The sequence below is a fragment of the Bombus terrestris genome, chromosome 3 (genome assembly GCF_910591885.1).
Source record: "Bombus terrestris chromosome 3, iyBomTerr1.2, whole genome shotgun sequence".
NCBI lineage: Eukaryota > Metazoa > Arthropoda > Insecta > Hymenoptera > Apidae > Bombus > Bombus terrestris.
In genome coordinates, this window is record NC_063271.1 from 8,462,312 (window position 1) to 9,425,208 (window position 962,897).

Consider the following 962,897-nt stretch of genomic DNA (forward strand, 5'->3'; position numbering starts at 1 on the left):
ATAATGATTAACATTTAAAAATTATGTGAACTATGTGTAATGATATTTTTTAGAAATTATGGAAAATTATTATATAACTTATTAAGAATTATGCCAAATATAAAATTGTATACGTTATCCCACAATATATAGGATATTTAAATTGAACTCGACTATTAAAAGTTACTCTTAAATCGTTTGTTGTATAGGAAAATGTTTCACATAAAAATTGAAAGAAACATGATTTGATATTATATACACAGTTCTTTTATACGTGAACGTGCAGAGGATATATGTTTGGAAATATAGGATTTTTTAATATATTAGTCGATGCAACTCATAATTTCTTATAAACAGATATTGAACTAATTGTACTAAATATCTATTAGTTCAAGAGATATAATTTTACTTCAATATTGCGATATGGTATTCAGTTTCGAAAAAGACTTTAGATAACACGTAATCAATGAATATAATTAAATTTAAACTAATTATTGATTGGATAATGTCGATATATTGAAGTTCCACCGAGATTACTAGAATAAATATTTTTTTGACACTATCAGATTTTTTATAAAGTTGTTTGAGAAACGAAGGTCGTAAGAAACAATAAATATATACTACTTTTAACGACTTGAAACAAATTTTTCCGACAGATCAACAGATTTTTAAAGAAATACTAAACAGTCATTTTAAAGGTCAATAAATCTCTGAATTCAAGTTAAAAATCGTACTTCTGAATATTAACTTTAAGAAAGTAAACGTTGTACTATGAGGATCACTTCACAGGATTGAAATAAAAATATCAGCTGAAATAATTATTTTTAAATATAAGTAGCTTAATCTTTTTTAGAGGAAATGACAAGATACATAGATTGGATTAGATACATGGATTAATAGATTAAAGAATATTTACATGATTCTATTCCAATTAAACTTTGTTCTTTAATGTCCTCTATATGTTTATTTACAAAAATACTAATAACATCAAATTATTTCCGAAACCATTTAATTTTTGTTTAAAATATTTTTTTTATATATAATACACAACTTCATGAATAATTTGAAGTGGTTGAGTTAGGTGACGACTCATCCTATATAATATACGATACAACGTCAATATTTACACATTCTAAATATTTATTTCTGAATCTTTTATATGAATCATAAATCAAATTGATATAACATATAAAATTCGTTGTAAAAATCTCTTAACCTATTATTTAAGCTTTTTTATCTATATTTCATTGTATTTCATTTCTTATATTAAGTATGTTTATATTCAGTGATTATTAACTTCTATACTTTATTTACGGATTAAATTGTATTTATGACTTCTTCTAGGCTCACGATTAGTAAACTCGTTATTAAATAGAAAATAACATTTTTTGTCTAAGAGTTTTGGGTAAAGAATATTTAAAAAATATTATTTCATTTGCTATATAAAAAGTTCATATTATATTATATATATTTTGAAATGTTCCATACTATCTAATGTTACGTGAATATCTTGAAGATAAACATCTAAAAGTATGAAATTAACTTCAGCTGAAGAGCATAACATAGTATTGTTGCATAACTATTTTGAAATGTTTTCTCTGTGTTGCCACCATCTATAAACCTTCGTGATTTAAAAAATATGTATATGTATAGTTTTTAAATTATTTAGATATTGTAATCACGAAATACTGAGTAGATATTATAGAAAGCATATAATTGATAGTACTATTTTATAGAATTAATATTATATTTTTTTCACTTGTTAACTTTTAACTTTTAAAACTAACTTTAACTTTTTAAATAATTCTTTTTATAATTTATAACGTTAGGGATTTAGGTCCCTGCGTAAAAATATTCCACTTGAATTATAACGAAACGCAAGAGCAGTTTCAAATATAGGAATAATAAAATTGAAAGTGATCTTGCGTAATACTGACAGGCACGTTCAACGTTATATATGTACGTGTAGCTCGCAATTACCATTTATTCGATGTCAAGAAAAAACAGGAGAACGTTATACAGACATATGTGCATAAATTCGCTTATATGTATGAGAAAACATATACATTTACGCGAAAAAGGATATTAAGTATTTCACATTGTTTCTTTATACTTATACAGGTGCATCGAATAAATGCAAATATAACACTCTTAAATGTACATGGTATGAAGTATGTACATATATACATACACGCGTTTGGCATTGGTCCATAATAGATATATCATGTTCCTTTTCTTACGCCGTACATTAAAATTTCGCATTGTATGCTTAAAAGTCGTGACATACACGAATAAACGTAAAAATGCTTTCAACAGAATGACATAATTTTTATCGACAGAATTGGTCAACAAGTAGTATCAAAATAGCAAGATCATTTTACTTGTGTTCCAAATTTTTGATAAACTTGTCAAATTTAAAGCAACGAAAAAAACAAAGAGGGATGTATTTTTAATTTTAGTTAGTCACTTGTTAATTTTTCATTTTATTTTTTGATTTATATACAATGATTTAATTTAATCATTTCAGTTAATTTAGCTTAAGATATATTTAAGAAATATTACTATTAATATTCTATTATTATAAATATTAATATTCTATTATTTACATATTTTGTACGTTTATATAAATATATTGATGGAAATGCATGATTATTTATATTTATTATTATTTTAAATATGTAAAAAATTCAAAATTAGCTTGCTTTAGCTCTTATTTATTAGTTTATTTAATTTTATTTAAAACGTGGATGCATATCATTTTTTGATAAAATTATTGCATGTTTTGAAAATTATGTATTGAAAAATTTAATTTGGAATTTTAAAGAAAAGATTGTACATCCTCCGATATAACATATTCTATCTTTTATTGAAAGTTTTTCATCGACAACTGTTATAATCTTTTTTATTTTAGTTCCAATCATAGTACTTATAGGTCTACACATATTTTGGTAGCTACTTAAACTGAAATACTAATGTGAACTCAGTGAATTACACACGTTTATTTGTATGTATACGTAGAATGTGTACATCTGTTTTCATAATTCTCAGATATATAATAATATTTCTCTTATTTTATCTCTACTTTAGAAGATATTATAGTCCCAAATAGATAAACAATTCTACATATGTATTTACTATTCTTTACATTTTCTTGAAATCATCGAAAAATCTTTTTCATAAATTTTCTTAAATTTATCATTAAAGTTACATAAAGTGTATTTTGCAGGATCTATATAAATTCGTAAAATCTATTACTATTTTCTAATTTCGACGTCTTGTCGTAAAATTATTCGGTTACTTTTTCACACTGACGGAATCGAGAGAGATCGGTTCGTTTCGGACGGAATCGGCTCGCTTCGCTCGAACGAACATCGCGGTACCAACACGAGTCGAGAATTTGAAGCCAGGACTCTCGTTGCCTGCTGTGCCTTTTCTCTTTCATCGTATGTTTCTTTTTCCCTCTCTCTTTCTCCTTCCTTTCGTCATCGGTGCCTCTCTTTTTCTTGCCATTCCACCATTTCCCTTGTTCACCGTGCCCCTTCTTGCATTCGTTCGTTCGTTCGTTCGTTCGTTACGTTGCCTAGCCCTGGGAATGCGCGGTCTCTCTTTCTCTCTGTTTCTCCAACGTGCCTGTTTGCTCGCTCGCTCCTTCGGTTTCTCTCTCTCGTTCCATCTCTGTTTCACTTGCTCATGCGTCTTATTGACCCGGACCCGGTTCTCTTCTCCTCTCTCTCTCGATTTGCCGGGTTACCTCCGACTCACCCGCCTCTTGATTGGGGGTTGAGTGGGAAGAAAGGAAGCCCGACGTACAAATCCTATGATATACATTTTCATTTTGTCTTGTCTGTGCGCAATTTTAAAAAATCGGAATTCCAAAAGCTTGCGCAATTTCACGTTGCTCCTTACGGGTTAGAAATTTCTCGTGGAGGTTCAGGTTCGCCGTTTAACAACGTTGCACGGCGATCGTTCCCACGATACGTTTCCATATTAATAGATTTGATCTTTCTTCTGATAACAGCTAGAAATTACGGGGTATGCGTTGGCTATGGGGTACGAGTTTATAGAGTACATATATGCTAGGAATTGCATTCCATATGTGGCATGACAGTTTGTATTCCCTTTGAATAAGTTCAGTATATATGTAAAACGTTGTAACCATACTTTTTGAAATACTATTTTAAATAATGAAAGGAGGATAATTAACCCACTGAAAGATTTACTTATTATCCTAATCAATAAAAGTTAATTATGTTTCTATAGAAACATGATTTGTTAGTATAAAGCATGATTCCAGAAATTGTTAGGAGTAATATTTATTACATTTTATCTTATGAAGACGAACGAGAAAGTATACATATTTAAACTTTTCAATTTTCCACCGAATTTTGAGAAATATGTAAAATTTTTAAATTCGGTACATTTTATAAAACTTAACGAATTTGTAGCAGAAAATGTACAACTTAACATTGATTTATTAAACAACGAGGGTGCTTCGATATTAATAAACTATTACATTCATATACATGTAATGTGCATATTTCATGTCTTTAAAGAGATGGATATACTAAAGGAAAGCATAATTTCATTAAATCTAAGAAAATTGTATAAGATGATCCGCGTTTTGTTTTCTTGGAAATTTTAAAAAGTTCTTCCGTATCGACTGACAAGTGACACGAAGTGAGAGTTCTTCGGTCGGTAAAGCCGACTTGACACGCAGGAAAAAGGGTGCGCGAAAAGCAGGAAGTACCAATGTGGAGCAAATTCCAGTGACCGTAGCAGTGTAACGAAACTAAGAAGGGTAAAAAAAGGCGCGAGAAGAAAGAGCGCACGGCGACAAGTCAGAGTTGGTGTGTCTTCCTCTCCCTTTCGCTCTCTTTCTCTGCCTAAAAGTTGACCTCGAGTTTCAAGGGTAGAGAAGGGTTTGCAGTCGTTTGCCCCTCTACCTTACCGGGGACTACGAGCCATGGCTCTCGAATTCTCTACGAACGGAAGAGAGAAAGCGACGTTGCCTCGATGTCAGTAGTGGTAGACTCCCGCCATCCCCACCACTGCTGAAATGTAGTTCGATTGGTCGGCGTACTCGGGTTTTCCTTTGTGAGCGGGCGGGTGAAAGCGTGGCTTGGCAACGCTGTACGAGTTCGCCGGCGTCCGCTGGAAGGAAGGCTAAGCTCGTGCAAGTGGAAAAAAGACAGAGGAACGCAGAGAAAGAGACAAACAGACAAGTAGTGAGTGAGACTTCGGGTCGGTGTGGAAGGGGATCGGGTTGGAGAAAGAGAAAGAGAGAATATACAAGCGTCCAGCCAGCCCGTCCTCGCCAGGTTCGCCCTCTGTGTGTGCGGCATCGCGTGTAGAGTCGGTGGCGAGAGAAGCAATCCGCGCGTAAGCTTCTCCATGTGAAAAAGCTATTACGCGTTCCACTACTACTGTGCAACAGCCAACGTCGGTGTGTATATACACGTAAAAGAAGCATTGCGTCTCTATGCGAGCGTGGTGTCGCATAGAGTGCGTAATTAGCACCGTGTGTACGAGCAAGTAGAGAGAAGAGGCCGTCACGTTTTCGAGGGAAGAAAAGGGCAATATAGATATATATATATATATGTATATATATATATATACTATGTATTTTTCGTAAGGGGAACGATAGTGCACGCATAAATGAACGAAAATACATATTTATTATTAAATATTATTATCGGTGACTTCGAAAAGAAACGTTGTGTCTCTCGAATGAAAGGCTCTATGAGTACTTAGGGGAGGGAAGAAAAGGGAAAGAGAGAAAGAGAAGGAGAGCGAAGAGAGAAGAGACGGCAAGAGAAAGAGGGAGAAAAAGAGAGACGGAGAGACGCGGCAGTGTATCTGTCGATGGTGGGGAGACAGAGGGAAAAAGAAAGAGCTAGAAGGGGAGAGAGAGCGCCCTCCCCTACCCACCCGCCCGCCCTCCTCCTCTACTCGCCATACCTACTCACGGAGCTAACGAACGGTTGAGCGTAGCGTCGAGTAGACCGCATCCCAAGTATAACGTTCGTATTCACGAGGACCTCCTCTATACATCGTCGTGGAAAAAGCAGCGTGTATGAAGCCGCTTGTGCTACCAGGAGTACTAGTAGTGATCGTGTAGTGCGCCGGCTGGACAAGAGAAACGTGGTGTGACAGTGAGAACACAGTAGCGCGTGCGGTGCGTGTCGCGCGATACACGACGGTCACGAACAGGATCCCGTACGAATGTGAGGGTGCGTGTGCGTATATGTGTGTGTGCATGTAGAGAGGTATACTTTGTCGGTGGTGTGAGAGCAAGCGAGCGAGTGCGTGCGCGCGCGCACAGCGTTCGCGTGCGTATGTGTGCATGTCCTGTATGAGGGAGACAGAGGAGCGTATGTGTGGTGTATGAGTGCGTGTCGTGTAATTTCTTCGTGCATCCTCTTCTTTTCCTTGGTTGGTGGTACCGTTTGTGGTAAACGAGGCCGAAGTGACAGACAGACCGTCCGCGTGTACGATATGTCGGAACACCACCGCGTTGCCGGTGGCTGGGGCACAGCGAGCCCAGGAAGCCGCGAGGATGCCTCCGGTGGTACCGCCTGGTGGCCTTCGGGTTTAAACGCCGTATCTGCCGAACAACAACAGCAACAACAGCAGCAACAGCAACAACAGCAGAATTTACATCAACACCTGATGAATCAACAGCAGCAGCAGTTAACGCAACAACAGCAAGCACAGCAACAGCATCATCAGGATATCGTTAGGAGTACCGCTGCCGCTACCCAGCAGCTTTTCTCCTACAAGATGGCCTCCAGCTTTCAGAATCCAGCCACCACGGGCACACAGTCGAATCCCGTCTCGACGTCTACGCCGGTTGGCTCCTGCATGAGGGGAGGCTATGATTATAGATTAGGAACGGGGCCCGGAACAGGCGGAGGTGTACCTGGTACACCTTCCGCACCACCGCCTGGCGTACAGTGGTGGTACCCAGGTGGAGTTATGGACGCCGGCCAGAACAACCTGCATCAGCAATTGCAGGGCCAACAACAGCAGCACCTCTCGCCCATTACCACACAAACGTCCACGCCCCCCGTTATGTCCCCGGTATGTTGCGACCACGATCGACCCCCTTTATGCTTCCTCTTTTTCTCGTTATTGCCTGCTTTTTAATTTCATACAAGTATATTCTATTGTTTTTTTCACCCTATACATCATTACATTTACATACATTTATATATATATTTTTCGCTTACTTCTATTTGCGCGGGATTCTTTTATGCACTTGGAAGAAAAGCGGCTGAGATATACGGTCTTTTAATATTTCTTGTCAATCAGTTTCGTATCGCTTTTTAACCGATAGGTTTAACATCTCTCTCATTCTAACTTATTAAATATGTTGCGGTTTCTTTCAAAAAGTTGCACTTCTGTTGCATCTCGTTCTTCAACTACCTTTTTTCTGTTCTTTTTTCGTAGATAAAGCGAGAAATCTAGTAGTGGTTTGTTAGTAACTATGCGAAACACTGAAAAGAAAAGTACTTTTTTCTAGTGTTTTACGCTTAGTGATATAGAATAATACTTGTAACAAATATCCGAGTTGTACAGTTTCTCTCTTTTGTTTTGAGAAGAACTGACGAAAAGAAGAAAATCGATTTCGACTAACTGGGCAAGCATCACTATTTCATTCTGTCTGTGAACCGAAGAGAAAGAGTAAAGAGCATAATTACAGTAATTATGATAACACGTGACTGAACGTCAATTTCTCCTTAGCCGTGTAATATCTTCATAAAGACATGCTTTAATATGCGAGAATAATTCTAAGAATTTTGAACTCTTGTTATTCTGTTTGTCGCGGCTGTAAAAGTTTAAATGGTCGTCATTGTGATGGTTATACTTTAACACGAACGACGTTTTGAATCATTATACCCGTAGCTATGTCGTCGAGCTGTTTATCTCGACGTTATTAAGGGAAAGCACTTAGCAGGAAATAATCAGATGGATTTATACTTCATCTCAAATATCTAACAATTGGATTAGCAAGGGCAATACGCTTGAAAATCGTTATTTTATCTTGTTAATTCTTTATTTTTTATATTCTATTGAAATCACCGATAAATCGCTATTTTCATTAAGAAAAATTTCATTAGTTGATAAAACATGTCAACGATCGATGATAATTGACTCAAATTAGTCATGAATTTTCGGCTCTATTTGCGTTGAAAAAATCTTAATAACTGATTCTATCGTGCTTGCTTTCGTACTACCGTCTGCGTTTCATCCTGACTCGCGTCTCTTGCCCCACCGACCGTTGTCCGCTATTGATTCCGGGTTTCGTGCGGCCTTCTTCGTACGTACGTTCGTACAGCGGCTCTTGCCGTGCCGGTTCCCTTCTTTTTTTTCGATTCCTCTGATCGAAGTGTTTTAGGCATTCACGATTGGAAATAGAAATTCCGATTGATCGACGTTCCTTTGATAAGAAATCATTTTGTTCTTAGTTTGCTTTTTTCATTTTAACACAACAAAATTCTATTTTATAGAATTTTCAAATGTTTCTTCTTTTTAGACCTTCTTCATTTATTCATGACTGTATTTTATTGGACTTTTGCCAGATATTTTAATTACTTGAAATATTTTGGCCATATTTGAATACTTTTTCGTAATACCTATTTAAAAATTCCTATTTTTTTCAAAGATTTTCTGGACGATTTGAAGTTTAGTTTTTGATCGTCCTGGTTGAAGTATTAATCGTCAGTAGATAGAGAAAAATTCTAATTCACAGCGTCATTTCTTTGGTACAAAGAGGCGCCTCTTTTTAATTGCTTTCGTTGATTAAATATGAAATGAAGAATTTTATTTTTCAGAGATTCTGAGTGATTGAAAACTTTTTTAGTCGTTTTCTTTATTCGTATATTTATTATTAATAAGTAAAAGAAGCTCCGAGCAATCGTATGTCCGATATTGAAAAATATTCGCATTGGAATTGATTTCGTGAATCAAATATAAAATTCATATCTCCGTATTGTTGGTTCGTGTTTTATTCATTTATATTGGAAAAAAGAAATTTAGACTCTTTCCGATAAAAGTTAGGCAATTTTCCGCTTTATTTATAAAATAAAATGACGAAATTATAGTCATTTTTTCCTCATGAATTTCCTAAAGTTGGTGTCTGTTCGAAGGTTGAGCACAAAAGAGTAATTCTACTTTTCAATGATGTTAAAAGTATAAAATTCTGTTTCGTGAATACTGTTCTTCATCTTCTATTTTACTGGATTTTATGATTGCAGTTATTCAAGTATATTATTACATTTCCTGTACACAAGTTCGTGTTAAATTTACAGAAAAATATTCAAGAATATTCAGCTTTTCAGTTCTTCTAACGATAAATTAAACTCTATTTCAACCCTGTACAGTTTCAGAATACTTCAAAATTTCAGAAGGATTATGTTTCATATTTTAATATGATCTTTCATATTAAATTCTAACACGTACATAATACATATATAAAATACATAAATGCATAAATACATAATATGCGATGGATATAAATTATAAATCCCTAACGAAAAATAAAAGTAATACTAGCAATATTGAATCTGGGTATTCCAATATTTTCGAGAAATTACAAAATCCTTCGAATACTTTTAGTTATTTCTCCACGATATTGGATATACTGGTTCTATAATTGTCTGATTTTTGTCCTAATTTCAGCAAGTTTTAATTCATGTATATGTTCTAGTCTAATTAGAGTTGAGCCGCACGTGTTTAATAATACAATTTGATATCTGTACTGCGTATCTTTTAACGGCAAAATTAATTGCCGGTTTATGAATTATTTAACGTTTGGGAAGCAAAAAATACACGTTAATCAGACTGTTTCAAATCATAATATCATCTTTTGTGCATATTTTAACAGTAGAGTTACAAGCATAGACTGTACAATGATAAACGTGTGTCAGTATAAATATTCACACATTGTAAAGTTGTCCTATGACAAGTTCAGATTTAGCGAGATGTCAACAAGTCACTGTTGAATCTCTTACATACGTAATGCACTAGGAATAGGTTTCTTACATTGTACTTAATGTAAATATACATGCTACAATATTTCTTCAGAGCACTTAGTTTGAATCATGAAATGATTATCTTGAAATAATTTTGAAAAGGATATGGTTAAAAATGCTTTTATTCAAAAATATGGTATGAGACACTGTACTATAATAGATATGAAACACATAAACATATTAATTTGAAATTATTACTTCCACACTAATCTTTATTAATCTAGAATCGCGCGATATTAACAATATGAGTTATTAACACGTCACTGATGAAACACGTAAAATTATTACTTCCCTACAACTTTTTATTGCTCCGGAATAGCAATGTTAGAGAATGTCGGTTAAGAATGTCTGTCTTTAAAAATACCGTGTTTTTTTCCCCGAGATTCCAATAAAGAGCATTCAATATCGCGGAGCATTGAAAACGTATTTGGAGCAATATTAAAAGCAGAGCTCGAATGAAAGTTAAGATTAAAGTCTCTGTATCTATCAGATGGAGAGAAAGTCAGAAAGTGGTCCGAAAATTTAAGATTACAGTGATAGAGGTAAATGGAGGAAATAAACTTACGTTCTTTCTCCTTGGATAAAATGTTGAATGTATCATTATTCAAGAAAACCTTCTTTGCAATTTTCTCTTTGCGAAAAGAAAAGATTGGAACTATTGATTCGATTATGCGTACATCTCATAAAATAATAAACGATATTCGTCCAGAAATATTGCGACTTCTACGTTGCAGATTTTACCAAAACAGTAAAAGTTATTTCAAGGAGAATTTAAAGAATGAACATAAAATTTATTTTGTTTATATTTTTTGTATATAAATGTATGTATGAAGTATACAAACAAATATTTTTAAAACTCCAAAAGATATCTCTATTGGATTTAGGATCTTGGAATTTCTTATAATTTCGTTCCGTTGAATTTTACTTTACAATAAACTTAGGAGTTGATCTTCTTAGTTGTTCTGACCGCTTTTCGATATCAGGGAATAAACGATGCTCCGATTTTATCAATAAAATAGTTCGAGCTATGAGATATTTCAAATGCCACCTATTTGTTCGGTGATATGTTTGGACATAAATTTGAAACAGTAATCAATTTTCGATGAAACTTTATGTAGTGATTCAAAATGGTTTATGTATCAAATCTTTACATAATATGTTTCTATTGTACCAATGTGATTACACGGAGGATTTACTGAAATATTATAACTGCAAACGATAGTTGCAAACATCGTAAAACAGTATGGTAAACGAGAAACCGGTATTAACAGTAATAAATGATTCCTTAATCTCCAACGAAGATACATTGAAGAACGTTTAAATATGGAAAAATATTTCCATTATTTTTAATGTTTGATTAATTCCTGAGATCGGTTAAGATCTTATATTCCTCGACAACGTGTTTTAGTTATAGCAATATAAAGTTTCGAATAGTGGATCGAGTGGTTTATATTATTCTTAACTCTGATGCAGTCTTCGGATTTTTATATTGTAATCCTTGTTCCAACCAGTAAAAAGAAACAAGAATTTATATATGTCTGCAGCAATTCTTTCGTATTTTTTTCAAACTTGAGAATATTTTTAATAACAGAAAAACACAGATTGTTTCGAAATTGATCCAGTGTGACGTAGTAGCGTTAGGAGGAATTCAATCTTTATAACATATGGTATAATTTTTGGAGTTCAAAATGATGTACATATAATGAATTCTTATTTTTCAGATATTGCAGATGAAAGTATTGCTACATTTTTAACATTTTGATTGAATCTTGACATTCTTTAGTATGTTAATTGTCAAATTATCTTAAACATGATTACAGAATATTATTTTTTTTTTTGCAAAGGAAATGAAATGCAGCAATGAAGAATACATATTGCATGATTATTCATGAAATGCACATTAGTTCGTATATTTTATCATTACAAAAATCTTAGAACATTTGATTGCAATTTTAGAATTTAAAAAAGATTAGAAGTAAATTAAATTTTAGTTTTCTTCAGAATCATATCCTTTTGGTGAAATTTGTTCTTCAAGTTGTCATATTATCTCTTAATCTTTCGTTTAAATAATTGAACACTTATTTAACTTGTTTCCGCCAAAACATATTAAATAACGTACACGAAGGTACAATAAAAAGAAGTTATTTGTTAACTGGTTAGATAATTTAAGCGTATTTAAATAAATAAATAGCTTTGGAATTAATTTGTTTTGAGTTTAAAAGACACATCTCAGTAGTAAGGTTTTATAATTTAAAGTGGATTCTTATCATCGAGTAAATTATACTTTTTACGAATGTTTAAAGAAAATATTTTTACTTGATCATTTGTGCTCGATATTTTACGAGATCTCCATTTATAAATATACAAAACATAACATTAAAAACTTTGTGTAGAAATTCTTGCAATTTATTATCTCTTAATTTATTAATTATACAGAATTTTATTTTTTGTCGATATAAATTTGCAAAAGAGTAAATAACTACATGAAATACATTATTTCTACATCAATATTTTATATCTACATTGACCTTAAAGTTTGCAAAAAAAGATAAGGCTTTTTTGAAAAAAAAAAAGTAATAACCAATAGTAGTGAGATACATGGCATAAATACAAAATTGTTTTTAAGATATCAAAAAAGATGTTAGTAATATACTGATATAAATATCGCTGTAAGTGATATATAAATTTTGTTCATAGATTTAAAATGCAGTACACATAAAAAGAATCTCCAAAATTTTCACTGATAAGTTTTAATACGATATAAATTTAAAATACGACATCAACGAAACTTAAAGTAATATATTAATAATATTAAATTAAATTAAATTAGAGTACATTCTTTCAGGAAATCTTCTCTTGAAAATCCAATGAATTGTGTTCAGTATTTCATTTTATTATCTAAATCGTCTTCATCTTTTTTCTTCGGCAGTTTCTGTCAATTAGATAAATAATTGAACTAAATTTTAATATTAAACAAATGAGGGATATCAATTTCTGTTTGATCGTATATGTAAATATTTGTTGGGTACACGTAGTAACATGCAATCTAGAAGTAATTTTAGTTGATGCTGAAAACACGATCTCGTTTAATGAAGTTTGTACATACATCAATGTTCATTACGAACACTAACGATGTTCGCAAAATTTTAACTTTCTCGTACTACGCCGTTCGTTTCGATAATATATTTCTAAAGTACTTATTTTTTTGTTATCACAATGTAAATTATAATTCTCTTTTCCGTATAATGCGCATCGCTAATGAAATTAGTATATCGTGATGTCATATAGCAAAGTTAAGTACTCTTCATTCATCTTTTTGTTTTATCATTTATCATTCTCATTTTACTGGAAACTGTAAAAGACATACAATATAATATAAGCATGATTTTTATTAGAACAATTCTTCTTTTTGTACTGTTATTCATAGAGAATACATACAGATTTGTTCTGCTATATTTTGTGGGTTTCATACTCAGAGAGAGGAAAATAATTTACTCGTCGATAGGTATATTACATTAAATACATTACAAGATATTCCATATAAGTATAATGATCAAATGAATTATGATATTCTCACATTAGATGCATTTTTGTTTCTATTTTCAACCACAATGAAATTGTAGTTTAAAATAGATACTGTAACCTTATAATAATAATATGCAGCATGATATTAACAGTAGTATAATATTATACTGTTTAATATCCGATAAATAGTACAGGATAATAATTGTTTAGTTGTCGACTAGCCTGTTGCCAATTCATTGTTATCTATAACTGTACGATATTAATAAATTATTTAGAATAATTTATTTTAACTTATATTATCACTAGGAGAATTATATTTCATTAATAAACTTGGAACAAAATATTGACTTGCAAAACACTATTTAAATTATATACAAAAGGTTGGTGAATGTTATCTTTAACAAGAAGATAACAGTGCTAGGCATCACGCAATAAATTAATATTTGAAACTTATTTATATACTTATTAAAAGATTATATGTATATGTATATTATATATTAGATATTAGAAATGATATTCATAACAATTATGCTTATTAATACAATGTATTATACAATCATCATATATTATATTATGTCATGAAGGAATTTTGTTTCCTGTACACATAGTGTTTTAAACAGCTAGCTTCTAGAATTATAACATAGCTGCACGCAATACTATTATGCGCCTGGTATTATTTTCGTCTACGAAGCAATGCTTTGCACGCAGGGAGAAAATCTGATTAGAAATAAAAAACTTTATTTTTCAGAATCCCTTTATTAGATTCCGAATTCGTATATTAGAGATAAAAAGGTCGTTATCAATATATTGCACGTAATAGTAGTAATGGGTTAAATTAACATGTAGCTACGTCTCGATATGGACTAATTATTCGATATCTTTTAACAATTATTCAGACAGATTCTGGCTTTGGATGAGAGTATCGAAGAAGTTTCAAAGCTAATTTGAATAATATTCGCTAGAAAACACGTCTTTAGAGGCGGCTTCTGGTCTATTCAAACATTTGGCAATCCAATACAGTATTCATACCTGTATATTATGTTTAGAGTAGAGTTTATCACAATGTGAAACAAAGGAGAATTGTACGCATAACAAAATATGATGGCTCGAATCTTGTAACTTTGAGCCAATCTACATTACCAATTCGATACGATAATTAATCAATTTCTGCAAGAAAAAAAGAAGAATAGCAATTTTTTTAGTCCGTTCGTTTTGCGTTAAAAATAAAACGCGAGCGAATTCTTCCTTTTTTTAAAATATTCGTTAAACGAGAGTTAAGAGGACACTGATAATTACCACCGTGTTTTTAATAATGATTCTTTTATTGCAGCACCAGATACAGCAGTTACCGCAGCAGAATAATCTCCAGCAAAATAACGCTCAGAGTTTACAACAACGAGACAATATGCCGAGAGGAAAGGATTCGAAGCCAAGAGGACGGATGACCGCATACGCATTCTTCGTTCAAACATGTCGTCAAGAACATAAAAAGAAACACCCCGAGGAAAAGATTGTCTTTCGAGAATTCTCTAAAAAGTGTGCAATGAGGTGGAAGGTAAGAGACATTAAAATATTTCTAGAACTTCATCTATTTGAGATATAATTAAAATTCTATCGTTTTACTTCCAAATTAATAATAATGAAATTATAAAAGCATGTTACACATTTTATAGGGAATAAAATATATGAGTCTTTCAGAAATACACGTTGACCAATTCTATAAATTGAAAAGTACAGAAAAGTGACGATGTTACAAACAGTTTTTCAAATTCATCTTAGAATTTACCATTATTTATGTCATTTTTCATCATAATGAACTTATGGAATTAAGTCATTTGTTCTTTGAGGATTGAATATTAATTAATCGTGTATCATGAAATTAAGAAATTAATAAAAAATGAAGTTGTTTAGTTTCGTTTCTGAGAGGCTCATGTAAAAAGTTTATCGTTAATAACCAGAATTTACAGATTGTTTTTTGTTTTAAATAATATTCGTTTGATTTAAAGCTTGATAATTTAGAAAACTGAAGTAAATTTATGGTTAAGCAAGATAAAGGGTTTTACAGAAATGAGGGAAAAAAGATTAGAATTCAGACAACAAACTTACCAGAAAGATTTAATCAATGAAAATAGTATGTACATATAAGCAAAAATTATTGTCGTGCATTTATTTATATTTTTAGAATTATTTATCAAAATTTTTCACTGTAGAATAGCATGTGTGTTATAATTAATATGTGTTTAGTTCATTAATTATAATAATATTAACACAAGCTAATAATGCTAATAAATTATAATGTAATAATTATTACAGTTACATTAGTTACAATCTATTATTTTTGCATTATTCTGCATATTGTAAAATGTAATATAATTTCCGAACTTCACAGCATTTACGTCTTTGTGGGAGTTACATTTTCAGAAACTGATTTAATTACCAGATATATATCTAGCAGTATAATTCTACATATTTTATGTAATTCTATAATTGAATAATGTGGCTTATAAAATCGAGATTTTCACATTAATATAAAGAGCATGATATATATTTTGTGATATATAATAAAATAATACACATATAGGAACAAAATATCAGAAGAATATATTTTATATAGACATATTTTGCCGACATAAATATACAATAAAAAAACACAAACGTATTTAAACAAGATTAATAAGAATGCATAAGATATAAAAGTATGATATTTGTTAGTGCGCATAATACTAAACTTCGAACGAAAAAAACTCTGATTGGATTTAGAATATATATTTCTAATGAAACTTCTTTGCACTGTTTTAAGATATAAGTAACTATAATTAGTTCGTTAAACATGTTTCAGGAAATAATAATAATTCCTAGCGTTGTTCGCTGGAGTAAAAGTGTAACTAATTTAAGTAGTAATTTACAGTTAACTGACCTCATCTGGAAGTTGCTATACGTTGATTTCTTTGAAGATAACTTGTCCGTATCTTTTTATACATAAGGCAAGCTCCCACAGAATCATTTTGAGTGCATGAAGTTTTACAACAAACTGATAATAGTACAAGCTTTAAAAAAGAAATTATTTATGAAGTTACTAAAAAATATCTTAACTAATAAAGGAAAATTCTTGTAGGAAAATATTTTATATAAATATTTTGCAAATAAGTATATGTATTTCTTTTATGAATGAAAAATGTTATAGGTAGTTAGACGTTGATTTCAATGAATAAAATTCCTGTTTGATCGATACACAGTAATGAAATATTTCGATGAAATTATTTTTTTATAATACGAAGTATTGAAATGTTTTAATGAAGCCATTTTTTTATAATACACCATCAATATTATACTTACGCTTAAATCTTGATTATATTTGTCTGTGTAAATTTCTAGTCAGGAAAGTAATTTTAAAATGGACAGATCAGGAATATTTCGGATTAACGGTTAATCATATACCTGCTACTCTCTGGGATCTTGTCATGAGCTTGATTAGAAACTGGACCGGTTTACGACTCGTTGTTCCTTAGAGTTCGTCCCTTATATCGTATAGTATGCATCATATCATAAAACTAATGATATGCCAATCACATGGCTGTCCTTTAATTTTTAAATCGTTTAGTTGAATTTTCTCTTATTCATTAAAAACATTGTAAAATATACTATAAAATTCGCAGTTAGTCTAACAGGTAATAAGGTTGTTAGCCTTTTTGACAAATTTTGGATTAAAATTAATTTTCCCTTGAATTTTGTCTAACACAAGTATAGTTAAATACGAGTTAAATACAGGTCGGAATTATTACCATTAGAATTACTATAAAACACGTAAATGCGAATTGTATTTTCCATTAGGAAATAATTTTGTTTTGCCAATTATTTATATTTTGTATAATACTTATAAAACTACTGTGCAAAATGTGTATAATAAAAGTACGATTAGAAAGCTGCAAGTGAATAAAATGTATTAATTTGAAATTGATTTACATTTTAGAAAATATTTTCACGTAATGTCTGTCACGATTACTTACTGTTTGATAAATATCTATAAAATAACATGTAATATATTACTTATCGCAAACTTTTCGGTACGTTAAGAAGTTCAGATATATTTTTCGGTAGAAGAAGTTTTGCAAATGTGAAACAACGTCACTTTGAACAGGTGCTACTCCAACATCTGGTCATCCTACCCCTCGAAAAGGGAGAGACACTTTCTGCACGCTCCTCTTTTAGATTACAGACCAGATGGTCTTTACGATTAAAGACATTGACCTCCCATTATCTTACTAAAATGTTGGTCTCAGCAGCTGTAAAATTTTTAAATGTTCTTCCACGAACTATCTCGTTTTCAAGTATATTTTTGAGCGCAGAAGGCTGGTTACATATATATAATTATATTATATACATTTTTGCATCTTCAATTCTTCCATGGATATATAAACATTCGTAGCCTACTTATTATTAGGTATTCTCCAAATTAACAATATTTTAATTACTCGCCATATTAGCTTTTTTCCTTTTTAATAAAATATGTCGTTCATATTCTTTTGAGACGTAACAAGATATCTAAGGTAGAAAAAAAATATATTCAAAAAATATTTTCAACCATATATAAAAATCACTTCTCCTTTGATTAATCCCAAGTTCATCTGCACGATCCCATTCTCGTACTTCATCATAAATGATTATACCAACAAAGACGATAAAAATATATTCAGGTTCTGTCAGTATTTGCAACGTGTAATAATATAATTATTATCTATTACTGTTCATTCTAATTTTTTAGTTATAAGGACTAAATATCTCTGATTTTCCTCAATAATACTAAAAAAATATTAATCAAAATATTAAGTAATTTATATACATTTATATACATAATATAAATCACTTGTTAATTTTTATTAATACTTTTCACAATTATTGCACTTTTATATATATGATTCAAATTATATTTACATTTTATACTATTGCGTACATATATAAATGTGTAAACCAGTAAATGTGTTATAGTTATAATTGTTTTATGTAAATTATAAATTTAGTATCACACAAGTATGTTTCTTATAATCATAATGTGTACTACATGTTTGTAGACAATGTCAGATAAAGAAAAGAAGCGTTTTCACGAAATGGCTGAAAAAGATAAAAAGAGATACGATGCAGAGATGCAAAATTATACACCACCGAAAGGAGAAAGTAAAGGCAGGGGCAAAAAACGCAAACACATCAAAGACCATAATGCTCCTAAAAGATCGCTGTAAGTAAATATGATGAAATTACTTAATGTTCATAATGTAATAAAACGCAATTAATATATTCAGATAATTTTTAATTATCTCTAATTATTATTTGCATTTATATTTATAAAACCATAATTTGTGTATGTGTACGCGTGTAATAATGATATTACGTTTTATTCGATAGATCTGCCTTTTTCTGGTTCTGTAACGATGAACGTGGAAAGGTGAAAATGCTAAATCCTGAGTTTGGTGTAGGTGATATTGCTAAGGAACTTGGTAAAAAGTGGTCAGATGCAGATCCTGAAACCAAATCGAAATATGAGGCTATGGCGGAAAAGGATAAGGCTCGATATGAAAGAGTATGTATAACATAATTATATATGATTCAAACAAATTATTAGGTATTCTGTATTGTATTATTAAATATTAAATATATCTTATATTTAAACTACAGTATGTACGAATATATTGATAATGTTAGCAATGATTTATGTGAACTCGATATATATTATGTTTTGTTATTTAGGAAATGACTGCGTACAAAAAGAAAATGAAAGATGGTGCACCTGTAGTAGGAGTTCCAGCAAATACTGTAAAAAGTGACAGTGAAGAAGAGTATAAAGAAGATGATGAATAGCGGATGCACGACAAAATTTCATCTATCACCCCGTGTCCTTGATCCTGAAAGCATACCTCACCTACTGTACGTACCATTGATCTTAGCGTGAGCGTACTTACACCACTAGGAAAACAAATAACTAATCACCAGTCCCTGATTATTTACAATAATAATTAAATACCCGCGATTATAATAATTATTTTAAAATTGTATGTATGAGAGGTGCGAAAGAAGATCGTATGAATGACATTTGTATTTTAACATATTGATAGTAACATGTAAAATGGCGTAGGATAGCAGAATGGAAAGATATGGTGACCCTACTTTCTATCAGGTGGAAGGCGCAGGGGCTCAATCATTGTTGACATTATGTTTAGACTATGTTGAAAGCTGTTGCAGCTATGTAAAACTGGATACGGTGGCTCCATAGTTGGGCGGTATCATTCGAAATAATTTGATATTTATCAGTTCAGTTCATTCGCTGCCAGTGTAAGAAGACTTATTGTATATCCTTGTACAGAATATTTCTTTAAATCAAATCTGTCGCAGGTGGGGTATGGGGCTGCTTTGTATGAATGTAATTGATTTAAGTACGTGTCGTATAGTTGTAAGTATTAGGATAAGTATATATTTTAATGCAACTTCGATTCTACATCTGCGTCAACATGTGATAGTTTCCACAGACGATGTATTCTAAACCACGAGATTGAGCCTTATAGCTTATAAGTGATCAAAATCGAAACAAGATATTTAATTCGCAACTTTGTAAAATCAAATTTGGGCCGATAACCCAGCCATGGAGCAGTAGTATTGTAAAAAGTACAATACGTAAAACGTATAAAACACAATTAATTCTTATTTGTAAAAACAAGGCGATTCGATTTATTTTACATAACTGATAAAAATTTCGTTTTTATGTTATATTAGTAATAATTATAATTTCAAATCTTTTATAATCGTATAAAGTAATGAATTTTTGTTCTTATTGAAATTAGCGACAGTCGTTGAAGACAAACTAAAGTAAAATTATTCTTTGAGTTTTAGCAAATTGAAGTAGTCCCTGCCCTTACCATCGTCATTCTCCCTCTCATATTCATTTTCCAATAAAACGAATACGTTAAAATCCTCTCAGAATCATGTGATTCCGTTCATTGTTTAAGAAAGTAAGATAAGGCGTGTCTTGTATTGCCTCGAGTCATCTGGTGTACAGCAGGCTGTATTATAATAAATTATTGTGGTTTCTTGTAATATTAACATTCCTAGATCCTAGTGTGTACAGAATTTAATCATTGAGATTAGAGTCAACTGTGTAAGAAGCATACCAAAAAAAGCAGGCTAAGTAATGCAAATATGAATTTCGTGGCCAAGATTGGTATGCAAAATGAATATACAAGAGGCTTCTTTACAGTCAGACTGACTTGCACCTTGATTTGGCTCAGCAGGTAACCACTACTTTTTGACGTAAAAGCTTTTCATCCCCCCTGCACATTATCATGTAATGTGTGATTATATAAGCAAAACCTGTTCTAGAGGGAGCTAGAGGATGAATACTGTAAAATATGAAATTGTAATATTTTAATACTGATTTGCAGATGTGCATAATTTTAACATAGCTGGTTAAAATGAATTGTACTGATACAAAGGTATCCATTTGATGGAGATAATTAATAAAAACAGATATTGAAAATTACGGCAGAATTTTCTGTGTTATTATAGGGGAATTATAACAGTTACAAAAGAATGTTTGTTTTGTATATCTCTTAGGATAAATAAACTTTTAAAAAAATATGTGAATATGTTTCTGGTACTGCTCCGAACCTGTTTCTAAGCATGTATATGTCCGAAATATTGGATTCTCAAAGCAGTACTAGATTTAGAGTACTAACATTTATATATATATATATATATATATATATATATATATATATATATATATATATATTTATATAAAAGTAAGTATAGTCTCTATTTGTTTATGATATAAAGTATTATTTTTCACGCTGCTTTCTTATAATATGGAACATGTGCATTTTACACGTTTATGCTGGTGCTATTTACATCAGAATTAGAAGTTAACTTAAAATCGGAAGTAATGTGTTAACTTATTTCATATTATACATATTACATATTTCAACGCAGAAGGATGTTACTGTACTTTTTTATATGTATCTCGTAGGTTCAAATAATTTTCTATTATTTTATATAAATATTACTATAGATTATAAATACCATTGATATAGTATTCCTAATAATAGATGAATAATTGTTACCTATAATATAAATTTTTTCATTCATAATCTGTTAGAACAGTTCATTATTTCTTACCTATAATTTATGATTCAATGATGTGCATAAAACATTAATAAATGTAATAAATAATATTTATTTGATTTATAATCTTACTGTAATAAACTAGCGAACGAAATGTTTGCAAGATTTATCATTGCATTTAATTACAATACAATACAATACAATACAATACAATACAATACAATACAATACAATACAATACAATACAATACAATACAATACAATTAATACAAAATATTCACTATATAAAAGTTTAGTCCTTGATAATTGTGATATAGTGCATTCTAAATGAATATTTTGCTATTATATTGTAATATATCAATTATTATTACATAAAAATTTTCCAGCTCATTCTATAATTAGGATTATAATTGGATTTTGTTTTTGTTATAGGTACATAACATTAGTATATTATTCTAAATAAAATACATATATATCTAAGAAATAAATAAAAATATATATAATCAAATACACGTTACAATGCAGTGCAATTACTGGAATTTATATATTGTATTGGAAAAATAACATTAATTCGATAAAGATAACACTCATAAAAATGATTGTATAACAATGTTGCATTAATATTCAAAGTTATAAATGATTTATGAAAACAGAGAAATTTGTGACATATGTTAGATATAACATTATACTACTCTGACTATAGAGTTTTTGTGAAATCTTTCTGAAAATGATATATCTTAAATTTAAATTATATTTTTATTTTCTGTATAGGTAAGTATTATTAGTAATAAATGAATAAAGATATAAAAATGTTCTATTCTCTTTTATCTGCACAAGTAAACATAAAGAATGGTAAAAAATATAATTTTAATATATATCATAAAATATAATAATTGTTGTATTATTAACAAATAAGTTTAGAAGTAAAACTGTTAGATAAAATTGAAGATATATTGATTTTTTGAAAAATATATTTATATGCGGGATATATATTTTTTAACCCTTTGCAATCCGTTGTCGCTGTCGTAGCGACATTGTAAGTGAAACTAACAACTTCATTGTCGCCGTTGCGGCAACATAGAAACAATAGTTTATTCCACACATTAACAATGAATAAGAAAGCTTCAAGTAATCTGCGTAGTCTATTTTTACATTTAAATTAAAATAATCTTCATTTTTGCTTAGAAGTTTGTACTGTTACATTTTATGTATAATTGTGCGTTAAAATTATTATAATCTTTCTTTTTTTATTTACTCTGAAAATGAAAAAAAATGAATTTTCGGAAAGCGAAGAGGAATTCGAACTTAGATTTTATAGTGACGATTTGGCTGAAATTAATAGTACAAATGAAAGTAGATATAGTGATACCGAGAGCGATAGTGACAGCAGTGATATTATAATTAATCGAAATCGAAAAGCTCGGCCTATTGAATCAGATACCAATGATACCGCAATCTCCACCACGGAAGAGGATGATTGGATTAGTATTACAGAGGATGGGTACAGGCCTACAAGAGTAAATTATTCAATAGGAACAAAATCGACAGGACCACAAATTTCTTCTAATATTTTTGAACCTATTCAGTTTTTCAAACTATTTTTCACAAAACCACTTGTTGATGAAATAATAAAGGAAACAAATAACTATGCAAAATCTGTGTTGAATTCAAAGAATCTAACTAAAGACTCTATATGGCAAACATGGCATGATGTAAATGAAGATGAATTCTGGGCTTTCATTGGAGTCATCCTAAATATGGGTACAATGCCTATTTCTAACATGCAAGAATATTGGTCGACTAAACATAACAGTAGAATCCCTTTTTTTTCGGATGTATTTACAAGAGCTCGATTCAATCAAATATTTTGGATGCTTCATTTAAAAACACCTGACTCAGGGAGCAAAAATCTCAAAACACATATACAACAAGCCAGCATTTTTTTAGATTATATAGATTCAAAATTTTCTGAACACTTTATTCCTGGTCAAAATATTTGTTTACACGAATCAATAGTAACATTTAAAGGGAAAATTTCATTTATTACCTATAACCCTATTAAGCCAACAAAGTGGAGTATAAGAATATATGCGATGGTAGATTCTGAAACTGGTTATATCTATACTATCTTACCTTATTATGGGAGTATTACATCAGGAAATCTTATTCGTCCAGATTTACCAGTTAGCACTAGGATTCCATTGCATTTATATCAAAAGTTGTTAGATAAAATTCCAGAGGCACAGGGTTATCATATGTTTACTGATAGATATTATACCAGTATACCTTTGGCAGAAGAATTAATGAAAGTAAAATGTTACTTGACTGGTACCATAAAAGCTAATAGAAAAGATATTCCGATGTTTATTAAAAAATCAAAATTTTCAGATAAGAAAATTTTTGTTTATAATAAAAGAAAAATCATGTTCTTAGCCTGGAAAGACAAGAGAATTATGTCACTCTTGAGTACTTGGAATGATGCTGGAATGATAGATTCAAAAAGAATTCTACAAGGAGGTAAAGAAGTAAACATTAGAAAGCCTAATGTAGTTGTCAGCTACACAAATTCTATGAGCAGCATAAATCGAACTAATCAATATACATCTACTTATTGTTTTTTGAGAAAGTCTCTTAAATGGTGGAGAAAAATGTTTTTTTGGGGCATGGAGGTGTGTGTAATTAATTCATATATCATATATAAAATTGTGAAAAAAAAACAAAATGAGAAACCATTAACACATTTGAAATATGTTAAACTATTAGTCGACCAACTAATTAATAATTTTCGACAAGAAAGATTTAGAGCTTCTACATCATCTTCTGAAATTAGATTAAATGGGAAACTTCATGAAATGCGTAGAGGTAAAAAAAGAGATTGTATTGTTTGCTCCAACAGACAGAAGAAAGGTGAAAGACATGAAACGAGTGAATACTGCAATACTTGTCCTGATAAACCAAGAATGCACCTTGGGGATTGTTTTTCAAGATATCATAAAATGAAGAAATATAAATAGTAATTTTTATTTTTTGTATTGTTATATTTTTGATATTATATTTTATTAATAAAGCATAATTATAAAAATACATACATGTTTCTTTTAGTTGTAAAGCAAAGTTTTGAAACTTCTGCAGAAATGCAATCGCACCATCGTAAATAATCTCGGCGTAGGTAGTAGCCCATAGTAAAAATAATTAAGTTTCAGAGTCACATTAAAAATTTTTGCAACTACTGCACATCAATGAAATGAAAAATGTCACTCATTTGTTACTAAAGGATCACAAAGAATTCAATAAGCATTTTAAAATATCTTTTAAATCGGTTTTTGTTTGGATTTGAGACAGAATTTCCAACAACTTCTAAAATAGTCTCAAACACAAGATTTTATACTACATATCTATTGCAAAACGGTATCTTTGTCATTGACGATTGTAAAATCACAATATTGATAAACTCTGAAAAACGTTAAAGATACTTTGTTATTTCAAATAGTTAACATTTAATTCTTTATACAAAAAATAAACAAGCATATTTATGTCATCAATATGCTTTGGGCTTGTCCTATGAAGTAACAATAAGCAAGAAAATTATAAATATAATAAAGAATTGTTTAGAATTAAATTTCTTTTATTTATTATCATTTAACGTTTTGTTTGTATATTTATTTTATGTACTTTTTTATGTATATAACTGGAGTCATGTAAAATTTTCCCGGGCAAGATGGGACCGTAAATGCAAAATGTTTAAGAACTGCTGTTCTATAAACTTTTAAATTATGAACAAAAATATTCAAATATTAATAATTGGTTTTAATAAAGTTAAATAATATTATGTAAAGATACATCAATTAGAGATAAAAATGAATACATAAAGCTATGACAAAATTTTTGAAATGAGTAAATGAAGTTAATGAAATGAACCATAAGATTGAGAACAAAAGAAATTGGTTTTTAGTACCATCTATCGACAGAAGTAGTAAACTGCAACATTGACCGGGTTCAGAAATTCGTAGTTTCGAAAGATATACATAGTTGTCTTTTTGTTTGCGTTCAGCTTGACGGTTGTACAGAACAGAGAATTTATATTTGAAAATTAAATGTAAAAGACTCAACAGCCGCTGAAAGGTCATCATAGGCCTTACAGTCTGGTTACGTGAATATTTCGAATAAACTAAATCGACGATTTTTCTAAGAACGTTGATTCTCCTGTCAAAAGATATTCTCCTATATCTTCGTTTTGTAAGGTAGGTTCGAATTTTTAATGACGAATCCTTACGAGTATTATGTCCTGATATCTGAAATCTCTCCTGTCATAGTACAACATTTGTTGTATTGTTTTGTTTCTTCTATCAAAAAACGTACGTAGTGAGAAATTAATATTTACTCCGTTATATACGAAACATGTAAATCGTTAGTACTAAAATATATCATTGTGCAATAAATTTATATGCAATAAATATCATCTTTAAATTATAATTTTAATTTTTCTACAAATCATTTAATATATATTATTTTTATATCAATTATAATTACAACTAGAAAATTATAACTTCTAATCTTTTATTTCATATGTTACTTTTAAGATTTGAAAATTCAATCCACCTAGTTTACATTTTTATTATTACATGTTTATTTTAAAAATTTATTCTCCTACTCATAACTAGAAATAAAATATCTTCGAAAATTATGTAAATGTTAGCAAAAATTACAGCTTCCAATGAACATATGAATGTATTTCATATCTTATAAATTTTATAAATTTAATGTTTCACATATTGATTACATTCATATTCATAATATATATTTTGCTCTGATTTCTGTAATTAAATGTCATACTTAATCAAAATATGGTCTAATGTGCGATATATTTTCTATAAATTGTGGGTACAGTTATATTCAGTTTATAAAGAACTCCTTTGTAAAAAAAGATAATGCAATACTTATTGGGAATTAAACCTTGCTATTAAAGTTTTTGGTAAACCATATGTTTAATAAAATAGAAATAAATATAACATGAAACAAAAATTAAAACATTTTAATTATTATCTTTATAGATTTTAAAACATGGAACAAGACACAGAATATATCAAATTACCACTAGAAGAAAGATGTGTGCATAAGGTAATATATACATATGTTCCTTTCTTGCTATAACCTTTAACATTTAGTTTAAAAAATATGTCTTTTTAAATATTTCCACTCATTAATATTATTTAGTTATGGAGAGCTCGTTTGCATGGATATAAAGAATGTGTAAATACATTCCAATGTATCGATGATGAAAAATCTCCAGAGTGGAACAAGTTTTTAGGATTTATTAAGAAGTTTGTGGTAGACAGTAATGCAGTTGCTCAAGAAAAAGGATTGGAAGCAGCATTAGCTTTCATAGAAAATGCTGCGGTAGCAGGGAAGTGAGTATTATGTATTATAATAAATGTATTAGTCTATTAAAATAATTTACTATTATCTTTATGGTGATAAAGTTTATTAATATGTACAATGTATGTTTTTTTAACATACATTGATAAACTTTTAATAAAATTATATACTTGTAATTTTATAGAACTGTTGGTGAAGTTATGAATGGAATAGTTACTAAATGTATTGCTGCACCTAAAGCTAAAACAAAAGAGTTAGCAGTACAAATAACACTGATGTATATAGAAATCGAAAAACATGAAGCTGTTCAGGAAGAGTTATTAAAAGGGACAGAAGCAAAAAATCCAAAAATTGTTGCTGCATGTATTTCTACTTTAACATTGGCTTTAAGGTAATTACATATTATTTGTATTACATATTATTGTATATATTGACTGTAGTAGCCAGGTGTCAAGAAAATTGTTGTTCGATATATATTATTATCTCAGTATGTAACTACTAGTTTCTTAAACTTGTAGACAATTTGGACCAAAAGTAATTAATATAAAGCCTTTAATGAAGAAGATTCCTGGTTTTCTTGAAGATAGAGACAAAACAGTCAGAGATGAAGGAAAATTCATGGTTATTGAAATTTACAGGTATTGTCTTAATTTTATTTATATGAATATTACATATTACTGTATAATGAAAATGTTTTAACAAAAGTTCTATTTCTAACTTTATTTTGCAATATCTAGATGGATAGGAGCTCCTTTAAAACAACAGTTGAATACATTAAAACCAGTACAAATTACGGAATTGGAGGCAGAGTTTAATAATTTGAAAGAAGAAAAAGTTGTTCCTACTCGATTTTTGAAATCGCAAAAGCCTAAGGCGATATGTATTACAGATTCTACAAGTGATATCGGTGAAGGTAAATGGTTTTAAAATTATATATTGTAATTTTGCTGTTCCTATTCTTAATAAAAGATTTGTATTATATTTAAGAGGGCAAAGATGATGGTGATAGCGTTTCTGCTCCTGACATTGATCCCTATGAATTGTTGGAACCTGTTGATATACTTTCTAAACTTCCAAAAGATTTTTATGAAAAGCTTGAAGCTAAAAAATGGCAAGAACGGAAAGAAGCCTTAGAAGCATTAGATGCTCTCGTAAAAAATCCTAAATTGGAAAATGGTGATTATGGAGATGTTGTAAGAGCTTTGAAAAAGGTATGAGTCTCTCTGCTACTACATATTTCAATCATTTCTACTTTATTCATTTTTTAAATATTATAAACAGATCATATCCAAAGATACTAACGTATTAGTGGTTGCATTGGCTGGAAAATGTTTGGCAGGATTAGCAGGTGGTCTAAAAAAACGATTTCAACCTTATGCAACTGCGTGTTTGTCATCAATTTTGGAAAAGTTTCGTGAAAAGAAGCAAAACGTTGTGCAAGCACTTAGAGAAGCTGCAGATGCTATTTTTCTTAGCGTAAGTATAAGTGAAGCATAAATAATTGTTAACTATATATATTTATTATTATATTTATTTATATGTACATAATTTTAACATCTTTTTACTGTAGATTTAATCCAATGTTTAGATAATATATAATAAAATTTATAAAAGAATAATATGCACCTTATAAATATGCAAATAATGTTTTATGCATACATTAGGTTTCTATTGATCTTATACTAGAAGATACACTTGCTGCATTAGAGAACAAAAATCCTGCAGTAAAAGCAGAAACGGCTGCTTATTTAGCAAGATGTTTTTCACATACTCCACCACCAACTTTAAATAAAAAGCTATTAAAGGCTTATACTGGTGTACTTTTGAAAACCTTAAATGAACCAGGTATATTTTGAGATACATTGTACTATGTACTAATATATGTACATACATATGTAACATACATTTGTTAATATTATTACCACCAAAATCATTTGTTTTAGATCCAACTGTTCGAGATAGTTCTGCAGAAGCTCTTGGCACAGCTATGAAATTAATTGGTGAAAAATCTATGATGCCATTTCTTACAGATATAGATAATTTGAAAATGACTAAGGTATTTAAGGCCAAAAATTGTTAATTATATCCATTATAATGTTATATATATTTCTTTTTTCTATCTTGCTAGATAAAGGAATGTGCAGACAAAGCTGTAATTCATGTTAAAGTTCCTAGTGCACCAAAAGTAGTAGAAAGACCAAATACTGCTCCAAGTAAAATTGAATCAACAGCAAAAGCTAAAGAGCTAGAGTCGAAAACCACAAAAAGACCTAATACTAGTACAACTAAAAAGCTTCCTTCTAAGAAACCATCTGCTTCTTTAACTAATTTAGGTAATCATACATAATTCCTAAAGTTTATTATTCTAATAATTTTACTGTTGCTTGATCTAGTTATCTGATCTTTATTATTTATTATAGCTGTTTCTAAAAAGTCATCTGGTACAAAACTTCAAATAGAAAAAAATTATAGTGTTGAAGAGATAGAAGAAATGGCTATTCAAATGTTACCAGCTGATATCCTTAGTGGTCTTGTTGACAGCAATTGGAAGACTCGGTTAGCTGCAGTTGAGCAACTTTTGGAGGTAATTGAAACATTTATATGTAACCTGTTTTTAATCATAAGTAAAGTACTAATATTGTACTAGATGTTAAGTAACAAACAATGTGTTATTTTAGTTTGTAAAGCAAATAGATCCAATGGAAATACCTATACAAGTGATTGTACGAACCTTAGCAAAGAAACCAGGTTTCAAAGATACAAATTTCCAAGTTCTAAAATTGCGATTAGAGATAGTAAAGTTTCTGGCAGAAAATTTTCCGTTTTCAACGTAAGATAATCCACGTTTAATTTTAAAGGTATATAATAAGTCATATACGTAGTATAATTATATTTCCTTCCAGTACTGTTTGTGAATATTGTGTCATGGACATAGCTGAAAAATTAGGTGACGCGAAAAATAGCGCAGTTGCCGGCGAAACTCTTTTAGTAATAGCAGAAGCAACAAGCTTGGAATATGTGGCACAAGAAATAGTAGCATTTGCTTTTAATCAAAAAAATCCTAAAGTTCAGCAAGAAACATTAGCGTTATTATGTAGGGGTCTTATAGAATTTGGATGTGTGTAAGTAATAATTTATTTAATATAACATTCTATTCTAAATAATGTACTGTGGTTAGTGTATACATATATAACTTATAATAAATATGTTTTAGTATCAATGTTAAATCTTTAATGGAAAATATAAAAAAGGCAGTTGCCGCCACAAATCCTGGTGTTCGTACTTCAGCTATTACATTATTAGGTACATTATATTTATTTATGGGTAAACCACTACTTATGTTTTTTGAGAATGAGAAACCAGCTTTACGTCAACAAATTGAACAAGAATGTGAAAAGGTAATATTAGTACTGTTGTAGTAAATTATTGTTTCAAAATATATGTTTGTGATAATACTTTATATGAATTAAACTTTATGTTTGTAATAATGATAATATTATGTTAATATAAATTATTATTTAATAGCACAATGGTGAGTCACCACCTGTCCCAATTCGTGGAATAAAGAGCAAAAAGGATAAAACAAGTGATGATGATGAAGATGTAGAAATGGATAAAAAATCTAGTAGTAATAGTGAAACTGATATTAATAATCTTATTCCACGTGTTGATATTAGTAATCAAATTACAGAAGGTCTTCTTAATGAACTATCTGATAAAAATTGGAAGGTTAGCATTGTGCTTTAAGATGTGCAATTATTTGATAATCTAAAATAATTTTTGTTTAAATTAGGTACGAAATGAAGGTTTACAAAAAATAAATGCCATTATATCTGAGGCAAAATTTATAAAAGGTTCTATTGGTGATTTACCACAAGGTTTGGCACTACGATTAGTTGATAGCAATAGTAAAATAGCTCAGTCAACTTTAGGAATATGTCAAACTTTAGCTGTTGCAATGGGTCCTCCAGCAAAACAACATATTCGAGTCCTTTTCCCCGGCTTTATACAATGTTTAGGTGATAACAAGAATTGGATTAGAACTGCAGCTATTTCTTGCATAAATACATGGGGAGATCAGTGTGGTTATAAAGAATTTTTTGATGGTGAAATGATTGGAGATGCTTTGAAATCTGGATCACCACTACTTAGAGCTGAGGTTTGGGGTTGGTTAGCACAAAAATTATCATTGATTCCTATAAAACAAATACCAAAAGAAGAACTTCTTGTATGTCTTCCGTATTTGTACAATAATTTAGAGGATCGTAATTCCGATGTGCGGAAAAATGCTCAAGAAGCAGTTTTAGGATTTATGATTCATCTTTCTTATGAAGTAATGGCTAGAAATACAGAAAAACTGAAACCTGGATCACGAACAGTAGTACTTACTGCATTAGATAAATCTCGACCGAATTTGCCTATAAAACCTCTACCGAAAAAACAAGCACCGAAGGAAAATCAGAAAACTGTTAAAAGTGCTGGAGCTTTGAAAGCTGCAAAAGCAGTAGTAAAACCTAATCAAAAACAACCAACATCAAAACCTGGTAGTGCTCGTAAAAAAGATGATGATGTAGATACAAGTCCTTTATTGGCTACTAATAATTTGAAACATCAAAGAGTGATCGACGAACAAAAGTTAAAAGTCTTAAAATGGAATTTTACGACACCAAGGGAAGAATTTGTTGAACTTTTAAAAGAACTTATGACCGCTGCAAACGTAAATAAAACTTTATTAGCCAATATGTTTCATTCTGATTTTCGATATCATCTTAAAGCAATTGAGGCATTAACCGAGGTAATTATTTTAAGCACTTAACATATCAAAATCTTGTATTTGTTTATTTTTGTAAATACTAATATTCTACTGTAGTGTTTTTAATGTTTGTCATTTTAATATTTTTATTACTTTTAGGATTTGCCCGATAATAGTAAAGCATTGGTATCGAATTTAGACCTTATTCTCAAGTGGTTGACGCTACGATTTTTTGACACTAATCCTTCAGTACTATTAAAAGGTTTAGAGTATTTGAGAATGGTATTTGATTTATTAATAGAAAACCAGTATCATATGTTGGAAAATGAGGCCGCATCGTTTATTCCATATCTCATTATCAAAGTAAATTGCTTCATAGCTTGCTATATCAGCAATATTGTTGTTTTAATAGTTGTTTCTCTCAACATATATTTTACTTGTATCAATATATACACACATATTTGTCCAGATTGGTGATCCAAAAGATGCAGTGCGTAATGGAGTTCGTGCATTATTTAAACAAATAGCATTGGTGTATCCAGTGAGCAAATTATTTTCTTATGTAATGGAAGGCTTAAAATCTAAAAATGCTCGGCAGAGAACGGGTAAATAAAGTAATTAAAAAATATAGAAATCGTAATTAGCAAATGCTAAATAATTGTTCTACTTTTAGAATGCTTAGATCAACTTGGTTCTCTTATTGAAAATTATGGATTGTCAGTTTGCCAACCATCTACATCTGTTGCACTAAAAGAAATTGCCAAACAAATAGCAGATCGTGATAATTCTGTTCGAAATGCTGCTTTAAATTGCATTGTTCAAGCATATTTTCTTCAAGGGGAACGAATATACAAACTTATTGGTCAGGTAATGATTTTATAATTGTTACGTATTTATTGCTACGCAATTATGATGTTTCACTAATTTATTGATTTTTAGATATCTGAAAAAGATCAATCATTATTGGATGAGCGTATTAAAAGAGCTGCTAAAAATTACCCAGTGAAATTAGCTTCTGCCAATAGACTTTCAACACCTTCAAATGCAACACCTATTCCTTCTAGTGAAGATGTTAAAAGTTCTAATGAAGAATATGAAGAAGAAAATGATGAAATACCTGAATCACCACAGCCACCTGTACCACCTCAATCTAATGAACTGTAAGTGTAATGCATTAGTTTTATATATATTTCTGCACATTAAAATTTATTTTTTAACGACATTTCCATATAAAAGTATTTATTTTATATATTATAATTTTCATGTCATAACATTAATTATATCACAGATACTTAATGCCATTGCTTTTGATATTATTATTAAATTGCTAATATAATTAAACAAAACATCTTTAATACTATATATTTTTTGTAACTATATCTTATTATTTCTTTTTTGTTAATTATTTTTGTTTGTACGAATCTGCTTTTAATATTTCCAGGCCACATGTAACAGAGACTACAAATGTACCAACAGACTCTTATGAGACTAATGAACCTGTTTCAAACATTTCATCTCCAAATCATGATGAAGATGATATTAAAACGTTTGTGCTTCTTGTGATTTGTTTTTAGTATGCTGTATATGTATGGTGGCGGGTGTATGGGAAATAACAAGCAATCGCATGTTTAGTTGGTTATTTTATTTTCAGCGTAGTAGTATAAGTTTATTTGAGATCACTATTGCATACACATATTCTTGATCATAATGATCATATCAATTTTATAAAAGATAATATACATTAGAATAAATTTTGTGGTTTGAAACTGGTTCAATGTTGTTAAGGTGATAAGACAATCTAAGAGTAATGTCCTATATAAATTAGATTTATATGTAGTGAATACTGTAATAATAAGTACAGTAAATGTAGTATTAATATGATTTTACGCAATTTTTACATAATTTTAATTTTTAGAAATTCTCCAACTTCGGCACAACCAAAAGTTTCAGGTCCATTTGGACTTGACATGGACTTTTTACAAAGAATTGAATTAAATGCACCTGTAAAGTATAGTAATCCTGTTCTGGTAGAAATTGATTTAACAGATCTAAATGAAAATCCCACAACAAACACAATGAATATACATAAAGTACCGTAAGTAATTATTATCATCTCTTGTTGCATTTTCTAATTATTAGTAATAGAAGGCATAATTAATAATTTTCTTTGTTTCATGTTTTTGTATAAAGTTAAATCTAATATACAAGCTATCAAAGTGACTTGTTTGAAATGTTAGATTTTAATTAAAAAAATTTTTGTAGAGTTATTCCTATGTCCCCTCCAAAATTATTAGTATCAAAATCTGCATCAATGACGCAGCAGCAGCTGGGCACTGGTAATACTAGCAAAGAGGAAAGTCTTGAACGTAAAATTCTTGCAATGGCTAGTTTAGATTTGGCTGTTGCAATACAATCAATGAACAGCATCGATAATGTCCGTATTTAGAATATACATGTTTGTGTATTAAGTTATACATATTATATTTGTAATTTTTAATTATTTTGTAGCTGATAAAATCTCATCAAATTTTGAGTTTACAATCTAAGGAAGATAAATTTATTGGTTCGATAAATATGCAATTAAAACTTTTACAAACTTATCCTTTACAACAAGGAGGTGCAGATATATCTAAAGGTTTTAGAAATACATTTATGGTTTTATTAGCGGTAAGAATTAATTATTTAATACATATATGATAGTAACGATATATATTGTATTTATTGTGGAACTATCTACAGTTTTACGATACTGGGATTCTTGGAAAGAACGTTCCGTTAATACATCTGAAAGAACTTGTGGATCAAATGATCAGCTTATTAGCAGAGAACAAACTAAATCATCTACACCAGGCAGAAGCATATTATCGCGTTATTAACAACATTGTTTGTAAAATAATAGACAACTCAAATCATACTACTATCATATGGTAATAATCTTAAAAATTTTATTTAGTAATATATGTTAGCATTGATAATAGTGTTGTTGTTATAGATATATTTAAAATATCCTTATTAAAGTATTAAATATAACTAATTCATTCATTTTTTAATGCTAAGTGTTTTAATAAAATTACTTCATGGATGTGCTGAATCTGCTGCTCCATCCAAATATGAGGAACTAGTAATGAAGTGTTTATGGAAAATAGTGAAAACAATCCCTAATTGGGCTGCAGATTTAGATTATGACACTATTCTTTTAGAAGTACATCGATTCCTTAAGGTAACAGTTTTTTGTTGTAAATATTGTATATGTGCCATCTATTATATAATAAAGATTCTTTTTTCTTCTTTTTAAATATGTATATTTTACAGGATTATCCAAGTGTATGGTGGAAAAAACGAAAATCTGACACTCCATTACGTACAATTAAGACAATTCTTCATAGCATGACCCGTGTAAAAGGCAGTACCATACTCAGTCACTTAACACGAATAAACAATACAAATGAATCAGAATTACAGAATTATCTTATTAGGCTAATTGCGGTTAGTAAATTAGATATTATGAGATATTGAATCTTATGAAATACATAAAATTTTCATTTCTTATAATAATGTTTAATAGACATTTAAGCCAGATGAAATTAATAGCAACCCCAAAAGTGCTCTAAAATCCGGCGGTGCGGGAAAAGCTCAAGAACATTTGTCGAAATTTACGCATCAACAGTTGTCCGAAATATTTAAAAAGATTGGATCTAAAGAACATACAAAAGAAGTATGTATATCGATAAATAATATACTTATTTTTTAATGGATAACTAGATAATATATTTCAATTATTTAGTAGCTAATATTTTGATACTTATACTTAATAAGTATACTTATTTTGTACAGGGTTTAATGCAGCTTTACGATTTTAAACTTCAATATCCTGAAGCGGATGTACAACCTTTCTTGGTAAAATCTCATCAATTCTTTCAAGACTTTATAGAACAAGGACTAAGAGACATTGATCAAGCACGAAAAAATCAAAATCTTATAACACAAACTAATAATCAGTACTCAACAGGTAAATACTTATAATGTGAAATACTAATAAAATTACTTATTATTACTTTACGTAATTTGCTTCAGAAATAGCCGAATCCGCTAGTTCGGAAGAAAAAAGCCTAATGGATCCATTGCATAGGCTCGAAAAACTTCGAGCATCTGAAGCACAATGTAGAACTACTAACCAGCCAAGTCCAACATGAATTAACTCCTATTAATTCTTACTAAGTAAGAAAGAAGGAATTACATATGAATAATAGTTTAAGAATTTATTAAAAATTTTAGCTTGCATTTCAAGAATATAAAATAAAATGTACAGAGTGTTTAGTGAAAATGGTTTTGAGACTTAAGGAAGATATATAAAGAAAGAATTTTTTGACCCAAAATGTAATTTTGTATCCTTTCATGAGGTTACATATTCGTAATAAATAATATAATGAAATCATAACAATGAATAAAAATAATACAAAATATAAATACTTTAAAATATACATTGGCTTATGATTCACAAATGTGAATGTAGATTAATAAAAGAACACATTGAACATATTTTTAGAAGTGAAAATAAATATTAGTATTTTGATAGTTTCTTTGTTACTATTACAATTTTATGTAGCAATACAGTTTTTCTTTAAATTTTTCTTTGTTTGACTTCCAAAAATTCTTAATTCTTTCATTTACATTTAGTGTGTTTTTAAGAGATTCATTCATATTACGAAATACTAGTAAATACAAAATTACATTTTGTACTAAAATTGATTTTGATGTTTTTGATGACTTCTCTCAATGAGCTCTCAACGAGTTCATATATTTTTAAATATTTTCTTTATACATCCTGTAATTGTATATAACAATTATGAATCATAAAGTAGAATTCGGAATTAAAGCGATTAAAAATATTCTTTCTGATTTACGTCTTTAAATTAATTTTATATAAAGAAAATATTAATGATATATATTTTATTATGTATATTATCTATATGAACAGATAAATTCTATGTTACAGGGTTGCAGTGCTTAAATAACTGGATTAAGAACCAATAATACACACAATACAATATGAAGTAAATAGTACATAGACCAGAAAGAATAATCGTCGTACCTAATGTACGTAATGTTACGCTATTCAGTGCAACATTAACTGTAGCATTTATGTGTTGATTTTCTCAGTAACTACATATGTGTTATAATGCTAATTATCAGGAGTTTATGTGTTACAACTCTTAAAATAATTGCGAACATGTTATAGTACTCGTATTTATCAATATTTGGGAAGGATAATTAAGCTATAAGCTAGTATTATGCTCTCTTTAGACTGATTTTACACAGAATCGATTTATATTTCGTTATTTCTTTTAAAATAAATCCACTCATTAATGTATATCGTTGATCTATATTTATAAAAGAAATATTACATGTTTTTGTTATTTAATTAATTAAAACTTAGTCGTACTACACATAAGAAGCATGTTTCTCCATATTTATAATCCCGGTATACGAATGTAGATTTAATACGTTAATTTTTCATAATAAAAGAACATAGTATTAGCGAAATAATGATAATAATAATAATTATAAAATAATAGTAACTTAATATATCTACAAAAATTTCTGGAAGAATTTATGTAGTGTAAGTAGAGTGTGTATATATTCTAACTTAAAGTATTCAATAAAATAGCTTATAATAATACTACTTATTATTTTTACACTATACACCATTGTTTAGTGCTTGATATGTCGTATCATTTAATCTTACAACAATTTTATTCACACGAGTAATTATTTATATCAATATAATTTCAAGCATAATGTACAAATTATATACATAAGTACTTTTTAGGTAAAAATGTAGTGTATATTATGATTTTTACTATCTCATCACACAATCTGTACACAAATATGGAAAATATGTACATTATCTCATAGCAAAATATATTTTATGACATATAGGTATATAAACACTGTATACTGTTTTCATACATCTTCCGTAGGTCTGATAAAAAGTGCTGTTAAAGCAAATAGTAGAAATACCAATCCACCAATTATGGTCACTATAAATAATAAAAATAGTCCCAATTCGTTATTCCTTTTAAATTCCATTACAATATCATTAATATTTAATGATTTACATATACATATATAATCTATACAAGTAGAAATATTATCTATTTTTTAATATAGAAAAGTATACTTTACCTGTTCGTACTGAAATTCTCTGAGCTATCATTCTCCCCCCTAATACTGCTAATCCTGTACAAAATGAATGTCCTAATATTCCACCTATTACAACTCCATAAACATTCTAGAAATAATAGATTTTTTTACTTATAATTAGGGTTCAACATTGTTCTATACATGATTTTATAAAAATAAATATTATAAAGTCAAATATTAAATATAAATGTCACCTCTCTTGCTGCAAGTATGATAGTTGTAAGCTGTGAGCGATCACCCCATTCTGCAAGAAATGTTAATGTAAATGCTTGAAGGAATATCCTAGAGAGGAGCATCAGTGCACTAATTTTTGTTGCTTTTCTTATAACACCAGTTTCTGGATCTTGTACTAAAGTGCTTGCAGTTTCCTTTTCATACTGAAAGTGATGATATTTAAAAATTATTTAATTCCTGCAAAAACGTTAAAGGAATAGTTTCAAAACAATTATTCTATAAAGTCTAATGAGAATTGCTTATAACTATTTATATTTTTAATATTGATACCTCATCTTCTCGTTTCCTTAAATCAGATTGCACTTCTTCTAATTCTTCTTGTGCCTCAGTTGCAGACATCTTATAACCATCCCGTAGCATTTTCAAACCAAATAAAGCAAAAAGTGCAGTAGAAATGTAGTATGTATAAACACTAGGAATTATGGTTGCAGCATATCCAAAAATGACTAAAGATCAGAAAGAAAGACAACTATTATATAATATACATATAATGTTTTGATTATTTTATAAATACCATAATATTGTTGAATATACTACTAAAAACAATTCTAATAAATGTGTTATACTGTATATAGCTTTTATATTATGGTATTCTGCCACACTTCAATCAAATATGTAAAAAATGTTAAAATTAGTAGATTGAGTATGGAAATCTTATTGTAAAATCTATTTGCTCTTTGAATTTAAATTTCTTGTTTCTTTACTTGGAAAATAAATAAAATCTGTAATCTAGATAAAACCTATTAATAATATTAAAATACTTAAGTTCAGGATTGAATTGGGTTTATTACAAATCCACATAATACTTAAAGTTACAAGAGAAATAACAAGATTATCAAAACATACTGTGTAATCATGTGCTAAAATGTAAAAATGTTTTGGGTATCTTTTATACAGGTAATCAGATATCGGATAACAGAATGCAAACTTCATTGTATATCATAGATAAAATTACATGGAATATTTAGTTATATGAATTTTTGTAACAATTTTCAAATGCCACAATCATATTTAGAATAGGTCCTAGATATTATTGGATAATAGAAAAAGTTGTCTAATCAAACTTTTACATACAACAATACCTGAAAGGAGAGTCATCAAAGCCAATGCACTAATTGCTCCTATAAAAACTGTCAATCTTGGATGTTTCATTGCCATAATAGCAGCGATAAAGAAAGTTTTGTCACCCAATTCAGAAACAACGATGACAGACAAAGAAGCTATAAATGCATGTATAAAACCAAGGTTATCCTTGGTTTGTGGTGACATTGAATCTTCAGGTCTCTAGTATTTATTAGAAACATTAATACGTGTAAGTTCATATTATTTAATACAGATAAATTGAATTATAAATATTTACCATAGACGTCATTATCATTTGAAATCTACTATCATATATAGGTTCACTTTCACTTAATACTGTAGATAAAAAAAAACAGTTTATTACACATATATATATAAAATACTCGCTTGTTGATAGAGATCGAATAAAGCCCATTGTTTTTAATTTATAATAATAATACTAGGAGTTTCAACTTCAACTTTTTTAGTGTTGAACACGTTATCAGTACATGAAACATACGCACGGCGAAGTATGGATACTTATACTATCTAATGTTTCAAGTTGCAGATTCTATATTGTGAAATTTACACAATATTCGTGATGGATATTTAATGTTACGAAAATTAATCACTCATCAAGTGGAAATATTTGATACAAATATACTATGTATTTCATGTATTTTATAAGAATTAGTATTTAAACATATTAAATTTTCAGAAGTTTGAGTTACAATTTTCAAACTACTATTTATTTCATGAAACATATACGTATTTGTAGGACTTGAACATTAGAATTATGCACCTAGAAAACATTAATCTGATAGATGTCGCTGAACAACAAATGAAGTTAGAAATAGGGGATGGTTCTATAGAAATGAATAAATATTAAATTTAACAATGTATGCACATACATATATTATTTAAGACAAGAATAGTTGTTTAATCGTCACAAATATTTAAAGTGCGTCTTGAAATTTATATTACATAAACATAGGCTTAATGTTTTGTTGAAAATAATGTCATCCTGTCTTCTTAAGACTATTTAAATGGTTCATTTTTGGCGCGAATTCAGATTATTTGAGAAATACATGTGCAACTCAGAGGTCACCACAATCATAAATCAGTGCATATTGAAATAACTACAGTTTAGTGTAATGTACGCTATTTTAAGATTTCATAACCTCTAGAAATATGAGTAATGAAAATAAACATAAGCTATTTTGTTGTGATCATAATAAAAACAGATAAGAAATGGATCACGAAGAAGAATTTCTTAATACGTTTTTTGCTCAAGTTGCTCAATTGTGTACTGACAAAGCTAAAGAATTAGTTGTAAGTAATTAGTATAAAATATATACAAATTTACTAGTAACTTAAAATAAAAATCTGACTGATTTAATATAATTGAATGTATATTTATAACATATATAGCTTTTATGAACTTTAGTGTTAACGTTTCCATACACTAACGTAATATACATTACTGCAAAATATGAAAGATGAAATATACAAATCCATAAATGAAACTATAATAATATTCTACAAATTTAGATATATAAACACAACATTTTTTATTTAATTCTTAAGAAAATTTTTAATTGAGAACTAATTACTATCTTCTAATAATTTAGAAATGCATCTTTAATCATTAATTCCAGGAAAAGGAACGTGGATCATGTCGTCAAACACAAATGGGTCCATGGGGAATGTTACTTATGCATTTACCACAAATAGCAGTAGCAGAACATTCATATGCAGATCTAGGTTTCCTCCATACTAAAAATAAAGGATTTTTGCGGAAAGATGTAAATATGTTAATATTTATTTATAATATAATATAAAATTATATATTATATTTAATATTTATATTTAATACTTATATTTAATATTATATTTTATAATATAATATAAAAATAAATAATAATGACATTTAATTAATATCTATTATTACGTGTTTTTCTAGAACTCATTAAGAACAGTATATGAATCTTTGAAATCTGATCTAAAAAGGGTAGAGGAAATGACCAGAGGAACCAATTCAATTGGTGCAACAGTTGCTGAGGTTTCTAATCAACTGTGTCAATATATTACTGCGAAAATACAACTGATAGATTTGTTAGTATATTGTTACTTTAATTTGTAGTTAAATATCTCATATCATATTATTCTATTACAGTTATGAAAAAATGTACAATATGAGTATCAATAGCAAGACTATGAAATATCAGGAATTATTACAATGCATTGAAGGAATAGTAGAAATTCATTCCTTGTCTTGTTCGCATCTAGCACTAACTGCTATTAAAGCAAGTTTAACGTAAGTGCAAATAAAAATAAAATATTATAATTAAAAACTGGAAATTGTGGTCATAATTTATTCTTCTTGAAATTAAGACATGCTTTGATTAGTTTAGAGTGCGAAATATTAGTGCAATTAACAAAGGCACAAGTTGAACTTCAACATTGGAGATTTTTGTCAACATTAATGGCTCTGTATGGTGCACAGACACGAATGTCAGCTTGGGAGAGAACTTTACAAAGTAAAGAGGTAAGTGATATAGATAAGATAACGAAGGAAAAAGATAAATATTTTTAATTAATTAACATATTTTTAGTCATGGAAACTGGGTTTCAGTGCCTCATTTTTAAAAGCAAATCAACAACCAGCATTGTATCAATGGTTAGTGAAACTACGTAGTAGCATATTAGCTAAGTGCTCTTTATATTTTCATACTACTTTAAGTCAGCAGGCTAGTCCAGGAGAAATGAGAAGTATCATGAGCAAGCAAAATGTGGACTACTACCATAAGTAAAACATTTTTAATTATTTCAATTAATAAGTTATTGAATGAGTATTGATATACATTTTTATTTTAGAATACAAAGCTTTCAACGTAAACACGACGTCCTCGCAGTCTTAATAATATTTGACTCTAGGGGAGTAGAAGATGCAGGTCTGGGTTACAGACATCCACGTAGAGAACCAAATACTTCTGAGCAATTCCCTGTTGTTCTTAGTTGTCCTAGCGTGAGTCTATATAAATTATAAATGATTGGCAAAAAGATAAATGTAATATGTTATAGCAGTATTAATATTCACTAAATTTTGTTTTCTAAAAAAAATATTACCTTTTAGGTATTTGTACAAAAGCCATCAATTCACTTAGATAACATACAAAAACGAATTAAAGAACGACATACGGAACTTCTTGCTATGGATAAGATTATATATTATAAAAATGTAAAAGTATGTTAATAGAAGCGCTTTTTGATAAATTTTATATTTTAATACAAACTGATTTTCTTTTAGGATATATGTACATATGCCATGTATAATACCGATCCTAGAATGACTTTAGTCACTGTATTTGAAAGTGGTAAACAAAAAGACAAAGAAGCCCACATAGCATCATTTATGACAGACTTATGTGTGCAAATTAGGTGTAATAAAATATATGAGTCGTTAAAATTATCAAAATGAGGAATCACATATATACGTATAAAAATGTTAAAATACCACCAAAGATTATAAGGAGAAAAAGAATCAAAAGTTATTTAAATAATAACATGAAACATGTTGTATGTTAATAAAATTTTTATTGCTCGGTTATGTACTATATTATTTATTTCTGAAGTAAAACTTATAATTTATTTTTAGTTAACTATTATCTTAAAAATAATATTGTGGTGATAATAAACGCAGTTAAATACATAATTATTTTAATATTTATTAAAATAGTATTTACAAAATATTTTAATCGTAATTAAGTAAAAAGTTTCATAACGACATAATTGCTCTTTTTAATGCCTTTTCTTTATTTCTTCTAATTTTATTTTTATGTTTATTACTTTGGGTTGCATCTCTAAAAAGCTGTATTTCTTCTTTCTCTTCAATAACTCGTTGCATATGCATCATTCCGTATAAGTTAAATCCAATTGTATCCTAGAGGAATTAATTTTGAATTTATATTCTTATAATTACTTAAGTAAAATTTATAAAATAAAAATGCTTTTACCCTTAGTTCAGAAACTTTTTTGATTGCAAGTGTTTTCACAGTTTCTATGACAGGTAAAAGTTCTTGAGTAGCTGTAATTGGACCATGGTGAGCTTGAACTAAACATAATGCTAGTCTTGTAATTAATTCCGTGTGATAATCTGATTGTAATAATGTAGGAAGCATTTTAAGAATTTCACAAGCAGCTGAATATGGCAGTAATAGTAAGGTCTCTTCTAAATCACTGTAAAATTAATTTATTATGTGTATTTTATTTTTATCATATTTACGCTACATATATACACATTATATATAGATTTCTTACCTTGCTCTAATTCGTTTAATTATTTCTAATAAATAATCTTCTGTATTTGTACAATTATAAGCTTGCATTTGTAAAGGAATAGCAGGTGGTTTATCTGCTATTGCTTGTGATAATTGTTCATTGTATTCTTTAGATACATTTAAGCATTCTAATATCAATTCAGCCTAAACATTATATAAATTGAATCATACATGATGCCCTAAATGAATTAATTTTTATGTTCAATTTATTTATTGATATTTACCCCTTTTTCACTGGATACTGTTTTTCTTGAAGGTAAAGACTGTTGTTTTTGTCCTGGGACAAGAGTAGTTTCTCCAGTAGCTAATTCATTTTCTTGACGTTCTCGTTCTTCTTCTTCTTCATCTTGGAGAACTAAAGGTTCTGAAGTCCGTTCATATAATCTAACTACTCTATCAGATCCACAAGAAATAACATAATGTCCATTTGGTGAAACAGCACAGTTCCATGCTGTACCTGCATGCCCCTAAGTAGAAAAATGTCTAATGTTGTAATTGTTAGCATACAATTTCTAAATATTTAAAAAAAATGTATTACTTGTAATGTCACAATTTTTTGAAAATTGTCAGCATCCCATTGTTTTACTTTCCCATCCTTCCCACAAGTAAAAATATAATGTGTATTAGGTACGAATGAAAGTCCTGATACAGAGTCATCATGAGCGAACATCGATTTATGGCAATCTCCAAAATCTAAACCCCAAATTTTTATATTTCGGTCAGCAGAACCAGTAGCAATAAGTGTTGAATCACTTGATATATCCATACACAAAACTGGTAATTTATGGCCATAGAGGGAAACGAAAAACTAAAATGATATCAAAGTTTTTAAATATATCGCACATTATTTAATACTATAGAAATTATATGCATATTTTCATGTAATTACCTTAAATGTACTAAGGAAAAAGACTTTTACAGTAGAATCAAGTAATGCGACTGCAATAAATCTGCCGTTGGGACTTATTTTTACACATAATACACTATCTTCCAATTTTAAAGTTTTTGAGTGTAAAACAGATAAAACTTTCGCTTTTATTTCTCTATCAGGATCTTGAATAAGTTCAAAATTCCAAAATTTTACTGTGCGATCTCCGCCACCACTAACTACTCCTTTCTATAAACATATATAAAATAATCATGAAATTATATACCATTATGAAGTTACTATAAATAATAAAGAACATTATTAAGTTACCTTATCAGGATATAATGTAACACTCCAAAGTTCTTTAGAATGTGCAGGAATTTCTTCTAAAATGTCGCTCGAAGCAATATCAATTATTAGCATTGTACCATCTTTTAAACCTACAATTAAATGTCTGTCTCCTGGTACAAATATTGCTGTTAAAGCATAATTACATTGTACAGTCCTTAAACACGCCAGAGTTGGTCTAGAATCATAAAAATTATTATGAAATTGCTAAATCATTTTACAAGTTTATGTCAATTTTATTTCCATACCTATTCCATAATTTCACAGAATCACCAGCTGCTGTTGCAAAAGCTAAATTATCAGAACTAAAACAAATAGCACGGACTTCTGAGCGATGACCATGATTTGTTATTGACCTTAAATGTTTTACTTCAGTATTTTTTTCTTTCGTAAATAAGGAATACAATTCGATGGAATTATTATTTAATCCTACACATACCTAAGATAATGACATGTAAACATTGATTGAATAGTACTGTTAATTATTTTAGGAGATGATTTTTATAGTAACTTACTCTAAGTTCACCGCTTCTACCCATAACTAAACTTAATCCTTTAGCTTTAGCAGATACTTTGATAAAAGGTAGACGTATGAATTCATCCTTTATAGTTGGTGTTCCTGAGAAATTTGTTTCTGTATTTTCTTCACTTCTATCAAAAAAATAAAAATGTCACATAAAAAGATATTTGTATATTTAAAAAACATTTGTTTTTACAAATATACTACAAAAATGTCTTTGCATACTTTTCTGCTTTCTTCCTTTCTTTTCGTAACCGTTTAAGAATGTTATCTTTTATTTTAGTGTCAGGTAATAGTTGAAATAATTCTACGGTATTGTCCAAACCATGACATCCAATAACTGTATGAGTAGTATCAACATTGAGAGACGCAACTCTTCCATGACCACTTCTTAGTATACTTCCAACTTTTCCACATTTTAAAGGATGTTTCTAATACAATATATTTTCATTAAATACTAATCTAATAAATATATTCCAAATATAAATATTTATTAAATCAAAAGAGAATATACCACATTGCTGATTTCAGCATCATCAGCGAGAGTTAAATCATGTAAATTAACATCAAAGTCTACAGCTTCACCTTCAGTGAAAGATATTTGCCATATACGTAGTTCATTATCATTGCAACCAGTTATTAAATATTGATCATCTTTAATTAAAACTAAACCCCAAACCTTAAATGATAGAAGTATTGTTATCAATATATTATGTAATTAAATTAACCATCATTATATATATTTAAAATTATATTTACTTCTGTTCTATGACCAACAAGAGTTCTAAAATTATGTTCATTATCTAAATCCCAAAATTTGACAAAAGTATCTTTACTACTACTAATAATAATATTGTGATCTTTCATGAATGCTAAATCTGTTATTACACCTTTATGTCCAGTTAATCTACATATACCAGTCTCAGCTACAGTATCCCAAAGAATAATATCTGTATCCTGAAAACATGTAATTGAAAATTATTTCATGCACTTTTATGCTCTGCTTCTTCTATTAAATTATTTTACCTTTGAACCTGATGCTAATCTATGTCCTCCTCTATCATATATCAAAGTTGTAATTTCAGATCTATGACCAACAAATATACTTGTATTTTCTCCTGTTTTTAAGTCAAATATTTTTATAGTACCATCTGCATAACCAACTGCTATATGTTGTTTATTAGGAGATGCAGCTAAGTATGTTACATTTACTTTTTCACCTGATAATACCTGAACCTGAAATATCAGAAATTTCGATAATTATAATATGATCTATTGTAAGAACATAAATTAAAAATGATTTACAATTTACCTTTTCTCCAAGGCGTAAATCCCATATAAAAACATGTTCACATGCTCCAACTGCTACAAATCTACCTTCTTGTTCTTGCAATGTTACAAAAACAACATTACAGGAAGAACTAATAATTATATTTAAATTCCCAGCTGGTACATATCTCAAATATTGTTTTGTTAAACCCATTTTTTATTTATATATCAAATATATATATTAATTTTATTCATTTAACTATGAAAAAATGTCAACATTTATTCACTTATTCTCTTATCTATTTTTTATATAGTAAATGCACAGTATTTATTTTAAAAAATTTTACGATCAATGATATTATATTAAAATGTTTATCGAATGATCCAAACTTATTTTTTAAAATATCAATTTAATTTTGATTGCTCTAAAAATATTTAGTTTATAATATAGGTTATAAACTCACTAGTCGGCATATACCACGGCGTTCATGATATCACATACAGCCAAGGATCGTAAACCACATGGTCTATCTGCCAGTTAAAAAATGTACGTCTTGTTAGTATTACTGACTCGCTGATAGATGGTGCACGATGCAAAAAATATGTTCAAATAGAGCACTTTACATTAATGTAATGTAATGTAATTAATTAATTATATAGATAGTCGGAATAATATTAGACAAAGATGATTTCTGAGAATTAAAACATTAATTTAATTTCTGAACAGGTCATGGATTCGCCTTATAGACAGAGAAATTTGATTTTTTAATTTCATCATAAAGAGATTAGTTCCACCTTTTCACCGCTAGATGGTTATAGCGTATCGTTGTTCTTAGATTGGACGATTTTTGAAATTTGCTTATAACTTTCAATAAGAGTAATGTTAATTAATACCTTGGGTTATAAATTGAACATGCAAAAATTAATAAATTCTGAGAAATTGGAATTTTTTAATTTTAACATTTGTCTATTGAACAATTAAACATTACACATGTTTATTTTTGATGCAAATATCTCAAGATTAAATAGTGGGAACGATATGGTAATGAAAATCGTCGAATTTGTCTTTTTATATTCTGCAAGAATATCGAAAAATAAATATGTATTTTTATTTAAAGAATTACTGATTGTCTTTAAATCTCGTAAAAAGATGACCATGAGAGAAAACTATTTTTGTTGTTATTTGTGACCCTTGAAATAGTGTAACTTTATCCTGAGAACTTTTTTCATACAGTAATAAATAAGGCAGATATTTAGGTTAAACCATTTGGCTGGGCCACCCATTAATTAATAATAAATTTTAAACATAAGAGACAGAGAAGAAGATTAGAAAAGGAAAATAAGATTATTAATGAAACAAAATTTTATGATAACGATATTATCTTATTTTATTCCATATAAAGGAACTTGTAGGAAAGTCGCATGACAATGTATGTATAGTTTAAGAAGTAGTCATATTTTCATCAGAATCATTCATTCATAATTAAATGATATATACATATGTATAAATAGTTTGAATCACATTAGAAATTGCTTTTGTAGAACAGTGAACAAAAAGGCACTGTTAAGAAGTATGTATTTTTTTTATCTCACACAAATGTATCATTCTAATTCTTTACAATTTTAATACATTAATAAATTCTTTTTTGTTATTTATATTAAATAATAGAATAACAATGCAATAATTTTATCATATTTTGTACATCTTTCAAAATAGTAAAACTTTTGAATATACTTTGTAATTTTTAGGATACAAAGTTTAATGATATTAAACGTTTCAAATGTTTATAGTATTCATTAGTCATTGAATTTTATCTTACATTAATAAATATAGTAAATAACAAGTTTTTACATTCTTAACAATATATGATAACATAATCGTACTTGATTGTAAAGTATATAAATATTAAAAATAAAATTGTACAGTATATAAGAACCATTATTTATGTATGGTGTATATTCTAAATATTATGTTGATGCAGCCATAGAATATGTTATATTTTGCTATTATATTTCAAGCATAGATATTGTATAAATAATATGTACAAATCATCTTACATGATTTATGTTTCGTGTATAGATGTTTAAAGAGAATATATACAGTACTAAAAATTTATTATACAAATTTTTTATCCATTACTTTCTGATTGAGATTTGATGATTTGTTCTTCAACATGAACAGGTTGGACTAATGAATTTTGGAACCACATCATCCAGTTACTTAAGTAATGACCTCCCAATTTATTATCAGGATTCTCCTTTATCTGCACATTGTTTAATTCTTCAAAATTGCGAACCGTTTGAAGTTCAGTGAAATTATTATTCACCGAATGACGTCCATGCATTCTTACCTCCCTTTTTCGAAGAGCATCTTTTACTAACCTTTGTTTGCGCTCCTCTTCTGTTTCAATAGCAGATCTAGTAAATCTCATTTCTCTAACTCTCAAAGCATCTCTCTTTAATCTTTCTTTTCTTTCTTCTTGTGTTTCTTTAGCATATTGGTTAAGTCGAGCCTCTCTTCTCTTCGCTGATTCTCTATTTAATCTTTCTCTTCTTTGTTCAGGAGTTTCACTAGCATACAGTGAAAGCCTTTTCATTCTTCTTCTTTCTGCTTCACGATCTAACCTTTTTCTTCTGTCTTCAGGTGTTTCATTGTACATTCTGTACTCTCTTTTCCTTGCAGCTTCTGCATCTAATCTTTTTCTTCTTTGCTCTGGTGTTTCATAATACATTCTCATTTCTCGTCTTTTTGCTGCCTCCTTTGCTAATCTCTGTTGCCGCTGTTCTTCACTTTCTTGTTCATATAATTTTTTCCTTTTTTCTCTCATGCACTCTGCTTTTCTTCGTAACTTTTCTTTATAATCTTGTAACGAGTTTGATCTTATTTTCAATTGTCTTTTAGGTTTTTCAGGTTTACTTTCCTTGGTTCTTATATTATTAGCATTCTCTAATGTTTGATCTTTGTGTTTGTTCAATAATGTTATTGTATCATCAATGTCAGTAGGAACTTCTTGAATCCTATCCTTGGTATTTTTTGAAACTTTTAATCGAAGATCAGTTTCATTATTTACATTGCACAACCATTCTGTAGTATAAACTGTTTCTTGATCTAATTCATTTTCCTTTTTTATATTAAGATTTAGTCCTAATAGTTCACTTGGTATTGTAACTGTTGAAACATTATAATTGGTTGTTTGTATTTGTTCATTTTGATTAATAAAAACTTCAGCTATTTGATTCGTTGGTTTTTGTATTTCTATATTTATATTTTCATAATCCAAATTTTGCAAATACACTGAACTATTTAAAATACCATTGATATTACAGGTTTCATTTTGTTGTGTAATATTTAATGCTGAGTTTGGATTGTTTAAATTATTTGTATTTTGTGTATTGCTTTTGTTGTTTATATTTGATTCTTCATTGTTGTTAATTGTACCACATCCTTTGCTTTCTTTAATTTCAATAGAACAAAAATTTTGAGCTGCATTAATTATTTCAATATCATTAAAATCCGTCTCATGTTCATCATTCTCTTGTTTAATGTAAACAGGAATAAAGTCAATGGAACAATCTCTTATCTGTACACTAGTTTCAGTCAATTCCATGACCTTACAATCCAATAAATGGCATCAGATACTGAAATATTTAAGAAACAAATAAACTAGACTAAAAACAAATTTATCTGTAATAAATTTAAAAATTACATTGATATGTAGATAAGATATGTAAATGGTATATAATGTGAGAAATTTATAATGTTCAGAATACTTAAAATATTTATTTAAAAGATATCGAATCGAAGTACATAGCATTTATGTTAAAATTTCTATAAGAATAATTAGAAATTGTATTTTCATTGGTAAAGAATATTAAATTTAGAAAATGTAGTATCAAACTATAAACTTTACCTGTGCATCGTCTGCTTATGACAGCTGATTCAAAGATGCTGCTGCAAGCGTTTAGAACATATTCATTTTTGCTGCAGATCGCAGACTTTCAACCGTTATCATTTTCCTCTGTGTCACATGTTAATGCGATATAGTCGATAGAACAGATCAGTAGCCATAAATTTGACTGTTTAACTCTGCACGGAATTAATTTGCACGTCGTGCTACTTGCTGTTCGTCTATCCACGTCGGTCGACATTAGGTTTATTCGCATTGACTGCGCTAGCTGCACTTGCGCAAAAAGTAGAAACAACCATTGGCTAATTCTTGTCGTTCTGAAAAAGCAGCCAATGTTTTCCGTATAGATCGTATAAGTATTGAAATGAATTGACCAATCACTAAAAATGATTTAAAAAAGGAAAGATATCGAAATAGAGTGCGTATGCGCAGATCAGTTATTTTAGTTTCGCGCGTTCGGTCGAAAATATGACGCTATTGTATTCGATATTATAATTCAATCGCGTAATTCAATTGCGTAATTCAATTCCGTGAATATTTGCAATTGACGAGTGTTTTCCGCAAAGACATTAATGAGTTTAAGCATTTTTCGTCGAATTTAAGTTTGTGAGAAGTGATATTTTATATATTGTTAAGGCTATGTAGTTATCAGATTTGCCAGAATGATTCGTGAGTAAATATTTTTGTTATGTTTAGTTTACATGTTATAAGTAGATTGTGGATTTCTATGCGAATTTATATTTTTACGAATACAAAGAAATGGAAGTTACTATTACTATACTACATATACTATACTACTATATATATGTATATCATATATTCTTGTATATTATATACATTCTGTGCATTTTTGCATCTTCAAATTCTACATAAATGCACAAAAATCCGCAATCTACGTATAAGTACGTAGAACTTTATATCTATGAACATTTATTAATATTCTAGATGAATTAATATTTTATACGTTGCTTCTATTGTTAATATATTTTATACGAACATTGGAATTAGGGGATAGAGATTCCCTAATGAAATTTATGAAAAAACAAAATTGAAAATTACTATTAAAGTTGAAAGAGGTTATTTTTAAAATTTATCTTAGAGGTCATTAATCGCCAAAATACGAAGAATGCAATTCATTATTCTTATAATTCATTAGTTTCTTTCACATTTATAAATTTTATACAAAATTTTAGTTCATTGGAATTTGTCTTTTTCACATATATATTTGCTATACATTTATTACTTGTTTCATTTTCGCATCTATGTACATATCCATTTCTACATCGTGAAACTCAATTACGTGAAAATAGCTATTAATATTTCTTATTTGAGTGAAATATGATTATGCCCCAGAGTCTGTTTCTTTATTTAATATTACTAAGTAGACTGCGGATTTCTATAGATTCATAGGAAATTTGAAGGTGCAAAATTGCACAGAACACACATATGAAATATACGAAAAAAATATATAAAATACTCAAACCATAATGCTTTGTATAATATTTGGAGAGTGAAGTAATTTTCCATTGAGTTTTCACTTTTTAAATAATATTCTCAAAAATATCAATTTGCATGAAAACACGTACTTTACTAACCAACTAGGATTAAGTTTGGGTTAGATCAACGATTTTCAACCAGTGTGCCGCGAGAGGACCACAGGAGTGCCGCGAGAATTTTTAAGACATGCAATACCTAACTAAGTACATATTTAGTTAGGACCATTGATCTTCTTTTCTCTTAGGTCGTCAAATAAAGAAATGACAACGACCAAAACACTAACTGTCTAATGTGGATGTCTTGATTATATTATAATAATTAGTTTAGTTAGCAATTTAGTTAGGTTAGTTAGCATGAGATAAGAAAGATTGAAAATCGCTAGATTAAATTGTCGCTGATAGAGAATTTTTCGTTCAATCTTTCATCTATTGTTGCGTATTGTTGGCAATGCTCGTTCAGCTCTATCAATAAATGTCACCAATATTCGAACGTCTTCTCTTCATATGAGAATCTTACTTTACCATCGCGGACATACATATAGCGTCGCGGTGGGACGATTCAGAAGCGGATAATGTTTTTGTTGGCCGCTACGTGCTCTGATAATTAAGACATTTCCATTTAAAGTTGACGTCCGGTGACGTGCGGAGATGCGCCTGGAGCACGTTCGTTTTCGGCGGTCCACGCTTCAGAAAAACCTAATCCTCATGCATTGTGTTGATAATTAATGGTGTATGATCGAGGGTTCCGTTCCTGGAACGAGGGAACGTAGCTGTATAAGAAAGGAACGATACGTATGTATCTATCGCGAGAAAGATTTATTAGTTTCGCGTAATAGCGAGAGATCCAATGTTCGATACTCTATATACTATACGATAACATGCGGTATTTGAGGAAATAATTGAACCTTTATGTCTTGATTAATATTTATCTACTTTTTCTTAATAATAAAAAATTGTGTCTCTTACTTTTGAAATAAACATAGTTACCTCGTTTAGCTACAAATTGAGCATAAGTGCAGCTATTCTTAGAAAGTATGTTTATCTTTTAAGATATAACTTACAGAGTGAAAATTTCGCAAATGATTGTCAAAATTTACAAAAAATTATTTTGTACAATCTAGAGAATAATATTTATTTTCAAAGAATTTATTTAATGTGTGCATATTTTCTAATCACTTTTAGCTAGAAAAAATGACAGCTCATAACCTATTAAGCAGGTCATTTCTTAACCAGCAATTTCTATAATCGTAGGGTTGATAGAATTAATACAAGTAACAAAATTAAATATTCGTAGAAAATATGTTAAATATAAATTAATTTCAATCGTATCGATTTTAATGTTTACAAATATAAATACGACACAATTTATTTTTGATGGAAATGATACGACGACTTATCAATAAAAATGTTGATATCTTCTAGGGATTTGGATTCGAATGACGAGTCAACTCGATCTTCCTTGTTAATAGGTTAAAAGTGGCATGATTAATTGTAAATCATAAGAAGTAATTCATAAGAGTAGTGGTGAATAAAAAATTGTGATACAAAATTGAAATTAAATGACATTAAGAAAATTATTCCCCTGTCAACTGTTTCTCGCGGATAATTGCGTTAGGTGATGGGTTACGATCCGTGAAGCGTAATTTACGAGGGGATCCCCGCCGGTTAACCAAGCGTGGTTACAGCGCCAAATTCGAATGCAGAACGAGTCACGGCGGAATGTTGGCAGGTTCTTTTCATCTTGGCTTGACAAAATCATTAGGGGACTAAATCCAATAAAGGGGGCTGGTCCCTTGCTTGTTCAGGGATCCCGACGTAAGAAAACATTCTCGGTGAGGTGATCGGTTGCATCGTAATCGGTATCAATGATATATTTACGAGAGATGGCGCGTCAGTAGTTCAAAACTTTATCTATAATATACGTATGTGTGTGTATGTATGCATGTGTATAATGGCGTTAGTATTGTAAATTATACGTTAATGTTACATCTGACAAAAAGTATATGATGTTACAATATAAATACTGAAAGAGATTTCCGAAGGGAAATTACAAAATTTTTTGAAATTATTAATACATTTATAAGTTATTAATAATTTTAAAATTGTCAGCCTCTCAGGTTAGATGAAAACTTTGCTTTTAGTTTACTTTTCTTTCACAAAACTTGCAATTTAATAGTGCCATGTTTATCGTTTTCAATTGACAATTATTACGTGCACCATCGTTCATAAGATTTATGATTTTGATCGATGGTAGGTTGGCAAATAATATTTGTATTTATTTTCATAGGAAGCAAAATCACAAGTGTGTTTGCTTGTTAAAAAATTTGAGCTTCCAAACGCGACAGAGACACGATATACGTAGTTGTAAAATGATACATTAAACTATAGAGATTTTAATCATCCTTGACGATTATCAGTCGTGATACGAAACTGATACATCATCGATGCGCGTAAATCAAATTTAACGCGTGTAGTGGTCGATCCTGCTCGCACCGTTCTTCCTTTCTAAATATTCTTTTTGCGGTACTCCTTGCTATTAAATTAGCAAGACTAAGGCCTTAAATAATTCCCTGGCACGTTTCATTCGACGCCACGTGTTCGAGGGAACCGGTTCTAATGATGCTTACAAAACATGCTCGCAAGTGAAGGAAAAGGAGCGTTCCTAAACACAATCGGCAACTTGTTTTGTCTTTTTTTTACAATCGTTGCATCAGTCTAATCGAATATCTTTTTAATTAGAAGATATTTAACACGATATAACTAATCATCGTAATTAAACGTTTACACAATATTTTAAGGATTGTATTTGGTAGTTCTTTTTCGTTTTATTTATAACAATCGATAGTATAGTTACTTATTCGTCGATTGGAAATTTATACATGGTAATAACGTGACAAATAGGCAAGAGATTTACAAACGAGTTTTTTCACTGATGTACAAATATTTCCAGAGGTTTCGACAGTCTTTTTACTAATTTTCTACTAATTTTTCGTCAGTTTTAATGTTAAGACGGAAAAAAATTAACAGTATTCTAGATTGAAAGAATCTTAACGTTTTAGGGTTCTAGATCCAGTACACAAAACTTAATGCTACAAGGCATTATATTTATCTTAAGCTTGAGATATCCTTTAATTTTAGAAAAATACGATACATTAAAAAAACGACTGAGAAAACGCAGTAGAGTTAAGTTAAATGACTATTTATTGCGATTAACAATACATAATGCTAAAATTAGTTATCGTTATAGATTCTATGAAGAACAGCACTAGTATAATGTTATTGTCTTTTCGGTTCACCATCTCATCGGTATACTTCTTTACAATGCTGACCAAAGGAATCCGTTTGTTTCTTCTCAAGCTGAATACAAACAGCACGGCTAATAATCGGCCGAAAGTTGAAACTTTTTAACAGGACATTAGTCCGTTAAGAGGGTTATATAGCGCGTGATAAAAAGCAAAGGTCGTAGGAGCGGGGGATCGTTGGACAAAGCTCGATGCCGAAGAAAGGAAAGTTAGAGCGATAAACGATCGAATCTGGTCTGGCGGGGGCATTTAAAAAATCTGCCCGAAACGACACTCTCTAACGAATCGTACGTGGATCGGTCTAGAAACAGGAATCACATGAGCATCGGCTTCTCCGCCATCGGAGATTGGCCTGGAGGCTCTGCTTGATGTATGATCGGCGCAGAAATGGCTGTCGTCGCGAGGCCGCGTCCCAATAAATCTCTCGGCTTTTTCTCCGCGGACGGACTTGTCGTTCGCGTATAAATGTATCGTTTTCATCAATATTTATGTCGGGGAGGGAGGGTAGACCAATTGGACCGAAGTTCTGTTGGCCTGCCATAGCGGAACGTCGTCGTTGGGACGATACTACGACCACTTTGGACTGACTGCCATCGGCTTTGCCTTCTCCATCCGATAATAAAGATATCCATTATACCCGCCGGCTTCTTCTTTCCCGGCCAAACATTTCGTTTTGTCGGCCTCGATGCGTCCTCTTGTCTTCCGTTCTCGTTGCGGATTCTACCACCCTTCCAACGCACTCTCCTCGCTGTACGATGAATATATGCATCGTAAATACGCTGCATCATGCGAAGCCTACCTGCGTGTATGTTGTTAATTGCATCGTTCTAGCTGAGCTTTTCAGGATTAATTCAGTCTTCCTGGATTTCCATTATATCATACAGTTAGATAGATAATATGGAATATTGGATTTGTTTTGAGACACGTCGAATATGTCAGAAATGAATTCACTAGAACGCAAAGTAGATTCGACGCACGAAGAAGCCAAGACAAAAATTAGGATCATTTAAACATACGGACAAATAAATTGTTCGATGATCTATCTGCATGTATATTGCTAAATGAGTGGCGTAGTTCTAACTGAATTTTTCAGGATCGATTAATCCGATCTTCCCGGATTTGCATTACATCGTGCAGTTATAAGCAACATATATATCAAAATATCAAAATCGAATGCATCATACAATGCAAAATAGATACAATACGGATGAAACTAAATATTGCCAAAATATGCCGAACTTGTGTTCTTTTATTGCAAATTAATTCGTCGCAAATTAACGAGAAGGCGTATTCGATATCCCATAAACACTAACATAAGGTGATTCTATGAAAATTTTATTTATTTCATGGAAGAGAGTAGCACAGGATAAAATAGCACTGATTTACAGTATGTATGTCATTTAATTCCATTCGATTAAGTCGCATTCGAAGCAAAGTAAGAGTTTTCTTACGACGTTTTATCCGAAGTCAGTCAGTTTCAGTTTCCTTCGAAGTTTCTTTCGAAGTTCTTGCAAGAAAGTGGATATACAGCGTGTCGATTCAACAGTAGACAGGTCGAGAATATGGTAGACAAACAGCATTGCATTCTCTCCGTGCATGGTACGAGTTGCAAAAGAAAAAATTCTCTTCATATGCCGTATAATTTCCTTTTGATAACCTGCTATACCAATTGCTTTGTAAAAAGACACCGCAAAGAACATGGCAACGTACTAACGAGTTTGTTAGTTGCAAGTAGCTACTTTAGTCGGTTGTTACACAAAAAGAAGGCCAAAGTTAATATTTTATTGTTTCTTCTCTTATATTTATCCAGCTTAACGAGGTTGTGCGTACAGAAGCTATTAATGAGTTAAAATTTCTGTTTAAACCTGTTCGCTTTGAGCGAAATCCACGTGTTTAGCAGTTAATGTGTGGCAATATGCGTGTTATAGCAACGAGTAAAATAACAGAAATTGATTTTCTAAAAATATTTTCATTCAAAGCTACGATAGTTATCTTCAGAAAATTTCACACAAAAATTTTGTATAGCAACGTAGTTGATGATATCCTACATTTCCACGGTTATGTGGTCGTTTTACTGAAAATAGCGTTTTTCGAACCGATCACATTGCTTGAAAACTGCTTGGTCAATTTGGTAGATGGAATCTCCTATCTAATTCTTCACTGAACACGTTCAAATTCAATTCCCTCCAAGATGAAGTTTTAAACGATTACACTTTTCGCTTATTTTCACAAGCAGACTGACCGATTCTTGATTGTTCGGGTTTATTCTGTCGGTGATTAGTTAAATTCACATATACTTGGTAAATAAACTTTTAACTTTCATTTTGTCGAAAAGAAGACATTGTACGAACAAATTTTATTCTATCTTCGCGACTTATTTCGACGTGACTCTTCGCGCATCGCATTCCTTGTAATTATAAATAAAATCGTATACGCGTTATTACGAAATTAAAGTAGCACACTCGTGGTATCTTTTTCGATCGAAGCCATCAAAAGTTCGATAGAAAGAGAAAAATAAAAAAACGGTAAGGTGCGTGATTAACATAACGTACGTAGGTTTATTCGTTCACGTTGCGGAAATAATAAGGAAACTAATAGAAATTGCAGCGAAATTGTCGATATTGATTATCGACATGTTTGTGCGACATTAGTATGTCTTCATTACACACAGCGATGTTAATAACATTTCATTCAACTATGTAGAATAATATTTCTCGTAAGTGTAGTACGCATTGTCGTGCTGATTTGTATACTGGCATGAGCAATCAAGAAGCGCTGACCGTACCTTTTCTTCGGACTGTCTTTCGGATTGAGATTGATGCTTCGTTATTGATCATTTCAAGATACTTAAATGTAATCGAAATTGAATTGCACGAAGCAAGGAAGTCTCATTTCCACAATCAATTTTGTAGTCAGAGTTTCTCCTTAGAATTCCCGTTTCGCATGTGGGAAAACTTTTAATTCGTACTATCTAATGTCGAATAATTTATTATGTATATAGAAATAGAAATCGGTATGCTGCGTTGAACATATTTAATAGAAAACGCCTTATTGTAGACGATAGATTCATTTTGATTTTTTAAAAATTATGAAACATCTAATTACGTATGTTATTCAGTTAGCAAATTGTGCTTTTCATTTAACTAATTTTAAATCATTTATCTTCTTTTACGTTCTGAAGATTCTCAACATAGAAAAATTAATAAAATTCGCCACGCTTCCTTTCAGTTGGAAAATCAGAACATTTCTGAATGATGTGAGCAGGTAAAAATCATGTCCTTGAATTAGGTAGTCCTTGCAAGTAAAACGAAATAATTTCTTTTTTACCTTGAACAAGTTTGCTTGAACAAGTACATTATCTTTCTTTATATTTAGCTGTCAATGTTACACATCTTGTGTCTATCTTTCTCACACATATATTATGTCATAACTAAGTTAATTATAGAGTGCACACGACGTGAAAAAGCATGTCAAATATTCCAAATAATCTGCCGATTATAACGTTTAGTAAACGAAGAAAAGTATCTAGAACGCGACGAAGGATTCGAATATTTGTTATGACATAGGTACACACATACGTATAAACTATGACAATAAGATAAAGACAAGGCACGAAGAACACGCGATCCTGCAGCCTAAAGAAAGGTGTGCTCGCTCAACATCACCTAAAATTAATCTCAAAGTACATTTTATTCTACGCGTACTATCTAATTTTCTCTTACGATATTCCTTCTAATCTCTAACCGCTAACATAAACGCAGATGTTAGCAACGAACCTGCTTATCTAAATTTTTATCAAACTCCAACTTGAACAGCGGCCTATTTCAGCCTCTTGCCGATGTACAAATTAGAGCAGAATGGCGTGTTAGTATAGAAGCAAGGATGGCAGTGACGTGTAGAGAGAAAAACAGTGACGAAGCGATAGAAGGGTAGAGGGTAAAACGCGAGCAGAGATAGATCGAATCGTTGAATAGAAGAGAAGAGAGTTGTACCGTTGAAAAGGACGTTGAGAGGTCGTCGTGCGCGTTTCCATGTTTTCTGTCGGTTCGATGCTACGTTTTTGCCGTTTTTTCACAGACAAGTCTCCTTTCATCCGCGCCACTGTCTCCCGCTGACACAATGCCGCTGGCATTAGAAGCAGATAATAATATAGGAGTTGGCCAGCTCGCTCGACACCCCGAGTTCGCCGCGAGAGGTGATTGTGTGTGCACACGATTTAAGAAGGGGTGAGGTGCAGGCCCGATGGTTCGTGGTTCATTTTCTCCGTCGGTCGCCGATCTTCATCATCACCATCGTCTCACTTGGCCTGTCCTTTTTCTTCCTTCTTTTTTCTCTCTTCGCCTCTTTTTCTCTCTCTACGTCTATCTTCCGCTATTCGTTTTCTCGGCTCTTCTCATCGTCACGCGTCTCTGATGCGGTTTCGTGTCTCGTGTGTGGAAGGCCATCGTCACGGTGGTTTTTCAAATGATTCGCTATACAAACGCCGCGGATCAGCCGCCGCTTCATCGCGTTTTATTTGGTGGTCCATCACGATAGAAATCGTGACACGCATTCGTCCTTCCAGGTATATACTCTGTAAACAGTCCGTCTTCGTGGGATTGATCGAAGGGATCCGGTGTTACAGATGGTCCTTAATTTAATCGAAAGCTGTTCGCGGCATGTCGGCCGGGTCTCGGTTCAAATTAAATTAGTGTTTTAACGCCGAATGACTTTCGTTTTGTTACCGCAGTACCGTTTCACCGATCTTAATCGACGCGAATCGTTGTGAACCGTTCGCTCGATGTTAACGGATGTGAATCGCATGATCGATATTAATATTTCGGTATTTTCAATGTTTAATCGTCTGTCGAATTAATTTACATTGGGTTAACACGCATGTATATTTATTTCGATTAGATGATTTTGATGATAGTGTAGGAAATGAGAAATTGCCGATGAAAGATAATGGTTTTTACGCGTACGAGAACAGAGCATTTGAGTTAAGGCAAATACGTAGAACCGTACAACGTTTGATAAGTATCGGATTGAAATCCAGCAATTGTCGATCAAAATGTAAATTAAAGTTACATTTAGGTTTATCGACATTCTGAAGTAGTTGAGTTCTTTGAGCTTCTTTATATAACAAAGTAAGAGTTGAGAAGATTGTATACTCTTTTCGTGTTTGTAAAAATAGAAAATTCGTACGATAAATTTAAGAATTGTTAATGAAACGTACAAAGGACAGGTGTTTTTAAATTCAAAGGAAGTGAAATTCTAATTTTAAAGAAATGGAATTCAGAGATTTGTAACTAAATAATATTTACTTTGTACGGTAAAGATTTTGGTACGGCAAACGATATCTTTTTACTCGAATTTCAGAAAAAGGTTGTCTGACGCTCGATACGCGAAAGAGTTCCAAAAAAAGATAGAGAAAATGATTGAATTACACAGCTGAAATGATAATAATATGTCTAAAACTGTGTGTGGTCCAGAGGTATTCATTTTTTTATCTATCAGTGTCAATTTGCAGCATAACACTTGCTATTACAGTAAAGTAATTCCAGCGATGATGGAGATTTGAGATTTGTTCATTGGTTGTGCTGAATCACTAAGGGAAACGTATAGAGAGGGTTGTAGATGTCATTTAGACTATTGGATTTGCAAAAGTTGTATTACGAGAATTTTAAATTACTGCTTTCCATTCGTTAACTTTTTTTTTACGCTTGTAATATAATTTTATTGGATTGAAAGTACGAAATGTTGCTTCTTCATGAAAGATTCTCCATTATGATCATTTTTCTTCATTTTGTGTTATAACTTTCTGAAGAAAATGTAAATATACAATTCGGAAACAGTTTCTTTATTAATTTAGATTGAAGAGGAATGCAATTCTTAAGGTTATTCGACGTATAACGAATAATTATTTTTTAGCGTACGTTTATTTCCTTCATTAGATATTTTGCTATAAAAACATCAACGTAGCTAATTCGTTTATGTATTTCTTATATTACTAGTCATTTACATGATCCTCCACAATATTAAGATATTACCTTCGTTCTATTTTTTCCTTTATTTCGTGTTTCGTCATATGTGAACTCCACGTTAAGAAGTTCTTAAAGGACGACGATTCCTCCTTATTTGGATATGATATAGTGTGCCATTTGTAGTTGTAAAGTACGCTACTACGTTCGTGCTGCACGCACTTGCAATTAATATACGACAATCTCGACTTCCGTCATTGATTTCTTTTACTCGAGTTAAGCATACAATACGTGTGCCTATTTAACTCCGCGACGTGGTATGAATAAAAGAAAAAATCAGACAACGAGTTGTCATAATTTTCTCTTTTTCATTTAACGAATATAATAATCACATATTATTTCTTTTCTTAGATAATATGCTATACTCTTTATAATAAAAGTCCCAAGAACGTGGAATTCTAAATTCTACAAGTTAAAACAGAGCTTGTCTAAGTTCTAATCCAATAGACAAATATTTATTCCAAACAAATAATAATAATAAAGATAATATTCTTTCAAACAATAAAGATCCAATCACTTAATACTTTACTTTCTTCCTAAATATTCTACCATATTATATCTAAGTTATCATGACAAGTTAAGTACAGAAATTAGAAAACTAAGAACACGAAAGAAGAATATTTTTCTTATTTAGGCTTCGCAGCAAAGGAAGGACTTGGTTCACAATTTTGACCTAGATACGCTCACGTATCCATTCATTCTTAGAAAAAGGATATTTGCATTCTAATTAATATTTAACTCGTGTTATAAAATTTGAACAGAATATACACGTACGTATATAGTATCTTATAACACGAGAGAGGATCGTTGGAAAAGTTAATCTTTCTAAGAAATAACTGTGCATAAGTGCTGTCTTCTTGTGGCTAATACCATCATATCAGCTGATGTTGCTAAAGTGGTTGCGAGAGCCACCGTTTTGATCCCTTCGGATGAAGTGATACGTATACTCCGTAATAAATTATATCTCTGGCGGGGATATCTGACCACGTAGAAGAGTCACGAAGCCGTTCCTTCCACGACGTGCATGAAACAAGATTTGTTATTAGGAGAAACATGCGCGATTCACCGCTCTTATCGTCGCCGCGCACATATCCAATTTTTTCCTTCTCCCTATGTTTGCTTCAACTTAACGGAATACGTTATTCCACTAGCTCATCCTCTACGAAAATATAACCCCTCTTCAAGTTTTTTACCAAACAGATATACGGCTACATAGTTGAATTTATCGTTTATCGGCGAGCTTCCATGTTTATAGCATTGTAATATGATTTTTTGGCTTGATTTTATATTTCTTTGAGAATCTTAATATTTACCAGATGCTATACGATATAACACGATAATCTCAAATGGAGGATATTGAAATTTACTCGAATATACTCAGTATAATACGTGAAACTTGTTTTTATTTTATTTCAAACTTTATTTCATCTTGTTTAACGTTTTTATTCATTTGTAAATTTAGCCTCAATCATATATCAGGTACAAAAATGACTATGAGCTATGTCATGTTGTACCGCGATAAATTTTCCTCTGCTAGATCATATTTTAATATTAAATTGCTTAAATTGCTGGAATATAATCGAAGAAAATGCTGATGTTTCTACAATTTTTTAAACGAGTCAATCTTTTCCAAAATTTTATGATTCCAACCGAGTTGCTCGTAATGTGTTATAGCGGTTAATCAATAATTAAAAAAAAATTCTCATGAGGTTTCGTATATCGACAGTTGCGTATTATACTGTAATAGTTTCCTCCAATGAACAATTTAGTTTGCTGTACTTGTCATTTCCTTCGATGCAACACGCGTATAACGGTACACGGGACAATATCTGTAGAAAACACGAAACGCGCGAATGTTTTGTAAATACATACTGAAATTGCGGTTTTCAAGAATAACGAAGCTGTTGGTTGCATCAACGGTGCATCTTAACGTATCGTTGTAAAAGCCCATTTTTCACACACTTTGAACAGATATGCATTTACATGCTGTGGTATTCAAAGCGTGTTTATAATAAATGTGCTTATATCTTAAAATTATAGCGTTGCAATGCAGTTCTTTATGAAATTACAAGCGTTTCGAAAAGCAAGATCGTATTAACACATTCTCGACTGCAGGTGCAACATTCGACTACTATCTTTCTTTTTGGAAAAGATCTCCACGAAGATCGAGAATTCTATATTACAGTAATTAATGAGAAAAAAATGTGTGAAACTTGAAAGTAAAGTTTGATAGTATTACAGGATAAGGTGATCTTTTTATGAAATATGAGAATGAAATTTTATTTCACAGAGATTCTACGAGATAAGGATAGAAAAATTAATTCCTAAATGACAAGAAACGATAGAAAGCGTAGCACATCGATGATTGAATTCGTAATGTTACCCTGTGCTTTCTGTATATTTAACTGTTTATCACATCGCTAATAACGAGTCCAATAATCTGTTTCCGAGCGTAGATCGTTTAAAGATTTGTTTATAATCGAATTTGGCGAATTATCACAATTACAATTATCACAATTACAAGACAAATTGTTCAGCTTGGTCCAAATATCTCTTTGACTCGAATAGCTCTACATTATCCGAGTCGAGTCATGCAAAAATCTACCAACCCTCGATGACCTGAAAATGGCAATTGTATTTTGCATATGTCGGCATATTGTATGTATCTTGTAACGTAAATCCGCAATTTTCTCATTACGAACGACAGGGCAGTAAATGATCGGCCTGTCTGAATAAGAAGCGTTATTCACAATCACGTTAAACGTTGACGTGAACGAGAAACAACAAGAAAAGTTCGAGGATAAAGAACATCGGTACGAAAGGTAAGGGACGATCTTGATACCATTAGAAAGTTCAGTAGCGTGATGCTCATTTACTTAAACGCGGGTTGACATCCAGTGATTTCACTGTTGTGTTGCGTGTAATTACATGATCGGTTAGTAAATCTTGGAAAGTCTCTCGCGCGCGCCAAGATTGAGAAAGACGCGGAAAGGGGAAAAATTCGTGGTAAATTACACGATCTCCGTGCCGGTCATTAATGTTGCTTATATTTCATGCGACCCGTGTAAGTCGTAAGCACGTATATTATCGCGAGGTTTCTCGATGTGTAGCTGCCTACCATAAGTCATCAGAACAATGCTTCCACAGCCACATAGGTATTATTTACTCCACCTCCGTGTTCGAAGTATGATCGATACGCTCGACTAGTCTGGCCTATACTTATTACTTGTTGCCAACATATACATTGTCAAGAAATTAAGTCCTTTCCAAGTATCACCTCGTCGAATTTTTATTTTCATTCTACTTTTGGTATCTGTCATTTTTGTAGTCAGCGTTGTTTAATATCTTGTGCTCTTTGTTTGTGTTCCATTTGCGTGAAAAATCGAGTTTCCCTCTTATTTTTCACATACATACTCTTATTCCGGAATAAAATTTTCCTCTGTCAGGTTCTACATAGCATTTTCGTAGTATCAAAATTTTCCAGCCATGTGAAAGTAATACTAAGTGACGGGAATTTGAATATGCTTGGGCCAAATTAATTAGTATACAAATATGTACTATAATATTATAAGTGCAATGACTTGCAAATACTTGTTGATACATGTACATACATGTAATAGGAATCTTTAAAATCATCGTGTGTTTAATTTGGTACAAAAGGTAGAGAACCAAATTTTTCACGAGATTTATAGGATAAATGATAAAAAAAAATAAAAATAACTAGATTTGGATATATTACGTCAATTTTGAAAAATATGTTTCTTTATAGCCTAAAGAATACCTTCAATTATTTAAAATTTATAATATCGAATATATTCGCAAGAAGCGTATAATGCAGTGATCATTATGCGAAGCTATAAGAAACGTTGCATGACTAGAGACTTATGGATGGTAGTGTATCTTTTAACGATTGTCGTTAACAAGTGTATCGTTGCCTTTTATTCAGTATACCTTTAAACCGCTTAAAATTAGGTATAAATTATCTAGTACATACCGTGGTTACGACGTTAAGAAGTATGAATCATTTGTCCAGCACAGCCGTTATTATTACCTTATATTTTCCAATCTGTTAATTGATATTTGACGATCGCGTGAAATCATCGAGGTTAGTCGATCTCGCAGTTTTCTCTTATTTTTATCCCGTTTTTTCCCCCCATCGCTTTCGTTATGTTCCATTTTCTCCAAGCGTTCATGATTATAAATTACTCTGTCTTAATTTCTGTGTAAATTCGTCTGATGCCTGACGAGGCTATGCAGACAACGACGTTCATGAAACGTCATCGCGTAATGACTTATTCAAGTTGATTGCATTCCACGTGATGACTCGTGTTTTCTCGGCTGCTTTTGCGGCTACTAACATCGAACGGGACTATTAAAAATTAGCACACCGAGTCGAATATAACGCAGCTGATTACTCGATACAATGTGGTACACGATGTAACAGTAAAGCCTTTTTTCTCGACCCGAAGAAGCACTCTTTACCGTCCGACGTAGTTCAAAGAGTAGTTTGGAATGTTACGAGCCGGAATTGGCGCTTGTAAAAGTTAGAGGAAACATGTCCGGGTTCAAACAGCCATATTTCATGAGGTGAACTCTCGTAAGAAGAGAGGAGAAACACGTTAAAGATAGGTAAACGTGGCCCTTTACAAGGTTGTGTATTTTCTTCGGACCTTCAGAAAGGATTGTAGCAGCCAACAATGTACGAACGTGGTTAACGGGGAGGGGAGGGAGGCGGGGGGGGGGAAGAATGTTTATGATACTCATTATATATGAAATTGTATGATTTTGTCAAAATCTTTATACGAGTCCTGATATGGTAGTAAGAATGTGCGACACGTTAGGTACTTAAGACAAATAAATTTGATAATTACTTTTCCTAAGCTGTCGTGGAACGAATAAGATTGAAAACATGATACGGATAAAATTTCGAATTGACCTATTCTTTTAAAATTAACTTGCGCGAATATGTTTCCTACATATACTAGTTATTTATTCGATAAGTAAAATATTTGTACAAGATTTTAATACTTTTATATTTGCTTCTCTAAATGCTTATTTGAACCAAAGAAGAAAGAAAAATAACACAGATATGTGCACCTATATATTGCAGTATCTGATCTATAATATTATTATTTGATACTTAATTTATTAATATTTGTATTATTTTACTTTATACAATGAATTATCTGTTACGCAACAATGATAAAACTTAACGGATGAAACAAATTATATGTTGCGTCTTGTTAGTTGTGTGTAGAAATAGCAAAAATGATGTGTACCAAGCTTTTCCATTGACTATCTCCACTAATTTATATGAAAAGGATTAAGCAACTTTCACAAAATCGAACAAATGTATCTGACTTCTTCTTTAAATTTCTTGTTTAACATTTGATCTTTCTAAATCGATTTTTACACGAGTGTGTTCGTAGAAAATCTTGTTTTTGTAGGAAATTTTTTAAACCAATTTACCAAATATGTATGTGGCACGCTAAAGAAACACAGCGAGAAGGTGGAAGGCATTAGTTACAGGGTGCGTTTTCGTAGCAAGTTGCTGCGCCCGAGACGCGTAGAAAAATGACGACAGAGTAGAGGCAGGCGAATTTCGGTGAGCTGGACGAGTTCGAGGAACACATGTGCCGTGTTGGTAATGATCATTACCGTGTAATGACCGGACGAATCGATTGGCTTCGATCGGTGCTGCACCTTAGCGGTTCCCAACTTTCTTGCCACATTATTCGATGATTTCATAGAAACTAGAAACCATTTCTTTCTATAGGCCTTTTAAAAGATACAATTTCTAGTATACGATCTTAGATCCTACGTAAATTGTAATTGGGTACAGTTGCTGTAAAATAGTCGAAGCAAGTTTTAAAATGTTTCCAGACGAAAGTTTACTTTCGTTTTCGGAAGACTACGATCAATTATTTCACTTCCGAATGATTATCACGATACTTTGAAATATATAAGAAGTTTTGCCTTGAAAATAAAAGTATGCGAAGTAGAATACGAAAAATAGTAGCTTTTTGGAAAGCGTAATTTTTTCCAAAATATCACTGCTACTATCGTAACTAATCTATCGATTTATATATTTATAAGAAAGAAGAAAGGTACATAGAACACAATCTGATTATAAGGAGATCTTTAACTTGGATCCATAAACGTGACTTTATCTTTAGAAATTTATCTTTCCTCTCCTTTGAATGTTATATATTAGCTTTTTCCCTTTATATTAATTTGCTTTATATTATTTTATCGAATGTAAAACAAAAAGTGTTCTGCTTCTATTATTCCCTTATAAAACGAAAGAAACTTTTGCAACAACATGATCTTTCGTCAATCAAATCAAACGCTATTCGATCGATCTGAAATCGTTTCTATCGTACACGTTCAATTATTCTATCGTTTACTCTAAAACTATCTTACGATATATATCACGATCGAGTGCATCGTCGTGGAATCAGGTTGAAGAACACTGGCTAAGGGGATGTACGTAACCGGTACGTGCGAAGTTCGCACCTCCGCAAAGAGCGATGCGTTCGCCCTACCGCGCAACACCGCTCGTTAAACGAATTAAGTAGTTACGCTTTGTTTAATCGGGGCCACGGAGGCCTGAATTAAGTTGTTATCGCGAATTAGCTGATTATACCGAACGCCGCGAGGTGTCGAGTTGATTTGTTGTTGCGAAATATGGCATGAGGTTTGTTTATGCTCGCCACGCCCCATACCCCTTACCGACCTTTCAGCTCGTTTACGGCTGACCTTAAAATAAGCTGCACAGACCGTTCGATCCGGGGATCCATCTCACCGCGGTTCTCTCTTTGCTCTGTTTCCATCTCGATCCTTTCGGCCCACCCCTTTCACTTCGCGAACGAGGGGATGGATAATCATTGTCTATAATGCTATGATAACACTCCGCAACCATGATATATCACTAATGGTAGAAGGCGCTCGGTTAACCGTGCTCTGCCTTTTTCGAGAAACATGATACATTTTTTTTCACCGGGCTAAAACTAATATTGACCGTGGCGCACTATACTGTACTTTATTTTTCTTAAACAACGGTATCGCCTTTCAATAGGAAATGATCGCCGACGTTCACGGTTAAGTTTTAGAAGGTAGTTGTTTGTGTTGTTTGGTAATAAAATTGAGGTGTTGGTTATTCATGTGAAAATTGTCTTCGCGAGTTGCTGAACCATACCGTTCGTGGGTCAAGTTTTTTCTTCGTTTATCAACGAGAACAATTAAGTTTTGTATAATGGGAAAATGATGACGGTGTAGATGGACGTATAATTTGTTTTTAAATATTTTAGGATATAGAATGTAAGTAGAGTAAAATAGGTAGGTATTTTAGGATATAAAATATCGTAACTCTTGAGTTCCAGTCTGTAAATACGGATGGTTAAAATAATCGGCCACAGGCATGTGCATCGAGTGGTTAAAAAGTATTTGGTCATTCGAAGAAATTGATACGAGTGCTCTAAAAATATTATATCTTTGAGCAGAGCAGCTTCTTTCTACTCTCCACTGTCATATTAAAATATTCCCTTCTAATCATGAAATGACATTCAGCTAAAAATATCAATAAAAATGTATTTATCAAACTTTTCTCCTTACGCATTTGTAATTTTTCTAAAACTTGTTTATGTGTCGTATAATATATATATTAATTCAGCCCGATGGGCTAGGAACTGGGCTTGTTTCTACATTGTTTATAAACATAAAACAAAACTAAAACTACACGTACAGACAGCGACGTCAATAGCATAAAAGTATGTCAATTCTATAAAATATATCAAATATATCCTTCCTCTTTATCTCCAAGTATTTTACATAAACATTCTCCTCGTTATTCGTTCGATCCTCCGTTCGTTCCTCCATTCGATATCGACAAACGTTCGATGATCGTCGCATAATTTGGCTAAAGCATAGAAGGCTCATTAATTTATTAATTAATCGGGCAATTTATATTCTAAAAATCTTGACTCGCAGCACTGCGATTCCCGGGTTATTAATTAATCGCAGCACGGCCAGTCAGAGATAAAAAACGAACGACAACAGCACGGAATGCGTACTGGAATGTCGCGTTAAGGAAACCAGGAGAGAGGAAGTAGAGGGAAGGTCATCGACGTGTCGTGTTGAAGAGCGGTAAAAGGGTTCTTGGCCATTTTCCACGAAAATTATAGCCATCTATGCGCGTAATCCCCTTTATAGCCGCGTTGCATCAAATTATAACTGCGACGGCGCGCGCTTCCAGCGTCGTCTTTTCTCTGCTTTCCTTTTCTTCCTTCCTCTTCGTCTTCGCTGTTAGGCTTTCTTCTCTTCTCGACCGTGTCCGTCGTTTTCTGCTTTTTTCCACTGCTCGTAGGTACGCGTCCTCGAAGCCTCGTAAAACGGCACATTCCGCCAATCATCGCGGCACATCGACCAGACATGTAACCCCTCGACCCTGAGTCGCGACCTAGCTTAACTTAACCCCTAATTCCGCCACTCGATCCACGTGGACACAACGATAAATCGATAAGTCATCGCTATCGGTATACACGCGGACAAAATGTTCGCGCGCTCATTTCCTACGCTATACGTGGACACTTGTGTGTAATAACGCGTCCTGTGACTTTGGCGCGTTGTTATCGAGATCGAATTTTCAATGGTAAAAATCGTACTCTAGGAATGAAGTTCAAGTTTCTTAAGATTCATGTGTTAGGTATCTGACATCCTGATTTTGAGACGAAAATTGGTGAACAGCGAAGAAGTTCAATTTATTTTAATCGTTCTTCCATTATTTATGGTCGTACGGGTTATTAACTGCGTAGAAGAATGAAAATTTATAGATTGTCGTATACTTTAGATTTCGTAGCACGATTTTGACTGTGTTCGATACGTTAATTTCTGTGAGATTAACTCGAATTTTATAAGTTCAATTTATCCCGTGACAGTGAAATCAACACAGTGGTAGAAAGTGAAATTTTTCGTTCCTTATCTCTCGAGTTTTATTCTAACGATTAAGTTTCCTCTGTATTTCTCTTTTTTCGAGTATCAATTTTATACAAATCGAGTTCTGCGCAAGTCTCAGTATCCGTTTCAGAAAAATAATTCACCCAGCTAATACCGTATATCTTTATAGTTACCTTCATTAATTAAGTTTGGTTTTTAGCGGGTTTATCGTAATAAGTTTGTTTCGCGAGGAGACGTTAATAGTTCCGATAAAACTCCTTCTTGGGATAAAAAGTTTATTACGCATACTTAACTTGCCGAGCATTTTTAAGTATTTATACCTTTGCCAAGAATATTTATTGGAATAATATACTTTCTTATCTACATTCATAACTTTCATTGAAAATTTCATGCACTTTGTATCGTCAAAAAATATGTACAGAATTTCGATGAAGCTTAAAATTTATTTCGCGCCATAAAGTTGCTAACCTTTATCGCTTTGGAACTGTTTTATCGATATTTTAATCCGCAAATTTTACTCGTAGTTGAAAAACCTTCGCTCCCTTCGACATATATCATTCTGTTCCGGCTGAACGGTTTATGGGTGTATTTAAACTTCAGCTTTCGATTTAACGTAAAATCCGTTTCAAGATCTCGCCTAGCCGAGCGATTGAATGTTTAAACGTTTTAAAGCAGGTGCCTATATTTTATAGCTGCATAGAGGCACGTGTAGTTAAATTGCGGCTATTATCATGGAGATCAAACGATGAATGGATGATTGAAGATATACGAGATTTGTGCGAACTCTTATACACCGTGCACCGATCCACACTGAACGATCGATTGCTTTTTTGAGATCACTCGGTGTTAAGGATCGCGTGCGAACAATTGTGAGAGCTAATTAAAGGTAGTTGCACAGAGCATGGGTACGTTATAATCAACCTAGTAAATTAATTTTTGATATCAGACTAGATATGCGATTTTAGAAGAGTACATGCTTGGGATGTGTTATAATTGATATTAACGATCGATGAAAAATCGAGAAAATTTGATTTCGTTGCTTCCAGACAAAAGTGAAAGGAATTTCATTCAAATAAAATTTTACATATTAGTTATATTTTATTGTTATTATATTCAATACTTGATGTGTTATAATATTCAAATAATACCAGGTATAACATTATTATAATATAGAAATATATATCATGAAGAAACTGCCGAAAAGGAATTACTCAGCTGCTCCAGAAGATCTTTAGAAAAGATATCGACTATTTTGCATATTATACTCGTATATAAAATCTGATTAAGAATACGTTTAATTTGCATCTCGTTAGGAGAATCGTATGCCGAAAATAGAATAAATTAAGTTCAAAATTATTTCACATTACCATTCAGAAAAATATATTTTTAGAAATATCGAGTCTGTTATCAATACATGGTGGATCGAAGACCGTAACAAATTGTTGCGAGAACATTTTTATTTCTTGCTTTATAGCATTCCATTGTATCCACTATACTAGTTAATCACGATTAAAACTGGCCGACGAATAATGGTGTTTCGATATAAATATTTCTACTCGTTGCTCGTTACGTCGTTACGAGCTGAAATGTTGAACCGTAATAAAAATGTCTTTGACCCACCCTCTCGCATCTCTCGAAAACGTTCCTGGACGTTCCTCAACTCGGAATCCCGGGGATAGAAAAAGCCGCGATGGCACCGGGAGGACGTGCCAACCTGTAATTGTTCTCCGATGTAATTGCCCCCTCGGCTTCTCCAGTTCGTGCTGGAGGACCTGGAAGTCCGTGCCTCCGTCTCTCTTTGCCCTGGCAGAATTCTTAGGAGCCGATTTCGAAACAGGACGTTTATTGCGAGTCGTTTCACCATTGTGGAATCGAGTATTGTTGTTTAACGTCAATTATCTCCTGCCCGCGGAAGCGCGGTTAACAACGAAATTCTTCGTTTTCAACGTTTAACAAGATCATTCTCGCCCCTTTTCGTTACTTTGTGGTATGTTCTTGGTCAGCTGTTAACTCAACAAACTCGAGTCGCTAAACACGCAATTTTTGTACAACGCGTATGTATGTACTTCAATCCGTTGTAATACGTCTTTTCGTTATTTACCGAAGATTAATCCTTAACGTGATATTTTGGAAAACTCTGGGAACACTTTGACAGCTGTGAAAAAGTTTGAAATACTTTTTTTGGATCTCTCGTACGAGCGAAATGAGAGAAATTTCTATCATGTTAGGTCGAAGATTATTCTTGACACGAAATGTTCTAAAGTTATCTTGCGAATGATTGGTTTCTTGATGTTTTGCAATTGATAATTAAGCGTTAATTAATTTCTTCAACGGATGATAATATATCTTCTGTAATTTTTTAACCAACAAGTATAAATCGATTTTTCATAATTTTATCCAATAAAGATGCAAATCAGTAACTTTTCAGTTGTGTACATTTTTTCATAGAAATATTGTAATTGATTAAATTTTTGTAGGCGAAACAAAGTATAGGTGTGCAGAATTTTGCTTCTTTCTTTCGTGTTGGCCGAGTTATATAGTTTGATTACTATTGCAAGAAAAATGAAACAATATCGACGTAGTAAAAAATTGGTCGAAAATAGGATTGTTTTATCTTTCTAAATGCGTCCCTCTATTACGTTGTAAGCTATCATTATATATTTAACGAGTATTATTTAAACGTTATCGGTGAATCTACGTAAGAGATACGCTGGAGTTACTCTATACTTTCTAAAGTGTTATGGCCTGCGATTTATCAATATTTTAATATTTCTGAATTCATATACTCTTACAAAGATGCTTTTATAAGATTATGTTGCTCTTGAAAACAATACTTGTATGGTACAAGATTAAAATGAAATAAATGTAAAGTTGCGTTCGATAATAGCGATCAAATGAAAAGTGAAAGGTATAAATACGTTAAAACTTCTTTTGTAAAAACAAATTTATGTAGGAATTTACATATAACAAAACACGAATGTTATATGTATACACGAACAGGTAATTCTATTCTAAAAAATAATTAGCAGAACAGTTCTACATTTTTTTTATTTATAATAACATTTTCATACACTTTCGTAAAATTAGAAAAACATAAAGTATATGTTTATCACCTTTACTATGTTACTATTATTGTATTGCTAAAAATATTGCATCCGTGAAGTATCTTTTAATCCTGCATTAATAAGTAATGAATTATATTGTTCCTGTCACTATCCTGGACACTTGAAAAACATTAATCACGTAAATCCATACTAATTAAGTTCAACTAATTTCAATAGCACATCGGTTAATACACAAACTTACGGAACATTGTGAATTCGTCATTCAGTTCCAAAAGTCCATCAAATTATCCTCTTTTTTTCCACTCTCCGATCCACTTCATACGAAGATACTTCTTGCCACTGAGCGTGAGAAAAGTGGAAAAATCAAGATTCAGCTTATCACATTAGGACACCATATTCAAAAGATTCTTTCGTTTTACAAGGAAATCTTGTTCTATTACTACAAAATGGATCATACCATAATTCAATAAAATAATATAAAACAAGAAATGTTGTGCATCTATTATTTCCCCATAAAATGAAAGAAGCTCTTGGGACAATCTAATACACGTGGTATTCGAATATCAAAGAACGTTGATGGAGAGAAACCACGAGACTTACGAAAGCGGTGGTGAGAAATGACGTCGCGAATGACCCGTTTGGTCGAACGTGGTAAGAAGGATCGTCCGTATCGGGGGATCGCCGATCGTGGGTCCGGAATCGGACGGAAGACGAAGTGTCACGTCCACGGATGAGCGACAACGACACGCACCGGCCGGCAAAATGACGAAATCGAGCAAAACGTAGGAGGCGTTAGACGTCGAGGAACGAGAAAGCCCTGGAAGGTTGGTTGAACGAAGAAATCTCGAGATCGAGATAGAAAGAGCGAAGGAAAGGGGGCGAAAAAGGATTAAGAATAAAAGGAAACGGAGAAAGAGTAGGAGGTACAGAGTAGGGTGGATGAAAGGAGAGGAGAGGAAACAGAGGTGGTTGAAGATCGGGAGAAAACTGACGACGAGGGAGTAGAAGAGGATCGAAGTAGTAGGGGCCGAGGCCTGAATCGAGAGAACAGTTCGATACGTTTATGGAGAGGTTCGAAGTCGAGGAATAAGGGCCGGGAACATAATTATCCGCCAAGTCAAGGAACCCAAAGGCCGCAGATAGAGAGAAACGCGACGCAGCGCGGAGAGACGAAAGAGTAAAAGAGAGAGGGCCGCGTGTGACAGAGAGGGCAGAGGGGGAGAAAGAAAGGGATAAGGAGTCGCAAAGAGAATCTTATTCTTTGGTGCGGCTGGAATCCGAAATGTTCGGAGGGCGCATTATCTTCTTGCCGCGGCCAGTCAGCGCCACTCGCGGATTCCATGATACGATGGTGTACACCTATACACCATTTGGCCATACGCTTATGTTAGCTGCCGTTACAAGCGTGTTACATTTAAGGAATTAAATTGGACTAGTAAATAAGGTGCTTCGCGAGATACGAGCCTTAAACTCCATTTTTTTCACAGCTTCTCTTCAAGTTCGTTACAAAAGTAGACGATTAATGTTCGGTTGTTAGCAACAAAATTGACGAATCTCACAAGTTCGTTCATCGAGAAGACGATACAAATAATTATAAATTCTAAGATAGATTTCAAAGGTAATACATTACCATTTTTCTCTACCTTCCAGGTTTTGAATTTGATCAGCTTCCGAACGGTTCATGTATGCAGATTACTCGGAGATACGTGTTCCGTTACGTGGAGTCTTGCTGCGATTGGTAAGCAAAGATTAACGAATATAGTTAATTTTGTGTATGAGAAATATAGATATACGTATGTACACATTAGGCATGTGAGTAGTAGTAAGCGAGCTAAACATTTTCTGCTCGTAACTCCAATCAGCGTCAGTACAGTTTCATGAGGCAGCCTAAAGTTACTACAATTAATATCTTTAATAAGACACTTTTACAAGATTTAAATCTCTGACTCTAAAAATAATCAATTTGCATGATAGATCAAGAGAATAGAACTTTGTAAGAAAATACTTTCCTAATTCGGAGGGGGGGGGGAAGAAGAAAGAAATCCGTAATTAGAGAAAGGAAAGCGCAGAAAATGGCGTTTCATCGCGGAGAAGGCAAGAAACGCGAGTTATAAACCGTGTCAGGTTGGCATCACGGCATATTCCAGGGTACATAGCCACAGACTTTTTGCCGCCCCCCACGGCAAGGTGAGAAATTGAAAAGTGGCTGTCCGCTGGGTAATTAAGATTTCGGCTCTTTGTACGAGAGATCCTTCGATCCTTGCTCCCCGTCGATTTCGTGCGATCTTTTAGAAACATTGAAGATTACCTCTCCAAAGGTCCCGGTGTAGAAGATCAGGATCGACGTGCCGTATAATGACGCGTTATTATCCGCAGTGTATTCGCTTTAACGTGTAAATTGCTCACGTTTCCACGGCGTAGATTCTATCGAAGAAATTTCGAATGAGTAGAAGAGCTGTAGAGATAATATATGGTCTTCCTTTTTCGAAGGGATTTAATTAGAATTTGGAGTGGAATGGACGAAGCTAGAGGCTAGTCGGTTTATTTAAGGAAAATGATTTATTCGAAAGCGATATAACGATGCACACTGCCGACCATAAATATTAGAACATACTTACCTTGAAACACTTTTATTCTCTTAGCGAAGATGAAATCTCCGATATGTAATTACTGTACCGTACAATATTCGAAACATCTTTTGCTTCCTTGAGGAAATAAACATTTCCGTACATTTTTCCGAGAACAGATAAGACTAATATAAGTATAAGCATCGTTTCTAATTAATATATAATTAATATACTTATTAATTAATATAATTAATTGCGTGCCAATACTACAAAATGGTATCATATCATAAAGTAAATTACTACATCGTGAATCGAACATTTATTTGCTTAAGGAAAACGTTGTTTCCTGTGAAATTCTAACACGTTGTAAACTTTCGAACGAGAGACGTTAACGCTATGTCATGGTATTATAACCCAAAGAATAACGCGTTGAAAAGAGCGCAACTTCTTCTTCGGTCAACGACGATCAGCATCGAAAATACGAAAGATTCCGCATCTGTTGGATAATGTGTTAATTTAAATGGAACGAGAGTCCGGGCGAAAAAAATGAAGTCGGGACCGGATAGAGTCACCAGTTGACCCGGTGAACGAATCCGAAGAAAAGATATCGCGGGAAGAGTGCCGATTCCGTAGTGGTAACGAGTCGAGATGGCCGAGAACATCGGCGGTGCCACTTCAAAGCGGGAATCCCGCGCAATCAGATTCTCTTGCCCTCCCTGCTCGCTTGAAAAACCGAGCGAGGGGCTACCATCTCTTCGTCTCTTCCTTCCTCTGTCCTCTCTTTGGGCTGGCTGTTCGCGAGGATACCCGAAGGCAGCCACATCGAGTAACGATCATCTAGCGGCCGTACGGCAATCTTCAGGATGTACAATTTCTGTTAACGCTACCGTATTTCCATTATTTTCATGTGTTATCGGTAATGGCCGACGGTTATGTCGATTGAAAGACCAGTGTCATTAGAAGATTTCTGTATGCAGTGAGTCACACGATTATTCGATCCCCTGTTTACCGATTTTGAATTTCTTGACAACGATCGATTCATATTTCCGTATTATACGAACTTCGAAATTCTTATCGACGGGGGTGTATATTCAATTAACTAAGCTTAACAATTTCAACACACACAGGTTTACGAAAGTAACCTTTTACGAGTATATTGTGCGCGTTATAGCGAGGCGTTTTAAAATTTCATTAGCACTGACACGAGATTCGATCGTTACGGACGTATTCGTAAGGTTGGCAACAAATGTGCAGATATTACAAGTATAAACCATAAGATAGTACAAGCATATACATATTTTGTAGAGATCACAAAATTGTTTAAACAGTCAATTATCCATTTTATCAATAAATCTGAATGTTCAGTGGAACAATTCTCAAAGTTCATTACGCGTTTACGATAGATTTTATAAATTCGAATATTACAGACTCGATTCGTACGGTTCGAAACAACTGTACCGCGCTTTCTATAGTTCTTAAGATAATTTTACCCGAGGAAATTGGAACGAGACACGTTGCATAAAACGTATTATGATAGCAAAATATAAATAAAGAAGAAAGGTAAATTTAAGAATATTCTGATGGACTTTTCACCGTCCAAGTGGAAAAGGGAAAATGCGAGGAATATTCGACGAGCTGTGAGTTATTAGCCGGATAGCGAGTTCGTGAATACGCCGAATTAGATCCGTGAGAAAACGAAGGACGTTAAAATACGAATTTACGACGTGGATGCATAAACGCATTCGATTATATAGACGTAATTACTCATATATTATACGGTGTAATAACTCGCAACTGTCTTCGGGAATATTCTCCTAGATGTATAACCGAGGTGAAATCGCACTAATCGAGAAGAAATCGTACTCGAGTCGCGATATCATTAGTGACATTGTCGCTTACTTACGATTAGACGAGTCGGTGATAAAAATGAAAATACAAAGACAATGAAAAATACATGGCAATGTGCAATGACACGAAACCTATAAAATTGGTAATAATTTAAAAAAATCGATTTTAAGACGTGTTTTCATTTTTCATACACTTTCGGTAATGTGAAAAGGTGTCGCGTGTAAAGAAAAATTAGTTTGAAATAATTGAATCAATTATTTGATGAACAAATTATAAAAAGTTTCTAAAAATATTGTGGATACTACGAGAAACGCTCTGTACGTAAGTCAGGTTGTGCCGTTAGAAATCAACGAACGAAAGTTCGTGGCTGCTCAACGGATTGTCCTGTCCGCAAAAGTTCGAGACGTGCGGAGAAAAGTCGCAGTAAATCTGATACGGCTATAAACGATGATACGAGCACCGCGAGGTATACGCGTGAAAATAGACGTCGGGAGTACGCTTGTTGTACCTATCTATAAATTCATTTTAAATCTTTGCGATTTATATGCCGAGTACCTTTCCGAGGGCACGCTCGTACCGTGAAAGATTTCGACCGACCGTTTCAGATGACAGCGCAGATTAATCGCGCGATTAAACAACAGACCCCATGCTCGCCGAGTAAGAAGTCCCGTTCCTAGCCTACAGTTTTGTTGTCCGAATTACGCGAAGTCGATTTTGTCAGGGATTTGTTAGAAATTAATTGGATGGAAGGCGAAATTTCAACCAATTTTTCTCGCCATGCTCCCATTTTTTAATTTGTCGTTTACAATGACAGTTATTGTTATATACGCGATCTATAAACAGACGGTAACTCTGTCGAAATTTTAAGTTGAGCTTTATCATTTTTGGTAAAGATTGATTTGTTTGAAAGATTTTAACAGTTGCGATGCTTTGAAAAATTTGTTAAGTTATCGTTTACTAGGAGAGTTTATCGCGTCTCGTATCAGAACATTGTCACGATTTTTACAAACAACTGAAACCAAATTGGAATTCCTGTCTATCACAGAATAGTTCAGAATGAAGTATAATCGCTAAATTTTCAAATCATCTTTTTCAATTTCGTTTCTGAATGGCTTGGTGTCTGCCAGTACATTTATGTATATAACATTTTCGAAATGAATTACTCTTTTTATTAGAATGATAACAATAAAAACATAATTGGTAAATACGATGGTTAATATTGCGTTGATCGCAGTAACATGCGTCGATGGATATTTTTTTGGCATATGTTAAGAGAGATTGGTAATTTTTATGTAGGACCGTTATAAGAATTTAGGGAACAGCAATCTAAGTAGTTAGAGTTATGGAGGACTTTTTTCTATAATTATTTAAACATAGCACTTTACTTAATTTGTTATAAAGAGATAATATTAAATTATAATAATGCGTACAGTCATCAAAGGAACATATTTTGCATTCAAATTACTTTTAACACCTTCGGTTCTATTGAAACTAAAGGCAACTTGAAAGAACTAAACCTATAGCTGATTGCCTCAGGCTTCTCTCATTAGCCCATTAAGGGGACTAACGTTACGTTAATGCAACGTATTTCCTTTACAAATTTTTTCACTCAATTTACATTATTGAATTTTGTTTTTTATCGCCGTGGTGATGAAAGGGAATTATAAGATTTAATTTCTTTTATCGCTGTTCATTTTTGCGTATAGATTCTACAAGTTGAAGTCTTTGTTGCATTGTAATAAACAATTTATTTTTAAATCATAGATATTTTTTCGTGCCCTGGATTTATGTAACGAACTTCTGGAAAATATTTATTATTCTAATATATTTTTCGTATATTCATCAAGCTACAATTCACGCCACTTTTACGTATTACTTTCCTGCTAGATTTTGCATAAGTTAAAAAACATATACGAATCAGAAAAAATGTTTTAAAATCTCACATTTATAATTAGACTATGGGGTGTTTATGCAAGCTTACATTTTTATGAACACAACTATTGACACGAAATTTACATAAATATTTGTTTCATTCCCTAAATATTCTAAATGACTTTCGTATAAATTCTTAAATCGATAGTTACAATTTTTTCTACATAAAATCGTCTGTCTTTAGACGAGTTGAACAATCCAAAAAATCAATAGTATTTGATCTCATCGAAATAGAAAAACGAAGATGTATGTATAATTGATACAAGCAATCGTATATTCGTGATCCAAATGACGTTACACGATTGTATTCTACCGTCGCATCTCTAAAGTCGTCAAAGCATTAAGAATAATTGCATCGATCGCTCCTTACGAATCATCGACGTACACGTAGCCTGGTGATACCAAAACAGTTAAAGATACTATCTAATTGCAGATATTGCAGAATCACGCGTGTACCTACACGTCATAACGTATATAGGATCGAAAGATATCCTTCGTTATCTCGCGGCTGGTACAACACGAAGATCTTTTCTAGCGATATGATAGTTACTTGCCGTAATTGGTCGAGGTCTTGTTTCTCGATGATTCTCACCGATCTCTCTCTTCAGCGCGAGTTTCGTTTCGTTGCCTTTCCTCGTGGCAGATTGCATCGCACGTCCGCCACGATTTAACTTAAACGCCGCTCGAGACAAAGTGCAAACGTTTGATAGAATTACATTAGTATGCTCGATGGTTCGTCTCGCTTCACGATGGTGCCTTTCCGATTGCGACGTTTTTCGTGTAACGGTTGTCTGTCTGTCGTCAAGTTATACGCGCGTTATTTTTGTCAATAAACCTGTTGCACCGGAGCCGATTTTACAGTTGGCTCCATCACGTTCTTTGACTTACTCGATCGGTACACCCTTTATCAGATTGCGAATATTTATGCAAATTCGTATTTTTACAATCGTATCGTATAATTAAAGAGACAGCATACTCGGCGAGAAAATTGTTTTACCTGCTACGTATTATGTTATTATAGATATTAGAAGATAGTATGTTTTAAGTATTTTGTATGTTTCTGTATAGCATATGGATTCTGCGGATTTTTCCACATAATATAAATATATGCAAAATATTCAAACTATAGTAACTGTGTAATATTTGGTAGATGCGACAAAGCTCCATTTACATACGATTTCTCCGATTGTCTTTAAAGACAAACGCGAATTTTTGTATAAATATTTGGAATCTAGTAACGAATAGCATATTGCTTTTTAAGACTTGTTTAGTTATCTTCTTTCTAAACATTAAACGCGTGATTCGGAAGAACACCATATTACGAGTTAAAAATCAATTTAAGCGTATCGTAGTAATCCTGTTACGCAAATTGTAAGGAATATAATTATCTTCGTATCTTTCTCATTCGTAATTTTACAATTAAAATACATCGTGTCGAAAATAAGCAAGCGATCAGATATCTTTGAATGTTGCGTATACGTTTCAGATGCGAAACTCGCTCGACACGTTTGATCGATGGACTAGGCGTCAACTTTTAACTGTAAGTTGTCACGTTGTTATCGCCGGATTGTTAATTGTCTGTCAGTGATTACGTGTTTCGTAATTTAGACGATTATCAGGAGAAGGGACTGTTTCCGTGTCGGGTATAAATTATACTGTACGTTCTATGTACGTGGCTGGAATTGGCTGTGGTTGGCCAGTCGGTAGCGTATTTCGACGTTTAACGGTGCTTCTCTATAGCGATTCTCTATGGGAATTCTAAATGTTGAAGTTTTTAAATCGCTAACGAATAATGTCTTACCAGTTGATCGATCACCGATCATAAAAATGAATAGTAGTACATTGGCGATCGTGATTACGAAATACGACACTTTTCCAGCATATTTGATTGATAATAATTGATTTATATGAATCATTTGCTGTACATTTGAAAACGTATCTTTTATTATTTGTATCTGTTAGTAATTTACGTATCGAATATTTCTACATAATTTTTGTCAAGAACAGATATTTTTTGTAATTGTCATATACAGTATAACTGTTTTAAGCTTCTCTTAGATCATGCAACACACAATTGAATGTTGCAATCTTAGGGGGGTAAATGGAGGAGAAGGATGGAAAAGTTTGAATCATTTTATAGGGAAGATTAGAAAAAGGAGGAGGGCGAATAGTATTAAACCGAACACTTGTTATCTATAAATAATGAATTAAGGATCTCTTAAGAAAACTACCAGTTAGAGGTACAGGCTAATCGTTTATTTCTAAAAACGTGGACATGTATAATCTTTGTTATAAATTCGCTTTGTATTCACATACTTTATGTATCTCACTACTTAGTTTTTTAGGCGTTAAATCATTTCTTACGTAATTTTAGTTATGTGTTATATTAGTTTAGTCTTTTTTAACGAGCACAGCAGATATCGTTGATAAAAATTTCACATTCTACGCGTAATTTAATATTTTCAGGAATTCTTTGGACGAGAAATACTTGAAATTATCAGCTAAGTAAATATCTATACTAAATAACAGCTTAAGAAAATGATCAGTATTGATTCTTCAAGCTCAATACCTCGTCGATCGATTGAATATGATTTAAGAAAGGAAGTAACTTTATTAACATAATCGTTAATTTTGATGGTTGGTATGCTCGCTACGGTGATCTCCCTTACGCTAATGCGTAATTATATAATTATCGACATCTTCGATACAAGAATTCTTCGACGTAAGATATCTTTTACAATCAGAAATATTAAATATTACGTTCAAAAATAAAAGACAATTTTAATGTAGTTAATGTTTAACGCAGTAGCGAAATTATCGACGATAACCACGACCCTGATTCACTGAAACATGTATTGCTTTACACTAAATATGTAGATACAAATAGACGCGAAGTTTAGAAATCTTGCAATTTTCTTACGTAACATCGTTTTAATCTAGCGATATCCACGCGGTACGGGTACAAATAAAACCGCAACTACCGTAAAATATTATAAAATGTGCTACTCGATAATTTAATAACACAGCTAGTTCAACAACCTTGTATCATCGCGATGCTTGCTTATAACGTCTATCATTAAAATCATGCAACAGCTTGGCTTTTTACCGTTACCGGTGTCGGATAAAAAATCATCGGAGCCAAGGTGATATTACGTCTTGCCGCGATACGTATAAAATACCTAATTTTGCATCGAAATTGCCAGATGCGAATCAACGTTGCGTCGTCACTATCGCGCACAATACAGTTACTCTAATATGGGGGTAATTATTCAAGCCGCAAAAAGCGGCGTGTCAATGTTTGACAAATAGGGGAGTTAAAGCTGACGAAGATCGCCATTTCCTCGTTCTTTTTCATGCTGGTAGCGGTGTGGCAAGTAGCAACGAAAACGGGCACCGTGATTAGAATTGACGATGAAGAAGATGACACGTACACTACCGTTCAGAAATACCAAGTTATTTGAAAAATTTGTATCATTTTTGAACGATCCCAAGTCTGTTTCGTGTTCTAACGGCATGGAGGATCAAGAAATTATTTAACACGAGTATTTCTCGACTAATAAAATGCGCAAAATAGAGGAATATTTGATTGACCGAAACGTCCAAAGGCGTTAATTTTTAACCAAGAGATGTTAGATTAAAAATTGAACCTTAGTTAGACCTTGTTAACCAAGCACACATTATTTTATTTTTACTAAATTTAGTTACGGTGTTCTTTCGAAAAATGTTGGCGTTAAAAATATCAGTTCTTCGAAGGTATTCGTACCGTAGATAGTTTCCTTTAGAAAGCTCGATACCTTTGGTCCGCCCAAATTACGTTACGTCGAAGTACATACTTTTAATCGTTAAATGACATAAAAATGAAAAAGTCAGCAAAATTCTACTCATATCTCGTGTTTCACCTATAATCTTGGTATTATTTAATCGAGACAGGATTACAGGCGAAAATTAGATTAAAGCGTCTCATTCGAAGCATATTTTATAGATGTTGCAATAATTTGGAAAAGTATCGAAATACTTATGAACGGTAGTGTAGATCGTAGATGACGAGAAGGAAGAAGACGAAGAAGACGACGACAATGAGCATGACCGACGACGTTGACTACGAGACACCGATGATGAAAGATATATGAACAACGATGAATATTACCTCGGCGTATGTAAAAGTCCTAGCCTTCTTTCAGCGTTGTCTCCCTTTATCCTCCGGTCTTTTTACCTCGTTACGAGCAAATAAATCGGCGAGGTCGACACCGAGGTCGAGTTCTATGGTCGCCAATAGGAGGTCAGCTAACGCTGATTCACTATTACCGGGGATATGGACGTCGCTTCTGGGTGGTAATTAGCTCCAATCCCAGTAACGGCGTCGTATATCTCGTGGAAATTTTTACGCGATCCGAGGCCCGACGTGGCGGTCCCTCTGTTCATTATTTTTATGCTATCATTGTATCCGTTCCTCCGCTACCGCGGGATTCAGTCTTCGCTATGTTTGCCTCGTTGGCCGACGAGAGTAATTTGCGCGAAACTCCGTGTCGGACGTATGCCGCAGTCGACAAATTTCTGTTCGTTTCTACCGGTTGACCGTGTGTTCCGTGTAGTATGTCCGGATTGAATTATTTCTTCGTTGCGCCGTTGAAAGGTTGAATAAGGCGCAGTGGATGACGGAGCATGTGTTTCAGTCGGATACATGTCGCGTTTGCGTATGAATTTTAGGGAAAAAGGATGGACATTTTTTATGGAAATTCGATACGCCAGCATGTTGCGCTTAACTCTTTCCATGATCGCACTGAGTACACGTAACCTTGTACTTTAGTAAGTTATTAATTAACTGCACCTTTTAATCGTACGTGTTTTTAGCGAATTCATGGTATCCTGTGAAGTAGCTGTTGAATTTTATCGATTGAATAATTTATAAGAATAATTGTAATTGTTTTATTCTATGATTCTGCTGTAACGTCTCATTTAGTCAAAATTAATTTTATACTTTTTGGCGCGTCAGAATCCCATTATCTTTGATCATTAATTTCATCCATCACAGGATATTCATCTATTCATTTCTCGTTACATTTTATATATATCGCTCATGTTAGCCGCTACTATGGAATTTAATAACAACGTTTAAGCCTTCTGTGCTTTTGTGCTTTATAAATATGTACTTCGAAAATATTCTTTATCGCGCTAATCTCATTTCATTAAGACTGCATTTAATATCTTCTTACGAAGAAACTTATAACTTCAATTCCACGAGTTTATTAATATTTCGTTGAAAATCCTAACCGAAACCTTCGACATCTTTATATCTTAACACACTTTCCTTATACACGTCCCAAAATATTTTTTATCACTGAACATTTCCTGTCTAAGATTTCCTCTCATCCGGCAGCATCCTTCCCTATAGATTACGCCGTGTGAAGTGTCGAACACGTTTCCTCTCGCCTTTTTGTCAGCTTGCCTGGAAGTCGTAACGACTCCATCGTCGGCGATCGATAAAAAAGGAAAGAAAAAGACACTCGAGGGAAATCGATATGGGAACAAGAGCGAGCTTTCCGAAAGAAAGTAAAAGTAGAAAAGGAGAAAGGAAGAGGAAGCGTGGGAGGAGCTGGTCGAATGGATGCAAAGGGATTTCATTGAGAGTCTCTCTATCACGAAGTTGATGGAAGAAAAAAAAGAAAAGAAAAGAAGCGAAAGGGTGATCCGCGTAACAGGTGCCTAATTGTTATTTGTCAATCATTAAACATCAAGCCTTTATGAGGCTGTTTTCGACCGACTCCACCTTTCGATAGACCGTGGAAATGATCGCTCTATAATTAGACGTCGAGAACGAAGGAAGCACACGTCTTAATCAGAGCCTCAGATCCACCTACTTTTATTCTCTGATTTTTTGTTGTGATACTTTTCATCGGGATGAAAGCGATCGGAATTGACAGTTGTCGATCGGAAGAGATTCTATTAAACATTAAAGTTACTTCCGTTTAGGAAAATGAAATTACTGGCTACGTTTTATTTTTGGGCAAGTAAAAGTTGGAGATATTTTCTCGATTTGATATTTCGTCGTTATTTCATTCTTATTTGCTTTATATTTGAAGACCATAGGGGACAAATGCGATAATTCACATTTCTAAAATTCAGAAGGCGCTTTTAACTAATCTCATTGCAATAAACTTTCGCCTCTATTTATTTTGATCAATGAAGTTAGGTAACAGGATTTTTCCATTTCTCTGGAATATCTCAAAAATATCAATTGTTATAATATTAAGTAGTTTGACTGTTTTTATCGAATTTTCTGGGTTTATAATCCATTTTTTAAATCGCTTTTCTAAAAACGTTCTTTCCATATCACACTATACTAAATAACATCTAATGATTTACGCTATTTATTATCGAAGAAAATCACAGTATTATCGATTCTAATGAATCGAAGATGAATCAATCTTTATTATGATGTCAATAAAAAAAATTAAACGATAATAATTGATGATGTGAGAAGCAGGTATACACAGAAGAAATTTTAACGTGGTATACCGTTATTCTTACTTTGTATAGAATTTGTATCAGGATTTCATCGATATACAATATCGGTAAAAGTTCTGCAATTTATGAGGCTAAAGAAGAGTACGAAGTTATAGTAATAACGGGGACAAAATTATGGAAATTTACAGATAATAAGTTATCGCTTCGGAGATTTGTGCAAAATCTTAAAGAATGTTATTATATGAATTAGTACATAAAATATGTTCACTAAATATTCTTACGTTAGATTTCTTATGGAAAATTCCATGTTGATTTATCGTTACGTTTGTACCTTGATGCATACCGAAACATTTTACAGTTCATATTAAATCAAACTGGAGAATTTCATAAAAATTAGATCAACTAAATCATAAATGTTTATATAAATTACATAAATTAATTAATATAAATTCTCAAGATTGATCATTTTCGCCGAGCTCTTCGGAATAATCTTCTCAACTTGCTATAATCATCTGAAAATGATTTGGCAACATAATGGTAATGAAAATATTTCATAATGTTTCATAAAAATTAGATCAACTAAATCATATATATTTATATAAATTATATAAATTAATTAATATAAATTCTCAAGATTGATTATTTTCACCGAGCTCTTCGGAATAATCTTCTCAACTTGCCATAATCATCTGAAAATGATTTGGCAACATAAGGGTAAGGAAAATATTTCATAATAATTATATAATAATAAACAATAATTTTATTGTATTGTACTCATTTATTTCAGCCTGATGGCCTAGAAATTGGACTTTGTTTTGCATACTTTATAAACATAAAGGAAAGATACAATTAAACTTACGTGTAACTACCTACAATAGCATAAAACATTCGAGACCAATATATATAATAATTCCATAATTATTCTTCCAACATCATTAAATATACGAAATTTTATTTTCCTGAAGATAAAGCCCCGAATAGAAAGAAAACTTGTTCCCATTGAATTCTCTGCTGCCCGCAGTAGTCCAAACTAGGTGGTCTAGCGAAGATCAATTTTTGGAAAGACACAATGCACAGTAGCTTATTCGAGTCGCGGAATCACATTAATTTCGACTTGGGAGGCATTTCTTTTTCTGCGTCTGCTGCTACTAGGAAGTTGAACGTATCGAATCGCTGACGATTGTGTCGATATAGTTGCCGTCAGAATATCCGAGCATTGCGTGGCTACCGAATGACATTGACTGGCCCTATCTTTTCAAGGAAAAAGCCACGGAGGAGAGATGTGCAAACGAGACGCTTCAAAGCTTTCAACCAGTCATCCTAATCAGGATCACGGAACATCTACTCAATCTGACTGCGTGACTGTGCGCGAATCGAACTCGAAAAGACACCGGAGGAAATTCTGGCGAAATCTTCCCCAAGACGTTATGAAGTCGGCGTGGAAGTTCATTCCCTGGGCTTGACGGTGTCTTGCATTAAATGCTTGTATACTATTTACATTTATGTCAGCCTAAATTCGTGGTACAACGAAAATCGGGAAGACTTTGCAGCTCAGGCTAAGAGAAGAATTAAATTTGTCAACGTAGAAGGGAATTTTCTCATCTACGATCTTGTTTCGTTTTGCGCCACATTTTAAACGATTTTTTAATTCTAATCTCGGCATCATTCAAAACATCATATACGATTCTCAGATATTTTACCTACTTTCGAAATGACACGATCTTTTAATTTTCTCTTCCTTTAATTTAAGACGCGTAATACGCAAACACACGTGTATTCCTGTACTGAAAATTATTCGCATGGAAATGAGTTTCACGATCGGAAGATTTGAAAATTCAAAGATTCGTTTGCGACGAGTGTACACGTGTCTTTAGACGTACGTGACGCAGAGTAAGGCCTCTGACTTTTTCTCGTCGCTGAACTGCAATTTTTGTATTTTTCATCTGGTGGCCTTGGTCAAGGACATTTTCTCACTTTCTAGAGGCGTTTACGCGATAGCAGGCAGCATGGCAGAGTACCGTTGAAGTTTATTGACAGATCTTTAGCTGGATACGCGGTACGTCGCCGTGTCGCGTCGTTGTCAATGCGTCTCCATAAATCACGTGGCGAAGATCAAGGACGAGAAGGCCCCTCGAGCGAACGACCGGGTAGTTAGCGACTTATTTCGCGGAAGCAGGGAAACAAGGAGAGAAAAATTTAATAAGTTATAAATTAAAAGTTCTCTTAACTGTCATTTCCTTATAGCCGATCGATGTGTAGTTGCTGATGTCTCGTTGTCCAGCGTTACGACACTCGTTCCGGTGGTAATCACGATATGGATAGTCATCTGTGTTAAAGACTGGTTTTAAAGCAATGAAATAAAATATCTACGTGTTTTTATTTTCTTTGCAACTTTTTCAACGATCGCCTCTGTAATACCATAAGTTATGTACGTGTTAACGAGTAATCAGTATGTACCAACTAATTTGTCATCACCGGTGGATGGTATTCGAAGCAGGTTGCCAACATCATTTAACTTTGCAATTTCCTTTTCCTTTTATCGAAGACAGTTCTCGAGATATCATTTATTATTTACTTTGGTCAAGTACGATAGACCGAAAATTGCTTTTCTCCCTTGGATTAGCTATTCCAGTGATTTCGTTATATTATTCGCAGCTTCTTTTTCCTCCAAGCAATTTGTATGTTTCCTATTTTACAATATGATGGGTCGATTATACTTTCCTTTCGATTAAATCTTCAATCTAAATCTTCAGAATTCTAAGTATAAGTGGAATTTGGAAAATAATATTAAACGATAATAAAGGTTCCATCATTAGATATAGAGGATATATATTTTCGATATACTTATTACACATATCTCACGCGTTTCTTTTAACATGATTTGACGTACTTTAAACAGAAGCACTCGCAATGTAATTAGTTTTAATTCGAGACCAAATATTCATGAAAATTTAAACTTAATAAACTTTGATACAATATATAATTTTCGTTTAAAGTATAAGATGTAACCTTCGCTTTTCTCCTCGTATCGAGAAGCAGGAAAGACGATTAATTTCAATTGGTAGAGTTACGTGAAATGATAGATAAAGATGTCGTGCACGCGAGCGCCACTTTTACGAAGCGTAGCACGGGTCAAAACCGGAGGAGAAAAATTTCTTTAATGAAAGGAACTTCTTTGCGGTCGTAAGACGATACCTGGTGATTCGAGGGAACACGACCAGTATTCTGGCGCAGCCATTATTTCAAAATTTCCAGATCCCGTAGGTGTATTGTAACTTAATTCATCTTCCCGCTATGGTCACCATGGGTGGCCGTTACAGATTTCCCTCCTGTTTCCCACAAGATCACACCCCGTTGAGCGCGCACAAGTCACAAAAGAATGTGGCCACCTCCGTGTATCGTTTCTGTAGTTCTAAATATATTTATTAGGTTCCTTGTAGTTCAGAGATATTTGAAAGAAGAAAAGCTAGTATGATCTGTTTCTAATTAAAGTTGTATATAGATATATATATAGAAATCGATTTGAAATTATAAATAATACAGAAATTTTCCTTGTTAAAATTAACGTTGACTGGAAAAGGATAGAAAATTATCGTAAATAGTCTATCATGGAAATACGTTAACTTCATATAATTTATTATTATATTTTAGGACAACTTCTCTATATAGCTATGTGCATGACCATAAATAAGGAAGTTTTTGAAACAAAACAAGCGTAAGGATATAAAAGTGTATTTTATGTGTAATCACGAATGTAAAAATAGTTTGGAGTGGAATTTATGTTGTATATAAGTAGCCGTATCTTTACAATTTACATAACCGTTTAAATGTCTTTGAATTACGTTCTAGAAATCATCTATAGTAAAAATGTTAATATGTACGCAAGCAAATTGTACTCAATTTGTATTAAAATATTTTAAAAAACACGACAGTGAATTAGTCGCAAAAGATAATCTGGTCTATTAGAATATCTAATCGAATAACACATCTGTTGATCCACGTATAATAATCTCGTTTGTATTTATCGGAATATTCCTCGGAATCGCGTGAATTATTTTTTAAGTGTATGCTACATCAAATTAATGTCAACCGTTTATTACAACGTTCGAGAATCGCTTCACGGCCAGACATAAATAACATCTTAAGCACGTTTCTGAATTTCACGAAACGTGCTACTTTGTAACACGCTTCTTCCGTTTTCATCGTATCTTATCAAGAGAATCGAGAAAAATTAAAGGGAAAGAAGACTTTCTCTGCGAGATCCTCGAAACCAGTTAGCGGCACGATTTTCACACGCGAACGATCACATTTACGAAAGCTTTGCCTTGCGTTAATCGATGTGAACGAGATTTTAAAGTCGGTTCGGTAAATCGGTATCAGCAGGACGCTGAATTACGTAACGTTTCGTTATACAGCATCGTTGTTGCTTTCGATCGAGGAAATAATCGAAAGACGCTCTTATTAATAGTCCGCGCTCGAAATTTCCGAGAAGCCAGATAAAATAACACGGGTAAATTAAAATTAGAGATTTAAAAATAAAATCGCTATCAAAGGCGATCAAAGACGATTGTCGAATCGCTACATAGAAAGTAGATAGTAAAATTACGTTTAACGAGGACGATCGTAGAAACTCGAAAGGATATTTCAAATCGAGTAAATAACATCGGTAAACAGATTTCAAATTACGGTAAATTCAGGTAACTCGACCGATCTGCACAAGACTCGACCGAAAAACTTTCTCTCTGTCCGACTTCTTCGAAACTGTCGCATCGTGAGAAACATCGCTACATGAAGGATTGTACCGGAACAGAGAGAAGGCAATCGTTTATTGGCCGACAGAAAGTAACACCGTGGATCTATTATATGTAGGGCATGGAGGCGGAATCGCGTGAAAACGTGAAGCTCTCACCCTGCATGCTGTTTTTATTGCACCGGACGATACACTCTGTTACCACGTGGGTGGTTCTTCGTTGGCCACATTACACGGCCTTTTAAGGTAATTTAGAAACCGCTTATGGACGCGCCGTTAGACAATGCCGAATCTTAAGGGTTTTGGGAGGAGAGAAAAGCGATGCTTTTGTAGCCTTTTCATCTTACGAACACCTACCACGATCCTCGTGAACTCCACACGATACATCGAGAAGACCCACTGATCGACTTTTCTCGATCCGACTGTGTGTATAGTCTCGCGTGAAACGTCTTCATCGAACAGATACTCCCCTTTCCTTTGATCTCCCACGACAAAGTGTCTTCATTCATTTTCGATTGTAGGCCACGCGATGACTCGTGCATTCTGCAGGATGTGGCGCGCCAGATGCCGTCGATCAACTTCCCGATCGTGTACCGGAACAGGATCCACCACTATCTCGGAAGGACTTTGTTGCGGCGAGAAATTCGATTACGACTTCCTCCTCGGCAATGTTTCGATGTAACGTTTGATTTGTCGGTGTAACGTCTCAATTTTATTCGACGTTAGGTTCTTCTCGTGGAATTGTTCGTTTCTTTTTTGCTTTTTTATCATGAAACGGCAGAGCACGGGAGAAAGTGAAACGCGAGGCTAAAGCGAACACGAGGGCTTAGAAATTAGGATGTGATTTAAAGGGAAATGAATTTCGCCGGAAGCTTCGCGTTTACATAATGCAGTTACGTGTCTTGACGGATGGCCGAGGCTGAAATAAATGTGTAAATGTGATTTTAATTATTTCGGAAGCTGCATTCGCATTATTTAGTTTCTGAAGTGACAGAAATAGGAAGTTATTGATGCTCGAAGAAATCGTATTTTATTTAATTTATTCACGCATACGCGTACACATAGTGGCGAGAAAACGAGTTATATCGTCTTTAAAATTAAAATGTTTTATCGTTACAGTTAATAGAAATTATTCATCTTCTATCGTTAGTGTCAAACTACTTTTTTTTTGGCCAACGTAATTGAATACCCTCGACGCAGAAAACACATGATAAACCAAAGGTATTATTCAACATCAAAGAATCGATAAGAACAATAAAAAAACATACAAAATTATTAGAAAAATCTTTGAGCTTTTCGACAAATGCTTCGACTATTACATTTCGCCTCCTATATTTTTACACGGAGTTAAATACTTCCTTTTGCCTCATACACACACGCACACACACACACATTCTTCTTTTACCCTCTAAATTTAGTCCCATACACAAGCATCATGCTCTTTCTTTCGGTTTAACTAACATTAACGAAAAAAAAGTTGCAAGCCTCACGACCGATCCCCTGCGTACAGTGTGTAATCACGTCTTTTCTTCTCGTTGTTCCCGTACTGCATGGTACCCTGTAGTTTTGAATACGAGATGCGACACACCGGACCCGCCATACGGAAGACAACAAATTCCAAACGATGCACTCGATTTTCTCGATTTTTGCGGAAGCGATCATATTCGAATTCCTTTAAAGACGCGCGTGCATCTTTTCCTCCTCACGTATTTGTTCTTTACTGGTTCGTCCTCGTGGAGATGCCTCCTCCATGAGGCAAAGGGAACGATCGTGCCCTGCGATGCCGAGAAAAGAAGAATCGAATGGAAGAAAGGTGGCAAGCAGAGAAAGTGCATCGAATGACGAGACAAGGGGTATTATACGCATATTGGGGATCTGTTATAATTTTCGTGCGTTCGTAACGCGACCGGACGATCGCGTGTCTCGTGACGTGCACGCTTGCCACTTAGGCGGGGGTTCGGCGTGCTTCGATGATTATGCAATTGCATCAGGGGAATATCGATGGGCCAGCACCTTTGGATGGTGATTTTTCTGATTGGTTAGCTGGCGCTTCAGTCGATTCACGATTACAATAATCAACTTGCGAGCCGGGCCACGTATCTCAGCCTGGATGCGCTGCTTTCTCTTTCTTACGGAGATGTTCGCATTCTGTTGCGTTTTGAGTGCAAAGACGAATCGAAAAGATTGCGTGGATAAATGATAGGGACGTTTAGGATCTTTTATCTTTCTTGGCACGGTAATTGTTTAATGATATTGACGGACTCTTTTAAAACGATACTGATAAATTCTTACGTTGATAATTAGGGACTAAGGATTCTACTTGTATCTCCTATATCCGATTAAACTCCTATTTACGTTAGAGCTCTATTTATTCGCGTCTATCATTGGTGAAATAGTAGCTTGTATAAGTGGAATTCACATTGTAGAAATTCATCGATTTCCTTCTGTACGTATGGATTCTCGTCCAAAAACGAAGAAGTTCGGACAAGCTTCAGAGAATTTTAAGAGGTTTCGAAAGATTTGTTCCAATGAAAATGCTATTGGCTTAGCAACGAAACTCGCTTTATTCGAACTTATTAAATTTTGTCGTACGTACGATGTACGCGAAATTGCACGTATATCATTGAAGATGTCTTGCCAATTAGCGATTCGTACGTGCTCTTCTTTGTTTTCTTTTTCTTCGACCCGGCCGGCCATTGTTCTTATAACGTTTATCCGCGGTTAGGATATGGTATGACGGAAGTTCGGATCTTGGAGACTTGTAATTTCTCGTATCCTTTATCCATTCACTTTATTTCCAGCCGCACCATTGTGTGCCCAACTTGTTGTCAGGTGCATCCCTCAATAAGACTCGAAGAAACAAAGAGCAGCACACGCACTTCCGTTTACGCAACATCCTTCCGGTACCGTTTTACCTCATCCCTGTGTACACGTATGTATCTTTATGCAACTGCAATATTATGCTCGCACACATCTTCCATCTTGTTCGTGTGTTCGTGTCCCAAAGTCGAAGATGTCCACGATTTGCGTAGATGAAAGATGATCCGAATATATTTTTAGAAATTTGACGAATACCTAGGTAATTTTATACGAAATATGTTTGTACCATTTAACATTAAGATAAGCTAGATATTAATATATTTTATACAATCGTTACGTGTGAACGTGGGACTGGTACATAAGAAATGTTCTTTTACACAAAATTTTAATAGTACGTGGTATTTAATAACGTTATATATTTAATCAATTTTTATACAATACAGTGCATCTTTCAAATAACTAGTACTTGATATTATTATTCCAGATTTATATGAATTTTTGCAAGTTCTGAAATTCAAGAATTCTTGGAATAGAGTCACTGTAGTTTCTCCGCGTATACTTTTGTTCAAAGCTTCGCCGTGTATGTGAAAGATTAATTATCGATATTGAATTGAAAAATTGTTTGGACGTAAATATAGCTAATTTTAAACTCGTATATTCTTAATTTCAATAATCATTTCCGAATTTCGCGCTCGTCATTAAGTCGGCTAGAATTGTACACTATTTCATTAATTCGTAAGAAATTCTTTAACTTCTTTGAGCTACATCCAATAATTGATACTATATCACTTAGTCGATAGAAACTAATGAAAACTGGGTGCATTGAGAAAAAGCAATGCAAATGTAAAAAAATAAAAATTGGGAACTGACGATTCAGACTCGTTCGTAATTAATTTGTGAACCTACGAGAAATTTGAATATTCAAAAATACGTAAAATATTGAAGGAGTATAGTATTCGCCGTTATAGTTAGCTATGAAGTCAAATCTTTGCTCGTATTTCATTTCTATAGCTGTATTTACAAAAATACGAATTATCCTAATTATACGTAGTCCCATTCATCATATTCTTCCGTCTGCGAAATACCTCCGTATATCCGAGATTTTTACCGTTATGATTGGTTTAAATCGCATATCAATTAGACGAAATTAAACATATTTTCGCACACGTAGCTGATTAACATCAGATCCTTGTAGCTGAACATCAAAAATCAGATCAACTTCCAATTTACATGCTGCGATTACACGGCTACGAATATAATTTGAACGACTTTAATTCGTATGCGGCGTCTTCTGAGCCATTATTACTTACCAAGGCACTGAGCAAAAAATGCTAATAAGATTTCTCAGCGTAACAGAGGGCGACCAATCGTAATTCACGGTTTCGGTAACGAGGCAATTCAGAAATGTTGTTCCGCTTGCCGCTTTTATAGTTCGCAGGGGGCAGGGGAACGAGCCGGAGGTAAAATTCGCGACACGAAGGTGTCCGTTGCCGTGTAAAATGAGTTGTTAAATCGCCGCGATTCACTCACTTCGGGATTTTCGTGTTACGCGCGTGAATATTGATAAAGCCGCTTCCCTATAGAATTTGCCGATCCAACAGGTTCAGTCCTTAAAGTAGTGCCCCTACGAGTCCTCCGCTGTAATTTCCATTCACGCATCCCTCGAGTAGCACGATATTCTAATTGCCCGGAGTTTTGGATAATACGACGAGAAATTGCAACAGTTTTCTGACAGTGTTGCACGCTTGCAATTTTATAATTCGCAATCGTAATTCCGCTGTCTTTTATGTCCGCTGTCTCATCGTTATTGGTACGCGCAGTTTCTTACTTCAACTATATGTTAGATGTTTTTCTTAAATCGTTAAAAACTGTTTATTCTTCTTTTTTCTTTTTATTCAAACGTATCATGTGTCCTGTTTTATCGCTGCAATGGTACCAAGCAGTCTATCTATAAATAACTCTTAGTTGACATTCTTCCGGCCGCTCCTTCACGCCTAATTTCCAAAAATTCTAATCATTTAATAAAATCCGAAATTTATTCCCTATAAGCGTCAAGAAGTTACAGATTGATTTAAGCTTCACAGAGACGAAAATTCCATTTATCAAAAATTTCTTGATTCTTACACTATCGTTTGATTTCTCGGGAGTCGAATAATAATTAATCTCGTTGGAGTCGAGCCTCCCATACACTTCAAATAAGACCGTAAGATTCCGTGATGTTTAATACGTTAAACACCTGCCACAGTAACAAGAATACTATTTATAGGCGACTGTACTATACAATTTCTAAACTTCAAACTACCATCGCATATAGTCACGGTAACAATAATATTCCTTCATCATGCTGCATCACGTGTACGGCGCCTTCGAACGAGATCAACGAACGCAATGATATATTAATATTCAATAATACAGCGCGATCCGCACGCAAGAAGAACGACCAGGTCACCGAACTATAATTCCGACTACGGTTCTCTTTGCGGTACCAATCGGTAGCAGTGGCTGATTACTTTGTGCGTGAAGGTTGGTTCGATGGTAACGCGAGGGAAGAAGGCTTTCGTCGGCGCGTCGCGTCGATCCGCTCCGCTCGGAGCCGCGCGCTGTCGAACGATCATTAATCATAGCGCGCGCGCTGACTGTGACGTACCGATGTTTTCACCTTGGCAATGATCCAGGAAACGACGAGATCCAACGCGGGAATCAGCATCGTTCGATCCAAAGACGTTTCTATTCAGTGTGCCGCGCGTGGTCCTGTGGTATATTGCTGGCAATCCTCGGGATGAGTTCATAAGTTAAGCATTTCCGCATAGATCTTGACGCGCGCGTGCATCCACACTCATACACGGTGGATCCGATGAAATATATTCTCCGAAACAAATCAATTTTCATCTTGATAAGAAGTCCGTTTTTTGTTTGCACGCGAATGGAAACGACTGTTCGTATCGCGGCGTTTAACGTCGAGTTTTACAACGAGACGCTGAGAATACGGTTGATTATTGTCTGACAGGAAGGATAATGATGGATTTCTGAAAGACACCGTGTGTGCACTTAGACGGATATAAGTAAACGTTACCTCCATTAAACGGCACTAGCACGGGGCAATAGACCAAGGATAATGCGAGATTTATCGGGATATCTCGTACTAGCATCGGCAAATTAGTAATTGTCGGATTTCGCATAGATCTCGCCCCCTTCTTCGCGGGATGGCCGAGGCACCGCGTACGTCGTTTGTATCGCTTGTAAATTGATACTGATAAAAATCTGAAGGTGCCACGCTGCTTTTTCTTCGCGGTAAAAATAATACAATTACAAAGACGCTCGTTCTTAAACCTGTTGCGTTCTTTCGCTCATTTTCCACCTAATCGTAATTTCGAAGCTCGTGAAAAATATCTCGTGCTTCGGCAGTGGTACGATAGGATCGTTGTTGGTATGCAAGATTTTTCTCAATCGTACGCCGAAGATTTTATTAAAACGTTTCTAAATGTCTTTTTGCTGGCTGGAAGTTAAGGCGAGTTCGAGATGTAGAAATCGACGGATCGTAACAGGGTTAAATAATTTTTGTTACTTTTCTCGGGATGTTCCATTTTATCTGGTTTCTTTACTTGTGCAATTAAATTAAGGAAATTCAGATAATCTCTGTGTTTCTTCGTGTTCTTTGTTAGCTCTTGTGTTTGTCTCTCGTTAATTATATCCTTCCATTAGTCGTGTTGACGTTTGAGGCATCAATGGCTAGAATCTTGAAGCGTTTTACGAGCCGCATAAGGAAACTAGAAATTTCGATATCGTTCGTTAGTACCTTGTTTTTTACCGTAAGTATCCAATACGGCACGGTACCAGTGGAGATTTCTTTAACAATCACAGTAATTACAGCGACGAGCTGTCATTCAATCGATGCTCGATTGTGCGTCAAAATAATTGACGATACTAATTCTCCGATGTTTCATACATTGTACTTGTATAAGCTCTTGTGTAATGTGCGTTCCAAGCGTACATTTCTTTTAATCGGCTTCCGTCCGAACGACCGTGTAAAATTAAAATTAAATCTTAACGTTTCGTGGTTCATCGAGAAATTCATTTTCATCGCGTCTTCGAGATTTCGCGAGTTCGTTGTGAAATCTTGGGATATTTATAACAGGTGCAATTACAGAAAACCTAATTTTTCGTAATCGTCGCCTCGTTTTCAAGCAGATCTTAGTGAAACGTTAGGCACCTGTTATATAATTAATATTCCAAAAGATGTAAAAACGAAGCTGCAAAATTTGTTAAGGCAGAAACAAAGAAATAAGGATGGAAGAGCGAATAGAAACTTATATAGAAAACGGAAGAAGAATCGACGATTAATCTCTTTGATGAACTGATTCATTTCGCTCGTTTCAACGAAGACGAACACACGCAACGCTGACACGTTATTTATACCCTCCAGTTCCTATTCTTCTTTCTCAATCTTTTCTATAATAATACCATTTGGTATGCGTGATTTCTTGTTTCAATTTTCCGTTCGATGTCTTTTTAAACCGTTACAAATCCTCGTTGATCGCCAAACATAGTACAAGATTGAAATATAAAGATTGGAGAATCGATGCAAGCGATTAATCGTATTCGTACGAGGAATAGAAGCTGCAACATCTGATAAAATCTAATTCCAATTCGTGTTCAATTTTTCCTCTCTTTCACACAAACACACACACACACGTGGAATAAATGAGTCTTGGCGCAATCAGCGAGCTTTCCAACCGCTGTAGCAGTGATCAAGCTACTACCTGGCGCTCGATCCTGGTACAACGAGGGTGCAACGATTCGGTGGAGAATCTAGATCGCGAGTTGGTGACGATCGCACGTAGCCTGTACCTTCAGGAGCCGTCCTTCGCGGCAGAGGTCAGTCGTTAACGCGTCACGAAAAGATGGACGAGCCACTGCCGGTGTCCGCGGGCGCACAATGCCATATTAATGGCTGTCGGTAGCGGTGATAAATTCCTAGGTCGAACCCGCTCTCTTGCAAAAGCGTTCCTCTTCAGGTTCGTTGCTTGCTTCGCGTCACGTCGCATTCTCGTTCTCTCTTCCCTTCGGGACGAGAAGCCTGGAATGGCGACAATGAGCGGGAATAAGTCAACTCGATGGTCGGAGAGGGGAACCAGATAAAGCAGCGGAGACGACCACAAGACGAAGAATGTTCATTATCGGCGGATAGAACCTGTTGTTCCTTGTACCATCTTGCTTTCCTTTCGAAATGATTGTTTAAGCGACTCTGTTTCTTGCTAACAAATTTCATTCCAGCGAATTTCTTGATCGCCGTTGGCACCGGATGACGGTGGTGACATTTCGCAAGATTTCAGGCTTCGAGGAGTCTTGGTCCGAATCGAAGGCACGTCGTTACGCGTATCCTGCTGTATAACGTAATTAATCATAACCGTCGCTCAATACGTAAAATCTTCCTTGTCGTATGAAAGTTAATACATCGTCGATTCAAGAACAAATACATTTGCACGGCACGAATGAGTGTGGAGCCTGGAACGGAGCGCGGGAGACAGAAGCAGTGAAACAATTAAAAATACCGTTCTTGTCTGTTCACCTTGTATGTTTGACGAAATTAGAATTTCGTTAACCCCTTAACCTAAGAATTTTGGGCCGAGAACGATCATCGTACTACGAGCTATGCCCGTAATATTTACGATTAGCTCGATCATCTATTACGGGCTATGCTCGTAGTTGTAGGATATAAGATCAAAGAAATGGTACTATATGATAAAATACAAGGGGAGAAATGTCATAAAGCGCGTGATATCTTTCATCCTTAATAATCACTCCAGGTAGCACAGCCAGTTTATTCCTCGAAGAAAAGGAACTCGTATTCTTAATGCGTGTACGTATATCACACTTCGCTCATAGTCCTCAATTTTATTAAAAAAAAGTGACAAATTTTACCGTAGATACGGAGGAACTTTCCCTGGTGTCTAACACCAATAAAGATGATCTTATGATCGATACTACTATAACTACAATATTAACTACAATATTAAAATTGCCGATGAAATTTTACAAGTGGCAAGTTGGGAATATCAAGGAATACTCTTGCGGAACGGTATAACGCAGCCGGCAGCGGTATCGCAGAATCTTAGAAGCTTATGATTTCATAACCCAGATACTCATCGCGACATGAGAACGAAGCCGCGGCGCAGAGTCGAGGATAAAAGTAATGGATAAAGTGCAACTACAGTTAAAGGGGTAAGACGAGCAGAGATACTGGAACTTGAGTTAATTGCCGCTTCTAGTTCTCCATCCTGAGATCGATGCTAGTTAACCTCCTACCACTTTGCCGCACGGCTTTCTTCGCTTTATCTCAAGCACTCTCTCCTCTTCGCTGCGCGATCAAGAAGATTACGGCTTAACCATTCACACGACCTTCATTGCGCGTACTCGCGCGTATCTCGGGTGTGCGGAATCGCGACAGCTCCGTCGAGCACTCCGTGGGGGAGGTCAGTGGCCGTTTCAGAGATTTCAGTCGTGGACCTTGCGCGTCGTACGATGTACCCTCGTCGACAATTAGCTTCGCGCTTTGTTAACCTAGCGAGTCTTTTTTCTCCTGGGAATCGCGAAGAGGATCGTTTAGTCCTTGTTCTTCCTCCTTTCGTTTTCATTTGCCCTTTTGCAACGCGCCGTGCCGTTATACGTATAAATCTGCCGGATAATCGATTGTTACTTAGCCGACGTATCTATCACCACTCTCTTTTACTGAAAGTTCGTTCTGTTTTTCCGGCCAAACAGAAACGCGTGTATTTGTATTTTTACGCATATTGTTTTCCATCATTGCACGCATCTTCCAGGTTGTACCACGTGTTTCCGATGATCTTTCGCCAATTCGTCTCCGTGGTTACCTCGTTGTTACATCGGCGTGGAATTGCTTGGTCTTCTAGTCCGGAGATAAATAATTCGCCCCAATTCGAGTTTGGAATGTTTAATAAAATAAGCGATAGTCTGAGCGTGCAGGATCGGCTGATCATGCTATTTAGACGGGGTAGATCGTCCCATTCAAGTTGCAGCAATTTTTGTCGCGCCGCGATTGACACACGCGGTCTTGCGTTGTCTTGGTGAAGCATTTTTCAGCTTGTGCCAGACTAAGAAGGAACAGGTATTTCCGAAAATGTTTGTCAACTAATCGAATCGAACGTTTTGCTCACATTCGATATTGATTTGTCAAACAGATGGTCCCTTAGGAGGAACATTTTCGTTTGGATCGGCAAACATTTAGGAAAAAGAATTGGCATTTGGATTACAATTATGATGATGATACTATATATTGATGTGTATATTATACTTAGAGTATTTCATAAGTATACTTCTTACACTCTGATAAACCATTGGGCGCTTGCTTGTTTTGGGCAAAATGATGGTTAGTTTGTACGCCTTTCTGAACTGATTTTATCGTTTATCCATGAGTCACGCAGTCGAATTAAAATATCCACGACTTTATACTATGAAGTAACATATATTGCGATATAAGGTTAACATCTGCGACAAATAGCGAAATTACGTAACGTCGAAGTACGTAACGTACATCCTAACGATCATTTTGGCCCAGGTAAGTAGGTGACCAGTGACTTATGAACGAGAACGTACACCTGAAGATTAATTTCCAATGCCTTTAAATTTATCTGTTTTTAATAGAAATACGTGCAAGATCTATCCTTATCTATTCTTACGTTCTAAATCATAAAAGTCGCGAAACATTTTTCGATCGTGTCTCCGATGACTCTTTGTGCCAACGAACACGAGGAACAATTATAAACAACTTCCACAGTCGTAGATCATTGCGCTCTATTCTAGCAATTGAGACGTTAGCCGAAGACAATAAATACAAATCTGGCATGCGTGTAAGCAGTAGCATAACACGATTAAAGTTTGTCTGGATCGAGTCATGGTGTAATTGATCGATTTCACGATACCGCTGGATGTGTCAGAGCGAACTTGCATCGAACAGTTGCGAGTTACACGCGCCTCGGCGCATCTGCTATAATTACACAACTCTTCGCCACGCTCAACCAACATCTCAGATTGATCGATTGATTATACGCGATTAATTTCAATTTCGAAAGTGCGGCAAACGCGAGATATCAGTCGGTAGGAAGAATAGAAAGTACAAGTGAATTATTTCTCGTTGTAATATCGCCACGCGAGACGGCAGCCGCGCTGTTTCCAGATGGAGACGAGCTGATAATACGAATCAGCGTACTTGCTACTTACTTCCTACTCCGATCCGCAAACAGATCATCGTTTACGTTGACGAAGTAAACGTACCAGCGATATCACGTCATTTCGTCTGTTTAAATAAAAATAAATTGCATTACTTTCCACTTGCTGCAAACTTACTGCAGCTTCGTCGTTGAGAATTATTCGCTGTTTCGCATTTTCCACACTCGACAGTATATATTTTCGCACACTTTGTGTCGTCTATTTAGCATCTCTGTTGTGTTAAAGATGCTCTCTTCTTCAAACGGTACATTCTCATGGTTAAATCGTAAGTTTCTCATAATTTTGTTTCATCGATGCATAATACACGGAGCTTGGTTTTAGTTATTTAAAAATTGTATATCATTGGACAATTGTTTGCTTATATAGCTTCGTTCAGAGGACTTCAAACGTCATATATTTGCTTCATTTTGGCGCAGAATTCGATAATATTTTTAAGGTAGACAGGCATATTGTATTTTTAAAGTACAACAACAAAGTATAGTTCTTAGATTACAGTGTGAGATCGTGAAGAAGAAACCATATTTCCAAGAGACTTGTATCTCTGAATTAATTCGATTGGATGAGAAAAAGATCATCTTCGAATTTACCATAAATAAGGATTTATCATATTCTCTCCATGTGGTCCTCGTATCGGTCGGTATGTTTGCTTTACAGCGTGTTGAACACAAAAATTAGTGTCCTATCGCCGCACTAATGCATATAATACGGAAAGTTCGCAATATTCTGTAAATGAAACGAAATTTCTACCCAAATTCCTTTTTTTTTCTTACAATCTTTTTTGTTCACTCGTGATCCACGTTTTTCGATGGTTTCCGATCGCATCTCCATTTGCGATATCTCACCTTACCTTACTTCATACATTATCCTTACCGCAAACTCTATCCTCCTATCCTTCTAATCTCACCGGGTTAGAATTGAAAAATAAATAGAATAGAAAAGGAAAAATAAACTTAACGGTAGACCGAGGTCTGCACCGAGGCTCGGACTTAACTCAACTTAAACGATTTTTTTACTTAAACTCATAAAATTGTAAAAATTCATAAAAAGCTGCAGCTTTATTAAAAAATTATTTTTTCCCCTGTAATCTTCGTACGCCAGAAGATGACCACGTTAGAAATTAATTCTCCGGTTTCTTTGGTTTCGGCAAATAGAGGGTTAAGATCAAAGCCGATCCGCATGTTGTTCGCGATGTTCGGGGCTGCGGGGCAGCACCGGTGGATACGAAGAAACCCCCATTAAGTTGTTACGCTGGCTTATCCCGTGGTGCGCGGCTCACCGTCAATTAATCGCCGTCTCAGTTCGGTGCAACGACATTTCGCGATCCGCTCGGTGTATTCCTCTACGAGAGCGTCATTCGAGTCGATGCTTCTTCTCGTTTTTTCCGGGCGAAATTCAGCCCGAAGCGCGTAGACGAGCCGAAGAAGCGCCAGTTGAAAAGGCCGTTCGACGACGACGTGTACGAGGAAGAGACGCAGGTTCGAAGGTCCTCGCCCGCGGACCCCTTTCGACCGTTTTCGTGATAGCTCACGGCCGTTTATTAAAGAAAGGTTTACTTGTTTGGACCGTGTTGTCCTCGGGGCGTCAGCGGTACGTTTCTGACCGATTTCTGGGTTTTTGACCGCTCTAGGAATTCGCCTGGACACGGATGAACGTTCGTTTGATGGTCCATTCCACGACGATTAACATGACTACGCTTTGAAGAATTTTCTTTCGCCGGTCAAAGGGTTCATTTCGCGGATTCTTCTTCTCCAGAAGCATCTTCAACTTGTACAACGTGTACGGTTTCGACGGCCGTTCGAATTCCGCTGGATTCCGCTTATTATAGTTTTTAGGCAGTCTTCCACTCGCAAGATTCGATAATTCGTTAACGATAGTTGTTTGATAAAATTAATCGATCAAGGAAGTTTCTGAAAGGTTTTATTATTCGTTTCTGAAACGCGAATTGAAACGTATTTTAATGTGTAGTATGTATGTATAGTATGTATGTATAGTGTGTATGTGTAGGATAGCGAAAGGAGGATTAGTCAAAATTTCATTGAATTAATAATAGTTTTATAGTTTATAGCTTATATTTGTCATTAAGGAATAAATTTGTCACATACTAAGGAATTTGTTCGTATAAGAAATTATTTATATAAGAAAATTGATCTGGATAAAAACATATTCAAACAAAATTGATCTAAGTTGTATTATACGGAGACTGTAAGTACGAAATACTGAATGCATAAGGCACCTTCAAGCTTTATTGCTCTCAGTTTAGCTCTTACAGTTATCTCTTTCAGATTAGAAACCAAGTTTGTTGCTCAGATTAGGAAGAAAAAAGATTAAGAAAGATTATCGTTCAGATTGGATTAGAAAGCCTATTTAAGCTCTTTTCTTAAAATTAATAATACAAATTGAAACTGATTCCGAATAAATTCGAACAAAATTAAATAGCAACAAACACTTGTCTGTAATTCGAACAATTCCGCGGTTATTGTTGGAATAAATTCTTCGAACGATTAATTTGCCGCGGATGAAATATTCGATCATAGTAACTTCTTTCCGAGTAATTAAATTATCTTAGGTGAATATTAATCCTCGAAACAATTCGAACAATGTCCGACTCTGATGCGAACTAATTTGAACGATCGGATCGCGCGAGAGAAACAAGCAGTCAAACATCTCGTCGCTCGTTTTATCGCGGTAACCTATCGTTACATGTGAAAGGAGCTTAAGAAGCGTCACTTTTGAGAGACATCCGGCAGAAAACGTTGGTCGTTTTTTCGCAATCCGCTCACCGCTGCGAATCCTCTTCTACGAATCGTGTTTGGCCGATCCAAAAGAGCGGAGAAAGAGACTCTATAGCCGTGGCTCGTGTGCCTCTTATTTTACGGCGCTCTGTGCAAATTGCCCAAGGATTAGAATCGCGAGCATAGGCTGCGTGCTGCGAGCCCTCCAGCCATGAATTATTATTGTCTCGTGCCTCACGCAGCCACGCTTCACATTTTATGCAGCCGTATATACTACGAGCATCCTCGAAACGACCAAATAACGAAAAAATAACTCTGCTCGCTGCCGAACCAACCAAATAACTGGATCCTCCTCCGACAGCAATACCGAGCTATCATAGGCCGATTATTGTATTAGTACTGGCGTTAAAGGTTTCTCTTATTATCCCTCGGAGCATTCCGTTGCATTTTTATTGCCAGCACATTATTTGCGACTTTGTTCTCAAAAGGAATTGAAAGGTAAAAGAGAAGATTGGCAATGTCCATTTTATCGAAATTATCGTTGAAGAACGTTTCTTTGCTGTTGATTTTTGACCTGGTAACTGGGATTAAAGGCTGTGTTAAATAGAAATTCAACCAAGGAATACGCTCGTATCGTTCAAAAGTTATAAACTTTAAGAATACGATTAGGAATATGTATCTCAATTACTGAAACCTTTCAGTGAACGGACACACGGCTAAAGTCGCTCAGGTGACTGCGCAAGATTAATTTTCATTAATCTTCGTTAATATTTCACCGACATTAATTATTCGATTCTACAAAAATTACGAATTTGCACTCTCGCAATCACTGATGCAACGTTGATTTAAACCTAATAACTCGATTAATATTTAACTTATCGCGTGCTAGACAAGAGTTCGAACAGTGGGCTGCCGCATCGTCCACAGCGTTGATCATTGAGCAAGCAAAGATTTATCGCTAACGAATACGAAAATTCCAAAGTAGAAAGTAATAAATAACAATGATTTATGACACGTGTTTCGTTAAAAATGCGCCCCGTGGCAGTTTCTTGCTACTGAATTAGTCCAACGTGCAAAGGTTTCAAGCCAGAAGAAGATCCGTTCGAAACGATGCCGCACAGATTTCAGAATCTTCTTTCCACCGAATTGTCATCGCGCGGAACAAGATTATCCAGTTCGTGCGAAAAAGGAAGAACGCGTAAATGCAACAATAGAAACGAGCACAACGAAACGCTGACAATAGCCGCGGTATAGGAAAGAGCTATCCCGCGAATACGGCCGGTTTTCTGTTTCTTCGATTAGATCGCGGCCAGGAATTTTTACGGCGCGACGACTGTTTTACACTGCTCGTGAATACGAGGAATGTCCCGTCGCTCGAGGTTCCGATTCCATGAAGACATATCAACGCGCACACGTGGCTGCATGCGCGAATACGCGCGCCAACCTTTCGACGATACGTCACCGCGCACCCACATTCATTGTACACCATGGCGATTTCTCATTGTAGGTGGAGGAGGCACGGCACGAGTTATTGACTCGTTTGATCCTGGGTTACGCCCCGACCTACCTTAACTCTGACTTAGTATCTTGCCACGAGAGCTTTCGGCCCACGACTGGGGCCACAACCGGCCACGGTAACGATCCTTTCGATTTCTTCGTCTGCACTGCAGGCCACGGAAAACCATACCATTCTGTTTTATTTCTGGATTATCAGTCGGAACGTACTTGTGTACCTACACACAGGCACACGAAAGTATTGGAACGGTCTCGCAAGCATTTCATTGGAATATTATGCAGAACGTTTTGGAATTTCGTTGGCGTCGTAACTAGACGCGAGTATCGTGATCGTAATAGTCAGATTCGAAATCGATTCGAAAATGTATATAAAAGTTGGAAAATATTTGTTGCAAATTTAGTGGAAAATTAGTACGAAGCACGAATAGTAGCGTTAAACATACGATTAGTTTTAAACATGCTCTCGCTCTATATCGTGGCTTATTAACATAGTATACGGTATAATAACTTGTAACATATCAATAGATATCTTTCAACTTGTATATACATTTTCAAATGTGTTTCAAATTTTACCAATGTAATAAGAATAGTCGTGTCTCGTCACGGTGCTAAGGAAATTTCTAATGAATTCATCTATCACAGAATTATTTATACATTTTTTAATGAACTTTTTCATTGCGTTGTACGAAACTTTTTGACATTTCATCAGCACTATATCGAGAAACGGATCTGGGAATTATGTAGAAATCTATTTACAAGATATCCATTTCGCAAGGATGATCAACTTTCTTGAACAATCGATTTATTCACCGCGTTAATAAGCCACAATGTACAGCGAGACTGTGTGCATAATAAGACTAAGTATACACAAGTTTACAATAAGCGTCTTATGACGGATTGGTTTGAAATTTTTCTATTACAATTACGATAGTCGAGTGTCATTACGTTACATAATCTTCGTATCCGTAAAACATATTCATAAAAAATTCTGTGATAAGCGTTCGAATACTTTCGTAAGCTATTTTATTTATAATTGAGATGAACACAGCTCCTACAATACAGCAGATATTTTTCAATTTTCGTATTTATCGTGTATCGAGAACGCGTACGGATAAGATCAACAGATATACAAACATATTCATAGTTGCCTCACAAGCTAACACGAAAATTCTATTTTTCTACTCGCGTCACTGTCAGCACTGTCAAAGCTCCTGATTTCTATAAACTCACGCTTTTAGACGTTTGGTTCCAAGCCATTTTGTGTATCGTAACATGCTCACAGTAGGAGCTGCTGGTAGCAAAACTTTAACGACAGATACGTAATCAAACGTTGAAACGTTGAAATTACAAAATTACTCTGGAACCTGTTGATTTTCTTAGTCGTATATCTCATCAACGTCCATGTCTATCTCAAGCAGACAAAATTATCAAGCATTACCCGTACAACGATCGAGAAGATGCCAAAGTGGTTTGTTTGGAACGTTCGATCAGTGCCTATGGCCAATAAGATGGCGAATGCAAACGATAAGGGTCGTTCTTGGCTGCCGGCTGCTGTTTAACAATGAACCATCGAAGTAAGTCGGAGTTCGCCTACCGCGGACACGGTTCGATCGATGATATAAATCGCTGGGTTCGTTAGTGAAATCAGCGCAACGGGACCGGCGGCGCTTAAACGCGCACGCCGTGGGTGAAAGAGCGATAGCGTTTCGTTAACGAGAGAAAGAGGCGCGAAAGAGAAATGGGTCGGTGTCCGCTGAAGGCATCGCGCTATGTATCTTTCGGTACTTGCAACCCTTTTCCACTGTCCCAACTGGTATCGTCGGCTTCCCTTAGCCTCTGCTCTCGTGCCACTGGCTACGCTTTCAACTAGAGAAAAAAATGAGCCGACAACGTGTCCGGGTAATGAGAAAAATGGTACGTCGGCCCCTGTAATGAAAAAACTCTTCGATGGAATTATGGCGGGCGCGATGCCCCTCGAATTGATAATTATTCTTCGCGTTTGAATTATTAGTTCCTCTTTCTGGCCAACTTTCGTTCTGTCGATTTACACTGTAGAAAATTTGCAAGCGCGTGTCACGAGGTTATCGATGGTTTCGTCGTAGCTCTTCATGCACGAATAGCACGCGTTTATGGATCACTCGATACTGTAAAATTATTCTACTTAGGAGAACGTGCATTCGATAACTGTTTAACCAGACTGTTTAAACGAGTGTACGATAAATTCGCTTTAGAATGTGGGGAATTTTTGCATGTAGAGATATCGATGCAGGTAATTAAAACAAATAGGTATATTGATTGCTATTTGTAAGTATTGGCAGGATGTTGGTCGATACACCATTGACGTTAATGTATGTACGTGTACGAAGCTGTTTGAAAAGCTTATGAAAATCTTCTATGAATATGCGGGACGAGTGAAAATGCAAAATAGAATTCGAAGAATCTCAACTTCTAACAGAAACAAAGACGAAGGATTTTTGATATAATTAAACGAGATCCAGGGTAGAATTTCGAAGCTGTTAAACATCGTTTATTGAACAGTCATTCACACACGTATATTAAATACCATTTTTAGGAACGCACGAATGTGAAATACAATTGAAGAATATACTTTTACCATAACGCGTTTAATTCTCCCTTGTTAGAAAAAAGTTTCAACCTATTTTACATTCTTCGTATCATCGTACATTCTGCGAAAAGGATTATGCAAAATGGTACCTCTTAAGTACCAAAAAGTCGAATGAAATACGAGGTTCCGATGATAGCAATAATAGGTCGAAAGTGCCAGACGGTGATATCTATACCGATATTTCTCGCACAAAGAGTCTATATTCTTCTCGATAGCTAAAGGGTCAAATCTGGCATAGTGATTACCCACTAAACAATTTCGCATGGACACCGTGCCATCGCAACAGACCTCTCCTTTTGGAACCATGTTATTTCCAAAATGTATGCATCGGTGTTTTATATTCCGTTATATATTATCACGCATACACATATACAGGGTGTCTTGGTAATTCCGTTACAAAGCGATAGACGTCTTCGTTACTTTTTACGATACGAAGAAATGCTCAAGTAACGAATTGTTTGCCTTGAGAAGATGATGTTAAATAGATGATGGTTCCATTAATTCTTTTAAATGGAACCTTGTACCTTTTACATGCCAGTCGATGCGTTTGTTTATTTCCTACACAAAAGTATCAAGGTATTATATATATTATATATATATAATTTATATATTTAATTTATATTTATATTTAAATTATATTTTATATATATTATATATAAGAGATACTTTGATGCTTTGACCTTAATTTCGTAAAACCTTACACGTGAAAAATACCCTCCCGTTTCTCTTTCTCTTGCCTCCCATAGGTGAAGGTAAACTCGATGAGATAAAAATCGACGCATCTTTTGAAACAAGCAGTCGAGATATCTTTCAAAACGCTTCAGTTTGTATATCGATATGCAAAAGGACACAAGGTTCCGCTTAAAAGGAACCACGGTAACACCCCATGCTCGAAAAATATGAGCATGAAAATGCAACGTTTCATCGCAACCACGAATAACGATGCAACGAGCCAAACGATTCATTCCTCCAGCATTTGCCTTCTTCGAAAGAGTTTTACCAAGACACCCTGTACATACATACTACGTGCGACTGCGAATCCCTGATCCAAAGAAGATCGTGAAGAAGGGGCAAAGAGGGGGCGTTAAAAGCAGATCTAAACGCGAGTCGAACAGGATGCTACCCCCTGAAAGGAAACGAAAGCGGATCAAGGCATCGACTCGGCTAATTGGCGCCTCTTTAATATTATAAAACAGCCAATAACTCAACGGTAGACCGTGTAATTAAGCATGATAAGTCACGGTTGCAGTAGGCGAGAGATCTCCCCCTCCTAGAGACGGATAATAATTTGCATGTCCGGCGGCGGTTAAGATCGCAAAGATGGAACGTACGAGCGAAAGAGACGCGCGTAACGGCGCGCGAATCAGTTTCGGGATCTGCCACCGATGTTCGACGGGGCCCGGCCACGGATCCGGCCTGCTTTTCGCGCTCTTTTTCGCGCATCCATCACGCGTTTTAACTAGGCGTGTCCGTCGGCTTCGGGCGCATCTTGGAATCTCCATGCTCCGTACACGATGCGCGTCGTCTAGAAACTCTTTCCTCTTCTTCGTAGACCCTTTTCTCTTCGCTTCAACGCCGATGCGGCAGGTGTGGCTGACGATGTCGACCTCCGGGCAAGTCTCGACCGAATCCTTTGATTTTTCGCCTATCGTGATCGACCCTCGCTAGTTTCGCTGTGTCGATGGTCGATGGGAGCGAGCTTTGATATGTCACGCTATTCGCTTCGGCTGTAATGTCTATCGAGGGTTTGGGTAGATTTTATTTTAAATGGAAAATGATTGTTTGCAGTTTGGTATTCTTATTTTGTAAATAATTTACAGATGCTGTCGTAGCCTCCTTGTTTCTAACATATAATTAATTTTGTTATGTGGTGAGTTAGATGTTAGACGGCAGAATTTAAAGGATCGAAGGAAATTACATTGCTAGGAACTGCAAACACAAGTCGCGTTAACTCGCTACATCGCTTCAACGACGTTACGATGCATTATGTTGCATAATGTTTTTAACACGTTCTGTACATTACTATAGACATTTGATATAGTATCGTTATGCGATACTGTTCTCTTTGTTTCCGTGACGTGTTATATAACTTTGCTACATAACGCGTTTTTGTTATACAACCACTGCAAAAGGTATTTGTACACCACTGTATCTATTATTAATATACTGATTAATTAATTTCGTATTATTTGGCGTCGTACGATTACAAAAATTTAGCGCTATGCAAATGAGGCGTGCAACCTAACAAAAAAACGTTCCGTTGGAAAACCTGTGCAGACACTTTCTGTAGCCACTGCGTGACACAGACGCAGTTTTAAACTAAACAAAATAATCGAACCCGTCCAACTTGAAAAATTCCGTCACATCCACGCTGCTACTCCAATCGAAGCTACATAAACGATCTTACAATCTTAACGACACCAGTTCTCGACCGTGAAATATTTACAATTAGCCGGAATTAATAGATCAGCCGCTTCGATCGAAACGGATCAGACGCGACACTGTACTCGCTCATTCGATCCCTAACTGTCGTCGTGGATCGTTAAGACGGTCAGCCTTGGACGTGTAGAAAACGCGAGGAATTTCAAGATCACGTCGATCGCACGAACACGAAGCGTTTCGTTGCGCAAACCGTGAAATAGGGGAACGACTTGCGCGTGATGTCTTTCTCCGTGGTGAACGTCCGCGAACGGATGTCCGCGATGGATGTCGAAAAGGGGCAGGTAGGAGGGAGGCGCGCGAATGCTCGCAAAGTCGGCGCGTCGGCTATTTAATTATCGACGCGATCCAGACCAGTCGTATATTCGCGCTTGATACACGATACGGATCGACGGCAAACCCGTGGTCTCGATCTGTTATTACGACTATACACGCTTCTGCGTGACTATTTATAGGGTTTGGATCGCGAGCCGCGATACGACAATCCGCGTCGATTTGCCTGACGCTGATTGGTTAATGATACTGAAATTTCGAGGCGCCGTGTAACGATCTAGAATCTACAGGCTTGACGTTTCCAAGCCAAAACTTTCAAATATTTAACGAGATCTTTTTCTGTTGAATGGCGATTCTTTAAGTCGATACGCGGAGTTAATTAATTAACACTAGAATTATCGATAGTTAACGCGAAGCTATTTTTGCCAAAATCAGTGAAAATGACTGGTCTTTAGAAAATACGTAATATTTTTATATTTGTTGATTTATTACTTTCTCACAGAAGGACTTTCATGTTATGTAGTACATTTTTGATATTATTAATCCACCTGGGACTAAACGAAGGTTGACACATTTATAAAATTGTAGAACCAGTCGTTTCGATTGCAGTGGTATTTCTAGTGTTGCATCTAGCGATCGATCAGGAATTTTCCTGATAACTGATATCGTCATATTGAATGATACGCAGTAAAAATTTGCAAAACGCCTGAGAAGTTGTACAAAACGAGGAAACTGGTTAATTGGGGTTCGATAAACAAATTGCAGGATCCTTTTACACTTTGACAAGTACCAGTTATTTTGACTGGTATTGGTATAAGTAGCTTCTATACAGAATTATTTTCAGTTCAATTCATTATATTATTCTTTTAGTTATCGTTGCGAAAGTCATTACATCATTGCATTGCATTGAAAAAAATAACATGAAGTAGGAATTTTAAAATAAAATCGTAAGACCAGTCAATTTAACCAGTTCTAGTGTTAATTACGGACCACAATTACGCACAGATTTCGCGTAGTTTGAATCCTGTTGGGTCTGGTGAACTTCTCTCTCGATCTTTGAAGCGATCACAGAGGACAGGACGAAGCCAGTTTAACGCGAAGCTTCGTGCAATTATTCGCCAATTCTGCAACAGCGTGTCCTGCACTTACGGCGAATAAATGCGCTTTTTCGCGCGCCTTTCACGCTCTTGAAAGTAGATCAGGCGCGCAGCAAACGCCGGTTTTGAGAAAACACGGTGTACAGTGAGATTTTAGCGAAATACGCGCGAAACAGTGGTGAAGTTTCTCGATGTCATTCGTCGTCTATTCGTTTTCCCGTTTCGTTGCTGTATTTATTCTCTCATTTTTTATTGCTATAAATTTTCATGTCATTACCGTATATGTCTCCATTCTACATGTCCACAGTTCAGGCGCGCAAGTACCGTAGCAAATAGGGAAGCAAGGAGCGAAGCAGAGACTTTGGACAAGAAGCGACCAAGTGTCGAACGGTACAATTCTTTTTATCAATCTTAAACGACCAAACTCGCGATTTTTATCTCACTTATTTAGTTCGGAAGTACACATGTTACTTTTTCAAGCACGCTAATGCGTTTTTTAAAATGATATCTGTATTTTCAACGATTCGGCACGCTTAATCACTTTATCGACGAACTCGAAAGAACTTTACGTTTAAATCTGCAAAACGATTTACAAGTTTCGGCGTTCAAGCACGATATTCGCCGTTTATTTTGGAATTTCACGGGTTTCGTGAATCGTGAATCGTGCAGCTGCGTATTGTACCGTCGAAATGTACGATACGCATCGAAAGGAACAACGTTCGGTTACGAAATTGCCGGTTATCTTTTACCAGAAATATTTTACGTAATCGTGACGACTGATGCGGTTGTATGTGTTCCTCCACGGTTAAACTAACACTCATTAACAATTATAAAATGATCGTCTATACCATTAGCACCAGATAGCTCGTTATTCGAATCGGTACTCGTTTTAGTTCAGAAACCTATGTTATTATACGTTTAAAGTTGATCAAAAAAGGAAGCGCAAATCTACATAATAATACGTATGATAGGTCAGGTTTTTGGCTCGGAATAAAAACTTACGTCAATGTAGGAATTAATACACGCCTTTTGCTCAACTACCGTACTTATACTGTGTAAACGACGATTTCTTAACATACCATAGCAATTGTACGCATTAAACCTTTTCCAAGAAACTGGCTATTACGGACTCGGTCGTACACTAGAAAGATTTTTCATTCATTCGCAATCTGAGAGAGGAAGTTATCTCTGTGATTTTCTTCGTTTTGCGCTTCTTCTGCATCGTATTTCATAATTATTGCTTCCTTTCAGATACTTGTCGCCAATCGGTGTAAAACAAATTCCCTCTTACAGTGATCTAACTATACAGTAGATAGAAAATTCCAACATCGGATCAATTTCTGATTGCGAAATTTTGTAGAAACACCCGTTCGTATAGGAGCTTGTAAATTGTTAAATCGTAACTGATGAAATAAAAAATAAAAAACAATTAGTAACAGATATTTTAACAAACGTTGATTCGTCCTATTTATCAATCTTTCAACCTTTTGTTAAATAGATTAAAACCTTGATATTATAGAGGAACATCCCTTAGCCGAATTAATCGAGGAATTGTTAGGGTAATAGAATTTTCGAATAACGGAACAGTCATTTTTCTGATATGAAATTTTAGTAATTTAAATACGGGTTAAGATTAATCGATAGATTCTTCAAATATTTATGAATGCCATTTCTTCTGTGTAATTCTTTTCGCATAAGTAACTGCATAGAGTTACGTTCTTTTTGTAGTTTGAACCATCGAAGCCCTTTTTCGAACGCCACGAGAACGCACCTGTCCATTATCACTTTGGTTTGCTGTTTGCATTCGTGCAAAATCCTCGTTATCATCGCGATGAAACCATTTGTTGCATCGGTACGTTTAAGGTTTTCATATTGTTGCCAGCAACCGAGCAATTTTCAATATCACGTCCGTGGTTGTGTCTATTCGAACGCCGTGTATTTTTCCCAATTCCGTAGCACCTACACCATTTTCGAAATTTTTAACTGGGTCGTATTTTGTTTCGATAGTTTGAACGCTATTAATTTCGTATTAAATTCTCATAATCAAAATTCGTTCGATCGAATAAAAGAAAGAACGCATGTTGCATGAACAGGAACGTATTTGAAAGGGAGAAAGGTTACCGCGAAATATCACGTTCGGACGATAGAACGTCCGGATATCAGAGTATTCGAAGGAAGATTGGCTGTGTCGTAATTAGTCCGGAAATTTTTCTAGAGGAAGTAAAAGTCTAAAGTATAAATTGATTAAGAAGGTTGCGTACAAGTTAACGTTGATTTGAAGTTGAAGCGAGAAACGTGTCGCCCACAACTTCAAAATACATCGATTCCGTTTCGCTATGGTAAGGCTCCTAAATGCATTAGTCGAAGATTATCTACCTGCGTTTCCTAATATGTTCGCGCTTGACTGCCGTTTAGTGGTAAAAATAATTTCTGTAGTTACAGTCGTTAAGAATCGCAAAGGTTAAATATACAATGATGATTCCATCGACATCAGTCTTTGCTAACATTTCGCGTAGAAAGAGTCTGTGACTATTTACGTTCGTACAAAGGAAAACAAGTCTCTGGACGTTGGAAAGAGGCGCAGTATCCCGTTTCCAAACACACACGCAACAAGAACGTAAATCCATAAGCAAGAGTGCATTCATCGCTGTTGAAAACGCGATTGGCCATTGACCATTTCCTCGCCGGAAGCACCGACGCTCTTCAGAGAACGCTCGGTGCAGCGACTTTCGACTTTCGATCGTCCAAACTGGCGTAAAGTTTAACTGGAGCTAAAAAGTTGCGATATCAATACGATTTCGTTCCTCTGATATTATATTTTTAAGCTTCAATCGGTTTCGTAGATAGGGAAAGCAAGTTTGTGACTTGACTTTTAATTTTGGAATAATTATTTGAGATAGTTTAGCAATGTTAGAATCTCATCTACATTTTGTATTTGTTTTAAGTCATCCGAAAATCTGGTTTCTTTCGTTTTATAAGGAAATAATGGATGCACATTTTCAGTTTTATATTATTTTATCGAATTACGTATGATCGATTTTGTTCTATCAAATTGAAGATCACAACGTTCGACAGATTGGGTTTCATGTTTGTGTAAAGATGCGCTGTAAAAGAAAGAAACTTTCCGGACAACCTAATACACTGTAATAATTCTAATGAGCGTTTATCGGTTATCATATAGAACGTGAAGTAAAAGTAATTTAGGCAATAAGTACGTAATATAATATAATAATTTAATTTAAGCAAAATTATGATGTATGATTACGATGTATCCAATATCGATACGACGATGCTAATTAATGGTTAATGATACAGTGGCATAGAATTGTACGCTATTAGAAATATAGAAGGTGAGACAGCTGATATCATCAATTTAATTCACGTCGATATTATTATCTCTTAACAGGTAGAACAATTTCCAAAAATTAGGTTCCAGATTTTTAACACCTTGCGATCGTCATATTTTTCTCATCGACGCTACCAACTAGTAAACAACAAATATTTACAGCTTGAAGACAAATTTTGCCATCGCTGTGACGACGTCCATCCCTAAAAAATTAATTATACACAGCACTAATTAATTACATATTACAAGAACATAAATTCGTATAAATATCCGCGGTCTAATCTCCTTAAATCTGCAAAATTCTACGTGTCTCTATGCGTCGCATTGTTCAGCTGCGTCGAGTCCAAAAATCCACTGCCCCGTCAGGAAACAGCCTGCCTCTTTCATCAACTCGTTCGATCCATCGTGTCTCCGTCTTCATCGAGCTTGCCTAGTGGAGCGCTCAAGCAACGAAGCGGAGACAGTGCCGCAGGATGAAAGGAGAGACTCGGATAGCTTCCGTGTTCAAAGACGGGAATATCTGCGAGCAAACTTGAATTAATGATCGTGTGGCCGCGTATTATCGTCCCCTCTTCCCCTGCGCGGCCTTCTCTCCCCTGTATATTCTCTCTTCGGTTATTCTCTCGTTCGCCTCCGCTTTGTCCGCGGCGCGGCGGCTCAAGCACCGCGGCAACGGTTACGCGGTGACAGTGCGAAAACGCACGGTCAATGAATCGGACGTGGATGACGCGAAAGAGATGTACGCTGTACGCCACTCCATCAAATTATAGCACCGTGGACACTGCTCGGCCCGTCGAACCGTTAAATCGATTAATCCCAGGTGGAATGCACGAATCATCAATGCGTTCGCCACGGGCGCGCTATTCGTTCGACTCTCGGCGAGTTCGACCGCGACCGTCCTCCTCGATTCTTCCCGATTCTATGCAAAAGATTCTCTGCGTGTTGTCAACGCAGGCCACCGTTGTCTCCTGTGTAACTGTTGTACCGTGCGTTGTACAGGACATTGCCAGAAAATCAGCATCTGCTACATGTTGGTTGGTCGTAGCCACGGTAATTGTAGAGTCGCAACAGGCCGTGTTCCGCGGCCACGAGAAAAACGCGCATTGTCCAGGGCCAATTGTTCGACATGGCTGATGCGATTCTGTTATCTGTTATTCAACGGGACGACGAAGGATTAAAGGATGCAGGACGTATGGAGAGCGTTGCGACAGTTCCTCCGTGTTTTTGTAGACGCTCGTTGGTCGAGGTTGGACGCGAACCGTGAAAGAAGGGATTGCGTTTTGTACGTTTTCGTTCTGGAAGGAAGATGGCGAGTTCAGAGTCCTGCATCCTTCGACATGGATACGTATGTACGTATTTATTTATTTATTTCAGCCTGATGGCCATAAAATTACACCTGCTTTTGCGATATAAACGTAAACGAAATTGAAACAAAATTAGAACTGCTGGATGACGATGATATAAAAATATGTAGAGACACGTATGTGGATACGCGTAGACGCTATAAGTGTAGGAATTTTGTTTTTATTCGATTGGACGATCTTAATTTTATGCGGGTAGTTTTGTTAAGGGAAAGCGACCGAGTAGAGTTAGAAGCACGTTTTATATTTTTGTAGTTTTTAAGTCTGAAATACTCTCAAAGGTTTATCAGGTTTTTCTTCAACTGTTTCGTATTAAAATATTATGTGCTTCTTTTTAGCCATCAAATAGCATGAAGGTCAGATAGATGATCGATAAAAGTGAACTTATCGTATGATCTCCAAGTATTGTGACGTTCGCGTTATTGTATATTTTATTGCGCTTTTCTTTTTTCATGAATAGTACATTTGTGTGAGGAAAGAACAAAATTATACTACTTCGTATACTATTTCGTATAAATTCCACAAATTTGTCATGGCTTTAGCGTAATGAGATGACCGTGAATGTTTTCAATTGATGAATAGCTATACGTTTTTCTTTATATCGTGTGAAAACATTTGTTAAAGACGATAAAATAATATTCAATCTCAATTTCAATATAAAAGTGAAGAGATCTTTAAAACAATAAAATTTCATGATCGTACGTGTATAATTACTACGAATGACTGTTATAAAATCTCTAGAAATAATTACAATTAATTTTGTCAAGACAACCTAATTAAGACATCGTTAGATGTCTGTAATTCTCGTTTACAGAAAGATACAGCTTTTTCGTAAGAAGCTTTCAAAATATTTAATAAAATAATACAATGAGAAATATTCAGTCTCAATTTCGACATAGAAACGAAGAGATTTTTCATAGCCTTCAATTAATTTTATATTTAAGATAATACAATTTCAAGATCGTACGAATGACTGTTATAAAATCTCTAGAAATAATTACAATTAATTTTGTTAAGACAACCTAATTAAGACATCGTTAGATGTCTGTAATTCTCGTTTACAGAAAGATACAGCTTTTTCGTAAGAAGCTTTCAAAATATTTAATAAAATAATACAATGAGAAATATTCAGTCTCAATTTCGACATAGAAACGAAGAAATTGTTCATAGCTTCCAATTAATTTTATATTTAAGATAATACAATTTCAAGATCGTACGAATGACTGTTATAAAATCTCTAGAAATAATTATAATTAATTTTAACCAAACAACCCAATTAAGACATCGTCAGATGTTTACGAGTCTTCTTTACGCAAAGGTATTACTTTTCTTTAGAAAGTTTATCTTCAAGATATTTAATAAAATTAATTAAATAAGATGATGAGAAAGCTTCACTCGTTAATTTGAGAGATTTGTTGGGAATGAAGGATATCGAGATTTCTCTTTGCGAAGTCTATCTATATCGATGCTTTATTTATAAAGTCTCTGTGTCTATATCACTCGATGAAATGAAATTTAGGTATTGAATTGCTTTCAAGCGACAAGTGAACACTCACGTGTCTTGACGACGGGCACGAGCACATAATACCGAAGGTGACGTGTAGCAAACGAGATCGAGGAAATAGCAAAGTCATGTAGACATCAAGAAACCCGGACCTGTCCTACTGTTCTGCGTGGATGTCCGGGGCATTTAAAACGATTTACGTGAAAATGTTTGCACTCGTATCTACTTAGTTACTTCTTCTTTTAAATTATTCTCTTTTCTTTTTATTGTTCGTCGTACAAACCGAAGCAAACTAGACCGGGCGAGTAATGTTGTACGCGTTTGAAAATACACTTTTCGAAAGCATTTTGAATAACTTTACCGTATAAATATCATCCGCCGTAACAGAAGAAACTTTTATAATAAAGTGTGGTTTAAACTTTCGTCCAGTTATGTTTCTTGATACTTAGAGAATTAATTTTCGATTATGTTGTATTAAACAGAAACTTAGAATTGGCCACATCTCAGACTCACAGGCGCGTATCTAATCTGAATTTGATCTATTAATCCGCGACGTCTGTAATCGTCAAATTACAATTGTCAAACACGTGCTTTTAAATTTCTAAATAGGATCACCCACGCAACCAGATCGAAGCAAAAATGAAGTTTCAAACGTTTTCTCCTTTCTGAAATAAACGTCGCTTTTTAACAAAACCTAACTACTAAATCTTTCTCGGTATAGGTGCAATTGATGCGATGTTAAAACCAATATATAAAAAGAAAAGAAATATTCAGAAATAATAGACGAAATATGCGCTATCGTTACAAAGAACGATTCGACAAAAATTCATTTGAATTACTCTTACACTTGGAAAAACGTATACTAGATAAAAATTACAATTACCGTTCACCAGTGGTGTTATAAATTTGTCATTTTTTAAATCAAATATTTAATTAAATTATTAATTTTATTATTTTTATATATCATTTTTCAAAATCAAATTCTCGCACGTTTTAATGTCACGTGTTACTACACGTGTTATCCGGCGTTACTATTTGCATAATACTCGAACGTCATTAGATTATTATACATTTAATGTACGTAAGTATGCGTAAATATGCGCGCTCTCGAGCAGACGATTAATTTTCATACATCGGCGCAAACGTTCGCGCAGCTCCTCGCATTTGAAAGCGTAATTCATGCTCGTTCGTTCTCGACGAGCCTACCCCGAGCAATCGTCATAATTGCAATAATAACAGTAATCGCGATAATGGCGGTTTACTTCATTGTACGGCGAGTACACGCATTAACTTTATTATCACGGCTTGTAATCGTCACCGACTGAAACACTCGAGGGATACCGCGGTGTATCTAATTTATCAAGAAATTGCGAGCACGCGAAATAAACTGCGGCATAACGTCTTGTCACAGCTGCGACACGCACAAAAGACGATTGTCCCAACATTAGACACATTCCTCCACGTTTCGACGTCGCTTTTAATTTATCGCGTTCTCTGTTCCTTCGCTGTTGAACAAGTTGGCTTAGAGTTTTAGCTGACGGAGAACTTCGAATACCTTAATTTTACTATTCTTCGCATTATTAACCCTCGACTGTCGACGAGTTTGTGCTCTACGTCACCGCTTCGAATCATCTGCATCTTCGTTTCTTTTTGTCGGAGTGTAACTTGATTACGGAATTACAAGAAACATTGCGCGTCTATGAACGATACCTCTTATTGTAACAGGCCACGATTCAATTTAAATAATAATTTTGAATAATTTTTTAATTATAACGTAACTAAGTGTTTGACGTTTGCAAGAGTGGAACGAGTTACTGTATAATTCCGCGATAAAAATTTCTAACGAAACATTCAGCTGAAGCTGTTCATCCATATAGTCTTTAAACTACAAATGAACTGAGGTTTTCCCGAATCAGTAGACAGATCGACGAGTAGCGTTTCAAAGTTTGATAGTTGTCGGACAATTTTCAAAGAAACGATTACGATTTATTATCTGTTGATTCCACAGAAACGCGATAGGAATTGCCTTTCACCCTCATTAATCTATTTCACTAACACTCGTTGCATTGTCGAATACGTAAACGAAGAAACGTCGACGAGTAGACGATCGAATTTCAATAAACTCTTACTAAACGCTTCTATCAATCTTAATAAAAAAAAAAAAAAGAAGAAGAGAAAGAAACGTACTATATCTCGTGCAATCAAACTACAGAGATTCGTAATGTCTCTCAGCATCGAGCAACCGATATGAAGAAACCGAAAAGAAAGAAAAAGCAAGTATCGTGGGTCGCGCCGATTGCAAGAGACGAAGCACGAGGAGTGTGATAGAAAGATGTAACAATAGATCAAACAAAATGACTAAGACGGACTATTTCGAGTTAATACGTGGTTGTAAGCGGCGCATAAGCTAGTCTTATACAACTTGCATGGATCGTTTCCAACAGCGGCGTATCGAGCTCTGCAAGTTATGCGCCCGTACTTACTGCAGGCACGTAAGGTACCCCTGTGCACAGGCGGAAAAGATAGGGAGAGTGAGTGCGTTGCCTGGTATCAATTTGTCTGGCTGGTAGCAGGTTCACTCGACCAGACGAAGGTCGCTTTGTGCGAGCCGCTATCCGGCATTCTATCAAACCCAACAACATTCGCTACGATCGATTTATTCTCGCAACGGCCGCGTAAGATACCAATTACCTGTAGCGCGTACGCTACTCACCTTCGAATGGAAATCGGCAGTTAAGCGACCGAGCTTTCGCTTTGAGTCAGTGCTGGCCACAGGTGGAGCTCTCCTTATTTTCTTCTCCTCTATGCACGTGTGTTTGACGATGTTGCACGAGCGAATGGCATGGAAACTTCGAATGTAAGGGTCTAAAGCATACCGAGCTCATTTTGCGACAAAATGTGCTTCTAATTTACGTCCACGTGCTTCTTACGTTCATCGCCTTACGACGAGATCCAACCTCCATCCAAATGTGATAGGCGTACAATTTTATTCGAATTTTAATTCGACGAATAAAACGATTGACCCTTGGAGGATGAAGATTGGGCAAATTCTTGTTATTTGTACTTGTACTTGTTATTTCTAAGTTACTTCCGCTATCGAATTATGCGACGGTTTATCTTCCATGTAAATTTAGTTACCGCGAAGGGAGAGAAAGCTTGTCCCGTTGCTTTATCGTAACAAGATGAAACATTCGACGCGACGACGATAAACCTCCGAGCTCCGGATCTGCTCAAATTTCCGTGAACTTATTTATCATAAGCAGATAGCGTAGGTGATTGTAAATTGCAAAGAAAGTTTTGAAAGATAACATCTATATAAATAATCGTCGATCAGCGTGGCTGCCGAGCGACTTAACCGATATTTCCTAATGGTATATTACTTTTTATAACAATTAGCTAGAAGAGTTGACGAAAATCAAATTGTGTAACGCGCAGGACGAAATGATGGTTACGACATTCGAGGCAAATAAAATCGAGGGAATTCGATCATTAGCCTAATGATCTAACAAAATGGTTTCATTATCGTTTCCTCGAGAATCGTCGAACGTGCAGGAGGTTTGCGAACGTCGCTACTTATTTTTCGTCGCGTCCTCGAAATTGTTGGCGCAGTTATATCCTAGGCTTCCTAGAAAAAAACCGATGGCCTCGAGGAATAGTTTAGGTTTAGGCGGTCCTTCTCGGATGTGCTGTTCAAGTGGAACCGGAATGTGCATCCTTATGCACCGAACGATAGTCTTCCATCGATCGACTCTTCGTTCCGTGAGTTAGAAATTATGGAAGGCAGACTCGATCGATTTTCATAATCTACCAGATCCCAATAGTATACTTACGAGTGTTGCCGATGATCCGGTTCAAACGCATCACGAAATCTGCATAATTCTCTCTCTGTCTCTCTCTCACTATCTTTCTCTCTGTCGAGATGACACACGAAGTTACATTTTTCTCTTTATTTATATATTCTTTTGCTTTGCTTTCATTTAATTCTTAACTGCTATGCGATGAAATGCAAATGGTTAATTATACGGCGATCTCGGATACAAATTTACAATAGTTGGATCTATCGGATTAATTCTAAAGTTATAGTTATAAACAATGGTGATAGTTATAGAACCGAATCCGATTGAAGTTAAGATACTACGCGATGCTTTAAATGAAAATCAATCGACAACGTTTCTAGTGTTTGGAATATTTCATCTTATCATTTAATAGGTTTAATAGGTTCTATAGGAATAGCGTATTATTCGTAGAAGGGTCTACAAATATCAGGATAAAATTTACAAATGTCAGGATAAAAAGCGTAATAAACGTAAAACGTTTTGAATTTTTCAAGTGATTTTTATTCAACATTGCACATGCTTAAATACATTTGGTCTCATCAGAGGAACATTATTGGTGGGAATTGGTCTTGCCTAACTGAAGGGAATCTCCTCTTAAATTAAGATTATCGTCTAACATCGTATCGTAACAACGGCATAATAAAGCGTACGATTTATTTACAAAGGTACTCGATGGCAGTGTTACCGGCCCGAAATACGATCGCGTCGCAAAATTCGCATCTTACGATCTACGTAATCTCGCCTTTCGAGCAAACCTCGGTCCGCTTCGTTGGCAAAAGAACAACGACGTTTATTACAACTATAGCCGGATCACTTCTCGAATCTTCATCGAATACTTTCGAAAAACACCATAATTTGAAGGGCGCCGCTCGAAACAGAGCCCTCAGTCTCTTTTACGTTTCTCTCGTCGCTAGTCCACAAATTAGAAGCGAGTTATGATAATATCGTCTAAGACGAGCACGCGAGAAGAAACGAACCGCGCATTTCATCCAGAAAATGAATGGAAACGACGACGAGGCTTAATTTGAAAATAGGGCCGATCCTTCCTCTTGTTTTTCAAGTCGCAGAGCTTTCTAAGCCGAAACGAATACGCCTCTCTGATCTACCTACGCCATGTTCCATGAAACGTTAAACGTTTGAAAACTCGTACGGTTATTCTGTATCGCGAATAATCTGACCAACGGACGTAACCATGTTTTATTTCTGTAAGCAGCGTAAGGAATGTACAGGTTTTTAAAAATAAAATGTAGAACCCAGGCGCAAGAAAAATAATTTCGAATTTCCATCCTTCCGGACGTTCCATCGTACAAATATTTTATTCTGTCCGAACGTTTTTTCCATTCGACCATCATATTTTGATGTTTTTTCGTTACTTCGGTGTAAAACTGGCGTCGTACGTTGAACCTTGAAACATTAAATTTCACACGCTGGGAAGGTCTGAAACTTTGCACACCGGGAATAGAGACACGTGGAAGAAAACGCCAAACGAATCGATTACAAAACTCCGAAGAAGTAGTAACCCATCTGCGTCCGAAACACGTTTCTCTGGGTCGACGCGACGTCTCTGCTCGCGATGTCTCGGCCGCGTAGTACGTAGTCGCTATATTTACGCGAATAAACAAAACCTCGCGTAGCGAATGCACTTTTTCCACGGCGAATAACAAACTGCCTGCGTTACCGGAATCGCCTCAGCTAGTCGGAAATCGTTTTCTTTCACTCGGCCGTTTCCTCCACCCTTTTGCCGCGCATCCTACAGTCTTCTCTCTTCATCGGCTTAACACGTAACTATTACCGCGGACCTGAAGCGTATCGAGTATCCTCTCATTACTCAGCCGTGCAAAATCCTGCGCGGAAGACAAATAGCGTTGCTATGATGGCGAAACGCGGCCTATGGTGCGACCCGTGTCCACGGATGAAGACGTTGCGCGTTTGTCCGCTGATTAGCGACTCCTGCATTGTTTGCCGGCGCCGTGACTGAACAGAGACAGAGCGTGTCCACCCCTTGCCGTATAATAAATAATGTAATATCGAGCGAGACTGGTGATACGGAATTATTTACACGTGAAAATCGCCAATCATAGGCTTGCGGCACGGAGAATGTAAAAGATCGCATGAAAAATGGAAAACAAAGGGGGAACGACCTGGCAGTGTAGGAAATTCGAAGTAGCTTTACAGTGGTTCGCGAAAGTATTCGCACGCTCGTACAATCTTTTTGCGTATGTATGTACGTACACGAAAGATTGTTTGAAATTTCATTAACGCTGCAACGAGACGCAACTATCGAAGATGATATCGATGAAATTTGAAACGGATATGAAAATGTATAAATGGAAATTAGAAGATATTAATTGGAAGCGCGTCATCAAATTGTTCGAACAATCAATTCGCTGTGTCAATAAACCACGGTATATAGTTGGACGATTTTGCCACTAGTTGTAGGTTTAACGTTACTGTTCGTGCTTTATGCTGATTTTAGATCGACTATGTTCGTAATAAATATTTTGTAACTTTTATATACATTTTCATATACGTTTCAAAGTTTACCAATGTAATCGTGTCCCGTTAAGATGCCAACGAAATTTTAAAAACGTTTCGTACAGTGCGCGTAATATATTCGCGAGAATATTCTGTGACAAGTATCGTATATTAAATAAGATAAGAAAATTATTTGTTAACATACGACATTGTAGGGAACGAAAGTCGGATCGTACGGCAAAGGGTTAAGGAGCGTGTAGCCAGAAGAATACAGACAGGCCACACATGCCGTCATGTAACATCCACCTTTGACGTTAAAATCATTTCCTCCCCCTTGTTCCTCCTTCGCTGTCCACGCGTTAAACATCCTCTCCATTCGAGCGAACGAGTCGATGAATAATTAGCCTTTTCTCTCTAATCGACGAGCGAATCGCATAAATTTCTATCGGCTTAATTGAGGAAGCTACGCGGAAATAGATTTGTGCCGCGTACAAAGAGGCCGGTTTTCCTTTGTTCGAGCGTCGATTAATCGTCGCTACCGTCTTCGGGCTACCTGCCCGCCGAGCGCTAATTTCTACGGCTTAATTGAGCATGCGTGATAATGCGACGTTTGCGTTTTTCATAAGCCGATCTTTTCACTTTGGACGGTATCCCGACGATCAGGTTAGAGCGTGATTACGATTGCGCTCGTTGATGATCACGAACGATTCTAATTAGATTTTACCAAGAACGATGCGCTTTTTGCGCTATCTTTTTGCGCACGAAGATAGGAAGCGCACTGTTAAGTCTAACAGATATTAAATTAGTGGCTGTTGGGTTCGAGGAATTCGTGATTTACAGATTATCCCAAAAAGCGTACACGTTGCTCGACATTTTTTCATGGAAAATCCTAGAGATCGAGCGCCAAATAACGCGCTAAATAACGCGCTCGACTTGTTCTACTTGACGGTAATAAGCGAATGAAAAGCGCTTTGGCTAGCAATTTCTAGCGAAGAAAAACGCTTTGCCTCGAAATTGGTGCGCTCAGCCGTGGTCGCCGAGAGAAAACAATGGTAATCGGCTCGAAGGATTTCGTGTAGTCACGTTGCAGTGCAGTTGCAAGTTTCCTGCATCGTGGCATTCGTTCGTTCGATCGGCTACGCTCAGTGTCGTTGTTCCGTGGTACGATCGGATTGCCATTTTCTCTGGATGAAGAGGATTAACGATATTGGCCGGGAGAAATCGGCTCGGTATAGCGGTATTAACGTCAGCCGCCGCTTGACTTTTGTATTTTCGTTCGTCGTCGCGATTCTCGGCTCGAAGCAAAGAGAGCCGAGCTTTCTCACAGCGTTCAGGGAAGGAAGGTAACTCTCTTCCGTCTCTATCCCTCTTTCTCCCTCCTTCTTCCCCTTTCTTTCTCCCTCGTTCTCCGTGTTTTCGCGTCTGGCCGGCACCATCTATCATTCTGTCAGCTAGGAGATTTCAATTTGCTCTCTTTTTGCGCCATTACCAGGCCCCGAAGCTCGCGCAAAATTGTATTTAATTGTGATTGACTGCTAAGTGGAGGTGGCCGACCACCGCCATTTGTCCTCCGATTTTTGCATATCCCTAATTGCGGGAGGAACATCGCCGCTGAATCGGCCGGTCGAATCATTTGCCTCGCGAGAAAGAACCCTAAAAACCTGTCCTCGCGCTTTTCTTTCTCGGTTAACTTCTTTATCGAGTCTCTGTGTCAAACGGTCGCGTCGATCCCGAGGGAAACGATTTTAGAGCGACGTGCACGCGATAGTCGACGAAATGTTTCGAGTCGCGACGCGTCCCGAGGAACGCGCGAATATTTGAAAAATTAATTGAAAACGTTTCCAAACACGTTTGTATTAACCCTTAATTACACGCGTCCATATCTTTGCTATTGCGATCCTTACGCTGTACGATTGAGATATAAGTCGATGAAGGTACTCGAGTGCTTGAATTTGTAAAGTTCTGCTTAAATCGACATTGTAATGATCGGATCGTAGATTCTTATGCATTGCGCTTATGTGAAGAATTTAAGAGCGTAAGCTTACATAAGATATGCAAAAGGTACGTAAAACGTCTGTTTAGATCGTATTTTGTAAAAATATTCAATTAGCATAATACATGATCTAATAAGAACGAAGTAAGAGTGATCCATAGTTAAGGGTTAATAACGACACAAAATTTCATTTCGTATGTAAATTTAATCAAATAGAACTGATTCTATCGTATCGTGTTAATACAATTAAACGTGTAATTTCAATTTTATACGTCTGATGCTGTGTACAATTGTTTATAACCGGGGAAAATAATCGAGGTCAACGCAGTGTTTTACTTAACGCCTACGGATTCTTTGGTTTATCTTGAAATCTTTTAATGGACTGTAAAGTTCGTTGTCCCTTGTAATCGACGAGGTACTTAATCTTTTCTTACGTCGTTATTTGCCATCGACTTTCTTCTTATAAATCATTCACAGTGGCTACAAAAAGTGTTTCCACCCACCCTTCGCTTCGAACGAAGCGTTTTTAATCGGATTCTACGTTCGATTTTCATCGTCGCGTCTCGAATTTTTCTAGTCGCATTAACACGCTTGGGCGTAATCAATTGGTACGTAAATGTTGTAACGGGCACGACGACGTGCCAGTAATTTTCGTAGCTACTCGTAGCTCGACGTTTAATTTGTTGTCACACGGAATCCAAGTCGTCGTTCGTTCCAAAATTCGACGATTTAAAAACGTTTCGATCAGCCACGCGTTTCACAATACCAAGTACCGTCGTGAATCTCGCCTACAGACGATATTACGTTTTCGCAGTCACATGGATCGATCATCGCGATCGAGAGATCCCTGTCCGTTTATTTATATATGTACAGAATTACCTATAACAACGTCGCAATAACTTAATTGTATCTAATTAGATATTTACAGAAATCCTACAACTAAAACACGCTACACGATATTTTACTATCTACAATGAAATTTCTGGCGAAGCTCGTTTCCGCTGTTTGTCTAAAGATCGATTTACATTACGCATTAGGACAGGAAAATAATCGAATAACGTTTACGGTAGTGATTCATCATTATGGTATCTGACAGTATCGACGTAAGAATATTTCTCCGTATCGTACAGTGCATGTCGTTCCATGCTATTTTGTATTTATTTTTCATTATTGAACGGTGAAAATTTAATTCTCATAAACGAAAAAATATTTATGGTGGAACGTAACACGCTGTATAAACAATTATACAATGATATACCATAACGAAATTTGTGCCGATGTCCGTATGGATAACGTAAATCATCCTTAAACCCTAAGCAAAGCGAACGAGGTGTATTTCGCGTCGACCTGTCTCGCTTAAATAATCTCATCTTCTATTCTGCTTCCCTTAGATCTCATCCCCTAGGGTTAGCAAGTTCATCAAACTCGTTGCGTTTCGCGTATCAACGATGTTATCGCGGTTCGATCAAGCGAAAAATATCGCGGAATCCGGCAACAAGGCCGAACGAGGAAAAAGCATTAACGAGTAGCATCGTGTACCGCGTCTGCACGCGGCAATTATTGCTAATTAAACTATCCGCCGGGATCGAAACTAAAATTCTCCTCGCCGAGAAATGCGGCCCGACCACGTTCTACGAGAAAGTTGGGAAACTCGACGATTCCGTAGTTTAGTCTCTAATCGTTAATATCTGCGCTGATAACGACGCTTCGTGATTTTTGTTACGTACCATTTTTACCTTTAAAATCGCCGATTGACATCGTGGATCGTGCAACGAAGCTTCGACGATATTCAGCTCGATCCGATTCGTCCTGGCGTTCTTCCAGCTGGAACATCGTTTCAAGACCATTTCTGTCGTCGTCGATGAGCGACTACGTAGCTACGGTTCCCCTCGTTCTCGCAGGTGACGGAAGATTTCACGGTGATGCGAAAAACTACGCTCCGGTTGCAAGAACCGGAGACTTTGAGACGCCTGTTTTGGCCATCCGCGTCCCTCCGTCAACGAATTTGCTCGAAATTGATGCAGTACTTTAGCTTCGAGCCTTTTTACGCGCTCGACTCTTCTCTTCACCGGAAAGGAACGCTCCTCGCCTTTGCCTCTCGTCGTTCTCTTCCTTCTTTCAAAGAAAGTAAGTACTTCGAAGGCTATCTGGAACTTTACGTCGCAAGAGTTTTCACTCCCTTTGCAACAGCTCGTACAACGCGGCGATATACGTTTGCGCCATTTGTAGAGTCTCGAATTTGCTGAGCTTCCTGTCATTGCCGAGGCTAGGCACGACGTCCCGGAGCCTATCGAAAGCATCGTTCAGACTGTTCATCCTTCTTCTTTCACGCGCGTTCGCCGCCAGCCGTCTCTTTCTCAACACCTCGATACCCGGCGTGCCGTTTTTGATCTTCTGCATGCTCTCCTTCGCCTTTTGGCCGGGGTACTCCATCGGCGAGATGTGGAGAGCGTCGTTTTTTTGGTGGTACCTGGACGGCTCGCATTTGCCGCCTTGCTGGCTCTGAACGTAGTTTTCGTTTCTCTGCACGCTGTACGTGGCACCCAAATAAAGAATGTCGCCTTTCTGCCCATAAGGATTGCCGTTATTTCTAGGCAAAAAACCATCACCTTTCGGGATACCATAACTCTTCGCGGCGAAGAAACTCTCCTGATTCTGGCCGAACTCGCACCTGCCGTTGCTAAAGATATTGCTCGTGTGGTGCTCCATTTTTGGCGGGGTGTCGGCGCTTTGTTTGGCCGCAGCATTCTCACCGGCGAATTCGGCGCGGCTGGATACACCGTTGTAAACGTTCTCCGCGCACTCGTTCATCCTGAATGCTGGCCTGGCCGACTCCTTCGCCGTCCTCATGTTATTCGAATGGCCTATTAGGTGCTCGTTTCGGCAACCTTCTTGGTAGTAACCCTCGTAGAACTCGGTGAAGCCGGTCGCGGTCACGTGAAAGCTGCCATTCGCTGCACCGATCTCTTGATACTCGCGATTTTGACAATCCAACGAGCTCACGCTACCACAGCTGCTACCCCTGGATCTCGGCGGTTGAGGATAGATCTCTTGATGAATCCAGCTACGAGGATTCGACTCTGGGCTACTCGCCGACCCGTAACCCTCGGAGTCTAACAGATCGTACTGTTGGAAACTGGTGTAAGCGGTCATTCTCACGGAACGTCTGTGTCTTTTCAGTTTACTCGAACTAACGATACTCGACGACGTGTAACGTGGTATTTAGAACATGATACACTAGAACTGTTCGAAGGAACGATCTCCTCAGGCAACTGTCATCTTGTCTGATGGAACGAACGAATTGACGAAGTCGACGTTCTCGCGATAGAAACATTCGGCCTCCTGCAGAGGACAGAACGTACGCTCAAACTACCAATTGGTCGATCCTGTCGCGATATATCATGTTTGATCGATGCGTGAAACTGATCGGAAGAATCGAAAGGACTCACTGGATCCTCTGGATGACCGTGTATGCTTCGCGTACGGAAGCGTTGCGTAAACTGACTTTACCTGGCGATCTCGTGGTCTGGACCATGCTGCCCAGTTTTCTTAGGGCCCGATGGTGGGGATGGAGGACTACTGGGGCCCACGTGGAAGGGATCCAGGAGGAGTGGAAGGGGTCCACAGGGAAGTGGGCATCTCTTTGTAGAAGCCGCGCGACCGGACACGCCCCTCGTCTTCCTTCGTCCTTCTTCGCTGGGGGCTCTGGAAGGTAGAGTCGAAAGACGATCGACGCGAAAGAAAGGCGCTCTATCAAGTGGCACGCACGGTCAGGGGACGAGGCGCCGCGTTCTTGACATTTGAGACACGGCAACTAGCCGCTGTTCGATTTTTCTTTTTTCTCCTCCGCTCTCCCTTCGACTTTTCGTTGCGGACGCGCTTCCATCTCGTGACCCTCGTGCAGAGGAGATTTCGGCCGGAGTTGTCATACGATCGCTGTTGTAAATTGTTTTAAAATGTCCGTTTGAAAAACATCCAAGGATTCGAGTACTTCAGAAGCAATGCCGAGCAACTTCGTAGATTAAACTGCGCAGAAGAACGACGGTTGCAAAGACTTTTTTCTTTTAATTCTCTTTGAAATTTACAGCTGTTTATGCTGTCTCTTCTCGTTGCAGTTGCCATTCGATTGCCAGTTTTTGCCTTTATCGACGACGCGAAATATGGCCTTTGACCCGTCAATAACCGTGCAAACGAACCACAGACTATAAATAATAACAAAGACTTATAAATAATACATATCGTCTATTTCTGATGCTGTCTTTTAATAATTAAGTAATAATGTTTTCGTGATACAATATTATTCTTTGCATGTACACAAATATTTTGGACATTTATACGGCTGAAGTAAATCTCGTCTGAGATTTCAAAGGCTTATTTTAAAAAATGATTGATCAAAGAAAATAACATTGGAAATCAAAAGGATGATAATACGATGAAAAATATATACGTTTGTTTACTTTATGCAATTTATCAGCGAGTAGAATAACCGCGAAAAGAACGCACGAAACAGTGGCTTCGCAAGAATATAAATTGGACGTTAAATCATTGTCCTTCACGCAGATACTTTGCAACCTGTAAACGAGGGCCAAAGTAATTATGCGACTCGTTGGCAACTTCTTTCGCGTCCTCTTTTTCCTCTTCGTCGCCGTCGTACTTTATGGCACTTTAAATACAGAGGGGCTGGAAAGTGTGGACAAATTTGACTGGTTTACGAGGGTTGCGCTCGGTGCACGTCCATTCCGTGTAGATGGTGCAGATTCTTCGAGAGGTTTGCTTTTTTTTGTCCTTCTAAATCTTCGCTTTTTATCAGAGATCGTATCTCTTCCTTTAATGTATGTATTCCAGCTACTTTATACAGTGTGCCGTGTGTATCGTTAATTTACGTCAAGTGTTACGTACTTACGTTAAAAAAGTCTTTATTCATCATGCACGAACAATATTTAAATTATACCGTAAATTGTTTTTCAAACTGTTCATAGAAGGATATACGAAGGATGAATTTACTTGCAGCATCAGTGTAAAAAAGATAGGAAAATAATAGAAGATTTAAATGCATAAAAAGAGAATACCAAGTCAACACGACAATAAAATGTAATACGAAATTGTTATAAAAATCTATGGAAAACTACCTTTAATGCTGCTCCCAATGTCTCTCCTCTTTGGTTTGTAAAAGTTCTTTTGAACGAGTTTTACTATCAATCTAAGTCGTTGCAAATATTTCTGTAAAACTGGTTTACTGTTCTAACGTCTTTGAAAATACGTTTATAGGTTGTACAAACAGCAGAACTGGCGTAACAGTGGCAAAGACTATTGCATAAGAATACTACGAACGAGGAAAAGCAGTTTTCGATATTTCAAGTTCACATATTGCGAAACATGTGAATTCTACGTTTGACGACACAGACGTGACAAATTCACGCGAAAACGCCTTTATTGACGAATCTTATTGTACGCGAATATTTTTACCAACGTAAATAGCTATGTTGGTCCTTGAGTTTGCCATACCACTTAAACTCACGACACTTTATGAACATTTCCGATTTAATAGATGTTATATAAACGATCTCCTGTTGGTATATTGCAGAAACATTTAGGATAACGGTGTTAAACAAATTACATTGTTCCATTGAAATTGGTTTACTTAATATTACGCGTAATTTAATGTTTAAGCTGCCGACGTACACAGAGATTCATATTTTTATGGACAAAACTGGGAAAACAGAACGTAAGGCGAGACATTTGTTTCAGCCACTGTATATTTCCATTAAACGACTAACGACACAGAATTCCATTCACCGACTAACGTACAGTTCCGTGCATAATTATAAAGTCAACCTCGTTTTTACATCTGTCGCAATATTAAAATAAAAATTGACAAAATCGTTCATTTCGTTCCGTATTATAGCATGAAACAAAACGAAGGATACGACAAATAAAAATATTCTTTTTAACTTGAACGAAGAACGAACAATTACATAAAATTCATTCGCGTTATGACCTTCGAGCTTCGCGGAATAAGCTCCTCCTTCTCGGACCCTTTCGTTAGGAAAGTGAGTTTGTTGAAAAAGATCAAACACAGATTCGTATCAACGGGCAAAAATATAATAATCGACGTGGCAATTTTTTCACACGACGTAACGAGACGAATGAGGCAAAATCGATTAACTTTGTGCCGGCAGCAGCCACAAACCAGTGATTTTCGAAATTTTCGGTCCCAGGGAAATTCTAGTTCAGGGTTGTATGGGCGTACCTCATTTATTTCCCTCCCTTTTTCGGAAACTCGAAATCACTTGGTTGTTTGCAAAAGGCGGCAGCCTCAAGAAGCTTATTATCCTCTGCTAATACCCAACAAATGAGCCGACCCTTCGTGCCCGGCCCACAAGAGCAACGTGCACAAAAGGGTAGCGTTGTTTGTGTCATGTTCCTTAACAGTCTTAAAACATACCGTAGTATCATATATGAGGGCTCTCGGGGGTGTTGTGCGAATTATAAACAAGCGATTGTCGAGTATGTACATAGCTGTATATATACATTTGTACACGATCATTCAAACATCGCTGTATAAATAAGTGGAATTTTGTTTATGATTTTACCGTAGCCAACTTTGCTTTGTCGTATGATATCAAATTATAGACGAGCAATGTAATTATTCTAATATGTTAATTTGCCAAATAAGTATTTAGATTACCACTTTTAAACGCTACAGTAGCGTCTGACTTACAAATAACGTATCCGCGTAACTTTTGAATCCACAAAATCCACATTTCTCGAATTTTGTTTTATTTGCCTATTTCTAGACCGTTATGTCGTTACACCGCTTTATATCAATCATTACTCGTCGATTTTCACGTCTAATGTTTTTTTTTTTTTGTAAATACTTATACAATATCCTGTTTCATAGTGTAGCATCATGGACGAGGGGCCTAGGGGGTGTTGTGCGGATTATAAACAAGCGGTTGTTGAGCATGTACGTAGCGAGGCTAAGACAAAAGACAAGGGGTTGCTAAGGGACAATAAACGAATTAACAGCAGTACGAGTTGAGATGTCAGAGAGTGCGGATTGCGTTGATCAGAGTCGCTGATTAATTACTTGGTTGTGTTAATTGTTATACGTTCGCTGCGATTAGTTCATGTTTAACAAACATTGTTTTCTGTTCGATTAACACCTGTTCAATCTACTTATCATTAATAAACTAATTATAGTAGTTACGATACTACAATTTGGGGGCTCGTCCATGTGATTGAACAGGTGTTAATCGAACAGAAAACAATGTTTGTTAAACATGAACTAATCGCATCAAACGTATAATAATTAACACAACTAAGTAATTAATCAACGACTTTCGTCAATCCGCACTCTCTGACATCTCAATTCGTACTTTTGTTAATTCGTTTATTGTCCCCTAGCCCGTTTATTATCCTCTTAGCCCGTTTATTATCCTCACTAGATACCTGCTCATCAACCGCTTGTTTATAATCCGCACAACAACCCCCAGGGGAATTCAAGTTCGTCTTTGTTCGATGGTTGCACGTAGCGGCGACATTGTTTTGTCCGGAGTTTATTTATTACTACATTACGTGTTTCCTAACAATATTGATACTCCGAGGCAAAATAACAACATGATTTGTGTTGTTTTCTAGCTCTTTTCATGTTCCGCTACATCACCCCCCCCTACTAGTGATAACGTTTTTTATGTTATATTTACAATAGGTTTTCTTTGTAAAATATTATATTATGCTTGAGACATTCGCATTATTGAGCTGGAGATTGTCGAGTGTATGAAATTTGTCTTACTATAATCGTTCTAAAATATTCGTAATAAAAAAAAAGAATCATCTTATTAAGGTGGGTTTAAACAATACGAACAGGTACTACGACTTTGTTTCAAATATTTTCCAATTGTTGTCTTTTTAATCCATTTATTTAGACTCGCGTTCACCTCTGACAGTTGTTAGCGACTATACAGTTATACAATTATTGTATGTCATAGACTTGTACAATTTCATATTACATTGGTATGCGTTATTGTTTGGTGATAAATACGCGCAATATCTACATCGTATCGGCGAGCATATTTCTATACTTGTGACACGTGTCAGTTGTAGCGAATCCCGTTACTTCGCAGCGGCTCAATTGCGAAAGCTTCGTGTCTTTTAGAAACTGTAAGAGTCGTTTCGTTTCTTCCTTCTCGTTTAGAATCGTCTTGAGATCGCTTGGAACGTGTGGCGTGGTCGTTCATTTTCGTTTCATTTTCTCGAATTATTACAATCGTTTATGCGATTTGATTCTATTCCATCGTTTCGCGATACTCGATCGAAACTAATATCGGAAATGATATTTCACGACAAACTTTCATACAGATTCCTGTTAAACGTGCAATTTTATGCCGATAACAACGAAGCTTGAAGCTTGTTACAGCTGTATAAATATTGTAGGACCTTTACTGCAATTCATTTATTTACAATAAATGGATTAAACAGATGTTGGTTAACCAAGAAACGATAATTGGTTAACGTGAACTAATCACAGTAACGTATTATAATTAAAACAATTAGATAGTTAATTTGCAACTCTCGTCACCATGGATCCAACGCTCTCTCGCAATTCGCACTCTCTGACTTCTCAACTCACAAAACTGTTAATTCGATTATCGTCCCTTAGCAACCCCTTGTCTTTTGTCTTAGCCCTAAATCCTTTGTCTTAGCCCCACCACGCACGTGTTCAGCAACCGCTTGTTTATAACTCGCCCGATATCCTCCAGCCCCGTCGTCCACGATACTACAATATTTTCGACAATCTGTTTCTGCGTAATATAGTATTTTCCGTTCAGTTCGACTTACGAACCTCTCGAGATCTTTTCACGTTGCTCGTGAAATATCTTGTTCTTAAAAATCCGGTTGGATCGCGAATAACGACAAGCCATTACCACCTCTTGTTTATACGCTGTATAGGGAAGAAGCGAGGCGATGAATGATACACAGCGAGTATCGTTGCAGCCTATCTCTTCCTCGTCCTCTCTGTGTATTGATTCCGATTTTTCAATAGCGAATCATGTCCTACAATCGAGCGATAAGTTTAAGCATCGAGATAGCAGTTTCATGACCGAGACATTATTTCGCCGAGACTTGTCGCTATTACGCTACACAAAATTGGTCAATCATAATGAATACGAGTAATTTGCGTCAAATGAACCTCACCAGCAACTATCCCGTCTTCGAGCGTGACCATCGATCGATCTATCGAACCCGGTATTCTCTGAAGGACCATTATGTTGCTTCTTCTCTATGCAAAGAAATCTTTCGTCTTCCATGTATGTATGTACATACATATATCGGGTGTATCGAAAATCTGGCTAATTATTACATACAGAATGATATGCACAAGCGGACACGAGATGATTCCCCATGGGGAAATTGGAGTACAATTTTTTCATTTAATGCTTAGTTCGCGAGAAAATCGAATTTGAGGATTTGTCAAGTATATTGGAATATGGCCAATTTTAGAAATTTTTTCTCAAGGCGCTTTGTTTCCGAGGAACCAAAGGTTGATTTTTAACTAAATCCGCACGAACTTTATTTCTTTGAAAATGAAATTCCCGAATGGGAAAATTTTATTCCACGTTTTCGACTTATCTTCATACGTCGATTATTTAGTATTGTCCAATCCAGAATTAGCCACGTTCAAGTATATTTGATACGTTTCCAAACTCGATTTTCTCGAAAAGTAAACCTTAGATGGAAACATTTTATTCCATATTTTGTTCTTATTTTCTTGTAAGTTCATGTTATTCGACCGCACTCTGTATATACAATAACCTTGTGACATGTTCATATTTTATGGCGATTTAAATTGTTTTATTTCTGGGAAAAAATATATATTTTTAATTCTTACACTTGTTGGACGACGAGTAAAGTTATCACTTCTACTGATTAGTTGCATTTTGTCTACTTATTGTTAGTTCCGTTTGCTAGTAACGCGAATGGCAACTGATATCAATTCATATTAATTTAATTTTCATTAATTTCGTACGAACTATTGTCGTATCGTTTTAAAACTCGTGTATTTCAATGGAAAAATAATTGTAGAATATACAAAATTTATATTCCTTTAATTTATATTCACTTTGTATTGATTTCTATTTTATCCCAATTTTCCAAAGATATTTTATAAATAATAACACATCGTTTCAAAATTTTAAGATTCCATATAGCCGTAAGGAATTTTGAATTTTGAATTTCCCCATTCTAATCGCATGGAAACTGCGAACAGCACATTATTATTTACGACTACCCAAAACTTTATCCAATCTAATACCAATATTATTGTTACTTTTCTGTCTACTCGAGCGCTCTACCATTCAAAACCATCGTCCTCTCAATTCTATCGAGAACCGATATTTCCCAAACGCGTAACATCAGCCACACACGCCTACCATTTCGAAACTTATGCATTGCACGTAATTATAACGCGAAGCAACATCGTACTCGATATCTCGACAAATTGCAAATATTCCATGCCGCTTTCCCGCTAATTTTATTTTATTTAATCAATCGACGCGCACCGTTTCAGCCTGAAATCACGCGAGCCAATGATTTATGATGTCCATGCTGCACATCCAGTCTTCGATCACGAGCAGGTAACCGAGATGAAAATAAAAACGCGCGAATAAATCCCCGCGTCCGCTACGTTATAAGTTATAGCCGCGTGTCTGACGGCAGAGCACCGCGAGAGATACAGGAAGCCGTGTATTACCCAAAAGAAACTCTATTTTTCCAATTGCTTGGGTAATACATGTATGCAAATGCAATCAACTCGCCATACGTATGATCCAATCCTGTTGGCTGTGGCGGTTTGTCACGCTTGCACGCACGTTCTTTGCAGCATCGATCTATAATAGCGGCGGAGGAACGAACGATCTGTCGGCCAGGGGACGGATAACACGCCGGTGAGCAATAATAAATTTATTGCGGCCGATGAAGGGCATAAATTGATTATTAGTTGACCGCGGCACAGTTACAGTTCGGTCCACCGTACCGATGATTTACAACATAATGATTCGTGTTCGACCGATGCATACACAGCACTGATATACGCCAGTGTACGTACTTTTCAGTTGGTTGCAAGTTGCACGAACGGATCAACGCGAATCGAGCGTAGAGATCGCGATTTTGAAATGCACGTGGCACGTGATACGTGGATTCAGGTATCGAAGACACGTGTACTCGGGTTACAAAGACACGCGTAAACGAGTATTTCAGTAGGTACACGGTTGGTTAGCGCGGTCGTGAAATCAGTTAATCGAATTCACATGGTCGTCGGTTGTTGGTTCAGCGATTTCTTGGAACAAACAAATTTTAAACCGAGTAATGACTCTTTAACATAGCTACTGTGTTCGGAAAGAATTAAAGACCGAGTCGACACGTTTCTAAATGCTTTTGGATTCCGTCGAATCGAAGATCAGGTAAATTTAATTCATGGAACGACGATAAGTAACGTAAGATAATGATAACGTTATCAGCAACGTAATTCACGTTATAGTAATTGCCGAAGGCGCGTGTATCAAAATACATTAGGTTGTCCGAAAAGTTTCTTTCGTTTCAAGAGGTGATAATAGATGAACAACAATTTCTGTTTTATATTATTTTATTGGATTAGTTATGTTCCATTTCGTTATATTTCTATTATTATATTCGTGCATAATTCAATAAACTAATATAAAACAAAAGTCTATTATTTCTTTATAAAACGAAAGAAACTTTTCGGACAAACAAATACATTCACCGTTGTACATTTCATAACTTAATGTTAAAATTGAACGTGTCGTCCTCGCTCTACTTTGAAAAGAATCGCCAAGAAAACAAACCGAAAAGTTGTCGTCCTTTCGTTCATTTATCTACTTATTTATATTTTTTCTCCATTCTAAGATAGCAATGTGCTCCAAAATAAAATCGGAGCAACTTGCTGCTGTCGGATGTATCTAACGCTTGTATCGCTGCAAGAGGCCAGCATTTTGAACAATATCCATTCCTCGAATAGACCAAGACACGAGTAAACAAAATAAGCGAGAAAACGACAGCTTTATCGTATACAAAACACCATATACGAAACGTATATCAGCGTAAATTCAACAAGTTAACATCATTCCATTCGTTAGACGACAATCAGTAAATAGACGCTACAAACAGATTTAACGAAGGCAGGCGTTTACTCATCTCGATTCTGTTAGCCAACGAGGGGTCGATTTTCCAGATGATTTAAGATCCCGATACCTCGGGGTTCATTCAAACATGACCCCTGTAACAGGCTGAGATTTATGGGAAACCGGGGCCCCTAATTAGAATCACACCGAGGTGTCCTAATTACAGGTTTGGCCGCGGCGTTTTCGAGCCTTCCCGAGGCTGCGCCTTTGGCGCAAAACGATTCCAGTCCTGCCAATTTCTGCCCTTTTTTCACTAACGGATCGTTAATCCTAGGAAAAGTAGACAAGCGTGGGCGTTGACTACACTCGAATCTACATCTGATTAGCTCGCACTATATCTGACATCGCAAATGAACCATTTTAACGCCTTCTTTGTTTCTTTTTCTTCTGATCTATAGCCAGCAGGGTCGGTTCATAGAATGAGACCCACGTACAGAATTCGTATTCTTTTCTTCTTTTTATCTTTCGGAAAATTAGGAACTAGAAGACTGGTAAAAGTTGATCTCAATTTGTAACATAGTCTTCGAGGTCTTGCAACGTTCTGCATTGATATGTCAACGAATAGACTGAAAAGGAAGTTCGAATATCAGAGAAAGAAAAAGTTGAAACCTTTTGAGTATGTTTTACCAACGCGGACAACTTTTGTGTGAAATTTGTTCGCATTTCTCACAGTCAGAGGAATAATTAACGTACACGCGTGTTCGAACAGCGTGCGATCCTACGATTAGTTCGGATGAGCAAGGTTCCACCATATTCATGTTGTGGTATCAATAGCAAATAATCTTTGGCTGTTTAATAATTGTTTAATAAATAAATTAACCGAATGAATAGGTAAATAATAATAATAAATTCCGCGTCCATATCCACGTCAAGTCTAAAAATATATTTACGACTAAACGCAAAAGAAACCAGTCCAAATAATAGATACTTATAATTTGTGAAAGGTTTCAGGATTCGTATTAAAAAAATTCAATGATATCCGCGTATAAACGCGCAGACCCGGCGAAAGCATATTTCCGGGGCAATTATTAATTTCACGGTAGATGGGATAAATTGCAACAATGATAAATTTTGTCGCAACGAGGTCGGCTGTCCAATGTTTTATGCAGAGAGAAGACATTCATTAATTTCTACGGCTAACGGTTCGTATCAGTGATTAGAGTTTGAGAAAGCCAAGCAACAGAGGATGACATTACCGTTTCGCTATTATCCTGATGAATCCGACCTGCGATAGTCGCGTGAAATGATTCGATCGCCAGGATAATCACGCGGCAGAAAAATATGTTTCTTGTATTTCGAGGCACCATGAATATAGAATGGCTATTAGATTTTTATCTCGGATAATAATTACAAAATAAATTAAGTTGAGCTTGCTAAAAGCACTTTTCCCATTTTATATCCTCGCCGCTGAACCAACTCTCTGTATACGAAAAATTATAATTATCCTGCTGGCAGTATCGTTGATGACTGCAATAATTTGTGGTAGATTTAAGTTGATATACAGGCTAAGTCAACGAGAAGTATTATCTAAAATAACTCATTATCTATTCGGTTTCATTGAAATATATCTTCGAATTAATGTTGCGTTCCGAGGAACTCGTCGAATGGACACGAATTTATCTTCTAACGTTTTAGATTTTCCCAGATGTCAAGGTAACCAGGAGTCTTTTAAATTCTATCGTATATTTGTTATAACATTACTCGATCCAGCTGGATATTCTTTACAAAACAACGTCGACGTATTAGTACCTACTTAATTCTAAAGTATCTTTACTTTCAATTTATATTCCTATATTCGACGTAGTAAATGTTATCGATGTTCCTCTCTTTACGTGAAATATAACAAATTACGATGAAGTCCTGTGAAATTAAATAACCCGATCCAAACGATGGATCGTCTATAATTCATCGATATCGATTAAAACAACAGACGCGAAATAAAAATAAAATCTACGAGAAACAAGGCCAAATCACGACGAGAGGAAATACATAAACATCCAAAAAATGGTATTCGTACAATTTCGATAAAAACCCAGGAAATGTCCCCCAGCATCAGAAAAATCCTCTCCTTACGTGAAATATAACAAATTAGGATGAAGTCCTGTAAAGTGAAATAACTCGATCCAAACAATAGATCGTTTATAATTCATCGATATCGATTAAAACAACAGACGCGGAATAAAAATAAAACCTACGAGAAACAAGGCCAAATCACAACGAGAGGGAATACATAAACATCCAAAAAATGGTATTCGTACAATTTCGATAAAAACCCAGGAAATGTCCCCCAGCATCAGAAAAATCCTCTCCTTACATGAAATATAACAAATTAGGATGAAGTCCTGTGAAATTAAATAACCAGATCCAAACGATGGATCGTCTATAATTCATCGATATCGATTAAAACAACAGACGCGGAATAAAAATAAAACCTACGAGAAACAAGGCCAAATCACGACGAGAGGGAATACATAAACATCCAAAAAATGGTATTCGTACAATTTCGATAAAAACCGGGGAAATGTCCCCCAGCATAAAAAAAGAATAATAATAATAATAAAAAGAATGGTCCATTTTGTTAATAAGGGTTGCAGTACTTGCTCGAAAAATATAGCTCATGTATACGATAATTCTTCTCGAATGTTTATTGCACAAGGTGCGATCATTTAGGTACACGCGTAAAAATACTCTCCGGCACGATGATACTTAGTGTACCGTTTCGTTAACATCGGTACGAAGCATCTTCCGCGCACATACTGTACAGTTACTTTTCGGTCGTTCTAAATAGCTGCAGTGTAATTAACAACGGTAATAATCTGTTAACTGACCAATAAAACCCGAAGATCCGAGTGGTGCTGCTCGTTTTAATTCACGGTGGTTTTCCAGAGGCGTTTATAACGAAGTAAAGATAGTGGATGTCCTCGCTACCAGGCATCGCCGGGATGCCATTAAACAAGAATGCTTGGGGACATCAATGAGAGAATAAGAAGCTCGACTCGTCCATTTTCTACCAGCAATAATTAACAGCTACTATATAGTAGTACTACATAGCAAGTAGTTAATAGCTCGGCGTAGTAGACGCGAATTACACTGTCAAATGTTTGGCAAATTTATTGGTCTATTAAACAGCTTCTTCCTCTGTAACATCGATTGAATTAGATTTGAAATATGCTGCTGTGGTAATCTCAGATTGTACGCGGTGGATTCGTCTATCCGTGCAAGATAGATAGGATCGTAAGAAATTGATTATTTAATATAGGTTGGTTTTAACGCGACAATTCCGATAACACCATAGTTACAGTAATACCATAATCAATTTTTACTTTGTCCTTTTACAAAATCAATATCTTTATTACGTTTTCGTACGAAGTGCCGAGCGAAGTTAATTATCGCAAGCATTTGGTTAATTACACGATATTAATTCAAGTTGCAGGGAACTGGTATCGCAACTGCGAGTGACGATACTTAACTTTCGCGATTTTAATATCCTACCCTCGAGGTTACCTCGGTAGAAAAGTTTCAGTCTGAGAAAGTTAAAAAAAAAAAGTCGCTGATAATAACACGCAATAACGTCTAATAAATTATATACACGTGTATATAGTTTCTCGTTTAGATTCTAAATTTCTCTGTTCTAAGACGTTTTTAAAGTCGTTCTACTCGTTCAGACGTTGTACGATACGAAAATACAAATAATCTTCTCCGTATCAAGCGAATTTTACGACAACCTATGTTCCATTTCTCGAATCGTCTACGAGATATTTCTAGGTTTTCCATCGAAAAAAGACACGTTCTGAAATAAATCAATTTTACATCCCATTCATAGCACTGGAATCGAAGTAGGTCAGAAAGAATTAACCGAACAATTTATCGTGCAATCATCGTTATTCATCTGTTTCGCACCGTACAATATCGATGCTAATCGTTTCGTCGGTTCACCATGTTTTCACGCGTACGACTGAAACGCGTACCACCTTGCTTTTCCTACGAGGTTTACCAACATTTTATTGATTTATTAGGCGGTTAAAACACGAATAGCTATTCGCTAAACACACCGCGAACGTTGGCAGCGTATCGCGGCGCGGCAACGCGTATTCCACTGGTTGGATCGTTTATTTCTAATTACCATCGGCTCGACGCAGCACGCGCGTCTAATAGCGCTAATTACTTATTTGCGAGCGAGTACGATCTTAAAGCTACGTTCACATCGAGCACCGCAAACTCGCCTGTAAAAAGACGCGTACAACCGAGAGAAAAGAAAGCGGTGAAAAACACCAGGCGGTTAACCTTTTCGCTGGCGCATCTGGAATACCACAAGATACCAGCTAAAACGTTGGTTTATACCGTTTCGCGAAATTATTAGCAATTAATTAACGAACCTTTGAATTGAGACTTGTTCGCTTGATTTGCGCCCGTCGCTGCTAATACCTTTGAAATTCGCTTTTCTGTATTCGTATGTCTAGTCTCTCGTTACGTACGCGATTATGTATTTTACGCTTGTAAAAGTATTCGAATGTTTACCGGGAAAATTTCGTTTTGGCTGATCGTATCGTACGCGTTGCACGTAAGCTCTTCTTTGAAATTTCGTTAGCGCGGTAATGAGAGTATCGCGGTTGTATCGATGACATTTAAATATGTCTAAAATAATATGGTAATAAATAAATATAGTATAATAAATAAGTATAGTAATAAATAAATATAAAAAAATATGTACGTAGAAGGTACGAGACGTTTACTGCGAACATACACATAGCAGAGGATTGGTACACACAGCGTGAAGAGTAGCGTGAAACATACAATTAATGCGAACGATTGCCTATAAAATAATAAATCGATTGTTCAAACAATTTACCGATTATTCCAGAGTGTTTACTTCCAATAAACATCTCGTAACTTCTATAATACGCGTTCGCAAATCTGTTGCCAATTTTACCGATATAATCGCGTTTTAATTATGGTGTTAATGAAATTTCAGAACGTTTTCTGAGTGAAAAATCCGCAGAGACGTTCGAATAATTTCGTGATCCTCTGCGAGTAGGAAAAGAATCGTGCGATTAAAATTATATTTTTAAGAGATTAATTACGAGATTAATATTAAAATAGAAAACTACCAATTATCCCAACTACATATTCTGTGTTTCTCGTAGCTATTTCTCGGACGGAACGAAGACATAGAACGCTGCACGCGTTCACATATCGAAGAGAAAATCACACGTAGTCCGCGACCTAAGCTTGTATCAGTATCTGCACGTGTGATAACCGTGCGAAGGATAGTTTGCAAGCATGACGAAGCTCTACAGGAGCCGGAAAATCGTTAGCAGGTTATTCTTAACCCGTCCGGGAAGTATCTTGGTTGGTGAGCGCCACGATGTCGAGGAAATTTCCAACGAGGCCTCGTTACGTTAAGAAAGTGCTTTGGAAGGAAAAGTAATCGTTTGAGAGTGGAAATTGTACAGGGTGTTTCAGAAAGTCGGAGTGAAACCTCGTGAGCATATTTATAGCCAGTAAAGGATTACAGTATCTTGAACGCGTTAATGTTAAAAGCCTAATCGTAGAGAGAATTGTATCGAGCTTGGAATTTAGAGCGAAAAGTCGAAGGTCTTGGCGCTTGGCTTACTCTTCAAGTGGATTCGCGCTTTTATTTTATTATATCGGCGTATAATACCGTGACATATAATATGATTGGCAACTAAGTGATTGCGAATTTTGTCATTAGCTGGTATTGACAAAATCCGCAATCACTTAGTTGCCAACTCAATATATGACACAGTGGTCCTTAATGTTAGAAAGAAACGCAAAAGAAGGCAACAAAAGGTAAAGAATGAGAAAAGCGAGTTAATATATAAGATGTATATATATGAAACAGAGAAATAAATATAATAATGAGCGAAATAATAGTGACCGAAAGAAATAGTTAAAGGAAATGATACGAATAGGCAACGCTATAGAATAATCAGAAAAGAAAGGAAGATCTCAAGCATTTAAAATAAGATTCACGGATGAATATACAGGGTGATGTACGAAACTGATAGGACATATATCTATGCTGATGAGAAGCAGAAAACATTGCTAAAGAGAAAGATTAAATGATTTCGTAAGGTGTAATTTCCTGCATCCTTGTTTCATTCGCAGGTGTAGTGGCGCACCTGCGAAACGTTAGTGTGATCTAACATCAGATTGATATTTTATGTGAATCCCGACCGAAGTAGATCGATATAATTATAATTTTCGAAGTAGTAAAAAGATTTATGGTGAATGATATATCAAACGTTTCGATGTTCGATAGAAGTTACGATATAACGAATGTTGCAGTCGTTACGTAGATCGATAGTGTTAATTGAAATCCCTCTTGCATCTTGTACCGTGGTAATTCCCCTCATAAACAGACGAGAATAGGCAGGTGCCGTGTCTTCCAACATTTAAAGAACGTGCCATTGGCAAAAACTCGCCGCTCCTAACCGGTGCGTGCAAATCTATTATGTTCTCGTATTTATCCATATTCGTTTGCTCGTACTCGAATTTCATTATTTTTTCTTGCCAAATTTCCTATCAGTACTCTGAGAACTAAACCATTTAGTTCTTGATATTTATACATAGTTCCTCTAGTGTTGTAATTTGCACAGTAGCTGTCTAAAACAAAAAAAAATCTATTTCTCCGCTGTCGTATTTATTATAGCGTTTATACGCGTACTGATTAATTAGATCGAAGTATATTAAATTCCCTGGAACTCGGTAGAAAACGTCGATCACCGTGGAAATGAACCGAAGGATCTGCTAAGAAAATACCTCATTGGAAAACGAGGATAGACAGGCAAATATTAACTTTTGTAGTAGATTTAATGAAATTTAATTAATCTACTCTGAAAGAAATCCCTTTTCCTTTCCCTTCGTCTGGATTCTATCAAATTCTCCGTACCATAAATCTAGTATTCTTTGAAAACGCTTGACTTTTAGCGATTTATCTTAGGAGAGAAATGTTGCAGATGTAACGAAAACGTAAATTATATAATGAGCGCGTGCCACTGACAGGATTGATGTATTTCAAACACAAACGACCATAATAATTACGCCGTTAGAGTATACATAGCAGTATATATACGTTTGTACACGAGCATTCAAACATCGCTATATTAATAAGCGGAATTTTGCTTATGATTTTACCGTAGCTAACTTTTCTTTGTCGTACGATATCAGATTACAGACGAGCAATGTAATTATTCTAATATGTTAATTTGCCAAATAAGTATTTAGATTACCACTTTTAAACGCTATAGTAGCGTCTGACTTACAAATTACGTATCCGCGTACCTTTCGAATCCATAAATTCCACATTTCTCGAATTTTGTTTTATTTGCTTATTTCTAGACCGTTATGTCGTTACACCGCTTTATATCAATCATTACTCCTCGGTTTTCACGTCTAATGTTTTTTTTTTTGCAAATACTTATACAATATCCTGTTTCATAGTGTAGCATCATGGACGAGGGGCCTAGGGGGTGTTGTGTGGATTATAAACAAGCGGTTGCTGAGCATGTACGTAGCGAGGCTAAGACAAAAGACAAGGGGTTGCTAAGGGACGATAAACGAATTAACAGCAGTACGAGTTGAGATGTCAGAGAGTGCGGATTGCGTTGATCAGAGTCGCTGATTAATTACTTGGTTGTGTTAATCGTTATACGTTCGCTGCGATTAGTTCATGTTTAACAAACATTGTTTTCTGTTCGATTAACACCTGTTCAGTCTACTTATCATTAATAAACTAATTATAGTAGTTACGATACTACAATAATATATGTAATAATTTATACCACGTATCGTACTATACTTGCAAGAAGAAATCTGAAAGAAGAAAGTACGTAGGATAATCGCGTTGTCCGTGAAACAGATATTTCAAAGACTCGAATCGAATGACCTGTTCGACAATGAGTTCGTTACTGCGTAACAAAACTGTAGTTTCTACCGTACGTCGCTTTTCTAACTGAACGTTTCAGCGACAAAGTGTGTCTAACCACGGAACTGCGTTCGAGTCGAAAACAGCTACGGGGAAAGTCGTCCGTGAACGTTTGAACTTTGGTTTCACTTATCTCTCGTCACTTTTTCCGTATCGTCCACCAACAGCCTCTATATGAATAACGATTTGTCTTTTTGAAAACGAATAGACTTTGCGATTGGATTATTCGTACTGTTTCGTGCGATTTAGTCAAAGACATATCGCTGGACAACTCGTTCCAAAGGATTACGTTCCGAACGGATGAATTTCACTCTGCAGATTAGTTAATTATTTATTCGTACGCAAAGAAAGTGCGGAGAATGTCTCTCCTCGAGAATGTCTTCCGAAACTCATAATTCGCTTCCTTTCCTTCCTGTGTTGTACGTTAGAGTCTCTTCGTTTTGAAAGAAACTGTCTTCTAACATCGTAACGAGAGATCACAAACACGAATAATCGATAAATGGCGCAAAATTGTTAATATTTAGTTTAATTTTAATTCCACAACGTTTGATTCGATCGACGTAGCATCTTCTTCTTCTTTTTTTAATGATAATAGGAATCGATAAATGAATAAGATTAAGATGTTAGAAGACGACCTGGTCAACCAGAACCAAGAGTATTTGCCTTTAATTAGAATACTTTGGAGTTTCCTCAGGATTCGATCGTGTTTCTAATGGTATCTATTTGTTTCGATTGTTTGTGAAGTCTGAATGTTCGCAAGATGTTGAATGTTGAAAAAACACGTGAAGATTAAAAATCTAATATTTGCATCCGCTATGCAAAAAATGCTAGTTCCGCGTTTCAGCCCAGTTAGGAAACTGATAACACGCTCGAATAAAATACTCGAATCCTAAAAAATAATAGAAATTTCCTCCCAATCGTAGAACTCAAACGTGCTCAAACAAAATATTCAACTTGTAAAAGATACCGCACAACGTCTGCCAATTGAAAGGCTGATAACACAGCCGAATGCTTGAGTTCTAAAAAAAAAAAAAAGTAGACGACTTGTGCCAAAAGGAAAGCTAACAACATACCCAAATAAAACACTCTGAATCCAAAAAGCGATAGTTCCAATTGAAGAACTAACACGATGCTCCTGAAAAATGCTGACAATTTCTGCCAATTACAGGACCGATAACACGCTGAAATAAAATACTCGAGTTGGAAGAAACAGCGGACGATTAATCGAGACGTAGCTGAAAGATAGCGTTCATTGACACAGGCCTAGTATCGCAAGGTTGCTCGGATCAAGACGAAAGTACGTCGCGATCGGTCATGTATCATGGTCGCAGATTTCTTACAATTAGTCAACAGACAAATCGAGGACAAGGAGAAAGAGACGAGCAGAGTAAGAACAGACGGCAGTTGCGTTAATCGGAGAATCGTAGGAGCATCGACGTTATCCTGGTCGCGGATAACGGGTGACCAGGTGCACCGGGTACATCGCCACCTAGGAAGTGACTGCGAGCTCTGACAGTTGCCTCGTCATCTTGACTACTCGTGGCAGAACACGCGGACGCCTTCGGGCAACACGCTACTTTCTTTAATTTATGTCCCACCGGTGATTACCATAATAGCACCTTAAAACAACGAATGCCCGTTTTTCTTTCGCCATTACCACTCGTCATAATTCGTCAGCCTGGTGACTGCAGAAACGTCAGAGGTGTAATATCAAAGCGTAGAAATATCGTGCCGTGGATGATCAGCTTTTATTAACACGTTGAACGCTGCACTAGAATTAAGAGTACATGGAGGATCATGAGCTTGATGAGTTACATCGCTGTAATTGGTGGTAGGATAACGTGGCTTATGCAAAAACGGTGAATTATATTGGTTTAATGGCAGCGGTAAACAACGTATTTCTTATTATATGACTGTTTATTTATATATCATGCTGTATGTGCTTTTTACACCATCTACATATAGTGTGTATTTTATCGTTATTTTTATTTTATATTGGATTTTTTATTTTGACAACTGTTGCACTATCGTTCGATTCTCAAGTTCTTAAATAATACATCAATTTATTAATTAAATTTCTAATATGGAAATGACGGAGAATAGTTTTAAAAAATGGAGCAGTTTGATATATTCTTAGTACAATTATTTTATACAATTTTTCAAATAAAAAGTAAACTTTGCGGTATAACATAGAACTAAACGTAATACTAATTTGTATGTTAGAATCAAGATTCACGCTATATCCACAAAACACGTACAGCGTATGGATGGCGAAGATATATAAATAATGAAACAACTAAACGTTATTTTTATAAGAAATGAAAATTGTATTATAATTTCGGAGCTGCGTTCGCTGGACCAAAGTACGTAGAATTTTGCTAAATTCACTGTACAAATTTCTAAATCAGTTATTCCAAGTTGATTAATTCCGAAGCAGGTAGAAACAAAACGGACATTGACCTTTCTTTTAAATGTAGCAAAGGTACAAAAAGTTACATGAAAAATTATTCCTTCTAACTGGTGAACGTTGATATAAATTGATTAAACTTCGACGCTTCGTGCACCAAACCGAGAGATGTATCGATATTTCATTAAATACGCCTGGCGGTTTTAGATGCGTGATTGGCTTGATGTTCCGTGATGGGGAAATGATTGGTCATGATGTTGATAAATGCCGTAACCTACGTGAAAGCATCCCGAACAGATAATTATTAACTACACGAGCATAAAGTAATACCTTTTGATACTTTTTCGATAAAAATTGCTCGTCGGATTGCTTCTTATCAGCACAGATTACTACTTTCAGAAATTCATTCCAAATTTTAGTCTTATAAACATATTCGAGATATTCCTGACGAAACCAAATAAAATTACGCAAAAAAGAGCGAGATATTATATTTAAGAAAAGACACGGAGCCAAAGACAGCCATACGATTCTATTCCTTAAAATTGACAAATTTGTCGTACGATGAGAAAAGTGACCAAAATATCGAATAATTAAATAAACCGTTTGAATGCACCGACGTTAACAAATAAAAATCTTATCGATTGAAACGATACAATATCTCGCGGGTTTTGAACAATCAAAGAAACCTACTAGTCAGAAACATCTGTTGACGATATTTGGCACGTCTGGACAAAAAAAAAAAAAATATTTAAAAAATTAAAATTCTAAGATAGTTTCGCTTTCGTTTGACGCGATGTTCGCATAGGTGTGCGAAATGTGCGTAAATAAATAGCATATAATGTAGGAAGTGTATCGGATGGAGGGCAATTTGAAGTTCGCACGAGTAACGTAATTACAGGCAAGGTGTGCCCAGCGACGTGTGAAGATGGCAGGAAGATTAATTAGAGCGATTGGTGTACACTGATAAATAAAACCGACTTCGTTGCTATCGGTACTTGAAAATCGAATGTCTTATCAGTAATTCTAGCAATAATTTTTTAAACGGAAGTCACGAAGTTTGTCATTGATTCATTTTGCGTGATGAAGAGAAAGTGGCCGATAACAAGGCCGCTTGTGTTTTTCAATGAGCTCTTTGTACACCCATATCTTCACATTACTAGGTTTTATCGATTATTATATAGTGTGGTATCCGCTTGAGAGTTATAAGTAGACGATACGATATCAGACATTGGCAATTTTTATAGGAAAGTAATTTTAAAATTCGATGCATCGTCGATCTATTCTCCATGGTAATAGCAACTTGTTTAATTTGATTTTGAAGATGGAACATCTGCTTTGTCATGCTCTTGGACATTTGAAAAATATAGATAACATTAGTTGTACAGGTTGCTTAGTTATAAATTAATTTAATTTAATTAATTAATTAGTTATAATTCAAGGTGGACTAATGTTATTTGTTTCTTGTAAAAGCATCAATTAATTACGTTGAAAAAGTCAATAACTTCGAATCCATTCGTCCACTTCTTCAACTTGTTTTATTTCAAAATACATTTCTTTAATCACTCAGTGGCACGAGAGTCAGTCAGGAAATTAGCTATAGAGTGTACAACGATAACGACTCGGGTATTTAGAATATTACAAGCGACATAATTATTTGTACAGAGATTAAATTGATCGATCGTTCCATTAGTTCGAATATACCAGGCACATCGAACTTGATACGATGGATTACGAAAAATAACAAATAATGACGCGCATAATATTATTCACGAATGCTATCAACGATGTTTCTTCACTACGTTTTTTCCTTTCCCGAACAGCTTCTATACCGATGTTTAAATTAATATAAATGACGTTCTACGCTTAATTACATTTATCATATTTATATCTTACGCTTACTCGTGCCACTGAGTGATTAAAGAAATTTATTTTGAAATAAAACAAGTTGAAGAAGTGGACGAATGGATTCGATGTTATTGACTCTTTCAACGTAATTAATTGATGCTTTTAAAAGAAACGAATAACATTAGTCCACCTTGAACTATAATTAATTAATTAATTAAATTAAATTAAATTAATTTATAACTAAGCAACGTGTACAACTAATGATATTTATATTTTTCAAATGTCCAAGAGCATGACAAAACAGATGTTCCATCTTCAAAATCAAATTAAACAAGTTGCTATTTCCATGGAAAATAAATCGACGATGCACTGAATTTTAAAATTATTTTTCTATAAAAATTGCCAATGTCTGATATCGTACCGTTTACTTACATTTACCTGCACAATATTTCACATACTTTACCTTACACGCAAACTACACTTTAACAAGTTACATCGTCGCTCTTCCGCTAGACTCAAACGTCTGAAATAGTTTGGAACGCAAGTTTCCAATACGTGGCCACACTTGACATTCCAAAACCTGTTTCACACTTCTCGTAATTACTATATTTACACGCAACGCTCCTATAAGTATACTCATAAATTCGTACTGTGTGCAATTAATTTTGATGTTAGATAACGTTAAGAATATTGCATCTAAGTAATTACTGCTATTTTTCTCTTTCCATTGCAGAGTGGCGAGACAAGAGGAAGAAGGAGAGATGGTTGGTCATTGATCGCGTGATCATGTTACCGAAAATTGAATGGCGATGAAGCGTGACAGCATTCGCGTGGGGTGAGTCAGGCCAATTTATAAATCATTAGGCAGGGTTATGCATCAAATTGAAATTGACCTATCTTAGGCCCCTGCCTTCATGCGCATTAAACGACCCAATAAGTCTAAAAAGAGATACGCGAAAGTCAACATATACCTGACACACGCCTTAGATGAAGTCGAGTCTCGTGTTTCCTTCGTCCGATTTTATGCACACGCCGCTGAAGGAGATTCCCTTTGATCGTTCTGGCAGATTAAAAAAAATCAGATTAAACAAATTATAGACAGATAGGTAGGTCAACAATGATTCTATTTCCTGTAATTTTTACAGCGATGTACGCGTTCGAAAATACCGTGACACGATGAGGTTGATATTTGAACAACAAAATTCGCGTTTGTCTGGCCTTGGAGCTGATTCATACTACGCATCAGAATGAGGCACGATGCATTACCAAAGCACGTTCCACGCTTTTGTATTTTAAATCCAAATCATAGCTAACGTACAACGGGAATCTTAATCCTGTTGCGTTCTTTGGATCGTTTTCGGGCAGATCGTGCTCTTTTATCGTTAGAAAATTTCATACATTTGGAGAAGACGCGAGAGAATATTTATTAACACGCATGATTTCTCGTTCTCATTTTATACAGCACCGCAACAGGATTAAAAATTCCATAGTTAAACGTAATACGATAAAATCGTCGAAAAATAAAGAAACGCTGAATGGTATTTTTTTTTTTTTAATATATCCGCGTTTATTTGTCATTTGTTAATCAAGTCGTACGTAAAATAAAATGTACTCCTCTGTAAAGCTGAATATTCGCTATAGCGTAAGACGTCACGGTTGACAGAGAACGTTCTGTTTTGGCGGGAGATTTCGTAGATTAGGTAGAAGCAGCGGCAGCCGTCTCGAGTGTAACGGTCGAAATGCATCGGGCTCATTGGAATTCACGTGCACGTAGTGGGATGCTTCCATCGAAGGCATCCTCTTTGGCTCGTTTGCAACGGGTCGTTACCCACGAGTACGCAACGGTCGCGTGATAGCTGTAAATCAAATTGCTCGAATTAAATCGCGTGCTTTAGTCGCGTGCTACATAGAATTGGCCAGTGAAACGTTCGTTTTAACACCTTGCTGCTCTTAAACATACACATTACGGTTTGTCTGTCCGCGTTTTTTCTTTTTTTTCTTTTTTACAATGTTCGCGTCGTTATTAGTCTTTCTCTAATTTGAGATTACTTGAATACAACGTAAGACTTGCGGTAGGTGTATCGTCGCCTCGGTAGATTTTAATTAACTTTGCTGTAAAACGGTACTCGTCGAGTGTTGAAAGTAAACTTAATCGGTGTACGATGAAATACGATCGAAAGAAATTAATTGATAGAAAAGACGAAGAATTATCAGCAAAGAATTATTATTCGATCGTTTGAAATAAATACAAATTAACAATTCCTCGCTGCAACTATCTAAGCATCGATTTAGAGTTGATAGAAATTCAAACACGTCGTATCGGGTTGGCAACTAAGTGATTGCGGGTTTTGTCAATACCACCTAATGACAAAACCCGCAATCACTTAGTTGCCAACCCGATACATTATCCAGTAAAAAATTCGTGTTTTCCCTTCTCATCGAGTAAATGATACCACGCTTATAAGCGATAATATATCTATACTAAGGTTATTATCTTAACGGTTATAGAAATTTATACGTAAAAGACACCGTTACACCAGATCAGCTGTTCTATACTCATTCATTAGCGTTTTTGTAACGATGCTTGCATTTTAATCGCGTATTTTTCTATAATGCAGTAACGCGTCTCTGCTGATTTTATATTAATCTCCGCTTTGTACTCGCTCTTCTTCTGATCTCACTTACCGTTAGAAAGCTCTAAAAATGCCACACATCCTCGCACACATTTTCTATCATAGTTCTATTAATTTTGATTTATTGTGAGATTATGGTATTATCGACGACCGGCTATTAACTCTTCTTTGTGAATCTGATTCCTTTGAAATAAATATCACATCGAACGGAATTACTTTGACGTGATTGAAGAGACGTCAATCTAGAAATTTCACTTCAAAAGGTTATTAGCACGTTTCATATATTATCTTCTTAGAAAGTTGCCAATGAATAGTCGCAGCCGTCTCAACAATCATCCTAATTATTTCCGCTAATTGCGAAGAACGAAAATCTGAACGGGTCTGAGAATTCTGAAATTCTACCTAATATATGTCTAATCTAAATTTGAACATATACGAAATATCCTATGCTTCTCGAACATATGCAAATCATATTGAACGTGTAAAATAAATAGTATCGACACGATGGAAGCTTCCTAAACGCGAGACAAATTTTTATCTAAATCTGCGTACTTGTCACGAATTTCTTTCTTGTTTATCAACTTTCTATGAAGATGTGCGTTTGCGTAAAAATTCGCAGCGCTATTAACCACATTTTAAACTTCAATTACATCGATCCACTCAAATTAATAAACTTAAATTCCCATTTGAAACGTATGTTCACATACGTATCGCAAAACGTGCGTAATTCTCCGTACGTTCAAAATTTAGTCATAGTACGTTACGTACGTACGTATGTATGTTCCATTAGATCGTGCAATTCATGGAATGAAAAAAAAAGAAAAATGACGAAGATTTGATTTCTAATCATAGTATCATTTACGTAAGCGTGCCGTTTGCACTTGCAAAATATTACGATGGTTGTAAAAGAATGTAAATCACACGGCTTATAACGATAGCTTGATGGCGATGAAAACACGGAAGATTGAAGGAGACAGGGGACGATACTTAAGATAACCATACAGTCATCATCTTCCCGTTACCGGCAATAAATCCTAAATGAAGAACAACGGATACGTAATTTCCAAGAGTCACGATGTCTCATGTGCTAACTTCTTGCCATCCAACGTGACTGCGCTTAAAGACATTTAACAAAAGGATAACAATCTGTAAGTTTAACGTTGTTCCTAGCAAAAGTTGAAGTATTTAGCAAAAACGTTTCAACGTTACACTCGTTTTTATTATTCACGATGTGCGTACACGTTTCCATCGTTCCAGTACGATATAATTCTTTTATTTTTATTTTATTTTAACGTCACTGTTCGCTGTTATTAATTTTATCGACAAGTCCCTCGGTGAAAATTTATGTCAATGTACGTAGAAGTGGTATTTTACTCTACGATTGATCAAATTATTTATGCAAGATCGAACAAAATTTTGAAGGAAGATGCTTCTTTATTCGCCGATTAAATTCGAAAACCCGAATTATGGCTTATTGTCTTCTCCTTTGTCTTCTCGTACCATTTTTATATTGCTGTCATTTCCAGCATTTTAATTATCACGATACGCCTCGAGCATCATTTTCAATCGATAGAATAACTCAGAGTACTTTTCCTTCCGGCGATTTTAATAAGCTTAAATAAATCACAATGTTTCTCCCCTATTTTCTCCCCCTTTCTTCGACATCCATACTTCTTTTTCGTTATGTAACCGCGAATGTTCCTAAAGACCGGCTGATGGCAATGTTTGTAAAACCCGGAAAAATCTGCTTGCTTATGGAGGTAGTTTGATCGTTCGCGAAACGTTGCCTCGAAACGCGTACCTTTGAAGAACCACAAAAGTTGTACAGGTAAAACGTATTTGCGAGAAAACCGAAGAGAAGTAGAACGAGACGATGATTGGATATTTCCATAGCATCTACAGGTATGTTTCAAACTCTGTTCCAAATACCGAGGTATCGGTCGAAAGGTGTTTTCGAGAAAAACTACCATTCAACTGAGCAAGCGTCGATTTCGCGTTTAAATAAAAAACAAAAAATAAAAATATTGGAAATATGAACCGTTGTACGTTCAGTGCCGATGGATACGCGGCTCTCCTACTTCGATACGCGCATAAATAAACGATTTCGCCGCTACACGACAGCGCAAGACTTGATTTAAAAAACGTAAATTGCAGATACGCCCTTTTGACTTAACACGACAAAGTAGCAAAACTCGTGGGATGACCCGGCATCTCGCCTACGTAATTTATTAAAAGTGAAAAACTGAGAAACCGGCCTAACAGCTCCGCTGTCGTCTCTCCTATACCTGCGTAAGCTGCTCGGGCAACTACGAAACAGGCAGCGCTCGCGGTGCACGAAAAGGAAGAGAAAGGCGAAGAGAGGAAGAAGAGGTTTCCGTGGTCGCGTGCCGTCGTGCTCCGCTGGGCCCAACGATCTCTCGCACATGACACATCGGAATAGGACATTACGAGAGACGGTGAGCGGGCTTCCTGGCGTCCCGTCGTCCCGACGTGCCGTCGCATCGCGGCCCAATCGTCGGTTGGTGCCACGCGACCGGCACGTGGCCCGCAATTGCGCCAGCCTGCCCCTCGCCTCGGTCACGCCCCGCTGATTCGCCTCGCTTCGCTTTTGCCCTTCGCTTTTGCCTTCGTACGCACACCGATCATTTCTAGCCGCGGTCTCTCTGCTAACCCCTTTGTTACCCTTTCGCGGATAACTGGACCCTGTTCGAATAATACGTCTGCTGGTTGTTATTTCGCGTCGTGAGCCGCACTTCTGCCACGAACGTCACGCTCGCGCTCCAGTCTTTCGTTTCAGGGAAATTACGCTGCCACGCGGACGCCGTTACGCGACACGGCCAACCTATCGTTACGTTATGGCCAGAGAACAGGTATCGCCTGAGGAATTGTATACGTGAAATCATGCATTTCGACCTTCTCATTTTCTTCGCTTCTCTATGGAGTTTCTTTCGGGGAAATTGGCTTCTCGCGTGCCTTCCAGAGAAGTTCGTTCGTTGGCGGTTCGCTTTCCTGCGTTTTTTAGTATTTTTAAAGAAGCCAGACGGTCGATATTATTGCCGATACTTGTTACTCGTCGGTGGTGTTCGAGGTTCTCGATATTAGCGCGCGTAAGAGACCCTCTAGACCGCCGGTTCTTAATCTCTCGTTTATCACGGATCTGCTTCAGGTAGTTTTTTTGTCGTAGTGGTTAAGACCAAGCTATTTCTGCCAAAACCGGTCAAAGCGACTGGTCCCTAAAAAAATAGGTAACGGAATATTTTTATATTTATCGGTTTGTTAGTTTCGTACAAAAGGAATTTCACGTTACGTGGTACACTTTTGGGATTATTCATTCGACTGGAATCAGTAAACAAAGCTTGGTTTATAAAATTGTACAACCAGCCATCTCGAATACTGTGCTAGTTCTAGTGTTGATTAATACGTATAATTAAAACACTCGTCGACAACCTTTTCGGAGAGAAGAAATTCGTTGTAAATAAATAAATAAACGTATCAACAATCGATATTTTATATTGTTGATGAAACGTCGAGAATCTTAGATATCGACAATAATATCGATCGCCTGAACGTTCCTCGGATGGTGGAATATGGAATGTATTAGGTTGTCCGAAAAGTTTCTTTCGTTTCTTTCTCAGAATGGAGAAAAAGTGTAAATAAGTAAATAAATGAGCGAAAAGACAACATTTTTTCGGTTTGTTTTCTTGGCAATTTTTTTCAAAGTAGAACGAGAACGAGGAAATCAGCTTCTCTAAACGTTCCCGTAGTTTTCACATTTAAATTGGGAACACATTGGATAACATGTAATTATTATTTAATAGAATGAATATTTTTCTAAATGATCATCGTTGAAAGTGCCACCTATTACAAGCGACGATAAATTTTAACATTAAGTTATGAAATGTACAACGGTGATTATATTTGTTTGTCCGAAAAGTTTCTTTCGTTTTGTAAGGAAATAATAGACGCACAATGTTTTTGGTTTTATATTAGTTTATTGCGGGGAAATGGCCATGAAGGGAAAAGACCAAGAAAGAGAAAGAAGGGATTAGAAGAGATGAGAAAGGGAGGGACGCAGATAGAAGCAAAAAAGGGTGACAGCAGACCAAATTACAGAAGAAAGAAGAAAGAGAGAAGCAGAAGAGAGGGGAAAAGGATAAGGGAATCCAAATATAACATACACTACGGTAATATAGCCAAAGAAAAATGACCAAAGTACCTAGAAGAGAGGATGAATTTAAAGGACAGAAGAATACTGGGAAGATTCAGATGTGGAAACGAGACCAAAGCAAGGCAATACTGGAAGGAAGAGAAATGGTGCAGACTATGTAAGAGGAAAGAAGAAGACCTGAGACATGTAATAAAAAATGTGAAATAACGAGAGGATCGAAGGACACAGGAAAAACGCTAAATGAGACTGGAGAAGGTTTAACAGAACTAAAAGCAATAATAGAGAAAAGAAGGGCAAACGACAGGAAGGATGCACAACAAGGGGACTAAAGCCCAAAGTTCCAATAGTTTTTAGTCATTAGAGGTTAATTTGTAGTTCCTAGTCTTAGTTTTTTGGTGATAGAATATGGTAATTAAGGGAGTGCAATAGAATAGAGTGGAAAAGAAGAGAGGTAGACATATAAGAAGAGAAACATAAGGGATGTAAAACCGAAAGTTCGTCCAAAATTGAAAGGCAAGGACTAAGGAATAATAAATAAAAAATAAATAAAATATTAGTTTATTGAATTATGCACGAACATAATAATAGAAATGGATCTAACCTAATTCAATAAAATAATATAAAACAAAAATTGTTGTTCATCTATTATCATCTTGTAGAACGAAAGAAACTTTTCGGACAAACTAATACAATGTACATTACATTGTACGTACATGTGTATTTTTCGTACTGAACCTTCTTCTTTCGTTGAAATTCCGAACGAAATACGTGATATATTTACTCGTACGTAACACCTGAAAATATACGAAAAATACACCGGAAAATACACAGCGCAAAAGCTAAAGTAAATTCTTTTCCAGAATAGCGCGAAGAAATTTGCATCGTTGGTGCTTCGTTTGAAGCGCCTCACGCACTATTCTCTCTCTAGCAATTTCAGAACTCATTGTGTATTATTATCACGTAAAAGAACTCGCAAAATGTTAGATATATATGCCGGGTTGTCATTGGAGTTAGGGGCGTATAACGAATCTTCACGTGAATTAGCCATCGTTGTTATGTACTATAGATGATATTTACCTATGCAAATGTGATTATTACAGAATAATCGAGACGTCGATGACGATGAATTTAGGTTCGATAACGAATCAACGGTCAACGGGATGACGCATGCGATTTGGTCCTCGATTCTGATGTGACCCAACGTACTTGTCCACAGTACAGTTAGAATTTTTCTGACTAAATCTCGGTCCAAGTGGAACTGTCCTTATATATTTATACTATAATTGCCCAATTTCTGTTTTTAAGGAAAGCTATATATATAATTACTCCATACTTGTATTAGGTACACGACCCTCCCGTAACCGTAGCTACGTTCAGCGACCTGCTATGTTACTTCGAGCCCAAGCCCACTGTCACAAATCTTGAGCACACATTATCGGATTATATGATAAACAATTACTTGTCAGTTTTATTACTTAAGTATAGCTATAATAAAAGGTCTGGACTAGAGTATTCCCAAGAGTATCAAGAATACCTTCCCGGACATCCCAAAAGGAAGGCCCCAATATATGTACATATTATTCATACAGACGTGTATACATTAATTGCTAAATACTAGCACGTTTGTTATTCGTAATTTATATTCTCAATGACACGGTTTATAGTTCTGAGGCAATTTAGGTTTTATCACGGTCGACCGAGTTCGAAAGAGAAAACTCGAATGACAGAAGGGAGGGTTAGCAGTCAAGTGTTTCATAGGGTGTACAAACCAAAGGGATGAAACTTTTCATGTTTGCAAGGGGGATCTTTGAACCTATACTCAGGTATAATTGATCCGATATGATACTTATTAGCTACCGTGTCTTGTTATGTACAACAAATGTAAGAGGAATACATATAGGTTGTCCGAAAAGTTTCTTTCGTTTTATAAGATGATAATAGACGAACAATTTCTGTTTTATATTATTTTGTCGAATTAGGTATGATCCATTTCGTTACATTTCTATTATTATGCATACGTGCATAATTCGATAAACTAATATAAAACCAAAAACATTGTGCGCCTATTATTTCCTTATAAGACGAAAGAAACTTTTCGGACAAGCCAATAGCTTTTTCGCTGTTACCTCGTTCATAGTTCTCTATGATTATAACTAAACGAAGCAATCGGCATTCATTTTCTAAGATGCCACGTATCTGTCTGATTTTATCTTATTCGTATTGAGGTTGATCGATAAAGGAAAGAGTGGATGAATTTGTAATAGAAAAAATATATTGACATAAATGTAGGTATAAGTACAGGTATAGTATATGCTGTTCCAGATCCTCATTTTTTTAGTGTTACGATACAACAGAATTGAATAGGGTGCACGTTCGTACATTTATGGTATAGGACATTACCCAAAAGCTTTTTTTTTTTTTATCTTTGTTTATTAATTCCAGGTTTTTTACATATTTTTTTACATCATTTTTTTTCCAGAATAAACGCTGAATTCTAATTGTAGGGTGGTACAGGCAAGAGTATCGATACGCGACGGTACGACGTAGCCATGCATTATTACATTCTTTTCTCTTTTTTTTTTTGAGATTATTAATGTTAAATAAAATAAAATTAAGCCGCTGTTGCGCTGTGCTTATGTACGATATTTTAATTTATGTCCTGAAAGCCTGGACGCAAAAACAGGACAGTTCGCTAGCCTATTAGGGAGGGGCTGGGAGGGGATGGACTGGGAGGGGTGGGGAGGGGTGTTCTGTGGGATTAGTATAATATTTGTTTATCTATTTACATATTTACATATTTACATATTTACACTTTTATTCGGTGAGCGTTGCCGTTCTGTGGCTCTTTATCTTGTTGTTTTTTGTTGTGGATTCCGTATCCACCAATATTTTTTTGTGTTTTTTCTGTGTTTGTCTTCTGTATCCTTTTGGGGGAGGGCCATGTTGTATCTCCACCTAGTGTCTGCCGTGCGGCCATCTAGGTTTTCCTCGTATTGAATAGATTTCATTCCTATTTTCCTTTGCATATGATAAATTATGGGTATGTTGTTTTGGTCTTGGAGATAGTTTCTTTCGTCTAGGATTACCCAAAAGCTAATCTTGGTAGGTAGCTGTAGCTGGAGGCTACAAGAAACAGCAATAGAAATCTATCTATAGCCTTTTTATTTCTAGACCTTGTAACACAACATAACATTTATATTCAAGGTAACAGTAATATGGACGTCTCCTTGCTTTGGATTTGTTTCACTAAATTCTATCCTCTTCGTAACAGTAGCCTCCAGGTCACAGGTTTACAAAAGAAAAGATGTAGAGTTTTTCTTGAAGTAATTATTTCAACAATTTGCTTCTGACTGTGCCGTTCTATTCCGTTCTATTGGACGTGCCGAAATAAAATTTCTACAGCAATTATTTATCTTCGAATTTGCAATTAAAATAAGAAGTACGTACAATATATTCCAATCTTTCGCTGCATAAAACACAATCACCGTTGGACGAGTCGAGTCTTACAATGAAACTAGAAGATATTCGTGAATTCGTGAGAAATTAAAAAGGAACGGAATATATTTTCGAAAGTAACAACGTCCCAGACGAATCACAAACATGTTATCTAATAAATACCGTGAAACTCTATTAATCTGACATACTGTTACTTCCTTGAACGAACGATCTAATCGATATCTAATCAATAAAATTCACCGATATAATTGCTCGACCCGTCGGTAGCCATCGTCCTGCGTGTACACAGCTCGTCGCTGATCGAATCAGCAAATCCGTGGTAGTCGAAGTTCGGTGCACGAACACGATACTTCACTTAGCCGAGCCATCTCGAGACAGATCTCCGTGATGATCGTGCTTTATGACAGCTGGTGACGCCGGCGTTACATCGTCGTTAAAATTACCTGACCGATTCGGAAGCCTCGTTGCTAAAAACTCACCAGTTACCTGCCGCCCGATACTGTAAACCTGTGACTCGCTGATATTGCGATTTTCGTGACAATTGTCGGATAAACGAGAACAAGGCGCGGGTGGCGAAGCAGGGGAAGGAACGGCAAAAAAAAACAAAAGAAAAAAAAGAAAGAAGAAAAGAAGGTGGCGAGAGAAGAAAACGGGTACCGTAGCCATAAATCGTCGTTTAAGCGGAACGCTAATGGACGTTTCCTGTCGAAGCTTGAGAAATCGTCGCGAACGTAGCCGCGAATATTCTTTCGACGACATTGTGCGAAGTGCCGCTCGACAAAGCCAGGATAAAGACTTGCATCATTACCTGGTTCGTGTAAGTACGGTACTTGGCTTTGGCTACACGCGACTCAACCCCGAGGAGATAACGCGTTTGTTCCGAGCGCTCAGAATGCGGCCTACTTTGAAGAAGCTTGTTTTAGTCTTACAGACTCTGGTACGCTTGTCGGTAGTGCGTTCTTTTAACGCGTTTACTGTCGGTCGAATTTTTCGTCGACTCCGACACGGAAGAATGTTAAAAAATGGTCGTTCTCGCAGCTACTCGAGGATGAAAAATTTATTTGCGGAATATTTGCGACCATCTCTCCAACAACCATAAATATCATTGACATTTATCCGAAATGTGATGGAGAAAGAAATGAATAGAGATATGAAAAAGCGATAATTTACTCGTGCGGCACGCCGAATTCTTCGTCTATTTTGGATACCGATACATCTACGAAATAATTTTGTAGAAATTCTATTGGTAGGTCGATCGAAGTTTGGAATCGAGCGAGTTGGATTTAGTTTTAGTTAGACTTTGGTGTGTTTGAAATATTACGATTATAAAAGTACGGATATTTTTCACGTAACGCTAGGTTTCAATTAATTAACAAAAGCACGCTGTTTGCATTTCTTTGTAACTAAGAGAAATGTGTTCATTCAAACGATCAATAATTAATTGAACGCTAGCCTTACCAGACCCGGTCGAATGACCGGTTTCAAAGTTTAATTTAAGATTGTACATTCACTGCTATTTCTTTCGTTCGTGTAACTCGATGTAAATTCTTGTATTAATAAAAATTGAGAAATTGATTAATCGGATAATATAAGAATTTACATAAAGTTAGACGAACGAAAGAAACAACATTGAATGTACAATTTTATATTAAATTTTGCAACATTTGACCAGGTCTGATAAGATTACTGTCAAAATATTACACATTAATATTACTTATGTTAGTCGTAAAAAGCATCATCCACTTTTTATCCGAGAAGCTTGCAGCTGTTACTTTCCTATAAACAAATTCTCGAGCGCAAAGGATTGATACTCCACAAACTAAAAACAGACTCGACCAGGAAACAACGAATAACGGTGCTTGCTTTTAAAAACTCTCATTGCCTTCCTTTTCTTCTATTTTTCTTTCTTTTTCTTTTGTACAGACTCCAATTTCTCCAATTCTCGAACCGTGGCAAAACGAAATTGCGTTATGGAGATACCGCACTGCACGAGGTTTTCCACAATTCACAAACCGTGTTTTTGTCATTAGGTGGCATTTGTAAAATCCACAATCACTTAGTTGCTAACCCAATACAACACGGTTTGAGAACTGTGGAAAACCTCGTGCACTTAGTTGCCAATCCAATAAAAATACAGGCTTACCATTAACATTAATTTGAACTTTAAATTCGTACTATACATTTTAAGTATAAACAAACATATCCGAATTACTTTACGAAGCGACGAGTATGCTTACTACTTTGTTCTACTCCAAAACATTCCTGGAAAAGAACAATTCACAACCTAAAGGTTTCGTCAATCCTGCGAACACAGCCGATCCTTTGGGTTCACCAAAGTCGAAAGGTATATCTATTCGGGACAGAGCATGGCACGGTCGTAAATTAACTGTATCGATGACGTGTCGGAAGATGTGTTCCACGTGGACGAAGGGATCGCCACATGGCACGAGTCTATGGGGCGGAGAATAAATGCGGTATCCCTGGTGTAGTGATAGGTTTGGGTGGTGGCATCGAGAGGCCGGTGTCATCTGTTGCATCGGTTACATCCTGACCATCAAAGCGTGACCGTGCTTGGTAACCGGCTACTATAAACGTAGCACAGGGGATCAATTACCTTCTAATTGGCCGGCAGAGCGCTGTCACTGTGAATCGATAGTTAAGAATTGTTTCATAACGAGCGACCTTGTCATCGACAAGCAATTTCTGGTTATATGGCTTTGATACGGCGCTTTCGAACGACAAGTAAAGAACAAAACAGCAATGTAAACGAATCGACAAGCATCGTTCTCTGCGTTTATTCGTGTTGTTCGTCACTTAGGCGAATTTTAAAGATACAATCGGTATAATTACCGCGACTCGTGATTACCAACGCGAACAGACTGGATTTTCAACATTTGTGGGAAACTGGAAAATAGGAAAATGCATACGAAGCGTATAATATGCAAAAGTGTACGAACTTTTCAAGTTGCAGAAGATAAATATTTATTGTAGTACGTAGCAGGTGAAGCAAATTTCTATTTCTGGTTCTCAGAGCCCAAAGTATATTAATTTTGCGTTAGGTTACACAGTTCGAACTTTAGACAAGAAGAAATAAAAGTTGCAAGAACCTTGTGGGAAAACTATAGGCTTAATGTAATTTTGACAGCCTTTTTACTGATTTTTACCATCTGGTTGAGTGGAAATTTAATACGGAAAATACGTGGAATGTCGTGTTTTACGAATTGGATTTAATAATAAAGCGAACTCGATCTGACTCCGAAGTCCAGATTTAGGTTCTGCTTCGTTGATCGCATTCGTGAACACATAAAAATGCATGAATATTATCACTGACCCTAAATGTGAATTTAGAAACGCAGCTCAAGATGTAAATCGCGTCATACGGCTATGCTGTCTTTACAACTCACAACGATTGAACTCGACGAGACGACTGCAAGGAATTAAACTATACCTTGCTTTAACTATAGACGTGATAATCGCTGAAACAAACATATCTGCCTGTTCACACTTGTCCCAAGCTTTTCGAAAAATCCTGATCATAGAATTTAGAAGGAACGGTTTCGACTTAATTTATGAGCTGTCACTCGAGTATCGTGTAATTGTTGTCCGCGTTTCTACGACAGAAACGAATCTCGTACGAGCTTCCAGATGCTTGATAGAACAAAAAATATCTGTTCGTTCGTGATCTGGTTGGATCCGTTGGATCTGTTCGAAACACTTGTTCGGCACACGAAGCTTATTCATCTTTCAGCCGTGATACCGAAACGATCGTCCACGAAATTTCGATGTCTACTGTGAATGCACCTACAGCTTTCGGGGTATTCATCGTGATCATCTGTTCGCCATATTTTGGACAGGGCGCGTGCCGTGTCGATAATACGATGGTACGTGTTCAACGACAAGAGGTAAAAAATTGCAGGCCGAAAAAATTGACATCGAGGTAACAATTTATACGGACAATGAAACATATGGTTCGACAGTCGAGCGAAATTGAGCAGCGCGCCGATGATTAAATAATAATTGGTGCATTTAATGAGGCAAATCTTCATCCGAGGAAGTGGTATTTATTTTTCTTTCGGAAGTAAATACGCCTATTAAAAGACTTTTGCATTAATACGAGCGGACATTACTCGAGAACCAATATTTAATTTACAAAAGTTATTAGCAATGTTACATACTTGGAGCAGCTATACAGCGTAGCTTAGCTGCGACACGACGTCTATTTGTCAAAATCTGCACGGAGTCTGGGGCTTCACTTTAAACATAAAGTTACACGTAAGACGTTCGTCTCTTTTTTATAAACCTCCTAAAAGTTCAAACTGCTATCAAGTTTGCGCTCTTTGGATTAAAAATTCTTACGACACGTGTAAATAACTGAAATACGTTTACCTGCAAATGCAACTATAACATCGTGATAGAAGACCTGTATCTCGATGCTCTACGATGAAATCATCATAGTTGGGTTCGCTGAAGATTCCATGATTTTGTCTTCGTAACATCGTACCACGCATAATATCTGAAACAAATGTGTGCGAAGTAATAATATATCGAAGTTTCGGTGGATCGTCAATGAAAAAATAATTTTCTCTTTTGTAAATGTTACTGTCGAAAGATTGGATTTGTTACATGCTCGGAGGCAGTTACACGTTGGAGATTTCGAGTTTCTTATTTTCGAGCAACTGACGCGTCGAAGAATCACAGTTACGTAAGAGCGAACGAGACGAAAAACGCGAACAAGAAGTCGATCGATGATAGAGAAAGGAAAGAGATACGAGTTTTGCATTGAAAGCGGGCGAACATTTGCGTTTCTGTCGACACGCGGTCCAGTCTAATTTTTTTCTAAAACTGTAATAACTACACGATGCATGGTTTCGCTCTTGCCGATGTCCTACCGTGAATTCGGTAATTTCGCCGCCAACCTTTTTTCTCCTGGCGTCTACTTCTGTCGCCGCATCACGACGCCTCTGCGGTTGCTCGAATACCTGCGTCGATATAATACAACTGGATATTACGAACTCTCGGGATCATCACCCTAATCGAAGCGTAATTTAGGCGACGCTTTCAGCAGTTTCAGCACACCGTGAGACACACCGCAGACTTTAGGAGGTCGACGATGGTTAGGCGTGGAAAGCTGCGGTGGCAAGAAACGAACGATCTCTCGTGTTGCTACGCGTTGCGCATGAAATGGACGAATTTCTTAATGAAACGTTCGATGTTTTCCATTTACTTGAACATTGCGATGATTTCGTCTGAGACTATGCGTCGCTACTTTGGTTCAGCGTAGCCCGAATGATTTCAAATTTACTTTTAGCGAATAAAAGTATTACGTTTGCATCTTTAGAACGTAAAAGAATGTACTTATAATGCCATCGATTACGCGTTAGAGAATACAATTGTTGCTTATAGCTATCTATAGTTGGCCTTAGTGTTGCAACAACCCTGGGTTCATCCTTCGTGACGTTGCAAGTACAAGGTTGAACTGCTTTCGCGAGTAGTGCCATATCTTGCGCTAAGTCGACCTTGTAACGTCGTTGAAATAATTCGCCAAGATTTCTTTGTAAATTTTGAAACGCCTCTGCCGCTAGAGTTTGCTTTCCTTGAGTCGTACCACTGTCAAAACGAAACAGCGATGCGTTGCATCAGGGTAAAAGCAACGAGCCACTCGTTTGTAAAATCGAGCAACTGCCCGAAACAAAAATTAGAAAAGATCGATGAAATTACGCGATAGAAATTACCCGGGTTCGAATCCCGGCGATTTTTCTTCCACGCATCAAAAATGGAAGAAAAACGACAATACCCCATCAGCGACATATACAGCCAGCAGCCCCAAAATTACTCCGGACAGGGCATCATCTCGGAAGTACGAAGCCAAGTGGTTCAGAGCCTAAAGTTTTTAAGAAATCTCAAAATGCGAAGTTATTTAGCTTAACCTCCTTTAGTTAACCTTAATTAATTAAAAAGACCGGTGGTCGTTTCGTAATTGCTTCCCGCCCTATTCGAACATTTGTCAACAGAAATTAATTACAGAGTGCTTCAAAAGAAATCTATCTATTATTAGTACATCGCAGCGAATTATTCAAATTCTTGCATTTTCAAGCATTCAAACGTCGAATACTTTCCTCGCTCAAAACCATCGTAATTCCGTTAAACGATAAGATATTTTTAATACACTTTTAATATCGTCGTTTCTATGTATTACGCTTCTAGAATTTTAACGATCGTCCTCATTTATTACCTTTGCGATATTCAGTCTCAGTGAAAGGTACGGCGAATTCTGCAGTTATCGTTATTGTTGCGCCTAGCGGTAGGCTAACAAGTATATCAGTCTTCTTTGCAGTACATAGGTGTCGCAGAAAGTGCAACTGGTTTCTCACTAGTGGTCGCATTGTGTACGAGTTTCTATATAATAACGATTTCCAACGTTATACGTTGGTGGGGTCCGAGGCGTCGACATCTACATCGAACGACTTTCTCAATGAAGCACCTCTTTCCTCTATCTTCCTTTAGTCGTCAACGGTGTTTTGCGACACTGGTTGACCGTCTTATCGCGTTTTTTCACCTGGTGTGTGGAATGATAGGTTTCGAATGGCAGTGACCATTGGCCTCTCTTCTCTTCATTATTTCGCACTGATGTTCTTCAAAAAACGTCCGAGATTGGGTTGGAGTGTGTGTGTGATGACTTTAATTCAACTGATTTGATACTTGCGCATGTGTGCGTCACCACGCGTTATCAAACTTTGAACGAGAAGAGAAAATCCGTGTGTATAACCGGACTTTACTATACTACTCTACCATATATGTGTTGATGTTTTCAACACATGTTTGAGGTGTTTTTCTCTCTTCTCCTTTCTCACTCTTTCCAACGAAAGTTTAGTTTATTGTCGATGGACGACGCGACGTTTGACCTCATCTTTTTGACAGTTTTCTTCGTTCTTCAACTTGTTTTTAACACCATCCTATTTTTATTTAAATTGCTGTCTCGTTGCTTATAGCGTAACTATAAGTTAAAGGTAAGAAAGAATTCTTTCAGTTTCTGTAATTTGTTTAATATCCATGATGAAAACAAACTTAAAACAGCTTTATTTCCTGATTATGTTATAATTATAGCGCAAATGTAATATAATTTCTGCAAATATAATTTACAAATATAACTGAAGATATGTCACTTGGACAAAAGATTCTTAGTGAATAGACTAAAATATAAGTTAAACCGAAGGATACTTAGGCAGGTTCGTTCCATAAACGAATTGAAATCTCCATCTACCTATTTAGTATACAATAAAATTTATCTTTGAATTGTTATACAACTTTCGGTAATTTACTCTCTCAGATTGTTTTGAGTTTCTCTACAAAACGATACGAACAGAACACCGTGCCATTTTCAGAAATCGTTTCGATTCCTCCCTCGATTCTTTCCGCTCCCCCGATTCCAGGAAAGTCTACGTTATACTGGACAATGGATTCCGAAAAAAAAAAAAAACTAAGAAACACGGCGCCATGGGAGTACTCGAGACGAATTTCGACCGTGTTATTTCTCTGAAGCCAGGTCAGACTAAGTTTTTCCAACACAAACCCCAATAGGTTCCAATTTCTTACGAGTTAGGTCAACGAGAGTTTTCATCACGAAAAGGGTTAACGAGTTTTGCGGTCGAAAAGTGAGAGAGAAAGAGAGCGGTGGCAAAATCTTTCGACACGGAGTCAGGTGGCTGGGGTCGTAATTCCATAGAGGGTGCTGGCTTTGACACCATAAGGGTAGCGAGGTGTCACAAAATTCTCGGTCTCGCAAACCTGGAACGAATCGTTCTTCCTTTAGGATGTCGTGCATCTAGGACCGTGGCTACGGTTCGTTATCAAACAACACGTCACAATAATTAGGGTGTAATTTCTGCGGAAAGAATCATCGGTCGCGTGCTAATTTAACTCTGAAACCGCCCTTTCGTTACTGTTTCCCCTCTATGACCAAATTGCTGTCCAACTATTTCAACGTTGTAATTTACACTTCTGTCCAAAGATTGCCGGTACATTGAGATTTGGAAAGGAGGCAACGACATCCCCGCATATAATAAACATTCTTAATAATATCTTGTTGTAGTCTTTAAACATTTGAAACAACGACGAACTGAAAAGTTCAAATTGCAATATTTACGAGAAGCTTTGTTACGTCGCGTCCGTTTGACGTCGTTCATTTTCTGATCGTTAAAGGTCCACTCACCGTCATACAAACCCTTAACACTATGTTTACGGGACCCGTTAATTTGACGGATTTCGAACTTTGAAATGAAATATCTAAAAAACCATAGCTCCAATTTTAACCATTTTACATCGTAAATTAATCATTTCAATTAAAGAATTTATACACAAAATTATTTTTTCCTAGGCTTTCTAATTTTTGAAATCTCTATGTAGTATACCTATCTCTACAGGACCCGCCAAATGGACGGCTTAACTGATTTCATAAACAATCCGTTTTTCAAAGGTAGTGTGCAAAAGTTTCAATTATCGTAGATATTTCCCATTATTGTCCGCCCGTAAACCTAGTGTTAATAAATCTAAGGAACCATCATAAACAGAATCTTTTTAACGAGATTGCAAGGATATTCGATTTATGAGTTGTGCTTAGAATAGTCCTTAGATTTATTATTCTTATCTAACGGGAAGAGCTTAGGTTTTCCCATCAACAATAACAGGTATAAACCACGTAGGTAGAAGGCTTGCCCCTCCTATTTTCATTCATTAACGTGGGTCATAACCAATGGGCATCGCTATCTCCACTTTTCCAACGAAAAGTATTAACCAATTAGATAAGAGAATAATTCGATTACTTGGAATAATATTTTCCATATTCTTACAGCGAATTTTACGCAGACCAAAAACTACAATCGGATTACGCGCCAAAGAGTCAACAACGAGAGAAGTGCGAAAATTGCTGTTTCGTGCCGCCGAATAAACCTGCGTGAAAGATCGTAAGCGGCACGAATTTTACCTGAAATAGCAATTTCGAAAAGTCGACCACTTTTGGTCACGCCCAAACTCCACCTCTCAGCTCGGTCAAATTCGTCTCGTGAATTCTCTGCTCTGTTCTTTTCCCACGTACTCCATTAAACCAAACACACGTTTCAGTTGTCAGACGGACGTCGTTTCAGCGTTCAGCTTGCAACTGAAACGTGTTGTCTTTTTCAGAAATTTCACGATTGTACTCTTTTGTCACTCTTCGTCCGCATCGCTAATTCGATTACACGCAACGTCCAGGCGTACGTCTGTTTGACAGCGAGTCGAATTTCCACGAAATCTTCATCGACAGAAAAAAGGATACGCACGCGTGTTTCTTCGCTCTTACACTTTCACGCTTTTATATCGAAGATCTTGTGAAAATACGATACCTCTGCTCATACTGATTCGCCTTTTGTTCGATCTCCTTTTTATCATCATCATTATCGACATTGATCCCATGTAGAAGTTGATACATACGCGTGTTGCCCATACGATTATTCTTATTTGTTCGATTCGCATAATTCCGAGGGAAGGTGATAAATAAAATCGCGAATAAATATAATTTATTTCCAACTTTCTTTTCAATTATGTGCAATCGTATCAACGACTGTAATAAGCGACCAGCAATTCATTCCAGCTTATTAGATCGAGCTTTACGACTTTTGAGAATATCGGTTTAAGTAAATAGTTTTAACAGTTGCAATTTTGATTTAATTGAACGATCGATTTTCCAAGATTGATTAAAATGTTTCTAATTATTTCTTACACGTAAGTTTATATGCTTTTACTGGTTGCAATTTTTGAGAAAGTCGAAAATACACGAGCAGGATGATGTACGTATTTGGTGAGACGATCGCAGTTTCTATCTATACAGGTAAATGATTAAAAATTTCAATGTGAAATCGACGTAATAATCGCTCGTAAAAGATCACTCGTTAATCGATCCGGAATCATGAAAAAGTGGAAGATGAATCAAGTCAATCGTAGCGGCACATGAGCTAGAAAACAATACAAATCATGTTGTTATTTTGCCTTGAAGTATCAATATCGTTAGGAAACACGTAATGTAATAATAAATAAACTCCGGGCAAAACAAAACGATCGATCAGTTATCAACGAGTTTATTTTGCAACTTGTACACTGCCTTAACAAATCCGTCTTTGCTAACAGTAACTGTATTAATTTATTTAACATTTTAAATACACTTGACGATTTCAACAACGAGCAATCTCGTCTGCAAGTCCTCTACAAAATTATATCAGAGTGAATCGTGCACTTGCTACGAATAAATAATTTTTCTCAATTTATTTCTACTCGGCCAACATTTTAGTTCTGAATTTTACTCCATTCCATGTATTTAACCTACAGTCAAAGATGAAATACACAAGTCCAGAAGCAGATATAACACAAGAGTCAACAACCACCACAAGCCATTAGTCGCCCAACTACTGGACGCGACGGACCAGATCCGCAGACTAAAAAGAAAATACCCTCTAGATTAAATCCTTAGTTTCTACTAGAACCAACAATATAAAACTATTATAATCCATGTCATTGTATCGCGCGAAATCAAGTTACTGAAAATTCTCAACGAGAATTGATTGTAAATATTCTAATAAATAAAAAAAAAAAAAAAAATTCCATGTATTTCCAGGAATCTCGTCATCTCATTTTAGCCTTCGCGAAGTATGTCTTGTATGCCATTCGCGAGAATGAGTCGTAGCACGTACCCATCCGAGTAATTAATGATCTCTAATCATCGAGCATCTGAGATTGGAAGGAATCCCTATTTATTACAGAAAGGTGGATCTTCGTTTGGAGAAGAAGAGAAACGAGAGAATCCATGCAAAACCGCTAACGAGCTCTATTGTGAGGCACGTGCCGCTGTCCGCCCACGCACCTCCAAACAGACATTTTTTTCTTTCGACAATCTGCCACATGGAAAAGGATTGCCGATCACTGTCATCCTTTTCTTTCCGTTCCATCGCCAACCAATGTTCCTTTTTAATTTCTTACGAACGAAATTCCAAGACTTCGACGGGGCAACCTGCTTAACGTTAATTTGGAAATTCTGTAGATAATATCATTATTGTTTTCCTCATGAATCGCAAAAGATTCCGATCTTTCAGTTTAGCTTTCTTGCTATTCTTATCTTATACGTAGAATATCACTGTGTTATATTAAACATGTTATTAAAACAGCCATCTTCTATTAATTAGATACAAAACATTGTTTACGTTGATTTCACGATGAATACGTCTGAATGAGTAAATTTTATTTATTCGTTTGATGATTATTTATCGTTAGATTCCCTGCGCAATTACACGTATTCCATGGATATACAAATTTATTAATTCATCGTTAATCTATTGAACTGACAATTTTGAAAGTTTCCTATCGAAGATTAATTCATCAAAGCTTCGAAATTTATTTTTCTGGTTTTTCGCTTTCAAGATCATCGACAAGTTTCATCGTTTTGCCTATGAAAACAGCTGCCAGTTCTTTGGATTGGAAAAATTTGGATGGACGAGGGTAATCCGTAACGACTTACAAGAGATTATCATTTTTAATTTACTTTAGACATTTTCAAGACACGAGAAAATCTTTCGTTCGAATCTTCGGGTATTTTATTTACAATAGTTTACATCGATATAAATTTCCCATAACATATTGATACAATATTCACACGAATCTTCTTTTAAACGACTTAATCTAGACATTATCACTTACGGTTATTCGACGTCCTCGAATCTTCACGTCGTTCAACGATTCTTCTTTGGCTTCGTGAATTACTTATTCTATCAAAATGGACGGTACGAAATATTATTGTTTCTAGCTCGATAAATGTCGAAATCGCATTTTTCCAATTTCTGACTAGCTACACGATAAATACATAAATATACAATAAACGCACGAGTCACTGGCATTGCTCTTGTACGTTAATTTATAAACTATTAGGTTGTCCGGAAAGTTTCTTTCGTTCTATGAGGAAATAATAGACGTACAACGTTTTTTATTTTTTTATTTAAATTACGTACGATCCATTTTGTTCTAAACACCGCGACATTTCGCAGACTTAGTTTGTATAAAGGTGCACTGTTGTGAAAAACACGTTTGCGAAGGAAAGACACTTTTCGCACAACCCTAATAAATCGAAGTAGAAGAGCATCATACTAGTTACGAATCTAAAACGTTGTGATAAGTAAAAATTTAGAAAGCTTCTAAGAAACGATAAATAATTATTACCATCTCGCGTTAATTTTTAATATAAATACAATATGTTTACGATGTCTATGAAGTTAGTATTTATTTAGGTATTACAATAATGGCACCGATCTTTTAAATTATCCTATTACTCCCTCAATTACGCTTTCCCACTGCTTCTATCATCTCCGGCGCGTTTTATCGACTAAAGAATAAATTTACATTAAACGAATGAAATTCCATGTTAAATTCTACATACGTAGCAGACAATTAGCAGTGATACGAAATACGTATCGCAACAGCAATAATATAAATAGATGACGATAATACGTAGACATTTAAAAACGATTTAATAATAATTTAATTATATATATATAAGTTTATCTAATATATCTTTGGACTATTAGCCGTCTGTGATCGTAGTCGCGTACGATCCACGAATAAAAAGCACGAATTACATGCAAATTAATTAAGAACGCAATACACACAACACATATCAATAGAATAAATATTGCCCTGCAGACTTACAAATCTAAACACATTGTCAGAAGATTACTTGTACATTTTACGTTATAACGATTATCACTCGATACGATTACAGTTTTATTTGTAATTTCGTTGCCAATTAGTTAACACCAAGCTAACGCAACGTTGGAATCGCCAGGCTCGAAAATATTTTGATATACTTAAAAAATAAATTTCTAAATACTTGTAAGCGATAGTTTACATACGTAGAACGTAGAGATACTCGAAGGTTGGCCTTCTGCAGTTGTTCCTTTTTCACTGCCACTTACCATCGTGTCTCTGAAGAAGGTCACAGAGCGCGGCGATGTAGGTCTGCGCCATTTGCAACGTCTCGAATTTACTGAGCTTGTGATCAGCCCCAAGGCTCGGTACAACTTCGCGTAATTTATCAAAAGCATCGTTCAGACCGTTCATTCGACGTCTTTCGCGCGCATTCGCGGCCAAACGCCGGCGCTTCAACACGCTTGGCGATGGCGGAATGTCCCTGGAGCGCCGTCTTCCTCTGCGAGGGCTGCTGGTAGGCGACACTTGTTTCTACAAACCAATTTACACATCTTGCGTCAATGTAAATCTTTCGTTCGTGACGGTTAATTCGTTAACCTTTATTCGCCTCTCGCGTCGATCCGACAACTTGATGTATCGAAACGAAGCTCGGTTCAGATTAGTTACGTCGTTTACGTGTTCGAGCACCGTGCGTTGAAACGAGATTTCACGAATTTGCCTCGTAAATTTCGATAAATACCCGGCGAATTAAAATCAACACCCGGTAGGAAAAATTGGAGCTGCGATCGTGCAAACTGCTTGCCAAGAAAATTTGGAAATTTGATTCCCACTCGAACGAGATACGACGTTGTTCATCAAATTTGAAACTAATCCTATAATGCACATATTGGGCTGGCAACTAAGCGATTGCGGATTTTGTCATTAGGTGGCAATCATTCGGTTGCCAACCCAATAGAAATTCCAAGATATTTGATATTTTAAAAATATATTAGGCTGTTCCCAAAGTTTCTTTCGTTTTGTAAGGAAACGATAGATGCACCACGTTTCTTGTAATAATAGAACAAAATGAAGATATATATATTGTTTATTGTTTATTGTTGTATTAGGCTGTCTAGAAAGTGTCTTTCTTTCGCAAACGTGTTTTTTACAACAATGTACCTTCATAGAAACGTGAAACCAAGTCTGTAAAATGTCACGGTGTTTATCTTAACAGAACTAAATGGATCGTACGTAATTCGAGAAAATAAAACAAAAAACGTTTATTATACCCTCGTAAAATGAAAGAAACTTTTCGCACAACCTAATATCAATATTTTTCTCTACTAAATATCTTGGAATTTTTGCTCATACCTATTTTCACATTGCTTCCAAACTTTACCTATTTTATTTATTCGTAAGTTTCATTCGTGAAACGCGTTTACATACAGTGTTTCGTCTTAATGGGGTGTCCTGAATTAGAATATTCTAAAGCAGCGTCTTTTTGTGATTTTTTTTTAGAAGGGAAGGAAAGAAACGAAGTTATTGAATTTTGAGTGTAGTTTCATATATATTTAACGAATACAAAAAAATTTTTTTAAAGTAGAAAAAACATTATAACAGATTTCCAAGCCTATTTCATTTTACCTCGTAATTCTTGACCGAAAGAAAAAACCTAAAAAGGATGAAATTATCGTATATTTTTCTTCTCGATGAACTAAAAAAGTTCGTTAAAATGTTTATTTAAATAATTGTTATAGCACCTTAAAGTTTATTTTTCCTTTTTACAAAACACATTTTTTCTTTAAACCCGCCAAAATTTTTAATTTCACACTATTTTCTGCCCTTTTTTTTTTAGTTCGTCGAGAAGAAAAATATATAATAATTTAATCCTTTTCCGGTTTTTTCTTTCGGTCAAGAATTACGAGGTAAAATGAAATAGGCTTAGAAAACTGTCATAATGTTTTTTTTTACTTTAAAAAAATTTTTTTGTATTCGTTAAACATATATAAAACCATACCTCCATAACTTCATTTCTCTCCTTCCCTTGTAAAAAAAAAATCACAAGAACACGCTGTTTTAGAACATTCTAATCCAGGACACCCCCTTAATAGCCACGTCAGTTCAACCTTATTATACGATCTTATGTCATTTTTTTTTCAGGAACAACTTTCGTTGGTCGTAAAATCGCGAGATGTTCTCAATTATTAATAACCACGATCCATTGAGATTTACCTGCGCCGATGTAACAGGTTCCCAACAATTGCTTCTTTGCTCCACCATCATGTGCATTGGCTTGCCGGCCTCGAGGCTTTGAAATTTTTGTTCTTGAGGCGGAGTTTCGTAGCAATAGGCTGGCGGATGATACTCCACGGAACTGTCCTCGTGCAGCATCGTTCCCGGAGAGGCGGTGTGATTTATCGCGTGCTGTGGCTCGTACCTATCAAAATTATATCGATTATAATGTGATCATTCAAGCCACGTGATTAACATGTAACGAGTCACATTGGCAAGAAAAATGCTGCTGTACATCCTTCTCATATACGTTACTACTATAGCTATTTCGATTATTTACCTCGTATCGTTTGTTCTCCAGCTGTATTAATATCGTGTAAAATACACGTGCGTTGTAACAGACCATCGAGATCGTTTCTACGATTTAGTCATTTCGATAGTCGTTGTGCTAACAACGCTAGCGTTACGATTTCAAAACTGGCAATTATCTTAATGTCATTTCACGCTCGAAGCAAGCAAAAGCAAATCGTTCGCGATAATCTCGACACTTGTCTAACCTTCGTAATTACATATAATCATAATTATACACATTGATTATATTTTACAAATTAAGTGCGATAGTACAACCGTATTAAACGTTTTGCCATGCTGTTTGATTACGATAAAGTCGTTGTTCGACTATCGATGGAATATATCCCGAAACTAGGCAGCTATACGAGAGCTGAACGAAGATGACGAGGAGAATCACTTACTTACCAAACTCGTACAAATGAAATTTCCTTCGATATCTGTCGAAATAAAAACCATTGTAGGAAACTTCAACTTCGACTGAATTCCATTCAAACAATTGTATACAAGTTTCGTTTTACAACGTACAGAGCTACGATAATACGCGATTTCGCAGAAGCGACAGACATACGAAACGTTGACTAGGATACGTAGCGGAGATGTATCGTAAAGACGAGTCGGCGAGAAATATTCGCAGGACTGGAAAATATCAACTTACCTTTGAGGCGTTACAGGTGTCAGAACGCTAAACGAGCTTCTTTCGTACGAATCCGGCGTTCTGGAATATTTTGCAACTACCTCTTTCCCATAACTGATCGTCTCTGCTCCTTTCTGCGGTGTGATCTCACCTTTGTGCGCGTAATTCTCGCTATATGCAACCTTGATAGAGTCGTAATTCGGGGAATTGTACGGCGACGGATATAAAGCGTCGTAAGTCCTCGTGGTCGTCGGGTACGTAGTTGTTACGATCTCAGTAGAAACTGGGTATTCGTGGTGGTTCGACAGTAGAGCCATCCTTTTCCTCACTTGGCTACTTTCCAACGATATCTCATTAAAATAGATTAATTCTCAACACAAACGCGAAATCTCGACAATTCGAAAGACGATCTTGATGAAATTCTTTGCTGTTCCATCGGGTCGAATCTCCAGGCGACGCTCTTCTCTCAACAGCGGTGGATCTGAAGAATTTCTAGGCCCTGTGGGATCCTTATGACGATCGATGACTGATCTTCTTCTTCTTCTTCTTCTTCTTCCAGTTACTTTCCACCTTATGAAAACACTTTTACTTTGCTTCGTGAAAATATTAATCGACGAGGTTTCCACGTTGGCGATATATTTACACCGCGATCACAGAATAGTCTCGATAATGCGCCGGTTTCACATGTTACGAGATTCGAATCAACAACGTTCGTTACAATTACCCATCGAGATCCGACTAAACTGAAGCACAATTTAACTTCCGTTTCACTCGTACCGAAATACCAAACTTCGACGAATGTCTTTTCGGTCATCCACCTTCGACAGTCTTCCGTCGTATGGCAGCAAACGTTAAAGTCATCGTTTAAAATAACACGTGGTTGCCGATCGAAAAGTCAGCATCGATCGTCGACCATCGGCCCTCGTATTTTCCTGTACTTGCAGCGATTCTAAAAAGACGCGAAGTACGCGAAGCGCCGGGATCGTTTCGTCGTTTCATCGAGCAACAGCAGCGGTGTCAACAATCGAGAGGAGTGAGCGATGCTCGCGACGTAAAAGCTGGAGTTTGAGTGTGGCGCGTGCCGTGGCGTCCTTCACCGCATCAACATATGGTTCCCACTTCGTTTTATGTCCATTCTGTAGGTGCACCTGGTGGCCCGTTCTGGCTCCTTCTGCATCTACCCTCTCCTTGTCTTCGCCGGCACCGTTTTACCCCGCAGAAACCCACCACCACGACCCGCGCTCGTCGTGCTCGCGTTTTTCCTCTTCTTCTTTCCTGTGTCCGAGCCCTTTATCGGTCCGTCGTATAACACAGCAGCTAAACGCTTGCCGAGGAACGGCGGAAGAAGTAACCTGTTGATTTAGATAACAGGCACGCGAGGAGCGAGCGTACCTGTTGATTGAAATTTCGCTCGATGCTGCGTGATCCGCGGCGAGAGTTTAAAGAGCAAACGTCGAAGAAACGAACTGCAACTGAATTGCACATTTCATGGATTTTTATTTCGACGTTAATATTATTCTATTTTTATACCAGCGCGTTTATTATATTTTTAAAGGGAATCCGAATAGAAATTCGTTTGATTTGTTAAATATCGTGGTATATTTTTTAATTATTGCGCGATACTTATCTTCTTATTTGCATATTCTGGTAGTTCGGTTCCAGTCCTTAATTGCATATTTCCTTTTGAATTTGGACGAACTTGCACCCGTGCAATGTGCAATGCGCGAGCAATAGAAGTAGTGTTGTAATGTATATTCCATTTTGAATATTTTTTATATTTTTGAACGCGGAATGCGCGTTTCTGTACCTTCGGACTTCGCGCGAGAGAGCAACTCTTATCGACCCTTTGCATTCTATTGGCTCCGCCATGGGAATACTGATGATTAGACCGTGGATGTTTATAAAATATGCAAATATATACGGAGAATATGTACAATTTGCAAGGAACGTGTTCGACATAGGTTTATACAAAAATATCTAGGCTGATAAAGGACGTTCGGTAATTTTCTTTTAATCCACGACTTGTTCGTGGCGAAGCGCCGTAGTTTGTATTGCGAAAAATTATAAGTAATTTTCCTTATTTCATTGTGTTTTACAAAGCATAATTTGTTACATTTCAAAACGATTAAAAAGTCGAGAAATGCATTTAAAATCGCATCGAAGCGTACAAACGACAACGAGGAAACATCTTTTATTATTCGTAAAGAATTTCAAACGCCGATCCGAAATTGGTAGAGTGGATTCCACGGTGATAATTTACTTCGAATTTCCAATTTTCCGGTCTTTGTATCATTTACAATTCAGAGGATAGAAAGTCTCGCTGCTTCGCATCGATCGGGCGACAGATGTCTTCTTGATAGAGGAAATACAATAAGCACGCGTAATATGTGAATCTTGTTTGTCGCTGCAAATAGAAAATAGTCGTAAAAGAAGCGAAGACGAAGAGGAACCAGTGTACCTACGCGCGTCGATGAGTCGTCGCGACGTTTCAAGTGTTCAAATTCCTCCGGGAGCAATTACACCTGTGTTGAATATTCAACGAATAATGTACAACATATTTAAAATACATAGAACAAATCCTACTATCTAAAAGATATCTGAAATAACGTTCAAAATTAGTAGAGACGAATATCTATGGCTTTTCGTATCGGTATACTTACGTACACGATGACGTAAATGTTGTAAACGTTCGAATTCCTTCAGGAACAATTATCTATGGTGACGAACAAAAGAAAATTATATAGTAACAGTAATAACAATAGTAACAGTTGCTTGTCGGTTTTCACCTATTGCGATCTTATTTCGATGAGCACAGAGATTTTTCTTATTTTCTACTCTTACGTTCTAAACATCCACAAGTCTACTCGTTCAAGCAGAAAAATCATTTTTATTTTTAACATTGCTTGTAAAATTTAGCGTATTGCTTTCGTTTGCTCTTCTTTGATTATCGACAGCATTTTAGAGAATTCCTTTGTAATATGAAATCTACACGCTGATTACTGTGGACAGTTGTACGATATACACTTTGTACACTGTTGTATAACCTTGTATAGTCTTTGGTTTCTAGTTGATAGTCGTCGCGTATCGTACATTGCACCATCTTTCTAATAATCTTCTTGTAATATGAAATCTACACGCTGACTACTGTGGACAGTTGTACGATATACACTTTGTACACTGTTGTATAACCTTGTATAGTCTTTTTAGTTGATAGTCGTCGCGTATCGTACATTGCACCATCTTTCTAATAATCTTCTTGTAATATGAAATCTACACGCTGACTATTGTGGACAGTCGTACGATATACACTTTGTACACTGTTGTATACTCTCGTATAGTCTTTTTAGTTGATAGTCGTCGCGTATCGTACATTGCACCGTCTTTCTAATAATCTTCTTGTAATATGAAATCTACACGCTGACTATTGTGGACAGTTGTACGATATACACTTTGTACACTGTTGTATAACCTTGTATAGTCTTTGGTTTCTAGTTGATAGTCGTCGCGTATCGTACATTGCATCATCTTTCTAATAACCTTCTTATAATATGAAATCTACACGTTGACTATTGTGGACAGTTGTACGATATACACTTTGTACACTGTTGTATAATCTTGTATAGTCTTTGGTTTCTAGTTGATAGTCGTGGCGTATCGTACATTGCACCATTTTTCTAATAATCTTCTTGTAATATGAAATCTACACGCTGACTACTGTGGACAGTTGTACGATATACACTTTGTACACTGTTGTATAACCTTGTATAGTCTTTTTAGTTGATAGTCGTCGCGTATCGTACATTGCAGCGTCTTTCTAATCCCATGGAATATGCTGTGGAGGAAAGAAGATTTTTAATCGATACTTGCGTAGTTACATGCGTAACTTTCGTATCAAATCAAATCTGTTGGTCTTTTCCTTTGATATTTAAATCGCGACAATTGCTTGGTTGTCGACGACTATATTATTTTATATTATTTTTGACATTAGACTAATTATATCTAGGAACTCAATGAGGTTTCTTATTCCGTCTACGCGAAGGCTGTCCCTTAGCCAGTTAACTGCATTCCACGTGCATACTCGTCATTGTTCGATTTTAACTACGCACACCGTAAGGGATTTTTGAAAGTAAACTTAATAAATTGCTCTATCTCATTGGTCTATCTTACAGAAAACAGCGTTGATCGTCATATTTCCGGCAGTAGAGTAACAAATAGTCTACTGTATTTTTAGCAGTTATTTAATAATTTAGTATTTCAGAGTACGTTTTATGCGACCGATTTTTACGATTAGTCCTGTTACTAGCAACTGTTACTTGTTCTCTTCTGGTTAACCTGGTAACATGAAAATCGAAATGCCAAAGGTCTCTAATATACGAAAAAGCGAAGTTATTCCATTGTGCCTTGCAGCTGATCTTCCGCATCTTCGTTACGCGATTTGCTAAAGTTAAATAGCGACGAGAAAATGGTAGCGATGATTTTTTATACATATTGGAAAATAGATCTGGTACGACTTCTTCGTCCGTTTTCTCTTTCGTACTAAACATATCGATAACAGCTGTAGATTCTAATATACACAGGTAAATTCTATAGAATTCAAACTACCTACCAACCGACATTTTTACTTTTGTTTTATTTCACCGGCAGTCATTTGCTGAATAGAATAAATCACGAGAGAAGAACAGCAATTTAGAACTTACAAAATCGATGCTCTATTTCCCAGGTAAAATTTGCAGTAGATTTGTTACTAACTGTTATAGTATTTAATTTAATTGTACCCAAAATAAACTCGATTTCCCAGAATCGATCGTCTGATTTATATCATACATTCATCGTTTTCGACTCTCACAATTCAATTTCGTAAAATTACGCCACTTTTTAATCTTCCCTCTGTCCACATGTCGCATACTGTATTTTCCATATTCCACGAATAGCATACAACACACGTACGCATCAAATGAACCATACGACCCATTCTAAGAAGTTTCTGAAATAACGCTGCGAATCAGTAAAAACGAACGTAGTATTCCTGCCATCTTTCGAACAATCAAAATTCCAGTACCTTTCAATTCGTTTAATTAACTTAATTAAGTAGCGTACGACCCATGGTTGGTCGTACGGGCAAAATGGAAGGGAACGTATCAGAATGCAACGGTCGTTGCTCGGGACGAATCGCCTTGAGACAATTAGCGATATCCATCTTGCACTGGGATCTACCCCTGTGAAAGGGGCCCCTGGCACGGCGCGTGCCCTGCGCCAACGAGCAACTAGGGCGCGTGACGAAAGGAGCCGCAAGGTGTTAGCCTGGCTAGCGCGGCAGATTTCAGGATAAAGACGGCCAACCGATGGGAAAAACCTTGTCCCGTGAACGCTCGGTCGTACACGTACAGTCCTTCCAAGGATTCGAGTCCGTTAACCTGGCAAGGACGCAAATTGGCCGGAAACCTACCGATCGATGGGGAAGACGCTCGCACAGTGCGGCGTTCGAACGACGATTCGGGAGAAACATCGAAACTCGCTGACCACGTTCGCAAATTTCCAGGCCACGTTCGCCAGATTCGCGAGCAACGTTCGTACGATGGTAAGCCGCGTTAAACGAATGGAACGTTGAGTTTTCTTTGCGATAAGAAGGTATCTTTCTTTTCCATGAACTTGGGCCACACCGATGCACAAGTTTTCCCTTCGTCCTGGAAAAATTGTTTCTCGTTCGCAATTACAGTGATTTCTACGAGCGTTCTACGATTATCATTTTTGTAATCGTTGTATTGAATCGGGAACTAAGTGATTGCGGATTTTGCCAATAGGTGGTATTGATAAAATCCGCAATCACTTAGTTGCCAGGCCAATAATTCGATAATTTCGATCGGCTAAGCTTGGAAGCTTGCGTCGTCGAATCTTACGTTTCGAAAAAGAAAGGGAAAGATGCGCGAACGGTGTTCCACGTTTATCGAAACGAACCGTATGTTTGGTGTGCCATATGGCTGCCGGGGGCCGATTCCTTTTCGAGAAAAATAGATCGTCGACAACGAAACCGGCCACGCCGATCTATCAGAGGCTCGGCACGCGCTCCACCTCCCACCTGGGCTTAATTGATTTTCGTTCACCTATCTATTGGACAAGTCATTCGAATGTCGATAAAAACTTGTTAACGACTCGTCACAGTCTATGACGTTGACCATCGGAGAGCAATTTTAATCTTCCAAGGGCGGAATGAATCCAAAGGGCAACATGTGCGTGGACGTATAGTGGAATCGGTCATGGCAAGCAGAACTATGGTAACCCTTAATATTCTGACGTTTATTCGTCAGATCGTGAAGAAAGTAGGAAATTAGGTGATAAACGTACGTTGAAAAATTATACAGAGATTACAAGATCTTAGGCGGAATTAATCGATCGACTACGTATTTTACGATTTTGTCAATACCATTTAATGACGAAATCCGCAATCACTTAGTTGCCAACCCAATATATCTACGTTAAGTACATTGGCGTAGTATCTAAAAATTGTAAAAAAATTAAATAGTATTAAATAGTATTGTAAAAAAATAATCGAAGAAAAATAGGATTAAGCTGAAAACATAACGTTTAGTTAATGAGTAAAAAAAATAGCAATTAAAAGAAAATCGAAAAAGTAACAATTAGACTATTTTTTATTTCAAGTACATAGTTCAGTCACCCTTACGATACCTACGCTTCTTTCATGGCAACAGACGCTTACATTGTTTTTATAAACTCTCTTTCTTCTTTGCAAATCGTCAATAATCATCGTTCATTGATTGATAATTATTGAACGGAGCATAAAACCATGGTGTAAGAAAATGATGTTCGTGCAACCTTAAAACGTAAAAGATAATAAAAATGTAGTAAATAATTGAATTACCTGCTTCGTGTCTGAAGATAATAATATTATACATATGTATGATATATACAATAATAATATTTGATAAAGTAGCAGCAGTGAAAATTGATGTTTTTTATGGAGCAATCAAACGAAAGTTTGATTGTATAAATAAAAATGGACTACGAGATTTTCTTAAATGAATGTTAATTAAGCGAACAATGGTTTACGTGATCCTTCGATTAACGTTAATTAATTGTCAATATTGATATATGTCTAAAATTTGGTATTTATGATCATGGTATGATATGGACCTGAATGATCATTAAACTTGAGAATGACTCCATGACGATTTAGAGAATGATCAATGTAGAAAATAAGTCTTACCGCACTGAAACTCTCTAAATTTAAAGTGTAGAATTTGTAGGCTGTTAATTTCAGAGGCGTTATGCTTTTTGATAGCATCATCATTAAAAGCTTCCTGCAATTAATCGATGATAGATACCATTTGCCGTTTGTTCTGAAAATATGTACGTTCCTTTGAATCTTCGATTTCTACTTTAATTTACATAATTTGATTTATCGTCTACTTTACTTCACGAATCTATTTATTAATACTAGAATCGACTACTTGACTACTACATGAAACTCTATTAAATAACATGAAATTTACCACTGAGAAAGGAAAGAAATTTACACGATTATAAAAGTCCTACTATTAAAATTTATATATTACAACGAAAGAAGAATTTTCTAATTTGTTTATATACCATCCGTAGTTAAAATTTCCATGCAATCTACGACGATTAAATAATTTATTTATCCGTCTCCCTTATATTTTTTCATATCGAAGATACTAAAAAGCACAGGAATAAGATAAACTATCGTCATTTGTTCGATCATTTTTAAATAGTGCATAAGATATACATAATTGACAAGTTTTCCAACGTAACACGAGATAGTGGAATGTTCTCATAGAAAGTTTAATTTTTAATTTTTCTAGTATTAGCTGCACATCAAAATCTAAGATGACGTGAAATCAGAGTAAAAATATCGCAGAAATTATAGCCAGAGTATCGTTGTCTTCGTATTTCGTATTTCTGTTACAACTTTTTACTCAAATTCCAAGTACTTTCGTACAACAAAATTTGCATATCAAACTATAAGGCACTCTGCGTTTAATTAACGCAGATCCTTCCTCAGCGCTTTACATTCGTTCGAAGAAAGTCGATGGATGGAAAAGGTTAAAGAAAAATCCTTACGTAAATTCGAATATACGTTCGGTGGAGTCCGACAGCTGTTGTCCTGGCCAGCTTACGAATAAAAGATCGCATAGCAAGGATATCGTCACCGAGATATATCTAAAAGCCAAGGCTGCGTTTTCTTGTACGTTTATTACCGCCTAATCGCAATGACAAATAATTAACGTGTATATCGTCTTGCCGACAAACGATAAAATGAACTTGATCCGAATTGGAAACCGACCTGGAACTGTGTGAAGCTTACGCAAATCATGTTGAATCCTATCTGAAGCAAGTAAGACGTTGTATTTGCGTCCTCGAGTATATTAGCGAATCTTGATTAACGAAGGAGAGATGTAAAGATCGATATTTTTATTTCATTGGAAACACTTAGAAACGAAGAGAAACGTGACAAAGAACGCGGATAGAGAACAATCTGAGACGATTAATAATACTGACTCGATTATGTGTTCGTGCAATAGTACGCAGTCCCTGGCATTTTGATACCATTTATCATCGCGTTTATTGGCATGTAGCTTCACGTCCATCACGTCGCTTTCCACGAAGTTTTCTAGTTTGAATCTAAACAGTTACGATTTCACGATTAAAACAGTTCTTCGTTTATCTTATTATAAGGGACGTTAATCGATTCACGATGCAATTGCATTAATCGTCCGATACAGATTGAAAGAGTATTTGAAAGAGTGTACAATGTTGGCAAAAATATTTTAAACAATCCTACCGACGATCAGCAGACTGTGGATATTTATGTAATTTTATATTTTTATGACTACGATTAGAGGAAAAAGAAAAGATCGTTTTATTTGCTGTAAATATCATAAGAAGTGCTATACTTTGAATATTTCGTAAATTTGTCCATCTTCTGTACGTTCTGTGCATCTTTGCAGCTTTAAAGTCAAACATACTATAAATGGATAAGGATCTTCTGTCTGGCGATTAATTTGGAAATTGCACCTATTTTTGCGAATTTTTATCGCTTTATTTATTAGAATATTTTTGAACGAACGCATAGAGCTTCTCTTCGTGAAAAAATAATATTCGATTACGATGTGACAACACGCACTCACTGTATAAAATAAACCTTTGTAACTTACCTCTCGTAAAAGAAAGTTAATAAACGACAAATGGAGCTAGCTGCTAAATCAGTTGCAATAACAATTTTTCAAAATATTTTTACCAACTTCGTAGAGCGTTCTTTCGATTCATATTAAAAATATGAGATTCCATCGTAGACAATGTCTCTTGTTAGCTAGTTTATTTAATCGCGAGTGACAATTTGACAAATTCTAAACGTTCTGAACTATGATAAAAACACAAATTTCGCAGGAGTTCGTAGCTTGTCGTAATCGTTTGAGAAAGTATGGAAAAGATCTCGAAATTTTCGATTAACGAAGATTGCATATAAGAACAATCAAAATCGTATTATCCGTATATTCTTATTAAACGTCGAAATCTCGTAACATTAAAACGTATATGCAATAATATCTCGTATCAATTCGTTGTCTCCTGTAACATCGAGTCACAATGTAGAAACCTTTGATATTCGATGCTTTTGGAGGAAATTAATTTCAGAAATTCAGAATTGTTCATTAAATAGTTATTAACCCTTTCAGTGTCCATAGATCGATCCGAGGAATTTGTCAGAAATATAAAAATTTATGCGCCTTTTGCCTGCACAAATATCCTGCATGCCTTACCACTCGAAGAAACTTTTGCTAAGATTTTAAAAGCTTCGTAAAAAATATTGATTGCTCGATAAATATTCATTCTTACTGTTCAACGATTTTCATTAATTGTTTCTTACTTTCCAATAATTTTTCGCAGATCCTTCTTACTTTTATTTCTCAATTTCACCTTACTTTTCCATATCACTTTTCACATCAAAGTAAATATCGCAATCTTTGTCAATTTTTCGCCCTATTCGTAGTCGTATCAACAAGGAAATTTTCATGAAATTTACGCGACAGAGGACAACTAAACTGCACGGGGATCGATGGAAAGTTTCGATGGAAATTTCTATCGATACTGTTAATACGGTTACCTTAAAATTTCGCAAAGTCCGCTCTCGTGTAGAACGTAGACAGCTATTATCGAGTTGATAGCCAAAACAATTGTGGTGTACGCTAAAGTACCAATGTAAGAGTGCACCAAAAGAGGAAAGTAGTATTTGTCCACATCGACGAAATGTTCAACACGAAACGCCAACGGTCGGTCGTCGGATATATTGCAGAGTCCTAAAGCGTCAGCTGCATTCAGCAGCAATGGCATCGCCGCAAACGGTGTTATTAATCCGAATAAGAAAGCTGTGGTCAACGTTACGAATTAAAGTTGCGGAAATTTGAAAGCACCATTTCGTCCGCTTTCCTTTCCCCTTCATTTTTCTCCTATTTTTCCAATTTTCTTACTTCCTTCGACGCTCGTAAATTTCGCAAAACGTATTTCTGATACTTATTTTCGTCAAATGAAATCTGAATTTCGAGCAACGTTCTTATATAGCGAAGAATCTAACAAATTCCACTGCTCATCGAATTTTGCCCATTTTTTTTTTCTTTTCTTTTTTTTTGAAGAAATAAAGATCGCTTTGACTGGAACTCGCATTAATCTTCGATATAATCGACAACACACGTATCGTATAAATTTCAATTTGTTGATGTTAATTATGCTAGTTACTGCATGTAGCGTCAATTGTTCTAAGTTCTAAAAGTTCTAAATCGATTTAAGATAGTTTAATAATTAGGATAATTTTAACACGCGTTGTCGAATATCTTGAGAGTCTTCAAAATGCTCGCGATATAAAAATTTATCTATCGAAAGTTTGAACAGAGTTTATATAGCGTTCGGTAAAGGGTAAGATCAGAATAAGTGAACGTAGAATTTGAGAAACCAAAGCCAAAGAGCAAAAGATATTATGTTTGAACTATAAAGTAATAGAAATATAATATTCTCGAGTTTATAGAACATTCAAATTTTCTTACAATTGATCTACGTTAAGGATACACGAGATAAATGTTATTAATTATTAGAAGGTTAATACGTATGAGATACTCACAGTATTAATCACTTTTAAACGCTGTATCGCAAGTTGCAAAGTCGCCTTACCTACAAAACTGATAGTAATTTTCTTTCCTATCGCGTATTGTTCAGAAAGAAGGTCGTACTCGATTCTCAGTTTCTTATAAATTTCCCAGTCTTCTCGCATAATATCCAGCAAACGTTTCATCTGTGTAATTGCGCGTGAACGTTAACGTTAACTTTGACACGAGAGACACGGCAAACTTACCTGTTTGAAATTGTAAAAGAAATTGATATACTTTGCGAGGCACATCAAGCTGATCATAAAAGGCGCGAAACCTTCCAGTAACGAGTCTATGTCGTTGGCAGTTATGGCAGTCACCATTCCACCGCCCTAAAAAAAAGAAATATTCCAAAAGGGAAATTCCAATAAAATTGATATTTCGGTAAAACGTTGCACGAGAGAAGAAATGAAAATTTCCTAATAATGTCGGGTTAGCGTTAAGTTTAGGGGCGTGTAACGAAACTTCGTTCGGACTAGCCATCGCTGTTGTACAATAGAGATTATATTTACTGGTATAAATATAATTTTTACAGAGTTTGACAAATAACCGTGGTGTTTAGACACTCGAGATGTTAAGGACAATGTTCTTAGGTTCAATAACGAATCCACGGTCAACGGGGTAACTCTTTGTTAAACGTAGAATATATTTTGAAGCACAAAGTAACGTTTGCTGTGACGCTCGGTGTAATACTGCACGTAAAGACGATGTGAAAATTCTCCAAGGTGATCGCAAGAATAAAAGACTGATGGAAACTTTCCTCTTCTTACTATCGCGTTTGTTCGTTGTATATTGGCCGAGGATACCAACAAAATTCCAGTCCCGCTTAGCTGCGACATTGCTCTTGTCCGGGGTTTGATTGTTAATACAACGTGTGTCCTATAATATTGGCACTTCTCTGTTAGGTAAAAACGTCCATCCCGTGACCGTGGCTACGTTCAGCGACCAGTTGTGTCACCTCGAGCCCAAGCCCACTGTCACTAATCTCGGGCAAACATAATCGGATTGAATCATAACAACTACTTCTAAATTTGATTATTTAAGTACAGTTATAATAAATAGTCTAGACTAAAGTATCGGGGATCTTGCCAAAAATTCCAAAACAAAGGCCCCGATGTCTTTTCATCTGCGACATACATATAGCATATAGTAATGACTATTACATTCACATCAGACTATACAGGGTACACCAAAAGTAAAATAACATGGAAATAATTACGCGAATCTCAACTTGTACTAATTTTCAAGCATCGTTACATGCAAACCAACTATTAACACTTTGACTGTCACGCCGAAATCACATGGTTCGCTCAGAGAGTGGACGCCACGAGAGTATTTTTATTATTCAAAACATATAATGACAAAATAATAATATATTGATCATATAAGACAACATTCTTCCCCAATGGACCGTTTATTTTATTGGTGGTCACTGGTGACCACCGTGACACCTTGGTAACAGTTGATAGCAACATGTTGTAACAAGACTTCGTTTATTTCAATAAACCATTCGCATTCGTTATTTCGTCGTAATCAAAACGTGCGAAATATATTGTTGAAACGTGTAGAAGATATCGATAAACAGTATTTGCTCATTCTATGTATAATAGTAAGGTATGTGTACACTTCTAACTTCAATTATATGATTATAAAGCAACGTTTACGATTATTTTTTAAGCTATGTTTATAATAATATTCGTAGATTACTCCTCAAAGATATGGAGGCAAACACAGTGCACCATTAGTTGCAAGATTTGTTTTCATTTTTTTTTTTTTATTGATGTTCTAATAAAAATGTATAATTGCTCAATGGGGCACTTTTTATTTCAAAGTATCTTCTATTTATCGGTTATATTCAAAATACCCTAACTGTCAATTTTCATACAATTTTTATCAATGACCAACGTGGCGTCACGGGAAAAACCGTGACAGTCAAAGTGTTAACATTTATTTCCTACGGAAAATCGACCAAGTGACGTGTGCCAAAAATGCAGGAAATCTTGCAGATAAAAATATTATTTTTTAAATCGTTCATTAAATCATTCGCCACTTTATTACACTGTCAAAGCATGAAGACGATTGGATGTCGAAACTATTTAAAATATAACGTTTGTAAGACTACGAGGTTTTAGCGAACAGCAGAGCATACACTGAGTAATGTAATTAATCGGCGGAATAAGTCGAGGTGCGAATAATTCGAGGTTCGTTGCCACGGACAAAATAGCTCTGCAGATATAGATATTTATAAATCATTTATAAATCATGTGAAATATATTTGTTTCACAATGTGCATCAATACCTGTAGGATCACTTGAGCAACAATGATGGGAATGAAAACGATCGCAACCAAACTCCTTTGCAGAGTAGTTTGATACGGCCAGATGCCGATCGTAAATAGAAGGTACTTATTGAGTCTCAAGTACTCATATTGAGCACTATCCATGCCGAGATGTTCAATGTTTCAATGTATTTTCCACGACTACTTCCCAAAGACTGGCCTATGAAGTTTAGCCAGACCTATCAATTGTAGAACATTGAAGATCCGTTCAACAGGGACGATTACTGTCATTAGATATTCCGTTTCATAGTCGATATTCAAGGAACAACTAGACGAAATTGATTCGTTCAATCTGTCACGCAAACGATTGCAAGCAATAGGTGAAACGACGGTTGACGATTTATTTAATTCAAAGACTGAATTGCGTTAATTAAATTCTTCCGAGAATCTATTATTTCTGCATAAAGAATCAAAGGCGAATGAGAAATGTGCGACTGAAGTGGCGTTTTCAAATCGACTATTCATGCTGCAACACGCAATCTGGATAATACGTAAAATGAAGTGAGACATTCTGCGAAGTTACATGCCAATTTCGATTTATAATTAAAGGATACAGCATCGATTCCTAATTAATGGACATCTAACTTGCGGTACAGTTCTTGGTTGCCAGTATTGGTCACAGCTGTGTAAAATATTGTTTCAAGTCGTATTTTGGGGAATAAGATATTTTATTTACGAGAAAACTTTTTAAATGTATTTATTATAATGTATTATTAGATATTTCGTTGGTTTTAATTTATTTTTGTCGGCCATCCAACGTGAACATTACGCTGGATTCCGAAATAAAATGTGAATAATAATACAGAATAAAAGGGTATTGCTAATGTGCGCGTGATGTTACTCGATTCTTTATTTTTTTATTTCAAGAAACGAACAGAGATGCGTTTTAAAATGAATATAAAAGCCCTTGGTGGAAGGTAGTAAGTATCGCGCAGTATAAATTTTTATTCTCGATATTTATATAATCGTAAAGATTAACAATTTTCAATCGCATTAAAATCCGGAGCAGGCAACAAAATCCAGAAAATTATTCGTAGAGCGATAATTTAATAACACGATCCTTTTCGTATTTCGGTGAGACGAAATGATAATATTGCGAGTAATTACGCTATTACAAGTAACGTTATTAAGAAACAATTTGCAAATTTGAAAATTACATGTATATAACATGTTCTCGTATATATTCGTCATTTTTATTTTAAGAAACAGGATAAGTTTTTTTTGTATACAATTCTTCGGTCGTAGATTTAAAATTGAACAGTTTGAAAATACACAACGACTTCGTAACACTCGTTATCTTCGTTTTAATAAACAAAATATGCTGTTAGCTATACATATTTAGTCTTTTAATCTTTCCTTCAAAATTATTTCTTTAGATTCGCTCTAAAGTCGTACGTGTCGTTTTGTAAACGTAACACGATTGCTATTCTTTTGAGAATTAATCGAGCAACAGATATGCAATCGAAGAAAATTGATTTTCAGTTAAGGGGGCGATGTTAAATTTCTAGAAGTTTGTTCCTGAATTGTTTTTATAAAATACAGCACAAATATTAAGAGATACATCCATAATTATATTGAAAATACTTAACATATTTATTATTTGTGTTACTTCTTACAGCGTGATATTTCTCATTAAATAAACCCAATGAAAATTCAACGGATCAATGTAAAAGAAAATACCGATTAACCTCGTGATCTTCTGTTGATCACGTGCCAATTGAATTGTTACAAAATGAATTTATTGCGCGAATTAAATGTAAATGAATCTGTTGGACTTTAGCGTAATTTATAAGGTCAGGTGCAAGTTATAACAGAAAATAGTCCTAACTTTATAATATTATCGTAACGAATCAACGCTTGAGATCAAGATTAATTAATCGATTAATATTAGGCAAACATTTCAAACGATATTCTTCACAGACAAAGCTTAAAATTAATTATCAAAGGAAAAAGAAAATTCGTTCGCTCATCTGATCAATTTTTCGTCCACTTCGTTACATCTCATCTTATCGTATTTCGTCGATCAATCGGTGATAAACGTCACCTCCGTTTAATAGATTTAAAGCTATCGACGCGACGAACTATCTTCGCGAAAACAAAGATTACAATCGGATATGAAAGGAGTATCTGCCAGAGAAACTGGAAGAGCGACACGCGACGAGTATTAAAAGAAAGCCAAGTTCTCGGTAAGTTTCTGCCTCTTATTCGATTTAAAATGTACGATACGAGTATCGATATTAACATACGTGACAAGAATATACTATATATAAATTTCATTTAAGACACTTTTGAATTGCAATCGTTGAGAATTGCAGAACGTCGGTTTCGATCGACAACGCACGCGATCGACTTTCAAATTTCCGCTAAAACCTCGTGCGTAGAAGCTAACCAGGTGCTACGTTTCTCGCTTGTTCCCTTTTCGTGCGCTGGCCAAATCGCTGCAAACTGTCGTTTGAAATATTAAATACGCGTTACACGCACAGCAAACAATGTTATTTGTACACCGAGTCGCGAAAACTATTCGACTACTCGCGGACAATGTATTGCGCGAGTTATACGAGAAAACATTTTGAAATTTGTTGTTGCCACTGTTACGAAACTCGGTTACCACGATTACATTGATAACGTTTCGAATCAATCTGAAGATGTCTGTACATAGAACTACGAGACATTTAACACGAACACGTGCGCAGGATGCGATCGAACGTAGAAGCGGACACGACGCGATCGTTTGTGGAAAGATGAGAGAAGATTATCAAGTAAAATTTGTTTATTCTTGGCTTAGCTTTTAATGATTAGAGAAGATCTAGTTCGGAAATTTATCGAGTATAATTGAACGTGGCCAATTTCACTGATTGGCCTGGACAGGAATAAATGATCGTCGCATAGTCGTTCTACGCGTGAGAGTACCATTTGTTCGTAAGACTCTTCGTTTGCGGGAAAAATAAGTTTGAAAATTCGTCCTATTTTCTTGAAAATAAAATATTAAATGGGAAAATATCATTCTACGTTTCTGATTTATTTTCACACATAGAATAACTTCTCGTTGATAGTTTAACCCTGTTCAGTTCCGAATCAGCCACGTTCGAATATACTCGATAAATTTTTAAATTCGATATCCTCGAAAACTGATCTGAGAAATTTTATTCTATGCTTTTTCCTTATTTTTCCGCATAGAATCGCGTCCTGCCCGCTTTTACGTGTTAGTCGAACGGACCCTGTATTTATATTTCGTAGAGGTGACAAAAGTATTTAAAAACAGCGAATTAAGCGTTACATTGTTAAACCTGAATATTAACAATTACTATTATTATTATTATATGCTTCGGATGGCTATTTGTAACTGTATATTAATTTTTTATTAACGCATTTGCAACAGGTGTTTTGCAATTTTTATATTCATATTCAGACTGATTTCATATTTTGCCAATACAATCGTGACAAGTATCGTAGTACTAATGAATTTTCGTTATCAAGTACCTTTCATTGTAGTACTAACGAAGTTTCAAAATGTTTAATATAACAGATAGAATATGGACATAAAATTCATCTAAAATCGTAAGTGTTCTAATACTATCGTGAGTCAGTATACATATATCGTAAATAGACTGCGGATTTTTATACATTTTTGGGGAAATTTGAGAATGCAAAAATAGACAGAATGAACATACGCGAATATATAATAAATGAAAAATATTCAAAGTATTTTACCGTTTGTTGTTATATTTAGTAGATAAGATAAACTACCTAGGTTTCGTTTTAATTATTTATAAAGATACGAAGTTGCTTAAATATCCGCAGTCTAATTATTTAATAACATTTATAGACACGATATTTCTATTATTTATAATCGATAGAATGTCGATTAAAAGGAAGGTAATGGTAATAAATGTCTACCGTTTTTTTTTTTTTATTCATTGAGATCTTTTCTTTTCGTCATTGATATTACATTTTTCGTTCCTCGCAACATTAAAAAATTCAATAATTTAAACTACTATCTAAACGTTACTTTGCTTATCTTCCTTATGTCTGTAACATATCTATAATAAATACTTTCTTAAAACAACAGCGCTTAGAATTCTAAATTTATGTCTACGTATCTGTACATAAATTCAAAAATTCCAACATTGCCTATGAAGAACCATCCATCGTTCGATTCCCGACAAATTAATCGACGAACGTGCATTTCAACAGAAAAGTTGAGGCATTTTTTATAAAATGGAATTATTCAGCTTGCCTTACTGTACCATCTCTTCGGCATCATTTTACGTACATTATCAGACAACTTGAAATCACTTGCCCAACTGTATTTTACATATACAGTGAATCGTCTATCAATTTCGTTTATTATTTCGATTAATTCGAAACATAATAGACGTATTAATTCGAAATCAATGGCATGGTATCTCTTGCTCGAATAAAATTCCGCACGTGAAGCTTCCTTACAAATGTTTACTTTTCATGGGATTACCTAACGATTTCATATTTCGAACGATAATGTACAATATGATGTTTGTATATTATACGTCCGGTGAATGAAACGATAGATTTATCGTAGAACAACTAGAAAACGAAGACAACGAGAAACATCGAATTTGCGTCAAATGGCGCAATTTCCTCTCACACCGAAAGTGTCTTAAACTTGTGCTGGCGGTAGTGTAGCTTTATCGGGGTTCGCACTTTGATAGTAGCGTGTGTCGTTCGTCACCGTCACGAAGCTAATACTGCAATTCCAGCGAAACGTCGAAATTTATCTCTCTCGAATTCCATAAACGAAAATATTTCAAACGACAGCTTCCAACGACTGACGCAAACTCGGAGCAACGCCCTGCGACGCTAATCCCGCGATCAAAATATAAAAGCGATCATCAGCGAAATATAAGCGGGTTCCAAATCGTCCTAAGGGTGTCGGTGCTCGACCAATGAAAAATGAACGATATACTAAGTGTGCCACGCAATTTGGACAAGCTCTCGTTTTGACACGTTAAAAGATAGAAGAGAGTTTCGCTAGACAAAATCTTAATTCTTTCTTAATATAATCTTAGGATCGTCCCTGTTTCTTCAAACTAGGATGAGATCATGAAGATGCGAGAACTCGATGGCCGCCCATTTTTCGTTACAGAAAATCTCGACAGACGTGTCAAAGCAGACACGCGATATCTTTTGCAAAATTGAAAAAGTTCTCGAATGGAGATGATTCAAACAAACGACGCGAGTCGATGCTCGTGCGAACTCGCGACGAAAGTGTACGTCGAGGTGTACGTCGTAATCGTTCGAATCAAACTGATATCGCGGAAAACGTCCAAGTACACGTACTAAAGTTGCGATCAAAGAATCTTTTCAGAATGCATTAGTATCGTCGCCGTGTCAAGACTACTTGGGTTGTCAGTCTCCGGACGATCCTGCTACTCTAAACAGGTGATCTCGGAATATTCGAAACGATTAATTACCATCGCCCTCGATTAATTTTGTCCAACGAATTTTCTTTTCTATCTTCTACCGTTTCAGAGCTGTAGCTTGTCCCAGTCGCGTGGGACACTCTGTATACTCGCAACCATGAGTTCGATCACGCTCGGTGTACGCACCGTCGAAACAACGAGGTCAACTCGTCGAGAAGGCAAATCGATGGACAGACTCGCAGCTTGTCCTACTAGGCGATGCAGCATCCGTTGTTTTGATGGCGCGTTTTGCCGCTCTTCGACATCGTGAAACCAGGACAACACTGATCCTGGTGCGTCAACGACTGCGAGTTGCTGAGATCGCTATGGAACGTGGTGTAATACTCTTTGCTCTTCTGTCGCTTCGAGACGTCGGAATCGGCAGACGCAGCTCTGTCGTCGCGAGACTCCTCCGACGACGAACTCGAGCTCGTCACGTTCAACTCTGGTTTCGGGTGTATCCCGGCCGATCGGTTCTCCGCGCGGGGCGATAAACTGTCCCTGTGCTGTCTGAAGTGTTCCTCGGTGTCGCTCAGAAGGCAGCTGAACATCTCCGAGTTCCTGGTCATCACCGCACCCATCGAGTTCGACCTGCATTCTGAAAGTAGACAGGTTTTCAGGGAGAAATTATTAATGTTTCACTGGTAAGGATCACTATAATGAATGATACCATAATGAACCTTCTGATGACCTAATTCTATCGGATCGGCCCAAGAGTTCGTTCGGTTTTTCTTGCAAGGTGTCTTTAGTGGCATTTAGTTGCCTCCCATTTCGTTCGAAATATCATTCTTAAGGTCGTGCTGTGAAAGTTACTTTAGCTTGCATTAAAAAAAGAAAAAGGAGCTTGTTGAGATCGGTGTAACCATTTCGACGACAAATTTAGATTTCGAATCGTTCGGATCTCTCGATAAGACGTAGACAAGCTGATACGTATAAGCACACGTAAACGTATAATTACGTCTGGCCTGAAACTCTGCCGCGTATTTTGGATCGTTGCCTCGTACAAATGCAACGTTCTGATTAATTTCTTGTTCTATCTTTCCCTTTCATTTATCTTTCACCGTTCTCATCCTGCGGGCTCTACTTTCAACCACCGAGTTAACGTCTCAACTGAAACTCGAGGTTGGAACGCGCGTCTCGTGTTCCTCGTTCTCTGTGCTTCTACCACTTAAACTTCTCGCATCGCCCAAACTTCGAAAACATGGAAATCCAGACGAAAGCGTGAAATACGAAACTCGAACGGTAGAATGTAAAAATACAAAAATACCGTGCGAAACTGTAAATTTAACACTCGGTTCTATCTTTACCGAGTATCTTCTTACATCTCCCAGTGGGTAGCTTTTGTAAATTACAAGCCATCGAAATTTCAGACTCTTCGCGCTCTTTCTAGCATGTAGTGTTTACGAGTAAATGATTTATCGTTTCAGAATTTTAGTTACCTTTCGAATCGGCGTTCTTCGTCGGTGAATTTGCCACTGATCGACGAGCAACGTCTTGGAACGTGATAGGCGAGTAAATTCTTCTTTCCTCGGGGATGAACGTCGAATCTGCGGGCGTTGGCGAGACAATATTCGAACCTCTCCTGGACAACGTGTCCAAGCAATTTTGATTTTCGTACATGGTGGCTGCCGTGAAAGCAGCCGGCGTCCCTGCGGATACTCTCTTCTCGGTGTTTCTCGTGTTCCACTGCGTCGGTTCTTGAATGGTAATTCCTTTCGTCGACGACGATCTATGTTCCCTTTTTTCTAACCAGTAAGTCTTCATCGTGCCTGAAATACACGCGATACTCTGTAATCTGCACGTTTGGAGTCGTTTCGATGCCACCTTTTTCAACCATTTCGTTGAATCTCGGTGGTATTTGTAATATTGGATTGGCAACTAAGTGATTGCGGATTTTCCCATTAGATGGTATTGATAAAATCCGCAATCACTTAGTTGCCAAGCCAATATTTCCCATCGAATTATATCTCATAATGCTAATTGCATACCTTTCCCCTTCACTTCTATCTCCCCTCGTTCTTTAACTTTATACGACGGCGACAATAGTTCTCGCGTGGATTCTGATATGTGTATTTGCATTGCCTGGCTGGTTGCCTCCATACGAGATGCAGTGTTCACCGAATCACCGAACAAACAATATCGTGGCATTTTCAAGCCGACTATACCGGCCACCACAGCACCGCTATGGATACCGACTCGTATTTGAAGATGAAGACCTGAAGTAGGAAATTACAAGAGTGTTATAATCGCTAGAAAAGAAGAAACAAAAAGAGGAGAAGAGATGAGTACGCAGGATAAGGAGCCGCCTACGATTTCAACGACTTTGAAGTACGTTCTTCAAATGGAATTAAATATACGTGGTATCTGTACATAAATCAATTCTTCAAAACATTTTGCGAAATATATCGATCTTCTTAACGGGAGCAAAATTTTATCCGAAATATAGTTAAGTTACCTGCCGCAGAAATTTACCTGTGGATCGATCTTTGAGGTCCGTTATCGCTTCGACCATATCGAGCGCCATATCACACACACGATCTGCGTGATCGTTCTCCTTCACTGGTGCACCAGATACCACCATGTAGGCGTCGCCGATGGTTTCGACCTAGCGGAACAAATTGTAAGGATTGTCATCGAATATACGTGAAATATTCAATACCCTGGATGAAGAGAACTATCGAGATACGTGGAAACGAACGTTTGACCCTTTCGCTTCGGCAGTCCGGTCCGCCGAAGTACTGTCACTGAAAGGAAACGCGCGCCAGTGATACGCACAGTATGTGTGATTGCTGTATGTACGTTTTCCTAAGTCTTATATAACAATAATTCTTGTATATGAAATATCGTTTCACTGTCAATGAATTTAATAGACTTTTTAGCATGAAACAGTAGACGATCGTTTGGATGTTTGAAATGTATCGCGTGAAACGTTTTGATGTTGTTTCAACAACGAGTAACTTTAAGAAGCGATTGATCCAATATGTCAATAAAATCAACGGAAGATGTTCTGCTGATAACGAAAAATTATATTATTGACTACAGATAGCACTTGTTTATGCATCATTTGGATGTCGGATATATGGGCTGCCGGACTCAGGAGTCATAAGCAGAGCTCGAAGCGAAAGGGTTAAACCAAACTAACCGTGCTGTGGTTCTCGAGTTTCTACAAATTGTCCATCTCCTCTTCTTTCGCTAAGAATACAACGTTGCCGATGTTCCGACGAAATAATTAATTAAATTATTACTAATTGGTGTGACTGATATATTCAACGATAATTTCTTCGTACGTAATCCGCTGAAATACTTGATACCTCGAATGTTACGTGTGGTGGTATTTTTGTTTTTGAACGTTTTGACGTTAGAGGAGTAGAATCGCATCGAGGATGACGGAGAAGAACGCAGCAAGATTTAGAAGGAGTTTTGAAAAAGACGCGCGGTTTCTTTTAATGATTGTGCGTCGCGTTCTCGAATAAAGCAAGAGAATGATTTTGAGGACGAATAAATGTCTAACTCTTACTACCTAAGAATACCTTATACACCCGGTTCCGTTCTGTTAACGTGTCGAAAAGGGAGTACATCGCGTTCAACATGGACACCACCTCCATCGGTGTGATTCTGCTGCAGATCTCTGTAAATGTCACTACGTCCGAGAATAAAATTGAAACGCTGTCGAACATCTGAAATAGTCATGATAGTGAAACGTGTTAATCAATCACGGTCAGAGATGATTATTTTTCTTCGACATCCATCGCTTTCACGTACGATAGCGTAAATGATAGTCGTAACGAGAGGATACAGTACGTAATTTCGGTAAACGTAGCAATCAATAATTTGGTGATTATTTACAAAGGGGACGATCTGATCGATTACAGTCATCTCGAAATACGTTGTCAAGGTCGGTATTCCGAACAATTTTTACCTGCATGCGTTATTGCAAAGTTTCTGTTTCAATGAAATAATTTGGGAAATAATTACCGATAACATTAGACGAGAAACAATTTATAAAATAATACGCTGAAATGTTCAAAGATTCGAAACTGTCGTGTACGTTCGTACATCGAATCATCTTGCATCGCGTTATAAAGTTCGAGATGAAAAATTCGAGTTCTAAAATTTTTAACATCGACGATGACGAGAAACTGGTTGCTTTATGACAAAGAAAAATACTTTCGTAGTATCGGTATTCGATGGATAATAGAGGATTTATCAGCGTATAACAGACAACGAAGATTCGTCTTAAACCATTGCTCTTACCTCGCACGTGTCTATCGGACTCTCGCCGTTTCTCAAACGATCTGCCACCTGTTTCGGTATCATCTGATACAGCAATTCGTCCGTGCGTTTCATCTCCTCGTCCAACTTTCTCATAGACTCCTCTAGCTTTTTACTTTTCAATTGCTCCTGGTCTAAAGCTAACTTCAGTTCTACCGATTGTTGAGTGCCAGCAAGCATCAGATCTCTATAACAAAAGGGTCACATGCTTTCTATCTATACAATCTGTTTTATCGTAATCATCGTGATACTGGTACTCCGCAGCAATCGTGTAACTGTTGCACTCGCTCTCGCACTTTGTATTTGCACTTACGCTTCACGTATGCACTCGCACTTGCACTTCGTATTTGCACTTCGCACCTGCGTTTTCCGTTCGTTCTTTGCGCCAACGTTTCGTACGCTGCAGTTTCAGGTCTGCTCTCAAGAAGTAGACTGCAATGTGTACGAAACGTTTGCGCAAAAGTTAAATGCAAAATGCAAGTGCAACTGCAAGTACAAAGTACAAGTATAAGTGCAAGTGCAAGTGCATATGCAAGTGCAACTGCAAGTACAAAGTACAAGTATAAGTGCAAATACAAAACGCAAGTGCGAGTGCAACTGCAAGTACAAAGTGCAAGTGCAAGTACAAGTACAAAACGCAAGTGCAGATATAACAGCAAGTACAAAATGCAAGTGCAAGTTCAAGTGTAAGTGCAAGTTCAAGTGCAAGTGCAAGTGCAAGTGCAAGTGCAACTGCAAGTACAAAGTGCAAGTGCAACTGCAACTGCAAGTGCAACTGCAAGTGCAACTGCAAGTGCAACTGCAAGTGCAAGTGCAACTGCAAGTGCAACTGCAAGTGCAACTGCAAGTGCAACTGCAAGTGCAACTGCAAGTGCAAGTGCAAGTGCAAGTGCAACTGCAAGTGCAAGTGCAAGTGCAAGTGCAAGTGCAAGTGCAAGTGCAAGTGCAAGTGCAAGTGCAAGTGCAAGTGCAACTGCAAGTGCAACTGCAACTGCAAGTGCAAGTGCAAGTGCAAGTGCAAGTGCAAGTGCAACTGCAAGTGCAAAGTGCAAGTGCAACTGCAACTGCAACTGCAAGTGCAACTGCAACTGCAAAGTGCAAGTGCAACTGCAAGTGCAAAGTGCAAGTGCAAGTGCAAGTGCAAATGCAAGTGCAAGTGCAAGTGCAAGTGCAAGTGCAAGTGCAAGTGCAAGTGCAAGTGCAAGTGCAAGTGCAAGTGCAACTGCAAGTGCAACTGCAAGTGCAACTGCAAGTGCAACTGCAAGTGCAACTGCAACTGCAAGTGCAAGTGCAAGTGCAAGTGCAACTGCAACTGCAACTGCAACTGCAACTGCAACTGCAACTGCAACTGCAAGTGCAAGTGCAAGTGCAAGTGCAAAGTGCAAGTGCAAGTGCAACTGCAAGTGCAAGTGCAAGTGCAAGTGCAAGTGCAAGTGCAAGTGCAAAGTGCAAAGTGCAAGTGCAAGTTCAAGTGCAACTGCAGGTTCAAGTGCAAGTGCAAGTGCAAGTACAAAGTGCAAGTGCAAATGCAACGATTACGCTGTTGCTGCCGAGAAACCAATATCATGACGTCTCGCCGTCGCGAAAGTTTGAAGTCTAAAATTAACTATGATTAGAATTGCGTATAACAATGTATCGTGCTGATAAATCTCTATGGATATCGCGTACGAAATTCGTCTCTCAGTCGACGTCAATTGGTAAAGCACCATTTGTTAAGAAGTGTAAAAAGTTAATTGCTTCTTTTCTTAGGAACAACGACTGAAATAGTAACATTCTGGGGCTTAATAAATAAAAAGAAAAATAGCAGCTTTCTAAAGTTTTACAGTTAACCGATCAAGGACCAACATTCATCTGCGATTTCTTTTTAATCGATTCTCGCTATTCGTATCGTAATTATGAGAAAGAATTTCAAAAAGTTGTTTAATATTCCTCTCTGGGTGCTGTAATTTTTGTGGAATTTCAAAAAATTAAGAATCTATAGTACTTGAATAAACTATAATACTTGTCTGCTAGATTATTTTTTATGCTTCCAATTTACATAATATGTTCATTGTTCTAACATATTTCTCAACCTTGGCAAAATAATAATCTACGTCCTTTTAATAACGTTGAATTATTTTACTTATTAATCCCTAGTTAATCCTCTTACTTTTTCTTTGTTCCTTTTATTGTTATTCTTGTTGCGTTAGGCTTTTGCCCGGTGCAAGCATAATTAATAAGCGATAGTAGGTAAATAAAAATTTAATTTGGAAAGAAGAAAAATAGATAAATAAAGAAGAAAATACGTAATACAAATTTAACAAATAAAGGTAAAAAGGTAACGATATTACAAGAGCATATAAATAGATGTATAAGCAACAAGTAAATAGCAAATTGCATCAATAACAGCTGAACAATCAGTCCAATGATCCAGTGAACCCGACCACAAAATTATCGTACATCAAATAAGAATACACAAAATATAAAGACGTAGCTTTTTATATCTACCATACAAATTTAGCGGCGTAAGTTAAATAATATCGATAATATCCATGTCAATTTATTGTATGATAGATTGCTCGTACGCAGATTATAACAAAAAAAAAAAAAAAATGATAAGTAACCATACCTCGATAAAATTTTCTCTGATGCTCGAATTTCAACGAAACAACATGTACATTAGGACAACTTAGGAAGGCAGAAGTAATAAAGAAATGCATTGATACCTGCTAAAGTCATGCATCGATAGATCATTAATGTAGAGACCAGTTGCGATCAGGGAATTCAAATCTGGCATAACGGGCGTACCAAGATACATCATCATCTTCCAGTTATCCATGTATATCATCTGACCTAATGAACGTCGTGGATATTTGTTACAAAGGTTCAAACAATCAATGTTGAAACGAAGAAATTGCTTTGTCTATCGTTTTTACGTCGTTTTTACGTTGTCTCGTATTTTACGAACGCGAAACACGTAGTTCACTGTATTCCTTTCGAATTAAATCGAATTAAATCCCCCGAAACGTTTACCTTCGAATTCGGAAAATATTTTAAACTATACGTGTTACTCGATAATGTGTGTGTGTTTTTTTTTAATCGATGATTTTTAAATCGCAAACTAGAAGCTTCCATTAAATAACAATGTCTACGTATTGCACTTTTTATACGTACGTAGTCTGTTCCAAAAGCGTGTGCAAGATTTATTTATAGAAACATTTCTAGGTAACATTTTTCAGAATTAAAGCGATCGCCATAGTCGACAAAGATTTTCTTTTTTCTTAAGCACATGGGTGTTTTACGGCCTCGGTGTTTCAAACGAGTTAATAATTCTTGTATCGATAATTTGCTAATGGTTCTTCTCATTATTTCGCGTGTCTTAATGCCGACGAACAAGGCTATGTGTAACGTGAATATTTTAATAAACCTTCCAGTCTACAATTGAGCAAATGTTCTTTCTCGGAGCTAACAATTTAAATTATAAGGCAGACAGAGTCATTATCTTTGGAACAGACTATACATAAAATATAGAAAATAGAGTAAAAGAACTAAAAAAAATTTTTTTGTCACCATCGCCTATTAAACTAAAGAAAAAACGTTTCAAAATACGTCTCGTTCGAATTCTCTCGACATAACAGTTAACATAGAAAGTCACCGCTATCTTCTTCGTGTTACATAAAAATGATTTATAGAAAGAAAATAATGATCTTCTTCGCGTCCCATAAGCGTTTCGTAATAGTTTTACAATAGCTTTTATGAAAACTTGCGAGACACTGCGTGTATATAATTTCAGGCGACGTGATAATTTAATCAAGAATTTAAATAAAAAGAATATACAGGGTGGTTGGTAACTGGTGGTACAAGCGGAAAGGGGGTGATTCTACGTGAAAAAATAAGTCGAAAATATAGAATAAAAATTTTTCGTTTGAGGCTTTGTTTTCGAGAAAATCGACTTTGAATTTTCGCTCGGTACGCGTGCACTTTATCACGTCTCGTTATAACGGATCTCACTGTAAATCGTTGCCTCGGTGGATATTATCGCAGTTTAAATTTGTTTTTGCCGTAACGGAAAATTAGGAATACATAATGAAATAATATGAAGTAATCATAAAGTTTATTATTACAAAAATTACTGAAAATGTTGCCCATTCTGCCGAACACATACTTCTGCTCTTCTAAATAATAATGTGACTTCGGACACATTGGAAGTGTTTATCAACATAATATCCATCGAGACAATGATCTACAATGAAATCCGTTATAACGAGACGTGATAAAGTGCACGCGTACCGAGCGAAAATTCAAAGTCGATTTTCTCGAAAACAAAGGCTCAAACGAAAAATTTTTATTCTATATTTTCGACTTCTTTTTTCGCATAGAATCACCCCCTTTCCGCTTGTACCACCAGTTACCAACCACCCTGCAGACAAATTATATTGCAATTACGCCATATGAGGATGATAAATTGAAAAGAAATTTCAAAGACTCTGATTAGATTCATATTTGTTTCGTAAATTGACGACGACATAAAATCAATTTAAAATTGGCAAAGTTTTTACTGATATTAGAACTTTTTAAGTTAAAATTGTTGTTAAAGTTAGTAGAGTCCTTCGCATCGGTAGGCTAATTGATTCAACGAAATAATTAATATGTTTACAAAAGCCCGTAACAACGTGGCGATAGCAAATAAATTTGTATAAATTGCAGCAATATATTATTCAATAACGTGGTATGTTAACTACAGCCGGATAACAAGAGCTACGATCACCGAGTTTATTAAGCTCGGTTAATTAGAAATTAATTAAAAAATATACGACTGCCCGAAGTAATCGATCGAATAATTTCTGACAGAACACCGATCGCTGATTCATGTGTTTCCCGCTTTAGCCGTGAGTCTTACAAAGAAAATGCTTGTTTTTCGCTAGAACCGTTCACGTACCTATTTTATATACATAGATATACGTTATCTTAAATAATATTTCCATTGTTCGAAGTGATAATGTCGAAGGACACCGATACACGATCTAATCTAAGCAAAAAAGAACGAGCCTCGACGTAACAACGAATTTTTCGCCTCGTTGTAAGTGGAATATTTGTAAAAGCCTAAAACACAGTACGAAAAATCGAGATATACAATACACGATATAAACAAATGATGTAATGTTAAATTTTTCAACGAAACAAAAATAACAGTATCAAGTCGGAGAATAATCGATCTTTACAAGTGTAAACTGTTAAATGGAAATGTCAAAGGAATTACCTTTCAATCTCAAGGTTCTGTCATCTACCGAGTCGAGTTCGTCGCTCAATAAAATTTCATCTTTCTGTCGATCTGGTGGCCGTTCTGTGAGAATTGGTTCCACGGTGACTAGCTCGAAAATATTATTCGTTCTGTTTAAAATCTGCAAACAACAGGTAACAATTATTTCCGTGAATATCCGTAGCTTATTTTTACAATGTAATTTGGAATCTGTGAACCTAATTAAAGAAATGAGACCTAAGCGAAGATTGAAGTATAACACAAATTAAGTATAACAATTTCAGATATTTTTTCCGCATTATGTCCATTCTCTACATTTTTTCTCGTAATGTCCATTTTCTAAATAACGAATAAATTTTGCTCAGAAATGTGCAAACGTTCGTGGTTTAAATATACGGAGAAATAAAAGCTATAGATGTAAATTGTAACATAGAACAGGAGTAACAAAGAAAGACAAGATTTTGGCAAGATCCAATGAAGTAAACTGAAGAAAAGAGAGATTAAAGAATAACAAAATAGTAAGAAGATACTACCAAAGGGAAGTAGTTCGTATTGCCAGTTAAAAATACAGGAGAGCTGAAAAGGATCAAGGAATAGGGAAAAGCACAGTACAGAATGAACAGAGAGGTGACAAGAATAGAACAGTTTCTAAAAATATACGTACCGAGTGAAATTTGAATGCAATAAGTGGCCTGACAAGGTCGAAGAAGTGTGTAATCTTTTTGCCAACTAGATCGGGCAATATTACCATCAAAGAATTTCCGATACTCCTTACGATCATGTCTGATCTAAAAACGAAAGCTTGATTACGCGCTGTACACGCAGATCGATCGATAAAAAGATAAATAAACTTCGTCGGTAAAGATAGAAGCTTCGCCAACATAAGAAAAATGTTTTATTGTATTATTTATAAACGATGACAGTCTTGAGATTTTCTGGTCGAACAAGCATCCTGGAGGAATTGTTTGCTGAGACGTTTCTGCATTGCCAGCATTGCAACCAGTTCATCGGCGATCTCTAGACATTCACCGAACGGAATATGTGCATTCTTTATGTTCCAATGTTCCAAATGAAATAATCCAACAGTTTTCAAGAAGAGCACATTACTTGACGTTTAGTCAGCGTTGCAACTAGCTTCGTCTAGACACGTCACCGATGCTGTAGCAGCCAGTTGCAAACTAGCTAATCAGCGATGGAATATGTAGATTCTTTATATTCCAATGCCCCAAGCAAAGTAATCTGAAGGCCACTGTCCACGAAGAGTCGCTTCGTAGACGCGCATTCGTATGATCTTAGACTGTGAATTTTGAATGTTTCAAGGTTCTCAAGTAAAAGGATTAAAGTAGATAGCTCGTGGTAGGTGCTGCTAGTGTACGAGATTTTGTCTTCATCCGGGTTGCCTTCTTCTCAGTTAGGAATTGCGTAAAAATCCGGACTGTGAGTGTCGGGATTCAAATCTGGTCTTGGACGTTCGTAATCAGCTGCGCAAACCGCAGCTCTGTCGAGGATAGGGTCTTTGTGTGGCAAGCCACGGGAAGTTGAAAAGTTTGCTGTCAAGTTCTGCTACAGGATCAACCTGTATCGTCCATACAATATCCACATTATTTATTGACAAATTGGATTTTCGTCGAGAACCTCGAAATATCAACGATTATTGGTTGGCTGAAGACATCTCTTAGACGCGTTGATGTTAGCAATAGTCTTCCGCGCAGTGATCATCGTAATGTAACGTGCATCTGTCATCGAATTAAGCCGAATTTACACGGTTTCAGTTTGGAAGAACACGACGAACGAACGGTGCTCTCATGCTCGTCTCATCGGCGTACGAAACGAGGACGAAGGCAGCGTCGATCCCCCTGTTCCTCCAAAGTGAAAGAGCATAAATTCGACTGTGACATCGTCGGTAACACGTTGCAACTATAAAGAACGTAACGACAGAAGACGAAAGCGTGACATGTTAATAACGCGACAAAATGTATCCTGCTACAGTTGTAGATGGATCGTCCAGTAGACCAAATGTCTTGCACGTCTATGAAGCGACTCTGATGGACACGACGTTCCGCTGACAGTGGACAGTGAGCCTAAGAGTTTCTAACGAGATTCCTCAGAATTTCACGGTTTGTTATTCAGTTTTCGTAAGTGTCCTGATACTCTATGAACGAAGATGTAAATAAACTGGCTGCAACATACCCGAAAACGATGCAAAAAGGAAATATTTCAAACAAGACAGAGGCTCCTATTGGCAAATGCTTCTCTTCGCGTGTCATAGTCAGCGAGGCTTGGGTAAAAGCTCTGTTATCAAAGGTGAGCTGAAAAGTGACGTGCACGGTGTCGAATAGAATCTCCTCGCGCACCAGCTCGATCTGTAATTCCTTGTGATAAAAGTGTCGGGCCACCTCTCTTATCTGACCCATCGTGTAATAAACGAATCCGCGTCGTTTGCTCCTGTAATGGAGGGTCAGGCCTGCAATGCACGCAATAAAAGTAAATGTAGACCACGAATTCTATTCTTAGCCGACGATATTACGAATTAGTCTGTTTTTCTATTTTAACGCTTCGTAATTATAGACCAGTGAGACTGGGAGTAACGAGGATGACAGCGGACGATGAAAGAAGTACTTTTTGGCTAATAAACGCGCGATCGATGTTGCTTTGTTCTTTCGCTGGTAAAAATGTAAAATATAGACACCCGCAAGGGTCACACCGATCGACACGGAAAATTGAAAATCGGGCAAAAATTACTTCTTGACGTTAAAAGCGTTATTCTTTGTGAACTTGTGGAAATGACTGGTTTATCGTTCATCGTGTAGCTGGACTAATGACGTCGCAAAGCTTATTATATGAAATGCAATTGATCGTTTTGCTTTCTGAGATGATCGTGTGAAATCGCGAATCGCGTAATTTCGCGGTACATGCGATTCATTTGGAATTCGTTTACCTTGCCTCGTCTCGTTCTCGCAAATAAACGAAGGCGCTCTCATCCTAGGGTAGGAGAATTTCAGATATTCGTGTAAATTGTCCAATCCATTAAGGAAATCTCTTACGTGACGCCCAAGTACTGAAAGCACACGATCATAACCGTACTGGCCAACGAATCCTACGAAGTGTACACCCATCTGATCGAAAAATTCTTTTTCCGTTACGCCAAGTACCTGTAGTACAAGTTAGAAATGTATTCGATTGAATTAAACGATATCAATACACAGGGTATACAGTATAAAGGTACGTAAATGATAAGGTAGAGTAAAGCTTTTCTAATTAACCCATTAAAAAACCAGACAGTGAAATAGCACGTGATAGTCACGTAAATGTAACATTAGCGTGGAAACGTAGAAAGAAAGTCGTCTGTGTATTCTTTCAGGCTGCCAATGTGCAGAGTGAGTCACCTAAGAGTTTAAACTGAAATGTTCTCGATATTATTAACCTGTTATTAAGCTGTTTTCGACGAGTATACTCGTCACGAAGAAATGACAATGTTTCGTGTTGTAGCGAGCCCTGTAATTTAGTAATAAAATTAAAAAACAGTCGTTTTATTACAATTCCTAATTCTTAATTCTATGTTATAACAGCCACGCGTACTCTGTGTTTGACGAGTATACTCGTCATCGCTTACCTTTTGCGACATACTTTAGGTACACGTTTTGCAGAGTTTTCAAAGAGGTCGCAACAACTAACTGGTTAATTATATCGGAAAATGTATCAGATAAAAGTCGAATGGCTTCAAGGGAAGCGTGTTTCTTTTAACGAAACATTTTATTTTTAAACCTTTTCCTTCGACTTTGTTCTTTTAAAAACGCGTGTCTCACCGATGTGTTCGTGAAAGCTTCTCCCTTCGTCTCTTAAATGAAAACTTGTAGTCTTAATGATATTCATTAACTACGCTGAATATGCCGAGATAAAATAGTCTTGTGGACAACTTGTTCGAAAAGCGAGTAGTTTAAAAGGCAAATATGAACTTGACCATCGAAAAATAGCTATGTTAATTTCATCTTCTTTTCATTGTAGAAATTATAAAACAGATAAGACAACAGCGAAAAAACATTTATTTATGTATTATCGTTTGTTTCCAATTTAAATCCAAATGAAACATAAAATAAAACGATAAATTATCTGTGGCGTCGTTCAAATGACTTTTGTTTAAATAAGAAATTTTATTTAAGATTAAAATATTGTTTCGTTATATTATTTATTATTTAATCGGTAACTAAGATCTTGACCAACACTGACTATAACGATATACATATATCGAAATAACTTACTTAAGTACCTAGCACAAGTATTAAGTACATAGAGCATTAGTATTAGTCTGATTAAACTTCATCGATACCTACTTCCACTAAATGTCCACTTATTTTTGTCTCCGACTACTGTAAGTCATGTGTTCCTTTTACAATCGATCATTAATCATGCACTTGCGCAACGAAATTAACAAACACATACGTGAATAGCCTTCTTCGCTAATCTCGGTATAAGGTTCTCGGGGTAGACTTGATGAACGCTGAAACTAGGTTGATCTACGGATGCTTGTCGTCGGATCTCCTCCCATCTATCTTCCCCGTACACCTGTCGTATATACTCGGACATGTTTTCCAGAATTAGGCCGTACATCTTCGCTAATTTTCACTCGCTTCCTACTATAAACAGAAGAAGAAGAAAAAGGATAGAGAATGTTAAAAACGAAGAGTTTGATAGCTTGAGGTTCTTGTTTCATTTTTCACGCATCGATCTTTCCGTTGACATCAAACGATGGGATAAAATTGGATTTCCAGTTAAGTTATACGATTTATCTTGTAATTCGCCAATTTCTGTTACGAACGTTGCTTGCTATTCGATGTAACGAAGTACAAGTTGAAAAATTGTTATTAATGGCACGATAAATAGTAAAATATTAGATTGTCCCAAAAGTTCCTTTCGTTTTATATGGGAATAATGGATGCACAACATTTTGTGTTTTATATTATTTGTATATATGTTATTTTATATTATTTGTAGTAGTAGAGCAAAATAATAGGAGCATAACATTTTATATTTTATGTTATTTCACTGAATTATGTATGATCCATTTTGTAGTAGTAGAACAAAATAATAGAAGTATAACATTTTTTGTTTTTTATTATTTTACTAAATTATGTATGGTCCATTTTGTAATAACAGAACAAAATAACAGAAACACAACATTTTTTGTTTTATATTATCTTATTGAATTATGTAGGATTCCTTGTGTAGTAATAGAACAAAATAATAGAAGTACAACATTTTTTGTTTTTTATTGTTTTACTAAATTATGTTTGGTTCATTTTGTAGTAGTAGAACAAAATAATAGGAGCACAACATTTTATATTTTATGTTATTTCACTGAATCATGTATAGTCCATTTTGCAGTACTAGAACAAAATAATAGAAGCACAACATTTTTTGTTTTATATTATTTCATTGAATCATGCATGGTCCATTTTGTAATAATAGAACAAAATAACAGAAGCACAACATTTTATATTTTATGTTATTTCACTGAATCATGTATAGTCCATTTTACAGTACTAGAACAAAATAACATTTTTTGTTTTATATTATCTTATTGAATTATGTGGGATTCCTTGTGTAGTAATAGAACAAAATAATAGAAGTACAACATTTTTTGTTTTCTATTGTTTTACTGAATTATGTATGGTCCATTTTGTAATAGTAGAACAAAATAACAGAAACACAACATTTTTTGTTTTATATTATCCTATTGAATTATGTAGGATTCCTTGTGTAGTAGTAGAGCAAAATAATAGAAGCACAACATTTTATGATTTATATTATCTCATTGAACCATGTATGGTTCATTTTGTAGTAGTAGAATAAAGTGAATGGCACATGGTTCAATAAAATAATATAAAAGAAACAGCACTGTGCATCTATTATTTCCTTATGAAACTAAAGGAACTTTTGGGGCAGTTTAATATGTCATATATGTGATAACATATCATCTATTTGATATATCGTTGTCAGTTCTATGATCAAATAGTTTTCTATCGCCACAACTAAAATATACATTAATTCTTTATTGGTTTCAAATAATAATTAACAATAAATATATAATAAATACCTTCGCGTCTATGAACAATAGCTTCTATTTGAATTAATTCCAGTTCTTTTCCTCTTAAATTTTAATTGTATTTCCATAATAAAAGAGTTATGGATTAACGTGTCATATGCAGGAATTAACATTGCAATCTCGATAATCCGGGTCTCTTTTAGCCAAAGTTCTGTATTATCCGCGCTGCTTTGAACTTTATCATATCTTTGTCTTTATTTTCCTTTTTCGAGATTTTAACACAAAGAGTACGAAAGTGTAAGTAGTCAGGTGAAAATGATTAATCGACTTTTTAACCGATTAAATTACGAATTAAATCTAAATGCACAGTATTATGTTATTAAAATTTCTATGGTTTTATCATACGATTTATGAACGCTAATAAATCTTTCCGTATAATCAGAATTTTTGATTATCCGAGGTAAGCGCCGATCCGCATCACACCGTTTTCTTAAAAACGAAAAGATCGATTATGATCGTAAAAGCCAATGCGATGATTAGTCAAACTGTTAACGCAAAATATCGACCAATTATTATATCGATCGCTGAAATATAATAGATGTAATATAATATAGATAAGATAGAATATAAAGTTTGATGTCGCTGTCCGTAAAATATTTTTCATCCGAAAACGAACAGTCTTCTGCGAATGGGCCATGCAAGATTTATGACACAAAGCTCGTAATATTTCACCACTTTACATCTGTATAATGATTCAGCATGGAATTAAAATGAAATGCTTGTCAGATATGAGCAGAGTGCATTTGATTTATTTCCGAAATGCTTTACATTTCAAATGTTTCAACTTAATCTTCTTAAAATAGTTGATGCACCGTGTACAGAAAGAAGCAGAAATCCCAGAACGAAGACACGTTGAAACAAAGAACGATATATTTGTAAAAGGAAAAATCACATGGGGACAACAAAATCGTAAAAGTTGTAAGAAGTTAACTTTGCGTCGCGTACAGTTGTAACGTTACAATTGAATCCGATAATAATGAAACTCGTGCGTCGGTGATACACCGTAAAACGAAAACTATAAGAAATGTCAGAAAATATTTTATTATCGAAAAAGAAAATACCTCGATATCAGCGTAAATTTCGTATCTCTTAAATTTCTTCTTAAATTTTTATTCTGTGTTTTATTGTGTATTTTAATTGTGGCAAATTAATATGTATTTTAGTTGTGGTGATAGAGAACTATTTGATCATAGAGCTATCAATGATATGTCAAATACATGATACATACATAACATTAAGTTTAGGAAATTTATTAAATTTCCCAAAACCATAAGCTTCTTGCATCTTAACGCAACGACAAATAATTTAACAACAAATGGGATCTCTGAAGTACGGAATGTAATAATACGTATTCTGATTTATATTTAACGAATGATATTGTTATTTATGCAATACAGTATATCATAATACCCTACACGTTTCAAAATAATTTCCAATTTTCAACTTTGTTACGTACATTTAATGGGATTAATATTCGACGTCTGAAAAACCGAGAGATTTGTTTCCAGAATTTGCTTCTTCCAAGAAGATAGCGTAAATTATCCTCCACGTTTTAATTCATGAAATTACCCAAATACCTTTTGTGCAACTGAATTCTTATCATACCGATATCTGTTCTATGGTTTCATTTCCGATTTTCTACTGTTCTATCGGATACACTTATCAGATAACTGCCGATGACTATGTGCATAAGTAGATCGCTTGCGATATCTCGATAAAAACGATGCTCTTAGAAACTTAACTGAACTTGGATTTAATTATCCCGTTTCAAAGATAGATGCAGCCGCTCGCAAAGGTGTTCGAACACTTAGCACGATAAATTTTTATTTATTATTATTATTTCGTTGCCACTGTAACGAGCCACTACCATCGTCATTAATAACAACGTGATTTATAATTGTAAAATTTGAGACAAATTAAAAAGAAATAATAGTAAAATGTAGAAATTACGACAAATTTATTGCAAATTTCTTTCATACCTGATCAGAAATTGGTACGTGGCAATAGCCACAAACGTGCAATTAATGATAAAAATGGTCTCACTCAGATATCGTGGCTTATTAATATAGCGAATGACCGACTGCTCAAATACTTTGGTCATCCTTGCAAGCTACGTACGTCCGATGAATATCTTGCAACGTTTATATAAAATTTCAGATTCGTTTCAATTATTACGAATATGATCGAGATGGTTGAAACTTTTGATTCGAATGAAAATGTTTTATATATAAAAATGTTTCTAAAGGATCGCATATTTCAATTAATTTCAAGCGATCTTCCAGCCTAATTACGTTTAATGATTTCTAAACGATTTCCAATCCTTGTCATAAGAATAGATACGTTGCAAACAATCTTGCCCGATATATGTTAGATAGTTGTGCGCGTTACGTTTAATTAGAAAATTTCCTTCCATCGATTATTTTTCATCTCGCTTATATTAACTGCTGGCAAGTAAAACACGGTAAATATAAATATAAATATAAATATAAATGTCACAAAGTAGTTGTAATAAGGCAAAAAACATGTCATAAAAATTACAATAAATATAAATGTTACGTGTGATTCCTTCGAGATTTCAATAATTACAAACGATACTTACAGAGCTTACGGAATATCACGAATTATATCTATATTTCATTGAAAAGGTCGTACATTTAGAACTCGATGGAATCATGTTAATCATTGGATGCTTAAGTCGATGAGCCGTCAAAGCTACGAATGGCAATGGTATTTTATATTCGTCATAGCAATATAGTATGTGCAAGTTTATTTTTAAGTGATTAAGTAATTTATTTGTAACTTTTAAAGTTATTATTCCTAATTGATCGACTAACATGTCGATTCGATGACACGGAAATTTTTATATCGTTTCGTACGTTGACATAAGACCAATGATACGGATAAAAAATAAAAAAAAAAACTAAACAATCTAAATGTAAAAAAAATGTCTAAAGTGATGATAAATTAGGAAGAAATATAAAAAGTTTCTAAGAGAGTTGGAATACTTTCGCGAGCCAGCTGTATGCAAATATCCCAGGCAATCCGATTCACTTAACTCAACTATGTTAAGCAAACTGTTTATTACATCGCTTCTTGGCATTGATACCAGGTCGTATAATAAAAAAGCTGGATTTTATATTTATTGCACAAAATAAACTTTAGAAATCTTCTCACTTGTCGCGATTTATTCTGGCCCGTTGCTGTCGCTGGACCAAGTCCTTTTACCATAACCGACGAAAATAACTGAAGATCAAGGAATTCGCGTTGGAACGATATTTCCCGAGCGATACGCGGGACGATTTTGACCGCTTTCGGATGCTCCTCGCGTTTTTCGATTATGATGATCACTGACCCCGCGCACCAAAGGACGAGGTCTGGCCGACGGTTTTGCTTGAATTAAAATCAAGCGTCCATATAAGTAAGAGCCTGGTTATTATTAGACCGTTCACAATTTCGCTCACGTATGCACCTTTACCGATGGATATACGCGGATAGGTTCGCCCGCGGATGAAAAACGAGAGTCCACCTTCCTTTGTGGCCGAGCGTAGCTGCGCGATTTTTCAGCGATCGCTTTTACTTTTCCTAGCGTGGCAGAATTTACCGAACGTCGATCGGGCAAATTTTTAAGTTGCGATAAATAAATAAAAAGGAGGAAACTTGTACTTTCGCGCTTACGTTCGACTTTGAGAAATTACTTTATCGATCGTCGTTTTTTTAATACTTACTTAATTTATTTTGTTATTGGTCGATGTTTATATGGTAATTCCATTTCGTGTGAATTATTTCTTTTTTTTTTTTTTATTATCGTATTCCACGTGTTGAGCTACAATTTACAGCGTCTGACATTTTTAACGACAACACGTAGTGTTAAAAGTTTTATCGTTTCGGTAAATTTAGAAAATAATCGAATTTGCTTTGGAATTTTACTTTTAATTTTAATCACGTTTAAACTTCATCGGTCAATTACTTTAACCTTCAATCGCAGTTAAATTTTTAGCATCTCGTTAAACCTTCGTGCTGCGAGTTATTTCTCCTGAAATAATTACGATGGAATTTGTAAAGATTTTGTTTCGCAATAATTAAATGAACAGGCAAGTTTTACATTCTGCACGTACAGAAAATGAAAGGACGATTTCAATGTTAGCATAAATAACGACGTATGATCAAACGTCGCGGTTCTAGATCGTAGAGATGATATTACATAATTTCCAAAAATATACAGTTATTGCATTATCTACTAATTTTAACTCGTCCCATGCAATTATGTGTTTCCACGAAACCAGCTGAGAAATATTCACGCTTAATATTTATTCTGTTAACATTGGAGATGAACCAAAGAATCAATTGGGTCACGTTGACCTATTAAAAAATCAGCAAGGGTCGTTCATTCCACTAATAATTCGAAAAATGTTCATTTTCGTTTCGAAATTCACAGGAACATAGCTATTTATGACTTTAATAACTGTTTTCAAAATATAAGAAAAGATGCTTGGAAATATTTCGAATTTTAGAATGCCAGTTCTAACTAAATGCTTTGTTAAAGAATATCTGCTAATTATTCCCGATTTAGAAAATTTCATGAAAAATAATTCAATTAAATTAAATTCTTCAAAATTTCATCGATCCCTCGTTGAATGTGCTTTTATAAATAACAACAGCTATCGAGCTTTTCCAACGCGTACTTTCGTTCCTATTAATTCTAAGGGTCCATTTTCCCTCCGCTCTCAAATTTCTTCTACTCCAACTCTTTCGTTAACGTTACATAAAAAAGAAAAGAATGTCTTTTCCCAAAACCCCAAATTTTTCTGTTCGAAAAATTACTTACGATCGTTCAGGTTCGGTCGATCTTAACGAGCAAATCACAGCACCGTGGAATTCAAAGAAATTGTCAATTTCATAATCCTACAGATTATTGAAAAAGTGGACGAAATTGAAAATCAACATCACCAATACGAATTGTTCGAAACTAGTTTTATTACCAAAGAACAAAATTTCACTCGCGTTTCGTGTATTTGCCAATGAAATTATACCATTCACGATGCAAAACAGTATCGTTCGAATTTCGTAATACCATCGATACTCATACTCTCTCTCTCTCTTTCTTTCTTTTTCTCACGATAAATTTCGAACGATCAATGGAAGCACACATTTCTGGCAGCCACATCTGCAACTTCTATTTATATGATGGACTAGCGGAGGACCGCGGAGTCACTAGAAAAATATCCTGAAATAAACACCCTCCCTATTAATGATTTTACTTTAACGAGCACTTTCTGTTGTGAACGCCGACTATGATCGGTTCAACTTTTACCCGAAGCTTTTTACGGCTTTCGATGGAAAAGAAATTTTCACGGCTAGGATCGTTCACGCGTGTACCATTCGATGGAAATACGCATTGGGAATTTTCTGAAGATTTTCTTCTCTACGTCGTTCCAACATATAGCGTTACTAACAAACTCTACGACTCTAATACGTTTAAAAAACAATTTCGTTGGTTTCGCGACTCTTTGGAATTTTGGATAAAGAAGAAACTTCCCCGTGTAAGATAATTTATTATACAGTGTAATTTATTATAATTCACATCACTCGGATTCAAACGCATATCGCACATTTTCTTGAAAGCTCGCCGCTACCCGATTTATTGGATTTTACTCGGTTCCCGTTATTTTGCGTAGCTCTTTTCCACGCGTGTGCTGTATCGTTGAAAAATTCTAGGATTTCGAGAAATTTTGCAAAAAACTGCAAGGTAGTTTGTACTCCGGTATTCAGCGAAAACGTTGCGAATTATCTTGAAATTTCAGCGATAGAGAAGTTTGGACGTGTTTAATATGCGCATATTTAATGCACAAGTTTAACGCTCGCACGAGACATCTGCTTAAAGAGAAAGAGACTGCAACTACTTTAGGTAATTGTAAGAACCTTTTCTTTTAAAGATTCACGGATTTTATTCCTTTGTTAGTCAGAAATATTTTAACGGCCGGTCTACGATTCCGCGGCGCTCATTTTCTTGCATGCTCAATGATACACCGCGACATTTCGTTCTCGTTGTATTTACGTTTTTGCATTTCGCGTAATAAATGCATGCATGTCTTGAATACTTGTTTTTGTTTCAAGCACACGTCATGAACATGCTACGACGATTTTCATCTTTTAACCTCGAGTAAACGATATCGAAATAGTAATCCGTTCTCGTGTTTCGTCTATCAAAACACTGAACTATCGTTGCGTTAAAAAGATTCTGTTCTCGTTAGAAATTTTCTAGAACCGAGAGGAGGATATTCAAACTAGACAGTCGTTAAATCGACGCGTTTGATGTTTCGAATAATTCCACTTTTAACATTCCATTGCTTTCAACGTTATTTAATTATAGTTGAAAGATATTCGACGAATAATTGTTTTAATTACTTGATACAATATCAAAAGGTTCCAATTTTTTATTATTGGAATTTTGATCGAATCACATGGGGTTTCGTTCAAGACGAAATTTTTACAAATGCCAATTATCAATACTTTAAATATGAAAATTAAAAAAAAAATAGTATTCTAATCACTGGACAAAATTATAACGTTTTTAAAGTAATAGTTCAAAAAAGTTCCAATTTTTTATTATTAGAATTTTGATCGAATCACATGGGGTTTCGTTCGAGACGAAATTTTTACAAATGCCAATTATCAATACTTTAAATATGAAAATTACAAAAAAAGATAGTATTTTAATCACTGGACAAAATTATAACGTTTTCAGAGTAATAGTTCAAAAAAGTTCCAATTTTTTATTATTAGAATTTTGATCGAATCACATGGGGTTTCGTTCGAGACGAAATTTTTACAAATGCCAATTATCAATACTTTAAATATGAAAATTAAAAAAAAAATAGTATTCTAATCACTGGACAAAATTATAACATTTTCAGAGTAATAGTTCAAAAAAGTTCCAATTTTGTATTATTAGAATTTTGATCGAATCACATGGGGTTTCGTTCGAGACGAAATTTTTACAAATGTCAATTATCAATACTTTAAATATGAAAATTAAAAAAAAGATAGTATTTTAATCATTGAACTGAACAAAATTATAATATCTTCGGAGTAATAGTTATTTAACTAAGAACAAATATATTCGCAGTTTAACTTTATATACCTGCGCGTTTTAAGAACAAAATACATGTTTGCTAATCTCGATATTGTTGTATCAAAGCGGAGGATTAATCGATAAAATCTTGTTGAGAGGCGTTACGTTAAAATTTATGAATATTACTTGAAACCTGAATATTCGTAAATGCATAGTTTTCTCGAACAAGTTGTTCGAATAAATATACTTAAACAGTGAAATGTGCATGTATCAATTAAATAATATAACGATATACACGTAGCTACGTATTTAAATAGAATTAGACGTGACATAATGAATATGAATTAGAAACCTTTAATATTCGTAACACACGTTACACATGTCCTACGTACAATGTACATACACGTGATTCTCCAGTTAAAACTATAAAGACTGCTAAGTATATCGATTGAGAAATATCGTGTTTTCTCCAAACATTATTAGAAAATAGCAGAATGAGTGTTTATCAGAAATGCTACTGATCGTAGAGTCAACTACAATACGTTATACATCGTTATTTCATGTAGCAACGTAATGACAAAATCTTAAGAAACGACAGTGTATCAAATAGCAATCGTTTGATCTGCTGATAATGCGCTACTCTTCTCTTGCTTTTACGAAACAGGCTGAAAAGATAATTGAAAGATAGACATTCACAGATAGACGTTTGAAAAAAGCGATCTCGTCGCTCGAATTAAATTTGACCACGTAATCGCAAGATCTAAAGAATCGACGATGTATCGGATAACTATTATTCGATTTTTCAACTTCTCTTTCTTCTTTCCTTGCTCCTTTTTCAAGAGGTTTCAATAGGAAAATACTGTGTTTCGATAAAAAGCAATCGACACCACTCGCACGAAATTTGACCAAGTAATTGGAAAATCTAAAAAACCGTCGGTGTATCAAACGACTATCATCGGATCTCACGATATCGTTTCCTTCTTCAAAATAATTCCAATATAAAGTAGAAAAGGAGAAGAGCGTGCGGTAAGAAGCAAGAAGCAATAATTATTGAAAATAATTTTATGTGCGCGTCGCTCGTATCAAATTTCGCTATGTGTATAATTCGCGAAGATCGCAAAAACAAATGTATGAAATAGCTATTACACGATCTCTTAGGAAGTTGGAAGAAAATCCTGGACGAAGAAACATTTCGATAAAAAGCAATCGAGTCACTGGCACGAAACTTCGCCAAGTACAGTCGCAAATCCTTAAACATTCCGACGGCGTAACAGCGCGATCTCTTAACCGATTCCTTCGCCTCTCCCTTCGATTCGAACGTAACGACAAAAAGAAGCGTCCGCGTGAAGATACAAAGTTTTGGTAAAAAGCATTCGCCTCACTTACGTGAACTGGTTTCGACGGCAGAATCGAAAGGTCGCAAGCCCAGAACCGGAAACACGGATGTAAGAAGCGGTAAATAGCGGCCGTTTAGGGGAGATTCTTTCTGCGGGACGGTTCTCGACCGTGCGATCTATCGACTGTGTGTCACTTCACTTGCGTCACTCGTTCTGGAAGTTGCGACCGGAAAGAAGACGCGGCGTTACCCGCGCGCACGAAAGGAATCGTCGTTAAAACTGTAGTGGAAAATCCGCGCGGCCGTGCGCCTCGTCGGCCAGGGAAACCGAAAGGGAGATCCTCTGGAGTTGGTTAGAGCGGCGCGTTACACATTTCGTGAAAGCGTCGATTCACGTGTCCTGCGGGACAGTGTGCCGTGTACGGAATAGTCGGCCGGCCAGGAACTCCCTCTTTTTCCGTCTTATCCTACTCATCCCCCTCTCACCCTGCTCCCACCTTTTCTTCCTTCCGTCGTCGACTCGTCAAGACTACAGCGACGTCAGAAGCTGCGGATCTCGACCGTCTTTTAGGAAACGAAATCCACCTTCGCTTCCGGGACAACTCCCTCGCCTGCTGCGTTTGAACAATTACGATCAAGGGTCCTTCTGTATACTATATACTGTATACGTTAACGCGACTCGTACGGTAAATAGAATTTGGTGGTTCAGGTGCCATGTCAACGATGAAATCGTCTATACGACGTGCTCACCGCATCGTTTCATAGTAATTTTTCTTTTGTTTTTCTTTTTTGTTAGCAGGCTTTTTGGGGAATGGAGTAGAAGACGAAGATTTTGGGGGGGATTTTATGAGTGTTATGACTAACGATAGATGTGTTCACGATATCAGTTATCAAAGATGTTTTATTTCGTAAGTAGATTTGTAAAGAATGGAGAAGAAACTTTATTGAATTAGAATATTTTTTGGAAGATTTTATATGTATTATAAGTAAAAATTTATGTGTTCATGCTATCAATTATCAGGGATATTTTATTTCGTAAGTAGATTTGTAAAGAATGGAGAAGAAACTTTATTGAATTAGAATATTTCTTGCAGATTTTATACGTATTATAAGTAAAAATTTATGTGTTCGTGCTATCAATTATCAGGGATATTTTATTTCGTAAGTAGATTTGTAACGAATGGGGAAGAAACTTTATTGAATTAGAATATTTTTTGGAATATTTTATACGTATTATAAGTAAAAATTTATGTGTTCATGCTATCAATTATCAGGGATATTTTATTTCGTAAGTAGATTTGTAAAGAATGGAGAAGAAACATTATTGAATTAGAATATTTTTTGCAGATTTTCTACGTATTATAAGTAAAAATTTATGTGTTCATGCTATCAATTATCAGGGATATTTTATTTCGTAAGTAGATTTGTAAAGAATGGGGAAGAAACTTTATTGAATTAGAATATTTTTTGGAAGATTTTATACGTATTATAAGTAAAAATTTATGTGTTCATGCTATCAATTATCAGGGATATTTTATTTCGTAAGTAGATTTGTAAGGAATGGAGAAGAAATATTTTCAAATAGGAATATTTTTTGAAGATTTTGTATGTGTTACGAGTAACAATAAATGTGTTCACGATATCAATTATCAAGGATATTTTATTTCGTAAGTAGATTTGTAAAGAATGGGGAAGAAACATTATTGAATTAGAATATTTTTTGCAGATTTTCTACGTATTAAAAATAAAGATTTATGTGTTCATGCTATCAATTATCAGGGATATTTTATTTCGTAAGTAGATTTATAAGGAATGGAGAAGAAACTTTATTGAATTAGAATATTTTTTGCAGATTTTCTACGTATTAAAAATAAAGATTTATGTGTTCATGCTATCAATTATCGGAAATATTCTATTTCGTAAGTAGATTTGTAAAGAATGGAGAAAAAACTTTATTGAATTAGAATATTTTTTGGAAGATTTTTTATGTGTTACGAGTAACGATAGGTGTGTTCACGATATCAATTGCTAGAAACTAGTTTCTTTAGTAAGTAGACTCGTAATATTCTTCTAGTAGACTTCTTATATTTTATGTATGTACATAAGTAACAATTGATTAATATGTAATCACCGCCTTTAACACGTAAGTGTAATTTGTACAAGTGTATTGAAGAATTCAAGGATTAAAGTAAGAAAAATTTCTACGTTTAATATACGTTTCTTTAACGTCAAAGGTGTATCAAAAATTCGATTAGATGAAGACGACTCGTGAAGAAATCGGCAGGAGTTGTTATTTTCGCTAATAATCATAGACATTTCTATTTAATATTTCATTTTTATTTTAACTATTCTTTACGAAATTTCACTACACTTTTCTTCGTCATTTTTAGAAGAATTAAAGCAAAATTTTTTAATCGAACCAAATTAACGCGCATAACACCACGATATGAATATTACGTACGCATAACTCTACAAGGACTTTTGAAATACTTTTTTCATTAAACGCATTACGAACTCGTGCAATTTTCATTTCTGATACATTCTTACTGAATAATTTTGAAAACATTTCAAAGTGAAATATCGAAGCTCCAATCTCCCAACAGGAAACTTTCGTCATATGAAAGTTTCTGTAAATACGAGTCTCAGACAATCTCACAACATCTGTCACCACTGTACAATACCTAACTTTGGTTATGCAGTAATTTTGCCCTACACTCGTTACGAATAATTAGTCCCTCCGAAAATCCATTTCATGCACATTTATGTGGATTTATGAGTTCTTTGCGACCAAGTTTCCTCCTCCCTTCAAACTTACAAATTAATACGAACCGTCCTCCCTTCCCCTCGATGATACACGCTAAGGCAGTTTTATGATTCCTATTAGAATTTTTTCACCATTATGTTTTATTCGCGTTTCTCTCGGAGAAGGGAAGTCGATGAAAAGAATACAAACAGCGTTAAAAACGTGCTGTTTCGCGCGACGAATTTCACGTCGATTAATTTACGCAATTTCACAACTCGATTAACACGATTCGCTAACTATAAAAAATATATATAAACGAACACGTAACAAGGAATATAAGTAACATTTTAAGACGATAACTGGACGTAAAGCCGAACTGAAAGAACGAAACAATCCGAAGACTCCTACATTACCTAAAGCTCATCAAATCGTATAACAAACTGTGAACTTGCTTCTTAAGCTTCGTTCACACCAGCGATTACGATACGATCAAATCAGTCAGACACCCATCAACGCCAAATTCCTTACACGTAATCCAACGAGAAGGATTTACCGTAAGCGATTCGGTTAAGTCAAATGAAAATCTATCGAAGTCGGTTTGCCACGTAGAGATTTTACGCGATCAACAGGCGAGAAGAAATACGAAGCACGAACATTTAATCGAATTTAGACGAAACCACAGCGAAGTAGATGATTTCGGTCATTAAAGATATTGCAATGCATCTCGCAAGATGAAATCGAAATTAACATTCGATCGTTTCTCGTCGTTTAGTGTGAGTGCCTCGATAAAGTCACAGGTTTTGATTGATCGTGACGTAGAGCTGTGGCCGCTAGTGTGAATCGAGCTTTACGTCGCTGATAATAAACCGTAAGCGGTTGATGCGACGCTAAATAATTAAAAACAGAAAGAAGGAATTGCTTTCGATTTATCGCTCGAAATAAGCGTAAGAACGTGATACAGATGCATACATATTGTATATCATACGTTACTTTGTCGTGATGTCACAGTTGCTGAAAAATGAATTCGAGTTATTCGAGCTGACGTGTAATTGGAAAATTTCGAGAATTTTCATCGTGCAATTTTCATTGCAGATTTATACGAACGTACGTGTCTAATATTCTTCTTGCTTCTCGTTTTTTCATCGTTGCTCGTACTTCTTGAAAATTCAGAATTTAGCGTGTCTTGTTAGCTAATAAGATCCTTAAGGGCGCGTGTTGCAACCATTTGACCGACTCGTGCGACCTCGTCATTATTGGATACGGTTATAATTGTCCAGATATACTTAACGAACGTTCAAGCAAATTACACGGCATCGAAATACTCCCTGTATTGTGCTCTAAATTGATATTAAGTCTAATGGGAGAGAGGGCTGCCGTTTCTGGATGTGCCTCTGCCATGTGAACGCACAGGGAAACGTTCTACTTTCCGTAGCGTCCATAATTTACGAACTTGCTTCGAAAAGGCGAATGAAAAAGTACATCGACCACGTTGACAGTTCAGGAAAAAGTTTCCAAATTACGTATATATATATATCCTTTATTCTTCTTTATTCTTCTGTTGTTTTCTGTTATTTATAATCCTCGATATAATGCATTCTCGTTTAAAAGGAAAACTGAATTAAAATTGAAACGGAGAATTTATTCCAATTTTATTCAAATTGGAAAGAAAAATTTGGAACCTACGAATAATTCACGCTTATTGCCAATTAATCCTCCATCTATTGTATATACCGAGTCGACCAGTAGTTTCTCATTTTCTCTATATTTTTCTTTTAAGCTTTACTTTTTTCTCAAAACAATCAAAGTAAAGTGTAGCAATAAAATCTGTTGGACGATATTATAGAAACTTGGAAGAGTACTATTCAAGAAGTTTCCGGGATTCGTTGAAGCATGAAAATCTGAGAAACTGTCCTAAAAAATTGGACTCAAACGATCCAGTATGTAAACGACGTCAGTGAAAATAAGGTAACAAGCGAAAGATTGAAAACGATTTTTAAAAAGGAAATACGTCATTCGGTCTAACGAGACATGATCCAAGTATCGACTTGTCTGTAAAAGAGAAAATCCACCAGCTTATGGATCGCGTATAAATTATCAACAGAATATGCATCATCCTGCGATGAAAGAAACATTCGTCCTACGAACAAGAAATTTCAATATAGAATATTCCTCGTATCGATCGTTAATGACGTTAATTGGTACATAGTATACGGTCTATTAGCTGTAGCTAATATACTGTTTGTACGAACGTTTAATGGAACATTTATTTGCAATAAATAAATAAACGTCCGTATATATCGAGCATACCAAACAAAGTTTACAATTTACGAATCGATTTATATAAAAGACCACTTTTTATGCCGATGATTAAGTATAAAAAATTACCGAGAATAATAATCCGCGCTTAATTAATTAATCACAGCCTTTCGAGATCCTCACATTAAAGAAATTAGTTTCATACATTTTTATTACTTGTATCGCGTGATGATCACGAAACGTTCATATTTACGATAACATAATTATAATTTAATTGTTATATTTTAGTCAGGAGTATAAGACTGGTAATAATTATATGTATAACTATAATTATAGCATATATTCGATCGTTAACCACAGAATTATTTCATCGTAAAAGGATACCTCGCGATCAATTGATCTCATTTAACAATTTCGTCAATAACTTCTCGCTTAATTGCTTTTTAATTACGATTGGATTATTTCTCATCCGATTAACATACCGAATATCGAATGCTTATAATCGCGTTCCTACTGACGTATTATCAATTCGAAATGTCAAATAACATCGTAGTTGAATATTATATTTAGGCGAATACAAATGTACAGCGATATATATATGTATTGAACGCTTAATTAGACTCGATACAGAACAAAATTATTCTGCGAATTCTCTCAGGATTAACGAATCTCTCTATTCGACAATCAAAAGAATCATTTCCATGGTATACGTATAAACGTTACAGCCATTTGCAATCTCTTTTCGAAAAACATGAGAAATCATATTTTCCATGATTTTTGCATAAAAAATTGTTTAGTTCGTTACGTCGATTTTAATTTAATTCGATTTTCCTTTGAGTATCTCAAAAATATGAATATCGTTTAATCACTCGGACTAATATCGATCAATTTAATTAAAACAACACCTAAGCTAATTATTATTCGTTTCTTGCGAAACATCATAGAAATTTACCACCTATTTCCAAAGTTGTCGTATCTTTCAAATTTTCATCCGCTAAAATACTTCAATGCTTCTTTCACCCGGCAAATCATACAGATCAACAAAAATGGACTAATCGTATTCATTTGGCGCGATGTTCCTTTATTTTCGCGCTCGTGCAATCTCGAACATCTTTTATATGTTGTATTATACGTGGTGAAAAGGTAATACGAGCACGTGTACGTAGGATCGTGAACGCTCGACTGTTGGGAAATGCCTGTCAAGCACATTTACCCTAAGCACACGTATCTTGGAATCGCGGAAACTACATTTGCGCGGCTGCAATGGCAGTTCTTATTCTCTACGATGTTTATCTGGCCGTGCGCTCTGTTATACGAACCATCAGCTGATTCACATGACTCGAACGCGACGAGAGGATCAGGGGATGCAGCAGGTGTTACAACGAGTCCACCTCCACAGAACAGGAACACACTCACGTTAACCTAGCTATTTTCCTGTGTGTGAACATTATACTAAGAACGAGCCGAGGCGCACACTCGGGATCAATCACGAAGGGAAGTCGTGCGCGGACATGAATTTCGTGGATGCGCGCCATCCACGCGACTCTTCCGGCTACGATCGAACTTCCTTCGTGCGACCACGTTTGTCAGCACCGAAAACCGTCGTACTGAATTCTTCATCGTTTTTCTTCTCTTCTTTTTTTTTTTCTTCTCTTGAAATTTCCTTTTATCGCTGTTTTTTACCAGGAAGTTTCGAAACTTTCAGGATGCGGTCAAATTATTGTCAATATACTGGATATTGCATACTTGAATCGTCGAACAGCAAGGGTTTAGCTAAGAGGAAAGAATGTTACGGAAAGTTTGTCGATAAACGCTGCGTTACAGAGTTACAAAGGAGTAATCGTACGTATGAAGTAGACGACGATCGATTTTCCATTACAGCGCACGAAAGTCGACCGTGTTATGGTGTGGGTGTAGTCAGGCGTCTTTTTATCACATGGTAGCACTTCCATGTCGTTAATGGTTCTAACAATAAACGTGGCCGGATTCGAAGCTTCACATCGATAACGATGGAATTAGCATATCACGGACCTTGAGAATTTCGTTGAATTTCAAAGATTGCGTCTTTTATTCCTCGCGTGAATTCTTCGTGCGAAGTCACTTCCGTAGAATGAACCTTTCGTTTTACGGTTGCTAAAAATCAAAGGGTGTAAGGTCCGGTGACCTTGCAGGCCGATGAACTGGTCCTCCACGACCTATCCGCCTTTCGGTGTACTTGGCACAAAGTACTAGCGCAAAGACCAAAAATCAGCAGTTTTTGAAATTTTCGTACGATAATACGACAATAGGAAATGATCAGCTAGTATTTTTAGTTGCTCGTACGAAAATGTTGTTCTTGCGTTCGGGCACGAGCTTCGCGTCGATGAACAACGGAATGCTAACATCTCGCAATTTCTAAGAATTTTCTTGAGTTCCAAAAATTGCGTTTTTTATTCCTTGTGTTAATTCCAAATACATACAATTCTGCCGAGTATAGTGAAAGATGCATAGAAAATTGTTATGGACCAATTTTTCGGCCTCCAAGGTCACCGTTTGATTTTTACTCCCGGCGAACTATAAAGGAAAAGTTTTATTTCACGGAAGCGAGCTCGCGCGAAGAAGTAACACGAGCAATAGAAAAGCACAATTCTTGAAAGTCGACAAAATTCTCAGGAACTGCGAGACGTTATTTTAACTCCATTGTTCATCTTCATCAGTTTATCGTTGTGAAGCTCGTGTCCGAGCGCAAGAATAACGTTTTCAAACAAGCAACTAAAAATACTAGCTAATCATTTTTTATTGCATCATTATCATGACCGTTAACAACACGAAACACCGCACGGTGGAAAACGTGTAACTACTCTGACACAACGATACAGGTAACTTTCGTGCGTCGAGATGGAAAGTACGTCGTTGCCTGTTTCATACATATACGATCGTTATTTGCTTATAACTCTCTAACGAAACGTTTATCCACAAACGTTATACGACATATTCTTTTCCTTCCTTAATTTCGATAGATTAAGCCCTTGCGCTTTAAGTTTGAGACACCCTGTATATTGTCAATAGAATGGAACTCCATTCATACGAACGAAATGTTAGTAATGTCTGACCTGATCGAATCAGCAGTTTCAAAATTTGCTTTTGCTTTCGTTCATCTAACTTTATGCGAATTCCTATACATTGTCTGATCGATCAATTTCTCAATTTTTGTTAATATAGGAAATTACATAAACTTCGACGAATATATGATTTTAAATTAAATATTGAAACTGCTCGTACGACCGGGTCTAGTAAGGTTAGTGTTTAACCGTACTTTAACTGTGCTCCTATTACCAACGAACCGCTTTTACAAACGTCACTAACATATAAACAGTAGAGGCACGCGTTGTGCGACTACTGTGACACGTTGTAACGCCTCGCAGTCGATACAAGTCCGCGACATTGTTATTCGGTTAAAGAGGAAATGTTTCGGGAAATCCTCTCATACGTAAGTGAACTGCTATCAATTGAACGAAAAATCGTAAGTGGTGGGGAGGAATAGGTGGACTCCGGTCATATGAACGACGTGGTTACATCGTGTGGATGACTATAAAAGTGGCTTAAATCGTTATTTTTCGTTTCGAGATATTTACAGCTTTGCGTTTGAGGAAAGGAATGAATTCTGTTCAACGGGCATAAAACGATCGTCTTCCGCAAAACCGACTCGATCCTACGACTCGATTTCTACTACTCTGCAAAGATGGTTTCGGATTATAGGGTAATGTAAATAAACGCAACGTGAAATAAGCGATAAACTCATTCATGCTAGGTTCTTGACTCGGGCCACTTTTCATAATCGTCGACACATACGAATCGACTCTTTCCCCGATTGGACAGGTTCGTATAAACTAATTTCTGCCGCATTTCAGTATTCTTAACCTAAAAGGATCGATACGCGCGTGTGTATCATCGATATTGTCAATATTTATCGACGAATTATCTTCGTTGAAAACCTTGAAATATTGACGATATTAGCGATCGTCTGAAGGCATCCTTGGGTGTACACATATTTTCTTCGAAGGAGAAAAAATGATATTAATTTTGATCGAAGAAAAATATTAATTTTATTTTGTCACGTTGCCCCAAGTCAATTAACCTGTTGCATTATGATAGCCAGTCACAGTTTCGTGACGTAAATCACGGACCAAATGTATCGGACGTGAATCATGCTTCTTTTATGTTTTGCAACATTAATTTAAGTAGAAATGTTGTCTTATTTTCGTTAAGATAAATATGGAATCCGTAATATCATAGTATAATGCGAAATACAAATATCGTGTTACGTCTCTGTTGCATGAAAATTCTTTCCATGCCTTTTTCGTTATATACATTTATATACGATATGGTATAGAACTCGTACGATTTTCATTTATTTGAATTAATGATAATATGGTATTGCGATGCGAAATAGAAATTCCGCGGAGTGTAAACATTCGTGCGACAGGTTTTATATGGGAAAGAGGAATAGAAAGTTGCAAGAGTTTCGTATTGTTCTCAAGCTTTTAGCACAGGATCGTATAAAATTTCTTCTTCACAGGAGAGGAACGATGTTTTCGTTAGTCACATTTTAAAGACAGAATTTTAAATCAAGATTGTTCATGATAACAAAAATATTCGATATTTTCAAACTTTTAAGAATAAAATTCTCTCCGTTGAACGATACTGATGATGATATACGTAGAAAAACGACACAGTTATTTAGAAAGAGACAAATTTTATTTCGATACCTTTTACAGAGCCAGTTTTCTCAAATTACGTGGATCGCTGGAAACGTTCTCAGAATTGAATGGAAAGACAGTGTGTATCCCAAATTATTTTTATTTCTCAATGTAACTCTAACATTGATATATTTGGACCAACGATGCTTCAAGATCGTTTCATCAAAATATTTACCGATAATTGCCAATACAAGCTTTCTTAACTCCCGTGTCTGACAAAAATTTCCTTCGGCCAAGTACTTTTGCAGCCGTGGAGATCGATGAAAATCGCAAAGTCAAAGATCGAAATTAAAATGAAATTTAATGAATACGCCAGATGCGGTAACAAATGGTATCTTAATTATACAATAATTATTTATTTCTGCTCGCACAAGCTTCACTTGTACATGGCAAATGACTCATTTTTATCGAACCTAGTCTCTTCACGCTTCATGAAGGATCCTTTCATGCAGCAAATAAAAATTTGGTGAGCTAGAATTTCTAATAATACTACTATCATTTGCGCTTCGTTCCAAGTTCTTTTTTGGCAAACGACAAAGCCGTACATTTTCAAACGCAAACGAAAACTACGAAATTTACTTACGATTATCGATATCTTTTAATTTAATGCGAAATAAATAAAAGCAATAGCCAGTAATACGTCGCTTCGTTCAATACATCGGAACACCTGAGACACGAACAAACCTGATAACACCAACGCAAAACATCAACAAGTAACTCGAGGATTTCATTATGGAAAATCGAACGAGACACACTTACCTCGTCCCATCTTCTTCTTTAGATTGTTCCTCGGCAATGGGGCTATCAAAGCAGCTAGAGAAATTATTGAAATCTCCAACACGCTGCAAACAATTACTCTGCTTGCTCAAGGTAGCACAAATCAAACACGCGTTGCTACGAAAATCATTTACATCGTATCGTGCCGCAACTTCCAAAACTCAAAAAACTCACTGGCGCTTTTTTTTTACTAATACGAGACGTACAATTAAGCTGCTAATTTGTCATTACCAACAGACAAAGAGAAGAGCAATATTTCGAACGTTTCTGTAATTTAACAAACGTAACGAGATCTGTCGTGGGGATCGAAAAATAATTGAACGTTCGTTCGTTTAGTTTGATGTAACGCGTGCAAAATCATAGAGTACCGGGTGCCCGTCAAACAATCGGACACTTTACTGACCACGACATACTCAGACATGCTACCGTCTACTAAATAGAAGGTCACTGTTTCCTGTTATTAGTCGGCAAACTCGATCAGAAAGTCAAGCGATGATGTACGTCGTTCATATAATAAGCCGATACCAAGAGCGACTACTAACGAGCCATCGCAGACGTAAATCGCAAGGGAACCGCAGCCAGTTGCCAAGAGAATATTGCATTTGCATGCTGTGTAACGTGGCCCCCGTAGAAAGTAAAATGGTAATCACCTTTGGTTATTCTTAATAGCGCGGATCCGAGGCGAGCGCGTATACACGCTCCGCATCATACCAAGAGCGTGTCGGTCATTGAGAAATATACGTTTATTAGTAGACATACAATTGAATTTACGTAATGAATTCAATGGAAGAAGAAACGCGCCTCTGTTAGCGGAGTCGGTAACCGTGACTTTCAGGAGAATAATAAAGATAAGATAAGATTTATTACGCTACAGATTGATCGTTACCATCATTACACGTATCTAAGGAATAGTAGAAAATGGTGATTTTAAAAGATAAACCGTTTTTAAAAATACGGCTGAACCGCTTACTTGCCAGATCCATTAACTCCACGAGATAACAAGTAGAGGGAATTGATGAAATTACGTAACCAATGAATCATTTGAACAATCAAACGGTTGGCTAAAATTTAACAAGAAGTGGAGTTAACCATTTTGACCTGTGAACAGTTAAAATGATAATATTGGAAGACTCGTAGCAAAAGCGATCCTTGTTATACTCAAAATTTGTTTTTCTTCATTTAAAATATTCTAATGAAATGATTGTCTCTTTAGTTAAACGAATAATAGGAAACGTTCTGTTATTGCGATTGAACCAGAAATAAATTGATTTAACGATTCTTCATGGTTAATAACGAAGAGTTAACGCATGTAGTCACTTACCAAAATCTACCATCATTTGGAGCATTGTTATTCAATTGAGAAGATCTTCCTGTTTTAAATATAACGTACAACTGAATGAGTAACAGGGGAGAGATCTCTCCCCTTTTTGCGTACCACGTACTATTAATACACGTACAAAGAATGGATTTTTATAGGAAGTTTAAATGTGTAACTAGAAATAAGATATAAAGGTATAATATCACTTAATAATCTGTGGATACTAAAAGTAATATAGACTCGGAGAAGATTTTAACCATGTTTTGTACAATATCGACAATGGAAACTTCTGTACACTGAAAATCCATGTACTGCAAATGTTTTACTTAAGCTTAAAGTATTATTTAAAGATTATGCGATTAAAAGATATATCTAACTGATTAATTAAATATGTTACTCTGATAAAATTATAAACTTTACGATCGCAGCAATCATGTTAAACACGATTCTATATAATATTGTGCATTTCAATTCTGAAGAGAAGTTACTTTGTAGCGTAGAATATGAAGATTGCTAAATATAAATATACAATCGATAATTTAGAAGATAGAGGCATTTATAAATTTGTCAACTGTTTTAATAGCTGGCAAAATACTCCGACTATAATCGTTTAAGTATTATTCCGCTGTAAAACTTCCGCAATGTACATAAATTCTAATTAACTTTCAATTATTTGGTTCCTATATGTATATTCTAACATGTCTTAAATTATGCTAATATGTATTTTACGCCACATTGAAAATTGGTGATTTGATTTATCGTGTCACGTTAATTGTACAAATTAATCTGGTAAAGATTACGAGTAAAAATAACAGCATTAAACAAACTCTTAGCCTATATACAGATTTTTACGCTCGAGAATATTCAGGATCTAAAAAAATGTATGTTTCATTAGAAAATTCATCGTTTAATAAGAATTGTCTAGATATAACAATTAACATCGATAGCTATCGGCGTTAACTATTATCCAATTCATATTTGTAGACCTTATTTTAGTTGCTAATTTGTAGGCGTGTAGAAAAATTGTAACAGTTGGAGGCACAAGACATCCTACACAGTTCCAATATTTACAATATCACTTTTCTTAATCCTTCTTTCCTTGGCTGGAAGCTTTGCCTTTCGACTTCGATGGATATATCACGAACAGGGACAATTGCGCCACAGACAAAACAAAACCTACTGAGTTCTGAAACTTTAAAAATACATAATACATTAGCGAGTGATAATCTGCGAATTTTGTAGTAGTTTAGATAGTAGGAAGGAATAAGAAATAGGAAATCTACTTACGATAATGAAAACGTTATTAATTATAATCCCGTACAATAGCCATAAAGATATAACAATAGTGCCCATAAATATCAGCGGGAACGGAAGGATATCCGTGTTTTTTGTCTTTATGATCTCCCTCTGATGAATCAAAAAACAAAAGATTATTACAGTCGTATAAACAAATTTCGTAAATACAGTTAATTCAGACAATCTAGATATCATTAAACGTAATGTCTAGCGTTTAAAAAATTATTAACGAAACTTCTGATTCATATTATTTGTTTCATGCGAACAATAATACCAGTGTTTCTTAAACATTATGTTTGAGAATATTAAAGTATCTTTTTCTAACTCGCTCTTCTGACGCATTCGTTCGAAATAGAAATACTTTTAACAAAGAAATCACTCACTAACTAAATTGATTCTTCGTTCGAAGTCAAGTAAAAGTACGAAGAAATATATTTAGAGCTGTGTGTATGAATAAATTGGATACTAAGATGTATAATGTCTGAGGAAAGTACACGGAAACTGCTATACGTTTGAAAATGAATCTCATCTGGTAAAATACTGTTACGCTCGATGGCGTGCAAAGAACATCTCGGTCAACGAGAAATTGAGGCAATACGTAACGGAACTACAATAATACGGCTGTTAGATATATCCTAATTTAGCCGAGAAAATTTGAAGGACATAAAATCAATTTTAAATTTTTTAAAACATCGCAATCGTGATTAAAGAAGCTCGATAAATTTCATCGAAATCTTATTGAAGGCAATCAAATTTTACGATAACAATATCTGAAAGTTTCCAATCCAGTTGCGCTATTTCTATTTCAATGATTACGCGATTTCGCGTGGTTTGTCACGGCTCACAACTTTTTACAACTTCTTGTCGCAACGCAGAATTGTTACTCAACGATTGCAAAATTTCTCGTCGATTATTTTATATAAAAAAAATACCTAACTATTTGAAAAGAGACATTGTATCATCGACAGAACTACTTCGATAAGATAAGACATTCATATAATATATATACATGCACTAATCTTTCAATAATTATTTTTAACATTTAACATATTTATCGAAATTTGAAAAACTGAACAAAAAGCTAGAGCAAAATGCTAACAACGTAAGATAGGTAAAGAAACGTTTATGCAAACGAATAATAATGCTTGTATTATTCGTTTCGTGGATATTAAGTTTATTAGAGCTCTTAGCTGCGTTCGTGGAATTTTACTTACAATATGTAGAAGAGGAGACGCTATTAAGAGGAAAAATAATCCTGTCACAATCGAACCGAATCTGAATTCGAGCTTCTCGGGATCTTCCACTTGTGCATATACGAGGAAGGCCGCTACAACAACTGCTATCTTGCCTATTAAAGCAAGTGTATCCTTCTAAAAATGCGGAAGACAATGTAAAATATTTATTCAGACATTGATACTGTTAGAAATATTTGTTCAAAGTTTCCTCGCAAAACACCAACTTAGCTTCTATGTAAAGTCTTAATTTTGCCTCGCTATCGATATACAGGGTGTCCGATAACTGATAGTACAACCGGACAGGGGGTGGTTCTAGATGAAAAAATAAGATAATTATATTTACAGATACACCAACTTCGCCAATTTCCATGATTTTTGAACATATTGTAGAAATCAACATACTCTTCTTATTGTGACGTTAAATCTAAAATCCTTCGGCGACTACCAAATCGCACTCGCCTAATTATACTTGTAGCGACAGCTCATAGACGACAACGACATTTGATTGGAGTAGTAAGCGTATATGATACACTGTAGCCATTCTCCTGTGTTCTCGCGAGCACAATTTCGAGTTAAGTGGATACGATGTTATCATCTTTGACAATGTAACTATTGTTTGCGTACAGAAACTGTCTTTGAAATCAAAACACGAAAAATTTGAAAGTTCTAGCGTTCAGAAGAAAAATTTACTTTTTTCTATTGTTTAAAAAGATATTGGAAATAAGTAATCAACTAAGAATTTGAGGTTCAACCCTTGGATAAATTTAAATCAACTTTGTCCTAAATTGAGCAATCAGTCAGTCTCTCAGTTTAAAAAGTTATCAAACGTGGTAATTTAAAAATTTAATAAACGGTAAGAAGAATTGATATAAAAGAGATTACGTTTGTACTTCAAGACTGTATTTGCATCTCGAAAACGTCTAATCCCATATAATTAGTAGTTAGTCTACAAAAAGATTTATAAAAATCATTTCCTTCTATTGTTGCCACACGAGAATCCCCCTTCAAACGCCTCGTGCACAACTGCACACGCAAGGCTGCAAGAAATGCCAGTTATAATTCAATTAAGAACACCAATCTATACATTAGGTTTTCGCTTCGCGTTAGTCTTTTGAATCTGGCTACCTTGAGGCGGCTGGCAACGCTTACGTGAAATGATAACAAATTAATTATAAAAATAGCAGGCGAATGAATAATTGATGTTATTTTACGAAAAGAATAATTGTTATTATCTTACCCAACAACTTCATTCGTTAAAGAACTAACTCAAGCCCAAATCCAATACGTTGTAAGTTATAACACACATTTTTTACAGTCTCGCATATGCAGTTGTGCACGCACCTTTAGCCAAACTCGCTAAACTCTCGTTTATACGCACCAGAAATAAAAGATAAGAGCTAGTTTTCGCTTGGGTCATTATATCTGCTCGCCGCAAGGCTACCGATAGCCAATACTAACGCATAGGTTGTTACCGATGCACAATTATAAACAAAATAAATTTTTGGACAATATCTTAAAAACTATGGCCGAGCGAGGGTTATATATGTACATAGGAAACAGTTGTTCAACATTTGGATTTCTACAATATATTCAGAAACCATTAAAATCGATGAGATGGGCATTCTTGTGGATAATTATCAATAATAAGTCGAATAGGAAGAATAACACTTTTTAGTCGAAGACTTCTTTTCTGAGAAGATCAAGTTTGAAATTGTGGATTTCATATTAGGCTGTCTTTACCCTTGAGGACCACGTACTTATAAACATCGTCGATATTATTATCTTTTCTATCATTCTTGCATTATTTCCACACTCATGCAATATACACTTTCCTTTATCCTATGCCCTCAACATTCAAGTCATCTGAAATTGTTAACTATTATTAGAAACGTTTAGTAATAGGGATGAAGATAGCCTACAATGAAATCCACTGAGCTGGGTTGAATGTACGTGTACCGCAAACATTTTCAAACTTGATTTTCTCAAAAGCGAAGGGTGAAATGAAACAATTTTGGTCTTCCTTTTCGACTTACTTTTTCATGCGGGATCAGCCACTGACCGGTTATGCTACCAGCTATCGGATATCCTGTGTTTTTATTTTATTACAATTGTTTGTAATTCAATAAAGACAATGTCTCGTTATATATTCAGCCGCGTATCTATCGACTGTGCAACAGATTAGCAAATAGTAAATACACGTACACGTTATCTTGAAAATGCTATGAGTGTTTGCGAATGTTTATCGCACCTTTTGCACTACTGATGGATACATGACTTTGCTAGATGTAGCTACGATTTTGATTTCGCAAAAAAAAGAAAAAAAAATCGAACAAACTGAAAAGATATAATTTTGTATACAGGGCGGGACAAATAGTGTTAGAAGCTGTTCCCTCCGAAGCCATTGCAGATACTAAATTGAAATTTTTAGGTATTGGAGGGTGTAGAGGCACTAACATTTTAGGAATGTAAGATATTGTGGGATATGTGATGCTATCCTCATTCTTTCTTAATCGAATATTATATTTTCGATATTCGGGCAAATGTTATCAAACTTGACAACTTTTATCTAAAGCATTTTTTCGCAAAGTTCGCAAAGCTATTATCACAAGAATAAATGCGTGTTTGGAAGGGAATGGGGAACTCTTTGAACATTTAACAAAATAATTTTCGAAGCAATAAACATTTCTTTTGATATCTTTCGACATCTTCGCGGAGCTCCACTTATGCAAGTTATTTTCCGCTATAATTCCTTAACTATACAAAATTGAAACAGTGCCTTAGATAAAAGTTGTTAGGTTTGATAACATCTGCCCGAATATCGAAAAATTAATATATCATCTTATTTGATAAAAAAGTGGGCGTAGCACCTTTTCCAGTCTTAAAAGACTCATGCTCTCAATATCTTACAATCTAAAATTTTAGCCCATCTGCACCATTTAACATTTAAAAATTTCAGGTTGATATCTGCAATAGCTTCTGAGAAAACAACTTGTAATATTTTACTTCTGCCTCATCCTGTATGATGCATGATGTATGATACAATAAGGAAAATTGCAATATATACAAAAATTAAAGCTGCATGCTTCTAAGAGTCTTTTAGTTTCTTAAAATTTAGCAGCAAAACATACAACTTCATCTATGGTGTATATCGTAACAGAATATTAATTCAAACGTTCAAATATGGACACTAAAAAGGAAAACAAGTTACAAAGAAAGAAAGTAACATGCCAGAAAGTAACACATCATGCATTTGAATTTAGAAATATAAACTCGTACCGTGTGTGGTGAGTAATAATAATATACAGCCATGTATGCTGTATTTGTGAGTAATCCAAAAACATTAACATTAATCATTGCAGGATCCCTCACAATCCATGCATATTGAAGCATCAAGATGCACCTATAAAAAGTTTTTGATTCACTATATGTCTATCTGAATAGTCTGTATATATTTATTTCCTATACTACGATCTATAATACTTTTTCCACAGTTATGAACAGAAAACAACATGAAATATTTCTATTATGGACAAAAGTATTAATACTATATTTAGATATCTTTACTTCACAAGAACAGAACAATCATTAATATGTTTTAAATAACATTAGACCCTGTGTATTTATCTTTATGTCATCTATGTTAAATAATAAAATGCTGCACTTACATTCCTATGCCACCCAAAAAAGGCATGGGATCAAATCCTTTAGACGAGCCCTTTTGATAAATATCCTTACATATCAATCTACAATTAAATGACAATCAAAAATGTTATTTTCTATTACTTATACTTCAAATTGATAGTAATAATGTAAACAGATAGTATGTAAAATCACACATACAATTTTTGACTTATATCTTTACAATATTTTGAAGTAACATTGATAAAATACAAAAATTTAATATTTCAAATGACTTATAAATCTACATATGATAGATATAATATATTATATATACAATTTGCTTATACAAATTGGTATACTATATTTCTATTATATAAACTATATGCTATTAGATAACTTCATATATTCATGAATCATGTTATGTCAGCACTTTTCTTTAAAATTATTATTAGGTACACGTACAAATAACAAGAATGAAATTTGCAAAGTTTATGTATAGATATTTATGATTAATCATATAAAAAGTAATTATTTGTTAATTTTAGTTACTAACTAGTTACTAGTTATTAATTACTTTAGTCCTAATTGTTCAATTTCATACATATCTCACATGTTATAAATACATAAAAAATATCAAATAGATGTTTTTATTGTACATCAATAATAGTTCAAACATATAATTAATACTATCATTTTTAGTATTTTAATTTACAAAGGTCAACGTACTTACAAAGGTAAAACATATAAAAATTTCGTATGTAATATACCTAATTATTTTTATGATAAGTTTATAATAACATATATACATATTTGTTACATTACAATTAGTTATTTAAAAAAATGAGCGACACATGCGCATATTCGAAAATAAAATGGTTTAAATACTTTAATGCCGCAATAATGAAAAAAATGATGTGGCACTTTTAAAAGAAACATACATTTACGATTTAAATTATATCGTGACATTTAGAACTTTACTAATGCATATATACATATTTTTTAAATTGTATAACTTATAATTGATGGCTTTATATAAAAGTAACAAAACTTCTCTCAATTTTGCCGCAATGCATGACAAAAACAAAGAAATCTATTGTTCGGCATATCACGTGGAATATTAAAAAAGTAGTTCGAATATAAATGTCAATGTCAAAGAACAGTTACACGCTCACGTAATTTGTAATACACTTCTATTCCAAAACGTATATTTTCTAATAGAAATCGAACGTTGTATTTCAGAAAAAATATATAAATCGAAATTTTTTTATTTCCTCAACTTACGTGCCAGCTAACATTTGGGCCATTGTACAAATTGAGGCACATGATGCCACAAGTTCTTTGTAATCCTCCAAGACCATCGCGTTTTAACAGTTATCTTCCTTGACACTCAATGACTACTATGAGACTACGACTACGAGTCACTTCATCATTACGAAACTGAATGTCCCCACCATAAACGGGGAGATTAGGGAAAAAAGTACCTAATGATTGGTTATTCCATTTACGACATTGGTGTGTTGTCCCTCGCCCCACTGCGATGCAACACACCGGTAAGCACACTCTTACACTTGTTTGCTTATCGACATGAATTCCAATTTTAATTTTAATTTCTGATGAATTGAACTATCAACAGTGAAACGTAATATTTACGATTACCTATGTTGCGTCACGTGAAAAAAAGGATACAAGGAATTTTCCGTTGTACACGATAAGGTAATCGAATATATACTTAGTTATATGTATCTTTAATGTCTTAAAAGTGTTGGTAATTCGTATACCTGATAACGTTAAATTATACGATATCAATAATTAATTTACAGATTTGAAATTTATGCTTTTCAGTATACACAATACTTTCTGTGATATAATTTCATTATACAGCAGTGGATGTACGTTCATATATACACATATAACAAAGAGTAGGGGTATGCATGGATACAATAGCTGTATCCCTACTCTTTGCTTAAATAGTATTTTATACCTGAAAGCACATACAAGATAGTAAATTAATGTTAAGTATCTATCAGTGGTCAGCGCAATCTAGTGATATAACGAAGATTTAGCTCTCTTTAGCGCTAATTTTGAATGCCTATGATGATTTAAGATTATGATTTCGAGAAATTCAAATACTAATATTTTTTCCTTAACAAAATATATAATTACAATACATTTATTTAATTTATATTATGTATATTTATTTAATCTATATTACGGTATATATATTTAAAAGATTAAAATAATTATATTATCTTCATCGGGCCAGCTTTATTATTTATTGTTATTATTAATATCATATAATCAGCTTCAATTAAGTGGTTGAACTGGTTAAATTATAGATACTTTTTTAAAGTCAAGTGCAATAATTTTCAAACCAAGTACTATAGTCCCTATATTACTTATTTTAAGCATTTTTTATGACATTTTTAGTATATGATGAAGAATACTATTATAGAATCAACATCTTTTTATACAATTCACTATTCATTTATAGGAAAATACATAAGGAACGATAATTTAATTTCTTTATATTAAAATAAATTAATTATAATAATTTATAGAATTCTTCTTTTGAGTCAAAGTTGGTAGCTATGAACTTCTATTTCATGCTCGATCGTCTTTTATGCAGCAACAGTCTCCAGAAGATTCAAACGTGTTCTGCTCCCAACTCCATAAGAGACATATTTACGTCATAATTATAAAATTTCACGATGTCAGAAAATAAGAACGATAAAGCAAAGGTTGATCTGGGATTATTAGAGGAAGATGATGAATTTGAGGAGTTTCCTGCAGAAGGTACAATAATTTAATGCTATACACTTATTATAACTGTTAAAATGGTTTGTGCAGTATTCTAACCTCAATTTGACTGAATGACTTGATAGATTGGACTGCAGTTGATGAAGACAATGAAGATATTAGTGTTTGGGAAGACAACTGGGATGATGATGATGTAGAAGATGATTTTAATCAACAATTAAGGTAATTTTTATCATAACACTATTTTAAGAAGTACATGACTTTCAGGTTTATAAACCATCAAATAATAAGCAATTCAATCTCATTAGTATGATATTTTTACTGCAATATTATTGCAATTTATAGCAATATTGTTTAATACTGAAAAATATAAATTTCTTTAAAATATTAAGAGCATTATGAGTGGTTAAAAAATTGTCATATGTGTATATAACATAATGTAAACAATGCAATTACATTAATTTATATTTAAAGTACAAATCTTAAAATTTTTTAAAATAAAATTATTTATTTCAGGGCACAATTAGAAAAACAAAAGGGTCACAACAAAGGGAAGGAATCTTAATTAAATTATAAATTAGATATTATTATTCATAAGAATAAACATATATTAATTCCTAAGATTTTGCATACATATAAGTTTCATTTGATGTATATTGATAGACTTTTATTAATTGTGAAATATAATGATTTTTCATAAATATTTGTACAAAACTTAAACATTAAATACAAATGTACAATTTAAATGCATATAGTACCTAATATATGTGAATTACATCATACAACTCATAAAGAGTCTTGTATTAATGAAAAAAATACTTGGCATCCTTAGTTTATATAATCAGGTACGTAGTCTGTTTTTGAAAATTTTATATAATTCTACATTATTAAATTAACAAATTTAGTTACATATGGCACATCAATTCCTTTCGACTAAAACATATTTCAGTAATTAGCAACTTCTAATACATGTATCTTGATCAATGGCTAAATAAAATTGAGAAAAGGAATTGAATCAACCTTTTGTTATTGAGTTAAAATAAAATTAAATTATTAAAGAGTTGTACTATGTTTTGACCTACATGTACTTAATAGCTGTGATGCTAGAACATCTAATATTTGTAGGTTTAAGTCTACATTAATCTTCTTTATTTCATAAGAATCAAGTAAATACTTTAAAATATTTAACGTGTCATTTGCGCCAAATACTAATTTTACACCATTTGGAAGTTTAATTAATAATTCTTGCAACAGTCTTTCTTTTAATAGTTTCAGTGGTTCCTCAGAAAGTTTATTTTGGACGTTATGAAGTGATATATTACCCAATTGATCAAAAATTTGTAAAGTAACAGTCTGTAATTATATGAAATTCATAATTAAACATAAAAATAATAGTACTTCTTATAACAATAAAAAATAATAAATAAATATGAATTATTACTTGTAATATAGATTCAGTAACATTTCCAAAGAGTAGCTTTGTCCATCGAACAACTGCCTCTTGCTGCAAGGCATTATTACTTCCAACTCCTGCCAATAATTCACAAATAAGATCGACAGCAACACATGTTAATATTAGATGTGAATCCAAATCATCAAGGTCCTCTGAAAATAAAAGTAAAAGTAAAGAAACATTTTATAACATATTCAATAATTTTTATAATACATTATATTTACCTTCATAAGAACTTTTTACAGTTTCCCACCAATGAGTTAATAATGCAGAATCATTAGCACTCTCCATTGAATCAACAGCTTCATAAGCAGAATCCACGCAAGAATATTCAGTTCTTTCAGTTATTAATTGTTGAAGCTCAGCTGCTAGACTTTTCTATTATAATAAGAGAGGTGAAATTTTATATATAATGATATAATTTATGAATTTCATTTAATTTGAAATATTTTGTCCATTACAATTTACATTTAGTTACCGATTTAATATTCTCGACGAATCTCCACGGAATATCAGCTAAAGACATTAACGTTGGTAACGGAACATTTTCTTCTTCTTGTTCAATTTCAAAACCTGGAACGACTGTTCTTAGAGTATTAAAAACACCACTTACTGTTTTGACTAAAAATTTGTCAAATCGAGGTGCAACCACATCTGCTTTTTTATTAGCGTTACTACTTGGACGTAAAAAATGTCGCAATTGCGGTGGACATTCACTAGCCAAGCGTGTAGTTAAAGTTTTCAAATAATTCTCTAATTCAAGACGACCGCCTTTTGGTAATACCAAGTTTGACATAATAGGTGTTAGTTCTGGAATCTATATATTTTACATTACACAAAATAAATCAAAAAGTATCATAAAACGGTTAATAGGTATAAAATGTTAAATTCACCTCTTGTAGACTAGTATGTAACTGAGCAAAATCGCGGTATTGTCTTCTAACAGTAGCAGTTGTAGTTTCAAATAGATCAACCCCCCGTTGTTCTATATCATCAAATTGAATACAATAAAGTAATTGTTGTGATCCATCAAGAGCTGTATGAAATTCTGTCCAAGGAATTGACAAATTTGTAAATTGACTACCTTCATATACTACATAAGATTTTTCTTCCACGTGTCTGAAAAGTATAATATAGATATATATTTGATTTATTAAATTATTTATTAAAATTGAAAAATATTAATACCCACAATGGTGTATTCACAGTTGACTTCTGCTGTAATACATTTCTAAGTCTAGCAATTGTTGTAGCAAAATCTGTAGGTTCCTCATATACAGGAGATATTTTATCCCCTTCTATTTCAGCATCTATCTCTACTATACTTTGACCCCATAGACCTCTATGTTCTGTACCTAAGTTATGTAAATGTAAAGTAGGTCTCTTATCATTTATAGATACTGAGGTATTCTCATGCTTAATTAAAGGTTTAGTAGATGATTCAGATTTTGGTTTTGGTAGTGATCGTGGAATCACAGCTGCTGTTGCAGATGTTATACCATCTCCTAGAGCATTGGATATAACTTTCTGAAATAGTTCTTTTATTAGTTTGTAACAATCAACGATAAGTAAAATAAGTATTATAGAATTCTGCACATACTTGGACATGTGGAATATTTTCTTCCTGTTTACTTTGAACTTTGGCAACATTTTTTGGTGTTTGTTGCAGTAAAAAGTCAGATAAATTTTGAAATAACCAATTTGGAGAACTTACTGTTTCAACAACTATTAATAATCTTTTTGCTAAGATAGATAGTAACAGTTTACATGGTAATGAACTTGTTAACTCCCATTGTAAAAATTCTTGTGCTAGAATAGTAACCATTCGATGAAGCATATGTTCTAACGCTGGCATATTACGAGAACCAGGATGTAAATATCTAAATGCTTCCTCCATATTTGGTGCAGTTCCTTTCTCAACCCGTCGTAATGCTCTACAATATAATATAATTAGTTTGAATAATTTATATTATAAACATATATATGAAACATCATACCTGTGATATTCTTTTAGATGTAATAAGAACACATTAAACAGCTTATGAGTAAGCTTTATTTTGTCTATTAAACTGATCTTATGAAACAGTTTGGTCAGTAATTTTTTTAGCAATTCTTGTGCTTCATTAGGGAATGATTTATCATCACTGATAGATTTATACCAAACCTTTATGCATTTTAAATTTATTTCTGTTACTAAATTATATATTTCTACTGCTCTCTTTCTTCTTAAAGAAGTATCTTTTCCACTAGATCTAATTACTACTTTTTCCTTTCGCTTTTCTTTAGATACTTGTGTTGAATTTGTGTTTTTATTTGTTCTTACTTCATTCTCATATTTACTAATACATTCACTTTTTTCTTTGGAATCAATTTTTATTTTCAAATTATTTACAAATTTGTTATATAACCAGTTATTAACAAACCTTATATTAAGTGGTCTATTAGCTTTTAATGCAACTTGAAATAAAAAACAACTGAGCCACACTGATAATATTATAATAAAAATAGCCCATGAAATAGAAATATATAATGGTGTCAGACCAGCCCATTCTTGTATAATTACAAATAACAATGTAAATAATATACTTAAAATCAACAATATCTGGTTCAACCAGCTCATTGGTATAACTTCCTCCATTGTAAACATAATATAAGAATAGTACTTTTAATATTACATTTTGTGCCAATATAATATAAATCTGCAAAAAAAATAAATATTTTTATTCCTTTATAAACTTACCATATTGTTCAGATATAAATACAGAAATGCTATTCATATAAGAATTTTATAATAATTTTAATATTGGGAACATAAAAAGCTTTTCTTTCAGTAAGCATTAATTAACATAACATTGTTGCATAAAAGATTCACTGTATCATTTAAAATTATGTCGTTAGAAAATCAAATATTCTTATAATTATTAAATTATTTTTTAAATTAAACTTATTTCCTATTAAAATGACTTCAATAATTTATGAAATTTACCTTATGTATCTAAAACATTCCTATATTACTTGTATTGACATATTGATGTTTTATACTGCAATCTCGGCATGTTTTATTCTCGTTCGAATTGGATCATAAAATTCCTTAACGAACGTAACTCGTTTCACAGATACACATTAATAATCACAGATCATTAACTTAATCCCTTTATACTTAAATACATCTGAATTTCTATCAACATTTTATTTTCTTTCGTAAGTGATGAGACATAGATTACATTTTAGAAAGAATGGCGATCTTTGTCATCGCTTGATTATTCTCGTTTTAATAGAATAGGATACAAGATACACATGACAGTAATAATCACTGTAACTATTACACAAATAAACGATACTTTATACAAACAAGATATGTTGTTAATTTGTATTTAAATAAAGATCATAAAACGTACCTGATACTGTGTCTCGGATTCGAGGTTACGAAAGTAATTGTTTTGCGCTTTTTGTTGATAAAGAACCACGTTAACATATGTATGCGCCGTTGCAAGTGTTGTGACACATGCGTACTTAAATATGTAGAACGTAGAAGACTGAATACAGAGTGCATAGATATAAGTTTAGTATTTTTTTATTTTATCATAAAATCTAGGAAAGTATTTGAATCATACACGTAATATCACTATTTAAATCAGGATTTTCATACCTATTTAATGCAAATTGAATTTGAAGATTATATAATCCTAATTAAATTGAAAAAATTGATAAATGTTAAAAGTATACTCCCAGTCTAATTATGTTATGTGTTATATTACCATATATATGTATTATCTCAACATATTATCATTAAAATTATTTATCAACATACCTAAAAAACTATTTAGAAATTAATAATGATAATACAAGTTATAATTTAACAATTAATTGACATTATTTAAGATTGCAATAATATATTTATTATTTATTTATTAGTATGACATGTATAAGGCACAAATTTATTAAAGATATTTGTGTATAGGAAAATGTTTCATATATTTTATTAAAAGCGAAATTCCAGTTAAAAAGAGAAAATATTTATAGTACGCGATTCAAATCACTTACTTATTATTATTTATAATTATTAGGTATATACGTATAATATGTACCTGTGTTTAATAGATCAAGATAATTTCATTATAATCATCGAGAAACTAATAATTTTCTGTCCGTTCTCAATGAACATAATTTATCTATAACTTATTTCATTATATCTATATTATCACATAACTAGAAAATAAAACTGTTCGTTAACTTATCTAATAAATCTTATTTATGACGCTTGATAATAAATTTTTAAGTTTTCTTTCAACTAAAGTAAGTAATTAACGACTCTATCTTTGAAAAAATAAATTTTTCCATTCTGCATCTGTTCCATTACACGTATAATAGACCAAATAGAATTATGTTGTACAGTCATTTTTCACGTTTCACTATTTCATACAAAGACAAGTCATACGATACGGTAATAATTTAAGCGGTAAAGAGCAACGATTCGTAATACATACGAATTACTCGTCGAGCTTGCTCGTAAAGCTATCCGTTTTCTAGCATTAGCATTTTCAGCACGTGGCTGTCTCGTGAAGAGGGACGGAGTGTGATAAAGTCATCCTAAACTGGAGCACCTCCACCCCATGCAGGTGCACGCACGTATGCATACACGTCCCAAAACTCCCAAAGAGTGCGGGCTCTAATTTTAGTTGGTGAAGCGTCAAAATAAGCGTAAGTCACCCGGGGGCCTTGTAAGGCTAGGGAGGCAATCCCGGGGACCCCCGGCATGCACTCCTCGACAGCCACGGCATCCACGTACCGACAACTCTATTTTTGTTATTTCTTTATTTGTAGCACAGTTTTATCGCTCGTCTTGGGTTACGGATTTTCCTTCGAACAAGAGTCTATAATCGATCGTCTTCGAACTCGAAAGATGTGAGATGTTTTTGTTATGGGATTAAAGTAGGGTCATTGATGCTGGAGATAATTACTTTGATGTCGAAACGAGTAATAGATAAATATTAGGTAATTTAGATAATTATATCCAGAAAGATAAATGGACAAGGAAATAAATGAGATGTTTCGTTTTACGATGAAATTAAATTTCACGAATAAATCGTACGGAGAATTGATAAATTTAATTATTTCTATTTTAAAGGATTTGCTGTGATCTTCTAATTGGCTCGTAATGTCTTCGTAAAATGTTATGGCTGAACAGGTGTAGCCTGTAGATCTATTTCTGGATCGAAGTATCGTCGGTTCTTAATATAGAGTATCTAATTCTCTTGAAGATTTAACGCTTACATTATATCTAATTCTCAATGTCATATAAATAATAATAATAATGATAAACGAACAGAGAATTATTCATAATTTTTCTAAATTACTGTGTAACTCTATAGTCTGTTGAAAGAAATGAAAATATGTATAGTCACTTAAAGTTGCACACAAACTGGCCAGCTGCCAGAGCACACTGTAGTTAAATGTCATGAGAACCCAAAACACAATAATTCTCTTGAACTTTATCTATAAAATCGTACCCGTCCATTATGTCATTGTTTTGAGTAATCGCCAGAAATATCACGTACGATAAGGTTCACATAATCCGACATTGAATTATTATATAATACAGTTTTATTATCATCAATTATATGATATAATAAGAACAATACGCCAGGCAGCAATATGAGCCGACGTTGATGCGCCTGGTCATGGTTTCCCATATCATATACTTCACTCTCGTCGATTACCACCCCGTGCGTATCGCAAATGCCAAATTACGTGCGCTTACGATTTCAAGAAAGCCTTTGTATCTGTATGTGTATGTGTGCGTGTCTGTACGATACATGTAAGTCAGCGTATACATATTGACAAGGCCGAGAAGGGCTTGTTGCAATGGCCGAGGAGATTATTATCAATAAATTAATTAACGTTAAAATAACAAACAGTCATGTTGTACAAACTAAAAAGTAAAGTACAGTCTGATAAATGTGTAGAATAAAGGCACTTCAGTAATTTTCCTTTCCCAAATCTCATTTTCCCCCATTCTACCTTCTTCTCTCTTTCTTCCCCTTGGCATCGGTGAATCCATATGTGAAAGGGTCACAGCTCGAGCACGAATAGAAAAAAAAGAAAAGAAAGCAGGTGAAAATCATAAACCCCTGTGATCGGTGCACCACCTTAGAAGCACTTGCGGTGCACGATGCCAGGTCCGGACTCGTCGTATTCCTGCTTGGAGATCCACATCTGTTGGAAGGTGGACAGTGAGGCCAAGATGGATCCACCGATCCATACGGAGTACTTCCTCTCGGGGGGAGCGATGATCTTGATCTTGATGGTCGATGGAGCCAGGGCAGTGATTTCTTTCTGCATACGATCGGCAATACCGGGGTACATGGTGGTACCACCAGAGAGTACGGTGTTGGCGTACAGATCCTTACGGATGTCGACGTCGCACTTCATGATGGAGTTGTAGACGGTTTCATGGATACCGCAGGATTCCATACCCAGGAAGGAAGGTTGGAACAGGGCTTCTGGGCAACGGAACCTCTCGTTACCGATGGTGATCACCTGTCCATCGGGCAACTCGTAGCTCTTCTCGAGGGAGGTGCTGGCAGCAGCGGTGGCCATTTCCTGTTCGAAGTCCAGGGCGACATAGCAAAGTTTCTCCTTGATGTCGCGCACGATTTCTCGCTCAGCCGTGGTCGTGAAGCTGTAACCTCTCTCGGTAAGGATCTTCATGAGGTAGTCGGTCAAATCGCGACCGGCTAAGTCCAGTCGGAGGATGGCGTGAGGAAGGGCATAACCTTCGTAGATGGGTACGGTGTGCGAGACACCATCTCCCGAGTCCAAGACGATACCGGTGGTACGACCGGAAGCGTACAGGGAGAGCACGGCCTGGATGGCGACGTACATGGCCGGGCTGTTGAAGGTTTCGAACATGATCTGGGTCATCTTTTCACGGTTAGCTTTCGGATTTAGAGGGGCCTCGGTGAGAAGGACCGGATGTTCCTCAGGAGCAACTCGCAATTCGTTGTAGAAGGTGTGGTGCCAAATCTTCTCCATATCATCCCAATTGGTAATGATACCGTGTTCTATAGGATACTTTAAGGTAAGTATACCTCTTTTACTTTGGGCCTCGTCTCCTACGTAGCTGTCTTTCTGACCCATACCGACCATCACACCCTGCAATGGTTATTAACAGTATTAGCGAGACATGATAATAAAAAAATGGCGTACATATTGGAATTTCATGATGATTTTCAAAATTACCATACCTGATGACGTGGGCGGCCAACAATGCTGGGGAAGACAGCACGCGGTGCGTCATCTCCAGCGAATCCCGCCTTGCACATACCGGACCCATTGTCCACGACTAGTGCCGCAACATCATCATCACACATCTTGTTTGATTATTAGTGTTACCTACTGTAGAAATGAAATTTGAAATGCATATGAACCTGAATTTTGTGCGTTTGTGTTCGATCATATTTTTTCTTTTATTAGGTGGTTAATAGTTAGATATTAATATTTTAATGCAACTTTTACTTCTTCACAGGCATCTTGATAAGAGGTTTAAGAATCAGGGGGTTGAATCAGTAAAAGGACAAAAATCATACGATTTTTTATGGAGCAAATGCGCAGTATTAGAAATAGGTAGAAAAAGTACGTTTCAATCACTAGAATTTGAATTGCAAAAAAGAATATTTGGTATAATTAATAAAATATCGAGAATTTCATTAGATACTACTTACAAGCAGAATAAATATCAAGATAAATATCGTTAACAATTTTAACAGGAGATACTAAAAAGGAACTGTTAATTTAAACTAAATATTTGTCATAAGAATTAGTCGACATATTGCAGTTATCTAATTGTTGATTATTAAAATACTACCATAATTATGCGATCGAATAATTATCATCGTTAAACGTTTGCTACTCATTGTTTTAAAAGAAGAGCGTCTAATTGTAAACCAATCGAACAAAGAATCGCCTATAAAAGCCAACGGTAGCAACGTATACTAAAAAGAACACAGGCATTGGTATCACATTTGCGGAACATCACTTCACAATGAGGATTCGATGACATGCAAGGATCCTGCAACGATCGACTGCGTTCGGTCCTCGTACACTCTCTCGGCAAGGTCGATACTGATTTCCGGTGCGAAGTCACTGAAACGACGCGAATTACACCTTGCAAAAACCTCGTTTCTACACACTGTTTCCTGTTCTCCGAGGCACGAGGACCGAGCCGGTCGTCCGCGATTATCATGCGTGCAACCCTCGTCTCGATCCAACGATCAAGAAGAAAGCTCACCGGTTACACACCAGCACGCTGTTTTAGCGGATGCAAACTAACGGAACACTCGTTCGATTTACCGTTCGCTAATGAGTCGAGAGATCGGCAATGGTCGCTTAGGGCGTACGTCGTGCAAGAGACCGAGAGCGGCGAGTGGCACAGTGCCGGCTCTGTGGGGTCCCTTTATCCATATCGGTTCGCAGCCGAAAATAGCGATCCGCCCCTTAGATGGAAATCTATCGTGCATTAACACTCGTCTCGGCCCGCCGCCACCGCCTAGTCCTTAGCCGCCCTAACCGTGACGCCGAGAAGGAGAGACGCCGTGCGTCGCGACGAGGCGGCGGCCGACGGCCCCCCAATCCAAATAAGGACTCGTCACGCGCCAGGGCCGTCTTCCGTTAGGCGCTAATCGGCCGAGGGTCGAAGGGCACCGGCGTCCAATCTGATTCATCCTCCAATTTATGTGTCATCATATTCATTAACCGGAAGGTGGACACAGAGCACATGTACAGCTTGTTCTTCTTACCTAACGTGTCCTGTATCTAATGTTTCTTCATTTTTCAAAATACGTTGAAATATTCGAGGTACCTGGTATTTTTTACCTTTTAAATAAAGTTACGTTATAAACAAAGGCTGTAAGAAAATGACAAAATATTTTTATTCGATCGAAGAACAACGGAGATGATTTAAAGTAGACGATGAAGTTCAGTTTCCTTTCAACTTAAATGTAGATAGAACATTTGATTTCTATCGTCGAAGAAAGGAAGAGGCGATCTCCGAATGACTATAGCTATAACGTTCGTGCATTTATGGGAGGATCAAAGGTGCAAAAATGTATAAAATGTCCCAAGTTTATGATATTTGGCGGCTGCTTTGTTTAGATTCTATTTCTTTAATTGTCATAAATATGAATTTACGTGAATATCCGCGGTGTATTTGTATCTGGTAATGCGATTACGTGTATAAATACTTGCTTCTGTATTTAACCGGAAAATTAGGATTTACGTGTAAGTTGAATTTAATTAATTAAAAGCAAAAGAAAAATTTATGTGGGTGTTAGCAGTAGTAATAGTCTATAAATATAGAGCTTAGTGAAGCTTATGGGATCTTGAGATTGCAGTGTTTTTGAATGAAAAGTTTAGATCGGTGTGTCGGTAGCTTTTAATAGACATGAAAGTTTATGAGGTTCGGACGAAATGTGCTTCGTGAAAGGGAGATTCAACAAAGTGGATTTCGATGTTTACGATACGTAGTAAATGAGTGTTTATCAATTAATAAATGTTTCGTTTAGGATTGCGTTATTTTCGAATTCAAGTTAGGAAGATACGCATCCGGTTAACAAGAAGGGATAAACCAAAGAGAAACCTGGAATAAATTTCTTAAATACGAGATGATCTTTCAACAAAAGAAATCTTTCAATAAATACGTTATAGCTAAAATTTAATCACTAGATACGTGTAGCTGAAATTAAGTTGAATTTTGCGTGCCTTTGCGAAATATTTTTCGTGCGTTCTCCTCTAACTGAATCGACAATATCTCGAAACTATTCTATCCGTAACAAATTTAAAAAATTCGTAAAAAATTTCCACGCGGAATTTACAGTACAACGATAAAACAATAAAAAAATATCGGATCGAAAGAAATAAAAAGATTTATCTGCTTAAGATCTACGAGAAGTAAAATACTAAAATAACGAAAAGCATAAAAACTACACCCATAGAAATAACATAATAGAAATTTAGATATTATCCCTCTAAAACGAATGTATTAACCCAACCGATTATCCTTCTAATTTCATCGATTGACGTTCGATTTCATAATTTCGTGATTTCTCGTGATCCGAAACTTCTCTCTTGAAATATGAAATTTTTAAGGCCGCTGATCTCTAAAATGTCCACGCTAACAAACGCATTATTTCGCGGCTGTCATTCATACTCGTAAACGAATAATATATGACTTCATATGGCCGCAGCGTGCCAACAATAATAATCCGAATTACAGTTGGGACGCGACGCCATTTTCGATGCTAAACGATCCGTATATTATGGTTGCGTGCAACGCCGGGTGTAAATGGCTCAATCAGCCATTTACGGTCGATGAAATGCATATAGAATCGAATTATTGGACGATTAGGCTGCTTTCTATAATTGGGAGTGCACGGGGCGACCACGTAGCTCGAGCCACCACCGATCCCCTCCACCTTTTTGCAAGAGCCACCGTCGAACCGTACGACCGATTCGCAGATTCGCATTGCCGTGTTTCAACCCCGAAACGGCACGTCTTTGTCGCAAATGAACTTCCACACGGAATCCCCTTGTAAGCATACAGACGGTGATTCGATCGATCGACCAACAGTTTCCAAGTTTCGTGACCGTGCAAGAAGATGACGATGTTCGGTGGAATGTTCGAAGGTGATGAGATTTTCATTTATATAAGAATATCGGTAGAAATTGAGGGTGCTCATGACAAAGACGACCCTTGCCAAGCCTTTTTGCTATTTAGATAGTAACGCGTTTCAGAAAATTCACGACTCAGCGGAATCGGTATTACGAAAAATGATCTATGTCCGGATCTATCGTCGAATGAAAATCGAACAGTTGTGCCAAAACTTTATAATTGAATTAGATATAGCTGTTGGATTTAGTTCGATATACTTAGAGGCACGTTCGTAGTTATAATGCGATACGATGTATATTTCGTTAAGAAAAATTGTAATGTGCGAAAGACGCTACGGGGTGTTGTTTGAATTTCCTGAGAAAAGACAAACACAAACAAGAGTCGTTTTTGCTACCAGGCCTTTGATCAAAGTATAACTTTCGCGGAGAATTAAGTACGTTAAAGTACTTTATCAATGTACGTTGTCAGTGATGTAATTATCGGTTAAGGAAAGATATCAATGATAATAATTGTAAATTTAAGTGTTGATATCTTTTATCGTAACCGTCGAGTATATTATAGAGTTGTAAAGAATTCGAGTTGCACGTAGAATTGCAAGAATTGCAATTGCAAGAAAGAGGAATCTTTATAGAAGAATGGAGGAATTTTGAAGAACCAAATTCTTCTTTTCATGCAAGTGTACTTAGTGTGTAATTCAACAATTTTAAGGAAGTAAGAAGACGGCAAAATAATTCTACGTATAAGGATATTCGGACTACCTTTTGTATAAATATCACAATATCAAATTTGAGCAATTGATTAGCGTGATGAATACAAATTTGCAGATACTGCGATGCGAAAGACACAAACAGGACAAGCACTCAATGTATGGACTACGCTACAGGAGAAAGCCAGCATTAAAGGGGAGCGTGTTCCTGGATGAGCGTGCGTCTATCCTTAACAAATTGGCGACGAAGCTTACGATAACGTAAAGAAGTCCGTTTGGATACCCCGGTAATTTTGATAGAGGCAATGAGTTACTCCTTCGTGTAATTCAATCCATGCATGGTAGATGACGATACGTATATTACTATCCTTTCCAAAATGTTATTTATGTTGAATACGAGTGCTGAGATTTGAATAAATATATTTTTTCTAGAAATTTTAAATTTGTTAAGTCGATATTTTACCCTGTTTTTATTGATGTATGCAAAACTTTTATCTAGTACAGCCTATCAATACGAACGTATAGTAATTGATGGCTAGCCCCTTTCAATTTGATCCTAATATTTGCTGTGTCCCCCCCCCCCCCCCCATTGCAAATGCACGATTCTAATGAGAAATTATCCGGTTTGTATCTCATTGTAACATATTTAATCGTAATGTAGTGTGAAATAATGTTTTGGTCAACAAAGATGAAATATTTTTCGATTCGATCAGAAGAATAGATACTTCATAATTGAAGAATATTGTACGAAAGATATAATAGAATTGAAAATAAATCGATTATTAAATAGCAATTGATATTCAGGGAATCGTAAAATGAAAAGCTACGTTTTGATTAGTTGTAAGAATATAAGACTGATTTATTCCGTAGATGTAAACTTATATACAAAAGATGACGTGTATGTTCAGACCATGTTCGTCGGAAAAAATCTCACCGCCACGTAGAAACAGTGCCGATAGAATTGAACTAACGGAGTCGCAGCTAGACGAAGCGGTACGGCAGTGAACGGTGTGTTTGGGGAAAAGGTGTAGCAATAACAATATCGATAGTAATAATAATTTGAATCGAGCATAACTGCTTAGAAGCACTTGCGGTGAACGATGCCAGGGCCGGACTCGTCGTACTCCTGTTTGGAGATCCACATCTGTTGGAAGGTGGACAGGGAGGCCAAGATGGATCCACCGATCCATACGGAGTATTTCCTCTCGGGGGGAGCGATGATCTTGATCTTGATGGTCGATGGGGCCAGGGCAGTGATTTCTTTCTGCATACGGTCGGCAATACCGGGGTACATGGTGGTACCACCAGAGAGTACGTTGTTGGCGTACAGATCCTTACGGATGTCGACGTCGCACTTCATGATGGAGTTGTAGACGGTTTCATGGATACCGCAGGATTCCATACCCAGGAAGGAAGGTTGGAACAGGGCTTCTGGGCAACGGAACCTCTCGTTACCGATGGTGATCACCTGTCCATCGGGCAACTCGTAGCTCTTCTCGAGGGAGGTGCTGGCAGCAGCGGTGGCCATTTCCTGTTCGAAGTCCAGGGCGACATAGCAAAGTTTCTCCTTGATGTCGCGCACGATTTCTCGTTCAGCCGTGGTCGTGAAGCTGTAGCCTCTCTCGGTGAGGATCTTCATGAGGTAGTCGGTCAAATCGCGACCGGCCAAGTCCAGACGGAGGATGGCGTGAGGAAGGGCATAACCTTCGTAGATGGGTACGGTGTGCGAGACACCATCTCCGGAATCCAAGACGATACCGGTGGTACGACCGGAAGCGTACAGGGAGAGCACGGCCTGGATGGCGACGTACATGGCCGGGCTGTTGAAGGTTTCGAACATGATCTGGGTCATCTTTTCGCGGTTAGCTTTTGGGTTCAAGGGAGCTTCGGTGAGGAGGACTGGGTGTTCCTCAGGGGCAACACGCAATTCGTTGTAGAAGGTGTGATGCCAGATCTTCTCCATATCATCCCAGTTGGTGATGATGCCGTGCTCGATCGGGTATTTCAAGGTGAGAATACCTCTCTTGCTCTGTGCCTCGTCGCCGACATAGCTGTCTTTCTGACCCATACCGACCATCACACCCTGATGTCTGGGGCGACCTACGATCGAGGGGAATACGGCACGGGGAGCGTCGTCTCCGGCGAAACCGGCCTTGCACATACCGGATCCATTGTCGACAACAAGGGCTGCTACTTCGTCGTCGCACATTTTGCCTTTTCTTCGATTTTAAGTGTCTGTAACAGAAATCACAGTCGTTCTTAATTTCACATCGTTACTTTCTTTATACGACCGTTTGATAACATTGATGTGTAGTGTCATCAAATATTTGATTTTATCAAATACCTATCTGTTTCCAATGTTATCGTAGCGAGTATATCTATTTGGGTAGATTCTACACTGATTTATTGCGAAAACTTGTCGGAGATTTGTAACATATGGCACTAATACTTGATGGATTGTAAAATTGGTTCGTATGTATCTTCGATGGAAAACAATCGTGCTTATATCAGAAAAAAATGTGAGGAAAATCATATGAAAAGTACGTGTATTTAAAAGAGCTAGGAGTGAAATTCTATTATCATTTTCAGCAACTCAATAGTTTCGATAGAAAGAATTCTTGTACGAAATCCTAATTCTTCTATTTTAACTCAACAATACAGAACTTTTATAATTTGCGAAGTCCTACTTTGCGTTATATTTAATTTACTAAACGGAAAATCTAAGAGTCAGTTTTCAAGTAGCAAAAATATTCTCACGAAACAAAATGAAAACAAAAAGAAGAATTCAAAATAATTCTCCAACGAAAGAAAAAACAATCGTTCGCTCGATAAATATCGTTCAGTTAGAAAATATGTGTACGCAAAAGTGTAGGAAGCTAGTGAAACGGTATAGGCATCGTGTAGCGCGATGAAGTTTTCGCGGAAAGCGTTGACGCTCGCCAGAATTGACCCAGTTGCCTATAAAACGATAGGCAAGCGGCCCCGGCGTCGCGGCACTATTTCGGGGCGCCGCGACGCTAACTTTAGACGTACGACCGACGGACGATCCCTAATAAGTGCAAGCGACGATTATGGTGGGTAACATCGTCTCTGCTCGCCGCGGCTCCGCTCGGACCACGAAAGATACAGCATAACGACGTGGCTCGCGCGTGCCAAAATTATGCTCTGCTCGCAAAAGGACCAACTTCGCACACGGGCAAAGACCTCCAATATGCCTAAACATGACGATAGAGTCGGCCATTCGCCCCGTGCAAGTATTTTTGGCACTCGTGATTAGCTGGTTAGAAGAATTTCGATATCAAGAGAAGAAATTCGCGCGTAAAATGATGATACATCAACGAGGAAATTTTAAAAACGATTGGAAATTCGTCGATGACAGCTGTCTTTTGTAATCAGAGCGAGTATTCTTTCAAGTGTACAGTTATATGTAATTTTGCAAGCAGAAAGTAGTTAGCTTGAGTTTTTAGGTTTCGATATCTTTTTATATCGTTAATTGGATTTTGCGTTGCCATAAATGGGGTGGTAATTTATGATTTTACCGTTGGATAGGTGTTAGCAAGCTGCGATGGTTTTAAAGTAGATATTTTGTAAGTGCAGAGAACAGATGTAATTTGTAGAACTTGCTGTTTAATGATTTCAAATTTACTAAGATAAATGTTATCAAATAATGCAAAGACGACTTGGACTAATTTAAAGGTTCTCGTATGTCAAAATTAAACGATAGCGTGGTAATATCTAATTTCATATATATCTTTCTTTTTTAAAAAATTCGAACGATAAGCGAGAAAATTTGTTCTGCTCTAAAAATAGTACTTCTAACTATTCTCGGTAACTTAATAAGGCCAGCGAAATCGTGTACACAAAACGTATCGAACGAATAAAAAGTTTCAATGATCCCGTATGATTGATTCAAATCGGCGATGAGAAATAAAAATTCTTTTAGAAAATAAATAGCCCCAAGATCTGGTCTACTATATATACATAGCACTCTTCGTTGATGCGTAATTTACAAATAGATATGAAATTATTACGATAAAAATATATAAAATATTAGCCAAAAAAACAGATATATAGTGTTGGATACTTTCGATTACAAGAATGAATTTTCCTAAAGAGATCGTATTACTTGTTGCGTTTAAAACAAAGGTAGATATCAAAAGATCGAATAAAACAATTGCTTCAACATTTGACGGAAAGAAAATCTAAACCCAATTATTGCTATCCAAAGTTTTCAATAAAAGCGAAGATTCTATATCGCATTAATAAGCTGGAAACAAGTATCAAAATACGATTTAACATATACACGATGCAGCTGAAGGAACTCTTTTAAAATTAAGCTACCGTACAAATGTAACTCGTAAATAATAGGTCGTCTTCTGCAAAGAAAAATTAATCAGTTAAGTGATTTCTATTACAAAATGCTACAAAATTACTTCTGGTTCTCAGAACACACGCAATTAACCCTCGATGCTATTTCAGATGCGAGATACCGGAAGGAAACTCGACCACTCCCTTAAAAGTCTAACAGCGTACCGCTATGCCTCCAATTATGGCTCTCTTCTATCCAAAGGATCGGTTGAAAAATCCTACGACCCGATCGATATAACAAAATCAATCGCAGGAATGGATCGGCTTCCGGTATCTTCTATGGTGTCGAGGGTTCTTGGTGGTAGCCGATAGCGTCCGTGATAAATGAAATATCGTTTCCAGAGAACAGTTTCTACGTACCGTGCACGGGACAGAGTTGGAGTGGCGTCTGTGCCTTGGGAGCGTCCCGACGTCGAATATATGCTCTCGTCAGAACGCCCCCGCATTCTCGTGGGATGCTTCTTGCCCGACAGGCACGAAAAAGGCTTGCCTCGCGTGGCGTCGCGACGCTCGCCGAACTAGGCGGCCCCAGGCCCTAAGCGGACCGAGGAAAATACGCCGCTTTGAAAATTCACACTATCGTCACTTCCTATGCTTCTACCATCTTTCGTTCCTGTTCTACTCTATAACGCTTCGTTTTTTCTCTTGGCCCTTCTTCGTATCCGAAGGATATCTTTCCCGAAACACTTCCAAGTTTCCATCGATACCGTTTCTTCTTTCTCGTTTCTTTTCTAAATATCTTTTCTCTTATCTAAATAATTTTTTCGAAACAGTTTCGAGAAGAATTTCCACACATACCGTTTCTCCTACTGTTTTCTTCTTTACTTTCGTATTTGAAATACGATTTCTTCGAAAAAAATGTCTAAAGGAGAGTTCCCGTAAATATCGTTTCCTCTTCCGTTGCTTTTCTTCGAACCTATAGATTAATTTTCCTGAAATAGTTTCGAAAGAAGTTTTCATAGATACCGTTCCGTCTCTTTCGCGTCTTTTCTTCGTATTTGAAGAATAATTTTTCTAAGGCAGCTTCGTCAAGCATCGTTTCGTCTCTCATTTTGGGAAGAAACGGTGGACCGCTGATCTTGGGATCGCGAATAGTTTATTCTAAGAATTAACTGAAACAAACAGAGAATTTTATCGAACGGATTATCAGAGAATTTGTGGCCGAGCTTGTGTTTAGTAGCCTGTTTTGTTTCAACATGTTCCATGAAAGCTAAGTTAAACTTAGGGGCTAAGGTGTACGCTACTAGTTCTCCAAGTCACCAGTTAGGTTTTCATCTTGTTTTATTACGGAAGTCGGCTTTCGTGCTTCTATCGTTTTGCTTAAAGTGCCATGTAATGTAAGAGCTGGCTACGCTTTGCTTGCACGGAGTATGATGTATATAGAAAGCGGGAGCACTGATTTATCTCATGTACAAATAGAGTTCCGCGTAAATTCTCGAAGTACTTATGCTAGACTTAATATCGTACTTCAGAAAGATGCAAATTGGCTGTTAACTGTTAATGTTTCAATGTCTGGAAATTGTCTCGACTCGTTAAACGATACTTTTCCATGGAAAAGTAAGAGGCAATCGTAGTTTCTGTTACGTAAATGAGACACGTAACCGAAGCATATTTTCAAATTTTTGTTTATTTCTGTGGGTATGAACAAATACTAGAAATTTTATGTCATTTCTCTGTAAGAAAAAGACAGCTTTTCCACTTGATTTGGAGTGAAATTCATCGCAAAATACGATCGCCGCCTAGAAATATAGGACACGACGAATGCTATGAATTTTCAATACCACAAAGACCGAGTGTGCTGTTGTGAATTTTGTTTGTACTTCGTGTCATCATCTTTCGTGAATTTTACTTTAAATTGTAAATTGAAAAGTTATCTTCCATGCTTATCATTTACTTTTACCTTTAAAATTTGCCTAACTCCAAACGTTATCATAGTTATCAAAAGTCTCATATTTAACAAACTCTTGTAAGATTATGTTTTGTCAGCACATACAGACTTTAATCCATATTCATTTCTATAAATTATTAATACATTTCCACAAACATTTTCTTTGAGCTGAACCTAATATTTACTATATAATTCTTATCGATCTTTTCATGAAAAGTACATGATGGGTCGTGAAATTTAAATTATTTTCCGATTTTAGTACGGGATCGTTCAGTGCTAAAATTACATAAAATACAAACAACGGATTGCTATAGAAAATATAGATGTCTCGATGGATTAACACATTAGCCGCAACTGATATAATATTATCATAGTTGAAATATGGCCAATTGTTAATTACTAAGAAAGGAAGAATTTCTCATTTGTGCAAAGCCAAGTTCTTCGATTCTTGTCGTAATCATAGAAATTATTTAAGAAATTAATTGTAGCAACCAGTGACCTTAATTACCATTTTCTGCTTTGAGATTCTCGTAAAATTATCAGCTACAAATGTGTTGAGCAGATCGTTTCTTCAATACGATCAAATTTAGTTTTACTCGTAGGCTGACAACGGATCGAGCTTGATCCCTGCGCGATACGTGCTCTCCTCTTTCCCCCAGATATCACAGTAGGAGGAATATTTCGAGATTACGCACCGGGACGAAAATAAATCGCAGGATCCGTAGCTCTTTTATCGGCCATCCTATTCGCTTATCGACGGAAAAGGCTTTCGGTGAACGAAGCGGGCAAAATTACGAAAATGACCAAACTCCTGGCACGTTGCACGATTACCAAACGGCTGAGCAAAAAAAGAAAGTTTGAATTTTTCTAGTGAATATTTCCGTGGATTTAGAAAAATATATAGTAAAGGGGACCGTGCAGGAGTAGATTAGTCATTTTAGGCCAAGGTCATTCGTTAAGTCCACGTCACAACAATAGTTATTTTAAAACCACTCGAACGCCGACTTTACCCTGTTCTCGCAGACATATTCGGACTTGAGCATCGCGAAGAAAAGAGCAATTCTTTTCTACATAAATTCCTGCATATCAGATACATATACGATGAAACACATGTATAACAGATACACATACGACACGTGCAGCATCGGATGCTGATAATATGTGGCGAATAAAAATTCATATGTAAATATTTGGCGAACGGATAATAGACATGTGGAATTATAATTAAACGAGAGTTGTGTTTGTTGTTTGTGTTTGAGATGTATTTCCGTATTTGATCGTTTATCCTCTAAACTTAGTTCTGAATAATTTAAATTCAGCAACGCCGATATGCGATACTTTACTCGGAGTGAACGCGAAAGGATATCGAAATCTAGGGAAAAGTCAATGTTTAGTTAATCCTATTAAGGTCGAGCTTTTTGAGTAAGTGTATATATTTTTATGTAACAATTTACGTTACAGGTGTTTCACCGACAAAGTCGACAAGAATCGCAGACTTACGAGAGACGGAACAACATTCTTAAGGAGATCGAACGTGAACATTTCCCAAAAGGGTTTCTGCTCTCGAGCAAGGACATCGTACATTTTAGGTACGTATTAAGGAAAGCGAATACGCCGGTTGTAACAAAGCATAATTAACGCATCGAAGTTGAAGGATATGACTAATGATATGAGAGAATGTATATTTAATTTGACTTTTTGATATATCGTATAACAATATAGCAATATAATGTATAATATTTACAAAATAAATTAAAATAGAAGTATATATCGATGGTGAGTTCGCTTCAATTAGCAGGCTAGGTAGAAGTAGGATTTAAGAAATTTGTTGAAGGTGCAGGGATCTCGCGTAACAGTGAGACAAGCGCAGCTTCCCTCGAAGTTGGTCCAATTCTCTCGAAGATCCTGTTTTCTTCTTGCGTGTCCAGAATGTCCCTTTCATAATCGAAAGATGCATTTGGTAGGTAGGTTAGCCGATCTGGCATCGTTCATGGGCCTCGTTTTGATACTAGACGAGGAATGGCCATCCGCGAGTGAGCTCTGTATCGAGAACCAACACCTTTGCCGGGTTCCTCGGTCATGATGAAACAACGGATGAGTGTGACTTTGACAGCCCATTAAAGAGTTGTAGAGTCAACATATATATGATTAGCCAGGTTGTCGCATCTTACAGAGCGACACAGATGACCATAATAATGAACATTCGATGAGATCTGGTGATGATCTGGATATTGTGATATTTTGATAAAATTTCTTTATCGCAGCGTGTGAGTTGCTTAAAGGAAACCGATGGATCGTATGCTCGGTTTCCCCGAAGTCGATCGATGTTTCTTCGACGTTCGTGCGACGTTGCTGAATCGTCAGCAATGCGCTTAGAAGCACTTGCGGTGGACAATGCCAGGGCCGGACTCGTCGTACTCCTGCTTGGAGATCCACATCTGTTGGAAGGTGGACAGGGAGGCCAAGATGGATCCACCGATCCATACGGAGTATTTCCTCTCGGGGGGAGCGATGATCTTGATCTTGATGGTCGATGGGGCCAGAGCAGTGATTTCTTTCTGCATACGGTCGGCAATACCAGGGTACATGGTGGTACCGCCAGAGAGTACGTTGTTGGCGTACAGATCCTTACGGATATCGACGTCGCACTTCATGATGGAGTTGTATACGGTTTCATGGATACCGCAGGATTCCATACCCAGGAAGGAAGGTTGGAACAGGGCTTCTGGGCAACGGAACCTCTCGTTACCGATGGTGATCACCTGTCCATCGGGCAACTCGTAGCTCTTCTCAAGGGAGGTGCTGGCAGCAGCGGTGGCCATTTCCTGTTCGAAGTCCAGGGCGACATAGCAAAGTTTCTCCTTGATGTCGCGCACGATTTCTCGTTCAGCCGTGGTCGTGAAGCTGTAGCCTCTCTCGGTGAGGATCTTCATGAGGTAGTCGGTCAAATCGCGACCGGCCAAGTCCAGACGGAGGATGGCGTGAGGAAGGGCATAACCTTCGTAGATGGGTACGGTGTGCGAGACACCATCTCCGGAATCCAAGACGATACCGGTGGTACGACCGGAAGCGTACAGGGAGAGCACGGCCTGGATGGCGACGTACATGGCCGGGCTGTTGAAGGTTTCGAACATGATCTGGGTCATCTTTTCGCGGTTAGCTTTTGGGTTCAGGGGAGCTTCGGTGAGGAGGACTGGGTGTTCCTCAGGGGCAACACGCAATTCGTTGTAGAAGGTGTGATGCCAGATCTTCTCCATATCATCCCAGTTGGTGATGATGCCGTGCTCGATCGGGTATTTCAAGGTGAGAATACCTCTCTTGCTTTGTGCTTCGTCGCCGACATAGCTGTCTTTCTGACCCATACCGACCATCACACCCTGATGTCTGGGGCGACCTACGATCGAGGGGAATACGGCGCGAGGAGCGTCGTCTCCGGCGAAACCGGCCTTGCACATACCGGATCCATTGTCGACAACAAGGGCTGCTACTTCGTCGTCGCACATTTTGCTGCTTTTTTAGTGTCTCTGAAAAAGAATTTATCGCCGGTTATGCAACTAATTCTGCTGCTATAATTGCTTTCTTCATAATTAAACTTCAATCATAACATTTATAAATCGTCCAACATTTACCGAGTCTAAGAGTAAAGAGTTAGAAATTTTGTACTAGAGGTGAATTGAATTTGAATTTGTTGCTTACGAATTTATTAATCATTGCAAGAAATATGACACTTTTTCGAAAAGGAGGAGTTTTATAAGAGAAGCTTCTATTATCGATCGTTCTTTAATGTACCAATTCTACCAATTTAACAATTAATTTTTACTTTTAAATCTTTTTAGTATTTCAAAAAAATTATTGTCTACTTCAAAATCTTTATCGATATCTCAAAATAATTGAATCGTAGGACGATGCCAGTTTCACTTTTCATCCAAGTTTGTCTACTTCGTCCAACCCTTGTAACAATCTTCCACACTCGATAAAATGTATCCGTGCACCTATTCCCACATGACAATTGTGAAATCCTATTAATCGATTCCCTAGTTGATCACTTGTGTCACCACAAAGCACCGATCGTCCAAGACGAGCGCTACACTACACAACCTTCTTCGATGCTTCTTTTCGATATGCGAAAGAAAAAAAAAAAATGTAATGTGAAGGCTTGGCAGAATTACTAACCGTGGGGGTGAGTTGTGAATCGACGGGCGACTGAGGAGCGGCTGAGGCTCGAGGGCGCCGCGACGCCAGATATAACATCCGCAGCGTACGCGACGCTACCGAAGATGGGCACGCGGGACGCCTCCAGGGCTGGCCAGTGCGTCTGCCCACGCGAAAGCTTCGTGTGACGATGTCTGCGGACCAGACACGCTACGAACCAGGAAATTAGTATAGCGCTCGGCATCGGAATCTCGGTAGAGGGTGGACAGTAATACGAATTTGGACGGCCCTGGCCGTTCGAGAACAGCGGGGAGAATTATGCGGCTGCCTCCCACCGGCTCTCCAACCTTATCCAAGTAGCGCATAATCTTGGCTAGAATTAGTTTTTGCATTGAACCATCGGTATTTGCGATTTTTCAACGTTAGCACGCTGCTCGAACAAATCGTCGCTTCCTACGTGATATGGCTATGTAAATCGATCAACGTTCAGGATAATTTGATATTTTATTCGGAACTCAAACGTTGCTTGTGTATCATCATCAAACGTTTCGCGATAGCTAATTGATTTTATCAAAGAGTAAGGTTTCATCGATATTTCCATGTTTATTACTAAGTTAATGGTAGAAATCAGGAGGTGATTCCGCATTGGTAATGTGTTTGATCTTATTCGTATTTCTTACGCTTTTCTATGCAGATTTGAAACGTTCTTATAGTTTGCCGGTAATTCAACAGGTCACTGGCTCGACTTGAGTGCGTGTGTAACCAAATCAAGGCATTAACGGGACCGCAGACAAGTATTAATCATTATTTGGAATCTTTTCAACTTTTATCAGATTGATTTAATGTAAATTAGTCGTAATTCTTAAAATTTAAGATTTAGCCATCAACTCTAAAATTGTATCTGCAGATCAGATTTATTAAATTAATACGATGCTTTTGTCACTTTTATCGGAATCTATAATTACCAAAGTTAATAATCAAGGACTATTTCATGACGATTTAATTAGTTTTTCAACGATAATTTTTTTAATTTACTATAATTTCATAACTCTTTTTTTTTTTATAAAATAATGTATGTCTAATGTAGAAGAAAATTTCGTATTTTGAAGGATATCGCAAATTGTAGGAAGTGTGGTTGTTTATCGTGTTAAATTTGTTACACTCGTCACACCGATATTGTGCACGAAAATATGCGCGTAGAATATATTCGCTGCGTCATTACGTAAGATTACTATGTCTTCCAAATCAGCAAATTTTCTGATAATTCCAATAAACAGTTGTATTCTTTTTAAAATTAACCGATGAACTTCATTATCGCAAATATTTTCATTTCTTTAATTAAAATTACTACATTTTCTTTTCCCTACTTTGGTAAGAAAACAGTCTTTACTGATACGATGAGTTCTATGTTAGCAGAGTGTATTTTAATTATTTACAAATGGTCGGATTTTTGTTTTGATTTTTGCATTACACGAATTATCATTTTACATTTTGACGCTAAAATGTCTTTTATTTAAGTACATCTCTTTCCTCGCATTACCATATTTTGACAGTTGTTAATATATTTTTTACTAACGGTAGCTCATTATTTATAAACGATAAGTATTTCAAACTATAAATAATAGTAGGTAGAGTGCGAATGTTCATGCAAATTCATATTTTTAAACTAAACAGAAGATAAGCAAAGGGTTCGTTTCACTGAATATTACAGCTTATAACAGGTACTATACTTTGGATATTTTATATAGTTTTTCGCATTATGTACACGTCTATTCTGCGCATTTCTGCACTTTCAAATACATAAACATCCGTGGTCTAATAATGAGGTTCACTATTATCGTGTCTGACTCATGAAGGATGCATTTCACTTACTTTCAACATTCAATGAGTATGGTCAAGCTTCCGTACACGAGTATTCAGAATATTTTTCATTCGTCTTGCCTTCTAATTTTCTTTAAAAAATAATACCAATTTCTCTAAGTAAAAATAGTATTAAATTCTACTTCTCAGGTTATATTTTCATACAATTGCCTTCGTCTTTCTATTTTTTCTCATACACCTATTTTATCTTTCTTTAATATTATTTTTTAATACAGTATAATGTGAATTATGATTTTCAGTCAATTAGAATTGCTTCTTCTTGTCGAAATAAAAGTTCCTAATTATTAAATTGTATATTTCTAAAAATATCAATGCCTGGAAAAAATTGCTGAAAAAATTTAATCAAATAAAAAACCTTATGGCTCTTTCGTAATTATGTTAACCGTGCATTAAGTATTGTGAATTCGACTGGAATTTCGATCTGAAACAGGTGAATACATTTCCTTTAAAAGCCAGTTGTATTCGCAAACATGTGAGTAATTTCGTGAATAATGCCTTTACTATGTCGAGGGTGCTATTTTAAACTTTATGTAGATCTTGTGTGTAGATATATGACGAATACAGTTGCAGCACAGCACCCTTCTAATTTATTTCATCCAGATCAATTTATCGAACTAAAAATAGAATTTAACTATTCATATACATTAACACATTTTTATCGATGACATGCATATTTTCTTATCTAAGTAATCAATATCTTAACTGGTTTTAATAGTATCTACTACTATTTTTATCGCGTGTATTCTCTTGTTCAAAAATGTTATTCTTTCGTTATTTATTTCTCAAAACTAAGAATATAGCGAAAATATTAAGAATAAAATTTCATAATTATATAATTTGTTGCCATTCTTTGTTGAATATAATCTCGAGCGACAAATTCCTTATCGGAACAATTTCGTTGAATATCTTCTCGACATCTAATTATAAAAATCAACGACATCGTAATCAGATATCTTACACATTATTTGTATAAAAGAATTATCGAAGTTATTTATAATAATATATGTAACAAGTTTTATTGTACAATCTTTTTAATAAAAATATAAAGTTTGTTAATAAAGAAATTTTATAGAAACATTTTTCCATAAAATATCTTATTTCTATCGATTATATAACTTTCTATTTTTGATTGAACATAAGCAAATATAATTATATATACAGGTCATTTTTATATTCTAAATAATATTGGGTGCCGTTACTACGAGTATACTTTGTAAATTCATTTTAATCTCCTATAGTGAGTTATGGAGAAATATTGTTGATACATTAAGCAGACAACTAGAAACTGTGCACGTGCATATGGATCATCGATCACAAGAACAAACAATTTTAAGTTATGCGTTGATAATCGTATGTGCACAGATGATAGAAGAGAGTCTGCTTGCTAAATGTTAATAGTTGCTTTCCAATGTAATAATAATAGCGAGGCAAACAATTTTTTCGAGATTACGTTGAATGTTTTCGAGAAATATATTGGAATATTGATATCAATTTACTACATAGCATCGTATAATTTCGTGTTGTAAAAAAGGAAGGAATCGAAGGAGGCCTAGAAATTCTATAAAAAAGATGAAGTCGACCTTGAAATCCTCCTTATGCCTGCAGTTGCAAGAAAAAATCTATCGTTACCGTATTCTGACCTTCTTCGTGATATAAAATATCTGTCTGCAATTTTTTAACATTGTCAAGATATTTAAATAATATTTCATAAGAGTAAAATTATTATTTCATATCAAAAAAATTGAAGTATACGACAAAAACGAAATCTTGAAAGTCATTTCACAAAATCATAATCCTTTTCCCATAAGCCTCTATTTTTCATGGTATACTTAATTCGTGAATTGTACGATATGATAAGTGGTTCGTCCTGGCTATGAAGTAGCATAAATCAAGCATTTTTTGTTATCGTAATAACAAGAACGATAGTTTCTTCAAGAAAATTATTTTTCATTCCGAGCAGAAAAACAGCTGATGCTGAGAGAAAAAACTTATTTCGTGGACTGCAGTTGCATACAAGTTAGATGACGATGAAACTCGAGACTGGTTCCATTTTGGTTTATGATGTTGTTGTTGTTATAGCCGCCAATAATAATGTTCAAAATAACATTCAGCAATGTAGGGAATTTATTTCTTTGCAAAATTGAATTCTTTTAATTCGGATACATGTAAATTCTAGATAAACTTTGATAGTGTTTTCTAGAGAGATTTTGTATTCTGTCATTATTTATAATTAGGAAAATTATTATACAAAATCGCTGTATCTCACAATCCAGTAATAAATTCATCCACCTACGTTAAAATTTTTTAATTTCGTCCACTTTCTTCTATTTTTGCCTTCTACCGAAACATCGTCAATTACATCTTTGAACCTAACAGATTCTTCTCATTTTCACCTATTTTATATTAAAATTTTCTTTCTTAGTCATAAAGTGACGTCAAAATAAAAATATCAACAAAAACATATCACATTTTCCATCATATTACAAATAAATAAAATAACTAAATAAATATTACAAATTCCCTTCACAAAAGGGAAGTCAACCTGCAATTTTTTAATCATTCCCAAATACGTATCTCTATCAATCATGTTCTTACCAATTTCCCAAAATACAGTAGCTGCTGAAAGGATATTTCAAATCGATATACCATGAATTTTAGCAACTGCTGCATAAAAAATGTTTTACCATATTGGCAATAGCCATCTATTATACGGTGTACGTTACATTCACTCATCGATCTTATTGAATATTAAATCGTCGTCGTGTCTTTCTGTGTCTCTTATTTCGTAAGCTTCCTTTTGTCCGCCACTATAGTTCGAAGTACAGCGGTTGCTACTGATCTCACAACGATCCTCATAAATGCAATCGTCGTACAGCGGCATGAGACTTTTTACATTCAATTGCCGTAAGAGGAGCCCTTGAAATGAGCATGATCACCGAGAAGTACAATGATGATCGGGCGTACGCGAGCGAACATTGAAAATAAAACCGGAGGACATTACAGCGTAAACAGGCAAGGACATTCGGCCCTACGAATCAGGAATGTTAAACTGGTCGTTTGAGATGTCTGAATAGCCAGTTAATAATGTTAAGCAACCGGTCGTTAGTTTCGACTAGGGATAAGCGATAAAAATGAATCCGCAAGACCTTGCAGAAAGTCGAGCTACGGTTCTGTGCGCTCAACGATGCAACGTGTTCTTTCAAGGTTTTCCAAACGTTACGGTCGCGGCCGTTCCTTCAACTGTTCGTGTTTATAGGTTCATCCGAAGGATCAACTACGATAACACATTCCTGAATATGTTATTACTTTGCCAGCATCGAATTTTTTTTTCTTTCTTTTTCTTTTTTTTTGGCGTGGAGGAAATCCGCACGGACACCAGGCCGCTTCTGGGGGGAAGCGGCGTGGTAGTGCCGGACTCCAACCGACTAAAACCTTCACGATGACTAGTGTCAACAGACACTAGACAATTTTGATTTTGTTTTATATCTCGATAAACCAATCAATCGTTTGCCGGAGTCAAAACTGGATGAAATTTAGAGGAAAAATATTTGAGACACCGAATGATAGTTTTCTTGGATAGTTCAAAGAAAATAGCATTTTAGGTGAGAAGTGAAAGTTCGACAAATGAGACGTTTTTATTTCGGTCGCATAAAGTGCGAAATGAAATATTTCAACTTTAAATTCTAATTGTGCATATGGAGCGGAATGATTGTTCAAACACGTCCGATCGGAAGGCATGAATTTGTTATATCCAGGGAGGGAAAGGGGATAGAATAAAAATAAATGACGCAAAAACGTGCAAGCTACGTGATATGTAGATAAGAGAAATCCTGAAATATTTTATATTAATATGTCGCCAATATCAGAAATACGAGGTGCAAAAAGAGAGAAGAGAAAACTTCTGCCAGGTACTAACCATTGAGGGCAGAGAATTTGTAAAAAAACATCTTGAATTGCGTGCAATCGGCCGTAAAGGCCAGAACACTATACTTAGAGGAATAATAAACCGTACTTTTAAAAAAATATACCTTTATATAGAAATATAAATGTAAACACTAATAACACAACTATACTACATTAAAATAAGTACTAATCGATAAGAACGAGTTAAGCAATGATATTAACAACATAACGTAGTAACTAAGAGAGAAATCTAAAAATATAATACGATGTGAGAAATTAGAAATAAGAACCTAACAACCTCCTTACTATAATCTATGAGCCTAAAATACAAATAAATTCATCATTATTATTTTAATTATGCATTCGAAACGTTTCAATGTAGATCGAGGATAGAGATAATATTTAAACGCAAGAAACTATAATGTCCGCGAAGTAAATTTACTATGTTTCATTCGCACGTAAAAAAGTGCATCGCTCAAAGCCTTCATCAGCCAGGCTGCTCTACTCTCTCATGGACAGAGAATCGATCTAATGAAGATAAACAAATCTTTCAACGTGTAGCAGATCACGGAATCGACATATAGTACATCGAAAGTAACTGCTTTATAATAAAAGCCGAAAAGAGGGGTCGAGAGCAAAATTCCCATTACAATGTAAGACGATGGGTCCGTCAATATTAGCGGAACAGGTCCGCCGCGAATAATGTCGCGTTTGTTCATAGTGAGGAAAACATTACACCGGCAGAGAGTGGGGACGGTGCATAAAAGTTGGCGTATCTCGTGGTTCGACATCACTCGATGTGTGTTCGCCAGAGAGTGTTACACAAGGCAACGGGGATTTTGTTAGACTCGTGAAAGTTGCTCCTTAATCGAACATAATCGTCGGTCAACTGTTCCGTTGATTCATCCAACTTCAACGCGAGCTACGAAAGGAAATGCTGCGCCCGTGAGTATCTGCTATATTTCGTACAAGCGTCGACAAAATGATCATTCGATCGCTTAAACTTCAACTTGGACGGTTCTAACAACTGTTATTGGATTTTCAACCAGCCATCAACAAGTATTCGCTCTTTTCCTGTAGTTCGTTACAACACTGGTAAATACATAACAGACGTTTGCTCGCTATCTAGGTTTCGTAACGAAAATCCAATCGTATCGTGGTCGAACTATTCATAATTATCAGATTATGCAGTTGTCGACGTGATATGAAATGATATGGTGTACGATCAGAACGCACTGCTATTTCTCTTTCTTTTTCCTCCTCGCTGCAGGAATTGTAATTTGGTTTTAAAACAATATTTTCTCCTATTAAATACAAATGCAAAACGTGCACGAGTTAGATTAATTTAGACGTACGTATTTAAGGAAAAGTGAAATTTATAAGTGCTATGGAAAATTTGATATACAAATGTCTGATGTATGTAGCAAAAAATCGAACAAATTCAGTCTCGAGAAAGTAGAGTAAACCACATGTAATGCATATGTTGGATTACTATGAAATTAGATGATATTTAGTGTCGTGGAATTTGCTTTGGAATTAATACCTGTAGTAATTTTAAGTTAATAACAAATTAATGAGTAAGATAGATTATTGTATTGGATTATGTAATGTTTATTTACTTTTGTAGATATTTTGTTTCATAATGAAATTCATGTTTCAACTAGGAAATTTCACGTATACGATATTTATCAAAAAATATATGATCGTTTATTTTTGATAATTGCTAGATAACGTATATTTTATGGAAACATTTTTATCAGTTACATTTAAGCAGTGTAGATATCAAATTTGATTTTATGTTCATTTCACATATCTCTTTACATTATTGTACTTTATTATTATTGAATATGGATAAATATAATTTTTTAATATTCACGGATAGAAGCAAAGCTCGAGATATGTTATAAACATTTTTGAGCAAAATTAATAGAATCTGATAAGCATTTATAGAGGAACGATCAAGCTTCCATAGACTCCAACGCGTGTTGTTTTTTTTATCATCAGCTTCACAATCAACCAGAAATATAATTACATCCTGTTAATTTTTTTAAACCGATACAGATATGAACGAAACTATTGCACTTGTCTAATTAAACTATCAAGCACAGTATTTCTATAAATTTTAAACTTTTGATACAATTATCGATATTAGTAATTGATCGTAGCAGCTATTAATAAATTAAAAAGTTACGAGTTACAGGTCACAGACTTCTCTTTTATCATTTCATAATTTTACATCGAATAGGATAAGTAGATTTGTATCTTATTATAATTTATAAAATTAACTTCACGATAAAATAAAGCAAAGTTTCATTTGTTTCATTTTACCAAACTTCCTACTGTTACGCAAAGGTATTTATTACCGCTAATAACTTGTAATTTGTGACTTGTAGTGTTTCGCTAATAATATTAATTCGATTGTACAACGACCAACTTGTATTATAACATTTTCCTTTACGTGACCAGTCAATCCAAACATTAGAATTCTCACGAATCCTCATAAATCTGTCTGTAACAGTGATAAATTTAGTTAGACTCGTTTGCTTACGTACTTTTAAATAAAGAACAGATTTGTTAGAAGATTTATTCCTTTATTCCTATCGCGTTGTAACATTACACGGTTGGTTGTTAGGAGCAGTTATCTTATTTTAGTCGATTGAAAAATACAAAGACCGCCGATGATTAAAGCACTATGGCCACGCGATATTATAATTTAACGCGCTTACTCTCATGAATGTACTATACTATCAGAACTTGTTACTTATCGCCTATATGTGTGTAAAATAAATATCGTACAGTATATCTTTTCTACCAAGTTTCCCATTCAATTTCATTCAATTCTTCTACGTTACTTTGCATATTACACTCGAACCTTTTAAAACTATTAAAGCTAGCTACACCCTTTATATAATCGTAATAGTCGTGTCTCATTCTCGATGCTAGTGATCAGACTGCGGATTTTTATGCGTTTATGAGAATTTTTAAGATGCAAAAGCGCAGAGAATGCATATAATATGCAAATATGTATGAAATATCCAAAGCAAAATATTTGTTATAACATTTCGTAAATGAAACAAATTTCTATTTCGATTCGATTTTTACTTCTTTTTCTTTTTTATTAGTTATATTCATAAAAATATGAAAGCGCGGTCTATTAAGGATATTTCAAAATGTTTTATATAACACAGATGATATATCCTACTGTACGAGTTAGAGTATTTGTTGTATATCAGTAAATGTAAAATGTATTTCGAACTCGTTAAAGGCCTTCGAATACTAGTCATACAATTTCACTATAACGATATCTCGAAGGACGATTTCTACATACTCTTTGGACCATGATCCGTTTTCGATCGTTTCAATCCATGATAGGAATGCAACAATGTGGCAATTCGTTAGAAGGATACAGACGAATCAAATGAAAAATATTCTAACGAGTTCTTAGACGATGTAGACTTTCAAATCGTTGAACCAAACGACTATCCTCGACCTCGTCGCTATTTGAGAATCTAACGTCGCACATGGCCGAGTATAAAACGAGAAAAATAGATAACAACGTTCCTAAATGATCAATTTATAGTGAAACGTCTTAGACGTGTTTTTCTGTTTCCTTCTCTTCTGTCGACGTATGTTTGTATTAGAGATAATATTATTAGTTTTAGGCGTAAAATTTTCATAATTACTTTGTGAGGAGATACGAGGACAAGTCAAAAGGTACGGAGAGATTTGAGAAATTAAAACAGTTTAACATTTCATTTTTCTACGTAAATCCTGCCACGAGTTTAGATCAAAATATGAAACCACTTTTATCGCTATATTTATTATATAATTTCTCATTTTAGCATGGAGTTAAAGATTTCCCACGAATATTAAAAATCTTTTATATTTGCGAAAACGAGGGCTAAATTGAAATATAAAAATATAAAAATTACACCAGGACTAACGAGCTTCCGAGTACTTGGCTCAAATATTTCATAATTTTATAACGTTCCACTCTGTTGTTAGATTCAGAAAAGATCTGCTGTTAGATTTAGAAAGATCCTATCACTAGATTTTCGACATTCACAAATTATTTATTGAAACATTCATTAAAATATCTGTTAAACGTTACAAAATTTATGTAAAATTCGCAGACTATTAGTGGCAGCCCTGGTGACGCTGGCATTGGGCATACCAACGTCCCAGGATGTCGACAACGCTGCAGTAGATTCGGAAGCAGATCTGCTACAGGCTAAACAATTTCTGGAAAAGATCAACAACGAACACGCAGAATGGAGCAACAAGTATACGCTGGCCGATTGGGACTATGCGTCGAATTTGACTTCAGAAAATTTAGCAAACAAACTGAACACATCCACAGAAGCGGCACAGTACTTCAAATCCGCCTGGAAGAAAGTGAACGAGTATCCTTGGAGCGACATTAAGGACCCAAATGTCAGACGGCAATTCAAGAAGTTCAGTGTTTTAGGACGTTCAGCGCTTCCCGAAGATGTAACAATTTAATTATTATCAACCTACAGCATATTAACTTTCAAGTACACTGGCTCACGAAAGTATTTGAACGCTCGCTACACAAAACTTGTACGAATATATTACGTTTTTTTTTTTTTTTTTTTTTATTTATTAGAATATTTACAATCAATTCTCGTTGAGAATTTTCAGTAACTTAATTTGGCGTGATACAATGACATGGATTATAATAGCTTTATATTGTTGGTTCTAGTAGAACTAAGGATTTAATCTAGTGGGTATTTTCTTTTTAGTCTGCGGATCTGGTCCGTCGTGTCCAGTAGTTGGGTGACTAGTGGGTAATATATTACGTGTATGCGAATCTTTTTGAAATTTTATTAGTACGAGACACGATTATCGTGATTATATTAGTAAAATTTGAAATCGATCAGAAAATGTGTATAGAAGTTACAAGACATTTTTTTCAAACATATATTTGATACAAAAATTAGTACATCGCGTGAATAATGATCTTGAAGATGTAATTAATGCTAAAAATTATCTCATTAAATATCGTGGCTTGTTACTGTAATCGGTAATCGACTGTTTAAATTAATATTATTGTTGGTGATCGTTGCGAAGATTTGCAAAAATTCGTTCGAAATTCTACTAATATAAGGACGACAGTCGCTTCTCATTGCAGTATCAGCGAAATTTCAAAATGTTCTGTATAAGAAATTTCTGTGAGTGTTGGAATACATTCGAGAGCCGCTGTATGTATAGCTGAGGAAACTGGAGATGAAAAGTGCTGGATGATAATTGATTGAACATTTACTACAGAGCTACCAAGAATACGAGAAAATTGTAAGTGACATGGAGAACATCTATAGCACTGCGAAAATCTGCGATTACAAGAATCGAACTAAATGCGATCTCGCTTTGGAACCGGAGCTCACGGAGATTTTGATGAAGAGCCACGATCCGGAGGAATTGAAGTACATTTGGGTCGAATGGAGGAAAGCGACTGGCGAAAAGATGAAACCATTGTATGAAAGATACGTTGAACTGAGTAACTTGGCTGCTACATTAAACAATTATTCCGACAACGCGGCTTACTGGCTTAAGGATTACGAGGCTGATGACTTCCCCGAGCAAATTGGTAAGTTAAACATTGGGAGATAATATATTAGTAATACAGCGTATTCTATAAGGGAAAATATGAAAGAAATATCACATAAGCCATAGATGTACAATTTCATTAAAAAGTTGGAACAAAAATAGCAGATTGGTTTTTCATAGACACTTAATAAAGATTTAATACACATTTAATAAGAATTTAAAGGAGATTTAATATCTTTTTAATATTAAGAGAAATATACAACTCTAAACGACTCTCTCCTAAATTTATTGTTAGAAACATTTCCACTATAATTAATATCTCATAAAAGATTCATTTACAGAAGTAGCGACTTTTGTAAAAAATATTTTTATCAAGTTTTCATTAGAATATAAATATTTCTGTCGATAATATCAAGTGAAACATCGAATGATGTTTTATAAATATTCTATGAACACTTTATTGCGGAAAAATACAAATATTTCGTAAGAAGCGTAGAAAGTTTACAAGAGAATGTTTAGTAATCGTCCCGAAATTTTTCAAACAGAAAAAGATGAAAAAAAATATCTACTCCTTAATAACATAAATACTTAATGAGTTAGAAAATATTGAGAAATAAAATACGTATCGATATATGAACTATGATGAATTAATATTTTCGTTACATAACGTGATTGTTAAAATTAATATTTCTTTTAATTTTAATATAATACATTATATTTTTCAAGGAAATATACTTCTCTCGTTAAATTCAATCCTTTTCGTTAAAAGACAATATTATTAAAAGTAAAATTAATATATCTCTACAAAAAGTATCGTGTGCTTAAAAATCGAAAACAAAAGAAAATAGATTCTAATCTGAATATTAGGCTTCCAATGATGAAACCAACGATTATTTCTATTCTATTTGAAGAAACTGTAAAGTCATAAATGGTCTTTACATCAACATATGAGACGTGAGATTTCTATTACCAAGTATCTGATAAACTGTTTAAATGTATTTATGTAAATACACATAATACATATAACATTTTATTTTATTGAAACGCTTACTAGCTTAATAATCATCTTGCTTCCAAAACGAAAATATTTTTTCCTTGACTTCAATAATACTTATGAAAATAGAAGTTTAAAAATGTTTCAGTAACACTGTTTAACATCTAATTTTCAACATAAGTCCGAATAAATATTATCGAAATGCTACATTCATTTGTAATAAAATATTTTCAGAGGCACTCTGGCAACAACTGAAACCTCTCTATTTGCAATTGCACGCATACGTTCGCCGAGAACTTCGGAAAAAATACGGTGAGGATATCATTTCAAAAGATGGACCCATCCCAGCACATTTATTGGGCAATATGTGGGCGCAAACTTGGGCGAACGTCGCGGAGTTCGCTATTCCATATCCAGGAAAACAAATGCCAGATGTCACCAATGCAATGATTAAACAAGGTTTGATTAGCATTTAGATGTCGATTAATAACGTACATATACATACATATAGTAGAATTTATTTCGTAAAAAAAAAAAATTGGCAACAGAGATTGTATAACTTACTCTCTATAACGTTAGAATCTATAATTTCATAACATAAATTATTCATACATTATGAATGTATAAACGAATTTATTGTGCTATATTCTAATTTATATGAATTCATTTCGTTGCCCGGCATACGTTATGCTGGTGTTTATATTATGTTTGTAAATTTTACATTTAAATATAAAATCTCTGATCCTGATTGTACAAAATTTTTTGAAATATTTTTAAATGTTTACTTTATAATTCTGTGGAGTTGTTCAAAGAACACAGGAGAAATATTATGTCGATGTAGGATATAAAGAATACAATAATATTAATTATTATAGAGGACTAAAATACTTAAAAGATTAATAGATTTTAATATGTTTAAAAAAAAACTTCTCGTATGATGATCAAAATAATGGTAAATACTAATATGCATAAATATTAATATACAAAAAATGTTTGTAAAATAGGAAACTATGGTATAGTATATGTTTAATTATAAGTATAATATACTGAACTGAAATACTAATACTATACTAAAATACTAATAGATGTATCAGTTAATAACATACACCTTAAAATATTTAGAGATCATTTGATAATTAAAAAAAAAAATAATATTTAAAAATTACTTCTAGTATCTAAAAGCTACTATATCAACATTTCATATAAATTCAATGTTATTAAATCTAACGTATCTTTTCAGTTTTTGATATACAATTTTTCTTCAAATACGAGATTTTTTTCATTATGTTGATCAATGTACCAAGCTTAGAAGTTAGAAGTCAAACTTACAAATAGATTCCTTTATTCTTTATATAATCGTTCCCTCAGGATACAACGCAACAACTATTTTCCGTGTTGCTGAAGATTTCTTCACCTCAATTAATCTCACCGCAATGCCAGATCTGTTCTGGGAACGATCGATATTAGAAAAGCCAAAGGATCGAGAACTGATCTGTCACGCGAGCGCTTGGGACTTCTATGATGGCAAGGACTTTAGAATTAAACAGTGTACCAGAGTTAATATGGAAGATCTGTTGACCGCGCATCACGAGATGGGTCACGTGGAATATTTTTTGCAATACAAAAATCAACCCAGCATTTTCAAAGAGGGTGCGAATCCTGGATTCCATGAAGCTGTTGGCGACGTTATATCGCTTAGCGCATCTACACCGAGTCACCTGAAAACCATTAAGTAAATGATATTAATTATACATACTTTACAAAATATTAATTTATATATTTTGAACTTCAAACTTTGATTAGTCCACCTATAAAGTGTATATAATGAATTCAAATACTGAAATAATTTGTATACATTTAATTTAATAAGCTATTAATGCAACTACAAATATGTGCAATTTTTTTACTAGGGACGTAATCTTTATATAAATTAATTCCTTGTATCATAGTGTACAAAAATATAAGAATTTGATAATTAAAAACTGAATATTCTATAATGGAAATACATTTTATTATATCTTAGATTATTGGATGATGATTCAACTGATATGGAGACCAATATCAATCACCTTTTCCTGAAAGGCCTTGAAAAAATTGTCTTCTTACCATTTGCATATATGATGGACAAATGGCGCTGGAATGTATTCCAGGGACGAGTCACACCAGATAATTATAATTGTAACTGGTTAGTACTGTCTCTGAGTTATTAATATATAAATTACAATAATTAAAATTTGGAAAGATTACAAAGAGGAAGAGATAAACAAAAAATTGCAAATTCTATTGACTAAAATAATTTAATTATGATAGATTAATGTAATTATTAAATTTAATTTATCATATATCTCCTTCGATATAAAATGATTTTATAATGCAGATGTATTCTTTTTAACTTGTAATTCGTAAGTTTTTAATTATTAATAATTAGGTGGGATCTTGCTGAAGATTTTCAAGGTATTGAACCACCAGTGGATCGATCAGAAGATGATTTTGACCCTGGTGCGAAATATCATATAATAGCAGATGTTGAGTATTTGAGATATTTCGTAAGCTTTGTGGTGCAATTCCAATTCCATAAAGCACTTTGTACAGAAGCAAAACAATACGATCCACAAAATCCAAATTCAAAACTACTACATGAATGTGATATTTATAATAACAAAGCAGCAGGAAACTTATTAAAGTAAGTTCCAACTTTTCCAATTTTATAATTCACTTGATATAAAATGACTATTAGAATTTATGGAAATTTATTATTGGAATATAGGTCTATGTTGGAACTGGGAGCCTCGAAACCTTGGCAAGATGCAATGGAAAAAATTACAGGCCAGAAAAACATGGACTCTGCTGGACTCTTGGAATACTTCAAACCACTGACAGATTGGCTCACAGAAGAAAACAAGAAAACCAATGAATATATTGGATGGAAACCTAGAGCAAGACGTATGTATTCTTACAATAAAATATGATTCATGTATATAATACAATACAATTCAATTTAAATACAACTACACTACACAAAATACATAACTACACAAATACAACAATACAAAAATGTGTAGTAATTTAACAAAATTTATTTACTCCAGAATGTGTACAAACCAGATCAGAACTTGCAGCTGTTGAAACAACTGAAGCATTAGAGTAAAAAATACATTCTTCTGAATAGTATCTCATTGAATACTCCAAAAAAATTATTTCTCCGTTTTGACATAAAAGATGCATCAAATAATAGTTTATGGCATTATTTCTTGCAGAATAAAAGACAAAAATATGTAAGTATCCAGTGATGAATAAGTACATTACGAAATCGTAAATTCTTACTTTTTCCAAATAAAAATCACATTCCAATTTTACGATGTTTGTGTTATTTTGCTTTCCCCCGTCCTCTTCCACGTTTATTAGACTTATCACTACTATTTTTGCCTTTCTTCTCAGTTTTATCAGTATTTTTACCCTTTGATTCAGTATTCTTGTTTGTACCAGCTTTCTTTGCCTGAAATGCGTTGTAATCAATAAATAATATTGTAATAAACATATAATTTCAATAATGTAAACTATTTTCCAATAAACCTTAATCATCTTATCTGCATCAAGGTTATCGTCATTTTGATCAGAGTCAATTTCTTCTTCCTCCTCTTCTAAGAAACCTTCTTCTTGTATACTTGATGTTACTTTTTTCTTTGATGTTCCACTCACTATATAAGGTAGAGCCACAGAAGTTTTATTATATGCTCTTGTAAAAGCAGCTTTTACCTATAAGATGAGTTTTTATTATACTTTTCTATACATCATTATGTCAAAATGATTAAAAATTATCTAGAATTTATAACATACCTTACTATCTATAATTTGAAACGGATCACGATCACCAGGCCATAGAGAAATTTCTACCAATGAATCTAGATCTTCCCTATTAACAATAAAAAATAATAAAGTTTAATACTAAAAATTAATAATACAATAAACTCTAATTTTTATATAACTGATCTTAATGAAATATTAACCTGAGTAAATGATAGTGGTTCATAACATCAATTGCTGCATCTACATTTTCAATACCTCCAACTGCTAAAGGTCTGAGAATAGTATTTCTAAGAGGTTTAATATAGTCCAAGTTTATAGCCTCCTTACTCGCACCCGTAGCCAAACGTGTATGTAAAGTGATTTCCTGCATTAAGCTATAAATCATATCATTAAAAACTTCAATACAAAATATAATAATAAATGTAAAAGCTAATAATTATGACATTACCGATTAAGTTTACCAGTTTTTGAATTACGTCCAAGCCAAGCTGGAAAATTAATTTGGCCACCAATGTGACCAGACATTGCTGTTCCAGGTATTACAGAAGAATAATAAGCTTGTATTGGTAAAAGAGACCAAGCATTATTACTTCTTATGGATTTTTCAACTACATCTCCTAATGCTATACTTTCAGCACTTTCTGCTACCCTTCCTAACAATTCATTTCTATATAAAAATATAAAAATAACGTTAAATACAATGCTTTATAAAGAATAAAGTATTTAACTAATATTGATTTTTTTGTAATATTCCATAGATAACAACTTCTTGTTAAGTGAATTTAATTCTTTTTATAATATAATTCATTTTCTTGCATATCTTTTATAATTTCTGGTATGCAAGACAACAGACTCTAAATTACGTAATCCACTTTGCGCATATAGAAGAAAAAAAGGATAAATATATATATATGAAAAAGGATAAATATATTATTTTGCTGAAATACATACTTTGGCACTTGAGGTATAACCATCAAGTAATTTTCTTGTACAAATAATGGTGCTATATTGTAATCATGGAAAAATAAGCTACTCTTGTCACTTATACTCATATGTTTATGTTCTTCTATGGAAAATACTTTTTTCACAACATCCCAAGGACCTAGTCTCAAATCCTTATTTATATGTTTCTTTTCATTTTTTTCCTGAGAACCAGTTTGTCCAACAAATAATGCCAAATGATTTATAACTTGACGAATATCCTGATTAGTTGATTCAATTAGACGATCGAGATCTTCATTCGAAATTTGAATATTTTCTTTAAAACACATAGATTTCATTGCACCCTGCATGAAAAGAAAGAAATCAAATAATGTGAATAACCATTAAACATATTTGAATTCAATATTGTTTTACCCTAATTTGTTCCAATCTAGGTTTTGGAAATCGAAGGTCAAATGTATAATTAGAAAGCGTTCTCATTTTAGGATTATTTCGATCATTGCAAATACAAACAATAGGTATATCAGTTGATTTGATTAAATTAATTAATTCCTGTAGACCACCGCGATCCTCGTTACCAGCCATTCCATCTACTTCATCCATTAACAATACGTGTTTCGATGATGGTTTGCTTTTAACATCTATAATATAGAGCATTTAAAAATGACGATGTAATTTTGTTTAAATTTTTAAACGTGATATTTTTAGCACATTTAATTATACTTTAATAGTGTATTTTATTAATTATACTTACAAAAATGCGTTATACAAGAATACATTCAAAGCAATAAATACTAATAATATATATGCAGTAATAACTAAAATTAACTAATCCATAATCCTTTTCTCCACTAAAAAACATCTCAAATAATTACTCACTGAAGACCAATTATTTGTTTATTAGATTTTTGTGAAAACCATCATGTAATTTAAAATATATAAAGATATTTCTATATTTCATATAATAAAGATCACTTTTTTAATTAAACAGTCAACATCTATTTTGTAGTCTAAAGCTTTAAATTATTTGTTGAAATTAAATATTTATAGATTTACATTTTTTCATTAGTATAATTAGTAAAATACGGTTTAATAAGAATTAATTAGTTATTTCAAACTAACTTAGAAAATATGTTAATAAATAGATATACCTTTAAAATAATTTTTTATTGTAGTATTAGATAAAAGTTCTGATACTTCCTCTTGCAGAAGCTTTTTGCTTCTGGTATCTGATGCATTAAATTCTATAAGATCAAAACCTAATTCATTACAGACAACTTGGACAGTTGTGGTTTTCCCAATTCCAGGAGGACCAGATAACAAAGCAGCTTTGAAAAAAGCTCCATTATCATCTTTTGCCCAAGGACCTAACAAATAAAATTAGTAAAGATTTAAATTGTATTAAGCATATACCAGAAATATTTTACACATGAAGAATAAAATAGTTACTAGGTCTTGTATGTTTCACTTGACTACTTTGATTTTTATGCCAATTCATTAACCAAGCGTATATTTTCTTAGCATTACTTTTGTCCCCTTGTTGCCCCAAAATTTGTTTCATAGTTTTTGGCCTATATTTTTCAACCAATGCCTGCACTGGTGTGTTCCCACTTATCTAAAAAAAAAACCTAAACAATATAAAACTGATAAAAAGGACTAATGTTATTACTATTATACTTATTTATTATTTCTTACATCTTGCAAAGTATTTGTTTGTATTTTTATATCTTTCACATCAATTATCTCTTTTTTATCCTGTACAAGCGATTCTTTATGTTCATTCTGTTTCTTTTCAATTGAAGATTTTATTTTTTCATCCTTATTATAAAGTTCTTGTTTCAATGAGTCCTCAATTTCTTTTTTACTACTTTCGCTTTTATGTGGTGAGTGTACTTTTGCTGCTTTTTTCGTTTCCTCGTTTATAGTAATTTTTTTTTTCTTTGGTGTCGACTCTTCACTAGACTCTGCAGATTTTCTCTTTGATCTTTCTTTTGATTTTGTACGAGGTTGTGTTGCATTATCATTTTGACCTGCAGGCCTTGTACGTATCAACTCAAGCAAATCATCTTCTGATATTTTTTTTATATTTAAGTTGGTAGCCTAAAGAATTTATAATATACAATATAATAAGTCTAAATAAGATTTAAATATATATTGTTGATCAATATTACCTTTGACAGTTTTGCAGGACCAGCTTGGTCACCTACTATAACATAGTCAGTCTTCTTTGAAATTTGGTGTAAAATTCGTCCACCATATTGTTTAATAAGTTCTTCAGCTTCTTCTCTTTCTAAAGAATCCAAAACGCCAGTTATTACAAAACTTAATCCTGTTAGACACTGTTCAGCACCCTGAAATTTAGACATTTTTTTTTAGACATATTTTAAATTTTTCTACAAGCGATATTCCTCACTTATTACATACAACAGGGATTTCTTTTGAGCCTGGATTTCTGGCTCCTCCTCTTTGAAGATATTGCTGATACATTGCAGCATTTTGTTTTTTCTTTTCAATCTTTTCCTCATATACATCAGAAGTGTCTATCTTTTTGGGAGAAGTTTCCTTTTTTTCTTTCAGATATTCTACTTCCATCTTAGAAATGGCAGATGAAGTTTTAAAAGATTTCTTTGTATGTTTAAATTTGCTACTACTTTCAGAACCCTTATGCTTAATGTCCTCATCTGAAATATTACTAGAATGTTTTTTACTCTTTCGTTCATGTTCTTTATTACTCTTTTCTTGATTTGTTTTATCGAGTCTTGTTTTCTTTTTAACATCCTCTTTATTTTTAATGGGTGTCTTTTCTTTATTTTCAATATTGCTTTCATGTAAATTTGTATCTATAAATACAAGCAATTAATATATTAACACAATATATTAATAAGTTTGGCATATTATTTATTACAACTTCTTGATTAATTGATACCTTCATTAACTTTAATCTCTGTTAAATATCTTTGCTCAATATCAGATGTATCTAACTGACGTAAGGTAGCTTCAAAATCATCATCATTATGACCTTCAGCCTCCTGTAATATTTAATAAAATATATATATAATCACTTTACAACATTATTAAAATATTGTATATTACCTTCTTTTGTAATTTTTTAGATATCTTAGGTACTTCTTCAGCTTTCTATAATATTTAATAAAATTGACATGTATATAATTATTTTATATTATCATTCAAATATTATAAAGGATGATAAGAAGAAGGATTCAGAAGTTTTAGGAAAATGAAGAAAAAAGTTCTAATAAATATAAATGAAAAAATTAATATTTTCAAAGTTATAAAAACTTTTCATTTCAATTAAAAGAAATGACCTGCTTACTTTGAGAACTATTATGTTGCATGAAAATAATGAATTATTTTATTATGATAAAATAAGTGTTCGATTACAGAAGATTTCTACATCCTGTTCCTTCCATATATATGTTTGACAACTTTGTGTACTCTTTTACAGATTCCTAGACATACTTTAACTATTTCATTAGTAAAATTTTTTACTTTCTCAGAACAGATAACTTATTATGTTTATGTAATATGTTAGCAAGTTATTTGCTTTAACCAAGACAAAAAATTATATTGTAACATTAAAAATAATTTTTTTACCTATATTTATTACAACTCTTTTCCTTTATTTGACAGGTATTATCTATTCTAAATATTTTGAATCCTTTTCTTATTGTCTTCCATATGTATTACCTGCTTTAATGACTGTCTAGATATCTTAGATGCTTCTTGTCTGTTTATTGGATTTTTACCAAACATATCAGCAGGAGAAATGATTTTAATATCTTCATTGGAATCAGATTTAATAGTTTTCTTCTCCAATAACTTTGTCTTCTACAACAACCAGAATATATTACACTATATTTATCGACACAGATACCACAATATTCCCATTTTAAAAGTAATGACTAAGATTTGAAACTTCAATAACTTAAACTACGATAAACAATTATATTAAAACCTTGGGCCGTTTACGTGGCGATTGGGATTTGTCCTCATCTTCGTCAGACGAAATAATAATTCGTTTTTTGGTAGCTTTCGCTGGAGCGACATTGGAATTTGTTTTAATAGTTTGAAAATAGGATCGTATATCCTACAATGAAATAACAAAATATTGAGTTATAAAATCTGAATTCTAATTTCAATAAGTATGTAATCCTAAAATGTAGATACACTGATGAAAACAAATGTAGTTAACCTCGATTATTAGTTTTTAATAGAAAATTTTAAAACTTACCCTTGGCATGTTTCAAACGTACTTTAATTCGATAGAGACGCAATATTTAGATCAACTAAACAATATCTTATACAAGAAAAATAAACAGATAATATAATTAAAAACACACTGGTTTAATAAATGACGCATCAACGCATGCTTTTACGATACATGCTGTTATAGTATTGGTATGTTGGCATCATAATTTTGAACTTCAGTAACGAATATAAGTCTACTTATAATCTCTGTTATATAAAACATAAAAAGATATATAAAATTTGACCTAGTGAGAAAAATATGAATTAATTAATGTTAATATTGCCATAAAGAAGTTTCATTCATATATTATAACATTACAAGGCGGTTGTTTAATTGACATAAGATTGTAAGTAATGCCGTAATGCGACGTAAGATCGCATGTACAAAACTGTCAAATTCGAGATGGCACCACGAGTAGAGAACAACACGTGTTCAAAGAATTCTCTGAATTCTTTCGGATGTTTAATACATGATCTATGTAAAAAAATAGTGCATGTTTTATAATAGTTTGAAATTTATTTATTTGATATCGTACAATATTTATAAATAAGCTTATACCATAGATAACATATATTGAACGAGAGGAAATAAAATATAACCTTCACAATGGTAAAGGAACAATTTAGAGAAACAGACGTAGCACGCAAAATGTATGTAAATTACTTTAATTTGTTTTTCTAATAAATTTTTTATTATTATTTCCATTATTTTTAATATTAACTGCTTTTAGAAAAATATATAGATTTGATAATATGAATAACTGAATTTCTTGTTAAATTATTTATCTTTGTACTTATTTAATTGATTAGATCTTTTGGTTAATGGGAAAAGTTAATAATAAAACTGTAATGCTTATCATATGTAACTGATATCTATTACTCTTTATCTACCTTATTCATTCACTTTTTATAATTAATTAGCTCTCATGTATCATTCGGAGTGGACAGCCGCCACAACATGGAAAGGCAAGCTCATATACATGTTGTGGCTAAAAATTTATATAATCAAGATGTTGAACATACTCCAGTTCCATATGGAGTTCTCGACAGGAAAATGGTAATTAAAATATAAGGACATTTTTTTTCATATGTTAATGATTTCTTTATAAATAATTGTTAATGTTAATTTATAGGGTACTTGTAATAATATTACCAATTGTGTATCATGTGGTAAATCTTTAAATGAATGTATTGGACACTTTGGCTACATTGATTTAGAACTGCCTGTTTTTCATGTTGGTTATTTTAGATCTATCATTGGTATTCTTCAAAGTATTTGTAAAGTAATTTATCATTTATTTCATTTAATTTCAAATTACTTAATAACAACGATAATAATTGTAATATTTTACTTCATAGAATTGTTCTCGTGTTATGCTATCTGAAGCAGACAAAAAGCATTATTTAGCCAGAGTATTAAATCCTAATTTGGGATATTTAACACGTAAAGCATTACGTAAACAGATTCTGGATAAAGCTAAGAAAACTACAGTTTGTCAATATTGTCGGGATCTTAATGGAACTGTTAAAAAAGCCGGTTTACTTAAAATAGTTCATGAAAAGTATAAAGGAAAAAAGAAAATAGATGCCATTGTTCAACAAAAGTTAGCAGAGTATAACAATGTGCTTGAGGATAATAAAGCATTAGAAGGAGTACTTCAAAGTGGTTTGGTTAATGTATTAAATCCTTTGGAGGTAAAAAATAAAATTCATTTATAATATTTTTTTCTATCCACCTCTTTTTGTAAAATTCTGTATTACAAAAACTATGTCATATTTTAAGGTACAAAGCATTCTAGAAAAAATACCAGAAAGTGACATTCCTTTATTATTGATGAATTCAGAGTGTGCATTACCAAAAGACTTAATATTGACAAGAATTCCTGTGCCACCAATTTGTATTAGACCTAGCGTTGTGTCTGATTTAAAAGCTGGTACAACAGAAGATCATTTAACAATGAAATTATCAGAAATAGTTTTTATCAATGATGTTATTCAAAAACATAGACAAAGTGGAGCTAAAGTACAAATGTACAATGAAGATTGGGAATTTCTACAATTGCATTGTGCCCTTTATATAAATAGTGAAATGTCTGGTATACCCCTTAATATGCAAGTATGTTATAAAGAATTATTGAATCTTTTGCTTACTTTAATATTTTAACGATAAATTATTGAACTATTTTAGCCAAAAAAATCTGGTAGAGGATTGGTTCAAAGATTAAAAGGAAAACAGGGTCGTTTTCGAGGAAATTTATCCGGTAAACGTGTAGATTTTTCTAGTCGTACTGTTATTTCACCAGATCCTAATCTGAGGATTGAGCAAGTAAGATTTCATTTAAATAAATTGTTTCAAACATTTAAATAATATATATATTTAATAATAAAATTGAATATATATATATTTTTTTTACTTTTTTTATTAGGTTGGTGTGCCTATTCATGTTGCCAAAATTTTAACATATCCTGAAAGAGTAAATCCATCAAACATAGAACTAATGCGAAAACTTGTAAGGAACGGTCCAGATATACATCCGGGTGCAAATTTCATACAACAAGGGAAAACACAATTTAAAAAATTTTTAAAATATGGTAACCGACAAAAAATTGCTCAAGATTTACAGGTAATTTCACATATATAAAATGTTATGTACTTTATATGTACAAAATAATTAGTCATAATTAGCCTAAATATTATAGTGTATAGTGAAATGTGGTATATTAATGGAAAGCTTAGAAATAGAGGGCTTCAACTATTGCAAACCTATTTAGAAAATACAGGCTATGATGTATAAACGCGACGCTGGTAATATTGTTCTTTCTCGTGAATGTCTTTTTGCCAGAGAAATTGGCATATGTGTATCATCAGTATGTCAGTTACCAGAATGAGTCAATATTGGCTTGGATTAAATAAGGATGTGGTCGCTATTAGACTGTCGCTTTCGTTAGTGCCAAGTTGAAACATTTTAGACTATATTTCCTAAATGGGATATTTGCGATGGATGTTGGCCGGCATGTTATAGTGCAGCAAAATAATTATATACATTTTGTTCAATAGTATGGTGATATCGTCGAAAGGCATCTGAGAGACGATGATGTAGTATTATTCAACAGGCAACCGTCGTTGCATAAATTAAGTATCATGGCACATAAAGCAAAAGTATTAGATCACAGAACATTTAGATTTAATGAGTGTGTTTGTACACCATATAATGCCGATTTTGACGGAGACGAAATGAATTTACACCTTCCCCAAACCGAAGAAGCAAGAGCAGAGGCTTTAATTCTAATGGGGGTAATATGCAAATGTTATATTAAACTCTTAAGCAGGGAAAGAATTTTTGCAAATTCCCGCTTAAGGGGTGAATTATATTATGTTCCATATTAACGTATATATTGTAATATATAATACATATAATATATATAATAATATTATAATAATGATATTATCATTTACTTGCTTATAGAATAAATCAAATTTAGTTACACCTCGCAATGGAGAACTTTTAATAGCTGCGACACAAGATTTCATTACTGGTGGATATTTGCTGACACAAAAGGACATGTTTTTAAATAAAGCTCAAGCAAGTCAACTAGCTGGTTGTCTTCTAGCAGGACCTGATATTGCCATGTCTATAAGTCTTCCTGAACCAGCTATTTTAAAGCCAAGTATGTTATGGACGGGGAAACAAATCTTTAGTTTAATTTTAAAACCTAACAGTACTTGTAATATTAAAGCTAATTTAAAAACAAAAGGAAGAGCTTATACTAGCAACCAGGAATTATGTATTAACGATTCTTGTAAGTATAATTTTATAGTATAATTTGTTGCTCTCCTTAAAACTACAGGAAAATAATGAAAGTGATGATTTGCAGATGTTATTATCCGGAATTCAGAATTATTAGCAGGAACCATGGATAAATCGACTTTAGGTTCAGGATCAAAGCAGAATATATTTTATATTCTATTACGCGACTGGGGCGAAGATATTGCAACAATAGCTATGTGGCGACTAGCAAGAATGGCAAGTTTCTTTCTTATGAATAGAGGTTTTTCTATTGGTATTGGAGACGTTACACCAGGACAAGGACTTCTTAAAGCCAAAGAAAAGCTTTTAAATGCCGGGTAAATGTACAGTTTCTTTTTGTAAATTATTAAATATCATGAATAAAACTATCTACGAATAATGTAGATTTGTTTTTTTAACTATGATTTAGGTATTCTAAATGTACAGAATACATTTGTCAAATGGAAGAAGGACGTCTTGTATGCCAACCTGGCTGTTCAGAGGAAGAAACATTAGAAGCAATGATATTGAAAGAACTTTCAGTAATTCGTGATCATGCTGGTAAAGCATGTTTAAAAGAACTCCATCCAAGTAACAGTCCATTAATTATGGCATTGTCTGGCAGTAAAGGAAGCTTTATCAATATTTCTCAAATGATTGGTATGCTTGTCTATATACATAAATGTATACATATACAAAGAATATTTTATTATGTAATATTTTCATTCTAATTAGCGTGTGTGGGGCAACAAGCTATTAGCGGTCATAGAGTTCCAAATGGATTTGAAGACAGAGCTCTACCACACTTTGAAAGACATTCAAAAATTCCTGCAGCTAAGGGTTTCGTAGAAAATTCATTCTATTCTGGTCTAACGCCAACGGAATTTTTCTTCCACACTATGGGTGGAAGAGAAGGTCTTGTCGATACAGCAGTTAAAACTGCAGAGACTGGTTACATGCAACGACGACTAGTTAAGAGTTTAGAAGATCTGTGCCTTCATTATGATATGACAGTTCGTAATTCAGTGGGGGATATTATACAAATATTGTATGGTGGCGATGGTCTAGATCCTACATACATGGAAGGTAAGATATTATTTATAATATTGATTACAAAGTAATCAAACAATTATTTTAATAGGAAAAGATTGCCCAGTGGATTATAAGAGAGTATTGGATCACGTAACAGCTAAGTCACCATGTAAGAATGAAGAACCACTAGATGGTCCTGATCTAATTAAAGCTACAAATGAATTACTAGGTTCCAAAGATTGTGAATGTCTCAGTGAAGAATTTAAACAAGAATTATCGTAAGTATTAAGCATAACTACTGAAAATAAGATATTAAATATTATTTATTTCTACAGCACATTCCTTAAAGGTGTAGCACGTAAAATAATACACCTGCGATATAATGCTCCATCGAATATACCTGTAATTTTCCAACTCGAACGACTCACAGTTTCTCAATTGGTTGAATTTATTCATACCTGTAAAGAAAAATATATGAAAGCAAAAATAGAACCAGGTACCGCTGTAGGTGCACTTGCCGCACAAAGTATTGGAGAACCGGGTACACAAATGACATTAAAAACATTTCACTTCGCCGGTGTAGCATCTATGAATATTACTCAGGGTGTGCCGCGTATTAAAGAAATCATTAATGCAAATCCTAAGATTAGTACTCCAATCATCTCAGCAGCTTTAGTAAGTTCTACATTTAAATGCATTATAATGCATCTCAATAACTATGTGTGTGAAAAAATAAACATGTTATGTTTTATTTATTGATTTATTTATTAGGAAAATGACGTAGATCCGGAATATGCTAGAAGAGTAAAAGGCAGGATTGAAAAAACTACTTTAGGAGAAGTGACAGAATATATTGAAGAAGTTTATTTACCCGATGATTGTTTCTTATTGGTCAAGTTAGATATTGATAGAATAAAATTATTGAAGTTAGAAGTAGATGTTAACTCCATACGTTATTCGTAAGTGTACAAATTTATGTTTGCAACGTAAAATAAAATATATTTTTTGGTAATAAAAATTTACATAAGTATACATTTAATTAATTGACAACTAAATAATTAGATTAATGAATGATAATTTATGCAGGGTCTGTACATCAAAATTAAGACTGAATCCAAAATTAGTAAATGTTAGAGGAGATTCTATTATCACTGTGAATCCAAGCAAGAGTAAATACAGCATAAATTATGCTCTCACACAGCTTAAAGAAACAATTCCAAATATTGTTATAAAGGTAAAATGGGAAAATATACATATTAATTATGTATACTCATTATGAATATACTTCCATATACAAATATACTTCCATAATTTTTAAACTGTATATGTTTTTTTTATGATCGTACAATTTATAGGGTTTACCATCAGTTTCTAGAGCTGTAATTCATAATGATGATTCAAGTGGTAAAACAAGGTATAAATTGTTTGTAGAAGGAAACAATATGCGAGAAGTAATGGCAACTCTTGGCGTTTTGGGCAGAAAAACAACTTCAAACAATACTATTGAGGTAAATATAAAATTCACTTTTATTTACTTATCCATTATATAAATATGATGTTTTAGGTTTTCAAAACTTTAGGAATTGAGGCTGCAAGAGCAACTATAATGACAGAAATCAAATTGGTGATGGAAAATCATGGAATGAGTATTGATCGAAGACATCCAATGCTTGTAGCAGATTTAATGACTAGTAGAGGAGAAGTACTGGGTATTACAAGACAAGGCTTAGCTAAAATGAAGGAATCTGTCTTAAATTTAGCTTCGGTAAAATGTTACATATATTTATACTTTTTTAATATTACATTTAAATATATATTATGTACATATACAAAAATACTAATAGACGATTATTTAACAGTTTGAAAAAACATCTGATCATCTATTTGATGCAGCTTATTATGGTCAAAAAGATGTTATTTGTGGTGTGTCTGAATCAATCATAATGGGTATTCCAGTTCCTGTAGGAACAGGAATTTTCAAATTACTTCACAAATATCCTTTTCAAATTCATTTCTTCAAATTTAAAGAGACTAGTCAATTTACAATTTTAAATATTTATTACATTTTTAATATATTATTTTCCTTATTAATAAAATACAGCTGACAAAGATGAGCCAAGAATAAAAGAGTTGATATTTGACGATCCACAATTCAAGAAAACTACAAAAACCACACAAATATTGTAAAGTGACCGTTATATATTTTATAGCAAAATATTTAATGTATATAAATAAAAATATGTATATTAATGGAACTCCTACATTTTTTATATTTAGTAATTTGTTTCATTTAATACTTATGTTTAAAATAAAAATGTACTTTTAAATATAAATATATATATGTATAGTTGTATGTAATATATGTAAGTATAGTTGCTGAGAAACATGTTTGATCCATATTTGTTGTACCTTAAATTACCATAACGCAATATATCTAGGATGAATCGATGATATTAGGTACGGTGACGCGTTTAGAATTTTAATATTTTCTTCATGATTAAAATTGTATAAGATATTCTACAACATCTTATTTATCAAATCATCTTTTGATCAAACGCGAGAAAAGAATATCGGAATGGTAAATGAAACAAAATTTTGGGATGAAATTCGAAAAGACCTACCACGATATAAAAAGAGAAAACCCAGAGTTGTTCCTGCTTTCACCATTCAAGCTTTACAGGTAACACTTCAATATTCTAAACGTTATATTTATATGAACTGATACTTATCTATAATATATTTAGGAAAACACTGTAGTTAAAAAACCTCCTCGATATGAATTGTATAAACCTCAACCACCTAAACCATCAACTTTTCGAAAATTCTATGAATGGGGTGTATTTCCAGTTGCATTGGAAAAGGATAAATATGGAACAAAACTTAGCTGGAAAGTTAACATCGAGGATTTAGATTTTCATCATTATTTACCGTTATTTTTTGATGGGTTAACGGAAACTGAACAACCGATTAAGTTTATAGTAGAACAGGGAATATCTGACATGTTAGAACATGGTGGTCCTAAAATTTTACCTGTTGTGCCACAATTAATAATTCCTATAAAAAGTGATTTTTCTTTTTATTCTAATAAAAGATTTTACAAACTGTATAAAATTATGTTTATACGATTTTATAAATTCTTGTTTATTGTAGAAGCCTTAAATACAAAAATGCCAGAAATTATGTGTACGACACTGAGAGCTCTTCAAAATCTTGTACGTTCTACAGATTGTGTTGGAGAAGCTTTAGTACCGTATTTTAGACAAATCTTACCAGTGCTTAATTTATTAAAAGATAGAAATGGTAAGATTTTAATCTACATTTATAATTTTATGTAAAAATAATAAAAATTAAATTTGACATTCCAGTGAATCTTGGAGAAGGTATCGACTACTCACAACAAAAAGGTGAAAATGTCGCAGATATAATACAAGAAACTCTTGAATTACTTGAAATATATGGAGGTGAAGATGCTTTTATAAATATTAAATATATGATTCCTACGTACGAATCTTGTATGATGAATTAAATAATACCTATTTATATTTTCCACTAATTATGTAGTAATGATTTTAAACTGTAAAACTCTAAAACTATAAAAAGATATCTATTATCTTAAACATAATTGTTATTTATAAATATTATACAAAATATTATAAAATTTAGTAAATTATATAACACTCAATTATTCATACATAATGTTTGAATGCATGTTTCATTTCATTTCATTTACACTTTCCCAGCATCTTCCTTTAACGTTACCGTTCTATTAAAAACGAGCTGTAAAAGGCGAATGAAATTAGTAAGAATAGTAATATTTAAAGTTGGATACCATAGTTATAATTACTTTTTCTGATGTTGTATCTGGATCTACAGAGAAAAAGCCAATACGTTCAAATTGAAATTTTTCAAAAACTTTCGCTGAACGTGCCAAACTTGCATCGATATATCCAACGATTTCTTTCTTACTCTGTGGATTAATATCACTTAAGAAACCATTTGGTACTTCATTAGAATCTTCAGGATTTTTGTGTTTAAATCTGAAAATTGTGTTATGAACAAATAGAACATTGTAACTATTAAATCAATAATAATAAATTATTACATTAACCCAATACTTACAAACGTTCATATAATCTAATGGATGCTAATATAGGATTTGATACCCAGTGTATAAAAGCTTTAGGCTTGTTAGTTTCAGAAATTGATTCTTGTGTAACAATTAAATTCACGATATTACCCATGTTATCTTTTTCAATTTTTTTGATCGTTAGTACTATCCCTACATGCTTTAAACCAACGGATTGGTTTGGTGTTAAACGTCTAAAATCTTTCTCTGCTTTCTATAAATGCGTAACGACATTTTTAATAGAATGATAACAAACATTTTCTATCATATATTTGAACTGAAATAGCATTATATACCTCTTTGAAATCAGATGCCTCAATATATACAATTTCATCAAAGACAATCTCATGTTGTCCTTTATCTGGTTCAGTAGGAAAGTTAGGAACTGTTAGTTTTATAGAATTTTCATGAGGAAAATTGCTAATGGTTACTTTTAATGGTTCTAGAACTGCCATATGTCGACTTGCAGTTAAATTTAAAAAATCTCTCACAGATGCCTCTAAAACAGCTGGATCAACAATTACTTGAGCACCAGTTACACCCATTTGTGCACAAAAATTATTTATAGCATCAGGTGGAAAACCACGTCTGCGAAGAGCTGTTAATGTAAATAATCTACAAAAAATATATATACAATAAGCATCAAAAATTTATATTTTCAAATTTATTAATGTAATGAATTTTTACATTAAAACATACCTTGGGTCATCCCAATCAGATACAATACCTTCATCAATCAACTTACTGATTTTTCTTTTAGAAACAACTGTATAGCATACATTTAATCTACCATACTCCCACTGCACAGGACAATAAATATCTAAAGCATTACAAAGCCAATAATAAGATGACCTTCTTGATTGAAATTCTTTGGTGCAAAGAGAATGAGTTATATTTTCTATGCTGTCACATAAGCAATGTGTATAATCGTAAGTTGGATAAATACACCATTTATCTCCTGTCCTATGATGAGGAACATATTTTATTCTATATGCAACTGGATCTTGTTTCCCTTCTTCTAATGTTACTTTCATTCTTAATGTAGCTTCACCTTCCTCAAGCAACCCATCCTTCATATCCTATATAGAAAATTATAGAGTTGATCAAGAAATTTTATGATATAACTTAAAATTTTGTACATACCCATACATAATAAAATTAAAAACATTTAAATAATCAAAAATTTTAAGCTACAATAATTCGTCTGAAATAAATAATTATTACGTGAAATAATTGTAAACTCTCTGAAATAGGTCTATTACGCCAGGGACTTGGAGGTGGGTTGAAACCTTTTATTTCTTCACTAGACTGATGGCAAACATATGCTAAGTCCTTTTCAATGAGAACTATAGCCCATTCGTACAACTGTTGAAAGTAATCAGAAGAATGAGTAATTTTAGCTGGTTTATACCCAAGCCATTCTACCATTTCATGAATACCAATAAAAAATTTTTCTTCTTCTTTTTCAGGATTTGTATCATCATAACGTAGATAACATATTCCATCATGGGCTGCTGCATACCTGCAATGGAATTATACTTGAGATATAATTTATATTACAGAAATTAAGAATCATATCTATAATATGATACAGCATACCCAAAATTAATATTAATTGCTTTTGCATGACCAATATGTAGAATTCCATTAGGTTCTGGTGGAAATCTAGTTATTACTTTGCCATCTGTTATTTTTAAATGTTCTTGAAGTAATTTGTGTGTATTTGGTGTTATAATATATCCTTCAGTTTTATAATTTTCGCCTGGTTTATGAAAATGAACTTTAGTTTTCATTAATTCACTTATTGTCTGAGCATCTGTTTTCTCATTTGTTGCTGTCACACCTTTTGGTTCCACTAAATAACAATTAGGCAGCTCTTTAATAATGAATTATAATACATAAATTACATATAGATGAACATATTATTTGCGTTAACACCATTTGATTTACCTTTTTCTTTTCCTGACTTTTGTGCTTTTGCTTGCTTTACTGGTTTAGGTAATGGTACAAGATCAGAGTCACATTTCGGACCTAACAAATCAAGCATTTGAACATCAAATTCATTTTTCACTGCTTTTCCATCAGCCCACTTTAAAGTATTACGTACATGTTGCATTAATGGACCAATATTAAAATGGTACCTGTAAAAACATTTTGTTTTGTAAAACTCATAAAATTCTCAACAATATATATGCTAAATTTTCAATATTAATGTTAAAAATATAATATATGTACCTTTTTTCTATTATTTCCACTTTATGTGTGCTTATTACTTTCTCCACTTCACATTCTATTTCTTCTGGAGATATAACTATACCTATACCACATTCTTTCTCAAAATCAGATACATCGACATTTTCTTCTATATGATTAAGTAAATAATCTAACCCAGCATCTAATCTTTGAGTTGTATCTAATTTCTTTTCAGCTATGTATTTAGCAAGAAATGACAATTTATTTGCAATTTGATTCTTAATTTTCGAAGCAAGTTGATATAACAAAATTCCAATTTCTGATGTAATAATTCCATACTTATTAGCCTACAAAAGATACCACTTGGTATAATCAAATATTACAAAGGTATACCATATGTAGCAATAATGATTACATTTTGTTCAAATATAAACAAGTAAAAAGGTTTATAATATATAATTCAAACTTATAAGATTACATCACTAAATAATAAAAAACGTAATTAAAAAGCTTGTATGTATAACTTACTAACCTCTATTATAGCAAGTTTCAAATTATTGGAAACTTGTTTGTTTTTTAGAGTTTCTTTAGCTTTTTGTTCACTTAAACCAATAGACTGAAATAATTTTACGTCGTCTTGTGAATCCATCGTCTTATTTTCTTCTTTTCTTCAATACGTAGTTTAGTGTGATTTTGAAGCCGGGAATTAAAACATATGTGTACAAGATACTTACTTGGTAAAAGTACTTGATAAATACGTGGATTTTAAAGCAATAATGTGATAAGGAATATAATCTTTTCCAAGGAAATTATTATATCTTTCTAAATATTAAATCTTGTATATTTATCGCTATGCTTATATTTTACAACCAATCAATTACATTTAAGATTTTCACATTTTATTAATTAAAAAATATGATAAAAAATTTAAATATATATAAATTTTATATAGGGATTATATTAAATTATTTTAATATTAAATAATTAAATCAATAAATTAATAAATTGACAAACTTTAAAAATATAAAATTTATTTTGCACAAATATCCTAATCAACTATCATAAAACTATTAAATTTTTAATAGATAGGTACAATATGTTTTACTTTCGATAAGATACCTATATTATCTTAAATGTCGAATTAATAGTATTCTCCATTGAAAAATTTTATATAATTGATATTTATTATTTAAAAAGTAATACAAATTTAACATGTGTTTTAATTAATTAAAAGTTAATATTTGGTTATGTTACACATATATTTGTGTATAATTAAAACTAATTGCTTTTCCAACAGATACACAAAATGTGACATTTTAAATTATTATTTATAAATAAAATACATATATGTACATACACATATACAAAAAGTAGTTAAAAATGAGTGAAAGCGATGATGATGATTTACAGTTATGTCCTACGACACTTGCTGCTTTAAAAGAGTTTCTTAAAGAAAAGGAAGAAAGAGAAAATCACTTAAAACATAGTTTAGAAAATCAACATTTAGATGTCTCTTTTGATGAGAATTGGGTAAGTTAATTTTTACTACAAAGATTAGTAGTCCTTCTTAACAATTCATATTTATTTGTAAGTTTGTGACTTGTGAAATAATTTATTAATTAATTTTATATTTCACGATTAAGATGTTTAATGATTTAATAATTTGAATTGTAGCAATTAAGTCAGTTTTGGTATGATGACAAAACAACAGATACTCTTGTAAAAGGTGCTATACAGTGTACAGAGTCTGATGGAAAAATTGCATTAATATCATGCCCTACACTTTATAGTAAACTGAAAAAAACTTCTGGTAAAAGAAAAGGTTTGAAAATATGTTATTTGTAATTTCATGATTTATGCAATATCAAATATGTTATTGTTATTACTAATACTAATTATTTATCTACAGTCACCCTTTTTGAGTATGATGAACGTTTTAAAGCATATGGTTCAGATTTTGTACCATACAATTATAAATTTCCTTTAAATATACCTGGAGATATGTCAAACTTTTATGATTTAGTGATAGCTGATCCACCATTTCTTTCTGACGAATGTTTAACAAAAACTGCCCTCACAATAAAATTCTTAGCCAAAAAGGATATTGTACTTTGTACAGGTACTTTTGATAATCAATAATCAATAATCAATTTTTGAGTTCTTAATTACTTTTATTCTTACATTGCAGGTGCTATTATGAGCGATTTGGCAGAGAGATTATTGAATGTTAAAATTTGCAACTTTGTACCTCATCATCGAAATAATCTTGCAAATGAATTTTACTGTTATTCAAATTTCGATTTTGATAAAATGTTACAATAAAATTGTGTAATAAAGAAATTGTGCACATATAAAATTTTAGCGTTCTATATTACCTGGTATTACTAACTTAACTCAATATAAGAAGAAATTTAAATTTAGGATTATTCGTTATTTTCGAATTTCGTATATATTTTTTTGAGCTTATGTTACTTCCGGTATATTAAATACAATTTTTAATGTTTCTCGTATACGAATATTATCAAATATTTAATGAAAATATTTTTCTACCTAATCAAGTAATTTTCAGTATTGTAGAGAAAATTTTTATATACATTTAATTTCTTTTAATTAGAAACTGAAAGATATTGGTAATACTGATACATTTGTAACATATTCGAATAAAATAATAAAATTTGATAATTTAGTTTACAATTTATTACATATTAGTTATTTTACAATGTCTACTATAAAATACGCTCTACTTTTCTTTTATATATACTAATATATAAAGTAGCAATCAATATATGGTCATAACAATAATCAGATAGAAATAAAATTTTTTTCAGTTTCTGAATTTAAACTCCCTAGACAGAAAAACATAATCTCTAGGTAAACAGATGTGAAAAGAAGACACGCGATGGAAAGCGTAAATATTTACATTTCTTGAGTGTTTGTGAGAGTAATTTTTATTTATAATCATGATAGACGGAAACATTTCCATGGAGGAGGATACAGAATTACGAGATTTGGTGGTACAAACACTTGAAAACAATGGTGTTCTTGCAAAAGTCCGGGTATGATAAACATTTTTTTAAGAACTATATTTTTTTTATAGGTTATGTAGATCACATCAAAGAACTTTCTCCCATCGAAATTATATTTTTTGTCGTAGTATTGATTCAACTATTTTTTATAATGTTTATAGGCGGAACTCAGGGCAAGTGTGTTCTTAGCTCTAGAAGAACAAGAATCTGTAATGGTATGTTCTACAGTAGATAAATGCAAACAATTTTTTAAATATATTCATGCATAAAAGTTGTTCTTTTACATCATTTTAAATCATAGCTGGTAATAATAAAATGTACAAAATAACAAAAGTAAATAACAAACTTGAATTGATAAGAGTTGCAATTAAATTTCAAAATTATATAATATTTGTCAAAATCAACAAAATTATTTTGGATTAATTAATTTTGATCATATGTCCATCAGTAACACTAGATAGAAGAATGTATTTTGTTGCTTCAGCACTACAGTATCTGTGTGTATGCATAGTTTGTCATAGTTTATTTTTACATTATTTAAATAAATGTTCATTCCTACATAAATTTATAAATAGCAAATATACATTTGATATATATTAAAGTAAATGACAACATCAGACAATGTTATAATTATAGCTTTCATCACGTAAATTAAATATTTCAGAATCCTGAACCACTTCTCAATAAAACTGTAAAACAGTACCTGGCTAATTCAGAGGGAAAATTATTGTTTTCCTTGGTTAGGGAGTTCCTAGAGTATTTTGGTCTTGATTATACAATATCTGTATATGATCCAGAAACTTATTTTGGAAAAGAATATAATTATGTTGGAAGAAATAAATTATGTGAAGAATTAGGTATTGAATCCAATGAGCCATTGCTTGGAGAAATTTTAAAAAATAGCATGAACAGTGCCTTTAATAACACACAGAAGGTATGTAGGTTAAGATTGTAAGACAAAATATTATAAATATATAAAAGATAAAATATTATAAATATTTTAAAAAATTAATTACCCAGAAATAAAACTGTTACAATCACGAATATTTTTATAGAATGAAACTGACAGCAAATTTAGTACAACTGAAACTACAACAAATATTGCTAATGCCACATTTGAAATTTCCATTCCAAAAGTATTAAATAATGAAACTACATCATTGTCAAATGATAATGATGTATCGGATAAATTAGAAAGCATTTCACAGCAAAGTCCAAAACTTCCAATAAATGTGACAATAACTGATAAGAAAAATAAAGAAACATCTGTTCATGTTTCAATAGATGACTTAAAGTGTGAGATGCAAAATGATTCTCTCAGGAATAGTACAACTTCTGAATACAATGAAAAGAACGATGGAATTGATAGCAAAGGGAACAATAGTATGAATTTTGATACACTCCCTACAAGTCCAAATGGCACAAGTACAGTGATGAATCATACAACAAAGGAGACTGAGATAGATACACTCATTCAAACAAGTTTACTAGATAAAACCGAGCCTTTAATTAAGTTTGATGAATCTATAGTTACTGAAATGCAAACAAATCAAAATGAAGATATAAGTAAGCAAAATAATATAAATAGTTTGGAATTACAAATAGTAAATAATATACAAAACAGAAAACCAGTTAATACTGGAAACAGTTTTGGAAAAACTGTATACTTTGAAGAAATTATTGTTGATGGAAAAAGAGAGAATATTAATGATATACGTAATACTGATACCTTTTTACAAGATTTACCATCTTTAGATAAAAAATCACATTCTATACTTAGCGATCTCCCACCATTAAATGGTAAAAAAACTAATATTAATGATTTGAAGGAATTGATGGATATTGGGCTTGGTATGTTTTGCATATCTTTGGAACATATTTTTCATAACCTTTGTATCATAAACATAATATTTTCAGGAACTGATGGTATAGATAATTATGAAGAAGATTTTGTTTCATCTGCGTCTGGTAGTGCTTATGATCAAAGTCCTTCGAAGGATCCTGAAAAATCAGATAGTCCAATAAAATTACAAACGAAAAAACAAGATAAAATTCACAGTACTAATAGCGAGGACATAAGTGAAGAAATTGAAGATATAAATGATATACTAAGCAGCACATCATGTGTAAGTAAATTTTATATGAATTTAGATGCATTTTTTGATACATAGTTTTCCATATAAAAATGATTTATATATATATATATATATATATATCTTTTTGAGTATTGCATGTATAATTCCATTTTAGCTTGAAGATATAAACATGGATAAAAATATGTCAAATTTTGCAACGGGTATTACAGCAAATTGTGCAAAGGAACTGTAATTCATAAATTGCACTAGAGAATTACTGTAAGAACTAAAATGTTATTTCATTTAGAGCATTGATATTCAATATCCTCCTATGTCAGGGCATCAAGTATATTAATGCAAATTGCTATGAATTCATAAATTTGCAAAATTATTTTGGTTTCTAACATGGCACTGCCGTTCGTGGCTCAATACTTATAAGTTCCCTACAAAAAAACGTAGAAGGGAAATGTCTGAATATATATTTATAAATGTTATATTTTCACTACTTTATAAGAACTTTTTGTCAAAAATGTATTTTTATAAATCATGAATTTCATTTTAACAGTATTTAAGAAAAATAATTTTTAAACATAAAATATTCTACGAAGGATATTATATTGGTTATGACATGAGAAAACTCAACTTTTTATAAAAATATTACACAAATTTTATTAAAAAAGATGAGATGTTATAAACTGACAAACTGCCATTACACTCTGATATTATTGCAATAAAGTGTTAAATTATATTTTTAATAATTGAGAATATTAAGAATAAGGATCATATAAAAGTTCCATTAAAAATTTTTTATAAAATACACGTTGTAAACATATTTATAATTTTATAATGTAATAAGAAGTAGTTACTTAAAAATTCAAAAATTAAGTTGATATCAAAAACAAAGAAACACTATTTAATTAAAGTAAATATACTATTAAATCATCTTTTTAAGTTACAATACATTATTAACTAAATTAGAAGAGTAATATTAAAACTCTTGCTTGTAAGCTTTCAGACAAACTGCCTTCTACGTTATTCTGTAAATATGTCTAGTATTATTACTTATAAAGCCAATTATCTCAATGTTAAAATATCTTAAAAAAGTGAAAAGTAATCAGTTACATTAATGGTTGTTGAATACTTAGTTATATCTTTCTGAAAAAATTTTGTAACAATTTTGTTATGTTTATCAAAATAATTCCTGTGTCTGATTTTATGACTGAAGTATCATTACCTCATTTAACTAAAGTTACTGGTATAGTATTGATAGCAATATCAGTAAATCATCCGTCTAAAAGTGGATTGCCTAAAAAATATATAAAATTATTTTTCTTCAAAGATAATGGTGCTATATGCATAAAACGAAAAGTATTTATAAAAGTTGAAGTTGATATTCAATGAAAGATTAGGTGCTTATATGTTTTCTTGCATCCATGAATCGTAATATTTAAATAACTAATGAGAGCTTTAGACTAAGTAATTCAATTTTTGGGCAATCCAATACCTTGATAAACATATTGTTATAAATATACTATGCCCCAAATAAGATGCAATAACTAAGTACAATTCATAATGGATCAACTGGATGCTTGACAAATCAAAATCTGTTTGTACAGCCTGCTTCCTTCACAAAACTTTGAGTAGCACACAATTACTGTAATGTCATCAATAGTAAATATTGTAAATGATTCAAACAAAGAGATTTCATAGTTGATTAATACGTCTTAAAATTTTAATTGTATAACAGGAGTTTATTTATTATAATATTATAATTATGTCATTAACTTATTCTACCTACCACATAACTAGTTCTACATAATTAGGAAATTGCTGTTCTTATTATAAAAATATCTAAGATACACACATAAATAAACATATTATTTTTAGTAAAACAAAATACAAAATAGAAATTATATCATGAATCATATAAATCATTTGAATGAAGTAAAATCTTTACTTTTACAGTATTAGGTATAATGAAATCCCTTAGTTTGAATCAGCTTTTATTTCTATGTATATATTAAAGCAGGTGTGTTCCTGACCAATCAACGTGGTTACATTTTAATATTGATATAACATATAATTTTATAAAAACAATTTCAGGATGATACTGAACATTCCTACACTTTATAGAATGTAAAATATAGATACATTCCATTGTTATTAAGATTATTGCACTTTTGTTGTATTGTTAGCATTAGTAAAGAAATTTACATAAGTATTTTTCACCATAAATTATAAGAGAGAAGAAGGGAGAGAGTAATTTAAGAAATGTTTCACAACTTATCACAGTATATCGACAAATTTTATTTCACATTCTGATGGAACTAGAAAGTGTTTTTGTGTAAGCATTTCTATTGCAGGGTACACAAACATTTTTATATTTATGTAGTTTTGGAAATGATTTCAATTAATCCTAAGCTGATTAATATGAAATCTCGCATTTCATATGCGTTTTGGTATATATGGAAGTCTTGTTATATATATATAAATATATATATATAGGATGAATTAATAAGAATTCTTACCTGAAATGCCTCATTATTATTAAAAGATGTCTCATATGAAATGCATAGTAGAATCAAAGGGTGCCATTCAATTAATGTATTTTAACTTCCTTATACCCCCTCAAAGGCAATTTCATATGAAATACTTCTTAATTAAATCAATGGATAACAGGATATTTCAGATAAAAATTTTTATTGGTTCACTCTGTATATAAATACTTCTTTCTTTTTCCCTTTGGAAAATTCATAAGATGAATACATGATCTTTTATTTTCTATACCAAACATATAAGTAAGTACAGTATAAAAGAGGTTGAAAAGATATATTTTTTAAAATTAGAAAAAATATTAATGAATTTCTTTTTTATACACATATATATCTACAGCTATATACACATATCTTTGCAGCTGTTTTTTGATAACAAAAAGATATGTATAACTAATAACATCGATTTGTTATGTTACAAACTGTCTGTATTGATCTGTATATATGATAATGGCATATAATGCACTGGTATGCAAATTAATTATAGATTTTGCAAACATTGATATGAAATAGTTGTAATTATTGTTATTTACTAATTTATATTATCAAATTGAACAGATGAAGTATTAATAAACCACTCACAATATTTTTTCATACAGTTCTAGAGATTTATTTTTGTAACCACGTTGAAGTATTGGTAGCTATATTGTGCCTTTTAGTGTGTATGAATAAGAAACAATGCAAATACATACTATGGAATTGCGGGATTTACAAAATACCTAAGTTACTTATTTATGATTTTGAAGTACGATGTAATAATATTCATGTATATGTTATTTATTTTATAAAGATTTTTCTCTTTTGCAATTGCTGTGTATTTTACACCTTACGATCAATCCTAGCTTATACTTCATCTTAAACGTATTTAACAAAATTTTATATTTTTAAGTATTTATTAATTTTTCTGTAATTCTGTGAGAGATTATCTACAGATATATTAAAAGATATACGAAAGGTGGGAAAGAAAATACATTAAATAAGTGAGATGCAAATTATAAATTTATGCACTTCTATTTATTTGTTAATGCTTTAGAAATACAGCTGGCAGTGTAATGTCACTGTGTAATATTATAATTTGGTTTCTATCATTTAAAATGTCACAAATGTAAAAATCTATTTTGTTTTCAAACTTAATCAGAAGTAATAATATTATATACAAAATTATTCAATATTTATAAATGACATAGATTTGCTAATAAATATATGTAATAATTACAGTTATAATATTTCCTAAACAATATTTGGAAAGTAGTTGGTATACAATTACACAATGTACAACCAGAAACAATTTATTTAACAATTTGTACTGTTACATTCTGTCATGCTCTCTCTGTATTCGAGCACTGTACGTTTTTGATACAAGATGAAATGCATCCATATATCGATCCATACACATTGCTACACATTTCTGTAAATAAATTAAAATTACTTACATTGTTATACTGTTATATGTGCACTTACATCAAATATATTTTAATATATTTTATATTTTATGAGGTTTTATAACAATTTTTATTCTTATATTTTATCTTTTTTACATTTATATATAGTATAATTCAATATGTTTAATATAATTTTCATATATTGTTTATATAAATATTCACAATATTTATATAACATCATTAAAAAAATTTTACATTATTCATATTTAATAAAATATTTGCTATATCTTTTCTACGTCCGCTTAAATAATATTTACTTAATAGTGATATAAAAAATATTATATTTAAATTTATTTTATACTTTTAAGGCTTCGAACACGATAAGTTACATTTTATACTAAGGTTACGTTATACAAACAAAAGAGGTTACCTGTTCGGTATTATCCAGGGAAGTACCGGGCCTAATCACGCATTTTTTAAAGCATTTTTCTGACATTTTCTGAAAATAGGAAACCAGGTGGTATATGTTATTCATTCACCTTAAATTTGTAAATATATTTCTACAATCGTACCGAAAGCATTTCTTGTGCATTTGCAACGGCAACTTCTTGTTTAATTTGTTGCATAAGATCACTCTTTTCTTTATCAGTCAGGGATTCAGATGTAAGTGAATTCATATTTATAGTAAAATATTAAGTGTTTCTTTAATGTAATAATAGTAAAATCAAAAATCACTTTGCTCCCGTTTGTTAAATCCAAACTACCATGTTCTTACCGGTTCGATCGATAAACCGGAAGCACGTGAAACTGCATCTTAAAAGGCCGTTTACAAATTTACGATTCCGAAATGTTGAACAAATTAATGTTTGTAATGTATTTGTATATATATTATACATATTATATATTATTATTATATATATTTGTATATATATTTATATATATATTATATTAAAAAATATTTAATTATTGTACATTCATTAATGTTTTTTTATCTTTATGCATATTTACCATAATCGCGGTGTTACGAAACTATTAGGATGAATTCTAATTTAAATGTTATCTTTATTTCAAAGAATTGGAACACATGAACTGTATACATATTTCTTCAAGTTTCGGTTATTAGATAACAACCTGCTGATATCAGAGATTAGTAAGGACATCGCCAATGAGCATAGAAGAAATTCAGTCAGAAGTGTGCTCCATGAATTACCATCCCTAGCGATCAAACGGCCAAACTATATGCATGCTTCTTCTTCCGGTTCTTTCGATGGGAAAAACGTGCGTAATGTGTACTTACGTACAGGGCATGGAAATGCATGGCAATGGAAAGCAGAGTATATGATCTAGGTATGATTCGTGGTGAGATTGGCAGTACTGTTTTTAAGTCAATTAACGGGCGCATCAACCTGAATTGAATGCAAAATTGGAACATTACAAAATGCTAAAGTAAAGTATATATATTGTTTAAAAAATATATTAGTAAACATGATACAATATATAGTTTATAATGGTATACTTTTAAAATTCCTGTTATTACTTTATAATCCTACATATCACTCTGTCCAAGATGGAAAACGATATTAATAAAAATGAACGATTGAAGCTACATGTTGAAAGCCGGAACAACGTTATTTCTGAATTACAATGTGCATATGCGAAATATTCGTACCATAACTCATGCGAATTAGGTTGTTTGATAATTGTTATCTTTATTCAATAATTATTTAATATAATTCATCTTTATGCTAATAATAATTATTGAATTATTATGTTCAACACAATTAATAAAATATTAATAAACTATTTTATAAATAATTATTGATGCACAGGAAATTTTACAAGTAGTTTATCAGAAACAGATGGAAAATTGTATTCTTCTATCGTCGAGGATCTTTTAATAGAAATGAATGGAAGGGAATTAAACAAATTTAGTGATAGTAATAATACAGGCTGTTGTCGGTGTAAACATTTGTTGAATATTCCTCGAGATCTTATTCAAACTTCTGAGAAGATATCGGATTATACGGAAGAATGTGTGGATGATTTAAATTTTGTACAAAGTATGGTCTGGTTAAAGTCAGCCACAATGTTTATGAAAACTATTTCCGTCGAACAATTTTATTCGGTATTTTATAAACAATGGAAGAATACAGGTAATGATACAAGAACTCGATATTTAATGTTTTTAACAGATATCTCTTTTAATATATTAAATTATTTAGTTCGAAGTAGTGAAATTTCAATTGAAATTTATTACAGATTATTTAAGTATTTGTTTCAAATAACTTCATGTGAATTTATATCTTCAGACGGATAGTTAATATGTTGTAGTAAAATAATAAAAATAAAATTCCTATTTAAGAGTATACTACATTTTTTCTAGGGAAAGATTTTAATCTTTATAGTCAAAACTTAATGTCTGATATTGAAGAGGACGATTATAAAAATTCGAGCAATTCATCAAATGATGATCAACAGAATGATACTAATTTCGACGTTGATTCAGATGCTGATTCGTCACGTAATGTACACAATGAAAAACATAACACATTGCAACCTTATCACCAACAAATAAATCAAGAAACTGGAATTTTCACCGAAACAGGAGTCAGCCCCTCCGTTTTTACTTCTTCTCAAAGTCTTGATAGATTCTTCAATGTACAACCTTGCATGCATCAAGATATTACTATGAAAAATTATATCATTCAAGATTCAGACGAAGAGTGCTCTTCTGTTTCTGACATAATTAAAGATTCTTTGGAGAGTCAAAATACTAATAACATAGTACGAAACGAGAAAGACGAAAAATTACTCGAAGGAAGCGATTTTATCAAGGAAAAATCGGCAGAAGAATTATTTTCCGAAGACAGCGATGTTTTAACGAGAACTTTATTCGGAACGAGAGATGATCTAACTGTTGCCTCAGACGATAACGATTTTTCAGACATTATTTTATCTAACAAAAATTATTCATCATATGAACAGAATTGTAATCAGTTAAGAGAACAATTAATTTCAAAATCGAATGAGCAGATAGTGAAACCATTGACACAAACTTGTGATCCGAACTTTTTCAATGAAAGTCCTATAATTTCACCGAATCGGATTAATAACGCATGCTCGCTTCAAGAAGACAGCGCTTACGATACATATCAATTAAGCGCAGAATGGTTACCAACGACGAATTGCATTTATAATGAAGATATTAGTATCTCGCCTAGTCAAAAAATTGCTAATATTACTCCTTATGAAAAAAAAGATATCGTGAATTACACGCATGATCTGGAATCTCTTACCATAGATATGACAGAGAAAAATTGGACTTCCAAACAAAATTTATCTTGTTCACAACAAGAAATCGATAAAAACATAAACAATGACGGTGAAGAATTGTGCGTGCAAAATAGACAAAGATATAAAAATTTGATCGAAGATGCAGAATACGAAAGACGTAGCAGCAAGAGAAAAAAACTAAAATCTGTCCATGAAACGACTGTATCTAAGGCTAACAAAAAAGAAGAGAAGAAAATTTCTTCGAAGTGGTTGAAATTTACGCTTGATACTCTAAATGTGGACGACATTGCTTTTAAGTCGATAAAGGCGATTCTTATGGTTCTCCAAAATGAGAGAATAGCGAAACAATATATGAGAAAAAGATGTTGGAAAGATACTTTAGAAGAACAGGCTGTAAACGCGATATTGGATTACTGTGACGTTTCTGAAGCTGAAAATAAAACTAATGAGTATACGCAAGAAATTGTGCAGGTAGTGACTGATATCCTGGATAAGAGTATAGGAACTAGTGAGTTTAACAAGGTAAATTATAATATATATAATTTCTATTATGGATAGAATACATAAAATTAGCTATATTTATTAGCTTTTAATAATAATTTTTAATGTGCAATTGCTAATGTTAAATTGAATGCTATAGCATGTATTGCATAACACATGTTAGATATACTTGTAAATACAATATATGCACAGACATTTAAGGAATAGAATATGTCAATTCCTTGTCGTTAGAGATAAGAGGAGAAGTAAAAGTTGAACATAAAAGTTATAGTCATAATAAATGGATAAAGTTATTAGTCATAATACAAGGAAATTATGATAGTAGCTTTTAAAAAATGCATTGTTTTAAAATACAAAACATATCTTTACACTTTGTTAGAATTAGAGATATTCCTAAAAAATTTTTAAATATTTATATGGTAATATTTAGACACGAAATTATTCTCTTATTTAATGTCATGTTTTTTTTTATTTAGGTTACAATACTGACTCATCAGATCTCCATTATTTTACAATTATGCAGTTCTATGAAAGTTTGTGTCGAAATAATAAATTACTTAACTGCAAAACTAAAATCTTACGGAAATATTTTAATCTCTCTGATAAATAATAAAAAGGCCGATGTATATAGTGTAATAAATCAATTACATATTATCTTTTATACTTTAAATTTTTGCTTACAAAAATATCGAGCAGTTTTCTGTAATAAAGAAAATAATCAATTTGAAAAAGAGGAAGTAATACCACCTGTCGTCGATTTATGGAAAAAACAATTGAATTTCGAAGGTATAATAGTAAAGGATAGTATACAGACAAGGGAACGAAGGTGGTTAATGATTTTGGATGATTTTGCAGTAATTGCTACGGAAAATTTTGTTCAATTTGCAAAAAGGGCGCAAAAATTAGTCAATTTATTGACGTATGAATAAATGATTTCGTTTTAAGTGCACCATTTTAAACGTAATTTTAGTATATTGTGATATATACCAGGTACTAAATATTATATTCTATATGTATATAAAAGTCTTATAATATTTTGTATATAGTAAATACATTTTAAATATTAAAGCATTTAGTATATTCTTTATTTGATTTATACAATTTTCATTAAAATTTCACAACTATTTGTAAATTATAATATCTACGTACTCAATATATCATATTTTATATATTCCAATTACCTGTACAATGATTATATTAATATAAGCTGTTATTAAAGATATTGAGCTTTCAATGTTGAGAGCAAGAGATTACAGAGAGAGAGAGAGAGAGAGAGAGAGAGAGAGGGGGGGAGAGAGAGAAAGAGAGAGAGATGTTTTAAAGAGTTTTCTAAAATTATTCGAATACTTGCGACGAATCTAAATTGATTAATACAAATTAATTACTAACAAAGTACTAACTAATAACAACGTAAATGTAATACTTTTCAATGTATGCGATCTGCTATAATTAACATTATCTAGTATTATAGGAAGATCAATCTTTTTCCAGTTACATAATCGTTCTGCGTTTTGCGGTAACAGATCCATTATCGAATACAAAAATGTTTTAATCGGGCAAATTTCTGTACAATTTGGCATTTTCAAAGAGACAGTGATACCATCTACTCCCGTATAATAATTAATCTGAAATAATAATAATTTTAATATCGTTTAATCAGTTAATTAATTAATCAATATGATTGATAATTAATTGGATTTATTATGTATGTATAAATGCTTAAAGTAATTAGAAAAATTACGCTGTTAATAATATTATCGATTAATAAAAATTAAATTAAGTTTTTTAATTAACTATTACATAAAATCTTTTGTTATGTCTTTCTCTCTTATGAATATATGTATGTCACATTCTTAATTATTCCATATTGACTATTATTTTGTTTTTATTTTCCTTAAGTAAACAGCACTATCATCGTATTTTATAATTATTGTCGAAAATATATTTTAACTTTTAATAAAATTACTTTACGAATCTCGTAATTATTTTCAACATTCGTATTTGTAATAAAATAAAATAATGTAAGAATATGTATACCTTCACTCCGTGACTTTCTGTTTCATTGTCAAAGTACAGTTCAAATATCATAGAGGCGGCTTCGTTAGGAATATGTGGTGACCATAGATTTAAGCCTTTCAAAACACCAACGATATTTCTTTCATTGCCGCTATACATCATGAGCTTCCGTTGTTTAGGAATGTGTCCATTGATATACATCAGCGAATTTGCTAAAATTTCTTTTAGAATCGTTCCTCCATTTAATTGCTTTTGTAATGAAGTTTGCCAAAGGAGATCATACTCCAACAACGACACAGTGTACATTGCTCCATCAGGAAAAATATCTTTTGCCCAGTGCGGAAGCGATTGTTTTAAGTCAGCCTGCAAGAACATTCATTTTCACTTATGTTCTCTAAGGTTCATTTAACCAATGCACATGATACGCTTGACATATTGAACTTGTCGCCAATAATAATAATCCGACGGCGACATAATCTGACTTAAAAAATAACGAAAGACTATCGAAGTAATAAAAGTTAAGTATTATAAACGATGTACACACATTTTACCTCAAAAAACTTTTACATTGCGATATTTTTGTTTCAAATATGACTAATAATACGAACGTATCGATTATACATCATGTTCGTTCATGTTCAATTTTACAAGAAGTTATTCATTTAAATATCTTACTTTTGTCTCAAGGACAGCATATAGCAAAGCCACTTCCGATGGTCGTTGAACTTTTATTCCAATAGATCGAGATATATGATCGAATAAAGATGAATAATCCGATACTCTATCTCGCACTTGAGCCATATTCAGCACTTTCTCCATTTCGAGAACGAAATTCGGACACTGTATTCCCATTAATAAAGTATCTTTCTGTGCGACAATGTAATCTACAAAATTGATAAATTACAATATTTCTTCTATATCGTTTAGCTATTGCACTTTCTTTACGAATTTTTCACAGGTTCGTTTGTTAGGATGTTTGAAAAATTTGTAGCGAAAGTTAAAAAAGATTTAACTAGAATTACACGTTTTATCATCTACGACTTCGTAAGCTTCTTCTTGACAAAATTTTTCGTCATTCGGTAATGAATGTTTTTAAATAGATTTTATAGGCTTCTATACGGAGTACTTAATATTTTGTCTGGAGTATTTAATATGTCCTGAATAAATCTTATACAGACCACAATAAATATAATAACGAGTAGTCTGCGAATGTCTATGCATTTGTGAGGAACTTAAAGATGCAAAAATCCACAGAATGAGTATGATATGGAAAAACGTATAAAATATCCAAAATATAGTATTTGTTCTGATATTTAGAGGAGAAATACATTTTTTCGTAGCTTCGACTTCTTTATTCATATCTTAGTAAAAATATAAATTTGTCATTAAATTGGGTATCTGCAGTCTAATGATGACATTATGTTGTATTCGATGAATAAGGCTAGTTGTTTCGGAAACACAATACAAAAAAAGCGAAACCTTCTTAACGTCTTACCACGAAACAATCGACGACACGTGGATCAGGATAAACTCGATTCAAACAGAATTAGACGATCTTGACGAGGAAAAGAATGTTCATCTAGAAGCTACTTTAAACACATCTCTTGCCGTTGACTCCCGATTCATGGAACGCATCGAGGAAAGTCATGTCCCACTGGACGCTTTCAAGACAATCGCGACGAAGGACTCCGACAGTAGCACAAGGTGCAACATTACGCTGATTGAGCAGCAACAAGAGAACTTAATTCGGGCAGATCATCGGGGGGAGCTCAGTCTCTCAATCAAATACAAAACTCCACGTCGTGTTTGACGAATTTATACCAAGCACCACCGGAGTTCCTTTCAACGATACCTCCTGGGTGAAAATATTCAAAGACACTTCGTGGGCAGTGGTGTTCCATGACACCTCCTGAGACGAGGTGTTCAACAATACTTCCTGGATCGAAGTAGTTCCCGACACTTCCTGGATCGAGGCGTTCCACAATACTTCCTGGAACGAGATGTCCTACGATACTTCCAAGACCGAAGTGATCCATGACAGTCCTTGGGTCATGAATTGCAACTGGAAATGTCTTGGAAACGACGAGGGTGACGATGATCCAGATTATAAAGTAGACAACGTGCACTCAACGCAACGGCCCTTAGGTCATACCATCCATTTTTCCTGGCGGCTACGGCACCTACTAACGGCAATAACTCATGCGGAAACGAGCATCTTGGACCGAGATGCAAAGAGGATCTTCCCACTACAGATCCGACCCTATCCAGCCGAACATGGGCAACAACAACCAACAAGGAGTTGGATAGGAGATTTAATTAATTCTATCTTTACTATTTTAAAATTTTATTAGCTTGCAGGAACTTTGAATCCTGTAAGTATCTTCAGTTTATAGTTGGTACTTAAAATAGTCCTTAGGTCTATTGCACGTTCTTACAAATTACGGAGAAGGCAGATGGTTGTCTAACGGAAAAGCTGATTTTCCTTTCAACAATGTCGCCCATGAGTCACGTTGGTAAGAAGCTTTCACCTCCTATCTTAATTCCTAATGTTGATCATAACCAATCGGCATCGCGGATCGTTACCCTCACTTTCCTGACGAAAAGTGTGAGCAACGAATCCACGTTCTTCGTCCAAAGGGCACACTCTTACCGAGCTTTCCTCCTTAACTTCATAAGAACGAGCTTCACTTGTTCTCGGATCTACAGAATGGTCAACTACATCTCTAGACTTCTTCTACGCAATCAGGAAGGTCAACTGGATTTGTTCTTGGGACGACAGAACGTCAACTTATACTCTTCACTTCTTCTACGATATCAGTTAAGTCAACTCAACTTCTTCTAATACACTAGACTTGTTCTTGGGACGACAGAACAGTCAACTTCAACTCTCTACTTGTTCTTGAAACGATAAAACAGTCAACTGGTGCTCTAAACGAGTCTATCATTGGAATCTACAATAGTCATCATCATCCTCACGAAAGGAGTCTCAGGTCGTACTCGTTCGTAGTTTTCATATCAAATACTTAATCTTGTATCAGACTGAAGTTGTTGGATAAGTCAAAATATATAGTAACCTGTTCAAAACAGCGTTCTATTCAATCAACTATCCTTATTATCCCACAAGAAATAAGGGATCGAACGATTCGTAGCGTCAATTAGTCAAATCGTAACGGTAATTTACGACTCCCGTTGGCGCGCTTCTTCGAGATCTCGTCTCCCTGTGAACGCGCGAATTTACACTAGTAGCGGCATATTTCAGACGAGATTCAAAATTTCTTAGATATATAAGGATCCACATCGTCTCACTGTCAGAAAGAAATTATTTCCATTTGGATATACGAGGTCCAACATTGTATCACTGTCTCTTGAACGAAATTGACATGTTTCCCTTAATTCTCTTTAGTACCGAACTAAGGACAGTACTTGTTCGAATATTTCATTATTTGATAGAAATTGACAAATGAGGAATGAATGAAAATGCTACGAATTTTTACCTGTGGGTATTGGCTGCCAATTCATATCGGCGCTCCACCTTTGAATTTCTCCTGGAGGCCAAAGACCTGCATTTACTAATTGACCAGATAGCATCGACAATGGATATTCGGCCGTTTGCATTTTCATTGTCTCAGATGTGTAAACATCACCCAAAAATTTACCGTACACCTTTCGTAAATGGACTCCTAAATTATACATGTTAAGCATACTGACCTGTTAAATAGGATTAATCTAAAGTTATCATTCGTCATACTCTTAATTTATATCATGCTTTATCAAGTAGTAGAACAAATAAAAATGTTAAATCAAGTATTATCCTCACGCACGATACAAAGATGCTTTCAAAAAATTTCGATCAATGAATTTCAAAGAATCGAAAGATCATGGTTGATCATAAATTTAGATTATCTCCACGACTCTATGGAGTATTTTTCTGTTTGATAAACTTGCAAAATCATTAAAGTTCTTTAGATTTGTCATATTGACTGAGTCACTATTAATAGTCGTTCAAAGTACAATTTTCATTTAATGAACAAATATCTTTCAATGCATAAAAAGAAATTCGCGTGTAATTTTAAATATCGTATGATAATTTGTAATGCTATTTCTATCAAATTTTTATAAAAATTTGTATAATTCATAAAGCGTTAAGTAAATATAAGATAAATATCAATTTGTAGATTCATCAAAAAGTTGTATCGTTAACTGTATAGTAACTGTTAAAATGTAAATTATGAAAAGAGTTATGAAAATGATACAATAATTTTTGGATCAATTACTGTATCCACACGCACGGTACGAAGATTGTTTTAAGAATTTCGGTCAAAGAACAATAAGTTATCTCCTGTATTTCTTTAGATTATCTTCAATATTTGTTTAGATTTCCAGGAAATTTTGAATACAGAATTCGGCTATAAAATCAATGGGAGAATATTCTAATAAAACAAATTAAAAATTATTCACCGACCAAGTAAATAAATTTCTGGATGACTAAAAGACGAAATATTACATGAAAAACGAATTAACGAAAACTTCAGCCAGAAATGATTGATTTCTTCTCTTTTAGAAAGAAATTGATAAAAATCTCCAATTGGCTTAATATGTTATTACCGCTGTTTTCTGTTGAAAATAAAATTCATTACATAAGCTGGCTCGTTATCAATGTTAATGTCTACATATACTCATAGATAATACATGAATATATATATAATTAGCTGACATATTTTCCAAAATTATATTTTAATTTTATCTACTAATGAAGGTCTGTACTGAACTTTCTTTAACGGAGCGTTTTTAATTTATCAGTTTTTTTTTTTTTTTTTAAAGAAAGTAAAGGAACTTACGTTAGGCATACTGAGTGGAGCTGCGTTAAAGTATTCGTAAGTTAAATTGCGTGGTAAATTCATGTCGTTGTTATCTATCAAATCCAAAATTGGAGCATGCGTTTTATGAGCGAATACCTGAAAAATGATTTCAGATATGAATGATAGCAGATTATTCTGTTAGGTTCTCGCTTTTTAAGGAAGAATAAAATAAAATTAAAGTAAAAGGAAAACAAATAAGGAAGCTTTTAGCGAAACGCGTTTGGTCTCATGCAATTTTTATTTTATTTAAATATCCTGATCCTTACGATCTGCACTAACTGCAATTCTGGTACACATTCGGTACATCTTATTACGATGTACAGTATGCTTAGCACAAACACCACTTTCATCTTCAGTTCTTTCGGTTCTTATTTCACGACACAAATCCCTAAAAACCATTCGATTTTAATTAACATTTTATTTCTTACAGTTTTATTTTCGTCTCTCGCGGCACTATCGTATTTATTTCTTTTTTCATATCTTTATCTTACCTTTCCAAATTAAGAGGAATGTTCCGTTCATTTACGGGGAACGAAAGAAGTAAATATTTTTTCTAAGTCGTTTCACTTTTAGTCTTTCGTTAACAATAAAACATGATTTGCTTGAATAGATAACTACACGATTAATTATTAGACCGACAGATGCCTTGAAATAATACCGGCGTGTTTATAGGCAATTATCTACCTGTCGATGCTTTTGTGTTCACCGCAGACACATTTGTGATGCTGACACTTGTTCTAACTTCCCATGGTAACCGCGTCGCAGTGTCTGCTTCTTGGTGTGATGATAGCAATTAGGTAAAGTATTTCTCAATGGTGTCCCCGAGCATTCGTGCATCAGCCGTGTATAAATTTAATCGGTAACCTTCGCGTGGAATCGTCAACTTATCACTGGTAGCGATCTACTGGGCTTTGTACAATTCCTGGCAATCAGTTTGCTTCCAGTTATAAAGCTTCGTAATCAAAAGATCACGGATCTTATAAAATGAAAGCGTATTCGATCGAAATTGTTTAATCTTGTGACATACCATGGTATGAGTTTATCACCGATTTATGGGAAATATCGCAGTTCAAAGTAAGAATGTCTTGATTGTTTGTTGCTTTCTCGTATAGTTGCTTTTTCGTTTTATTAACGCGAGTTTGAATCGATTAATTAATCAATTAATTACAATAAAATTGATCATTTTTAAGGGATCATGCTTCTGACGAACAACGTATTCGAAGATTCGTTCGTCGTTACCTCTTTTCTCTACCGTGATTTCCGTGTCATTTTCGTCGTGTCATTTTAAAATTGTATTTCCAATATTTTCTTCAAAAGATCATTCATCCTTCTATTGAATTCTGACGATGTCACATAATACGTGAAAACTATAGCTTGAAAACAATACTACTTGACTCGAGTGAATCATGACATTTTCATTTTGGCTATTGGAAGAACAAGAACTTATTGGCGATTTCACTAACTTTCCTAGAGTTAGATCGATCCTTTGAATTTATAAATTATTTTTGTTATAGATCCTCTGGGATAAGTCGTAGTAATTTGTTCGATAAAACAGTTGTAAGAATCGTAAATAGTCGATTAAAAGCTGTTAGATACATTTGTTTTTATTTATGACAATAAATCTCCTAAATGAAAGAGCGTACGTTTATAATATCAAGAACGATAACCTTCACTATCTCACTTTTGTTAATTGTATCAGATAACACATAATTTTGATGAAATGAACTTTTTAAGAGAGGGTGGAATCACGATGCTCCATGATTTATTTGGTCTATCGAGCGAGAATTTTTATTTTGACACAGAACAATTCACAATGAAACGTAATTAACAAGTACCTAAGTCTTTATGCTAAACATATAATTATGACAGAAGTGCATCTGATCAAAGGAGTGGAACAACTTTTTTTTCGAAAAATTAGACGTCCGAGTTAAAAATAGACTACAATATTTCATAAGCCTATTGACGTAGAAATGTTGATAAATTATATCGTTTGCAATTAATAACTCTTGGAATCAATGAATGATATTTTTCAATCTAATCTCTATATGATTCTAAATATATATATTAACTTCTGATAAAGAAATTTTTAATTACGTTTATATTGTATGCGTAGAAAAATATGAAAATACATTTTTCTGAATATGCATGTCATATGTTTATTATTTTGTAATGTATCCATTAGATACAAATTAGACGTGCAGTATAATATGATAAATATATTTAAGAGGAACAAATAAATCAACTTGTAGAGACATACTTTTATGATCATTTAAATGATTATTATTTCTTATTGATAAAATTTTGAATATGCTTTCCGACTCCGACAGACAATTATTCCAATAAGAGTACTTACATATGTTCATCCAAATGAAAAACCAAATTAAATTAGAAAAAATACGTAGAGAATAAACTTTAATAATAAATTTTAGTTAAATAATAATTAACGAACATGACATATGCTTAATAAAAACTCAGTGCATGGAGACTGATCAATAACACGTGATTAATTCGCGAATAATCATTACTTTTCATATTTTCATATTGCGTACTTATATTTACAAATTAATCATAATTTTCGATTGCGACGCTTCGTAATTTTTGATAATTAACGCCTATGAATCGTATATTCTTAGCGTTAATTAACAATGATATTGGAAAATATCTTGTTTAACTTTTACATTACTATAACATAAGTATAGAAATTCTATTGTTTAACATTTCTCCAGAAAACAAAAAATTATTTCGCTATAGTCGTCACTAATTACAACTCGTCCAATATGTTGATTCGTTTGATTTTCAGGTATCATGTTTGTTAATAGTTGTTCAAAAGAGAAAGGTATCAAATTTTATTTCGGCTTGACTTTCTCTAAATGATTAAAACCATATAAATTTCTTCTGATCATTTTGTTTATCGGTAACCGGGTTTCCACAAACCAGTTTTCTGCATATCAGTGGAACGTGTTTGGTGACAGCACAAATCATAAACCTTATCATCTACTTTCAGGTTTGAAGATTGTGTTCACGTGATAAAACATACGACCACGTGCTAAACATGCATGGTACGTTATAATAACGGATATATTACCATTTCTTAACATATTCATACTTAGATTAAAACTAGCGTGTTTCAGTTATCTTTATGAAGACTACGTCAAACAAGAAATTCATCCTCCCTACTTCGACTATGAGATGATATTATTTGTTATTATCGTCGATTTACTTTTAAATTAAATTTCGAAATTTAATCTTGTTCAACGAGGTTAATTTCTTTTGTTTAAGTATTGTACAGATTTATATTTACCGCGAACAATTTAACGATAGCATCGTGAGTTACTGGTCGAATAATTGTTGAGATAATACATTTCTGCGCTCGTGTTGCGATTAGTACGCAAGTAAGCTATCAACAAGACTGAACATTTAAATGCAAGGAATGTGTGTAACTTAGCGCTTGATAAAGTTTACTTTTTCACATTTCACACGCAATATTTGGAACGTTGCGCTAGAAACCTGCCTGTACATATATCAATTCCAAATCCACGCTCGGCGTCAGTTGATATTTGAACTGGAAACAAAGGTAAGACGTCAATTCTTTAAAAGTGCATACGTTTCTCCATAATATTTGAAAGTAGACATTTCGTTCAAACATCATGAAGAAATTGTGTGTTAGATTCATATTTCCTTGTGTTAAATATTAACCACGAAGAGCAAGCAATTAAAAATATCGAATGAAAGTTTCTTATTCTTTTGTTATTAATACTAGTGATCGGCTTCTTCTTAAAATCTTCTCGATGTTTTCTAGTGTTAACATATCGATAAGGATTTGATAAATATAAATTTTCTTCTTTCTTTTCGTCCATAGATTACTACTTTCGTTTAGACACGATAATAACTTTTTATGTACAGTAGCAAGCATTTTGTACTGATAACAATGGAACATAATAATGAAGCGCGTATAACAATGATACAGAGAACAAAGAGTACATGCATACAATTGAATTATTCTCGGTATACTTAATATTATTTGGGGAGATTCTTTCGTCAGATGAAAAAATAACTTTTGGTGAATGTTCGTATGATTGGAATAATTTAATACAATTCGAAGCTATTTATATTAAAATTTTCACCCTGTGCTACTCCAATTCTATTTAATACTACTTAAGAGTAATATTCAATGAATTCTCTAAACTATATTCCTTTCTTGTAAATCTTCTATTCTATTCTCTTCATTCTTAGGTAAAAGAATTCTTTAAAAAAATCTTTATTCTTTATTCCTTAAATAATTGCTATTATATTTTAATATATTTATTATTTACTCACATTATTACAAAAATAATTCGAAACAATCGTGTACTCTCAATATTCATGTTGTCTTAAAAATACGGTGGAAAAATAACTAATATTGAAACTTGCAAAATAATAATTAAATGCCACGTTTTTTTTCCCTTCACCTAGTTTTTATATATATCATGCTTACGCTATGGTTTTGTATTTTCGCACACAATCGCCTGATTATTTATAATTACACGCGAAGAGAACCAGGAAGGCGACAGCGTGTCTTTGCCGCGAGAAAATTAATGATTTTGTTGATCGTGTATCAAATATCAGTCACACAGGTATAATGTATTCGTTTCGTATTCATTATTCTACCGGAATTTATGTAACTACGAGTCCGTATCCGCAAAATCGCAGGTTGGCTAATTTTTCGTATAAATCCTCGACTTATCATCGTATGATCTTTCATGAATATCGTTTCTAAGTAACTGCAAATTTTATGGTTTAACGATTCAGCTAATGATCGAACCGATTACGTGATTTTATAGTTTTCCAAAGCTTTGAAAGAATTACACAATTGCTTGTACGTGTAGTTGCAATTGTGCTACATCCTTACGCTCCTTAAAATATCCAACAGTACAATTGTTAATTTGCAGAGTAAATCAAATTTACTAAAGACGAAGTCTTCGATTATACGTTGTTAACGATCATGATAGGATGATTTCGAACATATTTCGATGTGTTAAATTATACCACAAATATACCATATCGGTGAAAAGAATTTACGATGATAATTAATATTAAATTGATTAGCGAAAATATTCAACTTTAGTACATTTAACTTTAAAAACTTTAGTACATTTGTTTTTCTATAAATGTCAAATATGTTTTTCTAAGGTCTTATTTTTTTTCTCTTTAAATTATTGACCTAAATGTTGAACATATGTTTATGGAAAGTAACCATCGCCGTTTTTTATATATGGACTAAAAATAATTTATACTTTCTATCCAGAGTATACTATTTATCCAGACCAACAAGATAACATTGTATTCTTAAACATAATCATTCCCATTAAAAAAAATAACATACAACTGAATTTTAATTCTTAATATATTAACTAATAGATATTTTACCAGTCACTTACCTTTTATACGTAAGACAACTGTAAGTGATTTTTAAAGAAGAATAATATAATAGAACTTTTTCTATATAGCATCCTTCTTCTATAATAATAAATGTGCAATACTGTGCGATAAACTGCACGTGTTGCATTTAAGTTTAATCAATTAAAGCCAATTACTGCAAAATGTAATGAAATAGAAATTGATTAATTACATTAATCTAATATTCTATCTGATTATTAACACGCGATTAAGAAAGAATCAGTCTAAAAAATCCTGCTTCTATTTATATGAATTTCGTAATTATAAATGTGATATAATTTCAATTTAAAAATTTATTTACATGTACTAATAACTCTTGATAAATGTCTATTGTAAATCTATATTGATAAGAAATTCGTGACTTCCGTATTTCATAAAAGAATCGAAATTGTAAGCGAATAGCAATTCTACTTGCAAGGATAATTATTATCACAAAGCTATTTCTTTGATAATTGTTACGTATTTTATAATTTATTATTTACAGTCATTTTCGTGTATTTATACCATAATATACTGTGATATATTATTTGTGACGTTGCTATCAGTAAATATAGATTTAATCAACTAAAATGAATCACCTTTATAGAAATACCAATGCAATAGAAACGATAAGTTTTTCTAAGAATAAGTTAGAACATGCTGTGTCATTATTATCAATATATTACGAGAAAGTACACACGAACAATTGCTGAATAATTCCTATATCTTGTAAGAACCGAGTCTTAATACATCTCTTTCCTTTCTCTCTTTTCGTATGTTCGTCCACATATTAAATAACGTACAATAAATTACTTTTGTCTCTAAAAGCTTAAGAAATGAATAAAATATCAGATAAGACTATAAAATATTGACAGTCATTGTCACTAAAATGTACAAGTTATTAGACTTTGAGACAACTGCATTTTGCATACTATTTGGTTTCGTTCCTTAATATTATGCCTGCTATATACGACTAGAATAAATCAATTATACAAATGAAATATTAAGATACACGTATTACAAGAACATCTTTGCTTCCACTATTTATATGGAAATGCCAAACTAGATTCATATTTTATTATTTCAGTATTTTTCGATTCGTTATAGCACACTACTTATCTAATAGTGGATACAAAAATTATTTGTACACGATTGTATTTATCTTATTATATGTATATTTTATGTATATCGTATAGATAGTATCTATATATTGATTAATTCGGCCAAAGTACATTAAACTGCGTATCGTTTAGCAATATCTTTATTTTGAAATTTTGGCATTATAAAAGTGAAATGTGAAATCTCATAAAAGGAAGTACATCATTGGAAAATAAAAATATCTGCAAATACTTTTATTAGTTCCTGTGTATATAAATATAATCCTGTAGCAAATTTCTATATCGTTTGTACCATTAGACATTTACTAAAGATAATTCGCTATCCAATGTGTAATGGACAATCAAGGAAATATCAACAAATATATACACAGAGTGAGTTAAGAAGTATTATATAAAATAACTCATTATCTATTGATTTTATCGAAAAACGCATTAAATGAATGATATAGCATTTCAAGGAATTCATCGGATGGATATAATTTTATTTTCCAATATCTTATACTTTCTGAGATATTAAACTAACATTGAGTTTTTTAAATAGCACTTATTTTATAGCATTAGTCGTATCAGCTTTCTGAGATATTAAACTAACATTGAGTTTTTTAAATAGCACTTATTTTATAGCATTAGTCGTATCAGCTGGACACTACAGAAAAAGATTAATTTATTTATACCGAAAAACGACGAATTTAGCTACTAAATTTAATACTTAAGCTGCTTATCTACTTAGCTATTGAATATTTTAACTTTAACTTGTCAAGTTTAATGTATGAAAGACAAGGAAAGATGCAAAACGGTGCCTTTGTAACATTATCTTTGTAATAATAATAGTCATAATTCATTTAAAATGTTTACTTTAGATAATATTTCTTAATTACTTTCCTTGTATACATATATGTAAAATATGTGACTATCCAAGGAAAAAAGTGCACAAAGAAGAGGAATAATCTAATAAGAAATTTCAGGTTTTTTTGAATATTTCTCTATCCTGATGAATGGTGATTTTATTAATTCCCATGGCATAGCATCCGCTTTTTTTAGGGTCACTATTTGGAACGCGCGTCATCATTTAAAAAAACTTGATGAGGCGGTTTCTCTTATCGTCCTGTATGTAATTATATGATGAAGACCCATATGTAATGCGTTTCGCATGTAACGTGAAAATGGGGACTTCCATTTCGTATAAATACCGTGGATATTCTAATGACACCGAAATCAGCGATTGTGAAACCATTCCACGGAAAGATATGTCCGTTTGACGTATTACTGTCCTTTAAAATCATTTGCACATAGGCAACATGACCAGTATTTCACTGACTGGTCTCACAATCGATACTACAGTAATATTAATTGCTTGTCGCAGTGTACCATTACGATAGGTATTTAAATTGTGCAGACGTAAGTGAATTGTGTATCTCAGTTCATCACTATACCAGTACAAAAAAAGAGTGAGGCAATAACACCAAAATCGGCTTGAAGATAAGAGATCTATTATGTGACTATTTTTTTTTAATTACTTTAACAAATTTTTTTCTTCAACACTTTTTGGGGTTATACATATATTGAGAATTATTATTAAATTATAAGATATATATTATTAAAATTAAAAAATATATATATTAAAAGTTATTATCGATAAATATAAATAAAAGTTTGTGGATACAATGGTATCTAATAATAAAAATGTTACTACAATTTTTCTATGGAAATGGTAGTTTCTCCATGCAGAAAACATTACGTTAAGATTTTTCGCCATTGTTTAGATAAAAAATTCCATGAATATAAGATACCGGTTTTTGCTAAATCATTGCTTCGCATAGTTTACAGAATAGTATACGCTTGAAAATTAACATTTACGCGTAAAGATATGCAGAAGACCATTCTTCAATCTGTGCGTTAGTACTTCACTGTCTTTATGGCTATTAACTGTTTGATTTATGACACTGTTTATTTGATCAACAAATGAAACATATTGTATCCTTAAAATTCTTGCCGGTAACCGATAAATGCTGACTTACAGTATTTGGACGATTTATGAGAATTACATAGGGACAATTTAGAAAGAAAACATATAGATTCATTTATATGTTCAAACATTTGAAAATATTTATAGAATATTCTTACTGTTTATCCAACTCGAAAAATGATAAATGCTTCATTAATGAAAGAAATTTCATTCAAACAATTTTACTGCTTCCAGGTCGAACATGAACAATATGGTTTCGTTTAATTATCTCAAGAATTTCTTATCGATATACATGGTCGTGGCTTTGGCTGCCATAATTGGTATCACAACTGTCCAAGCAGAGCTCAAACTAGTGAATGTGGTAAAAACTACAGTTATTATTTATACTTAGCGCGTTCCCTAATCACGAGACATTCGTTCATTGTGCGTTTTTACTCAGAATTTATGTCGAATTTTGAATAACTTTAAGTTAAAATAAATGCTCGAAATTGTTCGTGCTCGAAATTTTTGATAATATGTTTCGATTTTTCGTGAAATAGTTTACTCGCGATAATTCTAGATCAATCTCGAGCATTTAAAAAAAAATCAGTTAAAAGGAAAGCTTAATCACGGTTCTTACACGTACCTTGTATAATTCCAGTTATTCCGTCATGGCGATAGGACACCTGATGCCACTAACGATGAAAAATATCCAAACGACCCTTACCTGAACAATCCTTTTTATCCAATGGGTCGGGGCCAGTTAACTAACGTGAGTATCTCGTCTCTTCTAAATTCTCATCGTTCCTTGAACAGTTTTTAGCTTGAACACTATAAGTAGTAGCATCTTTCTGGCAATTGCAATTGATCGTTAAAGATTTTAATCCTTGATACTAAAATTTAATTTGAATATTAATAACACATAGTTTAAAGGGATAAAAGTTTGATGACCTGTTCAAACGAGTAACAGTTTGATATTTCCATCTATTTTATTAACCCTCGTTTAATACTCTTGAATCGTAGATGATCCATAATAATTTGGATTTAAGTCGTTTAATTTTTTTTTACGCGACAAACATCATTGATGGCATTTATCGTGTAAGACAAATCTTACAAAAAAAAAGGTGAATACGAAGCAGTTTTAATGCATTACATGATGATATTATATAGACATGAAACACTTGAGGGATTTTTGATAAAAAGAAAGTTGATTTTATGTGAAATTTAGAATGGCAAAATGAGAGAATATGTACTGGGACAATTCTTGAGACAGAGGTACGATCAGTTCCTCGGAGATGTTTATAGAAGCGAAGCTGTCTCAGCTATCAGTTCGGATTATGACAGAACGAAAATGTCTTTGCAACTCGTTCTCGCTGGTCTCTTCCCGCCAAGTAATTTGCAACGATGGAATCAAGATCTAAATTGGCAACCTATCCCCGCGAAATATTTACGACGCTACGAGGATAATCTCTTTCTGCCAGAGGATTGTCTTTTGTAAGTCACAATCTGACATTATATAATAACAACATCGTATTACAATTCGATATCTAAAAGGTTTTCTGAAAGAAAAAAGGATAGCAAGAACCATAATTTAATAAATAAATTAAATTTCAATTGTAATAGAAATTAACGATTGTTCGATATACAAATCATACTTACAATTAGTGGATAGGATCAGATAATTATATATAAGCCCATTTTTTATACAATAAAAATTGCTATTATCCAAATAAGTACCAAAACTATCGTAGAATTTATGGAAATATTATGCGATTCTGCGTATGTTATTCTTACAAAGAAACGTAGTAAGCGTGGTATGTAAAATTTATTTAATTTTTCTCTTTTTATAATTTTAATTTATTGATTACAGGTTTACGATCGAATACAATAGAGTATTGCAGTCACCGGCGGGAAAACAGGAAATTGGAAAATATAGCAAACTTATGACACAATTAACAGAGTGGACTGGTAAAAACATATCTACACCATGGGATATGTATTACATATATCATACACTGATGGCCGAGAGTTCTCTCGGTCTTACTTTACCAGAATGGTCACACGCAATATTTCCAAATGGAGAGTTATTGAATGCAACGATATTTTCCTATAACATCGCTAATTCGACTCCTCTGTTGAAAAGATTGTACGGAGGTAATATAATTTGTATTTGCACATTCATCGAGCTTAAACTTGCTAATTATCTTCTGCTATAAGTCTTGTAGTAGTGTATTTTAAACGTAACCGCTGTCAAACTATAATTCTGTCCATTGCTATTCTACATTTTTGTTCAACTTCAGTGCATTTTATTGTTGTTTATATCATCAATTATTATTACATATATAAACTTCACATTTTTATGAGCTATTGAAATGCACCTTTTTGTACCACTTCATGTCGAATATATTCTAATTTTATTATTTCGTCAAAATATAAAATTTTTAGTTATTAGTATAAATCGTTTGCACGCTTATTTATCTAGCTTGCACTTTTCAATTGCCATCGCTGTTTTGTATCGTGTTTCTTCGATTTTATAATTTAAATTGCCACTTCAATTTCAGGTCCGTTCCTCCGGATCGTTACAAGGCATATGTTAAATCATGTAACCGGTGCACAAAATCGAGAACGAAAAATTAATTTATTTAGTGGACACGAAAGTAACGTTGCCGCCGTTTTGCACGCTCTTGGAGTTTTTTATCCACACGTTCCCGAATATTCCAGTTCTGTTATACTGGAACTTCATCAAAACGACAACGCTTACTACGTAAAGGTACGTAATGAGACGTGCATAAGCCACATCCACATTTTTATATGAAAGTAATATTTCCAAAGACAGCATATCGTCAAATTAATGCCGGTGGCGATATCAATTTATGATATTCTTATAAACATTGACTTTTGACGATGATAGCAAACGAATATCTTATTTATTAACGACCAGAGTTTAAAGTCAACGATCAGAAAATGTATTAGTAGCTGATCTCATTAATATTCTCATTTCCTTTGCCTCCTCTGATATATGTACATGTGCATACAATATTGCAAACATATTTAAAGTTAACATTAATTCTTCGATACTTTTATAGTTGTGATAACGTGAATTATTGCTTATTAAAAGTCTGAGATCCCTATGTTGTTTTTATATTCATATTTCGTATAATCAACTTTTAACGCTAGTCGCTAATTAATAAATTTTTCAACGCTAGATATTCATTTGATTGTTGTACAAAGAGTGTTTGAAGAATTTAGATACGGAATATCTTCGATAATGTATAGTACAGTGCATATAGTGAATATGATATATCTAGAAATTAGTGTAAATTTAACAGTTACACTAAAAGATTAATATTTTAGAAAATTTTTAAAATTGAAAATATTAATTCACTTAATATTTTTCAACCTTTAACTCTAATAATAGCTAGAAAGTTTTACTTAAATAGTCGTGAAGAATTACAATTAATAAACGCCTTGTTAATAGACGTGGAATTAGTTCTGCCAGTCACAGAAATTGCTCCGACATTTTGAGCTATTTCTTACTCATCATATCTCGATTAGCTATGAATCATCAAAAATAAGAATACAATTTTTATAGCTTTTAGTTCGCAATTATTTTATTATCCTTGTTAAATTGCCGAGGTCTATCGAATAGAACTTATACCAAATATGATTAAATGAATTTGATTTATATGGATAATATGAGACATCAGATCTCATTAATATGACAGTATGACACATCAAAGGAAATAATTATCGATTGAATTATTCTATTCTACAATATGGAGCCTCTGATACATTTAAGTAGCGAAAGAACCGAGACAATTCTCAGAAAATTACTCCCCTCGTTAATAGATACTTTTCTTCAATAAAACATATGCAGTATATACAATTTGCTGCGAGAGCGTGATGCAATGTTGCAACGAGTCAATACTATACTGGCATAGTAATATTGTATGTACTTATCTTTGTATCATATTCCAAAAAAAGGTTCGTTATACAACAGTTTTATATATTATTATCGTGGAAGATAATAATTTTCTTAATGATTAAACAGCTATAAATTAATGTTCTACTACTTTGAGAAATCTTTATTCAGGATATTTAATATTATTTTCCGTGAAATAATTTTTACATTCTATCTTAGTTTGCTAAATAATATTCTTTATCTTCAGCCTTGCGACTAAGAAATTAGCTTTGTCTATAGAATCCTAACTAGTATACGTACACTACATTTATCAATAGTATCCTTTCACTTCTCCCATTCGCTCAACTTCTCTCATTTACATCTTTTTTATTCCCTATTTCCTTACTATATCTTTATTTAGTAACCTATCTTATTGACATTATTTAAGACAGTAGAATTCTATTTATCCAAATGAAATTTTAGTTAATGTCCCATTAATTCCTTAAGGATATATTAAATTTTAGAAAAGTGTGCAAAAAAATAATCATCTATTTTTATTTTATTATTTTATTATATAACTGTTAACAAATTTATATCGAGCAGAATTTTTCAAAGAAGCCTTCTATCTTCAACAATATAGTAAAACGACCTAATCAATAGAATAAATTATGGAAAGTGTACAACTCTCTTCCAAAGATAATCCTCAACTAATCGAACAAAAAATATTCTTTAGATATTCGTAAGAGTTATCCCACTACTGCGCTGTAAACAGATGAGAATATGGTCAGCAGAATGGCACAGAGGCAAGAGGAATATTGCCCTATTTTGTTTCTCTTTACCTCACATTGTTGAGAATCGAAAAATTTTTGGCTAAATGTTACCTGCTTGTCTATGCGATTATGTTACACATATAGTAATCAAATCCCCTTTCTCAGCCGAGCCATCTTCTCATTACTGCATAGTCCCCTCCGCATCAATCTAATACAGAAAAGACGATCTTATATCTGTCGAAAGTAATGTTACGGAGGTAGATTTTAAGGGATTAACTGAACTTCTAGTTGATTGATATTTATCTGAACGTGAGTTGTTACATGAGCTGAAAATAATAATATTTGACGATCTTCTATTATATGAACCCCAATTACATAATTACATAAACTGTTTGTCTCCTGATAAATTCAAATAAATAGAGTTCTACTATATACACTATTGCTTCCTCTCCTACTCTTCTATACTCTTATCTTCTATATTGGTTTACTTAAAACTACTTGTTTATATATCTTCAATTATTCGTTATTACCGTAGGTACTTAACTACTTGGGCATTCCATCCGAAGCAAAAGAACTTCAACTACCTGGATGTGAGATACTTTGTCCTTTGGACAAGTATTTACAATTGATAGAAGGAGTGATGCCATCAAACGACGAACTAATTTGCGACAAAGGTCTGTCACATGCATTTGTAGACAGAAAGTCAATCGAGGAATTAAGTTTATTGAAATACAATCTGATAAGAACTGCAGGAATCATTGAAAGTAAATAATACGTGTATGAAAATGTAATTGTTAAAGATGAATTACATTCCTTTGAAACCAAAGAAAACTTCATGTTAAAAATGAAGTGTTACATAATAAATGCGTAATATACGATAGAAATGAATTTAGAATAGCTTTTAATTTATAAATTAGCGATATTAATTACATATCATTGATCTTATGCGAAAAGATTAAACATGAGGAATGTAATTCATATTTCTAATTATATTAGCTCTTCCTATAAGTAATATCGTCCTTTCACTTATTTGATACTACTAAAAAGGTACGTTATTTGACGAATTTGTTTCAAATAAAGAACAGTATTATCGTTCAAATTCGAAGTTTCTGTCCCTTTTTTAGTATCTTTGGTTCTCTCGTATTTGTAGAATATTTAATAATATGCCATATCAAACTGAAAATTAACGTTAATGGTTCATCAAAAGCATCATTTCAAAGTTGTAATTAGCGTTATTAATATCTTCTGACATTTAAAATATATGCATATTGTACATATAAATATTTGCGACTGTGTTTGTTGCATTTTCCCATTCAGAGTCTGGACGAGTTAAATGGCAGAAAATATTATGTATATCGAAAGCATATTATAGAATTTCTGTACGTATGTATTTTATAAATAACGACGTTACTTCTGGGATGACATAGTTTATAAAATTTTATGTGTGTAAAAATATACATGAAAGAGCACCGATATTTTTGCAATTTAATTATTTATATTTTACTATAAAGAAATTAGAAATTATTGGCCACAAAGGTATTCAAATATATTTAAATATACAATGATATTTATGCACATTATATTATTATTTTGTATTTAATTCATTAAAGTATTTAACGCGCGATTAATTTAATAGATTATTTATTTTGTAACCAAAGCACGACTTAATATACATATTCACAGTGAAAATGCATTGTTTCATTCTGAATACATATTTATTCAATGTATTACGTATTAATTCACCTAACATCAATTAAACACATTTAAAATCTACAAGACTAGTTTCATTTCATTCATATGCCTTTATATTCGCAACTTGCAATATCGATTTTATTTAAAAATGTAAAATTCCAAATATATAGAATGGTGCTCAAATTGTAATATATTATTTATATACTCGCAATATCGGATGTATCCATAAAAATTGGTAATTGAAGAAAGAAAGATCGATCGTCAAAAGGAGATACTAAGATAATGTACTTATACAGAGTATCTCGTTTAAATCGAACATGTGAATTATTTTAGCAGCTGTTAAACCTAAGAAAAAATGAATAAGAAGAATAAGAATGAATAGTTTCAAGATACGTATCTGATGATAATAAAAAAGCTCCCTAAAAATCGTCTTAAACTTCATTCCAAGATCATCTTTTTGCATATTTATTAATATCTATTTTTTCACAATGCGATATCTTAGTTTATAACAAGACGAGTTTCACGATCCATGGCATTATTACCATGAAATAACAACGAAGAAGAAAACTGAATTTAAAGCGGAGTACCTGCTGTAAAAATTATAAATCAACTTATTTTATTTTCATTTCTTATGGAATTTCCATCGTAAATATACTATAATAATAGTATGATATAGGTATTTAACTCTCGAGGAATCTTGTAGCTATCGTAGAGTCCATTCTCAAAAATATTTTATCCGCTAAATTGTAGGCTTAATCTAAATTAATGCCACATATGCAGACGGACTAATTAATCAATTATATGTGACGCATTAACGTATAGATAAAAGTTGTTATTTTCAAGAACTGTAATTATTCGGAAAGAAAGATAAGTGATTAAAAAAACTAAAAGCGAAAAATATTAAGAATAAGAGTATTAAAAATAAGAAAACTATAGTATTCCTAGCGTTAAATGCAATAGTAATAACCGCACGGTAGAAGCTACATTATAGAATACGGATGAAAATTTTGTTGATGAATTAAACTAAATATGAACAATTTAAGAATCGGTATAAGATGGAAAAATCCTTTTTACTTTTATAGCTCGCGATATTTTTTTTCTTTCTTTCCCTATTCGTATGTTGCTACGTTTCTCCTTTAATATATTGTCAGCTCGATAAGAAGGAAACCAGAGGTTGAAGTATCTGTGCGATTATATAGTTCTATTCGTGAGAACTAATAGCGTTAAGACATATGTTATTGATTTAAGAAATCTTACATAACATAATTTCTTTGTCTAGTAGTGACACACGCGAAAAAGATCTATGCGTCACTGTGAATTTATAACAGAATTTCTACATATGAATTCTCGCGGTTCCCGGTACTAACAATTTAAAACAATTTTCATCTCATCTTCATTCATGCCAGTTTCAGTCTGCATTGACATTCGCACGTACCGTGTTTTATCTGAAACTATTGTAATCCGTTAGCTTATTTTTAAAGCCTTGACTCTGAGATTATTGTAAGAGTTTGTGATCCACTAAAGGTATTATATAAAAAGTACAGTTCAGAAAATTATTATCTGTTGTGTATGTAAACTTAGTTATTTCTGTTTCTGTTTCTTCAACGCGTCAACATAATACACAAGTGAGTAAAAAATTCAAACGAAAACTCTCATTGCACTTTTAATACGATTAGTAAATAATAGATTTCTCCGTATTTGCACAACTTTTCTTTATGCTTGCTGTGAAATATATATAAAAAATTACATACGGAGAATGGAGCACAATGAAATTACTGGAAAAAAAACGTTCGTTCATAAATATGAATAAAGTTAATCTCTCTGAAATAAATGAATGATAGTATATTCTCATATTATTTCTGTGATTATTCATATAAAAGGAAATTATTGCTACCATTAGAAAAAGGATGGAAAATAGTTTTATTGTCATTCTTTTAAAAACTTGGTCTTCCTTAAATATATTATCAATAGCTTTTCGAAATGTTTCAAATAGTTTCTTCATTTGAATGTTGACGTTAGCAAGTCACAAACAAATGACATTGTCTACAGATAACAATACTTTTTTTTTATTGTTTATGAATATCTAATGAATATGGCATACATATATATATCGCGTTTGGCTTATAAACTGCTGTAAAATTTCAATGCTTGTTTCTGCGATATCGATTCATAGAAGTTTTTCAAATATTATATTATCAACTAATTTACAAGATTAGGTAAGTTAACTTTTTGTTTATGTCTACTAAAACTACAAAATTTATAAAACCTACGTAGTCTTTCTGAGGTGATAAAATAAACGAGTGATAAAACTTTTGACAATTGTACAATAATAAATTCAAAGTTTTAAGAACTAGTGACCTATAACGTATCCGTACTTTCTAAATGTTTTAGTACCACATAACTCGGACGTCATCGAAATTTAAATAATCAGAACGATGTTGTAGAACCAGATTATATCCGTTTGGTCAATTGACACGTGCTATGCATAAAACATAAATTGGAAGAAGTATATAAATTAAGTAGACAGAAATAAGGCGGAAGTATTTCCTAAAAAGCAATCAAGTGTTACGTAAACATAAGTTGACAAAGTGGACAAGACTAAGGCGAAAATACTTCCTAAAAATCAATAGAGTGTTACAGTGTACAATACTCTTCCAGGTATATTTGTTAGTTTCTTTAAATTTTTTAATCGAACTTCCCGGCAAATTATCTTGTGGTAAATAATACGGTAAATAAAATATTCATAATCGTTATGATCGTGGAAATATTTTATTCTATAGCCATAAGAAAAAGAACAATAGAATATGAATTAACCGATAATGTTGATTTTATCGATAGACTATCTTCAATGATAATTCGTGTGACACATCAATGAAATTTCGTAGTGTAAATGAGCGAGTTTACTAAAATAGAATTACAATCAACGAGATTCAGTAAGGTTACAATATGGTCTGTTATGTGAATACTATAAAAGTATCAGGTTTTATCAATTTGTAAAAAAAGTTTCAAAGCATGTAAATGTCTAGTGAAAATAGCGCTTAAAAAGTTTAATGATCTATGTTATTGCTACTAAATACCATTGAAATATTGTAACTTTACAGTTAAGTTTATAACGGGTCCTACAACCTGCCTCACTGAAATAAAACATAATAAAACTCATGCAATAAATTAAGGCAACGTCATGATAATAAATATATATAATGACGTTACCTTAAATTAAAAAAATTTGTTCATCGAAGTATTGAGCATTTTTCAATTAGTTCCAGAAACATGGATATTAAATGGTTCTCAAAGATCATCATTTGCGTCCTTTATTGTCAAGGATCTTGGGCCGAGCTGAAGCTCATACAAACGATATTTAGACATGGAAACAGGATGCCATCGAATATCGAGTACTACCCGAACGATCCTTACGTTAACTACACTTACGAACCAGCAGGACGAGGAGGTTTAACAAACGTATGTTACTTCTTGTATAACTATCATCATAAAAACTGTGAAATATTTATGAATTTGCACGTGTTAAAGTTCCAATTCCTTCAAATTTTGCACATCTATTAGAAGATAAATTAAGTATATAATATATAAATGGTGCTTGATGATACAAAATGATTAATGTCAGTAATAAATCAATTCATTTTAATAATAAATGATTTCGATGATACAAAAATATTAATTTATATATTAGGTTGGTAAACTGTCCTTGTACAAACTTGGCCAATATTTTCGTGAAAGATACGACCAGTTTTTAGGAAGAATTTACACTTCAAAAGATATTTGGTTTCGTGCCGATGAGGTAGAGAGAGTCGTAATGAGTGGACAACTAGTAGCAGCTGGATTATATCCTCCGTGTGAAGAACAAAGGTCCTAAATAAAATTTTAGCTGTTTGATAAACAATTAACTTCTAATACAATTATACGGTAATTTGATCTAAAAAAATAAGCTTTATAGGTGGGATTCTAATTTAAATTGGCAACCGATACCTGTATGGACACCGCTGAATTCGAACGATTGCCTGTATAATGGGCAATTTTTAACAAATTTCTATACATGGAGAAATAACGTGGAGAAAACAGATGAGACCACAATGCAATTTCAAAAACAGAATAAAGATGTTTATAGGTATTTGTCTGAACATACAGGTGGTAATATCACACAATCTAGAACGTTCAACTTACGTCAATTCTTGTACGCACAGGTAAATAATACCTTTTCATAGCAAATATTACGAGCTAGATGTTTAAAGTAAATATACAATCAGAGATAAAAATAAGTAACAGGTAATGAAAATAGGTATCAGTAAGGTTTACTCGAATTAGTACTAATATTATACAACACAAATTTTATTTATTATTGGACTGCGCTATTTATTGTTATTTTTATGAATAATACTAAACAAAAATAGTACCTCAGTAAATATTTGTTTTTTACCACTAAATATTATAACAAATGTTGTACTTTGAATATTTGATATACCTTTACAAATTATATGTATCCTATGCATTTTAATATCTTTACATTTTCCATAAATGCACAAAAATCTGCAGTTTACTTATTCTTATAGCATACATGTATAGAGTATCTAGGAAATAATAGAAATTAATACATATTTACATTTTTATGTAAACAATTCGTACTTAATGAAACTTTATTAGTATCCATTTCTACTACCTGCCCACTTATTTTTATTTTCGACTGCATATTTATTTTTATAATATCAATATGCTAAACATTTTCAATCATATATAATACATATCTAAAGATTAATAAATAATTATACAAATAAAGTGAGTGTGGTTGTCAAAGGTAATAAATATATTTTTGAATACTTAAAATACTCATTTAGAAAGATATTGGCTTAAAATTACCCGAATGGACAAAATCTGTTTTTCCACATGGAAAGCTAGATGAGTTAGCCGTAAACGATATTTACATTCGGACTCGTACTCCACAAATGAAGCAATTATTAGCTGGTAAATATTAAATCTTATAACTTTTAATTTTTTATTCTTCTTATGTTCGCGTCAGAATAAAAATTATTTTGCCCATATATCTATATTTAATATCTACTATAATATTAATTTGTCTTATACAATTAAAATAAATTCTACTTGACAGGAATGTGGATTCGCGAATGGTTAAATCATATTGATGATCATTTATATAAGAATGATACACGAAAAGCATTTATGTATGCGGCACATGATCTAAATATTGCTTACATACTTGCAGCACTAGACAATTTTGATAACGAAATTCCTTACTATGGTAGTACTCTGATATTTGAATTACATGAAGAGGATAACGAATATTATATTCAGGTAACAATATGATTACGCATGTATATATGCAAATTGTTGTTAAAAAATCATCTTTCTATAAAATATGTCTCTACGGAGTATTAATTTTGAAATCGGGAGATAAAGATACAATTTAATATAAAAATGTATATTACGGAAAATTTCAACATTTAATTTTTGAAACTTTCACGATTACTAATATTGTTTGTAATTTTTCTACATACACGATTATAATCTTTATTCACAGATGCTTTATAGAAACAAGGAAAATATTAAATTACTCAAATTCCCTGATTGTGATGACAAAATGTGTCCATTGGATAAGTTCAAAAAATTTGTAATGCCTATAATACCGACAAATCTGGAAGAAATATGTGGACAGGAATAAAAAAGTAAAGTATTAATATAAATATGAATAGTAATAAACCAATGCTAAATGGATTGATAAAATGATTTCTATAATATTCTACTATTTACTCATATAAATTCAATAATAAATGTCTAATATTAAAACAGTGTTTATTAAAAACATGTCATATGTACTACAATTGCTTATTAAAATCCGAAACTTAGACTATCTATAAATCTTGTTGCTCAAATGTATCTCCTTCGATTACAAAATAATAAGATAAAACTGTAGAAAGACTGTCTAAACTTCGGTTTCGATGATTTTTGGATATATTGTAAAACTCAACATTTGATCAACCTTTTCTTATACATATAAAAGCTATACTCACTTAGTTCCGAAATATTCGCGAAAAACTGCCGATAACAATGAATTCTTCCTATAATTGTACTTATGTGTCTATAACAGCGTATGCGTTAATATTGGTTACCGACCGTCGGCCATTTATCTTCTGTTTATAATTAATTCCTATGTCCATGGTTTACTTCAAATGTTTTGAAGTTGCGAATACACAACATGTTACATATTTAATCGGATACTTAACAATAACCTATCACACAGGTCAATAAAATCAATAAAAAAAACAATATAAACGTATACTTACATCCATTTTTGTTAGAATAACTCAAACGTTAATAATCGCTACGCATCAAATGTTGACGATTTATAATTCACCATGATAATTGTCATCGTTAATTGTTATAACGTCTATATATCTCCATTCTTCCGAAATGATGCACAAAACATGACCAAAGGTCTAAAGTTAATATATAAAACTGAACCAGTTGTGTTTAAATGAAGCAATAATCAACCTCAAATTCTGTTTCAAAAACTTATAATGTAAGCTGTTGGTAACACTAACACTAAAATAAGCGATCAACGACAAAAGAATACAGGAAATTCGTAAAACTATAGTATTTTGTTACAACAATATCTAACAAAGTATTAAATAAGAACGTATTAGTTAAATGAACCTAATGATAATCGATAGAAGATAATAAAACAGTAACACAAATACTACATAGCTGAAAACACGCACTACGAAGGATATATCTTGAAGCCACGATTTATCACAATAAAAATGATATTCCGCGCTAAAACTTTGCCCAACTGACTCCCGCTTAGCAAAGAACGGCTTTTCATTTATTTTAAACCCGCTCACAGATTAAAATATTATATGCTGGAAAGTGCTCTCATAAGGAGTTTTTAAAGTTTGCTATCTTCATCAGTTTACTATATATTGCTATAATTAAGTATAGTAGATATAATGCTTTTTATTTATTAAATAAAATAATATAAATAATTAAAATAGTAAGTAAATTAGGGCAATATTTTAGCATAATCTTGTATTACAAACCAAAACAGACTTAAGCGAACGTATAGGATTTATTCCACAGGCCTCGTTATTTAAGAAAAATGCATTGTATTTAACGAATGACTTGTCTTGAGAAAATATTTTTAAAAAAACTGTGTTTTAAAAATTTATATTAAAAAATTGTTAATCTAATTTATTAAAAAATAAACTTTTTTTCATATTTACGTAAATTTATTTCATTTTAACACCTTCCTCCATTTTTTTATGAAAGGGGCTACTTCTGGGTCAATAATCCCAGGCCTCAAAAATTTTAACACGGTCCTGTTGATCGGCCGTCTTCTTCTTATACGTCTGCGCATGGATGTCTATATACGGGCTTCGCGAATTTAATGTAATGACTCCAAAATTGAACGAAATACAAACGAAACAAAATTTCTCAAAATAATTTTCGTTTGTAATTTGTAATTTCATAGCCAATGGCGCGATGTCGTGTAAGATGTCAAGCCCATTTTTATCCCTTACGATGATCGAATTGAATATAATTCAAACTTTCTGATCTTTTTCGAGGTCGATATTTCAGGCCGGTACATACATATGTCATATATCATGTCATATTAAAATGGAACGTTCGATTCATTTCATTTTTTTAAGTATAATAAACTACAAATATATATACATGATACAATTTATAAAGTCTGTCATGGTCCTACATCATCCTTATGATGATTCCTCCATTGAACACAATGTTTCGAACTGACACTCCTCTTCTTGGTCAGGGTAAAGTGCTTTCATTGTAGACAGTGGACATGGTACATTCATAGGACAACCTGGTAGATGTAATGGTCTTTCCTGATGCATGAAAAGAATACTGGGACCTCCAGAACAACTAAAATAAAAAGAAAACCATTATTATATTAGATTATTATAGTTAGATTACATATAAAATATATAAATAAATATACTTGTATAAAACGAATGCGATATTAGATGCGAAAGTATCGATAACCCCAGTTCTCCAGGCTCTGTTCTCCGCATATAACGAAAATAAATCATGCGTTAAATGTTGATCTTCCTTAGCGATCCCTAATAGAGCTAATAGTTTCAAAATGGTTCCTGAATGACTAAAATACACTGATACTGCCAGTCCTTCATCTGCCCTATAAATTAAGAACAAGATTTTAATAACATAATATTCGATGTAAGTAAATTTTCTAAGAAAATGACGTATTCTTACATAAAAAAGTTAAAAACATCTCTCAAAGCTGGGCAAGCTTGCTCATAAGACAATTTGTAACCATATCCATCGTTCCAATAATATTCCAAATCATCTGCAAATTCGAGTACCTAGAAAAATATCAATTAATTTAGCAAATAATAATTTAACAAATAATTAGACTTTAAAATTTTACTTTGAACTCGTCTAGCGAAAATATTCTACACCATGGTGACTCGGAGTTTTTGTGCCATGCAGTTTCAAATCCACACATCACGTACATCAAATGTACAATTTCTAAAACGTAAATTTTATTTTGATACATTTTTCTTCTTAATTTCGTGTTTTATAATTAGTTTCCATGTATACTGCATACCGTGATCAACCTGATAACCAATACGTCTAGAAACGTCTTCTAACATTTTCTTATAAACATTGCTCTTCAAGAATTTTTCTTTTTCTATTCGCGAATCTGGATTTTTGTCCACTTCAGAACGCCAACGTTGACAACGTTTATAAAACTAAAAACTTAAAACAAAATGATCAAATAACAGAAGATATTATTATTGAATGATATAGTTGAAAATTACTCTTAACACAGGATCCTTGTGTTCTGCTTTCGGATACTGAACTCGATAACTACTGTGTCTTCCAAATAAACCAGTAGCAAAATTCTTAGCACTTTCCTCTGTGCGTTGAGTGGCAGTGTACTTAAACTAAAAATTCACATTTTTATTTAATAAATATAATAAAAAATATGTATTAAAATTATACATTGTATATTTTTACTCTATAAATTTGATTATCATAAATCTCTGGCATAAGAATGGGAAATCTGGATTGATATCTTTCTCCAATATCAATCATTTCATCTTCTCCTTCTTCTGCTAATTTCATAATATCATCTTTGTTAAAAGTAATTTTCCACTCTTTAAATAAGTCTATATCTTCATCTGTAAATTCTGATTCATTCCCTTTATAGTTATCTAGGATAATCTTTTGTAACTTTGGCAGTTTTTCAATCATGGATGGTACATACTTTTTACCAGGATATCTTGTACCATGTCTTAAAATTAACCATATTTTTCTTGAAATACAACCTGTGATTAATAAAAATTCTTTTTTGGTATTAAATAGTAAGATAAAGAATACTTTATTCTTTTATATATTGGGTTATTGTATTGAATTAAATACTGGGTTGAAACCTGGGTATTCAAGAGGAGAATCGTCATGGTTTGAGATAAATCTATATGGTGTTTTAGTTCCTATTCTACATTTATAATTTCTGTTGTCTAAAAGGCAATTGTGTGCAAAGATAAATGCTGCACTTATAGCATTAATAATTAAAAATACTTGAGCATTTAATAGTCGCATCTCTTTATTAGTTTTTGACTACCTGCAACATACAAAAATAGTATTTAATTTAAGACATTATTGAAACATTGTTTGGTATGAAACTATCAAAAATGCACAACTTTATATTGCATAAATTCCTAATATGCACATACATACAAATGTACTTCAATAACTTTTAAATCAGTAAATTCAATTAAAATTACAAAATTTTCTTGCACTTAATAAAATGTAATTCAATAAAACTAGCTAAGCTAGAAATATTTAGATCTTGTTACAAAAACGTATATAACCAACTAAATTAATAATTCATGTAAAAATAAAAAATGTAACATTCATCATGATCGAATTCCAAAAATATAAAAGTTAATAATAATAATATTAAAAATTGAATAATTCAGTAGTAAACTATGCTATAGCGAACAAACTCGTAACTTTCACAACTACTGGAGACTATGCTTATATATTTGATTTGTGTTTCTACAATAATTACTTACTATCCAACTAACATAACGTAGCTTTTATTTGAAAAGATTAAAAATAAAACAAAAGTATAAGTGAAAATTATTTCATTTTCGTTTGTGCCGAAATATTGTAGAATCATGTTAGGGTTTATATACTAACCTTATATTTTCGAATACCCAATATTACAACATTTATTAATTAATACTTAATATTGATTCATCATATCTCTTTTTCGCTATAATAGTTACGTACAATTTTGTTTCTGAAAGAAAATTGTAATTTGTATAATTCAGTGCTCAAATGAATTAAACTTTTTTGTGCAAGGTATGTTTATAATACATTATTATGGTGTTTTAGGAATTGATAAGACTATTGTAAATGTTTATATGACATAACGAATGCTAATCATTTTGTAATTTAGATGGGGAAAAAGAGAAATATTCAACCACCACCTGTACCAGTACCTGGTCGTGTAAAGATAGAAATAAAAGATGAATTAGGTAATAGAGAATATTATTTATACTTAATTTTTGTAGTAATAATTAGTAGAATATTATAATTCACTGTGTGAAATAATTAATATTAAAATATATTTTGTTCTAGGAGATAATGATGTACTTGTTGCAAGAGATCGTTTAAAAGGTGCTCTGAGAGAATTACTACAACATAGTGATACAGGATCATCAGCAGATTCAAGTGAAGAAAGTTCTGCGCAAGATTATAAACATTCAATGAAAAAAATGTAATTTTGTTTAATATACATAACTGTTTCTTTTTCTTATAATTAAATAATATATTTTTATTTACAGTGATATGTACAGATCAAAATCAATGGGTTTTCAACAACCACGTAAAGTTAGACGCCGTAGACAAGTGCAAATGGATACTGCATTTCATCATACTTATGTAATGAAATTATTTGATAGAAGTGTTGATTTAGCTCAGTTTCAAGAAGATACACCACTTTACCCCATATGTAGAGCATGGATGGCTAATCAACCAAGAAATCCTAATCTTGTACCAAAGTGAGTAAATAGAAGACAGTCATAAAGCTGTAAATTTCCAATTATTATTCATCTATTTTAACTTCCATATATAATAATTTTATAATATTTGTTTATTTCTATTATAATCTCATAGATATTAACTTTAACATATTATAATTAACATTACTCATAAAATATCATAGAAGGGACCATTTAATTAGTTTATTACATATATTTTGAACTCTAAAAAATAATATTAAAGAAAGATAATTTTTATACTGTTTTTATATTCAGAGTACGCAGTCCAAGTCCAGAAATAGTGAATGAAGTGAATATAAGTAATAATATATTGGATAGTAATGGGGAAGTTCGTGATGTTTATTACTTGCCACCTCCACTACCTTGTGAAGAAGCTATACCTAGAAATCGTATACCTTCACCAATACCTAGAGAAAAAGAAGAATTGATTTTAGATTATGTGAGATATCTACTTTGATGAATCATATGTTTATCGATCAAATATGATATCTTAATCACTACTTACAGAGTAATATAAATACTTGTTATACATGATACATTATAGGACGGACAAACCCTAAAATCACGAGAAATGTTGTTGAGAGAACATAGAGTACATTGGAACACTGTGCGCAAAAAATGGCATCAACAAGCACATAAGAATGAACTGCGTTTTACGCAAGGTGCAAATATATTAAATACTATATTTAAGAGGTACATATTAAAAAATTTGGAATTATGTGGGCAAACAAATGGAATTATATAAAAATATCGTTCAGATTATATTTTATACTGTGAAAGGTAATTTTATTATAAAAACATTATTTCTATTTCAGGGCACAATCAGAATTTGAGTAACCCATTATCTGGTAGATTGATTACTATCACCCATTGGTAATAAATATAATTTCAGTTTTAGTGTCATATAAATATCTTTTTTCGTAGTTTTCTACACACGTTTTATTTTATACACATAATTATACCTGCTATATACTACTTGTAGAAATATACCTTTTTATTACAATATAATTAATTTACTGTAACTATATTTTGTTAAGACAAATGAATTCATCTATGAAAGAAATGTTATAACAAGCTATAATTCATTTTTGGAATAAAAATTTTTACAGAATAATGATATGTAGTACAATTTGTTTCTCAATAAACTGTTGGTATACTGACAACAAATTAAGTAATAATTCTGTTTCTGTTTTTTATTTCATACATTTGATTTGTACTAAACTTTTCAACGAAATTACTCGTCTACAATGAATAAACTATAAAGAATAAATAATATACTTTCATTACAGTGGTACTATTCTCAATTAATTGAAACGCTACTTACAATTGTATTATCACGGGTATAAAAAGGAACTTGGAATTGCCCGAACATTAAGAGGCAGTTTTTTAGATTATTATATAGAATATTAATTAAAATATTAATCCGATACATATATCCCTAGATTTTGATGCTAAAAGTTTTTGAAGATTTGAGTCTATACAGACTAGGAGAAAGGACAAAACGAATAACCGTTGAAGGCTTGAGAATTACAAGCTTTTTATTCGAAATATTGACAGTCGTAACTTACAGTACGTACTTTCAACGAGATTTTATCCCTATTTATTTGATGTTATTTGAATAAATGTTAATTGGATATCCGAGAATATTCCGACCTTTCTGTTAGAGCAATTGTAATTTTCAAGACTTCTGAGTATATATATACACTCGTATATACCATGTTCCTCCGTACTACTCAATTTTTTCATTCATATAAAATGTAGCTAAGAAATAAATAACATAATTTAAATCATTTACTTTCATAGTTAATGTTATATTATCTCCACCGTTTGACTTGTATTCGTAACTATATATGTACACATATATGTGTATATGTATATATAGTTATGTATACTGTAACTATATATCTATATATATTATAATAACAAATGTCTGTTGTAAACAACTGGATTACTTATTTAATGTGTTTTGTGAATTGTAGGAAATGATTTCACGCATGACAGCCACATGATGCTTGCGCAGCTGGAAGATTTCACGTAGTTGTGGAAGTATAATTTGATCAAATTTTTTAATAAGTATTGCACGTTCACTTGTCTGTAAGAGATAACTCAAGCACTTGTCGAAACGTTTCTTCTTCTAACAATCGACGTTGTTCTTCTTCCAATTGTTGTAGTTCCGAAAGTCTTAATGCCAGTCTTAATTGTTCCGCCGTGTCTTCGAGCGAGTCAGCATTTTCTATGTCACTTGTTTTATCCAAGTTACTCCGACCGCTCGCACACCCAGCAGTACTGTCTTGACACAGTGCCAGACTTGCCTGAATCGCTCTGCATTAAAAATGAAGTTGAAGATTTACAATGACTTATTAAACAAATTTCCTAAGAATATTATATTATTTTATGTAATATTAATGATATTATTGCATTAAACAAAATTTATTATAATATTGTTAACATGTACAAAAGATAAAACACCAAGATTAATTGTATTTTTCTCTAACATTTGCTGCAATTCCCTGAATTTTCTGCAAAAATATTTATATATATACTTTGTTGTTAATTTTTTTATTGTCAATTCAAATATTTATTATACATCTAATACTGATAGCAATCCATCACCCACCTTTCTGAATTTGAATTGTTGCACAAGAACACATGCAAAATAAAATGTTTAAAACTTTTACAATAAAAGCGAAATATCTGAAATGGCATATGCATTCCTATAGATGACATATTTTCATACCTTTGTAATTGCCTCTCTTCTTCAGTTGTCATATTGGGCGTTGTGGGCCGTGATGGTTTCTGCGCTCGTAAGGCTTCCCATATATCAACCTTAATAAATTGAGTTACATTATTAGAATTTATTTCAATATAAATCTTTTTAAAGAAATATAAGAAGTTTTAGACATCTGTACCTCATCGCGTTCACTACCAACTTCCAACAAACTTTGTTGTATAGCAAATTGTAGAAGATCGTCTTCTTCTTCCATAAATTGTGTCCGAACTTCAGCACCTGCTAAGTAGATAATTACATAATACAATCGTAGATAAAATGCATATTCAATATCTTCCTTTAATACCTAATTTACATAAATATTAAATTTACCTAGTTTTACGTATCCTACTGGTGCTTCAAAACAAATATCATCAACTAAACAAGTCATTCTGTTAGTTTCTTCTAAATGTCCTACATGAGGCACTTCTTGATCCATGCCAAAAATATTTCCAAACGTTATCCTTGCATTTAATATATGAAACAAAGGAATTTCTACAAAAAGGAGAATAATTTCATCATTTATCAAATAATACTAATTAACTTAAAAAAAATAAATAAATAAATTTGAAACTTACCGATTTTAACAGGAAATCCAGCTGGTAATTGCATTTGGATAAAATCCCTTAATTTTGCAAAGTGTGAACTAGATATTGCCATTAGATCGACGATTGGCATAATTTGTTCTTGAAGACTTAGTGGATACTGTTCACTAAGCCATAAAGTTGCCTGCAATTTCATATTTAATCATATTTACTATATATACAGATATTAGCCTAGAATGTATAATGTTTTATTGTAATACCTTAAACTTCTGAATTTTTGTATTAACTTCTTTTGGTCTACCTATATCTCTTCCATTTAAATCAATGTCTGGGTCAAAATATTCCTCAGCTGTTATATTAGAAGGATTTCCGACATTGTTATATTCTTCCTAAAACGAATAATAAATTAATTTTATTATGATAACATAATGTATGTACAAAGATGTTTAAAAAATGAAAATTACACTAGTAGTTGCGCTATTACTGTTTTCCTGCTGTTGTTCCGCCATGCCAAGAAACGATTGAAGAGGTGTACGAGGAGCACGAGCTCGTGCCTTATCAGGATCAGATAAATGTTCTAATCGAGTTTTTGTTATTAATTCTACATTACATGCACTAAACACTTTACACTCATGTCCATTAACTATTTCACTTTTATCAGAGCGCCATCCCCACAAACCAGCTTTATTGCTAGTTGAACATAAATAATTGTTAATGAAAACACGTGAATGTAGTAACAATAATAAAATAGCAATAATAAAGGAAAATAATTACCGTTCAAAGCTAATTTTATCCGTATCTATGTAAGTAGTAACAATCGGATTCGTAAGCCGGGTTAAAACACCTTCTTCAGAGGGTTCCATTAATTGCATATCGTCAATATCTACGAGTTTAATATGCTCAACATATACTTTTCTTGTTTTGTGATCTACCTCCATCATTGTTGCTCCATCATCTGCATAAATAAGTTTTTTTGGTTACTGAAAAGACATATTTTAAGAAAAATTTATTGAAATAAAATTCTCACATTGTTCTATTTAAGTTTGTAATTTGCTACAACTAATTACGTCAACACTAATTCATTTCAAATATTTGTTTTTAATTTAAATATATTTAACTACTTAGAAAGATATAGAATATATTAGTAGTAATTATTTTTGTTACAATGTCTAGATTGCACTTACCATCTAGAATTTCAACTTATTATATCAACTTTTTAAAAGTAATAAAATTGCAAGAAAATTGTAATAAATAGAAATAGAAATAAGTAAATATATAGATAAGAAAACTTTTCTACTTCACAGAAGTGTTTTACAATATTCTCTACCATTCTGCACACCACATTAATTTTAAAAGTAATTCTGTCACCTGACTCTCGTCCCACCATACTGAACACATAACTCCGTTCACATCTAATTGCCACAGGTACATGTGATGCAGCTTGCATTTAATATATACAATTATAGAACAAATAAAAGACTCTACTATTAATATAAAAGGAAACATACAAAAAAACCTGACAATTAAAATAAACTTAAGGAATGTTAATGTATTCATGCAAAGAACCACATTCAAATACTCACTTTGCCCTTTAAAGATGTAACTACGATTTCCACGTTGCCACTTTGTATGATCAAACCCTAATAAAGTTGTATCGATTCGTACATTGCTGCCCTGTTTGTATACCTTGTATGTGTCACTAGGACATATTCTAGAGGCAAGGGGAACTAATAATAAATAAATTATTAGTTTAATGTTTCTAATCGAAAACAATAAAAAAATTATGTAATTTATAATTACCCCAACTAGTAAACTCCCATTTCATTTCTACATAAAAGTCAGGAGCCTAAAAATATTATTTAATTTCAGTTTAATCAAATCAAAATTTCCATCAGCCATGAGAATGATTGACAAACACTTATAAGCTTCTTGAATGGTTGATGGAAAGCACATAATATGCATGTATATGTGTTTGTGAAGGTTTGTGACTGTTTCTGAATATGACAAAATTTATTATTTATGCACATATGAGAGAAACTATTCTTTCTTTTTCATAAGAATTCGTCTCATGGAAATAATTAATAAATTGTTACTACAAATGCTGAATAAGATCTTCAAATGCCCACAAACTTTTCGAGCATTCTGCATGGTTAATAAATATATGACTTAATAAGCTTACTTGTTTAAGTTTATGAAGTAATTCTGGAATACCAGCTACCCGATTACAATATCTTTGATAATCTCTATGTGCTAGCACCATTTGTATTAGCTCAGGATTTCCTGTACCAACTGCCTCCTGAACCACTGCAAAAATAATAAGATTAAAATTTGAATACTGATTAATTCAGTAATTTAATAGATACAATTATGTTTATTACCATTCCATCCTTGAGTGTTCTCTGTATTAACATTAGCTTCATGTTGTAACAATACTCCGACAGACTCCATATGACTTAAAGTCACTGCCAACATCAATGGTGTTCTTCCTCTGTTATCAAGCTTTTCGATATCATGCTATAAAAAATATCATATTATTACTTTATTAATATATAACAATTTAAGACATTTCATAAATATATTATTAAACTATTTTATATCTGAAGCTATCTGAATCTTAAGAAATACATATATATGGATAAATATTAAATGACATTAAGTGCTGTCAACATTAATAACTAGCACAGTAGTTTTATTAAGGTTTATCAAATCATTGGTATATTAAACACATAGCATCAGAAGTTACAAGTCATTGAACATTTAGGGTTTCTAACTCATACAAGGTTTCACTCAGCAGCCTCTCTGTCAGTGTATCAAATGATCTTAAATCAATATCATAATATATCATAATATGTATAATAAAATTTATATGTATGTATATATTGTATTTTATAATCTAAATAACACACATATGTGCAAAAAACAATTTCTTTATATTAAATTTTTAATATCAATAAAGCTATTTTTATCATATTTATATATATTTTTTACTTTTTGACAATTACGAAACAAGTACCCTAATATCTAACATGAAATAAAAACTGTCATCTGTCATGTATACATTTTATAGATGTTTTATAGAAAGAAGAAAACAATTGATGAATATAGTTATTTCGCGTGTCGTTCTTGTCAGTATCTGTTCAATCACAAGTACGATTAAACACGATTAATGATCAAATGACAGTTCCCTTTTTTCTTTCTATTTTTTATCATTTTACCAACCAGCTTTGTAGATAATTCTTCTTCGAGTTCTACATAATTATTATTCCACACGAGCCAATGGAGCGGATAATTTTTTTGTATCGTGTCTATATTCACCATTTCTCTGAAGTTTTGTTAACGGTAACATACAACACCAACAATTATAAGTTCCACGACTTGAATGAACAACATAAAATTTCGTCTAACAAATACATGACACCGAAACGAATAAGCAACGACTAAATTTTGATCATTCATTGACCGAACAAAATAGCTAGATAAGAAACCTTGAATATCATATTGAATGCACCAAAGTCAACGAAAGAAATGTTACAAGTGGCGCTTATACATATATGGCGCTATCGGACTTTTAACGTTCCTAAACCAATGCACTTCAACTCTACGCTATTACAGCCTTAATTCCTCTTCACCTATGCTTCAAATGAATTCGATGTATCTTATTCATTGAAATATATATCGTTCTGTTTTTGTACACATATTACACATATCGTAATAAATATAAAAAAGAAAAAAAAAACAGAATGAATCTAAGATACAACTCCATTGCACGCGTATATATTAGGTCGTCCGAAAAGTTTCTTTCGTTTTATAAGGAAATAATGGATGCACAACATTTTTCGTTTTATATTATTTTATCGAATTACGTATGATCCATTTAGTTCTATCAAAATAAAGATCACAACGTTCGACAGATTAGCTTTCGTGTTTGTATAAAGATGCGTTGTTGTAAAAGATGTGTCTGTAAAAGAAAGACACTTTTCGGACAACTTAATAGATGATTTCAAAATTCACGCCTGCCTTACGTATTGATATCGCTAGATACATAATCAAGTTCACACGATAGCATAGAGAACATTTTGTATGTACAATAAATAATAAATGAAAACTATAGAGAAGAAATATAATAATTTACAACTTTCATCTTTTATAGGAAATAAAATATTTATATCTCCGTACAGTCAAACCTATTTCTCTGCTTATTTAAAATTTAGAAATTAAATATGTGCTCTTATTATTTCACTATTCTTAAATATATTTTAAAATATTGATAGTTGATTAATAGTTATAGTTATTTATAACATTTTATAATTATGTATTGATACCTATATATATTGCAAATATATAGCAATAATCGTCGTGATTTTATACAAAACTTCTTAGGTTTATTACACATTTTTAAAATGTATTTTAGTTATAGTATGTTTGGTATAAAAAGTATTTTAACATGACATTGCAAGTGGAATCCAAAGATAAAAATGGTTCTTTTAAAAATAGTTTATAAGTTGACGAAATTTTATTAAAAAGGATGAAAGATAATTGTTAGAACTACCAATGTTTTAATATCACAAGAAGCAATATTTTTAAAATTATAAAGAATTTCGAAGTCAAATAAAAAGATAATTTTAGTTATATGAAATCGACAATATATTGAATATATTAAAACTGTCCTCTTGTAAAAATAAAAAATGTGATATATTATGCCCTTCCCTTGTAGCCTTCATTTATAGTAGTATTATAATTTCACTCTAATATAACAGCCAAAATTCTATCCATATTTACCCTATGTCGTCATTTATTTAAGTTCGGAAATTTAACTTGTGATCCATGGACTCTCTGGTGCCGCAAAGCCCGCGAAGTTCTCACACACGCAAGTTATTATTTTATTATTCGAATAAAAAATATTTAATAGGATGTGTATTTATTTATAATAAACCTCTCTTCTCTAAATTTAAATCTTGTTAACGAGCAATTGATTGAATGTTTCAAATATACATATGCCAAACACATTATGGATTAAAATTTTGAGTTAAATTTTGCGTATGCATAGCAACAAAAGATTATTTAAAGGGAATCCGTGGTAGACAAAAGATCAAGAAGCAGTCTTAGAGTAAAAGATATCAAGTATGTAAATGAGATAGAGAGATAAGTATTTTATATTTTTAACATAATGTATGTATGTAAAATTGTTTATAATTCAAAGAACAATCTTCATTTCTTGTTCTATATTTTTTTATCGTTTTGATATCTAAAATCGATCCTATAAATAATCCTCCATATATTTTGTGACACTCTGTGCGATCGAGAAAAGCGACTTTAGGAATGCTTGGATGTCGCTCGAATGAACGCACTGAGCACTGAGATCCCGGATTGTCGGGCACCGATTGACGTCACCGATAGGCGGCCAAGATGGTTGTCAATGTTGATAAGTGGTTTGGTTACACGGAGAGTCAGTAATAAATCCGCGACCGATAGGAGCCTCGTGCGAAACGAAATTATGCCTGTGAAATAGGAAATCGGCCTCCCGTTCAACGAAACATCGAGGCCGTCATCGTGGCGCGGGATGGCGGACGGCGAAGATGCGGAGCAAGAAATTCGTCGAGCCTTAGATGTCGTTCAATCCATGATTGACATCTCCGCTGAACGACTTGAAGGCTTGAGGACCCAATGTTCCACCAGCGCAGAACTGACTCAACAGGAAATTCGAACGCTCGAGGTACCTTGAAGAGTGCGCGATGCTTTCGATCCTTCCCTAATTTATTCTTTATTACATTCAGCACGGTTGCCTTGACCTCGCGAAGGGTTGCTTTCTGATTGTCAACAAGTTGCAAATATATTTCTTTATCGTCTTGAAATTTGTATTTATGTGTCTGCTGGCGATTTATCATAATGAATATTTCTAAAGCTTTTCCCCTTTGAAAATAATCTTCTATGTTTTTTACTATGTATTCTTTACTGGTAATGATTTCAATACAAATTAAGGAATTGTACTTTATATATTTTAGAGTAGGATGTCTTTCAAGTTGTTGAAAAGATTTGTCTGATTTTTTTTAAATCAATCTTTTTACCACTCTATAATATGAAGAATTTTTAAATAATTCATGACTTAAAAATCAATGATTAAGAAGCATTTTTGGTAATCATAAAATTAAACCAAAATTGTAATGAAGTTATTTAATTTGCTATTAAAGGAGATGCAAATTGTATGTTCTTTTATTTGTTTTTTGTTATTTATATGAATGTAATATGTTTTAGGGAAAACTTATCAAATTATATTCAAAGCAACTTGTAACCAAAGCCAGATTGGCTTTAGAAGAATCATTGCCTGCAGAGATGAAACAATATCCATCCTTGCAGCAATGGTTAAGAGTAGTGGGTCTTACTCAAGAATCTATTCAGGTACAAATGAATTTTTAGAAACGAGATTCTTATTCTTATTTAAATAGTTATTGAGATTTTTTTTCATTTCTACATCATTAACAAATTTTAGATGATTTGTTCTAAAGCTAATTCACTTGAAGCTCTTCAAGAAAAATCTGAGCATGAGTTAGGTACTATGTTGGGAGAAACTACTATTAAACATGAGGAAGAATTACGTAGACTATGTAGAGCATTGCACAATCTTCGTCGATATATGGGTAATAATTTATTTGATTATATTTAATAAAATTATTATTATAAACATATATTGAGATATATACACATATTTTATATAACATATTTTATATAACACTTTATTTAGATGTTCTCCTAAAAGGAGATATGGATAACAGTGATATGAATTTATATTGGGATTCTTGGGATAGACCTCATTTACGTACTGGAGCATCTCCTAGGCCAGCAAGATCACGTACAACAAGGTGCTCTGTTCCTTCAGAAGACAGCATTCCATATCATAATAATAACAACAATCTTAACAGTGATATATTAGCACAAGCTTCTTCCGTTACATCCTTATCTTCAACTAGTCCTCCTTCCACACCTCTTTTACAAAGGCCAGGACGTGGTAAGTGTTTCTTATTTTTTCTAATTTATATAGTTGTAAAAAATGTTCTTTTTTCCGAACAGGAATTAAATTTCCAACAACTCCACCTCCTTGCAAAAAACATCAAATAGGTTTACAAAATACAATATCACAACCAGAAGTGTTTCCTTTAACTAAGTCAAAGTCTCATGAATCACAATTAGCAAACCGTCTTGAAAATGGAGATACAGCTTCAAGGTAATAATTACATTTTTAGTAACATGGTCCTTTTCCTTTTTTAAAGGAAAGTTATATTAAGTACTCTTGTATTATCTTCACAGTTGTGGAAATGATTCTGTTGGTTCTGTCGGGAGGAGAAATCGTTTGCCTACAGAATCAGGATCTTGCAGTAGTAATGCAGACATTACAGGGGAAAGTCTCTTGCTAAATAGTAATAGTCCTGTTAAGTCGCCACCTTATTCTAGTGCTGAAAGTGATGATAACAGTTTTAAGGGAACAGGTAAATATAATCCTCCATTTTAGAAATTTTATGTTGTTAAATGAATATTAGAAATTGTTTTTATTTATGGTAGTAACAAGTCTCCAAGTGCCAAAGTCACCGCGTACTCCGACTGTAACCCGGGGAATGGGCCATATAATTGCCCATCGCTTTACCAAAACGTTTAAAATGATGACAACCTGCGACTACTGCGATAAGCAGATGTTTATAGGCACAGGTTTGAAATGCAAAGAATGTAAATACAAATGTCATCGAGATTGCGAATCCAAAGTACCACCTTCTTGTGGCCTACCTCAGGAACTCTTTGACGAGTTTAAAAGAACCGTACAAGGCGACGGTATACACATATCTTTTTCAGTTTAATTTTATCGTTTCTTACAAATTCCTTTTGAGGATATTTTATAAATTTTAATTTTTAGGTATGGTAAATGTTTCTCCAATATTAAGCAAGCCTGGTATAACATCTCCCAATCATCATAGTTCAAATTTATTGAGCTCTTTAAATCGAAGGGATCGAAAACGATCGCATCCACATTCTTCTATGAATATACCTTTTCAGGTATGTTAACCCTTGCCTTACGATTTAAGTTCCAATAACGCGTGCCATAAACAACAACAAGGTCGATCACACGTCGAGCCATTACACGGTTTGGCTGAGTGTTCGAAGTTGTGCAAATCCCACATGTCTTTTAATATGTAAATACATGTGTAAGGTACAACTAATTTTTTTTGCAAGATAAATAATTACTACCAATTGATCATTAAACAAGATATATTTATTATCTTGAAATGAATAATAAATCAATAATGTCGACGTATCACCTCTCACACGTGTTGTTTATGTTTGGCCTGATCAACGTACCGCGCTTGTCATATGTGTTGTTTATATTTGGTCCGATCGACATACCACGTCTATCACACGATATTGTCGGTTAAGGGGTTAATGATATAATTTCAATTTTTTTCTTTCCTTCTTATTTTTTACATTAATAGCTAATTGTAAATTTTAAGCTTATAAGTTCATATTTTTTAGGGCGCGGATTCTAGTTCAAATACCTCGAGCTGTAACAGCTCAACGCCTTCTAGTCCAGCTTTGCTACCTGCCAATACTAGCCAAACCCCACAGGCACCTGCCAAACAACAGTTTCATTTTCCAGGTAATTACTTCATAATATTCATTGCAATAGATGGCAAATTTATGATACCTTACTTGTAGATGTTGTGCTCAATGAAAAAGGAGGTGTTACATTAGAGACTCATCGACTCGAAGGTACAACCATGTCAAGTGATAGTGAAAGAACTGTGAGTGTTTCTGGATCTGGTAGTGTTAGCACAGATTCTGAGCGAACACCGGTTAGAGTTGATTCGCAAGATTCTCAAGTCTCGGATGGAGAACCAGGAGATACTCGTTGGCCACGACAGAATAGTGTATGTAATGCCAATATATTCTTACAACATTATTATATTCTAAATCAATTTGGACTGAGGATTGATGATTTTTATTACAGTTATCTATGCGAGAATGGGACATTCCTTATGATGAATTAAAAATTGGGGAACCTATAGGTATTGGAAGATTTGGTACAGTGTACAGGGGCTATTGGCATGGTAATGTTGCAATTAAAGTTTTAAATATGGACTACTATTTACACGATGACAAAACACTGGAAGCATTCAAATTGGAGGTAAATAAATATCATAATAAAAAAATATTATAATTCGAATGCTTCTATTAATATGATATAGTGCAGTTCTGCTAATTGTAAAATTTCATATAAGGTATTTTACGAGAAAGACGGCTTACTCTAACGCTTATGTATTTGCTTATATATAACATGAACTGATTGATTAATCGTAGTATATAACTAAAGATATAATGAACTATTATCTCTAATTAAATTCTTGTTCTATGTACAAATGGTTTCATTGTACAAATACTCATAAACATAAATATTGAAAAATCTATCATGAAATTATATTTTAATATAGAATTATTGTAATACTACCTACTGGAATTAATTGATATGCATTATTGAAATTATAGGTGGCTACATTCCGAAAAACTAGACACGAAAATCTAGTTTTATTTATGGGAGCTTGTATGAAGCCTCCGCGCTTGGCGATAGTGACTAGTATGAGCAAAGGCATGACTCTTTACACTCATATTCATTTACGTAAAGATAAATTTAATATGAACAAAACCACTATCATCGCTCAACAGATTTCTCAGGTACATGAGGAATATTATATGAATTTTTTAGTATGAAAGTTCAATTACTTTAATAATCTTTAATATGTCCTTCATTATTTAGGGAATGGGATATCTTCATGCTCGTGGTATAATTCATAAAGATCTCAAAAGTAAAAACATATTTTTAGAAAACGGAAAAGTTGTAATTACAGATTTCGGTTTGTTCAGCGTTACGAAACTTTGTTATGTAAACAGGTAAGTTTTTTACTTAGTTTTATATAGCATGAAATGTGATTTTACATTTATCGATTTTTTTTTTTTTTGATAAACAGAAAAGGAAATGCACTGAGTATACCACCTGGCTGGTTATGTTATTTAGCTCCTGAAATTGTTCGACGATTGAGACCGCAACAGAATTGGGATCAGGAAGAATTACCTTTTACAGAAGCTACTGACGTTTATGCATTTGGGTTAGTGCAAAAAGATGACATAAACTGCAATTTAAAAATATTATCCGTTTCATTAAAAAATTACTATAGGACCGTGTGGTACGAGCTTTTATGCGGAGAATGGCCATTTAAAGGACAACCTCCAGAAGCTATCATTTGGCAAGTTGGTAAAGGAATGAAGCAAACCTTAGCTAATTTGCAAGCTTCGCGTGATGTAAAGGTACAAAGTATATTCAAATATTACTTTATGAAGTTCTAATTAACTTATTTTCAAGCTGCACTGAAAATTCATAAGTCTTTTTCTTATTTCTTATTGATTTATTTATATATTTCATAGGACATCCTAATGCTTTGCTGGTCATATCATGCAGAAAATCGGCCCGATTTTGCAAAATTGTTAACTACTTTGGAAAAGCTGCCTCGCAAAAGGTTAGCACGTAGTCCTTCTCACCCTATACATCTTTCTCGTTCTGCAGAATCCGTGTTTTGAATACATTTAAGTCTATTTAAATACACTGTTGTTCTCGTAGTGTAAATATAGAACTGTGCAAGTATTGCCAGATCTTTGTTCGTGAAAGGTAAAATAAAAATAATCACTGAAAGATTCATTCGTTTATCTCTCATTTAGGTTAACAAACGTCATTAAAATAAGCATGAGAAAAAATTAATGATATTTTATTTCTTAAGTAACATCACAGTTTGTATACAAAACATCGTTTCATCTTTCATAACAATAAATATTACGAAAATTAAGCGGGAATAAAAAAAATACTGAATTTAATGTACTTATATGATATATTATAACACACAAAAAGATTGAGAAACATTGTTTTTAACCACAACAAAGACTTTCATCAGTTACACATTTTTTGTAGTTCTTGTAGTTGCCTTCGAAGATACGCAGCGCGTAATTTATTTAAAGCTATCCTTTTCTTAAACATTAACACCAAAGGCTTAGTAATTATATCTGTTATGTGAACCAATGTTCGAGTTCTCACTGTAATTAATAACTCAATTAATTTTCTCTTTATAACAAATAGAACTTCTTCATACTATAAAATAAATAAACTAACCAGCATTATTGTATATGTTGGCAAGAATATCCTGATGATCTTTAAATGTTTCTGCCATCTCATCTTCTTCTTGTACCAAAAGTTTTAGCAAATCTGTCATTGTCTAAAAAATATATAAAGATTAAATTATAATTGAAATATAAATTAAAAATAACGAAATCTGTATTCGTCTGAAAAATATATAAAAATTAAATTATAATTGAAATTTACTTATAGATCAAAAGTAACCAAATCCGTATTATTTGAAAACTTACTTTTAAACATGTATTTGATATTGGTGTATGAACAATTTCTAATGGAATCTCTATTACTTTCTCATTGTGAGATTGGAAACAAATTAAAGAAATCTCTTGTTCCTAAAAAATATTTTATTTAACAAACTGAAAATGTAACATAGCATTAAAATTATTTATTTATTGTTTACCTTAGTTTCTTTACTCTCTGAAAATACTGAAAATATTAAACCCACAAAACCATGATCCATTGTTTGGTAATTTGTTTGAGTTCTAATATCTAGGAAAGTATTTGTTACATGAAAATGATTCTTTTGTAATTATAATCTGTTCTCATAATAATATAAAATAACTTCTATACTGACCAAGATGCGATGGATAAACTGTGATATGAGGATGAGAATGATACCATCCAAGAACACGCACAGGACGTTTCAATTCTTCACTTAAGCGTTCTGCTTCAGTAACAGCTTTCAACAATTGTTCAGCTGAAATTTCTACTCTGTCTTTCTTTTTGTCCAGACGTCGTAAAATAATGACAGCTATGATTTTTGCAACATCACGTACTGTCTAACATGAATTATTAATGAAGCAATATATATTTTTTACATATGTAACAAATTATATAAAATAATATATATACTCATGAACATACATCCCCCATTAGTAGACCCATTACTTCAAAGCTTTCTGTCGATAGGGCATGTTGTAAGCACACCATGTATACGTCAGTCTGTAACTCTACTTTTGACAATGTAAATGCAGACATTGTGCAAATCTTAAACTTAATTATTATTCTCAATGTTTCTTATAAATGGAGAACCTGTAATCATATTAAACATTAGATTTGAAAGATTAACTTTTATATTAGTAACCAAAGGTAAATAGTATAATCATTCTTTTATACTTAAAAATATAAACTTTATAAACAGAAAAGAAGAAAAAATAACCTTTAATACTATTTAAAACAAAAACAAACTTAAAACCAATTATCATTCATATTGTTACTCCGATGTTTACACTTTCAATTATTCCTTTTAACAAACTTATGAAATAATTATTGTTTTATTAATGTTGAAAATCACTAAAGTTTGCATACGAATTACACGCATATATATATTTATACAAATCTTCCGAATGAAAATAACAATATTGTTTAAATTCTCGTATTCTTTAAACTTTTATATATTATTATGCAAATTATATTTCGTGAAATATTAAAATGTTCAAACTAAACTTCGTCACTAATTATGCATCGATGTGTACTTATTACTCTAAGTGGAATCCCCTTTCGCATTTGGAAAATGTGTCAGCCAAGGTAGGTGGCGTTAAACGACGTTTCTTTCCCAACAAACATAATCTGTACATATGAAAAGTAAATATGCATGTATACCACGTGGAAGTATACATCATATACATATGTATATTTTAAAATCGATGATATTTGCTAAACTGAAAGTATATAAAAGATTTAAAACGAGTAAAAAAGTTATAATTGTAGAAGTTATTTTATTACAAAAATATTACATCTTTCTCGTTAAATGAACAAGATAAAATCATTTTAATAAGAGAAATCAATCGTAAAAGAATAGAACATTAAAAAATATTTCACTCGTTAATTATAACTGGTAATTCAAATACATTGATTATACAAATTCCGCTTAACTTGTGCATTTTAAATGTTTCTGTAATTTGTAAACATATGGAAAAAATTTTATTTATAATGTTACAAAGAGGACTGTAGCGTATCATATCGGTAATTCTTTCTTTCTTTTTTTAAATGGGGGATTCTCGAAGATTCCAAAATTCCTATTTTTTTAATTGAACTATATGTCTTTGTATATATCAATATATACCAATTGATGTTCTTTTTCATTCTCTATAAAAGAAGTATACTAAAAGTAAGTACTTGTATTTGAGAAAAATTAGTTTGAAAGATATTTTAATTTTAATTTTGTGAAACTTATGAAAGGTAAGAAAAATATAAATGCAGGAGTATTATTTTCAGATATTAAAAGTATTGTCTTCTTTATCTTTCATACGTTGGATTTTCTGAAATTAAAATATTTTTTAAATAGATCATTTCCAAATTGAAATATCTTAATACGTTTTAATTAAACATCAATTTAAAAAAATAAGAATCTTGGTATTTTAAGAAATATGATTTGAAAAATAATTTTTGCGCCATTATACTTATCTTTTTGAAATAAATAATGTGTCTCCTTGAAATTTGTTTGAATTAGCAAGAACAAATGATATTTAAAGTCTGCTTAGACAGAACACCCTGTACATTTTTCCTAATACTCATTAAAAATTGTAGCATATTATTAACAATATTTATTATTATATCTATAAATATTGATAAGAATAGTCTTTATTTTTTATGAATCTTAATTTTTTATTTTTCTCTTAATATTAACAATATATTAAAATTTAAATTGAAGAACGGTTTACTTTAAAAAAAAGGACTATACACAATAGACATATATGTAATTCTTTACGTGCTCGTATTTTATTTTATATAATCATTTTACAGAATCGAATTATAAAAAGCTATTCAATAAAGTATCATATACTCGTTTTAAAGAATTTAAAAATAAATGAAATTAACGGGATTAAATGTTTCCTGCACTGCTTGCTATAGATTACTTTACTTCATGGCGAATTACGATTCATAACAACTTAATATTCAACAATTTTCGTCAAATTTTTAAGAGTACCTGGAGAAGCATTTCGTGTACGTTTGATAATTATTAAGTTATAATGATTAATAATGAACATATCTCACGGAAATAACATTTCGTTCAATCGGTTATACAGTTGAGCAAATATAAGTTTGCAAAGATGAAATGTCGGAAATGTGCCTAACTTTCAGAGCTGGCGATACATGCAACGATCAATAACATTCAACTAATTTTTTATTAATAAATGACTGATAGAATGGCTAGTAGAGAAACATCAATTAATTCGAAAAACTCGGATGACCACAGTGTCGAGGTTCGTAAATTTGCAATGAAATACTACAAATTTTCATAACTGCTTTTAACAACATGCACTATAAGTCCATAATTTTTATTATCCAATCTTTCATCCAATAATATTACACAAACAATGAAATAAAATTTGAATTCAATAAAATTTCATATTTTAATTCATACACTTAGAAAGAATCATTATTGTACATTTGAAAATCTTAGATATATAGTAATTATTCTATATATGTACATATTATATTAAAGATTACATGCATATAATAGTAATATAATTTTAATAGTAAGTGTTCAGCATCCAATATGTGCTGATTATAAATTTGAATTTATATTTTAGACATTGGCAGAAGTCTTCAGGTGTTTCATTTGTATGGAAAAATTGACAGATGCACATCTTTGTCCTCATTGCAGTAAATTATGTTGTTATACGTGTATCAGGAGGTGGTTGACAGAACAACGTTCACAATGTCCTCATTGTAGAGCTTCCTTGCTTTTACACGAATTAGTTAATTGTAGATGGGTTGAAGAAGTAACACAGCAGCTTGATACACTTCAAGCTGTTGGTATTTCAAACTCTAGGCATGATGATTCCAATAGAGACAGGTATTTGTAATTTTAGGCTTATAGTTCTTTGTTAGTTTAGTAATTAATAACTATATATTATTATATAGTAATAACTATGTATTTTTTAAACAGGTGTACTGTGCATCGTGAAAAATTGTCTGTTTATTGCTGGACTTGTCGTAGATGCATATGTCATCAATGTGCTCTTTGGGGTGGTACCCATTCAGGACATACTTTCAAGCCACTAGAAGAAGTTTATGATCAACATGTTACACAAATAAAGGCAGAAGTAGGTCAATTAAAGAGAAGATTGATGGAGTTAATAAGTCTTGTTCAAGAAGTGGTATGTGTAAATTTCAACCAGTATATTGAATATTATAAAATCAAAGTGTTATTTTATATTTAATGTTTCAATAGGAACGAAATGTTGAATCTGTAAGAGCTGCAAAAGATGAAAGAGTTAGAGAAATTAGAAATGCGGTTGAATTGATGATAGCACGTTTAGATTCTCAGTTAAAAGCTAAATTGTTAACGTTAATGGGTCAAAAGAATTCTTTGACATTAGAAACAGAACAGCTAGAGGCTTTATTGCAAGAAGTAGAACATCAATTACACACTTGTACTCGTTCCGAACTTATAATTAAAAGTACAGATCTTTCACGGATGATACATCAAGTACGAAAGAAACCGATGACAAGTTTTGTTACTGCTCCTGTTCCAGCTGATTTTCATAGGTTTCATATTTATTCTTTATGCTTCTATGCAATGTAGGACCAATGTCAAGAAAATATCAATGTTTAATAATAGTTTACTATTTTAGCGAAATCGTTCCGGGATATGATAGTGCTACATTTGCAATGCAAAATTTTACACAATTGCAGTTAAAAGCAGATCCAGTATATTCTGCGCCCTTACACGTGAATGGATTATGCTGGAGGTTAAAAGTATATCCTGATGGAAACGGTGTTGTACGCGGAAATTATTTATCTGTTTTTCTAGAACTAAGCGCAGGTTTACCGGAAACATCGAAGTACGTAAAGATAATTTTATTTTTAATCACGTTTTAGTCAAAAATTATTTTTCCAGGTATGAATATCGGGTTGAAATGATTCATCAAGGATCTCGAGATACAAGTAAGAACATCGTTCGAGAATTTGCTTCTGATTTCGAAATTGGTGAATGCTGGGGCTACAATAGATTTTTCAGATTAGATTTACTTGCAACCGAGGGGTATTTAAATACTGAACTGGATACTCTTATATTACGGTAAGTTAAATATGGGATATTTCTTCTTTGTCACAATACTGTGTAATTATAACATGAAAATCAATAACAGATTTCAAGTACGTCCACCAACATTCTATCAGCGTTGCAGAGATCAACAATGGTATATCAGTCAATTACTTACAGTCCAGAATCAATATGCTACTCAAATTAATGAGTTGAAAGAGGTACTATGCAGCTTTGAAATATTCAATTGTATATTTGTACATACCTCATCACATACATTTGTTTGTAGAGATTAGCAATTGAAATATCGCGAAATGCTATGGCTGCAACCAGAGTACCTAGTGGAGCAACATTATGTGGGTCAACATCAAATGTGACATCTATAATGATGCAGCAACAGTCACAAACTGTTGGTGATCCATTACTTAATTCCAATTCTACACGTTCAGCTGAAACATATCAAAATGGCACATCTACAAGGTAAATTAATATCTTCTTTCTAATTGACATCTTCAAAGTTGTGAGAAACAATGTTTTAAGGCCTGAACAATTTCATATTATTTATATAGTAGATCAGTACAAAACGTTCTCCCTGGTGGAGGTAACAGTGGTATTTTATCAGATCAATTACTGCCCTTGTGTGAGTTGGGAGAACCTTCAAATATGCGTGCTCTTGGTTCCTCTTCAACGTTGTCTTCTATTTCGTCCAAAACAAGCTTAAAACAACACAGAATAAATAACTTAAGCGTTGTTGAAGCTGAACCGCCCGGTATGCATAGTACAAACGATAGTTCTGTAGGAGATTGTCCAGCTACGAGTACTCACTCTCCGCCTCCTTCATATTCTTCGCCGACAGTACTTAATCAACAACAACTAAATCTCTTGTCTAGTAGCAGCAGTAGTGATAGTGGAGTAAGATATTGAAATTAACAAATTTTTGAATAATTTAATTTATATTGAATTTATATACTATTTAAATTGACAATTCATATTTATATATAGGAATTAAGTGAACATGATATATATTTGGATGAGTGCGAACATAATGAACCACATCTAACCCTTCTAGATGACAATTCTAATGACGAGAATGATGTAGATGATGAAACAATGTCAGGTATACATTGATACCATTCTATTAAACGTAATATATCCATAATTTGTAATATCAGATTATTCAAGCAAGCTTAATTTCTTATATTATTTTACATCATATAACACTGCAATATAATGTACTAATATACTGAACTAGGTACAAGTTCAAATAGAGGTTCTGTAGATGATATGCAGAGACACAGACAATGGGAAAGCAAGTTAGATAAAGGTGTCGAAAATGAAAAACTCACGAATGAGAAACCAGACGAAGATTTTGTGAAAGAGAATCCTACTCCCCATACTCCTAATCACTTTCAAGCAGTTGCATAGGAAATTTTCCGTCTTTTTCTTTTTTAATTATTCTCCGTCCCTTTATGTTTGATTCTATAACGAAAAATAAATATTCCTGTATACGTATTATGATAGTTCAAGTTACAGAAACTTGATCTTAATTTATTCATAAATCTAATGGATTTTGCTTTATGTACGATACCTTCTATCAATTGCGATACATAGTTGTATATGCTTCTCTCAGTATATTTATTAATGAAAAGATATTTTTAATATAATTATGTTTGCAGGAGAAAACGACGTAGAAGTTGCAGAATCATTGACACCGTGGATTCAGAATAAGCAACGTACAAAGCAGCAGAGTAATCGAGAGGGTACAGGAGATATTCGGAGGTATGTTATTGAAGTTCAAGTATAGCTATAATTATGCCTTACAAAATAATTTTTAACAGTTTAATTTGCCATTACAGATTAGGCGGGAATGATAGTTTGGAAGATGAGATTATGTTGCAGCTATTCAAAATACAAGATCGAAATTCTGCTTGGAGTTCACTATGCTTTAATCAACATGTAGATGATAACTGTGATTCAAGAACGTCATTAACAGCTTTACAACACCATAATTCCAATCCTTTACAACCAGAACATGACTCAACATCTAATGATCAATTTACTGACAAACGTTCCACATGTCCCTCGCATCTATGCCAGCCACAAATGATGTGCAGTGGTAGACCAAAATTAAGTCAATTATCTAATATCTGTCCGCAAGAAGTTTCCGGATTAATTGCTTGCGGAAGTCAGACAAGATCTGAACCTGCAACTCGCTCAAATTCAATAGACTGTGAAAAAGAACTTCCAAATATATCTGTCGCTAATAAAATTAATCACGAGGTAGAAACATCCAGATCTGATTTGATAGTGCCAAATGGTAAGTAAAATATGTTATACATTTATACACAATTTATGTCTTTATTTATATATACATATATAATCATTTGAAATACATACTATTTCAGTATTATTGGATAGCAATAAAATTATGTCGAAGCATTTATTATCGCGACGACAATCTTCACCGTCATCGTCTGCTAACGTTAATATTATAAATAATGAAAATAACAAAATATTTGAATTCGAACAATTGCTGGAGACCATTCAATTGTCTTCGATGTTTCAAAAGGACACTGCCAGTTGTTTCAATAAATTAAGGTATCTATCATTTCTAATTATTTTAAGAAATGATATTTAACAAAATTGCATTTTTTAATACGTTAAAACTATTAATAGGAAAAATATTCCGTTAGAGGGAAAATCTAATGGTTGTGTCACTGCCACTATCAAATCTACTGCACTTTCATTAGGACATGATGTTCCATTATCGTCTACAAGCAATGCAGCAACAGATTCTATACCGAGTCCCAATAACTATAGCTGGGCACCAGCGCTGTATCAACACAAACACGGTTAGTATAATCATTTATATATAATAATATTAACTTAATATTAAATCATTAAGATGATCTTACTTCAGGTCAGAAGAATGTTTTAGAGACTACCATGCCAGCATCTTCTAATGATTCTTCCAATAAATGTACCGCGGAAAAGTAAATACAATTTACTATTTTGTTAATAAAATATTACTTATACTTCTTAATTTTATAAATATAGTATATTTAAAAATATAAGATGATATTATTATTGTTACAGATCGTTAGAAGAAACTAACTCGTGAAATTCGCTTTGAATTGCATCTGTGACACCTAACATTACAAATGTTCTGTGATTTTTTTTATTTATCTAAACGTTATGTTAACTAATATTATTAAAAGTGATAGAACAATAGTAAAAACAGTAAGATTTGGAGACCTGATATTTCAATATTTTGATGTGGTAAGTGATATACTTTATTAAAATCAATATTTTGCAGCAGGTGCCAAATACTATTAAAAAGTATAAGATATTGCATATATATTCACGATTATACAGGGTGGTTGGTAACTGGTGGTACAAGCGGAAAGGGGGTGATTCTACGCGAAAAAAGAAGTCGAAAATATAGAATAAAAATTTTTCTTTTGAGGCTTTGTTTTCGAGAAAATCGACTTTGAATTTTCGCTCGGTACGCGTGCACTTTATCACGTCTCGTTATAACGGATTTCACTGTAGATCGTTGTCTCGATGGATATTATTGCAGTTTAAGTTTGTTTTTGCCATAACGGAAAATTAGGAATACATAATGAAATAATATGAAGTAATCACAAAGTTTATTACTACAAAAATTGCTGAAAATGTTGCCCATTCTGCCGAACACGTACTTCTGCTCTTCCAATTAAATTTCTATGAACACTTTCTAAGTCGATTTTCTCGAAAACAAAGCCTCAAACGAAAAATTTTTATTCTATATTTTTCGACTTCTTTTTTCGCGTAGAATCACTCCCTTTCCGCTTGTACCACCAGTTACCAACCACCCTGTATAAGAGTGATTCAGTATTTGCTATAAAACAACTTCTTTAAACCGTAGTCGAACATTAGTAATATAAAATCCATTTTTTTCAGTTTAAAAGGTATATATAAAAAAAAATATACTATGTATATAAAATATATCCAAATCTAAGTAAACTTAGACTCCAATATTAATATATTGTATAGTATCAAAATACTCAATACGTTTATCTCTGCAGATGGTTATGGTGTTACAAGTATTATGAGAACAAATTTTATATTATTTTTATGTGATTGCTTGTGATTATACATAAAGCGAGCACAGCCCATGACAGTGGAATAAAATAAAGAATATAACTAATTATATATCCATTATTATTCTACCTATTATGTACTTAAATCTTACTATAAGTACATAAAAAAGGAGTCTTAATATGTCAACACGTTAGAGACTTATACACTTTGTAAAAAGTATAAGTTAATTACTGTTTGCAGTTCAAGCTTTGGCGTTTATTACATTTACATAATAAAGTGTTATTAAAACACAGACCACTTCTTACTCTTATCACATATAACAAATACATTCGTACACATCTATATCACATGAATGGGGTCGAGAGTTAGAAGTAGCTCAATGTTTTCAGGATGCTAATACATTATTACGTTTATAATAAAAGTTATCTAAGCTGTTAATAGTATACATAAAACAGTGATTAAGATATATGATAGCGCGTACAAATATCTTGTACAAAACCTTTTATATGTATTGTTCTTTATTTTCGTTTATTTACGAGACTTATCTAAAATTATTTAGACACGTCTAAAGTTATTTAAAGCAAAGAAACTCAATAATGGACCAGCAAATAAAAAATGATTGTTTTTTATTAAAATTTTTTTATGAAAATATTGCCTTTTTTAATATTATGCGTGGAATATGCAATAAGAAAAAGATATTTGTTTTATCTTACTATTATCTTGTATTAGAGCTAAGGAAAATAGATTGTTAAGTGGTACTGTAGGTCATTCCATTTTGCATGTTTGTAACAAGCAATTCATTGCAAATTTTTTCATCTTCTGGGTATTCTCTTGCTTTCTCCTCATTTGGTATATAATGAGCACCACTGAATTTATAAAAGTATCTGCCAATCGCGTGATGATGTATCCATCCTGGATTAGAAGCTAACTCTAAATTTTCTAATAATAAATTCATATGTATTATTTAAACATATTCTGTTTTTTTTTCTTTATAAGTGAATAATAAGTAATATATTACCTTGTGCCACATAATGGCATGACCCATCATCAACAAATATGTTATAAAATGGTTGACCTGGACCATCCACTAATCCACCTACGTTCATTTCATTCATCCATTCTGTAGTCGCTGTACAATAGGTGTCCCATCCTGTTATTACACACATGTATCCATGTATTTTATGTTTCATTATCAACCCTATTGCATATTTTATGCTTGGAACTCTTCTTTTCGGCCTTACTTCTTCCTGAATAAAATACATGCAACTTATAAATTTTTGTAATAAGCTGATATTATCTGAAAATCTTGACATATATTATTGATGATCTTACTGTAGATTCTAACTTCTTCTGATATGATTGGAAAATATGGATATTAAACGTCTGTAATATTAGATTTGCCTGTCCTCTTGATATTAACTCTAAATCCTAATATTTTGATAAATTTTTTATGTAAATGAAAACTTAATTTTTCGTAACAGATATTTATTTCATAAAATACCTCTGGTATGTTTTCTAGTCTCTTCACTAATTCACTTAAGTCCATGGATTGTGACATATATATTCGACCTAGTTGTAAAATCGTATTTGCGTCATTGGGTTGTATCATGTATTGGAGTTCAAGAGCAGAACGTAACCTTGCAGTTCTACCATTTATATGAGTATGTTGCCTAGCAGCTATTTCCAAATTATTTGCCATTCTTGTTACTACCTGTTAAGTATTACTGTACATATTAGATATTCAAAGAACAACAGAAAGAAAGAATTTTCAGGTCAAAGAAAATGTATAAACCTCTATAGCAGTTGCTGCCTCATGAATATTATGTTTTTCTATTGGACATCTTGAAACACCACCAATTCGAGGACAATTCCTCTTAGTTAGAAATTGACCACCATTGAAAACATCAATATAAAAATTTTCCGTATCCTTAAATTGTGGTCCACTAAAATAAAACATGTAATAATATCTAAAAAAAATATAGTATAGATAAAATTAAAAATCAAATGCTTATTGCATTAAGGTTATCAGATTCATATAAATCTGAAATATATATTATTATTTTATTTGTTTATTCTTCATCCATATACCACTGTATGTTTGTAGATATATATAAATCTTATTTCTAACATATAAACCGTTACAATTAGAACTTAATATAAATTAACTTAACTCAACTTAACCCTTAACCCCCCTCAACTTAACTTAACGAGTTCTGAAATATAATTATATTAATTGTACCCATATTATTTGTAAACTTACTATGTTTCTTTCCAACGTAGCAAAAAATGAGATGGGAAACTAACAGGTTCACAGTGTATGCCAAGTCTTCGAGCAACACTTTCAAATACTATTGCTAAAGTTATAGGAATTCCCCGTCTACGTTCCAAAACCTAAATGAAAAGTTGTAAATATTGCATTTATTTTATAATATGAAATTACATATTACTTTTTCTACTTTTTATAATATTCATAACTTACACGATCTATGAATGAATTTTCCGATGAATAATACATTTCACTGTTTCCATAGAATCCTAACCTTTTAAATAATACTTCGCATAATGCATCTGTTAGTTGTCTTGTTTCTGTAATATTCCACTGATTGTCACCAATAATATTATTTTTCCAAAAATTAAATCTTTCAGTTGGAATTGAAAATATAGTATGATTTGGATATCGTTCTTTGAGCAGCTCTTTAGTTTGTTCTGCAATATTATCTAATGCTGATGATATTGCAAAATATGACACATGTCTTTCTGGTTGACTCCACTGTGCCACAATAGTTGCACCACGTTCTAAGGTCTGTTGTTGTGGTGGTAAAGATAGAAATTTTTTCCATTCATCCTTCAAATGGGTTTGTTTCAAATATCGAACAATTTTAAGAGCATAATACCTATGTGTTAAATTGCTGACTCTGAAAGAATTTATAATAACATCATTACCCAGAATTCTAAGACAAAAATACCTTATATTCATATACTTACATAGCAGGATGTTTGATTAAGCTAACAAGTTCATCTACCAGAAAATAATAAGCTAAAGGATGAGCACCTTCTTTTGGACAAAATAAAGAATCAAACTCTTTAAATTCCGAATTAGATAATTCTTGCATTCTATAATGTTTACTAGACATAGAAGATAAATGATAAAGCAATTTCATTCTACTACTCGAGCTACTCTTTGCTTCCTCCTTCCAATTTATCGTTCGATGATCCAACTCATTATTTGTTTGATATATTTCTCTCAAATGTGGCCATCTGTTATTAAAAAAATAATAATAACAGTATTGATAATAAAAATAATATCGAATGTTTTAAATAAAATCAGTTGTAAAAGTTGTTTAAATTATGTTCAGAAAAGATTTTATCTTGTAACAATCAAAGAAAATATCTCTAACTTGGATATTCTGTATTTATAGTGTACAATATATACTTATAAATAGTACATAAATAAGAATTTATATCTCGAACTTTGAAATAATAATTTGCGTTTCTCGTCTGCTAATACAAAAAGAATTTATTTGATCTATTCAAAATAAATAAAGTCATAATCATTCAAAGAAAACAAAGGACGTATGTAATTCACTCGATTTTTATTTTAACAATAATACCTTTGAAAAAATTTTGTCTTCCAAAGTTTATTATTTTCATTGACAATTTTGTACAAACTCCTGCAGGTCGAACTGAAATGAACGACATCTGAAAAGCTAAGTCGTTTATCTTCCAAAATGTACACAATTACCTCCCCAGGTAATACGATTATTGCGTCACTTGACATTTCTTATAATTTCCTTTTCTAATATGCGATTAAACTAAATCTCCTATACGTAAAATATCATCAACAAATTGAACGAAACACATTCCCAATATATGTCTGCCATTACATTAGCTCAACAACAGAAGTTTTCTACATTCGAGAACACTCAAACTGACACTTTCATGAAGAAACGTGGACAAAGAGGAAAATTTTTACTAATACCGCTGCTTACAGATAAAAACTGCCACCGCGGTAATGGCAATAGTCGGCCAGTCAGTATTGCACGAGTCACGAGTATTAACCAATAGGAACAACATTCTTTTCTAAACCAATACAAGAACTTCCAATAGTAGCTCTGTATTAAAATACACGGTTTATAAACTAATAAACAAACTGCGAATATTAATGAGAAATTTATACATGTAAAAATGTATAACATAGTATGCAGAAATATATAAAATATCTAGTGTAAAATATTTAGATTCCACTTCTTTAGTTATATTCGTAAAAATTGCATGAATATCAACAGTTTTCTTGTAACAGATGTATGTATATCTTTTATTATCACATATGTACGTTCTTTTTTTTTTTAACCCTCCATGCAGCCTTCATATCTTACCCGCACCGCGCTTGTATGCAGGAGAATCATCAACACATACCGATGCATGCATTTTTACTTATTTATTGGAAATGAGCACTACACAATCTCAAATACAATTAAATTCTAAAAGTAGTATATATTGTGACACATAAGAGAACTTTCTATGTACGAAAACTTATTAAATAGAATTCGAGTTTTCTAAGAAATAACGAGTTTTTTTAAATAAATGATTACTTCAACTTTATAAATAGGCTGCGAATATTTATCCAAATTCATATTTTTATGAAGAAAGTTTGAAAAAATGCAATTTATGTAGAAAATTGTTTGATTTATGTTTGTACTTGACAGTTTTATATATTTTTGCATATTATTCGCATTCAATGTATTATCTCGTTCTTAAATTTTCTATAAATACGTAAAAATCTGCAGTCTATTTATAATAAATACCGCTACTTTTATTTTGCATTTTATTACATAAAAATTTTTATGGATTCATTCGATGCTCGAATTAATTTAATATGTGTGATAATCCATGCTTTGACGAAGAGTCATGCAGTCGACCTCATCGATTTTTAACGTGTTTATTTTAACATTGATATCTTCCTCAATTTGAATTTGTGTTTTGAGTAAATAACGCAACGATGCCTGAGACTGAAACAACAATTGTATTATCATTTATAATAAGCTGATTAAACAACAGAATGATAAACAATAAAACGTATGAACTATAAACCTCGAATATAGTTGTTTGTAGTTTCGACACAATCTCACGTAAATCATATACTTCCTTTACAAGATTAATTTCCACTAGATCTCGTGTAAGTTCTAATCCTGGCCTTTGACAACGATTACCGAGTCTCGTATGCGCCAAAGCTAAGAAACTTTCTTTCTCCGCGATTGATTTCTCAATGCGTGTAATATTACTCTTCATTTCCGCTGCTTGTCGCATGATCTGTTTCGTGTACATACACACATGTAACGTTTTTATTCAATGATTCATATTTAAACTAAAAAATGCAATGAATATTCATGCATAATTGTTTCCATGTACCTCAGCATGTTGTAATTCTAATTTTATTTTCGCTTCTTTCGTTTCTTCGATGCGCCGCCTGAAGGCCTCGTCAGTAGCATTTTTCTGATCATTTAGATCATTGATCACTTGCTTTATAATCGTATCGATATAACAGCGCAATGGTCTAGCGCTATTTACCTCTTTCGAAGCGTTAATGATATTGTTATTAGTCTGCATTTCCCATTCGTTCAACTCTATCGTTCTTAATATGTAAAAATAAATATTAAAAGTTAGGTAAACTTAAGAAAATACTGAAATAATGAAAAATAAGAGAGCTAAAGTGATACTTGCGATGGATCAAGTCGCGATGTACCATGATAAATACTTAAATTTAAATTAGTTTCCTTCAAATTCAAGTTGTGTTTGTCAATGCGCAAATTATTTTCTTTATCCTCGAGCTCGTGATCCATGTAATAAAGCGTCGCTTTAAGACGACGTATTTGTTCCTGCGTTTGTTCCAGAGTCCGAACTAATAAACTTTCGACGCCTTTGATCACCTCACATTCTTTTAATAATTCTTTTTCTATGTCGTCCTGAACTAAATCAATTCCTAATCTATGCTCTCTATAATTGAAATAATAGTACAATTTAACAGATATCCTATTTTTATAAAAAGTTAAAACTATATGAAATGGTTACAGCTTTCTTTTTAGTTTTGTATATCGGACCTAAAAATGAGGCATTTTTCGCAAATGACAAAAGCGTTTTTCCTCACGGATGACAGAGCATCCATGATACGCTCCTTGTATATTGACAAAGCATCGATTTCAAGGAGAACTTCCTTCCTTATACGCAGCAGTTCTCTTTTACGAAATTCGATGTCCTCGATTTTTTCTTTCAGCCTGTGATCTGTTTCTTCTTTATTGTTTCGTACTTTCTCGGAGCTTAATTCGCAAACACGCTGAGATTCGTTAAGTAGCCGATCTGCTAGTTCCTGCTGTGCTTCAGAACATCGATACCTAATCGTAATTTTATAGATAATTTTTATATTTATGTAAATATTCTTAATTCTATAATTTAAATTCTATAATTCTAAAATTCTGTAATTCTATAATTATAATAATATAATTATATAATTCTTTTATTAATAATTTATTAATTATATAATGTTTTTTAATTTCAAATATTTAGTATTTTAGAGTATTATATAAATATAAAGCATTTAAGTTCTTGTTTATAGAATTGAAATTAAATACTCGTACCTGTGGCGATTATTTAAATGCCATTGATGTAAACTAAATTTCAATGTTGGCGGTGGAACTATTTCAGGTGGTCGTTTGTTCGGCATTGTATTTTTCCAATTTCGAAAATATTGTTGTGCTTATGAAGGATCAGCGTTCTTTTAAAGAGGCGGGTTCACAGGTTTGATCTATATATGGATGAATCAGCGCAAGGATGGTTTCCATGGAAATATTTAACCTATTAAGAAACGGTTTATTTTAATTCATTCGTAATAAGGAAATTATATACTAAGCATAAGACATTACCTGTAGCGGAATAAATCATATACTCTATATTAATGATTAAATAGATTATTTCTAAAGAAATTGAAAAAAGAGCAAATGATTTAAATATAAACCTAGCGCTCACATATATTAACTCTTAAGGTATCACAATAAATTTACTCTGTCTCACAGCTGGTACGGTAGGGATCGTTAAGAATTGAAAGCTATGGATATCTAACGGTGAAATGGAGAAATCTGTAAAATTCCAATTAATTAAAAAAATGTATATACAGTATTTCTATTTATTCTAATCATGATTTTCATTTTTATTAATAATAATTTATTATCCATCAAGTATAATTATTTACTAAAAGATAATTTAAATATAACTCATATAAATTATATACTGGGAATATTTAGATTTATGTACATGTATATAATTATTAATCGTATATATGTATTGTATATAATTATTGTATATTGTATATATGTATGTATGTAATTGTATATTGTAATTGTGTGTGTATGTGTGTGTGTGTATATATATGTACAAAATATTCAAAATAAAATAGTTATTCGAATATTTCAAAGGTAATACAACTCTTTATTCTAATTCATTAGTTGTTTCCGTAAGAGTATCAATTTGTATATATTAATATGTACATACATATATGTATGAGTCTGTATTATATGTATCTTTAATGGCAAAAAGTGATGTTATTTGTCTTTTTAGTTACCTCACCTTGCATCAGATGGACTCACAGTTTTCGTTTAAGAATCCAGCCATAGAATTCAAAGGTGGAGATGCAACGTGGTAACTGCGTTTCTCATCTAACTGAAATCTGTAGTCACAGAGAATGTCGATGTTTTTGCCTTATTTTTTGATTTGCCGCGTATGCAACGCCGTGACACAATGGCGGCTTCCGTTATAAGCACGTACTTTTTGTCGATCGTTTTCATTAAAATGTAAAGAACTGTCGAAAGAATAATCTTTTCGGCAGGTTTTAGGTGTCTAAAATGACATAGCGATATCGAAACTGTAAGGTATTTGCGGAGAGGATTGCTGGATGTATTAATACGCGTTACCGAGGTACGGATTACTTTTGATCAATAACAAAATTATCAGAAACTTTGAATGAGAAATCAAATACAAAGTGTTTGCCTTGTTCGTTTAAAAAATTGCTTTCACATTTTTCAGAAAGAGAAAAACGCTCGCGGCAAAATGTCAAAGAGACCTCCGGATAGTGGGGATTCGGGTTCCCAACCACCTATTAAAAAAGTTCAATTCGAACCGATTTTAATCGGGCCTATTTCAACCCTCGAAGAAATGGACATGAAAGTTTTACAGTTTCAAAATAAAAAATTGGCCCAGGTTAGTATTCAAATCATACTTTGACAAAGGTATTTATAAAACGTCAATAATCGAAAAAAATATTACCTATAAAATATAATCTTTTGACCTATTAATTTATTCATAATTAATAATACATTGTTTTTCCATAATTAATATTATATGGTATTTTATGATTGTCCGTTGTAAATGTAGATATTATTATGAAAAAATTTTCTTTAATGTAAAATGTTAATTTATTATATAAGCATATGATCTAGTTTTGCTATATTGTTAGTATTTATTGTATCTTATGTTGAATCAATGGACACAGACAGTATATTATATTTAGACATGTTATGATATTTCAATATTCTATTGTTGTTTGTTAGTTGAAATTGATCTTTTCTAGTTAGTTACTTTTTTCATATAGTCCTTTCACTATAAGATAGAAAATGATTTTGTAGAGACTAGAGCAGCGTCATAGAGTAGAGGCTGAATTAAGGCAACGAATTGAACAGTTGGAAAAACGACAAATGCAAGATGATGCAGTGCTTAATGTTGTCAATCGTTATTGGAATCAATTGAATGAAGATATACGTGTATTACTTCAGAGATTTGATGCTGAAACAGCTGATGAATCTGAAAATAAAAGTAAACAGCTATAATGAACTGATCTATTAAATGTTTAGACAAATGTTTTAATGACTTTTAATGAATTATAGATGAAAGTGAAGCTACAACATCATTTCTCATGCAGCTTTCTTCATGGGACAAAGAAGAGTTAGATGATAAATTAGCAAATCGTGTTCAAGTGTCCAAACGTGCAGTTTCAAAAGTAGTACAAGCATTTGACCGTCTTTCTCAAAGAAATGAAAAGATTACTCTTGCACTTAAAGGAGAATTTGATGGAGGTATTTAATTCTAATGTATGAAAAAGAAAATAATATATCAAATAAAAAATAACAATGTTATTATATTTCAGACGAAGCACCCAATATTGATGAAGTTGTGCGTAGAGCAAATTCGGAGATACAAATGGAAAATAGGAACCTTCAAGCAATAAATATACAACTTCATGAAAAATATCACACTATTTCATTGAAGGTAAATTAAGCTTATTTATATTGATAAATTACATTTTATTGTGTATTAATAAGTATATCTTTTTATAGATGTCAGAACTGCAAGATACCATAACAGGGAAAGATACACTTGCCGCAGAGCTTCGTAACCAGGTAGATGATCTTCAGTACGAACTGAATAAAGTGAGAGCGCGTAATGATAAATTAGAACATCACCTTGGAGAAGCAATTGAGAAACTAAAAGCGTTTCAACAAATACACGGTACAGATGAAAAAGGAAGTAATAAACCCAATACTTTAGTTGCTTCAAGTGTGTCACAGACAAAGGTATAATATTCTGCTGTCTATTACTTTTTATTTAAAATTAATGTATATATTTAATTCTGTTTTGTATCATATAGCTTGAAGATTTACAAAGGGAATTGGAAGAAACCAGAGAATTAGCTAATAACAGATTACAAGAACTGGATAAACTACATCAACAGCATCGAGACGCATTGAAAGAAGTAGAAAAATTAAAAATGGATGTGAGTTCTTTGGTTTTTGTACACACGTTTATGGTGTCCAATATAGAATGTAAATTAATGTCTTGTGCAATAAATACCCATGTAGTACTTGCTTTCACTGATTTCTTGTGTTTTACTTCTTTACATTTGAATAAAGTACACGTAAGAAAAATTGGGTGGAAGCCTATTTGATATTATGATCAAATGTTGTTTTCACTTCGAAAATATCTTATATTTGCAGATACGACAACTTCCAGAATCGGTAATTGTTGAGACGACTGAATACAAATGTTTACAGTCGCAATTTTCTGTGTTATATAATGAATCAATGCAATTGAAAACACAATTAGATGATGCTCGTCAGCAACTGCAATCCAGTAAAAACGCTCACTTACGGCATATTGAAATGATGGAGGCAAGTGCATTTTATTTTATTTATTTTTCTTCTTCCATTATAAAATTATATAAAAATAATATTTATTTGTTAATATTTTTAGAGCGAAGAGTTGATGGCACAAAAAAAACTACGTGGAGAATGCATACAATTGGAAGATGTTTTGGCTCAATTACGAAAGGAATATGAAATGTTAAGAATTGAATTTGAACAAAATTTAGCTGCAAACGAGCAAACAGGACCGATAAATCGAGAAATGAGACATTTGATCACATCTTTGCAAAATCACAATCAACAGCTTAAAGGCGAGGTTCATCGTTATAAACGGAAGTACAAAGAAGCTTCATCAGAAATACCAAAAGTATGTATATCATTGATTTCAAATTATTTAAGGAAAATGTATTAACAAAAGAATAAAAGTATTTACAGTTGACATCCATGTTTTGTTGTAGCTGAAGAAAGAAATTGAGGAACTAACGACGAAGTTGGGCCAACAAACATCCCAGGAGAACAAAGAAGGGAATAATTCAGATGGCAGTGGAAAAGAAGAAGATGCATCGAATTCTCTTCCAGGTTCTACACAGGTAAAATAAATCCTTTAAAGGAATTTATATTTCCAAAGTGCATTATAAGAATAAATTTCTGGGAGTTAGATAGCTTTTATGTTAATATAGATAAAGGAAGAGAGTGGAGTTTCAATAAAAAGAGAATCTGGAGAAGAAGAAGTAGAAACTATTGAAGTTGGAGAAGGAGAAGGAAACAAAGGTACTCCAGATTCTTTGACATTAACGTCTCCAACTCTAAAGAAAGAAAAAGATATTAAACGTGAAAAAGATATAAAGAAGGAAGCTGTCAAAACCGAACATCGCGATCCTGTTCATCGTGCCAAAGACACAAAAGTAGCGGAATCAGAACTTGTTAGAGATCTGAAAGCGCAACTAAAGTATGTCATATGTCATATACTATTTTAAATTAATCACTATCATAATTTACATTTGATCATTCTAATTACAGAAAGGCTGTGAATGAAATGAAAGAAATGAAATTATTATTAGATATGTACAAAGGTGTTGGAAAAGAACAAAGAGATAAAGTGCAATTAATGGCAGCTGAACGGAAAACGAGAGCGGAATTAGATGAATTACGCCAACAGATAAAGAAAATTCAGGTATTTGTGCAAGTAGACTTTTAATTGTAAATTTGTTATCTTTTTTAAAATTTTATGAATAAGTTCATTTTTTCAGGAAAGTAAGAGAGAAGAGCGTAAAAAGTTGGCAGATGAAGATGCACAAATAAAGATTAAGAAATTAGAAGAACAAGCATACACTCTTCAGCGTCAAGTTGCTTCTCAAAAGCAGGTAACTTTATATATTTGATAAATTCTATAAAATACGAATTTTATTTAAAACTGTTGAACTATCGGTAATGCTAAACAGAATTGTGTGTGGTTTCAGGAGGAGGAGGCTCTTTTGAACGAAATGGAGGTAACTGGGCAAGCTTTTGAAGACATGCAAGAACAGAATTCTAGGCTAATTCAACAGTTACGTGAAAAAGATGATGCAAATTTTAAACTTATGACAGAAAGAATTAAAAGTAATCAATTACATAAATTAGCTAGAGAGGAAAAAGATGTTTTAAAAGAACAAGTTTCTACATTAACAACTCAAGTCGAAGCTGCTAATGTCGTCGTTCGTAAATTAGAAGAGAAGGAGCGCCTTTTACAAAATTCCCTTGCTACTGTTGAAAAAGAATTGGCTTTGAGGCAACAGGCAATGGAAATGCATAAAAGAAAAGCTATCGAAAGTGCCCAGTCTGCAGCTGATTTAAAACTTCATCTTGGTAAGAAATTTATTTAATGATACTTGTAATTGTTTTATAAAAATATCTTTCATATACTTTAAATGTTATGTAGAAAAATATCATTCCCAAATGAAAGAAGCACAACAAGTTGTAGCTGAAAAAACTAGTTCTTTGGAGGCAGAAGCATATAAAACAAAAAGATTACAGGTAATATTAACGCCTCAAATAATATATTTTATATATTTCATAGGAAATGTTACAGGATGAAAATTATTTTATTCAAATTATTGCTAACGCTGCTATATCTCATTATAGGAAGAAATAGCTCAATTGAGACGTAAAGTTGAAAGAATGAAGAAAATAGAACTTGCTGAAACATTGGATGAAGTAATGGCTGAGGAGCTTCGAGAATATAAGGAAACACTTACTTGTCCTTCTTGTAAAGTTAAACGTAAAGATGCGGTTCTAACAAAATGTTTTCACGTATTTTGTTGGGATTGTTTACGTACACGATATGAGACTAGGCAACGAAAATGTCCAAAATGTAATTGCGCTTTTGGAGCTAATGATTATCATCGTTTATATTTATCCACATGAAGAAGAAAAGCTTAAATTATTAAGATTCATGTGACTCTCAGCTGAATTGTGTAAATCTTTCTTACTCCTACGATGTGCACCTTTTCTTATATTTTTTATTTATTGTCGTGATCATTGGTAAATGAAAAATACAGTTGCACATTTCTTGTAAAGAAAGGAGGCTGAAAAACCAAATTCTGTAAAAAAATGCCTACTATTTCTTCAAATGTAATGTAAAAAATAATACTGCATTTTTAATCTATTTTGTGATGATTTCACTGAATAAGATATTATTTTCATAAATTTTATGTAAGATCAAATCTTACAAAATGTATTTTGGTTTCTTTTGTTTTTCTTTCTTTTGGTAGTAACATAATGGATAAGATATTGGAATACTGAAATGTACGATAATTTTAGATATAAAATTTGGCGCTTGTATGAAATTTATTCATAAAGTTAGAAAATTTGAATTGAAGAGTAGATTCAATTTTATGAATGGTTCGAAATAGCAGGTATATTGTAATATATTATAAATAGACATTTAAAGTATCGTAATTTCATAAAGAAATGAAAACATTTGTTTGACAATTATTATTTTATAAAAAGTCCTTATTTAAAATACTAAAGGACATTTAGCTTTGTAAGAATCACTTGATAGTATCCTTTTCTCGAGAAATTGAAATATTAGTGAACTAGAGACATAATTTATTATGATAAAAATATATGTAAAAAGTAGAAAAAATGCTTAATTTAGAAATCTCTACTTATTCAATTGAAATGTTCTTTTAGATTTTGCCTAGTATAATATTATCTTTCTATTTTTGTTAATAAATATCTCAGTTCTATGAAGCAAATAAATATGAATATATTCCTATTATATATTACATATTACTATATACATAAATGACGATTTGATAAAAAAGTAAGATTAAATGCATTACAAATGATGTAAAAATAGAATAATAATCGTCGTTCAATGATATAATTTACAATATTTTGTAAACAAAGACTAAAAGATGTATATCAATAGCTTAAAGCATAAATAGAAGAGAAAATAGCTTTTAAATCAAATTTTTAATGATTTATAATAATTCATTGTATCATGTTTTTAAAAGAAATTAACAAATGTATCAACTTATATACCTAGTAAAGGATGTTTCCTGACTTACATAGAAGTTTGTTGTTATCTTAATTTGATCTTAATTAAAATTTTCTTTCATGATACTAACATATAATTACCTCTTTTGTTAGAATATTGATAATAATACTAATAAATATCTAACAAAAATTTGTTAATGCACATTTTGATATTCATATACTTAATTATGAAATATATAACTGTGTTAACAATGTTTGAAAACTTAAAAAAGCAATTTTATATTATGTATGTATATTTTCACAAATTTCTACAAACAAGGTTTTATTATATGTTGATATGGTAAAAGGAAAGTTATCATTTCATTTATATAAGATTATTACAATAAATTTTGTATCTATAGTAAATTGTATAACACTTCATCATCTTTTTAATGACATGCTTGTGAAGAAGCAACGAATTAATAAAGTCTCATTGATAATCCATGAACATTCTTTAACTATAAATGTAGAAATTATTTCAAACAAAACAGAACATTAAATGTGAAAATAAATTATTATAAATCAATTGTATACATATATTAGGGTTCAATATACACAGACACTGTCTTTTGCAAATCATTATCACAATCTTGAAAATTAAATTTCATAAAGAAGTTCAAGTTAGCTGCAATATTTGTCAAGATTATTGCACATGCAATAGTTGTTCAATCAGGAATTTTTCAACTTTAGAAATGTTGAGAAACGTAGCATATTGAATTAAAGTTTTATGAGAAATTGAATTTAATCCTTACAATATTATTTTAGATTCGCATAAACGAACATTTTATTAAAATATGACACCCGATGAAAAAAACGAGCTACTTATAAATAACATTTTGTTTGCAATTTTGTAAACCGTCTTGTATACATATATTTATTGCAATATAACAATAATACAATAAATTCAATATTGTAAATTTATTTATCCGAAGCGAGGGACCTAACGTCCTTTTACAGAGTTAATTATTATCATTATCGTCGGCAATCATTAGTAAACAAATCATCTAAATACCTTATTAAAAGAGACTCGCTATTGTTAAAAGGTAATCGGAAATTTTTTGATACACTTTGCACTCATGAAATATATGACGAACACTTTTTATTATATGCAAGTTTTCTGTCCGACAAAAAGCATATAGTTATGTACGTGTACCTACGTATACGTGTATATATGTATGTAAAAACTTGTAATGTAAATATGAATGGAGGACAAATACATTTCGTATTAATTATTTCATAATAGAATTCGTGCTATCTATGGTAATAATCAAAAAATCTTCTTCAGCTAGTCTTCCCTGTGAAACGTAAGATATAATTAGTTTATACATAAAACCTTAAATAGAATCAGAGCCAATAATTAATTTAATCGAAAACTACCGTTTTTTAAATTGTATAAAAAGATTATATAAATTTACCTCCCGTTTAATAAATTTTTTTTTGTAAAAATTAACTGCAAGGCGCTACAATAAACGACACCAGTCGTTTGTCGAATTGTTCATGTTAGTACAATACTTATTTCATTTTTCTCCCCAGAATTCCTAGTGTTATTATAATCAAGTCGTTTGTATAAAAAATTCCTGGTTTATAAGCAAATAATTTCTAATAGTTTCACAAGATAGTAATAAATACATGAAATTTATTAGGTATAAATACGAAATTGTTTTAGGAAGAAAAAAATATGCCACTGCCGAATGGGGAGAGACAAAAATGAAAAAAAAAAAATAGAAAAATGAGAAGCATAAACTCCGTGTAATCGTCACAATTCTACTCATCCAAATATTTATGCTCCGAAACAAGCAGTCGTATCAGTTTATACAGAATTTATCGATAATCGAAACATCTGCGATATTTTCGTTATTAACGTTCGCAATACGTTCTAACGTACGCTCTACGAAAAATAAAGATTTATTCAATGGAAATAGTACTTATCCTATTACTCTGCTAATTAGTACATAACAAACACTATTAATTAGATCGAATGTACATCGCTATAAGTTACTCTAAAATTATATACTAAACAACAGTATGGATCGATTTCGAGAAGCAAGAATCTTCTCAAGAATATTTCGTGTGTATTTTTCGGGCCTTCTTGTATTTTCTTCTTTTTTTCTTTATATCTGTTTTGTTTATAGTTTTAAAAAACATGAAACGCTTGAAGAAGGACACTTTGTAAATGTTTAACTGATCATCTTTTTATTTGTGAAAAAGCTTCCATTTAACCAATCGATTACATTTACTTTACACAACAAATATTGTAGTTTCGCAAAGTCAACCGTTCATCGACAGGGTGTATTCGACGTGTAGTTTTCTTCTCTTTTTTTTCTTTTACTCATGATAATAGCATTATTTTTTTTCTTTAATAATTGTACCTATATATGAGTCTCTTTCTCTCTTAATGTCTTGTGTGTGAGTGCATCTATTAAAAAGCGCGAAATCCTTATCCGATGACCGGTCGCGCGCGTGAGTGCATGAGTGCGTGCATGCATGTATGATTGTGTATGTAAATACACTGGTGTGCAAAAGATTTCAGCCGGAATAAGAAAATTTCTAACATTATATTCGAAAGGTGATGTCTAAAAGAATTTGAAGTAATATTGTAATATATATGTTAAATAATATTTTCAATAATACACAAACACTGTTATATAATTGTATAATATTACTTAAAATTCCTTAAAATACTTCTTTTGAGATATAAAGTGAAAGGTTTATCTGGCCGGACGCTTTTGCACGCCACTGTATGTATGTATGTGTTGCAAGAGTTTTTCCTTCTTTTGTTTCCACTCTTTCGTTGAAACGAAAGTCGGTCGAACAATGGCCTACGTGTAGTGTCTCGATGCGAATATATGTATATATTATCTCTAAAAAATCAGATGTAACCGATGACGATCGATTTTATGTTTGATTTACAAGCATCAAGTTCGACTATGCTTGTGATTGTTTGCGATGTCTCTCTATATACATTTCATTAGCTATGCTGCAAATAAATGTAAAGACGAGAAATCTTTAAATGGCAACGATAAAAGTTACTCGGGACGAGTAAAGTTCAAGAAGAACTTCAAATTAATTTAATGATATAAGATATTATTATAATATCAATATCTTATAAATGAATTTAAGTGTTTGCACTAAAAGCAAATTATGAATTCTACATTTTTATATTAATTCTTCGATTTAATTCTCCATAATAATTGATAATAACTGATTTCTATATTTGAAAGAAACTTCGAAATCTAGTTTTAATAATGATATCACCTATTTGTAACAATAAAATTGTTCTTATAGAGAAATTTGAAGTCTTTTTATTTTAAATTAGAAGTATTTTTATTTTATGCTTTATTTATGATTAAATCGAATAATTCGCGAATTAGTCTAATAAAATTTGAGATAATCTAAGGATCAATGGTCACATTCTCATTGCAAACTCTTTAATTACATAAATATAAATATATATCATTAATATATATATATACATATATAATTTATTATATGTATATATACATATATATCGATCGATGTGAAAAGCTCGACAAATATGAACGAGTCGTAACAGGAAAAGCCAAAAAGTGGCGATTAATATGAGCAGAGAAGATATAATGTAGTTACGGCTACAGACAAAAAGAAATAAAAATCGCTTAGCGTGAATGCAAGTTATGTTCTATTTCTTAATGTAGCAACAGTACTTGTGTTTAGGAATGTTTTATAATATTCCCGTATCTCGTAATCGTGATATACTTAAAACATAATCGGTGTTGTTAAAAAACGGCATACATATATGTATATATAATGTTTTATATAAATATATAAATATACGTGTATTTATATATTTATATATATATAATGTCCATAAAATTATCTGCAGTTTTTCCTTTCATTCAAGTTAATTCCATAATTGACTAAATTGTATATTGATGTAGTATTAGCTAGAACAAGAATTGTGCGTACACAATCTCTTATAAATGCGCGTACGCCCAACGCACGTTTCCTCTTCATTTTACATTTCCTATAGATGTAAGAATCCTTCTTACACTGAATTTTATTTACAAAAATCAATACCCTCTTACACAATGAAATTTTTATTTTTCGTCTACCTATGCACTATAATCTACAAAATATTTCATTCAGTCCTCCAAACGGTATTCATACTGTTCCTTCCGTTCAATATTTTAAAGTTTTTTTTAATCACGGAAGATCGAGTGTACGCACATAGATATCTAAAAAAATTTTTTCTCTGATGGGACATCTTGAGAGCACATATTTTTTTTCTAACATTTCAACTAATTTTTTTTTAAGCTTTTCTTTTTTACCTTTCAAATGAATTATTCTTGACACGTACCAGGCTCTCTTGATTATGCTTGAAAACTGATCATATAAAACAAGATATCTAGCCCTTTTTAGTTCTACTTATGAAATTCACTTCTAACAAGAGTTTAATTTAATGTAGCTTTACATAATGCAATAAAAAATTCTTGTTTTTTTAGGTTTTGCTCTTTTCTCAGTATCAACTCGTTTTGTTCAGACTCTCATTTATTCAATATTTGCATTTGCAGTAAAATAAAGTATTTTTTGAAAAACTAAAACCATTGGGAAATGAACAATTAAATTATAACGCTGAACAGAAAATTATATAAAGAGATATTTATAAATAATTTTATAATAATGAAATTTTTTTAACAGAAATTGTTAAATCATTCATGGACTATTAAAAATTTCCTATAGTGTACTTTACTGAATTTAAGTTCCATTATATTTCGATTGCTTCTGCCACAGAAGTTTCATATTAAATTATTATCGTCACATTCTACCGAGGCAAGATTAACAACCTATCATCTCTTTTCCTCGTTATTCAAAAGGCTTCGGTAAAAACCATAAACGAGCTGGAGAAGTATTTATAAATACGTACTACACACTACTTTATACGCTCAAATTAAATCGCCCGATTGTATATTACGTAGCTTTTCTCGCTATAATAGCACCCTTTCTGAACAACGGTGCCATTCCTTTTAACAGTGCCCGAAATAATTGCGAGCAATCATAAATATCATTAAAATGAATATACAGGTGTTTTCTTCCTACGTTTATCAATGTAGATAGGTAATTCATTGAATTCACTCCATTTAAAAAGAATTTAATATTGATCCTTGGATCCTTGTTCTCTTCCCTGTTAATATTTAATATTATATTTATAATAATGATAATAACGTTCCAATTCCACAGCAATATTAATTGTGAGACCTATTCGTAATATTCGTAGGAATCGAATAATAGACTATATTACAATATAATTTCAAAATTATGAATATTACAGTTTAAATAGTATTAGTACTGCTTTTTTTGCTGACAATCGAATAAATCGTCCTCAGTTTCCCACTATTTACAGCTCAATTAATTTTACACATATGTCCATTTATCTCACGACATTACCTTCAGGAAGTCACTGTTTAATTCTGACGAACGTAACAATACGATACACCGGCACAAAAAAAATATGTAATTCTTTTTTTTAGCAATTAGGTCGATCGATGTATACCGTAAAAATACGTTTTCTTTCATTCACAGAATCGTTGAAGATCAAAATATGGTTTATATGGTAATCTTCAGAGTCAGCACATCCAAAGATAATATAAGGTCCTTTTATGTAATTATTAGAATACTCTTGATATTTTAGAATGCAGAAATCGTCTCTGTCATTGTGATTTTCAATAGTATGTGGGAACACTAAAGAACAAATCACTTCTTCCAATAAGAATAACATTTTTTACACTTTTTGCACAACTTGAGCAGTTCCATGAGTATTTCACTATACAACACATGGGAATAAATACACTCATTTGTATGAGTCATCATTCTCCTGAGTTAGATTCGTCATAGTGGGAAAATTTAAGGAAAACTTGTTCCAAAGTGGTTTGACTGAAGCTATACTCTTCGATATCCAGCTCGAGCTTGGCTAATAATAAAAGTTCCAATTAATTTAATTATATAATGTATGATAATTGAATCGTTTCTTCAATGTTTACCTTTCTCCAACTGCGTAAAACACTCGGCCAGCGAGGTAACTGCATGTTGGGGAACAGCAAAAACTAATCTGTCGGCAAAACTTTCTTCGAGAGTTGCATCTGGAAAAAGACTGGAAACAAATTCTTTCAGAATCGTAATCCTATCACCGGACGGTGTCGTTGGTGTACAATCACCGCCTAAAAGTTTCATTTCGAGGGTATAGCCTGCACCATATAAATTCTTCAGATGTTGAGTAGAACCAATACATCTTAACTCTCCTTTTACCATTATACCCACTCTAGAACAAAGAGCATCAGCTTCCTCCATTGAATGAGTGGTAAGAATTGCTCCTCTACCACCCTATTAAAAAAAATTTATCAATAATGAAATAACCTTCAACAATCGTGTGTTATAGGAAATGACAAGTTTCAGTAGAGGAACAAACCTGGAAACTAGCAAGGATTGTATCCCATAAAAATCTCTTTGACCTAGGATCCATTCCTGCACTAGGTTCGTCCATTAGAACAACTTTCGGACCTCCGATCATTGCCATGGCAAAACTAAGTTTTCTTCTAGTTCCACCCGAACACTCATGAGCTTGTTTATCGGCGTGTTCATGAATTTGCAAACCGGTGAGGTATAAATCTACGATTCTGTAATATGGAACTTTGTTCTTGTTTGTAATCTTTTACTAAATATTTATTTAAGAATTGTACGGATATTCAAATGGGTCGAATTAATTACCTGCCAATATCACTCCATGGTACACCACGAATCGCGGCGTAAGATTCTAAATGTTCCCTAACGGTAATATTCTTCCATTGAGCATCATGTTGAGGACAGTACCCCATTTGTTTGAAAGCTTCTGTCATACTTGAATTAATATTATGACCACCGATCTGTACTCTGCCTCGAGTGGCCGCTTCTTCAGCTATGATAATCTTCATTGTCGTCGTTTTTCCAGCACCATTGTGGCCCAGCAAACCAAACACTTCTCCTGGCTCAACCGCTAACGAAAGATTTCTTACAGCAACTTTTCGTTGTATTTGGCTAGCTTCTTCATCTTGTTTCGAACAGCAACTACATGAACCTGTATCCTGCTGTCGATACTCCTTTCTCAAGTTCTAATAAATATTTAACTTTAGTTGTATAATATGAATACATTATAATAATGAAAATAATGTATAATAAAACAATACCTGTACTAGAACTACAGGTGGCTCTTGAACGGCAGATGAAGTAATGAGATTAAAAACTTTTTGTTTTTCTGCTTTAACGTCTGCATCTTCATGTTCTCCAATGTCAGAGTTCTCCATTATTTCTTCACCAATCGAACCGCCATTGCGCTAGAAATGACAAGAAATATTTTTTAATGGAACAGTTTTATATTTCAATTTTCAACCCATTGTATCAATTATACACTAACCAGGAAATACTTCAATACATCACTAACATTGCCACCACTCTTTTTAATGTCCAATAGTAAAAGCACGAAGAACCACACCGGACAATGCAGAAGCACGCCAAAGGCCATTAGAATGATCTCCGTGGTTAAATAATCAGACATAGTCAGATGATGGCAAGCAGCGTTGATAGAGCACATTAGATGTACTCTTTCTACGTAATACACTGCAGCATATGGTACGTACAATGTGTTCAGTAGAGAAAAAATTACGTGTAAAACAAACGCTGCTGTTCCACCTAAGAAGATTTTTAATTAATCCGTGGTAATAAATTGTGATATTTAAACAAATGTATTTCATTATTTTCATATTCATTTATACATAAAAGTCTTAATAAAAATTGGGAGCGATATCTAAACAATTTAGTCTTTGAAGTGTTAAATTGAATGTGTAACTTACTAAGACCCAGCATGTCAAGAATTGTGACTAGTATAAACGGTATAAGTCCAATGAAAGTTGCAATATTGGGCAAAATGCTTTGAGCGGAATCCATCTTGTCAAAGATGTAACTCAAACACGTAGAGAATAGAATGGATGATGGGCAATAAAGCATGAAAAGACCGGCTAGGGTGATGAGTGCTGGTACTTCTTGAAGCGAAGGCACGTCAAAGAGAAATATGATGCCAAGAATACATAAACAGATGAAAGACATCAGGCCGACAAGTACAATAAAGTACGTCAGAAAGTACATCGAAAATGACAGACCATTCACACGAAGCTGATTCTTCGCTTTTATCTGAAAATAAGAGATACCATAAGGAATATTGCTTTTAAATAGCAAACATTTATTTAAAAAATGTCATTAATAAAAACAAGGCTTACTTCACGATCATAGACCACGTCCACAACTAAAGTTATTGGCAACAATACAAAATTCATTCCAATAAACAGTGCGGTACTCGCTGTGCCAATATTAAATCCCTGTGGCTGAGAAGTTTGTTGGAAAGGATGTGTCTTAACTTCAATCGGTTTTAAATTGTTTTCATTTGAGAGTAATCTAATTGGAATAAAATAAATGAATTTTATACGTGGTTATTTAAATCTATGATTTAATTTTTAATTAAATTAAATTATTAATAACTAATTTTAATTTATTTAATTAAATTTAAATTATTAATAAATTATTGACTATACCTGTAATAAGTGTTTGATAACAAGTTTATTAAAATTGGTAGGGAATGTTGCATGGTATCATTATATGCGACAGTCAAATTGATCCTGGACAGACTATATTCATTGATATTGAAAGCAGACATATGCGGTGCGATTTTTAACAAATTTGCAAAATTCCCGTAATACTCTTCAATGTACTTCACATCTTGATTTATTCCATCGATTAAATTTGTGATATCATGGTCGGTATTATTCGCGTACAAAAGTTTAGTCTCATTTCCATAAGTATCTGTAAAAGAAAAAACGGTGGACTAAAGTAGACACTAAATTTTCTAAATTCATAAAAATGTAATTATTTTAAAACATACCAGTATTCAATGTAAGAGATTGCATTTTGATTTCAACTGTTTCAATGCTATTTAAATGGAGGCCAACGACTACTAGAAGAAGAGGCGCGAAGATAGTGAAGTACAATAACTGAATGTTCCTGAAGAGTCTAAGTATCCTTAGGCGAAGCATAGCGTACAAGGTTTGGAGGAAATTAGGCCGAACTTTTATGGGGTCTAGTCCAAGGCCAAGAACAGGAGGATTTCTATCACTATGGACGCCATCCGGCAAATCTCCTGCCTCTATAGTAAAATAAAATAAAATTTATAAATTATGAACTTTATAACAGTTTTCAAATATTGAATTGAATGTACCTTTCGCTTGACCATCATTCTGAACAGTGACACCTTCGTTCTGCAAACTCTGATAAGAAGTACTCTTAGATTGCAACGATAAAGATCTGCTTAATGCACGATTGCGCACCATCTTTTTTGATAAATTATCCATTGTGTATTCAGGACCTTCATCCTTTTCTAAATGCAGAAATACTTCTTCTAAAGTGGTCATTGATACTCCATAGCTGCTAATACCTAATCTACTCGATCGGGTTTTAATTTCGTGCTCTATAGCTGAGAAAAGTGGTGCGAAGTTTTCTACTGAATTATGAGGTAAAATAAAGCTCAATTCACGCCCATGACGTCTTGCTTTTTCTGCTTTTGAGACATGACACGTTACTAATCTGGTAATGGCGTGTTCTCTTGCATTTCCTTCAAGTACTAACCTGTTATATATTCATAAATATACTTTTATTAAACATGCTTTATCACTGCTTTTCGTTATTTATGAAATAATTAACGTACGTTAAGTGATATCCAATACCAAATTTATTTTTTAAGAACAAAGAACTGCCACAGCATCTCAGCTTTCCTTTACTAATAACTGCTTTCCTATCTGCTAATATATCCGCCTCATCCATAAAATGAGTAGTCAATAGAATCACTTTTCCATGACGTCTAGATTGTAAGAAAGACCACATCTGTCTCCTAGAGTAGGGATCAACCCCAGCTGTAGGTTCATCGAGGATAATAATCTTCGGATCACCGATAATGGCGATACCTACAGACAATTTCCTTTTTTGTCCTCCACTCAAGTATTTCGCAAAAGTATTTGCTTTCTCAGTTAAATCGATGTCTTTTAAAGTTTTCTTCACCTAAAAGTAATCATACACGACGATCTTTTTTATTCATAACCTGTGTAAAAAATTTTATACGACTTGTTCACTATACATTACATTACCTCATGTTCAATCATCGATTTTGGGATACCACGTACAGCAGCGAAAAATTCAAGGTGTTCGCGAGGTGTGAGAAGATCAAAAAGGATATCATGTTGTGGACAGACGCCAGTCATGCTTCTAATCATCTGCATATCATTGGAATCTCGAACATCATAACCAAATATCAAGGCAGTGCCAGCAGTAGGTGCGGTCAGGCCAGTTAAAATATTGAAGAGACTTGTTTTTCCAGCTCCGTTGTGTCCAAGTATCGCCGTGATTTGTCCCTCGTAAATCGTTAAATTGATGCCATTTACGGCTTTAATTTCTGGCTTACGACATTTTTGGTAGGACTTGTAAAGATCGACTATTCTAATCGCTTCACGACCCTTCATCTCGCGCACCACAGGTTCAACGTCACGATTAGTCTCTTCACCAGGAATAAAAGAATTTGATTCACCATTCGATGATGGTACCTGCAAATACGACTGTGAATATACATTTTTCTATTTTCTTTCATATTCATCGCTTTAAAATTATTGTTAATGATACTCACCCTTGGAGCTTTTCTTTGACACCAAAACTCAGGCGTAAAGCAAAACCAAGGAGTTCTCTTCGTCCCGTATTCACCTAAATTAAATATATAATATTTGATTATTCACTATTTGTCAATAATATAATGAGTATGATAACACGTATTTTAAGAAGCGTACTTGGAATGACGCAGTCAAAATAATAAGCTAAGCAAGCATAGAGAATTATGTCTAAAGTCATCATAATAAGACTTCCCCCAAATGGTATACCAGGACCTGACCAAAGATTGTCAAAGTTAACTCCTTCTCCTTGTAGATCTAATACAAGAGCCTAGGAAAAGATATACATCGTTTTTATTTATAGAATTGCCCATTCTTCATTGTTCTAGTAGATTATTGTACACTGCAATACAAACCTTATCCATAGCCAAAGCAACGCCTGTTGGACTAAGAAGAGAGACTAACCAAAACGGAACTGAACTGGAGTCATTCACAAAGACTTGGATAAAATACATCAAACTCATTATCGTGACTGCAAAATTGCCTAGTACACCGGCAGTCTGATAAGAAAATAGTTGTAAATAATTTAATAAAGAACGCATTAAGAGTAGAATAGCGTCAATGAAATACTTACTCGTGACGTGTCGAAGAAAGGTGTTATCATAAAAGCGAACATGATTATGGAGAAACTGTAGAGCACTACTAAAAGGAATATCGGTAAAAAGTGTGTGTGTTGAAACATTTGTAATGTGAAAAGTAGTATTACTGCGACGGCAGAGAGTAATAAGACAAAAACGCTGTAGATAATGAACCATGATAACCTGTAATGAAAATTTTTTCATTTTTCGAAATCTAAACTTTGTGCTTCTAATATATTGTTTTTGTGCGACGTAATTCATACATCATTTAGTATATGTTAATATTTGAAGTGAAGCACAAGCTATTCGTTGATTTTCAAATAAGATTTACTTACCAGAAAATCGAATCCTTTAGGCCCATTATCTTCATTCCTTCCTTGATCTTTTTCTCCTTTTCGCCGACTATTAGGATCAGAAGATAAGTGACGAATTGTGAAAGAGAGAGGACCATAAAAAGAGGTATAACAACTCTCAAGGCCAGCATCCAGTCTAAATAAAAAATATCCTTAGAAATGTAGCCATAAAAGATACATTAATTATTAACTTAATTCCTAAATCATATGTCTCGATCTTATAGATAAGAATTTAATATAATAGTTAGGGATCACCCATAATTAAATATTCTATATTTTTACTTGCGGTGAAAGCTTCTTTAGGGAACATTTCTAGCTTAACATCCGGTACAGTTACATCTGTATTCCCTGTGTCTAGCTACAAATTGTCAATATACAGAATCAATAGATGCATATAACAAAATTTTCATTATTATATTACAAGATTATTAACATAAGTAGCACAAAACATACTCTTATCTTTGTGATATCCATTATCATTTGTAATGCTAGGAAACCTGAGTGCAAATAGTTATTCGCAGGACATGATCCACCAGTCTCCATCGACAATACACCTCCCAGCCAATGGCTCGTATCCTTTCGGCAAGTAACTGGGGCGGAATACAATTCAGTTGGCGAAGGTGGATTCGTATATGAGGGGTTAGTTCTTATCTCGTACCTAGTACAAATTGCGACATAACGGTTAAACGTCTTCGATTTTTGTTTTTTTAGCTGATTACTTCTATTAAGTGTTTTTAAATATTACGAGAGACGCTGAGATATGGGTTGAGAATCCTCGAAGATTACTGCTAAAGGTACGCTATATGGGTCTCTCCAATACGCTGCTTGCAGATCATCCTTTGTATCGAACACCATGAAATTTAAGGGAAGTTTGCCAGGGTAATCCCACATTGATGCCCACAGGGCATTCATCGAATTTAAAAAAGTCTGAAACAAGGATAATATTGTAAAGACGGTTACATGTTTGTAGTGTATGGCAGATTATAATGTCTTAATGACGGGAACATGTACCAAAGTTTCTGTTGAGTTTGGAACAACGGCTATTGTGTTGTTCCTGTAGCCATTGAACGTCTCGAATATACCACCCTCCTGCCTCTGCGTCGTCATTGCGGGATAGTTTGGATTCGGTGGCAAAACTTTTACCACTATCAATACACCTAAGGTGCAAAGGGGGAGGAAAATCTCCTGCAAATAATAATAAAAAAATCATTAAAAACCACATCAAGATTTCTACACCTTGCTCCATTATCTGCTTTTAATTCAGAAATCATATCGGGCTAAAAATTTATTTATCTGAAAGAACAAATTTTATAAGAAATTGAATTTTATGATATTTCAGAAACGTGTTCAGGGAAACTGTATCAAATGATTTATGATGATGAGTTGCCCAATGTAAAAGGGACTAGAAGGACTGCAAAGGAGAAAAATTAGCTACACGAAAAAAGAAGGAAAAGAAATAATATGAGTTTTCAGAAAATAATATGAAAGAAATAGATAAACATTTTTAATACTAGACATCGATAAGTTTTTAACTGAACCCTCAGTCACCATCAACAGCTGTTTTCTCTCGCCTATGGTTAATAATGCATACGTTAAAAATCGTACACGACGATTTCGATTGAATAGGGTTGGCAAGGTAGTACACACGATAGCTTCTGGAAAGTACCTCCCTCCGTGCGTGCATAATAATTATTCTACATGCACCCTCTTCTCCTACACCTGTCGTGCAACGTAAACCTGCGCAAGCGTTCGATACAACCCCTCGTCGGTCCGTTTGAATACGGGAAAGGTGGATATGCTGATTCGCTTTCGTATTCCGTCACCATGACGATCAACAACGGACCAGGCTAGTTCGATTCATCAGCACGATTATTCTGGATTTACAGTTTTACGGCCATTCATAAACGATTTTGGATTTTCCTTCTATATCACAAATTCTTGTTCGCCAAACAATTAATTTAATAAGAAAACAAGAAATACCGGCGCATGGCAATAAAGTAAAATAGATTGGAGAAGTTATTCTAGAACAATTGGATTGGTTCTAATTTCCGGATTTTTTAAGTTAAAATTGCCTTTATTGCAGGCACGTTTGATAATTCTTCCATAAATAATTAATTATCATTTCATTGGAAATATTTTTGGTTTAAAAATTTTAAAATTGTTTCCTTTCTGGAAGAAATAATACAGTATTGAAAATTTTACAGTATTGATAAAAGATAATCAATTTTAGTAAAATTTAACTCGTACCTTTTTTGAATATTCGTAAATATATTTTACATAATTTTAGATATATCCTGAACTTTATGGAAATTAAAAATTTCCGTCATTTAAAGAAACACGGTACTCTAGATTATTAAATATCAACGTAATCCAATTGGATAATATTCCTTCAAAATTATTTTTCATCGCTTGGAATTTCTTAGTGGACAAATTAAAAAATACATATACATAATTAGATGTCGTTCTTCGTTGATATCGTAACGGAGGATTCCTTTTACGAGAATCTCACGTTGGGTGTAGTGAAGATTCTCGAGAGTTTCCCATACGTAAAAAATGTACGAGTCGACCGTAGAAACGGATGTGAGACTATGGCCATTACTAACTGGGAGCAACGTCATTGTGTTACGCTCCCGGAAAACATTAGAAACTTCTACGCTGCAATCGACGGTTTCCTGCTTCAGTGGAACCTCGAGATAGCAGGTAAGGCCCTCTTACAATTATCCACGCATTTTCATGATGCTCTTTATTGACTTTCATTCGCAACTATTCCTTCTGATCCTGTACATTATTAGTGGTTACATGACATTGTCATTTTCACTGTTTTAATATATATATATTCTTGCATCTATAGTTTCTTGCTATGTAGCTATGATTTCTCGGATCTTATCTTCTATTTACTCCATTTCTCCTCAAAACAATTATCCTTATATAATTCTGTGTTGTTTCAACGAAAATTATCCTTTTTTCACTTTTCTTTCCAAAAAATTGTTTTTTTTTCTTGCTAGAAATAAAGATTTCGATTGTTTTAAAAGAATGAGTAGCTATTAATTCTGGATAGATTAAAAATATTCAGCCCTATTATTCAGAATGAATATCAAATACATAATGATTAATAATTCATGGTTGAAATAATTGATAGGCAGTTTGAGGGGCTACAGATGTTAATTACTTTCATCACCGAAGTCATACAATCGAAAGCAATTATTTAATATTGTATTTACATATTCATATCTATGGATATTTTCAGATATTATAATAGATCATATACATAAAAATGCAATTAAATTAGAGATCCTACATTGAATGAAAACAACTACATGGTTATTAATTATTATTCTCAAATTATTCCCCTGATATACTTTCTTTACACAGGTGAAGAATTTCCTGTAGGACGTATGGAAATTGGCACGCTTTCCTCTCTAAAGCGCTACGCAAACAATCCCAAAGATCATCAAACAGATTCCACCAAACAAGAACTCGACACTGACACTCATAAGCCAGATAATGAAGTTACTTCCAATAGCATAACTGACCTTGAAAATCCAAATTCAATTAATTTGCAAGGAAATGACCATAGTTGCAAGATGTTTGAAATCGCAAGATGCTTCCCAGAGAGCGGAATGGCCAAAGTTTATTTATTATATCGCATGAAACATGAAGAAGAATCACCAACAATCTGGTTGCATCGAGAAGACACTAATAGATGGTATCATTTGGCAAATGATTTCACTGTGTATTTCCGTATGATGCTGGTCCATTTGGGTTTACCATTGTGGCAGTCTTGCGTGTCTGGTTTGTCTCTGCCTCCATGGGTCGAGCAAGTCTACTTTCTCATAGGTCCTCATCTACTTCCTTCCGCTGTTGAGCCCACGGAGACCATTTCTACTACCATATGGAATAACGGGCCCATAAATGTTATCGATCCAGCAATTTTTAAAGGGAAGGAAGGAAAGCAGAAGAGCTCCAAGAAAAAGTAATTTGTATGATCTTTTGGTGTTATTTGGTAGTAGTTATTAGAATCTTTATAGCTAAATGAAGTTCCCAAGTAGATAAAATTGATATTCAAGTTTAGTGGAATCTCTTCTAATGAAAGATCTTGTTGTACTTTGCAAATGAAATCTTTCATAATCATATTTGTATTGCTGTGATAGAATAGAAGCCTGCTATATAATTATATAAAGAAATAAATATTGGTAGTAGAAGACTAATACAACTCTATTGAATTTCAGTGTTTAATGTATTTTACCCGTAGTACGATTCGAGTAATAATTATCTTTCTCTCTCAAAGAATCCGCTGGTAGAGTGCAACGAAACTCTCCAAAATTCTCTTATAACCCAATATCTCTACCACCCACAGTTCTCCCAGCAATAAATTCTCCCTAACCCCTACCATCATAATACCATATTTCCTTTCTACAAACAATATCCTCTTCATCCAACCACCATTTACATTCTCAAAAAAGCTTATTCCACCGCATAAAGCAATCAGTAGAAATAATATACTCTTTCCCCTTTCTGTTGCAATTGGCCAAGCAAATGACGAAACCACTCGGATGAGTAGGTTTATTTTGAGAACTTGAGATCATGCGATGCTTCAATATTTTAGCGTTACCCTTAGTCACGTGAGTCAATGAAACGAAGTGGACACTGCGCTTTGTTCTGATCTATTGTTCGAAAGCGATGGAGGAAGATTCAGAAAAAATATCGATAAAAACAGAAAATTTTATACTTTTCTCCTTTTCGTCTATTTTGTAGGCGTCCACGGAGACCCTTGGCTTAGTTGGCACAAAGCTAACGCAAAAACACTAAATGAAACGAATTGGCAATACGCCCTCCCCCGTTGGCAAACGTGGACGTCCACGGGACGCAGTCACTTCGTCGCCGTCCATGGAAACTATCCGCGCATCTTTCTCTCGATTGTGGCCAGTGAATTCGGATTGCAGCTTTACTGGCATCCAACATTTCCTCTCTTTTCCTTCTACCTCCCTCCGTCTTCTGGTTCTTCTTCTATCGCATATTCGATTTATCCCCTAACAATGCTATTCATCGAATCCGCCGATCCGTTCACGTACAAATCTTCTTCGTTTTTTAATTAGCTTCTCCAGGTACTGTTTCCAAAAATTGTTTGCATGGCAAATAAATGATCATTTCAAATGTTGAAATTATCAATTCGAATTTATGTCCAGCCTACAAATGTTATGTTGATTTTTATGTTAGTTCTCCATGCATAACAAGCATATTTTCATATTTTGGGCAATCTGTTGGGCAAACTGTTCACGCCAAGTTCTTTTTATCTGTTCTAGACTTTCGAACAATCTGAAAAAATTCTGGGGTATTTATGGAAGTTTCCACTATATTATATAGTCCATTTTTAATCGAAACGTTTGAAGGTTTCTTCGAGAAAATTAGAATTTTGGTTAGAAGAAATGCACGTATGAAGTTTTATAAACAGTTCAGGTGGTCTGTATTAAAGGGTTGAAGTTGAAATTCTTAATAAGTTTCATTTTATTTAATTATCGTGATATTTGATCTTTTCTTCTGCGAGTTCCGTATTAATAGAACGTCCTCTTTCGGGTATGGTCGTGTATTACGCTATTCGTCAAAACTTCTGCGTTGACTTATTAAGATAAAGGGCAGATCGAAGACAAGAGAGGAAAGGCAAACCTAAATATAGCTTGTTAGAGGTAGAGAAAATCGATTTATACATAAAATAAGTATTCGTATCTATACTTAGCCCTGGCCTCCCAACGCGAACCACTATTCGATTAAGACGCCTTGTGCCATAAAATAGTTAAGACGATCGCATAAAAATCCTATGAAACCGCGATCGTGTATTCCTTTTGCATGATTGTTCGAGTCAGGTTGCCCGTCCTTCGATAATCAGTGAAATATTAGCGCATAGTTAACGCAATGTATGTCGACACGTTCAATGCAAACTTGAAGGGTTCCATAGAAACTTTAAAATGAGGTCAAACAGCTGCACAACGATATTTAATTACACAAAAATAGCAATTTCAATGAATGATTTGCGGTTTTGTCGTTTCTATCTTGAGATATTTGACTGAATATTCGCCATAAATTAATGGTGATTCACATTGCATATTATGAATTATGATACAATTAACTCTATACAGAAAATTATATTATGTATATAAATTTTGATAAGATTGATTCCATAGCGATCTTAATAAAAGTTCTATAAAGAATTTGATAAATAAAACTTGAAAAATAAAGTAATAGCATAAATGATTCACAATCAAATACTCTAGCAAATATACAGTAATTCATGAAAGTATTTGTATTATTATAAGTATTTTTATAAGTATAATATGTGCGTTACACAAGACTTTTCAATTTCATTAGCAGAGTAACGAGACATCACGATTACATGATCATGATATCATGATTACAATGATAGAATTTCAAACCAATGTGGAAATATACAGGATAAGTCATCTAACTCCACTACTTGAATTACTTAGAAACTGTTGATCATATGAAAAGATCTTTCAAGTTGTATAGTATCAATGGCTAGTTTACAATAAATATCCCGTAATAATATTTGTTTCAAATATTACCAATGTGATCATGATTCATACATTATACAAGATCTTTTGTGTAGTATACATAATATATTTAAAAAATCTTATCAAGTATTTTTCAAATATTTTCATGACCCACTATATAAGAGGGAAGAAACATTGTATTGTATATATTTTGTTCAGTTTCAAGGATCGCTCATCATAAAGGATGTTAAACCTTGTTAAATCAATTTTCTAAGCGTTAATTGCTTTATAATTAACGTACCGCTGTAGTCTTCCGCTTTTCGCGCTTCTTCAACAGGATATTCCTCACGAGCATCGCTCGCAGCTGAGACAAGTAGACCCCGCACATGTCCATTCTGCGAGATATACTTGTCCTTCTGATTTCTGCAACAGAAACGAGAAACAAATGAATCGGTTTTGAAAGAGAAGAACATATGGGCCTGTTTAAACTAATTAATACGACACCTTGGTTCAAGTGTGCTTTAGTTTATCTTAATGATATTTGTAGTACTGTATTACGATTCTGTCAACACTCGTGTCTACTTAAATCTTACAATTTTATTCAAACCTCTAAAACATGCTACTTTCCATAGATTTTTTTTATTCTATTATAATTTCCATTCCATTGATCATTCCTTATTAATGACCTCTTTAATCATAAATCAATTCATCCGATTCCCTGATCCAATCAAACGTCTTTAAATCTTCCATGCTCTCCTTAATTCGAACAAATCCTATCAGAACACAATCGTCTTTCCGTGCCCTATTACAACGTTACCGATGTCCCTAATTACTAGATCGTGGATCTTTATGCGTTTATACCAAGTATAAACACATGAGAATAGATAAAAATAAATAATTTGAAATACATGAAATACTTATTACAATATTTAGAATGTAAGACACTTCTCACATAAATTTCACTTTTTTATCAATATTTCTAAAAATATGAATTTACATATATTATCTATTAGTTACTAGAATCAATAAAATAGGATCGATAACAACTAGTCAAGATAGTACAGACAAACAAAATATTTGTTTAAAACACGTGATAGGTTCTAGCCATTAACTGGAACAGGATATTTTCTGAGGAGTCACTATGCTTATTTTTAGCTAAAGGTTTTTAGAATTTATCTGAATACAACTGTATTACCATATTTTATTAATGATGTAGTTCTAATTTTTGATAACTCAAGGAACGTAACGCAACATATTATACCTGCCTAAGAATAACAGAATAGAACTGTTGTATATAAAACTTCTGAATATGAAACCTGTACCTCTCCTCGTTTTTTAAATAAACACAATTTAAACGTTGCAATTTGCCTTCTTACTGCTGCAAATTCTTCCAATATATAATTTCCTCCATCTATTATCATAAAAAATTTACTGCATTTTTTCAAATCATGAAAACATATCGCAACAGAGAATGAAAGTAATAATCTAAGTGAACGGGGATGATAGTTTTATAGTGATTAAATCCAACTATTCAAAACCTTGATTTAAATCACTATGATTATTAGTCGTGTTAAAAGAGATATCATAGAATATTTGGCTATTAGAAAAGGAAATCGTGACTCAAAAAAGATTAGGAAATTATAGTTCTCGACTCGAGGGGATTCATATTCCGTGGTATCGGGCGAACCAACCGCGGGAAAGATTCTTATTGATTAACATCCAGCAGTGGCGGTTTGGCCGATGATTGGCCCCCGACCGTGACGAGAGTTTTCACTTCGACGTTAGAGCTCTTTGTTGGAAAGTCGTCTGCCTGTGCCACATACACGTTAGTTATACAGATACAGCTGCGATGTGGTCGATAATTCGTCGTTTGCACTATTTAAGCGTTCGCGCGTGTAAGAGCGAGCAATATGCCACCGAATATGTCAAGGTCTTCGTCATAGTTCCTATACATATTATTGACCTATGAAAAAAAAAAAAAAAGAAAATATGGTTCGTTAGTCGATAAGAATATGTAGGAAGAACCGGAAGTAAAAGGTGTAACTGCAATAACTAGGTACATATGTGGGATCGAGAATAGAAGATATGGATATGGAATATGAATCTTGGAAATCTATCTCTGATGAAAGTCGTGAATTTAAACGCGTGATTTATTTGGTGATTATCATCGGTGCTTCGTCCGCGCATTTGATAATGGATGATAAAATATTCGTACGCAGTTGGTAATCTTGCAGATATATTATTACGTCTTCAATGCAGGAATCAAAGGCGTAAAAACCAAGTATTGTAAATGTATTATAAGTATATATTATATTCTATCGTATAATAGAAAATTCATTTATATTAGAATGCCTTTATATAATATTTCTTTTATGCATTATAAAATGTTAATGAAAATTGGATAATAGGCGTTTAGAAGATGTAAGTTTAGGCATCAATCCCATAAAAAAAAACTCACCTAGTTTTCAAAATCATTATTTGAGGCTTGTTGCACGAATTATAAACAATTTAATTTTGCGTCAATAGATATATGCTGGTAGTAAGGTATATCAACGAATCGGTTGATAAGCCTTTGCCTCTATTATATTTATACAATACATTTTTCTTATTTTATAATGTCATTCTGCAACATATAGTTTATTACGTATATTAAACCTTTCTTTATTAAGAAGTTCAATTTCAACACTGACTTTAATTCCAAATTACAAGACTATGAATTATTAAATACATACTTTCAGTGTTTCATATTTAATATAATGACATTTCAATATTTCAATGTTAGCGTATATATATATATATATATATATATATATATATATATATATATATATATATATATATATATATATATATATATGGAAATATCATAAGAGAAGAGGTTGATAATATTAGAGCATAATTTAATCGTATAAAATAAGGGACGCATAAGTACCAGGATCTTTTTGTGAGTGGAGCAAATTTATAAAATTGTAAATATAATGTAATTTAATTGAACGTCTTTTCAAATTACTCTATTTTAAAGCATTACTGTCTACACTCTTGTTGGACATCTCAGGGTTTAACAAAATCGTACAACTTCCCCCACGCGAAGCATTGACTACGTGGATGGTCGAGAATATTTTCCACGATCTATCTATTATCGCTCTTTGGGCAGAGAAAGTTAATGTTAATGATGTTTGAACTAGTTTGTACGTAGTCTCTACATAAAAATGAATTAAATCTGCAAATTGATGGATAGTGACGACTAGAAGTTTGGACAAACCAGTTTCATAGATTTCGAAAAAACGAATTAATAAAAATTATTTTCGCTATTAAATATTCAATGGATTGATTTTTACAAAGATAAAAATATCTCTGCGTGTTTCGGGAATAGTATTAAATTATTCTTTTCGGTGGCAGTTTTTACCGAAAAATAACTGATATTTTAGTATTAAAAACATGATTTCTACCAGATAAGCAAACTTTAAAATATCTACGTAGATATCAAGTTTTGCCATCTGGCTAGAAAAATCATGTACAAATAACGCCACCATGTTGTACATAAAGTAACGAGAAAAAGATGGCAATTTTCAAGATCGCATATGATACAATTATAATTAATGCGCAACGATAATCAACGATGCAAACAGCCGATAAGAAATTCTTCGTGCATTCTTTTCTCTATCATCGCATCACAACGCGGCTGTTACGTAACACTGACTTCATTCTACGTGCAAATCGAGCTTCCGGCCTTATCAAAGAACTCTTCTTTATTGTAGTCGGGAACTTCTTTATGCAAAGATAAGTAACAACTTTTTAAATCTTCAAACATAGGCTTATTGTTATAAATCGAGATCCAAGCGAAATAAATCGAGACCAGCGAATCATCAAATTTTTATGCAAATGTATGTTCATATGGATACAAATAAAAAAATAGAATTTAAGTAAAGACGCGTTTTACCTATTAAACATCATAATGGTAATTCTATTCTAGTTATTAAAATACAAGATATTATTAATACTTTGTAACTCTTACGAACTTTATCACTATTATCGAACGAAACTGAATTATTTAAAAAGAGATTTGAAAATACAATATCAAAGGATAAGAATTAAATTGAAAAAATAGATACCTGAAATTACGATTGCACTTTCCCACTCTCTTTATCTAAGAAATATTTTAAATAATTTTGTGAGTCGTGTCTCATGCTACGAGCTACGAATAACTGACGACTAGTTGTTTAAGTAACTATTAAGTAACTATACAGCTGTCAAACGTTTACATTAATAACAAACAAAAAGCTTCGATACGTGGCAATAACACCGATAACCAAGCATTTAGAATCTAATTTAACCGATAGATAACGAAACGGTAACACGTTCATCGTCAAACCATCGCAAAAATCAATATTCCCTTTCTTTACACTTGTTTGCGTAACAAAAGACCTGTTTTTTCACGGCCGAACATTGCCATGGCATCGATAGCAATTTTTGTGCCACTTTCAGAACTGTATTTTTAGATCCTTTTCGCTCTACAAAGCTAACTACAAAATCAAAAACATTCTTAAAAATCCTGCTATAAAATATTGCTAAATGCTGCTAAGTATTGGGATAAAAGATTACAATTCTTCTAATATTCTTTCTAATTCTTCTAATTATCCATCGATTTAAGACGTCACCTAACATTAGATTATCAATTCCCACAAAGAAGATCTAAGAGATAGATGTCTAGAAGAAATTATCAAATTAACCATAGTATTAAATTATTATTAACCATATTATTAACCATAAGTATTTAATTATAATAATTAGAATTTTCACCTGTAATAGTCATTGTATATTGAATCACGATCTGAATACTGCTATTTCCAAAAAAAGACCAAATAAACGTTGCAAGTTTTACTAAGAATTCAATCATTTTATTTGTTACGACTTAATGAGATTTCGATCGTAAAGCACATAAAAATCCAAACCTCGATTGCTATAGAGTATCTTAAAAAAGAAACCATTGACTTTATCCGTTAACAACACCCTACTCGATAATAAAAGAATGAGGTCGTTCAATATCTTTCTACCAACAAGGAACAAATAAAAATCCCGAAAAACAGAAAGAAGAGATTAATCCCACGTAGCCGACTGACTGACGCAACAAATGAAAAAGCAAACAAAGAGGAGAGAAGAATTAGTTTGTTGGGGGCGTGGAACTTACGTGAATCACGTGCTGCTGGACAGTTGTATCGAAAAGGGCGACTCTAATCGGCCGTACCCTCTCCCTGATCGAAATTAGCAGAGTAGTCGATGTAGTCAGAGGTAGCAGTGTCGTGGCCGTTTCTACCGTACCCGATTCCGATCGATCGTGACTCGTGAGCGGACGTACTACAAGCTGCGACAACGGCATCGCGATGAACGACGACGGTGCAATCGGTGCATCGCCGGTATACGTTTGTAATGCCGCTGCTCCTGGCCATCCTCGTCCCCGTCACCGATTATCCGTGATTTTCCCTTCGCTGTAATTCAACAAATACCTTGGGTTTATAATTGCACTAATAAGATAGATAATAAATGACGGAACGAACGGATGAATGAAACGTAACGGGGAAAATATTTGAAGATAAGTTTAGTTGTAGTTTTGTTTTATCTCTGTAAACTATGTAAAACCAAGTACAATTTCTAGGCCGTCAGACTGAAATAATTAAATACATACATGATTTTACTGATAACTACTTGCAGTTGGAATTCAACAAGGTGGTCTCCATCGTAGGAGTATAGTTTCGAAATCGATAATATTATAAGAGATATAACGGTAGGCTAAGACCCACTGTTCGCGAAGTGACGCTTCATAGACGCGTGTTAGAAGCATTGATGCTAACAGTACGTTTCCATGCAACGGTCATTGTAAAGTAATGTGCATCCGTTCACGAAATAGCAGCGAACCGTTTTCGTCATGATGACTGGCGTTAACATCGTCAGTAACGAGGCGTACGTTGCAGCTATAAGTGACATATAAGATATCTAATATCTAATATGAAGTGATACATAGGATGAAAACTTGTTCCTCGTCGCTCGGTATTTTAATATTTTAACAACTAAATGTATCTTAATATACGCTTCGTAGATTGAACACCGTCGTAGACGTATCGTTACGTCTAATAGACTATGCTTAAGCCGAAACTGTTTCACTTTGGAGCAACACGGTGGATGAACGTTGCTTTCATCCTCGTCTCCATCCAGGGATGAAAGTTCCTCCAGAATGGAACAGTGTAGATTCGGTTTTACGCTTCTGTGAAGCGGCGCTTTATGGACAATGGGCCTATGGTTCAATCCTAACTGGATTTGATCCTCTTACTAGTAAATTCCAGATTTTTATAGAAGTTTATACTTTAAAAAGTGGAACTGAAATAGAAGTTCGTCTTATGTATCTATTATGAGACTATAAGGAATAATATTCCATTTTTAATATTTTATATATTTTTTTATATTATATGTATGCATTCTGTGCATTGTCGTATATTTAAATTTCGCATAATTGCACGAAAATCCGCAGACGACTACTTGGTATATCCTAAAATAGTTCCTCTTCATCGGCATGTTATACGATATACCTGCTTAGAGTTTAGGCTATGGTTAACGTAGATGCGTGTTCTGCCGAATTAAATATCTGAAAAGTGATGTAACTACTCGTATAAGAATCTATATACATCTATATACACATTTGGTGGATGATTCAAACGTGCCAATTCATCAGAAAATGCATCGACTGTATCCATTTTCGAATTAAAAATCAATTATTTAGTATATGGCTACATTTTATAAATTCTTGTGCAAATTAAATAAAATATCTTGTACACTGGTCAATAATCTTTACAGACCTCGATTTTCTCGCAGTTTGCTACATATATAACAACATCACAAATAAAGTGCAGTTTCCTATGGATTTTTATACAATATTATTAAAAAAGTAGAATCTTGGTAGGAAATTGTTTAATTTACTAAGCATTATAGAAGACGTTGTATACTTTGAATATTTTATATATTTTTTCATATTATGTGTGTTCTATGCAATTTTTCACTGTCAAATTTCCTATGAATGCACAAAAATACGCAGTCTAATCACGAGATGAGAAGAAATTGGTGGTAATGGATTGGTTCTTAATTTTTTCCTTAATGTTACGATACACACAAAATAAGTTTATAAAATATGCGTATAGACTTATCTATGATAACTATAAACACATTGAACTAGTTTTTCTTTTTTCATTGGACAATGAATCGTCGAACTAGATATCTTGTTTATAAAATCTTCAAGAATGCCGATTATATCTGACGATAAAAGTGAAAGGTAACACTCACGTTTGGCTACGATAAAATCAATCCAATCCTCAGGCGACGAACACAATTCGATGAGGAAGCGAGTCGGGGGCCAAGGGGTCGACGTGTTTCGGGATGGACTCTTAGTCCTTCCGGTTTGCTCCATCCATGTGGGCTACGTTCGATTGGAACCAAGGGGTTTGTCTTTCATCTACCAACAAATAACAACGAAAAGGCTCTTTTACTTACTCGTTATGGCTCGTATCAAAGAACGTAGAAGCTTTGTTCCGCGTCGAAGGACTTAATGGCCGAAGGAAAGTAATTTCGCGAAAGATTGAAGTCGACTTTCGATACATAGACATCGTGTAAATGCTGCAAGGCGAAGAAGAGATATGATACGACGGAATAAGCTAATAAAGAAAGGAGAATTTCAATTTCTAGTAGAATGTTTTAATTACGCGACATCTTTCGCCGATGGTAAAAATTCCTCGTCGACCTTTTACGCGGATGTTTAATATCACAAACAATTAAGAACCGATTTACCAAAGGATGTTACGTCGATTATTTTTTAAATAATGGATTCTACGATAGAGGAAGAGGAAACGCACGTGGTACCAGGCTTATTGAGAAAGCACTGCAGATGGTGTGACACCTGGTGAGATCATCGTCGATTCATCATTGGAATAATATAGATGCAGTGATCGTGCATTTTACGTTTAAACCTTGGCAAACCTCTTTTATGTTTGACTCTTAATACGATATAATTATTGAATTCAATGAAATCATTTGCACACATCATATCTTATATTAGTTTTATGCGCATTTTCATGAAATGGAATTCACAAATTTTGAAACTTCCTGTATTAAAGGTGGAGATAATCAATTCATATATTTAGTTAAAAAATTTCTAACATTTTTTATTTAATCTCACTAGTATTTAATTAACATTTCATTAATATTTTAACATCATCTTTATTATTAACATTTAATCATTATATATTAGTATATTAAAATACGAACAATACAACTGAAAATTGTCAATATAATTTCTTTTATTCTTTAAAATATTGTTAAAATACAATTAGAAACAGGGGGAAAATAATCCACGGATGTCACGTACACATTCAACAAAAAGTCAGCACACGAAACACGCCACATTTCCTTCGTCCCTGAAACTTGATTCATTCTGTTGAATTGTGCGGAAACGCGAGACTCTAATTGTCTTGATTCGGTATGTTATATCTTCAGCAAACCGTATTTCGCCAGGAATTCTCTTAAAGTACTTCCTCCGTGAAAATATAAAAGATACCAGAAATAAAAAATCTGATGGAAAAATGAAGAAACAAAGTCGAAGAAGCTTCACAAATTTAACAAATATTAATCTTTATATCGGTGTCGACTTTTATATTCCGTGAAAATACGTGAAACTTCCCACTTTATTATTTTTAATAATAACAGCCTGCATTGTTTATGGAAAATAACGAAAGAAAATTTCATGTAAATTTAGTTGCATAAATTTGTTATGGAAACATTATAAATATTAAAATTTAAAAGTTAAAAAAGCGTAATATATTTCTAGAATTCGAACACTGAAGAAATAATTATCAATATATGGATAATATTTATTAAAAACTTAATTCTACAGTAGAACTTATAGCGAATTGAATTTCTTTTCTTCCTCCTTTAATTTCTATAATAGATTAAAAATAAATTACTTTCCTTAGAATAATATCGTATAAGTATTTCTTTCAATTTAATGAAAAAGTATTTTTCTTCCGTTTTTCAATTGCTCTGACTAAAATATTTAATAAGAACTCTTTCTCTAATAGCTTCATTTCCTTGAGATTTCATTTTCTTTCCATCACTTCTTCATCGACCTATTCTTACACACTATCATATCGATAGCCAGTCTAATATCATTTCATTCCTTATACTTCGCTGTGAAACTACATACAATTTCTGAACTCATATTTATATCATAGTTTCTTCCTATTTTTAGAAATAAGACGCAGTCACAAGGTTAACAAAAATTCATTAAAAAATTATTCTATTACAAGGTATCCCATTTCTGTCGATACTTACAAATGTAGATAAAGTAGAGAAGCAGAAAATCGAAAACTCTGTAATTGCAGCCACCGATACCTTTACCTTACTGGTATTTTCTTTTACGTCTTATTTCTTTCAAATTGAATTCATTACGCATATTGTTATAACAGTATTATGCAGAGAAATAAAATATAATTAGTGAATTAATTTCTTTAGAGGAAAATTGTAAAAATGTAGCTACAAAGGAAATGAAAAAGACTTTGCTTGTATTTTGTGATCATAATCATGATCTAAATAATTAGATTTGAAAATGAAACGTTTAGGTTGGTTAGATTAACGCTTCGGTTATAGTTAGAATGATTGAGTGTGGTCGTCACAATCTTTCGCCATGAATCGTGACTTATTTTACCAACAACGACATCGACACTCGTGTAGATACCTCATTTTATTATTCTACTTAAGTTTCGAACTCTAACTTGAGATTTAATCAATGCATGAAGGCAACACTTTTCTAAGATTCTTATTCAAATCTAGTTCATGAATGCCGATCATTGTTTGTAATCTAAATTTACATAACTCCAATTGTCATTGCATTTCAATTTCACTCTTCAATTCAGAATTACAATACTCACAACATTACGTGTATTATTCATAATACATAATGCATAAAATATCGCTGTTCTCATATCATTAAATAAATATACTATATAGATTCTTTAATCCAAAAACCTTTGATTATTTTTAAAAAAATTCTCGTAGTATTCTTATCGTGAATTCCATAATACAAATATTACTTGACAAAATTTTTATATTACTATATAATAAAACTTTTTCCAATTTCGGTTAATTCACTTATTTTTTTAAAAGCTTTGTTTTATTACTAAAACAAGGAATCAGTCGGAGAGGCATGAGAAACTAATATACCTTTTATTATTTAAAAAAGCATCACATTTTTACATTTTTCCTTATTTCATAAAAAACAAGTAGCAATGTAATATTTTCCAATCTAATTAATTCACTTAAAATTTAAAATTTTCCAAAAAGATTGAGATAGGTCAAGTTAGATTTCAACAGTATTTAAACATGTTTAAATAAACAGAAACACTCCCATCGTTTAGAAAATTGTTGATCTTAATCTATTCTTTTTGGTAAATTTTGAATATTACGTGAATTAAACCTAAAAGATATATTTTTTAAATCTGTCCTTATTTCGTTAGTTAAATTGTTAAAATTTGAAAATTAAAAATTAAACAATATAATAACTCATCAAATTCTTTCATTATAAAATCTTCAACTATTTAAAAAAATTTCAATTAATTTCCTTTTGTTGCAAATTTTGTAATAAAAATATTACTGTCAGAAAACTCCCATATTTTTCATTCAACAGAACAATACTATTTCTTTGACGATGGCGAAGTAATCAACAAAGAGTGCGTTTGAAATTCATAAATTCCTCAGCGTCTACGTTAACTGTATGACGCAGAAGTTCATCTCTCCGTGGTGCGGAATACAGGGCAGAATTTGTCAAAATTACATTCTTACCGGGAAACCTTGGTTGTTTATGGTGGTGACATGTCGCATGATGAAATGAATGAATAATGAAACATGGCACGATCTGATGGAAGAAAACTCGACCACACACTAGCATTTATATCTGAATTACAATTATTTATATCTACGTTCGTTTGTTATTTAAGCAATTGAGAATACGTGTACTTACAAGCAAACGAAAAATACGCAAACACGCATCAAAGAAAGAAAAGAATCCAATATTCCTATGAATTTGACATAACGCAGAAGATAGTGGCTTTTTCTAAATACTACGAATTAAAATTGATATACTATTATCGTACGAGTAACGACGTATTATTTAATTTTATTTTTTGGAAATTTTTTCCCTTGTGTTATTTCTCTTTATCTAATTTCTCAATTATCTTTTACCATATGATAGCTAAATATATCTGGACAATTACCTTAGCTTTTAAAAGAAAGTAATCTATTTTAATATCTGAAAATAATAAAAGATAGAAAGAAGCTTCTGATACGTAATTATTAATAAATATCAGACTTGTAATTAAAAAATATATTTATATCTCTTTACAATATTTTACCACAAATACAACAAATATAAAATAAAAACACTTCTCTAGATTTAAAACTATTAATATAGACATCATTCATGTAAATAACCCCAAATAAATAACCCCACAATTCCATACGCGCAATATCACATCTTTCAATTTACTTATCCAAGCCTATCGCAAACCTAACCCTCTTTGTATCAATTTTCATACGACCTATTTTCTTAGATGTTCAGCTATTTTATTACTGTTTATTCCTGGAAATTCGTTTCATTCTTACTTACGCTATTTACATATATAAAATGAAAAAACTTACCATGTCACGATATCGAATTTGTATGCTCACTTTAAGAAATGCCCGACGAGATGCCCCTAATCGTGTAACTCCGCGTCGGAGAGCACGACGCAAGACTTTTAACGAAGTGGATTTCCCGCGCGTATCCTGCCGGATGTAGACACTTGCCGGCGTATAAATAATAAATACGAAATGCACGGGAGACTCTGGCTAGACGAGCAGGGTCTTCACCCCACGACATCGAGGGTTGTCGAGGTAAGGAACGAGCCAGACCAGACAAACCGACGCCATAACGACGTCTGTCGACCAACGCCGAATACAATATAACTGTAATTGCTCGAATTACGTGGCAGTAGCGTTACGATTGTTAATTATTAAGTGTCCACTAATTACTAGTCTTTCCTTTCTATTACATAAAGCCGATATAGGTAGATACTATAGTTTCGAATTTTACATTGAGGTTATGAATGCGAATTATAGAGGGCATTGACTAATGGAAAATTTATGTTAGAGCTTTTAGAATTTCTCTTCTTTTATAGAATTTTTTTATGATAAAAATATCGTTATTAAATTGAAGAAATTGAATTCGTTTAATATATACATATGCCTAATGTACTTTAATTACAATTAATGTAATGTACATATAATTTATGTTAAATTGTTTTTTATTGCTTTTTAGAATGCTTCAACAGCATCCTTTAAGTTGCATTTTTGAAAATATACAATTTTTAAAGAATTTTAATGAAGATATATTATACATACGCATACATTAAATATACGTATATTTTGTCTAAAATTGTTTAAAAATTAAAAAATCGTTCAATTTCAGATCGTACAATTTCAAATTTCAAATAGTTAAAAGAAGTTTGACATTAATAAAACATTTTTAAAAGAAAAGAAAATGATGAAGTTTAAATCATCCAATCTTTTCTTTGTCAATATCTCTTTCTCCCAGTCGATAAGAAACGAAGAATACTTATCATAAACTCAGAACTGAGTTTATAAAAAAAAAAAAAAAAAAAAAACAAATAATAACGATCCATAAAATTCCGGACAGACAATATTTACTTCGATGGAGAAAAATATCGAAGAATTCGATCAAGAATTCTCTATTGCTCATACTATACCTATAGTAACACGAATATTCCATTGTAAATACACATTGCATCTGTATCCGCATACGTTGTGCAACACATACGTAAAACGACTGTGCATTATCTTCGAACACGATTGGTATTGATGTGTGCACGTCACAGAACAAGAAATGCTGGCTGTTTACAAGGAAGGGTCGTTATCTTTTCTATCGTTTTAAAGGATGAAAGAAAAAATGAAAAAAAATAATGGATAAAAAGTTTGATTTATTTCCGTTGCGCAAGTACTGTGTAAATTCGCATATTATCTCACCTTTGCGAATGAACGTGAAATATAAGCATACATGATACATCGCGTAGATGAGTTTACAAAATAAAAAAAAAAAAAGAAAGAAAATATATCAAGGTTGTAAGAATTTGTAGAAATAAGAGAGATAGATAATACGAATATTTGTAACTTGTAATTAGACTTAATAGTTACACTAATACTTATTTGTAATTTGTAAAATTATTTGGTTATTTGATAGATAATTATGTTATTTATAAAACAATAAATTAGAAAAAAGCCCGAGGGGACTAAGCCTATGAAAAGCGGATTGCGGTGGATTATATTACGATCGTGTTTTTAGATAATTACTGCGTTAGATCTCTATACTAAAGCCATTAAACCTTATTTTCTTCAGCACCTTTTAATTCGCTTGCTTTGTATATAAGTGTTCAAAATAATTGGAAGACCATTTAATTTTATTTAATGCTTAAGGAATTTCATATATATGTTTCTCATATATATATAATATATCTACTATATTAACAGCATTTTAAGCATTAACAGCATTATTCAATACTTTTGGAAGTTGAACATGCAACGGTAAGTTGAACATGTGGAAATAGTCACATTGCTATTTATGTAATTAATTCACTCACTTCAATACGCCTGAAACAAGATCTTCTAATTATTTTAAACGACATACCTTTGTTGCGGCGGTTATATACAGTGATCCATTAAGTAGGGACCAACTTAACACCAGCTACTGCAGTTGATGTCGCAAATTAATAACGGATAAGAGACTTTAGAGGACAAACGTGACGTAAGAAGTTTCACTCACGGAGGTAATTTTTTCCTAGGTCAAATTTTTTTAATGGCAATATTGTGGCTCTTGCAATTGAATTATTCCAGAAAATATCCTATAGTGGAAAAAGCTCCATTATAATCCTTTTACACCATCTATATTACGATCGAAAGCAAGATAACAGCAAATAGTTTTTATGAATCACCCTGTATAACCATTAACGTATTAACTTCTTAAACTGTTATTTTAAAAGCTTTTACCCAATGGAACTGATTTAAATTACGAACGAATGACTATCTTTAAGAAGCTCCTTCCGTTCGTCAAGAAGTAAAACTTTGCAACGAACAATGGATGTATAAAGGAAAAATAACAGGATTTAATGGTGGCGAGACAAGGGAAAACGAACAAATCTGCGCGTACATAAGCGTATAATCTCGAAGCACTACAAAGACGTTAGGAGATTGCTTGTTGCAGTGCACTCGTCATACATGTATTCAGGATTTAATCGTGTATGACGAAAATCGTGCAAACTATAGATAGCTAGATAAAACATCTCGTTACAATCTGTACTGTTCTCACGGTAAAAACAGAAACTATCAACGTTAATTCAATGTGAATTTACAAGGTTACGTTTATCTCAAAAAATTACGAATAAGTTGATTCTACTTTATGATAAGTTCCTAACCTATTTTATGAAATATACGGCTTCAGATCTCGAATACGAAATACTTAAACATAAATTCATTTTGTATCAAAGCTGATTCTGAGACTTTAATTTATTCATTGAGGTTATGATAAAAATGTAGGTCCTATAACGTATTTTAATGTTGTTCCAGTCATAAATTTTACGAAACATAAACCTATTTTATAAAACACAAGGTTGATCTTCAACACGAAATATCGAGACTTAATTTAATTTCTTATCGAGGGTTCAAATTTCTAATTTATTTCTAATTTATACTATAATTTGGATTTTACACAATATTTTCAAGAAACTTCAATTGATGGATTTTATAAAGTATCTTATTTTTGTTCTAATCATTATAGATTTGTAATCCATTTCATAAGCATATAGCTTGATATCAGATACGAATCTCTGTAACTTCATTTCATTTTGGATTGAGGCTAACATTTCCAATCTATTCATCGACATTATCATAAAAATTCTGATGTTGTAAGTAAAATATTTTGTTCCTAGGATAAAGAACTATAATGCCAATATTTTTTTGTTAAAAGCATCGAGTATTTGTTTATCAAGAATCACGTGAGAAATATTCTTTCGTAAAAATATTCTTTCTAGTTTTATCTTTAAAGAAAAGAATTCATGAGTAGATTTTCTGAGAAGCTGATCGTTATGGATTCACCATTGGGGTAATGCGAAAGCTCTGATCCTATTTCTCATTTCGCTGTTCCCTATAGAGTTCTCCGTTTGTCCAACTTTATTCATTATCCCCTGTTACTTTATGTTTCCGTCGCGTAATTCTTAACCTATTATTACGACCGTGGTAAAAAATTAAAATACCAGAATAAAAGAAGGATAATTCAACAGGAAGCTAAATCTTCATTATCAATTTCTTGAAAACGTCGACTACAACGATAAGACAGTTCTGTTTCACCGGTTGAGAAGGCTTTATCAGCCGACATCATTTGCATCACAGTTCTTGTATAGGTTCACTAATTCAATCTGTCAGTTGTTATCAATTTTGCTCGTTTATCTGCATTAACCGGCAACATTTCCATTCCACGAATATGTGAAAGGAAGAAACGAACAGAAATAGAGATGTTACCGACATGCATTTTCTTAAAATATTGATACACGAAAATTATACGGGGGAAACATGATAAATCTATATTTGACTGGCTGAGAATCATAGTTCACTGTTATTTTTCATAAAATTGTGTTTTACGTTTATTATTATAATAAATACATTACACTTTTTCAAGTCATGAAAACATATAACGAATAGCAGAGAGTGAAGTCATAACTTAATTAAGAAACTAAAGAAATAATACCTGTGAGAATTGAAATATGTTACATATATAGTTGACAGTGTATTAAATTTTTAAATGAAAGACAATAATAACTTGTCATGTTTCTCTTCTGTAGTCTTCATTTTTTCCAAGAGTCGAAGGACCGAAATTTTATTCCGCGTTGTCAATTATACGCTCGATATTTTCCAGTCTTACTGGTAAGAAAAGAGGCCATAAAGAAGCCGTAAAACATAACTGCGTAAAGGAAGGGGGGTCGATCCGCGAAATGCAAAAAAACATCGCATCGTTTCCATCCGGAAAGTCTAACACCACCAGCTGTGTTCTGTGCGCCAGACGATGGGATATTTGCATTGAAAAACTGGTCAAAATTGGATTCTAAAAATTGCGCTTCCTCTGCAATATTTTTGTTCACAGAAAAAGTTAAACAAGAAAAATTGTAACAAAATTTTTCAAAAGTTCCCTGAGAATTTATACTTATTTATGTTATTTTCTTACAGTAAATGGAAATGAATAATTCGTTTCTTTGAGAATTTCGATACTAGTCACTAGTCACTACGGATTTTTATGCATTTATAAAAAATTAAGAACTACAAGAACGCACAGAATGCATATAATATAAAAATATATATGTAAAATATCCAAATTATTGCACTCGTTATAATATTTGATGAGTGGAACAAATCATTGTATCTTTAAAGCTTTAAATTTGCATAAATATCCGTTGTCGGATCATGTATCCAAATAAACAAATCGAGGAATTTACAAAAAGTGGAATTAATCAGTTTGGTTTTTTAGAATAGAATAGAGTCTTTTATAACACGAAAAAAGGTCGTGCCAATACTGTGTCCCAAATGCAAAGGATTAACACGGCCCGTAAAGCTTTACAATCTCTGTATAGTTTCCTTTCTCCTTACATACTCTTATTCACTCCTCCTTACGAAATCCTTTACGTGATCCAAACCAAACAGATGAAACTCTTACTAGTATTTTTCACTTGTCACTTTGTTTGTCATCATATTGTCGTAGGTTTTCTGCGAGCACTTTGTGGCTGCACGATTATCGATTTGGAAAACGTAGAGCGGAAAGCACCGGACATGTCTCGTTATATATACTATGTACATATAAGGATCATAGGAGGAAACAAATGTTAATTTATGACTAAACAAAAGAATTTTCAAAGGTCCAAAGATATAAGTCTTTTAAAGATAATTGATAAATTAATAACGTTTTATGATACAATTCCAAAAGCCAGAGATACGATTATTAAGACAAGCTCTATTTCAACATCTGCGATACTATGATATTATGACTAACGATATTTTGACAATTTGAAGCGAATGGAAAAACAAATATATAGACAATTTTGATAATATGGGATTAATTAACAACGTACTGAATCTTAAAACTATTCTACTATTAAAAAAAAAAGAAAATATGACTTATCATGCTTGTTTCCTTCATATAGTGTACATAATATATATATTTGCTCATAAAAGTGTTGGAAGACTTATAGAAACCTTCTTTGAATATACTATGTGTGTTATATGACACATTTTGAAATTTCAACTGTTTTATATAACAAAGATAATATATATATAAAAGGTGTTCAAGTATTTTCATCAGCTACTGTATTAACATGATGAGCAATGAAGATGGCTATTCATGCTATATACCAACTTTTAACTAACTGTATCTTGCACTCTAGATATCTGCTAACTTCTCTCTCTTTCTTTATATATATATATATATATATATATATATATATATATCAGTTTCAAATTTGACCAATATAATCATGATAGTCGTGTTTCATTATATGCTCATAATATGTCAAAATGTTTCATATAACATACATACAAATTTCTTGTCGTAAGTGTCCAAATATTTTTGTGAACCAATGTATATTCACAATCATAGAATTTTCGTGTGTTGCCCGTGGTCGTTTCTTCGCTTCCTTGTCCTTTTCACGAGCACGAAAGAGAGAGAGAAAGAGTGAGAGAGAGGGTATCCCAACGTCAAGTCGGGTCTATCGACCGGAGGAGAATCAGAGGGTGGAAGAGGGTCAGAGACGCGGAACCACACTAGAACGAAAATTCCGTCCAATTACCGTTCCTATAATACGCACACGGTGTCGACATACTATATGTCGTATTTGCACACGATATAACTGGTTGCAAGAGACGCGTCACCTTTTACTCAAACGGTCAATGGTATCTAATTCATTTAGGACGCATTTAAAGCAATTATTGCTTTTGCACTGGTAGGTAGAGGTCGCTAAACGTCGTACCACATCCTCGTGGTAATAATGCCCTCGATTGAGGATAACATCTTTCGTCCAAATGTTTCCACCTTATCATACATATGTTGCAATTCGATGAAGAAATTGGGGTCAGTTTTCACTTGGAAATCAATGGTTCTCGAAGGTAACGTGATGGTTCGTCCCTCACGCTAATATGCACAAAGTACAATGGCTGAAATTGATCTACTATGAAGTCTCGTTTTTCGTACGAATTACTCAACTTACTTTCCTTTCGTGTTTCTGATATCTTATTATAATTATCCTGATTATTATATTATATTGATCAAACACGAAGATGGAAGATTTACGATTTAACCATGGCTCCGTTGCTAGTCCAAAGTTTCTTTTTGTGAATCGATGCACGATAACATCGCCGATGCGGTACGCAGTACTACACCGGACGTATGTTTCTTGATGCAACGTTCCGATGGAGAGTTCATGTCCCTCTACTGCGTTACGAGACATGTCGAAACGGACAGTTACCTAAAATACACGCGCGCGTACCAACGAACGAAAGCGGAAATTGTAACCGAACCAAATGAATGAAAGGGTGATATAAGAATATAAACTAATAAAATAGAAAAATAGTAAAATATCACCAAAAATAGCAAACTGCAATTAAGAATATATCTTATACTAAACAAAATATGCTAATGTATATAAAGCAAACAATATAAAATATGGTTAATAAAATAAATATAAAGGAAAAAGAATAATAGGGGAGGAGGAAAAACTAGATAGTAGATTCTGCCCCTGTTATCTTTCTTCTCTCTCGTTCAACCATAGCATTCTCACGCTCTCTCTCCCTCTCTCGCAACTCCCGCTTCACTCTTCGTGAAAATCGATTCGCTACCGGCCTGGACAGCAGACCATGTCAAACGTGTACTCAAAAGTATTACCTTTTCGCGCAATGAAACGTTACCTTATCACTGTCTCGTATCAAACTAGCAATCCCCGTACGAAGATCTTCACGGTACGAGTCACAAAAACTCTTCGACCGGCATAACCAGTCTTTGTCTTGCTATCGTTGTATTACTGCTACGAACTTCGCTAAAACACTGAAAAGGCGACCGTTCTGAACGATACAAAGGCAAACGAACGATATCGCGATTTAAACAGCTGCGAGTACGAATAAATGAAAGAAAGTCACAAGCAAACACACCCTAAGTGAACATCCGTCGACCGACGACGCCAGACTGCGCGAGAGCGCCACCTTTACCTTTCTCGCTTGTTCTGCTTCATCCCCACCACTAACCCTTTGTGTCATTCTACGTTCGCTATCTCACTCTTTCTTCAAGTCGTTATAACTTGCTCCATCTCTTCTCCTTACCACCCTTTGCTCTATCATGTTACTTCCGTTTCCTATTTCGATAGTTTCTTTATGCATTATTAATTTTTCTTATTTACTTTATCTTCATATACTATGCTTTTCTTCAGTCTAATCAATTACAATCTTCAGTTTCTGTTTTTATTACTTTTCATCATATTGTGCGCAATATATGCAGCACCAAGTAGTACAGTTAAGGTAAATGAAATTTGCCTCTTCAAATGACCATTATTATCCCCCCCAGTTTTTTAAACTAACTTCATGGAATGAGCCTCTAGCTCCTCTTTCACAATTTATATTATTATTACATACACAATTAATATTATTAGAGAAATTTTACGAGTTTTTAACATCGATAAATTCTCTTAAATAATAACAAGCTCGATAACAAAACAGAAGTTGTACATGCAAACTGTACAAATTGCAAATTGTCTCATTATGCTACCAGATGCAAAATTGTAAAATTATAGAAAAGAACTCTATAACCTATAACTTGCGACTTGTCGATTTATTAATACTATTAGTCGATAAATTGTTGTACAGGAGAACCTTGGTGTGTTACATATATAAGAGAAACAAATATGTCAGATACCTATATCACACTTAATGAAGAACAGATTTAGGATTTCCTAAACATATATATACCTCGATAACTATCCTGATAAGTTAACAATACATACATAAAACTATATTTTGTCATCATTCTTTCCCTGTTACGTTTCTTTTAACGTGTTTTTCTTATTTCCTCTACTTCTGTAGTGTTTTCGTGGCCACGATCTGTCTTTTTCTGTTCTTACTGCCTTCGTTCGCCTTCTCACTTCGCACCCTGTTCCTCCACGAATCCTGTCTCGATTCGCACATGCGCACAACGCAAAACCGCGGTCGCGAATAAGCTCGCGTCTGCGTTCTTCTAATGTTGTCTGCCTTTCTGTTCCTTTCTCTATTCTTCCACCCCATTCGCTCGAAATCGTTCGTTGAAGTTAGCGTGATCCGAAAGAAATTATCCGTTCGTCCCACCCTTCTATACTTAATAGAAACACGATGTGTCCGTCTGTCGACGTCAGACGGTGGATGGCGACATACATTTCCATCCTTCTACCACCCTATCACTATTACTGAGGGAAACGTGACCGCGTGGGGATAAATTATGTATTTCTAAATAAAATGATTGCTTCAACCCCTGACTTTTATCTAAGAGCATAAAAAAAACAAATTAATAAATATAAATAAGAATGAAATTTCTTCCGAAATGAAGTTAATACCTTATACAAACTATGATATTTTAGTATATATTTTCTTATTACGTAATCTAGAATTTAATAGTAAAGCTTAGGATAAATCGTTAAAACAAAAAAAAACTGATATGTAATTATGAATAGAAGTTACGTTTATTTCAAAATAGAGTTATTACCTTGTATAGCTTTCAATATTGTAACATATTCTTATTATATTTACTCAATAATTTTTTATACGGTGAAGAGATGGCGTTGGCAATCGTAATCAAAAAGTATATCGGTGTACCGATAGAAATGATTATTTAATGCGACAGAAATGGGTAACATACGTTCTTACTGTTCTCGTGCCATATGTTACCTCCACACACATGTAATAGTTATCCACATGCAATTACGTTTATGTAAATTCGAACTTATAATTAGATTCGTAAATTCATGATTAAAGCGATTATATAACGTTACTTATTAACGACCAATACTACAATCGCACTGTATGACAGGGACACTTGTTTCGAGAAACAAATTATGTTTGACAGAGGTCTGAGGGTATTTACCAATATTCGTAAGTATCTTCGAGCGGTCTTGTATCACTGAACTATACTATGAACGAATTTTCAGCTTCCGCTAGAGCAATATCGAATATTTGCTTCTGAGGAGTACGGTGCCTACTATATTATTGATGTATTCTCCTTATAGTCTTCTTCTATCCAAGAACTTCGTACTTCAGTGGTTACAGAAGTATGTATAATGTATGTATGTGTATGTGTAATGTAGCTTTTTGTGCAATATTATGATATTCCTGCAATTATAAACTTATAAATTGCAACGATTTTATAATATAAAACACGAAAAATTCATAAAAATAAAAATTGTAGGTATGAAATATTTTTAATGATAGAAATAACTATTCTATGAAATAAAATATGTTTAACGATTGAAAATGTATATAAATGTTTATAATGACAATTTGTGTTACTTTTAATCTAATAAAAAATTCCAGTTTCCAGAAACCTAGAAATCACAAAGTGACCATAAACACGTACCACATTATCCGATGAATAGTTGGAACGAAATTGTAAGAAAAGATTTATCGAAAGTACAATTGACATTTAGGTGTGGTCTTGTCAAGATATAATCACTAAATTCCGATTAGAAAAACGGCACTCCCAAAATGATCTTGCTATTAAAAATCTAATCAACGTCTATCGCTTTACTAATTTCTAAATTAGATATTTTTAATTCAATATACCGATGATTTTATTTTGTTTAGTATTTTTATTCATTATATGCTTATAATTTACTATATTTTTCAATCTATTTTAGTGAAATAACTGAAAATCGATATTCTTTAAAACCCCATAATCAATAAATAACGGTGCGATAATCGAACGTTAATTATCGAATGATAATTATCGAACCACTAATGGCTCGTTTTCATGATATGAAAATAATTTCCGTCAGATTATCATGTGTTGTCGCTTGTTATAACCAGATAATAATTTGCTAATTGGCTACTGGTAATTAAATTAAAATTCCCACTCATCGGTATTTTAGTTACTTGAGAAGGATCTCCTTCTTTAAAAAATTGACGGAACATTAAAGATGCCCGCAGCAAATATAATATTGTTTTAGATAGTAAATCATTATTAAGCAGAAAATTTACTTGAATTATAACTTTGGCAAATCCAATTAAAAAAGTAAACAGTTACTTCATTATAAGTCATATTCATTAACTTTTCTTTCAATAAATTTTTCCATGAACATTACATAACCTGTAATGCTAACTCGCTTATTTTTGCAATGTAACAAAACATCCATATTACTTTTACCAGAGCAATATAAAATCTGATATAGTATCTCAAAAAAATACCTTCGATCTTTGTATTCGTAATAATGTCAGGACATGCGAAAACCATCTCGTATCATCTGTACGTCATATTTATTCCTCTATCTTCCTCTACCAAATAAAATGTTTCAGGGTCACGTTCAGCGTTTACAAACGCGTATTTGTCATCAAAGAATTTAAAATTAGTTTCATAATAACGGAAAAACAATTAAATATCACAATATTTTATATTATTTTGTATTAGTCTTTAACACAAAAGTTATCCCTTGCTTTTTCTACTACATTATACATTGATCCTATACCTGAAACATAATTTCTTATGGTAAATATCTTAAATTTTTTATTAATTTTGTGTTTCATAATAAAACTAAATCCTACATCTTTAATCATATTTAGTATTTAGATGTGATACGAACATTAATAATAAAATATATTATATAAATAATTTTAAAAAAACTAAATTACTAACATTTATATATTAATCAATCAGATATACATTTCTGTGGCACAACAAAAGCGTAAACCTTCGATAGCTCAGTTGGTAGAGCGGTGGACTGTAGTTGGCTTCTTAGAAATATGGATATCCATAGGTCGCTGGTTCAAATCCGGCTCGAAGGAAATATTTTTTTTTAATTTATGTAAAAATTTAATAACAGTTCGATGACATTGAAGTAACATATTTTGATCTAATATTATTAATTAGTAATTAACAAGAATAATAAATATTCTTGATTGTTTAATCTTTTTCTCATTCTCTTTTCCAAAAATAATGTATGAGGATGTAGAGAGATCACTGTACCAAAAGCAATATATTATATGTAATGCAAAAACAATATTGAACGGGAAGAAAAAAAAATAATTTCTTCCGACCGTGACAGGACTCGAACCTGCAATCTTCGGATCCGAAGTCCGACGCCTTATCCATTAGGCCACACGGTCTCTTGTACGAACATAACCAAACATTTTATATCACATGACTTAAAAAAAATATAATTATTTATTATATACAAAATTTATTGTTTTACAAAATTTGATAATATACCTTTTCTTTTATACACATAATATGAACAAAGTTAAAACTTATACCATACTTCCTTTCTTATAATATGTTCTTGTAATAACTTTATCGTAAAATTCAAATCGAGAAATCTATATTATCAACATTTATGAAATCCATATTTCTCGGAATAGATATCAACTATAATAGCATCCTCATTGATTAAATATAGTAAATATAGGATTTACCTTAACATTATATCGAGGACGAAGATTATATTATTGACTAAGGCATGAATAGACGTAACAATTAATGAGGCTTCATGTTTCATGTTCTGAAATATCGACCACGAAAATACAGCGGTGTCTCTTACGCCCTCTGCGATTTGTTACAGCATTCCTACTTCACCATTTGTTAATCAAACAATCATTATCTATATTACCATAGACAAAGTTTTGTACATATGTAATTTTGTACATATCTACTAGGTGGCATTAAACACAGAAAACAAATTGTCAGGCTTAATACATAATAAATTTGACAGAACTGCAGTATTTTATTAACAACTTGTTACAATTTTATAAAAGATATTAATAAATGTACCTATACAGATAAATTGCCACATAAATTTTTCAATTTTTATACAAATAAAATAAATATCATAGTCAAAATAAAAATGACAACTTTCCAAACTCAACTTTTGTATGCTTTAGGAAATAAAATAAAGGTTCTTCCGGATTTAAGAAAAATATTTCTTCGTCCTTTAATACAAAGTAAGTTTAATTTGTAATACTATAATATTACTACAATATTTCAAGTATTTTGTATTTTAATGAATAATTGCAATTTATTACTTATATAGTAGCTGTAAAAGCAATAAATCAAGAATACATAGAAGAAGGAATATTAGATAGAATAAGTCAAAAATACAATATACCAGAAGAAACTGTGGATGAATATTATTCAGTCATCTTTACGATATTAAAGATTCATTTGGGCACAATATCGCAAAATATTAAACCTGCAGAATTTAAACAAATATTAGAAGAACTGAAGTATGTATTTTACCATATATCACATTCAAATATTTTTAATTTTATTTTAATAAGTATAATATTATTTCTACAGATTATCTTCAGAATGTATTGATGACATATCTATAGTTGTATATGGTCAAAAGCGACCAGAATTAATATCAGGATTAATACAAAAAACAAAATTTTATCCACACCTAATAGCCTGCAAGTGGCGTATAGATATTACTATTTCTTCTAGGTACCTGTTTAATAAATTATAATTTTGTAATACTGACATGTGTAATACAAAAATTCATTTTACTCATATTTCTATAAATGTTTATGAAATTATCTGCTTACTTATTAATGTGTATATTTTTAGCATATTAAATAGAGTTTTGGAACCACATATTATTATGGAATGGACATTTAGCAATGGAAAGTGTCAAATATTTGAATTATCTTTGCCAAAGTTTCATCAGTTAAGACATGCCATAGCAACTATACTTGTAGATATGCAAAAGGTTGAAAAACAATGCGCTTCAAAAAATATTTTATGTAGCTGATGATGGTATGAAAACTAACAATATAAATCTTTTTCATTCTAACCTTGTGCAATATTGTATTAGAAATAAGAAACAAGATGTAAGATATCCTTTGTACTTCAAGAAACTACATTTCATGTAATAATGTAAATAACTAATAAAATTAGTTAACTTTCCCTTGTTCTTTTATTTTACAGAGTTTATTATTTTTAACTACATGAATTCGAATAAAATAGTTTCTAAATTATATCACATTTGATATTTTCACTATATATGCTATTTTTATTGCGTAGAATTAAAAAGATATTTTTGGTATCGTGGTACCTTTAAAAATTTCAATGTGCTATGTAAAGTGCGAAAAACATCGATATCGTTAACTAGAGTGCGTACTGAATATCCTATCTACATACATATGGCTAAGTGTAGGTAGATCTGTCTGTATTCTTGAAAAGATCCGAAGCCCTTTAGAAAAATGTCATCGTTGTTAAAAAACTGTTGGAGGCTGTCACAAAATCTATCTGTTACAACACCAAAATGTAAATAAATTTTATTGATAATTCTTTGATTTTCTGTTTTATATTATGTAATAAATCATAAACTAAATCGATAGGTTATCCAAAATTTCTTCCCTTCACGAGGACAAATACCACGGAAACTGAAAAAACAGAATTACAACGTACGTAAAAAATTGTTATTTATAATATGTTTAATAATGTAATGTCTTTAAATGTAAAGAATTTTTATCATATATATTTTATAACCTTTTCCTCAATCTTAATACTTGTTTCTCTAAATTACATTTACACAATCTTCTTTTATTAAACAGCAACACTGCGTAAAATCAGAACAGATGTAGAAGCCATAAAGGATATGGGTTTATATATTAGTGCATGTTTACCAAAGTATGTGCAGAAGGTTCAAATAAATGCTGGCGATGAACTTGAAATATTAATTTGTCCAGAAGGAATTATTCCAACGCTAAAATTTTTGAAATGTCATCATAATACTCAGTTTACTTCATTATCGGATCTGACTGCAATGGATGTTCCTTCTCGAAAATATAGATTTGAGGTAAATTTGTATTTGAAAAATAATACTCCATATAATACTTCATATAATAAATATTGTTATGTAATGTTTTGATTATTAGGTTATCTACAATCTTCTTTCTCTTACTTTTAACTCACGTATTAGGGTAAAAACATACACAGATGAATTGACACCTATAAAGTCAGTAGAAAGTGTTTATGATGCTGCTAACTGGTACGAACGAGAAGTGTGGGACATGTATGGCATACTATTTTTGGGTAATTCAGATCTTCGTAGAATTCTCACAGATTATGGTTTTGAAGGACATCCATTAAGAAAAGATTTTCCTTTAAGTGGTTTTGTTGAGGTAATTTTATAATATAATTCTAATGCTTCACAAATGCTTTGGCTTCAATTGGTAATATATAATGTAAAAATTATATTTTTAAACGTAGGTACGCTATGATGATGAATACAAGAGAGTAGTATGTGAACCACTAGAATTAACACAAGAATTTCGCAAATTTGAATTATCCACTCCATGGGAACAATTCCCTAATTTCCGTCTTGCTGAACCTGAAAAAAGTAAGGAAGAAGAATCATCTAAAGATAAAAAGTAAATTACATTTTTATTGTATGTTATAAACATGTATTAAAAGAAACATGTTTTAGTCTTCATATTAATATTTATTTAATACTACCGTGCATTCTTTTCAATAAAATAGATACAAAGTATGACAACGAAAATTTTTAGTAATTTGTTTATTGACCCTAGTAGCATGAACAATTTATGTATTTTCCGTGTAAGATAACTTCAAGTGAAATATGCGCATTTTGTATCGTTTTACATTTTAAATATTGTATAATATAAACGTAATTCGTTAATTACAAAGTGCTTATATCCTAATTTTAAGGCATATTTTTCGGTGAGTTGTAAACAAATTGAATCAAGAACGAAATTGACTGATCCTATATTCAATATTTACGTGTATATAATAATAGGAATTACTGCATATTCTTTCCTTAAGAGAAGTGTACAAGTACTCAACCTTTGCTTTATACAATTATACATACACTAAGATTATTTTACATGCATTAACCCTTTCGCTTTGAGCGCCGCTTATAGGCGGCATCCGCGAGATGACCTGTGGGTACGAGTACCGCATATAGGCGGCGACCACGCGACAACTCCTGAGTCCGGCACCCCATATATCTGGCATCTAAATGATGCATATACAACTGCTATCTGTAGTCAATAATATATTTTTTCGTTATCGGCAGAACATTTTCTGTTGATTTTATTGACATATTACTTCTTAAAATTACTCATTGTTGAAACAACATCAAAACGTTTCACACAATATATTTCAAACATCCAAACGATCGTATACCGTTTCATCTTAAAAATCTATTAAACCCATTGACAGTGAAGCGTATATTTCATATACGGTTCTTACAAGAATTATTGTTATTTAAGACTTAGGCAAACATATATACAGCAACCACGCACACTGTGCGTATTTGTGGCGCGCGTTTCCGTTCAGTAACAGTACTTCGCCGAACTGGACTGCCGAAGCGAAAGGGTTAAATTATATTATTGCATCTTTCATTTTTTTGTTTTACTTATTACGTTAGCACCAGCAATTAGAACATTTTCTAAACTAAGTACTTAAATATATTCATATATTTTACTTTAGTACTAATAACAACTTACTTCCGCGAAATAAGTTTTCTTTTCAAATGTAAGGCAAGACACTTCCAATTTACGAGAAAGGAGAACCTTTGTCTTTTTTAAAAATATATCTTTTGAAAATTGTTTCCTTATTAATCCACTTGAAAATGTACGCGTGGATGTATATATATAACGTCATCACAGTGCCAGTAGTATATATGTACTTACATACATAACATTCATTCTAACATCACAGTATTTCGTAAACATGTCTCTCGTTATCGTGTGTGTGCGCGTGTGTGTGAGTGTGTGTGTGTGTGTTTATATGTATATATTGTATTGTAATCGATACATGTTAGATGAAATTCTACAATGACCATATAATTAAGCTCTTGTCGTCCATAATGAAATATGCCAGTTAGTGAATAAACTATAGTTTTTCAATTGTATTCGCTTTCTCTGCGACTTTTTGTCGTTTCCTAATAAATGGAACAAAACCCCACAACGACGCGCCTACCACTAGAATAATTCCTAAGATGCTGAAGATCGGCCCGTAACTGCCGATTTGTTCAAATACAACGCCGCAGATTGGAGGGCCAACCAACTGTATGATTCCATTTACGAACAACGAGATACCATAGGAGGAAGTTAACTTCTCGGTCCCTAACATATCGGCCATTATAACCGCGGTGATACCAACGTAAATACCGGAAGCTAATCCGAAAACACCGCAATAAACCGACAGGATGGTGTAGCTTGTGGCTATGGGGAGAAGAGCCAACGAGATTCCAGAAATGAACAAACCGCCAACGAAATACCAATGCTTTGGCATGATCGAGACATCGGATAGCGCTGAACCTCCGATACGTCCTATTAGGTCTAATATAGAGACGGTCGAAAGAAGAAGGGAAGACATATTTTTGTCGAAACCCAACGAAATAGCGTACGCCGGTAATAAGATGACGAAATTCGTATAACTGACAGCGTTCGTTGAATTCGAAACCAAGATTACCAGATAAATAGGATCCTTCAATAAACTAAAGTCAAAGAATTTGTTCTTCTTCTCTTTTACTTCGTTCTTGTTCGTTTCTTCGGTACCCTTCCTCGTGAAGGTGCTCGATATTGCGTTCAAGGTCAACGTAGACGCCCTTTCCGGATGTATAGCGGAAAGCGTGCTTCCATGGTACGGCGTGCTGATATAATTAAAAGATGACATGCTCGGTGACTGTAAAGGCGATTTCTGACGTTTCGATAGTCTGGCAGAATCTCCGCCCCGTTCCGGAACAGCGTGTAACGCCGGAGTGCTGTGCATCTGGCCTGTTATCTCCCGTCCCGTGGGCATGCTAATTTTTCTCGTTCGACCTTGAACTGGCGTATTCTTGTAATACTCTAAAGCGACACTGGACGCACTCTTTGGTACCATTGGCGCGGCTTTTTCGTTTTCGTTCGAAGAAGAAACAACATGATTCGATTGCTTCTCATCTTCGGGACTAGCTACTGTGACCGAGGCGACCTCCAAGTCGACGTCGTTCGATTTGCTCGACGACGATGCTGGTACCATGTGCCTTTCCACCGGTTCGTACAAAAGAGCACTCGCCCATACATTCAAAGTAACAGCACCCATTATTAATACTGCACCTCTGTAAAAAAGTAAAATGAGCTTTAGCGCTTTTTGTTCGGCCCAACGATAAGGTTAGCTATAGCTTACAATATCGTCATCGGGATATTCCACGGCTGTTGAGAGAAAAAAAATCGTCACTTCGTTAAACCAATTACATAAATACTGATTTTTAACAAATATGCTTTTCCTTTAATATCAGTACTTAATTTTAGCTAATTAACTGTTTAAAATTTTTTCCGTGATATAAATATGAATATTTTAATTAAGTTATGCTGTTAATCAATCACTGAAATACAATGATTGTGTAAGCATGGAATGGAATAGGAAACATTTGAAAATATTTAATGATCAATTTTTTTAGAAAGAATAAAAAAAAAAATATTTTTCTATATAGTGATCAATGATGCAATGAAATGAAGATAATTTAAAAGATCATAGATAGAAGCGTAAAAACGCTTTATTATTGTATTTCTTGTATACTTGCTAATTATTTTATTTTATTATATATATAATTACTTTATATGTATAAAATATTTTTGTATACTATATAAATTGTAAAAAGAGAATACAAAAGATTAATATCAGGTACAGTTTGTTAATACTCTTAAATGATTCACTTATCATAATCTTTGGTAAACCAACAGATATAGTATAACATATTCCTAACTTTTACATTAACATAATCTTTTCAATACTGGTTTATGTGTATATATCTCGTGAATTACCACCAAGTGTTATAAACAAAGTCTTATATATTCCAAAATACATAAGACTTATACTAATCACAGCTCTTTTTTTAAATAACCTTAATAAAAAATTCATTAAGTATTATACAGATGTTTCATAGTCTGAACAGACTATGATAGATAATTTGTACGTCAATCTGAAACTGTTTTATTTATGAACTAAGAATAAATGAACAAAGTAATATTTAATATTTAAATATTTCAATAAAATAAATATAGAATTAAAATGAATTCAATGAGCATGAAACAGAAATAAACGAACAGAGAGCTTAGAAATATTTCATTGAATATCAACAGACTTCTATAACTGATACTTAATGTTTTTGAAAGAAGAAGAAATACTAAGGAAGAAAGAGTGTTACTCCTTTCCCGTTTTTAAAATAGATTGAGATGGAAATTATATTTTTAGAGTGCGTTTCAGATCGCGTACAATACATTCTGCGGTACGAGAGAAGTTCATCTTCTTCGAAATCGCAATTTGTTCCTGTCTTCTCCCATGGACACATTCTTCTGCAACAAAAGAAAAAATAAAAGGGACGTTTAGACGAGTGAAAACGTTCTAGCTTACATCTATCGGTGTAGTAATATATATACATATCGTATATATATATACATATATTATATATAGCATATATCATAGTACGAATACAGAATATAAAAATTGTGTTTACGTTTTGAGACTCGTTACGTATAACGATATTCCACATTAGCATTCGGCATAAATTAAAATATTCGTTTCGATACACGCGTGTTAAATCAACTCGATTAAAGTTCTTCCGACGTAAAACGTGAGTTTTAGACACACCGCGTACTGTTTCGTGTCGCTGTAAAGTAGAACTATGAGAAAATGAAAAAAAGAGAAATATAGTAATTAAAAAAAAGAAAAAAACAATCACGAAATGAATATTGAAACTGACTTACATTTGATATAGCGTAATTTATTAATTAATTCATACGTACTTCGACTTTATACTTAACTCTGCTACGTCTTTCGGTCATCTTCAATCGTTTCCTTTATTCTTAAAAATTTTTCAAATTTAAGAAAATTGTGAGAGAATCGTTGTTAAAATTTTGATTAACGTTATCCTCATTTCAATTCCACCAAATTTTTCCTAAAATATCAAAAATCTTTTTGTTTTTTGAAACGAGAGATCAAGATATAAATATTCGAAGACCGTAGCAGGATTAACATACGTAAATCGAGAAAAAAAACAGTCTACTCACATGTTCACGTTCGATCGACAACATATTATCGACATACATATGTACAATATTGTATATTCATAAAACCAAACGAAGAGAATAAGAACTTCAGTATACGTATTTGGTTCTAAAACAAACATAATACGTAACCAGAAAAAAAGAAGATACAAAAGTACAAGAAACAAAATTAATTTTTTGATTACTCCTATTGCACAGCCGCGATTAAACAATGCGAAATGCATAAAAATTTAACTTATCTTAATTCTATTTTTGCTATTACGGCACATATTAACTCAAAACACGTGAGCATCACGCGTTCGCCATTTATAATGTGCACACTTAAAATGTGCAAGTACTTTCAACGTCAAACCGTACGTTTCCTTAGTTCTCGCATGGACATGATTATTACATATGCACACACAACGAAACGCACGCACGTGTAATTATAATTTTTTACTTTCGACTATTCGATAATGGCATATGCTCTACCTTTTTACTTCTGTTTTGTTATTCTTTTCTTAAACGAAGCGTATCATTTATAATTAAAGAAGACAAAGAAAGAGGCATATTATCTTCTTTATGTGCACATGTATTCCGAAGACAAAGAATTACACTTTATGCTAAACTGATGGTACTTTAATTCTAATACTTGATTGCGATACAGACTGTTTCGTTTGCATCGGCGGTTAAGTATCTAAAGCGAACGGCAATTTCACGACACACAAGGATTGCATCCAGATCTTTAAATAACCGCCCAATGAAGGAACTCGTCTTTATCATCGTGGAAGAAAGTCATCACAATAGGTTGCACGATACTGGCCCAGATCTTATTTCGTCCTTTTTTATTGTAGTCTCGGTGCAGATGAGTCTAATTTAAAATCAAGCGTTAAAATATATTACGCCTGGCAATTTGGTTTGGTAGAAATGATAAAAGATAAAAAAGCGTGATAGGAATTTAGATCATTAAAATACGTGGCATAGAACAAAAACGTATATATATGTATATACGAAATATATATGATTCTTACCTAAACCATATCAGATGAATTATGTGGCATTTTCCACATGCAGAATTCGGGATTAGTACATAGAATATTTCTGCGTGTCTTTGAAATTAGAATAACGTCAACTAGTCGCGAGCCTATCATCTTTTTGACAGCCAACGTTACCGTGTGTATATCGAATGGTTAATGTTCGTTATCTTTAATGACAACACATTTGATAAGAAGGCTATAAAACAGCTATAGAATGTTGTAAATTTCGCAGAGATATACAATAAAATTGTGTACATAAATGCACGCGCGTGGTTGATCCAAGTATCTTATAAAAAGGAACTACACACATGCATGATTGATCATCGTCACATTTAATTAGTTGTAATAATGATGTATAAATACTCACCGAAAATAATCTTCACAAAATATATATAAACTTTCTAAGACAATAACACTTTATTTACGGATCTTCATGAGAACAAGATGCACGTGATTATACACAAACCTCTTGTATCTTTTTCTTTTTTCTTTCTTTTTTTGTCGTGACACTAATTGTATCACAAATTATATAAAAGTTGGACAAATCAAGCTCACAAATCACAGATACATTCAATTTTGTCAAAAATAAAATGAACGTGTTAAAGCATATTTTAATTAATTACATCGTTTAATTAATTAATTTCAAAACATCATTAATAAATTATATTAATTACTGTTCTGCAGATAAAATGGTGTTAAATAAACGTTTTATAAAAATAAAAGAAAAATTCAATTTTTAATTTTAATCATTTATAATGAACCCTTGGTTTGTAATTTTTTAGCAATCATAAAACAATCTTTCATAGAGATAATAAAGCCATACCTGTTGTTGTTTTAGATACATAACGAAAAAACGTACCTGTAACCATACTCTCGTAGAAGAATTCCTAGGATGGGTGGAAGAAATATCGAACCTAATGCACTACCAGATATGCAGAGCCCATTTGCAAGTCCACGTAACCGTACAAAGTATGAAGTTACTATATACACAGTTGGGGGAAAAGATAACCCTGCTCCAGTTCCTACCAGAACACCATAACTAAAAGATTGAACAAACAATAAGATTACACATTTACATAAAAAATGTAATAGTATGCTTTTAATTTAATAGCAATAATAATATATTAATAATTACCTGACACACAAGAAGGCCACAGAGTTGGCAAAATAACTTAGCATCATTCCTGCAGCAGCAAATGTTCCTCCCAATAAAGTCACTGTTCTATAGGAGTATTTAACTGATAGTACACTGGAAAGGGGTCCTACAACAAAAATTAATTTTCTTATTTTCAATTCCAAATGTTTGCCACTAGATAATAGTTTTACCTAGTTTTAATTAAGCTTACCAAGTGAACTATACAAAAAATAGCATAAAGCTGGTATCCAAGCAGCTGCAGAAGGTGATGCATCAAAAACTTCTAGAAATTCAACAAATAAAACACCAAAGGATTTCACTGTTCCTGGAATTAGTAGATTGACCATAACGGATGCTAAAAGTACAAGCCATCCCCATCCTCCATCCGGTGGGACTAGGTCCTCTTCAGTTGTTACATTTTTAACTAAATAAAAAGAATTATGAATATTATTATTATTTATAAGTATATACGACTAGATTCCATTAGTTTACTCAATTCATACTTATTGTTATAGCATATTTTATATACAATTGAAAAACAAATTCCTTTTAAAAATTTAAAAAGTCCTTATCTTTTATATAGAATTAAAATACTATGTTTTTAATTATAACATATTTGAAATAATTTCGTGTTAGAAAATTTCCCATAACTATCTGGAGAGATATACATATTTTTTTACTTGAAATAGAATACTTTATCACTAAACAAAATATGAAAAAAAGAGCGTAAAACATCGGTAATTGTATATTTGTATTTATTATTAGAACTCATTAAGAAAATTTAAAATTCTCAGTGCATATCATATTTTTAGTCATTGCTAAAAAGATCGCAATATAAAGCGATTTTTAAAAAGATCACAATGAATCTTTATTACGTTTCCTATCTTTTTACTCATAAATTAAAATATTTACATACAATTAGTGGGTGAACATTGATCCCTTCAGAAAAAAAAAGGAAAAAAGAAATAAAAATGTAGATTCTCAATGTAAATGACCTACCTTGTTTATTGGTCCCATTGAAGTTGCTTTTTTTCTCGTTCTCAGAGTGCTGCGATACAAGTCTATAGTTTCCTTTCTTATTTTTGCTTGCACCGAATTTGATGTTGATACCATTGTCTTGATCTTGGACTCGTTGCATTGTCATCAACCTTTTCTTTTCCGTTCACACTAGCGCGCGCGCGCGTATACACATGTACAATATATATGTATATCTGAATGTAATTATACAAAGGAAAAGCGAAACGAGAATCCGTTGTTTCGTTGCGAAGAAAGAAAATCTAACGTTGCCCGTCGGCACTCAAACGCTCTAATAACTCAACTTGATTAAGCCTTAAAAATATCACGGGAATTAACAGAAAAAGTAGAAAGAAATAAGCGAGAGAGGAATATAAAGAGAAACGATAGTGCACCGAATTACACCGAATAGATAATATCGTGGCCTATGAGTGACCAGCATCAATGTTCACAAACTGCAGGATCAGCAGTCGTGTCCTCCTCTTCGATCGCTTCGGACTTCATCAATTTCAATCTAATGCTGGAGGTCACGGTTAGACCGTAGCTTTTTCTGTTTCTCTGATAAGGCAAGCCTCGTGAACCGGTCATAGACCCCGACGTTCGCATAAACGATTTCCTTCGAAATTGTTGAAACGGGAAGTATCTGCGATCCAATTGACTCGACGACGCCACCAACAGTAACCCGCAATATGATATTCTGTATAATTTCACTGGGGTTACACCACCGCCCGTGCCTTCTGCTTTCGTTACTCCTTCAAATTGCATAGAGCACATAAACAATGGCATGTATACGGAATATTCTTACGCACGATTCACTGTCATTCCATGCAGAAAACGCTTCGATTTGCACTATCGAGTCACGAATAGAGATATCAAAACAACTTGTCCGTCGCGGAACGACTGATCAGCTGTGTATCACGCAGGGCCGTTTACCACTACTTCATCTTGTCTCCCACCATACCCACATTCTCCTGTTTCAGTCTTGCCTACGGGTATTTCTCTCTCACTCTCTTTAAAAGATACATGTATGTAGTAGCCTTGATAACTGACCGGAATTCTGCTTTGCTAACTGGTCATCGCTATCCCCACTATTTCTTGGAAATACATATGTTCACAAAGAATGGAAGATTACACTAGTTCTTGGTTAAATGGTCAAGAATAGGGACCTTATCTGGCCAACTACCGAGGGAGGCGTATTTTTATGAAATACCCAGTATATATCTATTTCCTCTTTCGATTGGGTATGAATAAGATACAGATAACATTTATTTATTTTATATACAGTGGCTACAAAAAGTATTTGCACATATCCTTATTTTCCAACAAAGTGTAGTTTTATCAGCGTTCAACATTTCATTTTCATGGTAACAAATCTTTGTAGTTGTACAAAAGTATTACTAAATGATATAATTTAATATACTTGGACAGTTTATTAGTATGTAAATGTAGCATAAATGTAAATATTTAGTAACAATATCTGGTTAATTACAATAATATGTAAATGCTACAATACATATAGTGATGTGCAAATACTTTTGAAGCCATTGTACATAGCACCAGAAATAATATTCACCCCCACAAAGTCGATTCCAAGAAAAAGTGGGGTTTGAAGTGGTCAATTAGTATGAACACTTGGTATTTCCTTCAGTTCGTTTACCTTAAGTTTGCTTTGCTTACCAATATTCAACTGTTTATATAATATATATATTAAATCTTGGTATCCTAAATTAGATATTGGATATTCATTGTACTATTTCTGTACTCATCCCCGATATTGAGGGCCGAGAATCATAGTGAAGTGATTATAAATCACTGTTAATTCTCATAAAACAGTGTTGTGCCTTTATCATCATTATCTTAAAATCTGATCATAAAAAATGTCATGATTTTTAATTCATCATATACATATAGATCATGCTTTATTAACTGACCAGATTCAGTCCCAACCAGCGATCAGTTAGCAAGGCAGTTAGGTATTACATCTTTCCTTTCTGTCGTCTCCTTTCTCTTATGGAGTTATCTTGCTCTGTTATACCTTCTGCAGGTCAGGTCTGTACAGTAAAAAAGAGGACGTGCATACTAAGGAATAAGGGAATGGAAAATTTAGCATAGTATACACAATAGCGAAGGAGCTCACTCTGTGAGTCACAGGAACCAAATGTAGGATTTTTGTCCTCTGTGATGCGAACGCAACATGAATTTAATGTTCCTCGCTCGCGGCCGCGTCCCACTTCGAGAATAGAGAAATCGAGGTAGGAAAAACAAGCTTCACGAGCATCGATAAGCCTCGTGCCCGATACTGAATACCGAATGAAAAACTGTTTGCGACCTCGGCTTTCAGCTTATCACAGAGAAGGTAAATTTTGAAGCGACTCATCGTTGAGTTTACTCACCTCTTCAAAAACCATTACCCAATGATCCCTTCTGTGTGTTTGCAATAATCTACTTCATGGGATTTTCCGCCTCGCACAATGGATACCTTGCAATTTGTAATGTGGCATTAACACTGGAACTACCGACTATTCTATGAAGTGTATATAAAGAATAATATATATTATATAATAATTATAATATAAAATATATAGTACAGTATATAATTTTTGTATATAAGATTATAATATATAAATAACTTTTGCCAAAAATATTAAAATGAAAGAAGAAAACAGAAATACAGAATATAATAAAAGTAAATGTTCATTCATATATTTTACAAATAATTACAGAAAATCTTGCAAAATTCACTGTAGTAAGGCCGCAAAATTTCTGTGGAAAATTAAGAATTTGTTATTCTAACCACTTTGGTAGTTCTAGTATCGATAAATGTATTTTTTATCATATTAGCGATAATATTTGAATTTTAAAAATAAAATTGATTATTAACAAATCTGCGAATATTACATATATAATTGCAGGTAAACTTAAATAATCTAAATTATAGATTATATATAACATTTAAAAATGCATGGAATAAATAATACTTTCAGCAAGTTCACGTAAACAGTTTTCACATAGTGACATTACTTAGTTACGTAGAAAAACAAGATTCTATCGTTTCAGTCATATCGCAAATTGCTGGCATCGTTTGTTTGTCAGAGAAACCATTGTGCGTACATTTCATGATGACTATTCAAAGAATTAGAACGAAATATTTGTGATAGTGAGAACAACTTAATTTGCTTGCTGAGCATTTATTATGCTATGGCAAACGAAGATATTACAAGCAGAAAAATACCGAAAAATTTAATGTTAATCTTAAATTTATACATTCATGATTTATCTGGAACATGCTAGTATACTGATAATTGTTATCTGTTGGCTATTAATTAATCTATTCCTGTTTCTTAAAAATAATACATGTATATAATTTATATATAAAGTATATATAATTAAATTAATTATTATTTTATAAAAATAATTATTTTGAATAAATTATCTCACTTATTTTGTACTCTTTTTTTTTAATCAAACTGAATGCTCTACTTTTTTCAAGTACATAAAGCCAGGCACTTCATTTTTATCACACATTATGTAGAGCGTATATCTGACAATATATGTTGGTACATCTATCCATCATACGCATAACAGATTCGTACTAAATCTACAAAATTCTGATAAGCCCGTTCGAACAATCTCCAATATTCGAAAATATATACACGATGCTTCTCATTATATAATTATATTATATAATTACGCATCTTCATTACGTGATCTTTCTCAATAAGGTAGATTGATTTATCGGCTCGAAAAATAGCGGGAAAACACATATTAGGCATGCATCTTACTATTATCGAATAATATCTCGATTTCAAGATGTTAGGATCGTATGCAGCTATGAAAAGCCATAGACAATGTAAATTACGAATTAACGAGCTAATTGTTCTCCTTCGTGAATTAACTTGAAACGCACAATTGGCAGCAGTAACTACACATGACTCAGTCTATATTCGTTCTTATTAAGCATCAATTGGTGTTGTGATGGCAGTTATTATAAGAGGGATGCATACAAGTCACCGATCCGAGACTTAATTTCTCAAATTCATTTTAATCGTTTCGAATCGAACTCTTATTCTTGGAAATTGCTCGCCCGTGAGTCTATATAATTCCACTATATGAACAAAGATATAAGAATGTGAGTAAATATTTGATTGTGTATCGCGACTATGAGGAAATTAAAATGCCTTCGTTTGCAACAATACTTCTCATTCTGCACTGATCACGTACAATATTTACGGGCGGAAATACATACATATTTCTATAGTATAGTGTATAAGAATATTAGAGGATACACACAACAAGGTGTATGAATCACGAGATACTGGAAATTTTAATAAATGGGTTTATGCACTAGAAAGATATGATTCTACTTGAGTGATATGCCGTGAAATATAGCTTTTGTATCAGGACTTTTTTATCAAGAGCGTATTTTTATTCTATCAAATATCCACAGCAGAAGTTGAATCTAAGATTGAAGCTATTACAATGGGCTATATTGTGATCATTGAAGAAATAATATTTATCGATAAATTGTATCTGTCCCTTGTTCTCTTTCCTTCTTCTGTTCGCTTGATCACGTTATTACATCGCTGATGGCGTAATGGGTTCTTGTAAAAACAAGTACAAATAGGCATGTTTCTGTTAACAGCTTAAATTGCCACTGAAATGCTTCATTAACGACGTGCATTCGTGTCAACAAAAATGTTTATCACAACGACATACTGCTTTATTTGTTCGCATATTGTTCCAATAAATAGCAACAGCATTGTAAGAAAGTTTCCCATTGGATGTATCATTTCTTAACTTCTATAATTGAAGAGTAAGAATAATGGAAAATCATTTCAACTTGGCAATGATGTAATTGATACTTCATGAAATTATTTAACGGAATCAGAGGTAATGATAAATTGATAATAGTATTGATATATAAATAAATGTTCTAATCAAAATTTTTAATTAAATATATTTATTTTCTTTTCTGAAGGAACAAAAGATAGCATACATCTATAAGTGCTTCAACATATGATTTTATATATATTCTCTCATTGTAGTCACAGCTTACGATTCACTAACATTTTAATTTATGTAAATACTACATCTGAATACTACATCTGGATACAATCCACATTATAGTGCTTCACTCGTCTTATCACTATTCTCATTGACCTTCAATTTTTGCTTTTGTTTTATACTGTAATCTGACAAAGCAGCCTTAATTGCATCTTCTGCAAGCACTACAATATATAAAAGAATAATGTTAAATAATGTAATTATTTTTCTCAATATTAATTATACTGAATACTTCCAGAGTAGAGATAACTAATTGATAAATCTTCCATCTAAATGGATAGTTTAAGATTGCTTTACATTACAAAACTATTGGATATTTATTTCTTTACGGCAGTCTTCACAATTTTTCTACTCATACTCTAATATTTAAATATCAAATTTATTAATAAATACCACTTACTTGAACAATGAAGCTTGACAGGTGGTAAACATAATTCTTTGGCAATGTCAGTATTTTTGAGGGACAGTGCTTCATCGACCTATGATAAAAATCGATTAATTACCTTTGTTCTAAATAAATAATTTTTTGAAACACAATTATACTTACAGTTTTTCCTTTGACCCATTCTGTAGCTAAGGAACTGGAGGCAATAGCAGAACCACAACCAAAAGTTTTAAACTTAGCATCAATGATCTTCCCTTGTTCATCAACCTTAATCTGAAGTTTCATTACATCTCCGCAGGCTGGTGCTCCCACAACACCTGTACCAACCTTAGGGTCATTTTTATCCAATGAACCTACGTTTCTTGGATTTTCATAATGATCTATCACCTGCAACATAATCGAAATATAAAATATAAAACATGATTATAATATGTATACAACAAATAAAAATTAATATAAATATGTTATACAATATATGTATATAGTTTACTAGTTGTGTATAGTTTACTATATACATATATTATATATATATATATATATATATATATATATATATATATATATATATATATATATATATATATATATGATGCTAGTATGATATAAAGCTTTATTGTAATTAATACTTCATTTGTTTCTTATGTTGTAAAATAATTGGTAAATTATTAATTATACTTATTATATCAATAAACGAATATATTAATTAATTTTGGAAGAGATGATTGTCATTTTGCCAATAAAGTATAAAGATAACCTAAATGTTGTAGAATACTATAAAATCGATATAATAAGTAAATCGTTAGGTTTGCAAAAATGCATTTTTTAAGATATAACTGCATCGATGTTATAGATGAAGGTTAAACTTTCTGTGTATATGTCTTAATAATAGATACGATATTGATTGCAAAATGTAACGCAATACGTTTGTCAAAACTGACCACGATCAATGCCGCAAGTTAAACCGATAAATACTTACATTTGGATGATAAGATACAGATGGAACGCTTCGAAATGTCAATTTCGAGGCTTTATTGAGCCCCGAAGGCAACGATCGTAGTAAAGACATCGTGTTTAACAGGAGAAGCTCATTGTTGTTCTCACACTTTACGCAACTCTATTGAAACGATCGATTTCAAACCGCGTACGAATATGTCTGAAGTGTTGGTAACTCTGCTTCAGCCTGAAAATATATAAGAACAAGAAAGGATTCCCTATTACTATTTCGTTGTACCAACAAATCATATTCATTTAATCAGTTTCATACTTTAAAAATAATAATTTGTGTCATAGCTGATTATATCTGTGAAGATCACAGAAAATTTTGTTGATTTTCTGCTTTTGATGTTATTTCATGGTTAAGGAGATATACTTTAACATAACATACTTAAGAAGAGGATCAATCGATTCGGCCCAAAGATATACATAAACCTTTTAGCATTAAATGACAAATCTACGAGCTTTTCCGAAAACAACTAATGGTATATCTCTAATATTTAGAATATGATAATCAATACTTTTAAGAAACCAATATTTTTAATGTAAATATTTTTTAAAGAAATTCCACAAGCATGTGATTGGTTAATAAGATATTGGATTTTAAAGTCGTTGTCATATAAGAAACCAAAAGTATGATCTATCGTGCCTTTCTCCTATGATTTAATATATGATAATATTTTTAATTGCCAATTAATTTACCAATTTTAAGTATTATAAGAATTGCTGCGATTTATTTACATGTGAAGTTAATATTAAATCCGATATCTACATATATATTTCAATATCTATCTAACATACAATTTCAAGAATGACATATCAAATAAGAAATTACAAAATCTGAATAATATTAATGCTTTAAGTATGTCGCATATATTTTAAATAAGTTGGAAGGATAGAATATTTACGAAAAATGATAACATAATTGCGTTTATAGCATAAAATAATAAAACTATCTTATCGTAACGCATTCACAATTGTTTTCAAATGATCCTATGGAAGAATTGAATCGTTCTGATGTATCCAGATTGCAGTATTAACATCTACACTGGATGGACCCAAAAATGGACATCACCAAAACGATTTAAAAAAAAAAAGTATATCGATATCCACGAAGTAGTACGAGGACCATTTTCCTCTCCAAGATTAATAAGCACACAACCATTTATCACGTTTTCGTCTTATCAACGACGAGAAAATTATTCCGATGTGCGTCGAGGTATTCCTGATACTTGGAAGGAGTATTTAATTTCTAAGGGATTTTGTAAGGGATTTGGTACGAAGGCGTACGTATTACAGAAAAATTTAATACCTTTCTGTACCAGATACATCATCACTGATAGGCTATGGAACGATACACGTTTGTCTTTTATACAAGGAATTCCTGATCCATGGAAAACTAGAACTCTTCATCGGAGCGAGTCCAGTAAATATTCTCGATCGCGGTTTTCTCGCGCCAAAAATATTTGTTCTACACAATTTGCGTGCGTGTACGATGGAGACGACGAGGCAGAAATAGAACGCGGTGTCCCGTGTCAATTTAATAAAGATCATATTGATGATAAAAAAGATCCTCCTCAAGAAGGACACCGAGTATCAAATTATTCGCTAATTGAGAGAACATTCAAAGACAATTTGGAGGGAGTTCGGAAAAAAGAAAAGAGATACACTAGTCAGTTATCCTTTCAGAAAGACTCGAAATTATCGAATCGGAGGAAACCTACAGAAAGAGTGAAACATGACCAATGTACTGAGACTGTTGTAGAAAAAACTCGTCCTAAGTCTCAAGAAATTATTTCTAATAAAAATCTCAACAGGCATACTCATTCTAAACATCACAAAAAGGTTCAATTGAAGGATAAAAAGCAATTTGCATCAAAGAATGATTTAGAAAATGGAACAATTACTGAAAAGGAAGGCCAAGCTACTTCTAAAAATGCAGCCGATGGAATTGCACAAACTAGTATAATTCTAAAAGATAAAATTGGCGAAGCACAAGAATCTTTTCCCAGAAAACACATAGATGCAAATACCCAAATGTATCCTAATAATATTGCCTGTTGCAATTGTATACTACATAATTATATGCTTTCAAGTATACATTATTTTCGTAATTGTACGAGTCCATTGAAAGATGTGAGCTTGTCGAATAGCGTATTGTGTCAAGAATGCGAAAATATTTATCGTAAACGGAAACCAGAGAAATTAATTTCTCCGAAAAAAAAGTTAGAGTTTTGTACACCAGACCCGAAAACGTACACAAAACACAAACAACGAGTATATATGAAGCGAGAAAAAAATTATGAATGGACAAAGCAGAAGTTGTGCACTTGCATGCAGAAGATGAGGAAACAATTCGGGGAACAAAACAGACTAGACCATCGCATACGAACAAAGGACGCGATCGTCCCTAAGCAAGAACTAAATTTGATGTGTTATTACTGTAATAGCCCTGATCTGAAAATTGAGAAAATCTGTGGAAACACGTCTGGTCGAAACACGCGTTCGTGTATCGGTAAAAAAACCTCGATAAGACCGAGGAACGAACAAAATAAGATCAGGGATTGCGTTACGAAACATCTAATTACAAAAAGTCGAAGGAATTTTATTCCAGGTTCTAAGAAGCATAGTTACACGTGCATTGGAAACAAAAGACATGTTTCTAAGCGTCACCTTGACTGGGCGTCACCATCGATGACTGCTAAATGGGGACATAATATGGCAAAAAAGAAGGATTGTGAATTCTCGAAGAAAAATAATTGTCATGATAAAATGTTAAAAGTAGAAACCGAAAGAACCAGGATTGACAAAGAAACGAAGGGGAACGAAAGTACTGAGACGTTTGGCAATATTGTAACAGGTGAAAAATAGTCGAAATGAAAAAAGCACCAAAATACCTTGCTCACGGTGATCAGTTATTTATAAATAGTTATTAGTTATTTGTAGATAGAAAAGGGGAAGGATGTAAAAAAGAAGCATCAGACGATTGCTTTTGCAATGTTATAAAGAAAAATAAAGAAATGGATAAACAGGCTAATATTATGATTAATGAGTATGAAGAAATCGAAGCTGCAGAATTTCAACATTCGCAATCCAATAAACTCGTGCGCAATTCCGTATCAGATAGTGGAGAGAATACGGACGTATCCGATAATACAAATGTCGACTTTAATGCCATGGCCCAAGATAGATTGTCAGTAACTTCAATAACTTTCATAAAACGAATGAATAATCTTACTTCAATAAAGAGCCAATATCGGCAAAGAAATCCGAAGAGAGTTTGTTACTTTCGTCGTACACCATCACGAGGAATCGCGTCAAATTTCAGGCAGAATTTAAAAATAGAAGGTAAATACTGAAGTAACTTTCCAATTGCCTCGTGCATTGTTGTTTCTTGTCCTACGACTGGTAAAAAAAGATGAGGATGTTGTAGGCCATGAAGGCCATTAATTAATACAGCAGAAAGGGAAATACTGAGAAATGCGGAATATACTATATAATAATACAAAAATTTGGTTGCAGAAAATATGTAACACGTACAGTTGTTTACTTAAATCGTGCTAAACACTTATAGAAATCTTCTATTAAATAAGTGTTCAATTACTTTTGTGAGCTACTGCATTTAGTAATGAGCAAAATATTCTTTTAAAAATCAACTCTCGTATGTAATATGATAAAGCTAAGGATAAATAACAGAGAAAGATAATTACCTAATTCGTCGAGAAGTTACACTGTTGTTCTTGTAGTTAACGTGCAGACTCAGTAAAGAATTAGAATAAGATCCTTTATTAACACTGACATAAAATCAAGATGATTGGACGAATAATATGTAAAAAATTAAGAAAATTAATTATGAAATTATTATGCTATAAGATCATGAAATTGTAGATACATACATGTATTTAATAAGTGGTTAAAAAGAAATAATTTGAAGAAAATTGTGCGTGGAATAAATACGCGTAAGATGGAACAGTCACCTTACTTGAGTACATATTTTGATATCACTCGATGAAATAAAAAAGTGCTTAAAAAAGCAGGGTAGAATTAATATATGAGATAAGAGAATTATTCTAGGGAACATCTGTCTTTTATCCGATTATTTATCAACGCGGGAAGGCTAAAGAATTATATAAGAAAATACTGCACTAAGTAAAAACGATAACTCTTTGTTTAATACTGGTAGAAAGTTTGCAAAGGTAAAAAATAAAAAGTAACAGGCTGGAAATAATAAAGTAATAAAACCAAGAGGAAAAGGATATCTTTACTAAAATTATTGAAAAATAAGCAATTAATTTGATTAAAATGTATACCGTTTATTTTAGAAAAAAATATTTAGAAGCGAAAAAAGATAAAATCTAGAAATATTAATTAGTAATATGTATATCTTTGTTATTGAATAAAATGTACATTATAATTCAGGTACGTGGTAAAAACAGATTTTTAAAAATAGAAGTGCTTTACTATGAAATTAAAATACCTCGATCATCTTAAAAATACGTAATACATGAGATATGAAAACGTTATCAATAAATCTTAACTATTAAAGTTCAACGTCTTAACGCAACGAGTGTTTGATTAGAACTCGAAAGATTTAACAACAATTTCAAGGATGATAAAACGTATTTATATTAAACGAGCAAGAAAAGGAGCAATTAAGAATACCATAATCGAATACAATTTAAAAAGATAGGATTTTTAGGTTTATTTTATTAATATAGAATAGATATCAATTAGTTTATGTAAATACATAATGCTAAAATAACAATAAACTTTGATCCGATACTAACAATTAACTACCCATATTATTAATAACGTAAGCCACCGTGAAAGTTAGATAAATATTAAGAATACATTTTATGAACATTGATAATATCAGAGATACGTAGATAATTTACATGTCGTATATTTACGTATGTAAAACATACATATTACATATAGAAATTTTCCATGTGTACTTATTTAAGTATGTTCATATTTCGTACATTCATTCATTAAAATATGATTAAGTATAATAACATCTGCATCTGAGAAAACAATAACAAAATTATAATGAAGAAAAAGAGTAAAAAGACCATGCATAAATATCGTGTTATCACAAAGCTTAAATACTTACTAAACTGAAAACTGGAAATACATTTTCACAATGTGAAATAACGTGAATTCTGCGATTGGTCCATTCTCGTAATAGACTTTCACTGCCATCTATCAATTGAAGTATGAATCATTTTACATTGTGTTCCTTTTATACATTACGGTTGTCATTACTTATTAGCGTTATGTTAAATGTAAAAAAAAATACTTAACGTTATAGTGAACGCTCATAAAATGCATTCTCATCGATATAAAAGCTATTTTCGTGCTATGATGTCAATATTCAACGACATGGTTTAACGATATAGTTATCTAGTCATATTTTTTAATTGTAAATAACCTTATCCTTATTAAATATTTTTCCGTAATATGGCCAAGACTAAAACAATCAGTAAAGGCTGCCCAAAATGTGAACAGCAGGTAATTTTATATTATAATAATTATTTTATATTTATACCAAACAGTTATACATAAATATATAATAATTTTATTTTGAATATTTTTTGTAGCTTTACTTATTTATTACATTAAGACTTTTTGAATGAACTGGGAAAACTTCAGTAAAACGGAAATAATATTATTTTGTCATAAATTTTTCTACTATCATCAATTCGTTATTAAAATGAAATATAATTAATTATTTCATTGTATATTTTAATGTAAGCTTTGAATAATTAATTTTTTTATACGTGTATAAGAAAAAAATATTAAATTTTAATTTTGAGTGCAAACAAATTTTATATATTTATTCAATTATATATGTATATAATTGATAACTTATTTATATCACTTTATATTAATTATATGTATTTATTTATTAAGGTACCTGTAGCTTGCAAAGCTTGTCCTTGTGGTCATTCATTTTTTAATGCAAGACGAAATTCAATAAAAAGTCCTCCTAGTCCTGATAATGGAGTAATGAAAACAAGACGAACCAATCGAATCAAGCGTGAGAAACCAAATTATTATGATGCTTTAGAATACGATAAGCAATCAAAAAAGAGTGCAAAAGTAAGATATTCTTTAATATTCTATATATAAATGCATATTTTGAAATGAATAATTTGTGTAAAAAAATTCATCATAGATCAGAAAAGCAACAGATGCTGCTAGTGACATAGACTGTAGACAGTTAAACAAGAAGAAGAAACGAAAGGTAAAAGGTAAAGGGAAAAGTGGAAGTAGTAATGGAATAGGAGATGATGATGATGAAATGGAAGGAATCAATGGTCTGTCACCAGAGAAGCAGCTCACATGCTCTTTGATACTACAAGAATTAAATAATAAAATGAGAGTTGTAGCCTGGAAACCGACATAATTTTTTCTATTGTGTCATATTTTGTACTATAAGAAATACTAGTGTCCATTTTTAGTAGAAAGTAATCATTTTATATAGATGTTGGACTATATTTGAAATGCTATCTATTCATTGCATCAAGGAAGATTAAAATAGTATTATATAATGTTATGCATGAATTAATAGCATTAATTAGCATGAATTAATTTATGGTAATTTTGAGATTTATAAAGTTTTTTGAGCATTAATTTATACATTATCTTCGAAAGTAGACAAATTAAGACTACATAAGTGAAAAGAATACAATTTTTATTAAAGATCACTGTGTTTAATTACATCTGTTTGTATGAAAAATATGTATTTCCTACTAAGAGATTGTTTCTTTCATCGTAGGACCTGCCGCAATTCTTCATTTTCTACAAATAATCATAATGTAACATGTAAATATGAATAATGTACATAGTGTTTATGTGTAATATATAAGACAAATTACAACTGGAAACCAGATTCTGTTTTTTAAAAATAATTCTTTACATTGTATATATATCTAATATGTATAAGAACGTTTTTGTCCTGTTATTTTTTTTTATTTTTAAACGTAAACGTGTAAATGAGAGTGTCGTTTACCAATAAAACAAAATGAGACATGTGCATTTATATAAAAACTTATAAAAATTACCCTTACCTGCCGCGAACGAGGTATTTTATGTAAACGTTTCGAATACATTGAACGAAGCAATACATCATAGTAGAATAATTGTAGCGACAAATGTTGTGATTTATTAGATTTCTAATACACATTCAATCACATTCGCAAAATATTTTTATTCTTTTGCAACCACCTCTCCTTGACAGTTACTGTTCTCATTATTAACAGTAATCTTCGATGATTCCGATACTTCGTTAAAAACCAGGAGTAAAGGTAGACCTCCCATGACCATGCACGTACCCATGCATAGAAAACATACGGAATAACTTCCTGTTACATCGCGCAGATAACCTAGAATATAACATAAAAACATTAACATAAATAACACTGATTATTTTTTTATTTAACCAAAACAATACCTCTGCGACTACTACACAGAATCGAGTACTTTTAAGTTCATTAATTGCAATGAATATTTATTTTAAACGCTGCACTGTATTAAAATTCAAATAATTTCATACCTGCTAAAGGCGGAATAGAAATTGCTCCAACGCTCTGGAACATCCTGACAAGACCATAAGTAGAGGATATTTTATCAGTTCCGTATTGGTCTGCGAGAAGGACGGGAACCAAGAGGAACCAACAGCCTAAGCATAGTCCATACATGCCTACAGAACATGCTAACACGTAGAAAGAATGGGCCATTGGAATTGCCAGTACAGCTACACCAGCACCCACGACACTGTTTAAGGAGAAGAAAATTTTTATTAAATACTAAAGTTCAATAATGATTTGCACAACTATATTTCCTATAGCATGTGCATATAAAATTAGGTTCAAGCGTATTAAATTTCACATCATTTAGTAATACTTCCATATGACCATAAAAATTCAATACTATGAAAATGAAACGTAGAATCTGATAAAAAAAAGATATTTTATTGGAAAATAAGGATCCATGCAAATACATTTTGTATGCACATACATACAGTATAAAAATTTCTCGAACGTACCTTCCAATGTATCCTTTCCGCCGATCAAAAAGTTTCAAATCCGAAAGCCATCCAAGTCCTAATCTTCCGCATAAATCAAGCGCGGCGGAAATAGCAACCAGGTATCCAGCTTCCGATTTCGTATAACCAGCAGCGTGTACGTATGCCGGAAGATAGTACAGCATATACGGACTTCCGGTTGACATAAGACTAACGGACAAACACATCATCATGAATTGAGGATTTTTCAATAGAGATAGATCGATGTATTGCGCTATCCTTTGCATCACTGTCTTCTTTTCCTTTGGCAGTTGTGACTCGTTCTGAGGAACTGGATATACCGCCGTGACCGACGACTTCAGCGACTTTAACGACGATCTTGCCTTGTAAACGCACGTAGAATCGGTCGATAGATCTTCGACACTGTGTAATATACTCGAGCTACGTATCTTCGAGATCGGTTTCATCTGTAGACACTCGCCCACAACGTCTTTCTCCTCGTCACTGTCTGTCAGCTCGACCGCCACCACACCGTTCTGATGAAATAATTCGTTCAACAGATTATGTTTCGTAGTCGAATCATTGGCAAATATTAAATCTAACTTCTGTTGTTTTGCCGTCTCTAATTCCTTTGCTGTGCTCTCGACCTTTTGCGCCTTTTCCGGCATCTCTGTGTCATCTGGCGCATAATTGTTCTCCAGTGGCCGGTATAGAGTTGCGCTGACACACACGTGAAGCATACAACCACCAAGTAAAAGGATGGTGCCATGGAAACCAAAATTATCCACGAGAACCTTGATCAAAAGCGGAAACACGAAACTGCCAGCTGCTGTACCAGATACGCATATTCCATTTGCTAGTGCACGATGCTTGTCGAAGTATTGTGAGACGAGAATGATACCTGGTGTTGTCGACAGACCGCTGCCAATGCCTAAAATTGTTATATTAATTGCTATGACAATAAATATTCTCATTGTACAAATATTTAGATGTTTATAATTGAATTAATTGTATTGTCCAGTTGTTCGTTCGTATCATATTCTTGCTTTCTTTCTTTCAAGCATGCTATCCGCATTTTCTTACGTAACCCAATGACGAAACCTGATTATATACATATACATACATATATTGAGACGAACGCACGGCGAAGAAGTTTGATAAAATCGATTACCCACGAACCTGTCAGAACTCCAAATGTAAAAAACAGATGTATCAACTTTGTTGCAAAGTAACTTATCGTTAATCCTAAAGCACAGAACAATCCACCGATGAAAACGACAGCCCGACAACTATACTTCTGGCACAGCATGCTCGTCACTGGAGCTGTATTTGGATTATTCACATATTAATATTTAGGATAATAGCACAATCTCTTCACATTGTCATAGTCGCACATGTATTTCAAAAGTGTCACAACTCAAAATAATTCAGTCTTGTGTTAGATGAACATCAAAATTGTCAAAGAGCGATCTCAAGAAAGTTAAGAATGGAAAATTACAAAAATAATATTTGATCATCTATCTATCTATCATTCTAGTGTTTATTCTTTACTTTAACATTATGTGTTTAGTAAATAATTTTTTATAAGTTTTCAAATAGTTTCTCGTTTTTCCTGAAAAATTTGGTTAGAGTTGTGTCACATTTTTAGTATTATTATTTTATTAAAATATTGATTAGATTTCTAAAAAACCTACTTTTCACTAAAACATCTTGGCAAATACTTACCAAGCGCGAGACAAAGACAAGACAAGATAGCGGGTATCCAAGAAGCGACCGAAGCTGTGGAATCCTTGAACGTTTCCATCACCTCAACGTACAGCACCCCGTAAGATTTCATCAGTCCAGTCACCCAGAACTGAACGAAAAATGCTCCGCAAACGATCACCCAGCCATAACCACCATCTAATGGAACATACTTGATATTTCTTGATTTTTTCGTTTCGCACTTAGGTTTTTTCTTCTTGGTACTAGAAGTTATGCTCGATCGAAGTTCATGAGACTTGGCAATCAATGGCCTGGCCGTAAGACTCGATATGGTCAGGAGATTATCGTTATCCTCGTCCTCGATCGTCTCTGGACTCTGAAGATGCGGTGGCACGATCGGCGTTGAAGTTGCTGTCGCCTGGACGGCCAACGAGGCTGGCCTTTTTGGCGAAGGTACACCTGTGCTCAAATCGAAGACGGGCGCCGAATGTATCGACAAAAGGGAGCCCAGTTGATTTTGTTGATTCATATTCTCGTCGATGACAGTGGTGCCGACCATCTCCTGCGACGCTGTCGCACAGGCGACAGCGTCACGCTCAACCGAATCCTGCAAGCTCCATTCTCGTGGTAATGACATATTTCCGTGGATTCGTTCACGCGAGGGGGACCGTAATACATTGGAGTTACGTTGCTTTTCCTCTCCTTCGTTTGCTTCTGCTGGCAAACAGTCTTCTTTTCACCTGCTTCACCTCTTTCGATTCTCTTTTATCTTTGATAAAAAACGGAATCTTCGTTTTTCTAACACTCTATATTTCTATTTATGTACTTGTCTCTATGTCTTGGGGTCGTTTTCTATATCTTCCTCTATCTATCTTATTAGATGTCAACTTCTGTTCTATCTACTTTCCTCTATTCTTCGTTTTCTATTGTTTAAACTCAAATCTTATAATCAAATTGTTTAAACGCAAATCTTCCTGGTCTTTCGACATGCACCTTATCAAAATCGGTCCACCCCGATTTGACTTTGTTGTTACCTATCCACCGTTGACTTCCTTCTCACCATTTACACGTTCTCCAAGGTTCTCCTGACTCTGTCTAAGGGTGCTTGGTAAATAACCGAAGTGAAAAGGGTGCGCACGCAGAGGAGGTCGCCACCGAGTGGAAACTTACGAGATCAATATGCAGCCACAACTGACGCACTGGCATCTCGCGGTGTAGTCACCACCACGTGGCTTGGAAACAATGCAGGGGTCTATCGGTTTATTGTCCTGCCGGCCGACCCACTTTTCCATCCGCCTTGGCCTCCACTAGCTTGTATGACCATTTCCACCCTGTAGTCCCTATGCCTGGACGATCTTCGATCGGCCTGCATCGCGTGTCCCTTCCCGTTTCGCAGCTTCAATTATTTCAACATCTTTAGAAACGGTGGAGGTCATCGAAATTAATCGCCTGAGAGACACTGATTTCAGGGAAATAGTACGAGTTGTTACGACCATTGGAAAGTTCTTTTAAACTCTCCTGGCAATGCTTCTTCTTCTTGTTATGCTATGAATCTATTGAAGAAACAAAGTTGAATTAGAATTAAATTATTCTTAGTTGTTTATATTTTATATTGATAATGAGCAATTTGGCTAGATAGATCGTTTGCTTTATATTCCTAAAAGTGATATCTAAAAGAACATGAACTAACGTTGGTTACGAAACATGCCAAGTAAGAAAGACAATAAACTGTTGTATAGTTACGCGATATTAATTAAAATTATTTAAAATATCTTTAAGCTGTTCTTTAAAATATTCTATAAAATATTAAAAATATTTAGAATATATAAAAAGAAATACTATCTGCCCAGAAACTTTTGCACACCACTGTATAATAAGAATTGATCGATTTCTCCCACTATTTATCATTTCTCGTTTGCAAAAATAGAACTCAGATCAACTTAGATAAATGAATTCGATCAGCAAAAGTTGAGTTAGTTTCGCTAACTAAAATTTCATTTTGATAAGTGAAATTCTACTGTACTTTGGTTGTATTGGGAGATTAAATGCACGTTTGGTCGGGATCTAAATAATCCTGAGAATAAGGAAGAAATAAGGAGTTTGAAACGAGTATGGAAGGGTAGATTATTGGAATGATCAGAAAGAAATTGCAAGGTTGCCTGGAAAATAGGAAAACATCCTAATATTGCAATAGTGGGGACGAAGTCTGTGCGCAGCATCCAAACGGATCAATGAATCTCCGACTTCTGTCTTTCAGATCCACCTTCGCGCTCGACGTTAACACTGGGTCTGTTCATGGTGCACTCATTGTCAGATAAGGGCGTGAACGGTTTTTAAATGAATCACCAGCCAATCCGTACATCCCTGAATATTACGTGAACGACTGATCAACGACTGTAGACTGATCCGGTACGTTCAGATTTCATTTTTGAGAAAATGTCTTTGGAGATAAACTGCTTCAGAAGAATAACATGTAATTGAAATTTATGTTCTTGCAAATTATTTGCATTTGAATTTATTGTGATATGTTAATATAATTAATCGTAGATTTCCCACTATGATTATAATTATTAAAAACTGCCACAATTTTTATGGTTCATTATGTATGTGTGTATAATTCTTTATTGTATATTACCCCTATTTATATTTTAGTTATTCGATGAAATCCGTTTTGAAATTTATTTTTTTTTCCTAGATCGAACTTTCTAATAATGAAATACGAGGGTGTCGCATTGTTCATTTCCCTAATTGTTTTGAACGATGAAGTGCACAATGGACTCGTCGCGAGCCAATTCAACAATCCCACCTTCTTTATGATCGGCGGCGTTTTCTCCAATAATGACAGCAAAGAGTATTTCAAACGAACTCTAAACGTAAGTAATATTCAATGAAAACCTTCCTATAATTTAATCTTTTTTTATAAAACCTTCTTATTAGTTAACTTCTTATTTAAGTTACGTTAGTTATGTCTGAAACTTAATTCGCTTCATTTTAAGAATTTATTAAGTTCTAGTTTAATTTAATTAAATTATCTTAATTTTTAAATTCAATTCCATCTCTATAATGCAAAGAAGTTCAATTCGAATATACAATAAATTGAAATTTAACTGTTCTATATAACAAAACATCGAATAGTTAGTCAGAGGATAATTGTAGATGCTTATTCGTTGTATTTTCCAAGGAAGTATTTAGTCATAATTAATTCCATATTTGCCCCGGTTTCCAGACTTTGAACTTCAACTCGCAATATGTCAATAAGGGAGTGACTTATAAGCACACGGTAATTGAAATGGACTCCAATCCAATTAAGACGGCTTTGAGCGTATGTAACTCTTTGATAGCGGAACAAGTGTACGCGGTGGTAGTTTCTCATCCCCTTACAGGGGATCTATCACCAGCCGCTGTTTCTTACACAAGTGGCTTTTATCATATACCCGTTATAGGTATATCTTCAAGAGATTCAGCATTCTCTGACAAAGTGAGTCCATTAGCAAATATAACGAAGATCTCTACTCTACACATTATTGATTACAATTATTGAGGTTTTCTAAAGCAGTAAAAAGTTTACGCACATTTCCTTTTATAAAATGTAATATTAATTGTTCTGGTTATTAAAAGTAACTAACTATAAATATAAATTATCTACGATGTTAATTAATATTTAATTTCTAATTTATTATAACAAATATCATAAAGCACATTTAACACATTCACCCCGTATATTGCAAATTCGATTTCGTCATGTACTCTTATAAATTATAATATTTGTATGACATCAACTGGCATATAGAAAAAAAATTAAATGTAACGAAATTTTGAAAAAAATAATAATTCGTACAACATAATATTCAATACTATATCATTGTGCTAACGTATGAATTATTATATTTGGCGAGTATCGAGTATTGTAATTTGTACAATACGTTTAATATTCAATATTACTATATAATATTCGTTAAATATAATAATTCACACGAGACATGTATATGCTTATAATTTCGTATTATAGAAATAGAATCTTTTTACATTTATTGGGGCGTGGCATGGATTATGAAAATACGATCAACAGTGAACACGTTAAATTGCAGTCCGTCAAAGGATTTGTACAAATAAGATTGTCTGTAATACTTACTACGTCATTGTCACACTATCCGTATTACATGTTACGCTAAATATCTGTATAGCATACGTGTGATGTACGTTCTAGAAAATATTGTGTAATAACATAAAATAGCAAGATTTATCTAAGGTATAGTATTCTTTCAGAATATTCACGTCTCTTTCCTAAGGACAGTACCACCATATTCACATCAAGCAGACGTGTGGGTTGAACTACTGCAACACTTTAGCTATAAGAAAGTGATCTTCATCCATAGTTCAGATACAGATGGTCGAGCATTGCTTGGAAGATTTCAGACGACTTCCCAGAATTTGGAAGATGATGTTGAAATTAAAGTTCAGGTATATCTAATGAAGTTTTCTAATCTTGTTTGAAAGACCTATTAGAAATAATTCTATGAAAACAACGTCGTATAATTATATATAACACAATTTTATGACAATAACGTAATTAGTTTGTTAGTTTCTAATTGAATTGTAATGGATTTAAAACAGGTAGAGTCTGTGATCGAATTTGAACCTGGTTTAGATAGCTTCACGGAACAGTTAATGGAGATGAAAAATGCACAAGCTAGAGTTTGTCTTTTGTACACTTCGTAAGTACCAATTACTTCTGTTAAAATATGCTTTATATCAATCTGTATAGCAATAAACTTTTCAAATTATTTAAAATAATTGTAATATACAAATCACTATTATATAAATGATATAAAGCTCGCACAAAGCTCTATCAACAAAGATGTTAAACTTTTATCCTATTTGTTAAGAGCAATAAATACTAAATAATAATAATGAATAAATGATCGAATGAAATTCTTTTTACTCTTCAACAGAAAAACAGACGCAAGCGTGATTTTTCAAGACGCAGCAGCATTGAATATGACTGGTGCAGGATATGTTTGGATCGTGACGGAGCAAGCCTTAGATGCGCCTAACGCACCGGAAGGTCTTCTCGGCTTGAAATTAATTAACGCGGAGAAAGAGAAGTCTCACATCGACGATAGCCTGTCAGTTCCTTTCTAATCACGTATAGACATCCACGCATGTATGTTGCGTCCGTAGTTTCGTGTCTTACTACTGAAAAGGCCTAAACAAAAAAAAAAAAAAAAAATGAGAACAAAAGGACACACGATACCTACGCATGAGAAGACTTACAATTAGAGTAATTGAATGGACATCTTTACGATACTTCGCAAGAAAACAGAAAGAAACAAAAACAAATGTCTTTCTCACATCTCTTCATTCAAACTTTTTCTGATGTAGAATTGTACAATTGCATGCAACGCACAGGAAACACGCATCCTGATTTCACGGCAATGTACAACTGATTTCAGATCACTGGATCACATACTCTCTTAGCACACCTTCCAATCTGTCCAATGGATATTCCGTATCGTTCAGCGAAACGCTGAATGCGCTTTGAACGTTTAGGATATGTGTGTACGAGTAACGTTGCCCTGTTTCCCTCTCTCTCTCTCTCTCGCTCTCTCTTTCCCTCTTTCACTCTTTCTCTCTCTCTCTCTCTCTCTCTCCGTGAAACAACCTATTATCCATTTCAGATAAATATAACTAGTAGTTAATGAACATTCCACGGGGTAATAGGTGGTTTTGATAAAAATAGTAGTCTCAGACTATTGATACATCTACCATTTGGACATTGTTCGATCAAGAAGAATTTATACCTTAAATTTTACTATTTTGAATTTTCCAATTTTTCTGATGTATGATAGATCATAATTTTGCAATCTAACAGAATATACATTTCAGGATAGTGCTTGTATCCGCCTTACGAGAAATGAACAAGTCGAAAGTAATCACGGAGGCGCCAAAGGATTGCGGAGATTCTGGCTCGATATGGGAAACCGGCAAAAGCCTCTTCGAGTACTGTTTACTTCTATTATGTTTTTATTAATATAGATTAAATGGTATCTTGCTGTTATGAGTTCCACTGTGTTTTAGATTCATCCTCAAAGAGGTACTATCAGATGGTAAGACTGGCAAAGTAGCGTTCGATGATAATGGGGACCGCATTTATGCTGAATATGACATCATTAATATCCAGGAGAATGGCAAAAGGGTTTCCGTTGGACAGTATTTTTATCCAACTGTAAGTGAGATTAAAAAATAAATAGAATTATATATTAAAAATGCAGAAGAATCCTCAAATATTTACAACAAAGCAGAAGATGTTAAAACTCTTTAGCTTAAATCTATTTACCTTCTTCAAAAGTTTTCCTTAAATAATTAATTGAAAAAGTATAGAGTTATCTTATTAAAATAACTTGAATATACTCTTTAAATATAATATCTTTTTTATAGTATCCTTATATATAGTATCTTACATCTTATCTTAAATTTAATATTTTACTTAATCTGATATTATATCAAAATTTAAATATTATTATAATATTAAATATTTTCTATAAAAGAATAATTGTTTGAAGATATTTTTTTACTTCTCTAGTATTGATATTCATATTATCCGTAGAATGGTACCAAAATGACATTAAGTGTCAACGAGTCCAGCATAACGTGGCCTGGCCGACTGCAAACTAAACCCGAAGGTTTTATGATTCCTACGCACTTGAAAGTACTTACTATCGAAGAAAAGCCATTTGTTTACGTTCGCGAGATCGCATCCGGTGAACCATGTCTTCCAGAAGAGATTCCATGCCCTCATTTTAACGTCACAGATCATGAAAGTAAGAATTTACTAAATATCGCAAGATATAGCATATCTTATACATTATGTACAATAGATCTTCAAACATTTACAGCTACGAAAACATATTGTTGCAAGGGATACTGCATGGATTTGTTGAAAGAATTATCAAAGACCATTAATTTCACCTATAGTTTGGCCCTGTCACCCGATGGACAATTTGGCAGCTATGTGATCAAGTACAATTCAGGTGCGACAAGTAGAACCATGGTAGAACAGTTGTAGATGTAAGGCCTCGTTTCGATGAGAACATACGTGACTATGAAACAGATACTAGTATTTAATTTACAAATTCCTTGTTTCAGTTGGAGGAAAGAAAGAATGGACAGGACTTATCGGAGAATTGGTGAATGAAAGAGCAGATATGATCGTCGCTCCTTTAACGATTAATCCGGAACGCGCCGAATTTATCGAGTTCAGCAAGCCGTTTAAGTATCAAGGCATCACTATTCTTGAAAAAAAGGTACAATAACTGATAATCTAGAAATATTTATTAATAATTAAGTAGTCATATATTTTAAAATGGTTAAAGATCAATTTAAAATTATAATTATATCATAATAATTAAAGAATATTTAAAATAAATCGTAGTTCATAATTAATAATTAGTTAATAGTAATTGAAACTATTAATTAAGAAAATATAAAATTATAAAAAAAATTTTTGGTTTAGCCATCAAGATCATCAACCCTTGTGTCGTTTCTGCAACCATTCAGCAACACTCTATGGATACTGGTGATGGTGTCGGTACACGTAGTGGCTCTAGTTTTGTACCTCCTCGACCGGTTCTCACCTTTCGGGAGGTTCAAGCTAGCAAACACTGACGGTACCGAAGAGGACGCCCTGAATCTGTCCAGCGCCGTCTGGTTCGCCTGGGGAGTACTTCTCAACAGTGGAATCGGGGAAGGTTTGATTTTAATTATATTATTTCCTCATAAAACAATAAAAAGACCCTTCATTCAGACGCATAAAAAATTAAATTCTATACAAATTATTATTTAAAAAAATACGTTGACATCAATCATTATTAACATTGAACTTTAAAATATTTATAGTAAGCCTTATAACATTCTTTTGTCAATTGAAGTGTAATTAAATTGATTGCTCATGGATGAAAATGGAGCCGCGTAAAAATAGTTTCATCTCTATAAATGTGGATTTTACCTGAATTTTATAAATATTATGGATAAACATAATTATTTTTGCAGGTACTCCACGGAGTTTTTCTGCTCGAGTGTTGGGTATGGTGTGGGCAGGATTTGCAATGATTATTGTTGCTTCTTACACTGCCAACTTGGCTGCTTTCCTCGTGTTGGAACGGCCGAAAACTAAATTAACTGGCATCAACGATGCTCGAGTAAGAATGAAATTAATAAATTATAAAAATAATATTGTTTTTTATATCTTAAGTATTACCTTAAAATTTACAACAAATTGTTATTGCAGCAATTTATATTACATAAATATATATCATATTATATGCATATCACAGATATGGAATATAAAAATACTAAAAACATTTTACAATCTGTTGCAGTAACAATGATTTACAATAATTCTAATTATTTAAATAAATATTTACATCTTTAATTTTCCATTGTATTAATTTTGGATCACTCTACATACGTATACAAACGTATATGTAATATATCGATTACTTCTATTGTTACCTTTGCTACAGCGTACATATTGATTTTAGTCAAAGTAACGAAGACGTTACACTACCTGTACAATATCATGAATATACTTGCAGCTTAGAAACACCATGGAGAACCTTACGTGCGCCACGGTGAAGGGCTCAGCTGTGGACATGTACTTCCGTCGACAGGTCGAATTATCCAATATGTATCGTACAATGGAAGCGAACAATTACGACACTGCTGAAGAAGCTATCAGAGATATAAAAATTGGGTAAAAAAAAAAGATAAAGAATAAGATTTGGATTATCATAAAAGTTTGAAGTTCAAGAATTGGCGATTTTAAGGATATTATTGTATTTGTAGGAAACTCATGGCTTTTATCTGGGATAGTTCTCGATTAGAATTCGAGGCTGCTCAGGACTGCGAATTGGTAACTGCTGGAGAGTTATTTGGCCGTTCCGGTTATGGCATTGGTTTGCAAAAAGGTTCCTTATGGGCAGACGCTGTTACTCTTGCTATCTTGGATTTCCACGAAAGTAAGTCAATAAAAATCATTATCTGAAATAATTAAAAACTAATAATGAAGATAATTATCATATATCACATATAAGCATATATTCAAAATTAATAAAAATCATTAAAAGAATAATTAGAATTATTGGATAAATTAACGTACTGTAATATAAAAATAAACATCAAGTTGCCAATAATTGTTACTAAATACTTATTACACTATTAGGTGGCTTTATGGAAAGCCTTGACAACCATTGGATTCTTCGAAGTAACGTACAGCAATGCGAGCAGCTTGAGAAAGCTCCGAATACTTTAGGCTTAAAAAATATGGCTGGAGTCTTCATAGTGGTCGGTGTTGGAATCATAGGTGGTATTGGACTTATCATCATTGAAGTAGCGTACAAAAAACATCAGATTCGCAAGCAGAAAAAGATGGAACTGGCGAGACACGCGGCTGATAAATGGAGAGGTGCGATCGAGGTAAAGGATAAGTTTGATTATAGATTTTGGACTGGAATCGAACTTCTTTCGTTCGATGTCTTTTGTTCTCCATTCCTCAGAATTTTGTGTTTGTCAGTAAATCGCAAGCAGCCAGGACAAAATAGGGGAGCAACGCAGGAATTCTAACAGACTTCAGTAACGATACCTAAAAGAACATGATCGTCAAACGAACACAAACATTTTAAATTAAAGCACAATGATTCATACGCTTTGCAAGCTTTAGATATAAACAGGCTAACTTAATGTTAAGGCAGTAAAATTCAATTTTGCATTTTAGAAAAAAATAGTGAAAAGTACTTCATCGTATTTGACATTATAATTGCTGCTTTTATGATGCATCAAATATTTATACAGTTAGCATTTTACACTTTTCCCCTTTTACATTTTATTTTAACTCTTTCTTGCAAAAGTGTGTATAAGAAAAGTGGAGTTCTAGTTCTTACGGTCCTGTTGCAGAAAGGTTAAGCTATATATATATATATATATATATATATATATATGCAAAATATCATCATTAGACTGCGAATATTTATGCAAATCCATATTCTTATGAGCACAATTAAAGAAGGGGAACCTGAGCCGAAATTTGTATTTCTTATCAAATATTAGAAAAAGTATACTATCTTGGACTTGTGTTATCTTCAAATGCATCGTGTGCATTTTCGCACCTTTAAATTTCTCTTACACGCATAAAAGTCCGCATTCTAATCATTATAGTTAATTTCAAATACAATTCATAGAGTAGTGCTTCGCTAACTGGTCATGAAACCTTATCAGCTCAATTATCGAGGGAAATATAATTCCAGAAAATTCCTAGTATTTTTCTTCTCTATTAACAGTTATATAACTCATTTGTTCCTTTTATATAACGTAACGCCAAAAACTCATTCTACTAGCAATTTAATTCTAGGAGAGAATAAAGATAAAAATAGCGATGACTAATTAACGAAATACTACTACTTGTATTGCGATACAAATTCAGTAGAATTAGCCAAAACAATAAAACGAATGCAGCTTTTTTCCAGTACCCCTAGTATATTTATCTAATTTCTATTCTTTCGATTTTTAAAATGCAGAAACGAAAGACTCTACGAGCTTCGATAGCCGCTCAGCGAAGGATTCAAAGTAACGGCCTTAACGATCCTACGACCGTAAGTTTAGCAGTCGATACGGTAGCTAGATCGAACATATCTCCGCGAAGTCCTGGTCGGGCATGGCCAGGGGACAGTGACATCCGTCAACGACCTATACCACGTTCAGACGATATCAGATTATCGCCCGCTGCATACACTGCAAACGTCTCACATCTCATAGTGTGAAGTAACTCGTCCTCATCGATTACTTGTACATCGTAAAATATCAACATGTTATATTATTACCTGAGAAAAAAGTTTGTTAGGTATGACACATATGTAACTGTGTTGAAAATGATAAGTTTGTTTTATACAATAAAAACCGTTACTTTAAAGACTCTCTTACCGTGTTTTAGTATCCATTAATCCGTTAAAAAACAACGTTGCAGTGACGCAACATTTTATTTGTAACATTCTTCAATTAATTTATATTAGCCAATTTTATGTTTTAACATTATATTAAAGAAGAATCCCAAGGAATTGGAATAATATTTCTTTCAATTACTATTTCTTCCGACACCCATCTCCTACAACTTCATAAAATTTTGAAGAAACTCGAGTATAATAACAGTTTTTTTTTAATTATGGAATATTCCAATGTATTCTTTTACCTTGACAAAACAAGTTACTTTATTTGCGTTTTCCAATAATACTACGTTTATGCAACTTCTACGAATTATCTTCCTACTTAGTTCTTACTGGATTAAATATGCTTTAATTGATGCCATATTTGTTATAAAAATTGTCATGTATGCTATAGCATTTCTTGTTACTGGATGAAGTCATGCTTTGTAAACAGTAACAGATAAAAATATCACAAGATTAAATAGTTTTGAATCATGCATCACGTGGTACACTTTGCTAACCCGGAAGTGAAGATATTTCAAATATTAAAGTCATTTTTATCTCTTTAAACCGAACTATAGTATATTTAAGTATATTTACTTATAGACCAATCGATGCGTTTTTCCTATTTTCTATAAAAGAAATACTAAATAAAATAAAAGTTGATTAGTTTAGAAAATTTTAATTTCAATTTTATAAATTCTATACTAACTGTATAAGTGATAAAATAATACATTTCACTTGTTAGAGCTATCATATAAAATACATAGAACCAAAATTTCTAAGAGCCACTTTTGTTCTGATTAAAAAATATAAAGGTATCAATGTAGTCTTTAATTTAACTAATTCAATACGTTTATATCCTTCTTTTTCTCTTCTAGCACACATTATTTACCATCTCAATTGTTTAATTAGTAGGCTATTCGAAAAATTCGTAGCTTTTTATATAAATTTCTAGAAAATAATAGAACATTCAAACAAATACTGCTTTTAGTTGAATATTAAAGAAAATTAAGAAGAAACATTCAGAATTTGTTAATAAAACATTCTTTTTTCAATGACACAATATTAAACCTTTTTTAGTTTAATTCACTCGATATTCAAAACTTATCAAAAACGTCAGATTTGAGTTTATTAATAAATTTATTTAAACAAGTTTGAATGAATGAAAGTACATAAGTATATGCTTTCGTCGTTTAAAAAATTGTTGACCTTGACAAGAACAATCTAATATCTTTGAATACAAACACAACAGAAACGTTAACCTTTAATAATGTTATTTAATAGATGATGTAGCTGCAAGTAGTGATTGGTATTCGAATCTCACAATTAATTTCAGAACGATTCGATATTTTTCAAGACCGTCAAAATTTTGAATCACTTCGAATAGGATTCTTTGAATAGGAATAACTCTTGAAAGTCTTGTAAGCCTTGGAAATCTTGTAAGTCTTGAAAGTCTTGAAAATTGCATTGGAATACATTTCCGATACCTCAGACATTTTAGATTTTGTTTAATATCTAACGTAATATCTAAAATACTTGTAAAATATTGACTACGTGTTAAGCTTTCAAGATTTATTAAAGTAACCAAGACTTTCAAGACTTAAAAGACCTTCGAGATTTCAAAGATTTCCAAGATTTTTCAGGAGTATCAGGGTATTGACTCCTGTTTAAAGGTCGAATTTTTCGCCACAGTTGAAAACTACGGTCGTATTTGACAACTCATTACTAACTGTGAGTTTAGTTCGTGGGTTTCCTCTCTACGTCCATTTCTTCGTGCCATGATCACAGATATAACACATGAGAACAAATTGTGTCAAGTTTCTCACCGCTGTCATTTGACGAAGTTTCGTTATTCACTGTATCGGATTTGTGTTTCTTAGGTGGTCTTTAAGCGGTTTAATTAATTTACTGTTGAAAAAGGTATGGCGGATACGACAGTGGACGCTACACGTCGTTTAAATGTTAAAAAACAAACACTGGATGACGCTTATGCAGCGCCTGCAAATTTTCTCGAAATTGACGTGATTAATCCAATCACACACGGCGTCGGCAAGAAACGGTATACCGATTATGAAGTTCGCATGAGGGTGAGTGATAGGCCCTTATTGTTTTATTTCATAATTTCATTCTTTGCCAGTTAATGAACGTAACTGAGCATTTTTTTCATTCTGATGTCAGGTTCTCTTTTGCAGTTTCGATGTATAAGATATCGTATTTAAATATATAAACTTTGTATTTCTCCAAGTATAAAATTTGTTTAATTTCTATTTACTCGTCAATTCAATAAATTAATAAATTTTTTCTGCAATTAATGATATTTTCTGTGAAAAAAATTTCGTATTGCGGTTAATACTTATGTATATACAGTCACGGTATTGTTAAGCCCTGTTTAAAAATTTATGAAAGATTATTAAAAAATTTTTATGTTTTCAATATTCTTTTTCACATTAATTTTGTTTTTTAATACGAAAGTAATGCTAGTGATGGCGTTATTAGGACTGCTAATTACATTGTGGACATTAACCAAATCTATCATGGGCTGTGTCTGCTATCTTACTGTTAATGATAAAATTGGGTAGATACAAAAATATGTATACTGTTGAAGCCAGTTATAGGCCTCAGATTAATATATATGAATCGCATTCCAGAATTCAGGGGATAATAATATACATAAGCAAATTTTTTGTAAAATTTATATTGAAATTATTCTAAAATATTATTATGTATATCTTATGATCTTCTTGTTCTTTTAAATAGAATTAAATATAAATTTTATATTACAATCTTTCTTTTGTATTATATTTGAAATATTGAATAAATGAATTATAAAAGACAATTCTTTATTTCAGACAAATCTACCAGTTTTTAAAGTAAAAGATTCCACAGTAAGAAGAAGATACAGTGATTTTGAATGGCTGAGGACTGAACTAGAAAGAGATAGCAAGGTCAGTTGGTAAAGTATATGTAAAACAAATAAAAGTAGAAGTTAAATTCTTTTAAACCAATGATAATATTGATATCTCATAATAGAGTTAGAAAAATCAATACGTTTTATTTTTTACTAGAAAAACAACAGTATTAGTAAATAGAAAATGTTAATGAACTTACAGATAGTAGTGCCTCCATTACCAGGGAAAGCTTGGAAGCGTCAGATGCCTTTTCGAGGAGATGATGGTATTTTTGAAGAAGATTTTATTGAAGATCGAAGGAAAGGTCTAGAAGCTTTTGTTAATAAGTAAGTACATATTAACCAAGTTAAATATACATTCCATTTATTTTTAATATGTAAAAATATTGGATAAATTATACAAAAATCTTACCTGATATTTCAGAATAGCAGGACACCCATTAGCACAGAATGAACGGTGTTTACATATGTTTCTGCAAGAACCTGTAATAGACAAGAACTACGTACCTGGAAAAATACGTAATACATAAGTTACAATAAGACTTATTGCAAGTATATTTTCCTCCCCACCTTCAATGTGTAAAGTTATATTTGAAAAGTTATTTTAAATCTTTAAGTCTAAAATTTATTAAGATCCTTCTGTATTTATGCAATATTTAATCGAGCTTTTCACACTGTGATGTTGAATCAGAACTTGCTTTTTAAAAATTGTGTTTCAAACACATAACTAAATATTTAGAAGGATCTTATTATTCATATCATTATCAGTCATAGGGAAGAATTAACTAAGTTTTTTTCTTTTAATCTTTCTTCTTTTAATAATACTGTAGTTTGATAAAAAAAACTTATAACATTGACATTTATCATTTTCAGAAATTGCAATATAATGTTGTATACAACAAATCAATTAATATATAAATATACAAAATTTATGGATTTCAAAATATGGCTTAAAAAATAAAATATTAAGATAAAAATTATTTATTTACAAGTTGTTCAATAGAAAACATAATAAAAATTTGATCTTCTTTAATAGCTTTTTATCACTCTTTTTTGTATATGAATAGTATCAATTTAGTAAAATAAATTGAATAATTAACTATACTACATTGTTTTCTATTGGATAACTCGTAAGTAGCAATAAGTTCATTTGTAAACAGTGCTATTGCAAATAAGTGGATAAGATAAATTGATTTGAGAATGAAGGTAAACCTCTCAAAAATTGTTTATAATTTGATATTCACTGCATAAGAAATACTGTTAAAAATCTAAAATTTACTAAACTTAGATCCTTGTTTATTAATGATAAAATATATATATAATTAAGGTGTTCTGAATCTACGCTCCTTGTTTTATTATGAGAATAGGATACAGGAATGATATTACTTCTGTACTGGATATAAAAGTAAAATTAATAATTTGTATATATATATTGTGTTTTCATATTTTCTAAACTTACATTAGAAGCAACACTTTTTAAATATTTATAATTATCAAAGGGACTATGTACAGGGCATAGATTAAACTATTTTACAGTGTTTCAATTAAGTTATAATTTGTATTACAGGAGAACTTTCATTAAATATATTTCTTCTCTCATTAATATATAATAAATATATTTGTGTATAAACAAGTGCACACGTAACATTCACATAAGAAATATTGTCTATCAATATAAACAATACATAGGAACATACAAAAAATTAAGACTGTGACTTAAATGTCACTTTTAAAGCTCTAATATTTAAATAAGAAAATCTTAACACAAACGGGATTTATCAGTATTTATTTTGATTAAAGGTATAACTTTCAATAAAAAAGAAGTAGTGTTGTAAATTCAAACTTCACTATTTCTTAACAAATTAAAAAAGATGGCTAGAAACAACTCACAAAATTATTATTCTTTTCTATTGATATTGCAGTCATCTTAAACACGTTTACATAAGTAATATTTAACACATTGTCTTTACAATGAAATATGTAATTATGCCCTTCGTTAATCTCAAGCTTAGAACCTCTGAAATTTAAACAAATACAGTGGCGATAATTCGTGTTATGTAAAATGTTCTGTGACGTTTCTTTTATTTAATAGATTCAACTATGTAACAAATGTTTATAGATATACATCCTGTTTAGTTCTAATGAAGTTTTTATTTTTGAAGTATGTTTCTATATACTTGCTTACACAGTCTTGTTCTGGAAAATAGAAATAAAGTATGTACCGAATATGAGAATATTTTTATTAAACATTTTAATAAAATATTTCAGTAGATACTAACCAGGAAATGTATTCTCAATAATAAGCATATCAGCTATATGCTTGGCAACTACTTTAAAGAGCTCTCTATTTTTTATTCTTCGTTTCTTATAGAACGGCATTAAGTATTTTACAATCCATGGTGCTATTCTTTCTTTACATGCTGTTAAATGTTCTTCTATACAAATTGGTGAATCTGTTGTCATATCTTCATCATCACTTTCTCCAAATAATTCAATAAATTTTTCCTTAACTCTTCCATGTCTTCTACAATCTTTTAAAGATAATTCTGTCATTCTTGCCTTTAGTTTTGATTCTTGATATACACGTTCAACAAGCCAAATATTATTTATTCTACGTTTTTGCTTGTTTTCTGTTGTCTCATTTTCTGTTGATGATGATTTATTATTACTTTTTCTGGTTTTCATCTCTTTATAATAAATAAAACTATACTTCCCTGTATTTGTATTTGATGTTTTTATGTTAGTGTTCTTAACCGAGTTAATCTTTATGTCATTACTTTTAATCGTGTTAATAGAACCACTAGAATTATGTGGGAGAAGAGCATTAATTTCTTTATCCATATTAGCTTTAGTAACGCCTGAATGTTTCTCAATTAATGTCATAAGATCGCTACTATCATCACTGTCACAGAACATATCTTCCATGTGTTGCAAAAGAGAATCCTGTGAATTCTCATCGTCAATTTGGACATTGGATTGATTTGTAACTTGAATATTAGGATTATCTTGTATACAACTAAAAATATTGCTATCTTCTTCTTTTATTGTTTCTTCATTTACTATTATTTTATCGCATGTCTCTTCATCTAAATCATTGAATTTATTGTTTTCTATATCATTAAGACTAGTAGAATTGATAATAGGTGAAGCTGTATTATTATAGACCGTCAACTGAGAAGATATATCATCCATATAGTCTTCATTTTCACCATTTATATCATCCTCTTCTTTATGCTTTAATATTTCCTTTGTTGAGGACAATTCATCGCAATTAGAGGTGATACATATACTTTGAATGTTATCTGCCCTTTCTAACTCCACCCATGAATTAATTGTTTGAACTCCAATGTCTACCTTAGATGGTGTGGTTTTCAAAAATATCACCAATTTTTTATAGGCTTTTTTCTCTGATGTATGTGATTTTACATCTGAAATCTATAAATATCTTAATTTCAACTATTAATCAATCTATCAGATCAAACTACATCAATAAACAGAATTACCAATTTCAATATATTTTGCCTGTATAAAGTGGTTTCTAAAGATGATCGAACTGCAAGTAATTCCATTTGATTTGCACACATTTTCAACTGACTACTCGGAATCTCTTCATTCTTCTCCTTATAACAAAGGATGTAATTGCTAAGTAAACATTTATGTAAATAGGAAAAATATATAGCACGAACCTGTAATTTAAATTTAATATAATACAAATCATTGAATTAAGACATAATTAAATATTTTTATATTTTACAGATATATATAGGTATTTAATTAATTAATTATAAATTACAAAAATAATTTTAATATGTCGAAGTGTTTAATGGATTTTTTACAGAAAACATGCCGTAGTAGTCAGTCGAAGAAATTCATCATTCGGATCAGTGGGAATGTGAAATTTGTTCGCTGAAAGTGAAGGTATTGAAATTGAAAGGAGATTGTTAATATCTTCGAGACTAGTGTTATCATCGCTATCCCAAATATCAAACTCTTCCTGATCTCGTTTCAACGTGAATGGTAAAAATCTTTCCATTTGATCCATCGTTGTGATGGATTGTGAACAATTTCTTATCAAAATTTGATGTAAAACTATTTCAAACTTCTCACTGACAAATGCCGTACATATTCACCGGGCAATAATATTCGATGTTCGACTTTCTTGTGACTCAAATGCCCACTTATTATTTTATGACATGAATATAAATAGACATTAGGTTTTATATCAATGTTAGAATCAAACAAATAAGTATTTTTTTGTAATCAAACGAGAATAATTTTACTTATATCTATATATACATTTGACTACACAATAGCGATTTGCTAGCAACTAACTTCACACATGTCAGAACTCAAACTGTATTGTATAATAAATTGATTTTTCTATAACTTATAATACTAGTTAAACTTTAGGTAATGATTTCATACATATAAATTTTGTCAATATATGTTATTTCGGAATGTTGAGTAATAATTATTAATTGGGATCTATCAAGAATTACCCGCCACTTTTTTCTACATTAGTAAATTCAAAATATGCAAAAATTTATATGAAATATAGAAACAATTTAATGTTATTAAAAATTTTGATGTTCTAAAATTTCTTACTTTTCTAAATATTTTAATATTAATTAAGTAATCAAACTTTTCAAATCTTTATATTTTATTATAATTTTATTATAAAGAAAAAGTTATTAATTTATTTTATATTATGATGGATACTATCAAGTTTGCATATTGGTAAATTAAAAAATGCACGTTGTTTTTTCCATACATTTTCTTATATTTCAAATATCATTGTCTTTTAATTTAAAAATAATATTAATGGTATAGAAAAATACAAAACACAAAATCAGAAATATTCTGTTTGATGATCTTGATTTATATTTGTACTCTTTCAATACCAAGTTTTATAAAAACGTCGAACTTGTGTTAATATACAATGAACTCAAATATCACTGAAATGCTTTAGTTGTCTCTAGTTTCTGGTTCTTCATCGTATGCTGCCATGACTTTTTCCATTATCTCCCAAAGTTTATCTCTTGTTAGGTCTTTACAGAAGACCTGGAAAAGATAATAACTTTACCTTATGCTTTTAACCAATTCCTGATCTTCATAAATTTAAAAATATTCTTAATTGTTACATTAAACCAAGGTTGCTGGTCACATTCGTCCATTAATGGTACTACTACACCATAAATTTGAAGTGACAAATTAATACAAGCGATTGCTATTAAATTTGGTGGATAATCAAGTATAGCTGGGGAATGATGAAAATCTTGTAAAAGTGCCATGCTTGTTTTTGCAACTGGATATTTAGACCATTCTTCCTCTCCAAACCATGCTTGCAAAGATCGTAAATAATGTAACATATACTAAAATAATATTTTCTTATTTAGAATAATTATTTATGGTTTATATTTTAGTTAATATAAATTATATCATTTAGTACTAACTTTATGCGGATGTACAGGAGTCGTTTGAAACTTAAGCATACGCATAATTAAAAGTTCTGCTTGGACAATTGCATCTCTCATGCTCCAATATTGATCTCCTAATTCCAATGGTTGTGATCCTCTATGTAATGTGCTGTAAGATACATTCATTACATCTCTAATTTTCAAATTATCATCTTTCATTTTTCCTGCTAAGTAAAGACAAGTAGCAGCAATTAGCTGAAACACATGCACATTTATATAAATATAAATTATAAAAGACATATATTAGAAACTTTAATTGATATTATAAATTAATTATTTACACAATTATCATAACCTCCTGGAACAGCTTCTTTTGTAAACCTATGATACAATGTTGCAGCTGTAGCAATAGTCAGAGGATGAGCTTCCAGTTTTAAACCTATAATTTATGAAGGTTAATATCACTTTTCATTATTACAATATAAAACTTAATAATCAAAGAACTTACCACATTCAAATATAAATCGTGAAATTGTAAAACTATCACTGCTCTTTGTGTAATCAATCGTAATGCTCTTTTGCAAAGTGTTTCTCTTCTCCCGTTGCATAGCTAATACATCAATAACATCTTTCATTTTGGAACTGTATGGATACAATATATTATTTTTAATTTATTACAAATTGTATATATGCATACATATAGTATTACTAAAAATATTGTAAAAATTGACTTAATCAAAGAAAATAATATATGTTTAACATACTATACTTTATCTGGAAAATGAAATTCATTAAACATTGTTGTAAAGTAACAGATAAAAATCACGAGCCGGCGTACAGTCAAAATTTCGCAAAAAAATTTATTTCAAATAATTCATGTATTTCCTTAAAGTACCTTAAAGTTTCCGTACTAGTAGGTTCCGTCGGATTCATTTTGGCGATATATATTCTATTTGAATTTGTCTACAATTAATATAATTTGTTTTGTTACAGGTTACAATATGTATTTATTTATTGCACACTGCGTATCAGTGTTACCAATTATCAATATATTCCCTTTCGTTAGTGACTTTAATACCAATATTAAAATAACTATATCCGATAAAGATTCTAGAATTACTGATTCTTGGAAATTAGAAATGAATAGAAGCTGTTGAAAATAAATATTATCTAATATTTAGTATGTATCTTTCAAACGAAAATATCTTAAAATTAAATAATGAGAATAGTATGGTTATTAAGATCGAATAAAGAAGGTTGACTTCGTTTTTCCATGCTCTGCAAGAATATTAAAAAATAGATATATGGTCTTATTTTTAAAAAATAATAATGACCTTGAAATCTCGTAAAAAAAAAAATAATAATCATAAGAAAAAACTAATTCTACCATTACACGTGGTCCTTAAAATAATGTAACTTCATACAACAATAAATGGAGAAGATATATAAGTGAGATCCATTATAACGAGACGTGATAAAGTGCACGCGTACCGAGCGAAAATTCAAAGTCGATTTTCTCGAAAGCAAAGCCTCAAACGAAAAATTTTTATTCTATATTTTCGACTTCTTTTTTCGCGTAGAATCACTCCCTTTTCGCATGTACCACCAGTTACCAACCACCCTATACGTGGTCCCATTTAACTGGACCACTCTATATGGTAAGGGTATAGTTTTTATTTTCATACAAATGTATTTAAATAATTTTTTAACAATGTAATATGTACCTCGTTTAATTAAAAATGAATTTTCACTTATATGTGAAAAAGATTTCATGATTTCTTAAAGAAATTTAATAAGTTTTAGTATTGTTGAATTAATTATTCATATTGATTTCTATCACTATGCAAGATTGCATAATTAACTTTGATACAATTGTAATTAAAAATGTGTAAACTCATTCTGTGTTAGTTTTCATGGCGCAGTTTTACTGATCACAAGTATGCCTTTAAAAGGTATAAATGTATTAGAATTGGCTGGGCTAGCACCAGGCCCTTTTTGTGGAATGATATTAGCCCAATTTGGTGCATCTGTAATCAGAGTAGACAAGGTATAACTAATGATTAGGCGATCATGTTTTAAGCTCGTATTTTGGTCATGTATATATAAATTTTTAAATATTTATTTTTTATAGATTTATGGATCTTATAATGCCATTGATTGTCTGGGTCATGGAAAAAGGTCAATTGCGTTAAATTTAAAAGTTTATGAAGGTTCTAATATATTTAGGAAATTGATCAATCAAAGTGATGTGCTTATAGACCCTTATAGACCTGGTTTGTATTCTTTAATAAATATATTATTGTTATTATATATATATTTTTTTAGATATTAATTAATATTAAAATAGGAGTAATGGAAAAAATGAAACTAGGACCAGAAGAACTTATGGGAATAAACAAGAGGTTGATATATGCTAGGTTAACAGGATTTGGGCATAATGGACCTTATGCTAATATGGCTGGACATGATATAAATTATTTAGCTCTATCTGGTAATTTAAAAACACCATATGTATTCTAGCTTATTTTATTTTAAGTAAGACATATTTACTAAACTGCTTTTGATAATGTTCAGGTTTATTATCATTATTTGGACGTCACAATCAGAAACCAACACCACCAGTCAATTTAGTAGCTGATTTTGCTGGTGGTGGATTAATGTGTGCTTTTGGTATAATACTAGCATTATTTGAACGTAGCAAGAGTGGCATTGGTCAAGTGATTGATGCATCAATGGTAGATGGATCTGCATATCTAGGCAGTTGGTTCTTTAGATCTCAAAATGTGCCTGGATTATGGGGAAATCCTCGTGGTAAAAATATGTAAGGATCTCTAAGTTATATCATTATCTATTTCCTATTTCTTTTATAGTTTCATATAAATAAATAATTAAATAATATTTCTTACAAATAGATTAGATTCTGGAACACACTTTTATGATACTTATGAAACAAAAGATAAACAATATATGTGTGTTGGAGCAATTGAATCTAAGTTTTATGAGATATTTTTAGAGAAACTTGGAATTTCATCTCATGAAATGCCACAATTTGAGAATTTTGAAGAGAGCCGTAAAAAATTAGAAAAGATATTCAAACAAAAGACTCAAGCAGAATGGTGTGCCATATTTGATGGTACAGATGCTTGTGTAACACCTGTTCTAAATTTAAAAGATGTTGCATCACATGCACATAATAAGGAAAGAAATATATTTAAGACTGAAGACAATGGTTTGGTAACTCCAAATCCTGCTCCACGTTTATCTCGTACTCCTGGAATGTCTAAAAAACATGAAGGAAGTGCTAAATTGGGTGAGCACACTACAGAAATTCTTACTGAATTAGATTTTAAACCAGAAGAAATTGCTAATTTAATAGCAAATGGAATTGTTAATCAAGGAATGAAACATTCTAAACTTTAACACGTTGACGCCGGCATGCATCATCGGCGGGTCACACGTGTCTGTCCCGAGGGGCGACAATGGGTTACACATGTATTTCACAAAATAGGTAGTGATCCAGCGCCGCCCCACGAAGCAGACAGTGAATTCGGGCGCCAGCGTCAACGTGTTAAGCATATAATTTATTCTCATTAAAATGTTTATATATATTTGTTAACTCATGCAATAATATAAGAAAGGTTGTTAGTGTCCTAAAAAGCGAAAAGCTAGCAGTTTATATTAAAGATTACTAATTACTCTATTTATTGACAATCAAAACTACTAGTAATCATATTTTTATATTTTCTTAATACAACTTATTGTCCTCAAGAAAATAAAGTACCAATATTAATGATAATTTTGTGGATATGCAAAATGGCTTTGGTATCTTTTATTGTTTCTGTCAGAATTTACAGGAAATAATATCAAAACAAATATTATTCCTATGACGTATATTTTGTGTATGTTTCATTTCTTATGCATGGACATGGCTGTTCCTGTTAACTCTTGAAGGTCAACACGAACAACGTGCTCTGTATAATTGTATGTTCTTCAGGCACAGTGTATGTATATTTATGGGGAAGAAACGAAAAATTGCACTTTCATTGTTTAACGATAAAAAATTAAACTTTAAACACTTAAATAAGCTGATACACTTTAAGAGTATATATGCGCACGTGATTATGCCCCTATTTGAGGATTGAATGTTTACAGTTGAAAGTTTACAGTGTATCTTGCTTGTATAAATGTTTGAGAATGTTTGTCTTCTACAAAAATTGAAAAATACCTGTACAAGTCGATGGATGAAGAATGTTTATGTTCTCCTCGGAATGTCCGCGGTTTGTCTCATGTATTCAGAATGCACGTTGATTGGTTGTTATCAAAACTTAATTTTCTAATCAACGGTACCCTGACTGTCAGGACTACCTTTCCATGCGCTTTCTTCTGGTAAGGGCGTAAACTGAACTGACACGAGGTGTTCGTTTTTCCGGAAAGATCGTGATATTCCTCCTGGTCAGAAACTTTGGCAATTTGTACTGTTATAATATATTTCCAAATTATTCTTTAGAAATACTAAATTTATAACACATCTCTGGTTATTAAGTGTGCATTAAATTAAAATTCTAAGTAATTCTAAAAATATGCTGTCTATTACTTATAATATTTAATAATTTAAGAATTTAGCTCAAAAATCGCTTTCTTTGCGATCGTGCTAATAGCTTTACCGATGATGGCCTCATGTGCTTCTTTTGTGTGTACCCGACGGAACATCTTATGTGTAATACATATCTTAATAGTTTATAGTGGATAGTTCACTTTGCATATTTACATATATATTATGTTGAATTATTTATAATTGAGAGAGCGATATTATATTGATATATATTATTATATTCATATTATATATATAGCAGTATTATATATTATTATAAAAGCACTTGTTAGTGATACAATATTTATTCTATCATACAAGAGGATTCTTGTTAGTGGTTGTGTCTGTATACAAACAAATTGCTACTAACTGGGTGAAATTAAAAAGTAATCTATTTTAAAATATGTAAGTATTCATATTGCAGCAATTCTCGCGACAATGTGTGTTACATATTATGAACCATTTTTTGTAACTGATTAATTTTATTTACAATAAATAATCGTGTTAACTAATTTCTAGATTACCTTAGATAATTACTAACACATTGTTAACTAATATGACTGACATTTCCTAAAATAAATTTTTAATAATTTACAAGTAAAATTTATATATAAAACACATATATTTTACGATTTAACAATGGAAAAATTGGTGCAGCATAAAAGCAACGTAATACAATTAATTGTGTCATATATCTTGAAATTTAGCATACAATTGCAACATAGTTTCATTATAAATATCGGATATTTGTTACAAACTACATCAACAGATATGAAGCATATTTGTACAATACCATTACTGAGTCGGTGGTGGTTGCAATGGTTGATCTCGACGAGGTCCCCTTTTAACAGGTGGAACAGACGCCGGTTTTATCGATAATAAAGAACCAAATAAAACGTGTTGTATAACAGGAAATTTTGCTAAAACCTGTGTATGATGTTTAAAACGTCATTATCTAATTATCATATTGATAAGTTTATGGCGAGTTGTTAGCAATAATATTTACCTCAGCTCTGTACATTTTAATAAGACCATTATTTACTTTGACCCAAGAAGATACTGCACTAACATTCCATAACTGATTTGAATGTTCAGCAAATGGACCTATCTTTACCTAAAATAACATTTGCTTTTAAAATATATAAAAACGGCTAACGTTACAATATATGTGGGTGCATATATATGTATACAAACTTTTGAAATAAATTCAATACAACCAAGAAACATATATTGTTTGTTAAAAGCTTGAATAATATCTGGTTCAACAAAGTGACGAGGTTCTATACGAGGATGTCCTGAAATGTATATCATTTTTTGTGTATATTTATGCATATCTTTGAAATATATTATGATAAAAAATAAAAAAGTTGGTGCAAGACAATACCAATTAATTGAGCACTTCCCCATATAAATGGAACAAATTGATAGTCATCTAAGCTCCATACACCATGACTACCTGCTGGTTCCATCCGATAAGTTAATTGTAATCTACGCACTAATTCCAGATATCTTACAAAAAAGAAAAACTATTTTAATCTCTGGTAATACACAAAATATTAGAATATCAAGTTCAATAAAAATTACCTGTTAAATATTTTTACAACTACAGCTACTTTATCATCCTGTGTGAAAGCACCAATTTTGAACATACAACATAAAAACATTAAAAATGCCATTTCATGTCCTGTACCATAATCTATACGCGTTGGATTTCCAAAGCCTTCATATAAATACTGGACTATTTCTGGAACTGCTCTATGTAATTTTTCTGGCAACACTTTTTGTAATTCTGCTACTCCATTCTAAAATATTATGAATCAATAGATTTTGAAGATGGCTATATAAAAGTAATATATATTTACCTGTTGTAATCTTTCATGCCATTCTCTAAACGATTTGTTACCAAAACGTTGGGGCTGCTCAGTGGGAGGTATCTGTGTTATCCATTCATCAAATTCATTAAGCATTTGAACAATATTGGCTATTGTAGGACTTTGTGTGTATTCAGCATTTAAAGCTTTTCCCTGAACCGATTCATTTAAGGCCAATATAAATCCCAAGTATTCCTAAAAAATATTTTTGCATGTTTTTTCATACGATAAAGATCCTTGAATACTGAAAATTGTTATAATATTAAATATCAGTAATAAAAAAGAAATAGTATGCAAATTCTTACAAAATATGCTTCTGATTTTTCCCAAACTACCATATCAGATGGTACTTTAATCGACTTTTTCGGGACAACGAATTCATGATCGTCGGCTACAATATAATTAAAAGGAAATTACTCGATATTATTAAATATATTTATTTTAATTAATGTTTGAAATACGTACGATTTACAGGTGACTTTGACGTTGACATCGTACTTATCACAGAATTTGGTTATTATTCATTGAAAATATACATATAATTAATAATAAACAAAAAAAGAAGATATATTTACGTTACATATACAAACACATGTATATAAGATGTATGCGAAACATTTGAGTTGCAAACGTATATTATTAAGAGTTAAATTGCTTTGGACATTCGTAATAGACACGTACGAACCCAACTCTGAAATCTTTAAAATTGAACAAGATAGATATTAAAAAATGTTTTTAATAAGTTGATTTTGACAACAACAAAATTTCATAAGGTCAAAAATTTATAGAAAAATTAAAGAATGCTCATACATATCTCTTTCACATTAAATCCACTAAAAGTTAACTAAATCTTCAAAAGTTACTGAAAATATATTTTGACCCACAATTATACAAAACAGGTTTCGACACTCATATACCGAAGCCTAGGGAAAACAGTACAAAAATTGAGTTTTGACTAGTTGTGAAAAATCAACATGGAAGACAAAAAGGTTCTCATTCTGCGCATGTGTGATGTGCTCTGAATGTCTCAGACAGAGACGGAGACGCTCAGTTCATCTTCGTCTGTCTCGCAAGAACGCGAATTTCGTTGATCATCCATGTTGATTTTTCATAATTAGACACGATTCAATTTTTGAACGATTTTCTCTAGCGAGTGTCGAAACCTGTTTATATGATCGTGTTTTAATCAGCGAGTCAAATCAGGAAAGATAAATAAAACCACGTGGTCAAAATCTAGGGGATACTAGGATTCGTAATTTTGAAATATTATAAATAGGAAGTTATTTTTCTAAATTTGAGCTTTTTAAGTTAAATTATATCAATTTTATGTTTATAGATCTCACTTACTATTACGTATAAACAGGTCATATAAACAAGTTTTGTTACTCGTTAGGGAAAATCATCCGAAAATTGAGTCGTGAAAACCTAACATGAAAGATAATAAAGTTCCCTTTTTTGCGAGATAGACAGAGATGAATAGAGTATCTTTGTCTCTGTCTGAGACATTCATACCATGTCACGCATGCGTAGAACAGGACCTTTTCGTCTTCCATGACGGCTTTTCACGACTCAATTTCCGGACAGTTTCTTCTATGCTTTCGGTATATGAGTGTAGAATGTCGAGTGTTGAGACATTGACATATGATTGTGGTTTTATTTATATCCGCTTCTTATGACGATTTACTCAGGTTAACTACTGACAAATACTTTTCCTTAAATTACGTAAACAAATTGTGTTCAAACTTTAAATCGACTTAAATTCTAACTACGTAATTATCAAATACGACAAATACGTATTAATATTTTTTATATATGTTGTACAAATTGTGAAAGCTGTATTATGCAGGATAAGATGACAGGATAAGATGATTTAAATTGTGAAATAAACGAAAATGGGAAATTATCAGTATTATCATTTATTTTTAAAACTATATTGAATGTGTACGATTTATAAGAAAAGGCGTTTATATATATATATATCAGGTTTGTATACACTACAAAAATCAACATTTTTTTATCGTATAAGTTTTTTAATAAAGTTTATATTCTAAGCATGAGTTATTCTCAAGAAGAAATAGAGAAGAAGCGTTTATTAGCTTTACAACGTAAAAAGGAATCTCAATTGAAAAACAATTCATTCATCCCTAATACAAATACAAGAAATAGTATTACTTCTGCTAATAGTAGTATCATAACTAATGAAAATAAATCATACAATAGCCCAAAAGTTTTTGGACATGGTTCATCAAAATATGTTGACTATAAAGCAAAATCTGAGAACAATTGTTTCAAGCATAATGGAAAACTTAATAAACAAAATGAACGATTTAATCCTATGTCAACAAAGAATTTTTTTGGTCAGAAATCTTGCATTACAGCAAAATGTTACATGTTAACTGACGAAAGATTTGTATTAGAAACTTCATCATATTTGCCTCCACTTGTTGAGGCAATAAAGAAAGTTACAAGCAGATTATATGGTAATATAAGAGTAATATATTCTTAAATTTAACATAAATAAATAAATTTTAATTGCTAAACATAGAATATATAAATAACGGTACCTATTATATATCATATTTTTATTTTAGATATCAAAACTAAACAATGGAATTTTCTCTTAAAAGACTATGAAGCAGTAATGGAAAAGGTTATTAATTTCAAATCTGATATACAAATTACAGGATTACCAAAGCCAATCCTTCAGGTATTATATTGAAGAATAATATATTGTATTGTGTGTATATATATATTTTTTAAATGTTTTTAGATTTTCAGGAAAGATGACACCTCAATGAATACTGAAAATATTAATCTATTAGACATTGATCCTCAGTTAGTAAAGAATTTAATGCCCTTTCAACGAGAAGGAGTTTGGTATAACTACATAATTTACATGTGTTTTTAAATTTTAAATAGGATAGAATTAAATTTATTATTTTCAGCTATGGAATATCTAAAGGTGGTCGTTGTATGATCGCTGATGATATGGGTTTAGGAAAGACCATTCAAGCACTAGGCATTGCGCATTATTTTAGAAAGAATTGGCCCCTCCTTATTGTTACACCCGCTTCAGTCAGGTTTGACAATGAAGAATATTATGCTAAATAGATATATTTCATTGTATTAAAGCAAATAGTACAAATGATTTTAAATGATTTAGGTATCAATGGGCAGAAGCAATATATACATTTTTGCCATCTGTACCTGCTCATTACATTCACCAATTTGCAAATACCAAAGACTGTATTGATGGTAGTAAAATCGTTATTACAACATATGATCTTTTAGCCCGAGCGATGGACACGTTTGAACGCCAAATTTTTGGTTTTGTTATTTTGGTATGTTAAAAAACAATATATTGATTAAATATAAATAGGAATATACATATATAACAGGAATAAATAAATTTATGTATAGGATGAGTCTCATGCATTGAAAAGTGTTAAAACTGCGAGATTTAAGGCTGCACAATGTGTAGTTTTGCAAGCGTGTCATGTTGTTTTGCTATCTGGGACACCTGCTTTATCAAGACCCATGGAATTATATTCCCAAATAAATCTTATAATGCCAAATTTTATGGGGTAATGTAAAATGTTCATTATATGTAATTTACGTATGAGTAAACAAGTATTATTTTTACATAGATATCAAGAATATGGAATTCGGTATTGTGCAGGAGAAAAAACTTCATATGGATGGGATTTTAGTGGATCGTCAAACATGCAAGAATTGCAGTTATTATTAAGACGCACTTGCGTAATTCGAAGATTAAAAAATGATGTTTTAAATCAATTACCGGCGAAAAAAAGGTGAAGAATAAGTATACTTATATCAAATTATTTGGATAGTACATAAGCATACATTTGAATTTGTACAAATATAAATGTTTATTTTACTAAAAAAATTTAGAGAAGTTATTATACTAGATCCAGGCTTAATAAAAGTTGGTACTAAAGAAATGGTAGAAATTTCTAAGAAACTGGAGCGAGAGGTTCTGAATGGTGTGGAAAGACATCATACTCTTTTGCAGTATTATAATGAATCTGGTGTTGCTAAACAAAAGGCTATATGGTATATATAAATAACATTTTTATTTAGTAAATAATCACTAAAGTTACAAATACAATTTTATATAATAAAACTATTTAGTATAATAATAAATATTGTTTAATATATATAATATTATTTCAGTGATTATATTTCCAAGCTGTTCATGAAAAAGCAAAAGTTCATTATATTTGCCCATCATCAAAATGTTATGGATGCTATTTGTGATGTTGCAGAATCTATGGATATAAAGTATTATACTTACAATGCATACACTAGTGTATAAAGATAAAATTTTTATTTATTCAAAACTTATTTATGCGTTTCAGATATATTAGAATTGATGGAAAAATAAATCCAGAACGTAGAAAATATCAAATCGACCAATTTCAGAACTGTGACGATTGCATGGTAGCAGTATTATCAATCACAGCAGCGAACGCCGGAATTACATTAACAGCTGCGAAACTTGCAGTTTTTGCAGAACTATTTTGGAATCCTGGAGTATTTATCGTTTATTTTATTTTTTGAAATCATAATTACTTAAAATCAGATTCATTTTATATAATCTGTTTTATTATAGATATTGTGTCAAGCGGAAGATAGGGTACACAGAATTGGTCAAGATAATAGTGTTATCATTCAATATTTGGTTGCAAAACAAACAGCAGACGATTATTTGTGGCCGTTAATTCAGAAAAAGATGAATGTATTGAACGAGGTTGGACTTGATCAAAATTTTTCTCTAAAAGATATTGATGTTACTGTACAAGCATTCCGTTCAGAACAAAAAACCTTGGATAGTTTTACGGATAACTCACAAAAAATAGTACACAGTAACGAGAATGCAACAAAAAATACATCACAAAGTCAATTTTCCTCAACTGAAGAGTTTCAAGAATTACTTGATTTAAATGAAGAAGACTTCGAATTTTGTGATTGGGATGATATGAAATGAAAAACTTATTTTTATACAGTATATTGTTTACATTGTGAAAAGTGTATAAATGCATTCAAATAATAAAAGCATCAATTATTTTCTACACATTGTATATAAATATAGCTATTAATAGTAATAAAGTTTTTCGTATTAATGAATGTGGATATTTTAATAATGTTAAAAATTCCATTAAAGAAAATATAAGAATATTTTTATTTTTCAATTACGAACGTATAATATCTTTTTATTATACAAACTTTATTTCGTATATACAAAAGTACAAAAATTAGGTTTCCTCCAATTTTAAAAATTCGAAATTACTAGTAGTTTTAAGTTGCTATTGCAGTGTTTACACTAGTTTTATTAATATGTGTTTACAACGAACGATAATTCAATAAATGCGCGAGCAGATTTAATCCTACGTTATTGCACGTCTTATATCAATATAGTTATAGCTTATACTTTGAATATTTACCGCACAAACGAATGTTCTTCAATGCAGTGTTTCTCACGAAACTAATGTTTATCTGTTGGTTTAAGTCGCGTGAAAATATCTATTTATATTATTTATAACAAAGATACTTGCAATGTCCATTTTTAACGCTCACGAGTTTTTAGGTGCATTGTGTAAACGTTATGTAATTTCACTGCCATCAATAAATTTATCTAGAACTCAAAAAGCAAGTATCTCTTTTCGAGGTTAGAATAAATATATTTACATTCTATAATTTCTATATTATATAATATTTATGGAATGATATTTTATACCTTTTGAATTATTTTATTACTTTTAGTAATATAATGAATATTTATATACAAAATTTGTACGATATTAGTTTATAATGGAGTAGTCAATTTTATTCTAATATTTTCCTTTTTTTCTTGTAGATTTTTATTATTTGTCTTACTGGAGGATCATTACTATTAGGAGGACTAGCACAGTTTTTAAAGAGACGTAGAAGACGTCCTTGTCCTTCTTCAAGAAGAACGCTAAGGGAGCTAAAACAAAGATTTACTGCTGCAAAGAGCTCTAATTTTGGTAATTGATTACAATAGCATATAATTTTATAAGTAGATTTTATAAGTTGAGATTATGATAAACATATAATGTAAACTTTATTAATGCTATAACAAAATCTTATGATATTTATGTCTTATTTGTAGATGTATTATCCCAAGCATCATGGGCAAGAAAAAGTGAAGCTAGCAGCAAAAGTCATATAAGTGATCGAGCATCACTTATATCTTCTGTTCCAGGGGGTCCAGATGGTGATATAAGACTTACTCCACAACAGTATGGGGTTCTTGGTAAGTGTTTTTCATACATAGCTCTCATAGTTTTCAATGTAGTTGTACAATACCTTAAATGTGCCTTTATACTTACTATGCCTTATATAACTTCTAAAAGATTCTGGAATATTTCAATAATATTTTTGTGATTATAAAATTTGAAGATAAAATTATATCAACATTATCAATCTATTTATACTTCCTTATCGGAATTAGAAAATGAAATAATATAAAACAATCAGATATTTAAATGGTTCTTAACTTTAATGAGAATTTTTATTATACACATGGGTGGGGGTGTACAGTAAGGTAATATTACTAAAGAAAAGAATAATGTAGTAATAAGACAATGTAGAATACATTTTGTAGCACACGAAATATTTTTCACTTGTGTGCGTTTATACATAGAGAAGGAGAATAAGAGGGGAAGAAACTGCATTTGTTTTTACATAATAATTTATATCATAATAATTTATAAATAATGTATCTGTGCAATGCATATATTTCTAAAAAACTGGGTTGTCCTGGGTATTGCTAAATGCAGGCATTTTTACATTGGAGTTTTTATTAACATTTTCTCAAAGGCGTACAGAAATATGAAGAAGCAACTAAAAAATAAGCAGTAATTTCTTTTCTTCCAAATATAGAGGTATCCTATTATCATTTGTATCTTTCATCAATTTTTATCTTGAAAACATACTATCCATTTATTTTGGGCCACGTCCATCGCATCACTTTATTCACAATGAGAAAATATTGCTGACAGTATTAGATATCATTATCTTGCATTATTTTCTACCTATTTTTTTTTTTCTTCTGCTTCATTTAAACACGCAACATTCTAAAATTCACATGTCCCAATCTCGCAACAAATTATTGCTTTCTATAATAAGTAACAAATTATTTAACAGAATATGTCACATTCCTTTACATCTACATAAAATTTTTACTGAATATCACAATATTGTGATTAGGCTTACTTCGGTTAATGTTACTATAAACTCATGGACAATGTGTTCGTGTTCAAAATGAATGTTTCCTTCTCACATTTTTTCCGTTAGTGCTATAATGTAATAAAATATGGATAATTCGTACGATGTTATTTACCACTGTTAGAAAAAATTATAAATGATTAAATAAGTTCGTAACAATTATACCTAATGAGAGTATAGAAATTACGTTATATACATATACAAATGTATCAAGAAAATATCATCGAAAGGAAAAAAGAGAATGAACGACATATATAATTATTTTTCCTGAATTTTCAACATAAATACGTTTAAAATTAAACGTAGTTATTACGTTATAAGTCCATATTTCTCGTCTCGCTTATTAAACAAATGTACCTTACAAATTATTAACGTATCTATACAAATTAAAATACTGCATTCCTTTGTTATTACAATTTCCATTAATAATTATTTTCTAGGAATCTGCAAGCCCTATCACTTTACATGAGACAGATGGGTACACAAAATATCGTATTATTTTTACAGAATTGGAAACAAATCACCTTCAATAATATAATAATTAAAACCTATTAACCTACTATACCCATTCTCAAATAACGTGCACTTCTTTCAATATTTTTATTATGTAGCAATTCTCCTACTATTTCATTTTATCTAAGGGCTCCTCAAAGCTTTGCATCAGTCAGATAAATGATATTGAAACAGCGTTGAAAAAATACAGGTACCCATCCACCTGTACTCTACATATTCTTACTCGCTACACCTTTATAAATCTTACAATTGTCTAAAATTATACTGCAATCTCAAAAATATATATTGTAATTGCGTTAACTCGCGAATCTTTGTCCCTCCGTAATCATTTTTTTCTTCATCATTTTTACCTTCAATTTCCCACTCGTTTACTCGTCGTTATTTCTCCCAATTTTTCAGAAACTATACATATATTTATATATATATGTATATATAGTTGCCCGAGAATAATACCTGCAGTAATCCTAAACTCTCTTTGAACACGATTCTCAAAGAAAAGGGTATCATCCTTTCTGTATCTCATGTTTTTACTCTCTATTTTCCCATCCAAAGCTTGTTTTCAAAGACTTTTCTAGAAGAAGATCCTAGAACGTGCACTTTTGCGAAGGCATAAAATAGTTTAGCTGGAAAATCGATTCACAGCGAAGATTAGTTTAAAGACGGAATGTCGTTAGTTTACACATTCATCAATTAATTCAACAATATAGAGGTAAATGTTAACGATCCACAGGCTGTTGTTAACATGTCCATATGTTGGCTGGTGATCGCTTGTACTTACTTAACATTCGTCGTGAGACTAGCTCATCGCTTAAGGTATCCCTTTCATTTGCTATCCTAAACGTGTATATATATATATTTTTTATGTATATATATATATATATATATATATATATTAAATATGAAGTATTTTTTTTTATTCATCTTCGAAAGGCAAGCATTATGTCAGCGTTGACATCGCGGTCTGACTTGATCAGCGATTTATAACCAAGGTAGCTTTTTTTAATTTCGTTACATACTGGGCTATATGTACGAAATTACAGCAACATCTTGTGTGTATTTGTATTCAATTCATCTATTTTTTTTTTTTTTTTACCTTTTTTTCGCTATTTCCTTTTTTGTCTTTTTTTTACGATTTTTTTTTGTCTGCGTTTTGTGATAATCTCTGGACATTATTTTTTTTCCTCTACGAATATATTACTATTGCAACTTAGGGCTTAGGATACTCTCGGAATCATTGATCTTTTCACGTAATTTTATTGACCACCGTCAGTAACGAAATTAATAAAGGCAATCCTACGTTTAATCTAAGAAGAGACGACGCTCCGGAGTACGTCACCTCTACCTTGTTCTTCAGCGACAACGGTCCACCGTCATCGCTCTGCATGTTAGACAGATCCGATTTCTTCCGTGGTATGATCATGTTCTCATCATGATGCTCGCTCTCTTCCGTACCGTAGTCCTGTCGAACGTCGTTGCTTACGTTCTGCGGGGTTGCGGTGGTGCTCGGTTCCGTGGTAGGTGGTATGGTGGTGGTAGGAACTAGACTATAATTGGCAAGGAAATAAATGGGTCCGAATATGGGTTTTACATCGAACATGCTCTCTTCGGCGCGAATGCCGCTTATCTGGCGAGACCTCGTCTCTCCATCCTCGTAATGGGAAATTAATTTTCCGGAATAGGGTACCTCCATGGAGGTGTAGTTCGCTACCAGACTCACGTTTATTCCTGTACCGGGCAGGAGATTAATTTTTACCCTGTTTTAAAAAAGTAGTGTATTAGTTTGATTGTAAGATTGTTTTAAATGTTATAACATAGTTATAACATATTGTTGGATTGGATATTATATTTTATATGTACTGTTTAATATCTCATTTTTGTGCAAATTAAAAAATAATTTAACAATTTTGTTTAGTGTATTGCAATATTTGATACGTTAATATATCATGTTCTCTCCATCTCTCTTTTACTTAGATAGATTGCAACTGTAAATATTGTTGAAAAGAAAAGATGAAAAATTTAGAAAAAAGATAGAGCGTTTTTTCATATTCCATATAATATCGCTACAATTAGCTTTCTCTGTATATACATATTTATATAGATTTATATAATAATTTTACTGCAACAAAATAAAGATGACTCAAAGTTATGATAACGACTTGAAACATAAGAATCTACTTTAAATGGAATTATCTTTTCAACATTTTACAGAAATTTTCAAGTATCAATTAATGGATCAATCGATAAGCGAAATAACGATAAATTATATCAATAAGATATTTTTTCTGATAATAAATGATCGGACATTGTTCGAAATATGAATTATAAATTCTATAAAAATTTAATACATCTGACTTCCCACACACTATGCGTTGATTGATTTCAAACTATATGGAAAATATGCTTACGTGTATATGTCGGTATTATTGCTAGTTTCCTTTGTGCCCCACATTATATTCGACAAAGCCGTACCGTTCGTCAATTTAATTAATGTGTTTAAGCCTTTTAGTATGGCATGGCCTTGACCCCAGTAAATGGAATATTTGTACTTGTAACCAAAAGCTTTCGCTATTGTCGCATTTTCCGTTCCATCATTAATGATAGTCGCGTTGTCAAGTTCAAGGGATGTACGATTAACCACTCGCATTTTAGGCCAATTCAATTTAACGTTTTCCAAATCGTAGGAGGTCGGTTCCGTCTCGACTAGGACATCACCATCCTTTGCGGTTTCTTCGGTACCATCCTAATGGAAAAAGGTCATAATGTTTTATTAATATTACCGTGACCCTATTAAGAAAGATAAAAGCGTTGCCGGTTATTGGTTTCCTAAGATACTTTAAAGGTATTAATTGAAACATGGATTAAAATAAAATCCGATATTTGGTCGGTTTTAATTCTGAGAACGTATTCGAGTTCTTGTTAGAAGGAATAAGAATATGGCTATTAGTTACTGGTGCTCTGAAATCATATTTATTTTCTGGAAGATAGAATAAAATATAAATCAACGATTGATTTGTTCAAATATTGAAACTAGCTTAACTTCTATTTCAAAGAAATAATACCTTCCACAACGTTGTGCGAAGAGTTCTGAAAATAATAAATTTCAATATTTGAGATACACTTGGTTCATATTTCGAAAAAGAAATACTCATTCCAAGTTACGTGTAGTTAATCTAAGATCAACTGCTGGCAAAATAGAATTCTCCTTATCTAAAGAATGTACCAATTAATTAAATAGTCGATAAACGAAGTCATTCCATTCATCGTCCATTCACGCAAACTCCGATTAAAATTTCATGGACTACTTTCTCCAACATTCACATTAACCCCTTCGTGCATAACTTTTAGAAATTTTTATGTGTGAATTATATGGACTATTTAATCATTAAATTGAAAAAAAAATCCTTGAGGTTCCTTATCACGTCCATAATATCAAAAAGCATAATGCAGTAATATAAATTGACTGAAAGAAATTGCAAATGGAATATTGCGTTAATGCAATATTGATTCTTAACTATTAATCGGTACCAGGGGTGAACACTCGCTTGAGAAAGATTTAAATTAAAGACTCTATTCCAAAGTTCGGTTTTATTTTTTTATCCTTGTGTGATTGTGACTCGATTTTCCTGTATTTAATAAATTTCTATCAACAAATATGTGCCTTGAATAACTACATCAATTATAATTCTCATATTAGTTTCTAATATCTGCAAGAATTATATTCCCTATATTCTTCTCAAGTACTTTCAATCTTACGTATTTTATTTCCAATTGCAATTTTACAATTTAAAAACATGATTATATTATTTTCAAATATTCACCCACAGTACCATTAATATAATGTTAAAGAATCATACCATTTAGAAATTGACAAGTTCACCTTGTATTTTAACATACGATCAAATACACGAGACATACATATATAGATATATGAGAAGATTAATTCACCGCAAATCCTAAAACTCGTCTTCCCCATCATCCGTCATTTCAACAGAAAAAGACCACCCCCAACCGCCTCTCAACCGCAACCTCACAGTTGAAGGAGCACCCTTCGCTTCCTCCTTCTTCCCGTCAGTTTAATCTCCCACCCTGCATTAACCAACCACCTTGCAATCCAGCTTACATGCATTACGCTCTTTAGTAAGCGTCGCTCTTACTAAATCCAAGGGAGAGAATTAACACCCTGTAGATCCCACCCCGCTCTTTCAGTGTAAATCGCGGAGCAATTACTTACGTCTTTGACGTAGCTGATACTCCCAAGAATACGCTTATTCAAGGTGCCGATATAATGGGTGTATCTCGGCGATGACGTATTTTTGTCAGTTTTCGCCGGATGGCGCGCAATGAACATCTTCTCCATAGCCACGGCACCAACCGGTGTGTTCTTGTATTTGTCCCAGTGCTCCCAGTTGACGCGGGCTGCACTATCCACATTTTCTAACAGGTCGTATTTGTCGTACGACTGCACGTTACCGTGAATCGTCACTGTGCATCGTTGATCGTCACCCTTCTGAGTGCCAGCCACCCAGACGGCCGTGTGCAGTACTCTGCATACGTACAGGGGCCTTCTTCTCTCCGATTTCTCCGCTTGATTGTTGAACGAGTTGTCTGCGAGAAAAAAAAAAATGAAAATAAAAAGGCAATAATGAATATAACGAATATAGAATATATCTAGGGTATGGTACAGTAGCTGACGAAAGTATCCCGACACTCGTAAGAACCTGTTTTTGGAACATATATTTAAAGAGGCGAACGTGCTCATATGGGCAATTACGCGGTTTAGGTACTTTTCTTAATTTTGACTTTAGTCTTGTTTTTTTAAATCAGTACAACGAAAAAGATCTGGAGAGAGCAATGTATTTAATAAACAATTTATAGTATCTTCGTGTAAAAAATATTTCATTATTTATATTATTATTTATTAAATACTACTAATAATCACTTTCAGAAAAATACTTTTTCATAATTTAAAATATTTTATATTTTTATATAAAACTTAGTGTACAAGTTACAAAAATTATATTGGAAACATTGCAATATAGATGTAACATGTTAAAAAGCAAACGAAATCTTATTTATAGATTATTTAAACTATCATTATAGTGCTAATGGTATTTCAAAATACTTCATAATATATGCTGTATTATGTATACACAAAAACTGTCTATGACGAGTATCAAGTACTATCATGAGCCACTATATTCTTATCGCGAATAAACAGACAGGGTAGTAGAGGGTAGGCCAGACTAGCCAGGGTAGACGAGGAGATGAAAATGTGAGTGCAGACAATTGTATATTTGTATTGTTAAGGGATAAACCGTCTGCGCCAGGTACGTAGGCGAGAAAAGTTCATTCATGAGCCTTTTGAAGATGATGTCGAGACGATGCTTAGCGACAATTAGCGGCGACGGGAAATTAACACGAGAATGTAACTGGCCTCGGTTTCCGAGTATGAGTGATGCGTTGCTCTGGTGTACAATAGCCTCGTTAGATGCCTGGGGATGATTAAGCTAGATGGTGTTTTATGTTTGCTTAGACGTTTTCTGAGGAGAGACCACTCAATTAAAAAAGAAGATGTGACGTAAGTTGTAAATATTCGTTTTTTAAATTAATTTGGGTGGAATCATAGGTGATCGATACGTTAGTCATTTCATTCTGTGTACTTAATTAAGGAGGAATGATCTGAAAAGAATGGATAAAAGTTAACACACGTTGCATCTCATTGCATCGAGCATAACAATTAAAATCGTCTCAGTTCGTTTCAAATTAACAGAAGAATTTAACATTGTAACATTTTGTACGTACACGGTGGTATGTTATAATTGAAGTAATGTAATTCGAAATCGGCATAAAAATATTTTCATCGATAGTCAAAGAAAAGCAAAAGGGACGAATAGAAAGACAAGTGTGTTAAAAGTCTTGAAATTTACTTTGTATCGTTTATTACATCAAATAAACCGACGAAAGTTAGTTTTAAAGAAGTTGTTGACTAAATCATGCATCTCATTGACTTGGTTTCTTTCTGGTGAAGAAAAAGGTCCAAAAATCAATTTCTGTCCTGTACGTTTAAGTATTCCTGCGCGTGACATAGCGAGACTAAATTTAAAAAGAGAAAGCGATGAAGATGTTTGGGGAATAGAATTAGAGTTTCGTCGAACGTAAAATTTCTGGTCGACCTTGCCAGAGAAGGGACCATATTTTATTAAGTTCTCTCGTCTGGTTGCACGTACCTTCTGATTCTTCGATCGCAAAACCGCCGATGACTATTTCCTTGGATGAATCGTAGTAAGCACGGGGAAGCCAGTTCAGAGCGGTCGAGGTGACCAATTGCTGATACTTTGACAGAATGTGCACGCTGTTGTCTGCATTCGTCAGCAACAACAGGACACCGAACAGTCCAACAGCGAGGCAAACCCTTTGCCAAGACATCTGCAATTTTATCGTTTTGTCATTTTCTGCGTTGAAAAAGGAAAAGTAATAAGAAGAGAAAAGAGAGAAATACACCCGTGAAACGGTTGGAAAATTCACGTGCAAAGTCTAATGTCGAAGTCTAATCTACGAAGGGTTTAATCTACGTTTCTTCATTGCATGTAATGAAAAAGGAAAAGAAAGGAAAAAGGAGAGAAAAATGCGTACGAAATGCTTGGGAAAGTGCACGTGCACAGGCTAATATTCTATTCGAATTTAATATAGGGAGGGTTGAACATGTAGTAAACGGAGGAGACAAGCTCTAACGAGATCGTTATTACGATATAGCAAGCTAATTCAGAGGTAACTCGAGATACCAAGGCGCAGTTTGCACCGCGAAAGGAAAAATATCAACAGATTTAACATCGTGTGCGTTACTAACTTTTTAATGGGTTTATATTGCTAATGGATCGAAACTGTGAACTTTCTTTGTGAATATTTTCATAGGGTGACGTTGCGGTATAATTGACTCTTATTTATAATAGATTCTTTTGAAAGTCATCGGTATTGGAAGGTTTAGAAGAAAATTCTGGCTTTTATTTCTAGATAAATAAGACTTTCTTATTGTATTCGCTTAATGGTTGGTTTATACGCAAAGGGAATATCTTTAATAAGCATTTGTGTACGTATAAAGAAGCTTGTTTAAAAGTTATAAGGTACGGTGAATTTTTGAATAATATTGCAGAGTACAATTCTCTAATTTTTGTGTTGCTTCAAGGGTAGAATATCTTATATTCGTTCATCTTACAAATTATAGAGAATCTTATAAGTGATCAATTTTATTAATTTCACAAAATATCGGATACGATATTTGTCATGAAAGTAATCTGCGAATCTTTTTTCTTTTTTTAAAGGTAGATATAATTTTTGTTAATAGAAATAACGATAAGACGGTGGTGTTCTTTTGAAAATCTACGAGGTTTCCAGTTTCTAAATACGATGTTACGTAATGTTCGTTCTGCCGTGTTTTATAGCGACCTTAACTTTTGTAACAGTAATACCTCGCCTCTTTGCGATTATGTTTCTGCTTACAGAGCGTATCTTTAACACAGCCCGCGTATAACTGGATCTCCTACCTCGCCTCGTGTGTATTCGCTTCAGTTAGTGGCAAGGAAACGAAACGAACGCGCGAATGCTGCGGGAGAGAACCCGCGATCGCGCCAAAACAATTTCTCGCTACTATATCGTGTTCATGGCCGATTCTTTCTTTTCTTTTTTTCGTTCGATCCTTCCCCTTGTTTGTTATTTTGTTTCAGGAAATTCTCGGCGGAGAAATTATTTCGCAGATCTGACGGTTCGTTCATAAAATTAGCACGTACCGTATGTGTAGTGGGAGAATTAATTGGATATCGAATCTATAGAACTTTGAAAGGAAGTCAAGGATTTGTGGAAATAGAATTATATAAATAGATTGTTAATTTTCGATACTTTTGAAAATTAAGATTATCGAAATGGAACTTGAGGAGTTCCAAGAAGTCAAGAAGTATTTAAATTTATAGAGATAGCAATCTAGATTATTATATATATATATATATATATATATTAAATATCTTTAATAAAATAGCAACAGATTAAGATTTATCAAAAGAGACAGGTTTTGAAAAGGAAATTAAGAATTTACAGTAGAATATTTAATTGCAGAAGGATAGTACGAACCAACACTGAATCGAAGAAATATTATTACTAATACCAGGTGTTCTTTCCAACCAAATGTTGTCAAGATAAGAAAAAAAATGTCATATAAACATTTGCATGTCATTGAAAGCATTGTTAAAGTGTTATCACAAGAAAATGACATACGAAATGAACGGTAACGGACGCGAGTTACTACGGTACAAAGTACTACGGTACAAATCAGGAATATTTACATCTAGCAGTAATAGTAGTCAGATTGGTATCGTAATATTTCTACGACGCCAACTTGAAAGAGTAATAAACGAGAAATTCAAAGAGTAATAAATTTAACTTTTTGTCGCTGCTAATCTTGCGTTAATAAGAAAATGTTTATACTGCGAGCTGTAGAATATACTGACAATGTATAGCTATAAAAAATTGGCACATTCTGTATATCTACTTATATATTTTTGTAATATTATTACTTTCTTACTTATATTTGTAACCAGCTTATTACCTAAGCTTCCAATGAAAATAAAGAATAAGGGTAATAATAAGAGGAATATTTAATTGTAGAAAAAATAGAATTGGACTTAGATTCTGCGTATTTCTTTGGACGAATGATGGAATAATTGGTAATCGGTAAAAGTTTTATCCTCGTTTACATAGTCACACGAAGATATATTGAATATTTCTATTTTCCGCGCATCTATGGATCTATGTAAAAAAGGAATTATTCTCGGACCAGTTTCAAAATTAAAATTTAGAACGATTGATTTTCCCATGTTGCTGCAAGTAGGTCGAGAATTATATGTCTGTAACTATCAAGTATCAAAAAAGATTAAACTAGAGAAAATCAGATATCGAAAGTCGGAAGAGCTTCTACAATCGTCCGGAGATAGAAATCTAAATTTCCTGCTGCAATTTTCTCTAATTTTACCTGATAACTTATTCGACATTTTTAAAATTATCGAATAAACATTGTCTAAATATGTATCTAGAAAAGCCAACTTTTAAATGTATCGAGAATATTAAAGTCAAATTTACTTATTTATTTGTTATACACGGGATAACCCCCATTGATTAACTTTGTCCAAGGAATAATAAATTAATTAATAAAAAATCCTTAAAAAATAAAAAAGACTGAATGACCACTAATATCGGATATTGCGTAAACACAATAAAAAAAAAAGTGTCTCCTTACATCGTAAAAAGGTCACAGCTTCTCTCGATTAATTGCTCAGCAAACTTTATACGCTTTATCAGCCATTCAATGCTGTTCCTATAACTCCAGTCTACTTCTTTATACGCAAAGAGGCGATGCAAAATGTTATATTATAAAGCTAGATTCAACTAGTTTGTTATCCAGTCATAGACCTGAAATTTTATGCACAGTTATTATTACTGTTGGATTAGTACTATACTCATGTGTATGTTTGTACAATGTAAACCGGAGATCACCGGAAAGCCAAAGGCAAGCGAAAATAAAGATTATATATATACAAGGATCCATATATATGCGTTTTCAAAGATCTCAATGTCGTAACGGAAGCCGCAATTTTACCATCATTAATGGGGTTCATAAAATATATAATATGGAGAAAAAGGGGATAAAAACGATACATGATCGTAAAGATGTTCGTCTGGAGGGAAACACGAACGCACTAGTTACCTTTCAAGGTGTGCTCGGTATACACATATATCTACGATATACAAGTTATCGTAACGGTTCCGTGGCATATCCGTTTACGTGATAATACACTTATTTTATAACGCCCGTGCCCCACTGCGTTCGATTCTTACTCTTTCGTTTCAAGATTTCGCTTGGCTGCCTTCTAAAATCTATCCGTGAACGCACGATGTACGCCTAAGTGTAAACGTCGCTGGGGTTTTTCCAAACATTTATTTAATATTACATCCTTGTGGACGATTTAATGCAACGAAGGAAAACTATTCGAGCATGATCACGAGGTTTGCCGGAGGTTCTATCTATTTATACAGGACTAATTAAATGTTAAGCAAGCGAATTCCTCAGGGGAAGCTCATTTCTGGAATTATTAAAATTTCTAGATCGTTCGTTTTGAAACATTGAAATATTAGTTGAACTGGTTTTCGTGGATCGCGTAGGTCATAGGTGATCGTAACAGTTTGCGGATATGGTAATTCGTTTTGTAGTATTTCGCCACCTTATTTCGTCAATTCTATATTTTACATTTGTGACGAATTGGAATGGAATATTGGACATTTGGACGAAGTTACCTAATTACGGGCTTTAACATTAAGAGAATTATTATCGTAAAAAAATTAATCATGTGTCAAATATTATTTAATGGAGGAAGAAACAGCCGAGTATTAGAAAGATTCTAGCTAAATCTTTATTCTCCGTGTAATCACTAGTTGTTGGGACAAGGATTTTTAGATCTAATGTGTCAATGTTGAAGTATTTAACCGAATTGCATAATTTCCAGAGTTCAATTTCTTAAATGAAATTGATCCTGGTCGCGATTCAGAATCGCATGGAACGAAAAACACAGATGCTCTTTTGTTCCCCTAGCTACAACGTCACGCTTTAGATTCAGGTTTTTGCGCAACAAAACAAAGAGCGGCCACCTCTCTTTGTGAACCCTAATCTCTTTCGTTCGCCAAAGTAGATTATGGAACGGTCTCCCTACAATTTGGAGCTATCCCAAAAATCAATGAGTTGTCTTTTATCTTGCCGACCTTTTTAAGTACTTCTATTATCGCCAAGTTCTAGTTTAGACCGGCTGGAAAAATATTTCGAATTTCCTCGGAACAATAAATTTCATGTATCCTCCTCTATACTTTGTTAGTCTGGAGACTAGTAAAGTAATCAGTTGCAACTACTTATTACTATCGATTAAATTACAGACGATTCTAATAATGACCTTATTATTGCTTAATTAATTTTTCTACTAACTAAATATCTAAATTTTATGTTTATGTCACCTTACCATCCACCTAATTGTGAGAAACGTAATAAAATTCGAACCTCCGTGGATCATGTATGGTTCGTACTTACTCGTAGTTCAACAAAACGTTTCCGTTCTGCTGTACGATTTGCGCGGATGTATCGGTATTGTTCGAGTCGCGATCGAACGATTGAAAAAGAGCTTCGATCCAGCGGAGATACCGTGCATTGTGCGTTCTGTGCTAGACACGGTGATGGTCGGTCGAGCATGTTGAACGACTGGCAATAAAACCCCCTGCTGTATCTAAAACCGAAACGAGAATGCCTCTCCACTCGAAAGGGAACGTTTTCCCTGCAAATTGAACGTATTCAATCGGCCAGTTTGCGATTCATTTGCTCTTTAACGCTTCAATTATTATTGAATAATTTGCACGTGGACTTGTTTCACGCATAACACGTGGAGATTAAATTCAGACGAAATTATTTCTTTATCTCGAATACTATATATTCCGTAAGTTCCCTATTTTTGAATTGTATTTTTAAATTCCAAATATAATACGACGATACTAAGATTACTATAATATTACTATAATAATAATTATTCTTAAATTTCAAATATAATAATTACAAAATGCTCGGTCAGAAGTGGAAAATCGATACTTGAGAAACAATCAAATATTTAACAACAAATCGATGAATTTTATTTTTATATACATCGAATATTGTCTCGTTATAGATTATAGATCGTTCAACTCGTCTCGAACGATAACTGTTTTCACATGATGTAAAGAAGATAGTAGTTATCAGTTTGGAAACATTCATGGTTTGTTCATTGAATCATGAAAATCGTAATAGACTTGGGAAATCCGTTTAAATCATAGTAACTTATTACGGATAAAAAGTAACAAAATTCTGTTCTCTTTCGTGTTTCACTTAAAGGATTAATTATTTTCTATATTAAAATTACATTCTTTTTTTTGTATTTTAACAAGTCACTAATCGAGTAAACGGTAAATATATATTCGTTTTTAGTAAAATTCATAGTAAGTTTTTGTGCGTTGTATCTCCTCTAAAAAAAAAAAAACAATAATATAAAACTGCACGTCTCTTATAACTAAATTGTGGGTATTTGTGTAAATTCATATTTTTCTGATTCAAGAGATGCAATCCAAAGAATCACTCGTTAAATATATACCACAAGGAATACTATGTCTTGGGTATTTTATATATATATATTGCATCCTGTATTTTATATCTGTATTATATACATCCTGCACATGTAAGTGTAATTACAACGTTTTCTCATGACCCGAGAAAGATTCGACAGAAAGCATTAATTAATTCCATCAAGTCTCTTTCTATTCAGGTAAATTTACCGACACAGGTGTGTAAACATAGATCAGAGCGGTTCTTAGCTTGAATTCTTAGGTTTCGATACATTATGGATCAGCTGTGAGAATTTTCCGACGTTCTATTTCCAGTTGCTCGATCAACCGAGCCGTTTTATCGAACGACCAGTCCGCTCGCGATTTAATTAGCCTCGAAAACGAGGTATCTCCTGTCGAATCTCTAGCTACATCTTCATTTATATTTCGAAATGGAGGTACGTCCTACATAAATGCGATTTAATAGAAGATGAACCAACATCTCGAAGATAAACCTTTAGTTTAGAAAACTGCAAAGTAAGGGAAATACTGAAAAAATATTGCCGTTGTCGAATAGGGTATTCCCATGAGGTATGAAAATCCGCGAAAAATACATATAAGAGGCGATCTCTGAAAGTATCGGTTGAATAGACAGCGGACTTTTATGCAAATTGATACTTTATAATAGAATATAACTAGAACGTATAGATAGGTATTTATTTCCTATTTAAATATTTTACATATTTTTGCATATTATGCGCAGTGGTGCACTTTGTAGAGTTTCCTGCATTTAAATGTTTTATAAACGCAGAAACATCCACGATCTGTTAATGGGATACCTGAAAAGATTGGAGAATTATTACTCTTCAAAATACCCAAAGTATCTAAACCAGTCCAAAAGATATTGGATCACAGTACTTTAGATACTGAAAGATATTCAACAGCAAAGTAAAAGCGAGAAGAATAGTCTTAGCAGAATCTTTATCGCGTATTACAAATATCCAAACAGATTCAAACCTCGAACATTGAAAGGTATACGTTCGATCAGATATTTAAAGACGCAGGAGGTGATAAACAGAGTATGTGCAGATGGATGTTAAATGATCGAAGAGCTAATCGAAGAGATTGCACATTTACGTTAGAGCATCTGTTGCAATTGCTGACCTATTCTAAGAATGCAGGTGAAAATTATGGATATTTAGCGATACGAAGACACGTGACAAAATTGCACGCTATGCGTGTAAAATCTTCAAGGATGTCATTATATTCAACGAATTATAATGCAGATTTCCCTGTTCGTTTGATGAATAAAGCAATTTTTCCAGTCGTTCGTGGTATCATATTCATAAAACTAGGAAACTGCATAAATATTTAATGATATTAGAAATAGAGTTACAAAAAAGATTTCTCAAAGGTAAATTTCTTGTGTAAAAGATGAATAGATGAAGTCAAAAAGTACGAGACACTTGATCCTGACATTTGGAGGTTCCAGGTACCGTGTTAAACGAGTTTATCATCATTCGACCGAAAATAATAGGATAAAGAGGTGGTGCGCACGTAGTAGGTGGCCTGTCAACAAGTTGTTGAACGTTACCTTGCAACCGGTTTCACCGATATGCGAAGCGTCACGTCGATAATGTCTCGGACACGAGTTTAAAGAGCTTCAGCCTTGTTGGTTTTGCCGATACTTTTTTTACCCTTCTGTTGGAAACCCATGGAAATTCCTATTCATGAGACGGATGGATTTCATCTGTCTTCGTTCCATGCACGCTACTCTTCATAAATACGACGAACGTTGCTAAGTTAAACGTATAAAATAAATATATGAAAATATACAAACTACACTTCTTTCGAATGAAAACCTTCGATCTAATTGTTGTCCCTGATCTGTTATCCGAAGCAACATACACACGCAGTTAGAAAATATTAGAACTGCTGTAAAGACAGTAGTTAATGCGAATTAGTATAAATAAAAAAGTAATGATCGAAGGTAGATGGAGATTATTAAATTTATGGATTTACTGATTTACTAATTCTTGAATCAGCGTTTATTTAATGGAATGCGCGATAATTGGATAGAATAAAAACGGCTAAGTCACGATCGATACACATATTGGATTATCGAGAGTATTCGTATCTAGACGCACTAATAATAATATTTATCTTGATTTCATGAAGTGTCAACGATTCATTAAAGATAAATATAGAATTCTTGAATGACGCAGCTATATCCCTTATTCCAGTTTCATTTAATCCCAGCTGTGAGAAGAGGTAAAAAATTAATAGGAAAGAAACGTTATTCTATCATAAGTCGGAAATGTAATAGAAATATTAACCTTTCGAGTAAATTGTACCAGATGCTCAGATACTTATGGATGGTAATGTAACTTGATTGCGTGTACGCATTATTACGACTCGAGGATATTTATGATCTCTCTGTGACCTCTCTTTTACTTTGTTTCCTTCATTTTCCTCTTTTTCGTGTCGCGTTCCTCATTCACAATGTCGAATCGTTTTTTCATACAGATCACGACCGTACTGGAATCCCAGTTACATCATTTTCCGGCTTCCGCGCGATTCACGTCGAGGGAGCGCAAATTGGCGATTTAATCGCCGCGTTTCCTTTCGAAATCGTTTGGCACGTTCAACCATTCGGAATAACTACGGTTTCGAGGAAATGGACATAGGCCGGGCGAAATTGTTCTTTAGTTAGCGAAGAGTGAAGATTTTCGCGACATTTTAAAAAGAAGATACACAAATGCAGACATGTGATGAAATCACTTAACCGATGAACGATGAAAAATCAAAATGATACAATAAATAGATTACTAAATGGAAACTAGCTTCTTTTCTTCTATTATATAAAATTTGATTCTTTACTTATTTGGTATCGTTTAAGTTTTATATATTGTAAAAGATGACTAGAGAATTTGTAGACATAAATTATCCATAAATCGGCAATCTTACGAAGGAGTAATCGCTAAATATGAATTTTCGTGATCAGTTAAAGCAATGAAGAAATTATTTGACTCGACTAACATTGTCTCGAAATAACCATCATTCGTTGTTTTTCTTATGAATGAATACTGAAACTGATGATTCTTGAACATGATTCTCCACGATAAACTGAAGAAATTAATTTCCACAATATTGTTTTAAATTATTATATGAAACAAGATTTTCTGCATTATACGATCAATATTTATTGAATAAACGCTAATTCACGAATTACTAGATTAGCAAATCTATAAATTGATTATTTTACACAACTCGACAACTTTCGATTGGACGATGATCAAAGTTCTGCTAAAAGCTGATATTCCGCTGTTAATCGACAAAATTACCCAACGTGACCTGTTCTCTCGAAAATGAAAAGAAAACAACATTTCGTTTCATCCATTATTCTTTTGATCACCAAAAACGCTCAGTAGCCCTTCAAAGATTCAATTTCCTCGAGAGTGACCATGAAAACTGACAACGAGTGTCACCAAAAGCAAAAGCAAAAAATAAAAAAAGAAAAAAATTAGTTCTCTCTGGCTGCGGCTTTCATCGAGATAGATTGGTTGCGGTGACGCGATTCGATATCAATCGATGGCACATCAAAGGGAAAAGCCGCGAAGCAAACAAACGTAATAAAACAGAAAGGACAGAGAAAGAGGGAAAATCTATGCGCCCTAGTCACGGATGATGATGGCCTCGTCAAGGTGGACGATTGACAAGATTTACAGGCTAAAGGGAAGGAAAGGCAGAGACTATGTATGCCGCATGCATTATTAACCGCCGGCTTCGTCCTTCGTGCAATTCGGTCAGACTGGATTCGTATATTTCATTTGATACGACGCCGACCTACTGACCTTAACTGTGCGGAACTTTTATATGAACAAGGAGACTACGCTGGCACTGAGTTTATTTAATTGAGATCGTTCCACGTACCAGAGAAGGTATACAAACGCCTGGAGGCGAGAAACGGAGACGACACAGCGGGAGGATTGTGATTATCTCTGCGGACTTGCACGAAATCCAAGGTATTCGTGATGATACGATGGCGAGTATATGTCGTTAGATACGTCATATATTATATGCTTGGCTGGCTACGATATTTATGTAACGGACGTTTCGGGGGGGGGGGGGTTTCCACTGAAATTTTATCACTGTTGCAAGCATAAAATGAATTATAAAATTTGGAAAATTTGGAAACATTTAAAAGGTTTGATCAAATTTAATAATACCATTAGTGCAAATATACGGATAAATGTATTCTTTAACGTTTGCTATTTTCGACGTTTCTGTAAAGAAATGGGTTTTGTAAATTTTTATTAATCTTGTATTAAATTTATACGTAGATACCTGTGGTAGCTATTACGTACAATATTGAAAAGTTGATACAATTTGTAAGTCAAGTCCTATTCCAAAGCCACTAGGCTGAATCCAAACTATCTGTTTATCTATTAGATTTATGTAATGTCACGTGTAGTTAAACGAGTAAGGACGTTTACTTTAAGGTCTACAGGATCTTTAAAGAATGTCGAGGTACGTGCGGAGTATAATAACGTCTCGTGCAAACGCAGCGTAACTATAGTAATAGTCGTATTCGTTACGTTTATACAACGTTAAGTAGTTCTTATTCGAGATGATTCTATTTTTAAAGAATTAACTCTCGATTGCTGATCGGTAGAAACGATGTTATGACAAATTCTCTCGTTATGTAATCAGCTACAGGATACGTTAGAACGTCTGGAGTAGTTTCTCTTATTGTAACAGAAATTATACGAAGAAGTAGTAACTTCAGAGTATCTCGTTACGTGAAAAAGTAATGTGAGAATATATAGTACTGTCGTTTTATACAAATAATTGTTCTTCGTTATTTAGGAAAATTTCCCTCAGTTCCAATTAAATTCTTTCTTTCAACATTTCTCTTCGTTATAATATACACTGTTAGCCAAATTAAATTTCTAATCACCATAAATAAAATTCTTCTGCGAGCTTTTCATCGCTCTTACACACTTTCTAATTATTCCATCATAGATCTGTTATTACGTTTGCATTATTATGTGTGTTGTAACATAAATATTATATCATACTAAAATATTTATATATTACGAGTAAAATTCGTTAGAGTTTTTTAATAAATATAACGAATGACTGAAGCTTATTGCTGGTAATGCAGGAACAAACACAAATATTTTACTCGAACTATTATTCGAGAGGAGCACAACTTCATCTACTGCACAGTTTTTCGTCCACTAGACGCAACTTTCTAAAGGTGTAACAAGCCGAAGAGATATAATCTCCTCTTGGAACTATAGCTAAAGAGGTCTTCGACCTTTCCAGCGCGAAGCATTATTCCTGTCTTGACCAAACAACTCAAAACATCTTCTCAATTATCCTAATCATGCCTCGCAAGAAACACCATTCGACAGATTTCTTACTATGAATTGAAAGAGCGAAGATGTTAAACACAGCTATTGAGAATTGATTTGAGAATTATACTTCTGTTTACTCACTGTATCATTCCTTATAGAGAACCACGAGTTATTTTAATAGAAAAAACTACAAAACTTTCCATTCGAGACAACTCGTTGATCGTTTCTAACAAAAGTTGAGACCCTAAAGCAATTATCAGTCAGCCTTTTCTTAACATCTTCGAAATGAACGTTATGCATCCTTTGGAATTTCATCGTAAATGGGATAACATTCCTTGTCAATAAAATCTCATTCGATCATCTGATCCTAAATACTACTCCAATTTAAGAAACCTTTCTCTCGATGATACGGATCAGAAATAAGAAATAATTCAACGGGAAAATCACGCGATACATATACCATGATGCGTCCACGGTGAAACGTTACCGATGAAATTAGATAATTGACTTTCACGCTGAATTAGCCACGGAATGCCTTCGATCCTCCAAGAGGCTAGTAATTTTAGAGAAAGTCCTGCCATTCTATGACCATGGATCGCTCTTTGATTTCGTGTTATATCGAAAGCAGTTCTCTGGAGGATATAGTTTCGTGGGAATGTTACCATTTTTTGGAATTCGTTTTTAAACCTTGATCGTCTAGCGTGCAATCATTTTATAAAACAGAGATGATCTAAAGTATGATAAAAATAGGTCTCAGAATTGTGTTTGTTTAATCTAGAGTTATGTATCTCAAAATCAAATTATTCTGAAAAAAATGATTATACTGATTATGAATGAATGAATACTAGATTCTAATACGATTCAGATTTTGCGAATACAATTACATATATAGTTACATATATAGAAATAGTACCTAAGTAGAGAGATGTTATCTACTAAATATTATAAGATGTGCTTCTTTACGTATCTTATATTACATGTATTTTGGTATTTTCAATTGCATGAAATATTTAGTAATCGATAATTAACGTTCAATGTATACTTCATACATATGCATATAGAAGTAAAGCTAACATTATTTTAGAAAATATCAAGAAAAGCAAACGTGTATTAATAAAACTCAATTTGCCTATGCTGATACTGCTTAAAGGGTTATTAACAAAAAAAAAAAAAAAAAAAAACTAGAGATTTTTTGAACGGTTATACGATATGCATTCTATAATATTTGTATTCTACATCAGACCTGAATTTAAAACAATAATTTAAAACTCGTACAATTTTTTACAAGAAGTTACATATCTAACTTTCATCTCAAGATAAATCTACAGTTGCAAATTTCCAATTTTCCAATTAAATCTATTGAAATACGATATCGTGCTTACGATAAATAAATAGAGATCTCAGAGAACACCTGCACGATTTCTAGGTAAATTCTGTAACACGTGGGAATGTTTTAATCATTCTCAAACAAAATATTTGCAGTCTTATCGAAGTGAACAAATATCAGAACGAAGCTGTATCCTGAAGAATACTCGGAACATCCTCTGTTGATCATATCGGATTTTGTGTTGTTGCAGAAGGACGATAATCTTTTTATCATTGCATATATGTAAATTCTCGATGACTGGTCCCTTTCATGCGCAATCGATCAACACTCCTTTCACGATATACCAAAGGTTTCGAGTGTCCATCTTTAAACAGCCTTTAAAATTCGACCTTCGATGCTGTAATGATATTTCTCCCTTGAAGCACCTAATCGATTCTAGCCCGAGAATGTGGTTTTAGAAAATGAGAGAAGATACAAAATATTCGTAAAATCTTCAGCCTTTGAAACTCTTCAGATCAGAAGATTATAGACGAGAAAAATATTAGTATTAATAAATACTACTTATATTAATAAGTGTTGTAATATTTGTACCGATGAAATGTTCGATAAAGATGATAGATGACAATCGCGATAATACAGGAAACAGTTTTATGATTCATCCGCTGAATCGTAAGATAGCGTACTTAATTAATGGTTGCAAATAAAGAACGGATGAAAGAAATATCCTCATACTTGCTCCTCCATCTTCTACTTTACGACGCGTATAATTGGAATAAGAATTAAAGTTTTTCTGCAAAAAAAATGTGTAAAGCTTATTCGCAAATGGAATAAAATTTATCTAATTCTATGATTAGATTTTGATGATACATTCTATGCTACAGTTTTAGGTACGTAGCTAGACTCGATATAGAAACGAGGGGGTTAGTGAACCTGCGTTTTCCAAAGCAACTGTCTCGATACTCGAACACAAACATTTCTAATTTTGTCGACTCGCAAAATCTTTCGTCTATTGCAATGTAATTGTAATCGGTGTCATTTGTACTCTGATTAACAATTGAGGAACGTGTCGTCCAGAATTATTCGTTTAAAATAAAAACTATGAAATGAATGCTAGTTTAAAGAAAATCGTATTCTTACATCCATCTTCTAATAGTCTCAGTCGCGATCATTTTGATTCGTGCCACATCCTGAGGCAAGTTCGCGTGTCGCTGCAATTTCCCAAGTCGGCCTCAAGTTCGAGCAAAATGATAATCAGATTGATCTTCATGAGATTAGCCGGTCTGTTCCGTACACCGAACGAACTTAGCCTCGATTTCGCGCCACGTTACAGTTCACAAACGGCCCGGTTCATGAAACGCGTGACCAGCTCTCGAATTTATATAATCCGTCAGTGTTGATTAAATAATTTCTTCGCGTGAGAAAATCGTTCTGTCGTGTCTGATAGAAAAATTGCTGAAATTTTCCAACGTCGACCGCGTTAACGGGCTACTTATTGCAATTGCACCGCTGTTGCGTTGTTTGATAACGCACTTCCTGCATCGCATAACCACACATTACAAGTACATATGTATATGTATGTTACGGTTAATGCATTAATTCAGCAAATATATATATTTAGCCAGTTAATAGGATTATTAACTGAACGTATAACGACACTTTTTAAGACCATTTTTATCGACTATTTTTAAAAGGCATACGTTTGACGCTGACAGGTTGTTTCCATTTTCGATCATGTCAAATTAGTATTTTCCTATTCGATCATAGTAACATTAACAATCAGAAAATCAGCAAAATTGTACTCGTCATATTTCTTTCTCGTGATCTTCATTTCATTGTATATTCCGAATTTACTTTTCTTGCAATAAGATGTTCACCGTGTACGTTTATTTCATTCATTGATTCGATAAATCAATGTATATCTTACGAGCAGTGAAACGTAAAATTTTACTATTGGAACTGAAGAGCTTCGTCGGCTCCTTTGTGCCGTCTCCTCATTCAATTTAAAATATCGAACCATTGGTTCGTAACAACCTGTATGATATGACATCATGTAGGAGGTAAAAAACACGAGGACGTGGAATAATTCAAAATACCTTGAATAATGAAAAGATGTCAGACAGGACATTTTACTTTGGAAGAACGCTATTAATATTCATTATACAATATTTATCAATTATCACGATATTAATAGTATTATTATTGTTGCATCGTTTGTTCAATGAATACCAGATATTTCTATGTCGAATCAGAAATATTACGTAAATACATGCGTTGTCCAGTAAACGTATAAACCTCCAAATTTTCTATTTTTATCGTGACATACATATACCTGCATGTATTATGCCTGCTGTACACTATCGAAAACGGAAAAAGTAAACAGGGGTCGCAGATGGTATGCCAGGATGATAGATAGGGCATGCCCTTGCCTTGGAATACCAAATGAGGAAGGTATCGACCTTCCACGGTCGTGCTATCAGCGTTACCATGATAACACCCCCGTGTGACAATCCACGCCAGAGTCAAGAACACTTCTTTACGGTTTTGCTTCTTAACCACGTGCACACACGCGTAGTATTCTACGTGTCTCTCCTTCTCGGTTATTCTTTTATTTGTATCAGAAAGCAAGGAAAAAGGTAGAAAGAAAGAAAGCGAGAGAGAGAAAAAAAGCCGCGACAAGTCCTTCAGACTATGGTAATGACGAAGAAGAAGTAAATTCTGCCCGGGCACAAAGCAAACGTCACGGGGAGACACCTCAGGTACACCCTGCCTCGTCGCCAGTCAAACACAATGGAACAAAGAACTGTACTGCACTGCTTTGCTGGTTCGTCACTTTTGTTTCTCTCAGAGATGGTCTATATTGTGTACTGAGCGAATCCTGTATCAGGGAGGATACTGACGAAGTTAGTCGTGTCAACGTCCTTGACTTTGTATCAACAATTTAATAGGTTTTGTGTCGTTTCGACGTCCGGAGCTTTGGTAGAACTACCAGATGGAATTTTTAGTTTGAAGCTTTAATTCGATAAGTATTTTATTCGATAAATTAAATTTATCGAGAAGACAAAGTAATTTATGGTTTTTGGATGTGGGTAATTTATCTACCTTGGAATTCTCTTATTTCTGTCAATCGTATCGTTATATTTGTATTGAAAACTCGTATCTTCAAGGAAAGTGACTCATCGTTCCATTGTGGAATAAATAAATGAAATTCTATTACGTCTCAATTTCCTATTATCATGTTACTCGGTAAAAACTATTCCTTCGATGACCACGCGTATATAACGTTATATAATGACAAAGTAATGATAATACAATGATAATATACGTAAATTGTATAATTAATATGTCCAACGAATCCAACGAATATTTGATAATAGATGGATATATAATATAATATAATAACTAAATAAAATGAACGAAACAACATTAGAAAAGTTAATAGTCACAAAGAGTAATACTATCATGAAATATGGATATTATTTAAAAAAAAAAAACTCGATAAAAAATCAACTACGCAGTCACTCAAGACGTCAAGAACGAATTCAAGAAAATTGACCCCGATGAGAACTTCCTGCTACCGAGCAATCGATAATACGCTTCAGGGGTACGTGATTCATTGGGTGCCACGAATGGGTCAGGCTCCATCGTTTGAAATTCGTCAGAGGTTCAGAATTATTCGATCACTCGATTTCATCCGTCTTAAACGTTCGTCGTTTTGCTATGAGACGCAAGAACACAAAGTTCGCCGCCAGCACAAAACAATTAATCAATAATGTACAATTTGAATGAGCATAATAGTCGTACTTGAACGAGCATAAAGCACACGTATTATATAAGTATACCACCGGTAATACCGGTTTTTTTTACTCATTGTTTTGGTCACACGAATGTGAACGTGGCTTCTGAATCAATTTTTTTTCTTTCTTTTTTCTTTTCACTGTTGCAATTGCGTAATGATGCGAGAATATTTTATCATTGCTGACAATTGGACACTCGACATCGCGGAACAAGATGTAAAATGCTGGCGACTTAAGGTCATTCTGGTATAGTTATTTACTATACCGATTCCGTGAATCGTAGAGTTCCCTTGACCCAAAAAACCTCTCGAACAATCACCAATTTCTATTTGTGAAATTTCTCTCGCTATTACGTACCGATATTCATCTGTCCTTCCAGTAAAATTACCAAATTGACGGGAAAAAAAACGGTATTTATCGTTCAGAACCGACTGCGTTGCATTTCATTATTATTATTATTATCAGCAAAAACTTTCAATTTCTATATAGTTATATATTTTTATACAGGGTGTCTAATATGCCACGTAATATAGTACTTTCGACTAGGGAATGGTCCGATGTTCAAAATTAAGACGAAAATGTAGAATAAAATTCTTCGTCGAAAAGGCTTAGTTCTCAAGAAAATCGAATTTCGACATTTGTCTAGTATAACGCGAGTTTGACTGATTGATTGGATATGAGTGAACAATCGGCACGTAGTTATTCTACATGCAAGAGTAAGTAAAAAACGTCGAATGGAATTTGTCCATTTAAGTCCTCGTTTTCCAGAGGACGTAATTTGAACAGATGTAGCGGGAAACTGGTATCTGTAAAACTGGCGTTTGATCAATTTTCAAATTTGATTTTCTCAGGAACGAAGCGTCGTATGAAGAAGCTCTATTCTATATTTCCAACTTACCTCTTCACGTAGGATCACTCCCTTGCCATTTTTACCGTGATTATTGAGACACCCTGTGTTTATGAAACGAACGTACAAACAGTCGTTTATTTGCGATTTTATAGTTATTACCGTAATACGGTAAGTTGGCTGGTACTAAGTGATAAAAGCGACAACACGTGAATTTGTATTTCTTTTAAATGTGATTGCATCACGAGGTAACAGATTGTAATATAACGAAACCGATCACCGAAAAGGAACTGATACAAATGGCGAGATATGAATATCCTAGTCGACAAGGCGACTGCCGGCTGCAGTATCTATTTATCACTGTCAAGGGCACCTATGCAACCGGATCGTCTCTCCGCAGTCATTGTTAAACTCATTTCCGTCCCTCGATTGCCCGTGAGTGCATTGAAAATTGAACCACCAGTTTATGCCTAGCAAGACCCCCTCTCTTCTCATCGTGGACATTGATGTCACTCGGAAGAGGACTATGTTTGGAAGTAGTCATACGTAAAATCATATTTTTAACCCGTTAAGGCTCAACATTTCGTCAGTATGATATTTCATTTGTAGTTCTTTTCTTTTTTTCAATTAACTTGCATTATTGAATTATGTTCTTTTAATTCTGTAATAATTATCAAAAGGAATTCCAGGCATTTAGTTGATATCTTTCCCTTTCTTCCTTCTTTTTTCTTAGCCCCTTTATTACACTTGAAACTATAGCTCTACAGAGCCGATCAATTAATTCAACGTATGCTTAACGCTCAACAATGTTTCCGTATTTTATCGTTCGTTATTTCTATTGTCTCAGTCAGCGTAATCCTTCTCAGTCTTCTGATATTCTGCGTTTGCCTTAAGCTTTAATTTTATGAAGAACTTGTAACGCTATGAGAAACTACTTTTCTTTTTTAAATCATGGAAATTTCTTTTGTGAATTATTACTGATTTATGTGTCAGGCTTTTGTCTAATTCCTCCTCCTACAGCTTTACCTGTGTCAACAATTGGTCCTCGATTGGCTCTTCGCCTTTTATTTGAAAAGAAGAGATTAATTTTAGATATTCTTTTTATGTATCTAATAGTCCCATATTTACAGAATATTTCAATTATACTATGATTAAATATAAATTATACTTATAGAATATCTAAATGCGAGATTTTTGCTCTCTCTTCTTTTTCATCTATTTAATTCGTTTTACCTTTACGTGTTTGGAATCGGCATTTTCCTTCTGTCAGAAGTTGTTAAATATCTTTCCATTATGGTGTTCTGAATCGGTGGATGCAATTGAATTCAATGAGTCCCATTAGCTTTTATCTCGTGTCTGATGCAAATCCGTCTGAATAATCGAATATGAACGAAGCTTTGTATTTAATTCCAGGATGGTTTATTCAAGCCGTTTTAGAGGCAATCCTCGGTCCTTCAGATCCAATTCAACGAATCCTCCACTTCAATTTCGATCCGAGAGATTGGAATCGCGCTCCTTGAACTCGTCTAACCGATGACGCCGGTTTTTAACGCTCGATTTCCACGATCTTGTTTTACAATGTTTCGCTGTCTTCTTGAACTCGTGTGATGCGCCTGATGTTTTCCGTTTCAAGGCAAGGTTCTTTCTAGCTAAATGCAATTAACGGACTAGTTTTCATGCCATGCATCACATGGTACGATCTATGGTATACATACAAAATACATATAAAATAATCTACTTTGCTTATTTTCTTCCACCTCATCTTCTTCTTAAAATAAAATATGTATACGCGTAATTTTAAAATTAATAAGCATATTTCAGTGTCAGTATAGATTTCTATATATTCAGCAGATGTATTTCTTCGTAGAAAGAACATATTTCTTTACACTCCATAGCCTAACTGGGTCGTTTAAGTTCAACCTTTTTTTACCGTTTCTAGCCTTTCCAAAATTCTGGGACACTTGTCAACATCTTTATTGTGTTATACAAGCATTTAAAACTTTTTATAATGAAATGTATATTCTTTAAGAATTCTTATAAAAGAAAAAAATTCAAGGGTGAAACTTCATTCGAGTAATCATCGATCCAGTTTATCAATATGGCAAAATGTTAATAAAATTGAACTGTATAATATTATATAATAATATTGTGGAATTAAAAAATGATATAATATTTTGGAGAGAATATGAAATTACGTGGTCTTTCTAAGGTACCAAGAGCCTATCTCGATTACTGTTTAGGCTAAAACTACCAAGAAGCCACATCGTGGCAATTAAGTCTGATGTTTACACCCTACGAAACGTATACGCGAAGCTATACGAAAAAAAGAAACCATGACGTGACAACAATTAGAACCTACTAGAATGATTAGCACCATAATCTACAAAATATTTATACCTACGTACGTATGTATGTATATTATTTTAATTGTTTGAATTAAGAGGAAAAAGAGGAATTATAATTCACGACTGAATTTTTTAAATTACTTCGATGAATTGCTAACACGGAAGTGGAGATCACCACAGAGAAAACGAGAAATATCTAATTCCAAAATGCAAATGCAAACACAAACGGAGAAAAATTCTTCTAAAAATTACTTTGACCACTCAAATAATAGCAAATCTAGCTATGTCCACTAATATAGTTTTAATGTCAAAAGACAAGCTTTACTCCTTTCTCCGCCATACAGTTTACAGAGAACACATCTCATACTTGCACGCGAAATCATCTCGCGATTCTCGACCGATGGATTCATCGCGAGGTATATAACGTTAAGAAGTAAGTAGGGCCGTTTAAAAACAAAACCGCTAGACGATTCGTCGCGGTACGGTCTGTTGTAAGTTTCCATTCGTTCAACGACTGTGTTTCTCGTGGCTTGAAGGAGATTTTTTAAAAATTGACTTCGATCGAAGGATAATGTTGGCGGTGGAATTGTCAGGTAGATTGAACGTGGCTAGACGGCAGCTCTATGAATAATTACAACGTCACTGCCGCATTGTACGTATTTATACGTCGACCTTACGCCACTTTCCACCGTACCAACGTTTCCAGGTACTCGAATTCCGACTCGTTCCACACTTCAAGCTGATTCCACCGAGTACGAAGCACTCCGCACGCCCACGAGAGACGTTCTCTAATACCTTGATGACGTTCAATGGATTCAAGCGGGTTCAACTATGTGCCTCGACCGATCAGAGAACTCGCGTTATTCCAATGAAACTCACAGAAGAAAGAGCAGACAATTTTATAATGGAATTATTGCGAGATGAAGAGATTTTTTAAAGACTTAGTTATTTGCGATTTTCAGGTTTTTGGGGTGGGAATGCTGAAGAGTCTATTGATAAAATTTCTTAAATATTACGTACAAATTTCAAAGGATTCAAATTAAATTTCACAATCAATGTATCTTGAAATTGGGAATCGTATGATCAGAGCATTGAAGGAAGCTGAATTCTTTCGAAAATTCAGTAATTTCCAATTTATTAATTTTTCAAAAAGAAGGTGCCGAAGGAGCTTGTTTCCGACATGTTATCTTACGAAATATTAGAAGAAAATGTAAAATCTTCGAAGAATTCAAATCAAATCTCGTAACCAGAAGATAGAAATTATAGGAGATAGAATTCCTCAAAAAATTCAATAATTTCTGATTCATTAAGGAGGGTTCTCTTTCTTGACAATCTTCTTACAAACTCCGAAAAGTACAAAATATATTCCTAAAAAAAAAAAGAGAGAAAAGATGTATTCTCTGGACAAAATGTCTTCTCAAAACAAAATTCTTTCTGTGCTGTAAATATTTATATATACTATATATAAATACTATAAATAAAATCACTTGCTCTAAGAGGAAGATAGAAAACCTTCCAGATTGATAAATTCAACCACCTCAAACCACAATGAATCTGTATACCATCCTGCTGATATTCTATGTATACCTCGCTTTAGTATTCTAAACTTTGTCTCGAAGAAAGAAGCGAAGGAACTCCAACGGGATTTCCGGTGCGACTTTCGTGTTTGCCACGAAGAAGAGCAGAGTGTTAGGCGTTGGACCTCGAGTTTATCGAGATACGGAGGATCTTTCCAGCTGACGTGGCTCGTACAGTGTGACCTTCATCGCTCTACTTTACGAAGGCAAAAGTCTAAGTGGGGGGTACGTACACCTTTTACCCTCTTCCTATTCCACAATCTCTCCAACCGCTTATCTATCTACGTGTACGCAAGGATAAGTTAACAATATTAGTACTACTTTCACGTAAAGTGATACTGGATATTTTTATCCATGAACAACGTCGATTAACCCCTCCGCGCCCACATCTTTTGCCCATGCTGTCATACTGTTCATCTAATTCACATCTTAACCCATTAAGGACCAAGTAAAATCTAAGTTGAAGAAATAACGATGAAAAAAGTATTAAGTACAAGTATTTGGCATTCTCTTTCACAGGTTGCCACTAAATTACCGACAAACATTATCGTTGATTATACACCCTTAGCTATATTCGCTCCTGTTTCTTACTGAAATCTATGCTACTGATATTTCTTGTAACTTCAACAGAACTCGCGTCTTATAACTTTTCGACGGAAAAGGTGACTCACAAACGTTAGTGAACATACATGCACGTGTATTTAAAAATTTATGTACCTACGTGTATTATGAAGTAAAAGCGTGGGCGAGAAAGGGACAGGATCTGAATCCCTCAGCGCGAAAGGATTTAAACTAATCTAAATCAAATTTTATTTTAGATAGAAATGAACGTGGGCGAAGTTAGATTTTCTACGGGGCAGAGCCCCTCCTCCACCCACGGGTTTGATTTACTATGCATACGCGCCATTAAAACCACATAATGATTTCGACAACGTATTAAAAAGTTATGGAAATCGGAGGCGGCGTATAATTTATGTTACTGTTGAAGTAACAATATGTCGTAGTAACTTTTATCATTTTGCTTTTCTGCTTTATTCTTTTATGCGCGGAAATGAATGTTTGGATATAGACGCATATTCGATGATAGCATATGGCGGTAAACGTAATAATTGCTGGCGAGAGATGATATCAGTGAAATGATTGTCGATGGTTTCAGCGTCTTGATAAATAAACATCGGCGATGAACTCGGTGTCAGTGAAATCGTGTCAATGAAAACATTGTCGATGAAACGATCGTCTGTGATTTATAGACAACCCCTACTTGACAATGTTTAAAAAATAGAATATAACTTAATTGAAAACAACGCCTATGAAGTTTTCTGTTGAAAGATGAATAATTGGAAAGATTAAATATTCTTTTTTTAACCAATCAAGGACCAACGTTCCGTTAAGACATTCATTTTGCAATTTCATTTTAGTTAATTCACATTAGTGAATTCACATTATGATTATGACAAAGAATTCTAATTTCCTCGATATTTATTCGTTATTGTTTCTTATTCCATTTGGATTTTATAATTTTATAAAATTTGAAAAAAATTGAATGATTTCATAGCTCTGTGATAAACTATTTCCTCTTCAAATTATGGTACTACTTTCTGTGCATTCTGATTTATAGTGGCCTTCTGTTGGTTTTAATAACGTTGCATTTATGCAATTTTTACACATTATTTCATTGTTTAATCCCCTTAATGAGTTAATTGCCATACAGTTATATCAATATTTGATTTTGTGAAAGATTATCGAACGCTAGCCTTCCTCCAGATCTTAAGTGAGAAGAATGTGAAAAGAAAGAAGAGCAAACTTTCTCTATTTGTCATACCGCGGCGCTAACTGAAGAGACAACGACTAATGGGGGGTAGAGCATCCACGATGATGCGAACCAGATTATGAAAATCAGAGCGAACCACGTAGGTTAAAAGCTCGTTGCGGCAAGCGATAATGATGTCACTTTTATTAGCCTCATCAGGGTCAAAGCATCCTCGACAGGGGATCCACTATTACCTAATAACCGACACGATCATATCATGTATCTTGTTAGTGATCTGTAGTGAAATTTTTGTCGTATCGACAGGTCATCACGCGTGTCACGTGAACGTCTTGCATGATCGATTTTTAATAGTCTGGTTTATTAATAATTCTGTCTCCTCCCTTTCAAGCCCCTCTTCGATCCTATTTTCTAAATTTTTTTCCATCTCAGATCTCTTCCAAACACGAAATACGTGAAATTTTAAAAAGTGACGTAATTGCGTACACAGGTTCCTCGCATGATCAACTTCTGAAGGTTTCACCTGGTTTATTAATAATTTCCACTTTTACTTTCTTCTTCGCTTCAACCTTTTAATCCAACAAATAGCAATATGTGGAATTGAAAATTTCATAAGGATGTTTTGTATTGGATAAGATTGTTCGAATGGTCGATTTATTTTCTTTATTTAGCTTTTTGTTTATTACTTTTTTAATTATTTCAAGCCGGACTTAAGAGAGTGGAATATTTTTTAATCAACGTGATTGATTTCACTTCTGTTCAGTCACAGCTGTTCAATTCTTCAAGATTCCGTTCGGCTTCTGAATAATTTCGTCCTCTGTTCATCTCCCCTTTTTTTAACTACTTTGTTCTTAGAGTCGTTATTATGAAACGATCGTTAAGAATTTGTTTACACACAGACATCAGATTAGATCTAAGAAATTGTCAGTATAGGAGGTACTATCAGGTCGTTGCCTATAGGTGGTGCCTATGTAACTGGGTCGCTGCTTCGGAACATCAGTTTGTGTTTCGTTCTATCAGTCCGTTCCATTGTAATGGATTTTTTTTCGAATGCCGGTTCATCCATTTACATCACCCCTATTTTCGCAATATTCAGTCGCTGCTTTGGCAGAGATTCAACACGTTACCATGTCACGAACAAATTAATAGTTTCAATAGAAGTTTCAAACAGAATTCCACAATTGCAGAGAAATATTCTATTATGGAGAGATAGTAAATTGTTAGCAATTATAGAAAAATATTAGCAAGACTAAATTTTTCACAATCATAGAAATGTTGTGACAGTGCTAAGTTTAGTATATTTCCTCATTTGCACTGCTTGCATAGTAAATTGAAGAAATGTTTAAATAGCAAATTAAAAATAATAGTAACATTAAATTTTCTAACGACATAGAAAAAATGCTAAATTTTTGACAATTATAAATAGATAGTAATAATAATAAATTCGATCTTCTATTACTTGAATAGTAAATTAAAGGAACATCTCTGTTTGTTTAATAGTAATTTCATTTCCAATGACGGATAATATCAAACGATACAATAATATTCGTCATGAAAGTGATCGATCGAGAAAATGTAGTAAATCTTTGGCATGTTAGTATTATCAGGATATTATTCATGAAACTCGCAATCATGCTCCTTTCAATATGCGACGGTGTGCATCTTCATTAACATAACCGAGCGTAGGTATTATTCGATTATGCATGTGTATTATCAGCATTATGATATCGAGCGCTATTATTTTCTCTTTTTCATGGTGAAAAGTGATACGAAAGTGTTAAAACGCGGAAAATTCCAGCAAACTGTTCCAATCGAAATCGTACGACCTTTATTGAAAGCCACTATTATCAATTGCAATCGAATTGCAAAATAACAAAATTACTCCTTACTTTTGTATAAGTTCTTCGATTTTTTCTTACAAGCCGATCTCATTGCAATAAAATGAAATTTTCATAACATAAATAAAATGAATAAATTCTAGTCCTTCGCATTAACCTGTTAAGGATCAAGTATGGAAATAATGCATGAAAGTTGCGCAAACGCATAATTATTGAAAAATGTCAAGTAATTTACATATTCTCTCATCAAGGTATAAAAGTCTATTGCTATAATAGATATCTTGCAGACGCTCGTTATGCAAATCAGAAACAAACAAAATATTTAAAATGTAAGAAAAAAAGTAACTATTATGGTCGTGTAAGTTTCTAAATTTCTTCAAAACTTCCTAAACTGTAAGATCTAGATGGAAAAAGAAAGAAATATTTAAGTAACACTTTAATGAAATTTCCTTTTATAATAATAATATTAAAGAACAGAATTCAATAACATAGATGAACTAAAAACATTGGAGACGAGAAATATTTCAACAAGCGTTTCAACATTGCAACAACGTTAACGCAATGTTGGTCCTTTTTAGATTAGGTTAGCATATAAATGTGAATGGACCTCTTTCAGGTTCATTGATTTCACTCTAGGAATTTCGGTTTCACCATATATTTAATTCTTCACAGAAATTCGTTTCAATTTCATTATTCCGTATGTCAGGATATGAGGAAGTTACTCGACCGGATTAACATCCTTCACATTTTGCACACAATACGCCTAAATTGCGGTGAGTCACTCGTCAAATACTCTCTATGCATCGTGTTCCGAGACGCCTGCTGTACTTTAAGATTTAATAGAAGCACATATGTGTACAGAGAACTTCGTATAGGGCAAGGTGTATATAACGGATACGCAAATATCACGGGTGCAGGAAGTGCGCGTGTGCTAGGGAAATTTCCAAGTTCACCAGCGCACCAGGCACCTCCATCGATCTGCTGGTACGCGGTGCTATTGCTACATTTACGGCATTCACTTTTATTCGAGATTCAACGGATACAAGGTATTGACCCCTGAACTTGACCTATACCGAAGATATACCTGATCTTGAACAATTACAGAGACAGACCAATTCCCCTTTTAAAAAGATACCGAACGTTATAATATCCCTAGATGTTCGTGGTGTCGTTCATCCTATCGGAAATCACGCAATATTTTGAAATCTTTCATTTCCCCTACTACGCTGTTCGCTCGCATCGATTAATTTCCTAGCCGAAAGTCGGCAACTATCAACTTCTTATTTAGAGAAATATTATAATACAAGTACAATACTTTTGTAATAGTAATAATAATACTATTTAATGCTATTTGGAAGAAATATAACAGTCACATTTTAGCATTACATTTAGACGATTGGAATATGAAGGTTCGAAGAGAACAAAATGAAAGACGTAGGAAAAAGTACATAACGTAAGGGTAAATCCAAGCCTTTATCCATATACTTTACGAAAAACCATAGAAAATTTTTCAAGGTGGTAAATTTATATAATTTTTATCAAAAAATTACAAATTATCTAGTATTGATGAGAAGACTCGAGATCCCTTATAATGCACAATGTTGTTACAGTGAGGCATTTTTCAAAGAAACCCCTAGCCAGGAGCGTTCAATAATCGTAGAGAAGGAAACAGTCGTACTTACTATTGCATTATCTTAATCCAAATAATGCGAGCGAGTCCAAATGGCATCAAGGGGACACGGGGATTACGCGGTATGGCACTAGGTGTTGTCCAAAGTTTTATTCTGTTGTCGCGTAACAGAACGACAATGCGTTATGGAATATTTATGTATTTGATACGTTAAAAAATATTCGCGTGTCAACGGCCTGCCGTAGCAATCGTTGAAGAATATAGAAGCGCACTACACCCGCCAAGCAAGCGGCAAGCCGAATAACTGACGCTAGCGCGAGGACTACAGAGTGTGTGTCCCACCCTTCCTTCTTTCTCTGCGCGCTCACTCGATCTAACTTGATCCTTCTCTATCACCCGTTGCTTTCGCGTTCTCTCTTTCTCTTCTTTATATCGCCTTCTGTAACCTACCTCGTCGTGGTGATTCCAGCAGTGCACTACTAGCGCGCCGAACCTCGGTGCCGCAACGCGTGCCTGGAGCACACTTTGAGACCGCGCGCGCCTCCCAGCTGCCGTATCGACCCCTCCCCATTGGATGACACATCCTCCAATAACGAACCTCCAAAAGGATTACGTCACTTTGGTATTATTGACGCCAACCATCCGGCAGCATCGCCAGTGCTGGATTCTTCAGGGTGTATCTTTTCCTCTAATGGGGGTTGCGAGAATTCTCAAGGGGTAGCCAGCTGCACGAAAACCTCTCCTCGTCCAATACTCGTACGAAATCTCTATCTTCGTTAAATAAAGGATATTTCACTTCCACTTGCCGCGAATCTGAGTACCATGGTTTGTACCGTTTGTGCCGTTTACTAGGTTATCTTCCTTTTCGATTCACGAATTTTCTGTTGAATTTTCCGCTTTTATATTGCATATACAGAATATCCTAGGTTTTTCGTATGACTTTGTCAGTAAGTTTTATAGGTAATATAATATGTATAAGGATGTACCACTGGTATCTGATAGGGATGAAACTTAGAATTAGCGAATACCATGAAGAGAAGGTGGATTTAAAATCATATTCCAGTTTCCTTTTTTAATAGTTCATACATTTTGGAAGTGTAAGTTGAATTTGTGTATACTATGAACATATGTATAATTAGGCAATTCTTTACAATTAGCAATTAAGTTATTAATTATAATATTAGCATCAGTATGTTATTTGACCAATGATGAAAGGAAATTAAATTTAACGAAACGCCGATACATATCTTCCGTGAGAATACAGTTTACAGCTACAAATATTCGTAGAATGTTTGAACTTTTTAATTTTATATATAATTTTACGTAGCTGAAATATTTTATAGAGAACCATTTAAGTTATTTGTTATGTTTTCCAATAACAAAATTTATCTTTTTTATACGAAAGCTGATGAAATTCACGAGAATGAATCAAATTTATGCTTGCATAGATACGTCACTGGAAGGCACCCCAACATTACTCCCTCTGTTGCATATATTTTTTTCCTCTATATGTATTCCCTTTATCCGAGGCTAAAGCAGTTAAAATAAGCCTTAATAACGGATCTATTCATTGATGCCTCTGCTATATCAAGTATATTATTTATACTCAAGTATCCACGTAATTTCTATGTACGTAAATTTCATTCGATACAAGTATATACACAAAAAATTTGGGGAGAAAAATAAACGAACAGGTAGTGGAAATAGGTATTAATGAAGTTTCGTTGAATACGACTTGTTTACATAAAAATGGAAATAATTAATTTCAATTATTTACTAGCATAAATAATCAATGTACTATACAGATATGTAATAAATAAAACTAAAGTGTATAACACTAGTACTACTTCGATTAAACTTCTTGATATCTACTTCTACTACTTGTCCATTTATTTTTGTCCTCGACTGTATATATGTTAGTAAGAATTACTTCAAACTATTCGGCTTGTTAACGTAAATTGATACAATATTTATATCCATACTAGTATTATAATGAACTTTATAGACAGCCATTGATGTAGATACAAAGTTTATTCTTGTCTCAGATTGAAAATAATGCCAGCACCTTTTGGACATGTGTACTCGTCTTAATTGGTGATGGCGCGTATACGGTTTCCGTTCTCGTGGCGAATTTCGGCGTATGCGCGCCGATTTATGACTGGCAAAACGTTGAATACGGAGAATGTCGTCACCGACTCGGAATTTAAATCCTGCGACAGTGTGACAACGTTAAGTAGGTGCTCTCAACCCCTTACTCTTTGCTGACTGGTTGACACGCCGACCAACAGGGTCTCTCATCTGTAAATTTTCTGCCGTTGCAAAATCAGTCGTTGAACTTACCTTTGCCTCTTGTGCGAATGCCAAGTACCGGAGTCGCGACGCTCGTCTGAAGCTTCTTTCCGTCAAAGCATTTCCTGGTTGTCTGAAAACATGCATTTCGCTATCTGCATCTTTCTAATCCGAACTAGTTGCTCTTCATCCCGTTCATGTTTCAAGAAGATTGCATTTTCTAAATTGTACAGTTGTTTCTCAATGATTACTAGTCTGTTAAGCGGGGAGATAAATTAATTCGTCAGATTTCCATTTTCTTAGAGATAATATTTCTTTATTTATGATTCTAGTATATTTTATATTAATATAAATTATGTTATGTTACCTGCAATTTTTTTACTTTATTCATTTATGCATATATTTATATCGAATTTTATTATTGAATTTTATTATTTATCAATATAGAATTCAAAGGTTTTGCTTAATATATATATATATATATCTTTCTTTATTATTTCTTTTTGCACTTGCCACCCTCTTGCATAATAATTTACGAACTATGTAATAATATTCGTGATTCAGTAAGTTACAAGATTATAGAACTTTTACTCACAATTTTACAACTTGCATCAAATAGAATAATTTAATAACTTTTAATTTCTAAAATTTCATTTGTTTCGTTAATGCAAACTATAATGCAAGAAAATTTATTAGTATGAAACCTTGTAACTTATAACTTGTAACTGAGCAAAGATTATTAAGTTGATAATTCCAATAACTCAAAGAAAATGTGTTTGCAGCGTAGACCGTAGATAAAGCAATGTTCTAAATTTTAACAGCACAACGATAGAAGTAATCGATTGATTCTGAAAGTATTAATTTATCCTATACCTTTCGTCTTTGCTTCGATTGTAAATTAAACTACGGATGTTTATACAAACTAATATTTTTATGAATATATTCAAAGAAACATAAACTACATAATAATTTGCTTCATCCTTCAAATATTATAAAGAATCTTTTACTATAGATATTTTATATAATGTGTATACATTATGTACATTTAAATACTCTGTAAATAAATATCTGCAGTTTAGTCTAATGTGTGTGAATAAAATAAAAATTAAAATATTTGCTAATTAATAATATCGCAAATATAAAGTATATTTTTTTGCAATTTACAACTGTACATACGTGGACCTCTTTCGTGTATTGTGTAGAAGTGTTTCTCAGAACGAATTAAACGAGTTCGAATTCGTCATTTGCGTGGTATACTCCGAAGAGGAGAATGAAAATTGACAAATGTAAAACGATGTAACTTAATGATGCAGGATTGGAGGCTTTGGAAAAAGCTCTCTATTGCTGGGAGGATGCTCTTACGGCGTTCAGCTCTTCATTCAGTAATGGTACACTCGCATTACCGTCGGCAGCGGATGCGGCATTTACGCAAGATGTGCAAGAACTCCTTGATATGGGTTATCAAGTTCAGAGTCATGCAGAACTCCTTTTTATCGACCAGGTAACCATATCTGTTCTGCTATCTGTACTGTATTTTCCTTTCCTTTTCATTACTCAAATAAATCTCACTTATCTCTGATGTTATTTTATCATTGAAAATGGAAAAATGGCTGTCTATTACAGGATATTTTATAGATATCTAATTATACTCATTCTACAGTATCCTATAAAAATTATTTTAAGTATTATTGATGCAATTTTGCTGGTAGCTCTGGAAAGTCCTGTAATTTATTTTGTTGTTGAAAATAAAATACGTTTATTATAAAATATTTTGGAAATGTTTAATTATAAGTATTCTCATTTTAGAATATGTTATTAAAGATTATTTTAGAAATTGTTAAGACAGGTTTACCGATGACACTGAAAATTTTATACTTCTGAAATCTTTTCTATGTCACTCTATACCATTCCATTCTACTGCACTCATCAATTGCTTTTTCGCCGTGTAAAAAAATGCAAGAATTAATCCAATTTAAATGATAACTGACTAGAGTAATTAGTGCAATGAGTTACTTGACCTAACAACAAGCAAAGAAGAATTATTGCATAGGAAGTTCACGGCATCGCTACTGCGTTCATTCAAATCTAAGCATATAAAATGATCTTACAATTATATTAACTACATTTTAATTGATAATCTTATCAATAATTGAATTCTAATGTCGCGTACAATATAAAAATAAATTATAGCTTGGCAAAGTAATAAGTTTACATTTTTACAGCATTCGGTATTGTTCCGGAATGAAGATGAGGAAAGTATAGATAGTCACAAACCTTCGAACATAGGTAGTAGGATATCCGGTAAGGATAAAGCAGATGCTGCGTCTTCTCCAGAATCTTTTGAATCTGCACGTGATGGGGTAAATTTAGATCTTATTTTTTTACTTGCATATCATATTATTTTATTCTATATTTTTACATAGATATTAAATTATTTCTTTTTTTTACTTAAATATACATATAATATTAATATAGGTAGCAGATTTACGGGAATTTGAAGAATTCTCCGAATTTTTCCCGCACTTTGAAAAACAAAAATTATATCACGCTGCACTCAAACAACACGAAGACAAAAGCATTTTATGCAGGTAAATTTTTTTTAATTTTTACGATATATTTAAAAACGTAGAAATTTATATGCTTTATATAAATTTATTATAATTTATATTTTTATTATAGACGGTTGCATACCGAGTTAGTAAAGTGTGGCTCGGACGTAGAATATTTAGCAAAGGTACATTGCTTGCGACAAGCGTATACAAAATTGTTCACTATATCTTCTGCCACAGAATGGATTGCGGACATAGGCAGACAAGTCATTAGTGATTTGATCATGTATGCAGACAGGGTATACACAACATACATCATTTTCTTCTACTTGAAAAAGATATAAATATGTACATCTTAAAATAGCTTAAATTGGTTTTTAATAAATGATTTTTTATTTTCTATATTAGGATCCCAAAGATTATCTAATACATTACGAACGAATGTTAGAATTTTTACAAGAACCAACCAACCATAGTATGATGGAGGAGGAATTAACCGGAAGAGGCGTTAAATGTATAAATTTCTACGATGTTCTGATTGACTTTATTTTATTAGATGCTTTCGAAGAAGTTGAAAAACCGCCTTCATCAATTAAAGCTATTTTACAAAACAGATGGATATCCGCTAGTTTTCGTGAAACTGTAAGTACTTAAAATAGTAAATGTTTTTTTAGTTTAATTTCTTATTAATGTCTATTAATTTTATATTCAAGGCTATTGGAACTGCAGTTTGGTCAGTTCTTATGGGTAAAAGACAAATGCTGAAGTATGATAAAGGATTTCTGGCCCATTTTTACTCGATTTCTGAACAAATTTCTCCAGTGCTTGTGTGGGGTTTCCTAGGCCCAGAAGGAAGTTTACGTTCTACCTGCCACTATTTCAGAGATCAAGTAATAGAATTCCTTGTAGATATATTTAATTTCTTTAAAGTAAGATATACTACTGTCGATAACCTCGCTGAAGATATACTCAGGGAAATGAAACTAAGAGTCGAAAATATAAATCAAAGACTTTCTCTAGAAGGTTGTTAATCATGCATCATAAACATAAGCACTATATAGCAGTGTCAAATATATATGAAGTGTTCCAACAATCTTTACCCTTTTGTACTTGTTGCAAGTTGCCTGTCCATATTTATGCACATCAGTGCAACTATTGTATGAGTTTTATGAAAGCTGATATTATGAGTAAAAGATAATTGAATTTATAATGTAATAATATTTCTTCAATCTCTTTCACATTTACATTATTTTGTATATTTCAATTCAAAACACACATGAATGAAGGAATGATTCTTTATATAATTTTATTTCTTGTAATATGTATATTGTATAGATTATGTGTAGATATTAATCTCAATACGCTTTTAGTACAAGAATTTAGAACAAGATGTTTAACCCTTTTAGTTCCGACCGAAAGAATTGTATCTAAGCGAAAAGTACCAAATCAATTTGATGTAATTTGTAGTTTGAGAAAAAGATCATAAAAAGGAAAGTAAGAATGATATTTACAAAATTCAAAACGGAACATATTAGGAAATAAAAGGAGAATAAATTAATGCCAATTGTATTTCAATATTTGTTGAAAATCATACAAATAATACTTATTCAAAATCAATAGGAAAAGTAGAAAAATCAGTTTCTTTTTTTGTAAACAGTATTTGCAAATAAGAAGAATCATCGGTTGGTCGTAGTTTGATGTAGAACACGTAATATAAAGCATCAATACTGCATTCTTAATTATTTGTAACAAAATTTCTAACATCAAAACACAAAGCTAAATGATAATCCCATGATGCATAGGAGGATTACTTGCTCCAAAACAAGTGAGCTAGTATAACATCACTAAAATAACATTCTAATATTATTATAAACATTTATAGTTATCCGGCTATTGAAAATGTGTGATATTTACTTACTATTACTCATACAAATATTTTACTTAGCATTGGTGGTTACTAATGTATACATCGTGTAATCCTTTATTGCATATATTACAAATTGTGCGTGATCTTCGCATAGGCCCACAAAAAATTTTGTTGTTGCTCTGTTGATGCAAGATTATTTTGTGAAACATAAGGAGATATTCTGTTCGAAACAGTGTTATTTAAAATTTATGACGGTCTCAAGCAAATCTCCCATATCGGATTTTTATTTTGTGGCACTAGCGTACACAGTCTTGGTATCAACCATCGCGGAATATAACAAAAAGTTAATCCCATAAACAATTTTTTCGATTTGTAGAACTTCTGTTTGTAGAACTCCGATTTGTAGTGCTTCTGCAGAAAAATTCAACCATTTATAACGTTTTATAAATTTATTTTGAGATAAAATCCTCTCGCGATGCGATTAGTAAGGCACCATCGCACACACAACGATATATCATTGTTCGGTACTAAAAGGGCTAAATATAATTATTTTATTATAAAAATGAGTTTTAATATATTGCTATTATTTCAATGTTATGAAATTGTTTATATACTACAAAATAGTTATAATGATATAATGACAAACTATTTGTAGCATTTAAAAGTAGTATGATGAAGATGTTCCAATTCCTAATATATTCCATGAAACACTACAATATGATAGTATGAAGGCACTAATAATAATGTCCTCTTTATTAATAAATTATTAGAATATATACAGTCTTAATTAAGAAACTTTTGGAGAAACATGTTTGGTTATTTTATTTCACATTATAGATCTATTTACATCATGTCCTTATTATCAAAATATAAACAATATTTCTTTATAATCTCTTATAAAAAAATAATCGCTTATAAACATTATATAAAATACAAAGAGTCCATTGCCAAAGATAAGAATAATATTGCTACTGATAACCCTGTGACCAGTATGAATATGTATTTGTTTCAGTACAGTTATACTTTACATTTTATATTACCAACATAGCGTGAAAACATTCCACTATTGTAATTATTTAAGTATTACTTCTTGCAAATCAATCATGGATAACAAATACAGCAAATTTTATATACAAAGAAATAATATGCTATGTAAACATTGTTCGTTTGTCTTCATTCAGCTTCGCATTTTATACTGCACTTATACAAAATGAATACATGCTAAAATATTCGAGACACAAGTATTCTATCTTATTCAAGTATGGAGCATGATTTTTTTCTCACTTATAATAATGAATGCAGTTGATATTAATAATAATTCATTTACATTCATTATTTATTTCAAAATCATTCAAACATTACGTTTAGTATGAATTTTTACTTAGATGATACTATATGAAATATGTAAGTGTAATATACCGTTTTTATTCTCATTTTTATATTTATGCGACAGACTTCACAGCGTAAAAATGATATCCTTATGTATAATGTACATTAGAGTATTATGTATCATTGCATGCAATTTTACAGCTCAGTCAATAAACAATGCATATATGTAAAAATTTAAGAAACAAATTTAACTAGTATGCTGTTCCTTTATTTAAAGATATATTTATGTATTACAAATATCACATTTTGATCATATATGTTTATTATATATATGTGTGTAAGTAGTTTAAAGAAATAACGCATCCATTATTTCATCATCAGATTCTTCTTCATCACTAGATGGCACGAGTGGCATTATTTGAGTTATATTATTTCTACGTTTATATTCTGCAAAACTCTCCCTTTCTGTGATAAAATAACTTTTGTTAGACTCTGCATAATGTAATTATCAATAAAGATTTACTAAATATTACTGTCAAACATTAATCGTTAATATTCTCTTCTTTATATAAATAATTATATATGTAAATATATATATAAAACAGTTATATGAATAAACATAAAAAACTATTTATTATCAATTATGATATGTGCTATAATTACCTATATTTTTGACAGATTCAAGAATCCAGTCTTTTTTATATATATGATCTGGATCTATGCTGATTAAAGGATTCTTTTCCGCTGAGATAAATAATCTTAACCATTCTGTCCCTATTATTTTGACAAAAATTATATAGATACATAATAAAAATAATATAACAAATAAATAAAAGAAATATTTATTTTACCTTTATGTGCTTTTACAAGTGTAATCTTAACTTCTCTTCCTATATTTCTATGGGTTGTTTTTTCTGCTATTACAGTTCCAAAAAGATATGAGCAAATGTAATATTTTTCTGAGTTTGTTATTGTGCTAGAAACCGATATAGACATTTTTTATATAATCTTGCAAACAACATTTTATATTAGATATCAAATATTTAAAATACCTAAATAATATATGATCACATTCAACATGGAGAAAATATTCCTTTATATCACACAGTAAAATACGTACGATAACTGTAGTATCAGTCTGATACCACACAATTTTCGGTGTGTGATATTTACTCACAAGTTTTAAAGAGCTCATAACGTAAAGTCGTAGAATGACTATATACACTTATTACATGTAAACCACTATAAAAATACGGTATCACTTTAAGTTTTCATGAGTACAAAATCCATCCTCCTATTCTGAAATATAAGTATCTAACAAACAAATTTGAATTCGGTGAAAAAGAACAAAGAATCAAAAAGATAGTAAACTTAAAAAAATGTACTGAATTGTAAAACTATTGCATTCTGAAGAAGAACAATAAACATACATATAAGTATAATAACAGATGTAATAATATATACATACATATGTAGATGCATACATAACTTAAAAAGACAGTTCATGCTTTTGATTGGTGGAATTATTTTTACTGTTTATAATCAAGCATATATTTTTCGATATTTATAATTTCATATTTAACAATGATAACTTGAACAATTATCTACAACGATTTACATTACAAATGTAAAATTAAGAAAATAACTTTATTTGTAAAATAAAAGAAAATTTTTAATTTGAAATTTTTATTTTTAAACTATAAAGTAATATTTCTAATGTGGAAAGTAAAGATAATAATCTACAAAAATCTTAAGATTTTCTTTAGCGGCTGTTCTAATGAAAGGCATACTATGTATACTATATGTTTGAAGACTAATAAAGATTCATTTCACGGCGCTAGTTGATAAGCCGGGCGTAATCACGGTAAAACGTCAAACACAAAGATAAAATGTCAAGAAACGATGGCAAAAAAGATACGTCAGCGTCAGCGTTTCGAAAAATCGATGTTGATCAATACAGTGATAATAATTTCAGAGAAGAAGACGCTGACGGAGGAATAGGAGGACCTACAGGCCCAGACGAAAATGAAATTTTGACACTTCTTAGCCAATATCCTTTTCATCGCTTTTGTATAGATATAATAATGTTACAGTGATTTTTCTTATGTTTCATCGCATTTTCCTTAATATTTATTCAAGGGTAAGAATGCAGAAGCACTAATATCAGTATTGAGGTCTGCACCACTTGGGTGTAAAAATCAACAAGTAAAGGTAACCTCAGAAACACGCCCTTTACTTTAATGTTTATATTTATCATTCTAAAGTACATTTTAGTACATGTGGTATAAGATATATTGTTCCTTTTATATTAATATCATGAATACATAATTTCATAGATTACAAAAATTCGGATATAATATTTTCTATTATATTACATTTATCATGTTATAACAACATAATGATTTACACAATGATAGTTTTACCACAAAGGGAACAACATATTATATGTACATTATCTGATAAAATTATTTGTACACTTGCAAAAACCTTTCATGAATATATTATGTATATTATAGAAAACATTTAAAAATTTCATTTACACTTTAAAGAGATCTAGCTATTATACGTTTGTAAAGTTTGAAACAAACCTAGAAATATACATGGAAACCATAAGATATTTAATGCAAGTATATATATATATATTTTATGATAATGTATTTAAACAGTCAATTATCCATAATATTAATAAGCTTCTAAAATGACTATTCATGCTGTGTATTAATTTTTTATTAAATATATGTTTGCAATAAATATATTGTAACTTTTATATACTCTTTCAAGTTGGTATCAAATTTTACCAGTATAATCAGGATAGTCATGCCTCATTATAGTGTTAGTAAAATTTCAAAATGTTTTATATGACACATACAATATATACATAAAAGATTTTTATGATAAGTGTTCAAATGCTTTTATGAGTTGTGAATTGTGTATATATTTTATGTAATAAATATGTTTCATAATGTAGTATTTAACGAAATGAAAATGTGTACTGGTTTTATTTTATTAAAAAGACATAATCTTTATTTTGTATAATCTACGTATATGTGATTTCGCAAAAGCCAATAGTGATGATATATTACAGGATAACGCACGGAATCTGACGTTAAAAGTTCTTCTAAGTATAAAATCTACTCAAATAGATGATTGCTTAGCACAATTAGATCGTGACTTGCTGGATGTTTTAATGAAATATATATACAGAGGATTTGAAATTCCAACAGAGGGTAGTAGTAGTCATTTATTAACCTGGCATGAAAAGGTATACAATATCAGTGGTGTTGGCAGTATTGTACGAGCGTTTGCAGATAGTAAACGTGCTTGAAAAAATTTGTACATTTTCTAATGATGTTCATTATAATAATTACCATTAATCCTTACTGTTACTCATTGTCATTGTTAATACAATGAGGATGTAGATAGAGGATGTAGATTCCACATGAAAAATATAACACACTGGTGTACATTTGTTATCAATAAAGTAATTTTTATTTCTTATATATTTGGAGAAATGTCTTTCATTTTAAATTTCCACCATTATTGATAAATGTTTTTTGTTTTTAAACTAGAGTCTTCTATGTTTTATGTACAAAACAATAGTACAATATATCAGAAATAATATTTATATTTTTTATAAGAATTTTGTATATTATGTATCTATATATTCATCTGCATGCAATAATTTTATAACGATTTAATACATATAAAACAATAGTACCATATATATATATTTTATATTAAATGATAATTAAATCTTATTATCAAATACATAACGAAATGGATAAAATTAGTATATTAAATAAATTCTATAATAGCTATGACCTATTTCATTATTGCAGAAATATCATTTGACAGAGCTTTCATTACTCACATTTGTCCGTTACTGTGAGCATTATCATATTTGTTTGATGTATCAAGTATAATGCACTTACAAATACTGCATTTGCTCTATAACAAGAAAATAGTTGTATTTTTAAAGAAAATATGATAAGTATGATGTATGATAACTGGAATGTAGTGATGCTTACTGTCCTTCTTTAAAATATTCTTTTAATGTATTGCTAAACCTTTTACTGTATTTAACAAATTCTCTTTTTCTCTGATCCAATGCCTGTTTTCCAGCAGAACCACGAATAAATGCAGTTACTTCATTCACTGCATCCAAAAGTTTCTTTATTGCACTTGCAATTTCTCTAAAACAGGTGTATCACAAAAGTATACTATATGATATAAATAAAACTATTTTGACTACAATATACATAAGTATAGAAACATACTTGATTGTTTCGAGAAAAGTTTTCCGATCTGTTATTTCATCAGGAATTCTGCTAAGTATTCTTTTTAAGGAAGTTGATTTACGATTTAATTCCTGGAAAGCATCCTCAGACCTAGATGATCTATATTCTACAACTGTAATTATAGTATAAAACAAATACAGAATATTAATCATGTTAAACATAATATTTAATTATATTTTACTCATATTTTATTTTATTATATTAGAATTATACCATCATAATCAGAAGCTGCTCCTTGTAATCTTAAAACACTCTCATTCATATCAAGATTAAGCTCTGCCCGTCGTATTATACCAAGGATTAAATCGTGTGTAATTCCTGGATGGGAATTTTCAGCTTTCAATAAAGCTGTACGTAATGTTTGAGCTGCCAATACATTTTGTCTTTCTAGCTATGTAGCAATGGATTAGAGAAATCAATAACAAATATGAAATAGGAATGTATATTCTTTAATTAAAATAATCTTTTAATATATACATATGAAGAGGATCTTATTTATATATTCGTACAAATAATATATTCATAAGAGGTTTCTGTAAGTCTTCAAATATTTTAGTGAGTAACTGAAATTACAATCTACAAATAAAAGAAATGTCAATACCTTTATTAATATTGGTCTTAAGATGACAGGAAGGACCAGTGATGTAACTGGAGTCTCATCGCCCATTGTCATCCTTTACAACGTTTATTTAAAAGTATAGTTCAAATGTAATTAATTCGTAATCAGTTAAATGCGGCTAATTGATTTCTTAATTGGCCAGTCCAGGTACAGATCGAATTGTTTACATTAAAAAGTATCTGTTTCGATCATATTCCTGATATGACAGCTGTCACGCTCAGTGTCTCATTCCAAAACGAGGTAAACAGGTTGAGCAACTTGATTTTCAGATGAATATCTTTATTTTAAATTTTCCTCGAATACTATAATATTATAATACTATAATAATATTTTGCAGTTTTTTTAGTAAATTTTGAAATTAGGGTAATAAAACATTGTAATTATTCGAAAAATGTGATAGAAGTATTCTCAATACATCAAATATTTTATCACTTTACAATTCAACGAATATTTTTAGTAGAACATCTCTAAACATCTAGTTTACCAAATATATTCCCTATTAGATTCAGGTGCAATACCAAATGATTCTAAGTTATATTATGGACGATCAATGAAATAGCGCCTTAATATAACGCGGTTAAAACGAAATATATCAAAATATTGTAGTAGAAAATAACCTCAAGTATAACCCCACAATTATCATTTTATTATACGTGTGGAATATTGCTAATTTATACTTATATTATACTTGAATTAAATACCTCATATAATTATTAGAATTTTCAACAATGTTGGAACGTAAAGATCCAGAAGGAAATCTATATGTTTTTGTAAGTAATTTATTGTATATAACCTCATTTTATTTTTGTGTGGAACGTCAGTGTTCTTTTATTTGCCTTTTTTTATGGAATAGAATGAAGAAGATTTACCATACGAAGAAGAAATTTTGAGAAATCCTTATTCTGTGAAACATTGGCAACGTTATATAGATCATTTAAAAAGTACAAAAAGCAGTAATTTAAACATTGTGTACGAACGAGCGTTAAAGGAACTTCCTGGAAGGTAGAGGATATGTCTTTTCTGCTTTTTTTTGTCAAATAATTTTTTATAAAATAATCAAATTCTCGTTTTTGATTAGCTATAAGTTATGGTACAATTATCTACGTCAACGTGTCAACCAATTGAAAGGAAGGTGTATAACAGATCCGCTTTACGAAGATGTAAATAATGCATTTGAGCGTGCTTTGGTTTTTATGCATAAAATGCCCAGAATTTGGATGGACTATTGCACATTGATGACAGAACAATGTTATATTACGCGTACCCGTCAAGTTTTTGATCGGGCACTTAGAGCTCTCCCTATCACGCAACATCATCGTATATGGCCATTGTATATTGAATTTTTAAAAAAGCATAATGTCTATGAAACTGCAGTCAGAGTTTTTAGAAGGTATCTTAAGGTAAGATAGAATATTTTTATTTATCTTATTGACCTATATTTAATAATGTGTTGTTTATTTTCAGCTAGCTCCAGAAGATACAGAAGAGTATATAGAATACCTGATATCAATCGGGAGGCTTGACGAAGCTGCTGTGAAACTTGCACAAATTGTTAATCAGGATGATTTTGTATCAAAACATGGAAAGTCTAATCATCAATTATGGAATGAATTGTGTGATTTAATATCAAAGAATCCTTCTAAAATAAAATCTCTTAATGTAGATGCAATTATTAGAGGCGGTTTAAGACGTTATACTGATCAGTTAGGCCCTCTTTGGAATTCTTTGGCGGATTATTATGTTCGTAGCGGTTTATTCGAAAGGGTATTTTAAATAATTTTTCGGTTTTGTAAAAATATAATTTATTTATGTTTTGTTACTGTACAATTTCAATATTTTTATTTTGTACAGGCGAGGGATATTTATGAAGAAGCAATACAAACAGTGACTACTGTTAGAGACTTTACTCAAGTGTTTGATGCTTATGCACAATTTGAAGAACTTAGTCTTAGCAAACGTATGGAAGAAGCTGCAAAAAATCCTACTGAAGATGGTACAGGACATATATATATATATATATATATGTATATATACATATATTTAACTATATAATCTTATTTAGTATATAAAATTTATAATTTTTTATTGTTTACAATCGTATTCCCAGATGATATAGATCTAGAATTGAGATTAGCACGATTTGAACATTTAATGGAAAGGCGTTTATTACTTCTGAATTCTGTATTGCTCAGACAAAATCCTCATAATGTACAAGAATGGCATAAAAGAGTTAGGCTTTATGAGGGACAACCACACGAGGTATTTTTATGAAACTTTGTAGTCCAAAATTGTTTAATGACTTTTTTATTATTATAAGTTATAACTTCTCTCTTTAGATTATTAATACATATACAGAAGCTGTACAGACTGTACAACCACAATTAGCAGTAGGTAAATTGCATACTTTGTGGGTTGAATTTGGTAAATTTTATGAAGAAAATGGTCAAATAGCAGACGCTAGAGTAGTTTTCGAGAAAGCAACTCATGTTCCCTATACTAAAGTCGATGATCTTGCTTCTGTATGGTGTGAATGGGCAGAAATGGAAATTAGGCATGGGTATGGCATTCTATTGTTTTGTAAGATAGTAATTTAAATGTATCGTCATTCTGTAACTAACGTAATAACTTCGTTCATACAGAAATTATAAAGAAGCGTTAAAACTTATGCATCGTGCTACTGCTATGCCATTCCGTAAGGTAGCTTACCATGACGAGACAGAAACAGTTCAAATGAGATTGTATAAATCTTTAAAAGTTTGGTCTATGTATGCCGATTTAGAAGAAAGTTTTGGGACTTTCAAGGTATATTTTGTAAATAACTTTATTTATAAAATTTTAAATTCTTGTACTTTTTCATTTGCAGACATGCAAAGCTGTGTACGACAAAATTATAGATCTAAAAATCGCAACGCCGCAAATCATTATTAATTATGGACTCTTCCTTGAAGAAAATAGATATTTTGAAGAAGCTTTTAGAGTATATATTAAATTACATAGGAATACTATTTAATCTTAATAATCATCTTCTATAACATTTAATTATTGTTTTTAGGCTTATGAAAAAGGTATTGCACTCTTCAAATGGCCTAACGTTTACGATATATGGAATACGTATCTTACAAAATTTTTAAAACGTTATGGTGGAACGAAGTTAGAACGAACGCGAGATTTATTTGAACAGTGTTTAGAATTTTGTCCACCAAAATATGCTAAAGGTATTTTTACACAATACATATTTAATATAATTATAAGTACAACAAAAAATGATGTCAATATTAATTTTCTTATATTATTCTAGCCTTGTATTTACTGTATGCAAAATTAGAAGAGGAACATGGTTTGGCTAGGCATGCAATGTCTGTATATGAACGAGCAACTAACGCTGTTCTTCCTGAAGAAAAATTTGAGGTATGAAGCAATATTTTATAAAAATGTAACGAACATAAATTTAATAAAAATTCAGTATATGTATACGTCTTACAGATGTTTAACATATATATTAAAAAAGCAGCAGACATATATGGTGTCCCAAAAACGAGGCAGATATATGAAAAAGCTATCGAAGTACTTAATGAAGATAATACAAGAGAAATGTGTTTACGGTTCGCAGAAATGGAAACGAAATTAGGAGAAGTTGACAGAGCTCGGGCAATATATGCGCACTGCAGTCAAATTTGTGATCCAAGGGTATGAAGTATTGTTTGAATCATTTAAAGATAATATTAAAATTAATATTATATATATGTATATTTTTATACCTCGTTTAGGTGGCTTCAAATTTCTGGCAAATATGGAAAGAGTTTGAAGTGAGACATGGTAATGAAGACACTATGCGTGAAATGCTTCGAATTAAGCGTAGTGTACAAGCTATGTACAACACTCAAGTGAATATGATGTCTGCACAAATGTTAAATAATACATCAAACTCACCATCTGATATACCAGCAGATGCAATGCGTCTTTTGGATAGTAAAACGCAGGGTATAGATCTTGTTATATCACAAAAGAAGTAATTGAAAAAATTAAATATATAGTTCTACTAAAGTAATAAATATGATATTGCAGATAATATTACCACATATAAGGACAGTATTAAATTTGTTCGTGGTACAATAGAAAAAGATGGTAAAGCAGAATCTCAAGTAAACAATCCAGATGAAATAGATATTGATATTGATGACGTTGATGACACTGAAGCGGATGTAGAGGAAGGTAATATAAAATATATAATTATACATTAAAATTTTTATTACATTTCATCGCATGTAATGTATTTATAAATTCCTTCAGAGAGAGTTTTAATACCGACATACATATTTTATATTTTCTATTCTTATTCGTATCTTTATTTTCAGACATACCTGTTGAGAAACAAACTATTCCATCACAAGTATTTGGTAGTTTAAAGACAACTGATGGTGAAGATGATTAAGGCATGTATAAATTATATTGTCGGAAAAAAATGTAAATAATAAAATTCACAATAAAATATAAGATTTGTAATTGGAATACTTCGTTGATACAGCTAACAAAATATTACTTTCTGCGATAAAAATTAATTTTTCTATATAACTCTTTTTCGCAGAAAACATATCAGTATTTTAGAACTATTCATCATGAAATGTTCTTACAATTTTTTAATAGTATCATTTAAATTAATTTTTAGTAGATGATAATTCATGGTAGGATCAAAGTCAAGGCTAACAAAATTAAATTATCTTTTATCGAACATAAAAGTGTATTATTTATTATTCTACAAAATATTAAATAACATATCTTGGTGGATTTATAAAATGGAGATCATTGTAGACTTCAGGCTCATCCATATCAGGATGGCTTTGTATATATTCTTTAGCAATACCTCCAAACACTATTAATTCACCACGACCAGCTACGAGTGAATAAAGAATTCTTTCGTTAGGACCTGACTGATCACTGTGTTTTAAAGGAATCCACGAAGCACTACATTCATCGCATAAAACATTCGTAATGTCTAACACAAATATGGATAACGTATTTCTTGTTTTCTTTGCAGATTTTGATTGCGTTCTTCGATTTCTAATACTTTCTTCCATTCTACGAAGAGATTCTAATTGTCGTTGTCGATGACTGTTAATGTCATAACGCACTGGTTCGTTGCGAAAGGCGGTCATACTTAACATATTATCATAACATAAAGTTAAATTCTTCGTAAAATTAGGTAGATGATGTGAAGGACGTGGATTTTGTACAGATATTTCTGAAAAAGATCCATGTCGTCCATTAATGTTTACGTCTCTATCAATATGAGATACACTCCCTTGTCTAAAAATGAAATACAGTACAATTATGGATATCAATAACTTTATAATCAATATCGATGATAATTTATATGATCAAACCTTGCATGTAATGGAGATGAATTATTTGTTCTTGATGAAGGTGCTGCTTGGCAAGTCACTTTCTTGAGCGATATACTCATATCGTTTGGCTTATTCTGACACTTATTTATACTAAGAACAATAACATGATTTCCTACCTATTAAATTAAAAAATAATTAAATGATACAAAACATCGTGAATTGTATGTTGATTAACAAAATATTACCTTACAAGCCTGGTGGCACCAAATACGTGTTGGAGCCCATTCAGTATTGTGCATGTTTACTTTTTTCCACGTCCATGCTGTACCTTCCATTTTCAATAACCAAGCATCGTTCATAGCAACATTAGGTCCAGTGCAACCACCTAATATTTTTGATATTTAGAAATTTATATTGATATATTTAAAAAAATTACAAGAAAATCTTGCAATCAGAAGAATCTTTAATATCTATAGGATTTTCAGCTTATTTTTGAAAACTTTACCTAATATAAGGAGATGTTTATCTCCAAGCTCAATCTGAGACTGACCATAACGTGGTTGTGGTTTCAAATTCGAAGTAGCTTGCTTATGCCAACTATAGGAATCCAAATTTAAACACCATACATCATTGGATCTGTCTCAAAATAGTACTTTGTTGTTATTAAATTAAATTAATAATTACTAAACAACATACAATAATTTCAGATGTTTTACCTATATCCATTACATATACCACCAAAAACAATCATACAATTTTTGTGAATTGATGCAGAATGTGCTGAAGTAGGTGGAGGTGTTTCCAAGGTGTTTATAGCAATCCATTTATTGGATTCTATAGAATACACATGTAATTCATTGAATAACCTTGATTGCTAGAAACATACATAACAAAATTGAATATTTCTCATTTGACCTATTTAAATATTTCTACTCTGATTAGTGATAACTTTTAACTAATTGTACCTGGTGAACAGAATATAGCGCTGGGTGGGACCAGCCACCAAATAAAATGAAACTCTTTTTGTAATACAACATAGTAGCACAAGCTTTTGGAGATGGATAAGTTCCCATTGTAATTAATCTGACCCATTTCCTTGTATCCAAATCTAATCTCCATAAATCATTGAATGTTGTGCACGTAGCAGTACATCCACCAAAAACATACATAGAGTTTTCATATGTACAAGCAGAATGTGAATGTCTCTTTGCAATTGTAGGCATCCAGTGTTTGGATGGCCATGAACTCCAAAGCAATGATCCGTAAGCCACAGACTTATGAAAATGTGTTTTATTGTGTTGTATTACATCTGCAACAAAAATATGGATTTTATTAATTTTTAGAAATATATCAACACTGATGAAAACTTACAGATATATTTATGGTGGCTTATGAAAGTATTTGAACACTTACCATAGAGAAATTTTTATGTATATGTTATACAAATATTAGACCAATTTCAAATTTTATTATGATGAAACACAATTATGGTTATATTAACATTTGAAACCAATCTGAAAATGGATATAGAAGTTACAAGACATTTGCTGCAAACATCCATTTAATAAAAAATCAGCATATAGCACAAATAACCACCTTAAACATATAATGCATGTTAAAGATGGTCTTACTAAATATTTAGGTCTACTAATATAATGAATAATTGACTATTTAAATACTTTAGTAACCTCCACAAAACATATACTTGTATTAAATATCTTGTAGTTTCCATATACATTGAAAAATTTGTTTCAAATTTTAATATAATCTGCATACTGTGTCCTATTACAATGTTAATAGAATTTCAAAATGTATCATATAACACATATAATACAATACATTTATAAAAGATTTTTATAAGCGTTTCCACACTTTCGTGAACCACTATATACAGAATAATCGTATTTTACATACTTTTGGTGGCACGAAACCATCTTTTGGATACAAGTTTACATTCTTGAAGATTCTTGTATGGTGGAATTAAACTTAAAATATATTCTAATACAACATCTGGCAAATCATCAATATTACACTCCATTTTGCGTTAAATGCTTCTCAAAAATGTTCTACCGACGAACTTCCTTTTATATTATGTCCAATTTGGGAAATTTCCCAGGCAGATGAAAGTTGTTACTATCTTAAAGATTCGAAAACCATGTTTCCTGTTACTTTTTGTCCATTCTGCAAACGTGAGAGATTCTCATCTGAAAATTAAGGGAATTTTGTATACGAACAATTTTACAATATCTCCACGTCATGGTAGATTATTCTACACATATTATGCATTTTACTTAATCTTTTCATTAAGTTACAAAATTATACAAGACAAATTACTACAATTTCCATAAATAAAAAATAACCTAAAACTAAAAAGCATATGTGAAGCTGCGATATAATACTAGAGGCGGATCTTTACATGTTGACTATTATAGAGTTAATATTCATTTAACAGTAATTAAGGAATTTTTTAATCCCGTTAATTTCATTTCTTTCCTTCTTTATCAATTTCTTTTAATAATTATTTTCCTTATGTATCCATATTTGCATACAAAACGATATCTTTATAAAAAATCATAACTGGGGAAAAGAATTGTAGTTATAATTCCGATCAACTTCAGATTTTTGTTCGTTACTCTCGATTTCAAGAGCGCTGCCTATGGAATAACCGATTTGGATTTATTTTAAATTAAATATTTTTTATAATATACTTAGAGTGATAATGATTAAAGAATGATAAAGAAAATAAACTTATTTTACTTGAGGCCTTGATAAATTTTAAACTTTTTTTGTGAATCTTTTTAATGAATTTTTATACACGAAAGAATTATATTTACGTCTCTACAGTGTATCAGGCGCTTTGAATCTATCGACAGTTATCTTTAATAAGAATGATATTTATATTGATTTTATTGTTGGTTATTTGCCAACAAGAAGGAAGAAATGCTGAAATAAATCCATCGGAAACAATAATTTGGGGTCCAGGATTGAGGCCAGATAAAGTAACAATGCGAGCAAGATATATTTTTCTACAGTTTATCGACTTACAAGGCAAAAAGTATGTTTTTCATTTTTATTACATATAGATACGTATATTTAAAAAAAATTATATTATATATTATAGGAAATATCTAAATATGAATTCAACACTAAAGTTTAGTTATGTTTTTTAAATATATATATCTCTTTTTTTTCACTTACTGAAAAATTGCTTTAGTTTAACAGAATCACCTGGAAAAGATATAATAACTGTATCCATACAAGGGCAAACTTCAACAGGACACATGTGTCATATATGGACACAAATTCTAGACTGCAAAGACGGAAGTTTTATTGTTAGATATAAATTACATAATACATGCTTCAATTTCAAATTAAAAATAAAAATGAAACATAATAATTTACCTATCCTATTGGTAGAATCTAAAGGTATCACATTTGTTATCTACTGCATAAGTTTTTTTATTACCTCTTGTAAAATAATTATTTATGTAATATAAATAATTTGATGAAAATTTTTAGGACCTGTTTACGAAGAAGAATGTTACTGTCCAAATTCTTCTATTAATAGTTGGTTAGAAAATTTAGGATGTTCAAAAAGTTATAAACAAATGCAAGATGATCTTGCTCCTTTCCCAAATGTTGACTTTGACAAAATGCGTGAAAGTATTGTAAAAACATATGATCGGCCAGGAAGCGTTAGTCTATGTCACTATGTAATTCAGTCTAACAAAGTAAATACTATTGCAGTCTGTAACTTTAAAATTGGGTTGAGACTATATATGAATTAAACTAGATGAAATAAGATTTTTAGGGAATGTCATGGCCGCTATGTAGGCTTTAAGATATTTATGGATTCTATCCTCCTATCTCTTACTCGCAAAGTTTTATTGCCAGATATTGAATTCTTTGTGAATTTGGGAGATTGGCCACTTGTTCCGAAAGAGGGCAAAAATTATCCTATCTTTTCTTGGTGTGGCTCTTTTGACACTAAAGATATTGTTATACCTACTTATGATATCACAGAATCATCGTTAGAAGAAATGGGAAGGTAGTAATTTAATCGCATTTTTAACAATTATTTTAGATCATAATACATGGTATACTAAGCATTTTTCTATTTGCTAATACTACATGTAAAACAGGGTAATGTTAGATATGCTATCTATACAAGGTAATACGGATACACCATGGAAAGAAAAAATAGAAAAAGTATTTTGGCGTGGTCGAGATTCCCGTAGAGAACGACTCGATTTAATTGATATTTCCAGAAAATATCCTGATTTGTTTAATGTTGCAATTACAAATTTCTTTTTTTTTAAAGATGAAATGGATAAATATGGTCCAGAACAAAGCCATGTGTCTTTCTTTCATTTTTTCAAGGTAAGATGAACACAGCTATGAATTATGTAGTTTAAATACAAATATAAATATAATTAAAAAGTAATAACGTTGCAGTACAAATATCAGTTATGTATAGATGGTACAGTAGCAGCATATCGACTTCCATATTTACTTGCTGGTGATGCCTTATTATTAAAACAAGAATCAAAGTATTATGAATTTTTTTACAACAATCTTGTACCCGGAAAACATTACATATCCGTTAAAAGGGATCTGTCAGACCTTGTTGAAAAAATTATGTGGGCTAAAGAACATGACCAAAAAGTACTACAGATTGCGAAATCTGCTAGACAATTTGCAAGGGATAATTTGTTACCAGATAATGTATTATGCTATCATGTAGTTTTGTTTCATGTAAGAAATTCCTGCAAAAATTATGCAGATTCAACTTCATTTATTTTTTACTTAAATATATATCATAGAATAACATGCTTTTTTACACTTCAGGAATGGAGTAAACGCTTAAAGAGTAAAGTTAAAGTATTAGATAACATGGAAGAAGTGCTGCAACCCAAGCATTCTTGTAAATGTTACAACGCCGATGGAAAACTTAAAGAGGAGCTATAATGTTAATCAAATTATTAAGTAATCGATTACTCGATTTTGTATGCATAAATAACATGTAAACTTTTGTATGCTTCTTGTAAATGAGAATCGTTGTTTTACAGTAAATTATAAGATAAGGACGACGATAAATTTCAAAATACTCAAATCATTATAATGATGAAAAATCTCCACTTCTTTTATTTCCAAAATTTGAAAATATATCTTTTTACGAGATTATTTTCTGGTTTTAATCATCCAAACATATATTTAGATGATATATTATATGAATTGAGAACAAAGAGAAATTTTGTACATAAAAATTTTGTAATATAAAACGACTAAAAAATTGTTACACATAAGATTAACATAAGTAGTATTCACAAAAAAATATTGTACTCTTTGTTACCTGGATGGAAGCTTCTCTTATACATCTATGTAAAAATTAAAAGAACTCAAGGAAAAAATAAAAATCAATGTGTAAATTCATAAATCTTTTAATGACGATCAAGAAAATATAAAATTAAATAAGTAAATAAAAAATTTATTCTAAAGCAAAATATATACTGAAAGCTGTAAATAGTTAGTACATATTGTATCATGTGTCATATGTCATAACTTGGTGTGACAGATATGTTTATGCTGCATTATGAACACCAAAATTCTTAAACTGCACACGTCGCTAAGTGCAGCATAAGCATGTGTGTATTACAAAATTAAATAAACAAAATTAAATAGCCACAAACGAAAGTAAAATTTTGATGTCACATTAAAAGATTTATAACAATATTTTAATGAATAAAATATTTGTCCAACGATGTTATTACCGATAAAATGAAACTTTAAGATATAACTTTTGAAGATTTTTGTACACATTAGACCATGTATATAGTTTGCAATATCTACAAATTCTTTTTTGTAACAAAGTATATTTTGTAATGTTAAATTGGATATCTTATTTGAGGAAATTAAAATTATTCAAAAAGTTTTGATTTCTCATTACAATCGTAATAAAATTTTAGCAGCACCTTTCCTTAGTAATATATATATTTTCTATTATTTGTTTCATTATATAACACTGGACGATATGCTGTCAAGAATTAAATTAAAGTTTAATATGCCATTTGTTCTGAGTTTGTAGTTAAATCATTTTTATATTAGAATGAATATCGTACGAATTTACATTAATATATACTCTATTGTGGAGGTGGCTGATATCCATAACCACCATACTGATTTGGTGGAGGAGGTCCTTGAGGTCCAGGGGGAGGAGGCATGTGTCCACCAGGTGGACGCGGTGGATATTGAGGATATCCTTGTCCTGCTGGTGGTGGTGGATAACTCTGAGGAGGATATTGTGGATGTCCATAATGTTGACCACCTTGAGGTGGATGAGGAGTGTATACCTAGAATTTATATATTTATATTAAGTATAATTTATATTATATTAGTAACAGTTTTAAATATGCTCCATATTTTTCAATCATCTGTACCTGTGGCTGTCCTCCTGGTGTCGGTGGTACATACGTCTGTGTAGTAGCTGGACCATATCCAGGCTGTGGTTGTGGTCCTGGAGGTGGAGCAGGACCCTGTGGAGGTCCTGAAGGTGGCTGAAATCCACTTGGAGCAGGACTCTGAGATTGTTGCTGTTGAGGCTGTGGCGGTGTCTGAGATTGTTGTTGAGACTGTTGTGGTTGATGTGGAGATTGATGTGCAGAAGGTTGATGAGTTGATTGATGAGAAGGTTGATGAGGTGGTTGATGAGGAGCATGAGGAGGTTGATGTGGGGATTGATGTGGTGGTTGATGTGGCGGATGAGACGTTGGGTGAGGTGTTTGATGCACGGGATATCCGGATGGTGCAGGTCCCGGTGGAGCGTAGTTTCCACCTTGCGAAGTAGATGGTGGAGCGCTACTTGGTGGGTAAGTTTGAGTTGAAGCAGACGGTGTACTAGTTGGTTGGCTACTCTGAGCATAGGTATTTACTCCACTTGCAGAGGCAGTACTGAACGGTGGAGATGTAGAAGCTGGACCGTATTGCGTTGCACCAGGACCGGGACTTGGTTGATTACCATAATTTGGTTGAGGACCAGTATTTTGTTGAGATCCAGGTTGAGGAGGTTGAGCACTAGAAGTAGGGGGAGCCGGATAATTTTGAGGTGGAACGTTATTTGCATATGCTTGCGATGAAGGAGGAGGATAATTTCCGGGTTGACCAGCTCCATACGCATTTTGAGGCGGAGCTTGAGACGGAGGTTGTTGGTAATTTGGTTGTGGGCTAGGACTACCATATTGACCAGGCTGTTGCTGTTGTCCGCTTGATGGGAAGTTTTGTTGAGAAGGATTAGAAGGAGGATAGCCTTGTTGATTTGGTGGTGGTGGACCATATCCTGTAGGAGGCTGAGTTGTTCCTGGTGGTGGATATCCACCTGGTTGAGGACCGTAACTATTCACGGTTGTTGGAGGACCATAGTTCGGTTGCGTTGATGTGCTGTATCCCTGTTGTTGGGAAGTATTTGGCGGTCCATATTGATTTGGTTGACCTGGAGTATATGCAGATCCCTGTGGTCCTTGATAATTGGTACCTGGATTTTGATTGGCATATTGCGTAGGATAACTTTGTTGAGAAGGTTGTTGAGGGTAACCCTGAGGTCCTCTATACTGTTGTGGTCCAGGTGCAGCAGGTGGTCCTTTGAAATAATAGTATATTAGAGTTAAAAGATAACATTAATTTCTAAAAATTTTATATTATATTGGAACATAACATACTATTCATAGGTCCTTGTCCAGGCATAACAGGACCACGATATCCACCTTGTGTCATTGGTTGTCCTTGACTAAAACCTGACATTGGTAATGTTGGTTGAGTATTTGGAGGCATATCACCCCCAGGTCCACTTGATCCTGTGGGGGCATTAGGAATGCCCTGTGGATTCATCATACCATGTTGGGGTCCATTAGGGATCCCTTGTGGAGGCTAATTATAGAAACAAAGATAACATTAATATATTTCTAACTTAGATATTATACCTTAATATTTCTTTAATATTTAAAATATTTCTTACTGGTAACAATGCTTGTATATTTTGATTTGCATCAGCAATGGATGCCAAATATACCAAATTGCGATGCAACATCTGCTGGTATCTAAAAAGAAATCATATTATAAATATACCAATATAAGTTACATATATTTTGAAAACATTTATCACTTACTGTATACATTCTTGTGCTTTTCCTTTATTTTGATATTCTTGTATTGTTTGTATAAGCTGACTATTTTCATCAAGCATCTATATCAACAAATTTATTCATATAAATGTTATTATTCAAATAAATTAATTCAATATTGTAAAATATCATAACATTATAGACTATACATTTCTTCTACTTCTTTAAAATTATTACCTTATTAAATATCATAAAACCATGTAACAAAAAGAATGAAATTTCAAGAACACTAGTACAATACAATATTAGTGATAATATATGATATTCATCACCTTCTGTATTTGAGCAGGATTCGGTGGCGGCCTGCCGCGTTGGGCAAAGGTCACGGACATGCCTTCAGATAACTTATCAATAGTCAAAAAATCACGATTAGATGCAATTTATTTTCACTCCTATTCTTTTTCACTTAATCTCCCAGTCGTTAATTTTCTTTTCTGTATTGCTTATCTTCATTTGAAGTCTTAAAACCTTGCTACAGTATTGATAGCCCACATTGTTGCACTGTACTTTTAACGTTTAAGAAAGAGTTATTACCTTCAACGTAACTCTGCCTCGAAAAACTAATCAAAATGCATAATCTTATTTTGCCAAGGTAGAATATTACCGAAGAAAAATTCTAAATGTAGCGAATCACTGCTAGCAATTGCTTTGCAAAATTCTAGTTTTACAAATAAGATATGGTGGCTGTCCATATCTAAAATAGAAAGCTTGGGAGTAAAGCGACCGTGTGGCAAATGCGCAAACTATCGTGACAAAATATACCGTAGGAATGCGATAGTAAATACTCAAAATCCGTTACTTATTAGAATGTATTAGTGAAAACCTGCATGCATTTGTTTAAAAAATAGATTTTAATGTATACATTGAAAAGAGTTCTTATACTCGCGTATATTAATCAATAGTAGAAATATCCAGAAACTTATAAGGAAATTAATTAAAAGTTTTATTTTTAATTAAATGATAAAAATTCATATCTTTATTATTGTATGCATAAGTTAACAAGAGTTTTAGACTCACATTTCGCTTCATCCCTTTCGCAAAACACATAAGTGAAATTTTTGTTTCACAAATTATATTAAATAAATTATATTAAATAAAACTAAATAGAATATACAGATTATCTCATGTAACGTAGTACATACTACTAGCTAGAGGATGATTTTGATGATTTTAATTGAAAAAAATAATTGTTACCGCCTATAATGAGAAATTTTTAAACATATTATTAATAATATGTTCATGGAAATTACTATATTTATATCTGTATACAAAGAAATATTACCAATTTATTATTTATATATCTGCCGAATGCAATTTAAAATATCTTTTATCCTCTATGATATAGAATTCCTGCATTAGTAATGGCAATTACTTTCTCATTTTTTATGTATAATTTCATAAAAATTTACTAAAAGCATCTTACAAAATGGCATCATGCCTTTCCTATTTACCGGCATAATTTCGACCATTCACTTAACGTAAAAGTATCATATAACTGTATCATATTGTGAAAAACGTAACCTCAAATCAGTGAAGATAAATTTGTCTCATTTCGCAATATCGAGAAAAAAATTACTGATTTTGCTCGTAAAGACATTATATAAAATGACTACAGCAAAAGTAAATAATAAAAATAATTGAAAAATAAATATTATACAATTATAGTAATAAGTATTTTTTATAATTTTAGATCGAATTTGCGGTGGAAATGACTTGTCGAAAATGCGTTGATTCGGTACGGAACGCTTTAATTGGCGTAAATGGAATTAAAAATATTGATATATCATTAGAAAAAGGAAATGTTATAGTTGAAACAGATTTGCCATATTCTATAATTCAAGAAAAAATTGAACAGACTGGGAGAAAAGTTATCTTAAAGGGATATGGAGGTAATAACATAGTAATGTAATGTATTATATTATTATAATATCTCTAAAATATGAAATTGAGCAATATTTTACATTACAGATAGTTCTAGTGCAGTTGCAATGTTAGGAGGGAATTCAGGATATACCATAGATAATAAAATAATGGGTGTAATAAGATTTGCAGAAACTCCTGATGGATGTCTTATAGATGGAATAGTTGATGGTTTAGCACCTGGTAAACATGGCATGCACATTCATGAATGTGGTGATATCTCTCAAGGGTGTGATAGGTAGGCATTTAGAATTTTTATTTTTTGTTTTCCTTCTTTCCTTTTTTTATTTGAGATATTTTATGACACATTTTTAGTGTTGGAGAACATTTCAACCCAAATAATACATTACACGGTGGACCTGAAGATGATGCATTTAGACGGGTAAATATTGAGATTTGTGTTCATATTGTAAGGAAATCTCTATGGTTAATAGTTAGTATCTTGAAATAAAAAAATTTTTTACTATACAGCATGTTGGAGATTTGGGAAATATAATGGTCAATGATTCTGGTAGAGCTATTTTTAGAATAATAGATAAACTTGTAAAAATACCTGATGTTATTGGAAGGTCCTTAATTATAACAGAAAAACCAGATGATTTAGGAAGAGGTGCTGATCCAGAATCTAAAATACATGGAAACAGTGGAAATAAGTAAATACTACAGTGACGTTATTATGATGCATATAACGATTTGTTATATTTAACATTAATGTATGTTTTAGACTGGCCTGTGGCATAATTGCTCGTTCATCTGGCTTATTTCAAAATACAAAAAAGATTTGTGCTTGTGATGGACTTACATTATGGGATGAAAGGGATAAGGCACTTAAAGCTAAACATGATTTTTCTGGAGCAAGTAACAATTGTATAGTATTTTAAATTTTTTAGTATCTTTTTAGTAATTATATAGTACAATATTAAGCGTTAAAATATAATTATATTTATGGATCTCAAGTATGTCTCCACATAATACATTCTCTGCACATGTATATATTCTATATATATTTAATATTTATTTAAAATAATAATAAATTCGACCCGTTCGTAGGTAATTCTTATAAAGTAATTTTTAATTTTGCCTTTAATCTGCTTATATATGTATTTAATTATTTAAATAACAACTTTTAATATAAGCTTTTGTTATTTTGTCTTTTTCAGCAAAATTATAAATAATATATAAAGAGGCTACAAACTGGGTTTTGAAAACTGAATCATTCCAGTAAAGCATTTCTACGTGCATGATAGAAAAAGCACAAATTGCATTATATCTTTCGTAATACATAGATTTAGTATAGTTTCCAACATAAGTATTTTGCATAAGATAAATTATTATATTTTGAGTGTTATAGTATAAAATAAAGAGTGTAGTAATGTAATAAAATTAGAATTTGTATTTGTTATAAATAATAAAGTATATAAATATTCTCACCTTAATAACCTTATTTTTTCACAAGCATTATACATGTTTCATTATAAAATATAATATAAATTGTATAACCTTTTTGTAAGCTACTATAAACCAATTACAAGTCACAAAGCAGTATTGATTTTTTGAAGAGACCTTGAGAGAGATTTTTTGAAACCTAACTTCATTTATATATATGTGATAAAAATTGAAAACTGAAAATAAGAATAAAAATAGTATTTCTTCATTACATTTTCATCGGAATTGTGTAATATAAAACTGTTCGTCCGAAAGACACGTATTCTTTTCACATAACCTATATTGCTACTGTGTACATAAACATATAATCCTTCATACAGTATGTTTAATTTGTGACATTAAACCTACAAAAAAGTGTAGAGAAAAAAATTCATAATGGGAATTCCTGGATTAACCACTTATATAAACAATCGTTCTGACCTTTATTTGGAGTACTATGAACTGCACAATACATATTTGGTAATCGATGGAAACAATGTTTGTTGTTCAATATATAATTTCTACACAAAATGTAATTGTGCATTTGGTGGTGATTATGATAATTATGCACAGTGTGTATCACACTTCTTTGATGATTTATTAAAATGTAAAGTAACACCTCTGGTTATATTTGATGGTGGTAGCGAAAATAGAAAATTTAGAACTACTATAAAAAGAACTAAAGAGAAAATCCGTGTTGCATGGTCATTTTGTCCACTCAATCAAAGGAACATGAAATTTTTTCCTTTAATGTTACAAGAAGTTTTTATTGATGTAATGAGAGAAAAGAATATTAGACACGTGAAATGCCTATTCGAAGCTGATAATGACATAGCATCAGTAGCAAAGATTTTGAATTGTCCAGTACTCAGCTATGACTCTGACTTTTATATATATGGAACATTATATATACCATTTAATACATTAGATACTTATGTAGTTAAAAATCCAAATGGAAATGGTTACATGAAATGCTGTAAAATTTACAAAGTTGAGAACTTGCTTAAATCTTTTAAAGGGCTACATCAATCAATGTTGCCACTGGCTGCAATATTACTAGGTAATGATTATGTAAAACCTAATACGTTTAAGAACTTTTTTCGCCACTTGAAGTTAAGAGGAGCATCAAGAAAAAAGCATAATCATCGACAATGTTGTATAGAAACAACTTTGAGGTGGCTGAGCAATTACACTTTGGACAAAGCTATCATCGAAATTTTAAGTAGATTAATTAAGCCTATGCGACAAAAAATATTAGACTTAATAGAGATCAATATAAATAGCTATACAAATGCATCTGCTGACATGCTTTTACCTCTAGGTTTTTCAAAAGATCGTGTTGTTCGGGTAAATACATATCATTTGAATAGAAGTTTTAAATTTGATGGAGATATCAGTACATTGACATACATAGAGGAAGTTTGCGAAGAAGGAAATAATGTATCAAGCGAAGAAGAAGATAAAGATGAATATGATGAAATTGAAATAGCAAATACATATAGTAAGGCAAAACTATTACCTCAAAATGTAGTTGTTAGTAAATTGCCTAAGTGGTTTGTAAATGAATTTCTTATGGGCAGATATCCAAATTATTTTATGGATTTAATAGTTCAATATATATATGTTTGTCCTGTACAGGTGGAAGATTATCGTTATCCTTCTAGTGTCATAGTAAGTTTAAAAATTATTAGTGTTATATTTGGGATTTTAAAATCAGCAATAATTAGTAAAATATGTTATATGAAATATATGGTGAGAACACAAAATAAAAAGATTATATGCTGTAAGTTACAGAATACAGAAACTATAAATAATGTTAAACTACCTTCTTTATTCAATCTTAGAAATATCCCATCACTTACTCAAAGAGAGATTTTAAACAATACTTTAGGAATTACAAATATGGATTGTATAAATGAACTTCCACCAGAATGGATGTTGTATATTGGATGTATTAAATATTGGTTACATCAAGAAGAATGTTCTTTATCTCATGAATGTTATTTATATTCTATATTTATTTGTATGTTATTTAACATAATCGATTCCAAAATTGGAAGATATAGAAACATGTATGCTTTTCAGAAAAGATATTGTCAATTAATTGAAACTGTGAAGCAACAGAGGAAAAATAACAATTGTGATTCATGTTATACAATGAATCAATTATGTGATAATCAATACAATGGTACAATCATAGAAGCCTATAATGAAGTTGACTATAATGACTGTATATTAGCAGCACCATTCTTTATCTCTTATTTTAATATGAATAAAGAATTATATAACAATCCAAAAAAATTTGATAGATTTGCTGTACATGTATTCGCAGAGTTTCAAAGTTGTCTGAAACATACTATGAATCTGAACGCACTTTTGGGATATCCTTATCCACAGACCAAAGTTGCAAATTTATTTAATGGTACTTTATTGTATAATCTGAGTAATAATTTTAAAACACGCTATAATATTGAAGAATACATAAATATTGTTCTTCAAATGTCTCCAAGTCTCTTAAGATTATTTAATACATTTTTATTAAAAGTCAAATCAATGTTTCCACTTAAGTTGCAGAATGGAACTAATCTTCGTAAAAAACATAGAACAAAACCTAAACATCCAAAGTCTAAAAAAAGCATTTCAGCTGAAAATGATTCTGAATATTTTAGTGCAGATGATGATTTAAATGAAGCATATCGTGATCCAAATAATCGTTTTTCTATGCTCAGCCATGCATAATGCATATTTTCATTCAATATTACAGTAGAATTCCATTTTTATACCAGGGCATAAATAGTATTTTTTTTTTTTTTTGTTTATACAATGTCCAATGTTTGTCTAATCATTTATTCAATAAAGTTTCATTGAAGTAAATGTATTTGGTATAAACGGAATTCTCTGTGGTTAATTCTGTACTACATCATATGTAGTGTATATAATGTCTTTATACTATATACTAATGTATATATTTGATCTCTACAAGTATATATTGATATGTATATAGAATTTAAGTCTTAATTGAATTAATATTTTTCATAGAATGAATTATTATATCTTCAATATACATAAAAATAAAGAGGATGGTAATGTAATACAACTATAATTTGTATTTGTTATTAATAATTATATGAGATTTATTCTTTCGTCTTATTTTATCCTTTATCTTATAACTTACAAGTTACATGGGACAATTGTAAAGGGTATGATTTATAAGAAATAGGAATCAAATTTTATCATACAAGGCTTTGTTTTTAAGAAAATTGATTTTGAATATTATTTCTCTAATAAGTATATACTTAACTATGTCTTGACCTTTTGAATGGACTTTACCTATGACTAATGTTTCTAAGTATTTATATCTGTGTATTGATTGCTGGAGAAAATTCAATGACAAGAGGCTGAACATTATTGTTATTGTTTCAGAAATTACTTGGAATATTTCACATTCTATTAAATACATAATTCTATTTTTTATTTGAAATTTCTGTTATTATAAACTAATAAAATTGATTATGTCAATATTTTGTTTTTCCATATGTTTCCTATAAAGGGCAGTAGAATGTATTTTATCAGCACATAGATAAGTAATATAACATCTTATCAGTTTTTTATCAGATTTTTATCTTAGTATCTTATCAGATTTTTAATCAGTTATAGTTATATCTCATATAAGTTATATCATTTTTCTTTTTTTTTTTTTTTACGTGGAGGAAACCGCACGGACGCTAGGTCGTTTCTGGGGGGAAGCGGTGTGGTACTGCTGGACTCCAACCGACTAAAACCTCCACGATGACCGTCCGGTTGTGATCGAAAGAGGCCCGGGAACCGGAGCGAGCGACAGACCGGACTCCTCCCGCGCACAGGATGCATCGTCTCTGGAGCCGCCATACAAGGCAGTCTGGTTCCCTTACCGGACTGCTTGGCTGTTCCGAGGCGCTGATCTATCAGCGCCAAAGTTTGACCCCCACCGGGGGGAGCGGCGGCGCTAGAGCGCTTTGTCCAAGCGCGTCCGCGGCGTCTGCCGCGCCCCCGCCGGTCGATCCTCTCGGGGTGGGAGCTCCGCACCCTCGCCCTCTCTGCTGCCTCCTTCCGAAGCATAACCTGCTCACAGAAGGAGGTCACGGCCCTCCTCCCTCTCTCGCTCGCCAACAGTGCCTCGAGGATCGCCGGCGGCGAGAGGTCCCATCCGATTTCCACGATGAGATCGCGGCGCGGCCGCGCCCACGCCGGACAGAACTCCAACATGTGCTGCGCCAAATCCACGCTCGCATCGCAGTGGTGGCAACGCGCGGTCGCTTCCTTCCTGATTCGGTGCAAGTATTCACTAAAGCACCCGTGCCCGGTGAGCACCTGTGTCAAGTGTAAGTCAGGGGGAGGGAGCCCGGCCCCGTCCAACCAAACGTCCCAGTTTCCAATTCTAAATCCAACCCAATGTAGAAAACCCAGACTATTATGACGAATATGATATATAGACTGGAAAATCAATATCACCCCAGCTCCGATAACTCAAAAACCTAACAGACCATACTTTGAACAAATTACAAAGTCCGAACTAGGAGATTTTAACGAACAGCACTGGTTGCGTCAATTAACCAAACACTTTATTAAACACCGAACCGAACGCTTACAAATAAGAATAAACGACAATAGCTTCAGCACGTTAGAAAAGGTAAATATTCAACTCATGCTGAGGTTTCTAACAACGAGATTCCCCCAAATTAAATTAATATTTGGACAAGATCCGCCAGTAGACTATGATAACGAACAAAAACAGACGATACTACGCGAAAATCATAACGAAATAGTAGGACACTTAGGTATACACAGCACTGTCACGTAAAAATAAAAAGAAATTTTATTAGGAAGGAGAACACTTTATTTTTATTTCGTTTATACAAGTATAAGACACTTCCGAACTCTAGCCGTGACCGTACGAGAGTGAGTCCCTACAAGCTTTTTACTTTCGGTCATCTGTTCTCTCATTACCCCCCACTACCCTGTAGGCGTACGTGACCGTTGCTACGCTTCTGGAACATTTTATGGTAGGACCGTTAGGCCATAAATGAATCCTTAGGTACTCTGCCAATATACATTGTCGCCAAGGTCACCATGTGTTCCTCTCGTCGGTGCATCGGGTGCGAAGTATGCCGACCGGGACACCATCCTGCCCGAGGTGTGTGTGTGTCCTGGTCTCTGATGTAATTTACGTTACAGCACCATGAAACGAATACAAGAGCACCATCACTGGACAAACCTAGAACAAGACGTTACAGAATTCATACAAAACTGCGAAACCTGCCAACAAGAAGAGCTAAATCGTATCAGGGCCAAAGAACAATCTATAATAACTGACACACCCCTTAATCTTAATGACAAAATCGCAATGGACATATTCGGACCTCTCACCAAAACCAAACGGGGCAATCAATTTATCCTGTCTATCCAAGATCAATTAACCAAATATCTCATCCTCATACCCTTAAAAGACCAAACAACCAACTCAATCATTAACGAACTTTTGGATCACTATGTGTATATATTTTCCGCACCAAAAAGTATTCTCACGGACATGGGACGAAATTTCGTATGTAAGTTGATGGACACATTTGAAAAGGCTTTCAAAATCCGACACATAAAAACCACTTCTTTCCATCCACAATTTAACGGATCCCTTTAACGAACGCATGCCGTAGTAAAGGACCTTATTCGAACTTGTACGACCGACTCCATACGACATACCCCATTCGAATTAACATTTAGACGACAAGCTAACATGCCATCCTCAATATCAACCACTCCTAGCCTAACTAGAGAATAATTGTTTAACCTCTGGAAAAATCGACACAACGCCTATATAGCTAAACTAAGACGAATTCCGATATTCCGAGTAAAAGATAAAGTATGGGTACATAACATGATATATGTGCGTTTATTGTTAACAAATGAATATCATATTTTATATTAGGTCATCCCATAAGTTCGTGCCGACTTTTGTGTATACATTTCATGTGTCGATTTATAAACATAAGAGATAAGAGATAAGATACCAATGCACTTAAAAAATGGGAAGAAGTTGTACAACGAGAGGGGATTACATTTTTTCATAAAATTGAAAGGTATGTAAACAATCTTAACATATATAACCGGAACGAACTTATGGGATGGCCTAATATTTACTAGTTTAACGTGTGACAAGAAAGGTAAACAGGAAGATAATGGGTATTCCAGGATTAACTACTTATATAAACAAGCATCGATTTCATTTTTTAAAGCATTACGAATTACATGATACGTATTTATTAATTGATGGAAATAATATTAATCATTTATTATATAAAAAGTGCGCAGGCAATAATTGGATATTTGGCGGTGATTACGATAATTATGCGCAATGTGTATCAGATTTCTTTGATGATCTATTAAAGTGTAATGTAACGCCCTTAGTCTTTATTGATGGTGGTGTTGAAAGTAAAAAATTCAAAACTATTGTAAAAAGGCTGAAAAGGAAACTAAATATATTACCAACTTCTATATTCAAAACTAGATATTCAGAACCAATTTTTCCTTTGCTAAAACAACATGTTTTTATTGATGTGATGAAAGAAAAAAATATTCGATTTGTGCAGTGTCTACTTGAAGCTGACAATATTATAGCATCAGTAGCAAAGATATTAAATTGTCCAGTTCTCAGCCATGATTCAGATTTTTATGTATATGGATCATTATATATACCATTTGATACATTACAAACTGCAATTAAAAATTCACGTGGAAATGGTTATGTTATACCTTGTAAAATTTATAAGATTAAGAAATTATTCAAATATTTTAGAGGATTAGACCAATCAAAGATAATATTAGCTGCAATATTATTAGGCAATGACTATGTGGAACCTGGTACATTTAGAAACTTCTTCCGCTATTTAAATTTAAAACAATCAGATATAAACCAATATGGCCGACAACACTGTGTAGGTAGAATTTTTGTATGGTTGAGTAAATACAGCTTGCATGATGCAATCATTGCAATTTTAAGTAGGTTAACTATGCCTATACGACAAAAAATATTGGATTTAATAGAGACGAGTATAAATAGCGATAAAAATGGATATGTTGAAATACTTGTAGCTCTAGGTTTCTCAAGAGATTATACTACTCGTGTAAATACCTGTGGCTTCAATGGAAGGTTTAAATTTGATGGAGATATCAATACATTGACATACATAGAAGAAGTTCGCGAAGGAAATAGTGAATCAACTGAAGAAGATAAGGAAGAAGACGATGAAAATGAAATAGCAAAGATATTCAATGAGTCTGAATTAATATCTAACACTGCAACTATTAGTAATTTGCCTATATGGTTTGTAAATGAATTTCGTATTGGTAAATATCCATCATATTTTCTGGATTTAATAATTCAACGTTTATATGTATGCCCCATACAAGTAGAAGATTTTCGTTATCCTTCAAACATCATAGTAAGTCTAAAAATCCTTAGTATCATCATTGGAATTCTAAAATTAGTGTTAGACAATAATATAAATTGTATAAGATACTTAATGAGAACTGAAGATAGAAAGATTATGTGCCATAAGTTAGGGGCTTTAGAAATTATGAATACTTTTAGTCTACCTTCTTCATCCAATCTTAGTGATGTCTCATTACTTACTCAAAGAGAGATTTTAAACCATACTTTAGGAATTACAGATATGGATTGTATAAATGAACTTCCACCAAAGTGGATATTATATGTTGGATGCATCAAATATTGGATGCATCAACAAGAATGTCCTATATCTCACAAATGTTATTTATATTCTATATTTATTTGTATGTTATTTGATATGATAGATTTCAAAATTGGAAAATATAGAAATATAAAAACTTTTAACAAAAAATATAAGCAAAAAATTAAAGCCATAAAGCAGAAAAGAAAAGAAAGTAATTATAACCCACGTTGTATAATAAATACAATTCACGAAGCCTATAATGAAATCGTTCATGACGACTATGTACTAGCAGCACCATTTTTTATTTCACATTTTGAAGTAGATGAAACATCATATAACACAGAAAAGTTTGATATACATATAGTACATGTTTTTGGTGGGTTCCAAACTTGTTTGAAACATACCATGGATTTGAATGCACTTTTGGGATGTCCTTATCCACAGATCAAAGTCGCACATTTATATAATAGTACTTTATTGTACAATCTGTGTAATAATTTTAGTACTCACCATAATATCGAAGAATATATAAATATTGTTCTGCAAATGTCTCCAAGCCTCTTAAGATTTTTTAATACATTTTTATTAAAAGTCAAACCAATGTTTCCATGTATATTTCAAAATAAATAATATTGCTCTACAAATCTCTTAAGGAAGGCAGGAAGACATTTTAAGGTACCTGAGAGTATGAGACAGGAAAGTACAAAAACAAATGCAATATAATACCATAATAAAATTAAAGTACATATAACTAAAGATATAAATATATAAACTAAATATATAACAGTGGTGCAAGTGCTGGAATATTAAAGTAGAAATATAAAAGAGCAAAGCCAGTAATTATTGGCATAAATGAGATAAGGATTGATGGAGAGGTAGAATAGATATTGGTAAAAGAGTGAAAGAAGGGAATGTGAACTCTATGGGATCAAATATGGAAGCACATAACAAGAAACAGAATTAGAAAGGGAGATTAGTACAGGAGACATAGTTCACGAACAAGCAAAAAATAAGACTGTAGACTGGGTGAGAAATTTGCAGAAGATAAAAAAGGAAAGAATAAAGAAAGAGAGGAGGTTAAGTAGGTAAATTAGACAATTAACTCTAGTAGCACTCGTTCTATAGAGTAAGTAATGACGAGGGACCAAAAATGGATTATCTATAATAATGTTAAGCGGAAAAGATCTCGGGGGAAGGTAGAATGAATCACCTTTAGCACTAAACTTACAGGGACTTCACATATACATATTCCTACCGTGACCGGTCTTTAAAACAACTTGTATTTCTTAATATAGAATGAAGATAATAGCCAGTTTGATAGTAAAAAATATAGTTTTAAAAATTATTAAAAAAAGTATTAAAAATATTACTAATTGAAATAAAAATTCTTGCCTCGAAATTCCTTCTCCCGTGATTTCTTTACTTAAAATCCATGCAATTATCCCGGTTATGTCTAGGATATTGAAAAATACTTGTAGAGGCCATCTTCTAGATTTGGATTTTACAGTGAAATAAATGCATATAATTTTGCAGTAGATAGATCCCATTTAATTCCCAACACTCGAAATTCCATTTTTTCCTTCCGCTTTCAGTTTTAGAATTGAGTATTCGAGAGTCTACTATTACAAAATATATAAATCGTTTAACCAGTCAAATGACCAGTCGTGATAAGTAAGACGGATTACATATTATTTTTAGAAAACACACAATAAGAAAAGAAGTGAATGTTAAAAAATTCATTGTACATATATTATAAGAAAAGTCGTGAAGCTAAATGACGGTGCAATAACGTTGTATATAAAAAATTCTAAACGAAATTTAAAAACCAATCATTTAAGTGGTCACAGTAGGTTTAGTGTTAGCCATCCCAAAAGCCGGTCTTTATCTGAAGAAAGCTCTGTGTCTGGTGAAACAGAAAAGGAATCCTATATTATAAGCTTCTACCAAACAACCAGACGATAAATTCGGAAAGGTATTGTTGGCAATTAGACGAATTAAAGACAACAATTGAACAGAAACGTTCAGAACTAGTGAATCGGAAGAACGTCGTGTTTCATCAGAGCAATGCGAGACCTCATGTGTATTTAACTATTCGACAAAAGCTATTGAAGCTTGGTTGGGATGTGCTACCCCACCTACCAGAAATTGCCAGAACTTTAACTCTTTGGTCGACGTAAAAAATCATATTGAAAAGGTTCTAGGAGGTTCTAGGAGGATATAATATTTAAGTCACGTGAAAGATGGAGGACAATTGTAGAACAAAATAACACTTACACAATTGTATCTGTATAATTGAATAAATCTATTTCGAAATTTAAATGTGCTGCGTCTTTAAAAATCGGAACGAACTTTTCGAGCGACCCACTAACAATTAGGTAGATGATAGATAATAGATTTGTAATAGTAAAAAAGAAAAGGGTAAAATAAGGTTTTGTGTGTGAGTGTATGAATGTGTATTTAGATGATTAAATAAAAATGCAAGGCACTAGGAAAAATAATTGCAAACCGAGTTCCCTTTATGATCAGAAGATTGAAAATAAACTATACCACTATTACTACTATATAATAAGGTTTCATTTAAAATTCATTATGTCTTTATTTACTGTGGTTATCATTATTTTTGGAATATTTCCTGTTTTTAGTTCGTTCCTTTAATGTAGAATGATTTTTGTTTTGATTCCTAGCTTTTGAGATACGGAATTTAGGATACTGAAAGGAATATTAGAAATTTTTTAAATTAAGGACAATATAATACAAATTTATAAATATGAATTTAAAAAATTGTTTAATTTTGAATAAAATTTGTAGGACACATAATGATATATTTATAATTACGTTTTTGTATATCTCCCAAAATGCAGTAAATGCTGTTTTAAGTGCATTTGCTTTTTGCCTTAGAGTAGGTAAATAATACAAATCGTCTCCGTGTTTTAATATTAATCCAACACGTACAGCACAATCCAATTTTCTCCTTAATTCTTCGGTAAACATTTTTGCATTATTTTCAACTGGATAGGAACCACGTAAATATTCGCTAATGAGATTCGATGGAACATAAACTTTACGTAAGTGAAGTCTTTTTATCGCTGCAAGTATCATCTGTGGTGTTATGGAAATATGACCACCTAATTGATTTTTAGATAAACAGAATGATCAATGTTCAATTCAATGAAATAAAAAAAAAAAATGTAGAATCGATAAAAGATACTGTGAAGAATAATCTCACGTGATTTAGAAGAGTAATCGTTATAAAGATTCATTTTATATGAAGCAAAAATATTTGTTTTTCTTTTTTTGATAATTTTGTCTGTTCGGGCACATTATTACTTGAAAGATTAAAAATTATTATAATAGATATTAAGGTTTATAAGTACTCATAAAAGGCAATTTTATATTATCCGCATTTTTATAAGTTACGTCATAATAAAAAAGCTGAACGTTTTCACGTTGTGTTTCCTTGGTTTTTTCTTACAAATATTAAACAGATTGTTTTGTAAATGTTATTTTTGTATTTTGTTTTTTAGTATGTTCTTTATTTATTATTATATTATATATTACTTACAATATCGAGTTATTCTTAATACAAACAATAAATCAAAATGATGCAAATATTTATAAAGATACATATGTATGCATACATTAAGAAACCTGAAACAGTATATATTTTTAATTATTTATATATATATATATAATTTTTTATACATATAAAGTTTATATGTCTGAATTTATAACATAAGAATATTATTAATTACTCTACGATACCTTCTTTCTTGTTTTGAAAATCTTAACACTACACATCGAACTATCACAACGAATTAATATTTATAATCTTTTGAACTTAGATAAGTTACAATATAAAAATATCAGGTACTCTACTACGGAAAGCATTTCACGACGTGATAAATATCATAAAAAATAATTAGAAGATGCTGGTGTATTTAACAATACTTATACTTCTTGGTTTACTTTTAACATTTTTGCTTTGAGATATCAAAAATCACTCAATTATTATAAAGGATTACATTATATAGAAAATTAAACAATAAAAATAGAAAACAATTACGAACTTTTGTGCAAAGTATGGTGTAGATTTTAAAACCATACTTGAATATCGGTCATTCTCTCTTTTATGAATACCGATGAAATAAATTTAAATCAGATTCAATATTTAATAGGTATGTGAATTTACACAATAAAAATAAATTTTACAGCTAATTGCAGTGCTCTAAGAAATATGGGATATACAGCGTGTTCTCATAATTTATGATTTTTCAGCTGTTTGAATAAAAGAGTTAATAACCAAAATTTATTTGTGTTAAGCGAACATTATATAACAATAATAGACATTTCTGAAATTTTGTATCATAATGAAAACAATTTTTTTTATATTGAGTTCAAGATCACTTTTGAATTTTAACGTATTTAACGAATTTTAATAATTTTTACTTATTATATTGTAAAGCATGTTAAAACGAATTAAACAAGCATAAAACATGACACCTTTGTTCATATAGTACCAAGTTTACAGTTTACAAATACTAATAAATAGTATTTGTATTTTGTATTTTTTCTTGTACTTTTTCCAAAAACTATTTGTTATTATTATATCTTACTCACTCAAGATATAAACTTTGATTAATGATTCCTTTTTATTGTAGTGCTTTAAATGGCTGAGAACTCATGCAACAGGACATTAATTTGAATATAATTTTTCTCATAATTTTTATGTAAATAGAAATATTAATAATTAAGGAATATTTTACTCCTCTATTTAAAAAAAATAATATTCATTTAAATTGCATTAAGTATGTAGTAACAGTTAAAAAATATTTATACATATTTATTAAAGAAAAATAATTTCTATGTATATAAAAAATTAGTAAAGGATGGTATTGAAATTTTATAGATCATATTATTTAACATTTATTTTTATAAACGAAATTAATTTATACTAATAATAAATGAATTATTATTTATACAAAGGTTTATCTGTCCTTTGTTTTATTGAAGTATGTACACTACATATTAATCAAAGTAAAGGTATTAAAACATCAATTAAATTTTATTTTTATGTAATTTTTTCATTAACAAGGACATTGATTACCATTTAAAAGTTTTATTTTGTTATACTTAGCTAAAAAGTCAATTTGAAATTTTGAACTGATACAGAATTATTAATGTATTTATTATATACACTTCTCGCCAAAAAGATAACCCAGGTGTGCTATCTTTAATTTCTCAAACAACGAAACACAAAGTATAACATTTACGCTTTGCAAAAGAATGAGTGCATGGAAAAATGATTCAACTAGGATGGTCCTGATAGGTTCCAATATTATTTTCATGACATAAGAAAAGGGACAATATCAGCAATTCGACGACAAATGGGAGGAAGCAGCGTGATGGTTTGGGCCGGCATCGGCTATTTTGACAAGACAAGTATCAAGTTCATCAATGGGAGAATGAATAGTGTCCAATACATAAATTTAATCAAGGAACAAATATATAATCATGCAGAACGCATTTCTGGACCTGATTACATCTTTCAATAAGATGATGCATCTGTACACACATCAAGATTGGTCCGATCATATTTTAATGTAAATAATATATCTATTTTGCCGTGGCCTGCACGATCCCGGGACCTTGATATTATTGAAAATTGCTGGGCAGAACTTGAACGGCATATACGCGAATGAAAAGCAGTATCAATACGTAGAAGAATTAAAAATGGGGTACGCGAATGAGATACGTTAAGTCAAAATTATATCCAGAAATTATATAAATCGTTAACAAATCGTACAATAGAAGTAATAAAAAATAAAGAGGGATGTACCCATTATTAAATAAGTATATATGTTTGATAAGTAATTATTGTTAATTACAATTTATGTTGATTATTATTTTCTTATTGTACATGTGCTATCATTTCGTTTTTAAAACAATTTTTTTTGTTACACATTAAACCTCATAATATTTTTAATTATTTTTAACGAACCGCATATTCTGAGCTCATAATGTTTTGATATTATGCGTTACAGACGAAAAACTTTACACGCGTCATTGAGAAATTAAAGATAACACACCTGGATTATCTTTTTGGCGAGGAGTGTATGTATATTGTCAATATTTTTAATTTGATATGATATATTATTAAATTAAAAAATTATCCATCACAAATTGATATTTCAACAATGGAATCACTGTAGTCTAAATTGTTTTTATTTTACTAAAGATATTCTATTTAGAAGTTCATCTTTATTTTTGAAGTAGACATTTAAGTATGTCTAATAAAATTACAAGAAATCATTTGTAAACATTAGAAACATGCTTTAAATTATATGAGTATAAAAGTGCCATCAATAAAATTCATTCTAAATATAAAAGCATAGTATTGCTCTCATATTAAATGCATCATAATATGTTTATTAACAGGAAGATGCAAATAATACAAAATAAATTCATGATTTAAGTTATGTAGAAAAAATTTGAATGTAACTCTTGTTTCATATCATGTGCATAATTTTAATATTTGATACTTATTTTATTAGGAATTTCATTGTATTAATCAAAATAATAATACTGATGCACTATAAAATTAATTCTATATATTACTTTAAACTGCAATTAGCTTTTCCTATTTAATAGTCGCCATAATTCCAAGATAATAAAATTTATAATAATATATGTTGTTATATCTTTACAATTATCTTATTATTATCATTAATACACTTTACTATTGAGCGCCTGCAATAAATACTACAACATCATTAGAATTTCTGAATAAATATACAATTATTTTCTTGTGCATTAGCACATAAAATATTATACATAAGCTCAAAATATTACCATTGATAAGCTCAAAAAAATTCCTTTTACCTTGTATAGTTCATTGCTGGCGTGAGGAGCGTTTAACAAAGACTATAAGTGTTATATTAATCACTAGAAAATGTACCCTACATTTATATAGCCATAACGTATCATCTTACAAATCAAAAATTAAACTATCCAAAAGCTATAAATAAAATAACATTGCACTGCGATTACCTGAATAAGTATATCTTTAATAGTTCTAAACTTTTTTATTTTATCCTTTTAGCGGTATTCTATTAAAAACGGCGTGTTTTATTATTTCCGATAAAAACACGTGTAAATTAGGTACTTCAAATTTTAAGATTTCTCTTTTCAAAGCTTGTTTCTGACGCAAAAGCTGATAATCCGAATTGAGAGAAGATAAATAATATATACAATTTATACTACGATTCTGTTATCATACTCTTCAACCTCCGCTAGGTTCATCGGTCCATATTTTTACAAAGTATTGTACAGAGAAAACTATTATAATAACAAGAATCGTATCAATGAAGCTTTTCAACATATTTATACTATGGTGTTGATAAACTTGTTCTCTTTGTATTATAGCAAGTTGTTCTAATATGTGTTTTATATGATTAAGTCTATCACCATGTTCTAACATTTGTCTTTCTATGTCCTTTATGACATCCATTATCCTGAAAAAATATTTCCATGTATAAAATTAAGGAAAGTATCATTAGTCGATATTCTATAATCAAGAAATAATAGAAAAACTTACCTAGCCGTAGAACGTTTTCTTTTACCTACTGACTGACTAGAATCTGAGTGTACCTCTGCAGAGGAACTTCCAGAATCATGAGCGGTCTCTGTCAATGGTAAATTATTAGACAACTGTCTTTTGGAAGATTTTAATACAGAAAGCGAAGAACGTGACTCGGCTTGAAGAAGTGGAACCTAAAACATAAGTGATAAACTTTTAAATTAGTTATTTCGTTTTGAAAAAATGAAAAAAAGAAAATGTATTCATAGTACACGATTATTTTTTCCTTTTTCAGAGCATAATTGATATAAATAATCAAAATCTTGATTTGAATGATTATTACAATTGTATTATAATTAGTAATCATCAATAAAAATAATAAATTATTTTGTTTTCATCAAAAATCTGTTTACTTACAAAATAAAGGTATTATTTACATTATTTAATTCCTATACCTGTGTCTGTGGTTCAGTTGATACGATACTTCCAGTACGCATAATTGGTGTTTTGTGTCTAGTTTTCGTACGCACTATGTAATCTTGTTCATATTGTACAACATCATTTCTAGGATCCCATGGTCGAACATCCGCATGTCGATAAACCCAGTTACCCGTTATAATATCCTGATAATATTCAAAAAATTATATTGTTCAAAATATAAATAGGAGCTTACAAAATCAGTTCCTTTTATTATTATTTAATACCTGAACAAAATGCTTAGGAATCCATTCCTGTCCTTTAAGTTTTCGTTCCTTAGCACGCTCTCTTTGTGCTTCTTCCAATTGAGTTTTTGCATCAGTAGCAGCAACTTGATCATCGCCATTAATTGCCTGAGTAACATCATACCATAATTTCTCGCTTTCCCATGGACCTTGATGTTCTAGAGGTACAGTGTACTTTTTCAATCTCTTTTTACGTATTTCTGGAGTAGGATTGAAAAACACACTTTCTTGCTGCAAGATTAGTTGACATAGTTTAATTTAACTATTAATTACTGTGTATAGAATCCTAAATAATCAACATACCCCAGTTCTTTTATCTGTAATTAATATTTGACCATCCCAATAGCCTGATATAATAGCAAGAGTTTCTTTTCCTAAACGTATTCCTCCTGTAACTTGATTCATTTGTTCTGCACCTCCAAGAAATGGCTATTGAATGAATAATCACACAACACATATAATTAATTTTATGACTATTATTTTAAGTTTATGTAATATTCCATATTACCTTGAGTTTGAATTCTAGTTCAGTATGATAACCTGTCTTTTCACAATTTATATGAACTTTCCCACCTAATTCCATAGATAATGTTCCCATAAGAATACCTTTACAATGGGCATAAGGTATCGTCATTGTATAATCTTCTCCTCTGGGCAACATTGTCAGTATTGCAACACCATCTAAAACTGCTGATGTTGAATTTCCTGAAAAATGGAATGTATATTTTCATATAATGACTGTCTTAGAAAACGTTTCATTTTTTTTAACGAAAAAAAATATATATACATTTACCATAAAATTTAGATTTAGCAATAATTGTAGCACTAATAGTAAATCCATCTTGTCGATTCGTAACATAGAAGCCTGATATAGGTGGATGATGAGATAACTATTAACATTGAAATGTTTCGTATAAGTATGTAGTAGTAATAGAGATGGAGCAAGTACATATAATTACAAAAAATTAAAAAATTTTAATAATTGTACACCTGTTCAGCTATATAGAATGTCCTTGAACCATTAGAATGCTGCCAATAACAGCGGAAAGTTTCACCCAAAAGCGGGTTGTATGGTTTCTTCAAACCCTGAGGTTTTTTATAAAATCCAGATAAATACCATTTAACAACACCTTTCATACGTGTAAATGCATCATCTTCCACTACCGCTCTGTAAGAAAAAGAAACAAAGCACATATATGTATCTACAATAATTTTATTCAAATGTTTCTAAAAATCTACAAATTTATACTTACTGGGACAATAAATCTGCATGGTAATAAGAATCAGCCAGTTTTTCTAGGAATGAACGAGGTTCTAAAATAAAAGTCGGCAAGACTACTTTCGATAAATCCATGCCTGGTCGAACTTGTTTCATCAAGAACCATATTAAAGATTTTTGTTCTTCCTGTAATTCTGTAACTACTTCTCCAGCCTGTATCAAACACAAATATAAAATCTCTAGTTTCGATTATGGATAAGACGCAATACAATATAATTTATTTTACCGCTCCAAGGATTTCTTGCTCATTCGCAATATATAGAGTTTCGTTAATTGTTTCTTGTTGATCTTCTTTAGCTGACCCTTCAGATTCACTGTCTGATGCACTAATTTCTGCATCAGCTGCTACTCCGTTCTCTGGCTGGCTAATGTCGTCCAGGTCTATATGTGAGGAGTGCATAGGATCTAGCGTTACTACTGTTGGAGTATCATACTCCAGGACATGTACAGAAGGAACAGTCATGCGTCGAGTGCAAGACGTAATAGGCTTGGAGATAGAAGATTCAAAATGGGGATAAGTATCTCCATCACCTAACATGTCTACAGTATTTGAAGACAAAATAATATCTGTATCTGCAGCGACAGGTGGAGATTTATCGCAAAATTGTTTCTCCCAATATGCTACTGCATGATATAACTGCTGAAACATTGGAGTTGGTGAAGGACAAACACTTTTAGGATTATTTGACATAGAAGGTGTTAAAGGCTGAGGACATGATAACAAACGTCTTTGAGGTGTTGTAGGTGATTGAGGAGCATAATTAGACAAGCATACTGTGGATATTAAAGCAAGTGTTTAAGGTGACAAAAGTCAGGAAAGGAATGACAATAACAATATCATTAGTACCAATAACTTCCATGAATGAAGCTTAATTAAGTATTTTTCTGAGTGTTGTCCTTGTACTAAAGTCAATTATAATGTATTAATGTATAAAAGAGAAATGTTACTTCTTGTAATGTTACATCTTCTTGAAATGTTATATCTTGATACGTTATAAAAAGTATTGTTCTGTTATACCTACCATGTTCATCAAAGTGTTTTTCATAATCTGCTTCACTCCACTGAGTTTCATGAGTTGTTGTAGTATCATGTGGTAAAGCACGCGGTAATGCACTCGTTGAGCGTACTATTAAAGATGAACAACGTAAAGATAATTCAAGTGCATCCAACCAACATTTACCAGCTGCCTGTGAAGGTGCTCTAAATATTAAATAAGATGTTGGCAAAGGTTGTACAACCGCACCTATAAAAATGATCAAGTAGAAATATATTCTTTCATTTGTAGAAAATTCATTATTTACCAATAGCTTCTTTTTCTGGACCTCTTGGAGCCCATATTGACTGTTCCAAGGGATGAAACAATTTAAAACAAAATCCATCTTTCTTGCTTGGACGTTCTATTACTTGACATGTATTAAGTAAAACTGTTCCTACCCAGTGATTACTCTGTAATTGGTATATGAGTATAATTATGTATGAAGCAAATAAATATTCTATTTAAAAGTAATATAAATGAGCACTTTTGTTTTTGGACTTTTGTATAGCAATAGTAAACCAGGCTTCAGGATGCACCACAGTTTTGTCCAACTCTTTAATGTACCACGAACTTTAAGCCAATCGCTCATAACAATAACAGTTGGATCTTTAAACGAACTTAAGAGTTCATTGGCAACTCTTTTTTTCTCCATCCGGTAATTCTTTCTTTGAGCCTTATATGATTCTTTTCTTGTTAACTTACAAGAATCTAAAGACTAAAAATTATACAAAAATAAAATATAAATACCTTTTCAATGTCTTAAAATAGTGCATTAAATATTTTATACCTTATCAGATGCGTTATCTGTTTTTTGATTTGTTTCTCCCATTGTAGTTGTTAAACCTATAACAATTAAATTATTCACAAATTATTTTTTTAAATATCAATTAAACACTGATATTGTAACAACATAAAAATACAGTTACATTCATTAAATATTAACTTAGAAATAAATATTAATGTCCAAAAATAGTTAGAAACAAAAATATTAAACAGTTATTATTCAGAATATATCTATATTTATCATAATTTTAGTATGTGAATTATATGATTTAAAACAATGTATGTTATATATAAATAAATTATTAAATACAATTATGAACTAAAATCTTTAATAACTTTTATGAATATTTTTTTAATTTTCATATTAGATGTGTTTGTTAAAATGAGGAAAATATGCAAACGATAATATTTACTCAAAGTTAATAAATGATTTAATGAATTATATAAAAAATTATGATTATTACAGTAGTAATTTTAATATAACTTCTTTTTATTTATAATTAATTAAAACTGGAAGCCTTAAAAACAATCAAACTTAAAACATTCACATAACAAGCTTGGCAAATAGAATTCCAATAATACAGAAGTAAAGACTCATTCTTCTATAAAAAAGTTCACAAGTTTCATTGAAAAATTTATAGAATTGAAAAAAGAATAGTTTACACTTCCTTATTTATTACAGAGTACAGTATGTTATACAAATAAAATTATTTCATATGATAGCTTCATTAACATAACGCATTATGCAGTTAGCATCTTCATATTAGACCTTTTAATCGCATATTTTTTTTCATCTGTGTTAAAGATTACATTTAACAAAATTTGATTGTATTTATCTTAGTCATAAGTTAAACTTATGTAATACTTATAAACTATAAGTTTTATATGTAATTATTATACAGAAATATTATTTATTTAAAACTTATATTCATAATAGTAATCTATTTAATATACATATTTAATAATTTGTCAGCCAAAGAAGATTATACAATATACAAAAATTACATTTCAGAGCTTAAAAATCTGAATAATAATATGCATAGTATGAAAGGAAAATATAAGCCAAACAGGAAATAAAAAATATGCAGTTCTTTACAGCTAATCAACTACTTGTACAAGAAATAGTAATAATTTACACAAAAGTTAAAAAAGCACCTGACAAATTTCGAATAAGTGTCCATTATGATATTAACATAGCTTTGTGTTTATACCTGGAGATAGTGGAGGTGCAGCAGTTGCAAAATTTACACTTGTTGATAGGGACTCTGTTGATGGAAGTTTAGGTAATGTTGCAGATTGAACTTGAACACTGCTTCGTCGAAGTTGTTGATCCACTGGTTCTATATATTTAGTTTTGTTCACAATTACAATTACTTTTTATCAATATTTTTACAACTGTTTCATGTAAATATGTATTTTTCAATTTTATATAAATATCTATCTTTCAAAATCACAAACTCTAAAAATTTTTGAGCTATAAGCTACTTAACAATAAAGATACTAAGATTAAATTACACCATATCGCATTCTAAAATATAAATCCATTTCAGCAACGCTAGTTATGAACTGCTAATAACATTAATTTTTAAAGACAGAATTTGCAGTAAACATAATTATATAAAATGTAGCTCCAAATTTTAATTAAATTTATTAAATTGCAAAAGTAAAAAAACTTTAGTACTAAATAAAATGTATACATCTATTATAACATGCAAAGATCCATAAATGCACCAGAAAAGGTTACATGCACAAGTTACATATTGTTATCACAATGTACATTATGTCATATATGTTCTAAAAATTGAGAAATATGTCTCTAAATAAAAATACTGTTTACATACTATTGAAAACTATAAAACAGAAATAATAATAAATTTTTAATACTAACACATGCATCTATTATACTACACTTAGTAACATAAAATTGGTTCATGCATCAGAAGTGTTGAAGACATGAAGAACATTATTTTCTAGCTTACATATAATATTCCTTATATAAACTTATGAATAAATGTTCATGTCACATAATATACTATGACATACTAAAAAGTGAAAAATGTGCTAACAGCATGAATGTATTATGTTAATCTGATACATTCAATAGCATGGCGTTTTAATAGTTCTAATAATACAAGTTATCCTTTTGTTTAATGTGATAATGTTAAAGGAGGTCATATTTAAACAACAAGTGAAGTTAATTTGTGTATTGTAAATTGTATTTATAGTTTATTTGATAACATAAAGTGATGATGCAATAAGTTATTGGAAATGAGAGAATGCTAATAATATGTGTAATCTGAAAATAGAATATTATACATATGTGTATACACACATCTACTAATTTATCTTTATGATTCTAATACTGAGGCTTGCTACTATATGCACACAATATATATTAATAAGCCTACCTAGCTTACTTGGTAATGTACCATATCCACTGTCACTAACACCTTTAAATGATAATTGCTATATTCATTTCAAATAAAACTCAATAAATTATTAAAATAATATCCTTAGCCACTAAAATTATATAGACAATATAGCCACTAATATAGATATACATACATAATTTCAAAACTTATTTCTTGAAAAAATATAACAAATTACAAATATATGTTAGTAATAAAAAAAGGAGTATATTTATCAAGGCAAAACTATTCATTTAAATCACTAAAAACTAATCATTACCTAAATTATAATAAAAAAAAGTTGTTCTATAGTTCGTATTTCTTTGCTACAAATATGTAATTCCCACATACATAATATATAATTATATATACAAGTAAATTGATATTTATATTCATCAATTATCCATCCATAACTTTCCCTTTCATGGTACATTTGCTCTTAAGAGTATAAAAATGACTTTTAAAATATCTTTTAACAATATAAATGTTATAATATTTATATGATACTTACGGTTACTAAGTGATCTGCTTACATTCGGTGGTGTCATGGTCTTAAAGCAATCAGATGTACTTCCAACAGACATAGAGTGGGTTTCTGATTGTGATGTTCGATGCTCACCTCCAGGTACCACAATTGGTTGGGAAATCATGATGGATCTATTACATTAAAAACATACATGATCTTACTGTATAATTTTATAGTGGAATTTAATATAAAAATATTCGTATATAACAACAATAACAATAACAAAAATAAAAAATAAAAGTGAATATTGCAAAATGAAACATGATTATAGATACACCAACTATTATTAAGTAATTTTCAAGATTAAAAGAATGGTATAGATCGTAATAATGGACACAGTAGATAATGTATGTCATTATAAAATGCTATGTAATGATAATTAAATAACTATGCAACTTTACGTGATGCATTTCTTTGCAAAATAAGCACTATAACGAATAGCAATTACTCCAGCAAGAATAACAAAGCAAAAATTTTGAGTAATATGCCTGAAATGCGTTAGATATCCCATTCATTATATCATCATACATCTAAAGTTATAGAAATAATATTACTATTAAAATAAATTATTTACAAAATGAATATCTGAAAAAGGTATTAAATAAAGTAATCACAACTTACCTGATTTCGAACAATTGTTTGTCCAGTCAATACTTATATATGTTATAACAGATAATGATTAATTACACTTATAGGAAGTGTATCAAAGTGTAAAGGACGACGACATGAATATTACATATTCACCATTATATACAAAATTAAAATTTCAATTACGATTTGAAAATTAACTGATTTTTTTAGTGATTTAGGTAGAAACATTCGAAGCAAGGAAAAAGGAATATACATACACCGACGAGTGAAGTACGACGGCGCGAGCGCAAAGTCCGATGTTCCATTGATCACTTACTGTTATAGCTTAACTATAAACATATGGGCCTACTAAGTTATTCAGAATGAAGATGTACGACGCATAAAACGTCGCTATTACATTCCTTATTATTGATGCAGATTCGATAAAGCGTAAACATTTTAACGAACGAAAATTGCTCCCAGGAATGACACACACGATCTATAGTTACTTAGCATTGGAACATTTATAAAAACTTTTACGAATATATTACGTGTGTTATATAAAACATTTTAAAATTTCATTTGCACTATACAGAGTGTAAATGACTATCATGATTATATTTATAAAATTTGAGACAAATCTGAAAATGTACAGTGACTACAAAAAGTATTTGCCTTTGTTATTTTCCAATAAAGCATCTTTTAATTACCAGTTCCTATATTTCATTTTCATAGTATTAAATTTTCATTGTCATATAAAAATACTATTGAATGATATGAAATTTAATATCGTGGAACCTAATTAATTAGTATGTAAAGCTATAATAAATACAGTGATGTACAAATATTTTCTACAGCATCTGTATAGGTATAAAAATTATAATAAGCATATTTAGTATAAGTGTATATTTCACAAAGATCACAAAAATATTTAAATAATCCATTATATTATGTATTAACATCCAATCAAGTTTTATTATATTAATAAACCCAAATATTCAGTACGACCACTTTTAACACGCATTATATGTATCATATGTACATATGTATGTTTAAGGTAGCTATTCATGCTATAATTTTAGTCTTTTACTAAATATACATATGGCTGGAATAAATATCTCGTATAGCTTCTATATACATTTTCAGATTAGTTCCAAATCTGATTAATATAATCAGGATAGTCGTATTTCATTACAGTGCTAATGTTTCAAAATATTTTATATAACATATATAATATAAACTTTAAATTTTTCTATAGTAAGTGTTCAAGTACTTTCATGAACCACTGTATCCGTAGAGTAACAAAACAATTAAGTACGTTAATACGATTTCCAATTGAATTCATTATTCAATCAATAAAATCATTATTCAATGAATGAAATATATAATACGACTAAAGAATCACATGAAAATCAATCGATAAATATTTTCTTGTCGTGTATGATATAAATCAATAAAATTTTAGAAATAATGCTTTTATGGATAGAAATTGTGAATAGTTTGCAATAAATACACACATACACGTATCATCGATATCGTCCGAAAAAGCATAGTGAAAGAAACATCTCCCATGCTCGGTGTCGTGAATAGATTGATTGTGTCAATTGTTTGTCAGAAACTTATATGAAGAATCTTTTGTGCAAATTATTTACCGGAATTTATTGATGCCCATGCGTATCTTCACATATTACGTTGCACAAGTAAAAATGTGTAATATAGAAACTGATTTTATATAAAATATGATATAATTGTGTAAGGTGTGAGTTATGACTGAAATATCTAAAGAATAGATTTAAATCTAATTCGTCCTCAGAACAACACTAAGCACAATCTAAAAGAAACGCTACCTATATATTCTTTTACATTAAACAAACCGGACAGTGGCTATCATTACGTCATATAACTGAGTCATAATAAATAAGAACCTTTTATTTGTATCTATAGAAGATAATTTAATAAATTGAATTAATTATTTCGATCAGAGATATATTTCTTGTGTACCTTACTTTATATTCAATTCTTTATATGTAATCATTATATTATCTATATTTATTATATTTTATTATATTTATTAGCATTATTTTTATATATCACTTTATATATATTATTAGTATATATTATCATTATATTATTTATTTTATTTATTTATAATAAAGATAATATTGTTGGAAATTAGACGTAATAAAAGATAAACTATTTTTTTACATTTTGTTTAACATTAAAACTACCAATAACTAAGATATAAAACTTGTACCAAAGGAATCAAAATGAAAGATGTATGAAAAAATATATAATGCAAGAAAAATAAGCTTCTACCCATATCTTTTATTAAAAAATCATTTAAATACCTAAAAGTGCATTAATATAAATTGATAAAATTTCTATGAAAAATTACAAATTTTGAACATTCGAGCAATTCTAGTTTTAGTATATATCTCTATCTCTATCCAAAGAACCAAGTAAGCAGAGTTAAATAAAATTACTAGGGAAAATAAGGTCGGGGATTCACGATTCTAAGGTATAAAGTAGGAAACTAGTTTTGCGAACATAACCTCTTATATGAGAAAACCACAGGAAGATACAATATTAATATAAATCACGGATGATATAAATTAAGCAAATATATCTATTTCACTTAAACAAATGTATCAAACGGTTCAATCTAAACATTTTCTGCAGTAATATAGTTATCCCTTTATATCATAATTCGTTAGCAATTAAAAGCCAATACGTATAGTTCATCGATAATCTCTTCGTGATTGCTGCAGTTGCAACCACGTTTTGTTTACGTTTACTGTCTTGTTTCGTTGGACCATGAACATAGAAATATGTCCATGCGCTAGACAGACTATAGTGTAGTGTAACGTGACTAGATATGTTTACTTTTTCCGACCCGATTAACTGACGGACTATGATCATATAAACAAGTATCGACACTTGTTAGGGGAAACCGTCCGAAAATTGAGTTGTGAAAGATCAAAATGGAAGACAACGAAGTTCTGCAAGACACAAATGAGTAGTATAGGCATGCGCAAAACGGAAACTTTCTTTTCTTCCATTTTGATTTTTCACGATTCAATCTTCAGTTTTCCCTTAGCTTCGGTAGGTTTCGGTATTAGAGAATCAACGTCAAGAGCTGTTTATATGATCGTGAAACGGAACACTTAGAGTACAGATCACAATTATTTGTGAATTGGACAGAATATAGTTTCGATTTATTTATAAAATATTCTAGAAATACTTATTGTAAGTTACAATACTTTAATTTTGAAGGAATATGAGTCGTCATCCAAATACAGATCCATACAAAAGAAATAGCGACCCTCAAGTAGAATTGGAAAGTCAATTTATTTTGCGTTTACCACCAGTGAGTTCATTTTAATGTTTAATCTCAGTCATTTAAAATAGTAAAGCAAGTAATATGAAATTTTGTATAACTATAACAAATGATTTAATTTTTTTAAGGAACCGGCGCGAGTTTTACGAGAAACACTACGGAATGGATTGTCTTTAAAAGATAGATTAAGTATAAAACTGGAAAATGATATGCGTTATGGTGAGACTAGATTCGATCATTGGCTTCTTCATGGAAAGGTAAAATCGCAATAGGTTTTCTTTTATTTATATATAAATATAATAGTACAAAAAAGGTAATAAAGGAAAGGAATATTCTAACTCTAGGTTGTTGATTTACCAACGATTGTAGAATCTTTAAAAACTATTGATAACAAGAGTTTCTATAAAACTGCTGATATATGTCAGGTAAAGTTATTTGTAATCAGTTCTATATTGTTCACATATATAATTTTTATTTCTATCATAATTCATTATATTTTAATGTTCATAGATGTTAATTTGCAAAGAAGAAGATGATCATACTACCACGGATGAAGAATCTCCAGTTAGGCAAAAGAAAAAAGATCCTAATAAAGTAGATAAAAAATTTCTGTGGCCACATGGTATAACTCCACCTACTAAAAATGTAAGACGCAGAAGATTTAGAAAAACCTTGAAGAAGAAATATGTGGAAGCTCCAGAAATTGAGAAAGAAGTTAAACGTTTATTAAGAGTGGATAATGATGCAGTTAATGTTAAGTGGGAGGTGATATGTGAAGATGAAGATCAATCAAAACCAAGCAAAGTCTCGTCATCTGGTACAGTGAAAACTAAGAGAGAAAGTATCAATGGCAATACATCTCAAAGTTTTGATGTTGGTAAGTTGGTAAGATATAAGCAGAAATACAAAAATTATAAGATAAATAAAATATTATTGTTTATATTGTATAGCGGAACATGATATATTTGGTGAACCTGTCAGTGATAGTGAGGAAGATGATGAGGAAGCAAATATAAATGTAATGGAATTGGATGAGAATAGTCGACTTTCTGCAGACAGTAGAGTATCAGACTCCAATTCTATGCAAGCTGCATATTCAGAGAGACCTAGCAATATTGAAACAAATAATAGACTTTGCACAGTATTCAGCAAAGAAATGTTCCAAAGTGACAATAATATAGAAGCAGACGTAGAAAAAACAGAGGATACATCTATATCAAAAGTACCTAAAGTTGAACAATTCCATTCAGAATATATCATTTCAGATAACTTTTCAGAATTACCTTGTGTTTCAGCATTAAAAGGTATTGTTATATTTACGTATGTATTAAATTTGTATTACAAATGTGTATATGAAAAAACAATTCATTTTTAAATGTTGTAGATTCACTGCAAACGCGTCTGGCGACTTTACACGCGGAATTAGCTGAACTGCGTCAAAGAAGGCAACAACAAGAGCTTGCAATAGCTAACATTGAAAACGTTAAATTGAGGCAAAGACTTCAAGAAATATTGGATAATTTATTAACGCAAGAAATGCAAAAGGTTCAAGAGGTGCGTAGTACTATTATTCAATTAATTTAACAATTATTTAGTAATATTGAATAGTAATTATGTTGTAGTACTTTTAATGTATTATTTCTATATTATATATTATATAATTATTATGTTTCAGATTCAAGACTTAGAGTAAGGATAATGTTGATATACATATAATTAGAATAAATTAAATATTATAATCAAAATATTTATATACATTTGTGAAGTTCCTAGCAATAAGAGGTCAAATCTATCTATTATATTTCGTTACTTTCCATTTTCTTTTAATTAATAAAAATTTAATATGTATATATACACAATATGTAATTATTTGTATATAATTATACTTTTTTTATTTTACACGTCTTTAACATGTATATAAAATGTATACAAAATATAGTGTTAAATAAAATACAAATTGTTTTCTATAAATAACCAAATATGCGTATCGTGTGTAAGATAAAATCATAATATAATGTTTAAAATATAATATTTAGAAAACATAATTTATTTAAAATCCTCGAAAGTTATTTGTTATGCAACATGCAGTTATTCGATACAGACAACCAATTGTTAAATTCCAACTCACACTGTGCGATACACAACCATAAAATGCACCAATGAAAGTTCAGCTTGGGTATTCGTCAGTATTCGACTGAGACATTAGAGATACATAAGCGAGTGTAATGGCTGACACGTATTGGATGTAAATATATGCACGTCCTTACTTTTTATACAGTGTTAAATTCTACTTTATCGCGAAGGTTATTCGCATTATACTCATTTTCCTAAAGCGACTAAGGTATGTAAGGGTTTTATCATTTTTTCCTTCACGATCGTTATTTGTTTGATGTACTTTTTTTGTCTTTATTTGACGCTAATATTAATGGACTACGAGCAAGCTGTTGAACTGTCAGTTGTTAAACAATCATTATTTTGTTCGATAATTGTTTGATCATTGTACGTTAAATTTTTTTGATCATATTCCATTTGTACTCTTTCTTTAATTTGTATTATTTTCTGTAAAAATTATTCTATACATTGAACATAAATATTCTTCTACATATTCATTTAATCTATCATTTTTAATATTATATTTTTCAAGATGTACCTAATTCTAGTATTTGTGTAAAATCTATTCGACAATCTAAAATTCTAAAAAAAAGAATGACAGAAAGAGGTTTGATAAACATACACATAGAAACAACAGAGGCACATTCCACATGTCATTTGTATAAATAAAATCACACGGTGAAATGCGCTGAGTTCCATACAATATTTTGTCAATATATGCAAGAAATTTGAATTAGAAATTTTAATAACCATAACCACCATAATATTACCCATTAAATTTTGTAACAAGTATTTTACTTTGAACATTTTCTATATTTTTGCATATTATGTGCATTTTGTACATTTTAACAGCTTTAAATTTACCATAAGTACATACAAATCCGCAGTCTAGTTATTAATAAAATAAAGCAAGTTTTTCTTCTCTTGAAATTATTATATATATATATAATAATTAGAATAAGATTGGGACATCAAAATTCGAAGATATAAATAAATAGATAAATGCATGTAAAATGCCTTAAAATAAATCTCGCATAAATGTACTGAGTACAAACATAAATTCATTTCATTTTTATATTTATTATAAAAACGGAGAAAACGGCGCTATTATATGTAATAATCTAATATTAATCTAATATTACGATAACTTAGTGATAATTTTCATACAACAATGATTATAATATTTTTACATTTTCTTCCTTTACTTATTTCACTTGTAAATTGTAACATTATCGTGGAACGAAATTACATTGAATAATTCCATCTTATAAGTGACATAGTATAAGATACGATTTCACGCGCGCGATTCAGAGTATTTCCTTTCGTTTCTGATAATCGCCATCTAAATGAGTTCATTTACAACGGTTATTCAGATATATATACATATATTATGATATAAACACAATGCAAAACACAAAAACTAAATAATAATGTTACATAGAATTGATATAGAATAGTTCATGAAAGTGTTTGAATATTTACCATAGAAAATTTTCATGGTACCTATACTGTACGTGTATAAAACATTTTGAGAATTTATTGGCCGTTTAATAAAATATGGCAATCACAATTGTGTCGGTAAATTTTGAAACCAATAGGAAAATATATAGAAGTTACAAAATATATATATAGTATTTACTGCAAACATATATTTAGTACAAAATTAATATATAGTATGAATAGCCAACATACATTATATATATTATATTGTAATACATGAACAGGACATATTATAATATATGTTAAAGATAGTCTCGCTGAATATGTGGATTTATTGGTAATTATGGATTGATATGTTATGGATAATTGGTTATTTAAATACTTTTGTGATCTCTGTGAAATATATACTTGCAATAAATATGTATCTTGTAGTGCCTGTATACATTTTCAGATTTGTTAGAAACTTTTCCATTATAATTATGATAGTGAGTTTCGTAATATACGTATTGTGTTATTAACTGGCCTGTTATTTTGTTAATTAACCGCCATTATCTCTATCATTCCTTAAGTTTCAGCTCTTTATATTTCTATAGTGCCAGTCTTGTAAGTAGTACATTTTTTTTTGTTTTATTAATTGATCATAGGTCGAAATCTTATTTAGTCAATTATCAGGATAGATATTTATATCTTTAACACTCAGAATACCTCTCCTTTCCATTAAGTGGAAGTAAGGTGCGAATACTTTACATGTTTCTGTAGGATAATACACCCACGCAATAAGTTCCTAGTATGGTAATTATGCAGTTTAGTGACTTTGAATTTTTATTATTTTCTTTCTTTTTAATAAGTAAGAACAAATTTTAGAAATTTAATGTCTTTATAATTTTAAAATGTTCAAAATCTGTCAAAGAAGTTAGTTTAAATTTATTTATATATGTTTTATAAAAAGAAAGTATTTTCGTCGTTTAAAAGATTATTGATTTATTATAGCTTAACCCAATCTACGTGGAGTAAGTCTTGAGTGTATTCTTACAGAAAGATGTTGTTAACTTCATATTTTACTCGCATTATATGAAGAAAAGAAATACTTTGGATATTAAAAATTCATCTTCCCCGATAATTGACCAGATCTCAATCTATTGTAAATCAAATAAAACACTGCTTATAAGGCTGGAACTTGCAAGTAGTGGTGAGAATGGCAATGGTCAGTTACATATGTATATTGCGAATATGTAATATGTGTATTGCGAAGTCATTATTCGAATGATAAAGTATATTGTACACACGATGCTTTAGAATAGTTATTATAACCGCATAATATGATTATATAACCTAATTATTAATATGGATTATAATAACGTGTAATTCTAGACTTGGGGTTTAATACACGATAATTAACCCTTGCTTTGATTTGAAGCATAGATACTGCGATGGCTGACGAGGGATTTGATCTGTGCGAATACATGCGGAGCGAATTTGCTATGCAACGTCTGCTTTTGATCGTAAGTGGCAATGATTGAATGTAATTTTCGTTATTACTTTTAATTTAATTATTTTTAATTCTTACGTCTTTTGGGTTATCGCCGATCCAAGCGCGTTTCTCTAATGTTAAAAAATTTCTTAAATTTTAAGAAAACATAAACGATCATTATCAATATAGTTTCACATAAAAATTTTTCTTAACCTATCAAAAATATGTTTCATTGTCAAAACAAAATGATGGAAAGACTAAGACAAAAATTCCAAGATCATACAGTAAAAAAAAGTATTACGTATGTCCATAAGTTTCTTAATATACACATATATACGTATATTTCTATATACAAGAAAAATTATATCATTATTGTTTGCTTTTATTATTACGATGTGTATGTTTTATAACATTTTTATCCGACTTATTTACAACAATCAGTAAATTCGCAGTATAGCATATAAATGAATGCATAGTTGGTTAAGGTAAGGTATTTTTCATGCACATAATAGCGAATATATTATTTTTGTTCGATTTGTAAGAACTTGTCGCGATAAGCGGTTTTACGAGTTTGTTTTACTGATTATTTCGCAAACGTTACCTAACATAAATGAACAAGTAGATAAAAACCTGGTAAAAATAGTAAAAATGCATATTATCAAAATAACTAAAAAGTATTTCTCTAGTCATATTTATAGACCTTTGTCAATATTTTTTCATTTCAGTTGCGACAAAGTCAAAATTATTGCACAGATAATGAATGTTTTAGCATTTCGCGATGTAAGTATTTTTTCTATATTTTACTAGTGTAGAAGTTAATGTAAATTTTGTGAATCGACATAATTCATAATCTTCGTCATTTATTTTCCAGTGCCAGGACCACGCGATACTTCGTCGTCCTCAAACTTTTTCATGACCACTTTGTTAATTATTGGATTCGCCGTTCTTATGTATGTTCTTAGACCAAACTCTCTTCGTCAATTAACCAACAACACAGCTAAAGATCGAGATAACGAACGCGTAAGTGGCACATTACTTGCAGTACAGTTAACTTTGTTTTTATCTTACTTCAGATTTTTATCGTAATGTTCATACAATTTCTTTTTTAGGATTCAAACGGCGACCCTCCCGTACCTCCACCGACAGTGCAATAAGAAATGCAATATGACAAACACTGGATTTTCATAGTAGAATCTGCCAAACTTATGATAACAGAAGAACTGGGGAGAGAATAATTAATTCATTCATTCGATTTATAAAATATAACTAGTATATATTTAATCTAACCAAATAAGAACTATAACTTCCTTTCACAGGTTTGAGAATCATTATATTTATACACTTTAACGAGTATACACATACCCATTTTAATTTCTACAGTTTTATTTATTAAAATCTATCACATGTCAGGGGACCTGTGCAAAAGAAAAAATATAATTTAACGAGATTATTTTCGTTAAATATAATACGTAACCGAATCACCGATGTCGTGCCACAGGCTGTTGGAAATAGTCTTTTACGAACACGTGACAGTTTTAACATTGAAATTGCAATCTTTAAACTGGAATAATAAGAACTTCTTTATCATGTTGTTACTGTGATTGCACATATTGTATATCATAGAGGAAAAACTGTTAAAAATTTATTTTGACATTCGTTATTGTAAATAGCCTGAGTACCTGTAATTCGATAATGGTATTGTATTCTATTATTTATATTAAATTCGATGAAGTTTCATAGGAGATGTAATTGAACTTTGTAGACTAAAATTTGTTGATGAATTAAAAAACAATGTAACAATGAAATAAAATATATTGCCGTTTATTTATGCTCTTTTTGTTAGTTTTGTGGGATTCTGAGGATATAGGCGTACAATACATATTAAAAACAATACAATGAATTAAGGCAATCTTTTTTCTTTTATAATATGATTGAAAAACTAAATATAATAGTATTACAGTTTCATGTTACTCAGTACAAAAATTAAACATTGGAAACAGTATCCCCAATATTTTCTGTTGAATTACATTATTTATGCTATTCTGTATAATCTATTATGTTGGAGCCCTATTTGAATCCTAACGATTTTACTATACACAAAATGATTTAAAAATAAAATTTAATGTAATCCATGCTCGCATAGTGAATATGAAAAATGAAATATTTCTTTTTTAATTGTTGTACATTCCTCCGTCTTATTTGTAACAATAAACATGCATTGTATTTTATATTTGTTTTCATTGTTTACTTTATTTTGTAACAAAAGAACAGATTAAAGTGTCATAACAATGTGGAATATTGGTAAGGTTTTAATGTTTTGTTTCTTGAAAAATACAGTATTATTATTTTCCAACTGAATAACAATATATATTTCCATTTGCTTAAGATTAGTAATTTATATCGTTTGGAGAAAATGTGTATTGTAATTATATAATATCTCTTCATGTGCGAAACTCAATTATCACAAAAAATTATTATAAATATACGTGTATTTCACAAAAAAGATAAAATATGTGTAATGGTAAGTAATCTTACGGAATCGATACACTATTTTCTAATTACATATTTATGGATATTTAATGTACGTATATTAAATGCTACAACACGTGCTATTTGTTTAAGAAAGTATTTATTACGTGCATCATAGCATTCTACACCACTGGATCGGTGAAGATCTAAAAAAATGTAGCTGTAAAATTGACTTGGACCTTGAAATTCAGGGTCATTTTTTAATTGCATCGTATTCTATACTCCTATTCTATATTATATCGTGAGGATCGAAAATCTCAAAGAAACCATGGGTCGCACTCGACCGTTCTCTTGAAAAAAGATGTTAATTACCTTTAGAATTCACTTTATTTGTAATTATCTGATATACCCGATATATATCTGATATATAGCTGTCGATTTTGTAAAGCGTCTGACATAACGTAGGCTGATAAGAAAAAGACATTGCTTGAAGAGGGAATCATAATGCCTTATTATATCGTGGCACCGATTCTAAGTAAAACATGATCGCAGCGAAGGTCACTGTTGCGTTGCAAATATTCGTAAATCGTCTCTGGTTCATTCTTTCGACTCTTGCTTCTTTTTGTCATAGATTAATCTGTAATTCGAATGTAATAGATTAATGCATCTGGCTTCAAAATATAAGTACATTACAAACAATGTGAATTCGAAAATTTATGAAACTTTAACATTTTTTTCCAAGAGGACTGAGAAGGTGATTTGCGATCCATAGTTTCTTTGAGTCTTTGCACTCGACGGCCTTTTCGGTCGGGCATAGCAGCAACTCGAGGTGATTTTGCGCGTATGTGACGAGTGTCTTGTAGGTAATATAAAATGATTTTATACAAAAATTAATTTAACTAAAATTAAAAATTTAATTAAAAAACATTATATTTTAATAATCTATATATATTTACATCTTTGAACATATCATTTTTTAATACTTTTTTTGTATCTTTTTTACGATTATTTATAAAACATGTACTAAAATGCATCCTTGGCTTGTCGGGAAAAGTATCACAATAATAAGTTGTTTTGTGTCTTTATTCTGCTTTGTTTCGGTAAGAACACACTTTACAATCCTTTTTTAAAATTACATGGAGCTCTCCATTTAACAGAATTTCATCGCAATTAGCAGCCGACGTCCAAGCTCGATCTCACGGTTATCGAATATCTCCTCTCAACTGGTTTACTAAAGTTTTTATAAATCGCAGGTGGTTCAGTGGCCTTTCGTTCTTTTGCTTTTTTATAAAATATATGAATTAATTAAAAAAATTTCCAAATCCATTTTTTTGGAGCTTCTAAATTTACAAAACTATAATACTTCTGGCACGATCGTCGAATCTGAACTAACGTCGGAGACGTTACCAGAACCATAGTTTTGGAAGAATTTGAGCATAAGTATTTCATCTCCATCTTAAAGTGTAACACTTCACACTTCATAACAAACAATATAAAGAGCTAAGGAATCTATTTACGAACTAATACTGCATTCTCATCAATTGGAGAGATCGAAATCTAGCATAAACGGACTGTCGCCTCTCATTCTTCTTTCGAGTTGCTACACGGAACGCCATAGCGACTGAGAATCGTCTCTCGACTGCAAAGGGTTAATCCTTATAACGAGTAAAATATGATGCAGTAAAAAAATTTGACCTTGAAATTCAAGATCAAAGTCAATATTGCCGTTACCTTTTTCGTAAACTCACCGAGCTAGAGTTTCACAATAGAATAACCCTACGATGCTCGTGACAAATTATTTTCAGACACCGTGTACATCGAAAATGTAAGAGATTAGCTTTAAAAATTATAGTTTTAGTAATATTTTTCAATTTTTGTTTTTAAATCAAATTTTGTTCTCACGTCATTTACATTTTGTACTATGCAAATATGCTAGAAATAATCGAATTTTTTAGAGAGGGAAATAAATGACATACGCTTTAAATATAGCATTGACGTGCTACTGTTAGTATTTTGTTATTATTATTACAAAACACAAGACATTCCTTTCCTTATTTACATATGTACACAGTATCTTTTAGAATTGATAAACTTTTTGCTATTATTAACCTTCTAATTAGAAAACTTGAATGAAAGAAAAATATGATATTTTTCATATAAAAATAGCAGAAATAAATTTTTTAATTAACAATAATTTCAATTTCAATTCTATGTTTATAGAACCTATGGCATGTAAAACACGCAACAGATATTGATAAGTAAAGAAAATTAATTATTCAATTATTTATTAACACGTTTGTTACCACCATGATATATGTGTGTGTGTATACGTATGTATGTATGATGTACTTACTATTCTGAGAGACCACTGTGACAGATATGATATTTTATTTTCAAATCACATAAATAAGTAAAATGTATAAATTCTGAATTTTATAGCTAGAAACTAGTATCACGTCTGTGTTATATCATATAATGTTTGCTCTGTCCATTTAGTTTAGTATATTGTGTATGTGCATAAATGAAAATGTGTGGCATAGTGTGTAAGACTAGTAAAGCTAAAGGACGATAGATGTTTCACATGCCGCGTGGTAGCGAACATGTTAAAGAAAATAATTGTGCATAGATAGTCACGATAATAGAATAAATGTTTTAAATGCATATATTGAATTTGTACATTTTCATAAATGAATAAAAATATTTACCAATTTTAAAACGAACTGGACATGCAAAAGAAATGTGCAATGTATGGTGATAAGTATAATTCACAAGAAAATAAAGTTTGAAATGCTTTTTGATGAATATGAAATGGTTTATGTTCAGTCACAATGTATCACGTGAGAAAATGCCACTAATTAATAGAAAAATAGTATGTATTTGTACTTTTTATAAATAAGACATTATAAAATTTTGCCTAAAATTATAAACTTTTTCGTTTTTCAGATATAAGTAGAAAGACCAAGGCATTAGATTTTACCCCCCTACATAAATCCATTATGTGAAAAATTTTAATGTGACTTCTATGATGATTAAAGGCTAATGAAACTTTGAATTTGTTCATTAATTATTGAGGATTAAAAGGGGAAATCGGAAATTGCATAAAATATATTAGGTATATTTTTTGTTCCGAAAGATAAGTATAACAATAAAGAATAAACCTGTCGTTTGTACGTTTCTTAACATAAGATTTATGTTAAAAAATGCCATATATTTCAGACTAACTACAAATAAACATATATATGTCATTTTTTTAATTAGAAATATAATATATCAAATGAAATTTATATCTCTGTACCTTCGCAGAAAATGGAATTATTGCTCATTTATAAAATATGATAATTTTTTTCAATCATGAATTGTAATGAGATACAACTATTCTTGATGAAGCTTTGCTAATGTATGTCTTACTTTCTGCAAAACCCCAGTCATTTGTTCATACTTACCTGTCGAATCAGGTAAGTTCTCAAAATTAATTAAATTGCAAATATTCTTTGAAAATTTTTCAGATGGTGGCAATTTGTTATACGGAGACGTACTCTGTAATACAGGTGTACCAAAGTCAATAGACTTCACACTTCCATAACTTGTATTAATTCCATTTTGACGGATACGATTTGATTCTGGAGTAATCTCATTACTAGGTGGTGGCATATCAGATTTTGATACTGAATTCGAAGAATTGCTTTTTGATGAAATATCTGAGTTTGATTTCTGGAGTTCTACAAGCAGTTGCTTTTTTATGTTCTCCAATTCGGATAACGACGGAGAATTCGCTCGTAAAGAAGGCGATGTAGTATCTTCCTGAAATGTTTTGTACAAAAATGTTTATCCCATCTTTTAATACACGCTACGAAAATATTTTATCCTTCTTCTTATCCTTCTACAATTAATACTGGACAAAATGCTAAATGTATGTAATATCTTTTATACATACTAATGTTTCAGAAAATTGTAATTCTTGAGAATGATAATCTGAATCCTCAGATATTGATGTTGATTGTAATAATAATGGTTCTGATGGTTTTGCAGAAGATTCTTGTGGTAATAGTGGTTCTGGCGGTTTTACAGGAGAGTCCTGTGGCAACGGTGGTATAAACAGCCCATTAGTAGGTACACACTCTACTGGACTATCTACTTAATACAAAATAAAAATGTTTTTATAACATATGCATTTAATTAGTAGAATATGTGAATTTTAAAAGAATTTTTGCGTGTAAATATACAGTTTCTGTACCTTCTACATCCTCAATTTCCATTTCAGTAGGTTCTGGCACTGGACTGTCTTTTGATGTATTACTAAAAACTTTGAGTTTTTTTCTCTTATATCCATCGTCTGCCATTCTTCCTTTTAATTTTAACAACATTCTTTGTTTGCTATGAATAGTCAACATTGTTGATACGGAATATTTCCCTTCCTCCTATTGTTCATAATAAATGTTTAGTACGTTTGATTTTGTAGGAATCTATTACTTTTATACAATTTACTGTTGCTTACATCCCAAGTACCAGGTGGAGCTGGTACATTGAAACCAGGAAAGTCATATATTTTTTTTACGTCATATTGATCTCTGTCTTTTTCTTCAACAATTTGTCCTAGTTCATCATTAGGATCTTCTTCTGCAATGCCATCAGAATTGAATAGGGACAAACCAGAGTGTTGCAAATGTGCTTCCTCTAACCATCCTGGAGGATAGCCAAGCTTCCTCATTCTGGGAAAATTATTTTTATATACAAAAATTAAGATTGATAAACATCATACAATCCATATTTATAATCTGTTTACATTTAACAAATTAAATACTTTTCTTAATTTTATTCTATTACCTATGATTTTTTTAAAATTATAACGTGAAATTTAATTAATTACCTATATATATGTCTAGGTAATTCATTACTTCTGAGACCTAGTGCATTACGTAAATTGTTACTTAACTGACCAGGGATTATATGATCAAATCTATAATCATTTCCCAAATGATATCTAACACCTTTTGAATTTGCTTTCATATTGAAATTTTTTCGATTTGCATCTATAACAGCATAATTTCGTGGTTCTGTACAATCTCGTACATTATGATTTCCCAAACAATTAAAACACGTAACATTTTGTAAGCTACCCCCCGGATATTTACTTGAGTTGGATTTTGTATCATCAGACTCATTATCACATAATATATATTTCTAAAATAATAAATAATAACATTAAAACAATAAGAGTAATTAACAATTTAGCTATTCGGAGTAATCAGTATTAAATAGTTTTTTCTTATATGTAAATATTGAACAATACAATAAAAAAACAGACCCTACTATAAGATGGAACATCAAATTCATCTCCAAGTCTTGGCTGTTTATCTACAGTAAATAATGTATCACATATTATATCCTGACTATCATCACTCCCTGTCTTAATATTGATAGATTGACTTATAGAATCAGTATCATTATCCCAAACTTCTAACGTTAAACCATTATCATTTTCTTGACATTTAATCTTGGAAGATACTAACTCCTCTAGAAACACTTTTATTCTTTTACTATATTGCCTAAAAAATTCAATAAAGGAAATGGAATTAAAAGTTACCTCGATAAGAAAACATTAAAAACTAGTTACAAATTATTATTTTAATGTGTTTACTAGGTGATGCAACTCACTTAAGACCAAAATAACTTATTTTATCATATATAATTAGAATGATTATATTATATATAATAACAAATTGAAATAAAAAGCGACACTGATATATGTATGTTTATTCAGCCATTATTCAGCATATGTCGTTTTAGGTTATATGAACAAGTATTAAATTTACCCATTCTACTCGAAAATTTATAAAGAATATATATATATATATGTGTGTGTGTACATATGTACATATATTATATATTAATAGCAAATAACAATTTTTTACCATGCAATGTTTTCATCTCGAAACATAACCTTCAAAAGTGGTGTCGATGAACTCTCACTATCACAAGTTTCCATTGTAGATGCATTTTTATTATTATCCATGTAATTATTGGTTACATTCATCTTATTCTCATTGTTGTTCGGTAATGAATTTTTCTCAGTTGAACATTCACTTTGGTCATTGTCAGTAATATTGACAATATCTTGGCTTGAGTCTAAATCAATCACCTCTTCGTCGGTGTCGTTGATGGTAATCGTTGAATTCATGGAAATACTATCGATACTGATACGAAAACATAGATAGAACTATTTTATATTATGGATATATGATCTTTTGTTGTGTGAAGCAAGTTTCCCTCCTTTAATCTTCTGTCTCAACGAAAACACGACGCTTCAATCTTATCAAATTTTCTAAACGCAGTAAAACTTAACTGTAGGGGCGCTCTCATTCGTGTGCAGATAAGCATGGAGTAGATTTTCACGAATTTCATTATTCGGTATGACAAATTTTTTTAAACGAGCAATCTTCCTATTAATAATTATTTGTCATATAATAATTTTAAGCATGATATAAAATCATAAAAGGTATAAGTTTTCCAATGAATTTTAGCGGCCCTATATTAATATCTTTCATCATTACTTAATGAAAAAAAATATTTTGTTCGTACATTTCAAAGTGGTTAATCACTATATATTATTTGAAATTTTTTTATCATAAAATATAAAAAATTAATAATAATACATGACATCGATATATTATTCTTACATTTGCAAATCGAATATTTTATTGCATATTTCAATTGTATTCGTATTCGTTTGTTCAATTATAAAGTGGTGCTGTTGTCAAAATGAATGATCAATTATATTTTAAAATGAAAGATTAACCATTTTAATATGATTGTTTAAAAAATTATGTTTTCAAAATTCAAATGAAATATCTGATAAATGTTACAATGCCTTTTTTAGAACTCATGAAAACTTCATACATTAAGCAGAGAATAGGGAGCTCGAAAAGAAATGGTTTGCGTTATGCCATTTTTAGCCCTCAAAGCAAAGGACTTTTCAAAAGTCACTACATTGGTGAATGGAAGAACGACGTAAAAGAAGGCATAGGTAAAGAAGTGGACAGGTATATTAATTATGATATGAACTAAATATTTTAGAATGATCAAAATAAAATTTGTTCAACAATGTAAATAATTCAGATAACATTGTCAGAAAAATTACGCAAATACAATATTGTATTTTGCAACAATTAAATGTTATGGTATAATATATTTCAATCTATTGCGACTTCCAAAACATATGAAATTTGCGTTACAGTCAATGAGTTAGAACAACTGCCGTAAGTAGTTCTGAATAAGGATAATCATTTGAAATATTTATTTTTATTTGTACAGTGTCTTCTGATGTTTTTCACATGTTCAAAAACAATTTCAATTTCGTTTGAAATTTCATAGAGATGGATGGATGTACAATGGTAGCTGGCTCAACGGTAAAAAACATGGTTGCGGTATTTTGAGCAAAATTTCAAAAGAAGACCATACTATTCATCGATATTATATCGGCCAATGGGTGACTGGAAAAAAGCAAGGATTCGGGCATAACTGGTTCGAAGATGGTTCTTACTATGAAGGTGACTTCTGTCAAAATAAACGACATGGTTATGGCCGTATGTGGCATTGTAATGGAGATTATTACGAGGGCGCTTGGAAAGATGATTTTTATCATGGCATGGGATTACTCGTTAAAGGTTTCCTAATTGATGTCATCTGTTCTTTTTACAACCGACCTTAATAATGTTTCGACTATAAATAACAAATAACTTATTGTTATTTTCCAATACAGTAATTAAAAATGGGTGAGATGTTTAACTTTTACAGAAAATGGTAACAAATATGAGGGTCAGTTTATTAAGGGCAAGAAAGAAGGTTACGGCACATTTTATCACATAATTACCGGTCAAGAGCAGCGTGGTTTCTGGACAAACGACTGGTTCATAAACGGAACCATGTCAGATGCAGATTTTCGACAATCTGCAACTCATCCAACATCATATCCTATTCCGGAAGTACGTAACGATTATAAGTAAATTATCAACATTATTATAAAAGTTTTATTCATTGATGATAATTTTTATTTGGTTCAAAGCTGCGAGTGATAACGGATATTAATAATTTTCAAGATACTTCGGAAACTATACATGATAACAAAAAGGGGGAATCCTTTTTCATTGAACCTTTTTGTAAGAGAGCATCGAAGCGTATAATTCCGAATATATGCGTGTCCATAAACACGTGCCCTTGTTTAAATTCCGTTTTATGAACATATATTCTTACAGTTTAAAATAACACATAATACAGAATGAGTCGATGTTATTTGTATAATTTATTCTAGCAAAAGTACTTCAATTTTGCATATATTTCTTTCTATCAACATATGTATACACGTATAAACCGTTTGTTCGCAATAAAAGCTATGTACAATAATTTAATTGCCGCTTCTTTAGCGGCGGCAGTAATTTTGTACAGACAGAGACAATAAGACTGAAAATTATTTTGTCTCCGCGTAAAAAGCTTTTCAAACGTTACTTGAGCACGGGACTTATTATGTGAAAAGAAATAAACGAACAACATACAAAGAACTGTGAATAATACCGCACGAGAGACATGTTTTCGAACAAAGTAATAATAAGTACATTCAATGCGAGCTAATCACGCATTGTCAATGGAAGATCAACATCCATTCAAGACTGTTGCTTTTTGAGCCATAGCTAAGGATACGTCATACAATAAATCTTATCGCATATCATTGCTCTTATAGGTTAAGTCGCTACGCGAGAAGGGGAATGTTTCACGTTTATACATACATATATCCTTTCAGCAAAAATTACTTTTCAGTACGTGTACAAATTCATTGCGATATGGTTAAACATTGGTAACAATATATCGCTTCGCTCGCTGAAAGAAACAGGTGTTCCCTTTCAAACTTGTCGTATGTAGGCGAATAAAAGTATTGAGAAATATTATATACAGTCATTTTTTATGCTTTCAATACAGTACCAGTCCTCATCTTCATAACCCATTCTAATCTATCGTTTGAATTGTTTTAATACGTAATAACATGTATAAGCTAAACAATGCAGCATATGCAGATAATTAGAGATTCATCATCCTCCACTTAGAGAGGTTATCACATTGTAAAAGTAACACAGATCATGGATTGTGCTTTACCGTATTCAGACTACGTGCGTCACGCCAGCGGTCTGTAGTAAATTCACACCATTTCTACCTTCAACGTCGGTTGACTCTATTTGTTCTTTAAGTAACTCCAGTTCTCTTATACCGGACACAGTGACTTCGTATTTGTGGGCCACTAAGCTCCGATAAAAATGTATCGCAAATGCGAGGAAGATTATTAGTACTGGTATTAACACGATACAAGCAGACCAAGCGGCCACTTGTGAAAAGTCATAGAACTTCACCCAACAAAGTATAGCAATTTCCAATAAAAATAGTAAAAGTCCTAGAAGTGTAGAAAACGCCCATGCCACTTCGATGTACCAGTGTAGGCGTTCGTGTGGAGATTCGTGTACTAAGCTTATGCTATGTAGATTGCATACAGCTTCGATGTTCGGCAAAATACACGTTGATATCATTAAAGCTAACATGTGAACCGCAACCAACAACGTAGTACACACGGCGAAGGCGATTAACATCTCTGAAGGTACTTTCGTATCGGAATTCAACTGTACTTCCACCATAGCTACCTATAAAGGAAAAATATCTATTTATTAATATCTATTAATATATATTAAAATGTGTATGGAATATTTAACAGTGAGTTTATAATCTGTGTAATGAAATTAATTGCTCAGAGTTATTTCCTTTATTGTTATATGCGATCGTCCTTTATAAAATAATTTTACAATATTTTTATGTAAAATTGATTCAATTCTAGACTAACTATTTATATATAAATTAAAAAATAAGTATTAACTTTACTGTATCCCTAAGTTTTAAGAAATTCTATTAATGCTAAATAATATTGCGGGGATATATCTCTTCCTGTTCCTGAACTCATTTTTAACAAATTATAATCTACGTTACTGGTATCAATATTCCTCCCTTGACTGTTCCCTTTGTTCCCTTTACTATTGTACTGTTATTATCACAATGTGAATTTATTAAGTCTGTTATTTTCTATAATGGAGAACAAAAAGCTAAAATCTCAAAAAAAAAGTATTGTTCTAAAGTTTTGGTAAGGTATAAAGTTTCAAAGGTATTTCAGATTACTGAAAAAGAGATTTATTAAAATATTCAGTTATGTACCATGGCAAAGCCGGAAAGTAGAGCAGACGTCTTGCTCGACGCTTTAAGTTTCGCTCGACTGAGCTGTAGTTTTCTCCAAGAGAGATAACCCGGCGTGTGAAGGCCATCTCCCGACTGCGACATCTTTGACTGGTTGACAGAAAAGAATAACAGACAATATAGAGGGATTATTAACATAACGTTTGTAAAATAGAATTGAATGGAAGCGAATGGTTGCATAATATGCTTAATCGAAAACAGTACGCTAACTTGTGTCTCAAGTATCGCGTGAGCATAGTGACCAATTATATGATTCAATTGAAACTTCACTGATTTATACTATAATGTTATAATTAATAATTATATTATATATTATATAATTATTGGTATATATATTACATATAATATACAATATATATTATATTGTATTGCCGTTTGTCTATTAAATTTTGTATCAGTAATTTTTTCCCCTTTAAAATTTAATTAAGAAATTTCACATCTTTAGGAAAATCAGAAAATTGTTATATGGGACACTGATTTTTACAAAATGTTTAGGAAGTTATAAATACAAAAGTTGATTCATGGAAAGCCTGTATGTTGAGTATTAGAATAAATTATTTTTAAATTTGAATCACAATGAAACTTACACGTAAGTATCCTAACTATGTTTGCCGTTTTGAAATAGCGGGAGACCAACAACGGTGGTATCCATTAGGCATTTCAGAATCGTGGTACACCGTCCGTATAGCAAAATCGTTGTTAAAAATACATCTAAGATAATTGCATATCTAGAGGTAATCAGCGTTTGGATAATTGGCGTTCAACTGTACAAACACGTAAGAAAGAAAGACACGTACCGAAAGTAGATGGCAACGTCGGTGCCAACGGGAGAGCTTGCCAAAAGTCCTGTGTAGGACAAAAAACCAACGGGTGCTGAACCAAACAAATAACAAGGAAAATTAATGGAAAGCCTCTAGATACAACGCAAGAGAGAGAGAGAGAGAGAAAGAGATTCATCTAAATATTGATAGATTGAATCTGTGGGAAATCTGGCAAGCGACAGTACGATATAGTCAAGTACAATACACCAATGAAAGAAAAATACAATCAGAAAATACAATCTTTCAACTAATTAGTAATTGTAGTAAATTGTTACAAAATGAAAATTTTTAATCTATATAAAATAAATCTAGAGAACAAAAAGATATTTCCTTTTTACATTTAACTTTTATATTTATATAAATAATTTATAACTATATATATAGTTCTTGTTCATTTAAATCAGTGGAGTAAAATTATGAATTGAGATTACGGTTAGTCTTGTACACAACATGTGTAATAAATCAATTCCTCTGAACATCGATTCACGCACATCCACAGTTAGTATACACATAATACTTTATACGCCAAGCTTCCGCTAACGTAAAGTTGTTTATACGTATTTCGTGTATGTCTGTATTTTATGTAAGTGAATTTGTTGCCGAGAATATGATTGTTAACGCGAGAATAATTATGCGATATAAATGATTATGTTTCATTATAAACTAAGGAAGCGACTGGTAGCGATATAATTTAAGAAACAGTTCCGATTGATCTTATCGGTATTTACAAGGATTCCTTGAACGTTAGATAATATTCAATTTTCTGCTTCTCTGTCGACAATATGAGTATCTTCCAGGTAAAGATCATCAACGACTCTCATGAGTTTTAATACGTAGTACTTTGTTCACCCGATCGTAAATCGTCAACGGAATTGAGTTTTAAGCAATGATATCAAGAGAGCATGATTTATCGAATCAAGGCGGACAACAAACAAAATGATCTCTGACGTTGGAGTTCAATTGAATAGCAAACACATGGAGTATTCAATATACGTTATTGTTTGTAATCATAAAGTCGACTGAATTTTATATTTCAATATTGGAGATTCTAGGGAGTTTTTATTAATTCTTAGTGAGATAGTAGACGCTTGGCAATTCTGACTAATAGAATATGGAGACAAACGTAGAATTATTCAAAGCGAATTGGTTTCATGGATATGTTAATATTATTATATACGTATAATACATGGACGTTTGTCTTATTAAGGAGATTCATAATTTAATACTCTGAGAACCGACTACTCTGACAAGCATATAGTCTGAATTCCCGTTTGTTTTTGGAGCGATTGAAATGATTCAAAGCGACCAATATTATATCTAATATATTAATAACGGTTTCGTATTATCTAAGCATTAATATCAGCAATTAATACTAGTAGATATATCGTCACCAAATATAGGCAGAATTAGCTGTAGTGGTACCAACAGTTTATTACGAATATCTCGAAAACTAAGCCTGAGCGGCGGTTATATGTATAGTAAAAAGTTTAAGTGTTGATTCCTACAAGGTATTAAAAAAACATCGGAATCATTGATAAGATATGTTAATGAGATATCGATAATTACCATGAATTCATATGATTGTATTATATATTTATTATTACCTCAATATGCTTTTTTAATTTTCTTAAACTATAAATGTCGTACTTTATCAGCGCGCTAGATGTCCATATGTTATACACATTAATACTAATATAGAACTCTTCAGATAATTCTACATCTTTTTTCCATGGAATTGTAATATATAAACAATTTCTTCTATTTTTAAATTATTTACAAACACAAACATTCATAACATAATCATAACATCTGTAATATCTAGAATACATTATTTGACTACCATGCGGAACGTTTGAAGTCTCTTCTACAGCACATCAAAAGTATCAATATTTATATTTCAGCGATAAGATTCGCTGGAATTGCTTGTAGTATCAAAGCCGGTTCAAAATGACCAAGCATCTGCCAATGCACGTGCGGGTGAACGATATAATCCTAATAAACGAGAAAATAAACGAAAAAGTTGTCGCAGGTGAAAATTGTATATGTAAAAACGTACATATAAGGTGTTATGGAAGAAGACTACGAGATAACCGTATAATATCTAGCGTAATACCCGGAGAGAGATAAAAAGGAAACGAACTGCGAGATCAAAGAGACAAGGGGAGAATTACCGACCTGACAGTTGTGAAACCGCTTATGGAAGCAGTGACCGTCAGCGTTGCGTAGATGTGTGCGTGCCACGTGTACGTGGATCGGTAAGTGCGAGGAGGGGAGTACTGCTCCGTCCTCCGCGCCAAACACTGAATTGCGTCCAGTGCTTGTCGACCATATGGACATCAGGCTTGATTCTTGCGTAGCTCTGATAAACGCTAAAACAAAAAAAGAACGTTACATTAGATTATATGTAGATTTTATAATAACGGTAACTAATTATTAAAATGCGGACATTTATACATTTATGAGAAATTTAAAAGTGCAAAACGTATACACAGAATGCATAGAATGTACAAAAGTATATAAAATATTGGATTGTTAGAAAAATTCGTAACGAGTGTTAAGAAACATTTAACTAGAATTAGACTTTCTATCATCTTTTCCTTTCTTACGTATGAATTCATTCAAATAGCTTTTATAGGATTCCAGAGTATTTCACGAATTTTGTAAGTTATGAGATATTTCAAATAAAGTCTATACTACATTGTAAATTTAGAAAAATATAATATCTATATAAAATTATAACGTATTAAATATAGGTCTCTATCAAAAATTATAATATGATTTTAATCAGCTATGAAACAAAATTTAATAAATGCTATGTTACATTGTGTAACGAGTTAATGATATACCTGAAATTTAACTTTGGAATCTTTATATATGAACAATATGCATAGATTAAATTTATTTCAATGCACTTAGCAAGGAATTATGTCAACTAAGAATCAACTTTTCATGACACGTGCATATTTTCTGTATAACATTCTATATGCGAGAACACACCTTAATGCTGTGAATGACATGTTTTTAAAGAGAGAAAGTGAATGGAGAAACTGGTTTCGGCGGGACAATTATTTCTTGACTCGTGATAACGTTGACCCAATCGTTTTTACTCCTTACATTTATGCTTTTTTCATTTTATTACCATATTCATTGCTTCTTTCAGTCGGCTATTTGTACTGCGCATTGTTGGAAAAAAGTCTAGCGGAGCGGCACAGGGACAAGGAAGCTACTGCGCTGTATTGTTTGCCGTCTCGCGTTGTTGTATTATTTTACTTGTATTAGATCGTCCAAAAAGTTTCTTTCGCTTTATAAGGAAATAATGGATGCACAGCATTTTCCGTTTTATATTATTTTATCGAATTACATATGATCCATTTTGTTCAAAAATCAAAATAAAGATCACAACGTTCGACAGATTAGTTTTCACATTTGTATAAAGATGCGTCGTTGTAAAAGACGTGTCTGTAAAAGAAAGACACTTTTCGGACAACCTAATATATGTAACACTTTCGGGTAGTACGCGTGCTTATCTTTATGATTGTACTGAGTCTATACGAAATAACGTTAATCTTCCCTTCATACAGTAGCTCACAAAAGTATTTAAACAGTTATTGAAACTTTTTATAGATATACTATGTGTGTTATACGAAAAATTTTGAAATTTCATTAACACTGTAACAAGAGTCGATTATGATGATCATGCTGTTAAAGTTTGAAACAAATCTGAAAAAATGCATAGAAGTTACTAAATGTTTAATGCAAGTATATATATTTACTTATATATATATATCTTGCAGAAATCACAAAAATGTTTATATAGTCAATTATCTATTAATATACCTAATATTGAGACATAAGCTTCATTGGTAATATTGGTAATATTGGTAATATTGGTAATATTGGTAAGCCTAAATATTTAATAGGATCATTTTGAACATTTATCAGCTACTTATGCTACGTATTAATCTTTTACTAAATGTGTGATATTTACGCAGTAAATGCATGTACTTGCATATAAATTTTCAGATTGATCCTAAATATGATGAATATAATCAAGACAGTTGCATATCATTACAGTGTTAATGAAATTGCAAAATATTTTATATAACATATACGATATGAACATAAAAGTTTCGTAAATACGTACATACTTTGTTCAGATATCTTAGGTGAACTATTATATGATAGTGTATATAACCTTCATTGTTGGACGGTCAATTAACGCCTTCGAGAAATAAAGTTCTCACTTCAACTTTACGTTCACAGTGACCGTGCAAGATGTAGGAGACATGGAACGAGGAAAAAATAAGATTTAATTTAAAGAGATTTTGAATCTCGTCTGTATCATTTCCAACGGTCGTTAATAGCAATCGAATGATGGGGGCGCTGCACGCACAACGTTCTCTTTCATTTACGCGCTATTAAGCAAACGATACATTTCCCGCTATCTTTTTGATCTAAACGCCACATAAAGGCCCGAGTATTGAGATACAAAAGTAATGTTTTCTTTTTTCCATCTCATAGTTATCAATCGAACTGATTCAGTAATTGGTGTATTTTCGTTTCGCTGGGTCATTGTACCAAGTAAAATCGTCACAGATATATCGTAGCTAAAAATACGTTGGTACTTAAAAAGATAAGTAGCATTTCGGGTAAAAATAACTCAAACCAAAATTATCTATTGAAAACGAGAAATAAAGAGACAGTTACTTAATAGATAGGATGCTTCTCGTAACTGGACCAAGGCATAATTTTAAAATATGTAATAAGCAATACACGAAGCTTTCATTGAGCAAAATTAAATGTTTTCGCGTAGTGCGTCATGTGATTATACAGAAGTGAAGGTGTTTCGAAGATTTCAAAGTAATCTCCATTTTTTAAAATTGTATATGCTTCCATATACAGTCCATTTGACTGGTGATTTATTTTAGTGAGTTCCAGAGACCAATTATGTACTTGCATATGAAACTAGTTTTTTTCGCGTAACTATTCCCGCTAATTCAACCTTGACTGTGGCGTTGCTGAACAAAAAAAAAAAAAAAAAAAAAAAAAGTTTGTGGAGATTGGTTCAAGATAAACAACGAGAGAAAAAGAGATTCTTCTCCAAGCACTTCGACAATGTTATTTTTTTTCAAATTATAAACATGCTCAAAGGTATTCGAACTATGTTCCTCTTTATAAATATCGAAAGATAACTTCAGCAACGAATTATATACGTACTACAATGTTTGGATCTTTTCATATCTGAATTGCAAATGTAGTATATAGTGTACATTAATCATCAGAGGTCTATCAATGGGTACAAAGTATAACTGTATCTTGTAAAAAAGTGTATGGCATTGGTTAGGTAAATTGGATAAAAATCGTGGATTTCAAATATACATTTGAAAATAAGAATAAACCAGATGCTATACTGATTCTAATTATACATTTATATTTGTTCTATACTATTCTCATTATCTGTTTCAGAGGCAGCGAAAAAATCAAATGAATTCTAATAATGCTCTTGAAATTAATTCATAGATTGTCATAAATATAAAAAGAAAAGTTCTTTTAGGTATAGAAAATAAAAAGAGAAATTCCTTTAGGTATAGTTTCCTATAAATGTCTATTGGAAACACTTGCAATGAAATTTTCCGTAAAAAGACCATAACGAATTGCCTACAATGCCATTGGGTATGTTGCAACTAATATAGTTCAGAGATACGTGCCAATATCACTAAAAATACAGGGACCGTAGAACGCATAGAGAGCTTGCTGTTACGGCTCACACACGAAATTAAATATTCACGCTGCTAAATCAGAGTGATATATAAGTTGTTACTTGCAAAAAATGACTAACATAATCTGATACGTCCGAGGAATACCTACATCACGCCATTATGCACGAATATGCACGAGATTAACAAATTGCCGGGAACTTTGCGCTAGCATGTTCGTGTGAGTTATGAATACCCATAAGATAAAGAATAGATACAGTGAGTCACAAACATTTATATACACTAAAAGCACTCTTTGCCGTTTTTCATGTTTATATCTTAATATAATCTGAAATTTTTTTGGTATATTGATGTATTTCTAGAAAGAATTAAAGAGATATAAAAGTATTGTAACTTATAAAAGTTCAAGGATGCCATGTAAGAAATTACAACCTTAAATTTTATCAATACAGGATCGATAAGATTGCAGGCCGTTAGTAATGTATATCAAGAAGATATACCTATGAGAGATTAATTTAATATTTAATATCTGTTTTATGATTTCATATAGATATAACAGGCGTATATATTCTTTTGTGAGATTGTATTTTGTATTATTTTTTTACCTCCTGAAGGATTGTGTTATTTTTCCAAATATGTATTTGGCTCTATTAATACAAAATTTAATTTGAAACAAAATTGCTGGAGCTAATGTCTTCATTTTTATGTAAAAGATGTATGTGTACTTTTGTTACTAACTGTACATCGTGTTAAAATGAAATACAGGAGAAGTATTAAGCAAAAGTTTAAAAATATGATATCATCATAAAATATAGAGTCTATTGTGACATAAAATAAGAAAAAGAGGAAATTGAGATTATTTCTTTATGCATAGTTTAGCTCAACAAGTTGAACTAAAAACAAGGAAAAGAAAACCGTATAAATATAAATAATTGTTAGGTGAAATTAAATGAATTTAATTCATTCACATTCATATACAAAGCAGCAGACATATGCCGATGAATAATTATAAATGTGCAACTGTATTTACCATTTTGGAGCAGTTTGGAGGAGTGTGCGTTTGAACGCGCGAACTCATAACGAAGATCAACAATCTACACTCTTCACGGAATAAAGGAAAAAAAAATAAGAAGAATCAGATGAAAAAGCACTTTTCGAGGAGAAGACACCAGTATTTAGTCTAATATTACGATAATGAAAAGATTGGATAACGAAATATGTACTTGGCATACAACTAAATTATGTTAAATGACAGCGGTGAAAGACACCAGTATACTGAATAAGAACGCCGCGAAACGGCATCGACAAACATCAACGACAAACCACGAAGTTAGCCGACGATCGCCGAACATTTTCGGTCATCTGTGGGTAAGTTAGATTAATTGTTCGAAAGAACTTATAATTGAATAACATATGTAAATTAGATGCAAATTCCTTATTGCGTATGATTATTAATAAATCACAATATATATCTATCTAAATATTACTATTTAATATATTTTATTTAATTAACTTATATACTATATACAATTAACATTATATTAACAAACATCTTAATATTAATAATACATAAATAAAATTCTTTTTTGTCAGATTCTTAAAACTATGATTTTAAGATGACTACATGTTATATATATCTTATACGATATCCAAATGATGAATGTGAATGAAATTTGCTTATGTAAGTTATTGATGACTTTAAACAGGTTTTTATAGCGTTATAATAAAACCTTCTCTCCTATGCTAAAGATTATATACTTATGATTTCCCTTCCATTTAGATCAGTTATTTTCAAATGAAGATATATTACAAGAATCGCGTGTATTTGATTTGAGGAATAAAGAGACGCATTTTGAAAGAATGAAAAGATCATTATTTCCAATGCAGTGAATAAATCAGTATAATAAATCAGGAACAGGATTTTCATTAGATATCATAAATAAAGTTCTTTTAAATTTAAAATTGCATACCCATTATGGGAAACATAGGTTTCAAGTTATACAGTACGTATTTATTTATTTTTTAACGTTAATTTTTAATTATATATAAACATAATATCTATTAGTTTCACTTAATTTTTCTTAAATGTATTTTCGGAATTTTTAAGGATTTTCGAAGATAAACTGAAAGCAATCACGTATCTTCTTGCAACAGCAATTGCAACAGTTTCGTTTACATCATACATCTACATCAAAGAACGGGTGAAAATGTAAACTAATATTTGACCAATGTTAAAACAAATTTATCGTCCTTTTAACGATTTGTAAACATTTTTAACAGCTTAAATTTTGTAACTACGTATAAAAGACTCATCAAGCGGATAATAGAAAAACATATACAGTAGCTATAAATTGCACAGAAAGTTAATTTATGATATAGAAATTTTGGAAAGCTTCATTCTGAAATACAATACAAGGCTCATAGAGAAGTTATAGGCGCGAAATAATTTCCGCTAAAGAAAACTGGGGAGCAATATAGCTGGTAGGTAATTTTACTTATGGGCTTCTCCTCATGGCAAGCGTCCAGGATCATTTCCATCGAAGAGAAACGCGTCGCCCGCAGTCATGGTCAGGGTATCCCTAACCTACTTGCATTGCTACCGACTGATCTATTTAAAACCTGATCCCTACAGTGAAAATTCACTTTGAAATGAAACTGTTCACTTGTTTTGATATTACCCTCGCTTCGACCGACATCAGGCTCGTTGATAAATTTCTGATCATAAACAAATATAATATACTCAGAATTAATATACTCTTTTATATAATTGTCTAGAAAATTATCTGGATGATTATTTATAAACTTATTTATTATCTACCACTACTATTATTTAATTAATCATAGAAGTAAACATTACCTAAAAATTTGCCTACAGAGATTTTGACGAACCTGTCCTTGATCGAAACAAAAACTCTTAACTGCGAGATTGATTTACAAGAAACCGTTCCAATATAAGGCACCTAAGCTTGATTTATCGCAGTTCGCAGGAATTCCGCCTGAAAAATCAATCGCTTCGAGGGAACGACAATTTTAGAATACATTCTTATACCGTTTTAAAGATATCCAATAATAACCATGGAAAAATATTTTAATCCCTAGATATAAAATTTACTTAGCTAAATATAAAATTGTAAAGTTTCACGCAACTTATCCGCTTTTGTTCTCTACTATTTTACCCAACATCTTAGAGGATTATTATATTGACTACAAATTAGATAAGCCAACAAGGAGCATATTTCGCAGGAGCAAAAGGGTTTCATGATATAGTTGAAACAATTAATTAGTCGGCAATGCACATTGAAGAAGTGTGATGCGCGTAGAGATTAATTGCAAGAAATCGTACCGAGTTGTTAAGCCCATTACCTCGAGATATGAATGTCCTAGAATCTCAATTAATAACGTCATTCGTTTGTGCGCCGCCTTTTCGTTATAGAATTTCTGCGAATTTTCAATGGGAAGTTCTTATTTTCTTATTATTGCATTCCTCGTGTTCATAACAAATTATTCACGGTATCCTGTTATTACTTGGGAATCATTGACTGCACGCCGGTTTCTATACAAATTTATAAATATAGCAATGTCGGATGATTGGATCTAGGAAATTCTACATTTTTTTTTGGATAGTATTTTTATCACGGAATGATAAAAAATTGTAATATGGTAGAATTAGAAGAACAAAATAGAAGAATTAATTACAGAAGAATATTATAGATTTCACTAATGAAATATTAATAATATCATATATGTAACATTGTAATCATGAAATCGTTAAATAAAAAAGATACTGTTGATAGTCATGTATATTAACTCTAAGGTGATAAGGGAGATGAGCATATATGATCAATAATTTGTAGAACTTTCGTAATTGTTAAAGAACAAAACGAATAGCAGCAAGTAGGCGTACGTTACATCATGGCAAATACATAATACCATGTTGTTATCGTCGAAATAAGGAGAGTGAAGAAAGTTTCGTAACAATATTTTTTCAAGGTAGATTTTATATCATGAAACATATAGCCTGAATAAAATATAACTTAAATTTGCAAAATAAACCATCAAAAATTCCATTCGAGTTTTATTTCAACTTAAGATCCTTACTATAATTTAATGTTTTATTGAATTCGAACAATCTCTAATATTCCAGGTATTCGAAATGAATATGTACGTGTAAAAGTAAAAAACTAAGTCGATCACGTACGTATGTATCTATAACTTTCTAATACTGAATTCGTTATATACAAAACATCAATATTTATTCTAAAGAATGTGCAAAAATAGAAGAATAGAAAAATTATGAATTCGCCGAATCACTTACAAGAACCGTACTCAGCTCGTCGACGGGTTTCCATGTTAATAAGCAGCACACTATTTAATCTAGAAATTCCAATAATTTAGCACCAATAGCTCTTTAGAATTTCTTACCAGAAAGCACATACAAACGACACAAGAAAATTGTTTCTGCTCTTCGAGCGAGTGAAGAAGCACTTTCTTCGTCACTTGTCAAGATCTTTATCTAAATTCCCACTCGCGACTCGACTTTATCATGACATTAGTAAGCCGGTAGATATCTGTTTGTTTATTTTCCTTGGCTTAATATCATTTGTTTCTACAATTACAATAATTCTGTAATTTTACGAAACTCGATTGTGCATTCATGTTCCTCGGCAGACAACTATGGAATACGAACGAAAACTGATTGCGTGCGTGAGACGGCGCTAACTGTATCACTGGATCGCTTCGATAAATTATATTTATCCTCCTCGGTTTAGACGACAATGTGTCCCCACTCGGGAGCGGGAACATAACATGGACACACCCTTTCACCCGAAGATGGGATGAACGATGGAAAATCACGGAAGATTAAAAGGATTGAACGAGAGGAATGCCAGATGTGTCCAATATCGTTGGATGTTATCGTACACATGTTGTACTTAACTAATCACAGTACGGTGTGGAGTATCTCGTTTCAGAGAGTTCGAGAGAAAGGTATCCTTTTAAGAACTAGACTTTCCTACCTTTCGATATTTCCTACGGAACAATGTCGCCCAATGTTCAGTTTTCCCGAAACTATTTTTTCCAATAATTTTCACGCGACAAACTTTGAGATATGGTATGACTGTGTTATATGATATGCTGATGTGTAGATGTTGGATGGAATAATGTGGAGATGTTTCTGGAAACATAGTTGAAATAATGTTAAGTGTTAGTCTTGGTCTTATAACTGTATTTTATGTCTTTAAAATTACTAAATATGTACTTCTTGTTTATACTTGTTATGTAATATGTTGATATGTAGATCTTGGATGAAGAGGAATGGACAGGTTACTGACTAGAGAATTAGTCGTGTTTGTGACTTTAGAATTATATTTGATGTTTTCTAAATTATTAAATAATTCATTGTTTATGGACGCCGAACTCTGTTATATTATGTATATGATATTATAATTATATTTAATATGTAAGATATATTGAATGAAATTATACGATGAGAATCTATTGTCAATATTGATATTTATCAATATTAGACGAAACGTGGATCAAAAAAGAAATCAGTATGACCATTGATTGATCAATTCTAGAGAAAGATATATTTATAATAAAGAGATGTTAAAATAAGTGCGAAGAATAAATCAATCTTATTCAAACTTTAAAATATATTAAATTTTTTAACAAAATTATTACAATTTTAATAAAATCAAAAAAGATATCCAAATTTAGAATAAGTGCCACTGTTTCGGGTCATTGGCTTTCAAGGTATAAACACAAACGTTCTCAGCTTTATTTCCGTGTAGAACCTTGACTTAATTTTCTGCATTCAATGGTATGTACACACGGATTCCTTATGTAATTCAAAGTCAAGAAGGTACGACTTCCTTCCAGACTAATTTTCTGCTTGGTAAATTTCCCGATAAAAATAATTATGCCATCAATTATTTAAAAACTCGAAAAAAGGTAAAATTATAATCCTTTTTATAGTAATGAATTTTTCTAATAGCATATATGTAATAATAAATTGTAATGATAATATTCTATACTTATATCTATTATACATGAAGAAATCGAAAAAACACATATTATGATATTATTTCTTATATAAACTTAAAGAATGTGTGAATGTTTATTCACTACTTTTGAAATAATGTAAGAAAATATTCAATTGGACAAGTGAAAGAATTAGCATGTTAATATCTTGAATAAACATGATACATCAATAGTGCAAGTGACGTAAATAAATGAAACTAATCGAATATAAAATGAACGCATTGAAAAATGAAATTTTAATAGATTCCAATATGTTACTATACATTCATTTAAGGTGCCAGTTTATTTTTTATAATATTAAAATATCAAAAAAATTTGTATTAAGCAATACTTTGGAAATTTCTATTTTCTCGAAAACTAGTTGAAAAAAATTTTTTTCTATATTTGCGATTTATCTTTCTTATACGTAAAATACGTATTTCCGGTACTATTTCTTAGACATGGAAATATTTATATATATAATAATATAATACATACATAATATAATTTTATTATACTATATTAGCATTTTATATAATATAAACGTAACTACGTTTATATAATTCTTATTGTTAGAAATTATAAGCTACAAGTTACTGGTACTGATAAATTATCTTACTAGCAATAAAACAAACAAAGTTGTACGAATGTTATCTGTTTGATGTATGTAGATTAAAGGAAATGACTGTCATAAACAATTATTTAGAAAACTATTCTATTTTAAAACTAACAATTATTTAGAAAACAATAAAAATAGTGTAATACTTAAAATATAATCGAATATGACAGCTAACTTGTAATTGATAGAATTTAATTGCAGTACATGTATTATATGTATAGTATTGCACGTATATATATATTTACTATATGTATTTATCGTATTTGTTGTAAAGAAAGTTAATTATTACTAATAACGAGTAACTTGTAACTTGTAACCTGTAAAATTTCACAAATGACATTATTGTGTAAGAAGCTTCAGAGTATAATCAACAGTATAATATAATTTTAAGAAGTCACTTACTTGAGAAGACAGCGATCGAAAATGTTTAACCTCGATACTGGTGAATGTGTTCTATTATACGGTGTATTTCCCTGTCGAAATTTATGCCGGCACGAAACGCCGATAATGTATCGTTTGAAACGAATCTGCATTCTTTGATGCAGGCGCGACCGAATAGCTACAATTGCATGAATCACTTCCTCCACGCTAATTAACAAGAATACAGATATTTCAGATTGATAATATTACATTTAATTGATGAAAATCCTCATAGGAAATGGTATATCACTTAACATTCTACGCCATAACGAACTGGACGAATCCGATACGATGAGTCGAATCTATGCACCTTGTCTCTGGTCGAACGCGAGAGATCGATCGAGGTTGAATGCCGGTGATAGTCAATATTTCCAACAGGTAACTTCAGAACCCTTCGACAGATGGTGCGAACAGTGCTTTAAAATGGTGGCATGAAATTTAATTTCATTTTTTTTCTCCACGATCGACAATTTTGCTTATAATAGAATTTATGATCTACAAATTTGCTTATAATAGAATTTATGAATTTATATAAATAAATATGGTAATCGCAAATCTAAGATTATCGAAGATTATGATGTTAAAAGTATTTGTACAGCACTGTATTTATTACTAATATTTACATGCTAATCAATTAGATCTAAGTACAGGGTTATCTACGATTCATTATCCAAATTTTAAATTACATTGTAAAAAAAATATTCGGATCGTTAGGTATAAAAAATATTGAACAAAGTAGAAAAAGTGTCGAAAAATGCAAATAGTGTCATTGTACATATTTGATTATTTTTCAAGGAAACACCATGCGCATAGTGTTCGGTGATACCAAACTCCCCCTGTGTTATAGCCTATAACTAACTCTAGTTCTAGTAGCAGCTCACAGATGGCGCATGCCATGTTTTAATTGTAGTAGTAAACCTACAAGTTGCTATTTTCTAAGTTCTCGCGAGCGCGGGTTCTTAAGTGGATAATCCTCTATATTAAATATCGTATTATTTAGTAATATATTTCATATGACTATACAAATTTAATGCTACGAAAATGAAATGTAGAATCTAATAACCAAAGTACTTCATTAGAAAATAAATTTTTGTAACCTCTGTATATTAATATATGATAGAAACACCCTAATCAAAGTAGTATAATACATGTCTATTATTGTTTAAATATCTGTATTAATATATGTTTATCAAATCCGAGCATTAAGAGGTTAGGTTCAAATTCATAAACACACTCATAGTACAATTGTTATGTCACATTTATTGTTTTAATCTGTATAGTTAAGAGCACAGAAAAATAGCATTTTAGCCAATCTTTTTACTGAAAAAATGAAAATTTGCAAATTCATGGTTTTTTATATAAGAAGGATGTCATATTCTTGGTAAGTACATATAACAATTATATAGAGTATCTAAAATACTACAAAGATGTTAATCAATATTATGATGCAGAGTTACTCACAAACTCGTGCGCATTTGAGATTGTCTAACTCAATGTTGCATCGTTCCCAATGTAAGCTGTAATCTGCAGAGGAGGAAGAGCTCATATTTCAGCACGTAGTTGATTATTCTTTTACTTCAACAAACAAAGACAGTCGAAATGACTTTTGATTGTTTCACGTTTCTTTACGTTGTATATGAACGCACACAAGATAGACTATTGCTTCGATAATATAACTGGCCATATGTCGGGTCACATCTGACCAATTATTGAGAGAGGTATATTTTTAGAAATTTCAAATATTAAATGCGAATGAGATATATATAGATAGTTGATATACAGTGGCTCACGAGAGTATTTTAACATTTACCATAGAAAACATTTATGTATTGTATATTGTATGCATTATATAAAACATTTTGAAATGTTTTATTAAGAATTAATATTCAGTAAGACTATCTTTTATGTGTTCAACAATTTATTATATGTTCAAAATGGCTGTTCATATTGTATAATTAATTTATGTTTACAGTAAATACAACATATGCAATATATTATAAATTTTCTATTATAAGTGTTCAAACACTTCTTTGAGTCACTGTATATATTTATTTATTTTATATAGATAATATCAAACGTACGCTGTACGAAATCAGTTTTGAGAAATGGAGGGGATAGCAACGGCCGATTAATGAAGCAAAATCCCGGTAGGTTAACACAATGGTTTGTAAGGGGTGGGGTATCCCGTGACAAGGTAATACTGGTCATCGTGAACACAGCGCAGAACAGAACGGTACCATACTTTGGGTGCCAGTCAGCGCGCAACATTCATTTTTAGTAGGGAATTGGCTCTCGAACTGGAGCGCGGTCGCAACGACCGCAAGAGACACCTGTTGCGCCATTAAGTAAGCCGGCAGCCACGAAACACGAACGCAATAACGATGCGCTCTATTCGAATGTGTTTGCGCGCCAAGTGACAACGTGATTTGTTGACGATTTTCGTTCTATGTTTTGAAGAGAAAGGTTTTTTCAAAGAAGAGGTATACATTGTTTACTTATCTCGGTAACGTTCCTCTTTTTCTTTCAATATTTTGAGGTGCATTTTAATGATGGCTGTGAGATCAAACTGATTGAAGAGAATTTATTTGATTGCAACATCGATTTGCGCCAGAAGAGAGAGTTAAAGTTTTGTGGCTGTTTGCATCGATTATATTTCTTAAAGGACAGTTGTTATGTAATGTCTTTTTAATACTGTTTTATTAGTATATAAATTATATATTAGAACAAGATAAAATTATAAATTAATATGAAAAATTAATATACAACTGTGTTATTGAAGTATTATATTAAATATCTTAGATGAACCGCTTGTAGTTCATTTCGAGTTTTAGCTAGTAACATTATACGGTTATTCCTCCAATGTAACAGTAATTTTTCACCGTCCACAATTAAATGTGTAACGCAATCGAGTTGCAAATTCGGGTAAACCTTCTTTCACTTCTCTACTTCTTTCTCTCTTCTAGATTTCAATTGTATTAGGCAACATACTAATTTAATTAAAGAATATATTATGGTACGAAAGGGACAAGTATAATTTTTCTTTTTTATAAAACAAGTAATACTCGATAAGGTCATGTTTTATTTGCAAACACTATCGATCATATTAACAATTCATTTCATTTGCAGTTTGTGTCTACAAAGAAGAATAACTCAAATCAAGATGCAAACAACATTGCTTACATAACACATAATAAAAATTTTAAGTACCTCTGAAATAACCATATACATATATAAATTTTGTACATCTATTTATACAGATTTCTTATCACTTTACATGGATTTTATGAAAAAGACAGAAGAGTTATACACATTCGACCTTAACAAGCACAACTCTACAACACCTTGGAGACACATTCTTGCTGAAATGCAATCCCGTCGTCATGTGCATAATAATGAATCGATTACCATGTAGTAATGAACGTGATATCTATTACATTATAGCTTCTATAGTGGCTATAGTTCAAAATATTTGAACATTTATTACAGAAAACTTTTATATATGTATTATGCATGTTACGTAACACATTTTGAAATTCCGTTGGCATTGTAATAAGGCACGACTATCATGATTATATTGATGGAATTAGAAGTTAATCTAAAAATGTATATAGAAGTCGGAGAACATTTACTGCAAACATATATCTGGTAAAAAGATAAAGTATAACAGTTTCATATAAATATATAATTAATAAATATTGTAGATTATTAATGTAATGAATAATTGATCGTTCGAATACTTTGGTAATCTTTACTATATACTTGCAATAAACACCAACATATATATAACTTCTACATATGTACATATACAGATTATATGATAAATGCAGTATATTCATAAAATGTTTTTAGAAGTGTGAATCAATGTAGTTTGTGAATCACTGTACATCATATATGCTATCAAAAATTTCGTATCTGACCATTGCCTGTTCCTAACAGAGATTAAAGCTCAATAGAAGAAAGTCTTGCGTGACACCTTGTGACTTAAACTATATATTTTGTTGCTGAGACAGAAATAAACGAGGTAAACGACAGGTAACGGTAACAGGAGGCAGAGAACGCATTATCGCAAATCAGGGTGAAAGAGCTAGAACGGAAGCTTCAAAAACTGCCAAAAGACGTACAAAAGGGACACAAGGATGTTAAAAGTAGTGGGATTGGAGGATAACCAGCGATTTGCATTGATGAAAGTAAGTCAACCATTCAATTGGAAAGAAGGTACGACCACAGGGTCGAGGTTAATAATATGTCACTCTTGGAAAGAACATTATGAACGTGTCTAGCGAATATTTTACTAACGTTCTGGAATTTTGTGATTGAGCAATTTATTTGATTTAATTTTTGTTTGTTGATTTCAATATACGAAACATATCGTAACGTGATTTTTTTGTATATTTCTATCACTATCAATGTCAAACTTATTACGTATTTCGAAACGAACCAACGAAATATATGAAGCGTATATTTTAACAATAATTTATCCGATATCAAGTAGAATCAAGTCTTGCTTTTGTCGATTTCTTATTTTTACATACTACTCCAAACAAATTATTAGATACCTAGATACTTCATACATATTATTGAATGCTTCTTGAATTGCACAATAAATTGATAATAATAAAGGTATATAATTAAGTTTAAAAAATGTGTGGATGCTGAAACTTCCATAAGTAAAAGTGCAAGAAAAAATGTTAGCATTCAGTTAAGTTTCTTCGATCAAATCAAATAACTTTCATCTGAGTATTTTTTCGCATTTCTGATAGTCAGAGAAATAACAGCGCACGTACACTCAAATCGGATACACTGGTAGAAAGTTACAATAATAAGGAAAATTAATGACAAGCTACAGTTTCTTAAACTAAAATGATTATAGTGTCTTAATTATTTAAATGTTACGTTGTTAACTGGCAACGAGAATTTTCTGCAAGATCGCTCTATATACGAAACAGATACAAAGACGGGAAACAAATGTCGGTTCAGTCCTTATTGTGATTCAAATAAAAAAGATTGAAATAACGAGCAATTATCACAGCTACTTTAAATACAGCTGATACCGTATGCAAACTTGAAACTGAATAAACAGAGAAGTGTTAAATTACATACATGATCACAGAATATACTATTAATATACAACTAATTTGAATAGACAATCAAAAGCAATAAAAAATCACACGATTCACGTAATAAAATTTTTACACTTCAGAAACATTCTATAAATGAAAGGATAAAAAGACAATCATTACACATGTAAATTCTTGACTAGAGCAAATGAGATTATTCAGTACACAGGAAATACTTAATATTGAAATAATGTATCCTTCATTGATATGCAATAAACATTAGAAACGTAGTAAATTTAATCTGACCTCGTCATTGTTATGAAGAAACTCGGAAATATAAAGTATGATACTTTATACTGTAAAGATTTATTTAAAATGAAGCTACTAAAGAGTTATAACATTTAGCAATATAATTAGTGTAAGTATATACAGGATGATACATTTGGAGTGATATAATTATCTCCTAAACCATTCGTCATGCAAACAAATGTTTCAACTAAAATGTACTCTATTTCGAGGGTGACATCTCCTGACATCATAAATCTTATCTAGATGGACGTGCCTTCGAGATTTCAAGCTTTTTTAAATGGTGCTATGTATACGTTTTTATTCAGATAAGCGTGTGTCCCATTTCATGACGAACAACTTACAATATATTGATGTTTCAAGGTCATTCAGGATCACTTACTGTCATTCAAAATTTATCTTTACTCGCCAGAGTATTTCGTCGATTCGGCCGTGAACAGAATTCTAAGTCACCCTAATGATCGTAAATTATCATTACTTCTATTTACGAACAGAGGATTGCCGCTACGCTCGATACTTAGATATCCTCAGTTACTGTTACAGTTGCTTCGAAGGAATCAATATTATTATGACTAACAAACTTCATTTTGGTATCAATTCAATTTACGATGGCTCATTATATATACAACGAAATTGTAGATATGATTTGGGTTGTTAGAGAATGTCGAGTGAGAATGTTCGAATTATTTCTGCAACATTGGAGAGGGTGAAACTATCTTTTAGAGATAGGGCAAATCAGTGCATTGATATCTGAGGTCATTTCGAATACCGACAATAAATAACAATTTCTGGACGTTTAAGGAAGGCAAGTTTTGAACGGCAGTAAACTACCTTGAATGAGCTCGGAGTGCAAATATATCTAGGTCAATGAATTCATCATGGAACGGACTACACGTCCATATAAACAAAAACATATAGTTCCACTTAAAAAAGAAGAAGAAAAGAATTTAAAGAAGCAAGTCACCTGGAAATCTCGAAGGTACGTCCACCTAAATAACGTCCGAAATTACGGCGTAACATTCGCAACTTTCAGAATTCGTCATAGTCTACCTATCTTATATCGCCAAGCCTAAATTTATAGCTATAAATTTATAGCTTGACAAACTTGACACGTATTGTTACTTCTATAAAAGGAGCGACGTTAACACATGGATATATTTTTTAATGTTCATCTTCTACAATGATTCTATAAAGAATATATTTATATCTATCTATGTAGAATAGCTCATGAAAGTTGAACACGTACTACAGAAAAGTTGTATAAATTCATTATACGTATTACACAAATTTATTTGAAATTTCATGAACATTGCAGTGAGGCACGATTCCATGATTATGTCGGTAAAATTTGAAATGAATTAGGAAATGTATATCCATAGAAATTATAATACAAGATATTTCTTATAAACATAATTTGTAAACAAACATATTTAACAGAGGTTTTTTAAAGTATTTGAACAGCCATTCCATTAATAAGCAACCATCATTCATATTGTATACTAATTTTTTATTAAATACATGTTTGCCCTAAATGTCTTATAACTTCTATATAGATTTTTAGATTGGCTTCAAATACCAATAACGATGATAGCTGTGCTTCATTAAATAAAATTTCAAAATGTTTTATGTAACACACATACAATATAAAAGCATTCTATAATAAGCATCCAAACACTTTCATGAATCAGTGTATATACCAACACTAATTATATTGTTAAATTTTACAAATCTCTACTAACTTCATTCTATGTCTACGATATTTTCATTCTCATATTCTGACCATTCTACTTTGTGACGTGATTTCTTTTTCTTTTTTCCAGTCATTCACGCAATGACACTTGTTATCATGCAAACCTGTTCGGCATGGAGTATCGTTCTATCAGCGGATCATCATCATACTCGACGATGAACATCTACTTCCTATTCCTTTAAAACTTTCATTTCACATTGCCGGCAGTGTGCGCGCTTTTTATCATCGCTTTCGTCGTTCGCAAACGTGTCATTATCCGATGGATTTCACCTGATGAAAATTACTTTATCGCGGGACGTGGACCGTGCATACACCTCTTCTGTCTTTGTTCGCCGATTTCTTTTTTGAGAGTCGCTAAATCCATCGGTAAAGTTTAAATAACTCTTCCTTGTGAAAGACAGTTCTTTCTATACCTGTTTCTTGTGTATATCATGTTTTTGCAAACGAACGTCAGGATGATCGAGAGTGAACGGTTCCCTCGCGTAAAACGGCACTTTCTTTACCCTGCTGTTCACCTATACAGACTGACACATGATCTTACAACGTGACGCTAATACTATTGAAGATTAAACGCACACATTTGTACATCTCCGCATGTCCATTAGCCTCCTTATACACGATTCTGTGCGCATAAATCGGTTTCATCAGGTACTCGAATTGTGCTACATTGAGGATGTGACTAGCGTACTAAGTTTCATATTTCATCAATCGATTAGATTACACGATAGTTCCTATAAATTCTGTTTAGTTAATGAAGAAGGAAATTTTGCAAAAGATATTATGTAGTATAAGGGAAAAGGTTAATACCTATAGATAGTATAATAATTTAAGATTAACCAGTATTAATAAATTGGTGGATAATATTTTTTCGTCAGTCAATTAAGTTACGTGATAGTTCCTTCGTGTATTTTATTTCATATAGGAAACTTGAATAAAGATAGTGGAAGAGAGAAAAAAGATGAATGATATTAATGTATCGGTGGCAATTAAATTTTGTATAATCATTTTTCATTTTTTGTAATAGCGACAGCAGATTTCTATCATTAGTAGATTGTGAGTTTTTACAGAAATTCATATTTTTATAAATACTACTAAGATAAAAACTGAATATAATTTGTTTCAATTTCTAAATATCATAGCGATAATTTTACGTTGCAATTTGATATATGTAAAATATTCAAAATAAGATATTCGTTATAATAATTAGAAGGTCAAATACATAAATCTGTGTACAGGAAAGTATGTATTTTCGTAAATATTCATAATGTAATTATTATTATTGGATGATAAGCTATACAATATTTATATACTTTGTAATTCCTTAGTTAACTTTTCTGAAAGAATAACTCCAATTTAATTTTATTTAACAAGTACCTGCCAATATCAAGCGTTAGATAGAGTTTCGTCTGATGTTCGATTTAAGCTAACTGATCTAAGTTGATGTTCGGAACTAAGCAATTTCGCGAATCGTGACCGGCAAACGAAGATCTTAGAAAATCTTGCAATTATGGCAATTGAGGTCTCTATAGAACGTGTATGAGTCTGCTATGTGCGGAAGAAGTTTTTAGAAAAAAGCTAAATTAACATAGAAATAATCAACGTAATACATATACTCGCCTATATATTTTTTACGTTTATTTTTTTTTTTTTTTATTGTCATTGATTAACGAGGAAGCAGAAAGCATATACGTCCTTCTATGATAGATTCGATTAATCGTAATATTATTACATTAATTCATTTTCAAACTGAAGTGATACAATTTACAATGTGTTGGAGAAAAAAGAATAATCAGAATAGAAGTTGAATTTTTATTATAATCGACATTAGGAGAAATTTTTCTAGAATTTACTCTATAAGTATTTGCAAATAAAATTAAACTTAATTAAAAAACAGAATTCCAAATGATGCAATTTTCAATATGACAGAAAAAATATATATTTAGAATAGAATTTGAATTCTTACCATGATATTGCAAATATTGCAAAATTCATTCGAATTTTTTAAAATGAATTCAGCATGCAAAATAGAGTTTCAATTATAAGCACAGATTCCATACACGTCGTGTATCGGTGACCCGTATTTTGATTATTGGTAACAGGATTGAGTTAACCTGCTGAAAAATCTACGTGAAAGTAAATAAGTGCAGGTGGTTTTGTGTGAAACAAAGTTGTCTAAGATTTTTGCGCTGACCGTAAAATTGTTGGTGCACTTCCCAGAAAAACGATTTGCTTTCACTGCAAATCATGGATGAAAGGCGTGCTAGCAAATTTTCAATATAACCAATCCCTCCTGCTAAAAGATAGATACAGTGTAGCTACAAATGTTATAGCAATACGTATTTTATAAGTTATAGCGTAAGATTATAGTATGACATAAGCAATGGCATAATTACGTGGCATAGCTTTTAATGTTTCTCGCTCCAATTTATATAAGTACTATGCTATTTCAGTTTCCTAACACTGTGTCATTATACTTTTGTTGTACAACTATGTAAAAAGATGTAGGTTCATCACCATACTTTTGCTAAACCTAACTAAATGAAATTTGCCATGAATCTTAATAAAAATACATAAAAAATTAATTAATTTTTCATAATCATTTCTGTTTTCATTTGAATTCTATGAAATTTGGAAAAATCGAAGTATTTATAGCATTACAAAGGCTATTTATTTTTTTAAACCATACAAATCTTTCTTATGTCTCACATTTCTTTAAAAATATCTATTATCTTAATGCATCTTTTGATAAGACACTTGTGTAAATTATTTGCATTTACATCTATTATTAATATCACGAATATATTTATATATATATTCTTTACTTCTTTCTCTGGCAACCATAAACTCGCATAGTCTTAAATCTTCTTTTTTTTTTTTGCTATTTCGTGTATGATACGTGAATTCTAAATTTTATTACATAACTGGCTAATTTATACAAACTTCTGATTTCAGTTTAGGCGGACAGTTCAAGATATTCTGAAACAACCGCATCATGACGATAACTTTCTACTACGTTGGCTTCGAGGTATGAATTCTTGTAATTTGTTGTAACCGACCGTACGGTTTCCCAACATTGCATGCGCCAAACGTGCCCCGAAGAAAACTTATCAATCTCACGACAAATCGCAACTTGGACCTTTATGTTCATTTATCGTTTCCTGGTGATTATTGCTTTTATGATATGTATTCTATACACAGTCATCTTTAACGTCCCACCTGATTGGCTGGTTTAAAGACGGCATGTACAATCATCAGAGAACTTAAATTATACACAATAAGACATTGTTTGCAAATCCTTATGTACAGTGACTCATAAAAATATTTAAACACTTATCGTAAAGAATTTTTAAGTACAATGGCTCCAAAAGTATTTGCAAACGCCCTTATTTTCCAGTGAAGCATTTTCTCATCAGACCCTACGATTCATTTTCCTGGTATTAAATTTTTCTGATCATAAGAAAAAATTACTAAATGGTACGAAATATACTTGATCTTAATTCATTAATATGTAAATGCTATAATAAATACAGTGATGTACAAATACTCTTTTTAGCCACAGTATATATATATTGTATGTATTATATGTATACAAAATTTGGAAGTTTCATTAGCGCTGTAATGAGATAGGATTGTTATGATTACACCGAACACTCAAATTTGAAACAAATTTGAGAATGTATATAGAAGTTACAAGATATTTCAATACCGTAACCATGCATAATAAAGAATTAGTACATAACATAAATACTAGTCTTAAACATGTAATTAGTGCTAAAGATGATCCCACTGAATAATATGGCTTATCAATGTGATGAATAATTGACTATTCAAATATTTTCATGAGCCATTGTGTGTAATTGTAAATCATAATTCAGTAGATGTGAATTCTCTTCTGTTTTGGTCTCTGAACAAAGCCTCGTAAAAGAAAGAATCTAACATTCACTACGTAGTGTCTTCGAATTAAGTGTAATTTGCAATGAAATACACGTGATGAGAAATTAATAAATGGTTGAACACTAATAACACAAATGGAATATACTTCGTATACTACTCAAAAGATTGTTATATAAAATAATTTAAAAAATAAAAAAATATAAATAAATATAAATTGATATATAAAGATTCTTTAATATCCATTCAGTACAGTGAAAGAAATGTATTTTCGTGAGATCATTGAATAAAATTAGACATTAGAAAATTTACAACGGAGAGGAAAAAGTTTTTTGTTTAAGTATTTTCTGCGAAATTAGGAAATTTAATTTTAATCGTATAAAAAAATATATAATAAATGAACATAAAATTTTAATTAGTATTAAATTTATTAATTTCCCGATTTCATTTGAATTATAAATATGTAATGTAAAATTAAATATTTCTTGACTCTAAAATAGAAATTAAAATATATATATGATTTTTAGCAAGAAAATGGGAGCCAGCTGCTGCGGAGAAGATGCTACGTGAGGTATGGATGTTTTCATCTATAATTACTGACACAAACCCATCTATTCACTTCCCTATTTCTCCCTTTTTTTTTTTATTATTTAGTTTTATAGAAACCGAAAAATAAATAAATTCCTTCGCTGTAGAAAAGATCTTTTCGAAAGGGGGACAACTTCGTTCAAACTTATATTGAACTTTCACATATCTCATATTGCGTCGGTTGCATTATACGTGCGAATTAAACAATGTAACCATATTATTATTAATCACATAACTAACAGATTTATAGGACTTTATTTAATTAATTTTAAAATTTCATTATCTATATATTAATTGAATTTTTCCTATTTTATTGTATTCCTATTATTGTGTATCTCTCTTCTATAATGAAATGTAATACATATTGTCAATCGGATTGACTCACATTGATATAAATATTTCGATAAATTTTTGTTTGATTAAAGAAAAGCTGTGAAAGATATTACACGAAGGAAATCTCTAATAGCATATATAAAAATGAAGTTTCTCGCGACTGTTTAACGGTATTGCCATGTAAAATTGTGCAGAAGAGAATGTAAGACCAGGCCACCACTTACTTTGCAAGGTATATACAGTGGATAATTATCAATCTTGTTGAGCGACTGCAATGTGTTAGACACTAATGACACCGATCCTAATGAATTCATTAACTGTTTGTAGTCTTATTTTAAACTGTAATACAGTTGAGATCAACATTAATTATTTAGTATTTAGTATTGAAACATATTGATTAAAGATACAACTTCTGCTTTAGATAGATTTGATATTACTGGTATTAATAGAAACAAATCAAAGTACAAAGTATGAAGATACGTTGTTATTGACAACAAAGATACAGAAATATATCTAAATAATAGATCACTTCTGAAAATAGTGTATTGAATATGAATCAGACCAAACACAATGTTATTATTTATGAAAATATGAAAATATATATTCTATCCATGAATTGCTCTTAAATATAGCTTATTGAGTGTGAACCAGTTGAAGCAAAATACTAAAGGTTATTCGCGCTACAAACGGTTAACAAAAATGGATGAAGAAATCATTTATCTCAGAGAGAAAACTTTTTCATACTAAAAATAAGGATATATAGTTTCGAAATCATACGCATTCCATGGCATACTGTTATCTAGAAATCTACGTCTTGGGGCATAAGTTGCACACTTAATGTTAGCATCGACTATCACGTTAATCAGTCATCACCTTTCGCGCTTGATGCTCTATAGCTCTAGCCATGAATTTAATCGAGAAAGTCTGAAGAAACACGTTCCATGATCTTTTGAATTTTCACTGACTTGTAGATCGTCTACGAAGCGTTAACGAAGTATACTCTCTCTATGGTCTAGTGGCCAACAGAAGGAAAAAAACAATTCTTCTACACAATATGCACTTTTCATCGCTTCAGATGCTTCGCAGTATAGTACTTCCGAATTCTTTTCGCTGTATTCGCAGTTAATTAATTATTACAATTAGTTTAATTAATGAGCGAGGTACGAGCAGTACATTATTTATTAAAAAAACGTTTGAATTTGTTTATATTAATTTATTTTTTATATTATTATAGGATTTCTATATTTTATACATATTAAAATATTAAATAATTTTATTATCTTACTGTGAAAAATATAAGAAAAGAGACCGATTAATTTTGAAATTTAATACTTGAAAGTAACTTTATCCATTTTCTTTAAATTGAACTTGTACCATATTTAAACTTATATCCATATATATATATATATATATATATATATGAGAGAGAGAGAGGAAGAGAGATATGTATATATGAAAAGAATACTTGTTCATAAAACCGGGAAAAATCGGTAAGTTCTACAGCTCACACCTCAAGTTGATGAGCAAAGAGAGAGCAGAATAACTGTTTGTAATGCAAACAACTGCAATATTTCATACCTGCTTGTATATTGATAAACCTACTTTTGTACAGATTTCTTTTTATATTCATATATTTCGTTACAAAATTATAGTTAGAAAATATAAAATTATCATTAACAAATTAGCGAAGAAAGCATATTTAATAATTAAATTAAAGTTTAACGTTATTTATAGTAAATTTAATAACTTAAATTCTCTTACGTGAAGATGGTGATTGTAATTTTTTCTTTTGTGTCTGCATCGGTTTATAAAACCGATAAATAAAGACGAAAAATAAAACGTTGGAAAACTTGATACACGATTCGATGCTTGTAACGCTACCCATATTGTGACATTATCGATTTCCATAATTAACGACGTTAAAAAATGCGAAACGTTCCTAATATCGCGATGCGTACTACTTTCTTCTTTCGAATAGAATTCCGGATATTGCAATATGTTAGCTGTAACTATAATCCCTTTCTCCCCTTAAGGCAGACTAGAAATTAAATTTCTCAATTCCGTGTCTTGATTATCCGCTTAATTCTTAGGTATTAAGAGAACGTTTTTATAGAAACAGAAATTTTCTTTGAACTATACAGGATGTATGTATCTATGTATCTCTGATAATAATCGTTCATGGTACTGATGTTCTCTAAAGCTTCAATCATTCGCTGGATCTTTTATTTCTATGTATGTAGAAAGTCATCGATTCGATTATTATCTTCAATTCTCTATAAAATTAATAAAAAGAAAAAATTCATATGAATATATGTCATATTTAGTGTTTCTTGCAAGACATTATTTTGATAATTCTAGTCGTAGTGTTTTTAGTCTAAAATTATATTTTCGAAGTATATGTTGAAAATTATAATTTTAAACTTATAGATTTTTCTGTCATAATATTGTGCATTAAATTACATTACATCATTATACACAGTACTATATACAGCTTAATAGTCTTTAGGATTTGAAATTCACAAAGTATGAATATATTATTTTTATGAACATTTTTTACCTGTTTTATTATTAATACATGTACGTTATATTTATAATACTTTCAAACTAAAAATGAGTTACTTTTTAGTCTATGGAGTGGCGAAAACAATGGGAAGTTGACAAATTAACCGAATGGGATCCTCCTCAAATTTTGAATGACTATCTACCTCACGGTTTATGTGGTTTCGATAAAGATGGTGCCCCAGGTAAATTGTAGGACATATGCTCATCATAGCCGTAATTGAGGATGAAACATAATGAAATCAATAATTCCAATATTTCTGCAGTGATTGTAGTGTATTTCGACGCATTAGATATTTATGGTATTTTGCACGTAGTGTCGAGAAGGGATATGATAAAGGTGACCATAAAACGTCTCGAAGAATACTTAAAATTATGTAGAGAACAAATGTTAAAACACGGTCCAGCAGCTGGTCAGGTGGTCGTAATTTTTGACATGCAGGGTTTTAACTTGAAACAATATCTCTGGAGACCAGGTAAAATTTATGTATATCGACCATGATTACATAACTTCCTTAGAGTATATTTTGTTCGACTCTTTAAAGTATCATTGCCAGTTGTTTCGTAGCGTTTTTTCGTTAGTTACATGTGCTCGTGGCCCATAAAAACAAAGTAACCAATGAAATACTTATATAAATTGAAAGAGTCATCTGTTCAATGAATTTGTAAGAAACGATCGATTAGTGATGTAATTTTTCCTAAAATGAAGCTGTTTTTTTATCACGCAATTAAATTAGTTCATTGTGATAAATATTAATTCATAATTTTATTTTCCAGCTGGAGAAGTTGTTATTACTTTAATCCAAATGTATGAGGCTAATTACCCAGAGATTTTAAAGACCTGTTACATAATTAATGGTACACTTTTTATATTACAGATAATGATATCATAAAATGATTAATGGTTTATATTTCGTATTCTTTTGTAGCTCCAAAGGTATTTGCTTTCGCATTTTCGGTGGCGAAAAAGTTTATGAACGAGTATACCTTATCAAAGATTCAAATATACAAATCGGATCCTGCGAGATGGCAGACAGCGATATTCAGTAACATTGACAGAGATCAAGTACCTGCTTTCCTTGGAGGCACCCTTAAAGATCCTGATGGCAACCCAAAGCTTGGTACCAAGGTAAAGAAAAAGAAAACTAAGAAAAAGAAATTTATATTGTTTCAAAATTTGGACAAATTTCTTGATAAATAAAATACGATATTAAAATTTTTCTTTATGTTCAGATTTGTCTTGGTGGCAAGGTCCCTAAAGAAATGTATGTAAATAACACAGAGAAAGATAAGGAGAACTTTACAACAGTTACAATTAAGAAAGGTGGGAAACTAGAGCTTGATATCCCAGCGTCTGAAATGGGATCTCTGTTAAGGTATAAAAAATTCATAAACTAATTATATGATATAATTCTATATTTATTAATCGTGAATGGTTGGGAATTGTGTAGCTGGGAATTTCGTACTGAGAATCATGACATTAAATTTGGTATTGTGAAGAAAGATTATAATGGAACACAGAAAGAAGTGATACCAATGCGACGAGTGGCTGCCCATCAATTAGATGAGATTGGAATTTTGACCTGTGAAGTACCTTCTACATGTGAGTAGACATTGTGTAAACAGTTGCATCATCAAAATATCAGATACTTTATCAATAACTTTATCTGTTGTAGATTCCATTATTTTTGATAACACTTATAGCATAATAAGAAATAAAAAAATCCATTACTCCGTGAAAGTTATACCACCATCAGAATCACAAGAAACAACACCAACAACTTTATAATTAATGTACTTAGAATAATAATATATTATAGAAAATATTCTCTCTGAAAAATACATTCTATACAGTGTAATTAATATTAAAAGAAACCAATGCTTTTATGTTATTGCTAATCTTTTTCTTTTTTAATTGTTTATATGTAAGAAACGAAAGTTACTTTATACAATTTTTACAGATTTTATAAAAATTTACTTTTACATTTAAAGATTTATCCACATGCTTAGTTGGACATTACAAAATGTAGTTCTTGTTTTATTTGTGATAATTATAATGATATTATATATATTTATGGTATATATATATGTGTGATAATTGTATATGTTGAAATGATTTGTAAAAAAAAAAAAGAAAAAAAGGAATTCTTACAACAAGACATATGTAAGCAATTCGACTAAAGTAAGATACTATTACAATACAATTATAAGATAGTTCTATATCTCCTAATCTTGTAAGAGATCACTCTGAGTACAAAATTGATTGTTTATTATATTACTTATAACGAAATAACATTTAGTAAAAAATTCATTGTTTACTGACTTACAGAACTGCTCATCTTAAGTTTCACTGCTGTAGCATATGAAATTGAATTATTTAATCATCTTCATCAGTAAGTAACATTTCAATCAAGTCAATCTTTTGACATTGATCACCTTCTAGACGTTTTTGTGTATTCCATTTTGCTAAGGTTGGCAGTACTCTTAACTTTGTAACAGAGTTTGTTCGAAATGGACAATTCAAATCCTTCCAACTAAAAGATAGAGATATTTCAGACTAAATTTAAAAAAAGAAGTATACACTAATATATACATTTTATTCTATTAAACCACCTACAATGGCCGATCTCCAACTTCAACTTCCACCAAGTGTACTGATTCTGGAGCTGTTTTAAACCCATCTTCTATGAAAGGTTCCGCTGTAATAAGAATAAAATGTTTTATATTTATATAGATTACTAACTTATTAATATGGTATATTATAAGGTATACATTTTGCAGTATTTAAAAAAAGCGTTTCTTAATCTATCATGTAATTATATTAAAACAAACATGTAAAATGGAAAGATACTGATTCTAAGTGGTTTTATGGAAAGAAAGCAATGTGTCATAAAATTAAGGTTATATATAAAATAAATGACTACGGTACAGCAATTATACCTTCTACGCAATCTGGGCACCAACTTTTGCCATTAGGAAGTTTTTTACCACTATAAAGTACGTATACTGATTCATTAGATTTGAAATTTTTCATAAATTTAAAAAAATTCTCGTATCCCTCTACGCGGTGTCGTAAAACCATCTTCTATTTTTTCTTTTTAAATGGCAAAACGCAATGATATTAAAACTTAACGAGTATTTTTTTATTCTATGTGTTGCAATATGTTACTGCGCAACAGCCTCTTATCAATTGTAAAATGGTGACACCTTTTGCACGAGATATTTTCAGTTGATATTAATCCAATTGATAAGAGACGATTCGTTCCGATTAATAAAAATGAAAGTAATTAATATTTCAATCAATACACAGTTACTTTCAAGTTATATTATGATTAATAAAATTTTGTAATTGAAAGATAAGTATTAATTCAACAAGTATCTTTCCAATAAGTAATAATGTCAATATTCTATGCCTTATGCCTATACTATCGTATATATATATTATATACATAATATATACATAATTGACCGTTTAAATACCTTTACATACTTTTACATTACATATGTACACTTGATATATCTTTGTAAACTGAATCTATATATACTAAATACCATATAATTTCTATATATAATTTAATCTTATAATACCGTATAATTTTATTTTCAAATTTGTTTTAAATTTCATTCATAATCATATTAGTTGAGCTTCATTACAAAGGTAATGAAATTTTAAAATGTTTGAAAATAGACAAATTAACAAACAATATATTTATCAAAGTTTTCTATAAGCGTTTGAATACTTTCGAAAACAACTGTATCTTCTATACGTATACGAATATGTTCATATATTCATGCATTGAATGTTTCAATCACTTCCTATGTTTTATGTGTGTTTGTAATTCGAATAACGTACAACTTTAAAAATCTGTTGTAGATTGTCGACTTTTATAATTAGTAACATAATGATATTTAAATGAACCGCGGAAGATTCCACCGCGAAGATTTGGCAATAGCGTCGTAGAATTCCGTAGTTGTCAATTCCTTGCAAAATTTTGAACGTGATCGCCCGATTGGTCGAGCCGTACATACTCCCACTTCGATAACATGCCGATGACGAGGTTCCACAACCAATCGGAGTGCACGTAAGGCCGAGGGTGTTTGGTATGCTCTCGGGACAGGGCAGCTTGTTCGTAGTAATTCAAGGTTTTGATCGTCTAACAATATTGTTGTGCTATCGTTGTCTGTTACAAAAGAAATAATTCGCCTTCGACGGCCGCGAAATCTTGTTGGATTTAATTTAGCCGCGCATAGAATGGCAGCAGTTTTTGATATCGAATTGCACGATGCGGACACGGTAAATAGGGACGAGTCTGATGATGATGTTATCGAGATTGGCGAGGTAATTCTCCATCTGCACACGAGCACTCCAGATTTCCTTATCGTCATTTTCTTTTCACGTACCATAACATTGTCCTATACGTTTTTCTTTTCACGTAGGAAGAGTACGATGCGAATCCAAACGTAAATGAGATAACTGAGTAAGTAAGCTTGTCCTTTACGCTTCGTATATATGCATTATATATCTATCTATCGTGCCTGAAAGTTTTTCTCATGGTGCTGACAATTTTTTTTTCGCATTGCCTGCTAGATCGGAAGGTGTCGAAACAGTACCTATATCGGAACAGAATGTAAATCGTGGACGGGAAAGAGCTGGACCGCAGGATTTCGAACTTTGTAAAGTTATCGGGAAGGGTGGTTATGGCAAGGTCTTTCAAGTGCGTAAAATTACGGGTAATGACAGTGGCACAATTTTCGCGATGAAGGTAGGAAAATTTTGGTTTCTCCCTTTCTTGTTTATGTATTGGATATCTTATCGATGTCATACGATACGCATGGAATAATATTTTTATTAAGATATCGATCTTATTTCGCGAAAAATTTTAATTCATTGTTTTTTTCCATTTATATAAGTTCTTTGTCTTCCTCTGTTTTCCATGAGATTTTTGCATAATTATGATCTGTTTTTATATATGTATTTTTTTCAAATATGAATTGCTTTGAAAAAGTAGAGTTGTGATAAATAATTGAATTTGTATTTTTAAATTTTTATAAACTTTATTAAAAAAAATGTCTATTTATTGGAAATGTATATCTATTCTGGAAATAGTTATGTGTTTAAATATAAAGTAGTGGCTTATACGTAAATTGTTGTTTATTTTATGAAGTTAAGAAAAAACTATAGTTCATATATATTGATTTTTTATTCAATATTATGTATATGCTCAGTGTTAATTTTACCTCTACTTCATTTTAAACACACTTATTTAAAAAATAGGTCCTGCGTAAAGCTTCAATTATAAGGAATCAAAAAGATACTGCACATACTAAGGCTGAAAGAAATATTTTAGAAGCTGTAAAGGTAGGTCAGAGCTACATGTATTTTAAAAATTCAGACAGTTTTTGTATATTTGCTGTCTGTTAATACTGTGAGATAAAAATAATATTTAATCAATATTCATCACATTATAATCATTTTAATACATAAGTACTAGTTAATATTTTTAATAAACCACGATGTGAAAAATTTATTAAAATGTGTATGTGCTTTGTATTTGGCAGCATCCTTTCATCGTAGACCTTATGTATGCTTTCCAAACTGGTGGCAAATTATATCTGATTCTGGAATATATGTGTGGTGGTGAACTATTTAGACACTTAAATGATGAAGGCATTTTTCTTGAAGAAACTGCTTGGTAAGTGAAACAATAACATTTTAATAATCATACTTTGATTATGATCTAGTTTTAAAGGAAAACTAAGCAAATCTTATTTTTATAGCTTCTATCTATCTGAAATAATATTGGCCCTGCAACATCTTCATTTACAGGGAATTATTTATAGGTATTTCAAAGTTGCTAAACATGTCAAATTAAATAGAGTAGTTAAATGTATTTTATGACATATCATTATTTCTATGATTTAATTGTGCTTTTAATAAATTTTCAGAGATTTAAAACCAGAAAATATATTATTAGATGCAGAAGGACATATAAAATTAACTGATTTTGGTTTATGTAAAGAACATATACAAGATGGCACTGTCACACACACATTCTGTGGTACTATAGAATATATGTAAGAAAACTTTTGTAGCTATTGATACAAATGGAATTTGCAATCAGGTGACACTAATATTGATATATATACTTTAATAAAAGGGCTCCAGAAATACTAACAAGAAGTGGACATGGTAAAGCAGTAGATTGGTGGAGTCTTGGAACTTTGATGTATGATATGCTCACAGGTTCAGTAAGTATTATTAGAGATATTCAAATGAATCAGTAAACTTCCTAACGTTTGTATGTTCAATGTCTAGCCACCATTCACATCTGATAATAGGAAGAAGACCATTGAAAAAATTTTACGTGGTAAACTAAATCTGCCACAATATCTAACACCTGATTCCAGAGATCTCATACGAAAATTATTGAAGGTTAATTTCCTTAATTACAAAAGTTACTTTATTCTAAATTATTTAGTAACATGTAATTATATTAGAAATATTATTTAGTAAGATTTTTAAGTAAATATTATTTTATATTTATAGAGGCAAGTTGCACAAAGATTAGGATCTGGGCCGTCTGATGCGGAACAAATAAAAAGTCATCAATTTTTCAAGCATATCAACTGGAATGACGTAATTTCTCGAAAATTAGAACCGCCTTTTCGACCAACATTGACAAGTGAGGATGATGTGTCACAGTTTGATAAAAAATTTACAACATCCGCACCAATTGATTCCCCCGCGGAATACACGTTAAGTGAATCCGCCAACAGAGTATTTCAAGTGCGTTTTCAGACATTTTCTATATCAGTACTTTTTAAAGATATTTATTTAATTATTAAACAAGTTTTTTATATTTTTTTCAGGGATTTACTTATGTGGCACCTAGTATACTAGAGGATATGTATTCACAACCACGGGTAATAAATGCTAGAAGTCCACGTAGAGGCAATATGCGTGGTTTTTCTCCTAGAGGCACGCATTTTCATTTACATAATAATCATGTACAAAATCATAGGTAAGCGTATACATTATTATTTATGTGTTCATTGCAATCTACTTCATTAAAAATAATTTTTTATGTATTGCAATTCGATAACCGTGATTGTGACAATTTATAGACACAACGGAGTTGGACATGGAAATGTAGAAGATACAGAAATGATCGAAATCGGCTAACTGCCACTTTTTTATAGTGAAAAAATGCTTAGCATTTCGGCCTAACTGCTGAATATCCATGACCAATCCTTGTGTCTCAGGGAGGGATTTTATAAAACATAGATGGAGTAGCAAAAGGATAGGTCCAATATCCAGTGCTTCATTGGATGTTCAGTAGTTAAATGTAGCTAATTTTTTTTTTTTAATCAAATCTAATTATAGTACAGGTACTAATTAAGATTATGCTTTAAGAGCAGCGACGCAGCGAGTAGTTATTTGGTAGCATGTAATAAAAAATATATATATTTATGAGTGAAGAAGCTCTTGAAATGCGAAATAATCAAGAGAGAAAGAATTTTATTTACTTATTTTGTCGTTACTAGCTATGTACTGAACGTTATAACAAGATGCATTATTCGCATACATTATAGGCAAAGTACTGCATACCTTTCATTAATCCGTTAATACGTAATCACTTTATTGTGTTTTTTGTACATATGATTAGCAGGTTGGTTGGATATTCATATACAGATATATATATATATATGTATAGAAAGAAAGAAAAAAAGATGCACATACAAATGTCATTTATGCAAAGTGCGACAGACTGAAAAATTCCAGCACTTTTAGAGATTCATAAATTATACTGTTAATACAAAAGTTTGACGTTCAACCATCCTGTAATACTTGTATATTTAAAAGTTCGTACATGGCGCGTGTAATAATATTGCGGTGTACGCATGCTTAAGTGTAATTAATTCAAGAAAAAAAAAAAAAAAGGAAAGAAAGAAAGAACATATAAAAGACAGATAGATTTAAATAACGAAGATTCACAGCTGCCACAACCGCTCCGCCGCTCAAAATTCTATATCCGATTGTTCATTTACAAAAATATTTTCAGCAGTAATAACGTTTCCATGGCAATAATGTAAACAATAACGCATCTGTACGATAGTCATAGAACAAAAAAGTTTACGTAATACTGCAACGGAATTGTATTTGTACAATTGAAAGTTCCTAAAGTGTGAGTTTGAAACTCTGCAACTTATATTCCAGACTTTGAACATACAAATACCATTTGTAGAAGCCCTTGTTTCTTCATTCTACGAAAATTAATTTAAACACTTGAATGCCTTAGAGAAAAAAGGGAGGAAGTGAACTCCCGTATAGTTTTGTGTAATTAAAGAAAAAATGTAACACAAAAGCAAGTTACCATGGTAACAATGTTACTGCGAAATGTTGATTTTCCGCCACCAAAACATATTTCGTATTTGATGCTCGTGTTTATATGCTGTTCAGTGTGACATTGTACTGCAATTTATTTAAATATCTATTTGTTACGGAAATATTTATATATTATCAAAAGCTAATATATTGGTTTTGACGTACACACGATACACAATAGTAAAGATTTGAAAGAGATAGTGTAAACAATAAGTGTTTAGAGTGACTTGTTGGCCGCTCACCGAGAAACTTCAAACTACCCAAGTGTTCACAGGCCATACTATTTGGCATTACAATTTTATCTATATTTACTATAGCGAATATACACACATGGTCGAAATGTTAGAAAATTCCCACTGCGAATATTACATTTCGACTATGCATACACACAAACAAACGCATATATATATTGTGTATATATATATATATATATTCAATGTATATATACCATATATATATGATTATACTATTCGCAATTGTATTGTATTACAAGAAAAGCGTGTATTCGAAGAATAATTTATAAGCTACTTTTTCTGTACGTATCGAATGATGTATTTTCGATGTTGAAGCGAGAATCTGTCTACAGAGTTGCTCGAATAAGCTGATCATCGTGTTTAATGTTTACGGATTTTTCTGTAGTAGAAAATACCAGAACAAAATGTGTAAACGATGTTGATGTTTCGTTACATCGTTCTGTCGGATTTATAAAGTGAGGGATTAGCATTTAATTGATAACTGTAAAAAAATCTGCATTACATCAGTAATGGCGTCACAATGTATTATCATATCTACATATATAATGTACTATAATTTTTTATGCGTTTTTTGATAACAAAGAACATTATATAAGATTGAAATCTCATTTTGGAATGTATTAGAACATTTACGAAGAGAAAAACGAAACAAGATGATAACACATTTCATTACTCGTTTAAAATATGAAACTTTGTAGGTAGATTCTACAAAATATGCTTTGCAACAACCGATTTTGGTGCTCGATACCCTTTAATTTGATTGGATTCTAAGCGGCCTGAATACCATAACTAATTTTTATAACTTAAATGAATATCGATTATCGTAGCACATAGTACTCTATTTAAATCTTGTACATTACGTTCTTTCGTAGCCATTCAAAACGATTACGAAAACGAATTTAGCAGAAATTTAAGATTTATTTTTCATAATATTATTTTCAATGTAATAATAATAACAATAATAATAACGAAGAAGCGTGTTATGGTTACCCACGAAGCACAAGATATATATTAGTTAAGCGCTTACAAAAAATAAGAAAAAAAGGAGATATCATCGAATGATGTGCAAACGAAACACTAGCCATTGGCCAGATCAAGTGATAAATGGTTTAATGCTTCCAATTAAAAGAAATATAGATTCTTCAATTGACTTATTGCTACCATGGTTTGTAATCCTCTAAATCATATATATGAATAAATATAATGATTTGTGAAACATTTTTGTCATATTATATCTCATCAATTTGTTCTTATTGTTGGAAGAATTTATTATTATTATTTAAATATTTCATGAGTAACAATTGTAACATTAATTTTGCTATTATTTCATTATTATGATATTGCTATTACTGACACTTATATTTCTGAGCAAAAGATTACTTGTAATCATTATAGGTACATGAACTTAAGCTTACTTAAGATTAACTTATTAACTTAAGCATAATATAACAATCGAATTAATTTTTAGAAACTTATATGTAAATTTTCTACAGTTATTTTGTTATTTATGATTAGACAGATGTTTCTACATTTATGGAAAATGGAAAACATAATACACAAAAATACATAAGACATTTAAAATATTCAGATTCTTCAATTTTTAAATTGTAAGTCAGATTAACAAGATTTTTCTAAATTAATAGAAAGAGTTCCTATTGGAATGTAAGCAGAGATATTTAAGCAGTAAATGTGTATAGTAAATAGTAAAATATTATTGTTGAAGCTAATATATAATTTTAATTTATAATTATTCTACTGAACATAACTATATATATTTATAACTATTTTTAATTATTCATTTGCTATCAATTTATATGAAGATCATGCAGGAAATATATAAGTCCATTTTTACTGACTGTTTGGCTTTGAGTGACAAAAATACATATTTAATACTAAAACCAAATGAATATATATATTCATTTGGTTTTATTTCTAAGTTTAGTTCTAAGATTTAGTTAACAATTCTAAATTTAGAATTGTTTGACAAGATATTGAATTTTAAACTTACTGTTCAATGAAAGACAGGAAATGTGACTTATCATGTTTTCCACCTGTGGTCTTGCTATATTTTGCAGTCAATCAAACCTGGATTCTTCTGGATAGTACAGATAAATTATTATAGCTGTAATTGTAACCATTGTTAAATTAAAAGTCATTGTTAAATAATTTTAATTTAATGAAGATAGTATGTGTTACTTCTAATTATTGATTTACCATTAATTTATAAATTTTGACAGAATTCACATATTGATATCAAAAGTGAATTAATGTGTCTAGATTCCTATAGTTGGTATAGAGTATAGATAAACTATAGTTGTAGTTACATGTTATATCCATTGACAAACTGAAAGTGTTATCCCCGAACAGCTGATTGCGTTTAAAGGACGTTCAGACTAGGTACGACGTGTATCATACTAATGTCGTATTGCATATGCGTGTATGCAACGAGAATGGAGAACTAGCGTCATTTGCGTGGGTGCGACCATGCGTGGTCGAAGATTCACGGACGGCCTTACGGATCGCAGATGATCCAGCTCAATCGTCGCAACATGTGCACGCATAAATGGCATTGCCTCGATACGCTCATCCTTCCGTCCTCGACGAACCATGACGATCCGAAAGGCGTGAACACGCGACACACAAACGTGCGTTAAAGATCGATGGTGTACATACGTCGCAATTCTAGTCGCCGAGCATATTCGCATCGATGTTGGTCTCGAAAATCATTGAATAAAAAAATTCGTATTAGTGATCTTTAAAAAATGTCCCAAGTGTTTTTAAACATTAAACATAAATCGTTAAATCTATTGATAGCTTAAATTAATGATTTATAATTTTATTTGAGTGTGGGTCTAGCCTGAATTTTTTAAAATACAATTTTTAAACTCGAATCTTCCCAAACGGAATCAAGCTGTAAAAAGAAAAATATAATTATTATAGTGTATAGAGTGTGAAATAATGGTTTTTATTTGGTGTATATAAGAAGCGTCTATTATCTGAATTAAAGGTTTGTGTTTCCTTTCTTTACTTACACTGAACTGAATTGCGGCTCCAATGAAAAGAAAATAAATTGAATGACTATTGAAATAAGCTAACTGCGCAGAAGTCGGATTACAAAAAGAGGAAGCATTTTTTTAATGAATGAAGAGTGATGGTTTTAGTATCTGAAAAGTTCTAGAGAAACTTAATTAGATATATTAAATTTAGATACCGAATATATATAGATATCGAACAATTTTATATTATTTTTTCTTTTTTATTTATATTGTTTTCTATTTACTTTTTGTCTATTATTACCTATATTGTTATTTTATTTATATTGTTAATCAAATCAGAATTCTAGTAAAATTTGAAAAAAACAGTAAAGCACTAGATTGATTTAATTACGTCATAAATAAATATAAAGACGTGCTCAGGGCGATGGTATAATTGCAAAGAAACAAGGATGATTCATCACGATAATTTGAATACAGGTTCGCGGTCTCGAATCGGTTGATCGAGTGCCAACATCGAGAACGACGTCAGTGCCGCGGCTCACTTCCGGTCCTCTGCGCCGGTAAAACGAAATTCTAACCGAACGAACGATTATCTCGAAACTTTTCAACGAATCATTCAATACTTCGAAGCTGTTTTTTCAAATTTGAAGTAATTATAACAAGTCTTCCTTGTTTTGCGATGTATTATAATACAGGTTAGTAAAAATCTTAAACTCAATTCATAAATTTTCATTGACTACATCATCGATTATCTATTTCGAAAGTACAATGTATCTTGATTACAAAAATTGTGAATTTTGAAATCTTGAAATTTCACTTCATTAATTTAACCGTGAAATAGGCATTAAAAAATTTATAATTTTAGGTTTTTATTAAGGTTAGATTACTATTAAAGTTACATTTTTATTAAACTTTAGATTTTTATTACTTTATGAATAATTATCTTATTTTATTATTTAATAATTATTTTACAATTAACTTTTGTTCTCTTTTTTAAAATTTCAATACCATAATAGGAATTGAGTATAGAAGAAGGTGTAATAATAAAGTATTTGTTGAAACGTATAGTGTAATTGGTGCAGAAGCTCGTTGATCTCCTCAACCGTTGTAATCAAATAATTGCTGTCAAAGATGGTACGCGTTGCACGCTTGTCCCACACGAAAGAAGAAGCGTCAAAGGTAAGTTAATTAATGGAAGCGGGACTAAGATGAAGATTCGCGGAAAACGGAGGACAGCCTAGTGTATATGTTGTTTGCCTAAGAATGGTGAATACATTTGCAGCATACTGCGTTAGTCATAGATATTTCAGACGCAAACGGAAATAGAACCGATGCCAAAACATGTCGCACGTTTTCGATTCAATTTTTAATCGAAGTTAATTACGTTTACATTAATTTTCTGTTATACAATCCTTAATAATAATAACTGTCAGTGAAAAATAAAGGAGACAAAATGTAATGCATTGCTATGTATTTGCATATGTTAATGCACTGCAATAAAAAAATTATGATTTATTAAGAAAAAATTAACAGGTTTGAATAAACTTGGATATAATACATCTTCACTTATGTATTACCTAGTTCACGTCATTCATTATTCATTCATTCCATTTTTCATTAAAACAGTGTCCAATTATATTGCTAGTAGTATTATCATAAATTTTACCGATATATAATCTACTATTACTATTTACGCTATAACCACTGAACTCTTGATATGCCATTACTCTATGTAATTTTACACACTGAATTATACGATAACTGATGAATAATACGAATCAAAAAGTTTCTTTTTAAGATTATAGAATCAGTTTAAGATTATTAAAATGAATTTTTAATAATATTTCTATGATCTTTTGATGATTGCCGATTTATAGTTTTGTACTGATTTATATTTTTGTTCTAATCACTGTCACGAGAAAACACATTCTGCATACACTTGAGTAAAAAAATTCTTGGCGCGAATAGAGTGTAATCTAATTCTAAGAAATTCACCACTCAAGCTACTTTGGGTTCACTACGACATACAGAACACGAGGATTCCTAAATTCCTGTAATACCAATCATTCCAATCGCGTCAGGTCTCCAACATTTTCTCATTACAATAAGCAACTAAAATGTTTACAAAATCATTAGATAAAACTTTTACACAAAGGAAAACATAAAGCAAATGAGATATTAAACACGGTAAACTTTGGTACAAATTAGACGATAACTTCCTTATGCACATCAAATATAATATGAAATCCAATGAATCTAAGATCCAAACAATCAATCAGATAACTGATATTTTGCTGTATTCGACGACCCAGAAAACATAAATGAGACATTAAACACAGTAAGTTTTAATATAAATTATATGACAACTTCATCGATGTGCACATTAAAATATAACATAAAGTCTAATCATTATCATTAATTCAGACTTCATATTCATTAATCTTCACTCATACTCTTCAGAGCGACTTCCATCACTTTCTACTTCGAAGAGGCGAGAGAACACGCGGTAGTTCATCGAGAAGAACCGTGGACGTCCGCGTTCGACAATTTTCGGATCCACCCTAAAAGCGTGTTTCGTCGACACGAAGCCGAGGATGACTCTCGTCGGATATTTCAGTCCACTGTTAGCGCGGTGCAGCGCGCATTAATACGTATGTAAGCTCGTATCGTGTGGCTGTATATTCGCTGGTTCGTTTCGCTCGCTCGCTCGTGGCCGTGCTGTCTATTATTAGTCGACAGTCATCAGAGTCGGCTGTATCAACGCGCGGTCGAACGACAACGCGGAAAAAGCTGGAAGAAAATTCGACGAGAAAACGCGAGAAAACCGCGTGATTTTTCGCATGTCACGTGTCAATTGATAGACGGCCAGTAGTTACTGCTCGTGTTGCCGGCAAGTTCGCCGTTCCCGCAGTCACTGCCACCCTACCGCGACAAGGATATCCATCCGACGCTCTCTCGACGCCCTTGGAAACGATGATGATTCTCACACGCTTTCCACTGTGAGTTTCCCCTGTTTGTTTCGGTACTGCGTCTTTTCGTCCACCGAAACGACATGTACAATCAGAGTCTCTTTGTTGCAAGCACGTTTTCTTTTTTAATCTACACGTTTCGAGAAGTAGAGAACATTCTCAAGTGTTTCTAGAGATTGCTTTATTTCCGAGGGAGAATTATATTCCAATTTTATTATAATTATTTATGTATAGGGATTAGATGTTTGAATGAATTAGGTAATAAATATAATGTGAAGAAATTCTTTAGAATAATTGCTGTTTTTGTATTGAATCTGTATGTTAATTTATTGAGAATATTTTGTGATAGATTTTGAGAGTTACATTTGTTTCAACGTTTGTTAGAATAAATTGTTTACAAGTTGGGATTAACTATCACCATAGTTCGTTTGTTTCTAATTAAATTTTCATAATCGATAAAATACGATATAGCAATGCATAGATATAATGGTATCGACAGAATTAGAAAAATTTTAATATAAAGTGCGGCTGTCCTTCTATTATTAGAGAAATCAATTTAGAACACCATATACAGTTATCTGTAAACAATCATTGTCACGTTTTTTTGCACAGCTACCTGAAATTAATTTGCTGTTTAATTTTGCAGATGAGGGATGCGGTTCCACAGAAAGGAACTAATAATAATAATCATAGCAGTAATAATAATAACAATAACAACAACAATAATAACGTAACCACGTTAAAAAGTAAACCTTCCTTGGAAATTTATCGTCCTCCAGGTTCATATTTTACAGTTTTTATTTTATTATACCACCTTTTAAATTTCATTTTATTTTTAAGAAAATCAAAGAATTTTTCTAAGCTTTGACATATTTTTTTAGGAGGAAGAACGGAAGGAACTACGGCGAACACGACTAATCCACGATTAAACGTGCATGCCAAGGAGTTCACTATGAAGCAGAACGATTCGCATCCTTCTAAGTGAGTATAAACTACTTATGGAATACCTAAGACTAGGTCGACGTATCGAGAATGCTTGAAGAATGTGTAGAAAGCCAAGACGAATTTCTTGCAAGTGGAATTATTATTAAAGCAATTTCTAGAGAAAAGATCAATTAAAAGATATCCATTAGAAATAGACTTTATTTTGACATAAAGAAAATAATAAATTGTAATCTGATTATTAAATATTGACATTTTATCTAAAAAGAAAGAAAAGATACGTGAATTGTGTATGTTTTAAACAAAATACCTTTCTAACAGAGAAGTAAAAAGAGTTGAAAGTAATTTCGAAACCAGATTCATTTTTCGAAGCGTCTTACGAAATCTAAATATTGTAGATTAGTATTCGGATCAACGTTCGAAGTGAAAGATAGAGTGCAGGATTGTTTCAGCGTGTTGCAATGGCATTTTGATAATATTTATAATGTCTTATTGCGACCTATGTGTGCTTAATAAAAAAAACAATAGTTTCAGTTCAGCGTTTTGCTATCTATTTATATGATCGGCGATTAATGATCTTGATTCAGGTCTCGGACAAATGCTTCAGAGCGATCTCCGTATTATTTGCAACACAGCAAGTCGAGTGGCAACGTGCATCGGTATCTTTATGCTCAGCAGCAGCAACAAATACAACATACCTTTCAGCAACATCATCATCAGACATCTCGTCACTCTCAGAGCGGTCACCATTCGACGGGATCTGCATTACGACAGTCACATCCGCTCGATACCTCAGCATCAAGTGGAAATATATTACATGTAATGGAAGTATATTACATGTAATCATCTATTTATAAAATTATATCAATCATCGATTGATAGAACATGGATAAGATATAAAAAAAGGAAATACTCAAAATATTAGAAGAGACATGAAAGAAATGAAGTTATATAAAAATAAATACCTATTAGCAAAGATGAAATGAAAAATATTAGAAAAACAGAATACTACGAGAGACGACAAGTATTAAGCATTTATTTTTCAGTATTTTCTTCTTATAAAAAGATTAATTTTAATATAGATGCAATGTATTATTTAAAATCATTTTATTTTATATTATGATCTAAGCTGTTTAGCTTTGCGTGTTTTAAAACCTGTGAAAAACCTTGTAGAATGGAATGCAAGCGCGCGTAGGATGAACGTGAAAGTATCGCGTACTAAATACATTTTGTAAAACAGGGCTCGGGTAGGGTCCACTTCAACGTAGATCAAAACGATGTCAAAGCGAATGCAGCAAAACCTGCTAGGCTCACAAAATCGTTATCCTTTGTTTCCACTTATGGACTGAAACGATCGAAAAGCTTGAATGCAGCCGACGTGTTGGCCGCGAAGGCGGTGAATATTTCAGACGCGTCTGAATTGGGAAAATTCCCATCTGTGATTCAAGACACGCTTCTGAGAGCTATAGAAGGTAATGATAAATATTAAATATAATAACTTTATGTTTTGAGGGCGAGGAATAATATTTGTTAATTACAATTTAGACACTGGTTAATTATAATTTCTTTTTATTTAGATCCAAATCTATTAAATGCTCGAACTCTAATGGAACTCGTGCGACATATACTAGAGAGGGTGGTCGAGAACCGAAAGTATGCTGAACCAGCAGCGAAGATCTGCATCACTATTATAGAGGTCATTATTCGTTGAATTATAATTTAATATTAGAATGCGTACAGTGTCGAGCACATAAATAGGAACATTCTGTTTTCATAACTTGCGTGAAATATTTATTATTTATATTTCCATTATTATTATGCTGTGAAATGATAAAATTATGAAAAAAAACTCATGATGCAATATTTTATGATGCAGAAAGAAACAAAGGAAACTTTTTTGGAATCCTTACTAAACACGTGTCAGCAATGGTATCAAGACCGAGTTAAGATACTCTACGACGGCTCCAACTATCATCGTTACTCCGCCTTCATGACGTTTTTAAACGAGATGTATTGTCAGGTAGAATCAATTTGTCTCATAAAACAATCTGTGATAAATACTTGACTCATAAAAGTCTGTAATACAATGGGATGATCTTTAAGTGATCGTGCAATTGATAATTACGTTCTGCAATACTACCTATGTCGAACCAAACTTGCTTTTTTGCCATATGACTCAAAATGAATGACGCACATACCTATCCTTATACATATGCATGATTTCGGTTACAGCTAAAACGGAGGCAACTTCAGTTAAAGACACAACAGGAGGGCGTTCCTCCCGGACGTGTTCTTCTCACACTGCTTTGGAAGTGTTGCCAAGATTGCTTACAGCCTCCAGTTGTAAATTCTTTGGCTGAGGTAGGTTCAACATAGCACCAATACAAATATTAGATTGATACGTATTGCTTTTTTATATAAAACTCTAAGATCTATGTAGCTTCCTTCAAACATCATATTATATTTAATTAAAATAATTTATATACGATTCGGCGTATTTCCTTAACAGATTAATTATATATAGAAAATCTTGAAATGAAGTTGTTACAGATTCTTTATTTACAGATTTAAAAATAGCTTTTACATTAAAAAATTGTCTAGAAAAATAAATTCCATGTTTCGAATGTAAGTACATATGAAGTAAGATTCGTAAAAATGTAAATCAGTTCATTATTGCTTTTCATAAAGAATCATCATAATGCTTTTTCATAAAAACGTATTAAAGATATAACTGAATTTTGAAATTAAATTAATGTTTAATCATATGAATTGTGATTATGAAATTAAAGGGACAACACTTTTAAAAGTTGAAATATGTAATTAAATAGATTCTCAAAATCTTGCCTTACACTGCCATGATTCTCAATCCATGACATGTAATTACATACTTATAGAATGACCAACGACATATATTAGATTTACATTAACATAGTTATACTAAATAAAATGACAAGAAAGTAATTATTTCCTTTCGTGTTAAAGACTGACTGTCTGTTCTTCATCCTAACCTGCATCGGTAAAGACCTGGACACTGAATTACCTGCCCAGTTGCAGCAATTGCTTGGAAGTTTAAGAGACGCTTTTCTCGCGGAAGATACAATACTACCTTCAGTCAGGAAGACTCTTTTACAACTGATCGAACTTCACGCCGCGCATTGGCAGCTCCCAGCACCGGCAGTCGTTTATTATTATCCTGGATCGACCTCGAAATGATGTTCTCGCTCTCTTGATCCTTCCGTCCGTTCGTTGGTTTTCTGTGTGGATACGTGTAGACTTGTAACGTGCGTGTGAGTCCGTTAACAGAATTACTTGTAATTGAACACATGCAAACTGTATGGACCACGCGAATAAAAAGGAAACGAATGCTGTTAGTGGAGGCTGCAGGGCGTAAGAAGCTGTTTGAAGGTGACAGCCTGGAGCAACGTCGCTCGTCTATTGGTTTTACGTGTCCCATTATCATGAAAATATTAATTTATGGATAGTGGCATAGTTTTTGAATGTTGGTTGTTTTTTAAAACAATTATATCGCTTAAATTTATTAGAGGATCTTACAATTAAAGGAGAAATTGGGACATTGTGAGACGCTATAATATTTGATATTATAGATTCTTTCTCAATATTTAGTTCGTATAGTAACTTATGCAATGTTAATAACCCTCTAATAATTTTAAGCCCTATTAACCATTTGCGCTAGAATAATGTGTTATGCACATCAATACTTAAATATCTTAAATGGGAAAAGGATATACATAACACGTTGTTCGATTTTTCTCTATTTATATTTGAAAATTGAAATTCACAGCGAAAATAATGTTATCAATCAATCGTATTACAACCATATTAAGTGCACACATTATAAGATTTTATACAAATTACCCTAAGTACTAGCTCGCTGTCGATTGTTATGGTTGGGTGTGTTAAGAACGCCTATCGATCAATTACCAGTGCAAGTGGTTAAGAACATTAGTTTATTTACACGATTGTAACGTAGCGTCTTGAATGCGTAATAAATGGTTCCAAAATGCAACTAGGAAGCTGTCTGTGACGCGTTCTTGCAAAATTTTTGTTAATGTTCAGGCGATTATAGGTGGCTAATGCGTCAGTCTTGCAAGATGCGAACGACCGTGATCTCGTTGTTATCACAAAGAATGATTGTGCCTCGATGATCGGTATTGCGCTTCTCTGTGAGAGATGTTGCAATTCGCGGTCGATGTTATTCACAGTCGTTTTGTTCAAACGAATTCTTGGACGTCCATAATCCATCGACGCGATGATAGACGCGTTTTCTAACGGTTCGAATTAGAAATTACTGCGTTAGTAAGTCAATGGGTTAGGAAATCAGGGTCAGTCGAAACCAGTGCGTTGTTTATTCGAATTATCCCGCGAACATCGCAAGATCTGAGGGATTCAAAGGACAGGTTAAGGTTCACGTTTGAACGGGGACCTTAAGAATTAGGCATGTATATGCGTAACGAAGCGACGAATGATTTTACGGGGCCGATATCTGCAGAGAGTACGTCATCTTTGGAAAAACGAAGAACATGAATGATCACGATCTTTGATAGATATATTCTATTTCGAATTTTCCTCAACTTTTTCCGTGAATACGATGCTATACACGAAGTACCTTAAAAAAAATACAAATGAAGAATAAGAAGAAACGAATCGAATCAAAAAATGATAAAATTACCGTCCAACTTGTCGAACGATACAATTTACAAAAAACGACCCTTATGTGGAACGATCTGAACGTTTGCGATAATGATGATCGTTATATGGTTTTCTTTTTTTAAGTTTGTGGAGTAAATGATGAATAAAAAATGTAAAATGTTGTTGTACCTAACGGTGTGTCCTGGGTGCATTAAAATTCGAAATCGAATGATTTTGTTTCTGTATATATTACACAATACCGATCACACGACACTTGAGCAAAGTAGCGCATGTGAATTACTTAAATTAAAATACAGGTGCACGATTCTTTTTTGTTTCAATTCGTTAATCGCTTTTCAGCCTTGTTTGTATAGTAATGACGGTTTTAATTTCAGGTAGTAGAACAAAGGATATACTGAACGCTAGACACGAAGACATGTATTTCTCTGTGCGATTGCGTATAATTTGAGGACTATTGGTAAACGGTCTGTGATTCATCATAGAAAAGATGAAGAAGCTTTCTGGAAGGGAGCGGTCAAGCAGAGAAGAACGGTGCTTAGCATGACATATACTCTTAATAAGGAATATGCCTGTCTGATCTCCTTCTCGAAATGCAATCGCCTTTGCTGATTCGTGCCAAGGGCGATAAAAATCGCCCGGTTGCAGGAGTGCGAGATCTCTTCGCAAGTTGACTCACTCTGTGCGTGTCTTTTTTGAGAAGCTTAACTTTTCTCCATTAGAATTACCCTCAATTTTTATTTAATTTTATCCCATTAACATTACTTAAAAATATTTTTCCAATTTTTCAATATCTTAAATTCTTTTCCCGTTTAAATACTTAAGAGAAATGTGTTATTAGGACTGCTCTGCAATTTTTCAATTTTGAAATACATGGTCTATATATAATCTATTACTTAAGGATGAGTATCATAGAAATTACAAAATTTTAAAACAAGTCTAATGTCGAGAAATAGCGTTGCTTAACTATTCATTTTTCTAGTCTAACTTTTACTTCAGGTGGTGTAAAATAGAAAAAAGAACACACCTGTGCGACTGTTCCCATAAGCAGACAAAGAATCTGTAATATTATTGAGATATTGCAACTGTTCCTTCATTGGTAAAACGAAACACCTGTTACATTATATTTGATATGATGTAAAGAATAGGAATTAAATACAGGTTTGGTTTGATATGTGATTCTATATCTTCTACTTCTTGAAGAATATTGTTGATAACTCAGTATTTCACTTCAGTAGTATTGTAAATGTGCCAAGATTTATAGAATGTTTTATAAAGAATGTAATTCTTCATAGATGACGTTATTTCTAAGGAAATTGAAATACCACTAATAGAATAATATTTATCGACATGCAAGAGTCTCTAGCCAGGTCTCCAATCATATATCTCATAATTTTTTCTAGAAGAAATGATCGAAGGTATTTTAACTAGTATAATAAACAATAATATGTATAAGAGGTACGTATTTATAATTAATTCTAGAATAAACTTCTTTAATTTTTGCTTTTGAGCAAGAAAATAAAAAGTTTGTCTGATCAGAGATTCTTATTTTTATGCAAAAATATCATATTTTTCATATTTTACATCGAAAATTTAAATAACTTCAAAAAGATCGTGGATTACATAGATACGGATTATCTTCAATTCACTCTGTTGATTGACTATTAACATATATTATTGGGTTGGCAACTAAGTGATTGCGGATTTGTCAATACCATCTAATGACAAAAGCGCCAATCATTTAGTTGCCAGCCCAATATACAAGATTTCCAAAACATCCATGAAGAATGAAATTCTAAAGGTACCCGACACTTTAATCTACTACATAATATTTAGAAATACTCCCAACACCTTAGTACTTTATATATTAATACCAGATCTATTATATTACACTATATACTATGGAAGTACTATATATTTCAAGACACTTCAGGTCTTGTAATACAGTATATATCTATGAATACCAAACTACTATACTATACTCTGTATTATAGAAGTCTAATTGCAAGATACTTTAAACTACTTAACACTGGAATTACTATATTATGTCTGTATCATAGAGATACCACTACGTCAAACCACTTACTTCATAATCGAGCAATATCCTCGTGTCAAGGTCACGCATGATGCCCTCTACCCGTTCTCAATTTTCAGTGTCCGGAATCAGAGGAACAGAACGCGGAACGCGAACGAATTCCTGCTAAACGTTGCCATCACCGGCTGCCAGGATGTTCTCTGCCAGTGTCCGTAGCCTGAGACGTCCCGTCATCGACCTTGAAACTTCAGGTCGGAGAACCGAGAGAGGTTTCGCCTTGGGTAATCGGTGCCGCGGACTCGAAAACTAGGCCTGTGCCTGCGGTGACGTCGTCTTCGTTATACGTCCCGATGTTGTATACGGTGAACGAACAGTGATGAGAGGCGTGGAGACGACGAGGACGAAAGAAACGCGAAGCGAGCGTGGAGGAGCAGTGAGGAGAGCAATAAGACAGAATGTGTTGGTGAACGAAGGAGAGAGAGAAAGAGGGAAGGAAAGATATGCACAATGTATACGGAGAAGGAAAGAGAAAGAAAGACAGAGGCGCGTTCGCGGTAACGAAACAAATAGGCCGGCGACTTTCACCGCGTATCCAAGAACGGCAACACGACATACAGCGAACACAGGCTGAGCGCTCTTGGCCCAAACCACTCGAGTATGAGGTGTACCCTCGCTCACCAACGTCCTCGAGGGTGGGGGGAATCCTGCTTCGAAGCCGCCAGACACGAGGCATACCCTGAGAGCCAGCGAACGGACCTCGATTCTTTTTCTTTCGCCCGTGTGTCGCACGTGTTGTCTCTATTCTCCGTGGTGGCCCGGCTACGACTTCACTGTGCCTCCATCCACCACACAGAAAGTGTCTTTTCGTTGATCTCCGCTGTTTTGATATCTCTTTCTTTTTTTGTACAGTATATGACCAAAAATTGGATAACGTTCGAGTCAGTTTGTCGCGTACCGAAGTGTGTGTCACCTTGCACGCCTTCCTCGTAGCCATTCCTCCTTTGAATAGATAGTAAGTACACAAGCGGTTCGTTATACAGAGCCGGAGGATATTTCATACGAAGCATGCATTCCCGCAGTCGACTCTGAACAGAAAGCATCGAGTAGTGCGGCAGGTTTTGTGCGCCAAGAGAGGAAAAAAGTGGTGATCAATCGTTGAAAGAAATGCACGGGTGCGTGTTGTTACGTTGACGATGACACGACGACGACCACCAGATTCGACATGGATCGACCTGCTAGTCTGGCTGCTTTTGATCATCCTGCCTGCTGGAACCGGTACGACTCTTACCTTATGATGCTAGATCGCTGCACGCGCGCGATTCCGTTATCCGCTCGAGCGAACTTGGAGCGACGAAAGTGTACCGAAAGTGAAAATGTGGAGCAATGATGTTCCAATCGAGGAGATTTCATTTTGCTATTTTATAGTTGGGAGAACCAGTGGAGTGTTTCTTGATCTCCGATATTAGCAATGAGTTTGTTTTAAAGTAAGGTATAAATATCGACCCATAGAGGTAGCTGAGAATTTTGAATTGATTGCTGAAACTGATTCATAATTAAGATCGTCTGAAAATGATATAAATAGTGGGTTTAATGAGGTACATAAATGGTTATGGATAATTATGGTAACTTTGAGAATTGAATTTATGGATAAGTATGACTTTGGATAAAGTATCATATGACTGAATAATTTTTAAGGCGTAAAGAATTTATGGTTTTTAAAGAAAAATACAAATTGTATATAGTTTTGTAAACAAGTGCCTTTCTTGTGATTTTAATAATTTAGTAATCAAATCACGTTAATTTAGTTAATTTGAGTACTGTGTAACGTAAGCTTCAACCAAATTAGATCTGAATCTTACTTCATCCTGTTAATTCTACTCTTTTTTGTTTCTAAAGGTCATTACAATTTAATTGGCTTATTTCCTCTATGAAAGAGCTTTAAAATTAATTCTACATTCGTTTCTCGATAAATGTGCAACTTGGTTGATTGTAAATTAAATCTCCTCCTAATCCCTAACGAATAATTTATTTGCATAGTTAACTGACTGATCGATTATCTTTTACCCGTGAACCACTCCACGACCAATCCTAAAAATTGTCGAGGGGGTCAGATTTTATTTGAAAAATTTTGTTTCTTTTCTAAAAGATTCCAAACAATGAATCGAACGATTCTAAATTAGGAACTTTATAAACAATAATAGGCAAAAACGATTGAACGCCTCCAAAGAATTTTGAATATTTTTAAATAAGTTCGTGATTCCAAAAAATGAACTGAACGATGAAAATAATCGAAGCAGATCTCATTTGAAAGATTCTGAATCATTCCTAAAAAAAAGTTCACGATTTTAAGAAATGAACTGAATGATCATGCCCCGAAATATTAAAAAAGTGATCGAAACAGAACTCATTCAAAATCTATTTCATTTAGTTCTTAAAAAATATATTCATAATTCCAAGAAACGATGCATAGATATATAACGCGATACATGCCTTTGAATTCATCGTACATGATCCGATCCATCTACGAGTAGTTAAAGATTTCCACTTTATTAATGTTTGTTCTTGGACCCTGTCGTGACACTTACTTTTAACATTAGAAAACTTTCATTTCGTCGAAAGAACACTGCATTTCTCGATGCAATTCGACGCTTTCTTGTTCATTATGATCTTAGAAAATGTTTTCTTGTTGTTTCTTACAGGAGTTGCGCATAGCTATGCGGATAAACAAAGGTACGATGGATGGTACAACAATCTGGCTCATCCTGATTGGGGATCGATTGGCAAGTAGTTCAAATACTATTGCTTCGTTGTCTTGTTACTCTGTTTAAATCTGTTTCCTTGTAAACAAGTAGACTGCATTCACAGTAGAATAGCATCAGATCGTTATTATGCGGTAGGACAGGGTCAAATTAGGGAAAAATTGTCTTTTAGAAGAATATCGTAAGAATACTTTTAATAAGATATTGATAAAATATTGATAATGAAACATTGAGAAATATTGATAAACTGCGAGGAAGATAGGAGGTTTGGAATTTAAAGAAACTGTTTTGTGATTATGTATTGTTTTGTTATAATTAAATGATAGAATTTAATATTTGATAGAAATCGGGGACAGTGAGATTGAACAAATTTTCAGTAATTTTGCCCAGCCTTTCGTTAATATTTATCTGTACGTTGTTACATTTGTACGATTATTAAATTTGCATTACAACATGGAAGTTGTTATAATTTAAACGGAGAAAGAAGAGAATTGTAGTTGCAAATATTTTTTGTTGACACTGTGATGCGGCTCGAATTGCAATAGCGTGCAAAGCCAATGGCGCGTAGAGTGAAAGGCGAAAAAAGTCGCTATTTTGTTTCAATATAGGCTGGTATAAAATGGCCAGCAAAAACTTTAGCACCGTGAAAGACGTAATCAGCTCTGCCGACAGAAATGTTATGGTTCTTTAAACATGAAAATCGCCGCCCCTCGATTATTATACTAACATTGATGTATTCTATTCAACATGAACGACATTGCTACTAATGATATTTAGAAAACAGTACATATCCATTAAAAAGACGAGATCCATTAAAATCACGAGATCATTGTCTTTTTATCTCTCTAGAAAAAGAAATGATTAAGTTACGAATGGGTCCTGTCGGCGACATTTGTTTTTTTATACCAAAAGAATCTTTCATTTTACGCTTTAAATGTCTGTTACGTTTTTTACGCTAATTTTCTGCCTTGTTTAAATGACACCATATCTTATAAAGTGTTCTTTCCTGCGTGTTAACTATCTATGTACTTCCTGACAGAACGCTAATAATTTAGTCAAACGTATAATGTCGTACGGAGTTCATCGTTTGTACTAATAGAGTAAGAAAAGAATAACGGAATGGTCAATTTTTGATTCGGTTCTACAGTTCTTTCACAGCATTAAAATATAAAGTATACGCTTATTTAACTTTCAATGGTTATCGTTAGATCGTAAATAAGTTATACTAGTTTGGATTAAGCTATTTACCTAATAGAGAGTTGAGGAAGCTCAGAGGAAGAAAAATACACATCGTATTATAAGTTGAGCCGAGAAATTATGAGTTTCAGAAGAGATAATTTCCTCGGGCAAAATTCTAATGAGTTCAATTCGTAATCAAAAGTTACTATAAAAATGGCGTTTAGTTTTTCAATTTTTAAGTATCTTACTTTAATTATTGTTCTGTGTTTTATGTAAAAGATGTCATTAATAGCACTTTGCCTGTGAAATACAGAATGAAAATACAAATTAAATGATACAATTGTCGGTGGCTATAGCTATGATCCATCGATATCGAAGACTTTTTAAATAATCCCAGATAACAGGGGAAATATTATTCCAAAAGACAAAAGATTTAGCGAAAGTGCTGAACGACGATGCTTTGTAATAAATAATTAGAAAAAGAAAGGAATTGATTATCATGTCGCTCTTAACACGGTTTGTACATCCGTAGACAGCAGGCTGATACGAAAGATGCCAGCAGCATATTCCGATGGGGTTTACATGTTGGCTGGCCAGGATAGGCCATCTCCAAGGAAGCTCAGTCAGCTTTTCATGCAAGGTGACGATGGTCTGCCATCCGTCAAAAATAGGACAGCATTATTTGCCTTCTTCGGTAAGAACATATCAATGTTTTTGATCATTTTAAACAGTGCATATTAATTCTCATTTAATTTCACGGAGTATATAAATCATTGTTCATCGATTGAGGCGAAATAAGTACAGATAAACGTAAAAATTAAATTATAATTAACGTCCTTCGCAAAAAAATATTCATTCACCAGAAAATAATTCTACAATTGATTCAATAAAAGGAAACGGTTCATTTATTATTTCACGCTATCTATTCCTCGATCTTCTTTGCCTAATCATAGAAATTAACAAGAATTTCATCATAGTGGCGAAGTCTGTAGACTAAACAATCCAATAAGATCGTTTTACATTTACTGCATTAGCATCGATGACTCAATCAGAATAAACCTAGGCAAATTTACGAGAAAATTATTACATTATTAGCATTTTAACAAAGAACCAAAATTACGGGATTTAAAGTATCTTTTTTCCTTTACCTATTATGAAAACAAATTTCAAAGATCTTCGTAGAAATTGTAAATTTATTTCTCTTCGATCTCACGAAAATGATCAAATTACTAGTATTTCAATAAAGAACAAAAATCATGCAACGTAAAGTATCTTTCGTTTATTTCGTTTGAAGAGAAATCCCAACGATTTCTAAAGAAATTTTCAATTATTTCTCCTTAATTCCAAATATCGGAAAAATCAATACGATTTGAGAGTAATGTCGTCATACAAGAAAATTGTCACTCGGAGATATTTCGAATGAATCAGGTAATGATAGAATAGCATGTGGAATTACCATGGCTGACGGTGCACGCATTCGAATATCTGTGCACGTTGTTGCGCAAACAGTAAGGTGTCCGGGTGTCGGAATAGAAACGAGTATCACGAGGTGCAGAGAACTTTTTGATCCACTTTTCACGGTAAAATATTCTGTGTAACGTATAATGAAGTGTGGTACACGTTGAACCGGGAATTATTGAAAATAGGGAATCATTGATTCGTATTTAATTTAGTTTTAAGAATTGTTACAATTAAGAATTGTTAATAAATAAAACTAGCAGTTAATCTGTGGATAATTATGAAAATTCTTATTTTTATTAGATCAAATTAGAAATTAGAGATGTTTTAGAAAAATGGAGCTTACATAAAAATTTATTTCTCCTGTTTCATTCAAATAATGTTATAAACACCATACTTTGGATATTTCGTATAGTTTTGTATATTACCTGCATCCTATACATTTCTTCAAGTTTAATCTTTGTCAGAAATGTATACACGTTCGTAGTCCACTAATAAAAATAACAATTTTATTAAATTTGAGTCAACTTTAGTAGGGCTTTTGCAATATGTGTGAAAAGGTTTTGTTGAATGTTTAATGATACTGTAAAAAATATAAAAATGTATTCGTAAGACTTTCGACGATATGAATTTCTGAAATTCATCAAGCACACGTGCATTTAAATTTCCATTTCACTTAGATTTCTCTGTGAAAAATTATATAGCGATATGCGTATGCATCATATCGTTATTATGTTCATTGTTTCTCTTATCAATTAAGTATCAATTCAGTATGGAACTATTAATGAACAGACAGATTAATAATGGCATCCAAGTACCAGACGTTTTTCTTAGAAACTTGCCGCATTATAATTTATCGGCATATGTACTTACATGGAATTATCCTTCAATATATTTACATAATAACCCAAAGCTTAAATACGTGGAAGTAGGAAAAATTAAACAATTTTTCTATATTTCAGTATCTTATTATGTATATGTACATTTATGAAACCGTAGCGAAAATGATAAAGGATATGTCTAACGATAATGGAAATTAAGTAAAGTGTATACAGAATACTAAATTAGTACGCAACGAACGTAGTATATATTGCAGAGATGAACCTTGGATAGCCAATTGAATTAAATTAAGAAAATCAGCTCTCAAAAGAAACATCCAGGAAAATTTCCAGACAATCCAATGTGTGTTTCATTAAATCAAATTTGATTACAACAATCATACTTAAAGAGAAACGATTCCTCTAAACTTTGAAGTAAAATTAATTAAAGCAAATCGAATTAGGAAATTCAGCATTATAATGAAATTAGATTAAGAAAATTAGAATTCAAAAGCAACGATTCTCTGATAATTCGAAATGAAAATGTTTAAGCGAAGAAAGCCAGAATTAGCGTAGTTAGTCTGATTTCTGTATATGTTATTGTGTACTCGTTTAGTATGTGTTTTCGATTTTCTATTTCTGGTGTTATGTAGTTAACATTCTCTTCTATTTTATATTTCATTCCTTGTCTTATCGTCGTTGTCCAACCTAGTTTGCCAGCTAATCTTACCTATGCGATAATTCTTTCTATCGACAATGGTACATTTAATGGTCCTATTGCTGTTATATCCTTAATTCTTTCGTTTGTTTCGCCGTATGTATGAAGTTTATTGCTCTGCTTCCGTCGTCTTGTCATAGCTTTTGGAAATATCTTCTATTACGAATAATATATTGCTGTTTTCTATTTCCTGTAATGAGTTGGTATCTAAGTGACTCGGTTTCTCTTTTCGTCCGGTGTCTTCTGGTTCATTATTTTCAATAGAAAACCAGTATTACAAAATGCTTTAGGTTTCCCAATAATTCGATCTGAATTTAATTGATTTAATTCGAATCGAGCAAAGTGAGAATTCTAATTAGATTAAACTTAAAAAATCCAAATCCGAAGCAGTCAATTGCCGAATAATTTGAAGCGAACGTGTTCGGTCTCACGTTCTCAATTTTGTCCCAAAAACCGTTGCTTAAACCGGAATTAACAAACGTCGAGGAACCAGAGCAAAGGAAAGTGCGGTCGATTCTTGAAAGAGGCGAAATGCAAAAACTGGAACACTCCCCTGAATTCCATCCGTGTCGATTGGTGTTTGCGGCGAAACTCGACAACGGAAGCGACCAAAGGGGAAAAAGTGATCCTTCGAGAACCGGTTGCGCGTTGCAACCGCTTCCTTGAGAAGTGGAACCTCGATCGCTCTTCATCGAACCTGCGTATGGAACCATTTCAGGGCAACTGGTCACGTCGGAGATAATCATGGCCAGCGAAAGTGGCTGCCCCATAGAGTACCATCGAATTGACGTGGACAAATGCGATCCGGTTTTCGACAAGGAGTGCCAAGGTAACAAGTACATTCCCTTCCGTCGGGCGGATTATGATCGGCAAACCGGACACAGCCCTAATAGCCCACGTGAACAGGTAATTTCTTGCTTTACCCGATTTTATTTATTCACCCGATTTATACATTGATAGTTGGGAATATGTGAATGATTTGCGTCGTTGAACTTTGGTTGAACATTGGAAAGCGAGGTTGCCTTGTGGTATTTTTGGCAACGTATAGTGTAATATATAATAAATGTAGTGATATTTAACTATATATGATAATTACCAAATATAAGAATATGTTGCATATTTATTATAGCGTATTTTGAGGGAATTTCGACTAGCAATATAGAAAGAGTTTCGAATTTCAATTTATTTGACTTAATATGGATTTGAATTTAATTTGAATGTAGTAGGATCTGAATTTGATTTAGACTTGAGTTTGGATATTGTTGTCTTAATATGAAAATTCGGAAATTGAATTGTATTCGAAAATTTAAATTTATATTTGAGAAAGTTCGATCGTTTTAATAAAAATAAAAAAGAAATTTTAAAATATCCAGACAACATATTTTTGATGGATATAAACTTTATTCATAATGATAGAGAAAGTAGTGGTCATTAAGAGCTCCGCAAGTTGTTTCTTGCGCTTCTTTTCAGCGTATCTTATTATTGCGCCACCGGGTAAAGCGTATTGAACATTTTTCACGAGAAATCGTGTCACATACGAGACACAGAAAACTTGTATACCCACCATAATTTCTCGTTTATTTCATTACCTTTTACGTGTAAATTCATATACGTATATATTAGATAATTCCATAATTAATGCTGTTTTTTCGACAATTAAACTTAAATTAATGGATTTTGTCATGAAAAACATACCGAAAAATGGCATTATTTATAATCTAATAATATTTAAATATAAAATTTTGGTAAAATATATGATTTTCGGGGTTTAGAAATATTAAAAAATTGGTAAAATTTTACAAAATATATAATTTTCAAATATAAGATATATAATTCCCATATATAATATATGCCAAAAATAAACATTTGTGTAACATAAAACTTTCAAATATAGCTTCAAATATAGAACGGAATTCTATTACCAAAGATTATTCAGATATTGGGAAATAAATCGTGAAAAGTAGCTCTGAATACGTGAGGTTGCAGATAAACAAAGTGACGAGTTGGATCGACGGTAGCTTCATTTATTCGAGCAGTGAAGCATGGGCGAACACCATGAGGTCTTTCAAAAACGGCAGCCTCCTTATGGAGCCTACCAGGAAATTTCCTGTGAGGAACACGATGCGTGCTCCACTTTTTAATCATGCTGTTCCACACGTTATGAGAATGCTCAGTCCAGAACGTCTTTATCGTGAGTTCAATATCTTTTATCATTGTACGTGACGATTTCAAAAATTTGTTTCATTGTGACAAATCATATCTAGTTCTTGGAGATCCACGAACGAATCAGCATCCTCCGTTATTGGCTCTTGGAATATTGTTTTATCGGTGGCATAATGTGATTGCTGCACGAATACAACTGGAGAATCCAAATATGTCTGATGAAGATATTTTTCAGAAAGCGAGACGTGTTGTTATAGGAACGCTTCAGGTTTGTTTATTGTATTTAAATAAATATTAAATACAGGCACGTGTGGCCACCTATTTATTATATATTTATCTAGTTGGATAAATTTGATATAAATCGCAAATTGTTGACTGAGCTATTGTTTTATTATAGATTATTATTGAAAAATAAGATACATATTTTTCAAACCTTAATATACACACAAATTAGAAATATTACTTTATATAACGATGAATTCATTTACTTAAAGCAACTCGTATCATCTTATATCTATCGTATTATCTACAATCTTATGGAATTTTCTCATAATTATACAGATTGCTATTCAGTATAAATTCATAAAGATGATCAGCATCTCCATATTCGATATACACATTAATTAATTCGATTACATATTAAGTATCTAACTCAATTACAACAAAATACAGATGTAACATATACTTTCTATCCATAAATTGTCACTCCGTTGTCGTCGTTACAAGTAATACTATATCATTGTCGTGTAATTGTACACCGTTACTGTAACTCGGTATACACGATGTACTAATTTCATACTACTTGAAGAATTAATACGAACTTACCGACTGTAATCCTTTATGAAATCTATGAGTATCGTCTTTATATCGTTTAACCACATTATACTATACTGTTTATTTACTTCATTACTTGTTACTTTTTATGAACATAATACAATTCGAAAGTAATCCTGTTTTTCTGCAAATTGAATTTTTAAATTAAATAGAATTTGTCACTAACAGATAGAATTAATTTTTTCTTTTTAAATTGCAGAATATTATCTTATACGAATATATTCCAATACTTCTTAATGAAGATCCTCCAACGTATACGGGATACAAGCCAGATTTACATCCTGGAATCAGTCACATATTTCAGAGCGCAGCTTTTCGATATGGGCACACGTTGATACCACCAGGATTGTATCGTCGAAATGAAAATTGCGAATATAGAAGAACTAATACCGATCAACCTGCGATTAGACTTTGTTCCACTTGGTGGGACTCCAATGCAAGTGGTGTTTAAAAACAAATAGTTTATATTAGATACAGATTATTATTATGAATATAATTTCAATTTCCAGTAAATATTCAATAACTTCCAATAATTGATAAATTTAGATTTCTAATAATTTCAAATATATTAGGTTGTCCCAAAAGTTTCTTTCGTTTTATAAGGAAATAATAGATGCACAACATTTTTTGTTTTACATTATTTTACTGAATTATATCTGATCTACTTTGTTCTACAGTTAATTCTGCATATCTTTTTATTCTACTGTTTGTTCTACAGTTAGAAATAATTCTAATAATTCTAATATTCCAGTTTTTAATATCTTATTTTTATATTTTAATTAATTTAAATGTAATTCCATTTAACTTAGGTAAAGTTATGTTTCTATATTCTTAGGAAGTTTTAACTAACAGTACGATCGAAGAACTCCTCATGGGCATGACATCACAAATAGCAGAGAAAGAGGATAATCTCCTTGGCACTGACATTAGAAATAATTTATTCGGACCTATGGAATTCTCAAGACGCGATTTAGGTGCTTTGAACATCATGCGAGGAAGGGACAACGGGCTTCCAGATTACAATACAGCTAGGGCACATTTCAAGCTACCTCGTAAGAAAACTTGGAACGAAATCAATCCGGAATTATTCAATAAAAATCCTTCGCTACTGCGTACGTTAGTAGAAATTCATTCGAATAATTTAAACAATGTGGACGTTTACGTTGGTGGAATGTTGGAATCCAGTGCCGGCCCTGGAGAACTCTTTTCAGCTGTAATTAAAGAACAGTTTCTTCGTTTGAGAGATTCTGATAGATTTTGGTTCGAAAATGAAGAAAATGGGTAAGTGGTGATGATAGCATTGATAGGTATTATATTGAATTTAAAAGTGCAGCATAATATTATACATGGCATCAAATTTTTAAAATTCTGGAAGTTTAAAAAGTATATAATAAAATTTTGTTCCATTTATAATTTATTGAAAGAAAAAGTTAATAGTAGTAAGATAACGATCCCAAATTATTAATTAGTTGCTTATATAAAAATTTCTAAAATAAATTCCAAAAGTAATATTGTGCACTGACATTTATATCATATTTTATTTTTTAGAATTTTCACAAAAAGTGAAATAGCAGATATTCGTCGGGTAACTCTATGGGACGTAATAGTAAACGCGACAGGAATACCAGCAGACGCCATTCAAAGAGGTGTGTTCAACTGGGAAGAAGGAGATCCATGTCCTCAGCCTTATCAACTCAACTCAACAATGCTGGAGCCCTGTGTTCCACTACAACGTTACGACTATTTTGAAGTAATTATTATTCATTATCATTGGTGGAAGAGATAATTAAAGTATTAATCGATATAATTACACGTACAACCGTATGCACCCTAAATATTGAATTTCATGTTACAAAAGTCATTTCTAAAATTCGCTTTTAAAAGTATGTCTTTTAAAAAGAAAGAATCTTTTATTTTTTGAACCAAAAATGCAATTGAAACACAAGAACCTAAGAGCGTAGGCGGTGTTAAATGAGCTAAATTAAAATAAGTCAAATGAGTAGGCAGTACTACAAAGAAGATACAATGCCAAATCGACATCGTATAGTCCCTCTGTTTCCCTTTACATATGTATCTCAAATTGCATTTCTTGAAACGATAACCAGTTTAACCAATTTCAAAACCCCACGATATCTCTTCCAGTCTATTATACAACATTACGTAACAAACTATCTTCCTGGAACTTCACGTTTTCCTCGTGTTACCCTATATGTACAAACTCTGAAAACTATGTACATCTATTCCATTACAGGGAAGTGAGCTGGTGTACATATACGCCTGTGTTTTTCTCGGTTTCGTTCCGATTCTTTGCGCTGGTGCCGGTTATGGTCTGGTCAAGCTCCAAAACCGACGAAGAAGACGTCTAAAAATTCTCCAAGAAGCGATACAAAAAAGGAAAGATGGTAAAATCTGCGTGGACAAAATGATCGTACGAGAGTGGTTACACGCGAACCATCGTCGTCTGGTCAAGGTGAAATTCGGGCCGGAAGCGGCTCTGCACATCGTCGATCGCAAGGGAGAGAAACTCCGCACATTCGATTTCTGCGACGTGAACACGGTCACGATAGAAGAATCGCAGGTGATTGCAGCAAACTTTTACGTTTTACTTTTTGAAGGAGAATCCAGTCAAGAAATCTTGGCTGAAACTTCGTAATTGTGTAATATTGTATAGAGTTTTACAAAGGAAACGGGCGAATTAAACACATGAAAATTTGTAGAGACTGGTTCTCTGGTTTGGCTCACCGATTTCAACGAGCCGAGTTGATATGCGAAACCCATGTAATTCCACGCTTTCGTGCGTTTAAAAATGTTTCTTGCTTCATAAGATGGAATTACGCTGGTTATTGTTAATATGATTAGGGCAATGTTTTACTGTAGTATAGTGTCATTATCGTGATTCATTAATCAATTAGATTGCTAAATTTTTTAAAATAATTAAAATAAGAATGTGTTTGACTGAAAAATTCAAATATTGTATAGTAGAAAATACGTCTATTTAGGAATTAATCATTTTTCTTACAATATAGTATTTTACAAAACTCAGTCTGTTTCAGTCAACATGTTGATATTCAAGTGGTTTTTAGTAAAATATTTGTAAATTCTATTTATTTTTCTACACTTTCTAAGTTGTGCATAAAATATGTTTCATTAAAAATAACTTTACTAACAATGGTCTAGCGTGCTTGAAATAGAGAGCATTCTATATATTATTATTACGTAGAATCAAGGGATTCTCCCTCTTATCATTTTCTATTTCGTTAGGCAAACAAAAATTAATATTAAAAATGTTCCTAACATTTTGCGTTCTTCGCACAATCTTCTGTACAACATATTAATTAATATTTATTTAGGAAAACGAGAATGGTCATCGTAAGGCGTTGGTTCTATTGCGGATACCGCGAGACTACGACCTTGTCCTTGAACTGGATTCACTGGCCTCGCGTAGAAAGTTCATTGCGAAACTGGAGGCATTTCTGGCGTCCCATAAGAAGCACTTCACCCTGTCCCAAGTGAGTAGGGACATTATGCTTGCAAAAGCGGAAACGAAGGAACGCCGCCAAAAGAAACTCGAGCAGGTACTTTTTTGTATTCTTAGTTCGAATCGACTCCTATTTCGCCTTTTAAAGCTTTCAACGTATCACTTCCCGCTTTGTAAACTATGTAAGGCTAGTTTTTTCCTTTTCTGACAGTTCTTTAGGGAAGCTTACGCCCTGACGTTCGGTTTACGACCTGGTGAAAGGCGACGACGATCCGAAGATAGCGACAGCGGTGAGGTCGTTACCGTGATGAGGACGTCGCTTTCTAAAAGCGAATTTGCGAGCGCGCTTGGAATGCGTGCAGACGCTGTATTCGTAAAGAAAATGTTTAATATAGTCGATAAGGACAGGGACGGTCGTATCTCGTTTCAGGTAAAAGGCGTTGAATTTTGGAAATGGAATTTTTAAGTTTTCGCACCTTTATACAACATATTTGTGCGACATATTTTATATGTATTTTAAGTTACAGTTTCTTTGACTAATTAGTGCTTTCGGTTGATAAGCTTCTCATTTTCGTTTAAAGAAAACATTACGTTATTAAATTATACCAATTATTTAATTAAAATTTTAATTAAAATTTAGATTAAAGTCTTAGCTTAGATTGTATTCAAGCTTTAAAGATTAAAAATAATATATTAAGTGGTTAAAAAGCAATAACCAAAAGCTAAGAATTCATCCATTTTAATAATATATCAAGGAATTAAAACTTAAATATATCTCCATTTTAGGAATTTTTGGACACTGTTTTATTATTTTCACGCGGGAAAACCGAGGACAAATTAAGAATAATCTTTGACATGTGCGACAAAGACAGTAACGGAGTCATTGACAAGGAAGAGTTATCAGAAATGCTCAGATCTTTGGTAGAAATTGCACGCACAACTAGTCTATCAGACGATCATGTTACAGAATTAATCGATGGAATGTTCCAAGTAAACTTTCAACTCCAAAATGTCTATCGTTAAAGTATCCGTATCCAGAACATCGATTGCATCTCCAATATGGTTTCTTTTAGGATGCCGGACTCGAGAGAAAGGATTACCTCACGTACAACGATTTCAAGCTGATGATGAAAGAGTATAAAGGCGATTTCGTTGCGATCGGTCTCGATTGCAAAGGCGCGAAGCAGAATTTCCTCGACACATCGACCAATGTAGCTCGTATGACAAGTTTCCATATAGATCAACTTCCACCAGAGGATTCGAAAACCTGGGCTAAAAAACAGTGGGACGCTGTTTCGACATTTCTTGAGGAAAATCGGCAAAATATTTTCTATTTATTTGTTTTCTATGTCACAACCATCGCTTTATTCGTCGAAAGATTCATTTGTAAGTTTCTTTTTGGTTATTTTAAACCTAGGATTACCGAATCTGTCCAAATATGTAATAAGTTCCTTTTTTAACTTACACTTTTCTTTACAATTGAACAGCTTACTGAAAAAAAAGGAACTATAATAAATACATGCATAGGTACTGAATATATTTTCTAGGGAAACAATTGAATCGTTCTAAATTTTAGACTATTCCTTTATGGCTGAACACACGGATTTGAGACATATTATGGGAGTCGGAATCGCCATAACTAGAGGATCTGCAGCAGCCTTGTCTTTTTGTTACTGTCTACTTCTTTTAACGATGTCACGCAATCTTTTGACTAAGCTCAAAGAATTTTCTATTCAACAATACATTCCTCTTGATTCTCATATACAATTTCATAAAATTGCTGCGTGCACTGCGTTATTTTTCTCCGTTTTGCACACAGTGGGACACATGGTGAACTTTTATCATATCTCGACTCAACCATTAGCTCATCTTCGATGTTTGACCAGCGAACTTAGTTTCCCAAGCGATGCTCGGTTGACAATATCGTTTTGGCTTTTTAGAACAGTAACAGGTAGATATTTAGCTTAATTTTTATTTACTACAAATTACTTAATAATCATATAAATGTTTTAAGTAACACTAAATTATTTTTACAGGTTTAACTGGGATCTTGCTATTCGTTGTAATGACAATCATTTTTGTCTTTGCTCACCCAACTATTCGTCAAAAAGCGTATAAATTTTTCTGGTCCACGCATAGCTTATACGTAGTTCTATATGCATTGTGTTTAATACACGGTTTGGCTCGTTTGACTGGCTCTCCGCGATTTTGGATTTTCTTTGTTGGCCCTGCCATTATTTATTCTCTAGACAAGGTAAATTGAGTGATTATTCTATTTTATTTTATTGATTCTATTATTCAGATTTATAATTTTATCATCTAATTCTTTTACTAACTAGCTGCGCCTTGTGATAATTTACTTTCCAATTTTCATACATAATAATTACTGCTATTAATTATTATATTATTATTTTACATTTTTTAAATTAATAAATTCCTTATTAATCATTACACTATTATTTTTAAGATGGTGAGTCTCCGTACCAAATGTATGGCACTGGACATCATCGAAACGGAACTGCTACCTTCAGACGTGATTAAAATCAAATTCTACAGGCCACCAAATTTGAAATATTTATCCGGTCAATGGGTTCGTCTTTCTTGTACCGCATTTAGGTCGAACGAATTTCATTCGTTCACCTTGACTTCTGCACCACACGAGAACTTTCTCTCGTGTCACATTAAGGCGCAGGGACCGTGGACTTGGAAATTGCGCAATTACTTCGATCCCTGTAATTATAACCCGGAAGACGAGCACCCGAAAATAAGAATAGAAGGACCGTTCGGTGGTGGCAATCAAGATTGGTACAAGTTCGAGGTCGCTGTGATGGTTGGCGGTGGCATTGGTGTCACTCCCTACGCCTCCATGTTGAACGATCTCGTGTTTGGAACTTCTACCAATAGATACTCTGGAGTTGCTTGTAAGAAGGTAATTATAACTGAATTTTATCGTACTCAGATAAAAAAATGATATTTTTGCATAATATAAATATTTAATAATGTTTATGTTATTATATTTTATTAAATTTAGGTTTATTTCCTTTGGATTTGCCCTTCTCACAAACATTTCGAATGGTTCATCGATGTACTAAGAGATGTCGAGAGGAAGGATGTTACGGACGTGTTAGAAATTCACATATTTATTACGCAATTTTTTCACAAATTCGATTTACGTACAACCATGTTGGTAGGTTATTGCACAGTTGTAATTACTTAGTTGGGAAATTACATTTTTATTATATAAACACAAATTGAATTAAATTTCTTTGTTACAGTATATTTGTGAGAACCATTTCCAAAGGCTGTCCAAGAAAAGTATATTCACTGGGTTAAAAGCGATAAATCATTTTGGTAGACCCGATATGACGTCGTTTCTAAAATTTGTTCAGAAAAAGCATAGCTACGTAAGTGTTAGAATTACTTTCGCTTAATTAATACACATTAGAATATTTAATCTTAAAATTAAATAAATTATCACGAATTAAAATGAAACGTTATAAATGTTATTTAAAAAATTAAATATACTAATCTAAATTTTTGTTTTAATTAAAATGTTGCCGTAGGTTAGTAAGATAGGAGTATTTAGCTGCGGACCGCGTCCTCTGACAAAGAGTGTGATGTCATCCTGCGACGAAGTGAATAAAGGTCGACGCCTGCCGTACTTCATTCACCACTTCGAAAACTTCGGCTAGTCTAATTGATATCATTTCAAGAAAAGAGTAGAAGAAGAAAAACGATGGACTCTATCGTGAATCTCGTGCAATTCTATCGAGTGTACATATTTATGCGCGTACGCGCATGCCTTATTTATATAACAAATATTATATTTCTTATTTATGATTACAAAAGAATGAAAAAATATTTGTTTCTTCAATTTACGTATGATAAAGTCAGTATTATTAACGTTAGCCCTATTGCGTGATATGACATTGATAAGCAGAACTGATCAAACTGGGTGAGAGGATTTTCAAGCTCATTATCCTGGAACTCCTACATATCTCTTTGAATTAAACATCTTTTTAACCGCTTAAGGATTGAATTTTTATTTAAATTGTATCAAAAATCTGTATCTCTTTTTCTATTAATTTATTTTATTATTTATTATTTAAATATAATTTGAATTACGAAATGATTCTAAATTTAAGAAAATTTTCCTTCTGGAAATGTCAAAAGGTTCAGTGAGCATTTATCACCTATGTTAATTTCTCAATTAATTATTAGATAATTGGTTAATTAATTTAAAGAGACATCTGATTAATTAAGTAAATAAAAGAGTTAATTGAACTTATGTCCTCAAGCGGTCAAACAATTAAGTTTATCAGAAAAATTAGAAAAGCATATTTCATTGTAGTTACTGTTTATTCCCTTTCTTTCTCCATAGGAGTTCTAGGGCTAAACTTACAGTTTTAAATGAACAAAAACTTCTGTTGAAACATATTGAGGAATTTGTTAACACTAAAAGATTATGTAGCATTTATAATCAAGTATTGATAGGTCTACGTGAAGACGATGGAAACGGATAAGACCAGTTGTTCTTTGATGAATCTTCATTAGAGTCATGGTGAAATTCTGAAGGCTCGTGTGACGTATATCCTCGATTTATCACACCTTGTGTCTCTTCCTTGATATCGTGTCTATTTTGTAGCTTGGAAGACAATTGACTGAAAGGATAAAAATTCCAGATCTATGTAATAAGTTCTAAATCGCTATACTCAAGCCTGCTGCTGATTAATCCAACATATCATATAATTAAGCAAACATGAATTAAAATAGAACCTTATTATACGATCACCAAATGAATCCTCGATTTTAGGTAATCTTCGCCTGACGTTCCTCGTATCGAAACTCTCTTCTATGATAACATGTCTGTCGTACGGCGTATCGTAATCAACTTCCAATATCGTAGAGAACTGATGAGGAAAGATCATGTCTATCGCCGTAATCACCACTCCAGTGAACATACATCCGATACCTAGAAGAATTCACTTCCTGAGGATCCAATTTTTCCTTTTTCATCAATCATATATTCTATCATACATTCAATTCAAACAACATTTCATCTTCAGGCATTTAGATTTAAAACTGTAGATCTTCTTAACTTAGATTTTAGACTCTAGAGCTGAAGATAAAAGTACTAACCAGCTAACAATACAAGCCAATAATTCCATCCCAAATTAAAAGCAAGAATGGAACCATCGATATGTGCAATGAGAGGCTCGCAAGGTAAAAGTGCCCAGTAGATTAAATTGGTCAGAAGCATACATATCCCGGTGAAGATCATGCCGTAAGCGCCGTATCGTGGCACTATTATTAATAACAGGTTCATCATGGCCCAAGAAGTAAAGGACGTCCTAGAAAGAAGCAATTAGTCAACGTATAAATAAAAACGAAAGATACAGTCAGGACAGAAGAATGAATTAAGAGTGACTCAATGGCAAAGGTATTTTCTCGAGGCATACCAGAGCATTAGCGACGCGTAGTAACCAGCTTGTCGATATTTGCTTCCCCAGGAAAAGCCTTCTTGATGAAGACTGAAGTATTCGGCTAGAGAAACTATAGGAAACGGTGCACCCTGGTTCAATGCTTGCTTAAAGGCACTCGTCATCTCTCCTGTACTCCTCCACCAGAATCTTTCGTTATACTCCACGTCGTCCATTGGATTTTCGCTACTTGGTAGCACTTTATGTGGAAATTATTAAAATAATGAAAAGAGAATAACTTAAATATTAAATAGCGTTATATAAGAGCATTAATTTAAGATGCATCAAATTATATTTGAACCCATTTTCTAACAACTGAAGCAAGTCATTTGTAATACTGTTTCATAATTGAGAAAGTGACCTCGAGCAGACAATTGATTTTGGACGCACAATAGGCGACAGGCGGCAGGTTTATTATAGCAACTTACGCCTGTAGGTGATGTTTATATGCATCAGACCGATATATCCTCCGATTTCCGCAGCAGTTTTCTGTCTCGAGAATGCACTGTATGTGCTAACAATGGTGGCGGAACTGGTGTGCCAGGATGATCCATACTGAGCGACTGTAATCATATAAAAGGAATCACATACATAGATATACATATAGTTCAATAGGAAAAAGTCAGTTAATTGCGAGCAAAGTGGACTACACAAACCTTGGATCGACGCTCCAACGAAAAGGCTCAATGTCACCGTGAGGAACGTGCTAATACGCTGTCAACCATAAAAATTTATAATTCATATCAGTAACCAAATAATTAAAAATTATACTCATAATTATATCATTAACTGAAGAATTAAACTTTAAGTTAAGGATAAAAAGAGATTAAACTTTAAATTTGGGATAAATTGGGGATAAAAGGAAGAAGGAAGTACTGACCTCCTTTCGTATTCCAGGAAATATGACAAGGAACGCGGTAAAGATGGTGCCGAATATAACAAACACAATCACTAGAGGAACATCTCCCGTGACAGGTGTACGATTACTATAGCTATACAACGTGGGTCCTCCGTCTATACGGAAAGCGTCGAACCATCCCTTCATCTTTTTAATCGAATCTTCGAGTTCCCTTCGACCTTCAGGGAACCGGCCAGTTCCGGTTCTCCTTGTAGACCACTTGGCATCAGTGGCTTTCCCTGAGCATCCATCGAGTATAAATGTAACAGAGAGCAAATCACTGTGAATTTTACCCTTCTGCGCTCTTTATTTTCAAATTAAACGTTTCTATTCTTGGAAAATTTCTTAAAGCATGAAACAATCACGTGTGACTTCTCGTTTCAAATTTTTCTTACAGATTTTCTTAAAACACTCAAAATCCTTTTTTCAGTTCAAACCAAAACGAAATTAGGATCACAGTATAAGTAATAGGAAACAGTATAAAGTCAAAGTTTCTAAGAATTTGTGTACCTTAGGTCGCCACGCTCTGGCTACCAGCACCCAAGGACGATTATTGTGAAAGAACGATGCACGATGCGGGCACCTGCACTGCGAACATGGAAGGTTCGAAGGCAGCTCGAACACTAAGAGCCACAGTAGGTTAACGGGTCTTCGAAAGCGATCTCCAGGCATGGAGTAGAGGGGACTGAGAGTCTTAACGTGTTTAAGAGGGGAGCATGAAAGAGAAAAAACGGACCAGGTGGGGCTGGCTAACTCTCGAAGGAGTCAGCCACCACCTAGTCCAAATAGAGGAGGCGAAGAGGGACAAAAGGTGTTCTCGATCAGCTGAGCCAGGAAAACGCGGCTCAGAGCGAGAGGTGCGTGTCTGGCGCGTTTTATTTCGGCAGATCGGCGATCGATGATCCCGGATGACGACACGAGACGTGACACGTGAGCGTGGATCGCGTGGCATGCTTGATGGCACGCGGGCGACTTCGACGCCTGCACAGACGATGACGCTTGCACCTCGATTCCCGGGGAATTTTTTTCGTGTTTCGTCACACGTACACCTGAAATAAATTCTGGTTAAGAAGAAGAATATTTAAATGAATTTATTTGGAGATACGAATATAATGGATTATGTAATGGATTGCATGGTTGTTTATTTAAGGTATGATTGTTTGTTATTAAGAATAACGTTAAAAATTTATTACTACTTTGCGTTTCACCACATGTATGCTTAAAATAAGTTCCTGTTAAGAAGAGGAGTGTTTAAGTGGATTTACTTGGAGATGTGACTATAATGGATAATGTAATGGATTGCGTGGTTGTTCATTTAACGTATGAGTATTTATTATTAACAATAACACTAAAAATTTATTATTATTTCGTGTTTCGTCACATGTACGCTTAAAATAAGTTCTAGTTAAAAAGAGGAGTATTTGAGTGGATTTACTTGGAGACGTATCATTAGTTGATGCATTGGATTTTTAAGTTGTTAATTTAAAGTGAATATATGTTTATTAATTGATCATAATCTTATTATTAATGATAATATTAAAAATTTGCTATTACATGTTATGACTAATCAAAACATGAACATGGTTTTCTTGTAGAAGCTTAAACGTAGAAAAAGTGTGATGAAAGTTACTGGAAATGTAAAAGAAACTTCTAAAAGAAAATATAATAGCATTATTCGACAAATTTTTGAAAGTTCTTATAAATCTGGAATAATGAGACAAGTGAGTAGGAAAGTAATATTAAAAGCCAATGAACAAAAAGAGCGATAAGACATGCAACAGTTAATTGAGTTTCTGGGGTAGTCGAGAATGTGTAATGATGTTACTAGATGATCTGCATGAAACTATGATGATTAAACAGAAAGAAAGCAACGTGGATTTAGTCTCATCCTGCACGTCAATTAAGTAACGTTCATGCTTCAAGTTCAATTAGTTCAAGAGGAAAGAGGCACTCTAATTACTTTATAATTATAAAAAATGAAGATAAACGGTGTCATATACATAAATATATATGTAACTGGATTTCAGGCGCAATTAAAGCTAAGAATCAGTATCGTAGACGTCCAACTAGCAGCATTTAACTATTAAAGGAGACTACATTCCAAAACTACATACTCATTATCCAACGGAAGGTCAGTATCATTCACTTCATCAGACTCGTTCAAACCCACTATCCTTCGTCTTATATCTTCCACTAATTTATGTTCTATTTCAGGCTCATTCTTATTATCCTGAAATTATAATAGATAGCGCTTGTTAAAGTAATAATATGGAACGTTTAATAAAATTCGTAAGCAATTACGGTAGTGTCTATTTATGATTTTTACGTAATTAGTTACAACTTTACTTATTTGTCTACACTATATTATTAGTTAGTATATATTACTCTCTTTATTTATTACTTCTCCTGGTTCATTAATTCTTTAGAAATATGTTGCATTATGTCTCCTTTATTCAGATAGATAATTAATAACAGCTTAAAAACAATGATTTTTATTGATAAATTTATTTATCACAAGAACATGGCATAAATAATCCTAAATTTCAAGGTATATATTAAAAAATAACATCTGTAACCGTCACCTTTCTTTGTACTTTATTTGTAAAAGTAATTATCATGACTACGTATGAGACTTTTAAGACTTTTAGGCGACTTAACTGATAAAACAAAGATCTTTCCTACAATCTGAAAACTATCCTATCCTAACAGGTACTGTCATGGAATAAAATTCCATCCCATACGAATTTCATTTTAATCTGATCGTCTCGCGATGGTACATCACATTCTAATTAACGTTTTACATTTTTATCTAATAGTAATAAAACCTGTATTCGTTTAATATCATTGATGTCTAAACTAAAAAGAATAATCCTACGCAAAACAACACCCATGACAGAATTAATTTAATTAATTGTAATTTCGTTTAACGACAGCTTTTAAGTATTAAAAAGCCACATATCTATAACAGCAACGAAAAGCCTAAATTCAGCACACTAACCGATCACCAGAGTAATATTTCTAATCGAGCCATAGAAACTCGTCAACGCGGACAAGCTCTCGAACCGAACTCTCACCTGACTCACATCCTCCGCTCCGCAATAAAAGCAACCCACAGAATACTGGTCAACGGAGTTACTGGAACGTAAAATCCCGGATACGAGCTACCGTTTTTCATTCATACGGCCACGGCCAGGTGTCCACTCGACTGGTACTCGCACACGTAGCTTGATTATCACGCGCGACGTTCGTTTAGAAGCAAAGAGGAGGATCCTCTAGTCTGTGCCAAGAAGGTGGACCACTGGTGAGCGCGTGTCCGCGTCCGGTACCGGAAGCGTACACCTCGATCCAATCGTCACGACGTACACGATAGCGAGGTATGCGTCCAGGCTGGTCCATAGTGCCGGCAATAACTCGGCTGCTATTTCAGGAGATCTAATTCGAGCCGGGTGACGGTAAGCTTTTAACAGCAGCGCTGCTAGCATCATCCACCGTCGTCGCCAGTGCCACCACCACCACCACCACCTATGGCACCTCCACCACCACCACCGCCAAAGACGACGATAACCACCGGAACGAAGAGTCTGGTGGCAGAGAGGCTGGTGCTCGCGCAGTCTCCCGTGCGCGCAGTTCCTCAATACACCGACACTGTTCCTCTGATCCTTCAAGGTAAATCATATATCTCATCGTTTTTTAATTAAATCACGTCGATTAGGCTATGGTTATGGTGGGGTGTTCCGATGAACTGTAGTTTTAATGGATATGTCAGAAAACTCAAATTCAGAATGTCTCGTATAACGCGCGTAACATATTTGGAGAGGATTTCTAGTCACTCGATACATACAAACCATGTGTCGCTTTTTGGAATAAGATTTTTACATTTTGTGGCTGATGAAAGTATCTGAATACATCAGAGCAATCAAATAGCAATTTAGAATGTTTGGGATAACTGATAATATATTTAGAAAAGGTTTCTAATAGCTTGATGCATATGAACCACGTGTTGTTTTCTGAAATAAGATTTTTTCAAACGCTCATAGTTATCGTAGAAAACTTTCATGTATATGTACCTGACTAGAAAGACTATGTGCACATCGTTGTATTTATTATAACATTTATACGTTAATTAGTTAGGTCCAAGCATACTTAACAACACTTACATATGATTACGAAAGTTTGATACTATGAAAATGAAATGTAGAACTTGATGAAAAATTGCTTTATTAGGAGATACAATTTTTTATAACCACTGTATATTTAGTGCAAATGAATTATCCGTTATATTAATAAGCCTGAATATTCAATGGGAACATCACTTAACGCTTATTATACATATCTTTAATATGGCTATTCGTACTGTATACTGATTTTTTTACTAAATATATGCTTATAATAAATATCTTGTAACTTTTATATATATACAGTTTCAGATTGGTTTCACGATTTTATAATCACGATAGTCGTGTGTCATTACAGTGTCAATGAAATTTCAAAATGTATTACGTAACATACATAACATGTACATGAAAGTTTCCTATGGTAAGTGTTCAAATACTTTTAGCAGCTACTGTATGCATATACAATGATTTTTACGAGTGTATGCATTTCGGCCTTCGAACGTTTCATTTGTCAGAACACGCGTTTATTGTAGCTATAGCCTTATTTGCTCTTCGTCGTCAATCTTCTTAAATCGTCAAGTCTCCTTCCCTCTATTTACTTGCTGTTAGAGAATGAAGTATTAAGAATAAATAATAGTTGGTTGTAAAAGAGAATCGTAAAAGGAAGATAAAGAGGAAGACAGGGAATTCGAATAGAGAATTCATGTTTCAAAAACAGAGTTTTAACGCGAACGAAGAACTGCCAAGAGAGACTCGTCATAGCATTGATAATGATTAAGTTGTGCTACAACGATTGAAGATTGTTGGACGTATGCCCCTTAAGTTGACTCGATTCATGTACGTCGCCAAAATCGGCCAGCTTTCAAGCAACAAACTGCTCGCTTGGCAGACGTCCACGAGGAACGTGTGGACCGCGATCGCCTCGAATTTGATCGCCTGGTATCTCGCGCGTTTTGGAACAGAAGGTCGTAAGACACATAGACGCATATTTTGCATAAATGTAAAATCGTTCGCTAAAGCTTAACGAAGACCAATCAGGCTTTCTTGAGGTGGACATTAAAAAAGCGTCTATCACGTTTTATTTATTTCGAATGGTTGAAATTCATTGGCTTTTGTAATCTCTAGGGACTTGATGCCTCCTTACCAACGAATAGCAGTTGTTTCGATGAACTTATAATAGATGGAAGCGATATAGTGAATGTATGAATCATAAAATCGCTTAGTGATTAAAGTTTACAACTCTCGACGACTGTGACAATTAATTTGAGACATAATAGGTTTCATAAGGAGCCTAATATTAACTCAGAATCAATTCTTTCTTTGCAGTATATCTAAGAGAAATGAAACCTAAGTGGAAATTGTTATATAGCATAATGTTTCTGCGTCTTTTAATTTTCCACAAACGCGTTAATCATTCGCGATATATTTATCATAATGTTACTTCCACAATGTTACTTCAATTTCTTTTATTTAAAAGAATACTAAGCGAATCCTTGGAATTCCCTGCCGTAATAATATTAAAAAGATTCTCGAGAATATATTTCAATTAATCGAGGAAAAAATTATAAATGATACTTTCGCTAAGACAACAAATCACAGAAAAAACTTTAATATAACTAGGGCTTAACTATGTTTTATGACCTTACTGTATCGTCTTGCCATATCCATCTGTTATACCTTTCTACATTAATAAATGAAACAGACGTGAATTAAGTAGGAAAATATTTTGAAAAAAACTGAAGGCAGGGAGACGTCTACCACGGTGAAACTTCTCAGAACTATTTATAAAGCACACGGCCTCGTGGTAGAACGCGGTTGCCTATCATGGTCGTCCCGCGTGCAAAGCAAACTGACCGGAACTTTCGCCCGCTTTCTCACCCTCGATCTTGCAGAGGCTTTGCAAACTTGATCTTTGCATAAGTAAATGATGTGCGTTTCGTAGATGATAGAGGATTCTTGCTGAGTAACGTCTTGCTTTAAGAGTCATTGACACGACCTTTTTTCTGAGCTTCTGCTGTTAGGAATGTATTTATGAATGTACGTACGGACGTATTAAAATGCTGAAAGCTGGACGAGACGAATGGCAAGTTCTACGTAAGTAGGTTTTTCGTTACCTGAAAAGTTTCTTGTCTTCTATAAATAGATAATATACTTTTCTTATGGCAAGAAGATTAGTAATTTATATGAAGGATTTAAGTTTATTTGATTTAATATCCTAGTCTAGTCTAGTTTCGATTAAACGTTCTAAGTATTAAACTTATTGTTAGACGGTTAGTTGATTTTTATGGATAAGAAGCCTTCTTTGGAGGCAGGAAAATAAGTATTTAACAATCTATAAACAGGTTTTAAGGTTTCGTTAATATTCTAATTTATTTTAATATTCGTGGTACTTTCTAAATATCGAAGTTATGATATTGGCTCTTCTGAATAGGAAGTGCATTATACTGTTTAATCCATAATCGGTAACATCGTGGTGTTAGCTTTTCTTAGATTTTCCCTAATGTATCCTTTTATAGTCCACAATTATTGAAAGTCGACGTTTGTGCGTAGGTTTCTTGTTATTTGCAAGATTAGCCTTCGGAGGTTGGATATTACCCAAAACTACATTATACTCAATGGATATTTCTTAAATGCTTGAAACGAATATTTTGCAATTTCTCAAACTTTTATCTAAAAATTGAATCCCCCGTTATTATCATTACTACCTATTCCTCTTATTATATTAATTTTATTATATTGATTATTATGTTAATATTATTATTTCTACTTGTTTTTCTTTTATTATAGCCATCTGCAATTATACGCAATTGCAATGGACTTTCACAAAGTCTATAGTTAGAAATTTGTCATACGAAACAACGATAGGTACAGAAAACATAGAAACTTGCACGTTCCTTAAAATACTCTTTATGATCACGTTGTGCGAACGTTTAGTCTTCGTTCTCTGTCCCTTTGTTGCTATTCTAAGGTATCAACACGAGCATCTTTTCTGAGTGACTAAAAAACACTTCTCAAGAGATTGGAATAATGCCGGAAAGACATTTAGGAATAACGCGCGATTTTGTAGCTTTTGCGTTGATTTCTCAGCGAAAGAAGTGAATGAGTAAACGCTTTTGGATTGCGCAACGTTCACGGAAACGTTTATTATAGTACACAAAGCAACAACTGAACCGTTTGTTTAACTCTATTTCCAAAAGATTCGCAGTCAACAGTGATACCAGCATAACTGAAGACCGAAACACTTTTATTACCATCGATTAAAGAATTCTTAAGCATCCTGATACAGTGTACGTATCGTTTCTCGTTGCTCCATTTTTATAAATATTAATTTCTATCTGTTATATTTATTTCTATTTGTAAATTTCGACTTATTTTGTTCGCTTCTACTAATGTTTATTTATTTCTCGCCTTATTTGTAATTCGCTCGTTCTATTCCATTCTATAAGATATTTTATTACGTCAAAATTTTTCAAACGATATACAGCAAATAATAGTTCGTAATATGAGTCTCTCAAAATCCAAAGTAATCAATTTCACTTTTCGTAAATTTCTCGATATTATTAATAGATATTATTAATAGTGAGACGAGTGATTTCCTTCCGTAAGTTTATTTATCACGAGGATACGACACGAATAATAATAAATTCGAAACATTAACATCGTACCTCTATACTTCTTAATTTACGTAACTAATCAGTGCGACTTCTGAATAGTTCGTATAAGTGAAAAAATGAATTGAAACTAATTCAGCGCAAGGGTTAAACTTCGAATACTATGAAACTATTTCGCGCGGCATTAAACGAGACGAAAAACGTTCTAGAAACGATCGAGACAGCGGAATAATTTACGAATCGCGATTCCAAATATGTAATCGGTATACTGTATCGGGAGCATAGCTTGCATAGAATCGGCCGCAGAGGACTTCCTAATTTCCGTATTCGCGAAAACGGGTCAAAGCTATTTTCGCGCGAGGCCTGTCGTGTTCGAAACAGCCGCCAACGCTTCTCTGCCATCGAGAAATGCACCAGACTAGACCTAGAGTCGTTCATTTAACGTTCTCGACCTGGACGCGATCGCATGCGGTTCATTTTCGCGGAAACGCTGGATCGGGAATCCTGAAAACGCGCCGGTTACTATTATTCGCGTTACTATACTCACGTCCAATGAAAGTGGCTCAATGTCGCGGTTAAATAAGAACTGAGAGACGAAAAGTGGCGAATTCTTCGTCCTTTTTCTTTCCTTTATCGTGATATAATCGGAGAAGAATAAGGTGATTGCAGAAGCTTTTTGTGCCAAAGGTAGATTAATATTGTGAGATTGGGACAGAGGGATGTGAAAATTGTTGTTTTTGAAAAATTTGTTTGAGCAAAAAGATGGGATAATATTGTGACTAATTGGAGATCGACAGGAAAAAGGTATTAATTTTCACGTGGAGAAGAAAAAGGTAATTAGAGAAATTTTCTTTAGCAAAAGTAGGTTAATATCGTGAAGGAAACTTCTGTTTTTGAAAAATTTCTTTGAGCAAAGATATAGGACAATATCGTGATTAATTAGAGATTGAAGAAGAAAAGATGAAAATTTCTGTTTTTAATGTGGAGAATTTGGAGAAGAACGAGATAATTGCGACAGAGTATTAAAGTAAAAATAGATTACTTCGTTCGATATTGTGAAATTGGGACAGGAAACGTCGAAATTTCTGTTTTTGAATAGGGCTTGAGAGAGGAAAAGTGAACATTCGTTCTGCTTTAACGTAGTGTAAATGTTGAAGAAGAACGAGGTAATTAGAAATCACGTACTCAAGCAAACTAGATTAATATTGAATAGGATTTGGAAGAAGAATAAAGTGAAAATTTCTGTCTTTATCTTAGAAAAATTAGAGCGGAACGGGGTAATGGAGAAATTAGGCAAAAATAGATTAAGATCATAATTGAATAGTGCGATTGGTAAAGAAAAGGAGAAAATTTCTTTTATTCACGTGGAGAAGTTGGAAAATAAATAACTAATAAAACACAAGCAAAGGAAATTTATTAAAGTAGAAATAAATTAATATCGTAGTTGAATAAAAATTTCAAGAGCAAAAGTGTAAGATTCTGTTCTAATGCGAGAAAGTTCAAACGGAGCTAGTAACAAAACTCGAAACAATAAATCACTATTACTTTTAGAATTCAGATAAAGATCAAGAATCAAGACAAAATAAATTGAAATTTTAGTTGAATAAAAAAGTTTCAACAGAGAAATAACGAAAGATTTTTCTCTAATATGAGAAACTTGAAACAGAACTAACAAACAAAGCTAGAAAAATCATTCAACTAAGAACAGATTGTTATTGAAATTAAATAAAAATAAAAAAATAATGTTAAACCGAGAAGAAACTTCAAATCAATAACAGAATAAACGTGAAATAGCAAATAAAAAGCAATATACAAATCTTTTTATAATATGTAACAGATGTAAAATGAACGTTATAAAAAGAAAAAGAAATGAAGAATCATACTGTTCGTTCGAGTTCGTTTGTTATTTCATCGATTTATTTTTACTACGCTTGTAATACCTTACGAATATCGACAGCTCGCTTGAAGAACGATGTTTGCTTTGGGTTCCAGGCAGCCAGTCGAAGATCCAGAGGATCAAAATGTCGGAGGCGGAAGGTGAGGTCTTCTTTACGAGCTGGCGTCACGATCTTCTTTGAATATCTTTGGCCTACGATTATTCGAGTATCGTATGATAGATAATGAACGAGCGAAATTGGTCTACGTTAACTCAGGGAAAAATGTACGATGATCGCGGCTTTTGAATAAATACGATAGGGCGTACGATTGTCTGTAAAACGTAACATCATTAACGAAACATTACTTCTTCTCTTTTCTCTCATCTTTGAATCCTGACATTCTTTTCTCAATTCATCACATTGAATTGTTAAAGGACGTTCTCTGCACGTGACTACTAAAAAAGGAAAAGTTAAAAAAAAAAGACGAAAGAAAGAAAATAAAACGAAGTACGTACATCTTTCTGCGATGTAACCATTGCTGTGTTTTCTGCTACGTTAACCCTTTAACAGTATAGCCTCAGAAAAATTCGAGAAAATCATCGAATACAATACTACGTTTATAATATATTAGTAATCTATCGTTATTTACAGCTGCAAAAAGTATTAGCACATTATTGTGTCCATTATAACATTCACGTACAAATTCATTAGGTTCAGGTTTATTAAATTTCATATTATTTGCTAATACTTTCGTATAACTACAAAAATTTGACTGTTTAAGAATAAAATGTAGAGCCTGATAAGCCTCTTTACTGGGAAATAAAGCCACGTGCCAATACTTTTTTGTAACCGCTATATCTTGATATAAATGAAAGGTGTGCAGATCCATTGTTGATAAAAAAAAAAACTGCTTCATTCTCTTCATCTGACACGGTCCATTTTAATGCCATTAAATTTTTCCAGATATTCAAAACGTCGTGGAGAACCATAATTTCCAGAACATCGTCGAGGGAGAAAGTGGAAAATCAAACACAGTGGAATATTTAGACATCCACGAGGATATTCCAAAGGAAACCGTAAAAGAATATCCGGAAGAGACCAAGGAGGAATTATTCAAAGAGGAAAAAGAGAAGGAGACGTACGTGGAGAACGAGAGGAAATCGATGGAAATAGAGAAGAAAGAGGCCGCACAACCAGGTTCGTGACGCACGGTAATTCGAGGATAGATGGATCACCTGTTTCGAATCGAACAAATCTAGCTCAACGCATTCCGTGGTTGTTAGTTGCGTGTGAAATGAAACGCGAAGCAATTTCAAGGATTGTTAAATCCTTGTATTTTAGTCTGTTATCTTCTGACTAAACAATCACCTAACTTCGATTTAACAAACCTATATAATTGTTATTTTCTATCGATCTTTACGCTATAAAGAGTACTATGCTACGATCTGGATAAATTAGGCACTTTATTTAACCACTTAATGCACATACCTCTGATATATGTGGATCTATGTGTAATAGATTGTTTTTAGTCTATCGATTATTTTATTCACTCATTTTTATGAACTTAAGCTGAGCTTATACTAAAATATCTTAATATGTATAATATAAAAGATATATTATACATTTATTTTCAGTGTTCCAGTGTCAATTAGCTATTATAAAGTGCCAGTTAATTATTATAAAAAATTCGTAAACCGAGGAAAGATTTATACGTTAAGGAGCTAAATGTTATTTAATATAAATTAAATGCACTAGCTGTTTATAGCAATCCGAACACTTTGAGTTTTAAGCTCTTTCAGATTAATCTAAATGTATGAATTCAAGAAACTTGAAATATCTTGATCAATGTAACCTGGTATTTACTTGACTTGATTCTCAAGTTTTTACACTCGTTCGCGTTCAACCAGTTACTTATTTCTTGACTATTTTGAACGAAGTAGTACGTGAATTTTACTAAACTGTAAAAGTTAATAAGAAATTAATAATTAGAAGTAGTATTTCTTATCTTCTTATAGAATTAGAATATAAATGAAAATTTTCATGTCAGGAACTATGGTAAAAGGAATAAAATTATCGTACTTTGATTTATCTATAATTTAGTAATTATAAATTAGATCTTGTCAAAATTAAACAGTTGCCCATTTACTTTTGAATTATACCGTACATACTTATATTTTATGCAAGCTAGAATCGCTGTTATTTTAATTATGTTAATCACTGTACCATGGACACAATTAGAATCTACAAGAACTCTTTAGAACAACTCGCCGAATTTCCAACTTCAAAATGAAACACCACAGAATAGAAATATAAAAAATCCTCTTATCAAAACGAAGATATAATTCCACTTTCTTAGTTATCGGTTAAGAAGAATCTCAGCCAATCCGAACGTTATCTATAAAATTGGTGTAATAACGAAGAGGTTGATCCATCTGGCTCCTTACCAAAGAAGCTAACCACCAATAAGACCCATAAGTAAAAACCTACTCTCCTTACATATATCTGCAATATCGTCTTCGTATCAACTTTTACAAATCAACCCAAAGAAACGTCTTCTTTTTAAAGAAGAAAAACGTGAAAAGGAACGAATGATGGAGTATCGAACTGGTTTGAATTTCGAATTAGCTGCTAATATGGGGCCGATCTCTCGTCTCGCTGCGCGGCGTCGTTCACGATTCGTCAGGGCTCTCTCTCCTCCGGTGGGCAGCTCCGCGAGGCGTTGAACGAGCGACCGAAAATAAATCCCCGCGGAGAATCCCGTGGCTTTTAAATAAAGCGAGCGCGACTGCCGGTCAAGCTAAGCGGCTCCTCCTCGCGAAAACGCGTTTCACGCGTTCCTTTTGCGTCTCGAGCCAACACACACCGACTTATTCTACTTCCACACGACTCTTGATTCTCTCTGGTCTCGCTAGAAAAATCAACAAATAAGAAATATCAAATACCCTTTCTAGTGTGACTAAAAAAAATCATAGTAAAGAAAAACAACGTACGTAAAAGGTATAACAGAAAAATAAAAAGGTATCAGAGACGAGAGAGGTAGATATTCCTTCGTGTATCGTACTTCCTCGTGTACCTTTAAAACCAGTTAACATCTCTAAACGATAGAAAAGATTCAAAGATGAAAAAAGTACATCTCCTCTCGTCTTTCGTGCTTCCTTGTGTATCGTCAAATAAACATAGAATATAAAAAGGACACAAAGATGAGAAAAATAGATCTTCCTTCGTATACTGTCAAAAAAAATAAAAACAAAAAAAGGGAATCAAAAATGAGAAAAATAGATTCTTCGTGTATCGTGCTTCCTCGTGTGCCGTCTCTGCGCTGTGTGTCCTCAGGTCGTCTCTGGGTTCAACCCTCGTCTCGTGTCGTTTCTTTTTCAGCGAGTTCGAGCACCGTGGACAACGACGAGAAAATCAAACGAGAGGAAACCTCGACAAGAAAAGAAGGGACTGCGACAGGTACCATCGATGGACGAAACGAGAACCAGCCAGTCGGTGAGTGGAATTCATTGCCGCTACTGGTAGAACGTCTACGCGCGGCTCTCGAGCTCTCCCTAGGGGGTCGCCGCGAGGACGAACCGCCAGCGCTTCCCGAAGACTCTGGTGTCGACTCCGAAGAGGACTTCCGGATTCGTACTTCCATGGAACAAGTTCTGGGCAACTGCAAGGAACCAGAATTGAAGAAAGACTTGAAATTCCTCGAAGATTTGTTACTATCGGATATACAGACTGCTTTGTCCCGTCTTCGAGAGACTTTAGAGAAAATCGACGTGAATGCGCTCGCAAAACACGGCGCAGCTTCTGATCCTACGAGTAAATTGCAGTTATTAAGGTTGGTATCTAGTTTGTTGTCTAGGCTACAGATGCCTGAGGAGACCACGGTGAAGATTCCTGTGCTTCCTTCGACGTCTTTGAGCAGGAGACGAAGAGGAACTAGACACACTATTGGTGTTTCTACGGAAGAATTGGCGAAGGCTAGAAAGTGGTTAGAAGAGGAAAGAAATAGTCTCCCTTTGGGAGAGATTTCGCCTGTTATAAAGGAACAGAAGGAACAGAATATATCTACAGTTAGTGCGATTGACAGAAAGCCGGAGGAAGTTCGTGATAAATGCACGAAAGACGCGATAAATCAAAGACAGTTACTAGAGGATAAGAATAAAGAAATTAGGGACAATAATTGTGTGTGTCGTGGGATCCAACAGGTGGATGCAGCTGATACTAAGACTATTGGAGAGCTAAATATGTACCAGGCTCCGTATAGAGCTAACAATTATCAAGAGAAAGAGAATAACGAGAATATTATTGAAGATAGCGATGAAAGAAGTCGCGTAAGCAAATTGGCGGCTATTCTTCGGCAACGGGCTGAGTTAGCTTCAAGTAGTGGAAGATACGGGAATAGTAACAAATTTAGTGCAAAAAAGTCGAAGATCAAACGTGCGAACACTATTGATATTCCTAGTTACTTGAAGCTTCAAGCTGAGACTCTTGGACATGAAGCTACGGGCTGTTTGTCCTTAAGAAAGCCAATTAGTGTTGGAGACAAATCGTTCAATTCCAGCAACGTTACCGTTCCTACTTTTCAACCTAAGACAGAAAACGATAGAAAATTCCTGGCTTTAATTACTAAAAACAACGAAACACCATCAGTTGCACCAGTAGTTCCCTTCAAGACGTTTGGACGCACCATGGATATGTCGTCACTGACTAACGAAAACTGGAACAGTAAATTTTCCAACATTAAAACAACCTTTGATAAACCAACGATGAGTGAAGAGAAGGATAATAAACCTTCTTTAAAGTTTCGAGCCAATAAAATGTTCCCTGGACCGGCTCAGGCACAAGTTTACTCTAATTCTACTCCAAATTATTCAAACTATTCTGCGCCAAATCCTCAGATGAAGATGGAGTCAACAGGTTTCAGGCATGCCCCTTCCTCTCCTTTTCGTAAAATAGAAAGATCTTTGCCGGGATCTCCATCCAAGGTTCCTCCATCCTACCATTGGTCAAAGAACGTTCCAGTACCGACAAATACACTGAAAGAAAAAGCTAGAATGATGTTTGATAAAGACACAACGCAACAATCTCCGAAATTTTCTAGAGCCAATGTAGAGAAACCTAGTTTTCCTCGACCACCGTGGATAGAACACGAGAAAAACGAGAACAGAGCCAATAACACGGTTACAGAGAACGGTAAACTGGATTATCGATCTTTTTGCAAACAGTTCGCGCCATTCGTTGGAAAAACTTCCATGGAAACGAAGAAACTCGAAGAACAGCGCCAAAGAGAACTGGCTCAACGAGACAACGTTACTGGAGTGGTGGATGGCAAGATTTCTTTCAAAGTAGTTCCAGACAAACGTGTTCAGACTCACGAGTATCCTCCTATGGAGCATCGAGGATCTAAAGACATATTCGAAGCGATAAAAACTGGAAAAGATCGTGAGAATCGATTTGGTGAGAATAATTTTGCAGATACTACATTGAAAGGTAGTTCATCAGTGGCCGTGCAAACTGGAATAAACGAAGAGCATCAGAACGAAGGTAGATCTTTCAGAGTGATGCCTAAAATTTCAAAAGGTCAGACCTTGGTTTGTAGTAACGCCGCTGTACAGACTTCTAACAAATTGGATAGACCAACGATATCAGTAAGTGATGTAGAAAGTGAAAAACAATGGAGACCTTTATTTTGCGAGCAGTCGGACTCTGATCAAGTGTCTGAAAATCATCAGAGATTTATTCTGGATCACAATCAGAATTATCATACTGTATCCAGTGGTTCTGAGTATAATAATCCTGTAGTGGTTCCTGGTGTACGTCAGATTCCTAGTGAGCAAGGTTTCAGAGAATCCTTGCCTTTTCAAGAAACGCAGAATTATGAGAAACAATTGTCTGCAAATCCTGTGAATAGTTACGAGTCTGAAGATAACCAAAAATATTCTTCTGCTTTGGTTCCTTCTGTTTTATTTAATGGTAACAATCCATCTGACGAAATATCAAATGCAGCAGAAGAAAAAGAGGATCTTCAGAAGACACCAGATTGGCCTATAGAAAGTTCGACTTTCCCGGATGATGAAAATATTCAAAATCAAGATATCAGCCCAGATATTGGAGTGGTTACAAGGTACACGTGTGCTATTGCAACGGTTGCATCGTCCGTGGATAGTCCTGAACCTCGATCAGAAGAAGTGGCAGTGGATTCTAGGACGTCTTCGTCACCTTCTCCTTCACAATTTTCTTGGTCCAGGTCTAGACCACCAACCAACGAGACTATCGCTTCAGAGGACGAAATTCGTCGACATAACTTGCTGCAACAGAGCTTGGTTCGTCGCCTGCAGAATGAAATCACTTCTTTGAATGATCAACCTCATCAATCTTCTAATTTCGGACAACACCTGACTGTTAGTCAAGCTCAGACTAAATCCTCGAGTCAATCTCCTAATTTAGTTCCTCAACAACAAAGTTGTAATCAATCAAACACTGTGTTGAATCATCAGCAACAGAGTTTTAATCAACCGAATATTGCATCCAGTCACCAGCAACAGAGTTTCGATCAACCAAATATTGCACCAAGTCGTCAACAGCAAAGTTACAAGCAACCAAATATTCCATTAAGTCATCAACAACCTGTAAACATGAATCAGAATGTGCACCATCCACAATCGACTTTTAATCAAAATATTCACCATCAACAATCGAATATAATTCACCAGGAACAAAGATACAATCAACCAGCAAACTTCGATCGACCGACAGGTTCCCAAGGACCAAGTCGATTTAAATATCTAACACCAGTTCCTCAAAAGAAGCCAGAGCCACCTCGGGCGCGTTCACCAGGACCAGTGACCGTGAACAGGGTGGTTGCTTTACGGGAAGCTTACGAACAGGTGCCAAACCCTCAATCGAAATCAATTCACAAGGAACGTTCTCCAGTTCCAAATGGAGCGGTACCAATCGACTCCAGTGACGAATATTTGGTATCTTGTGCGAATAAAACTTCTAGATCTATAGTGCTCTCGAAATCAGAGTCCTGGCACCAATTGGCTCTCTCCAATCGTTATCCTCGAGCACCTAAAATAAACACACCAGCATCGACATCTTCGTTTCAAAGCTCTCATCCAAAACCACCCAAACCAAAGTCTCCGTCTTCTCAGAAATTAAGGTCCAAACAATTTGAAGCGTCGTCAATGGCGGACAGCGTCAAGAAGATGGAAGATAAGATCAGACAGTATTTCGATCAACCAGGTGATCATGTAGAATCGAAAGATTCTTTGAAACACAGAAGATCACCTAGATTTGCGTCTAAAGGGATGGTTGGACTGTCTCGTAGTCGTACTATGCCTGGTTTATCCGATGAAAAATTGTGTCTTTCGATAACTACCTCTCAACAAATGCCATTACTAAACGTGAACACCGCAGATGTTGACAAAGTGTTCGACGATCTGTTCGAGGAAGCCACGAGGACGGATAATCAGTAATAAAACTGGTTTGAATCTCTTCGTTTATTTAGCGTGACGTGTATTTGAGGAATACAGGACGTCATATTGGATCCTCTTCGATGGGATCCGCTATTTCTTGGTGCAGCTGGATGATTTGTTTTATACTAACGATTCTGGTTGTGGAAAAAATTCACGATTTCTAGTCGTCGATAATTGTAATTATCCTCCTGTCTTAGGAGAAGATCTCTAGTATCGTGTCCGAATCTAAGGTTCGTCTTGGACAATTATCGATCTGCTCGCGACGTTGCAGAGTGTCTTTCATAAATTAAGAAATCAAAGGGAACGAGTAGAAAAAATGGATATAAAACTGTGTGAGGAGGAACAAGTGATAGATAACGTTGTAATATTTAATTGGCAGCGTTGCTTGTTGTGATGCGGAGAAGACATTAAGTGAAGCTTCGAAGCTACCAAAAGGAAGTTTAAGTGAAGTGACAAATAAAAATAATAGATCTTCATGTAGAAACTTAAAAAGGAAACAACAACAACAACAACAAAAAAAGAAAAATTACTGAAGGCAGTGGATCTGCGTGGATATTAACAGAGGAGATCAAGCCAACGTCGAAAGCCATACATGCATACATACGTTAAAGTGAAGTGAGCATAAAAAATAATAAATATTCGTATAGAAATAAAATTAAAAAGAGGAGTTATTGAAACCAGTTGATCTATGTGCATTTCGACAGAGGAGATCAACTAACGACGAGAATTATACATAACTAATTAACAACATTGTTTGTTGTGTATGACGCGACTTACAGTACAGAGAAGACATTAAGTGAAGCTTCGAAGCTACCAAAGGAAGTTCAAGTGAAGTGAAAAATAAAAATAATAAATCTTCATATAGAAACTTAAAAAAGAACAAAAAAAAAAAAGAAAAATCATTGAAAGCAGTGGATCTGCATGAATTTGAAGAGAGAAAAGATGAGCCAACGTCAAAGGTCGTTCGTCGAGGAAACAAGACTGAATGCTAAAATGATTATTGCTCGCGTGTTCAGCACGAAAAGGGGCGCGCGTTCTCTCACGGAGGAAGTTTCCTCTCTTGTTTCGCGTCGAAGAAACGCCCCATGTGCGCTTTTCACTCTTGTTTGTTTCATGTTTCATTTTTTTCTTAATTTTCTTTTCTTCTTTTCTTTTTCTTTTTTTGTTCTTCTTCTTTTAATAAGCCTCGAGTCGCGCTCTGCGCGCGAACACGTTTTGCGGACGGACGTTCAGAGTCGCTAGAAGGTCGTGCCAAAGCCCGAATAAAGCAGTGAGTCACAGCCCTTCTTTTGTTGATCCTTTTTTGACGCGCAGTAGCGTGTAGCTTGCACCAGCCGGACTGTGCACGAAGTTTGAATAGTAGCATACAGTGATGAACAAAATTGTTGGCACATAACATCCTATTTTCTATAAACTTATGTGTGAATTTGGGAAAACACGATTCTTTGCTCAACGTTCTTGTGAAATACGCTGCGTAACTATAGAACTAAAATCTTGAATGTTTAAATTGTTAGGTACCAGATGGAAGGTAGAAAATCTGACCAAAATCGTGCAAAATTATAGTTAGACTTACAACAATTTCATTTTATTGTATACTGAGCTCAATTTTTGTAAAATCAAATATTCTATTATATCGGTGCTGTTGTTATAAAATAGAAATAAACTAGTTTCCATCTTTTTTCTCTTTCTTCTTTTCTTTAGTCTATCGTTTAATCCATTGTTTTTGCAAAAAGAATAAATTGTTCCTAAATACGAAATATGTACTTCTTTCTTTATCACGTCAACGTATAAACGTATAAAACTTGAATGTTATTAAATGGTTTTATAATTACAAAATGCGCTATTTGAGAAGTAGAGTTTGGAAACGATTGATCAATTTAGAAGAAGTATCTTCATGACAGAAGCATTTCAATATAAAATAGCTGTAGAAATAAATAACTCGATAGATTCGAAGATATAAGATATTTGAAAAATATTTGATTGTTGTGTTTCTTTAACTTATTTGATAATATTAGTTTGCATAACTAATGTTATTGATATAATTTATACATTTTTTATTATTTTATTATTTCTTATTATTTATTTTTATAGCACAACTGCTTAATGAATTTTGACGATGTAACAAAGGAGAATCGAAAAAGGAACCGTGAATTTTATAAGTTTACACAGAATTTTACAAGAAAATCTGGTTTGTGCTGATACTTTTGTTCATTACTGTATATTAGTACATCTAGGTGCAGTAGAATGCAAGAGGGGGACCTTGTCTGACTATTCACGTCCAGTTTTACTTCCTTTGACAGATTTTTGTTTCTTATATGCCACTTACTTCTTCGTCGAGTATTAATAACTGCCAAGTATCACCGTGTTACTATTTCAGTTGAGATAATTGATAGACAGTGGATCTTTATGCATACTTTTACGAACTAAATTGAACTAAAGAAGTAAAACCTAAATAGAAATCTGTCTTAAGTACTATAATATAAATATTACAATGAAATATTCGAATGTTTCGTATATTTTTAAGCATTATACGCACTTTTTTTATAAAGTTTCCATAAATGGATAAACATCCATAGTCTAATAATTAAATTCCTAAAAAATTTATAGAGTAATTATGTACAGAAGAATACGTTTATTTGGCTAAAGAATTATTATTTATTGAGTCAATGCTTCCATACAATTTATTATTAGATTTTGTACCAGTTTTCTTTTATTTAATTTTACACAATATTTTGCGTCCTATTTCTTTAGTATATATCTTTATATAGTAGCTAAAGAATTTAATTAGGTGAAAATTCAATTTTAAATACTTGGACAATGTCCCCCCATAAAACAAGCGACAACACACACAATCCTGAAGCTGTTTGAAACTAACGAATCTAATTGCAATACAGTCAGAGAAAATGTAAAAGGATCAAATATGCACTTAGAAGCCTTAAAACAGTTTAATCTTAAAAATTAAACGATGATGGAAAAAAATACCGGAAGCTTGATGATCTTTAATTTACGCACGATTTATATCCTACACTCGACGCTTGGATTCTTGGCGGAAATGGAGAATGATGTCACATTAATTGCTGCATTAGCAGATCACAGAATCACGAGGAATATTACTAAATAGATAAATTGACATTCACTCTATTAACACTCGTGACTCGACATGCTTTCCTTTCTCACTTACTAATATAATTTACATGAATTAATTTAAACAAGAAATGATATTACTAATTATAAATTCGTTAAATCCGGGATAAACTAAGATTTTACGCCGTGTGTCTACCGACAATAATCACGACAAAGTAAAACATGGTAAAGCTTAGAGTAAAGTGAAAGGACTGAGAAAATATTTAAAGCTAATGTAGAATAGGTCAAGAAAAATGTAGAGTACTTTAAGAAAGATTCTTAGAAAAAATACTTCTGCTAAGAGGACGTTACAAAAAGGACTGTCTGAAAATTAGAAAATTAATAAAAAATAATAAGCAATTAAGTGAACATTGACAGATTAAGAAACGCAATATCGAGTTCTCGTTTTACTTGTAAAATATCTTAAATAATGAAGAGAAAAATGACTATTTAACAATTACCAAATACGAACATTTAAAATAAGATTCAGAGTAAAATTTTAAAGTAAGATATCAAGTTTTTAAAATAGAATTTAAAATAGAATCGAAAAGTGCTCTCCCGATGGATCTTCGATCAGAAAATTCCAATAAATAACGAATGGCTCTTCGATTAACGGAGGAGCAAATCGTCCTCTATCGACACAAAAATAGCGCGCCCCGTACACGTGCATTTATTTGGAGATTGTAAATACAGAGAGAGAAAGAGAATCGGGAGACGCGCCAGCCAAGTTTCCAAGTCTTCGTTCGCGGAATCAATGAGGAATTGCTTCTGGCGACTTCAATCTTTGCAGTTTCGCGCCGAAAAAATATATACTATTACATATATTCGTATATATAAATCGCCACATGTTTCCCGTGTGTTCAAAACACACGCGTACACCTACTCAAAAAGGTACGAGTGCGTTTGTGTGATCGTGTGTAAAATTTACGCACGAATACCCATTTGGGTTGAACTTTGTTTTGAGCTACCTATATCGAATTTGTGACCTATTCCGGTTGTTATATAATAGTTTTTGGCAAATAGAATTAAAATTTTCAATTCTATGGCGCGGAGATCGTTATTTAAAAAATTATGCGCGTACATAAAACGTATGCATACTGTACATTTTATTTGAACATATATGTATGTTTTATTCTACTCGTTAAAAATTATACATTCATATGAAGATCACAGGAGGATAACGTGAAAATTATATTATTGTAGATCTTTTTATTTTAATTTCACCTTACGATTAAACATAATTGACAATGCAAAAAATCTACTAGGCTCAAAAATGTAAACATTCTAATAATAGCGATGAGTTGAGAAAGTTCGGTACACGTCAACGATACGATTAAGACAAGCAATAGTTTGATATCTTCGATATTCTAATATTATGACAGGCAATATTTTGAACATATGGTTTAACTCCAAGGCCAATAAAAAGACAATTTTATAATAATAGTGTTATAATATTTCTCTAAATAATTGTTAAAATAAAATGTAAAAAATGAGTTAGCTAAAAAAAAAAAAACTGAAATTTCCCTTTAAAAGAGTAGCAAATGTGGCTTGTCAAGTGCTTCCTCTGTAATTTTCATCTATTATAAAAGAAAGCGAGAAATTTGGTGTGCCCCAGAATGAACCTCGGCTCCTATTTGCATTTTATTTAAGAGTTTCGCTGCTAACTATCCTCACACGAACACAGAGAGTACACAATTTAGATTAGAAGTCTTTTAGTTTTACATTCAGCTCCACGTGTTTCTTGTTATTGGAGCGATTTCGTCATCGCCTCGTTGCGGCTCGAATCACGAAATCGGGAACGAAAGATGATTTTGTAACGACCGTGTGTTATAACAAAATGTTGTAATCTATCGTTCAAATCGTTAAACAGATTGGAAAAAGGAAAACAGCAAACCTCGAATCGAGGAACAGCGACGAGGTTGAGAAACGAAAGTTTTAGTTGTTTTATTTTTTTAATTTGATTTTGAAATTATTTTTTTACTTTTGAATTTTGCCAAGTCCTAATAATAATTCTCACATATGTAGCGATTTTCATTGACAAACTTTTTTAATTAGATAATAGAGAAATTAACATAAGATGGGATGACAGAATGCATTTCAATGAACCCTAACGTTTTATGATTCATTCTTTTTCTTTTTTTTTTCTTTTTTTTTTGATAATACGTCTTTAATTCAAATCGTTTTATTCGTTTTCCAGCTCGTAAGAAGCCGCTATCACCGTTTGCCAAGTTTCGTGAACTCGACAGACAAAATAGCGCCGCCTCGTCACCCAGGTAATCGTTTACGAGAGTTCTTTATTTATATAACAGGTATTTTCGTTTTTACTATCAGTGAAAGAATGGATATTATTAGACAACTGGTTTCTCTATTTCAGTTGTACCACAAAAATATTAGAAACCTATATTCCTTAGAATAATTATTGTTACTTAACTATAATGACAACCATACATGTATTAGATATAACTTAAGATAGTAGGTTCATTTAAATTATAAAATTAATAAATGAAAAAGCTGATAAAAATTAGAAAACAAATATTCGACAAATTTTAGATTAGAATTTAAATATGGACTTAACAATTTCTAACTATAATCTGGAATTTTTAGATCGATATTCTAAAATCTTTATAAAATATATCTTTATAGACATAATTTTCCATAGTTGATATTAAACTCGATTTAAATTCTATTTCTCTAGTTGTGGTCATTAAAATATATTTTTACATAAAACATTGCACTCTACTATTGTTAAATAAAGTTGAAAATTAAGTCATAAGCAATCGTTCAAGCGCAATCTTCGCTAATTGACTTAATCCGCCATACATTTTATATTTATATGCACCTTCCATTTCTTCGAAAGCTTAACTGAAGGCTTTTCCTTCTATATTTAGTCCCGTAAAGTCACCGGCAACAGAGTTTCGATTCAAGTTTACCGAGCCAGCGGTGCGGGACAACGCGGTGCAAATAAAAGAGCGGCTACTGGCGTGGTGCCGTTCCAAAACCAAAGAGTACGAGGTAAATCCGCCTTGTAAATGGAGCTTCACACGCGAGAGCGTCTATGTTATTTACAGAAAACACGCGAATAATCAGGCATCAATAGCCGAGAGAAAATTACGATGTTCGCAGAATTAGTCAATCGTGTTGCATAGCTGCGTTTTCTATTGCAGAACGTGCAACTGGATAATTTCTCGACGAGCTGGAACAATGGATTGGCGTTTTGCGCTTTGCTTCATCACTTTAGACCAGACGCTTTCGACTATCACTCGCTACGGCCGGAGAACCGCAAAATGAACTTCGAGTTGGCGTTTACGAAAGCCGAGTAAACTTAAATTATTATCTTCTTGCGGCTCTTACTCTTCTCTTCGTGTCTTTCTTCAGACTTTCTTTTTTTATATCATCTGAAAGCTACTTTCCTGATTTTGTATAGTTTTTATATAAATTATTTATTGTTCCATAGTTTGGACGCGTCCCTCCAAGAAATATTTGTTCAATTTGAAATAAAATAGGCATTTATATCTATGAAATAAATCAAAATATAGTGGAGGAAATTTAGTATACATGTTATACGACTTTGAGTAGACAATTGATTTTACTCAAACTTATAAATACCTTTAACGTATTAAATTGTATCTTAGATCTTTGAAATGTAACTTAGATGTTTATACTTTCTGAAAAATTCTTTAAATACCACCAATGTTAAAGAGTGATTAAATGTTTGTAGTGAACTCGCCGGGATCGCACCGTTACTTGATGTCGAGGACATGGTGATGATGCGCCGACCAGACTGGAAGTGCGTCTTCACCTACGTACAGTCCATCTATCGCCGCTTCAAAGACGAGGATTAAGGACTTACTTTGACGCTTCTTAATGGCGTTCCGCAGTGCAAACCCGACATTCAACCGCCTAATACGATTCGCGGATCGCGAGTCCGTCTGCTGTTCATTTGAATAGATCATCAAGGAAACGGCGCATTCTCCAAATATGAGATGAGAAAAACGAAACAAGCTCAGGCGAAATCCTCGGGCGGAGAACAGTGAAGAAATAGAAAAAGTTCGCTTTTGCGCATCTGGCATTCAGCAACGCGTTCAGCAACATTTTTTTACGCACGACTTTCCTGGCAGCCTTCCAATGAATGTATAATTATTTTTACCGAAAAACGATGCAATAAATAAAACGGCTTCCTCGAACATGTAGTGCCGTGACTGATACGTGAACAAAACACCACCAGTCATAACAAAAAAAGGGACTGATGTTATAGCATTGATGTTATCGATGGAATTCAAGGTCTTCTACGCCAAAGATTTATGAAATAAACATGTGATGCTAGCAATCTGCTCGATTAGTATCGTTATTTTTTGTTAGCGACGATGTAACACGAACCACGAATTTTTCAGATAGAAGATAATGAAAGAAAATTTCAACTCATATTAGAAAATCAATTTATTCGTTATAATCAAAAATATCTAATATTTATACTATATTAAGTGATAGTCTATGAGATAAATACATCTGTAGTTGCAGTTATAGTCTTAGTTGATTCATTAAATGACAAATTAATATAAATACGAGTAACTAAAGCCAATTAAAATGAATTTAGAAACACCAAGAAATGTTTCCATTTATAGTTTATCGGATCTTTACTCAGTCAGACTTTCTTGTTACTCACACAACCCGTCAATATTTATTATTGACGAGTAGATTACACATTGTGCCTAATTTAAAGCACTGTATTTTAATCATAAGGCACCAATTAGTACATGAATGCAAAACGTTAAATTAAATGGTATCTTCTAAAGAATTATTTATATCATTCCTATCTTCTCCAAGCATTTCCTGCAAAACAATGTTAGATTTAATTAAAGGGAATTTGAACATTACAGGAGAAGGATTGGTTACAATACCTGTAAAACTTCCACTAATGATCTTGATTCTTCTAACATTTCTTTATATATACGATTTTCTTCTTCTAATTTCTCAACACGCCCAATCAATTCTCTGTTATCTTCTAATGCATCCTCAAGCGCTATCCGCCGCCTTTCAGCCAAGACTTCCCAGTAGTTTTCACTAGGTCCAGCTATTGTAAGCATAAAACAAATATTTCCAAAATCAATAATTCAATAATTACATGAAGGATCATAGTTTCCCCTAATTTTTTCTTTTTAATAGAAGCATACCTTCAGATGTTAAGTCTTCAACTTCAATTTTTATTTTTCCTCCTCTTGCAGTTTGAACTGCTTTATCTTTTAAAGTTATTTTCTTACGTTTTGGTTTCTCATCATTTTTAGATTTTTCAGTTACTTCGCTAAAAAGTAAAATTAATTTAGATATGACATTTAAAACATATAAAACAAGTAAATTGTAAAACTTATTTACCCTTTATGTGTTTCTTTTCCTGTTAGGGCAGATCTCAGCATCCTCCTACCACCAACTAGATTTTCTTTGTTAGTGGCTGTTGGCTGCAAAACGTGCAAAGACTTTCTGACCTTATCCTGTTTCAATAAAAGACAAAAAATATGACATATGATAGAGCCTCTACATGCAATTATGTTACCAGGATCATGTGCCATACTAAAGATATAAAAGAAATTAAAAAGTACAAAATAAGGATAGTAAGAGAAGGTATTCTAAATATAACATGCAAAATGAACTTGTAATACAATAGAACTCCATCTATGGAAACAAAATTATGGTTAATGCTCTATTAAATAGATTCCTATAAAAATTGTATAAATTCACTTATTTTCAATTACATTGATGTGTTTGTTCCCTGATAAATTTCCAAAACAAATAGTCCCACAGTGATGATTCACATGCAACTTAAGACCGTTACTCAACATTTAAAACGGCGGTTAATTAATAATCAAAGTTTGTAAATAAAAGGAGATGAGTAAGATAATAGTTTCATAAATTAAGATGTTTATAATTTCTAATATATAAAATTCCACGAAATGATGGAATTTTTGCGAAATTGTAATGTAAGCGATAGTTTACTTTGCAATGATTATCATAAATGAAAAGTGACGAAAAACATCGTTACATGTATCACTAACCTTAGAAGCAACTGTTTTGGCGGTAGTAACCTTTGTGCCACCTCCAGGTTTCATGATAGTAGCCGTTAGAAATGCGAGTCAATTAAATAATTTAGAACAAATACAAACTATATACGTGCATAGACTGAGAATGGTAGAAGTTAATAATATATCCGAATTACAATATTTCCAAAACAAATATTTCTTATGTATAAATTCGGAAGAACTAACCCACCTTCATCCTATGTGTACGATAAACGACAAATGCTTGACGTAGAATGTAAGATTTTCCCGCATTTAGTACGTTACTTATTGGTTCTTAAATTGCTGCTTTTGTAACGCAATGATAGCGCTGTTAAGGATAAAGGATAGTTTCTATGACAATTAACGTGAATATATAAATGAAAAATTATTTTATACCACTTAATAATTTCCTAAAAAAGCAGAACTATTTTATTTTTATCAAAATAAAAATGTTTGGCGTGAAAGAAAGTATCAGATATTTATTGGTACAAAAAGTTTAAATAAGTTTATAAACATGAAGTATTTTAAACTAAATTAATTAACGAATTAATTTATAAACAGAGAAATTAAACAAAAGGAATTACTACAGCAGTTTATTTCGGACGATGAAATTATAAATGTTCCTAAATTAATCCTCATAACTAGCTATTTTCACTAATATACATTTTTTCAAATCATCCACACTATCACCACGTAGCGGCGAAAAAGTAACACTAATCGCTATTGCTGTCCTTGCCGCATACTATCTCTCTCCTTGTCTAAAAACTGGTCGCGTGCTGCCATCTATTCGATATAGAAGGAACAGCAACTTGGAGCGCATCAGGATAGATGGCAACACACTACTTGTCCGTAGTCAAAGAGAAGATGGTGTGCGACAGATCTATGTACTTGTTTCAGACAAAGAAGTGTTTCGCATCCATTTTATTCAGTCTTAAGCAGACGTTCGTGCGTACACAGTTATTAAGAAGCGTTATACGAACTTGTTAAACATGTTGGTTCCTCTAGATTTTGATTTTATTTTGATACTGTAAATAATAGATATTACAAAGTAGCTGTAAATTGCCCTTTGTTATGTTATACTGTGTATACTATACTATAAACTACAGACTATAGAAGTAATAATTAAACTGTCTTGTATTGAAGAAATTACTTGTAGAAAATCATATATTTATTTACATTACATTAATATTATCATTATTTATATTGCAGAAAATATATATTGTTAAAAGATTAAACTAAAATTACAAGTGGAAAAATACACAATAATGGAAACCGTTGCTAAGGATTTACGTAACCTAAGAGCTTGTTTAGTATGTTCCTTGATCAAGGTATGCTTTTTTCTATTTTGATATTTCTGATTATAATTATCATGCACAATTATATGACTAAAAATTTTAATCTTACAGACATTTGATCAATTCGAATTTGATGGATGCGACAATTGTGATGAATTTTTGCGTATGAAGAATAATAAGGATAATGTTTTTGATTGTACAAGCTCCAATTTCGATGGGTAAGTCATATAAATCATAAACAGTTTTCTGGTACAATATTTGATTTTCCTGTTGTGAAATCAAATTATTAAGATTGATATTATATTTTTAGTATGATTGCTGCAATGAGTCCTGAGGATAGCTGGGTTTGCAAATGGCAAAGAATAAGTAAGTAAGAAATTTGTACCTAGACACAATAAGTTAAGATTAAGCAAGAGAAATATCGTTATTTTATTCTTGTACACTTTTACAAAATTATAACTGTTACATTATCTCATAGTAAATCATACTATAAACTGTTATCCTTTATTCTACATTATTTTGACATCTTACATTTTATTAATGCTGCTTCAAATTTCTAATGTATTAACCTTTCCTTTTTTTTTTTTCTCTTTAATAATTATTTTTGGCAGTGCAAATAACAATAATCTATATCATGTTTTATATCATATTGTAAATGTATTGAAAGGCAGGACTTTGTACAAGTTTTTTAAGCCAATATTTCAATACAAAAAATGCAACTAATATAAAACAATGCAATATATATATACGTATGTATATATATATTGCAATTTAATAAGTTTGTGTATCTGAGATTCTTAATATTATATATTATTATACATTTATACAGAATTTTCATTAATATGTATGACAGTATGTATAATTATTAAGGAACATGCTTATGTGCGTACACAAGATTCTATTTTAACATATTTTAATTTCATGTATATTTTGCATTAATTTTTTACATGCTGTCTTTTTCATTTAACTTAAAGCAAAATAAGTGGACAAAATCTCTTGCTAATAATTATAAATATTTGCTGTAAAATAAGTGAGATTCAATCTTTGTTCTCCTTTCAGATCGGTTTTGCAAAGGTGTATATGCAATATCAGTATCGGGACGATTGCCAGCAGGTGTTATAAGAGAGATGAAAAGCAGAGGAATAGCATACAGACCACGTGATACAAGCCAAAGATAATTTCAAAATTTGTATTATTACTAGCATATTTTCTTCTAATGTTATTTATTAGAATATTCTAATTATTTATCTTGTATTTGCACTAAGAATTTTAATAAGATTTTCACGAAAATATTATATCGATTTGATTGATATGAACATTTGTTCAGGTTCCAAGAATTCTCTCCTAATTCCTTCAACCTTTTTGACTATAATTAAGATTTTTGTAAGATTTGCTCGCGACTCTTTACATTTTCTCTAATTCCAAAAGATTACAATATATTAATATTTCCTCTAAATCTCTCAATATCTGTACAGATTTTTAAACAGACTAGTTAGTAATATCTTGAAAACATTTGAATTTAAAGAATATGTACAACTTGTGTGGAATCCATTTTCTCTTATCATAAACACGTTCCACATCACTTTTTCAAATTATGTTCGTGTTATTCGATAAATTTTAAAAAATGGTAATGTTTGATTTTCTAATTATTATAGCTAAATACAAAGTTAGTTTGCTCTGATTTTCTACAAATTCTCATATAATAAGTTAATGTGTGTACATTAGAAATTTACGAATGCAAGTTTCTGCTTTTTTCTTTCTAATGCAGATCAATATCAAATATGATTGTTACCTGGACACATATTCGAATGAGAACAGACTGGATGCCGCATCGCGGGCAAATTATTGTTTACACAATTAAGCCATAGATTAGCACAAGTAACGTGATAATTATTTTCATTATAAACTACCCTACCACTAGTAATAACTGTTAAACAAAGTGAACAACAAATAGCTTCACCTTGATGTAAAGGCCAAGCTGGTAATTCCGTAACAATCTGAAATGTTTTATACGAAGATATAGAGACATGTATTTATAAACTTAAGACTCTAAATTAATAAAGATTATATGAGATAGTAATATATCTTACTGGTATGTTTGCATAAAATGGTTCCATTTCTGCCCAAATTCGATCAATATCCATTAATAGCTCATCAAAACCTATTATATTGATATCCATTTCCTTATATGAAAAATTAACCCGTCTACAAACAGCTGCGACTTCGGCTAAATCTGATTTAAAAAAGAAACACACGATAATAGCGGTATATATTTTAGACCACTACAAGAAAGTAATTCGAAAATTTTCCGAAACTAACTGATTCGCATAAATTCTTGAAGTATTACTTACTGCATAGAAAGTTGTATCCTTGTACTGAATTTAAAACTTCGTGTAATACAAGTTCTGAACTAATGTTTGTAAATATATTTGCAGCTACTTGTAATAATAATACACAGCTCTCCATGTATTGCTTCCATTCCCAATATTCTGACTGTAAAACCAAATAGATTATAAATCCTCTTTTATATTCTTTGTATATATGCTGAATATATAAAAAATATTTGCAATACATATATAATGTATAATATGGCAATAACCTGATGTGTAGTATCTACTATTTGCTCATCTTCAGTATTTGACGGTAAGAAAGACTTAAGATCTAAACTAGGCACAGATCCTGATCGAGTTAATGCATTTGATGCACCATTCATGAATTCTATACTATTAATTGATATGGCATCTTCCTTCTGAAGAGCTTTCCCTTAAGGTAAAATGTAATTATAATGATATTGTCTATGATAAAAAAAAAAAAATTAAATATCAGAGATAATATACAACATCAATTACCTATCTCTAAGGAGCGTTCTTCTACATTATCCTCAAGCTTAAGATTGTCAAATGATTCAGAAATATCTGGCATAAGATTAAAATCTGCTGCGTTTGCATTATTATTGTTAGTAGATTTAAACTCAAAATCTGTAAAAATATCGGCAAAACTGTCAGTATCTAAAGCATTTGTGGCAGGAGTATTATTAGCAGGTTGTTCTGCAGACACAAATTCTCCAAATTCATCAGTTGATTGATTGCTGTAACTTGCGTTTGCCTCTGGTTCAGTTGACACAGTTGTTTCTTGAACCAATGCACGCAAGGCACTATATTTATCTTCAACAAGTTGTAGATTCATAAGATCCTGTTGAGTAGATTCCATTGTTGTTGATGAAACCTAATTATGAATTTTTAATTATTAATAAATACTATTGAAAAATAATAAAGTATTTTTAGATATTTTTCTAGCTATAACTAATTTTTTACTATTTTTTAATATAATTTATGAAGATTAAATTACCTTATCCATCCATTCTAATTTATTCAACACATCTTTGTCATTAGGTAAATTTATAATTTCTGTACTTGTACAATCTTTTACATTCTCACTATGGTCCTTGGGCAGATCATTATTTCTTATCACTGTATCCTTAAGAATTACTGTTTTAGATTGATTTTTTATTGCACACTTAGGAAATAATTCTGATAAACAATTCAATGTTGATTGATCTTTACTCTGAGACATTGTAGTTAATGGTAAAGATGTAATACGCGTTTGAGTAGTGCCATGAGCAGATTTAGCATTTATATTATTCTTCTTTGACTTTTCCATTGGTTTTTTAATACCTAAATTATGATTTGCAAGTCTACTTCCAATGGCTGAGCCCTGTTTTGTATCCCAAATTGGAATATTAGGAATGTTAGGAATTGGAGCACTTTGAAATTCAGAAAAATCATCACACAGATCTGCTGTTGGTTGATGTTTAGAATCTAATTGAGGGCGAGAAGTTTGCTTCATATCCTTTGATATATTAGTTGAATCCCATATGGTAGTAGAAGAGACATAAGACTTATTATCAAAACATGAAATTTTTCCAGGTACATTATTTGTCATTTGCACATTTAAGTCTGAAGATATGACTCCTTGTTGATGCAATTTCATTTTTCCCTTAACTTCCAAGGAATATCTTTCATCAGAGCTAATAAACCCGATTTCAGAACTTTCATGAAGGTTTTGAAACTTAGCTGCAGAATTTAACTGAGTTACAGGCTGTAGATTCATTAAACATTCGATATTTAAATAAGGAGTAGGTGGAAATGGAAGTAGATGTAATATATCTAGGCTATTGAACGTGTAAGAAGCCTGTGCTGCAGCAACAAGAGCAAGAACAATATATAGTTCTTGCTCTGTGAGTTGTCCAGCATACTTTTGATTTGCCAAATTCCATATGTGTCCAAGGACTTCCGTAGGAAGCTGACTAGTGAGCAATAAAGGAAAGACTTTGTTTGTATCGACCAATAGCTCGGTTTGCATTCCATTGGTTCTGAGTTTGTCCTCTCTCACCGCTTCCCATACCATCTTATAGATTGGTGGTAAAGTAGTGGAATTAGTCCACAGCCAAGTTGGCAATTGATTCAGTCTTTTATCCATGTGAGTCTTGTTCATTATTAATAAAGTGATGTTCGACCGAGCTTTCGCTATGACGAGCTTAAATTACGTGAACTCGTCGAGTAGTATAATTTCATCCTTCAGCTTACTACCCTGGTACATACATCAAAGTTAACACTATAAACATCTCACTTGATTCACGCGATCTATTTGAAATTATATTTCCACATGTCACTTGTGTTACATTTTTCGTAAATCGTTTCCATTGTAAAGGATGTACGAAGAGTAACGTCGTTTCTTGATTAGATCAGAATTATGAATTCGAGATAATAATAATATATAAATAGAGACAACTGCGTGGCAAACAAGAATTAACAATTCAGATGTCACCGGATGATCACTGGACGACGTTCTGTTACGAAGGTAGATCCGCGACAAGCGACAAGTGCGATTCTGTGTGATGGAGTTTATTCAAATTTCGAGTTTAAGATGATTCACACTACAAATAACGATGTACAATGATCTTCATTTTTAGTATGATATTTGTTGAATGTAAGATAAAACAAAACACATTTTGGAATATTCTTTATGTAAAAATATGATTTATTAATACTCTGCTGATTTAGTCAATATTTTTTCTAGGCCATAAGTGCCTCCTAAGTCTCCTTTTAACAAATTTATTACTGTCAAAGAATATAAATCTAAAAAATAACAAATGAAATATGCCAATTAATTATCGATAAAGTAATAATTAAATTATTAAATTTATAAATATGAGGTATAATGGATGAGAAAAGAGAATCATCTTATTTTATGTGAACGTCGCAATTACATATGAATCGCCTTAATGTGTCTCTCGCTTAAGGGAATGTTTGTGGTATTGCCGCGTATGACAACATTGTCTAAGTAATTCCTTTAATGTTTAATATATTCAGTAATAATAGCTTTTATTGCTGAAATCGTTACAGAACTGTGCATATATTTTCACGATAAAAATAAGTAATATCAATTAACTATAAAAAGAAAAAGATCTTAAGGTACGTGAAATAACCTCTCTAATTTATGCAGCTTTAGTATTTTGAAACGCAAGTCTAGTATGAATTCATCATTTTAGGTTACATTTCAACAAATCATCATAATAGGATGTCGACGGATTTTTATATACGATATTATGTAGGTCATAAAGGAAAATTCGGTCATGAATTTCTCGAGTTTGAATTTAGACCTGATGGTAAACTACGATATGCGAATAATTCAAATTACAAGAATGATACAATGATTCGAAAAGAAGCGTATGTACATCAGTGCGTGATGGAAGAACTAAAGAGGATTATTCAAGACTCTGAAATTATGCAGGAAGACGATTCTTTGTGGCCACAACCAGATCGCGTTGGACGGCAAGAATTAGAGATTGTAATTGGCGATGAACATATTTCGTTTACGACTTCAAAAACTGGTTCTTTATTAGACGTAAATCAATCACGGGATCCAGAAGGACTAAGATGCTTCTATTATCTTGTACAAGATTTGAAATGCTTAGTGTTTTCTCTCATTGGACTACATTTTAAAATAAAACCTATATAAATATATATAATTATTATACGATGTATTACAAGTTTAAGGAACTTTAATAACTTCATTGTGTAAAGAAATATATGATAATTTTTAATTAATTTTATGTATTTTATTTAATTGATTGTGATATTAACTCTTATCAGATAAAAGTCGCAGATATTTATATATTAAGATACATTAAATAATTTGAGTCATAACTTAGCTGATTATTCATGTTTCTAAATCATTAATCATACTCATTATTTGTACTTGAATGCCTGGATGAAAAACTAGTATATAATGTACATTGTATTATAGTAAAAAAAAGTATTAATAAAGGATAAGAAGTGATTATAAATAATGCAGACATCTTGTTATATGTGATAGTAGAAAGTAAGCACTTTGATCAATGGTGGTCGACTATTATAATTAATCAAAAGAAATCTCATGTAAGTATGTGACTTTTAGGTTATAATTTCCTAACCTAAATATTAAGAATTTGAAGAAATTTTAAAATACATATATTTTTTAATTAATACAATATTTATCTAAATTGTATTCCGAACAGTAGTTTGTTTTTATTACTCCTATTTTTAAAAACTTTTTTTTGTTACAAGATGCGTATTTTTTAACGTAAAGCATTAATATCTTACATTTTTTAATTTTATTTAGTACGATTAAACATTTTCACATTACATGAAATAAATATATTTATAAACACATGTAAAAGTTTAGTGCAATCATTTTAAGATGAAAATTATGTTACAAATATCATCTATTGTAATAGTGATTTATTGTATATGTATTGCAGAAGTAAAATGTCTTCACAAGATACTCAAGCAACCAACTCAAATCATAAGTATTCAGATCGAGTTGTTACAGATTCAGTACACTCACGGTTTCGATCCTCAAACGTATATTGTGATATTTGCAACATGAGTATTATTGGAAATCACTCTGCTATAGAAAAGCATTTTAATAATTCTCATCCTTCTAAGGAATTTTGTTGTTACTGTAAAGGCAAAGTGTTCACTTATGTACAAATGCCTATCGATGATTGTACCCAAAAACCAAAGCAAATTGTTTACCATAAATGTAGTAATAACTCCTGAGTATAATTACTAATTAGAAGTGTTTAGGGAAAGAATATAAAGGAATCACTAAAAAAAAATATTTATATATTTAAATAAGATATATTATAGAATTACATCATATTAATTGGTCTGATATATAACAGAAGAAACAGTATAAATATACAAGCGTGAGAAAATATTTGAAATTACAAAATTTCATAATGACAAGTACAAAAATATATGATATAATTATCGATCAAATAACATGACAAATAAATAACATTTATGTACCAGTAAGAATTATAAAATTGTAGCTTACAAATATTGTTAGAATTTATTCCAAATATAAAAGTACATATATTTATGCATAATATAAATTTGCTCTCTATACAAGTTGTGATTAAAAACTGTTTGCAGTATTTTTGAAACCATAATTAAGACAGTTATATGATACTAGTAATACTAATAGAGAAGAACATATAGTTTAAGTAATTATATAACAAATAAATATAATGAAGTGTAATCAGTTCTGTTAAACTGGTTATCACTCATTCGTGATCAAATAACGAATATGATTCCTTTTACATTTTATAATTGTCTAGCATTGCAGATCATACTGAACGTTATATTCCATTAATGTACTTGTAATGCATATATGTATAGAGTATATTATTTATGTACCCTCATGCATGTAAATATATTCTTTTTTAATTTTTTATCGACTTCTTGATGGATATAAATACGCGAACGAATTAAAGGAGTATTTTATATAGAAGTATGTATGTTATTTATTAGTTTCTTGATCTTTATACTCAAAAATATGTTGCAATAAAGCTTATATAAATAATTAAACTTTGTGTGTGCGATATTATTAATAATATTTGCGTCCCTATTACTAATGACTATGAATTGCAATTTTTTTGCTTTAGTACATACAAAATACTATAATAATACAATTATATAATAAATGCGACTTAATGTAGCTGTAATAATCAAACATGATTTGTGTATCAGTTATCAATATATAAAAATCTATGATAATGATTTTATAAAATACTTTTTTAGACTAGATTATCGAACTTTGTGAACTTTCTATTTTGAATATAATCGAAATATCGAATATATTTGAATGTGGCAGAAAATATTTTTAGTATGTTTTTTTTCGAAAAGTGTCTTTGTCCACACATTTTATAGTTATTTTTCTCATTGTATTTTACTAATATGTCACTATTCATTTTCTTGAAACTTATTTTTATCTGCCTTATGCATGTATAATTTTTTTAAACAAGCTGTTCTTACTTCCTTTTGTTAGTATACAATAAGCAATAGAAATATTTTTTTTTCATAACCTGTAAGTAATATATGTCTATCAAATAAAAATTCAACACATTCTTCATTTATAACAGCGTGTACATGTACTTCTCAGAAGTACATCAATAAATATCTTATATATTAGTATCATTCTCATTTACAGCATTTAGCGTCTTATTCGATAGAACAATTACTTAAAAATAATTTTAATTTTGTAGGATAATCTGTCATTACACCAGTAGCTCCAAGATCAAAAGCTTTCTTAAATTCTTCTTCTTCATTTAAGACCCAAAAATAGATCTATAAAAACGTATTTAAATATTTTTACATGCTATAAACAAAATTTTTTTCAACATATACTTATTACTAAAAGTACTGTTTTTAATCTGAATTATGTTTCCAAATTTAAACTAAATAGTTGTTAACTTACATGTATTCCACGAGTTCTTAAATGATTAAATAAGCACTTCCTCATTAGTAATACATTAATAGTCCTTATAATTATTTTTTCCAAGGGTAAGAATTTTATACTCGGACTTCCTTTGCATCTATAATAATGTAATATTGAGAAACTAGATTAAATTCAATACTAAATAAAATGTTTAGAATACCTTAAATAAATGGAAGGTAGAAATATCTCTAAATGTGTTTCCTTTAGAGGTATAAATGGTAATAAACCAGTGTATAAGAAAACTATCAACAGAGTTACACGTCTCATGGAAAATAACAAATTTATATTAGGATTCTATAGAAAAAATAATTGAAATTAATATCATTATGTTAGTATATATAAATTGTACTATAAAACCTAGGTACCGTCTTATAACATTTCTGTGTTATGTCATCATTAAAGTTTCCCCATACAGTATATTCCTCCCGATTATATTCCTTTATTAAATTAGATACTTTGGTTATAAGTTCGTCACTGTTAACTTTAATATCAATATTAATTGGTATATTAGGGAATGCTTCAAATACTTCTTTCAATAAAGCAAATCTTCTATCTTCCTCCTTCTCTGTGCCAATATATTCTACATCTGTTAAACTACAGTTTCTAAATCATTTTATTCAAAAATATAATTTTTTAAAAAACTGTTTAAGCATACCTGGATCAAAATCTATTGGAAGACGTGGTTTCAATAGAGGTAGATCTTTGTAATTTACTTCTGAAATACTTTTATTTGTACCTGTACTACGTAAAAGATTATGGTCATGACATACAACTACTTCTCCATCTTTTGTCAAATGACAATCCAATTCTAACATTTGTGTACCAATTGCTACAGCTCTGAAATAAAATTACATTTTCACAAAGTGTTATATGCAGTAACTCATGGAATTATTTGAATACTTATCATAGAAAAGTTTTATATGTATATTATATGTGTTATATGAAACATATTGAAATTTCATTAGTAACATTCATACCAAGACATAGCTATGATAATTATATTGACAAAATTTGAAACCAATTTAAAAATGTAAATAAAAATGACATTTCAAATGTCTTGTATAATATACAAAACATAATACATTCATAAAAAGTTTTCATAAGTGTACAAATATTTTTGTGAATTTTTGTATAACCAAAAAAAAAAAAAAAATAATTTAGAGAATTATTTTTAGATAAATATCTGTTAATTTAATAATTATTCTTTGTGCTGCACACTTAAGATGATGAGTAGACTTGTAGACTGTGGATTTTTATACAATTTCATATTTTTATGAAAAGAATTAAAGAATTGGAACCTAGATAATAATTTGTTTCGCCCACTAAAAATTATGATGAGCACTTTATTTTGAATATTTTATATATTTTTGTATATGACATGTACTGGATTTTTAATGCACATTAAAATTTATCATAAATACATAAAAAACCACAGTCTGGTAGTGAGTAAGAATTTTAACTAACCGTTTAAAAGCATGCATTGTGTTTTCATAGCCTTCACCTGCCCCTATAAAATTATTTTTTTATTAGTATATATATCCTTCCTATGTATGTAATGATCTTAAATATCTAATCACCAAAAATTTCAAAACACACCCCCTCTGTGGCTGATATGCTGGCACATAAATTTCACTTGTTTCTTTTTATGTAATAACGTTGGATATTTAAAAAGTATCATTGACGTTAACATGTAACCTCCTACCAATGTATACAGCAACATTTTATATTTGTCTATTATTTTTTATTCGTGTAACATATCGGAGCATGTCGCTATTGTTTAAACGAATTGTGATTAACATGTAAATGAACGTTTCAAGTGACAAGTTACTAATAGAAGTCAAATAAGAATTCCACAATCAATTCTACTACATCATAGTCTTTACTGCATACTTGACAGTTGTAAACGTTGTAATTATAAAATCCTTTGGGTGAAATTATATGAAAACTTTCCACGTTAGTTATACCTTCCTTTTTTTTTTAGTTATATATACAAATAATATTATCAAATTCTTGTTTCATTCTATTTTTTCATTTAATGAATATAAAACTAAAAATTAAGTGTAGGTTTATTTTTTGTTGAATAAATTCTTGTAAATAGAGGAATCTCGTGAAATAGAGAACTTTTGGTACAATTATAAAATTAATTTTAATATTTATATATTATATTTTCCCAAAAGAAATTGTGTTAATATTTAATAAAAATATATTGCGTAATTGACCATCGTTTTGAGTAATTTTTTATTAAAATTTCCACATACATAAAATGATGTAATATGAAATATCTTTTTTCCCTTATTTCATTATCCAAAGAGTATAGAGAAATTGAACCCAGATGTAATTTTCGTTGAACAAGTTCTTACCGCCGTGACATAGAATTTTCAGAGTAATTATAAATCTTATTTTAATTTCAACTGTTGCGTATTTTCTAAAAGGATATTGTGTTATTTCGTACAAAAATATCACGCGATCGATCATCATTACATTAACTTTTAATCAAAATTAATTTCATTTATACAGTACTCTGATTTATGAATTACACTTTTTATAAGTTTTAGTAAGCATAATTATTCTCTTTTTGTATTCTTTTCGTTTTGATTTCTGAAAGATAAGAAATAATAAAAGGGTATGAAGGAAATTATATAGTCATTAAGAAATTCAGAAGCGAAATAAGAGGAATTACAGGTAAATAGGTAATTATATTAACCTGTTGGGCATCTATCTCTCGGAGCTTTTACGAATGCACCTGTCAAACAAGTTTAAAAGCTGCCTTTACAAAAATGTGTTTTCGCCAGCGTCTCTCATTCGTTTAACGAGATGTCGGATTCGAATTCACCAAAAACAGATGCGAGTAGTCCAAGCCTTTCGGGAAATTTACGACAATTTCGATTCCAGAAGAAACAACTGAAACCGTTGAATATGTGTAAGAGTCTATTTATTCACGAATTTCAATTTTTAGGTCAATACAGTCGGTGTCCATCTTTTGTTGTTATGTTATTCAAGAATAATTTCCTATATATGATTACTATATGTTTTTAATCATTATTTTTAATTAATTATAATTTTATTTGAATGTAAAAATCAAGAAATTAGAAAAATACACTTTACATATATTAGTTGATGATGACAATATTATTAATATTTGTATTCCAATGTATGAGTAAATAATCACAGTGTTTTTATTTAGCGGATGATGACAGTAATTTGATGGGATCTAAGATACAATTTCGGCGTAAGGCAGTCAATGTAATTGAAGACAGTGACAGCGATGCAGGGGGTCCTGTTAAAAAAACGAGCTCTTTAGATCATACAGATAAGGTATATATGTATATATATATATATCATATGATAGCTTTATATTACCAATGTTTTATAATAAAGTATTTGCTCAATTATAAAATGTTGACGATAATGAAATTAATTTTGTTCTAAGTATATGGGTATTTTTTTATTCTAGTAGCAAATCATCTTATGCTGAATGAGAATTTAATTTTCCATTATTATGTAGGACATGTCCAATAATATAAATTGGAATAGTGACGAAGGTGATGAAGATACTAGAAATATTAGGAAGAGGACTACTAAAGAACCTTCTAGAACCAATAAGAAAAAAAAACGAAAATTGAATAATGAAGAAGATGTAGATATCGATTCAGATGAAGCAACCTTTAAAGATAAAGTGTTTGATAGGTATACATCTAGAGATTTGGTGTGTTCCATTAATTTTAGCATTTCTTTTCAAATGTTTATAGTGATGAAGATTCAGATATGGAAATATCTAATGAGCTTACAGCTGATAAGAAAGCAGTCTTAGAATTTATGCAAAATGCTCTTATATCAGAATTACTGTTAATGTCTCAATGTTCTCAAAAGAAAGCAAATGCTATCAAAGAAGCAAGGCCATTTGAAGATTGGAGAGACTTAGTTCAAAAGTTCCAGAACAATAAATATCTAGATACAGAGCTTTTGAATTCAGCTCAGGTAACCAGCTCAAAAAAATCGTAAAATTTTTAGTTTTCATTTGCAATGTTATTAAGATAAATTATATATTATAATAAAACAGGAATTGCTAGCTACCAGACATGCAGTAGAAGCTCTCATGAAGAAATGTCTCCGTTTGTCTACAAATATTGAAAGAGCTGTGGCTGCAAGAGCATCGGCTATCACAAGTCAACCTAAGAGATTATCCTCAAATTTAAAATTAGCTCCATATCAGATGGTTGGATTAAATTGGCTTGCTGTGATGCACGCTCAAAATGTTAATGGTATACTTGCGGATGAAATGGGTTTAGGAAAAACAGTGCAAGTAATAGCTTTTCTTACATATTTGAAAGAGGCTGGCCTCAGAGATGAGAAAGATGGACCACATTTAATCGTTGTTCCTAGTTCGACGATGGGTAGATAGACATTATAGGTTGCTTTAGGCTATATTATTTTATTTATAATCCGTTTTTATTTTATCCTTGTAGAAAATTGGAACAATGAATTGGAAAGATGGTCGCCCGGTTTGAAAGTTGTACAATATTATGGTTCTCAGGAAGAACGAAAAGAGATGAGATTAGGTTGGCGAAACGGTGATTTGGATGATGTTGATGTATTATTAACTACATATAATTTAATTAGCAGTACACCGGAAGAACGAAGATTGTTTCGTGTTATGCCTATTCATTATGTTGTTTTCGATGAAGCTCATATGTTGAAGAATATGGGTACTATCAGATACGAAAACCTAGTTAGAATTAATGTATGTGTTCTCTTATCGCATTTTTACATAACTCTTTTTTACATTTTTTTACATGTACACTTTTTTACATAAACCAAATTATCGATTATTTTGTAGGCTAAACATCGAATTTTGTTAACGGGTACCCCTTTGCAAAACAATTTACTGGAATTGATGTCGCTTTTAATATTTGTGATGCCTTCATTGTTTGCTAGCAAACAAGCTGATCTGAAGAGTTTATTTTCAAAGAATCCCGTAAGTTCAATATGGTAATAGTAATAGCTAATGATAATAATAATCTTAAAGAAAGTTAAATACTATGTAACAATGAGTATTACATTATAGAAAGCTCCATCAGTTAAGAAAAATAATGAACAGCCATTGTTTGAACAAGAACAAGTAAAAAATGCGAAGCAAATCATGAGACCGTTTGTGCTTCGCCGATTGAAAGCCGAAGTCCTTCGAGATTTGCCAGAAAAAACCGAGCGCGTGATTAAGTGTCCAATGATAGAGAAGCAGCGAAAGATGTATACTAATTTAGTTGCCGAATTTTCAGCTGAGGCTGATCAAAGTACTGAGGTTAATGGTATTGGAATGATGATGCAGCTGAGAAAATTAGCTAATCATCCTCTTTTAGTACGAGACTATTACAACGAGTCCAAATTAAAAGTATTTTTGCAGTTACCTTTCTTACATTTATTACGAATGAATTTATAACATGTAATTTTAACGATTCACAATTTTGTGTTAGGTAATATCAAGTAGATTAGCAAAGGAACATTCATATAAGCAGAAAAACCCAGATTACGTATTCGAGGATTTACAGTGGATGTCAGATTATCAAATAAATCAATTAACAAGAACGTACAAAAGCTTAGCTGGGTTGGGCTTACCTCAAGAATTAATTTCAGAAGCTGGAAAGTTAAAGATATTGGACGAGTTACTACCAAAGCTGAAGGAAGAAGGGCACCGAGTATTAATTTTCAGTCAGTTCACCATGATATTAGATATTTTAGAAGAATATTTAACTATTAGAGGACGAACGTACTTAAGGTTTGTGTTACGTACTTTTTATCTTTCATATTTTTCATTATTATTACTAATCTTTTACGTAAATATGGAAACAGATTGGATGGAAGTACACCAGTAACAGATAGACAGTATTTAATAAATCAGTATATGGAGGATGAAAGTATATTCATATTTTTACTATCTACGAAAGCTGGAGGTTTGGGGATCAATTTAACTGCTGCCGATACTGTTATAATTCACGATATTGATTTTAATCCTTATAATGATAAGCAAGCGGAGGATCGCTGTCATAGAGTAGGTCAGAAAAGGTATGCTTTTTATCACTAATTTATGTCCTTTGAAAAAATATAAATAAATGTAAGCTCTATAAATATATCTGACACTATTTTTAGACCAGTTAGCATAATTAGATTATTAAGCGAAGCTACTATAGAAGAAGGCATATACGAAATAGCTCAAGACAAATTACATCTTGAACAACAGATTACTGGTGAAGAAGGTAAGTGCTATGAATTTTGCCCACTTTATAATCCGATATTACGCATGGAATTTTTTCACAGAGAATGAAAGCACGGACAAAAAGAGTGTATTAAAGTTACTTAAGATGACGTTAGGGCTGGATCACAATAAATCGTTATCGCTGTCTCCAATGAAGAACGGGAGAACAAGTAATGGGCTATTGGACAATGAAGAAAATTGTCATATAGAATTTTAAAGATAATCTTTTGTTTGAACCTATTTTGTATTAGCAGAAAATTTAACATCATTTTTATATACATAATATGTCTTTGTGATTGCACAGAGAATAGAAAGAAAAAAAAAAACAGATAAAAAAAGGAAATTAAAAGTCAGCCTTGCAGTTATATATCGTACGTATTTTTTAAATTTAATTATTGCACATTTGAATATGCATATATGATTTTGAGTGACGTTATTTGTAAATTATGAACCTTATTTGTACATCGCATATGCGCTGTGTTATTCTTCTATTTATATGAGCATATATGTATTTAGATTCATTCGTGACTTTTACATATTTTGTCTGATACGTTTTGATATTTAATGGTATATTTTGTGCGTAAACTTTAAGAGAATCGTTAAGACTGCACAATATTTACTAATAACACAAGTTGATGGTGAATAGCCGAAGAAAATGAATAAAAGAGAAGTTGATGTAAGAAAAAGGGGATATAATGTAAACAGTGTCAGACTAATTGATATTATTGTACACACATTCCTGAATGAAGAACTTAATCTTTGTACAAAATCATTAAAGATATTATACACCTTTTCTTCGACTTCATTTATTATCTTGTAATACACGCGTTAATACTTAAGCGAATTTAACGAAAATCTAGAACTTAGTAAAGTTAAAAATACAATAAATAAAATTAAAATTACAAATTAAGAATTTATGATCAGAGTTAAAGATAATAAAAGCAAATATTTCAAAATATGGATTTTCAAGATGCTTTGTAGTTATTATAACTATTAAATTACGCGACTAACTAATTGGAGAATTATCCTTAAACTTAAAGTAATAGATACAATTCATTCATTTACCTTTATTTATCTTTTTTATCTTTTTTAGTTATATATACGAAAATGAAATAATTTACAATTTTTAAGAAATAATGAGTTATTATAGTCTATATTATAATGTATAAATGATACTTTAATCTTTCTAATCTTGACGCACATTGATCTTTCAAATTACGAAGCTATCGAGTCTTTTTACTTGAAGATCGATTGTAACATCCATCATAAATTTTAATACCACTACTAATATAGAGTATTATAGTGTCAAAAATGAATTTTATTTTTGTGTATTATTAAATACACAAAAACTCAATTCCAAAAATGTATTGACAATCCTTAGAATATATTCATATTTAATAAATCGATCTTCTTCGAATAGTCTTATAGAACGTAACTGTCCAAATTTTATAGAAGAAGAACAATTCTTAGGATGTTATAGATATGCAAATACATTCAGATACATAGAGATACAAATTATTTATTATTTTTTATACAAGATGTCAAATCGTTGGACAATTTACACATCTGCACAATAATCATATTATCAGGATACAATACAAACATCTTCAACAAGTCAATAGGTGTCGCAGTAAATCTTACGTTTATCTTATACCTTCCTATGTCGATAATCTATGACGTACATTGAAAATCGTATAAAATCGTATCCACGATCAGAATCTACAGTTACACGGGGTATTCGAAAATAATCTATCATGATCATCACAATGTTATTCTACGACTTTGGATCGGTATAGATTTTCAAAAAAGTAGCCGTAAAATTAAACTTTGCCTTGTAATTCAAAGACAAATTTTTGTTCTTATTGCATCGTATTGTACTCGTCACGAAGATCAAAGCCTTAAAGGAACCATCGATCGCAACTCAACTGTTCTCTTGGAAAAAAAATATTAAAATGCCATTAGTTTTCGAATTCATTTTATTTGTAATGCGTTTACATTTTGCAGTCACATGTAGGGATAGCACCTGTTATCGCACGTACATACGCCAGATGCATCTTTACATACCCTATATCTTCCTTTCTTTTTCTCTTTCTTTTCTTCTCGTTATTTACATTCTATATTTCGGCCAATTTTCTACCCAATATTAAGGCAATAAAAGCTATATTTAATTATATTAAACTATTATAATTATAAACAATTATAAAAACTATATTAAACTGTATTTAATTATTTAACGGATGTAACTCATCTATCCAAACTATGAACGATATCTTTCACGACTTCCAAAAGCCATTTGTGTCAGAACTGGCGAACGAGCAAGCCACAGATGAGAAGCAAGTCTGCATTCTATTCACCATGATTCAATCTTTTCATTCAAAAATTGATAGGTTGGTTGACTAGTGTGATGTGGAGAATTATCATCGACCGACCTACCAATTTTTTCATCATCTAAATTTAAGGCGCAATTTTGCTCAGAAACTTGGCCGAGATATAGAAATGTGAGTCCGGTTGCTTAAATAGCAAGAAAGGAAGAATAGAAGATATGAGATTTACAATCGTGGTTTCAGGGCATTTACGTGCGACACTAAATGCTATTTCCTTTGTATCTGACTGCAAAATGTAAGTATTATTATTACATATAAAATAAGTTCGAAAGCTAATGAGACTTTAATATTTTTTTCCCAAGAGGACAGTTGAGTTGCGATCCGTGTTCCTCTGAAATTTGTTATGCTCATCAGTAGAATACGATGCAATAAGAAAAATTGTGACCTTGAATTTTACGATTTTTTTTTTGCAGATCTTCATCGATCTAGTGACGTAGAATAACACTGTGATGCTCGTGACAAATCGTTCTTTATATATCTGAATACAGAATGTCACTATCAGGTGGCTCAGAAAACTCGAAAAATTCCTATGACATTACATCGATAAGTTTCCATAATTTTGTTACGATTCTATCGCTAATCATCCGGATGAAAACCTTCACTGGGAATTCTGTCATTTGCAATTAGTCTTTTCCATTTATGGATCTATAATCTGGCATATGAGATGATTCTAACTTTTGAAAATTGTATCATTTGAAAATCTTCGGCTGAGACAATTGAAACATCCTTCATTATCAGTGAGAGGTAGAAGTTCGAGTAGTGGAGGATGAAGCTTGTGGTGGGGATGGAGACGTGAAGGATAGAGATAGAGAGGCGAATAAAGAATAGAAAAAGAGAGCGAAAGATGGAAACTAAAGTAATAGAACCGATGCCGAAGCAGAATGAAACCCACGTGGTATCTAACGTCTTGAAACAGTTAAAAATAAAGCATGCATATTTGCAGTAGATTATTAATAATCACACTGGTTGTTCTTCACATTTCTAATAAAGGATACATCGCGGAGGAGAAATATAAAGAGCACAACGTTTAATTTCCTTATTTCATTCACATGATTGGTCATAGTCGTAAATCTATTCCTTTTTTATTCTTTTTGAAAGATTATCATTGGCCAAATCAGCGATTAATATCTTGTTTCGTGCTGTATAGCGACAGCATCCAGTTTTATTTATTTTTAAAGCAGTAGTAGGTGGCGTGGGTATCGGGCATCTGATTTGTCAAACTAAAGCTCACCAGGCAACTAACAAAGAAAAATATACAACACACATGTATATGTAGCCTCTGTAGAAGTCGCTCATCAGGCGATAAGATTAAAGGAAATGCCTACCCGGATCTAGCAATTTCACTGTTCTTCTTCTGATATCTTGTGTTCTATTTATTTGGTTTGCGAATCTAGGAAATAAGAATGAACGAAGGGCGGTTCATTAGAGCACATAATGATCGAGGTTACTTTATGGAACTTGTTACTTAATTGTTCAAGCAGCGCTTGTTGACACATTTATCGAGTGTTTTTCTTGAAAGTTCTAGGACAACGTCGAATAATAATCTCAATATCCATTTTATCCCACAATAACAGTATTTCTAGCTTCCTCAGATGATTTACGTTCTTTATCCTTATTTTAAGATTTATATCCTCATGTTTATAAATTATTATCATGTGTGGTATGATAAACTGATTAATGGTGTTTTAACGTGTACTTATACCTACAGATTATAATTATTTATCATTCGTACTATTATTTATCTTTTGAAATACGCGAAAGGAAAACTTCCATTTAATTGATTTACAACTGCAGGTAAATCATTGTAACTTTCATGATTAACTGATTAATATCCGCAATCACAAGTAAACGGTCATATATCGTTCGACTCACTACATAATTAAACCATCCAGATAAACATTGATTCTCTATTAATCTTTCTACGTTACACGCGAATCGAATCACCAGGTGCATACATTAATTTTTAATACTATCAATATTTACGGCGATAAATTTGACTGTGTTACTATTGACCGTGGCATTGAATTAAATTGTACCGTTTTATCGATGGTGAGACTACAACAAAAATTGCAATAAAAAAATTAATTCAAGTATAAAACACGATTGAAGAATTTTTATACGACAATCTTGCTCTTATCTTAACAAACAAACTTCTACTGTTTCAAGAATATATTTCGTACGAAGTTGAAACGAGGAATCGCTCACGTCAATAACGATTTTCTCATACTTTGTCCAAGCTTGAATCATTTTTTTTATTAGAAACACACGATTACGATCGAAAGAACGCAACAAGATTAGTTCTGCTCTTTTCGTGTCTATGTGACCCAAACTAGATTAGATATTAGACATTCCAATAAAGTATATTATAAAAATACAGATAGTTCTTAAATATTCTTAGTATTCGATATTTGCGAACTCCACGCTTCTTATAAATAAAGTATCCAAAAAAAAGGAAGATCTGAGACACGAACGTGAAAAAGAAGCGAGGAGAACAGCAGGGTTAAAGAATCTGAGAAGAGTATCTTCAACGACAACACAAGTTCTTTGATTTTTGCCGATGGCTTGTGTTATCGAGCGGGAAAATTCGCGGTAATCAATCGTTGGACGCCTAAAACGTCGCTGCATTAACGTAGCAAAGAATTACGAAAGGTAAAGTGTTTTTTAAGGTAAACCGGCTCGTTTCACTTTGTAGATGCCGGTGTTGAGTAGGCTTGGTAAAGGTACATACTCGAGCCGCATCGTCGCTCGTCCGAATCATGCCGTGAGTGACCAGTAAACGAAATGGCAACGAGTACTCTGTGTGCCGTGTACGTGGTATGATGCTATATAAATAATACTTGGCGCGAACCCTGATCAGTCGAGTTGCGGCGGCCGTACCTGTCGCAACACACAATAATGCATCGTACCATAACAAACTGAAACCGGTTGTCCTTTTTCACATCTTTCGCTGCTTCGCGTTCTCATTTACCTTAACCTTGTTCTGTACTTGCGTCGTGCGACTCTTATATATATATATACATATATTTCTATTTTATTCTTTTTGACGCACCGCATCCAGGTGATATACTTCGTGTGCCTCTCTTTCTCTCTTTGTCTCTTCACCTTATTTCTCGGTGTGTACAGAAGAAGTGACCCACCAGCAGAATGTCGCACGACAATTTCGGATTTACCTCGAGTACGGTGAGTGACACTATTTATATTTACTTTGCTCTCCTTGCTTATGTTTACCTTGTTTACGTAGGATGCTCGCACTAAATACATCGATTACGCACTGATATGCTTTGTCGTCCACGATATATGAATCGTTCTTTTTTAGCGGGGATTTATATTCAGATTGTATCGATATATAGTATTGGAAATCGTTAAAGGTCGATTAGGCGAATTAGCATTACTTTTAACCATGCCATGTAATGTACACTTTTTGGAGACAATTGATATTTAAATTGTAGGTAGAGATAAAACAGAGATCTGTTATCCACTGGGTGAATTGGCGGTATGATTCGATTCTTGTTTGATTCGATCCTTCTATCATTTGTATATTTGTGTTAATTAATGTCTAGGTGAATAGAAATGGACATATTTGTTATAGTTATATTAATATGACACATGTAATTCGATTACTTTCATTTCAGTTTAGGAAATTTTGTTTTTGTATGGAGTACGAAGATTGTTTTCATTTCATCAATTTAATTGTTTAAAAATTGTACGGTATACTGTGGTCAATATGAATGACGTGTTTCATGATTATTTCTTCTCTTCCTCTTTAGTAAAACTTTTCTTTGGGAGAAGAAAATTGAGATACGCTTTACATGACGAAATTTGTCATTTTATAAAATACGAAGAAACACAATAGTAAATTCGTAATGTACAAGGAAATATGTTTGTTGAATTATTTTAAAATTATATAGGTATACATGTCAGAATTTTCAATCATAAATAAATACTATAGGAAAAACATGATCTTCTGATTATAATTTGTCACTATAATATTTTTCTTCTTCACAAGTATTAAAATTATCGTTCATTAATAATAACACTATTTATTTCGTATTTCGTATCGTTCCAAATGTTTTATTATATAATTCTATTTATATAATTCTATAATGAAAATTGACTACTTTATGTTGTATTTCAAGATTCTGTTTCTTCAAATATATCTAAAATATACAAAAATATATAAAAGAAAGTTATACAAAAAAGATTAACATCAATTGAATATTCAAAATTCACTAAATGCTGTAGATTTTTTGACGAAATTTTGCATCTTTAACATTCAAACAAGCAATAATATTAATGAAATATTACTACACACGAAGTTAAAAATGTTTCGTATTAATATAGTATATCTTTAGACAAAATTAGTAAAACTATTAAAATATTCATTATGAGCTACTGCGTATTCGATTCTGCGGTTGCTATTAATCGATCGATCTCGAATATCATCGAAAAGGGAAAGTTGAATGAAAAATTATCCACATCGAAGGACAATATTGACCAGAACTATGTGACGTCAATGCTCGCAATACGCAGAGGAAATTCGTGATTTAAATTGGAGCAAGTTTTTTATGCTCGAGATCGAATCGAATTCCTCGACAAGTTTTTTTCTGCTGAGATTTCAGTCATTAGGATGTGAAATTCGATTGGAACTGTGAACCGCTTTTGTCGAACGGTCAGTGAAACTGTGTCCTTCGTATCGAGATTACTATACTTTTTTATTCCTTTTTTTTTGCGAGTTCCAATCTTCTTTTTGCGATTTACTAGATTTGTAGTTCCTGAACGAGAAAAAATTAAATAATTTCAGCTTGAAATCGACCGATCTCATCGTGACTCATAACTTCTCCATTTGCAACAGTTAGTGGTTGATACTATATTGTCAAGGAACCTTTTTTTATATTACTTTCACTTTCTTTCTATGATTGCAACCGGTTTTACTGTTTGATGATCGAATTTTTGTTTAAATTACGTCTAAAGATTCCGAATTTATTTATTATTAATTTAGTAACATTTTAATGCTCTAAAATAAAAAATTACGATTAAGACTACGAAAGGTTTCTAAATATAAAAAGAATCTTTCTTCTAAAAATGTTGAAAATTTGAGATTTCTTTATTCAAGTAAAATTGTGAATTAATTATTACTTAATTAATTAATCAATTACGCGATGTTACTGATACTTTTTCTTATAATAAAAAAGGAAATGTTTTTAATTCAAATATGACAAAACAAATGAATATTATTAGACAGATAAAAATGAAATGAATATTATTTATTTATCGAAAATATGCTTGTTCACGTTGAACCAATTTCTTTGATTCAACAATTCACGTTATCACAGGTAATCGTTAGGATGATAAGTAAAAATTCGGTAATCCCGTACATAGATCAGTGAACCTTATCCAAACAGAGGTCGTTACATTGTTGCACACATAGACGCGTGAATAAAAAAATTTATGTTAAGAATCGATAATCCCCGTGTTGATATTGTGGATTTAGGTATTAATATGAGCAATTGGAATCATTAACAATAAGACGTTTGTGATATTTGAATTCGTTCTAATAACTGTAATATATATATATATATAATTTGTGGAATTCAAATATCAGGTCCCCTTTTGCGCAATTGAACCAATATGTAAATAAATTGTTCAAATTACGAATCATCCGATCATTATGCTATTTCGCTTAATACCGTAAAATTCTAATTAATGATAAAAGATCAAGTAATCTCGTAATAACAAAATGTCTAATGTTGGAAGGTTGAATATCTGAAAATTAAAAAACTGATCATTCGTGTAATTTCGTAATTTGAAAGCTCTTAATATCAGAAGATCGGGGGCTTGAAAATCGGAAGACTTTATCTAAGAATTAAAATTAAGGTTAATCTACGAATCGACAAATGTCATTGTATCATTCCGTCGTTAGAATTTTGCTTACATCTATCCGATTCATAGCGAGCAAATCGTATACTAATGTACTTGACGTGTCGTTTTCCTTGAAACGATTCGACAGCTTTTAGCAGGAGAATCGAGGAAAAATGGTTTCTGTCCTCTGGGAATCGACCTTAGTACCGTATCTCTGAGAGAGAAAAAAAATTATTGCCCTCAATAACAATACTGGCCGCGATATCAAATGTTTGTTACACTGATTACTTAGCTCCGTCATTTGGACTTGTTCGTCTTGTTTTCGTAGATCGTATTACCTGATAAGGGGGAGATCGTTCGAATGGAACTTTTTTAGGGAATGTTCCTATGATAATAAGAGTTACGTGAGAAACTTAGAAATTTTCTCGCTGAGGTAAACCAGTTGATTAAACGATTGTTACAGATTGCATGTGAATTTTGTCGAGGCGTTAATATTCGATAGTAGGCGTTTTAAAAGCAATTTTTCATTCCATTAGGTTTGTTACGATGACGAGAGCAGATAAAGTTTTGGCTATCGTAATAATAATGATTTATTAGAAGAGAAATTAGATTTTGATAGCATACGCTTCGTTATCGCTGGAGTACGGATTTTTATGGATTTATATAAATGTAGAGATAAAAAAGGAATGCAGAAAATGCGTATAATAAATAAAAATATACGAAATATCCAAAGTAGGGTACTTATCATAATTTTTAATAGACAAAACGAATCTTCACGTAGGTTCCATCTTTTTAGTTATGCCCACAACGAATAAACACACTTGTATGTAGAATAACGAATAAACACACAGTATGTAGAATGTACATAAATATAAATTTGCATAAAAATTCGCAGTCTAGGTATTACCATCGATCATTGATGATACGATTATTATTTGGCAGAATTCGAATATTTGTCTTGGATTTTCTAATGAAAAGTACATATATAGCAACGCTATGTCGTTATGAGAGAATAAAAATAAATGATAGCGATTTCAATTAGAGTTGTAGTCTATTTGCATGCTTCCATTGATCAAAGTTTTATGAACTGAACTTCCAAAGGAATTGACGCCTTAAACTTTAAGTGAAACTTAAGTGAACTTGTTAAAGGTTATACACACAGGAATTGATAGTAGCTATTTACTTATGTACGCTTGTATATATGTAAGACAATTGAACACCAGATAGGCGGCTAACTCGTTGCTTCATGATCGTTTCTATAACTATTTTATTGACATTCTTGTCAGATGCGGCACATTGATAATTTGTATTCAGTGATCCTTATGAAGAATTGAAATTAACGTTTACATAACAATGTTGCCTGCTCCTGTTGCATCGAAATATAATGTATAATTCATGTTACGAATGTGATTCGATGCTATAAAGCTAATAAATTTTATTATGGAGATGCTATACATAATAATACTGTTCGTAGATGCTATAATAATTAACATTTTACACAGTATATATAAGTTTATTAAATGACAATTCATTAAGTAAAAATTACATTAAGTAAAAACGAATTTGAAAGTCTGAAAATTCGGAACTTCGAAAATTCGAAAGTCTGGTACTTAGGAATTCTGAAGATTCAATGTTGCGTTAATTTCATCTGAATCAAGTTGATGTAAATTATTTCAAGTAGTTGAATCGAACCAACAAATCTAACTGTAACCAAGATGTACATATTTAATAGAAGAAGTGATTCTAGAATGACTATGTCTATACATAACTTTACACACGTGTAAGCCAAATAAGAGAAACAATAAACGATATGTTTATCAATATTCTAAATGATATAACAGTATAACAATATGATTGGCGCCAAGGTAATTATAATAGATATTAACTTAGGTTCCACGAATACCGAAGTATGGCGAAAAGCATTAAAGTTATTTGAAGAGCTTGGTCTATTTATTTCGCGTACCCCACTTAGTCATCGATCTCGAAGTCGATCTATCGGCCAATGAGATTCAAATTACATATTGCGTAGATGTTTCCTAACCTATACCAAGTATGAGCACATGATTGAAAATATTCCGCTAGTTTTCGAACAGATTGATGTTATTCATGGAAATGTACAAGAAACAATTTTTATCATAAGACTGTCAATATTTGTACATGGTAGCTTCTAGTTTCGTCGATTTAATACATATTTTGTTGTGGTGTAATGTTTGTTTTACATTTAGGAGGTTAGACTCGATGATTTCGTAATGGAGGAATTGATACGCTTATTTTAATTTCAACGAGATGTCTTCAATTATCATTAAATTGCGTAGAAAAAATCGAACCTTTAAGATTCCAAATTCTTAATTATTAGATAACGAATATTTAAGCATTTATTTGTAAAAGATTAAAAAATGTGCAGGATGCACGTAATACGTAGAAATTCGCAAAATATTCAAAGTAAGCCGCTCATTGTAATATTTAGTCAGTGGATCAAATTTTTATTTAGTCGTATTTAGTTCTATTTAATATTTAATGAGCGGACTAAATTTTCCCTTAGTTATTTTTAGTTCCATTTAAAATTTAGCGGATGGATCGAACGTAGTTCCATTTAGTTCCATCTAGTCCCAAAAATATAAAATTGCACAAACATCTGCAATCTATTAATTACGATGTCTCTGTATATAAAATTTCTATGTTGCATAAAAATATAATTATTAATATTAAGTAAAATAATTTCTTTACTGAGAAAGGTTCCTTTATGATCTATTAATTGTTTTATTTTTTTATTTCATTCCAGCGTTATGCAATAATTTTTTATACACTGGTTAATGAATTTTATCTGAATAGAAATTCTAAATGATAAGAAAAAGTAGTAGGATTAAAATCATTCATTGATAAACAAAGACGTCCTTGTATTTGAGAATGTCCTTACATTCCTACACGCTTAATAATTCAATTGTTTTGTGTAAATAACAGGAATTATTATCTACGTACGATAACAGGTAAAAAGTTTATACGATTCATCTATCTATACGCGTGTGTTTATTCGTATTATGATTTCTGTCGTATTATAACAAGATATTAATAAGCTTGAATATTTGGTTTACTTTACGTTACGAGTTTCGCAAGTTGATTCATTGTAGAATGTAATATTTATTTGATAATTGTTGCATAATTATTGGAGTACACCATCTTAAGAGAAAGGAAGGATTGTTTTAAAGGCAAATGTTGATTCTGCGATTAGGCAAATACGTAATTATTAGCGTGGGTAGTAGATTAGGAATTAACAAGGTGTTCGCATTTAGGTAGCGTATCACGTAGCATACTAAACAGAAGATTTGACGAGAGTTTAACTGAGGCAGTGTATTTAAGCAACGGATTCAAAGTAACGAAATCCGATATTTAATAAATTTTGAAGATTCGATAAGTCGAGTAAGAAAATATGAAAATGTAAAAATTTGAAATTTAACAATATTGAGAATTTCACATTTCGAGATTTTATAAACTCAAATGTTCTTATAACTTTGAAAATTTGATGGTTCGAAAGTTTAAAATTCCGAGGATTCGAGAATTTTCAGAATAAGATTTAAAAAATTCCAAGGCATCAGATTTTAATAACTTGATAATTTAAAAAGATAATTATGATCGATGGTCTATTGTACTTAGCATTATTTCTTGAGCCTTATGCGACATATTATACGATCTTCAACAGTACATCGGTGACGTTGCAATAAACAAAAATTATTATCAGTAAATTTCTAGTCACGTTTCTGTGAAACGTAAGTATCTTTTTGGCTCAGAATCATCCAATATTCGCGCAGCTTCGAAAGATGTAAATCGGTATAGAAATTAATGAGGAACATGTGCGTTTGGTTTCATCGTATTTTCCTAAAAAGGAACGGCGCAACTGGTCGATCAGCAACCGTGAAATAACTTTCTATTTAGTTGGCCAATAAATTCACCTGTTTTCCCGATGCGCGTACGGTTTACACAGTTATTTGCAAAAGGTGCCATCGATAACGTTTTTGTTGGATAATAAGTCGCTTAACTTGTGGCCACATAACTTAAACAAACGGTATCATAAATCAATATGAATTTTTTTATCTCATTTTAGATTATATTTCTCGGAATAAGAAATCGTTAGAGCTTTTCTTAATTGTTTGGAAAATTGAAAAATTTAGTAGTTCAGCGATGGCGCCATATGCTATCAAGGATTATTTTATAGATAGACAGATAAATAACTTTATTTTGCTATCTTTCTACCTTGAAAAGGTAATTGGCATTCGATTGTGCATACAATATCAATGTACATATACGTCAATACACTTTAATGGTAATTACAATACTTGAAATAATTAACATACACGTGAGCCTTGTTCACCAATGCAAGGATTAGTTTATATTTTAGATTATATGCTTTAGAATTGAATAGACTATTAAAATATTTTTCAAGCGCTTTAACAACTGATTATTGTGATTAACGTATCTATAAATCAATAGGGATTATTTCATTTCATTCTAGAAAATAATTCATAGCATTGAAAAATACTTGAATTTTTTTTAAAATGGTATAGGAATCTATTCTATATAATACTCGATGTTAGATTGAATGTAATATTTAACTTTAAAGGATAGAACTTTATAAACTTCAAGTTTAAACGTTTCTTAGAATTTATTAGAGAATATTTCTATTTAACGTTCGATATTGAATGAAATAAAAATATTAAATTTTAAAGATTAGAATTTACAAAATCTTATGTTCAATATTAAATTCCACAGAAAATTGTTCAACCCACTAACATACGTATAGATGCTAAACGAAATAGCGAATAGCGAAGAAAGTAGAATTGTCCAGAATAGTACAGACACGTAACTTCAATAATCTACATATCTGCAAAACTGTAATACGTAGAAAACGATGTTCTACATTGAAAATTCAAGAAATTTTTTTAAGTTGCATAGAAAAAGAAACAAGGTGATTCACTCAATGATAAGACATTTAAATTGTTTTAGAAGGAATAATTATCGCTCAAAGTTTCCTACAACAAATTATGTTAAGAAACGTACGCTTTACTTTTATAAACAAGGAAATGTTCTCTATGAAAAACACGGAAGTCAGTTCTATTATTTATTCGTAGAATTCTATACAAGCCTAAATGTAAAATTGTACGGAGCAGCGTGATTGGTGTAACGAGATTTCCGGTCGACTCCGTGTCCCACCGATTAGTCGGTGCTAAATTGCTGGATATCCTCCTCCCGCATTTCTCGCTAATCTCCTTAAAAACTGGCATAACGTGTCAGTTTCAACACGATATCTTACGCGCCATAACGATGCGTTGCCTGTTTTTGGTACAAGATGGATTACTTCGAGATAGGTCGATAATCTGCGAATATCTCCTGATCGTGATTTAATTCGAAAGATGAGGGACTCTATTTTCTATGGAATTTTTTTACGGAATTCTTGAATCAGATCGATCACCAACTCTGATATTTAAACGTCCTGTGGATGTATATCATCACACCATTGTATTGTTTTATTTGAACTTTTATCTTAGAATTTCTGTTGACGCTTGAATGAAACAAACATTCATATTTTCTTTTCCTTTCGTTAGATATTTTTTCACGTTATTATTCTTTAAAATCTATTTAGAAATTTCTTATTACTTATTCTCCCCCTCCGTGATTAATAAATTAAATCTATAGCAGTAATTCGTTTGTTCTTTGAGAATGAACAATAAAATTAAGAAATTTACAAGTAGAATGGCTTTTGACATATTCATGTAACGAGAGACAAATAAAACGACATTATTTGATAATTGAATTACAAATTACGTAATATTCCACATACACGACAAATGTTTATTAATATTAAATACAGAAATGAACGATCAATATTTTTGTGTTAATGTTTATTTCAAAATTATCTTAATTAATTGCATAATTCGAATCATTTCAAATTAGGCATGATCGTTTCCCTTGAAACACGATAATTAATTAAAAAACAGCCTGAATATAGTGCCGAGAATCTTGTATCAGCTTATATTTTTGAATAATTAATAATTTGTACTTTATTCCTTGATATTTCTCAGAGTCATTCAGGAATTATACAATTGTAATCATTACTGATTTTCATTTCCTAATCTTTGATAACCAGGTTTTCGATCGATCGATCCATCAAATCTCCTAGTCCAGTTCTTTCTTATCCAAGAATTAATTATTTCGTCAAATTGTTTCACGTTTAATCTCTAAAATTTACAACACTGTGATTTCGATACCAATAAATTAGATATCATCGAGATACCTTTATAACATACAAACAAAATGTTAAACATTGTTTCCGTAGTTCTTAATTGTTTTATTATCGAGCTTTTTATATTGCGAGAAAAACTGATTTTTTTTTATCAGTCGTTAAGAATTGGAACATATTTTCTAGATAGTTTTATAAAGAAACAAAGTAGAAATTCATGTTTGTATGAGCAACGTTTTATCTAAAGAAATGGAGCATTTAATTATTATATTAATTTATATTCTGTTTTCCTTCTTCGTATATATTATATTCTATTGCAATTTTATATTAATTGTAATAGATTGCGGATGTTGATTATCATAGAAAATACATGAAACGTTATCAAAAAAAAAAAAAAACGTAAAATATCCAAAGTAAAACGCTCGCTATAATAAATATCTAGTTGAAAGAAAAAATATCTATTCAGGTTGCATTTCTTTAGTTGGACTTATAAAAAGGCGCACAGCTCTAATGGAAATATGAAGTTGTATAAATATCCTCGGTCTATTAATTATGATATCGCTATAATATTATATTATGTGACATATGAGTACTATTATTAGACTTCGTATTTATATACAATTGATATATTTACGAACACAAATAAAGAAATAGAATCGAAATAGAAAACTTGTTTCATCTGCTGAATATTATAACGTGCGTTTTACTCTGCATATTTTATACATTTTTTATATTTGTTTGCATATTTTATATATTTTATTTTTCGTATCACGTGTATTTTCTACATTTGTACACTTTGGGATTTTTTTATAAATACTATTAATTGTAATTTATCGGAAGCCACAATGTCAATTCTACGCAATATGAAGCGTAAAACAGCGAGAAGGAACGTCGCGCTGTAAATTCGATTTTTCACGCAATTATACTTTGCCTCTGTTAGAAAATAAATTATAAAAGATGAAATTGAGCGTGATCCAGTTAACAATAGCTGCTTAACAAAGCAACGAGACGAGCAAGCTTATTTCAACTTGAGACTTGTTTCAACAGAATGATAATGGCGATGCAGCTTTCGATGACTTTAAACGGAAAAAGCAGGCATCAAAGACTTAAACGATTCATTTATTCACTAACTCGTGTTAATTGCCGGCTGTCAAATGAAAAGAAAGATCGATCCAAGTTTAATGAAACTCTTAATTCCGGTCGAATATGACGATAACGTGGCTTCATCGATCCAGTTTCATTCGCTTACTTTGATTAAACTCTTTTTAATTACCGGTTGAAACGTACATTATCTTGTAAACGATCTTTATCGTGCAATTAGGAGGAATTAAGTCCGTAGAAAAACATGTTCTACGTATTAGTTTTCGAATGTTTCATTTTATGGATATGATAATTTGGTGATGTGGGACAGTGAAACTATTGCTGAATGTTTAGTTATGTTTATTTACATTAAAGCTATTAAACTTTAATAAGTATGTTATAATTAATTAGAATTAAAAAATATATACATATATGTGATTACAATTTTATTTCAATGAAAGTAAACGTTATTGTTATCAAAAATATGTATGTAACATTATAAGATTATAATACGTCATACATAATAATAGTGATATTTCAAGTGGCAAATATCATTTTATTTTTATGAAAAACTAGCTAATGAGATGCTATCAGTAAAACCATAAGAAAGATATAAAATTCAATTAAAAATAAGAGTATCTCAAACAAATATGTTAAAATTCTTTGTTTAGTGACCAGTATCTTTTCTTATCAGGATAATAACGATTAACTATTAATCAAATAATAATATCTTATCGACATCTTTATACATCAGCATGTTATGTTGGTATAAACACAAGAACGTGTATGATGTACTTCTATGTAAGTACATGACAAAAAAAAAAAAAAAAAGAAAGAAAAAACACCTTCGAGCAATTTTGAAGCTACAATCCTTTTATTTACGGATTTTAAAGACAAATTGTTTTAAGAGTTTAGTCGAGCAGTATGTTTATTGAAATAAAATCTTACTTCTCTGATTCGGCAGCATAAATTGTTGTTGAGCAATTTATGTTCTCTGGATTATTCACGTGTCATTTGTGTCATCAAAAGATTTTTAATATTTCCTCGATACTTCCTTCTTCTTTTCTTCTTTTTTCGCTTTATTAAATATTCTTGTAATTAGCATATAATTCCAATGATTCGAACGTGTACCATTTTGACAGCTGCAATTAATTTTAGATGGATTCACGTAGTTTATTCGTGTGTCATGGGAAGATTTACTGTTTTCCTGATCGTCGTCTGACAAATGGATAAATTATTGTTTCATATAAATTTAAATTGTAAAATAATTTGATGATCAGGAAATTTTCTGTGGAATTTTTCAAGTATTTGAATATTGATATTTTCTTTGTTTATTTCTATATTTCAATTATATTGCAGCTTTATCTCTATTTATTTACATCTTCAACTTTATTTCCTTTAATGTAGTGACATATGTAGAGGCCTATCTCTTTCTTTTGGTTCAATCAGTAAATCAACATATGTATCAAAATATCATTCAAATTCCCAAAAAACGAACTACTGTAGTTAAATTTGAATAATCCTCGTAAAAATATTGCGAACTCTTGATCGCTCTGGTGCTAATCTTAATTGACAAAAATAATGAGAAATAAACATTTGTCCTCAGAAAAGAAACAAGACAATTCCGTACAGAAGAGATGAAACATTTCCATTGTTCCTATTAAAAGTAGGTCAACGAATGGTAACAAATTGAATGGTAACAATTAATACTCAATCTATTTATTGTCAACACGTAAACAATGGTAACTTAATTCGTGCCACGTTCGTGGTTAACAGCTCTCAATGACGTTGAAATGTCATTGGAAATTGTTAATTAACGAAGCGCAACGCTAGTTACATTATGTATCTGGTAAAATACCGATCAACTATATTAATACTTGTTTCGTTCATTCTTTATACGATTATATAATGATATATTTGCATTATCTGCTTCCTCTTACAACACCATCGATTTATTCTTATGTCAGTTTAACTGTACCTTGAACAATATCCGTCTCGAATTCTTCCGCGATGTCGGTATCGTCATTCATATCGACGTCGATGAATGATCAATCGGCGTGTTCATGTTAATCAAATTCAGCTTCTGGCTTTCGTAGAAGCGACCATGAGAAAAGTCGATATGACGTGCAGCAACTCTGAGAAAGCTGTACAATTTGATTGGTCGTAAATAATCATATTCTTACGAGTATCTCGCATATCTTTGTTCGATCCTACGTATCTATGACGCTTGTAATTAATTTTAATTTGATCGTAGACAATTATCTTTTAATAATTAATATCTCTGAGCATTTCGGCTGGTTTCTGGTATTTCTCGAAACGTTATCGTTTCGGGAACGTTCCTTCTATCAGAATATCAAACGATATTAATCTATTTAGCGTCGAATTTTATAAAATCGGAAGGACAGAGTCGTTCGTTATTTTCCTTGGACAAAAGTAAACATAAATAAGATATTAGTTGTGTTATTGTATTTCTTGAAATTATACGTCGTACGAACAATAGAATATTTATTCAGATTTTTATTTCTTAAGATTATATCTCATATGAAGGCTAGAGTATACGCTCATTTTTATATTTATATATTTTTCATTTTTATATTACATTTATATCTTTTGAAATTACGCTTAATATAAGAATAGAATATTTATTTGCATTATTACATCTTTCGAAATCATTTTTCATCAGCGCTTTATGAAAAACAGAATATTTATTATTCGGATTATTGTCTCTCTTCGAATCATCCTTAAATAAATGAAAAATTTAGAGCAACGCATCATATATACTAGAAAAACTACACTGTCGATCATAAGTATAAGGACACCTACTGAAATTTGATATAAATAACATTCTTCCCATTGCTTTTATTTTCTTACTTATTTTATTATAAATCTATTATTCCCATCGTATCATATGTGACTTCTTATATAAAACAAATAAAGTAAAATTTGTTAGGATTCTACACTAAATACAACAGACAGATATTTATGATCGACAGTATATACCAGAAACTGAGAACGAGCTTGCTTTGTCAGCAAATCAGTGAATAGGGACGTTCTTGGTCAGACACGTATAGCTATCTTTTGTGACTCCAGTGATGCGACAATATCTCCTATCTGGCGTCCAAGGAATATCTATCTACGTAGGAAAAATTTGATTTTTCGTATCGTTGATACGATCTAAGCTCTTAGTCTAATCTATAAAATATATGTTTTTTTCCTTAAAAAGAAGAATCCTGCGATTCTTCAGTATAATAAAACTTTCTTCATAATTACATTCTTATCGTTGAATCTCTTCAAATGCTTCTTATTGCAAAGTACTGCTTTGGAATATTTTACGAAGAATTTTTTAATTTTTAAAACACATAAATATTACAACAGATTATATTACATATAATATTAGATAATCTGTAAATATCGTATATCGGAATTATGTTAAATAAAAATAAAAGAATATAATATAAGAAAATAATATACGATAATAATGCATTAAAATTGCAAGAAAAGTATAAATCTTGTCAATTTGATTGATATCTTGTTATTCAGATACAATGATGTTTCGTCATTCGGAGTAACTGTTTATCAAATATATATACATAATGAGTAATTATAGTTAAATACCCACTTCAACTAAGTCAGTTGGTAATATCTGTGTTAGATAATTATAATTTAAATTAATGAAGCTTATTTAACACATTTCAACATTCTCTTAAATTTTTGAATACATAGTAATATATTTTTTACATATGTAATTTAATCGAATTCAGTGTTAAATTATATTTACATTAATTTTTACATTAATTCTTGTATTAATTTTAATTCATTTTATATTAATTGATGAACTCGTCAACAAATTATGAATTTCAAAACACTGATAATACCGATATCGAGTTAACTTGCCATTTCGAATGTTATGGATGTTATCAGTAATTAAGATTATATAGTTTCCACTTTAGCGGAATTCATGCAAAGATTTCGATTGCACAATGAACAACAAGTAGGTAATCTATTATCGAGGAATCTCTTTTTATCTTAAGATTATAATCCCGTACTTACAGCGTCTCACTGTCTATTCGTTAATCAAAACTGTGACGTAAAGAAGTAAGAAAAATATTTATCTAACAAACTGATTATTATCAATTAAATTACACTCCTTTATTAAAAATACCGGCAAAAGGCACATCGGGTTTTCCTAAGATTGCGTAGTATCGGCAATGGCAAATATCGGAGAATCGAAAGGTAATGAATAATAAAATGAAAAGTAAACGGATATGGAAAAGAAGAAAGGAAAAAAGGAGATCAAGAAAATTAAATAATTAGGAAATAAAAAGGTAAGTCCAGAGGAAAGCAAATATCAAAATATCAATATAAAGAGATATAAAAATAGGAAAATTCTTAACAAATTAACGAGAAATTTAAATATTAAACAAGTAATTAACAAGATGTATACTATGTATACTAAAAAAGGAAAATTTTAAACAAGGAAATTTATAAACTAAAATATTAAAAAATATAGGGGAGATAAAACAAACAACAACTTGAGACAAGGTAAAATTAAGAAAAATCTGTTATTGATAGTGGAAGGTATTTGTTTGCAGGAGTATCTTGTTGTTTTCTTTACCGGATAAGCGATAACGAGTAGTCATGTCATAATCGTTTAGGATCAGGGACCATCGAGCAATCGATGTAAACGGAAAATTCCACTAGGAAGTCCGCGAAATGTGGCCATCTGCGAAACTCAGAAATATTTATTGGTACGAGTTCGCAGTACTCTTTTGATCATTTCGACCGTGCTTATGTTACACAACACGATTACGTATTTGCAAATGTACAGTATCGTGCAAAAGTTTTAAACAATGTAATAACACTACTTGGAATTAATTTTACTTTGTTTCGACTTCTTGTTTGCCTGAACTCCCTTATATTTTCTAATATTTTTCAACATTTATTAGTTCCTACGTTGCTATTCTAATTTTTGCAGAATTTTTCTTCTTTGTGTCCTTTGATATTAATTTTTCCTTAGATCTTCTTTTCTTAATCTCTCCTTAGATTTTCTTTCTTAATCTTCTTTATCATTTCTCTGGTCTTTCGAATATTAAGAGGTATTGCTAATTTCTTTGCAACTCCTCATTTGATATTTGCCTATCTTTAGACTTACCTTTTATATTTCCTATTTTTACAATTTTCTTCATTATTTCTCTTCTATTTGCAAAATTGGATGCTACCAATATTCACTAATTCAAGCAACAATATTACAAGCTGTAATAATCCGTCTACTTTATTTGAAGTTACAAAATACAATTGATTCTTTGATAATGACAAAATATTTTATATAGTACATAATTTCTATATTTTCAATTTCTATATGTTTACAGAAATAAATCTTTGGATTTTCAACTTTTTTCAATTTTTTATAGCAAATAAAATTATTATGAATGTTATATACAGTGGAGTACAATAAAATGTTTAAAGGATAAGTGGACAATAATAAGATAAAATACGTTGTAATTAAAAAAAAGGAGATATAATCGATACGAACAATTAAATTACGTATGCACTTAATACAGACGAGTGTTATCAATACAATAAAAAATGTTCATTGCATTGAAGTTAGTATTAATATAGTGTATTTATTATAATATGAATTTTAAACTTTCTTTTGTCTCGTATAGTCACTACTGTATGATTTAAATGTTTTGCATGTTAGCGTATGTCGTCATACTATCAAGAAGTATAATCAAGAATCCTGATCAGCTATAAAGAACTATTTTCTGTGATTCATCGAAGATGGCAGATGATCTTGGTCGATGTCAGTAACGCCGTTTAGTTCTATCTATATAACCTTCTTTCATAATAGATCATTCTTGAAGTCGACCATCACTCGGTTGAGACATTATTCGACACGTACAATGAGTAACCTTGAACAGCAATAATTTGCATAGTGCGATTAGGTCCGAGTCGAAGATATCTGTCGATAGCTCTTGTCGACATTTTTCGTTTATTATAATTTCTTAATAACTTAAAAAAGATGAAACGATACATTATTATCATATTGTTTATTGTTATAGTGTTATATCATTATTATTATGAAATGATAAAAATGTAAAATATTCTGTCAATAACGTAATATGTGATTTTTTTTTTAAATAATTTCGAAATTTTCCGATATCGTGGTTTCTTAAATTTATTGAAATTTTTCAATAATTCCTTTTTGTTAATAATTTTTAATGAAACATTATTCTACTATAAAATAATCATGGCATAAAATTGTCTAATTATAATCATAACATGGCTTTTTAATGCTTTCAAAATTTTTCAATTATTTTGATTTCTTAAATTTCTTTAAATTCCAAACTTACTATAACAAATCGTCATTTTTCTGCATTGCTGCGTAGAAACCATCTTTTTTTCTCTTCTTTTTTTTAACTAATCTAATTCCTGACTAATATGTCGATTAGCAATAAAAAGGAAGCGGTGACATAATACTGTTAGACGTCGATTATGGATTAGTATTATGAGAAACATACAGATTTCAATGTGTCATGTTTTTTTTTCAATATACGTATGGAACATTGTTTAGGGCTTAGATAATGGAAAGTTTGTGGATCTTTTGTAATGATATAATATTATTTCGTTCTCTTTTTTCATCTATTTTTACCTGATTTTTTACATTCTCTTATTTCTCTCATTGTGTTTTCTATCTGAGATGTATCAGGCCAATGGAATTTCTGGAGTATTTGTTCCATAATATCGAATGCTCTTCGACAGTCTGGAACATCGCCACTAATTACCTCGAAAATGATTTTGTTGACTTTTCCAAGTAACCGCCGCAGTGAATCAAATTAACATATTGATATAATATTTTTTTCGAATAACAACTTTGGCGATAAGAATTTTACTTCTCACTCGCGCAATAATTGGTCGTTTCAACAATGAACTTTATTATCCTCTTTTTTTTATTATCCTGTTTCCTAACATTCGAATTCAGGTGAAGAAAGAAGACAGATTCTTCGAAGAAAAATTTTTCGGTGAAGATGTAATTTTAGCGCGTAAGAATGTCCCTGCAAAATTTTATAATACAACTAAAAAATAGCAAAGTTACAACAATGTGTCCAATTGGAATTTTTAAACTCGGCCAACAGAATATTTATGGATTATATCGGAAATATTATAAAAATTCTCCTTCGAATAATCAAACAACGTCTCTATCGATTTTTTAATTCGCTCGAACAATTGCAAATGTCAATGTATTATGTCACTCGCAATTCCGATGAAATCAAGTTTATTCCCCGTAAACGTGCAAGATATTATTTTCACGAGAAAAGAAAAAACAAGAGAGATATCATCGTAGGACTCATCGCGCGTTCGACGAAAGCAGACTAAACACAAAATTATGCACATTTGATATGCTTATTATCGAAGAATATCGAGGTTGATCGATTTGTAATGTATAAAAGTCACGTTTATCGTTTCGCGCAATCGTTATTCACCGTGATGGGCCGTGAATTACGAAACGACGAAGATTCTCGTAAAAATCCACGTAAATCCGTGTTCGGATTGTAAACAGCGGAAAGCGACGTTTGCTGATTCTTATCGACGAGATGTAATCCCCGTTGACAGCAGATTTGTTTCGTTGCGGCCAGTTGCATGGTCAGATAATTTGTTGGTAATCGTAGAGGTGTTATTTATACAGGGTGTGCCATGTAACTGGAATCGCTTCGATTACTGTGCAAATAACGATGTTAATGAAAAATATTGCAGAACAGAAACGTCAAATGGTTTCCAGAGGAACATAGTTTATCGCGATTAGCTTTTTTATAGGAGGATGCATAGAGGATATACGAAGGCCAGGATTGTTTTTTTAAAACATACTTGTTTTCTTATATATAGATTCTTCGAGATATTCTATGTCAAGTAAAATCAATAATTTGTGCAATTTTTATATGAAACATCTCGCTTTTTTAATTAAAATATCTCACTACTTATTCATATTTTTTAATATTTTAAATAATTTTATATTTCTTATTAATATTTTATAATATTTGAAAAGATTAATATTTTATAAAATAAATTTTTTAGATATTTAAAAAAAACGGATTTGATCTTCGTATGTTCTTTATGCATGCTCCTTAAAGAAAAGCTAATCACACCAAATTAAAATTATTATTTACGCAGTAATCGTTCCAGTATGTGCGCCACACTGTACGTGAGAACAGTGGCTACAAAAAGTATTCACACGCCATTGTATTTATTGCAGCATTCATACAGTTAATTATGTTAAACTATACGTATTTAATAGCAGCTATGTATGTATGTACTTTTATATGATTAAAAAGGCTTGATATTACGAAAGTGAAATTACAGGATCTGATAGAAAGGCATTTTTTAATTTTCTACGTTAACATTATTCTCATAAATATTAATCATAATAATTCCTCATAGAATCTATACATAATGATGCATAATTTCTTTGTGTTTCAGGATGCTTTGGATACTAAAAAATGGTCGTCCAAGAACAACCAAAATGGGTATGTTCAGGATATTATTACTAAATAACATTTACTTTCAAATTCAAATAGACAGATAAAATAATAAAAAAAATGTTAGTCTTCTAATTACAAAACGTATCAGTGATTAAAATACTGATTCTAAAGAACGTTAAATATTACAAAGAACTGTTATTAGGAATGTTAAAAGGAAATATTAATGACAAATAGAGTGCAAAATTTTCATGTAAATTCATACTTTGTGAAGTCAATTCAATTTGATTCAATTAGTCTCGTTAATTCTAGTTACGACCACAAGTCCAACATCTATGTTATGGAGCTTGAGGAGAAGAAGAAAAGCGTGCAAGAGTACGAAGAGGACTACGATCCTTACGATCACAGAAATGTCACCCATCCAACCACGTAAGTATCTGTTAATTTCCCTTGTTTTTATCCATTCATTTACCCATACACTTTATTCGTTTACGTTCTATCTCATTTTCTTCTTCTGTTCCTTCTATACAGGGTGTCCTGCAGTATGTCAGGGAACCGATGGATCCTGCACGCGAAAACAATAAAAATGGTTCATATAAACATATGCCCTATTTAACCTCGCGAATTATAGCGAATTTTATATTGGAATAATTCCATTGAAAGACGACGGTAGTTAGATTAATTTTACCTTCCTATCCATAAACAAGATTTCCAGAAAATTCCAGCAATAAGAAGGAAAAGAGGAGAGAGCAAAATGATAAAGAAACGTCTCTAGTCTTGTGCTTGGATGCAAAGAGGTCACTTTAAACACATCTTGTGAAGATATGCAAATGCAGTTTGTTCAAGAGGAAACTCGTTATAATTGGAAAACAAAGTCGAATAGGGAATATGTTTATATGAACTGATTTTATTGTCGATTTTATTGATTTTATTGACACCTTATATTTCTTTCTTCTTCCGTTTTGCTATTATTATTTTATTTAATTTCAACTTCACAGCCTGGAAGTGGAATCGACTTTACAACATTTTTCCAAACTCACGCTTTCTTCGTCTCTCTTGCACTTGTTTTAACACATACAAAGTTCATAAAACTAGGTTTATTCTTGTACTTCTTCTTTCCAATAAATTCACGCAAATCGAACTTGATCAGGATGGATAGATTGGTTCTAACGAAGAAAGAGGAAATAGAGGAGAGGAAAAATGTAAGTCGATATCGTTCGGTAGATTAACGCAATCACCTGCATTTGCATAATGTCGAACGCGGTGCGCATTCGAAACGACGACGTTTCGTTTATTCTGACCGCGTTTCTCTGGATACAAATTACGCGGTAATTTATTGCGGCGATTAGTCACGAAACGGAAGAATAAGATTGCCCTCGGAGAAATAACTTGGAAACGCTGACACGCGTGGAAAAAGGTCGATGACGTTTTGTCTTGCAATCTAAGTTCCTGGAAAGTTATAGTTATATCTAATCTAATCTGGTTCTATTCGGGTTTAACGTAATTAAGACGGTACATTTTTAAATACTATTAAAATATGTCAATTATTTCTATGGATAATTTGCAGCACTGTGTCGAGAAATTGAAATTTAATTTTACGCATTTTCTTTGTTTTATGAATTATCGATTAATAAAGTATACATTTTTCTTCACATCTGCATTTATCCTATTAACGAGACAGTACAAAGTTTTCTCTTCTTTCATTTTCTATCTAAAATCTTTTTCTTTCAGAATCTTTTATCGTTTTCTATTAGAGATTTCTTTCTTTCTTTAAGATTACCTTGTTATTTCTCTTGAGAAATATTCATGAAAAAATAATAATTTCTCCTTTGCCAGTAATTTTCGTGAAAATAACTGAAAAAAATATTCAATATTTTAGGAGCTGGGAAACGTTGCTACATTTGCTGAAAGGCAGCTTGGGTACGGGGATCCTTGCTATGCCAAAGGCTTTCTACCATTCTGGATACGGTATTGGTATAGTGGCAACAATAATCATAGGTCTATTCTGTACTTATTGTATGCGGATTCTTGTCAGTTGTGAGTACGAGCTTTGCAAGAGGAAGAGGGTAGCTTCGTTAAGTTACCCTGCTACAGCGGAAGCTGCGTTGTTGGAAGGCCCTGCTCCGTTTAGGCGGTTTGCTAAGGCTTCTACGTGAGTATTTACAAGCAGAATTTTCATTTTTAATCAAATATTTCCTTTTCATTTCATAAATAGCTTAGAATGTCATTTTCGAAAGATTCTAAATTATACTTTAGAAATTATTTGTCAATAGATAGAGATTGTGTTATGAAACATATTAACGTATGATATTAAATATTATATTTAATTTGTTAATTATATTAAAAAAGTTTTAGTAAGTCAAATGATATTAAAGACACTAAAGTTAAAGCTTGGCTTTTCACTGAAAGCATATCTCTAATTAACGATTGTATAAAATAATTTTCATATAAAATAGTTATTTGATGGTCGAATAAATATACGAATAAGTTTTTAATATGGCAAATTTAAATTTACGTTAATAGTTAAAGCTAAATAAGAGGAACAGATCTATGTACTGAAATTCTGTAAATAAAAAATTAAAAATATTCTAGTATAGATCTAATTATATAAATATGTAGGATTTTCAATTTGCCTTACATTATATCTTATTTTATTATGCGAATGACTGAATATTTATTCATATTTAAATAATTATTTTTATATAATATGTTATAATAACTACCATTATAATTATTATAATAATATGTTATAATATGTTATGAAAACACGATATTATTATACTGAAAATTATTTCACTATTAAATATCAAATATCAAAATTATATTAAGTGTGTCAAGATCACAGTGTAGATAACAAAAATAACTAGAGTTGCGTTTGCGTGCGCGTAAGCATGCGATCGAGATTATCGCATATACAATGAGAACCTTGCGAAAATTTCAACGCAGATAAATCCTTTGTTTTGCAGTCACACGATAAACGCATTCCTTATGGTATATCAATTGGGAACTTGCTGCGTCTATACTGTATTCATCGCCACGAATTTACAACTGGTTAGTACAATTATTAATTAATCGTACGCAAAATTCATCGTAGAATTAAAATCATTCATAGAATTAAACAGCGATCTTTGTCATAAAAATTCGAACTTTCAAATCGTACTTGAAGAAAACTCAAAAAAATTCCAACTTTTTAAAAGGAGCCATCGACTATTGTCATTTTCTTCGGCTGGCAGCTTTTAAAATTTCTGATGAAATCGTTGAATATGTTCCAATTTATAAAATCTTGAACAAGCAACCTTAGTACAGCAACAAATGTTTATATATCTTATCTAAAAAAAAATCAATATTAAGAATCAAGAATGTAAACCTCGCTTATTGTTAAATAAATAAATTAATATTTTTAAGAACGAAGAAATTCCGACTAAAATCGATTAAATCTAATTCGATTTTAATTAAAGTTAAACACGATTTAAATATCAAATTGGAATATTTAGATTCAGGAAATTTAGATGTAATTAATATTAGTCAATTATAGTTATGACTTAGCTAATGTTAGCTATATTTAATCAGAGTGCATATGAAATTAACTATACTCAATTCAAAACTCAAATCAAATTCAACTAAAGTCAATTATGGTTCAATAAGTGTTAATTAAACCCAGTTCAATTAAATCCGATTAGATTTGAGTAAAACCTAATTAAACCCAACTTAACTAAACCCAATCTGAATTCAGGCAGTGTCAATTAAATCTAATCAAACTTCAGTGAAATTTAATCAAACGCAACTTAACCAAATTCAATCTGAACTTACGAGACGTCAACCAAATCCACGTCAAATCTAATCAAACTTTACCTAAATCCGACTAAAGTAAGATAGAATGCACTTAAATTTAACTAAATTCATTGAGAATTCAGCTAAAGTCCCCTAAACCTAGTTAGTGTCACTACTAACTAATACTAATGCCAACTGAACTCAATTAGAATTTTTTAAAATTCAGTTAAACTTAATCAACATCGATCTACCGTTAATCAAACCCAATTCCATTAGACCTACTCAAACTTTGCCTAAAACTAATTATATCTACTCAGAGTGTAGCCAAATTTAATGTAACCCTAAGCGCAGCTTTTTACACAAAACCAACCGCGCGAACTCTCAATCTAATTACAATCTTCATAAATTCGATTAAATCGAATAAAAATCCACCTAATGTTAATTAAACCTAATTCAAATCTACTCCAACTTCGTTGCAACTAATTAAGTCTATCCAGCTGAATTTAACGTAACTCTAAACCCAGCTCTCATCACCAATTTAATCGCGAGAACTCTCAATCTAATTAGAATGTTCTTAAATTCAACCAAACTTAATAAAACTCCACCTAACATGGATTAAACGTCAATTCCGTTAAACCGCACAATTCTAATTGGCGTCCAATTAATGCCAACAAAATTCAATTAGGATTGAACAAAATCCATGTAACGTTGACAAAATCCCATTACCATTAAATTCCATTAATTCTAAGACTAATTATATTCGCCCAGAATCCAGCTAAATTTAACGTAACTCTAAACTCAGCTTTCCAAACAAAACTAACCGCGAGAACTCTCAATCTAGTTCCCCTACCAACTGGCCACATGACATCACCTGTTTCGTTGCCACTATTCTCTATCATTCTGAGCAACGTCGGCACAACGGTGACTCACGAGATTTCGCTACTCTCGTTAAACTCGCGCTGATCCAGCTTTTACCGCGAGGAATCCCGTTCTCGAGCGGCGCGACTAGAACCGTGTACGCGATGTGTAGGCAGAGAAAAAGAAGCATGTAGGTCAGGGAAACACGCCGCGAGGAATAAACGATTAGACGGTCGACGCGTCGCGTCGCGTCGTTATGAACCTCGTGAGTCAAGGTGATAATACGTGGTTCAGGTTCGTTGACATTTCATCGGCCGACAGGATGAAGTCAAGTTTCTGTTTACGAGGACACGTGTCTCGTTTTGGTCACCGGAATTAGGAAGAAGCTCGAGAATTCGTGTACAAGACAGTAATGATAGCGTTGACCGTGAAGTTACTTAGAAGGCGTCCTCAAGTACTCATTTCCTTTTATTTAGCTTCTGCTTTGAGCGTAGGACACTTGCTTTTGGTATCTGAAATAATTTTTTTAGCAAGGTTGTTTCTGTTCAGAGTCTGTAACGTGTAGGTTTGTCGACGGTCTGTCTTTACTTTTTAACATTTCTCAAGTTTAATGGTTTGTTTTTTTATTCTTCAAGCCTTTCTTTAATTTCAATTGTGTATAATATTAACTATTCTTAGTGGTAATTTTCTTAATGTCAGTGATGTAGGAGGATGTCTTATTCTTTATCTTCTTCATTTTTGATCAGTTGTGAATGTAAATTTGAATTTTATGTTAAAGGTTTCACAGTTTGAATTGTGATTAATTGTTTTAGACTTTGAGAATTGAGGAGGAAATATGGCAAATAGAGTTTGTTAAATATTTCTTGATTTTCTGGTGTTTTATAAATTTTTTAGAATATTTTTTCGTACGTTTTCTTATCAAATTTTTCATATCTATGAACATTTTTAAATAAATATCTTTCCAAAATATACTCCTGACTCTTGATATTAATTATATCATATTATATTTCTCATATTGTTATGCAATGTTTCTTACATCTTACCAAATACTTCCAAACATAATCTGCTGATTGTTATCAAAAAGCGCCATTGAAAGGCGATTATGCAATAAATTACTTCATTAAAAGAAACCCTTAAGTCATCATCCTGACATTTACAATGTCTACAATTTTTCTCTTTCTTCTTTAACATTGGAATTCCTACATTCGACGCATAACGTTCACTTAACGTTACAATTTTCTTTCACGCTTGTAACTATGCGAATAAAACGGATCTACTATTTTATATCTACTTGCATGGATGCAAATTATGCAGTCGATAGTAAGGACTTTCAAGGACCAACTATCTACTTATATACTGTTCAGATATTTCACAAAGCATTCAAGGATTTACCGCGTTCTTCTAAGAACCGTACAAAGTATAACGATTATGTGCTTTGTTACACTGTTGTATCGAATCGAAAGGACTAGCTTGACCTGTTATAAATTATGTAAAAAAGGTCGCCTCCGCTAGATTCCGCTTCGATACTTTGCTATATAACTTTGTTGCATTCTCCTACCGAGGAAATTCCCCTCACGCTTGGCAACGAAATGAAAATTTCAATCGACTCGTTTGCTAATTCTTCAGAAGTTCATTAGCCTCGTTCAGTGACAGGCAACTAGACCTTTTATGGTTGGCGCAATTGTGAGAGTTAACCGAGTGTTCTCTTTCTTTACTAAATTATTTAATCCGAGCTATTGGCAAATCGTATGACGAATAAATGAGGAATAAAAAAAATATCGGTCGAAGGTGAGACCATTTCCGATCACGTGTCCTTCTTCTTCTTTAAGGATTTACAAATGGAGATTATTTGAATTTAATTTAAGGCTAACTACGGTGATTCATTGTATAAATTTTCACGGTTGTATATTATCGTGGTAAATGTTGATTAGAATGAAATTCGTCTCAAATTAATTCTTTCAAAAGTTCCTTTCGTTTCATATATGAAATAATAGATGCACAACATTTTTTATTTTATATTATTTTATGGATTTATCATTTTGTAGTAACAGAATAAAATGGATCAAACATAATTCAATAAAATAACATAAAACAAGAAATGTTATGCATCTATTGCTTCCTTATAAAACGAAAGGAACTTTTGGGACAATTTAATATCGAATAATTTATTATTTAGTTAATGTTAATGTTAACGTTTCAATGATATTGACTCAATGTAACTGCTTCAATGTTGATGTATCATTACAATTGTCGATATTATTGGACTATCACTGAATACTGCTATGTAAATTACTTAAATATTAGTCCAATTATATTAATATATTCAATTTCATCACAGACATTGATAATACTTCAACGCAACAATTTCAACATACTCCATGAACCTGATACACTTTCCATCGATACAGTGTTCCTATATGGAACTCTGCAGTCCTGATACAATCCTTTCGCTGTGACACATCACGTAACAGAACCAGCTACGGTGACTCACGAAACTATTTGAACACGTGGCATATCAAACATTTATGGAAACCTACATGTATCATGAACGTTATCAAAACAAAATTATCCGAAGCTTCTGAAGATATTTCAACGAAGATTTATAAGTAGACTGCACTTTTTTACACGTTTCTATAAAATTTCAAAATGCAAAAAATGCGCATGATACATAAAGGTATAAAAAATATTGCCTATAGTAATTTAGGAGATAAAGCAAACCTCTATTTGAATATCTCGCAACAAATATCTCCGCACATTTTCGAATATCTTTTAAATATTACCGTACTATCTTGCCTTTTACTAAACCGTTAATGAAATTCGGATATCTTCTTCCTGCAACACGTGCGATATATTCAGGAAAGTCCCGTACAACAAATATTCAAAAATATTCGTGAGTCACTCTATGTCCCAACAAGTGTCCTTCTCTGAAAAAGAATTCTAAAGCCCGCCGGGTATTCGACAATAAATCAAGCAACATAGCTGCAGGCATAGGTCATGATCTTCCTTATTTCCCTTGGGAGAAACCAGCATTCTCCGACATTCGCGATCGATTCTCGCGCTCTTTCACGCGCGGTAGCGCGCAGGATTTTAAGTTCTCGCGAACGTTTCATCCAACGTTCTAAGCCACTTGCCGTAATAACGTGTGTCGTAACGTCGCTTAACTATCCATTACATTGCGTAGTATCCAAGAGTATAGTTTGCACTGGTGTACGGCGAAACCGACGTACACCGCCCTCTCATTCCTTGTCCAGTTTCTAAACGAGTTCCACCGTTGATGGAATTTCGTCGAAGATAATCGTTTGCCCCTAGTATCGGTTAGGGGATACGGTCATGGCAATGCACAATGCGATAGACAGTGGACAAAAATCGAAATAATCGTCGTTCGATTTTGATCTTATTATTCGATGATATTCGTCAGTCTGTAAATGAGCAAATTTAATGTAAAAAATAATTTTGTCAAACGTCGATATGGAATTAGTAAAAATCGTTTGTACATGAAAATCTAATCGCTTGGAAATTGGTTCATTCATTCGTTGTATATTCTCGTTTGTTAGTTCTTGTCACATAGCGTTTGGAACATCTTAAATATAAAGAGTCTGAGTACGAGATATGTCTAATTTTAATTTCCAATTTAACAGTTTCTTTCTTTCTTTAAAAATCGATTTAAAAAGAACAAGTTCCAGCTATTTTGTAATTTTAATTGTTCTATGCCAAAAAGGTACTGTATTATATTACTGCATAATCTTTGCTACGGTATCTTTTTACATACAAATACATTGGCAATCGCGATGTAACGATCGACTTGGTTAAAAAGTGGATTTCTGACTACACTTATCTGAAAAAAATTTTTGACGTTGCATAAAAACTATCTTTGAAATCTTAAATCTTCGTTACTAAATATCGAAGGAATATCTGACGAAACGGAAGACAGGATAAACGATTTCTGCATGACACTTACAAAGAAATGGGAAGATTATTCTCCACGTTAGCATTTTGCTTAGGTAAACATCACCATGTGTGATTATACAAAGAATAATAAATATTCACGACTCGATCATCAAATATTTAAACTGAGTCAAAGAGTAGGTAGCTAACAAAGAGTTAATAAACAGACTCTTACTCACGTCGAATCACTTAATATCAAGTTTCAGGAAAAATGCACGTTATATGCATTTTTTAACCTTTGTCTCGAGTTCTCATTCAAACGCCTCACTGTGCAATGTTTTCTTTCTCGTACATACGCATACTTTGTCTTCGGACGCAGAGAACACGTTGCATTGGTAATCTGTTGAGAATGGTTTGATGAAGTTTGTTTCAGTTTAATTTGGTTTACTTCGGTCTATTTGAGTTTCTTCCAATTTATTTTCTTTTGGAATAGGTTTGGATCGGATGTTGTAGATCTTTTGGAAGTGGCTTGATGAAGTTTAGCCAAGTTTACTTTCGTTGATAATAGATACCGCTTAATACAAAATATTTAACATCTAATCACACTACAGCAACAGCAAAAAATCTCACCGATCATTTGTTATATAACACGACAAGCAAGCAAATCAATAACCATAGGCTATCATTCAATTTCCCAATCAACCAATTAAACTCACCACTCTATAATTTTCTATTTTTTTAAAATAATGATAAGACTGGGTAAGAAAGAAGGAACAGGATTTAAAGGACCGCGTTCTAAACGGAAGTTCCAAGCTGAACTCGAGGACTGATTAAACGTAATAGTTCGATCTGTTGTGTAACGCACGTGAACCAATCGGAATCGGTTCAATCTGGCTGCAACAGGAAATAGGGTGTAGTTCTCTATCGGTTCGAGGGTAATTTTTTCACGGCAGAACATGTCCATTCGTGCGCTCTGAAATGAAATCGAACCGGTTTCGCTAATATCTGAAACCCTCAGGGAACACACGCAGTCGATTGTTCCCCGATATCAGAAACCACTTCTAAATTGAAAAATATAGAAAATCGAAGCACGAGGAAGAAATTGGAAATAACGACAATAACAATAATAATAACGTCGTTAATTAATCGCCGTAGTGTACTACACATATTGTCAACCGTCCAAGAAAACTATTATTATTTTCTATTGTACCAAGCGATATTTCATTCAGTTCATTCTTTTCTTTCGTTTAAAAACACTTTTCCACAATATGTCAGATAAATATAATAAATATTACTTTTATATATTAATTTGTCTTTTTCGAGAATTTTTATCTTGCTTTGTATATCTTCGAATATTACTCCGAATATATTAGAAGCGTTTATTCAGATGCAATTAATTTGATCGAAAATTGTTTCAAATCTGCAGACATACAAACGAAGACGTGTATTTAACAAATTTTCACAATTAACAAATTTTCTTAATTAACAAATTTGTACAAGTGCAATTGGTAAAGCGATTCGCAATCTTTTTGCTCGACGTCACTGTAATTTGATTTAACCACGAATCAAACCTTGGAATCCGATTAATTGATATCGAATTCCAGTAAAAATCCATTTATTTATATCTTAAATTCCCAATTTAAATATCACGAAATTGAACCAATTTCGTTCCACCTTCTATAAATTAATAATTTGTTAAGGAACGAGCAACGATTCGTTCGTTTTTCTTTTTAACATTAATTTAACCTTATTATAAACTATTTATCTTTCAATGAGCTTGGACGAATAAAATTCTACCGTAGTTTCTTAACATACGAGCAACGATTCTAAACTCATTGTCTATCCACTGGATGCCCTTGTAATCTGATTAAGGTGTTCTGCCCTCTTAATCGTACATCCTGAATCAAGCCAGAGAATTAGAATAGCGAGAGCTATCCGCCACGGTCGTGGAGTCACCGCGAAAAAACGAGATAAATCAAAATGGTATGCCTCAAGGCGATCTACACGATGTAGAAGGCGTTTCAATTCGATGATTTCTTTTTCTCTGACTCGTTCGCGATGTTTAGAGGACCTTTGTTTCGAAACAGGGACGAAGATCCACGAAGGGAGACGTTTATATTTCGTTTCGTTGAGCGAAGTATATCACGGAGCAGAGCAAAGTATCTTTTATTATGCAATATGTTAGCGAACTTTGGTGTTCTAAATGAAGAGACAAGTCGAAGAAATAGAATGGAACTTTTTCATAAGACGCTTGGTTTTCGAGAAAATCGAGTTTGAAAATATGCCAAGTACATAGAACTTGGCTTGCGTCGGACTGAACGAAAGTTATTAAGACTTGACAAGAGGTAATTCTATATTTGAAAATAAGTCAAAAATGTAGAATAAAGTTTCTTCGTGAGACAGTTGCTCTTCGGAGAAGAATAAATATGCAAATTTAATACATACGTTTACTAGACCAGTCCTTAACAAAACACGTTTAAACTGTAATTCCTTGAGAACGAGGTATGCAACGGAAAGATTTCATTCTGCATTTCTGATCATATTTTCGCACGTGAAATAACTTCCTGTTGATTATTTACGCATAGCCAGTCTGTAACTAGTCGACTTTAAATATACTTGATAAATTACCAAGCTCGATTTTCGCGAGAACAAGACGCCACAGGGAAAGATGGTATCCTATATTTTTTACTTGTTTTCTCATGTAGATTCTCCTCCTTTTGACTTGTGCCGTCAGTTTGATAACACAGTCTGTATACGGTATATTAATTGGTGAAACGTTGAGCAAAGAAACGTTGATAGTTAGCGGTATATTGTGTGATATTGAGTCTGACAGAATTGGCTATTTATAGCGAACCATTCATTTATTATATACGGATATTATAATTTATTAATTGGGACGTTGTAGGTTTTGGATATAATGAGTGATTTATTTGCAGATTATTATGATTCTTAAATTATATTTGATACGGCAGTGCGTCTATAATGAAATAAATGAAGAATAAAATATATTATAGTAAAATTCAATATTTGTACTGAATATTATCGTAATAAGATTATTTCGTGCTCTTTTTATCTTTCCTTCTTGATTGTTCTACGCTTTCTAATTTGATGTATTTAACAAACCAGTCTGCCGATGATGGAATACTTATTTCTGATACTTCTATATTTAACATAGTACTACGTTTTATCTATCATTCCTTGGTTTATCGAACTATATACCGCATAGTAATCTATACGTAGTGGAGCGTTTATTTTGGATATTACTATGTTTAACATGACACTATGCATACAGGGTGTCCCAGGTAGGGTCAGCCAGGCCACTTAAATATCACTCTCGTCTTTAATGTGGTGAAAAATGTTCCTAGCTCGAATTAAATGATTTCCAAAGGGAAATATCATCGAGCAAGGTTTTTTGTTTGCTCGGTTTTTTCTCAGTCTTTCCAAGGTCATCGTCATCTTTTATGTATGAAAGGCGTATTTTTTTCTATTGCATCTTGTACCAGACAAGGGAATACACGTGAATATGTCTGAGTCATGACCTTCGGATCATTTTGAACATTAAAAGAACGACGAAATTGTGAAACGGTGTTAGCATGGTATGTAAATTTACAATTTATGTTATTAAATGTCCAAAGATATTTACGTCTAGACGTTTAAATGGGTTCGTCCGGCTGGAACATTTCGTGTAACAATATATTTCCTCTGTAAGACTTTTACTATTTACTTTCCTTCGCCAGTTTTACTACAATTATGGTACTACTTTAAGTACTATTGTCATTACTTTTACTATTGGCTTTTACTCTTTCGCCTACATTACAGTATTACCTTATTCAACTATCTCTATCATCTTTTCCAGAGTAAGAACGCGTATCACGTTCTTCTTCTCCGTATGCTGTTACCATTAATTGCAGCATGCATTATACGAAGTAAATACGTTTCACAGTAACCGGTACCTTCACCATATCATTACCTACATACCCATAACTATTTATACTGGACCATACTTATTGCACGTTTCACGTGTAACCTACTACATAGTAACTGGTATTACTATACTTGCTGTATGCCCACGTGTAATCAACTAGCATGTGCCGTTAATGTACTTACTACACGTTCCACGTGCAACATTGTGTAGCATTATACGTGCAACATTATAGCATCTGAACTGAAGATATTTGACTAGAACGACAGTTTTTTATGTTTTCGAGATCGTTCAAGTCGAAAATGAGGTTCGTCCTTCACGGAAATAAGACGCACAAAATTTCCACGTACGACGAAACTTGTCGATGTGTGACGTCCTTGTGGATTTCGACGACACCTTTTTTTAAAATTTCGTACTTTTAAACTACCGTCAGGATTAATTTGCATGCATTTGAATCGTAAGTATTGCAGTAGGTTTGGTTTACATTTTAGTTTCGGTTAGACTATTACGCGTTCACACAGGAAGCGGTAAAATTGGCATTTGGAGAGCATTGGCATTGGCTGTGCCATTACTTGTTTTGTTTCGTCACTGCAGTTGAGACCTTGGCCGGCCAAATGTTCATAAGGTTGAATTTTTAAAATCGTTTGTTTCTCTGAGATATGGCCATCGTATTCGGCTTTAGCGACAAAAATAACCCCCGAAGAGACACGTTCAGTTCGAAGATTTTACAGTCCGCGTACTATATTTTATCTCAGCATCGTTACATTAATTAATTGTGTTACGTATTATGTTTATTCTATTCAGATTTTCAGATATTACGAACACGTGGACGTACTTATTCGATAAAGAACCACAATCACGTTCTTCCGTCATCCGAAGCACGCATAATTATCGTGATCTCAATAAAATCAGCGATTCTCCGATTCTACATATAGTTCATCGGCAGAAACGTAATATGTTTCTACGATCGTTAAGCTACGTTCACAACAAACACGTGGAATTTCTCGCTTTTTGTTTCCTTTCTTTTCGTCGGCAATACGTTTTGCATTGCTATGCTAATTTTCTATGAAACGATACGAATAAAGTGGCAGAAGAACTTCTCTGAAAAATTTGGAGCTATAAAGGCATTCGTATCTCTTTTGCTAAGCGACATAAAGTGACGAAAGAAATCCTCGACAAATTCGGTTGCGCAAAAGGATCTGTTTACTCTTTTTCCTAATGAGTTTATTCTTGGTTTTTATTATGACAAGGAGACTGTCTGATGTCATATTTGTATTTTTAGTGCCATGGTTGCATGTTGATAGTTGATATTGATAAGTGGACGTGTGAATTCGGCTTTAAAGCAGACATTTAACATGTAATTCTTTTTTCATTTTCGTGTTACTAATAATTGTGACGAGAATATCGTGGACGAATATGATGAAGATGTTCTTAGTATTCTGACAGATTAAAAATTTTACAAGAAATGTAAAATCAATCGCGAGAAATGTTTATCAAAAAGATTAAAATGTAACTTTCACAACGACATATCTGTAACACTTGAAATTAGGCGTGAAGCTATTAAAAAAATTTGTAATTTCCTACCAATAATAAGCTCAATCAATCCCTCGATAATTAAATTTCTAACCAGATTTTCTACTCCAACATCAGAAACAGACGGTGGTACTATCAAAATTCTGCAACTACGTACAAATGAAAAGCGCTGGATTTTGAAATATAATTGCACATTTGCATAGCAAAAAATATCTTTCAAATGCCTTCAAAATTATCCTCTGAAATAAATATTTCTATTTAACAATTCGCGAATGTGTACGCAACCTCATATTTTGTGCAAGAAAATACTAAATATTATAACGAGCACTGCGCTTTGAATATTCCATACATTTTTGCATATCGTGCATTTTTATCTTCTTTGCATCTTTATATTTTTCATAGATGCAGAAACGTGCGCCTAAGTCTAATAATTATATAAAATACGTTCGTTGCTATAATGACGTTTACGTAAGTTCACCATTGGGAAGAAACTCTTTCTTTCACGGAACACGCTAGGGAAATTGTACTCGTCCCGGGAAACTCCATGTATCGTGGCAAAAATGAAACTCCTATTAGAATCGCGTTCGTTGCGTCACGTTTCTCTATTACGTAAGGCGAAGGTTGAGCCGATGGTAAATGGTATGTGTTAAGAACGGAGTCGCGGCCCATTTCCGGTCGCCCTTGAATTCGAAACGCAACTACGCCCGATATCGACGACACTGCGAACCGATAACGATCGTTGTGTCGACGTTACACTTGCGGAATTCCAGCCTGTTGCGTGAAATAATCATTTACGCGTTAAGGTTACTATATCGAAATTGAAATTCCCACTATATGTTATTTTCTGTATCATCTATAGACGATTCAATTTTTAAAGAGCTCAGCCTTATCGAGACGGTGTTGTTCATCTTGGAAGTTGAAAGTTTTAACGCGTAATTGCCTTAATAAGCCGCTGCAAGAATGTCCGTCTGATTAATTACGGAAAAAAACAGTTCTCGTAAAGTTGTCGAAGAACTAGCAGCATGTTGTGCAAGTTGGCTAGGAGAGTCTTCTCTTCCTTTTTTCTTCTACTTCTTTTTAAAGTTTTCGAATAGAAGTAATGTGGTAATATCGGTATATTATGGCGCGAAATTGCCGATCTGTTCATTTCTGAATTGTTTGTCAGTGTAGAAATGTAGAAAGTATAGACAGCCAAGAAATTGCTTCCTACAGATGGAATCTCAGCCATGCGCGTCGAGTCTCACGACCAACGTATTTTATTTTTCAATTTATTGTATCGTAGCTTAAATATTTTAAACGCGAATATTTTAAAATGTATCGTATACGAATTCTTTTATAATTGCACATTGAAATGATTTTCAAATTGATATCGTTACGTTGCAAGCGTAATACGCGGTCGAACGATGTTACAGGATAATTCTAAGGAAAAACGCAGTTTCTTTTTGAATTTCCTTGGCAACGCTTCGAGTCTGTGTTCGTATTCCTTCAGAATATTATCATAATACAAATCACAATACAGTCTTCTTAAGGAAACAGGGATAGCATAAACAATTTGATCATACTGCTTTCATTAAAAAAATTGTTCAATTGAATGAAAGAAGGTTGATTTTGTTGCTGATACTCTTTATCACAATTATTAAATATTGATCTTAAAACTTGTCCAAATGTAATTGTTGCCTTTTCTATCTCATTTTATAGTTGTCATTCGCGTTTGTCCACTGGAGAGATCTTTTTGTACCAAAAGGTATTTATTATCAGAAAGAAATTATCATAGATAGATGTAGAAAGAATCTTGCAGAATATAGGAGAATCTTGGTTGTTTAAATTAATTAATCGATTAATTTCCATACTGAATTACTTGGGTTTTAATACTCTGAATCAAAATAACATGAATATCTTCGTGATATTAGATTGTAAATCGATTTTTCAATCCAGCTTCCGAGATTTTAGAAAAATAGGAAGATGAATTATGTAAGTTCTTGCTTTCTTCTTATGATCTCAGATCTTTCGTGAGTCTGAAACGGTAAATAAAAATCGTATAAAAAGAGTAAAGAGAAGATCGAAAGTTTAATGTCTGTGATTGTCTATTTACATGTAAAAGATCGATAACAAGTCAAAATACGTATACGTTGTATATAGACGATTAGCCGATATTTTTTTTTTAATTTTATACGACGTATATGTGAAATAAAACTGAGAAATAAAAAATTTTCTCTGCGTTGTGAAATATAATTTGCGAACGAAGAAATTTGAAAAATCATTTCTATCATCTCTGGTAACATACAACTAACTTCCATTGCATTTTTAACCGTTTATATTCATATCAACATTTCTCATGTTATCATTCGTAATATCAAATTAATTCCATTTTTAATACGTTGATTTTTTATTTTAACCAACATTGTTTCTCTTTTTGTTTTCAGGCATTGAAAACATACGTTTCTGACATTGATGTCAGGTTGTATATGTTGGCAATTTTGATACCTTTAATTTTGGTCAATTGGATCAGAAATCTGAAGTTCCTGGCGCCGTGTTCGACGGTCGCTAATTTCATTACGTTCGTCAGCTTTAGCATAATATTGTACTACATCTTCAGGGAGCCTTTGTCGTTCGAGAATCGAGAAGTGATTGGAAATGTTGAGAATTTCCCTCTTTATTTTGGCACTGTGCTATTCGCCCTCGAAGCTATTGGCGTGGTGAGTATTCGTTCGGTATTTCAATATTTGAAAATTTGGAAATCGAAATTATGAGAAATCCGAAGATCTGAAAATCTCGAGATTCGAAACTAAACAACTTAAAGATTTAAACATTTGGAAATTCGAGAGACCAAGAATTACAAAATTCCAAAGCTTAGAAGTTTAGAGAGTTCGAATATTCGCAGATTTGCAAAACCAGATACTTGAACGTTCGTTGGAATGTAAGTGGAAGTTCGAAAATTCGATAATTTGGAAATTGGAATACTCGAAAATTTAGGAATTCGGACATTTAGATAATTAGAAAATTTTGGAATTGGAGAGTTTACGTATTTGAAAATATGCAAGTTGGAAAACTTGGCAGCTCAGAAATTTGAATACTTAAGAACTCGATACTAGAACATTCCAATATACAGAACTTACAAAATTTCCTTAGCCAGAAGCTAAATTTTCCAAATCTCAAATATTTCCATATCTACAAACGCCTTTAAACTGCAACCACATTGTCGAACCTTCTTCTGTCTTGTTGCAGGTAATGCCATTGGAGAACGAAATGAAGAAGCCAAAGACGTTCATGCGTACGTTCGGCGTCCTAAACATTGGAATGGGCGTTATCGTAGCTCTCTATACAGGACTAGGTTTCTTTGGTTACATTCGTTATGGCAGTGGCATCAAAGGTAGCATCACCTTCAACTTGGACGAACCTTTAGCCCTCGCCAAAAGTGTTCAAATCTTATTGGCTATAGCCATCTTCTTCACTCATCCGATTCAATGCTACGTGGCGATCGATATCATCTGGAAGGATTACCTCGCACCGAATCTTGAGAAGAATTCGCATAAGCTGTTGTGGGAGTACGCCTTGAGGACTTCGCTCGTCCTTTTCACGTGTAAGTGAATGTTTCGAGTCCTTCACTCAACGTGACGTCAATTCGAGCCAGGTCGGACGATGGCCGTTGTTGATATAGTATTCAGTTGCTCATATCGTATATTGCTCAAGTACCAAAACATTTTTCCTTGTACGATAACCGAGCTCAATTCCTTGTAACGTTGACGTCAATGCGTCAATAGCCTTCGTGCGATTAGCCTACGGAAAGGTTTTGAATTGTTTGCTGTAGCGATGAGAATATACTTTCGTAAAGGATTTTTGATTTTTGATAGTGATTAATAGATACATAGTTTCGTTCTGCTTCTGATTGTTTGGTTTGTTAGTACTTGGTTATTATTATATTTATGATTGATTGGTCTTGTTATATTTTGAGTTTTAGTTTGGAATATGATTAAGTGAGAATTTAATTAACTGTAGAGTGAATTGATTACAATTTATTGGAATTGAGGATTAATTAGAATTGGAAATTTAAGTTGGTGTAGTTCTTGAATGTACAGCTTTCTGTAGTTATTCCACGAATTTTCCTTTTAATAATAGAGGAATGTGTTATATTTGATTCTATTTAAATGCTGAATTTGTTCTTCTAATAAGTAAAGAAACATTTCTCTTTGAAGGGAACTTGATTTTTGACCCTAATTTATGTGACGTAGTTTTGCCTCTATCTGTGTAATCTATTGATCATTAACTTTGTTATTTTAGCTGGAAGAATTGATATGGAAGTAATTGATTTTATATCTTTTCCTGGCTTTAATTGTGCAGGCTTACACGCGTTTAATTCAAACTGGTTAAAACTAACTGTTCCACAAATATACATAACTGCTTTAGATTCTCCCTGACCTGTGACTTGGTCTCTTCTAACTCGGAGTAATTATTCCAAAGGCTTAATCGAATCTAAATCTAACTCGCTGAAAGTCTTGTTTGCCTCTTACTTGCTTCTGATAATTCAAATTCCCTGCAGAACAGAGTTTTATTTAGAAACTGAAACGATTAGCTAAATGCAAAACTAAAACTTTATTTGTTATTCTATCTTTACACGATCCGAGTATAGTAAAATTTCCTAACAATTCAATTCTAATAAAAATGAGATCATCAATCTGTTAATTTTACACAATAATTACTCTGACCGAGTACACTAAAACTTTAATCATACTTTATCCCACCCTGTCGTTAACTAACCGATTAGATGTTTCTACAAAATTTTCTAAATAATAAAAATAATGTTATCGACCTCTTAACTTCACAAAACAATTACTCCAATCATATCAATAACTTTAATTATCCCTACTCCCATCGTAATGCTGATTAATCGTCTCTACAAAGTCCTCTAAATGACAAACATAATCTTATCGATCCTCTCACTCCACAAAATAATTAGTCTGATCATATTAAAACTTGGATTACCCCTACTCCCATCGTAATCTTGATTAATCGACTAAAATTGTTCTACAAAATCTTCTGAACGATAAAAATAATCTTATCGATCCTTTCACTCCACAAAATAATTAGTCTGATCATACTAAAACTGTACTCATCCTCTCTCCAATCCTAACTTTATCTAATCGCTTCTCTACAAATTTCCCTAAATAATAAATTGTAAAAGGACATCAAAGTTACAATCCCTTTGTCCATCTCAACTTTGACTAATCACTTGCTACACCTGTACAAATTTTTTCCAAACGATAATAGTAAGAAGAATTAATGCTATAATCTCTTTTCCTTTCGTATATTTCAGTCCTGTTAGCCGTGGCGATTCCGCAACTAGATCTGTTTATATCCCTGTTCGGTGCTCTGTGTCTCTCTGGTTTGGGCCTGGCATTCCCCGCTCTCATTCAAATCTGCACATTCTGGCATGTGCACGACCGCACAGGAAAGGCGATAATGATAGCAAAGAACATGTCGCTGGTACTTTTCGCGGTCCTTGGTCTCATAGTTGGAACCTATACGAGTCTCCGTGACATCATCAAGACCTTCTCTTGAACTGTGCGCCCTGGAAATGGTACAGTAACAGGTCGGTAAGGAGTACATTAGGAAAGAAGAATGAGAAAACGTGGTAGAACGTAGCGGAAGAAGAAAAGAATTAATGGAAGAATCTTTGAAGATAGAGTGACGGGAAAAAAGAAAAGCAAAAACTATGGCCAATGTGATAAGTTAGCTGTTTAATAAAACCAGCGGCTCGATTGGGCTGCGTATAAGATCATCTAATACTAATTTTAAGATCTTCCATTTTGTTGATGGAGAAGATGTATTTTCTGATGTATTTTTTAGAAATATGCGTTGATCGCGTGAATAGAAAATAAGCGAGGAAGATTGAAAAAGGTTGACGCCTGGCGTGTCTGATTTAATGGTACAAGCGTGCTTGAAATGCGGTTTATTATAAAATATGGTTGTGAATGGTATCGCCTGACAAGGAACTGTTTCTCTCTTTTTTTTTTTTTTTTTTTTTTTTTTATCGTTTCCAAGCCGCCGTGTCTTCTCTGACAGCATGGCGGATGGAATTTCAATCGAACAGTGATATTTTGATACTTGGTCGGTTAGATCGCGAGAAAAAATAAAGACGTTTATTTATGAACGTGGAGGCAGATTGAGCTGCATAGTTCGACCTTTAACTATTTAACGTGCATGTAGATTAATCATGACGTGCTGTTCGTAACTTGAAGTAAAACAGAATGATTAATTTTTCGCAATTCTTTTTAACTCTGTTGCAAGTCTTGAATATTTATTTACTGACGAACGAAAGTACAGTGCTGGCCATAAATACTTGGACACTTCAAGATATTAACTAGTTTTACTTTTCGATTATTTTACTTTTAAATCTTACTTACTTCATTTAAATCCATTTTTTTTCAATTAGAATTGCTTTATGCAGCAAAATTCTAAACGAGGTAGGATTTGTTAGAGTCTTATAATAATTGTAACGAGTAGGTGTCTTAATACTTATGCCTGGCAGTGTACGTATATACGTACGATACAAATACATTTTTATACGTATGATGAGCAAAAGTATTGGCACTGACCAGCTTATCTTGTAAGCTTTTGTGAAAAGATTTGTAAAAAAAAAAAAAAAAAAAAAGAAAAAAAATTCACGGAGACATGAGAACAGTTATAAATTTCTGCTACGAGTAACTGTCGTAAAGAACTGAAACCTCTGCTCGATTCAGTCTTTTTATCACTTCTGGATTATGTGCTTGCAGAACGTTATTATTTTCACAAATTTCTGGGATCGATTTTTGTATCAGTTTTACAGTAATTGATGCTTAATGTTTCAATACGAACAGTTTATTTACTATTTTATTATTATTTATTACGTTTATTACACAGCTGTTTAACGATAAGAGACTTGATATATTTAAACTATAGACCTGAAAGTTATTTTACAAAAAAAAAAAAAGAAGGAATCGTAAATTTTACATTACAACAGTAAAAGTGCTTTTATATTTTGTTCGAACTTAATATATTTTGTAACGTTAAAGAAATATTTGATCGGAGATAACGTAAAGAATGCAGCAGGGTTAAGCATAAATCCATCAGCTTGTCGATTGTTGTTCTAAAAGAGAAATTCATAAATAATATTTTCATTGTTACGTCGAATTCAAACGACTGAATAATACATCTTGCGTAAGGTGTGAGGCGTTTGCGCGTTAAGTGGTTAAGAATTATCTGATGATTAACGCGATTATGATCGAGTAAATGTGTTCTAACCGCTATGATTCTCGTCTAAGCTTAAGATTGATAACCGAAAAATGAAATGTGTTCATCGACGATGATGAGATAGCTCCGCTTGAAACATCATTTCATTTTTTATTCGAGAAACATTCATTTCTCTAAAGCAAGCGACTAGCCTTGCTAGCGAAACTCATGTTTTTCTCTTTGTAGAAATATCATTTCGCCATTGATACCGTGTTCTCGACAAAGAAATCACGGTGCAAATTGTTTCTAGGGATAATTGGCAACTAATTAACCGAAACAAGGAATGATATTTCGTTGGATTTTCGATACGGACGATGTATGTAAAATAAAATTTATGAATATCGTGGATTAGATCACGGAATTTGATACAGACGATTTATGTAAGATAAGAAACGAAACAGATGATGATCGCGAAAGAACAAAATCCCTCGGTTTTTAAGTACAACGTAATTATATTATTTATTAATTGTATTAAGGTAAAGTAAATTTAAAACACGTATGTCTTTTTTTTATATTAATAAAGCGGGGCTGTACTTGTTACGCCTTGCTCGATCAATTAATAAATTAATGTCGAAGATTATGATCGATTATTGTGTGGATTATAAAATGGATCCCTTTTTGTTTTTGAAATCTCTATTTTATTGCTGAGAATATTATCAGTTGTAGCCATGAATAAATTTGTTGTGACTAGTTACAAGTTGTGACTGTTTATTTTATGAAAATACACCAACTAAATCCTTAAACTATTTCCAAAGTTCCCATATAAAATCTACAATAAATAGATTACGTATCTACGAATCTAACTCAGCATGTACATACGAGTGCGTATAGCCCAGCTATAGCTTGGAACAACGTAATGAATATTCAAGGATACAAACCATTTCCCCCACCACACACTCACCCTTCAATATACATATTCCTAATTTCAGGAAAAATGACAAATTATTATTTTCGTTACGGTAGTTTCATGTAAAATATTTATTTGCCAAGATTCTTTTAGCGTGACGAACTTTTGTTGATGCAATCCTTTTACCTTAATTTCAAATGAACTTCCCAAGTAGAGACACACAAAACAGAATAAAACTTATACCCCAGTTTTCAGAATATATCAGATGTTTCAAAAAGTAGTACTATTACTGGAAATGAGATAGAACAAAAGTTTTTAACAGAAGCTTCCATTATTCACATAACACGGCTTACCCTACTTTAAATATAGAACTTTATACATTTCTTTTATAAAAGAACTTAGGAACAGGGAAATTTGAAAGATTCTCCTGAAGTATTATTCTACGAATTTCTTTGAAATTTACATGATAAAACCTCTCTATTATTTACACAATAGAACTTACTCTAATTCAAATATAAAAATATGTTAGACGCAGAAAAATTGGACCAAAACTCCGGATCTTTTTAGGTAAAAGATTTCTTCTTTGATCTAAAAGTTGTTACAAAAAGCTTTCTGTAAAAACTTTTACAAAAATATCTCAATAATTTCTATTTCCATCTAACAAACTATTACTTAAAAAACAAAAACAAAAAAAAAACAAAAAAGGATATGATAGAAACTTTCTATTACACCGTATTTACACAAAGTAAAATGATGCAAAGCTGGGCCTTAGAGGGAATCAAAATTGTCCAGGATTATAGGACAGGGTACAGTGGGGAAAGTTGACGGTGGTGGGTTTCAGCGCAGACGCCATGAGATTTTATTCCAGCAAAGGGCGTATGGATCGCTACTGGGGTGGCTGCCCCCACATACCTGCAAGCGAACCTGGTGCGGACAGTTTCTCGTCACACGTGTGCACACGACCCCATGTCGATAAGACATTCGTCCGGATGTGTGCGGTCAGCACACGCATCCTCGTGTTTTACATCGGCGGTTTAGCACGAGGCAACAGTTATTTTCCCTGAAAAAAGACCGTCTAACATAAATTTGGTCAGATTGGTTATTTCAGTGATGAATTCGAAGTTTAAACGTGGATTTGTGTGTGATAATCTGTGAATGACTTTGGATAAATGGTTGAAAGTATCTGAAGTAGAAGCTGGAACTAAGCTAAACCTAATGCAATGCTAATTCACGGTGCATTAAGTTATGGTTATCTGTAATTATTGAATACTTTTGAATTATGGTTGAAGGTATCTGGAATATAAGCCAGAGTTAAGTTAAATTTAATTAGAAGGTAATTTATGGTGCGTCCAATTAAGGTTGAAGCCTGCGTGTGGTAATCATTGGATGATTTTGAATTATAGGACAATTATAGCATCTGGAATATAAGCTAGAATTAAATTGATCCAAAGTTACGTTGTGGAGTGTCAAGAGGAAGTTGGTGCTTGTGCGTGGAAATTATCAATTGTTAATGCAAAGTTAATTCAAATATGAGTGAAATGTAGCTCTTTGAGCGGTAAATTGGATAAGTTAAAATTGAATTTGCTATGTAAAAAGTGCTAAACGCGTTAAGAAGAAAGAGACCTAATTAAAATTTAGTCCTTCGAGTAGCAAAGTTGCAATGGTGAGCCGTTTATTCTTACCGCCATAAAAGTAACGCAGTTGGACTGCGGGGATTAATGGAAAGAGTGTGAACGAGGACATTTTATGAGACGCTGATTGACGTGGTTCGATCGTAACACTTTTCGATTTTAGTTCAATGTTCGGGGGTTGGTAGGTTACGTAACGTGCAGCTATAGAAGGGTCGTCGATGGTGCAGAAGTGATACACTTTCAGCGTAACCCTGAATCCTATTTCTTCTTCTTGGAAATTATAACATCGACTTTCTTTCTTCGTGTGACGAGGGGATGAAAAGTGAGTGTTATTTAAAGATTCTTTTTGTATTGACGCTACTCAACTGCTGGTCTTTGATGCGTGCTTCAATATGTCAGAGATAAGCGACTATAATTTGAGTGATATGATAGAAATAATCAGGTATAGAATAATAATATAATAATAATAATAATATGATCAAGAAAAATAATATGTAATAATAGTCCTATTTTAATAGAATTAATTTTACTAGAAATATTTGTATATTTTTATTAACTGTAAAATAAACGATCTAGAACTCGTAAAAATGATGAAATTGGTAGTTGTTTGTTAGTGAAGGGAATCTTTGTTACTTGTAAATATTAGTTCCTAAATTCTATGATATAATTTTGAAAATATTGCTGAATATCGTAGTATTATTTTGAGGCCTGATCGAAGTACCTTGTTGCTTTTTGGCATCAGCTCTGCTTTACCTTTCTTTGTTAATTTAGCTCTATCAAATTACACGAAACATATGTGACTACCCTTTTAATAAACTTTGTGTTATTTTATTAAAATCACAAGTGACTCATTGTATCTTTTCTATCTATACTATTCCATTAAAGTACATTATTGTTAAAATTGCAATATTATCATTTTTTCTACTTTTTTCTCTTTTGCTGTTTTATCAAATTATTTTCTCTTATATTTTATATCATTTTTCCCCCAAAACACGTAACCAGGAATTACAAACTTTCTCTTTTCTAAAGTACAAATTATATTTAAAGACACGAATAGTCACTTGCCGTTGTAGAATTCACATTTAAATATATTTCATAAAAAGAAACGTTGCTTTCATCAAAATACCAAATATCCATTTAATAAAAACAAAGTTGCTCGATTTCTGCAATTTCTCCTTAATCTTAAGAACTACAAACGAACTAATGATTATTAATAATGCAGAGGAAATCATAGTGGGTCGAGTGACCGAGTAATACCTCAGCATATACGTATACACACCTTCTACGATCAATATATCCCCTTTGAACTCGTAGGCTGATCCGTGCATCATACTGTGCTCAATTTCTTTATCGTTTATCCATGCGAATAACCGCAACGACGGCAAGCTGTCTCGTATCACTATTGTTATCGATCATGGATAAATATCAGAGGCAGCAGCTCTATCAACGAGCTTACTAATAATACTGTATTAATGTTATTCTTGCACTTTGTAAGACAGATATCTTCTGCTTGTGCAAATTCATATCTTTATGAACACAATTTACATTTATAGTTTAATTATGTATTCGTGTTATTTTGATGATCGTTATTAAATATTAATTAGTATCAAAATTGAGTTGTGGGTACTTAAAGTTTGGGTTTATAGGATTTTAAGAAATTTAATGTTTCTTTTTATTCTATGTTTAAATTTATCTCGTAGTTTATATTTTACAATGTAAAGAAGGTCAGGGGTTGAGAACGTAGTTTAGAAGATGATAAACTTGCGTAGGCGTGGAACGTACAATGTAGAAAATTTATCTGGTAATTTATAGTTTGCAATATTTATAATTTATATTTCATTATAATTTAATTATATTTAATTTATACTTAAAGTTTGGGTTTATATGATTTTAAGAAATTTAATGTTTCTTTTTATTCTATGTTTAAATTTATATAGTAATTTATATCTTACAATTTAAAGAAGGTCAGGGGTTGAAAACGTAGTTTAGAAGATGATAAACTTGCGTAGGCGTGGAACCTACAATGTAGAAAATTTATCTGGTAATTTATATTTTACAATTTAAAGAATATCAGGAGTTGAAAACATAGTTTAGAAGATGATAGACTCGCGTAGGCGAGAAACGTACAATGTAGAAAATTAAAAAAATGGTTTGATATGCTTATTAACCTTGATCAATGGTAACCTTTAGTTCTTTTGGCGCTCGTACGACTGTGATCCCCTTTGTGGGTCAATCGATGTGTTCTCCTCCAAACTTGACGCTAATAGGTACATACAATTTATATGATTCAGATGGCCAAATGGGGTCGTTTGGCCTTCTTTTATAGGCATCCTTGAAAATCGAAGAAGAAACCATGTTTGCGTGAGCTATATTACTCCCTGGTGATGTCGGAAAGTGTTCAGGAAAGAAGAATTCAATTTCCAAGACCTAGAAACTTCACCTCACATCAAATTCGAATTTCTAATATCAAGTCAAAACTTCCTCGCAAACGAAATTCCCAAAATCCACTATACGTTTCAGTTTTCCCAAACTTTAACTCTCAAAAATTCTGAGCTTCAATTTTAATTCCAATTACCAATTTCCAAATTCTCTGGGTCTCCAGAATCCCCAAAATTCCCACGCAAACTTCATCTCAATTAACTTCAATTCCTAAACCTTGAAATTCCTTGGATCTCCAAGATCTCCAACATTTCCAAATAAACTTTGCCTCAGTTACAATTGCAATTCTCAGATTTCCAAATTCCTTGGATCTCCAAAATTTCCAAGATCTCCAAAGAAAAAAAAAAAAAAAAGAAGGAAAAGAAGAAAAATCTCACCTCGATTCCAATTCTGATTCCATTTCCCAGAACTCCAAATTCTCTGGATCTCCAGAATCCCCAAAATTTCAAATTCGACACCTTTCTCTCCGGCCTGAGAGCTCTCTGTGCTAGAGCAAATGACAAACTGCTGATCTCTGCTCATCGTGAAACGCGTCTGAAATCCATCTGCTCCCCGTGGTTGCACCGAAGGCGTAGTATCTAACTCTCGTCACGTGACGATGGAGTTCGCTCGCGGTTTGTCGAGTTGGAAATTGAAATGTTCCGCGGTTTAACGCAGCCCAGTCGCTAGACATCCTCTGGACCGTCCACATTAGCGTTAGGAGATCCATCGTGACGAAGAGATCGCGTACACCGTCTGGCGGCTCGATTTTTCGTTTTTCCCCCGCTGCGGATGTGTTTAATCTGGTGAGTCTAGACGAACAGAGTTCTCCGTCATTGTCCACCCTTAACGAACGTGTTCCTTCTTTGCTACGCTAATTTGCTTCTTCTTTGTTAGGTCTTACGAGTACTCGTTTATCCCTTCCCTTTCTTCCTTCGTAGTTTCGGTTAGTCTTCTAGAGTCGTGGTTTGTGTATTACATTTTAGGGATTGTGAAGAGAGATTTTTGCAAGCTTCGTAGCAAGATCGTGGCCTTTGAACAGCGTTGAATTGCGAATTAACGAAGGTTAAGGTTTGGAAATTTAAAAATTAGGATATTTGGAAGTTCGTGAATTTGTAGTTTGGAAATTCGTGAGCTCGCGAGTTTGAAACTTGAGAATTTGAAGATTTGGTATCTGAATGTTTGGGTGCTCGTAAATTGAAAAATTGAAGACTTCCGAACTTGGGAATTTGAAGTTTGTAAATTATGAAGTCGAAAATTCGACAGCTAGCAAATTGGAAATTTCTATATTTGTGAATTCCAAGTTCAAATATTCGGGTTCAAATATTTGTTAATTTAGAAAATTGGAAACTTACAAATTTGAAAATGTCTTAATGTAAATAGAAAAACGAAGAGATATCATTTCTTTATATTTTTTCAACGATTGAAGAATTTTATTAAACACTGAATTCATCATCTAAGAACAAAGCCATTGAATTGCAAACACTGTTTAATTGGATTCTTTCAATAAATTTTGTATGCACTTGTGCGTTAGTCATTGTTTGAAACAATTTTAGAAGACTAGAGTTTTTAATCTCTTGATATGAGATTAAAGGTCGTTGGAATTTTTGTTAATAGAGTTAGGTCTGTTGCTTCATTTCGCTTCTAATATTATAAATTGATCGTATAAAACAAATTGTATAGTAAGAATAGGAATACTGTACAAAGGGTCAGAGGAAAGATTCGCTGATATTAAATTGAATCTTGAATAGAACAGTGTATCGATAGCATCGTACAATGACAGAGAATTAGTAGAGTGAAATACATGTACGAATATAGACTGTGTTAGCACCCTAATAAAAACGCTATAAGCCGTAATTGATTGGTGAAATACGAACTTGTATCAAGTTAAGTTAAGCTAAACTCTCTTTCTTCTCTTTTTCTTTTTATAACTTGTTATATAGAAAAAAAAATATATATATACACACACATATGTATATATATATATTACAATTTACTGTGAACAAATAAAAAATGAGTATGAATTCTATACTTTTAGAATCTTCCTTCCAGCGTTCAATTTTTATTTTAATTTAATACGAAAATTATGAAAAATGAAGAGCGTAAATTCATATATTGATATTAATTGTAAAATTAAATTTCTTTGTAATTTCTTGCAATCTTCTATTTTCTATATGCTCATTCCGTTTCAATGAAGTCGTCAATTTTTATAAATTTGTTATTTTAATTTATTGCTCATAGATAAAAGATAAGACAGAATCGTAAATATAATATTTGTTGTAAATTCTGAATAATTTTCAGAGTCGTTCTTTCAAATATGGCTTTCATGTGAATACTCGTGATTTTAACCGTGATACGATTATTCTAATCGATTATTCTAATCGATTATTTTGTGAAAGATAATCGGTCGTCGATATGATGACGCCAATTGGAATAGACAAATGGTTAAACTATTGCATAACGGTCGTCTCTCTCAGTCTCTCCTTGTCTCCCCCCACCCCCTGTCTCCTCGATTGTAATATCCTTACTTTATTACATTTAGGACGAAGAACAGGAGTCGATTGATAATAGAGAAATCTTGTTCCGGATTTAAGTTAATTATTTGGATGGAGCAAAATGTTGAAGAAACAATTAAATTATTCGTGTAATTTCCTACTTCCATTTACTTTCAACAAAATATTCAACATACAGTATTATTCAACTCACAATTATTTATCATAGGACGAAGAACAGGAGTCGATTAATAATAGAGAAATCTTATTCTAGATTTAAGTTAATTATTAATTTCTTTGGATGTAACAAAATGTTGAAGAAACAATTAAATTATTCGTGTAATTTCCTACTTCCATTTACTTTCAACCAAGTATTCAACATACAGTATTATTCAACTCACAATTATTTATCATTACATTTAGGACAAAGAACAGGGGTCGATTAAGAATAGGGGAATCTTATTCCGGATTTAAGTTAATTATTTGGATGTAACAAAATGTTGAAGAAACAATTAAATTATTCGTGTAATTTCCTACTTCCATTTATTCTCGACAAAATATTCAACATACAGTATTATTCAACTCACAATTATTAACCATCGTAATTATCTAATAATGATTTCAACTATCGTATCGCATGCACTTCTGGTTATATAGATGTCAATAATTGTAAACTATATATCGTTATTTATATAAAATACAATAGATGAGAATATTTATATCAAATCAAAAGATATTGAATTTGCACAATAAAAATTTTTCTACAAAATTCTTCTCGTACCTGTATATTCTTCCGAAATTAATAGAAATTTTCTGTATCGCTCAAGGTATCTAAATTAAAACTTCATAGACCAATTTCTCTATGCGAAAACGAATATGATAAAATATCGCTCGGTCAAATATACTTAAACGAGCACGAAGCTTGTCAAAATTTCCAACCGAGTTAGAAAAACCGGAAGCGGAACGAAAGGAAAAATTATAATACGACTTTGGAAGTGTGTCCTTACAAAGGAATTGGTTGAACAATAATTTCAGAAGCAAATTATCTAATAACAATGCGTTTTTGTCTAATAACAATGATTGTGGAATTTTCACGTAATAATTATCGGATGGCAGGTGGTTCGGTTATCAGGTGGTACAACTCTTGAGTTCTAAAATTAGCTAACGCGTAAATATATTCCCAGTGACATTGTTTCGGTGCCGAGCGTTCATGAGCCGGTTGACGTGTTCCCCTAATGTACTCTGAGGAAGTAAGAATTAGGAGATCGATTACTATACTTAAGCCGCGTCGAACGCAGTGCGACGCGAGGGCGTCGCTCAAGTAGTCAAAGGTGACGCCATTTTCTATCTCTTCCTCTACCGAAATTTGCAAATCGAAACTTTCTTTCCCAAACGCTGTAATCTGTGAAACATTGAATTATAATATTACTATAATATATTATTTTTGCATTTATCTACTTATAATATATTATAGTTATGTTCTTCTTTCTTTTATAAACTTGGTATTGCGTAATGTTCTCTGCAATACAATGAAGAGAAACAGATGTGGTTTTATTTAAAAAGCTCATAGTTACGCGATGACTACGATTCAGTATGAAAACAAACTAATTTAATTCAATATTATAATTACTATGCAACAGATATGATAGAAATATGAAAAAGAAACCACCCGAAAATAAAATTTCTCGTTCGTGGTGTGTATTTCACTTTTGAAACTATTTAGACCATGACATAGATATTTTTTATGTTATAAAAACAATGACGGTATTTAGGTGGCCTCTTTTAGCTGAGGCAGTTCGCATAATATACGAAATGTTTGGCACGTGTATCATTCGCTCGATATATAGAAGCAATGTTTCTTTTTTCAATAAAATGTCAATGTTTCTTTGACAAAAGATAGATTGTAATATCTGCAAGTGAGAGACATCGATACATAAGTACAAGTGTATAAAGTATGTAACAATGTAGCTTAGATGTATTTTCAAGATTCTTAGTTGTATTATTTGTCGTGCATACGGTGCATATTGAGCTTGGTCGACAGCTTTGTTTGATATATGGCAGCAAATGGTTAACAATCATAATAGTTATAATAAGGTGTGTATCTTTATAAAAAGGAAGATATTCTTTCCTGTTCTATTTATTTTATCCCCAAAGATCGGTCAATACTTTCTGGCATTGAATTACGTATGACGTTTTTAGCATGGACAAATATTTGAGCCAAAGTATACTGTTCGAAATACGCACTTCGAGAACCAAGATTCTAGAGAACGAAATAAATCTTGACCTACATCTTAGGTGAAAGAAATGATCTATCTTTTTTTCTGTACGAATGTAAGAAAGTAAGTGGTTCGAGCGAGTGGTATTATTTATTTTCCTAGTTTGAGCTGTGAGCGCCACGATGAAAGTTAGCTCGCGAAGTACACGCAGCAAATTGAGAATATTAAACGAGAAAGAAAGAAAATACAGGGTGTGCCATAACACGTGGAACCTGCTTCAGAAGTAAACACGAGACACAAGAACAATGAAAATGTTCGCGCGAATATGTGCCCCGTCTGACCTTGTTCCAAACTTTTAGCCATCTTTGTGTTTCAACAATCCTCAATTGCTTACCTTTATGAGAGGCCCTCGAAATGGCCTTCCTCGGCTTTGTATCATTTGACATGCGCCTGGAAATTTTGAAAGTCAAGCATTTGTGCATTTGTTTCAACACAAACGTGGCTCTAACTTTGAAACAAAGTTAAATAGGGCACACGTTCGTGTGAACGTTTCTGTGAGCGACGAATGTATAATGAGCGCACGAGTTTTTATTAGTTCGAGTAATCTGTGCAACAACGATTGACTGTGGATGAATTGTACGTAGATGTGATCTTTTTCGTAAGGAGGAAGTTCGAGATTTGAAACCCGAGGAAGTTTAATTGCGCTTAATGCGAACACTCGACGTAATTGCAAGGAATTGGGCATGAATAAATTATGGGGATATTTGCATGAGTTTTGAGCGATACTTAGATCGTTACAACGGCAGCAAGAATATTGTATCGTTTTGAATACTTTGTTACAGTAATGGCCGTTTAAATTACAATTTCCAATTAGAGGCAGAATCAACTCGTTGTTGGTAACAAATTACTGAATCTACGATTGAATAGTAAACTTGTTACTTGCAACTTTATTAATTTACTTCAGGGGAATTTAATTATTGTGTATGAAAAGATTGTAATAAGTAAACTTGTAATCGAATTCATAACGTCATTTAGTTCTAACAAGTTTCACGTTTTATAGGAGAAGTCAGCGACAAGGAAGCAAGGAAGTCAGTAAACATAGACGACAGAATTTTTTAAGAAAGAAGCAACCTTATTTCCGGCGTAACAGGTGAGCGCGATCAAGTTCACAATTTGGTACTAATTACTGTGATAGAGAAAATATTCTTACTTTATTTTTGTATTTTCTATACAAAAATTCCGGTTTCATATTTACATACCTGGTATATTATATTATTCGTTCATTTATTGTAAGAAATTATGATAAGTAGAGTAGGAATCTTTATGTATTTTTCGAAAACTTAAATGTAGAATTAGAAACACTCAAAATAACTACAGCACATAGTGTATTATACCTTTTATTGCTTTTTCGTAAAAATAACGTTCATAAAAAGAAGAACTTGCAAAAATATTCACAGTTTAGTAATTGCACTCTGAAGTTCAGCCTATTAGATTCTAAATATAATTAATTAGCACATAAAATATTACACGTAATAGGAAACTATTGAACTTTCATAGTATCGAACTTAATTTTCTGAAAAATGGAGCATCAAATGACAAAATTCTATTTCACGATTACGATTTAATTTTTCATGCGAAATCGCCTTTTTTAAAATATTACTAATTATGCGATTGCTAATTACGAGCTGTTACGTGATATACGTTTCTAGCTTAGTTTAATTCATCGGAATATTTTTCGATATGGACATTCAAAGATCAACTATATATATATACTACATATATATTTTATTAATTTTTGCCTACTGGTTGCAAAATGAGGTTGATTGACGTACATTTCTCATTCACACTCCCATCCAACCTGAATACAGACTAGCGTTCAAAGCTTAACTATTAATAGTCCTGGGTCTTCTGAAAATTTATTTCACCGTTCTGTTTTACAATTTTGACTTAATTCTTCACGTAGAATCATCCTTGTTAAAATTACTGCTAATTATATAGTGCTATTTATGGCACGTATATACATCGTTCCTAGCTTAGTTCATTGGAAGTTTTTCGGTATGAACGTTCAAAGGTTGAGTATTAATGGTCGGAACACAATGTCAATGACCAAATGAAATTGTTAACCAGCCGGTCGTGGCTGCAACATCGGGCTAAACGCCGCTTTGTACGCGATAATAAGCACCACTGACACAGATAAATGAGCGCCGAATTTAACTTGTCGCATTGAACCAGGCTATGTCAACGATTCGTTCCGCGTGTGAAGCCGGTGTAAGTAAAGCTGCGTTGCTTATGCATTTTATTGGTTTTAATCAACGTTTTAAGTAATAGGAATGCATAAATTGATAATAAAATAATAATTATAAATTTAGAGATATAAAATTTCTATCACATTCTTATGGAATTATAGAAGTCGTAACGGGGTTGAAATTTCTTATTGCTTATTTTGTACAATTGTAATTTATTATAGTTCTTATTAACACATGTTCGCAATTTCGTAGGTTTTAATTTATTAAGCATTCGAAAGTAAAAGTATTATTGATTTAGTAGGAATTTCAAACCGAGGATTTTTAATTTATTAAGAATCTAATTATATATTTACTGAGAAAATTTCGTCATAATAAAATAGACGAATTATCACAGATTTGTATAGTTTTAATAGATTTTCTGACGTCTTAGTATCAATCAAGATATACATATTAACAAGAGCTTTCAATCTTTTAACAAACTCGGTTTGTAAAGCAATCAGTCGATTGTTCAACAATTTGTAGAAATCGAAATGTTTCTATTTACTGTCGTTAGATGATCATTTCAAATGAGCTGATTATTGCTAGAATTTTAGCTAAGTATCAAAGATATAGAAATTGTTAAACGACATGCTCCATTCTGCGTAACAAGAGGATTAAATGCGATATTTAAATAAATTAAATTCAACTCGATTGGAAAGTCTATCTCACATACCGATCGCTCTTTATGCAGGTAGTTGGAATTAGAGCCGTAGATTTGATAGTTGATGTAACTAATTTGGCAGTTCTACTAGTTTCTGGTCTGATTAGTTTGAATATTTCTGACGTTGAAAAGTTACATAAATTTTTCAGACGAAGGTGGCCGATAGTAATTACAATTTTTCTAAAAAAGCAGATGATAAAAATTAAACTAAAGTCAGTCAAACTAGAAGAAAATTTAATAACTATGAAAGGAGTTACTACGTTTGAATTTTCAAGTCTCAATTTTATTTCCTTTCAACGAAGAAAATTCTACTATAAAATTCAAATGAGAAATCGCATATATTTAAGATTCTTTCATATTTTCCTCCGACTTAAGAGACTCTTTAACGATTGTATCGGATACAATCCGAGGGACGACCGTTCATTCTGATTTTAACACGCCATTGTGTTTCCACGATTGATCATTATTCAATCAAAGGGAAATCGTGCACCGGTTCAAGCATTCTAGCCTCTATTCTGTACGCTTCATACGATAATTAGATAATGATTTCCTTATTTCTGCATGTTTTCGCGTTTCGAAGAATCAGTTCAGCGTTACGACGACACAGACTCTGCTTGCACGAATCTAATTGCTTTGATTTTACAATATTTTCAAGCTTTTTCAATTGAACACCTTCGAACATATCCTTCAAATCTTTATATGTAATGTATAGAACAAAAATATATAAAATTTCCTATGTAATATGTAAAACATATGTAACATAATTTAATTGTTCTTGAGCTATGCTATCGTTTTCAATAAAAATGTCCTATTTAGCATTTCTTCGTATTTTTCAAGACGCGTTTAAATATTAAAAGTTGCTAGTGTTTCCTATCTGTCTTTTAAATAAAATTATATCATTGTTTATTTTCATATAAATTTTATTTCTAATTTAGAAACCAGTTCGATTAATGTAAATTGACGTAAACCCATACAAGTTTTTCTTTTCCCTTTTAAGTAACGTTAAATTACACGAAATAATGGGTAAATATTTTAAATTCAACGCAGAAGAATATTTTATTGCGATAGATGTCAGTGATACAGCAGACAGGAGGGTTAAATTAACGCAAGATTACGATAAATTATTTACAACAAGTGAAACAGAAAGTGTATGTTCTTCAAATTGTAAATGATTATCAGCGATGGTTTTCTTATTAATTATAAAAAGGAAACTTTAATCTGGAAGTGACGTTTATAAACAGACAAAATTAAAAATAAAGGATTAATTTATTTTCCATTAAACCATCTTCTTTTCTATTACACGTTATTTATCAGATATCATCGGAATAGTTTGCAAGAATTGTGCAGTTTCGTGATTCTTCAAGAAATTTCCTGAATCTTTAAAAAATAATCCTTTGACCAAAAACGTGATTAAGGTACATTTGAATTTTCAAAATTTATACAATTTCTTCCACATCTTCTTCCCACTTCTTTTCTTCTTTTTTTTGAGAAACGTTCGTTGCACGAAGAAAAGCAATAGAAGATAAAAGCTGTTTCTTGTCCAGATCTACAACTTTTGTCCGACGTGTTTTTTGACATGATCGATAACTTAGAAGATACTCGAACGAAATCGACTTTATGTGCATTTAAATAACTGTTTCTAATGTTCATGGGACCAGGGCACGATGGGTTGTCGCGAAAGAAACATTGAGAAAAGATTTTCATCCAATGTAAATAAGAGCCATCCTCTGTAAGCTGTACACATCGAAAAATTCTGTGCAATCGCGTAGAAAACCTTTTGATATTGGTCTGAGACGACGTTCGTGCCGAACGTGGATCAATTGTCCGCGTAGCAAACGGCGAAGTGAGAACGCGCGGTTGCTATATAACCTTCAGTAAGTTAACTACACATTTGACCTCAATGCAATAATTAAGAGCAATCAGTTCGCGAAAGAATGTGCTAAAGCTACGCGCATCGTCCGCGGATCCGAACAGATTCGCGATGATGAATTGCCATTTTTATCGCATGTAAATATGTACGTCGTCTTGTTCCATATCGGCAAATTGATTAGGAGCTTTAGTGCAGCAGATCTGGGTCGTACCTTTTATCCTGACGCGTTTCATGTATCATTTTCCGTGAACAGGATGCTGATCCTGTATCTTATCGTTTATTTGTTGCGTATCAAAATTTGATACAAAGATTCACGTAACAAGAAAGAAGTATTATACGGTGTATAATTTAATAATAGAAATAAAAAAAATTAATGAAACTATAATGAAATCAGCATGAATCGCAAAATACTTCGGCATTAAAATTTCAAAAATTTCAGAAACTGAAGTTAACGGCTCGTATGAAAATACTATTATTATTGATACAATATACGACGATAAGTAGAAATAACAAAATGTAGACAAACACACAATCATAACATATAAATGATTTGTTTATACGTAATCATTAACGACGATCATGCTTCGTGGAATTTCTATTTCGTCATTTATTAACAACAACCTACTTAAGGGGATAAAATACAGGATACTCTTTATCCAAATTAGCTCAGCTAAATATCGTATCGGTCCTTTAGAATTTACCATCATCTATGCCATTTTTGAGCAATGAACGAACTTATAAAGTTTCATTATACATATACATATACTTGAAAGTGTTTTGTATAATGTATACATACAAAATTTCTAAAAGAAAAATAGAGAAACTTCTCAAGTCAATGTGTCCAGAAATAACCAACTGACCTTTACAGATTGTAGCTTTTAATTCTGATAACTATCGTTTCTTTTCATCTATTTCTATATACATTTGATTTAATAAAATTTTCCGTGATTTTTCTGTGAAAAATTTAGAAGCGGCACGAGAGACTAATCGACAAAGAGAAAATGGAGAACGCAAAGGAGGAGACGATAAACATGCAGCTGATCGGTTCCGAGAGTCCGTACAAGTACGTCTGATTCTACTTCAAAGTTTCTGTACCAAAAACCTAGAAGAATTTATTCCAATTGACAATAATATGTATTGCAAAAGTGCATGATATTTTCACGTTATTCAGTGTCTCTTCTCTATTCCTTTTAATTCAATTGTGTGCTATGAAAACAGTATTTAAAATTCACGATATGTAACGTTTGAAAATTCGATAAATAAAAGTACGGGGACGTGGATTGCATTTGCGAATTGATACGGTTGCAGAGTTAATAATGAAATCGCCGGAAGTGGTATAAATGCATCGGAAGTCCCAATATCGCCGACCACAAGCCCAGAAGATTACGACCCTCACAAACATCGAAATAGGCCAAATCCGACATCGTGAGTATTTCAAATATTTGCCAATAGTTTTATCAAATGTCTACTTTGTACAGAAATTTCGAGGAAGATACACCTTTTTATTCCAAACACAATTCCCAAACATTTCAGAACAAAATAGACTACCTTATATTTCGTATATGTATCAATGATTTAGTCATAATTTAGTATCTTTAAATATTCATAATATGCGACCTTCTCATATCGTATCAAACACATTCAAACCTGATTCAACATTGTCAAGCACACTACTAAGTGAAAATTCCAACAAATTCCATCTCTTTCAAGTTAATAACCACTTACATTTACCACTTAGTTTTTCCAAAATTAACTTTTAACGAGGTAACCTGCCTGTCTTCAAAACAAAAAATACACCCTTTCCATCTTAAATTTATTTCAACACAGACTTCAAGCAAGTGACAACTCAAATTCAAATAATTCACAATTCATATTTGGTGATGCATTGGTTCGGTTAGATTTGTTTGACGATGTTGAATTAATTTGACAATTTTTGTCCTAAAAAAAAACCAAATACAAAATTGGTAATATCGCATCCTTTGGATTCTTTTTTAAATTTTTAGGAACGCGGAGACTTTGATACATTTATTAAAAGGAAGCCTGGGCACCGGAATACTCGCGATGCCAAACGCGTTCTGCAACAGCGGCCTCGTGACTGGTGTTATATCCACAGTGATCATAGGGGTGTTGTGCACTTATTGTTTGCACGTACTAGTGAAAGCTCAGTACAGACTGTGTAAACGGTTAAGAGTTCCTATATTGAGTTATCCACTGAGTATGAAGCACGCTCTAGACCAAGGGCCTTGGTGTGTCCGATGGTTCGCACCCTACGCGCCGTAAGTACCCACATTAGTTTCACTCACGTGTGCAGACACTCATACATATACTCATTCACTCATATACATAAGGCATAGTTATCATTTACGAATCTTCTTCATCATCTAACTTCTAACCTTTCAAAATTTCGTTTGTCAGCGTTGGAGTTGCCAATTGACGAATAAAGTACGCAACTTATACCAAAGAAATCGAAACGAAAAATATACAATGGGGGGTAAATGTATAGGTATATGGGAATAAATATATAAATGAGAAGAACAGTTTTTTAACATAGGAAATATCATTTGTGTGTTTCGAAAAATGCACCGAAAATGTTGGAAATTTTTATGAAAAAGCAAAAACCGATTATTTTGTTCCAGTCTTTATAGCGTTAAGAAATAAGTTTCCATTCGATGCGACAAATTTTTAGCCGGTTCCATAGAGATGAGAATTGATATTCGCTTAGGTTGCTGAATGAATTAATACGAGGTGTGGATTCTCATTTACGATCCACTGATTGCTACAGATTAACATTTCAATTGGAAAATGTCATTGGTTTCATGTTTTTGGTATTTGCATTTGTTAATCGAATTTAGGATAACAAAACGGATTAATTGTTTCAAGAATTTTCTAAGGGTAGTTACCCGGTATAATTCTTCGAAAATTGTGAAGATTCTTTTTGGCCGGCTCAACAAAATTGTGTTTCGAAATAGGAAAGAGAATTTGATACGAGTCTCGTGGTCCGACGCGTAGTTTTTGTCTGATCATAACCGATCGATTCTACTTGCTGCGTATTCCGTGCAGTTTCAGGGAACCTCGAACGATTGAATAATAATTATAAATCAAAGGAATTTATTGCAGTATTGACGTATTTTGGAAAAGACAACTCTGCAAACTGTACTTTTCTTTGTGTGTCTAACGACCGAACAGGTAAAATTTAAATTTATCAAAAATCAATTTAAAAGATTTCTCGAAGTAAATAACGAACATTGTTTCATTTTACAATATATATATATATATTCTTTATTTTTTTAAATGTATTATGTGTACAAACAAGAAAGGAGATTGTTTTACAAAAGACTTCGAATAGGGTAATTCCATGCTTCAGGAATTTAAAATTCCTTTCTCGCTCGCATGCAAAATTAATTCTTTCCATTTTTCATATAATGATCGACATCTCTATAATACACACTATAATTTCAGTGAATTCGTACTAATATTATTATAATATACTGATATTATATACAGATATCCCCCGCATAAAACACGGTATTCTAACAACACGAACTCGTTTTCTAACACGGTTTAAGAATCGGCGAAATTGTATAAAAGGGAACGTAATGAAAATTTTGTCACATGTTTCTTAATCGAGCAATCGTGGTGTATTGTCTGAGATTTTTGTACGGAATTTCTGAACATTGAAATTTTTTATCAATTTTTAGTTCTTCGAGTATTAAACTTTTGCACAAAACATTTTTTTTTCGCTACACGGAAGCTTTTTTCATAAAGATAAATAGTATTAGAATGTAATAAGTTGAGTCAATTATTGATAGCTTTAACACTTTTCGCAAAAGATGGCATTTTTTCGATATCTTATTACCGTGTTATACGCGGGATATCTGTGATATTAATACATCGCATCAACAATGTATAGTCGTCATTATTAATCTGCAATCGAGGAAAAAGAAAGAATTCTTCCTTCACTCATAAGCACACGAAGCACGCACAAAATCATCTCATCAAGCGGCACGACAATCTTTTTTCAACTATAACATGAAAGTTGCTATTATATTTGCAGAGGACTCGTAGACGGGTTCATGATTGTGTATCAATTGGGAATATGCTGCGTTTATATCGTATTTGTAGCGTCGAATATCAAGCAGGTAAATAGCTGGTGCCATAGATCAACTCTGCTCGCCAAAACGATGGCGGAGTAGCAATTTATAAATCCTTCCTCTTAGAAAATAAGAAGCTAGATAACGAAAAGAAGAAGAATAAAAATCCCAGAAACAAGGAAAAATACCGACCAACCAACCAAACAACGAACCAGCGTATAATAAAACAAAAAAGAAAAAAAAAAGAAACAGTTAAAAGTTAATCTCTAGAATTAAATAATCGAATAATATATTCACGTAAATGTAATTTATCGTGATGTAAATGAAAGAGTTAATTAATAAGAAAAAGAAAGGAAAAATGGAAAAAGATAATTCTTTGATTGGCATAACCGTTCGAAATTCATTGATATCCTTGTCTTTCGTTCTTCTGTTGATAAATGTAGGTGGCAGACCAGTACTGGGAACCTTTGGATGTTAAAACCCATATGCTGATTTTATTGCTACCGCTGATTTTGATCAATTACGTTAGGAACCTCAAATTACTGGCACCGTTCTCCACCTTGGCGAACGCAATCACGTTCGTTGGACTGGCCATGATCCTAGTGTACATGTTTGACGATCTACCGTCGATCAGCGAAAGAGAAATGTTCGGTACACTGAAAAATTTCTCACTCTACTTCGGCACCACGTTATTCGCTCTGGAAGCTGTCGGTGTGGTAAGTTTAATTCGCGTTTCGTTTCTCCCTTCCCTCTGTCTTTTTCATTGTTTCATTGCTTTTGCGTATAACGTTTAGTTTAAATTCACTTTTGTCTGACTCATTTTTAAGTCTTCCTTTTTTGTTGTCTGCCGGATGTTCCAAGTTTTGATCGTTTCTACACGTAAAATTGAATTTTTCGATTGTACGATTGATTTTTATTTTGCTTTTTCGTTAGCTTCCTTTTTTTTAGTTTATTTTCTTGAAAGTTACGAAGTGGACGTTGACTAATTCTTTTTAACCGATATCGTAAAGAATTTAGTTTGAAATGGAATAGTAATCTGCAAAATTCTATAGAATTTTTTGAACTATATAAAATTCCTTATGGAATCTTTAATTTTATAGTTTCCTTGTTATCGTAAATCACGCTATAATTTATTGAATAATTCAACTATAAACAATTTACAAACCTTTTCCTAAATCGACATTAAAAAATTCCACAATTAAGTGAAGCTATTTTCCTCGAAATCTCTTCTTTCGATCTTCAGTTTCTCAAATCGTAGAACAGAAAGATCGTTTTAAAAATCCTAAGCATTAAATGATCATTCATAGAAACACGTACACGTGATCGAAAGAAACGTGAATAGAATATTTTCTACTACGACGAAGACACGCAATTTAGAACAATATATCGCTCGACGCGTGGCTTTTTCAATTTTACCATACGTACCCTCGATCGATCTATCATTTGGCCTCGTCGATCATTCCCTGTGACTGTTGGGCAGAAACGAGTAGCCAGCGCTTAGAATAGATCAACGGCGCCGCTATATCGTTAATAAACAAATAACTGGCCACTTACGGAACAACTTTGAGATTGTCGTGATCAGATCATCAGTGCGTCAATGCAATCCCTGCTGTTATTTCTCAGATGTTCTCAGCCGCTAGCGAGGATCACAGTGATTCTCAGATTCCATTCGACACATTCACATCGTTTTTAATCACAAAAATGCAGACTACGAGGATTATGAAAATTTAGTTACCAAGATTATGAACACTCGCTTATGAAAATTAAGGAAGTTCGCTTATGAATGTTACGAAAATGCGGACCATTTCATTTAATTAAAACATTAATTTAATTTAATCAAGATTTCCTTGCAAATAATTCATGGTGTATGAATACCGTGAATTCATTTATGATCTAACGTTGACTAGGAATTGTTTGGAGATATTTTTCAAGAAATAATGTACGACTAAGTGCTATTTAAATAATTTAGATATAAAAAAGCACGCGCTAATAAAAAGTCGTTTTAAAAAAGAATGATAATTCCAAAGGATCCCTGTTTAACTTTTGAATATTGTAATAAGAACAAAATAAACTGAATGTGTATTGTTCAAATAACTGTGACACCATTAATAGAGCATTTTCAAAGTTAGAATTTTTCTTAAAAGAAAACAACCACGTAAAAGATACTTTTCCATTGCAGATAATCGCACTGGAGAACAATATGAAGACTCCACAATATTTCGGAGGATATTGTGGCGTTTTGAACATAGGAATGACGGTGATCGTAGCCCTGTATATTCTTATAGGATTTTTCGGTTATATAAAATACGGATCTAGCGCTAGTGGTAGCGTTACTTTTAATCTACCTGCGGATGAAGTGTAAGTGAATTTTGTTTTACGTTGCCTTTCGTGAAACTACTATTTTTTTTTAAAGTTAACGTGATATTTGATTTTGATTCTTACAGAATGGCGCAAAGTATCAAAATAATGTTCGCGATCGCAATTTTTATCACGCACGCCCTTCAAGGATACGTTCCAGTTGATATTATCTGGAACACTTATCTCGATCAAAAGATACAGAAGAGGAAAATCTTCTGGGAGTACGTCTGTCGGACTGTTATCACTTTAGCCACGTGTAAGTTTACTAAAGGAATTCCGGTGTTCGAGTTTTAATCGTATTTTTATCGCTGATACTTTCACTAATTAGTATACAGTATTAGTAATGTAGTATCTAAATGGGTCTTATCACTTTAGCCACGTGTAAGTTTACTAAAGGAATTCCGGTGTTCGAGTTTTAATCGTATTTTTATCGCTGATACTTTCACTAATTAGTATACAGTATTAGTAAAGTAGTATCTAAATGGGTCTTAGAGGAAAAGGACAAGTAATGATGTTTTGATTTAATTAATAATATTCGAAGCAACGTATGTTGCTGTCGTACGTCTTATTTTCATACGCGGCTTTCAACTTCCCGATTCACACTCTCCGGCTTCTACACTCGCTCGCTCTCGCATCTCAACTCACACTGCACACCTTTTGCATCCGTCCTCACCGGCTTTTCAACTAACACTGCCTTTAACATCTCTTTGTCTTTTCCCGCCCTATCGCGCACGTGTCCCGAAAACGCCCGTGGCCAGGGTCACGCAGGCCTTTTCCACGAAGCTATTCACTTGAAAGGACCGACGACACATTGATGTACCCGACGATGCCGCGGCTCTCGCGACATTGTTTGTGGTTCGGCCGATATCTTAGGCCTTTTGTCCACGATACTACAGTAGTACTAATAAAAACACGATCGAAGCTCGAAGAATTATAAAAGGAAAATTATTCCGTATATAAAATGTAAGAGAAGAGGGGAGATTTTAATATCGAGATTAATTTTTATTAGTAACATTAATGAAAACACGATTGAAATCCGTAGAAGCCTAAATACGTATGCCGATGGATTACTGCGCAAAGAATTTTTATACGCAACAAACAATTCTCGACTGTTTCTTCGTGTCGTATAAAAATCACATTTATATCTACTTCACAAATTTGCCAAAAATAATATTTCTGTTCCTTTTTTTCTTCCTTTCGTTTCAATTATTTGTCGTATTAGCGACACAGGAACGAGGTTTACAGTTTGTTGTACAGTTTCGCAGTATGTTTTTATACATTGTATTTAAGATATACGAAGATATTTTCAAGAACCATAATTCACCTTTATTTTATATTCTCAGAAATCAATGTACAATTCGTACTGAATTTTATAGTTTGATAAAGATAATACGATGCAGATTATCTAATTGCAACATACCCTTCAACTATTTCCCTCGTTGAAATGCTAAAAGTGGACATACGACGATCGCGTAGTAAGCCATCGACATTTTATACGAAAGGTGTGCTAACATTTATCAATTTGCGAGTGTGTGTTATCATCGTGAAAATGAACAATCAAAAATGTTCTTTTTGCAGTCACGTTGGCCATCACAGTTCCCAGATTGGCCCTCTTCATCTCCCTGTTCGGTGCTCTCTGTCTCTCCGCCCTTGGCATCGCGTTCCCAGCGATCATCGAGATCTGCGTGCTTTGGCCGAACCGAGACTTCGGGCCTTGCATGATCATGTTCATCAAAAACATATTTCTGATCGTATTCGGTCTCTTGGGCCTCGTGATCGGCACGTACGTCAGCATCGTCGAGATAGTAAGGTCATTCAAGTGAAGTTCGCGAGCGATATTTAGGCAGGAACGATCGAAGGAAGGCAGACAGTTTGGTGAAGAGGTAGGAAAAGCAAACGAGAAAGAGAGGCGAAGAAACGAAGAGTTTGGGAACGAGCTTGTTCGAGTATCGATGACGAAGTCACGGCTTCGTTACAAGTTTTATAGCTTAATGAGCGGCGCCTTTTAGGTAGACAGGTTATCTCCAATGCGGCTGGGAGTCGTTCTTAGTGAAAACATTCGCGAGCAATGCATTCCGGAAATGCTTCTCGTCCCGCGTGATCGCCGCCATTGTTAGAGCACTTAGGCCAAGTTTAGATGTTTTATTAAGAGTTAACGGCGAAGAGTCGTTCAGTGTTGGGTTAAAGAAATATCGTGGAAGTCGATGGGGCTCTTCGACGTTCTTTCCAGTTTAATTGGAATTGGCCGTTGCTGATGGAATCTTGCGGTGCATTAATCTACGTATTTATTAACTTGATGCGAGATTATACCGCTGATTCCATTTAGCTGATTGTTAAGGGTTTTAGGTTCGAATCGTGGCGAATGTTTGTAGAATTTTTCATAATTGATAATTCATGTTATTATAACGTATATCGCGTATCGGGGGAGGAACGAGATCGAAAGAGGGTTGTTTGAGAGACTCGATGGAAAAGTGGTCTTACGAGTGGATTCTCTCTAGAAATGATCAGATGAATATAGAAAGTAATTCTCTTATTTTTGTTTAAAAGGTTCTTTTACGTCAATGTTTGATTCTATCTCTCGTATAATATTTTCGAGTTGGAAATTTTGTAACTTGAAGAACCTTTCGTCCGAGTCTCTAATTTAATAGAATTCTAATATATATTCTATAGAATATACTATATTTAAATGTCTGTTTTCAATTATGCTACGAACTTTCAAAGAAACGGATCCAGGATTATTGGTATATCGTAATGGGTATACGGAATTTCAGGCTCCAGGGTTTAGCCGTGTGCTCTTAACGCATGAAATTTGGCCTAGCTTGGAATGGAGAAAAGTGCAGATATATCATTCCAGTCAAACATAGTCGTTGATGGATTCGAAAATTCCACATTATCGTTCAAAAGGCCTCTAAACAGCTTCTAAGCTTCCGATACAATAATCGGACTTTTTATATAGATCATGAAAATATCGAGCAAACATTGATTTATAAATCTGTCGATAAAAGTAGCAAGATTTCGGCTATCTTACTATTCTTCTGTAAGGCGATTAATTGTATAAATAATGGGAAGGAACGTTTCACATATGCAAATCGAAAAATTACCAAAGAAGTATTGATCTATCGATTAAAAAATTGCTCGCAGAAACAAAGATCAGTGAAAGATAATCAACTAATCATAAATATAAAAAATGAACAGAACCTTACACAGGGACACGACTTATATGCAAAGTTCTCAACAAATCTGATCGTTATAAACAAAATCATAGTATTCACAGCTATATCAATGGAAAAGCTTCCCTTTCGAATTAGAAGTATATTAGGTCAAACGAATATCGTCCATTTAAATAATACACACAAAGATGAGTGCCCCAGTAACACGGTGCCTATGTAAATGATTAATACCTAGCACACTTTAGTTGCACTGCCTGAGAGCGTATTAAACAGAACAAATGTGTTCTTTCAATTGCTCTTATAATCCGAAAGTATCTGAATTAATTACATGTAGAAAGCCAAGTAGACGATCTATAAGATTCAACGTCGTAGATGATTAAGACGCGTAATTTTACAAGCCAATTCTAATTCAAAGGTACAACTATTAACGATTGTTTATGAAATTGAATTGAAATGTTCAACCATTCGACTTCCATTTTATGTGCAGTTTTATACGTGGCCTGTTTCAAAAGTAACGACATTGCTTCATTCGTAATTTACATTTGTTTTGGAAAAATATCTCGAACTTTTCAACTACTTTAAACAAATATCTAAGAACATCGCATTCTATTTCTATATTTTTGGACATTATTTCCCTAATACGATTAATTTGTCTGTTGTCTGATAAACTGCATGAGTAAGATTGCATTCTATCTCTGTATTAAAGAAAAATCTTTTCCACAAATTCTTGAAAATGTTATTTCTAAAAAGAACTATAGATGCAATTTCATTACTTTTGAAACAGTTTCATAATATCAAGCGATTGTTAGGTAGAATCATACGATGCCTAACACTGAACATAGAGCGCTCTTCGGAGGAAAAAGAAACAAAAAAAAAAAAAAAAAAAAAAAGAAAAATTATGAAAAAAAATGTGGAAGAACCGTCGCGATAAACGAAAACCTGTGATCGAAGATTTTATAGAGGAACGAACGTTGCATTTCTACCGAATTGTTGATTGTCGTCGTTGAACGAATTTACAAACGTACATACGGGTGTTAATTGTTCTTCAACCACGAAACCGAGATATGTTTTTGTATTTCGTTCAAGAGCTTTTCTTTCGTTCTCGATGATACGAGTACTTACGTTCATTCGAATGTGATTCAAATGTTGACGAAAAAATTGGATTCCTTACATTTCTCATTTGAGAAAGCACAAGATTGGGAAACGTGCAAGAATTTGTACTACTGAAGAAGTGACTATAAATATCGAAAAAGTAACGTATAGTCATTGATTACACACAATGGCGACAAGATTCGATTCTTCGTATTTTTGTTCGAAAAGAGCATCCAATTAGAAGAAATAAACGAACTTGAGTTGACATTACTTACGAGGATGCTGGTGACTAAGAATCACGAAAACACGTATAGTCAGTGACTATAGGCATTATCGAAATTCGTATTTTTAACCGAAAGGAGTTTTAAGTCGAAAAAGTTCGCAAGAATTGAAATTGGTATTAAATAGGAGAAAGACTGGTATAGTCACGAAGTCTATGTCAACCGAGCCAAAGAATTTAATTTTTAATATAAAATAATTTACAGTCACGACTATAAAGTGAGGAATCCTATATTTTTATTGACTATACGATTTAGGCCGAAGAAACATTTTTGTTGAAAATAATGGTATTTATAATTACGACTATAAGACTTATAATTATTGATTACGAAGAAAGGTTTGCATTTTATATCATTTTATAATAATCTGTTATATAAACAGGGTGAAAAATAGGTAGTTAAATTATGATATCGTATCTTGCTCTTCCTAAGGATCGACATGAACATATATGTAGAGATTCAAACAAACTTTCTTTGTGGTAAGAAAAGTGATAGTAATACCATGTCTGAAACCACGTATGAAATAATGATCTTTCTTCACGGTGAAAGCAGAGTTTAACTATCCTATATCGACTGCACGAATCGATTATCTCCAATCCGAGCCAAAAACTGGCAAATTCTAATCATCTCGAATTTGCCCAACCATAAACAATTATGTACTCTCTTTAAACAAAAAAGAAGGTTAAGTAATTGTTGAGCGATAACTGAGAATAAGATTTTACACGCAAATTGCGTTAGATTGCGGATTTTTATGCATTTATGATAAATTCTAGGTGAAGAATTTCGCAGAATGCATATAATATACATAAAGTATTCAAATTTGAGTACGCGCCATAATTTTCACTGGACGAAACAAATTGCCATGCCTTGAGCTTCTTTAGTTCTCTTTATAAATATATGAAATTACATAAAAATTCGCAATCTAATTATTCTACAGAAATATAGAGACATAGAATCCTGTCAACGTTTGAATCACTTGTGCGCCATGATCGTACGCTAGGACGAAGAAAAACAACGAGACACAAACGGCCAACAATAATAAATAAAAGAAGGAAGGTCTAACCTATAAGCCGGCTGACGCCAGCAATGAAAACCGTAGCTCATCGTTAATGCCTTATTTTCTATTCGTTCGTGGCATTTGTATAATGCATGATACTTGCGGCTGCGAACCAAGCAGGCTGAATCAAAGATCAAAGTTTAACAATGAACAAACGTACCGTGAAAACGAGACGCACCACTACTTCTGTACCACCGTCACTGCCGGGAACTAGCTCGGGTCATCGCGCGTCATGATGACATACACACACAATGACACGTTAAATAACACACGAGTGAAATTGAAAGACCGGTCGCGACCTCCTCGTTGAACGATCCGCGAGAAACGACATCTCGTTCGACATTCACGCGGGACCGACACGAAAAGTCCCGACGCCATACGGATTCGCTCGAATTCTCTCCACTCCTTCGCGCTTTCGACGGGACTACATACAATCGACGATCGCACAATCGTTTTTACGACCTTCCGTTCGATTTTCGTTCGCCGCCTCTGGGACGCTTACCGAAAACGAAAGTTTCGCTCGGTTTGCTTCTTTTCGATATTAATCGATCGTCAGTGGCGGATCTAAAAGCTTTTCTGAGGGAAGGGGTTGTTTAAAAGTACATGAGTATATTTTTGAATCTTCTTTTGCAAGGTTTAAGATCTGTTTATAATTTATATTTTAATACCTCTATCTGACAGTATAAACTAAATAACTAAATTTACATGAATTGTATACTTAACAAATTTTCAGAATCTGACACAATATTCTTACAGTTTATTACTCTTAGGGGGCGCCCCTATCGCTCACCTCTCGATCCGCCATTGTCGATGGTAGCTACTATCGATTCTTTTTCTTCGATTACTCTGGGCAATATCGTTGATCGATGAAACTGTTACAGACGACACTGTTGCTGGTATTAAACGTTTTTTAAAGTATTATTATTAAAGATTCTTTTCAATTATTTAATTATAAAGAATAGAAAAATATTAAATATTCTTTTACTATTAGGTTGTTGCATAGTGAATGATGTTTCGAGATAATTTAAACAAGTTCATATTTTTGTACTATATATTGTACTTTTGGAAACACTAAAATGAATTATTTTAAAAATATCGTCAAACCAGTGAAAGAAAATAGACTGAAGTCATTTGAACAAGGTAATATGTACACAAAAACAGTTGTTGAATGTTTTATGATTTCAAAATAGCCGAAATAAGAGTTCAAAGTAAAGTGACATTTATTTGCTATGCAACAGTCTGATATTAACCTCTTCGGTGCGATCGTTGACTTTAGCTATCAGATATAATCATACTTATATAGTGACAATAATCGACCATTTATGACTAACCTCGTCTATAGTGTCATAATTATATAAGTAAGATAATATTTAACTTTTCCTTTGCATTATTCCTGTTTGTAATATATTTTTCTATTTATTCAAAACAAATAGAAAATTCTACACAGAACAAGTATGTTTTATTAAAAAAAAAATACGTGTCACAAAAAAGTAATTGTATTAAAATGACTATCATACCGAAGAGGTTAGAAATACTTCCCTCTCATTTCAGTAGCATTTTAACGTTCGTTGCTTTGTTAAGTATTTCGTAATAAATAAATGTTGTAATATCGTTGTTAATAATCAAATGTTAATTAAATATTGAATGGTTAGGAATAATGATATTATAGTATATAGAGTTGCACGTTGGAATGAGAACTGTAGTAAACTGAGAAAGAATTGCAAAGGCGATATTGCTCGTTGCATTAGACGTGTATTATAATACGTATATTGTTAATGGTTCCTGTTGAAAATTTTCGAAGGGCAAAAATGAAAATCGAAAATCGTACTTATGGATTTCTCACGATTACGGTAACGATTGGTGCAATTAACTTCGCGTCTACGAAGCGTTTTTAATCGTTATTTGCCGACTGCGCCGACTTTTAAGTCAGAAAACGATCGTCAAGAGTTGTATGTTTCTAAAGATTTTTTCTTAAAAGATCTGCATTTTTCGCGTATATTTTAAATCTGAATTTTTCTTTTTTTGTTTGTTTTTGGTCATTATATTTCTGATATAATAAACTCTCTATTCTTACCCGGCCTGTCTGACTTATTTCCAGCCTTTCTCCTGCAACCTTCGAGATACGTCTGTATGATTATATTTTAAAACCTTGATAGTAATTTTTACTGAAAAGATTATTATATCTCTCGGGTATAGTAAAATATTTTTTAGCTTGGACGAAAGAAACATTAATATAGATTTACTGAAATTTTTCCATTTCAAACAAAAAGTATTTTTTACCTAAAAGAAATGTATAAATTGTTTAGATATATAAATGAATAAAAAAGAACTATTGAAACACTTAATTAACAACCCTTAAGAATTTTCTAAATAAATGTGTAAATAAACGGTAATCAAGAAAATCTGAAGAATATATGTATAAATATAAATCTTTCAAATCTTTTTGAAATAAGTGGTTTTAACTATTAGCTATTACAAATAATAATAATTTCTTATAACTAATTACTTCTAAGTTGATTTAAAATAATATTTAAATATACCGAACCGTAAAGACGAATTAAAAATTTATTATTCAAACAGAGATTCGATGTTCATTTCTCTCAAACATACTTAGTAACTAATAATCGTCACTCTTTTATCAATTAATAATTATTTAATGATGTTTGATGTTTAACGACATAATTTGTCATATAAAATATTGTAAAATTCTATCTTCATATTTTTCTTCTTTTTATATCGCTTCGATTATTTCTAACAGCTACAATTAATTGCTTTATCGATTTATTATAATAATTATCAAATAAATAAACTTATAACCTAATATACCCACTTGAGTGGTTATCGAATTTTTTAATATAATCGTCGTTATCATACGACTGGTGAAAAATAAGAAAAAAGAGGATATAAAGAAATTATTGTTTAGCCAAGAAAACACCTTTTCTTTTTTATACAATGTATTGTAATTTTAACTAGTTCACATGATTCCTAGTAAATGGTTCTTGTCGAACCTAATAGCTCGGCTATTAATTTTCCTGTAACTCATACTGCAATGCTACGATCTGCAAGTCGACCCTTCCTGAATCAATTTTAATTCATATAAACATGCGTCATTTTCTTCCTACTTTTTAAAAATCGAGAAATATTTTGACTTTCTTATTATATTCCTTCTTCTTCGAAATAGAATGCAGTCAAATAATTTGTAAAATTTACTTCAGAAATTGAACAGTACGTGTACTGAAATCTTTCCACAATTAACGACAAGTTTCATTACTTAGTGTCATTATCATCTTAATTCGTACTAATTAATTCAATCGTTGAAATTTTTTCTGAAATTTCATTATGAATTTCTCGAATATGTCAACCAATTGTTTAATATTCCTCGAACATTAATCCATTAAAATATCCAAATATTGGATAGTTCAAGATTTAATTTAATAAGTGCCTGAATGTTTTCTTTTGGTTTGATTTTATTCAGAGAGGGTCAACGGAATTACTTTGACACATTGCAAAATAACGCCGACATAGAAAAATCTCAATTCGGAATCGACGAATTACGTTTGTTAACAACAATCTGCCGAGGCAACAAATATGACTATAGGACACATCGCGCAGGGACCAGCTATGTCGACGAGGCAGGGGAGAACCAGTCGCGAGAAAAAGAGCAGAACATTGTTTCATTTTTTCTCCTTTTCTATCTTTTTTCTTCGTTTTCTTCTTTTCTTTTCGCGGATTACGCGTGGTCACCACTGAAGTAACTACTCTGCATCATAAAAAGTTTGTCGATGGGATTGTGAATCGTCGCGTGTAAACTCTGGGACAACGGCGGCGCCTCGTGGGACGTTGGCCCGTGGTGGGAGTGGCTGCTAGCTTGATGGCCACCCTCCTGGCCGCCGCCACCCTCGTTCTCGCCTATGTCGAAGCCAGCCTCCGTACCATCCAACGACAGATCGCTGCTGCAGAAGCTCTCACCCGAGTGGCCTGGATAAGCGTCTGAAATTAACGGTTGATCGCGTTGATTAGACATTGATGAACCATAGAGAGAGTTAATGAGGGCAATCTAGGTTGTCCAAGAGGTTTGACAGGAAATGTTTTGGAAATTTTGAGCAATTATTTCTAATAGTTAAAAGTATGTACTCTTTGATGGACTTTCCAAGGTATCCTTTGAACGTTTACGAGTTTTCGTTGTTTTGTTTTGTAAAAGAAAACTTTGATGAGTAGCGTCTTGAGAATTTTATAAGTTCGATAGTTTGACAGTCCTGGAATTGCTGTTGAATTTTTTTGAAGAATTTATCGTAATAGTTAAAAGCATTATACTTTTGGCAGAGTTTCGACGAAGCTTCAAAGGTGTCGTTTGAAAATTTGGGAGAAGGATGTTTCTGAAGTTTGTAAGACAGAATTCTTTCGAGTACGCTTTGAAAAGTTTCTTTGGGATTTTTGTAAATTTCCAAAAAATTTGAACAATCCAATTACTATCCGTGGTAGATTATTTAATGATTTTGTACGGCTAGAAGAGACTTACCGTCAGGCGAGTACGGGTTATTGGGGTTGAGCGGTTGGGTGCTTGAGGGGAAGCTAGAAGATTCCCCGTCGCGCATGTTCATGGCGTTCAAGTAATGACCTGCGAACGAGATCAAACGATTGGCATTGTACCGACAACACATTTATCGAAGCCCCATTAACCAGTCTTCGCGAAACGTTAGACAACGATAGAAAGTCACGATAGAAATTAAAAACATTGACGAAACTAGAGCGAAATAGGACAAAATCAATCTTCCTTAATGAATTTCTTCTTTATCTTCTACTGTTTCAGGGCTATAGTTTATTCCAGTTACTTAATTTATTATTATTTATAATTAATAATTTATTTATATATAATTTATAGTTTATATTACTTATATTTATTTTTAAATTATTTATAAAATAATTAAGTAATAATATTTACAAATAATTAAGTCTATTTAAACAGAAACATATAAAATGTCCCAGTATTTTTCCAATGATAAGTTGTCAGTATATTCTAAACATATGACCTTGCAGGCATTGTTAAATACTTGTGAAAACAAGATGATGTTCAAAATGACTGGCAAAAGATTGAATTTATTACTTCCTGAAGTTTTCGTTTATTACTCGTTGAAGTTGGTACAATATCTTCTGACTATTACTACGTGTAAATATTCCTGATCTATTCGTACCTTGAACCGTAGTAATACACGTTCGTTATCGCTCATTTCGTACGTATATTGCATTTTTCCTACAGCTCTTTAACAATGTCTTTGTTTTCTAATTAATCTTAGTCTGTACAAAATTAATGAAGAACACACTGATATTTCCTGAGCACATTTTTGATTACGTTAGAGTGTTACATGATAAATACATGTAGTATACGATGACGTATATTCATATGACACCTTTATCCTATCTTGGTCTATAGAATATACTAACAAAGTGGGACACCTTGTACATAATTTAGTTATTTCTCTTTCATTTTATCTTAAACTTTGATAGTCCAGTCAATAGAGCTACTGAAATGGATTCGGAGGATCCAACGGGCCTTTGCATAAATCGCTGCTGTATGTTATAGAAAATGAATTATATATCGTAGGAAATAGAAGACCACGGGCAATCAAAAAGATATCGACGCATATAATTTTTCCAACTTGCAGAACTCTTTGAGATTCTGAATCCCCGTTAAGTCAGATCCAATCCATCCCAATAATTCTATTCGCCAAACTATCGATCACTTTCTGCATTTATTTGGATCAACGTCCACAAATTTTCATGCGATCGTATAAAAAATAATTCGATCGATAACATTCGTAACCCGTGTCTTACTTAAGCTTCTAATAGACGAAAGCTTAACACAACAAAAACAAAAACAAAAACAAAAACAAAAACAAAAACAAAAACAAAAACAAAAACAAAAACAAAAACAAAAACAAAAACAAAAACAAAAACAAAAACAAAAACAAAAACAAAAACAAAAACAAAAACAAAAACAAAAACAAAAACAAAAACAAAAACAAAAACAAAAACAAAAACAAAAACAAAAACAATAATAACAAATATTAACAATAATAGACGAAAGCTTATCACAATAACAACAACAACAATAATAATAAGAATAATAATAAGAATAACAATAATAACAACAACAACAATAATAATAACAATAATAACAACAATAATAATAATGACAGATATTTTATCAAAAACAAAGATGCGACTCGAGTAAAAACTCGGTAATAATAAATCGATAAGAATAAATTGAAGGAGATTCAAAAAAATAATAGGAAGATTTAGTAAGGACATTGAACAAAGAATATTCTTACTGTGATCGCTATGAGGACTCTCCGTTCGGCGTTCCTCCTTCGGTTCCTTATCGGATCCAGGCTCGGTTTTCGCTTTCCTCTGCAACTTCTTCATCTTCGCCCGCTGGTTCTGGAACCAGACTTGAACCACGCGCACGCTGAGGCCCGTCTCTTTTGCTAGGGCCTCTCGAACCTTTCGACAGGGTTTCGGTGATACCTCGAACGCCGCTTTGAATTGGCGCCTCTGCGCCGACGTGAGGATCGTCCGCGGTCTCTTGGGACCCCGACGACCATCGCGGGGCCGATTTTCGTCCAGTAGATCATCGTCTGGGAATTAAATTCGTTTCTTTAAATTTTTATCTGAATTAATTACTTCATTGAATCTTTAATATGTCTGAGGATCAAACGTAACAAGCGTAGGTGAAGTAAAATTATCGCCTGAAATTTATCGTTCATTAGAAGTGGAATTAGTTTTTGGTAACATGGATTCTGGATATCGAAGATTTGTCGAGAATAGTTTCATAGGTCGGACATGTAACAAAGATGTGACAAGTTGATGTTGACGATTATAGAAAAAGATAGAGGGCAAACTGATCAGTGGAAGTGCAACTTTCGATTGAATAAAAAAGACTAGGGAAGAATTATACGAGAAGAGATTTCAATGGCGAGAAATTTAGAAGTATACATATAGGAAAGAGTATACTGATAATATTTAAAAGAGGAGAAAAATTGATAATGGAATGGAAGTTGAATTTTTAAAAAGTCTATACTATTGAACGTACATACAATTACATGTAAATATAAATATACGTTGAGGAAAGAAACAAAAGAAGAAAAACCGATAGCTAAAATATATTTAGAACTGAGAGGAAACACTGTCGGAAAAAGTATGTTGATAACGTTTGTTCGTAATAACAGATTATGTTAAGAAGTTTCGGTTGACCTGAGATTATTTAACGCATGATAATACTGTAATTCGAACTGTCAAACTCATTTTTCAAATCAGAAACATCAAAGTGACTTGAACATTTCCCAATAATGAAATCACGTTAATAACACAATCGCGGTCCAATCGAATTTTTCCTCACGAAACTCTTCGCAAAAGACAGATTTAGAAACTAATTGCAATAAAGTTGTGACTAACAAACTGCTCTTCCATCGATTTCACCATAACTTTCCTTCAAAGCAATCGCAAACTAAATCCCACGTATTTACGAAACAACTTGAAAAAATGATCTGTCAGAGAAATCATGAATACTAATCCTTCTATTCTCGTTCCTAGATTCACGTTCTTCTATTCTCCATTATTTTTCTCTGTCCAATTTATGGAAGAATCGTTTCTAATTACGCTTGGTTTAAGTGTATTTACCTTGAAAAGAGAGACAGCCTTGATTCAAAAATCCCGCAGGCTTTTACTTTGGATGTCTTTAGATAGTAGTAGTACAACCTGCGAACAATGCAACAAGGTATGTACAATACGTTCTCGTACGTTTCGTCGATTATTTCATCTCGTTTGTCAACTTTTCTGTTCTTATTTTTATTTCTCTAACGATCCGTTTAATTCGTCTTTGCCTCATCTTTTATCATTATTATCGCTAATTTTACCATCTATTCGTCTATTATTACTGATTTTCATTCTATCATTCGTTCATTACTATTTTGTACTTTTGACTATTTTTTTTTTTTGTTTTTTGGAAGACAAATCGACTCGTTGAATATAAGCGCGAGTTTGATCGATCTTTCGGGCGAGATAAAATCTGTATGAACGAAACTACGTAAAACCATTATTTGGACAATTTTTTCGTTTAAAGCAACTTCAGTCGATATATATTGTCCTGTACGGACCGCCAATCTCGGTACTAACGAAATCGATAATAAACAGAAATCGTGATAGTCGAGCAGTTTGCTGTCGAATGTTCCGATTCCACGGGGATACTATATCGCTTTACACCTGTAAATTCACGTTATCGTATACGGTATCAAAACGGTGGATTTTCATAGTTTGCTTCGTTTGGTAATATTTAGAAAACGGTGACCAGAATTTTTACATTTAGCCGTAGAAAATGGCACGCACATGTATGGAGAAGAGCATGCAGAAAGAATCTTCATGAATAAGATAATATTTTTAGTAAATTATAAAAGTTGCCGATCCTAGGAAATTAAAAATTGACGATTTACCATCGTTAACACTAGAACTACCAATAATTAACACGAAGCTATTTCTAGCAAAACCAGTCAAAATGACTGGTCTTTAAAAAGTACCTAATAATAGAATATTTTTATATTTATCGATTTATCACTTTCTTACAGAAGGAATTCCATGTTATGTGGTATATTTTTCGTATTATTAATCCATCTGCGACCATGATCCCTAAACGAGGGTTGGAACGTTTATAAAATTATAGAAACAGTCATTTTGATTGCTGTGGCATTTCTAGTGTTAGCATCTAGCGATCTAGCGATCGATCCGGAATTTTCCTGATAAATGATATCGTCATATCGAATGATACGCGGTAAAAATTTTAAAAACGTGTGGGAAGTTGTAGAAAACGAGGAAACTGGTTAACTGGGGTTCGATAAACAGATTGCAGCACCCTTTTACGCTTTGACAAATACCAGTCATTTTGACTGGTATTGGTATAAATAGCCTCGATACGAAATTCATAAAATTTCATAATCAGTTTGATCAATCGATCGGTTTGAATTCATAGAAAACAAAATAATATTCATTATATCATCCTTTTAGTTATCGTTGCGAAAGTCATTACATCATTGCGGAAAAAAATATAACATGAAGTAGGAATTTTAAAATAAAATTGTGGAGGATTGGTCGTGTTAAATATTGATTAATAAGGGAAGCCAAAATAAAATCGTAACCGGTCGTCAAGTATACTTACATTACTCATAAAAACCACATGATTCGAAATGTCTTTTGACTCATGTGCCGTTACAAAATTGTAAAACCAGTCGATTTTACTGGTGTGGTAGTTCTAGTGTTAATATCAAAGCGTTAAGAACAACTGGCTGCGATCTATCTTTTGAAACTGGGAGTTGTGAAATGAAATGAAACAGAAATATGAAGAACCGTATATACGCGATGATGGAGAAGCTGATATGTTTTAATAAGACAAACATAAGCAACAACACCCACGCCTTACGAACAAAGAATGAAAAGTACTGAAGAAATGGAGGGCGTCGTTTATCCCTATTTTAATTGAGAAAAAATAGAGAAGCAGGATTCCAAAGAAAAATGCTAAACAACTGGAGAACGTGAAATTGACATCGAAGAAATAGAAGACATCGATAAAACTCAATATCTTGACTTTGATTCTAATCCAAAAATTGGAGAATAACTCGCCAAACGAAAATATCGAAGAGAGAAAGAACGCTATAAAAAAAAAAAAGAAAATTAAGTAAAATATACATATAAAGAAACTAATTAAGCTGAAAAAGTGGAGTAACTTTTTATAAGCATTTTACTCGAGGTGTAGTACGATCGTGGATATATCGTGGATAGGTGTAGGACGCTCTCAAAAGATATTGAGAAAAGAAAAATAAGGAAAATAATGAAACGTGAAAGACGACAATTGTTACTAACCTTGAGGGCTGTTTAAGTACAATTCGTGTTCATAGTCCCTTCGACAGATGGGTTGTCCCTGACGGAGAAAATACTGGGTGCCAGGAAGTAATGGTTGGCCGCACATGCAACACGCGAAACACTCCACGTGAAACACCAAACCCGGAGCCCTTAATACGAAATCCGAGCAGCTGATCTTCTCCATGCAACGTGCACACTTCACACCGAAGATCCGCTCGTAGTCGTTTCGACAGTAGAGTTTTAGCTCACGGATGAAACATGAATGCGTAAGCGGTGTTGCACACGCGGCACACGAAAGACATTCCTCGTGGTAGTTCCTTCCAGCGACTTGCATCACGTACTTGTCGACTATCGTACGACCGCAACCAGCGCAGATCGTCTCCAGCAGGCAGGACTCCGTTTTCACTGAAACTGACGGCTCTGAAATCATCACAATTGTTATTTTTTTTTCTCCTTCTAACACTAGAAAAATTTCAGGAACCCTCAGAATCAATATTTATGATCACACTCTGGATTGTTATTGTTAGTATGCTATTAGTATTAGTATATATTAGGTTGGCAAAACTAATGACAAGTTGGCAAACTAAATAGCAACTAATGACAAAATCCGCAATCACTTAGTTGCCAACCCAATAAAAGTTTATTCTACTCTGAAGCTTAGTATTTCGACATTTTTAATAGATGTTGCATACACATAGAATTTACTGTATCTCATACACGAAGATAGGCGCAGCGTATGTTTATGTGAAATTTCCTCATTGTTTTCGGTGTATAATCAGTTGCCAAAGTGGGTTCGACATGTTCTGTTACACACTGTATATCGATCGTCTAATTATCAGTATTTATTAACAAACTGCATGTTTCTCCTACGTTTGATGTTACTGACGATACAATCAGCTTTGAGTTCGCGTTCGTTCAACGATGTCTAACCAAAAAATAAAAAGCTTGAGCAACCATTGTATGAACATTATAAATAAAAGAACCAAAGAAGAGAAGGCTATGAGCTAAGCTCATAAGACACAGAGGATAATATTTTTCATCAAACCACCTCGTCAACATTTCGAACTCCAATCGAAAACGCTAAGATCCCTATTAAATGCACCCTGGTATGTTACCAACGAAACAATCCACCGTGACCTCAAGATACCTACAGTCAAAGATGAAATACACAAGTCCAGAAGCAGATATAACACAAGAGTCAACAACCACCACAACCCACTAGTCACCCAACTACTGGACACGACGGACCAGATCCGCAGACTAAAAAGAAAATACCCCCTAGATTAAATCCTTAGTTTCTACTAGAACCAACAATATAAAACTATTATAATCCATGTCATTGTATCACGTCAAATTAAGTTACTGAAAATTCTCAACGAGAATTGATTGTAAATATTCTAATAAATAAAAAATAAAAAAAAAAAACATTTCGAACATTGGTACTTCAATCTGTTCTCTCAATGTTCGATAACATTGACGATATTATGTTGACAAGATATGTTGATCGTCCGAGAGTTCGTGTAATGTTGACAGCTCTGAAATATTGACGATAATATTAATCCTGAAGGTTCCTTTAATATATAATGTTATTACACAAAATGTATCGAGAGAGTCAAGGACTAAATTATTTATCCTATTTCACTATACATATATGTGTAGTAATAAAAATATTCAGATGAATGTACCATTACATTGTTTAAATAACTTCTACTAAAATCGTTTTAATAAATTTATTGTGACAATAAATAATCATTCGGATAAATTCATTCGTTTGTAAAATGCTCATCATGGATGTGTTTTTATTAAATCTTAACTAATCAAGGAATAAATTATTTCTCCTCTTTTACTAATAAACATATCATATATCACATTTAACAATCAATATATAATATCTTTCGTGAGAAATGCAGGTACACGTACCTTTGCATTCTTCAAATAATTTTTCTAACTTTCCTTTTTCCCTTTACTACGTAACTAATTTTTCAATAAAAAGCAAACTTATGAAATTAACGCTGCAATCCACAATTAGTAGAAATTTATATTGGTTACGTTTATTAGAAAATTCTAACAGATTTTAATTTACGTAGTATTTGACGTTATAAGACACATGCGAATGTACTGTGACTGGAATAACAAATTTACGATAAAATAACGAGTAGAAAATAAAGGCAGCGAGAAGCGTTCAATTTATACTAAATATCGTCGGTTTATTAAATACTCCTAGCTGTCTACAATGATATATATAGCTATATAATTGAGCAACAGCAATGTTTATGAACTGACACAGTCCAGAACTACTTATTGTTAGATGAATTTGATATCTAGAAAATTCACCGTGCTTTGTTATTAATCCTCGATAACGACAGGACTTACAAGTCACATATCCATACGTCCATATGTTTCGGAGCTTACTTTACTTGCTTATCAACGTGCTATCGCATTTTTCTACATTCGTATTTTCACCACGTTACTATCAAATGATTGCTATGTATCTATTATACTAATCTTCCTTTTTTTTCCATAATTTCATAACTAAATAAAATTCTGATTACACAAAATCAAACTATCAATCTATTATTTATAGTATTTTTTGTATTTATAAATCAACTAAACGAGTGAACTCTTACGAATCATTTTGCACATATTTTATAAAACATTAAATGGATCTATATATATTTTACACAAAATCGAATAAGATCTTTGCAAATAGATGTTGTATGCAATTAATTGTCTCGTATGTAACATATAATAAATTGAAATACATCGTTATGTAGATTAGACGTAAATTAGTATTCCTGATGAGAGAATGTCGATCTGTCAATCAAATATACAGAATCGTAGGAATCGAAGTAGGAATATGAAATTTTTCTGGCGGATCGTTTTTATCGCGAGAGAAATAAATACGCAGGGAGTTATGCCGAATGATATGGCTGTCGGACTGAGAAATGTGATAGCGTTCTGGAGCAGAGCAATATCGCGAGTCCCATGAAATTTGTCCCGTCGCTTATCGATTGTCGATAGTGATAAAGCCAGAGCAGGGCAGAACGCGGTACAATAACTTGCTGTTTACCTCAACTACCACTCAGCTGTAACTCAAAACCAAAAACTTAGACTCGTTAAATATGACGAGTGATTTTAATATCCAATAATCAATTCCACGTTTTTTAAATTTTTCTCTCATTAAGAGAATTCGTATCTTTGGACCATGGACGTCCAGTGACATTAAAATGAAAAGACCAACAGAAATTAATTTGTTACATTTCCCCGTCTATTTACTATGAATATTCTCAATTTCTCTATGATATTAACATACTCTACGTTGACAGCGATTGTATAAAAATCGCTAAAGATGTTGCCATGAGCAGTGCAGCTATCAAGCGACATTAAAATAAATTTAATCGAAAGTGAAATTAAAAAATCAAGAAAAATTGTTCTGTGCCGTTTTCTCCCCTGTATCTTCGATTACTCTATCACATTAGTATAATCTGCATTAATCGCAAAAGGTTCCTACGGTCACAGACGAGGATTAACAAATTGGTTCGACGGAAAATTTTTTTAATAAAATAATCAACCTCGTCTCACATACTTTTAACTATACGTAGGGTTAATTACTTTTAATTACTGCACAATAGAACCCGCATAACGAGACCAAAAGGTTGCTACACCGCACCCTATATATATATTGCAAAATTGTATAGAAAGTAAAAGTTGCTTAAAAATAATCGTACGTGACAATAAATTTCACAGATGCAACGTCTGTTTGCCTGAAACACGCGAGGTAAACAAACAAGAGTGATATTTGCAATTGTTTCGCTGTCCTATGCTTCGGTGGAAATTTGACTTGACCGTTTCTGAATTCATTGGAAGATTACAATTACGCGTTAACTTTCGTAAAATACCGAGAATTTTACGTTTTTATTGTCTATAAAGAATTAGCTGCGTTACTTCAAGAAAGAATTTAGTTTAGTTTTGGCTCCGTGGGTTTCGTCTAACGTGAAATTCGTACAATTTCCCGCGTTGTAAACGACCCTGATCTATCCCAAAAAAAAAAAAACACCTATGATGACAATGTGTAGAAAAGCGTATATGTCCGAAGCTACGAAATTTTTAGAAAAACTCTTACACGTACAATAAACTAAAAATCGAGTGGAAAGAATAGAGATCTGGTGAAGAGATACAAATTAACAATGAAAGTTCATAGGTAAGTGAGTAGATAGGTGAACATTATACGAAAGTGACTTTATATACTCTCTTTCGACTGTCATTGTGAAAATCAATGTCGTTAGGCGAAAACATAAAGGAAGAAAGTTCATTCTTACCTGCGTCGTTATTGTCGTTGGCAGGTCGAAAAGGAATCGGTGGTGCAGCGGAGACCATAGTTGGTGGGCCCGACTCACTCTGCCGGTTCAAGCTACTAGGAAGCGGAGGGTAGAATTCCAACATGGTTCCTCGTGCCCTCGAGCTGTCAATTTCTCAACTCCTCCCCACCACTTTTTCACAAGCAACACTTTCTAACAATCTTTTTTTCCTTCTCTTCCTTCGATTATCCCCCCTCGACGATTCCTCTTTTCATTCGATATCACTTTTCGAAAAAAAGAAAAAAGAACAAAATTCAGTCACTTTACGTAAAAACCATGAAACAACGAACGTGTCCTGTGTAAGAACAATGTGAAACTTCTAAGTCCTTCGACACCACGTCCGTCGGAGTCGATACTTCCCTTTAAAAGAACGTTCTCGAGTCGCAAAGAGAAAAATCCGAATTCACTAAAGCGTCACGTTGTCCGATCGTCCGATTAATCAACCCTCTCCCGTCCTTCGACGCGGCGATAGGTCTCAAGAAAAGATCCTGTGAGCGATGCCAGACACTCTCACGGATTTCCAACAGCGATGGAAACTGCACTTCGTGGTTGATACCATCTTCGGCTTCTGTGTTATCTTTCTGTTTTTAGACCACCGTGTTCAAGGGTGGTTTTCTTGTATTAATAGGTCGACGAGACTTGTTGGTGTCACGTTCAGGCGATAACTGCTCCAACGTTTCTACCAGCCGAACTCTCAGGCTTTTTTGACTCCAGCCACCGCATCGACAGTGAAAATCATTCCCACCTATCGGTCGTAGACCATCGACTGAAGGGTAAGGGTCGAAGGCGGGACGTTTCGAGCAAACTAAGGGAAACCGAGGAACAAAGACGATTGGTTCATGCCGGATCCGCCTCTGAACGTAGAGAAGTGGAAAGGGTGAATACTGACCGTGGTTCTCAACCAGATGCACGACGCTTCCGAGGATCAATATCGCACGACAGTGACGTACACTGCTCGTGCAACACACGGGGTGGTTACCTTGAATTTCTTTTCAATTTCCAGTTGAGCATTTGATGGTAAGCTCAGTTTCGAGGATGCTGAGACAGGGCTCGACCGCTGGGTTTGATTCTCTTAGTTCGACGTTGTTACTTTCAATTTATTTTCAATTCCCAATTAGGGAATTTGATGATGAGCGTGGTTTTCAGGATGTTTAGAGAGGGTTTGATTGGTGGTTTGAGTAACTTACAGAGCGGCGGTGCGCTAATGTTAAAATTTAGCTGTTTAAGGGATGTTGGTTGGAAGTTCGACGTTGCTATCCAGAATTAGAAATTTCTGAAGATTCGATGATTTGACAGCGATGTCAGGAATATTGAGATAGGGTCCGATCGGTGGTGTACGTTCTATTGGTTTGGGGGTTTCAATTTGATTTCAATTGAGAAATGGCGATGGTGTCGTTCCTGAGATGCTAAGAAATGACAAGATTCGTGGCTTTTCGTATTTTATTATGGACAGGCGGTATTGTTAAGATTTAAGCGATCTTGAACTTGCTATCTTGAATTTGGAATCTTTGTTTGGCGATCGATAATATAATATCGAGGTAGAATTCGACTGGCAATTTTCATTTCGTTAGATGGAATTTGATGGCGTGTGAGGTTTCCAGAATGTTTGAAATGAGCTTCAATTTGTGGTTTAGGTATTTTATAGATAAGTGGTGCGATATTGTTAAGATTTACCTGTCTCGGCAGTGTCGATTAAACATTTAGAATCGCCCCTAATCGAATCTTGAAATTTAGAACTTCTGAAGATTTGATTAGATCGTATTAAGAACATCGAGATAGAATTCGATTAATGATTCGGAATGATTCGAAGCTTCGAGTTAGATATCTCAGTGATAGTTAAAGATTACAAGCTCTCATTTCAGAATTCCTGGATTAATCGAGGGTAGCTTTATCGATGAGATTGATGATATTGCATATTGCGTAAAAGAACCATAGAATATTATTGCAGTTTAGATATCTTAAAGACTAAATTGTCAGTTTCAATTTAGACGAACAAGAATCGAAACCAACAATCTAAACCACCAAAAAAAAAAAAAAAAAAAAACAAAACAGAAATTTATTCTTTCTTACATACTTGTCAAAAGTCATAAAAATCAGAAAAGACTAAAAGTAGCATAAAGATAGCATTCAGAGTCTCTTTCTGCGCACGATCACTTGCTGGCCAAGAGGAACATTTCCAAGTCCAACAATTCCAAGCAATTCGTCCCGCAAACCCACCAGCCACCCCAAATAAGCGTATGTTGGCTGTCGGTTTCGATTCAACCCCCTAGTTGATCATCGTCGTCGTCACCGTCGCCGTCGCCGTCGTCGTCGTTGCGTACGCACGTGTTCCATCGTGAAATACTTTGCATCATCATTAGCTTCTCTCTCCCTCTTTCGACTGGATGCCCTTTTGTAGCAGTGCAACGAGGAACGAAGGGGTCACGGCCGGCAGTTTCATAGGCAACAAGGCGTATCATTCGTGGCGATGGGGGAGAGAGCGTAGCCGAAACACACAGAGACAAAGAGGGCTCTCGTATATAGGCTTTTATTTGGCAAACATCGACGATAGACGGGCCGCACAAAGGGCGGGCATTGTCGCGTATTTACGCGGACTGACAAACGGCCAAATACTCGATACGACGTCGCCTCGTACTTTCAAAATACACGGTACATCTTTCGAGTCTGGCGATATTGCACAGGCAATTCTGCTCTTGGTTTCTTCGTTATGTTCCCTCTGCGAGGGATGACACGTGTCTTCTGGATCGTTGCGTTTTCCTCTTTGCTTTCTTGTACAATTCGTATGAAAACTTTCTTCGAGGAGGATCGAGGAGGGTAGACGCGTATCTCTCGCATTTTCTCTTCTCTGGTTTCTTCGAATGAAAGTTTTCTCGATAGAAGCGGACAGACTTGTATCGTTTTGCATTTTCTCTTCTTTCTTCTTCTTCTCGTTTTGCTTGCTTCGGCAGAAGGTTTTCTTGATAGTAGAGGACAGGATTAGGTGTATCTTCCGGTCTTTTCCTTTCCTCTGTTTTTGGTTTTTTGAAAGTATCGTTGGTTGAAGAGGGGAGAAAGAAGAGAAAGTTGATTTTATTTCTACTTTTCTTCTTTTTTTTTTTCTGATGTTTTAATATATGTAGTTGTCTTCTTAGACAGATTGACGAACGGGCTTGGTTTTTCCACAATGTGCTTCTTTTGACACAGGATATGTAACTTTTGGATCTTGCTTTTTCTCTTCTTCTTCTTCTTGACAAGGATATCTTTAAAGTAGCAATATTGCCTGCTGCGGCTCGACATTTCCTTCTTCATGGTGTTCTTCTCTGAAGAACACGTGTCTTATACATGTGCTTTTTTTCATTGAAGAACAATTATTTCTCGTTTCCTTAGATTGACATTTTGTTTCTTCAGTGTATATATAGTTAATTTCAGTTCTTGGTTTGTGGCTCCTCGGAATAGTAGTTTTCTTTATTGAGAACAGAAGCGAAAACATAATTTTTGTTGTTTTATTTTCTTCTAAAAAACTCCTTGTCTCCATCGGGTAAGGTTAATTTACAACAGAACTTGATCTTTGGATATAAAATGTTGTCTTCAAGAGTGGCTTTTTCTTTCTATTATTTTATACATAATACTTCTTTACTTCTTCTTCTATTCCAACGCATCGTTACGATTTCCTTTAAGCCACAATTCATTTTTGAGACATCGAAAAGCAGATTTTCGAATTGATTACCAGTTTTCCTAGAAACACCAGAAGATTTCGCAGGGGGATTATCCGACTCAGAAAAAAGAAACAAAAGGAACGCTCGGTCCCTTATTTGTCAAATACAATTTCTACATAGACAATGAACAGGCAAACACCTCTCTACGGCCAATATGCCAATTCTTCGAGTTTCTGGTCCGTCTGGCTTCCAATTATTCTCGATTAGCTTCCTACGAGCAATCGTGTCCTGTTCAAATAACAACGAACGTGAAAGCTGTAAGAAGTATATTATTGTGTCATTACAGTGGCCATAAATTTCCATAGATATTCCTTAGATGTACAATGATGGTCAAAAGGAAGAACAAAATGGTAACTACGAAAGACATTTTTTGCAAAATGGATTTATGTTTAATAAAAGTGACAAACAAAAAATTTATATATACCATGGATTATCGTATCATTATGATGAAAAGGCCATAAATTTCTATAAATATCATTTTTCAGAGCTACAATGATGGACAGAAAAAATTTTATAAAACAAGTACGAAAGACATGATAATATTGCAAAATGGATTTATATTTAAAATTATATTTAATTTATATTTAAGAGAACTAAAATTTAAGATTTATAAATTTTAAAGTTTCTTTTAACCAAAAAAGGGAGATTCTATTGCAGATGATAATTAGATTACATACCAATTGTAAGAAGTAACTGAATGTCATCCTTGAGTCGCAGCATATGAGAATTACGAATAATAAATAAATTAATCAATAATCATTTCAACTTTTTTTTACCTACCATTGTATTATCTCGATAATTAATGGAAAGAAATTTCGAGAAACGAAATGTGCTTATCATAATTACGTTAATACGTTAATTACGTTAATAATAACGATAACGTTAATAACTGAAAAATTCAGAATGTTTTGATAATTGGAAATTTAGCCCTTCCCTTTTTCCTTCCCTCCTCCTTTTCTCTTCTATTTTCGTATTTAATTTTCTATATCCAATCACCAAACTTCTCTGCTTACAAAATATAATCCTTCCTCGTTTAAGCTCCAAATTCAATATTAGAATCTTCTGTTTACAAAATTTGACTCTTTCTACTTTCAGTCCCGGTTTCTCCACTTACAAAACATAACAATTCTTTCTAATTGCAATTCCAAATTTTCTCAACCTCAAAATTCCCTGATTACAAAATTCAACTCTTTCTATATTCAGTTCCAAATTTTCCGCTTATGAATCATAATAATTCTTCCTAATTTAAATTCCAAATTTTCCCCACCTCAAAATCCCCTGATTACAAAATTTAACTCTTTCTAATTTCAATCCCAAATTTTTCGCTTACTAAACGTAACAATTCTTCCTAATTGCAATTCCAAATTTTCTCAACCTCATAATCCCCTGATTACAAAATTTAACTCTTTTTACATTCAGTTCAAAATTTTCCGCTTATGAACCACAATAATTCTTCCTAATTGCAATTCCAAATTTTCCCCACCTCAAAATGCCCTGATTACAAAATTTAATTTTTCTATATTTCTTTCTATATTCTTTATTCAGTTTAAAATTTTTCTATATTCTTTTTATATTCAGTTCCAAATTTTCCGCTTATGAACCACAATAATTCTTCCTAATTGCAATTCCAAATTTTCTCAACCTCAAAATCCCCTGATTACAAAATTCAACTCTTTCTATATTCAGTTCCAAATTTTCCGCTTATGAACCATAATAATTCTTCCTAATTTAAATTCCAAATTTTCCCCACCTCAAAATCCCCTGATTACAAAATTTAACTCTTTCTAATTTCAATCCCAAATTTTTCGTTTACTAAACGTAACAATTCTTCCTAATTGCAATTCCAAATTTTCTCAACCTCATAATCCCCTGATTACAAAATTTAACTCTTTTTACATTCAGTTCAAAATTTTCCGCTTATGAACCACAATAATTCTTCCTAATTGCAATTCCAAATTTTCTCAACCTCAAAATCCCCTGATTACAAAATTCAACTCTTTCTATATTCAGTTCCAAATTTTCCGCTTGTGAACCATAATAATTCTTCCTAATTTAAATTCCAAATTTTCCCCACCTCAAAATGCCCTGTTTACAAAATTTAAGTCTTTCTAATTTCAATCCCAAATTTTTCGCTTACTAAACGTAACAATTCTTCCTAGTTGAAATTCCAAATTTTCTCAATATCAAAATCCCCTGTTTGCAGGATACCAAGAAAAATCGCCGGTGATGTGTTACGATGCAAAAGAACCCCCGGGATGCGTGACCAAAGGGTGCTTAGGGGATGGCTTGCACCCCCTGTCACGAAACAACGCTGGAACCGTATCGGCATAATTACACGGACGGCGTTAGTGTCACATATCCTGAACAATGACCAGGGAGAGAACGATAGAGAATAGGAGAATGTTAGAATGGGGTGGATGCACCTGCAAGGAACCATATTTCATCCGGACGCGGAGCAACGACTTTTGTGCCTTTATACGCCGTGAAATCGCGAGGATCACTAGGTTTCCCTAATTTCTATTATGCTCCACATAAGACCGTGCTAAATCTCCACTATCACGGCTATTGGGGATGTTGAGTTTTATTTCTTGTTTCACCCCTTCTCTTTTGCCAGGTAACGATACTTCGACAGGCTTCTTCTCTCACGTATAATATATCTTTCTTTGAAAATATTTTTCTTGCGTTGTTTATATTCTTTTGTTTAATGATTTCTTTAATGAATTATCGAAATTCGGTTGATTCAGACAGTTGTGTAGATATTTAACGTTTATCATGTGTGTTATTTTTTCAAACTATATATAAACGATTTTATCGTTTAAGCGAATTTTATTATCAAATTGAAATAAAAATGCTTTTCGTTGCATTCTTTAGTTTCTCGTTATAAGGTAAAACGTTCGAAATCTGTGGCAACGATGATCAAACCTTTGAATAACTTCACGTAGAATTTTAACTGCGAGTCGCAAGGGAAGATCTAATTACGAATCATAAACGATAAATAAATTTCAACCTGGCAGATCAATAATTGCGATTAGTATGAAACCGACACGAAGGCAATATTTACAAATATCATGAAGCTAATAACAGACTGAAGAATTAAATTTCATTTTATACACTTCCAGCCAAACTGTCTGCTGTCTCTCCGCGAAAAATGTTAATTCTCGGGACAATTTTCCATTAAACAGGTCAACCAAGGGGGAAAAGATGGACTTTATCGATTCAATAAAATGGAAATTTCCAGCTTGCATATTTCCCTGATGCTTATCATTTTGCTTTAATAACGCGAACGTAGAACGTGTATTATAAATTCCTTTAAAAAAAAAAGTGTAGTGTACTGACAAAGCTCAAGAGGAAAGAGATGGAAAGTGGAGGACCACCCTCGATCAACTTTTTCACAAGTTTTCTGCACGTGGCTGTCCTAGCACCCTTTGGTTACGCACAAAAGGGTGCCCCGCATCGTAATACGCGTCGAAGATTCTTGGGCCCAGTTGCGGCATCGAGATTCACGAAAGGGTGGATCGAATTTTAAATTACCGTCATTCGTTATAAATTATGCGACGAGTATGGTATAGGTCGATCAGAAACAAATCGATAAAGGCTTGTTAAGATGATACCACCTTTTTTCAAATTAATCATATTATTAGGAATATTATGTTGGATGGAATATACCAGTGGGACACTTGTTGCGAATGATTTCGAGTTAGGGGTTGTTTCGGTGGTTGCATCATTAACGCGTAGTAAATTCACCCTGCTTTTGTCTTTATTCGCAGTATGGTATTCCTTATGAGAAGAAACCTGTGTTTCTCTTTGTTTATCGGATCGTATCTTCCTATTAATTTGCATACTGTAATTTCCATACTGTACTTTACTGGCTTTGAGGTCACAAAACTGGTCCAGTCATTCGGAGAAATTTGAACACAATTGTGAAAATACTCTTGGAAAGGTAGTCGGAGTCATTGGGATCGTATTGTGATATCGTAAAAGGACCATTTAAAAAATCCCGGTGAACTACAGATAGAAGAGAAAAGTGGCGAGGTGTTTGGAAGAATGCAAAATCCCGAAGGATCATGTACTTAAGACTCTTTAGAACAATGGGCAATTAAAAAAGCTATGTGACCATCTTCGGTCAACTATTGTGATGCACGTAATGAGTACTGAGTACTGGGAATGGAGTACTGAGGAGTACTAAGAATTCTGGTATAATTGGAACGTCTTAATTGTAATTGGATTTTACGATTGAGTTGCGACTAATTGCAATTACGGGTAAGTTGCGAATAACTGCGAATTAGTCGTTGCTCATGAGTTGTTGAGTCGTTGTGAGTTGCGAGTTGTTAGTTGTAAATTGTAAGTTGAGTAGTTAAAGAAGTTTGGTTGTCTCAGTTGTACCACTTTACATTACATTAAGTTCTAATTAAATAGTTATAGTTTTCTGTTTCAGTCACAATAGATAAATCTATATAATAAATAAATAGAAATCACTATAATTCTGATCTCTTTAGTATCATACGTAGAAACGTGCGTACTAATTTTCGTAACGTTAAATACCATAAATCGTATATAAATATATTTGACCCTTATCGTGACTAGTAATCGGTTAACGTAGACTAAAACACTCGTAGTCCGGAATAAAGAAATAAAAAGCTAAGTATCGAGGTAAAAGGTAAGAGACGGAGATACAAAAGGTAAAGATCAAGATTCAGATGAAAAGTAAAGAATAGAAATATGAAAGTGTTTTTTGGTTTGAAGAGCAACGTCTGACAGTGAAAAGCGACCTATTCTAACGTGGCATGTGTCCTCAGGCTTGTTCAACCCTCGTGACGGTCTTAGGCGGACATTCCACGCTGGTCGGCCCCGGATAAAATGTAATAACGCGACCTCTTCAGGCTGGCGCGCACGAATCCATCTTTCGTTAACGAGGGTGGAAGCTCACGATTGCGTCCCAGGAATGCGTGATGACTACTTTGTCAGGAATGCGTCGTGGCACCCATACGCGAAAACGGGAGCGAGCGAACGCTCCAGTTGTGCCTGCAACAACCACCATCCGCAGCCAAGAAATCTTCATCTACCCTTTTTCCTCTTTTCTTCCTCCCCTTTTACCCTTTTCCGTCTTCTTCTACTACGTAGAATTCGGGACCAGCCGATTTTCCTTTCCTTTTTTCCGACTTTTTCTTTTTTTTTGTTTACTAAAATTCAGTGAGAAGAAACGTTCTTACTTTTCTTTTCGTTCTTCCCTTTCTTCCTTTCTCTTCTCTTTAATCGATAGTTTTTATCTAGCTCGCTTTTCCGTTTGTCCGGTCGTGGAAATTTCTAAGCAGGTAGAAAATTGAAATGCGGAGCACGTGCTCATTTCCGATAGAACACGATGTAATTTTGAAAAAATCGACGATCTCATCGTGCGAAATAATCGTCTGATTAGCTGACGTGAAATCTGAAGAAATCTGAAAAATCTTTCTATCCCGCAACAGGCTTCGATGTACTATATTGTAGGATACCAGTTGAAGATTAAAAAGTGAAGAACTAGATATATAAATATAAAAAATATAGAAAAAATACTTCTTATTTGAATATGTACTGAAGAGAAGAAAATAATTTTTCCACTCAGGCATCGTTAAGTAATAATATTGTATTATTATGTAATAATACACATACAAATAAATTTATATATATTGAGCACATGCGATAAAACCACTTTGTCTACATTTTTTTAATTTCTACATTTTATTTGTTTTACTAAAACGCACAACTTTCTTTCTCTTCTTTCTCTTCTTTCTTTGCCATTTACAATGGAGGGCTAAGACACGTCGATCTTCCTTTGCTGTCTTACTTGACTTTTTCTGCTTTGCTATTTTGCTGTTTTCCTTCTTCTTTTGTTTTACTAAAATGCTAAAAAACATTGCTCTTCCCTTTCTTTCTTTCCTTTTCTTTTCTACTTTCTTCTATCTCTTTCTTTGCCAACTACAATCCTAAGACACGTAGATCTTGCTTCCCTTTCTTATTTTTCTTCTTTCTTCGCTTTCTTCTTTTCTTCGATTTTTCGTTTTACCAGTATCCAGCACCAAGAAACTTGTCGATCGTGTTTCTTTTTCTTTCTTATTTCTCTTCTCTTTTCTTCCCCTTTTTCTTCCTTTCCTCTCGCTTTTCCTCTGTGCTTTTCTTTTAATGGCAAGGGATGAAATTCTATGGGGCGACATGAATTATTGCCAATTGTTCTATCGTTACGTTGAAACTTCTAATTGCAAGTTTCGAAACGTTGCTTTATCCTGGAAATGAATGTCGACCGAGAAATAGTTCTTCTACGGTGAATTTTGCCAATTTAGTTTCTAACGAATGAAATAAAAGATAAGAGTACAGGAAATTTTGAAATTTACGAAAAATTAAAGAAGACTTCAACTGTCTAAAATTAACATAACAAATAAACTAGAAACTAATCTACAACCAGACGTGGCAATACAATTTCATTGTATTATAAGATATCGTATCAAAACACGAGTAAACGTACTTTCAATTATTTCATCGACAATTGCACGAGTCCAACCGTGTCCAGCATTGCTAAAATAAATCAAATCTAAACGAAAGTATAAAAACCCTTCGTGCTGTATAAACGAACGAAAGAAAGTTACGAAAAATCACGAAGCTTTACCAACGTTTCAGAACCTTTCACATCTGCACGAAGCATCATGCACGGTACAAAAAAAAAAAGTATTAACAACGTGATAAATCTCTCTTTGATCGCGGTCAAGCTTCCCTTTAAAACTTCTGTCGGCTTTCATAATTTCCTCGCTCGCGGGCCAATTAATCTTCAGCCCTTTGAACGAAACACGCTTTCGAAAAAGTTTCGTTTTTTCCAATTTTTACGTGGGTGTGTTTGCCGAGCGTCGATGCCCGCCATTCCTCAGGGCTTGCTGCCTTCCGATTCGCTCGATAAAAAGGACACACGCGGTGGAAAGCAGCCAGCAGAGCAGAGATACGATACCCTCGCAGTTTCACTCGATACTTTCATTCCCTTCGAGACGATTCTTTTGAGGAACGCGAGGGTAACGTCGCCCATGCAGAAACTCGACGCGTACTTAGAATGCTTTTCCACGGCGGAGCAAAAGACTGGAAAGGAGGAGTTGCAAGGGGTTGAAAACGAAGTGCAGAGAAATTTGAGAAAGAAGAGCTGAGATCGATGATTTTTCCCATTGTTCGATTTCGAAGAATTTAGAGCAATTGGAATTTTTATAGCGGCTTTGGAAATGCAGCAAGATATATGAATTTGAAATGAAAATATTCCGTTGATAACTAAGTGATTGCGGATTTTGTCATTAGATGGTATTGACAAAATTTAGTTTTATTTTTATTTTTAATTTCGCGCCACCTTCGACGAGCTTGCAATATAATTTGATACGCTGTTCAGTAAGCGAATGAGTGATATGAATCGTCGTATGTGTTTGAATAAAATAGAAATAAAATAGAGATCATTCCATACTTTCTAGCGCAATTGGAAGTCGGTTGTATTTTTTTTTTTTTTTTTTTTTTTGGTAAAGAGCCTTTTCGAAGGTTCCTTACTTGCGCTGATGATTACAGATGGATGATGCGTTTGTTCGATTCCTTGGATTTCGAACACGATCTTGTTTGAGCAGTTTTCCGGTTTTTGATATGTTGAGATTTGGAAAGTTTGAGGAATGAGAGTGAATTGTACTGCTGAGAATGCTTGGTACAGTGTTTCTGAGATATTTTCTAAAGTGTACTGTACCTGATACTGATAAAAGTCCTGCAAATCTTTACGTATTTGGAACGTTTTCCAGGGAAAATTTGAGGAAGAGGAGTGGGGATCGGAAGTCCTTCTCATTGTTTGTTAGATTTTGTGTAGAGAGGTTTTGCTTTGTTTGATGAGATTGCTGCGTTTGATCATTTTAATTCCTGTTTTGGTATATTTGGAGTACTACAATGCTTCAAAAAGGAGTACTTGAAATTGAAGTATGAGTATATACTCATTAAACGTGAGACTCAGATTTTGGAAGCTTTAATCTCGGATATCTTAAGCTTAACTGCTCAAAAGTTGGAAAGGCAAGCTGTGAGGCGCGAAGACTGGCTGTGAAGAAATATGAATATTTGAGGATTCTAGTGAACTAATAGAAAAGTGTGTTTGAAGTAGTATGATCGAAGTTTTGGAATTCAGGCATCGGATGTCTAAAGTTTCAATGTTTGAAGTTTGAGTGCTCGCAGTTGAGAATGCTCGAATTTTCCACGCTTGGAATTCGATTGTTTGAAATCTGAGTTGTCAGAGTTAAGTCGCAGCTGTTGAAATTTTATCTCCTGCGATTTGAACTTTCTGAAAACCGGTACTCAACTCCTTTAAAAGATAAAGCTTCACCTGCCTGTATATATTCGAAAGATTAAAATTACGCTTGCTTTTAATTGTTCTATTCAGAGTGGAGAAATTGAATCTTGTATACGTGAAACAAAATTTGAGGTGAATTGGAGCGTGAGGAATTTAAGTTATCCGCGAAAGAGAATTCATTTCGCTTAACTAGACAAATGCATGCAGAGTTTAAGGCCGGTACGGACACCTTTGTCTCCTGAATAATAAAAAAAGCTACTATTTAAATATTCATATTCCCTATGAATATATTCTCATCTCTTTGCCATTCAAATCTTACTCGTTATGAAATCTTTTTCTCCGTTCTTTCCTCCTAGCAATATCCTCACCTGCAACCATGATGCAATATTCCAGCCATAAATTAACACGCTTAATGCTCAACATCTCTGACAAACTCGCTCCTCATATTCAATCATCATTTTCAAAGATATAAAATATAAGAACATTCTTGTCTTTCAATTTCTTCCTCTACTCACAGATAATTATGATAGAAATTGGCTAATTATCAACAGGCTATGAATCAAGAATTAGTATTTTAAAAGATTCAAAAATATAAAATATAAGAACATTCCTATCTTTTAATTTCTTCCCCTACTCACAGATAATTATGATCGAAATTGGCTAATTATCAACAGGCTATGAATCAAGAATTAGCATTTTAAAAGATTCAAAAATATAAAATATAATAACATTCCTATCTTTTAATTTCTTTCTTTGCTTATAGATAATGATTATTGAAATTGGATAATTATCAACTGGCTATGAGTCAACAATTAGCATTTTAAAAGATTCAAAGATATAAAATATAATAACATTCCTATCTTTTAATTTCTTCCTTTACTCACAGATAATTATGATAGAAATTGGCTAATTATCAACTGGCTATGAGTCAACAATTAGCATTTTAAAAGATTCAAAGATATAAAATATAAGAACATTCCTATCTTTTAATTTCTTTCTCTACTCACAGATAATTATCATTAAAATTGGCTAATTATCAACAGGCTATGAGTAAACAATTAGCATTTTAAAAGATTCGAAGATATAAAATATAAGAACATTCCTATCTTTTAATTTCTTCCCCTACTCACAGATAATTATGATCGAAATTGGCTAATTATCAACTGGCTATGAGTCAACAATTAGCATTTTAAAAGATTCAAAGATATAAAATATAAGAACATTCCTATCTTTTAATTTCTTCCTCTACTCACAAATAATTATGATCGAAATTGGCTAATTATCAACTGACTATAAGTCAACAATTAGCATTTTAAAAGATTCAAAGATATAAAATACAATAACACTCCTGTCTTTTTAATTTCTTCCTCTACTCACAGATAATTATCATTAAAATTGGCTAATTATCAACTGGCTATGAGTCAACAATTAGCATTTTAAAAGATTCAAAGATATAAAATATAAGAACATTCCTGTCTTTTAATTTCTTCCTCTACCCACAGATAATTATGATTGATATTGGCTATTTATCAACTGACTATGAGTAAACAATTAGCATTTTAAAAGATTCAAAGATATAAAATATAAGAACACTCCTGTCTTTCAATTTCTTCCTATGCTCATAAATAATAATTAAAAAAATAATGATAAATAAAGATTAATTTTCACTCAATAACGTTCTTCCAAAAAATTGTTAAAATAAGTAATATTTTGTATCTCTGCCTACTATCATCGCCGTACGATAGATTTCCATATAAAACTCCTCCTCCTTGTCGATCGTACCACGATTATTGAAACGCCCTATGTATAAATTTACAACAGCTACTTAACGTAAAACGTAATCGCCAAAAATTCGCCAACTCAAACAGCTCTTCTATCTGTCATTTACTGAATAAATCCGCTAAACGCTTCACGCCTACGCTTCTCAAACAGCTAATTCGCCCGTCATCTATGATATAACTCCCCTCTGTCCAAGCATCTACGCACAAAGACCGGCGTAAAAAAGTAAACAAAAATCGAGGGACGTGGAGTCGACGTTTCGACGGCAGACGGCCTTACGATATAGCTACTCAGCAAACAACCACCCTCTGCTTCAACCTCTTCAACCCTCTTCAACCCACTTTTCAACCCCGTTCGGTCCACCTTCGCCACCCGCCGCGAGATTTTCGATGGACGCGCGGCAATCGAGATTCACGGCGACTTCCGGGCCAGATACGAAAGCAAGGTGAGCGTCGAATCGCGATTAACAAGAAGCGTGCAGCAGCTTCAAAGGGCGATTTTCCGCGTGGTTCACCCGAAACGACACGTGCCGCCTCGTGGCCCTCGTGCGACCTTACACGATTGCCATTCGCGCAGGAACAACTTGTCCCGTGCAACAGCCATGGATCGGTATCGTGTTTTTTTTACAGAGATCCGATGTTGTTCGGATACACCGGTTCGCAAAAAAACTACTTAACCCCTCGTCATGCCATTTAACTCGGAAGAATCCGGGCTCAAATGTTGCGCTCGAATGGTGGGGGAAGGAGCTGAAGTGGCGGAGATAAAGTTTCGAAACTTGAAATATGATATCGTGCGACTGAGTTCGTAGATAGCCGCGCCCGTGTTTAGAAAAAAGACACATTTCAAGGCATTTACAGTAGACGTGAAATTAAGACCACGAGCTTGACTCGCGATATTCAAGTTTGGCTCAAATTTCTCATCACGACTCAGACTCGTAAAAGTGTGGCAAGGGATTAACACTAGATCTACCGATAGTTAACACAAAGCTATTTCTAGCAGAACCAGTCAAAATGACTGGTCTTTAAAAAACACCTAATAATAGAATATTTTTATATTTTTGATTTATCACTTTCCTACAGAAGGAATTCCATGTTATGTGGTACATTTTTCGTATTATTAATCCGTCTGCGACCACGATCCCTAAACGAGGGTTGGAACGTTTATAAAATTATAGAAACAGTCATTTTGATTGCTGTGACATTTCTAGTGTTAGCATCTAGCGATCTAGCGATCGATCCGGAATTTTCCTGGTAACTGATATCGTCATATCGAATGATACGCGGTAAAATTTTTGAAAACGTGTGGCAAGTTGTAGAAAACGAGGAAACGGGTTAATTGGGGTTCGATAAACAGATTGCAGGATCCTTTTACACTTTGACAAGTACCAGTGATTTTGACTGCTATTGGTATAAGTAGCCTTGATACAAAATTATTTTCAGTTTGAATACATAAAGAACAGAATAAAATTCATTATATTATTCTTTTAGTTATCGTTGCAAAAGTCATTACATCATCGCGGAAGAAAGTATAACATGAAGTGGCAATTTTAAAATAGAATTGTGAAGCCAGACAACGATCTACAGTGAGATCCGTTATAACGAGATGTGATAAAGTGCACGCGTACCGAGCGAAAATTCCAAAGTTCCAAAAGAAAGGCCCCGATGTCCTTTCATCACCGACATATATTTACACATGGACCATATGGACCTGGTCATTTTCGAAGGTGATCTATAAAATAGTCTCAAGTGAAAATTTTTGTAAAACGCAAACGATATTCGTTTGTCCATGGTTGAGTGTAAAATTGCGAGGAAATTAGACAATTTGTCATCGGCAGCTCCACGAACATTTTTCATTGATTCGTAAGCGAGATACGATCGTGCGCGATTTGTTCATGTTTCCGAAGGCTGGCGTCGCGAGCGACAGATTTTCAAACGGCGTGACAAAGATCGACGAGTTTTAAGAGTTTTAAGAAGAAGCACGTGCCTCCGTTAAACATCGAGCTTATCATCGGAATGGATAATTGAATCTTTAAATAATTTAATAATAATTATAATAATCTTTTAACAGTAATCCTTAAATAATTATACGTTTGTACCGAATATCTTGTAGTTTCAATGTACATTTTCACATTTGTTTAAGACTTCATCAACGCGATCGCGATGGTCGAGTTCCGCTAATGAAATTCCAAGATGTTTCGTATAATACGTACAGTGTATTCATAGAATATTTCCACGCGTGCAACTCTATATTTATATCTAAAAGAAAAAACGTCTTGCCCTGCGTTTTGCACAGACTCCTACACGAATCGCAACAATGACAAAAATCTCTATTTCTTGTAGCTAAAACAGAGCGACAATGGTTGATCGCGTAAAAATAAGTACACACTACGTTCGTATCGTACTGATATTGTAAAATTGTGAAATCGTTGGTCGGACACGGACAAAACGACAGGCGCGGCCGGGAAATCAATTTTCCATCGAAATGTTTTGCCTGCTGGCTGGTCGTGTACGGCCAAGAAACGTAAGCATCGATGAAACACGAAAAACAATCGGAATAACAGCACAAGTGTAGCTTCTGGTCTGTTTGCATGGCGGCCGTCGTCACCCGGATATGAATCGGCCGTGTGCTCATGTGATTTTGGCAAAGAACAATATTTATTCGCTGCTGTGGCCCGTGTTTGATCGCTCAGGCATTCGAAAGTACCGATCGCCCAGTTTATGCGTTCCACGGCTCAAAAGGAAAAGTCCAATTTGGATGAAACGCTGCACGCTCGAGGAACAGCTAAAAATATTAGATACATAGTTTATTTTAACTGTGGCAACTGGTGTTCGAAGGGTGAAACCTCGAGTAAAAAGTTCGACCTGTTAACAGGTAAGTTTTAATTACACAGTTTTGCTCGGCTAACAGATAGAGCAAAAATTGGCTGGCTTTTGACAGGGAAGCACATGCTGCAGTTGAGGAAAAATTTTCACGAATGTGTAAAAAGAAAGCAACACAAAAGGCTGCAGTGTTTTTGCAAAATCAATGGTACGCGTATACATTGCACATGGTTGGCTCGTAAGTTGATACAAAAATTCAGAAAAGAAGAATCGCACGCTTTGTATGTATTAGGTCGTCCGAAAAGTTTCTTTCGTTTTATAAGGAAACAACGGATGCACAAATTTCGTTTTACATTATTTTGTCGATTTACGTGTGATCCATTTTGTTCTATCAAGATGAAGATTACAACGTTCGACAGACTAGGTTTCATGTTTGTATATAGACGCGTTGTTGTAAAAGACGTGTCTGTAAAAGAAAGACACTTCTTGCATAATATAATACTTGAAATTTCTGTACATTCGCGTATCCATATAAAATAAAAATTTCGTGACTAGAATTACACTGATCGCATCGATCGTATTCCAATATACGAAATTTTTGTACGTTTTCAACAGTTTGCAAATTAGCAGTGTGATACAAAGTGTTAAATGTACGTAGGTGAAATTTGGAAGCGAACATCGTCAAAAAGTAACGACACCGACAGATATCGTTCGACACGGTCGCGTGTAAATATTTCATCAACGCGACTGTGTTTCCACGTGTCGATCGTTCCAGAAATCGAGAAGAATGTCGCGTGTTTGCCGGAAGAGCGGTTCCCAGATTTCGGTTCGTCCGACCCTTGTTTTCGAAGCGCGTCGCGCGAGCAATTTCGGAAAGCCGGTCACTTTGCAAATAGTTGCTCTCGTTTGCGAACTGGCTATGAAGATTTCATAGCGATCGTTCTTCCTATTCAACGATCATGGGGTGGGCTTCGAACGTATCGTATTGACAGAGGTCACGTGGCGAGGGCTCATCACGTGCGCTCCTACGCCCATGGGAAACTCTCATCTCCAGCAAAGAGATCGCCTCGATCAAAAGTCAGATTTCTTGTTCCGAGTTCCTTTGATCTCTTTCGCATTGATATTATTCATTGATACAACTTTAAACGAAAACGTTGTATATCATATATATAGGGTGATTTATTTGCACGATATGCCCGTTTGTAGCGATATTAAGCAGCGTTCAAATTATCGTCCATATCAGTGCTAATGTTTAAGGGTTGTTATGCAACGTTGTATTCACGACAATTATGTAACATAATTGCGTACGATAATGTTGACAATATTGAATATTACTGAACGCTTCATTGGAGAATTTCGTCGCTTGAAATATCGAAAATTCGTGTGAAAGAAACGTATGACGAACTTTTATTTCGTTTCTTTGGAGCTTCGTTTCTCATGGGTAAAAACGACGCATCTTAAATAAGCAATGGGCAGATAGAAACATAGAGAAAACAGAGATATGGTGTCCGATAGGAAAAATGCGAAACTGGCCAGTACAAGAGGATGAAACTGTTTCACTGTGAACGACAGTGTTGATCGGGCGAAGAGTATACATTTATGTTGGATTTACAGGAAACCGTGGTACGTAAAATTAGTATCAACGAGAATTGCCATTTGCCGTGATTCTAAAAGAGACAGTACAATTAGAAATATGGTTAAAGATATTCGTAAAATATACGACGAACGAGCTTTTTTGCACTTCTGAATGAAAAGCTGTGCCCTGTAAATAAGAAATAAAATGATAGAAAAATAGAAGAAAGAAAGCGGAGAATTGTATCGTGTCCGATAGAAAAAGTACGAGATTCGTTGGTACAAGGGGATGAATCTGTTTCCAAGCAATCGGTTTGCTATGGACGACAGGCTTAATTGAATGAAACGTACGTTCTACTTGTAGGAAACCGTAGCGTTTAAGCACGCACGCGACCAGAGAGGAGTCTCCTATTCGATCATTATGCCCCCGACGTAGCTACCAGCGAAACCACCCTTCTGGCCGAAGGTGTAGGTCGCGCGAGCCGCAGTCACGTGTGTGTCACGTGCCAGGGATTACTAATTATGCGCCGAGAACGATCATAATATCCTGAGCCCAGTAGGCATACTGCATAGATACAGTTAATATCTGGCACGGCAAACACCACCACCATTCACCGTTCCGATTTATGAATAAAGTTCCTTGCTCGAACGCCGCCCTCGATATTTGATTTTCACACATGAGCATCATCGGTTCATTCGACGTCTTCCGAGGATTCCTTCCTTTTCTTCTTCTCTCTTTTCTTCCCAGCGAGAGTTTTCGTATAGCGAAAGTGGAAGTAAGCTTTGATAACGATCGTCGAACGTTTCCTTTTTATTTGGAGCAACGAAGATATTTTATGAGAAATTTGCAGACAAGATACTTAAAAATTAGATGAAAAATATTCGTTGGACGACCTGATGCAATGTATGAGACATAGTACGGTAGTGAAGAGACAAATTATCCGAATAAATTGATAGAAGCTTTTTCTGTGTATAATTGGAATTCTAAAGGGGATGGAAAGTAAGAAACATCCTCTGAATTTTGCTCGTATACTGAACCGTTAGTAATTAAATACTAAAACACATGTAATAGTTTCTCGATTTAGAAATCCCTATCTCTCCACGTGTCGATTAAAAATAAATGATATTGTATTTACATTTGCGAGAAACCTAGGGCGAACTTAACTAAGATCGATCTATCTTCGTTAACTTTTATTTTCCAAAACCTCTTATCGTGTAAACGTCCTTTTATCCTTCGCTGTATTATTAAATACTTAAGGGGAGGCTAAGGTTAATTCGTACAAAAATAAGGCATGTTTTTGTGAATTATTTGTGACGACACAGTTAAAATCTCTTTATTAAAACCAATAGTACGTTAAAGTATGACATTCGAAGAATATTGTATAAAATTTTCACGGAGAAATATTAAAAAATACGGCAATGGCAGCGATTATTTGGACGTGTCTCGGAAAAAGGGTAGAATTGCGGTGCCCCTGATAACTTGGTGCTGGATCATCTGAAATCAAAAAATCAAAGTTCATTCGTTAGGTAACAGTTTTCCCCAGGCAATGCTGCGAGGGTTTTTCGAAATTTCAATTTTTCACTTTTTCGGAACACTTTGAAGGGAAAATTAGCCGCAAATTTTCGCAAAATCGGCTAATTTTCCCTTCAAAGTGTTCCAAAGGTGAAAAATTGAAACCCTCCCAGCGTTACCTGGGGAAAACTGTTACCTAACGAATGAACTTTGATTTTTTGATTTCAGATGATCCAGCACCAAGTTATCAGGGGCACCGCAATTCTACCCTTTTTCCGAGACACGTCCAAATAATCACTGCCATTGCCGTATTTTTTAATATTTCTCCGTGAAAATTTTATACAATATTCTTCGAATGTCATACTTTAATGTACTATTGGTTTCAATAAAGAGATTTCAACTGTGTCGTCACAAATAATTCACAAAAACATGCCTTATTTTTGTACGAATTAACCTTAGCCTGCCCTTAACCAAAATAATTAAGTTTCACATCGTTAAACCAACACAGCACACGACTGAAAGTAAAATTCACGAGCCTGTCGAAACGAGGAAACGAAAAATCAATTGGAAGGGAAAAGGAAACACCGATTCATGAAAAAGTATCCCTCTAAAGGGTGTAAAAAAAGTCCCTGACGGTATTTCCCGATGGACATAAATTGGCTACGCCCCAGATTCGCAGGATCAACAGGCTTCGAGAAGGAGCGAAGGACAAATTGCGAACGATTCGCGTTGGTGTTGCTTGTTTCATACAAGTTCGGCCAGTAACTACGCGGAGAGTAGCCGAAAGAGATGGGAGGATTTTTACGAGCAAAGGCCTAAGTGAAATTCCCTTTCCAGGACCAAATATTCCCACCATAGCGGTGTTAGGAAGGGCGGTGAACGGTCATTAATTATTTATGTGCGGCAAGACGTAACGATCGCGACGCGTGTCGAGGCTTTTAGCGGCTACGAAGAGACCTTCTGGCCGAAGGTCGCCACCTTTGCACCTTCCGATCCGCCCTCGGGAAAATCTGCGACGACTTTATTACCGCGAACATTCGCACGCTTGATGAACATTGTTTCGGCCGAAACTTTGCTACGCGGCTATTTCTTCTATTTTCCTTTTTTATTTTTCTATTTTAATTTTTGATTTATCTGTAGATATTTGCGTATTTAACGTTTGAAACTGTTCTTGATCATTTGGAATTTTTATATCATTGTTTTATTTTATGGATATCGAACGTCGATTAAATTTGTCGTTGCGGGAGATTCTTGGAATTGAAATGATTCTTTTTTTGTTACGGGTATTTGTGCGTTTAATCGTTTGAAGCTGTTCTTGAATTTGTAGAATTTTTCCATTTTATTTATCGATGTCGAGTGTTAATTAAATTTGTTATTTTGAAATATTTCTGCGACGTGATTGAGTTGAACAGGAACAATTTTTTTTTTTTTTTTTTTTTATTATAGCTATCCGTGAGTTCAGTATTTCAATTTATTTTTCATTTCTAAAGTTTTTGTATCTCGCTCGTTAAAATTGATCGTCGATTGAATTTATCATTTTGGGAGAATTTTCAAATGGTTAATATCGACGACTGGCATTTTCTAAATATACGATACTAAATTTTATATTATAAAATCATTCAATATATATTAAATACACTCAGAAATTTTAAGTTTATTATTATGCTGGCATCAAACTGAAAAAATTAAATACTCGATGGAAAATGCCAGTAATATAATAAAATACTGTACTTATACACCTGTTAGTCAAAGATTCAATTTTTAATCCTCCAGACAATTCTTCTTAATTCGACAGATTAATCAACCACAATATTATTCTTGTATTATTCTTTCGATCAGAATATTTAGTATTGCATGTTCACTACGGTTCGATTTAATTAACAGCCCTATCGATATCACGGACGTACCACGAATGATAACGATGTATGGACAGCTTTCTGTTCTCAGGAGATGAAAAACTCTGACGATTATTCGTTATCATTCTGAAAACATTAACATATGCTTCGCCGTTTCAGGATTAATAAGGCATTAACAAAACCGATTTGCCGCTAACTGCAATTTTAATTTCCTCCTTTCCGACCAAGTCATATTTGAATGTTTGTCTTGGAATTTTTCAAAAATACCCCGGCATAATAAAAATACCAAAGCATCTACCAATACGATATTTATTTCGAAGAACAAAACTCTTCTAATCTACATTTCATGAGCTTAATTCGCCTTAATCAACAGATTCTTGATTGAGCCATTCAGAAAAGTACAAGTAAAGTACAAAAACACGATATGACGTTACATCGTTTTCTAGGCTTCCCTTAAAATTTGTCATCGCTTGTTATTTATTTCCTTAGTAAAGTAAATCGTCCGTTTCTTGACAGTTGAATACTAATCGTGAGCTTACGTACTGAAATTAAGAAATTAGTAAAAAGGACAGCTATGATCAGTTTGGCTTCTCAGAGGCTTAATTGGGAATATTAAAAACTGACTCAACCAAGGAAACTATTTCGTTACCAAAATACAATCGAGATACCCAACAAGGTCACGTACACTGGAAATTTGTAACTCGATCCAGTGAACTGTAACCAAGTAAACCGTAACTAATAATACGTTATAAATCGACTAAATATAATAAACTATAATATACTGAAAATTGTCGTCATTCGAAAATCGATCAACGTTGCAAATTCGTCTAAATCCATAGACGAGGAAGATCGATGTATCAAATATGGCGTCGCAGGGAAACTTGGTGGATCCCTGCGCATGAAGCAGCCCTAGCATGGTACAAGGGATCAACATGAGCTTAACGGCAGGCGCCAATATACCTAGCTACCCCCTCACCCGCACATACCGACCAAGCCGTCAAGCTGTGGTATTAAACGGGGCATGCGTGAGGTCCACGGTGGTTGGTCACGTGTACGTTTCCAACCACCCTCCATCCTCGCCACCCCCTAACCGACTGTGTGCGTACATTCTTACGATTTCTAAGGAAGTGTTGCCTGCGAGAGCTACGCCACGGAACAATTAAATTGAACGCCAGCAACGGAATATATGTATAAATGAAGATATTAGTAAGGGTGTAATGATAGTTTTGCAGGGGTTGGAAATAGAATCTTTGAATTCCTTTTTATATTCAGAAAACTTTGGGAAGATAATTGGAGAAATTTCGTAACGGAGTGTTGGTATTTTCGTGGTGGTTAATTTTTAGAACGTTTAACTAAATGTATTTGAGGTTTAGTTTAAAAGTACAGACTCATGGGGTTGGAAATGGAATCTTTGAGTCTCCTTTTGTATTCAGAAAAATTTGGGCAGACACTTGGAGAAATTTCGTAGCGGAGGCTTGGTATTTTCGTGATGGTTGACATTTAGAATGTTTAACTAAATGTATTTGAAGTTTAGTTTAAAAGTACAGACTCATGGGGTTGGAAATGGAATCTTTGAGTCTCCTTTTGTATTCAGAAAAATTTGGGAAGATAATTGGGGAAATTTCGTAACGGAGTGTTGGTATTTTCGTGGTGGTTAATTTTTAGAACGTTTAACTGAATGTATTTGAGGTTTAGTTTAAAAGTACAGACTCATGGGGTTGGAAATGGAATCTTTGAGTCTCCTTTTGTATTCAGAAAAATTGTAAATACTGTGGGAAATTTCGTAACGGAGTGTTGGTATTTTCGTGGTGGTTAATTTTTAGAACGTTTAAGGAAATGTCTTTATAGATTAAATTAAAAGTAGAGACCCACGGGGTTGGAAATGAAATGTTGGATGATTTAGGAATTATTCGAGGAGAAATTTTAAAGAAAGTGGTGGAGTTTTAGAAGCGCAGTCTTCCTAAATTGAGCTGTAAGTATAGTTCGATAAGGATTGCGCATGAAATTCTCCATTAGATCTGTTCGAAAATTGCTCGATTTGGAATTATTTCATTATTTGGAAGGAGATGTTGAGGAGAATGTCAGAGTTTTGCATTTTTCATGATGTTCGAGTTTAAAAATTTGTAAAACGCGTTCGTGAACTTTATTAAGAAACGCAGAGATATATAGTTCGTTTGCTTTTGTAGGAAAGAAATTTAAATATTATTGTTCTTGTATAAATAAGAAAGATTTCGAAAGAATATCGAAAGATGGAGATCGAGTCCTTTATAAGAGTCTCGCGTTTTGCTTTTCTGCGTGGCTTTATGAAAACAGTAAAATCCTAAGAACAACGAGGAATATAAAATTTCCAATATTTCTGCTACAATCGAACTAAATTCCATCGTATTCGCGGAACAAAATTATTCGCCTTTCCTACGAACATGTAAAACACGCGGAATCTGAAATTTCCTATTTCGTTGCAGCCATTCGCTAAATATCTATAATTTCCTGAATGACATATCGCATAAGATATATATCCAGTAACATTGGCAAAATACTTGCATAATTCTCAAGTTTCCTTCTTCCTTCCTTCAAAAACAAATCTGCATGATTTTTCAGATTTTTCAGATTTTTCTAGTAAAACTGTGTTACGATAGAATCGTGAATATTCTAAAACGAACTGGCGGTAATATCGAGATGAAGATAATAAAAAATTCCAACGAGAACCGATCTATTTGCAATCCTTTCAAGAAATGAATCAAATCTAAAGTGGGGATATTTCAAATGATCCGTGCCGCGATTAATTCCGCCGGAAACCGGTCGATTTTCTTCCATCGTCATCCCCGGAATTCCCGTTTTTCGAAACGTTCTTTCGCAATTAATATTTCATGTTTAATATCGTCGAATATTTTTATTACTACGAAATATGAATTCCGCTTGTTTTTACGTCCTTCATTACTTTCATCGCTAAATTTCAAGTTTATGCGTATGTATGTATATCGATATATGCATGCGCCGGTGTAATTAACGAACGCAATTTTTCAAATGAAGTACACGTGGAATGTCATTCAATTAAATCAACCTGACTATAAAAAGAAGCTATTATTGTCGCTTGAAATTCGTTGCATGCAACTGTTATTAAATGCAACAATTTCGAATGAGAAAACATGTTGACTGGAAAATTCTGGTTATATTAAAGGCTGTAAAGATATAAATATTTTTTTAATAGCGATCGCATAGATTATCCGGTTTTTAATTCCGACACAAAAAATTCCTTACGATCCAGCTGCAAGATAAAAATATTCGAATTCTGCAAGGAAAGGCGAAAAAAAACAAACACTCGTGCGTTTATCGAAAATCCATAATTAGATCGACATTTATGCAAATTTACCTCTTTTATGAACACAATTAAAGAAATGGAATCTAATTACAAATTTCTTTCGCCCCTTCAAGATTCCAACGAATAATTTACTCCACATACTTTGCATATTAAATCGCAGATTAGCTGAAAATATAAATTTCCTTCAAACGCATAAATATCTTTCTGCTCTTCGATTATGATATACATTATGCAGGCGAATTTAAGGTATTTTTATTATAATATAAGGTATTTTTTACTTACTTGTTGTTGTAATTTTACCGATATTCCTACAAATCTTTTTATCGTGCAAGTTCAAATTCAAATTAAGAGCTAAAGGAAAGATTATTTGGAAATTTACATTCGCGATGAAACGTGTTCGAAGAAAGTCGTTCCCTTTTTAATTTCGAGGAGAAACGCGTTATTTGCGGAGCGTTAAACGCGTCGAATAAGCCGCAAGACATATCTTAGTTATTTAGAACTCGACGTCGTAGGGAGAAGCCTCTTTCATCCCTTCGAGTGTCCTGCAAGATTTAATTAAAAATCGGCCAGACTAAAGCGGCACACACAAAAGATACGACGCATTCTTTGCTATGCATTGTTTTGAATTTACAGGGAAACTTGGGACGCGTTGAATGGGTATGTTTACTTTATAATTTCTTAAATTAGCATTCTCTTGCACCATAATTTACCAGCTAATCGTATTAGCAAACTGTATATACTAAACTGCTCTTTCATAATTTCATTATTTTCATGGACATCCTACTTCATCTTCGAGAGCAAAATTTATTTGTAGAATTGTGCTCTCTTACAATTTTACATTTTTTTTTTTTCTCAACAATTTGGGGATTCTTCCTCGAGGGAATGATCTATTTGTAGAAATTTATTTATTCCTCTACCAAACTTGTTACTGTTACGTAAGAGCGATTATCAGCATCGATTACTTGTAACTTACAATTAGTTAGGTTCAATCGTGCAAGAAAATCTAGAAAATCATCAAATTAGAAATCGACAGGGTGGAACACGCGATTTTCTGAAAGGTGCGCCGAAACTGACAATTCGTTAATTTTATTTCTTTAAGAACGTGAAAGATACGACAACGATCTGATTCTCGTTTACGAAATTAGCCACGCGGAACACGAGGAAAAATGTCATCCAATGTATCGAAAATCATTTCATCCCGACGATTTTATTCCAACGTTGAAAAAAGACGTAAGAAAGAGCGAAGGTCGAGCTTAAAAGAAAAATCAGCGTACCTTAAAAGAAAAAGAGGAAAATTCTAAAGCACTGGTTCCCGTTCCTTTTTCGCAGCGTCGATCGATCTCCATACATCTGGAAACGTTCCTCTGCCTCTGAAATTCCTCCTCCAACCCTCGTTCCAACAAAAACATCCCCCGAGACAGGTATCCGGAGTTCCATAGAAATGGCGGAAAAGCACGGTACGTTCCGTTCTCTGTCCATGCTCCGGCTCTAACCTGTGCTGTAGCATTGTATAAAGCGCAAGCCTCGTCCTGTAGTAGGTGCCTCCCTGCTCCTCCTCACCGCACTATTGACGGGAGTTTTAATAAAAGTACCCCCACCAGCAAAGCTAAACGTCGCAGTGGAAGGACCCGGTGAACGCCGAGCCAAGAAGATATTGGGTAAAGCAAAGATCGTAAGGACACTTACAGACATCGGGCCCGGGCGAAATTTCGGAGCAGATTGAGACCACCGACGCTTTACTCTCCCCCATGGCGACTACAGTAATCGTAATTTTCGCAGTGACGGCAACGCTGAAATTCTCGTTTAACGACACAGCGAAAATCTATTGCGCGCATCCGGTTAGTACGACGGCCAGCTTTTTCCACGTTTTCCAAGCTTTTTTGCAAGTTGATTTATCGACGTTGGTCTTCCGGCTTTTATCTGAAATATCACAAGTTAGATATAGGTAGCGAAATGATTGTAAGCCAGAGGAAGATACCAGATGATAGATCGATTATGATAGATAGCTACACTCATATGTGTAATGTAAATTATTTTTTAGATGTACGAGGGAATATACGTTGTGAGATGAGAATGCGAACGGGTGTGGGTTTGGGGTAGTGTTGGATGGTGTGAGAGTTGTATAGGAATGAGCGAGAACCTCCTAAAACCTGTTCGTAGACTGTGAAGCGGAAAAATAAATAAATTAAAAGTTGGATATTAGTATGGCGATTAGATTGCGGATTTTTATGAATTTACGGCAAATTTAAATGCACAGAGGTACAGATGTAATATTGGAAAAATAGTAACATTCGTTAGAACATTTCACCCCTTAACCTACAACTACGGGCATAGCCCGTAGTACGTACTACTCAAATCGCGCGAATGGCTCGAAGGCTGCGCGAACTTGTTTACGTTTTCGGGCCAAAATTCTCGAACGTAAATCGTAGTTTAAGGATGAAAGAAATTTCTATTCTGTTCCTCCCAAGATTATTATTTATAGAGATTCGAATTACTATAAATATATTCGCAGTGGAATGAATTCTTTATTTATTCAATATGTGTTGATTATCGTGGTAGCTTTAACCAGACCAAACTTCGAATCGATGATCAAAGAAAGTCGACGCATAGGGAATGAACAAGATATGGTAGGATCGTTGAAAACGAATTCTCAATGGATGAATCGTCACTAGATCACGCTCTAGTGCGGCGTAACACAAGGTGGCGAGATCGTCCTTTGAATATAAACCCCGGGACCATTATGACGCCTCGTCGATCCTATAGAAAGACGAGTCTCGGTTCCAGTGGATCCTCCAGACAACAACCACCGATCCACCGTTTCCACTATTCACAGACGGCCTCTGTATTTGACCACAAACTGTTTTAATCCCTCTGTTACTTCTATTTGCGTTTCTCAAATCGTTGAGCAATATCCGCTCGCTCGTGATCCGATGTTACGTGGCCTGGCCACTCTTTAGCCGTCATCGTAGCTGGATGTATCGATCTCTCGATGAATCCACGCCCTATGCATACGATTTGAAGAAACTGAAAACGCAATTGTTCGGAAAGTGGAACGAAAATGGGAAAAATTTCCGAGAGGGAAGAAGTAGCGTGCAAGTGACGTTTAGCTAACCCTTTGTCGAAGTGGAATGAAGAAAGGAGTAGAAAGTTTCACATTTTAGAGGCTACCATGGATAAAATGTCATCTTATGGGAACTTTCCGATCATATGTACTGTACTGTAAAGAATAATTTTCTTTATATCTAGTATCGAATAATATTAAAATGTTTCATTCTATTTACTTATCTTTATTCATTTTTTAATTTAAAAAAGATTTGCTGCGGTAAACTTTCGCTCGTGACAGTTTTTAAGGATTACGTGATATTTATGTGACATATGCAGGTGTCGATTTACGATCTGATGATTTCATAAGGAAGAAGGAAATATTACTTTCGATCGGTCTTGATAAATCAGCTGAAGTGTTCAGTTGCTTGTGTAATTATATAATTGTAACAATTGATAATTAATCGTAACATAAGCTTCGTCGTACGATTCTTCAAATTACGTTTCATAGCACGGTATCCTAATTTGACAGAAAAATGGATACCTCGATTAAACATGCAAAAGAAAAGAGAGGATAGAAATAGAAGCAGAAGCAAAGTAAATTGTTATTAGAGAAGATTCTATGGCAATATAAATATACAAAGATGCAGATGATATGAATTGAACAGGACAGAGATCGGTCAGGATCATTGGTTCTTATATTTGGGGATGGAACCTGTACGAAGTAAGAAAGAATACAGTGAAACACCTGTGATTAGTTTGCGGGCTTCAGTGGAACAGTACGGTTAATCGATAGTTAAGCAAACACGAGAACTTCGTGGCTAATAGCGTGTCAAATCTAGCGAGGATAATCGGTGAAGGCCCGTCAGCTGTGTCCACAACGATACTTTTCGCTCTTGTCTTTTAAACATCCCAAAGCAGTTGATTTATTGACTCGTATGTACTATCAGATGATCGTCTTATCAACTTTCTGATGTCTATCAAATGGTCATTGAATTACTCATCCCCGTTTTTTAATATTTGTTCGTTCTCAAAAATGGGAATCAATTTTTTTGATCGTCGAACGATGATGGAATTATTCTCCCTTTTTTTACATTTGGTTATTCCTTCAAATGAGAGTTAGATTTTCTAAAAAAAACTAGGTCAATAGAATTATGTTTCTCTTCTTATTATTATTTTATTAAACGAAAAATTAGAAATTAAAAATATTATGCAAATCCTTTGTATTCTTGCAAGCTTAACGTTGGGAAAGGAAATCTGGTAATGTTCTTCTCGTTGCACTGCACTAAACAACAATCCAAAATAAAAGATGTTAATCGACGATTTCTTCTTGCAACCCAAATGTAAAAAACACAGATCAATAATATCCTTCTCCTCGTGTTTTGCTGAGCAAATATTCAAAAAGAAAAAACATTAATCAAATCCTTACGAAAGCCTCTTACCAACAAAATATAAAAAAAGATAGACTTTACTAATGTTTCTCTTCCTGTGTTTCCCCGAAGAAAATTGATCAAATCCTTAAAATCTCCTCTTGCAACCTCGATATTAAAATAAAGTAAAATTCAGTAACGTAAATTAAGTAAAAGAAAGAAAAAAAAAATATCAGAAACCGCGAATGAAATGTTGCGTTGACATAACATCGGCCATTAACAGATTAATCCTTGAACGTATGCACACGAAACCTTCAAGTCGAATGAACTTTCATCGCTACCGAAGGTTCAGCCGAACTTAACGGCCGACCGGGATAAGGTTAAAGGTTATCGTTCGAGGAACGACGAAAGAGGGAACGCGTAGCCATGAGGCTTGTTTTATGGCTCCGCCCTCGGTACTGTCGCTATTCCACCCCCGCGAGTGTGACATGCGCGTTCACAGCACCCCACGACGGTTCTCAAACTCAATTCTCTTCCACTGAAACTGAAACTATCTCGTTGAATAATCCGGGATTGCCGAACGAGTGATTTTTTTCCAAATTTTGGAGACAATCGCAGATTGATGGACGACCATGATTGATGGTAGAACAGATGAAATTACGACTCCTTAAGTGTTCTTTAAGTGGACCTGCGTTGTGTTCGATCGACTTACAACTGGTTCTAAACGCCTCTGTGCCAAGGTAGACGAAGATCGAGAAGTTCCACGTTCTTTTTCATATCGAGCTTTTCAGTTAACGTTGGAATTATCGACGACTAAAGCTTAAAATTTATAGCAATTGGAATGAACACGAGTATCGGAAATGAAATTTGCGTGAAGAAATATGTAGTGCAAAGTGAAGGGGAGACTTTGATTTAGATATTAAATTGTCCCAAAAGTTGTCTTTCGTTTTGCAAGGAAATAATAGGTGCACGACCATTTTTGTTATCTATCGGAACAAAATGGATCATACGTAATTCGATAAAATAATATAATACGAAAAATGTCGTGCATCTATTATTTCCTTACAAAACGAAAGAAGCTTTTGGCACGACCTAATATTTTATGAAGAGTCGTTAAAATTCCTAAGAATTTACCGCGGTAAGTGTATGAAATTATGACGAACAATTAAATTAATCAAATTAAATAAATTAAATTAAAAACATAGTTATAGAAGTGTTCGAAACAAAAGACGCTATACGTGGATATATGTGTGATAGGATGAGTTAGATAGAAATGTGATGGAATTGCTGTAACAAAGAAAAGTACGAGACTAATCGATTAATAAAAATGTATAACAATGACAATGTCGAATAAAATGAATAAAATGGATACCCATATCATATACCAATATCTAAATCTCAACACAGAAAGAAACATCTTAATGTAATCGCTGTTTTTCAAGCGATAAACCAATCTTTTGTAACATTCTATACACATGATCAACTTAGAAGATCATCCACCTGTACCAAAACGTCCAAAAGATCCAAAACCTATGAACCAACAAATGAACAATAAGTCTAAACACATTAGACAAGCATCTTGATCCGATAATATCTCAGTTCCACCGACTGGTAAACCGATCAGTCTGCATAATGTGATTTAAACGTCACCCTAACGAGATCAGGTTCGGCCCCAAGGTTCGGCTCGCTGCAAGGTCGACGCGAGCGAAGGGTGCAAAACGATTAATCCGTGACTTTTCGTCCGAAGCGGGATCGAAACGCACCGTTATATCCTTTGGTGTAGGAAACGGGACGAGGGAGCCAGCTGTCGACAGGGTAGCGGCTGCACGTACAATATCACCGTGGCTTTCGGGGGATCCAAGATGACGGTCCTCTCTTCCGTCGTGTTACGCTTTAGGGAGTCTCTCCTCTGGCGTCAGCTTGCGAGGGAAGAAACGAACTGGCTGACCCTGCGGACCAGCCCATGGAAAAACTGTCCCTTCGCACAGTTATTGATGTATCAGCGATACGATATCGCAGGAAAGAAAAGTAACGCGTTTGAGCAAGATGAAACTCGCGCATTAACGCGTTCACTGTCACGTAAATTTGATATATTTTAACTCAGGAATCGCGACAAATCGAAATATATCGCATCGTGACATTCAATTTTGCAAAACATTATATTGTGTTTCGTTTACGTTTTATTGTGTTTTTATTAAACCATTCGTTTTTAGAAATTCGTTAGTCGGTGAAATCTGCCTAATTTCCATCGTCCTAAGAGACTTGTTGCTAGTAACACGTGCGTGATCGATGACCACCGTGACATTCAACTCGAATAGAAAGTTCCAGCTTTGGAGAATTTATGTTTGGTAGCCTTGAGTTTGAATAAGATTTTTGTAAGAAGGTGACTACTGGTTTACAAGACGAGAACACGATCAACGGTGGCTTCAGATCACACGTTGTGTTAATGTACGGGTGCGTGATTATTGGACGAAAGTGCTTTCGAATGCGGAGCCTCGTGTTATCTTAAGGTGAAAGTTGCAATTTTAGAAAACTTATGTTTGATAGTCTTAAGAATTTGTAGAATTTTCTAGACTCCTATGAAGACTCGATTTCCTTGAATTTTTGAATGCTTGGTGTCTTGAAAGTAAGTCGATCCTCAACTCGGAGAAGGATGAAAATGGATAAGTGTGCGATTGTGTTTCGTTTTTCCAAACGTTTGGTCGAAATTGTGCATTTTGAAAAATTTGTGTTTCGTGATCTTGGGTACTTTGCAAGAACTTCCAGGGAATTTTCTAAGTTTCGAATGCTCGATAATCTTGGGACTTTAAACTTTAACTCGTAGAATGAGTCAAATTCTTGACTGATCTTTGCATAATCTCGACAGTCGTGAAAGTGAATTCATTTGCTTGAAAGTCGTACAAAAAAGTCCATTAAAGATCCATTAATAAACATACATGTGCAAATCTATTCGTTTAATTTGCATCCAGAAAAAACAATAAAAAAGATACCAGAACTTAATTCTGTCTCGAAGCCGTATCGCGATCATATCTTCGAAATAAACAGAAAAGACGACGATACGTATTCCTATAACTGTCACTACAGCCATGTTGGATCACATTCTTTTTATTTTAACTTACGAACTTACGTCGCTAGTTTTACATAAAATATACTTAATCGATACAACTGCGCATAATATACTCGTGATGCCGAGAAAAAATATATTGCACGTATGCTACATTCTCTGACGTCTTATATTTTACTTTGTATAGTGCGCGAGACATCTTTGTGATTGCAGAACGTAGAATATCGTAACGCATCCTTAAACAGGCTGAAAAATACATTTTCTCTTGTACCAAGCTCTTTCTTTCTGTCTTAACAAGCGACACGGTGTATCCATTGAAAACAAAAAAGATTCTTCTAAATGGAAGAACGAAATATTTCCTCGATATCCGTCCTCCAATTTATATTACAATGTCTTTCTTAAAACAAACTTAACGCATTCATTCCCGTACATCGAACCGAAAATATTCGTTTATCTGGACAAAATTGCATACGATGCACACACGCGCGCACACTCTCGTTTCGTGCACGTTTCTTTCGCGACAACACGAAGTCACGTGCCGCGTCTTTCATTTTGTAACAAATATATCTCTATACATATTATATGTATCTAATATAATAGAATTTCTGCAAATGGCTGCAAAATATTTCATTTTCAGCAAAGGTTCAAAGGTTTCAAAGACACGACTCCTTGCTCTCCTTCGTTCGTAGAAAACTATACTCTTTGTTTCTTCCTCTCGCGTTTTTCTTTTTCTCTCGACGAACGCGACGATTCCGTTGCTTCTTGTCGAAGCAACCAATCGATTCTTCCGTTTTGTTATCCTACAAAAAGTTCTTCGAATAAATGCAGAAAATACACGTTTCACTGGAAACGAAGGCTCGTTGGAGATCTGCGACACGATAGCCAGCACGCAGACCTCCCTTTAATATCAAAACGATCAGATCCCACTGTTTCGCGAATATCAATGTATAAAGTTCCCTTGGAACCGGAAGTCGACAGAAGTACATATGTACAGTTAAGCCATCAAGTTATTTACACGGCCACAAATAAATTAATTGGTAGAAACAAGCTGTAGCCTGTTTATCTATTCAGGTCCCATAGTCATTACCGCATACAATTTTAATTAAGATCAGTGTATAATATTTAAATAGAGTAAGCAAATGGTACGTGTATTTTTATTTGCTTACCTTCTTTAAGTACTCGTATTTTATTTACTTGTTTTTATAAGTATTTGTATTGCACATTATATATATATAATATTTATATTTGTACGTATATGTGTATCCAAATGATTATACAAATGTCGATTTTGTTACAAAATTTGCTCTTTTTCTCTCATTTTTAGAATAAGAAAGAGACAATATAATTAATTGATTATATATTTAATTGAATATTCAACATGGTCAAACGGCCTTGAGTAACCAGTTGCTCATAAACAGGCTACAGCAGTGAGTATTTATGCAAAACTACAGAGTGTTTCAAATAACCAGAATCTTATATAAAAGTCTATCGATTCTTACATCGCAATATTTCCTCTGCCTTCGAAAAATCTATGTGATTCGTTCTGCTTATATGAAACAGCCTGTACACTTCTAATCAACTTAGAAGTTCTAGGAGAACGACGTCGGGTTCCTCTCGAGTTCACAAAAGAACGACAATTAACGTATAATTAAATAGCAAACAACTGTTGTCCTTGAAACTCATCTCTTAGATTAATTATATACGATATGGTATAAATTACACAATTATAATTTAACGTATAATTCACAATTATACCCAGACGTTCCTTTTTCTCTCGAGACACGGTAGAGGACAATTTTTGATGCAATGAAGAAGGTACGACAGAGTACAAAGGCGAGGAGAAGAAGGATAAGCAAATATCTGGATATTCTTGGAGGGAAAGCAGGATGCTGCTCTAACGGGATTCAACCGTGGCTTCGTTTCAATTCCCGGACGTAAAACCATCGTTCCTTCGTGTTAATATTTGCGACGCTCGGCGTCGTCAAAGCCGCGTCTCCTGCTGTTCCAAGCCTCACAGATATCTTCCGTCCAAACACACTCTGTTTACTTCCTGAGGAAATTCTTAGACGCATGTCGTGAAACGAGCAATACAATTTTTAATTAAGAGATCTGTGGACGAACGTTGCCAGCAGATAGAGTCTCTCGATGACGCAACATGTGCGTCATTGCAGGAGCGATCATTGGACGATGTTGTTCTTTTCAAATGACAATCTACTTCGATCGTCGATTTTCTGGTCTGTTAAAGGAGAAATTTAGATTTGGATTAATTAGGTAAATCTCAAATGATTTGGGACTTAATGTCGAATCGAATAAATCGTATGGGTTGGGATTTGTAGAGCTGCACGTGTGTTTGTGATAGCTCAGATTACAATTCAGGTAGTTTGACTTGATCTTCCATGAGTTAAGCTTGAGTTTTTCTTTGCTGGATCCCATAAGCCCACGGTTAAGTTTTTATATTAAAGTTGGATTGGGATGTGTTCAAGTTAAAATTAATTGAACTTGATGGGGTATTAACTGTTGGTCTGATCAAGTCTCAGTTTAATCCGTGTTAATTGGATTTAATTAAGTGCACGTCGATTAAGTAATATTTCTACTTGTCAAGTAGAATCTATATTTTCCTTGTATGTTCTTAGTATGCAGCAAGTCAAAAATTCAGAACTAATGTTTCATTATTCTAGTGAAGACTTCCATTGTATCTTCCTGTGTGTCAAATTGCCCAAGAAAGATAGTTTCTTTAATTATACGATTGATAAGGAAACGTGGACTTTTTTCTTTTTTAAAAAATTAGTTCCCTCAAATGTCTATCACTAGAAATAAAGATTGTTTCAGATTAGATAAAACAGTGAAACTATTAATACATGCATTTCTCAGACGAAAATTATGCATAAAATTTCTGAAGCCAGTAACAAGAGACATAAATTCAATTTCACTTATAAATTAGATTAGAGATTATTTTTCCTACTGAAAATAAGTTGAAAATAAATCAGAGAATTAATTTACAATTGCCCGTGTCGTTCTAATAATATCCTTAGGAACTTTCGTTTTCAATTCTTCTTCTTTGCTTTCATCTCCAAATATCATTTGATAAGGCAAATGACAATGCACAAAACAGTGGACAAAAATGATTTGTTATTCCAGGTCCTTCAGGTTCTTTTAAATCTTCAATAGTTAACTTCCCATGGTACTTCCATCGTCAAGGTTCACAAACATCGTACAACAAGGTGTATCGATGTATACAAAGACAGAACTGAACCTCGACGAAGGGACAAAACTTAATTCGGTGATTGTGAATCACAAATCGAAAAATTCTTATTCAATTTGTGAATAAGAATTCTTGTTAAAAGACACACACTCAAAATTGACGTGTACGATTCGAAAACCCGAATTTACAGACGTAAACGCGTTAAACTGAACTGGTTTTCGGTAAAGGTTTCAGCTTCAACTCTCGTCGTTGCTCGTGGTAGTCTTGGAAACAGGGAACGATGCAAAGGTTGGCTTGACATTCCGGACAATGATACTTCGTTTTCCTTCGAAGAGTCCTCCCGTGAGCGTCTATCGTGTTCCAGCAGTGCTTGCAACCCAGAGCTGGTCCTGGCCGTAACACTGGACAGTGACCGAATCGTAGGTCTCCTGTGTTCTCTCGAGACTCTCTGCCCGTCGTCTGTAACAAATTTATACTTTTTTATCAATTAGTTTTGTAATTGCTCCAACACTTTGTCTATAGACGCCTGCCAATGAGAATCATCCCCTCGGAACATGTAAATGAAGAATTTCTATTTGAACTAAAATTCTTTTCACTTAAGCCATAAATCACACATATACGTACCAAGGAGGTCCAATTTTTTAATAGCTCGATACATTAATATGAAAATGATAGAATAAAGTAAATACAAATAAATAAACATTACAAATCTTCAATTAAAAGTAACCAAAGTATCTTCTCAGAAAATACTTTACAGTATAAATAAAATATCTTTCTTGAAATTATTTATACAAGTCCTCTGCGTTTAATAAGCCATAGTTTTACCAAACTCTTTCTTTCTAAGCGTCGCAACTTTAGGATGCCCTCGAACGATCAACATATATCGTTAATATTTCAAGCTTCTCAACTGAGAGGATCGATACATATCGTCAATACAATATCGTCAATATTTATTCACAAATTACATTTTCGTTGAGAATCTTAAAATATCAACAATATGATTGATCGTCTGTACACTCTAACGCTTAAACCCTAATGCTATCACCTAACAACTGAACTGCGAATGTGTATGCTTCATAGCTTTATAAGCACAACTCAGGGAATCTAACTTACAGAGAAATTTGTTCCGCTCGCTAAGCAACGTATCAAGTACGTATTATACTTTGAACATTCTATATGTGTGCGCTTTTAAATCCTTCGTAAGTGCATAAACATCCGCATTCTACTATTAAATATACCATACTTGTGGAGATGAGGAACTCCGCCTAAGTTCCGTGGTTTTCACCCTCAAGCCAGATGATGTGGACCCTGCGGTAGTCTCCGTAGTAGTTGTAGCGATAGTTGGTTCCTCTTTGATTTCCTCTTCCGTTTTAACAACAGGCGCCGGTTCCACAACGATCGATGGACTGGTGGTCCTCCTGGGGAACTCTGGGTTCGAGTGTTGCCTGTGTATCCAGTAATTCCCACTGCTGGATTGTTGCTGACTAGACAAGAGCGGATGAGAGTGTTGCTTCATCAAATAGGATGGCTGAGGCACGGTCAACAGGTTCGTCGAGGTGGTCACCGTTAACAGACTAGGCTGGTTCACCAGAATCGGTTGCGGTGGCGACGAGATTCTCGTTTCCTCCCAGCTCTTCGACGTCTGTGGCAGGTTCAACGTCGGCGCCGTCATATAGATAGAAGACGAGACGATATGAGGTGAAGATGTCTCGCTGTCTGGCGACAAATGATTCGATTCCTTCTTCACCCGGGGCTGACGCAACAGACGACACCTCTTCGGGCCTACCTGCTTACAGACTACTGGAACGGAAAGGGAAACGATGTTAGAAGTTGAGATTAGAGGTGACATGGATGAAAGTGGACATTTAAAACAAAATTTCTTGAACTTTTTCTTTAAAGCGTCGATGATATTTTATACGCGGAGGAGGGGATAATTTATTAAATGCGGTAATTGCGGCGATTTATTTAGTAATTAGTAATTGGCTGAGTACTATAGTTTGTCCATCATAATTATAATGTTATTATCTAACTTCTTGCATAGGATAGTCTAATTAAAATAAAATAGATAAGAAAGACTCGATGTTTTGTGTTTCGAATATATTTTATGAACAGTTTGATAAAACGTACCGTAAAATTTATTGTGTAAAGTAAATTTCATGGAATTTGATTTCTAGATATATAAAATTTTGCTGCAAATATAGAAACTAATAAAGTTGTATATAAACGATATACAAGATCATAAGAGGAATGAGAGAATTCAATGGCCATGAGTAATTGAATTAATTTTGAACAAACTATAGCACTGAAACTACTGAACACTCACAATTAGGTGATAGTGGTTAAAACGTGCTCTTTGTGTATGCAAACGACAAAATTTCATTAATATGCGGGCACAGATATTTCCTGCTGAAAGAGTTAGATGGTGTTTCGCAAATAAAAAAGTTTATTTTTTATACAGAAAAATCGCTACATAAATAAAGATATAAAAAAACGGATATCTTACGTGAACAGAGTCGTAAGCCTGGCCAAAAACAACTTTTAATTCATTCTTCCTTCACGTGATTTATTAAAGGCGTTATACAATAACATTGACACATCAAAACTCGACTCTCTGCATATAAAATTCGGTACCGATTTTAAACTAGTTGCTTTTTTTACACCTCACTTATTTATTCTGTTTTTCTTTCTTTTTTTTTTACGAAGTATCAATGTTTAAGATAGTGTACATTACGATCAACATTTCTTTAACATTTTATATTCATCTATCGTTTTGTACAGACGTTCGGAACGAAAACAGGAAACAGCGAGACGCGCTCGATTTCCGCTAGAAATGATTAGTCGGTTATCTCGAGTAGTCAATTATCTTCTAATAAAAGAATTTCATTGAGATTTCATGTCATCGATGTAAAAATTTCGGAAAAAACTTTCCATTCCTACGTACATTTTACAATTCAACTATTTTACAATGCAATTACTTTATGAATTGATATTTTCATTATTAGTCTAATTTATAGAAACGAAGACAGAGGAACAAAAATTTGCAAATCTTTTTGCAAATCTTTCGTTATTTAGTTCATGTACGAGTTAAAAACGTGGATCTCCAACTCTATTAAATGCCAAGTACGCAAAAATGACTGATAGTACTTGTTCGTACAAATAAACATAAAAATTATGTTATGTACATTGTCGTTAAAATTCATTTGCGACTATTTAAATGCTAAACAAGAAGATAGTATTTGTTTTAATTCTAGCGTCGTAATATAATATTTTCTCGCTTCAATGGAACACTTATAGATCATTCTCTCTTTCTATTTAAACATAAAATCAGGAAAATTATTATACAATTAATTTTCTCGAGAAACTTTAATCTTTTAATCTTTAATCTTTTTTTTTCGTAGTAAAAGAAATTAGAAAATCGAATATTAACATTAACTAAAATCATTTCTCCAAGAAAATTGACACAATTCTCGAACCATCAATGACAAGTTGTCACATCGTACACATCTATTTTTCAATACATGCATTACTTTGTTCTATTCCCTTATTCCTTTCTTCTGCTCTTTATGTTATACATGTAATTGTACGTTAACAGATCGACGAGTTAATCAAGAAAACGTTTGTTCCCGCGGATATTGCACTTAATTACCACTTATAGGCTACAACATCCTAAATCAATCGCAACTATATATGTAAATAATATACATATTGATATTAATTACATACTTTAAAAAAAAAAAAAACAGATAATTCACCAATGAAAATTACGATAAATTTTGATGAAATTGAAAAAAATTAAATTGTACATTTGATCCTTCGTAAATATCGGAGAACAATACGAATACGTTAAAAAATTACCTGATTTTCGGTCAAAACGAAAGACAGTACAAGAACTTCACAGTATTTGTACTAAAGTGACCCTGCACGCTAATAATCGTGCTACTATACCCTGTAGCCTGCTGCCTCTATGTACAGGGTGTGCTATAAAATGTCTCATTCGATATACAGCAATGTTTTAATGATTACCAGACGCGATGTTCCTCCCAAATGCACGAAAGTCATCCCCACCACTGGGAGCGATAACCCTTCTCAATAGGTCCTGGCATTCTCTTTGACACATACCGCTAAGTTCGACGACTAAGTATAGTGTGACTTGATCCGAATTCAAATATCCACGAAACAATAAAAATATCCACAAAACAACTAATTTAACAATGGTAATTGTTAATTTCTGATTTTTTGAAAATTGAATGGGTATTTTGAATAGGTATTTAAATATAAGTTAATGCCATTAAATAAATAAATATGTCTCAAGTTGTATCGTGTTTGATCTTATTTCAGTCAGAAAAACCTGACAATTGATAAAACTTTTATTCATAAAAAATTAAAGATAAAAATATTTCATCGTTATGTAACTTAAACCAATAGATATATTTGTTTCTTTTTCTTCTTCTATCACTCGCATTATCGCCCTCTACATTCGACAAAACAACGCATCCGTATCTATACTTAGGATCAAGTCCCGTAAATAAACGATAATTGCAGGCCGTGTCACCTGATTTTCTGGCAATTATCGTGTCATTACAGTATTGCAAAAACAACGAGAATTATATTTGAATTAAATGTTACATGATATCGCAGATACAGCGGTAAACTACTTTTTCGACTGAATCACCAGGATTCACAGACATTTTCTCCACTTCATAATTGTATTAACCTTACAATTATATATTTTATGAAACACCCTGTATAATAGAATTTTTTAGGCGGAATAATCCGTCGAAAATTTTGAACAAATTCTTTTAAACACTGCAACCCTCACAAAAACTGTTATACTTGTTACAAAAAATATAAACGAGTTTAGATATTCTTTACAGATAATTATGATCCGTCAGAAAATGTATGCTCATTTCCAACGTTTGCAAATTAATTGTAATACATGTATTGACGACGCATTGCGTTTCACTCCTCGCTCGTACATAAATCGTTAATTTCGTAGGATGTATTAGCTACGAGTTTTTTAATGTGCAAATACATGTAATATATTCTTGATCTATGTTTCACTATCGCTACTTTTATTCACTATGTACAAAAATGTCGCGGCATGGTACAGGCTAAAGTTGATAAAAAGCGAAATAATTCCGACGTATCTGCGTAAGATTATTCCACCAACTTTAGATTATATCGATATTCGTGTGAAGACCGATCGTGCATTGATAAAAACGTGAAATTAAAAAAATCTTCGACAGTTCGCCCATAAATATCTGAAATTACAAACTAGCAAGTATATGCCTTCAGTACATGGTCGTTCCTGTACTATCACATTCGTGTGTAATTCAAATTTCAAAAGATACGATTTAAACTAAAGGAACCTGTTTCAAAATTTGTTTTCTTTTTTCTTTACCCTTCGCCGGAACTACCGGGTGTTCGACGAGAAAGAGTTGCTGTCGTCCACTCGTTGACTCACAATTTATTATTCTAATTGATTCCAGCGAGTATCTGATGAAATTATTTATTTAGCTCTTACACGATCCTGTTTTTTCAAAACAGTGACAAGATTTCCACTTCTTTCTAGGATTGAACCAGCCAGGAAAGAAATATGTACAATCGTTAAGAATTACAAGTCAACGAGCTCCAGCGACGATATTTTCCATTATAATATACATATATCCATAATGTAAAAAATCTGTAGTGTATAAACTATGATATACTGACGTTTCCAGTTGTTCGAGATCATTGCGTTAGTCGGAAAGCACTTTTATAGATACGTATGAACTAGGCAAAGAAAATATCTAAAATTGTATCGTTTCTCTTCATTTAACGAGAGAATACGCATTCTCTTTTGGATGAGTATTGCCGATCTAAAATTCTTCCTCCACACGCTTGTTCGGTAGTTAATACTTTTCAAGCTCGTCTATACAAGTGACCGTTGGTATCGGCGTGTCATAGCCAGTGGCTCACATCGCGTTGTAGTTAACGCCGTGTAAATTGATTGGCATTGTAGTGCTGGGCAATGCGTAATCCGTATGCCTGCTATCGATGTAACCACTTAACATCGTATGAGGACTATGAGTGGTTAGCATGGTATGCGTGCTGTGGGTATTGTGTGTACTGTGTGGGGTGGTGGGAGGGCCCATGGGCGTAGGACTCTGCGAATTAACCGGCTGCGCCGACGGGGCTGGCGGTGGTGAGGAATTCACTTCTTGCTTGACCCTCGATTTCAAGCTCGGTCGATTGTTTGGGTAACCACGCTTTTTGTATTCCAGCCAAAGTGTTCGATTGTTCACGCCGAACATCCTGGCTGCTTTACAAAACCCTATACCGCCGTATCGAACGGCGTCTAACGCCCTGATAAAATTCTCGTCTGCCTGCGGATTTGTCGATCGTTTCCTTTTAATTGCGGTCTGCGGACTGGCGCAAGGACTCTGGCAGTTACTCGGGCACTGTGCCGACGGTGATGGGCCGCTCGACGATGCGTGCTGCAATGTCCCGTGCGAGGAGTTCGGATAATTCGTCAGGGCGCAACTGGAACCAGTCGTGCTGGTACCAGAGTACTGATCGCTGATGGTCGAAGAAGCTGTTATTTCGGGCGTGGTAAAAGCTGATGACGCTTGGATCGACAGATTCGTTTGACACGAGGACAGAGCGAAACGTGGATATGTATGCTCCATAATAGTCCATTGCAATCCTGTGGAACAGACCGGTTCATACTTTGGTCAGAGCACAGGAATATTATTTCGTTAATGGCAATATGTATGTTTTCATATTGGCGCAAAGATAAATACTAATTATAGGTGTATATTATATATATATATATATAATATATTATATATATATATTATAGATAATACTTATGAGACGTGTGTTGCCTTTTCAAATGGAATATTTAGAAATCGAATAGATAAGGATCTTTAATAGGCAAAAAGAAATTAAATATTCGTGTAGTATAATAAAATCGTGATTATTAAAAATGTATTGTTCACATATATATATATATATAGATATAAATATATCGAAACCTGATAGCGGTAATGTGTTCGTATGATAATAACAAATAAAATAGGCAATTCGGCAATAATTGGCTTAATCGTAGTAATTAGACTATAGAATCGGAAGAAGATATCTAATTGAAATGAAATGTATTGCTTTATGCTACTATGTGTGTAGGAAAATAAAATAAAGATGCTAAGCTGTAAGCAGAAAAGAATGGAAATATATTTGTAAAAATTTGTGTGGAAATAATGGTATACATATGGGAATATTAAGAATAGAATATCGTGGCATGGCACAGATACATTTTAAAGCACATTTGTTATACATATTTTTGATATAGGAAAATGTGTCCAGCTTTTTATTACACGAATTAAAGGACAGAGTAAGGCACACATACACACTTGACAATGTTTAAGGCCCGATTTTACTGTCCTCTAAAAGAACATTATACATTGTGTGCTATGTATCTGTGTACCATGATGAATTTCATGAATGAGACTAGCCTTATAGAAATTTGCACTACTAATTATGATCTTTTTTTCCTCTCAACTTTCGCTCTATTTTCATGTCAAACGTCTGTTGATTTTCCTTGTGCAGTACATTTAAACGCATCTGTGCCAGCATATAATGTGTATAAGTATCATTTGTTCGCATGCAATTTTGATACCCACCACGTTCACTATAGATTGTGTTTCGCTACTAAACTACTAAGATATTTGTGCGAGAGACAGATACATCATGCATATTTAAAATTGAATTATTGCCGCTTGTGCATAAATAAAGAACAGAGTTACCAAATATATGTACATATATTTGATAAAAATTGAAACAGTATTTGAAATATAAGCAATCTTTCTTTCGGACAATCTGTAAAATCTAATTATTAATAAAGGCCTTAATTTTTAAGATATATATCTTTACATGTAATTAATTAAAATAATCTATATTGTATATTCTATTTGTATTGTATATACAAAAACTATTCCTAATATTGTTTAAAATTACCGCTTATGATAAACTTCAAGTACTTTTTTATTAAATATATTTGGAAGTCTTAAAGTTCCTTCTTACATTATTTTACAATATATGTTATAAATATTTAAATATAGAAATCTATATCAAATACCCTAAAATAATCTCAAACTAATTGCACACATTAAGGAAAGTTACTTACCTTGATGTGCGGGTGGTTGTGAAGAAACTGTACTCTGTGCAACATTTCCTCCTGATTGTTGACTCACATCTTGTATTGAGCCATCACTTTGTGCAGGGGTTGTTGCCGAACTATTCTCCATGTTACTCATCTGAAATGAATAACAGTTTTATGTTTTAATACCTTATATAAAAATTAACTATGATATTAATATATCAATTAATAAACATAATATTTTATATTCTTTTTATATATAAATACTTTAGGAATAATAATATTTAACACATTCAATACCATGACGATCACCGGTAATCGTCACTGAGCTTTCCATTTACGTCTCTGAAGATTGGAGATTCTTTAAATTATTTTAAAATATGTATAACACATTGTTACTTATACATTCCTAAGATTAATATTAGTTTTTAATAGTATTAAGAAAGCATAATAAACAAGGTGCATTGGTAGACAATGTAACACTGTTTTATTCATGAACAATTTTTAAATGATTACATGGGCATATTGCGATGAACCGCATTAAAACACGGCAAGCAATAATAAGGGTTACTAGTACAATCTCCACAGAATGTGGTTACTTTTTTTGTGCGATTTTTTGCAAATTCTCGACCAAATTTCTTCACATTTTCTTCATAGCATTTTTTGCATTGTCGTCTAGTTTGTCGTGCGCTTCCATCTTTGCTTTGTATTTCGTGGCGCTTATAAGAAGTGGGGACATAAATGACGTGAACGGAAAGTCTATATAAATACGCATTGCAATGAATATGTTAAACAGATATACTTACGATCGATATTTGATCTTCATCAATACTTCCTTGAGATTCAGTACTAGTATTAACAGGTCTTCTTAGACTTTCACTACCTTCTTGCGAAACTATCAATGGTTCTGGCTTTACGATATTCGTGGCAACTAAAGTAATTTCATTCATTTCTTCTGGTTTTTCACCAGATCCAGATGTTGATCCTGTCGATGATTTCCTTAACCTCTTTCTACGAAAGGATGGTGATAATGGAGAAGGGCTAGGTGAACAAGATTCCCCACGATCTCCTCCTCCAGGTTCGCTACTACCACTTGGCCACTTGGTTAAAGAAGCAGTGTGCATTTCTGCAAGTCCTTTTATTTTTAAACTCTCTGCAGTCTATAAAAAAAAAAATACAAGGAAAATTATACCAAATTACATTATTACTACTGTAATAAATATAAAAGATACCAAAATAAATTCTGAAATGTTTCAAAATACCTTTATGATAGATGGTAACTGATCCTGTGATATGTTTACTTCACCGTAGTACATAAAGTCAACCATGATTTTTAAGTCAGAGAATTTTACATCCTTTAATATGACGATTGGATGTTGACAAGGATTCACAGTAAACAATGACTGAAAATATGTGCTGCATGCAGACAAAACAACTTTGTGTGCCTGAAGGTGTCTGCCTTCAGCAGCTAATGTCACATCCACCAAAGTCTCATTGTTCAACAAATTCGAAAACACCGAAATGAAATTTGGTTGATGATTGTTCCACCGCAAACAGAACTGTTGCATCGACATCACAGCAAATAGTCAAATAACTTCCAAACACTGTAACTATATCTGTAAAATCATTGTTCTCTTATTTATCCATAATGAAATATATAAATGTGAAATAATATCCATATCATATATCATTAACAAAATTCATTTCACGAGATTTCCAAAAATAAACAGTAAACAATGTTGAATAAATTTCTATCAACCTCCACAAAGATAAAAACAAAGAAAACAAGGAGCTTGTGATAAATAAAATTATTGATGAAAGTTCATGTCAGTAATTATAAACATCAAACCATCGTCAAAATGTATAATTTCCTTTACGTGGAATACAAAATTATTAAATAACCTGCGATGAAAATACAATTTATCTGCTGTCGTAATTTAACTGAAACGAGCCACTCGATGACGACAAAAACTCGAATCGAATTTACCAACCTATGTTGCGAAGAAGCGAGTTGTCATTTCTAAAAAAAAAAAACGTAGAAACTACTCGTGCAACTGTTGAAATTTATCGCAAATGATTTTTTAAGAAGATAAAAGAAAAGTAAGACTGTTCAACAATACGGTTACAATCGCTTAACACACAACAAATAGATATAGACTCGTGAGGATCGCGATAAAAGGCAGACAGAGCGAAATTGCTCACTTTCAGTCCGAACAGGGATTCCTCGACGATAATATCGTGGTTAACAGGGTATCCGCTGATGAACACGATGCACTCCGATATCGAGATTGTTTTCAGTGTTTATTAGGAAAAACAGTGTTCGCTCGACACTGCCATATATTCGACGAAATTTTCCACAACAGACTGAGCGGTGACGCTTGTGTAATTCACAAATGACGTCATAGGCGAAAAATTAAGATACCACGTATGGCGCGCGGTAAACTCCACAAAAATCACACCGACAGATATGTTGATATCGTGAGTAAATTTCTCATACAATCGACAAATACTGAGATCTTATCAACGTGCGTCCTTAGAAAATCTAACTTGATCAATATAGCGACCGACTCAGAGTGACATCTATCGAGGATCTGTCAAAAACTACGTTTCTTGCATCTTTTGAAATATTTTTTCTTCTTTTCCTCTCTTTTTTAAGAATTGTACATTTTTTAATGATGATAAGACAGTATGTACGATTATGAAGATACAAGTTTTTATGGACGTTTGAATTTTTATTTCGGAGTGATTTAAAGTTTTTTAATATTGGAAAAATTCGAATAGCTTCGAACATAATTCGATGAAATTCTTGAATTTTTAAGTTTTGAGTGCGTGAATCTAGGAAATCATAGATTATTTATGAGTAACGTGTTTTAAATAATAAGATATAGAAAATAAGATATAAGAAATTATATGTAGACTGCAGATTTTTATGCATTTATGCGAAATTTTAAATTACAAAAATGTACAAAATGCACGTAATATGCAAAAACATAAAAACATTCAAAGTGAAGTACTTGTTATAATATTTAATAGATCAAATAAATTTTTACGTAGATTACATTTCCATACTTATGTTAATAAAAATATGAACTTGCATAAAAATCCGCAGTTCCATGATATGTATGTATAAGTTTTCAAAATCATTAAAACTTTCGAGGCTTATGAAATCCTTGAAGGCTCGACTACAAGATTGAATTTTTTTAGAAAAATTCGAAATATCAAATTATGTTCGAAGTTATTTTCGTCACATATAAGTTAATATTCGAAACAATTCAACATATCTCAAAAAGCGAATAAAATTATTTTTGGGGTTATAGATAGCGTACAATTGAAACAATCCGTAGTTTATTGAAATTATAAGTATTTTACTCCATTACTATATAAACACGTTCGATAGTATACAATGAAAAAACATTCGGTTTTTTCTACATAATGTGACGAAAATGCTGCTATAGTTAATATAAATTAAATAAATAAGAAAAAGATTGTTTAATCCACATCAGAGAATAATAGTCATGATACTTTGCTAACTAATAGTCACCAACATTTTGTACGTATATCTATAAGTGTATACAGAACAATTCAGAATTTACAGATCTCCATTGCAGCAACAGTGAAGCGTATTATATTAATTGTTACCGTTTAACACATATATTCTCTCTCTCTCTCTCTCTCTCTCGCCATTTTACAGAGAAATTCATGTGCTTCTTTTGCAAATCGTATTCGTTGTATTCTAGACTGAAACAAAGAGAGAAAACGACAGAACAACCGAGAATTAAATATGCATATTGTCGGTTTGCCAGAAGGTTGATATACTTAAAAAATTGTTACTTCTAAAATGAAAAAATTAGTTCTATAGAAGAAATTTATTTATTAAAATGAAAATATACTATTTAATAAGAATAACATACTTTAAAATAATATTTTAATCCTTTTTATAGTAGTAAATAATATCCACAAATAATATATACCCAGAATGTAAAACCTTTCTTGTAATTTATTATCTATAGGTGCTAACCGTAGATGGAAGAATGTAGGAAAGGAAAAAGTTGCATAATTGTATAAACATATAGAAGCACAAACTGCTAAAATTACAGAATTGTGTACTATACAATTGGGTACTAACAATGAGATGAGCTCAAGGTTGCAAAAGATAGAATGTGAACTTGAGATAATGCAACATTACACAAACTCAGAATATTTCAAATGCAATATAGAGAATCGGTAGCCAAAACAAAAGGACTTAGCTGGCAAAACGTCCAAGATGATGAAACTAGAAGAAATAGCTACATACAAGCATAACCAATTAGTTGAACACAGCCCAAAATTGAATTTAGGAAATACCAAAACTACAGATTTGGAGATTAAGCTAATAAATGAACAAGATTCCAAACACTGCCATTAATTATAAAACGATTTCATTGTTATATAGTTAAGTAATTAGTAATTTCCAATTTGAAACCTATATCATTCCTGAAAAATATATTATTGTCACTTGCAATTTTTAGTTGGAAACTTTTTATATCAAACATATTGCTTGAAAATATAATATTTTCAATTGTATTACTCTCCTAGCAAACCAACTGAATATAATCATAACATATGTGTGTGTGTATGTGTGTGTGTACATACGTATACTGAGGTATATTGCATCGTCGATAAATATGAAAATTGATAAAAAGAAAGGTGCGTGTAGGTTCAAGATCCATGTTTTTGCTAATCATTCAAGGAGCTGAGAATTAGAATTTCATTCGAATCGTTAGATAAACGATTCACGTTACAAGAACAGGAATTTCCAGTTTTTAAGCCCTCCTAACTCGCGAATGGACCCTTGATTTGGGGTTATACTTATTGGTACCTAATAACCTCATTTCATATAATCAGATTTTATATAACAATTTGATATCTTAAATTTTGAATTGAATATCTATAAATTTGTTTTTATTTCTCGATCGTTTTCTGGCCCTATAATCTTGGGATTATAATACATTTGTTTTTGCATCAATTGATTCACAAAAAGGAAAATTTCATTATGCGATGTTAATATGATATGCATCGCTTGATCATTTTTACGATGAATTTTTCAAAACAGATTATTCAATAATAAGTAAATTAGTCGGATATACATCACCAACCAAGGAATATACAAATTATTGTGCGTTGATTGTGATGCGCTTCATCAAATCAGACACGCGTTTAAGAATTTCATTGAAACGTTGATTACGTAATATAGCCGTAAGATAGCCGTCACACAGATATAAAATTACGAAAGAAATTATAATATTACTTTTATAATATCATTATGGAAAAGCCAACCACTATAAGAAAATATTATATTATTCCGAAATATGAGATTCGATATTTAGAAAAAATTTCCCTTGCAACAAAGTATAATACTGTAAAAATACTGTGCAAAAAATTGAACACTCACGAAGAGAATTATATCTGTAGAGAATTGAAATGCATGAAAAGTGTGCAAAATATCAAGTATCAGAGAATTCTTTTGTCGCATTAAATAAGAAAAAGATTTATGCATCTGCCTTGTTAATAAAATTTAATTATTGAAATATTTCGTTTGAGAATTAATTTTTAACCTTTGTTTGTTTCTAAAGGTTACTAGGAATAGGCAAAAGAAAGAATTTAAAATCACGACGAGGCTTTTTTATCTGAAAAAAAATTTTTATCTTGAGAATAAAAATGATCACAGATGCATAAATGCCTTTCGCTCATTCGAAATGTTTCAGTTCACTAGGCTTTCGCTGCTAGGCCGTGGTTTAGTGACCACACTCTGTAAGGCTCTTATCTCGTTTTCAGTGAGGTTTGGAGGTCCGAACAGAAACTCCCTACGAGAATTTGGATTTGATAGAAGGTCCTGCATATTCTCGTTAGTTAGCACCAAGTAATGCAGAGAGGTTTGTGTTAAATTTACTTTCCTAGCTAACGTCCCGGTAATATGAACATCGTCGATCCAGAAATATGGCTCTTTCTGTGCCTCACGATACAAAAGAAATACGCTATCGGGAGAGTAGAGTATAGCCCATCCGGCACAATACGCAGGATAGTGTCTGCCAGGATATTCTTGAGGGGAAACTCTCCACTTGGAACGCCAGGATCTCTTCACGGTACCCGTGGGTAGAAGATCGCATAGGATCAATCGTCTGGCTCCCCATGGCGATAGATCACGCGTCAAGAAATCCAACATGGCAGGTACATGAACAAAAACATCATCGTCTAATTTTAATATATATTTGGCACCTGAAAGGAAAGGAACATCTTTCAGAAAATTCACATTTATAAAGAATATATTTTCGTAATAAATTCATATTTATCACAGAAATTTACAATTATAGATTTGTCCATAACAGTTCTTTCTCCTACTGGAATAATATTCAAAATAATCTTGGAATTCCATCATTATTTGAAGATATTGCAAGTTCTAGGCATATTTGATAATATTAAGAAATATTTCTTAAGAATATCTGATAATAAACATACGTTTATCATCGGCTATGAAAGAACTAACGAAATATCATCTGGTAATAAAAGAAAAGAATTCCGCTATATTTAATGGATTAAAGAATTATTCAAAATATCTCACAAAAACTTACTTGGACAATGATACGTAGCCCACTTCAATGCCATCACATGCTTGTAAGTCATGTTTCTGTAGGCATCGAGAAAGTTGCCTTGTATCAAATCTTTGAATTTTCTATTCTCCTCTTCCAGCATCGTCTGATATTCATCAGACGAGCCGACGAAGAAGAGGAGCGCCACCTCCGGAGATTGCTGGCCCCATGTCTCTCTGACCACGTTTCTCTTAACAAAGTTTTCGGGAGCCGAATGAACCAGCATCAGCAGCAACGGATGCGTCCGGTTGCACGGGTCATTGTTGATCGTGAACCGGAAGTCCTTTATGTCGATCAAGGTGGATTTATCACCGAACGAAAGTTCGTGCAGTAAATACGGCTGCGGGGAGAGCGTCACGTTTCCGGGAAGGATTAGCAGATATCCCGGTGCCGACGCGCCGCTGCTGTACGGCGTCGGTGAACCGGAGCTGTCGATGTGAAGCCAGAAGGAGAAGCATCCAGTCAGTGCCAAGGCGACCACGAAAATCAGAGTGTAAGGCGACGTACCGGAGGCATGGAGTCGCCGCTTATCCAGCATACTAACGAGTCCCTTACATCATACAGGTCTAAGTCCGGCTGAAGAAGACAAACACTTGTGTTAGTTTTTATTCTTCATTTTGATACAGAGTGTTTCGTAAATAGGTGAACAAACTTTGGTATCGTATTTTCTACAGGTTTGATCATATTTTTATCAGGTTCTATACATTTCATTTTCATGGTACAAAATTTTTCTAATCATACATAGAATTAATTAATATGTAAATGTTATAGTAAATGTAAGTACTTCTCGAAGCCGCTGTAGTTGCCATGCGTAGAATTATGAACACTGTCAACATTTTCTTCTGTTACAAACGATACAGTAGAATAAGTTAACATTATAGAGACCCTAACTATATATTTCTGAAACATCTTGTACATAATATTAGTTGTTACATATAGTTTCATATTCTATATAAATATGATTATATGCTCTATAATATTTCTTTCATAGATGATAACGGAAAAATTCGTTAACTCCTGAAGTGGACGATTCAAACTGTATATTAGTTGAGGAGTATATACAACAGTGATTTCGTTTGTGAAGAACTCACTGCTATAATCTGCAATATTGTATTCCATTTTGTTCATATACTTTTAATAGTCGGTAATTTCTTGAACATTACAATACAAGTAGCGATAATACAAAATAATAAGATTGTTCAATTTTTCAAAGGTTGACAAATTAAAGATCAATACCTAAATATCAATTCAACAAGAATCAACGTTGAATCGCGTAGACTTTTGAGTTGGTATGCGTCCAGCTGTGTGAAAGACAGCCAATTATCGATATTTTAGGTATACCTTGAACTAACGTCGAACTTAGATCGCTAATAACATTCACTGATGAATGGCAAAAGAGTTTGCGGCCAATTGAACACTTGAAGGAGGCGAGACTATAATAAAACTAAATGAAAGCGCATACCAGATGAATTATAAGTGAACGATTTAAATGTACGTATATATCCTACAATCTCCTACGGATGACTGACACGGTGCTCACGTCGGTGAACTATCTTTGATCTTTCACAGGAAATGTTATAACTAGCTATACATATTACATATATATATAAAATATAATTCTTTTATTTCTGTAGATAAGTCGGTAATTCTAAATAATACCAGGTGATAATGGACACAATATAGATAATGTGCCAATTGTAATGTGTAATTTATGTAAAGTATAATTATGTTCTGCTCGTCGTATCTGTAGACAATTTAATTTTTATACAGTTTAAGGACAGAGATATCTCATACACGACTATATAACTATAATCTCACTTAAAAACTTTTGGCACATCTTGTATTTGTTCTGTTAATAATGCACAGGAAGGTATAGACGACTTAGGTATTATCCGTTTGAATAATTTCCATCCTTCCATGACCTTGAACAGTTTAAAAGTCTATGTTTCAAATGTAGCTTCTCCGAGATTATAGCATTTGTTTAAAAATGTATAGATTAATTTTAGTTTCGAAAGGCCCCGGTGGCCGATAGACATGAAATTTGAGGAGGCCTGATGAAAGGGAGCAGGGGAGTGTATGTCCCAAATATAAAATTTTAGTTTCGGGTATTTATTTATTGATATATCTCCGAGGTATTGATACAGAACTTGCAGTACTGTACATTAAATTCTATCTATACTGATGTTATTAATGCAAGCGTCATTACTGAAATAATGTCGACTGTCGAGCAGCCGATGATGCAATAGCGATATCGGCTTTAGTATCTATGGGGTGTTCCACCTATAACCCGACCACTTCTTTTTAAGCTACGTTATATTTACATCTTAATTTCGCTGGCCAAAAAATATTGGGTTACACTGTACTTTGTAATTTTGGATACCGTACCGGATACTGTCCGGATGGAGATAGAAAAGTACGAGTAATATCGGTTAGGACTAGACTATATATTTTTCTTGTCGAAAGACTACTTTGCCAATTTCGCTGATCTCAAAATAGGTTGAGAAATTTTATATTTTGAACGACTTTTTCCTATAGAGGCAACCAATGGTTGGCCTTAGTTTTCGAGTTATACCCAAAATATCTCGCCACTCCGCTTTAATTTTCAAGTTGGCTTAGGTTAATACTAATGTTAATCCAGCATTTGATAGCTTAAACACTTTAAAGAATAATTAAATAAAATATAAAACATCCTTTGTGCGGTCGAGATTACAATAATCTATTTTACGTGAAACACCCTATAGATACTGAGGCGGATATAGCTGCTGTATCATCGCCTACTTAAGAGTTAACGTTGATGACTACTACAACAAAGACGGTTATATTAATAACGTCTGCGTAGACAGAATTCAATGTATAAATTTTTAAATGTCTAAAAAATGTCTAATATTTTATATTTGGGATTCATCACCGCCATCAAATCTCGAATCGATAGGTTACCGGGGCCTTTCGGAACTTCAACCCAGTAACGTTCCCATTCGGTTTATTTACATCCCTTTATCAATCAATAATTACTTCAAAAGGTATTCATTTCCAAGTATTCGGTATGCGATGCAGAGATTATTACATATTATTTAATCATTGAACTCTATAAAATTTTATGAAAAGATAATAACGATAATTATTTTTCTTATAGATAAAAAGTATTCTTTCCTTTGGAAGCCATTTTTTCCAGTTCAAACTTTTCGAAACTCTTCTGTCGACATTCTTGTCTGGTTTTTAAAAATAACGTTCTTTAACGAATTGCTTTCTGTAATCTAGGAATAATAGCTGGTGACACCGGCTATTTATCAAAAAATTACAGCGCTTATCGCATGGATATATCGGCCATTCGGTCGACGTGGCAGTGTTCAACGATCCTCAAAGCCTAAAACATCTTGTTCAGGTTCTACATTATTTTTTCATATAAAATCAGTGTATTTTCGATGCACTCAGTGCGGCTCAAAATAATTTTTTTATCTCTTTTATATGGAAATATAAAAATAAGGCTGGTAGCTTCTATTACTTCATAGACATCCTACATCATTAGATCTTGGAAAATATATGGGACACTTTGCAGCATAGGAAAGAACATAGCAATTGCGTCACGAATTATTAATCGATACATAAATATTTGTGTAAGTACCAAGAAACTTGTTACATATAAATTCCATTCTTTGGCTACTAATGTTCGTATTTAACGAGATCAATACACATAGTAATAAGTCAATTGTGATAAGCATAATTTTGTCCACGTGAAAGAGTAATGTACATATATGTCTTATATACATCTTATTATTTTTTTTTTAAAGTAATGTACACAGGTATAGTAATGTATACACACATATATATTACTTTGTGCGTGTGAACGCGTATGTGTGTGATATATGTATTACATATTTCATTGTTCCGAGGAATTTTAATGCAAATGATTACTGTTAAGAGTAACTTATAACGGGTGATAACCTTTCACTCGAGATTAGCTTTCATTACATGATTTCCAACTTGAAAATTAATAATTCTGCACTTATGATATCATAACAAATGCAGACAATTATTATATTGACTTTACTATTTTAATTACATAAATTTGTTATTTTAAATACAGAATATTTTTATGTTGAGTAAATAAAATTCATATTACCAACGTTTTAATTAATTTTTTATAAGTTATTAATTATCTGTAACTTTTAGAGATTAAAAGAAAAATTACTACAAATATTTTTGTGAAAAAATTTGAACACCATATTACTGTAAACCGTGCTAAATTACGCAGCGTTTAGAAAGTGCTTTGAAAAAATCAACATTCCAGAACCTTCACTTTTGATATTCCGAAAACGTTTGGAACTTATTGTATTACAAAATAATATTATAGTATAAACACGTCTTGTTTCCTAAAGATCCTCATCTCTGTTTCCTCGAAACAAAGGAAACATTACAAAGCTGGTTGCTTTACATGCTTCATTAATAAGTCACAGAGAAACTTGTTACTTGTTACACACCTCGGGTCTCGACAATTAGATAGATAATTTATGAAACAATATACATACACAATTTTCCTTATCAATTTCGCAAGTTTAAATATTTTTATAAATAATCTTAATGTTCAAAATTTTTATTTCTAGACAAATATCTTTTTAATATATATCGTTTTTAATATAATATATATAATATAATTATTAAATATTTCTATTATAATTATCAAATTTAAACAATATTAATATACGCATTACTTCTAAATATAAATTTCTAAGTAAATCGTTTAATATATTATCTTTTTCAGGAAGCTAACTTTCTTGTCATGAGAATATGCAAAATGTTTCTACCTTTTTTCGCAAAATGCTGGTATCATATTCTATGATTAAAAATAAGAGAAAAATGTTATATAAATATATATTCAAATATTCTTTATTAAAAAATTATAACAAAGATTCAAAATAACAACAGACTAGTTTTCGCTCAATGGAGTATATGAACAAATCGGCGATTTATGTAGTTCCATTTTAATGACATCTGTCAATGCCATATTTATAAGAACTGAATTTAAAATGCAACTAACCTAAGTAAATACATATCGCAAATCTATTTTTATAGTGTATCGATGATGAAAACCGTAACTGTTTCGTATTTTTGTTATAATTTTTTAAGAAAGCATTTTTAAGCCTATGTTTATATAACATTTTTCTCTTATTTTTACTCTTAGAATATGCTGGTGTCATTTTACGGGAAAAAATAGGGACACCCTATATATGAAACAAGGATATACTGTAATATATAATTTATTATGTTACTATAAAATCATTTAATCAATTTCTAATATACATATATTGTTTTCTTCTAGAGTGATAATTCATCTTTTCATAAGAATGCACATGAAACAAAAAGAAGCTTTTGCTAATCGTGCAACATACGCATCATCTCGAACATTACTATCGCCTAAGCGCTTCTATCGAGAAACGAAAACAAAAGCATCATACCACAGTACCAAAAAATAGCAAATGTATAACCCAACCCGACCCAACGGAAAAAAAGCAGAAAAATTATACTTACAACTTACGTGCGATAAAGAGCAATGAAGAATTCGCAGCATCTGTCGCCCAGATAGAAATCTTGTTTTACACATTCGGCACAGTTGACATTAATGCCTCGACGTCGCTGAAGCGTAGTATAATGTAATCACAGGGAGTTTGAGGTTATGCTAGATGAACGACAACGTCGTGTTTAACGGCTGGCATATCACTATTGGGCCAAGAAAGCGTAAATGCGCGTTCTCGAAAGGAAAAGCTACGTGAACGTCAACAGAACGTGGATATCTCGGATTGTTCAACAGCTCTGTTCCTTTTTTTCCTGACACCCTTCATTTTTCCCTTCCTCTTTATTTGTTTAATCGTATGCCTCTCTATACGACCGAGACAGATTGAACCATGTGTAGAAAAATTCGCTAGAATACGAAACCCACAGTGAGATGCCGTGGCCAAAGAGCGAAGTCCATTTGAGCCATGAGTCGATGGTGAACCCGGTGTTCCCACCCTACGACTCTGCGCTGTCTATTGGGCGCACCCTCTTCAGTCGGCCTTGCGCATCGCGTCAAATGCGGGAAATTCAAGTGACAAACCTTATCGATTCTCTTATTTCCTTGACATAACTTTTATTAGAGATTGTGGTTTTGAACTAGTATTAATACACTCGACCTGTCAATATTCGACTACATAGTATTAAAAAGACACGTGTACTTGTATATTATGCATTTATTATATTATGCATATATTATGCATAATTGTATAATTAAGTTTATTATTCATGCTGTATACTAATGTTTTACTAAATGTATGTTTGCAGTAAATGTACTGTAGCCTCTATGTACATTTTCGAATTTCAAATTTTAATATTATATTCACGATAGTTATGTATCACTATAGTGCTAATGAAATTTCATAAAGTTTCGTACAATGCATATAATATATTTATAAAAATTGTGTGTGGTAAGTATCCTAATATTTTTGTGACCTGTTGTATTTAAATACACATATATTATTTCACGCGTATTTAGTTAAGATAAATAATACAAGTAATGCGTGAGATTTCATAAAATTTTTTAATCGATCAATTATTTTTGTATTTTTACAGATTTATGAATAAATTGGATAACATGAAAGAGTATACCGTGTCATTTGTTTTAGGCTTAAAATTTTTTAAAGTAGTATTGTTAAAAGAATGAATTATGATATAATATTTCGTTCGACTTCTACATATCAAAGTCCTCTTATTAATTTTGTGCAAATTATAATGACTAAGAGTACCAGACTTTCAATGTTCAACTTCTAAATATTCAAAATGGCACTTTCTCTTATTATTTTATTTAAACATATTAACTTATTTCACTTTACACAACGATATCTAAGACTACGTAGAATATAAGAATTTATTTATATACAAAAATTTGTGAAATCATAGGGGATCGTACCAATATTTATTATAAAATTCATGTCAAAATGCTTTAAACGTCAAACGCTGAGCGAAAGCACAGATACGAAGTAGCGCTGGAAACTTTACAGGGAGAATCGATAGAAAGAGGAACGGTAAGAAGAACGAAAACGCGCGCTTTATATCGCACTTTACAGTTCTTCAACTAAACAACTAATTGTTTCAAATATTACCGCGAACGAATTTTAATCGCGAAGAGTAGCCGTAGATGGCGCTGATTGTCGGCGGCATGAATTGAATGGACGCGAGAAACTCAAGCGTCTGCAGCGCTATAGCCACCTCTCCCTGGGGCGCATCCTGCGCATGCGTTGCACGTTTATTATCTTCTTTCTGTTCAAGTGCCATTTCATTGCATGCAGTGCAGTCTATAAAACAGAATGCGTTCTCGGTGGATCTCGAGTTTCCTATCACTTATCGTCATTCGTAGCGTATAAACATAACAGCACGCGGTCATTAACTTACAAATTGTTTACGTGTCGTCCGACACATGGGAAACCATTGATATCGTGCACGAAATGCCAGTTTTCGTCTAATAAAAAACACGATCGAGCCATTGTTAGCGTCGTAGTCGAGGGTTTTCGGAGTCGAATAATTTGTCGAGCGATAACGCGCGAGCAAAAATGTCATGCAGCTACGCGGACGGTCTCTCGCAGTACGAAAACAAAGGAGTGCTGGGCCTGGAAGAGGTAAAAACCGTTTATTCACCATCGCCCGTTTGGCGGGAGTCGGCCATCCGCGACGATTTCCAATCGTTCGCCCACCCGATGTGTGAAAACTTAACTATCGCCTTTTTTTTTATTTCCTTCTCTTTCCTTCCTTTTTTTTATAGAGATACGACAGCGTTGAGGCGTTGCGACTGAAGTGCGGCCTTCTAGCCGATTGGATACAGGCGGCACGGCACGTAGTCGTCCACACCGGCGCCGGCATCAGCACTGCTGCGGGCATTCCGGATTTTCGGTGATTATCATTTGTAATTTTTCGCTCGAATCCCCACCCTACTTCTAACTACTTTCATCCCCTCTCCCCGAGCAGTTCCCGATCGGCTCTCCCGTAATTCTGATTCTCTGCTTATGCGTTCGAAAGCGCCACTGGGCCAATTCTTTTAAATTAATCGAGCGGGAATAACGGAAGCGGCGAAGAAACAACCCGAAATATTTCCTTTCGAATCGACGCGTCCACCATTGTTGCGTACGACAATGCCTCACCGTGATCTATCCCAAAACGCTGATTAACTTATGAAATCGAGCAGAAACCATCGAATTAACTCAAGTTTTCCGAAATAAATGCAGAGATAGAATGATAGCTAATAATTCTAACAATTATCTTTTTTTTTTATTTTGCGAAAAGTTATGAATTAATTTATTAAACAAATAATTATTCTTTTATCCTATATATAATACGTAATGTAATTATATTACTTCATGTTGTGTGTGTGTATACGTGCGCGCGTGTGTGTTCTATGTAACACACATATGTAACATGTTACACCAACACATACACGTATGTTATATATATGTACACACACACACACACACACACACACACACACACACACACACACAACATGCCATTTTTTATATTTTAAATACATTATCTTTTTTATCATAAGTAAAAAATTATGAATTTTATGATAAATAATAATTTAATTGAAATTAACGTTCAATTATATTTTTTATTTTTTATATATATTATGTTTTGTTTCTTTTTATGTTATATTTCATATATGAGTCACACACAAGCCCTACTAATTAACTTCATAAATTGGAAAGTAGGAAGAGATGATGATACAACGTTATCTTTTAATATATATTTTAGAATTTATTGTTATTACCGTGCTATCTCTCTGATAAATTAACTTGTGAAAATCGGTCATCTGTTTTTTGAAAAATGAGTATTAATAATCCACTTAGATAATGAAATTGAGAAATAGACAAAAAATAAAGTTGATCAGTTTGACTTTTGAGAGACTCATATATATATATTGAATATTTCTAATAATTTCCATATACTATGTATGTGGTTTCTTAGAGGTACAAATGGAGTATGGACACTAGAGCAGAAAGGTTTGAAACCTACAATGAACATTTCTTTTGACGAAGCAATTCCTACAAAAACACATATGGCATTGAAAAAATTAGTAGATGCTAGTGAGTACAATTATGATAATACAGAACAATTACATACTTTCATTTCATAGAAAATTGATCAATATTATTTCTCCTCCAGAAAAAGTTAAATTTATTATAAGTCAAAATATTGATGGCTTGCATCTTCGATCAGGAGTACAGAGACAGTATCTTGCAGAATTGCATGGAAATATGTTTACCGAACAATGTGATAAATGTGGAAGGTTGGTATTCTTTTTCCAAAAATTACATTGTACAATTACAAATTTGCAAAATATTATATTTTATCTCTTTCATTTGTTAATGTTCATCTAGGCAATTTATTCGGAACTTTGCAACTAAGAGCGTAGGAAAAAAGTCTCTGGACACTGTATGTAGATCTGAGCAAATTGGTGGTCGTCCGTGCCGTGGACGCATGCACGACACCATCCTCGATTGGGAACACAACTTGCCAGACAGTGATCTATCTTTATCTGACTTACACTCTAGGTAAATCGGCAAAAACCTCTAACGAAATGAAAGATATTAATTTTTTTTATATCACGACATATCACAGAGATAAATCTGGAGGCACTATGCAAATGTTTTTAAACAGGCGATAAGAATATTGTAATAAAGTGAACGTACTTTGTAATATAATTTAATGTCAAAAATTTGGTATTTTTTGCGAACAGATAAAAGGAAGATTGCCTAACAGTTGTTGATATATTAAAAAGATTTGGAAAAACGATTCGTTGATCTGAAAAATCCTATATTGATATCTCAGGTTTTAGTTAACAATTATTTACGACAATTATTTTGTTTGATAATGTTATTGTGGAAAAATGTATTTAATAAAAGTATATACGTTTACAGTGTCGCGGATTTAAGTATATGTCTTGGGACGACGCTTCAAATTATCCCGAGCGGTAATTTACCTCTTTACACCAAAAAATACGGAGGACGTCTTGTTATATGTAATCTACAATCCACAAAACATGTAAGACAACTTTTTATCTTTAAACTACTAACAAATTCTTTACTCTAAACTTTTAATAATTAACCTGTTACTAATTTAAGGATATATTTGTGTAAATTACTATAGCATACTGTGGTCAGTATACTCTTTGGAGTAAAAAATTAACATGATTTAAAAAACAAGGATATTATTTTAGGACAAAAAGGCAGACTTAATTATCAATGGCAATGTTGACGAAATAATGATCAGCGTTATGAAAAAGTTAGGACTAGAGATACCCGAATACGAAAGTACAATGGATCCTACGCGTAATTCTGACACAACGTCCAAAGAAATGGACTGGACGATACCAACGAGCAGAATAAAAGAAATGAACGTATTGTACAAGAAGGTGTGCAAACCGATGAGAAGGAAACGAAAGACCTTCATGTACGAGCGGGAAAGAACTGACACGAAACGGGAGACGAAAACGAAGAAGCAAGCGTTCATGATGAAACAGGATATAAAAGCAGAGGATACGATGAACACAGCGAATCAGGTTTGCAACAACGCGGTAGTTCCGGAGGATATAAGCAATAACGCGGTGAAAATCGAGGACGAGATGAAAGACATAGAACAGTTCGACTTCACCGCGAACAACATGACTCAGCCAGATCCTGGGTTGGAAGTGAACGACATACTGTAGCATGATTTAAGCAGGTGGTGATCCAGCGACCTAATACTCCTATTAATCTTCAGTCTTTGTTAAATTTATTTACGAGTGCATATAGAATGGATGTTATCTGTATGTGAAGAATGCCTAAAAAAAGTGCTATTGATTTGTTTATACGAAAACAACAAAAGAAAAAAAAAAAGTAAGAAAAAAGTAAAAGTATAAGTTTATTAACCGGTAAACCGCTTTTATCGTCAAGTCAGAAAGCGCTGCAATACGTGTAAATATGTGTAGTAGTACTTTCGTAATCGCTTCCATGTTCTGTCCGCTTTTTCATTACTAGTAGTTCTCTTCTTAATCAGAGAAAATCAAGAGTTTTTCCAAGTGATCTAATGTGTATCATACTCTACTGACATACACGTATATGCATGCACACCATGTTTTTCTCCATTACGATACATTAAATGTTAAGTACGTAAGATGATTTATTTAGAATCGTTTATAAGGTGTTGAACAGAGATTTTGTAGTACAGCGTCGATCATGAGATGATCTTTCTTCAAACGGATCTTGAAATGATCGTGAAGAGCGCAGCTATAACGTGTTACGTTCAAGTGCGTTTAATTCGTATATCTATATATATTATAGGTAAAATACTGTTCGTGTTTTCCACAGAAAATGAAAAGAAACATGACCAAAAAAATCTTCCATACACGAAGCGATTATCGGAAGATCCGCAGATGTTTTAAAATTGCACCGGAATAGTAAATACTCGTTGCTACTTTGAACGTTTAAGATTGAAATCTTTTAATAGAAAGCTCCATACGAGCCTCGGTGTTGTTTGATCGAATCTAATAGTTAAGTGTCTCTTGTTAAACGCACATACGTTTGTATAATCGTGATAGAACGACTAAAAGCGTTTTGTAGGTAAAGGATGAAACGGATAATGGGACCGCGAATGTTACTCCCTCGACAATATGTCTCCTGAGCGAGTTTAGAAGCGGAAGTGCAAAAATTTGAAAGAGAGAGAGAGAGAGAGAGAGAGAAATAAAGTATGGAAATGCAAGCGAGTCTTTCTTATATCGGCATTCGACGCTATTTTGTCGATAGCGTTTTATAGTAGAACGCAGATTAGTGAAATGTGTAATATTTATATGTAAATAGTGATATATATGCTTGGTTGCTCCTAATAATTTATTACTTTAATTGATATTATTTACTGGACGTTATTATTAGTGAAATATTATAGCATTCGACGGGAAATAAAATTGTGGAAAGGGATTTTTGTATGGTCACTATTTCCTATTCTATTTTTGATAATTTGGGAATTAAAATAAGGAAAAGGGAATGTTTAATTTTTCATCTTGATATGGTATATTCTTATTCATAAGCAAAGTTTAAACAAGGATACAAGATAATCATGTACTTACACGTGCGCTACAATAATTACTTTATAGCATAATTCTTTTTAAACCAATTAAGAAAAAACATCACTCCAAAGATTTAAATACATTTCGCCTCTTTAATAAATAGATCTTTTTCGTTTACATATTTTATATATATATATTTTTTTTTTTAAGTAGACTTCACCGTCACGTGGCGCTGCGCTACATCGACGTGGAAACATTTTTGAGATCTGAAACAGCGTCTCCCGTTTTTTTTATCTCAACTAGTCCTTTTTTGCACTAGCATTTTTCTTTTTTATTATTTCAAACATTTTCCAAATAATATTGAATTCATATACATACATGAGATATATATATAAAACCGCATGTTCAAAAACATTAACGATGCAAATCGTTTTGTCAATAACATTATATAAAATAAAATTAAAATTAACAAATAATAATTCTTTTTGAGGAATTGTTTTATATTATATCTTTGAATGTATTAAAAGATTTTTCTTATATTAACAAAGAAACACCGATTCAGAGTGAAATTATTAGGGCTGTTTTCCGTTACTACAAAGCACAAAAGCTAACGTTACGTTTTGATTTTCGTAATATTAATAAAAAAAATATTCCGATATTTTGTAATAAATATACATTATTGTAATAATTATACAAGCTTTCACAGATTCTTTTATCGATAATTTATGCTTCGAGCATAGATACTAACATTTTTAGTTTCTCTATATTTACACATTTGTAGTTTATATATCCGTATATATGTATTTAGGAATTTGTTAATTCCCATTGGTCACATCTATAGTTAAATCGTAACCGTTGACGTCCTTAACCTTAACATTAGCATAACGATTATCCTACTTATATTTAGTCGAATAGGGGATTTCTCGAAAATCAACATGTCACGAGTTGCTACGTATCAATAGTCAAAGCAGAGAAGTCTTCTTTTTTATACATGTACTGCGCGAACGAAATTATCGATGGATCTTAAGATTTTTCCATCGAAATCTATAATTTATGGAATAAAATTTTCAAACTATACACGTTCCACGCAATACACATATAACATATGTGTGGAAGAAGAATCTAAGTGCTATTGACGGAATTTGAAAGGAAACGGAAAACACCCCGAATAAGTTTGCAAACGGTCGACTTTCGACGAGCGCAGACATCGATTCGTAAGCAGCCATTCTCGCTAAAGAAGGATAAATACGGTGAGCTTTAAAAAGGGAAAGAGAAAGAGACAAAAGTGAAGATTGATAGGAAAGGGAAAGAAAGAACATGAGAAAGAAGTATAAACCTGTTGTATATGATGGAATGTATTCGTGTCGCATAAAAGAGATCATATAGTGAAGGACAAAAGGCAGGAATGGAAAATTATATCAGAAGCAGAACACCGCGGAAAGAAAATAGGAGAGAAAGAAGGAAAGAAGTATTACGATTAGAAGATACAAATGTTTTATCGATTGGTTCGACTTGTATTTCTGGTGTCCACCGAGAAGGCCGATAACCGACATCAGAATCGAAGCCGACTATTTGGTATAATTGCATTTTTTTTTAAATATTGTCCTCTCGGTTCCTAGGGGACTCGAATGAATGAGGACGATACGATGCGGAACATAGACCTACCGAAATTTTTAGTTAGACTATGTATGTACAGTAATCATTTATCCGACGGAATAGAAATCGATTATTACATATATATATATATATATATATTTATTTATATAATTATATACGATAAACTTTCTTTTCTATATTGCTCTACTTGCATATTATTGAATCGCATTCTTCGACTTGCCTGACGTCTACCGAGAAGAACGTATGCTATCTTACCGACTGAGCTTCACGGTCCGGACTCTACGATCAATAAATCGAACGCGACTTTTCAATCTCTTTCGGTTGTCTCAGTTTTCGATTCGCGTTTCGAGACACCTTTTTCTTCGGCAAAAAAACAAGTACATCGCTGACAAGGAAAACTTTTCATTTAGTGAATCGCGGTTTTAGGTACGTGACAAACAATAAATAGAAGTACGTATTATATGGCTAACTTAATTCGTTGTGTATCTTTGGGTTTTAGTACGGCTCGCTCGATTAATGAAGAGAAAGTCACCGACTAAATATATGCTTCGTGACGTTCTCTTGTTCCATTCCTGACCAAATCTTTTGTTTTGACACGGCTTTGTATTGACAAAGCTTAATCGTGCCTTTTTAATGTACAACGCTAGCTCTTAGAGAAACGTGTAAGCTTATTAGAAACGTGTGATTCACACGTATTTGTGGTTATAATATGTACATAATAGAGAGATACGCGGAAATATTTTAGCCCATGTTTTGTGTGGGCGCGAGAGATTAGAAGAAAGAGAAAATAGAAAAAAAAGAGGAAAGTAGGCACTTAATTGACGAAGAAAAAACGATTCTGCAATAGCTGGCATTGTTCGTATAAGCGAAAGTGGCTTTGCGTTGTTGTAGTCAATTTAAACATTTCTCTTGACTCGAACAAAGCATGACAACTTGATGAAATTTTATTAAAATAGGCTCTTGATTCACTTATGTTGTTAAAAATCATTGAAATTCATCCACACCGTAATCATAGATTTAATTTCATATAATTTGAAATGTATATTTTTATTGACATCACTGATGTCTGTTATAGTTTAAAGATATCATCAAACAACCCATGTTTATTAAAGGAAGAACAAATTTATCAACGTCAAATTATAAAAATGTGCGAAATTAAGATAAAAGATGTTGTATATTGTTAAATTTCTTCTTCAGGAACACGGTGAATATGTTGTAAGATGATATTTTAAACAATCAGTCTGATGTTCAATAAAAATAAACAATAATGGTGAGTGCATTTATTTGAAAATATGTCCAATTCACTCGAATTGTCTACAGATCATATAAAATCATCAATGTATCGTGTGAATTGTAACATATAGACAAATAAGAAATGACTACAATTTTTTCACAGTCACGCAAAAATGAATTAATACAATAAGTATTGCTATATAAAAAACACTGATATATTGTTGTATTTCTTCATTTTTTCAACAAATTTTTGTTAATTAAATTAACTATCATGTAAATAACAATAAAAAAGGGCTAAAAGAAAATCAAAACTCAATTTTTAACAATATTTATCAATTTATCATACTTATTAACACGCATGCACACTTTTGTTTCTCAAATAAGTACCTACTTACACTATCTCTACTATACAAAGATCAACTTATCGATTGACTTTCGTACACGTAAATGGGGGAGGAACCTAAGGCACGATCGTGAAATGTCCAAAAAAAAGCAACAGCTGAATCTACTTCACTCATGGCTACGCTTTACTCCTAATAGCTTGGCGGCGTCATCAGCGGATGCCTGTAGTACTCTGTCAATGAAACTCTTGTCTCTTATTCCCAGCAGGTTCGAGATCAAATCATTATCCGTGCTTTCTGCATCTGGATTTGCGTTTGATGGAATACTGGCCAATTTCCCTGTCAGAGTGGTTAATTTCTCGTATGGATTGAATCTTATTAATCCACTCGGGGCTGCATCACCGGTCGCGACTGGAGTAACAGTTGGTAAAGAGATTCTGTCTTGAATACGGGAATTTCCGTTGTTGGCTGCCACCAGAATTTGTTGTTGTTGACTTCGTGGTGTGATCGTAGGTGGCTGCGCAGGTGAATTCTCTTCATCTCCGCTTGTACCAACATACATGGTAGAATCAATGGACTCGTGCTTCTTTCTGTGCCGCAGCATACTATGTTTCAAGGTGAATCTTCTGCAGCATATATCGCAGGAGAAAGGTCGTTCTCCGGTGTGTGTTCTCATATGGCGCCGGAGATCCTCCGCAGACCAGAACCGCCTCATACAGAATGCACATACGACCTGGAAGTAATAAGAAATTAATTGTTTTAGTTGCAGTTCGCATGTTTGGTTAATCAGTCATCTGTTACAAAGTAACACTACTTGAAATAGACTTGATGATACAGAGCGTAAGTTAAGCGTGAGTTCTATCTACGAATGATATTCACAACTTATTTATGCCCTGTATAAGTCTTTCTTAAAAAGGTAAACGTTCTTACCTTTCTGTTACTATAGTCTGGAAAACGTCCTCGTTTTTCTTCTCCATCGCTGGTATGATGTTGCGGTGGCGGTTGTTGTTGGTCTTCAACCGCGTCGATGTCCATGTCCAATGCCCCTTTCGCCACTAACATTTCGTAGGATTTTTTGTGGTTCATTTTGATGTGTTCGAGGCAGTCGTGTCGTTCTGCGAAACCACAGTCGCACAAGTGGCATTTAAAAGGCACATCACTGGGCCCAGGTGATGATCTCGGTGAAGGTCTCCTTGACCTAGCTGTTTCGTTGGCCAATTGTGAAGCGTTAGAATTCGATTTAGTAAGTCCTGGCATCGAAGAAGTTTCTATCCCTTCAGACACGCTCGAAGACTGACTATCATAATCAGTTTGTTCGTTGTTCGGCTTTGGACACTCCTGTGGACTGGTTTGAGGTTCACTGGATGGAGTGTCCGACCTGGTCTTCATCTTCCGAGCGTGTTTAGTGGAACGATGTTTCTTTAGGTTACCCAACGTTGAAAATGTTGAGCTGGGACACTGATTGCACTTGTAGGGTCTTTCAGGAACGTTTCTCATGGAGAACGAGTTACTATTGTTGATGATCGCTTGAGAATCCGGAGAAGAAGAGTTTCTGACTCTACGCATCTTGTTCGGATTTGCTTTATGTTTTCGGAGCAAATGACGATCGCAGTTGGATTTCGTTGTGAATAGCAACGAACAGTGAACGCATTGATAAGGTTTTTGTCCAGTATGTGTCAAAATATGTCGTCTGAGAGATGAGGTCCATGGGAATGGTCGTTCACAGTATGGGCAGATTACTCTGTTCGGGGCCATTGAATATGCTGATTTCTTCTTTTTTTTCTTCTTTTTCTTCTTTTTCTTCGACGCGTTCGTCGAATGTGATGAATTTACAGAGTCGGATTTCTCATCACTGCCAGAATTATTGCAATCACTGTTCGATGCTACTAGACCTTCTTCATCGCTTAAATACTGGGGTTGAAATTGTTGGTATTGTTGGGAGGCATTGTCTAATAGTTCTGACACGCTAGCGAGATCAGGTGCTCCATCCTCCATCTTCTCGCTGTTCATATTAACTGATTCCGTTTTGATCACTCTGTCAGGATTCTTTTCAACTGAATTTTCCGTCACAGTAGTCTTCTCCGTGTCAGATTTTTTCTGTTGTTCAGTAACAGTTTGTTCGTTCTTTTCCAGCTTAATATTTGTCTCGTTTGGGTCATCGTTCGAACATTCCATGGCTTCTTCATTCGCCGTAGTTTCTTTCGTAGATTCTGTAGCTTCCAATTGTCCTCTCAACAGACTCTTCTCCCTTTGATCCTGAGATTCTTGATTTTCTTTCTCCTGTGGCCCTTCGTCTATGACCAGTTCTTCTTCAGAGTCATTGTCATCCATCTTGTTTGCCTTTAATTGCTGTGCCAGGATAGCGTACTTCACTTGGTCGGAGATAGAATGCCTCGTAAATTCCGGATTCGTTGACTGTTCCACTTTTGGCAGGATGTTGTTGTACGATTGGCTGCCTTGAGAAGTTGCCTGTCCAAGGTTTTGAATCAGCGTAGGATGGCTGGAAGGTGGTCTTCCCCTTGTCGAGTGACCTCCTCTGGGTCGCTGGCTCCAGTGCTGAGGATGTTGTTGTTTAATGTGCCTTTCCATATTGCTCCTCAAGGTAAATCTCGCTGAGCAATGTTCACAGGTAAAAGGCCTCTCAGTTCTGTACCTTCGTTGCTTTTGTTTAGGCATCAGGACTCCATTTTTGATCACCATCTTCACGGAATTGGACGAGGGCAGATTGTCTGGTTTATCACGGGTTGTCAGACTCTTGTTGGCCATCTTAGAAGATATTAATTTGGCATATTCATTTTGGTCGGTTGTTGAATGAGACTGGGAATTGATGTCTCTATTTTGAGAAAAGGCGGTAAATCCCGCGCTACCTATGGGTGGCTCCACCAAAGTACCTCCACTTGTCAACTGTAGACCTCTGACCAATTCCTTCTGTAATCTTTCTTTCATAGAGAAATCCTGGCCAAAGACATGAGGATTGAACATGTACGGTGGCAATATTCCAGCTCCTACGCTACCAGGGAATGTACTGAAGTTTCTGTAGATTGCGTTAGCGTACAGAGCTTCCAAAGATGTAGGTTGAGAACTACCCTGGCCAGCCTTCAACAAAGCCTCGGTCAACAATAATTGACTGGTAGCATTGTACAAATCTTTTTGGTTTTTTCCAAATTGTTCGTGAGCCGCGGCGAAGTTATCGTCCTCCTTCTCCTTCGACTTCTTGCTGAGATCCAGTACGTCCATGGAAAGGTCCAACGGACCGTCTTCGCCTATGTTTTCCGATATGTTGAGACCTTTCTTTAAATTCATAGGACTAGCTTGTATTCTTTGGTGCGAATCTGTTTTGGTTTCTGTGACTAGAGATACGCTACCCTCGGACGATCTCGACTCCAAATCGTCGTCCAACTTCGAAAAATCCGATTTGGCATCTTGACCAGGTTTTGTCTCCTCGGAGTTCCTTTGGGTTAGCTCCAAAGGCTGACCATGCCTTGAAAACGCATCATTTTTTTCAAAGTGGCTAGTACTGTATATCGACATCGAGGAATTTTGCAGCTTCGCCTCTTCTATTATTCTGATCTCACCTCTTGCCTCCATAGAAACCGGAGGATAATGTATTTGCTGGTGGTGAAGATCTTCGCGTTCTGGCGGATATACCAGGCTCTTCCTCACATCATCCTTCAAAACTCTGGGCGAGTTTCCGCGTTCCACGTTCTCGTTCGTAGAGTCTTCATTTGGATGATAGATGAGAACGCTTTTAATGTCCTCTCTTGTCAATTTTCCATGTCGGTTTCGTACATGGCGCTCACAATTTGCTTTAGTTGTGAAAGCGTAATTGCAGAGAGAGCATTCGTAAGGTCTGTCGCCATTGTGAGACCTGAGATGCCTTACCAGAGTCGCTTTATCAGTGCTGGTATAAGGGCACATATTACAAGGATATGGCATGCCAGGTCCCACGCCCATGTGCGCCCTGTTGTGACCTTTTAAGGCTCTTAGATTAGGAAATATCGAGGAACAGAGCCTGCAAGGGAACTCCCCTTTCAATTTCATTTTTCTGAACTCTGCAGAAAACGCGTCTTGAGCTTCCTCCTCGTGGTACTCTGTGCAATACGTACTTGAACTACCAGAAGAGTTTACACTGGTATTAAATTTGATGTTGTTCTCGGGTGTGCTGGCGTCTGATCGAAAACTCTGTAAGATAGGTCCAGAGGTGACAGATATGATACTCTGGATATCAGCAAGATCTTTGCCTTCCTTCGCTTCCCTCAAAGCAGCCTTGTTTTGAAGATCCAAGCCAGCGAAAAAATCGTCTCTTCTCGATTGGCTGTCTTCGGTTGTTCTGCTTTGCAAATTCATCGTGCCGCAGTCAGTTTCGTGGGCATCTAACGCGGATCTACAAGGAAATGCTCGCAGACATTTGGAGCATTGGAATTTGGCTACCTCGCCTGAAGCTGGCCGGTGAAGCGATTGTTCGCAGACAGCTCTCGCTATTGCTGGAAACTTATCGGACGAGAAATCAACGAACGTTAAATCGTTGAAACCTACTATCGAATTTCTCAGATTTCTCGCGGTATTTCCCATCGAGTGTTCCGCGAAATGTATCATGAACCGATGCAGATTCAGTACTCTGTGGTTTTTAAACGACAAGTTGCACGTGTCGCACTTCGCAGGGAATTCCGGATGATTTCGTTCCAGATGCGCTTCTAAGATGGCGCTAGTGGCAAAATCCTGTCGCCCACATACTGGACAATTGTAAATGTTCTGGTTGTCATCCGGTCTCGATTTCATCTCGCTTCTCGAACTATTTAGAAGAATCTTATGCCTCTTCTGTGTTTCGCTGTCGCTCGCGTAGTTAGGGCATTTTCTTTTTCCAGTTAACGACGAGGTCTGTTCCTCGTCCCGTTTGTCCCCGATATTTGGCGAGTTTCTTTTTGTGATCTCGTTGTTGTTGTATTCCTCGAGATGTCGCTGCCTGGATGATTTGTCCGAGTCGCTGCTACCCTCGGAGTCGGTGCAGCTGTTAGGCGAGGCGCCTCTGTGCGCTGTCCTCAAATGCCTGTTCATATTGCCATTCGTGGTGAACGCCATCTCACAGTACTTGCATTTGAACGGCCGTTCCCCGGAGTGCACCAATACATGTCTGTCGAGGGAACTTGCAGAGCTCAGCACCTTATTGCACACGCCGCAGCAATAGTCATCCTCGCCGCTACAGTCTGTGCTGCGAGGCGAATTATGGCCGCGTAGGTGGTTCGTTAACTCCCTGGAGGTGGGCAAAACGGTCGAACAAGCTGGACATGGGTGTGCGCTTTCTGGTAGTTCAACCTGCGGAAACAAGTACAGAAACTGTTAAACGGGTTTGATTCTCAAATAGTAAATAAAATAATATATAGCGGAGTATTTAAAGGTAATTAATAGCTGTACACGTTAGGTGACAAGTTATGGTAATAGATGGCGACAACGGAGATTGTTAAATAGGTTGGATAATTCGGTTTTTAATCGATGACTATCGTAAGATACATAAACAAGTAAGAAAATGTGGTAGAATAATAAGAGGAATATCGTACAATGAAATACAAAGATTGCCAAAGAATATGAATCTAAAATAGTAGAATATTGCAAAACGAATTTCTAATTTCCTTGGATGTTGATACCGAATACCTGCAAAACATGTGAATTCTTCAAAGGACGAAACTATTCTTGAGAATTTTAATTTAGGATGAGATCGAACTGACTGATACTTGTACTACTTGATTGGACTACTTGTATGGAATTTGAACTTACACTAGATGGTGAGGATGCAACATCAGCTGGTGTTTCGTTCTCATTTTCCTGGGTGGGTCCGTTCTTAACAGTAACTGAAACATAAAGGAAAATCACTGTAAGACGATTGCCATCTATATTAATATCTTGATACTTAATTTAAAGTCGAGACAACATCGCCTATAGCTTTCTATACTGTTCAAATTATCTTTAGAACTTATATATCCTAACCTATTGTCTTATTATCCTAACTACAGTATCAATCCTTTGATATCTGATATTGATAAATTTTTCGGCTTAGTGATAATCTTTCTGCATAAAAAAGACGAAATAAATAAATTCCATCGAGACATTAGCTTTTAAAATGTCGATGATACATTTGTCTTTGTCGGTTTATCATTATTTTCACATCGTTCATTCACATAACTATCATTCATATAATATTTAATATAATTATATTAAAATCAAATTTTAATATAACTATATCAGATACGATTATTTCCCAAAATATATCGAATGAGGAAAGTTTCTTCTATGAGAGAAAGATCATCACTGTGCTTTGAAGTACGTTAGAATTTTCAGCTGTTCTATACGCGTAACTAACCGATAGCAATTTCGTCTGGCTCGATAATGGGTTATTGTTTGTAAATTTTTTAAATTGTAACAAGCGAGCGATACGATCGCGTCATAGAAATGGACGCGAACCACGCGCGTCTTCCGGAAGCTGATAGAACGACCGCAAAGAACGCTTCGAGGCTGCTACGATGACACTTATCAACTACTTGAACCACAATCGTCCTTATTTACTAAGTCTTTTCTATTCTGCAGGCTACCGTTGGAGCAAACTTCCGAGAACGATATCATGTCGAAAATAATGTCCAGTATCGTTACAAAAATATTACAACATCGATATGACGTTGATATAGATACTAATTTCGTACTTGCTAAGTGTCTCGTCATTTGAAATTATCGATTGTGTGGTTTGTTAAAAATCGACGATAATTCAGTTATTATTATTTCCAAACACTTATTACGATTTGCGTTATATCATTAAACTTCAGATATTATTACTCGATGAAAGATTTGAAAGCGACGACATTCGGAGATTTTATTATTAGTAGTATCTGAGGCGTATCTAAAGTTACCTGAAACGTTGAAGGGTTCTATTATATCGACTGACGTAACTAGAAATTTTATCTTCGTATCGAAACAATCCGAATGATCTGACAGCGAGATCAGTGTATATGTAATTATTTACGATACAGATCATTTGTACCATCACGTTCGCTCGACAACGATCCGCAACCACGAAAATTCACTGAGAACCGCAAACGAAGCCAACGAGAAGCAAACATTGGATGAAAGAAACTAAGAACAACTCGTCTGGAAGTATCAATCGGTAATCTTATAAAGAACGAATGCAGAACTACGCTGCGATTGCGATATACAAATAAACAACGGTGAAATATGAGGAAATAGCGCGTTCGAGAGCTTTTGAAAATAAAAATTCCAGTAGCGCAAACGAACGTGATCTTGTACGATCGGCTTTATCTCGCTCGAGCGTTCTCTTTTCATCCGACAAGAAAGCAGATTAAGAGCGGCAACGACAGCGTCGTGTGTCGTCGATTCGAGCCGTAACACGATACAGGCGAAACATCTTTGCTCTGTTATCGACGATCAATCGTTAGATCGACTTTAACATTACCGAGAAAACTAAAGATTTCGTAGATGTTTTTTAACCTCACATTTCCTGTTCTGTGCAGTTTCGATGTTCGTCGTTGTCTAAGCGAGGATCGTCGATCGTAGAAATACGTTTTCGTTCGACAAAAAAGGAAGAACGTGAAAAAAGCAGAAAGAGTATGAAGAAAAAGTTAAGACGAATAAACCTGTGATAAAAGCTTGGTAGAAATACCGAACGATCTTCTATCGTTCTCTTATCTATATATCTGAGTAATATTTAAGTGCAATATTATCGCTATTTTAATCTATGAAATATTCAAAGTTTCCATTATGTCAAATCTCGTTACAACGTTACACGCTCAAGAAGAAAAGTGTAACGCTATCAAAATGATCTTGCAACATGTGTGTTCGATATACACTTAATCTTTGCTTTTAATTCTACGAATTGAATAATTCATTCGAGCTTCTTTGCCATTTAATCGTCTTGCATAGACCTAAGTGTAATTTTACCGCGATCATGTTGATGCGTTCTGGGGCAAATTGAAATATGCAAGAATATATATGCACGCTAGATAAATAGACTATATATTTCAAATGAGATTCTCCGTTTAGTTTATAATTACAAAACGATTATATAAACGTAATTACCGTTAATATGTATCCAGATATAAACATTTCTAACTATCATAGTACTTACAAACATTCATAGCTACCTACAATAATAAAAATACATTTCTACCAATGTATCAATGTTCTACATTTCTGTCAATGTATAAATGTATAATTATATAACTAAATGTAAATATAATTATAACAAATTACTATCACAATTTCAATTCATGAAACTTCTCGTTGTAAATGTGCACTGCACCTGTAAACAATTGCAAATCGTTTCAAGCGTCTGATTTTAATAAGACGACGAGCCTATAGAAAACTAGCGGACAAATTGCTGGCACAAGGGCAGGCCCGGTCTTCGTCGATTCGATGGCAGGACGAGAGGAACAGGTGCGATTAAAGCCGGTCTCACACGCCTGGCATTCCGCTGACAAACGCGTCGGCCAGGTGACTCGATTCATGCGCGTAAATCACGCGGGCCAAACGGGTTTTCGGCCAGTTTAACTCTACTCCGATTTAACTTGCGGTTTGCGTCCACGTTTAGCGGACAGGTTGGCGTTTAAGCGCGCGAATAAATTCGACACGAATGATATACGTGGACGACCGCCACGACCTAACCTCCACTCGTTTCTCATTTCGTCGCGTTTAGAGCTTTGTCCACAAGAGCGAGCACTGTGCGTACTATCGGACCACCATAAGTCAAACACCGGTGAAAATCGTTTAATGTGATCAAACGAGACGATTGAACGTAGGCGATGGAAGATTCGTTGATCGAAACGATGTGATGGAGGATAGAAAAAAGGAGAAAAAAATATATAGGATGATTCTTTGGTCGATCGTTTAGTGCGAATACCTCGGTAATATTCTATTGAGTTGGTAACTAAGTGAATGCGGATTTTGTCATTAGGTTGTATTGACAAAATCCGCAATCACTTGGTTGCCAACCTAATAGATTTCGATCGATCGCCATCTGACTGTAGTTTTGAATCAGGCTTAGCCGAGGAATAAGTCGATGAAGAATAATTTACAAAATAAAGTGGAAATAACGTGGTGGAGAGACGACAAAGCTCGATGATCTACATATATTGGATACATGTTTTGATATTGGGTTTCTGGGATAATCGCGTTTGGAGTACGCAGTTGCATTTACGCTCGAAAAGCCATAGTATCGAAATATGTCAGGAGCATCGTGAAAGTCGTTATTTTTATTGGTTGGTTTGTGTTGTCATAGTTTGTATAAATGTTCAGTTTGGATTTGTCTGTGTATGTAATTAGGTGAGAATCATAACGTTACGATTTTGAACGCGATTTCGATGTGAATTTGAATGAATTCGAGCATTAAAATTTGAATATTCATTTTATGTAATAATATAATATTTCTTAATATTATATTTCCGATCTTCGAATTTGCATCTTCGAATTTCTATTAGGTTGTCCGTAAAGTTTCTTTCGTTTTGTAAGGAAATAATAAATGCACAATGTTTTTCGTTTTATATTAATTTATTGAATCATGCACGAACATAATAATAGAAATAGAAATGGATCATACGTAATTCAATAAAATAATATAAAACTTTTCGGACAACCTAATACATAAATAGGTAGATAATATTTGAATATTTGAATTGAAATCGAAGTATCTGTACTTTTAAATTACCTCAATCTCTCCATTTAAATGAGAAATGATTTAAATGATTGAAATATTTCAGCAGTGGTTATAACATTGGGTTGTGAATATCTCAATATAAATCTGAACACGTAACACGATTTCGTATAACTGAAGATAAATGTCGATTTGAATTTGAGAATTCTTAAAGGGATATTTTTATGAAAGAAGTTTTACCCTTTACCATGCAACGTACGAGTGGTAAATTTTCAGTGGAAATTCCAGATGTAAACTTCGCAAATAGAAACGATACGTTTTCAGTTCTTAGAAGATGTTTATACTTCGTAAAAATTATTGAAGAGCATTTGAAACGCAGGTGATCGATTCTCCAAGTTCAAGATTATCTATTTGATGGCGCCAGATACCTATGTAAGTATAGGAAATGTTTAAAGGGTAACAACGAGCTCGCAAAAGCCTGCCTGATAACTTGGTGCTGCAAAGTAAATAAACATTTATCTAGCTGGCAAATGAAAAAACCTACTTATCTTTTGCGCAAGCGTGACTACCTTCTTATCTGGATTTCGAGAAATTTCGTTTTTTAAGTATTATCTCGAATGATATGTTGCAGTCGACCGACACCTCGCATCCAGCCGATCAACGTTGAAAAATCAAGTCCACGTTGAACGATTAGCTTCAAATTGATCGATAACAGACTATACGTTTAATCGATAAGCCAACAAAAATTTCGCCACCGCTAAGCATCGAAGCCTCGAAGAAGCGCAAAAATTGGCAATTTCAGAGGTGAAAATTTTCCGTCTCCAATTTCTTACTTTCGGTTGAAATTACGCACAGCTGCGTATTAGGTCGTTCGAAAAGTTTCTTTCGTTTTGCAAGCAAATAATAGACGCGCAATGCTTTTGGTTTTACATTGGTTTATTGAATTATGCACGAACGTAATAATAAAAATAGAACGAAATGGATCATACGTAATTCGATGAAATAATATAAATATAATAATATAATAAATGTATGGAAGTGGAAATTACGAATTTTCCAACTTCGTCAAAGAAGATTCTCTGCTTTGGAGATACGAGTCCGAGAACAGGAAATGGATACTCGCGTACATATTTAAGTTCCTTTGTAAAAATTGCAATTTAGCTTGTATATACGCGTGCAGTAGTAGTAGTGGTATATTTTATTTATTGTTTATTTTTTATAAGCAAGAGAATTTGCCTCAGGCACATACGTGAATATTTAATATTTTTTTAACCCAATGATTCAGGCCAAATATTAGCAAAATGGTAAAAGACGATCGGAAACTGTAGAAAATGGTAAAAAGCGAGAAAATTGGGAGGAGAAGACAACGCGAACGATCAGGTGGCTTCTAACTTTGTTTCGGAATTCGAGTGAAAAATTTCACGTAGTTGTCCGGTATTCAAAATTGGAAGAGATTAGAAAATAATATAAATCAGCTGACTGTCCGCTATAAATATCGGTGGCGTATGAAATCGAGGAGAGACACGGAGCAGGCGAGTCTGGTGAAATTCGGAACAGATCCGTCCGTCTTGACAAGTGGAAATCCAGCTGCTTTCCATTTCTAACGATCACCGATCGGAGACCAATGGTTACGAGGCTCTGTCAACCACGAAAACCGATTTCTATTTTCTTCTCCGGCCACTTCCACCCGTCGATCGAAACTTACGACACTTTCGACCATCGACGATTTCTAACAGTAAAAATAAAAAAAGTTCCACTTAATTGGTTTCACTCATTTTGGGAAGTTTCTTCTTACGAAGAAATAATTTTCTTTTACAGAGACGGGGAAGAAGAAGAGAAGAACCGTGGAACGTTCGTTCCAGTTGCAGCGTAGAAGATCGATAAGGTTTCTTCTTCTTTTAATCGTCGCGCTTCGATGAATGACAATATTTTTTCGATCACGTTCGCCTTGTTGATTCAGCAGAGTTCAGAGAAACGTACGCCATGGTTAGAAACGATGACAACGCTCCTACGTCGATTATGTCGAACAGGACTTCTGCAAAGTTTCTTCGACCAAAGATTCCATTATTCTCGACGATTCTCCGAAACGATTGGTCTCTTCGATGGAAATCGATCGTTTCGTAATTTTCGTTTATTCGAATTCCAGCAGTTTGTCGATCTGTTCGGATCGCTGTAATTTTAGACCGAACTCGCGAGGGAAAAATCTATGTAAACGCGTTTGATAATAAAAATTGATTGATAATAAATTTACAATTTTCAAAAATTGTATAACATGCTACGAAGAGAACGAAGTCAAGCGCGAAATTAGACTGAAGCAATCGAACGTAAGGTTCGAAGTTACGCGTTGTTTGTAGAGAGATCAGCGCGAAGACATTTTTCACGAGATCGTTCGTGAGATTTCCTACAATTTTCGATCGAGAATGATGTTTGGTTATCGACATTTGTTTCTCTTAAGTTATCGGAGATTTCGATCGTTCGACGCGGAAACGATCGAGAGAACGAAAATTGAAAATGATCGAAGAAAAATGTTGACGGGTGACGAAACGATGTTGTGAAATCGATTTATGAACGCTGCCGGTTTATTAAAGAAATATTTAAGAATATCGACCGCTGATCAGTCTTCGGTCACGAAAACCGATTTCTGTTCCGTATTCTTCGAACCGGAAGTATTCTTCGAATCGTATATTCGATCGAAGAATCAAATCGAATTGAAAACACTTTTGGTAATTGTTGAACAAATACGAATGACACAGGTTTTCATTGACAATTTCAAATAATCTCGCTATGTTCGAATTTTGTCAATAGTTTTCATACCAAAAAGCGTTTTTCGTTCCATTGAGAGATATCATTCAAAATAGAAGGTTACTCGAAAATCGAATAATTTCCTCAACGAAAATCAAAATCGTTAACTACGTTGCTCTATTTGTCCAATCTTCAAGTCTGCCTTCAAGTTCTAATTTAGGTACTCGTACTTTAGATGCTCGGTTGCCAACGTACGATAACGTGAATCAACCATGATTTCTAAAAAATGTTCACCTAACCTCAACTGTAGGAAAACCATCCCTTTCTATCGTCATTAGATCGAATTTCGTCCAATAAACTGTCATCGTTCGGTTAAAGAAAACAAAGATTTCTAAAAACTGTTCACCTAACCTCAACTCTAGATAAATCAGCCCCACCATTATCAGACTTCGTCCAATAAACTGTCATCGTCCGGTTAAATGAAACAAGATTTCTAAAAAAAAGTTCACCTAACCTCAACTAGATAAGTAGATAAACCATCCCTACCATTATTACATATATTAATGTTCACCTAACCTCACCTATAAGTCGTTGCTTGTTATCTTTATTAACGTGAAATCCAGCCAGCGCCAAACTAAAAATAGGGCAGAGGAAACAAAATAGAACATCTAAAAGTTATCGCGAATAAACAAAAATTCATTTGTAACCAATTCCTTTAGGTTATCCATCTCGGCTTCGAGATGTTTCTCGATTAATTTTTCACGAATAAAATACAAAACGGTATAGCGTATGTATCGCCATTGAGCAGAAAGGGTCTTTCTCCAAGGGCCGTGCGCCACGCCCTGTATCCGCAATGCACCCCCTGCGAGAGAGTTCATGTTGCAGGGAGTCGTGGAAAAGGGAGCAGTGTCAGTCCATCGAGGGCGTACATGCGCACTTCCGCCAACCGGCGCCTCCTACGAATCATAGTGATGCTGCGCTGAAGCATTGGTGGGGGAGATGCCCGCCATTGGCCGCTTCTCATCTGTCCAGAGCTTTTATCTCGTTCCCCTCTCCTTCGCTCCACTAACTTCCCTCTCTCTGCTACGCGTCCCCTTTTCTCCTCGTTTCTCCATCTCTCGCTCGTATTTCAGAACGTTTTCCCTCTCTCTCTCTCTCTCTCTGTTTCGTTACATATATATATTTTTTCCTTTTCCCTCCTTCGTTATATACATATGTCTATCGTGATATTTACTCGCCTTTCTGAAAGGCGAGCTTTTAAACGTCGGGATTTAAAAAGGTTCTTTTACCCGATAGATTTTAAAAAGAAGGCAATGAACTCGACGTTTCCGTAGCTTGTCAATGACCTCCGCACCATCCTTTCTAGGTGAAGTTTCTTGCTTCGAGACCGAGTCATTTCGAGGGATGCTGTGTGCAGACTTTGCAACTTTTTGAGGTTATGAGTTTACGTAGCACCTACCTATATCGCTCTTGCGTTTCTTTTAGGTTGGTTGATTTATTGTCCTTGCCTTTTGCATCGGTGTCGTGATTAAACCTAACCTTAAAACTTTTACCTCAATTTCATGCTGCGATACTGATCGTCGAAAAAATCGACGCCGATGTGGTCGCGTGATGCTGAATCGGCGGTAGGAATTTTTATTTCCTTTCTATCAAGCTTCGTGAATCACGAAGTAAAGAGATTTATGACGACGAACATAACCAAAGTTCCACGTATTTCATCCGGCGAATGTTTTGCTTTGCTGTTAACTTGTTACAACTTTCAACGGCAATAGTATACGTATATACAATAATATGCTAAAGAAACAATGTACATATCACTTAGAACAGTTGCTATCAAGACTAACCTCAAATCGTCAGTCCGCGGGTTTTTTTGCATCTCTGACAAACTGAAAAATGCAAACATATATATAACATGCACGTCATAACAAAAACTATATAAAACACTTAAAACTACACCTAACACGTACAATATAAGAACCATGTAAAAATCTGAAATTCATTAGAATAATCAACATGTCGGACAATGCTCGCTCTATCTAGGTTATATTTTCTCAATCATCTTCCCTAAGATACGAATCTGCGCATAGATATCCGCAGTCTGTTTATTACTATACACCTAGCATTACCATAACATTATGGTAGACATTAACGTTCCTCTATATAGAACATTCCCAGGATATTTTATATTTTTCCACACGAATAAACTTTTATACCATGTAATTCCTACACGACGTACATATAGATTCACTTTACGCATATTTCCACATTTTCCTCGTTTCTCTATGCTCCCATCTTCCTCTATCTCCCCCCTGCCCCCACCCCTCATTTTCTTCACTCGTCTCGTCTCTTCGAGCGAGTAGCTCGTCGTCGTCGTCGTCGTCATCGTTGTCGTCCAGGCTCGCTCTTTCCCTAGCTTTCCTCTCGCTCTCCTCTCTCTATCGTTCCCCCCACCCACCCCCTACGTCCCCGCTCTCTTCACGCTCGGATACACCCACGCAGCACCACGCAGGAGAAGCAAAGATGGCGGTCGGTTAGTGTGTTTCGAGAGTCGTAGCCCTGACAACCTTGGACTTACCCAGCCGTAACACCCTGCCACCCTCTATGCGCTCTGGGTGACACATACGCTCTCCTTTTTTCCTATCTTTTTTCTTTCCGTTGCTCTTTCGTCTCTCTGTTTGGTATACGAGTCCCCTCGGAAGTCATAGTCGATCGATTCCACTTTCGGCTGAGTTTTCTCATTTCACTACGCAGGCGATTTTAATTTCAAATTGCGAGTAAAATTTCATTTAAAATTGGCAAGCTGTTCGATCACGGGAAATTGGGTATCGTAGCGATAGTTTTATTTCGCGCTTTAGTCCTTTCGGTATTCGTGGCATACAACGTGCTTTTAAATGTCTACGTTTCAAATGCTTTACTTTCCATCGTGTTTCCGTAACATCTATTCGTCGTGGAAACTCGGTATATCCAGGTTCTCAAAGTTTGTAACTCATTCGCGACGTTGCATATTAACAATGTTTTAACATGTTTGGATTTCCAGAGTTCCCAGTTTCAGGGATTTTCGTATCAGTTCTAGGGAATTTTATGGCGTGCTCGCCACAGTTTTCTTGACGGTTCAAATTTCCAACATTAGATACGTGGAAGAATTTCTGCTACAAATAAAAGTTTCCTAAATTTCGATACAAAGTTCTAAAAACCATTCCGATGAATCTAGTTATTTCAAAGTTTAACATTCTTTCTGATTCTCGCGGTTCCTAGTGTATATTTCTTAGCTTCCAATCTCCTTCCAACTTCTAACCTAAGATAAGGCAAAATTCCTATTGGCCATTTATTCTGAATTGCGGGTGGGCGATATCTAGAAGAAACTATGTAATACTGAAATCAATGCTAAGCTAAAAAAGAGAAAAAATTCGAAATTCCCAACTCTCTCTCAATTGCCTTCGTCAATCGATAAATAACAGATCGATGAACTTTTCTATCACGCACTTCCTATTTACGATCGCCTGCTTAATATTTTGTTCGCGAGTACATCTCATCTGCATACGTATACCAAATAAGAACATGGCTGGACTAAGAATAACGAAGATGAACGTACTACTTGTAGAAATTCGTAAAATCCTAAGCATCCAACATCGTGATAGCCGATACCATCGTAACTGTCCTGTTTGTACATGGAACAACAATATTCTATCAGCCAGACTTTGTATAGTATGTAGCGAGATTAGATTCTAATTCTCTTGGGTCCAAAGTTTCCACGGCAGTATTAAGAGGCAACTCGATAGAAGACTTAGGTTCGCGACGATGAAAGATCGATATCTAAACTGTATCACACAGCCTTATCACGAGACTACTCTACATCCAGCTTTCGCTTCTCTTAATTCTGCCACTAATCCAGCAAATTATTTCTAACCATACGTTGATCGGTTCGATTAAACGAGGTTTAATCTGGTGACCTCGACGATCGACGTTCGGCCTGCACGATCAACATCCCCGCTATCAAACTAATATACATCAAATTTCATCCTCAATTTACTCGTCTGTTTCCATTTAACATTGTCCCGAATTGCTATAGGTAGCTAAGGTATCCGACACGTTTCTTCGGTTTCCATTTTATCGCGTTCCATCGATATTGATATTGTGCTCTCGCGAGGAGCAAGTATTATTTCACGCAAACAGAAATTAAAAATAAGAATTGTGTCTGTTCGAACGAATAGAATTAATGGTATTTAGAATATAGCATATAGGAAGATATGAAAGAATCTTTGTATCGATCGAGACAAGGTCGCGAAAGACCACCATTATTATTATTATTATTGTTATGTATTGTCTTTTTACAAGACAGGAAATTTCCTCTGGAAATTTATTAGAAATTTAAACGATGAAATTAATCTTGACGAAAGCGCCACTCGAAGTATCGTACGCGAGAAACTCAAGAAAAAGAATGGAAAAGCGAAGAATCTCTCGTGAACTAAATTATTATTATATATCACGGCAATCGTTATATACGTGTCACATTTTATATCAACGGCTATATTACAATAATTACACGATTTCTTCGATCAGCTCCACTTTTACGAAATATTACGATTACGAAATATACATATATATATATACACGCGTGATTATCTCGTCGCAGCATAGATCGACAGTCTTTCTCTGAAAACTTAGATCTGTACGTGTGTAAACACGGGAGTTGACCTCTAGATCACGGGAGCAAACAATGTAGAAGTAGTCTCTGGATCGTATCCGATTCTCCAAGACGACGAAAAAGTTTCATGTATTGTGGATTTTTTGTTTGCCTGGTGTGTATCGGTTGTTTAGCTTGTTCGTTTCTATTTTTAGAATTCGGAGAGTACAGCAAGAAAGTACGGCGGATTTCTAGTTATCGAAAATGGATCGAAGGAAAAGCGACTCGTAGCGAAATTACGACAACAGGTCCATTCGTTGGAAGGGAAATTGTTTCTGTAAGAAATCGTGCGAGAATTTCAACTTGTGCGAATGTCTATTGGATTGCCCGAAAAGTGTCTTTCCTTCGCAAACGCGTTTCTTACAACAGTGCAGCTTCGTGAAGTGCCGCGGTGTTTATTTCAACAGAACAAAATGCATCGTACGTAATTCGACAAAATAATATCAAACGCAACACTCCTCGTAAAACGAAAGAAACTTTCCGGACGACCCAATACATCGAACGAGACGTTACTTTCGACAGGATCAGAGTCGGATCCTATTTCTTTCGAATATATTCCGAGGAGAAGTGGAAGAAATCACGTAGAAATTCGAATATTAATCGAACAATGTTGGACAAGACAATTCCAATTTTTCGTAGAATTCCATTTTTTCGTGCCTATCTATGGAGGACAAATTTTTGAAAAAGAATAACACCGTGAGAGAAGGTGATTTTTATTAATAGAAATATCGCAAGCATCTACGTGAAAAATACACGAATAATTGCCGTAATATTCGTAGTTAAGTAAGTATGGTTATAAAGAGCGTCTTCCTGTATGGATACTCAGTATTCCGCATGTTGCGTTACGTGCGTAAAACGCGTGCACGTTTTATTACATTGTTTATCGCGTATTCAGAGTATGTAACGTTCGTATATCATCGTTATGGCAAAAAAATTAAAGTTATTATGTTAATCGTAATTTTTCTTATTCATATAAACATAGCTGCATGAATGGTTTATTCAACGTAATGGTTTATTAACATAAAACTTGTAGGATAGGAAATAATTTTCGTAACGAACTGTAGCAAAGCGTAGACGATCTCCTTCGTTCGACTAATTACGTCTAATAGTATAAGAAATTCGTATAATAATAATAATACAAGAATATCGTCATAAGAGAACAATCATCTCTGTTTTTTTTTTTTTTTTCTAAATTTTTACTTCGCATTTCGCTGTGTACCTTTTCGTTCATGTAGTTCACAGCTGCCGAATTACCGGTTCCATAGAAACAGGATAAATACGAGGAGGATTAAAGCGCGATAGACGCGGCGAGAATGTTAAAACGGCGGAGGAAACGCGTTTCTCACGTTTTCAAGATTTTCTTGGGAACACCGGGAGCGCGGCTTGGATCCATCCGTGCAGCGAACGCATGAAAAATGAAAGGCAACGTTGGTCTGGCGGTCGGATCGAAGCGAGGAAAATCGTTTCTCAGGCCTGGCGGCGAAACCAGAACGAATCTTTAATCGTGATATTCTAATTTCTTCCGGCTCGTCCATTTTCTCCGTTTCGAGACATCGTCTCGGAAGCAGGAAATCTCGTTTTGCTTTCGGCCAGTCGAAACGCCTCGCGATCTTAACGAGCTATTTCTCTCTCTTTCCCTCTCTGTTTCTAGCGCGTCTATCCACGTTTCCCAGCTCGTTAATCGATATCAGCGAAACATTTCCTGTTATCTTTCGGCGAATTCGTTTAAAATATATCTTTATCGGAAATAAACCGACTACGATCAGCAGATTCGGCGCATGTTCGACGAACACGTTTGTTACAATCGTTTCGCGCGAAACATATACTGTACGTAGTTGGAGAATTTGATTCGAGTTGAAGATTTGATACGGATCGGAATTAAACGGCGCGAGATAGCAATTAAATTGTGTAAGGAAGATTTCTTTGAACCGGATTATCGAAACAGTGAAATTCTTGGGAAACTTGAAGGTTTGATCGAATTGCCCGATGGATAAACGCGGTTGAAACACGTTTAACGCGGATTCGATGGAAGGAAAATTGGAATTAATTCTTTTCTGTAAGAAAAGGAAAAGAAAAGAAGGAAAATATAGGAGTGTGTGGTATGATAGTAATTTATAAGTAATTAGAAGGGTAGGATTTAATCCTGGCTATGAATCTTATTTCTCCAAGCAATCTTTCTTTGTTTCAGATTCAGTATAATGAAGTAATGATCAAATAATTGCAATAATCAAAGGATAAGGCGAACGATTTACCATTAACATTTCGCACTCCTACGTCGAGTGTGATTTGATATCAGTTTCTATCTCAGCAGCTTCTTTGTCGAGTCCCAGCTTTTCTTGCGCAGCTTGCAAAAGAAAACCAGGATCGTACATTGGAAATTGTTTCGAGATATATCATACATTTAAAAATTACAAAATACATAATACAAATGCATAATACGATTAATAAAACTGGTATTTAAATGAATTTGTTTCTTCCTCTATTTATTTAAATTGTCTTAGTTTTTAGTTAAAGTAGATTTCAAGTAAAACACGTAAAATCGTTGGCAGCTGCTGGTAACGAAATTGAAATAAAATTCCCAGTGCAAAGGGTTAAAAGATTTCCAAGCAACGACAGGATTAAATTTCCCGCAGCCAAGCGAACAACATTCGACAATTTTCAATTGTTGACTGCTAAACGTGAGTAAAAATAAAAACTTTCCGCGTTAATGTCTCTGTATTTCTCTTCTTACTTTATCGTATTCGTTAACAATTGCAATGATTACGTTCTGTCGTACGTTGCCTACGATACTCCGCTACGTATCATCGCGATCAATTATTGGCTTGGCAACTAAGTGATTGCGGATTTTGTCATTAAATGGTAATAACAAAATGCGCAATCACTTAGTTGCCAACGCAATACGTTAGCAGCTGCGAGACGTCGAACGAAAGTAAACAAAAAATGTCTAAACGCTGATAATATTTAATAATTTCTCTGGTCTGGGCAAACAAACGTCTGATTGGATGCTTAGCCAAGAAACAAACATGAGAACTTCCTGATATTATAAAATTATTGAATGTAATCAACGAGTAACACCGCCATAATTACGTCGGCGAACGTGGAGCTGTGCTTGAATCGGTCATTTCTTTCCCACCGACCTCGTTGCTCCGAGCTTTCGTAAAGCGTACCGACAATCGAGAAGCTTTATTTCATCAAGATCATATAATCGCACGTTGAAATAACCAAATACTAAGGAAACAAATTGAACAATTTTCTCAGCCAATGTGTATCTGATGGTAACATAATTCGTCCTGCATTCATATTATGTAATTTATGTTACGATGCAAGAACGTTCAACGCTATCGGCTGTTTTTCGTCTGTTATTCTTAATGAAATTTCCATTTTATTATATATTGTAAATATATGTATATATATATTTAGGTAGGTTCGTTTAATTAATAATATTATAGTATAGTACGTTCGTTTAATTAATAACATTATAGTATAGTACGTTCGTTTAATTAATAACATTATAGGATAGTATGTACTTTTAATTAATAATATTCATATTCGTATATTACGTTCTTCCATATTTTCTAATATTTTATATTATCGACAAAATCGAGCGTTTTTGGTTGAACAAAGATTTCGAATAAATGTATATATAGACAAAAGATATTTATATTATACATATAAAAATTTATTTGGAATATTTGTTCAATTAAAAACGTTGGATTTTACCGATAGTATAAAATGTTAGAAAATATAGAAGAACCTAATATCTAAATATGAATGTTATTAATATTTCTACAAACAGGAGAAATTTATATTACACATATAAATATTTATTTGAAATCTTTGTTCAATTAAAAGCACTCGATTTTACCGATAGTATAGAATGTTGCAAAATATAGAAGAACATATATAGAAGAATACTATCCGAATATGAATGCTATTAATATTTCTACAAACAGGAGAAATTTATATTACATATATAAATATTTATTTGAAATCTTTGTTCAATTAAAAACGTTGGATTTTGCCGATAATATAAAATGTTAGAAAATATAGAAGAACCTAATATCTAAATATGAATGTTATTAATATTTCTACAAACAGGAGAAATTTATATTACACATATAAATATTTATTTGAAATCTTTGTTCAATTAAAAGCACTCGATTTTGCCGATAGTATAAAATATTGCAAAACATGGAAGAACTTAATATCCAAATATGAATGTTATTAATATGTATATAAACAAAAGATATTTATATTACACATACAAATATTTATTTAAAATATCTGTTCAATTAAAAACACTCGATTTTGCCTATAGTATAAAATATTGCAAAACATGGAAGAACTTAAGATCCAAATATGAATGTTATTAATATGTATATAAACAAAAGATATTTATATTACACATACAAATATTTATTTAAAATATCTGTTCAATTAAAAACACTCGATTTTGCCTATAGTATAAAATATTGCAAAACATGGAAGAACTTAATATCCAAATATGAATGTTATTAATATGTATATAAACAAAAGATATTTATATTACACATACAAATATTTAATTAAAATATCTGTTCAATTAAAAACACTTGATTTTGCCGATAATATAAAATGTTCCAAAACATGGAAGAACTTAAAATCCAAATATGAATGTTATTAATATGTATATAAACAAAAGATATTTATATTACACATACAAATATTTATTTAAAATATCTGTTCAATTAAAAACACTCGATTTTGCCTATAGTATAAAATGTTGCAAAACATGGAAGAACTTAATATCCAAATATGAATGTTATTAATATGTATATAAACAAAAGATATTTATATTACAAATACAAATATTTATTTAAAATATCTGTTCAATTAAAAACACTCGACTTTGCCGATAATATAAAATGTTAGAAAATATAGAAGAACCTAATATCTAAATATGAATGTTATTAATTAAACGAACTTATACTTGTACGATCTAATACCATATTCGATTAATATCGTTTACCTGTATATAAAGCTTCCAGAGAGCTTCTATAATAGTAAGCTTAATAAGAAAAAAAGGAAAAGATGGATATAGAAGAATGGAAGGCCTACACTGTGCCGACCAACTGTATCGACTAGCTTACTGACTTCGATCGAACCGACTCGACCGACAAAAGAAGCGAAAACTCGTTCCAAAAATGGTCTGTACGAGTCAACCATTGACGGTGTACCGTGCATCTCGTTGCATATCATTTGGAAGCAAACGAAAAACGAAAAAGATACCGAAACGTGCCCGATTTAGATAACTGTTTGTGCAACGACAATGAAACGACGAAGCGGCGAATCAAAGGAATATTTTCTCGAGCAATTTCTATTGACCAACGTGTGCGACCCAGCGCAAAGGATGTCACGTAAAGAATCTTCGTATACGTGGCCCAACCGAGTGTTTCCGCATATACCTAGAGACGCGGTCGTCATATCTACAACCCGCTGCGTATGGATCGTTACCGGAGAGAGCTTACATATTATGCAAGAGGGAAGAGGGAAGAGGAAAGAGGGCGGTTGCAATAGCCGGTAGATTGGCAAAGTGAGCCGCGGACAGTCCAATGATTCCGCTATTTTCTTCCGCAACAGCCGCTATTTTACGATGCTCGAATTTTTATACGCATAAAATGATAAAAATACGGATAAAACGATTTGCTATATTTCCGCAGAACGTTGAAAACGAAATTGTAAATTGTAATATATAGCGAAAATAATCCAAGGATAACGATTTGTCTCGCGTCTCGCTCAACGACTTCAGATTATTTCTTCATGTTGGAAACAGCGAAGTAGAGAGAAAATATTGACAAACGACACAAGCCTGTTCCTAAGAAGAAAAGTCAAATTAAAAGAACGACCAGCAACGTGGTATAAATCTGTAGGTTTTTTAAATTGGTTCTCTTGGTGCGACGACGGTTTTCTTCTTTTCTTTTGAATGGCTAATCTCGAAGTTCACTTCGCGTTCAACGCGCTCTTGTAATTCGACTTAACGAATTTCTTTTGGACAGGAAGAACGTTCTCGTTTAGAATCTTCGATATATGGAACACACCGGATATACGCGAATTGAACGGATTTCCTAGTATTTCCTAGAACGAATTTCTATCGAGTATTTTCCTCTAAGAACATCCTAATTCCCGGAATCCTTTATAAATGGATACGGTGTCTATTTAGAACATGAATTATTTATATTCACCGATGAATCTGCATTTTAAAATTGCTGCCACTAAATCAGCCGCGAGATGCAGGTTATCGATTCACCTGGTTCTCGCGATTCTTCTTGGAAAATCGGGTCAGTGATGTAGTCAGCGATGAAGTAACAATCATTATACAACGCGAAATAAGATGCATGCCGAAAGAAATCGTTCAAGTTAAATAATTATTAGCCGTATGCAAAAATGTCTATTGGACGGTGGACTTTTTATCCGAATTTATAGGAAATTCGAAGATGTAAAAATCTTCAGAATGCGCGCAATATGCGAAAATATGCATAAAATATCCAAAGTATAACACTTTTTAGAGTATTTGATAGAAAAAGAAAATTATTTTTCTATTTTCTACTGTTAATTCCATTTCTTATATTCTCATTTGATAATTATAACGAAAAGTTAGGATACAAATTTGTACAGTAACATGAAATTGCATAAACATTAACAAGCATAGTTGTCAACATATTTCTTCTTATTTAGAAAATTAAATTTATACGTATTCCTCTTTCCAAGATGACCGTCTTTTTCTGTTTTCTTTGTAGAAAATACAGAGTTTTATAGAACAATCCGCTTCCAATCTCTGAAAGCGAATTTTCAGAGACTTCGATGCGAGGGATGTGGTGAAAACGCCACTCTCCGACCACCACCAACGAGATGAAGGATAATTGGGACGTCCGGTTGGAGGGCAAGGACCCCGAGGGTGAGAAAAGGGAGCGGTTGATTTTCCATGCCACGCCCTAATTCGCCAGCCCTTCCCTACGAAAACCTGCTTTTCTCGCCCGTTACCTTCAACAGACTCCCGTCGAATTTGTATCTCCACATTTTCCTCATTTCTTTCGATCTGTTTTTAAAAAGCTTTTTAAAAGTTTTGTTTTTTTTTTTTTTTTTGAAAACTTCCGTCAGAAGATTTTTTGAATGTTGTTACGAGAGAAGAAGACACGTTCGCTTTATCTCGTTGCTTGTGTTCCGGTTGCATCGAACGGAACGTTTTCCACTGAATTTTCAAAGCAATGCCGGCCGATAAATTAAAGGAAAACGAAAGATCGTTATCGATGCCATTAACGTTTTAAATCGTGAAAGAACATCTCGAAATCTTCCATCCAGACGAAGAATATTTCATAAAATTGCTTGTAACTTTTTCGTATCGTCGGTTGTTTTCGATTCTACGAAGTTTTCATCAATGGGAAATTCCAAGATACGCCATTAATTTCTTTTCTATTTTCTTATCTCATAGCAGGAAGTATAACGACCCTTGTTTCAAGAAAATTACACGATTCATCCCTTTATTAACTTTATCGATTACTCCTTTCCTATGCCAAGGTGACAGCTATTTTTAAAACTTCTATCCGAAACAAAAATTGTAACAAAAAGGAAAATGCTAAATAAGAAGCAAACGCGATTTTTCGTAAGATGTGCCAGTAGATTTCCACGTTTCTAAATCCTGCATCAATTCATTCCAAATCTGCTTAACTGGAAGATCAATCAACGTTACGTATTTCCAACCAACGCTTTATTTTCTCCGCACGTATTATCAATTTTATTAACAATTAATCCCTTTACGATCAAACACGAAACTCCGCTACGCGAAACTAAAGCAAATTTCCCACTAAAAAACGAACAAACTCCTGCGCGAACCACCTGCTACTCAAATTCAAAGTTCCTCGCCGACTCCTCGTATCTTCTCGTCCTCGAACTTTCAACCTTTCTCAATCCTCCTTTCGAAATATCTGCCATTTGAGAAAGCAATCCACCCCCATTCGTCGGTCGTACGAATGAAACTATTAGTTTGTCCGAAAAGTGTCTTTCTTTTACAGACGCGTGTTTTACAACGACATTGTTTCCTCGCAAAACGAAAGAAACTTTTCGGACGACCCGATACTTTGCGAAGCAAGAGACTTTCGAAGCCACATCCGAGTGTATCTATCGCAAGAGCGAAAATCACGAGAAAAGAACGAAAAAACCGAAATAAATAGCGTTGGAACGTTGTGATCTTTATTTTACGGAAAATGTTGCGCATCCATTGTTTCCTCGCAAAACGAAAGAAACTTTTCGGACGACCCGATACTTTGCGAAGCAAGTGACTTTCGAAGCCACATCCGAGTGTATCTATCGCAAGAGCGAAAAGCACGAGAAAAGAACGAAAAAACCGAAATATATAGCGTTGGAACGTTGTGATCTTTATTTTACGTAAAATGTTGCGCATCCATTGTTTCCTCGCAAAACGAAAGAAACTTTTCGGACGACCCGATACTTTGCGAAGCAAGTGACTTTCGAAGCCACATCCGAGTGTATCTATCGCAAGAGCGAAAATCACGAGAAAAGAACGAAAAAACCGAAATAAATAGCGTCGGAACGTCGTTCGAAGAATGCGACTGACAGCGAGATACCGCAGTTTCTTCATCCTCGAAGATCGTCAGTCAGTCCTTTTACGGGAGCGGTTCGACAAATAATTTCCAAGATAAGAAGAAGAGTTCAGGTCCTTATCTACGTGGACTTGGACAGGCATGTCGCCTGTTTTCCTCTGTCTCTTTCTCTCTCTTCATCCTTCTCGCTTACCTCGTCGATACTCGTCGATAGATTAGAATTCAGACACGTCAGCGTCGTGGTCGCGAGATCGTTCCGCGCCTTTTCTCCTCTTCCCACGACAGCTTGAACCGCGTGCGTATCGAGCGACGCCGAAAAAAATCGATACGAGGTTTCCTGGAAACTGAGTGGCCGGCTGGCTGGTTCTGGTGGGATACCAGAGCTACGATTGCGTCAGTGGCGATCCCCGTAATCTCGTTATCTCGTAAGCTTCTCGTTCCACGGACGCGAATTTTTCCCCTTCGAGAACATGACTAGGTGCTATCGAGGGCCGCGTTTCAAGAAGCATCACAGCTTACGGATGGAAACGCGAAAAGCTCGAATCGACGAGTCGTCTGATCGATTGAGATTTCCATTTTTACGGTCCAAGAGAAATAAAATCCAGATGAAAATTCGTTTCAGTTGTTGTTTATGCGTTTGCGTTGGAGAAATCGAAGAGCGCGAAAGTGTAGACAAAAGGAGCGACGAGTAATGGAAAATATATATATAGAAAAAAAAGATGTAAAAGAGGAGAATCATCGTGGGAGTATTGTAATTGGACGACGAATCTTTGTATTTATGATAGGTTTCTATGCTGGTAGCTAAAGGAATAGAACTGATATATTAGACTGCTTGATGTTTATGTTGCTATGGGAACCTGCAGGGTGCGAAAGTTTACAGAATGTGAAGAATAATGCAAAAAATATGTAACAATGGAAAATCAGGATGCAAGTTTTCCTATTAGACGGCGAACCTTTATATTTTACATTTTGATGCGCGCACAGGCAGAGAAACACAGCTGAGATAGAAATAGTAATTTGTTTTAGCCGCTACCAGTAGACCGCGTACGTTGATATATTTATGGGAAATTGCAGGGTGTGAAAGCGTACAGAACGTGAAACATAATGCAAAGGTATGGTAAAACGATGAGTCATCCTGCAAGTTTATTAATTCGAATGTAAAACACAGAGAATCTTTTTTATTCGCATAGGCAATGAAATAAAATCCACTGGTTTGTTTATGCGTTTATGGGAAATTTATCGCTCTAAGAACGTATGGTATACGTGCAGTATATGCGAAAATTGAGAATTCATTTTTCCGGACGATCGTACGAAACTTTTTGGCCAACTTTGCTTGAAAATAGGAATTTTTCTTAGAGAAGACACAATCATTCGATTCGAATTTAGAAGACGTCGATTTATAAGAAATCGTGGCTCCTTTCAAATATTTAGATATTTAACAAATAGACGTTTCACGATTTTTTTTTAAATAAATTCAACGATTTCGTTCGAAATTAGAGAAATCAATTTAACTCGGAATTACGTAAAATTAGAATCGTGATACTAGAAAAAAAGAAAAGATAGTAATTTCGAGCCTGTTTAATTAATTGAAAATTTTCTGTTTAATCAAAAGTAGAAACTTTTGGTGGATAAACGTTAATCTTGATCGAAGGTTACGTAACAACGAGATCGTGATATTTTACATGCACTCGTTTCCACAAATTTTTCTTACAAAAGCTATACGAACGAACGTGTAACGATCATTTCAATTAACGTGGTCTAGCTGTATTTGAAAAATAGAAATTGCATTTAAACAGATCAACTTCGATCGGATATTACGTAAGTCGGCGATTATGTTCGTTTTTTTAACTCTAAAAAAAAAAAAAAAAAAAAAGAAACGTTAAGGTGTTCTTCCCGTTCGTGTTGAATCTTTCGATAATTTCTTGTTATTGATCTTTATAATAGAAATTTTTGCCGAGATACAATTGTCTGTCATTCGAAATTACATAATACCAGCAATATAACGTTTCCAGTGCCGTTTAATCAAATTTCGAAAAAATCTGTTAATCCTTCGATTACCAATACGTCGGATCAATGGAAACTTCGGTGGGGATGCGATTTTATCTTCGATTGCAGAACAATGAAACCAGCGAATTATCTCTTTCTCTCTCGTCTAATCGTGTTTTATCGTCCTCGCTATATTTTTCCCGTCAGATACAAATCTAAGGACGAAAGAATCCAATTTCTGATAAAACTGTCTCACCTGACCTAATTCGAAAACCAGAAGAAAATCTCCGTCGTGAATTTTGTTTCTGCAAAGCTAACCGAACTGCTTCTCGTTTTATCGACATTTTACGCAAAATAAAGACCATCTGAATTTTTACTTATCGATTAAACGCATCGAAAATTAAAACGGAATTTCTAATCGATGAATAAAATTTATACGAATAACCCAACGAGTTAATCAAATTTCTCAACATCCTATTTATCCGATCGATTCTCCCACATCTAATTTCCTTTGCCTTTTATTTTACAAATTTTCATAAACTCTCGCTACCTAATTTCTGTTTCCTCCGCGCTCTATTCGAGAAAAACCTTCAGGAACGTTGAAAGTTACAGTCGCGTGGAAAATTAAAAGATAATCGTCGTTCCGTTTTCGATATAGCAGAAATCGTACTCGAGTCTGATAAGCACGGAAGGAAACCGCGAAACGCACAGGTCTATCGTTTATCGAGCATTTTCAGCGAGCGAACGAAACGGAGTCTCGCGTAACATTGACACGCGAATTTCAATGGAGAACGTGCGCCGCGTTCTTGAAACGAAAATCCCATTACACGCAGACTTAATGGAGACACCGATAGGCATCGATATTTTCTGTGTTAATCGAGATACAAAGCGAAAGCAGAGACAAAAGGACGAAGAGGAAGAGAGACAGAAGTGGCGAAACACAACGGTCACGAACGATAATATCTCTCTCTCCTTCTTCATCTTCTTCTTTGTTGTAGTACTCGACTTGCTCATTAGCCATCGAATTTCGGTCGTTTGCTCGCATCCTGTTGCCTCTCGGCCCAAATATTCCCAGGCCACCGATAAACCGGCCTTAACATCGCGTTAGGTCGATTCGAAAAACAATAGACGCCGCGTTAAAATAGCGAAAGGTGGAAAACAAGATCGAACGAAATTTGTCGAAGTCTAATAAAAGAATTCTATTTGTTTGTTACTTCTTCTTTCATTTTTTTCTCTTCTTTTTTTTTTTGTATATCTGATCGGTCTCCTTGAAGAGACTCGAAGAACACCGAACGAAAATAAAGCGTTTCCGGGATGGACGACTTTTGATCTCGGCTGTTCGGAGAGGTGGCATTCAAGTCTCCGCACGATGGAATTAAAATGGCCGTGTTAATGGAACATAATGATGTGCTTAATTCGAATAATTATACATGGAGATAGGAAGATGGCGTTTGTACGAAGGATTCGAATATTTTTCAGTAGCTTTTTTTTTTTCTTCAACAAATCGATCCTCGTCGAGATTTCGAAGATTCTCTAAATCGCGAAAAATCGAAATTTCGAAGATCGCCACTTTTAATCTTCGGACTTTTCGAGCCTCGATACTCGTTCCTCGTGTAATCAAATTTACCACGCGGAATCTGCAAATTTGTTCTCGAGCGTAGCAACGTCGTCTGCGTATTTGTTATTATTTTATCGTTTGGTCCTTAGAGGACTAACGTTCTAGATCGTCATTAGTTTGCCCTACCCGGTCAAAATGTCCTATCTATCGTTTCGAATCCGACGAGAACCAATGTTTTATCGATTTTATCTTCGATTCGCTCCGATGTGAAATTTTCAATCGCCATTTTCTGACGGCGTAAATATATAGCTTGAAAAAGATACAGAGAGTGTAAGATGGAATATCGAATTATTCATTGAATTAGAACACGTTGGATAGGATATTTCGACCAATTTCAATGGGAATCTGAGATATTGCTCTCGTTCTCTTAATCTCGCGGTTTATTACAAATTGATCGGCCGCAGCATCCTCTCTGCCTGTTCATCTTCGAAGAAACTAAAAATATACTAGAATAGGAATTTTCAGAAGATGAACTCGATCGATTTCTCGTTAGCAGTTTGATGTAACGTTTGATGCTCGAAGATACCGAGGATATTCGAGTTTCCATCTACGACACGCGAATTAAATAGCGACAAAATTAATTATAGATTCAACAACGCTATGTTTACGGATCAAATTACATAACGTCACTCGTCTCGTCTCAAAACGAATCTTTAACTTCTAATCGATACGCAACGATTGAACTAAGAAGGAAAATAAGAAAACGGTGTTCGAGACGATGGATGCTAATCAATCTTTGCGAGAATCTTTAATAAATCTATTAATAAGAAACTGTTTCCCATTCGTGTCTGTATATTATCTCGGACCAGAAGAGTCCTAGCAACGATCACCGTTTAACCAACAAAACAGCGGAAAACAAGAGACCCCAAGAAATCGATCGACGTGACGAGAGAAAATCTCTTATCTGCTTCTCTCTGTCGAGAGAGACAGAAAGAGAGGTGTAGAGAGAGAAAGAGAGAGAGAGAGTGAGAGAGGCGTATCTCATCCAGTCACCTGACCACGAAACAGGAAGAAGAGCAGACGTACCTTTCGTCGAGTAATCCATTCTTCCCTCAGTTTAGCGCCGTGATCGAGTTATAAAATTCCAAGGTCAGCGGTTCAGGCACTTAACATCCAAATAAATGGCGTAGGTTGCACTTAACACGAGATTTCTTCACAGGGACCACATCAAAAATGAAATCTCAATATATCACTGTTTCGCTTGCTGTACGATGCAACGACAACTTCGTTTTAATACTCCAACTTGTATTGGTATTATACCGAACGATACACAGAATATTATATCGGATGTTATATTAAATATTATAATACTAGCGAATATAAGTAACGAATATGACTAATGAGTATAACTATGATCGTATATTGTTAACGTTTATCGAACGTTACCAACGAAGTAATATAACGAATATAAAAAAGAGAACGAAAAATAATTTACACGCGCACAAACGATTATCTATGTATTCATACGTTAGTACAATACGATACTAACAAATCTTCACAGCTTCTGTGTATCTCGATAATTACGTTCCGCGAAACACAAGTCCGTTTCACGAAACGCAAGTTCGTCCATTCGGCACAACGATCTCCGAGTCACTGTGTCTTCTGTCTGGCTCTTTAATTTGCTTCGATACACTGCCTTCGAATGTCACATCCACGCGCTACGATGGTCTGCGGACGAATAAGGTACTCCCGGCTCGAGTCTGGATACTTATCGTCTGTCACGGACACACAGATATAATCCGAGAGAGATAGACCGATTCTGACGGAACGTGGTCATATAGACTGAACCGACGTGACGGTGTGTGAGATATATATATATGTATATGCAGAGGAATACCAAGTCCGCACGAGAGAATAGGTCGTAACAGACCAACTCACCGCGGAGAAATGACACGATGTGCTTCTGACAATTCCTCTTAGTCTGCGCACGAGAGCCTCATCATCCCTTCTACCTGTCCCCCCACCCCCTACCTGCCCCGTATTCGGCTCCGTTCGACCGCCCGGCCCCCACCCCGTCGACTCATAATCCCCCCCACCACTCGCATGCCACCCTTCTTGCTCTCACTTGTTCTCCAGTCTTCTGTGCGCCACGCTTCTCTCCCCCTATTCTCTGCCTTACGCCCTTCCACCAACGCTTCTCTTGGTCCCCGGTGCGCTAACAATGTTGAACATCACTGTTCTAACGTATCTTCTCTTTTCAATACTCTATATTTTATCCATTTTCTCTTCATTTTGGTAGCAGAGACTAACGTCGGTCCAGGATTTATTAAAACGTACGTGACGTACGTTCTTCCGTACGTTGAACGGTAAAAGATGCACCGAAATTCACGCGTTTCAGAACAGCGTTTCTCTTTCTAGTACATGGTATCTAGTTTCTATTAAGCGTATCTTTCAATTTCCATCGGGCAGTATTTACAATAGTACGTCAATCTATCTCTGTTTCTAATTCCAGCTACGTGTTCTTGTTTACTTTTTACGCACGTCTTTTACTGAATCCTATACCCAGCCCTAACTCCGTCCTATGCATCATCCTTCGTTATGAAATGATTCATAGTATTTATGCATTGTCGCTTGTTTGTCATACGTGTCTCTCCTTTTCTCCGTAAAAGTACCACAAACCTATCTCTATTTTTCATACTAGCGTGTATCCTTCTCTAGTAAACAGCACAGAGCATTACCCATCCTTGTTAATCTTTCACGTTTCTCCTGACTCTTACGGTCATCCCCACTCCCGAAGCCTCTCCCGCCCGGTCACGTCGCTTCCTAAGTCCTTACGTGTTTTCCACGGGAGAAGCGTGTACCCTCTCGGGCTGTATCTCTTTCTATTGCCTCTCTTTCTACCCCTACCCGAGCAGAGGGCAGTCGGAGCATCCTTATCGCGCCCCAGGTGCTTCCTTCTCTCGCCTCGTGATCGTTTTCTCGGCTCCTGTCTGCTGTCCCTCCTCTCCCACGCGTCTCACCGCCCATCCCCTCCTCTCTGACCTTTCTCTTTCTCTCCGTGCTTTATCTTATCCCCGCCACCGGCGGTCCGTACCTATGCCAACGCCGCTATATCATCGAGTCAGTGCGCGCACACACATCGCTCGCCCGTAAATGTGTGCGCGTGTCGCCGGATGGCAGAGCGAACGCGCGCAGCCACCCACGCAAGAGGGACGACGAGCTTCTCCGGACCATACGATATGCGAGGGCAGGCGAAGCGAGTCTTCCCTCTTTTCAGCCCCGGGAAACGCTGCATCGTATCCGTGCACTGCAACGGCAATTACGTAAAGGGGTGACGCGTTTCCACTGATCTTCTTAACACGGCGCGTAACTTTTTCTTTAACACAGACCATGTTTATGTAATTTTCCGACCTCGCGAATCTACGAGATTTAGCTGAAAGCGGTCTGAGAATAGAGTGGCTGGCGAAAATTTTCGCGTAGGGACATTAAACGAAACGTACGCGCGCTGTGCTTCATTGACACTTTAAATGACACTCGGTTATCAAAATTATAATCGGTAGAATTTTAAGCGACGATAAAAGCTGTGTGCAGGATATTTGGTACAAATTTAAGCATGTTTTGCAGAGTAGACAGATAAACGTCCGTAATGGTAATTAGTCATAGTGTACACAGTATCCAGGGACTATTTCTATATGACTATTCGTATCACGTACGTTTATCAAATATAAGTTTGCGGTATTTATTTTCCGCTTCCTATGTACCTATGCGCAGATTATTTACAAAAATTGGTAGTAAAATTCAGCAACCCGTAGAGCTCGTCAAAACAAGCAGAAACGCGAGCTGGAAAACTACTGGTTTCGAAATTATGAGAAGTTTAATGCGCAAAGGTACGTATGGCGTATGATAAACCAGTTGCTTCGTTCATTCGATTGATACAACGAATCGAAAACCGCTGCTAGATGATACGGGGGATTTTTCAACTATGAGGAGCTATGTTCAGCTATGAGGAGACGCGTGTATCGAAATAAACACCGAGAAGTTCGAAACAACATTGGTTTTGCACTTACGTTTATTAACACGTTTTTGCTCGTTTTCGCGAGTTTGGCGACAACTTTTACAGACACGATGCATATTTTCAGCTTGGATTCGAACTTCACCGATATAATCATCGCGACTCATTCTTTGTTTGCTAATGAAATTTCAAAATGTTTTATACAACACGCACAATATACGCACGTAAAGATTTTCTCCGATAAGTGAGACTACGAATACTTTTGCGAGCCGCTGTATCACGAAATAGGTAGATGACTGATACCAATACGATAAGAAATTCTTAGTACGAAAATTACTAAAATTCATGCTGACCAGTCAAGCGAAAATTGCGTATCTGCAACTTGTTTAGATCGAGTCGTCGCTATCAGACAACAGAAAATTAGTTAATATGTACGTACATTAATTAAAAAAGGCGTTAGATGCATATAAATTGATATTAATTTGAAGAATAGACACAGGCATGTTGACAGAGTTTAGATTAAACTACGATTATCATTCCGACTTATTTCGTGCGTGTAACTGCAAGTCACCGCATAGCCGAAAGGCAGACGGAAATGGAGAACTCTAAAACAGAGAAAATGAAAAATCAGCATTGAAACTAAAGATACGAACAGTTTACATTCCGAACGTATGTAAAATCGATATATGGTCGTCGAATAGGAAAAATAATTTTTCTCCTAACTACCTTGCGACCAGGTACGTCAATCTGCGCAAAACAGTATACGCTATGATGTGTTAATAATAAACTGTTTTTCATTTTACCTAAGTACTGTCGTGCGTTGAATTTCTACTTTTCTACCCATAAAGTGCCCTGCTACTACTTTTTTTTCTGGAACAGTGGTCTGTAAATATTCCAAATCTTTCAATTTCCATATAATAGACGAAATGGACAGATGCAGACAGTCTCCTATTTTACGATGTTCAACGAGGACGAAATTACCATCCCGAATATCTACAGTGCAATTATACAACATTTGCCTGCTTTGTAATTTATTGCCTTCGAGCAGTTGCTCGTTTGTTTGCCCGTTCAACGTCTGAAACGCAGATACAAAACAGCCAGACTTTATTGTCGGAGAATTACTGACTGATCTCCTATTCAACGTGGTTGGCCACGGCTAATTTTTGTAGAAAAGAGGAACAGCCCTTTGGGATTCTAAAGGACAAAGATTTTCCTAATGAAGATACCCGTATATCTTAATTATTCTGATTAACAAATATACGAGCGGGGAAAGCGGTTCCGATCCCTCGTATCTTCTTATGATAAACGTTCTTCCATCTGTTTAAGAATGTATTTTATGTATCTATGGTCAAGCGATATCGCTGCTGTTTGCGACGTTCTCCCAGCAAACTGCGCATGTTTTTCTTTGCTTCGCTGCGAGTCTTCAAATTTGAGGTTTCGGACAACGTGGAGGAAACGATCAGAGGAATTGCATAATTTGGAATTTGTCACGATAGAAATCCTATCTTTTAAATTAGATTTCATTGCGTTGGTAAAATTCTTTTGGCAAAAGATTTATATAACAAATTGTTGTTCTACAAATCGAAATGCTGCAAGCGTGTGGTCAATTGTCGTGTTAAATTTATCAAATTCAGGTTTAAGGGTTGAAAATGTTTGATCTAGAAGATGAAGAAAGAAAGGGTAGAGATAGGAGAAAGAACGTAAAATAGGAAGGTTGATCGTACGGAGAACAATAAGTTGCAATTTATAATGGTCACCTGGTGTTTTATATAATTTAGTTTCAATTACAGGTAAAACGAACTCTTCTCGCGATAAATTTCATTTGATAAGTAACAAACGTTTGTTTAAACATACACTCGCATATCAGAGGATGGAGGGTTAAATATACTGAATTTGTTATTAATTAAAAGTGCTTTAAATTAATTAGATTATTTTAGAAAATTAGAAGAAAGAGTAGAACTGAACGAAAGGTAGATGTATCGATATCACGTTCAATATTTTAATATTTTGAATTTTCGCTCATGCATCGTGATGTATTCCAATAATTACATATTATAGTTGCTGAAATGATCCTGAGAAGAAGGATATTAATTGTGTAACGAGAATATTGATCTTTAAATTTTACAATTAATTCGATGTAAATTAAATAATTTGGAATTATAGAATAGTAATTATGTAACGAGAATATTAATCTTTAAATTTCGCAATTAATTCGATGTAAATTAAATAATTTAGAATTAGAGAATAGTAATTATGTAACGAGAATATTAATATTTAAAGTTTGCAATTAATTCGATGTAAATTAATAATTTAGAATTACACGCCTGCACGGTGTGGATCCCTGTGAATGATCTTTCTTTGCAATTTGATGATCAGCCTACCTAATTAATGCTGCCACTTTTATTATCCTTCTTCGTTACTGCCAGCAGGCTAATAAACCCTTTAGTAATTAAGGAATATAAAACTCGTATGGAAAAGTAGGTTGAAATGGACACTTTGCGTGCTGCGAAAATAGTTGATATAATAGTTAATTATTTATCACAATAGCATAAACGTGTCATTCGTGATAACGAAAAAGAGTACGAAAAAAAAAGGAGAAATTTTACATATTTTCTTCTAAAAAGCAAGATCAAATGAATTTTAATTAATATTCACTGATTATGGAAGAACATTTTTTTTTTTTTTTTTTTTTTAATTAAAATAGTCTCTTTTGAATTCTTTTAAAGTCGAACGAATATCTTTACGTTAATCTATCTTTATTTATATTTTTATATTATAATCGTTCAATGGTATTATCTACTGTTGCACAATTAATGAAGAAGAGAAAAGAAGAAAGCAAGAAATTACAAAACTAAGAGAATTCGTTACATCTATTCAAATCTTTCGTTACAATAAAGATTTTGTGCGTTGTAAACCCCTCTGAAACGCTATAAAAATCTTATACCTGATGGTAGCAAAAAGTGTACAACCTCTGTGAGGAGTGTTGGTCAAGTAGCGGTATTTTCGGGCCCAATAAAGTAATGTAGGACAACAGCTGACTCTGCGTATTATTATCCTCGACATATTAGTGCCATGCTGAAGAAAGGACCAAAACCTACCCCATATATTATATATATACCTTTCCAGCAGTGTAATGTCTAGGCTGTGCCGCATTTTAATATATAGTACCTGAGACGCGTAAAACGATTTCGTCGGGTTTGAGTCCTTTTAACGAGCTCAGCATCTTTCAACAATCGAGTTCTCAAGTTTCTGAATTTTCAAATTCCTCCGAGTTGCCCGATCTTTACATTTCCGGACATGGACATTTTTAAACTTCGAGATTTTCAAAGCTGTAAACTTTGGAATTTTTCAATTTTTCAGCTTTTAGATCGACGAATATCGGAATATCGTAAATCTCAGAATTTTCTTGAATTTTACACTCCCAAATTAATATAAAACCGTGAACCTACAAATTGTGGGAATTGTTCGTTTTCAGAATTGTTGCATCTTTCAACGTTGAAAAGCTTCGAGCTTCTAATTCGCGAGAGCTTAAACTCTTTAAAATGTCCATTTTGCATTTTATAAATACAGCGAGTGGATTGAATTTATATATAAAAAAGTCTCGAATTTCCCATTTACCCAATATTTGAGCGTCGAAATTATTTTATTTCTAATTTATTTTTTAATTTATATAAATTAATTCTCTTCGACCTTCGCCAGAAGCAAGCTAAGCCTCTTCCCATCCCTCGAAGATATCATTTATCACAGGCTGTCCCCTTTCGTTACAGCGTGAAAAGGACCATATTTTCTATACGTTAGAAAGAAAATAGAAATAAAAGTTGGGGAAGAGGGTCGAGATTGACCGCGATGTCCATATGGTCCATCGTGAGCTTTGATGCAGAAAAAAGGGCTGCAAAGGGAAGTAACCCTTGTCATTACTACGAATCTCGTGTCCTGGACCTGTCGGAAGTCAAATCAGATGGGCAAAAAAATCAGGATCACAGTTGACTTTTAACCGTTTCCGCTTCTACCTGCCATTGAGAGGATCCTCTTGCGTCACCGCATCTAAAGCGGACATTGTCCCCTTCTTGCTTGACCGGAAGCAAAAAAATCTGATTTATCTTAAGCTTCATTTGCAATCGACGTCATTTGCATTTCTTCTCGGTGTAAAATTGCTTGTTTTGACATTTTTAGAATTGTTGATCGAGATGGGTAGAGAAGACATGGAGAAGGAATGGACAACGAGAGAAGATCAAATTGCGATTCGTAGAATGTATTGTTTATTTTCTGACCGTTTGAAAATGGAACATAGGAAATATAGAAAATATAGGCAACAGAAACGATATAAATTGAAATGAATTTCTTTGCAGAGAACCGAGAGAAGGATAATTGTATTTTAATTTCTCAGAGGAACCATGGATAAATATCGGATCGAGGTGGGAAGAATTTTGTACTAATTTTTCTACATATTTTTTGATAATACTCGGTGAGTGTATTGTTAAAAAAATACCAACTTTTGGAAGCTACTTCCGGTCAAAGGATGACGTTTCGTAAAAGAAATATTACGAGTATCGTAATTTTTCAATAGTCGATAATTAAAATATATCTGTTATATATACAGCGTAATAAATAATTGCCTTTTTCATTATTGATAAGAATTATAAAAATTATAAAAATTAATAGCCATTAACTTTTATTAACAGTTATTTATTACGCTATATATACATTAGATTGTTCGGAAAGTGTTTTTCTACGACAGTGCAACGTCATACAAACGTGAAACCACGTGTTTGTATAACAAAATGGATCGTACGTAATTCGATAAAATAATATAAAACAAGAGCGTCTATTATTTCCTCACAAAACGAAAGAAACTTTAAGAGATTAATAATTAATTTTTAATTAATAACCGAAATATAGACAGAAGTATCAACTTTTGAGAAAATTACGTCTGTGTTATATTTTACCAAACTTCTCGATTAATAAATTTAATAACAATTATCCAACAAATAATCATTAACCCCTTAGCTTACCCCCTAACTTACGTTCGAGAATTTTGGGCCGAAAACGTAAACAAGCTCGCGCAGCCTTCGAGCCATACGTACTACGGGCTATGCCCGCAACTATAGGGTTAATATAATAATATTATACGATCGATATAATTAACATCGCTGATTAATTTACTTGATGGAATTATTTATTGAAAAACGACTTCAATAAAATTTTATTTATTGAAAAAATTTCTCGAAAAACGACTTCAACGAAATTACGATAAATCTCACGAAGAAGAAACTACGTGTTTCCATGGAGAAACAGGAGGAAAGGAATCGGTGGTAGTAAAATGACCGGGTCAGTGAAAGCAACTAGCAGCATTAGTTTCTGGAAAATGAGTCGGATGCTGAAATGAATCAGTGAAAGGTATCTTCAACCGTATTGATTCTAAGCTGTAAACAAAGATAAAGCATATAGTTGGTTAGGATGATCTTCTGTTTGTTCAGAATGTTCTGCACACGTAGTTAACGTTCCATATTTAGAGCATTTCTACAGCATGTAACAGTGTTACCGTCTCGACGTCTCCTTATTTTCGATTTTGTTCTTTTCTTCATACCTTTCAAGACTCTTTTCTTCTTCATTTTTTTTTTTTTTTTTTTTTTGGATAGAAATCGATTACGATCAATTCTCATAGAGAATTTTTATCAATTACGATGTGTTATCATGGCATGAAACGTAACATTACGATAAGACTTTCAGTATCCTTCGGCGGTCAAATTCATTTAGAAGGCGAGTTGCTAAACGATTTTTCTGAAAACTGTTGATATTTCTAAGTTTCTCTGTATAGTTTCATTGGTTACGTAACCAGAAACGTTACCGGTGAGCTTCAGCGTTTTCCATTGCGATCGCCGTAGGATCTCAATGTTATTGTGCCAAGACTCAATGATTTTCATTTTTTGTATTCCATCGATTTTAATTTTCTACGAATCACGTTTGAAATTACAGGAATTATGCAATATATTGCTTAATTATTTGCTGTTAGTATAACAATAAAACGGTGATTAATCGTAATCGATCGAGGAGTCGATGGTATAATAAAATACTGCAATTTTATAGAAACTTATAAAATTGTCTTCTTTATATATACGTCGATCACATCGAATTGCATCATAGGAATAAAATTCGGAATGGAATTTATATTTATTTAAAATAACATTATACAGAGAACGTTGAAACGATTGTGTCGAGGGTTGTTCAGATAATACAACAATGTAATATTTTCCAAAGTAAATAATAAAATAAAATTTCTTAAACATTTCAATCGCAGCGATGTAAAATACGTTGCAAGAAACATAATCGATAGTGTAACGTTATACAAATATCCCACGACATCTTTAGAATAATTCTCAACAGTATAATTCTAGAAAATTACCAAGGTAATATATCTTACGATGTTAACGTTGCCTTTCATCCCCTTTTCAACTTCGTGGTAAATGTATTGACGTTAGAATGCTGGAAAATCGTAAGCACATTATGTAGCGCTCTTCTGTACAATTCATTTCCCTTTGCATAGTAGCCGAGTGTCCGTTTCTTTTTAACGCATAGAATTGGGGTTACTGGGTAAATTCTTAAGAATTTGTTGTTTACCGCTTAACGTTGGCGATCGGGTACAAGATTACGGTTAATGGTTTAGACGCAAGCATCCGAGATAAGGGATTACTTTCTTCAAAATTATCGGGGTATTAACCGTTTTAATGGCAGGGCGTTTTAAGAATCTGTGTGGGATTCTGTCATGCAGTGCGATAGAGTTTCGTTCGTTTATTTGCGAGAAATGTCGATCGATACGATCGCGCTGCTCTCTTTTTTTTTTTTTTTTTGTTTATGCAGGTGGTTTGCGATTATTTGAAAAAAAAAAAAAAGAAAGAAATGTAATTACAAGAGGAAACTCTGATATGACTCGCGACGAGCTACATTTGGAACCGAGCGCGTTGCGAATTGACGATCGTGATCGGACATCGCGACACAGATCAGCACAGTAAGGGAACAACGCGATCGCGCCACGTGGCGCTAAAATGGTTAAGATTAGGCTCTTGGAATTGGTATTTATACAATGATTGTTTGGATAGTTTGGCTGCAGATTGGCGTAGGATGAGACGAAGCTTCGGCGATTGACGATGAGATATCCACGTATAAGGGAAGGTAGAATTTTTGGTTAATTTTCAAGTTTCCTTAGCTGTGATCTATCGAAGGAAGAGTGCACGTTATTATGAATATGTTATCTATTGCATACATTGTATTTATCTTGCATTCGTGACGTTATCTATATACAACGAAAGAATAATGAAACATTCGTAACAAGAACGATATTCAGAGCAATTTTCCACGATTTTCAGCTCTGTCTATACATCTTAGTGCAACGAACCGATTACTTGCTTCAAAATTTATCTTTAAATATATTTGATAATTTCTTCAACAGACGAGATACGAAACGTTTGCAAGAAAATTCCTATTCAGCGCAATTTCCACGTTTTCCAGTTCCGCCTATATCTCCTAGTGCAACGAACCGATTATTCTCTTCAAAATTTATCTTTAAATATATTTGATAATTTCTTCAACAGACGAGATACGAAACGTTTGCAAGAAAATTCATATTCAGCGCAATTTTCCACGATTTTCAGCTCCGTTTATACATCTTAGTGCAACGAACCGATTATTCTCTTCAAAATTTATCTTTAAATATATTTGATAATTTCTTCAACAGACGAGATACGAAACGTTTACAAGAAAATTCCTATTCAGCGCAATTTTCCACGATTTTCACTTTTGACTAAATATACGTAACATGCACAACGAATCAAATATCCGCTTCCAAATTTCACCAGACACTCGCTTCAAAGATATTTCATAATTTCTACAACGAACGAGATACGAAACGTTTGCAAGAAAATTTCTACTCAGCGCAATTTTCCACGATTTCCAGCTCCGCCTACACCTCCTAGTGCAACGAACCGATCACTCGCTTCAAAATTTATCTTCAAATATATTTGATAATTTCTTCAACAGACGAGATACGAAACGTTTGCAAGAAAATTTCTACTCAGCGCAATTTTCCACGATTTCCAGCTCCGCCTACACCTCCTAGTGCAACGAACCGATTACTCGCTTCAAAATTTATCTTCAAATATATTTGATAATTTCTTCAACAGACGAGATACGAAACGTTTGCAAGAAAATTCCTATTCAGCGCAATTTCCACGTTTTCCAGCTCCGCTTATACGCTCTAGCGTAACGAACCAGTTACTCGCAAAACCAATTGCTACAAAATATATCTTCAAATACATTTGATAATTGCTGCAACGAACGAGATGCGAAACGCCTGTAGCAAGATTGATATTCAGAGCGATTCCACAATTTCCAGCTGAATCGTGGATATCGTGGCCAGGATCGGAGGAGAGGCGACACGGAGAGGAAAGTAGACATCGACCACGGTTTCCGGGACGGAAACCTGTCAACGCGACCGCGTCTCTCGTGGCAACGGACGACAACGTTCGTTCCCTTCGTCCGCTTCGCTTCTGATAAGGTATTCCCACAGGAAAACGCCCTGAAAACATCACTAGAGCGGTTCGTAACACGGTGATGCTGCAACACGTCAGTAACTTTTCTCCTTTTGGGTGAGAAACCCCGTAGCTACGCTGATAAAAACCAACGACCGTGGCGATTAGATCGCTCGTGTTTGCTTCTCCTCGCCCATGTTTGAACGATGATGTCACCGTTGGTCCATCCGGTTCGGGATTAGGTCAAAGTCTCTGGCCAACTGATAAAAATCGAACTGTTCATCCGAAAGGAAACTGTATCGACGGAAAAGAATAGCCTCGTTTCATTTTCTTTTCATTCGTTTTTACTTCTTCCTCTTTGTATTTTCGCTTTACGATCTTTCCTTTGATCGTTAGATCGATATGATTCATGGCTGTTGTCGAATCTTTCTAGAAACTGGCAATTTGCTACTGTGATTTATGTACAATTTTCTTAAGTTTTCGTAATTACCAGGTATATTTCGTGTACGATATTGAAATAGGATTTCAAATATTAAAAGCGACGCGAAAGAAATGAAATGGCATCGATGAGAAGAAATAGCTTCGACTTTATTTCCCATTCTCATTTTATTTTACAATTTTCCATCGTTCGAAGATACCGTGCTGAGCATTGATAATATCGTTGGAGGACTATAATTTCGAATTATTATTTATTTTGAGTCACCTTTTGGCTAAGAATATTGGAAATTTCATGACAGGGAATTTCTGTCTGTCAACAGTCGCTTCGCAAGAATCCGTTGAAAACGAACAAATTACGCTTTCTGGATTTCATACTAAAAAGACGTGAAATCGATATCTCCGGTTAATCATATCGATCGAATATTGACCAGAGAATCGGCGATTTCAGCTCGTTAATACCTTTTCCTCTAAATTTTAACCTTATCGAACAAGATTAATGAAGATATCAAGCAACGTTCGAGCGCAAGATCGACACGATTCGCGATCTCTCGTCCCGTTCGATGTTCGATATTTCACGAGCTGGTTCAAATACAACGATTGATTCTAAATTTAGCGAGAGCGAGAAAAATTGTCGAGAAACGAAGAGGCCTCGTATAGAACCAAAGCATCGTTACGAAGAAATCTGCAAATTTCGCTGGGTATTTCCGATTGGCCGGTTGGTCACTAGAGAAGCTACGAACGTCGACCACGAAAAACAAAGTTGCCACACGTTAGATATCAATTTGATGAGTAAGCGTTTTATCGTTCGTCAAGGAGCGAGTACAGAATCTTTTCGAGGTCTTGAACGAAAGCTAACGTTTTCGTATCTGGCGGCCAGATAATTCCTCTATCTCGAAACCGACGTGTATCGATGGCATAGTCACATAACGTTGCTATCTGATTCGCGGAATCAGATTATAATCGCCGATGTTCACAGTACATCGCGCGATATCATCTGCGAGAAGCATTTCCTTTTTTCTCTTCCGAAGAAAACAATCGGGTTTCGTCGTTTCTTCTTTGCGAGTAGAGCGTATAGGAACGCGTGGCTTGTCGAAGCCGAGCTTGCGAAGGAACGCAGGTGACACGCGCCGATTTTGACGAAAGTCCAGGCAAGTGGAACTTGGAAAAAGTGCGCGTTACACTTAGCGAAGAATTTCCGCGTGTGTTTGTAAATCGTAAGCGGCAGAAGATAGGAAGAAATGGTGGAATTGAAAATCATACCGCGTCTGGAAGTCTATAAATCCGTGGGAAAAATTCTTTGAAATAATCGGCAACTGTCTATGTAATTTTTGTAAAGACATGATTTTTTCCACAAATTTTTCGCGATTTATAGAATTCAAGACGCGGTGTGATTTTCGTTTCGATCCATTCTTCGTATGTTTCGCAGCAAGTACTTGCGTGGATGAATCGGCTCGGATAAAGAGGATGATATTTTATTCGAGGTAAAATACGAGTACGAACAGATCGGGGTAAAATTCTTAGATAATTTTAACGAATATTTGTACAAGGTTTCATCGAAATCGGCCTGTATCTGTCTCTGGGGTTTCTTCGTTAGGCTGAGCATTTGAGAGTATCGTCGAACGCCTCTTCGTATTTCGCCCTTGTATTTGTGAGATTAAATATTAATGCAACGACGAGAAATTTCTTTATTTTGAATGTTTCGTTAAGAGAAATTTCATCGACGCGTTAATGAAATTTTTCTGATTGAGACTAAACACGATGTTACTAAAAATAAAACACTAAAGCAACCACAAGATTTCTCTATTTCAATTTGCTTATTAATAAACATTTAAATTTCTCTATTCCAAATTGGTTACTAATAAACATTTCATTGACAATTTTGTCGTTGCCGACATTTTTCTGATTAAAACCATTTTTTGATTGATACCAAACACGATACTACTACGAGAATGATGCAGAAGATAATATATGCTTTATTGTAGAAGCCATATAAAGCGATAAAATTATAGAATAACATAAAACACTAAAGCAACCACGAAATTTCTCTATTTAAAATTGGTTACTAATAAACATTTCATTGACAATTTCGTCGTTGCCGAGATTTTTCTGATTAAAACCATTTTTTGATTGATAGCAAACACGATACTACTACGAGAATGATGCAGAAGATAATATACGCTTTATTGTAGAAGCCATATAAAGCGATAAAATTATAGAATAACATAAAACACTAAAGCAACCACGAAATTTCTCTATTTAAAATTGGTTACTAATAAACATTTCATTGACAATTTCGTCGTTGCCGAGATTTTTCTGATTAAAACCATTTTTTGATTGATACCAAACGTGATATTACTCCGAGAATGATGCAGAAGATAATATACGCTTTATTGTAGAAGCCATATAAAGCGATAAAATTATAGAATAAGATAAAATACTAAAGCAACGTCGAAATTTCTTTATTTCAAATTGCTTATTAATAAACATTTAAATTTCTCTATTTAAAATTGGTTACTAATAAACATTTCATTGACAAATTCGTAGTTTCCGAGATTTTTCTGATTAAAACCATTTTTTGATTGATACCAAACACGATACTACTACGAGAATGACGCAGAAAATAATATACGTTTAATATACGTAGAAGCCATACAGAAATAATTATAGAATCTAACTTCGTTCGCACGTTGATATAGATCATAGTAAATTTTCAGCTTAAATAAACAATATCGCCGTTGTTTCGTACATTTCGTACATGCGACGTGGTCTGCCGCATTTTAATGCTATTTCAATGCTAGAGACACTTTTCCAAAAGTAACTACCGACCCATCCATTTACAACTTGGTTTCTGAAGCGATGGTAGTAAAGCGATGGGTGATGAAATATCGTTAAGTCAATAGATGCGAGAACTCAAAGCGTAGGTAGGCAAATTGTATGCGATGGTAAACGTTCGAGACTTGTCTTTTGTCCTGGAAAGATGCATCAGACGAGCCGGATCGTTATCTTCCTGCAAAATTTAAAGGATTTCTAGGCGAATGACGCATCGTAAAAGACGATGATTTAAAAGACTGTTCGAAACACCGATTATGTCAACCGGAATATTATGTCAAAGTGGATACGACGAAGCTAGGTATATAAATAAAAGATAAATAAAGAAAACTTGATCAAAATTTTGTATTATAATTGTATAATAATATTTGCATTATTTTCGTTTCAAAGTCTCTTTGCAGTGGCTGTTCCTTCGAGACGGACCTCGTATATTGGCAATAGCTCGTCAAATGCAAAATACATTTCGCAGTTGATACACATGCTATTATATATCTAAAGAATTGCAATTTTTCTTCAGCATGAAAATGATATTTCGCGGCTTGGAAGATGTCCATAGCATCGTACTAACAAATTTCGACACTCGTTAGGGAAAACCGTCGGAAAATTGAGTCACACGGAAAAAGCTCGCGTTGTTTGCCAAACAAACAGAAATGAAAAATGAGAAATGAGTCATGCTTTGGGCCCAGTTTGTACGATTCTGGTCCATAGTACGTATTCTTACAAGGAAATACGTCTAAGAAAATTTCATAACATGGAACTTCGAATAACATGTATGGAAATAGCAATGGTGCAATTCATGATGTGTACTAAACAGCTTTGACCATAGTAAAAGCAAACTATGGCTGTACCGTTTGCTCCGTGTCCAAATAAAATGTTTAAATATTGCAGGGGTTGTCCCGGACGAAAAGAAGATAAAAAGAATTCGTCTTAGCTGAACGTTTTATATTCTATCCTCGCAGTTTTCTAAAAAAAGTATGAGGGCGTACTGGAAGTATAGGATCGTTTATTGCCCTTCTTAAATAAAAAACGCTATTCTTTCGTTAGTCTTTATTTTCGCAGCATTAAATTTTTTTACCAATTTTTTCTTTTTTTCATAGTCAACGAGAGAGTTGGTACTAAATTACACGAAACGTAGTATTTTTTAACTTAATTAGTATATCGATGGTTTGATGTGCAAATATTTCGTGTCCATTTCCCATAATTTCGAGAAGAACGAGTTATTTTTTTATTTTCGCAGCATCAAACTTTTTTATTAATTTTATTTTTTTTTTCATAGTCAACGAGAGAGTTGGTACTAAATAACACGAAACGTAGTATTTTTTAACTTAATTAGTATATCGATGGTTTGATGTGCAAATATTTCGTGTCCATTTCCCATAATTTCGAGAAGAACGAGTTATTTTTTTATTTTCGCAGCATCAAACTTTTTTATTAATTTTATTTTTTTTTTTCATAGTCAACGAGAGAGTTGGTACTAAATAACACGAAACGTAGTATTTTTTAACTTAATTAGTATATCGATGGTTTGATGCGCAAATATTTCGTGTCCATTTCCCATAATTTCGAGAAGAACGAGTTATTTTTTTATTTTCGCAGCATCAAACTTTTTTATTAATTTTATTTTTTTTTTTCATAGTCAACGAGAGAGTTGGTACTAAATAACACGAAACGTAGTATTTTTTAACTTAATTAGTATATCGATGGTTTGATGCGCAAATATTTCGTGTCCATTTTCCATAATTTTGAAAAGAACGAGTTATTTTTTTATTTTCGCAGCATCAAACTTTTTTATTAATTTTATTTTTTTTTTCATGGTCAACGAGAGAGTTGGTACTAAATAACACGAAACGTAGTATTTTTTAACTTAATTAGTATATCGATGGTTTGATGTGCAAATATTTCGTGTCCATTTTTCGTAATTTCAAGAAGAACGAGTTTGAAAAATTTAATGGTATCCTGCAATTAAATAAATACTTTTATTCGTCGATATTTGTCGTATTTATCCATACTATCATAATATTGATCGCAAACCGTGTACCGATCCTTTTTAGAAATATAGAACGACAAAGGTGGATCGTCCCTTCTTGAAACTAAATATAATAAAAAAGAAAATATTACCTCTGACAAATTTATAAAGCAGATACAATATAAAGGACAAAGAAACAATTCAGAGCTATTTGTTGCATACAAGAACTCAAATTTCACGAAAGTCATCGAACGTTATAATAATACGACGTTATATGATACAACATACATAATATAAATAATATACTATATACTAATATGATATATACACATAATATACTAATATGATATTGTAATATATCTATAGGATGGTGTACAAACATTAGGTCGTCCGAAAAGTTTCTTTCGTGTCATAAGGTGATAACAGATGAACAACAATTTCTGTTTTATTAAAATATTATTTTATTCAATTACGTATGATCCATTTCGTCCCATTTCTATTATTACGTTCGTGCATAATCCAATAAATTAACATAAAACAAAAAACATCGTGCGTCTATTATTTCCTTATAAAACGAAAGAAACTTTTCGTACAACCTAACACTTTCTCTAATTATTCCGCTGTTAATTATTCTTCGTATCGATCGTTCGATCGTTCGAACATCAAAGAAACCTGCATTACTCGATTGCACGGAGAGTTTGATACTCGAAACGGTGGATCCAATTGTTGGTCATATTCTAACGGATAACCTACATTCGAGTCGAACTGATACGCTCATGAACGTGCACGTGGATTAGCCGGGTGTCTTTCGTATGCAACTTTCGTCGCTTCTTTTCCTCCGTGTACACCTTTATTCACGTGTATCCATCGTGAACACAAACGCGTAACTATACGCGCTCACGGTCAGATATACAGACGTAAATAAGTGGGCCTCGTACCGTTGTCTCTCGTGTCTTAAAACGAAACGGACCCACTATATATATATATAAGGGAAAGAGGAGAAAAGAATGCGTCGCGAATAAAACGTTGCAGGTAATAAATTTTTGTCAATCGTCTTCCAGGTGATTTGATTCTCTTCACTCTTTTCTCCACTCTTTTCTCGAGGAATAATTTATATTCGTTTCCACATCTTTCGATTCTTTCTTTGCACAGCTTTCTTATTTCCGAGATTCTTTTCCTTCTTTCTTTTTTCTTTTTTTTCTTTTACTAGGAATAGTTTGGTTGTCGCGTAAAGTTATTCGCCCGTAGGTCGCAAACGTGAGATTTTAGATCTTGTCATTTCGATTCGATTTAACGTTAATTAGAAAATTTCGAATACCTGTGGATGATCGAAGAGAGAAAATAAATAAATCCGTTTAAGCAGATGCTAATGTAGAGAAAATTTCGCGAAATGTCCTGATTAACGCTTTGACTGCCACGCCGAAATCACACGTTTTGGCCAGGATGCCACGGTGTTTTAACACAGTGCACCGTTAGATGCAAGATTCGTTCTCATTTTCTTTTTATCGATGCTCTGATAAAAATATTTAATTGCTCAATTCTTCAATCTTTATTTCGGTTATATTCAAAATCCTCGAACTGTCAATTTTCATTTAATTTTTACAATTGTAAAAAGTTGAAGCGCTCCGGTCACCGATGACCAACCGTCGCGTCACAGAAGAAACCGTGGCGGGTCATATACGACCAACGTGGCAGTCAAAGTGTTAAGTGAAATCCTAATTATAATTAAGGAGTTTCAATGAATAAACAACGTTATACACGAGATACGCGGAGAATTTCGAAGAACGCAAAGTTGATCAACGAAATTGATTTCTCTCGTACTTATCGTACGTATAACAACACGTATACTACCCTATGTTACTATAGCATAATTATTCAGCATGATGCGTGTTAAAATAGTGTCTATCTATATCAAAATAAAAATATAATTATGTCGATACGACATAAGACACGTATGTATCAGATGCAAATATCGATGTTAATCGTGCATTTCCCATCGATTTATTATTTGCGTTAACGCGTTAATCCCTTAACCTACGATTTACGTTCGGGAATTTTGCGCCGAAAACGTCAACAAGCTCGCGCACCCTTCTAGCCATTCGCACGGGCTATGCCCGTAATATTTACGTTTGGCCCGATCTTCTACTATGGATTATACCCGTAATATTTACGTTTGTCCCGATCATCGTACTACGGGCTATGCCCGTAGTTGTAAGTTAAGGGGTTGATAAATCTCACGTTCGAAGATTTCGATCTAAATTAAAATTTAAGAAAGAATGAATCATGATTCGCCAGAAAGTATCAGGCGTGTGTGTATGTGTGTGTGTGTGTGTGTGTGTGTATGCACATTTCTATGTATATGCCGGTAGTACCTGTAACGAACAGATGTCTGGACGACTCGTGTAAATATAAAGTACCTGTCTAGCCTCACCCTGGCAGCCGCCCTTTCGCCTCTCCGCGTCATTATATGCTCATCAACCACCTTCCATGGGGTTGCGACTTTATAACATGTGTGTCGTTAATGTATAACGTGCACGCGAGACACTCTTTGCTTTCCTTCTACTCGACGCACATTGAATTTTCCACTTTCGTTTCAATCATCGTCTACCATTATCCTTCTACTTGCTTAATTATTCAATATAAATACCTGATAAATAAATTTAATAATTATTCATTTCCTATAGTTAGTTTATGGTGCGCCGTTCTGTTCTAAATTTCTACGTTTTCCTTGCGATTTTTAAATTTGCTACTCGAGACGGTCGTTTCTTCATTAATATCTTCCACAATTTTCTTCTTAGGAATTTAGATTTTCTTATTTGCTCAATTTTTTGATCGTTTCGTACAGAGAAAAATACGAATAAATATGTTTTACAATTTTGTTTGTAATGACTAAATTCTGGAAACCTGTCCGCCGATGATTATCTTTTCATCGGTGTCTTCCTGGAAGCTGAATTCGGAAGATAACGAAGAAAGTGAATTTTGTAAAGAATCGCGATATTAATTTATCACGTTGTCATCGTCGATGATTAACTGCAATTATTTAAATGTAATAGGGAATAGTATTCGTGAAATATTTAACAATTTTATCATCGCAAAAATCATAAACCCGCGTAATGAATGCAATTCTCTAACCAATTTTAACCTTCCTACTTTCCATTCGAAGAATCAAAATCCAAACGAGACTCGACGAGAAGCTACTCCTAAAGCGCACAGAAATCAAATCGCAATAATTTCTCAATTAACCGATTCGCGCAATAATCCATCAACGAATATCAGGTCGTCCGAAAAGTTTCTTTCGTTTTATAAGGAAATAATTTTCCGTTTTATATTATTCTATCTATTTTGTTCTATCAAAGTAAAGATCACAACGTTCGACAGATTAGCTTTCATGTTTGTATAATGATGCATCGTTGTAAAACACCTTTCGGACAATCTAATATGTCCAAATTGACGAGTTATCCAAATTATGTGTCGAAATTATCGATCACAATCGTTCAACTTGAAAATAATTTGTAAGATCTGCCTGTAAAATTTCATTTCACTCAACACCAAAGTTGTTACTGTCAAGCAACGGTATTCACTGACATTTTATCGGGCGCAAAAATTTCACAAGTAACCGATCTGTTTTTTTTTTTTTTGGTAAAATATTTCAAGTTCGTAAACTTTAGGTAAAGGGTCGATATGCGCGTGACACGAGCGTGCTGTCACCGGACATTAACATTTGTCCCACACTTGACAAGACTTAGGTGCCACCGGATGTGAAAATGTTAATATTGGTAAAGCGTAAGTAGCCTGTCGCTTGGTAAAGTTCACGATAATGACACATTGTAGCTCGATTCTACAAAAATGACCAGGATTCTTGTTCGCGGATGCTCTTCCGGAAATGTTGGCGTCATCCGCGTGAAAAATTACGCCGGTTGACGTCAGTCGACCGTTCGTCGACGATAATCGGAAGACAGAGAGAAAAGGAAAAGTGTAAATCAGATTAAACGACGATTTTAACTTCGTTCCTCGTATTGTACGCGGTAAATGCGTGCCGATCGGATGTTGTGCTTCACGGACTTTGTTTATTCAACTGAAATTACTACCTCGTAGTATGTACGTAAATATTCTGCAGCATAAATCGTTACAATCCAGACGATATGAATTACAACAAATAGATTCATGTAATCGTGTCTCCATCTAAATAAAAATTAATAATATTTATTTTGACGAGAGGTACGACTAGGTAATTGTATGAAGAAAGAGTCCAAAATTCATCGTCTTCACGATAGTTCACCTCCGATAATTCTGACGTGAAGAATACAAAAATTATATTTTTTCATATGTTTATGTAATATATAAAATACTATCTTGTATATTATAAACGTATATGTGTATTATATGTACTATAGAAGAATAATTATAATTATAATTAAAATAATATTATTAATAATTATTATAGAAGAAAAAGTAAAAAATTGATAATACTCATTTTGACGAGAGGTACGACTATGTAATTGCAAGAAGAAAGTCCAAAATCCATCGTTTTCAAAGTAGTTCATCTTTGATAATTCTGGCATTAAGAATACAAAATTTATATATTTTTGATATGTTTATATAATATATAAAATACTATCTTGTATATTAGAAACATATTATATACGTATTATACGTACTATAGAAGAATAAAAAGATTCAAAAATTAATACTCATTTTGACGAGAGGTACGACTAGGTAATTGTAAGAAAAAAGAGTCCAAAATCCATCTTTTTTAGCTGTGATAATTCTGGCGTTAACAATACAAAAACTATATTTTTCTGATATGTTTATATAATATATAAAATACTATCTTGTATATTAGAAACATATTATATATGTTTTATACGTACTATACAAAAATAATTATAACTATAATAATATTATTATAATTATAATTAAAATAATATTATTAATAATTATTATAGAAGAAAAAGTAAAAAATTGATAATATTCATTTTGACGAGAAGTACGACTATGTAATTGCAAGAAGAAAGTCCAAAATCCATCGTTTTCAAAGTAGTTCATCTTTGATAATTCTGGCATTAAGAATACAAAATTTATATATTTTTGATATGTTTATATAATATATAAAATACTATCTTGTATATTAGAAACATATTATATACGTATTATACGTACTATAGAAGAATAAAAAGATTAAAAAATTAATACTCATTTTGACGAGAGGTACGATTAGGTACGAGAGGTACAATTGTAAGAAAAAAGAGTCCAAAATCCATCTTTTTTAGCTGTGATAATTCTGGCATTAAGAATACAAAATTTATATATTTTTGATATGTTTATATAATATATAAAATACTATCTTGTATATTAAAAACATATATATGTATCATACGTGCTATAGAAGAATAATTATAATTACAATAATATTATTACAATTGCAATTAAAATAATATTATTAATAATAATCATAAAAGAAAAATTCAAAAAATAATAATATTCATTTTGACGAGAGTAATCCTAGGAAAAAGGAGTCCTAAATCCATCGTTTTCACGGTAGTTCACCTTTGATAATTCTGGCATTAAGAATACAAAATTTATATTTTTTAATATGTTTATATAACATATAAAATACTATCTCGTATATTAAAAACATATTAAATATATATACTATACGTATTATAAAAGAATAAAAAATTCAAAGATATATATATATATAATGTGTTTTAATTTTTCATTTGGCGACTTGGGAGGAGCCCTCGATGAACTGTAACTGTACAATGATTCGACGTTTCGCTTGGAAGAAAGGCTACTTTCGTCGAGAGAGAAATAATCGAACAAGCATCGAGTAACACGCGTCTTCACGTAGATGAGAAGCAGATTACAGATCGGTCCGCGAGCTTTTTATGCTTCCCGTGTTTCCGAAGTCTCATTCATCTGTGAACGAAACGCTGTTTGAATTACGAATGAGCAACGGCCATTGGTCTGCCCTGTCCCCGCGTATTTTTATTCAACCGCGTCGATGCTGGACAAGATTCCTGGTCGAGTCTCGAGATTTCCCTCTTTTAATCGAAATCGATCGAATACGCGACTTCATGTTTCCGACGATGTAATCGAAACGAGTAAAACCTCGCTAGAAAATTGTTTTACCTATTGAGTGTTATACAGTGGAAAACACTGTATTTTCCATCTTAGACATCAATTTCAATGTAGAAAATTTTATATATTTCTTTGGGTTATGCGCGTTTCGTGTAATCCTGCAGCTTCAAATTCAATTTTCTACAATCGCGAATTTTTAATTCTACCGAACGAGAACGAGGACGAGGGAGGACACTGAAAGAGCAATGCTCGGAGATTGTGACATCGAAAGCGTGCAATTCTATTTAAATTGCAAGAAGATGCATCGCGGAAAGAGCAAATAATTTCGCGATGGAAACTATTTTCGTTCAGCCCCGAAATTTCCTCCCTTTTGTCATCAACATAAATCGATTAGTGTTTCATTTGTGGAAGACGTTTTTGACACCAGACTATCGAATAAGAAGGAAAAGCGAGGAAACTGAAAATATCGCTCATCCGTAACACGTTGAAAGAAAAGATGCTGAAAGAAAAATTCGACAGCTCAACTTATAGTCAAACATACAGACGTATTTTCTTTATGTACACGAAACGCGTCTCTTTCGTTAGAAATTTTAAATTACAAAAATATCTCGTCCTTGGAAAAATGTTGGCAATTTAGTTGACGATATTAAAATTAGTTGCACCACTTAAAATTTTGTGCAACGTTCTATTTGCATTGCAAAGAAAATGCCGAATATATCAATTTTTAGCAAAATTAATTAGTTTCACGACGGAGGCGTTGTCGGATAAATTAAACTCGAAATTGATTAAAATCGGAGCTTTTACTTCCGAGAGATGTTTTCATCGTCGGACTATTGGGCGAGAAACGACAAGAAAGGCAACTAAAGGAACGATACAGAGACTTTACGGTATCGAGAGTGTGCAACATCCGATTTAAATTGCAAAGAGATGCGTCGTGAAGGGGCCGAATAGTTTCGTGACGGAAGCGTTTCGGACAGATGGTATGTACTGCTTTCTCGCGTATGGTTTCCCGTGCATCTACTCGCATGAACGCTTCCCCTTGCTCAGGTACGCGTCTACGCTTCGGGCAGGTTTCCTCGAGATCCTCTCGTTCACCGAATTTCCTTCGTCCTATTACGCAACGCAGCTGCGAGAGAAGTCGAAAAACTTCTCCTTAACGCTTCTTATTCTCGTTTTGACACGCGATTTTAACAAATTCTCAACGCCATTCAAATTGACGATTATATGAAATTTGCAAATTATATGAAACTCGATGATTGAAAAATTTCAACCGGATCTTGTGGTATAAAATCGAAGACGAAATTCGTTATTTCGATATCACACGCATGCTGCGAACAGTATATCGTTTATTTGAATATTCGATCGATTTAAGAATACTTTTTTTTTGAGATTCTAATAATTTGAATAATAATTCGTAGAATAATCGTTTACGGGATGAAGCGTAACTTATGCAAATTTATCGAATAACAAAATTCGCGTCATCTTACCCGTGAAAGGATAACGTCTCTCAGATTTCTGAGGTTCGGAAATCGATCCAGGATCTCGGATCGGCGATTTATGATCCAGGCTGAAACCTCGACCTGGCAAGAATTTCTCGCGTGGCCGCGTCGGAAGGAAGCTGCGAATCGCACGACCCACTGACGTACACGCACTTACATAAACACACTTACATACGTCTACCTGTCGTACCTTCACATATTTTATTTCAATACGACACACTACAAGAACGCTCGGTGTTATTTAAATCTCGTGTAATTACTTTCAGATGAATATCTTTTCTAAAAATCGCTAATTATCCGCAGAAATATTCATGCGTTGCTGCTTATATAAATATAATAAGATCTAATTGAATTGTTTGATAATAATAGCTTTGATAATCGAACTATCCTTATTGCGCAAAGTTGGATTTTATTTATCCACCAATAGTTTATTATTATTGTATATTGTATATTGTATGTTATTATTATTGTTATTGTATGTATATTATTATTGTATTGTATATTGTATACTGTATATTGTATATTGTATACTGTATACTGTATACTGTATATTGTATATTGTATATTGTATATTGTATATTGTATATTGTATATTGTATATTGTATATTGTATACTGTATACTGTATACTGTATACTGTATATTGTATATTGTATATTGTATATTGTATACTGTATATTGTATATTGTATACTGTATACTGTATACTGTATACTGTATACTGTATACTGTATATTGTATATTGTATATTGTATATTGTATATTGTATACTGTATACTGTATATTGTATACTGTATACTGTATACTGTATACTGTATATTGTATATTGTATATTGTATATTGTATACTGTATATTGTATATTGTATATTGTATATTGTGTATTGTATATTGTTATTTAAAAATATATTTTAGTCATCGTCGAACTGCCAATTTTTGCGCATACTGTGCCAAATTTGGAGATAAAAGGATGCATCAAAGAAATACATCAAATATATAAAGTACAGTATTTTTTACGATATCCGAAACAAATGAAACATTTGGCCACGTAAATTCCATTTTGCAAATTATATCTACGAAGATACGAATTCGCGTAAATATCCGCAGTCTGGTCGTCGTTACAAGATCACCGACGCAGGCCAAGTGTGTCCAAGTGTGAGTATAAAAAGAATCCGAAGGTATCATGTGGTAGGTCTGCTGCTCATTTCGTGCATCCCGTATAATGGTCCCCGCCGACCGGAAGTGAGCTACCTGTCTCTCACGTGTGTGATGCAGCCAGCCTCCCAACGTGATGCAACGCAACACGGCTTGAGGTCGCATGCGTGCACAGTGCACACAGCTGCACGGACAAAACCCACGCACCGGCTTCGACGTCTCTGCCTGTCACGGTGTCCTATGTTTCCCGATGCACGACGTTGCCGACGACAAAGTGTCAACGAGAGACAGCCAACTTCTATTGGTCGGCGACGTGCTGTTTCGAACGGTCGTAAAGTAGTCTGATCAAACTCGTCGAGAGGAATGACGATGATCCAGAGAAGAGAATTTTCTAGAGAAAATTCTATCGGGTTTTCTATAAAGTCGCCAGGAAAGGATCGTTTGAAAGTGATCGTGTGATTTCTGACGAATCGAGACGCTAAAGTCATCGACTCGCAGTCTGCGGATTTTTACGTATATTCGCGGGGAAATTTCAAGATGCAGGAAAATGTAGGAAATATGATAAGTAGGGTAACTTACGATATTAAGTAGACGGGATAGATCTCTTCAATTTTCTCTACGTCAGAGCGATAACGAGGCGAGCGTAACTTGTAAGATACTAAATATATATTTCCGGTCGATATTCGCAAAGAATTGTTTCAATTTCTCACCTTGTCTGCAGCGTTACGATATACAAATTCAGAATAAACGTTATTTATCTACAATTGCTCGTTCCTATTCTATTTATTCATCGACTTACATTCATTAGTATCCATAGAAGAACATAGAAATGTATAGGGTAACTAAATATATACAATATGGAACAGCACTTGACTCTAACTATTGGGTTGGTAACCAAGTGATTGCGGATTTTCTTATTAGGTGGTAATGACAAAATCCGCAATCACTCAGTTGCCAACTCAATAGACAAGTAACTAAGAAAATCAATCGACGATAGCGTAAAATATTTCGTTGAAAGGGAAGGAGAAGCGCGAGCTATTCACCGAGTTGTCAGCTTCACGTGGAAATTTCTCGTTGAACGTGAGTATTCGAAAGGCGAGTTAAACAGCGAAATATCTCAGGTTAAAAGATATTACTTTTGTCTGACTTATCGTTAAACACGTTTTGCTTTCTGAGCTTTCGGAGGATATTTACCGTCAAATTTATCTTCCTCTTAATATAATTATTTCTCTGTCTGAAAGATAGAAAAATAAAGCCATGCGTAATATGGAACACGTCAGTGACACTGTTACCAACGACGATGATACAGAATTGATATTTATTTTGCGGCGGTAATTAAAAAAAATAAACGAAAGATAATGGTAAAGAGTAATCTAACATGTTCGATGTTTTCATCGAGATCACGAAGAACGTGCTTCAGACGCGTGTTCGGAGACAGAAAATCAACATGATAGAATATTTTTATTTAAACAACCATTCATTTTTCGCAGCGAAACAAAGTTTTTTCAGCCTCGTTTAACATTCGCATGACGACCATGTCTGAGTCTGCTCGGATCTCTTGGTTCGCGTTGTTTCGAGATTTCCGATAATTGTAACAGTTTTATATCTTCTCGTAATACTTTTTAAATACAAAGTAGCATAATTTCTTAACCGGAGAAGACGAAACATTTCGTCGTGTCAAGTAAACGATCCTATTGGGTGAGACGACATAGTTCGTCACGACATCGTGTCTGTATGGAAATAATCTCCCATTCTATCCAATCTAGGAATTTTTCTACATAGGCAGGAAAATATTCTCTGGTTAAGAGTCGAGCCTTCTATCGGTTAGTTTTCAATTCCGCTTCCTCTCGGCCTTGACAGACCAAGTAGACGCAAGTCGAATAATAGTTAAATTCGTAGCTGGAATTAGAGTTACGCGAAAATTATTCGTTGGCTACGAATCCGGGCCTTTGCTAGTTCCTTTTCCCAAGTTTCTCTTCGGTTTGGTTTTAGCAATAGGTCGATGCCGGAGACGCGACGCGTCGCTCGTAAAAATCAGTTGCGGCGAGCTTCTCGCGACTTGTACGAACCCGCTGTCGCATTTTCATCGGTTTGGATTCTGAGTTTATTCTACACCTGTGCTGTGCACGCGTACAACGCTGCATCGTACTTCTGAAATTTATATGAAATAAGTTTGCTCGTTGGTTTCGGGCTGATTATTTTCAAAAGAGACGCAAACGAGAATTGCGAGATTCCTAGAAGAAATCGAAGAGGAGACGTTGTGACAAATTTTGATTGTTATATTGGAGAATGTTCTACGTACAAATGAGAATACGAGTAGTATAAAATTCAGTAGTATTCAGTAGTATAAATAATTATTAAGAAAGTTAGCAGACGGTGTCGCAACGTGTCGCCTCTATAGAAGAAGACACAAGCGCCAATAAACCAAACGAGAGAAAATTATTTCTTCGTTTTCATCTATGTCACCTAAACGAGCGGAGCATTGGATTTTCCTTGCGACCAAGAGGCGGCGCGTACAGGATTTTCCATGCAGATACACTTTTCCTTTTCACGAACTTGGGACTACGTTAACGCGCAAGGTTTCTTTTCTTCCTGAAAAGCATGTTTCTTGGCACTTGCAACAAGAAACTGTTTTCTGCAACCCGCTTCTTCAATTATTCATCCGTCGATCGTTTCTAGGGACAACAGCCAAGAATCGAGAGGTATTTCGCGCATGTCAGAAATTCATTAAGCGCGATGAAATTTTCGACGAAGGTAACGCGATTTTCGCGAAAACCGGTGAAGTCGTGGGATCGTTGAAAACCCGACAATTGTACACGGAGAAAAGTACGGAGTCGTGCCGAGGAAAAATCCGTGATTCATCGAAGAAAATTACTGCGCGGCGATTATTTGAAAAGGAAGACGAACGACCGAGTGAAACAATTAATTCGTATTTTACCACCCGCAGGCAAACTTCCACAATTTCCATATCGCAGGCTAAACAGCTTTCACGCGGAGGAACTAACCGAGACCAAAGAGCCGTGTTCTCACCATGGAATAATACCGCTCTCGGTCGGTGGCGACGGTAGAAACAATAAAAAGAAGTAGAAAAAGAAAACATCTATTCGATGAATACAAACTAATCTTCCTTCGGAGCGTGCACACCGCGATGCGCGATGCTCGGGAGGCTGCATCGCGCACGTGGGAGACAGGTAGCTCGCTTCCGGTCGCCAGAGACCATTGTACGGGCCACTGCGACGTTCCTGCGAGTCACAATGTTGCCAACAAATACTACGTGCCCGGGATTTCCCTCAGTGTGGTCCATCGGTAACATTATGGACGTTTGCAACGTTAGAATTCATCGAGACAAACTATTCTCATAGAGAAATTGATCGTGCGGCTATTGATTTCTGAATGTGAAGGTCTTAAGTTCAGGCAGACCGATCTTGATGATTTCACTTTGGACAGATCGACTTGGATGAAAATTTGGAAAATCGCGGAGACGCAACGCGTTGCATTTGGGGGGAAAAATAGAGTACACGTTGAGGGAATTTCATTAACATGAACTTCATATTATCGAGAAATTGACATACGAGTAAGTTGAGTTTCTTGATATAAAGTTAAAATTAAGTTTATTATGTTGCGAGTGTTGTCGAGTCGTTCGAGGTGGACGATCTTGAGATGGCCGCGTATTCTCCGATCTTAGATTTCCACTTCGATAGCAACGGGATATAAAATGCAAAATTATTATTAATTTAACAGTACTTCTAACGTAATAATAATTTATGAGCGTATTGTTACATTTATATTTATATCGCAGCATTTCAATTTGTTCTTATTCGCACGCGCAATATTACGCCAGAAAGAAGGGATAGGATTATATTCTCTATCATTTGTTTCCTATTATTGGTAGACTGTTTTAACGGAAGGTCACAGATTACATAAAAGGATCACGCAATTCCATTAATCAACGAAATTTCAATCGATCGAAACGGACAAGTATTTTAAGATTTCAATCGTAAATTGTCCCTAAAGAGAACGAACTGAAGTATATTCATTATTATCCTGACTTTTTCAAAAATGGACCTGTGCCATTTTCAAAATAAACCCTTCAATATAATTATACTAAACTGTACCACACGAGCTTCTTCTTTTGAAAGAAACATGTTTTTTACAACAGTGCACCTTCGTACGAACGTGAAACAAAGTCTGTGAAATGTCACAGTGTTTATCTCAACAGAACAAAATGGACCGTACGTAATTCGACGAAATAATATAAAACGAAAAACGTTGTGCGTCTATTTCCTCATAAAACGAAAGAAACTTTTCGGACAACCTAATACATTTCGATTTACACTTCGATCCGATATACATTTAGCGAATTATACAGGTGCCATTTTCTTCCACAAGCTTCCTCAATCTTTCACGCGACTCGAATACTCCATCCTTCCAGAAACTCGGGTTTTTCGACGAGAAACTTTTCCATACGATTTTTCACGTCGACCAAGTTTCCTTAAGGATCGTAACGAACTTTCCGAGCGACCCAATATCTTGTGATTTCTCTACACAGCGACTAGAAAAACTATTTGCACGTTGCATCTATTACAATATTCGTATGCTGCTTGCTTAGGTCCAAGCGCGTTAAATTTCACATCGTTTAATGTATCTTAATACGATCACAAAAGTTTGATATTGCGAGAACGAAACGTAAAACCTGACAAGAGGAAGTATATAATATATAATACAGTATTAGGTTGTCCGAAAAGTATCTTTCTTTCGCAAACCTATTTTTTACAACAGTGCACGTTCGTACAAACGTGAAACCAAGTCTGTGAAATGTCGTGGTGTTTATCTCAACAGAACAAAATGGATCGTACGTAATTCGACGAAATAATATAAAACAGAAAACGTTGTGTGTCTATTTCCCCATAAAACGAAAGAAACTTAATAATACCTTCATGGAGTCTGTACAATTACTCATTACAATCGCTATGTGCATCTTCCAACTTCCTTCCAACTCTACCACTACACTCGCGATAACAACGAGTCTTATCAACGACGTTAATGAAATTTCCAAACGTGGAAAATCGTAACACGCCTAACGTGAATATGTTTTCACTTTTTATTTGATAATTTACGAACGTAAAGAGTATGCAGAAGTATTCGAGTACTTTCGCGAACAATCTCTACGTACGTACGCGAGCAAGAATCGTCTACATATACAAATACAATAATAAATACACGCAATTACCACTCTCCCTTTTTCTTTTCCTCCGGGCAACTCGGCCTTTTCTTTCCACCGACCGAGTATGTAAAACGCGAGGAAGTTTATTTCTATAGACGCCGCCGCCGCGTCTTTCAGAACGTTTCCTGTTTGTTAAAAGAACGCGATAATGGTCTGCTACCCGTCACGGACAGAGATTTCTTATCCCGATACTGGCTAGGGACTTTGATTGTTCGAACCGCTTATTAGATCTTTTCAACATCTTGGATATAATTAATGATAGTTGCGATTGATGATCGTTTTCATTGTTCGCCGTCGTCGCGTATTGTTGAAAAGTCTCATTAATCTCTCGTTAACGGGCCAGCCCAATAACAATAAAAGCGCAGCGTAGGAAATTCGTTCCTGCAAATCGCCTGCCATTTTCTTCCACTTTTCTATCGCGTTCATGCCTTTCACCCTGCGCCGCCGATTAACGTAATTCAAAATCTGCAAATCGTTTCCTATGGAAAAATTCGCTGCAAGTCAAGTGTGTACAAGCGAAGGGTGTACTTCGAGGATTTCTTCATCCTCGATCGTTGTACCACCGTTTCCCAACACTTTCCCGCAGCGCAATATTTCCGAAGAATCCAAAACAGACTCGGAAAACTCGAGGTTTGAATGATAATCGAATCGGTACTAAGCATCGGCGAAATTTTACACACGATGTTTGCAACCTACCAGTTACCAACTGCCAATGTCAATTGATTTTTATCGTTATTGAAGAAGAGATTGCGAGTAAACGAACTTTCTTGTTCTTGTACTATTTTCGTGGGCACAATAATATTGCATTAGGCTTTTAATCTATTGCTTCATCATTTTTATCAGTTAAGAGACATCCTGTATCACGTGCTTTTTATCATCTTACGCGTCACATCTCTGTATATTTTTTTACGTAAAGAGCAACTTCACGATGGATTTAAACGAGTTTCTTCTTGCAATTTTCAAATGACAATAGGCATGGTAATGAACGAAATGCTTCACAAGATTAATTTACATAAATGTGACTGATATAACAGGTGCGAAATGAAATTTATAGCGTCAATATTTATAACGTCGTGTTTAAAAAATAAATTAAAGTTACAGGGAAAGAAGCTTTACATTCTACCTGGACTTTCGAGAAAATGAATTTCTAGTCATCCGTTAATCTCGCGTGCGAACCGGCATTCCTGTCTCTCGATGAAACTCGTAATTAACCGCGTCTGCAAAGATTGTCGCAATGATTAAACCAAGTAGCTCGACTAACTAACATTCTTTTATGCTAATGTCGTTCCCGTTTAAATAGTTACGTAATGAACGGTACGGTTGAAAATCCGATTAATTCGATATCGTAATCGTAGTTTATCGATTACGCGGAGGAGAACAATGAAGCAAACCGACTCCCGGAAGATGAATCGCGAGGCAATCGCTGTGGACGATAAACCGCGCGTGACAGGCTCAACAGCTCAGAAGTAACGTTATCGTCACGTCGATAGCGATGATAAAAGCCACAAGTGTCACAGAACGAGTTTACGTGCCCGGCCAAACAGAATCTTCGGTTCCGATCGGAGTTCGTGGTCGAATTTTCACGGGAGAAAACCTTGGAAAATTGTACTATACCTGGGACATTTATAGTTCTGTTTAAAAATAATATATGTTAACCTTCCTTTTTTATACTTCCATGACGATGCTTTCCTTATCGAGATGCATAGTTTCGCATAATTCAAATTAACAGAAATAACATAAAACGTTAAATGAGAAGAAAGTTATCGTTTTAATGAAACGAACTAATGTGGAGCAAATCTTCGACCTTCCGTGCTATAGGATAACCTTGAAGTCTTTAAACCTTTAATCACTTGCCAGACAATTGTGCATGCAAAACCATTTAATTTTGTCTAATGAAACTTTTCTCTACTCTCCACCGTTTCGGAGTTACGACACTCTGGAATTGTGTGGGTTACACCGCACAGCGCAATAAGCCTAGTCTCACCTTTTTCAAAGTCTGTCAAATTCCTATATAATGTAACGTTCCAATCGTAAATGTGCGATAAATTTGTAAAATTCGTCTAATTATATATTTGTAAAGCCATGTATCCATGTAATTATAAATTCTAAATTTATAAATTTCTACGATCTATACGAAATTGGAAATTTGTAACATTCGTACACTTCGTTTAGATTTCTCAAGTCGCTAAAATTCGTATAGATCGTAAGTTTGCAATTGTCGGTCGGTTCCATATATTCGGAAAGCTGACTTTCCATGGAATTGGCTCGCATTATCTAATTTCTGCTCGCTGTGTCATGCACCCACCAAGGGTAAGAGCAAGGAGTGGGCAGTGCACATAAGTCAGGACAGTTGAGAGCGTAACAAGATAGCGTAGAATCAGGTCATTTTTTACTCCTAATCGCATATTACATGTTTATTTAGTTTAGTTCTTTTCAAAGAGTTGTTTCACAAATATTGTCATTGTTCGGTATCATTTTCATCGCACGAATCTCAATGATCCGACCAAGGTCATCTCGTAAAAATAATACAAGAAAAAACAAAAAAATTATATTTTTTCCTATTCCGGTATTTCGATAGCAGGTTGAATTACGTGAATGCGGATCAGAGATAATGGCGATTACGGCGAGGCCTGCTACGAGCTAGCAATTCCAGGAATTGGTGGGGATAACTCGTGGCCGTGTAAAATATGTATAAGCGGACATATTCGTGGTCATACACTGTATATTATCCGGGCACTGCGCACTAACTATAAATTTCTAACATTGGTACATGTAGCTAATTATAAATTCGTGAAAGTTACGTAGTCACAAATTCACAAATTCGTAAACTCCATACTGTAAAATCGTCAAATTTGATAATTAGAAATTTGTAAAGTGTGTATAGTTATATGTATACGTAAACGTAGAACATCCATGTAGCTACAAATTTGTAAAAGTGCATGTGACAGAAAATTTGTAAAATCCTTGCAATTGTAAATTCACTAGCCTCGTGTAATTACGAACCCGTGAATTTGTAAAGTGTGTTTAATTACGTATACTCGTAAATTTAGAACATCCATGTAGCTATAAATTTGTAAAATCCATATAACCGTAAATTTGTAAAAGTGCGTGTGAGAGAAAATTTGCAAAAGCCACGCAATTGTAAATTCGCGAGGTTCGTATTATTAGGAATCCGCGAATTTGTAAAATCCGCGCGAACATAAGCTTGTAAAGCGCGTATAATTACATATATCCGTAAATTTATAACATCCATGTAGCCATAAATTTGTGAAATCCATATAACCGTAAATTAGTTCAGCGGATGTAGACAGAAGGAGATTTGAAACTTGCGAAATCCGCGCAATTACGAATTCGTCGATTCGTACGATCCATATTTGTGATAATAAATTTGCGAAGACCTGCTCAGAATCATAAACTCGTAAACTGATAAACGTCCATGTAACCTGTGAATTCGTGTACTTTAATTTGAAATTTGTATATCGTAAATAAAATTGCAAATATATAAATTAATTCCACGGCTTTTATCACGTTTCCTGTATTCCCAATATCTATCGATTCTGATTGACGACGTTCGTACGCGATAAAACACATTTAATCGTCGACGAACTGGCTTCTCAAACTCTCCACGAATCTGCCGTACGAGATCCCCCATCGTGTCGCCGTGTTTGCACATCTGTGATCTGCTTGCGTTTCCAGCAAGTCGGTCGCCTTTATCTTCCATTTTATTCCGCTTTATTTACAAATTACGATCTTTCTCATCGGTATTATCACGTGCGAGCAACATACTTACACATACGCGCGTGTACGACTCTTTAAAAAAGAGATTGACGTTGAACGTGTTATCGAAATTCGTCGCGAATTCAACACATCCTCCGCGGCGGCTGATAGAGCGAGCGGCTGTTTCATCCGCCAGCAGATTTCGATCTACGGATTCGATATCGCCACGAGTTGATAAAACTTCGGAGAGAAGGATGGAATTTTTCCAGAATCGCTGGCTCGACCGAACGTGCGATTATTTGTAAGCTTGGAGTTGGAAGTCGGACGATCGTGCGCGTCCTAGATCATCTGCTGATCATTTCAGAATCGTACGATCGATGCTTGATCTGTTCGTTATCTTCGTGTTGACAATTTACGGATGTTTGCTATTTTTCAACTCTCTTATTTTTTCAGACGGTGTAAGTTTGACTCGCGATGACCTTGCTCGTTGATTTCGTTCTCCGATTATTGGCTCTTTCAACGCCAACCTCACCAGGCCCGTTCAAATGACCGCTATCAAAGTTTCATTTAAAATTCTACATTTTACTTGTTTCAAATTCTTATCTCTTTTGCTCGTCTTTAGCTTTATCTAAATTCTTATATCAACAGAATTGGAGAAATCGATTAATCGGATAATATAAGGATTTACATAGAGTTAGACGAACGAAAGAAACAACGACGAATGTAAATCTCGAAACGGATCGTTTCACCAGACCCAGGTAAGTTAATCGTCGTCGATGATCCGTAAGTTTTATATCTTGCGTAATGTGCACGTTTGTTCGTTCCGAGCTTTCCCATCTGCTAGTTGAACGTGGATAATCTTTCAGTTTCTGACGATTCGTTTTACGTATTTCGCGTCTCGTCGTGTCCAATTTTTACCAAAATCAACTAATTTTCTATTTGCTTTCTATCGATGTTAATTTCATTCGTTTCTCTCCTCCAATCATCCCACCTCTAAATTTCTACCAGCACCGATAAATTTCTCACCTGTTTCTCATCCAACAAACTCAATTTCCACGATCGAAGCTTTCAATTTCTTTCACTCTCCATCGGAATCTTAATCTCAATTTCAACGTCACATAGAATCACATTATGATTTAGAACGAAGGCGCAAACGTGGATCGAAATTAGAAACACGTATCTACATCTACAGATAAAGAGAGCTAGAGAGAGCTAGAGAGAGAGAGAGAGAGAAAGATAGGGAAGAGATTTGAAAAGTTGAGCGGAGAGAGGAAGCGGAATATTCCGTCCGTTTCCCTGCGCGACCACAACGAGACGGTGCAAACAGCCACATCTTCCACGTTGTAGGAAAAAGATACGTCGAAGATATAGCGACTTAGGAGTTTGTCGAGCGGATGACAAAGGCGTGTTCTTTCGTCGCGGAAGATAATGTACGTTCGTGTACACAGGTGGCAAGACGCAGATGCTGCGTTTAATCGTCGGAGGCCGTGCTAGCTGGACGAGCGGATATACACGATCGATGTATCAACGATCATTCTTCGTCAAGAGCGAAACAAATTTTCGTTCTGTTACCTTTTCAAATTCTAACGAAAATCGATCGAACGAGCTGCTGCGACAAGGAGGCGGCTTTATCGAACTCTTGGCAACCAGCCAAGAAGAATTTAAAAATTGAGTGGTCCGTCAAACGTGTTAGGAACTCGATGAACGTTATGGTAGTAGTAAATTTTTGTAATTTCGATGATGGAAAGTTCGATTTCGAATTGCCATTACTGTCACTTTTCCTGCAATAAATACGATTTAAATGCTTGTCGTTGTATACTCTTAAGTTCGATTGAATTTCTGCGTCTTCGAAGCTTAAGTTTGAACGAGGATCGGAGAATGAGCTGAATTTCAAACGTCCGATGTTAAATCACGCTCTCAATTGTAGCATCTAATTGAAAGAATATTTCTATGAGATTTATGAAATTTCTGTGAAAAACTGATACAACTTGTAGCTTCATTTTACTTAGAATTTTACTTGGAACGCGTTGCAAGCGGAATGCTTCAGGTCTCAGGTCTCTCAGGTTTCAGAGAGAAGAACCACAGGAAATCCACGTACTTTGGGAATCAAATTTTCGGAAACGCGTTGGAAGTTCATGAAAATCCTATGAATGGATCGCGTGGGTTTATGAAAATTTATATTTTTACAAATATCGCAACAAAGATCCGTTTCACCCGCTAAAAATATGACACGATTAGACCGCGAATTTCCATACTTTCACGAACCTTGAACATAGTTTCGTTTATTACGCGTGTTGCGTGCGTTTTTCTGCTTTTAAATTTCCCCAAAATTCGCAAATATCGCGGAAGAAAATAAAAATTGCCTGTAAAAAAGAAACCGAGAATCGATCATTTCGACGCTGGCAACGTCTCTCAAGAGACCATCGGACTCAGAATCCTTCGCGTCTCTTGAGAGAGGCGGAAGTCGTTGTGCCGCGAGCCGATCTGCTGGAGGAGCGTTCGAACCCGAGAAGAGAAGAAGCATAAGCTCGCATGAGCACAAAGAATTATTACATCTTCGCGGTCTGGTGCACGAGGCTGTGCGTTTAGTCATGCCACGTCCGAAAGTGGCCTCTGGCAAAGAAGGAAGAGGAGAAGGAAGAAGAAAAAGAAAAGAAAAAGAGAATCAACGACGTTGAGCATAACAGGAAGCGGCACACCGGCTACACGACCAAATTATCGAGATTTCCTCCTGTAGACCACCGACGAATAGGACAATTTCAGTCGCTCGGTGTTTACGAGGAAAGATTGTAGCCGAGTCTAATGGCTCCTTGGATATGAGAATATCAACTATAGTTCAGCACCACACGAAGAAACGTCGTTTCTCCATTCTAACTATAGTATGTCATGTGCGGACATGCTACAGCAGATAAATGGCAAATTGTCGTTGATTGTGCGAATAATTGAGGATCACGGGAGAAACATTTGTAATGGTCATTTTACGAGAAACGAGTGTAGCAAATATCGAGTTGACGATTAAGTGATTGCGGATTTTGTCAGTACCACTTAATGACAAAATCCGCAATCACTCAGTTGCCAGGCCAATAGTAAGTGGACCAAGTTTTGTAGCAAATTAACGGTAGGTACGATGCGTAATGTTTTTGGAATTGTAAGAGGAATCGATGTTTAGTTACAAAAGGAAATACAAATAGATCTGTCGAATAGAAACTAACGCGACAGATACTGTAGCAATTTCTTTTGTTCCGATTTTTCCATTAAGAATTATTCTGTTGACGTTTCTCAAAATTCTTAGATTCCATGAAACACGCATAATCCCAAACTTCTAGCAATTTCCACATTTTTATCTTTTAGGAGTTCGACCTGTAACACAGAGTAACTTTTAGTAAAATGTGCGAAAGATGTATCACGCGCATTTGGACTGCTGCACCTTTTTTATTACAATAATTTTACCATTTACAGTAGGATAGTACGGTGATATAGGATATTGTGAACATTTTGTGTATAATGTTATTATATTAATAGTAATATTATTATCATTATCAATATTACTGATAATTATTATTATTATATTATATACTATATTATTATAATTTAATTATCATTAAATCATCATTACCATTGATAAACCGCGATAAGATTTGTTAAGGAGAATCTCTAGTTTTGTAGACGTACGATTTAATTTCAGCGCTTAATTGTAGCTTCGAATTCGCTTATGAGAATTTTGAGACGTTTCTTCGAGAGATTGATAGTGGTGTTAATTGGTTAATTAGTAGCTCGATGCCCGATGCCAGATGAGCGATAATTCAAAATATGGATGTTAATAATACCATGATCGAAGTATGAATGAGATACGAATGCTGAGCGTAAATTACGATATTTTCTGTCGTTTTCACGTTGATCTTGAATGTTCGCGGAAAGAACTTATCCATCTAAGAGATTCGATGATCAATCGACGATTCGTCGTTCGGTGTAAATCATAAACGTCGATTAAAAATTGCTCTCTTACTCCTTGTGCTGTTAAAAAATTCTTTCGCTTTACCATCATCGAATTTCTCGATAAAATAAAATGAATTTACCGTGTTTGTAATTTAAAGAATTATTCACATTTAACAATTATATTAACATCAAGCGTCTAATATTTAATGCTATGGTATTCAGATCAAATTGATACCTTAACTATAGTTTGTTTTACCGATAAACAACATTTCATCTATATACATTTAAAAGAGAAGCCACGTTCTATTCATTTTCCTATAGAAATTATCTTTATCCCTGTTCCTTGTTATTTGTTTATTATTACTCTGATTGACGTTGCATTATTGTACAACTTGGCATTTAGCATGTAGTGAGATTTAATATTCGGATCAAATTGTTCCAACAAATCTACGTAAAACGTATTAATAATATATTAATGAAACATAACGTATTAATAAAATAAAAAAATGAAAAACAGATGCAGCGCTGCATAATATTTTCTGCCGGTTCGCATAACCCAATCCTTTTTTTCTTCTCATTTAGCCGAAGCATCGAACGAAACAACGTTTCACGAAATGCAAACGAAATTCAAACGGAAATCTCTTTGGAAAAATGCGATGGAGGCTCCTGTCTGGGTCGGTTTATTTGTATTTCGCGGTTAGTTTGGGCTCGTTAGCCGTACGATCGCGCAGCTAGATAGCCGAGGCTAATAGTTTTCTTCGTAGAAGGATGCACGCGAGCTTACAAGAAACATCCGCAAATTTTATCTGGCCGTCCATTTACCGTGACGATGCCGTATCGTCGATTCTCTGGAAACTGATCTCTCTTTGCGAACCGCTTCTTCTAATTCTACCGTTACACAGTCATTTTCACGTTTCGACGACTGTTATCGATGACGAAGCTGCTCGAGCTTCTCGTGTTTAGTCACTTGCCAAGGCGGCTAAACGTTTCACTTTGCGATATCGATCCTTAATCTTCGTTGCTTTGCCTCTTTTCCGAAAATTTCCTATTTCCTTTAACTTATTTTTGTTCCTTTCCTACCTTCTTCTATTTTCTATATTTCTATTTTCTATTTATCTCGGTGTATTTTATATTTTGCGAAGATTACCTTAGATTTCTATTTTTATCGAATACTATTTGTTATTTAATTATCGAACATTATTTATTATTTAATCGAAATCGATATCGCGCGTAGAATTTTTTTTAGAGACCAACTTCTCTTGTAATAATTTATCTGAATTTTATAGAAATATTTTATTTCCCCTTCCTAAATGCGTCTCGTTTGAAAAATATATTAACAATTTTAGGGAATATTTCTAAAAAAATCTACTTCATGTCCTTTGCCTTCTCAAATACATTTTATCCTTAAATATGGTGAAATATGTTATTCGATATTCTTAATAATTTTCACAATACTCGCTTCTAAATACGATTAAATATTTTATTAAATACTATATATGTATTCACGAGCGAGTAGTGAGAATATTATAATTAGCCATACTTCAAGGCAAAATATATTTGGAAAGAGAAATAATACGTTTATTATACATAAATATATTATATAAATAACAATTTATCTTAAAAGGCATAGATTTTGACTGGTTTCGTTGATGGAAAAATTAGAATGTCACGAGTATAATACTATACTAATCTCTGAGGCTTAAAGAATTATCTACACTTTAACTTATCATATCGAACGGACGAATAAAGAGTATAGGTACATAATACGTTAGCACATTATTCTTTTCTCAATTGTCTTAATTCCATTATATCTATACTATCGATACATATCGAATCGAGATGAAATTAGGAGAAAAATTTGTACGATGTACACGGCATTGATAAAATAAAATGTATTTCGTGGAACGTAATATTAGGTTGTCCGAAAAGTTTCTTTCGTTTTATGAGGAAATAATAAACGCACAACGTTTCTTGTTTTATATTATTTCGTCGAATTACGTACGGTCCATTTTGTTCTGTTGAGATAAACACCACGACATTTCACAGACTTGGTTTCACGTTTGTACGAACGTGCATTGTTGTAAAAAAATAGGTTTGCGAAAGAAAGATACTTTTCGGACAACCTAATACTATATTATATATTATATACTTCCTCTTGTCAGGTTTTACGTTTCGTTCTCGCAATATCAAACTTTTGTGATCGTATTAAGATACCACTAAACGATGTGAAATTTAACGCGCTTGGACCTAAGCAAGCAGCATACGAATATTGTAACAGATGCAACGTGCAAATAGTTTTTCTAGTCGCTGTGTAGAGAAATCACAAGATATTGGGTCGCTCGGAAAGTTCGTTGCGATCCTTAAGGAAACTTGGTCGACGTGAAAAATCGTATGGAAAAGTTTCTCGTCGAAAAAACCGAGTTTCTGGAAGGATGGAGTATTCGAGTCGCGTGAAAGATTGAGGAAGCTTGTGGAAGAAAATGGCACCTGTATAATTCGCTAAATGTATATCGGATCGAAGTGCAAATCGAAATGTATTAGGTTGTCCGAAAAGTTTCTTTCGTTTTATGAGGAAATAGACGCACAACGTTTTTCGTTTTATATTATTTCGTCGAATTACGTACGATCCATTTTGTTCTGTTGAGATAAACACCGTGACATTTCACAGACTTGGTTTCACGTTTGTACGAAGTTGAACTGTTGTAGAAAACACGTTTGCGAAAGGAAGACACTTTTCGGACAACCTAATGTATAGTCGAACATTTTCTTTGTATCTTCAACGTTTCGATTTCGTTATATCCACGCTATCAACGTGATAAAATGAGATGGAATTAGAACGAAATTAGTAGAACACACGCGGCATTAATAGAATCTCTTCTGGTAGGTAAACGTTGGTAATTTAAAGTAGAAACGAGCAGAGGGTTTGAATGTTAAACGAGAGTTTCGAGTGTCTCGTGGCGAAGGTATAAGAGTGAAGAGGTAGCAGCGGGGAAGAATTGAAAATTCGGGGTTCTTTTATGGCCATTTGGGATGCAAGTCAGTGGCCGTTTGCAACCGGGGTCAATGAACGCGTACAGTTTCCTGGGCAAACTTTCGTTCCAATGTGTTTCCGTGAGGTTCTTCCTCTCTCGACGATACAGCACTATTTTTACACGTGAAACACAAAGCCAGCCTGGCAATTACCGACAGGAATAAGACGAATCAAACTCGTCTACGTATTTATACAAATCAATGATTTTTTTTAATTACCGACGAGATGCTCAACGTTGAACATTTCTTTTTTTTTTCGTTTATGGAGTCGCGATATTTATGAAAATGTGAAACTAAACGATAATAAATAACGCAATAATATAATAATTGTATAATATATATAATAGATAATATGATAATAAAATCGGGACTGTACAAACTTTATTTTTAAATAGAACGAAACGATACAGAAAAGAAGATATAATTTGATGGGAAATTATAATCAACAATGGAAGAAACATTTATAAATCCATTCTGTATGGATTAAAATTTAATTCTCAATAATTTGTAATTAACTCTCTCTAGATATTTATAAATTATGAAACGAAAAGAAACGGGTCGTTAATTTTGACTTAAAAAAGTAAATCATTAAGTAAGAAAACTGTTCTGTGGCGAATGACACCAATCTTCTTATCATCTATTAATCGTTAAAAACAAATATTATCACGCCATACTATTCCAATAAAGCAGCTGTAATAAAGAGCAAAAAGGAGTAAAAAGAGTCTTTCTACTCGTTAGTTTGTAACTACATAGCCGGCCGTAATTAATTCGGACACGTCGAGATGTTAACTGAAATTGAATACTTTCCACGGTTCCTGTTTTTCAGTTATTCCGTTCTAAATCTTTTCCTTATTTTTCCCCGTATCATATTCGCGTAAATCAGACACTTGGTACACGTGTTTAAAAAAAAAGAAAAAAAAGGGTCTTTTGTTTTAAACAATTCCCGAGATTCTTCGATACTCCTGCAAGTCTGCGGAATATCACGCGGTAATTGTTATCGTTGAATTTCCTCAAGCGAAGTAGAAACGGAGAAAACGAAAGAAGGTGGCAGTATGCGAACGGACAGTTAAATCCGATTTCCACTATTTTTATCGTTCTATCGTTTCATAAAATCACGAATCGTAAAATAATCGAACGATAGAAGATACGCGCGCAGTAACGCACAGCGCCAAATAAAAAGAGAAATTTGTCGGAGTTTTGAAATAATCGTGGCGAGCAGGTGTCTCGATGTTTTTCACCGGCGCTGTAATTTGCATTCGCTGAAAAATAAGCACGTGTCCGCGTATCAACGAGCGACGTTGTACAACGACGTGAAACGATGGCACGCGACGTTAAGGTGTGTGTTGGCGGAGACGAAATATAAGAGAAACGGGACTAGACGAATCGCATAAGTACTGCATCATAGCGGGATCGTACGTATTAAATGACGTCTGTCTGGCGTTCCTCTGTCATTGCCTCGTCTTTCAGAAGATGCATCCACGAAGCAAGGGCACGAGGAGGCGAATCGGAAGCGAGTAGCAACGGCTCGATGGAATTCGCTTATGTGACGAGGCGCGTGGAAAAAAAATCGATGAGATCGCGATACACGGTTTAGCTGGAAGAGCGTTTACTCTTATTCCGCAGACTGGGCGAAATCAATCGGCAATACGACCCGTTCCAACGCCGCGAAAACGATCCTCTTCCACTCTCGAAAACGCTGAACATCGATGATCCTTTTCGTATCTTTTGCACGGATTCTGAGTGTGCTATATATCAAGTATATTCTTTCGCGTTCCAACAGAGACAAATACGAGAGAACGTTGTGTTTGCTGTGAACGCTTTGCTTGAACGATTTATTAAGAGACTTTGTTGATCGTTAAAACGTGGCGCGCCACGAAGAAAAAACAGCCATGCCAATTTTCGCAATTGATCCGCCAGACACTTTGTCGTTCGTTGGAAAATATGGGCAAAAATTGTGACTGTTGCGGGAATTTGGAGTAGACTATCATCGGCGTGTCTGCGATTTATCGAAAGGAAATGAACAACGGAGATGTTCTAAATCGATGGAGGAAAATCTTGATAAAAATGTAAATAAAATGTGGATAAAAATTTTGCTTATTGAGGAGTCTTTGATCAAACAACTGTAGGTTAGGAGTGTGATTTATTAGAATAAAAGAGAGAATAGCGATCTTCTAAATTGATGCAAGAAACTCTTTATAATTGATTAGAAAATATGGGCTGATATTCTGATTGTTATGGGCACTAAGGTTAGACAAATATATAACTTTCGTTCGTTAAAAAGTATAGACAAAGATTCTGATTCTTACGAGACCATCAATTAAACAACCTATGTGTACGACTTCGATTCGTTAAAAAAATAGAAACAATGCCAATCTTTTAAATCGATCGGCGAGACTGTTTATAATTAATTAGAAAGTATGGACAAATATGGTGATTGTATTGAACAATTATAGGTATGATTTCGGTTCATTAGAAAAACGAAACAATGCCAATCACTTCAATTGATCCAAGAGAGTCTTCATAATTCGTTAGAAAGTATGCACAGACACGTATAATTTTAATTACACGTATAATTTTCTACAGGTACGACGTCCATTCGAAACAACGAGAATCTTCTAAATTGATGTTCGAAAACCTTGACAATTCGTTGGAAGATATTGACAGAATTTTTAATTAACGTAGACCTCTCCAATTAAACAATTACATGAATATCAATGTATTTAAGAAAAGAAGAAACAACGACAATCTTCCAAATTAATGTATGAAAACCATGATAATTCGTTGGAAGATATGGACAACATTTTTGATTGACATGGGTCTTCCTATTAAACAATTATGTGAATATCGATTTATTTAAGAAAAGAAGAAACAACGACAATCTTCTAAATTGATGTAGGAAAATTTTAACAATTCGTTGGAAGATATGGACAACACTTTTAATTATTGTGGGCCCTTTCAATTAAACAATTATGAGAATATCGATTTATTTAAGAAAAGAAGAAACAACGACAATCTTCTAAATTGATGTACGAAAATCTTGACAATTCGTTGGAAGATATGGACAACACTTTTAATTGATGTGGACCCTTTCAATTAAACAATTATACAAATATCGATTTATTTAAGAAAAGAAGAAAGAATGCCAATCTTCTAAATTGATGTAAGAAAACCTTGACAATTCGTTGGAAGATATTGACAGAACTTTTAATTAACGTAGGCCTCTCCTATTAAACAATTATATGAATAGTAATGTATTTAAGAAAAGAAGAAACAACGACAATCTTCTAAATTGATGTAGAAAAACCTTGACAATTCGTTTGAAGATATGGACAACATTTTTAATTGACGTGGGCCTTCCTGTTAAACAATTATATAAATATCGATTTACTTAAGAAAAGAAGAAACAACAACAATCTCGTAAATTGATGTACGAAAATCTTCACAATTCATTGGAAGATATGAACAACATTTTTAATTGACATGGGCCTTTTAATTAAACAATTATGAGAATATCGATTTATTTAAGAAAAGAAGAAACAACGACAATCTTCTAAATTGATGTACGAAAATCTTGACAATTCGTTGGAAGATATGGACAACACTTTTAATTGATGTGGACCCTTTCAATTAAACAATTATACAAATATCGATTTATTTAAGAAAAGAAGAAAGAATGCCAATCTTCTAAATTGATGTAAGAAAACCTTGACAATTCGTTGGAAGATATTGACAGAATTTTTAATTAACGTAGGCCTCTACAATTAAACAATTACATGAATATCAATGTATTTAAGAAAAGAAGAAACAACGACAATCTTCTAAATTGATGTAAGAAAATCATGACAATTCGTTGGAAGATATGGACAACATTTTTAATTATTGTGGGCCCTTTCAATTAAACAATTATACAAATATCGATTTATTTAAGAAAAGAAGAAAGAATGCCAATCTTCTAAATTGATGTAAGAAAACCTTGACAATTCGTTGGAAGATATTGACAGAATTTTTAATTGATGTGGACTCTTTCAATTAAACAATTATACAAATATCGATTTATTTAAGAAAAGAAGAAAGAATGCCAATCTTCTAAATTGATGTAAGAAAACCTTGACAATTCGTTGGAAGATATTGACAGAATTTTTAATTAACGTAGGCCTCTACAATTAAACAATTACATGAATATCAATGTATTTAAGAAAAGAAGAAACAACGACAATCTTCTAAATTGATGTAAGAAAATCATGACAATTCGTTGGAAGATATGGACAACATTTTTAATTATTGTGGGCCCTTTCAATTAAACAATTATACAAATATCGATTTATTTAAGAAAAGAAGAAAGAATGCCAATCTTCTAAATTGATGTAAGAAAACCTTGACAATTCGTTGGAAGATATTGACAGAATTTTTAATTGATGTGGACTCTTTCAATTAAACAATTATACAAATATCGATTTATTTAAGAAAAGAAGAAAGAATGCCAATCTTCTAAATTGATGTAAGAAAACCTTGACAATTCGTTGGAAGATATTGACAGAATTTTTAATTAACGTAGGCCTCTACAATTAAACAATTACATGAATATCAATGTATTTAAGAAAAGAAGAAACAACGACAATCTTCTAAATTGATGTAAGAAAATCATGACAATTCGTTGGAAGATATGGACAACATTTTTAATTGACGTGGGCCTTCCTGTTAAACAATTATATAAATATCGATTTACTTAAGAAAAGAAGAAACAACAACAATCTCGTAAATTGATGTACGAAAATCTTCACAATTCGTTGGAAGATATGGACAACATTTTTAATTGACATGGGCCTTTTAATTAAACAATTATGAGAATATCGATTTATTTAAGAAAAGAAGAAACAACGACAATCTTCTAAATTGATGTAAGAAAATCATGACAATTCGTTGGAAGATATGGACAACATTTTTAATTGACGTGGGCCTTCCTGTTAAACAATTATATAAATATCGATTTACTTAAGAAAAGAAGAAACAACAACAATCTCGTAAATTGATGTACGAAAATCTTCACAATTCATTGGAAGATATGAACAACATTTTTAATTGACATGGGCCTTTCAATTAAACAATTATGAGAATATCGATTTATTTAAGAAAAGAAGAAACAACGACAATCTTCTAAATTGATGTAAGAAAATCATGACAATTCGTTGGAAGATATGGACAAAATTTTTAATTGACATGGGCCCTTTCAATTAAACAATTATACAAATATCGATTTACTTAAGAAAAGAAGAAACAATGCCGATCTTCTAAATGGATTCACGAAAGTCATTAATAATTCATTAGAAAGCGAAACAAAACCTATACGATTGTACAGTTATAGAATCGAGCAAGAGAGAGAGAGAGAGAGAGAGAGAATTCATAGCTCAAATTCAATACTCAAGAGAGAAGGGAACAATTTAAAAGAATTTTCTAAACGTTTTCTAATTTACCATAGAACAAACACAATCTGTAAAATCATGGAATTCCATTGTACGCGAAGCAGTGGCGTATCGGCTCTTACAATATGATTTTGCTGAGTATCATTTTGGTATTTCCAAAGATTTTCGAGGATCTGGCCAATCGTATCTCGCCGGTGAGCCAATATGTGGCGTTCCGTTTCTTCGATGTCACACGAGACGAAGTTTGCGCAACATCGGAATACTTTTCCTCGCGAACGATGCACCTTAAGGTATTTGTAGCGTAATTCGACTTTCTTACAAATTCTTCGAAATTTCGACGGTACTCTATTTAGCATATTGTCTAAACACGCGTCGATCTTTAGAGCTTTTTCGAAATGAAAATATTCATCTTCGATGTTGGAAGTTTTCAAACGACAATTATCTAAAATTTTTTTTATAAAATACGTCAGTTACGGAAACTTTTTTTATTATTTAATCGTTGGATATTAACGAGAAAATTCACAGAAAATTAAAGAAAAGCCACGCGATTAAAAGATTTCGATTTTTAAACCTTCCGACAAATTTCGGCCAATTTGAAAGTCGAAAACCTAATCCAAAGCAAAGCGATATTTTCCTCGTCGACGGTTGCTACGTACGATCGATATACAATTTTTCTCATCGATAACTATCACGAACTATACCGAAATAAATTTCTCTGATCGATAACCATTATCGGGAATGAAAAAGTGTTGTCTCCTACTTACGATTGTTATTGGTAACCAAAAACATTTTGCTGGAGAAAGATAATTGTTGTCTTACTTAAGAATCTTCTCATTTTATCTATGCCAGCTATGGTCTCTGATTTTAACGCGTAATTATTATAGTAAACCGTTGGAAAAATGACTGTTTGATTAATTACAAAATTGACGAAAATAAAATTAGAAAAATAACATCTGAATAAAAATGATATGTACGCGTATCGTTAAAACGACTAGAAGGATCTTTCTAACGAAAACTCTGGTCTTCGCCTGTCTTCGTTTCCAAGCAAAAATGGCAACGTGAAACGCGTAACGTCGGTGATTTTGGCATCCAAAATGCCGTTGAACGTCATAACGCGAGGTCGCTGTTCTGTCCATTTCTGAATTGTTTGTTAGAGTGTGTGCGCGTAGAAAGTGCAGACCACCGAGAAACGTCTCTTTAGAGGGAGAATGTCAGACATGCGTGAAGAATATGACTTTCGAGACACGACGTGTCTTACTTTTGAAAGATATTGTGGCACTGTAAACGCGTTAAGGCCGCAGAAATCGAACATGTGAGTGCGTAGGCTCGCGGATTCTTCGCACACCGAATGACCGAACAAAGAAAGTACGGCTCGTCCGGAAATCAGAAACCGAGCCGCGTTCTCTTCCGATCCTCCGCATTTCCTCGAATCGATCGACGAGCTTCGAGTAAGCGAATTCCTCGCGATCGACCGTTACCAACGAGATCTTCTAGTGGAAATCGAACGTCGACTCCAAACAACGTGATTATTTTATGTTTGGCTTTGCTGCGTTACACTTGTTCCTTAATTCGTTAATAATATTCAGACAAAGAGACGAATCTCCGTAACGGTATTCACGCGGAAATACTATTCTGTATGGAAATTCCGATTTCAATTATTACTAGATCATGGATATTTATGGAATTTCGTATTTTTATGAATATAGTTAAGGGAATGAAATTTGGATGGAAAATTGTTTTATGTATCAAATATTATGCAAATTATATATGGAATATTACACTTTGGCTATTTTAGATATCTTTGCAATTATGAAATTCTGATTTCAATTATTACTAGAGATATTAGTAGGGAATCTTATATTTTTGTAAATATAGCTGTAAAAAATTGTTTTATATACGAAATATTATGAAAATTATATATGGAATATTATACTTTGGCTATTTTAGGCATTTTTGCAATTATGAAATTCTGATTTCAATTATTACTAGAGATATTAGTAGAGAATCTTATATTTTTGTAAATATAGTTAAGGAAATGGAATCTGGATGGAAAATTGTTTTATATATGAAATATTATGGATATTATATATGGAATATTACTCTTTGGTTATTTTAGATATTTTTGCAATTATGAAATTCTGATTTCAATTATTACTAGAGATGTTAGTAGAGAATTTTATATTTTTGTAAATATAGTTAAGGAAATGGAATCTGGATGGAAAATTGTTTTATATATCAAATATTATGGATATTATACATGGAATATTATACTTTGGCTATTCTAGATATCTTTGCAATTATGAAATTCTGATTTCAATTATTACTAGAGATATTAGTAGGGAATCTTATATTTTTGTAGATATAGCTGTAAAAAATTGTTTTATATACGAAATATTATGAAAATTATATATGGAATATTATACTTTGGCTATTTTAGGCATTTTTGCAATTATGAAATTCTGATTTCAATTATTACTAGAGATATTAGTAGAGAATCTTATATTTTTGTAAATATAGTTAAGGAAATGGAATCTGGATGGAAAATTGTTTTATATATGAAATATTATGGATATTATATATGGAATATTACTCTTTGGTTATTTTAGATATTTTTGCAATTATGAAATTCTGATTTCAATTATTACTAGAGATGTTAGTAGAGAATCTTATATTTTTGTAAATATAGTTAAGGAAATGGAATCTGGATGGAAAATTGTTTTATATATCAAATATTATGGATATTATACATGGAATATTATACTTTGGCTATTCTATATATCTTTGCAATTATGAAATTCTGATTTCAATTATTACTAGAGATATTAGTAGAGAATCTTATATTTTTGTAAATATAGTTAAGGAAATGGAATCTGGATGAAAAATTGTTTTATATATGAAATATTATACTTTGGCTACTTTAGATATTTTTGCAATTATGAAATTTTGATTTTAATTATTATTAGAGATATTAGTAGAGAATCTTATATTTTTGTAAATATAGTTGTAAAGAATTGTTCTATATACGAAATATTATGGAAATTATATATGTAATATTATACTTTAGCTGTTTTAGATATTTTTGCAAATTATGTGCTTCTAGATCTATGTGTCTTTTTGCACCTTTAAATTTTTTCCAATATTTTCCTATAATAATATTTTTATAGCTTCTTCAATGGCATTCGATTACCTATCGTCAATTTACACGTAAAAACGTCAAGGGGAAAAGGATTAAAATTTCACTTACAATTCTAGCTATTTAGTCGTAACTGTAACAAATTATTTTACTACAGATTCCTACAGAATTGTGCGTAAACAGGTAAAAATACCTTTTATTTGAATAATACCTATTGAACAAGCAACCTGGTGTTTACGGCGAAGGTAAATTGTTAGCCAACCCCAGACTTTCCAAATCCAACCTTTGCTATTGCACATTGTAATCAGAGCTATTGTATTTTACAAGGCGCTAATATTTTCTAATATTTGGCTGTTCGAATGATCAAACATACGTACAGCAATAAAGTACTAGATATAATATAGAGGATTCAGAAAATATCGTGTGTACTACGTTCAGCAAAAACAAAATAAATAACCAAAAAGCAAAAGAAACGAAGAATCCTATGATTATCCTAAGAATATCCAGGCTAAGAGGAAAATGATATAAGAAGTAAAAGGTAAAAATAAATAACCAAAAAACTAACGAAACGAAGAATCCTATGACTATCCTAAGAATATCCAGGCTAAGAGGAAAATGATACAAGAAGTAAAAGGTAAAAATAAATAATCAAAAAACAAACGAAACGAAGAATCCTATGATTATCCTAAGAATATCCAGGCCAAAAGGAAAATGATACAAGAAGTAAAAAGTAAAACTTCGATTGGGCCGTTCATAGTATAGTTGGCTGGATAATTTTTGTCTCCTTGAGAAACAGATAAATGAAATTGAACTCTTATCAGAAAAGCGACTTCTATGGAATTACATAGTTACAGCATATCGCTTCGATATTAAAACCGAGCGCTGACGATTCAAAATTTAGGAAACGCTGAAATTCGCTTCAACTTTATTATCTTATCTCATCGTTACCATCGAAAGCGGCAGAGATATCTCTGTCAATTTTTCACGCATTCAATTTAGCAACTTTTTCTCCTTCTCTTTTTCTTCGCTTCGTTAAAACGCCAATGAGAATGAAGAGATAGAGGGAAAGGAAGAAAAAGAAGCTTATCGCCTGGCCATTATGCTTTCAACACGCGGATGTCTGCAGGAGTCGGAAACTGTGCTTACAAATCTTGCTCTCAATTGACGGTGTTCCTTCTTCCCCGTCGCTTCTCGAGGTGGCTCACGATGGAAGAAGGAAATGACGCCCTGTGCATAACAAAATGACGATACGTCAGACTGTGGCACCGTTGCTTTCCACGAGCGACGTGTGACACGCATTACGCGACAGATTCATCGCGGATGCGCGTGTCGAAAGAAAAAAAAAAGAAGAAAAAAGAAGAAGAAAATGGACTCGAAATACCGTGGAAACGATCGAAATATTTTATCGACGTATCTTTATCGATTGAGTAATAGAGAATCCTAATGTTAATAATCTTCTTCCGCACCTTTAAGAATTCTTTCTTTCTAATTAAATTACGTTTATGCAAATTCCTATTTTCCTGGATACAATCGAAATAATAGGACCTAGGCAGAGATCTGATTTATTTATTAAATACCACACAGAGCCCATTACATTACAGAGCCCATACAATACCATTTTATTTATTAATACTAATTATTTATTATTTATTTATTAATACTATACTTTTATAGGTTTGTATTTTTATATGTTGGATACATTATACGATATTATATATCGCGTGCATCTTACGCGTTCTCGTGTCTCTAAATTTCTCATAGTTGTACAAGAATCTGTCCAATGATTGTCTATTTTTAATACGAGGAGCGCAAGTATGCTACTTGGCCCTCGAGTAAAGCCAGCAGCAAAAGGACTGCTCGATGATGCTCGATGATTAATAATAGTGGAATCGATGTGAAGTTTACGTCAACGAAATCAAACCGAGAGATACACAGATCGTCGCAGACCGTGTCAGCCAAACATAGTATTTAACGTTTCACAAAATTATCCTCCGATACGCATAATCGATCTACAAAGATTTCCACTGCTCTGAAATTAGGATTCCTTTCTAATTTCCTTTCCCTATCGTCCACTTCATCAGCGCGATTTTTTATTTTATTCTTCGATTATCTTCGCCGTGCTGCTGGTTCATCTCCAATGTTCAACAACGCTAACGAACGAACTGTATGATCTGGTTTGCTGGTTTAGAGAAAAATTGCAAACCGATGGCGGTTCTGGAGGTCAGAAACGGGACGAGATTACCACGCGATCGTCCATTACATAATACGTTACGCGTAACACGTTAACTCGAGGGAAAAGAATTGCTCGGACACCGGGCATCGTCGGTTTGTTATGCGAGGGGCATCATTTCCTTCTCGTGGCCTCCGTGAGAAGAGGAGAAATGATAGAGAACGATGACTGGAGACCAAGGAACCGAGAGAACAGCTGCGATTCACCTGGCCACGCCACCCAACAGTCTAAAGTTGTCCTCCTTTCATCAATATTCTCGTACTACCTTCCTCTTCAACTTTTTATTGCGATATAACTCCTTACGCGTATGTCTAATATAGTCTTTTCGTGAATAAAATTATAGTAGCTGGTTGCATAGTTAACGTATAATGATCGTACGGTAGTATATGACAGTGGTATAGCAGTAGTTAATTTATAATTGTCAAGATTTGTCTTTGTTGCCGGTGTTTTTCTATAGAAGAACGTTTTAATCGATCTTGTTTTTTTTTTTTTGAGTTTCGTACTTTTAAACTTTAATCCTTCGAGGTTTCATATTTCTCTCAACATCATTTTCCACGATTTTCTCTCAATGAGCCAAGTTCTTTCAACAATGTTGAGTCGATCGCGTAATTCACTTGGAATTTCCATTTGCTGTTACAGTTTAAAGAATCCCAAATTGAAAATATCAATTTTTAACACTTAGCCAATCGAATAGGGTGATCTCCCCTCTGTGGAGAACATCGCTGTGTGACCGAACGGGGAGATCTCCCTTTTGACTTTAGCGACGCTTTTTCTTTTTTTTTTATTGTTGTTATTACCAGTTATCGTTCCCAAATAATTGCACCACATTTTCTGCTTTTATCGAGTACAGTATATAATAAAATACAGCAATTTAAAATTGTTAAAATTAATGAAAAAGTTACACTATCCGTTATGACGAAATAAAGTCACGATCGAACGACACTAGACCGTAAAAAAATATTAAAATGCGTTATGAATTTTTAATTTCACCTTCAAGTCGTGTTATTTATCTTTGAGCATCTTTAATGTTTTCAATTTTACCTATATTTCTTTTATACTTTCAATTTCATGTTTCGTATAAACAATATGTGAAATCGTTAAATAAAATCATTACCAAAAAATATAATTGACCACTTGAATAATTTGTAGACTTCTTTGTTTTTTTAAGTAGTCAATATCAGTCCTCGATACTTGGAAAAATCTGCGGTGGAAACGCATAGCTCGTTGCGGCACGCGCGGTTGGCTAAGTGCGAATAATCTCTGGTCACTGAAATTCCAGAAATCCCCTATTTCTATACGTATGTCCAATTTTTCAATCGATAATTCACTGCCGAATCAGACACGTGCATCATCTGTTACAAGCACAATTTGCCTCTTTCAATGCTCCTAAATTTTTCTCGTCAATTGTTGCTCTTTGACATAATCTCTTTATCCTTAAGCTTTGTACCACTTCAAACTTTCTATGCTAAAATATAAAAATAGCCAAGTTGGAAAAGATGAATTCTTAAGAGCCTTTTTAGGGAAATTAGGAATTGCATTATCTCTCAACCCTCGATCTTCGACCTTTAAATCCTTCCAAGGTGCTAATTGTACAGTGTTACGAATGCTATATTTGAAGCACCCAGCCTTAAGAATCTCCAATCGATAATATTTCCTAAACTCTTAATTATCTTCTCTTCTTTCCTTCTGCTCTTTCAATCTATTACATTTGCCATAAATAATATTGCTTCAACTGCTAATCCTATATTTTGTAATCTCTGGCCTTAAAAATCTCTGGTCGTTAAAATTTTCTAAATTCTTAATTTCCTCCCCTATTTACTTCTATCCGTTCAACGTATTATACCCGCCATAAATCACATCCTCATAATACTCAACTTCAGACCCATAGAGGGTTGGTAATTGTTAGCTGTGTACAAAACTACACGCCAAATTTAAAATATCCTTAAGAATGTCTGATTACTAGAATTCCCTAGACACTCCATTCTCTTTCTTTCTTTTCTATCTTTTTGATCTACCGATTCCTCCACGTTCAATTTACATTTACGATGGACCATACTGGGACCATTAAATCCTTCAGTAAACCGCGCACACTGTCGATCGTCGGAACTCATCTTCCCTCGGATTTTCTTCGTCGAGGGGACTTGATCGAGCAACTTTCACCCTCCGAACACGTCGTTCCATCGATTTCTTCATCTTCGATTTGCCATGCACGATACGTCGTTTCCTTCTTCAACTTCTACCTCGCTCTGAACGCAGCACACGAGGATCGAGAGAAGAGAAGGAACTCGATGGAGAAGAGAAAGGCGACGAAATACGAAGTAAGTGCTCGCTTACACTGTATGTGTACCAGAGGAACGGCACGTGTTGTACGACCGGTGGCATTGGCCGGAACCAGCTCTGTTCCGGGCAACAAGGAACGCGTGCGTCTCGAAACGGGACACGGGAAAAAGGGCTCGACCAAAGATGACGGGTCAAGTGCAATCAACACGGCCACGCAAAGGACAGCGACGTTTATATCCAGCACGTGTGCAACTGTGGTATATCTCGAACAGATAAAGGCAGATATACATGTAAGTTGTTTCTTATTCTTCTACTTTTCGCCGAGAACCGCTTCCGCTTAAATCCTAATCGGTGAAACCAGAAGTCGAGTGGATTTTTCTTTGTTTGCGAGACAAACAATTGAAATTGATCATGGTTTTTTGTGTTGATAGGACAGCTACGAATTGATCATTTTACACGAAGATGAAATTGCTGCGAAAGAAGAGGTGGTGTATATAGAGTGGCTGGAAAACATATTGGCACGTACCCTTATATTTCCAATGATTCCATACATCATTTAAATACTATTGAATCTCTATAGTTATGCGTTATATGATCCGGAATTTAATATGGTTGGACTTAATTAATCGTTACATAAATGCTATAATAATTACAATGGTGTGTCGGTACTTTTTGCAAGCATTGTAGATGTAACAGGATTGCGACATAATGATGCTAACAAGCTATACTTCTGCTCGTGTTCTTTGTACGTTTAGACCGAATTGATACACAGACGATCGATCAGATCAAAGTCTACATCCCTTAAAGGTATCGGGTTGGCAACTAGGTGATCGCGGATTTTGTCATTAGATGATAATGAGATCTAAAAAGCTTGGAGATTTTGCACACGTTAAATCATACTTCACGCACATATTAAAATACCGTTACATAATTCTACGGTTAATTGTACGAAATGATAAGAACTAAATTATAAAATTGTAAAATCAAGCTAACGAATGTTTAAAATTTACAACAATCGTACCTATGCTATTGATACGTTTCACTTTTCAGAATAAGGACATCGTTTACGGATAAGATTTCTTACCTTCGTAGGGTTTTAAAATCGCAAACGAACGAAGGTTTCTCGAGAAACGTCGATTATGAAGATCTGAATTAAAAGTCACGAGTGTCATTCATCCGGACCACTTGCGCGTGTGAAAAGTGGACGTCTGATGACGTTTGCACTTTAGAAGCGACCTTTTCAGCGTTTAAACCGGAGCAGGGGCCGATTTGTACCGAAAGAAACGGGGATCCTGGCGCTTGTGCGCTAGCAGCGCGCGTTTCTTTTCTTTTTCTGGCGCGCGTGCACGCGCGTAATCACGTGAGTTACCCGTTTTGCGGGTCCGGTGTCAAATCTTCGTGGCGTGGGACCACGGACGCTTAAAAAGCCGTTTTCGGCCTCTCAGTGTCGTCGCGGAACGCTTACAAATTGCCCCGTTTAAACGGAGACAAGAAACGGGAGATTGAAACGAACCGTTTAGTCCTGAGTTTCGGAATTTTTGTGAATTAACGAAAATTAACGTTTCTCTGGGAATGAACGCAGTTCTCGGTAACCGGAGAGAATTTGTTTGTTGTCGAGAAAATTTCAAAATTGGATTCGACAAGGGACTATGTGCTTCTTTTATATCTTTGATAAATCGACGATAAAAGAAAAGAGATCGAAATCGGAGAAGAAAGTTTCCTCGGAATTTTACAAAGAACCAGATTTAATTTACGACTTCAGTTAGGTTTTGAATTAATGGCAATATAAATTTTGGCGCGAAGAACCTCGCAACTTGAATAATTTCGACACTGTTTTGAGTAACATTTTCTTTCCTGAACACTACCCTTTTGTTGATCGGACGTGATAAATTGATAAGAAGACGATTAATAAGGAGTTTCTGGAACGTGGAAAAGAAAGTTTTCTCGCAATCTCGTAGGAAATAAAATTCGATACGGTTCACGGTTGAAATGGTTAAAAATTGTTGGTAAAAGAAGGCCGAGGTAGATGAGACTGGAATTTCCAAAATGAAAGTAGCTAAAATTTGATTCCAATACGGGTCATAGAGAATTTGAGGAAAGGTGAATTTCAAACTCTCGATGAGAATTTTTAATTAACTTCCAGCCTTTCTAATCCGATCTAATGTGATCAAATTTCGATATGAAAATTGATAGAAACGAAACAAATGAAAAAGCGTGAAATTAAACGAAGTTTCCCGTACGTTTAAAAGAAAATGAGAAGTGTCTCGATGGAAAGGATCCAGCTACGTTTTTATTTTACTCGCGAGCACAATTTGCCAAAAGTCATCTTGCATTCCGCGAAACGAGCGTAACTTTATGACCTGGACCAGCCGATTACCGCGAAACTTTATCGTTTTAATCTCCAGGGATCAACCGCTAGTTCAAATAAGATTACCGTCTTATCTGACCGCGTTAACAGAAACGTGGATGACAATAATATATGTACCAGTTGCTACAACACCTTTCCGACTCGCGTAATAGACGAACGCGAAGATAAAAGAAGTTTAATGTCGGTGTGACTCATTTTTGGAATTAGTTAGGCAGCAGTCTTTAGATTGTGTGGGTATCGTAACTCTGCAAATTGCAAACTCACGCGAGGCGTATAACATTCGTAGAACGCTTTTCATTAATTCCCATGAAACACGGAAATACGCGATATTTATGTGTATCGAAAATTTCTAACAACATTGATAACACGTCTGATCAAGAATATTTTCATTTCTAAAAGTTTGTGAATATTTTTAAATATTTCTCTGGACGATATAGGGCATTTACGAGGAGGCGTGTTCAAATTTTCTCAAGCTATTCGCGAGGCTGTCATTATAACAATATCATCGTGTGAAGTAACGTTGTTGTGTATCTTTGTTCCTTGGAACAAACAAAATTCTGATCGCAGAGAGACGACAAAACAAAGTTCCAAATCCTTGTTCTTGTTTAGCCCACGGGAAGAACGGTAACTTTGCACTTTAAAATACCGATAAAATATTTTCTAGAGAAGGAAAAAAGAAGAAAGAAAGAAAGAAAAATGAAAAATGACGAGAAGACGGAAACGCGAATTTAATTTAAACCACAGAGGCACGAGCCTCTCGGTTTCTATCTCGTACAGTTACAACACACGAGTAGGGTAAAAAAACACGAGCTCCATTTTAAGCGACCACAAAACTGTTTTTCCGTCTCTTGCATGCTCGAAACGAGGAATCGTTGCCTTTCGACGTGGTTTAATCGCGAATTCTCGAGGATCGATGCGAGCTGTGTCACGGATACCGAAGAAGAGAAAGAAAGAGAGAGAGAGAGAGAGAGGAATGAACGATCCATGGATAAATCAGACAGCCGTGTTTTCTTTTCCGTGACGGAAGGTAAGCTCGTATCCCCAAAACGCTCGACTTCCACTTAATTTCCACTCGAACGAATATTTCTCGTTTCTCTGTTATGTACTCTGGATTTATTCAACCATATATCGTTATATCAGTGTACCGCTAACCGTGGAAATGTTTTGAAGAAACGAGAGATCGAAGGAAGCGAAGATATTGCTCGGACTCTAATAACATCGTCTTTCAATTAGAAACTTCTGTAATTATGAAATTAAAAATTGATAGCGAAGATAAATCAGCTTCGCGCGGATAGTTTCGGTTCTTGCAAACGTACGTATAACGTACGTAGTTTGCTTGTAATAAAAATGCGAGTGTGTAGATATAGAAAAATAGGAAGAAATTATTATTATGCCACTGACGAGTTAATTTGTCTTCCTGGGTTAACAGATTAATTATTTTAACAAAAGAAGAAAAGAAAGAAAGGATAATTTCTAGGCATATTTTAGACGGTAATTTATGGAAGCAATAAATGGAATTATAAGAATCCTTTTTTTTTTTCTTTGTTTTATTATTGAATTCCTTTCGCATCTTTTTCACGTCCTTTTATATTAGAAATTTCGATTTGTCGATCGCTGTAACGCGGAACTGCTCGCTTTCGATCATTTCCATCGCGTTAGTCTCCCTCTCTCCTTCTCTGTATCTTACGATGAAACTACCAGCGCGTTTTCGGAGCTGGTGATTTCCTCTTATCGCGCGATCGACGGCGTAACGCGCCTTCACCGATTCCAATTCTAAAGAACGTAACCGCTCGCTTCCTCGTCTCTCGAGGCTTTCCTGGTTCCTCACCAGCTACCCATCCTGTTCTTCTCTCGTAACATCGAACGATCTCTTTTAACATTAACATCGATACGCTCAAGTTCGATAAGCAAATTATACCGGAACAGCTTAATTAAGATACCGCGTCTCGATAGAGCAAGAAGCGACACAAGTTGCAATTTGAAAAAGAAAGGACGACGAGAGTGAAGAAACCGTTGAATGCTGATGTCTCAATGGATACACCGCTCTTTTCCTCGCCTGTATTCCAGTCACGTTTTCTTCAAATTAATTGTTTAGCTTATGGCTTTTTTCCTCTATTCTTGCAATTATACCGTCCAATAAAGGACTAAGTACACAAAAACATCGTGTATTTTTTATTAAAAATCGCCAAGACCAAAGACACACAGCTAATTGGAACACGGTAAATCTAAAAATGAAACTTAAAACCGAGGAACAAAATCTTGCGAAAGACAAAATTAACCATTTAACCTGTTTTACCTAGTACAGCTAAATTAATTACTTTTTTAATTACCACCTACGCAAATTAATGGGTGGAAACGCTGCAGCGTGTTCTTCGACGATCGATCGATTACGCTGTAGCTGTAACTATCGATGAAGACATCGGCAAAGACATCGTTATATGTGCTATGTGCTATGACACTGGCTGTGCTGTAAAACTGGCAAGATTTTCTCGCGAAAACATCAAAGCGTCGCGACGCGAGCAGCTCGGTGAGGATTACGAGGCACGAGCATCGTATCCGCCTTGGCGTTTTAACACACGTAAACATGTTCCAACGTATATAAACACATATGCAAGAGAAGCGTGTAACCGGCTATCTCGGCTGGCTGGCCGCCGGTTTCTCCCGCGCTAATTAGCAAAAGTTCGCCGTGCAATAAACGCGTCTAGTTTTACGTAACCCAGCTGGACAAACCTGGCGGATTGCGAGCGAGCGAGCGTACGATCTACGGAAATAAATGGCGATATAGCGTAGAGAAGAGGAAGAGAGACGAGTTACGTCTGCGTGTCTTGGTAAAGTTGCTACGACACAAGCGACGGGATAGAAATTGTGTCGAAACGAGAAATTTTTGTCCGGGGAATTTTTTCTTAACGTCTTTTTAATCCTCAAGATCGAACTTTTAACGAGCGTCGTTAATCGGTGAATTTGTTTTCTAATTCTTTCGTATAAATTTTAAAATTGATTTTCTACGCGGTGAAGATCCAAGGCAATTTTGAAGTTTCTTCGCTGTTTGTCAGTTTTAAGATTGTTTCTTTTTTTGTTGGAATTGTGCTGCTTCGAACTTTGAATTTCCAACAAAATTTTCAATAGAATTCTCAGTCGTTCGAATCCTAACGCTTACGTCTCGATGCAAACAAACGCGTGACTCGCAGAGTATGTACAAGCAATAGACACGAACCGAAGGGATCAGGTTCACATTTTATCACCTGGCGAACATTAAATCTCAAATTTGTAATTTTACCTCGTAAATTAGAAAAACGCAACGAAATACCCATTTATCCAAATTCAGGCACCTTATAAATCCTAGATATCCGACTTTGCCAACCTTCGAGCCTTAAATTGCGAATTCCAGTTTTTTCATTCTGAAACGCTGCGGAAAAATCTGAACTATACAAATTCCAATGTTTCCAGCTTTCAATCCATCGAACGTTCAATCGTAGTAGAATCCGCCTTTCAAATCTGCGACTCTGCACAAAATTGCCAATTATACGAATGCAAATACTTTGCAAACTCCAAATTGCCAGACTCGTAGACCTTCGAATTGCCAACCTCCGACACTTTGAAATTCCAAAACTTCGAAATCCGTCTTCCAATTACCAAGCTTGCAACAGCGTTCAACCCATGCAAATGCAAATCTAAACACGAATACTCGAAAACTTGCGTGCGTGTGTCAGCGATGAACGTGACTCAAGCAACTTTCAGCAACCTCCATCTTTCTGCAGAGGATCGCGAGAGATAATTTTCGCGAGACCACGTAAAAGCACAGTTACTTTGGCGAATCGTCGAGTAGATAATATCCGCGAACAGCGAGCACAGCCTCTCTCTTCCTGAATCGGCGTGGCGCGTTGCCATGGGCTCTCGCTTTCCGGACAGCCTCACCTCTCCGTTCACTGACCATTTATGCTCGACTAATTTTACTGGAAACACACACACGAAACGCCTCTCGATCTAGAGGAACCGGCCAGAAGAGACCGCGAATCTCTTGCGACGCAGGTCGATTTCGAAAAGTTCTCGCTTTCGAAAATCGCGATTTGAATCGTTGCTCTCCCTCCTCCTCTTCTTCCTCTGTTATACTTGTTTGGTTGTAACGCAGACAATTTTCTGCATTTTCCGTGCAGAACGAATTATTAAGCGACGGGCCACGCGTAACGATTCGAGTTCACCCGCTTGGTAAACACGTTGTTGGCCGGTTCGATCGAAGATCGGTGAAAATTCCGTTTCGTAAGGAGCCTCTTTTCTGTTTCGAAAGGGGAGATCGGCTCTGATTATGAGCTGGTTCCTCGTGAACACTCGCTGAGATGTTGCTTTTTTTTCGTCCTTTTGATTTATTTCATTTTATTTTGTTCGCCTTCTTGGTTTCCTGTGAACACTTGCAGAGATATTGTCTTTCTTTCGTTTCTTCCTTTTTTATATATATATATATATATATATATATATTATTTTAGAAGGATTTTTAATGATTCATACTTCAGTGAATCTTAAGAAGGATATACGTACGTGTTCATAGATATATGTACATATATTATCGTTCATGATTGTTCGAACGATTTGGAAAGTCGATGCACGAATAATTAAAATTTCAGACACGTTCAGTCTTGTGAACATCTTGGTGAGATGTTTGTTTCTTTCATTGGCTTTCCTTATTTGTTTTGTTTACTTCTTTTGCTTGATTCTGAACACCTGGTGAGATGTTGTTCGTTCCGCTTCTTTCCTCTTCTGCCTTTATTCTATTTCATCCAATTTTCTATAATTTCTCGGTTTCTTGGCTGGCCTTTTCAATATCTTCTTTTATTTTATCTCAGCAGCATTTTTAATGATTCATACTTCATTGAATGCTAACAAGGATACGTTTTTATATGTGTATATTGTCGTTCATAATTATTCGAACGACTTCAAAAGTCGATGGATAATGCATGAATAATTGGGATTTAAGACACGTCCAATCTCGTGAACACTTGGTCGGATGGTTGCTTTCTTTCATTACCTTCTTTCATTTTATTTCGCTTTATTTCATTACGGTTTTTAACGATTCGTACTTCACCGAATCCTAAGAGCAACACGTTTATACACATCGATGCTCGTAATTATTCAAACGAATTCAAAAGTCGATGGATATTGCTTGACTCTAGTCTAGCTCTAATCGATAATACGATTCAAACAGTGTTCGTTGTGTTCCAACAAAGAATCTGATGTGCCGATAATAACAAGAAACCCTTAGTTTTATCACAGAATTGACATTCGAGACGAAATACGTTCAAAGTCTTTAACGTAAGATCGAAACAAGCGACCATGTGGCGCACCAACAATAATTTCCTTCGTATTTTGCTCGAACTTTCTTATTAGAAAAATACAGTTCGGTCGAAAATGATTGGAATTTAATCGAACATCGACTTAAAAAGTTGCAATTTTCACGCCCACTTTCTGCATCTCCCACGGGAAACTATATCTTGAAAATGGTTGACTTATGGTTTCACGCGTTCAAACGCGACGATACCATCGTAAACACAGGATGCAACCGGAGAAAATAGGATAAAATATATTGCCTAAAAAATCATGGTTTTTGTTTAAAAATGTACTGAGAAGAAAAAAATATAATTTTCTAAATGATAACAATAACGACTAGGTATCACCGAGTAATCAAACGTAATAATAATATACAGGGAAGCCTGTTTATATGGAGCACAGGCGGTAATCACACAATAATCGCTCGATTGTTGAACTGAGGTTACTAAAAATAAAAAGAAAGTATCTGACTGGAATTATGAATCTGAGATTTATCTAATCAAATAGAGAGTCTTCCAAAGCGTTAAAATACTGGAAACTTTAAAATTAAACTAAAATGAGCACAGGTACTTAATGATATCTGGCTAAGAAAATTATTTTCTATTAAATTTGGTACATCTTTCCATAAGAACCATTTCCATTTCATTTGTTAAGTTCGCATATTTTATCCTCTACTTTTTAACGTTAAACTATTCAATAATCGACGGTATGCATAGAGCTCCATCGTGGGATAAAATTGACGAAATGAGATTTCACGTTGGCTGCGATAAAACTGTCAATTGTTTTGAAATTATATCGCAGCACATTTGAAATTATATTCCCAAATCCCAAATCTCAGCGTTGGACAAATGGAACACATGGGTGGAACTTTGGACAGACAGGCGAACAGAAAATTAAAGCAAATAAAAAGCGATTAACGATGAAAAAGAAAGGAAACGGCGGAAAAGAAATAGAAAAGAAAGGAAGGAAAACGGGGAAAAAATATGGTTCGGTGTCGGATCGTTAGAGCGAGCGGTCCGGACAATGATAATTAAAAGTAATTAAGAACCGTGAAATGAATTTCGCAACCGCACTATTGCGGAAAGAAAGATAGTTACGAGGCGATCGAGCTATCTCCGGCTGTTTCCTCCTTTTCACGAGATACACGGCTTCGTTCCGTCGCTTTTATCGGAAGCATTTCGGCCCCAGCCCAGACAAATAAATAATCCACGCTCGTTCAATAATTCATGTTGCCTGTTAACGTGTATGAAGAACAGGACGATCGTCTGTGAGCCACCATCCGATCGTTTTTCGGTCTTCATCCACGTTGCGTGTCACATCATTTATTTGATGAGTAACGAGCTGCTTTCAAAACTCGATTTTTCTCCGTCTTTCACGGCTGTTTATCCCTCGATGTGAATTTTATTCGGATGTTGCGTTGCGTCCGACAATCGAGGAATGTGAGCTTCGTATGATTTGTGAACTCTGTTTTTCTGCTTCGAGGTAGAAGATGTGGAAGCGAGTTTTGTTCTTCTTCTGCTTTCAGTTAACTTTGTGTAAATCATCTCGAGAGAGAGAGAGAGAGAGAGAGAGAGATTTGACGAAATCGAAGGAACTGGAGAGAAGGTTGAAGAGGATTTGCGTAAGAGATCGTGAGAAGTTGAAGGTTTTAAAAGATCATTTTAAAAGACATTTGGAAATCGTAAGGGACGAGAAAAATGTTTAAAAAGATCTGGGAACGCCTAGAAGTAGAATAAAAATAGCAGAAATCATTTAAAGGATAAATTGAATTCTAAGAAATCTCGGAAAGTCCAACAAAAGCCTGGGAAATGATAAAACAATTTATTGAATTGTAGAAAATTCTATTAGGTTGTCCGGAAAGTTTCTTTCGTTTTATTAGGAAATAATAGACGCACAACGTTTTTTGTTTTATGTTATTTTCACGTTTGCATAAAGGTACACTGTTGTAAAAAACACGTTTATGAAAGAAAGATATTTTCGGACAGCCTGATAGAAACTCTAGAAACGCCTAAGAGGATCACAGAAAATTCCTCGAAATCTAAACAATCGGTAACAATCATCTCGATTAGAAAATTTCGAAATCCTAGTGAATTATACAAATTTTCCCAGAATCCAAGAAATTGTTAAAATGTCGTTTAAAAAATATTAAGTCTCGACGATCCCTTGACAAAGTTTCCTTAGAATCCTTCGATAAGGACTTCGCTAATTAATAAAAAAAAAAAAAAAAAAAAAAAAAAAAAGAAAAGACCAATGAAAGCTGGACGTTCGAGTTGATTCGCTGACTTCCTATTTGTGGTTCGACGATAAATTGATTTAATGAACTATATCTTCCTGTTGGAGTGGCCAGATATGAATAAAGAGGAGCAAAAACCGCTGGTAGTATCGTTGGTATCGAATTCGCAATCTCCACTTCCCTGTTTTTCATTCCAGTCGCACTTTCACCGATTTCATCTTGGCGAACTTTACATCAAGCTTGACGCAGATTCACTGATAACGATCACTAGACGCATTATACCGATGTTGAGCAAAGTTTAAAGAAAAAATTGCGTGATGCCAAGCCAGTGAATACGAATGGATGCAATTAACATCTGGAATATTTACATGTGCTGGCTCCTTGATACATTTCAGTGAATGTCTAATTGAAACTTGAAAAAAAAAGGAAAAGGAAAGAAATGTACGGTAGTGCTGACTAATTGCGATTAAATTGAGAATAACAGAATTTTCAGTTGTTAACATTGTAGAAATAAAATATAGGATAAAGTGGTAAAGTAACGATTGGATTTTATTTTATTGTTAAGTCGAGGGAAGGGGCAGAATTTAGCGCAGAAGTAAAATCCGGAATAAAATAATCCAATTTTACGGCTGTTTATTAAAATTATTACTCGACTTTAGATCGTTGTTAATTGAATGTAAAATAATCAGATAATTGTGAAAACGATGTAAGAGACAAGGAAGAAATATTCTGTTCATTTTTTTATTGAAAAAATAAAAATTGTTAGATATAGTCACGGACTTGGACGATACAGAAAAATGACGAAAACATAATTGAAGAGATAAATTGAAGAGTTAAGTATCTAATAAAAACACGAGATTCGTGATATTTAAAGATCATATAGATATACGTGTGTATTTGCTAGAAAAGAAATATTTAAGCTACACAATTTGCAATAAACATTCAGCTCCAAAATGGAAAATTTATTCTTTGTGAATTTCCTTTCATTGCAAATATATCGTTCGGACAAATAAATAAGCTCTGTCTGTGATTTAACCTGCTTAACTTTCGTCCCATGGACGAATAAACGGAATTGAACTTCCACTATAAGAAAAATGAAGAAATTTGAACTAACGAAATATTATTCGGTATTTCTTCATGCTTAAAATAGATTGTACGGATATAGCGTATATCGTAGATATTTGTTCACATATTTTGACATATATCAGATAGACGAAACTTTCTGATTCACCAGAATCATCAGGTGGATCCGATGGAAAATACGATAACGCATGGAAAGCGTACGGAAAATCAGGTTCAGCAGACGCTATAAGGAAGCGATATTTCTTTCGTAGCTATTTTTAATGGAAACTGAAAAAGCTTACGTAATGATTCGTTACAGAAGAAGAACAAGGAGCTGTTCATCGCGATGGTTTTTACTACGCGGACTTTGTCGGTGAAACTTCCTTCGGATTCGGAAGAAAAGAAAGTTCCTCATCCAGATACGGACACGATATTAAGCTAATCATTTATATTAGAAGAAAAAAAAAAAAAGAAAAGAAAAGGTGGGATTCGGAAATAGATAAGAATAGAAAAATCATTTCCTATTTCATCGAGATTTTTATCTATTTCTCATCCAGGTTATTCAGGATATCGTATCGTTCGTTTGATTAAGATTTATTTTTGATGAACCTCTAACGAGATACTTCTTTTATTCATTTGATATTTTATTTGATTTGATTTTCGTTTGAAGATTTCGATTAATACGAAATTGTTGAACTTTCGAAACTTCGTACCGCATCATCCTCTTAAGAAAAGAAATAAAGTTAATAAAAATTCGTCTCAACTCCAGCAAGATTTACACACATTTTTCAATCTAATAGAACATTTCTCATCCATCAATTATTAAAAATCTTTTAACGAGCATCGACTCATCCTCTCCGATTTTGCCAAACTTTATCTCAACCTTATAACGCGAACAAAATTTTTAACTTAGAAATGTTCCACATCGACGTTGAATTTGTCAAAGAACGTGTCTTCTCAATGTTATTCGTATGCTTCAGAAAAGAAATAAAATTAGCAAAAGTTCTATCCAATTTCACGAAGATTCGCATACGTATCTTCAAATCTATAATACGATATTTTTCATATATGTGCTTTATTTAAAATCTTCAACGAGGCTGCATCCGATTTTACCAAACTTTATTTCAACCCTATAACGCGAACAAAATTTTTAACTTCAAAATGTTCCACATCGACGTTGAATTTGTCAAAGAACGTGTTAAGTTCTCCTCAATGTTATTCGCATGCTTCAGAAAAGAAATAAAATTAGCAAAAATTCTATCCAATTTCACGAAGGTTCGCATACGTATTTTCAAATCTATAATACGATATTTTTCATATATGTGCTTTATTTAAAATCTTCAACGAGGCTGCATCCGATTTTACCAAACTTTATTTCAACCCTATAACGAGAACAAAATTTTTAACTTCAAAATGTTGCACATCGACGTTGAATTTGTCAAAGAACGTGTTAAGTTCTCCTCAATGTTATTCGTATGCTTCAGAAAAGAAATAAAATTAGCAAAAATTCTATCTAATTTCACGAAGATTCGCATACGTATTTTCAAATCTATGATACAATATTTCTCATATATGTGCTTTTTAACTTCAAAATGTTCCACATCGACGTTGAATTTGTCAAAGAACGTGTCTTCTCAATGTTATTCGTATGCTTCAGAAAAGCATATATGTGCTCTATATCTATTCTAAGCATATATGTGCTCTATATCTATTCTCATATATGTGCTTTATTTAAAATCTTCAAGGAGCCTGCACTCAATTTTACCAAGATTTATTTCAACCTTACAACGCAAACAACATTTCCTATTTAAGAATGTTTAATATAGACGTTGAGTAATTCCCTTCATAAATTCTCTTCAATTTTACTGTCATTTACTTTCCAGTCCGCAATGATACGTCTTATTCAACGACTTGAACAAGCCGTGAATTTTTGTTTGCTTTTGCCGTAACATTTAAGTAACCGGAAACATTCGACAATTTGTATTCGTAAATGTATCAATTAGCGTTTTTAAGGACGATGATCGGAAGTCGAGGAGTGAGCACGTTCAAAATCCTACCTGCACCAGCTGCTACATTCCAATAACAACAGATACTTGATCACGAGGATTTTGAACAGGTTTTGGCAAGCGACATTTAACACGAGTCAGGAACCACATCGTGCATTCTGCTCGATCGTGTTCAATGATTAATTGGCGAAGAAACACATGTCGAGTGTATTGACGTCGTTCGAAGAACGCTGATCTCAATTTCAATCGTGCTCACGTATCCAAACGTGTTTTTACTGTTTTCCACACGTTTGGAAAATATTTAACGTATGTTGTAATACAATTTTCTGATTGCTGCAACTCGTGAAAATAATTTCTGGAATTTCGAACTTTTTCTTTACTTTCCAGTGGTTTCTTGTGTAACGCAAAGATCGTCTTTCAGTTTAACGGCGACAGTTTTGCATTCTGTGACGACAGAAAATTAATTGCGGATAATAAACAAGAATTCCACGGAAATTGAGCAACCTTCCGATCGAAATAGGAAACTTTCTGCTCTACAAAAATTGCACCGTGGTAAATTTCGTCAGGACGATACAACGACGCGATGGAATCTTCAAAGAACCTTCCTTTTTACAAAAATTCTCACGTTGAAAATATCGTCGCGAGGTGGTGAACTTTGCAAATGTTTTGTTCCTTCTGTTTAGAAAATAAAATTAACTACGTTTTCTGTTTTCTTTTTTTTTTTTTTAGCAGAAAACGACTCCGACACATCGTATCGTGGGAAACGTTGCGAATTTCGATTGTAAGATTTTTTAAATGCGACGACGTTTCTCGAGAAGAAAAATAGGCCGAAAAAATCTATTACAAGATGAGCACGTTATGTGAAGAGAAAATGAAACTGGCGTGTTTCGTAAGAGTGCACAGCCGGGGTTACGATGCGACATGTTCATCTTGGAAGAAAACTAGAGCTATTAAACGAGTCTTGCTACACCCAACGCCATAAATCCCATAAAGCTTCCGTCTAGCTGAACGTTATAGCGTCCGCTATTTCTTTCGTCCAGTTGGACATCCAGTTTTAGGTGGAAACGCCATTCGACTATAAAGAAACTTCATAGCCATGGGATCTTGTTGATGACACCGTGAAAATGTCTGATCACAGCAGCAGATACGACCAGTATCCGCGGTTACGTGACTACTGGTACTGGCCTGTGAGAGGTGTTCGTATTCAAAACGCGCCTCAACGCTCCCTCTGCGCTTCAGTTTCCATTCTCTATCGTTAATCCGAGCGACATTTCAACCAAATTTCCAATTCGTTAACCTTCCGCCTCGAAACGTGGGAATAAACATCGGTCAAAATCAATTTTTGCCACGCGTGCATTTTAACTTTACGAGCTAAAGATATCGGCTTGGCAACTAAATGACTGCGGATTTGTCAATGCCACCTAATGACAAAATCCGCAATCACTTAGTTTCCAAGCAAATAGATGAAAGAGATTTTATGTAACTTTGTAAGGAGAAGAAAACGTATTATTTTGATTTCGTTAGTCGAATCTCAATTTTTCCAGATATGAACTTTATTTTTTTTTTTTTTTTTTTATTAGATCCACTAAATTATTCAATTAAAAAGAATCGTTTTCTTTTAAATTGAGAAACGTCGTTGTTTCATTCTTAGGAAATTAACAGGAGAAAATTCCGCGACGTTTTACAAAGGAAGCAGATATTGTTTAGATATTTTATAGATAGGCTATAGGTGTGTGTAATGGATAAATCAGTTCGCGTCGATGTATGTGTACGCGTGTGCACAAGTATTATCTTTAACTGTTACCTGTTTCGACTTCCACAATTACGTATCGGATTAGGCGTGGTCTGGGTGTGCTTTGTCCGCTGCATCAGTCACTTTCGATCGAGTAAAGTGCGTCTTTGAATCTGCATTCTCGTCGTTGAATTATTTCTTAATTTATAATTATTATTTATAAATTATTTTTCGTTAGTAAAAACACTCGCCAGAGGTAAACAAAAATTGGTAGCGTTTACGGTGGTGTTATTATGACGTGAATGAACGGACCGTTAGGAAGAAGGTCGAAAGGTTTGAAGGTTTAGGTTCAAAGAGGTTTCAACTTGCGCGATGGAAAACGAAGCGACGATCAATGTGACTTTTGAAAATGCGAAACTGCGAATTCAATCGAAGAAAATCCGAGATACGCGGCAAGCTGACTTGCCAATATCGCATAAATACTTTGCTTTATTTTATTTCACATGATTTATTATCTCAGCGTGGAATGAAATTGCGACAGGGTCGTTTCATCTTCGTTTAATTTATTTTTATTTTCATTTCATTTCCGATAGGAATTCCATTAAATTGGCGGGACACACGTCGCACAGGTGAATTATTCTTTGGATTTCGCACGGTTCTTTGTATCTTTTCAATCGTGGATCGTAATTTAGTCGCGTGTAAGTTGATGTTTTTGAATCGGAAGTCGGCACAGAAAAATCTGCGAGACAACAGGTCAAGGTATTGAGTGACGTTTATGCAAAACACGTTGTCGACACAAACGAGACAAACTACATTGCGATAGGGTCGTAATCGTGATACGGCAAAAGAACGAGACTAAGATGGTGAATCGTGTGGCACGCGTAATCTCTGTAACGCTACACTTCTCTATTATCTGCACACTACCTGCGTTTTATCCGCGTTACATCCTGTATATATGTTATTACATTCGTACGAAGTATGTGTACACAGGATGTTCGTGATACATCCGCGTTGGAAACAACCGTGCGATTTAAAGAATCGAGTTCTCCTCCGGCGTTCGGAATGAAATAAAACTATTACCTGATCGTCCAATTCGCAGACAGTTTACTTCGACTTTGTGCTGTAATTTCGTTTCAATCGAAATTTAGATAAAAATCATTTATCGAATTAAGGTAGGATCGGTTGCTCTGTGACAATACGTTGCATGGTATTATAAAATTGGATTGATTAACGGGGAACAGGACGACTCAAGAAGAATATCACGCAAGGGTTGTCAAAATGATATTTAAAGTATAATAAATTCGAGCGAAGATTTAAATATAAAGCAGTTCTCGACGCGTATCTCAAATACGTACAACTTTTCTTAATAAAACTGCTTAAAATTACGATCCAGAAGAATGAAACGCGAATATCTGAATGTACATTGGAAGAAGTTGCTTTATACTCGCTATATTCGTACGTGAGATTAATTCTATTAGTATTTCGTATCACACAAGATTATCTAAAAAACATCTAATTTTCCAATTTAGATATATTACGTATATTATATTAATACATATACATTAGGTTGTCCGAAAAGTTTCTTTCGTTTTATAAGGAAATAATAGACGCACAATGTCTTTTGTTGTATATTAGTTTATTAAATTATGAACAAACATAATAATAGAAAATTCAATAATTAAAATAATATAAAACAGAAATTATTGTTAATCTATTATCACCTTGTGAAACGAAAGAAACTTTTCGGACAACCTAATACTATAAAAATATATTACGCAAAAATTGAGCAAAATCCTATTTTCTATACTGAAGAATAAGAATAAGCCTATTCTTATATAACAACTTATAATAAATTTCAAACAGTTTCTCCATACTTGTGGAATCTATATCAGAATAAGATTAAAAGTATTCGATTTTCGATCTAATCAAATAAGATAAAAGAAACGAAGAATTCTTTGTTTCGAAATAAAACTTCGTGAAACTACGTTTCCTATCCAGAACAGTAGAGCGCGCGAATCTTTTATTTACGAATTATCTTATAATGCAATATCTCCTGATACAGAGAATTACGACTGATCACTGCGACGACCACACCAACTGCTCGTTCAGCAGCGTTATTTTTATTCTCTTCCTGCAACAATCTCGTTCAGTGAGATCAGCAGTCTCGAAGACATCCTATACACGAGCGAGCAGATCGAGCGATAAGACGAACAATCGCGAGATGGGACACCTCGTATCCTTTTGTCGCTAACACCACGATGTACGTATCTTTCGCAAGAACAACGTGTCTATATTGTTTCGATGTGTTATCATTTAACACGGCGGTATACGCGTGCACACATCATCGCCAGGTACACACAGTGTGACACGTTGCCACGTGCTGAAATACTCAGCTGTTGAGTCTGCATACGCGTATATCCGATTCCTCTTGCACTTAGCCTTCTGTTCTTTGTTTTCGTCTTTTTCTTTCTCACTTCCCTGTCTTCTCTGATCTACCACGTACGAGACTTTGGCGTAGGTTTACAAAACTTCTTCGATCGATATGCACTTCGTGGTACTTTTCAAGATTATTATATCCTTTTCTTCCTGTCAATTTCCCATAGTTTCTTGGGTTTTCTTTGACTTTGGTTATTTCTCTTCCTTTTTTTTTTTTTTTTTTTTTTTTGTTGGCTTTGTTACTGGTAGTTGTTAAAAACTAAGAATATGTTTGATGATGATTACTCGTCACTTAACGCGTTTAATTTCGTTGTTATTATACAGTAGGCATATGCAATTGATTCAATGAATTTTCGGTGTCGAATACTATTGAAGTGTTAGGTTGTCCGAAAAGTGTCTTTCTTTTACAGACACGTCTTTTGCAACGATGCATCTTTGTATAAACGTGAAACCTAATCTGTCGAACGTTGTGATCTTTATTTTGATAGAACAAAATGGATAGAATAATATAAAACAGAAAATGTTCTGTATTCATTGTTTCCTTATAAAAAGAAAGAAACTTTTCGGACGACCTAATATATATCTGGCATACTATTAATCTGATAGTTGTGATCGAAGGAAAAGGAAAGGGGGAGAAGAAAATTATAACGAAACGTCACGTTCAGTGCAAAAATTGGTCAAATTTCTTTAATTTCTCACTTTACTCGACTTTCCTTTCGACGGAGGAAGAAAGGAAAAGCGAAGAAAATGACCGAGCGCTGCATTTCTTCTAAAATTGACTCAACACAAATATTTTCCCAAACAACCCGATTTTCCCTAATCTTTCTTTGCACTCGATCTTCCTAAAAATATACAGACAACAGTATACAGCTAAAGGAGAGAAAACGAGATATAATCGTGGAACATGGTATTTACCAAAGAAGAATCATTGGATCTTGTGCAAACTATATGCAAATTGAAATTCACAGCGGTGTATACTTGTAAAAATTTGAAAATTCTTGTAAATATCATCCCATCGGTTTCGTAATTGACAAACTTCCGACTAGAATACGGATATTTATGCAAATTCATATTTTCATGCCGACAATGTTACTTTTATAAACGCGATGAAATAAATGAAATCCGATGAGACAGTCGCCCTACTTGTTAGACATTACAAGTATTACACTATGATTGTTTTACATATTTTTGCATATCATGTACATTACGTGTATTTCCATAGCTTCGAATTTCCCACGAATATGAAAATTCACAGTCTAATCGTAATTTCCTTTATTTTTCATCTACGTTCGTGAATTCAAGAAACGTAATTGATTTATTACAATAGCAAAGCGCGGCGTACGTTATTGTATTTTATGAAAAATGACGACGCACCGACCATCATCGTCATGAGTCTCTAATTAGATTTGCACGACAACGAAACGCATTGTTTTACGAAAAGCGGCAATCGACTGATTTCGACCATTACAAATCTTCCATGTAATTAACCCCTTAACCTACGATCTACGTTCGAGAATTTTGGCCCGAAAACGTAAACAAGCTCGCGTAGCCTTCGAGCCATTCGCACGACTTGTGTAGTACGTACTACGGGCTATGCCCGTAGTTTTAGGTTAAGGTTTTAAACATTTCGTAAGGATACGCAGATTACATCGTCCTATGAAAAATAGCAATGGTCTGACATACACCGTTACAAGTCTGAGATGTAACTAAACTTCTCTAACGAAACACAGATTAACATTACTTTATCATAAAGTATCAACTAGCATTCGGCGTCATAAATCTCAAACGCGATTAAATTTCTGTAATAACAAAACGCGGGCCATCGTTCTACGAAACACACCAATGGTCTTCTGACTTGGTAGTCTCAAAGTAAAGATAATTAAACCTGTCTAACACAAGCACAGATTAACATCGCATTTTGTACAAAAAAACAACGATGGACTTGACCAACGTCGTTGCGAATTTCAACCCTGCCTGTAGAAGAAACACAATGGAAAAATAGAAGAAACAAGGTTTCTTGCGATCCTTTGAAGTTCCACGAGCGTCCAGCGGTATCTGCGCGTGTAACGGGACGCTTTTACACAATAGTAGTACGTTGTTGCTCGTGTAGAGGAGAGGAGGTGAAAACAGCGAGGAACAGGAGGGGTCAGAGGGCTAGGAAAAGCCGATTCAGAATCACCGAGCACGTTGTTAATGTAGATTGGCCGATTGCGGGGTCGATGAATCACGTGGTTTCCGGGCTGCGTGTCCGCACGCATATCGAGGCACGCGTTGACAGAACGCGGCTCTCGTGACTCATGTATTGCTCAGGATCCTGAATCTTCCTTGCATTCTGGCCAGCTGCGATTTGCATAAACAATCTCGGGACAATATTTGTCTACCGTTGTTTTCTTCTTTTCGAACGGTCCGTCGTTAGGGCAACGATCACCCTCGTTTCATTCGCGATATTTTCTTCACGAATTTGCTTCACGATTATACAAGAGATTGAAAGATTCGATGAAATGCTCGGAGAACGTGTTTATCTTGTAACATATGGTCGTATAGTTTATTTACTACTGTATTAAGTATTATTCATCGAACACAATGCAACAGTATTACGTTAGATAGGAAGGTGTTCCATTTATAGAGATACACTTCGACCACGAATTTTCATTATATTCAACAGATATCTATAGATATGTTTTATGTGTAACTCGTGCAACGCAGTCGTTCATAGACGAGAGAAATTCCATTTTTCCGTAGCGAGGGAAATTCAAGAAATTCTCTCATAGTGCAACCCAATCCCTTGGAAATAATTCCCAAAAATTCTGCGACTATTCCAACGAATAAAAGAGGAAACGGTAATCGTTTGGAAAGTCGACTGCTAAATACTCCTCGCTCTAAAAGGACTCAAAATATTTCCAAATTATACTTCGACTTATTCTCCGTATTAAGTTATTTATCCGAATTATATTTAGAATTATCTCGTAAATAATAAAAAAAATGTCACACTGGACGAACCTTTGGATTGGAGGACTAAACGAGCGATACATCGATAGTCCAGAGAAACGTGTCAAGGGTCGGTGGAAGGACTTTGGTCACTTTGGACGCTGGTAGGAAATTGTTTCCGAGTGTCAGGATATCTGGAATCGACCGATGCCGTTATAAACGTGGAGGAAAAGCTACGAGCAAGAAGATTGTCGATTGATAATGTTGCTCGCGCGCGTAGTTATCAGCATCAAGTACGAGCGTCTTCGTAAACGATAAACAGAAATGGCTACAGTATAAACACGATGCGCCTTGGATACATAGTTTGATATTTAATTTTTTATTTCCTCCGCCACTCTTCCCCGCTTCATCAATGAACTGCCGCGTGAAACGATCATCGATAAAAATGTGCTCGAGAAATGAAACGAGTATCGAACGCGTGACTCGATAGAGCAGAACACGTATTTCGTTTCTAATTTTTTCGAAAAGTCAATAGAGAAGTTACGAGATTGTTTGATTTCGATTTATCTGATCGATTCAATGGAATTTTAACCGGGAAGGAAAATCGTACGCCTCGCACGGTAGATCGCGCATATATTCAAATTAAAAACAAATATTATCTCTTTTGGATCGTTATCGAGAAATATTCTAATCGAATATAATCGAAGTTCGAAGTCGATTCAATTCTCTGTTCTACGTATTAATTTTCTCTTTATCGATTAATTTCGTAGGAAATAATAAAACGAAGAATTTGTATCGTAGAATGATTAAATGTTACGGTTTCTTTAAGCTATATGGTTTTCGAACAATGAATTTTTGAAAATGACGATCCTCTCGCCATTAAAGGGCTAAACAGATCGAGCACTTGCGAAATTTTGTATCGATAGAATCTGCGACGAACTTTAGACTCGACGGATTTATTTGCCGGTGATGGTTTTCGATCGATCTTTGAGCAAACTGTGGCGAACCTTGGCAATGATAGACCTTCTCGAACGTTATCTTTACTTGGGAACGTGTTGAGAAGACGCAGATAATAATTCAAAGCGCCGACTATGCGTTGAGATTTCAAAATGTGCACTTGTGTTGCATGATCCGGGCATTAATTCATATTCATAATCATATTCGATGCATTCATATTTAATTCATATCCAATTGATATTCAATTCATAGTCATGATCATGTTCAATGGGTTTCCGAGCAGAAATTTCCAATTCATCGGTCGATCGTATTTCAGATACAAGTATCATCTAAGTATGCAGATTGAGGTGTAAACGAATAATGAATACGCAGTTGGCAGGACGCGCGACATAACGAAACGATACTGATTCTTAACGAAACCCCAAACATTTTTTACAATCTGTCACATAGATACTACGTATGTATAACGTGTATACTAACACACGCGTATCAACACGATACAATGGCCGTTGTTATTATTATCTTCGCTATCGATATCACGCGACGAATCAATCCTAACGTAATTACATAATTCATTAACACAATGATCCAACAGCACAATTACAGTGACGTTTAGCATATAATAAGATAAACACGTTATTCCTGACATAGCAATCTGAATAGCTACATACGTACACTGGCAATAACGTCGAAACAAAATAAATTTAACGCGTGAACGCACGACCAACCGATCATATTCTGCACCGATAAACACGCATCACGTTTTCCTATTTCTCTAGAGGCACTTGCTTTCTTTCGGCTTGCATCTCGCGCTTTGCTTCTTATCGAACTATAAAAGCGCAAGATCGGAATTACAGACAATATATCGTTACATGGGCGAGAAACGATCGCGTTGAAAATAAGATCGTGAATTTTTCGACGCTTATAGGAGATTGTACGTGAAGTGGTTAGCAGTGTAAATAAAATAGAAAGGAGGAAAAACAGGGACAAATGGTCGGAGAATTTTTTCGAAGGAGGACAAAAATGAGACTCAGAATGAACGTCACTCACCCATGGTATCTTCGGTCGTCTCGCGAAGCTAACCTTTCCACCAGGTAACGAGGAAGAATCTCCGACGCCTCATACAACCGATCGTTCTCTGTTTGCCAATCGAATCAGCGGATCGATCGATTGCGCAGTTACTCGAACGGAATCGGCTCGCGTCTCTGCAACCAAAACAATTCCAACTGTGTCTCGCTGTCCTACTAATTCAGGTACTGAGACGGTAAACTGTATAAATACAATTGTAAATATCGTTTCATAGTGGGAGTCGTTAATAACTCAATTTCGTGGTTCATGTGAAATGAGTAAATTAAAAAAAAAAGAAGAAGAGAGATAAAAGAGATGTAAATAGCAGGAAAGAAAAATTTCAATACTATTAAACAACACGCGTCTGTTTATTAATCGAAAGAATCGGATTTTACTCGGTAGCTTTATAGATTTAAAGAGAAGATATTGAATTATTTAAATCGAGGACTATTGACACTGTGTTATCTTCTCTTATTAAAATACAAACTCACGATTTTTATCATTTTCTCTGCATTATTATTATACTATTATATATCTGATAATATTATTAATATATATTTTTTATTACTCCTATGGAAATAGATATATCGTTATACTACACTGTTGTTTCGAAATTAATTATTAACATGATATAACGTAAATGTATTTCTATTGTTAAATATTCTTAAATATATTAGATTGTCCGGTTGTTAAAAGACACGAAACCTAATCTTTAATTTGATAGAACAAAATAGATAAAATGATATAAAACAGAAAATATCATGCATCCACTATTTCCTTAGGAAACCAAAGAAACTTTTCGGACGACCTAATATATCACAGTGTGATCCACAAGTTATCAATAATTTCTACTATTCACGGAGCAGCCGATTCCAATAAATAAATTATCGCGATATTCACGCGTCAAGAAATTAATAACAAATTACGTATATCCATAATAAAAAAAGATTACCCTAAGTAACATTAATCACTACTTTGCGCAAACAAAATAATTCCTAATCTTCCTTGTACTTACGTCGTTTACCCTTTCGACGTTATGTCCTCACTCGCGGCAACGATTATCATCCACGCGTGTTTACTCTCGCGTTTACCAAAAATGCAACGGTACCATGGACAAACAACGGTATTAAGGGTTGGAAAGAGGAAACGATTGGAAGACAGTAGGAAAAAGAAGAAGGAATAACTGCATAAACGAACTGTCGCTAGTATTTCACCGTTATGTCAGACGCGAGAGAACGAGCAACATTCCTGGACCGTGTCCAGAAGCGATCTGAATTCCTCAGCAGAGAATTCCAACGAGACTGTCATTCGAGGGTCTCAAGGTGAACATACGGTGGATCGGCGATCTGCGTTTCGCGTATGAATGAATACCGGTCGATCCCCACGCTGTAGCTTCGCGGAATCACCCTTCGCTCGTGCTCCAGTTAACGATCGGGGGGACGGCCGATTCTTCCTTTGCTCGCAAGAAGGGACGACCCTCTTTTTTAGCGTTTCGCATGCAGGATATGCGTATTCAAATGCAACGGATTTTTCCAACGATCCTCTGTTTAACGCGTACTTCGACGATTGGTGAAAGTTCGGCTGGCTGCGGTTGTGGCAGTGTTCGAGTTGCGCGAACATCGTTGCGGAGTAGAACTGGTGTTCGCGGAACACGATGGAAGAAAGATAGAAGAGGTGCGTGAGAATGTTGAGAAGATACGAATTTAAGGGGAAACGTAGCGGAATTTCGCGGGAAGGGTAAGAAGAAATTTTTATACGAAAAATCACGTGACGCGCGCGCGACTTTGGCTGGCAGCGGTTACGACGGTGGTCGAAATCGCGTTGCAGAGTAAAACGTAAGGCAGAATGTTTAAGCCATGTTTGAATACGAACGTTTCAACGTGGATTTAAAGGAGAACGTAAAGGAATTCGGCGGGAGGAATGCGTAAAGAATCATGTTACGTACGCGTGACTTTGGCTGGCAGCGATTATCATAGGGTACATGTCGGACAAAAATTATGGGAAAATATGGCAGGTGCTTGTTCGCGGAATATGTATCGAAAAAAAATAGAGGTTTGACAGAATGTTAAAAAGGTAGACGAGAACACGACAGAATTCCACGGAAAGAATAACAAAGTTTTGCATAAAAGATCGTGTTACATATGCGCGACTTTGGCTGTCATCGATTATGATAGCGTGCAAGTGGCGCAAGAATTATTGCTAAATAAGACAGGTATCTATTTGCGGAATATATATTAAGAAAAAATAGAGGTTTGACAGAATATTTAAAAGATAAGAATTTAAAAAAAAAAAAACATAAGTTATAACGAGACAAACGAGAGGATCGGATGCAAATATTTGCAAATATTGCAAAACGTCGATATCTATAGCCCAAAATGTTTCTCCGTGAGAGTTTGATCGTGCAATTTCCTATAAATCGAACGCAGCATTCGCGGCTTTCTATCGGTACGTGGCGAATTTTTATTTATTTACGAAGAATTTGAAGATAGAAAAATGATAAAACACGTACGATAGAGAGAGAAAATAACATTAAAAGTATCCGAAATATAGTACTCGCCATGGTAATTAACAGGTAAAGAAATTCTCTATCTAGATATAGAAACGTGAATTTGCATACGTATCTACTTACGAATGTCGCATGCTTGTGTTATAATTAAAAAAAAAAAAAAAAAAAAAAAGAAAAGAAAAGAAAAAATATCCGACGTTGAAAGGTATCGGATGCTCGTAGGAAATCTCGTGTTTGGAGTATTTCAGGAATTTTTTACATCACACACACTAGATTACAAATATAGATTACAACTTACGTCGTAGAGGAATGAGTGAATTGAGAAAAAGAAGAAAATAGGACGTCGAGGATCGTGGTGAAATATTTCGAGAAATATCGTTGAATCTTTTTGTACCGTGTTCGATCGATGACTGACGCTATCGATTCTACAAAATGTTACTTGTACTAG

General features: G+C 33.3%; 94 protein-coding genes, 13 long non-coding RNA genes and 2 other non-coding genes across 233 annotated transcripts; 58 read left to right on the forward strand and 51 right to left on the reverse strand.

The window, feature by feature from the left end:
• The first annotated feature begins 4,459 nt into the window (after positions 1-4,459).
• LOC100650757 (high mobility group protein DSP1) lies at positions 4,460-21,063 on the forward strand. Its single transcript, XM_012321057.3, has 5 exons — positions 4,460-7,059; positions 14,869-15,093; positions 18,608-18,771; positions 18,939-19,113; positions 19,281-21,063. Exons 1-5 carry the CDS (start codon positions 6,364-6,366, stop codon positions 19,389-19,391), a joined length of 1,371 nt encoding a protein of 456 aa, XP_012176447.1. The 5' UTR covers positions 4,460-6,363; the 3' UTR covers positions 19,392-21,063.
• Positions 21,064-22,906: 1,843 nt separating this feature from the next.
• On the forward strand, positions 22,907-24,658 carry LOC100650634 (piggyBac transposable element-derived protein 4). The gene is made up of 2 exons (XM_048414727.1): positions 22,907-23,972; positions 24,078-24,658. The coding sequence occupies exons 1-2, from the start codon at positions 22,907-22,909 to the stop codon at positions 24,656-24,658; spliced, it is 1,647 nt and encodes a 548-aa protein (XP_048270684.1).
• A 989-nt stretch (positions 24,659-25,647) lies between these two features.
• Positions 25,648-37,453, forward strand: LOC100650270 (protein mini spindles). 3 transcript variants are annotated; one of them, XM_003394456.4, is made up of 32 exons: positions 25,648-25,885; positions 26,696-26,762; positions 26,859-27,052; positions 27,205-27,411; positions 27,539-27,658; positions 27,758-27,933; positions 28,008-28,231; positions 28,302-28,496; positions 28,685-28,865; positions 28,964-29,076; positions 29,149-29,353; positions 29,441-29,604; positions 29,699-29,850; positions 29,924-30,142; positions 30,235-30,418; positions 30,546-30,749; positions 30,814-31,815; positions 31,933-32,136; positions 32,243-32,378; positions 32,447-32,640; positions 32,713-32,933; positions 33,215-33,319; positions 33,689-33,868; positions 34,036-34,207; positions 34,282-34,440; positions 34,513-34,700; positions 34,831-34,993; positions 35,086-35,259; positions 35,339-35,488; positions 35,608-35,782; positions 35,848-35,991; positions 36,770-37,453. In XM_003394456.4, the coding sequence occupies exons 2-31, from the start codon at positions 26,706-26,708 to the stop codon at positions 35,964-35,966; spliced, it is 5,937 nt and encodes a 1,978-aa protein (XP_003394504.1). In that variant the 5' UTR covers positions 25,648-25,885; positions 26,696-26,705; the 3' UTR covers positions 35,967-35,991; positions 36,770-37,453. The 3 variants fall into 3 exon arrangements, with proteins under 3 accessions (XP_003394504.1, XP_020724110.1, XP_048260112.1); XM_048404155.1 differs by lacking the exon at positions 25,648-25,885 and adding an exon at positions 25,981-25,999; XM_020868451.2 differs by lacking the exon at positions 33,215-33,319 and having other exon boundaries at positions 25,649-25,885.
• Positions 37,137-40,027, reverse strand: LOC100650516 (transmembrane protein 165). The gene is made up of 6 exons (XM_003394458.3): positions 39,572-40,027; positions 39,294-39,495; positions 38,482-38,657; positions 38,172-38,354; positions 37,960-38,065; positions 37,137-37,814 (listed from the first exon to the last, which is right to left on the reverse strand). Exons 1-6 carry the CDS (start codon positions 39,707-39,709, stop codon positions 37,738-37,740), a joined length of 882 nt encoding a protein of 293 aa, XP_003394506.1. The 5' UTR covers positions 39,710-40,027; the 3' UTR covers positions 37,137-37,737.
• Positions 40,028-40,379: 352 nt separating this feature from the next.
• On the forward strand, positions 40,380-42,883 carry LOC100650029 (KICSTOR subunit 2). Of its 3 annotated transcripts, XM_020868485.2 has the most exons (10): positions 40,380-40,605; positions 40,932-41,078; positions 41,237-41,388; positions 41,450-41,590; positions 41,683-41,821; positions 41,889-41,953; positions 42,017-42,082; positions 42,151-42,301; positions 42,410-42,520; positions 42,584-42,883. In XM_020868485.2, the coding sequence occupies exons 1-10, from the start codon at positions 40,525-40,527 to the stop codon at positions 42,752-42,754; spliced, it is 1,224 nt and encodes a 407-aa protein (XP_020724144.1). In that variant the 5' UTR covers positions 40,380-40,524; the 3' UTR covers positions 42,755-42,883. The 3 variants fall into 3 exon arrangements, with proteins under 3 accessions (XP_020724144.1, XP_012176445.1, XP_020724143.1); XM_012321055.3 differs by having other exon boundaries at positions 40,381-40,605; positions 41,889-42,082; XM_020868484.2 differs by having other exon boundaries at positions 40,381-40,605; positions 41,889-42,082; positions 42,410-42,514.
• Positions 42,884-42,981: 98 nt separating this feature from the next.
• On the reverse strand, positions 42,982-46,834 carry LOC100649918 (WD repeat-containing protein 3). Of its 2 annotated transcripts, none has more exons than XM_012321051.3 (14): positions 46,662-46,834; positions 46,376-46,585; positions 46,109-46,306; positions 45,864-46,028; positions 45,575-45,780; positions 45,345-45,477; positions 45,078-45,268; positions 44,812-45,007; positions 44,503-44,730; positions 44,152-44,421; positions 43,838-44,080; positions 43,594-43,757; positions 43,290-43,512; positions 42,982-43,216 (listed from the first exon to the last, which is right to left on the reverse strand). In XM_012321051.3, the coding sequence occupies exons 1-14, from the start codon at positions 46,830-46,832 to the stop codon at positions 43,052-43,054; spliced, it is 2,763 nt and encodes a 920-aa protein (XP_012176441.2). In that variant the 5' UTR covers positions 46,833-46,834; the 3' UTR covers positions 42,982-43,051. The 2 variants fall into 2 exon arrangements, with proteins under 2 accessions (XP_012176441.2, XP_003394501.2); XM_003394453.4 differs by having other exon boundaries at positions 45,345-45,480.
• A 236-nt stretch (positions 46,835-47,070) lies between these two features.
• On the reverse strand, positions 47,071-50,766 carry LOC100649802 (trichohyalin). Of its 3 annotated transcripts, none has more exons than XM_048404163.1 (3): positions 50,530-50,766; positions 49,001-50,257; positions 47,071-47,149 (listed from the first exon to the last, which is right to left on the reverse strand). In XM_048404163.1, the coding sequence occupies exons 2-3, from the start codon at positions 50,224-50,226 to the stop codon at positions 47,146-47,148; spliced, it is 1,230 nt and encodes a 409-aa protein (XP_048260120.1). In that variant the 5' UTR covers positions 50,227-50,257; positions 50,530-50,766; the 3' UTR covers positions 47,071-47,145. The 3 variants fall into 3 exon arrangements, with proteins under 3 accessions (XP_048260120.1, XP_003394500.1, XP_012176440.1); XM_012321050.3 differs by lacking the exon at positions 47,071-47,149 and adding an exon at positions 48,828-48,882; XM_003394452.4 differs by lacking the exon at positions 47,071-47,149 and having other exon boundaries at positions 47,981-50,257.
• A 66-nt stretch (positions 50,767-50,832) lies between these two features.
• Positions 50,833-178,012, forward strand: LOC125384690. Its single transcript, XR_007223364.1, has 3 exons — positions 50,833-51,195; positions 152,324-152,425; positions 176,707-178,012. It is a non-coding gene; the product is annotated as an uncharacterized LOC125384690 (long non-coding RNA).
• Positions 128,954-130,343, reverse strand: LOC105667173 (protein twist-like). The gene has a single exon (XM_012321049.3). It carries the CDS (start codon positions 130,341-130,343, stop codon positions 129,363-129,365), a length of 981 nt encoding a protein of 326 aa, XP_012176439.1. The 3' UTR covers positions 128,954-129,362.
• Positions 174,457-178,303, reverse strand: LOC105666755 (heart- and neural crest derivatives-expressed protein 1-like). Its single transcript, XM_048404165.1, has 3 exons — positions 177,785-178,303; positions 176,779-176,983; positions 174,457-175,098 (listed from the first exon to the last, which is right to left on the reverse strand). Exons 1-3 carry the CDS (start codon positions 178,078-178,080, stop codon positions 174,820-174,822), a joined length of 780 nt encoding a protein of 259 aa, XP_048260122.1. The 5' UTR covers positions 178,081-178,303; the 3' UTR covers positions 174,457-174,819.
• A 6,136-nt stretch (positions 178,304-184,439) lies between these two features.
• Positions 184,440-192,275, reverse strand: LOC100649686 (odorant receptor 4-like). The gene is made up of 9 exons (XM_012321075.3): positions 191,234-192,275; positions 189,141-189,266; positions 188,960-189,080; positions 187,902-188,163; positions 186,299-186,421; positions 186,084-186,174; positions 185,861-186,000; positions 184,986-185,118; positions 184,440-184,594 (listed from the first exon to the last, which is right to left on the reverse strand). The coding sequence occupies exons 1-9, from the start codon at positions 191,375-191,377 to the stop codon at positions 184,544-184,546; spliced, it is 1,191 nt and encodes a 396-aa protein (XP_012176465.3). The 5' UTR covers positions 191,378-192,275; the 3' UTR covers positions 184,440-184,543.
• Positions 192,276-194,243: 1,968 nt separating this feature from the next.
• Positions 194,244-232,695, reverse strand: LOC100649568 (soluble guanylate cyclase 88E). Of its 8 annotated transcripts, none has more exons than XM_048404158.1 (14): positions 232,569-232,695; positions 231,054-232,345; positions 210,662-210,855; positions 209,160-209,373; positions 208,412-208,685; positions 206,886-207,009; positions 206,222-206,363; positions 203,688-203,814; positions 200,965-201,169; positions 200,241-200,387; positions 199,183-199,315; positions 198,699-198,926; positions 198,150-198,479; positions 194,244-197,308 (listed from the first exon to the last, which is right to left on the reverse strand). In XM_048404158.1, exons 3-14 carry the CDS (start codon positions 210,827-210,829, stop codon positions 196,923-196,925), a joined length of 2,478 nt encoding a protein of 825 aa, XP_048260115.1. In that variant the 5' UTR covers positions 210,830-210,855; positions 231,054-232,345; positions 232,569-232,695; the 3' UTR covers positions 194,244-196,922. The 8 variants fall into 8 exon arrangements, with proteins under 8 accessions (XP_048260115.1, XP_048260117.1, XP_048260113.1 ...); XM_048404160.1 differs by having other exon boundaries at positions 231,054-232,148; positions 232,218-232,619; XM_048404156.1 differs by having other exon boundaries at positions 231,054-231,154; positions 231,230-232,619.
• A 115-nt stretch (positions 232,696-232,810) lies between these two features.
• LOC100649324 (sugar transporter SWEET1) lies at positions 232,811-240,226 on the reverse strand. 2 transcript variants are annotated; one of them, XR_007223361.1, is made up of 7 exons: positions 239,999-240,226; positions 238,762-238,839; positions 238,373-238,496; positions 235,076-235,231; positions 233,853-233,972; positions 233,552-233,757; positions 232,811-233,436 (listed from the first exon to the last, which is right to left on the reverse strand). XR_007223361.1 is itself a non-coding variant. In XM_003394448.4 (6 exons), exons 1-6 carry the CDS (start codon positions 240,073-240,075, stop codon positions 233,650-233,652), a joined length of 663 nt encoding a protein of 220 aa, XP_003394496.1. In that variant the 5' UTR covers positions 240,076-240,226; the 3' UTR covers positions 233,452-233,649. The 2 variants fall into 2 exon arrangements, 1 of the variants encoding a protein (XP_003394496.1); XM_003394448.4 differs by lacking the exon at positions 232,811-233,436 and having other exon boundaries at positions 233,452-233,757.
• Positions 240,227-240,284: 58 nt separating this feature from the next.
• LOC100649444 (26S proteasome complex subunit SEM1) lies at positions 240,285-242,220 on the forward strand. The gene is made up of 4 exons (XM_003394449.4): positions 240,285-240,430; positions 241,344-241,510; positions 241,600-241,696; positions 241,991-242,220. The coding sequence occupies exons 2-4, from the start codon at positions 241,426-241,428 to the stop codon at positions 242,037-242,039; spliced, it is 231 nt and encodes a 76-aa protein (XP_003394497.1). The 5' UTR covers positions 240,285-240,430; positions 241,344-241,425; the 3' UTR covers positions 242,040-242,220.
• Positions 242,221-242,346: 126 nt separating this feature from the next.
• Positions 242,347-246,455, reverse strand: LOC100649204. Its single transcript, XM_012321045.3, has 10 exons — positions 246,326-246,455; positions 245,914-246,246; positions 244,925-245,626; positions 244,528-244,861; positions 244,120-244,454; positions 243,821-244,046; positions 243,406-243,744; positions 243,152-243,305; positions 242,916-243,079; positions 242,347-242,827 (listed from the first exon to the last, which is right to left on the reverse strand). Exons 3-10 carry the CDS (start codon positions 245,572-245,574, stop codon positions 242,528-242,530), a joined length of 2,502 nt encoding a protein of 833 aa, XP_012176435.2. The 5' UTR covers positions 245,575-245,626; positions 245,914-246,246; positions 246,326-246,455; the 3' UTR covers positions 242,347-242,527.
• Positions 246,456-248,832: 2,377 nt separating this feature from the next.
• LOC100648239 (actin, muscle) lies at positions 248,833-251,434 on the reverse strand. Its single transcript, XM_003394440.4, has 3 exons — positions 251,280-251,434; positions 250,175-250,325; positions 248,833-250,082 (listed from the first exon to the last, which is right to left on the reverse strand). The coding sequence occupies exons 2-3, from the start codon at positions 250,298-250,300 to the stop codon at positions 249,078-249,080; spliced, it is 1,131 nt and encodes a 376-aa protein (XP_003394488.1). The 5' UTR covers positions 250,301-250,325; positions 251,280-251,434; the 3' UTR covers positions 248,833-249,077.
• Positions 251,435-253,364: 1,930 nt separating this feature from the next.
• On the forward strand, positions 253,365-254,737 carry LOC125384688. Its single transcript, XR_007223362.1, has 2 exons — positions 253,365-253,610; positions 254,421-254,737. It is a non-coding gene; the product is annotated as an uncharacterized LOC125384688 (long non-coding RNA).
• A 399-nt stretch (positions 254,738-255,136) lies between these two features.
• On the reverse strand, positions 255,137-259,183 carry LOC100648427 (actin, clone 205). The gene is made up of 2 exons (XM_003394442.4): positions 259,031-259,183; positions 255,137-256,537 (listed from the first exon to the last, which is right to left on the reverse strand). Exon 2 carries the CDS (start codon positions 256,509-256,511, stop codon positions 255,381-255,383), a length of 1,131 nt encoding a protein of 376 aa, XP_003394490.1. The 5' UTR covers positions 256,512-256,537; positions 259,031-259,183; the 3' UTR covers positions 255,137-255,380.
• A 3,023-nt stretch (positions 259,184-262,206) lies between these two features.
• Positions 262,207-264,869, reverse strand: LOC100648624 (actin, clone 205-like). Its single transcript, XM_048404164.1, has 2 exons — positions 264,732-264,869; positions 262,207-264,082 (listed from the first exon to the last, which is right to left on the reverse strand). The coding sequence occupies exon 2, from the start codon at positions 264,059-264,061 to the stop codon at positions 262,931-262,933; it is 1,131 nt and encodes a 376-aa protein (XP_048260121.1). The 5' UTR covers positions 264,062-264,082; positions 264,732-264,869; the 3' UTR covers positions 262,207-262,930.
• A 157-nt stretch (positions 264,870-265,026) lies between these two features.
• On the forward strand, positions 265,027-266,682 carry LOC125384689. The gene is made up of 2 exons (XR_007223363.1): positions 265,027-265,358; positions 265,443-266,682. It is a non-coding gene; the product is annotated as an uncharacterized LOC125384689 (long non-coding RNA).
• A 4,575-nt stretch (positions 266,683-271,257) lies between these two features.
• Positions 271,258-280,412, forward strand: LOC100648126 (angiotensin-converting enzyme). Its single transcript, XM_003394439.4, has 9 exons — positions 271,258-271,439; positions 274,628-274,985; positions 275,784-276,102; positions 277,291-277,515; positions 278,425-278,788; positions 279,080-279,241; positions 279,485-279,739; positions 279,824-279,999; positions 280,146-280,412. The coding sequence occupies exons 1-9, from the start codon at positions 271,429-271,431 to the stop codon at positions 280,202-280,204; spliced, it is 1,929 nt and encodes a 642-aa protein (XP_003394487.1). The 5' UTR covers positions 271,258-271,428; the 3' UTR covers positions 280,205-280,412.
• LOC100648012 (replication factor C subunit 1) lies at positions 278,681-286,339 on the reverse strand. Its single transcript, XM_012321041.3, has 18 exons — positions 286,058-286,339; positions 285,782-285,913; positions 285,514-285,654; positions 284,899-284,943; positions 284,732-284,834; positions 284,230-284,645; positions 283,977-284,156; positions 283,501-283,905; positions 283,255-283,420; positions 282,957-283,172; positions 282,220-282,446; positions 281,815-282,149; positions 281,312-281,530; positions 281,064-281,237; positions 280,894-280,969; positions 280,630-280,812; positions 280,381-280,552; positions 278,681-278,774 (listed from the first exon to the last, which is right to left on the reverse strand). Exons 1-17 carry the CDS (start codon positions 286,064-286,066, stop codon positions 280,424-280,426), a joined length of 3,156 nt encoding a protein of 1,051 aa, XP_012176431.2. The 5' UTR covers positions 286,067-286,339; the 3' UTR covers positions 278,681-278,774; positions 280,381-280,423.
• A 116-nt stretch (positions 286,340-286,455) lies between these two features.
• Positions 286,456-293,149, forward strand: LOC100647891 (DNA-directed RNA polymerase III subunit RPC1). The gene is made up of 20 exons (XM_003394437.4): positions 286,456-286,725; positions 286,996-287,131; positions 287,208-287,357; positions 287,434-287,769; positions 287,858-288,190; positions 288,263-288,400; positions 288,501-288,698; positions 289,133-289,369; positions 289,542-289,875; positions 289,951-290,200; positions 290,293-290,522; positions 290,598-290,948; positions 291,004-291,172; positions 291,230-291,569; positions 291,666-291,853; positions 291,981-292,128; positions 292,250-292,402; positions 292,459-292,659; positions 292,754-292,887; positions 292,994-293,149. The coding sequence occupies exons 1-20, from the start codon at positions 286,682-286,684 to the stop codon at positions 293,079-293,081; spliced, it is 4,158 nt and encodes a 1,385-aa protein (XP_003394485.2). The 5' UTR covers positions 286,456-286,681; the 3' UTR covers positions 293,082-293,149.
• A 300-nt stretch (positions 293,150-293,449) lies between these two features.
• On the forward strand, positions 293,450-294,420 carry LOC100647651 (parkin coregulated gene protein homolog). The gene is made up of 4 exons (XM_048404633.1): positions 293,450-293,574; positions 293,639-293,957; positions 294,045-294,194; positions 294,260-294,420. Exons 1-4 carry the CDS (start codon positions 293,470-293,472, stop codon positions 294,418-294,420), a joined length of 735 nt encoding a protein of 244 aa, XP_048260590.1. The 5' UTR covers positions 293,450-293,469.
• LOC100647059 (probable glutamine--tRNA ligase) lies at positions 294,006-297,862 on the reverse strand. 2 transcript variants are annotated; one of them, XM_003394433.4, is made up of 10 exons: positions 297,746-297,862; positions 297,256-297,560; positions 296,971-297,161; positions 296,620-296,875; positions 296,245-296,542; positions 295,720-296,099; positions 295,317-295,635; positions 295,014-295,234; positions 294,739-294,931; positions 294,006-294,671 (listed from the first exon to the last, which is right to left on the reverse strand). In XM_003394433.4, exons 1-10 carry the CDS (start codon positions 297,860-297,862, stop codon positions 294,621-294,623), a joined length of 2,331 nt encoding a protein of 776 aa, XP_003394481.2. In that variant the 3' UTR covers positions 294,006-294,620. The 2 variants fall into 2 exon arrangements, with proteins under 2 accessions (XP_003394481.2, XP_012176427.2); XM_012321037.3 differs by having other exon boundaries at positions 296,620-296,896.
• LOC100647533 (EEF1A lysine methyltransferase 1) lies at positions 297,816-299,569 on the forward strand. Of its 3 annotated transcripts, none has more exons than XM_003394434.3 (5): positions 297,816-297,950; positions 298,511-298,743; positions 298,888-299,035; positions 299,123-299,332; positions 299,402-299,569. In XM_003394434.3, the coding sequence occupies exons 2-5, from the start codon at positions 298,594-298,596 to the stop codon at positions 299,533-299,535; spliced, it is 642 nt and encodes a 213-aa protein (XP_003394482.2). In that variant the 5' UTR covers positions 297,816-297,950; positions 298,511-298,593; the 3' UTR covers positions 299,536-299,569. The 3 variants fall into 3 exon arrangements, with proteins under 3 accessions (XP_003394482.2, XP_048260591.1, XP_048260592.1); XM_048404634.1 differs by lacking the exon at positions 297,816-297,950 and adding an exon at positions 298,169-298,302; XM_048404635.1 differs by lacking the exon at positions 297,816-297,950 and adding an exon at positions 298,392-298,409.
• Positions 299,570-300,020: 451 nt separating this feature from the next.
• Positions 300,021-305,673, forward strand: LOC100643563 (metacaspase-2). The gene is made up of 6 exons (XM_012321035.3): positions 300,021-300,269; positions 300,401-300,454; positions 300,904-301,173; positions 301,295-302,090; positions 302,157-302,365; positions 302,490-305,673. Exons 1-6 carry the CDS (start codon positions 300,174-300,176, stop codon positions 302,565-302,567), a joined length of 1,503 nt encoding a protein of 500 aa, XP_012176425.3. The 5' UTR covers positions 300,021-300,173; the 3' UTR covers positions 302,568-305,673.
• A 466-nt stretch (positions 305,674-306,139) lies between these two features.
• Positions 306,140-307,073, reverse strand: LOC100647766 (mitochondrial import inner membrane translocase subunit Tim13). Its single transcript, XM_003394436.4, has 3 exons — positions 306,821-307,073; positions 306,679-306,747; positions 306,140-306,274 (listed from the first exon to the last, which is right to left on the reverse strand). Exons 1-3 carry the CDS (start codon positions 306,923-306,925, stop codon positions 306,176-306,178), a joined length of 273 nt encoding a protein of 90 aa, XP_003394484.1. The 5' UTR covers positions 306,926-307,073; the 3' UTR covers positions 306,140-306,175.
• Positions 307,074-307,256: 183 nt separating this feature from the next.
• LOC105667174 lies at positions 307,257-311,043 on the forward strand. The gene is made up of 4 exons (XM_048404632.1): positions 307,257-307,595; positions 308,078-308,401; positions 308,632-310,064; positions 310,520-311,043. Exons 1-4 carry the CDS (start codon positions 307,565-307,567, stop codon positions 310,970-310,972), a joined length of 2,241 nt encoding a protein of 746 aa, XP_048260589.1. The 5' UTR covers positions 307,257-307,564; the 3' UTR covers positions 310,973-311,043.
• Positions 311,044-311,356: 313 nt separating this feature from the next.
• LOC100647291 (venom acid phosphatase Acph-1) lies at positions 311,357-317,819 on the reverse strand. Of its 2 annotated transcripts, XM_048404699.1 has the most exons (8): positions 317,603-317,819; positions 317,410-317,519; positions 317,185-317,306; positions 316,898-317,014; positions 315,554-315,767; positions 312,735-312,943; positions 312,081-312,422; positions 311,357-311,668 (listed from the first exon to the last, which is right to left on the reverse strand). In XM_048404699.1, the coding sequence occupies exons 3-8, from the start codon at positions 317,266-317,268 to the stop codon at positions 311,411-311,413; spliced, it is 1,224 nt and encodes a 407-aa protein (XP_048260656.1). In that variant the 5' UTR covers positions 317,269-317,306; positions 317,410-317,519; positions 317,603-317,819; the 3' UTR covers positions 311,357-311,410. The 2 variants fall into 2 exon arrangements, with proteins under 2 accessions (XP_048260656.1, XP_048260657.1); XM_048404700.1 differs by lacking the exons at positions 317,185-317,306; positions 317,410-317,519.
• A 51-nt stretch (positions 317,820-317,870) lies between these two features.
• LOC100647178 (venom acid phosphatase Acph-1) lies at positions 317,871-331,542 on the forward strand. Of its 5 annotated transcripts, XM_048404697.1 has the most exons (9): positions 317,948-317,992; positions 319,923-319,977; positions 320,050-320,492; positions 325,652-325,778; positions 326,058-326,168; positions 326,625-326,890; positions 327,267-327,550; positions 327,958-328,166; positions 330,603-331,542. In XM_048404697.1, exons 4-9 carry the CDS (start codon positions 325,659-325,661, stop codon positions 330,837-330,839), a joined length of 1,227 nt encoding a protein of 408 aa, XP_048260654.1. In that variant the 5' UTR covers positions 317,948-317,992; positions 319,923-319,977; positions 320,050-320,492; positions 325,652-325,658; the 3' UTR covers positions 330,840-331,542. The 5 variants fall into 5 exon arrangements, with proteins under 5 accessions (XP_012176424.2, XP_048260654.1, XP_048260655.1 ...); XM_048404698.1 differs by lacking the exon at positions 320,050-320,492 and having other exon boundaries at positions 317,976-317,992; XM_012321034.3 differs by lacking the exons at positions 319,923-319,977; positions 320,050-320,492 and having other exon boundaries at positions 317,871-317,992.
• A 2,274-nt stretch (positions 331,543-333,816) lies between these two features.
• Positions 333,817-337,637, forward strand: LOC100646942 (venom acid phosphatase Acph-1). Of its 4 annotated transcripts, none has more exons than XM_012321029.3 (8): positions 333,817-333,975; positions 334,151-334,417; positions 335,020-335,218; positions 335,448-335,623; positions 335,712-335,958; positions 336,607-336,733; positions 336,879-337,081; positions 337,308-337,637. In XM_012321029.3, the coding sequence occupies exons 3-8, from the start codon at positions 335,030-335,032 to the stop codon at positions 337,446-337,448; spliced, it is 1,083 nt and encodes a 360-aa protein (XP_012176419.2). In that variant the 5' UTR covers positions 333,817-333,975; positions 334,151-334,417; positions 335,020-335,029; the 3' UTR covers positions 337,449-337,637. The 4 variants fall into 4 exon arrangements, with proteins under 4 accessions (XP_012176419.2, XP_003394480.2, XP_012176420.2 ...); XM_003394432.4 differs by having other exon boundaries at positions 335,026-335,218; XM_012321030.3 differs by having other exon boundaries at positions 333,868-333,975; positions 334,204-334,417.
• A 1,771-nt stretch (positions 337,638-339,408) lies between these two features.
• LOC100646336 (multiple inositol polyphosphate phosphatase 1) lies at positions 339,409-342,105 on the reverse strand. 6 transcript variants are annotated; one of them, XM_012321022.3, is made up of 9 exons: positions 341,972-342,105; positions 341,200-341,390; positions 340,784-341,094; positions 340,585-340,710; positions 340,371-340,515; positions 340,191-340,291; positions 340,016-340,125; positions 339,744-339,938; positions 339,409-339,667 (listed from the first exon to the last, which is right to left on the reverse strand). In XM_012321022.3, the coding sequence occupies exons 2-9, from the start codon at positions 341,366-341,368 to the stop codon at positions 339,499-339,501; spliced, it is 1,326 nt and encodes a 441-aa protein (XP_012176412.2). In that variant the 5' UTR covers positions 341,369-341,390; positions 341,972-342,105; the 3' UTR covers positions 339,409-339,498. The 6 variants fall into 6 exon arrangements, with proteins under 6 accessions (XP_012176412.2, XP_020724384.2, XP_012176411.2 ...); XM_020868725.2 differs by lacking the exon at positions 341,972-342,105 and adding an exon at positions 341,845-341,966; XM_012321021.3 differs by lacking the exon at positions 341,972-342,105 and adding an exon at positions 341,507-341,641.
• LOC100646460 (protein lin-37 homolog) lies at positions 339,850-345,537 on the forward strand. Of its 3 annotated transcripts, XM_012321024.3 has the most exons (8): positions 341,996-342,136; positions 342,234-342,312; positions 342,416-342,554; positions 342,622-342,837; positions 343,093-343,276; positions 343,382-343,530; positions 343,653-343,710; positions 344,817-345,537. In XM_012321024.3, exons 2-7 carry the CDS (start codon positions 342,234-342,236, stop codon positions 343,672-343,674), a joined length of 789 nt encoding a protein of 262 aa, XP_012176414.1. In that variant the 5' UTR covers positions 341,996-342,136; the 3' UTR covers positions 343,675-343,710; positions 344,817-345,537. The 3 variants fall into 3 exon arrangements, with proteins under 3 accessions (XP_048260658.1, XP_012176414.1, XP_003394476.1); XM_048404701.1 differs by lacking the exons at positions 341,996-342,136; positions 344,817-345,537 and adding an exon at positions 339,850-339,979 and having other exon boundaries at positions 343,653-343,951; XM_003394428.4 differs by lacking the exon at positions 344,817-345,537 and having other exon boundaries at positions 343,653-343,951.
• On the reverse strand, positions 344,358-349,671 carry LOC100645981 (ankyrin repeat domain-containing protein 13D). Of its 5 annotated transcripts, XM_048404692.1 has the most exons (15): positions 349,369-349,671; positions 348,528-348,663; positions 348,329-348,453; positions 347,950-347,995; positions 347,733-347,876; positions 347,518-347,589; positions 346,924-347,104; positions 346,614-346,839; positions 346,410-346,538; positions 346,183-346,333; positions 345,938-346,099; positions 345,747-345,847; positions 345,575-345,663; positions 345,455-345,458; positions 344,929-345,159 (listed from the first exon to the last, which is right to left on the reverse strand). In XM_048404692.1, the coding sequence occupies exons 1-15, from the start codon at positions 349,465-349,467 to the stop codon at positions 345,094-345,096; spliced, it is 1,731 nt and encodes a 576-aa protein (XP_048260649.1). In that variant the 5' UTR covers positions 349,468-349,671; the 3' UTR covers positions 344,929-345,093. The 5 variants fall into 5 exon arrangements, with proteins under 5 accessions (XP_012176416.1, XP_012176415.1, XP_003394472.1 ...); XM_012321026.3 differs by lacking the exon at positions 345,455-345,458 and having other exon boundaries at positions 344,358-345,159; positions 345,747-345,844; positions 349,369-349,670; XM_012321025.3 differs by lacking the exon at positions 345,455-345,458 and having other exon boundaries at positions 344,358-345,159; positions 349,369-349,670.
• Positions 349,672-351,493: 1,822 nt separating this feature from the next.
• LOC100645746 (kinase suppressor of Ras 2) lies at positions 351,494-356,878 on the forward strand. The gene is made up of 16 exons (XM_012321017.3): positions 351,494-351,862; positions 352,402-352,545; positions 352,637-352,784; positions 352,889-353,152; positions 353,215-353,368; positions 353,452-353,630; positions 353,704-353,967; positions 354,050-354,189; positions 354,664-354,787; positions 354,847-355,058; positions 355,139-355,315; positions 355,675-355,860; positions 355,943-356,076; positions 356,154-356,291; positions 356,361-356,490; positions 356,608-356,878. Exons 1-16 carry the CDS (start codon positions 351,710-351,712, stop codon positions 356,758-356,760), a joined length of 2,700 nt encoding a protein of 899 aa, XP_012176407.2. The 5' UTR covers positions 351,494-351,709; the 3' UTR covers positions 356,761-356,878.
• A 50-nt stretch (positions 356,879-356,928) lies between these two features.
• LOC100646580 (lys-63-specific deubiquitinase BRCC36-like) lies at positions 356,929-358,910 on the reverse strand. Of its 4 annotated transcripts, none has more exons than XM_020868508.2 (7): positions 358,813-358,910; positions 358,232-358,399; positions 357,942-358,146; positions 357,768-357,856; positions 357,598-357,699; positions 357,344-357,446; positions 356,929-357,267 (listed from the first exon to the last, which is right to left on the reverse strand). In XM_020868508.2, the coding sequence occupies exons 2-7, from the start codon at positions 358,343-358,345 to the stop codon at positions 357,125-357,127; spliced, it is 756 nt and encodes a 251-aa protein (XP_020724167.1). In that variant the 5' UTR covers positions 358,346-358,399; positions 358,813-358,910; the 3' UTR covers positions 356,929-357,124. The 4 variants fall into 4 exon arrangements, with proteins under 4 accessions (XP_020724167.1, XP_048270625.1, XP_003394477.1 ...); XM_048414668.1 differs by having other exon boundaries at positions 358,597-358,900; XM_003394429.3 differs by having other exon boundaries at positions 358,527-358,900.
• Positions 358,911-360,190: 1,280 nt separating this feature from the next.
• Positions 360,191-366,552, forward strand: LOC100645865 (E3 ubiquitin-protein ligase TRIM37). Of its 6 annotated transcripts, none has more exons than XM_020868457.2 (17): positions 360,191-360,313; positions 360,397-360,573; positions 360,904-361,169; positions 361,263-361,473; positions 361,548-361,864; positions 361,951-362,160; positions 362,217-362,396; positions 362,467-362,581; positions 362,650-362,840; positions 362,930-363,272; positions 363,363-363,477; positions 364,037-364,139; positions 364,217-364,677; positions 364,766-364,958; positions 365,037-365,212; positions 365,281-365,353; positions 365,457-365,775. In XM_020868457.2, exons 2-17 carry the CDS (start codon positions 360,505-360,507, stop codon positions 365,479-365,481), a joined length of 3,048 nt encoding a protein of 1,015 aa, XP_020724116.1. In that variant the 5' UTR covers positions 360,191-360,313; positions 360,397-360,504; the 3' UTR covers positions 365,482-365,775. The 6 variants fall into 6 exon arrangements, 5 of the variants coding, with proteins under 5 accessions (XP_020724116.1, XP_048260191.1, XP_048260192.1 ...); XR_002308949.2 differs by adding an exon at positions 366,303-366,552 and having other exon boundaries at positions 360,194-360,573; positions 365,457-365,639; XM_020868458.2 differs by having other exon boundaries at positions 360,205-360,313; positions 360,452-360,573.
• A 124-nt stretch (positions 366,553-366,676) lies between these two features.
• On the reverse strand, positions 366,677-370,221 carry LOC100646099 (F-box only protein 21). Of its 2 annotated transcripts, XM_003394425.4 has the most exons (9): positions 370,055-370,221; positions 369,429-369,701; positions 368,923-369,358; positions 368,704-368,834; positions 368,236-368,386; positions 367,945-368,154; positions 367,776-367,871; positions 367,462-367,690; positions 366,677-367,382 (listed from the first exon to the last, which is right to left on the reverse strand). In XM_003394425.4, exons 1-9 carry the CDS (start codon positions 370,219-370,221, stop codon positions 367,192-367,194), a joined length of 1,884 nt encoding a protein of 627 aa, XP_003394473.1. In that variant the 3' UTR covers positions 366,677-367,191. The 2 variants fall into 2 exon arrangements, with proteins under 2 accessions (XP_003394473.1, XP_012176405.1); XM_012321015.3 differs by lacking the exon at positions 367,776-367,871.
• Positions 370,101-374,169, reverse strand: LOC100646699 (tektin-1). Of its 3 annotated transcripts, none has more exons than XM_012321013.3 (9): positions 374,061-374,169; positions 373,499-373,573; positions 373,076-373,292; positions 372,542-372,832; positions 372,165-372,437; positions 371,853-372,075; positions 371,535-371,753; positions 370,186-371,452; positions 370,101-370,126 (listed from the first exon to the last, which is right to left on the reverse strand). In XM_012321013.3, the coding sequence occupies exons 3-8, from the start codon at positions 373,159-373,161 to the stop codon at positions 371,315-371,317; spliced, it is 1,230 nt and encodes a 409-aa protein (XP_012176403.2). In that variant the 5' UTR covers positions 373,162-373,292; positions 373,499-373,573; positions 374,061-374,169; the 3' UTR covers positions 370,101-370,126; positions 370,186-371,314. The 3 variants fall into 3 exon arrangements, with proteins under 3 accessions (XP_012176403.2, XP_048260193.1, XP_012176404.2); XM_048404236.1 differs by having other exon boundaries at positions 373,361-373,573; XM_012321014.3 differs by lacking the exon at positions 373,499-373,573 and having other exon boundaries at positions 374,061-374,162.
• Positions 374,170-374,235: 66 nt separating this feature from the next.
• LOC100645623 (E3 ubiquitin-protein ligase Bre1) lies at positions 374,236-381,405 on the forward strand. 2 transcript variants are annotated; one of them, XM_020868606.2, is made up of 16 exons: positions 374,236-374,408; positions 374,517-374,690; positions 375,116-375,302; positions 375,374-375,562; positions 375,634-375,755; positions 375,824-376,060; positions 376,135-376,260; positions 376,481-376,654; positions 376,737-376,994; positions 377,086-377,217; positions 377,308-377,576; positions 377,648-377,801; positions 377,878-377,991; positions 378,070-378,472; positions 378,546-378,640; positions 378,749-381,405. In XM_020868606.2, the coding sequence occupies exons 2-16, from the start codon at positions 374,541-374,543 to the stop codon at positions 379,028-379,030; spliced, it is 2,892 nt and encodes a 963-aa protein (XP_020724265.1). In that variant the 5' UTR covers positions 374,236-374,408; positions 374,517-374,540; the 3' UTR covers positions 379,031-381,405. The 2 variants fall into 2 exon arrangements, with proteins under 2 accessions (XP_020724265.1, XP_020724266.1); XM_020868607.2 differs by having other exon boundaries at positions 374,237-374,408; positions 378,088-378,472.
• Positions 381,406-382,318: 913 nt separating this feature from the next.
• Positions 382,319-417,721, reverse strand: LOC100645517 (cholesterol transporter ABCA5). Of its 2 annotated transcripts, none has more exons than XM_003394420.4 (26): positions 417,433-417,721; positions 405,679-405,847; positions 403,538-403,835; positions 398,651-398,772; positions 392,855-393,028; positions 392,589-392,770; positions 392,297-392,501; positions 392,126-392,201; positions 391,826-391,979; positions 391,487-391,673; positions 391,269-391,412; positions 391,033-391,183; positions 390,876-390,949; positions 390,343-390,795; positions 389,907-390,256; positions 389,421-389,827; positions 389,088-389,348; positions 388,741-389,008; positions 388,429-388,603; positions 388,006-388,342; positions 387,570-387,844; positions 387,343-387,489; positions 386,888-387,267; positions 386,589-386,796; positions 386,164-386,503; positions 382,319-386,093 (listed from the first exon to the last, which is right to left on the reverse strand). In XM_003394420.4, exons 4-26 carry the CDS (start codon positions 398,741-398,743, stop codon positions 385,990-385,992), a joined length of 5,145 nt encoding a protein of 1,714 aa, XP_003394468.3. In that variant the 5' UTR covers positions 398,744-398,772; positions 403,538-403,835; positions 405,679-405,847; positions 417,433-417,721; the 3' UTR covers positions 382,319-385,989. The 2 variants fall into 2 exon arrangements, with proteins under 2 accessions (XP_003394468.3, XP_048260190.1); XM_048404233.1 differs by having other exon boundaries at positions 390,343-390,807.
• On the forward strand, positions 394,285-396,066 carry LOC100646820 (tubulin polyglutamylase complex subunit 2). Its single transcript, XM_003394431.4, has 2 exons — positions 394,285-394,543; positions 395,216-396,066. Exons 1-2 carry the CDS (start codon positions 394,300-394,302, stop codon positions 395,818-395,820), a joined length of 849 nt encoding a protein of 282 aa, XP_003394479.1. The 5' UTR covers positions 394,285-394,299; the 3' UTR covers positions 395,821-396,066.
• A 3,720-nt stretch (positions 417,722-421,441) lies between the features above and the next one.
• TRNAY-GUA lies at positions 421,442-421,536 on the forward strand. Its single transcript has 2 exons — positions 421,442-421,478; positions 421,501-421,536. It is a non-coding gene; the product is annotated as a tRNA-Tyr (tRNA).
• Positions 421,537-421,784: 248 nt separating this feature from the next.
• TRNAR-UCG lies at positions 421,785-421,857 on the reverse strand. Its single transcript has one exon. It is a non-coding gene; the product is annotated as a tRNA-Arg (tRNA).
• A 550-nt stretch (positions 421,858-422,407) lies between these two features.
• On the forward strand, positions 422,408-423,652 carry LOC100645403 (COMM domain-containing protein 5). Its single transcript, XM_003394419.4, has 4 exons — positions 422,408-422,688; positions 422,778-422,970; positions 423,044-423,190; positions 423,314-423,652. The coding sequence occupies exons 1-4, from the start codon at positions 422,592-422,594 to the stop codon at positions 423,495-423,497; spliced, it is 621 nt and encodes a 206-aa protein (XP_003394467.1). The 5' UTR covers positions 422,408-422,591; the 3' UTR covers positions 423,498-423,652.
• Positions 423,653-423,807: 155 nt separating this feature from the next.
• On the forward strand, positions 423,808-425,252 carry LOC100645281 (NADH dehydrogenase [ubiquinone] iron-sulfur protein 3, mitochondrial). Its single transcript, XM_003394418.4, has 5 exons — positions 423,808-424,012; positions 424,087-424,152; positions 424,303-424,547; positions 424,627-424,872; positions 424,961-425,252. Exons 1-5 carry the CDS (start codon positions 423,949-423,951, stop codon positions 425,123-425,125), a joined length of 786 nt encoding a protein of 261 aa, XP_003394466.2. The 5' UTR covers positions 423,808-423,948; the 3' UTR covers positions 425,126-425,252.
• On the reverse strand, positions 425,116-433,870 carry LOC100645159 (monocarboxylate transporter 12). The gene is made up of 5 exons (XM_003394417.4): positions 432,916-433,870; positions 432,128-432,340; positions 431,917-432,043; positions 431,641-431,820; positions 425,116-427,817 (listed from the first exon to the last, which is right to left on the reverse strand). Exons 1-5 carry the CDS (start codon positions 433,058-433,060, stop codon positions 426,608-426,610), a joined length of 1,875 nt encoding a protein of 624 aa, XP_003394465.1. The 5' UTR covers positions 433,061-433,870; the 3' UTR covers positions 425,116-426,607.
• LOC125384700 lies at positions 427,615-432,907 on the forward strand. The gene is made up of 2 exons (XR_007223383.1): positions 427,615-427,752; positions 431,620-432,907. It is a non-coding gene; the product is annotated as an uncharacterized LOC125384700 (long non-coding RNA).
• On the reverse strand, positions 428,881-431,613 carry LOC110120347. Its single transcript, XR_002308980.2, has 5 exons — positions 430,776-431,613; positions 429,769-430,615; positions 429,505-429,656; positions 429,216-429,381; positions 428,881-429,054 (listed from the first exon to the last, which is right to left on the reverse strand). It is a non-coding gene; the product is annotated as an uncharacterized LOC110120347 (long non-coding RNA).
• Positions 433,871-433,936: 66 nt separating the features above from the next.
• Positions 433,937-435,532, forward strand: LOC105667171. The gene is made up of 3 exons (XR_007223384.1): positions 433,937-434,171; positions 434,975-435,182; positions 435,272-435,532. It is a non-coding gene; the product is annotated as an uncharacterized LOC105667171 (long non-coding RNA).
• Positions 435,533-437,873: 2,341 nt separating this feature from the next.
• LOC100644797 (iron-sulfur cluster assembly scaffold protein IscU) lies at positions 437,874-439,536 on the reverse strand. Its single transcript, XM_012321009.3, has 4 exons — positions 439,356-439,536; positions 438,542-438,766; positions 438,395-438,473; positions 437,874-438,158 (listed from the first exon to the last, which is right to left on the reverse strand). Exons 1-4 carry the CDS (start codon positions 439,443-439,445, stop codon positions 438,052-438,054), a joined length of 501 nt encoding a protein of 166 aa, XP_012176399.1. The 5' UTR covers positions 439,446-439,536; the 3' UTR covers positions 437,874-438,051.
• Positions 439,537-439,648: 112 nt separating this feature from the next.
• Positions 439,649-443,709, forward strand: LOC110120342. Its single transcript, XM_048404241.1, has 2 exons — positions 439,649-442,232; positions 442,319-443,709. The coding sequence occupies exons 1-2, from the start codon at positions 440,390-440,392 to the stop codon at positions 442,729-442,731; spliced, it is 2,256 nt and encodes a 751-aa protein (XP_048260198.1). The 5' UTR covers positions 439,649-440,389; the 3' UTR covers positions 442,732-443,709.
• Positions 443,710-444,600: 891 nt separating this feature from the next.
• On the forward strand, positions 444,601-446,417 carry LOC100644675 (UPF0547 protein C16orf87). Its single transcript, XM_003394413.4, has 3 exons — positions 444,601-444,883; positions 445,286-445,474; positions 445,551-446,417. Exons 1-3 carry the CDS (start codon positions 444,833-444,835, stop codon positions 445,779-445,781), a joined length of 471 nt encoding a protein of 156 aa, XP_003394461.1. The 5' UTR covers positions 444,601-444,832; the 3' UTR covers positions 445,782-446,417.
• On the reverse strand, positions 446,053-451,263 carry LOC100644554 (monocarboxylate transporter 12). 2 transcript variants are annotated; one of them, XM_012321008.3, is made up of 8 exons: positions 451,129-451,258; positions 449,127-450,658; positions 448,581-448,724; positions 448,049-448,332; positions 447,423-447,937; positions 446,931-447,151; positions 446,446-446,760; positions 446,053-446,176 (listed from the first exon to the last, which is right to left on the reverse strand). In XM_012321008.3, exons 2-7 carry the CDS (start codon positions 449,740-449,742, stop codon positions 446,585-446,587), a joined length of 1,956 nt encoding a protein of 651 aa, XP_012176398.1. In that variant the 5' UTR covers positions 449,743-450,658; positions 451,129-451,258; the 3' UTR covers positions 446,053-446,176; positions 446,446-446,584. The 2 variants fall into 2 exon arrangements, with proteins under 2 accessions (XP_012176398.1, XP_003394460.1); XM_003394412.4 differs by having other exon boundaries at positions 447,423-448,332; positions 451,129-451,263.
• Positions 451,264-451,362: 99 nt separating this feature from the next.
• On the forward strand, positions 451,363-460,068 carry LOC100644436 (glutamate [NMDA] receptor subunit 1). Of its 4 annotated transcripts, none has more exons than XR_007223380.1 (18): positions 451,363-451,514; positions 451,801-451,978; positions 452,332-452,583; positions 453,372-453,566; positions 453,720-453,820; positions 454,058-454,231; positions 454,992-455,105; positions 455,184-455,331; positions 455,713-455,926; positions 455,984-456,136; positions 456,252-456,409; positions 456,619-456,853; positions 457,155-457,303; positions 457,700-457,857; positions 457,950-458,122; positions 458,326-458,579; positions 458,677-458,735; positions 459,677-459,776. XR_007223380.1 is itself a non-coding variant. In XM_048404240.1 (18 exons), exons 2-17 carry the CDS (start codon positions 451,817-451,819, stop codon positions 458,702-458,704), a joined length of 2,685 nt encoding a protein of 894 aa, XP_048260197.1. In that variant the 5' UTR covers positions 451,363-451,514; positions 451,801-451,816; the 3' UTR covers positions 458,705-458,735; positions 459,677-459,897. The 4 variants fall into 4 exon arrangements, 3 of the variants coding, with proteins under 3 accessions (XP_048260197.1, XP_048260195.1, XP_048260196.1); XM_048404240.1 differs by having other exon boundaries at positions 458,660-458,735; positions 459,677-459,897; XM_048404238.1 differs by lacking the exon at positions 458,677-458,735 and having other exon boundaries at positions 459,677-460,068.
• On the reverse strand, positions 459,838-461,700 carry LOC110120333. Of its 2 annotated transcripts, XR_007223382.1 has the most exons (5): positions 461,344-461,700; positions 460,791-461,032; positions 460,345-460,710; positions 460,080-460,266; positions 459,838-459,979 (listed from the first exon to the last, which is right to left on the reverse strand). It is a non-coding gene; the product is annotated as an uncharacterized LOC110120333 (long non-coding RNA). The 2 variants fall into 2 exon arrangements; XR_007223381.1 differs by having other exon boundaries at positions 460,791-461,700.
• A 156-nt stretch (positions 461,701-461,856) lies between these two features.
• LOC100644324 (sorting nexin-12) lies at positions 461,857-464,417 on the forward strand. Its single transcript, XM_003394410.4, has 4 exons — positions 461,857-462,168; positions 462,931-463,026; positions 463,192-463,316; positions 463,414-464,417. Exons 1-4 carry the CDS (start codon positions 462,004-462,006, stop codon positions 463,517-463,519), a joined length of 492 nt encoding a protein of 163 aa, XP_003394458.1. The 5' UTR covers positions 461,857-462,003; the 3' UTR covers positions 463,520-464,417.
• A 623-nt stretch (positions 464,418-465,040) lies between these two features.
• On the reverse strand, positions 465,041-467,286 carry LOC100643439. Of its 2 annotated transcripts, none has more exons than XM_003394483.4 (4): positions 466,837-467,286; positions 466,493-466,675; positions 465,269-466,424; positions 465,041-465,185 (listed from the first exon to the last, which is right to left on the reverse strand). In XM_003394483.4, the coding sequence occupies exons 1-4, from the start codon at positions 467,029-467,031 to the stop codon at positions 465,103-465,105; spliced, it is 1,617 nt and encodes a 538-aa protein (XP_003394531.1). In that variant the 5' UTR covers positions 467,032-467,286; the 3' UTR covers positions 465,041-465,102. The 2 variants fall into 2 exon arrangements, with proteins under 2 accessions (XP_003394531.1, XP_048260199.1); XM_048404242.1 differs by having other exon boundaries at positions 466,826-466,952.
• A 561-nt stretch (positions 467,287-467,847) lies between these two features.
• On the reverse strand, positions 467,848-469,460 carry LOC100644122 (cyclin-Q). Of its 2 annotated transcripts, none has more exons than XM_003394408.4 (6): positions 469,302-469,460; positions 468,915-469,048; positions 468,748-468,845; positions 468,443-468,661; positions 468,131-468,361; positions 467,848-468,050 (listed from the first exon to the last, which is right to left on the reverse strand). In XM_003394408.4, the coding sequence occupies exons 1-6, from the start codon at positions 469,337-469,339 to the stop codon at positions 467,955-467,957; spliced, it is 816 nt and encodes a 271-aa protein (XP_003394456.1). In that variant the 5' UTR covers positions 469,340-469,460; the 3' UTR covers positions 467,848-467,954. The 2 variants fall into 2 exon arrangements, with proteins under 2 accessions (XP_003394456.1, XP_012176392.1); XM_012321002.3 differs by lacking the exon at positions 469,302-469,460 and adding an exon at positions 469,171-469,220.
• Positions 469,461-469,596: 136 nt separating this feature from the next.
• Positions 469,597-473,509, forward strand: LOC100644007 (alpha-methylacyl-CoA racemase). Of its 4 annotated transcripts, none has more exons than XM_012321005.3 (6): positions 469,597-470,064; positions 470,315-470,453; positions 470,538-470,679; positions 470,778-470,897; positions 470,981-471,227; positions 471,319-473,509. In XM_012321005.3, exons 2-6 carry the CDS (start codon positions 470,346-470,348, stop codon positions 471,824-471,826), a joined length of 1,125 nt encoding a protein of 374 aa, XP_012176395.1. In that variant the 5' UTR covers positions 469,597-470,064; positions 470,315-470,345; the 3' UTR covers positions 471,827-473,509. The 4 variants fall into 4 exon arrangements, with proteins under 4 accessions (XP_012176395.1, XP_048260133.1, XP_003394455.1 ...); XM_003394407.4 differs by having other exon boundaries at positions 469,606-470,064; positions 470,754-470,897; XM_048404176.1 differs by lacking the exon at positions 470,315-470,453 and having other exon boundaries at positions 469,602-470,064; positions 470,754-470,897.
• Positions 473,510-473,600: 91 nt separating this feature from the next.
• LOC100643881 (serine/threonine-protein phosphatase 2A activator) lies at positions 473,601-475,849 on the reverse strand. The gene is made up of 9 exons (XM_012321006.3): positions 475,679-475,849; positions 475,334-475,559; positions 475,174-475,259; positions 474,860-475,063; positions 474,582-474,799; positions 474,382-474,506; positions 474,192-474,292; positions 474,004-474,111; positions 473,601-473,924 (listed from the first exon to the last, which is right to left on the reverse strand). Exons 2-9 carry the CDS (start codon positions 475,359-475,361, stop codon positions 473,793-473,795), a joined length of 1,002 nt encoding a protein of 333 aa, XP_012176396.1. The 5' UTR covers positions 475,362-475,559; positions 475,679-475,849; the 3' UTR covers positions 473,601-473,792.
• A 558-nt stretch (positions 475,850-476,407) lies between these two features.
• On the forward strand, positions 476,408-480,016 carry LOC100643316 (SWI/SNF-related matrix-associated actin-dependent regulator of chromatin subfamily A-like protein 1). 2 transcript variants are annotated; one of them, XM_003394482.4, is made up of 12 exons: positions 476,408-476,851; positions 476,921-477,348; positions 477,460-477,575; positions 477,639-477,745; positions 477,814-477,948; positions 478,032-478,209; positions 478,289-478,452; positions 478,516-478,680; positions 478,781-478,942; positions 479,063-479,170; positions 479,248-479,422; positions 479,502-480,016. In XM_003394482.4, the coding sequence occupies exons 2-12, from the start codon at positions 476,922-476,924 to the stop codon at positions 479,874-479,876; spliced, it is 2,112 nt and encodes a 703-aa protein (XP_003394530.2). In that variant the 5' UTR covers positions 476,408-476,851; position 476,921; the 3' UTR covers positions 479,877-480,016. The 2 variants fall into 2 exon arrangements, with proteins under 2 accessions (XP_003394530.2, XP_020724088.2); XM_020868429.2 differs by having other exon boundaries at positions 476,410-476,851; positions 477,089-477,348.
• Positions 480,017-480,221: 205 nt separating this feature from the next.
• LOC100643315 (mitoguardin) lies at positions 480,222-523,341 on the forward strand. Of its 4 annotated transcripts, XM_003394401.4 has the most exons (9): positions 480,222-480,538; positions 480,747-480,897; positions 481,023-481,166; positions 518,898-519,085; positions 519,807-519,944; positions 520,060-520,172; positions 520,264-520,432; positions 520,542-520,775; positions 520,847-523,341. In XM_003394401.4, the coding sequence occupies exons 1-9, from the start codon at positions 480,446-480,448 to the stop codon at positions 521,162-521,164; spliced, it is 1,548 nt and encodes a 515-aa protein (XP_003394449.1). In that variant the 5' UTR covers positions 480,222-480,445; the 3' UTR covers positions 521,165-523,341. The 4 variants fall into 4 exon arrangements, with proteins under 4 accessions (XP_003394449.1, XP_048260126.1, XP_020724082.1 ...); XM_048404169.1 differs by lacking the exons at positions 480,222-480,538; positions 480,747-480,897 and adding an exon at positions 517,341-517,528 and having other exon boundaries at positions 481,033-481,166; XM_020868423.2 differs by lacking the exons at positions 480,222-480,538; positions 480,747-480,897; positions 481,023-481,166 and adding exons at positions 515,733-516,120; positions 517,341-517,528.
• Positions 483,520-515,865, reverse strand: LOC100643438 (protein unzipped). Of its 6 annotated transcripts, none has more exons than XM_003394402.4 (5): positions 515,746-515,865; positions 488,881-489,079; positions 486,885-487,258; positions 485,059-485,393; positions 483,520-484,407 (listed from the first exon to the last, which is right to left on the reverse strand). In XM_003394402.4, the coding sequence occupies exons 2-5, from the start codon at positions 489,077-489,079 to the stop codon at positions 483,897-483,899; spliced, it is 1,419 nt and encodes a 472-aa protein (XP_003394450.1). In that variant the 5' UTR covers positions 515,746-515,865; the 3' UTR covers positions 483,520-483,896. The 6 variants fall into 6 exon arrangements, with proteins under 6 accessions (XP_003394450.1, XP_012176388.1, XP_048260131.1 ...); XM_012320998.3 differs by lacking the exon at positions 515,746-515,865 and adding an exon at positions 515,348-515,594; XM_048404174.1 differs by lacking the exon at positions 515,746-515,865 and adding an exon at positions 506,300-506,459.
• Positions 523,342-523,575: 234 nt separating the features above from the next.
• On the reverse strand, positions 523,576-524,782 carry LOC100643562. The gene is made up of 4 exons (XM_003394403.4): positions 524,382-524,782; positions 524,181-524,305; positions 523,993-524,103; positions 523,576-523,794 (listed from the first exon to the last, which is right to left on the reverse strand). The coding sequence occupies exons 1-4, from the start codon at positions 524,522-524,524 to the stop codon at positions 523,676-523,678; spliced, it is 498 nt and encodes a 165-aa protein (XP_003394451.1). The 5' UTR covers positions 524,525-524,782; the 3' UTR covers positions 523,576-523,675.
• Positions 524,783-525,138: 356 nt separating this feature from the next.
• Positions 525,139-526,829, forward strand: LOC100643191 (actin-related protein 2/3 complex subunit 5-C). Its single transcript, XM_012320995.3, has 3 exons — positions 525,139-525,379; positions 525,468-525,540; positions 526,415-526,829. Exons 1-3 carry the CDS (start codon positions 525,219-525,221, stop codon positions 526,652-526,654), a joined length of 474 nt encoding a protein of 157 aa, XP_012176385.1. The 5' UTR covers positions 525,139-525,218; the 3' UTR covers positions 526,655-526,829.
• Positions 526,538-528,557, reverse strand: LOC100643072 (programmed cell death protein 10). Its single transcript, XM_012320996.3, has 5 exons — positions 528,229-528,557; positions 527,841-528,018; positions 527,607-527,739; positions 527,358-527,522; positions 526,538-527,277 (listed from the first exon to the last, which is right to left on the reverse strand). Exons 1-5 carry the CDS (start codon positions 528,298-528,300, stop codon positions 527,193-527,195), a joined length of 633 nt encoding a protein of 210 aa, XP_012176386.1. The 5' UTR covers positions 528,301-528,557; the 3' UTR covers positions 526,538-527,192.
• Positions 528,558-528,725: 168 nt separating this feature from the next.
• On the forward strand, positions 528,726-533,483 carry LOC100642601 (pre-mRNA-splicing factor syf1 homolog). The gene is made up of 16 exons (XM_020868630.2): positions 528,726-529,016; positions 529,100-529,248; positions 529,325-529,646; positions 529,711-530,010; positions 530,098-530,239; positions 530,354-530,505; positions 530,583-530,803; positions 530,886-531,048; positions 531,110-531,223; positions 531,299-531,461; positions 531,545-531,654; positions 531,730-531,933; positions 532,014-532,227; positions 532,312-532,458; positions 532,602-532,679; positions 533,282-533,483. Exons 1-15 carry the CDS (start codon positions 528,975-528,977, stop codon positions 532,676-532,678), a joined length of 2,520 nt encoding a protein of 839 aa, XP_020724289.2. The 5' UTR covers positions 528,726-528,974; the 3' UTR covers position 532,679; positions 533,282-533,483.
• Positions 532,961-535,640, reverse strand: LOC100642837 (F-box only protein 42). 2 transcript variants are annotated; one of them, XM_048404168.1, is made up of 8 exons: positions 535,503-535,628; positions 535,002-535,102; positions 534,554-534,897; positions 534,305-534,462; positions 534,094-534,224; positions 533,834-533,973; positions 533,628-533,764; positions 532,961-533,550 (listed from the first exon to the last, which is right to left on the reverse strand). In XM_048404168.1, the coding sequence occupies exons 3-8, from the start codon at positions 534,809-534,811 to the stop codon at positions 533,010-533,012; spliced, it is 1,365 nt and encodes a 454-aa protein (XP_048260125.1). In that variant the 5' UTR covers positions 534,812-534,897; positions 535,002-535,102; positions 535,503-535,628; the 3' UTR covers positions 532,961-533,009. The 2 variants fall into 2 exon arrangements, with proteins under 2 accessions (XP_048260125.1, XP_012176379.1); XM_012320989.3 differs by lacking the exon at positions 535,002-535,102 and having other exon boundaries at positions 535,503-535,640.
• On the forward strand, positions 535,637-538,772 carry LOC100642953 (protein O-glucosyltransferase 2). Of its 2 annotated transcripts, none has more exons than XM_020868635.2 (8): positions 535,637-535,847; positions 536,520-536,643; positions 536,803-537,014; positions 537,108-537,319; positions 537,392-537,636; positions 537,731-537,968; positions 538,044-538,343; positions 538,437-538,772. In XM_020868635.2, the coding sequence occupies exons 1-8, from the start codon at positions 535,637-535,639 to the stop codon at positions 538,554-538,556; spliced, it is 1,662 nt and encodes a 553-aa protein (XP_020724294.2). In that variant the 3' UTR covers positions 538,557-538,772. The 2 variants fall into 2 exon arrangements, with proteins under 2 accessions (XP_020724294.2, XP_048260123.1); XM_048404166.1 differs by having other exon boundaries at positions 538,056-538,343.
• Positions 538,773-539,013: 241 nt separating this feature from the next.
• LOC100642720 (basic salivary proline-rich protein 2) lies at positions 539,014-542,905 on the reverse strand. The gene is made up of 6 exons (XM_003394396.4): positions 542,035-542,905; positions 541,748-541,824; positions 541,597-541,678; positions 541,301-541,508; positions 540,026-541,221; positions 539,014-539,938 (listed from the first exon to the last, which is right to left on the reverse strand). The coding sequence occupies exons 1-6, from the start codon at positions 542,092-542,094 to the stop codon at positions 539,729-539,731; spliced, it is 1,833 nt and encodes a 610-aa protein (XP_003394444.1). The 5' UTR covers positions 542,095-542,905; the 3' UTR covers positions 539,014-539,728.
• Positions 542,906-543,098: 193 nt separating this feature from the next.
• LOC100652188 (copper chaperone for superoxide dismutase) lies at positions 543,099-545,065 on the forward strand. 2 transcript variants are annotated; one of them, XM_012320993.3, is made up of 7 exons: positions 543,099-543,382; positions 543,453-543,651; positions 543,731-543,920; positions 543,998-544,064; positions 544,154-544,335; positions 544,407-544,540; positions 544,843-545,065. In XM_012320993.3, exons 1-7 carry the CDS (start codon positions 543,368-543,370, stop codon positions 544,851-544,853), a joined length of 798 nt encoding a protein of 265 aa, XP_012176383.1. In that variant the 5' UTR covers positions 543,099-543,367; the 3' UTR covers positions 544,854-545,065. The 2 variants fall into 2 exon arrangements, with proteins under 2 accessions (XP_012176383.1, XP_012176382.1); XM_012320992.3 differs by having other exon boundaries at positions 543,101-543,382; positions 544,407-544,549.
• Positions 545,066-545,207: 142 nt separating this feature from the next.
• On the forward strand, positions 545,208-548,244 carry LOC100652310 (protein asteroid-like). Its single transcript, XM_012320988.3, has 2 exons — positions 545,208-546,167; positions 546,429-548,244. The coding sequence occupies exons 1-2, from the start codon at positions 545,504-545,506 to the stop codon at positions 547,844-547,846; spliced, it is 2,082 nt and encodes a 693-aa protein (XP_012176378.1). The 5' UTR covers positions 545,208-545,503; the 3' UTR covers positions 547,847-548,244.
• A 2,620-nt stretch (positions 548,245-550,864) lies between these two features.
• On the forward strand, positions 550,865-555,156 carry LOC100642482 (protein asteroid). Its single transcript, XM_003394394.4, has one exon. It carries the CDS (start codon positions 551,323-551,325, stop codon positions 553,465-553,467), a length of 2,145 nt encoding a protein of 714 aa, XP_003394442.1. The 5' UTR covers positions 550,865-551,322; the 3' UTR covers positions 553,468-555,156.
• A 253-nt stretch (positions 555,157-555,409) lies between these two features.
• On the reverse strand, positions 555,410-555,963 carry LOC110120353. The gene is made up of 2 exons (XM_020868636.2): positions 555,673-555,963; positions 555,410-555,546 (listed from the first exon to the last, which is right to left on the reverse strand). Exons 1-2 carry the CDS (start codon positions 555,934-555,936, stop codon positions 555,433-555,435), a joined length of 378 nt encoding a protein of 125 aa, XP_020724295.2. The 5' UTR covers positions 555,937-555,963; the 3' UTR covers positions 555,410-555,432.
• A 3,092-nt stretch (positions 555,964-559,055) lies between these two features.
• Positions 559,056-569,574, reverse strand: LOC100647767 (oxysterol-binding protein-related protein 8). Of its 5 annotated transcripts, none has more exons than XM_048404179.1 (18): positions 569,391-569,574; positions 567,154-567,299; positions 566,643-566,684; positions 565,446-565,574; positions 564,239-564,294; positions 563,936-564,166; positions 563,717-563,861; positions 563,437-563,658; positions 562,641-562,795; positions 562,389-562,567; positions 562,126-562,303; positions 561,929-562,025; positions 561,644-561,840; positions 561,439-561,564; positions 561,118-561,366; positions 560,869-561,036; positions 560,432-560,607; positions 559,056-560,348 (listed from the first exon to the last, which is right to left on the reverse strand). In XM_048404179.1, the coding sequence occupies exons 1-18, from the start codon at positions 569,408-569,410 to the stop codon at positions 560,117-560,119; spliced, it is 2,748 nt and encodes a 915-aa protein (XP_048260136.1). In that variant the 5' UTR covers positions 569,411-569,574; the 3' UTR covers positions 559,056-560,116. The 5 variants fall into 5 exon arrangements, with proteins under 5 accessions (XP_048260136.1, XP_048260138.1, XP_048260137.1 ...); XM_048404181.1 differs by lacking the exon at positions 569,391-569,574 and adding an exon at positions 568,017-568,259; XM_048404180.1 differs by lacking the exon at positions 569,391-569,574 and adding an exon at positions 567,790-568,259.
• A 740-nt stretch (positions 569,575-570,314) lies between these two features.
• Positions 570,315-576,129, forward strand: LOC100647652 (transcription initiation factor TFIID subunit 7). The gene is made up of 8 exons (XM_003394514.4): positions 570,315-571,105; positions 571,204-571,332; positions 571,420-571,500; positions 571,586-571,952; positions 572,026-572,379; positions 572,460-572,629; positions 572,751-573,416; positions 576,045-576,129. Exons 1-7 carry the CDS (start codon positions 571,016-571,018, stop codon positions 572,766-572,768), a joined length of 1,209 nt encoding a protein of 402 aa, XP_003394562.1. The 5' UTR covers positions 570,315-571,015; the 3' UTR covers positions 572,769-573,416; positions 576,045-576,129.
• LOC100647414 (small integral membrane protein 14) lies at positions 575,643-577,922 on the forward strand. Of its 2 annotated transcripts, XR_007223347.1 has the most exons (6): positions 575,643-575,831; positions 576,050-576,129; positions 576,824-576,878; positions 576,970-577,118; positions 577,208-577,414; positions 577,509-577,922. XR_007223347.1 is itself a non-coding variant. In XM_020868520.2 (5 exons), the coding sequence occupies exons 1-5, from the start codon at positions 575,699-575,701 to the stop codon at positions 577,250-577,252; spliced, it is 462 nt and encodes a 153-aa protein (XP_020724179.2). In that variant the 5' UTR covers positions 575,643-575,698; the 3' UTR covers positions 577,253-577,922. The 2 variants fall into 2 exon arrangements, 1 of the variants encoding a protein (XP_020724179.2); XM_020868520.2 differs by having other exon boundaries at positions 577,208-577,922.
• LOC100646581 (zinc finger CCHC domain-containing protein 8 homolog) lies at positions 577,904-584,899 on the reverse strand. The gene is made up of 7 exons (XM_003394506.4): positions 584,480-584,899; positions 583,873-584,113; positions 583,435-583,748; positions 583,063-583,276; positions 582,802-582,985; positions 582,502-582,698; positions 577,904-582,368 (listed from the first exon to the last, which is right to left on the reverse strand). The coding sequence occupies exons 1-7, from the start codon at positions 584,743-584,745 to the stop codon at positions 581,940-581,942; spliced, it is 1,845 nt and encodes a 614-aa protein (XP_003394554.3). The 5' UTR covers positions 584,746-584,899; the 3' UTR covers positions 577,904-581,939.
• Positions 584,845-587,132, forward strand: LOC100643192 (MORN repeat-containing protein 3). 5 transcript variants are annotated; one of them, XM_020868517.2, is made up of 5 exons: positions 584,845-584,975; positions 585,445-585,607; positions 585,939-586,231; positions 586,362-586,549; positions 586,630-587,132. In XM_020868517.2, exons 2-5 carry the CDS (start codon positions 585,450-585,452, stop codon positions 586,801-586,803), a joined length of 813 nt encoding a protein of 270 aa, XP_020724176.1. In that variant the 5' UTR covers positions 584,845-584,975; positions 585,445-585,449; the 3' UTR covers positions 586,804-587,132. The 5 variants fall into 5 exon arrangements, with proteins under 5 accessions (XP_020724176.1, XP_020724178.1, XP_020724175.2 ...); XM_020868519.2 differs by having other exon boundaries at positions 585,445-585,591; XM_020868516.2 differs by lacking the exon at positions 584,845-584,975 and having other exon boundaries at positions 585,408-585,607.
• LOC100647015 (calcium release-activated calcium channel protein 1) lies at positions 586,848-600,107 on the reverse strand. The gene is given in 6 exon segments (XM_020868515.2): positions 586,848-588,247; positions 588,810-588,938; positions 589,646-589,708; positions 589,710-589,721; positions 591,845-592,038; positions 599,702-600,107. Coding segments are annotated over 6 exon segments (963 nt in total). The 5' UTR covers positions 599,736-600,107; the 3' UTR covers positions 586,848-587,716.
• LOC125384682 lies at positions 592,032-599,433 on the forward strand. Of its 3 annotated transcripts, none has more exons than XR_007223350.1 (4): positions 592,032-596,754; positions 596,980-597,389; positions 597,494-597,595; positions 597,667-599,433. It is a non-coding gene; the product is annotated as an uncharacterized LOC125384682 (long non-coding RNA). The 3 variants fall into 3 exon arrangements; XR_007223349.1 differs by having other exon boundaries at positions 596,980-597,067; positions 597,167-597,389; positions 597,494-599,433; XR_007223348.1 differs by having other exon boundaries at positions 597,494-599,433.
• Positions 600,108-604,619: 4,512 nt separating the features above from the next.
• Positions 604,620-618,822, forward strand: LOC100646700 (SEC14-like protein 2). 3 transcript variants are annotated; one of them, XM_048404121.1, is made up of 12 exons: positions 604,621-604,926; positions 606,457-606,633; positions 608,611-608,788; positions 612,512-612,584; positions 613,978-614,021; positions 616,998-617,115; positions 617,197-617,406; positions 617,708-617,788; positions 617,860-618,059; positions 618,164-618,306; positions 618,382-618,533; positions 618,607-618,822. In XM_048404121.1, the coding sequence occupies exons 5-12, from the start codon at positions 614,010-614,012 to the stop codon at positions 618,717-618,719; spliced, it is 1,029 nt and encodes a 342-aa protein (XP_048260078.1). In that variant the 5' UTR covers positions 604,621-604,926; positions 606,457-606,633; positions 608,611-608,788; positions 612,512-612,584; positions 613,978-614,009; the 3' UTR covers positions 618,720-618,822. The 3 variants fall into 3 exon arrangements, with proteins under 3 accessions (XP_048260077.1, XP_012176362.2, XP_048260078.1); XM_048404120.1 differs by lacking the exon at positions 608,611-608,788 and having other exon boundaries at positions 604,620-604,926; positions 606,383-606,633; XM_012320972.3 differs by lacking the exon at positions 608,611-608,788 and having other exon boundaries at positions 604,620-604,926.
• A 354-nt stretch (positions 618,823-619,176) lies between these two features.
• LOC100647136 (thioredoxin domain-containing protein 17) lies at positions 619,177-620,346 on the reverse strand. Its single transcript, XM_003394511.4, has 3 exons — positions 619,871-620,346; positions 619,548-619,629; positions 619,177-619,464 (listed from the first exon to the last, which is right to left on the reverse strand). Exons 1-3 carry the CDS (start codon positions 620,010-620,012, stop codon positions 619,308-619,310), a joined length of 381 nt encoding a protein of 126 aa, XP_003394559.1. The 5' UTR covers positions 620,013-620,346; the 3' UTR covers positions 619,177-619,307.
• A 648-nt stretch (positions 620,347-620,994) lies between these two features.
• Positions 620,995-626,786, forward strand: LOC100646461 (ribosomal protein S6 kinase beta-1). Its single transcript, XM_003394505.4, has 12 exons — positions 620,995-621,269; positions 621,368-621,408; positions 621,519-621,693; positions 622,206-622,289; positions 622,490-622,623; positions 622,709-622,771; positions 622,877-623,005; positions 623,089-623,179; positions 623,247-623,363; positions 623,478-623,717; positions 623,801-623,952; positions 624,056-626,786. The coding sequence occupies exons 1-12, from the start codon at positions 621,183-621,185 to the stop codon at positions 624,111-624,113; spliced, it is 1,371 nt and encodes a 456-aa protein (XP_003394553.1). The 5' UTR covers positions 620,995-621,182; the 3' UTR covers positions 624,114-626,786.
• A 1,256-nt stretch (positions 626,787-628,042) lies between these two features.
• On the forward strand, positions 628,043-637,356 carry LOC100646337 (CBP80/20-dependent translation initiation factor). Of its 2 annotated transcripts, XM_003394504.4 has the most exons (11): positions 628,043-628,577; positions 629,044-629,261; positions 629,635-629,745; positions 632,182-632,314; positions 632,417-632,516; positions 633,065-633,296; positions 633,718-633,949; positions 634,055-634,173; positions 634,354-634,497; positions 634,710-634,838; positions 635,460-637,356. In XM_003394504.4, exons 3-11 carry the CDS (start codon positions 629,698-629,700, stop codon positions 635,688-635,690), a joined length of 1,368 nt encoding a protein of 455 aa, XP_003394552.1. In that variant the 5' UTR covers positions 628,043-628,577; positions 629,044-629,261; positions 629,635-629,697; the 3' UTR covers positions 635,691-637,356. The 2 variants fall into 2 exon arrangements, with proteins under 2 accessions (XP_003394552.1, XP_012176361.1); XM_012320971.3 differs by lacking the exons at positions 628,043-628,577; positions 629,044-629,261; positions 629,635-629,745 and adding an exon at positions 631,283-631,565.
• A 2,693-nt stretch (positions 637,357-640,049) lies between these two features.
• On the forward strand, positions 640,050-656,490 carry LOC100646100 (dual oxidase). Of its 4 annotated transcripts, XM_020868522.2 has the most exons (21): positions 640,050-640,192; positions 640,260-640,455; positions 641,880-641,960; positions 643,651-643,812; positions 646,831-647,018; positions 648,099-648,303; positions 648,377-648,543; positions 649,309-649,545; positions 649,945-650,390; positions 650,658-650,859; positions 651,361-651,687; positions 652,460-652,684; positions 652,799-653,017; positions 653,374-653,577; positions 653,661-653,973; positions 654,164-654,538; positions 654,624-654,841; positions 655,055-655,516; positions 655,619-655,774; positions 655,863-655,991; positions 656,151-656,490. In XM_020868522.2, the coding sequence occupies exons 2-21, from the start codon at positions 640,374-640,376 to the stop codon at positions 656,277-656,279; spliced, it is 4,527 nt and encodes a 1,508-aa protein (XP_020724181.1). In that variant the 5' UTR covers positions 640,050-640,192; positions 640,260-640,373; the 3' UTR covers positions 656,280-656,490. The 4 variants fall into 4 exon arrangements, with proteins under 4 accessions (XP_020724181.1, XP_048260074.1, XP_020724184.1 ...); XM_048404117.1 differs by lacking the exon at positions 640,050-640,192 and having other exon boundaries at positions 640,196-640,455; XM_020868525.2 differs by lacking the exons at positions 640,050-640,192; positions 640,260-640,455 and having other exon boundaries at positions 643,655-643,812.
• Positions 656,491-656,927: 437 nt separating this feature from the next.
• LOC100646220 (dual oxidase maturation factor 1) lies at positions 656,928-659,610 on the reverse strand. The gene is made up of 8 exons (XM_003394503.4): positions 659,476-659,610; positions 658,948-659,204; positions 658,724-658,781; positions 658,496-658,630; positions 658,047-658,266; positions 657,727-657,938; positions 657,364-657,559; positions 656,928-657,248 (listed from the first exon to the last, which is right to left on the reverse strand). Exons 2-8 carry the CDS (start codon positions 659,110-659,112, stop codon positions 657,068-657,070), a joined length of 1,167 nt encoding a protein of 388 aa, XP_003394551.1. The 5' UTR covers positions 659,113-659,204; positions 659,476-659,610; the 3' UTR covers positions 656,928-657,067.
• Positions 659,611-659,987: 377 nt separating this feature from the next.
• On the forward strand, positions 659,988-661,271 carry LOC125384683. The gene is made up of 4 exons (XR_007223351.1): positions 659,988-660,115; positions 660,561-660,686; positions 660,993-661,096; positions 661,180-661,271. It is a non-coding gene; the product is annotated as an uncharacterized LOC125384683 (long non-coding RNA).
• A 958-nt stretch (positions 661,272-662,229) lies between these two features.
• LOC100643073 lies at positions 662,230-676,909 on the forward strand. Of its 7 annotated transcripts, XM_020868656.2 has the most exons (5): positions 662,230-662,339; positions 662,393-662,631; positions 668,684-668,728; positions 669,532-669,765; positions 671,947-676,909. In XM_020868656.2, the coding sequence occupies exons 2-5, from the start codon at positions 662,490-662,492 to the stop codon at positions 676,038-676,040; spliced, it is 4,515 nt and encodes a 1,504-aa protein (XP_020724315.2). In that variant the 5' UTR covers positions 662,230-662,339; positions 662,393-662,489; the 3' UTR covers positions 676,041-676,909. The 7 variants fall into 7 exon arrangements, with proteins under 7 accessions (XP_020724315.2, XP_012176357.2, XP_012176355.2 ...); XM_012320967.2 differs by lacking the exon at positions 662,230-662,339 and having other exon boundaries at positions 662,527-662,631; positions 668,684-668,852; XM_012320965.3 differs by lacking the exons at positions 662,230-662,339; positions 662,393-662,631 and adding an exon at positions 666,245-666,367.
• Positions 676,910-678,131: 1,222 nt separating this feature from the next.
• LOC110119184 (smoothelin-like protein 2) lies at positions 678,132-683,494 on the forward strand. Its single transcript, XM_048404125.1, has 5 exons — positions 678,132-678,228; positions 681,361-681,436; positions 682,052-682,175; positions 682,328-682,479; positions 682,882-683,494. The coding sequence occupies exons 1-5, from the start codon at positions 678,144-678,146 to the stop codon at positions 683,003-683,005; spliced, it is 561 nt and encodes a 186-aa protein (XP_048260082.1). The 5' UTR covers positions 678,132-678,143; the 3' UTR covers positions 683,006-683,494.
• A 91-nt stretch (positions 683,495-683,585) lies between these two features.
• On the reverse strand, positions 683,586-685,563 carry LOC100645624 (geminin). Of its 5 annotated transcripts, none has more exons than XM_012320961.3 (5): positions 685,425-685,563; positions 684,534-684,649; positions 684,335-684,462; positions 684,062-684,234; positions 683,586-683,993 (listed from the first exon to the last, which is right to left on the reverse strand). In XM_012320961.3, the coding sequence occupies exons 1-5, from the start codon at positions 685,428-685,430 to the stop codon at positions 683,937-683,939; spliced, it is 480 nt and encodes a 159-aa protein (XP_012176351.1). In that variant the 5' UTR covers positions 685,431-685,563; the 3' UTR covers positions 683,586-683,936. The 5 variants fall into 5 exon arrangements, with proteins under 5 accessions (XP_012176351.1, XP_003394547.1, XP_012176350.1 ...); XM_003394499.4 differs by having other exon boundaries at positions 684,534-684,616; positions 685,425-685,536; XM_012320960.3 differs by having other exon boundaries at positions 684,534-684,616; positions 685,211-685,488.
• A 485-nt stretch (positions 685,564-686,048) lies between these two features.
• Positions 686,049-687,803, forward strand: LOC100645824 (transcription elongation factor SPT4-A). 2 transcript variants are annotated; one of them, XM_003394501.4, is made up of 5 exons: positions 686,049-686,204; positions 686,423-686,541; positions 686,620-686,726; positions 686,819-686,874; positions 687,568-687,803. In XM_003394501.4, exons 2-5 carry the CDS (start codon positions 686,479-686,481, stop codon positions 687,684-687,686), a joined length of 345 nt encoding a protein of 114 aa, XP_003394549.1. In that variant the 5' UTR covers positions 686,049-686,204; positions 686,423-686,478; the 3' UTR covers positions 687,687-687,803. The 2 variants fall into 2 exon arrangements, with proteins under 2 accessions (XP_003394549.1, XP_003394548.1); XM_003394500.4 differs by having other exon boundaries at positions 686,113-686,328.
• Positions 686,908-691,014, reverse strand: LOC100645160 (synergin gamma). The gene is made up of 6 exons (XM_003394494.4): positions 689,857-691,014; positions 689,358-689,733; positions 689,108-689,271; positions 688,860-689,001; positions 688,599-688,741; positions 686,908-688,505 (listed from the first exon to the last, which is right to left on the reverse strand). Exons 1-6 carry the CDS (start codon positions 691,000-691,002, stop codon positions 688,284-688,286), a joined length of 2,193 nt encoding a protein of 730 aa, XP_003394542.2. The 5' UTR covers positions 691,003-691,014; the 3' UTR covers positions 686,908-688,283.
• An 824-nt stretch (positions 691,015-691,838) lies between these two features.
• LOC100645404 (protein mago nashi homolog) lies at positions 691,839-692,618 on the forward strand. The gene is made up of 2 exons (XM_012320957.3): positions 691,839-691,982; positions 692,060-692,618. The coding sequence occupies exon 2, from the start codon at positions 692,089-692,091 to the stop codon at positions 692,527-692,529; it is 441 nt and encodes a 146-aa protein (XP_012176347.1). The 5' UTR covers positions 691,839-691,982; positions 692,060-692,088; the 3' UTR covers positions 692,530-692,618.
• A 1,269-nt stretch (positions 692,619-693,887) lies between these two features.
• LOC100645282 (lysophospholipase D GDPD1-like) lies at positions 693,888-698,175 on the reverse strand. 4 transcript variants are annotated; one of them, XM_048404122.1, is made up of 7 exons: positions 698,039-698,175; positions 696,799-696,841; positions 695,990-696,171; positions 695,700-695,920; positions 695,495-695,628; positions 695,314-695,431; positions 693,888-695,183 (listed from the first exon to the last, which is right to left on the reverse strand). In XM_048404122.1, exons 2-7 carry the CDS (start codon positions 696,813-696,815, stop codon positions 695,058-695,060), a joined length of 798 nt encoding a protein of 265 aa, XP_048260079.1. In that variant the 5' UTR covers positions 696,816-696,841; positions 698,039-698,175; the 3' UTR covers positions 693,888-695,057. The 4 variants fall into 4 exon arrangements, with proteins under 4 accessions (XP_048260079.1, XP_012176345.1, XP_012176346.1 ...); XM_012320955.3 differs by lacking the exon at positions 698,039-698,175 and adding an exon at positions 696,931-697,375; XM_012320956.3 differs by lacking the exon at positions 698,039-698,175 and adding an exon at positions 696,912-697,049.
• LOC100645044 (SWI/SNF-related matrix-associated actin-dependent regulator of chromatin subfamily A containing DEAD/H box 1 homolog) lies at positions 698,133-702,377 on the forward strand. Of its 2 annotated transcripts, XR_007223345.1 has the most exons (13): positions 698,133-698,254; positions 698,519-698,649; positions 698,840-699,021; positions 699,084-699,312; positions 699,395-699,728; positions 699,801-700,075; positions 700,172-700,309; positions 700,400-700,723; positions 700,806-701,107; positions 701,182-701,394; positions 701,479-701,585; positions 701,647-701,955; positions 702,101-702,377. XR_007223345.1 is itself a non-coding variant. In XM_012320953.3 (12 exons), exons 1-12 carry the CDS (start codon positions 698,149-698,151, stop codon positions 701,799-701,801), a joined length of 2,496 nt encoding a protein of 831 aa, XP_012176343.3. In that variant the 5' UTR covers positions 698,133-698,148; the 3' UTR covers positions 701,802-702,377. The 2 variants fall into 2 exon arrangements, 1 of the variants encoding a protein (XP_012176343.3); XM_012320953.3 differs by having other exon boundaries at positions 701,647-702,377.
• Positions 702,378-703,087: 710 nt separating this feature from the next.
• On the reverse strand, positions 703,088-704,212 carry LOC125384743. The gene is made up of 2 exons (XR_007223496.1): positions 703,649-704,212; positions 703,088-703,516 (listed from the first exon to the last, which is right to left on the reverse strand). It is a non-coding gene; the product is annotated as an uncharacterized LOC125384743 (long non-coding RNA).
• A 2,578-nt stretch (positions 704,213-706,790) lies between these two features.
• Positions 706,791-747,542, forward strand: LOC100644921 (proton-coupled amino acid transporter-like protein CG1139). Its single transcript, XM_003394492.4, has 8 exons — positions 706,791-707,148; positions 725,615-725,661; positions 725,926-726,042; positions 727,493-727,765; positions 728,580-728,664; positions 742,006-742,278; positions 742,808-743,162; positions 744,894-747,542. Exons 1-8 carry the CDS (start codon positions 707,113-707,115, stop codon positions 745,136-745,138), a joined length of 1,431 nt encoding a protein of 476 aa, XP_003394540.1. The 5' UTR covers positions 706,791-707,112; the 3' UTR covers positions 745,139-747,542.
• On the reverse strand, positions 741,424-752,300 carry LOC110120315. Of its 2 annotated transcripts, XR_007223495.1 has the most exons (5): positions 752,143-752,299; positions 748,608-748,755; positions 742,699-745,148; positions 741,675-742,345; positions 741,424-741,597 (listed from the first exon to the last, which is right to left on the reverse strand). It is a non-coding gene; the product is annotated as an uncharacterized LOC110120315 (long non-coding RNA). The 2 variants fall into 2 exon arrangements; XR_007223494.1 differs by having other exon boundaries at positions 741,675-745,148; positions 752,143-752,300.
• On the forward strand, positions 748,755-775,387 carry LOC100642954 (proton-coupled amino acid transporter-like protein CG1139). 4 transcript variants are annotated; one of them, XM_048404524.1, is made up of 10 exons: positions 748,755-749,648; positions 757,513-757,602; positions 762,237-762,331; positions 762,577-762,693; positions 763,272-763,544; positions 765,323-765,407; positions 765,803-766,075; positions 767,539-767,717; positions 767,804-767,973; positions 769,296-775,387. In XM_048404524.1, the coding sequence occupies exons 3-10, from the start codon at positions 762,270-762,272 to the stop codon at positions 769,538-769,540; spliced, it is 1,404 nt and encodes a 467-aa protein (XP_048260481.1). In that variant the 5' UTR covers positions 748,755-749,648; positions 757,513-757,602; positions 762,237-762,269; the 3' UTR covers positions 769,541-775,387. The 4 variants fall into 4 exon arrangements, with proteins under 4 accessions (XP_048260481.1, XP_048260483.1, XP_048260480.1 ...); XM_048404523.1 differs by lacking the exon at positions 748,755-749,648 and adding an exon at positions 752,409-752,550; XM_048404525.1 differs by lacking the exon at positions 748,755-749,648 and adding an exon at positions 752,785-752,809.
• Positions 775,388-776,078: 691 nt separating this feature from the next.
• Positions 776,079-789,614, reverse strand: LOC100644798 (LIM homeobox transcription factor 1-beta.1). Of its 3 annotated transcripts, none has more exons than XM_003394491.4 (5): positions 787,540-789,614; positions 783,221-783,640; positions 779,644-779,949; positions 777,834-777,932; positions 776,079-777,304 (listed from the first exon to the last, which is right to left on the reverse strand). In XM_003394491.4, the coding sequence occupies exons 1-5, from the start codon at positions 787,661-787,663 to the stop codon at positions 777,045-777,047; spliced, it is 1,209 nt and encodes a 402-aa protein (XP_003394539.1). In that variant the 5' UTR covers positions 787,664-789,614; the 3' UTR covers positions 776,079-777,044. The 3 variants fall into 3 exon arrangements, with proteins under 3 accessions (XP_003394539.1, XP_020724312.1, XP_048260484.1); XM_020868653.2 differs by lacking the exon at positions 787,540-789,614 and adding an exon at positions 784,372-784,411; XM_048404527.1 differs by lacking the exon at positions 777,834-777,932.
• A 30,306-nt stretch (positions 789,615-819,920) lies between these two features.
• LOC100644245 (longitudinals lacking protein, isoforms H/M/V) lies at positions 819,921-834,193 on the reverse strand. Of its 5 annotated transcripts, none has more exons than XM_012320948.3 (6): positions 833,469-834,193; positions 832,529-832,882; positions 832,073-832,426; positions 831,294-831,423; positions 824,373-824,926; positions 819,921-823,588 (listed from the first exon to the last, which is right to left on the reverse strand). In XM_012320948.3, exons 2-6 carry the CDS (start codon positions 832,838-832,840, stop codon positions 823,331-823,333), a joined length of 1,608 nt encoding a protein of 535 aa, XP_012176338.1. In that variant the 5' UTR covers positions 832,841-832,882; positions 833,469-834,193; the 3' UTR covers positions 819,921-823,330. The 5 variants fall into 5 exon arrangements, with proteins under 5 accessions (XP_012176338.1, XP_012176335.1, XP_012176336.1 ...); XM_012320945.3 differs by having other exon boundaries at positions 824,373-824,929; positions 833,469-834,192; XM_012320946.3 differs by lacking the exon at positions 833,469-834,193 and adding an exon at positions 833,258-833,460 and having other exon boundaries at positions 824,373-824,929.
• A 401-nt stretch (positions 834,194-834,594) lies between these two features.
• Positions 834,595-845,576, reverse strand: LOC100644596 (beta-1,3-galactosyltransferase 5). Of its 3 annotated transcripts, none has more exons than XM_048404425.1 (3): positions 845,558-845,576; positions 837,875-838,468; positions 834,595-837,521 (listed from the first exon to the last, which is right to left on the reverse strand). In XM_048404425.1, exons 2-3 carry the CDS (start codon positions 838,428-838,430, stop codon positions 837,007-837,009), a joined length of 1,071 nt encoding a protein of 356 aa, XP_048260382.1. In that variant the 5' UTR covers positions 838,431-838,468; positions 845,558-845,576; the 3' UTR covers positions 834,595-837,006. The 3 variants fall into 3 exon arrangements, with proteins under 3 accessions (XP_048260382.1, XP_012176340.1, XP_003394538.1); XM_012320950.2 differs by lacking the exon at positions 845,558-845,576 and adding an exon at positions 843,426-843,957; XM_003394490.3 differs by lacking the exon at positions 845,558-845,576 and adding an exon at positions 843,419-843,957.
• LOC105667169 lies at positions 838,353-844,528 on the forward strand. Of its 8 annotated transcripts, none has more exons than XR_001099788.2 (3): positions 838,353-838,489; positions 838,884-841,506; positions 842,652-844,528. It is a non-coding gene; the product is annotated as an uncharacterized LOC105667169 (long non-coding RNA). The 8 variants fall into 8 exon arrangements; XR_007223453.1 differs by having other exon boundaries at positions 838,443-838,566; XR_007223455.1 differs by having other exon boundaries at positions 838,468-841,506; positions 842,652-843,135; positions 843,210-844,528.
• LOC100644478 (NAD-dependent protein deacetylase Sirt6) lies at positions 844,596-849,867 on the forward strand. The gene is made up of 7 exons (XM_003394489.4): positions 844,596-845,538; positions 845,682-845,809; positions 846,881-846,999; positions 847,079-847,202; positions 847,294-847,467; positions 847,834-847,957; positions 848,133-849,867. Exons 1-7 carry the CDS (start codon positions 845,473-845,475, stop codon positions 848,619-848,621), a joined length of 1,224 nt encoding a protein of 407 aa, XP_003394537.1. The 5' UTR covers positions 844,596-845,472; the 3' UTR covers positions 848,622-849,867.
• A 221-nt stretch (positions 849,868-850,088) lies between these two features.
• On the reverse strand, positions 850,089-962,573 carry LOC100642838 (ras-responsive element-binding protein 1). Of its 2 annotated transcripts, XM_012320944.3 has the most exons (5): positions 960,959-962,573; positions 959,926-960,080; positions 858,920-858,993; positions 854,078-858,460; positions 850,089-853,880 (listed from the first exon to the last, which is right to left on the reverse strand). In XM_012320944.3, the coding sequence occupies exons 2-5, from the start codon at positions 959,927-959,929 to the stop codon at positions 853,317-853,319; spliced, it is 5,025 nt and encodes a 1,674-aa protein (XP_012176334.2). In that variant the 5' UTR covers positions 959,930-960,080; positions 960,959-962,573; the 3' UTR covers positions 850,089-853,316. The 2 variants fall into 2 exon arrangements, with proteins under 2 accessions (XP_012176334.2, XP_048260381.1); XM_048404424.1 differs by lacking the exons at positions 959,926-960,080; positions 960,959-962,573 and adding an exon at positions 883,450-884,387.
• On the forward strand, positions 862,806-865,341 carry LOC125384725. Its single transcript, XR_007223457.1, has 4 exons — positions 862,806-863,228; positions 863,428-863,600; positions 864,082-864,531; positions 864,615-865,341. It is a non-coding gene; the product is annotated as an uncharacterized LOC125384725 (long non-coding RNA).
• Positions 962,574-962,897: the final 324 nt, after the last annotated feature.

Coding starts and splice junctions, on each gene's coding strand:
- LOC100650516 (XM_003394458.3), bottom strand. CDS start 39,709: ATGGGCTTTATTCGATCTCTATCAACAAGCGAGTATTTTATATATATA. Junction 39,496..39,571: donor AAATGATAATGACGTCTATG/GTAAATATTTAT, acceptor AATAAATACTAG/AGACCTGAAGATTCAATGTC. Junction 37,815..37,959: donor GAGAATTTCAGTACGAACAG/GTAAAGTATACT, acceptor TATTATTTATAG/TGACCATAATTGGTGGATTG.
- LOC100646336 (XM_012321022.3), bottom strand. CDS start 341,368: ATGCGACTATTAAATGCTCAAGTATTTTTAATTATTAATGCTATAAGT. Junction 341,095..341,199: donor TTCTCCTCTTGAATACCCAG/GTTTCAACCCAG, acceptor TATTAATCACAG/GTTGTATTTCAAGAAAAATA. Junction 340,126..340,190: donor TTTCGCTAGACGAGTTCAAA/GTAAAATTTTAA, acceptor ATATTTTTCTAG/GTACTCGAATTTGCAGATGA.
- LOC100643073 (XM_020868656.2), top strand. CDS start 662,490: ATGGCACCTCCACCACCACCACCGCCAAAGACGACGATAACCACCGGA. Junction 662,632..668,683: donor TGTTCCTCTGATCCTTCAAG/GTAAATCATATA, acceptor TTTGGGTTCCAG/GCAGCCAGTCGAAGATCCAG. Junction 669,766..671,946: donor GAAAGAGGCCGCACAACCAG/GTTCGTGACGCA, acceptor TTTCTTTTTCAG/CGAGTTCGAGCACCGTGGAC.
- LOC110119184 (XM_048404125.1), top strand. CDS start 678,144: ATGAATTTTGACGATGTAACAAAGGAGAATCGAAAAAGGAACCGTGAA. Junction 678,229..681,360: donor GAATTTTACAAGAAAATCTG/GTTTGTGCTGAT, acceptor TTCGTTTTCCAG/CTCGTAAGAAGCCGCTATCA. Junction 681,437..682,051: donor AGCGCCGCCTCGTCACCCAG/GTAATCGTTTAC, acceptor TTCTATATTTAG/TCCCGTAAAGTCACCGGCAA.
- LOC100644007 (XM_003394407.4), top strand. CDS start 470,346: ATGCCTTTAAAAGGTATAAATGTATTAGAATTGGCTGGGCTAGCACCA. Junction 470,454..470,537: donor CTGTAATCAGAGTAGACAAG/GTATAACTAATG, acceptor TATTTTTTATAG/ATTTATGGATCTTATAATGC. Junction 471,228..471,318: donor AATCCTCGTGGTAAAAATAT/GTAAGGATCTCT, acceptor TCTTACAAATAG/ATTAGATTCTGGAACACACT.
- LOC100644324 (XM_003394410.4), top strand. CDS start 462,004: ATGGCGGATACGACAGTGGACGCTACACGTCGTTTAAATGTTAAAAAA. Junction 462,169..462,930: donor ATTATGAAGTTCGCATGAGG/GTGAGTGATAGG, acceptor TCTTTATTTCAG/ACAAATCTACCAGTTTTTAA. Junction 463,027..463,191: donor AACTAGAAAGAGATAGCAAG/GTCAGTTGGTAA, acceptor ATGAACTTACAG/ATAGTAGTGCCTCCATTACC.
- LOC100642953 (XM_020868635.2), top strand. CDS start 535,637: ATGCTTCTCAAAAATGTTCTACCGACGAACTTCCTTTTATATTATGTC. Junction 537,015..537,107: donor CCTATTGGTAGAATCTAAAG/GTATCACATTTG, acceptor GAAAATTTTTAG/GACCTGTTTACGAAGAAGAA. Junction 537,320..537,391: donor ATGTAATTCAGTCTAACAAA/GTAAATACTATT, acceptor AGATGAAATAAG/ATTTTTAGGGAATGTCATGG.
- LOC100652310 (XM_012320988.3), top strand. CDS start 545,504: ATGGGAATTCCTGGATTAACCACTTATATAAACAATCGTTCTGACCTT. Junction 546,168..546,428: donor ACTGGCTGCAATATTACTAG/GTAATGATTATG, acceptor TTTTACCTCTAG/GTTTTTCAAAAGATCGTGTT.
- LOC100645624 (XM_012320958.2), bottom strand. CDS start 684,997: ATGTTGAGTAACGGTCTTAAGTTGCATGTGAATCATCACTGTGGGACT. Junction 684,463..684,533: donor GGAAAAGAAACACATAAAGG/GTAAATAAGTTT, acceptor TTTACTTTTTAG/CGAAGTAACTGAAAAATCTA. Junction 684,235..684,334: donor TGAAGACTTAACATCTGAAG/GTATGCTTCTAT, acceptor TGCTTACAATAG/CTGGACCTAGTGAAAACTAC.
- LOC100646820 (XM_003394431.4), top strand. CDS start 394,300: ATGTCGTTCTTCGTTGATATCGTAACGGAGGATTCCTTTTACGAGAAT. Junction 394,544..395,215: donor GTGGAACCTCGAGATAGCAG/GTAAGGCCCTCT, acceptor TTCTTTACACAG/GTGAAGAATTTCCTGTAGGA.
- LOC100650757 (XM_012321057.3), top strand. CDS start 6,364: ATGAGTGCGTGTCGTGTAATTTCTTCGTGCATCCTCTTCTTTTCCTTG. Junction 7,060..14,868: donor CGCCCCCCGTTATGTCCCCG/GTATGTTGCGAC, acceptor CTTTTATTGCAG/CACCAGATACAGCAGTTACC. Junction 19,114..19,280: donor ATAAGGCTCGATATGAAAGA/GTATGTATAACA, acceptor TTTGTTATTTAG/GAAATGACTGCGTACAAAAA.
- LOC105667174 (XM_048404632.1), top strand. CDS start 307,565: ATGGCAATGGAAAGCAGAGTATATGATCTAG. Junction 307,596..308,077: donor AAGCAGAGTATATGATCTAG/GTATGATTCGTG, acceptor ATTGATGCACAG/GAAATTTTACAAGTAGTTTA. Junction 310,065..310,519: donor GAACTAGTGAGTTTAACAAG/GTAAATTATAAT, acceptor TTTTTTATTTAG/GTTACAATACTGACTCATCA.
- LOC100646580 (XM_020868508.2), bottom strand. CDS start 358,345: ATGTCTGCATTTACATTGTCAAAAGTAGAGTTACAGACTGACGTATAC. Junction 357,447..357,597: donor TATCAAATACATGTTTAAAA/GTAAGTTTTCAA, acceptor TATATTTTTTAG/ACAATGACAGATTTGCTAAA. Junction 357,268..357,343: donor CAACATATACAATAATGCTG/GTTAGTTTATTT, acceptor TATTAATTACAG/TGAGAACTCGAACATTGGTT.
- LOC100642601 (XM_020868630.2), top strand. CDS start 528,975: ATGTTGGAACGTAAAGATCCAGAAGGAAATCTATATGTTTTT. Junction 529,017..529,099: donor AAGGAAATCTATATGTTTTT/GTAAGTAATTTA, acceptor TTTATGGAATAG/AATGAAGAAGATTTACCATA. Junction 530,804..530,885: donor GAAATGGAAATTAGGCATGG/GTATGGCATTCT, acceptor TCGTTCATACAG/AAATTATAAAGAAGCGTTAA.
- LOC100646220 (XM_003394503.4), bottom strand. CDS start 659,112: ATGAAGGGATGGTTCGACGCTTTCCGTATAGACGGAGGACCCACGTTG. Junction 657,939..658,046: donor TACGCGTCGCTAATGCTCTG/GTATGCCTCGAG, acceptor GCTTCTTTCTAG/GACGTCCTTTACTTCTTGGG. Junction 657,560..657,726: donor TTGGCTTGTATTGTTAGCTG/GTTAGTACTTTT, acceptor GAATTCTTCTAG/GTATCGGATGTATGTTCACT.
- LOC100644436 (XM_048404238.1), top strand. CDS start 451,817: ATGAAATACGAGGGTGTCGCATTGTTCATTTCCCTAATTGTTTTGAAC. Junction 453,821..454,057: donor GTTTGTCTTTTGTACACTTC/GTAAGTACCAAT, acceptor ACTCTTCAACAG/AAAAACAGACGCAAGCGTGA. Junction 455,332..455,712: donor GACAGTATTTTTATCCAACT/GTAAGTGAGATT, acceptor TATTATCCGTAG/AATGGTACCAAAATGACATT.
- LOC100650270 (XM_003394456.4), top strand. CDS start 26,706: ATGGAACAAGACACAGAATATATCAAATTACCACTAGAAGAAAGATGT. Junction 32,641..32,712: donor TATACAAACTTATTGGTCAG/GTAATGATTTTA, acceptor ATTGATTTTTAG/ATATCTGAAAAAGATCAATC. Junction 33,320..33,688: donor GATGAAGATGATATTAAAAC/GTTTGTGCTTCT, acceptor TTTAATTTTTAG/AAATTCTCCAACTTCGGCAC.
- LOC100647414 (XM_020868520.2), top strand. CDS start 575,699: ATGAAGAAAAGAAATACTTTGGATATTAAAAATTCATCTTCCCCGATA. Junction 576,130..576,823: donor TGCAACGTCTGCTTTTGATC/GTAAGTGGCAAT, acceptor TTTTCATTTCAG/TTGCGACAAAGTCAAAATTA. Junction 576,879..576,969: donor ATGTTTTAGCATTTCGCGAT/GTAAGTATTTTT, acceptor TTTATTTTCCAG/TGCCAGGACCACGCGATACT.
- LOC100647767 (XM_048404179.1), bottom strand. CDS start 569,410: ATGGGCATCAATAAATTCCG. Junction 562,026..562,125: donor CATTCTATATAGCTGAACAG/GTGTACAATTAT, acceptor CAATGTTAATAG/TTATCTCATCATCCACCTAT. Junction 561,367..561,438: donor TTACAGATAAAAGAACTGGG/GTATGTTGATTA, acceptor CTAATCTTGCAG/CAAGAAAGTGTGTTTTTCAA.
- LOC100644798 (XM_003394491.4), bottom strand. CDS start 787,663: ATGTTGGAATTCTACCCTCCGCTTCCTAGTAGCTTGAACCGGCAGAGT. Junction 783,641..787,539: donor CAACGACAATAACGACGCAG/GTAAGAATGAAC, acceptor TGATGATTTCAG/AGCCGTCAGTTTCAGTGAAA. Junction 777,933..779,643: donor GAGTCCTCATAGCGATCACA/GTAAGAATATTC, acceptor TCTCGTTCGCAG/GTCATTACTTGAACGCCATG.
- LOC100643439 (XM_003394483.4), bottom strand. CDS start 467,031: ATGGATCAAATGGAAAGATTTTTACCATTCACGTTGAAACGAGATCAG. Junction 466,425..466,492: donor GGCAAAATATATTGAAATTG/GTAATTCTGTTT, acceptor AGATATTTATAG/ATTTCAGATGTAAAATCACA. Junction 465,186..465,268: donor TATTGAGAATACATTTCCTG/GTTAGTATCTAC, acceptor TCTATTTTCCAG/AACAAGACTGTGTAAGCAAG.
- LOC100649802 (XM_003394452.4), bottom strand. CDS start 50,226: ATGGAATTGACTGAAACTAGTGTACAGATAAGAGATTGTTCCATTGAC.
- LOC100649204 (XM_012321045.3), bottom strand. CDS start 245,574: ATGTTTACAATGGAGGAAGTTATACCAATGAGCTGGTTGAACCAGATA. Junction 243,306..243,405: donor TCGTCGAGAATATTAAATCG/GTAACTAAATGT, acceptor TTATTATAATAG/AAAAGTCTAGCAGCTGAGCT. Junction 242,828..242,915: donor TTACTGAATCTATATTACAA/GTAATAATTCAT, acceptor ATATAATTACAG/ACTGTTACTTTACAAATTTT.
- LOC100647891 (XM_003394437.4), top strand. CDS start 286,682: ATGGTAAAGGAACAATTTAGAGAAACAGACGTAGCACGCAAAAT. Junction 289,370..289,541: donor AGGCTTTAATTCTAATGGGG/GTAATATGCAAA, acceptor ACTTGCTTATAG/AATAAATCAAATTTAGTTAC. Junction 290,201..290,292: donor GAAAAGCTTTTAAATGCCGG/GTAAATGTACAG, acceptor ACTATGATTTAG/GTATTCTAAATGTACAGAAT.
- LOC100650634 (XM_048414727.1), top strand. CDS start 22,907: ATGAAAAAAAATGAATTTTCGGAAAGCGAAGAGGAATTCGAACTTAGA. Junction 23,973..24,077: donor AGTAAAATGTTACTTGACTG/GTACCATAAAAG, acceptor TCATGTTCTTAG/CCTGGAAAGACAAGAGAATT.
- LOC100645623 (XM_020868606.2), top strand. CDS start 374,541: ATGTCAAAGAGACCTCCGGATAGTGGGGATTCGGGTTCCCAACCACCT. Junction 375,756..375,823: donor ATCACACTATTTCATTGAAG/GTAAATTAAGCT, acceptor ATCTTTTTATAG/ATGTCAGAACTGCAAGATAC. Junction 378,473..378,545: donor TGATTTAAAACTTCATCTTG/GTAAGAAATTTA, acceptor AATGTTATGTAG/AAAAATATCATTCCCAAATG.
- LOC100647651 (XM_048404633.1), top strand. CDS start 293,470: ATGGTAAATGAAACAAAATTTTGGGATGAAATTCGAAAAGACCTACCA. Junction 293,958..294,044: donor ATTAATAATTCCTATAAAAA/GTGATTTTTCTT, acceptor TGTTTATTGTAG/AAGCCTTAAATACAAAAATG. Junction 294,195..294,259: donor TTTATTAAAAGATAGAAATG/GTAAGATTTTAA, acceptor TTGACATTCCAG/TGAATCTTGGAGAAGGTATC.
- LOC100652188 (XM_012320992.3), top strand. Junction 543,921..543,997: donor ATCTCTCAAGGGTGTGATAG/GTAGGCATTTAG, acceptor ACACATTTTTAG/TGTTGGAGAACATTTCAACC. Junction 544,065..544,153: donor AAGATGATGCATTTAGACGG/GTAAATATTGAG, acceptor TTTACTATACAG/CATGTTGGAGATTTGGGAAA.
- LOC100647178 (XM_012321034.3), top strand. CDS start 317,952: ATGAGTTTATCACCGATTTATGGGAAATATCGCAGTTCAAA. Junction 326,891..327,266: donor CTGCCAGAGGATTGTCTTTT/GTAAGTCACAAT, acceptor TATTGATTACAG/GTTTACGATCGAATACAATA. Junction 327,551..327,957: donor GTTGAAAAGATTGTACGGAG/GTAATATAATTT, acceptor CTTCAATTTCAG/GTCCGTTCCTCCGGATCGTT.
- LOC100643072 (XM_012320996.3), bottom strand. CDS start 528,300: ATGACAATGGGCGATGAGACTCCAGTTACATCACTGGTCCTTCCTGTC. Junction 528,019..528,228: donor TAAGACCAATATTAATAAAG/GTATTGACATTT, acceptor ATTGCTACATAG/CTAGAAAGACAAAATGTATT. Junction 527,523..527,606: donor ACTTTTCTCGAAACAATCAA/GTATGTTTCTAT, acceptor CACCTGTTTTAG/AGAAATTGCAAGTGCAATAA.
- LOC100648012 (XM_012321041.3), bottom strand. Junction 284,157..284,229: donor GCTCAAAAGAAATCCCTGTT/GTATGTAATAAG, acceptor TCTAAATTTCAG/GGTGCTGAACAGTGTCTAAC. Junction 282,447..282,956: donor AATAAAAAATTATTTTAAAG/GTATATCTATTT, acceptor TCTATATTATAG/ATGTTAAAAGCAAACCATCA.
- LOC100649568 (XM_048404158.1), bottom strand. CDS start 210,829: ATGTACGGCCTAATTCTGGAAAACATGTCCGAGTATATACGACAGGTG. Junction 200,388..200,964: donor GTCCGATAGACACGTGCGAG/GTAAGAGCAATG, acceptor TGACTATTTCAG/ATGTTCGACAGCGTTTCAAT. Junction 198,480..198,698: donor GATAGAAGTGAAGGGGAAAG/GTATGCAATTAG, acceptor CGTGTATTTCAG/GCACGATGAAGACTTACTGG.
- LOC100646337 (XM_003394504.4), top strand. CDS start 629,698: ATGGTACGCGTTGCACGCTTGTCCCACACGAAAGAAGAAGCGTCAAAG. Junction 633,950..634,054: donor GCTTCTGAGAGCTATAGAAG/GTAATGATAAAT, acceptor CTTTTTATTTAG/ATCCAAATCTATTAAATGCT. Junction 634,839..635,459: donor TTGTAAATTCTTTGGCTGAG/GTAGGTTCAACA, acceptor TTCGTGTTAAAG/ACTGACTGTCTGTTCTTCAT.
- LOC100644797 (XM_012321009.3), bottom strand. CDS start 439,445: ATGTCTTTACTACGATCGTTGCCTTCGGGGCTCAATAAAGCCTCGAAA. Junction 438,474..438,541: donor AATGGGTCAAAGGAAAAACT/GTAAGTATAATT, acceptor TTTTTATCATAG/GTCGATGAAGCACTGTCCCT. Junction 438,159..438,394: donor TGTCAAGCTTCATTGTTCAA/GTAAGTGGTATT, acceptor TATATATTGTAG/TGCTTGCAGAAGATGCAATT.
- LOC100644478 (XM_003394489.4), top strand. CDS start 845,473: ATGTCATGCAGCTACGCGGACGGTCTCTCGCAGTACGAAAACAAAGGA. Junction 845,810..846,880: donor GCGGGCATTCCGGATTTTCG/GTGATTATCATT, acceptor GTGGTTTCTTAG/AGGTACAAATGGAGTATGGA. Junction 847,468..847,833: donor TTATCTGACTTACACTCTAG/GTAAATCGGCAA, acceptor ATACGTTTACAG/TGTCGCGGATTTAAGTATAT.
- LOC100645404 (XM_012320957.3), top strand. CDS start 692,089: ATGTCGACGGATTTTTATATACGATATTATGTAGGTCATAAAGGAAAA.
- LOC110120342 (XM_048404241.1), top strand. CDS start 440,390: ATGTATCCAGATTGCAGTATTAACATCTACACTGGATGGACCCAAAAA. Junction 442,233..442,318: donor GTTTGGCAATATTGTAACAG/GTGAAAAATAGT, acceptor AGTTATTTGTAG/ATAGAAAAGGGGAAGGATGT.
- LOC100647136 (XM_003394511.4), bottom strand. CDS start 620,012: ATGGTTTTACGACACCGCGTAGAGGGATACGAGAATTTTTTTAAATTT. Junction 619,630..619,870: donor GTGCCCAGATTGCGTAGAAG/GTATAATTGCTG, acceptor TTCTTATTACAG/CGGAACCTTTCATAGAAGAT. Junction 619,465..619,547: donor GAAGTTGGAGATCGGCCATT/GTAGGTGGTTTA, acceptor TCTATCTTTTAG/TTGGAAGGATTTGAATTGTC.
- LOC100645403 (XM_003394419.4), top strand. CDS start 422,592: ATGACAACTTTCCAAACTCAACTTTTGTATGCTTTAGGAAATAAAATA. Junction 422,689..422,777: donor TCTTCGTCCTTTAATACAAA/GTAAGTTTAATT, acceptor TTACTTATATAG/TAGCTGTAAAAGCAATAAAT. Junction 423,191..423,313: donor GATATTACTATTTCTTCTAG/GTACCTGTTTAA, acceptor GTATATTTTTAG/CATATTAAATAGAGTTTTGG.
- LOC100643316 (XM_003394482.4), top strand. CDS start 476,922: ATGAGTTATTCTCAAGAAGAAATAGAGAAGAAGCGTTTATTAGCTTTA. Junction 477,949..478,031: donor GTTACACCCGCTTCAGTCAG/GTTTGACAATGA, acceptor TAAATGATTTAG/GTATCAATGGGCAGAAGCAA. Junction 479,171..479,247: donor GCAGAATCTATGGATATAAA/GTATTATACTTA, acceptor TATGCGTTTCAG/ATATATTAGAATTGATGGAA.
- LOC110120353 (XM_020868636.2), bottom strand. CDS start 555,936: ATGATACTTGCAGCGATAAAAAGACTTCACTTACGTAAAGTTTATGTT. Junction 555,547..555,672: donor TTTGGGAGATATACAAAAAC/GTAATTATAAAT, acceptor TATTCCTTTCAG/TATCCTAAATTCCGTATCTC.
- LOC100642720 (XM_003394396.4), bottom strand. CDS start 542,094: ATGTCCGTGACCTTTGCCCAACGCGGCAGGCCGCCACCGAATCCTGCT. Junction 541,509..541,596: donor ATATACAAGCATTGTTACCA/GTAAGAAATATT, acceptor TTCTATAATTAG/CCTCCACAAGGGATCCCTAA. Junction 539,939..540,025: donor CACCAGGAGGACAGCCACAG/GTACAGATGATT, acceptor TATAAATTCTAG/GTATACACTCCTCATCCACC.
- LOC100645517 (XM_048404233.1), bottom strand. CDS start 398,743: ATGGACATGTGCGGGGTCTACTTGTCTCAGCTGCGAGCGATGCTCGTG. Junction 392,771..392,854: donor CAAACTCAACAGAAACTTTG/GTACATGTTCCC, acceptor TCCTTGTTTCAG/ACTTTTTTAAATTCGATGAA. Junction 386,797..386,887: donor CCATGGAGTGATATTGGCAG/GTAATTAATTCG, acceptor TCCATATTACAG/AATCGTAGATTTATACCTCA.
- LOC100648239 (XM_003394440.4), bottom strand. CDS start 250,300: ATGTGTGATGATGATGTTGCGGCACTAGTCGTGGACAATGGGTCCGGT. Junction 250,083..250,174: donor TTGGCCGCCCACGTCATCAG/GTATGGTAATTT, acceptor TAACCATTGCAG/GGTGTGATGGTCGGTATGGG.
- LOC100643562 (XM_003394403.4), bottom strand. CDS start 524,524: ATGAGCTCTTTAAAACTTGTGAGTAAATATCACACACCGAAAATTGTG. Junction 524,104..524,180: donor ACTTGTAAAAGCACATAAAG/GTAAAATAAATA, acceptor TCAAAATAATAG/GGACAGAATGGTTAAGATTA. Junction 523,795..523,992: donor TGAATCTGTCAAAAATATAG/GTAATTATAGCA, acceptor ATTTTATCACAG/AAAGGGAGAGTTTTGCAGAA.
- LOC100647766 (XM_003394436.4), bottom strand. CDS start 306,925: ATGAATTCACTTACATCTGAATCCCTGACTGATAAAGAAAAGAGTGAT. Junction 306,748..306,820: donor ATGCACAAGAAATGCTTTCG/GTACGATTGTAG, acceptor TCCTATTTTCAG/AAAATGTCAGAAAAATGCTT. Junction 306,275..306,678: donor CCCTGGATAATACCGAACAG/GTAACCTCTTTT, acceptor ATTTATTTACAG/AAATGTGTAGCAATGTGTAT.
- LOC100646100 (XM_020868522.2), top strand. CDS start 640,374: ATGACACGACGACGACCACCAGATTCGACATGGATCGACCTGCTAGTC. Junction 641,961..643,650: donor TCCTGATTGGGGATCGATTG/GCAAGTAGTTCA, acceptor GTACATCCGTAG/ACAGCAGGCTGATACGAAAG. Junction 651,688..652,459: donor TCACGATAGAAGAATCGCAG/GTGATTGCAGCA, acceptor ATATTTATTTAG/GAAAACGAGAATGGTCATCG.
- LOC100644245 (XM_012320945.3), bottom strand. CDS start 832,840: ATGTCGATGCAACAGTTCTGTTTGCGGTGGAACAATCATCAACCAAAT. Junction 831,424..832,072: donor ATGAAGATCAAATATCGATC/GTAAGTATATCT, acceptor TATTCATTTCAG/ATGAGTAACATGGAGAATAG. Junction 824,930..831,293: donor ACAACCACCCGCACATCAAG/GTAAGTAACTTT, acceptor TTTCCGTTCCAG/TAGTCTGTAAGCAGGTAGGC.
- LOC100646460 (XM_048404701.1), top strand. CDS start 342,234: ATGGGGAAAAAGAGAAATATTCAACCACCACCTGTACCAGTACCTGGT. Junction 342,313..342,415: donor AGAAATAAAAGATGAATTAG/GTAATAGAGAAT, acceptor ATTTTGTTCTAG/GAGATAATGATGTACTTGTT. Junction 342,555..342,621: donor AAACATTCAATGAAAAAAAT/GTAATTTTGTTT, acceptor TTTTATTTACAG/TGATATGTACAGATCAAAAT.
- LOC100648624 (XM_048404164.1), bottom strand. CDS start 264,061: ATGTGCGACGACGAAGTAGCAGCCCTTGTTGTCGACAATGGATCCGGT.
- LOC100647291 (XM_048404699.1), bottom strand. CDS start 317,268: ATGAAAGTGGTGTTTGTGCTAAGCATACTGTACATCGTAATAAGATGT. Junction 312,944..315,553: donor TTGGCAGCCAATACCCACAG/GTAAAAATTCGT, acceptor TCAATTTTGTAG/ATTACATTGTCGCACAGAAA. Junction 312,423..312,734: donor ATGCTGTCCTTGAGACAAAA/GTAAGATATTTA, acceptor ATGTTCTTGCAG/GCTGACTTAAAACAATCGCT.
- LOC100645824 (XM_003394501.4), top strand. CDS start 686,479: ATGGAAACCGTTGCTAAGGATTTACGTAACCTAAGAGCTTGTTTAGTA. Junction 686,727..686,818: donor ACAAGCTCCAATTTCGATGG/GTAAGTCATATA, acceptor TTATATTTTTAG/TATGATTGCTGCAATGAGTC. Junction 686,875..687,567: donor TTGCAAATGGCAAAGAATAA/GTAAGTAAGAAA, acceptor TTCTCCTTTCAG/ATCGGTTTTGCAAAGGTGTA.
- LOC105667173 (XM_012321049.3), bottom strand. CDS start 130,343: ATGACCGCTTACACCAGTTTCCAACAGTACGATCTGTTAGACTCCGAG.
- LOC100642482 (XM_003394394.4), top strand. CDS start 551,323: ATGGGTATTCCAGGATTAACTACTTATATAAACAAGCATCGATTTCAT.
- LOC100650029 (XM_012321055.3), top strand. CDS start 40,525: ATGGATCACGAAGAAGAATTTCTTAATACGTTTTTTGCTCAAGTTGCT. Junction 42,083..42,150: donor AATGTGGACTACTACCATAA/GTAAAACATTTT, acceptor TTTTTATTTTAG/AATACAAAGCTTTCAACGTA. Junction 42,302..42,409: donor TTGTTCTTAGTTGTCCTAGC/GTGAGTCTATAT, acceptor ATTACCTTTTAG/GTATTTGTACAAAAGCCATC.
- LOC100643881 (XM_012321006.3), bottom strand. CDS start 475,361: ATGTCAACGTCAAAGTCACCTGTAAATC. Junction 475,064..475,173: donor AAAAATCAGAAGCATATTTT/GTAAGAATTTGC, acceptor AATATTTTTTAG/GAATACTTGGGATTTATATT. Junction 474,507..474,581: donor GTTGTAAAAATATTTAACAG/GTAATTTTTATT, acceptor CTTTTTTGTAAG/ATATCTGGAATTAGTGCGTA.
- LOC100645160 (XM_003394494.4), bottom strand. CDS start 691,002: ATGAACAAGACTCACATGGATAAAAGACTGAATCAATTGCCAACTTGG. Junction 689,272..689,357: donor AGAACGCTCCTTAGAGATAG/GTAATTGATGTT, acceptor TTTTACCTTAAG/GGAAAGCTCTTCAGAAGGAA. Junction 688,742..688,859: donor AGGATACAACTTTCTATGCA/GTAAGTAATACT, acceptor TTTTTAAATCAG/ATTTAGCCGAAGTCGCAGCT.
- LOC105666755 (XM_048404165.1), bottom strand. CDS start 178,080: ATGGCTCTACTGTCGAACCACCACGAATACCCAGTTTCTACTGAGATC. Junction 176,984..177,784: donor ACACCTGTAACGCCTCAAAG/GTAAGTTGATAT, acceptor TAATTTTGATAG/GTACGAGCCACAGCACGCGA. Junction 175,099..176,778: donor AACCTGTTACATCGGCGCAG/GTAAATCTCAAT, acceptor ATTGGTTTGTAG/AAACAAGTGTCGCCTACCAG.
- LOC100648126 (XM_003394439.4), top strand. Junction 278,789..279,079: donor AGTCACCTGAAAACCATTAA/GTAAATGATATT, acceptor ATTATATCTTAG/ATTATTGGATGATGATTCAA. Junction 279,740..279,823: donor GCAGCAGGAAACTTATTAAA/GTAAGTTCCAAC, acceptor ATTGGAATATAG/GTCTATGTTGGAACTGGGAG.
- LOC100642838 (XM_048404424.1), bottom strand. Junction 858,461..858,919: donor TTGCATCCTCACCATCTAGT/GTAAGTTCAAAT, acceptor TTGTTTCCGCAG/GTTGAACTACCAGAAAGCGC. Junction 853,881..854,077: donor CAGACTATAGTAACAGAAAG/GTAAGAACGTTT, acceptor TATTACTTCCAG/GTCGTATGTGCATTCTGTAT.
- LOC100646461 (XM_003394505.4), top strand. CDS start 621,183: ATGGCAGCAGTTTTTGATATCGAATTGCACGATGCGGACACGGTAAAT. Junction 621,409..621,518: donor AACGTAAATGAGATAACTGA/GTAAGTAAGCTT, acceptor ATTGCCTGCTAG/ATCGGAAGGTGTCGAAACAG. Junction 623,718..623,800: donor CCGCCAACAGAGTATTTCAA/GTGCGTTTTCAG, acceptor TATTTTTTTCAG/GGATTTACTTATGTGGCACC.
- LOC100642837 (XM_012320989.3), bottom strand. CDS start 535,626: ATGGAGTGTAATATTGATGATTTGCCAGATGTTGTATTAGAATATATT. Junction 534,898..535,502: donor ATGGTTTCGTGCCACCAAAA/GTATGTAAAATA, acceptor TTTTTGTTGCAG/ATGTAATACAACACAATAAA. Junction 533,765..533,833: donor GGTGCCACCAGGCTTGTAAG/GTAATATTTTGT, acceptor TTAATTTAATAG/GTAGGAAATCATGTTATTGT.
- LOC100647533 (XM_003394434.3), top strand. CDS start 298,594: ATGAGTGAAAGCGATGATGATGATTTACAGTTATGTCCTACGACACTT. Junction 299,036..299,122: donor AACTTCTGGTAAAAGAAAAG/GTTTGAAAATAT, acceptor ATTTATCTACAG/TCACCCTTTTTGAGTATGAT. Junction 299,333..299,401: donor GGATATTGTACTTTGTACAG/GTACTTTTGATA, acceptor CTTACATTGCAG/GTGCTATTATGAGCGATTTG.
- LOC100646942 (XM_012321029.3), top strand. CDS start 335,030: ATGGATATTAAATGGTTCTCAAAGATCATCATTTGCGTCCTTTATTGT. Junction 335,959..336,606: donor GTCAATTCTTGTACGCACAG/GTAAATAATACC, acceptor ATACTCATTTAG/AAAGATATTGGCTTAAAATT. Junction 337,082..337,307: donor ATAACGAATATTATATTCAG/GTAACAATATGA, acceptor CTTTATTCACAG/ATGCTTTATAGAAACAAGGA.
- LOC100646581 (XM_003394506.4), bottom strand. CDS start 584,745: ATGAATTCAACGATTACCATCAACGACACCGACGAAGAGGTGATTGAT. Junction 583,277..583,434: donor TTACCTAGACATATATATAG/GTAATTAATTAA, acceptor TAATTTTCCCAG/AATGAGGAAGCTTGGCTATC. Junction 582,986..583,062: donor CTCCACCTGGTACTTGGGAT/GTAAGCAACAGT, acceptor TATGAACAATAG/GAGGAAGGGAAATATTCCGT.
- LOC100643192 (XM_020868516.2), top strand. CDS start 585,408: ATGAAATATCTGATAAATGTTACAATGCCTTTTTTAGAACTCATGAAA. Junction 586,232..586,361: donor CATGGGATTACTCGTTAAAG/GTTTCCTAATTG, acceptor TAACTTTTACAG/AAAATGGTAACAAATATGAG. Junction 586,550..586,629: donor CATCATATCCTATTCCGGAA/GTACGTAACGAT, acceptor TTTGGTTCAAAG/CTGCGAGTGATAACGGATAT.
- LOC100645865 (XM_020868457.2), top strand. CDS start 360,505: ATGACTGATAGAATGGCTAGTAGAGAAACATCAATTAATTCGAAAAAC. Junction 364,140..364,216: donor GGTACAGGAGATATTCGGAG/GTATGTTATTGA, acceptor TTGCCATTACAG/ATTAGGCGGGAATGATAGTT. Junction 365,354..365,456: donor AATAAATGTACCGCGGAAAA/GTAAATACAATT, acceptor TTATTGTTACAG/ATCGTTAGAAGAAACTAACT.
- LOC100646700 (XM_048404120.1), top strand. CDS start 606,583: ATGTTAAAAGTAGTGGGATTGGAGGATAACCAGCGATTTGCATTGATG. Junction 617,116..617,196: donor CGATAAAGATGGTGCCCCAG/GTAAATTGTAGG, acceptor ATATTTCTGCAG/TGATTGTAGTGTATTTCGAC. Junction 618,060..618,163: donor ACCCAAAGCTTGGTACCAAG/GTAAAGAAAAAG, acceptor CTTTATGTTCAG/ATTTGTCTTGGTGGCAAGGT.
- LOC100645281 (XM_003394418.4), top strand. CDS start 423,949: ATGTCATCGTTGTTAAAAAACTGTTGGAGGCTGTCACAAAATCTATCT. Junction 424,013..424,086: donor ATCTGTTACAACACCAAAAT/GTAAATAAATTT, acceptor CTAAATCGATAG/GTTATCCAAAATTTCTTCCC. Junction 424,548..424,626: donor CTCGAAAATATAGATTTGAG/GTAAATTTGTAT, acceptor TTTGATTATTAG/GTTATCTACAATCTTCTTTC.
- LOC100643438 (XM_012320997.3), bottom strand. Junction 487,259..488,880: donor TGCGATCGAAGAATCAGAAG/GTACGTGCAACC, acceptor TTTTTCTCGCAG/ACAACTCGTTCAACAATCAA. Junction 484,408..485,058: donor AATAATACCGACATATACAC/GTAAGCATATTT, acceptor TTTTTAAAACAG/GGTAAAAATTAATCTCCTGC.
- LOC100645044 (XM_012320953.3), top strand. CDS start 698,149: ATGTCGGATTCGAATTCACCAAAAACAGATGCGAGTAGTCCAAGCCTT. Junction 700,076..700,171: donor AAAACCTAGTTAGAATTAAT/GTATGTGTTCTC, acceptor ATTATTTTGTAG/GCTAAACATCGAATTTTGTT. Junction 701,395..701,478: donor CATAGAGTAGGTCAGAAAAG/GTATGCTTTTTA, acceptor CACTATTTTTAG/ACCAGTTAGCATAATTAGAT.
- LOC100644675 (XM_003394413.4), top strand. CDS start 444,833: ATGGCCAAGACTAAAACAATCAGTAAAGGCTGCCCAAAATGTGAACAG. Junction 444,884..445,285: donor GCCCAAAATGTGAACAGCAG/GTAATTTTATAT, acceptor TTATTTATTAAG/GTACCTGTAGCTTGCAAAGC. Junction 445,475..445,550: donor AATCAAAAAAGAGTGCAAAA/GTAAGATATTCT, acceptor AATTCATCATAG/ATCAGAAAAGCAACAGATGC.
- LOC100644554 (XM_003394412.4), bottom strand. CDS start 449,742: ATGTCATTACCACGAGAATGGAGCTTGCAGGATTCGGTTGAGCGTGAC. Junction 448,725..449,126: donor TTGTCTTTGTCTCGCGCTTG/GTAAGTATTTGC, acceptor ATCCAAATACAG/CTCCAGTGACGAGCATGCTG. Junction 446,761..446,930: donor TTCTATTCCGCCTTTAGCAG/GTATGAAATTAT, acceptor GTTATATTCTAG/GTTATCTGCGCGATGTAACA.
- LOC100646099 (XM_003394425.4), bottom strand. CDS start 370,221: ATGTCAAGTGACGCAATAATCGTATTACCTGGGGAGGTAATTGTGTAC. Junction 368,387..368,703: donor CTACGTTGGAAAGAAACATA/GTAAGTTTACAA, acceptor GTTTTATTTTAG/TGGACCACAATTTAAGGATA. Junction 367,383..367,461: donor ATGCCATTATGTGGCACAAG/GTAATATATTAC, acceptor ATTTATTATTAG/AAAATTTAGAGTTAGCTTCT.
- LOC100649324 (XM_003394448.4), bottom strand. CDS start 240,075: ATGGTCTTGGAGGATTACAAAGAACTTGTGGCATCATGTGCCTCAATT. Junction 238,497..238,761: donor TTTTTGGGTGGCATAGGAAT/GTAAGTGCAGCA, acceptor AACTTTTTATAG/GTGCATCTTGATGCTTCAAT. Junction 233,758..233,852: donor TTAATAACGTTTTCATTATC/GTAAGTAGATTT, acceptor GTATTTTTAAAG/TTTCAGAACTCAGTAGGTTT.
- LOC100649918 (XM_003394453.4), bottom strand. CDS start 46,832: ATGGGTTTAACAAAACAATATTTGAGATATGTACCAGCTGGGAATTTA. Junction 45,269..45,344: donor GTAGAAGCGGTGAACTTAGA/GTAAGTTACTAT, acceptor TCATTATCTTAG/GTATGTGTAGGATTAAATAA. Junction 43,513..43,593: donor ATTAAACGAATTAGAGCAAG/GTAAGAAATCTA, acceptor TTAATTTTACAG/TGATTTAGAAGAGACCTTAC.
- LOC100644596 (XM_048404425.1), bottom strand. CDS start 838,430: ATGCTGGATAAGCGGCGACTCCATGCCTCCGGTACGTCGCCTTACACT. Junction 837,522..837,874: donor GGCTACGTATCATTGTCCAA/GTAAGTTTTTGT, acceptor CTTTCCTTTCAG/GTGCCAAATATATATTAAAA.
- LOC100648427 (XM_003394442.4), bottom strand. CDS start 256,511: ATGTGCGACGACGAAGTAGCAGCCCTTGTTGTCGACAATGGATCCGGT.
- LOC100645159 (XM_003394417.4), bottom strand. CDS start 433,060: ATGACAATGCAACGAGTCCAAGATCAAGACAATGGTATCAACATCAAA. Junction 432,341..432,915: donor CAATGGGACCAATAAACAAG/GTAGGTCATTTA, acceptor CTTTTTATTTAG/TTAAAAATGTAACAACTGAA. Junction 427,818..431,640: donor CTACGAGAGTATGGTTACAG/GTACGTTTTTTC, acceptor ACTTTTTTACAG/AGGTGCAGTATTAATAATGG.
- LOC100642954 (XM_048404524.1), top strand. CDS start 762,270: ATGGAGAACGCAAAGGAGGAGACGATAAACATGCAGCTGATCGGTTCC. Junction 762,694..763,271: donor AATAGGCCAAATCCGACATC/GTGAGTATTTCA, acceptor TTAAATTTTTAG/GAACGCGGAGACTTTGATAC. Junction 767,718..767,803: donor AATCTACCTGCGGATGAAGT/GTAAGTGAATTT, acceptor TGATTCTTACAG/AATGGCGCAAAGTATCAAAA.
- LOC100645746 (XM_012321017.3), top strand. CDS start 351,710: ATGGCGGACGGCGAAGATGCGGAGCAAGAAATTCGTCGAGCCTTAGAT. Junction 353,369..353,451: donor AATGGAGATACAGCTTCAAG/GTAATAATTACA, acceptor TTATCTTCACAG/TTGTGGAAATGATTCTGTTG. Junction 355,861..355,942: donor TCGCTCAACAGATTTCTCAG/GTACATGAGGAA, acceptor TTCATTATTTAG/GGAATGGGATATCTTCATGC.
- LOC100643191 (XM_012320995.3), top strand. CDS start 525,219: ATGTCAAGAAACGATGGCAAAAAAGATACGTCAGCGTCAGCGTTTCGA. Junction 525,380..525,467: donor ATTTTGACACTTCTTAGCCA/ATATCCTTTTCA, acceptor ATATTTATTCAA/GGGTAAGAATGCAGAAGCAC. Junction 525,541..526,414: donor GTAAAAATCAACAAGTAAAG/GTAACCTCAGAA, acceptor GATATATTACAG/GATAACGCACGGAATCTGAC.
- LOC100645282 (XM_012320955.3), bottom strand. CDS start 697,054: ATGTTGCTGTATACATTGGTAGGAGGTTACATGTTAACGTCAATGATA. Junction 696,842..696,930: donor GCATATCAGCCACAGAGGGG/GTGTGTTTTGAA, acceptor ATAATTTTATAG/GGGCAGGTGAAGGCTATGAA. Junction 695,921..695,989: donor TCCAATAGATTTTGATCCAG/GTATGCTTAAAC, acceptor GTAGTTTAACAG/ATGTAGAATATATTGGCACA.
- LOC100646699 (XM_012321013.3), bottom strand. CDS start 373,161: ATGCCGAACAAACGACCACCTGAAATAGTTCCACCGCCAACATTGAAA. Junction 371,754..371,852: donor TAGAATTACAACATGCTGAG/GTACATGGAAAC, acceptor TACACGAAACAG/ATCATGCGACAAGCAGCGGA. Junction 371,453..371,534: donor TACAAACAACTATATTCGAG/GTTTATAGTTCA, acceptor TTGTTGTTTCAG/TCTCAGGCATCGTTGCGTTA.
- LOC100647059 (XM_012321037.3), bottom strand. CDS start 297,862: ATGGATTCACAAGACGACGTAAAATTATTTCAGTCTATTGGTTTAAGT. Junction 294,932..295,013: donor ATTAGATTATATGAACGTTT/GTAAGTATTGGG, acceptor CACAATTTTCAG/ATTTAAACACAAAAATCCTG. Junction 294,672..294,738: donor CAGATACAACATCAGAAAAA/GTAATTATAACT, acceptor CGCCTTTTACAG/CTCGTTTTTAATAGAACGGT.
- LOC100647652 (XM_003394514.4), top strand. CDS start 571,016: ATGAGTCGTCATCCAAATACAGATCCATACAAAAGAAATAGCGACCCT. Junction 571,953..572,025: donor ATCTCAAAGTTTTGATGTTG/GTAAGTTGGTAA, acceptor TATATTGTATAG/CGGAACATGATATATTTGGT. Junction 572,380..572,459: donor TTGTGTTTCAGCATTAAAAG/GTATTGTTATAT, acceptor TAAATGTTGTAG/ATTCACTGCAAACGCGTCTG.
- LOC100643563 (XM_012321035.3), top strand. CDS start 300,174: ATGATAGACGGAAACATTTCCATGGAGGAGGATACAGAATTACGAGAT. Junction 300,270..300,400: donor GTGTTCTTGCAAAAGTCCGG/GTATGATAAACA, acceptor TAATGTTTATAG/GCGGAACTCAGGGCAAGTGT. Junction 301,174..301,294: donor CCTTTAATAACACACAGAAG/GTATGTAGGTTA, acceptor ATATTTTTATAG/AATGAAACTGACAGCAAATT.
- LOC100644122 (XM_003394408.4), bottom strand. CDS start 469,339: ATGAATCCGACGGAACCTACTAGTACGGAAACTTTAAG. Junction 468,362..468,442: donor CTCCTGTACATCCGCATAAA/GTTAGTACTAAA, acceptor ATATTATTTTAG/TATATGTTACATTATTTACG. Junction 468,051..468,130: donor ACCAGCAACCTTGGTTTAAT/GTAACAATTAAG, acceptor TATCTTTTCCAG/GTCTTCTGTAAAGACCTAAC.
- LOC100645981 (XM_012321025.3), bottom strand. CDS start 349,467: ATGGTGAATATAGACACGATACAAAAAAATTATCCGCTCCATTGGCTC. Junction 346,539..346,613: donor GTAATAGCGCAACTACTAGT/GTAATTTTCATT, acceptor TATTCGTTTTAG/GAAGAATATAACAATGTCGG. Junction 346,334..346,409: donor CAAAAATTCAGAAGTTTAAG/GTATTACAATAA, acceptor ATGAAATTGCAG/GCAACTTTATGGCTTAGTGA.
- LOC100643315 (XM_003394401.4), top strand. CDS start 480,446: ATGTCCATTTTTAACGCTCACGAGTTTTTAGGTGCATTGTGTAAACGT. Junction 480,898..481,022: donor TGCAAAGAGCTCTAATTTTG/GTAATTGATTAC, acceptor TCTTATTTGTAG/ATGTATTATCCCAAGCATCA. Junction 520,776..520,846: donor CCGCTAGTTTTCGTGAAACT/GTAAGTACTTAA, acceptor TTTATATTCAAG/GCTATTGGAACTGCAGTTTG.
- LOC100649686 (XM_012321075.3), bottom strand. CDS start 191,377: ATGGATAGTGCTCAATATGAGTACTTGAGACTCAATAAGTACCTTCTA. Junction 186,422..187,901: donor GGACTTTGCGAAATTTTAAG/GTAACCGTATTA, acceptor GTAACTGTTTAG/ATTCAAACTAGAAAACTTCG. Junction 184,595..184,985: donor ATTTAGAGAGTTTCAGTGCG/GTAAGACTTATT, acceptor TTACGTTTTAAG/GTTGCACGAACATCATTTTC.
- LOC100649444 (XM_003394449.4), top strand. CDS start 241,426: ATGTCAGAAAATAAGAACGATAAAGCAAAGGTTGATCTGGGATTATTA. Junction 241,511..241,599: donor TGAGGAGTTTCCTGCAGAAG/GTACAATAATTT, acceptor ATGACTTGATAG/ATTGGACTGCAGTTGATGAA. Junction 241,697..241,990: donor GATTTTAATCAACAATTAAG/GTAATTTTTATC, acceptor TATTTATTTCAG/GGCACAATTAGAAAAACAAA.
- LOC100644921 (XM_003394492.4), top strand. CDS start 707,113: ATGTCGCACGACAATTTCGGATTTACCTCGAGTACG. Junction 725,662..725,925: donor TCCAAGAACAACCAAAATGG/GTATGTTCAGGA, acceptor CGTTAATTCTAG/TTACGACCACAAGTCCAACA. Junction 728,665..742,005: donor TCGCCACGAATTTACAACTG/GTTAGTACAATT, acceptor TTTTGTTTTCAG/GCATTGAAAACATACGTTTC.